Source organism: Anabrus simplex, chromosome 3 (assembly GCF_040414725.1).
Source record: "Anabrus simplex isolate iqAnaSimp1 chromosome 3, ASM4041472v1, whole genome shotgun sequence".
NCBI lineage: Eukaryota > Metazoa > Arthropoda > Insecta > Orthoptera > Tettigoniidae > Anabrus > Anabrus simplex.
In genome coordinates this window covers 451,575,460-452,728,892 of record NC_090267.1, presented here as the reverse complement: position 1 = coordinate 452,728,892, position 1,153,433 = coordinate 451,575,460, and the positions used below count along the sequence as shown (strand labels likewise).

The 1,153,433-nt window shown below is 40.4% G+C and overlaps 3 protein-coding genes across 3 annotated transcripts in view; 2 read left to right on the top strand and 1 right to left on the bottom strand.

Annotated features, from left to right (window-relative positions):
• Positions 1-117,193: 117,193 nt before the first annotated feature.
• On the top strand, positions 117,194-314,385 carry LOC136866855 (dynein axonemal heavy chain 1-like). Its single transcript, XM_068226866.1, has 20 exons — positions 117,194-117,212; positions 119,358-119,489; positions 129,319-129,447; positions 131,104-131,295; positions 149,276-149,453; positions 173,299-173,431; positions 186,214-186,441; positions 194,684-194,800; positions 196,475-196,701; positions 198,083-198,206; positions 204,068-204,271; positions 206,274-206,437; positions 216,760-216,964; positions 221,758-221,855; positions 224,525-224,638; positions 227,465-227,720; positions 261,330-261,492; positions 273,676-273,786; positions 314,176-314,267; positions 314,317-314,385. Exons 1-20 carry the CDS (start codon positions 117,194-117,196, stop codon positions 314,383-314,385), a joined length of 2,955 nt encoding a protein of 984 aa, XP_068082967.1.
• A 151,661-nt stretch (positions 314,386-466,046) lies between these two features.
• On the bottom strand, positions 466,047-1,022,335 carry LOC136866854 (thyrotropin-releasing hormone receptor-like). The gene is made up of 5 exons (XM_068226865.1): positions 1,021,523-1,022,335; positions 932,069-932,076; positions 626,799-626,938; positions 617,113-617,218; positions 466,047-466,281 (listed from the first exon to the last, which is right to left on the bottom strand). Exons 1-5 carry the CDS (start codon positions 1,022,333-1,022,335, stop codon positions 466,047-466,049), a joined length of 1,302 nt encoding a protein of 433 aa, XP_068082966.1.
• Positions 1,022,336-1,130,283: 107,948 nt separating this feature from the next.
• LOC136866853 (dynein axonemal heavy chain 1) overlaps positions 1,130,284-1,153,433 on the top strand; it is a 1,878,455-nt gene continuing 1,855,305 nt past the window's right edge. Inside the window, exons 1-2 of the mRNA XM_068226864.1 lie at positions 1,130,284-1,130,343; positions 1,131,124-1,131,278. Coding sequence (XP_068082965.1) covers positions 1,130,284-1,130,343; positions 1,131,124-1,131,278 — 215 coding nt within the window. The remainder of the gene's footprint in view (positions 1,130,344-1,131,123; positions 1,131,279-1,153,433) is intronic.

The window sequence follows — 1,153,433 nt, the reverse complement described above, 5'->3', positions numbered from 1 at the left end:
ATTTATTGGTTTAACAATGCAATAGCACTTAAATTAACAGTCTGAAAATGAAATGCAAAAATTTGAATCAAAGGAACAAATACAAATGTTACAAAAAGTACAATATTTTGAACAAATCAAAGGGAAATAACATCTCCAAATGCGATTATGGCAACTCTTCCTCTTGAAAAATATACAGTAACTTACAACGGTTGAAGAAATCTTGTGGTATAATGCAATGGCAATTTTTCTCGTATAAATGTAGAACATCTATCTTTTATCATCACCATGACTTCCTTGTCACAAGGTCTCTACTCACAGAGATTTTTGAGCCTGTAAAACCACAGCAGTACATTCTGGATGATTACATTTCTTGCACATTCCAAGTCATCATGGTATCTTTGAACAGTTGCAAGAAATCAATTAAATCCTTCATAACACCTTTGTCCATTGACACCATTTTACATTTTAGGCTTGTTTGCTTTTGCCTATCACTGGCTTTAGCACTAGCTGAGATTTCTAGAATGTTGTCAAACTGATGGAAAACTGATTTGAGCATTTGTAACTTTGAATTTCATTTAGTTTCCACATCTTGTATATAGTGTTTTTTAAAGTCATATCACCACACCAGTTTGTTTAAAGTATTTCACAATTTTCTGAGTTATCTTAAGCACAACCAGTACTGTCTGTTGCTATGCAGGAATTCTTCATTGAAAGTACGGTATGCCTTAATACTGTATTCAAACAGTGTGTTGCGCAAGGGATTTTAGAAAAGCCTTCGTGTATTTTGAACACCTTCTTTGTATTGATTAGGTGGTCTAATAAATAACTTAATGTTATTATTTCTTCTTCTTAAGTCGTCGTCTCCAAACGAAGGTAGACGGTCCACACGGCCAGCTCCGATCTTGACGTTGCAGCCATGCCATGTGGATTTTTTGGAATATCTCTCAGGATCTTTAATGCAGTGGTTTCCCGTTGCCTTCTGCATCCTAATGCCGTTGACCAAACTGGTCCCTCCGCCTTTGGGAACAATTTCTTGTCCCCAGGACAATAGAGTGCCCTTACCCATACCCGCTCATCCACTCTCAAAGAGACTGTTGGCACTTGGTATAGGGGATCTCCTTATACCGGGAGATAATCGGTCCCTTCATTCGTTAGCCGCCTGCATATAAAATATTATTTTTATATGCAGTCGTTGCCCCCTCTCTACCGCGGGGAGGTGAATGTCAGGATTTCACCGTCATTGAAACAAGGACCAAACGGCATTTCCTTGTTTCTCTGGTTCTTATTTCTACCTTCTTTGTATTCGAACCCTGATCAGTTACAATTTCATAGGTCTGACAACTAAACGCCCAACAAGCCACTCTGGTGTATAATTTCTGAAATAATATTGTCACCAAACTTTGGTACTTTAGGGAAGAGCATTTATGAATATTATTCTACTTTTGAGGATTGAATGACCGGGCGAGTTGGCCGTGCACGTAGAGGCGTGCGGCTGTGAGCTTGCATCCGGGAGATAGTAGGTTCGAATCCCACTATCAGCAGCCCTGAAGATGGTTTTCCATGGTTTCCCATTTTCACACCAGGCAAATGCTGGGGCTGTACCTTAATTAAGGCCACAGCCGCTTCCTTCCAACTCCTAGGCCTTTCCTATCCCATCGTCGCCTTAAGACCTATCTGTGTTGGTGCGACGTAAAGCCCCTAGCAAAAAAACATGAATGATGGAAGTAATGCACAGTGAGTGACTGTAAATAATTATTTTTGTAATTGTCTGTCCACATATCAGTAGTAGCTGAACAACGATTATCTCCCATTGCCTCTACAACTTCCGGGATGGCTGAGTGGCAAGTGTTGTTGGCTAGCTCATGGCATCTGCGGCGATGAGGTAATACATCTGAAATGTAAATTTTTCTTAATTCATTACCCTCATTAATTAGTTCTTGTGCCACCTTACGAAAACCACGGTCCGACATGGCATTCAATGGCTGCAGATCTAACGCACACATTTCTACACAGTCTTCAGTGATCTTATGTTTTACAACACTACTGACTATGGAAATGTTGGTTGATGAGCTTCCATGATTCATTTGTGGGAGCATTATTGGGTCTAGGTAAAGTACTAGTAATAGAGTTTTTTAAAATACATCCTCCAAATTTGCACTTTTTACCTCGTCATTAATGAGGATGTAAAATCATTCCCGCATTATCCTCTACACTGTACTGGATGTTATTTATTTACTCTGTTACCTCATTTGCAGTCACCATCTCTAATGAATGACAAGGTACTCTAACAGACTAAACAGCTGTGTAATATTTCCTAATGTCAGTTCTCTATAGTATCAAACATGGACTTATTACGCAGAGCTCGCTAGCCCGACAGCCAGGTAGAAGCAAACTTTCGAATCTAGCTTCTGCCTGTACTCCAGCCACTCTAAAGACTGCCGAGGGTGTGCTCAGTGTACACCGGATCTCGATAGACTGGCTTGTGCACATCTCAACTTACCAACTATACTGGCATGGGAACAACAAGGAAGGCAGGAATATAGTTGGTTTTGTACTACTTAAAGGTACTAAAGCCATAACTGACATAGCATATGTAAATGAAAGAATCATCAAAGCTAGAGTAAATATGGATAGCAACAGTCTTTCAATAGTTCAGTTATATGACCCACAGCAAGGATGTGATGATACTAAGGAGGAGTTTCTTGAAGACCTGGAGGGCCAAATAAGAGAAGTACTAGTAATAGAGTTTTTTAAAATACATCCTCCAAATTTGCACTTTTTACATTGTCATGATAATATGGGATTTCATTGCTCAAATTGGAGTAGACAGATCAGGTTATGAAGAGGTGATCCCTTTGGTTATGGTGTTGAAAATATTGAGGGCAAAATTTTCCTAGACTTTAGTGTAAGAAATAACCTGATAACAAAAAATACCTTCTTTACGAAACAAGATAGTCATAACCAGATACAGGTAGGTTAGAGGATCTAAAACAGTAATTGACTATGTGATAACAGATAAAGTATTAGGAGAAAGTGTGAGAGACACAAAAGTTATCCCCAGTGAGTGTCTAGATAGATCACAGACTCCTAGTGGCTGACTTGAACTATAAGGTTGTATGTACAGAAAGTACAATAAAAGCACCCAGAATAAAAGAGTGGAAATAAAATTTGAGGTAAATAAAAAGGCTTTCCCAAACTTGATCATACAAAAGCTACCAAGGAATGGAACACAAAGTGCTTAGGAGGAATGGAACTTGTTTAAAACAACAGTAGTTGACTATGCAGTTGAAGTTAGTGGCAAAACTAAAGGAAACGTGAAAGAAACTAGTTGGTGGAGTGAAAAAGTGATAATGGCTATTAAAGATCAAAATATAGCAAAGAAAAGTAAGGATGTTGAAAAACAAATGCAAGGTACCATACCACAAGGTTACCAAACAATACCTGACCTTGAACAAGAATACAGAGATAAGAAATTATTAGTAAAAAGAATTGGGAAGGAAGAGAAGTTTAACCCTCTTGGAGCCAGGAGCCGATCTGGTCGGCCGCTCACCACCAGCTGGAAGAGGCCAGAGCTCCGCCTCCACTCTACTACTGTAAAATGCCAGGCCATTTTCAGTGGAAAAACATGTATTTTAAAATTTGCATATATATATACCGGTATATAGCAAAAACCGGCATGAAATTTTCTACATATCAACTACATAGAATAAACAACTGGTTTAGAGTGATATAAAGAGTCAAAAACCTTTTATTGTTGATTTATAGTTGTCAATATTGTTTATTTTTAGGAAGAGAAAAACATTTTCGCACTTTCTCTCTCAATATCTACTTTGAAAAAATCATTTACGATAAAAAAAATGTACGTAATTATGTATAATGTATTTCTAAATAAATTTGTTTTTGCTACGGGCTTCACATCGCACCGACACAGATAAGTCTTGTGGCGAAGATGGGATAGGAAAGGCCTAAGTGTTGGAAGGAAGCAGACATGGCCTTAATTGAGGTACAGCCCCAGCATTTGCCTGGTGTGAAAATGGGAAACCATGGAAAACCATCTTCAGGGCTGCCGACAGTGGGATCGAACCCACGATCCCCCGGATGCAAGCTCACAGCCGCACACCCCTACACACACGGCCAACTCGCCTGGTAAATACAATTCTACAGAATAACTAATGTGAACGAGAAAAATAAAAATAAAAATAAACAAAAATTCAAACACATGTCACTAGTAAAAACAAGACAATTTTACTCACCGATAAAATTCACGTATATGTATATGTATATGTATATGTATGGCAGATACTGACAAGAAATTTTCTACGTGCGGAAAACATAGTATAAATATAATTCTGAATTATTGAAAAATAAAAAATAATAGTTGATATTATAGTTTTCGTTCAGAAAAATCATGATACAATACAACAGAATATACGTAATTATGAAATCTATGGTGCTAAAGCCCTGATTGGCTTTGGCCTATCAAGCGACCGCTGCTCAGTTCGGAGACCTATAGTTTACAAGGTGAGGCATGGTCAGTGAGACGAATCCTCTCAGTCATTATCCTTAGTTTTCTAGACTGGGGTCGCCTTCTCACTCTCCGATATATCCTCAATTCCAATCACTTAGGATCACTTAGATTGAGTGAACCTCGAACCAACCTCAGGACCAGGCAAAAATTCTTGACCTGGGTGGGAATCGAACCAATGACCTTCGGGTGAGAGGCAGGCATGCTACACTTGGCCCGCGGAGACCAGCATTTACGTAAAGATAGAGGACTATATGTGACTATAAGGTTTAGCAGAGAGAAAGTGAAAAGTAAATTGGAGTATGATATGGGTGGAGAATCAGACGGAGGGGCATGTTTAGTTCTAGGAAGTTCCTTGAAAGCGACAGGAGGTTGAGGAATGTTGTTGGGTTCATTGGGACAAATTTCCACAAAATGTTTTCCAGAGATATCATCATCATCTTCGTTATCACTAATTTCATCTACTGCCATATTCAGAGTAGTTTTAGTATCGTTAGAAACAATTAAACGTCCCTTCTTTAGCTGCAATGATTCCGTGGGCGTGTCTGGTATAATTTCATCGCTACTCTCTGAACTAAATTCACTTTCACTATCCGATAAATTGTCCCCGTTAACTTCACATTGTTCCAAATACTGCATTAATTTATCTTCATCAATACCTGCTGAAAAAATATCACGTGAACAACTTGCCACTTTGCTGTCACAAATCCACTCACTGCAAGGAGCAATCTCTTACAGACTGGTTAGCGGTATTTGTAAACACAGGAAACGACTCTTGTGAAGCTATAACACCCTCTTAGAACTGCCAAAGCAAGGTCAGGCACACAGTAACGTGTAGTCCCTTTCCTACAGGTTGTAACAAAAGTATGAACATCACTATAGGTTGCCTCAAAATTATGTATATCACAGAATTTTAAGCCGGCCGATGTAATCGGTTCTGGCAACTTCCGACTAGATATTTAAAGGTTGACCTGATCGGCTTTGGCAATTTAAAGGATGGGTGCTTGCACTACCGCCTAGCAGCAAGAGAGTTAAAAGCTAGGAGACATTAACACAAAAACTTGCGGTAATGTAAAGGTAATTAGAAAATATTGTATGTCATATTGATGAGTAGAAGATTGGTCAGAGAGGATATTAAGGAAATTGAAATGGAGGACGGAATTATTTTCCGGAATGTAGAAGAAATAAGAGAGAAGATGAGAACAATTTTGAAAAACTCTTAAATGGGGAGGTGGAAGAGAATGAAATCAATGAATCTGATGAAATAAAATAAGAAGAAAGCCCCATTACATGGGCAGAAAATGGAAAATACCTTGAAACTCATAAAAACCAGAAAGTCATCAGGAATGGATGGACTGTCATCATATATGATCAATGCAGCAGGCATACAGGGCCTTTGGTGGGTGTATCAAATACTGAAAAGAAAATAAGATACCAGATGATTAGAAGAAGGGAATGATCATACCATTGATCAAGAAAGGAGAAAGTGTATGAATTGTAGAGGAATTACCCTGTTGTCACACTGCCTCAAGATAATAGAAGAGATTAAGAACACAGAGAGAGCAGCGATTTGAGGAAGAACATCATAGTTTCAGATGAAAGAAACAGTAGACCTTGTTTTTGCCATAAGACAAATAATGGAAAAATACTGGGAAAGGGGAAAGGACCTGACGAGTGCTATGCTAGAAGTCCAAGTGCAAAATCTAGTCGGTGATAATACAGTTCCCATAAGAGCTAAACAGATAATGTTCAAATCATACCTTCTGCCAATCATAACATGCAGCTTAGAGAGTTGTGTCTTATTGAAGAGAGATATCAGGAAATTACAGGCATGTGAAATGAAATTTTTAGATCTGTCATGCAGAAAGCAAGAAGATACAGTCAGAAACAACTGTAATAGGAGGGATATGCAGGTGGCCTTAACAATGGAAGAAAGACTGCACATTGCAAGGCTAAAATGGTGTGGCCATGCACAAAGGATGCTGGAGACATGTATTCCGAGGCAGTACTTGGAAAGGAAGGTATGTGGAAAGAGACTCATTGGCTGTCTTAGAAGAAAGTGGCTAGACCAAATTAAAGATGATCTTCTAACAAGAGAAACAACTTCATAAGATATTAAGGGAGAGGAAGTCTATAATGATAGAGTTCAACAGAGGCGTTATCATCCACTCAGATCCTACCCAGCCTCCTGGAAGGATTCCTAGACGATGATGATGATGGTACAAGCAGTTTCCACTAGTGCACTTGTTATGCCATCGTTTATGTAATTTGGAGTTACACAATAAACTTCACACACTATATTTGTTATTTTTCACAAGACTTCACTGATTATACATATATTTTATACACTTTTCTAGAGGGTGGTTTTTGAGGACAGAACTTTTTTCCTGATTTTCATAACTTTTATCAGATTTTAGGATTCTGTCATAAGCTCAACTGAAAGAGTTCTTTCAGTTTGATAAATGGTTTCTCTTTATGGCATTTTCAGATATTGTTCTAAATTCATTATTGCAGTCTTGAATTGTTTCACTGTTGACATGGCTTACTTCAGAACTGACCAGATTATTTTTTAAATTTCTTGTGTGAGCCATCTGAAGTTAAGATGCTATGTTTGTTTTAATGGTCTCCCCGGTGTGTTAAGTTTCCTTTGCTTATATTTTGGATGCATAGGGAATGTAGAAAGGGGCTGCTGCCTACCTTCAATATCATTCTTTTATTCATCTCCATACCTAACGGTCTTCCCTGCAGAGTACACCATGGTCTATTGGTACACTATGACTGCCAAAGTCCACCAGATTCTCCTCCTAAATTTAATTATACTATCATTGCTATTCCAACAATTTTGTGCCATAATTAAACCTTAATACCTTAAAATGATACCTATAAATATGCATTGGTCATGTGAGTACAATACCCACTTTGGTGGGAGATAACTTTCAAACCTCTCTGAAATCAATGTCACAAGGAAGTTCATGAAACATTATTTCTTTTTCTTTCACTTTTCCTTGTTTACTTGAACACAACAATAAACCTTTGCAACCGAGTGAGTGGTTGTGCAGTTTGGCTGCACAGCCAATTTGCTCTCGGTGAAGTGAAATTGTGTTTCATCCTTAAAACTGAAGGCTATACATGTCATTTAATTGTTAAAATGTTGTACAATTTCAGTTAAGTTATAAAGGCAAAGAAGTTGAGAAAAAGCCTCTGAAAGAAAGCTAGAGGTGGGAGAAATAAAAATGGTGCAATGGGCATGGAGCACGTCAAGGAAGGGTAGTATCAACAATGAAACTGTATGGGACTGGGCAGAGCTTGGCCACATTTTGAGAAGAGGAATTAACTATGTGGGAAGGTGCCTCTTAGATATGTCTCTTCCTAGGAACAGAAGAAGAGGTAGGCCCTGTAGAAGATGGAAGGACTCTTTCATCTTGGTAAAGCACTGGACTTGGAAGATGACCTATTGTACAACAGGAACAAATATAGAAGAACGATCCACATCAGCGACCCCATACCTCAAAACTGGGATGACCTATTGTACAACAGGAACAAATGTAGAAGAAGGATCCACATCAGCGACCCCATATCTCAAAACTGGGATGACCTATTGTACAACAGGAACAAATGTAGAAGAAGGATCCACATCAGCGACCCCATATCTCAAAACTGGGATGACCTATTGTACAACAGGAACAAATGTAGAAGAAGGATCCACATCAGCGACCCCATATCTCAAAACTGGGATGACCTATTGTACAACAGGAACAAATGTAGAAGAAGGATCCACATCAGCGACCCCATATCTCAAAATTGTGCTAAAAGTATTTTGATAATTTCCCTGTTGTCATTTTTATCAGTGTAGAAAAGTACAGAATTATTTTTTCTGTTGTTGACAAAATTGTACCTTCAGTTCTGAAAGGATTAATCACTACTCCACAATCCATGTTACAAGAGAAAGATTTGATTTAATATGTCTTTTACAGGTTATGAACTTTCTGAGGGTAACTTGGTTGAAGACAATGACTGACAGCATTAATAAGTGTCTGTCAGGTGTTGGAAAGGGATGGTACAACATTTATGAGAACAAGTGGGAAATATATAACATTTCAAAGCTTAGTCGACTAATGGAGTTGATCAGATTTTTAATGCAGGTAAGTTCTTATGACTGATCACTTCTTATTTCACTATTTCTGTACTATTTGTATTGAAAAATATTTTATTTTCTTATTCAATACATACATATATAATTTCCTCTGAAAACCTCAGTATTAGTAATTGAATAGCTCCCTCTGTGGATCATTTTTGAACACTGGCACAGTTTGAAGAATTTTGAAGGGCAGAAAAAAAGTCCATTCAGCACTCCATGTCGTATGATATGAAAAAGTGACACATTTGGTGTTGTTGTTATTATTATTATTATTATTATTATTATTATTATTATTATTATTATTATTATTATTATTATTATTATTATTATTATTTAATGAACAAAGTGTCTTTCTCTTTCCATATTGGCCAAATGTATAGTGCAGTATATTGTCTTCAGTATAGGATGATAGAATATTAACAATGTAATGTTAATGATGCTCTAACTACTTTCTTTTGAGTGCTGCTGACATGCCTAAATTTTGTCCACAGGAGTTCTTTTATGTGCTGGTAAATCTACAGACGTAGGTTGTCTTAATTGTTCACCTTTTTATACCACCTGAATTAGCCAGGAATAAACCCACCAACCTGGGCTCAGAAAGCCAGTGTCAATCAATCAATCAATCAATCAATCAATCAATCAATCAATCAATCAATCAATCAATCAATCAATCAATCATGACACGCCCCCTCACACAAGTGATATAAAAATGGTGTCCAGCTAGTGACACCATGGGGAAGCGTATCACAACAAGGAAGCAAACAAAATAAAATGCCACCAAGAAAACACAGAATAAATTAAAATAAATGTGGAAGAGTGAATATTGAACACAAGGGACCCATTTCCCAAGGAACTAAAAGGGGTGGGATCAACAAGGGAACCAGAACAAGCATCTACAAGAAAAATGTATACGGTACACCCTTTTCAAAAAAACAACTATAAACCAAACCAAACCCCTTGGCACTACAGCTCTTGAAGGGCCTTGGCCTACCAAGCGACCGCTGCTCAGCCCGAAGGCCTGCAGATTACGAGGTGTCGTGTGGTCAGCATGATGAATCCTCTCGGCCGTTATTCTTGGCTTTCTAGACCGGGGCCGCCATCTCACCGTCAGATAGCTCCTCAATTCTAATCACGTAGGCTGAGTGGACCTCAATCCAGCCCTCAGGTCCAGGTAAAAATCCCTGACCTGGCCGGGAATCAAACCCGGGGCCTCCGGGTAAGAAGCAGGCACGCTACCCCTACACCACTGGGCTGGCTAAAAAACAACTATACTATAATTAATTCACAAATTAATACAAACTATTACATCTTTAGCAGCAAATAAATAGGTGAAACAAATCAATTTTATCTAGTTAGAAGATATATTTTAAGTTTAAAGTGAAAAAAAAAATACATTAATCATACCTACATTATAATTGTTTATTTAAAAAAGGAAGAGAAATTTGGTTAAATATAGTGCTTTTTAAAGTAGAATAAATAACTTATAAATCCTAAGGTGAGGTTTTTAACAAAGAAATAAACTATCTCTTAATTTAAATAAATAAATAAATAAATAATTTAAGTAAGTAGTACAAAATTTAAGAAAATATAAATTTTTTAAAACGAATTACAAACCCTAGCGACCTAACTAAGAAAGGAGCTCCTTGAATAGACCTAAAATAAACTATATTACATGCTATCTACACTTAAAAAATAAATAATTTTTCTAAGAACTATTGTCGATGGAGGGTTCTCAGTACCGGTACCGAAAAATGTGAAACATGTCTCACGAAATGAATCACCAAGACATATCTTGACGAAAAATATCAGTCACATTAGCATACCACAAAATAGAACCAAATTGAATAGTAAAATTAAACACCGCCAATATTAAACCCCAACATACAGAAACGAGAAGTTATAATTCATATGCCGTACACTTCAAGAGAGAACCAGACAGGTAATATAAAATGTTAGTAATCACACATATTCAAGTACACGCTCGTCAGAGAGCAACAACAATAGAGATCCATACACAACGGCATCCAGAGGCAGACTCCACACGCGATAAGATCCTAATCCTCGTAATAACAATGCAACGGTAATGTGACAGGCAAAGATAAGAGCAGATAATCAACAATGGCAGACCAGACACGGTTCGAGGTGAGATAAGGATACTCAATAATGCAAGAATGATGACACGGACATTATTAAAGACCTCCATTAACAAGGTCCTTACATTCTACAGAAACACTACACGTAAAATGAATAATACCGAACTTTACAACCACCAAATAGACCAATATATAACTATCTACCTTAAATTACTTTTAATAATAATAATGTTTGGAAAATGAGTATCGACAAGAGATTGCTTGGTGCACAATTCAAAATGTACAGTTACAGGGGAGAAACTAACCTGTATTAAAATAATGAAAATAAATAGAATAAGATGTCACAATAACATTTAACGTAAAACACCGGCAGAATTTACAATCAAATGAAAACACCAGCATGAAGGAAACGTCACGAGAAGCACACACACAAATTTAGCAGAAATAAAATAAATGATATGAAAAATAAAATGGGAAATGACCAAAACATACCAAAAGGTCATCGGACAACATCACAATGCACATATGATGGCTCCAAATACAACTCCCATGAAGAAAATGAACGAACATAAATAACGCCTCGCAAAAAAATATGAACACCAAACAATGAGCCCCACACAAAATTTAGAAAAAACTTATCAACAAATAAATAAAGGCGGTACTTACATAAATGAAGAAAACTACATTACCAAATAATCCATAATGAATTAAGCAACCAAATAATCACAGTCACTCACAAGGCAAACACTACATTTTAAAACTAATACGCAACCTGGCAGGTTCGATCCTGGCTCAGTCCGGTGGTATTTGAAGGTGCTCAAATACGACAGCCTCGTGTCAGTAGATTTACTGGCACGTAAAAGAATTCCTGCGGGACTAAATTCCGGCACCTCGGCGTCTCTGAAGACCGTAAAAGTAGTTAGTGGGACGTAAAGCAAATAACATTATTACATTAAAACTAATACAACACTATATTCATCTTATACACTAATGCTCTACATATTATTCACAATTCACAATCCCTGAAAGGGATACAGAATGCCTTTCACCCAATGCCTGAACTAGGCATGTTTAATACGCCAGCTGGCATCAGAGAGCCAGTTATGAGCGTCATTCTCCAGCGAGTTCAAACTTCAAATACCAGACAGCCGTTCCAAAAGCGCCCAGCACACTACCGCAGTTTAGCGAGTCACGCGCTATCTGTCTATCAGTGTTCAAACTCACCACAAATTCCACTGCGCGTGCATAGATGGCCTTAACGTACACATTTCAGGCAGTTGCATGCACTATGTTACCAACATAGAAGTATAAAATGTGCCGTGCAACTGATCCAACAACACATACGAAAAGTCCAAATATATTATGCAGATATACGAAGACGTACACCATCAGACGTACACCGACCGAACGACCGACCGAACGATCAACCGACAATTAAATCATACTTAATTATAATCTTAACACTAATATTAGTTAAACATTTTGTTGATTTGCAGTTATAATGTACAATGTATAGATTGACAGTTTAATTGTGATTAAAATAACAGTGCCAAATTTAGAGTGTAAAGCTTGATTTATCAACACTGATGTCTAAAACTCAATGATAACATGACACAATGAGATTCTGGCTAAAAAGTTTCATAAATTTCTTCTTTTTTAGGGGCTACAGTTGAAAGGGACAATCAGCTACGTAAAACACATGCGTTGATGAGATTGCTTCTACTATATCCGTGTGTAATGGTATATCTGTAACAAAAGAAAATTACATGAACATGTTGTGTGTTGATTTGTTTTTTAAATAGATGTGTTAAATGGTCATCACTTACCCCTTTGACTATTGCTGAGATGTTTAGCGGTGTTTACCACAGCGCGGTGACCATTTGTAATGGGGGTAGCAATGGTTTTGGGGTTAAATATTTTAAAGAAATTACTTTTTTCTGATTTGAATGTTTGTTAGTAAGTTTGGTATTTGTTCAAGCAAAGGACTCTTCATTTCAATTACATCATTTAAATTTTTTTCTTTATTAAAATGTTGATCTGGATGGATGTAGATGTTTTCAAACTCTGCCATTAGTTTACCCTTTTCAACCCATTTGATGATTTTTAATTCTCTCTATTGATGTAAACTGATGGCTGGTTTCTTTCATGTGAGAGCTCATTGCAGAGTATTTGTTATGTTTTAAGGCATTAAAGTGTTCTAGGTATCTAGTGAGGAAACTACGGCTGGTTTGGCCAACACACAAAATAATTACACTGTGTACATGAAAGTCCATAGATTCCGGATCCCAGGTAGCGGTTATTATTTGAATTTATGATGTTTTAGTTGAAAAATATGTTCTGGTTACTGTTATACATCTTGAAAGCAATACTGACATCATGTTTTTTCATGGTATTTGGGATTTGGTAGATGGCAGGATTAGTATAAGTGAAAGTTGAGTATTTAGGTTTTTTTCCGGAGTGAGATTTGTTGCCAACTTGAGCTTTACTTTATGTATGATTCGGTTTACCATCTCTATTTTATACCCATTAACTAAGGCTAGTTCTTTTATGAAATTAAGTTCCTTCATTAGATTACTGGGTGAAAGGGGGATTTTATTTTTTATTGTTGTTGGGGTATATGATATGTATATTTAAAACTAAATTTAGTGTCTGTGCATGTTACATTGATGTCTAGAAAATTTAATGCTCTTATTTTCATCCTCTTTTGTAAACTTTATATTACAGTTAAGATTGTTTAGAGAATCCAGAATTTTCTCACTATTGTTTTTCTGATTATCTATTATCACAAATGTGTCGTCCACATATCTAAGCCAAAGGCAGAGTCCTTCTATATCCCAAGTTATCCATGTAAATATCAGCCAGTACACCTGAAATGGGGTCATCTGTAGCTAAACTCATTTGATGATAAATTTTGTTATTGAAGGTGGAATAATTATTATTTAAAACAAATTTTAGTAAGTTAATCATTCTTCTATCTCAAACTTACTTAAGTTACAGTATTTGGAAAGGTTTACTTTAATGATGTCGACAGTTTCAATGATAAATTGTAAGTACATCAAGATTATAACTTAACCTTGAGACATTATAATGGCTGAGGAAGCTCGGTAGATGAGCGAAACGTCCCAACTGTAGTATTATGTCGAGGATGAAATGCTAACAAGAAAAACATTTTATGTATTGAATAGGTGAAGAACAAATAAATATTTGTATTATCACATACCACTTAATAATGAGACAAAGTCTCTTAGTGCATTGGCACTGCCGGTGGCTCCAGTTAGCCTACGCAGTGGCCTCCGCGGTATGCACTAGCCAGCGTATTGGTAGGTGTGCTAGGTACCAACTGATGAGCCCACCCTAGCACACGAGGGCGAAACGCTGGCAACCAAGAATGAGTTAGCTGGAAAATTTATAATGTCCAATAACGGACCATTTATATTGGTATTATAAATTTACTCATTCAGGACAAATATTTCAGATTCCCTATGGGAATCAACATCAATATCATCTGATGGCCAAGCAGGCATCAATTTTTAATAATGAGACAAAGTCTCTTAGTGCATTGGCACTGCCGGTGGCTCCAGTTAGCCTACGCAGTGGCCTCCACGGTATGCACTAGCCAGCGTATTGGTAGGTGTGCTAGGTACCAACTGATGAGTCCACCCTAGCACATGAGGGCGAAACGCTGGCAACCAAGAATGAGTTAGCTGGAAAATTTATAATGTCCAATAACGGACCATTTATATTGGTATTATAAATTTACTCATTCAGGACAAATATTTCAGATTCCCTATGGGAATCAACATCAATATCATCACATACCACTTAGTCGAGCATCTCTTCTCCTTTCTCCCAAGTCTTCTCAACCCAAACTTTACAACATTTTTGTAACGCTACTCTTTTGTACTCAACAGAATATTCTTTCAAAGTACTAAAATCTGTCCCCCGACTCCTCTCTTCTTGTCCTAGGGGAACTGTGAAAAAATAGAAAACTGTGGAGGTCCTTGATTCACAACCCGATCTTGGATATGGGTAGTATTCAAGTCGTTTGTTCCCATAAATATTTACTACATTTACATGGATTATTGAAATAGATTTGAATATGGTTACCGTACTCAATATACCACATGTAAATGGCCATTCAGGTCTTATTGTGTTTTAATTGCGTTCTAGAAAACAAGATCGATTTTTTCTCAATACGGTTACAGTGGCATGTAAACGCGAAATGTAAGGTAATGAAATATGGTAAATCAAAGAATATTGGGAAAAATTTGGTAAATATGAAAGCCGCTGCTGCGGATGCTTGATCGTCATTTGTTTCACAAGTGTTGCTGGCATGCTGGGTACGCGAATAGCTGATCTTGTGGGATATCGTACTTTGCAAGAGTTGAGACTGTTGGTTACAAAAGTCTACCACGCTCACATTCGAGTTCCGTATCTGTCTCGTGAAAGTGCTGTCTCGATAGTAAGCAATAGATTTAAAACGGTGTCTGTGGTCATTTACTGTGCGTGTGAAACTTAAAGTTGTAAGTGAAGCTGAAATATACGGAAATCGTGCCTTTGGCAGAAAGTACGATATTGATGAATCACGTATTCGTGATTGGCAGAAGAAGAAGGAAAAACTTCTAAAAAGTAATGGCGATTGCAGAGCGTTCCACAGGCGGAGTACATTGTTTCTGGAAATTGAAGAACGACTCCACACATTTGTGATAGAAAAGCGTGAGTTAGGATATGGTGTTTCTAGTGAAATGTGTCAATTGAAAGCACTAGAGATCTCAAAAGAACTCAAAACACAGGGTTTTACTGTACTGTGGATGGATCCAAAAGTTTTTCAGAGAAAGGGATTTTGCATTCGGAGACGTACATCTATTTCACAACATCTCACTGGGGTATATGAAGAAAAATTAACAGCCTTTCAGTGTCACATTATTAATTTGAGGAGCAAAATTCTTATTTGCTGTCGCAAATTGGGAATGCTGACCAGACACCTGTCTATTTTGAAATGCCGTTGGAAAATACAGTGGATAAGAAGGGTTCTAAATGTGTAATCATCAGAACAGGTAGTAACGAAAAGCAACGATGCACGGTAATGTTGTGTGTATTAGTGGATGGAACTAAACTCCCTCCATATGTGGTTCTGAAAAGGGAAACACATCCGAAAGGAAACTTGCCATCCGGTATTATTGTTAGAGCACATGAGTCTGGCTGGATGGACAGTGTGTTGTTTGAAGACTCGGTGAAGTGCGTTTGGCAACGTCACCTGGGAGCTTTGTTACAAAAAAGAAACATGCTCGTGTTGGATATGATGAGTAAAGGAAAAACCTATCTTGCGATAATTCCCAGAGGACTCACTTCTATTCTACAGCCGTTGGATGTGTGCCTGAAGCGGCGTTTCAAAACTGCAATGAAACAGTTGTACACCAAATGGATGTCTGATGGTGATGATCTGTTAACACCAACCGGACGAGTGAAGAGGCCTGAAGTGGGACTAATATGCAGCTGGATCAAGGCCGCATAGGCACGCATTCCTAACAATCTAGTGTCCAAAATCTTTAAGAAATATAGAATTTCAAATTCAGTGGACCGTAGTGAGGACGACTATTTGTGGAAAGATGCCAGCAATGAAAGTTCCTATGGTGAAACTTTGGATGACGACAGTGAGTTGTATTGAGTATTGGACCAATTTTATTTTTGATTTTTGTGATGATTTTATTAATTGTAAGCTGGTTGAATTTATATTCATGGTATATTTGGAGAAAATTAAATAGGTATGTAAGTAATTTGATTTTTTTTTTCCGTACTTTGCTGTCTCAAATTTACGGTGCAGATCTTATTCGGTGGCGGGTGGTATTTGGGATTATACAGTATTGCCTCGTCAAACGTTAACAAACTTTTGAGTCACCCTGCATGTAATGTATGTATGTATTGGAAGAGTCAAAAAGTACAGAAACTATGGCTTGCTCTGCCATGTTATGTAGGCAACTTCTCTGCATTGCCTGCATGGAATATATCCTGGTCCCAGGTGTAAGGAAAAAGCTTAATTTTCATTGAATTGGCCCACTGCAGGCAGTAATTGTGCACTACATTGTTGCGCTGACAGTAGCCTGTAGCTCAGATCTTTTCCAACAGAACAAATATGACCTATGCCACCATAACTCAATTGTAAAGCATTCAGCGCAAAATTGGAAGGATGTAGGTTTGGATCCCACTGATGCCCAATAAATTGGTGATTTTTGTTCTATATATAACACCTCTTTGATATGTACTGTATCTACTTAATACGACCTCATAAATTGAAAGTTTATTTTGAGAAAAGCTATGCCTTAAGTGTATTTTTGTTTTGTTTAGATATTCAGAGTGGTATTTCAAATCCATTCCTGAATGTCAAACTCACGAAGGAGACATTTGTTGCCATTCTTTGGGATCTTCATGATGCAGTGCAATGAAAGGGGTATCGTTTGTGGAAAGAACAGAATTGGGTTCTCTATAATGACAGTGCCCCAGAACACCAGTCACTCAAGGTGAGGGAATTCCTCACAGAGCGCAACATTTGTGTCCATCCATTTATATTTTATTTTCAAAATCTTCCTCCACTTGGAGGCTGCCAAAGACAAAGAATACACAAACAATTTCATTCAAAAATAAAAAATAAGTAAATTATGTCTCAGTATGGCGAGTATAAGTGGTGTCTGAGTGCTTTCAGCCCCCAGTTGATGAACTCCTTGGTACTGATCTTAAAGGTCTTCATCAGTTCTGTCGTCTTCTTAGGGACTCTCCCTCTCACACTGATCATGAGACCCCTCACTTCTATCGTAGGTTATGTTGTCCAGTTCATATTTATTCTTATAATACGGGACTGTAGGCAGGTAGATTTCATCTGGTGGGTCAGAGTGTGTTTCAAATCTTACTGTGGGGTCTAATATGTATCCTTTCTTCCCTTTAATTGCAATCATATCAATCCTCCTCGTGCCATGGACTTATTCATGCACTTGAAATCCTTTCTCATGGAGCGTCTGTGCTATGGATGACCTGATGTTGTGATGTCTAGTGTTTCAAAGAGCTTTACTGAAGGCATAGGAACCTAAGAAGTGAGGTAATGTTTCAGTCTCACTACATCTTCTGCAGCGGTTACCATCAACAGATCTTCCTGGCACAGCTCTTTTTTTTTTTTTTTTTTTTTTTTTTTTTTGCTAGGGGCTTTACGTCGCACCGACACAGATAGATCTTATGGCGACGAGGGGATAGGAAAGGCCTAGGAGTTGGAAGGAAGCGGCCGTGGCCTTAATTAAGGTACAGCCCCAGCATTTGCCTGGTGTGAAAATGGGAAACCACGGAAAACCATTTTCAGGGCTGCCGATAGTGGGATTCGAACCTACTATCTCCCGGATACAAGCTCACAGCCGCGCGCCTCTACGCGCACGGCCAACTCGCCCGGTGGCACAGCTCTTAGAGGTGCAATGTTACATCCCATTTTTCAGCGCATCTCTCCACACCATGCTAGAAAGGCCATCGTGGTTTCTAACCCAGCGGTTTGCAGGAGGGAACTCCTTGTACAGACACACTCCCTGACCTTTACTTCTCAATCGGCACCATTTCTCAAATTCAGATTCTTGTAATTTATTTCGGAGTTTCTTAGTGTCATATTCACTGTGCCTGTTCTGCACATCCTCAGTTTTACCATTTACATTTAACTCAATTAAGCATCTGTTCATTTCTTCATCTAGGTTTCTAGTGGCTTCAATATATTGGTTCCCCTCCCATTTCAGAATATTGCAGCTGTTTATATTCTGAGTCAAGGCTTCCCAGCTTCCTCTAAAAACACCTAAATCTTTGTACCATTTATCTGAGTAAATCATAGAATCTGGAGTGTCAGTAGGAAGGTATAAGATCTCCTTTAGTGTACTCTTAACAAGTTTATCAGCATCTTCCAAAAATCGCCATGGTATTTTACCTGCAGGAACGCGGAGGAAATGGTAAGTCAACGTAGGGCAAACTGAAGAATTTAAAATTGAAAATTTCTGATCTGGATGAAGCCAGGGACAGGATGATAACGAGGTGAGTTTCTGCTGAAGGAGTGTAATTGATTTCTTGGAATCAAGTAACATAGTATCTGCATAATTTACCCCTAAGTATTTGACACATTCGTTCCTTGAAATACGTTTAATCCCCATACTTTCTTTGACTGTAATGAGCCCTTCATTTATTTCTCCATTTCTCCTCTATTGATATTAATAACTTTAGATTTTTCAGGGTTTATTGTTAGACCAAATTCACAAAACCTTTGTAAAGCTAGTTTCGTCAGTTCTACTGCAGGGTCTCGGTTTTTTCCTACAATAATTGTATCGTCTGCGAAGCCTAATATTGTTAAAGGTTGTAGTCCCTTGGCAAGATAATAACCAAGCATGTCACATAGTTCTCTTTCACCAATTTCTCGAAAAATGTGATCTGTTATGAGATGGTATAAAACTGGTGATCCTTGCATTATGCCTCAGCGTAATTTAATGGGATTCATTTTCTTGAAATTGGCCTGGATCTGAGTTGTATTATTTTCCTAAAGCTTGCAAATTATATTGCTCAGCTTGCTTGGTGCAGTTGACGTAGCTTACATTTTCCTTAAGTGTAAATGGTCCACGTTGTCAAAAGCCTTGCTTATGTCTAGGAAGCCCAGAGTAACATCTTGATGTTGTGTTTTGCCGAGTTTAATACAGATCTGAGTAAAGCTGTGTTTATGATGGTGCCAAGTGATTTGATGAATCCTCTTTGATGTTCACTAAATTGGATGTAACTCCTTAATCTTGCGTCAAAGACCTTCTCGATGACACAACAAAGGACTGAACATATAGTGATTGGCCACCAGTCTGACAGTTCTGTTGGATCTCCATTTTTAGGTAACAAAATGGTGTGCATCTTTGTGAACAGTAATGGAACATGCCCTGTCTGTAACATTATTGTAGCAATTTTAGTTATGATAGTTGATGCCATATCATCTTTGATAGCTCTGACTAGAACTCTGTTGGGTCCATCTGATGTGTCCACAGCCATTTGTTTCATAGCCAGGATTACTTCGTCCTTGTGCACCATTACAGAAGGTTTCGTCTTGTACAGCACGTTCTTTTTCAGTCAGCAGGTCGAAGTAATGTTTGCGTTCTCAGTTGTTAGATGTGGCAAAAATAGATGAAAAATGATTCTCAATATCCTCAATATCAGCCATACAGTGAGTCATTTGGTCGTTCAGAGCATTTCTGATGGCTTTTCTTCGCCAGTTGTAATAGAAATACTGAATTTCTTGATATCGGTACTTATTACGTCTTTTTTCTTTATCTCTATTTGTTGCCCTCTGTGGATTTGAGTGTTGCTTGTAAGTTCTCTGTAGCTTTTCATCTCTCTTCATTTTTCTTGCCTCAAAGTATTTTTTTGCCGGGTGTTTAGGACCTGGTAGATCTATAGCTTCGGCTAAGAAAACAGCAAATTCGTCGACAGACTTGTCGAACTGATCTGTGCTTGTTTCATAAGAAAACTTACAATTCCACTGGTTCAAGCCATGCGGTTAGGGGCGCACAGCTGTGAGCTTGCATTTGGGAGATAGTGAGTTTGAGCCCCACTGTCAGCAACCTTCAAGATGGTATTCCATGGTTTCCCCTTTTCATACCAGGCAAATGCTGGGGCGCTACCTTAATTAAGGCCATGGATGATTCCTCCCCACTCCTAGGCCTTACCTTTCCCATCATTGCCATGAAACCTATCTGTGTCAGTGCGACGTTAAAAAGAAAGGAAGATTAGTACCTTTCTCCGAAAGTCAAGGGCAGATATCTTCATTGGCCAAAGAGATAAGACAAATGCAAGGTGTGCTCTGTGGGAATTGACCAAAATTGGACTACAGGAATGGTTTGAAAAGTGGTACAGATGCTGGGAAACATGTGTCTCATCCCAAGGGGCTTACCTTGAAGATGATGTTTTGTAAAGGGTTCTATGTTCTCTGAAATAAAAGTTTATTGAGATATTCATTTAATTCTTGACTTTGCTGGTTTGTATGTAACTGAACTCTCGGTATTTATGTATGTATTGTTACGAATGAAACTCTATCTGTTTCATTACTCTCATTTATGTCAGGATGGCCTAATAAAGGCACACACACACATATTGAAACACAAACAGTTCTAACCAGTTATGAATGGCCACACTAATTACCAGTCTATTTGCAAATCTCTCTACCTTATGGGGCAGCAAGGGTCCAGCCCGTTCCTTTACCTGGGATACTAATCCTTACTTTCACTTTCCCAAAGTCCAGTCACCTCCTACAGCCACTGTGCGTAGACAACTGGATTTGAACACAGTGCCACTGGCTATACAACACACGACAACTGTTCGTTGGTTCGACTCCCCTTATACTTCACACAGTCACATACAGTGAGCAACCAAACAGCTCAACAGTATTCAACAGGAGAACGATACTCACAACGGCGAACATTAACACAGGTCCATTTATCCTCGCACTCAGGGTAGCGCATTTCCTTGCTGGCTCACAGCGATTCTCAGTCCACAGAATTACACAAACACACAGTACAGCCTACTGTGTTGTCGCCTCCAGTTACACATTCACTGATCTCTCCGACACCACACCAACAGCTCGCTTCTGGGGGCCTTGTATTTATACCTTGATGGTGGGCCACTAGAACATTTAGGGTTCGGCTGGAGATCAAACTTTCCCGTCATATCTTCCAGAAATCGCATGGAGAAACTAGATGAAGGGAACAATAGAGGAAGGGCCGTTGCGTGTCTTCATGCGGGCTTGGAAGTTTCCCGAACTGGTTTAGTCATCCTCTTTCAGGTAATACCAAAGGGGCTGCGACAAGGCTGATGGTCGCTTGAGCACATAACAGTATGTATGCCAAGTATATGTTGCAACTCACTCTTGTACAAGTGTTCATTAATACAATTTGTACTGGTATAGTACATGAACTGAGAAAGTTTTTATTGTGCAGTGTGTTCAGATAATTACTCTACGATACTTGTCAGTTTATGAGATTCAAGATACTGAATCTTTTTTTTTTTTTTTTTTACTACTATTTCTACAACTACCTAAAGCCAACAGGTTTTAACAGTGAGATTTTAGAGTAGAAGAATTATTTGAATACAATGATTGAGTTTTAGTTGTTCAATATTTTCAACAATTTAGCTCTCTTGAAGTCTCTGGTATATTGGAATTGTTATCTTTAACTGAACTCTATGTATTTATGCCTGTTTCTGCCTGAATTGTTCTTTTTTTTTTTCTTTTAGTCAACTCTACGTCAAATAGTGGAATCTTCCCTGGCGATGTATGTGGAACTGGTTGAAGAACCTTGCTTGTGCTTACTTGATTGTCCTGAAGACTTTGTGTGGGGTGAAGATATTTATAACACTCAGTATGACTCGGGTGCTTTACCATTATTTAATTTAGTTCTGAACATGGATGACCACGGACCATTTTATACTCCTGTTGTTAAGGATTATGAGGTATGTCTACATATATTGTTTGTCTGAAACCTTAACTCTAAATCAGTATACAATCTTTAGGCACATGCCAGACATTATTACATAGAGAGTGTCTCATAATTCAAGTCTAGATCCTGAAGATTTATGAAACCTTAGGGCAAGCCTATTTTATTCTCATAGTATTGTGTTTCTTTATGTTTCAAGTTACCAGGAGAATATTATTTTATGGTCTCGAAAATTGATGCTGATTAAGTGGATAGTTTTGTAAATGGAATAGCATGTAACAAAAAGTAGGTTCTCTTATTTTAGACAAATATCTTAATGGAATCAAAGCATTTTGAATCATGGTTTTACCTTCATTAGTTTGCATTTTACAAATGCCATGCAGTTATGTCATTACTGAAGTAATTTTGAATACTCTTATTGTGACACATTGTTACACTGTGCCCCCAGTATGGAGTACTTAGTAACAGGGCCTGGTGTACAGTGTGGCATCTTAGAACAACTGATTCTATTTTCAAATAATCATTAGTAGCATAACCTTACACATTTTATTGGCATCATAATATATTTTATAGCACTGTATCAATTTAATACATCAACTAAAATAGCTTTGCAGAAGAGAATGTCTCAACAGACATCAAAATTAACAAGATTAATTTAAAATTTCAGAACAATATTCTGGTGTTTTGCTTTCCCTAAAGAAGAACATTTTGATATCCCTTTCAGGCAAAATAACTGACTACCTACCTACCTACCTACCTACCTACCTACCTACCTACCTACCTACCCACCCTGCCCTACCCTACCCTACCTTACCCTACCCTACCCTACCTACCCTACCCTACCCTACCCTACCCTACCCTACCCTACCTACCTACCCTACCCTACCCTACCCTACCCTACCCTACCCTACCCTACCCTACCTACCTACTCAGCCTGTCAGCTTGATATATATGCTGTTCAACAAACAATCTAGAAATATCGACTTCTGGAAATGTTCTTGTAACACTCTAAATGAAACACATCCAAACATGCAAGGAACAATCGATTGACCGGCAGCTTGCACGTCCCAGTGAAGTAGATAGCCGAGCTGCAGGCACAACCATATCGGATGGGTATCTATCGAGAGTCCAGACTAATGAATGGATCATTGAAAGCGGGTAGCAGCCTTTTGGAAGTTGCAAGGGCGGCAGTCTAGATGATTGATATGGCCTTGTAATGATACTTAACATGGCTTAGGTGTGTCAATACTGCTTCATGGCTGAAAGCTCAATAACTAGCTCAGAAAGGAAGAGAATAGAAGCTTTGAAATGTGGTGTTACAGAAGAATGCTGAAGGTGAGATGGCTAGATCGAATCATGAATAATGAGATACTGAAGCGAATTGGTGAAAGAAGAAATTAGGCTATATTTGACCAGAAGAAGAGATACATCTTAAGACACTCAGGACTTGTTCAGTTGGTTTTTGAGGGAAGTGTAGAGGGTGAGAAAACGGTAGGGGTAGACCAAGGTATGAATATGACAAGCAGATTAGGGCAGATGTAGGTTGCAGCTGTTATGTAGAAATGAAAAGGTTAGCACAGAATAAGGTGGTATGGAGAGCTGCATCAAACCAGTGTGTGGACTGATGACTCAAACACATGATGATGATGACGACGATGATGACGACGATGATGACGATGACAATGATGATGATGATGATGATGATGATGATGATGATGATGATGATGATGATAAAACAATTCATGAATTTGGAGTGAAAACTAAATTGGCAAACCTAATACATGAAACCCTTACTGACATAATTTCAAACGTGAAATTTATGGGTGAGATATCCAAACCTATTAAGATAAATATAGGGGTATGGCAAGGTGATGGTCTGTGTTCTAGAGAAAATTGTAAGAATTTGGAATGTAAAGCTTAAAGACCATAACATTTTGCCAGTAACTATGGGGAGAAAAAACAAAGGCATTGAAATAAATTGCCTAGCATTTGCAGATGATTTCGCTATATTGTCAGAAAACCTAACAAGTGCAAAAACACAAATCAATCTCTTGGAAGAAATAGCCAACAAGACAGGTTTGAGAATCTCCGTAGAAAAAACAAAATTTATTACAAACATCAAGAATGCTCCAAAATTTTTGGCAACAGATATTGGTCCAGTAGTAAGAGTAACAAAATTCAAATATCTGTGAGAAATAATTCAAGAAAATGGTTTAGACAAATCTGCAGTAGAAGAAAGGGTACACAAGATGGAAAGAGCATATGGTATCACAAAGAATTTTTATAACAAAAAGAGTCTATCTAAAAATCTTAAAATAAGGCACTACACTACAGTGGTGAAACCGGAATGCTTATATGCAAGTGAATGCCTGGTAATAAACTATAGATTAGATAAACTTGAGGTACTAGAAAGGAGAATCATGAGAAAAATCTTAGGCCCTGTGAAAACAATAGAAGTATGGAAATTAAGATCTAATGATGAAATATACAGGAACATAGAAAACATAACAGAAACCATAAGAAAAAAGGAGATTGCAATTTTTTGGACAATTTACAGAATGGATGAATCCAGATTAACAAAAAGGATTTTCAAGTACCTTTGGGACAAAAAGGCAACAACTAGCTGGATTCAAGAAGTAAGGAAAGATTTAGAAAGAAATAATATAAGAGAAGAAGAAACTATGGACAGATAAATTTTTAGAAAGAGGGTGGTAAGTATGGAAGGATTCCAAGGAAGATTGAACAAGAAGCCTGGTGTGAAGTGGTCCGAGGACAGAAAGAAACAGCATAGTGAAAGGATGAAAGAATATTGGAAGGAGCGGAAGAGAAAACAACACAGCATGAAGAACTGAATTGAAATTGGCACGTAGTTCTTAGCAGGCCTCATCGGAAAGAAGAAAAATAATAATAATAATAATCATCATCATTTATTCACTTAACCAGGCCATTTAGGCCCACTGTGGAAGACAAAATGTACAAAAACTAGCAAAATTCAAGTACACTCATGACAAGATATCTTTGTTGGTTCACTTCACAAGTATTTATCACAGATGTTGGCCCATTTACTTCTGTCTTGTGCATCCTCAATGCTGGCTGTTTGAATTGTTCCAATATGGACAGTACTGTATCCTTCCACTTCATCCTTGGGTAAACTCTTGGACATCTTCTAGTTGGCTAATAAGTAAATACGTGATTGGGGAGAGTACCCTCTGATCAGAAAACATGTCCTAGCTGCTGCAGTCTTTTTCTTGTGATTAGCCTCCCTAAGTTGGTTTTCTACCTCTGGTACAGTCCTTCCTTGGACCGTTCTTTCTACCTTTTGGTCTCTGTGGTTCAGATCAGACTATATATCCTCTGTGAAATATTTCTTTCAATTGAACAATGACGACGACAACAACAACAACAACTGTTATGCCTTTCGGTGCTCATTATGCAAGCCTCTGTGAATTTACTAATCACCACCACAATCCACAGTCTGCATTTTTCCTTATCTGTAGCTATTTCTGATACACCTTTCTTATGTTTGCAAGTTCCTCTCACTGCATCATTCCACCAAGATGTTTACTTTTTAACATCTTTACATACAGTTGTTCCTAGGCATTCCCTTGCTGTTTCTACTACAGCATCCCTGTATGCCACACATTCTCTTTCTATATCTTGAACCTGCTTACTATTCATTGTTTGGAACTATTCACTAATCATATCCATGTATTTAAGTCTAATATCCTCGTCCTGGAGCTCTTATTCGTCTGCAGACAAAATCTGTTGAGGCCTAGAGATACTTATCTCACTACAGATCAGATAGCAGTCTGTATCATCAAAAATATCCCTGGGATATCTGCACAGACATCCTGAATAAGAAATACATTGACAATACATCAATACAGTATTCATGTACTTATGTTTAATTTCCTTGTCCTGGAGATTTTCTACTCTTATTCTTATAATTGCACTTCAATACGAAACAAAAATGAAATTTATAGCTTATAAATTTCCTGAATTCAAAGTGGGTTATGATATAGTCTGTTACGGATCTGGTGCCTCTACCGTCCCATGTGTAGCAGTGAATAGCCTTATACTTGAAGAATGTATTTGAAACTGCTAATCACATACCAGCACGGAAGTGGATATGTGGAAAATACATATGAAAGTATTACTCGTAAAAAATTATGCATGGACCTACATAAGTGGTGCAAAAGTAAAGCCTCAGGCAGGTGCAGAGAAAGAAGCCACAGTGATAGCATGGGAATCAGGAGATAGTAAAGCCATGTCAGACAAACATCTGGGAATCTCTTCAACCGAGTTGAAACAGGTGTAGAATTGTGTAGTCTTGAGCGAAATTTGGCAAAAGTTGGAAAATGTGTACCAGCCCAAAAGCCCTGCAAGGAAAGCTAACCTGCAGAAACAAATAGTGCTTCAACACATGAATGAGGGTGTTTTTCTGGGCTCACCTTCAATTCAAAGTAGCCACTGACATCACTGGAGCATAACATAATGAAAAGTTATTGACAAACTAGCCAGCTGCCCTCACGTCAATGACAGAGCATTATACCACCTTGCACTCTTTGTCAGACTAGCAAGGAGAGTGGAAGTGCTATTGGAGCACTTTCAAGTATTAAAGGGTATAAATAGAATTTAAACATCAATGTTCCTCCATTATTATAAACAAGTTTTCGATCACCTATCACAACTATGGATTTGTGGTTAAAACAGAGATGTAGTTTTAAATAATCTATCATAGCCCTGTTCTGATAACATGTAAAGACGGAACGACTCTGTTGTGTATTTGATCGGTTCAAGCATGGAGGGTCGCTGATGAGTAACCACAACAACACTGACGTGTCCACTCGAATAGGCCTCATTCCTTCAGCTGTCTGTGTAGCAAGCAGTTCACATTAGTTTTCAGTACACTGTGTGCAGCTAGCAGTGTGTTTGTGTATCTGATCAGGTGCATACCATACTACCTCCAAATGGGACGGAAGCAGGAGATTGGAACTGAAAAACGTGCTGTAATTGTAGCTCTGCATCACGAAGGGTATTCTAGTAGGGCAATAGCAACAAAAGTTGCCATAGACCAATCTACAGTGGTGTATACATTGCAGCAGTTCAAGAAAACCGGTGCCAATGCAAGTGTAACATCATACAGGGAAGATCAGTTCATATGTGTACAGAGTAAACATCAGAGGACTCGTACGGCACCTGAAATTTGCGAGGAAGTCAATAATAAGCGAGCTGTTCCAATCTCTGTCTCAACAGTGCAACACCATCTTCGTAAACAAGGTTTAAAGGGGTGCATAGTGGCCATAAAACCTTTCTTATGGACACAAAATAAGGTGGAAAGAATGCAATGGGCACAGCAACATAAAAACTGGAGCGTGCAGTAATAGTCCAAGGTGTTATTCATGGATGAATCGAAGTTTGAAGTATTTGGGAGCCATCATCGAATGTTTGTTCGTCGACTTCGTAGAGAACGTATAAAGAGTCAGTGAGTGACACCTATGGTGAAGCATGGTGGAGGGTCGGTTATGGTGTGGGGATGTTTTGCGGGTGATGAAGTCGATGATCTAGTGCGAATTAATGGAACATTAAAGAAGGATATCACAGGATACTGATCAACAATGCAGTTCGATCTGGCAAGAGGCTTATTGGTCATGGGTTTGTTCTGCAGCAGGACAATGACCCCAAACATTCTTCTAAATTGTGTAGAGGGTATGTCAATAGAAAAGAGAAATGTGGGGAACTGAAAAATATGATTGGGCCAAGTCAGTCACCAGACTTAAATCCCATTGAACTGTTATGGGATGCACTTGACAGGGAGGTCCGAAAACTGAGGTCAACTAATGTTGAAGAGCTATGGAATAATTTACAGAGCTGTTGGACTGCAATATCTACACAAACACTACAAAATCTTATTTCCAGAATGCCAAACGTTTGTGCAGCTGTTTGGAGGGCAAAGGGTGGATACTTTGAAGAGGCCAAAATATAAACCATATTGTATTCTACTTAATGATAGAGAGAGGAAATATATATTTCGTTGGTCTATTTAGTTTTTACGATGTGTTTGTACATTGAAATAAAGTATCTAGTTTTGTGCATAGGTGATCGAAAACTTTTGACCGGTAGTGTACATATGCAAATTATTGTGTGATTTAATAGAATATGATGATGTTCTTTCAAGAATTAAACATGTCATTTGTTATTTAATAGTGTTTTTTTTTACAGGTATGTTTCAGGTATAATAATTAGTGTTTGACAGACTGAAAAGCTTTAAAGTTGATCAGAAATTCTGTTCTTCCTGCCAGCACGTCTTACTCATTCTTGTTGATAATGTATAGAAGAATCTTGCTGCGACCAAACAAGTTAATTTGTAGATACAGTAAAACCTGCTTTAACGGACACCTCTCGCTGGTGGACACTCCTCCTTAGTCTTGAGTAATTTACACCTCTTATATGGACACCCTCTATTATGGTTGCGGACACACCATAGCCACTAGAAATTCCAATTAAAACTCTCCTAATGGACACTTCTTTTTCAAAAACTTGAGTCCTGTACAGTATTCGTTTACTTTATGCACAGGTGGTACTTTCTAGAATTGCAGGTACCGTAATTTGCGGTGCAGGTTGTACACATTCTTGGAAGGCACTGTCACTCCTGGAAGTTGTGTGATCTGATATGCTTGACAGCGCTGGAATTTGTACTTTCACTGTCAGGTTACTTTTAATTGACTCGTGGGCTAATGATATGTTCAGTTTTATGTTAGTAATTTGGTGTATTTTAACATGGCTTTGAGGAAGTTTTTAACTCTAAAAGAAAAGGTAGGCATAATAGACTATCATAAATGTGAGAAGTATGATATGCATACATTCACTGTTTGAAGTGTTCAAGATAGGAAAGACACAGGCACCTGAAATTGTGAAAAATCAAGAGGAACTAGTGAAAGATTGGCATTTAAATGGCAACAAAAGCACATTCAACTGTTTCAAAGTGGTAGCGTAGCTCTCATCAACAAGGCAACGCTAGAGTGGTAAGGTAAAATAAGAAGTCAGAATGTCCCTGTGTCAGGACTGATGATACAAGCGAAAACATTAGAATTTGCGGCAGAATTAGGTATTGGAGATTTCTGCTAGTTGCTTTTACGTCGCACGGACACAGATAGGTCTTATGGCGACGATGGGACAGGGAAGGGCTAGGAGTGGGAAGGAAGTGGCCGTGGCCTTAATTAAGGTACAGCCCCAGCATTTGCCTGGTGTGAAAATGGGAAACCACGGAAAACCATCTTCAGGGCTGCCGACAGTGGGGTTCGAACCTACTATCTCCCGAATACTGGATACTGGCCGCACTTAAGCGACTGCAGCTATCGAGCTCGGTATTGGAGATTTCAGGACCTTGAAAGGTTGGTTAGAAAAATTCAGAAAGCGACATGGTATCAACTTCAGAGCAATTTTTGCGGAGAATTATCCAGTGTTAATATGGAGATTGTTGAAAACTGGCAAGAAAAAATATCTTCAATCATAGGTGGGTATTCTCTGGAAAATATTTTGAATGCCGATGAAACTGGATTATTTTTCTGTGCTTTACCTGACAAAAGTTTGTGTTTCAAAGGAAATAGTTGTACTGGTGGAAAAGTTGTGAAAGAACATCTTGCAGTCATCTACAATTATGAGTGGGGAACGGGAGAAGCCCCTTGTGATAGGCAAAGCTGCAAAACCAAGGTGTTTTAAGAATATGGGCGTTATAAAGTTTGGCATTAAATGGAAAGCGAATAGGAAAGCATGGATGACCAGAGAAATAAAGATAGAGTGGCTAGGACAATTGAACAGAAAAATGACACGCTAAAAGTGTTGTTATTCCTCAATAATGCAGCATCGCATTTGGATACAATTAAGTTGAAAAATGTGAAGATCGCCTTTTTCCCACCAAATGTAACATCAGTTTCTCAGCCTCTTGACAAAGCAGTGATCCAGAACTTCAAGGTTTTGTATAGACAGTTAGCGATGAAGCATGTTGTATCAGAACTTAACAGGAATGATGTAACTCTTCAAATGCTTATAAAGGGACTGAATGATCTCCAAGTAATTTCATGGATAACCATTGCATGGAAAAATGTTACAGCTTCAACAATTCATAACTGCTTCCCGAAAGCTGGGTCTCCTGCTAGTGGTGGACATCCCAAAATAGAATCTGATATTTCTGACAGTATGAAAGCAACACAAAAGTTAATTAATGCAGCAGGAGCAGGTTACAGGGCTTTGTTATGCGACTGAAAAAATTCTATTATAAACAAGACAATGAGGAAGGTGTAAGTTTGTCACAGGATTTAATTGCACATAGTGAAAATATCATTGTTAAACCAATGTGGACAAAACAAACGGGCATAGGGATTTTTTCAAGTGATAATGTTTTACTAGAGATTGCTATATGTACATATTGATTTAAAGTTTCAAAAGTGTATTCAGCATTTTAACATGGCAAATGGTGATAGTGTACAGCAGGGCCTCTCAGGGTGCATGCGCCCGTGCACTGCACGATGCAAGGTGGAGGAGACGACTTACTAGGTTGACCAGAGTGCAAACTCCCACTCCACTTCCCCTACACTTGTCTCACCCATTCGGCCTGCCTTCGCCTTCTCCACTTTCCCCACTGATTCTCTCCTCACTGCGAAATGTTTATGTGCGCTGAACGGTGACACTGTTGTATGGGACAATGTTACTGGTGTTCAGTTTGGTTTGAGCAGACAATTTATCTTCTCTAGCTCTTCTTTTCCTTTATCTTTGCAATGATACCAGTTATGCCTGGAACAAAATAAATAAATTCTCGTAGAATTTAAGCAAAGCCATTGTATTGGAAAACAGATCCTTTTGACTAAATTATCGTCACGACTGGCAAAAAATATGAAAGTTCCCAGTTTGATTGAAATGGACTTTCGGAAGTCTTTGCTTCCTTCGAAACAGGTTGCTTCATTATTATGTTGTTGCCTTGCACTTATCTATTTCACTGACAAACAAGCCGTCTATTACCGAATGCTTCATCGCCCTCAGCACACTACACCATCCGAGTAAAGCCGAGTTGAGCCGAGTCGGACGGATGCACAGTGCACGGAGTCACTGCGCCTCGATTTGCACGTGTGAGATTTTGGGTGTTTGAGAGGCCCTGATGTACAGTGTGCTCAATAGAGGTGTCCATAGAAGTGTTTTTGTCTCTACAACTTTCTCATGTGAGTACAATACTACATACAATATTTGCAAGAGTTTTTTTATCACATACAGTAGATGGGTTATTGTGTTCCAACTTATTTTTAATGGTACCAGTTTCATGCCCTCTCTCAGGCAGACACCCCTTCATAATGGACAATATTTTTTGGTCCAGAAGGTGTCCATTATAGAGATGTTTTACTGTATATCAAGTTTAACATTTATATAGATACAGAATATATCATAAATGTTACAATAAAAAGTACTTTGTATCCACTTTACGCCATCTGTTATTTAAATAAGTTTGCAGTGTTGTTGAGACTGTTGTTTGAAGGAATGAGTCCATTATTTTTCAGAATCTAGCAAGATTATTAAATTCTTTTGTATTATGTTCTGTTCTACTCTCCATTGGGTTGTAATTCACTATAGTAGAGATTTCTTTGTGTTTCTTAAATTTGTCTTATTAATGCCTCTTTTCTTTATTTTCTAGAAAACACTGGTGGATATTCTTGACAATGCTGTTTATGAGTGCCATTTTATTCAGCAAGTGCATCCACATGTGCTAGTGAATCTGAGGTTCCCTGAAGATCTGAATCTTTCGTCTGTGGGTTTAATAGAGCCTTTTGTATGTGCCTTCAGAGAACGTGTTGCAGAAGCTTATCGTAAAGCTGTTATTCCTGTATATGCATATTTAAAGGAATATTCCAGATTTCTAGATTTGTGGAAACTGGATGTTGAAAAATATGTCAGGTTAATATTTCATATTCAGTTTTCATCTGAATCATATTTAAAAAAATTAAAACCAGAAAGTCGATTATCTTTGTTACTAGTACAATAAATTACATGGTGATAGTGACAATTAGATACATTCTAAAAGAATCATGTTGTGTACTCCTACGACCATATAACCATTTTAGTTTTGAACGTATTTACTCGTATAATTCACCCTCTTCTTTCTTAAAATGTAGAGACCAAAAATCAAGGGGGTTTGTCAGGAAATTATGTTATGACTATAAAACTTGGAAGTAAACTTGTGATAAATAATATCAAACAACATGCACGCACGCACGCACGCACACACACACACACACACACACACACTCACTCTCTCTCTCTCTCTCATTATAGACTGTTATGCCTTTAAGTCTGCAAGCCTCTGTGAATTTACTAAACGTCGCCACAATCCTCGATTTGCAACTAGTGTTGTGGCCTCATTTAGTTCTATACCTCTTATCTTTAAATCATTAGAAACTGAGTCTAACCATCGTCATCTTGGTCTACCTCTACTTCTCTTACTTTCCATAACAGAGCCCATTATTCTCCTAGGTAACCTATCCTCCTCCATTCGCCTCACATGACCCCACCACCGAAGACGGTTTATGCGTACAGCTTCATTCATCGAGTTCATTCCTAAGTTAGCCTTTATCTCCTCATTCTGAGTACCCTCCTGCCATTGTTCCCACTTGTTTGTACCAGCAATCATTCTTGCTATTTTCATGTCTGTTACTTCTAACTTATGAATAAGATATCCTAAGTCCACCCAGCTTTCGCTCCCGTAAAGCAAAGTTGGTCTGAAAACAGACTGATGTAAAGATAGTTTTGTCTGGGAGCTGACTTCCTTCTTACAGAATATCGCAACTGCGAGCTCACTGCATTAGCTTTACGACACCTTGATTCAATCTCACTTACTATATTACCATCCTGGGAAAACACACAACCTAAATACTTGAAATTATCGACCTGTTCTAGCTTTGTATCACCAATCTGACATTCAATTCTGTTGAATTTCTTACCTACTGACATCAATTTAATCTTCGAGAGGCTAATTTTCATACCATACTCATTGCATCTATTGTCAAGTTCCAAGATATTAGACTGCAGGCTTTCGGCACAATCTGCCATTAAGACCAAGTTGTCAGCATAGGCCGGACTATCGTTGCCATAAGACCTATCTGTGTCGGTGCGACGTAAAGCCCCTAGCAAAAAAAAAAAAAAAAAAAAAAATAGGCCGGACTGCTTACTACATTTCCACCTAACTGAATCCCTCCCTGCCATTTTATACCTTTCAGCAGATGATCCATGTAAACTACAAACAGCAAAGGTGAAAGATTACAGCCTTGTCTAATCCCTGTAAGTACCCTGAACCAAGAACTCATTCTACCATTAATTCTCACTGAAGCCCAATTGTCAACATAAATGCCTTTGATTGATTTTAATAATCTACCTTTAATTTAATTCCATAGTCCCCCAGTATAGCGAACATCTTTTCCCTCGGTACCCTGTCGTGTGCTTTCTCTAGATCTACGAAACATAAACACAACTGCCTATTCCTCTCGTAGCATTTTTCAATTACCTGGCACATACTGAAAATCTGATCCTGACAGCCTCTCTGTGGTTTGAAACCACACTGGTTTTCATCCAACTTCCTTTCAACGACTGATCACACCCTCCCTTCCAAGATGCCAGTGAATACATTGCCTGGTATACTAATCAATGAGAAACCTCGATAATCCTTCCTGTTCCCTTGCTTATAGATAGGTGCAATTACTGCTTTTGTCCAATCTGAAGGTACCTGACCAACACTCCATGTTAATCTTACTACTCAATGAAGCCATTTCATCCCTGCATTCCCACTATACTTCACTATTTCAGGTCTACTTTCATCTATTGCTGCTGCTTTATGACAATGGAGTTTATTTACCATCCTTTCCATTTCCTCAAGTGTAATTTCACCAACATCATTTTCCTCCTCCCCATGAGCTTGGCCATTAACAACACCACCAGGATGATTTCCTTTTACATTGAGAAGATGTTCAAAATATTCCCTCCACCTCTCCAGTGATTTCCTGGGATCTATTATGAGTTCACCTGAATTACTCAAAACACTGTTCATGTCTTTTTTCCCTCCCTTCCTAAGATTCTTTATTACTATCCAGAAAGGTTTCCCTGCTGTTTGACCTAGCCTTTCCAGGTTATTACCAAAATCTTCCCACGACTTCTTTTTGGATTCAACAACTATTTGTTTCGCTCTGTTTCTTTCATCTACGTACAAATCCCTGTCTGCCTCGTCCCTTGTATGGGACCATTTCTGATAAGCCTTCTTTTTACGTTTACAAACTGCTCTCACTTCATCATTCCCATCTTTACACACAGTTGTTCTTAGGCATTCCCTTGCAGTTTCGACTACAGCATCCCTGTATGCCACCCATTCACTTTCTATATCCTGAACCTGCTTACTGTCTACTGTTCAAAACTTCTCACTAATCATATCCGTGTACTTCTGTCTAATTTCCTTATCCTGGAGATTTTTGACCCTTATTCGTTTTCACTTTCTCTACCCTAGGCCTAGAGATACTTAGTTCACTACAGATCAGATAGTAGTCTGTATCATCGAAAAATTCCCCGAAAACTCATACATTCATAACAGATTTCCTGAATTCGAAGTCGGTTAAGATATAGTCTATTATGGATCAAGTACCCATAGCCTCCCATGTGTAGCGGTGAATAGTCTTATAAGTAATAATAATAATAACTTAAATGTTTCCACCTTTTCAATACAATATATTCACAAAATTACAAAATTATACGGTACTAGTTTCGACCCATCTAGGGGTCATCATCAGCCGTATTGGAGCAAAGATCATTTGTGGCGAAATCCTAAGACAATATTATTTTAAAGAATAACAAGTGAAATGAGATGTTATGGTAATAGTTAATAATACAAGGAATATACATAATAAGAGGTTTTTAACAAAGAATAAAGTATAAATGGGGTGTTGTAAAAATTATAATCATGGAAATCAGTAAGTTCTTGTATTGAAATGAAATATGGCTTAGGAAGAGGGCTTAAGGTGGGGCTGAAGGGTGCGGGAGAAAGTGTAATTGTCTTGGAAAAGTACCTTTGATTAAATTTAGGATTGAGTTTAGGTTGGCTGCATTATTGTTTCTGAGGAAAGTGATAAATAGATCGAAGAGTATGTTGGGTTTCTCTGAGATTTCATTGAGATTGTGACTGGCATTAAAGTATTGGTCTAGGTGTATGTAGTAATTTTCCATCAATGGAACTCCATGTGAGATTTCTGCTGGACAAAGCGGAGGTGGGGCAGGTTTTTCTCCGGGTACTCTGGTTTACCCTGTTATCTTTCATTTCAGTAACACTCTCCAATATCATTTCATTTCATCTGTCAGTCATTAATCATTGCCCCAGAGGAGTGCAACAGGCTTTGGCAGCCAGCATAAATAAATTCTTCGTTACTAGATGGGGGCTTTATTCATTCATTCCATTCCTGACCTGGTGAATGACTGGGAACAGGCTGTGGATTTTTATTTTTGTTATGGTTTTTGGTGATGCAATGATGGGAAGGGGCTAGAATTGAGAATGAAGCAGCTTAGGCTTTAATTAAGGTAAAGTGCCTTCATTTGCCTGGTGTTAAAATAGGAAACCACAGAAAATCACTTTCAAGTCCACCTATAGCGGGATTCAAATCCACCATCTCCTGGTTACAACTACATGATCCGAACCACGCAGCTGACTCACTTGGTACTCTTAAGTTTAATTGGTGCAGAATAACTGCTGTTCATTCATCCTGTTTTGCACTTCACTTTACACCAGGGCTGGACAAATCAGAAAAACATATAGGAGTCAGCAACATTCCATTGGAGCCAGGTATCAAAGATAAAATTCATTTGCCTACCTTTCGTCACCTTCAGCTGTTACCACTGCTTCCTGCTGGTGGTGATTGGTGGTGATTATTGTTTTAAGAGGAAGTACAACTAGGCAACCATCCTTTATATAACACTAATCAGAGAAAGAGATCCGACACTTCAAAAAATGAATGTATCGGTCAAAGAAAGGTAAGGGCCACGAAGGGAGTGAAAAAGAAAGACTCCGTAGACCTTGAGAGCTCTAATACTGCTGGGGTCGGAAAAGAACAAGAGTTGACCAAGAGAGGTCTGATAGGATAGTTAAAAGCAAAGAGCCTGGTACTAGTAAGTGAAAGCAATGCCAGGACTCAGCTAAGAGCCCTGCAGTCGCCAACCCATGCTCCTAAATTTTTTGCTAGTGGTTTTACGTTGCACCAACAGAGATAGGTCTTATGGCGACGATGGGATAGGAAAGGCGTAGGAGTTGGAAGGAAGCGGCCGTGGCCTTAATCAAGGTAAAGCCCCAGCAGTTGCCTAGTGTGAAAATGGGAAATCATGGAAAACCATCTTCAGGGCTGCTGACAGTGGGATTCGAAACCACTATCTCCTGGATGCAAGCTCACAGCCACGCACCTCTAACCGCATGGCCAACTCGCCCAGTACGCTCCTAAGTTAAGAGCCCCTGGGGCCCCTTTTAGTTGCCTCTTACGACAGACAGGGGATACCGTGGGTGTTATTCTACTGCCCCCATCCACTAGGGGACCATTACTTTGTTCTTTTCCACTCCTTCTACCTTGACTAGGCCTATATCCCTTTGTTTGAAAATACTAGTGCTCTACTCAATTTGTCCATTCAAAATCTTGTAGGCTTAAGTCATTCATGTTATCATAATGTGATTCATGCTATCTGTTTGCAGTGTAGATCTCAACTTATTTTTAAGTAGATTTATAGTAGGCCTACTAAATATTCTTTCATAGGAAGCTGTTGATGTTTACAGAACTGAAACAATGCTATTGAGTTTTGGGAAAATGAAATCATTCATTCATTCATTTATTAATTTTTTAAAAATATATTTTTTTTTGTTGCCATGGCAACTAGGCACCTGGGATTTTTTCAGCCCTGGTTTACACCACACTCAAAATGCTGCTTTGAGAGATTGAGTGCCATTAGTTGTTTTCTTATTACCCTGGATTTTTTAGATGCAAAGAGTGCCCATTTTCTTAGTGGAAGAAGCAAAAAAAATTGATTCACAATATATGCCCAAAAAGTCTTGGGAGGAAGGAATTATGTGAAAGTGTTGAAATTATATGAGTAATTATGGCATACGTAGTCATTCTACTGACAAAAAATGCCATTGTTACAAACTCTTAAATCAGTGAAATGGCAGAAAGAAAAGAAAGCATAATGAACCTCCTGAAAAATCATCATCAAAAACAATAGAGTTCAGAAAACAAGACCACTCAAATCTTCTGCTTTCTGGTTAGTTGCATTCAATATAGGTTATTTCAACTAAGTACAAGTAACATCTGGCTGTTTGTGTTTTAAACGGACCACCTCAGTTGTCTGACAAGATCCGTTTTATGAACAAATCATCTTTAATGAATTATATTTTCATGGTTCAACTTAGATGTTAGCTGATGAGATGAATCACGACATTCATTGTAATTTGAACATATTGTGAGACGTCAGATGGACGTAATTTTATACAGAAGAATTAAATTTTAATTTATATTCCTTATGGAATAAACCATAATATTTTAATACAACATGTACAGTTAGTTTTTAACCCTCAGAAAGTGTCATGAGGTCCCTGGGACCTCCTGCAAATTTGTTTGTTTGCTCTATGCCATTTCTTTCGTGCAGTTACCATGGCAGTCCCAGTACCTTCAAGGTCCTCAGTTAATTTCACACAACTGTTGTGATAATATCGGAATGTACTCTGTTGTGCTAACTACATAACTCACAAGGTGCTAACTACATAACTCACAAGGTTCCTGGACCTCACAACACCGGTTATATAAATTTTTTGTTCTGGTGTGAATTTTTTATTGCTGTACAAAATCCGATTTTAAGTTATACCTATGGCTAAACCTGGACCATCAGATTTGTGTATTGGTAGTGCTCCTTTTGAAGATGAGTTAGTGTTATTGGATGAATGTAGCAGTGGCATAGAAGATTCTGACAATAATGATACTGTGCCATTCCACTATTCCAAAAGTGAAGTTTCAATCGAGTTGGAGTAAACACAATTACCCACAGCGAAGATAAGCAGAATGAATAACTTTGTAATATGTCACAGAAATTTAGAATGATGCAAGATCGAAAGTTATATAATCATGATGGCAAGAAACTCAATACTGTAGAAAGGGTAACAAAATGACTGACTATCTTTGTAAGAAGACGTGTCATGAATAAGTTTTGAGCTGATTCGTAAGAAAAGTGTCAAGAAAAGAAGAAAATTTGAGGAAAGAACATATCAGCTACACAAAAACATCGAAATAATGACTAATATATCAATATATATTCATAAAACGCATTATATCCAATTAAAATACTCAACGAGATTTGAAAGTCGGCCAGTCTAAGACACCAAGAGCATAATATCAACCAGAGAAGCAATAGTTCGTGACAACACAACATTACCGCAAGAAATTTTATAACGCAAATCCCATACAGCACATATATTGAATTTACAGTAGACATTTTGGAAGTGTAAAATAAAATTTGGGACCAAGCAAGGAAGTTTTAAAAGAATTATGATTAGTACAATAGAAGGCTTTTATTGTAATCACATGCAACAGCTGATCTCACATGTTTTTCTGCATTTCTGTAATTGAGCAAAACAAGACGATGATGAGTCTATAAGAAGATGAACGGCGGACTACCTGGAGTGACCTGAGCTGAGCCGTGATGGGCCAACACCGAAGTTGACATCTGCAGATCCAGCCATGCTGTACGACGATCGCTCCTGACAATGCAGAATGAACGAGACATAAATCGTTCCAGAAGCGAAGAAAGAGATAAGTTTCTTAAATAAAAACATGTAGTTTAGTAGATGTTATTTAGAGTAGTTCATTACTAATCAAAGTTTTCTTATTGTGTCATTTTAATTTTCAAAATAATCTTAAATATGTTAGATTCTCATGAGTGATTTCTCAGTAGATTGAAATAAATGGAGTAGTAGATAGTGTTCTAAAGCAATTTAACCAACCCCTATTCTGAAGAAAAATGGGATATTCTCACCAAGTAATGTTATGCCATAGGAGATGAGAAGTTTTGGAAAGAAGAGTATTTCATTATGCTATAGTTTCCATGTGTTAGGCTAATATGAATGTAGGTGATACAGGTTGATAATGCATGAAGGAAATACATGGCTATTATAAGATAGGATGTCACGAGTTTTGGAAATGTCAACTGGCAGAAGAGATATTGATACGATTTGAGAAGACATTGATCCGATGATAAGAATATACAAGAGAAGTTAATTGTGAAGAGTAGAGAATAATAAGAAGGGGTATTAATTGAAATGAATATTGAAGAAGATATTGAATTGTCGAATGAAAGAAATAAAAGATGAATTGAATAGGAATATGTGCTATGATGAAATAAAAGAAGAGATTGAGTGTTTGAAATGAATAATGAATCAATTGACGCAAGCTAGGATCATATGTGCTCGTGAGAGAACAATATTGTATTTTTGTCTAGAATCCATGTGTTACGTTGATTGTGACAGACTTTAACCTTCATGGAATATTATACTAGGGTCATGTCATCAAAAGATATCCCATGAGAATAACTATTCGTGCACTTGGACATCGTAACGTAGGATTTCTTCTGAAAATTTACATTATTTCAAATTGATTATGACATACTTAGATTGATATTAAAGACGATTGCTACTGTATATAAGGATGTAGACGAGGTGATATCATACAATATTATCCAGAATGATATTTTCCTAAATGTTTTAATAAATTTTATGCAAGATCACATAAATATTCATTATTTTTGGCTCATTTAAGATTAAGTATACCTTGTTAGGCCTAATGATTACTCTAGTGTATATATGAAGATTCATTTAAGATATGCTTTTGATTGTTATGGTAAATTTAATTGATTTTTAAAGCAAAGTTGTGCTGAAGCCTACGAGGAACTTATAACTGTTCCTGATGCTTATGCTGAGATACAATAAATATCATGAGATAGTCCAACGTAAAACTTGATGAAAATATTTTAATGAAGTGTCTTAAGCAGAGGTAAGAATTTAGCAATAGATAGACAATGTTAGCTAGAAAATAATGGAATATCTTTATGTAACAAAACTTTTCCCATACTCAGATTGCATATTTTTTCAGTTTTATGTATGAATATTATGGATATGATGAATGTTAGCACATTTCAATAATGATTAACAAGATAATGATGAAAAATGAGATCAGTGACAAATAACTTTAACCCGATAGATGTTTACCGATCTACTAATTTTGAATTTTAATTTCATATTTTCATTATTCTCCTCCAAAGATTTTTCTATATTTTAATAAATATTAGTGGTTAAGTTTTACCTGAGTCTTATTAATGGGTTACTATAGTAATATAAGGTACCTTAGAGTTAAGGCAATGAATTATTGGGTAATCACATAAGATTGATACGTCGGATGGAGACGTCCATCGAGTAAACCGGCAGGTAATATATTACTCGGCTTATCTGTGTTATCTTCTGATCCCACGTAAAACAAATATACAATCGACAACCCTGAGAGACTGGTCGGGATTTATTTTATGTGACCCATCCTGCACACGGGAAGGGCGTAATACTGGTTACATACAAAGTGACCACAGTTCAATTTCAGACATAGATGATCTTCAAATTAAAGGATATTTTAGTTCACTTTTCATCTTGGTGCTATCCAAATCAACCAAAACCATGGCACAACAGCCCTGAAGGACCCTGGGCTACCGAGCTACCGCTGCTCAGTCTGAAGGCCTGCAAATTACAAGGTGTTGTGTGGTCAACACGTCAATTCCTCTCAACCTTTATTCTTGGCTTTCTAGACCGGGGCCGCTGTCACACTGTCAGATAGATTCTCAATTTTAATCACATAGGCTTAGTGGACTTCCAACCAGCCCTCAAATCCAGATAAAAATCCCTTACCTGGCTGGGAATTGTACCTGAGGCCTCCGGGTAAGAGGTAGGCACGCTACCCCTACACCGCAGGGCCATCTTCTTGCTGTTATGAGTAGGATATATTTTATTTTTTCAAGTATTTGTATGAATGACTATGTGAAATAAGTTTCAGAAGTATCTGAAATGTAAGATCGGCTGGGTTCCATATAACTTTACTTTTGAATAAATCATTTCATAATTTCATTTTTGGGACCTTTATTGATATTGTGATTACACAATTAGAAATGTTTTCTATGTCTTTAAGCAGTTTATTAGAATATTTTTAACATACTTGATTAAAGTAGATACTAGCTACATGATATTTCAAAATCCTATTCATAACTGCCCTACATTGTTATTTCTTAGTGAAATTAGAACAAAAGGTTAGAATTAATAATAACTAAATGCAGCAGTTTTGATCTAATGACATTTTTGAGAAATTGAAAAACTTATTCAGCCTTAAATGTGTGTGTTCCCTCAGACCTCACAACACCAGTTACATTCCACAAATGTCACGATGCTCGCTGAGGGTTAAGACTGAGTTTCACAGTTTTTTTAAGTACCACAATATGTGAATATATTTGTCAGTATTAGACTATGTGGCTGATCTAGGTTTAAGGTTGAAGCTAGTCCCACAAGTGTGATATTTGTGTAGTCACATCAATAAAGTGTATTGATTAGGTGGATAATCTTTTTAATTCTAATTGTAATTGTTCATCAATACAAATCAGCATGAAAATTATTTCATGTGGTAATTTTATTTGGTGAGAAATTTTATGATAATGCATTATGCAGTAGATGAATATGCTTCTTATTCACTCATTACACTACTGATGAGAGGAGAAAATTTTATGTTTCAAAGCAACAATCAGAAAATAATTTGATTAAAATTTTGTTCTTCCATGAGTACAAACATTGTTCAATAATTTTGATATAAAAGTACCAAGTTTTTGGAAACTAAATGTGATAGTAAAATAATTCATTTACAGGCCTACAACTCACAAAAATAATTTTGGAATGTTTAATGAGATATTTTTTGGATAATACTAATAATAGTACTAATGTTTTTATTGGAGGGGGGGGGGGGGGGGAGCAAAATTTGCCCTCGCTATAAATAAAACTTTTGTTTATTTGTAAGGAAATCACTGTATGTCTTTTTTTTGTGTGTGTATAATTTGTATAATTTCTGCTTGTTTTTAAATATAGTAAGTATAGAGATGAAACTCATACTAGTGATGAAGTTCTGGAGGAATTATTACATCATAATAACAATATGAAGGAGTTCCAAAGAGCTATTCCTGACAAGATACTCATTGGTCCTTTTGAGGTGAATGCAGCTTCAGTTAGACGAACTCTTGTGAACAAGAGCAAACAGTTATTTAATATGCTGAGGGAGACATTTTGTTCTCATCAGAGGGATGAAGTTGAATTGGTAAGTGAAATTATTATAAGACAAACTAAACAATTTGTTATATGATAGATTTGATTGCTAGATTTAAAGTTAACCTTGTTGTTTAAATATTTATTATTCCTAGAACTAGGTTGCTCTTTCATTCTTTATTAAGGAACTGGATAGATTAAGGTTGTAAGTTATTTATGTGTTTTGTTTACTTCCTTCTGTGGCTTTAAAATTATATTTACTGGCTATCATAGTTGTACGTACGTACGACCCAAAGTTGAGTTCTTAGTCTTGAGACCAAGGTGACAACCAACCCTATTCCTCCTTTGGTACTAACAGCCCTGGTGGGCCTTGACCTGCCAAGCAACTGCTGCTTAGCCTGAAGGTCAGCAGATTCTGCGATGATTTTTGGTCAGTTTGACAACTACTCTCTGCTGTTATTCTCAGCTTTCTATACTGAAGCCACTAGCTCCCTGTCAGATAGATCTTCAACTGTTCTCACATAGGTTAGTTGGACCTCGAACTAGCACTTAGTTCCAAGTAAAAATCGCTGAACCAGCTAGGAATCGAACTTGGGGTTTCCTTGTAATAGGCAGGCTGATGTGGGGCCAGCACAGCAACAGCCAATACCTTAAATATGATTTTACCATTTAGTTTCCCACACATAAGCACAGATAATAGCTGTTATATTACAAAGACACTCTTCTTCTTCCTCCTTGATTTATCATCATTGCCACGGTTTTGCTATTTTGTCTCTTGGACAAATAAAACATCAGTTCATCTGCATCTCAGGACATCTTCCTAACTCTTGCAAGTCATTATTCTGATGTTTCATGAGGCAATTTTTTATCTTGATTGTAGTTTGCTTCTCTTTGCCAGCCCCTGAAAACTGTCTGGCTCTGCAGCAGATATCATCCTGCAGTAACATAAAAATAATATTAGTCCACTTCATGGCTATGGTTTTGAAATCATCAAGTCTCTGTAGTCTGGCACTCTGGTTAGCCAGTTCGAGTCCCATTGCTTGAAATCATTTTCACCATCAGAATGTTGGCTGGTAGGGTAGGAGAGGTGATGGTAGGCTATACAATTTCTAAACACTAGATTATGTGCCAAAAGCCTGGATCCAATTCTAAACCTCTCCACAGTCTTCATTTAGAGTGATAGCATATGACATATGGTGATTCACCAATCAGATGAGAATGTTAAGCCTTGAGAAGCCTCCTTGGTGTTATTTATGCCTGTTGCTCACAGCAAAATTTTCCTTCAAATTTATTGTAAAATAATTTAATTTTATAAAACTTCTGTTGCTCACTGTCAAATACAAATTTTATAAAACCTTTGAGAAAACTTTTCATAAAATAAGACATATTCTATTCCGTAAAATTAATTTTGCAAAATGAACCAATTAACAAAGGTGACATGATGATGATGCTGGCACTACAACATGAGAAGATTGTAAAGTTCGTTTGTAAACATAAACAAACACTTCTATAAAATGGTAGGATCTGGGTGGACTAAGAAAGGTGTTAGTGTTTGTATGAGGTTAAAACGCCAATGTATCACAGTAGAAATGCAAGAACGAAGGCAGAAAACTCAATTGCCGAATTTGTGTCACAAGTTCAGCAGAACACAAGGCAGGCTGGGCTTCAAACTCAATTCTTGGCAACGTATACACATCTTACTTCAGAATTTAGTTCATAGATAGCCATCCTGATGCTTCCACAGATTTTATAAAATAATTTTACTGTGAACAACACAAATAATTGTTTTTTTCATATTTTTATAAAATTAGTTGTACAACAAATTTTATGAAACATTTTACCATGAGCAACAGGCATTACTTTTCACAAAAACTTTAGTTTATTATCCACCTAATCAATCTTGGGCCAAATATTCATTTATAGGAAGGGGAGTTAGGGATTGGAATAACTTACCAAGCGAGATGTTCAATAAATTTCCAATGTCATTGAAATCATTTAAGAAAAGGCTAGGAAAACAGGGAATCTGCCCTAAATGCAGATCAGTATTGATTGATTGATATCCATCAGTACGGGCCCAACTATGAAATTTATTGTTTATACAGCCTTGGTGTTATTTGAGAGGAGTAGCAGATATTCCATTGAGGCTCAACTTGTAAGATTCCAGCAAGATATAGTAGATATTTTATATTTAGGGAGTCAAGTGCACTGTATCACTATTGACCTATCCAACTTGTAATGGGGTAGATCATGGGAGATTACTGATAAAAATGAGGGCTATAGGGCTATAGGACTTGACAAAAGAGTGGTTGAATGGGTGGCTAAATTTCTAGAAAGTAGACCTCACAGAGAATTAGAGTAGGTGAAGTGTTATCTAATCCTGTAATGTATAAGAAGGGGGTTCCTCAGGGCAATATTATTGGTCCTTTTATGTGTTCCTATATCTATAAATGATATGAGTAAAGAACTAGAATCACGGATATTGCTATTTGCAGATGATGTTGTACTGTTTGTTTGTCCAACCCTTGTCCCGTTTCCCTACGGGGTCGGGTATGAGGTGAGATGAATTTGTCGTGGCTGTTTTTTTATGACCGGATGCCCTTCCTGACGTCAACCTCATCAGAGGAGTTAATGAGAGATGAAATGAATGACGTGATATATGATAGTAGGGAGAGGGTGAAACCCGGTGCCGGCACATAGCCTACTCCTGTCGAATAGCACCAAGGGGTCTGCTCAAGGCTTAACGTCCCCATCCGACGGACGAATCACCATCAACAGCGTCATATGCCCTCACTCCATATGAGCACTGCGGTGAGGTTTGGAATTTAATCCAGGCTTTTGGCACGCAATCTAGTGATTAGAAATTGTATACCACCACCTCCCCTACCCTGCCGGCCAACATTCTGATGGTGAAAATTTTTTCGACCAACGGGACTCAAACCGGCTAACCTCGGTGTTAGACCATTTTAGACTTCAGCGCCTTAACGATCATGGCCACCAGGCGGGCTATGATGTTGTACTGTACAGAGTAGTAAATAAGTTGCAGGACTGTGAGTGATTACAAAAAAGACCTAGACGATGTTTGGACAGTGGACAATGGTGCGATAGTAAATGGATGAAAAGTCAGGTTATAAGTTTCACCAAGAGAAGAAATCCTCTCAGTTTTAATTACTGTGTTGACGGGGTGCTAATACATCATGGGGACCACTGTAAGTACCTAGGTGTTAATATACAAAATGATCTTCATTGGGGTAATCACATTAACAAGGTTGTAAACAGCACATGATTATGAGGGTATTTGGGGGTTGTAGTACGGATGTAAAGGAATGTGTGTATAAGTCTCCGGTAAGAACTCAATTAGAGTATGGTTTCAGTGTAGGGGATGCACACCAGGACTACTTGATATGAGGACTGGAAAAAAGCCAAAGGAAAGCAGCATGATTTGTTCTGGGTGATTTCTGACAAACAAGTGGTGTTATGAAAATATTGCAAACTTTGTGCTGGGAAGACTTGGGAGTAAGGAGAAAAGATGCTCGGCTAAGTTATATGTTCCCAGCTGTCCGTGGAGAGATGGCATGGAATGACATTAGTAGACAAATAAGTCAGAGCCGAGCTTTTAAAAGTAGGAGAGATCATAATATGAAGATAAAGTTGGAATTCAAGAGGACAGATTGGGGCAAATATTCATTCATAGGATGAGGAGTAAGGGATTGGTATATTTTATCAAGGGAATTGTTCAATAAATTTCCAAATTCTTTGAAAACATTTAAGTAAAGGCTAGGTAAATAATTAATAGGGAATATGACACATGGGTCACAGCCCTAAATGCAGATCATTGATGATTGATCTAATAACAGTTTGGAGTTTGGTCTGCATTTTTAACATTAATTTTAAAATACGATTCTGATAGTCTGTCAATTTCTTTTTATAACATACAGATAGGTGTTTTGCTAGTGTATTGTGATGTAATAAGCTCAGAAGTGAATAAGCTCAAGTGCCTTCACTCGAAAATCTACACCTCCTGTAGGTGGGGGGGTGGGGTCAGGTAGAATAACATCCACAGTGTCCTCTGCCTGTTGTAAGAGGCATCTAAACAGGGTCACAGGGGCTTTTAACTTGGGAGCATAATTTCGTGACCACAGGGCCCTTATCCAAGTCCTGGCATTGCTTCCACTTACTTGTGCCAGGTTTTTATCTATCCTATCCATGTCCTAAGATGAAATAATTTGTAATGAAAAAAGGTGATATTCAAATTAGAGTAGCATGTTTATTAACTAACCTGCTTAAACTATAAAATTAAGAATTAAATCAGTCAATGGCTTAATGGTGAGAACATGTAGAACCATCCCTTGCCTCCTTGTATATTTCTGGTCAACTCTTGTTCTTTTCCAACCTTGATGGTATTAGGTGTCAAGGCATAGCTTTCATTTTCATGCCCTTCATGGCCTTTCCAAGTGTTGAACCTATTCCATTTTCCTTCTGATTAATATTAATACAGGATGGTTGCCCAGTTGTACTTCCTCTTAAAACAGTAGTCACCACTACAACATCTAAAACTTCACTAGCTTACTGTCTTCTGTCTCATTTATGTGTCCATTCAAATAATGATGTAGTATGTTATGTAAATCACTTTTTCCCAGCGCGTCCCAGGTGGCAGATAGGGGGGTCCTAACCGGCTTGCCGGCGGACTTGAGGGAAATAAAATACTTCTCGTGGACCAAACACACAACCCCCTGTGGGTGGGGGACGCAGACAAAGAATACACCCATGGTATCCCCTGCCTGTCGTAAGAGGCAACTAAAAGGGGTGACCAAGGGATGATTGGATTAGAACCATGAAACTATTTGTGATTAGTACCACCACGCGGGGAACACCACGGGTCACTATTACTTGCGCGTAGTACCACTATGTTAGGTACCAAGTAGGTTTATGATTAGTAGCAATCAGGAGCACCGTGCGGTCAGGCTTTTACGGTACCTCTGATTAGTAGCACTATATGAGCGACACCAGGGTTCTGGCTTGCCTATGATTAGTACCCACTATATAAGGAACACCATGGGATAGTACGAGTCCCTGTGGTTAGTACACTTATGTGATAAAAACCATAGGTTTGCGTTGCCTGTAAATGGTGCCGCTATATGTGAAACACCATAGGTCTGTATTACATGTGCAAATTTCATTACCTGTTAGTTGTACCATAATGTGTGGAATACCGCGAGTCTACAGTACTTTTGATTAGTACCGCACCATGTCAAATACCATGGTTCTACTTTCCAAGCAATAGTACCATTATGAGAGGCCGATGACCTATATTTTGGACCCCTTTAGCTTGCAAGCATCATCGATTCAGTATTGAGCTATAGAAGCAGTCCCTTGGTCAGTATTACTATTGTTTTCCATCAGTTTCTGAGACTGAGGCATTGCGGGTCGTCTCACTGATTGTTTTAACTTCATATCCATCCGTTCATTTTTTGTCCTCACTCTTTGAATTCTGGTCAGTGGAGGATTTTGGATTTTTATTATGTCATTGCATTTCGTCTCATTTCATACCATCAGGGGCCGATGATCTAGATGTTAGGCCCCTTAAAACAACAAGCACCATCAAGCACTTTTTCCCAGGATGATGACATGTCCTAAGATGAAATAACTTTTAATGGAAAAAGGTGATATTCAAATTAGAGTAGCATGTTTATTGACTAACCTGCTTAAACATTAAAATTAAGATATTAAATCAGTCAATGACTTAATGGTGGAAACATGTAGAACCATCCCTTGCCTCCTTGTATATTTCTGGTGAACTTTTCGTCTACAGACTGACATTTTAAAGAAGATTACAGTGTTGGCTCTGAAGGGATTTTCAGGAATAATTGCTAGTGAGAGTCCACCTGGTGGCCATGATCATTAAGGCATTAAAGTTAGCCAGTTCGAGCCCCGTTGGTCGAAAAAAATTTGCCACGAGAATGTTGGCTGGCAGGGTAGGGGAGGTGGTGGTGTACAATTTCTAATCACTATATTGCGTGCCTGGATTAAATTCCAAACCTCTCCACAGTGCTTATATGAAGTGAGGGCGTATGATGCTGTTGATGGTGATTCGTCTATCGGATGGAGACATTAAGCCTTGAGCAGACCCCTTGGTGCTATTCGAAAGGAATAGGCTATATGCCAGCACTACATGTATGCAACACGACCTAATATGTTGAAAACTGATTTCCATTACAATACAATAATGGAAATTCAGTATTCATTGACTTGGACCACAAGAGGTGACTTGCATGCACTCTACAGTGTGATGGCAGTAGTGCAAGTTCTGTAGCTTAGATCCTTTCCAACAGAACAAAGATACCTAGGCCACCGTAGCTCAATTGGTAGAGAACCTACGCAAAATTTGGAGGTTGTGGGCTCGGATCCCACTGGTGTCCGGTTGGCCATTTTTGTTCTGTACTTAACATCTCTTCAACACGTACTACATGTACGTAACATGACCTAATAGGTTGAAAGTCAATTTTCATTACAATGTGGTCGTGAAAATTCAGTAAACATGGACTTTTAGCTGATGTTGAAAAATTAATTCAAGCGTTATCAAGGAAATACTGGTAATAGGACTTCCAACAATAGTCCAGACTCTATACACTACTCCTCTAGGAATGTTTATGATTTGTAAATTATGAAAGTACCATGGGAGGCCTTTCTTCAACACACTGGCATCTGTAATCCTGATCCACTCATGATCCACTACTAAGCTGAAAATAAATTCAGGTAAGTTTTTCACTGGCAGAAGTCAAATAGTCCATTGCCATCATTGCAATGAGAGTGAAACTCTCTCTCACATTTTTGGCTCCTGTCATAAAGGGGAACAGCTTAGGAACAATAGACATCACAGGGTCGGAAGTAGTATTGCTGAACGTCTGAAGAAATGTGTATTTGAATTGTGTGAAGAAGTACCCATTTATCATCTGAAGGCTCTACTAAACATGTTGATATAATTGCTATTGATAGAATGCGCAACATTGGTTTAACAATCAATCCAACAATATTTGAAATAAACAGCTTGCAAGACAAAGCATTTGATAATGAAAAGAAAAGAAAAGACACTTTCAACTGTGCTTCAGTTATCTGAAAGAAAAATATAAAGTGAAGAGATGGAATGTCATAGGACTGTTGTTTGGTGGTCGGGGAACTGTTCTAAAACTATCAGTCAATTTTTTCAACTTCAATATAAATGCATTTACAATACCAGAAATAGCCTGAAGTGTGTTAAGGGACGCTCTGTCCATAGTACATCATCACCTCTACAGTTTCACTGAAAAACAAAATAAAGCACTTCCTTCACAGGGTAGCTGCCTTTAAATTTCTTATTTATCATTAACCAAAAATGGTTATGAATGCTGGTTTTTTACTTTTAAACTAATTATTGTGCAGTACCTCTTCAAAACTGTCCAAGGACAGCTATCATTTGAGGATTTTCTCTTTTCCTATTAATATTTATTCCCTGAGTACCTGTCTGTTTGAGTAAATTATATTACAAAAGTTCTTTTATTCCAGTGGATTTTCTCCTCCTCTTATTTCTTGAGTCAAGGGGTGCAAGAGCAGTCTCTTGGACTCCCTAGAGGTATTTATGGTGACTTAACTTACTTGAATCACTAATCAAATCGCCAATGGTTGATTGAAAATTTATTAGCCTGAACCGGATTTGAAATGAAGGTACCTTGTAAACCACTGAACTGCCAGAGCTGGCCTTATGACTTTGATGCTAACATGAATAGGCATTTTTGAATGACTAAATGTTGAAACTTAACATAATCTTTTGAATTGTTTCAGATACTAACAGAATATAAAAATATTTTCCGCAAGATGAAAGATAAAATTACTTCAATTGAACGCTTACTTGAGTTTAGAGATTGGACAGAAACCATTCCATTTCAAATGAAAGGTTTGGAAGCAAATGCAATGAAAATAAAAGAGGTAATTATTGTATTATTTCTTTGACTTGATTTTGCCTTCATATTCTACTTTTGCTATGATTCATCATAATTATGAAACAGCAACAGAACATTTCCCTGTCTGGTTTCAACTTCAAACCATTCTGTTTTAACACATAATATAGTATTTATCGTATTTATGGTTTCTGCTGTACCAAACTTCCCTAAAATTTTTCTCTGTTTTTTTATCCTTGGTATTTTCTAAATCAATAAATGCTATTATCATATACTTGCCACTCTCCCTGTACATTGCCATATTTTTGTCTTATATAATTAATGCAAATGGGGTACACTGTTAATATACAATGTCTTGAAGTTACATTTCTACCTTTTTTTTTTACTTATTCTTCTGCAGGTAGCCTTTTCATAATTTTGAATATAATGAAATATAATCATCACCTCTACTTCCAGTGCTTTTTCCCACAAAGTGGTCAGGTCACAGGTGCAAACTGTGTCAAATATAGGGACTCAACCCTGTTTTACAGCTGGTTGCCCTTTCCGATCCCAGTTCTATGTGCAGGGATGTATTCACTACTGTGTATTTCTGTGGTGATTGCTAGTGTGATGTGTTGTCTGAATATGAAGAGGAGAATGTTAGGACAAACACATTCATTCCCACAGCCAGAAGAATTAACTAGATGCAGTTAAAATCCCTGACCCAATCGGGAATCAAACCTGGGACCCTCTGAACCCAAGGCCTCAGTGCTGACCCTTCAGCCAAGGAGTACAACAATTACCTTTCACATCTGCAGTTATTTCAGTAATTATTTCATGATACAACATTGTTAAAAACAGAGGGAAATCAATATTATCCTTTTTTCTTTTTCTTTTTGCTACTTGCTTTACGTCGCACCGACACAGATAGGTCTTGTGGCGACGACATTATTATCCTTTATTAAGGCTGGATATTGAGATTGGCAAAAGGGTAAAACAGGCAAATGCATTCTACGAGAATGTAAGGAATATAGTTTGGAAGAAGGAGATACCAAAGATGTGTAAGAAAATGATGTACAGAATGGACTATATACACATATTTACAAATTCAGCAGAGACTGGGGCTGTGACAAGAAGAGAGTAAAATTATGACGGTATAAAGACAGCAATGGGAATTGATTTGAAATTTCTTATTTTATTGTATTAAATTTTTTTTGTATAAGAGTTTGTTCTGTTTGGACTGAAATTTTGAACTTGGAAGAATTGTTTCGATTTCATAAACCTGGACCTATCCAGATCATTGTAAACTCTCTTATTTATGGGTTGTATGAAAAATTATCATTTATCTGTGGATTTCAATATTTTCGTCTTTGATCATCTGACCACCTTAGCGAGCGGACGTGCTCATCCTTCGGTCCCCTTGTAGGAAATCCGGGCTTAGGGTAAGCACTGTTTCTTACTTTTTTTGTTTTTAACTTCATTGAAATGTGATAATTTACTTTTTTTTCTTACACAGGAGTTTACCATCGAATTTCACATTCACCGCTAATTTTGTCAAAATTACTTGGCTTCTTAGCTAAGATTGCACCTTTCATATGTACGAAAAAATCTATGCACATTATCTGAAGCATTTTAGATAATGATGCAAATTTACTGTACCTCTGTGTTTGGTTTAATTCCATATTTGTTTGTGTAGAGTGGGACTAGCCTTCAATTTAGTCGACATGTGTCATCTGATTAGCGTTTCTGTTATTTTGAATTTAGTGATAAAATTTCTTTTAGCGCACTGCACATGTCTGGAGGCATACCTAAGAACTCTATTTCCCTTTGTAAAGGACTTTCCATTTTTTTAATTTCTGATTTTATCTCTCCTTTCTAAATATAAATGTTGTAATACAAGTCCAGTTACCGTACCCCTCTTCAGTTTCTTTCACAGCAAAAGGCTATGTTCCATTACCTCTCAGGGTTCCATGCCACTTCCCACATCCGTTCCATAGTTGTCATGTTTCCTTATCTGCTTGTTTACATTTTGTGCTGTGATGCTTTTGTTGAATCTTAAGTTTTCTTTATTAAGGTTAACATTCCATTCTTTATTATTATTTGTGTAATCAGCCAAGAATGGTTACATTGAGAACAAAATCTTGTACAAAAAACAAATAATTTTAATACAATAAAATAATATTTCAAAACAATTCTCATTGCTGTCTTTATACTGTTGCAAAAATGAAGCCAGACAAATAACATTCCTAAGAAGTGTAGATGAAAAGACAAGGAAAGACAGAGAGAGAAATGTTGTAGAGTGTCCCTTATGAGTAAAGAACCAGAATCACAGATAAGGCTTTAAGCAGATAATGTTATACTGTATAGAGTAGTAAATAAGTTACTTGTCAGCAATTAAAAACAAAGACCTCAGTAATGTTGTGAGATGGAAAGCAGACAATGAAATGATGGTCAGTGGAATGAAAAGTTAGGTTGTTTCATCAAGAGGAAAAGTCCTCTCAGTTTTAATTACTGTGTTGATGGGGTGATAGTACCTCACAAGGATCACTCACTGTAAGTACCTAGTTGTTAAGGAAAGATCTTCATTTGGGTAATCACATTAACAAGGTTGTAAATAAAGGTTATAGATTTCTTCACATGGTTATGAGGACACTTAGGGGTTGTAGTAAGGATGAAAAGGAGAGGGTGTATAAGTATCTGGTAAGAACCCATTTGTAGTTTGGTTGCAGTGTATGGGACCCAAACCAGAATTACTTGACACAAGAACTGGAAAATATCCAAAAGAAAGCAGCACAACTTGTTCTGGGTCCAACAAAAGAGTATGGTTATGAAAATGTTGCCAACTTCGGGCTGGGAAGGCTTGGGGGTAAGAGATGAGCTGTTCGACTAAGTGGTATGTAATACCAATATAAATGGTCCGTTATTGGACATTATAAATTTTCCAGCTAACTCATTCCTAGTTGCCAGCATTTTGCCCTCGTGTGCTAGGTTGGGCTCATCAGTTGGTACCTAGCACACCTACCAAGACGCTGGCTAGTGCATACTGTGGAGGCCACTGCGTAGGCTACTTGGAGCCACCGGCAGTGCCAACGCACTATGAGAGACTTTGTCTCTTTACCAAACATAGATGCCTGAGGGAATCTGAAATATTTGTCCTGAATGAGTAAATTTATAATACCAATATAAATGGTCAGTTATCGGACATTATAAATTTTGCAGCTAACTCATTCCTGGTTGCCAGCGTTTTGCCCTTGTGTGCTAGGTTGTTCTCATCAGTTGGTACCTAGCACACCTACCAAGACGCTGGCTAGTGCATACCCTGGAGGCCACTGCGTAGGCTTACTTGGAGCCACCAGCAGTGCCAATGCACTATGAGAGACTTTATCTCTTTACCAAAAATAGATTCCTGCTTGGCTATCAGATGATATAGATGTTGATTCCCATAGGGAATCTGAAATATTTGTCCTGAATGGGTAAATTTATAATACCAATATAAATGGTCCATTATTGGACATTATATGCAGTGGCTTCCACGGTATGCACTAGCCAGCGTCTTGGTAGGTGTGCTAGGTACCAACTGATGAGCCCAACCTAGCACACGAGGGCAAAACGCTGGCAAGCAAGAATGAGTTAGCTGGAAAATTTATAATGTCCAATAATGGACCATTTATATTGGTATTATAAATTTACTCCTTTGGGACAAATATTTCAGATTCCGTATGGGAATCAATATCTATATCATAAGTGGTATGTTCCAAGCTGTCAGTGGAGAGATGGGATAGAATGACATCAGTAGATGAATAAGCTTGAGTGGAGCTTTTAAAAGTAGGAAAGCTCATAATATGAGGATAAAGGTGTTATTCGAGAGGACAAATTGGGGCAAATATTTGTTTATAGGAAGAAGAGTTACGAACTGGAATAAATTATGATGGGAAATTTTTGATACATTTTCAAGTTCTTTGAAATGATATAAGAGGAGACTAGGTAAACATATAATAGGGAATCTGCCACCTGGACAACAGCCATAAATGCAGATCATTGATGATTGACTGAAAATGTCAGGAAGGAAATTGGAGTATGAAAGTTGAATAAGAAAATTGAGAAGAATAGACTAAGGTGGTACGGAGATGTTAAGAGAATGGAGGAAGGGAAGATCCAAAACAGATGGTGGAGGGTACGTTTGAGGGAAAGAGAACAAGAGGGAGACCCAGAGTGAGTTGGATAGAGTTGATTAAGACCACTTTAAGAAGAAGGAACCTAGAATGGAACAGAATCATAGAAGAAGAATGGCAGAAAGAGAAGGGGAAATGATAATAATGGTGACAATGGAACTATGACCCACCCATGGCGCAGCAGCACCCGAAGGACCATGGCCTACCAAGCGACCGCTGCTCATCCCGAAGCCCTGCAGATGATGCAGATGTTGATTCCCCTAGGGAACCTAAAATATTTGTCCTGAATGAGTAAATTTATAATACCAATATAATGGTCCGTTATTGGACATTATAAATTTTCCAGCTAACTCATTCTAGGTTGCCTGCATTTCGCCCTCGTGTGCTAAGTTAGGCTCGTCAGTTGGGACTTTGCACACCACCCAAGACGCAAGGCTAGTGCATACCATGGAGGCCACTGCATAGGCTATTGGAAGCCACCAGCAGTGCCAATGCATTATGAGAGCTATGTCTCATTTCCACAAATAGATGCCTGCATCTAGGCAGGCATCTATGACACTGCTGGTGGCTTCAAATAGCCTATGCAGTGGCCTCCACGGTATGCACTAGCCTTGCGTCTTAGGTAGTGTGCTAAGTCCCAACTGACGAGCCTAACTTACCACACGAGGGCGAAACGCAGGCAACCAAGAATGAGTTAGCTGGAAAATTTATGATGTCCTGCAGATTACGAGGTGTCGTGTGGTCACCGCGACGGATCCTCCCGGCCAGTATATTTGGCTTTCTAGACCGAGGCCGCCATCTCACCATCAGATTGCTCCTCAGTTGTAATCATGTAGGCTGAGTGAACCACGAACCTGGGGCCTCCGGGTAAGAGGCAGGCACGCTACCCCTACACCGCAGGGCTGGCAGTGAAAGAATGATGGACAAATGAATTGTACAGTTCCATTCTACAGTATATTACACCAGGACGCTCTGTGTGCGATGGAAGGGATAAAGTCATTTGAAAGTTTGCTCTTGGTAGTAACTAGAATTGTGAACTTCATATCTGCTTGTGCTCTAAATAATCGCTGGTTCTTGAAGATGTTACACGAAGTGGAATCTCAATATGGAGGAATGTGATGTACTGGGTGTCCACAATTAAAGTTATGGTATTCAGCGTGGTATAGCATGAGCTGTAATTATTGTAGGAGTCTGAAATTTCGTAGTTATGCTAACTAAGCAATGCACTCACGAATTACGCCACAAAAATTATTAGTTCCAAGTATTGTCTCTAGGTGAAAATATGGCGCTGTAAGCATTGTATATACAGTACACTTCATCTTTGTTGTTCATTTTCATCCTTCTAAGAATGAAGCCTGAGACTTGATCATCATGTATTTTAATGAACTACTATTTGGTGTTTCAGTGGCAGAATGTACTCATATCTTGGAGAACTTCCATTTTGGGAGTTGTTAAAGAAACTGTTAAAACTGGGCATGTTTTTATGTAAATAATAAAATACATCATCTCAAATGTATAACTTTTTTGATTTTTGATTCCTTTCCAGGGCTATGACAAAATATGTGATACTTTCTTGTATGCACTTCCCGACGCTGATTTTTATTCCTTGTTTGAAGTTCTTACGTGGCCAAGAAATATTTATGAACAGTTAGACAAATCTGCTGAGTTTTTTAAGGATGAATTTGTAAGATTAAAGAGACAACAAAAGCTGGATGAACTTGATTTTGCTAGTAAAGTGGCTGAGTTACGACTTGCTGTGGAGAAGACCTATGAATTTGAAGATTTTACAAAGGTGTGTATGGTGAAATGACAAAACTTAAGATTTAATTTTTTCACATTAATTTTATTTCTTCATCATTTTAGTATTCTTCTTTGGCTTTATTGGATGAACATTTGACTGAGTAAGACTCATCCTGACAGGGCTAATGTTCTTAATGGACATATTGGCCATTAGATTGTTCTTTTCTGCTTTATATTTACAAATAAAATAATATATGGATATTACTGACAAGTTAAGAAAACAGAGTGCAGCTGCTTACCAGTTAAGAAAATTATCTATAACACTATTTTCTTCTCTTGTTTGGTGAAAAAAGTTCTTGCAGAAAACATTGAAATATGCATGCATGTCCTGTTTGTTCTTCCCCTCATAAGTTGCTGCAAGTCAAGCTTGAAACTAGTTTTCCCTAAGTTAATTGCATTAATGTAACAAAGATCATTAGTATTCTGAAATGAGGAAGTACACTTGCAGAGCAAGTTGTCCTTGTCAGGTTGAGTTTGCTGTATGAGAGTGAAAGCTTAGAGGAATTAACCTTAGTAGTTCCGACTGTTTTTCCCTAAATGCCAGGCCATTTTCGCATGCATTACACATTTATGGTTTTAACAAGTTCATGCACGCTTAGATAGAATGACGTTAGACATGCTGCCCATCACATTATTCAGAAACCTTTATTTAACATCCTTATATAAGTATTAGATAATTTACATACTTATCTGGTGCGTATCAAGCGATCAAAATTTTGGAAAACTAAAAAAGTTTTTTTTTTCTTTTCATAGTTTCAAGTTCACAATTAGAAATAAAAAACATTAATTTAAAAATCACTGTATATAAAACATGCGAAATTTCTTCTAGTTTTTAAAAATATTACATTCTGAAAAGTGAACACGGAAACAAAATCACAAAAGAATTGAAAAGTTCCGAGCTGCACACAGTTCTGTCAGCCGCCATTCTCAGAGTGTTTTCTTTTCCTGCCAGGCCACATAGACCTCCAGAAATGCTGCAATTTGTGAAAGCATTCACAGTGCACCCCAGAATTACATCCGGGACACCAAAAATGGCTTCGTCCCCTTTTTTTCATGTGACTGCAAACAGCACACAACCTTTCCTTTTGTCTTGGTAGATGAGATACTTCATGTTTGAGATCACCTTCTTCTGCTATATTTTCTGGTGGGTCTAGAAAAGGATTCTTCTCCATGACCAGAAGTAGGCCCACATAATGGGTGTATTGTTTCGGGGCGGACAGTTCCTAATGCCAGGATTCTTTATGCGGAACTTCTCGAAAACATCAAACTCCTGTTCGAGTGGATAAACCCTGCACCTCTATGGTGTTACGAAAACAGTATCATCCAATGAAATGTCGGCAGGCCTGCCCTGTTCATTGGAATCGCTTTCAACTTCAGATTCTGGAATATAATCTTCTCCGCTGTCAGAAGAATCATCTGCTAAAGAAAATATGTCACTGGAAGAGGAAGCATCCCAATCATCTTCAAGAACTTCACGAATATCACTTGAATCACGAAGCTCATCATCCATGATGAAGGTTTACACTTCAAAAGAAACAATTTAAAAATAAAATAAACTCAATGATCTGTTGAAAGATATTCACAGAAACTAACAAGAACAGCGAGCTAACGCGAAGTTACATAGCAATTGAGACGACAGGGGGTTGAGGAAATAGTAACTGACTTTTATACTTACCCTGACCTTGACGGAGTCATTTCCGGTTAGTGAGGAATATATGTTGAAAGACTTGAAGCTTCCTCTTCAATGTCTTACTTGTTAAAATAGCGTAAGTGAACGATAAATGATGTTATAACTGATTAAGCGAATGCATGTACTATGCGTTGCGCGTGTGATGGCATTGTAGTGACATTATATTGAGTCGCAAGCGCAACGTTCGGCAGTTCTAGGGTTAAGATATTTTATACATAAGCTAGTGATACCAGACATAAAAGTAGTAAGAAATATTACTGTTACTGTCAGCAAGGTATTTTTATTAAGGAAATAAAGGTGTTGAGAAGAAACTTTGTGAATGAAGTCATGCATATGAACAGCTTTCAGTGTGGAGTTATGCAAGGAAATAGAGAAGGATATATTTCTTAAGGCAATAATAGACAGCTGTAGAGGGTAAGAGAAGCAGAGGAAGATCTATTAGATGATAGTTTATATATCTAATTTAAGGTAAGAGGAGTAGAAGCAAAAAGAAGCCAAATTATTTATTTTTCTGCTGGTTTAACATAGCTCAAACACGTCAAAGGTTTTCAGCAACAGAAGGATGGGAAAGGACTAGAAGTGGGAAGGAAGCGGCCTTGGCCTTAATTAAGGTACAGCCTCAGCATTTTGCGTGGTGTGAAAATGGGAATCCATGGAAAACCATCTTCAGGGTTGCCAATGATGGGTTTCAAACCCACCATCAGCCCGAATGGAAGCTTATAGCTGTGCGACTCTAACTGCATGGCCAACTCACTAGCTGCAAAATTGTAGGTATGAATAAACGATTATAGAGGCACTTAGTTTATTTACCAAGGCTTGTAAATTGACAAATGAGTGCTGAAATGCTTAAATGCACAAGAATCTATACTAAGAATAGGCGGACAGATGGAAACCCACTCTTAATTTTAATATATTATAAATTTTCCACTTGTTGAGAAAATGGAAATTTTAGGTGGCCTTTTGCACACTAGCCTTTCATTACAATGAAATGATTCAGAAAAATTGGTTATGATTTAAAAACCTATAAAATAGTTCTAGTACAGAAAATTTAAGTGTTATAATAATGTGGCAAAACTATAGTTTGGATTGACTTATTTGTGGGTGACCACACAGAGAAGATTTAGATCACAGTGTTCTGCAGAGATCCTGAAGAAAATAGGTGATTTAGATGTAGACAGGGTTGGATTAACCTCTTTGGCACACTTAGGCTAAACAAGCCCTGCCACCATCTATCACGATTTTCAGAAAATGGAAACACATCACTTCTTTCACTATTAATGGTGTACAATTGCAGTGAAATGACTGGAAATAAGTAAGTTAATCCGCAAAGGAGAACTGAATCAGAATGTGATGGAACCAACTACAGGGAAGAATATTTTGGATATATGCTGCTCAAAGCAGATGAGCTGTATAGAAAAATTGAAGTGACAGATGGTATAAGTTACCACGAAGCTATTTTATTTAGTCACAGTTAAAAATAGGTGCATTAGAAAGGAAGGTTGTAGAAGTTGGACTATCAAGCAGTACCATATGGTTGATAAGAGAGGCATGAAGGAGTTCATAAAAAGTAATTGTGATCAGTGGAAAATGATAAATAAAAATGTAAGCAGCCTAAGGGATGGGTTTAAAGCAATTGTTCAGGTGTGTGAAAACAGGTATGTACCTTTAAAGATGTTAAGGAATGATACAGGCCCATTATATTATTACAGAGAAATAAAGAGATTAAGAAGGAGTGCATGTTAGAAAGAAATAGAATTAGGGATGGTTGTAGAAGTAAGAAGAGAATGAAAGAACTTACTAGGGAATTGAACTAGTAAAAATGTCAGCTAAGGATAACGTGATGGCCGTTCCAGAAAAGAAATTCCAGAGATCATTGTTGAATTAGGGAAGTGTATACTTACAGAAGGCAGAAGTATTCTGTTAGCAGTATAACAAAATGGCTGAATGAAAGGATAATGTCCTGGTTGAGGAGATGACTAATACCGGTGAAGTACTGAATCTTACTATAATGATTAATTATCCAGATACATGTAGAAACATTAGGAATGTTATAGATTTCTTCATGTGTGTTTATGAACTATAATCGAACATTCGAGTTTGATCTACTCCAATCGAGAGGGCGGTTGATCAATTGTTTCTTGTATGTTCAGATGTGTTCCTTTTAGAGTGCTGTAAGAATATTTCCAGAAGTCGATATTTCTAGACTGTTTGTCGAACAGTATATACATCGAGCTGACAGGCCAAGAAGAGACATTGCAGTAAGAGAATGTAGAGTGTGGGTTAGAGTGAATGTTATAGTGAGCTAAGGAGTTGATTGATATCTGAACTTGTCAGAATCAACTTGAGTGAGAAGTTAGTCAGTCTTGCCTTGTGATGGTAAAGTGAATAATCAGTATGTGGACTTATTGATATCTATACTTTTCAGAATCGGCTGTGTGGTGGTGAAGTGACTGATCATTGTGAGGACTTGTTAATATCTGTACTTGACAGAATCAACAGTAAATTGCTTCAGTGTGTTTCCCTTAATAGTGTTGTGTATAACTGTGTGTTATTATGAAATAGACATAGTGGCAATAAAGTGGTCTTATGCAAGGAAGTGAACGTATCTCATGTGATATTGATTTATACCAAAATAAAACCACATTGAGAACAATACATTGTCACCATAAGACCTGTTTGAGTTGGTATGTAAAATGAATAGAAAAAATAATTATTGTACATCTTATTTTATGAGAAGAACTTCATCCTTCTTTTAATGTGAACAAACTGATCTATCAAGTCATCAAATTCCTTCTGTTTTCTTTTTTACATAAACCTTCTTCAGTCTTGAGGAGTGCCAAATACTGAACTTTATTCCTCATGCATTGATGGCCTTGGATAACTATTTACATGCCTCAGAGTTGAGAAAGAGTGTTTGCTGAACATTTGGTGGTTAGTGTACTTATTCCTGAATAGCTGTTCTTCAGTACACTTTTTTAAGATACTCCTTGTAGAGAATCTGACATAGATATGACTAATTAACAGCCTTCTCCTCATCGCCCATTAGAAGTTTTGGATAGCATTTCGAATACAAACACTTACCGAGCAATGTGGAGCCAAGTTCACCTTAATTTTTCATTTCTGTCTATGATGATGATGATGATGATGATGATGATGATAATGATGATGATGATGATGATTTAAAATAGACAGAAAAACAAGAGAATTGATCAGTCCCTCTCTTGATATGGTTCACTAATAATAACGATGTCTGCTTCCATCTCATAAATCAGCTGTGTCAGAAGGTCGTTAGCTGTTTGACTCCTGTGCATGTTTGCTTGAAGGATTTGCATCATTTGCTGTGATTTTTGGCCTTTTCAAGAGCTTCACGGAATATTGTGCATGCACCTGATCCAGGAACATGATTTAATTTAGCTTCATTGACACCCTTGTCTGTACAAAGCATGCATCGCAGATTATTCTTTTTGCAGTCCACTTCCTTATGACCAGCTTCTCCACACTTAAAACAGAGCTTACTTCTGTCAGGGCCTGTGCAGTTTCTTGCCAGGTATTCATATGATAGACATCGAGAGCAGCGAGCGAGTGGTTCTAGCATGTGCTCTGCAGTATAGCCATTCTATTTTAGTTCTTCCTCCTTCCAGTAGTTTCTGAGCATCCTCATCTTTATTTTCAAAGATGGCAAGTTCTGTCCCCAGCTGTTTGGTTTTGTGATTGTTATTTTCAGCTCTCCATGGGGTTTACCGGAATCTTGTCTTACAGCTTCCTCCACATCTGCAGCGGTAGTGACACAATCCATGTCTCGAATCTTCAGTGTAGTTCAGGGGATTAAAGCCTTTACATTGCCATCTTTTCCAAGGGCATCTCTCAGAGATTTACGGAATATCTCCTTGTTTTCAATCTGTGTTGTTTTATTGAACTCAAGAAAAACAGCCCCAGCTCTTGTTTTGCCTGCTCCACTGTCTTCTGGCTTCACCCTGTTCCTGATATCCTTCAAAACATCAGCGAAAGTCTTACCATTTATTAGTGTGAACGACTCCTTGATTTAGAATAAGGTCATTTTCCACTCTCGCTAACTGTTGTACCTTCAAGATTGTTTCTGGCTCATTTCATTGAAATGTCTTCGTGCTTCCCATCGTCACTCTTCTTCCTTCTCTTCTTCTTGGGTAGAATCTTTTCTCAGTTTCCTTGGTCTTCCTCCATGTCATTTGTCACTGTTGATGTCCTGGACAATTCCTTGTTCTCCATGGCAGTTGATCTCTGCTTCAGTTCTTCTGTAGGTTTCTTCCACAACATCCTACATGTTGCTCCAGCCTCTAAATCTTCTTCCAACTTCATGACGCTATTTTTTATTATAATCTTTAGATTCTCAAGAGGAATAGCCATGATGTTCTTCAACAGTGATTTTGCAGTCTCAAGATGCACCTCTTCTTCATACTGATTCTCCGTTATCTGCCGACTGATATCATCAGTCAGATTCAAGTCAATACTCCTACCATATCCGCCATTGTGGACGCTTTCCCTTGATACTCCAGATAGCTCCACAGTATCGCAATGAATTTCTGCTTCTGCCATCATGCCAATGAGGGAGTCTAATTGGTCGTGACTTGAATCGAGAGGATGGTGTCCTGAGTGAGCGCTAGGAGCGCTTGCACTCAAAAACGATCGTCTATCTACTGCAGTGCTACTTCTGCGTGACGTTGATCTTTGGAAAGATGGCTGCTCACAATAAGATTATTTCACCACAAGCTTTTCAATATTTCATTCAATATTCTGTTGTTCCAATTGTAAACAAACACATCTATTATACAATGGAGCTTAAAATAACCGTACAAACCTGTTTCAATAAGTACCTTCACAATATAAAGCCACTTTCTTGAGCTATCTTGTAGCTGCGAAGTTGACACGTACTTTCTACAATAACAAAGAGCAATAATAATAATAATAATAATAATAATAATAATAATAATAATAATAATAATAATAATAATAATAATAATAATAATAATAATAATAATAATAATAATTGTACCGGGCGGTACACCTCTACTCTGTTTATTTAAAAGTTGCGCCAGTTGAAACTCCTCTTCTGGAGGAAGGTTGAACTTTATCTATTCTATTAATTCTCTACTTTCTCAGAAGATGTCACCACGTGGAAAATTTTGAGTTTTTGAACTGTGTCACTTTTGATGTGTTTTTGTTTCGCTTGAAGTAAGAAGTGTGAACTTTCTCTTCTAGAGGACACTACTGAAGAATTACAATAGTGCAACCTAGTGCGAAATCAAAGAACTATTTTGTTGGAGAAATTTTTATTTCAAAAGTTTGTTTCTTGTTAAATTTCTTTCTGTTATTGTTTAAGTTGGCTGTATACCCCTCTTTTTCCCCTTAGTTTGGATCTAGCCAATCCCGAATTTCTTTAATTAATTTTCCACCAATAATGTGTTTCTTTTTCCTCTATGTAGGGGTTTCTTTTCCCGAACCAATAAAGATTTTGTGGGAGGGTGTTTTATTTCCCCTAACGCCTAGAATCTTCCGCGAGAGGATATAAACTGCTGATTTTGGGGTCTCCGGGCCACTTCTGTTCCATCTTTCAGTGTATTAAGTACATTGCAGGAGGCGGGAAGCGCCTCTTTCCTCGGCAGCGATCTACTACCAGGTAATGGCCTATTAATATCTTCTTTTCTTGCTAGGTCGGCAGTTTAACTCTCGCGGCGGGTTCGAAGCGTTTTCCATCATGTAACCTTTTCCTAAAATGTAACTACTCTTTTCTTCTTTTCTTGTAAAGTTACATATTGGGATAGAGAGTGCTAACCCTCTCGAGCTCCCACTCACATTTGTTTTGAGGTGAACTTATTTTCTCAAACTTTTCTTCGTTTATGTAATGTAAAGTGTTCTTCTCTAAGTCACCTCTGTAGTATGGGATTAGCCCTTGCGTTAGTGGCCCAGAGCCAGATTAGGTTTTAAAAGCAAAGTGTATTAGGAGTGCAAGTTCGCCTCCTCTCAAGTTGTATTTTAGAGGTCATGTATTAATCTTTTCTCACCTAATAGACCTCAGTAGGTTGGGTATTTTACCCCTGTGTATATGTCCTTTGAGGACGACTTGAAAGTTGAGTTTGGTGTGGCCTGGGAGAGGCTTAACTTTAAGAGCGAGTGGCTCTTTTCTAAAACTGAGAGTTGTATGCCTCGAGGAGGCTTTGCTGTGTAATTTGGAGCAAGGGCTCCAGGGTTTGAGTGGGGTCTTCTGCCCCTTTTGTTGAAATTGGTATATCGTAAAGTTGAGCTAGTTGCTCAAGAATTGTGTTCTCAGGGCTCGAAGCCCAAATTCTTTAATCCCTGTAATTGTACATTTCAAGTTGTATTTCGGCTACTAAGTACCTGTTCTATTTGTTGTTACCTAATTTTGAAAAGAAAATATAACCTTGTTAAATTTTAAAATTTAATTTCTCTTTAGTAGCTTGAGACCTATTCACCACCCAGCACCTTCTTTCATGCTTAACTACCACAAAAACTCGGTAACAAGTGGTAGCAGAGCGTGGTTGAATGGGTCTCAATTTAGCCCCTTTTGACGGCTAAACATTGCTTTGATTCGAACTCTAACAATTTTCTCTGTTGCTGGAATTTTTTGAGTTTTTCAAAATTGTTCTGTCATCATGCCCGGCCCTCGCGATGTTCTCCTCCTTAACTACTTGCGCAAAGAGGAGTTGATATATGAGTTAACTATCAGAAACGTTCAATCTGGAGGCACGGTTGCAATAGACACTAACAAGCTTAGAGAGTCCCTTGATTTGCCCATTTCCATCCCCAATTTGGGAGAGAAAGAAATTGACGACTCTCTTTCCACGATTGTCGAGAATATTACTGGGCTAGCATCGGTAGTCAGCTTTTTTGATGAAAACGATCCATCTCCTAATCAAATTAAGCGTGTGCAAGGCAGGCTGTATCACTTTGCAAATAGAGTTAATGATCTATTGTCTCTAAAGGTGAATGACGTTCAGAGGAAGCAAGCTAATACGCTCCTTGAAACTATTTCTGAATTGTCTAATAAGGTCACTCTATTGCTAACCGGCGAAGCTCCTCCCAAAACTGATCAACCCGCCACGGTGAATGTAGGTAACGAGGAAGAGCCTCCTCAGGGAGAAGTCAATAGGATAACCGTTGCTGCTCAAACTATCTCTGCCCCATCGAACAACGAATCTGAACGCCGTGCGTCATTGAGTAACATCCGCTCTGAATTAACTTCCTTGCCCTTGAAACCTTTAACGACTATGACACCTGGGTTCAGCAGCTTGCCTCATCCATTGGCAATGTTGCTTAGAGGTATCTCTAAGTTTTCCGTCAACACCACCAGTGACGTAATTTCATTTTTAAGATTTCTAGTGGAATTTCAGGATCATGCCCTTGTGTTTTCTCTTTCCCCATGTCAAATTTTGCAAATTATCTATCCTTATGCTATTGGTGTTCTATCTGACAAAATAGTTAGAGCCATTGCCGAGCAATCTTCTATTGAGGATTTCCACGCCCATTTGCTAGCTAACTTCATCCCGGCTAGGGCCAGGTCCTCCCTTATTCAGAAATACTATTATCGGGTACAGCGCTTGGATGAAAACCTGGCAGACTTCATCCAAGATATTAAGTTTTATACTAGGGTGTTTGCTCTCCACTTCCCTGAGGATCAGATCGTGCAAGCTATTGTTGAAGGGATTTCACCACCCTACAGGTCATATTTGTGTTTCGCGGCGTGCCCGCAAACCTTCTCTGAACTGGAAGCATTAGCCGTCTCTGCGGAAGGAGTTAGGTATGCCGATTCCTTGCGTGTGGCGAAAGAACCCCCGCCTTCCTTTAGTAACACTCGGCCTCCACCTCGCCGACCAGTCAATCCCCGTAAATGTTATGCTTGTGGGTCGCCTGACCATCTGCGGAATAAGTGTCCTCTGATCAAGTCAAGTGGGACAAGGAATGGAGTAGGGCCATCACAAGGCTGTTTTAAGTGTGGGGCCTTCTCACATATCGCCAAGAATTGCCCAAACTCAAATAGCACCCCCTCCTGCTCAACTTCTGGTGCAAATTCCAGCTATTCCAATAATAAAAAGTGACTAGTGGCGTCGGCTGAGCCGACTAATCCATCTTCCCGAGACTTAGCCCCTAGTAAACAGGTTGTAAATGCAGAGAACGACCAGCCTTCAAATTCATCTTTTGAATGCCCTAAAGAGTGTCTTAGGATTGCGGCGGATACCCCCGCACCTGTTCCTTTTCTTAAGATTGAGTTAAATAACGAGCCTATAACAGCTCTCTTAGATTCAGGCAGTGTTTGTTCCATTATTTCGGCTGATTGGTATTCTAAATTGAAATCTGTTTGTAAACTCCCTGACTATGTCTCTTCTCCTGTTCAATATGTTTCGGCTAATTCATCTCCATTAGAAATTCTAGGTTCCATACATGTCAAAATTCGGGTTTTTAAGTTTACTTGGAAGATCAAATTGTTTGTGGCCAAGCGTTTGTCTTGCCCCATCATATTGGGAGCGGACTTCATTTCTCACACTGGTCTTGTGCTCGATCTCCAGTGTAGGTCGTGCATATTCAAATTTGCGTCCAATTGTAGAATTCCCTTGTTAAAGTGTAATTCTGTATCATGTTCATCTATTTCGCCTACCCAGGATGAGATGTTGTTAGACCTTAGACATCTACCTGAGGAGCAGGCTGATAGTATTCGGAAACTGTGTCAGTCGTTTCCCGAGGTGTTCTCTGATACTCTTGGTGTTACTGACCTTATTGAATACAAAATTGAGGTCACGGATTCAATTCCTGTCCGTTTTCCACCGTATAGGCTATCTCCACCTAAAATGAAGGCTCTGAAAGAAATCATCGATCAGATGTTGAAGGATGGTATTATTAGGCCCTCTAAGTCAGCGTATTCTTCGCCTATTTTTCTAGTCCCGAAACCCCAAGGAGGCTTCAGGCCTGTCATTGATTACAGGGCTCTCAATCGGAAGGTGGTGTTGCAATCTGTGCCCCTTCCCGACCTTCATTCTTGCTTTTCATGGTTTCGTAAGGCCAAGTTCTTCACCATCTTGGACTTGAATCAGGCCTATAATCAAATTCCCCTTGCCGAAGAGTCTAAACATCTTACAGCGTTTGCCACGGACTGGAATTTATATGAATACAACCGCGTGCCTTTCGGGCTCCCCACGGGGGCAGCTGTGCTCACTAGGCTACTAGATAGGGTCTTTTCCGACATCAAATTTGAGTACTTATATCACTACTTGGATGATGTCGTCGTATTTTCCGAAACCTTTGAAGAACATCTAGATCATTTGCGAGAAGTTCTCAATCGCCTTCGTAAGGCTGGGTTAACTGTTAAGTTGTCCAAGGTTGCCTTTGCTAAGCCCTCTATGTCATTCCTAGGGCATATTGTGTCACCTGATGGTGTAGCAGTCGATCATTCTAGAACACAGGCCATCCGTGATTTTAAACCTCCTAAGGACATCAAAGGTATCGCTAGATTCATTGGTATGGTGAATTTCTTCAGGAAGTTTATTCCTAACTTCGCTAATAGAGCGGCGCCCTTAAACCTTCTTCGTAGGAAAGGCATCAAATTCGAGTGGGGACCTTCTCAACAAGCCGCTTTCGAAGATCTTAAATTAGCTCTCTGTAATGCCCCTGTACTTGCTATGCCTGATTTCTCGAAGAAATTCATCGTCCAAACGGACGCGTCGTCGTCAGCTGTAGCTGCAGTCCTTCTTCAAGAGACTGAACTAGGGAGGCGTCCCATCGCCTATGCATCTAGGACTCTATCGGTTCAAGAAGCCAAGTATTCCATCTATGAGCTCGAAGGGTTGGCAGTCTTATTCGCCTTAGAAAAGTTCCGTCTCTATCTGGAACATGTCAAATTCGACCTGGAGACAGATAATCAAGCCTTAAGCTGGGTCTTAGGTAGGCCGCGTCGTACTGGTCGTATAGCCCGTTGGGCCATCCGTATTTCTGCCTTCCAATTTGATGTACGACATATCAGAGGTACCGAAAATGTTGTTGCTGATGGACTCAGCCGTATGTTTCATAACGACGTCGAGACCCACGAACCGGTCGATAGTTCATCACCTTCCGAGTCCATACTATCTGGTGTTAATGCCATCTTAACAGGTGCTCCCATGCTTTTTAGGGATATTGAGAAATACCAACGTGAAGATCCGACGCTGGCTCCTATAATGGAAACCCTTTCTTCTGGGGAACATGTTGTCCCTTATGTTCTGAGGAATGGTGTTCTATGTTGCCCTTCGAGGCATGATAAGTTGATGAAAGTTGTTGTTCCAGCGGTTCTTGTACCTATGATCTTCAAATACTATCATGAGACCCCATTGGGGGGGCATCTTGGAATCTTTAAAACTCGTGAAAAGATTCGTGAAATGTTCATATGGAAAGGTATGGACGGTGAAATTCGAGAACTTGTAAAAGCTTGTAAATCTTGTTTGATCAGTAAACCCACCATGTCCACTAAAGTAGGCCTTTTGTCTTCTCATCAAGCGTCGCGCCCCATGGAACGCCTGTATATCGATTATGTGGGACCCTTCCCCCAGTCAAAGGGTAATGCCAACAAGTTCATCTTTGTGTGTGTAGATGGTTTTACAAGATTTTCCTGGTTATTTCCGACTAAGCTGGCTACCGCTCAGTCCACCATTACTTGCCTAAATTCTATTTTTGCTTCTTTTGGTCCGTGCCAATACATTGTATCTGATAATGCTAAAGCTTTTACATCAAATCTGTTTCGTAAATTCTGTTTTGACTTGTCCATCTCTCATGTAACTACATCTGCTTATTACCCTCAACCATCTCTGGCTGAACGGGTTAACCGCAATCTCAGGTCCGCACTTATTGCCTATCATCATGAAGATCATTCTAGGTGGGACACGTCCCTGCATTGGTTAGCTTTTGCTTTGAATTCGGCGGTTCATGAATCTCACAAATTTACTCCAGCTTCTTTGATGTTTAAGTTCGTTCCCAACACGCCGCTCTCTAACCTCTGGTCTCTGAATGACATTCTGCCCGAGACAATAGATCCGGACAACATTAAAGATCTTTGGAAGAAGGCTAAAGCTAATCTTAAAGTGTCTCATGAAAAGGTTAGGGAAAGGTATGATCGTGGACGGAGACCCACCACTTTGAAGGTAGGTGACCAGGTTATGGTCAAAAATTTTGTTCCCGCGGGCAAGCTTGCCCCCAGATTTCATGGGCCTTGTATCATTCTCGATTTTCTTACGCCGGTTACCTTATTGCTAAGTAATCCAGCCACAGAGAGGATATTTAGAGTTCACCTGTCCCAGGTGAAACCGGTGTAATTTCTGTGTTAACTTGCTCCATATTATTTTGAAAGGATATGAAGGTTATATTTTTTTTGAGTTTCACTTTTAAGGCATTCTGCCCCTTCTGTAATATTTTGGTTTTAGATGTAAGCCTTATGTAAAACCTGCCCCGACCCGTTAAACTGCCATCCTGTTCTTGCCACGGCCATTACCACGCTCCCGTCTCCTGCTCCACTCTACACAGTGGCTTAATGAATACCATGAATATCTGCACGCCGCTGGCCCCTCACTCTCTCTACAAGCCTGTACCCTCAAAGAAAATAATTGTCCAACACAATTCTGCCGCCTAGCTTTAATGTTTCAGCACCCCCGCAGCCGCGCAGCGCCGTGCAGCGACTGGGGAGGGGGATGGGCCCCCTCCTCTCCAGCGAGGACGACATGTGCACGGCGAGCCGGAGCTCACCTCCCGGCCAAGGCTGATGTGCGGCGCACGACCTGCTACATGCCCGCAGCCTGTATCTGTTCACCGCGGGCGCGGCGTACTTCAACACCTCTGCTCCCCTCATAGTGCGGGCGAGCGGTATCTCAGGGTACTTGAGGGGTCCGAGCGGCCTCCGTTGGACGCAAGCTGCAACGGCCGGTCTGGCCATCCGACTCAATCTACATCAACTACATGGACAGTCACCATAAGCAATAATTACATTTGGGAATTTAACAACAATATTTGGTGGACAATGCAAAACTTTTCTTCACCTTTTAAGCATTAAAGGTTTATCTTCAGAAATTCAACTTCTACAAACATAAAAACTTTACTGCACCGGCAACAACAAAATTTTGAAATTGCAACCAACCAAATTACTAAAATCTTATAAATGCTTCCGCAATTAATCTTAATATCAACATCAAAACTTGGACCTTATTTTGGAAACAAAGCTTATGTTCTTCTGTGTTACCCCTTGGAGGAACTTTTGGGGGGGGAGGTCTGTACCGGGCGGTACACCTCTACTCTGTTTATTTAAAAGTTGCGCCAGTTGAAACTCCTCTTCTGGAGGAAGGTTGAACTTTATCTATTCTATTAATTCTCTACTTTCTCAGAAGATGTCACCACGTGGAAAATTTTGAGTTTTTGAACTGTGTCACTTTTGATGTGTTTTTGTTTCGCTTGAAGTAAGAAGTGTGAACTTTCTCTTCTAGAGGACACTACTGAAGAATTACAATAGTGCAACCTAGTGCGAAATCAAAGAACTATTTTGTTGGAGAAATTTTTATTTCAAAAGTTTGTTTCTTGTTAAATTTCTTTCTGTTATTGTTTAAGTTGGCTGTATACCCCTCTTTTTCCCCTTAGTTTGGATCTAGCCAATCCCGAATTTCTTTAATTAATTTTCCACCAATAATGTGTTTCTTTTTCCTCTATGTAGGGGTTTCTTTTCCCGAACCAATAAAGATTTTGTGGGAGGGTGTTTTATTTCCCCTAACGCCTAGAATCTTCCGCGAGAGGATATAAACTGCTGATTTTGGGGTCTCCGGGCCACTTCTGTTCCATCTTTCAGTGTATTAAGTACATTGCAGGAGGCGGGAAGCGCCTCTTTCCTCGGCAGCGATCTACTACCAGGTAATGGCCTATTAATATCTTCTTTTCTTGCTAGGTCGGCAGTTTAACTCTCGCGGCGGGTTCGAAGCGTTTTCCATCATGTAACCTTTTCCTAAAATGTAACTACTCTTTTCTTCTTTTCTTGTAAAGTTACATATTGGGATAGAGAGTGCTAACCCTCTCGAGCTCCCACTCACATTTGTTTTGAGGTGAACTTATTTTCTCAAACTTTTCTTCGTTTATGTAATGTAAAGTGTTCTTCTCTAAGTCACCTCTGTAGTATGGGATTAGCCCTTGCGTTAGTGGCCCAGAGCCAGATTAGGTTTTAAAAGCAAAGTGTATTAGGAGTGCAAGTTCGCCTCCTCTCAAGTTGTATTTTAGAGGTCATGTATTAATCTTTTCTCACCTAATAGACCTCAGTAGGTTGGGTATTTTACCCCTGTGTATATGTCCTTTGAGGACGACTTGAAAGTTGAGTTTGGTGTGGCCTGGGAGAGGCTTAACTTTAAGAGCGAGTGGCTCTTTTCTAAAACTGAGAGTTGTATGCCTCGAGGAGGCTTTGCTGTGTAATTTGGAGCAAGGGCTCCAGGGTTTGAGTGGGGTCTTCTGCCCCTTTTGTTGAAATTGGTATATCGTAAAGTTGAGCTAGTTGCTCAAGAATTGTGTTCTCAGGGCTCGAAGCCCAAATTCTTTAATCCCTGTAATTGTACATTTCAAGTTGTATTTCGGCTGCTAAGTACCTGTTCTATTTGTTGTTACCTAATTTTGAAAAGAAAATATAACCTTGTTAAATTTTAAAATTTAATTTCTCTTTAGTAGCTTGAGACCTATTCACCACCCAGCACCTTCTTTCATGCTTAACTACCACAAAAACTCGGTAACAATAATAATAATAATAATGATAATAATAATAATAATAATAATAATAATAATAATAATAATAATAATAATAATAATAATAATAATAATAATAATAATAATAATAATAATAATAATAATACAGTTGAACCTGCTTTATACATAACTCTATTCTGCATAATTCGTACTTGTACGTAATTTCCTTTAGGTCCCGGCAAAATTTAATTTAAAGGCGTGTTTTATACGTAATCCGTTTATACGTAATTTGCTGTTATACGTATTAAGTGTCAGTGAAATATAACTGAGTTTTGCGTAATTGTATTGAGTACATGCTTTTTTAAAAGAAACTACTGTATTTACGAAGTTTCCACTTTGTTTTGGTGCTGAAACAGAACACAAAGTGTTTCGCCGTGTGATATGGTTGACACTTACTTATTGGCGGCTTAACAAAGGCCAAACGATCGAGTCCCCTTCACTCTCTCTCTCGCTCCTCCTCTACCTTCGTCGTTTTTGACCTTCACAATGTCGCCAAAGATTAAGTTACATTACAAGCAAAGTGGGCGGTTTCGGTGCGGAAACAAAAGAAAATACAGTAAATTTGTTTGAATATGAGAATTTCTTTCGTGGGAACAAGAGAGAAGTAAAATGTCCATGGTGCCAGTATGTGGTGTTTACTGTTGAACAGTAGTTTTGTCATTCAATTGCTTTTGATTAGCCATGGAGAACAGAAAAAGGAAAAGTTATACCCTAGATGAAAAAGTAAAATTTAAATGAGAAGTGGACGCTAATCCACACAAAACAAAAAATGAAATTGCTTCAGACTTAGGGATTGCTTATACAACGCTATGTACAGTCATCAGTAAAATAAACGCTACTTTGGATGAGTTCTCAAAACTAGGTTCAAAATCAGCAAAGCACAGCCGTCAGCAAGAAGGAAGGTACGTAGATTTGGAGAAAGCACTTTTCACATGGTTCCAGCAAAAGCAGGCTGCAGCTCTACCAATTAGTGGTGACATGCTGAAGGCAAAGGTGATAGATTTAGCTAAAAAGATGAGTATCACTGCTGATATCAAGGCTTCATCAGGATGGTTGCAAGGATTTAAAGATCGTTATGGAATCACAGGGAGAACAATTTGCATTGACTCAAAAGCTGTGGATGACGTCACTGGTGCAACACTGGAAAGAAGAGATTCTGCCGGGTATTGTAAGCGATTATCAGCCTCCAAACATCTACAATTGTGATGAGACCAGCCTATTTTACAATCTCCTTCCCAGTAAAACTTCAGCTGAAAAAGGTGACACATGCCATGGAGGGAAGAAAAGTAAAATTCATGTAACAGTACATCTCGCCACCAATGCAGATGGATCTGACAAACTTCCTCCACTTGCGATAGGAAAATCGAAGAATCCGAGGTGTTTTAAGGGTGCGAAAACAAAACCTACGGAATATGAATCCAACAGAAATTCTTGGATGACTATGCTTCTAAGGGAACAGTGGTTGAAAAAACTGGACATTAAAATGAAAAATAAACAGAAGAAGATCCTTCTTCTTATGGATTGATGTGCAGTACATTCACCTCAAATTGTTCTGGAGAATGTCCGAGTGGAATTTTTCCCTCCTAACTGTACCAGTGTTCTACAACCACTTGATTTGGGCATCATTGCAAATTTCAAAGTGCATTATAGAAAAATGCTGGTTCAACATTTGATAACACTGAGTGATGCAGGAAATGAGCCTCTTTCCATTAATTTGCTACAAGCTATGGACTTTATTCCGACTGCCTGGAAGCAGGTGTCATCCTTTACAATCAGCAACTGTTTCTGCAAAGCTGGTGTCTTACTAGAAGAGGCTGCCTCCAATGATGATTATGGGGACGAAGTTTTGTCTGGCAATAAGCTAACACTACCAGAGGGTGTAGAATTCGATACTTTTGTGCATTTTGATGATAATCTGGCTGTATGTGGAGAACTACCAGATAAAGACATTATTGCTGATGTATGTCAACAACGTGATGGTGATCGACCAGCTACAAGCGATAGTGACGGTGATGGAGATGGAGATAATGACTTGAATGCAAGAAAAGTGAAACAGGCCAAACTACCTGATTTCTTTAAGGCTGGACCAAGTTCAAAATAATGTGTTCTGTCTTAATGTATTTGTTATTTGCAAGGATTTACACATGCAGGTCTATTCCATTGGTTTTTCAATAAATATGTGATGTATTGTGTAAGTCTGATTTCTAAGTAATTCTCAGTTACAAGTAGATGTTTCTCTTCCGTTTGATATACGTATAAGTGAGGTTCAACTGCAACTGCAACAACAACAACAACAACAATGATAATAATTGATTATTGGTCATTAATTAATTTATTAATTGAGTGATTCATTGATTAATTTATTATTAATTATTAGAATTTGGGGAAATTCATCGAAATTCCAGGAGACCTACCTTGGAGAAATTCTCACCCTAAATGGGAATGAGAAAGAAGCTATAAATAGAAGGGTGGGAAAGATGGAAATGGTTTTCAGACTATGTCATGGAACTTATTAATCCAGATCTATATCTATTTAAGCAAAATTAAAACATTATTGTATGGTGGTTAGATCACAGTGCCTATGTGCGGCAGAAACCAAGAGAGTAATGGACCCAGTCAGTAAAAAAGGGGAAGGAGACTCCTTAGGAAAATCTTAGGTCCAAAGAAGTCACGAGATTCACAATCCATGTTCCAATTGAGACCAAATTGAGAACTTTAGGAAAAAGTTGAGAAGGTAACAACTACTATGAGGAAAAGAAGTCTGTAATTTTACAGGCACATTAAGAGGATGAATCCAAAGAGACTGGCACACAGGATACTTCATCTACAAGAAAAACGGAAGGCATAACCTTTAGTGCTTAAGGAGGATCACAAGGAATTGTGAGAAATGGGGATCCAGGAGGGAGACATACAGGAAAGAACAACCCTTAGGAAGAAAATTGTGGGAATGTGGGATGCATCACACAACATCTCAGTTGAAAGAAGCCAAAGACTTAAGAACATCTGGAAGGAGTGCTAAGAAAAGGCACTAAGTTTGAGAGAGAGAAGATCTGGTGGATTGGATAAACATCGTCCTCAGATGACTATAATGAATAAAGTAAATAAATGAATACATATTTTTAATATTTGCTATTCCAAGCACTACTAGTATATCTTTTAAGAAAATTCTCTGCAATTTTTTTAGTGCTACATGAAGTTTGTTTGGGAAAGAGTCGTGTTGCTTTAGGGCAGGGTCTATGAGGTCTGTTGAGAAATCCAGGCCTCTATGTCAGTATTCTACACATCTATCTGGCGATCTGGGTGACTGAACGCTAACCTAACCAGTGGTGCCACTTCATCTTGATTGCTTTATACAAAATAGGGCAGTTGGTTATGGAAAATACTCAATATGAGCTCTCATCCCTTAAGCCAGTAAAATCATACTCAATCTACTCAATGAGGGGCTGAAATACTTCCTACCACCTTACATAGGCCTACCAGATGTACAGACCAGTTTCATGCCTGGGAAAGTAACAGTGAAGAGACTTCAAATATCCCATGGATAGCAGAGAAGAAAAGAGAGTTCAGTATTGGATTGCTCATCTGGTTTGTGGGTTAAAAGCTATAATCTTTTGATTTGGTAAAATGGTCAATACTCTGGCTAATACTACCAAACTGTAGGACTGAAACAACTGATGTAACCTTTTCCAGTATTAATACACAGTGAACTCTGCACCCATATGAATAGAACAGTTGTGGTGTCAAGAAGTAGGAAGGAAGAAATGTTGGGAAAAAATAGAAGCAAATGGAAATACAGTTGAAGTTGTGATAATTTCAGTTACAGTAGAAGTGCAATTACAGAAAATGGGAAAAAAACTCAGAAGATTGGAAAGAGAGTACAATAAGCAAATGGCTTTTACCAGATAGTAAACTGTAGGAATCGTTAAGTTCTGAGGAAATGCAAAGAATTTCTATATTGTACTTATTATATAGGATACCTACCAATATTTACATTTGCAGGAGGTACATGGATAACAAATAAGATTAGAGTAGAGTTTAGGCAGCATAGATGGAGCAAGATCATCAAGGAAGAGTAATAAAATCGAAAAGAATAAATCAAGAAAAAATCAAGGCATTAAAGAGGGAAGATGGATCCGTAGTACATGACGAAAAGGGCCTTCAGAAGGTGATGGGAAAGTATTTTGAAAAACTTTATAATGAGGATGACTGCTCAGAGGAACAAGGAGATAAGAAAATGGAAAATACTAGATAGAGAAAAAGAAGAGAACCGATAACATGGTTGGAACTTGAAAGGGCAGTGAAATCAATGCCCAAAGGTAAAGCAAGTGGAAAAGATGAATTCAATGCTGATATGATTAAGGCAGCAGGAAACAGTGGACTACAGTGGCTATACTGAGCCCTCAATGCCATAAGGAAGGATGAAAGGATAACTGAAGATTGGCAACAAGGAAGCATTGTACCACTGTTCAAAAAAGGAAATAGGAAGAAATGTGAAAATTATAGAGTTATAACTCTGTTATCACATGGGTTAAAAGTAATGGAGAAAGTCATAGACCAAAGACTGAGGGATATAATAGAAACACAGTTAGAGGAAGAACAATATGGCTTTAGACCAAATAGATCAACAATAGACTTGATATTTACAGTGCGAACGATAATTGAAAAACATCTGGAAAGGAACAAGGAAATCATCTTCATATTTTTGGGTTTGGAAAAAGCTTACAGTTAAGAGAAAACATGTATGCCTACTGAAAAGGAATGTACCAAAATCAGTAATTAACAAGATAAAAATGTTTTATCATGAGAGTAAAAGCAGTGTACAAGTGGGAAGAGGTGACTCTGAAACATTTTATACAAGAAAAGGTCACAAGTAGGGAAGTGCACTGTAACCATTATTGTTTATTATATTGATGGATGAAATCATAAAGCATGTAAAACAGAGTATCAGTAGTGATGAATGCTTTGGTATTTGCAGATGATATGGTGATTTGGGGAAAGGGAAGAAATGAAGTACAAAGGAGACTGGCCATTTGGAATGAAAATCTGAAGGAGTTTGGAATGGTAATTAGTAAAAAGAAAACTGTAGTCATGCTGCGGAAAAGAGAAAAAGAGAAGTCAACTGAACATAGATGGAGAACAGTTAGAGAATGTAGAACAGTTTACATATCTGGGTAGCATTATTAATGGAAGTAATGAAATCAATCCTGAAATTAATAACAGACTAAGTAAAGGTACAACATTGTATCATCAAGTTAGAGAGCTTTTATGGGATGGCAAAGTACCCAAGAGAACAAAATTAACATTATATAAACAGTATTTCATACCAATTGTAACATAGGACTAGAACCACTGGTAACTAATAAGAGACAAGATAGTAAGATCTAAGTAGTAGAAATGACATTTTTAAGAACATCGGTTAAAAAGACAAGAAGAGAGAGAATTCAAAATATTGAAATCAGAGAAGAGATAAATATAGAACCGTTAGTACAGAACATACAGAAAGCAAGACTGAGATGGTTTGGACATATAAAAAGGATGGGAAAGAAACAGGTAGCAAGAAGGGAATTGGAAAGAGAAGTTAAGGGAAAGAGACCAGTTGGAAGACTGAGAAGAAGGTGGATGGATCAGATTTGGAAGGACATTAGAGAAGCTGGATTGGATGTGGCAGAAGTAATGGAGCAGGAAATGTGGAAGGACAGAAAGGAGTGGAGGAGGCTTGTTAACCACACCCAGGTGACTGGAGTGGGACATTGATGATGATGATGATGATGATGATGATGATGATGATGATGAGATGAAAATCCTTACGGGTATCAAAGGGGAGACAAGAAAATATAGAATCAGGAATGAAGAGGTTGAAAAGAGGATTTGAGTTCAAAACTATAGGAAAGGATAAAAACAAGCAGACTGAAGTGGTATGGACTTACAATATGAATGGGTGCACAAGAGGAAGTATTTACAGAGCAACCAACAGAAAAGGAACCATAAGGAAGGCCTCAAAAGAGGCAGATAGATACAGTGGAAGACAGTATAAAGAGGAGAAAAGGATAGGTAGATAAAAAATTAGAAGCAAGGAATGAGTGGTAGGATGACAGGCAATGAAGGGGAAGTCCTTGATTCATAACCTGGCCCAGGAGAGAACTGGAAAAGGGAACTGAAGAAAAAGAGGAAGAACAAGAAATATTATTTTGTTAATGGAAGCAGTACACCAAGGCTGCATAACTGTTCTTTCTTCTGCTCAATGGTTACAGGGAATATAATTATCATGAGAGAGAGTCTTTGATGACAGCAATGAAGGAATATCAGTTGGAGGGGAAAAAATTCAATAACTTTTGCTGTGCATGATTTATTATTTATGATTTGTTATGGACCTGATAAACAAAGTCCAGCTGGAACTTATTATGGTGAGATTAGATTCCCGGAGTAGAACATACAGCATGGGAATAAATAAAACGAAAGCTGAGGTTATGATCATAGACCATGCCAACAATCTAAAAGAGAGAATGCACCTGATGATTGACAGTTTATTCTTGAGTTTTAACTCGTACCCCACTTACATCCAAATATCATATAAAAGGAACATTGCTCATATGAACTGATTAGGGGGCTGATCTTTTGATTCCCTAATAGGGGCAGGTATCAGGTGAATTATCTCTAATCAGCATGTGTGATAACACAGCCTTCATACACATACACATATTTTTCATTTTTGAAGTTTCATTCTCGTGTGCTTGTGACTAGACAGTGCTGAAGAAATGCATTAGAAACAAGTGAAACAATACATTAAACTATCAAATATGAGAATGAATTTGAAATCCTGAATTGTAACAAAGATTATTTATTAGTCTATATCCATTTGCCTATTTCAACCTTTGACAGTAGTGTTCGTGAAGACACCAAGATGAAGTCCTTCTCTTCCACATAAAACAAAGATACTCTGTGTGTTTAAAGAAGCTGAATGTACAGTTTGTTTCCCATTGTATTTTTAAAGTGTCAACTAAGGATTTTGTTGCCAGATATACACTGCCTGACAAAAAAAAGTTAAGCACCTAGAAGGAGTGGTCCAATATTATCCCATTTCAGTATACATGCATACCATTGATGTGTGAGTAAATGATTAGATTTACAAGGATCTGTAACATGTAGAACGTCCACCAGAGTGCATTTGTGATGGCACCGTCCTGTTGTTGATAAGTTGTTACCAGTCAACTGCTGTGAGTCAGACAGTTAAGCAGGACGTGCAGAGAGGACTACGTACAGTACGAAGCACCCGTGATGCCTCGCAGACACGTTAGACAGCCCACCTGCCAAGTGACAGCATTTGACAGAGGCCACATTGTGGGACTGCATGGGGCTGAGCGGTCGTATTATGCAATTGCCAGGCATGTGGACCATTCGGATGTCACAGTAGCCCAATGTTGGACTCAACTCCAATCTGAGGGAGGACTGTCGTATGGTGCTCCAAGCATTGCGGAATCCCATAACTTTGGCACACGCCATCTGCGAACATGTACTGGAGACTCAACAACATCCTGTGAGTTCACGCACAGTGTCTCGATGACTTGCATCTGCCGGATTGGGGTCCTGCCACCTCATGCATCAGTTGCCATTGACACCTGAACACCAACACCTGCGTTTGTAGTGGTGCCCCTTTCCCGGGAGGAATGGACAGATGACGACTGGTGTCGCATCATATTCAGTGACGAGTCCCGCTTCCCCATAACCTCTGAAAACCATCGTGTGCGGGTTTGGTGGCATCAAGGGCAGTGGGCAGATACTGCCCTTATTGGGGAAAGACACACAGGCATAATCCCTGGCATCATGGTGTAGGGAGCCATAGGATATGCGTTCAGGTCATCTCTAATAGTGCTTCGGCAGACTTTGACATTACAGCGATACATCACAGACATTCTGCGTTCACACATCCTACCCCTTATTGCACAGCACCCTGGGACAGTGTTCCAACAAAATAATGCACGTCCACAAACAGCACGTGTGTCTATGGACTGCCTAGAGTGTTGAGGTCCTCCCGTGTCCAGCAAGATCCTCGGACCTTTCCATCATTGAACACATATGGGATGACATTGGAAGGGATCTCTGGTCCAGTACAAACCTGTGGGATCTGGAGGGACAGCTTCAACAATTGTGGATGAACTTGCCTTAGGAGATGATCCAAAGGCTGTTTGACACCATTCCAAACTGCATAAGGGCATGCGTTGTGGCCGGATAGGAGGGGGAGGGGGGGGGAGTGCGACACCCTACTGACCTGGCACCAACATTCCACCTGTGACTGCCAATGGCCTTGTCTCTTTCATCCCATATTGTAATCAGTTCAGCATATGTCGTTTCATTCACTTTCAAACCACTCCTTCTGGGTGCTAAACTTTTTTGTCAGGCAGTGTCCGGCATTTCCTGTATTATCACCTTGAAAGCCTAGCGACCCTAAAGTTGCTTTTATTCTTCACTTTGAAAGCCTGAACTGTTAATTCAGGTAAAAATAGTGCGATAAGTTACTAATATAATTTAAAAGCTTACATACCTGCATCAATGTAATACAGCTAGGGCCCAAAGTTTGAGCATATGTCCTCCTTCTGCACATATAATGCCATATGAGACACATTGGAAAGACAACTCAAAAAAGATGAGAAGTGCACACCACTGTGTCCAAATGCTTGGTCTTTTACCATCCATGTCCATGGAAGCTGATATTTAATATATATCCCCCACCCACTTTTTCCCCGCCTTATAGATGAGTAGATATAAAATGAGAGAGCCGGCACAGGGGCTAATGCGCAAGATGGCAGCTATACACGGTCTCTTATGGGACTAACTCCTCGGACCTGGGCCGGGGGAAAAATGCGCAAGATGGCGGTTATACACGGGCTCTTATGGAGAAAACTGGCCCAGGGTAGGATAGGCGGCATACATAGGACGTAAGGAGATGGCCTAGTAACTAATGCACAAGATGGCGGCCAAGTGCACCTTCCTAGTACTAGGGCCCTCGAGGCAAGGTGGCCGCTGCAGGGGCTCTTGCATATAGATGGGCTCTTATGGCACTGACCTGGTGAGGGCTGTGCTAGGGCTTTTCACGTATTGGGCTAATTCAAGATTCTGTCATCCTAACTGGATGCCCTGCCTAGCACAGGAGCTCTTGCGTATACATGGACTCTTATGGCACTAATCCGCGAGGGCTGTGCTAGGGCTTATCGTGTACTGGGCTAATTCGAGGTTCCATCCTACTAACCAGATGCCCTTCCTAACTTAAGTCTAGCACAGGGGCTCTTATGTATACATGGGCTCTTATGGCACTAATCCGGCGTGAGCTGTGCTATGGCTTTTCACGTATTGGCCTAATTCGAGATTCCATCTTCCTAACCGGATGTCCTTCCTAACTTTCAATTCTCGGTGGAGTGAGGTAACATAGGTCGGAGGGTGATGGAATATTGCTGAAAGAAATGACTAAAAGGGGTACCAGGGGCTCTTAACTTCCAAGCACGGTTTAGCGGTTAGAGGACCTCCAGCTGAGTCTGGCATTAATTATAGTTGTTTAAGGGCTCACAACTTGTAACTTATGACCTATTAGTTTTATCAGCCTAACGTTTGGGGACTGAGGCAAGGGCTACGATGCAAGATGGCTGCTATATTCTATTCATTTAGACTTAACTAGAGGCTCCATCAGGGGCTCAGAACTTGGAACTTATGACCTATTAGTTTTATCAGCCTAAATTTTGAGGGACTGAGGCAAGGGCTACTATGCAAAATGGCTGCTATACTCTATTCATTTTGAGTTAACTAGAGGGCTCCCTTAGGGGCTCACAACTTGTAACTTATGACCTATAAGGCCGTGCCCTACGACCTCTGACACCCTGACACAATAGGATATCGTCATCTTATGGAATACTGTCGAAAGAGGCTACTAAAAGGGACACCTGACTTGAGAGAGCATGGGTTAGCGAATTCAAGGTCTTGAGCAGAGTCTAGGCATGATGTGTACTAAGCTATCGTCTGGGATATCACCCCAGAACAAATCGTGTTACATTTCTCTGGATCATTTTTCCAGTTCTCGTATCAAGTAGGCCTAATCTTGGTGAGGGTCCTATACACTGGACTATAATCTAATTAGGGCCTTCTCATAGACTTTACACCATATATAGTGGGTTCGAACTTCCCTGTCCTGCAGCCATGAAGATGGTGTTCTACGGTTTCCTATTTTTTCACCAGGGAAATGCTAGGGGCTTACAGACACTGCAATGACACAGATTATCAGACAAAATTCTATACATACCAAAGTAAGTACGTGAGGCTTCATGTCTACAATGTAGCAAACCTCCTACTGAATTAAGAACATCGACTTTAATGTGCTAGCCTTTCGAGTCTTAAAAACTGTACAGGCATCAGCCTAACAGAGATAATTATGTACACATGCAGGTCAAAGCTTGTTAGTAGTAAAGGAATGCAATGAATATCTTAGATAGTCTCACTCAGATAGCTGATTTCTGGTATCACGGACAGGAAGTTGTTTTTGGTTCTGAATGTCACATTACTACAACAAAAAGTAGGAGTGTGCCTTTGACTTACGTTGCAACATTTGTGTGTGTGCGCGCGTGCATGCGCGCGCGGGTTTAGTTACTCGAAGGTCACTGTAAGTGTATGTATACGTCATACAGGCACTGTGCTAAGGTATAGATTACTGAGGCAAGGCCTGTGTGTATACAGGGGCTCTTATGGCACTAACCTGTCATGGGCTGTGCTAGGGCTTTTTGCATATTGCCCTAATTCAAGGTTCTATCCTCGTAACTGGATGCCCTTCCTAACTTTTGACTCGGTGGAATGATGTAACATAGGTCAGAGGGTGATGGAATACTGCTGTAAGAAACTACTAAAAGAGGTACCAGGGGCTCTTATCTTCCAAGTGTGGTTTAGAGGCTAGAGGACCTTGAGCTGAATCTGGTATTTATTTATTTAGCTTATGGCTAGTACACAACTCTACATATAACGTTAAAAATGTACACTGACTGACAGAGCAAATGCAACACCAAGAAGGAGTGGTTCGAAAGGGATGAAAGTTGGGGAAAAAACAGAGGTGGCATGGACGAATAATTGATGTTTATTTCAAACCGATATGCAGGTTACACAATGCGAACGGCATCGACTCAGTAGGATGTAGGACCACCGCGAGCGGCGATGCATGCAGAAACACGTCGAGGTACAGAGTCAATAAGAGTGCGGATGGTGTCCTGAGGGATGGTTCTCCATTCTCTGTCAACCATTTGCCACAGTTGGTCGTCCATACGAGGCTGGGGCAGAGTTTGCAAACGGCGTCCAATGAGATCCCACACGTGTTCGATTGGTGAGAGATCCGGAGAGTACGCTGGCCACGGAAGCATCTGTACACCTCGTAGAGCCTGTTGGGAGATGCGAGCAGTGTGTGGGTGGGCATTATCCTGCTGAAACAGAGCATTGGGCAGCCCCTGAAGGTACGGGAGTGCCACCGGCCGCAGCACATGCTGCACGTAGCGGTGGGCATTTAACGTGCCTTGAATACGCACTAGAGGTGACGTGGAATCATACGCAATAGCGCCCCAAACCATGATGCCGCGTTGTCTAGCGGTAGGGCGCTCCACAGTTATTGCCGGATTTGACCTTTCTCCACGCCAACGCCACACTCGGCTGCGGTGACTATCACTGACAGAACAGAAGCATGACTCATCGGAGAACACGACGTTCCGCCATTCCCTCATCCAAGTCGCTGTAGCCCGGCACCATGCCAGGCGTGCACGTCTATGCTGTGGAGTCAATGGTAGTCTTCTGAGCAGACGCCGGGCGTGCAGGCCTTCTTGAACCAATCGACGGGAAATTGTTCTGGTCGATATTGGAACAGCCAGGGTGTCTTGCACATGCTGAAGAATGGCGGTTGACGTGGCATGCGGGGCTGCCACCGCTTGGCGGTGGATACGCCGATCCTCGCGTGCTGACGTCACTCGGGCTGCGCCTGGACCCCTCGCACGTGCCACATGTCCCTGCGCCAACCATCTTCGCCACAGGCGCTGCACCGTGGACACATCCCTATGGGTATCGGCTGCGATTTGACGAAGCGACCAACCTGCCCTTCTCAGCCCGATCACCATACCCCTCGTAAAGTCGTCTGTCTGCTGGAAATGCCTCTGTTGATGGCGGCCTGGCATTCTTAGCTATACACGTGTCCTGTGGCACACAACAACACGTTCTACAATGACTGTCGGCTGAGAAATCACAGTACGAAGTGGGCCATTCGCCAACGCCATGTCCCATTTATCGTTCGCTACGTGCGCAGCACAGCGGCGCATTTCACATCATGAGCATACCTCAGTGACGTCAGTCTACCCTGCAATTGGCATAAAGTTCTGACCACTCCTTCTTGGTGTTGCATTTGCTCTGTCAGTCAGTGTATATCAATCAATATAACACTTCAAACAATCAACCAATCTCAAAAACAGGTCACAAACTCAAATCTGAACTGTCCAACCTTTGTACAACCCCGTCAGAAGCACACACAAACTCCTTCAGCTGACCAGAATATGACCTCCTTGGACATTCAATGGCAATATGATGGATGGTCTGTATCTTCTCACCACAGTTGCACTCAGGGGAGGAGCGCAAACCCCAATTATGCAACAATGAACCACATTGACCATGATTGGTACGGACTCTGTTGAGAAGAACCCAAGTTCTTCTGGGGAGATTAAAACCAGGTGGTGGATGTTGAAGACTAAAGAGGGTCTGTCATTCACCTGGAGCTGTGTTGGTCCACTCCAATTGCCATTCATCAGAACCATTAAAGTTGCTATTGATGAGTTCCCTTGCAGTCTGAATGGGCAGAGATCTTGATTTCAGATGTCCATACCTTACAACCATGTCTTCATGAATGGGAAGACTTGGGTTCATTGTTATCTTCCTGAACTCGCATATTAGGTTGTTTAGTCTGCATATTCTTGGAGGCGTTATGTGGCTCAAGACTGGCAACCAAAAAAGAGGGTTGGATCTGACTGCGCCGCAGACAATGTGCATCGTCTGATTCAGAACAACATCAGTATTCTTAACATAAGGGCTATTCAGTCAAACAGAAGAACAATACTTGGCTGTAGAGTATACTATTCCCAATGCTGATGACCTAAGAGTGGATGCTGATGCTGCCATTGTAGAACCTGCAAGTTTCTGAATGATATTGTTCCTGGTCTTCAGTTTAGCAGTGGTATTCATTAAATGTTTCCTGAAGGATAGTGTCCGATCAAGAGTTACTCCAAGGTACTTGGGGTTAGGATTGTGTGATAGAGGAGAGTTGTCGAGAGAAACATTCAAAGTAATGTTTGCCTGCCTGTTATTAAGGTGAAAGAGACAGGTTTCTGTTTTACTGGTGCTAGGTATCAAACACCACTTATCAAAGTACTCACTTAAAGTGTCAAGGTCTCTTTAGAATTGCTTCTATCTCATTCACATTGGATTGCTGAGTAACTATTGCTAGGTTGTCCACATAAGCAAATTGGCGTGATGTAGTGCCAGGTATATTGGCAATATACATATTAAACAGCAATGGAGAGAGCACAGATCCTTGAGGGAGACCATTGTTGAGCTTTTCAACTTTACTATGTTTGTTACCCATAAATACCTGGATCATTCTATCTGATAGCATGTTGTTTATGAGTTGTGACATTACTCTGCATCCATCAAGTTTAAGAAACTTATACACAACTCCTTCTCTCCAAACCATATCATAAGCAGCTGTAAGGTCTATGAACACTGCACCACTCTTCAGTCGTTTTTCAAAACCTGCTTCATTGTGGGTTGTTAATGCAAGAACTTGGTTTTCACAACTACGGTTAGGTCTAAAACCGGCTTGTTCTGCTGGGAGTGATCGTAAAATTAGTGGGCTTATTCTATTGTAGACGAGCCGTTTCAGAAGTTTGTAACAAACACTCATTAGAGCAATTGGATGGTAACTTTCAGGACAATCAGAAGGTTTACCTGGTTTCAGAATAGCCAGAATCTTGGTTCATTTGAACTCTGGAGGATGTTTGCCTGTAATCAGAATATTTGAGAAAATCCGTGACAACCATTTCCTTGTGTTCTTCCCTCAATGCTTGAGGAATTCAGGGTGAATACCATCAAAACCAGGTGATTTGCGGTTCTTTGTTATCTTCAGGGCAGACAGGAGCTCTTCTTCGGTGAAAGGGGCAGAAATATTTGATGAACCAAAATTTTGTCTTTTCATGAAGGTTAGTTCTTATTCATATTAACCGAATGAGTTCTTTCTTGGGTTTCACTTTAGACAGTCCAGCAATCCATTTGACAACTTGATCAGGTGATACAGCACATTTGGGCTGTGGAATGTGAGGTGATCTCCCCAACTTCTTTAAGAGGCCCCAAGCCTTCCTGCTAGAAAGTTTGAAATCCATAGTCTCCATAGTTTCTGACCACTTGGTCCGTCTGGCTTCATCTAAGTTGTTCATGAGTTCATCAGCGACATCCGTTTCACCATTCTTTTGAAAATCACTGTAGAGTTTTTCACGTTTAATTCCATCCAGGTATATACTCCTTTCTGACTCCTCTAGGAATGTGTCTTTTTGTAGCGGCAAGTATTGCTTTAACAAATCAACCGTAATTGTTGAAAACAGGAGGAATCCATCTTATGCTGCTATCAAGATCAGCAGAGAAACTGTTCCAGTTAGCTTTGGCAAAATTCCGCCATGGAAGAGGAGAAGAACTAATAATGGGGATCTGAGTGCCTATTTCTAAAAGAACAGGATGTTGCTGACTGTGTGGGAAGTTTGTGAGCACTCTACGAATAGCAGGTAAAATATATCCCTGGTGATCTTTGGACACGAAACATAGGTCAGGATTGGTTTCTGTGTTCCACCTTGCTGATTCAAAGGAGCCTCTTTCATTTGGGTTGAAAATGAGCTGAATATTGGACAAGTCTGACCATTCAATAAGTTTTTTTCCACAAAGGTTATTTAATCTGTATCCCCATTGGGTGTGGTGGCTGTTAAAGTCACCCACATAGACAGCAGGAAGTACAAAGTTTGGAAGAACATCATCAGGCCATGGGATGCCTGGAGGTTTATAAGTGTTCACAACTGTCAAGCTGTTAACCTGAGTCACAATATTAAAAATGTTGTTCTCATGGTGCGAAGAGACTAGATGAGCATCTGTGATGGAGTTGCAAACATAGGTTGCAGAACCATACGATTGATGATAAGTAACTCCCAATAATCTGTAACCATGGATCTTTCCTCTTGAACGCATTTGTGACTCATCAGAGATATGAGTTTCTTGATCACAGATCAAATCAGTGTTATTTTCTAATGACAGTTTGGACAAATAGTCGGCCTTAGATTTACTCATGCCTTCTATGTTAATTTGAAGGACTCTTAATACAGGACGCAAGGGTTTGGTTGATTGGCTCTGGAAAGAGCTTCTGTGAGCTGTCATTTGTTTGTGTACCATTGGTCAGGAGATCTCGAGAGACAGTCTGACCGTCAAGTGCTGATGTTCAGTTCAGTAATGGAAATTTAATTCCAACTACTTTAGCAGGGGTACCACGGGCAGGAATCAGCTTCTGGTATTAATTATAGTTGTTCAACTTTCTCTGAATAGGGAATCGAGGGTTTAGCAGGGTGGTATATATGAACTCTTCTGACTCGAGGACAATCTTCTACTCATAGTCACGAGGCTTCAGGGTTCTGCTGATGATGTACCTCGTTATGCTATATAAGCAACATCCTTGAACACAGCTGCCAGTATAACAGTCTGAAGAGGGAGATTCCAGGTAGTTACAATTGACATGACCCGAACAGGCTTCTACTCTGCAACTTTGAACAGAACTCTGCTTTGTAATACTACAGCATCTGATGGCACAAAGGGGTCTATAGCTGAGTCTGGAATAAACCTAACTCTACAGAGCTGCCTAAGGGGCTCACAACTTGTAACTTATGACCTATTATTTTTATCAGCCTGACATTCAAGAATAAGGTAAGGGCTGCTATGCAAGATGGCTGCTATACTTTATTTATATAGACCTAACTACAGAGCAGCCTCAGGGGCTCACAACTTGTAACTTATGACCTATTAATTTTATCAGCCTGACATTTGAGAACTAAGGCAAGGGTTGCTATGCAAGATAGCTGCTATACAGATATATAGATATATAGATCTAACTACAGGGCTGCCTCTGGGGCTCACAACTTGTAACTTATGACCTATTAGTTTTATCAGCCTGACATTTGAGAGAGGCAAGGGCTGCTATGCAAGATAGCTGCTATACTCTATTTGTATAGACGTAACTACAGGGCTGCCTCAGGGGCTCACGAACCTCCCTGTCCTGCAGCCATGAAGATGGTATTCTGCGGTTTCTCCTTGTTCCAGCCCTCTTACCACCTTTTCAAATTTCATGGCAGAGCTGAGAATTGAACCCAGGCCTCCTGGGGGGTGGCAGATAATCACACTAACCACTACACCACAGAGGCAGACAAGAATGCGATCTACGTACACCTAAAATAAAGAACAGAGTAAGCCTCTGTTAGATAATTTCTTCTCTACAAGTGTCTTGCGTGAAGGGTCAGAGGGCAGCATGTCAGCCTCTCACCACTAGGTTCCATGCTTCAAATCCCGGTCACTAAACTGTTTGCTACAACAAGTTTTATCTTGTGTAGACATGTGTGTATGTGTGTGTGTGTGGGGGGGGGGGTTACTTGAAGATCACTCTACTTTTCAAGATTTGCTAATAAGTAGGTCTGATGATGATGATAATGATGCTTGTTGTTTAAAGGGGCCTAACCTGTAAGTCATCGACCCAATAGGTAGGTCTAATACGTTGCCTAGTGCAATGCATTATGGGTAATATGTAGTCTTGCACAAAGTGTAATGTGATATAAACATATTATATAAACTAGAGAAAGTAAATGTATTTTTTTAAAATGCTATTTATTTGGGGCGTCAACCTAAGAAGATCTTTTGCCTTTACTGTGCATCATTTGTTTTGAACCTGCGTGTATTTGGAAATTGCAGAAGTGTAAAGTGTTGAATGTGAGGAAAGAAACATTAAGGACAACACAAGTACCCAGTCCCCAGGCCAGGGATATTAATCATGTACAATTAAAAAAACCCTGACCTGGCCGGAAATCGAACCTGGGGCCGCCGGGTGACAGGTAGACACATTGCCTCCTACACTGCAGGGGCGGACAAGTAGGTGTATTAGTCATTCTGTTGTAAACCTTTGGCATAATAAAAACATTCTTTTATAGACTTAAAACACGTTATCATGAATCAGACAATACCAACCTATACTTGCAAGGAGTGTGGAAAGTCTTTCCTCTGGAACTATGATAGGAGACATCATGAGCCATTGTGTGGACAGTTCTATCAGTGCACAACATATGGAAGCATTTTCAACAAGACCTATAATGGATGGTGTCATGAACAAGTTTGCAGTTTATCATCATTTGTGAAGAAACTGAAAGGTGAGCCAACCAAACATAATCTACTCTCACTGATTCCTAATAACGTTAATAACATTACTGAATATGAAACTTCCTTCGAAGGTTAACTACGGTCATGCTTTATCCGATGTAATACGTATGGAGACCTATATGCCTACCTTCAGGAAGCAAATTTCTAGTAGTTAAGGCCACAGTAAAAGAACTTAGTCCATAAAAGTTAATTTCATGGCTGAATTTCAGTTCATTAACATACATAGAGACACAATAGATCGCACTTTTAAAACTAAAATTGATGTTGTATTTCTTGAAACGATCTAGAAAAATTTATTCTGGAGAAATTCAAAAAGTAACTACTGTAATGGAAGAATCCCAGCTTAAGAGTAGTAACTGGCCCTTGCTAGCTGTTGATGGGCTAAGAGTAAAAATTAATAAGTATTTCCCTCTTCGTGGAAGTACCTATATACCGCTACCAGTAAACATCACAGCTAAAAGGTCATGCATAAATACTGAAAACCGTAGAGATGAAAGGTGTTTCTTATATTTGGTACTAGCTAAATTCGTTGAAAAGGATCCTCAATGCGTTAGCAAGTACGCAGGCATGGAGGATAAGTATGACTTCTCTAATGTCACATTTCCCACACCTAAACAGTTATTTTTAAATTTGAAATGGATAATCATATTTCTATAAACATTTTCAGACTGGATGAAAGTAATAAAATTTATCCTCTGAAGATAATTGATACAGAGTTGGCAGATCATCGTGATCTTCTTCTACTAAGCAATGATTCTGGTGTTGTCACTATGTGTTTTTAAAAAAATATTATGAGAAGCAAGGTGTCTGCTTACTAAACACGATGGAAAAGTCTACACCTGTAAGCGTTGTTACACCCACTTCGATGATTGGTATAGAGCAAGTGGACAAGAAAAGCTAGAAGAGTATAGAAGATTCTGTCTCCAGCAGCAAATTGCAAGAATAGAAATGCCTACAGTTAAAAACTCTGTTCTAGAGTTTAAAAAATTTCAAAACTTGTTTAAATTGCTGTATGTAATCTGTGCAGACTTTGAGAGTATTCTGACTGCAGTTCAAACATGCACACCTAGTGATATTGTAAGTTATACAGTGCCATCTCAAAATCTTTTATAAACACATAGTGACCAACTCCAGAATCATTGCTTAGTAGAAGAAGATCACGATGGTCTGACAACTCTGTATCGACTACCTTCAGAGGATAAATTTTATTACTTTCATCCAGTCCGAAACTGTTTATTGAAAAATGATTATTCTTTTCAAATTTAGGAGTATCCATGAGAGGTGTGGGAAATGTGACACTAGAGAAGTCATGCTTATCTTCCAAACCTGTGTAATTGCTAACGCGTTGAGAATCCTTTTTAACGAATTTTGCTAGTACCAAATATAAGAAACACCTTTCATCTCTACGGTTTTCAGTATTTATGCATGCCTTTTTAGCTGCGATGTTTGCTGGTAGCAGAATATACACTGACTGACAGAGCAAATGCAACACCAAGAAGGAGTGGTCAGAACTTTATGCCAATTGCAGGGTAGACTGACGTCACTGAGGTATGCTCATGATGTGAAATGCGCCGCTGTGCTGCGCACGTAGCGAACGATAAATGGGACACGGCGTTGGCGAATGGCCCACTTCGTACCGTGATTTCTCAGCCGACAGTCATTGTAGAACGTGTTGTCGTGTGCCACAGGACACGTGTATAGCTAAGAATGCCAGGCCGCTGTCAACGGAGGCATTTCCAGCAGACAGACGACTTTACGAGGGGTATGGTGATCGGGCTGAGAAGGGCAGATTGGTCGCTTCGTCAAATCGCAGCCGATACCCATAGGGATGTGTCCACGGTGCAGCGCCTGTGGCGAAGATGGTTGGCGCAGGGACATGTGGCACGTGCGAGGGGTCCAGGCGCAGCCCGAGTGACGTCAGCACGCGAGTATCGGCGCATCCGCCACCAAGCGGTGGCAGCCCCGCATGCCACGTCAACCTCCATTCTTCAGCATGTGCAAGACACCCTGACTGTTCCAATATCGACCAGAACAATTTCCCGTCGATTGGTTGAAGGAGGCCTGCACTCCCGGCGTCTGCTCAGAAGACTACCATTGACTCCACAGCATAGACGTGCACGCCTGGCATGGTGCCGGGCTAGAGCGACTTGGATGAGGGAATGGCGGAACGTCGTGTTCTCCGATGAGTCACGCTTCTGTTCTGTCAGTGATAGTCACCGCAGACGAGTGTGGCATCGGCGTGGAGAAAGGTCAAATCTGGCAGTAACTGTGGAGCGCCCTACCGCTAGACAACGCGGCATCATGGTTTGGGGCGCTATTGCGTATGATTCCACGTCACCTCTAGTGCGTATTCAAGGCACGTTAAATGCCCACCGCTACGTGCAACATGCGCTGCGGCCGGTGACACTCCCGTACCTTCAGGGGCTGCCCAATGCTCTGTTTCAGCAGGATAATGCCCGCCCACACACTGCTCGCATCTCCCAACAGGCTCTACGAGGTGTAGAGATGCTTCCGTGGCCAGCGTACTCTCCGGATCTCTCACCAATCGAACACGTGTGGGATCTCATTGGACGCCGTTAGCCAACTCTGCCCCAGCCTCGTACGGACGACCAACTGTGGCAAATGGTTGACAGAGAATGGAGAACCATCCCTCAGGACACCATCCGCACTCTTATTGACTCTGTACCTCGACGTGTTTCTGCGTGCATCGCCGCTCGCAGTGGTCCTACATCCTACTGAGTCGATGCCGTGCGCATTGTGTAACCTGCATATCGGTTTGAAATAAACATCAATTATTCGTCCGTGCCGTCTCTGTTTTTTCCCCAACTTTCATCCCTTTCGAACCACTCCTTCTTGGTGTTGCATTTGCTCTGTCAGTCAGTGTAGGTACTGCCGCGAAGAGGGGAATACTTATTAAATTTTACTCTTAGCCCATCAACAGCTAGCAAGGACCAGTTACTACCCTTAAGCTGGGATTCTTCCATTACTGTAGTTAACTTTTTGAATTTCTCCTGAATAATTTTTCTAGATTCATTTTGTTACCGCTACTACAGTGGTTACACTAAGCAAAACACTAAACACAATAAAGGGAGGAAAGTAAGAGCAACTACACAATCCCAAAAACCACTACACACTCAGTGAAACATCAGCTGAAACTGCGCGAATCTCTGCCGATAACAACTTTAGTAAATATCAGTATGGCCAACTAGATGCCAATAAACTAGGAAGGTGGGAAGAGGCTGGGAACCTACCAAAGGCATGGATATGGCTTAGGTCGCAGATTCAGAAATAATCAACCGTGATCCTTAATTTTCAAAATATGATTTACAAATGGATTTTACAAATAAATTCCAAACAAATTCTGCCATGCGGAAGGTACCGACACATAACGATAATAAAATACAACCTACATATTTGGCTGACACACTCCAATTATTAATACATGTTCTCGACAATAGCTTCCTACAAGTTCAAAGATTCGAACGAACTATACATCTAGTTACAAATCCAGTTGTGCAATGCAATTTAATAAGTAAGGAGAAACATAATACGCTATTATAATTTACAGTGAAGTTAAACGTACTTTTCAAAACTTCTGGCATACATCAAGTGACACGGAACTACCAGAGGGAAAACCCCAACGTAAATGTATTAAACTACAATTTGCATATTTAGCGAAACAAGAAACGGGAAATGCCTCGAAAGCAAACAGGCAAGCCCAGCTGAAAGGCTAAGGCATCATAAATAATTAAGTGGCAAATCTAGGTTATTTTAAGGTAGACTCCTATATGAAAAGGCCAGCGAACATTACAGGAAATTTAAGCTGGAACGGAAATCAAGAGTGCTTACCCACAAGGTGGCCCATCCCGGTAGTGAGATGACGTCAAAACTTGGGACAACCAGATAGACTGCTGACAGACCAAGACAGGCCAAGACAGACTGCCTCGCTCTCTTAATAAGGGAAACCTGACCTTGGAGTAGCCAATCAGAACGCATGAGCCCGCCTATCATCACCCAGATTCACCAATCACAACTCCTACTTCAGTCGCGAATTTTAAATAAGTTTCTCAAATACACACGCTCGCAAACCTTCCATTTCCAGAACAGTCAAAAAATACTTTCTAGAATACATAACCAATAAAAGGCAACACACCCTGTTCAAAAACTCGCGTCACAACTTTTCTGGACACTTCCAGTAAATATAGAACTGAAATATACTATTTACAAATACAATGTGTTATCAAATATTACACTGTACAGGTTAGGTCGTTACAAATAAAACATCTCACCACACTTCAGATCATACAGTAAGTACTACGGAAGGTTTACAAATAAAGTCTTCAATAAACACTTTCCACTTTCCAACACATTCTACACCTGTGACATCTTCCTCCCCTCCCTCCCCCCCCCCCCCCCCCCCCCCGAAAGTTGAGCCACGCTCGACCTATAACATAGTTTTACTGGGGAGAAAGTGATGAATTTATAAAACGTTCTCTCATATTATGGATAAGAAAGACACATGACTCTACCAATCGTGGTTTCTTGAAGTTGACTTTCTAACAAAAACAAAACAAACTGTCACTACACTTCAAAATGCCTTCTGAACCTTTTACAATTGCTTTGACAATTTCTACTTTGTCCACCAAAGGATGTACACTCATTCCTTCTGCCAATAGTCAGTAAACCAGAAACTTCTCACTTTGCTGCCAAACAGCGTTCAAAGCCTCCTTAGTAGTCAAGTTATGGACTAAGTATTTTGCACCACTTTTCCACACCAGTCACAGCACAGCTAGACCACAGGTTCTCGCTGATGATATGGCTGCCGACACGGCCGTTTGCTGCCAGCCTCCATTCAATTTCAGTCCAACCCAGGTAGCTGTGTAAATTGCAGTCCAGTGGTATCTTGCACCAGATAAGCAGATGGGTGAGACACCGTCCAGTGGTGCCAGATGGAAACGCCCAAGGCACAGAGTGCGCCTCCCAACTTGGCACTTCAGGTTGCCGTCAGAAGAAGCTGGTCACTGCAGCCACTGTAACATAAACAAACCGCAGCAGATAGGGGAATACTTCAGGTCAAAGTATGCTGCTGGGCTCAAAGATCTTGCGTAGAGTCACCCAATGGGTGGCTTAATGAGTATGCAGTAGGAACTCTCCCTCGCACACCAGGGATATTAGGGCACTAGCCGCGGGGTAAGCACTACTATCTATAATTCATTCATTGACAAGTTTACGGTGGGGGTGAAAGGAAACTACAGGAGTTTACCCTAAATCTGAAAATAAGGGGAATAAATTCCAAGTAGTGACCCTAAACTAAAACCTACCTATAATACTAAATCCTTACACTAGAGGATACCTAAAGTATTTACCTACACAATTACTTACAACTAACTTACAACAAAACTTATTATTGTTTATAACTAAAACTTTATAAATACCTTACAATAAACTTATCATTATCTTATATCTAAATTCTTACAAATAGCTTACAACTAAATCAACTAAATCACCAACAAATGTATTTACCCCTCCCTGCCAGACTTAAGGTACCTTGACCTGGGAGAGATGGACTCTGCTGATCCTTTTCCTTTCGGGATCGCTCACCAATAATGTCACCGGGGTAAGGAACTTTAAGATGGTGCAGGGACCTCGAAATCTGGGGGCCAACTTACTGATAACATGGTCCGCAGCACTACTGACGGGGTGTGTTTTAATAAACACCTGGTCACCCACAGACAGATTGTGCGGTCTTCGCCCTTGGTTGTAATTACGCTGGACCTTAGCGTAATAAACCTTCAAGTTCTTTCGTGCACGGTGCCAATTAGCAGAAGATCATTAATTGACCACAGATTAGATAGAGGAGAATTTGGGGTAAAAGCCAGCATTAACAAAGCAGGGGTTTGCTTGTGGCTTTCATGGACAGCAGTGTTAAATGCAAACAACAACCAGTTTAGTGAAGAATCCCACTTGGAGTGGTCTGAGGAGTGATAAGCAATGAGGGCAGATCGCAGGTTACGATTCACTCTCTCAGCATAATTTGGCTTTGGGTAATATGGGGCAGTGGTTACATGAGCAACGGATAGAGCAAAACAGAAATTCCGGAACTGGACAGAAGTAAAGGCTCTTGTGTTATCACTTACCAAAAATTGACAGGGTCCAAATGAAGCGAATATCTGTTTCAAGCATGAGATGGTGGTGTTGGCGTTAGCCATACGAGTGGGGAACAGCCACGTAAAATGCGAAAAGGCATCAACACACACAAGTATGAAATGATGACCATTCCAAGATCTCGGGAAAGGCCCGATGTAGTCTATGAACAGTCTCTCCATTGGGCGAGAAGCTTGCTCAGAAGACAAGAGACCTAGACGAGTATTCAGGGCAGGTTTACTGGTGTTACAAGTCTTACAGGACTTGACAAGGGTACGGATCTCACTATCCATGGGTTTCCAAATGAAGTGGTTACAAATCTTCTCTCTCATTTTGAAAACGCCCAGATGACCGCCCACTGGGGATTCATGAAAATATTTGAAGAGAGCCGGGACCAGGTTAGTTGGGACTACAATTTTGGGGTCTCTACGACCGTGAGCAGGACAACACAGGACACCATTCTTAAGAATGTAGGGCTTAACATGCTCACCAGATTTAATCCTGTCGATAATACCTTTTAACTCAGCATCGTCCTCTTGATGATTGGTTATATCCTCGAAAAAGAAGGGAGAGTCAGTGAGAACTACATTGACAAAGGCTGATACTTGTTCAGGAGAGGGGTCTGCTGGCTCTGATTGAGGGTCAGAGCTCCCTGGATAGAACATCCTACTGAGGCCATCAGCCACAACGTTTTCTGTGCCACGAATATTGCGGGCTTCAAATTGGAAGGCTGAGATGCGCATTGCCCAACGTGCTAGATGACCGGTCCTTCACGGCTTGGCCAGTACGCAACTCAATGCCTGATTATCAGTTTCCAGATTGAAAGGAAGATGTTCCAGGTACATTCTGAAGCATTCTAAAGAGAAGACAACAGCTAAGGCTTCCAACTCATAAATGGAATAATTTTGCTCAGCAGGATTCAAGGCACGAGAAGCATAAGAAATAGGATGACGCCCTTCTTGAAATTCCTGAAGAAGAACACCGGATATGCCTGAGGACGAGGCGTCAGTCTCAAGGATGAAGCGTTTAGAAAAGTCTGGCATAGCCAGTACAGGAGCGTTGCATAAGGCAGATTTCAAGTCCATGAAGGCTTCACGTTGGACATCACCCTACACAAATTTGGCATCCTTTCTTCTCAAGGCATTTAATGGGGCTGTGCGTTCAGCAAAATTGGGAATTTGCGAAAAAATTAACCATGCCAATGAATCTGGCTACAGCCTTGACGTCCTTTGGAGGGGGAAAATACTAGATGGCAGCAGTATGAGACTGATCGATTGAGACACCCCTCCCCGACACAATATGGCCCAAGAAGGACATGGGGTTGTGCGAAGAAAACCTTGGTGGCCTTGAGGGTTAGACCAGCTTTACGCAGTCTTTCAAGCACTTTGTTGAGATGGACAAGGTGTTCCTCGAAGGTTTCGCTAAAGATCACCAAATTGTCAAGGTAATTATAAACAAACTTGAACTTAATGTCAGATAGAACATAATCCAGTAACCGTGTAAGGATAGCCGCTGCAGTCGCCAAGCCAAATGGGACTCACTGAAATTCATATAGGTTCCAGTCGATCGCATATGCTGTGAGATGCTTGGATTCTTCGGCAAGAGGTATCTGGTAATAGGCCTGATTTAAATTGAAGGTGGTGAAAATTTTTACATTAGCGAACCAAGAAAAACAAGAGTGCAAATCAGGAAGGGGGACAGATTGGAGGACTACCTTACGGTTCAACATCCGATATTCAACTACCGGCCTATAACCACCTTGCGTTTTAGGGACCAGAAACATTGGAGAAGAATAGGCTGAATTGGACTGGCGTATCACTCTGTCAGCAAGCATTTGATCAATGATAGCCTTCAAGACTTTCATTTTTGGAGGTGACAATTGATATGGAGGAGGGTGAACAGTTATGTTATCCGTAACCTCAATTTTGTATTCTAATACATTGGAGACACCTAACCTTTTGATGAAGACATCAGGGAACTTATCGCAGAGTTTCCTAAGTTGATTGGCCTGTTCTTCGGGTAAGTGATTAAAATCAAAAGCCTTGGGTTTGTCAGAATCTTCAGGAACAGCGTTAACGTGACAAGGCAGAATAGGGGAGCGATCACACAGCTCAAAGGTTCCTGCAGAAAATTTAAAATGGAATCTGTTGAACTGCAGGTCCAAAATCATGCCTGTTTTAATAATAAAATTGGCATCCAGTATGAATTGGCAGGATAAATCTTTTGCTACTAGTAGGCTACTGGCATTTTCCAGGTGAAATCACAGACTCTAATCTTGACCACTAGTGATCCTACAATGTTCAATGAATTGGAATTAGCAGTATGGCAGGTTAAGGACATGGGTTCTAATGTAGGTAACTTGCAAACAGTTTTCATAGAATCGTACCAGGTCTCACTCATCAAGCTGACACTACTCCTAGAGTCTAGTAACGCACAGACGGTTCATTATTTACCTCTATGCATAAATACAGTAGTTTACAAGAAGGTATGGCAGAAATCCTACAAGATTGCAAGAAATGAACACTAGAGTCAGACTGGGAGCAATCATTAGTCTCAGAATTAAGTAAATCATCCAAGGTACAGTCATGATTGACAAGACAAGAAGCAATGTTTTGGGGTTTACCATCAGGACTGGCGGTTAGTCAGCTAGCACTACTATGGCCTGGGGGTCCAGAGCCAGAAGTGTTAGGTGGGCACTGCCTAGAGAAGTGCCTAGTTGATCCACAGTTACGGCAAGAAGAATTGGTGGAAGAGCCTCTACCCATGGCAGGTTTCACATTGCCTAATGCCCCAGCCTTGGGACAATCCCGCTTGAGATGAGCCGTGGAGCCACAACAGAAGCACGAACGAGGATTATGCGAGTTGGAAGCAGGTGACAGAATCCTGAGGAGAGGGCATGCTCATAGGAGATGGGGCTAATGTGAGGCATAACTGGTTGTCATATCGAATGCCTTCAGCAGACACTGTAACGGCTTCCAACTGGGCAAACGTTGCTGGTCGGGGTGAAAGAGCCAGATACGATCTATAGTTCGGGTCAAGACCTTCAATTATGTTGGCAACCATCTGGGCCTCTGAATAGTGGAGCCGGAAAACCTTAGCTTGGAGCTTAATATCTTGAACATATTCAGATAATGACTTGTTGAGATGTTGTACTCTGAAATAGTGCTTCTGGACTAATGCAGACAAGGCACAAGCAGGAATGAAATATTCAAGCACATGGGCATGAAATTGATCTACAGACCATCTTTTGGAAATGCCCCTTACAATGTGCTCAGAAAGAGCTCCAGATACCTGCGGGTATAGAATTTGAAATACGTGGTCATTACTGAGATTATACACTTTGCCTGATCCTTAAACTCTGTTAGGAACCGAAGGAAGGAAATAACCTCATCAACGGAGTTAGCTGAACATGTAGAGACTCCCTTAAACACAGTGGTCAACAGGTGAGGCAGATTAGAGAAAATCTGGGGATAAAACAGGCATAGGGGGTGCCTGGGAATGCTTAGACTGGTCCAGGAGTGTTACTGAGGCATTGTACCTTTGATTTGGGTGCCCTTGTGGAAAGGATGGAGTACAGGTTAGGTTAGGACTAACGTTAGCCTGCAACATTACAGGCACAGACAACCTCACTTGAGAAAGGTCCTCACTAATCTGAGAGACCATCGGGGCATTAACCGGTTGTGTAGAGGTTATGCAACCTTAAACAGCACTTGATACCGGTGCCGCTAAGACAGGGGGGTGGTTTTGCACCATTGCATCAGAACTGGGCTGATTAACAACCGAGGGCAAACACTGAGCCTCAACAGAATTACCAGTTAGCACAGGAAAACTTGTACGGGTACCAACATGCAAAGGAGATTGATCATTAGAATGACTTACAGGTGTCCTAGTTCCAGACAATGAAACAGAAGATCCCAGGGCAGCATTAGTCACCTCAGACTCTTGAATAACACCAGCACTAGGTGTCAGATTGCACACTTGAGCAGCAACAGATGCATCACCAGAGTTAACACTGTCACACATTTCAGATGGGATGGACACTTGAATTTCAGAAACTGTGTTATTTAACTTATTGCCTTCAAGCAAACCACTGATTCTGTCGAAAATTCTTGAAAACTGTACTAGTAAGGCTTGAGATTTCTTCCGCTCAACTTCCGGCAATTTGAGAGACAACAAATCCTTAATTCTGTGTAAGTAATGTAATAAATGCCCCTTAACACACGCTAATTGGCCATGCGAGGGCTTAGAAGCACCAAAGGACACAGCTAACTTATTTCTAATTACGGCCAAAGACTCACGAAACTCGTCTGTAGTTAACTCAGGTATGGTTACCAGTAAGTTAAGCGACTGTTTCAATAGGCTAGTGTCATCTCTGACATTGCCTGTTGGATTAATTTTTCGGATACGAAGTTCATAAACAAGTTTTGCTGTTATAAAATGGAAAGGATTAGGAACAGCGCAAGCCATCCTGATGGGTAGAAACAAGATTTCAAGCGATACATGAATCACAACTTTTACGGTGTTTTAGGTTAGGAATGATCATGGTTCACTTTTCTTCGCCTGCAACCTAGCGCTTGCCTCTGCTACCAAATGTTACCGCTGTAGAAGCGGTTACACATTTCAAGAAATACAATGACATTTTTAGTTTTAAAAGTGCAATCTATTGTGTCTCCGTAATGAAATGACATTCAGCTATGATTTTTTTTTTTTTTGCTATTGGCTTTACCTAGGACTGACACAGATAGGTCTTATTGCGACAATGGGACAGAAAAGGGCTAGGAGAGGGAAGGAAGTGGCCGTGGCCTTAATTAAGGTGGGTAGATAGGGATCTGAGCTCAGATGGCCTCCACTTAAACTGCTGTGGTAAGTATAAGTTAGGAAATTTGTTTGGAAGGGTAATAGGGAGGTACATTCAGGGAAACGGGGTGGCCTAGAGAGTGGTGATAAGGGAACTGGAAGTCAAGTAGGGATGACATAAAATTGTTGGTGTTGAACTGTAGAAGTATTGTAAAGAAAGGAATGGAACTAAGTAATTTAATAGATATATATTTACCAGATATTGTAATAGGAGTTGAATCATGGCTGAGAAATCATATAATGGATGCAGAAATTTTCTCAGGGCACTGGAGTGTATACCCTAGAGATAGGATAGGAATTGCGGGAGGGGGAGTATTCATTCTGGTGAAAGAAGAATTTGTAAACTATGAAAAAGTTAAAAATGAGACACATGAAATTCTAGGTGAAAGGCTCATTTCTAAAGATAATAGGCAACTTGATATATTTGGAGTGTACAGACTGGGAAAGGGTAGCACTGACACGGATTTGGAATTATTTGATAGGATAGTCGGCTATGTGGGAAACGACATGGAAAGAAATGTGATTATAGCAGGAGATCTGAATTTGCCGGATGTCAATTGGGAAGGAAATGTGAACGACAGGAAGAATGACAAACAAATGGCAAATAAGTTAATATGGGAAGGACAGCTGATTCAGAAAGTGATGGAAACAACCAGAGAGAAAAATATCCTGGATGTGGTGCCTATAAAACCAGATGAGCTCTATAGGGAAACTGAAGTAATAGATGGTATTAGTGATCATGAAGCTGTTTTTGTCTAATTAAAAATAAATGTGATAGAAAGGAAGGTCTTAAAAGTAGGACTATTTGGCAGTACCATATGGCTGATAAAGCAGGCATGAGGTAGTTTCTAAAAAGTAACTATGATTGGTGGAAAACGGTAAATAAGAATGTAAACAGATTCTGGGATGAGTTTAAAGAAATTGTTGAGGAATGCGAAAACAGGTTTGTATCATTAAGGGTGGTAAGGAATGGTAAAGATCCACCTTATTATAATAGAGAAATAAAGAGACTAAGATGGAGGTGCAAACTGGAAAGAAATAGAGTTAGAAATGGCTGTGGAAGTAAGGAGAAAACGAAGGAACTTACTAGAAAATTGAAACTAGCAAAGACGGCAGCTAAGGATAACATGATGGCAAGCATAGTTGGCAGTCATACAAATTTTAGTGAAAAATGGAAGGGTATGTATAGGTATTTTAAGGCAGAAACAGGTTCCAAGAAGGACATTCCAGGGGTAATTCATGAACAAGGAGGGTGTGTATGCGAGGAACTTCAAAAGGCAGAAGTATTCAGTCAGCAGTATGTAAAGATTGTTGGTTACAAGGATAATGTTGAGATAGAGGAGGAGACTAAGGCCAAAGAATTATTAGAATTTACATATGATAACAATGACATTTACTATAAGACACAAAAGTTGAAAACTAGAAAAGCGGCGGAATTGATCAGATTTCTGGGGATATACTAAAGACAATGGGTTGGGATATACTACCATATCTGAAGTACTTATTTAATTATTGTTTGGTCGGAGGAGCTATACCAGATGAATGGAGAGTTGCTATAGTAAGCCCTGTGTATAAAGGAAAGGGTGATAGACATAAAGCTGAAAATTACAGGCCAGTAAGTTTGATGTGCATTGTATGTAAGCTTTGGGAAGGCATTCTTTCTGATTATATTAGACATGTTTGTGAAATTAATAACTGGTTCGATAGAAGGCACATCAGGTTTAGGAAAGGTTATTCCACTGAAGCTCAACTTGTAGGATTCCAGCAAGATATAGCAGATATCTTGTATTCTGGAGGTCAGATGGACTGCATCGCGATTGACCTGTCTAAAGCATTTGATAGGGTGGATCATGGGAGACTACTGGCAAAAATGAGTGCAATTGGACTAGACAAAAGAGTAACTGAATGGGTTGCTATATTTCTAGAAAATAGATCTCAGAGAATTAGAGTAGGTGAAGCTTTATGTGACTCTGTAATAATTAAGAGGGGATTTCCTCAAGGCAGTATTATCGGACCTTTATGTTTTCTTATATATATAAATGATATGAGTAAAGGAGTGGAATCGGAGGTAAGGCTTTTTGCGGATGATGTTATTCTGTCATCATCATCATCATCATCATCATCATCATCATCATCATCATCATCATCGTTTCCCTTTATCCAGCTGTAGCCGGGTAGGGGCAAATATGGTTCCTTTCCACTTTCTTTGGTCTTTCCACCACTCCTCCTCCAACACTGTGTCCCAGTCCAGGTTTCTTTCTATAATGCTGCGTTGGATGGTATCCTTCCATCTCAATCGTGGTCATCCACGGCCTCTCCTTCCTTGGATTTGCATTTCCATCCCCTTTTTGGCATTCTTTCGTCGCTCATTCGCTTTATGTGCCCAAACCATCTTAGTCGGCTCTTCTCTATTCTATCATTCATTTTTTCCACTCCAATTTCTTCCCGGATTTTCTCATTCCTTATTCTGTCTCTTCTACTCTTCTGTGTCATACTCCTCAAGAACTTCATTTCGGCTGCCTGTATTCGACTCTCATCCTTCTTTGTCATTGTCCAAGTTTCTGCTCCGTAAGTTGTTATGGGTACGTAATACATCTTGTACATAGTATCCTTTGCTTCCATTGGCACATCTTTGTCCAATAACATGTTTCTTACAATATGATAGAAACAACTTCCAGCTTGAATCCTTTTACTAATCTCAGCATCCAGTCGAGCATTCTCCATTAATTCACTCCCCAGGTATTTAAACGTTTCCACCACTTCCAAGGGCTTGTCTGCAAGTCTAATCTGACCTTTCCCTTCTTTCTTCCCTCTAGTCATAACAAGAGTTTTACTCTTTTCTATGCTTATTTTCAATCCACATTCTTTGATCTTCCTATTCACCACATTCAACTGTTCTTGAACCTTCCTGTTGTCTTCTCCCCAAATCACAATATCATCTGCAAATAACATCATGTTCATTTCTCTTCCTCCATATGCTGCTTTTGCTGTTCTCGTGATGTCATCCATTACTATTGTAAACAGGATTGGTGATAGAACACTTCCCTGTCTCAGCCCACTAGTTATTTTGAACCAACTTGTCCTGCCAACTTGTGTTTGCTCGCAACTACAACATTCCTTATACAATGCCATGATCATTTTTATTAATCCCTGTCCAATTCCTTTTTGCACCAGACTGTCCCAAACTTTCGTCCTGGGAATATTGTCATATGCCTTTTCAATGTCAATGAATGTCATCACCATATCATTCCCGTACTCCCAATGCTTTTCCATTAGTTGTCTCATAATGAAAATGGGCTCTATTGTCGACCTTCCACTTCTGAAACCAAACTGATTTTCTTGTATCTGATCCTCAACCCTCAACCTTATTCTGCTTTCCAGTATCATTTCCGTTATCTTAGCAACATGGGATATTAGAGTAATTCCCCTGTAGTTCTTCAAAACTTTCTTATCACCTCTCTTGAAAATTGGGAAGATTATTCCTTTTTGCCAATCCTCAGGGACCTCCTTATTCTCCCAGACATTCCTGAGAACCCGATATGTCCACTGCAGGCCTACAGCTCCAGCTGCCTTTATCATCTCCACTGAAATTTCATCTATTCCAGCAGTTTTTCCATTCTTCATTTTTCTTACTGCCATTTCAATTTCATTCATTGTAATTTCTTTATCCATTTCTTCATCAACTAATTGCCTTTCCTGGTCGTCCGTTGAATGACTGTCATCCGTTCTTATGTTCAGCAGCTTCTGAAAATACTCTCTCCATCTATTTCTTATTTCTTCTGGCTTTGTTAAAATTATGCCACCTTCATCCTTCACAAATCTGGTGTTTACTTGATCTCTCTTTTTGTTTCTTAAGATACCATACAGTAATTTCTTGCTGCCCTGTGTATCACCTCTCAATTTCTGTGTGAATAAGGCCCAGCTTTTCCTCTTTTCTTCCTCCACTACTTTCTTGGCCAAATTCTTTGCCTCCACATATTTTCTTCTACTATCTTCAGTCTTAGATGTTTTCCATGCTTTCCATGCCATCTTCTTTTCCTTCACTTTAATCTTTACCTTATCATTCTACCAGTGTGTTTCTTTATCTTTCACATTTCCTGATGTTCTACCACACACTTTTTCTGCACATCCAACCAGTGCTTCCTTAAATCTTTTCCATTCCTCTTCAACATTCCCCACCTCTGTCCTGGGTACCAAGGGTATTATTTCCCTTTGAAATTCTTCTTGTATGCTTTTCTCCTTCAACTTCCATACTTTAATTCTTTTCTCTCTTCTTAATTGGGGTTTTTCAATCTTTCCAACTTTCAATTTTCCTATCACAACTCTATGATCTCCACCAAAGGCTTCTTCAGGCATGGCTGTTACATCTACAAGGTTCTTCCGGTGTTCTTTCTCTATGATTATATAATCAATCATGGTCTTTATTCGTCTGTCTCCCCAACCATACCTTGTAATCTTCTGACTGTTCTTCTTCCTAAACCAGGTGTTTCCAACAATCATTTGATTCCTCATGCAAAAATCCACCAACAACTCGCCTTCTGGATTTCCATTTCCATATCCAAAGGGCCCTACAACATCTTCCTTTCCTTGTCTTTCCATTCCAACTTGTGCATCTAGATCTCCCATCAATAGTACTTCCTTATCTTCTATCTGTCTCACCACTTTCTCTAAGAAGTTCTCTAGATGTTCATCTATGCAACCAGTTTGTGGGGCATACAACTCAAATAGATCTTTCATGCCATTTGCAAACTGGAGTCTCATCATCATCATCATCATCCTATAGCTGTTGTACTTCGTATATTCCACATATTCTTGGATTTCTCTTCTAAGTATGATGGCCACTCCATTTTTTGCTTCAGGTCCTCCGCTGTAATACAGCCTGTATCCTTCTCTCAGAGGGATCTCCACTGTACCCCTCTTTTTGGTCTCGCACAGTCCAAGTATGGCTATATCTTTCTCTATCATGAAGTCATTCTGTATAGAGTAATAAATAAGTTACAAGATTGTGAACAACTGCAGCGTGACCTCGAAAATGTTGTGAGATGGACAGCAGGCAATGGTATGTTGATAAACGGGGTTAAAAATCAGGTTGTGAGTTTCACAAATAGGAAAAGTCCTCTCACTTTTAATTACTGCATTGATGGGGTGAAAGTTCCTTTTGGGGATCATTGTAAGTATCTAGGTGTTAATATAAGGAAAGATCTTCATTGGGGTAATCACATAAATGGGATTGTAATAAAGGGTACAGATCTCTGCACATGGTTATGAGGGCGTTTAGGGGTTGTAGTAAGGATGTAAAGGAGAGGGCATATAAGGCTCTTGTAAGACCCCAACTAGAGTATGGTTCCGGTGTATGGGACCCTCACCAGGATTACCTGATTCAAGAACTGGAAAAAATCCAAAGAAAAGCAGCTCGATTTGTTCTGGGTGATTTCCGACAAAAGAGTAGCGTTACAAAAATGTTGCAAAGTTTGGGTTGGGAGGAATTGAGAGAAAGAAGAAGAACTGCTCAACTTAGTGGTATGTTCCGAGCTGTCAGTGGAGAGATGGGGTGGAATGACATTAGTAGACGAATAAGTTTGAGTGGCGTTTATAAAAGTAGGAAAGATCACAATATGAAGATAAAGTTGGAATTCAAGAGGACAAATTGGGGCAAATATTCATTTATAGGAAGGGGAGTTAGGGATTGGAATAACTTAACAAGGGAGACGTTCAATAAATTTCCAATTTCTTTGAAATCATTTAGGAAAAGACTAGGAAAACAACAGATAGTGAATCTGCCACCCGGGTGACTGCCCTAAATGCAGATCAGTATTGATTGATTGATTGATTGATTGATTGATTGATTGATAGATTGATTGATTGATTGATCGAAGGTACAGTCCCAGCATTTGTCTGGTTTGAAAATGGGAAACCATGGAAAACCATCTTCAGGGCTGCCAGCAGTGGGGTTCAAACCCATTATCTCCCGAATACTGGATACTGGCCGCACTTAAGTGACTGCAGATATTGAGCTCTGTACCATGAAATTAACCTTTATGGACTTATAAACACAAAGTTTCTTTGCTATGGCCTTAACTACTAGATCTTTTGCTTCATGAAGGTAGGCATATAGGTCCCCAAACTTATTACATTGGATAAAGTATGACCGTAGTCGACCTTCGGAGGAAGTTTCATATTCAGTAACATTACTAACATTATTAAGAATCAGTGAGAGCAGATTATGTTTGGTTGGCTCACCTTTCATTTTCTATGCAGATGATGATAAACCGCGCCCTTGCTAGACTTAAGTTAGGAAGGGCATCTGGTTAGAAGGATGGAACCTCAAATTAGCTAATACACGAAAAGCTCTAGCACAGCCCTCGCCGGGTTAGTGCCGTAAGAGCCTCTGAAGTGGCCATCTTGCCTTGAGGGCCCTTGCATTAGGAAGTTGCATGCTGGCGCCATCTTGCGCATTATCCCTAGGCCATCTCCTTAAGTCCTATGTATACCGGCTATCCTTCCCTGGGCCAGCTTTCTCCATAAGAACCCATGTATAGACTCCATCTTGTGCATTTGCCCTCGGCTCTGGTCCCAGGAGTTAGTCCCATAAGAGCCCATGTATAGCTGCCGTCTTGCGCATTAGCCCCTGTGTTCTCTCATTTTATTCCTACTTAGTTGCTATGAGTTTGGTTTATTGATGTTGTTTGGGTCATCAGTCAAAAGACTGATTTGATAGAGCTTTCTGTGCCAGCCTATTTCATACTAGTGATTTTTTGAGGTAAGTGTATGTGCTAAGAACAATAGAGGTATACTAAAATATGAATATAACAAACAGATTACAGTAGATTCAGGATGTAGTAGTTACATACTTGTAGAGAAGAAAAGACCTGTGCTGTTAAATCAGGTGAAAGTAGCATTATACTAATGCCAATGTTGATACAATAAATAAGGTGGTTCTGTTGTGGATATCATCTACAGATGCAGAACTTTCAGTTAGCTTTCTGAACCTTTCCATTATTGAAGTATCTTATTGATGAAAAAAAAAAAAAAAGACTACAAAGAAATATAAATTTGTATGGATATTATTCATGCCTATCATAACCCCTATTTCTATGTTTCAGATACATGAATATGCTGTGGAAGTAAATCGCATCTGGAGAGAAATGAAGGAACATCAAGAGTATGGGCATGTTCTCAATAAGAGACAGAGAATATTTGCTTCACCAGTTACACCATTTGAAGATCTCTCAAGGTTGATTAAGGAGTTTGAACCTCGGAAAGCTCTGTGGGTTACAGCATCTGGTGATTATCATATTTCTGTATTTAGAGCTTATCATTATGATACGACAGCAAAGAAGTGTCGAATAAAGTCATATATACAGGAGCATGTACAGCTACACTTTGTAGCAAGACTGAGCAATAGAAAGTGGAGACAAGGACAAACATGAAAACACAAGAGGTCAAAGACAATCTCCATATCTTCACATACCAGAAGCGTATGCTGGGAACAAGATGTGGACACTAGACTTACATTACCCCTTTTCGATGGTTGGTTTGGTGAATGTCAAGCCTTAAGACTTTTGAGCTTCAGTCAGTAGGCAAAGGAGAAGCCTGCTGTGTTCTTAAGACTGCTTCACAAGCTACTGCTTTGCTACTGTCAATGCTCTACAACTGATCAGTGGAGAAAGTTGCCTAAGATTTAGCAAATTAAAGTCTGGCTTTGTGACTAAATGAATAGAATGTTTGCCTTTGGTCCGATGACCCCAGTTCATTTCTCAGAATCATCCCCCTCATACTCTTAATTCTCCTAGCTTGGGGACTGGGTGTTTATAACATCTTTGCTAATCATTTCATCCTCATTAGTTTACCACCAAGCCTATACAGATGCCATGCACCATTATTATTATTATTATTATTATTATTATTATTATTATTATTATTATTATTATTATTATTAGAAGCAAAAAGGACCAGAAAACTGATCATGCAAAACTCACTTAGAAGTTGTGCATTTCCTTCTTTGCCAGACAGCCTTCAATGTTTCATCATGGTTCTTCATTCTTCTGTCCACTTGGCTCCCGTCTTCTTCTTGTGGTTTGCTGATTTTCGTTCTGTAGCAGGTTCGGTATGCGATGTCGGCCACTTTGATTCCTGATTTGTCCAGGTCTTGGCGGATTTCCGATGTCCACCTATTTGTTTTGATGTTTTCTCTATCCTCTAGTAAGATTCTTGTCAGTCTGTTTTCTGGAAAGCATTTGATATGTCTGTAAAATTTCAGGTGTCTTTTTCTGATGTCGGCAGCAGTGTTTGAGAGCTCATCAGTTTTTGTACGAGATTGCAGTCATTATCCTTGGTCAGTCAGCTTTGGGCTGATAATTTTTCTGATGATTTTATGTTCCTCTTTCAAGATGTCTTTGAATTCTGTTTTCCTGTGGAGATCAATGTTTCACTTGCGTATAGTATTTCAGGTTTGATCACGGTGTTATGTCGAATTTTGGTGAAGATTGAGAGGCATTTTTTTGTATAAATGTTTTGGGTTTGGTCGAGGGATCTCTTCATTTTCTGGATGTGTACCTTGAGGGCCTTCTGTTCTTTTCCTGTTGGTACTTACAATTTCTCCGAGATATCGGAACTCGGTTACTTTTTTGATTGTGCCAAATTTTTATGTAGACATCTGAATGTTAACAACTGGCAAGAACTCGCCCAAAAATGACTTCAGTCGAGACAGTTTGTGAAATCAGTGCGGGATCTTCATGTCCCATAGAAGCATGCTGAGTGAGTGATTATTATTATTATTATTATTGTTGTTGTTGTTGTTGTTGTTGTTGTTGTACTGGAAGTACACCAACTCCGTACATTCAAACGAAGTGCCTTGTAGAATGCCATCTATAATATGAACAGTGAAACTCATTTCAGGAGAAGCTTGAACGTTCATCTCCAGGTGACTCTACTGTTGATTTTTGTGCTCCCTCTGGTGAGAGGATAGACAATTAATTTTCAAGTGAAATTTTGTAGTCATTAGTTGGTAAAACTGAATTGTTTCTAGAATGTTTTTGGTGTTCGTTCTAAGGTTATCAGCACTTCTATCTCTTCCGCCGGCATAAAATGTTAACCAATAAGGAATTATTGAAATTTATTTAATCAGCCAATAGAATTTGGAGGTGTGTTCAGGGCTTTGGCATAGAGAATTCTGGAACCTTCGTCTCCGCTATAAAAGAAGTTGGAGCCTTTTGGGCCATGTTGTCCTTCAATTGCTCCAATCCATCAGTAGACTGTGTTCACAGAGGAGGCAGGGGCATGCCTCGCCCATCTCCGGAAGGCCCTCCAGCTCAAGGTAATGGCAGACATCTTTTAATCATGTAATAGTCTCAGAATGCTAACTCGAGGGGAAGGTTTCAAAATTCTTTCTTAATGTAATATTGTAATGTAAATTTTCAGTCTGGTTTAAGACCTTATTCTAACTTAGGGAATAATGAGTGGGGACCTTCTTTTATTCCCTTTCAATTTGGTAATGAGGAGACTATGGCTTCGTAAACTTTAAAATTGATCTATTCTTTGTAATTTAAATCTTTCTCTCCATCTAGTCACCTCTGTAGTATATGTGTAGCCTCTGTAACTTAAGGCCATCAGCCCACATAGGGTTTTAGGTATTTTCAAGTGAATTTCAAAGGAGTGCAAGTGTTCGCCTCCTAACATTTTGATTTCTGGCCAATAACTGTAACCTTTTGCTTTTTACTAAGGCCAGGTAGAATGGGCACTTATTGCCTCTGTTAACTATTCTTATTCAATTTCCTATTTAATATAAAATAGACTGTCAAACAGGTAAGACAGTGGAATCTGGTTTGTTTTTTTTGTAAAAGTGAAACTGTGCCTTTGAGAGGCTTGAATCTCAATTAAAATTGAAATAATTGATAAGGAGATTCCACCTATTCAATACCAATGAATAAGAAATGTAGTGAATTACATTCTCATTTAATAATAATTAGAAATGGTACCGGTTTTGACCCTAGTCCAGGTCATCATCAGCCGATTAAGAAATGGAAAACAATGCATAGGATCAGTAGAAGAGGCAATATGAAAAGGAAATGAATGGGGGTAGACACTGTAAAACTTTGAAGAAGTAAAATACAAGTCATTCAAAAGAAAAACAGTGCGCAATTCTCTTAGCGGCAGCAAGGCACACGCAGCGCTAGGCAAAGTCCCACAATGATTAGGAATAGCGGAGAACTGTTCAAAGCCAGTTATTTAAACACTGTCAGGCATAAAGTCACATCACAATTGAACACTTACGAAGGTCCATATTCGTGTAGGAGTTGAAGACGAGCAGATTCATTGAAGCAACTTGCCAGCTCGCGCTGATCAATTTTAATTGTGATATTCTTCAATACGGAACAATGAAATTTTTAACTTTAAAGGCTTGAATCTTGTAAATTATGGAGAATAGTCTCCTAGAAAGTAATTGTGTGCAGCAAAAGCTGCTCTTATATGTAATAAATTTTGGGAACTGAGTCTCCTAGAGGAGTGAGATAGTGAGTTCCAATACTATCGACAGCCCTGAAGATGGTTTTTGGTGGTTTCCCATTTTCACACCAGGCAAATTCTGGGACTGTACTTTAACTAAGGCCACGGCCGCTTCCTTCCAACTCCTAGGCCTTTCCTATCCAATCGTCGCCATAAGACCTATCTGTGTCGGTGCGAGCAGTGGCTGCTCTTGGGAAAATTGTAACTGGGGGGCTTCAAGCTCACATTGTAAAATCATGGTTGCCTGATTGCTCTATGCTTTTCTATTATCATCGCTCAAGCTCATGAGCTAACATCATCTTCCAATTGTTATTTGATGTTGTTCATCTAAGTTCCAATTCCACATGTGATATTTTATTGTTTAAAGTTTCAATCTGGAAAGAAACAACAAAAAAAAAAAAAAAAAAAAAAAAAGGAAAGGAAAGAAATACAATTTTGAATTTTATAGTTTTAAATTAAAATTTTATCTTTTCTCTATCCACCCATTCATGCCTGCACCTTCTTACACCTTTGTAAACCATGGTATCCCTGTAACATGTGGTAGCAGAGAGTGGTTGAATGGGTCTGGATAAAGCCCCTTTTGACGGCTGTTGATAGAATTTGAAACCAAACTCTAGAAGTGTTTCGGTTTCTGGAATTTTCTAAATTTTGTCAGTTTCTCTTTCACTATATCTGGTCCAAGGGAAATCCTTGCACTGTGGTATCTGCGCAAGGAGGAATTAATTTACGAACTTTTAATTAGGAAGGTCCAGTCTGGTGGCACGGTTGCGACAGACCCTGGACTTAAAGTATCGTTAGATTTTCCCATCTGTGTTCCGGTGTATGGGGAAAAGGAAATTAATGAGGCTCTGTCCACCATCACCGCTAATGTCACTGATCTCGCCTCTGTTGTAAGTTTTTTGAAATCAAGTTAGTGTGTTAAAGCCAGATTGTTCGATTTTTACAATAGGGCTAGGAACCTATTGCCTCTGAAACTTATTGACGATCATTCTAGTATAGCTAATACTCAAGTTGAACACATTTCTGTGTTGTCAAGTAAAGTCAATCAGTCATTGTCTGGAGCCGCTGGTGCTAAGGATCTTCCTCCAGTAAATGTACAAACAGAAGTGTCTTCTGAACGTAGGGAAGCTGTTGACCCTCAACAACAAACTTCTGCCCCATCTGAACAAGGAATTGGTCATCCCCAAGAACTTCTACCCGTCATTATCAGTAATGCCACTTTTGAACCCTGTCAACCTCCAATGCCGTCTCCGAATATTTCACCAGGTTTCAGTAGTTTGCCTCACCCCTTAGCCATGTTGCTTAAGGGCATCTCAAAATTTTCTGTAAATTCAACTAACGATGTGATTACCTTCCTAAGATTTCTGGTAGAATTTCAGGATCACGCTTTAGTGTTTTCTCTATTCCATTCTCAAATTCTCCAAATAATTTACCCATACTCTGTTGGCATCCTCTCTGATAAAATTGTAAAGTCAAGAGCTGATAGAAGCTCTATAAAAGACTTCCATGCCTATCTCTTAGCCAGTTTCATTCCAGCAAGAAGTATGTTCTCGTTGATACAGAAATACTATTTCCAAGTCCAAAGGACGGACGAGAATTTAGCTGACTTTATTCAAGACACAAAGTTTTATATGAGTGTTTTCGCCCTTCATTACTCAGAAGATCAGATGGTACAGACCATCGTGGAAGGGATTTCCCCATCCTACAGGTCTTACTTATGTTTCGCTTCTCGACCTCAAACACTCACTGAACTTGAGGCTAGGGCAGTGTCAGCAGAAGGAATTAGGTATGCTGACACCTTACGAGTCACTAGAGAGCTTCTTCTGTCACCTAGTAGTTCTCGGCCAGCACCTTGCCAAACCTTCTCTCCACGCTAGTGTTATGCATGCGGATAGGCAGAACATCTTCAAAATAGGTGTCCCTTTGTAAAAACTGGTGGAACTAGGAATGGAGCAGGGCCATCTCTGGGATGTTTTAAGTATGGGTCGTTCTCACATCTTGTCAAAAATTGTACGTCATCTAACAGCACACCTTCCTGTTCTACATCTGGTGCTGCCTCCATTGACTTAGGTGATAGGGAGTGACTAGCACACCCAGCTGTGGCACCAAGTTCAGTTTCAAGAGGCTCAGCCAGGTCAAGTCGAACACCAAACCATTGGAGAAGGAAAATCCTTCTAATTTATCTTTTGAAGGCTCGAGGAAATGTTTTAAAATCGCCTCTGAGACCCCAGGATTTGTGCCCTTCCTCAAAATTAAGATGAATAATTCATGGCTCTATTAGACTCAGGAAGTGTTAGCTCTATTATTTCTGAGGAGTGGTATTCTAAAGAGAAAGTTTGTTGTAAATTTCCTGATTATTGTTTTTCTTCTGTTAAATGTGTTTTGGCGAATTCTTCACCCTTAGAAATTTTAGGATTTATTCATGCTAAAGTACGCATTTCTAAATTTACCTGGAAAATTAAGTTGTATGTTGCCGAACAGTTGTCATGCCCTTTGATATTAGGGGTGGATTTCATGTTTCATTTTGGACTTGCACTCAATCCTTGGAGCAAGTCTTACACATTCAAATTTGAGAGTAATTTACAATCCCTATTTTAAAATGTAATTCTGCTTCATCCCCGTCAATTTCGCCTACTCAGAGTGCGATGTCGTTAGACCTTAGACATCTACCTGAGGGCCAGGCTGAGAGTATTCGAAACTTATGTCAGTCTTTTCCCGATGTATTTTCGGAAACCCTTGGTGTTACAGACCTAATAGAATACAAGATTGAGATAACCTATATGACGAGGAAGTGGAAGGAAGCGGCCGTGGCCTTAATTAAGGTACAGCCCCGGCATTTGCCTGGTGTGAAAATGGGAAACCACGGAAAACCATCTTCAGGGCTGCCGACAGTGGGGCTCGAACCCACTATCTCCCGACTGCTGGATACTGGCGTTGCACATTTCTCATGTCACTCAGGCGCAAATGGCACGTGTCACTTTGGGGGAACGCCCTAGTATGTTCCGAATTTTGAGAAGACGTAGCCATAGATGCGACAAAAATACCTCAACCAGCTGGTCGCTTAGCCTGTCGTTAAGGGCATTTTATACCTACTGCTAGGTAATATTTAGGCTGCCCCTAATATGAAGAACAGACACCATTCGCAGTCGCTCCATTGGAGTACAGATGCTGCTGATTTTCCTGTTTTAAAGATGGTTTACTTAGATAGGGTATAGATGTAATTAAACAAAACAGATTCTGTGGTCTAGGCAACACCGGATATGTAATGTAGAGTTCCTATATGAATTGGGGTTTCTATGGCAATTACGTTAAATTGAACAAGATGGCCGGCACTTAGGGCAAGAATTTATAGAGAGATATAAATTGCCTTTCAATCTAGTGTTATCTATGGAACCATTATAGCAAATCCAAAATGGCTGTCACTTAGGGCATAAAACTTTGAGAACAATATGGTGTGGATAAACAGATTCCAGAAGACTGGACAAAAGGTAATATTATCTCTTTATTTAGAATAGGATGCAGGAGAAAGTGCGCCAACTATAGCAGTATCATTCTAATACAAGACCAGGAGACCCTTTCTGTATTTCTACTGGAGTCAAGCAAGGTTGTGTCATTGCTCCAACATTGTTCTCACTATTTGTTGGAACTATACTACACCTTGTGGATGATAAACTACCATCAGGTGTAGAACTTTTGTATAGAACTGATGGAAATCTGTTTAATATTAACAGACTACGAGCTAAGACCAATGCTTTTAATGAAGCATATGAAAGTATCGGACTGGAATTTAATATTAATAAGACTAAGATCCTTTACCAGACGGCACCAAATTCCAATAAGAGAACTCTGGCTATTACAATCAATGGCCAGTCTCTACAGAGCATAAATCATTTTCCTTACCTTGGAAGTCATCTCTCGACATGTGCAAACATTGATACAGAAATCCAGTATTGTTTAAGATGTGCTAGTGTGGCTTTTGGTCGTCTCCTAAGAGGAGTGTTTGACAATCATGATATCAGTGTGAGAACCAAACTGTATGTTTACAATGCTGTTGTAATTCCTACTCTTATCTATGGTTGCAAGACCTGGACAACTTACAGGAGAAACCTAAAATCGTCAAATGAACTTACAGGAGAAACCTAAAATGCCTGGAAAAATACCATCAACGATGCTTGTGGAGAATACTGAAAGTTAAATTGCAAGATCGTCAAATGAACATTAGTATCGTCGAGGAAGCCAACACTACAAGCATGGAGGCAAAGATAGTCAGGCATCAGCTACGCTGGGCTGGTCATATTGTCCGCATGCCAGATTCATGTCTCCCAAAGAAAACCATGTACTCCCAACTAAAGAATGGCCAGCATAACCATGGAGGGCAGCTTAAACGATATAAGGATGTTCTAAAGTATAATCTCAAAAGGTGTCATACTGATATGGTCAACTGGGAAACTACAGCAATGGATAGGCCCAAATGGCGTAGCATTGTATACAACGGAGTTGATCATCTAGAAAAAGATAGGAGAAGATTAGAAGCTGAAAGGAGGAACTGCAGGAAAGAGCGAGCAAATGCAAGGGATGGTGTTCTTGCACAACTATCTGCTGCAACAACTAGTGTGTGCTGTCACTGCAATAAAATCTGTACATCCAGAATCAGACTGTTCAGCCATCTGAGACGACACAATTAATACGTCCAAATGACATTGTATTTATGTATTATATATTCATTGACGAATAAATGCCTATGATGATTATGATGATGATGATGATGATGATGATGCCGTGCTGCATTTTCATGATCATCAAGGCAAAAAGAGGTGCCACACGTACTAGCAACGTATGACTAATTCTATTGCTGATGAATGTATATCCAGTCTTGAATTATGGAATAGTTTGCTTCCTGGGTATTTGAAACTATTCACAATTTCAAGGTTCTGACCTCCAATATTTATGATTCCTTTCTACTCTATCACTTCTTATCACCATCATCTTGCTCTTCTCCACAGTGAATTTCATACTGTATTTCATAATTTTCTCATTCAGCATGTCTGGTTTCTCTTATACTTCCTTAGTGTTCATTCCCTGCATCACAATATCAGCAAATAGCATTATCTTCATCTCTTTTTCACCAAAGACTTCCTTTGACACCATAATTTCACCGTAGCCTTTGGTTCAGAGGGCCTCTAACTGCTGGGTCAGAGATTTTATCAGCATCTGGTTAATTTCTCTGGCTTGAGTTCTGGGTGTTTGTGTTTGTCTCAATATCTTCTCTTCATTAACACATGACAGACTACATTGTCAACCACCAAAGAAGCTTACAATAGTGAATATATCCCTTCACATAAAGCTGGCACCAGGAATGGCATCCAGTCATTAAACTAAAACAAGTTGTCACTGACGTTCCAATACTGGCAAAAATTTAAGAATGACTGCTGTATGGTTAAATTGGTACATGCAGCCCACCTCCATTTGGGGTGTGCCTGAAAATATCTGCACCACATCAGAAAGAGGACATGAGTTTAATTTACTTTATATCAGGGAGATGGAGTATTAATAAATTAACAGTTTCATAATAAAGATTTGGGAATGTCAAATACTTACTTGTATAGCTGACTTTGTTCAGTCGTATTGTATAAGGGGATGGGAGAGTCGAAGTTGAGTAGTTAAGGGATGGGGGAATGTTGAGTAGTAACTGCCATTGTCAGTACTGCTTAAATACAGTACCCTACATATCAGGGACTACTACATGATATCATTCTTGAACTTTCAACATTTTATTCTTTAACTTATTGGAGAATAAAAACTAAAATAAATATACCGTATTTCAGTTTCCCCATTAATAACTTGAATGGGCCTTAGGATAGTAATCATCATCATCATCTTATACCATCTCTAGTTGCCAGGGTGTGGTGTACAAGCCCCCTCCATCTCATCCTATCCTTGTACCACTTTTTTTTTTCCAGTAACTTGCCCCAACTATGTCCCCTCTGCAGTACATCCTTCTTCAATAAATCTATCCACTTTTTTCTCAGTCTTTTCACAGATCGACTTCCTTCCACCTCTCTTTCAAATTCTCTCTTTGTAGTTTTGTTTTCTGGCATTCTCTTAACACATTCACACCCGTATCCGAGTTACTGCCTATAGCGCGTGACCATGCTGTGGACCGTATCCGAGTTAGCCCGGATAAGCGCAACCTTGAACTGGAGCCGTTCCTACGCAGCTGGGATCTATTTTGGTCACAAATATGTGCGAAAGAGATGAAGGTAATACCTTTATGAATACTTCTATTCACCAGAAACCACATGGCCACAGTGATTTTCCCTCCCAATGCACTTTATTTAGTTTTGTTTCTGTAGGTAGCCTAGTGCTGGCCCAAGTAGCTGTGTAGTTGGTTTGTGATTGCACAAGCGTGTGTATAATCGCGTTCTGAAGTGTAACCATGGCATGTAGGGACAATATAAATGATGCAAGTGGTGCGAATTTACAAAGCACAGTTTTTCAGCTGCTTGAAAATTATCTTGGCCAGGGGTATACAGTCTATATGGATAAATATTACAATAGCGTTGGACTCGCAAAACAATTACAGGAACAGAACACTCGACTCTTCCAGAACTCAAATCCTCAAAAATAAAAAACATTTCTGAATTTCATGCAGACAGTAGTTAGGAACTTGCTCCAGGAAAAAAGTGAACCCAACATACAAGTACAGTCACCCCTCTCCGACATCTTAGCTCCATCTACTTCATCAGCTCCAAGTCAACGTCCCATGATTTTGCCGCCAAAAAGGGCACCGGCATAGGATCCACCATTTAGGTTAGATGGGAAGAGAAAAGAGCATATTCTCTTGAAGTTTCCACCATCAAATAAAGTCAAGTTCCCCTCAAGAAGGTGCAAAGTGTGCTTCAAAAATACAATTGTTAGTGAAACACGCTATTTTTGTGGAAAGTGTGATGTTCCCATTCACCCAGGAAAGTGTGACATTACCTACCACACCCTACAGAGATACTAGAGGACTTCATTAAGGTATGTGGAAAATTTTGTTTCCATATCTTGTTTAGTTTAGAACTTATTGTGAAAAGAATTCATTGTTGTTTGCTCTGCTACTAACAGCTGGAATAGCTGGGCCAGCCCTTTAAATAGCCAGCTCAGATGATGGGCATGAATGTGTTAATGTGTCTAAACTACTTCAGTCTTGATTTCTGGATCTTGCTGAGAATAAAATTTCCTATTACCTCTTCTTCTCCAATCTTCTCATTCCTGTTCTTGTCCTTCCTGGTCTTCTGAACTACAATGTGAAGGAATTTCATTTCAGTTGCCTGGAGTTTAGAATTATCCCTATTGGTCATTGTGGTGGTTTCAAGGCTATATACAAGAATCACTGTATAATACAACTTGTAGGGTGTCATCTTTGTTTCCAGAGGTACCTGTTCATCCCACACTTGATGGTAGAATTGTTGATTTGGTTGCTCACCGCTTGTTTAGCAAGGTAGTCCTTTGAGACAATGCTGCCCAACTACTTGAAACCTGGGATGCTGTCCAGCTTTGCTTCATTGAGAATGACAACTGGGTCATCCCCTTCCTTCTGCACTGCCATCACCAGTGTCTTTGTCTTGCTGATGTTCAGGCTTTTGCTCTTAAATTCATTATTCCAGCTTTTCAGTCTTTCTTCTAATTTCTCTTATTCACTCCAGATGGCAATGTCATCTGTGAATGTGAAGGATTGTTGGTCACCATATCCTTTTCTTTTAAATGACTTCATTATGACATCCATCACAATGAATAGAAGAGGTAACAATGAACTGCCCTGCTGCACTCCTCCCTTCATTTCAAACCAGTCTGAAAATCCACCACCTACTTCAACAGAGCTTCTGTTCTCTCTGTACAACATCTTCACTTTATCTATGAAGCTGTCTCATACCTGCAGTTCCTTCCTGCAGTGTCAAATTCTTTCCCTCCATACACTGTCATAGGCTTTCTCAAGGTCCAAAAATACTAAAAACAGAGGCTTCTCCTTCTCCCACTATTTGCGTATCAGTATCCTCACTGGAAAGATGAGGTCTGTAGTTGCCCATCCTGGTCAAAAATCACACTATTCCTTCTCTAGGAATGGTTCAACAGTGTCTCTAATACTGTTCTCTATGATATGTTCCAATATTTTCAGAACCATGAGACAGCAGTGTAATACCGTGATAGTTGGTGCATTTATGCCTGCTTCCTTTCTTGAACTAAGATGCAATTATGCTCTTCTTCCAGTCCTCTGGGGTGGTAGTTTTCCTGCCGAATCATGTTGAACATCCACGTTACGTTCAGTTTGTTTATGCCTACTGCCTTTCCTTTCTTCATGCTCTAAATATACTAAATAGTAATGAAAGAAAAATAACGAATTTATTATATATTTTTTCCACCAGATTGGCTACATAACCGTGAAATATGGTTGGATAACCCTCTTACAAATATTGATGGAGACGGCATGGAGAGAACTGTACTTGAGATGTTTCGAACTGCGAATAGATTAATGAAACAGTTTCATGGAGAAAAAGGTATGTAACTTAACATTTCATTTTTACAATATAATTTGTATATTATTTATTAATTCATGAAATTATTTTAAATATTTTTTATAGGCCTATCTTAATAAATATAATAGAGGAAGTTGGTGTAGATGATAGAGGAATCTTTGAATGGAGAAAACAGGTATGTACATCTATATATATAAAATAACTTGTCCTGACTGACTGACTGATTCATCATCGCAGAGCCAAAACTACTGGACGTAAAGAAATGAAATTTTGGGGATATATTCATATTATGATGTAGGTGCTCGCTAAGAGAGGATTTTTGGATATTCCTTCGCTAAGGGGGTGAAAAGGGGGGTGAAATTTTAAAATGAGTGTATCTATATCTCAAAACTTTAAAAGTTTACAGATGTAAAAATTGGTATTTAGAATCTTCTTTAAAAATAAGGAAACACGTATTTTTTTGTTTTCAGAAAATACCAATAGGAGGGGTGAAAAAGGGTGAAAAATGGGGGGAAATGGGTTGAATGCCTTTAATCAGGATACCAGTACTTATATCTCAGAAACTGAAGATATTACAGACCTGAAAGTTGGTGCTTTTGATCTCTTTTAAAAATAAAGAAACACGTATTTTTTGTTTTTGGAAAATCCAATTAATACGAGGGTGAAAAGGGGGTGAAGTTTTAAAATGTGTGAATCTATATCATGAAAATTTTTAAGTTTGCAGATGTAAAAAATGGTATTTAGAATCTTCATTAAAAATAAAGAAACACGTATTTTTTTGTTTTCGGAAAATCGCAATAGGAGGGGTGAAAAGGGGTGAAGAAATGGTTGAATGCCTTTAATGAGGCTACTTATGTTTCAGAAACTGAAGATATTACAGACCTGAAAATTGGCGTTTGGGATCTCCTTTAAAAATAAAGAAACACGTATTTTTTGTTTCTGGAAAATCCAATTAACGGTGGGGGGGTGAAAAGGGGGTAATATTTTAAAATGAGTCTATCTATATCTCAAAACTTTTAAAGGTTATAGATGTGAAAATTGGTATTTAGAATCTCCTTTAAAAACAAAGAAACACGTATATTTTGTTTTCGGAAAATCCCAATGGGAAGGAAGGGTGGAAAATGTTGAAGAATGGGTCGAATGCCTTTAATGAGTCTACTTATATTTCAGAACCTGAAGATATTACAGACCTGAAAATTGGTATTTGGGATCTTCTTTAAAAATAAAGAAAGGCGTATTTTTTGTTTTTGGAAACTCCAATTAATGGGGGGGGGTGAAAAGGGGGTGATTTTTTTAAATGAGTGTATCTATATCTCAAAACTGTTAAAGTTTATAGATGTAAAAATTGGTATTTAGAATCTCCTTTAAAAATAAAGGAACACGTATTCTTTTGTTTTCGGAAAATCCCAATAGGAAGGGTGTAAAAGGGTGAATAATTGGTTGAATGCCTTTATTGAGGCTACTTATATTTCAGAACCTGAAGATATTACAGACCTGAAAATTGGTATTTGGGGTCTACTTTAAAAGTAAAGAAACATGTATTTTTTCGTTTTTGGAAAATCCACTATTGGTGGGTGAAAAGGGGGCGTGAATTTTTTAAAATTAGTGTGTCTACATATTAAAACTTTAGATTTACAGATGTAAAAATTGGTAGTTAGAATCTCCTTTAAAATAAAGGAACACGTATTCTTTTGTTTTCGGAAAATCCCAATAGGAGGGGTGTAAAAGGGTGAAAAATGGGCTGAATGCCTTTAATGAGGATACATATATCTCAGAAACAGAAGATATTACAGAACTGAAAATTTGTATATGGGGTCTTCTTTAAAAACAAAGAAACACGTATATTTTAGTTTTTGGAAAATCCAATTAGTGGCGGTTAAACAGAAGTGACAAATTGGGGTGAATTTTTTGAAAGACTATATCTCCAGAATATCTTGGAAACGTAAAATGTTACAGTCGTAAACAGTGGGTGTTTGGAATCTCATGTAAATGTAAAGAAACATAGGTGATTTGTTTTTGGAAACTCCTTTTAAGGGGAACTCAAAAGGGGTGACATTTTAAAATGAGAATTTTTACAGTATGTCTAAAAAAAGTAACATGTTACAGAAGTGAAAAATGGATATTATGGATATTTTATCTCTATTAAACATAAAGAAACGTGTATTTATAGTTTTCGGAAATACCACTTGGCTGGAGGGGGGTTGTAAATGTTTCTAAAAATGGTGTTGAATTCTTTTAAATAGGCTACTGATATCTCAAAAATGAAGATGTTACGGACGTGAAATTTGATATTTGCAATCTGCTTTAAAAGTAAAGAAACACGTATTCTTGGAAAATACATTATGGGGGGGGTGAAAGAATTGAAAAAATAATTGACTTAATTGTATGAGAATACATACATCTAATAAAAACTAAAGTTGTTACAGATGTCAAAATTCGTATTTGGATCTCCTTTGAAAACAAAGAAAAACGCGTTTGGTGGGGGGGAACCATCTTGGGGGCGGGAATTTAAGGAGTTGAAATCCTTTCATGAGGACACATAAATCAAAAATTGAAGAAGTTAGAGACGTGATAATTGGTATTTAGAAGATCCTTTACGATTAAAGAAACAAGTATTGTTTTTGCGGAAAAATTCACTTAGGTGGGGGGGAGTAGTGTGAAATGAAGTGTAAATTATTTTTATAGGGATACTTATATCTCAAAACTGAAGGTAATAGACGTGAACATTGGTGTTTGGAATCTCCTTTAAACATAAAGAAACACGCCTTCTTTTAATTATTTTTTTGGGTGGGGGGTGGCGGTAAATAAACTTAACGGTGGTGGGGTGTAGAAGGAGGTGAGACCAATTGATTTTACTGTTCTTAATGTACTTATAAGGATCCTCCGTTGCTCAGGCGGCAGCGCGCCGGCCTCTCACAGCTGGGTTCCGTGGTTCAAATCCCGGTCACTACATGTGTCATTCGTGCTGGACAAAACGGAGGCGGGACAGGTTTTTCTCCGGATACTCCGGTTTTCCCTGTCATCAGCCATTACAGCAACACATAATAATAATATTAATAATAATAATAATAATGTTCCGGACTGTCGTCAGTTGTGCGGACTGCGCTGGAAACGGCTCCTGGACTGGTAATGACTAAGAATGCAGTCCGGCCGCGGGTTTAGTGCCGCCAAAGCACCCAATATTACACCACGCCGGTTCTCCTGAAGGATTTTATCCATCTTAAAAATGATTATAGGAAAATATGGCAAAGATTTAGGGACCCAACTGACCGGGAGGAATACCTGAGCATAGCCCGGGAAGTACGAAATCGATTGCTGGAAAGGAAGATTGAAAAATGGGAGGAAACCTGCCGTAATCTAATAGAAAACGAGTCAGATCGGGAATTTTGGTGGATTCTCGCCGAAAACGAGTCAGATCGCGAATTTCGGCGAATTATATATCTAAAACAATAAGCATTCAATTATAAATTTCAGTATAATACCGTAGCGAAGTACGGGTATCTTGCTAGTACAGTATATTTTGTCAAAGTGATAGAAGCCTGATCTGAAGCAAGGATGTATTCCAGGAAAGCAAAGGTATTATATGTTTTACCTATTTTGTACCAGTACTAATGTATGGGACATGTCAATTTAAATGAATACTGCAAAAAATGAACTTGTCATTTTTAAAACTTTTGAAAATTTTCAGATAGATGTAGAAAAGCATCACAATCAAGATAATGTAAAGAATATTTTCCTAATTCTAATAGCACTCACAGAAAAAGTCATTGAAATTATCTATAATATTATTTTTTGTAGCTTCCAAGACCCATTTTGAGCTATTCTCAGAGGTAGAAAAAAAGAGTGATTTTTTAAAATTTTCTTGCGTATAAGTTGTGAGATGGATGGCAGATAATGGTAAGCTGATAAATAGGTTTGAAAAGAGGGTCCCCTCAGGTTTAATTATTGTGTTGGTGGAGTGAATGCACTTTATAGGGAATGCTATAAGTACATAGGTATTAGTATAAGGAAACATTTACAAGGTTGTAAATAAGGGTTACAGGGTATTAAGGGGTTGTAGTAAGCCATCCTTGGTCTTAGTTAAACAAAGTGGAGAGGAAGAGGGGAAAGAAAAATGAAAGAAGTGTACAGACTGTTTTACTGTGGAGGACAGGATGCAATAAATGGAGTAGGAAAAGTCATGAGAAAGGATGTCGTGGAATATGTGGAGTGGGTGAAGAAGACAAATGATAGAATGATCATAGCAAGTATACAGCTTGAGAAGAATATGAAATCTTTTCTAAGTACATGCTCCTCAAACTGGAAATAAAGAAGAGAACAAGAACAATTTCTTGCAGAAATGGATAAATACATAGAAGACAAGGATGTAATGATAATGGGAAATCTGAATGGACAAGTGGGAAGAGGAACCAACTAATAATAGAAAACGCATGGTACAGGAAGAAAAATATCCAGAAGATTACCAGGTACAGATGGTGAGACAAAACAATGAAAACATTAATTGACTACATTTTAGTGGAAAAGGACATTGAAAAGATCTTATGGATGTTACAGCTATGCCCAAAGAAGCCTTTTGGGGGTGACTATAGAGCAAAGTAGCAAAGTTCAAAGTGATAAGGTCACACAAAACTATCAGAAAAGAGAGGGAGAGAGAGAGAGAGAGAGAGAGAAAAGGATTAAGGTCTGGAGATTGGAGGAAATGGTGTTTCAGGAGGAGTTTAGGAAAGAAATATAAAAACTGATACCAAGGACAGATTTTAACCATGTTGAACAGGAATGGAATAATTTTAAGAGTGTATTTATAATGTATGCATAGAAAACATGTGGCAGAATATCAGGAAATGTAAGAGAGAAAGAGACAGCATAGTGAAATGTTAGAGTGAAAGATAAAATAAAACTTGCAAGGATTGGAAAATACAGGTCTGAAGAAAGTAGAGTGAGATACAAAGAAGCAAAAAAGAGTTTTTAAAAAGTATTTGCCAAAGAGAAGTTTGGAAACATTCACCCAGAAAGTAAAGGAAGATTTGAACTGTGAGAAAAAATGTTTATATGGAATTATAAGACACTGTAGAAATGAAACGGTGAACACAGGGTTTGTGAAGAATAAAGAAGGAGTAATACTGAGAAAACCAGAAGAAATAATGAACAGATGGAAATAATATTTCAGTGAACTGCTGAACATGAGAAACCAGACATTTGGAGAAGGTATCCAAGCAATTGGAACAGAAGGAGTAACAGAGAGGGAGTCAGCCATTATAATGACAGAGGTGGAATGGGCAGTTAAAAAGCTGAAGATGGGAAAAGCTGTAGGAACAGATGAAGTAGCCATAGAAATGATCAAGGTTACAGGACCAGCAGGATTCCTGTAGACTAACAGAATACTCAAATGTGCATGGAGAGAGAAAAAAGTGCCCGAATATTGGGAAAAAGGGGTTATAATACCAATATTTGAGAAATGACATAAGAAGATGTGCAGTAACTATTGAGAAATCACCATTATCTCCCATATTGCCAAGATAATGCAATGGGTATTGGAAAGAAGAATTAAAGAAAAGGTGGAAAGTCAGTTACAAAAGGGACAATTTGGATTTGGAAGTGGAAAGTCAACAGTGGAATCCATTTTTATTCTGAAAGAGATCATAGAAAAGAGCTGGGAATATAAGAATAATATAGTAATTACCTTTATAGACTTGATGAGTAAGGGTAAGGATGTAAAAGAGAGGGCATATAAGTCACTGGTAAGACTCCAGTTTGAGTATGGTTCCAGTATAAGGGATCCTCCCCAGGGTTATTTAATTTAAGAACTGAAAAATACACAAAGGAAAGCAGCACAGTTTGTTCTGGATTATTTCCAACAAAAGCATAGTGTTACAGAAATCTTTGTTCTGGGAAGATTTAGGAGTAAGAAGGTGTGAGGTCCTCATCTAAGTGATATCTTCTGAACTGTCAGTGGGGAGGCAGCATGGGGTGACATTAGTAAACTAATATGCTTGAGTGAAGTTTTTAAAAGTAGGAAAGTTCATAATATAGAGATGAAATTGGAATTTAAGAGAAAAAAATGAGTCCAATATTCATTTATGGGAAGAGAAATTAGGTACCGGAATAATTTATCAAGGGAGAGTTTCAATAAATTCCCACCTTTTTTGAAATCATTTAAGTAAAGTGTAGGTAAACAGCTGATAGAGAATCTGATATCTGAGCAACAGCCCTAAATGCAGATCAGTGGTAAATGATTGATTGAATTGATCATAGTGTGTTCTTAACAGCTGTTATCAAAGGAATGACAGAGTGTGGGGTAATACTTTTTGTCAGGAATAGTATTACGTGCAACACTATGTAAATGAATGAATGATATAGGGTTGGGGGAATTGGTCAAAAATTGTCTCACTGTATTCACCATGTGAAGGTGCAGATGAGGATGAAATTGACAAGTTTTATAAAGAATTGGGTGATATTATAATCAGGATGAACAAGTAGAAGGATTGTAATAACTATCAAGGTATCTCATTCATTGGTATACCTGGTATTTTGGAAAGGAGGTTCTGATCAATGGTTTAGAGTAAGTTGAATGAAAACTAGTGAGGTTTCAGACCACAGGAGGGCTTTCAGTACCAGATTTTCAGTATACACCAGGTCATTGAAAAATCCTACAAGAGCTATGTTTACGTTCCATAGATCTAGAGAAGGCATAAGACAGAGTACCAAGGTATTATGGAATTAAGGGTAGATAATTAAAAGGAATCAAAGGTATTTGTGTTGACAGTTGGGCTGCAGTGAGAATTGATGGCTGAATAAGTTCTTAGTTCAAGGTAATTACTGGGGTTAGACAAGGCTACAGATCAACCCCCTAAAATAAACTCTGAAGAGAAATAGGCCGACATGGTTTGGCCATGTCAAAAGAATGGGACAAGAAAGATTACGAAGAAGAGCTCTGGAATGGACAGAATCTGGAAAAAGACCAATTGGAAAACTATGAACAAGATGGAGGGATCAGGTGGAGGATGACATAAATCGGAGAGGACTACAATGGGAGACAGTGATGAACGATAGACTGTGGGGAAAAAAGAGAAGATTAGAAGAGGCTCTGTGAATGACCTGCATATGCAGAAACGTATCAGGAATAATAATAATAATAATAATAATAATAATAATAATAATAATAATAATAATAATAATAATAATAATAATAATAATAATAATAATAATAATAATAATAATAATAATAATAAGAAGAAGAAGAAGAAGAAGAAGAAGAAGAAGAAGAAGAAGAAAGCACATTTGTTGGTCATAGTTTGCATGGATCATCTACTGAAAGGTATAAAGTGGCAGGGAGGGTTTTGACTTGGTGTTAATGGCAGACTGTGCTGAAAGCCTGCAGTATAATACCTTGGAACTTGAAAATAGATGCAGTGAATGTAATATGATAAATCAGCATTTCCAGGAATAAACTGATATTAGTAGCAAAGAAAACTAAGAAAACTGAATGTCAGGTTGGGAATACAAAATTGGAACGGGAACTCTGGAACAAGAAGAGGGAGAAATAAGACAAGAACTCAAGATATACTTGGAAAAGCTGCTGAATGGGGATATAGAAAACATAATGGACAGAGAAGAGTCAAGTCAAGGAACTGAGTCTGAACCATCAGTCACATAGTTGGAGGTTGAAAAGGTGCTCAAGGGCATGAAGGAAAGAAAATCAGTGGGCATAGACAAACTGAGTGCAAATATGTTTAGAGCAGCAGGAATTCCAGCAATCCAATGGTTGTAGGTTTGCAGACTGTTCAACAAAATAAGAGAGGAAAACACTATCCCACAGGATTGGAAGATGGGCATCATTGTACCTCTGTTCAAAAAAGGAAGCAGGTGAAAATGCACTAACTATAGTGGTATTACACTACTTTGTCATGTTCTGAAAATATTGGAAAAACAATAGAGAACAGAATCAGAGATACTGTTGAACCAATTCCGGAGGAAGAACAGTACGGTTTTAGACATGGAAGATGAACTACAGACTTAATCTTCGCAATTAGGAAGCTAATGTAAAACACTGGGAGAAGAACAAGCCCTTATTTCTAATATTTTTGGATTTTGAGAAAGCTGACGACAGTGTACTAAGGGAAAGAATTTGACAATGTATGAAAGAACTTCAGGTGTGAGACAGCCTCATAGATAAAGTGAAAATGTTGTACAATGGGGACAGGAGTTGTGTTCAAGTAGGGTGTGGTTTGTTGGACAAGTTTGAAACCAAGAAAAGAATGCAGCAGGGTAGCTCATTGTCACTACTTCTATTTAACATTGTGATGGATATGATAATGAAATCTATTAAAAGAAAAGAGCATGGGGATATTAAAGCCTTCACATTTGCAGATGATGTTGCAATCTGGAATGAATCAGAAGAGAAATTGGGAGTGAGACTGAAAAGCTGGAATGAGGAGTTTAAGAACAATGGTTAAACATCAGTAAGACCAAAACAGTGGTGATGGCAGTGAATAAGGAGGGAGCAGAACCATTAGTCACTCTAAATGAAGCCAAGCTGGATAGTGTTCCAAATTTCAAGATGAGAAATGAATAGTAAAAGAAGAGCCACTACAGAACACGATAGAGGCATCATGGTATGGAGACATGAAGAAAATGTCAGAGGAAAGGCTACCTGGGAGGATACACAGAATGGAGATAACAGGAAAATGACCAAGAGGAAGACCAAAAGATAGGTGGATAAAAGGAGTGGAAGAGTGTGTGTAGAGAAGAAGAGAGGATTTGGTAAGAGTGAAGAGGAAGAAGTAGTGGGGAGACAAGAGGAGGTGGAGAGGTTTATGTTCCAAGCAAACCTGACCAGCAGCTGGAAACTGCATATGATGATGATGGGCAGCCCTTTATCAAACAATAACCTAGCAAAACATGAGGTAAACAACTGAATTAATAAGGCAACACAATTTTACCACCAAGTAAGACATCTACTGTAGGATGAGCAAATACCAATGGAAACAAAGATGACATTGTACAAGTCCTATTATACACCAATTCTTACATACAATTTCAAAACCACAACCCTGACCAATAGAGATAACTTTAAACTCCAGGCAGCTGAAATGAAGTTCCTCCATACTATGATTCAGAAAATCAAGAAAGACAAGATCAGAAATGAGAAGATTTAGAGAAGAAGTAGGAATAGATGATTCACTCCTTAATAAAATCCAGGTATCAAGATTGAAGTGGTTTGATCACATGAAGAGGATGCTAGTAATCAGAAGTGCAAAGAAGGAATATGACAGAAAATTAAAAGGAAGACGACTTGTGGGAAGGCCACGGAAGAAGCAGATAGTTCTAGTCAAGAATGGCATATTGCTGAGAGTTCATGATTGAGCCTAATGGAAGAAGAGCGATACGAAGACAAGATGAGATTGAGGGGACTCATTTACCACACTTGAGCAACTGGAGATGGTTCAAGATGATGGTGATGATGATGATGATGGTTCTCCAAGGATGATAATATAGTAAGTGAGATTGAATCAAGATGCAGCAAAGCTAATGCAGTGAGCTTGGAGTTGTGATCAACTGTATTCTGCAAGAAAGAAGTCAGCTCCCAGATAAAACTATCTTTACACTGGTCTGTTACAGACCAACTATGCTGTATGGGTGTGAAAGCTGGGTGCACTCGGGATATCTGATTTGTAAGTTAGAAGTTACAGGTATGAAAGTAGTGAGACTGATTGCTTGCATCAATCATACAATAATGAATCTAAGGGGCCTATCAAGATCCCTTGAATATTAGGATTAGTATGAGTATTTCTTTCATATTTAGTAATTCAATGATCAATTATTGTTCATATTGTTCTTATTCTTTCTGTAGCTGCTTATGAACTGGCAGAGCAGGTCAAAAATGAGATTGAAGAATTCCGACCTATGATTCCTCTGATACAAGGATTGAGGAGTCCTGGAATGAAACAGAGGCACTGGAATCAAGTGTTTGAACTGACAGGTAAGCTTATGTAAATAGTTGCCAAGAATTTACTCAATTTTTACATTTTGTTATTAAAACTCAACAAAGTAAATTTTCAGATTATAACAAGGTGAAAAAAATTCATGGTATATAAGAAGTCTGCTATAGCGAGTACGGCATATAACGAGAAACACCCCCGTTATACCGACAATGTTTTGCTGGCCCTTTAAAATTGTTATATTAAACTGTGTATTATCCTTCGGTTACAGCGAGAACCCAATCACTGATGCATCCGTTATTACGAGCGATTAAGTGAGCACACTTTCTTCCGTTACAGATATTTATGCACCCCAGCGATTATGTTGCATGCAATCAATTATCTTTGGTATCGTTTCCTCGCTATGTCCACTAGCGAGTTCTCTCATCGACATTCGAAGGCGATGTCTGAGTCTATTAGTAATACCCCTCAACTGCTGTTCCGTAAAGAAAATTCTAAATGAAAGAGAACATATTTTTGTAATAAATGCGTAAGTAACATGTCAGATAACAGTTCTGGAAATCCTCATAAAGTACTTCACAAGCCTCATCCCAGCCTGGAATAAAGTCCTTTCTCACTCTACAGGGAATATGTCTTTTAGCGCATGCTAGAATAGCTTTTGCAGACCTAGAGTAGTTACTAACCTTAGGTGGAAACCATCATATGGTACTGTCAAGATCAGCTGAGTAGCTCTCCCAGCTACTGTAGCTTTACTGAAGTTTCGATAAGGGAGTGGTGATCTTATAATGGGGATCTGCATGCCAATTTTCAGACGGACAGGTCAATGTTGACTGTGTGGAATGTTCATAAGAACTTAACGAAACACAGGTAAGCTGGATCCCTGATGATCATATGAAGTAAAGCACAAATCAGGATATGTTTCTGAATCTCATCTTCCTGACTTGAATGTACATTATTCTTTTGGATTGAAAATCAGTTGCATGTTACAAAGCTCTGCCCACTCTATAAGTTTTTCTCCACACTGATCGTTATCTCTATAACCCCACAGAGTATGATGATTATTGAAATCACCCATATAGATGGATGGGTGAGAGACTGTTTGAAGAACACTGTCAGGCCACTGAATGCCTGGAGGTTTATAAATGTTTATGATTGACACATCATTAACTTTTGTAGTGATGTTGAAAATGTCTGCATCAGAAATAGCTGAGACTAAATAAGAGCAGGTGATGGAATTTTGAACAAAGGTTGCAGTTCCATAAAACTGATGATAAGTAGCTCCCAGTAACTTGTATCAAGGGATGTTTCCTCTTGAACAAAGCTGAGATTGATCGGAAGCATGAGTTCCTGAATGCATATTACATCAACATTATTTTCAGCTTGGAAAAGTAGTCACTTTTAGATTTATTGATTCCTTCAATGTTGATTTGAAGGACTCTCAGAACAATTCCCAAGGGCCTTGCAGATTGTCTCTGAAAATAGCTAGTATCGTTAGTTTTGAGTACCATTAGCCAGAAGATCACAAGTGATAGTCTGGCAACCAAGAGCTGACGTTCAGTTCAGTACAGGCAACACAGTTAACTATGCCTATCCAAGGGCACCATGTGGAGGAATCAGCACTCCCTCCACTCAAGTGAAAGTTGTTAACCACAAATACATAAAGTTAGACAAATAAAATAAATATTTTTCGCTTTCAGGTGTACGTGTGGATCCATCCCCATTCTTAACTTTTAACCACTGTCTTTCGTTGGGTGTCCAGGACTATGTAGACGTGATAACTCAAATTGCAGAAACTGCCAGTAAGGAATATTCAATTCAGCAAACTTTAGAGAAAATGCAGAAAGAATGGGAAGGTATGGAAATGGAGGTTACACCTTACAAAGAGACAGGTAAGTAGTTCTTCTTTGTTTAATGTTTGGTGGAATGAGAGAGTAATATACACTGACTAGCCAAAACTCAGGGGAAGACACTGGATGTGATATTAATGAGGAGTTGCTCCCCTGTGAGCCCTCAAAACGGCAGCAATATGGTGAGGCATTGACTCTACAAGGTGTTGGAATTGTTCTGGAAGGATCTGAACCGACGCACCTTGCACTGCTTCCCACAATTGGTCTTATGTAGTTGGTGCGGGATTCATGGAGCAATACCAGCATCGACAGCATCCCATAAATGCTTGGTTGGATAAAGATCAGGGGATCTGGAGGGCCAATCCATTGTTGTAACTTCACTGGAGTGCTCCTCCAACCACCTGCGTGTCACCACAGAGCAATGACATGGAGCATTGTCCTGTTGAAACATGGCACCTCCATCAGGGTACTCTGGGGCCAGAAAGGGATGCAGACGGTCTGAAAGAATGTCCACATAACGCGCACCTGTTGTCAGTGCTCCCTGCAGCCAGACAATGGGGCCTAATTGCAACCATGAGAATGCTGCCCAGACCAGAACTGGGCTACCTCCTGCCTGGACACAACCTTGTTGACACGCAGGTTCCATAGCTTCATGGAGCTTACGCCACACTTTCATGCGCCCATCAGCTCAGTACTACTGGAACTGGGATTCACTGGACCATACCACATACCGCCACTGTTCCATTGTCTGTTGCCGATGTTCGCAGGCCCATGCACATCGTCGAGCTCTGTATTGAGGTGTCAGCAAAGGGACATGCGTTGGTCATCGGCTGGTGAAGCCTATGCGGTGCATTTGCCTCCTTACACTCCTGGTAGAAATGGGTTCCTGACTGCCAACATTCAACTGGGCGGTGATCTGACTCACAGTAGCCGTTGAGCGCCCAGTGTGGTTCTGCGGAGGCAACGTGATGTGGGTTCGTTAAACACCTGTGGTCTTCCTATGCGGCGCTTTACGTGGGTAGTAACATTCTCTCTGCGATATTGAAGATCCACCCTCAACACTGTTGACCTCAGAAATCTGAATTTGCATGTAATTTCTGCAATGCTATGACCCATGCACCAATGATTATTCCACATTCAAAGTTGGTTAACTCACGACGTGGTGCCATCTTCATGACACTGCTCAGCTATGCCGCAGCTAACTGCAATGCTCAGGGGCCATACACAGCACATTTTCTAATGGGACACCCCTTCTCATGAATTTTGGCCACTCAGTGTATTCCATCATTCAAGAAAAGTTTGTGTTTATATATAAGACCAGAATATCAATTTTCTACCATTATTAAAATGAACATTTACACTATCTGATCAAGGTATCCAAACACCTACTCAAAACTACCCTTTAAGCATTCCTCAGATAAACCGCCCAGTAGTGAAAATTAGCACGGCTTGAACTCTGCTGGAGAGACTGTCTACTAGTCACTTGAACATTTTGAGAAACGGCAGACCATTATTTATGCAGCATAGAATGTGGTGCTCAATGTTCACTGGTGAAAAGTGTGGTTTATGGATGGATGCTTGAGCCTTGAACCCTACTTCTCTTATCTCCTGATGTAGAGTTATACTGTTAGCCAGTTGCTAGTTGCCAGGTGCTAGCTAGTTAATGGGTAATGGTATCACATGATGTCATGCTATTTTCCCTTAGCACCTTCTTCAGTGCTCATTGGTCCCTGTCAGTCAATACACATGACGAACTTGGCTGTGGTTTTGTTATGGCTGTGCCTTCTCATGTCCACTTCACAATCATGCACCGGACACTTGACTTGGACAAGTTGAAGAAAGGTGGAAATGGCTTACTGATGTGGCAACCAGCAACCATTCCATGTTTGAAGACAGAAAGTTCCCTTGTTCCACCCATTCTGCTGGTACTGTATCCCATACCACTGAATGACATCATGCCTTCATTTCCCTTTTATAGCAGTAGCAGCTGTTGTAGCGACATCTAGGCTCTAGTTTATGTGTACCGTACATCACTAGAATTCTAGTCCTTGGTTTTCATACCACAGATACATTAAAAGTAATGAACTTTATAATTGCAGATTTTAAGAAAACCTTTGTTTCTGTTGATAGGGAAACCTTAGATAAAATAATCCACAAATGCCACTGCTATGCCCTTGGAGTTCATTTATCTATGACAAATTACTAATTTTAAATTAAGTATTTGTTCTGAGCAAGATCCACCTTTTTGAAATCCACTCTGATATTCACCTAATTGCTATTCAAATGTTGTTCCTGCTCTGTTCAGCAAGATTTTTGAGATTACCTTGTAGGCAATTTGCAGCAGGGATAGTTATCAACATTTTTCTTGTCATTTTTTAAAATGTAATTGGTGTATGAGGGCCAATTATCATTCTTCTGGAATCTTCTCATTCCTCCAAAAACTTCAAAGAGTAACTGTAGCTCTTGAATGATTTTCGGTTGAGACCATTTCAGAAGTTCAGCTATTATAGAGTTCTCTCCCCTAGCCTTTTTTTTTTTTAGGCTGGTAATTATTTCTTTAACTTCTTCAACAGAGGGTGGAATATCTTTTTCTATATTTTAATTTATATCTGGGAATTCCAATGTATAGTTTGGTTCAGGGCCGTTTACAAGTTTATCAAAATGCTTTATTAGTATTTCACAGTTGTAGGTATTGTTAGGCCAATATTCTGTCATTTTCATTTTTAAAAATCTGATAGAAGTTCTGGGTGTTATTTATAAGAAAACTGTCTTGCAATTCAAGAGTTGTGATATTTTGACAGATCTTTTAACTCCCCTTATTATTCTTGCAGTGTGTTTCTGTTGATGTTGATGAGTGCAGGTCTATCAAAAATTTTATGGAAGTTATGTGAAGTTCCTCACCCCCTGTTTGAGAGATGTGGGATTCAGACATTGTCAGTTCAGCTCTGAAATCTGTTTAATAGTATATGCAGTTTTCTTATTAGCTTTCACAATTATTGTAAATCCCTTCTACCTCTTTCATTCTATTTAGTTTCATTTCCTACCAAGCTTGTTAGCTGCAGTCACATAAGTGCGGTCTGTATCCAGTAATTGGGAAATAGTGGGTTCGAACCCTACTGTCGACAGCCCTGAAGATGGTTTTCCTTGGTTTCCCATTTTCATACCAGGCAAATGCTGGAGCTGTACCTTAATTAAGGCCACGGCTGCTTCCTTCCCATTCCTAGGCCTTTCCTATCCCGTCGCCGCCATAAGACCTATCCGTGTCATTGCGACTTAAACCAAAAAAAAAAAAAAAACCCACAGCGGGTGGAATATCTTCTTCTATACTTTAATTTATATCTGGGAATTCCAATGTATAGTTTGGTTCAGGGCCGTTTATAAGTTTATCCAAATGCTGTACTAGTATTTCACAGTTGTAGGTATTGTTTAGGCCAATTCTACCATTTTTATCTTTAAAACATGTAGGCCTACTGGGGGCTTGATAGCTCTTTAATCCTCTTAAAAATCTGATAGAAGTTCTGGGTGTTATTATAAGAAAACTGTCTTGCAATTCAAGAGTTGTGATATTTTGAAAGATCTTTTAACTCCCCTTATTATTCTTGCAGTTTCTTTCTGTTGTTGTTAATGAGTGCAGGTCTGTCATAAATTTTATGGAAGTTATGTGAAGTTCCCCACCCCCTGTTTGAGAGATGTGAGATCCAGACATTGTCAGTTAAGCTTTGAAGTCTGTTTAATAGTATATGCAATTTTCTTATTAGTTTTCACAATTATTGTAAATCCCTTCTACCTCTTTTATTCTATTTAGTTTTACTTCCTACCGAGCTCATTAGCTGCAGTCTCTTAAGTGCAGCCAGTATCCAGTAATCACGAGATAGTGGGTTTGAACCCCACTGTCGGCAGCCCTGAAGATGGTTTTCTGCGGTTTTCCACTTTTCACCCCAGGTGAATACTGGGGCTGTACTTTAATTAAGGCCAAGGCCGCTTCCTTCCCACTTCTAGCCCTTTCTTGTCCCATTGTTGCTATAAGACCTATTTGTATCGGTGCAACATAAAGCAACTTATAAAAAAATAAATGTTACTTCCCCTGTTGTGTTTAATTGTCCACATTAAATACAATCTAAATCTTATTTAGGACTACACAATTGATATACTCGATATATAATGTAAGATATATATATTTGAAGCTTTATGTTATATTAAGTTGAGATATCTTTTGTGAAATAGCCATAAAACATACTATTCTTCAATCTAGAGAACGGTAACTTACTAGGGAAAGATAGTCTGAAAATTGCTGTAGCTAGGCACTCAGAAAGAAAGTAAAGGCGCATGCGTCAATGGGTGGCCCTTTCTCTTCTCGTACTGAAACAGGTGATGAGGGAAATCTGAGTTCTTTCTGCTTATCTGCTTACCCAGACTCCTTGTTACAAATTCACTGCATACACATTTCAGTAGAATATTAAATTCAAATTTGCTTTTTATTTCTTTGGAACTTACTTGGGAAAGCTTAGCTTACCATGTCTAGTCTCAGGTTTTCCTACTGATCACCAACCATTTTCTGTCTCTCTTTCAGGAATCTGAATATTTCTCACTCACAAAACATTTAGTGATGGACCAAAATGAATGCTATGATTGACGTGTTGGCCAGGCCTGCTGTAGATCATCTGGCTGGGCAGCAATTTTCTTAGTAATCTCAAGGCCCTTTATAGACTGATTTGGTCATGGGCTTCATTCAACTTTTATTAGTTTAATTTTTGTCCATTTTCTTTTCTTTCTTTCTTTCTTTCTTCCTTCCTTTTTTTCAATTACAACGGTTGAATAGAAGCTGACTGATGACCTGGAAGAACTCATTGCCTTCTACAGGGAAGTTCAGATGAAATATAACCCCTACAAAACTGATACCTTTGCTTATTATCTGAGGAATAGACAAACTGCAGGAATTCTCTAGGTCACATAGGAAGGAACACCTGTAGAGCACTACAAAACTCCAATATACCTTTGAGTCACTCTGGATCATGTTCTCACCTACAAGCAACACCGCTTGAACACTAAGTAGAGAGCGACAGCCAATATAACGTTGTCCAGAAGCAGACTGGATCAACGTGAGGAGTACATTCATGTATTCTGACAATTTCTGCTCTTGTGCTGTGTTATGCTACAACTGAGTATGCATGGCCAAGTCTGGAACAATCCTGGCCAAAATGGTTGACATGGTGCTTCATGAGACTTGTACTGTAGCATCGTCACAGGACGTGTTCGCCTCCGTAGCATAACAGTTAGCACTATTAGCTGCCGTCCTCAGGGGCCCGGGTTCAATTCCCGGTACTGCCAGAAATTTAAGAATGACAGGAGGGCTGGTTTGTGGTTAAGATAATACATGCAACTCACTTCCATCGGGGGTATGCCTGAAAAGAGCTGCACTACCTGGGGATGAGGACACGAGTGTACATTTTGTCCGGCTCTGTGGTTAAATGGTTAGCGTGTTGGCCTTTAGTTCTAGGGATCCCAGGGGTCCCAGGTTCGACTCCCAGCAGGGTTGGGAATTTTAACCGTAATGGTTAATTCCCCTGCCATGGGGACTTGGTGTATGTGATATCTTCATCAACCAGGCCTCTCCGGAGGCCACACGCAATTATTATTATTATTATTATTATTATTATTATTATTATTATTATTATTATTATTATTATTATTATTCCGGGGATACCCGTGGAGCAAAAAGAGGTTAAAGAAGGTGCCTGGGTGAATGGGTCTATCTACAATATCAAAGTTGAGTTAAAACTTTAAAATATATTTCTTTAACAATATTTTTCACTGACTGAATATAACAATATATCAGGTACAAAAATAATCTTGAAACAAGACTAGGAAAATCCAAGATTCAGAACTTTAACAATTTTGGGCTTCAAGCCCCTATTTTACAATGTCAGAGATACCGGATCCAGTTTACACAATTTAAGTTAAAAATTTGGAACCATTAAGTCAAGGGCAGAAATCCCCCAAATCAAGAGCACTTGCTCCCTCAATTACAATTATCAAGCCTTCCAGAGGCACCCTTCACAATTATAAAATTTGAAAAGAGGTAACAGGCTCTCCATTTCTTCCAGCCTACTCGAGGCAACATCAAAAATCTTACATTCTCTGGCCTTCCATGGCCCAACTTTCAAATTGAAACAGGGGTATCTCGTACTCAACCTATAGGACCATTGCAAAAAAGAACAGGTTAAGTAAACGGCCCGAAACACAAACTGAATGGAGGCGAACACAGCGCTCCAGATAATGAAAAATTAAATACCTACCGGGCTCTTGGCCGATGAAACAGGGGCTAATCCCAAGCTACTGAGGTGACACGAATAAAGATTGAATTAATACATTAAGGAAGGAAGAAAACAGTTACAAAACGTAGTCTCCTCAAACCAAGATTCAGGGGAGCTTGAGAGGGTAACTCACTCTCTATCCCCAATTTATAATTAAAGATTTTATGAAGTTTTTACATTAGCCAAAAGAAAAGTTACATTTTAGAAAAGGTTACATAGTCAAGGTGCGGACCTTCCCCTCGGAATAATTTGCGGCTACAGCAAGAAAGATGGAATTATGTGGCCATTACCTTGTAGATGTTTTGGCTGCCGATGAAAGAGGCCGCCTGCCTCCTGCTTAAACACACACACTCAGATAGATGACGATCAATTGGCCAGGAAACATGAAAAGCCGCAGTTTATATACCCTCAGAAAAGGTTCGAGATCATTCAAGACTAATCAGGACACACCCTCATAAATTTTATTGGGTAACACAAAGTGAACAAGAAATGTGGGATTGGTTGAAAATTATTTACAAAAATTCCTGATTGGCTAGATTCAAAACTGGTGGAAAGAAAAGGAAGTATTGCCAACCCAAAAATAAATGAACATAGATCAGTGGATAACCTAGGAATACAAAACTTCTTTAAGTTATAAGTTCTTACACTTTGCACCAGGGTGCATGATCATAGTATTTTGGTAGTGTCATCTGTGGAAGAATGTCCAAACTTCTTGATGAATGGCAAACAAAACAAGGAGAAATTCACTCAGTTTAGGAAACTTCACAACAAAACAATTACTTAATTTTTCAGTGGTGTCATCTTCTGATTAAAGTTCCAACTTGTCATGTTATTAGATTCACTTTTGATTGATAGAGGAGTTCATTTAGGCACTAATTTTGAATGCGCGGCATTGAGGTGTACCTCCCAGCCCAAATGTCCTTCCTTGGGGTGACACAGAAGAATTTTGAGAAAACATTTTCAGGTGAAGAAAATTTCTAAGTCTTCTTTGGAAGTTTATTTGTGGAAAAAATGATTAAATGCTGATTTAGATTGTCCTTGTTGTTGTAGCGGTTAAATACATGTTGATAGATTTGATGGCAAGACCTGCTGCTGCTGCCGATACCCAGTTGAGTTCGCTCGGACCTCTCAAGTACCCTGAGATACACCTCTCCCGCTACTATGAGAGGGGTAGTCGTGGTGATGGCTGCCGCAGATTAGAAGTATATGTACAGTCCCCAGATGAGTTGGCAGTAGGGTCACCGCACTGCAGCCTTTGCCGGGAGATGGACTCCAGCACGCCGTTCACAAGGAGTCTTCATGGGAGTGGAGTGGGCCCTTACCCCACTTCTGTTTCTCTCACCAGGTGTTGCAGTACGGCGGAGAACGGCTGAGAGGGCACTGAAACAGTAAGATCTAGGCGAGAGAGAATTGTTGTTGGAGAATTGAGAGTACGATCTTTTTTGGTGATGCAGAGGGGTGGGCGCCGTGGAAAGTGCTTGTGTGCCAATAGTGCAGAGATGCAGGGGATGGGGGCTTGGTAATAGCCAGCAGGGATTGACAGCAGGAAAACCAGAGGGGAAGATCGTACATAACAGGTCATATTCATAATTAAATAAAACAACAGGGCAGAAGGCCTCAAATAAAAAAGATAAAAACTATAACCTTCAAACTCCTGCTAAATGTTGATGGCTAAAGTTAACAATGAAATTACACTGGTTTTACCTGGGAGAGGTGCACTCTAAAGATCCTTTCTATAGTTGGATTGCTTACCAATAATGTAACTGGCGTCAAAAAATCTAATATAATGCACGGTCCATGAAATCTGGGGGCAAGCTTGCCCGCTGGAACAAAGTTTCTAACCCTGACTTGATCTCCAACTTTTAAATTGGTGGGCCTCCTTCCACGATCATATCTTTCCCTAACCTTTTCATGGGACACTTTAAGATTGGCCTTAGCATTCTTCCATAGATCTCTAATATTATCGGGATCTATTGTCTCTGGTAATACCTCATTAAGTGACCAAAGGTTAGAGAGCGGCGTGTTAGGAACAAATTTTAACATAAGAGAAGCTGGAGTAAACTTTTGGGACTCATGAACCGCCGAATTTAGAGCGAACGCCAGCCAATGTATGGAAGTATCCCACCTGGAATGATCTTCATGATGAAATGCTATGAGAGCCGATCTAAGATTACGATTGACCCGCTCAGCCAGAGATGGTTGAGGATAATACGCTGAAGTAGTTACATGTGATATAGACAGATCAAAACAGACTTTATACGGAAGAGGTTGGATGTAAAGGCATTAGCATTATCAGAAACTATATATTGACAGGGACCAAAAGAAGCAAATATGGTATTTAAACAAGAAATGGTGGACTGAGCGGTTGCCAGCTTAGTCGGAAATAACCAGGAAAATCTTGTGAAACCATCTACACACACTAGAATTAATTTGATTGGGGGAAGGGTCCGACATAGTCTATATAGAGATGTTCCATGGGGCACGATGCTTGGTGAGATGAAAATAGACCTAGGTTAGTGGACAAGGTGGGTTTACTATGCAAACAAGATTTACAAGATTTTACTAATTCTCGAATTTCGCCGTCCATACCTTTCCAAATGAACATCTCTCGGATCTTTTCCCAAGTTTTGAAGATCCCTAAATGCTTCCCTAATGGGGTCTCATGATAATACTTGAAGATCATAGGCACAAGAACAGCTGGAACCACTACTTTCATCTTTTGGTCATGCCTTGACGGCCAACACAAAACCCCGTTCCTCAACACCTTAGGGACGACATGTTCCCCAGAAGAAAGGGTTTCAATAATAGGGGCCAGCACAAGATCTTCACGTTGATATTTTTCAATATCCCTAAACAACATGGGGGCATCAGTTAGAATGGCATTTACACCCGAAGGTATGGGCACGGGAAGAGAAGAACTATCTTCCTGTTCGGTGGTCTCCACATCATGAGAAAACATGCGGCTTAGTCCATCCGCAACAACATTTTCGGATCCTCTGATATGCCTAACATCAAACTGGAATGCAGAAAACCTGATGGCCCAGCGGCCTATACGACCAGTACGACGCGGCCTAGCTAATACCCAACTTAAGGCATGATTATCAGTTTCTAGGTCGAAATTGACACCTTCCAGATAGGGTCGGAACTTCTCTAGTGCAAATAAAACAGCCAAACCCTCAAGTTCATAGATGGAATACTTGGTCTCTTGGGCCGATAGTGTCCTAGACACATAGGCGATGGGTCGCCTTCCGAGTTCAGTTTCCTGAAGAAGCACAGCAGCCACCGCCGATGACGAGGCGTCGGTTTGAACGATGAATTTCTTTGAAAAATCAGGCATAGTAAGGACAGGGGCATTGCAGAGAGCTAATTTCAGGTCTTAAAAAGCGGCTTGTTGAGAAGGCCCCCATTCAAATTTGACGCCTTTCTTATGGAGTAAGTTCAAGGGCGCCGCTCTGTTAGCGAAGTTAGGAATAAATTTTCTGAAGAAATTCACCATGCCGATGAACCTGGCAATACCTTTGAAATCACGGATGGCCTGTGTTCTAGAATGATCAATAGAAACCCCATCGGGTGACACAATATGCCCTAGGAATGACATGGAAGGTTTAGCAAAAGCTACCTTGGATAACTTCACAGTCGACCCGGCCTTACAAAGGTGATTGAGTACTTCCTTTAGATGATCTAGATGTTCCTCAAAGATCCCAGAAAATAAGACGACATCATCAAGATAGTGATACAAGTATTCAAACTTGATGTCGGAAAAGACCCTATCTTGCAGTCTAGTGAGCACAGCTGCCCCCATGGGGAGCCCAAAAGGCACACGGTTGTACTCATACAAGTTCCAATCCATGGCAAAAGCTGTTAGATGTTTTGATTCTTCAGCTAGAGGGATCTGATTGTACGCCTGATTGAAATCAAGGATGGTAAAGAACTTAGCTTTCCGAACCCATGAAAAACAAGAGTGAAGGTCGGGAAGAGGCACAGATTGTAACACCACCTTCCGATTTAAAGCCCTATAGTCAATCACAGGCCTGAAGCCCCCTTGGGGTTTCGGCACCAGAAAAATGGGCGATGAATAAGCTGACTTGGAGGGTCGAATAATACCGTCCTTTAACATCTGATCGATGATCTCTTTAAGAGCCTTCATTTTAGGCGGAGACAGCCTATAAGGCGGAAATCTAACTGGGATCGAGTCCGTAACCTCAATCTTGTATTCAATAAGGTTAGTAACACCAAGAGTATTGGAAAATACATCCGGAAACGATTGACACAACTTATGAATACTTTCAGCCTGCTCCTCAGGTAGATGTCTAAGGTCTAACATCTCATCCTTGGTAGGCGAAACAGATGAACATGAGACAGAGTTACATTTTAGCAAAGGAATTTTACAATTATTCGCAAATTTGAAGGTGCACGACTTGCTCTGAAAGTCGAGGACCAGACCAGTAAAAGGCATGAAATCCGCTCCCAATATTACAGGGCACGACAAGTGCTTAGCCACAACAATTTTATTTTCCAAGTGAATTTTGAAATTCCAGTTTGGGCAAAGATGAAACCTAAAATTTCCAATGGAGAGGAATTAGCCTAAATATTGCCCCCGTTTTACCGGGCAGCTCAGCCAGAGAGCGAGAGTCCCAGAGGCGAAACGTTTGCTTTCAGGCAATGCAAAGATTTTAAGGGCAGGGATAACCTAAGGACTGATGACAAATGAAAAACACGAAAAATGGGCTTTAACATTTATTAAAAAAATATTAGCACTTTCCAAAATCATTTAGTATTCTCAGAATCTTGAAATAAAAGAATTGTTTCTTCCCAGCCGGAGTTCATTGGAAATTCTTCACCAAAATTATATTCTGCAAAGATATGAAACTAAATTTTACTTAATCGCATTAATAAATTAATCCTCTTATTATTCGAGAAAACCCTATCTTAAATTTCCAAAATCTGAATTTTAATCAATTAATTAAATTGACAATATTTCTGTTATTTACTCTTAATTCAATGAAATCTTCATCTCATCACAAAAAAAATCAAATAACCATTTCTTTTAATTAAATGTTCTTCCAATTAATTATTTATACTTTAAATTGTTTAATTAAAATAGTTTGAATGATTTCATTTAACACATTATATTTTTAATCTTGCGTAACCTAACGCAATGTTGTGCACAACTCACAATTAAATGCTTTAAAATCTCGATATGCAAGGCTACTCTTTTACATTCGGTGAACTTAATCCATAGCCGCCTCTGTGGTGTAGTGGTTAGCGTGATTAGCTGCCACCCCCGGAGGTCCGGGTTCGATTCCCGGCTCTGCCACGAAATTTGAAAAGTGGTACGAGGGCTGGAACGGGGTCCACTCAGCCTCGGGAGGTCAACTGAGTAGAGGTGGGTTCGATTCCCACCTCAGCCATCCTCGAAGTGGTTTTCCGTGGTTTCCCACTTCACCTCCGGGCGAATGCCGGGATGGTACCTAACTTAAGGCCACGGCCGCTTCCTTCCCTCATCCTTGCCTATCCCTTCCAATCTTCCCATCCCCCTACAAGGCCCCTGTTCACCATAGCAGGTGAGGCCGCCTGGGCGAGGTACTGGTCATACTCCCCAGTTGTATCCCCCGACCGAGAGTCTGAAGCTCCAGGACACTGCCCTTGGGGCGGTAGAGGTGGGATCCCTCGCTGAGTCCGAGGGAAAAGCCGAACCTGGAGGGTAAACAGATGATGATGATGATGATGATGAACTTAATCCATTGACGTTATCCTTGCTTAGATATTTTCCTCCGAAGCAATAGATCCTAATCTATCTTATTTCACCATAAAATCGCTTAGAGATTCATAATTGAGTCAAATATGATCGCCACAAAACAGCAAGAAATCGAAGAAATTTTACGCGGATAGCGTACACATTTCATGACGAAATGTTACCATGACAAAACATATTTACAAAACATTATCCAGTCATCCATCTCACATTCATGCTTAGGTCCATTTCAATATTATCAAATGATTTTAACGAAACCTAGCCCTTGATTTTTATTTTTTTTATAATTACTCGAAATTGGAGAAGTTTTCCGATGACGATATCAGATATGGTCTACCATTGCAATCATTTGGCATGCGATGGTATCAGGGTTATCACTTCTTAATGAAATAGAATTCACAACGATGTCCCAGGAGAATTTTACAGTAGAAATCATCACTAATAATTCCATAAAATTGCCTACAATATCGGATAAATGCACATTCGCGTATGCGGTCTATGAGTCACGATTTCATTATTATTATTATTCTCCTATTACCTCAAAATATCGATCAATATGTGCTCCTCGTGAAGAAATTATGTTCGAAGACATACTTTCTTCCTTAATTGACTCATTTAATGGACACACAAATAAAAACCTATCATAAGATCCATTTACAAGTCTCAAATATCCAACATTACAGTAAATGCAAAAATGCAACATACAAGTTACGACCGTATTCCAGGCCTACACTTACTCAAATATGAGCACACATTTACCACTCACAATCACAGTATTAATTATACTCATGACCATAAATTATTCCTTTAGACCGTAATAATGTCAAATTATTATTATTATTATTATTATTATTATTATTATTATTATTATTATTATTATTATTATTATTATTATTACGCGCGCACGATCGCGTCATCGTAGGTTACAAATTAATGAAATCATAGATGACTCTATCTTATCTCGAATCACGATAAACCACAAAATCATCAAGGGAAGCTCCTAAATTAATAGAACACGTCGATATTCTGTCTCACATAATTCAAAATTATTTTCAAATTATTTAATAAATTAATAATTATTATCGCATGGGTTACATAATTTTAGCACTCTTCTATGCTTATTCTGGGACAGTGAGAACATGTCAGGAAGCACTCACTCAAGTATAACAAATAACAGGTCCCAAATACACTCTCACGCACATCTCAAATTCTAATAATAATAATGTTATTTGTTTTACGTCCCACTAACTACTTTTTAAGGTCTTCGGAGACGCCGAGGTGCCGGAATTTAGTCCCGCAGGAGTTCTTTTACGTGCCAGTAAATCTACCGACACGGGGCTGTCGTATTTGAGCACCTTCAAATACTACCGGACTGAGCCAGGATCGAACCTGCCAAGTTGGGGTTAGAAGGCCAGCGCCTTAACCGTCTGAGCCACTCAGCCCGGCCATCTCAAATTCTACCAACACCAATGAAAGAAGAATGAAATTTCTAACTACAAAGACTAATAGAAATTACTGTCAATAAATAAGCAAGGACTACATCTACAATATTATCACAAAAGATCGACAGAAAAATATAATTAAAAATCTTATCTGTAATGGACATGGTTCTGGACTTGGCAGATGATCAGTGAAATTGGATCAGACTTCCATCTCGAATTATATTCTCCCCTTGGCTGAAGGATGCCTCACATTTTAGTTACTCATGGCAGCAGCAAAGGAAGATATGGAACAATCACAGACTCCTTCATAACGTTGAGGTTCCATCCTTGGGAATATTTCAGGACTGCTTGCGATCTTCCGTCTTCTGGTAAAAGCTGAAACTAACAAGTCGGTTTTAGTAAAAGTTCTGAACACACACTCGATGCGTTATGGTGGCAAAGTTTTACGTACTTTACAGTTCCTCAATTTTGTAAAATAAATGAATTCTGAACTGCGACGTTTAAAATAATTTTTGCTATTTAAAATTTCCTCAGAAGCAGAAATATTGCCATATTACAGCAGATAAATGGTTATAGTTGCCAACGTTGTGCAATCGCCTCCAAATAAGACAGGCACTTTGAGAATATGACGATGAGTACTTGAATGAAGCAAGTAGAAATGTAAAAAGAAGCAAATTTAATATCGTTAAGACGTAGGTGTACTGCAAGTTGTATACTATTGGTTGAAATCTTGCGATCGGGCTAATCTTCCAATTCTATTGGTGAAATATCATGACGTACAACTTCACAAAGTATTGATCGCCCTTGGCCTGGTAAATCCGTAGTCACGTGGCACACAGCAGGGGTCTAGGACACAGCACAAAAAACCCAAGGCCGATGCATGTTTGTCGGGAAAAACCTGTTTCTGCCGCCGGCGAGCGGATATGCTATAGAGTTAAAATCTCCGTTCTGACTGATAATTTAATGCACTGTTCCACCCTGACAATAAAACATTCTTCCCAAATGAACCAATTACCAATATTCAAGGGTAAAATATATTGGATGGAAGACAAACCATAATCAGGAAACTTATAGACAGACTTTAATTTGGAATACCATTCAGCCGAAATAATAGAACAAACACTCTCAGAGTCTAATAGAGTGGTAACGGGTTCACTATTCAATTCAATTTTAAGAAAATGTACCATTGCGGGGGTCTCCGCCACAATCCTGAGGCATTCTTTAGGACCTTCAAATGATAGGTTAGAAGAATTTTTACCCGTATCGGAGCTTTCAATGGGTTTAATGGGGGCTGAGCCTTAGGAAGTTGAACTTGCTGACTCAGCCGATGACAGTAGTCACTTCTGATTATTAGAGTTCACGGAGGTTGCACCAGAAGTTGAGCAGAAGGGGGTGCTATTGGCATTAGGGCAATTCTTGGCTAGATGAGTAAAAGCGCCACATTTGAAACATCCTTGGCATGATCCTGCTCCATTCTTTGTCCCACTCGATTTTATCACTGGGCACTTGTTACACAGATGATCCGTAGACCCACAAGCATAGCATTTGCGGGTGGTGACTTTCGGCGAGGTTGAGGCCGAAAATTACTAGAAGACGGAGGGGGCTCCTTAGCGACTCTTAGGGTGTCGGCATACCTCATTCCTATGGCTGAGACAACCATAGCCTCTAATTCTGCCAAGGTTTGGGGATGAGACTGAAAACATAAATAAGATCTATAAGGTGGTGAGATACCTTCAACAATAATTTGCACTATTTGGTCTTCCGAAAAATGCAGAGCGAACACTCAGGTATAAAATTTGATATCTTGGATGTAATCCGCAAGATTTTCGTCCAGACGTTGTACCCTAAAATAGAACTTTTGTATTAGAGAGGACATTGCCCTAGCCGGAATGAAATTTGCCAGAAGGTGAGCATGGAAGTCTTCTATGGATGATTTATCAGCTATAGCTTTAACTATCTTGTCCGATAGGACACCTACAGAATATGGGTACATGATTTGAAGAATTTGGGAGTGAGAGAGGGAAAACACTGGTGCGTGATCCTGAAATTCAACTAAAAACCGAAGAAATGAAATGCCATCATTAGTGGAATTTACTGAAAATTTTGAAATTACCCTAAGCAACATAGCCAGTGGATGGGGCAGACTACTAAAACAGGGTGGCATAATTGGTGATGGCCTAGATGGTTGAGAGGCTTCAGACACAGCATTGTTAAAAAAAGAACGGTGGAATTGGTGTACAATGATCAGACTTGTTTTCTAATTTTGCAGAAGTTCGTTGAGTTGCCACAGATTTTCTACTTTCTACACCCTTGGAAGAATCCTCCTCACAATGTTTATCGCAGGGGCTTGGTCAGTTTTGAGAGCAGCTGCCCCAGTTAACAATTGACCAACTCTATTTGACATTTTAGAAAGGTGTTCAACAAGATTACTAGCCTCTTTAGCATGATCTTCTTTTAATTTTAGAGACAATAGGTCACTAACCCTGTTATAAAAATGGAACAGTCTAGCCTGTACTCTCTTAAGTTGATTAGGATATGGATCACTTACTTAAAAAAAACTAAGTACAGATGCTAGCTCGGTGGTGTTGTCGGTGATAGTGGACAGAGCCTCATCAATTTCCTTTTCCCTCAAAGTTGGGATACAAATCGGTAATTCTAATGACTCTTTAAGTTTGGTGGTATCTGCCACAACCGTGCCTCCAGACTGAACATTTCTAATGAGCAACTCATAAATCAATTCCTCCTTTCGCAAGTACCCGGGGTAGAGGACTTCGCAAGGGCCAGACATGATGATAGGAACTTTACAAATTTAGAAAAAAAAAAAATTCCAGCGACCAAGCAAATTCTTAGAGTTCGGTGCAGATTCTATGTTTAGTCATCAAAAAGAGCTTAATTGAGACCCATTCAACCACGCTCTGCTACCACTTGTTCCGGGGATACCCGTGGAGCAGAAAGAGGTTAAAGAAGGTGCCTGGGTGAATGGGTCTATCTACAATATCAAAGTTGAGTTAAAACTTTAAAATATATTTCTTTAACAATATTTTTCACTGATTGAATATAACAATATATCAGGTACAAAAGCAATCTTGAAACAAGACTAGGAAAATCCAGGATTCAGAACTTTTTAAATTTTGGGCTTCAAGCCCCTATTTTACGTCAGAGATACCGGATCCAGCTTACACAATTTAAGTTAAAAATTGGGAACCACTTTTGATTGATAGAGGTGTTCATTTAGGTGCTAATTTTGAATGTGTGGGGTTGAGGTGTACCTCCTGGTACAACAACAATAATAATAATAATAATAATAATAATAATAATAATAATAATAATAATAATAATAATAATAATAATAATAATAATAATAATAATAATAATAATAATAATAATAATAATTTACACAATTTAAGTTAAAAATTGGGAACCACTTTTGATTGATAGAGGTGTTCATTTAGGTGCTAATTTTGAATGTGTGGGGTTGAGGTGTATTATTAATAATTATTATTAATAATAATTATTATTATTATTATCATCACAGGATGTCTACGGATATCCGCAGATATCCGCAAAGTTAGTGTCTTGGCAGATACTAAATGTACGGCAGTGCAGATAATTTCTAAATAATGACATTTATTGATTTTCACTCAGGTATACTCTTGTTTTTGCTTGTGGTTTAGCGACCCTTGATATTGGTATGGGAGAATGGTGATATATAAAGAGCCTTGAAACCATAAAGCCGTAAATCTGACCTAAGCCTAACTGGACCCTGCGTGCAATTAGTGGAAGGAAGGAACAAATGTCGGTAGTTGTCGCAAGAGAAAATCCCCCATAAACCTGTGACTGTAGGGGTTCTGGTGTCAGGTGTCAGGCCTGTTATATTGTGTTAACAGACCTATTCATTTCAATACCTTGGGTGTATATACTGTAGTTAAGTATTTAAAGTATCCGCGGATAACCATTTTGCGGATGCAGATAATCATTCGCGGATGCAGGGGCGGATGAAGGAAGTGCAGATGCGGAGCGGATGCAGATAATATTTTGTATATCCGTGCAGGGCTCTATCTATGGTCTAGACATCTGGAGAAGCTATATTGCCTTGCTGGATCACACCTCGTGGCGTTCAACAGAAGATGATGGCAGAAAGCTTGAATGGCTGTGACTAAAATGGAGAGAAAGTTTCTTCGAGTCAACAGAAGCACTAGCAGAAACACCCGTCGAGCTCTAATTGATAAGTTGCTCAACAGGTAATATTAGAGTATTATGAGGTGGAGAGGCAACCTCCAAAGATGGGGTTAGCATGTCTAGTCTGTGATGTGTGGTTGTGGAGCCAAGCAGACAACATCTCACTTGCTTGAGTGCATAGTGTATTCCTCTACATACTGTATGAAGGGACAATTTAAAATGGATTGTTAACTTTTATTATATTGTACATATGTGTACTAATTTAATTTATAATAGCCTGTAATTAGAGTAATGCTTCTGACATGATTGTGTATATAATTAATTATTTGCAGGGACATATATAATGAAAATAGCTGATGAAGTTACCTCGATGCTTGATGATCATATTTCGATAACACAGCAAATATCTTTTAGTCCATTTAAAGCTGCTCTTGAGACTGAGATTTCAGATTGGGAAACACGACTTCATCTAACGAAGAAAGTGCTTGAAGTATGGATGGAGTTGCAAAAGTAAGTATTCTGTAGTATCTCTCTAAATAATCTTATCTACTGAATCTAATCTTAGGCCATGTGATGAAGGGTATAAAAATGTGCTGGCTGGCAAGGCCTGTACACACCTTAAGGGTGCCAACAAATGATTCATCATCATCATCATCATCATCATCATCATCATCATCATCATCATCATTTCAAGATGGAAGAGAAAATATGCTTAGAAAGTGTACTGACCAGGCTTGGGGCTAAAATTAGATCACTTCAGTCTGCATGGAAGCAGCCTATACAGTACTTTATGATTTTCATATTCCAATGACTGGCAAACTATTGAAGGAAATTATTGTTTGAATGTAGGAGGCTGGACTCATAGTTGTGGATGTAGGAAGAATACTATTGAAAGATCGTAGCACAATACAGGACACTCGAATACTTCTAAGGGATTATCAAAACAACCATTGAGAAATCATTTCTTAGATTATCGTATCTCACTTCCAGAAGGGAAGGTTGTTGGTAAACATGTTGCCGGCTGTCATTGGACTGTTCGAGACCACCAGTGTGTTACCTTGCATGCCAGCTGTTCTCTAACCATGTTGGGCAAGCTTATCACTTACTGTAGGCCATTTGTATTCAGTTGCTTCATTTGATAGTTGTGCACGTAAGACATATTTAAGTTATAAGTAATTTTCAAAATTGTTCTCTGAGAGAAAATCTTGTGGCGTATGAGCATCTTGTCCTTCTTGTTCTGTCTTCTTATAGTTCCATCTCCTTAACAATGGTTGGTGATACTTTGACATGGTAAAGAAGTGCTTGTAACACATCACACTATACAAAATGCCAACAAGTTTTGAATCGGATGTCACGGTTGAAGGATGGACACTAAATCAGTGAATCAATCATAGGCATTTGAAATACAGATGTACTGTAGAATGTTTCACATCTTATGGGTAGCCCATGTCACCAATTAGGAGGTACTCTGTCAAGTCGAGAAACCATTACAAAAGGCTTATTTTGCTCCCGTATTACAAAATGCCTCCCATGTGAAACACGTGACCTTGCTGCAGTGGGGAGGCTTATGTGTTCCAATGAAGTAGATAGCCAAACCGTAGGTGCAACCATATCGAACGGGTATCTGTCAAGAGACCAGACTAATGAATGATTCATCAAAAGGAGAGTAGCAGCCTTTCAGAAATTGCAAGGGCAGCAGTCTGGATGATTGACTGATATGGCCTTGTAATAATGTTTAACAAGGCTTAGCTGTGTTGATTCTGCTACACAGCTGAAAGCAGTGAGAAACTACAGCCATAACTAACTCCCAAGGACATGAAGCTCTCTCTGTATGAATGAATGGGTAAAATACTCCGGAGGTAAAATAGTCTCCCATGAGATCTCGGGGACAGGGGTAGAATACACATGAGGGGGCAATCAAAAGGAAGATGAATACTGAAATTCTGCGAGTTAGAGCATGGAATGTTATTTGAATCATTGTGGTAGGTTAGAGAATCTGGAAAGGGAAATGGATAGACTAAAATTAGATGTAGTTGATATAAGTATATTGGCAGGAAGAGCAGGAATTTTGGTCAGGCAAGTACAGAATTATCAACACAAAATCCGACATAAATGCAGGACTTGGTTTAATAATGGAGAAGAAAATGAAATGAAATGTCGTATGGCTTTTAGTGCTGGGATATCGCAGGACGGGTTCGGCTCGCCAGGTACAGGTCTTTCTATTTGATGCCGGTAGGCGACCTGCACGTCGTGATGAGGATGAAATGATTATGAAGACAACACATACACACAGCCCCTGTGCCATCGGAATTAACCAATTAAGGTTAAAATCCCCGACCTGGCCGGGAATCGAACTCGGGACCCTCTGAACCGAAGGCCAGTACGCTGACCGTTCAGCCAACGAGTCGGACATGGAGAAGAAAATAGGGCAGCAGTTAAGCTACTGTGACCAGCATAGTGAAAGTTATTGTTGCCAAGATAGACACAAAGCCAATGCCCAACACAACAGTGCACTGTATATGCCTACTAGTTCAGCATATGATGAAGAAATCAAAAGAATGTATGAAGAGATAGAAGATTTAATTCAATATGTAAAAGGAGATGAGAACCTAATTTTGATGGAAGAGTGGAATGCAGTGGTAGGTCAAGGAAGAGAAGGTAATGTCGTAGGAGCATTTGGAATGGGATAAAGGAATGAAAGAGGAAGTTGGCTTATTGAATTCTTCACTGATCATATTTTAGTCCTTGCTATTACTTGATTAATTTGTTAAGGAAGCCATACTTTCCATTGTTGCCTCAGTAAAATGTAACTTAAAATCTTTTCAGTCTGTCGAATACACAAGTTAAGTATAAATATTACAGTTGCAATTCAGCTTGCGAGGTGAACGGACGTAGTGCTGAACGTGTGGAAAGTATAGGAGCGTGCTAACATGGGAGTTTCAATCGATCAATACAGGTGTGCTGTAGGCAGATGGCAGGGCAGATGGAAAGTGAAATCATCACAAATGGTGAAAAACGGTCTCAACATTACACAAACAGTAGTTTCATTTGTGGTGGTGATGGTGCTACTAGTGATCGGTGGAGAGGAGATAAATCCTGGCCCTGCACTGTCATGGGAAGATATTGAGAAGATCAAGGAGGCCATGCAAGAATGCCAAGCAGAGAAGACCAAGGAAATGTTAGTGGAACAAAAAAATGAATTCAAGGATTTAAAGTCATTCATACAATCAGAACTCAAGGATATTAAAGAGAGCGTATTACAGAATAAAAACGAAATAGATGGAATGAGGATGAAAGTACTGGAGCTAGAAGAAAGGTTAAGGAACCTCAAAGAAAAGGATAAGACATGATCGAAGGAAGATAGGAAGAGAAACATAATAATCTACGGGTTGGCAGAAACAAAAAGAGAGAACTTTAATGATATGTTAGATAGAATACTTTCCCTAATCAGGGAGAGTTTGAAGGTCGAGTGCAATGAGAGTGATATCGATAGCGTCTTTAGATTAGGAAGGAATTTGGGGAAAAGACCAGTAAAAGTATGTATGGTATCTAGTTTGAAGGCTCGAAAATTTTTGGAAAACACGAAAAACTTGAAAGGCATGAAAATATGGATCAAGAAAGATTTGGACCAAGAAGAAATGGAAAATGTGCGAACACTGTGTTTTCATCAGGGAAAAGCGCAGCACTCGGGCCTAAAAGCATTTATCCATGGAAACAGACTTATAATAGCGGCTGATTCGTGGAGGAGGATTTGGACTGTTAGTCAGCTCCGCGAGCTGGGACATTGCCCTGATGCATCAGCTATGAGGAAGACCAGCAGTCTAGTGAGTGACAGCAATAAATCTGAGTCAACAGGTGTGTGCGGCAACCAACAAAGCAAGGACGAAGAACTGGATGACGCAGCGACAGAAACCAGGCTTCACCAACTCAGGAGATCAACCCAAGAAGAAGAGGTGATCCATATGAGGCAAGACATCACAGGGAGAAAAGAAGAAAAGAAACATAAGTCAGCATTAAATTTGAAAGACATATGGGCAAAGAAAGGGTTGACAAGGTCTGAGGAAGCTAGGGGGTCAGAGGAGGAAATAGTTAGCTCCCCAAGTGGATCCATTATACAGATAGAAAAAGCACGAATGACGAGAAGTAAGGCCTTGGCGACATCAGATATGCCCATGAACAAATAACTAGACTGGATAGTGGGATTAATAAATATCGAGGGTATATTAAGCAAACTGGGAAATGATGAATTTATAGATCTAATGAGAGATAGTGAGATTATTGGGATAGTACAAACTTGGTTGTCGCCTAGCAAAAATGTGAAAATACTAGGATTTAAGGTCTGGAGTAAAATGAAATACAAAAGGACTCTGAAAGGGCGTTACCCGGGAGGGATAACAGTGATCATAAAAGACGAAATATGCAAGCAGGTAGAGATATGGGAATCGGGATGTGAGGAAATGATTTGGGTAAAAGTTAAAAAAGGAAACCAGAGTGGGAGATAAATTTTTATTGGTTTTGGTTACAGTCATCCCTCAGGGTCTCCATTTGAGAAGAAAAACTTCTTTGAAGAGCTTGTTGATGTAGTAAATCAGATCAAATTAGCAAATGAAGAAGCGGAAATAATTATAATGGGTGATTTTAACGCAAGGGTTGGCTTAAATAATCCATTGTACGATAAAGAAACTGATGAAATATTAATAGAAAGAAGAAGAAGCAAAGACAAAGACTGTAACAAAAATGGAGAGAAATTACTGGAAATAGGTGCGATAGAGGAATCAGGGAACCTAACATACATAATTGCAGCAGGAGGGAGTGTTATAGACTTGGTGTTGGCATCTAAAGAGGCTTTAACTTTTATTAAGGAAATTCAGGTAAAATATTGGACAGCATCTCATCATTTCCCAGTTGCTATTTAATTACTGAGAAATGAAGATAGACAAGAAGGTAAACAATATTTCAACTACAAACAGAGAAAATTAGTAAGATAGAGGTGGAGCAAGGAAAAGAGAGAAGACTTTAGGGACTACTATAGGGGTAAAACCTCTGAAATTTGGAAGATAGGTATGGAGTATATGATAGAGGATAATAACATAGATGAAGCAATAAGAATGCTTGAAAGATCAATAGAAGTAGCTGGTAAAAAAATGGTTGTGAGTAAGAGAAGGCAATATAAACTAAATGTATGATGAATGAATGAATGAATACTGATCTGCATTTAGGGCAGTCGCCCAGGTGGCAGATTCCCTATCTGTTGCTTTCCTAACCTTTTCCTAAATGATTTCAAAGAAATTGGAAATTTATTGAACGTCGCCCTTGGTAAGTTATTCCAATCCCTAACTCCCCTTCCTATAAATGAATATTTTCCCCAGTTTGTCCTCTTGAATTCCAACTTTATCTTCATATTGTGATCTTTCCTACTTTTATAAACGCCACTCAAACTTATTCGTCTACTAATGTCATTCCAGGCCATCTCTCTGCTGACAGCTCGGAACATACCATTTAGTCAAGCAGCTCTTCTTCTTTCTCTCAATTCTTCCCAATCCAAACTTTGCAACATTTTTGTAACACTACTCTTTTGTCGGAAATCACCCAGAACAAATCAAGCTGCTTTTCTTTGGATTTTTTCCAGTTCTTGAATCGGGTAATCCTGGTGAGGGTCCCATACACTGGAATCATACTCTAGTTGGGGTCTTACCAGAGACTTATATGCCCTCTCCTTTACATCCTTACTACAACCCCTAAACACCCACATAACCATGTGCAGAGATCTGTACCCTTTATTTACAATCCCATTTATGTGATTACCCCAATGAAGATCTTTCTGTATATTAACACCCAGATACCTACAATGATCCCCAAAAGGAACTTTCACCCCATCAACGCAGTAATTAAAACTGAGAGGACTTTTCCTATTTGTGAAACTCACAACCTGACTTTTAACCCCGTTTATCAACATACCATTGCCTGCTGTCCATCTCACAACATTTTCGAGGTCACGTTGCAGTTGCTCACAATCTTGTAACTTATTTATCACTCTGTAGAGAATAACATCATCCGCAAAAAGCCTTACCTCCGATTCCACTCCTTTACATATATCATTTAAATATATAAGAAAACATAAAGGTCCGATAATACTGCCTTGAGGAATTCCCCTCTTAATTATTACAGGGTCAGATAAAGCTTCACCTACTCTAATTCTCTGAGATCTATTTTCTAGAAATATAGCAACCCATTTGATCACTCTTTTGTCTAGTCCAATTGCACTCATTTTTGCCAGTAGTCTCTCATGATCCACCCTATCAAATGCTTTAGACAGGTCAATCGCGATACAGTCCATTTGACCTCCAGAATCCAAGATATCTGCTATATCTTGCTGGAATCCTACAAGTTGAGTTTCAGTGGAATAACCTTTCCTAAAACCGAACTGCCTTATATCGAACCAGTTATTAATTTCACAAACATGTCTAATATAATCAGAAAGAATGCATTCCCAAAGCTTACATACAATGCATGTCAAACTTACTGGCCTGTAATTTTCAGCTTTATCTCTATCACCCTTTCCTTTATACACAGGTGCTACAATAGCAACTCTCCATTCATCTGGTATAGCTCCTCTGACCAAACAATAATCAAATAAGTACTTCAGATATGGTACTATATTCCAACCCATTGTCTTTAGTATATCCCCAGAAATCTGATCAATTCCAGCCGCTTTTCTAGTTTTCAACTTTTGTATCTTACTGTAAATGTCATTGTTATCATATGTAAATTTTATTACTTCTTTGGCCTTAGTCTCCTCCTCTATCTCGACATTAACCTTGTAACCAACAATCTTTACATACTGCTGACTGAATACTTCTGCCTTTATAGATCCTCACATACACACTCTCCTTGTTCATTAATTATTCCTGGAATGTCCCTCTTGGAACCTGTTTCTGCCTTAAAATACCTATACATACCCTTCCATTTTTCACTAAAATTTGTATGACTGCCAATTATGCTTGCCATCATGTTATCCTTAGCTGCCTTCTTTGCTAGATTCAATTTTCTAGTAAGTTTCTTCAATTTCTCCTTACTTCCACAGCCATTTCTAACTCTATTTCTTTCCAGTCTGCACCTCTTTCTTAGTGTCTTTATTTCTCTATTATAATAAGGTGGGTCTTTACCATTCCTTACCACACTTAAGGGTACAAACCTGCTTTCGCATTCCTCAACAATTTCTTTAAACCCATCCCAGAGTCTGTTTACATTTTTATTTACCGTTTTCCACCGATCATAGTTACTTTTTAGAAACTGCCTCATTCCTGCTTTATCAGACATATGGTACTGCTTAATAGTCCTACTTTTAAGACCTTCCTTTCTATCGCATTTATTTTTAACTACCACAAAAACAGCTTCATGATCACTAATACCATCTATTACTTCAGTTTCCCTATAGAGCTCATCTCGTTTTATCAGCCCCACATCCAGGATATTTTTCCCTCTGGTTAGTTCCATCACTTTCTGTATCAGCTGTCCTTGCCATATTAACTTATTTGCCATTTGTTGGTCATGCTTCCTGTCGTTCGCATTTCCTTCCCAATTGACATCTGGCAAATTCAGATCTCCCGCTACAATCACATTTCTTTCCATGTCGTTTCCCACATAGCTGACTATCCTATCAGATAATTCCGAATCTGCGTCAGTGCTACCCTTTCCCGATCTGTACACTCCAAATATATCAAGTTGCCTATTATCTTTAGAAATGAGCCTGACACCTAGAATTTCATGTGTCTCATCTTTTTCGTAGCTTACAAATTCTTCTTTCATCAGAATGAACACTCCCCCTCCCACCATTCTTATCCTGTCTCTACGATACACACTCCAGTTTTGCAAGTAATCAGCTTCATTTTCCGTATCAAAATTTAATCACTAAATTTTACACTATTGAGAATCTTCCACCGTTTTGATACTTTATTTTGCCTTTTGGCAAATTTTTTATTTATATGTTAACAGTACATGTTTAGTTTTTTGTTTAGGAACATCCTCAGCTGTTATAGTGGCTTAGATGAATGGTTAAGATTTTAAAATACATAGATTTACAAATACATTGATTCACTTAAAAACTAAATACGAATTAAGATGGATGATATTGAAAACAGTGTGGGGTTAGTGTGTTACTGGTATGAGAGCAGATGATTACATGGTTGATTGACTTAAAACCATGTATATTCATTTAGAATAGTTGTTCAAAAAATTTTTCACTTTGTTACATAAAAAGTCTCTATGCAATTAAAATTCTTTAAAAAATGTTTGACTTCATAACATTGTTCGAATTGTTGAAAGTTTTTCTTCCTTTCCTTCCAGGTAAGTTGTTGTATGTTGTGTGCTTGCTTATAGTGCTTTTGACTGAGTCTAATGTGGAAACTATTGGAGCTGATTGCTGATCTATTAATGTGAAGGGAGCCTCGTTTCAAATTTCTTGCTATAGCTGAATTCCGATTCTACTGTGACCCTGGAGGGACGTTTGATGCTGCTTTGCGTCTGGTGAAGTAATGGTATAACAGCTGAGGATGTTCCTAAACAAGGAACGAAACATGTACTGTTAACATATAAATAAAAAATTTGCCAAAAGGCAAAATAAAGTATCAAAACGGTGGAAGATTCTCAATAGTGTAAAATTTAGTGACACACTCCAGTGCCGTGAGAAAATTTCTGCATCCATTATATCATTTCTCAGCCATGATTCAACTCCTATTACAATATCTGGTAAATATATATCTATTAAATTACTTAATTCTATTCCTTTCTTTACAATACTTCTACAGTTCAACACTAACAATTTTATGTCATCCCTACTTGATTTCCAGTTCCCTGTTCCCTTATCACCGCTCCCTAGGCCATCCCGTTTCCCTGAATGTACCTCCCTATTATCCTTCCAAACAAATTTCCTAACCTATACGTACCACTGCGGTTTAAATGAAGGCCATCTGAGCGCAGATCCCTATCTCCTACCCACCCATTAGGATCTAGAAATTTCACTCCCAGTTTCCCACATACCCACTCCATAGTCTCATTTAAATCCCCAATCACCCTCCAGTCAGTATCCCTCCTACACAGTATTCCACTAATAACAATCTCCGCTTTCTTAAACTTCACCCTTGCTGCATTCACCAGATCCCACACATCTCCAACTATGTTGGTACTTATATCAGCTTGCCTTACGTTGTTGGTACCAACGTGAAACACTACCACCTTCTCCTTCCCCTCCTCCCTCTCTTCTACTTTCCTCAACATCTGCCTCAACCTAATACCTGGATAACATTCTACCCTGGTTCCCTTTCCTCCACACACTTTCCCCACGTGTCTAACGATGGAATCCCCCATGACCAGAGCCTCAACCCTACCCACCTCTTTTGATCCCCTCCCCTCCTGGTCAGCCCTGTCTTTCCTGATAGCTGCAGAAGCTACTTCCTCCTCCCTTTTCTCCTTCCCATGACCCTGTTCCACCTGTCTTTTCCTCTCCTCTACTCTACATTTCCCTTTCCTACCTTTTCCCTTCCTCCTACTTCCACATATCTCACCAACAGTTCCCTGTCCCTCATCTTCCCTCTGTTATTCTACCTGGAGTGACTTGTACCGATTTCACACAGACACCTGTCCTGAATTCTGATCCTGAATAGAGCCCTTAGCCTGCAATCTCCTTCCCCTTAGAACATTAGACCACCTGTCTTCTACAACTCCCCACTTTCCTTCCCCTCCCTCTTGTACACCTACTGTAATCTGTACATTGTTTGAGGGAGTCCTATCTTCCTTCCTGTCTTCTGTGAGAATCCTAATTATCTCCCTCAAACTTTCCAACTCCTCCCTGAGGAGTGTAAAGAAAAGAAAAATCAAGTGATCAAGGCCTTGAAAATGTACAGAAATGAGGGATCTCAGGATTTACGAGCAGATTTTTGTAAAAAGAGTAAGGAATACAAAGATTTAATAAGCGATAGAAAAAGGAACTTGAAGGACAAAGAGGCAAAATTATTACTTAAGTACTGTAAAGAAAATGAAACTAAAAATTATGGAAAAGAATTAGCACAATACGTAAAGATTATTAAAAGCTGTGATCAAGTAAGCATATCCAATGAGGAGTGGTTTACTCTGCCTGTACTAGACGATATAATAACCACGGATGAGGTACTAGATACATTGAAAAAGGGGAAGGGTGGGAAGGCAGGTGCTGCCAATGGAATTACGTATGAATTTTGGAAAGAGATAGGAAATAATAGCCAGATGCTAGAAATAATAACTAAAGTATTTAACAAAATCTTTGATGGCAGAAAAATTCCCAGATGTTGGCAGGAAGGAGTTATTTGCCCGATATATAAAAGAAAGGGGGAAAGATCGAACATGAACAACTATAGGGGTATTACCTTGTTGGATTCACTCAGTAAGATCTACACCGGTATTTTAGGTAAAAGAATTATGAAATGGGCAGAAGATTACTCCATACTCTCAGTGTACCAATCAGGATTCAGGAAAAGAATGAGAACTACAGACAATATATTGATAATTAAAACATTAATAGACAAGTACATATCAATCAATCAATCAATCAATCAATCAATCAATCAATCAATCAATCAATCAATCAATCAATCAATCAATCAATCAATCAATCAATCAATCAATCAATCAATCAATCAATCAATCAATCAATCAATCAATCAATCAATCAATCAATCAATCAATCAATCAATCAATCAATCAATCAATCAATCAATCAATCAATCAATCAATCAATCAATCAATCAATCAATCAATCAATCAATCAATCAATCAATCAATCAATCAATCAATCAATCAATCAATCAATCAATCAATCAATCAATCAATCAATCAATCAATCAATCAATCAATCAATCAATCAATCAATCAATCAATCAATCAATCAATCAATCAATCAATCAATCAATCAATCAATCAATCAATCAATCAATCAATCAATCAATCAATCAATCAATCAATCAATCAATCAATCAATCAATCAATCAATCAATCAATCAATCAATCAATCAATCAATCAACCAATCAATCAATCAATCAATCAATCAATCAATCAATCAATCAATCAATCAATCAATCAATCAATCAATCAATCAATCAATCAATCAATCAATCAATCAATCAATCAATCAATCAATCAATCAATCAATCAATCAATCAATCAATCAATCAATCAATCAATCAATCAATCAATCAATCAATCAATCAATCAATCAATCGATCGATCCACCTGTCGATCGATCAATCAATCAATCAATCAATCAATCAATCAATCAATCAATCAATCAATGCATTTAGGGCAGTCACCCAGGTGCTAGATTCCCTATCTGTTGTTTTCCTAGCCTTTTCCTAAATGATTTCAAAGAAATTGGAAATTTATTGAACGTCTCCCTTGGTAAGTTATTCCAATCCGTAACTCCCCTTCCTATAAATGAATATTTGCCCCAGTTTGTCCTCTTGAATTCCAACTTTACCTTCATATTGTAATCTTTCCTACTTTTATAAACACCACTCAAACTTATTCGTCTACTGATGTCATTTCCGGCCATCTATCTGCTGACAGCTTGGAACATACCACTTACAATACCAATATAATGGTATTATAAATTTACTCATTCAGGACAGATATTTCATGTTCCCTATGGGAATCAACATCTATATCATCTGATGGCCAGGCAGGCATCAATTCTTTGAAGTGAGACATAGTCTCCCATAGAGCACTGGCACTGCTGGTGGCTTCAAGTAGCCTATGCAGTGGCCTCCACGGTATGCACTAGCCTTGCGTCTTGGTAGGTGTGCTAAGTACCAACTGATGAGCCCAACTTAGCATACGAGGGCGAAACGCAGGCAACCAAGAATGAGTTAGCTGGAAAATTTATAATGTCCAGTAATGGACCATTGAAATGGCGTATGGTTTTTAGTGCCGGGAGTGTCTGAGGACAAGTTTGGCTCTCCAGATGCAGGTCTTTTGATTAGACGCCCGTAGGTGACCTGCGCATTGTGATGATAATGAAATGATGATGAAGACAACACATATACCCAGCCACGGTGTCAGCGAAATTAACCAATTATGGTTAAAATTCCCGACCCCACCGGGAATCGAACCCGGGACTCCTGTGGCCAAAGGCCAGCACGCTAACCATTTAGCCATGGAGCCGGACTATGGACCATTATATTGGTATTATAAATTTACTCATTCAGGACAAATATTTCATATTCCCTATGGGAATCAACATCTATATCAACATACCACTTAGTCGAGCAGCTCTTCTTCTTTCTCTCAATTCTTCCCAACCCAAACTTTGCAACATTTTTGTAACGCTACTCTTTTGTCAGAAATCACCCAGAACAAATCGAGCTGCTTTTCTTTGGATTTTTTCCAGTTCTTGAATCAGGTAATCCTGTTGAGGGTCCCATGCACTGGAACAATACTCTAGTTGGGGTCTTACAAGAGCCTTATATGCCCTCTCCTTTACATCCTTACTACAACCCCTAAACACCCACATAACCATGTGCAGAGATCTGTACCCTTTATTTACAATCCCATTTATGTGATTACCCCAATGAAGATCTTTCCTTATATTAACACCTAGATACTTACAATGATCCCCAAAAGTAACTTTCACCCTGTCAATGCAGTAATTAAAACTGAGAGGACTCTTCTTATTTGTGAAACTCACAACCTGACTTTTAACCCTGTTTATCAACATACCATTGCCTGCTGTCCATCTCACAACATTTTCGAGGTCACGCTGCAGTTGCTCACAATCTTGTAACTTATTTATCACTCTATAGAGAATAACACATCCACAAACAGCCTTACCTCTGATTCCACTCCTTTACTCATATCCCCTCTTAATTCCCCTCTTAATTATTACAGGGTCAGATAAAGCTTCACCTACTCTAATTCTCTGAGATCTGTTTTCTAGAAATATACCAACCCATTCAGTCACTCTTTTGTCTAGTCCAGTTGCACTCATTTTTGCCAGTAGTCTCCCATGATCCACCCTATCAAATGCTTTAGACAGGTCAATCGCAATATAGTCCATTTGAACTCCAGAATCCAAGATATCTGCTATATCTTGCTGGAATCCTACAAGTTGAGTTTCAGTGGAATAACCTTTCCTAAAACTGAACTGCCTTATATCGAACCAGTTATTAATTTCACAAACATGTCTAATATAATCAGAAAGAATGCCTTCCCAATGCTTACATACAATGCACGTCAAACTTACTGGCTGTAATTTTCAGCTTTATGTCTATCACCCTTTCCTTTATACACAGGGCTTACTATAACAACTCTCCATTCATCTGGTATTGCTCCTCTGACCAAACAATATTCAAATGAGTACTTCAGATATGGTACTATATCCCAACCCATTGTCTTTAGTATATCCCCAGAAATCTGATCAATTCCAGCCGCTTTTCTAGTTTTCAACTTTTGTATCTTATTGTAAATGTCATTGTTATCATATGTAAATTTTAATAATTCTTTGGCCTTAGTCTCCTCCTCTGTCTCAACATTATCCTTTTAACCAACAATCTTTACATACTGCTGACTGAATACTTCTGCCTTTTGAGGATCCTCACATACACACTCCCCTTGTTCATTAATTATTCCTGGAATGTCCTTCTTGGAAACTGTTTCTGCCTTAAAATACCTATACATACCCTACCATTTTTCACTAAAATTTGTATGACTGCCAATTATGCTTCCCATCATGTTATCCTTAGCTGCCTTCTTTGCTAGATTCAATTTTCTAGTAAGTTCCTTCATTTTATCCTTACTTCCACAGCCATTTCTAACTCTATTTCTTTCCAGCCTGCACCTCCTTTTTAGTCTCTTTACTCCTCTATTATAATAAGGTGGGTCTTTACCATTCCTTACCACCCTTAAAGGTACAAACCTATTTTCTCATTCCTTAACAATTTCTTTAAACCCATCCCAGAGTCTGTTTACATTTTTATTTACCATTTTCCACCGATCATAGTTACTTTTTAGAAACTGCCTCATGCCTGCTTTATCAGACATATGGTACTGCTTAATAGTACTACTTTTAAGACCTTCCTTTGTATCACATTTATTTTTAACTATGACAAAAACAGCTTCATGATCACTAATACCTTCTATTACTTCAGTTTCCCTATAGAGCTCATCTGGTTTTATCAGCACCACATCCAGGATATTTTTCCCTCTGGTTAGTTCCATCACTTTCTGAATCAGCTGTACTTCCCATATTAACTTATTTGCCATTTGTTGGTCATGCTTCCTGTCGTTCGCATTTCCTTCCCAATTGACATCTGGCAAATTCAGATCTCCCGCTACGATCACATTTCTTTCCATGTCGTTTCCCACATAGCCGACTATTCTATCAAATAATTCTGAATCCGCGTAAGTGCTACCCTTTCCTGGTGTGTACACTCCAAATATATCAAGTTGCCTATTATCTTTAAAAATGCGCCTTGCACCTAGAATTTCATGTGTCTCATCTTTAACTTTTTCGTAGCTTACAAAATCTTCTTTCACCAGAATGAATACTCCCCCTCCCACCATTCCTATCCTATCTCTACGGTACACACTCCAGTGCTGTAAGAAAATTTCTGCATCCATTATATCATTTCTCAGCCATGATTCAACTCCTATTACAATATCTGGTAAATATCTTCTTCTTCTTCGTAGTACCGTATCAGGTCCCCCTGACGTTGGCGATCACTGTGGCGAATGCAGAACTATCTCTTGCTAGGTGGAAAAATCTTTCAACACTGTGAATTCCAGTCCATTCTTTGATGTTTCCAAGCCATGATGTTCACCTCCTCCCGACACCTCTTCGACCCTGTATTTTGCCTTGTACAATCCGCTGTAAGATGAGGTAACGGTCATTTCTAAGGATGTGGCCAAGGTAAGAGATCTTCCGGAGTTTTATTGTTTGAACGAGTTCCTGACTTGCTCTTGGCCTTCTGAGTACTTCTTGGTTCGTTAGTCGTGCCACCCACGAAATCCTGAGCATCCTACGGTGGATCCACATTTCAAAGGCTTCCAAGCGTTGCACTGATATATTCTTGAGAGTCCATGTTTCCACACAATATAGCAAGGCTGACCATATATAGCACTTGACCATCCTCTGTCTAAGTTTTAAATTTAAGTAGTCATTGCAAAAGAAAGATTTCATTTTTGTAAATGTTTTTCGTGCTATTGCTATCCTCTGTTTCACTTCTTTCTCGGGATCAAGTTGTTCAGTGACAATGGCACCCAGATATTTAAAAGTGGTTACTCTCTCAATCTGTCGGTTGTTTAGTTGTAAGATTGCCTCAGCATTGGCACGTCTGCTGAAGATCATGAACTTGGTCTTGTTTACATTTATTTTTAGTCCCATGTCCTCACTTACTGCACTGATATTATTGAGCAGGAGCTGGAGACCTTCAAAATTGTCACACAGGATGACTGTATCATCCGCATATCTTCTGTTGTTAATTATGCCGCCATTTACTTTTATTCCATATTGTTGATTTTCTAAAGCTGTTTTGAAAATTTTATCCGAGTAAAGGTTGAATAACAATGGAGACAAAACACAACCTTGTCTAACTCCTCTTTGGATGGCTATCTCGTTTGTAGTTTGATTTCCGATTCGGACAACGGCCTTTTGTCTCCAGTAAAGGTTTTCAATAATGCGGATATCTTTGCTGTCAGCTCCTATATCCTTTAGGAGTTCTACAAGTTTTGGATGTTGTACTCTGTCAAATGCCTTTTCAAAATCAATGAAACAAGCAAACACTTCTTGCTGTTGATCTAGACTGTTCTGAATTAGGATATTTAGCGCAAACAATGCTTCCCTTGTACCAAACGAATTTCTGAACCCAAACTGTGTTTCGTCGAGGTCTTGTTCACACTTAGTCTTGATTCTGTTATGTATTACACAAAGGAATACTTTAAGTGTGTGGCTCATGAGGCTTATTAGCCTATAATCATTACACTTACATGCCTTTTGCTTCTTTGGCAACGTGATGAATGTAGATAACAGCCAGTCAGATGGGATGTCTCCAGTATTATATATAGTATTGAACAACTTTACCAAGAATTGGATATTGTCTTCGTCAATCATTTTAAGAAGTTCTACAGGGATGTTATCTGGACCTGGTGATTTCTTGCTTTTTGAAACTTTCACAGCATATAGCACTTCTGATTTAAGAATGTCAGGGCCTTCACAATTAGCTCGTTGGTTAGTTTCCTCACCTCTCTGATCACAGAAAAATTCTATCAGATAATTTTCCCAAGTATTTAAAACTTCTTCTTCATTAATAATAGGCCTGTTTGTAGCATCAACCAGTACAGAAAGGTTACGTTTTCTGTACATACCAGCTATTTCCTTTAATTTTCGATGTATATTGAACAGATCATGTTTAGACTGAAAGATTTCCATTTCCACACATTGTTCATTCATCCAGTTCTCTTTCGCAGCACGTATTTCTTTCCTTTTGTGGCGTTGTAATTTTTTGTATTCCTCTGCATCATTTTTTACTAATCTTCATTGATCCATTAGTTCAAGAATATCATCTGTCATTCATTTCTTTTTCTTCATTGGATGTATCTTTTGATCTTTGTTTTGAAGAAGTATCTCTACCCAACTTTTAAACTGATTCCATAAATCATTTGCTGTTTCACAGTTATTGGTATTGATTTCTTTTAAATGCCTATTCCAATCCTGAGCAATTTTCTGCCGAGCTTCACAATTTTGCAGATTAGGTGTATTTAGTACCTTTCTTCTAGGCTTATTCTTCATGATTTTCAGACGAACTCTTACGTTAGCTATCAATGGATTATGATCCGAGGAAATATCTGCACCTGGATATGCTGCGACTCTTTTGATGGAATTTCTGAAACGCTTATTTATCAGAATGTAATCAATTTGGTTCCTTGTTGAGTCAGGATTCTGAGGATCATCTTTAGGAGCTTTCCATGTGTATAAACGACGTTTTGGAAGTTTGAACCATGTATTGGTGAGAACCATTTGATGTTCTGCACAAAATTCGTACAGCTTTTCTCCCCGGTCATTGCAATTATCAAGCCCAAATTTGCCTACCAAGTTGGAATGACGCCCTTGACCAATTTTTGCGTTGTAATCACCCATTGTGACAGTTATTTCATCCTTCTTCAAGTCTTTAAGAACAGTTCCAAGTTGTTCATAGAATGTTTCTACTTCGTCATCGTACTTTTTGTCCGCTGTTGGTGCATATATCTGCAAGATGTTTACGTTAAAAGGTGAGCACGAAAGCTGTAATAACATGATTCGATCAGAGACTGGTACAAAGTTGCTGACATACTTCGTAAGTTCAGAATTTATAAAGATTCCGACTCCATTTCTATGATCTTTATCATTATCTTCGCTACCAGAGTAATAGAATGTACCATCATCACGATGACATTTACCTGCACCCGGCCAGCGAACTTCACTAATTCCCATTAATGGTGTTCTTAATCTAACCATTTCCTTGATAAGATTGTCAAGCTTGCCAGCTGCATAGAGACTTCTGACGTTCCAAGTCCCCACTCTTATTGCGGAATTCACTAATTTGAGCCGGGAGATTCTTAGCACCCCTCGCCCTTTTAAGGGCTGCCCGGGACTAGGGGCCGTTTCTTTCTGATTCCTCTCCATAGTGATTTCCTGGGAATTTATACCAGTGTGGTTTCCCCTTGCCTTCACTGGTGTAGACTCAGCCGCCCCTAACATGGAGAACAGACGCTGTTGGTAGCCGCTCCTAACATGAAGTACAGACGCTACCTGATGGATTCTAGTGGCATTTCCTCCACTAAGGGACCATCACCCTCCTAAGGGAGCTCCTCCGCCATAAGCCGTTGGCTCCTTTAGGGTGTCAGGTTATTTCCCGCCGCCCAACACTCGGCGTTGAGTCGCTGGCTGTACGGTCTACTCCATACCGTAGCAGGATAACCTGGCCAGACAGACCTGGTAAATATATATCTATTAAATTACTTAATTCTATTCCTTTCTTTACAATACTTCTACAGTTCAACACTAACAATTTTATGTCATTCCTACTTGATTTCCAGTTCCCTGTTCCCTTATTACCGCTCCCTAGGCCATCCCGTTTCCCTGAATGTACCTCCCTATTACCCTTCCAAACAAATTTCCTAACTTATACGTACCACTGCCAGGAGAGGTAGAAGTGGAATGTTATGACTTGCTGTGTCAGTCAGGTGAGATAAAGGAGGATACTCTCCTCCACATGGATGGCCTTGCGCCAAGGTGCCAGTGTGCCGTAATGCTGTAATTCATTTTAAATTTGCCATTCTGATTTTAACTTCTCATTTTAATGTAATAATATAAATGGTTTAATTAAGTAAGCTAAGGTAGGTGAAGATACATGTTGTCCTAGACTATATAATATTGTTAATGTCTAGGACAAAACAAATCATATTCAGTATAGTAATAGTGAATAATTGTGAGAGGGAAATGTAAGTCATGTATCAAATTTAATGAATTGTCATAAACGAATGCTCTCTCCCCAGCTTCAGGTGATCCTAAACTGGGAGATGGGAGTATTCTATTCTATTCTATAAATATTACACTATAACATACCTGTAAGAAAAACACATTATTAAACAAGGAATAAAAATACGCACTATTAAACAAAGAATGACATGTTCATTCTTAAAAGAACATGAGATTTTATCAAGTCACAATCGATATTTGGAAATATTTACTGTATGTTTATTTTTTCCAAACACCTATGAATTTGAAATTTGGAACTTATCTTAATGTAGTCATATCATAAGTTGTGAATTTCATTATGATCCATATTGAAAGACTGTAAATTGTGACATACCAGATTGTTTAATTTATTATTGATTATATGTGTGCATATGTCTTCCAATTGGAGCATGGCTGAAGATGGCCCAATGTATATGAGGTCAAAACTAGTCCCAATTTTATGAGACAATATACAAGCTAACGGTATTGAATAGGTGGGCCCTTCTCTACCCTTTGATAGTTAATGAAGTTGTTCTTTGTCTCTACTCCATCATACAGGTCCCAGCTTTTAAGTTATAATACTTGGTTCAGACACCACAAATGACGGATGTATATGTAGGCGAGACTTGAAAGCACAGGAAGGTATCAAATAGGCTTCGTTATGTTAAGTTAGAGTTTTAGAAGCCAGGTGCAGGTTTGCAAGACATTCCCAGGAGCAGACGTGGGCTCCAACCACATTTGGGGGTAATGAAATGTCATCTGAAGTTGAAGAAATTGAAGAAAGAAAGGAATGTAAAGATGGGATCGAGACAGGTTGAAAGAAAAGAGGCCGGGCTGAGTGGCTCAGATGGTTAAGGCGCTGGCCTTCTAACCCCAACTTGGCAGGTTCGATCCTGGCTCAGTCCGGTGGTATTTGAAGGTGCTCAAATACGACAGCCCCATGTCAGTATATTTACTGGCACGTAAAAGAAGTCCTGCGAGACTAAATTCCGGCACCTCGGCGTCTCTGGAGACCTTAAAAAGTAGTTAGTGGGACGTAAAGCAAATAACATTAGAAAGAAAGGAGTGTGAGCAATCATTTTGAAGAACATGTTGTGCAAGGACTAAATAAAAAGGCTGAAAGAAACACAATAGTTGAAGAGTGAACAGTCGTGAAGAATGAGATCAGTAGTGCTGCTGAAGAAAGGTTAGGAAGAAAGGCAAGATCAAATAACAATCAGTGGATAATCTGATTGACAAATGGTGAATATACAAGAATGCAAAAAATTAAGGACAGAAAAGAATACAGGTAATTAAAGAATGAAGTAGATAGAAAGTGCAGGTCATCTAAGAAAGAATGGCTGAAAGAGAAAGGCAAGGATGCTGAAGGTTGTATGGTTGTAGGAAAGGTACATGCTTAATACAGGAAAATCAAGGAAATCTTTGGAGAAAGAAAAACTAGGTGTATGTATATTAAGAGCTCAGGTGGAAATGATCTCAGATACCATCCGGAAGAGGAGAGCCATGTTGTTCGGACATATCTACAGAATGAACCCGGGAAGACTCACCAATCAGACAGCAAGATTTCTTGAGACCATGAAGACTAGAGTGTGCTGATACCAGGAGGTGAAGAAAGACCTGGATGAAATGGGAATACAAGGAACAGGGATGCTTACAAGTCGAGGATCAAGGCCACAGAGAGGTTTCAAGAAAAAGTTAGATCCCATACCCAAGCGCCATGGACAGAAGAAAGGAGAAGATTGTAGAGTGAAAGGACGAAGGAGAACTGGACGAGGATTAAAACCCAGAAACAGATGAAGCTGAATTTGAGTTAACGTGGTCCAAAGTCAGCCAAAGCGAAAAAAGAAGAAGAACAACTCAGATGGAAAACCAGTTCTAGGGAGAGAAGACAAGACAGAAAGATGGCAGGAACATACCCAACAGTTATATCATGGTAAAGAAGTAGATGATATGGTTCTGGAAAAAGGGGCAGTGACCTAGCTGTTAGGCCCCTTTAAACATCATCATCATCATCATCATCATCATCATCATCATCATCATCATCATCATCATCATCATTGGTCCTGGGAAAAGAAGAGGCTGTTGATACTGATGAAATGGAAGACCCAATTTTGAACTCAGAATTTGACAGAGCTTTGAGAGACCTAAATAGGAACAAGGCACCTGGAATTGATGAAATACCTTCAGAATTACTAACTGCCTTAAAAGAAACCAGCATGGGGAGATTATTCCATTTAGTGTGTAAGATGTATGATACAGAAGTAGTGCCATCTGATTTTAGACAGGATGTTGTTATAACTATTCCCAAGAAATCAAGTGCTGACAGGTGTGAAAACTACATACCATTAGTTTCGTATCTCATACTTGCAAAATTTGAACACATATTATTTACAGGAGAATGGAAAGACAAGTTGAAACTGAATTGGGAGAAAATCAGTTTGGCTTCAGAAGAAATGTAGGAACATGCGAAGCAATCATGACTTTACCTCTGATTTAAGATGATTGAATTACGAAAGATCTAGATCTAGATGTAGATCTAGAAAAACATTTGATAATGTTGACTGGACCAAGCTATTTGGGATTCTGAAGGTAATTGGGATCATATACCAGGAAAGAAGAATTGTCTGCAATCTGTACAAAAATCAGTCTGCAATGATATGAATCAAAGGCTGTGAGAAAGAAGCAGCAGCAGTCCAGAAAGGAGTGGTGCAAGGCTGCAGTTTGTCCCCTCACCTTTTAAATGTTTATATAGAACAGACAGTAAAGGAAATCAAAGAGGAATTTGGGAAGGGAATCACAATCCAACGAGTGGAAGTCAAAACTCTGAGATTTGACGATGATATTATTTTATCTGAGTCTGCAGAAGATCTGGAGAAGTTACTGAATGGTATGGACACAGTCAATCAATCAATCAATCAATACTGATCTGCATTTAGGGCAGTCGCCCAGGTGGCAGATTCCCTATCTGTTGCTTTCTTCTTGGTGAAGGAGTACAATATGAAAAGAAACAAAATCCAAAATGAAAGTAATGGCAGTGCAGTCGAATGAAGTCAGGTGATGCAGGAAATATTAGAATAGGAAATGAAATTTTAAAGGAAGTAGATGAATATTGTTACTAATGATGCAGAAGTAAGGACATAAAATATTCACTTCAAACATTGATATAGGAATTAGAAAGACATTTTGTAAAGACGTTCGCCTGGAGCATAGCAATGTATGAAAGTTAATCATGTACAATAACTAACTCAGAAAGAAAGTAGAAGCTTTTGAAATGTGGTGTTACAGAAGAATGCTGATGGTGAGATGGGTAGATTGAATCATGAATGAAGAACTGAATCAAATTGGTGAGAGGAGAACAGTTCGTCAAAATTTGACCAGCAGAAGAGACAGAATGATAGGACACATCTTAAGACACCCGAGACTTATTCAGTTAGATTTTGAGGGAACTGTAGGGGGTAAAAGCGGCAGAGGTAGACCAAGGTATGAATATGACAAACAGATTAGAGTAGATGTAGGATGCAATAGTTGCATAGAAATTAAGAGGTTAGCACAGGATAGGGTGGCATGGAGAGCCACATCAAACCAGTCTATGAACTGATGACCCAAACAACAACGGCATTCCAAAATTACATATACAGCTTTATATAACTGATCATAGAGGGCAAGATAGAAGAAAAACATTGACTGCAAAGATCGTAGATGTAGAACCTCCAACAGTGGTTCAACATTCATGAAACGGCAACTCTATTCGAGAAACACAAAATAGAAAATCTTACTGTGTGATGGTTGCCAACCTTCTCCGATGAGTCAGCACCAGAAGAAGGGAAAAAAAAAAGAAAAAAGAGAGGAAATAAACTGATGTATTTCTAGGTGAACCAATCCTGCCTTTTCTAGGGTACCTATAATTAACTCCAGTTGTACCTAAAACTCTTTGACCTGTTTTCCATATATTATTGGTTAACACACCCACCTAGAAAGGGGATATTTTACTTTGAGTTCATAGGGCAAACACATCTTTATCTCTTTTCATGTAGATAGTGGTTTGCACTTTTGTACTCCAGTTGCAAGATCAAAAAAGGTATTTGCAGTGAGAGCAAGGCATAAAAGCTTCATTACTTATCAAACTCTTTAGAGTCCATCTGACTTCTTTCATGTTTGCATGTAGGTTTTGTACAGTCATCTTGAGACTGGAACTTTAGGACATGTGCTCAGTATTTGTTTCAAGAGAGCATTGCAAAGAAATAGCTGCCATCACAGGGTTAGATCTGCTCTGTCTTTAGCATTAGGAGAAATGAAGTGGCAAGTTTACAAAGAAGTTCACTGTGAGTCTTGTACGGGTTCTAATAGAAGAGCCGACATCATTGCCATTCACCCAAAGAAAGCACTCTGCTTTAGTGTTAGATCCAACTACAGGGTGGCGCACGAATAGTTGACACATTTAATTTTAGAATAACAACTTTATTTTTCACAGAACACTAATGCAATTTTAGACACAGGCAGCTTGGAACCTGGAAATACATTTCACAATATCACATGTTCAATGTGGTCTCCACTTTGGCGGATAACCTCTTCGAGACCAGTACGCATGTTTCTGACGACTTTGTGGCGCATGTCTTTATGAATTTCACTGGAGAGCTGCACAAACCGAGCACTCATTTCCATGCGGCTTTAAGGTCTTGAAGAGAATTCACAGGCTTCATCAGAGAACCAAGTGTTAAACAGTATTTCATGTTTATCTTGAGTTCATAAGGTGTACTGCTAACTCTTCTGCCTGTGAAGAGCTGTTAGCTTGTGTAGCACAGACATTTCGTACGGGTACAATTGAAGGTACCCAGGTAACATTCTTTGAACTGAATGGGGTGGTATTTCACTCTCTCTTGCAGCCCCCCCGTGTTGACTTGTTTGGGCTGCGCTGCATGGCGACCCTCAGGAGACTGAACTGCTGGTGCACGTTGTCGCTTTTCTTCCTTCACACTGCCTTGTCCTTCAAAAGTTTCTGTATAAGCGAAGGGTGGTGTTCCTTGCTGGTGCCCACCTAGTCTGAAATACAGCACGAAATTTTTTTTGTGTTGCCGTAACACATTTTGATTCTCAATAAAAGATAACTGTTTTGGCGCGCTGCAGAACTGAGAGTTGGCCGTGGTCGGCCATGGAAGAAAGCTCACTGGAATGGAGGAATTTGGAGACAAAGCAGCAGTGTCACCTCTACAGATATTTCCATGAAACGGGGAAGGCGTGCGCGAAATTTTAACAACATAGTACATAAGTTGCATTTTATATTTGCTTTTCAAAACTATTTGTGCGCCACCCTGTATATGTTTTGAAAGAGACATTGAACAGGCAGTTGAGGTTGGTTCAGAAAAGAAAGATATTTACGAACTCTACCTCCCATATCTAAGTGAACATTACAACATCCTACTTAACAATTGCTGGGTTAAAGGATTGTTACTTGGTAGCAACAGAGATATTACAGAATACACCTAGAATATTTTGATAGGGGTAGGTATCCCCTGAAATATCAAAACAGGCATTATCAAAGAGTTGTTAAGCATTCTGCACCACCACCTCTATTTTTCATGACTGTTAATCTATTTCATTTTGTGTAACAATTACCCTATGAAATTGTTGCATTTTCTTGCCATGAAGTGTAAGTTTTAATCATGTCCAAACAGGTCTTTTATTTGTGTATATGAATAATTGATTTTTTTAAAACATTTAACATTACGTCTCCGGGCGTTTCTGTAAAACTCAGGATCCTTGTGGTCAAATACAATAGATGTGCTGATGTTTTTATGAACAAATGTGTTATTTATATTCTTTTTTTTTCCATACACTAGAACATGGATGTATCTGGAACCAATCTTTGCCAGTCCAGATATTAACCGACAGCTGCCTGTAGAGGGTAAGAGATACTCTTCAATGGAACGCACATGGAGAAGAATAATGAAAGGAGCACTTGAACAACCAAAGGTAAAAAGGCTTTTATGCATTAACCTATACATTAACATTTGCATTTCAATATTAATAAATGTAAAACAATGAGTTTCACTCAACGAAAATCTAGCATCAAATATCAATACGAAATCGAGAGTAAACCACTATGCATAGTTAGTGAAGAACGTGATCTAGGTGTTACATTTACCTGTGACCTAAATTTTAAAACTCATATAGAATATATTATCAGCAAAGCTCACAAATGTATGGGACTTGTCAGGAATTCCTTAAGTGTTTCTAAAAAAACAAACCCCATGGCGCAAGAGCACCAAGCTCACCAAGCAGCCGCTGCTGTGTCGAAGGCCTGCAGATTTCAAAATGAATCCTCTCGGTCACTATTCTTTGCTTTCTAGACTGGGGCAGCCATCTCACAGTCAGATAGCTCCTCCATTGTAATCATGTAGGCTGAGTGGACTTCAAACTACAAATAAACCTGCGACATTCAAAAGCAGCCACACAAAACGTTGTTCAACTATTCATAAAATTACAAATTGACATAGCATTCTTACAAGAACCTCACATCTTCGAGAACAAACCCATAGAAATTCAAACTACATATAAACTACTTATAAACTACTGTTTGCTGGAAAAAGAAAATGTAGGGCTGTTATCATTGTGCTAAACAATTCATTCAATGCTCTGATCATCAAACAGTTATGTGATGAATATGTAACCATAGTTGAAATCAGAAGAGTGTCCTTAAATCTGATTACAGCAAGTTTTTACTTTGATATTCAGCAAAATATTGAAACTGATATGACTAAAATAAAAAAGGTTTTGGGTTTTGCTAAAGGAAGAGGTGTAGTAGCAAAAATAGATAGCAACTCAAGGTCATGTCCTTTGGTTTGACATGTTAACTAACATCAGAGGGAGAACACTAGAGGATTTTCTGATAGAAAACCAGTTATATATTATGAATGAAGACAATGGTTCACCAACACTTCACTCTAGCAGAGATTCCAGCAATGCCGACTTAACAATATGTAATAAACATATTATGAAAGAAATACTGAATTGGGACTGTGCCAAAGAAGAGAGTTGCTCTAACCATAGTATCATTACATTTACAATAGGTCTGTAACAAGCTTCACTCATCGAGGAATCAGGTATGTGGAAAAAAAAAAAAAAAAAAAAGATGATTACAAAATTTTCAATAAAATCTCGCAAATGTGGTAAGAGAACAGAACAACTGCAGAGCAGAAGATTTCAGTCAGCTGGACGAGGAATTACAGCTCTTAGTTTTCGAACAGCCAGACACAGAAGATAAGACAAAGACAAAGACAAAGTCACCTCCGTATAGGCCATGAAGGCCCTTGGAGGAGTGGAAGGTAAAGGCTTCCACCATTGTTAACCGCGGCACGTGATGGGGTAGAGTGGTTAGCTCTATGCCCGGCCGCCTTTGCCCCCAGGAATTAACATGGTACTCATTTTTGGTGCAGGCTGAGTGAACCTCAGGGCCATATGCACCTCCGGAAGTGGAAATCTTGTTTCTTAAATTTTACGACTTCCTGACGGGGATTCGAACCCACGTCCTTCCGGGCGAACCGAGCACGCCTTTACCGCCTCGGCCAGGCAGCCCCTAGACACAGAAGAAACCATCAACAAATTCCAGTTCACCATTACAACTTGCTACAAATCTTTTAAAATTCGCACACCTTCAACAAGAGCAATTAATGGCAAATCAGTTCCCTGATGGACTATGGAACTGACAGTAATGAGGAAGAAAGTTAATGCTCAAAGAAGAAGATTCCAGAGAACATCAGGAAATGACAAATTGCACCGACAGAGGAAATTACAATATTATGAAATAAAACAGCAATATCAGAATGCCATTAGACAGGAGAAAACAAAATCTTGGAAAGAGTTCTGTAATGTTACCACATCTTCTAATCCATGGAATGCTGTGTACAAATTAGCAGTCAGAGAAAAAAAGTACATCTACACTCTGTCCACACTTAAGAAAGCAGATGGGACCTATACAACAGGTCTAGCTGACACAATGAGTTAAATGAATCATTTTACTCCTGCAGACAGTGGCTGTGGACACAGTGAAAACCACAGAAGCATCAGAATGAAAATAATGCAACCACCTAACACAGGTGATGACAGGTCATTTACAAAAGAAGAAATAAGGGCAAGAATTGAGAGTACAGATTGCAAAAAGGCTCCAAGAGAGGACGGGGTGACAAGCGATATATTGCTACCTATTTTCACCATAGTACCCTTGTATATGATTGCACTGTACAACAAATACCTAGAAAAAATACCTAGGAATATTTCCTAAAAATTGGAAGGAAGCCAAAATTATCCCAATAATTACGCCAGGTAAGGAAAACTTAGAAGATGTAAGCAAATATCGACTACTCAGCTTATTAAATATAATTATGAAGGTGTTAGAGAAACAGTTTATAAACAGATTGATGCATCACTTAAACTTGAATAATATGCTACGCGGCAATCAGTTTGGGTTCAGGCCTTAATCCGGCATAGTGGACACAGATGGCCATCAAGGACTATATAGAGGAGTCACTGAAAAATAAGGACAGCATCACTGTGATCAGCTTAGACGTAGAAGGTGCCTTTGATAGTGCCTGGTGGCCTGGGATTCTTAATGCCTTAAAGGAATTTCGTTGTCCTAAGAACCTCTACTGCTTGAGATAAAAATTGATATTTTGGTCATTTTGACAAAAAAAAATTTATGGTTGAAATTGAAAGGATTGAGTTTCTTCTTTCTTGTCACGGACTTATTCCATTGAATTCAAACAATGGGTGTGGCATCTGCTTTGCTTTCATTTTCCCACCAATTATAATTTTACATATTATTCTCATTTTTCTCCCATAATATTCTGCCAAATGTAATAAAATTTGTATGGTATATGTATCACAGCTATATTAGGAAACCTGTATGTAGAACTTTTCATTGAAGAATTTTTTCAAGTAGTAGGGATCTTTAAATGCAAAATTTTAGAACATAAAAATTACACAAACTTTAGTACTATGTATAGAGCCTCTGTGGCTCAGGCGGCAGCATGCTGTCCTCTCACTGCTGGCTTCCATAGTTCAAATCCCAGTCACTCCATGTGAGATTTGTGTTGAACAAAGTGGAGGAAGGACAGGTTTTTCTCCGGGTACTCTGGATCTGTCATTCATTAATCATTGCCCCAGAGGAATGCAACAGGCTTCGGCAGCCGGCGTAATTCCTATCTTCGCCACTAGATGGGGCTTCATTCATTGCATTCCTGATCCGGTTGAATGACTGGAAACAGGCTCAGTACAATGTATCTCCTTATATAAATTATGTATAGAAAAATCAATACACAGTGCTTTTTAAAGGAGTATTATTGACCTAATCCTAGCTTTTCATAAACATTTCAATTAAATGTCATGAAAAAATGGAATTAAAAAGTCACAAAATGTTTTCAAATTTAAAAAAATAATAAGTGTTTTATATGAAGTAAATTTTCATGATATTCCTACTTTTATTTATGTGAAATTCCTACAAAGTTTCATGAAAATCTATGCGTTAGGAAAGGACATCTATTTATCTCCAGACTGTCCCCTTAAGTGAGAGAAGATGTACAATAACCATTAGCTGATTAGAGATAGAAAGGTATGTAAGCAGAGCCGTTTCACGTGTAATCATAATCAATTAGATCGCCAACCTTCGGAGGGAGATGACGTCATAAGAAGAAGAAGAAGAAGAAGAAGAAGAAGAAGAAGGAGACACTAAAGTGATGCTTTTGCAGATGATGTCTTGGTCCTGATTAGACATGACAACACACTGCAAATTGAAAACAAGGCCAATATGGAAATGTTGAAAATCTCCAATTGGGTCAAAGTAAATGAACTATCTTTCAACATAAATAAAACTCAAGTAATGCTGGTGTCTAGGAAAAGACAGAAAAAACACAGATTTTAAGCATGTATCTCAACAATGTCAAAATAAAATAGACTAATTTAATGAAATATTTGGGGATATTAATCGACAGCAGGTTCAGATTCAATAGTTATGTACAACTTGTATCTGAAAAGTCTACGAAAATTATACACGTCTTGTCAAAGTCAGCTAAAATTAATTGGGAATTGCATTCTGATGTAATGAGTATCATTTACAAAGGAACAATACTTACATTACTCTCGCATGGAGTTCCTGTTTGGGTAGATGCCTTAAATGCAAAGAGGGTAGTACATATTAAAATTACAAAAGCCTCCAGAATGACATCACTTGAAGCATTATGCATACTAGCTGGAATGACTCCAGTTAATATTAAACTTCTGGAAATTGCAAATTATTACATTATAATTAAAGGAAGAATTAAATACATGAGAGATACCATTGAAATTGACTCTACAAAGAATTACAAAATTTGGCCTCACCCAGGTGAATACGTAATGATACAAGACAAAAAGGAAGAAGTACTGTATACAGTCCAGATGTACACAGATGGCAGAAAAACCGAGTCTGGTGTTGGGTCTCGAATAGCTATATATATTAACTCTGAACTAACTCACCAACTTAGGTTCAAATTTTACACTGCCGGAAAAAAAAAAAAAAAAAAAATTAGTACACCCTCTTTGAGTTTTCCAATTTACTCAAGATTTAGTGTTGAAACAGTGCATATGGAGTACATTAAATTATTACATTTACAGATCAATAGCTCAAGCAGTACTGAGGTACCAGGTGTCGATCCATGCCGAAACATCCATATTAGTACATGGTATATCCTCCATGGGCGGCAATGTAGGTTCTGATTCTGGCATCTGTTCAATCATAAAGATGGAGAATACTCTCTCATCATCATCATCATAGGTTGTTTTGCCATTTGGCAGGTCCAATCATGGCTGTGACCTCCATATCTCTCGATCTTGTGCCATTTTCTTCACTTCTACATAATCTTCCTTTCTTTTTCTAATGCTGTCTAATAACTGATATCGTCTCCTTCCTCTTCCTTTCATCATCCGTTCAATTGCTACTTGTAGTAAGGTGTTGTGTCTTAGATTATGCTCTATCCAATTTTTCTTCCTATTTTGGATTATGGTCATCATGCTCCTCACTTCTCCCACCCTCTTTAGAACTTCCTCATTTGATATTTTATCTTCCCACTTTACACCTTCAATTTCTTCGCCAAATCCACATCTCAAATGCCTCTATTCTTCTCTGTTCTTCCTTCCTTAATGTCCATGTTTCAGCGCCATATAGAGCTATACTCCATATGTAACACCTTGCAAGCCTCTTCCTCAGATCTTTCTCTAGTGGGCCACAAAACTGTCTGACCTGTTCACGTAGTTCTGCAAGAATTATGGGTTGAGGGGTCGCACGTGTCACTTGTCGTCCCATTATATTCCACACGTGCTCAATGGGAGATAAGTCCAGAGATTGTGCTAGCCAGGGAAGTTTCTGCACGTCTTACAGAGCACGTTGAGTTTCACATGCAGTGTGTGGGCAAGCATTATCCTGTTAGAACAACACATCGCCTTGCTGTTGCAACAAGGGCAAAAGAACGGGTCTTACAAGATTTCTACGTACTGAGGGCTGGTTAGCGTTCCTTGCACAAACACCAAAGGTGAAGGAGAGTTGTAGCTTATCGCACCCCAGACCATAAGGCCTGGGGTGGGGCCAGTGTGTCTTGGACGAATGCACTCTGCGAGACAGCGCTCACCAGATCTACATCGTACGCACAAACGACCATCAGTTGCATGCAGGCAGAATCTGCTTTCGTCACTGAAGACCACGGCCCACCATTACATCTTTTAAGCGATCCTCTGATGGCACCAGTCAAGCCATGCACAACATTCCTGTGGTGTGAGTGGAAGACGGGCTAGAGGTGTGCGTGCCTGTAGTCCCACTGCTAGTAGCTGGTTGGCAACAGTTCATATTTACACTTCTGGGCTCACAAAGCCTCTTATCTGTGCTGTGGTAGCTGTACGATCTGCCACTGCTGCCCTTACAGTATGATGATCTTGGTGGACGTCTGTGCTGCATGGACGTCTAGAACCTCGTCTACGTGTGTGAGAATGTTCACGTGACCATTGCAACCAGCATCATTGCACAACTGACGGAGCACATCCAACTTATGTGGCAATTCTCTGAAAGGACTCCCGCGCCAATTGGAAGGCCTCAATTTGACCCCTGTCAAACTCGCTCAGTTGGTTGTAGGAAGCATGAGTGCGTCTCTGTGGCATGGCACCTGTTTGCTTCACACGTTCACACCGCACTGTGCCTTATAGCTGTAAACATTCCCTATTAAAGGGTACATGCAGATGGTGCACTGGCAGCATGTCACTACGCTATCTGTTGGCGGACGACGGTGAAACCATTATCAGTACATCTACTGTCCCCCAGGTGGCATCTGCCATCATTGGATCAAAATCGATGTCGTCTTTCCAGGTGCACTGTTTTTTTTTTCCTGGCAGTGTATAACAGATGCTCAAACAGTCAAGCTGAGCAAGTTGCGGTACTGAAGGCCCTTGAGAAGTTACAAGACATAGACAGTTTACATGAAAACTTTGCTGTAAAACACACTAACAGTAAAATAATTTTGGATCTTTTATGAAACAAACTGCATGCACAATACATTGATAGAAGAAATACAAAGTATTTTACAATATCTTCAGCAAGAAAACTGAATTATACATTTTACATGGATCAAGGCTCATGTTGGCAATGAAGAAAACGAGCTTGCAGACCATCTGGCCAAAACAAGCTGCAAACAACTTGGACTTAGAAGGGGTTTACAATCGAACACTTATCTGTTCAATCATACAAGACCTGAGGGAGGAGACCATTTAATTGTGGGAGAGCGAGTGGGAAAATACTACAAACGGAAGCATAACAAAATCATCTATATATTTAAAAAAATTATGAAAAATAAAGTCAGTCAGTCCGGCCATTCTATCCGGTCGATTTCCTTCATTTAAAAAAAAATGAAAGGTATTCATGCACAGATTTGTCATCAGGTACTATAAATCACTTAACTTCCGCCTTCCTCAAATAATTTGATTTTTCAATTTTTTGTCTCTTTGAAGCAGTCGTATCTTTGGTTCTAATTGAGGTATGGAGTTCATTTCAGCCTAAGAATACTCAGCTCTTAACTATTCAAATTGTATGATTATGAGGAAAGTTATGAGTGCACATGCAATTTGACGTCTCATTTCTTCAACATTTTTTCTCATTGAAGCAATCATATATTTTGTTCTAATTGAGATACGCAGTTCGTTTTGGTGTAAAACACTCAGTGGATCAAGCGCTTTCTTTTGAGGTAATAACTACTTAAAGTGGTAGATTCTGAGAAAAGTTATGAGTACATTTGTCTCCATGACGAAGATCATTGAAGGACTTTTTAACAGTTCGGCACGTAGTGTTGTTCCAAGGAACGTTTAATTCAATTTCTTTGTGTGATGTATTTTCAAGTGTTTTGTTGACACAATATTACATTCTATTACCATAGCAGATCATGTGCTTTACTTTGTTAACTCGAAACTTTGCAAATACATCTGTGAGGATAGTAATGAACAACACCATACTTTGTACATTGTGGGCGGAGCCAGCGGGAAACTGCTGGTTAGAAGAAAATTAAACTAAACCTAAGTCATAATATGACAGCTATGACAACAGGCCACTTCTTTAGGTTCAAAATAACAGAAGACCCTGCATGTGTGTTTGTGGTGAAACAAATCAAATCATCAGACAGTCGACCATATTCTTTGGGAGTGTTACTCAGCTCTGAGAGAGGTGAACTTCATAGAAGTGTTATAAATGTAATTCAAGAAAGATGTTGGTTTGAAATCTGCTTCAAGGGACAAGCATACAACAGCAGTTGAAGAAAAACAGACATCACAATGATGTGGGCCACTGGTCGGTAGAGAGATACGAACTCATGGACAAACACCTACAGGATTTTTATAGATTTGTAAACAAAATAAATTTTGATATCTTACAAGAACATATAGCAGTTGAGTGTAATATTAACAAAAGTCATATGAAAATAATTCTATGTAGGGTATTAATTAGTACTGTCATTATGTATATACAAGCATGTAATAATACTTTTTGTAATGGAGCATGCTTTTAATAAATGATTTTAAAAAAAGAATACCTACATACATATATGCATACATACTGTACATCTTCATTATAGACTGTTATGCCCTTGACATTCAGTCTGCAAACCTCTGTGAATTGGGTAAGTGCCTTCACAATCATCTATTTGTAACTAGCTCTGTAGCCTTGTTTGTTTCCACATCTCATATCATAAAAACATTAGAAACTGGAGAATTTTTAAAAAGTCATTAATTGAAGAGTTTGATATCAAGATAAAAACTGCAGAAATACACAGATTGCTGAATAGGTACACAGAGTAAAAAGAGGAATTGCTTCAAGAATACTTGCTTGTAATGAATGCTAGCTCATAGCTGCACACTCCTAACCGCATAGCAAAATGATTTTATATAGAGCTAAGTTTGTTTTATTGATTTTAAGGAAAAGCTATGAAACTATGAATGCATTGTTGACAGAAGAAGCATGAACGTTTTCAAGAAAGATGTTGGTTTGAAATCTGCTTCAAGGGACAAGCATGCAACAGCGGTTGAAGAAAAACAGAGATCACAATGATGTTTTAATTGTGGAGAAGTTGGCCATAAGTCAATAAACTGTAGGAACAAGAATTAGGGTTATGAAATGTTTCAGAGGCAATAAATTTGGATATAAGTCAGCAGACTGTAAATCTTTTCACATTCTGACCATTTCAAGTTTGTTTTTGAAAGGCTTAATAACGCACACATCAAGCAGTTGAAAACAGGCTTGGTAATGATAAGTTAGTACAGTTAACTCTATGGACAGTACAGCGCCTTCACTTTTGAGCACAAATATAAGAATTGCCAATACCATAATCAATGCCATGGTAGATACAGGCAGTAGCGTTACTTTGATTGAGAAGACATTTATAACAAATTTGGAGCTTCTCATCTCAGAAGAAATGATCTGGTCCTAAGAGGGTTCAGAAAGAACTATATTATTTTCCCTCTTGGTTATTTTCATGCAAACATCTTTGTTCAGAATGAAGGATAAAACTTGTTTGAGAATGCAGCAAGGTAGAAGAACTCAAAAGGAAACACAACTCCTTCAAGATGCATGTAAAGGGCAAGCAGCTGGCCTGTATAGTACCAGAGGTGGCAGCCTTTTCACAGATAACAATGGCAAAATCCTGTCGAGCATGAAGATAAATTAAGACAAGGGAAAGAGTATGAGGGCTGTCAATAAAGTAGAGGCAACGTAGTCCAGACATTCGCAGGAGATCGGACGTGCACAAACAGGATATGGGTGTGGGACAAATATTTCAGGTTCTGTATGGGAATCAACATAAATATCATTGGAATGAGAGTGCAGATTTGCACTGCATAGGTTGGCTATCCATTCCTCAAGATCAGTTTGACATCGTGAGTCATCTCATTTCCTTAGAACATCGATGGACTGTCTGGAAGTTATTGATAGAGGTTGTTCTCAGTCATCAAACAGTGTGGCACATACTGATGAAATGAAGAAAACTGCATCCTGTTGGGTTCCACATATACTCACCGACATACGGAAATGGCACTGGTATGCATTGGCTGGCATCCACTTGGGCAGATACCTCAATGAAGGAGATGAATTTCTGCAGTGTACGCATGTTGTCGCCATTGATGAGACATGGGCATGAGGCTATGAGGATGAATTAAAGCACTAATTGAATGAATGGCATCACCCTGGTTCCCCACGTCCACAGAAATTTCTGCAGGAACCCAGCTGGGTGATGCTAATGCTGATTGTGGCATACGACTACGAGGGTGTTTTTCTTACGCGTGCTGTACCTGACGGACAAACTGTCAACAGTGACTATTATTGCTGATTTCCGGAGCAATATCTCTGTCTGGCTATGTGGCACAAACATCCACATTTATTGCGGGACGATCATCCTACAATTTGCATGACAATGCACGTTGTCATGTCGCTAACAATGTCAAGCTCTTATTGGAACGGTGGCATTGGGAGGTCTTGAAACACCCTCTGTACTCACCAGACATGAGTCCTTGTGTCTTTGACCTGTTTCCAAAGTTGAAGGAACCCCTTCGAGGCTGCTGATTTCCTGACATGGCAACTGTACCCCATGCAGTAGAGCACTCCATCACTGTCATCAACAGAGAACGCCTTGTCAACTGTCCCCAATGGCTTTCTGACATTTGGAAAAAGTAATAGACTTTGCAGGTGACTACACTGATGGATTGTAATGCAGTTTTACTCATTAGTTCATTAAATATTGAGTTCTGTCAATATTACCACTACTTTATTTATGGCCCTCGTATATTGAGCATATTCCCGGCCATGTCGGGGATTTTAACCTTCATTGGTTAATTCCAATGGCTCGGGGGCTGGGTGTTTGTGCTGTCCTCAACATCCCTGCAACTCACACACCACACATAACACTATCCTCCACCACAATAACATGCAGTTACCTACACATGGCAGATGCCGCCCACCCTCATCGGAGGGTCTGCCTTACAAGGGCTGCACCCGGCTAGAAATAGCCACACGACATTATTATTATCTTAGGGGTGGCTATCAACAGCATTTGTATCTCAGGTTAGGGGCGGCTGAACAGAAACCAGAGAAGGCAATGGGAAACCACTCTGGTTATATTTTCCTCAGGATGTCAGTATAGACAGAGTTAATCAAGCAGAGGTCCTAGTCCTGGGCAGCCCTTAAATGGGCAGGGGGTGCTAAGAATCTCCCAGTTCAATGAAGTGACATTTAACATGAGATTAGCTACATGGAATGTGAGGAGTTTGCTCATGACTGGCAAACTGGACAATACAATTAAAGAAATGAGAAGGTTAATGATTGATGTTCTTGGGGTAAGTGAATTAAGATGGCCAGGCAGAGGTACATGCAAAAGAGATGATGGGAATTTATATTACTCTGGTAGTCCTGACACTGATAAGAATCACCATAATGGTGAAGAAGTCAGAAATTGTGAAACATGTCACCAGTTTCGTTCCAATACCAGATTGACTTGTGCTCTTACAACTACAGGGTCACCCATTTCAGATCAACATAATACAACTACATGCTCCCACAGTCAATAAAAAGAATATGATAATGGGGTGGAGAACTTTTAAAAAGACTTGAAAATCATCCTGAAAGCAACAAAAAGTGATAATGTAACAATATTAATGGGAGATTTCAATGGAAATATCGGAAAGGGACAGCGTGGAGATTTGGTGGGAAATTGGGGACTTGGCGAATCCAATGATCGTTGAGACAGGTTGTATTAGTTCTGTCAAGAAAATGAAATGGTCATCACTAATACATGGAACCAACTTCCGGACCGTAGACTGTACACTTAGATTTCACCAGCTGATAATAAGCATGACATCCCAAAAAACAATCAGATTGATTATATCCTCATCAATAAGAGATTCACGAACTTTATTAAAAGGGTTAGTACATATCCAAGGGCAAATGTAGGTTTCAATCATAACCCACTATGATAAAGATGTTGATTCCCATAGGGAACCCGAAATATTTGTTCCGAATAAGTAAATTTATATTACCAATATAGACATGATACTGTATAGGCTTTTGGGCTTATGCCGTGTAAAGAAAATAAGGTGAAGTTCTCTGCGAAACATACAGAATTTCACTTTATTTTCATGACACACCATAAGCCCAAAAGCCTATAGAGTATCATGTCTATGAGTACGGGCCGTGAAAGCATCAATGGCAATATTACCAATATAGTTGGTCCATTATTGGACATTATAATTTTCCAGCTAACTCATTCCTGGTTGCCAGTGTGCTAGGCTGGGCTCATCAGTTGGTACCTAGCACACCTACCAAGATGCTGGCTAGTGCATACCGTGGAGGCCACTGCGTAGGCTAATTGTAGCCACCAGCAGTGCCAACGCACTATGAGAGACTTTGTCTCATTTTCAAATGTTGATGCCTGCATGGCCATCAGATGATAAAGATGTTGATTCGCATAGAGAACCTGAAATATTTGTTCCGAATGAGTAAATTTATAATACCAATATAGTTGGTTCGTTGTTGGACATTATAAATTTTCCAGCTAACTCATTCCTGGTTGTCAGCATTTCATCCCAGTGTGCTAAGTTGGGCTCATCAGTTAGTAAATAGCACACCTACCAAGATGCCTGGCTAGTGCATACTGTGGAGGCCACTGCATAAGCTACTTGCAGCCACCAGCAGTGCCAATGCACTATGAGAGCCTTTGTCTCATTTTCAAAAATTGATGGCCATCAGATGATAAGGGTTATCATGAACATGCCTTCAACACACGGCAGCACACATTCCACTGGAGGAATAGGCAGGTGAACAAGACAATGGCACTCATCCCTTCCACATACTTTGTGAAAAACAGGCTATGGTGCACTCTGTGTTCCAGCGCACCCATTGGATGCTTAATCTGAAACTCTATAAATGTTCCTTCATCCTTTTTGTTACTTTCAGTTGAACTTAGGGGTTACTTTCTGAAATAGCTTTCTTCATGCTCATATTACTGTCACTTCCTCCTAACTGTTAGTCATATTAAATAGTGGTTTTATTTGAATGTATTTCTGCCCTCTTTCAAGAACATGGATACCACCACAACTGTCTTCATCATCCTCCTCCTCATCATTATCATCATCACTATGCACGACTAATCTTTACTACCTGCTCCATTGTCTGGAGTTATAATGAACAATGAAATTTGAATATGCTTTAGGTAATCATCATTTGCCCTGATAAAAGGCTGTTTGAGAGTCTAAAGGATTGTATTCAGCAACTGGAAGTTGTGCAGAAAGGCCTGGCTGCTTACTTAGAGACTAAGCGCACGAAATTTCCACGTTTCTACTTTCTCAGTGATGAAGAGCTTCTGGAAATATTGGCACAATCAAGAAATCCATTGGCTGTTCAACCTCATTTGAAGAAATGTTTTGAAAATATTAACAAGGTAAGCTGCGAATTAGTTTCTTGACAGTTTCTATTTTCTAGTGATAAATTTTGTGGCAGTTGTATTGATTTCTAGGTTACTATTTCCTAGTATTCAGGATATAGATATTGTTAAGGTCCTACTTTCTACAGTGTATCATAAATCCATTTATCATATGGTGTGTTAATACTCTGATGACTGATAAACAAACATACAAACATTCATAAATTATTTTAAACAATGTGAACAAAATTCATCATTATTTAAGATTTGTCCAACTCCTTGACTCAGTGATCAAGATTGCAGCCTTTGGCTCAGAGGACCTCAGGTTCAATTTCCAGCCAGGTCTGAAATTTTAACCATATCTGATTAATGCTTCTGGCTTACCAGCTAAGTGTTTATGTTTGTCATTTTTGCATTTGTACCTCTTCATTTACATACAACACACCTTACTATCAAGCAACATAGCAGCACACAAAAGTGAATACATCCTTCCTCAGAGGAAGGACATCTGGTACCGAGCTCGATAGCTGCAGTCGCTTAAGTGCGGCCGGTATCCAATATTTGGGAGATAGTGGGTTCGAACCCCACTGTCGGCAGCTCTGAAAATAGTTTTCCGTGGTTTCCCCATTTTCACACCAGGCAAATGCTGGGGCTGTACCTTAATTAAGACCATGGCCACTTCCTTCCTAGTCCTAGCCCTCTCCTGTCCCATCATCGCCATAAGACCTATCGGTGTCGGTGCAACGTATAGCCAATAGGCAAGGACATCTGGTCACTGCTGAATTCTTGGACAGGTTGGTGCTGGATAATTTCAGCCAACGACTTCAACATAGACTGTCACCAATTTGAACATAAAATACAAGCACAAACTACAGAATAATATTTTGAGACGATATTTTAAGTCACCAGTTTGTTCATACGTTGTTGGAGACAGTTCGTGTTTGGGATTGAGGGTTTGATTCCACATGAGGTCTTGAAAATTTCATCCATTAGGAAGATGCTTAGAAATTTTCATTTGCATTATGGGCTTTGTCTACTATATGTATGCACAATACCAATCCATACATACATTTAACAGCTGAAACACAAAATATTGATAAAAGTAGAGCAGAAATTGTCATGATCTTAACATCAACTCTGTCTTTATAAAACCTGTTTGTTTTGTCTACTACCTTTGCCAACACTTCTTCATTCACAAGTACCTCAAAATAATCAACTTCAGGGCATTCAGCGGTCAAATTATTATTTGACATAGCTAGGTTTGTTGGTACTTGAAATGCATGCGCCTTCAGCGCAAACTCGTTGACCGACCACGTGGGCAGGCCTAGGTCAGTGTAATTTCTTTCTCCCTCTGGCAGGCAAATCATCACCACTATCAACATTACTGTCACTTCCTATCATTTTACTAATATCGTCAATATCACTTCTGCCACTATTGAAACCTATCAGACTCAATGCCCTGTAAAATATAAGATTTCCTCCAGACACATCTTACGTTTGTACGCAGCAGCCATGATTCAAACATGATGTTTACAACTGTGTGACAAAAGTAAAACATTTTCCTGCAGAACTACACACAGAAATAATATAAACTAATTGGTTTAATGTGTGGCTAATAGATGTTAGAAGCATATAACACAGTTATAAGGCAGGTTGAGTATATTCGATCACAGCACCGGGGGTGGGGGCAAAGTCCTGTTCAAGTATATTCAATCGCAGCAGTGAAGTAGTTAATTAAGGAAAGGCCAGTAAAGAAAGAAATTAGAAAATATATAATCTTAATAATATTATTACCATCTACAGTTTACATCAAAATGACAGCAATATGGTGAGGCATCAACTCTACAAGGTGTTGGGAATAATTCTGGAGGAATCTGGAACCGTGCATCTTGCACTGTTACTCACAATTGGTCCTGTGTAGTTGGTGAGGGATTCATGGAGCATACATCAGCATCGACAGCATCCCATAAATGCTCTATTGGATTAAGATCAGGGGGTCTGGAGAGCCAGTCCATGGTCATAACTTCACTGGAGTACTCCTCCAACCACCTGCATGCAACCACAGAGCGGTGAAATGGCGCATTGTCCTATTGAAACATGGCATCTCCATCAGGGTACCCCCTACGGCCAGATAGGAATGCAGATGGTCTGAAAGAATGGTCACATAATGTGCACCTGTCAGGACTCCCTGCAGCTGGACAATGAGGCCTAATTGTGACCATGAGAACGCCACCCAGACCGGAACCAAGGCACCTCCCACCTGGACATAACCTTGTTGAAATGCAGCATCCATAGCTTCATGGGGCATATGCCACACTCTCATGTGCCCATCAGCTTGATACAGCTGGAACCAGGTTTCATTGGACCATACCACATGCCACCACTGTTGCATGGTCCATTGCCAATGTCCATTGCCAACACATCGTTGAGCTCTGTGTAGAGGTGTCAGCACAGGGACACGAGTTGGTCATCGGCTGGTGAAGCCTATGCAGTGCAGTTGCCTCATTACAGTTCTAGCAGAAATGGGTTCCTGACTCCCAACATTCAACTGGACAGTGATCTGACTCTCAGTAGCCCGTCGAACGCCCAATATTGTTCTTCAGAGGTGATGTGCTGTCCGTTCGTTAAACACCTGTTTACACGGGTGGTAACATTCTCTCAGCAATACTGATGATCCATCCTCAACACTGTTGACCTCGGAAACCCAAATTGTTGTGTAATCTCTGCAATGCTATGGCCCGTGCGCCGATGGTCATTCCACATTCAAAGTCTGTTAATTCGCAACATGTTGCCATCTTCACTACACTGGTGTCTGTGACAGACTGCTCAGCTATGCCGCAGCTAGCCACAACACTCAGGGGTCATACACACCACATTTTCTAATGGGACACCCCTTCCTGTGATTTGGCCACTCAGTGTACAGTAATGAATAGAAAGGGAGGAATATGAAAAGGAACACGCAATAGGATAAACAGTGGCATATCAGAATGGCAAGAGGGAGCTACAGGAAGAGGAGGCAAAGACAAACATAAAAATGTACTGGGATAGGGACAATTTTATCAGTAAATGTTGAAACCTTTTCTCCTGATGGAGCTGAGAAGTAGAAACAAGCTTGTCAGTGGGGGCTAAGATGGAATGGTTGTAGAAGAATTGGAATTGATGAAAGAGATGTCCTCCCTACTGCAAGATGACAGACTCTATATTTTCTCATGTAACACCCCCCTGTACGTTGTTTTCCCCTTGAGATTTCTAGAAAATATTTTCTGAATCTTATTATTCTTGCATTTCTTGTGTGCCATGTAATTTCTATAGGATCTTTCATAAGAAATTGGTCACACCTTGCACCTAACAAGTCTGTGTTCTGGATTCCAAGCATCTATTAATACCTTTGAAAATGGAAAATCCAAGGCTCTACAAGAGACTGAATGCAGCTGTGGTCTATCTTCGCAGACCAAGTCCATGTTTCCACATTAAATGAATAGCCCAGTCCATGCTTGCCTTATAATGTGCACTTGTAATGCCACGTTTTCTTGCTAAGTCTTTTGCTTTCATTTGCATCAAGTGCGTGAGAAGAGAGCTTCATGTAGAACCAAAAATTAATTTGCTATTGGTGGTCTCAGAAAGAAGAATTAAAGAAAGCTAAATTCACGTATCAATCGTTTCATGGCCCAAAGTGGAGAAAATTTCCTAGAGTCAAGAAAGAAGTGCTTGATTATGTTGTGGAACTGTGAAATGATAACATTGCTGTATTATATGAAATTATGCAGATGAAAGCAAAAGACATAGCAAAAAAATGGCATTACAAGTGCACATTTTAAGGCGAGCATGTTTGTTTTATGTGTAAACATGGACTTAGTCTGCGAAGATGAACCACGCTGGCTCAGCATCTGCTGTGTGAATTCATGGACAAGGTGATCGAATTTCATAAGTTTGTCATCAAAATTACATGAGAAAATGATTTCCTTCTTTCTCAAATTAGAAACATGGACCAAACTCCCATTTATTTTGATATTCCATCATGTTGACAGTTACAGCAAACTGTAGAAAGCTACCACCCTTTGTCATTTCCAAAAGAAAAACTCTGCCATAGCGTAATCTTCCAGCTGTCATTTTCATTTGAGTGCAGGAACGATGGATGTCAGTTGATGCAATGAAAGACTGGCTGAAAGTTGTGTGAGAATGACACATGGAGAGCTTTACTTCATAAAAAAATCCATGCTTGTTCTGGACCGTTTCCATGCCCATTTAGTAGACCTCATTAAAAATGAGATGTTGTATCTCAACACCATCCCTGTCGTAATACCAGGTGAGCTAACATCAATTTTACAGCCGCTAGACATCTTGATGAATAAACCATTCAAAGAGCATCTTGGCTGGTTTTATGGGGAATCTATGGCATCTGGTTCCTTTGAACTGACAAAAAAGGGGCAGCATTAAGAGACCTGGCATTGAACATTTGTGCTCTTGGATTCTTCGAGCTTTGAATCTGATCTTGGAAGACATTGTTGTGAAGAACTTCAAGAAGACCGGGATATCTAACTTGAAGGATGGCTCAGAGGATGATGTCATGTGAGATGACACGATGGATATGAACAACTCCGCTGATGAAGATCATCTACCTACTGATATGTCTTCTGAAGAAAGCTGTAGAGAGTAAAGGACAAGTACGTTGATATTATTCATTATGCATGTAATGAGCTGATTTTGATTCGTGCACTTTCTATGTGTGATATTTATTATGTAATGTTTGTGTTGCTAGAGTTAACCACAAGATCAAGTTCACCTGTATTGCAGCCACTTTTGAACTTGAACACGGCATGGTGTTTGAAGAAAAGTCTCACAACTGTTAAAATTCTGTGTTATTTCAGTTATTTGCTTTTAAATATTAATTGGATAAATTAAGTTTTTGAAGTTGTGTATCTCAATTTTATGTTTGATTATTTTGTAGTCGTAATCTATGATCTATATCATACACAACGTCAGGAAAATCAACAGCAATAATAAATACAACCACTCAGGTGTATACCATATTAAATGCGATAACTGTGAGACAAGCTATGTCAGACGCACCGGTAGGAACTTTCTAACCTGCTATAATGAACACATAAATGCTGTAAAACACAATAATTTTTCCTCAATAGGCCAACATTTCAAAGACTATAAACACAGTTTCACAAACATCGAGAACGATATGCAAATTCTGAACATAAACCCCAAGGGCCCCCTCCTCAACATAACAGAAGAATTTTACATTTCGCTGAATCAGTATACCAATCCAAATTTCAACGTAAATGAAATTAAACTAACATCATCTTCAGTACAGTCATCCCCACCCTAAAAATGCTTACCTTAAGACACTCAGTAAACAATAACACGCGACAGAGAAACATCAAACACACACCTAGCTCCACCCCTACTCCCACAGTAGCAACTCTTCCTTCCCTTCCTTCCCTTCCCCTCACAGCAGCTGGTATGAGCCCAAGATGAACACGAAGCAGTACACAGCAAGCTCATATATCAAATGCAACTCAACCACACCAATAACAGTAAGTACATATTCAAATTAGCACACACAATCCTTAGACATTCCTCCAATATAAAATATCCCTCACAGCTCAATCTTATCTTCCACAGATAGTTCATCACTGTACAGCTACAGATGGGAAAGGAGCCACCACTTTGAGTCTAACGCCACTCAAATTTTACAAATGTCACAGGACAACATGATTCAATTTTAACATCAAACAACAAGATTCAACACACAGCAGAGCTAAACATACACATTTTATCATAATTGTATCTACACACCTGGTACCCTTTTTTAAAATTTAGAAAGTGTTTTATTCTGTGTACATATATGAAGACAAAATCTTTTATACAAATAATAGGATAATTTTACAAGTAAATCATATTATTCAAGCTCCAAACCATCAACCAAGTGCACAACTATGAAAAAAGATTTGCACACAGAAGTTAACCAATTAACTGTATAATACGCAAGACATGAACGTTCATATGAATGAAGTGTTCCTACATATATTGTTTTTGTTACAGATACTTATAAGTTAGTTTTAAGTGGAGATAGTAAACTAATTTTAAGATCTAAAGCATATTATGATAGACATATAAAGCATTGTCACACTTAGTGACATACATGCCAATTTCCATTTTGACATGCCCCATTTGGACGTAACCAAACATTTGTTCTCATATGGCATTCCCCAGACAAAGTAATTTCAATCATTGCTTCATGATCGATATGTGAATGTATTGTTCAGCTGAAGATGACCCAAAAAAGGGGTTGAAACTGGTACTGCAGTATAATAATTACAATAAACAAGTATTGATAAGGTGGAAGTCCTTTCCTATTTATAATTATTTTGTAGTCATCATGTAATATCCACATATCCCCCCCCCCCCCCTCCCTTCCAGTTTTGCCCTCTAAATTTTAAGAGAAAAAGGGGAGGAGGAATTATGCATTTAAATATGGTAAATGAAAATGTGCAAGTTGTCATGTACCCTCACTCCATATGAACACTGCAGGGAGGTTTGGAATTGGAGCCAGAATTCAATCTAGTGATTCAAAATTGTATACCCATGTCTTCTCCTACCCTACCAGCCAACATCCTAATCTGATGGTGAAAAGTTTTGCACCAACAGGACTTGACACCATCACAATCATGGCCTAATAAAGAATACTGGCTGAAAGCATTTGCCTATTTAGCCTAATATATCATATCATGTCTCTTAATCACTTTTTTTAATAACTTTATGATTGTTTGTGTTCATCCTTTACAGTTTAAATTCACATAATTGCTGGAGCAGCTGTTTTTTTGTTCAGCTAATATTGAGCTTTTATCATTATGTTTCTGAGGAAAGATAGTGTGTGTGATGGCTCACAGCATACATATGATAGATGAATATTTCAGTACTTTACACATTTTTTAGAATGCTGAACCAGATCATTACTTATATACCGTATTTACGCGAATAATCCCTGCCCCCAAATAATCCCCGCACCCTAACTTTAGGTACTGGTAGGCTTATTTTGAAAAAAGAAATGCCAACTTTGACGCAAAAAACTGCATCCCAATTTCGTGGCTCAAATTTTTAAAAAAATGTGTGGGTATTATTCGCATAAATACCATATTTATGCAAATAATACCTGCCACCGAATAAATAATGCCAACATTGACGCGAATAAAACCCGCACCCCAATTTCATGCCCCAATTTTTTTTTTAAATGTGCGGGTATTATTCGCGTAAATACAGTATTTCTTGTCCTACCAATTAGTGTGGCTTCTTTTGAGAGAAGTTCTAGTAAACTATCCCTCATAAAGAACCATTTAGGATCCACTTCACGAGATGTGAAACTGAACTATCTACCTGTTTTGTCGATAGAATTTATACTGGTGTCAGGCTTAATACTGAGCTCCCGATTGTACTATTATTATCACACTTTGCATGCCTTTGTGCCACTATTAGTAATATTACTACTATAAACTTTCAAACTTGTCTGTATGAATTACATTATCAAGTTGATTGTCGTCTTTGAGAGTTGATGGTTTTCTTTTCATCGATAGATTTACTTATCTTTAGTTAGTATTGATGATGCTTCCTAGGGACAATGGTTTGTAAGTACATGTGCTTGGCTGGTTCTGGAATGCCTTTTGACCAGTTTCATTTGAGAGACTGTTTTCTTGTAGAATATGTGCCCATATAATTTTATAATTATATTGCAAAATCTGACAGAACTATGATAATTTTCCTGAGAGTCTAGATCATGCTGACACTATTTAAAATGATCTGGGTTCATATTGCTAAACTTCTCATACATTATGGATGATTTTGTGACTTTCAGAGTGAGAAAGTTTAGGACACCACCAATATTGAATATACAATACACATCAATACACCATTAGATATGAATCCTTTCTTCAAAATCTGCAATGGGACAGTAGAAAATATTCAGGTTAATCAGACCTGTAAAGTTAGTATTAAACATTAATTATAGTTTTCACTGTCATCATCATGTGTAGTTATATATTAAATTGCATTTCTAGAGGGGGGGGAGAACAACATAAACATCCTTATTATGCCTGTAGGCCTACCCATTATTGTACAAATTTTATTTGGTACTTTGTGATGAAGTTGAGGAAAAGGAGTTTCACCACTTTGATTTGTACCTAGAATTTATATGGGCAGCTCCAATAATGGATTTTCTGTATTTATAAAGTATTTGTTACTTTTCTCATTTCAGCTTGATTTTCAAGAAAAGGATCTTCACATCATTGCCATGTTTTCGGCTGAAGGAGAGCGTGTTGTTATGATTCCAGACATGTATCCTCTTGGAAATGTTGAGGATTGGTTGTTGGAAGTAAGTAGTATGGAATATGAACAAAAATTATGTAATAAAGAATGGTGCAGACTGAAAAAAGATTCCTCTTTCCCTTATTCTTCGAGTGGTCGTTCTTTCATATTTTTCTTCTCCTTTCGATAGTTATCTTCCTGATAATTAATGGCAAGCAAATAACCCTGTCATTAAGGGAGAAGTATGAAGTGTGTAACTGGATCAAGGTGAGAAATAGAATGATTTAGTGAATCAATGAAGTGTTGGACATGCAACAATCTACGATATAAAAGGAACCAGGTGAAAATGATGACAGACTATGAAGGCGTGGATAACTCAGAAGTTGATGAAGCATTCTATGCATTGTTTTTTTTAGAAATACAAGAGGAATCGAAAAAAGCAATTTGTAAGTGACGTTCCTTTTCCAGAATACAGTGTTCAATGTTACCGGTATGTTTATACCAATGCTTTATAAATGATATTAATTGAATTGTGTATTTTTGTGTTAGTAAACTAAATGTTGCCAGTATGTGCATAACATACAGTTCATAAAATATTAACCTTTTAAAAAGGCGCACAAAGAAAATTTCTGGGTTCAAGAAAGAGTTGTGTTTTCATCTTATATTATTTAGCAGAAAATGTTACAGAGTCCCTTTGCATTTTTGGCATCCAATTTTAAAGCAAAGGCACAATATCTTATGTGATTTATTCAAATTATAAAATAACAGTATGCTAATAAGGGACAAGAATCAATCATTAGGATGTTATAGCCATGGGGTTTAACTTATTAAAAAGAAATGCACCATAAAAGTCAAAATAAGAATGTTGAAAGTGAGTAAGTTTAGAATAGGAAACTAAGAGGTCATCTGCACCAAAAATGGCAACAAAAATTAAACTATAAAACAATCTGTATAATTAAAAATAGTGAGAAAACATTCTGGAAGTTTTGTTCTAAATTAACTGAAAATTATGTACACTTGCTGAACTTTGTGTCCAAAATTGAACAATACAATTTCTGCACTTAAGAAAAACACAAGAATGTCCACAATATATTCACTGATTCAGTCATGTTTATAATTACTCCCTTTTCTCTATATGGAACCTAAGTTCATGCCATGTATGAAAGTATTTCATTTCATTCGTTGAAATTCTCATCTTCTTGAGAATCCCCATTGTATGGACAATCTGCACAGTATGTCACTCAATGTTCTGTGCACAGGAACCTTTGGCACGTCATTCATGACACTCTTGAAGATCTGTTCTGTTTGCAGATACAATAAGTGCAGTGCTCACTTCCATGGTTTGCATTTCCAGGGTACTGTGGTTCATCTTCAATTCCAGCAAGTTGCTTTATTTTTGTCTTCAGATGTCATGGCATGCAGGGTAACTAGTGTCACATTTTCCGCTAATACATAGAGAGTTTATGAGACAAATTTTTCAGAAGTTCTCTTCCTGTTCATGTCATCTTTTCCTTTCCTTCTCTGCTCATGGAAGCACTCTGTTGAAACAAATTTTGTAGGTGAACAGAAGCAGTGTGTGGTATGGAAAAGTCCAGGTCTGTGGAACTTGAGCCAGGATTTAAGTTGAGATCAGTTTTAAATCGATATCGTTGTGTATATCAGAATAATATTAAAACTAGGTCATCATCTTTATAAAGCTAGCAGTGGTAGGGCCAGCAGTGGTGCCAACAAAATCAAACAGGTGGTGAGAAAGGCACTGGATGAGGCCTTGCTCTCCGAACGCTTTGTGGACAGTATTGTAAGTGCAGTGGCAGGACAGGTGATGGAAATTATGGTGAAAAAACTTGAGCGTAGTCTCCAGTTCAATGCTGAATTGGTGAATGAACTAAACAAAGGACTCGAATGCCGCGAAAGAGAAATAAAACATCTCAAAGAAGAAGTTGAGGTGAAACGCAACTCCCTGGAACAGTAACAAAGGAGGTGCTGTTTGGTATTGCTGAAAGTGACGGTGAGAACACAGACAACATTGTTGTGAGCCTCTGCAATAACCTGGTGGCCAAGCTAACCAAAACTGATATTGACAGGAGCCACAGAGTAGGACCAAAGGTGCCTGGGAAATCTTAGCACATCGTTGTGAAGTTCACGTCCTTCCGCTCCAGGCAAGAGGTTTTCACATGGAAACGCCAACTAAAAGGAACACTTACCATGATACGGGAAGACTTGACTGCAACACGTCTAGCAATTCTGAAGGCAGCCATCACTGTTCATGGACTGAGGAACACTTGGACTGATCACAGGGATGTCATAATTTAGTAGATGGTACAAAGTGTCGTATCGACTGCATGTGTGATATTCCTAGATTGTAATCTGCAAACATCACTACATCAATACCGAACTACATTCAGTTTTAATGTGAGTACTGAAATATTGTCTTCCTTGCTTTCATAGCAGGAATACCTTACAGTTAATTTTCACTTTTTTTTTTTACTGACCGGGCGAGTTGGCCGTGCAATTACGGGTGCGCAGGTGCGCAGCTGTGAACCTGCATCCAGGAGATAGTGGGTTCGAACCCCACTGTTGGCAGCCCTGAAGATGGTTTTCTGTGGTTTCCCATTTTCACACCAGGCAAATGCTGGGGCTTCCTTCCCACTCCTTGGCCTTTCCTATCCCATCGTCACTATAAGACTATCTGTGTTGGTGCGACATAAAACAAATAGCAAAAAAAAAAAAAAGTTAACTTTTTCTTTCTTCTCTCTTTCTCTCTCCCCCTCCCTTTCATTCATTCTAACTCCTATAACACACTTCCTATCACATCTTTTACTATATCAGGTACCTGTTTTCCAAGTATAACATCGCTAGTTAGAACCCTCTAATTTGAAATTACTCATTTGTGTGATTTACCTTGTATAATTTGTCTGTAATGTATTTCTGTCATTGTTATTAGCTTTGCATTGTCTTTTATTTCTACAGTAATCACAATTGCTTGAACTGTATTTAACTGTAGTCCTCTCATTCATTCTGTTTTAGTTTTACGTTTTGTTTTGAAGTTGGCATACCTTTTAACACAAGGACAGGCTTCTGACGACTGCAGGGCTAAGCTAATTCCTTTAATTCCATCCCCTTACCCCCCTGTTCCATTAACCACTCCCTCCACACACATAACTGCTAGAGCAAACCCAGGTCCTCTTTCAGCCGCTACTATCTTGAAGAAAACTGTGAAACAATTTCCAAGAACTCTTAACGTTTGTCACTGTAATGTGCAGTCTTTGCTTTCCCAAACGCACATGGATGAAATGTTTTCTTCACACCAATTCCATGCAGTTCTTATGTCTGAAATGTGGTTGAGCAGCAAATGTCCCAGCTCAGCTGTTGACATGGATGGGTACGTCCTTCTACGAAATGACTGCGAGGGTAAAGAAGGCATTGGAGGGGTGGGGGCTGCTGCTTATGTTGCCAGAGACCTCAACCCTCAAGTAATTAGACATTCACCTTCATGTAAACTGGAGTTTTTATTTGTAGAGATAACACTTTTTAGAGTGAAATGCTTGCTAGGAGTGGTTTACAAGCCTCCGAAAGTAGGGTATTTGACTGATCTTGAGACTGAAATACTAAACCTTCTGCCAGACTATGAATACATTATAGTGGGAGACTTCAACACAAATTTGTTAGACAGTACCACAGCTTGAACTCAACAGTTCCATAATATTTTTGAAGCATGTAACATGTCCATTTTACCCCTCGGACCAACCCACCAGTCACACTCTTCTCGATCTAATAATAACAAACAATTCAGTGAAAGTTCTGCAACATGGACAAACATCAGCCCCAGGACTATCTGGACATGACATAATCTACCTGCTCTACCAATTACAAAGCAAAAAACCAAGGACAAAAATATTATCATTCAGAGACCTCAGACTAATTGACGCAGACAAATTAGAAGATGCTCTTCCTGTGCCGTGGTTAGAGATAAATCTCACCAATAATGTAGAGGAAATGGTTTCAACATTTAATAACCTACTAACGCAACTCTACGATCGGCACGTCCCAGTGTGTATGGGAAAAGGTTCCAGAGCTCCTAAACCATGGAGAGATGACAAAACTCGCCACTGAATGGCTAAACGGCCAGCCCCGTGGTGTAGGGGTAGCATGCCTGCCTCTTACCCAGAGGCCCCAGGTTTGATTCCCGGCCAGGTTAGGGATTTTTACCTGGACCTGAGGGCTGGTTCGACGTCCAGTCAGCCTACATGATTAGAATTGAGGAGCTATCTGACGGTGAGATGGCGGCCCCGGTCTACAAAGCCAAGAATAACGGCCGAGAGGATTTGTCGTGCTGACCACATGACACCTTGTAATCTGCAGGCCTTTGGGCTGAGCAGCGGTCGCTTCGTAGGCCAAGGCCCTTCAAGGGCTGTAGTGCCACAGGGTTTGGTGTTTTTGGAATGACTATACGAGACACTGTTCATAGATGATACAAACACTACCCAACGGAAGTGAACCACCAGACTTATAAAACACTGCCTAATAAAACGACCTCTCAAATTCAAAGCTCTAGACTATGTTACACCCATAACTTGATTAGACCTGACGTATGCCCTGCGATGATGTGGAAATCTATGAAATATTTTAGCAGCGATAACCAGATATCTAATAAAGAAATAAATGTTGATGTAGATGAATTAAATGACCATTTAATCTCACCAATGGGAATTAATCCGGTCGTGAAAGAGAAAACAATTAATACATATGTTAATACACCATCTCTACACAGAGATAAATTTTACTTCAGTCACGTCACAATTAAAATTAAAAATTAAAAGTACAATAGTTCCACTGTTTCAATAAAAATTTAAGTAATGTGGGTTACTTTATAGAAGAAACATTTATTAGGTAGTTTCAACCCATTATCAGGGTCATCATCAGCCAAAAGCACAAGTTGCACAATGTATCAAATAGTCCATAGAAATTAATAGATTGCGCAACTTGTGCTTTTGGCTGATGATGACCCTGATAATGGGTCGAAACTAGTACCTAAAAAATGTTTCACCAGGCGAGTTGGACATGCGGTTAAGGGCGCGTGGCTGTGAGCTTGCATCCGGGAGATAGTGGGTTCGAACCCCACTGTCAGCAGCCCTGAAGATGATTTTCCGTGGTTTCCCATTTTCACACCAGGAAAGTGCTGGGGCTGTACCTTAATTAAGGCCACGGCCGCTTCCTTCCCATTCCTTGGCCTATCTCATCACCACCATAAGACCTATCTGTGTTGGTGTGACAAAAAGTAAATAGCAAAGAAAAAGGTGGAACTATTGTACTTTTAATTTTTAATTTTAATTGTAATCACAGTTCAATATGGACCATTCACAATGAAATTTCTATCTCTTAGTCACATCACACTGCAAGAAGTGAGTGACTCAATAAAATGCATCAAAGCCAAGGCTAGGGGCATAGATAATATAGGCCATGGAATGTTCATGAAAATTCTCCATCACCTCATTTATCCATTGGTGAGTATCTTTAATTATTCGCTGCAACAGGGGACTTATCCGAAAATATGGAAAATGGCCATAGCTTACCCGCTTCCAAAAATAAGACTAGCAAAGGACGCCAGTAACTATTGGCCGATTAGCATCTTATGCATATTGTCAAAAGCTTTAGAATTCATAGTTCACAAGCAGATAGCTTACTCAACACAATCTCTTTGATATCCACCAGTCCAGCTTTAGACCGAGACACAGCACTTGCAGTGTATTAACACATGTGACTGATGATATAAGGCAAGCTATGGACAACAAACAACTGACAGTTCTAGGTTTATTGGACTTTAGTAAAGCTTTCAACACTGTTGACAGAGACATACTTATCATCATCATCATCATCATCATCATCATCGTCCCACTCCAGTCGCCCAGGTGTGTTTAGACTTACTTATATCCAAATTAAATAGTTTAAATTTCTCTGCGAGTGCACTCCAGTGAATCAGTTCCTATCTCACTGGTCACCGGCATTGTGTACTTGATAACAACAATGAATATTCATATTGGTGTATGGTTGACGTAGGAATACAAGGATCTGTACTTGGCCCCCTATTTTTCTCATTGTATATAAATGGCATAGCTGCCAGATTAAAACACTGTAAATACCACTTATACGCAGATGACTTACAGATATATATATATACAGCAAAGCCAAAAACCTACACTCAGAAACACTTCACCAGAATGAAGACATGATGACCATAGGTATATAGGCCAAAAACCATGGGTTAAAATTAAATCCATCAAAATTCCAGGCAATAATTATTGGTTACCCTAAATTACTTTTGCAAACTCAATCGAACAGCATTGCCACAGTTGTCCATAAGTGGTACTCCCATACAGTATAGCCAAAATGTAAGAAATCTTGGTGTAATATTTGACAGACATCTGTCCTGGTCTGCCCAAACTATATCTGTATGTAGAAAAATATATGGAACGCTACACTGTCTCAGTAAATTTAAATTCACTTTCCCTTTTAAACTAAAGAAAATTCTTGTTGAATCACTTGCATTACCTCATGTTGATTATTGCAATATAGTTTACAACAACCTAGGAGTAGACTGGGGAAGAAAATTACAGTGTGCTCCGAATGCTTGTGTAAGATTTATCTGTGGACTTCGTTACACTGACCATGTCATACTGTCTTACACATGGCTCGTTTTGCTTCGCCTGCAAGAATGACACACACTTCATACCCTTTGCTTTTCACATAATATTCTTAAAACTTCTCAACTTGGCTATCTCCGTGATCGCATCAAGCTCCTCTCCACAGACCATAACAAAAATACCCGATCCTGCAGCACCATGTGTTTATCACTTCCTATACACAGAACAGCAATCTACACAAAATCATTCACCGTTACTGCAGCCCGACAATGGAATCTCTTACCAGTGGACGTCAGAAGCTTGTCCAGCAGCTCAGCTTTTAAACATGCCTGTGTCGAAATACTAGGTAAAGATGCATGAATCATCAAGTTATGACCTGAAAACACCTCCCCCGACCACCTCTTCATCATTATTTCCCTCTTCCTTTCACAGATCTTCTTCTTCATCTTTTTATTCTTATTCTTCTTCCTAATCCTTCTATTCACATCTCAGTTGAAGGCGATACCTTGGTTTACTGTAGAAATCTATATTTCTAAACTTTTTTTAAGTAGTAGTTACAGTACTCATTATTCATTCATTATTCATTTGTCCCCCCCCCCGCATGGCTTCAGAGTAATCGAGAAAGTTCTCGCTCTGAAGCGCCGCCCTTGGATCGAGGTCCCCCTCTCTGTGCCTTACGGCTCTTCCCCTCTCTCCTCGCCCCTTGAGGAGTTGCGTCAGACTTGACCTTGGCGGCGACTTGTGGTGTAGCCTCTGCCTCGTGCAATTGCTTGCTGGACTTGAGGTGTGAGCTCCCTTGACGGGCTCTTTCCTCTTTCGTCCCCGGTCACGTAGCGTGAAGGTAAGAGAGTGGGACTTCGTTTCCTTCCTTGTAATGTTTACATATGGAATAGGCCTGGGGTATTAGAAAACGCCTTTTATTAACATGTATCTATTGTAAACTGGTAACGTTTTTAGCTATTCTTTTAGTGCTCAAAGGGGGTAAATTCATTGGTGTTTAGGAACAACTGGTATTTTTAAGGTTTTCCCCTTCAGAGAAGTCTCTGTGCTATGGGCAATCTGTAACCTCCGTATGTAGAGGAGTAACCCTCTGCTAGGTCGTGTAACTTTGAAGGTTCCTTTTAGTGTAGAATGTTATTTACTATAAACTTATACCTTGGATAATTGAAGTTCAAAAAACGGAGGCTATTAACTAGTTCAGTGGAAACCCTGCTTCCACTTTGGTATGCAATTTGTGTAGTGTTCTCCGCTTAGTTTGGAGCGCCTTGTAAGTTCTGTTGTAATGTGGTCAGATAGCCAGAGTATGCCCTAATTGTTTGCAGAAAGAAATTTTTCCCTCGTTTATTGGTACCTGTTCATGAGGGCTGGTTCCCTCGTGGTTTTAAGGTGGTTATTATGTATTATCCTGTTTTAGCATTACTTAAATGTGAGTGGTTTAATGATGTTAAATAACGTCAATTCTGTGAAAACGGAGGAAGGCAATTTATTTGTTTGTAAAATAAAACTTTGAGCATATTTTATTCATGGCTCCTTAATATCCAGCCCCTTGGCCTACCGCTTCTTATAACACTGCTATTGGAAGAATATTTACGGAACAAATACTATTACTGTAATTATTGTTAATATTGTTATCATATTATTGTCATCAGTAGTTATTATTAGCAGTGTTCAAGGTTAAGACTGGTTAAGTGTAAGAAAGGGAGTACATCCCTAACTTTGCCAGAATAAATAAAAATCATCATCATCGTCGTCGTCATCATCATCGTCATCGTCATCATCATCTTTTCCATTTGCCAGGAAAATTATATAGGTATTTATTGCTGCAATATTTATGAGGGCAAAGCAGAGTAATAGAGGCCATCTCTTATCGAGCATAAATCCCCTTCTACCCCTATTTACATTGAAAATAGGAATAATGACAAGTTCACTACCAGATTATTTGCTTTCTGAAGGGGGGTCACTTGATTCTGAAACATCATCCTTATACTTATCCGACAAATCAAACATTTGATTCACCTGGATTTTTTGAGTAAGTTTTTTATCCATTCTTTCTCTTGTGAATCCACCTTGCTACAAAAAATATAACAAAAATTCTGTTATGGCATGACTTACGAGAGAAGGACTTTGAATAATGTTAATACACACTCAGGTCAGTTATGCATAAGATTCAAAGAAATATTCAGTAAAGAAAAACAAATCCTTATTAGCTGTTTATTAGCTGCTTTGGCAGAAAAAATAGAACACGCTTATTAGTCACACACTGAGGAAATGTTTGGCTCAGACAATGGTCTCAGAAGTGCCCCTTCCCTGCCACAGCTAAATAATCTGCAACTATGAATTCCACACAAGGTGATTCCAAATGAATGAGAAGGAAGGTATAGGGATGGACAGCTTCGCCAGTTGAAGGTTAATGAATTCTATCATACAAAGTATAACAGGCTCAGAGGAAATCTGCATGCATGACTAATTGAGGGTCAATGAAGTATGTGTGCACGACTAATTGAGAGTCAATGAAGTATGTATAAATCAACCTCTTTGATTGTGTACAGTATAGATTTTTCCTGTAAAACAAGTTATCTGGCACCATTCTAGTCTTGAGATTACTGAGATTGCACTTTAGTTGAATATGAATTCTAAACTTGAAAAAGATTTTGTAATTCATAAATCCATTTTTTCTTTATTTTTGTCTTCAGGTTGAAGCCAGTATGCGCAACACCATACGAGTGACATTGTTAGATTCTCTTGAGGATATTATCATAAAGGAACGAAATGTATGGGTTTTAACATGGCCTGGGCAGATCGTAATTGCTGGCTCACAAACCTTTTGGACTGCTGGAGTTGAGAAAGGGATCCGTGAAAATGCTCTAGCAGACTTCTTCCAAATTATGTTGGACATGGTAAGTATGATTTTAACTAATATAATACTAGTCAAACCTTCCAAGAACTAAAATTAAAGTGATTAAGAAAATTTGATTATTTTAGTGTGTTATTCACATTAAGAAAATATGATTATTTTAGTGTGTTCTTCATATTATAGGCTTTTTGTGAGGAAAAAATCAAGAATACAGATGGTTTAAATTCAGGTTCATCTTTTATCTTGAGAGCTACACCTCTTTGTGCAAGTTTAGTGATGTATTTTATTTATATTAAGTACTTTTAAAACTTTTAAGACCCTTCTGACATTATCAGAATGTGGCTATCAGACTATTCTTTTAAGATATCCTGGCAAATTTCACGCAGATTCCACATATTTCAACTACTATTTCCAATAGTTCTTTCCAGAACCCCTTGACAAAAATTAGAAAATGGCATCAAAATTTGCTAACTGAATATTGAATGATTCAGTCACTCCAAATGCTATCTATAATGCTCCATGTTAATAATGCTGATTTGGCACTATTTTGGGAAATACATATGACACAACAAGTGAGGAGTAGAGCTCAAGAAGAAAGGAGTGAAAATACAGTATCTGGAGGAAACTGGGAGTTGAGAAACCTCTTGGAGGAAAGATTGAGACCAGCATGACTGGTTTGGGTATGTGCAAAGAATGCAAAAGTACCATATGCACCCATTGAAAGGACTGTAACAAAAAAGAGACCTGTGGGAAAACGCCGAAAGAGATGGCTGGACCAACTGAGAGACGATGTCAAGCAAAGAGGAATGAGTAGGAGCATCCCAGTGGAGACTGGAGTTTAGGTAGATAGGTAATTCTAGAGATGGCTTATTCAACACCACCCTACCCAGCAAGGTAGAATGAATCCTGAATATCTCTCTCTTGGTCAATCTCTCACTTTTCATGTAAGTCCTCCATAGTGATCTGTTTTGTACTTTCCTGAAAGTGGAATTGGCTATGTGTCCAGGGACTCTCTCAATCACATCACTCCATCATAACAGAGCTCTTCTGTGAGGTCTTCTTTCAGAAATATGGTCAAATTAATTTTTTCACATGCCCTCCTCTGTGGATAATGTGATCAGTGAACTGCAGGTTGTATTGAAGATATATGTTGGGGTGGAGTCTTCTCAGTGCTGGCCCCGTGATGTAGGGGTAGCATGCCTACCTCTCGCCCGGAGGCCCCGGGTTCGATTCCCGGCCAGGTCAGGGATTTTTCTCTCGACCTGAGGGCTGGTTTGAGGTCCACTCAGCCTAAGTGATTCAAATTGAGGAGCTATCTGATGGTGAGATGGCGGCCCCTGTCTCTAAAGCCCATAATAACAGCCGAGAGGATGCATCATGCTGACCACATGACCCCTTGTAATCTGCAGGCCAAGGCCTTTTCAAGGGTGTTAAGTGCCGTGGAGTTTGGTTTGGTTTGGAGTCTTCTCAACTTGGAGTTGCATAGTGTTCTGTGTATGAAATTCATAGCATTTGTCTCCAATACTGCATTTTGAAAGGTCTATTTTTTACTTTTTATTTTTTGGTCACAAATGTTGATAGACATGTTTTTTTTTGTTTTTTTTTGCTATGGGCTTTACGTTGCACCGACACAGATAGGTCTTATGGCGATGATGGGATAGGAAAAGCCTAGGAGTTGGAAGGAAGCGGCCATGGCCTTAATTAAGGTACAGCCCCAGCATTTGCCTGGTGTGAAAATGGGAAACCACGGAAAACCATCTTCAGGGCTGCCGATAGTGGGATTCGAACCTACTATCTCCCGGATGCAAGCTCACAGCCGCGCGCCTCTACGCGCACGGCCAACTCGCCCGGTGATAGACCATGTTACATCTTCATCAAGGAAGATGGAAAATATGAGTGTTTGAATTACATATATCTTCAGTGAGATGGATAGGGAGCAGTCTTTCCAGATGGAAGCAAGTTGCGACATTGTCTTCTTTGCTATCGTAATTGATTGTTGCAATATGGTGAAATACTTTGTATCATTATCCTTTTTTTTTTTTCAGTTGGATGGCCTTCGCACACTTGTGAAGGGTCAGTTAAAGAGAGTTGAACGTCAGGTGCTGTCTGCATTGATTGTGATAGAAGTTCATGCCCGAGATGTTACACAGAAATTGCTGGACGAGGGAGTGGACACCATCAATGATTTTGACTGGATCAGTCAACTTAGGTGAGAAATTATTACAACATCTAAACAAGGTAAATCAACTGTCCTTATTCATTTCCAAACATATGCAACTTTTTTGATTTAGATGTATCTTAGGTCTATCTTCTTCATGGAGCCTACTAAGAGTGCATTTACATACAAAGCGGCTGTTGAAGACCCCACTTTCTGGTACAAAATTATGACAAAAATCAGAGGGTTTGAACGAACTTATGCTCATTTCAAAATCAGTATATTATATATTTATCTAGAGAGAATAGAAGCTTCCCCCATAAGGAGGTTGCCCATAAGGGCAAAGTATACGATAAGCATTTATGACTATGTAAATGATTTCTCTGTTTGGATAATGAACCTTTCAAGGCTTTAACCCTAGAAAGCTAACGTGGTATACAAGGAACGTTAAAGCTAACGCGTAGTCATTTTGATGAACAAATTTATTGCTATGTAAAAATGACTTATTGGTACATATTTATATATTTTACATGATACATTTCTTTGATAGAGTCTTTTCAGCTTACACAAACATTCAGATTACATTCATCGTCCATTGTTGTATTCCATACAGCATGTTGATGGATGTTCCCCGCATACATCTCTGGAGGAATGACAACAATACACTTTTGTCATCCTCCGTTTCTTGCTTGGGCAAAAGGCACATACCTTGCATTTTCTTGATTCAGGACATTCTGCTTCATCTATAGGCATATTCACGTGAAGTATTTCTGCCATAGATGTGCGTAGCATGCGCAGCAAGTTGCGCAGTCCAAGGCGATGTGTCACCCATGGTTTCATAAGTTCATACTGCAGCTCTTTTGCAAATTGCCTCCTAGTCAAAGGCTTTTCTTTATTGTTGAACTTATTGTGAACATAAATCACATAAGAGTTCACTAGAAAAATATTCAGCATACCAAGGAAGACACAAAGTGGCCATCTTCTTGTCTTTCTACTACAATTCATTTGATTACAGGAAATTCAGATGAAAATATCCAAAAGGTGTGTGATTCAATACCTAGACAGAGAGCAGGAAGGATTCTTGTTAACTAGGTTCAAATAAAACAGCAAACATAATTCAGCAACTTCAGTCGAATAGCGAATTATACTTATGACAAAGCTAAGGCTTCGTCAGAAAGACTACGCAGAGCACATAACACACTGACGAGACAGGTCTCCGATGTGACCGATGTTTGTTGGTCGGTCAGTTGTGATCTGTCTGCAGGAATCTCGTTTGAGACCTGGACATCCCCCTGTGGGTGGGGGCGGTAGAATAACACCCACAGTGTCCCGTGCCTGTTGTAAGAGGCGACTGAAAGCGGTCCCAGGGGCTCTGAACTTTGGAGTGTGGGTTGGCGACCATGGAGCCCTTAGCTGAGTCCTGGCATTGCTTCCACTTACTTGTGACAGGCTGCTCACCTTCATCTATCCTATCCGAACTCCCTTGGTCAACTCTTGTTCTTTTCCGACCCCAACGCTATGAGGTTTGCGAGGGCTAGGGAGTCTTTCACCGGGCGAGTTGGCCGTGCGTGTAGAGGCGCGCGGCTGTGAGCTTGCATCCGGGAGATAGTAGGTTCGAATCCCACTATCGGCAGCCCTGAAAATGGTTTTCCGTGGTTTCCCATTTTTACACCAGGCAAATGCTGAGGCTGTACCTTAATTAAGGCCACGGCCGCTTCCTTCCAACTCCTAGGCCTTTCCTATCCCATCGTCGCCATAAGACCTATCTGTGTCGGTGCGACGTAAAGCCCCTAGCAAAAAAAAAGGGAGTCTTTCATGTTCACGCCCTTCGTGGCCCTTGTCTTCCTTTGGCCGATACCTTCAATTTTTGAGGCTTCGGACACCTTCCATTCTTTCTCTCTGATTAGTGTTATACAGAGAATGGTTGCCCAGTGAACACAGGAACAAATTACTGAAGAGGAGTGGTGAAAAGAGAGACAGCAGTGGACATATACCATGAACACACTAAACTGGCTCTGTTTCAAACTCCCTCCTCCACTGACGTACTTCACCGGCATTATCAAACCTGATAAACCACTTCAGAATGTACTTTCATTGCTTGAACGTCAAGTGTGCTCCAGCCATTTTGTTTTCCCACTATCGTGATGCAAGTAGCGACATCTGTTGAGCAATAGACCATACTACAACATTTAAAAACAATGATAACAGTTGACAATGTCCATATCCCGATATTGTTTAACAAAGAGTGTATACATTTTTCTGGCAGGCTCTGTATAAGAAAACATAAAGGTCCAATAATACTGCCTTGAGGAATTCCCCTCTTAATTATTACAGGGTCAGATAAAACTTTGCCTACTCTAATTCTCTGAGATCTATTTTCTAGACATATAGCAACACATTGTCACTCTTTTGTCTAGTCCAATTGCACTCATTTTTGCCAGTAGTCTCCCATGATCCACCCTATCAATGCTTTAGACAGGTCAATTGTGATACAGTCCATTTGACCTCCTGAATCCAAGATATCTGCTATATCTTGCTGGAATCCTACAAGTTGAGCTTCAGTGGAATAACCTTTCCTAAAACTGAACTGCCTTTCTATCGAACCAGTTATTAATTTCACAAACATGTCTAATATAATCAGAAAGAATGCCTTTCCAATGCTTACATGCAATGCGTGTCAAACTTACTGGCCTGTAATTTTCAGCTTTATGTCTATCACCCTTTCCTTTATACACAGGGGCTACTATAGCAACTCTCCATTCATTTTGTATAGCTCCTTCAACGAAACAATAATCAAATAAGTACTTCAGATATGGTACTATATCCCAACCCATTGTCTTTAGTATATCCCCAGAAATCTTATCAATTCCAGTTGCTTCTCTAGTTTTCAACTTTTGTATCTTATTGTAAATATCATAGTTATCATATGTAAATTTTAATACTTCTTTGGCATTAGTCACCTCCTCTATCTGGACATTATCCTTGTAACCAACAATCTATACATACTGCTGACTGAATACTTCTGCTTTTTGAAGATCTTCACATACACACTTTCTTTTTTCATTAATTATTCCTGGAATGTCCTTCTTGGAACCTGTTTCTGCCTTAAAATACCTATGCATACCCTTCTATTTTTCACTAAAATTTGTATGACTGCCAGTTATGCTTGCCATCATGTTATCCTTAGCTGCCTTCTTTGCTAGATTAAATTTCCTAGTAAGTTCCTTCAATTTCTCCTTACTTCCACAGCCATTTCTACCTCTATTTCTTTCCAGTCTGCACCTCTTCTTAGTCTCTTTATTTCTCTATTATAATAAGGTGGGTCTTTACCATTCCTTACCACCTTTAAAGGTACAAACCTGTTTTGACATTCCTCAACAATTCCTTAAATGCCATCCCAGAGTCTGTTTACATCCTTATTTACTGTTTTCCACCGATCGTAATTACTTTTTAAAACGGCTTCATGCCTGCTTTATCAGTCATATGGTACTGCCTAATAGTCCTACTTTAAAAACCTTCCTTTCTATTAAATTTATTTATAACTACGACAAAATCAGCTTTGTTATCACTAATACCATCTATTACTTCGGTTTCTCTATGGAGCTCATCTGGTTTTATCAGCACCACGTCCAGGATATTTTTCCCTCCATCACTTTCTGAATCAGCTGTCCTTCCTATATTAGCTTATTTGCCACTTGTTGGTCATGCTTCCTGTCGTTCGCATTTCATTCTCAATTGACATTTGGTAAATTCAGATCCCCCCTCTACAATCACATTCCTTTCCATGTCGTTTCCCACATAGCTGATTATCTTATCAAATAATTCTGAATCCGTGTCATTGGTACCCTTTCCCAGTCTGTACACTCCAAAGACATCAAGTTGCCTATTATCTTTAGAAATGAGCCTTACACCTATAACTTCATGTTTCTCATCTTTAACTTTTTCGTAGCTTACAAGTTCTTCTTTCACCAGAATGAATACTCCCCCTCCCACCATTCCTATCCTATCTCTACAATACACACTCCAGTTCCGTGAGAAAATTTCTGCATCCATTATATCATTTCTCAGCCATGATTCAACTCCTATTACAATATCTATTAAATTACTTAATTCTATTCCTTTTTTTACAATACTTCTACAGTTCAACACTAACATATTTATGTCATCCCTACCTGACTTCCAGATCTCTTTTACCCTTATCACCACTCCCTAGACAACCCCGTTTCCCTGAATGTACTTCCCTCTTACCCTTCCAAACAAATTTCCTAATATACGCACCACTGTGGTTTAAGTGAAGGCCATCTAAGCGCAGATCCCTATCTCCTACCCGCCCATTAGAATCTAGCAATTTCACTCCCAGTTTCCCACATACCCACTCCATAGTCTCATTTAAATCCCCTATCACCCTTCAGTCAGTATCCCTCCTACACAGTATTCCACTGATAACAATCTCCGCTTCCTCAAACTACACCCGTGCTGCATTTACCAGATCTCACACTTTCCCAACTATGTTGGTACTTATACCAGCTTGCCTTATGTTGTTGATACCAATGTGAAACACTACCACCTTCTCATTCCCCTCCTCCTTCTCTACTACTATTCTCAGCATCTGCCTCAACCTAATTCCTGCATAACACTCTACCCTAGTTCCCTTTCTTCCATACACTTTCCCCACGTGTCTAACAATGGAATCCCCCATGACCAGAGCCTCAACCCCACCCACCTTCTTTGATCCCTTACACTCCCGGTCAGCCCTATCTTTTCTGATAGCTGCAGAAGCAACTTCCTCCTCCCTTTTCTTCCTCCCACGACCCTGTTCCACCTGTCTTTTCCTATCCTCTACTCTGCATTTCTCTTTCCTATCTTTTCCCTTCCTCCTACTTCCACAAATCTCAGAGACAGTTCCCTGTTCCTTACATTCCCTCTGTTGCTCTACCTGGAGTGGCTCGTACTGATTTCTCACAGACACCTGTCCTGAATTCTGATCCTGAATGGAGGCCTTAGCCTGCACTCTCCTTCCCTTTAGAACATTAGACCACCTGTCTACTACAATTTCCCCTTTTCCTTTCCATCCCTCTTTTACACCTACTGTAACCTGTACATTGTTTCAGGGAGGCCTACCTTTCTTACTGTCTTCTGTGAGAATCCTAATTATCTCCCTCAAACTCTTCAACTCCTCCCTCATACCCCTCAATGCCTCGCCACACCCACAGTTCCTACACTTGCATTCCTTAGTCATTCTTTACGGAGAAAATCCAAATAAAAATAAAAATAAAATAACTTGTTTTGTGCACACACACACACAAAAAAAAAAGAATGGAAAGAAATATTGTCTAAGGTAGTACTTAAAGATCAAAGACAATAATTTAATTAATATACTGCTACAGTACAATACTACTTAGTCGTACTCTATTTTTATCCTACAGCACCCTAACAGATAAAAATGCTGTTAATTACTGAATACCAAAAGGAATACACAAGAATTACACAATTCAATACTGCAGTTAAGCCTATCCTAATTACAACAACAGAATTTTAGTAAGAGAATTTCTACAGATACCTCTACTATACTACACTAATATTTTTCAATAATAAAATAAGCACGCTAATTTCTAATAAGGTATTACTCGTATACTACTGTACAGTACACTACAATATTTTAAACTATGTTCAAGACGAATCATCCTAATTGCAATACCGGTACCGTATGTCACTACTAAGCACAAACAAAAATTGAAATTGCAAGTTTGAAATTTGCACGAACTACTGTACTCAAAGATTACCAACAAAGCTAAATGCTTAGACAGATTATTATTAGTACTATGCTCTAATAGATACACACGAAAGATACTCACACAAAGATACACATGAATATAGCAGGTAAGACACTGTACTGTCTAAATATAACGTATTTACACTACAATTCTAAACTGAAATGTGGTTATATGATTTTTACCGCTGGTGGATTTACTATTATTTTCCCTACTATGCGTGATGGAGAATATAAGTGTCCTTAAATGCCAAAAAATAAGAGGTTGTCTACAATAATTTGTGTCAAAACTATGCCTGGGGCTTGAACTGCAATATTATTACGATAGGCCCTATAGGAATTTGATTGGTAACTTTTAATCGATGTATGAACGAATGTGCAAAGTACAGTACAAAGTATACCGGGACTTTAGACTACAAATTATCGGAATAAAGTGTAATATTTTGTGAATACTAATAAATATCTGCCTCTGTGGATCCGTGGTAGAGTGTCGGCCTCCGAATCCCAAGATAGCGGGTTCAAACCCGGCAGAGGTAGTCGGATTTTTGAAGGGCGGAAAAAAGTCCATTCGACACTCCATGTCGTACGATGTCAGCATGTAAAAGATCTCTGGTGATACATTTGGTATTTACCCGACAAAATTAATTAAATCTCAGCCATAGATGGCCAAGAGAGATCCGGTTTACTCTGTCTGCCATCTAGCGGACCTAGAGTAAAACGGAACGTCGAAACTGATGAGCAGACAGCCAGATGGCGTCAAATCAAAATGTCTGCACATGGTAGCTGAGGCCATACGATTATTATTATTATTATTATTATTATTATTATTATTATTATTATTATTATTATTATTATTATTATTATTATTATTATTATTATTAATAAATAATAAAATATCATAAATAAAAATATATAAATAATAATAATAATAATAATAATAATAATAATAATAATAATAATAATGACTGAATAATTAAATTGCTCAAAACTTAATGAAATAATTGAAATAAATTAAATTAATAAAAATAATTAATCGAAATGTCCGTAGTATGGGCGCCGGAGTTCACCAGAATGGATCCCTCGAATTTAGATAGAGCATGATAATTCTTTATCTCCCAGGGCATGTACATAAAAGCTGCGTACTGGTACATTTACTTCAGGCCTTACCTAACCTTCTGAAAATGAGTAAATAGGTAGGAACTGCACCTAGGCTCATCAATAACTCCACTGATTCTAAATTACTAACTATATTCTCAATAAAATCTGTGCCTGAGCACCTCATCAACACTCCAAAATATACATATAATGCAGAAACAAAATATTAATGGGAGACTCCATATTTACAACAACAACAACAACAACAACAACAACAACAACAACAAAGAAAACAGTGGGAAAACAAAAGCAAGAACTAAGCCACCATTTTTAGTTAGTTTGTTTGTTGAACAATGTACATATGTGTATTAACACGACTCATAATATCACACCTCGTAAAGATATATTCACTTGAGCAACACGCTTGTCGTTCCTGAACATAAATTATGGAAAGTCTGATATATAGCACCTCCCAGCTTTCACCAACATGTAATACCAGGCTGCCACAAGTGATACAATACCCAGCGCGTAAACACTCCACAGTTTGTAGATCAGTCATGTTCCACAATCATAATAAGACTATGTTCCACAAACGTTTGAAGTCCAGTCCAGTATAGTGCAACAGTGTTACTCCAGTACTGTATATCCAGTTTCACTCCCGTGTCGTGTGTCTGCACTACTTCATTCCCGTAGAGTGTGTGCTTCCTGCCGTTTGATCACATGCTAAATAGACATCAGCATTCCCCTTCCTCTCACATGATCCATCTGGATTCATCCTGGCCATCCAACCGTGAGTGGATCCACATGTCAAGACCACGCCCTGAATCTCTTCCATTGTCACAAGGCAATCACAAGATCAACAAACTTTAGGCTGTTTTACATGACTCATCGGAGATTTCCGACCACAACAAGTCCATCTCATCAAACACTGGGATATACACATGACTTATCCAAATTTTCCAAGTTCAATATAGCAATGTTTTCCCAGCCATTGTACAAAACAAATTACTGATTCCACGTATGGAGACCTTCCAGCTTACTAATATTAATGACAAAATATACAACTGAAATACTGATGATGACGACAACAACAGCAACAACAACAACAACTCCTCCTCTCACTTCTACATATAGTGCGAGGGTGTGATATATGTACTATCACAAAAGTAATCAACTAATTTTGTATTTGTTTACACAACTACCATGTGCATGTAGCCTGTACTCTTTGATCTCGTCGGAATGTAGCAACAATCATCAACAATCCAAAAACTGTTAAGTGCCGTAATTACCCACTGAAATTACCGTGTATCTCATTAACTTCTTTTTACATCGAAGTTTACAAGCATATCGTGTTTTTTAATTTAATAAATTATTACCTTTGTGATAGTTTGAACGGATATCTATAGCCTACAAAATACTGAAAAAGTTGTGGGGAAGTTACGGTACTATTCCTTATGATAATCTGCCTTTGTATTATACCAACGAACCTGCAGATATTTACAAATATTTTTTAAAGTTAATATTATTACCTAAAGTATTTCATAAACCTAAATTCGAAACAAGGTACACCTAGTTAGCCTACTTAACCTAGAAAACGTAATTGACTGAACACCAACTGAATTACTTGTTATAAAATTCAAATAAATATCACTACTCTCAATTTCTACCAACAAGCACTAAACACCAATACAGTAGAATCCCGTTAATCCGAACCCTGTTAGTCCGAAACTCCGGTTAATCCAAACTGAAATATTCAATTTTTAAAAAAATCTGCTTATTGAAATGAAAGAACATTCAGTATTATTATTGAATAAAGATTTATTTGCATTTTATTAGTCATATTTGACTAGAATAACTTAATGTAAACATAATTACACATCATAAACCATCAATCACTGGTCGTTTATCTTTACAAAGTCTGTTAGTTTCTTTTGCCGTAGTGATTAGCACCTACTTGAAGATGCAGTGTTAAACCAGCGTCTCATAAACATCACATCAGTGGGCATAGCAGCGAAGTGTTGCTCGACGTAGCGTACGGCAAGTTCTAAGGCGACCGCGGCACCTGAATGTGACACTGGTTGTTCATTGTGGTCTTCGTCATCATCACTCTGTTCCTCATCAACTCCAGATTCTTTCTCCACCATAGCTACAATTTCTTGGTTTGTTTGTAATTGATGACAGTCAGCTTCCATCCACTCGCTAATGTGATTTTCATTGTCGTTTTCTCCTCTACGGGTTCTTAACTATCCTACTGTAATTTTATACAGTATTTTATTAATGTAACTGCTAAAGAATGGACATTTCAAACTACAGTACATACTGTACTGTATTGTAGAAACTATTTTCCCCAGACAGTTGAGGCGCTGGCCTTCTGACCCCAACTTGGCAGGTTCGATCCTGGCTCAGTCCAGTGGTATTTGAAGATGCTAAAATACGACAGCCTCATGTAAATAGATTTACTGGCACATAAAAGAACTACTGCGGGAGAAAATTCTGGCACATAGGCATCTCCGGAATTGTAAAAGTAGTTAGAGGGACGTAAAAACAATAACATTATTATTATTAGACAATATTTTCCGGTTAATCCAAAAATTTCATAATCCGAACAGACTCTGGTCCCAATTAGTGCAGCACTAAATGAATCACACACACACAAAATTAAGTAATTTCAATAGGTTTTAACTACTTTATCACTACAATAATGCAAGAGCTCTCTCAACAGCCATCCTCCTGTGGGTGGGGGCGGTAGAATAACACCCATGGTATCCCCTGCCTGTCGTAAGAGGCGACTAAAAGGGGCCTCGGGGGCTCTGAACTTTGGAGCGTGGGTTGGTGACCATGGGGCCCTTAGCCAAATCCTGGTATTGCTTCCACTTACTTGTGCCAGGCTCCTCACTTTCATCTATCCTATCCGACCTTCCTTGGTCAACTCTTGTTCTTTTCCGACCCTGACGCTATTAGGTTTGCGAGGGCTAGGGAGTCTTTCATTTTCATGCCCTTCGTGGCCCTTGTCTTTCTTTGACCGGTATCTTCAGTTTTCGAAGTGTCAGATTCCTTCCATTTTTCCCTCTGATTAGTGTTATATAGAGGATGGTTGCCTAGTTGTACTTCCTCTTAAAACAATAATCACCACCACCACCATCTCAACAGCCAACTGTTCACAAGTGCATCCAACAATGATGATGATGATGATGATGATGATAATGATGATCTACCTGAACACTAATCCTATAAATTCTGTTTTCTTTCCTGATTTACCTTACTTGAACTTTCCATTTAATACTGCCTTTTTTATAGTGAGAATTTGTTTCTTCTGTTTTCTCTGTTATGAACAGTTTTACAGTTTTGTTATCCTTTTGGTGTGGTGAGACATTATATGGCAGTCAGTTAGTGCAGCACTTCTGTGCCTTGTCCAAAAGACTGTAAAAGGCGCTGTACATTTATTTTTCCTTAGGATATCTTTCCATAAACTTATAGTCACTTGTAAGGATGTCATGTTTTGACTTTAAAGGTACTACTCTATTGAGGAGCAGTTAAAAATCAGAGCTGTGAATGCAGAGTTCCCATATGGTTATGAATACCTTGGCAATAGCGGACGTTTAGTGATCACGCCTCTTACTGACCGTTGCTATCTAACTTTGACAGGGGCACTCCATCTCAAGTTTGGAGGTGCTCCTGCAGGTCCTGCTGGTACTGGAAAGACAGAAACAACTAAGGTGAGTTCAAATTACTATCATGGTCTGTGTAAGTCAAGGTAAAATTATTGTATTTATTCGCATATTAGACCCCCTTTTCCCCATTTTTATAGCCAAAAAAGTAAAGGTGTGTCCAATATGCGATAACCTCAAATTTTGTGCAGTGAACACTTGACTTTTAGGCTATGAAAAGCTATAAATTGTCCATATAAACATTCTACTCGGCTCTTTAACAAACCTATGAATGTATTTGAGTTATACTAGCTATTTCTTTGGAAGGCAGTATTTCCAAATGTAAAAAGTCAATAAATGGTGAACACAACTTTTAGGCCTACATATACAGTAAATATAATCCATTTTAGTTACTCATATCACGTGATTCGTTTCATCTCATTAATTCCTCTGATGAGGTCAATATCAGGAAAGGCATATGGTCGTAAAAACTTGCAACGAAGATTCATCTCACTTCATACTCTACCCTGTAGAGAAAAGGGATAAGGGTATCGTATTATTATATTATGCAAGTCAAAGCAAGGCAGAGATGTGAACCAGCTATAGGGAGTTTCACCAACTTTGATGGTATGCTTTCACATCATGCATTTGTGACAGAAACTCATTTCTTAAATTTCCGAGGGTCTTAAAGCCATTAATCATATATCTCTTTCTTTCCAGACCTTGCCTTTTGAAGGGAATATTCATAAGAATTAAGCTATCATTATGGTGGTCATGCAGTGCAGAACTTTGCCATATGACAGGCTATCTCAGAAGCATTAGATTCCTTCTACCAGAAATAGCTTATTTTTTGAAAGGAATTTTCATAAGAATTAAAGTTTTTAAGTATTCTGATGTGGATATGATTCCATTTTCATATTCTGAGACCAGAATTCAAATCTCCCTCAGTCAGTACACTGAAGCTACCAGCTACCAGCACTGCATGCCATTTTTATGAAATATCATTCAAATTTTAACATTGAAGATATTTTTTTTTATAAGAAGTGATGGACAATTCTATGTAAATACACTGACTGACAGAGCAAATGCAACACCAAGAAGGAGTGGTCAGAACTTTATGCCAATTGCAGGGTAGACTGACGTCACTGAGGTATGCTCATGATGTGAAATGCACCGCTGTACTGCGCACGTAGCGAACGATAAATGGGACACGGCGTTGGCGAATGGCCCACTTCGTACCATGATTTCTCAGCTGACAGTTATTGTAGAACGTGTTGTCGTGTGCCACAGGACACGTGTATAGCTAAGAATGCCAGGCCGCCATCAACGGAGGCATTTCCAGCAGAGAGACGACTTTACGAGGGGTATGGTGATCGGGCTGAGAAGGGCAGGTTGGTCGCTTCGTCAAATCGCAGCCGATACCCATAGGGATGTGTCCACGGTGCAGCGCCTGTGGCGAAGATGGTTGGCGTAGGGACATGTGGCACGTGCGAGGGGTCCAGGCGCAGCCCGAGTGACGTCAGCACGCAAGGATCGGCGCATCCGCCGCCAAGCGGTGGCAGCCCCGCACGCCACGTCAACCGCCATTCTTCAGCATGTGCAAGACACCCTGGCTGTTCCAATATCGACCAGAACAATTTCCCGTCGATTGGTTGAAGGAGGCCTGCACTCCCGGCCGGCGTCCGCTCAGAAGACTACCATTGACTCCAGAGCATAGACGTGCACGCCTGGCATGGTGCCAGGCTAGAGCGACTTGGATGAGGGAATGGCGGAACGTCGTGTTCTCCGATGAGTCATGCTTCTGTTCTGTCAGTGATAGTCACCGCAGACGAGTGTGGCGTCAGCGTGGAGAAAGGTGAAATCCGGCAGTAACTGTGGAGCGCCCTACCGCTAGACAACGCGGCATCATGGTTTGGGGCGCTATTGCATATGATTCCACATCACCTCTAGTGCATATTCAAGGCACGTTAAATGCCCACCGCTACGTGCAGCATGTGCTGCGGCCGGTGGCACTCCCGTACCTTCAGGGGCTGCCCAATGCTCTGTTTCAGCAGGATAATGCCCGCCCACACACTGCTCGCATCTCCCAACAGGCTCTACGAGGTGTACAGATGCTTCCGTGGCCAGCGTACTCTCCGGATCTCTCACCAATCGAACACGTGTGGGATCTCATTGGACGCCGTTTGCAAACTCTGCCCCAGCCTCGTACGGACGACCAACTGTGGCAAATGGTTGACAGAGAATGGAAAACCATCCCTCAGGACACCATCCGCACTCTTATTGACTCTGTACCTCGACGTGTTTCTGCGTGCATCGCCGCTCGCGGTGGTCCTACATCCTACTGAGTCGATGCCGTGCGCATTGTGTAACCTGCATATCGGTTTAAAATAAACATCAATTATTCGTCCGTGCCGTCTCTGTTTTGTCCCCAACTTTCATCCCTTTCCAACCACTCCTTCTTGGTGTTGCATTTGCTCTGTCAGTCAGTGTATTATTTATTGTCTTTAGTGTATTCTCAAACAGTTCTTAAAGGACATGGGTTCCTCCATTTTTAAAATTATCAGACAACAACAATGAGTATCGTTATCTATTATGAGACGTTATGGCTGAAGAAGTCTTAAAATAAGATGAAATGTTCCAAAGTATGTTTCATATATTTTAATATTAAATAGTTTTCACTTGTAAAGTTGATTGGGTGGACCATTAAACCTAACACTAGTTCTTAACATTCTGCTTAATCAAGCAGCTCATCTCCTTACTCCGAAGTCTTCCCAGCCCAAAGCTTGTAAAATTTTCACAACATTACTCTTTCACCGAAAAACACCGAGAATAAATCATGACGCTTTATCTTTTACAGTTCCTGACTAATAATCCTGACTGCCATAAGACCTATCAGTGTCAGTGCGACGTAAAGCCACTAGCAAAAAAAAAAAAAAAAAAACCCATCCTGACTAGGAGTCCCATACACTGGAACCATGCTGTAATTGATAAATTTCTGCAACTTATATTCCCTCTCCTTTACATCCTTACAACAACTTCTAAATACCCTGATAACTTTCTTCTTCTTCTTCTTCTTCTTCTTCTTCTTCTGTTCATACACCCTGCTGGTGCTGGGCCCTCTTGATGGATCAAAGAACGCCATTTATTGCAATTGAAAACATTATTACACTGCACATGGAATGCTCTTGTGTTGGCGTTAATGGCATCCTGCTATCGTTGCTTTGGCCTTCCAATTGGTAGAGTTCTGCTGACTTTGAGGTGGTAGGCAGTATTGGCAATGGTGTGAGTTGCTGTGCACATGATGTGGCCATACTAATGGAAACATCTCCAACATATTTTCTCATTTATTTGGGCAATGCCAATCTTTCTCTGAATAGCATCATTTTTAATGTGCTCAAGGCAAGAGATTCCCATCAACCAATGTAACTGCTAAAGAATGGACATTTCAAATTACAGTACGTACTGTACTGTATTGTAGAAACTATTTTCCCCAGACAGTTGAGGCGCTGGCTTTCTGACCCCAACTTGGCAGGTTCGATCCTGGCTCAATCCGGTGTTCTACTCATCTTATAACAGGCCAGCATTCAACTCCACAGAATGCGAATGGACAGACAACTGTATGGTATATTTTCAACTTTAGGCATATCGGCATTCTCTTGTCACAGAGTACTTCCGTTACCTCCGTCTGTCACACTCATCCAGCATTTATCCTTGCTCGCACTTTAGCATTATTGTTGATGTTACTACATAAATGAGATCCTAAGTAATGGAAAATATCGGTCTTCGGTAGGTTTTCACCATTGACTTCAATATCACAGTCACTCTTGATATTAAGATAAAGACCAAATCTGCTGAGTGCATCATTCCAGTCTTGGACCTGGTGTTGCAGATCATGTTTGGTGGTACTGGCAAGCATGGCATCATCTGCATAGATTAAGTTCCGAGGTAGGTCTCGAGTGATTCATTACACAGATAGAGAGTAGAGGTGACAAGGCTGAAACCAGCTTTGATTGAAAAGCTGTCTGATATACTCCACTGGCACATGGTGCAACATAGAGAATGTGAACCCACTTCAGGAGTTGTTACATACAAAGAGATCTATTTAGGATGATCCAGAACTAGGGGATGGGAGTATTCTATTCTGTTATATTCATCTCATTCCACATTCTGATTTCTGTATCTCTTGGCTTGTTAGGCTTACTTGATGGTAAAGTAGTAGTTTTTTTTTTTTTTACATGTTGGTGACTAGAAATCTTTGAGACATACTTATACTGTGTACAGTATGGGATAACTTCTTCTGATACACTACATGGGTCAGTTAACAGAATTTTTTTGGTGACAAATTAATGCAGTTAATGTTTGCTTCATGTTTAAATATTGGCTGTAAATTTTTTTTTTTTTTAATTATAAAAATATCCAAATTAAATGAACAGATGAGAAGGAAGAGAAATATAATTACAAAAGTGTTGGTGCAGTACTGTATTTGGTAAACTGGCTTTGGGCCCTGTCTGAATACATTGGGTAACTTTATACTTGTAAATAGTGTTATCTTAAAGTCTTCATATATTGACAACTTTCTATATTTTAATGAATCATTTTAAAAAATATTTCAAAATATTTACATTTTTGGCATATATTGTTAATGCTTATTTTCAAATTGCATTTCAAACTAAGAATATTCAGGAAAACAATGGGAAACTCGATTTGTCTTACCTAGTATGCCTCATTATAGCCCTCCCATTGTTTTCCGTGTAATTACATAACCTTTGGTTATGTTGTGAATCCAGTCAGGCTCTATAAAAAGCTATGGTTTGATTGATGATTGATTTATTTTTGCATCAAATTTTGGTTTTGGTTTTCAGGACTTGGGAAAAGCTTTTGCTGTTCAGTGTGTGGTTTTTAATTGTTCAGACCAGTTGGACTTCATGGCCATGGGAAAATTCTTTAAAGGATTAGCCAGGTAATTAATGACATGCTCTTTAAATATATCCTTACGGAGAGTTTATTATTGCCCTTTTACATTTCTTTAGCTGTAGTAGTTTGAAGTTGATTAAATCTTTAACTCTTAAAAGGTGTGAGGATGAGTTTTTATTTTTATGTTATGACAAGCGTTTGTCCAACCCTTGTTCCGTTTCTCTACGGGGTCGTGTATGAGGTGAGATGAATCTGTCGTGGTGGGTTTTTATGACCGGATGCCCTTCGTGACGTCAACCTCATCAGAGGAGTTAATGAGACGAAATGTATGACGTGATATATGATAGTAGGGAGAGGGTGAAACCCAGTGCCGGCACATAGCCCACTCCTGTTGAATAGCACCAAGGGGTCTGCTCAAGGCTTAACGTCCCCATCTGATGGACGGATCACCATCAACAGCGTCATATGCCCTCACTCCATGTGAGTACTGTGGAGAGGTTTGGAATTTAATCCAGGCTTTTGGCATGCAATCTAGTGATTAGAAATTGTATACCACCACCTCCCCTACCCTGCCGGCCAACATTCTGATGGTGAAAATTTTTTCAACCAACGGGACTCGAACCGGCTCACCTCAGTGTCAGACCATTTAGACTTCAGCGCCTTTAACGATCATGGCCACCCGGCGAGCATTTTTATGTTATGACAATGTAGGAGGTAAATTTTGGTTCAAGATATACTTAGTGGCTTCTACCTTCCCTGGCTCATGACTGTCCCAGTGCTCTCTGTCTACCCGCCTTTTATAGCCTGAGATGGCATGCGTGTAAACGGAAAAGCACTAGGCGCAGCCTGCAAGCCAGAGAAGGTAAAAAGGCAACAGAGCAAGTGATGCTTACTCTGCCCGTGCTTTATTATTATATTAAAACATACATAAATTATACAGAACGTGGCCGAAAGGCAAAAATTAGCATAATAAAAGAAATAACAACAGATAATAAAAAGAAAATAAGAAAACATCCAAAGGTCACAGACGAAATGGTGTTCTGGTCCCTGGCCCCCGGGTAATAGGGGGTCGCTGAATGTCAATGTTGCGAATCGGCTGGTTCTGCTTGGGAAGAAGGTCGGCCGCTAAAGGTGGCAATCCAGTTAGTGACTGGTGGAGAGGCCCGGCCGGTGATGGGGACGGGGTCCTGTTGTCCCGTCGGGCACATCTCCTCCTCCCTCGCCGAGTTATGTTGCTGCGGTAGTTGCCTTCGCTCCCCGTGTGCCGCGGCCCCGTCCTCTGGCTCGACCGCGGCTAACCGGTGTTGAGCGAGGCACCTGCTGAAAGGAAAATTCGTCTGGTACCCATGCCAGAGTCTCGGACGTGGCCTGGTCGAGCTGGATCGCTTGTGACCACCCGCGACTTACTGCAACGTACAGTAAATTGGCGTGAGTGGCGAAGTAAGCTCGCTGCGCGTTGTCCAGCGTGTCCCAGGCCGATAGGCCTCACAACACTGATTCGATGTCGTGGCGATCCCACCCTGATGGCATCAACTGGAGCTGTTGCTGAAGAAAGCCTGCCAACTGAAGGACCCGGTTCGGGTCGGGATCGGTCCATCCCGTAGCTAGTTCGGCTGGGCGAAGCTGGCGCCAGACTGAAGGAGAAGCTGGCTGCTGCGGGTTCTGAGGTGGGTGCTCCGACTGCTGATGTTCCATGACTGTCGTCTTGTGGGAGTGATCGGTATCCTCATAGCTTTCCAATTGTTGCAACCGTTCGTTGAAAGCTGTCTGCTGCAAAGTCAGGTCCTTCAATGCAGAATGAATCTCGTTGAGGGCTCGGAGAATTGATATATCTGCGGATCCAGTGGTCATGCGGAGTGTGTGACCAACCTCTTCGTTGGCAGGACATTCTAAAGAGGTTTCTCGACTACGTATCGCTGTCTTCCGGGGCGTGCCTCCTGGACTTGCTGCTACAGAGAATTCAAAAAGCAAGACTGAAGTGGTTTGGCCATGTAAGAAGGGTGAGTGCAAGCGGGACTGCAAGAAGAGAATATGAAAAAGAAGTAAAAGGAAAAAGACCAGTGGGCAGACCTAGAGGAAAATGGACAGATCTGGTGAAGAAAGATGTCGAGGAGACGGGACAGATTGGGAGAAGTTCATGAGAGAACAGTGGTTCATGGACAGACAAACAACAGTTTTTACACTTATGCCCTTACAATGTACCTTTTCTCAGAAACCAGTAAGTGACTATGGTTAACTTTTTTATATGAATATACCTAAGACATAAACAAATTTTTAAAAAATAATCTTTTTTTTTTTACAAATTTGGATGACTATTATGTTAAAAATAAAAAGTAAATCAATTTTCAGTTTTCAACATTCTAAACAATTCAGACTGTTTTATATGCACAGAAGCATACAGAAAAAAGTAAGTTCAATTGGTTGGTCGGTCGGTCGGTTGGTTTCAGAGGAAAGGGACAATGTATAATCGAAATAAGAAATTATGGGAAACTGAATAACCAGAACACTGCATTTTATATCTTTTTACTTACTTTTACCAGCTTCAGTGTTCTCAAGCACCATAATATTCATCTTCCTCCTTTCATTTGTCCTCCTCCTCCTCCTCCTACTACTACTACATGACCTCTCTGAAATATAATGTAATGTCACACTTAATTCAGAGTAAGCTAGTTGATGGCCATTTTATAGTTCATTAATTAACTTCTGTGTTTCCAGTTCTGGAGCTTGGGCCTGCTTTGATGAATTCAATCGTATTGATATAGAAGTACTATCAGTAGTGGCTCAGCAAATTACAACCATTCAGAAAGCACAGATGGCACGATTAGACAGGTAACTAATTTTTATTGGTATTCTTTAATTAAGGAAAGTATCCATTTTCATATTTACACCTGCCATGGTCTAGGGGAGGGATCCTAAAACTCATGAAGTCTGAATGCCAAGATATATATATATAAAATCCTAATGTGTTTGATTCACAAAACTCAAGCTCTTAAACCAGATGGGGTTTCGCAAAACTCAAGCTCTTAAATCAGGGGGGTTAAAAGTTGTGGTTTGTACCAAAATCTTCCAAATCATCTCAGTAGTACAGGAAAAATCTTGCATTTCTTGAAAAGTCACAGAAATAATATATATATTTTTTTGCTAGTGGCTTTACGTTGCACCGACACATGGCAACGATGGGATAGGAAAGGCCTAGGAGTTGGAAGGAAGCAGCCACAGCCTTAATTAAGGTACAGCCCCAGCATTTGCCTGGTGTGAAAATGGGAAACCACGGAAAACCGTCTTCAGGGCTGCCAACAGTGGGGCTCAAACCCACTATCTCCCGACTGCAAGCTCATTGCTGCATGACCCTAACTGCATGCCCAACTCGCTCAGTAGATTGTTTCTACAATTCATAAGTAGAGTAATTCCCAGGTAGTTGTATTTTGCTGCAGTTATTGTGTTGAGTATAGCAGAGCCATTTTTCTTATGGAGAGTGGCACGCTCTCTCAAAATTACTGCGCCAAGTTATTTTATGATAAACCAATGAAAATTGGTACCAAAATATCATATTTTCAACCTAATTATACTTGTTAACTGTTTCTTCTGCAAAGCGATCATTTTCCAAACTTTCCAAAATTAAACTTAATAAAGGCTACGTATGAAATTTTATGATCCAAGACAGACTCAGGTAACTCAGCCTCCTCGGCAATGAATGCAACATTCACTGATGTCATAGTCATCAGTGCCATTGCATCCTAGAAAGCATGCTACATGGTCGAGTTTATCTAGATTCTAATGTGAGTACAGTCATGTTTAAAAATATAAAATTGTTGTATTTCAATCCCTACAAAATACTTAATTATAAAAATAAAATGTAGAAATAAATGAATTACTTTTATAGTTTTAATTATACAGTAAGGCCTTTGTATTATATATATATATATATATATATATATATATTAAAATGATGTAGATTGCATTAAAGTTAGGGTTGTATCTGCTGTAATTAAATTGATGTGTGTTATTGACAAGTTTTATACAGTTTCTTTGAGGAGGCCCAGTTCTGTTTCCTGCAGGTGACCCGTATCATATTCATTATGGTGCTGATCAGTGTCTATCAAATGTTGTTGTAACCTATGGCTTTATTGGGAAGTAACTCCAGTACAAAATTGATATCTCTAAACAACAGTAATATACAAATAACATTAATAATGTACAGATGTTTTATGGAACAGAGTCTTGTTTCATCTTGGTCCTGGCTGTCCAGTATAGGGCTGGTAAATTTCCTTGTTTTTGTTGGGTTGGGTTGAGTCCTATGCACGGAAGCAGGTATTTTGAATCTATCACTTATCCCATAATTTTGTAGATGGTACACTTTTTCGTCGGGTATATTTTGATTCTAGCTAGAAGTGCAGTTAAGCAGTCATGTCCTGATTTCAATCTGAAGATTGCCATTACTTCTTTTCTTGGCTTGCTTTTATTTTTGTCCCATAGGTCATTTCTTTTTTCCATTTCTTCATTGTAGTAAGTTGGATAGTTTCTTTCTTCCAATTTTCAAGGTTTTTATTTGTGATTGTCTTCTCGATTGAGTTACCTGCCAGAGGTTTGGTTCTCATGTAGGTATATAATAATTTCGTGTGGCTATTTCTAGCCGAGTGCAGCCCTTGTAAGGCAGACCCTCCGATGAGGGTGGGCGGCATCTGTCATGTGTAGGTAACTGCGTGTTATTGTGGTGGAGGATAGTGTTATGTGTGGTGTGTGAGTTGCAGGGATGTTGGGGACAGAACAAATACCCAGCCCCCAGGCCATTGGAATTAACCAATGAAGGTTAAAATCTCCGACCCGCCCGGGAATCGAACCCGGGACCCTCTGAACCGAAGGCCAGTACGCTGACCGTTCAGCCAACGAGTCAGACTCTCATGTAGGTACTAGTATCTTTTCTTTTTTCTTTTTGCTAGTTTATCTGCCAGTTCATTGCCTTCTACTCTTACATGTGCAGGGATCCATTATAAAGTAATGTTTCTCTTTAAAGTTGTTAATTTTTTTAGTAGATTGTAATGTTATGAATTCTTTATGAGCGGGGTTTGGTACTTGAGGATACTGCTTGTATGGCAGCTAGTGAATCTATGAGTAGGACTGTTTTTTGAAATGAATTGATTCTATAAATCAGATTTTGTAAGGCAAGATAGATGGATTCTATTTCTCCATCAATGTTGTTATGATATCTGTTACTGGAGCATATTGTGAGAATAATTGGCAGAAAACTCCAGCGCCTGCTCCTGTGTCATCTGCTTGTGAGCCATCTGTGAAAACTCTTTACGAAATCTTTCAAACTGGTTTATGGGAGAGGAAATGAGAGCATGCCACTTCATGCAGCACTGTTGAGGAGAAAACTAGGTTTAAGTTCTCTGTCAGTGATCCTAGCAGTGTGTTTCTACGTCTCTCTCTCTTCAACTCCAGACTGTGATAAAACACCATGGCTTGCTTCCTTCTTGCAATAAGACATCACAAAACCATTTATTGATGTAGATATTACAGGTTATCATAAGATCTTTAGACTATTCATTGTGTATTGAGGGCTATTGACTTAAATGTCATCAACTCATTTCATAACTCAGTACTTTTGTGCACTTATGGTAATATTGAAAAATTACTCATTTTTCTTATCAACAGGTTTATCTTTGAGGGTGCTGACATAGTATTAAAGGAATCCTGTGCTGTTTTCATAACAATGAATCCTGGCTATGCTGGACGAACAGAACTACCAGACAACTTGAAGGCTTTATTTCGGCCAGTTGCAATGATGGTTCCCAATTATGCCCTCATTGCTGAAATATCACTGTTCTCATTTGGGTTCTCAGATGCCAAAGATCTGGCTGGTAAAATAACCACAACATTCAAACTTAGCTCAGAGCAGCTCAGTTCCCAGGTAAATTTTATGTTGACATGGCTGTGGTGAATAATACCCAATATATTTTAGTATTTGTTACAAAAATCTAGTTATACACCATGACTGCTGGGGCAGTTGTCAACATGGGCGCCCGTAGGATCTTTTCCGGCTATAAAGAAGATATGTTATTTCATTTCATTACCTACCTAGATGATGATGATACGCAACCACCCCCCCTATTTTCGTTGCATTTCTTACTTGCTTCATTAAATGCAGCACTTTGCTGCTCTGAAACTGTTGGCTACTTTATGGCCAGAATGGATGGATTTGTTTTAGCCTTTAATTCAGAGATTTTGACCACAAAAGTTTGTTTTTCCTCTTCTGTAATTCTATTTTTTTTCTAGTTGCTTTACGTCGCACCGACACAGATAGGTCTTATGGCGACGATGGGATAGGGAAGGGCTAGGAGAGGGAAGGAAGCGGCTGTGGCCTTAATTAAGGTACAGCCCCAGCATTTGCCTTGTGTGAAAACGGGAAACCACGGAAAACCATTTTCAGGGCTGCCGACAGTGGGGTTCGAACCTACTGTCTCCCGAATACTGGATACTGGCCGCACTTAAGCGACTGCAGCTATCGAGCTCGGTCTTCTGTAATTCACTATCAAAGATTCTGTTCTTAAAATGGTTACAAATAATATAATGATCATGTCATATTTCCAAAAATTAGAAATCAAGCAGTTCATTAAAGTGTTAATGTTAACCCAGTTAACACAGCTAACACAGGATTTTCTAAACAACTGGATATATTTTGAGATAACCTCAAGTCACTATGTTAAATTAAACTGTAGAAATATCCCTAAAACTCAACCTGGCTAATTATTCGAATAGCACACATAATGGAATAATTTGTCAGTTACTTAAAACTAATGTTTCCAAATGTTTTTAAAAAAATCTAGTTTTGTACTCACTGTTACGGTGAATCACCAAGTTTTTCCTCTTCTTCACAATCAGTTACGAATATCTTGCAGTGCTCTAGTTAGAATAATGAAACACTTGTATGAGGTGACAAACTTTGTAATGTCTATTTTATTTCCTCACCCACTTAGTTTCACGGCAGTAAAAAGCACTGGCTAGGCAAATGTTTTGTTTAATTTAAATGAGAAGAAAAAGTACGAATAAAAAAACTGGACTGATACAGCAGCATTACAAATATGAAGGCTTAGGTTTGTAATACAATTTGTAGCACTTGTTGTGCTTACACATAATAATAATAATAATAATAATAATAATAATAATAATAATAATAATAATAATAATAATAATAATAATAATAATAATAATAATAATAATAATAATAATAATAATAATAATAATAATAATAATAATAATAATAATAATAATAATAATAATAATAATAATAATAATAATAATAATAATAATAATAATAATAATAATAATAATAATAATAATAATAATAATATCTCATAAATATCTGTCAAGTCTATTTGTCAACAATGTTAAGTATATACCGATATGTATGAATCATATGTGCGTATGTACCAAATAGTACTTCTTCCATGTACATTGTACCGAAGAAGCTCATAAACCCAATTGTAAAGTTGTGAATTATATATAATAATAATAATAATAATAATAATAATAATAATAATAATAATAATAATAATAATAATAATAATAATAATAACAAATAAAAAAGGGGAATAATATGAAATCAAAACCAAATTAATGCCATGTTTGAGATGTGAAGACTTTAACTTACAGGTCTACCAAACGGCAACTACGGAAGGAAGTGGAAACATGGAAGGAACCCTAACGAGGCCATGGGAACGTATGGTGTTGTGGGAAAGAGAGGCACACATCAATTACCCTTGAAACAATATATTAACAAAGGAAGAGAATACAAAATCAAACGAACAAAATAAAATAAAAATGAAATCTAGGAGAAAAATGAAGGACACTGAAGTTAAACAACACATAGAGTTAAGAAAAAACAATGACATATTCAAGCTCCTTGAGTGGTAGGAGATTAAAACTTTACATAGAAATTGAAACAGACGTATGGGAAGCAATCTCAAAAAAACAAATCTTTACATGTGTTTGGTAACATCGTTAGTCAAGAAAAGGAAGTTAAATTTACATTTGTTACAAATACTGAACAAGTAGAGAATTGCCTCCAAAACAAAGATGCTATGACTCTGTCGAGGCACAGTCATTCAGAAAACCCCAAATTGGTGAATAGGGAAGTCAAGGGAGAAACTGATATGCACATTTTGTTGCATTACCACGGAAGTTACTTAAATCAATCAAAGGCCAAAACAAAAGAAAGAATTTAAATTAAATCAAACATAAGATGATAGAGCTTATCTAGAGGGCTAGAGTTCCGAGACAGGCTGGACGCAGAGTGCAAGCTTTCTGAAGAGGATAAAAACATGCTTGCATAATACAATGGACAATGAAAGACTCAGCAGTCTTAGTTCCATTTCTGTAGAGAAAATTCTTGTGAAGGAATTGATGAGTAATCAACTATTGAAGGACCATGTGATTGACCATTTTGCAACCAAGAAAACTAAACGTTTTGAACTACTCTATAAGAAATTTTAAGGTAAGATTTCCTGCCTACCTGTTCATTAACTAATAGCTTCGCCACAGCAGTCAAGGCAGTCATTCTATTATCGGACAGAGTTACTTATTGATCAAGTTTAATCAAAAACTTTTGATACATACAAGTATATGCTTTGACATGTGATGGGACTGATGCTGATATTGAAAATTTTATGGAGACATTGATGAAGCCCCAAAAATAACCAAAAATTCAGAAATAACCATATTAAATGGAAGATTTCAATGCAAAAGTGGGAAAAGGTGTGTGTGGGGACATAATTGGTTATTATGGCTTGGATGAGAGAAATTATTGCAGGGATAGGTTTGTTCAATTTTGTCAACAGGAGATCTTTGTTGTGACAAATACCTTCATTATAAGTTACCAGCATGGAGACTGTATACCTGGAAATCAAATGCTGAAACTGAATCAATGATTGTGAGGAATCAGACTGATAACATTAAAAAAAAAAAAAAAATTCAGAAACTGCATTAAGTCAGTGAGGACTTATCCTGGTGCTGATGTTTCATTGCATCATAATCCATTGGTCGCTAAAATTAAGCTGAAATTAAAGATTAAAAAATAAAAACATTTGTCAGTTCTAAATTTTATACTGCTAAACTCCAAGACGCAAACATTAGGAGAACAGTGCTGAAAGACCTAAGTGAACAGCTATCCAATCAGACTGAAATGCCGTAAGACACTGAGATCATTTGTAGTCAATTCAAAACAACTGTACTGGATACAGGAAGTCATTATCTAATGCAAGACAAATGAGTTAGAAAAAGCACATGGATGAGTGACAAAATCCTTGATTTGATGGACCAATAGAGGATCGTAAAGAACAAGAACTAGGATAAGTACAGTCGAACCTCTCTTCTGTAGACACTGTCAGTTCCGTAAAAAAATGTCTGTTACAAGAGGTGTCCGCTGAAACAAGGTTGTAAAAATCAATAAAAAATTTTAACGGCATTAACATCCACCTTAAATTTTAGCATACATCTTTATTTTGATTATTTTAAATAATTTCTAACTAAATATTTGCCTGGGAGATATTAAAAGTGATTTTACATCCTTCACATTCATTACAACTCTGCAAAGTAATCATTTAGCTGGGTGTACAATTTAAGCACATTTTTATGTACTGTGATCTTCTTGAAAAGGGAATAATGACCCAGAGAGAGAGAGAGAGAGAGAGAGAGTGTGTGTGCCCTCTCTCTCTCTATTCAATTAACCTCAACTTTCAGGTTATTTACGATTTCTTACTTCGGTGTTACATATTTTCTGCTTTACCTTACGGTGCTGAGACTTGGACCCTAACAGAGAACACCACCAAAATACTTCGATCCTTTGCGATGTGGTGCTACTGATGCCTGTTGAGAATATCATGGGTTGACAGAATGTGTAATGCTGAAGTGCTCCAATGCCTGAACAAAGAGCTAGAGGGTCATGCACAACATCAAAAAGAAGAAACTTGGGTAGTTTGGCCATATAATTTGAAATGATAAATTTATACTCCAACAGCTGACATCCAATGAGAATATAGTACAGGAGGAAGAAGAAGAAGAAGAAGAAGAAGAAGAAGAAGAAGAAGAAGAAGAAGGAGAAGAAGAAGAAGAATGTGCTAACAGTCTAAAATGAAAATGGCACTTTTAAATCAACCTCAGAAAATTTGCATAACTTATTGAATTCTTATTGTTATATAAAATTTATACCACACTATTATTTTATAAACTCACGTCCTCATCCCAAGGTGGTGCAGCTCCTTTTTCAAGCAGACCCCCAATGGAGGTGAGCTATATATACCATTTCAACCACTTACCAGCCCTCCTGCCATTCTTAAATTTATGGCAGTACCGTGAATCGAACCCAGGTCCCACGGATGGCATCTAATAACACTAACCATTATGCTACGGAGATGCACACTCTGTTATAATGAACTGCAGTTTACTAATATTTGCATGTTTTCCTGTTACTAGGAATGTAGCCTAAATTGCTGGCTGTAGTATTATTAGTGGTACATCTTCTTAAAACAATAATCACCACCACTACCACCTGTAATATTTATTGTAATAATAATTATTTTCATGCCATGAAAAGGGCTATCAACAGAGGTAATTTCCTAACAGCAATTTACGGCCAGATTCCATACCCTTTTATTTTGGTTCCTCCCATGTACCAGCATGTTATTTAATTTTAACCACCCACAGTTTTTTGATCATTATATTACTTTGTTCATGCTCAGGTACCCTAAATTATGTCTACTGGCTCAAAAAAATATTATGATAATTTTGTAATATAGTCTGGTTTTAATTCCATTACAGCTGTTCACAGTTTATGCAACCCAAGTTCTTAATAGATGGAAAAATATATATCCTATTATTATATCACAATTCGCAGGTTATAGGAAAGCTATTAATTACATGTAGTTCGAGGCAAACAAAAGTAATTTTAACAGCTCTTGTGTTCTTAAATACATTTTTTAAAACCAAAACTCGCCTATATGCAACTTGGAAATGCTGTAGGGATCACCCACATTGGGTCCTTAAATGGTGGCTCCATAAGTAACATTCATGTTCTGACCTGTGTATATAGACCTCGGTAGGGGGCATCAACATTCATTGCTAGGTTGTCTTAAATAGCAGATGAAACTGAGCAGTTACTCACCAACACAGGGTAATAGTTGAGACAAAGGCTCCTTAACCAACAGATAACTTATGTAAGATATATTTTACATGCTTCCATTTGACAGCACTTGCTAATATCAGCAGTACAAAATAGCAACTAAGTTATAATAATCTTACATCGAAAAACCAATTAAAAATAAATAAATAAATAAATAAATAAATAAATAAATAAATAAATAAATAAATAAATAAATAAATAAATAAATAAATAAATAAATAAATAAATAAATAAATCAATCAATCAATCAATCAATCAATCAATCCTGATCTGCATTTAGGGCAGTTGCCCAGGTGGCAGATTCCCTATCTGTTGTTTTCCTAGCCTTTTCTTAAATGATTTCAAAGAAATTGGAAATTTATTGAACATGTCCCTTGGTAAGTAATTCCAGTCCCTAATTCCCCTTCCTGTAAATGAATATGGGCCCCAATTTGTCCTCTTGAATTCCAATTTTATCTTCAAATTGTGATGTTTTCTACTTTTAAAGTTACCACTCAAACTTATTTATCTACTAATGTCATTCCAAGTCATCTCTCCACTGACAGATCGGAACATACTGCTTAGTTGAGCAGCTTATCTCCTTTCTACCAATTCTTCCCAGCCCAAACTTTGCAACGTTTTTGTAACGCTACTTTTTTGTCGGAAATCACCCAGAACAAATCGAGCTGCTTTTCTTTGGATTTTTTCCAGCTCTTGAGTGAAGTAATCCTGGTGAGGGGCCCATACGCTGGAATCATACTCTAGTTGGGGTCTTACTAGAGACATATATGCCCTCTCCTTTACATTTTGACTACAACCCCTAAACACCCTCATAACCACGTACAGAGATCTGTACCCTTTACTTACAATCCCATTTATGTGATTCCCTCCCCCCTCCCCCCTATGAAGATCTTTCCTTATATTAACACATAGGTACTTACAATGATTCCCTTAAGTAACTTTTACTCCATTAACATGGTAATCAACACTAAGAGAACTTTTCCTATTTGTGAAACTCACAACCTGACTTTTAACACCATCATACCATTGCGTACTGTCTATCTCAGAACATTAACGAGGGCATTTTGCAGTTGTTCACAAACTTGTAACTTATTTATTACTCTTTACAGAATAACATCATCTGCAAAAAGCCTTAAACTGATTCCACTTCTATACTCATATCATTTATATATATAAGAGGACATAAAGGTCCACTAATACTGCCTTGAGGAATTCCTCTCTTAATTATTACAGGGTCAGATAAAGCTTCGCCTACTCTAATTCTCTGAGAACTATTTTCTAGAAATATAGCCACCTATTCAGTCATTGTCTAGTCCAATTTCACTCATTTTTTGCCAGTAGTCTCCCATGGTCCACCCTATCAAATGCCTTAGACCGGTCAATCACAATACAATCCATTTGACCTGAATCCAAGGTATCTGCTATATCTTGCTGGAATCCTACAAGGTGAGCTTCAGTGGAATAACCTTTCCTAAACCTGATGTGCCTTCTATTGAATGAGTTATTACTTTTGCAAGCATGTCTAATATAATCAGAAAGAATACTTTCCCCAAGCTCATATGGAATGCATGTCAAACCGACTGGCCTGTAATTTTCAGCTTTATGCCTATCACTCTCTCCTTTATACACAGGGGCTACTATAGCAACTCTCCATTCATTTGGTACAGCTCCTTCATGCAAACAATAACCAAATAAGTACTTCAGATTTGGAACTATATCCCAACCCATTGTCTTCAGTATATCTCCCGACCGACCTCGATAGCTGCAGTCGCTTAAGTGCGGCCAGTATCCAGTATTCAGGAGATAGTAGGTTCGAACCCCACTGTCGGCAGCCCTAAGATGGTTTTACGTGGTTTCCCATTTTCACCCCTGGAAAATGCTGGGGCTGTACCTTAATTAAGGCCACGGCCGCTTCCTTCCCACTCCTAGCCTTCATACTTACCAAAAATATGGACCTTATATCTATTGATCTAATATATAACTCATGTCCCTTCGTCGCCATAAGACCTATCTGTGCCGGAGTTAAAATTGAAATAATAAATAAAGAGGTTCAACCTATTCAATACAAAAGAATAAGAAATAATTTAATAATAAGTAGAAGTGGTACCGGTTTCAACCCTAGTCCAGGTCATCATCAGCCAATTAAAACATGAAAAACAATGCATAGGAAAAAGAAAATAAAAGATCAAGTTCACTCCGGATCAGTAGAAGAGGCGATATAAAAATGACGAGGGTAGACACTGTAAAATTCAGAAGAAGTAAAATGTAAGTCACTTAAAAGAAACAGTGCATAATTTTCTGAACAGCAGTATGGCACACACAGTGTTAGGCAAAGTCTTATAATGTTTATGAAAAGCGGAGAACGGTTAAATGAGCACGTAAAGCAACTTGCAGTGTATATCTCCTGCAATTCCAGCCACTTTTCTAGCTTTCAACTTTTGTATCTTATTGTAAATGTCGTTATCATATGTAAATATTTCTTTAGTATTAGTCACCTCCTCTCACTGGACATTATCGCTGTAACCAACAATGTTTACATAGTGCTGACTGAATACTTTTGTCTTTTGAAGATCCTTGCATAAACACTCCCCTTGTTCATTAATGATTCCTGGAATGTCCTCCTTGGAACCTGTTTCTGCCTTAAAGTACCTATACATACCCTCCCATTTTTCACTGAAATTTGTATGACTGCTAATTATGCTTGCCGTCATGCTATCCTTAGCTGACTTCTTTGCTAGATTCAATTTCCTAGTAAGTTCCTTAAATTTCTCCTTATTTCCTCAGCTATTTCTAACTCTATTTCTTTCCAACCTGCACCTGCTTCTTAGTTTCTTTAATTCTCTGCTATAATGTAGTGGGTCTTTACCATTCTTTACCACCTTTATTGGTACAAACCTGTTTTCACATTCCTCAACAATTACTTTAAACCCATCTCATAGTCTGTTTACGTTTTTATTTACCATTTCCCACCCTGTTTTGAAATGTAACATACATTTTAATTTAAATATACACTGAAGATGACTCATATGAGTCGAAACATGTATGGATAATTTAGAAACATCATCTTAATAGATGGAACATATTGTATGGAACAGAAGGATTTAGTAACCACTTACTTTGTGAAAGTGAGAACATCATAATGGAATGAAATTTGTACCATGTTATAATAAATACCATTATGTATATAACCTGTTTTCGCTTACTTTTTGTCATATTTGATCATATGGTATGCCATATGATGGATCTACCTGGGCCAGTAAGAACAAATGGTGAATCATTTCATCAGTACCGCATAGAAAACCTCTTCTGTGGGACTGAGTCTCTTATTAAGGCGAACAAGTATTAACAAACAAGTAACATTTGCAGTTTAGAAATACCTGATCTATGATTTATTGGCAGAGTTACAAGAATTAGGAACTGTACATTGTCTGTATATGTATGTGTGATATTATTTAGACAATAAAATGAAATTTTAAAAAAAGTATTAATCAAAATCATTTTTGTTATTACTACCCCACCCCTTCGATTTTGAACTTTTTCTCAGAGTCCCATGACAATTGGTACGTATTTGGTATTACTGTTCCTATTATATTCTCTCAGTTTTATCCAGACTTATTAGATAATGCTTAATTTCTTTCATTTCAAAATGTATTTACCTCATTAATTGCTCCTTTTAAATTTATTGAAGAATTCTAGTTGAATTTTCTTATGTTCTGTCAATTAGTTCAGTGAAGTAACCTCGATTCTATCCTACAGGAGCCTACTACTGAAGTTCATCATAATCATCATTATCATTGTCATTGTCATCATCATCAACATGATCATCATCATTTTTCAGCTCCCGTTTCCCGGGTGTGATGTAGAAGCGCTCACCACTTCTTCCTGTCAAAGTATAGAATCTGTTTCTCTATATTCTCCCACTTGACATTCCTCTTGCTGACCTCCGATTTCATTGTGTCTGTCCATCAATTCCTTGGCCTCCCTACTGGCCTCTCCCCTTTCACAACTCTGTCAAAGTAATTCCTTGCTGTTCTTGTTCTGTCCATCCCCATAACGTGTCCAAACCATTGAAGCCTGCATCTTCCTAAAAGCTCTGTAACAAGTATTTTGATGCCAGCCTCCTTCCTGTTTGCTTCATTTCTAATCTTGTCTTTCCTAATCTTTTCGTTCATTGTTCTGATGAATTTAATTTCTGTTGACTGGATTTTACTATTAACCTTGTTATTTAGGGTACATTTTTTGAGTTCATAGGTGAGAGTAACTACTGTGGCTATATTCTTTGTTCTTTCTAGTTTGTTGTTGTTGTATTGTATTTCCAATATTCAGTTAAGTTAGATGAGTCAGATATCCTGGATATTGTGGACCAGTCACAATTTTTATTGATCATCCTGGAATTACAGATGACCACAAGGATGCAGAAAACTACAATAAACTTATAAATTAATAAATAGCCTGCTACAGTTATAAACAGTGGATATGAAATATAAATACCAGTAGCAAGAATTTTTTTTTGTGATTTGCAGCACATTGAGTGCTTTTACATGAAAATGAATGTAAATGGTCTCAGTATTAGGATGATCAGAATTTCAGACACATTAAGCACGGTATATTCTTCAAAGTGGTCCAGTGAAATGAGGACTTAGGTTTTCTGCCATTTGCGTTATCTGTATGCATCATAATACATAAATTATGTACAGACCATAAAGCCTATAGCTTATTAACTCCAGGCACATTTACAGATTCAGTATGTAACAAAGGAAATAAGGCCTAACTGTTAATAAGAAATAACCTGATCTTGTTTTCAAGGAGTGTAAATTCATGCATATTTCTTATTCATGTTCGTAATTTTCATTTGGCGACATTACAAAAACCCAACATACCCTGGTTATTTTTCGACAATCAGTGAATCAATTATTATTCATATTTCTGTCTTGAATGTATCGCTTTCAAGTTTTAACACTCTCTCTGTCAAAGAAGGAAGTCATAGAATTCAGGACAGTTGTAATTCAGATTACACTTTATGATGAACGTATCAGAATTGAAAACACATTTGCCTTTAATTTTTGACAGTCACACTTGCTCTCATATCATACCATATACAAAGAACATCATTTCAAAAAGCAGTTTGTCCACAAATACTAACTTTTCTTCAGAAAACCACCAAGCAAGCTGGCTGTGTGGTTAGGGTTGTTTAGCTGTTAGCTTACATTTGGGAGGTGGTGGGTTTGAATCCCGTCAGCAGCTTTCAATGTGGTTTTCTATGGTTTCCCATCTCCACATCAGGCATAATGCTGGGGCCGTACCTTAATTAAAGCCATGGCTGCTACCTTCCCAATTCTTGCCCTTTCCCATGCCCGTGTTGCTGAAAATTTTCAATGTGTTACTGCGATGTTAAATTACTAGGGAAGAACCAACAACAGCAAACTGAAAAAGCCAATACTAGCAAACATAAAAAGGAAAAAAATGGACAATGTAGCTTTCAAGAGTGCATCCTAGCATTGCTCTGACAATGGAGACATAAATCATCTGTCATAATGTGTAGTCAGTATACCAGAAAAACTTATGGACAAGATGCTTTTTTGCACCAAACTGATGGATTTAAACTGCATTTTGATCAAGACATCTGTTTAAATATTTATTTAATGAGCATACAGAATTAAATGTATTAGTAATTAAAGATGATATGTTAATGATTAAAATTCCAATCAAATGAAAAAAGTCCATCTAGGTACATGATTACCTACTTTTTTAAATTACAGAAGTTTTAAACTTAACATTAACAACACAACTTAATATTTTTTCCTACAATAAAATTGAAATCCACGTTCTTCATTGAGGCAGTCACATATGTCAAAGTCAGCATCAGCATTATCATCATTGTTTGCATCCACCTGTTCAATGATACTTGAACAGAATTGCAGTGAATCACTGCTTCTCCATTTGTTACCAAATCTCTGCTTTAGTACATTCCTTACGTCATTATTTTTGACAGGTTGTATTCTCTGCACAAGTTTTAAAATGTCTGTATCATGAATGTTTTTGGTTGAATGTCCCCTTTTGAGCAGCAATGTGAATGTTTTACCTGGGTCATTAAATTTATGCACTGGCTTTAACATCACCTGTTTCATAGACTGGTACCAAATTCCATCCAGCTTCTTTAGCGAGTTATACAGAGATTTAAAATCCTTAATAATTTGTTTATTGCCCAAAACATGAACCATGCCCACATTCCTGTACCCCTATTGGTATTCATCGAGTGTCATCATTAAGACCTGGATTCACATGCACTAAAAACTCCAAAAATATGCATGCACATATGCATTAAAAATGTTGAAAATATGCACTAAAAATAAAACAAAATACACTTACCAAATGCATTATTTCATTTCAATTCAGTGTTAAATTGATTAACATGTTTCATTTCTTGCAAAATTATGCATGGCAGTAGGTTGTCTACAGTTTTTTCAATGTTTTCAGGGATCAGCGACTTTCTGTTGTCGGACAGAAATAATTTATACGCTGAAAATGATTGTTCTACATCGATGGACATAACTGGGCAATACTTGTACACTGGCACTGACTGCTCGGAACATTCTTCTGGAAAAGACTGCCTGATTCCATTTATGTAGTTGCTTATAGATTGAATCTTCTTCAGTCCTGGGTTTGAGTCCAACACAACACTGAGTTTCCTTTTACCTTTTTCTCCAGGTTCACCACGGACACCATTTAGAGAAGTAATGGGTGTTTTGAATTAATTGAAGGGATTCATGTAGGGGTGCACTGCAAGTTTCTAGGCCCTTAATCGCCTTTGAAAGTGACGAATAATGCACATGGACGAAACTGATATATTTATATGCAGTTTCAGATAAAAATGCGCACATTGCTTCACAAACACACACAGTATGATTATCTTCAATACTTTTAACTACACCTTTCACTTGGTTAAAGTTCTCCTGGAAGAACAATATTGCGGATAACCAAGTTCCCCATCTTGTGAGAACAGGTTCCGGAAGAAGAGAAAGCTGAGGCAGATGAGTTTTGTTCAACTGTACATGAGCCGGTGCTTTTAGGAACAGATTTTTCCCACTTGAAATTACTTTGTTGACAGATGGAAAGAGGGTATGTACCTTTTCTGCAATAGATGCCATCAGTGGGCCAAACATAGGACATGGATGTGATTTGGAAAAAAATACTTGAAGGGACTGACCAGCTTTCATCATATACGAAGTTGCATCTGTGACTAAAAGCCGCACTTTTTAACAATCACTCTCTGATTCACTAGGCTAGAGAAGTCGCAGGGAATCACTTACAAATCTTGCAACTGTAGCGTGGTTGGATTTTTCTAGCACTTTGCATGAAAGTAAATGAGGTTTGCCAGGATCTTCTGGACATAATTTACCCACTATGAAGTTCGCAATGTACCGACCACACGAACTGGTTGTTTCATCTACTGATATCCAGACACAGTTCTCTCCTATGTCAGATCGTGTCAAATCCATGACAGAAACATTCACTGAAAGTAAATAGTTCTTCCTAAGGGTAGATTCATCTGGTATCCTTTGATTAGCACAATACTTTTCAAGAAACAAGCATATATGTGGATTATTCAACCTTCATACAAAAGGTTTGCAAATACCAGCGGAAAATTTACTAACATCACGCCATGTTTCCATGTCGGTTAAGAGTAGTGTTGTGTATTCTTACTCTGTTCTTTTGATCTGAGATGTGATGTTGTTTTAGAATGCTGTTCATTTTAAAATATTTTTTCACATTTTACACTCTTGTTGCACACTTGACAGTACACTACATCACCACCACTTGTATAGTCACTATTGCCTGATATCCACAGTTTAATTAAAAAGACCAAGAGCTCTTATCTTTAGGCATTTTTACATTTTAATTGGGTAAAAACTCTGCAATAGACAAAGAGCAAGTTAACAGATGAATGCACTTGTTTGAGCAAACCTTGGGATGCTACTGTAAGGGGGAAGGAATGTCAGAAAGAAGGAAACAGCTGTTGTGAAAAGGATCATTATCTGTATACCAGCTTGTATTGTGACACTAAAAGTATTTTCCTTGATCAGGGAAGGCTTCTCGTGTTGCCAAGGGATGTGCAACATATAGAGTTCAGTATATTTTCATTTTGTTCACAAATCTTAGATCAGGGCCTCTCAAACGCCAAAAATCTCACGCATGCAGACAGCGGCGCAGAGTTCCTGTGCACAGTACATCGGTCCTGCTTGGCTCGGACCAACGCTTCGTCTCTGGGCTACTCGGCTAAGATTGGCTCGACTCGACTCGGATTTGGAGCGCTGCGGAGCAAGTGAGGAAGAGGGAGACAGGGGGAGCGAGCGAGACAGGCGTGGGGAAAGAGAGAGACAGCGCTATTGCTCCAAATCAAGGAGTGGGGGTCTGCACTCTGGTCAATCAAGCGAAGTCGTCTTTTGCACCGTGCACAGTGCATGCACCGGGCGCATGCACCTTGAGAGGCCCTATCTTAGATAATCGATCACACATAAGAAAAATATATCTGTACATGCACTAACATTCAAAATATGCATTTGCATGTGCACATACACATTTTTATATAATCCGGGCCCTAGTCATCATTTCTGATATATTTTGAAATTCCTTTTCTGTCACCCCAAACATTATATTTGCTGGAAGGTATGAATACCCACACCATGCTGGATACACAAAATTGTGGAAATGTCATTGAAATTCTCTTGGGGTTAGTGGGAGAATGTTTCAGAAGCCAAGGGCATGGATGACATAAGTTCTGGTTTTAATTCGTCACAGAAAAGATTTATACCCATTTTGGAAGGGCCAATTTGGAGTTTTCCAAGGAAATCAGTTAGACAGAAGCCACTTCTACTGCACTATGGTTAGCCTGGTTTTCAATCCAGCAGTAGAAGTGAGGAGTCATATTCTCTATATCAGTTATGCACAGAGAATAATAGGAAATCTATCATGAATAATAAGTCTCATTGATTGACAGTTTAGGGAGAGGCTGAACTTGCTAAAGATCAAAATAAAATTTAAAGTTGCAGACTGATTTTTCCTTCATTTTTGTAGAAGGCTTTTGCCCTCAGTTTATGAGCAGTTACAGCTTTTACAAGTTCTGCTTTCTTGCTGTCATCACTGATGGATTTGAGCAAGTAGGACATTCACACACAATAACTACGTAAGTCTGTTGCTGGCAGTGGTGGTGCATGAACATTATCAATTTGTTAGCACACTAGTTTGTAGAAACATGGATAAAAACAATGTATAGGCGTCAAAGCTCAAAGAGAATCATGCATTTTTAAACTTACACAAATCAATCCTCTCCGTACAGCTACATATATTACATGTTGTAACACAACTTTATCTGGTGATTTTTGCTGGCAAAAATGTCTATAACTGAATCACGGAACCCTGGATTCTTCCTAGAGTTTTTCAGGAGGTTCTTCTCAGTTGAAATTAATGACAATTTTAATTACCTTTCTTGTGCTTGAGTACTTCATAAATAAGTTTTTATCCAATTCACTGTTGAGAAATATTATTCGACAGAGGCGCTAGTATCAGAAACAGTCAAAATTAAAGAACTTAGTTTGGTTACTTCAGGTAATGCCACATTTAATCCTGAACATGTTAAATAGGTATTTATGAAGTTCTAGTATGCAGGACTTTAAATTCTGTTGATGGATAGATGGCCAACAACTCGGTTTTGAGTACCAGGATGTTGAAGTAGCTGCCACATGATTTAACCAGGGACTTGGATGGCCGAGCAGGAAAATAGTCTATGTATGTTTCAAACAAGTCGAAATCCAGAAGAGAAAGAAATTCCAAATTATTTAGTTTGAAAAAAATGGTATGTTATATGTCAAACCATTGTATCAAGTACTTCACAATGCAGTCTGCAGTTTATCAATTTTTTACTGGGTGAGTTGGCCATGCAGTTAGGGGTGCACAGCTGTGAGCTTGCATCTGGGAGATAGTGGGTTTGAATCCCACTGTCGGCAGCCCTGAAGATAGTTTTCCGTGGTTTCCCATTTTCACACCAGGCAAATGCTGGGGCTGTACCTTAATTAAGGCCATGGCCGCTTCCTTCCAACTCATAGGCCTTTCCTATCCCGTTGTCGCCATAAGACCTATTTGTGTCGGTGTGACGTAAAGCCACTAGCAGAAAAAAGAAGAAGAAGAAAAGTTTGCCAATTTCCACTTCACCAGTTTGCTGCCTTTTAACTCTAACTTCATTTTTATTTGATAAAGCTGATTAATTTTCATTTGTGCACTGCTACCAAAACAAAATTTATCACATGTTTGTCATTCAGAAATCTTTTGAATTCATCGATCTTGGCAGCAGAATATCTTATATCATGAATTTTGGTTTGTAAAATGTTGAACAAGATTTTTGCTTGTGATAATACAGATGAGAATAAATTTAAAAGAAAAATACAGTACATTCAAAATCTTGTAGAGTGGCAAAGAAACCTCTCGAACAGGTTCTTGTTTCACCGTCCCATTCTTCGGTGTTGCTTATGACTGACTTGAAGAATGTCTACCGATCCTTTTTTTATTTCTGATATTACTTCACCCAAATGATCTGTATGTATCTAGCGGGTTGGGGCAATTGATGGCAGATGTTTAGTAGTAAACGCCTGAAATCTCTTTATCTCAAGAAAAACTTTGTGGACCCTGATAGAGCTTCAAAGAATACTTTGTATTCCTTAATGCCTTTAATAGATTGTTTTAGTACTAGGTTTAGCTTTTGTGCTAAGGCTGACTGATATTTGGCAAGAATAATCTGTTGTAGACCATTATGTACTCCAGCCATAACAGAACACCCATCATACTTCTGAGCGACTGATTTGTTACTAAACTGAATTCATTGATTAAACTGAAATCATGCCCAGCCAGAGAAACAGCAGAGCGATCGGTACTTACATCAACGAACCTAATAAATCTCCTAAATATCATCATTTGTAACGTAATAAAGCACAGAAGAAAGCTGAGATGTTTGTGTTAAGTCTGTGGCCTCATCTTCTATCACAGCTACAAATGATGCTTCTTTGATCTCTTTTTTTATAAAAAAGAAAGCACCTGAGACTAAATCGATTAACTTGTTCTGGCTATCATGGGAAGAACCAAGGAAAGCAAGAGAGGTTCCAAGTGGTTCCGTAATTTTTCATCATAAATGTCTCTATAATGGAGCAATTCAACTAAATTTCCTCCATTGAGTTGTGGTTTTCAAGTATGGATCCTAAATGGCACCTGTTGCTCTGCCACGAAACAAACAGCATCTACTAGACAAATAATGATATACCCATTTTTTCATTAGGTTCGTCCTAATTAATTTTGAAGATAAGGCTTAGGGATTCCTCTGTTCTAGTGCTACCAAACTTCAGTAAAGCTATTTCGGAATTTAAAAAGTCTACAGACTGTTCATGTCGTTTCTTTAGTACATAATAAGTGTTAACATCACAAACTCCCTTTGTGGTCCAAACATTCATCTCTGTTAAAAATAAAAGGCAACACAACTTCTTACAGACACATAGTCATGTATCATTTGTGTACCAGGAAACATTAAAACAGTGCATTTTGCCTCTTCTTTCTGTTAACATATCTGGTATACTAAGGGTGGGTCTCCCATTGTCTATGATTTGTATCTAAGCTGCAAGAGTTTGGCTAGAGAATGAATGTGTTAATAAGTCCTCAGTAACACAGCCACATTTGTCCTCTATCATAACTGAATCTCCCTTTAACAACAAGAAAGCCACAGCAAGCACAAGACACGCTCCTAACGATCACCACTGATTACTGTTAAGTTAGGCTCTCATTGAGGTGAACACACAAGCCTAGTTGCCAGCATGGTCAGCTCTGTGCATTGTTTCCGAGTACAACGAATGCGCAAGTGTTCCGCAACTGAATTCAAGCTCCTCATGTTTTTAGTGTATTTTCAACATGTGAAGAAATTTTACAAGAAAGTGATGGACAGGTTTTATGGTTGTTATAAGGTAGTATACGGTATTAAATAAACAATTTATTTGCCATATAGTCATATTCATTGATCTTTTGTTTTAGATGGTGTTAGCCAGGCTAACACGGCAAACACAGACCCTCCATGCCTGGTTGCTGGACTACCAAATCAAAATTGAATTAATTTGAAAATTTGTTCTGAAAAAACACTTCTTTACAGTAAGGTGATCTGGGGCTCATGTATTGTACACCTTGAACAGCTTACTGATATTGAGCTCTGAGGGAAGATAGAATCTCTTAGTTTCTCTAGCTTTTAACAGTGATGGGAACCTCACAATTGACTACTTCTTTCCTTTAAACAGCTTTGTTTTACAATCACCGCTTCTTCTTTCAGCAAGGGGAACTCCTTTTATTCTTGCTGCAATATTGTTAAGTATATGCTATTGAGACAACATACGTAGTGCAGAAAAATTTTGCGCAGACAGGAACTTACCATTTGTTCTCAACTAAAAGAGATAAAAACACAATCGAATTAATTATTCATCAAAATACTATGGTGCAAGGATTAATTCAGCACTTCAATTTCTAAATTAGCAGACATTAATAACAGCAATAATAAAATATATTGTTTTTCTACCTGATACTTAATAGAAGATTTCCTTTTCTTTTACCGGGCGAGTTGGCGAGGTGCGCGGCTGTAAGCTTGCACCCGGGAGATAGCTGGTTCAAATCCCACTGTCAGCAGCCCTGAAGATGGTTTTCCATGGTTTCCTATTTTCACACCAGGCAAATGCTGGGGCTGTACCTTAATTAAGGCCACGGCCGCTTCCTTCCACCTCCTAGGCCTTTCCTATCCCATCGTCGCCATAAGACATATCTGTGTCAGTGTGACGTAAAGCCACTAGCAAAAAAAAAAAAATCCTTTTTTGCTGTCATCACCTTGTTGTGGATTACATCTCTTGTGTGTTGATACATCCATTAAGCATGAAAGAATTCCATCTTGTGTAACTTTGTTCGGATGTGCATAGAATTTTCTCCTTGCATGTGCAAGGTCATAGAATGGGATACTGCAGCACTTAAATAGTCCATCCTTGTATTGACAAGCCACATGTAGATTTAGCAAGACCATTTTGCAAAGCCTGTTTGAATTTCCCCCCAAAACAATCTGATTGACTAACTTCATCAACTAATCAAATGACAATGACCTGAGATATCAAATAATTATTTTCAAATTATTTATCAGTATGACCAACCCTTTAATGCTCATACACCCAGTTCATGTTGTTTCCAACCACCCCGTGTTATTTTAATGTCAAAAGAATGCACTACAAAATTACCTGGATTCATGCTGTACCATGCGCTTATTCAATCTACTTCATCTATACTTATGGGATCCTACAGATTTCTTCTCAATAACAACACCATCTTCCATTTTGCCACAAAATTTAACCTGTAGTTCGGCAGATACCTAAAGACACAACAATGGTTACAGTATTGACTTGTCTATTTCGTACCTTGCAGAAGAAGTTTTATCCCACATAATTACTTCTTCTTCTCATGATGTAGCCAAACCACCTTAGTCTTGACTCCTGGATCTTGTCTTTAAAGCTAGTCACATTTAACCAATCCTGTATAGTTTCATTTATGATTCTATCATTCCTTGACATGCCGCATGCTCATCACAGCATTTTCATTTCTGCTACCTCCAGCTTCCTTTCAAAGGCTCTTGTCATTGGCACTGTTTCCAAACCATACGTCAAAGCAAGACAAATCATACCAGCACTCATATAAATAAAACCCTTTTAGGTCTTGCGGTATTCTCGTATCACAGAGGACTTCCGTAACTGTTCTCCGATTATAAAAGCCAGACTGGACTCTTCAGCTGAACTCAACTCCTGTTTCACCATCATTCTGATCCACTCAACCCAGATATCTAACGGTTTCTGTCAATAGCACAGGTTTGCCTTGGAGGTGTACCAGTCCAGTTCCTTCACATGGTATGTATTCAGTTTTTGTCCTACTCTGTCTTATACCTCTCCTCTCCAGTACAGAGCTCTATTTTTTCAATGAAATATATCCGGTTCTCCAGTTGATTCAGCACACAATACAATGTTGTCCACATACATCATGGTCTAGGGAGCTTTTGATCGAATCCCTTCAGGCATGGATTCAATAACGATGGTAAAAGGTAGTGGACTAAGTACTGAACTCTGATGATGTCCGACTTCAACTCTGAAACCTTTCGTTTCTCTAATACCACACCTTATATATGTACTGCTGTTAGAGTACGTATTTTATACTCTACCCTGTTGTACTTCTCTGGCACCCCTTTTTCTCACAAACAGTTCCATATCTCCTGTTGTGGAACCCTGCCATATGCTTTCTCCAAGTTAATGAAGACACAGTGCAACTCTTTCTGTCCTTCATGGTAATGTTCCACCAGCTATAATAATAATTAGGGCCCGGATGTTTATGACCTAAAATTGTTAGAAATATGCAAGCATTTGTGACCCAAAAATGTATTAAAATATGACAATAAATATGACTTAAAAATTTTTTGGTCACATTTTCGAAATCTTCAAAATTTTGCTGCCATTTAAATAAACATTATATTAAAAATATACTTTTAAAATATAGAACATTCAATAATAATAAATAAGTAATAACATTAATTTATTATTTACATATTTTACGCCCACATTGGAGCACTTAAATCAATACATTTGATTTTAATTTCTTCTTCTTCTTCTCCCAGAACTTTCTCATCCTCTCCGACCTGGAAACCCTTTGTGTGTCCAATATAGTACATTGTTTCCGTTCAACTGTTTTTAGTTTGAGACTTATGCTTTTGTTCTTCAAAATCCTCTTCTCTTCTCTGTCTTTGATTTGTTGCTGAGTTATACCCAATTCTTCCAAATCATCCTGAACTTCTTTGAACCAATTGTTATTGATTTTATTTTTCAAAAAGTAATCAAATAGTTGTTTCAATATCTTGGTGTCTGGTAATCTTGATATGCGACAGAAAAAGGAAATTCTTCTTTTACGCATTGTAGATATTATTGATTCACATTCACGATAGACAATGTTGTCAGGCAATAATCTCCACTGTCCATCAACTTGATGTTTTTTAATAATAATTGTTCTAAGAATTCTTCTATCAGTTTTCTGTAATTTGTCTCTTGTAGATTTTACATTTAATTTGAATAAAGTTTCACTAGCATACGTTGCCTCTGGTTTAACTATGGAATTATAGTGTTTCAGCTTAGCGTTTATCGAAAGAGATTTTTTTTAATAGGTTGACCAGGTAAGTCTTCGTGCTTGTTTAAATTTAGTTGTTCTGTGTTCTATTGCTTCTTTTTCATTTGTGTTCTATGTTATTATTTCCCCAAGATATTTGAATTTCTGAACAATTTTAATCTCTTTATTACTGTTCAGTTGAATAACTGGTAAATCAACTTTAAAAGTTGGCATCATTTTTGTTTTTTCAAATGAAATTTGTAATCCCATTTTTTTTTTTTGGGCTATAATTTCTAGTTGTTCAATTTGAAATTTAGTCTCTTCTATTGCATTTGCAAATAATGCTAAATCGTCCGCAAAAGCAAGGCAGTTGAGTTTAATATTTCTACCGATCTTGATAGTTTGTTGGCTTTTCTTGTTCCATTCACACATAACCTTTTCTAATGCACAATTAAATAACAATGGTGAAAGTCCATCTCCTTGTCGAAGTCCAGTTCTTATAGTGCATGATTCTGATAATTCACCTCTAAATTTAACTTTTGCCTTTGTATTTTTAAAAGTCATACTAATGAGGTTAATAAGTTTTTGGTGTAAGCCAAATTCTTTAAGGCTTTTTAATAATGATTCACGATGAATACTGTCATATGCTTTTTTTTAATCTACAAGCGTGATGACTAGACCCTTACTTCGAACTCTTTGGTGCTTCATTATCCATTTTAAACTAATGATTTGATCTGGACAGCTTCTACCTGGTCGAAATCCTCCCTGATATTCTCCAAGTTCTTCGTCGAGTTGTTCTTGGATTCTTGTGTATATAATCTTGGATAAAATCTTGTATGTAATGTCAAGCAAGGATATCCCCCGATAATTATTTGGATTGGAGCGATCACCTTTCTTATGCAGTGGATGGATTATCGCTGTGTTCCATTCCTCGGGAAGCTTCTCCGTGTTCCAAATATCAATGATGTATTTATGTAGGTTTTGAATAGTCTGATCATTAACATTCTTCCATATTTCTGCTACTATTTGATTCTCTCCTGCTGCTTTGTAGCTTTTAAGTGCATTAATTGCTGTTTTCACTTCATTGTAAACTGGTGGTATAATCTTTTGTAATGGTGTTTTATTTTTTTGGGTTAGGGTCAAATTCTAAATGTTCCACAGGATCCTCACAATTAAGTAACTCTTTAAAGTATTCTGCAAGGATGTTAGCATTATCTTGATTATTGTGTGCCATTTTTCCATTTTTATTTCTTAACATAAGTGTGGGAGGGGTAAACTTAGATTGATATTGCTTGAATGTTTTGTAATAGTCTCTTGTTTTATGCTGATTGAATGTTTCCTCTATAGTGCTACGCATTTCCTTTCGATAATTTCTTTTAATTGTCCTAATTTCTCTAGCTGTTTGTCTTCTGGCATTAATTAGTTCTTCTCGAGATTTTTCTGTTTTCCTCTGTTGATCATTTAACCATGCCTTGCTTGAATTGCTTTGTCACATTCCCCATTCCACCACGCATGTTTCTTTCTCCTTTCAATTGGAGCGATTTCTTCAGCTATGGTTTTAAGTTTGTTGATCATCGTCTCTAATTTGTCATTTAAAGGCATTTTGGATCTCTCTAAATATATTTTATTATTTATTAAGTAACTGAGATCATAATTTCTCCTTTCTTTGAGATGATTATGTTTGTGTTTCCTTTTTGGTGTTAACTTGATTTTTATTTTTGAGATATAATGATCCGAGTCAATGTCTACCCCATGGAGGACTCTGACATTATAAATTTCTTTATGATAATCTTTATCCATAGCAACATGATCAATCTGAAACTCTCCCAATTTTATGTTGGGGCATTTCCATGTCATAAGTTTATGTGGTCACCTCATGAATCTGGTGGTTTCCAAAATGAGTCCATGATCTGCACAAAGTTCAATTAATCTTTGGCCATTTTTGTTTGTTAATTTATGAGCTGGCCATTTTTCTACAACTGTGTGATACTTCTTTTCTCTGCCTATTTTAGCACTGAAATCTGCAAGTAAGATTTTTAAATGCTCATCAGGGATCTTTGATAATATGTAATCAAGTTCTTCCCAAAAGTTTTCAACTCCTTCTCTATCTTTATTGTTTTTGTCATTTGTTGGTGCATGGACATTTATTAAAGTAAGTTATAAGTTTTATTCCCTACTTTAACTGTTAGAAGTGCCATCCTCGAAGAGTTTGAAGAAAACTCTTTAATTGAGTCTATTATGCTACTATGAACAAGAAAACCTACACCATATTGGGGGACATTCTTCATTACTCTTTGTCCTGGAGGTCCTTCGTAGAGACGATAACCTCCTGATTCAATTGGGTCCTGGTCTGTGTTCCTAAGTTCTTGTAAAGCCATTATTAAAATCCTATGTTGGTTCATCGCATCAGTTAAATGTTTCAACTTGCCCACCTTACTTATTGAATTAATGTTTAATATTGCCAAATATGAAAATTTTCCTGATTTGTTGAACTTAAGTCTCTTTTTACATTGTTGGGTTTGTCCACTGTCTGTCAGCTGTCTGTCGATTGTCTATTGGGGTTCCAGGCGCTCTGACTCACCTAGGTCTTCTACTTGACACCCCACCGATTCCGAGTGGTGTCTTTGTGCAGATCCTTGTTGTTGTTTGTCCACACCGGTAGATTTATTCATTAGAAGACTCATCATCATTGATTGTCTGATCTTTCGATCGAAACATTTCTGAGCGAGGTCAGGCTTTACAATTCCAGATGTGATATGGAAAGGTGATTAATGAAGTATGAATTTGTGATAAATGAACCCACAAATTCATCCTAGTTGTTCAGGACTGGGAGTAGGCATGTACCACTCTTGTTAATATTATTGTCTGGATGTGGTCCAATATAATATTCACGTCCACCTAGACCTTTTATTACTTTAAATGTTTACACTGACACTATTAACAACTCATCATTAAACAAGATTAATACGCTTGTTGCTATGTACATATGTTACCAACTTCAACAAAACAAAAAAACCTTACATAGTAAAGAAAAGTAGTTCAAGACTCCGTGTCCTTACACTACTCCCCCTCCAGTAACTGTGTTACGAACAAATTATAGTTCATGATAGTGAGGAGTGTGTCTGTAAGAAACACAAAAATAAATACACATAACACAATGTTTAAAAAAAAAAAAAAAATTCTTGATGATACTAGTCACTAATTCTTAAAATGAACAACTTGCTCTAAGAAGCGAGCAGGAAATTTTATTGTTCTGCCTGACTTTGACACTCTGGTGGTTGATGCTGACTTATCAACAGTGTGTTGAGGTTGGGTGTCCTTTGGAAGATGTATAGGGTTGCTCTCAGATGAACCATCTTGTTCCTGCAACAGGTAAGCTGGTTTCAGTCTGTCCACTGATAGATTAGCAAGTTTTCCCTTGATCTTAATGGTGAAATATTTGTCGTGCCGTGTTATAACAGGGAAAGGGCCCTCATAAGTGGGTTCTAAGGGTTTTCTGACCCTGTCACATCTTAGAAATACATGAGTACAGGTCTGTAGATCTTTTGGAACAAACACTGATCTTGACGTGGTGCATGTATGTGTACTGGGTTTTAGCTTTAGCATTTGCTCTTGTAAATCAGATGCAAACGTATCAGGATCAATTTTGGCTGTTGGTTCCTCAAAAAATTCACCTGGAAGTTTGATAGTTTTCCCATATACCATCTGTGCAATTGAGTGGCTTGACGTTTCTCGAAGCGCAGTCCGCAATCCTAGTAAGACAGTAGGTAAGATTTCTGTCCATTTAGTGGTGTTATGGGCCTTGATAGCTGACTTCAGAGTCCTATGCAGTCTCTCAACTTTGCCATTACACTGGGGATGATATGGTGTAGTATGCTGAAGTTTTATCCCACAAATTATAGCCAAGTTTTGAAACAATTGAGATCTGAACTGTGCTCCTCGATCAGTGATTACACGTAACGGAACGCCGAATCTTGCAATCCAGTGATGGTAGAAAGCTTTTGACACTTTTTCCGCTGTTGCATCTTCAAGGGGGATAACTTCCATCCAGGAAGTGAAGCGGTCAATACAGGTTAAACAGTAGGTCATGCCATTGGAGGGTGGCAGCGGTCCGATGAGGTCAATGTGTACAACACAGAAGCGATCATCAGGCTCCTCATATTCTTCAAGTTGCGATTTAGTATGTCGAGTGGTCTTTGTTTTCTGGCAGCTGATACAGGATCTAGCCCATTGTCGTGCATCACTTCTTATGCTAGGCCAAATAAATCGAGTAGTTAGCATCTTCACTGTAGTCTTTATTCCAGGATGAGCGAAACCATGTAAATGCAGAAATATTTGGCGACGAAATGGCTTCGGAATGTAAGGTCTGATATTTGCAGTGGAAGTGTCGCACCAAAGCTTTGCTCCTGATGGAAGCTGATATTGCTTAAAATGTAGGGATTTATTGTCGTTCCGAAGTTGCTGCAATTCTTCATCTTGAAGCTGGCTTTTAGCAATGTTGTCATAGTCCACTATTGATACTTCATCAACTCTAGATAATGCATCAGCAACAATGTTGTCTTGACCACTGACATGACGAATATCGGTTGAAAACTGCGATATGTACTGCAGTTGTCTCATCTGCCTAGGAGATGCCTTTTCGTTTCTTTGCTTGAAAGCAAACGTGAGCGGCTTGTGGTCAGTGAAGATAATAAAGTTTCTACCCTCCAGTAGATGTTTGAACTTCTTTACAGAAAGATAAATTCCCAACAATTCTCGGTCGTAGGTACTATAAACCTTCTGTGACTGACCCAGCTTCTGTGAAAAGAATGAAATCGGTCTCCAACTTCCATTTTCCAATTGCTGGAGTACAGAACCAACCGCAAAATCTGATGCATCAGTGAACAGTGCTAGCGGCAGGTCAGGGTTAGGAAAAGCTAATAATGCTGCATTTGCGATATCATATTTACACTTTTCAAACATTTTCTTCGCTTCCTCAGTCCACTGAATAGGCCTATTGTCCTTCTTTCTTGCTCCCTTAAGGTAGTCGTGCAGAACGGCTTGAGTTTGTGCAGCGTCTTTCAGGTAACGTCTGTAGTAGTTGACGACACCAAGAAACGTACGGAGCTCATGGATTTTGTCAGGTAACTTGTAATCCAGAATTGCTTGCACTTTCTGAGGTAGGGGACGAGAGCCCTCTGGCGTTATCCAATATCCAAGGAAGCCTAATTCATTTACTCCAAATACTGACTTTGAGATATTGATACGAAGTCCATACCTAGAAAGTCGTTCCAGGACTAGTTGTAGATGTGACTTATGCTCTTCTATACTGGCTGATGCAATTAAAATATCATCCAAGTACGGGAACACGAAATCCAGTCCATACAGAACTTCATTTATAAATCGCTGAAATGTTGAAGGTGCATTTCGAAGGCCAAAACTCATAACGTTAAATTCATATAGTCCAAACGGTGTGATGATAGCAGTCTTAGGCTTATCTTCTTCCGCTATAGGTATCTGAAAGTATGCTTTGAATAGATCAATTTTGGAAAATATTTTCTTGCCTTGCAGGATACAGTGGAAATCTTCTATCCTGGGAACAGGGTAACGGTCTGGAACTGTTCTTTCATTTAATCGCCTATAATCACCACATGGGCGTACTGTGCCGTCCTTTTTGGGAACCATGTGAAGAGGACTAGCCCATGAGGATTTAGATGGCCTAATAATTCCATTGTCTATCATGAATTTGAATTCTTGTTTTGCCTCTTCCATACGTTTTGGATCTAGCTGTCTAGCCCTAGAAAACACGGGTGGACCTTCAGTGGTAATATGATGTTTGATATCATGCTTAATTTCACCAGGAATTAAATTCGGCTTAGCTATATCTGGGTACTGCAACAATAGGTCTGAAAATTTAATGTTTTGACTCATAGAACTGACAGCATTTTCTTCTGAGATTGGCATAACTTCACCCTCAGTGCAGAGCTTGGTTACACCATCTATCAATCTCTTGTTACGCACGTCCACTAATAACTGGAATTTACTCAGAAAATCAGCTCCCAATATGGCCTTATTGACCTTTGCTACAATAAATGGCCACTGGAAATTGCGTCGAAGTCCTAAATCAATAGTACGTATTTCAATTCCGAATGTAGGAATTTCGGTCCCGTTAGCAGCATATAATTTATAAGTTAAATCAATTTTAGATTTCGGTGTAGCTGGTACCAGTGAGACATCAGCCCCACTGTCCACTAAAAATTGCAATCCCGATTTTTTGTCTGTGACAAATAGGCGAGTTTTGCGACTATTGACTTGAGCAGCGGAATTCGCCGCTAATTCAGCTGCGATTTCCCGTTTCCCTGACCTGACCAACTACATGGAGGAGTACATTTTTCTGGTTTACAGTGGCGTCCAAATCGAAAATGGTAGTAGCAATATTTGCCTCCGGGGTTAAACCTCTTCCTGGATTTACTACGGCTATTGCTACGACGGCGATGTTCACCCCTATGCTGAGATCTACTCTGATGACCGATGGATAATGAAGATATTTGTTCCTCCAGTCCCGAAATTCGAGCCATGATGTCGTCCATCGTAACAGGGAAGGCAGGATGTTGTTCCCGGTCACCATGTTTAACTGAATATGATTCATGACGGGGATTCATTTCCATTATTTTATCGGCCATGATAGCCACTTTATCAAGTCCTTCATCACTAACAATCAAAATGTTCTTAATGGAATCAGGGAGTTTCTCTAACCACAGAGTTTTTAAGACCTTATCTGACACATCTACTCCGGCTAAAGCTTGCATTTTGCGCAATAACTGACTAGGCTTCTGGTCCCCTAACTCAATTCCAGTAACTAGTCTCTTAATGCGTTTATCCTCACTTTCCTTAAATATATTTAATAGTCGTTCCTTAGCCAACGAGTATCTGTTCACATCACTACCCTTAATAATGTCCCATATATTTTCTATATATTTAGGATCTAGTTGAGACACTAAATGGTTAAATTTAGTTTCTTCTGCCTTAATTTTACAAATACTAAACTGAGCCTCCACTTGATAAAACCAAATTTCCGGTCTCTCTGTCCAAAAAGGTGGAATTTTTACGCTAACCTTATTTGCTTCTGGTCGATCTTCGGGCGCGCTTTCGTTATTCGCCATATCTTCTCTAGATCACGTCGGGGTCACCAATATGTACCACTCTTGTTAATATTATTGTCTGGATGTGGTCCAATATAATATTCACGTCCACCTAGACCTTTTATTACTTTAAATGTTTACACTGACACTATTAACAACTCATCATTAAACAAGATTAATACGCTTGTTGCTATGTACATATGTTACCAACTTCAACAAAACAAAAAAACCTTACATAGTAAAGAAAAGTAGTTCAAGACTCCGTGTCCTTACAGGCATTTCCTCCATACCCCGCAAACGTTATGGTTTTCCCGCCAATACTCGGGTAGCTGATTGCAGTGGTTTCATTACATAATAATAATAATAATAATAATAATAATAATAATAATAATAATAATAATAATAATAATAATAATAATAATAATAATAATAATAACAATAATAATAATAATAATAATAATAATAATAATAATAATTTTTTATTTATTTATTTATTTATTTATTTACTTTTTTTTGCGAGGGAGTGTGGAAAATCTTTCATAAGATGCTTGTGAGGGTCCACACTCAACAAGTGTGTGGAGATTCTTACCCACTAAAAACCACACTCCCTTTTCCCATGACGTTTATCTCCGCCCCGGAAACCGATCTCGCATTACTTCAGGGCGGATGTCGTGCTTAATGCATCTTGTGCTTCATCTTCCTTCTTCTGCTTTACTGTCTGTCGTAATCGTCCAGGTCCTTCTTCTTCTGACGCAGAATATTTTCTACGTAGGCTGCCACCTGGTCCCAAGATTCCGACTTCGTAGCAATACTGACACGATCTCTTCTGGCGTCAGTTCTCCGTGCATAACTTCTAAGCATCTTCTTTGTGGCAGCCAATGAATACACACAAAGAAAGTATGTGATACGTCATCGATATCACCGCAGTATATGCACACCGGACTAGTTGCTAGCCCAACCCATAGAAGAAATTTTTGGAAGTATCCATGACCTGTCAAGAACTGTGTGAGATAGTAGTTCACTTCACCATGATTTCGGGCAACCCATATGCCCAGAGAAGGTATCAGTCTTTTCGTCCATTTCCCTGTAGAATCATCTTCCCATCTTGTTTGCCATCGTTGCATTCTGCGATTAAGAGCCAAAGCCTTTGCCCTTTTCCTTCCTAGCTCTTCTTGTGTGAGCCAATAATAATAATAATAATAATAATAATAATAATAATAATAATAATAATAATAATAATAATAATGAGGTCACCACATCCCTACACCATAACATTAACTTTATTATTATATTTTGTCTGACTCGTTGGCTGAATGGTCAGCGTACTGGCCTTCAGTTCAGGGGGTCCCGGGTTCGATTCCCGGCCGGGTCTGGGATTTTAACCTTCATGGGTTAATTCCAATGGCTCGGGGCTGGGTGTTTGTGCTGTCTCCAACATCCCTGCAACTCACACACCACACATAACACCATCCTCCACCACAATAACATGCAGTTACCTACACATGGCAGATGCCGCCCATCCCCATCGGAGGGTCTGCCTTACAAGGGCTGCACCCGGTTAGAAATAGCCACATGAAATTATTAGTATTATTATTATATTTTGAATTTATTTACTAACTCATTCCAGAGGTAACTCTCAACTCTGCATAGAATAAAATAAATGTCACATTTTGATGGGCGATCAGGAAGAATTACAACAGCAAATTACACATATTTTAAAGTTTTCAAATAGGAATGATCTTCTATTTTCACGCAGCATTGACTTGTAACAGGAAAAAGACCACTCAACATCGCAGGATGTTACTGGGTCATATTTGAAATACCTCAAATCATTAGAGTTGAATTGAGGTTCATCTTTCTGCTGTTTTCTACACATCTATCTCTTTCAGCACAATCATTTATTCATATAATATACTGATAATATACGTATGATTATATTTCTATGATGAAGAGACTAGCAGGCACTAAATGGGGATGTACAGAAAACACACTCAACATCACCTATAACACATACGTGAAACCTGTAGTTAAATATGGAAATGAGGTAATAGTCACAGAAAATAAAACGTCTAAAACAACTGGAAGGAATACAATCAATTGCCTTAAGATTAATATCAGGAGCAGTAAAAATAACATCAACCACAGCACTACAACTATATACAAATAACCCACCAATACAAAGAGAAATACAAAAACAAGCTGCAAAAAAATTAGCTAAAATGGAAGCATCAAAAAAAGCAAACTGGATGCCCAGAATAAGACACAATGAATGATTAAAAACCCAAAAAACACCTATAACTGCTAGTAGAAATATTTTAAAAGCACTAAGTATACCATCCGAATTGAAATCACCCCTGAACCCAGAAGCCACTGGACTACACCTCAGTACAAACCAACCTAACGCTCCCAGATAATCTATAAAAAAAAATGTATATATAAAAAAAGAGAGATGGTATCCCAGTAATGCTGAGAAGCTCAGCACTTAGTATGCTAAACGAAGAATATCCTGAAGATCAGTGGTTAAAAATCTTCACAGATGTCTCTCAAATACTGTAGATGACAGAGGAGCAGGTGCTGGAGTTTTTTGCCAATTATTCTCACAATATGCTCCAGTGGCTGATATCATAACAACTTCGATGGAGAAATAGAAGCCATCTATCTTGCCCTACAAAATCTTATTTATAGAGTCAGTTCGTTTGAAAAAATAGTCCTACTCACAGATTCGCTACCTGTCATACAAGCAGTATCCTCAAATACCGAACCCCACATCAAGAATTCATGACATTAAACATCTACTAACAAAATTGAAAACTTTAAAGAGAAACATCCCTTTACAATGGATCCCTGCACATGTAGAAATAGAAGGCAATGAACTGGCATATAAACTACCAAAAATGAAAGCACTAGTACCTACATGAGAACCAAACCTCTGGCAGCCAACTCATTCAAGAAGATAATAACAAATAAAAACCTTGAAAAATCGAAGAAAGAAACTATCCAACTTACCACAAAGTGGAAATGGAAGAAAATAAATGACCTATGGACCAAAAATAAAAGCAAGCTGAGGAAAGAAGCAGTGGCGATCTTCAGATTGGAAACAGGACATGACTGCTTAGCTGCATATCTAGCTAGAATCAAAATATACCTGACGGAAAAGTGTACCATCTACAAAATTACTGGATCACTGATGGACCTGAAACACCTACTTCAGAGCACAGGACTCAGCCCAACCCAACAAAAACAAGGAAATTTACCAGCCATATACTGGACAGCAAGGAACAAGGTGAAACAAAACTCTGTTTCCTAATACATCTTTACATTATTAATGTTGACATGATATAGGCTTTCTGGGCTTATGCCATGTCAAGAGCATTCGAAGTAGAAGTTGACGGCACCATCAGAATCAGTCTGAGAGGGGGTCACATAACAGTTGTACACACATTATGAAAGTATGACACTGACACAAGCCTGGACATCTGGTGATGAGGAACGTACCAATTTGGAAAACACCGAAATGAGATAACAATAGTGAAGGGATTGGGAAGGGTACTACCTACATAAAACCTTAATGGCTGGCAACCATGTATTACTTAATTGATAGCCAGTGTCCCTGTTGAAATTGTTGGGATTTCTACGTATTTCCACAGCTTCCCATATAATCCTGGACCTGTAGCGTTTAGTGTGGCTAAGAGCTCGATCATCTTGGAACATGACATCAGCTATTGCTGATTTGTCTGGCTGGTTGAGACAAATATTTTGTTCATGTTCCTTGATACGAGTACCAATGGACCAGCATGTTCGGCCAATGTACACCTTGCCACAAGTACAGGGTATTTTGTGTACCCCAGGATGTAAAAGTGGGGACAATTTGTCCTTGGTTTTACCTAGACTGTGAGCAGTTTTAATGATGGTGCCAAACACAGTTTTTATGTTGTGTTTGCAGAGGACCATGGCAATTCGATCTATGGTGTTATAAATGTAAGGTAGATAGGCAGTTTCTTTCACGTCTTCATTTTGTGAGCTTTGCTTGGTCGTATCTCTGAGATGTAGGGCTGTATGAATCTGCAGATCTCTGTAACCATTACCCTTGAAAGTGACTTCGAGTATGTCTGTATCCTCCTGGGTATTTGAAGGCTTACAAATTGGTATCACCCTCTTGATGAGTGTCATGAGAATGCCTTATTTTTATGCTGGATGATTTTCTTGACACGGCATAAGCCCAAAAAGCCTGTATCATGTCTATAAGTATGGGCCGTGAAAGCATCAATGGTAACATTAATAATGTTATTTGTATGTTACTGTTGTTTAGAGATATCAATTTTGTATTGCAGTTACTTCCCAACAAAGCCATAGGTTATAACAACAACAATATTTCTATGATACATTAACATTTTATTATATTGACATATGTGTAATATGTAAAGAAAATATGAAATTTTAGTAGTTCACCGTGGTCAATACACAAATTGTTGATAAAAAACACAATTATTGATTTATGGACTACTAAAATTACATATTTTCTTTACTGTAAAATCAATATGGAACAATTATGAGATTCTTAAATTGCAATGTGTAACTTAATATGCAGTACCGGTACTTTGATCTATTCATGTAACCAAAAATTATTGTTGAACTGATTTGATGTTACAAACTACGTATTACTGGAGTGTATTAATTTATTTTGTAAATACTCTGTAGCCATTGCACCACAATGAGCTTTAGCTCAGGTGCCTTGACAAAAATAAAACGTTTTTCTAAAGAAAGTGTTGATTACTGCCATATCAAAAGCCATAGAAAAGTCCAAAATATCCTCATCAGCTACATTTCTGTGCCCCACAGCATGTCATCATAGGACTCTTTCCATTCATTTATTAACATTCTCGGCAGGGCCATTAAGGTCACCGCCAATAATAAGTCATTCCTCGTCAGGGTCAATCTCACAGTTTTGTCCAGGGATGACCATTCCCCTTTTTTGTGTTGATACCATAGTAGAGGAGCTTATAAATTCTGCCATTTTATTTGGACTTTTCCCCTTTCCATTTTGTCTCTTGGACACACACGAGTCTGGAGCTGGCTTTCTCCCGTTAAGTCCACCACTTCCCAATTTTGACTTGTCATGCTTCCAACAGCATATCATAAGTGCTTCCAACATTCGATGCCAACTTTCATGTTCAAGGTATGTCTCTGATTGGTGTTCTTATGTTGAGCTAGCCTCTTCAGCTGCATGCGCTCAATATGTGGTAGCCCCTCCTTGGGTCGGTTGCATCATAAGCTCTAATCTTTTTCCAGAATATATTCATCCACGTATCCATGTTTTCTAGCTCAGTTTTATGTTGGATACCCTTCCTTAATAAAATCAGGATACTTCTGAGAAATTCTGTACTTTATGTGGACTACAGGATAGAGAGTAAAAAAAAAAAGAAAAAGAAAGAAAATCAAAGAGGAGTATCCTGTGAAAAGCAGGATATCTGGTCACTCTACTCATAATCCTGATGGATACATTCGGTGCTGTGAGTTCAATGACATGGAAGATGATATTGCAGATTCAGATTCTGAGGATTAAAAACAATATCAGTTACAATGTTTCTACACTATAATTAGGTATTATTTTAGTTAAATCAGGTTATTCAAACACATTCATATGCACCTATTTATTTTCCTCTGTCAAATGATTTGTCATGCTTTTTCACAAATGTTATGATTTTTAACATATAATTTATGTCTTGGTTTGTGATGACCTCAAGCTCAGCTCATCTTGCTGTGTTGTACTAGTAGTTACAAGGGTATACAGTACTTTGTGATATGAAAAACCATTAATATCAGTAATATAACTAGAATATTGAAATTCAGGATGTGCGCAGGATATCAAACTTATTGCTTAGGAGGTGACTTAAAAGGCTCCTTACATTTTCTACTCTTGAATCCCTATTTTTTACTCTAGTTTCTGTTCTGATAAAAATGACCTTATTAGTATTCATCCCAACATCTATATATGAATAACAAAAGAGAGTTATTTTGCATGCAGGATCATTATGATTTTGGAATGAGAGCAGTAAAAACAGTAATAGCAGTGGCTGGAAATCTGAAGCGTGAACGGCCCACCATGAATGAAAAACAGATTGTTCTTAGAGCTCTGAGAGATGTGAATGTGCCCAAATTTCTGAGAGATGATCTAAAGCTTTTTAATGGTAAGTAGCATTTTTCAGTCATACTTCATATACTAGGTTATTGTCAAAGGCATGCGAGATAAAGGTGATACTTTCTCATAAAAATGTGTTCCAGGAAACTGAAAGTTAGGTCTCAGTTATTACCTGCTGACTAAGGAAAGATGTGGAGGTTTGAAATTTTGTGATTATCATAACTAAATGAAAAACATAAGTTACATTCAAGTGGTACCAAACAATGGGAGCTGCAACTATCTCATCTTTAGGGCTCTTGACCTTCCCTTACACAAAAATATTCTTCGAGTTAAAATCAGATGGCTATATGTAGTAGCGGCGGTTGTATTGAAAAGGTGAACCCTTTTAAGTTTCCTATCTTCCATTTCCATTAATAGTTGTTAATAATTAAAGAAAATAATTATCTGATCAGACAACAGGGCTTGAACAAATTGCTTGTTTTAATAATTCCTATAATTCCTAGTTTCCGCTGGCTAAAATAAAAGAAAAATTCTTCACAAAGTGAAAAGGGGGGGGAGGGGAGAGGGGGCCGCTACTGGGTATATGTAATGACTAAATCACAATCCGGGTGATACTTAAATTATTTATGGAATAAGGCTTCAGTGCAAAATAAAGTGACGAAAGAAATGTGTGAGGTGAAGAGGTAATTGATATTAACACAATAGCAGATTTGTTCAGGCAATTTAATGATTTAAATGATTTAATGATGACAAACCTTGCTCAGGATGACCTTCAGAAATGGAGGCGCTCACTGTATTTTAAGAAATAATCTGCCAGCACCTGGGAATTATCAACAACCATTAGTCTCTTTGAAGGTGGTGGTGGTGGTGATTATTGTTTTAAGAGGAAGCACAACTAGGTAACCATCCTCTATTAATACTGATCAGAGAGAAAAAATTGAAGGAGTCCAACATTTCAAAAAATGAAGGTATCGGCCAAAGGAAGACAAAGGGCGTGAAAATGAAATACTCTATAGGTTTCGTAGCCTAATACCATTAGGGTCGGTAAAGAACAAGAGTTGACCAGAGGCGGTTGGATAGGATAGATGAAAGTAAGGAGTGTGGTACAAGTAAATGGAAGTAATACCAGGACTCACCTAAAGGTCCTGTGGTTGACAAACCACGCTCCCAATTTAAGAGTCTTCTGGGCCCCTTTTAGTTGCCTCTTATGGTATACTGTGGATGTTATTCTACTACCCCCACCCACGGGGGGTCATCAAAGCCACAGTTACTACTGTTACGAGCTCTTTTCTCTTACCTTATGTGATTTCACCGCTTCGATTTGGTGCACGTTATACTGCACGACTCTACGAACTGTCTGCTTGCTTGTCTGTCTTACTACTGCTTGGGCCGTTGCCCCTCTCTACGCATCCACCCTGACGTCATCTGCCCCAGTAATTTCTAGATTCCGCTCCCAGCCGTGTATATATACTCGCCGCTTTCCTTCGTTCGGCGATCAGCTGTGATCTCGGACACTGTAATAGGCAGTGGGAGTTGTAGTAGTGTACACGGCTGGATTGTGTGGATTTTAACTTTACTTCATTCTTCTCTACTGACTGGGTGAGCAGATACTTATTATTACTATCATGTTTTCATAACTGCCCTTTTTTCCCCTGCATGGGCTTTGCTACTGCTGAAACTTTGAACTCTAGTCCCTTCAGGACTCGACGTAGCTGTGATGCACTAATATCTTGCATTTGGACTTTATTATTTGGAATGTGGAGGCAAAGGAGTGCTGGACTTGCAACAAAATAGTAACTTGTGAACTTCTCGGGTGGTGTAATGAACATAGCTTTCTGTCATCTTGAGCTGGGGACTCGGCAGCCTGATCTTTCCAGGACTTCCCATCCCATCGTTCTTGCTTACTTATCTTTCTTTCTTGCTCCTTCCTTTTTTTTTTTTTTACTTCCTTTCCTCCCTCCTTTCCCGATTTCTTATCAGTTAGATTTAATCATAGTGAGGAAGTGATTGTGGAAATGTTGTGGTCTGCCTATTCGATTGTAATTTTAATGTTTACCTTTTGAACATTCTAGCATATTGCCCCTTTCAAGTGAGCGTGTTAGAGCTTTGGGGGATCAGATGTCATTTATACGTGCTCGTTCACTAGCCTTGGGAATGTTCGTTTCAAAACTTGTTGTTTGTGAGGGTCACGATTCTTGTGCAAGTCTCCGTTTTGAATCTCAAATGTAATAATAATAATAAGAAGAAGAAGAAGAACTCGCATGGTTCTCCTTTTGTACCTGTGCTTACCAAAGATGAGCGTAATAATGAGTGTAATTTCTCTTTCATTGTGCCCTTGTATATAGACTACTCAAAGCAATTGTAACTTATATTTTTTCCCTTGTTTTCGTGTTCCTATTTGGCAATGATAGATATCTGTAAATTTTAGCTATTCATACCAAAGATAACTGTAAAAAGTAGTGTATTCTCCCTTTTTCCAGCATCTGTATGCACCTGCGATAATAATAATAACTTGTGTGATTTGCACATAACTCATACTTGTATGTACCCGAAGATGATACATTTTATCTGTTCCTGTGGAAATATCTGTCATTACCTTTGATATTGTTCAATATATTTGTTATTTTCAAAACCTGTTGTTTGGGGAGTTCTTTCTTATATGATCCCTTCCTCTTTATTATCTTACATGTACCTACTGCGGATTTCCTCTAGGGTTATGGCCCAAAATACTCCTTACACGTTGCTTTGTTAATGTATTGGGATCTGTGGTGACTTAAACACGGCCTTCGAACTGTGTAAATATTCGAGTACTTTACGCTTCCCTGGGCTCTGCTTACTCCTGGGCACATTTGACCTTGGATTGATTTTTGAGATTCGCTTCCACATTAGTTGAAGTGTTGTTTTGAATTGGCCTGCTTAACTACAACTACTAGGGACTATACCGTAATTTACATATTGTTTATTACAAGACTCATAGTAAAGGGGACCGTGACACTACACATGTTCACCAAATTGACATAGCATACAAAAGTTGATGAGTAGGACCATATGAGCTGATGGCAACTCAGGTCCAGTGATGTTGATATCTGCAACCAAATTCTTGAAAACCCACTAAATGACCAATTTGGAAATGTATTGCAGTGAAAAATGTCACTTTTTGCATAATCCTGAGAAGTGAATGTAGTGGTTACTTCATGGGAAAGAACTTTAATCAGTATTTTGTCAAAGACAATTGGTTATGCTCTGTGTTAGGCAGAGTTTCATGTAAGTTTCTCATTCTTAATTTGTATCAATGTGCAGAGCAGTTCTACTGTGAGCAATTGGGTTGGGTTTACAAAGTTTAAGATACCAGTAATCAATATCTTTCAGAATCCTTATCTCAGTGCATCAGTTCACTCTGTAATTGCTTTCTCCCAATCAATGAAACATATATACATTTCCCTATTCATTTCTAATGTCCTTTATGCAATCATCCTTAGGCAGCCAATTGCATCTCTGGTTCCTTTTTCATTTCAAAAACCAAACTGGTCATCTCCCACATTCTCCTGTATTTTCTTTTCTGTTCTTCTCAGCACTATCTGCCTTAGTAACAGGACATATAAAACTAAGTGTCCTATAGTCTTTACATTGTTTGGCATTACATTTATTTGTTAAGAGAACGATAATGCTCCTAAGAAGATCTGGCCAAATGCCTGTATCATATATTGCGTTCACCAGATTGGTCAGTCTAACTATTCCTCCATTCCCTAAAGCCTTTAATGCTTCAGATGGTGTCTGGTCACAGCCCATCACTTTCCTTTCCTTTAGGTCCTGAATTGCCTTCTCCACTTCCCATTTTTCTATCCTTGGTTCTCTGGATTCTTCGTCATAATCCTGCTCATTCTCCAGTATCATTGTTCCATGATCAGCTTGATGATCGTGTAGATCTTTTATTCCGTCCACTTCTCCTTACTTTCTTCTTAACTTGATGTCATCTTTCCGTGTTTGTTCATTATTCCTTGCTTGCTTATCTTCCTTGGATTTCTCCTCATCAAGCTTCCTGCTGTTCAATACATCTCTTCTGTTTTCCCTCCTTTTTCAACTTTTCTATTTCTTCACATTGGTTTTTCATCCATTCTTCCCTGGCCTCATCAGTTATCCAACTCAGCTCATTGTTTAGTTTTCTGTATTGTATTTTTCCTTCGTCTGAGGAGTCATTTTTCCATTTCCTGCATTCATTTTATTTAACACCTCCTCCGTTATCCATTCCTTTTTATTTCTCTTCCTTCTAACTTTACCTACTTCTTCCTCTAAGGTTTTTACTATTGCAGTCCTGATGGTAAAAAATTCCTGTGATACATCCATACTCATTCTCGAGTTTTCCAACTTTTCTTCAGTCCTTCTTATATAAGACCCAACATTTTCATTCTTCAGTTTTGTTATGTCCCACTTCCTTCCAGGGTGTTTATTTCTGACATGTTTCAGTCGTGTTCTTAAATCTGCCAGTAGCAAGTTGTGATCTGTATTTGCATCAGCCCCAGGGAGTGTTTTAGCAATTTTGATGCTGTTTTTGAACCTTTGATTGAGTATAATAAAAATCTATCTGATATATGACTGTATCACCACGTCTCCTCCATGTATACAGCCTCCGTTTACGATTCTTAAACCAGGTGTTAGCAATCCAACGATCAAGACTCTAGCAGAAATTAAATAGCTTTTATCCTCTTTTGTTTCTTCTCTCTAATCCATAATCTCCGACCACATTACTCTGTCTTCCACTTCCCACTACACTATTCCAATCTCCCATTCTTACTGAACCTTTTCCATTCTCCTCAAACACCTCCTCTATCTGCTCACAAATCTGGTTTACCTCTTCCTTGTCCGCATCCATTGTAGGCATATACACTTGAATGATCAGTGTATCAAAAGGATCACTCTGTATCTTGATTGCCAGTACCTTGTCACTTACAGGTATCACCTTAATTATACTTCTATCTAGAACTTCTCCATACAATAGTCCTACTCCTCCTTGCCTGTGTTCTCCTCTCTTATAAATCATCATATTATTATTCTCATATCAGAAACATACATGTTGTACACAGTTATAATTACTATATTACATTTGCCCAAAACTTGGCCACTTCCAATGCATTTTTTGATGCTTGATATAGTTCATCTTCTGTGCAGGAGGCTGGACATAGATGACACTAGAGCATATGTTGGATGGTCTGGTCTTCTCCGCAGTCACATTGGATTTTTTCTTGATCTATGTAGCCCCATCTTGCCAAATTAACCTTGGATCTGCCAACTCCAGATCTCAGTCTATTCAGGGACTTCCAGGTCATCCATTCTTCATCGTAGCCAGGAGGTAGAGTTTCAGAAAATCTTATCCAGCCAGGAGGAAGGTAGGATGTAGCCCTCCATAATTGCAACCTGGCTTTTTCAGTAGTAGTTCTAAGTTCCTTTGAAGTTCTGAGAAAACTCTTCCTTGACTTTAAACGTTGCAGATGAGGTTCATGCCCATATAGAGGATGGGTCCTTTCCTGTTCCACTGTCTTTCTTTCCTTGTTCGCAACTACTTCTCTTCGAACAGAAGGAGGTGCTATTCCTGCAAGGTGGTAGAGCCATTCAACTGGAGTGGATTTCAAACAACCTGTTATAATTCTGCAAGTTTCATCGAGAGCTATATCCACCTGTTTGGCATATGTTGAATTATACCAGACAGGACATGCAAAATAAATCATCTTGTAATCTCTAGATACAAGCTCTCTTTCTCCTTCCCATTGCACTTCACATAATCCTAAAATATTGATGTTATATTTCTCCATTTCCTTCTTCACATTCTCTAGTTTAGCTTTCTCATTTATCATTCTGACATTCCAAATACCAATCCTCAACAGTTCAGATGTCTTCTTCTTCCCATTCCACTCAATCTTCACATTGCATGGTTCTTCTGATACAGCGCCCACCTGGAGATTCAAATGTGGGCGTATTACTCTGGAATTGAATTTCTTCTCAGGAACAGCCATATACATGGATTTTATCCAGTGGGACTAGGGATACTACAAGAGTCTTTAATGCAGTGGTTTCCCCTTGCCTTCCGCATCCTATCTTGTTGACTTCCAATAAGTTCATCCGTCTTTAGGGGTGATTTCTCACCCCAAGGACAAGAGGGTGCCCTTTTCTCCAACTCTAATCCACCCTCCTAGGAGGCTGTTGGCCTTCATAGAGGGGGACCTCTTATACCAGTGGTCGCTGGGTCTCTAAATTGTACACATATTAATCCCTGAGTCCACGGTTGCCTCTTCCGCCATCTCCACCGTACCGAAGTCCACCTTCTCCACCGTAGATGCTGTTGAGTTCTTCACTCGTAACCCTGAGCTGGGACCCATACCAGATGTTACACATCGGATCAGTGTGCCCTGGGACTCACATAGGCAGGGTTGCCACTCCCTGGGTAGGGCTGTCTCTGAAGAGGGTCCCTACCTGCTACCTGTATGATGATGATGATGATGATGATGATGATGATGATGATTATTGTTATCATTCCATTTCATTTCCCAGACCAAGGTGAGGTCAAGGGTGTAAACTGTAGGGCATATGCAGAATTGGCACTATTTTTTGACTTTCTTTTTGGCTAGATGCCCTTCCTGATGCCAACCCCATGTTAAGAGATGTACCGGTATTCACTGGTGCGTGATTGTGGTAGTTGTTAGTGTGTCATGTGGCTATTATGAAGAGGTATGTATTGAGACAAATACAAAACCTCAGAGGAATTAACCAGACATGGCTAAAATTCTAATCAATCAATCAATACTGATCTGCATTTAGGGCATTCGCCCAAGTGGCAGATTCCCTATCTGTTGTTTTCCTAGCCTTTTCTTAAATGATTTCAATGACATTGGAAATTTATTGAACATCTCCCTTAGTAAGCATGACCAGAACTCAGTTACTCAAATTTGTCTGGTATGCTATATCCTTCCACAAGAGTAGGCCTAAACTGAAGTCCAGAGATTTCTGACTTAGTGACTCTTCACTGATTTATTTTCAAGGAACTGTTTAATAATATATTATTTATATTCGTCTTATTCCAAACTGACACAGAAATTCCTATTTGAATATAATGGCTTATCAATGAGGTGTTTGAGCCTAGCACTGAACTTCTTCCTTATCTTTCTCTCTCAGTAGCTTCACTCTATTGTTGTTGGCCATACTCACCTAACCGACTCCAATCCTCAGACCTTAATGCTACTCCCGATCGTTCCAAGATAGCGAATCGAGTAGCCGGGCATGTTGGAAATGTGGGTTCGTTGTTTTTGTATGAAGTCTGTATAATTTCATGAAAGTTGACGACAATATTAGTTTCTTTGTATAATATAAATGTGCGAGTGTATTTATATGAGTCAGTGGACACGTAGGATCTGTAATTGAAGGCTTGACATAGAAAAGGATGTGGTAAAAAATTAGATTTTTCATGGACAACAATCTATGTACCATCAAATACACTTGCGGTATAGAAAATACGTGCCACTTTGCGAGATATTGCAAGACATTGATTCCCAGCGAACCTAGCGGGACGGCCTTGAAACTGAGTGTAATAATGCACTGTACACTATGAATTGTGAATTATGCTGAAAGTGTCAGGTTCCAAGTCGTCTTTAATTAAAAATGGTGACAGGAGTTTCCCCATTTCACATCGGATGGTAAAATTATATTCTGTGACGTTTACAACAAAGTGGTGAATGAAACTTGTTTTATATTTCCCCCTAACGAGTTGGTATCTATTTAGCAAAATAAACACGGTTTGTGTTGTAACCAAGGTTGAAGTTTACAAAACACAACTTTTATTGCTTCACTTTATAATATTTACACAAATAACTGAAATTTATTTTGAAGCAAAAAGGAATATTGAATCTTGAGAAAAGTCTGTCTTTATACAATATGTACAGGTTTACAGTCTTTAGATACACTTCTATCTTGAAAAGATAGTCTTTGTGAATTGACACGTTGATAGTCGAGAACTATCTGGCACACTAACATGAATGTCTTTGAGAGTCCTTGTTTGTTGAAGTGCCTGAATTCCTAAAAAGCAAGTTCAATTGATTGAAGAAATTCCACCTAGCGAAACTAAGGGAGCTTGCATATATTAGGGAATGAAAATGGCTTGTAAAAGAATTACGGAACATGGGCAGCGGAAACAGGTAAGGGAGCGGTGACCAGAGGTGAAACCTCGTACTGCCAGAAATTCAGTCCACCTGGTCGAAGCACATTTTCAAGAGGAGTAGCCTCCGTGCTCGACGTAGGGTGTATTCTGGAGCTGGACACCGGGGCAAGTGGGCCATTGAGCAGGTAGGGAGCTCCTATTTGTAGTACACTCGATGGTCAGGCACGCGCACTGAGGGCTGCGCGTCGAAGCTAGCAGAATGATACACAGGCGCGCGTACAGCTGGCTGGCGGAGCGAGAAAGGGAGCGCCGGACATACAACAGTTTTAACTTGATGTCTGTTAAAATAGTAAAACTGAAGCTGCGTAAAAATATTCTAGAACCTATATGAGAGTCTATTTCAGGCAGCTAAAATAACATTTTAGCACCTAAAAATCCGAGGTCTAGTAATCGCTATTGCATGTTTCTGTGGTGGTTGGAAGTGTAGTGTGTTGTCTGAATATGAAGAGAAACGTGTTGGAACAAACACAAACACCCAGTCTCAGAGCCGGAAGAATTAATTAGACGCGATCCAGCCGGGAAACTAATCCGGGACTTTCTGAACCGAAGGCCTGAACGCTGTCCATTCAGCCAATAATTCGGACCAAACGAAATCATTATTGAGTTTCAATATTTCTGTCAATATTAACATTCAACGTTCGTAGTAGAACACGGCAAAAATAATTTAGTTTCATTATTTCTATCCATTATTTTAACATGCTTCTTTTGTAGTTTCATTCTCCCCCGCATGATGTTTAAGGTGTGGCCGCCAAGTGCGCCACTGCCAACATGTCTCAGTTTAGTACGGGCGTTGCCTACGAGATATTAAAGGCCGGGAAATAGAGCACACTAGACTCGGCCTTGAGATACTTCCGACTACCGCCACTAGAGTTCTCTTTACTGAGCTGTCTCGCCCGCTCATTCCAATACGGTTGAATATGAAAAACTATACAAATTCATTAAAACTAATAATTACAGAAGACAGCAAACACATATGAGATAAAAGATAAACCAAGAGCAATTGTTTGACTTATTTTCTACAACTTATTTCTTATACTATGATTAAACGAAATAAGTAATTCACGAAAGAAGCAGAGAAATTTGATAGCGAGTTTGTCACTTCTTATCGATTCCTTTAATTGTGCCTTAGAATATCCGATATACGGATCGAAATCGCGGTCATAAATAACTTCGGTTTTCTTTTTTGCTATTTGCTTTACGTCGCAGCGACACAGATAGGTCTTATGGCGACGATGGGATAGGAAAGGCCTAGGAATTGGAAGGAAGCGGCCGTGGCCTTAAGTAAGGTACAGCCCCAGCATTTACCTGGTGTGAAAATGGGAAACCATGGAGAACCATCTTCAAGGCTGCCAACACTGGGGTTCGAACCCAGTATCTCCCGATTACTGGATACTGGCCGCACTTAAGCAACTACAGCTATCGAGGTCGGTACTTTGGGTTTAATCGCCCTTTCAGCAATTATCAGCGATCCAATTTTTCCCTCCGTACATCTGATGTTTTGACATTCGTATTGAAGCCGCTGTTTGGTGAGCGATGTTATGCCTGTTTCGCCATTAGAAAATCCTATGTAAGTTTTTAGCGTCTTCTGATACGGTAGAGTTAGGCAGTGCAAGGATCACAGAAATCTGTAACTGGTAACTGCTTTCATATGCCAGCGGACGCAAATATTTAGCGTCGTTTCACCGTATTTCTCTTTTTTCTTCCCGTAAAATTAAATTTGTTCTAAGAGGAATAAAGCTCCTAAATAACCAATTTTAGCATTCTTTTCAATTTGGTTTGCGTTTTGGTCAAGTGCAGATACCTTAAAACATTTTTTTCCCGGTTTCATTACCCGTATCCTACTTCTCAATTTACAGATTGTTTTCTATAATTTGATATTTAATTTTCTCATTCGTATATTTTTAGATTTAACAGAGATACTCGTAGCCTTTCCTTGATATAGAAACGAGACTTGTACTACTTTCTCGTTTGTGGCTGACGTATGAAGATATGGAATGTTCATCGTTATCTGAATCGGAACTTTTACTAAATTTTGATGGTAATACATCATTTTTGGGAGCTGGACGCTTCCTGCGTTTGACATTTTCCTGTTTGTTTTCGCTACTTGATTTACGTTCCACCGACACAGATAGGTCTCAGGGCCCTTTCAATTTTCGAGAAAATAATGTACACTGAGTGTCCAAACGTCATGGGAAGACACTGAATGTGATGTTAATAACGCGTTGCTCCTGCGTGAGCCCTAAAAACGATAGCAGTACGGCGAGGCATCGACTCTACAAGGTATTGGAATCGTTCTGGAAGGATCTGGACCCACACATCTTGCACTGCTACCCGCAATTGGCCTTGTGTAGTTGGTGCGGGGTTCGTGGAGCATACACCAGCGTCGACAGCATCCCATAAATGCTCGATTGGATTAAGATCGAGGGATCTGGAGGGCCAATTCATAGTCGTAACTTCACTGGAGTGCTCTTCCAACCACCCGTGTGCCAGCACAGAGCGGTGACATGGCTCATTGTGTTGAAACACGGCATTTCCATCAGGGTACTCTAAGGCCAGAAAGGGATGCAGATTGTCTGAAAGAATGTCCACATAACTTGCACCTGTCAGCGCTCCCTGCAGCCGGACAACGCGGCCTAATTGCGACCATGAGAACGCCATCCAGACAAGAACTGAACCACCTCCCACCTGGACACAACTTTGTTGACACGCAGGATCCATAGCTTCATGGGGCATACGCCACACTCTCACGCGCCCATCAGCTCGATACAACTGGAACCGGGAATCATCGAACCATATCACACGCCGCCACTGTTCCATGGTCCATTGGCGATGTTCACGGGCCAATGCACGTCGTTGAGCTTTGTGTCAAGATGTCAGCAAAGGGACACGAGTTGGTCGTTGGCTGGTGACGCCTATGCAGCGCATTTGCCTTCTTACAGTCTTGGTAGAAATAGGTTTCTGACTCCCAACATTTAACTGGGCGGTGATCTGACCTACAGTAGCCCGTCGAGCGCCCAGTATGGTTCTGCGAAGACGACGTGATATCCGTTCGTTCGTTAATCACCTGTGGTCTTCCCGTGCAGCGGTTTACGCGGGTGGTAACATTCTCTCTGCGGTGTTGAAGATACACCCTCGACACTGTTGACCTCGGAAACTCGAATTCACGTGTAATCTCCGCAGTGCTCTGACCCATGCGCCGTGCGCCGATGATCATCCCACGTTCAAAGTCGGTTAACTCGCGATGTGTTGCCGTCTTCAAGACATTGGTATCTGTGCCAGACTGCTCAGCTACGCCGCAGCTAGCTGCAACGCTCAGGGGTAATACACGGCACGTTTTCTAATGGGACACCCCTTCCCGTGACTTTTGGCTACTCAGTGTAATTTATTGTATGCACGAGGTAAATAGTAGTATCAGTGAAAGAACACGTATTTCTATGATAAATATATATTTTACCCTTCGATTACACAGCGTGTCCGAGACAAGGAAAATAACAGTTCCGGAAACTACCACAATTACTTTTCTTGCTTCCATCTCTTGGATATGGGTGGAAGTAGAAACAAAATACATGAGATGTAAAGTGAAGTGTGGAGTCTTATCTTGCATGCATTCTTTAAGGTAATACGCACTGAATAGAACACATGTTAGGGACTACACACGAGTTTAGTGCGCACAAGAGGGTTAAAAAGAACTGCTGTCATACGTCATGCTTTTTCATCTACTAGTTTAACGACGCATTAACTCAGGTAGGTTTTCGGCGACAGTAGGAGAGGAACGGGTTAGGACTTAGAAAGAATCGGCCGCGATCTATATTAATCCTACTGTTTGCCTGGTGTGGAAATGGGAAAGCACAGAAAACCACCATTTAGGGGTGGGGACGGTGGGATTCGGATTCTCTATTTCCAGAATTCATGCTTACTGCTTCACGGCCCGTACCAGACAGCCAACTCACTTGGTAGATTGAAATCTGAGTACCTTCTTAAATCTGGAAATTAAATTTCAATGATATAATTTATCCTTTTTCTTTCTAGGTATTGTGTCTGATTTGTTCCCACGCATGGTAGAGGAGACCATTGATTATGGGATTTTAGAAAAATCCATAAGTAATGCATGCGTTAATCAGAGGCTTGAAGATGTTCCAGGTAAGTTCACTTGATAGCTAGTTATCCACATTCTGTTTCAGTTTTAGTAAATACATACATACAAGAATATTACTAGTGAAATACTATGTCAAAAATTAAAACGTTTCTATATTCATTATGCCACAAACTTGAGGAAATTAGCAGAGAAATACTAATGCATATCAATGAAATAAGTTAATTTATATCAGGTTGAATTTTTATCAATATTAGCCTTACGGAAATCAGCGTTACAAAATGTGTGAAGGAAGTGTAACCTAGAGACCGAGCAGTAGTGATGTGCGCGAGTGACGCTTGGACTCGCGAGAATCGAGTCTGGCGAGTCCAAGCCTCGCCGAGTAACCCGCGCGAAGTACTCGAGTCTCCACTGTGACGTCACGATCCATAACTGCGACTTGCCGAGCAGTCGGAAGAAATGCGCCAATCATTAAGTACTATTACAACAGCTACGTAAATGATGACCATAACATGAAACACGCGAGTGTATGTCCGTAACGTATTTGTTTCGAAATGCCATTCGTTTAGTTTGTCACACAATGACATTCTTCGTTTTCTCCTTCTTCTATATTTAGTTGGGCGCGTCCATTACAGCACTTCTGTAACGTAATGGGTAGTGTTACTAACTCCCATTCTTGGAAGCCTGGGTTCGATTCCCGGTACCGCCAGAAATTTTAGAATGTCCGGAAGGCTGATATGTGATTGAAATGTTACATGCAGCTCACCTGCAATGAGGGTTTTCCCGAAAGCAGCTGCACCATCTCGGGATGAGGATATAAGTTTGCATATTTGCATTATATCGCCCAGTAGGTTAGCCTTTGGTAACTTGAGATACGGAGTAAAGATTAGGAACATGATTTAGCTATTCATTGTAGGCTTCCTTCCCTCTTCCTTGTCCATCTCTCCCAATCTTCCCATCCCCCACCAAGGCCCTTGTTCAGCATAGCAGGTGAGGCCGCCTGGGCAAGGTAGGTACTGGTCATTCTCCACAGTTGTACCCTGGCTGAATCCGAGGGGAAAACCAACCCTGGAGGGTAAGCATATTCAGAAAGAAAGATACCAATCTAGCTGAATCCCTATTTCTTCTTCTTCGTCTTCTTAATCTGCTTACCCTCCAGGTTCGGTTTTTTCCTCGGACTCAGCGAGGGATCCCAGCTCTATCGCCTCAAGGGTAGTGTCCTGGAGCTTCAGACTCTGGGTCGGGGGATACAACTGGTGAGGATGACCAGTACCTCGGCCAGGCGGCCTCACCTGCTATGCTGAACAGGGGCTTTGGCGGGGGATGGGTGGGAAGATTGGAAGGGATAGGCAAGGAAGAGGGAAGGAATCGGCCGTGGCCTTAAGTTAGGTACCATCCAGGCATTTGCCTGGAGGAGAAGTGGGGAAACCGCGGAAAACCACTTCCAGGATGGCTGAGGTGGGAATCGAACCCACCTCTACTCAGTTGACCTCCCGAGGCTGAGTGGACCCCGTTCCAGCCCTCGTACCACTTTTCAAATTTCGTGGCAGAGCCGGGAATCGAACCCGGACTTCCGGGGGTGGCAGCTAATCATGCTAACAACTACACCACAGAGGCGGACCATCCCTATTTCACATTAAAAATATCTTAACACAGTCGCTAGTTACGTAGATTCATCTGAACACACTGCAGACAATAGGGAACATGCATGATCCGGGGTTTTAATTAAAAATATGCTAATCTGATTCAAAATTTCATGCAGAATTCAAAAATGTGATCAGAATGTACAAATAATAACTCCAAACATGATAAAAATCTACGAAAATGTCACGTCACGCAAGTACGCGATCTCATTGGTCTGACGTCATCGTACAGGTTGACTGAATTAGCAGACGAAATAACACATAGTGTGCTGTGAGAAGTAGGGATGGGCTGCGAACGGAGTCGCGAAGAGTCGAGACTGCTACCTCTGGAACCGACACTCTCGACTTCAGTGTCGACTCCATTTATGCACTAACGCCATCTAACAAGTATTATCGGAACTGCTTGGAATTATAGTTCCACGTTCGTCCCTTGGTAACTCGTAATACGATGAATACAAGATGATTATTTAGCCAGCAAACATTAAATATTGTTTCGAGATTTTATCATCGTTATTGTTAATGTTGTAGATCTATTTTGACGACGATGATGATAATGATGACGATAATAGTAGTGGTAATAATAATCCGACAGTATACGTTTACATATTCGCCAATATCAACTTCAATCAGTCCAACCCCGCGGTGTAGGGGGCAAAGCGTCCGCCTGTCACCCGGCGGCTTCCGGTTCGATTCTCGGCCAGGTTAGGTTTTTTAATTATAAATGATTAATATCCCTGACCTGAGGCATAAAACAGACAAAAAGAAGCGAGTGTTTAGAGTATAATTTTACAACAAATATTTTACCAAACATTACCACCGCAGTCTAGGGAGGTCCCGGGATCGATTCCGGTCTGGTCAGGGATTATTACTTGTATCTCAGGTTTCGTGATGATGGTGCGGTAGAGACCGGGTCTAGAAAGCCAAGAATAACGGTCGAGAGGATTCGTCGTGCTGAACACACGTCACCTCGTAATCTACTGGCCTTCGAGCTGGGCAGGGGTCACTTGGTAGGCCAAGGCCTACCAGGGCTGTCGCGAAAAGGGGCTTTTGTGTGTATAATAATAATAATAATAATAATAATAATAATAATAATAATAATAATAATGCAACAAGACTTCACGTGGTCCTTGAATTATAATGAAAACCTACAACCTGTTTTACAGTCAGTGACCGGGTCAGGAATGGAATGAATGAAGCCGCCATCCTGCGGCGAGGATAGAAATTGTACCGGCTGCCGAGGCCTGCTGCACTCCTCTGGGGCAATGAATGACTGACAGATGAAATGAAATGAAGTTGGAGAGTGTTGCTAGAATGAAAGATGACAGAGAAAACCGTAGTACCCGGAGAAAAACAAATTTCACGTGGAGTGACCGGGATTTGAACCACGGAATCCAGCGGCGAGAGGCCAACACGCTGCCGCCTGAGGCACGGCGGCTTTTGGTGGTTTGGTGTATTATTATTATTTAATCTCCAAAGTGCTGTGAACCCTATTTTACCATAAGGTATGTTAGGGTTGTAGTTTGTACAAAATATACAATTTCTCTGATAAAATTCAAAATACATAAACAGCAAAATAGACATGAACTGTTCGAATTATGTTAGTGGATTTACTCATATTAGATTTGTTTTCATCGTTCATGTGCAATTCATAATGATTTACCATCGATATCTGTTTATCAATTTCCTGATCACGACAAATAAAGACGTGAAATTAAATGTCCGTGGTCTACTATGCCGATACTTTCTGACTTGACGCGTTTAATTTTATTTCAACTACACCATTACGCTCGTCGTCTTCGTTAACGATACCGTACTTCACTCTACAATACTCTTAAAAAACCCAACGGGCAAATGAGCAGCAACATGTATGACATTTCATGCTATTTTCCGCGCCTCGACACGCAAGCGGCCCCGCAATGAGAGTCAAGTTCGCTTGGAGTCGTGAGGCTTCATGCGAAGCGACCGTGCGGCCCCGCAGTGCGCATCAGTTAACTTGGAGTCGAGAGGCTTCATGCGAACCGAGACCGGTGTTCGGAGTTGATGGAGTCGACGCTCTCGATTCCGGGCTTCAGTCGCGCCCATCCCTAGTGAGAAGCAGGATACACTTCGCGTATTTCTACTTTATGTTAGTGTCTGGTATGGTTAAATTCGAGGTCTATACATTGGATAATAATCTGAGTGGTATATTTTATAGACTTAAAATGAATCCTGCGCAGAAAGTGAGGCAGAAAACTTATAAATGGTGTAGAGTTCCGATGTGCAATAGCACATCGCATACCATACCAAACAAATTGTTTATAAATGTTCCAAAGACGCTAAAACTAGGGAGAAATGGATTTTGGCGAGCCGGAGAAATGCTGGTGATATATCGGAAAAGTCTACAGTTTATTTTTTTGACGATTTTAACGTAAGATGAATTTGTTTGAATTTCAAATCACTTGTCCATGTCAGCTTGTTCTAGTGGTAAAACTTTAAGTTTTAATGTATGATGCTTTATTTAAACGCTTCAATTACATCTTGGAATATGAAAGTAATAAACAGTGCATTAAATAATGCTGATTATTAAAGTATTCTCCAAACCTAACCTATGTTTCGGGTGATCCATGTCAAGATAATAAATCAAAGGGGTTATGAACCATTTTGGCAGCTCTAATTCTACCAAAATATCTTGGCATGGGACAGTTATGTATGTCTTTATTGAAGAGCTTAATTGGTAAAGAAATTTAGGCTATATCTAAATACTCTAATGTAACAAAGAATAGGCATGTACATCATGAAAGGAAACAACGTGAATTTAACAAATGTATAACTCTACACAAAACCAATGCTTGTCTGTTGGGGTCTTATAAGTTAACAGTGCTCAATTATAATAATTATCATAATATTAATGAAATAAATAACATAATTGCACACAGGTGAAAATAGTGATGTAGGTGTTTAAAATATTATCCTACTTAGCCTAAGTTTTCGGTTATACAAGCCAAGTCAATAAACCGAAGGGTAAAAATACCGCGCGATTGGCCGTGCGGTTAGGAGCGCGCAGCTGTGAGCTCGCATCCGGGAGATAGTGGGTTTTGAACCCCACTGCCGGCAGTTTCCCATTTTCACACCAGGCAAATGCTGAGGCTGTACCTAAGGCCACGGCCGCTTTGTTCCCATTCCTAGGCCTTTCCTGTCCCATCGTCGCCATAAGACCTATATGTGACGGTGTGACGTAAAGCAAAAAAAAAAAAAAAAAAAAAAAAAAAGAAAAAAGAAAAAAAAAAAAAAAAGAAAAGTAAAAGTCACAGCACCCAAAGACATTCCTGTATTGAGCGACTAAAATGTCACCAGGACACTTTTCTTTCCTGATATGCTCAGCTTGTTAAAAGTCAAATGTAATTAATGTTATTGGCTTCACGCCCCGCTAACTACTACTACGATTTTTGGGAGACGCCGATGTGCAGGAATTTAGTCCTGCAGGAGTTCTTTTACGTGCCAGTAAATCTACCGACACGAGGCTGACGTATTTGAGCACCTTTAACTTCCACCGGACTGAACCAGGATCGAACCTGCCAAGTTGGGGTCAGAAGGCCAGCACCTCAACCGTCTGAACCACTCAGCCCGACTTGTGAAAACTAGATGAAGTCATATTTATCTTTATCATGTTTAATTTTTTCCCTCCACAAAGATATTTAATTCTCTTTCAAGGGCCCCGGAAGTGGGTAGGCCAGTTGTCCCAACCATAAATATTTTTTTTTTGGGGGGGGGAATGATAGATTATAGCCCTATAGTACTATGATCTTTCTTTCTTTCCTTCTTTCTTTCTTTCTTTCTTAATCAGTTTATCCTTCAGGGTTGGTTTTATCTCGGACTCTGCGAGGGATTTCACCTCTACCACTTCAAGGGCAGTGTCCAGGAACGTGAGACTTTGAGTATGGTGATGAAACTGATGAGGAGGGCCATTACCTCGCCCAGGCGGCCTCACCTGTTATGCTCAACAGGGGCCTTGTTGGAGGATGGGAGGATCGGAAGGGATAGACAAGGAAGAGGGAAGGAAACGGCCGTGGCCTTAGGTGCCTGGAGGAGAAGTAGGAAAATACGAAAAACCACTTCGCGGATGGCTGAGGTGGGATTCGAAACCGTTCTACTCAGTTGACCTCTCGAGGCTGAGTAGAGCGCGTTCCAGCCCTCGTACTATTTGTTTTCAACTTTCATGGCAGAGCCGGGAATCGAAACCGGGCCTCCGGGAGTGGCACACATTAACCACTACACCACAGAAGCGGACTAGTACTATAATGCTACCTATATGTTTATGTTGGTGCTGAAATCCGATTTCTTACTTTACTAATGCTGAAAGCCCGAAAATGTAATGTTATTCTTTAATAGGGGAATCAGTCTAGAAGGAAATGTTGAAAGTGATGTGATATCTATCCAGGTTAGTTATTATCCTAATACTATGGGTTACAGTACATTGCACGTATATAAAAGACGCCACTTACAAACTTGCTTGTTATCCGCGAATTTCTGCGACCACAAAAGTCACATTTTTCAAGAATGATGACATCTACACATGGTAGATTGTCTGACTGTGCTGTTTTGAACGTTTCTTCTGTCATTTCGAAGTTATTCGCGATCATGAATAATAAACAATCGGCTTTTAGCAACGGCTGATGCACAACGGCTGGTAGAGCTCCATGCGGTACTGGATCGTGACGTCACAGCGCGCCGCTTACGTCAGAGGCCGTTTCACTCGCCTTGCGGAAAGGCACTATTAAATATTTTTTTAATGGTAGAAAACAAGGCAACATACCACAATGTAATACGTTTACGTACTATTTCATTGGTGTAATTTTCAAAAAATATATTTTTGAAAATGATGCATGTTCCCAATTGACAGTGCGAGACGCAAGGTTCGGTAAGGGGCGCAATGTTCACACAATTGTAGAGATCAGATATACCACACACAGCTTTAAAAGCTTTGCGCTCAGGTAATCTTTGTATAGTCACGGGCGTACAATAATGCCCTTTATAATATAAATAGAGCCGCCTCTGTGGTGTAGTGGTTAGCGTGATTAGCTGCCACCCCGGAGGTCCGGGTTCGATTCCCGTCTCTGCCACGAAATTTGAAAAGTGATACGAGGGCTGGAACGGGGTCCACTCAGCCTCGGGAGGTCAACTGAGTAGAGTTGGGTTCGATTCCCACCTCAGCCATCCTGGAAGTGGTTTTCCGTGGTTTCCCACTTCTCCTCCAGGCAAATGCCGGGATGGTACCTAACTTAAGGCCACGGCCGCTTCCTTCCCTCTTCCTTGTCTATCCCTTCCAATCTTCCCCATCCCCCGCAAGGCCCCTGTTCAGCATAGCAGGTGAGGCCGCCTGGGCGAGGTACTGGCCATTCTCCCCAGTTGTATCCACCGACCACGAGTCTGAAGCTCCAGGACACTGCTCTTGAGGCGGTAGGGGTGGGATCCCTCGCTGAGTCCGAGGGAAAAACCGAACCTGGAGGGTAAACAGATGATGATGATGATGATGATAATATTATAAATAGATTAGTCGAAAATGTACGTTTGTCCTGCCTGATCTCTACAATGTCACATTGTGCGCCGGTAAAATTAAATGGCGTATGGCTTTTAGTGCCAGGAGTGTCCGATGACATATTCGGCTCGCCAGATTCAGGTCTTTCGATTTGACACCGGTAGGCGCCCTGCTCGTCATAATGAGGATGAAATGATGGTGAAGACAACACACACACCCACCCCCCGTGTCGGCAAAATTAACCAATGATGGTTAAAATTCGTGACCCTGCCGCGTATCGAACCCGCGACCCCTGTGACCAAAGTCCAGCACGCTAACCATTTAGCCATAGAGCCGGACTGTAGCTCATAAGCACCTGTGTCCACACATTCCTTAGTTTACGTTACAATATGGTTTTGTTGTGTAGGCCTATACATTCATGTAAATACGGCATAATGTACATCAGTTTGTACATTATATCACTGTGCATTATTTGGAAATGGACCCAATACTTGTCCTTGGCCTACCTAAAATATTTTTTTTTTTTTTTTTTGCTAGGGGCTTTACGTCGCACCGACAGGTCTTATGGCGACGATGGGATGGGAAAGGCCTAGGAGTTGGAAGGAAGCGGCCGTGGCCTTAATTAAGGTACAGCCCCAGCATTTGCCTGGTGTGAAAATGGGAAACCACGGAAAACCATTTTCAGGGCTGCCGATAGTGGGATTCGAACCTACTATCTCCCGGATGCAAGCTCACAGCCACGCGCCTCTACGCGCACGGCCAACTCGCCCGGTACCTAAAATATTAAGCATCGTGTTGTTTCCATACACGGCTCGCAGATAACGCTGCCAGCGTCCTCGGCCTCGAGTCCGGACTCGAGTATCTCGAGTTTTACGATCCCAGACTCGAGTCTTCGCGAGTCCATTCGCAGCCCATCACTACCGAGCAGGCTGTGATGAAAGGTATGAATAGATGGCCAGACAATATTACCTAGCAACCGTGCAAGCTATCTTTTATGTTTGGTGGGCATCTAAAATTAGCAGCCGTTGATGGATGGCCATGACCGAGAGACATGAGAGAAATGATCATTTAATTTTCGCAAAGAAAAAAGTAGCTTTTTCTGTGCATGTGTTTGCCTTTGATGAACAAAAATCTTCAAAATCCTCGCTGACATAAATATATTCGATCGGCCTCTTGGTGAGCTCATGCTATTTTTGGTACTTGTCTTTGATTAACAAAATCTTGAAATTTCTTGCTGACATAAATATATTTAATCGCCCTCCCTGTGAGCTCACGTTAATCCGTCGTAGTTTAATCCAAAGATCACAAACACTGAAATTTCGAAACGGAATCGCACACCACTAAACTTCTTGTCGATACCTGTCAATCCAAAATTTCCGGTCCGTGTCTGTAGTTCCTGTTCCTCACTGTTCAGCATAAATGTTGATAGTGTGTTAGTCGGGAAGCCCTTGCTTGCTTTGTCCCCTGCAGTTATCATAACGTAACATAAAATGGATATACTTTATCAGGTTCTCACAAGAGGAAGCGTAAGAATGAGCTGAAGAGACACCATAGCAGGAAGGTGCGTTAAACAAATTTGTACAGTGCAGAGAAAGCACGACGATAATGCGGCTGTGGAGCCTGCGAACGAACAATGCGATACGATTACAAGGGGTGCAGCGAACAGGTATAGAGTAACAAAACCCACAACAACTGAGTGTAGCCCAAAATCCATCAGTTTTCGTTTGAAATAGAAACAGTGTATTATTAGAACTACTACTACTACTTAACGTTTTCATTCCTTCCCTGAAGGGGGAGGCGGGCCTCTTAGACGGTGACGCCGTCTCTCAGGCCGGGAGATTTGTTACGGTGAAGGAGATGTGCGGAGAAGGTGAGGGGGTGGGCGGCCGTGGCCTATACTACGAACTATTCCGGCATTCGCCTTAGTGCAGGAGAATGGAAAACCACGGAAAAACATTCTGAGGACAGCCGACGAGTGGGGCCAGGCATGAAGTCCGGCACTGTGCCCCAGGCCCGTCTCCCGAATGCAGAGGCGTAGAGCTCCGGTAGAGCCGTGGCCAACTTTCCTCTGCTCGGTTGGCCGGTCAGAGTACAGAGCTGTTGGACCACGGACAAGCCGTGGCCTCTTAAGGGACGAAACCCAAGGGCCGAAACCCACTCTCCATCCACCGACCTACTGTTAGAAGGTAGTGCGGGAAATTTAACACGAGTTGTTGCGGTAAACCGTTTACTGGTATTAAACATGAACGCGAATGTTTCTGAAAGTAAATAATAATAATAATAATAATAATAATAATAATAATAATTGTACCGGGCGGTACACCTCTACTCTGTTTATTTAAAAGTTGCGCCAGTTGAAACTCCTCTTCTGGAGGAAGGTTGAACTTTATCTATTCTATTAATTCTCTACTTTCTCAGAAGATGTCACCACGTGGAAAATTTTGAGTTTTTGAACTGTGTCACTTTTGATGTGTTTTTGTTTCGCTTGAAGTAAGAAGTGTGAACTTTCTCTTCTAGAGGACACTACTGAAGAATTACAATAGTGCAACCTAGTGCGAAATCAAAGAACTATTTTGTTGGAGAAATTTTTATTTCAAAAGTTTGTTTCTTGTTAAATTTCTTTCTGTTATTGTTTAAGTTGGCTGTATACCCCTCTTTTTCCCCTTAGTTTGGATCTAGCCAATCCCGAATTTCTTTAATTAATTTTCCACCAATAATGTGTTTCTTTTTCCTCTATGTAGGGGTTTCTTTTCCCGAACCAATAAAGATTTTGTGGGAGGGTGTTTTATTTCCCCTAACGCCTAGAATCTTCCGCGAGAGGATATAAACTGCTGATTTTGGGGTCTCCGGGCCACTTCTGTTCCATCTTTCAGTGTATTAAGTACATTGCAGGAGGCGGGAAGCGCCTCTTTCCTCGGCAGCGATCTACTACCAGGTAATGGCCTATTAATATCTTCTTTTCTTGCTAGGTCGGCAGTTTAACTCTCGCGGCGGGTTCGAAGCGTTTTCCATCATGTAACCTTTTCCTAAAATGTAACTACTCTTTTCTTCTTTTCTTGTAAAGTTACATATTGGGATAGAGAGTGCTAACCCTCTCGAGATCCCACTAACATTTGTTTTGAGGTGAACTTATTTTCTCAAACTTTTCTTCGTTTATGTAATGTAAAGTGTTCTTCTCTAAGTCACCTCTGTAGTATGGGATTAGCCCTTGCGTTAGTGGCCCAGAGCCAGATTAGGTTTTAAAAGCAAAGTGTATTAGGAGTGCAAGTTCGCCTCCTCTCAAGTTGTATTTTAGAGGTCATGTATTAATCTTTTCTCACCTAATAGACCTCAGTAGGTTGGGTATTTTACCCCTGTGTATATGTCCTTTGAGGACGACTTGAAAGTTGAGTTTGGTGTGGCCTGGGAGAGGCTTAACTTTAAGAGCGAGTGGCTCTTTTCTAAAACTGAGAGTTGTATGCCTCGAGGAGGCTTTGCTGTGTAATTTGGAGCAAGGGCTCCAGGGTTTGAGTGGGGTCTTCTGCCCCTTTTGTTGAAATTGGTATATCGTAAAGTTGAGCTAGTTGCTCAAGAATTGTGTTTTCAGGGCTCGAAGCCCAAATTCTTTAATCCCTGTAATTGTACATTTCAAGTTGTATTTCGGCTACTAAGTACCTGTTCTATTTGTTGTTACCTAATTTTGAAAAGAAAATATAACCTTGTTAAATTTTAAAATTTAATTTCTCTTTAGTAGCTTGAGACCTATTCACCACCCAGCACCTTCTTTCATGCTTAACTACCACAAAAACTCGGTAACAAGTGGTAGCAGAGCGTGGTTGAATGGGTCTCAATTTAGCCCCTTTTGACGGCTAAACATTGCTTTGATTCGAACTCTAACAATTTTCTCAGTTGCTGGAATTTTTTGAGTTTTTCAAAATTGTTCTGTCATCATGCCCGGCCCTCGCGATGTTCTCCTCCTTAACTACTTGCGCAAAGAGGAGTTGATATATGAGTTAACTATCAGAAACGTTCAATCTGGAGGCACGGTTGCAATAGACACTAACAAGCTTAGAGAGTCCCTTGATTTGCCCATTTCCATCCCCAATTTGGGAGAGAAAGAAATTGACGACTCTCTTTCCACGATTGTCGAGAATATTACTGGGCTAGCATCGGTAGTCAGCTTTTTTGATGAAAACGATCCATCTCCTAATCAAATTAAGCGTGTGCAAGGCAGGCTGTATCACTTTGCAAATAGAGTTAATGATCTATTGTCTCTAAAGGTGAATGACGTTCAGAGGAAGCAAGCTAATACGCTCCTTGAAACTATTTCTGAATTGTCTAATAAGGTCACTCTATTGCTAACCGGCGAAGCTCCTCCCAAAACTGATCAACCCGCCACGGTGAATGTAGGTAACGAGGAAGAGCCTCCTCAGGGAGAAGTCAATAGGATAACCGTTGCTGCTCAAACTATCTCTGCCCCATCGAACAACGAATCTGAACGCCGGGCGTCATTGAGTAACATCCGCTCTGAATTAACTTCCTTGCCCTTGAAACCTTTAACGACTATGACACCTGGGTTCAGCAGCTTGCCTCATCCATTGGCAATGTTGCTTAGAGGTATCTCTAAGTTTTCCGTCAACACCACCAGTGACGTAATTTCATTTTTAAGATTTCTAGTGGAATTTCAGGATCATGCCCTTGTGTTTTCTCTTTCCCCATGTCAAATTTTGCAAATTATCTATCCTTATGCTATTGGTGTTCTATCTGACAAAATAGTTAGAGCCATTGCCGAGCAATCTTCTATTGAGGATTTCCACGCCCATTTGCTAGCTAACTTCATCCCGGCTAGGGCCAGGTCCTCCCTTATTCAGAAATACTATTATCGGGTACAGCGCTTGGATGAAAACCTGGCAGACTTCATCCAAGATATTAAGTTTTATACTAGGGTGTTTGCTCTCCACTTCCCTGAGGATCAGATCGTGCAAGCTATTGTTGAAGGGATTTCACCACCCTACAGGTCATATTTGTGTTTCGCGGCGTGCCCGCAAACCTTCTCTGAACTGGAAGCATTAGCCGTCTCTGCGGAAGGAGTTAGGTATGCCGATTCCTTGCGTGTGGCGAAAGAACCCCCGCCTTCCTTTAGTAACACTCGGCCTCCACCTCGCCGACCAGTCAATCCCCGTAAATGTTATGCTTGTGGGTCGCCTGACCATCTGCGGAATAAGTGTCCTCTGATCAAGTCAAGTGGGACAAGGAATGGAGTAGGGCCATCACAAGGCTGTTTTAAGTGTGGGGCCTTCTCACATATCGCCAAGAATTGCCCAAACTCAAATAGCACCCCCTCCTGCTCAACTTCTGGGGCAAATTCCAGCTATTCCAATAATAAAAAGTGACTAGTGGCGTCGGCTGAGCCGACTAATCCATCTTCCCGAGACTTAGCCCCTAGTAAACAGGTTGTAAATGCAGAGAACGACCAGCCTTCAAATTCATCTTTTGAATGCCCTAAAGAGTGTCTTAGGATTGCGGCGGATACCCCCGCACCTGTTCCTTTTCTTAAGATTGAGTTAAATAACGAACCTATAACAGCTCTCTTAGATTCAGGCAGTGTTTGTTCCATTATTTCGGCTGATTGGTATTCTAAATTGAAATCTGTTTGTAAACTCCCTGACTATGTCTCTTCTCCTGTTCAATATGTTTCGGCTAATTCATCTCCATTAGAAATTCTAGGTTCCATACATGTCAAAATTCGGGTTTTTAAGTTTACTTGGAAGATCAAATTGTTTGTGGCCAAGCGTTTGTCTTGCCCCATCATATTGGGAGCGGACTTCATTTCTCACACTGGTCTTGTGCTCGATCTCCAGTGTAGGTCGTGCATATTCAAATTTGCGTCCAATTGTAGAATTCCCTTGTTAAAGTGTAATTCTGTATCATGTTCATCTATTTCGCCTACCCAGGATGAGATGTTGTTAGACCTTAGACATCTACCTGAGGAGCAGGCTGATAGTATTCGGAAACTGTGTCAGTCGTTTCCCGAGGTGTTCTCTGATACTCTTGGTGTTACTGACCTTATTGAATACAAAATTGAGGTCACGGATTCAATTCCTGTCCGTTTTCCACCGTATAGGCTATCTCCACCTAAAATGAAGGCTCTGAAAGAAATCATCGATCAGATGTTGAAGGATGGTATTATTAGGCCCTCTAAGTCAGCGTATTCTTCGCCTATTTTTCTAGTCCCGAAACCCCAAGGAGGCTTCAGGCCTGTCATTGATTACAGGGCTCTCAATCGGAAGGTGGTGTTGCAATCTGTGCCCCTTCCCGACCTTCATTCTTGCTTTTCATGGTTTCGTAAGGCCAAGTTCTTCACCATCTTGGACTTGAATCAGGCCTATAATCAAATTCCCCTTGCCGAAGAGTCTAAACATTTTACAGCGTTTGCCACGGACTGGAATTTATATGAATACAACCGCGTGCCTTTCGGGCTCCCCACGGGGGCAGCTGTGCTCACTAGGCTACTAGATAGGGTCTTTTCCGACATCAAATTTGAGTACTTATATCACTACTTGGATGATGTCGTCGTATTTTCCGAAACCTTTGAAGAACATCTAGATCATTTGCGAGAAGTTCTCAATCGCCTTCGTAAGGCTGGGTTAACTGTTAAGTTGTCCAAGGTTGCCTTTGCTAAGCCCTCTATGTCATTCCTAGGGCATATTGTGTCACCTGATGGTGTAGCAGTCGATCATTCTAGAACACAGGCCATCCGTGATTTTAAACCTCCTAAGGACATCAAAGGTATCGCTAGATTCATTGGTATGGTGAATTTCTTCAGGAAGTTTATTCCTAACTTCGCTAATAGAGCGGCGCCCTTAAACCTTCTTCGTAGGAAAGGCATCAAATTCGAGTGGGGACCTTCTCAACAAGCCGCTTTCGAAGATCTTAAATTAGCTCTCTGTAATGCCCCTGTACTTGCTATGCCTGATTTCTCGAAGAAATTCATCGTCCAAACGGACGCGTCGTCGTCAGCTGTAGCTGCAGTCCTTCTTCAAGAGACTGAACTAGGGAGGCGTCCCATCGCCTATGCATCTAGGACTCTATCGGTTCAAGAAGCCAAGTATTCCATCTATGAGCTCGAAGGGTTGGCAGTCTTATTCGCCTTAGAAAAGTTCCGTCTCTATCTGGAACATGTCAAATTCGACCTGGAGACAGATAATCAAGCCTTAAGCTGGGTCTTAGGTAGGCCGCGTCGTACTGGTCGTATAGCCCGTTGGGCCATCCGTATTTCTGCCTTCCAATTTGATGTACGACATATCAGAGGTACCGAAAATGTTGTTGCTGATGGACTCAGCCGTATGTTTCATAACGACGTCGAGACCCACGAACCGGTCGATAGTTCATCACCTTCCGAGTCCATACTATCTGGTGTTAATGCCATCTTAACAGGTGCTCCCATGCTTTTTAGGGATATTGAGAAATACCAACGTGAAGATCCGACGCTGGCTCCTATAATGGAAACCCTTTCTTCTGGGGAACATGTTGTCCCTTATGTTCTGAGGAATGGTGTTCTATGTTGCCCTTCGAGGCATGATAAGTTGATGAAAGTTGTTGTTCCAGCGGTTCTTGTACCTATGATCTTCAAATACTATCATGAGACCCCATTGGGGGGGCATCTTGGAATCTTTAAAACTCGTGAAAAGATTCGTGAAATGTTCATATGGAAAGGTATGGACGGTGAAATTCGAGAACTTGTAAAAGCTTGTAAATCTTGTTTGATCAGTAAACCCACCATGTCCACTAAAGTAGGCCTTTTGTCTTCTCATCAAGCGTCGCGCCCCATGGAACGCCTGTATATCGATTATGTGGGACCCTTCCCCCAGTCAAAGGGTAATGCCAACAAGTTCATCTTTGTGTGTGTAGATGGTTTTACAAGATTTTCCTGGTTATTTCCGACTAAGCTGGCTACCGCTCAGTCCACCATTACTTGCCTAAATTCTATTTTTGCTTCTTTTGGTCCGTGCCAATACATTGTATCTGATAATGCTAAAGCTTTTACATCAAATCTGTTTCGTAAATTCTGTTTTGACTTGTCCATCTCTCATGTAACTACATCTGCTTATTACCCTCAACCATCTCTGGCTGAACGGGTTAACCGCAATCTCAGGTCCGCACTTATTGCCTACCATCATGAAGATCATTCTAGGTGGGACACGTCCCTGCATTGGTTAGCTTTTGCTTTGAATTCGGCGGTTCATGAATCTCACAAATTTACTCCAGCTTCTTTGATGTTTAAGTTCGTTCCCAACACGCCGCTCTCTAACCTCTGGTCTCTGAATGACATTCTGCCCGAGACAATAGATCCGGACAACATTAAAGATCTTTGGAAGAAGGCTAAAGCTAATCTTAAAGTGTCTCATGAAAAGGTTAGGGAAAGGTATGATCGTGGACGGAGACCCACCACTTTGAAGGTAGGTGACCAGGTTATGGTCAAAAATTTTGTTCCCGCGGGCAAGCTTGCCCCCAGATTTCATGGGCCTTGTATCATTCTCGATTTTCTTACGCCGGTTACCTTATTGCTAAGTAATCCAGCCACCGAGAGGATATTTAGAGTTCACCTGTCCCAGGTGAAACCGGTGTAATTTCTGTGTTAACTTGCTCCATATTATTTTGAAAGGATATGAAGGTTATATTTTTTTTGAGTTTCACTTTTAAGGCATTCTGCCCCTTCTGTAATATTTTGGTTTTAGATGTAAGCCTTATGTAAAACCTGCCCCGACCCGTTAAACTGCCATCCTGTTCTTGCCACGGCCATTACCACGCTCCCGTCTCCTGCTCCACTCTACACAGTGGCTTAATGAATACCATGAATATCTGCACGCCGCTGGCCCCTCACTCTCTCTACAAGCCTGTACCCTCAAAGAAAATAATTGTCCAACACAATTCTGCCGCCTAGCTTTAATGTTTCAGCGCCCCCGCAGCCGCGCAGCGCCGTGCAGCGACTGGGGAGGGGGATGGGCCCCCTCCTCTCCAGCGAGGACGACATGTGCACGGCGAGCCGGAGCTCACCTCCCGGCCAAGGCTGATGTGCGGCGCACGACCTGCTACATGCCCGCAGCCTGTATCTGTTCACCGCGGGCGCGGCGTACTTCAACACCTCTGCTCCCCTCATAGTGCGGGCGAGCGGTATCTCAGGGTACTTGAGGGGTCCGAGCGGCCTCCGTTGGACGCAAGCTGCAACGGCCGGTCTGGCCATCCGACTCAATCTACATCAACTACATGGACAGTCACCATAAGCAATAATTACATTTGGGAATTTAACAACAATATTTGGTGGACATTGCAAAACTTTTCTTCACCTTTTAAGCATTAAAGGTTTATCTTCAGAAATTCAACTTCTACAAACATAAAAACTTTACTGCACCGGCAACAACAAAATTTTGAAATTGCAACCAACCAAATTACTAAAATCTTATAAATGCTTCCGCAATTAATCTTAATATCAACATCAAAACTTGGACCTTATTTTGGAAACAAAGCTTATGTTCTTCTGTGTTACCCCTTGGAGGAACTTTTGGGGGGGGAGGTCTGTACCGGGCGGTACACCTCTACTCTGTTTATTTAAAAGTTGCGCCAGTTGAAACTCCTCTTCTGGAGGAAGGTTGAACTTTATCTATTCTATTAATTCTCTACTTTCTCAGAAGATGTCACCACGTGGAAAATTTTGAGTTTTTGAACTGTGTCACTTTTGATGTGTTTTTGTTTCGCTTGAAGTAAGAAGTGTGAACTTTCTCTTCTAGAGGACACTACTGAAGAATTACAATAGTGCAACCTAGTGCGAAATCAAAGAACTATTTTGTTGGAGAAATTTTTATTTCAAAAGTTTGTTTCTTGTTAAATTTCTTTCTGTTATTGTTTAAGTTGGCTGTATACCCCTCTTTTTCCCCTTAGTTTGGATCTAGCCAATCCCGAATTTCTTTAATTAATTTTCCACCAATAATGTGTTTCTTTTTCCTCTATGTAGGGGTTTCTTTTCCCGAACCAATAAAGATTTTGTGGGAGGGTGTTTTATTTCCCCTAACGCCTAGAATCTTCCGCGAGAGGATATAAACTGCTGATTTTGGGGTCTCCGGGCCACTTCTGTTCCATCTTTCAGTGTATTAAGTACATTGCAGGAGGCGGGAAGCGCCTCTTTCCTCGGCAGCGATCTACTACCAGGTAATGGCCTATTAATATCTTCTTTTCTTGCTAGGTCGGCAGTTTAACTCTCGCGGCGGGTTCGAAGCGTTTTCCATCATGTAACCTTTTCCTAAAATGTAACTACTCTTTTCTTCTTTTCTTGTAAAGTTACATATTGGGATAGAGAGTGCTAACCCTCTCGAGATCCCACTAACATTTGTTTTGAGGTGAACTTATTTTCTCAAACTTTTCTTCGTTTATGTAATGTAAAGTGTTCTTCTCTAAGTCACCTCTGTAGTATGGGATTAGCCCTTGCGTTAGTGGCCCAGAGCCAGATTAGGTTTTAAAAGCAAAGTGTATTAGGAGTGCAAGTTCGCCTCCTCTCAAGTTGTATTTTAGAGGTCATGTATTAATCTTTTCTCACCTAATAGACCTCAGTAGGTTGGGTATTTTACCCCTGTGTATATGTCCTTTGAGGACGACTTGAAAGTTGAGTTTGGTGTGGCCTGGGAGAGGCTTAACTTTAAGAGCGAGTGGCTCTTTTCTAAAACTGAGAGTTGTATGCCTCGAGGAGGCTTTGCTGTGTAATTTGGAGCAAGGGCTCCAGGGTTTGAGTGGGGTCTTCTGCCCCTTTTGTTGAAATTGGTATATCGTAAAGTTGAGCTAGTTGCTCAAGAATTGTGTTTTCAGGGCTCGAAGCCCAAATTCTTTAATCCCTGTAATTGTACATTTCAAGTTGTATTTCGGCTACTAAGTACCTGTTCTATTTGTTGTTACCTAATTTTGAAAAGAAAATATAACCTTGTTAAATTTTAAAATTTAATTTCTCTTTAGTAGCTTGAGACCTATTCACCACCCAGCACCTTCTTTCATGCTTAACTACCACAAAAACTCGGTAACAATAATAATAATAATAGACTCAACTTCACTCTCAGTGCTCTCTAAAGAAAATGATACTTCAACTAACTTTCAGCTCCACGGAAAGGAAGAAAGACCATCAGAGGTACAGGACCTTCAGTGTGTATTCTACAAAAGTTCCAGGAAATTGGCCAGAAGTAGGCCTAGTAGACAAAAAAATATAGAATAAAATTTGTTAATGAAGGCCCTATAGATATCTGTGCTACGAACGTGATATTTCTCACGAAGAAACTGATGATGATGATGATGATGATGATGCTTGTTGTTTAAAGGGGCCTAACTTCGAGGTCATGGGCCCCTAACGAAGAAACTAGATGTTGTTTTCGTGTATACCACTGCTTTCGCCGGCGTCTAATTTATGAAAAAAGAAAGCGTAATTGGCTTAAACAGTTGCCAGGAAAGGATGTAGTTTTTGAAACAATGTTAATGGTAGCAAATTATCTAACAATTTGAACGTTGAGTACTGTGAATAGCTTTCAAGCCTAGTACCTTACAACATTATGGAGAACGCTATAAAGTTTTCATTTGTTTCTTCTTTGTATTTCTGGTTATTAGCCTGTCAGACTATATTTTCGTAAGGCTGACACTGCATTGTGAGCTATTATAATGCTCCTTATGATTTCTGTTTCACAACTATTCCGACTAGAAACTAATAATCCGAGGTAAACGAATTACTTGATCACGCCAGTATGTGGTGGTAGGTCCTGAAGTTGGAAAGCGTGATCTTCATCGACAGTCATTCATTTTGTTTTTCCCCAAATTGATCTCCAATCCCAGTGATATTCTGGATCATGTCTAGAAGTTCACGGACGTCCTTGTCCAGTGTAGTGGTATAATCAGGAACAATAATTATATTGACGCATAAATACTGTTATTTTGACACCAAGTGGACTTCTCCCCAGTGTTAGGCAACACTTTGAACATCTAAATATGGTGAAGTCTTGTGGAGAAAGCCGAATTTTAAGGACACTACGTAATTCCGAAGCCTGGTAACAATGTTCCTATTTTGCTGCTTGAACTTTCTGGTTACTGCCTTCTTTCAGGAGAAATGTAATGGTCTGAGGTTGATAGACCTTGCTGTAATTCTTCAGTTCTTAATTTGCCCTTACTGAATTTTAATATTTAAAACAACCAATCATAGCTCAGACCGCCACGATAAACAAGGCAATCCTGGGCTTCCCACAGGAGACTACCTAGACTAGTGAATCGACACGTGAGGATCTTCCTCACTTAAGACAGCGAGCGAGCTGGGGCAGCATCTATGGTTGGCGGCTTCTTCATCCCAGCATGGAAACTTACTTTCATGTGGTGACGAGAAGATACCAGTGTTCCCTTCTAACATGTAACGCTTAGGGTTGTGCAGCGTCTGCTTAGTTTTAAAGAAGGGCTTCGAAGATTTAAAGACACGGATTTAACCATCCGAGTAGGTGTCATGTCATAAGGAAGCACGGGTGTGGACCCTCGTTTCCCTCATTCATTTTGATTTCTACTGATTTAAAAAAATATGTATCTTCTTGCATATTTTCGGTCGTCAAGTTTTCTTTTCTTAGTCTTAACGTAGTATGGCTTTTCCACTGTGTCACCGGGCTCTCTACTCCATTAGGTGTTATTGTGATCATGTCTTGGGATTGCTTGAATGGGTTCAGCATCCCCTTCGTTTGTGGTTGGCCTATTTCCTATCGAAAATTTATTAAATTATTCTAGGCCCTATAGTATGAGTTTCTGCTCCTGTTTGTTCTGGATCCTTTTGATCCAAGTTTAGTTTTGTTGCTTTCCTGTCGAATAAGGGCTACAAGCGTCAAGTCTGTAAAGGCTTTTAAGCTTTGAAGGTTTCTTTTCCCTTCTGGGAATTAATTATGGAGGTGATTTGAATTTGATACTAGGCCCTTTGGGTCTTGAAGGTTGGGATTTCGTTCTCCCTGTGGAGTATGAATTAAACTAAGTCTATCAAATCAGGTGATCACTGTCCCTGGTTGTGGAATTTTATCGAAAAAATTATATTTAATTAGCAAAAGCTACTAAACATTGGGAACTGGGAGTATATTATCCCCAGCTAACTTTGAAGCTCAGTGAGCTCTCGTTATATTTCTATAAATGTTTATCCCTGTTACTTGTTAAAACCTTTCCATTGTTATTTGTTGTTTGCCATAACTGATTTGAGGGAAAGGAAGGGAAAAAAGGAAAAAAAAAAGATTTAGTAAATACAAACAAAATTTAAAATTTCTCTTATGGTCATTATTTGTCCAGGACCCTAGGCTCTGCCGTTTCTTTCTATCTTCTTGTTTTTCTTTTTTGCTATTGGCTTTACGTCGCACCGACACAGATAGGTCTTATGGCGACGATTTCTATCTTCTACCCTTGTGGAAACAGTTTTCATTACATTTACACAATGCCGATCTTTTTCTGTATCACTCAGTAGGCTACTTAATGGCACATCCTTAGCTTTTCCTTTATCTTGTTTAGATCATCTGAATTTCAGCTCTCCAAATGTTATCATAAGTATATAACAAATTCATCATTAATTAAAAGGAGATGTTAAACTCAGTATCAATAAGAATTATATGAAAGAAAGCGTCGAACTGAAATACTTCCCTGTATTACAAGAACGAGACGTCGGAGTAAACCTGTCGTGTTTTATTAGACCTTATTAAACAGAGTCACTGCTGTAAATCACATAGATGGTATAATTGCGAAGAAAGAGGCGATGGCCTCTCCTCTTGGGAGCACTGAATGCCCCATTACTTCCAACTACCCGTACGCCGAATGTAATACGGTCTATTTCACTTCTCCTTCGGTCAAGTGGAAAGTAACTCAAACCGGATAATAGCAGTTGGTTAATGGAACAACGTCTAGACAGCTCCATTGAAACTTATAATATGCTGGTAAGTCAGAAATTAAGATCAAAAGTTCGGAACAAAAATTCACTTTTCACAGCAACTACACGTATGGTACCAGAAAGTACAGTGGAAGCTCGATAAAACGCAATTGTCAGGGAACACATTTCCACATCGTGTTATACTGTAGATAATGATTATGATAATGATGGTAATTGCTGTTTCAAGGGACTTAACATCGAGGTCATCGGCCTCAGCACCGTGTTATGGCTTAAGGGGCTTTATACACCAACAAACTTCATTTTTTCTGTTGTAGCCTTATCTGATCATAACACTGTTCTACCCCGCATAACGTTTTTGTTTGAGTTGAATTATTTACTCTTTTGGTCGATGAATAAGCAAAGAATCAACTATTTGCACTCATATTTCACAATTTAACATTTTTCAGAATTCCTGAGATGTAGCTATCCACGAGGATGAACCAAAATTGTTACATATAAACCACCAAGGATTCTAATAAATGTATAATTATGTATACTTAAATTAAAATGTAATTTTACTAAAACCTATATCACAATCAGTGACTACAATACTCTGCAACAAGATGCCATAAGCAGAATTTCGGTGGCAAACTCACCTCACTTTTCATTGAATCCACTCTTCAAATACAAACTCCTTTCCATAAAAAAAGATAATCCTTTATCAGACGATCGCGTGCACTACTCCCTGTAACAGAATTGAGACGTGGACATTCATGAAAGCGGACTGACACTACTTTTTAACAGTGTGTCGGATCTTTGGTCCCGTCCAAATTAATGGTGAGTTGAGGATTCGAAAGAAAGTTGAGATCAGGGACTGTACGGGAAACAAAGTGTATCGCAAGGGATTCGTGGACGAAGAGTGCAGTGGATTGGAGATATGATAAGAATGGGCAACGATCATGCAGTGATGAGGGTCTGGGAAGGAACCATGCCAACACCCGTCCGCTTGGAAGACCTCGAAATGATGGAGGGATCAGCAAGGCCACAACTGGTCAACGTGACATGGCGATGTTTTTTCTGATCGACCGAAAGTCTTATAGACTGATAGCACCATCTATGATGTTGAAAATATACTGTATACAAATTTCGGGTAAAGGGAGATACTATGTTCGTGATAAAGATAAGTTTGTGATAAATCTTTGAATACGTATCGTGTCCACTAGAGCGCGACGAAGACCAATCAAGGTCTATAAAGTAATATAGACCTTGAGACCTTTGCAAGTAGCTGGAGACATCTCTTGAGAACCGGGTGAGTTGGCCGTGCGGTTAGAGTCGCACAGCTGTGAGCTTGCATCCGGAAGATAGTGGGTTCGTGTCCCACTGTCGGCAGCCTTGAAGATGGTTTTCCGTGGTTTTCTATTTTCACACCAGGCACAGGTGGGGCTGTACATTAATTAAGGCTACGGCTGCTTCCTTTCCACTCCTAGGCCTTCCCTATCCCATCGTCGCAATAAGACCTACCTGTGTCGGTGCGACGTAAAGCAAAATAGCAATAACAACTTCTCTTGGGAACTCAAGGAACTAGTACTAAAGTTGAAATTCTTAGTCTTCAGTAGGGAAATTCATGATACTTATTCAAATATTTATTACGAACTTACCTGTATCATGAATATACCTCCCTTTACCCTTCGGTGGTCCATTCTAGAGAATAAAACCTCTGCTTTCTAGGAGAGTGAAGAAATTCCCGGTTTTGTTCTACTGTAGTGGACATTGTACTATGCCTTGAAAACGTTGGGAACAAAAAGCTGTTAATAACCAAGCACATCATAAAGTCATTTTTTTTCACACGTAACGCTCAATAATACCGTACACGTGTGTTTAAAAAGACACCTCTCAAATGACGGTAGAAGTACTAAATATTTTCTTTACACTTTCTCTAGTGTATGAAACTCCTTAACCGCTTTGCTCTGGAGGCTGTAAAATCGATGCTTGTATCGAGGTCGATTCCTGAACGAAAGCTGCCAGTTTCGTATACGTTTCGGAGGGTTTAAAGACAGCTGTCTGAAATGAAGACCTTTGGATGGGACCTATTTTGGATACGCCAGAGACGTCGGATCAATCAATCAGTCAACCAATCATTGATCTGCCCAGATGGCAGATGCCCTATCAATTGCTTACCTAGCTTTCTCTTTAACATTCTCAAAAAACTTGCAGGTGTATCGAACATTCCCACTGATAACTTATTCCAATCCCTATAAATGAATATTTGTCCCAGATTATCCTATTGAATTCGAAACTTTATCTTCCTACTTTTAAAAGCTCCGCTCAAGCTTAACAAAGAAGCAGTTGAGAACAACCTGCACACCATCTCTTGAGCCATAGCCCGTGATCAGAACATCTGCAAGGCGTCTCTATTGCGCATATTGCAACCCAACAAATTGTATACTTTAAATATGATATGTAATAGTCTAATAAATACCTTTGGTGTTAATTATTGTGGCTCTCATACGATTGAAATAAATGTATACACGTATTTTACTATTCTGGGTTCGAACCTCTGAACACACGGTACAGCAATGGCCGATAACAACCACGTATAAGTCGGTAGCACCTGCTCTTAGACCGTACCATTTCAGTCCCAACGCAGCTTCTGTTCAGCACGGAGGCCTTTTATGGTTTCACGAGTTCATTCAATATTGCTTCGTTATTGGTTGTTTGTCAACAACAAATACACGAATTGTAAGCCATGCACTTACACAAGTAGTTATTTATTATCGGACGACAGAGGAGGTATTTTCACGTTCTACTGTAAATTATGGGTTGCATAAATCCGAAGAAATAGGGACGGCTAAATCACCCAGTATAATTTGCTTCCGTACCTCGTCATCCTCTCCTATGTAGATCACAGATGATTTCGGCGTATTGTTCGTCCTATGCTTCACATATGCATCTTCTCTCTTAACTGAGTGTTGAACACATGACACCCAAGCTTTGAGATTGACTGTTGAAGCCTCATCATGTCGACATTTAATATTGGGGAAACATTATTTCTGCTATAGTATGATTTCACCTGGGACCATACAAATTCAATGGCGCTCGGTATGCAGTAATAAGGAGGGAACCGTAACACTTCGTGTCCGTGTGAGGCTGCCAGCTGCTCTGACGCATCCCTGTTATTGATACTGACAGATCTCATTGCTTCTAGCACAACTGCCGTAATGGGCATGAAGTTAGTCACGGCAATCTTATTGAACTCCATAAAGTGCACAATGTCTTTAACGGTGCTGTTCATTGTAGCTGTTCGAACAATTTTACACGATGTTCGGCTGCCTTATCGATCACAATTACGCATTTCCGGTCTCTTGGTAGGTTTTCTACTAGGGAAATCTGTGGCAGTCTCTTCATTATGGCTGTCATTTTTGTGGTTAACGATACTTCAAGCCGACCCACCTCTCATTTCTCCCCGTGTGCAACACGGTTGCGAACTGGAGTAATTCAATTTGTTTTAAACTTCCCCTTCTTATTACCCAGCTTTTGTCGGTGTCACTTAACGTCTTTGTACGGATCCCAAAATAGCGGGTTCCAACCCAGCAGATGTGGTCGGATTTTTGAAAGACGGAGAAAAGTCTATTAGACACTTCATGTCGTACGGTGTCGGAAATGAAAACGATCTCTTCTTACACACTTGGTGTTCACCCATAAACGCCCAAGAGAGATTCGGTTTATTTTGCCATCTAGGCCTAGAGTAAAACGAAACGTCGAAGTTGTCGAGCAGGCACTCAGATGGCGCCAAATTGAACGTCTAATAATAATAATAATTAATAATTAATAATAATAATAATAATAATAATAATAATAATAATAAATAATCATCATGATAATCATAATAATAATAACCGTCTAAGCCCGGCGTAGGTTATTCGTCTTCATGAAAACAGTTCTTTCTCCGGCACTTCGGCGGCTTTGAAAACCGTAAAAGTACTTATTGGATGTAAAACCAATAACATTATTATATTATGTGCTAGTGGAACGAGGAGGGAAATAGTTCCCCATTGCTTTTCTTGCTGAGCCAGAATGTATTAGTGCATAGCAGCCTACCAAGTCCAGTGAAATCAGCTGACCCGACGAGTGGCACATACACACGCGCGCGCGCTCGAGATCGCTGCTCCAGTTTTATGACCGATGCCCTTCCTGACACAAACCTTATGTATTCACTATCGTGCGTGTCAGACCTGTCGTATCACCCCCCACCCCTCCACCTCCAGCCCCCAACACTAGGCTATCAGTTGGGAGATTAAACCGACACCTTTGGGGCCCCTAGCTGAGTCTGACACCATGCCCATTTGTACAAGGTTATTCACTTTCATCTTTTCTATCTGACGTCTCTTGGTGAACGCTTATTGGGATTCCGAAGGTATTACGGGTACATTTGAGAGGCCAATGAAGTAATTTAAAACGTCCATGGTCCTCCATTTCAGTTTTCGATAACTTCATTCTTTGAAGGGTTGGTTGTTTTCTCTTCCTCCGATGATTATTTCGCATCATTGTCTAATAATAATAATAATGTTATTTGCTTTACGTCCCACTAACAACTTTTTACGGTCTTCGGAGACGCCGAGGTGCCGGAATTTAGTCCCGCAGGAGTTCTTTTACGTGCCAGTAAATCTACCGACACGAGGCTGTCGTATTTGAGCACCTTCAAATACCACCGGACTCATCAATGTCTAATCCTTGCCCTGTATGTTCAATTGTACCTATACACTCCCACTCTACTCTTTCATCGTATTGCAAATTTCAGTTTGATTAATGCATTGCAATAGTAAATTATTGTTAATTCGGAATAATTAGCTTCAAGAGGAGAACTAATCAGGACATCAAAAGGCACTGAAGCTTGCATTCTACATTACACTACCCACATTATCCAAATGACTATACTGCGCGATACTTTAGAAGCTAATCAGAAGATGCCTAGCCGAGGCGGTAAAAGGGTGCTCGGTTCATCTGCGTCAGGAGGAGGCCAGGCGAGTTGGCCGTGCGGTTAGGAGTGCGCAGCTGTGAGCTTGCATCCGTGAGATAGTGGGTTCGAGCCCACTGTCGGCTGTCCTGAAGAGGGTTTTCCGTGGTTTCCCATTTTAATACCAGGCAAATGTTGGGCCTGTACCTTAATGAAGGCCACTGCCGATTCTTTCCCACTCCTAGGCCTTTCCTATCCTATCGTCACCATAAGTCCTATCTGTGTCGGTGTGACGTAAAGCAAGTTGTAAAAAAATGAGTAGAACAATTTAAGAAGCGAGATTTCCGCTTCTGAAGATGCACGTGGCCCTGAGGTTCACTGAGCCTACACCAAAAGAGAGTGCCAGGTTAATTCCTACGGGCGAAGGAGACCAGGCATAGGGCTAAGCACTCTGTTTCACTTAGTGCCGAGGTTACGGATAGTGGGAGCCTTTAGTTTCCACTCCTTCAAAGACCTTCGTAATTTGTGTGGAGATGGCTTAGCTTTGCTTCGACACTAATATAGCTGCAGCTGAAATTAAGTTGAAGGTTCAGTCATACGGAGAAGTGTCTCATTTAACAGCGAACTTAATATCTCACTCAGGTTTCTTTAGATGGGCGAAAGCTTTCAAACCCGAAATTACATTCTATTTCTCATCAAAGGCAACATGTAATCTACAATATTTATTTATTTTTATTGAATTTAGAAATATATCTTCTTCTTATTCTTCTCCTTCTACCGCTTTTCCCACGCCTGTGGGGTCGCGGGTACGAACTGTGTCAAACGTGTGAGTTTGGCACTGTTTTACGGCCGGATGCCCTTCCTGACGCCAACCCTATATGGAGGGATTTAATCACTATTGAGTGGTCCGACTGCATGGCTAAATGGTTAGCGTGCTGGCCTTTGGTCACAGGGGCCCCGGGTTCGATTCCCGGCAGGGTTGGGAATTTGAACCATTATTGGTAAATTTCGCAGGCACGGGGGCTGGGTGTATGCGTCGTCTTCATCATCATTTCATACTCAACATGACGCGCAGGTCGCCTAAGGGATTCAAATCAAAAGACCTGCACGTGGCGAACCGAACATGTCCTCGGACACTCCCGGCACTAAAATCCATACGCCATTTCATTTTTTACTATTGAGTGTTTCTGTGGTGGTTGGTTGTGTAGGGTGTGTTGTCTGAATATGAAGAGGAAAGTGTTGGAACAAACACAAACCCCCAGTCCTTGAGCCAGAAGAATTAATCAAACGCGATTAAAATCTCCCGACCCGGCCGGGAATCGAACTCGGTACCCACTGAACCGAAGGCCTCAGCGCTGACCATTCAGAACTCTATTTGAGATCCTAAAATGAAAAAGGTGCTGATCGGTTTGGCTCCTTGCCCAAATGTTCAGTATAGCGGATCCGGGTTAGCGGTATCTAGTTAATTTCTCTTATTTGGGAACTGGGCCCCGTGGTGTAGGGGTAGCATGCCTGCCTCTTACCCGGAGGCCCCGGGTTCGATTCCCGGCCAGGTCAGGGATTTTTACCTGGACCTGAGGGCTGGTTCGAGGTCCACTCAGCCTACGTGATTAGAATTGAGGAGCTATCTGACGGTGAGATAGCGGCCCCGGTCTAGGAAGCCAAGAATAACGGCCGAGAGGATTCGTCGTGCTGACCACACGACACCTCGTAATCTGCAGGCCTTCGGGCTGAGCAGCGGTCGTTTGGCAGGCCAAGGCCCTTCAAGGGCTGTAGTGCCATGGGGGGGGGGGGATTTGGGAACTGAGTGTTCGTATTCGTTTTATTACACCCCTCTTTATTTACACACAACACTACCAGCCAGCAAAAGAAACAAGCAATACATACACATAATGTCAGCGTCGGCCGTAAAACTGAGCTTAATCCATATGTAGTGCCGACCCAAAGTAATTGAGAAAAAGTGGGGAAAGTAGAACAAGTAAGGAGGAGGACAAGTATCGGCTTGGGAGCTGCTTTAAAACATGAGAGTTCAGCAGTTCTGTGTTCCCATATTGCACAGAGGGGAACAAGATAAGGGAAATTAAAACTGTGTTTACAGGATGAAATTACTGTACAATCTTTTTAGGTATACTGTATTAAAGACCCGCTGTACTTGTGGTTCGCTAACGGATAAAACAAGAGATAAGACAAGAAAGAGCCATGGACCAACGAGATCCGAGTAAAAATGAATAAAATAATTTTCAACAGTGTTTGAAGAGTGTGAATTACGCGCGTAAAGAATAAACCAATGGAAGAAAGAAAGGAAAAGAACGTCAGGACGAAAAAGTAAGTTAATCAATGAGAAAAAAGAAAGAAAGAAGACAATTAAGACCGATGTTTTAGACGTGTTGCCAGGAAAGCGGCGAGCGGGGTAAAAGTACCAACTCCTGATTCCAAGATGTTTTATGCTTGATAAACTGTAAAATACGTAAACCAAACCCCATAACGCTACAGTCCTAAAGGGCATAGGCCTACCAAACGATCGCTACTGACCGCTGCTCCGCCCAAAGGCCTGCACATTACGAGGCGACGCGTGGTCAGCGCGACGGATCCCTCTCGACCGTTATTCTTAGCTTCCTGGACCGAGCCCGCTATATCACGACCAGAAAGCTCCTCAATTGTTCTCCTGTAGGCTGAGTGGATATCGAACCAGCCCTCAATAAGGAGAACATTCGTAATCTGGACGAGAATCGAACCCGGGGCCACCGGGAAAAATTAGTGCAATTGTACTAGACAAAAGAGCGATTTAATTTCGTGTGGCTATTTCTAGCCGAATGCAGCCCTTGTAAGGCAGACCCTGCGATGAGGGTGGGCGGCATCTGCCATGTGTAGGTAACTGCGTGTTATTGTGGTGGATAACAGTGTTATGTGTGGTGTGTGAGTTGCAGGGATGTTGGGACAGCACAAACACCCAGTCCCCGGGCCATTGGAATTAACCAAGGATGGTTAAAATCCCCGACCCGGCCGGGAATCGAACCCTGGACCCTCTGAACCGAAGGCCAGTACTCTGATCATTCAGCCAACGAGTCGGACAAAAGAGTGATTGAATGGGTGGTTATATTTCTTGAAAGTAGAACTCAGAGAATTCTAGGCGAAGCTTTATCTGACCCTGTAATAATTAGGAGGGGAATTCCTAAAAACAGTTTTTATGTTTCTAGACTGCGGGCTGGCGTAAAATAAGTAGGGTATAAATAATAACGGACAAAACTGGGGAATAAACCACAGGCAAATATTCTGACCGCGACTCTCGATCTGATAAATTAACCTTACATTAGATCAGTAGAGGACAAAAGGGATGCAGTACCTCAGGAGCTTTCATCTTGAGAGAGTAGGTGGGTGTCTACGGGGCTCCTATCTGAATCTCACGGCTTATATTTACTTACGTCAGGATTTCATCTTCCTTATCCGACCTCTCCTTACAACTCTTTTTCTTACTACCTTGACAGTGTTAGGTTTTGTGAGGCCTAAACTTCTTCCTTTTTCACGCCCTTCGTGCCCCTTTCCTTTCTTTTTCCGGTACCCTCATTTGTTGAAGGGTCGAGCCTCTTACATTTTTCCTTTGATAAGTGTTGAGAGAGGATGGTTGCCCAGATTTACTTCCTCTTAAAGCAATAAGGATAAATTAAAGGAACTTAATAGGAAATTAATCTAGCAAAGAAGTCAGCAAAGAATAACAAGATGGCAAGGATAATTGGCATTCATACAAATTTTAGTGAAAAATGGAAAGGTATCTTTAGGTACTTTAGGGCAGAAACAGGTTGCAAGAAGGACTTTCCAGGAATCATTAATGAACTAGGGGAGTGTGTATGCGAGGATCTTCAAAAGGCTGAAGTATTCAGTCAGCAGTATGTAAAGATTTTTGGTTACAAGGATAATGTCCAGATTCAGGAGGTGACTGATACCAAAGAAGTATTAAAATTTATCTATTATAACAACGACATTTACAATAAAATACAAAATACAAAAGTTGAAATCTAGGAGAGCAGCTGGAATTGATAAGATTTCGGGGGATATTCTATAGACAATGGTTTGGGATATAGTACCATATCTGAAGTACTTATTTGATTATTGTTGTATGAAGGAGCTATACCTAATGAATGGAGGGTTTGGGAAAGCATTCTTTCTGATTATATTAGATATGTTTGCGAAATTAATAACTGGCTGGATAGAAGGCAGTTCTGGTTTGGGAGAGGTTATTCCACTGAAGCTCAGCTTGTAGGATTCCAGCAAGCTGTAGCAGATATCTTGGATTCAGGTCAAATGGACTGTATTGCGATTGACCTATCTAAGGCATTTGATAGGGTGGATCATGGGAGACTACTGGCAAAAATGAGTGCAATTGTACTAGACAAAAGAGTGATTGAATGGGTGGTTATATTTCTTGAAAACAGAACTGAGAGAATTAGAGTAGGCGAAGCTTTATCTGACGCTGTAATAATTAAGAGGGGAATTCTCCAAGGCAGTATTATTGAACTTTTAAATTTTCTTACATATACTGGAAGAGTACCAAATATGCAATATGCTTGTAATATGATATACCCAAATATCTGTTAAGTTAAAATTGGCATCACTGCATGGAAAACGTAGAAGAAGCATGTACAAGAAAGGGCTCAGTGGTGGCAAGTTGAGGGAAGTCACTCGAGCTGCGTTCTTTGTCTCTGACAGTCGACCAAGTAATTTTCAACCTCCAAGAAGTTTTGGGAATGTAAGAATTGCAGTCCTTTACAAACCAAGGTATTTTTAAAACGCTTATTAGCTGTGCGTATAGGGTGAACTATCCATATAAACTATGTAGTGGACAAATAAATTCGATGAAATGACACGTGTAATTTGTAAGATAGAAATTAAATGCGGCTGGGTACCTAATATGGGATACTGTGGGATTCCAATTATGGAATAGTATTCCATATTAGGAGCCATACTTTTGCAATATGCATAGGTAGTTTTTCTCTCCTTCAGAACCATAGCCGGTATCTTTCACTGTTCTTTTCTCTTGCCTTGGCCTATTCTGTTCCCGAAACCTAATCCGTTATGCTCCTCATTTGATCTGACATACAGTATATTGCAAATTTTAATTCTGGTGTTCGTATTAATTGCTTCCACTGCTCTGCTCTTAATTCGAGTCACCTTTGGAATGCATATTACTATTATTATTTCCACGGCCTCCAACCACCCTTCATAGTAGTATGGTAACAGAACAGTTCTACAAACAAACTGAGCATATGTTATAACTCACGACAAAATGAGTGAACGGTTTGTTGACAATAAAATTCTATTTACAGAGAACAAAACCAAGATTTACAATTTTCTTTTGAGCAATCTACTGAACTATACAAATGTTGTTCTTTCCCAACCATCGCACTTATTTTAATCGAAAAGCAAACAAGAAAGAAAGAAAGAAAGAAAGAAAGAAAGAAAGAAAGAAAGAAAGAAGGAAAGAGGGAAAACGGGAATAGAATGGGAGGGGAGGAAACGGAAAGAGATACCTGCCTAATGATAAGTTAATGAACCACCCAATAGATACAACATATTGCAGAATTACAAACATCAAGCAAAAGGAGAAATAGATAAACACACGTTACACTAAAAAGAGATCTTCAAAGATGAAGTCCGTTGATTAAACACACGAAAAATGACATTAATGGAAAACTGCATCTACAGATAGTCAGCCGATATGTAGGACAATATTAGAAACGTTTACTAGCCTAGCGAGAGTTGCGATTATCCGACAGGGCTGTTCAGTGACGGTCTCATTCAACCTCGAATAGTGCAACATACTGTAGATCAGAACCACAGTTCATGCATAACCTTGAAGAGGACTTGGAAGGCAATAGGAATCGAACACGCACATCTCAGAAAACATGAAACCATGTTCATAGTTTGCTATCATCCGTAGACCGATGAAAAAAGATAAAAGTCTTGATTGGAAATGGCATGCTCGCCTATAGTATTTAGAGAAGTAAAACTGCTCAAGTTCCAAATTTAGAAAGGTAAATAAAAATGTGTCCGCCTCTGTGGTGTAGTGGTTAGCGTGATTAGCTGCAACCCCCGGAGGCCCGTGTTCGATTCCCGGCTCTGCCACGAAATTTGAAAAGTGGTACGAGGGCTGGAACGGGGTCCACTCAGCCTCGGGAGGTCAACTGAGTAGAGGTGGGTTCGATTCCCACCTCAGCCATTCTGGAAGTGGTTTTCCGTGGTTTCCCACTTCTCCTCCAGGCGAATGCCGGGATGGTACCTAACTTAAGGCCACGGCCGCTTCCTTCCCTCTTCCTTGCCTATCCCTTCCAATCTTCCCATCCCTCCACAAGGCCCCTGTTCAGCATAGCAGGTGAGGCCGCCTGGGCGAGGTACTGGTCATACTCCCCAGTTGTATCCCCCGACCCAGAGTCTGAAGCTCCAGGACACTGCCCTTGAGGCGGCAGAGGTGGGATCCCTCGCTAAGTCCGAGGGAAAAACCGAACCTGGAGGGTAAACAGATGATGATGATGAAATAAAAAGGAAGGAAAGCTATATGCACAGCTCCATAACAACGAATGTAACACTCCACGTCCACCTTCAACATAGGCTGAAGTCCATCTCACAAGGGGACATTCCCTACTCGTCAGCACCGATTTCGCTCATATTAATCGAACATGCGGGGCTTAGCTAGAAATGAAAGTACCCAAAGTGGGAACTCTAGATGGCCAAGCGTATAGAAAATAAAAATAAAAATGTTGATGCGGCTCTCCCACCGTATAACCCGCTTACGTTAGCGGGTACGCCGAGCGGTTGTTGGCGTAGCGGTAAGAGCTCGGACTGGTATTTCGGTGGTCGTGGGTTCGACTCCCCGTGTGGAGAATATTTTTCTCAATTTTTATATTATTCATTTATTTTCTTTCTTTCTTTGTTACTCTCCAAGGTCGGTTTTTACTTCGTACTCAGCGAGGGATCCCACCTCTACCGCCTCAAGGGCAGTGTCCTGGAGCTACAGACTCTGGGTCGGGGTATACAACTGGGGAGGATGATCGGTACCTCGCTCAGCCGGCCTCAACTGCTATGCTGAACAGGGGCCTTGTGGGGGGATGGGAAGTTTGGAAGGGATAAACAAGGAAGAGGGAAGGAAGCGGCCGTGGCCTTAAGTTAGGTACCATCCCGGCATTTGCCTGGAGGAGAAGTGGGAAACCACGGAAAACCACTTCCAGAATGGCGGACTGAATTTATTTTACTTATTTATAAGCGCACAACTGTAGAAAATTTGGAGTTGCGAACTTTCCCGACGTGTTCAAACAGAAATTCTTCTTTTTTCTCCTTTATTGGCTATCTCCCCTACTCGGGGATTGTGCCATAAATGTGAATAGTCATTTCGCTGTAAGATTCGTTTTCACCTGACAAGTGTCCGACTCGTTGGCTGAACGGTCAGCGTACTGCCCTTCGCTTCAGAGGGTCCTGGGTTCGATTCCCGGCCAGGTCGGGAATTTTAACCTTAATTGGTTAATTCCAATGGCACGGGGGCTGGGTGTATGTGTTGTCTTCATCATCATTTTATTCTCATCACGACGCGCAGGTCGCCTACGGGAGTCAAATAGAAAGACCTGTACTTGGCGAGCCGAACCCGCCTGGGATATCCCGGCACTAAAAGCCATACGACATTTCACATTTCATAGCTGACAAGTGAAGGTTGCTCCTGGCGGCTGTTCACAAACAATATATTCTTGGCGCAGGTAGACAATGAAATCCCAATTTTTTTACCTTTTCTATGCCTTTTGCGTATTTTTTTGCTAGGGGCTTTACGTCGCACCGACACAGATAGGTCTTATGGCGACGATGGGATGGGAAAGGCCTAGGAGTTGGAAGGAAGCGTCCGTGGCCTTAATTAAGGTACAGCCCCAGCATTTGCCTGGTGTGAAAATGGGAAACCACGGAAAACCATCTTCAGGGCTGCCGATAGTGGGATTTGAACCTATCTCCCGGATGCAAGCTCACAGCCGCACGCCTCTACGCGCACGGCCAACTCGCCCGGTCTTTTGCGTATTCATCATCATCATCATCATCTGTTTACCCTCCAGGTTCGGCTTTTCCCTCGGACTGAGCGAGGGATCCCACCTCTACCGCCTCAAGGGCAGTGTCCTGGAGCTTCAGACTCTTGGTCGGGGGACACAACTGGGGAGTATGACCAGTACCTCGCCCAGGCGGCCTCACCTGCTATAGTGAACAGGGGCCTAGTAGGGGGATGGGAAGATTGGAAGGGATAGGCAAGGATGAGGGAAGGAAGCGGCCGTGGCCTTAAGATAGGTACCATCCCGGCGTTTGCCTGGAGGTGAAGTGGGAAACCACGGAAAACCACTTCGAGGATGGCTGAGGTGGGAATCGAACCCGCCTCTACTCAGTTGACCTCCCGAGGCTGAGTGGACCCCGTTCCAGCCCTCGTACCACTTTTCAAATTTCGTGGCAGAGCCGGGAATCGAACCCGGACCTCCGGGGGTGGCAGCTAATCACGCTAACCACTACACCACAGAGGCGGCTTCTTTTGCGTATTTATTTATTTATTTATTTATTTATTTATTCCCGACTTACATTTGTGGCGAAGTTAGGGCTCACGGCCCTCTCAAATAAGTAAATAAAATTAATTATTCATTTATTTGCGTAATTGAAAAATGAATAACATAAAAGTTGACAGAGAAAACAGTCTCCCCACGGGGAGTAGTACCCACGACCATCGAATTACCAGTCCGAGCTCTTACCGCTATGCCAACAACTGCTCGGCGAGCGCGCTAACGTGAGTGGCTTATACGGTGCGAGAGCCGCGTCAACATTTTTATTTTTATTTTCTATTCACTTGGCCATCTGGAGTTCCCACTTCGGGTACTTTCATTTCTAGCCAAGCCCTGCATGTTCTATAAATTTGAGTGAAATCGGTGGTGACGAGTAGGGAATGCCCCCGTGTCAGTTGGATATGAGGGAAGCCGCGCCAGTAGGCACAACAGTACAGCGTGACGTCATCAGGAGTATCAGCTGACTAGAAGGCAGTTAGTTGACAAGACATAGCGGACCAGAATAGCAGAGATGATGGACGTTGTGCCTCCGTGGCTCAGACGGCAGCGCGTCGGCCTCTCACCGCTGGATACCGTGGTTCAAATCCCGGTCACTCCATGTGAGATTTGTGCTGGACAAAGCGGAGGCGGGACAGGTTTTTCTCCGGGTACTCCGGTTTTCCCTGTCATCTTTCATTCCAGCAACACTCTCCATTCAGTCATTAATAAATCACTTTGGGAGTGGCGACCCCATCGTACTAATAGCCTATATAAGATTCATTCATTACATCCCTGACCCGGTCAATGACTGGAAAACAGGTTGTAGGTTTTCATTTTCGATGGAGGTTGTATACGTGCGGGGTATATCCATTTCCAGTAGATATCGGCGATGAGATGACTCGCTGAGAGAAATGCGGCGTATTTCCAATTACCGTAAACGACGGCGATGAGGTGAGTCCATTGCAGTAGCTGAGAGGATGGAGGTTATGTGCGTGCTGCATATTTCCAATTGCCGTAAATGTCGGTGATGAGGTGAGTCCATTATATAATTTAGACAAATATCAAGTGTTAAACAAACTGAAAGAAGTAGCTGTAAAATTAGACAGATTGTAGCAACATGACAAGCGTTTAAATTTAAAAATGTCAAAAAGGAGTTAGTCATTTTTATGAAAATAAAAAGGAATTCCATATTTAGTATTCTTCCTTTATAAATTACATGAGTAAAGAAGTGGAATCAGAGATAAGGCTTTTTGCGGATGATGTTATTCTATATAGAGTAATAAATAAGTTACAAGAGTGCGAGCAACTGAAAAATGTTCGACAATGTTGTGAAATGAACAGTAGGCAATGGTATGATGATAAACGGGGTTAAAAGTCAGGTTGTGCGTTTCACAAATAGGAAAAGTCCTCTCAGTTTTAATTACTGCGTTGATGGGGTGAAAGTTCCTGTTGGGGATCGATGTAAGTACCTAGGTGGTAATCACATAAATGGGATTGTAAATAAAGGGTACAGATCTCTGCACATGGTTATGAGGATATTTGGGGGCTGTAGTAAGGAAGTAAAGGAGAGAGCATATATGTCTCTGGTAAGACCGCAACTAGAGTATAGTTCCAGGTATGGGACCCTCACCAGGGTTACTTGATTCAGGGACTGGAAAAAATCCAAAGAAAAGCAGCTCGATTTGTTCTGAGTGATTTCCGACAAAAGAATAGCATTACAAAAATGTTGCAAAGTTTTGGGCTGGGAAGACTTGGGAGAAAGGAGACGAGCTGCTCGAGGAAATGGTATGCTCCGAGCTGTCAGTGGAGAGATGGCGTGGAATGACATCAGTAGACGAATAAGTTTGAGTGGTCTCTTTAAAAGTAGGAAACATCACAATATGAAGATAAAGTTGGAATTCAAGAGGACAAATTTGGGCAAATATTCGTTTATAGGAAGGGGAGTGAGGGATTGGAGTAACTTACCAAGGGAGATGTTCAATAAATTTCCAATTTCTTTGCGATCATTTAAGAAAAGACTAGGAAAACAACAGATAGGGTATCTCCCACCTGGGTGACTGCCTAAGTGCAGATCAGTAGTGACTAACCGCCATCACCAGCAAATATGCAGCGATCACAGCGTTCGATGTGAGTATGGAATTCCTTTAAGTTAATTTTGTGTGACTTCTTTTGTTATCTTTCGGAAACCATCGCTCTTCTTTAAGGACTGTTCTCTTCCACTCCTGACAGTGTTACGGTATCTGAAGTTTACAGTGATTACTATAACTAAAACCGCTATCACTAGCAGAATACAACGGACTTATTGAATTATGTCACACAACGTACTACAGCAGTACCTTCGCGAAAATTTATATAAAGTAATCTTTAGAGTACGACCGTAACCTGTTCGATTATTCTACATGCCCGGCTCCATGGCTAAATAGTTAGCGTGCTGGCCTTTGGTCAAAGGGGTTTCGGGTTCGATTCCCGAAAGGGTAGGGAATATTAACCATAATTGGTTAATTTCGCTGGCACGGGGGCTGGGTGTATGTGTTGTTTTCATCGTCATTTCATCCTCATCACGACGCGCAGGTCGCCTACGAGCGTCAAATCAAAAGACCTGCATCCGGTGAATCGAACTTGTCCTTGGGCACTCCCGGCACTGAAAGCCATACGCCATTTTTTTATTCTACCTGATGTACTTGTTACGTGCTCCCTAATCACAGCTACTATGTTCATCTTTCATCTTACCTTCTGCCTACTTCGCCGCCGTGCTGCCGTAAACATTCCAACTGGACTTACTGTGCTCTGTCTGCTCACTCGCCTCACCAGCAACTGCTTGCTGTTTCGCCTCTCTCGCCTGCACTCGATTACGTCACCTGTTTCTCTTATGTTCTCGACTACGCTTCGCTCCGGTATAAAAGTCGCCACTATCATCGGTCAGGCATTCTCTGTGTATGTAAGCGGTGGGAGCAGGAACTCTTTCGCACGGCTGGCCCGTAGCGATTTTAAATAATTTTCGTTCTACGTGACATCATTTCATCTCAGTGCAGAGTGAGCAGACTTGTAATTGATATTCTGATACTTTGGATTTTCTTCACTTCTTGGCCCCTCAGGCCTTAACTCACATATTTTTCGAGATTTGCCCCATTCTGGGCACGTCATGTTTGTTTAAACAACAATCCTTCAGATTTGGTCATAATCTTGTGCAAAGGACTTGAGCTTGGGCGAACTTTTCTCATTGATACGGAACTTTGTGTACATCCTATGTGCGTGTGATATCAAAATCATTGAAATAGATATAGCAGCCTGATTTTTACCCTCTCTCACCCTCGCCATTCCCTTCAACACTGCTTCCCATTCCCTGTCCTTACCTATATTTTCTGTTCCTCTGGCCTCCTTCCTATTTCACAAATTTTACGTGGTTCTTAATTGTAATAGTGGCCTTTACGCATTGTTAACTGTTTCGCATATTGTGTGTAATTATGGTGCTTTTTCTCTTTTAACGTGTAAACATTGCTGTTAGATCCCTTCTCTATTGTCGATAAGATATTCTATTTCCAGTCGAACCTACTTATTATTCCATAATGTTTCGCCAGGTGTACGTGTTATTTCTAGTTATAGGGATATACCTAGGTCTAGTCACGGTCTCATGATCGTCCCTGTTGAATTTTTCTTTGTATTGTCATAGTATCTTGAAAATTCGAGTCACGATCTCAAATCAACTTTTCCCTTAATGAGTCCCATTGTAACCTTTTGAATTTTAGCTTATGCTTGAAAATAGAGCAATTACTGTAATTTGATCTCAATAATTATCAGAATTTCTTGATTGTTAAAATTGTATCCTTTTGGTGGTTTTGTTAATACACTGACTGACAGAGCAAATGCAACACCAAGAAGGAGTGGTCAGAACTTTATGCCAATTGCAGGGTAGACTGACGTCACTGAGGTATGCTCATGATGTGAAATGCGCCGCTGTGAAATGCGCCGCTGTGCTGCGCACGTAGCGAACGATAAATGGGACACGGCGTTGGCGAATGGCCCACTTCGTACCGTGATTTCTCAGCCGACAGTCATTGTAGAACGTGTTGTCGTGTGCCACAGGACACGTGTATAGCTAAGAATGCCAGGCCGCCGTCAACGGAGGCATTTCCAGCAGACAGACGACTGTACGAGGGGTATGGTGATCGGGCTGAGAAGGGCAGGTTGGTCGCTTCGTCAAATCGCAGCCGATACCCATAGGGATGTGTCCACGGTGCAGCGCCTGTGGCGAAGATGGTTGGCGCAGGGACATGTGGCACGTGCGAGGGGTCCAGGCGCAGCCCGAGTGACGTCAGCACGCGAGGATCGGCGCATCCGCCGCCAAGCGGTGGCAGCCCCGCACGCCACGTCAACCGCCATTCTTCAGCATGTGCAAGACACCCTGGCTGTTCCAATATCGACCAGAGCAATTTTCCGTCGATTGGTTGAAGGAGGCCTGCACTCCCGGCGTCCGCTCAGAAGACTACCATTGACTCCACAGCATAGACGTGCACGCCTGGCATGGTGCCGGGTTAGAGCGACTTGGATGAGGGAATGGCGGAACGTCGTGTTCTCCGATGAGTCACGCTTCTGTTCTGTCAGTGATAGTCACCGCAGACGAGTGTGGCGTCGGCGTGGAGAAAGGTCAAATCCGGCAGTAACTGTGGAGCGCCCTACCGCTAGACAACGCGGCATCATGGTTTGGGGCGCTATTGCGTATGATTCCACGTCACCTCTAGTGCGTATTCAAGGCACGTTAAATGCCCACCGCAACGTGCAGCATGTGCTGCGGCCGGTGGCACTCCCGTACCTTCAGGGGCTGCCCAATGCTCTGTTTCAGCAGGATAATGCCCGCCCACACACTGCTCGCATCTCCCAACAAGCTCTACGAGGTGTACAGATGCTTCCGTGGCCAGCGTACTCTCCGGATCTCTCACCAATCGAACACGTGTGGGATCTCATTGGACGCCGTCTGCAAACTCTGCCCCAGCCTCGTACGGACGACCAACTGTGGCAAATGGTTGACAGAGAATGGAGAACCATCCCTCTGTACCTCGACGTGTTTCTGCGTGCATCGCCGCTCGCGGTGGTCCTACATCCTACTGAGTCGATGCCGTGCGCATTGTGTAACCTGCATATCGGTTTGAAATAAACATCAATTATTCGTCCGTGCCGTCTCTGTTTTTTCCCCAACTTTCATCCCTTTCGAACCACTCCTTCTTGGTGTTGCATTTGCTCTGTCAGTCAGTGTACATCTTGTGATTTGAACCTTGTTGTTTGAGCTGTTTTGCTATCCCTACTTCGCCTCCTTTTTTTTTCTTATGTACTTACCACGGTATACTTTCTGGGTAAAGGTCCAGAAAAAAATCCCTGCGCTAATTCTGCTGATGTCTTGGAATTTATTCTGATTATATGCTTCGCCTTATTTCCCTATGTCGTCTGGTAGTCGAGCTTGCGAATACTATATGTGCACTACGAAAGACTTGGCTGGTGTATTCTATTGCGCGTGACTTTGGGCTCAGTGGTTTGGTTTCTAGGCACACACTGATTTATAACTTGGCTTTGCATTCGCATTTTCTCATCGTTAAGCTTTGACTCTGTAACCTTGATGCACTCAATGTACCCCCCATTATCAGCAGATATTATCAATTTACGCAACGTAATGCAAATTATACCTAACAACTCCTGACAAGATCTGGACGATACAAGTCGTACTGCATATTATTGCCTAGAGAGCAAGAAGTCTGATTGTTAATAGATCTTCTGATTGGCATTCCTATACTCCGAAAAGTCGAAATGTGTTTCTTTCAAGGAACTCTAATATTGTAGTTTACTTATAAATTATTTATAATGAAATTATCAGTAAATGTTTGAATCGACGTTTTTTTCTTTCTAGAGTTCGTGAGGAAAGTAATCCAGCTGTACGAGACGACTGTTGTACGCCATGGGCTAATGCTGGTGGGACCAACAGGTTCGGGCAAGACCAAGGTAAGTTTATAACCAATGTATAATGGCAATCTTGTTTTGTGTCGTGTAGGGTGAACAGAAACTCCAGTCGTTCCGTACATGCCAGTTATATCGGTGGTTTGTAAGAGCAAATCTTTGAAACAGTGACAGTTCTTTGTTTATCCCCTCACCTCAATAGAAACACTCCGCGTGACATTGTCCTGAAGATGAGCCAACACTCGTTAACAGACGCTTCATATTCCGAATTGCGAGTCAAATTACTGGAAGAACGATGTATTCCTCAATGTAAGGTATTTGTTTTGCACAGAAAAAGGACATTATTGTTCTCAAAGCAGGGTAATTATATAACAAAAAGACGCTCCCGTTTACCAAGTGAAAATGTTTCGAAAATTATGTTTCTAAATTTCAATTTTAAGTAAATTTTCAAACTGGATTAGGTCAAGTCTGTTACTGTATATATACTATCGAACTTGGACTCTTCTTAGATGTAATTACTCATTTTATAATCATTAAAATTAGTTCATTTAGTCTGTTGACTATTTTACTATACTTTCCTAACTAGTTTAGGTTGCTTATTAATGTACAGTACAGTTCCGATTTCGGACTCTTCTTAGATTTCATGACTATTTTATAATATTCAAGTTAGTTCACTTACTTAGACTACTATTTTACTAGACATGCTTTTGTAACTGGATTACGTGAAGTTTGTTATTGTACACCAGGGCCTCTCAGGGTGCATGTGCCTGGTGCATGCACTGTGCACGGTGCAAAATACGACTTCGCTTGGTTGACCAGAGTGCAGTCCCCCACTCCTCGATTTAGAACAATAGCGCTGTCTCTGTCTTTCCGCACGCCTGTCTCGCTTGCTCCCCCTGTCTCCCTCTTTCTCACTTGCTCCGTAGTCCTCCAAATCCGAGCCGAGCTTAGCCGAGTAGCCCAGAGAGAAGCGTTGGTCCTAGCCGAGCGGGACCGATGCACTGTGCACAGGAACTCTGCGGCGCTGTTTGCACGCGTGAGATTTTGGGCGTTTGAGAGGCCCTGTTGTACACAGAATACCTATTTTGAGCTCTTCTTAAATCCCACTAATCATTTTATAATTATTCAAATTAGTTAGTATTTTAGTGTACTTTTAACGGTAAAACTGATTCCTTTTAGTACTACTACTAAAAATGTTTTCATTCCTTCCCTGAAGTGGGAGGTGGGCCTCTTAGACGGTGACGTCGACTCTCAGGCCGGGAGATTTGTTACGGTGAAGGGGAGATGCTCGGAGAGGGTGAGGGGGTTGGCGGCCGTGGTCTATACTAGGAACTGTCCCGCCATTCGCCTTAGTGCAGGAGAATGGAAAACCACGAAAAACCATTCTCAGGACAGCCCTGTCCCGTCTCCCGAATGCAGAGGCGTAGAGCCACGGTAGAGCTGTGGCCACTCCCTCCTCTGCCCGGTTGGCCGGTCAGAGTGCAGAGCTGTTGGACCACGGACCAACCGTGATCACTTATTGGCCGAGACGCACTCTGCATTTACTGACTCCTTTTAGTATCATTATACGCGCTTAGTGCAGAAGCAAACGCAGTTTATTGCTGTATACTAGTACCATTATACTGTACATCATCTATTTATCATGCTGTATTTTGTACATTTGCTCATTAAATATTTTATGGACCTCATATTTTATTGTTATCAGAACGACGAACAGTTTACCCAGTGAAGGGAAGTTAGCCATGATTGATGTTTCACCACGCCATCGCGAAACACTGCTGCTTTTCCCGTCCGAGACGGTAGTGCGCCGTGTTTCAACACACTGCTTCACCACGCCATCAAGAAACCATGTCCAGGTACTGCGTATAGGTAGAGCCCTAGACGGATGCGGATATCCACAGAATTATTCCGCGGATATACGCTAAGTTAGCGTCTTGGCGTCCGACTCGTTGGCTGAATGGTCAGCGTACTGGCCTTCGGTTCAGAGGGTCCCGGGTTCGATTCCCGGCCGGGTCGGGGATTTTAACCTTAATTGGTTAATTCCAATGGGCCGGGGGCTGGGTGTTTGTGCTGTTCCCAACATCCCTGCAACTCACACACCACACATAACACTATCCTCTACCACAATAACACGCAGTTACCTACAAATGGCAGATGCCGCCCACCCTCATCGGAGGGTCTGCCTTAAAGGGCTGCACTCGGCTAGAAATAGCCACACGAAATTATATAGTGTCTTGGCGAATGGAGACTGTATGGCAGTGCGGATAATTTCTAAATAATGAAGTTTATTGATTTTTCACTCAGATATGCTCTTTATTTTTACTTGTGGTTAGGCGATCCTTGACATTGGCATGGGTGCATGGCGATATATAAAGAGCCTTGACACCATAAAGCCATGAATCTGACCTAAGCCTAACTGGCTCCTACCCGCAGTTAATGGAAAGAAGGAACAAAGGTCAATACGTCGGTAGTTGTCGCTTGAGGAAAATCCCTCGTAAACCTGTGACTGCAGAGGTTCTGGTGCCAGGTATCGGGCCTATTGTATTATGTTAACAGATCTATCCGTTTCAATATCTTGGGTGTAATATACTGCAGTTAAATATTTACAATATCAACGGATAGCCATTCGCGGATGCGGATAACCACTCGCTGATGCGGGTGCGGGTGAATGAAGTGTGGATGCGGAGCGGATACGGATAATATTATGTATATTCGCGAAGGGCTGTACATATAGGAACACTGTTTTCCTTGCAGTCTGAGACGGAAGTGCGCCTTGTGCCGACACACTGCTTTGAAGCAATTCGCTGTGCCGTATCGAATGTTTCTAAACTGTCAACAGTGTCACTTTGACCATCTCTACTATAAAGGTTCGTTTGGCAGACATTGGTTAAGCAACACACAAATACGAATTACTGGCGGAAAGATGAAATTTGATAAGGATGCAGCGATGGTGAAACAACGCAGTCGACTCCAACCACCATTGCATATTCCTCTCATAAGGTGGTGGTGATTATTGTTTTAAGAGGAAGTACAACTGGGTAACCATCATCATCAGAGAGAAAAATGGAAGGGGTTCGACACTTCGAAGAATGAAGGTATTGGCCAAAGATAGACAAGGGCCACTAAGCGCGTGAAAATGAAAGACTCCCTAGGCCTCCATACGTAATGCCGTAAAGAGTAAGAGTTGACCAAGGGAGGTCGGACAGGATAGATAAAAGTGAGGAACCTGGCACAAGTAAGTGAAAGCAATGCCAGGACTCAGCTGAGGGCCCCGTGGTCGCCGACCCACACTCCCAAGTTTAGAGCCCCTGAATCCCCTTGTAGTCACCTCTTCCGACAGGCAGGGAATACAGTGGGTGTTATTCTACTGCCCCACCCACAAGGGGTTTCCTCACATAAGACTGAGTTTGTGATGTGAGAGCATTATTATCATGCTGTTATGAACGGATGTTTTCTGTTATGTATTGCAACCGTTAGGGCTTTAATCGTCGCACCAAATTAAGTATGAACCAGCTCTGAACACAACAGGCGACAAAATGAAACTGGCCCCGTTAGTTGGGCAACAAATGAGGCTTACTCTGGGTATAATTAGGGCAATATCATTTAACTTGGTTTCACAAACAGATGTACAAATGGAACATTTGGATGAGAACCGCCAGAAGTCACTTACCAGGCTTGAAGTCTCATCCTCCCTACTTTCATAAGATCACCGGCTGAATTCGTAGAGCAATATGGGTAATGGAATGTTCGATAAAGAAATAAAATAGGTACTATCTAAAATAATGAAAGTAGGATTCTATAATATGAGAGGAATATGCTAATATTTGTTAAATGAGAAGAATCTCTGTTCAAGTAGATATTCTAAACATTTTATTTATACTGATGTGAACCACACAAATAATATTCTATCTCAACATGTGAGAAAGAAACAATTAAACTGACACAATTAAATACATTATATGCCTTCTTTTCTTGAAATTGTCTTGGCATATTAATTCTTGGCGTACATCAATTAACTCGATCAACATACACTGATAAATGAGTTTATTTATTTTTATAAAAATGGATATTGAATGGTATCCTTTATTTATTAAACTCTCGTCACAAATGGATATTAAATATGGTTCCGGTACCGGGGATCGAACTCGAGCCTCCTGGTTAAGAACTAGGTATCCTTTATTTGTTAGTCATGATTTGGATAGAGAGAAAAAAAAATTTAACACAATATAAGCACATCTGTTATACACACGAGATTGCATTGCCGAGTATCGAACACGTGATCCATTTGACCACGACAAATGTATATTTACATTGAACACTTACGATGAACATACACGCTGAACATATATGTGCGTATCCTGGGTTTACCTAACATATTATATATTTAAAGAAAATCAGTCAAAGCTGGAATCAAACCCATCACCATATCACTTTGGAAAATAATAAAACACACAGAAACATATATATAAACACATCAAATATATTTACACAACACATCTTGAAGATATGGCTTAACCAAGCCATAATATCTGGTTAAATCTTCGCTCCAGCATCATTCGAACCAACAGACTTCGGCTTCCAAGGTGAACATTTTTGGACTCCAATCAGAGGCTAAATTAATGCTTAGCATGAGAAGGGATTTATCCTTCACAAAAATCCGGAAATTATCCGTGTTACTCGCAACGTATAATTAGAATAGTATTGAGACTACTTTGGTGAATGAAAAGAGCTTGGCCCACTAACATCGTTTTGCTGGAGACTGCAAAGTTTGCTCGGCCTACGGTCGACCAGCATATACCTGTCAATCACAATAACAGCTGTGACTAATCCTGGGTTGTGGATACCATAAATCGTCCGTCACCCCTTCCTTTCATTTTCCTTACATATCATCTCGGCTTATTGTCAAGTATGCATTCACTTGAAAGCCATTATTTCTTATTACTCGTCATCTGGCTATATATTCAGCCCAATTTAATATCTCACAACAGCTATAATTATTTATTCTTTCTTATCACTCCAATAACAAAACATGTTACAGCTTCGCCCTCCCATGTCTTGGCATCATATCTCAATCCGTTCATTTAATTCACAGAGAAAACCCCATTATTTCAGGTTATTTTATTCTCACAATTTCATATATAATTATAAGTTAATTACACCTCGGTTTGATTCAACTCCAATGATTATCTAATATTATCCGGGATTACAAATACCCGAATCTCAAACGTATCATTTATATCCAAACTACTCTGAAGATCTTTACCAGACGAAGAAATATAAATCTAGCTAACTTGCCGTTCTTCCCAAAGATAGTTCATATAAGCTAAGAACTTTGAAGTCTATATAATAATTTATGCAAATGAATTTTTGTTAAATATCGATGATTATCTTAAAAATCACTTGATGATCCTAACTAATAGTAATAAATCTTTCCCAGTCATACGCGCATAATGTTCCCTACATATTTAATATTTAATTATGACATTATAATATTTACAAATATTATTATTACTAGCATGCATCTGTCGTGTTTAGGGTATATAAAAGTATGTACTTAACACTTGGTGAGTAAGGCTTGCTGTCATCTAGGGTACATCTTAGATCTTTACACGAACATGATGAATATTCTTGTTCCTAGTAGTCCTTGGTTCTTCTTCATACGACGATCCATGACTCGAACTGCTGTTTTCTCAGTTGAATTTCGGGACGATCCTTGTAAAGCTGACTGCAGGCACTCAGGCGCGACTCTTGTAGGCTCCGAGTCTTGGGTTCGACGACCACTCACGACATACATAAAAATGGAGAATGAGTTATCAAATACTGTTTTATGCACTTTCAAAGGGGGGCCTACTTGTAACAAGATCCACTCTTAAGTTCAAACAGATTAATGCAAGTAGTGATAAGTTGTAAAATCACTGTTCATTCCCTGACCGTCACACAGACTATCACAACGAATGTCCCTGGAGGATGCGAATATTAATTTTGTCAAGAACAGTTATTTAATTTTTGCTAAATGTCACTCGTTCTTAAATGCTCAGGAGCGGTGATAATTAGCCCCTGCATATATTAATTAACTGTCTCACCACGCTAAATAACCTGAAGCGTTTGCCCTCCGTTGGTGATTGCACCATAAGTCATAATTAACTATCTTCGACGATTGTGATGTTAAAATGCCAAATTAAGGCTTCTATTCGGCAATTATGTACATTAACTCGTACACACGACTTATTCTGTAAATATATTTACATCACATTGATGTGTTTCTTCAATGGCACAACACTTTGTACACTGATATCCAAATCACTGATATCCAAGTTCCACTTCTAATATGTTGGGTTGCCACTACACAGACGATAATGAGGTAACGTGTTACCACTGCCGGTACATGGATGAGAATGAGATACAGTGTCTGGGTCTTGGATATATTTATAGCCTACGGGCAAAATGGTCAGGGGGGAGGTGAATTATGTCCCTGTTGGAAATGACAGTCCGGTAATCGAAGTCTTTTTTTTTTTTTTTTTTTGCTAGGGGCCTTACGTCGCACCGACACAGATAGGTCTTATGGCGACGATAATCGAAGTCTTCGAACGACGTGATAACAATCGAATTAAAACTTATAACCTCTACTTTCTACTGAACATATATGAAACCAAAGCGATCAGTAGGTTATTCATAATTTTAAAAGCGTCCTTTTGGAAGATTACGCGTCATGTTTCATCATGCAATATCTCCCACCTTTTTCCACATGTTGTCAGATTTCAGTAGTCGCCTTTGATCTGCGTACTACTGTATGATAGGCGTCATTATTGATCCATTAATAAAGTATTGTATTTATATGCATTGACAGTCAGCATAAAATACATTGGTTCGAATGGGACCCGTTTTATAAATTTAGAAAAATTATCTCATATAGAAGTATTCTTCTTCTTCCTCTTTTTCGTAAATTATGGTGAAGTGGTACTAATGAATGCGGTGTTGAATTTATAGTGGGCATTTATTTTTCAAAAGTTAACACACCTTAATTCGGCCCGGTCTCCAAAAACCTCCATCTCCGTGCGTAGCGTTATCTTCTCTTCTCGCTCGCTCGGAAAGAGAGCGCGATTTCAAGGTTAGCAATACTGCGTTGCCCTCTTCTCATTACAGCGTAGGAAAAATGCTCCTTCCGGACTGGCGCGTCGCGGATCATACCCCGGTTTGATATACAGAATGCTAACTACTGCATTACATGTCACAGGATGTTACAGAAAGCGGCATATATAATTACCCAGACCTCCTAACATCTCCATGGCATGATGGTGAACGGTCACAGTATAATGTCGTAGAAAAGCTGAACTTGTTGCTGATATACAGTAAATACGTATTAAAGATGCAGAGCCAACTGAAGGAGGATTTCGTTTTTTTGCTAGGGGCTTTACGTCGCACCGACACAAATAGGTCTTATGGCGACGATGGGATAGGAAAGGCCTAGGAGTTGGAAGGAAGCGGCCGTGGCCTTAAGTAAGGTACAGCCCCAGTATTTGCCTGGTGTGAAAATGGGAAACCATGGAAAACCATTTTCAGGGCTGCCGATAGCGGGATTCGAACCTACTATCTCCCGGATGCAAGCTCACAGCCGCGCGCCTCTACGCGCACGGCCAACTCTCCCGGTGAATGAGATTTTTCGTAGTTGCTTGCAGACGGGTCATTTGTCATACCATTCACTCCCACACATGCTTAATCACAAAAATGTCTGGAGATCGAGCAGGCCACAGTAGCTGTCATACATTCCCCAAACACATTGAGTTAGTTACACACACACACATCTTGAGGATAGGTGTTATTCTCCCGGAAGAGAAGTCTAAGTATCCATACTTAAAGAGGAGCAGGTAGGGTTCGGCGACTTCGTAATATACTAATAAATAATCACCATGTCCACCGTATGGTCTAGCTAAGATCGCCTTCATGATGACAAGACGTGATAGACTGTTAAACTTCCGAATCGCTAATTTGTTTCTAAGAAGGATAGATGGTACCAGAACCTCTCTTCAGGTCTACATCGGACCCAACTTCGCTTATTGCTCATGTCCAGACCAAAGACTTTAATATTATTTATGTCCAGACTAACGTGGCTTCTGCCATAATTTCGCCATAACTGTGCAGCCTACTACTTGTTGTCGACCCCACTGCAGGCATGCTCTTCACTGACCAAGAGAGAGTGTTAGTCTACCCAGTAGCGTAGCCAGGGTAGACCAATAGGGGGAAAGGGGGGGGGGGGATGTTTATACATACAAAATGATGACAGAACATAGTGAAAGTGTTTCTGCGAGTATGGTGCGCGCACGCTGATACAAGTAAGTAATGTTGATATTCAGATTGCAGTACCGGTACACTACAAAGTTTTACATTAACATACAGAACAAGGTGAATAGTTTTACGGCGAATGGTATGTTCAGATTACAATCTAAAATCCAACTTTCGAGGATTCTTAAAAAATAAATTTAAGAGATTTATTGGTTTTACAATTATGTATCTGAGAACGTTCAAAAGAAGTAATCCATTGACTTGACATTCACTTGTTTGTCGTCAGTTTCTGTTTATTTTCTTTTGTAAAATATCCATTGGGGAGGGGGTTCTAGCCCCTCAGCAGCCCCCGTTTTGCTACGCCCCTGAATCTACCTATAATAACGCATGACTGTAGTAAGCGATGTACCAAGCTCGATAGCAGCAGTCGCTTAACTGCGGCCAGTATCCAGTATTCGGGAGATAGTAGGTTCGAACCCCACTGTCGGCAGCCCTGAAAATGGTTTTCCGTGGTTTCCCATTTTCACACCAGGCAAATGCTGGGGCTGTACCTTAAGGCCACGGACGCTTCCTTCTCGCTCCTAGCCCTTCCTTGTCCCATCGTCGCCATAAGACCTATCTGTGTCGGTGCGACTTACAGCAAAAAAAAAAAAAAAGCGATGGATATTCATAGCCGTAGTGGTGCTATGCACAATTTGAAGGGAACTCGGAAGTGCAAAAGGATCAAGGAATACATTTTTATTTTTTATTAACATTAATTCTCTGAAGTTTTCTGAACGAAATGTCATATTTTTATTGTATTACCTGCTTATTATTATTTTTTTTGTTATTTGCTTTACGTCGCACCGACACAGGTATGTCTTATAGCGACGATGGGATTGGAAAGGCCTAGGAATGGGAAGGAATTGGCCGCGGCATTAATTAAGGCACAGCCCCAGCATTTGCCTGGTGGGGAAATGGGAAACCACGGAAAACCATCTTCAGGGCTGCCGACAGTGGGGTTCGTATCCACTATTTCCCGATTACTGGATACTGGCCGCACTTAAGCGACTGCAGCTATCGAGCTCGGTCCCTGCTTATTTAGTTCTTAAAATATATCAGTGACTACGCAGATTTAAGTAGTAACTTTTCCTCGGCACTATATTTTTCAGTAACTGTCAGACATAGAAAGCTGAAATTTTGACCATACATTTTAGAGGTAGATACTAGTGAGTGCTGATAAATATAATTTTATACTTAGGCTCAATAGATTTCAACATATTATTTTTAATTTTTAAAGAAGCCGAAATTTTGATGTATGTGATAATTTTCTCTACTTAAATATATCTCAGTTAAGGAGTTTATTTTACTTAACATATCAGGCTGAAGTAATAATATTAGAATAAATTGTAAGAATCTTAAGCCGCCTGAATTTTCAAACCCTTCCTCAGAATATGTAACCCAAAATTTGACTTTTTATACTTTAAGGATTTTTTTATTTTTCACTAATAATAGTGACTTGTGGCCTTCGGAGAGGCCTGGTGTGGGTCTTTCGAGTTGACGTCGTATAGGCGACCAGCGTATTTTTATTTAGAAGTATTTTGAGCTCCAAAAAAATAAAACTGCGGTGAAACGTTGATCCGGCGTTGGCAAGTTAATCAACAAAACTGAACAAAAGACATTATAAACGTTAAAACAAGTTACTTTAGAGGACGGAAATGAAATCACTTGGTAGACAGTGTCAAGAGAGAAAAGAGCTACCAAAAAACTAAGAGAACAGCTAAGAACAGAAATGCATGGAGAGATGATTTGTGAAGACCTGTCTAAGTGTAGATCACTTTGGATTATTAATACCAATATGTACACTTAAACGCACAAAATTTGGCCGCTAGCAAATTGAGGAAACTGTCACATTAGAGATCCACCAATCAGGGTAAACTTGTGCAGTGCCGGCCATGAAACGGAAGCATACATAGGTCTGACTTACAGACATCACTGAGATCCGATTTCTAGATCGATGCACAGCACATAAACAACAAATAGCGCAGGAAATTGTTTCTAAGAGGTAAAGGAGCTGCTGTCTTCCCAATAAACATTTAATAACATACATACAGTTCGTAATCACTAGACTGCCTACCAAAAGCCTGAATTAAATTCCAGATCTCTCTACATTGTTCATATGGACAGAAATCCGGTGCTGGCACGTAGCCTACTCGTGTCGAATAGCATCAAGGGGTCTACTCATGGCTTCACGGCCCCATCCGACGAATTAATCACCATCAGTATGTTAGTTCATCGCTACATTAGGCATTAAACAATAACATAATGCGTGAAATTAAACACAAGAAAGTCATAACAAAAATAGAAAGGAATAATATACCTTCTCTCTACGCTCACCATCCGCAGAAATATGGTAAATAGACTGGCAAAGAGCAGCTAAAACTGAAGCTGGAAGCTTGCTGCCGCCGCCATCTTGAGTTACTACACTGTTTCAATACACTCATATAAAATAATGGCTGAAATATGGCGGGAACTAATGAAAAATACGTCGAGATTAAAATATTACTGATCATTTAGGTCTATTATGGCTTGCATATTAATGTTTAGAAAATGTGATTGATACATCAGTGTACAAGTCCGTAAGAATAGCTGACATGTTGACCGATTTCTGGTGAAATCAGTTCCATCATTCTTACGGCATGTGAATTTTGATGTGTTTTTGTTCGTAATTGATCAAGAAGTGTGGACGTTCTCTACCAGATGTCTCTACTAAAAACTATGATTACGCACTCTGGTGCGAAGGAATGAACTTTCTTGAAGAAATTTTGTATTCAAAAGTTGTTGTCTTTACTAAATTTTGTTCTTTTATTTTTTGGGTTGGCAATATTAATCCTTCCTTCCGCCAGTTTTGAACTTAGCCAATCCCAAATTTCTTTAATTAATTTTCAGCCAATCATGTATGTCTTCTTCGATATGGATATGTAGCTCTAAGCTATCCAATAAAATTGGGGGGGGGGGTGTCTTCTCATTCCTGAAAGGTCTCGAATTTTCCACTAGGGTATAAAAACTGCTGATTTTCTTGTCTCGGGGCCACTTCAGTAACATCTAACTTAGTGTGTGGATATGTAGCAGGGGGCGGGAAGCGCCTCTTTCTTCAAGCAGCTGCTCTTCAACAAGGTAATGGCCTGTTAACATCTTCATTTCTTGCTAGCTCAGCAGTTTAACTCTCGGTGAGGGTTCGAAACCTTTAATATGTAACCTACCACCTTTAAATGTAAATTCTTCTTCTGTCTATGTAAAAACTACAAATCCCTTTTACTGTAAAGCGGGGATAGAGAGTGCTTTACCCTCTCGAACTCCCCCTTCATTTTGAAATTGAGGTGACCACGTTTTATAACCGTTTCTTCTCTTCCTTAATGTATAAATTTTTTCTCATACGGGTCACCTCCCTAGCTTGGGACTAGTCCCTGTGTATCGGCCTAGAGCCACTTAGGTTTTAAAAAGTGTATTTGGAGTGCAAGTTCACGCCTCCAGTCTTCTCTGTACTTTGGGCCAGTAACTTAACCTGTTGTTTTATTTTCATTTCGAAGGCCCTGTAGGTTGGGTATTTAATACCCCTGTTTCTTTGTGTGCCTTGAGGGCAGATAGAAGTGAAATTCGTTGTGGGCTTTGATAGGCTTGAACTTTGAGAGCGGGTCTGCTCTTTCCTAAATTTGATTTCTGTGTGCCTCTAGGAGGCTTAACATTGTAATTGGGAGCAAGTGCTTCTTGGCATGATGGGGTTTTCTGCCCCTTTGTTCGAATTTGGTACCTTGGTAAAGTTGGGCTAATAGCTCGAGGATTGTGATTGTGGGGCTCGAAGCCCAGACCTTGCAATAATCCCCTAACACTTGTAATTTCTTTGTATCTGATTTTGGCTTGTTGTTGACTTGTTAAGTTTTCAGATTCTATGTTACCATTGTTAAGTTTTGAAAATATAATCTTTGTTGAAATTTTATTCATCTTTCGAACTTGTAGTTAGACCCATTCCAGCCAGCACCTTCTTTCACCTCTGCTGTTCCACAGATACCTCGGAACATTTATAGTGCATTCCTAAAAGCGACTATGCTTACAAGTTGTTCTAGTTAATGATAAAAAACATGTTAGCGAGTACTGTGTGGATTCGAACAACTGCAGTATACTCTATCGCCCTCTACAACTTAGCCACTATATCCCATTATCGGAACAGGTCGCATAACCTCCACCTAACGATTAGCAAATAAATAAATAAATAAATAAATAAATAAATAAATAAATAAATAAATAAATAAATAAATAAATAAATAAATAAATAAATAAATAAATAAGTTTTTGGGAAGAAAAGAATTTGAAGCTAAATATCATCCAATGGAATTTCTATTAGGCTAGAAGTTGAGTGTAGTCTCGTGTAGACTGTTGGGTCGGTATTTGTCAATGTTCTGGGCGTCGGTTAAGCTCCGTTCTAACATTAAGTTCACATCATAAAGTGGATACAGAGAACAGAGTTATAAACGAAGGTATTCCACGGACAGCACAGTATCGGGATGTAGACACAATGATCTAATTTCACAAAGTGCTCTCTATGCCAAGCGTTGTTAGGTGATGTTAGACAATGGGAACTTGTGCGCTTCACACACAATGTCAAGAGAAGGCTTCCGGGAGTTTTGTGCTGTATTTTACTATACACTGCTCGCGGCATCGTTTGTGAACTTTTCCTAACGTGGTCTGCATACCCCCTCCCTATATAATAGCACCTTCAGCTTGAGGGTTGTACTGTTGTTACTTTATGTTGAGGACATCTCGCTCGAGCCTTTTCTCGTAATGCCAGTAGTCGAGGGTGAGCGCAATGCTCACTTTCACTAACGATAAGTTAAATTCAGTAAAACCCAATTTTTATAGTTTAGAAAATTATTTTCCTTTTCCTCCACAATTTCTTGGGGTTGACACTTTCTGAGCATTTGGTTCAGTGTTACGGCTGGATGCTCTCCCTGACGCAGATTCTATTTGAAGCGATGTACTCGCTATTGCGTGTTTCTGTAGTAGTAGTAGTAGTTAGTTATGTGGCGGGTTGTATGTAGATGAAGAAAGATAAGACGAACGCAAACACTCTGTCCACGAGCTAGCGGAATCAACATACGCAATTAAAATCACAGATTCGGCCGGGAAGCGAACCCACGGCTCTGAATCAAAGGGCTCGGCGCTGTCCATTCAGCCAAGGAGATAGCCTCAACAACTACTTATGCGAAATTTTGCTCACTTAGCAGACATTTATTACCATTCAAGAAATAACGTTCAGGTGTTTAAATAGCTTAATTTAAAGAAAACTTTCTTCAGCTTATCCCAATTAATTCTGTTGTCGCTGGAGCCACCCATTCTCATTTTGGTTTTGGCCGGGGGTTTATGACCGATGACCTTCCTGACACCAGGTAATTCTTGAGATGAAAATCTCGACCCAGGATCGACCGGGATTCGAGCTTCAGTCTTCCGCGCGGAAAGCCAACAGCTTAGCCACTGAGCTAACCTCACCCCCATCCCACCATTTGTCTGTTGCCATTGACACCAGAACACCAACGCCTGCGTTTGCCCGGGAGACATGGACAGAGGACGACTGGCGTCGCATCATTTTCAGTGATGAGTCCCGTTTCTCGGTCCCACTGGAGGGACAGCTGCAACAATTGTGGACGAACTTGCCTCAGGAGAGGATCCAAAGGCTGTTTGACACCATTCCGAACTGCATAAAGGCATGCATTGCGGCCAGACGGGGTGCGATACCCCACTGACCTGGCGCCAACATTCCACCCTCGAGGTGGTGTTTCTTGGTCGACCCGAACCTGCACGACACGATTGGGTGCCCTCATGTACCCACTGAGTCCAACATCGGGCCACTGTGATGTCTGAATGGTCCACATGCCTGGCGATTGCACAATTGACGCCAGCCACATGCAGGACCACAGTGCGGCCTCTGTCAAATGCTGTCAATTGGCGGATAGGCTGTCTAACTCTGCATGTTCTGCTTAACTGTCTGACTTACAGCAGTTGACTGGTAACAACTTATCAAGAACAGGACGGTGTCGCCGTGTTTTTGACCTGGAGAAAGCTTACGACCTTACGTGGCGATATGGGATTCTCTCCACACTACACCAGTGGAATTTCGGGGGAATTTACCAACGTTTATTGAGAACTTCATGTACCTCCGTTTCTTTCGAGTCCGAGTAGGGAATGCATTTTCTCAATATTACGTTCAGGAAAATATAGTACCTCAGGGATCTGTACTGAGTGTCACGCTGTTCGCAATCGCCATCAACGGCATAGTTGCCGCTGCTGGGCCCGCAGTCGTTCCATCGCTGTATGTAGACGACTTAGCTCTACATTATAGCTCCGGAAGGGTGGTGTTTGCTGAGAGACAGCTACAGCAAGCTATTACCCGAGTCGACAGATGGGTCCTGCAACATGGTTTTTGATTTTCAGCAGCGAAAACCTCTGTTGTACACTTCTGTAGACTTCGGCCTGTGCATCCCGAACCAGAGCTCTGCTTGCGAAACAGTGTCTTACCAGTGGTTGACACTTACAAATTCCTGGGTCTCCGTTTCTATAAGAGACTTAAGTGGCAGCCCCACATCCGTCAGTTGAAGGTTGCCTGCATGAAGAGACTTAAAATGCTAAAGTTTCTCAGCGGCACTTCGTGGGGGCTGACCGGGCGGTACTGCTACGATTTTACACGGCGACGGTCCTCTCCTGAATTGACTATGGAAGTGCGGCTTATGGCTCAGCATCAAAATCTACGCTGAGCCTTTTAGACAGCATTCACCATAGTGGAGTAAGGCTGGTAACGGGTGCTTTCCGTACTAGCCCCATTCCCAGCCTACTGGCGGAAGCGGGAGTTCCACCTTTACGGATAAGGAGGCAGCAGTTACTCATCACGTACGCTGCCAAAATTCGTGAAATGCCGCTGAATCCAAGCTATCAATGCATCTATCGTACCCAATACCACCAGCGGTGCCAAGACCGGCCGAATGTCACACGGTCGGTTGAGTTTCGGATTGATAGCTTGTGTCATGACTTGAATATTGATATCGGTGTTTGTCTTGAACAAACTCTTAGCGAGGTACCTCCGTGGTTGGTTCCGCGACCGGATATACGTCTAGATTTGCTCCGTGGATCCAAGGTGAACACCGATTCTTTCGTTTATCGGAGGTATTTCCAGGACTTCGTCCACCAATATCCGGCTCGAGACATATCTTCACGGATGATTCTAAAATCGGAGATAATGTTGGTTGCTCTTTCGTCATTGGTGATATGAGCACGAAGATCTCGCTTCCTAAAGTATGTAGCGTGTATACTGCAGAGCTTTACGCCATCTTAGAGGCTCTGCAGTTTGCACTGCGTGACGAAAGAAGCCACTTTCTTATGTGTACTGATTCGTTAAGCTCTCTGCAGTCTATTGAAACCTGTTTCTCGCAACACCCACTGGTACAACAGATACATGACCTTCTAGCCAGGTTAAGGGATGCTGGCACCAGAATCACTTTCGGGTGGCTTCCAAGCCACGTTGGGATTGCGGGAAACGAACTTGCGGATGAAGCTGCAAAGGAAGCTGTACTTTTACCTCCAAGACCAGTCAATGTACCTGCTAAGGATATTTGTTCTCAGCTACGTCGAACAATCTTGGCGTCCTGGGAATCAGAGTGGGTAGCTATCCGAACTCCCAACAAGCTTAGAGCAATTAAGAAGAGAACTACCGTGTGGCGGTCCTCTTTCCGACCTTCACGGAGAGAGGTCATAGTATTGTGCAGGCTGAGAAAAGGTCATTTACTATCCACGAACTCTTATCTCTTAAAGAGTGGGGGGGGGGGGAGAGCAGTGTGTTCTTGTGGTGCCGACTTCACCGTGGCCCACATCCTCACAGAGTGCGCCTATCTCTCTGGCCTAAGACGGAGCCTCGGCCTGCAGGAAACACTCGAACGCATACTAGCCGATGACGCGACTACTGCTGATCTCGTCATCCGCTTTATGTGCGACAGTGGACTTATCAAGGGTATATAAATTACAAGTGTACTGTTACTCAGGGAACGTACGTTCCCTTTTGATTCAATAGTAATTTTTTCGGCCTAATTCTGTAATTGTTTTTGTTTTATTTTGTACTGCGTTTCCAAATTCCTTTGTTGAATAAATAATTTTGTTTTATATTTTAAATTTCTTTTCCACTAATTTGTTCGGAGAGGACGATTACCTCGTTGTACTTCCTGTTAAAACGAAAATCACCACCACCACCACCAGGGTGGTTTGCGTAATTTCAGACAAGTTGTTGGTGGGTCTTGTAGGGCAAGTGTGCGATTAATAAATACTTGTGTGTATGTGTGTGTTAGAGTCGGAAGTCTTGCCAGATAACCTGTATTGACGAGGTGTCTGTAAAAATGTGTGTAATTGTAACAAATGAGGGTAAGGTTTCTACGGAAGGCAAAGGTGGCCTATATTTATGTCACACTCTAGATATTCGCCTGGAGCTATAGTAGAAGAGCACTATAACCACTCCTCTACGATAATCAACTATCAATTAACCCACTTCCCTGCGGTAATCAATTATGTTACCCAAGGCTGAGCACACTCCATGCCAGTACCTCACGAACAGCTTTTGTCTGTGGAAGAACTACGAATGCAACTAAGAACAATCAGCTGGGAAACGTCTATGGTAACCCCAGTGACCAGTAGGCGTGCCCAGTTCATCCAGTACGCCGTGGGTTTTATTCACTGTTAGGTAATAGAGGAAACTGGAAACGACACTTCATATTTTGGAGAGGTGTGAGATCCCTGGAGTTCACTTAGCAAGTGAGTAACAGGTGAACTTCTAAGACAGTAATATCCGAAAATAGGGCTACTTATCCCATCCCACTTAGGGCCGTGATTGTGAGTAGATGGACACCGTCTTAGGATTCTCACTAAGGCGGCCCAATTCTGAATTCTCGCCAAAGCGTGCAGGAGAGTCATATCCCCGTGGCTCTGATTCCACGTGGCTATGATCACGATATCTGCAGTCATGGGAAACTATACACTTGTCTGTTGATTACAAGTAACGGAAGACATTAATTTGACATACATGTTGTGGTGACAGCAAAAGGTTGTATGCCATGTAATGTAACGTTACAGCATGGATAAAAATTAGTTCTTAAAATATTGATAGTATTTCTAGTTGGTCAATTAAAATATTATAATTTTGTTTCATTTATATAATTATAGATAACCAGTACTGTTGACATATAATCCATTGCTATTTTACTACTCACTATGTACTGTTACATAGGCCAAAACGTAGTATACTGCACAAATAACTAATTCATTTTAATTTAAAAATCACATTTATTAGTAGATCAAAAAATGATAGAAATACTGATAGTAGTTCGGAAGCAGGTTTTTAAGTTCCTGTAATGTCGAAGCTACAATTGGGCAAAGTGTAAGCAAGGGCATCCAGTCATCTTGAAAATCAATTTTGAAATTAATTATGTCTTCTGAAGCAAGTGCTGGGCTACAAGGGTCTCAAACTTTATTTCCAGGTGGAATACTGTTGTTCAATAATGGTTAAAATGTTAAAAGACACTGTGTTAGACCGAGCGAATTGTCTGTATGTTTTGGGTCGCACAGCTGTGAACTTGCATTCAGGAGATCTGGCAAGACTTCAGACTCTAAAAAACACCCCACCCCCCCCACACACACGTATTTACTACTCGCACACTTGCCCTACAAGACCCACCAACAACTTGTCTGAAATCACGCAAACCACCCTGGTGGTGGTGGTGGCGACTTTTGTTTCAAGAGGAAGTACAACGAGGTAATTTTTAGGGCTGCCGACAGTGATGTTCGAACCTACTATCTCCCAAATACTGGATACCGGCCGCACTTAAGCGACTGCAGCTATCGAGCTCGGTTTTCATATTGTCAAAGTCAAGGATGAGACTAAGACAGGTCAATGAAAGTAACAAAGTTGATTTACTCCATACCAGAAGAAAATGCGCACTGTAAACACTAGATTTCACCAGCAAAGGCACCTCATTAATGAAAGGTGTTTTAAGTAAATCTGAAACAAGAAAGTTAACGAAAGGAAAGAACACTATTTTCATTAAAAGTGTTTATTGGTGTAAATTTATTTACATTCAACCTAATGTTCTATTGTAAGAGAAAGAAATCATTTTTGAGGACGTTGCAGTAGCAGGTGAACCCAATTTGTGTTTCTTGGTAAAAATCAAATGGCGTATGGCTTTTAGTGGCGGGAAATCCCAGGACGGGTTCGGCTCGCCAGGTGCAGGTTTTTGATTTGATTCCCCTAGGCGACCTGCGTGTCGTGATAAGGATGAAATGAGGATGAAGACAACACATACACCCAGCCCCGTGCCAGGGAAATTAACCAATGATGGTTAAAATTCCCGACCCTGTCGGGAATCGAACCCTGTGACCACAGGCCAGCACGCTAACCATTTAGCCATGGAGCCGAACAGTTTCTTGGTAGTTTGGCGCTGCAGTATATCGGAAGTGCCTCCAGGTGCGATGGAAAGTGTAGCACTGCAAATTGTGAAAATCTTCATGATCTATTTTTTTCATTCTTTCCAAGAAAGGACACTGCTCTTTTAATTAAATAATTAGTCCGTCCTTTAATGACCTTTCAGATCCGGAATACAGTCAGATTACAATTTCAGTACAGTTTAAAAACATCGAAAAGTGGACATTTAGTTGTTAATGCTGTTATTATCTTATTTTTTCTGGGAGGAGTGGGGGAGGAGTGTTAATCAAGTTCTTAGATAGGGCCTATAGATGGAAATGAATGATTTGTAGAGAGTCCCTCAGTATCTGTATTACTACTTTTTCTATTTCGCAGAATGGAAATTTCAAATTTTGTAGTAAGGTCGATGTCTGACTAGGGAGGGCGCCTCTTGCTCCACATAGCAGGCCTATGACAATCCACCGATCGATAGATGTTTTATATTTTGCTGACAGGTAAGGCAAGCAAGGAACATAGATAACTTGCTTTTCTAGGTCCACGTCCCCAGCCTGACATGAGTCTCTTTCAAAGCGAATGGTGGGATCTATGACCATTGCTTTAGTGTCCTTTCTTTTGATGGCTTGATGTCAGCCCTCCGATTAGAGTCATCGGGGATGCAGTGAACCTCTTCGTGCACCTCCCATCTATGCTCTCTCATGGATTGAGCAATCGACGTTCTTACACGGTGGTGGCGATGGCTGCATATTAGATCAGTGCTCCGGCAGAATCTCTGCACATGTCCAAGAGTTTCTGCCTCGTTGCAGCCATTTTGGCGGCAGCGGTTTGTGCTGAATGACCTACCGGGAACCGACCTGACTGCACTGAGGTTGCATGACATCTTCACTGCGTTTATTCATCCAGAAGAGGACAGAGGAGATTTATGAGTCACCCAGGAGTTTGCTTTCAGGCAGTCTGAATACAACACTACTCCCTTTCCTTTATGTGGCAATTGGCACCACGACTGAAAGGATATATTTATCATAATCTCACGTAGTTTTCTGCCGTCAATCTGCGGGGGAAGACTTTTTTTGTATATCAAGTCTGCGGAGTGCCACATCTTGTTCTTAAGTTAACTTTCTTATAATTTTTTCCATATCTTTAAGAAATGCGATTGATCGTTGTGTCAGAGGGCACATTGTAGTGGATAGATAAAACCCGGCCAAACAAACTCATTAATAATCTTGATATTTTGCTCTGGTTTTAGAAGTTTTGTTCTTACCAGATTATTTAAGTCAGACGTTACTGTGCTTATTAGTTTATGTCTGTCAAGAGAAATTTCGTTGTTGAAGTCAATTCCTAAATACTTGATTCTTTCATTGTTTGTTTTGGTCCTTCGAGTGTAATGACGTTTCCTTCAGTTAATTTTGCTTTCTTTAGGATTATAGATTTGCTTTTAAGAGGATGCATATGTAAATCAATTTCTGCAAAGCTGCTTTCGGCTAAATTTAACAAGATAGTAGCATCACTTTAAGGTTTTACTGAGTATGACTAGGTCATCTGCGAAATAAAATGAGGATAACGGCGGTAGATCATCAGATAAAACATTGCCGTAACGTTGACATATGTCATGGTCAGTGAGATTTTGTATTTTAATATTGATTGCTAAATTAAACAGCAATTGTCAGATAGGGGACCCTTGAGCTACACGAAACTTAATTTTGATGGGTTTTGATTTCTTACGATCAGCTTCCACTTGAACTGTGTTCTATGTAAGAAATGCTTCAATTAGTAGACTATACATAATTTTGGAGGAATTTCAGATTGTCGGAGAGATCGTGTGATATGTTCATGTTCGATAGAGTCAAATGCTTTCGTGACATCTAAAAAGTTGACCCAACATTCCTTTTTGCTACGTTTCGCATCCTGGAGGCAACCATTCACGAGGGAAGTGTTGGCATGAGTTCGAGGTAATGGCACGAAGCCACGCTGGTGAGGACTTACTGTTAGTGTGACATATGAACGCAGTCTCATATCTAGTATTCGTTCATCTATTCTCCTAATCACCGAATATATGGTTATAGGTCTCCGCTCCTTAATATAATTTATATCTCCACCCTTTTGTATTAAAATATCATTGTGGTCATTTTTAGTTTTGTGGGTACGTGGGGAAAATGTAGCATAGTATTGATGAGTGACGTCAGAAATTTATTAAACTTGAAATGCCGTAATACACAGACTGTAATATGATCAGGACCTGATGAACTGTCATCTTTAATGATGAATAATGTCTAATGGACATCATCTACTGAAAAATTAATATCAGCAGGTAAATCAGTGCTTTTTTCCGTAAGAGAGCGAGTTTGATACCAAGAGTCCTTTCAAAATGATCTGAAATCGTAGTTATTGGGATTTTACAAGAATGGGCCGTAATAGTTTTGTCCAAACTTTTGCGAGCAATTTTCCGCCTCTGATTACCGTATAGAAATGATATTGGGCTACCTCATAGGCATAACGCTTGTGATAGTACGTATATCACACCCTCGAATTGTATGTAGAAGTTAGAGATATTATTGTCTGTATTCGATTTATTATTATTATTATTATTATTATTATTATTATTATTATTATTATTATTACCGGTATTTCATTTGTATGTTTTGTCATTTATATTTATAAGTTGGGAGATCTCCACATATGTAGGTATGAGTAATTTGTTTTGTACGAGTGGGAAAACATTGCTATCTTGGACTCTGGTAATTCGGATGAGTCATGTGGCTCCCCCAGTGTTTGTTGATGTTGTTGTACTAGGGAAATTTGTATGACTCATGTGATATACCCGAGCGTTTGTTATTGTCTTGAGACCAAGTATGAGTTCAGGGCTTGGTCTTGTCTAGAGATCACTCATGATTGGCGGGCAAGGACCAATACAGACATATCATCTGAGAGGAAGGGGAATGCCGAAGTCTTTATATACTCCGACATCACAGCGGAAGTGAACTACTACAACTACAAGCAGTAATACTGTATGAAGGAACGACAACTGACACACTGTACGAGAAGGAAGTAGTGCTGGATATACGGTATTCGAGTGACATGGCTACAATGGACTGGACTTCAAACGTTTGTGGAGCGTAGTATACGTTCTGTTCGTAGAAAGTGGCTGATCAACAAATTGTGGAGGGCGTACGCATTAAGTGTTGTAGTACTTGTGGAGGTATGGCATATGTTGGTGAAAGCTGTCTCAGACTTTCTATGAGTTATGTTGAGGATCGACAGGCGTGTGTTGCTAAAAATGTATATATCTTTACAGCAAGTGTTAAAATATGTGAACACAGTATTACAAGGTACAGTATCTGTGTGATATAATAACTGCCGATTATGAGAATCAGCAAGTAGTATTGATACAGAGACAGTGAAGGGTATTTATCTACATATATGTACATTGTTCATCGGACTATCTACAAATGGTAGTTTAGTTCTCGCTTTCGTTTTCCCACTGTTTTCATTATTGTTGTTGTAAATACGGAGTCTTCCAGCAATCTTTTGTGTGTGTATTATATGTATAATTGTGTATGTTGATGAGGTGCTCATGCACGGATTTTGTTAAGAATATAGTTAGCTATTTTAGAATCAGTGAGTTATTGATGAACCTAGGTGCAGTTCCTACCTATTTAGTCGTTTTCAGGAGGTTAGGTAAGGCCTGCAGAAGATGTACCAGTACGCAGCATTATGCACACGCCCTGGGATATAAAGTTTATCACTCTCTATCAAAATTCGAGGGATCCATTCTGGTGAACTCTGGCGCCCATACTACGGACATTTCGATTAACTATTTTATTAATTTAATTATTTCAAGTATTTTATGTTTTTCAGTAATGTTACTTATTTACATATTTTTATTTATATATTATTCATGATTTTATTTATCAGTAATTATCGAAAGGTTACACGCTCTCTGTTTTTCTCTCGTTCCCTTTTAGACCTCCGCTGTGGGTTACTAGAGTCTTTATGATCATATTTACGATTATTTTGTAAATTTATACTTTTTTAATATATAACAGCATCATGTTGAGGGCCAGGTAATTGATTAGATTTGCAAAGAACTAGATAATCTCTGAAGTAAAAGATTCCAGCTGACCAGCATCACCGTTTTGCATAATGTTTGAAATCCTATCCTCCCAACTCTTCATCGGATTAATATTTTCAGCTTCATGATCAGCGACTATTGAGGTTTCTTCTGTCAACTGTAAACGTTTCCCAACATTCATGTTACTAGCATATTGTGTTACGATTTTGTTCCTCCTTTTCTCAGGGTGAGCTTTAACTATGTAAATATTTACCCCTTACGTCGACTTACAACATTTATTACAGATAGGTCATGGAATTTCGTCACCAGACTGTGAATCAACGCTGGGCATTTTCATTCATTATGTTCACTTTTAATGAACACTTGCGTTTAGACATGCTATTAATGAGTTAGGTCAACACACGAAGCGAATAACCACAGTGACGCTTAAAGTGTGGCTTCCTGCTTGTTTAGTGTCGAGAATTGATTGCTATGTTCTATCGATTGTGAGTGTGAGAATATAGTTATGATATGGCTTCATTACATTATAAATGTGCAAACATGTTTAGAAAGAAAAGCAATAATGTTATCGCCAGTTTATCCAATAAACCTCAGCTTTCACAGTATGGAATGCAGTTTTAAAATATACGGGACTTTTGCGCGTTTCGACAAACAACAGGGGCTCACAGAACACCTGGGCCAAAAACGGGGATATTCCCGTACTTTACGGGACGCATGGTAGGATTAATAATGAAGGAATAGTCCGTTACCACAATGTTAGATATTAGTTAGATATCATCCACACATTCGTTTTAAATTATGTGCGCAAACCACCTCAAAGGAGATCGAAAGTGGGATTCGACTCAATTTCTCTTCATAGTTATCCTCAACCTGATGACAGTATTTAAATTCTCCATAGCAACTGAACCAGACCGATTCAATAGCATACAGTAGTCGATTAGGTGCACGGTTTTATATGAACAAGATAGCGGTGTCGAATTCTGGCACAATCGGTTCTCATTTAAGAATGACGCAATGTAAAAAGCCCATGCCAGTAGACTTACCGGTACGTTAAAGAAATCCTTTCAGTGCAAAAGTCAGGTAGGCTACTCTAATTCGTTTCAAATCGTACCAGTGAAGACCTAAATATATTATTATTATTATTATTAGAACAGCCTGTAAAACCCATCAAAGGGAAAAATCCTCCTGTCAAACAGGGTTTACTCTGTAGTCAGTCGCCCATTGAGTCGTTGCATGGTTTGGGTCATATAGTTTTGATCTTCATTCGTGATATGGTAGGTTCGAATCCCACTGTCAGCGGCCCTTAAAAGAGTTTTCCGTGGTTTACCATTTTTATACAAGTAAAATGCTGGGGATATATCTTAACTGAAGACCATAAACCATTCCTTCTCAATCCTAGCACATTTCCATCGTTGCCGGAAACCTTTGATATGTTAGTATGACGTTAAACCAATAGAAAAAAAAACACTATTGTTAGGATAACTACCCATTTCGACCCTTTTATTATTTTGTTCATTGATTTCAGATTTATCTCATGCATCTAATCATTGTACAGATCTTCCTTCTGCATTTGGCACAGACTTCCATTAAAAAACTACGAAATTTCTAAACGCGAATATTATTTTATCCTAATTGATCCAGACATGTGCAATTTCTTATGTTTCAACGATTCAATTACTGTATATCGTTACGAGGACGCCACTAAAGTGACTGTAATTGGCAAAGCTCTTTGTGTAAAGGAGCTCTGAAGTGATTCTCTTTGTACCTGAGAGTAATTCAGCCAGTTATCTTAAAATCTACCCTTGCTTCCTTGACAATCGCAACGACAGTAACATGTTCTCACAGCTATATTTTATCATTGGACGCTTCTGTACTAAAATAATTTCCACACTGGGAACGTCTATATTAAATTCACCCAAGGAAGAAAGCACCTAGGGTACTGCAGTTTCAGTTGAATGATTTTAGATCATCTATTGAAGCTAATGCAAAGGCGAACAGTATCAAAAATTCATTCAATAGTGAACAACGGGTGGACAAAATCAAGAACCTGTGAAGTGAATAAAATAGTTTTTTAATATGCTAAGTTTGTCATGGAAGTTGAATAATAATTGGTAATAATTGTTGTTTTAAGGGGTCAGCAAGTAGGTTCATCGACCCTAATAAACTTTAACTTGAAAATGGAATCCTACTACATCTAGACATTGTTTATTGGAGTATTGGACCATGCTGCATTTAGGCGTTGTTGATGATCATTGAGATTCTTGAGGAGGCTGTTCGATTACACATACCGGTACTGTGGATGTTGTGATACAAAAATGTTCAAATGAAAATGGCTTTTTAAATTCCTGCGGGACAAAATTCTGGCACCTCGGCGTCTCCGAAAACCATCAAAAGTATTTAGTAGGACATAAAATAATACTATTTTTATTGAAAATTTCTTATTCCCCGAGTTTAAACATGAAGCACGTTACCATAAAGGTTTCTTAGTAAATAAACGGAGGTTTATCTGCACTTTGAAAATATAAGAGCACATTTCTATGCTATTAGGACAAGTTTAAATTATAATATTGTTAGGCCACTTTAAACAATAAGCGTCATAATCATCATCATCATCATCAAATTATAATATTAGAAAGTTGGCCTAAACGCTGTTTGTCAAGTTTACTGGAGATGTGTGTTTTTGTCAACTGTATACTTAATAAATATTTTATTACGAAAGATTGCAGCACGGGAAGGGATAAGTTATACAATGCTTGACACTGATTCTTCTACACAACTGTCCCCTCATTTTTTTGTGTTAGAGAGTACATATAAGTTATGCTTCTCTCTTGCACGTTTCGTCAGTAGCCTCCGAGTCTGAATAAGTACTGTATATCAATCTCAGAGGTCACTAAGACTAATTGTAAATGTAATCAAACCTGCATATATCTCGACCACTGGGAAGTGAAACAGTTAAAGATTATGTTGTGGTTTGTACGCACTACTAACCACTTTTACGAATTTTGGAGACGCCGAGATGTCAGAATTTTCTTCCATGGGAGTTTGGTCTTATTTTACCCAGTTACGCCACTTACGCTACCACAGATCGTTAAATTACCAACGAGTTCAGATAAGTGACGTGAAGGTGACAGATGCCTGGAAGAAAAAGTTATAATATTAAGGGGAGACTCTACTGAGATTTTGAAACAAAAAGGGCCAAACAACCGACAATGGGATTTTAGTAGTAATGGTCATCCAAACAATGGGGTACACTGTGGAACGATTTTCTTCTTCTATTACCTATGAGGCCATTTTCAAAAGTCCTGCGGAGACATTTAAGTATAACACGCGCACGTCTGTTTAACTACCCACGCCCACACCAGCTTTGATTTTTCTCAAAAGTAACTCCTTCGACAATGGAGAATGCTTAAAAATCCACTTGTAACTTTGCACTACCGTGCGTCTGCAATATACACTGCTGTGCAAAACTTAAGGACGAAAGTAACTTTCCCATGTTGTGTCACTGCCAAGTAACATAGCTCGATTAAACTTGAACCATCCATAGGAAGAACTGCTACTGTACGGTAGGCAACTGAAAGGAATATGCGATGAGACGAACAGAAATGACACTTTTATACGGATACAACAAATTACACGTACGTTACTGCGACTCATGATGCTCCCCTGGTTATCACAAAAGAAGGGACATGGTTCCTAAAAAGGCGTGTGATCACGACGGACAGCGATGCATACTCTGCCACGTGTTCCCATACTGGCCACAAGATTGGTAAGGAGTTCTTGTTGTAGGGCGTTTCATTCCTCCACTAGTGCGGTTGACAACTGCTGGATGGTCTTTGGTGCATGTGAACGTGCTGCAATACGTCTGCCCAACATGTCCAACACGTGCTCGAAGGGATTTAAGTCGATGGAACGGGCAGGCCAGTCCACCTGCGCTGTTCGATGCGGTCATGCATTGTCATCCATAAAAAGGAAGGCAGGGCCGAATGTATCCTTGAAAAGATGCACATGGTGAAGGAGTACACTGTCACAATAACTTTGACCGGTAAGTGTACCCCGTTCAAAGATTCGGATGTCAGTACACCCATGCAACATTATGCCTCCCCACACCATAACACTTGGACCACCAAAATGATCATTTTCGACAATGTTCTTGGGTGCATTTCGTGTTCCCACCACTCGCTAGATGAGGGCACGTCTAGAGTAACTACTCGGATTGAATCTGACTCATCTGAGAAGAGTACGCGACCCCACCCCTCGTCGGTCCATACCTGATGCTCCTGGCACCATCGCAAACGGTGCCGTCGATGTACGGGTGTCAACGGAACACAACCTAATTGTCTTCAGGCGAATAGACCACCCCATGCAGTTGCCGTGCCACTGTGGAACGTGAGATTGGGTGCCTTGCAGTCCTGTTAAATATGGTTGCAATTGCACTCGCTGTTTGACGCGAGTCTCTTCTTGCCTGATGCACAATGTAGCGGTTATCTGCTGCTGTAGTTGACCGTGGTAGACCCCGTCCATTCCTTTGGGCAGTAGTGCCTATGGTTCGGAATACTCTCCATGCAAGCGAAACAATGCTGTGAGCAATACCAAACTCCTGGGCTATACTCGTCACACTTCGTCCTTCTTCCTGTTTCCCGTTGATTCTTTCCCGTGTGAAGTCATCCAAATGTTGTCTCCGGGCCATGTTGTATTGAATAACACCACCACAGTGCACCGTAACAGCTCGCTGATTGACTCACACTGTCTTGTCCCGTTCCTTCAACTGCCTCGTTGTCCGACTCCTTGGCTGAACGGTCAGCGTACTGGCCTTCGGTTCAGAGGGTCCCGGGTTCGATTCCCGGCCGGGTCTGGGATTTTAACCTAAATTGGTTAATTCCAATGGCACGGGGGCTGGGTGTATGTGTTGTCTTCATCATCATTTCATCTCATCACGATGCGCAGGTCGCCCACGGGAGTCGAATAGAAAGACCTGCACCTGGCGAGCTGAACCCGTCCTGGGATACCGGCACTAAAAGCCATACGACATTTCATTTCAACTGCCTCGTTTTGTGAGGCCAGACCCATTTGGCGCTATAGTCGCACTGACCTCACGCCAGGTTTCTATGCACGTGTGGACCTCTGGCAACATGTTATTGCACTTTCATTCATTTCCACCGAGTTCATGACATGTTACGTTGCTTTATCTATCTCGTCCTTAAGTTTTGTACAGCAGTGTATTTTTCATAATTTGTAGTATCCATTTTAAGAATAGTTGAAAACTTTCAAGAATATCTTGAATGAATGCATGGAAAACCCCTCAGCTCTTCACAAGACGGGATGACACGTATTAACAAAATTGTTGCTAATAATATAAGCTTTTACTAATAACAATCATGAAAATCCACAGCCTGTTTCCAGTCATTTGAGCGGGTCAGGAAAGAAATGAATGAAGCCCTATCTAGCGGCGTGGATAGGAATTGTGAAGACTACCGAAGCCTGTCGCACTCCTCTGGGGCATTGATTAATAACTGACAGATAAAATAAAATGATATTAGAGAGTGTTGCTGGAATGAAAGATGACAGGGAAAACTGGAGTCCCTGGAGAAAAGCCTGTCCCGTCTCCGCTTTTTCCAGCACAAATCTCACACGGAGTGACCGGGATTTGAACCACGGAACCCAACGGTGAGAGGCCGGAGCGCTCCCGCCTGAGCCATAGAGACTCTTTGATGACAATCATAATACTCCAATTTATTTCCTTGACCTTCTAAGTTTAACAACCAATTTTCAAACCAGTAAACAGAAAATAGCATTTTGAAAAGAGAAAATATCCATTTCTTAATAAAGAGAAAAGGGAGCCACAATTCTGAAACGAATTGCTCAATTTAAACCAAAATATGAATTTTTCTTAGTTGTCGCTATGTTAAGTGATTCGCGAAATTGGGTGTAAATCACGCTAAAATTAACACACATACAGTAGAGAATTTGAATGATTGGTATACGCTGTAATTTTACATTGCGAGAGGAGTGATAAAATACAGTATGGTAATGGAACCGTTTCTTCAATAACTTACTACCTTTCCGGAATTCAAATAAAAAAATGTCGTTTTTACATACCGGTTTTCAGTTTATGTTGGGATGATACTCGTAATTCAAGTATCCGATTAAAATATATTTTGTGATGCAAATGACACTCCTTAAAATAATGTAATGGGTCTGTCCGTACGATAACTTATACTTCAGTTTACTTCAAAATTCAAATTAGCATTCATGGTGGGGTACGATTTACTCTCGTGAACTGTAGATATTTGAGCATAAATCTACACATTAGACTCTTTTAAATTTAGAAGTCTGCGAATATCTAAGTCTTTCAAGTGTTTCACAATTGCAGCAGCGCGAAGTGAAGCTTCGGGACTAATCAGAGGAATCGAAAGCATTTTGTTCTATGGATGGTTTCAGAAGAGCGTAATGTTTCTTCAATTGCTATAAAATCTCGCAGAAACACACTTAAATCAATCCACTAATAATAATACACGGAAATGGCAAGTGTTACACCATGAAGACCTTATCCGAATGCCACCAAAATGATACCCAAGTATTTCCATGCCTGTGAGATATGTTGATCAAAGTTTTATCCTCATACGACGTAATTGTGGTACAGGAAAACGCCATTCCTACAGATGGCGGCTGGTGTGTATACGTGATGGCTATTGGGTGTGTCTAACGTTACTGTCACTTTTCAAGTAGAGATCCCAACACCGCATGCCTAGAGAGCGTGCACAGGCTGCTTATCGCCATCTTTCGGACTTTGTGAAAGGTCGAATCATGGGCATGATGTATGTGGGAGTATCATACCGACAGATTGCGCAGACAGTTGGCTTTAGTGCAATAACTGCAGAACGAGTAGTACCCCGTGCGGGTGGGGACGCACGTGTATAATACACCCGTGGTATCTCCTGCCTGCCGTAAGAGGCGATTAAAAGGTGCGACCTAGGCGCGGACATGGATTGCAGTTTGGTATAATATGTTGGACCTCCTGTGGATGGGCGAGGCTGATTACATCCACAGGTAATCCCTGCCTGTCGTAGAAGGCGACTAAAACGGTCATGTGGCCATGGTCCCCTCTTTACTTTTTATTGTTTTTCCGAGGGTCAGTAGAAGAACATTTCAAAATTTTTGCTGTGCGTGCTGCTCGTAGATGGACCTCCTACGTGTGCGACTACGCTCGAAAGCCCGTGTCAGTAACCACCCAGGAAGCGGCGGGTGGGAGTGTCATGTACCCGGGCAGTAGTATCCGCCTGACAACACGTCCCCGCACAGCCGAATGCCAGAAGGACATATTCTTATTAATTATTTTTATTTATTTTTACCTATATTTAGTGCTCTGTACACGCTATGGGGCACATGCTATTGCGGGTGACTGGAGGAAGGGAGTCCTAGTACTCATTGCCTCAGTCTTCCCGTATAAGACATCGTCCAACTTCGGACCCCGGGAAGTACCGGCTATGACCAGGTGGGTATTGCCTTGGCTGCTTGGTTCGGCTACAGAGACCCCTGATCGGAGTGCGTGGTATTCCGGGAGGGTGATTTCGGGCATTGCGTCGAAACAACTTCTGCCTGCCTACTCGGGTAGTTCGCTACCCAAGTCTTTAACTTTTGATTCCCTAAGGAGTGCAACCCATTGGGAACAAGTGCAGCGTATTAGTCTGGGTTCCAGTTTCCCTAGGTTCCTGGTTGCTACCAGAAACGATGGGCACGATTCAAGCTGTTTAAATCGATTCTTTTTAGTCGTTACATCGAAGGTATATACGGTGAACTTGAGGATCTGAAGAAGATGCGCAATGGTGACTTGCTTCTGAAGACGAGCACTGAGCTCCAGGCATATCGGTTGCTTAAGTGTGACAACTTTGGCGACATCCCCGTCAAAGTGGAAGAGCATAAAACCTTGAATCTGGTTCGTGGAGTTGTTTTCCACCGTGATCTCTTACTGAGCACTGACGATGAATTAATGGAAGACATGAAGCACCGTGGCGTGACCCACGTCCGGCGTATCACACGCAAAGTCAACGGTAAAGACGTTGCCACGGGTGCGTTCATAGTCTTCTTCAAATTGTCAGTGTTGCCAGAGAAAGTCAAGATAATAACCTATCGTTGCGATGTGAGGCCGTACATCCCGCTTCCTATGCGATGCTGTCAATGCCACAGATTCGGACACATGGTATCTCGTTGTTCGAATTAGTCTGTGTGTGGTACGTGTGAAAAAGTAGCTCACGGCACGGAGGAGTGCACAACTCCATACAAGTGCACTAACTGCTCTGGTCTTCATTCCCCTCGAGATCGGAACTGTCCGACCTATCTGAGTGAGAAGAAGATCCAGGAGATCAAGACCCTGGATGGTCCTTCTTACCAGGAAGCGCGCCGTAAGTTTAACTCTCTGAATGCACCGGCCAAGACACTAGACTTCAGCATGATAGCTCAGTCACCTCCCAGGTTCATCATTTTCAACTCGAACACCTTTCCAGAAGATCGCTGCGCCCAAGGCGGCAGTTGCTCCTGTGAGCAACGCCGCAAAGAGAACGAGCTCGAAGGCGAGTCCATCCTAGCCTTCGACTACCAATAAGCCTGTACCGGCTAAAAAACCTATGCCAGCACAGAAGGAGAAGAAGACAACGGTCTCCTTTCCTCACGAGGTCGGCGAAAGCCGCGCCTAAGCCGGCGGAGGTGGCATCGTCGACCAGGGCTGGGAAATCGCCTCCCAGCCCGTCTAAACAGGAATGGACGGCGGGGAAGAAGAGCGCCTTTACCAGGCGTTCTTCAACATCTCCTACAAATGGGGCTTCATGCCCTCCACCCGGAGGGTCTGATTCTGCGCCAGCGGATTTTCCTCATGACGAGGTGATGCACATGGAGCATTTATCTCCATCTTCGGATGGGGATGTGAGTGTAGGTTAGGTAGCATTACGCTGCTTCTAACCTAAACCTCAGAAGTCCACACCCACACTATGGCACTGTTACAGTGGAATTATAACGGTGTTGACAGGCATCTTGCTGAGCTACGCCAGCTCATTAGTGAGTACGCGGCGAGTATAGTCTGTATTCAGTAGACAAACTTCAGACCAGGTCATCATACGGTCTTGAGGAATTTCAGACTACACTCGACAGAATGATATTATGCCCACCAGGCGTCTGGTGGCATGGGTATCTATGTTCGTTCTGATACCTATAGCGAAGAGGTTCCTCTAAGGACCTCACTGGAAGCAGTTGCGGTGCGGGTACCGCTGTCTGTCATAGCAACAGTGTGTAACGTTTATTTTCTACCAAGCCAGCGTCTTAACATAAATGATGTCACTGATCTTATAGATCAGCTTCCACCTCTCTTCCTCTTATTGGGAGATTTTAACGCCCATTATCCCATATGGGGCTCTAAGACGCCTTGCCCCCGGGGACGATAGCTGGAAAGGTTAGTAACAGAGCTGGATTTATGTATTTTGAACACAGGGGAATCAACTCACTTTAGTGTACGTTGCGTCACATATTCTCGCATAGACGTAAGTCTATGCAGCCGAACGTTGGTTCCGCTGTTTTGGTGGAATACACACGATGATCTCTGTGACAGTGACCATTTTCTCATCATCCTTAGTTTGTTGATACAAAAATCCGTCGAGGCTCCCCCTCGATGGACTCTTAAACATGCTGATTGGCCAAAGTACACATCACTAGCTATCTTTAACGACGACATCAGGCGGACCGTCGGCGAGGAAATAACTTACATCACACAAGTTATTCTTGCTGAGGCTGAGGAGTCCACTCCGTTCTTCTCAGGGACTCCTCGCCGAAAACTCGTTCCCTGGTGGAACGAAGAAATAGTAGCAGCTATCAAAGAACGCCGTCGCGCCCATAAACGTTATCGTAGACAGCCTACTGTGGCCAACTTGGTAACATTTAAACAACTCCGCGCTAAGGTGCGAGTTCTTATTCGCCAAAGTAAGAAAGGTTCGTGGGAGAGATATGTGTCGTCTATGACGTCACAAACTCCATCATCTCAAGTGTGGATTAAACTTCGGCGTATTTTGGGTATCCATGGATCATCTTCTGTACCGGGAATTTCTATTGCAGACAATATCGTCACTGAACCCCTCTCGATTGCTAACCATCTAGGCCATTTCGCGGATGTGTCCGGCTCCGGGAATTACCATCGTGATTTCCTCGCTCTGAAGCGGGAGGCAGAACGATATCACTTCAGTTTTGTAACTCAAGCTTCAGAGGACTATAACGTGCCCTTTACGGAGTGGGGACTCCGCAGCGCCTTAGCGCTTTGCAAGGAAACGTCTCCTGGACCAGACAATATCCATAACCAGATGTTGAAACACCTTAGTGAGGACAGTCTTCTATACCTCCTTCATGTGTTCAACCGAATCTGTATGGAGGGTGATATTCCGTCTCAGTGGCGAGAGGGCATAGTCATTCCTGTCCTCAAGCCTGACAAAGATCCTAAGTATGCAGGAAGTTACAGACCTATTTGCCTTAAAAATTGCCTGTGTAAGCTATTTGAGAGGATGGTAAATCGCCGACTTGTATGGTGAATGAAGAGACAAGGACTCTTGTCCGAGTACCAGTGTGGTTTTCGAGCCGCTCGATCGACCACTATCGGGTACGCCTGGAGATCTCTATCCAGGATGCGTCTCTCCGCAAACAGCATTTGGTAGCTGTTTTCTTTGACTTAGACAAGGCCTACGACGCCATATGGCGATATGGTATCCTTTCAGTCCTGCATCAATGGAGATTCCGAGGTCACTTGCCGGTATTTATTGCTAATGTTTTGTCCCTCGGTCTATTCCGTGTCCGAGTAGGGAGGACATATTCGCAATACCACGTTCAAGAAAAGGGAGTCCCACAGGGATCGGTTCTTGTGTCACTCTGTTCGCGATTGCTATAAACGGTATTGTTGCTGCTGCTGGTTCAGCATTAATACCATCGCTATATGTTGACGATTTTACTCTGTACTATAGCTCGCGTAATATGGCAGTCGCAGAGCGAAAATTACAGCAAGCTATTAGGAGAATGGAGCAGTGGACCTTAGAACACGGCTTTCGGTTTTCCACCGAAAAGACCTCTGTTGTCCACTTTCGTCGTCAACGTACTCTTCATCCCCCTCCTGAACTTTATCTAGGAAATGTCGCTCTTCTCGTAGTTGACACCGATTTCTTGGGCTGCTTTTCGATAGTAAATTATCGTGTGAGCCACACGTTGCGGCAGCTAAAAGTGCAATGCACCAGGAGGCTTAATCTCTTGAAGTTTCTTAGCAGTACTGATTGGGAAGCGGATCGCACGGTGCTCCTACGATCCTATCGGGCGCATATTTTATCCCGGTTAGACTACGGCAGTGCAGCATATGGCTCCGCAAGACCAACTGTCCTTCCAAAACTGAACAGCATCAATCACAGCGGGGTTAGGTTGGCGACGGGAGATTTTCGAACAAACCCCATAGCTAGCCTGCTCGCTGAATATGGTGTGCCACCCTTACACCTGAGACGCCAGCAGCTCCTTCTGGCGTATGCTGCTAATTTGCTACAGATGCCACTTCACCCAAGCTATCCTTGCGTATTCAACAACAGAAACCTGTGGTTTCACGCCTCTTATCCTCGAGCAACGCGGCCGGTTGGAATACGCTTGGATATCAGTCGCAGATTGTTTCACGTACCTTCGGTTCCTTGCCTTGTCAGACAACCAAGTGGGGTACCTCCGTGAGTAGTACAACGACCTGAAATAATCCTGGATCTGCACACTGGCCCGAAGGAAAACACGGACCCTTCGATTTATCGGAGGCTCTTTCTGTCCGTTGTTGGCCGATATCCAGGATCAGTCGTCGTTTACACGGATAGTTCAAGGACAGAAGCGAAGGTGGGCTGTACGTTCGTTGTCGACAATGATAGGTTTCTTTTTGCTCTCCCGGAAATCTGTAGTGTGTACACAGCAAAGCTCTATGCTATCTGTGAAGCTCTGCGGTACGTACTGTCCGATGAGCGCCGACACTTTCTTCTGTGTACTGACTCCTTGAGCTCGCTACAGTCTATTAATACCTGTTTCCCTCGGCACCCTCTGGTGCAGCGGGTCTAGGACCTGCTGGCCGTGTGTTCGGATGGCGGCACCAGAATCACGTTTCTGTGGCTCCCAAGCCACATGGGTGTAGAGGGAAACGAGTTAGCAGATAAGGCTGTCAAGGAGGCAGTAACATTGCGCCCGTTGCCTTACAAGGTTCCAGCAAGTGATATTCGCACTCAGCTGAGACATCTGGTTATGTCCCATTGGGTCCACTTCCAAATAAGCTGAGAGCGATAAAAGGAACAACGAAGGTGTGGAGGACTTCCCTTCGGGCTTCGCGAAGGGAAGCAGTGGTATTATGTCGTCTTCGGGTCGGCCATGGCATCCTGACGCACTCCCATCTATTGAAAGGAAAACCCCCTCCGGTGTGTACTTGCGGCGACCATCTTACTGTGTTACACATCCTTACGGAGTGTGTGGACCTGGTCGATCTGCGCCGTAAGCTTAACCTCCCAAGTATAATCTCCCTCATCCTGCGAGATGACGAGCAGTCAGCATACCTCGTCATCCGTTCTATGAGGGATAGTGGTCTTTTTATCGTGTGTAATGATGTCCTTTGTCCTAGTGTATTTGTGTTAACTGCGCTTTTAGCCCATTGACTTTATTTTAGTTTGTGTTGCGTATTTTAATGTGTTATTTCAACGTCTAACGTGAATTATATATATGTATATCTGTACTTCCAGGCAATGCCTTGTTCCTTTTGTTACGGAGATATCCGTGGTAGGTAGAGGTGAAAGAAGGTGCGGGTGTGAATGGGTTTCAAGCTACGAAATTAACGTGCAATGTAAAATTAATTTAAAATTTAACTAGGTTATATTTTCTTTTCAAAAACAAGAGATAACAATCATAACAGGTACAGAGTAGCAAAAATGTAGGTACAATATTTCTGGATTCGGGCTCAGTGCCCTTACTTCATAACTCTTGGGCAATCAGCCCCGCCTTACTCCAAAAAAAATTTTAGCCAAGGGGCAGAAAACCCCATTCATGCCCAGGAGCACTGGCTCCAAACATTACACATAAAGCCTGCACGAGGCATACAGAAACAAATTTCAAAGAGCGATCCGCTCTCAAAATTGTAAGCCTATCACAAGGCCACACCAAACTCTACCTTCAAGCTGTCCTTCTAAGGACGTATTCACAGGGGTAAAATACCCAACCTACGGAGGTCTATTACATGAAAAGAAGGTTGATTACATGACCTCTAAAATAACAATTTGAGAGGAGGCGATCTTGCACTCCTAATACACTTTGTTTTTAAAACCTAATCTGGCTCTGGGCCGCTAACGCAAGGGCTAATCCCATACTACAGAGGTGACTTAGAGAAGAACACTTTACATTACATAAACGAAGAATAGTTTGAGAAAATAAGTTCACCTCAAAACAAATGTGAGTGGGAGCTCGAGAGGGTTAGCACTCTCTATCCCAATATGTAGCTTTACAAGAAAAAGATGAAAAGAGTAATTACATTTTAGGAAAAGGTTACATGATGGAAATGCTTCGAACCCGCCGCGAGTGTTAAACTGCCGACCTAGCAAGAAAAGAAGTTATTAATAGGCCATTACCTGGTGTTGAACGGCTGAAGAAGAAAGAGGCGCTTCCCGCCTCCTGCTATGTACTTAATACACTGAAAGATGGAACAGAAGTGGCCCGGAGACCCCAAAATCAGCAGTTTATATACTCTCGCGGAAGTTTATAGGCGTTAGGGGAATGAAAACACCCGCCCACAAAGTTTTTATTGGATAGGACCCCGCAACAGATACAAGTTGGGGGAAGATACACCAGATTGGTCAGAAATTACTAAAAGAAATTCGGGATTGGATAAATCTAAAACAAGGGGAAAAAGAGGGGTATACAGCCAACTTAAACAATAACAGAAAGAAATTTAACAAGAAACAAACTTTTGAAATAAAAATTTCTCCAACAAAATAGTTCTTTGACTCCGCACTAGGGTGCGCTATTGTTGATCTTCAGTAGTGTCCTCTAGAAGAGAAAGTTCACACTTTTTACTTCAAGCGAAACAAAAACACATCAAAAGTGACACAGTTCAAAAACTCAAAATTTTCCACGTGGTGACATCTTCTGAGAAAGAAGAGAATTAATAGAATAGATAAAGTTCAACCTTCCTCCAGAAGAGGAGTTTCAACTGGCGCAACTTTTAAATAAACGGTGTAGAGGTGTACCGCCCGGTACAGACCTCCCCCCCCAAAAGTTCCTCCAGGGGTGACACATGAAATCAGTTTGAAACAAAGTCCAAGTAATGATGTTGATACGAAGATAGATAGCAGAAGCATTTACAAGATTTCTTAATTCAGTTTCAAAATGTTGTTGTTGCAGGTGAATGAAAGTCTTTATGTTTGTAGAATTTGAATTTCTGAAGATAAACTTTTAATACTTAAAGGTGAAGAAAAATTTTGCAATGTCCACCAAATATTGTCGTTGAATTCCCAAGTGTAGTTATTGCTTATGGTGACTGTCCATGTAGTTGATGTAGATTGAGTCGGATGGCCAGACTGGCCGTTGCAGCTTGCGTCCAACGGAGGCCGCTCGGACCCCTCAAGTACCCTGAGATACCGCTCGCCCGCACTATGAGGGGAGCAGAGGTGTTGAAGTACGCCGCGCCCGCGGTGAACAGATACAGGCTGCGGGCATGTAGCAGGTCGTGCGCCGCACATCAGCCTTGGCCGGGAGGAGAGCTCCGGCTCGCCGTTCACATGTCGTCCTCGCTGGAGAGGAGGGGGCCCATCCCCCTCCCCAGTCGCTGCACGGCGCTGCGCGGCTGCGGGGGCGCTGAAACATTAAAGCTAGGCGGCAGAATTGTGTTGGACAATCATCTTCTTTGAGGGTACAGGCTTGTGGAGAGGTTGAGGGGCCAGCGGCGTGTAGATATCCATGGCATTTACTATTATGAAGCCACAGTGTAAGGTGGAGCAGGAGACGGGAGCGTGTTAATGGCCGTGGCAAGAACAGGATGGCAGTTTAACGGGTCGGGGCAGGTTTTACACAAGGCTTACATCTAAAACCAAAATACACTGACTGACAGAGCAAATGCAACACCAAGAAGGAGTGGTTCGAAAGGGATGAAAGTTGGGGAAAAAACAGAGACGGCACGGACGAATAATTGATGTTTATTTCAAACCGATATGCTGGTTACACAATGCGCACGGCATCGACTCAGTAGGATGTAGGACCACCGCGAGCGGCGATGCACGCAGAAACACGTCGCGGTACAGAGTCAATAAGAGTGCGGATGGTGTCCTGAGGGATGGTTCTCCATTCTCTGTCAACTATTTGCCACAGTTGGTCGTCCGTACGAGGCTGGGGCAGAGTTTGCAAACGGCGTCCAATGAGATCCCACACGTGTTCGATTGGTGAGAGATCCGGAGAGTACGCTGGCCACGGAAGCATCTGTACACCTCGTAGAGCCTGTTGGGAGATGCGAACAGTGTGTGGGCGGGCATTATCCTGCTGAGACAGAGCATTGGGCAGCCCCTGAAGGTACGGGAGTGCCACCGGCCGCAGCACATGCTGCACGTAGCGGTGGGCATTTAACGTGCCTTGAATACGCACTAGAGGTGACGTGGAATCATACGTAATAGCGCCCTAAACCATGATGCCGCGTTGTCTAGCGGTAGGGCGCTCCACAGTTACTGCCGGATTTGACCTTTCTCCATGCCGACGCCAGACTCGTCTGCGGTGACTATCACTGACAGAACAGAAGCGTGACTCATCGGAGAACACGACGTTCCGCCATTCCCTCATCCAAGTCGCTCTAGCCCGGCACTATGCCAGGCGTGCACGTCTATGTTGTGGAGTCAATGGTAGTCTTCTGAGCGGACGCCGGGAGTGCAGGCCTCCTTCAACCAATCGACGGGAAATTGTTCTGGTCGATATTGGAACAGCCAGGGTGTCTTGCACATGCTGAAGAATGGCGGTTGACGTGGCGTGCGGGGCTGCCACCGCTTGGCGGCGGATGCGTCGATCCTCGCGTGCTGACGTCACTCGGGCTGCGCCTGGACCCCTCGCACGTGCCACATGTCCCTGCGCCAACCATCTTCGCCACAGGCGCTGCACCTTGGACACATCCCTATTTGTATCGGCTGCGATTTGACGAAGCGACCAACCTGCCCTTCTCAGCCCGATCACCATACCCCTCGTAAAGTCGTCTGTCTGCTGGAAATGCCTCCGTTGACGGCGGCCTGGCATTCTTAGCTATACACGTGTCCTGTGGCACACGACAACACGTTCTACAATAACTGTCGGCTGAGAAATAACGGTACGAAGTGGGCCATTCGCCAACGCCGTGTCCCATTTATCGTTCGCTACGTGCGCAGCACAGCGGCGCATTTCACATCATGAGCATACCTCAGTGACGTCAGTCTACCCTGCAATTGGCATAAAGTTCTGACCACTCTTCTTGGTGTTGCATTTGCTCTGTCAGTCAGTGTATTACAGAAGGGGCAGAATGCCTTAAAAGTGAAACTCAAAAAAAAAAAAAATATAACCTTCATATCCTTTCAAAATAATATGAAGCAAGTTAACACAGAAATTACACCGGTTTCACCTGGGACAGGTGAACTCTAAATATCCTCTCGGTGGCTGGATTACTTAGCAATAAGGTAACCGGCGTAAGAAAATCGAGAATGATACAAGGCCCATGAAATCTGGGGGCAAGCTTGCCCGCGGGAACAAAATTTTTGACCATAACCTGGTCACCTACCTTCAAAGTGGTGGGTCTCCGTCCACGATCATACCTTTCCCTAACCTTTTCATGAGACACTTTAAGATTGGCTTTAGCCTTCTTCCAAAGATCTTTAATGTTGTCCGGATCTATTGTCTCGGGTAGAATGTCATTCAAAGACCAGAGGTTAGAGAGCGGCGAGTTGGGAACAAACTTGAACATCAAAGAAGCTGGAGTAAATTTGTGTGATTCATGGACCGCCGAATTCAAAGCAAAAGCTAACCAATGCAGGGACGTGTCCCACCTAGAATGATCTTCATGATGATAGGCAATAAGTGCGGACCTGAGATTACGGTTAACCCGTTCAGCCAGAGATGGTTGAGGGTAATAAGCGGAAGTAGTTACATGAGAGATGGACAAGTCAAAACAGAATTTACGAAATAAATTAGATGTAAAAGCCTTAGCATTATCAGATACAATGTATTGGCACGGACCAAAAGAAGCGAAAATAGAATTTAAGCAAGTAATGGTTGACTGAGCGGTAGCCAGCTTAGTCGGAAATAACCAGGAAAATCTTGTAAAACCATCTACACACACAAAGATGAACTTGTTGGCATTACCCTTTGACTGGGGGAAGGGTCCCACATAATCAATATACAGGCGTTCCATGGGGCGCGACGCTTGATGAGAAGACAAAAGGCCTACTTTAGTGGACATGGTGGGTTTACTGATCAAACAAGATTTACAAGCTTTTACAAGTTCCCGAATTTCACCGTCCATACCTTTCCATATGAACATTTCACGAATCTTTTCACGAGTTTTAAAGATTCCAAGATGCCCTCCTAATGGGGTCTCATGATAATACTTGAAGATCATAGGCACAAGAACCGCTGGCACGACAACCTTCATCATCTTATCATGCCTCGATGGGCAACATAAAACACCATTCCTCAGAATATAAGGGACGACATGTTCCCCAGAAGAAAGGGTTTCCATTATCGGACCCAGCGTCGGATCTTCACGTTGGTATTTCTCGATATCCCTAAAGAGCATGGGAGCATCTGTTAGGATGGCATTAACCTCAGATAGTATGGACTCGGAAGGTGATGAACTGTCGACAGGTTCATGGGTCTCGACGTCGTTAGAAAACATACGGCTGAGTCCATCAGCAACAACATTTTCAGTACCTCTGATATGTCGTACATCGAATTGGAAGGCAGAAATACGGATGGCCCAACGGGCTATACGACCAGTACGACGCGGCCTACCTAAGACCCAGCTTAAGGCTTGATTATCTGTCTCCAAGTCGAATTTGACATGTTCCAGATAGAGACGGAACTTTTCTAAGGCAAATAAAACTGCCAAACCTTCAAGCTCATATATGGAGTACTTTGCTTCTTGAGCCGAGAGAGTCCTAGATGCATAGGCGATGGGGCGCCTCCCTAGTTCAGTCTCTTGAAGAAGGACTGCAGCTACCGCCGACGACGACGCGTCGGTTTGGACGATGAATTTCTTCGAGAAATCAGGCATAGCAAGTACAGGGGCATTACAGAGAGCTAATTTAAGGTCTTCAAAAGCGGCTTGTTGAGACGGTCCCCACTCGAATTTGATGCCTTTCCTACGGAGAAGGTTTAAGGGCGCCGCTCTATTAGCAAAATTAGGAATGAACTTCCTGAAGAAATTCACCATGCCAATGAACCTGGCGATACCTTTAATGTCCTTGGGAGGTTTAAAATCACGGATGGCCTGTGTTCTAGAATGATCGACTGCTACACCATCAGGTGACACAATATGCCCTAGGAATGACATAGAGGGCTTAGCAAAGGCAACCTTGGACAACTTAACAGTTAACCCAGCCTTACGAAGGCGATTGAGAACTTCTCGCAAATGATCTAGATGTTCTTCAAAGGTTTCGGAAAATACGACGACATCATCCAAGTAGTGATATAAGTACTCAAATTTGATGTCGGAAAAGACCCTATCTAGTAGCCTAGTGAGCACAGCTGCCCCCGTGGGGAGCCCGAAAGGCACGCGGTTGTATTCATATAAATTCCAGTCCGTGGCAAACGCTGTAAGATGTTTAGACTCTTCGGCAAGGGGAATTTGGTTGTAGGCCTGATTCAAATCCAAGATCGTGAAGAACTTGGCCTTACGAAACCATGAAAAACAAGAATGAAGGTCGGGAAGGGGCACAGATTGCAACACCACCTTCCGATTGAGAGCCCTGTAATCAATGACAGGCCTGAAGCCTCCTTGGGGTTTCGGGACTAGAAAAATAGGCGAAGAATACGCTGACTTAGAGGGCCTAATAATACCATCCTTCAACATCTGATCGATGATTTCTTTCAGAGCCTTCATTTTAGGTGGAGATAGCCTATACGATGGAAAACGGACAGGAATCGAATCCGTGACCTCAATTTTGTATTCAATAAGGTCAGTAACACCAAGAGTATCAGAGAACACCTCGGGAAACGACTGACACAGTTTCCGAATACTATCAGCCTGCTCCTCAGGTAGATGTCTAAGGTCTAACAACATCTCATCCTGGGTAGGCGAAATAGATGAACATGATACAGAATTACACTTTAACAAGGGAATTCTACAATTGGACGCAAATTTGAATGTGCACGACCTACTCTGGAGATCGAGCACCAGACCAGTGTGAGAAATGAAGTCCGCTCCCAATATGATGGGGCAAGACAAGTGCTTAGCCACAAACAGTTTGATTTTCCATGTAAATTTAAAAATACGAATTTTGACCAGTACGGAACCTAGAATTTCTAATGGCGATGAATTAGCCGAAACATATTGAATAAGAGCTGAGACATGGTCAGGTAGTTTACAAACAGATTTCAATTTAGAATACCATTCAGCCGAAATAATCGAACAAACACTGCCTGAATCTAAAAGAGCTGTTATAGGCTCGTTATTTAACTCAATCTTAAGAAAAGGAACAGGTGCGGGGGTATCCGCCGCAATCCTAAGACATTCTTTAGGGCATTCAAAAGATAAATTTGAAGGCTGATTGTTCTCTGCATTTACAACCTGTTTACTAGGGGCTAAGTCTCGGGAAGATGGATTAGTCGGCTCAGCCGACGCCACTAGTCACTTTTTATTATTGGCATAGCTGGAATTTGCACCAGAAGTTGAGCAGGAGGGGGTGCTATTTGAGTTTGGGCAATTCTTGGCGATATGTGAGAAGGCCCCACACTTAAAATAGCCTTGTGATGACCCTGCTCCATTCCTTGTCCCACTTGACTTGATCAGAGGACACTTATTCCGCAGATGGTCAGGCGACCCGCACGCATAACATTTACGGGGATTGACTGGTCGGCGAGGTGGAGGCCGAGTGTTACTAAAGGAAGGCGGGGGTTCTTTCGCGACACGCAAAGAATCGGCGTATCTAACTCCTTCCGCTGAGACGGCCAATGCTTCAAGTTCAGAGAAGGTTTGCGGACACGCCGCGAAACACAAATATGACCTGTAGGATGGCGAAATACCTTCTACAATAGCCTGCACAATCTGATCTTCAGGAAAGTGCAGAGCAAACACCCTAGTGTAGAATTTGATATCTTGAATGAAATCAGCCAAGTTTTCATCCAAGCGCTGTACACGGTAATAGTACTTCTGAATCAGGGAGGACCTGGCCCTAGCCGGGATGAAGTTAGCTAGCAAATGGGCATGGAAATCCTCAATAGATGATTGCTCGGCAATGGCTCTTACGATTTTATCAGAGAGAATACCAATAGCATACGGATAGATAATTTGCAAAATTTGACATGGCGAAAGAGAAAAAACAAGAGCATGATCCTGAAATTCCACTAGAAATCTTAAAAATGAAATTACATCACTGGTGGTGTTGACGGAAAACTTAGAGATACCTCTAAGCAACATTGCCAATGGATGAGGCAAGCTACTGAACCCAGGTGACATAGTCGTTAAAGGTTTCAATGGCAAAGAAGTTAATTCAGAGCGGATGTTACCCAATGACGCACGGCGTTCAGATTCGTTGTTCGATGGGGCAGAGATAGTTTGAGCAGCAACGGTTATCCTATTGACTTCTCCCTGAGGAGGCTCTTCCTCGTTACCTACATTCACCGTGGCGGTTTGATCAGTTTTGGGAGGAACTTCGCCGGTTAGCAATTGTGTGACCTTATTAGACAATTCAGAAATAGTTTCAAGGAGCGTATTAGCGTCCTTCCTCTGAACGTCATTCACCTTTAGAGACAACAGATCATTAACTCTATTTGCAAAGTGATACAGCCTGCCTTGCACACGCTTAATTTGATTAGGAGACGGATCGTTTTCATCAAAAAAGCTGACTACAGATGCTAGCCCAGTAATATTCTCGACGATCGTGGAAAGAGAGTCATCAATTTCTTTCTCTCCCAAATTGGGGATGGAAATGGGCAAATCAAGGGACTCTCTAAGCTTGTTGGTGTCGATTGCAACCGTGCCTCCAGATTGCACATTTCTGATAGTTAACTCGTATATCAACTCCTCTTTGCGCAAGTAGTTAAGGAGGAGAACATCGCGAGGGCCGGGCATGATGACAGAACAATTTTGAAAAACTCAAAAAATTCCAGCAACTGAGAAAATTGTTAGAGTTCGAATCAAAGCAATGTTTAGCCGTCAAAAGGGGCTAAATTGAGACCCATTCAACCACGCTCTGCTACCACTTGTTACGGAGATATCCGTGGTAGGTAGAGGTGAAAGAAGGTGCGGGTGTGAATGGGTTTCAAGCTACGAAATTAACGTGCAATGTAAAATTAATTTAAAATTTAACTAGGTTATATTTTCTTTTCAAAAACAAGAGATAACAATCATAACAGGTACAGAGTAGCAAAAATGTAGGTACAATATTTCTGGATTCGGGCTCAGTGCCCTTACTTCATAACTCTTGGGCAATCAGCCCCGCCTTACTCCAAAAAAATTTTTAGCCAAGGGGCAGAAAACCCCATTCATGCCCAGGAGCACTGGCTCCAAACATTACACATAAAGCCTGCACGAGGCATACAGAAACAAATTTCAAAGAGCGATCCGCTCTCAAAATTGTAAGCCTATCACAAGGCCACACCAAACTCTACCTTCAAGCTGTCCTTCTAAGGACGTATTCACAGGGGTAAAATACCCAACCTACGGAGGTCTATTACATGAAAAGAAGGTTGATTACATGACCTCTAAAATAACAATTTGAGAGGAGGCGATCTTGCACTCCTAATACACTTTGTTTTTAAAACCTAATCTGGCTCTGGGCCGCTAACGCAAGGGCTAATCCCATACTACAGAGGTGACTTAGAGAAGAACACTTTACATTACATAAACGAAGAATAGTTTGAGAAAATAAGTTCACCTCAAAACAAATGTGAGTGGGAGCTCGAGAGGGTTAGCACTCTCTATCCCAATATGTAGCTTTACAAGAAAAAGATGAAAAGAGTAATTACATTTTAGGAAAAGGTTACATGATGGAAATGCTTCGAACCCGCCGCGAGTGTTAAACTGCCGACCTAGCAAGAAAAGAAGTTATTAATAGGCCATTACCTGGTGTTGAACGGCTGAAGAAGAAAGAGGCGCTTCCCGCCTCCTGCTATGTACTTAATACACTGAAAGATGGAACAGAAGTGGCCCGGAGACCCCAAAATCAGCAGTTTATATACTCTCGCGGAAGTTTATAGGCGTTAGGGGAATGAAAACACCCGCCCACAAAGTTTTTATTGGATAGGACCCCGCAACAGATACAAGTTGGGGGAAGATACACCAGATTGGTCAGAAATTACTAAAAGAAATTCGGGATTGGATAAATCTAAAACAAGGGGAAAAAGAGGGGTATACAGCCAACTTAAACAATAACAGAAAGAAATTTAACAAGAAACAAACTTTTGAAATAAAAATTTCTCCAACAAAATAGTTCTTTGACTCCGCACTAGGGTGCGCTATTGTTGAGCTTCAGTAGTGTCCTCTAGAAGAGAAAGTTCACACTTTTTACTTCAAGCGAAACAAAAACACATCAAAAGTGACACAGTTCAAAAACTCAAAATTTTCCACGTGGTGACATCTTCTGAGAAAGAAGAGAATTAATAGAATAGATAAAGTTCAACCTTCCTCCAGAAGAGGAGTTTCAACTGGCGCAACTTTTAAATAAACGGTGTAGAGGTGTGCCGCCCGGTACACCTTTAATACCTGTATTTTGTATTGTTTTATTAGAAAAGAAGGCATTGCGAGTTAGATCCACTGATTGTTTTAATCTCATAATCATATTTCTTCATCACCATTTTTTAAAACTCTTGTCAGTGGATACATTTTAAAATTTTAATTATCATATATCACGTCGCCCATCTCGTTCCATTAGGGATCGATTGCCTTCGATGTAAGGCCCCTTTAAACAACAAGCATCATAATCATCATCATCAGAAAGAGTATGACGAGATGGACTCAGGACAACAGTGTGGCACGAAGAGCAGGCACGGGATCTTCCAGAAGGAATACGCGACGAGAAGGTCGTAAGATTCTTCTGCTGGCTCTGGCGGATGACATCAGCTGAAATCTGGGCAGTGGTTACAGGCAGAGTGTCACCCCGAACCGTCGAGAACAGATTACTGGAAGCTAGGTTCCCATGCGTTGTTTACTGCTGACACCAAAACACAGACATCCGAGACTTGCATGGTATAGAGCCAGAGTCAACTGGGACATCGAGTGGCACTCTCTGGTGTTCAGAGATGAGAATCGCTTCTGTTTGTTGAGGTCAGATCGACGTGAACATGTCCGAAGACGACCTGGTGAAAGGTCACAGGAAGAAGCGATTATCGAGGAACACACCTCTCCAACTCCTGGGATTGTGGTGTGGGGAGCAATTGCATATGACAACAGGACGGATTTGGTACGTGTTGACGGGAGACTAAATTCTCGCCAGTATGTGGCAAGAATCATAAACCCTGTTGTGATACCCTTCATGACGAGGGTACCAAATGGCATATTCCTGCAGGATAATGTAAGAGCACACACTGTAGATCAGACCAAAACGCCTTGAGGAATGTACGGATCATTGATGAACCTGCCCAGTCCCCTGATTTATCACCCATAGAGCATACCTTGGATGCGATTGGAAGACTTATACGGTCATACCAGCTTCCAGCCAGCAATCTTCATGAAGTGACACAAGTGTTTCAGGCATGGCAAGAAATCCCTCAAGGTGACATTCGGAGGCTGTTTGCTTCCATGCCACACCAAATACAAGAGTTTATTCATGCCCGTGGGGGTCACACCTCATACTGATGATGATAGTGATGCACAGTTCCAAATGGGCTGAAGGTTTAATCATTTACGCGTAATACCGGTTATGTGATGAACATCTCCACAAAGTTTGAGAAATATCGGAGTGGTAATTCATGTTGTAACAATTTCCATTTCCGCTAGTGTATCCTGCTCCTTGGCTAAATGGTTGCATTCTGGCCTGTGGTTCAAGGGGTCCCGGGTTCGATTCTCGGTCAGGCCAATTTTAACTTTCATTAATTAATTCCTATGACGCAGGGGCTGGGTGTTTGTGACGTGTTCAGCATTATAGTGCTATTAAAACAATGTGCGTGTTCTGACAGCTCTCAGCGTGGTAGTAGGAGGTGGCAGTTACTATGGCAACCAGTACACGCCTCCCGTTTCAGCCAATCCCAGCTCGGCATGCACTCTCCCTTTTCCTACCCCCGCTGTCAGAAAGCTTCCTGAGGCGGTCGGTCCGAGTTCCACGTTGCCAATACAGTATACCGTAGCACATGTGGCTGGGCTAACAATGTCTACTTTGAGAGATTTCATTGTCTGTGTAGTGTGTTTTTTAAATCAACTAAATATTATAGTGCTATTGTGTTCGTGTTAATAAGTGTATCATTATCGAGGCTGGCATTCTAGTGTAGTGTAAATTATAGTATTGTGTAGTATAGTGTAATTTTAACACCGTCTCATTTACTGAACTCAAAATGTTGCAACCCGTTCAGAGCGCCGCTAAACAACGAGGGCGACCTAGAATTCATTCGCCTAGAAAAAAGGCGAGCGTAATGGGGAGGCATGGCTTCGCTATTCGTGGTCAAGCTCGCGATATGGTATGTGCCTTACGGGAATATTTTGAGGCTGAAGGGAAAAATGGAGGCCCACTGATAGACGTTAACAAAGTTGTAGAAAGAACAGCAGCAGCTTTAAAATTTCTCAAGCTACAGTAATTAGAATAGGGAAAGAAAAAGAAAAGAAAGAAAAGGAGCCTTGGGAAGAAGGTGAAGGGGAAAGAGAGGGAGTGGATGTAATTGGACCATCACATGACAGGTTATCAACACCGGGCAAAACCCGACTGATTAAAGCCTATGAGGAAGGGGAATGAGGAGTTTGTCTTACGATATTTGAGCTGATAAAATTACTGCTGAGCCACCTTGGAATAATAGCAACGATATTTAACGTTTTTCTAACGTTTTCATGATCGCCGTTAATGGATATTATTTTCCGCAGAGCCTAGCGCAGAACGAGAGATGTTAACTGTGATGTAGTAACTCCTGCCGGATCATGTGGCAACACAGCGCTCCCACTCCTTTGTTCGGCGCCACGTGCTGCGAACTGTCAGAACACGCACATTGTTTTAATAGCACTATAGATTTCATTTTGGACAGGTCCCCATCCTCACAGACCCGCTGGTCGCCTATACGGTGTCAACTCGAAAGACCTGCACCAGTCCTCTCCGGAGGCCACTCGTAATAATAATAATAATAATAATAATAATAATAATAATAATAATAATAATAATAATAATAATAATAATAATAATAATTGGGCCGAGGGAATGGGGCGTAAAGGCACGTTAAGTTTGCCAGATAACAATTTATTACATAAATGGAAGCCATTGCATTACTTCGATACACAGTTTTTCAATCAGCACAGGGACATGTCCCATTTCAACCCAATTTACTAAAATATTATAAACACATGTGCCTAGCACAATTTACTCGTTAACATACTAGTCACTGGTGACGAGCCTAGCCCTAAAAACACTAGACATCGCTTTCCACAAACACCAAAAGTAGGGTCTCTTGGTATCCCAGATTTCCGGGGTAGTACCAGATCGTTCTGGGTCACGCCAGAATAAGTTTAGACTTAGCAATGCTACGCGAAAGCATGTGCCTCGAAAGTAAACTCATTACAATTAGAAATGTAAATACAGTAATATTCGCTCTATTTACCAAAACATTCTGGTACTTTCTCATACTCAGTAACTATAGTCATTTACACAGATCCTTTAGACTTCTCAAAGAACAGACTTTACGCAACTTTAAATTTACAAACAAACATACACATTCAAGAGGCAACATAGCTAAGCGAAACACAGGTCGTAAGACCATAATATAAATTTAACATCCATAACATGTTTAGGAGTAAAATATATACGGGCCGAGAAGCCTTTTAAAACTTTTTATTAACTGGGGCTTTAAACCTACTCAACATATACACAGCTTAATGATTGCGATCCGCTTCCTCAAACTCCTCATAACGAGCTACACAAGGGGGAAAATCTCTAAGTCTTACCTCCACGTCTGGTGAGTACTCGGTTCGAGGCTGCGGCAGGACCTGCCTGCAAGTGTCCAGCGAGCGAGCTAATAATAGTGATGTGCGCGAGTGACGCTTGGACTCGCGAGAATCGAGTCTGGCGAGTCCAAGCCTCGCCGAGTAACCCGTGCGTTACGTCATGATCTGTAACTGCGACCTGTTGCCGAGCAGTCGGAAGAAATGCTCCAATCATTAGGTACTATTACAACAGCTACGTAAATGATGACCATAACGTGAAACACACGAGTGTAAGACCGTAACATATTTGTTTCGAAATGTCATTCGTTTAGTTTGTCACACAATGGCATTCTTCGTTTTCTCCTTCGTCTATATTTAGTTGGGCTCGTTTATTACACCGCCTCTGTAGCATAACGGGTAGTGTTATGAACTCCCATCCTTGGAAGCCTGGGTTCGATTCCCGGTACCGCCAGAAATTTTAGAATGTCAGGAAGGCTGGTATGTGATTGAAATAGTACATGCAGCTCACCTGCAATGGGGGTTTTCCCGAAAGGAGCTGCACCACCTCGGCAAGAGGGTATGAGTTTGCATATTTGCATTATATCGCCCAGTAGGTTAGCCTTTGGTAACTTGAGATACGGAGTGAAGATCTTATCTTATCTTATCTTAATCTGTTTACCCTCCAAGTTCGGTTTTTCCCTCGGACTGAGCGAGGGATCCCACCTCTACCGCCTCCAGGGCAGTGTCCCGGAGCTTCAGACTCTTGGTCGGGGGATACAACTGGGGAGAATGACCAGTACCTCGCCCAGGCGGCCTCACCTGCTATGCTGAACAGGGGCCTTGTGGAGGGATGGGAAGATTGGAAGGGATAGGCAAGAAAGAGGGAAGGAAACGGCTGTGGCCTTAAGTTAGGTACCATCCCGGCATTCGCCTGGAGGAGAAGTAGGAAACCACGGAAAACCACTTCCAGGATGGCTGAGGTGGGAATCGAACCCACCTCTACTCAGTTGACCTCCCGAGGCTGAGTGGACCCGTTCCAGCCCTCGTACCACTTTTCAAATTTCGTGGCAGAGCCGGGAATCGAACCCGGACCTCCGGCGGTGGCAGCTAATCACGCTAACCACTACACCACAGAGGCGGACCAATATAACACGTACAACAGCTTGCAAACACGATCACAAACGAAGAATACAGATAAAATAAGACGAAATGGGAGGAGCGAAAACGTTCTTCACGGTACAATAATAATAATAATAATAATAATAATAATAATAATAATAATAATAATAATAATATGGTTTCAACTATTTTGGTGAAGGTCTTCTAAAATGATACCGTCTATGCGGCCTGCATACCAATTTCGACATTCCGATTGTGCTGCTATCTATAAACGAAATTGGAATTCGACTGGAACGGATACAATAAACCAAATTCCATGATGCTAGAGCCCTAACTGGCCTTGGCTTATTAAGCGACCGCTGCTCAGTCCGAGGGTCCGAGGCCTGCAGATTGTGAGGTGACGCGTGGTCAGTGCAACGAATCCTCTCAGTCAATATTCTTAGCTTTCTAGACCAGAGGCGCTGTCTCAGCGTTAGATAGCTCCTTAATTGTAATTACGTAGGTTAGTGGACCTTGAACCAGCCCTCAGCTCAAGGTAAAAATCCCTGACCTGGTGGGGAATTGAACCCGGGGCCTCCTGGTAAGAGGCAGGCACTCTACCCATACACCACGCAGTCAGCAGTCAGTCTTTCATAATTATCCGTAAATTGACCCGTGTATATTTAAAGGTTAAACGTACCATAGACAAAGGCCGACCAACATAATAATAATAATAATAATAATAATAATAATAATAATAATAATAATAATAATAATAATAATAATAATAATGTTCGGTTCCTTGGCTGACTGCTCCGCGTCTGGTCTGCGCTTCAGATAGCCCTGGGTTCGATTCTGGGCCACATCCATCTCGAGTGCCGACTCAAATAAATTGAAAATAACACTACTACTACTACTACTACTACTACTACTAATAATAATAATTAGCGAATGGCCTCAGGTACCTTGTGCAGGTATTTTGATTTGATGCTACTTAGGCTGCCTCTCTGATAGTCTCGACGTTCCGTTTTACTCCACACGATGGCAGAAAAACGGATCTCTGTTGGACGCTTTATGCTGAGTTTTAGTTATTTTTGTCTGGTAAATGGGAAACGTGTCACCAGAGATCATTTACATGACGATATCGTATGGCATGGAGTGTCGAGGGCGCCATTTTACACTCTCCGCACCTCAAATAAATAAATAAATAAATAAATAAATAAATAAATAAATAAATAAATAAATAAATAAATAAATAAATAAATAGAAAAACCGGCTACCTTGCGGAGTTTGAACTCGCTGTCTACTCGGTGAACCGTCAACGTTAAATATTCATTGGTAATACGTGAACACAAAACCATAGTTTTACAACGGGCATTAGGCTTAACTGTAAATTTCAGTTGATTTTCTAAATTTTCTCTCTCAAACATATTCGTGAAACAATTAGAGCAAAACCGTTGTGTGGTAAAATTATAAGTTGGTAGGTAATACTGAATACGGATTCTAGATCAGTTGCTCTACTGGCCTGGTCGGGTATGGATCGTGTTGGGGCTGTACGTGTTTACTAGTGCAAACAACTGGCTTGTGGGAAAGCAGTGTAAAGTGGTAACTGGTTTCGTGTGCGTTTAGTATTTAATAAAACGTGTGCTTGTCCCACTAGTGCGTTAAACATACACATGCCATTCATTCAAATACTCTAAAACGTGCTTTTGTGAGAAGCATTTGTACCAGTGGTTTGATAGTTCCCTGCTGGGTGTAGATAGCTTTGAAGTTAATAGCTGATCGAAGTTTCGAGCGATCTAACTCAACAACCTGGAGAATGCTGACTTCATAAAGGTAATTTCAGTCATACTATTTTAAAGGATTTGTGTACAAAGTGGGCAACAAAAGTAAATTGACTACTGCTGATAGTTCAATGAAAACTTTGTAAATATGTGTGTCCTTTCAGACAGACATAGCTTAAAGTGTTCATGGCTTATTTATGGGTCGACAAAACATCTTACAGTTTTGTTTACATTTAACACTGCGCTTTACTCTCATATATATATCTGTTTTATCACCCCTTCGTATCACTCTGCTTCTCTTAGCCTCCATGACGACTACACTGTTCTTCTAGTTAATCTGTTCATTTTCGCGTGCCTCATCCTGTCTCGCCCTCGAACTTGTTTCGCATGCGCAGTTTCCGCCAATGAATGTTTTCATTAAATTTCTAATGTAGTCGTTATCTCTTCATTGCAAATATCCTCCTAACATTGTTCCCACTAGTTGTACCAACAATAATTATCACTTATTTAAAATTTGTTACCTCCTGCTTATGAGTGAGGGACTTCGAGTTCAGTGGGTTTTCCCTTTTTTTTTTTACAACAAATTCGGCCTGAAAGCAATACAAGATGAGGTTAATGGTTTCCCAATTTCACATCAGGCAAATGCTGGAGGCTGTACCTTAATTAAGGCCACGGATGCTACCTTTCCAATTCTAATCCTTTCGCGTTCTTGCGTCGCTTTAAACTTTCGATGTGTTGGTGCGACGTTAAACCACTAGAAGAAACAGAGCAAGTGAAATGAGCACGTTCACAAATTATTTGCAGTTATCACTGTGACCTAGTCGGCTTGTCCAAATCTTTGCTTCTGATAATAAATTATTGAGTCTTAAGTTGACTCAAATATCTTACTGAATAATTTTCCAGCATTCATTGACTTTTACCTGCTTCTTTCCAAAACTCATTTGTTACCCCACCTAGTCCCTCCCCCCTCTTTTCTACATCTGGCCTTTCTTACCATCTCTAAAACCTCATATTCTAATATTTATTCATGTAAGCAGGGGATACGAATCTCCAGACCCCTCAAGGTATCCATACACGTTTTATTATTTATCCAAGTATCATATACTCCTAACAATTTATGAAAATAATCAACCCAAACTTCATTAGCAATTTTAATATTAATATATCCTCTATCTCCTCTATTTATTTTGTTAATTCTATTCCACTCCTTATGACTACTATTCTTTTTACAATCTATACTTCGTCCACTCCTGTTGCCATAACCTCTTTTGTTCTACTAACAACACTTTGTATTCCTTTCTTAGTTTACACTACTGTTTACGTACCTCAGCATCCCTCTCTTTCCTAAAGGCCTTTAGGGCTCTAATCACTTCCAGTTTGTTAGTTTCATATATTTCATTATACCATACTTTTGCCTTGTCTCTATTATTATTATTATTATTATTATTATTATTATTATTATTATTATTATTATTATTTATTTTAACGTGAACTATGGTCTTAAAGGGTTTCTCTACCAGTTTTATCGTTAGGTCTACATTATTCCTCAATAACGCTACCTCTATTCCACTCTTAATTATTTGAAATTCTTCTCCTCTTAAATATGTTCCTAATGTGTTTAGGTGTTACCGCACCAATTATACTTATTCACTAGTTTAAATAATATAAGAGAGGAAATTAAACAAAAGTGATTCTATTGTCCTTTTTTTCCTTGCAATATTACTCTCCTCATACTCCTTCCCATACACCCGTAACGTAATAATTATCGGGGAATGATGTGATTCGGCCCACTCTTTATTCTCTATTGTATTTGCCACTTCTAAAATACCTCCTGTACGCACAACCAAATCAAATTACACTACTTCCGTGCGTTGTAATATATGTCAGCTTTCCCATTTCATCACCCCGCCTCCATCCATTCGTAATATATAGATTTTCTTAAAAGCATAGTTCTAAGAGTTTATCCCCATATGCATTCCATCTCACTCCTTCTGCTTCATCTCATTGGCTCCATTCCCTCTTTACTATATGCTGGGATTGACTCACCAATTTGTGAATTCCAATCTCCCAACATGATAATTCCTGCTTCTTAAAAGTTGCCTCTCTATTAAAAAAAAGTTTGTGTATGGTAATCCTGATGAATATAGGAATACAGTACCTGGCCACTTTATTAGACTCAACATAAAAAATCTTCATTTTTCTAACAAAATGTTATATTAACAGACATTTAATGGAATATTACACATCACTAATGGATAGCATTACAGTATGTTTAATTTACGATGTCATACGCAGTTTTAAGACTGCAATTCGAATATTTAGTCAGTCCACCCTTAGCTTTTATGACTGCTTGCACCCTGTGAGGCATACTTGCAATGCAAGATGAAGCTACTGCTGACAACTTTTCATTATGTTTCCAATGAAATATGATCTTTTCAAGTAGTTGAAGCTTGGTAGTGATACAATCTTTACCATTTTCAGACATTGCCACACATTCTCAATCGGGTTCAAATCGGGTGAATTACGGGGCCAGTCCAAAAGAGGAATTTCTTTCTCTTTCAGAAAAGCTTTAATAGATTTTGCTGTGTGGCATGGAGCCCCATCTTGCATGAAAATCTTGTTTTCAACTTCACTAAACCAGTCCTTCAATTGCGGGATCAGTCTATTTTCAAGTATTTGTTTGTAGCCTACTGATCCTGACGCATTATACCCTCCACAATCTGAAGACGTCCCATTCCCTTTCCACTTATCACTGACCAAATCATGATATTGGTAGGGTGTTTTACTGTTTGCTGGGCGCAAATCTTCTCATACTTTTCACTAGACAATATTCTTACAAACCGGGATTTCTCGCTGACAACTCAAAAGTTGATTCATCACTGAAACAAACCTAGAAATTAGGATGATGTGTATGAAATTTAAAGTTGTAAATACTCGTTGGAATTTTCCAAGGTAAAACATTATTTGTTAAGGAATTTATATAAGGAACTTACCCTTTTCCAGTCTTCTGCTGTGAAATGTTGGCGTTTTCTTGCCCACTGTAGTCTCCGTTTCATCATTCGTTCAGTGTTTGGCTTTCTTAGCTGGTCGACGACATCGGTACCCCAAGCTGCAAGTACGTCGACGCACTCTTCTCTCGGAAACCTTGATACCACTGTTGTTCAGTTCTTGGGTTATAGTAGCATGAGATGCCCTTCTGTTTCCTTTCACAATTTTGACGAGCAAACCTTCTGCTCTTGGAGTCAGAATTTTCTTCCTACCACATTTCCCTCTTCTGTTCTTCGGGTAATCTCTCCCAGTTTTATTTGTATTGTTTATACGACGCACAGAAGTCTGCGATATTCCTGAATGGGCAGTAATTTCTAGTTGTGTTAGATTTCCATTCTGCAAAAGTCCCTTCACAAACTCAATTTTGCGAGGAAAAAGGTCTTGAGACTTCCCCATAACTCTGTTATCAAGAATTTGTTTGATTTCCCAAGTAACAAATTTAAAACGACTGCTACCTCATAAAGTTCCTGTTATCAACACAGATTTAGCGTAAATATCTAAAATACAGCAAGACAAACTGTTAAAGTTAATTATCAGTAAACCAAACACATATCTGACACAAAAATCGCGGGAATTATTACCTCATATATTTATAGCAAGGTAGGTACTAAGTTAATAAAGTAAAAAAAGGCAGGAATTTGTAATGATAATAAGTTCCAAAACTCACATTATTATCAAGAATACCATGTCCTACAATGCAAGTATCAACAATGGGTTTGCTGTCACATAAATCCAAGAAGTAGGGTGTCAAGTGTAAAGAATTGCTAAAAAGGTCCTTGAGTCTAATAATGTGGCCAGGTGTAGCTCTTTGCCTTCTACCATCCAGTTTGAGCTTAACACAAACCATATCCTTCATATCTTTAGGTAATTCTTCTATTCAAATACACTGCCGGAAAAAAAAATAGTACACCCTCTTGGAGTTTTCCAATTCACTCAAGATTTATTATTGAAACCGTGCATATGGAGTACATGAAATGATTACATTTACAGATCAATAGCTCAAGTAGTACTGAAAAACAGATGTCGATCTATGGTGAAACACCCATATTAGTACGTGGTGTATCCTCCACGGGCGTCAATGCAGCCGCTGATTCTTGGATCCATTCGATCATACAAGTGGCGAATACTGTCTTGGGACACATTATTCCACGCCTGTTCGACTTGTTCACGTAGATCTGCAAGAGTTGTGGATTGATGAGTCACACGTGTCAGTTGTCGTCCCATCATATCCCATACGTGCTCGATGGGAGACAAGTCCGGAGGTCGTGCTAGTCAGGGAAGTTGCTGCACGTCTTGCAGAGTACGTTGAGTTTCACCCGCAATGAGTGGGCGAGCATTATCCTGTTGGAACAACACATCACCTTCCTGGCAACAGTACGGGTCTTACATCATTCTGCACGTACCGAGCGCTGGTCAGCGTTCCCTCTACAAATACCAAAGGTGAACGAGAGTTGTAGCTTATCGCACCCCAGACCATAAGGCCTGGGGTGGGGCCAGTGTGTCTTGGACGAAAGCACACTACGAGACAGCGTTCGCCAGGTCTACGTCGTACGTGCAAACGACCATCACTTGCGTCCAGGCAGAATCTGCTTTCACCGTTGAACACCACGGCCGCTATTCCATCTTCCATGTGATCCTCTGACGGCACCAGTCGAGCCGTGCACTTCGATGCTGTGGCATGAGTGGAAGACGGGCTAGATGAGTGCGTGCCTGTAGTCCCACTGTTAGTAACCGGTTGGCAACAGTTCATGTTAACACTTCTGGGTTCAAAAACCCTCATATCTGTGCTGCGGTAGCTGTACGATCTGCCACTGCTGCCCTTACAATACGACGATTTTGGCGAACGTCTGTGCTGCGTGGACCTCCAGACCTCGTCTACGGGTGTGAGTATGTTAACGTGACCATTGCAACCAGCATCGTTTCACAACTGACGCAGCACGTCCAACTTGTGTGGCAATTCTCCGAAAGGACAATTCCGCTACTCGGAAGGCCACAATTTGACCCCTGTCAAACTCGCTCAGTTGGCTGTAGGAAGCACGAGTGCGTTTCCGTGGCGTGGCGCCTATTTGCTTCACTGGTTTACATTACACTGAGCCTTATGGCTGTAAACATTCTCTATTAAAGGGCACACACAGATGGCGCTTTGACAGTGTAAGTTAATGTGAAGTGGTTTGCTGTCATCGTGACCTACGTCACCTTAGCTGTGAATACGAATATTTTCGTGGTTTTCAATTTGGGCACTTACTATTTTTAATGCAACCCATCTCGTTATACATTAAGTACGTGCATTGTACCGAATGATCCACCAGCCCCTTGGGATCCAGTTTTATGCATCCCTGCACATTTACTGCAATTCTGAAAGACATTGGTCCCTCTCCCTAAACCGGGGTAATATAACGAGATGTGTCTTTACTGGCTAGAAGACAGCAGGAATCGTGAGCGCCATACTCATTTCATTATCGGTACCTCGAATGAACGCGTAAAACGAGTATAGATACGCAGGACACATACTTTGAAACAGGAGGTGGACGCAGAGACCGGGAGCATGATACTGTATAGGCTGGGAAGTAGGCGCCGTAGGTCAAGTGTCGCAGTAACTCACATGGCAAGCGGGCGGGGAGATATGTAATAGTGGACAGTGCTCAAGGTAGGAGGTTCGAAACCCACATAAGAACTTTTTAACAGCCAGTTGCCTGGGATGTGGTAAGGTTGCATACTTGATAGCTTCCAAGGACTGATTTGTTTATTTGACCCTGTAAAAGACCGTATGCATCGTTGCATTGGGTATGGTGTTGAGTTGGACGATGATGTGGAGGCGATGGTCTGTGGCCAGTATAGGCTGGGAAGTGGACGCCGTAGGTCAAGTGTCGCAGTAGCTCACATGGCTAGCGCGTGGTAGGATGTGTGATAGTTGAGTGTGCTCGAAGGTTAGTAGTTTCAAGTCCCATGCAAGTATTATTTTAAGCCAGTTGCCTGGAATGTGTCAAGATTGTGTACTTAATACCGGTATTTTTCACAGACTGATTTGTCTATTTGGCCCTGAAAAGGTCCGGTGGTATGGAGCGGGGTTGTTAGAGGCTGGGAAACATGTGACAGGATTTCAGTTATCCACCTCGTTTAACGCAGCACCTGCTGGAACTGATGACCTCCGGGGTCGATACAGAGCTGCGCGCGATGTAGTAAGGACCGTCTGGCCCGTTGTATACTCGACCATGGATTCTGCTCCGTCATGTTGAAACCACATCCTGCAGCGGTCAAGGAGTTGCACATTTCCAAAAACGGTGGTAGTTCATCTTGGAGAAGCCGCAGATAGCGTTAGATGGTCAGATAGCCCTCAACAACCGATGAGGTGATCACGCATGATTCCACACCATACATTGACGCCCCACGGTACCTTAAAAGCTGTCTGTCACACCGAATGCGGATTATCCAGACTCCAGTAATGCATATTATGGTAATTAACGGTTCCATTGTTGTGGAATCGTGCTTCGTCCGTAAATAAGAGAGTCACTAGAAAATCAGAGTCAGTGTCCACATGCTATAGGATCCATTGACAGAACGCCACCCGGGCATCGAAATCATGACCATGGAGCTCCTGGTGTAAGTGCAGATGGTACGGGTGAAACCAGTGGGTATGCAATATCCGCATAACAGACGCTCGGCTGATGTTCGTCTCCTGTGCAATGGCCCGTGAGCCAGTATGAGGGTTACGCCGGATAGCGTCAAACACGACCTCTTCATTGTCAGCAGACGTCACGGAATGATCTCGAACAGACGGTGTCCTTCCCAGGGATGTGGTATCCCGCAGGCGTCTTTCTACACTCCGAAATGTCATGCCAATCGGTTGTCGTCTATCCGGATAGCGTTCTTGGTTCAGGCGTTGTGCCTGATATGCATTATGTCTAGCTTCTCCATAGATAGGTAGCGTATCCACATACTCGTCGCTGGAATGCGTCTCGAGGCAGTGGATAAATTTTGTGTTGTGAATTGCTTCGAAGGAGGGGAGTTTGTGCAGCTATATACTTACCTGCCATCGAATGATGTTATCGTTCCAATAGGGCATACTTTGGCCTCCCTGTGGTCTACGAAGTTTGGAACATGTACGACTTAACTAACTGGCCACAGACCATAATCTCCTTATCCTCGTCCAACTCAGCACCATACCCAATGCAACGATACATACGGTCTTTTATACAGGGTCAAATAAACAAATCAGTCCTTGGAAGCTATCAAGTATGCAACCTTACCACATCCCAGGAAAATGGCTGTTAAACATTTTTACTGTATGTGGGATTCGAACCTCCTACCTCGAGCACTGTCCACTGTCACATATCTACCCGCCCGCGTTCAGTCAGCTACTGCGATACTTGACCTACGGCGCCCACTTCCAGCCTATACAGTACCATGCTCCCGACCTGTGCGTCCACTTCCTGTTTTAAAGTACGTGTTCTGCGTATCTGTACTCATTTTACGAGTTCATTCGAGGTACCCATAGTGAATTAATAGTAGCGCTCACGATTCCTGCTGTCTTTTAGCCCGTAAACACACATCTCGTTACATTACCCCGGTTTAGGGAGAGGGACCGATGTCTTTCAGAATTGTAAAGTGTGAAGGGATGCATAAAACTGGATCGCAAGGGGCTGGTGGACCACCCGGTATTTAATATCAAAGTTTGCGTTTATTTAGTCGTCTGTTGACAGGACAAGTGGGTAGCGCTCGGTGTAGCTGTACCTTGTGCTTTGAGAATACATAAATAAATAAATGAAATAAAATTACTTGGTTGTAAATAGAACATTTTTGTTTTACAGCAGCTTCAAGTTGGAAATGAATACCATACAGTTTTATTTGCAAATGCCATGCTGAGTATCTAATCCCATGTTACAAGGCTTGAATACTGAAACAGGAAAACATGCTAACCCTTCTGAGCATGAGAAGTATGTGCATACATCAGGTTTTATGCCTTTACTGCCAGTGAATTTTGTGTTATACATTAGTTAAACGTGATATCGCAAACACAGTACAAAGCGACAGCGCTGTTATGGTTCATAAAAGTACACGAAAGGAAATCAATACTCATTTGTACGGTATTTGTATCTTCGACCATGGATTCTGCTGGCTATAAAGTTCATGTTTGCTACTTCTGCCAAATTTTGGCTACTGCATGTCTCGTTTACACGTAGCTTTTCACATACAATCTCAAAACCATAAGTTGGGCGAGGAATACAACAGTTGACATGTACAGTGGCAAAAAATGAAATCACAACTCGAAGAAGAAATTACTTTAGAGGAAATGCAACTCTACAATTGTCTAGGTAGCATATTTATTTGATTAAAGTTTCCAGGTCACAAGTTCAAGTATGCTTGAGAGGACATGTGGCATGGTGGTACATTAATAACCACACATAGGACTTCGGAACCCACCAAATGTATCAGCTTATTTAGTAAAAACTGCATTTGCCGATTTTTTGGACATAAATAAATGATCCGTTAATTGGTAAGAGGCGACAGTATGTTAGTTTATTATGTTTGAGGAATATTGTAAACATTAGTGGAGGACAATGAAAATAATAAAAAAAACAGCTTATCAGATTTTTGTCTCTGCTTTTCTTCCATTTCTTCAAAGTCTGATTTAAAAATACAGCGTATTTCCTTGCACCTGATAACTTTAAACGTCTGTTCTCATAGGTATCCAATGTTTTGTCCAATACAATAGGTCTTTCTTCAACTAAACTTTTCAAAGTATCGAAATTGATAGTGACACATATTGCTATAAAGATACTGTATACACACTACGACCGTTTTCCACCTGCGCCACGATAAGGACGTTGTCAACTCCCTCGCGGGATAGTGTTAACACCGATATGGGATCTCCCCTTAACAGTGTTAGATCCACCACATACAAATACGACTTCCCTTCTGACTTTGCAGACTTAGGACTGACTACATTTTAATTTTAAAATGTCAAATGAGAAAAATATAACCTAAATTTTTAAATGAAAATTTGAAAATTCAAAATGTCGTTGTACCCGTTGCATTTTCGGGCGTGTTCCAAAATGGTGCCTAGGAAAGGTATAGACCACTCAGACCCAAGAGAGTATACAACAAAGTCTTAACATTTAGATACAATAGGAGGCCATGATTAACTTGGAACGACTACATTTCAAAGGCGATGCAGAGCAGAGCAATGTCAAGCGAATTGTTTCAAAGAAACAAGTAAAATAGATTAAATTATTGAAAAACTTACTTGAAAAACTGAACTCGAGAAGAAAAGAAGCAAATTGCTGTTGCACCGTGCAAGAAAGGAAATTGTAAAAATTCCGGCAGAAATTCTGAAGAAAAGCTATTATAATTTAAAAGAAAGCAACCTGCAGAAACACTGTGGAGGATACAAATACAGCGAGATATACGAGAATTTATTGAAATAAGTATACTGATAGACCCGAGGCGCAAGATCAGCGATACTTCGGAAATCATAAACTGGAAGCCGTAAGAAGAGAAAAGGATAGAAGAGAATTACTCGATTAGAAGGAAAATCGAGGAAGGAATAAAATTTTAGAAAATAAATAATTTCAATTTGAAGATTTTCGTAAGACAAGACGATAGATCTTAAGCAGACTAAGAGAATTGGTCAATTATAACATAAGACAAGACTAAGAGAATAGTTTAAAAGAAATATTATTCTAAGAAGAATCGAAAATGAATATTTACTTCTCAATAATATTTGATTTTATTGGCAGTTATTCCGAGAAGAAGATGAATTGCTAAGCCTCCAGATGGACCGACCTGGAGGGAGATATCATCCGAACAGCTGAACCTACCCAAGATGAGAGGAAGGATTCGCCCGGTCGAACTAACCTAAGATGAGATGAGGAGTCCAACCGATCGTCGAACCATGGCCAATGAACCAGCGATGTGACGAACAGGAGGAGAGCAACTGACGGCTGATATGATAAAAGACGAGCTAAGTGTTAATAATAAGTAATATAATTCTTAATTTAGCTAGGCATATGCATTAGAATAGAGTATTCTAAGTGTGAAATATTTAAGAGTGCAAGTGAAACAGTGAAATGAAGTGCGTTGCATTTAACCTGCTAATACTATATTAAGTTAGTGTATAATTAGATAGATATCTCGAGAAATATGACTATGTATGAACAAGTGGATCAACTAGGTAGTTAAGAATACGAGTAGGAAGAAAAGTTATATAACAGCTGATTGCAAAGATTGTCATATGGTGAATAATATCTATGAATCTCGCGAAACCATTCAGTCAAAGATTACGTCACAGGTGGATCGCATGTGAGAAGTGAAAGATAAAGTCGAGTTGTTCCATGTAATGTTGTTAAATGCACAAACGCAGTATTTAAGGTTAAGCATTGTAATTTTTGGAAGAGAATTGATCAATGTAATGGCGTATTTACGTAAAGAAGAATGTTATGTCTCAGTAGTTGCAATTATTATGAAGGAGGTTATGAATGATGAGAATAGATATTGAGAAAGACGAAATGGAATTTATTACGGGGCTACCCGTGGGCCAGCAGAGGTGAAAGAAGGTGCCGGGGTGAATGGGTCTAACTACAATGACACGAATTAATTTAAAACTTTAACAAAGGTTATATTTCTTTAGAATTTCAAAAAAATCAACAAATAACAATGTAACAGGTACCAGTAGCAATAAACAAGTCAAGGAAAGACAAGATTGGTGGTGTAAACAGATCTTGGGCTTAAAGCCCTCACTTTACAATTTCTGAGCTCCTAGCTCAAATTTACAAAAGAGCAAAATTTTACACAAGGGCAGAAATCCCCTAATACATGGAGCACTAGCTCCGTAATTTACAATATCAAGCCTCCTAGAGGCACTTTTACAACACTTCAAAAAGAGCTAACGTGCTCTCCGTTTTCCAAGCCTATTCAAGGAGATATCAGAAAATTACAATCACTTGCCATCAAGGCACAACTTACAAATTTTGAAACAGGGGTATCTAGTACCCAACCTATTGGGCCGTAGCGGAAAAGAACAGGTTAAGTAAATGGCCCGAAACACAAATTGAATGGAAGCGTGTACTTGCACTCCTAAATATTAATTATTAAAACCCAAAGGGCACTAGGCCAATGAAACAGGGACTATTCCCAAACTATGGAGGTGACTCGTATAAGAAAAAAAACTTTAAGACGTTACGGAAAGGAAGAAAACCAGTTACAGAACGTAGTCACCTCAAACCAATATGAAGGGGAGCTCGAGAGGGTACATCACTCTATATCCCCGATTTACAGTGAAAGAGTTTATGAAGTTATTACATAAGCCGGCAGAAGCTACATTTTCAGAAAAGTAGGTTACATAGTTAAAGTTTCGGACCTCTCCCTCTGGTTAAACTGCAGAGCTAGCAAGAAATAAAGATGTTAATTGGGCATTACCTTTTCGGTGTACCGCTGCCTGATGAAAGAGGCGCCTCCCGCCTCCTGCTTGACACATACGCTAAGTTAGATGACGATCAATTGGCCAAGAGACGTGAAAATCCGCAGTTTATAAACCATCGGGGAAAGTTCGAGACCTTTCATGAATAAACCAGCCACGCCCTCTTACTTTATTGGTGAATTTAAAAGATACACCCAAAATCGAGGAAGAAGCCTGTGGTAGGCGGAAAATTAATTACAGAAATTTGTGATTGGCTGAATTCAAAACGGGCGGAAAGAAAAGATAAATATTGCCAACCCAAAAATAAGGAACATTAATTAGTTTAAAAAAGTCATGAATACAAAACTTCTTTAAATCAAAGTTCATCCACCTCGCACCAGGGTGCATGATCATAGTTTTTGTAGTGATATCTGTTTAAGAAAGTCCAAACTTCTTGATGAAGGGCAAACAAAACAAGTAGAAATTCACACAGTACTGGAAACTTCACAATAAGAAAATTACGTCAAATTACTATAGTGACATCTTCTGAGTAATGGTTTAAGTAGGTCTAGTTTCAAGTTTACTGTTTCTCCTGCACAGGAGTTCTTTTAGGCGCAAGATTTAAATGCGCGGCGTTGGGTGTGTACCTCCCGGTACAGAATTAATTAATTATAAGGTAGTAAGAAGATATATGAATTGATTTGAGTATGATAATGTGCGTTGTGGTAATTATTAGACATATATATGGATGGTAGATGATAAATATGAATGATATTGGATCAGTTAGACGATGCAAGCACAGGGAAAGAAATACACCGCGGGAGTGACATGAAATAAGTTATGGATGGTAATATTCGTATATAGTCGAGATTTGAGAGGTGATGTAGTGTCGAATACAGCTGCTAATATTAAGATATATGAATTTTGTGACGCATTCTCGTAGCATGTGTGAAGTGTAAGGTATGTAAGATAATATAATAGAAGTGACGTATATACATAGTACCGAGATATCATAACGCAGACACTTATTGAATTACTTGCACATATGATATATTAGAGATAAATTCAACGAATGAATGCATATTGAGCCTAATAAATTAAGAATTATTTAGATAGAATAGTGAGATAGATTATTTTACATTTTGAGTGTTGTTTTATAATTCATGCTAAAAAATTTTAATGGGAAGGTAGTAAATTAGGAGCCGTGATTTAAGAAGCAATAGGGATGGAAACCTTAGCGCGTCAGTCATCATAATACAGTTCTTCGCAATGATATTCTACATTAACGAGTTCAGATTTTATGACTTAAAATTTATAAATTATATGGAGGAATTTCAATTCTTTTAAATTATAATGTAATTGTGATACAGTGATGCATGTGAATGACTAGTTTATTTTTTCAAAGATGATTATAAATATGGAAACTTATGTTAATTTCAGAAACAGAGAATTCATTATATCATATTATTTTGATTTGTAAGCCAGCGCTGACTTAAATATTGAATTTCACGAATTATTATTGATTTTGAGCAACGATTCTGGAAGATTATAATGACACGAGTTCTGAATTCTTACTTAGATTTCTTAGTTTAATTAATATGTTTTCTCATTATTTTATAATACAGTGAGTGATACTTTGTGGTAGTTGTAAGTAGATTGACTTAAATTGTAAGGTGTTTATCATGCGATTAGCGTTAGAATTATGCGGTCGGTGATGAATTTACATTTCTATGCGATAGGATGGAGACGTTCATCGGTGATTATCGCGTACGGTCCCTGCGTTTTTCTTATTTGATGAGATACCCTGAGATTACATCTGACTGTCGGGAATTTATGGCTGTGTCTTACCGGGACGCGGGAAGGGCTCATCGTAGGTGTGATAAAAAACTATTGGTTTATCTGTAGCAAATGGTGGCAAATTACTCTTAAATAATTATTCTTGTGTAGAACTTGAATTATGTTATAAAATAATACTGTTTATTCGGAAATTCGCTTTCACGTGATGCCTTCTTTACAAAATTATCTCGGGTTACTTCTTTATTGCAATATAATTTGCCGACTTTGCACTATGCGAATATTTGTCATCGAACCTTATGGAAAACTGTGTAGGAAGGATACTGACTGGAGGGTGATTGGGGATTTAAATGAGACTATAGAGTGGGTATGTGGGAAACTAGGAGCGAGATTTCTAGATACTAGTGGGGGTAGGAGATAAGGATCTGCGCCCAGATGGCCTTCACTTAAACTGCAGTGGTAGTATAAGTTAGGAAATTTGTTTGGAAGGGTAATAGGGAGGTACATTCAGGGAAACGGGGTGGTCTAGGGAGCGGTGGTAAGGGTACAGGGATCTGGAAGTCAAGTAGGGATGACATAAAAATGTTAGTGTTGAACCGTAGAAGTATTGTAAAGAAAGGAATTAGAATGAAGTAATTTAATAGATATACAGTATACTTACCAGATATTGTAATAGGAGTTGAATCATGGCTGAGAAATAATGTAATGGATACAGACATTTTCTCACGGAACTGGAGTGTGTATCGTAGAGATAGGGTAGGAATGGTATGAAGGGGGAGTATTCATTCTGATGAAAGAAGAATTTGTAAGCTATGAAAAAGTTAAAGATGACAAACATGAAATTCTAGGTGTAAGTGTCATTTCAAAAAATAATAGGCAACTCGATGTCTTTGGAGTGCACAGACCGGGAAAGGGTCGCGCTGACGCTGATTCAGAATTATTTGATAAGGTAATCAACTATGTGGGAAACTACATGGAAAGTAATGTAATAATACCGGGAGATCTGAATTTACCAAATGTCAATTGGAAAGATAATGCGAACGACAGGAAGCATGACCAACAAATGGCAAATAAGTTAATATGGGAAGGACGGCTGATTCAGAAAATGATGGAACCAACTAGAGGGAAGAATATCCTGGACGTGGTGCTGGTAAAACCAAATTAGCTCTATAGAGAAACAGAAGTAATAGATGGTATTAATGATCCTGAAGCTGTTTTTGTCGTAGTTAAAAATAAATGTGTTAGAAAGGAAGGTCTTAAAAAAGTAGGACTAATAAGCAGTACCATGTGGCTGATAAAGCAGGCATGAGGGGGTTTTTAAAACTGTAACTATGTTCGGTGGAAAACGGTAAATAAAAATGTAAACAGAGTCAGGGATGAGTTCAAAGCAATTGTTGAGGAATGTGAAAACACGTTTGTACCTTTAAAGGTGGTAAGGAATGGTGAAGACCCACCTTATTATATTAGAGAATAAAAAATAGACTAAGAAGGAGGTGCATGTTGGAAGGAAATATAGTCAGAAATGGCCGTGAAAGTAAGGAGAAATTGAAGCAACCTACTAGGAAACTGAATCTAGCAAAGAAGTCAGCTAAGGATAACAGGATGACAACCATAATTGTCAATCATACACATTTTAATGAAAAATGGAAGGGTATGTATTGAATTGGTTGAACTTCAATTATTTAATTTTTAATGTTAGGTACATCAAGGCAGAAACAGGTTTCAAGAAGGACATTCCAGGAATCATTAATTAACAAAGCGAGTGTGTATGTGAGGATCTTCAAAAGGCAGATGTATTCAGTCAGCAGTATGTAAAGATTGTCGGTTACAAGGATAATGTCAAGATAGTGGAGGTGGCTAATGCTAAAGAAATATTAACATTTACATATGATAACAATGACATTTACAGTAAGATACAAAAGTTGAAAACTAGGAAAGCGGCTGGAATTGATTAGATTACCGGGGATATAATAAAGACAATGGGTGGGATATAGTACTATATCTGAAGTACTTTCCTGATTGATGTTTGCATGAAGAAGCTGTACCAAATGAATGGAGAGTTTCTATAGTAGCCCCTGTGTATAAAGGAAAGGGTGATAGACATAGAGCTGAAAATTACAGGCCAGTAAGTTTGACATGCATTGCTTGTAAGTTTTAGGAAAGCATTCATTATGATTATATTAGACATGTTTGCGAAATAATTAACTGGTTCGATAGAAGGCAGTTCGTGTTTAGGAAAGGTTATTCCACTGAAGCTCAACTTGTAGGATTCCAGCAAGGTATAGCAGATATCTTGGATTCAGGAGGTAAAATGGACTGTATCGCGATTGACCTGTCCAAAGCATTTGATAGGGTGGATCATGGGACTCCTGGCAAAAATGAGTGCAATTGGATTAGAGGAATTTTTCAAGGCAGTATTATTGGACCTTTATGTTTTCTTATATATATATAAATGATATGAGCAATGAAGTGGAATCAGAGGTAAGGCTTTTTGCAGATGATGTTATTCTATATAGAGTAATAAATAAGTTACAAGGTTGTGAGCAACTGCAACGTGACCTCGATAATATTGTGAGATGGACAGCAGGCAATGGTATGTTGATAAACGGGGTTAAAAGTCAAGTTATGCGTTTCACATATAGGACAAGTCCTCTCAGTTTTAATTACTGTGTTGATGGGCTGATAGTTCCTTATGGGAATCAACGTAAGTACCTAGGTGTTAATACGGTATAAGGAAAGATCTCCATTGGGGTAATTACATAAATGGGATTGTAAATAAAGGGTACAGATCTCTGCACTTGGTCATGAGGGTGTTTAGGAGTTGTAGTAAGGGTTTAAAGGAGAGCGCATGTAAGTCTCTGGTAAGACCCCAACTAGGGTGTGGTTCCATCCGGTCCCACGGTGTAAGGGGAAACGCGTCCGCCTGTCACTCGGCGGCCCCGGGTTCGATTCTCGCCCGGGCCAGGGGTTTTTAATTGTAAATGATTAATTTCCCTGGCCTGGGGACCTTAACGTTCCTTTCCTCACATTCAACATTTTACACGCAGGTTCATAACATATGATGCAAGCAGGGGCAAAAGATCTTTCTGGATCGACGCCCAGAACAAATAGCATTTTTTAAATAGTATAGTAGAGTATGGTTCCAGTGTATGGGACCCTCACCTGGATTGGTTGATTCAAGAACTGGAGAAAATCCAAAGGAAAGCAGCTAGATTTCTTCTGGTTGATTTCCGACAAAAGAGTAGCGTAACAAAAAATATTGCAATGTTTGAGCTGGGAAGACTTGGGAGAAAGTAGACGAGCTGCTCGACTAAGTAGTATGCTCCGAGCTGTCAACTGAGAGATGCCGTGGAATGACGTTAGTAGATAAATAGTTTGAGTGGTGTCTTTAAAAAAAAGAAAACCGGGCTAGTTGGCCGTGCGGTTAGGGACGCACAGCTGTGAGCTTGCATCCGGGAGATAGTTGGCTCGAATCCCACTATTGGTAGCCCTGAAGATGATTTTCCGTGGTTTCCCATTTTCACACCAGGTAAATCGTGGGGATGTACCTTAATTAAGGCCACGGCCGCTTCCTTTCCGCTCTTAGTCCTTTACTCTCCCATTGTCGTCATAAGACCTATCTGTGTCGGTGTGACGTAAAGCCAATAGCAAAAATAAAAACTAAAAGTTGGAAAGCTCACAATATGAACATAGTTGGAATTCAAGAGGACATATTGGGGAAAATATTCGTTTATAGGAAGAGGAGTTAGGGATTGAAATAACTTACCAAGGGAGGTGTTCAATAAATATCCAATTTCGTTGAAATCGTATAAGAAAAGGCTAGGAAAACAACAGTTAGGAAATCTGCCACTTGGGCGACTGCCCTAAATGCAGATCATTTATTTATTTATTTATTTATTTATTTATTTATTTATTTATTTATTTATTTATTTATTTATTTATTTATTTATTTATTTATTTAATTATTGATTGATTAATGTATATTGATTTTTCAGAACCGCATTATCATCGAAACAGACTTTCAACCTATGAGGTCGGTTACGTACAATTAGTACGTGTAGAAGGGATGTTAAGTACAGAACAAAAGTGACCAACCGGACACCAGTGGAATCCGAACCCACAATCTCCCGATTTCCAACAGCACAAGGATGACCTAGGCCACCATAGCTCAATTGGTAGAGCAATCGACGCGAAATCGGGAGGTTGTGGGTTCGGATCTCACTGGTGTCCGGCAGGCCATTTTTGTTCTGAACTTAACATCCCTTCTACACGTACTAATTGTACGTAACACGACCTAATAGGCTGAAAGTCTGTTTCGATGATTGATTGATTGATTGACTGATTGGATATTTTTATTATGTGGCAACTGCGAATTTTGATGAAAGTATGCATTTGGAGGTAAAGAAGAATGCTATTGAATAAGAAAATATTTTGGGTGTTATGTTAGACGGAAGAGTTTAACTTTCACTGGATGGATTCTGCTGCGTTTGTACTTTCTCGGAGCTCACCGAAGCGGACAATGAAGGAATCTTTGCGTCTGGTAAAATGTAGGTATCGAAAATATAATAATAACTAAAATCAGTCTACAAAGCATTCCTTTACCTCTCTTTGTATTGAGGACAGTAGACCAAAGAAATACCCTAATTATTTCCAATATTCAGAATAATTTAACGAACTTACGATAACGTCTTTGTCGGAGATGAAATGCATTTTTGAATTGGGAAAAGCATACGTTATACGAATATGAAGACTCATTTTAAAATCACGAAGAGCAACTCTTGGCTCAAAATTATGTCCTTCGGAATTGCGTACTTTTTGAAGCGTTTTAAACATATACGTGGAGCTTTCAGTGCGTTTATCACGTAAAAGAGTATAAATTACAGGAACATGCTGGCTATTTCTATATCCATGTACTGTAAACAACTGGTAAAGGAATGGTGTACATTCATGGAAAGTGCCATCGACATATACTTTCTCACAGTCACACCAAAATTCTAAATTGGTAAGACAAGAAAACGATATGATGTTACTCACGCTGTCGTTGATTAATGAAAACTCCTGATTGCGTCTGCTCTAGATGTCAAATATTCAACATTGATCGTCGAAGTAAGTGCAGTGTCTATCGTAGTCAAATCATGTTCATCATCTTTACGTAGTTCATTAACGTACTGTCACAACTTACTTTCATTTTCAACCTGTTACATTCAATATGACGGTAAATTAAATCATCACAAACATGGTTATAATCTAAAATTGGTTTCTGTAAGTCAATTTGGTGCTTTGAAATACTACATGTATACACTTTACTGTTGCAGCTATGGTTCACAAAACGCCTTCGGTACTGTCCACATTTTGCTTAGTAAGTAGAACGTGTATGTACTAGTTCAAAAAAGCAACCGTTTGCCGTTTTGGCCGACCAATTCATAACCCTCCAAATCTCCCATTTGGTGATGGCTCATGCTGTTCTCTCTGGCTCGTGTGCTGTCAGTTCAGGAAACTACACGTAAACTATCTCTGATGCATCCGCAGAGCTGCTGTGATAGATCATTGAGTTGCAATTAGTACTGGTCCTCCCCCGAGTGTGTAGGAGGAAGCGATTACCGCGCTCTCTCCGGATATCTACGGAGTACTGACGGAGTGCGGACGTGTTCGGAAGTGAGTCGGAAGGAGGGATAGAAAGAAAGGAAAGTAACTGTTCTCAAGTCAATGAATTGAGCACTATTGATCAGATAACTCCAATGAATGCTGCGACCTAAAACGTGTCTTGGTTTACTATATATTTTCCCTCAGATAGTACAATGGACTTTTACCTGCTGTATGTGTCTGTTTGTCCTGCGCGGCAGTAATTAGCAAGAAACTTCACAATCGTATGATCAATAAGTATGCTGTTGTAAACATCACTGTGATTAACCTCTCAGCAAGACATCATTATATATGTGGGTTTTCACCGAGGATTAATGCTTTAGAGACAGGCATCATTTACTGGTGGATAACTTTGGTAAATGTTTACGTGCCTGAATTTAGTTGAAGTTGACATACCTGTTACTTACGTATTTGGCCTAGAAAATCGTATACAACCTTTTCCCGTCGGAGTATACTGTGCCCTACAACGATCTGATCGCAATCAAGCTGACGCTGAGAACCGACCAGATGCGTTATAGTGGAAAAACTTACTCACCAAACGGTGCGTAAGCCCTAGCAGATAGCTTACCTGAACTCCGTAAGTCCTCTTCTGCAGCACCAGTTAGCTCAGTCATAGTACAAACGTGGGTGAAATAGGGCGTCAAAAATAGAAGAGGAAAGAATCGTTCAGGTATAAGCTAACTAAATTAATAAAAAATGTGAGTTGCCATAAATATACAAATCAAATAACAAATTTATTACAAACTGAGAGATGTGATTACACATGTTTAAACTGACGAAAAATTTACATCAGTTCATTTTAAATCTCAAATCAATTAGAAAGCCAAGAAGTGGCATCCTCGATCGTTGCCAGAGTTTCCGACGGGAAAATCCTACATCTTTCGTCGATTCGTTTGCTTCTTATGTTTCCCCATGTCTTGGCTAGGTGCAGACATCTTCTAACACAGTCACGTCTCTAACTCAACAGAAGAAAATATGAATCAGAGGGGGATTTGCTTCGCACATACTACCCTAAAAAATCCCTATAGCTATACATCTTAACGCTACACTGCAGGATATTTAAACTACAACACACGAACTTAACACTAGACATGCAACACACGAAGCACGATGTCAGACCTGAATCCATGACTCCTTTGTAAGACATGCAATACCTCAGATTAAATCACAAGACAAACCGCATCAATTGACAGTGCGCAGAATAATACGGGATCTCCTCATTCCTGTAATAAAAAGTAAAACAGAAACTGTGTGTATATTTCACGTTGAAAGCATTTTGAAATCAGGTTAAGTTCGTCTCGTAGACAATGACTTCTTGTCAGTCCAGTAAAGGGACTCGCTTTCCCCAAATGAAATGACGTCAGAATACCCTTCCTTTTTGCGAGACCAGGCAGCCGGCAGCAGTCGTCTAGCGCCATATTGCTTTCCTCAAGTGATTTACAAGCCAGATGGGGAGTTGTAAATAAGGGTAACGGCGAGACTTCATTCACAAATACAGGCCCTCGTAAAGGGTCTTAATTACTATGCCCTCTCATTAACATAAACTAACGTGAAACTATCACACGTATTCTTATTACATATGGTGTGAATCCCGGCACACAAATTAATTCATCAATAGAGCTCGACTTAGAGCCTTCGTAACTCTTATTTCCAGTGCATTTACCTGCACGCCCATATTCTCATTAACACTGTTTATTACAAGCAATTATATATCCTCTTAGTGCCTATACTTGAATCACTCGCACAAATTTGGCTCTATTCCATCTTATCACTAGGCTGATTAAACAGATACTTCTCACCTGTGATTTACTTTCTGCGTGAATGCAAGGCTGCCTGACTCCTGTGCACGGTCCGGAGATGCGTTAAAGGAAATATTGAGAAGATCTTACAGCATTTATAGCTGATAACCAAAGAAAACTTATGTTTGAACATGCCTCATGCATTTCTAACCAGGCCCTAAGACACAAGGTCTACCTATAAAATTCTTAGACTGCGCAAGTCCTTCAATTGATGATCTAATAACAATCTCTTCTTCAAATGAATGATAACCTTATGTACCACAAATAAGACACAAATGAAGCTATAATCAAATAATATAACAAACAACACTAATCTACACTAATCATGCATGACTTGTCCTGAGCATAACTTATTTACAGGTGCCTGACGGGCATCACAGGCTATATACCTATTCGCCTGATGGCGTTAAATTCTATTTACAACTTTGCGAAACTACCCTACCTTGCTTCATGCCTATGAGTTAGAATTTGTCTGACCTTCATCTGTGGTTACACTTAGCGACTCTCCGTGGCGGACATCGGTTTAGTAACCCATGTTACTGTTGGTGACAGATGGCAGCGGTCCTGGGCTCGTTCTCAGAGACATCACGATAGTCTTTGTTCTTCTACTGGAACCTCGTACCGATGACTGGATTGATCGTGCAGACCAACCATACTGGTTTGCTGTCTCCTAGCTGCTGATGACGTCTTGATTGGACGTGATGACCACCATTACTCGGTCCCGGATTGTCGTTTCCGTGCTGCGAAGGATGTCCACGTTGACTGGCACGCGCCGTGTTCAATTAGCACTGGCGGGCGAATTCTTGTGATGTTAGACAGCTGTAAGGAAATGAAGTGTTATTATGCATGACTAGTTAGATGCATGTGTCCTAATCTTGCATTCTAATGCACACCTTGTAGCTACTTTGCCTAACATTTGAACTACTCTTCGTGAAACAGTGCACACGAACTTCACGTACAAATAAAATTTATAGTTTGACTTTCTGACACTTCTATCACTTAACTTGGCGTTCTTTGCTGTTTACGGCGCCTATGAAAGTTACTCGCCTAATTTTTCTGTAACTGATTTCTGCGTACGTGAAATAGATTGGTCTAAAGCAATTGAAGTAATACTATCACTCTGAGCCTACACTTACTTAGAACAAGTTAGCGTCAGACTACTGTATATTTAATTCTTTGTAGAGTAATTGTAGCAAAGAAATGCTTCTAACTTAAATCATATTAATCAGTTCACTGTTTAAAACTCAAATGTACATTTACAATATTGCTACTTACTTGCCACTCGGACAAAAAAAATATTTAACTGCAAATCACGAAGATGAATGCTTTGTTCTATCGACGAGCTTTGACACCCGAGGTACACCTCCCAGGCAGCGTTGCGTACAGAGAATGATCTCCGCGTCGCAACAGCGCGGTATTTATTGAAGTGACTTACCCACGCCACGCGAGATTCTCCCCGCGCGGGCCACTTGAGTTCCTCTCCCGGAATGGAATTTTTCTGAAGGTGCTTGAGACAAATACTCACTAATTCACAGAGATTATGAATATCATCATGCAGAATATCAAATTACTCAGAAAATTGCTCTGTTTCATTCTATTGTTTTATATTCTCTATATTATTTCTGTGGGCAGAGATATCAATCAAGTTTTATTTCCCTCCAGTCTGACTTCTCCTGCTATTTCTTGCAGAGATGCTGGCATCAGAAGCCGTGAAGTGCAGTGGTTAGCGTGGCTTGATCCCCCCTTTGTCTTGCTGTGAACTACACCCTAATACTGACGCTCTGCTGCCTTCAAAAGCGCGCAATGTTGCGTTATGTTGCACAATAATATTTCCCATTATACCATTCCTGTGTGGTCTCATCTGCACACTGTAATTACACGCAGATCATAATATCTAACGTGTCATGAACAGAATGGTTCAATACCTATAGTAAAGTCCCATTGTTTTATTCTGGAATAATGCAATATCGTTTTGTTTTATAATTGCAGTGAGTGAATTTACAACAATGTATTTATTTGTAGACGGAAAACTACATCATCATCATCATTAACATTATTACTTCGCAATGCAGGCTGAAGGAACATTTGAACCACAGAATAGTAAATGTCTTTGTTACATTCTCAGAAATTATATTAATATTATGGTAAGCACTTAATAATGGTTATTCACGTACAGAATATTAAACATTATTTTTGTGTATTTAATTCATTACAAAGCTGAATACTAGTAAACGTGTTGCTGCAAAATCTCTCGCAGTTGAATCGGAGGCACCGATCAAAAGCGCGCCAAATATTCGACCCATCTGCACTCGCTCCGTTACCAGCACTAGTCGTAATGCGACCACACTAATGGTACTGTACAGTAATACCATGGCGAATATAATACCTAGTGTGATCACTCCGCTGTCTTAACATTGTCGTTGTTGGCCCCGCCGAAGTGTGACGCTGCAGCCGGGAATCACCAGCTGCAACAACACGAGATCCAAATTATCGACAAAGGTAATAGCGTGCGTGAGTGAAGTCATGGTAGAAATTTTAACTCTTACCGAGGGAATTTGTTAATTTAGATATTTTTCGAAAATCTGCATTAATATGCAGTGCTTTGTGTGTCCAATCACATAGTTTTCTATTATTTCGGGAAAATGTCGCACAGTTTCTTTGCTGGTTTTAAATCTTGTAACGGAAGGAAGCGTGATGGTAGAAGGGATTTTACACCGCCGAAAGGAAATAATCTGTTTGCGAAGTGGACGAGAGTTGTTCCGCGGAAAGATAAGCAGTTGTCAGCCAAAAGCAGAATATGTGATCTGCACTTATCGGCAGATGTAATTAACGGCAGATTGCTTCGTTGTGAAGGGTAAAATCGTTGTACTTCCTCGTGTGAGATGGAAATTAAATCCAGGAGCGGTGCTTCATATATTTTCAAATTTATCGAAATTCCTATCCATTGAGGTAAAATCGAGAAAGGAACCCAATAGGAAAGGGAATCAAGAGAGTATCAATAGGATAAGGAACAAGAATCACGATGTGAGCGAAGCAGTGATGGCAACAGTGAGCGCTAAGGTTCAAGGTAAGCCTAGGCGTAGTCAAATTCACTGCTAGTCTAGTTCTCTTACCGATGTCCAAGAGCCAATAGTATCTCACAAAAGGCGACTAAAGAACACAACTCGTAATTTAATGCGAGCTAAATGTCTCTTTCCTCGGTCAAAGCTAAGATTAAATACCTACAGGGGCAGATTAAGAACACGGAATGTTTAATGTTTTATGTGCTCTGTTTGAAAAGTCTTTGTTTAATATGTAAAGTACAATATTGCTTTCGCTTTTCGTAATGTTCCATTTTATCTCGCATGTTCTCTTATTAAAGTCAAATATATTTCTTCGTTGGAACTGAGAATATTGTGTACAACTCTCTGATAGTATTATTCGTAAGTCTAAAGAATTATTGGGTGTTGTATTTGGTTATTTGCGTATCAGTGTAACCTCGACTAAAACAGCTGACCGTGTAGCCTTGGTGATTGGCTCCACTAGCGCCGCCCTGCGGGAGCGCGCTTGAACTCGTTGAGTGATCCACGGCCGACCGGAGCTAGAGCGAAAGCATCAAGTCGGCCGTGAGTGATCTTACTAGGTATTCTATTTGTCATGGTAATACCAACACATCAGTAGTCCTCTGGCGGAGCTTTTTTTTTTTTGCTAGGGGCTTTACGTCGCACCGACACAGATAGGTCTTATGGCGACGATGGTATAGGAAAGGCTTAGCAGTTGGAAGGAAGCGGCCGTGGCCTTAATTAAGCTACAGCCCCAGCATTTGCCTGGTGTGAAAATGGGAAACCACGGAAAACCATTTTCAGGGCTGCCGATAGTGGGATTCGAACTTACAATCTCCCGGATGCATCTGGCGGAGCTAACACTATAACTTAACAGTTGAGATCCTGTGGCGAAGTTAACGCTAAAGCTATTGAGAACTGAGATCCTGTGGCGGAGTTAAACACATTACTTCCTCCTCTTCCTCCCTGCCTCTGAGCTATCCCAATACAAATGGCAGATGACGTGTGCCGCACACGTGCATTCTAAAAAAAAAACACATATCGTCTGAACACTGCTAGATTAGCAATAAGCTATTCTCACCTGATTCGGACATTTTCCTGAACCACGATAGGAAAGTCGTGTTATTTGGACCACTTAACTTAAGACGTCCATAATTCTATTGACTATAATTAAAATTTCTCAAATTCTATACACGACAATTAGTACAATGTATCAAATTATTTGGTGAAAATAAATGTTAATATTATAATTAGGATTTGTTTAAAAGTTATTTTTATTCAAAAATTTGTTATCGTGTAATTTGGACCGATAGCGGGTAACTTGGACCAGATGATCGTGTAATTTGAACTGGTAAATATAAACACCTGTAAGTTATTTAATGAATTTATTATGAAATACTAATCAATAAAAATACGACACTATGACTTGCGGTCGTCACTTATGGCATGTAAGAAAATGATAAAACAATTAATGCTGAAGTTTGGTGCAGTTTTCATGAGCCCGCTTTTTGCAATTATTGCAACGAATCCATTCGTCATCATAATACGTGTCATATATAGTGCAAGCTGTTTTTGATTTTTTTCTTTCGTCTGTAGTGAACAGTTTCTTCTTTTGTTTTTGGGTAGTGTTGACGTCTGTGCCGGTCGCTCAGCCATGACCTATCAAGCGATCACTGCTCAGCCGGACATTACGAGGTATCGTTTGTTCAGCACGACGAATCATTTCCGCCGTTTTCTAGATTGGGGACGCCATTTCACCGCCAGACCACATAAAGAAATGGAAGCTAAGGGGAGTTGCAGCACTTGCAGCAATGAAAATTCTAGTCGCCAAATACCCAGGAGCAAGCTATAAAATACTTAGGTTACTACTAAAATCGCTGGTGCTAAACAGAGCTTTATATGGGGTTGAATTGTGGGGATTAGAAAAGAAAAGGGACAGGCTGAATCAAATAATATACAAGTTCAGCAAGTCTGTTATGAGGCTACCGCAATGTACAGCTAATGTGGGGGAGTTCATTGAGTTGGACTGTGTCAAAAGGGTGCTAAATTATTGGACTAGACTAAGTCGAGGAAGCGGCGGCATTATACTGCAGGAATTATATAGATATGAACTGGAAGGAATGTATGATGTGGGTTGGCTAGCAAAAATCAAAAGTTATGTTGAGGAATTGGGTATGGGATATATTTGGCGAGAGGGATGGAAGGGGAGCAATAGCAGAATGCAGCGGGCCCTAACAATGAGAATTAAGGACATACAGATCCAGAAATGTTTGGAAGAATGTAGGGAAAGGCCTTCGCTTAGCCTATTCTACAAGGTATACCAGTTCTCAAAATTAAGTATAAGATTTGGGGACGGAAGATTAAAGGGTGGGTTACAAGGTGGCTGATGGGACTGCATAGAAACAAAGGGTTGAGCAGGATCAGGAAGAGCTCTCAGTGTATACTACGCGAGGCCGAACATGATAAGTTACATTTTCTTTGTGATTGTATAGGAACAGAGAAATTAAGGGCAAAACTCTTAAATGTTAAGCAGCAAGAAATGTGCAAACAAAGAGATGAAAAAAATTACTGCATGGATTGCAAATCAGTGGAGAAATGACAGTGGCCTGAATAAGTTTCTATGTGCAGTGAGAAAACAATGTCTCAGAGAAATACGAGGTAGTATATGATGTAATGGCATGGAATGTAAATTGTGAAGTAGCCAGCATAAATAGGTCAGTAAGAGATTGGCACTCAGTATTTTTAGAGGCTAGGACAACGTCAGCATGTAGTAATATTTCCATTAGACATGCTAACAGGGTAGGAGGTAGAAGTAGGTCTACAAGCTTGCGACATCTTGCCCTTTATTATCATTTGTCTTAACTTTACGTTAACTATTTATTTTATCATGCCATTTTAATTTGTTAATTGCCATTGTTAGTTCATATGCTGTTGCCGAAATGCCATGGCCATTGGACCTCCGATAAGGAGTTGTTCAAGGCCCATATGGATATAGAATTTAATTTATTTTACGTATTTTAATTATTTTAATTATTTAATTTTAATTCATAACCTGATGTGAATAAGAACATGTATGGGCGGAAGCCTGTTTGTTCAGCAATAAATACTTGAAATACATTTCACCGTTAGATAGCTCTTAAATTATAATCACGTAGGCTGAGTGGATCTCGAACCAGCCCTCAGATCCAGGCAAAAACTGACCTGGCTGGGAATTGAACCCGAGAACTCCGTGTAAGAGGCAAGCACGCTACTCCTACACTGCGGGGCCGGCCTCACATTATAAAAGATCACCAACACGAGAAACATAATTATTATAATTATTTCAACGGTCCAAATTACACACTCTCGGGCAGTACAAATTACACAACATGCAAAAATTTAATCCAAAAGTAAATAATATGCGAAGTCAGTACTTGTAAAAGCTAAACACCCTCTTGGCTGAAATAACTGCTTCCCAGTACACTTACTTGCCATCTTATAAGCTTACAAGGAATGTGAGTTTGTTTTCCTCTTTACCCTTCAACCTTAAGTCTATTAGCAAAATAACTTCCAGGAAGAAAGCTACCCTCGGCTATCTTGCTGATATTGCCTCAGACAGGGGTTGACCAAACTTGCAAATACCAAAAATATTAGCGGCCCAAATTACACGCAAGTCCAAATGACGCGGACTTCTTCTCCTAGGTTTTACCGACAACACCAAACACCACAGACAACCGATTCTATTTTTCTCCCGTAACGATACCGTGTGAATACACTCACTGAAGTTAGGCCCTACCACGACAACATAGCAAATAAATCTCGTTACGAGAAAGCAACCGATTCGATGTGGTGTGACCGGGATATTAGCTTACATTCGGGAGAATTCTACCAGTGGTAGTCCTGAATATGATTTTCCTTGGGTTTCACAATTTCACACCAAGAAAATGCTGGGTCTGTATCTTAAGTAAGGTAACGGCTGCGTCCTTCTCAATCCTACTCCTGTTCCATTGTCACCAAAATACTATCTGAGTTAGTGTGACGTTAAACAACTACCAATAATAGTAACTGACGAAATAAGCAGGGAGTTTGGCCTTAAAATAAATATTCAGAAAATAAAATTCATGGTAATCAGCAAACAGAAAATCTCCAAGAGTGTCATCAGCCTTGGCGTAAACACCATAGAAAAGGTACCACATTTCAAGTATCTAGGAGGATACTGGCCAACACAAGATGTGAGCTTCGTGCAGTCTTCGTTCTCGGTGCGACGGTGTCTACCGGAAGGTCTTGGAACTATTTGAAGAAAATTATATAGGAATATCGGTAATTTTATAAAAACTTCTATTTTTCCGAAGATCTTCACTTTGCACGCTTTAAATGAGGGGCAATCATTGAAATCTGTTCATCCCTTTTCTCACAATTTTCATTCCCGAAAATGGCTTATCAAATGATATAAACTATTTACTAATCTGATTTGTCAGTGACCGGGCGAGTTGGCCGTGCGCGTAGAGGCGCGCGGCTGTGAGTTTGCATCCGGGAGATAGTAGGTTCGAATCCCACTATCGGCAACCCTGAAGATTGTTTTCCGTGGTTTCCCATTTTCACACCAGGCAAATGCTGGGGCTGTACCTTAATTAAGGCCACGGCCGCTTCCTTCCAACTCCTAGGCCTTTCCTGTCCCATCGTCGCCATAAGACCTATCTGTGTCGGTGCGACGTAAAGCCCCTAGCAAAAGATTTGTCAGTGAGATATAGAAACTGTGTTGCAGATATTTGTCGCCATTTAGAATTATATTATACAAAAGTGAAAACTATATCTGATTGAATAATTCAGATGTAATATTTTAATTCAGCATAAGAAGCTGCGCTGGAGTCAGTATTCAGTTTTGTTGTAAAATAAATAATCATGTTATCCCGTGTTATCCCCTCTACAATCTCCGCCTGAACATTTTAAGACATTTAATGCAAATGTGTATGTGAAATATGTATGCGTAACGTATGCGAAATATTTATTGCTAGCCGACAACATAACAAAACAGTGCGTTGATTTCTCCACTTTCATTATGCAAGTCAGCCTCAGAAATTTAAATCTCAAATAACCATTCGTCTGCTGTGATGCATGCTTGTGTCATTCTTGATATACAATCAACTAGCCCGCATGGCATCGTTGGTTCAATTTGTCCCACTCATGAAAGGCGATTGTCGCAATCTTTTAGAACGTCCTAAACAGATTTCTCGATCCAGGCCATCTCTAATAAGATTCATATCAAACAAGAAGGATGACACGCCATTTGGACAACATCTGTATTGCAAAGAATGGCACTGACGATGCCTACTGTATGATCGCGTTTTGTCATTCTTGAAGATGAAATATTCGGTAAAATATCAGTAGTACGCCTCTACAGACGAAAGTTCCCCGGGAGTGAAGTGTCTTTAGGTTGATCTGAGATCCAGGAAAGGCATAGGGCAACCATAACCCTATGTAAATGTAACTCGGAACATCACTGAGGGTTCACCTTGCTGCGCTCGCTGTACTTTGCTCCTGAGACGATCAAATGCAACATTTACAGATTCTCTCGAGGCAAATTGTCTGTGGTAAACAATACTATGTGCCATCATGGATGACATAGGTGGCCCGCTCCTTGAGCTAATTATATGAGCGTGGGACGGCCGAGAGTAGCTGACTTCAAATAGTTTGTACTGTGGAGACTAGATGCCGATATGTGGATTCAAGGCACAATCAAAGCCATAACAATGTACCTGGCTGAGTATATTACTTTACGCAATTCAGTCACACAGTTCGTTTGTCGTTCCTAAGCGAGCTTTTATGTTGACTTTATTTGTATGAGTACAAGTAGTAGTCAAAGGACTATTTAAGTATCACATGTCAAAATAATCTTTCCTAGGCATAACCTAATGAAATGAACGTATTCACTTAGTACATGGCGTTTGTATTCAACATAACTTGTTTTGTTTCCTTACCATAATCTAATGCACTGGAAAGAATGAGATATTAGGCACAGTAAAACTGTTAGAAGTTTAGATCTCTTTAGATACGCGCCCCTTCACTGGTTGTAACTGAAAACCGTGCAAGCAGCTGCTAGGCTGTACCTTCCGTCAGAGCGCGTACTCTGCTCCTTTACCTGCCTGAGTTGGAACCTGCTCATTGAGCCAAATTATTGTGCTCGACTTTTATGTATGACAACATGCCCATATATCAATTTTCTCAAATGTTGAAGTATATGTGTTGGGCCTCACTATGTTCATCGGTAATAGCATCAGAAACCTGTTTCTTACAATTGGGTTGACACACGTTATCTATTAACCTACAGGAAATTGTTATTTATCAGAAGTTTGGAATTTCTCCGAACCGAAAACTCTTGATAACGGTCGTGAGCCTCAGATGTAGCAAGTGGAATATCCAAGCGAGTCTTCAGCTTGGTATGTTTTTAATTAATATTTGCATATCTTAACCACATTACTCTCATTCACTCTTACACCTCCGGCAACATCCTTCCTTCATTATCCTCGCTAATGAATGCTGATTAAGTGATCACGATCGAACTTTTGCGCCTTCTTGTCAAATTTTACATTTACAGGTACTAAAACATCACTCCTACATACTCAGTATTGGGGACTTCTGTCGAGAATTGCAGGGGATATGCAACAATTATCTTCAAACGTGTGTTTAGCGGATGAAGTAAATGGCAGAGAAACAGTGGTAGACTGAGATTATGCGGATGAACCTTTTAACAGTATAAGTGAAAGGGACCTGGACTGGATACAGAGTAATGGATGTTGAGTGTTAGAAAGACGGAAGAAAATATAGATGTACCACATTTGTGCGACTCGGGTTCACAGGGATTCGGAGAAATTATTTGTTGATGACGACGATGTTAATGATGATGATGATAATGATGTGGTTGCAAAGATTGACGTAATATTTCTGGAAGACATTTAGAAGAATCTTTCTTTCTATATTACTTCGCTATAATTGATTCACTGGCAAATATTTTCACTGTATGAATTATTACATATCCCCTACGAAACATATGTGGCTAACTCCTTCCAATTTGAGGATGGATGTATTTTGTTCATTATTTCTTCTGTGTTTATTAGAATTTTAATTAAATTCTACTAGTATATTAATTACTTATTGGTCGGCGCTACAGTCCATGCAGGTCCTTGACCCCCTTAATCACCTGTTTCCATTCGTCCCGGTCCTCGCCTTTCCTTCTCCAGCATATTCCACGTTGAAACTATGATATAATTTTTCCTTCTCTTAAACCGTTTTTCTCGCCGGGTCGTCACCAAGTTATCCGCTTTTCCTGTAGTATGTCTTAAAGTATCCGTAACATTTCTCTTATTACGAGATACCGAGCTCGATATCTGCAGTCGCGTAAGTGCGGCCAGTATCCAGTAATCGGGAGATTGTGGGTTCGAGCCCCACTGTCGGCAGCCCTGAAGATGGTTTTCCGTGGTTTCCCATTTTCACATCAGGCAAATGCCGGAGCTGTACCTTAAATAAGGCCACGGCCGCTTCCTTCCACTTCCTAGGCCTTTCCTATCCCATCGTTGCCGTAAGACATATCTGTGTCGGTGCGACGTAAAGCAAATGGCAAAAAAAGAAAAAAATACGAGGTAGGGGAGTTAACCCTACGCGCAGCCCCCAAGCTGGAGGGCCAGGGTATCACTCTTAGTCTGGATCATCACTTTAGAACTGCCCGGCTTGGGTGGCCCTACCAGGAGCATGTGCTCTCTAAGGATCATTTGAACAAGCAAGCCTCCAAACACCCGGCAAAATGTATTTTGCCTTCGTAAGGTGGTGATACCTTCGGGAGGTTCTACTAGAATATAAATATTCATAATTTTAAATTTGATAAAACAATATATGCTGATGTTTTACAATAAGAAAACTCAATATATTCTTTATCACGCCACTCGTTCTCTAAATGCTAATTTTGAAGCCGAAGTTGTATACTTCTCATACTATATAATACCATCGTTTCGGTGTTTTTGGAACCGAATTTCTGTGTATTCAAGCCTAATGGGACTAACTGTGTGTTAATAAAGGATGTCTGGCCTTAAATACATTTCAACACAACCATTTCCGATGGAAATGTCTTTGAGAGATTAAAACGAGTTCACTAACTTGAAGGAGACATTTAAATGGAATTGGGAGAAATACATCCACAAACTTCAATACTACGAGTACTGCTGAGATTGCTTAAGGTAGATTTCTTTTAAATTAAAACGTATACGTTTGATGGAAACATTCTAAATGGTTTAGTTTATTACATTCGTTTAAACTCGCTCACGGAATATTATATTAAGAAACTTTTTCCTGTCTTGCATATGAGGCAGTAATATCGGATGTTGACATATACCCACTTATTTAAACGGAAATCGTCTTCGGAGGCACGTTGAGAAGCGTTTTTGCTCTGTGAGAATTTTCATGAGATGGTATGGATTTCTTCGTGGGTTTCTTAGCCAGAGCCACTTGCATATTGCATTTACATGTCACACAATAAAACGAAATTTAATTTTAAGAAATAATTTTCTACTGACATATTATGCAGAATACATTTTTATTTCATTGAATATATAGAAATTATTATATTCGAAATTGATGACACGGAGGAGACCATTGAATTGCACAGAATGTAATATATTTTCTTGTGACCAAAATCAATATACAGGGTGTTTATGTTCTTTTTTTGCAATTTTTTTACGTCGCACCGACACAGATAGGTCTTATGGCGACGATGGGACAGGAAAGGGCTAGGACTGGGAACGAAGTGGTCGTGGCCTTAATTAAAGTACAGCTCCAGCATTTGCCTGGTGTGAAAATGGGAACCACGGAAAACCATCTTCAGGCCTGCTGACAGTGGGGTTCAAAGCCACTATCTCCCGAATACTGGATACTGGCCGCACTTAAGCGACTGCAGCTATCGAGCTCGGTGGGTGTTTACGTGGAGAAGGTCATCACATAAGTGTCGGTAGATTGTTATGAAGGAAGAGTAAATCAGCTTGTTTCGTTTCCGTAAGTCAAAAACGAAGTTATTAATTGATTAGTAATAATGGCTTCCTTGCGTTATTCACCACCGCTACTCTATTCTAAGAGTTGATATATCCGACACACAGCCCAGATTCCGGATGCTGAAATATCTAAGGTGAAAGGACGTGTCCTAGTGATAACAACTTATTTTAATGGACGTTGCGGTGAAGAGATAAAATACTTTAGGAACACGCTATCGTGTTCGCCGAAGAGTAGCCACTTGGTATGGGGAATGAAAAAGCTGAGGGTGATGTTATGTGCGGATCGAGACAACACCTTCTAATAGTAGTATGTATTAGGTGTTGATCGAGACCGGTTTTGACCAGGCTTGTCAGTTTGTGCTCTGCAGTGTTTGTGTTTACTTCCTGTTATTATTCAATGAATGCTTTCCTCATGAGGAGGTTGCTATGAGGACAAAGCATACTGATTGCATTAATGACTATACAGAATGTTGCAGCTAAGTTGCCCACCTCGAATATCTTCTGATCAGTTAAAGATATAAACATTTTGTTTTCAAATTCTTAAATTGTCGATCACATACGTAATTACCGAGAAACATGTAGCAACTTCTTTTTATAAAATGGGATTGTACTAATTTAACCGCACTTAAGAATCGAAGGACAAATTCAGTGATGTGCTTATTTTGCAAGTCCGACGAGTACTTATAGAAATATTAAAGGGTTTGAAAGGTGTAGGCATTAGACAGATGGTGATGCGCCACTCGCCTTGATGTCGGGCGTGTAGTTCTCGTGCTTGACTCACGCCTTGTTGATAAATACATACACCTCGCCATTATCTCGCTTGGAGCGGAGAAAAACAGTATGATGTAGGCCTACAGCATTTCGGAGTTACAAAGCTTTCGTTTCATTGCCATTGAATCAGAAAAAAAACAGATAACACAGTGAAATTGTAATAGTTTAAGTGCTTTATTGTCCTTCTCATGAGTACATAGTACATGAGATGAAATCAACAACTTCAAAATCCAATGAATGGCATGGACATTGGAAATAATCGATGCAAATTTAACGGACAACGTTATTGTTGGGCTCTTTGGTCCTCCTTAAAGTCAACATATAAGATCGATGTACGTTAGCAACAGGCAGTAGACGAGTTGGGTATAAATTGTTGTTGTTATGCTAACATACACTGCTGTTCAGATAAAAAGTTCAGGTATTTTTATTTTAGGAGCATTGTTTCATTCTGCCTCGTTTCAACCACTTGCATCACGCAGGAAAATGTGCAGTCGCTTAAAAAGTCGTTCAGTGTATGGTATTTTTAAGTCTCTTCCAGGCACGTCCACATTTCCCTCCACTTTATGAGTATACTCGGAACGTAATGGTGGCATGTGTGGAATGCCGCCTTTTCTTATGTACGTAAGCATTTTTCCCACTCCATCTCGCCCTGTATCCTTGCGGAAATGTCTGAAACCACCTTACTGCATAGTACTGTACTCTTTCAGTACTGGCGAACCTGAGAAAATAGAATTAATTTACATATTAAAATTTAAAATGAAAAAAACCCCTCACCCATTTACTTTCTTGTGAACGTCTCTTCTAATTGTATTCTTAGGAGTGTGGCTACCATAAAACATTTTGACAATGCACAATTCTTCCTCTTCTTCTACTGCTTTTCCCACATCTGTGGGGTCGCGGGTGCGAACTGTGTAGCAAATGTGGACTTGTCCCTGTTTTACGGCCGCATGCCCTTTCTGAGGCGAACCCTACATGGAGGAAAGTAATCACTATTGCTTGTTCTTGTAGTGTTGGTAGTGTAGTGTGTTGTCTGAATGTTGTGCCCTATAGTCCCCTCCTCAACGTCAAGCCAATGCTGAAATCTCACCAGGGAGACCATAGTGAATAATCAACTCACCAGCAGGTGAATAACCTTGGCACATAGCTTACCTGTTTGATCCTCTCCATCAGCTCCGGCAAGACAGCACTCTTCAGGGCTTAACGGGTAAAGAAAGGAAAAGGGGCAACACATTAACATAAATTAAATGAAGAGGAATGAAACTCTAAGGGAAAACCTAATACCAACAACACAAAAACTAACATTGAGCTGCAAATTCGTATAAACATCTAATTTATTACAATAAAGTAGGAAATCTAAAATAAACAAATGATCTGTCACATATGATACAAAGAACGTTGTTGTCGTACATTAAGGATTGATTTCTTCACGCGAGAGGCATTCTGCTAGATTTCATGTCCTGGTGGATGAGTTTCTAGGCATTTCCCAAGGCTCCCGCACTGGCCAGCCTAATAACACCGTCAAGAAAACAAATCGAACCGTTAGACCTTCATAGTCGTGACATAATTACAAATAAACAAACGTAACCTTGATCTTACAGTAAATTTATGCCACGGTGCTCAGAACGAATATAAACTATACACTATACATGCACTACTCCTTCTACCGTCCTGGAATCGAACACGAGACTACTCCCTGAAACCTTGTGACACTTGATTAAGCCTACTAAGAAACACATAAATAACAAGGTGCAAACATAAAACAATAGGTTATGTACATCTGTAAATAACACACATTGTAGTGTAGAAAAATCTTTCTTTCCAGCGGCATAAATAACACGTCACCATCCTTCGCTCTCCTGTAATACAAACCAGCATTCATTCGCGGCCGCCAACCCTCTGTGACGATTTATAGCAACGACGTATTGGTTGATTAAGATTCTTTGACAAGACGTTCAAGGAGAAAAGAGCTGGGACCAATGGGAGGTTAGTTGATGTAATAAGAAGAAGAAAAAAGGTTAATCAAAACAGTATATTATTTCTACAAAGGGAATCAATTTTAAATTTTACAACTCAAAATTTTGTAACCTGACACACAAAAGAAAACACTCATCGTGAATGACGTACATTAGAATAGAATCCCTAGACCATTTACAAGTTATAATATGTAACTAATCAAATGAACATGGTAACCTATAAGCCTCGGAGAATATGGACATAGATTTCCAAAAAGGTAAACAAAGGGAGAAGAAAGGCACGGGAAGGACCAAGGACGGGGATCACAATAATGGGAGTCGCCTGAGTATAAACATTGCCAAATGCAGGAACAGTTTTATGTGATAAGTTGTACCGTCCAGGCCACAAGTTCAATCACTCACCAACTCTTGAAATTGCATATTACTCGATGTTCATTTGTTAAGGAACAATATCACTCATATCAGGCTTAAAAGAAAACCGGCCACAGAAATGAAGATAACTCCAAAATCCATAGGAGAAGAATAATAGTGGTAATTATAAAATAAATACTCTGTTGCTCACCCAATACAGCAAATAAAAGAAGTGGAGCTTCCCAGCAAATACTGGGAAGTCCTCAGACGACCCTCCAACCACACTCGGAATCAGTGCTGGACTGAAGACCGAGTATGTGGGGGAAGCCTTTATACCGCTGCAGAAAGTTTCGGAAAAAGTACACAAAACGTCGAGAAATATCGGACACTGACGTAGCGGATGACGTAACCCAGAGGAGACTCAGTGTGTAGTCAGCAGTTCACCAGGACGGATGCACGGCGAGGCAGCAGAGAAAGTCCAAGGCCGGTTAGATGAATGAAGTATCGGCGAGTATATGAACATAGATGGAGTTCCAGATGACGGTAGCCGAAAATAGGTGAGTGATCGTTACACCTCATGGTGACGTCACTGCGAGAGACATTCCAGCCCCCAGACTGTCTCGGGTTAGTATGAATAGAGCAGCCATGTTTAAAGCCATATTTCGTGGCCTGACAGTTGTAAACAGATCAAGCCAAGATTCGGTTCTAGCCCGTTCATTCCCCTCTGCGGTGCCTTCTCTTTAGCTAATTACCATGTGACCTTTCACATGTTATGGACTCTGTAGGGCTCACATTCAACCCCCTTCGCATCTTTACACACAAATATACTTGGCACGTCATCATTCTTCACAGTGGTGCTCTCATTGGCACAAAATAATCAAATCACAACTAAATTCATTACACATCATACTCCTTGTGGGCATTATCTTTATGCTCTGGGCTAATTACATAATCCTCCTTTCTTAAGGGCTCCTTGTTTCCTCACCCGCTCTATTCCATACATTAGTCCAAGTACAATGAAGGCTTATAGAAGACCTTGTACTTTCGTTATCTCCCGACTGAGAGACTACCACATATCATGCTACATGCATTTAACTATTCCCTACTGGCTTGTCCTGGCAAGGAGGAAATTACTTGTGACTGCTTAAGTCTCATTTAGATGACACTACACAACGTCGAATTCCCTATCGGGAAACATACTGCTACACAAATGTGACATAAAAATGAAGCACTATAAGACAAATTACATGCAAAGTTACCTACACTACTGAGTTCGAGACCCGGGCATAAATTCTTCCTTTTAGTGCCCGCAGACACCTCATTATGTACATTTTGGCGGAAGGCCAAAATTCGTCTTCTGTGACCCTAAATTTTAACTAGCGGCTGCATGCTGAAAATGGAACGATCTAACCTTGGGCCTGTGATATTTCCCAAACAGTTCTCCAATCGGACATTGGTAGCTTAAGCCATCATGTTGACGTAGTTGACCGGCAAGAACACTCGTAAACTGATGACTGGTGTCATCCTGGTCGGTGGTTGTTTCCCTTCAGCTCGTTCAGATGACTTGCTTGCCGCCTCCTCGATGCTGCTGTCCCACTTTCGTACCTCGACGTCGTGAAGGATGTCCTGTGGCTCTGCTTGAGGTTACTACTTCATCGCTGATGAAATTACCGCGTCCGATACACTCGTGACGTAAGAGAACTGCAAGAAAAATCACATTACAGTGTGTTTTGCTGTTCATGCCTGTATCTCCCCTCCAATGTTCATTTGACCTTGGACAGTTTCAATCATAGCACTTTCTTTCTCAAACTCACGTACTTCTGTGGAGCAAAGATGCTCTGTGCAAGACCACTATTGGTATCAAACGGATTGAATTTACATCAGACCTCGGAGCCTACACTAGCATTTATCGTCAGTTTAAAACAATGTGAGCCTCAGATTATGTTACGTGACTCTACTTGAGTAAAATTATTAGCAGAGGTATGTTCTTTCAGACAAGAAAGTAAATATTCACTGAACTAAGTTGTTATCAAAGTCACACCTAGTTGTTACTTACAATTCCTGTAGACAATAGATTCTGACTGCACTGGTCGAAGACAATGGTGATCTGCTCCGCACTGGATCGTCGTGCGAGTAACAGCTTCTCAGCGGCGATGTACCCAGCAGAATGAAGCTCGCGCTCACTACGGTTGTATTTATAATAATCAGGCACCCACGCGACCGCGCTCAACGTGTGCGGTCTCTTCACACGCTTGCCCGCGAAGATGAAAACTCTCCCACGGCCTGACGCGCACTTATGCATTCTTCAATTATGATGCCATTAGTGTCATGCAATATATCAAAATTTCCAGCGAAATATTCTACTTGCAGTTTTTCAATGCAATGTTGCAAATTCCCTATGTGTGTGTGGAGATATTAAATAAAATGAATATCCCTCCACTATGAAATTCCGCGGGATATCTCATGCAGATGCACGCGTCCTACGGTATCTTCAAGAGGGTTGCTTGGGGTAATAACTCTTTACGGGCATCTAGAAGCTTCAGGTCGCGTCTGATGCTATTTTCTCACGAAAAGTGCGCCATCTCAGCTACTCTGACACAATAAAAATGCCACCCACGGCGACATTCTTTGTGGTCTCATGTAATTTCCATAATTGTTATAAAATCAGCTTACTTCGAGCATGAACAGAATGGTTCAATATGAAGAGGAAAATGTTGTGTCAAACACAAACACTCAGTCCCCGAGCCAGAAGAATTAATCAGATGCGATTTGAAATCCCCGATTCGGCCGGTAATCGAACCCGAGACCCTCTGATCCGAAGGCCTCAACGCTGACCATATACGTGTGTTTATCAACAAAGCGTGAGTCATGCCGGAGGACAATACACTGGACATCACAACGAGTGGCGCATCGCCGTTAATATCTCCAGAAGTACTCTTCTGATTTGCAAAATAAGCGCATCACTGAATTTGTCGCTCGATTCTTAATTGTTCTATTGTGTGAAATTAGTATAGCCCTATTTAAAAAAAGGCAAAGTTGCTACCGGTTTCTCGGAAGTTGATATGCGCCCCTTTACACAGTTTAAGTATTTGAAAATAAAATGTTCATATCTTTTACGGAACAGAGGATATTGGAGGTGGACAACTTAGCTGAATCATCCTGTGTATCACGCCGTTCTTAACGTAGAGTTGACAGGTATGCACTTAGTATACGAACTGGCAAACGGAAATTATCGTTTCGATGCCACATTTATCGAGAAGGATTCCCAAGAAGACGGCTTGCGTATCGAAGAACTTCTGAAGCGGCCGATCGAAATCTGAGAGAAACAGGTTCTTTGGTCACTCTCAGTGCATTGACCGGTCGTGGGTGGCAGTCTACCACCGACCCAGCGTTGGAAGAAGAAATAATGGAAATGGTGAGGGACGATCCGGCTCTCATTATACGTCAGATCGTCTCGACATTGCGTGTACTGCAGATACTGCGTGTAGTGAACCTTGACAGACGAATGATTACAATACATCAATTTTATCTGCAAACGTGTCCAAAACATGAAACTTACACCGCAATGTTGAACATATGAACCTTCCAGAACGATATTATTCACAGCTAACGCTCGCAAACGCGCTATGTGCATAAATGGTTGGAAAAAATCCCCATATCAACAAAAATGTTCATTAAACATTTGATGTAGAATTGTTAAAAGTTTCTTAACAGAACTGTACTGGAACCAAATCGTCCTAACGGACACACACCAAGTTCCGAATTACTGTATATTCGAGCTAGCAGGCTGCTTTATAATTTGTTTCGCTGAAGTCGTGTTATTCAAATAGCTGCTGTGCCGTAGCAATTTTGAGTAGTGGCGAAATAAAGTAAACTCGTGTCCTCATCCCGAGGTGGTGCAGCTCTTTTCAGGCACATCCCCAATGGAGGTGCATGTGCCATTTCAACCACATACCAGCTCTCCTGCCATTCTTAAATTTCTGGCAGTACCGGGAATCGAACCCGGGCCTCCTATGACGGCAGCTAATAACACTAACCGTTACGCTACGGAAATGGAAATGGAAAAATCTTCATTTCTATTTTGAGAACTTCGTGTGACGTTGAGCTGTGGATGGCCATTGTCTATACAATCTCCCTGAATAGCATTCTTGTAAAATGGGACTTCTGACAAGGTGTATCATCTTCTAACAAGTAAAGTAACAGGTAAGACAGGTCGAAACCTATCCCGAATTCTTTTCTGACACAATCGTTGTACTCTAAGAGGATAGCGTGCGAGAATCGGCCTCCAGATTTAACTGCAAGGCTCCGAAATCGTACCTCGAATTGTAGTACGCAAACATGACGGGTGGCGCAGCTGGACATTCCTGAGCCAGGTCGGAGTAGTAGGTTTTTTCTTTGCTATTTGCTTTACGTCGCACCGACACAGATAGATCTTAATGACGACGATGGGATAGGAAATGCCTAGGAATGGGAAGGAAGCGTCCGTGGCGTTAATTAAGGTACAGCCCCAGCATTTGCCTGGTGTGAAAATGGGGAACCACGGAAAACCATCTTCAGGGCTGCCGACAGTGGGGTTCAAATCGATAATCTCCCGAATGCAAGCTGATAGCTACGTGACTCAAAACGCTGGGCCACTTGCTCGGTACGAAACATTTTATTTCGTTAACTGCTTGAAGGATTCTTGTATCACACCCATAGAAGTATGAAAATATCAAGATCCGGGCTATTCTCATATCTTTTTCCGAGAAACGGAATGATCCTTCCATAATTAGAATGGTGTGTTATGACAGTCTTATCCAGTTCTAAGTATTACAATTACCGCAATAATCCGGAATACGGTTATATCTTATCTTATCTTAATCTTTTTACCCTCCAGGGTTGGCTGTTCCCTCGGACTCGGCGAGGGATCCCACCTCTACCGCCTCAAGGGCAGTGTCCTGGAGTTTCAGACTTTGGGTCGGGGATACAACTGGGGAGAATGACCAGTACCTCGCCCAGGCGGCCTCACCTGCTATGCTGAACAGGGGCCTTGTGGAGGGATGGGAAGATTGGAAGGGATAGACAAGGAAGAGGGAAGGAAGCGGCCGTGGCCTTAAGTGAGGTACCATCCCGGCATTTGCCTGGAGGAGAAGTGGGAAACCACGGAAAACCACTTCCAGGATGGCTGAGGTGGGAATCGAACCCACCTCTACTCAGTTGACCTCCCGAGGCTGAGTGGACCCCGTTCCAGCCCTCATACCACCTTTCAAATTTCGTGGCAGAGTCGGGAATCGAACCCGGACCTCCGGGGGTGGCAGCTAATCACGCTAACCACTACACCACAGAGGCGGTCAATACGGTTATAACTGAACCAAAATATTACACATGCCTGATACAATCCAGGAGGGCATTCGTTAATGTTGTATTTATATGCTCTGTCAACTACGAGGATTGGGGCAAAAGTCATGGCAACTATTTTTTTTCTTGTAGATATGTGAACGGATCATAAGCGTATATGTGACATGTGGAAGTTCTGCAGGCATAGTGTGTATGCAGAACAACAGATGGCTCTATGATAGCTGGTAGTAGCCGGGCTGAGTGGCTCAGACGGTTGAAGCGCTGACCTTCTGACCCCAACTTGGCAGGTTCGATCCTGGCTCAGTCCGGTGGTATTTGATGGTGCTCAAATACGTCAGCCTCGTGTCGGTAGATTTACTGACACGTAAAATAACTCCTGAGGGACAAAATTCCGGCATCTCGGCGTCTCCGAAAACCGTAAAAAGTAGTTAGTGGGACGTAAAGCAAATAACATTATTATTATAGCTGGTAGTAGCGCAGCGAGGGCTGTGAAATCAGTCTGTTGGTGAGTGTGGTGCGAGATGGAAGTAACCCGTGTTGACCAGCGCGCTTACATCAAAATAGCCTTTCTCCGAGGAAGAAATGCGATGGAATGTCACAGTGAATTAGTGGAAGCCCTTGGGAATAATGCCCTACCATACCGTACATTAGCACGGTGGGTAGGAAAAGTTTCAACAAGGACGTGCGTTAACCACTGATGAGCAACGTTCGGGACGAACTGTCAGTGTGCGGACCGACGTGGCACGTGCCGTCATAGAGCAGCTCCTGGATGAGGACAGACAGACTCTCTGGAGTTAGAGAGGGCAAGTGGCATCGAGAAACGCACCGTTCACAGGATATTGCGTAATGCGCTGCAGCTGCGCAAAATCGCACCGCGGTGGGTACCGCATGCACTGACGGAAGTTCAAAGGTGGGTGCGCTATGCAATATGCTCCGACCACCTTGCACTCTGGCAACAGGACGGCAATCAATTCTTGTCACGAATAATCGCCATCGATGAATTTTGGGCCAGGGCATGCGAACCAGAACTGAAACGTCAGTTCGCGGAGTAGTGACATGTTGGATCACCAAGGAGGCAGAAGGCCCGTTAGAATCCTTCCCCAGTCAAATTGAAGGTGATCGTCGCGTATGACGTCAGGGGTGTCATTGTTTGCCACTTTGTTCCACATGGCAGGACAGTGACCGTACAGTACTACAGGGACTTCCTGGTGCGCAGGTACGACGTGGCGTTCGGGAAAAACGTCCGGATCTTGTGGACAGTGCAATAATCCTGCACGACAATGCAAAACCACATAAAGCAGAGTGTGTAGGGCAGCTACTGGGACGTTGGGGATGGGAAGAATTGGAGCCCTCACCTACACTCCCGACATTTCGCCCTGTGATTTTGATCCCATTCGAAAGATTAAGGAACCACTACGTGGTAGGCGGTTTACAACACGAAAGGACATTGTTAATGCTGTGCCCCAACAGGTGACCCGATTCGCACATGGTGCGGCAAATGCTGAGGCAGATGGTATTCAGCGCCTCCCACATCGTTGGCAGCGTGTAGTGTCATTAGCAGGGGACTACTTTGAGGATATTTAGGCCCAGGTTTATCATGTCAACATTATGTGTACTGTGTTGCCATTGTTTTTCACCGGGAAGGCCATATTGCCATGTATACTACAGTAATAAACGAGTGTGTTACAATATTTCAGTTGCTATTAATTGTCCACACATGTAGTTAACACCTTGTCCTTTCGTCTGTATATGTCACATTTTCCAACCGGACTGGTATCTTCAAGAAAAAATGGTTGCCATGACTTTTGCTCCAACCCTCGTATTATGACACTGCCTTCTGCGTGTTTTTTTTCTGTCCCATACTAATACTTGTTTAATTTCTGTTTCATTCGTGGTGGTATCAAAGAGATATGACAGTTACATTTAGAGACTTTTGCTCCTGCTATGTAAACACATAAAAAACTGTACATTTTAGTTGTATCGCAGTTGAAATTAAAACTTTCATTTCACTCAGAAAGAATAAATAATTCAACCTGTTGACATTAGTTTGTCATCACATGTTTTTAAAATTCATTTCCCAGTTGCATTAAGTGTGAGAGATAGTCTTGTGAAGGTTTCAGTTGTAAATATTTTAATAACAAATTATAATTAGAGCTTCTCTATTTTGCTGTGTTAGTATGTGAGTAATTGTCTTCATTTTTTTTAAATGCTATTTTTTCGGGGCGTCGACCTACAAAGATCTTTTGCCCCTACTTGCACCATATGTTATGAACCTGCGTGTATTTGGATATTGCGGAAGTGTAAAGTGTTGAATGTGAGGAAGGGAACGTTAAGGACGACACAAACACCCAGTCCCCAGGCCGGGACTCGAACCCGGGGTCGCCGGGTGACAGGCGGACGCGTTGCCCCCTACACCGCGGGGCTGGACAATTGTCTTCATTACTAATCACTTTAATGTAAAGATGAGTGAATTCATGTATCGATGATAATTTACATGTTCAAACATCTGTAATGCTTTTCTAATATTGGAATGGAACACAACTTCAAAGGAAACGATGCCATATTTACTTACGTATTTGGTGATTGCCTCGGAGGGGACAGATCTGAGAGCCATTCCAGTCGACTGAGTTTTCCACCATCTGATTTGCCTAACAAGGGACATTCAAGAAGTCAATTTTTAGAACGAAAGCTATGTAACAGGTTTTACATGAAGGAAGTGATCTCATTGCTAATACGCTTCTTTAGATCCTGGTTTTTAAAATGTAAAATTGCACATACCGCAGTCCATATTCCATTAAGAGCAATGGAATGAAATGAAATGGCGTATGGCTTTTAGTGCCGGGAGTGTCAGAGGACAAATTCGACTCGCCAGGTGCAGGTCTTTTGATTTGACTCCCGTAGGCGACCTGGGCGTCGTGATGCGGATGAAATGATGATAAAGACGACATATACACCCAGCCCCCGTACCAGCGAAATTAACCAATGATGGTTAAAATTCCCGACCCTGCCGGAAATCGAACCCGGGACCCCTATGACAAAAGGCCAGCACGCTAACTATTTAGCCACGGAGCCGGACATTTGCGTATATATCTGTTTGTGTATATAATGTGCATCGAGTGACTCAAAAGTTTGCAAGAAACTGAATTAGATCGTAGAGAGGTCGATGTTTTACAATTTTTTAATAGGAACGTGTAGTCTGAGGCGAGAGCATGAGTCAGGTCAAACAATGGAATGTCAGGAGGGACGTAATGTACAATTTATTTTATTTACTTTTCCAAAACTGTACATATTCCTAAATAATTCAGAACTGACAATCAGTGAAGTGAAGGTAGACACTGGACACTGAATGTTGTTTATACAAGCTTTTTCAAACTGTCACCCGCTGCAGTATAGTCCTGACACAGGATTTTGTCCCAGACTATGCGCTCTTATTCGAAATTTATTGTATTTTAACCTCTCATTGGAGTTACTCTCGACCGAACGCTATCATACAGGAAACATCTAACCAACCTAGCAGCCAAATTAAGGTCACGCAACAACATCATTCACAAACTTACTGGCTCCACATGGGGAGCCTCTGCATCTACTTTGCGTACTTCAGCTATGGCGCTGGTGCTTTCCACAGCTGAGTACTGTTCTTCCATATGGATCAACAGCTCTCATGCTAAAAAGGTGGACACGGTCCTGAATGAAACAATGCGTGTCATAAGTGGCACAGTAAAATCTACTCCTCTTTTCTGGTTGCCAGTGCTCAGCCACATAGAACCTCCTAGAATTAGAAGATTGAACAACTTGTTTAGAGAATACAACAAGATATTGACCAATCCTGATCTCCCCATCCATGAAGATGCTAACGTCAGATTCAGCCGCCTCAAATCAAGATCTCCTCCTATTCAAACAGCACAGGAACTTGTTAGAAGGGATTTCAATCCAAAAGCAGATTGGCAACAAGAGTGGAACAGCGTAGCTCCGACTCAATGGCGGGCATTGTTTAATTATAAGAATCTTCCAGCTGGCTTTGATTTACCCCGCAAGACATGGGTAGCCCTCAACAGAGTCCGTACTAACCACGGGAGATGTGGTTCAATGATGTTTAAATGGGGTATGAGATCTTCCCCAGCCTGTGACTGTGGTGCAGTTAAACAGACTATCGACCATATCGTCACTGAATGCATTGGAAGGGCATTCGCTGGATCTAGCCAGGACTTAGTGGTGGCTTCTGCTGAGGCCATACAATGACTAGAGAATTTGGATCTAAATCTTTGAACCCTTTTGCTTGCATGATTGTTTTCAATGTTATGTGTATATCTTATAATTATGTATATAATGGTTTGTGCTTACTGTTCATTTATATTTAATCTTTGTATTGTTTTGTTTACGTTACCATACGTTAATAATAATAATAATAATAATAATAATAATAATAATAATAATTGGGCTACATTTTGAATCACTCTGTATACGTATGTATGTCGCCTTCGTCGGCTACAAAGCAAGCGATTTTTGGCAAGCGTGTCCCAGGTTTGAGGGTTGATATTAAATATCATAAATATCATAAATTTTATGACCTTCATGGTTTGTTTAAGCTGTTCTTTATAAAATATCAAAGGGGAACCATGGGGTATTATGCTCGAGCAAAATTCACCACACAGTGATTGGTGAGGAAGCCTGGTGTCATTCATGCGGCAGACATTCCTCCGTCCACCTGACCCGATGGCCATATTAGGGGTTTCTACACTGCTCATGCACGCTTTCTCAAGAACTGCGAGTTCGGAGACTGGTTCTCCAATTTGCTATTTGAGATGGAATGTAGTTTCTGTGTATGTATGCATGTTTGTACTAAAACAGTATTGTTTATCAGATATATGACGAATATGCGAATGCTAAAATGATTGTTGTTGTTTGGGTCATCAGTCTATAGACTGGTTTGATGCAGCTCTCCATGACACTCTATCCTGTGCTAACCCTTTCATTTCTACATAACTACTACATCCTACATCTACACTGTATAACAAAAAAAAGTCGCACCAGGAAGGAATTGTTCGATGGCAATAAAAATCGGTTGATGTGAGGAACAGACATAGAAAAGTAAACGAACAAAAGTGCATAACCATCGAATGATTTATTGCAGAGTTAGAGCGTTACAAACTGAGGACGTCAATAAGGTGTTGGTCCACCCCTGGCCTGGATGCAAGCTGTCACTCGACGTGGCATAGACTGATAAAGGTCCCGGATGGTGTCCTGCGGAATTTCGTGACAAATGGGCTAAATCGGCGACATTCCGGGATTTTCTCAATTGCCTTCCCATGACGTCCCAAATGTGCTCTATGGGAGAGAGATCAGGCGACCGAGCTGGCCAAGGAAGGATGGGGCAAGCTTGAAGACAGTTCATAGCAACACGTGCCGTAGCGTCCGGGCATTATACTGTTGGAAAGTAAGGCCTGGATTTTGCTGAATGAACAGTAACACAACCGGCCATAGAATGTCGTCAGCATACCGCTGTACTGCCAGTGTGACAGGTTTGACTACCAGAGGGGCCCGGCTATCAAAGAAGATGGCACCCCAGACCATCACCCCCTGTTATGGGGCTGTGTGGTGTGCGATAGTCAAGGCAGGGTCCCCACACTTTCCTGGATGTCTCCAAACACGTCTGCGGTTGTCGTCAGGGCACCGTTGGAAACGGGACTTGTCACTAAAGACTAACGTCCCCAGTCAGCGCAGTTCCACGTTGCTCGAGCGCTGCACCACTGTAATCTGGCTTGACGGTGAACAGGCGTGAGTGGTAAGCGGCGTAACGGGCGGCGCGAGCACAAATTCCTGTCGCTCAGGCGTCTGTTGATGGTTATGGTGGACACATGTGTGCGGGTCACACGCTGGATCGTTGATAACGACGGCTCCGGTGCTGTGACAGCTGTTCTGACAATCGCTCTGTCTACCCGTGCTGTTGTGGCTCTCGGTCGACCACTGCCGTCCTGACGCTGATGCCTGCGTGCTGACCCACGCTTGCCAGCATCGTCTGATCGCCACATCACTTCGACCCAAATGTCCAGCGACAGCTCGATTCGACCAACCAGCTTCTTTCAATCCGATCTCACGACTTCTTTCAAACTCTGACATCTGCTCGTATTGAGCACGAATCCTTCGGCGTGGCATTCTTACAGCCGACGTGAAGATATCGCAGACGAATGCGACAGCTACTTTGAGCATACGCTTCACAATCGCGCCTTATATACACCGGATGCATGCGAAGTTCGGATGCGTGGGAGCTTCCGCTGTTCATTCATTGTACACAAAACTTTAATCATTTGCATGTTCGGTCCGAATGTCCTTGCATACGTAATTTCCTTATAATCGGACAACGCCTTCCTGGTGCGTCATTTTTTGTTATAGAGTGTACTTTAATCTGTTTGGATCATCAGTTCATAGACTGGTTTGATGCAGCTCTTCATGCCACCCTATCCTGTGCAAAACTATTACTTTATTACTACATCCTACATCTACTCTAATCTGTTTGTCATATTCATACTTTGGTCTACCCCGGCCAATTTTACCGCCTACACTTCCATCAAAAACTAACTGAACAAGACCGGGGTGTCGTAAAATGTGCCTTATTATTCTGTCTCTTCTTCTGGTCATTTTTTGACAAATAGTTCTCCTCTTACCGATTCGATGCAGTGAGGAACATATCTGCGTAATTCACGCGATCATATGGTGAGGTCTAAGATCGATAATGCTTTGCGACAGAAAGAGTGGCAAGTGTACGAAAAAATTCCATGCGTTTCCTCAGATGGGTCTACTAGAAGAGTTGATACTATTGCATACCGGTATTCTAACGCATCTAGGCAAGGAATAAAAAATTGCCCCTCTCTCCGATTCGAGGTTGGTCTTCATTCAACAAGCTGAGGAGGTGGGTAAAGAAAAGATATCTATGAACCTACTGTTAATTATTCCAAAAAAGATATAAAGTCAAATGCGTTGATGTAATAGGTCTACTGATAGGAGCACGAGGTACTGTACGTCGTTTTATGAGGAATTTCGAAAAAATATCACGTTCCAACTTCCGTACGAAATGAGATAGACACCATAGTCCTAAAGAAGAGTTATCAAATTCTGAATCACCATCTTCATCAACACCTCTAGGTAGTGTTTGGAATTTTATATCATATTATTATATTTTAATATTGTATTAAATATTACGAAATTTTGGATTACTTTCTAAATTAGTTAAAATGATAAGCTTAACGTCAACAAATACTAAATCAAAGGTGAAGTTTAGAGGAGAATTATCTGAAGCATTCACAATCAGAACAGGACTAAACAAGGTGATGTATTATCACCACTTTTATTTAATTGTACTGCGGAATACTTGATGAGAGAATGGTATAAAGAGAATAACAAAAATATAGAAATTGGATACACTAAAGATGAAATTAGCCTAAATTGCTTAGGATTTGCAGATGATCTGGCACTACTAGCTAATAACCTTAATGAAGCTCGGAATCAAATCACAAGTCTCCAAACTATTGCTGAAAAGGTAGGATTAATAATTTCACTTGAATAAAAAACCCTAAAATAATGGCAATAGATCCCATTTTAATAAGCAGTGTTCTGGTATGTAGGAATGAAATAGAAATTGAAAAACAATTTAAATACCTTGGATAAAGTATAACATACAATTTAAATGAAAACATTTCTTGGACAGAGAGAGCTAATAAATTATCCAGAGCCCAAGAAACAACCAGAAATACATACAGCAAGAAATGTTTGTCAATAAATACAAAATTGAGACATTATAAGACTGTAGTCCAACCTGATATAACTTATGGAAGTGAAACATTATTTAAACTAAGGCGAAAGAATAACATAGACAACATTTTTAAAAAATAGAAAGAAAAAGAGTAAGAACATGCATTAATGAGAAGTACCAAAAAAGAAGGAGAACGGCGTATCATCCCAAATGCAGCAGTATACCAGGAAATAGAACCTATAACGGATTTCATAAGAAAGAAGAGAATATCATTCTTTGGTCATCTGTTGAGAACGCCTCAAGACCGGTTAATATGCAGAATATTGGAGAAGTTTTGGAAACAAAACAACAACCTGTCTGAATAAAATAAATAAAAGAAGACATGAATGAATTAGATATAACACTGGAGGATTTAAAGAATAAATCAAACAAAGTAAATAAATTGAATAGTAAAATTAGATTCGTACCAAAAATTAATAAAAGAGAAACAACTAAAAGGGTATTTTCAGAAGAAGAACCACAAAGAAGATCAGATAGAATGAAGAAATACTGGAAGAACGGAAAGGAAAAACCATTAAACATCATACAAGACCAGACAGAAATTGACTACAGTGGTCCAATGCGGCCGTAAAAGCGCGATAATAATAATTAATATCGTAATTATAATTGTAATGTTTATTATTACTATTGATATTAGCATCTGAGTATACTGAGTTCTTTGGGGCTACCTCCATTGGGAGGAAGTTTTGTAAATAAATATTTGTGATTCGATCTACCCATCTCACCTTCAGCATTCTTATGTAAAACCACATATCAAAAGCTTTTATTCTTTAACTTTCTGATTTCGTTATCATCCATGTTTCACTTCCATGAAATGCCACGCTCCAGACGAAAGTCTTCAAAAATGTCTTTCTAATTCCTATATCAATGTTCGAAGTGACCAAATTTCTTTTCTTAAGAAAGGCCTTCCCTGCTTGTGCTGGTCTGCATTTTATGTCCTCCTTCTGCCATCGTTAGTTATTTTACTACCCAAGTAACAATATTCATCTACTTCCTTTAAGTCTTAATTTTCTAATATAATATTTCCTGCATCACCATTCGACTGCATTCTGTTAACTTTGTTTTGGATTTATTTATTTTCATCTTGTACTCCTTCACAAAGACTGTGTCCACGCCATTCAGCAATTTCTCCAGATCTTCTGTAGACTCAGATAAAACAACGATATCATCGGCGAATCTCAGAGTTTTGATTTCCTCTCCTTGGATTGCGATTTCTTTTCCAAAGTCTTCTTGATGTAAACATTGAAAAGGAGAGGGAGAATAACCGCAGCCTTGCCTCACTCCTTTCGGGATTGCTGCTGCTTTTTCATAGCCTTCGATTCTTATCACTGCAGACTGATTTTTGTACAGACTGTGGATGATTCTTCTTTCTAATTCCGATCACCTTCAGAATCTCAAATAGCTTGGTGCAATCAACATTATCGAATGCCTTTTCTAGATCTGCAAATGCCATGAACCTAGGCTTGTCTTTCTTAATTCGATCCTCTAAGATCGGATGTAAAGTCAGGATTGCTTCATGTGCTCCTATAGGTATATTTCTTCTGAAGCCAAAATGATCTCCCAACTCGGCTTCAGCTTGTTTTTTCATTCTTCTGTAAATAGTACGTCTTAACATTTTACAAGTATACTAAACTAATGGTGCGGTAGTTTTCACACTTGTAAGCACCCGATTTCTTAGGAATAGGTATAATAACATGGAACAGGAAATTGTTGCTGAGAAGGGTGGAAGTAGGAGGAAGGGAAAAGGTAGGAAAGGGTAATGTGGAGTAGAGGACAGGAAAATACAGGTGGATCAGGGTCAAGGGAGGGAGAAAAGGGAGGAGAAAGTAGCTTCCGCAGGTGTCAGGAAAGATAGGGCTGACCAGGATGGGAGGGGATCATATGAGGTGGGTATGGTTGAAGCTCTGGTCATGGGGGATTCCATTGTTAGCATGTGGGGAAAGAGTGTGGAGGAAAGGGAACCAGGGTAGAGTGTTATCCAGCAATTAGGTTGACGCAGATGTTGAGGAAAATAGAAGAGAAGGAGGAGGGAAAGGAGAAGGTGGTAGTGTTTCACGTTGGTACCAACAACGTAAGGCAAGCAGGTATAAGTACCAACGAAGTCACATCAATTTTCATATTAGAGATATAAAAGGTTTCCTTGTGGTTCAGTTTGTTTGATATATATTTTCCAACACACTATACTGGGTTCAAATCTCAGAGATTTCTCATGACTTTGTTTTTCAGAGATCAGTAGCTTCCCAGTTCAACTTATTCAAATAAAACTCTATAATATCCATCTCTTATTGTCTTGGGGGTGTGTGAGAGACGGTAATAGCTGGTAGCTTCCAGTTTTGCCAAGTCCTTTGAAGAGATGTTCCAACAAAAAACCGAATGCCCCTACATTTTACCTGAAGTCCCTACAGATTTTTTTAAACATGTTACAGCCTCATTGCACCACGTTTATTTAGGTTTCCAACCATGTTTACGTATCCTTGCCCACATGTTCTTCATTCTCTTAATTTGAGCGTTTCTTCTGACCTCTGATCAGGGAAGTCGTTTCGCTTGTTTGATCTCATCTGCATAATTATTTTTAATTTAGATGTTAACACTAAACATTTTTAAATCAAAATTCTATTATACATAATCGAACCCGGGGCCACCGGGTACCAGGCGGACGCGTTGCCCCCTGCACCGCAGGGCTGGACTTAATATTATTATTACTCTTGCATGTAACAAAGAATAATGTTCATGTCTTGTCCCTGGACGTAGCCGGGATTTGCAGACACTACAGTGAGACTGAAACGCTAGCTCGTGTTCTTGGTTCATGTCCACGGGGAGGGGGACTTGCTTAGAAATGTTAGGCACAACAAAATAAGATCTAGAATTGCAGCAGCATTCTCCCAAAGAGGTTACGAGGTACATGAGGAGGTGCCACTTTTTGCTGACGGCGGTAGCAACCAGAGAACTGATATAATCGCAATTGACCGAGAAAAGGACTTTGCGTATATTTTGAAACCTGCCATTAGATGTAAAGTTGACTCAAGTCAGCCAGCAGAGGTAGACGCGGTGAAGCGAGCCATCTATGAACCAACCATCAGCTACTTCAAAGAATCATACAACATCTTCTGTATAAGGGGTGTGGAACTTTTTCGAAGCAAGAGGAACCATATCAAAATTCTTAGTTGAGGTTTTCAAATGTGTACCGTGAGTCTGTACTGTGATTTCGCCATCTTGGCCATTAAAAGCTCCACCCAAATTGTTAGAAATGACCTCTATAGTACTGCATACGAGAAGGATTAACTCCAGAAAACTTCATGGTTAAAAATTATTTAAGTGTTATGGCATACTTTGTCAGATTCAGGCAGCCTATCATTGTAGGAAGTACAAACAATTACAGTAAAGAAAGACTGTGAGTTTGTTTGTACGGTATGTAACAGATAATCTCAGAAAATACTGGACCGATTTTGAAATTTCTTTCACTATTAGAAAGATAATATCATTCCGGGTAACCATCCTGGAATATCAAAGGGTTCCTGCCGGACCATGATTGAAGGAAAAATGGCAGCAATAATACATCTGAAAGTTTGTATGTTTTTCTGTCTTGTGCTTTTTTCACGTAAAAACGAATTGGCTGATGGAGCTCAAGTTTGGCAAGGTTACAGCTGATACCTTTGGCTAACATATAGGTTACTTACTATCAAGCTGTCTTTTAAGTGGACTATGTAGCAAAATAAAATGTGAAGCGATTTAGAGGAAAACGTACGCTTGTGTCCCTTACATTTGAATACACTGCCTGAACGGTTAGTCCTATTGAACAATGTAGTACATCGAGTGTTCCGGAAGTTTGATTTCGCCAAAAAACGTTTACATGCATATTTTTCGTATCTGTAATAGATTTCGAGAAAAAAAAATGTTTTGCTGTGTTTCCGCGCATGCTTTATCCTTGGTCTCTTTGTCTTGGTTTCTTTCACGTGAAACTTCTTGACGCACCGTGCTAAAATTTGAGAAGTACACAGTTGATACAATTGGAACCTTTAGTTACTATTACTATGTATCTTAAGAAGGCCGTGCAGAGAACTAAAACGTGGAACAAGTCATAGTAAAATGTACGCGTGGGACCCTTAAAAGTGAATGAAAATCCACAGCCTGTTTCCAGTCATCCGACCGGGTCAGGAATGGAATGAATGAAGCCCCCATCTAGCGGCGAGGATAGGAATTGTGCCGGGTGACAAAGTCTGTCGCACTCCTATGGAGCAAAGATTAATGAGTGACAGATGAAATTAAGTGATACTGGGGGATGTTTCCGGAATGAAAAATGACGGGGAAAACCGGAGTACGTTGATAAAAACCTATCCCGCCTCCGCTTTGTCCAGCACACGTCTCATATGGAGTGACCGGGATTTGAACCACGGAACCCGGCGGTGAGAGGTCGGTGTACTGCCGTCTGAGCCACGGGGGCTCATCCTTAAAAGTGATTACTCTGCCTAAAAGGTTAGTCCTGTTAAATAATGGAGTCAGAGAGTGTACTTAAAATTCTACTTCCTAGACAGAGTTTCTAAGCATTTCCTTCGAAATTGTAACTATTCCAGAAAAAAACGTTTAAAAAAATGTATTTTACTATCACACTATCTCTTAAGCAGGGCATATAGCGAAAGAAAGTGTGAAGCAAGTCAGAGGAAAACGTACGTATGGAACTCTTAAAAGGGAATAAACTGCCTGAACGGTTAGTCCTATTAAACATTAAAAAGCATTCATAAACATTAAAAATTCGATTTGCCAGCAAAAATTTTATATGAATTTTCTTCATAAAACTAACAGTTTCCGAAAAAATAATGGTTTTATGTGTTTTAGAGTATACTTTTGATGGTTAGAGTGTGATGCCCTTACTTTGAACGAACAAAATAAGCCACAAAATGGTGGAAGCTGTACCATTTAATTCGAGAACTATTACACACATTCGTATGTGATTCGCGGCGCCCACTTACGCTATCGCCTTTTCTTTAGTTTTCGCAGTAACGAAATACAAACCATATACAGCTGACTCCGCTTCAATTTGAGAACCGTACGCTAGCGCCGCGTGTAAGTCTATCTTATTTTAAATGCCTTTAATTTGCAAGAAATATGAAGGGTTTAAACAAAAGACCGAACAAAACCAGAAATATACTCTGTCAGCTATCACGGCATGGAGGCACTGCAAGAAATTGCGCTAATGTAACAGAGTGCGTTTTATTTCTCGCTTAGTCACAGGCTGCCTGATTCTGAACATTCTCCAAGTTGTTATGGCAAATTTTAGCGATATATCTTGGAAATATACTATTCTTTATGAAACAGTTTTACACGATACCTATGCGCAGGTCAATCACTCCATATATATTTCAATAATATAACATTAATATTAATCATTACGCCAATAGTTTTTTCCTTTGAATTTGTAAAGATACGTATTAAAGAAACCAGCTTTGTTCCAACAATTGGCAGACCCTTTAAGACTTTGGGAAAAACACAGAGACTAATTCTGAGGATATAAAAAGGCGGGTGGAGGGCGAGTGTCTGCTATTACAGTGTAATGAAAACTGTCCAACTCGATTGTGACTGGCAGTAGGCAAGAGGGCCTGTAATTATAATGAAAACTCCCGAATTCCATCGTGACCGGCAGTAGGCAAGTGGGCCTGCCATTCCAACGAAAACTCTCCAACCAAATGTTCACATGAGAAACGACGTATGACGATCGCCCCGTCGTGCTTCTCGGTTAATGCTAGGAACCATGCAGTTTAATAAAATCATACCACGTGTAGACTAGTTCATATAGAACTGTGTATACAATATAGAACTCTATAGCGAAGCAGGGTAATTCAGTTACTTTAATATAATTCCCCCCTGTAGGTGGGGCTGTAGAATTCATTCACGATATCCCTCGCCTGTTGTAAGAGGCCACTATCATGTGAATTCTCCCAGGGATTCTCAACTTGGATCCCCCTGTGGATGGGGGTGGTGGTAGAATAACACCCATGGTATCCCCTGCCTGTCGTAAGAGGCGACTAAAGGGGCCCTACGGGCTCTTAAATCGGGAGCTTGGGTAGGCGATCACGGGGTTCTTAGCTCAGTCCTGGAATTGATTCCACTGACTTTTGCCAGGCTCCTCACTTTCATCCGTCCTATCTGACCTCCCTTGGTCAACTCTCGTTCTTTTCCGACCTGACACTGTTAGGTTCCGAGGGCTAGGGAGTCTTTCGTTTTTACGCCCTTCGTAGGCCTAGTCTTTCTTTAGCCGATACCGTCATTGTTCGAAGTTTCGCACTCCTTCAATTTCTTTCTGATTAATGTTAACAGAGGATGGTTGCTCAGTTGTACTTCCTCTTAAAACAGTAACCACCACCACCACCACCACCACCTCTCAACTGCGAGCGTGCATTGGCGACCGCGGGTTTCCTAACCGAGTCAGAAATTGCTTCAACTTTCATGTGTCAGACTCTTTGCGTTCATTTGTGCATTCTGACCTCCTTTCGTCTACTCTTGTTCTTTTCCGACCCCGACGCTATTAGGTTCCGAGGACTAGGGAATCTTTCATTTTCACGCCTTCCTAGCCCTCTCCTTTCTATTGCTAATATTCTCATTCTTCGAAGAGTAGGACCTCCTCCATCTCTGTTTCCTTATTAATGTTAAGAGAGGATGGTTGCCTAAATTCCACTTCCTCTCAAAAACAATAATCACCTTCTTTTAGTTAAGCTTCGTTTTTAAAATACGTGTTCAAAACACGATTTAAATATCTACTGATTCTAGTATTTAAAGGATGTTACAACTCGACCTTTCAACTTTAAAGACAGCTATCAGTAAATGCTGAGAAATTGTTGATTTGACTTACAAATGTGCTGTGTGTTTAATGTATTCTACCATTAATAAATCAATACTTTGTTCGTTTAGTATGGTATCGGGAAAATGGACTGCTATATATAGTGAACTTAACCTGCATGCGAGGGAAGAAAGAATGTATTTTGGTGAAGCGTACAAACATTGTCGGAATTTAATTCACTGCATACATGTAACACTTTTTAAACCTGTCCGGATGTTGATGCCGCTATTCATCCATGATATTCACTCTGCTCACATGAACGGTTATGAATTGTTATTCTGAGCGCCATTCAATCACGTTTTGTATACTCTTATTGATTTGGAAACTGTGGATATTGCGCCGAAATGTAAAGCATTTAGAAAAGCTCTAGTGATAAGGATTCACTAACAAGTTTTGGGTTCGAGAATCATCCATCTCACAGAAAGGTACACGGTTCAGTCGACCGCGACATTTGGAACCCATAGCACATTCCATTACTTGGTAACAGTATACTCTAACAAGTGTCACTTTTTGTTTTAGTAACTTAAAGTGTTAAAGGTTAAAATAAACTGTAATTTCCAACCATTTGATTGGATAGTGAAAGGGAAGTAGACAAATTCCGAACTCGATTTAATCACCTTGGAATCTCACCTTTTTACTCGTGATTGGTAGCGTAATGCCTTATTTTACGATGGCATATTTTCATATTTATTAGTCAGTTATTAAATTGAATCATTGTACTTCATGAAATACTGTACTAGGTGAAGTGAAGAAAGCAGAGTGTTCTCTAATAATTTACTGGAACGATTATATGCATTTACCAACATAAGTGTTTTATTTTCAAATTATTTCTGCTCTGTGTGCTATTTCGGGATGCTATAATTTTCCGGTTTCTTTGGGAGGCAAAATATATTCCGGTCTGATTCATTTGTGTAACAGGTTAAGTCCGTCAGGCATATATGATAGTATTTGTTTTCTTATATAGACACCTATAGAGAAAATTCCAAAGAAATCCATATATATGAAATAACTTGTCCTGACTGACTGACTGACTGATTCATCATCGCCGAGCCGAAACTACTGGACATAGAGAAATGAAAATTTTGGGATACATTCATATTAGCATGTAGGTGCTCGCTAAGGGAGGATTTTTGGCTATTCCGTCGCTAAGGGGGTGAAAAGGGGGGTTAATTTTTAAAATCAGAATATCTATATCTCAAAAAAAAGGTTTAGAGTAATAAAAATTGGTACTTGTATCTCCTTTAAAAATAAACACGTATTTTTTTGTTTTCAGAAAATCCTATGAAGGGGGTGAAAAGGGATTGAACACCTTTTATGAGGAGACTTATATTTCAAAAACTGAAGATGTTATAGTCATAAACATTTAAATTTGGAACCTCCTTTCAAAATAAATAAAAACGTATTTTTTGTTTTTGGAAAATTCAAATAATGGGGGTGAAAAGGTGGGGTGAATTTTTAAAATGAGTGAATCTATATCTCGAAACTATAAAAGCTTTCAGACGTAGAAATTGGTATTTAGAATCTCCTTTCAAAATAAAGAAACATGTATTTTTCTGTTTTCGAAAAATAGGAGGGGTGAAAAGGGGTGAAAAATGGTTGAATGCCTTTAATGAGGATCCTTATATCAGAAACTGAAGATGTTACAGACCTGAAAATCGGTATTTGGGATCTCCTTTATAAATAAAGAAACATGTATTTTTTTGTTTTTGGAAAATACAAATAGTGGACGGTTGAAAGGGTGGTGAATTATAAAATTGAGTGTATCTATATCTCAAAACTTTAAAAGCTTACAGCTGTAAAAATTGGTACCTAGAATCTACTTTCAAGATAAAGAAACACGTATTTTTTTGTTTTCGAAAAATCCCATGAAAGGGGGGGTGAAAAGGGGGGAGGAAGGGGTTGAACACCTTTTATGAGGAAACATATCTCAAAAACTGAAGATGCTACAGTCATGAAAATTTAAATTTGGAACCTCCTTTAAAAATAAAGAAATACGTATTTTTTGTTTTTGGAAAATCTAAATAATGGGGGTGAAAAGTGGGGGTGAATTTTTAAAATGAGTGTATCTATATCTCAAAATTTTCAAACTTTACAGATGTAAAAATTGGTTCTTAGAATCTACTTTCAAAATAAAGAAACATGTATTTTTTTTGTTTTCGTAAAATCCCAATAGGAGGGGTGAAAAGGGGTGAAAAATGGTTGAATGCCTTGAATAAGGATCCTTATATCTCAGAAACTGAAGATGTTACAGACCTGAAAATCGGTATTTGGGATCTCCTTTATAAATAAAGAAACATGAATTTTTTGTTTTTGGAAAATCCAAATAGTGGGGGTGAAAGTGGGGATGAAAGTGGGGGGGTTAAAATGAGTGTATCTATATCAAAAACTTCAAAAGTTTGCAGATGTAAAAATTGATATTTAGAATCACCTTTAAAAATAAAAGAACACGTATTTTTTGTTTTCTGTAAATCCCAATAGGAGGGGTGAAAAGTGTGAATAAGGGGTTGAATGTCTTTAATGAGGATACTTATATCTCAGAAATTGAAGATATTACAGATGAGACAGTTAATATATGGAATCTCCTTTAAAAATACAGAAACATTTATTTTTTTGTTTTTGGAAAATCTAATTAATGGGGGTTAAACAGGAGTGACAAATTGGGGTGAATTTTTTGAAAGACTATATCTACAGTATATCTCAGAAACGTAAAATATTACAGACGTACAAACTGGTATTTGGAATCTCATGTTAAAGTAAAGAAACAGGTATTCTCGAAAAATCCACTGAAGGGAGGGGGGATGAGAAATTGAAAAATTAATTTAATTAATTGTATGAGGATACTTACATCTAATAAAAACTAAAGTTGTTACAGACGTGAAAATGGGTATTTACACCTTCTTTAAAAATAAAACTACGCGTTTGGGGGGGGGGGGGGAGGGGCGGGGAATAATCTTTGGGGGCGGGTGTGAAAAGAAGTTGAATTCGTTTCATGAGGATACGCATCTCAAAAACTGAAGATAATCGGTATTTAGAAAATCCTTTACTATTAAAGAAACAAATATTTTTTGCCGGAAAATTCACTTAACGGTGGGGGGCGGGGGTGAGTATGAAAGTACGTGTAAAAAGTGAATTATTTTTATGGGAATACTTATATCTCAAAACTGAAGGTAACACACGTGAACATTGGTATTTGTAATCTCCTTTAAACATAAAGAAACACGCCTTCTTTTTAGGAGGGGGGCGGGGTAAATCAACTTATCCGCGGTGGGGTGAAAACGGAGGTGAGACCAATTGATTTTATTGTTCCCAATGTAGGCCTACTTATAAAGAGCCTTTGTGGCTCAGGCGGCAGCGAGCTGGCCTCTCACCGCTGGGTTTCGTGGTTCAAATCCCGGTCACTCCATGTGAGATTTGTGCTGGACAAAGCGGAGGCGGGACAGGTTTTTCTCCGGGTACTCCGATTTTCCCCGTCATCATTCATTCCAGCAACACTCTCCAATATCATTTCATTTCATTTGTCATTCATTAATCATTGTCCCAGAGGAGTGCGAAAGGCTTCGGCAGCTAGCACAATTCCTATCCTCACCGCTAGCTGGGGGCTTATTCATTACATTCCTGACCCGGTTGAATGACTGGAAACAGGCTGTGGATTTTTAAGGTGCCGAGCTCGATAGCTGCAGTCGCTTAAGTGTGGCCAGTATCCAGTATTCGGAAGATAGTAGGTTCGAACCCCACTGTCGGCAGCCCTGAAAATGGTTTTCCGTGGTTTCCCATTTTCACACCAGGCAAATGCTGGGGCTGTACCTTAATTAAAGCCACGGCCGCTTCCTTACCAGTCCTAGCCCTTTCCTGTCCCATCGTCGCCGTAAGACCTATCTGTGTCGGTGCGACGTAAAGCAACTAGCAAAAAAAATAAAATAAAAAAAATCAGTGTACTTATTCTGATCATAAACCGATCATTTTTAATCTTTCCTGGGTTCGTTTTCAAGAGCCATCTTTTCCTTTGGAGAACCTTCTTCGATTACAGTAGATTCTTCTGGCATATAAATAAAAATTTAAACACATTTGAAATAAACGATAGGTATAAGATTGACCATCCAATTGTTCACCTCTATAATAAGGTCAATAATGCACGGAAGTATGTCATTCGTATCGCACGAAGTCCTGCGCACTTGCCTACGGTCGACAATGGTGCTGGTCATACTGTCATCAATGACAATGGCAGCAGATGTAATTTACCGCCAAGTAGAGGTCTTGCATCTTGCTGTGGGGTCCAGAACATTAATAATAATAATAATAATAATAATAATAATAATAATAATAATAATAATAATAATAATAATTGTACCGGGCGGTACATCTCCACGCCGCTAATTTAAAATGTGCGCCAGTTAAAACTCCTCTGCTGGAGGAAGTCTGAACTTTATTGACGGTATTAATTTTCAAGTTTTTCAGAAGATGTCACTACGTGGAAATCTTGGAGTTTTTGAACTGTGTCATTTTTGATGCGTTTTTGTTTTGCTTGAAGTAAGAAGTGTGAACTTTCTCTTCTAGAGGACACTACTGAAGATCAACAATAGTGCACCCTAGTGCGGAGCAAAAGAACTATTTCTTGGAGAAATTTTTATTTCAAAAGTTTGTTTCTTGTTAAATTTCTTTCCGTTATTGTTTAAGTTGGCTGTATACCCCTCTCCTTTCCCCTTGTTTTGTATTTAGCCAATCCCGAATTTCTTTTATGAATTCCTGACCAATCGGACCTATCTTCCCCCAACTTGAATATGTTGCTGTATCCTACCCAATAAAGAATTTGCGGGAGGGTGTTTTCATTCCCCTAACGCCTCGAACCTTCTGCGAGAGGATATAAACTGCTGATTTTAGGGTCTCCGGGCCACTTCTGTTCCATCTTTCTGTGTGCAAAGTACATAGCAGGGGGCGGGAAGCGCCTCTTTCTTCACCAGCAGTTCAACTCCAGGTAATGGCCTCTTAATAACTTCTTTTCTTGCTAGGTCGGCAGTTTAACTCTCGGGGCGGGTTCGAAGCGTTCCACCATGTAACCTTTTCCTAAAATGTAACTACTCTTTTCATCTATTCTCTTGTAAAGCTACATATTGGGATAGAGAGTGCTAACCCTCTCGAGCTCCTACTCATATTGTTTTGAGGTGAACTTATTTTTCTCAACCTATCCTTCGTTAACGTAAAACAAATTGTTCTCTTCTTAAGTCACCTCTTTAGTATGGGATTAGCCCTTGTATTAACGGCCTAGTGCCAAGTAGGTCTTAATCAAAGTGTATTAGGAGTGCAAGTTCGCCTCCTCTCAAATTGTTATTTTAGAGGTCATGTAATCTACCTTCTTTTCATTTAATAGACCTCAGTAGGTTGGGTATTTTACCCCTGTGTGTATGTCCTTAAAGGACAGCTTGAAGGTGGAGTTTGGTGTGGCCTGTGATTGGCTTAAACTTTGAGAGCAGATTGCTCTTTCGGAATTTGACTTTTGTATGCCTCGAGGAGGCTTTTCTGTGTAAAGAGGAGCTAGTGCTCCTGGGCATGATCGGGGTCTTCTGCCCCTTTGATTGAATTTTGTATATCGAAGGGTTGGACTTCTAGCTCAAGAATCGTGTGTTTGGCTCTTGGAGCCCAATTCTGTAGTTGTACATTTCTATTGTGTTTTTGGCTACTAAGTACCTGTTCTATTTTGTTATTACTTAATCGTGAAAAGAAAATATAACCTTGTTAAATTTTAAATTAATTTTACTTTAGTAGCTTGAGACCTTTTCACCACCCCGCACCTTCTTTCACCTCTAACTACCACGGAAAACTCCGTAATAATAATAATAATAATAATAATAATTGTTACCGTGTTTTAGCGGTAGTTATGCGTAAAAGAAGGTGCGGGTGTGAATGGGTTTCAAGCTACGAAATTATAGTGCATGTAAAATTAATTTAAAATTTAACAAGGTTATATTTCCTTTTCAAAAACAAAGCAATAACAGACATGGCAGGTACAATGTAGCAAAACAAGGGGAGTTACAATATTTACAGGTTTTGGGCTTCACGCTCTGACTTCAGCGATCAGCTCAGTTTTACCACAAACACAAGTTTTAACAGAGGGGCAGAAAACCCCATTCATCCCTAGGAGCCCCTGGCTCCGAATTACACAGAAAAGCCTCCACGAGGCATATGACACTCCATTTCAAAAGAGCGATCCGCTCTCAAAATTTAAGCCTCTCAAAGGCCACACCAAACTCTACCTTCAAGCTGTCCTCTAAGGACGTATTCACAGGGGTAAAATACCCAACCTACTGAGGTCTATTGAATGAAAAAGAAAGTTGATTACATGACCTCTAAAATAACAATTTGAGAGGAGGCTAACCGCACTCCTGATACACTTTGTTTAAGACCTACTTGGCACTAGGCCGTTAATACAAGGGCTAATCCCATACTACGGAGGTGACTTCAGAAAATAACAATTTACATTACATCACGGAAGAATTGGTTTGAGAAAATAAGTCCACCTCAAAACAATATGAGTGGGAACTCGAGAGGGTTAGCACTCTCTATCCCAATATGTGGTTTAGAAGATAGGATAGGTACCAGTAGTCTTTACATTTTAAAGGAAGGTTACATGGTGGAAGGCCTAGAACCCGCCCCGAAGATTAAACTGCTGAGCAAGCAAAGAAAGAAGTTATTACTTGGCCATTACCTTGTTGTAGACGCCGCCGAAGAAAGAGGCGCTTCCCGCCTCCTGCTATGTACTTAATACACTGAAAGATGGAACAGAAGTGGCCTGGAGACCCTAAAATCAGCAGTTTATATCCTCTCGCGGAAGATTCTAGGCGTTAGGGGAAATAAAACACCCTCCCACAAAAAATTTTATTGGCTAGGGAAAAGAAACCCCTACATAGAGGAAAAAGAAACACATTATTGGTGGAAAATTAATTAAAGAAATTCGGGATTGGCTAGATCCAAACTAAGGGGAAAAAGAGGGGTATACAGCCAACTTAAACAATAACAGAAAGAAATTTAGCAAGGAACAAACATTTGAAATAAAAATTTCTTCAACAAAATAGTTCTTTGATTTCGCACTAGGTTGCACTATTGTAATTCTTCAGTAGTGTCCTCTAGAAGAGAAAGTTCACACTTCTTACTTCAAGCGAGACAAAAACACATCAAAAGTGACACAGTTCAAAAACTCAAAATTTTCCACGTGGTGACATCTTCTGAGAAAGTAGAGAATTAATAGAATAGATAAAGTTCAACCTTCCTCCAGAAGAGGAGTTTCAACTGGCGCAACTTTTAAATAAACGGTGTAGAGGTGTACCGCCCGGTACAGACCTCCCCCCCCAAAAGTTCCTCCAGGGGTGACACATGAAATCAGTTTGAAACAAGTTCCAAGTTATAAAGTGAATATGAAAATAGATTACAAGATTTTCAGAATGTTGTGCGATTCAGTTTCACAATTTGTTGTTGCAGGAGAAGTAAAGTCTTTCTTGTTTGTAGAAGTTGAATTTCTGAAGATAAACTTTTAATACTTGAAAGTGATGAAAAATTTGGCAATGTCCACCAATTATTGTTGTTGAATTCCCAAGTGTAGTTATTGCTTATGGTGACTGTCCATGTAGTTGATGTAGATTGAGTCGGATGGCCAGACCGGCCGTTGCAGCTTGCGTCCAACGGAGGCCGCTCGGACCCCTCAAGTACCCTGAGATACCGCTCGCCCGCACTATGAGGGGAGCAGAGGAGTTGAAGTACGCCGCGCCCGCGGTGAACAGATACAGGCTGCGGGCATGTAGTAGGTCGTGCGCCGCACATCAGCCTTGGCCGGGAGGAGAGTTCCGGCTCGCCGTGCACATGTCGTCCTCGCTGGAGAGGAGGGGGCCCATCCCCCTCCCCAGTCGCTGCACGGCGCTGCGCGGCTGCGGGGGCGCTGAAACATTAAAGCTAGGCGGCAGAATTGTGTTGGACTGTCATCTTCTTTGAGGGTACAGGCTTGTGGAGAGGTTGAGGGGCCAGCGGCGTGTAGATATCCATGGCATTTACTATTATGAAGCCACAGTGTAAGGTGGAGCAGGAGACGGGAGCGTGGTAATGGCCGTGGCAAGCACAGGATGGCAGTTTAACGGGTCGGGGCAGGTTTTACACAAGGCTTACATCTAAAACCAAAATATTACAGAAGGGGCAGAATGCCTTAAAAGTGAAACTCAAAAAAAATATAACCTTCATATCCTTTCAAAATAATATGAAGCAAGTTAACACAGAAATTACACCGGTTTCACCTGGGACAGGTGAACTCTAAATATCCTCTCGGTGGCTGGATTACTTAGCAATAAGGTAACCGGCGTAAGAAAATCGAGAATGATACAAGGTCCATGAAATCTGGGGGCAAGCTTGCCCGCGGGAACAAAATTTTTGACCATAACCTGGTCACCTACCTTCAAAGTGGTGGGTCTCCGTCCACGATCATACCTTTCCCTAACCTTTTCATGAGACACTTTAAGATTGGCTTTAGCCTTCTTCCAAAGATCTTTAATGTTGTCCGGATCTATTGTCTCGGGCAGAATGTCATTCAGAGACCAGAGGTTAGAGAGCGGCGTGTTGGGAACGAACTTAAACATCAAAGAAGCTGGAGTAAATTTGTGTGATTCATGAACCGCCGAATTCAAAGCAAAAGCTAACCAATGCAGGGACGTGTCCCACCTAGAATGATCTTCATGATGATAGGCAATAAGTGCGGACCTGAGATTACGGTTAACCCGTTCAGCCAGGGATGGTTGAGGGTAATAAGCGGAAGTAGTTACATGAGAGATGGACAAGTCAAAACAGAATTTACGAAATAAATTTGATGTGAACGCCTTAGCATTATCAGATACAATATATTGGCACGGACCAAAAGAAGCAAAAATAGAATTTAGGCAAGTAATGGTGGACTGAGCGGTAGCCAGCTTAGTCGGAAATAACCAAGAAAATCTAGTAAAGCCATCTACGCACACAAAGATGAACTTGTTAGCGTTACCCTTTGACTGGGGGAAGGGTCCTACATAATCGATATACAGACGTTCCATGGGGCGCGACGCTTGATGCGAAGACAAAAGGCCTACCTTGGTGGACATGGTGGGTTTACTGAGCAAACAAGATTTACAAGCTTTTACAAGTTCACGGATTTCACCGTCCATACCTTTCCAGATGAACATTTCACGAATTTTTTCACGGGTTTTAAAGATTCCAAGATGCCCTTCTAATGGGGTCTCATGATAATACTTGAAGATCATAGGCACAAGAACAGCTGGAACGACAACTTTCATCATCTTGTCATGCCTCGAAGGGCAACATAAAACACCATTCCTCAGAACATAAGGGACAACATGTTCCCCAGAAGAAAGGGTTTCCATTATCGGAGCCAGCGTCGGATCTTCACGTTGGTACTTCTCAATATCTCTAAAGAGCATGGGAGCATCTGTTAGGATGGCATTAACCTCAGATAGTATGGACTCGGAAGGTGATGAACTGTCGACAGGTTCATGGGTCTCGACGTCGTTAGAAAACATACGGCTGAGTCCATCAGCAACAACATTTTCAGTACCTCTGATATGTCGTACATCGAATTGGAAGGCAGAAATACGGATGGCCCAACGGGCTATACGACCAGTACGACGCGGCCTACCTAAGACCCAGCTTAAGGCTTGATTATCTGTCTCCAAGTCGAATTTGACGTGTTCCAGATAGAGACGGAACTTTTCTAAGGCGAATAAGACTGCCAAACCTTCAAGCTCATATATGGAGTACTTTGCTTCTTGAGCTGACAATGTCCTAGACGCATAGGCGATGGGGCGCCTCCCTAGTTCAGTCTCTTGAAGAAGGACTGCAGCTACCGCCGACGACGACGCGTCGGTTTGGACGATGAATTTCTTCGAGAAATCCGGCATAGCAAGTACAGGGGCATTACAGAGAGCTAATTTAAGGTCTTCGAAAGCGGCTTGTTGAGAAGGTCCCCACTCGAATTTGATGCCTTTCCTACGAAGAAGGTTTAAGGGCGCCGCTCTATTAGCGAAGTTAGGAATGAACTTCCTGAAGAAATTCACCATGCCAATGAACCTGGCGATACCTTTAATGTCCTTGGGAGGTTTAAAATCACGGATGGCCTGTGTTCTAGAATGATCGACTGCTACACCATCAGGTGACACAATATGCCCTAGGAATGACATAGAGGGCTTAGCAAAGGCAACCTTGGACAACTTAACAGTTAACCCAGCCTTACGAAGGCGATTGAGAACTTCTCGCAGATGATCTAGATGTTCTTCAAAGGTTTCGGAAAATACGACGACATCATCTAAGTAGTGATATAAGTACTCGAATTTGATGTCGGAGAAGACCCTATCTAGCAGCCTAGTGAGTACAGCTGCTCCCGTAGGGAGCCCGAAAGGCACGCGGTTGTATTCATATAAATTCCAGTCCGTGGCAAACGCTGTAAGATGTTTAGACTCTTCGGCTAGGGGAATTTGATTATAGGCCTGATTTAAGTCCAAGATGGTGAAGAACTTGGCCTTACGAAACCATGAAAAACAAGAATGAAGGTCGGGAAGGGGCACAGATTGCAACACCACCTTCCGATTGAGAGCCCTGTAATCAATGACAGGCCTGAAGCCTCCTTGGGGTTTCGGGACTAGAAAAATAGGCGAAGAATACGCTGACTTAGAGGGCCTAATAATACCATCCTTCAACATCTGATCGATGATTTCTTTCAGAGCCTTCATTTTAGGTGGAGATAGCCTATACGGTGGAAAACGGACAGGAATCGAATCCGTGACCTCAATTTTGTATTCAATAAGGTCAGTAACACCAAGAGTATCAGAGAACACCTCGGGAAACGACTGACACAGTTTCCGAATACTATCAGCCTGCTCCTCAGGTAGATGTCTAAGGTCTAACAACATCTCATCCTGGGTAGGCGAAATAGATGAACATGATACAGAATTACACTTTAACAAGGGAATTCTACAATTGGACGCAAATTTGAATGTGCACGACCTACTCTGGAGATCGAGCACAAGACCAGTGTGAGAAATGAAGTCCGCTCCCAATATGATGGGGCAAGACAAGTGCTTAGCCACAAACAGTTTGATTTTCCATGTAAATTTAAAAATACGAATTTTGACCAGTACGGAACCTAGAATTTCTAATGGCGATGAATTAGCCGAAACATATTGAATAAGAGCTGAGACATGGTCAGGTAGTTTACAAACAGATTTCAATTTAGAATACCATTCAGCCGAAATAATCGAACAAACACTGCCTGAATCTAAAAGAGCTGTTATAGGCTCGTTATTTAACTCAATCTTAAGAAAAGGAACAGGTGCGGGGGTATCCGCCGCAATCCTAAGACATTCTTTAGGGCATTCAAAAGATGAATTTGAAGGCTGATTGTTCTCTGCATTTACAACCTGTTTACTAGGGGCTGAGTCTCGGGAAGATGGATTAGTCGACTCAGCCGATGCCACTAGTCACTTTTTATTATTGGCATAGGTGGAATTTGCACCAGAAGTTGAGCAGGAGGGGGTGCTATTTGAGTTTGGGCAATTTTTGGCGATATGTGAGAAGGCCCCACACTTAAAACAGCCTTGTGATGAACCAGCTCCATTATTTGCCCTACTAGACTTGATCAGAGGACACTTATTGCGAAGATGGTCAGGCGACCCGCAAGCATAACATTTACGGGGCGTGACTGGTCGGCGAGGTGGAGGCCGAGTGTTACTAAAGGAAGGCGGGGGTTCTTTCGCTACACGCAAAGAATCGGCGTATCTAACTCCTTCCGCTGAGACGGCCAACGCTTCAAGTTCAGAGAAAGTTTGCGGGCACGCCGCAAAACACAAGTATGATCTATAAGATGGTGAAATGCCTTCCACAATAGCTTGTACAATTTGATCCTCAGGGAAGTGAAGAGCAAACACCCTAGTATAAAACTTAATATCTTGGATGAAGTCAGCCAAGTTTTCGTCCAACCTCTGTACTCGATAATAGTATTTCTGAATAAGAGATGACCTCGCGCGGGCAGGAATAAAATTTGCAAGCAGATGTGCATGGAAATCTTCGATAGATGACTGTTCAGCTATGGCTCTTACTATTTTATCTGAGAGAACCCCAATAGCATAAGGATAGATAATTTGCAAAATTTGACATGGGGAAAGAGAAAACACATGGGCATGATCCTGAAATTCCACTAGAAATCTTAAAAATGAAATTACGTCACTGGTGGTATTAACGGAAAACTTGGATATACCTCTGAGCAACATTGCCAATGGATGAGGCAAGCTGCTAAACCCGGGCGACATAGTAGGTAAAGGTTTCAATGGCAAGGAAGTTAATTCAGCACGTACATTGTTCAACGATGTGCGGCGTTCAGACTCGTTGTCCAATGGGGCAGAGATAGTTTGAGCAGCAACGGTTATCCTATTGCCTTCTCCCTTAGCAGGTTCTTCCTCACTACTTACATTCACAACGGTGGGCTGATCAGATTTGGGAGGAACTTCCCCAGTTAACAATTGAGTGACTTTACTAGACAATTCAGAGATAGTTTCAAGGAGCGTATTAGCTTGCTTCCTCTGAACGTCATTCACCTTCAGAGACAACAGATCATTAACTCTATTTGAAAAGTGATATAGCCTGCCTTGCACACGCTTAATTTGATTAGGAGACGGATCGTTTTCATCAAAAAAGCTGACTACAGATGCTAGCCCAGTAATATTCTCGACGATCGTGGAAAGAGAGTCATCAATTTCTTTCTCTCCCAAATTGGGGATGGAAATGGGCAAATCAAGGGACTCTCTAAGCTTGTTGGTGTCGATTGCAACCGTGCCTCCAGATTGCACATTTCTGATAGTTAACTCGTATATCAACTCCTCTTTGCGCAAGTAGTTAAGGAGGAGAACATCGCGAGGGCCGGGCATGATGACGGAACAATTTTGAAAAACTCAAAAAATTCCAGCAACTGAGAAAATTGTTAGAGTTCGAATCAAAGCAATGTTTAGCCGTCAAAAGGGGCTAAATTGAGACCCATTCAACCACGCTCTGCTACCACTTGTTACCGTGTTTTAGCGGTAGTTATGCGTAAAAGAAGGTGCGGGTGTGAATGGGTTTCAAGCTACGAAATTATAGTGCATGTAAAATTAATTTAAAATTTAACAAGGTTATATTTCCTTTTCAAAAACAAAGCAATAACAGACATGGCAGGTACAATGTAGCAAAACAAGGGGAGTTACAATATTTACAGGTTTTGGGCTTCACGCCCTGACTTCAGCGATCAGCTCAGTTTTACCACAAACACAAGTTTTAACAGAGGGGCAGAAAACCCCATTCATCCCTAGGAGCCCCTGGCTCCGAATTACACAGAAAAGCCTCCACGAGGCATATGACACTCCATTTCAAAAGAGCGATCCGCTCTCAAAATTTAAGCCTCTCAAAGGCCACACCAAACTCTACCTTCAAGCTGTCCTCTAAGGACGTATTCACAGGGGTAAAATACCCAACCTACTGAGGTCTATTGAATGAAAAAGAAAGTTGATTACATGACCTCTAAAATAACAATTTGAGAGGAGGCTAACCGCACTCCTGATACACTTTGTTTAAGACCTACTTGGCACTAGGCCGTTAATACAAGGGCTAATCCCATACTACGGAGGTGACTTCAGAAAATAACAATTTACATTACATCACGGAAGAATTGGTTTGAGAAAATAAGTCCACCTCAAAACAATATGAGTGGGAACTCGAGAGGGTTAGCACTCTCTATCCCAATATGTGGTTTAGAAGATAGGATAGGTACCAGTAGTCTTTACATTTTAAAGGAAGGTTACATGGTGGAAGGCCTAGAACCCGCCCCGAAGATTAAACTGCTGAGCAAGCAAAGAAAGAAGTTATTACTTGGCCATTACCTTGTTGTAGACGCCGCCGAAGAAAGAGGCGCTTCCCGCCTCCTGCTATGTACTTAATACACTGAAAGATGGAACAGAAGTGGCCTGGAGACCCTAAAATCAGCAGTTTATATCCTCTCGCGGAAGATTCTAGGCGTTAGGGGAAATAAAACACCCTCCCACAAAAAATTTTATTGGCTAGGGAAAAGAAACCCCTACATAGAGGAAAAAGAAACACATTATTGGTGGAAAATTAATTAAAGAAATTCGGGATTGGCTAGATCCAAACTAAGGGGAAAAAGAGGGGTATACAGCCAACTTAAACAATAACAGAAAGAAATTTAGCAAGGAACAAACATTTGAAATAAAAATTTCTTCAACAAAATAGTTCTTTGATTTCGCACTAGGTTGCACTATTGTAATTCTTCAGTAGTGTCCTCTAGAAGAGAAAGTTCACACTTCTTACTTCAAGCGAGACAAAAACACATCAAAAGTGACACAGTTCAAAAACTCAAAATTTTCCACGTGGTGACATCTTCTGAGAAAGTAGAGAATTAATAGAATAGATAAAGTTCAACCTTCCTCCAGAAGAGGAGTTTCAACTGGCGCAACTTTTAAATAAACGGTGTAGAGGTGTACCGCCCGGTACAATAATAATAATAATAATAATAATAATAATAATAATAATAATAATAATAATAATAATAATAATAATAATAATGTTCTGGACCGTCGTCAAAATGTGCGGACCGTGCTGGAAACGGGTCCTGGACGGGTAATGACTACGAATGCAGTCCGGCCGCCGCGCCGCTTCAGTACCACCAAGGCACCCAAGACGACACCGCCCGGGATCTCCTCAGGGATTTGATCCACATTAAAAATGCTTATAGGGAAAGATGGCAAAGATTTAGGGACCCAACTGGCCGGGTGGAATACCTGGACCTAGAACGGGAAGTACGAAATCGATCGCAGGAAGGAAAGATTGAAGAATGGGAGGAACTTTGCCGTAATCTCTCAGAAAACGAGTTAGCTCGCGAATTTCGGGGGATTATATATAAAACGTTGAGCATTCAATTATAAATTTCATTATAATACCGTAGCGAAGCACGGGTATCTTGCTAGTGTTTAATAAAAGCAGACAATTTAATCAAGAGTTATGAGAAGGAAATTCTCCAGCTAACATGTGACGCACCTAATAGTATGTTGTACACAAGCAATAAATATAAAGGCTGGTTTATACTTCGTACAACGTGGGAAGCATATCTCCATCAATTAAACATCAACCGTAAACTTAAAGCAGTGAATGATCCTCATGTTAGTGCTATCAGAGATTATGATGTCATCAGCAATCATTGATTCTTAGAGCTGCAGATACGTACTGACGACAGATGCAAGAGTGTTAAGAAGATCCGAGAAACTCTACGACGAAAGGAATTTCATGCTTGGAGTAACTACCCGCACAAGGGAAGAGTAGTTCCCTTATTCGTCGAAGTGCTATCCGCCAACTCATATGTGGTGAAATGCAATCGACTGTCATCCTCGGAATGGAGAGACATTCTGAAAACAACGGTAATGGTCACCCCAGTGCGCACTCTACTGGGACGTTCTACGAGCATAGGCCACTGCAAGCACTGCAGTTTTTCCACTCATTATTATTATTAATCGTATGGCATAGCATAAAACATGAAATATACAAGAACAACATGGATATATACGTATTTACACAATTCACAAATTAATGTACAAGCTCCTTAGATTCTCCGTTGAGTCAGGTGTTACGTGAACAAAATCCCTGAGGTCGCCATGCCTTTTTTTTAAAGTTTATAATGTCACCTTGACGTCAATTACAATAATTTACGCTTGGCACTTCCAGCACTTCACACTTACAGAATACTACTTGGCTGCTCGACATATTCTCCCAATCATTTTTTTCCTTTTCGGTCACTGAATGCACATTAAAACATAGTCACTTATCTCGGACATTCGTTTGAGTTCACTGTAAGGTTCAGAATATTTCAGCACACAGTCGACATAACAACCTAACAGTAACACGACAACATTATTCAGTTACGGTGGTTGTAAAATAATGTAGGGCGGTTCACCCATTCAGGTGCGACATATGTGTTCGGTCGTTCGATGAGGCACTGCAGCACTGTTTAAATTTATTCCATGTCGGTCGAATCTTCGCACAAGTTGTACGTCTGTGTTGGATTGTGTTTTTATGTTGACAGAAGTTGCACAAATCCATCTCCATCATAATGCATATGATGAAGTCTGCTGTTTGTCGGTATAATGTCATGGATTACTTTATACCAGTTTCCTTTTACTGCGTCTGGAAGTATCCTATTGGATATATTTCTCCATATTCGATTCCAGGTAATTATCATAGCTGCTTTCATTGTGTTAGGGGCTAAATACTGTTGAGACAGTATACAATTATAAACCTTTCATTCCTCTTCGCTGTATCGATAGTAGCTGCGCTCATGTTTTCTGTATTCTTCGATACATATCAGAGCAGGTAGGATCATCCTTATATAGCTGTCTTAAGCATTTATAATATAATTATGTCGTTTGGTTTAACTGCCTTCTGCTCTCGGCACTGTATGTCTTAATAGCCAGATCGTGCGAGGTCTAGCGTATAACATAGAGATACTCTTGATTGATGGCTGTATGTATGTTTTCCATTTTTGCCATTCAGCGAAAACCGGGTGAGTTGGCCGTGAGTGTAGAGGCGCGCGGCTGTGAGCTTGCATCCGGGAGATAGTAGGTTCGAATCCCACTATCGGCAGCCCTGAAAATAGTTTCCCGTGGTTTCCCATTTTCACACCAGGAAAATGCTGGGGCTCTACCTTAATTAAGGCCACGGCCGCTTCCTTCCAACTCCTAGACTTTTCCTATCCCATCGTCGCCATAAGACCTCTCTGTGTCGGTGCGACGTAAAGCCCCTAGCAAAAAAAAAAAAAAAAAAAAAAAAAGAAAAAAAACATTCAGCGAAAAATCTTACTTGTAAGTCCATGTTCTTCAAAGCAGATTCATTTAACCTCCAAATTCCTCGTCCGCGTCTTGGTCTCCATTCGGGTTGTCGGATCTTACAGATAAACGCACAATGGTTTGAAAATTCCACTGGGCATACATCTGTTTCCCTCACTTGGTCTCTCAGTCCCCAGCTGACATATATTGTATCTAGTCGAGAAGCGCCACCTTTGTAATATGGTTATATACAGCTGACCTCAGTTGCTCCACTTCCCATGCGTCTTTTAGACGTAGTCTTTATTTAAAATCAGAAAGCGCGGGACATCCCTGGAACTGTCGTGTTTGGTCTTTGGGTGATATTACTGCGTTAAAATCTCCTCCAAGGTTCATATTTTCTCTATGTCTGTAAATAAGTGGAAGGATTTCTGTGGTATTGAATAGCCGTCTTTGCATCTTTGCTTGTGAGCCTGATGGGGCATATATGTTTACAATTAGTAAGTCACGAATACGTATGCTGATTCTTCGAGAACTTGGTAGGAGTACTGTGTCCGAGAATCGTATATTGTCCTTAATGTATATGGCTGTACCGCGTTTGTGCTCGTTAACATTAATAATTTTATCGTAACTAGGAATGGTAGCAAGGTCTTCAGTTGCCACTTCCTGCAACATAACTATATCCACATCATGGACACGACTAATCTGTAGAAGAAGCGACTGTTTACTTGCAGTTTGTATACAGTTCATATTTAGTATCATCAGTGTGTATGTTAACAGCATCCTCGTGAGAGTATGCATGTTTCTTCTCCTAATAAATTCAACGGAGATGGGGGGAGGGACTCCATCGTCTATCTCCTACTCTAATCAACTGTAGCTGCGGGTCTCTGCCGTTGTATGGCTTCTGCGTTTCCTCCCGCGAGGGTCGATGTGTTTTTACTTTTGTTTTGCTTTTCGAAATGTGAACTTCTTGAGTTGGTGTTTCATTCGTCTTCAAGATTTCTTGATCCCCTGACCTCGTCTCTTGTTTTTCCATAAGATTTGAGGTTTCCGCTTCGATTTCTTCGTCCCATTGCATGCTATTGGTCGTAAATAACGCTCTTGTTCAGTGGTTGATCACTTATGTCCCTCTCTCCTGGTTTTTATAGTGTCCTAGCATTTATTATATTTTCCGTTTCAGTTTGACAGGTGTGTTTACAATTTACTGTTCGAATTTGTGTATTAGATAAATTTCTGTTCCTAAATGACTTTCGTTCTTGTGTTGACCGTTATCGGATGTTTGTTGTTGCTTGTGTTCGTCTTGTTTTGATAGCTGTATTTGTTGCTGTGTGAATATGTCGTTCGGTGAAGCTGCCTGGCTGACTTGTGTCGGCGATAAGGCATTGGAGTGAGTAAGTGAATCATCCACTTCGTGTTTTTCTGCAGCCTGTGTTTGTACTGGGGCAGAGTTTTCTGTGTGAGGTATGCTTGTGGGTACAGTATCAAGCTCTAATACAGCAGGTGAATAAGTGTGACGTTCACTGTTAGCAGCTATCTCACCGAATAATCTGGGCCCTGTTTTGTTTTCGTTCTCGCCTCGCCTTATGGGCAGTCTTCTCTGAAATGATCCGTAGCGTTGCAGTAAAAGCAAGATTTAGGTTACCCTTCATATACACAGTTCAAAAAAAATTTGAAGAACATGTTTTTGAACGTATGCCATGCTCTACAAAACAATACCTCACACCCAGCTATATTACCAACTAAACATTTATTCTTTACCGTTGAAATATACAAAAGAACGTCGATGGATTCGCGTTCATTTTCAGAACACAAACGGAAATGTCCAAATAGGGGCGAAAACAAAGTGAGAACAGTCCTCCAGGGTGGATTTTTTTATCACAATTGGAGAGCTTCAGGGTGGTTTATGGCCTCCACGAGCATTTATCACAGCTTGGCACCTACGTCGCATGCTCCGTATTTGTCGATGACTGTCATGTTGCGGTACCAGGTCCCATTCTTCAGTGAGAGACTGTTCAAGGTCTTGGAGAGTCTGTGGTGGAACAGGACGCCCACGAATACTTCTGTCAAGCCTATCCCACACATGCTCGATTGGAATTAAGGTCGGGACTCACTGCTGGCCATTCCATCTCTTGAATGTCCAGTTCTCGCAAGACTGCTCAGGTGATGCGCGCTACATGAGCCCTGATATTGTCGTGCAAGAGTACGAATTCAGGGCCAACACAGTATGCAGCAACCAACACATGCTGTAGCAGTATCTGCTCGATGTACCCCGTAGCGGTAAGATTACCATGGACGACGACAAGATCCGTACGGCTTTCAATACTGATGCCACTCCACACCATCATAGAACCTTGTCCGAATCGGTCGCCTTTCTGGACAACATTTGGCATGTACTGCTCACCACGGCGTCTCCATACATGTTGACGTCCATCACGCTGTGTCAGGGGAAATATGGACTCGTCTGTGAACAACACAGGTTGACGGAAGGCGAGCTGCGTGATGCTGCTGCGTTAAACAGGGCTCTCGAACCGGACGTCTGGGTCGTAAGGACACTTCTCTTAACCTGTTCCTTACTGTCTGGTCGGACACCGTGACTCCAGTGACCCTCTTGAGGTCTTGTTGCAGTTCTCTGGCAGTTGCTGAACGACGCCGCAACGCACAGATGGTCAGATATCGGTCATCCTGTGAGGTTGACATGCGTCTACGACAACCCTTCTTGTGAAATGGCCTGTCTCACTGTAGCGATTCCACAAGCGGTGAATAACTACACAACCAGCAAACTTTATTTTGAAAGCAGGTACTTCAAGTGCTATACCTCGATTCGCTTCCGGATTATTTGGGTTTCCTTTGCCTTTGTATAATATTTTTATTGTGGAAATGCAACACCCCCTTCGTATATTACCTGTTTCTAAATATTTGTTGAACAGGTCAAGCCATGTCTCTGCCATTATTGTGTATGTCTCTTGTAGATGTGCATTGCAGAGTCCATCCGGTCCTGGTGCTTTCCCTCTCTTTAGCAATCTCATGATATTGTCCAGTTCATCCTTGGTGAAGTATGGACATGTTTCATTCAAATATCTTTCTTCTGTAAAATCTGGTCTTGTTTCCTTGTGTGATAAAATTTTACTTAAATGATTTTCCCATCTTTCCATGGGAATAGCTATTGCGAACCTTGGCTGATTTGTCCGTAAGGCTTGGAAATGATCCTTTTCCGCAGATTCTGCTTGTCTAATAGCTTCTTTTTCGATGAATTCCGTTTACTTTGTGTTTATTATTCTTTTGTATTCCTGCCTTTGGTGTTGATATTCCTTCAAGGTTTCCTCGCATTTTGGTGTTTTAAGTGTTCATAAACTGGCCAGAGTGTCCTTTGTTTTCTGGTAGTACTCTGTGTCAAACTATCGTTTTGCTCTTCTTGGTTTAATCTGAAGAGTTGCTTCCTTAACCATTTCTACTATGGTCCTATCTGCTTCGTCTATGTTATTTTCTGCAACGAGTAACAAAACTGTATACTTTCCTGTAGTTCAGATATCTCTTCTAAAATCCTCTTGTCTAATTTACTACTAATGCCGTTTGTATTTATCGTTCTTGTTGATTCCTGTTCCTGTTTAAGTTCTGTTGATATCGGAATATGCTTCCTTATCAATGCCCCATCTGTTTTCCATATTTTTTTCTGACCAAATGCTGTGAATCTTCTTGTAAATACTAAATCCAGAGTACTCGTGCCGTTGTGACATATGTAACTGTATGCATCCTTTTTATTTCTTAGAGTTAGTCCCTCTTCTTCAATGAATGCCAGTACTTACGTTGTTTTTCTTGTTTCCTTGTCTATTGAGCAGTTGAAATCACCACTTGAGATTACTTTTCCTTTAGGAGAGATTACACTAAAAGCGTAAGATAAAGTGTCTATGATGTCTACAGATGTGCAGTCCGGATTAAAGTATGCAGTAATTATGAAACATAATTTCGTTTCAAGAATCAACAAATCCTCCTCTTTGTATATTATTCTGAAAGGAGGTAAGTGAGGCTTAATTAGGCAACTCATCCCTCCCATCTGTCTGCCTTTTCCTCCTCGTCATGCCATATTATGTATATGATAGAATCAGTCGACATTTGTCTCTGATTCGTCACATAAGAACGTTTCTGTCAGGGTACAAATGTCAAACTGGTTAAATGTGCCTTCAGGTATAATTCTTGCTACTGTATATATGCCTTCTGTATTCCTGTTCAATAACTTTATGCACTCATCAATGATCGCTGTTTTTTTGTTACTTTAAAATGCTCAAGGTGCCCGAATGGGGAGTCCGTAGCCTAAGTTTATGTAATTAATGAAACTTTTGATTAGTAACGCGTGTTTTATGAAAAGTAAACGGCGAAATACAATACGTCAAGATAATTATTCCTACGCAAGCAACATCTTCAAGATCAGAGCAGACTGGATTGGCATAAAGTAGTTGCACCTCATATACTCTCTCATACCTCATTGTTTTGGTTAACTCCTGGAGTTGCAGCCGTGTGCCTTAAGAGGTGGGTCGCGTTGCTAACTAAGCAATTTAATGGCTTATATCTGTGCAAACCTCAAGTAACAATAACTTTGAACACGTCATTTTCCAAAGCAGTGAACCCCCAGCTTTTATCCACGTACCGCTAATAGCGTTGGTAGTGCAATGTTCTATGTATATCTTGAGCCTCGGCTGCACTTATTTTCACTATAATTTCGCTCATTCAACGTAATGGATGAAAAAAGTACCTCAGAATGGAAGAGAATAGAAGATTTTGAAATTTAGTGTTGCAGAAGAATGCTGAAGGTGAGATGGAAAGATCGAATCATGAATGAAGAGATACTGAATCGAACTGGTGAGAGAAGGTGAACTTTCACCAGAAGAGACACATCTTAAGACACCCAGTACTTGTTCAGTTGGTTTTTGAGGGAAGTGTAGGCGGTAAGAATGGCAGGGGTAGATAAAGGTGTGAGTATGAATTACGTAGGAATTAAAATATTAGCATTGGATAGGGTGGTATGGAGGACTGCATCAAACCTTTCCATGGACTGATGACCCAAATAACAACCGCCGTTAGTTTAACCCCGTAATGCTCAATGTAATTGAACTGTGTTACAAAATTTTGGTTTTTTATGAAAGTAACTAACAAATGTACCCGTGCTTCGCTACGGTATTCTGCATTGCATACGAATATTGAAGTAAATGCTGTACATGCAGTAAATAAGATTTTTTAAAAATTGTATGTCTCTTAGCGTTACCCGAGAAACAGCATGGAGAGGTCCCCATACGTTGCTTCCAATGTAAAGTGCTTGTTACGGATTTGTGATGATAACGGCAGGCTTACTTGCCTACTGCAATTCGCAATCGAGTTGGGAAGTTTACATTATAATTGCAGGCCCCATTGCTTACTACGCGGTTACAATCGATTTGGGGAGTTTTCGTTACAATGGCAGACTCCTTTTCCTACTTCCGGACATATTACAGTTGAGGAGTTTTTATTATAATGGCAGGAAACTTCCCTACAACCAGTCAAAATTGAGTTGTGCAGTTATCATTATAATGACAGGCCCATTTTCCAACTGCCAGCCTGCTTACTGCCAGTCACACCAAGCTGGTGAGTTTCCATCGAAATAGCAGGCCACTATGCCTAATGCCGGTCACATTTTGGATGGGTACATCTGTTTATAACTGCGGGAACGCTTGCCTACAGCCAAACACAATCGGGTAAGGGGAGTTTTGAACAACACTGCATGCTCCCTTGCCTTCTGCAAGTCAAATCGAGAAGTGAATTATTCATTACAATGGTAGGCCTTCCTTATTAATACCAGTTACACAGGAATTGGAGAAGGACCCCACTCCTACTGCCAGTCAAAGTCGGTGTGGGGAGTACTGATTACCTGCATCGTCGCCATAAGACCTGTCTGTGTCGGCGCGACGTAAAGCCCGTAGCAATATATATATATATATATATAGATCGACATACGAAAGTATGTGCTTGTTTACAATATTGCAGACCTTCATTTACAGATTAACTGCTGCTGAACTGTACATCATATCGAGAAAGGATTGTACCATAAGACGTCGGATTTAGCGGCCTAAATTGCTGGTTTTATGATATCTGATCTATTCATGGGTCAGATTGAGTTAGAAACGTGGAATCGGGTAAAATTTGTGTAAGATTATCTCACATTGCATTGCTTTTCGGATAATTAAGTGACAGCTACATACATAGCATTTGACTCACATATGGCTACTAGGTGGGCCAATTTTCGTGTAGATTTTGATGATTCTATCTTTCCTATAAGTGATGGAAAGTATGAATTATGTATGTGAAAAGTCCAAATTTACTTAACACTGAGAAATAGAGAAAAATCAAACGTAAAAGTGATACAGATACGACAAAAAGTCGTAAGACCAAGGTTGTAGATCACTCCAAATTGAACGGGGATTGTGCCATCCGTTATGTGATAATACTTCCCGAAGGTATGTACCATCATTAAAATTGCCTCCATATTTCGATATTCTTCAGGGATAAAAAGGGAAAATCTAAAGATCTTGGAATTTTTCCGTCCGTTACAGGCTAAAACGTATAATTTTGCCAAATTTCAATATCCTTCTTAGACTGGCAGATTATGCCGCAATCTGGATTTTCGGTGAGGAGGGTAAAAATTTGGACTTTCAAGAAACTAAACCAAAAAATATGCAGATGGTCATTATTACCCCTTAAACGTGTAGCTGTACGAAATTTTCGCCAAAATAATCAATGTACAGGCACACAGTCGTTACGATTTTATTTACATAGATAGATAAGGAATCTGCTTCACGTACAACACCTTTTGGGCTATATCCGCTGGATTTAATCTGAAAAACTGACCGTTTATGATATCTCCCTTATTAATCCTCTTGTCCAAAAATACACACGAAAAAAAGTTTTAGAAATGGATTTCCATCAAGTTTGCTCGTTTTCCAGTCAGGTTGGTCTTGTACTGTATACTGTATGTTGTGTAAAATCACCATATTCGGTTCCCCATAAACCGTCAGTCCATTCCGGGAACATGAAATGTTATTGACCATCAACACCTACCGTTGGACAGGTGGATGTTAATATAAAGTTTGACTCAAATATCTTCCGTAGTTTTCAAGTTGTAAAAAATACGCTTTACAGTCATCCACTCTCGAGTTAAGTCCGGTGGGACTTGTACTGGAAAACGGTCCGTTAATGATACCTCCCGTATTAATCCTCGTATTGAAATGATTCACATGAAGAAAAAGGCTTAGAAATTAATTTCCATTAAGGTAGGTAAATTTACATTAAGTTTGGTTGTGTATATTTTGTGGGAATGTAAAATCACGGTTTTGGTTTCGTATAATCCCCCAGTCAGTTCAGGGATTTAGAAACAATATTCACCCTAAAACCTACCCAACGACAGGTGGATTCTAAATATCAAGTTTGGTGGAAATACATCCAGTAGTTTCCAAGTTATAGACAAACAGACAAACAAACAGACAGACACCAAAACTGAATATATGCAGATGGTCATTATTACACCTGAAACGGATAACTGTACGGAAATTTCGCCAAAATAGTCAATGTACAGACACACTCTAGAAGTGCAGACCTTTATTTCGAGAGTTACTGCTTTGAAACTGTACGACGTATCTACAAACGGACTTCACCATGAAACGCGTCTTTCAGTGCTCTACATGGTTGGTTCTATGACATATTCTCGTATCTCCTGTATTTATGGGTTAGATTGAGTTAGAGTCATTGAATGGGGTGACATTTTGTACAGTTTTCATATACTAGTTTATATTTTGGATACTCATGTGACAGCTAGAATCATAAAATTTGGCTATCACATGGCCACTGGTCACATCAATGTGCGTGCCGAATGTCATTGCTTCCACCTTTCCTATAAGTGTGCCAAATGACAACATATACGTGTAAAAGTACAAAATCAACTTGAAATCGAGAAATACAGCTGTATTTAACGTATTAGGGATAGAAATACGACGAAAAGTCATAGGACAAAAGTTGTAGATCTCTCCAAAATGAAAGGCGATTGTGCTTTCTGACTTGTGATACGACTTACTGATTAGCCACTAATTACCCCGAAACGAAGGTCTGCACCGTCGTTAAAATTGCATCCATATTTAGGAATTTTCCTAGGCCAAAAGTTATACATTTGCATAGCTTAGAATATTTCCTCAAAGAAAAGAGTGTCCAGCTTTCGGGATTAGCACTCGCATCCATACGTGGTAATTAAGGAAGAAAATAATACAGTTTAGTAAGTTGAAATTAATAGAAAATGGATTATAACTGACGACAAATATGTAAATACCAAGTGAATGTATCGGAAAATCAAATGCTCCTCAATAAATTATGCTGGTGTGAGTTATGGATGTAAGAAAGCGGTAATCGGAGAGAAATTTAGGCGCAGGGATTCTTAGGTAATCAGATAAGAAGATGAATATTTGTGTTATTACTTAAGCTATTCGAGGACGGTTATAACCTCCAATGATATTCCGCAGAATGGCCGATTGACGACTCTCTTGCTTTCTACCCAAGGAGCAATCACGAATTTAAAAGAATGATGAGGAAAATGGCGATACGTTATTTCCTTGCTGGCAAGCAGTCAGAGACGTTGCCATGGTAACCCATATATTCGTTGTCGGTCTGTCAGTCACTCAATGCAGAGCATGCGATCGTCAGAAAATAGTAAATTTCTCCGTCATTTGAAGAGTAAGGTAAATTATGAACATAACGAAAGTTGTTTATAATGAAGAGACCTTTCACGTACGGTCCACAGAGTTTACAGAAAATCAATAGTGTAAGAGAAAATGGAGGAAAACCGTTGTGGTTTTCCTATAAAACCCCCGTCTATTCATCGATTTCAAAACGATATGTATATCGAAACCTTCCCCGGGATGAGTATACTCTAAATATGAAGTTTGGTTGAGGTCTATACAGCCGTTTCGACGTGATGGTGGAACAGACAAACAGACACGAAAAGTAAAAACCACCGATTCGGTCTTGAGTTGCCCTGAAACGGATAAATATCTGAAAATTTGGCAAAACAAACGGAATTACAGACAGAGGACCCCCTAAAACTTTATTTATATAGATTCCTGTAACAATTTCATAAGTTTCGGTTTTGAGTGGCATTTTTGTACGGAATGGCGATAAATTTATTTAAAAGTAATGTTATTTCTTGATTTGATTGTCACAAACGTATAAATTCGCCAGACAGTCGGAAAATCTACTTGGGAGTAGAGAAAAAACGCTAAACTGAGTGCAACCTATTGCATGTCAAAACAAAACAATACAACATTAATCTCCCTTCCCCGTTGTGTGTTCGCCAGTCATACGATAACGTTGCACACCCAGGGTATGTTACGGTACATCACATTATGTTTACAGTACATGCCTGGTATCCGTTCTGTGGCTGGAATCAAGGCCAGGAAGCAGCTTACGCCTCAGTATGTCCTTGCCCGACTTCACGCCGTCTGACGCGGCAGCAAAACCGTACATGCTGTTCTTATTTATATCTCAATAAGTAATTGTCCGATTTTGAAAATACTTACATATTTTGAACTTGTACGCAGTTGATCTTTTATGCCAGATGTATGAATTTGTGCCGTTCCATTTACAAATATGGAGTTAATATCAATATCTCGGTTATTAATCACATCATGAGACTAAGTAGCACGTTATTTTACAAGGCCCTGGGTACCATTTACGAATATGAAAATAGAATGCCGATATCTTTAATGATTTAGAAGTTATTTCTGTGTAACATGTTAGGTGAATAACCCTGCATAATGTTACATAATGTGTGTGTGACAGTTGTTGGCTTAAGATAATAACGGTGTAGAAATTCATATCGATCAATTATATTATCCATTCAATTCAGATTTCATTTCCATTCAGTTGGCAGCACTACCGGAACCAGGAGAGCTCCCTCCTTACTCTTCACCTCCGTCCACAAATCTATCCAGAAAAAGTGTGCCGATAAAAGAATGGTGTGCAGTGATCACTCAGCTCCACGGTTGACCCGAAAGGTGGGTTGGATCTTCAAAATACAACATGAACCTAGAAAAACATGCACAGATTCCCGCTCTTATCCTTACTTTAAATGGATGCCCATTTATCTTTGGCCCTCCATTCGTCTCCTGACTGAATCTGTGTGGCTATAAAATGAAATTAATATGTCCATCATTCCAAACTCTTAATAGTTGTATTCATGAAGAAGATCCTTGTCCAACATGTTCTTTCTATCTGATATACCCCTTTGGGCATTCCCATAACCGAACGAAGAAAGTGACCTAAAACATGCAATCTAGAGTACATTATGCCCAATGACCTTTAGTTCACTGTTAAATATAAAATTTTGGAAAACCCCATACATTGAATTGATTTACATAATTGTTATATTAAGTAATAAACTCTATCCTGATGCATAAAATTAAAATTTGGACTCATATTTCCCCCTTCTTTCTTGTTGCTCCGGCAATCATGGCTAAGGTATCATACGTTGGAAACCTAGCCCAACATGCTACTCACGAAGTTTACTATTGAGTTGATCTCCATGATGGTTGCCTCCTGCTTCTATCTTCCGTCCTTGTTACTCTAACTGCTGCAAAACACAATCTACGTTACTATTTCTGCTTCACTGACTGTTAATACAATTTCGGGCTCAAAAATACACTCGGTCACTTCCTTGGGTACATCGTATACCATGTTTAAGCGGACAAAGTATATGTGGCCTTGACTTTGACTCGCGGTAGATCGCAGCGTCTTTAGTTCTTAACCCGAGCGCGTCGCGATGCTATGATCGTCATATCTTAACATTGTCTAGTTTAACCAAAAACTGGTCCGATATGGACATGGTTTTAACTGAATGCTTATTCCTCCAGATTTTTACACGGCCTGATGACTAATTAGTTCAGTTACTGGAATGCACGAATGGTAGTGCTTCACGTACGGTTTATCAATTTAATTTTATGAAAAATTTCATTATACGTCGGTCCGATCACTCCCGCACTCAAAATGGATATCAGCGTTTATAATTCGACTATTTTTTCACAAGATGCTTCATTTGAAGTTTGAACTGGTTCACACAAAAGTTACTGCAAAATCCATTGTTTTACCTGGACCTCGGGTCAAGCATAACTTCGCGCTCGAAGTCACTCGCTGAACTGACCCCTCCGCATAAATTCCGGATTAACTTACAACCTACCAAGGTGTCACGTAGTCAAGACGATGGTAAAATAATCGAGTTCCAGTAATACGTAGCCTAGGAAAGTCGTACGTGTTTCTATTTACAGCTCTTTTTCTCCTGGTTACATTGATGTTTCTGTGATTTCAAACCGAACGTAGGTTTCAATACAGTTAATTGTGAAAGGTCTGCGCTTCCTGACGCATTCAACATTTGTTTTGCGCACCTGCCTGGCGCCACGCCGTCACATCTAGTGTCTGCAACGCTCAAGTGGAAGTTTCTATCTCATTCAAGATGTCATTACCCTTATTTGACTTCAGTTTTTGGCAATTTAGTTAGGAAAACATCGTCAATTCACTCAGTGCCGTTTCTGATATTTAGACAGTGGGGAATATCTCGAACAAGTAAGTAAATGTAAGTTTCAATCTCGAAACCCTGTTTGACAACCCTGTTATTGGCATATAGAATCTGGGTTCCAGAGTTTTACTTTACCCACGTGATAACTTTTGTACCACGCGCTCATTCCAAATACTAGCTCTGTATTCTAGCTGGCGCGACTCTCTCCCTTTTTTCTCTCCTTCGCAAGCTATCATAACGCTTTCTCCACTTTGCGCACTGTACAGTAGAAGAGTGATATCAAATCATGCCCCGGTGGCGTCAGATTGTCCCAACTATAGCGTTATTCTGCCTTTAATTATTATTTAAGTGCTGCTTAAGGGTGGAAGGATTCAACGCATACATACACACATGGTGTAATCGTTCAATACCACGCTAATAGACATGTCATGATGCCCAACAAGACTTATATGCCGTTTTCCACACCTTTCTACGAAATATTTGGCTGCAACAAGCATTTTATGCCCGGTTCGGGATACGAGCGGCTCTGCGCGAGCTCAGATATGGAAGCTGTAATTGCACGTACCGAGAGAGCTCTCAGAACAGCGAGACCTTGGAATTACTCTCTCTACCGTGCAAGGGAGAAGGAAGTAGGACGCCACGCTCAACGACTGCCTATGTCAGGAGGCGGAGTTAACTTTACAGGGTTCTGTCTTGAGAACTGGATATTCCCATCGATTTCCCTTCATATTCTTGGATACCAACCCACAAATTTCGCGCGTCAATTAATAAAATTTCGTTACAAGCCTAAGAAATTTACAAGTGAGGACTCAATGAACTCAACATAATTCACGATATCTGATAGTGTAAGAAGATGTATTACTTAACGAGCGCATTATTAATGACGCACATTGGACAGATGTGCGGTAGTAGAAACCATCTCTCTCTAGCGCTTATCTTGACAGAGATATGGGAGTCCCCATAGCCCACCTCTTCGCGTGCTCGAATCCAAGAGAAAGCTTGAGAGATTACCAGAAAACTTGCGATGCGATTTAAACGAAAGTAGAGATCAGTGAATGGAGGTCGTCAATATCTACAAAATGAATATTTGTGGGACTCTGAGGGACCTGTATTAGCGGAGCGATCTTTTCCATGTGGACAGAGTTTACCCTCTCCATAGCCGAGGACCCGCATCTTCTATATAAGGACACCAGGACAACCTTTGGTTACTCATTCATTCATTGCTAACCACTGCTACTCATTGCTATACAGTATTACCCAGTTATCCAGTGCTAACCACTACTCAGTTTTATTCGGTATTTTCGATATTGTGTTAGGCAGTGGTCTACTCCACGTCAGTCCGATACACGTTCATAGTACAGTTATATTTTCCTTTGTGAAGTAATAGTTGTGGTGTGTGAAACTTTGAAATAATAATCCCAGTATACATTAAGGGAATGCTAACAAGCAATATTAGTGTCGGATAGAATGAATATGTTTCAAAAGAACGGGTAATATTCCAAAAATCGTCACGACGTAGTGAGTTATTGACTACAGTGTACCGGTAATTATTCTACTGTGATTAAGGTATGCGCAGTGTAGGAGACAATCATCCTAACAAGTAAACGTTGTTAGACTAGCCAGGAAGTGCTCCATACATGAACAGTGACGCTCACGTAGGAACAAATAAAGCCAGTAAGTATTTCGCTCTACAACGAACAGAAACCGAGTAGCGATCTTCATGGACAGTAACTGCTACTTGGGTAGTCCATTCAAGTCTGAGTGGATCTATCAATATCATGTATATTCGAAGACCTATAAACAGTTCTTCAAGTAACCAATTCCCAATTTATTCGCATGTACGTGAGTGCTCGTCGAACCCAGGGTTCAATGCTACAATAACGCGCTTGTGTCTCTGCGAAATTCCTGTCGAAGACAACGCAGAACATCCAACAGTAGGAGACTGCAGATTAAGACACCATTGATTCGACCCCGAAGGAGATGAACCTGGAACGTCTTGCTAACGAGACGCCGGTTATGAAAATTTAAGTCCATAGAGATGCCCTCAAATGACAGCAGGTTTCACACAGCAAATGATAAGTACATTCCGTGATATTTCTAGGCATGAAAATCAATTGTGTCGCATTAATATGTAAAACTTAACTTTGTAAATATAATCAATCAGCATGCACTTTGATGTCTATTATAACGTGCAGGTGACGCAACATGCGTATTTCAATGACGTATTTCTTTATTAAATTTAAAATTTGTCATCCGTGATTATTGGTTAATCATAAAGTTATTCCGTGGATTTTTGCAATGAATTAGTATAGTGTGTTATGTTTGAGTGAAGTATTCGTAAGGGTGGATTTAGATAATTCAGCGGACTTCATAATCCATTCCAATTTCAATCAGATGATATGGATCTTCTCAATGTTTCAAATATAGAATTTTTAGATACTTCACATCTTTAATGCATGCATACAGTTACTTCCGTTTTAGTCCTAAAGATGTTGGCGACTGCAAGGAGGAGAGATGCCTAGAAGTGCGAACTGATCTTAGATAGCTACGCGAGTGGGTGATATGCTAAGTTAAATATCTGTCGATTAGGATCTTCTAAATGTGTAAATAACGCGAATTTCAGGTAAAATGAAGTGGCGTATGGATTTTAGTGCCGGGATGTGTCCGAGGACTTCGCCTCACCACGTGCATGTCTTTTGATTTGACTCCCGTAGGCGACCTGCGCGTCGTAATGAGGATGAAAAATGATGATGCCCAGTCCCCGAGCCAGGGGAATTAACCAATTATGGTTAAAATTCCTGACCCTGCCGGGAATCGAACCCGTGCCCCCTGTGACCAAAGGCCAGCACGCTAACTATATAGCCATGGAACCGGACTGGATTTGAGGTACACGTGTGTGAAAGTGAAGGGTGAGACCCCGTATATGTGAAAATGTTTAAGGTGATAGATTTAAAATAATAATAATAATAAACGGAACCAATATTGATTATGTTTGAAACATTGAGATGAAATGATATTTGAATGCATCCATAAATTATTTATCAATATGCCTGGGGAATACGAGATAAATGAATGAAGAATTACGTATTTGTATCTGGGTGAAAGTGGAAGTGTTTGCTCAGCTGGCGGAAGCTCAATGTTGTTCTCAGAGAGAGAGAGAGAAAGAGAGAGAGAGAGAGAGTAATTTATGGCCTTCAGAATGAATGACAAGACGCGAAGCGCCAGGCCCCAGAGGTTGGTCCCGTTAAGTCTGTCAACCGCTCGCAAAAATCACATACGATGTTTTTACCGTTTCACACTGTATTGAATATTCACGTGCGAATACTTTGTTTCCATTACTGCTGTACGGTTTATGATCCGTTAGGTGATGTACACTCCTCCAATTTTTGTAATTAAAATAAGTCCGTAGTAGGGATTTTCAGATATCACCTCGAAGTCAAGCTAGCGTGGCTCGATGCCAGATTGGTATCGACATCCGTGGATCGACACCAGGAGACTCGAAAGGGGTCACTGTGGATTGTATATTATGTTTGTGTATTTGCAGTTTAATGCTTCATTCTTATATGTGCTTGTATTTATGTATTGTATCGGTGTATTGTGATTTATGGTAATTTCCAGGATATCAACGTCGTGTGTACGCTTTTAAAAATATTATTCTAATAACTTATTGCCCCGGAGAAATGCGTATATTCGATAGTGTGATGTAGAATTAATATGATAAAGTAGAGTTTATTGGCGACAGGCGACGATATGATTTTCATGATTGGGTAAATGTGCGGAACTGTATTTTATGAAATGTCATAACACAACCACACTATAAAAATGTTTTTCTCACGAGAATTCCATTCTTTTCATATAATCTTTGTGTTGTCATGTAATAATATAGTGTATACCCGTGGGTATCAATATTTAGATAGAGGGACATACCCCTATTGATTGATAATTGAAATATATATATGCAGTATTAATGAGTTGATTTGGGAATGCCAGAATGAGATTCAGAAGTGACAGAGACTGATAATAGATATTTAAGGGCGTTACCCATACAATAAAGTTCAGTGTTTAAAATTGCCACGTAAACAATGATATGGCATTTCTCGTGTGTATAGATATTTTCATGTGACTCTATCAGTAATTAAAAGTTTTTGAATTGGAAACAATCCATTATTATTATTTAGTAGAGTAGCTTATTCCTCTTATTATGGCACCCTACTTTCAATATATTTAGGCTATGTGCCCACTTTATTTATTGAACAGGACCACTGACCCGTATGCTCTTGAGCGTAGACGTTGTGCCAGTTGAAAGTAGGGAGGATGGGAAACCGATGCCCGGGTTTAATCTCCGAAGTCCCTCATCCAGAAGATTTCCATCCAACATATTTGTGAAATTAAATTTTATATTCAGCACTCTGTCGAGCCCGGGACAGGTGCAATACATACATACTTACATACTTACGTACATACATACATACATACATGATCACACATACATACATACAGTGGCCAACAATCTCCAGTAGGTGGGAACATGGAATACCTCCACGGTGCGTCGGGCTGAGCATCTCTGACGATAGAGGGATGGTCTTATGAGCTTAAATTAGGAGGTTTGATATCCCAGCTCTGTCCGGTAAAATACTCGAATACGCATCCTTGTGACGGTAGATTTACTGGTACGTTAAAGAACTCCTGTGGGGAAAAATTCCAAAACCTGAAAATTAGTTAGTGGTATGTAAAGCCAACGACATTGAAAAAGAAAATCGAATAATAATAATAATAATAATAATAATAATAATAATAATAATAATAATAATAATAATAATAATAATTTCCCCTATGGGTGGGGGTGCACAAAAGTAAGCAATATTTTAAGAATATTTTCATCGTGAAAGGATATTGAAGTTCCGAACAATGGAATTCAATGGGAGGGGAGCAACGATGGCAGCGGCAATACATAGTATTAGATCTGAAGTAGTTAAATTTAGTGGGAAGACAGGGTTGAAAAGGCTTCATAGGATTATCGTGGAATGTTGGTAAGGTACTTTCTGATTAGACGAAACCAGTAACTGTACCTGTACAAGCAAGGGGACAGACAGTATTGAAACAACTATTGAGGTAATTCATTGTCCATATACCAGGCGAGGTATTGACAAGTATTTGAGAAAGCAGGGTGCAATCAATGGTTGAGAGTAAGTTGGTTGAAAACCAGTGTGGTTTCGTACCACAGACGATCTGTCAGGACCCAGATTTTCAGTATGCGTCAAGTAACTAAAGAATGCAACGAGAGGAATAGACAGTTTTTATGTTTCATAGATCTAGAAAAGTACCAACGGAAAAATGTTAGTCGAAATGAGGGATTATGGGATATGGGGTAGGTTATTACAGGCATTTATTTTGATAATGTGGCCGCTGTGAGACTTTAGGGTAATATTATTTCTTGGTTCAAAGTCAGTTAATTACATGGGTTAGACAAAGCTGTAATATTTCAGCTTTGTAGTTTATAGTGTAGTATTCATAGATCATTTACAGAAAGTTATAAAATGGCAAGGATGACAGCTTGAAGCAGTTTGGCCTATACCGATGACTTGGTCTTCATGGTAGGTTGAAGGCCTGCAATCTAATATTTTGGGTTCTTCATAATGTTAGTAAATTTAATGTCACAGGTCTATCGTATATAAAAAAATGCCAACCGACTGTGTGCACTACTCAGCTGTTTGTGAAATTCTTGTTGACATAAAGATATTTTATTGGTATTTGGACTTCTAAGTAGTGAGTATGACATTCAGCAAGTTTGACTTCACTCCTATGTCGTAGCGGAAAAATCAAACAGATCTTCTGCTTGCGTGACACGAGCTAGCTGTTCAGTGTTTTCTTCCGCCTCAGTGTGATCCCAATGTATCAGGATACTCCTGACAACAAGCTCTGTGATTTGAAACGTGTTAGCAGTATTCCTGGTGCACAAGATTGTGTGACTAGTGTCCTCAAATAGCTTTTGATTCCCTTCAGGTACAAAGGAGAACTGTGATCTCCTAGACCAGGTATGACAATACGACTGTGTGGAGAACTAATCAAGAAAAGTCATTGTCAATACGACGAATAAAATGGTTGAAGAACTCGTCGAAATAAGGCAGTACATAGTAAGAATTTGCAGATTATGAATATTCTTGCTGTCACAGAACAACCCTGAAGATGAACAAAGATAATAATTGTTATTGGGAAGTGTGACAAGTATTTGAGGCTAGCCAAGCGCTAGTGATTTTGTTTTAGGCAATTACAAATAGACTAACCGCTGAGATAATAATCGCCATTTTACGATATAAAAAATTCACACATAACAATAGTAAATAAATAAATAAATAAATAAATAAATAAATAAATAAATAAATAAGAGTGGGGCTTAGAGGCTTGTATGGTGGAGTGTTGGCCTTCAGAGCTCAAGCTTGCGGGTGCGAACTTGGCTTGGTCTGATGGTACTTTTAAGTTGCTCAAATACGACAGCCTCTCCTCGGTAGGTTTACTGGCACGTAAGAGAACTCCTGTGCGACAAAATTCCGGGACCTCGGCGTCTCCAAGGACTAAAGAAAATTGTTAGTGGGACGTAAAACAAATGAAACTGTTTGTGTTGATACAGTGCTTACCCCCACGCGGTTTGTTTCCTGTTACTACTAAGTGTACCAATTTTGCAGTACGATTGAACTTTTTTTAAAGTAAGATATTTCGAGAATTTTCTCAGAAGCTTTCACAATTTTCACGCACCTAGCCAAATTTTCTCACAAATATTTTTACAGATATCAATAAATATCACGTAAACAAAGCGAAAGAATGTACTGTACCTTACAATTCTTCAAACAAGCTTTCTTTATTGTGTGTGATACTATTTTTTTCAGAAAAAGAAACTAGATTTACAAGGTAATTGTGCGCATGAATATTGTGAAAATTCACAGCCTATTGCCAGTCATTCGACCGGGTCAGGAATGGAATGAATAAAGCCCCTCATTTAGCGGCGAGGATAGGAAATGTGCCGGATGGCGAAGCCTGTCGCACTGCTCTGGGGTAATGATTTTTGACTGACAGATTAAATGAAACGATGTTGGAGAGTATTGTTGGGATGAAGGATGACGGGAAACTTGAGTACCCGGAGCAAAACCTGTCACATCTCCTCCATCACAAATCTCACATGGAGTGACCGGGATTTGAACCACGGAATCCAGCGGTGATAGGCCGGTGCGCTGCCATCTGAGCCACGGAGGATTGTACCAGTATTGTAACTTTTCAAACTGATTAACATCCAAGATGACTTGTAGAATTACCTTTCCATGCATAATTTTTATTTTGCTCGTTTCTTTAACATAATTTCATTTAATCCCAATAAAGAATAAATGTATTGCAGTTGATGAGGATTATTATGAATAGAATAAAGACAAGTTCATAAATATATATTTTTATTTATCTTTCAGACATAATAGAAACATCTATACATGTTTTTCTGATGGCAATGTGACAGTGATTTGAGACATACAAAATAAGGTATTGGCATTTAGGAAAAAATAGGCTTCATTAGGTTACCTCCAGCTGTAAAAGTATCTATTAAAACACGATGATAATGGTTATATTTTAGTTCTGCTCAGAATCCAAGTAAATTCCTCTCTTCATGTTCAAGGAAAACCACTAGTTCTTCTCGGAGGTTTTCTGTTATTTTTAGTCCTGACAGACCCATGCACGAGAATGACTTAGAATGAACTTATTAGTATTGAAGTGAGATTCATGGATGTGCATATAATTGAAACGAACGCCCTTGGTCGAATAAATATTACCGAGTCATGTTTATAATTTCTGCAGGAAAGTGAATCGAGGCTTTTCCTCCGGGAATATCACAACTTACGGTAATATTAAAGTTGATAATATAATACTAACCTCACTGTACACACAGCGAACAATGCACAGTTTAATTTGACTTGTAACACATGACTTGTTGAAATTAGAAACTCAGTAAGGTAATGCAAGGTCTGTTCATCAGAATTTAAGGAATATCCATCATATTATACTCTTCTTTAACGTTTTCATAGTACAATTTGTAATGGAATGGCCATAAACATTTGATTTAAGACATCAGTGTTTTACACAGAACACTTGTTTACCAATTTTTCAACTGATGCTGACCATCTCACTTCTTTTAAAATAAATAACAATACGTGTTTTATTACACATAACATTAAACTCTTTATGCAATGCTCATGCCACCAGTACATTGTGTTCTGTGAAAAGTATAGCTTCTCGTTGTAAAATACACATCCTCACTCCCGAGGCATTAAAAGAAACGGAAATCAGTGCAATGAGCTTTTGTCTATTTTGCACAGTGTATTGTATATTTATGTCCACATTGCATTTTTCACAGATACAGAGGCGCATGATTAGCAGAAAGATTGATACCTGATAGAAAATGTATAAAGTGGAAATTTAATTTACTATTCGTGAGGAACATTTACTAAGACACAACAGTATATCACAATGACAGTGCATATCGGTCATGTATAAAGCATCATTACATTGTAAATGGTATAAGTTGATTTCTCGTAGATTATCATAAAACAATGAGTCACTCGTAAATCATGTCTTGAATTGATTATAGAAACAATGTTGTTCATTTTACTCTCAAAACATTTCGAAGACGGATATTATACAATAAACGTTCAAGTTGAGTGGATTACAAGAACGTAGCGGAAAATATCGGTAGAGAAAGATGATCATCATTTAACCAATTATTTAAGTTTGGGAGTTCACAAATTCATCATCTTCCAATTAAAGAATTATTTTGTTGTATAGACAAATTGATCGCCTAAAGACAGTTTCATATCCAAGATGAAAGGATTCTCTCATATATATCTTGACTGGGCAATACTAGCGCTGGGTTTAAGACATGTTTCGAATTCTGTAAGATTTACATCTTCAACTGCGTATGTCAGACAACGCAGGAAATCCTGTGGTAATATTTTCAAACTCTACAATCTAATATCCTGGAAGACAATCTGCTCCAATTCAGTGCTAACATGACCAATTGTAATTGTGAAGTTACAAAGGTGTTACCCATTCACCTCTCTTATGCCAATTCAGTCTTAGGCTGTTTTATTCGTATCATGATGATATGAATGAAGTGTATGAATATACCCAGTTATTAAAGGTTTTCTGGTGAAGTTCAAATCAAACTAGGAGTTCTCAAGTACACCAGCTCATATTCCTCACTGCTGTAGTCTGAGTATACAACATATCCTATAATCTCAGTTCTACCAGGAGGCAATAACTAACAGATGTTGACTGTACAGTAAATTATCCTGTTATTACATCATCGATATCACGAGGATTTCTGAAGTATAGTGGCATGTGTTTGTCGCTACTATACTTAAGAGATCACACAGGGGCAATAACACAAAGACATTGCATGTGAAGTACCTTGTTTTTATATCGTTAAATTGTGTATTTGATACGAACTAGAAACTTCTATGATGGCAATGATCCCCCAGTTCCCGATCAATAGTGTTTGCTAATCTTGAACAGTTCTAAAGGAGGGTTGGGACTCGTTGAAGAAAATAAACTCAAAATATGATCTTCAATTGATGTTCTTAAAAGACTTAATAGCAGTACAAGAAGTTCTGTAATAAAGTGAACTGAAATACTTCGCAAGTGACTAATTAAGTAGGCCTACTAATACTGATGTGATTAATTACACAACATAAGTTAAATAGCTATTCAAACGTGACCGTATTTTTCCAACTAATGTTGATATACTTTATAAGCAACTCAATTACTCCAAACGAAAGTGGTCAAATAACCAACTATCATTGTGTATTTCCGATGTGTATGCACAGTACAGTACATTAAGGTTATGTTAACACATATGCAAACATTTCACGTAGATATCACTAATAGACTGGCATTATGACCTGGATGGTACTCTTAATGCAATGGCCTAAGAGTTACGTGACGTACTAGAGGGTGGAAAACAGCACAAATTTTACCACCAGAGTTTTAATTTTACATGTTTTACAGTTAATGAATCTGAAATATACGTAGATTTCTTCGCAGTTTCTCTGAGTATTCTTTCCTATTGTCTCAAGTGTGTTTGGTCTGTTATAATAGCAATGATATTCGAGATAGGTTGACGGTGCTATTTGCTTGGGCTGTGTAATGAAATAAGCGGTGGTCAGGATTGAACCAGGAACGGTGATCTGAAGAACAGCGTACAGCCTTACAGGTTAACTAGTGGTGGCAGCGGTGGTGGTGGTAGTGAAATGTAATTGTTGTGATAAAAACAACCGTCCTAGGTATAATGTATCCTTAAGGACTTAAAATCGTATATGTAACAAGTAAAGAGGAATGCTCTGAGGGATTATGGGATTGGGAACAGGATATTTCAGGCAACCAAAGGCGTTCATATTTACAATCAGGACGCAGTGGGAACTGATGGTAGAATGAGTTCTTGCTTCTAAATGCACTCATGCTAAGAAATTAAGGATAATGCTGATACGTGGTGAAACAACGCTATGGCGGGCGGTTTGCGGTTTTAAATCACCTCGTGGTATGACCATGCGGTGCATTTGACCTGCGGTCGTCGCACGGTGGCGCTGGCAGCAGTCCAAATACGCAGAGGTGTGTTGGTGCATGTCAGAGTACGGTGCAGCGAGTAAGTGTGCAGATATTTTCAGACGCGCTAATGGTGACTGCGTGGTGAAAATGGCTCAACGAACACATATTGATGACGTTATGAGGGGTAGAATAATAGGGCTGTAGGAGGCTGGTCGAACACAGCGGGTCGTAGCACGGGTCGTCCGTGTTCCACAAAGTGTGATCTCAAGATTATGGCAACGATTCCAGCAGACAGGAAACGTGTCCAGGCGCTACAGTACGGGACGTCCGCAGTGTACAGCACCACAAGAAGCCTGATATCTCACCATCAGTACCCGCGGACAGCCATGGAGTACTGCAGGTAGCCTTGCTCTGGACCTTGCCACAGCCACTGGAACACTTGTCTCCAGACACACAGTCTACAGACGACCGAACAGACATGGTTTATTCGCCCGGAGACCTGCAAGGTGCATTCCACTGTCCCCTGTTTACAGGAGAGCCCGTAAAACCTGGTGTCGAGAACACAGTACATGGTCATTGGAACAGTGGTCCCAGGTTATGTTCACGGACGAGTCCAGGTATAGTCTGAACAGTGATTCTCGCCGGGTTCTCATCTGGCGTGAACCAGGAACTAGATACCAACCTCGTAATGTCCTTGAAAGGGACCTGTATGGAGGTAGTGGTTTGATGGTGTGGGGTGGGATTATGATTGGTGCACGTACACCCCTGCATGTCTTTGACAGAGGAACTGTAACAGGTCAGGTGTATCGGGACGTCATTTTGCACCAGTGTGTCCGCCTTTTCAGGGGTGCAGTGGGTCCCACTTTCCTCCTGATGGATGATAACGCACGGCCCCACCGATCTGCCATCGTGGAGGAGTACCGTGAAACAGAAGATATCCGGCGTATGGAGTGGCCTGCCTGTTCTCCAGACCTAAACCCCATCGAACACGTCTGGGATGATCTCGGTCGACGTATCGCTGCACGTCTTCAAACCCCTAGGACAATTCACGAGCTCCGACAGGCACTGGTGCAAGAATAGGAGGCTAGACTCCAGCAGCTGCTCGACCACCTGATCCAGAGTATGCCAACCCGTTGTGCGGCATGTGTACGTGTGCATGGTGATCATATCTCGTATTGAAGTCGGCGTACATGCGCAGGAAACAGTGGCGTTTTATAGCACATGTGTTTTGGGACGGTTTTCTCAACTTATCACCAATACCGTGGACTGACAGATATGTTTCTTTTGTGTTCACTATGTGCCTATTCTATTAGTGCCAGTTTTGTGTAGTGCCACGTTGTGTGGCACCACGATATGCAATATATGCAATTATCCTTAATGTATGCGCATGAGTATAGTTAGCGGTATTAGATAAGTCTATAATCTTTCACCCTTATTTTTCATGGTTTATATGGACCATCAAGGTATCAAGTGGCAAGAAGGGAATCAGTTGGTTGGAAATGTGGTGAGAAATTTGGTCTATGCTGACGACTTCTTAATGGCAGATTTTAGTGAAAGCTTGCAGTCTGATTTCTTGAAGCATGAAAAGAAAAAACAACGAGCATGATGCGAAAATTTGCGTTTCCAAGACCAAAATGATGTCATTTGGGAAGAAACCTAAGAGAATTGGAATGTGAGGTAGGGAATAACTAATTGTAATAGGTCGAAAATTCCAGATTCTCCTAGGATGGTAGAGTAGTACCTACATCGAATTAATGTTTAGGATAATTTTAATAATTTAATTGTACATGTTTTACAGTTTTACAGGTAATGAATCTGAAATATACATAGCTCTTTTCGCAGTTCCTCTGTGTATCTTTCTTATTGTCTCAAGTGTGTGTGCTTGTAGTTGCGATCACGATCAACTAATAGTTTATACCTTGTTGAGTGAGTCGGCTGAATTTTCTAGATATATCTACTTTGCTGTACGGGAATGCAATCTGGGTGATCTCAGGATTACATTATTCATAAGCTTGAAGTAACTGATATTCGAGATGGATTGTAGCGAGAATGATTACAAGTGAATACAAGTTGGAACATCGGCAGGAGGGTACTCGTAATAAGCCAAGACCGGACTGGACTCGATGGAAGAAGTTGGGGTATGAATGGCTTCGATAATAGTCACGAAATGCAACTGGGAGAAAATGTAGGTTACCTAGGAAAATAATGACCTCGACCGGGGAAGGTAAATGGAACTGAGGGAGACCAACTCAGTTTATAATAATTTAAAGGTAAGCGGTTGTGGATCTGCATGAGATCCCAGACCCAGAGGATTGTGGAGAGCTTAGTACATTCGCGGAGTCTTGCAGACTTAAGGCATAACAGTATGTATGTATGTATGTATGTATGTATGTATGTATGTATGTATGTATGTATGTATGTATGTATGTATGTATGTATGTATGTATGTTGCCTGAGGTGGAGTGCACTTTGTTTTAGTTCCTCAAACCAGTCTCATATATGTGATGCAGCTGGCAATCACCCATGAGATCTACTATCCTAATTTCCTAAACCACGATGAATGATTTTTGAACGAATTAGAGAGAATATTATTAATGTAATTGTTATGTATTGCCTCTATATGTGATTTCTGACGCTGCTTTATCCCTTGTTTAGCTAGTCGGCTGAATAATGTCATTGTTATGTATTGCCTCTATATGTGATTTCTGACGATGCTTTATCCCTTGTTTAGCTAGTCGGATGAATAATTTTCTAGATATATCTGGTTCACCACCTTATACCTGCCTATCCTGTTGATATTTGGACGACTTTTTGCTATTTGTTTTACGTCGCACCGACACAGATAGATCTTATTTTGATGATGGGACAGGAAAGGCCTAGGAATGGGAAGGAAGCGGCCCTGGCGTTAATTAAGGTACAGCCCCAGCATTTGCCCGGTGTGAAAATGGGAAACGACGGAAAACCATCTTTAGGGCTGCCGACAGTGGGGTCGAACCCACTATCTCCCGGATGCGAGCTCATAGCTGCGCGCTCCTAACCGCACGGCCAACTCGCCCGGTATTTGGACGATTGGGTGTTTAACGGTTCACATTCATAATCTTGGTTTTCCTGGCGTTGAGAAGTTTGAAAAACTTTACTCTCTGAACTCCTCTCACCGCTGAAGTTAAAATACACAAGTGTCAAGAGTAAAATATAGCAAACTCGGCCATAAGCTTGTATACGAGTTTGTATCGGAGGAAGAAGGTGGAAATCTCAATTTCTGACGCTTCTCAGCAATTCCTGTATCGTCCAGCGATAGATGAATTTTTCATCCTCCTCATAATCGTATTCTGAACGTCTTTACAGACGTGTGGTGGCTACGGTATTACTATGATGGTCCGCGGGCACATAGTACACCTCGTACCACTCCGCTCTGTCGGTTATGCTGTTCAGCCAGTTGGATTGCTTGCTCGAGGTTGGTAGTGAACAGGGTATCTACGGGGTCAGTCCAGCGGGTTGGCGGCCTACAATGTCGTCGCTCTCCGTTGGACTTCCTCTCTACCACCAGCTCCTCGATATGAGGGCTGAGAGCAATATGCCCAAAGAACGTAAGAATCCTCTTGTAGATCAATCTTAGTTGCGGTAGAACTTCTACGAGGACGGATGTATTAGCTCCGTGTGCTGTCGATGGAATGCGAAGCGTACGTCACCAGCTCCACATATCAAAAATCTCAAACGCGGCGGTAGCCAGCGCAGTGGTGCGCTGGTGCGAAGTGTGTAGAACATAACAGGAAACATGAAGGTGTTAACAATCTTATTTTTGTCGCATTGATTGTTGAAGCGGTTCGCCAGTTTTTTCTACTGCGTCATGCCAATGCACTCCAGTAGTATGCGGTCTACATATCTTTAACTCACAGTTACCGTCACTGCTCACAATGATTCCCAGATATACTGTATGATCTGGTTCACCACCTCATACCTGCCAATCCTGTTGATATTTGGACGATTGCGGTTTTCGTAGTTCATATCCATAATCTTGGTTTTCCTGGCGTTTATTCGTAAACCGTATTCACCACTAGCATCCTCAAGCGCTGCATACTAGTTCTACAAGTTGTTATTGGCTGGATGCAGTGAGAGCGCTGTCCTTGGCAAATCGGAAGTTTGAGATCTTAATTCCACTGATGGAGACGCCACCATTCCATTCATCTAACTACTGACCCTGTACATCAGTATCTACTAACCTTATTACATCAGAGTTCAAAGAAAACAGGAAATTATCATATTCGTACAACTCACAGAACGTTAGCGTGGCTGTTAACTGTGCTGGATGTATTGTTATAACAAGGATACTGCACAAAGATTTTCATCGTGAACTCCATCTACATCAATGGTGATATTTCAGTTAACCCTCCGTATGTAAGCCGCTACTGGCTCTTTGACCGGGCGTTCTAAGATGAGTCATATCATTGGCATTATTTGTGAAATATTTCAGGTTTTTCTATTTAGGTATATGTAGATAAATAAATAAGCATCTCTATGTCAAATTGTCAAGACAGAATTTTGTAAATTATTTAGGAAATTAACCTGATAATTGAAGACTTGTGTTTACACAATGGAATACCCTCTACACGTAATTTGCTCAGGAAAAGTTACTTAACTCATTTTTCATTTTGTAGTACCCTTCTAATCCTGAACTCCTCTGCTGTCATCTCAAGATTAGATGCATTTTGAATGGATATACAGTAGCCTATGAATGTCATAACAGTACGGCAGACTGGAATGGGATTACGAAATTTAGTATAAAATAGAAAAACACGTTTAAAAGTTGTCTCCGCCTAGCGGTCAGTTTATATATAGCAGTGAGGGTTACAGTTATGGTCTGACAGTATAGGTGGCGAGGGGCTGGCTCCTGCAGCATCTTCAATTGCTTGGTCGGGTTCGGGGTCGATGAAGCGAAGAGGAACTGTCGCTGGTGAACGCCGAGCCGCCACAGTATTGCCAGACGGGCACAGTAGCTAGAAGTAGCGCTGTATCCTACAGTGGTACCGTGATAGACTTTTCAGGGTCTTGCGCAACAGTTGGGCCAGGCACCGGCGGAACGTTATACCGCACATGGAGTACAGTAGGAAGTTAATGCTGAAGTTGGTGTAGTAGAGCAGCATGAAGAACTGCTGCATGCACCACAGAGAGGGAGGTGTCGTCTGGTACCACAGCGAGAAGAAGACGAAGATGTACAGCCGGATCACATAACTGAAAACAGAAATATTAATCATTAATGATATAATAACAATAATCGATGCATTGACAAGTAGTAGATGAATTCAAGCATCTAGGCAAAATTATTCAATCAGCAAGGATAAATCAGTAAGCAAACATAGAAGCAATTACAAAATTGTAAAGATCTTATAAAATTACCCGGTAGAGACGCAATGAAAAATCTAAATCAAAAAAGTATAAAATTACAACACTACTATAGAGTCATCAGACTAGGGACACTATGCATCCGAAATCCTGTTAACCGGCGTAGGTCACAAATAAAAGACATTGACAAACAAGGGAAGAAAATTCTCAGAAAAATCCTAGGACCAACATGCGAAAATCGAATTTGGATTAAAAATGAGAGTAGTAGGGCAGTGAGAGTTCTATCCCCGGGCCAATCAGAGGCCGCGGAGTGGGCCACGTAACTGCTGAGTCAGCAGCACGCGAAATTTGAATTCCACGTGCTCTTGTTTGTAAACAAAGCCACGTGCTTTTTTGACAGCTGACAGCTGTCATCTTTAAATAATTGACTGTCGCTATCCTCAGTGCTGCTATCTTTACGTCGCTAAACCTCAATGCTGTCACCTTATGCACGTGGTGGCGCGAAATTTGAATTCCACGTGCTCTTGAGGAGCCTAACCTCAGTTTAACGGCTAGTTCCCCTTCCCGATGCCTAAGAGAGCAAACCTAACCTCATGGAGGGGCCTAACCTTTGTTTTACGGCTAGATGCCCTTCTCGACATGGACAGTCGTTATCTTGGAGGTGCTTAACCTTACAGGACGTAGTTTTACGGCAAGATGCCTTTCCCGAAGCCAATTGCAGAAGATGGCGGCTATACACAACTCTTTATGAGACGGCTTCCTAACCTCACTTTAACGGCTAGTTGCCCTCCCCGACGCCTAAGGGAGCGATCCTAACCTCACATCCACCATCTTCAAGGGGTTATCCTTAGTTTTACGGAGAGATGCCCTTCCCGACGCCAAATGCACAAGAAGGCAGCTATACACAGCTCCTTATGACACGGCCTAGGAGCGCTTGTACAAGTTGGCGGCTGCTCTTATGAGATAGCTAAAGGCCTGCTTGTGCAAGATGGCGGCTATACACAGCTTCTTATGGAGAAAGATGCCAGCATGGGCGATTGCACAAGATGGCGGCTATACACAGGTTCTTATGTAGAAAGCTGGCTCAGGGGCCTACTGCGCAAGACGGCGGCTATACACATGCTCATATGGAGAAAGCTAGCTTAGAGGCTACTGTGCAAGATGGTGGATATACAAATGATTTTATGAGAAGGCTTAAGGGCGCTGGCGCAAGATGACGGCTATACACAGGCTCTTATGGAGAAAGCTGGCTGAGGGGCCTACTGCGCAAGATGGCGTCTATACACACTCTCTTATGAAGAAAGCTAGCTTAAAGGCTACATCACAAGATGGCGGCTATACATAGGCTGTTATAACCTCCTCCTCCTCCTCTTCCCGCTCTGTTAAGGCATAGCTTTATGTCTCTATGGAACAAGTTTAAACATGCATTACTATAACGACGTCGACTTGTAGCGATCTAGAAAGGGTTTGTCTGCCATTGTTATTAAATGCTTTGCAAATCGATAGTGACTGTCAGAATGAGGGCGTTTGCTATTTTAATCAGTCCTCCGCACATCGACTTTGACAGGCAGTAAGAATGGGGTCGTCCTCCATCTCCTGTGCACAATTTAAATGCAAAATTCCCTTCTCGATTCCACTAGCAGAAAACAAGGGAGGGTACAATTTTTTGAAGACTGCTTTACCCGATCCTGTATGTCAGTAGGCAAGGATGTCTTCTATTATAAACAAATTTACTCATCTAAAATGTGACTGACGTTAGGCATAGTGGCCTGCTATTATAATGGAAACTCACCAGCTCGGTGTGACTGGCAGTAAGCTGACTGGCATTAGAAGATGCATCTGCCGTTATAATGATAAGAACGCGACTCACTTTTGTGATAGTACATATATCACACCCCCGAATTATATGTAGACGTTAGAGATATTATTGTCAGTATTCGATTTATTATCATTATTATTATTATTATTATTATTATTATTATTATTATTATTATTATTATCCGTTTTTATTTGTATATTTTGCCATTTATATTTGTAAGCTGGAAGATATTCACATATGTAGGTATGAGTAATTTGTTTTGCACGAGTGGGAAAACATTGCTTTAATAACTCTAGTAATTTGGATGAGTCATGTGGCTACCCCAGTGTTTGTTGTGATGTACTTGTGTCGGGAAATTCCATGAGTCATGTATATATCCCAGCCTGATGAGATGAGCTTGTTGTTGTATTAGGGAAGTTCGTTGACTCATGTGATATACCCGAGCGTTTGTTATTGTCTTGAGACCAAGTATGAGTTCAGGTCTTGGTCTTGACTAGAGATCACTCATGATTGGCGGGCAAGGACCAATCCAGACGTATCATCTGAGAGGAAGGGGAATGCCGAAGTCTTTATATACTTCAACATCACAGCGGAAAGGGACTACTACAACTACAACCAGTGACACTGTATGAGAGAACGACAACTGACACACTGTACGAGAAGGATCCAATTTAAAAACCTTATTCACTTCGCAGTAATTTACTTCGATATCCGTATACAATGTAGAGTACCGTAGCGAAGCACGGGTACATTTGCTAGTGGAGGATAAATCCAAAAACAGACAGATTCAGTGATCTATATTGTTCGTGAAATTCCATTATTTTTGTATTGCAATGACCAGTTTTCGTTTAATGATAATTAAATAATAGGTCAGTTTTGGATCGAATACCTAAAAAGTATTTAAAGTAATTAAGTATTTGGTCAGTTTTGTATCAAATACCTAAAAATGTATGTAAAGTACCATTTTACCATTCATCTAAAGATGAACCAGTGTGAAATAAAGACAAATAGAACATTCTATCTTGATTGAATGTGGTACTCAAACCCTTTTCACTTCATTGGCATAATTCCAATTTGAATCCTAACCAGCAAGGTGAGAAAATATTTGCTAATCGCTAGACCATTTGTAGCGGCTCGAGTAAATTTAGACAGTATGGTAATTGTTCTTAGAAATACAATTCTTGATTTTAATATTTTCTCTTTAACTGAATATTATTTAGTTTGTTTCACCAAATCTATTACCATACATTCATTATTCTTGAAAACATTATTGCTGGGAGGTTTACAGCCGTATTCCAAGATTTAAAGTAAAGGACGGTATCCTGAGACCATAGTGATATACTGAATACTTTAGTGTCCAATCGCACGTTGACAATAGCGTTCATGAACTCCGCAAAAATTTTCCTGCTCTTCATTTAGTTTTATTTGTCATCTGGACTGTAGATTGTTTATTATACTTACCTTGAGGCTATAGTATTCAGTTAATGTTAATAAAAATAACTTTATTTCCTCTCGTAAGAAAGATATTAGTGGTGTTACATCAGTGCAAGTATAGGCACCTGTAGAATATCGATTTCATCGTATTTTTTACTTGTGATGTTCATACAATTGAACCACTCACGATCAGTGCATGTTTCATATGGCTATAAGTTAGAGGAAATGCGTTGATTTAAGAATTAATGCATTAAAATAGGTAAATTTGATTGTCTATAATGCCAGCATTGATATAAACGAATTGCTCAAAATTAGATTTAATAACTTGATTAAGTTTACGAAGTTTTCAAAACGTTCAATACAATTCGTGCCATATTGTCAGATATTAACATTCTAATACGTTCTCACCTAAATAGACTAGAGGTTTCAAGAAGTAATTACGGGCATGGGATAATAAATAATAATTTCGTGTGGCTATTTTCAGCCGGGTGCAGCCCTTATAAGGCAGACATCAGATTAGGTTGGGCGGCATCTACCATGTGTAGGTAAATGAGTGTTATTGTGGTGGAGGATAGTGTTATACTGTATGTGGTGTGTGAGTTGCAGAGATGTTGGGGACAGCACAAACATCCAGTCCCCGAGCCAAAAGAATTAACCATTTAAGGTTAAAATCTCCGACCCCGCCGGGAATGAAACCCGGGACTCTCTAGACCAAAGGCCAGCACGCTAACCATTTAGCCATGGAGCCGGACGAACATAGGATGATGCTGAAGATAGCTTGGACAAATATATGCCATTCGCCACAGGGACAATCGCTCCCAGTTCATTACCTGTTTACACCTGCGCGTGTCACACTGTCCAGCTCGCTCCCCTGAGACAATGACCGCTGAAATAATCACGAGAATTTCCACAGGACTACCCCTTCCACTCCAAAAAAATGCACTTGCCTGCTAGCCGCACTTCCTTTCATTTTCGCTCCGAGTGTCATAGTTTTCTGGTCATACTTATTTAGTGCATTCTAGATGTGCTTGATATGAACATTTCAACGAACAGTTACAGGAAGTGCTAACCTAACCTGAACACATCTGATGGACTCGCAGAGTCAGTGTAACACTTTCCCCGTACGTAGCTGGCCTGCCGATCTCTGCTTGATTTAAATAGTAAAGAGAAGTGGTGGGAAAACCCTCAGCAATACTCTTTAATGAGAACGGCCCTTTCTGGGGGCGATTGTCCCTGCTGAACAGCTGGACAGGACTAATGGAGTGGGAGCTATTGTCACATATTTTAGGCTGGGAGCAACTGATACTTGTGGTGACTAACAGGACACCAGCTTGGACAGGTCTAGTGACAGATACCAAAATAGAGCGTGAGGTGATAAACATCATTAAAGTTAGGAAAATAACGTATCTAGGTCGAGTACTGAGAGAAGAAAATATAGATTACTGCAGTCAATATTACAAGTTAAGATTGAGGGCGAATGTACAGGTGAGCGGCAAAAACAAACATTACTGAAATTACAAATATGTTACGAACATCCAGATACGTCATTATGACGTAAAAATGAAATGGCGTATGGCTTTTAGTGCCGGGAGTGTTCGAGGACAAGTTCGGCTCGCCAGATGCAGGTCTTATGATTTGACTCCCGTAGGCGACCTGCGCGTCGTGATGAGGATGAAATGATGATGAAGACGACACATACACCCAGCCCCCGTGCCAGCGAAGTTAACCAATTATGGTTAAAATTCCCGACCCTGCCGGGAATCGAACCCGGGACCCCTGTGACCAAAGGCCAGCACGCTAACCATTTAGCCATGGATCCGGTCGTTATTATGATGTGTAAGGTGACGACAGCAACGTGGATCTAAGAGCATCGGCACAACATGTGTTCAGAATGTACACCTCACGTTTCGTAATTCGGGACCATTCCTAGATTGGTCATCTGAAAGGAAAACAGATACTTTCTGCATGCGGGGGGAGATAGGTCCAGGTAAATTAAGCAATCTCCGAAGTGTTGTTGCAGATGGATAATCATAATTACCCCATGATACACTTGTTTCCAGCTCATTAAGAAACTTCTATAACAACATGAAAGAGGTTAACGGGAGTATGGTTTAGGGTAAGTTGATAAGATCTAAGCGAAGGAGAAGCAACGAAACAGAAATTAAGAAAATATATTTAAAAAAGCTATAACAGACGCTATAAAATGACGAAGACGATGGAAGCACATGGAAGAGGCCTATATCCAGCAGTGGATTGAAATAGGCTAGAAAAGAAGAAGAAGAAAATGATTTTATACTCGATATGTGAGAGAAATGTGTTCGACGACTACTTCTAAAACTCATTTCATTTTATTCCTTGAAAGAGAATTTAATTATGAGTGATGCCTGAACAGGAGATCAGAGATAACAAAGGATAGGACTCCTGTTAATGCCGGCAAGATAGAACTCACTGAAGTAGAAGTGCGATACGAATATCAGAGCGGATGCACTAAGATGAGAGTTTTGTTCGAAAACAGTTGAGCAATTCAATCAGCGTCCGCTCATAACTCCAGATGAGAATGTCATAAGAATATAACAACCTACGTCCGGAATACCACTCTCGTCCATGATATGCTTAATCTTCTTTCTTTCTTTCTTTCTTTCTTAATCTGCTTACCCTCCAGAGTTGGGTTTTCTCTCGGACTCAGCGAGGGATCCCACCTTTACCCTCTCAAGGGCAGTGTCCTGGAACGTGAGATATTGGGTCGGGGATACAACTGGGGAGGAGGACCAGTACCTCGCCCAGCCGTTATCACCTGCCATGCTGAACAGGGGCTTTGTGGGGGTGGGGGGAGATAGGAAGGGATAGACAACGAAGAGGAAAGGAGGCGGTCGTGACCTTAAGTTAGGTACCATCCCGGCATTTGCCTACAGGAGAAGTGGGAAACCATTTCGAGGATGGCTGATGTGGGAATCGAACCCTCCTCTACTCAGTTGACCTCCCGAGGCTGAGTGGACCCCTTACAGCCCTCGTACCACTTTTCAAATTTCGTGGCAGAGTTGGGAATCGAACCCGGGCCTCCGGGGATGGCAGCTAATCACACTAACCACTACACCAACGAGGCGGGCACGTTTTATTATTATTATTATTATTATTATTATTATTATTTCATCCCGGATATCTCGGTACCTAGTGCATCAATTTTCATAACATTCTGTGTAAGACACCCATCTTCTCTGGAGCCTAAGTACACCTACAGTATAATAATTACATCATGAGATTTCACATTTTCCTATGGAATTCTGAGTGCTTTTAAACACCGTATGCTCTCTGAGTTTTTAGACTAAACTTCCTCACATCTGATAACGTGCTGTAATCTTATCAGTGATGCAGTGCCGTAAAAGCCTGTTCTCGGGTTGCTCCGCCTCTGAAGGGCACAGATGTGAGGTAATGCGCGGCTTATGACGTTGAGTGACAAGTTCTCAGGTGGAGTAGCCATTAGCACACGAGAAAATCTCCCACCTTGCAATCCTGTTGCATTTAAGGAAGAGGACCAGAATATTCGACGCGATCATTCTCAGTGGTATTAGTCGTTTCTTTCCATGATAGCACATTCAGTCACAGGTGAAATTAATGGCATTTGAGGGTGTTTATCCCTTTGTAGTCCACGTCTTGTTTCTTTGCATGTTAGAGAAGGTCTAATATAATCTGCGACGACTTTGCTTACATGCGGTCAAATGTAAAAGAAGTTAAATGTTTACAAACAGAACGATGCCTAAGAATATAATTTCAAGGAGACTGCATTGAGAAGTTCTTAAATCATGTTTATACCGAGCTCGATAGCTGCAGTCACGTAAGTGTGGCCAGTATCCAGTATTCGGGAGATAGTGTGTTCGAACCCCACTTTCGGCAGCCCTGAAGATGGTTTTCCGTGGTTTCCCATTTTCACACCAGGCAAATGGGGCTGTACCTTGATTAAGGCCCCGGCCGCTTCCCTCCCACTTCTAGTCGCCATAAGACCTATGCGTGTCGGTGCGACGTAAAGCCAGTTATAAAAAAATCCTGTAACATATTTTTAAAATACACGTTGTCTCCTATGTCCATCTATCACACATTTTGCTACTATACAAGCACATTTTCAGTTCCTTTTCAGTTTTCTTTTCCATCGAATGCGTGTTCCTTGCTTCTTATTCAGAGATCCTTAAGGATCCAGGGAAGTGAAACGTTTCCTCTTCCAGCTTTATGTTGAAATTCTCACGAATGCAACAAACTCTCCTACAAACGGATTTTTAACCTTTTGTCCACACATTTACTTATTATATGACAGATCATCGTGATTTGTTGAGTTCTTCTTCAGATTCCAGTTATTTCTGGGGTCGCTGGAACCATCCATGCTCATTTTGGTTTTGGCCGGGTTTAAGACCGGATGCTCTTTCTGAGGCCACGTTATTATTGAGGTGAAGATCTCGACCCAGGATTGACCGCTATTCAAACCTCAGCCTTCCGAATGGGAAGCCAGCAGCTAAGCCACAATCACGCCCGCCTAGGTGCATGTTTATGCATAGTACAACTATCTAATCCGACAAAAGATATGACCAGTGAAGACATTCCTAGAAGATCGATGCCTCAGTTCTGGTGATGAAGTGAAATCGATCATGCGCAGGAAGCTACGGTGCCAGGGAATGGGATTCTATGAATGAGGCGTATTCATCTTGGTATCACGATGGAAGAAATGTTTCGAGAGACTTGGTTTATTTATTGAAAAAAGATAAAACGTGTAATTCCATCACAATGTTTTGTTTGTTCCTTATTTTTACTGATGAATTAAACATTCATTAAAATAACATCACAATTAATTATTTTCTTTTACATAATTATGTGTGAAATAAAGACATTGGCGCGCAGGTAAAGCACTTTAATGATGGAAGCTCCTTGGCATTCCTTTGGAATCCACAGCAGTTGCTGGAGCAACCACCCATAATTAGCATTTTGTTATCACAGTAGCACGGCGTCTAATGCGGCCTTTGCGCTGTGTGAGAACACTCATGTATAGCAGAATTTTTGTAAACGACTGCTACTGGGTGGCCGCATTTAAGTCCGCTTACGAGTATTTTTTTGCAGCTTGTGGCAAACTTATCGCAGTTGAACGCTTAACACCTTATTAAGAAACTGCATTCAATCTTTCTCCTTTCGTATTAAAACTCTTTAGATATTACCAAGTTGACTTATCATCATAATATGGCCTCAGTGACCGTGTTCGGGCATTTTTGAATTAGGCTTGAATTACGCTTTATTCCACCGGAGCCGGGCTGAGTGGCTCAGACGGTTGAGGCGCTGGCCTTCTGACCCCAACTTGGCAGGTTCGATCCTGGCTCAGTCCAGTGGTATTTGAAGGTGCTCAAATACGTCAGCCTCGTGTCGGTAGATTTACTGGCACGTCAAAGAACTCCTGCGGGACTAAATTCCGGCACCTCGACGTCTCTGAAAACCGTAAAAGTAGTGGGACGTTAAGCCAATAACATTATTATTATTATTATTATTATTATTATTATTATTATTATTATTATTATTATTATTATTCCACCGGAAAACAAAGAACCGGAATTCTGTAGGGCGACCTCTTACTGTAGATTAGACATATTATTTTTACATTTCCACCTCCGTAGAGCAGAGGTTAACACTATTAGCTCCCGTCCTTTGGTGCCAGCGTTCGATTCCCGGTACTTGCAAAGATTTAAGATGAGCAGGGGGGTTGGCATGTGGTTTAAAAGGTACATGCAGCTCACTCCATTGGGAGTGTGCCTGAAAAGAGCAGGAATACGAGGACACGAATTTACTTATTACTTTTTAATGACAAAGATCAATGACGTGACTATTTGATGCACATATGTCATAGGCGTGCAAATTTCGGTACCGTTTACTTTGACGCACTTTGTACTTCAAGGATTGCAGTCAGACTTCCGAACTTACTAGAAGAAGCCTTTTCTCAATATATTGGGGTCGGCACTTGATGTGTATTTGGCACATTTTTGCAGCTGGATGCCCTTCCTAATACCAACTCTATATGGAGGAATATATTCACGGTTGCTATTAGTTTAGTCCGCCTCTGTGGTGTAGTGGTTAGCGTGATTAGCTGCCACCCCCGGAGGCCCGGGTTCGATTCCCGGCTCTGCCACGAAATTTGAAAAGTGGTATGAGGGCTGGAACGGGGTCCACTCAGCCTCGGGAGGTCAACTGAGTAGAGGTGGGTTCGATTCCCACCTCAGCCATCCTGGAAGTGGTTTTCCGTGGTTTCCCACTTCTCCAGTCGAATGCCGGGATGGTACCTAACATAAGGCCACGGCCGCTTCCTTCCCTCTTCCTTGCCTATCCCTTCCAATCTTCCCATCCCTCCACAAGGCCCCTGTTCAGCATAGCAGGTGAGGCAGCCTGGGCGAGGTACTGGTCATTTTCCCCAGTTGTATCCCCGACCAAGAGTCTGAAGCTCCAGGACACTGCCCATGAGGCGGTAGAGGTGGGATCCCTAGCTGTGTCCGAGGGAAAAGCCGACCCTGGAGGGTAAACAGATGATGATGATGATGATGATGATGCTATTAGTTTATCCGGATTAAATTATAACAAAGCTATATTCACTTTATGGCATGAAATGCACCCAATTAAGTCATAATATTTTAAAATAATTTTAAATACAACGGATTCGTTTAAAATAGGAACTTGAAATGATTTGGGGCTTAATTTTAATCCAGATCCAATTAGTAGAATACAATGATGAGTATTTTTTAATTAAATGATTACGTACGATACTTTAAAATTAAAGGTTGTTATGTAAATTGTATTCATATTTTTACCCACCGTGTCATAAAAAAACAAACACTATGGCACTACAGCCCTAATGGGCCTTGGCCTATCAAGCAACCACTGTTGAGACAGAAAATTCACAGCGTGACGAATCTTCTCGGCCATTATTCTTGACTTTGTAGACCACTATCCCACCCTCAAGTAGCTCGTTAATTTATTGTTCTCACGTAGGCTAAGTGTACCTCGAAGCAACCCTCAGATCCAGGTTAAAACCCCTGACCTGATCGGGACTATGACTCGTGTCATAAGGATTACAGGTAGGCTTGCTACCCTTGACTACAGAACCAGCCTTCAACGCCACAAATAATCATCCATAAACACATCTGAGGAATAATTTCTGACTTATTTTGAGATGAAGGAGAAGTTGAAAAACTGGAATGTACGAAAGAAAGTATTTGAATATGTATGCAGTGTATATACAGCATTACTATATTACTATGCAAACTCTTAGGCTAAAACCGTGGCCAATCAGGCCTGTGTGATGTCAAAAGTATTTACTACTACTACTACTACTACTACTACTACTACTACTACTACTACTACTACTACTAATGATAATACCGGGCGAGTTGGCCGTGCGGTTAGAGAAGCACGGCTGTGAGCTTGCATCCTGGAGATAGTGGGTTCGAACCCCAGACACGAGTCTGACGTATGTGAGCACTTTCAAATACCACTGGACTGAGCCAGGATCGAACCTGCGAAGTTGGGGTCAGAAGGCCAGCGCTCTACCGTCTGAACTACTCAGCCGGAAAAAGTATTTACACGTTCTTTCCGAACACTGCAAATTTGTGATAATAATAAAGGAATATAATTAAACTGAACTCCCTGTCACAATAAGAAACCCTACTTAAACAGTCTAATTTGCCGTGTGGTTTCAGTTTGACCTTAAATAAACCAGTCTGTTTTACCTCTCAACTTCAAAATAAGACTGGTACATCCAATTTTTGACTATTGTGACGTTGTGTTGCTAGGTGCTACTAGCAAAAACAATAAGAAACTTCAGAGAACTTTAAACTACTTCATTAAATTTTGTTGTTGTTGTTGTTGAACATTTCCTCACACGTATCCCGTTTTTTACGCGCAACTTTCTTGGTTAAAAGTAGAGCGGCAGGGAAATCAACATGTATCAAGTATTATAATGGTGTGTAAACGAAAATGAACTTTATATACGTCGTACTCTAGGAGTGGCTAAATATGTTATGCAAACATACATTCGTCCAGTACAGTACGGAAGGTTCATTTTCCTTTACACATTAGCATAGGTATATGAACTCAACGAAATTTGTTCTGATGGACTGCATATGAATATCTGGCTGGCAGGCGTGATTAGTCGTAAGGGAAAGAATGGATAGGAAGGGCATTGTCACACTCGCGATTTTGGCATAGGAGCGACTATTTGAACATATAAATATAATGTATTCTATATCAAGCTGCATGATGTGGTTAGGTGTAAGAGAGAGCCAAGAACCCTAACTTCGCCACAAATAAATAAATAAATAAATAAATAAATAAATAAATAAATAAATAATACTATTCATAAGTCTTTTAAGCCAGATAAATAAAAGAATACACTGTATTATTATTATTATTATTATTATTATTATTATTATTATTATTATTATTATTATTATTTTTTTTTGCTAGGGGCTTTACGTCGCACCGACACAGATAGGTCTTATGGCGACGATGGGATAGGAAAGACCTAGGAGTTGGAAGGAAGCGGCCGTGGCCTTAATTAAGGTACAGCCCCAGCATTTGCCTGGTGTGAAAATGGGAAACCACGGAAAACCATTTTCAGGGCTGCCGATAGTGGGATTCGAACCTACTATCTCCCGGATGCAAGCTCACAGCCGCGCGCCTCTACGCGCACGGCCAACTCGCCCGGTATTATTATTATTATTATTATTATTATTATTATTATTATTATTATTATTTCTTCAAGAAACTTACATGAAGGACGTAAGTTCATGAACAGTCGTGTATAGATCTGTGAAAATACATTACTCTTACGACAGCATGGAAAATACAACGGCGTGCATTGAAGTACGGTATTAAGAGTTCTACCGTAATAACGAGCACTCAGCAAGCTCGTCTTTCAAATTGCTTTTTGTTGTCTGGCGAGACTGGGAATATGCACTGTCTGATTGAGGTTTCCTTTGCTTTTCAGAGTTTGGCCTCTGTGTTAATAGCTAAGAGATTCCTCACTCCCATTAAGGTACGACAATCGTGTATGTCTGTCTGTTAGGTCATCAGCCCAGAGGCTGGTTGGATCCCAATATAGCACCACCAAAGGCTATACAGTTATAGGGAAACTGCAAAAACCAATGACAGAGCCCAAATGAGGCGTACTAGGCAAGATGAGGAGTGAGGTAGTTTGTCATTGCTTTCCTCACTGGACCAGAAGGTGCTACTGCAGCACGACTGATCCTATGAGCAACACCTTTCGTAACACTCAGACACTAGTTGTGCCTCAAATATCATTACTCAGCACCACCCATACCCCAGCAGCTTCCATATTGTCACAGCCATGGATGAGACTGGGACTTCGGTGGAAGCTACACTTTGCTCTGGCCTGTGCCAAGAGATGGATACAAAAATACTGCATCCATCAAGAAATGGCAACAGGCGGACTTATATATGTGATGGGAAAAATAAAACTGATCCGGAAAATATTTATAAGACTTGACCCTTGTTAATGAACAGGAGAACTGCCCCTCACAGGAAATGCTGGAAACCGCGATTTCCATGCACCAGTCGGTTGCTGTCACATGTCTGCGCGTGCGCATCTCCTTCATGCTCTGTCGATGTGTCATTACGCGTGAGAGAGAGGAGCAGACGTAGGGATGGGCTTGAGCGTAGCTCGAGCAGCTCGAGCTGATGACGTCATTGGTCGATGCAGGTCGAGCAGTACTCGAGTAGAAGTATGGCCCGCCACCTATGAGTGATTTCCTTGCACTAAATCAGTTGCGTGGCAATCTTCTTTGCTCTTTGATGTCAAATACCGCATGTTCGTGGTAATAAAATAAGTTTATATCGAAATACATTGAATTATTATTAATGACTAATCCACTGGAATTACAAGAACATAATACCAGCCCTGTGTGTCCAGTGGTACAATTTCGCAACATGCAATATCTACAGATTGTGAGATGTAATTTAAAAAAAATCCTGAAAGTTCAGTTATATCCTATCGGACTCAGGACTTCATTTCTGTTCAGATTTTCTTATTGTTATTATTACTATTCTCCCTCCTGTCCCTTTTCCTAATTAGCACATACGATAGCAAAATAATTATAAATTGAATGGGTACAAATTTAAAATCGAAGGTCCCGTCATACCAATGGTGTATTGTATATAAACACGTCTTCGTGTAGGAGAAATAGTATCATAGCACTATAATAAAACTGAAAAGAATATGTTATTAAAATGATACATCCAATGATCAGAAGAACCATAAATTGAAGTAAAGACCAAATAACGACAGGAAAACCACAGAAATATTATCACATCGGGCGAGTTGGCCATGCGCGTAGAGGCGCGCGGCTGTGGGCTTGCATCCGGGAGATAGTAGGTTCGAATCCCACTATCGGGAGCCCTGAAGATGGTTTTCCGTGGTTTCCCATTTTCACACCAGGCAAATGCTGGGGCTGTACCTTAATTAAGGCCACGGCCGCTTCCTTCCAATTCCTAGGCCTTTCCTATCCCAGCGTCGCCATAAGACCTATCTGTGTCGGTGCGACGTAAAGCCCCTAGCAAAAAAAAATATCACTATGCAGAGCTCATCTTCATGTCGAGTAGTCAGTTAAATTTGATTTTAAAAAATTATTCTGGGCATGTATGGGTTTAATAAACTGATGCGTCCACTACGACTTGTTGTACGTCCGTACCTCTGTAGAATGATCGCTAATTACTCTACTACAATGTAATTCTGGAATGTGAAGAGCAAAGAGAATGAGCGAAGATGGAAGTGTGCTCGAGCCACAACACACACGCCCTGCTTACAGCGCATACACGCCTACATCACGAGGGAATTCTGTGCTGCTCGATCTAACTCGACCAAGCTCGACACACCACTTCGTGACGTCAGCACTCGAGCCTGCTCGAGCAGGCGATCGAGTGGCACATCCCTTAGCAGGCGTGTTTAGTGACCAGTTGAATGCAACACAAAATGGTGCTCACGATAAAACAGTGCCTGTTCATTGTCGAGTGTTATGCGAAGCACGATTCGAAGAAGCCTGTGTGGAACTGTTTGCGCAAGAGTTTAAAACTGGAAGTGTTTTGGCAAAACCTCCAGCAAAGTCTGCATTGTAAAACTTAGTGGCAAAATGACGTGAAACGGGCTCTGTTGAGAATGAAATCCGTAACTATCCGAAAAGCGCTCGAACACCAGAAAACATTGTTCGAGTGAAATGAAGCCTAGAACGAAGTCCGACGAAATCTCTGCCGTTTATCTGTGCAAGTGGAAATTACGAGATCGTCGTGTCGAAACAATATAAAAAAGCATCTGCATTTGTATCCTTACAAATTTACTGTTGTGCATGCGTTAAAACGTCCAGACGAACCTTCGTGTGTAGAGTTCTGCCGGTGCTTTCCGAGTGAAATGGAGTTAGGACTTTTTGATCCTCAGTTTTTAATTTCCCCAGATGAGGCCATTTTCAGCATCTCCAGTGATGTTCATTAAGAAGGGTCAATTCCGCGTCAGTCCTATTGTAGGTAAGTTATTTTCCGAGCCAGATTTATTTTGCCCACCCAGTATTTCGTTAACTTTATTCCGATCTTAAAATCACAAGAGTGACATGATGGCCTATAATGAATGACTTATACGCATCTGAACTCCAAGCTTCCTGCTAGTAATCGATAGCAGCTGTTTTGTGGTATCTTTGATTTGTATGTGTCAAGATAACATAAATTATTATCTGCGTACACACTAATTAACATAAACATTTCAATTTATATAAAAATGAAGCATTCAGTAGTCATGAAAACCCACATGTATTGCTGTATATACGGGATGTACGTTAAATAGTAGAGCAAACCACATTCATGGGTGTGAGAGGATGCAAACAAGTTTTGTTTTTATTATCCTACGCCGAGTGCAGTTTGTGAACAAATAATGAACTTGGTAACATCGCATAGTACGTTCTGTGGCCGTGTTGAAAACATTCCCGGGAAAGCAAATGTGCACTTGTAGCGTGTTTATCAGTATCTGGATTGCCAGGCAAGCGGAACCACTGCTCGACCGAGCAGCCAAGCCGCGTCCGTGCCACGAGAGTTGTAGATCATTCCATGTTAAGAAAACAGTATTGCTCTTATGGACCTACATGGAGTGAACACCCCCCCCCCCCCTTCCTAGACACCCATAATTCCTCGTGATTGAGAAATATTATACATTTTTGGACCGTGCATTATTAAAATAACTACTGAAGCTTTTCAATTTTATAAATACATTCGCAGGCAGGAAGCGCAATGGCGGGAACAACCATCGCTTTTTTTTTTTTTTTTGTTGGTCTTCCTTCATTTTCCTTCTGTGTCGCTCCGGTACACGTAACGCGTTAACCGTTAGTCTATGAATCCTTGAAGCTTATTACTGTTGTAGAGAATTCATCTATTTTTGTGTTGCGATTGCTTTTAGTACTTGTCTTGTGTTGAGTGAGTGTTTTGTGATTAATTAACCTAGGTAGTTGATTGATTTCTTTAACATTAATAAAGTGATTTATTTACTTTATGGATGAGGCTTAGGAAGAAAAAGTAAATTGTGCTTAATTTTCAGCTTATTTTCTCCACCCCCGCCCTTTTTATTTTGAACTTCAACATTGAGTTTCACATATATATATGTTTCACCGTATCTCCGTGATGCTGTTGAGCAGAGACGTTCGATATGGCAACCATGTTGTCATAAGAGGAATTCTGTTTTCTTAACATCGAATAATATATAATTCAACGGCCTATATCTTCGAAATTACACCTCATAGGCTTTTGAAACAAAGCATGTTACACTTCCTTTTCAGCGAAGTTTCATCTCCCTTCGGCTTGCTCTACCATGTACCAGACATCCTGTATTGTAGATATGTATTTGTTTTACTTGGCATCAGGATATCACGTCTACAGTTTTGGGTCGAGAAAGCATCCGCCTAAACAAGAAAAACCGTGTTGTTTTATTAGATAACAAAAGACGGTTGAGGGCTTGATGCAATAACAAATATATTTTTAAATAGTTACCGAGCTAGTGGCTGCGCGGTTTGCGTAACGTAGCTGTCAGCTTGCATTCGGGAGATACTGGGTTTGAACCCCGCTGTAGGTAGTCCTGATGATGTTTACCCGCGGTTTCCCATTTGCACACCAGGTAAATGCCGGGACTCTATCTTAATGAAGGCTATGGTCGGTTCCTTCCCACTCCAATCCCATCATCGCCGTAAAACCTGTGTCGGTGCGACGTAGAGCAAATTGTAAAAAAAAAAAAAAAAAAAAAAAAAAAATATACTCATTTGATATGTTACATCTTCCTTCTGTTCTGTATCAGTTTCCAAGCATAAATTCCCAGTAGTTCTGTAAAAAATTGCTTTTAAGTGAAGATACCTGTGCTCCAATCAGAATAGTGGGCGAGGCATATGAACACAATAGCTCTCTGTACCTCCCATGACGTTTGTTATTTGAGTTGAATTATTTAGTCTCTTAGTCAAAGAACAAACCAATTCCCAGTGGTTTTGTATTTTAGTGATGGAATATGTATGCTCCAGTCATAATAGGCGGAGGGCGATTTCATGCTTCATAATTTGATAATAATAATGTTATTGGCTTTACGTCCCACTAACTACTTTTACAGTTTTTGGAGACGCTTCAATTACTACCGGACTGAGCCAGGATCGAACCTGCCAAGTTGTCGTCAGAAGGCCATCGCCTCAACCGTATGAGCCACTCAGCCCGGCATTTCATAATTTAATGTGATAATTGACTTAAAGTTGTTCAGTACTGTGTAGATGTTGCTGTTGTCGAGATAAACGAAACTTGTCACATTTCATTAAAATCTGAAGGAATACAGGCGAAAAATCATACAATTCTAAAATTATAATTTGGATTTTTCTAATGTCTGTATAAAATAGTGTCCATGTTAATCTCATCGTCGGGAGAGAAAACTCTAATTTCTAGTGCAAAAATGGTCATATTTGCTTTCATTTGACGACAACCTCAGCAGAGGAGTTAATGAGATGGAATGAATGATGTGATAGTATGAAGGGAGAGGGTGAAATCCGGAGCCGGCACATAGCCTACTCCTGTCGAATAGCACCAAGGGGTCAGCTGAAGTCTAAAAGTCCCCATCCGACGAACGAATCACCCTCAAGACCGTCACATGCCCTCACTCCATACGGGCACTGCGGAGAGGTTTGGAATTTAATCCAGGCCTTTGACACGTAATCTTTTGATTAGAAATTGTATACCGCGCCACCTCTCCTACCCTGCCGGCCAACATTCTGATGGTGAAATTTTTTTCGACCAACGGGACATCAACGCTTTAACGATCATGATAAGGAAATATCCCCAATGCAAGCATAATCGGAATTATCTATCATTTATTCTACCACATCCTGAATTTAATTTTGAACTCGAACAACTCGTGGTATTTGTGACATATTAGACACGAGAATACATGGAAAATAGGTAAAATTCAGGAAACTCAATCATCGAAAACTGTTTAGTTACATCAATCGGAAGCTTCAAATGCATCCGTAGTAACCCAAAGCTGAGTTGTGGCCGTGTGCTTGAACTTATAATATAGGAAACTAGTCGCGAACACATAATCTGGCACAGAGCGGTCCCCGAATATAAGTCGGACGTAGGCATCTTTATGTTAATTATCTATCGGTGGCTTACATACAAGATTTTCTACCCAGTTTTCGGGAGATAGTGGGTTTGAACCCCGCTTTCGGCAGCCCTGTAGATGGTTTTTCCGTGGTTTCCAATTTTCACACCAGGCAAATGATGGGGCTCTACCTAATTAGGGCCACGGCCCTTTCCTGTTCCATCGTCGCCATAAGACCTATCTGTGTCGGTGCGACGTAAAGCAACTTGTAAAAAAAGAAACAAAGCAAGATGTTTTTGCTAGTGGTTTAACGTCGCACTAATATATTGAAGGTTTACGGCGACGCAAGAATGGGAAATAGTTAGGATTGGGAAGGAAGTGGTCGTGGCCTTAACTGAAGTACAGTCACAGCATTTACCTGGTGAGAAAATGGGATACCACGGAAAACCATCTTCAGCGCTACCGACAGTGGAATTCGAACAAGATTAAATAAAACATGAAACGTAACAAAACTCTATCATATTCATATAGACACACGGTCTATATACCTTGTATTATCATTATTACTATTTTCTTGAATCATTATGCCCAACTAAGGAACGCGTTTGAAATTATTGGTTTTAATTCTTCTCTTCCTAATATCTTTTCACCCTCTCGCTGTGTTCCTTTTTACGTTGTTGAGTCTATCCTGTATTTTGTAGGGTAGGCTTTACAGAAAATTTGTGTTTGTAAATTAAGATTCTGAATTTTATTTTATCTTGAATGGTTTCTACCTTAATGCCATATTCATTTAGGTCTTCACTGATTTCTTAGCCAATTATTGTGATTTTTCATTGATCAGGCTAATTTTAAAATGTTCTTTGTGATCCTGTTATTATTATTATTATTATTATTATTATTATTATTATTATTATTATTATTATTATTATTATTATTATTATTATTCCAGGACTAAAATATTGAAAAAACAACTTGCATACAAAGGAAGATAAATCCGACCCATGTCACTGGCAGATTACATTGTCATTCTTTCTTATTCAGTTACAGTGGAAATATTGATCCCTATTAATGAAAGAATAAATTAATTAAAGTAATAAATTAATACTTTTATTTCCTCAGTTCTTTAGAAAATCTTTTAATTCAAATTTTCAATATCTTGGGGACAGAAAGGAAAACGAGCATTAAACGACTACATCACTGAAGTCGAATATTTATCATTCAGGGATTTGTATACTTACTTACTTACTTACTTACTTACTTACTTACTTACTTACTTACTTAAAATGCTTAACGAAACGACGTGAAACACTAACTTCACAATTATGCGCTTTACGTTAGGATGAAGTCGAATATAAGAAATAAACTGAATAAATAATCGTAACGGCTAAGATATTCTGACTTCAGAATGGTCGGACTTCTTGAATTATTTCGAGTATTTGACAATAATTTTATGGGCTAGCTCTATGAAACCGTGAGTCCATCAATCATTGTGTTATTTCAAGTTACTGGTGTGCCCAGTTTAGCGTAGATAATGTTTTCAGAAAGTTTGAATGAAATGTTGTTTCCTTGATGTAAGAAGATTACACAAACACCGTGGAATGTATCTTCTACATTAGATGACATTTTGAGAGTGAAGGCGTTACATGTAGATGGTAAATGGCGCGTATGATGCTCTGAGATACGTACAAGAATGAGCTGCGAACGAGTTTCCTTTAAAAGTGGAGTACTATGTGTGTTATACTGAACTTCTGAAAACTCAAAGATGAAGTACTGTATATTCGCTTCCTTTCCTGGAAGATGAGACAGAAATTTGGATATATCATATAATGCTTCTGTGATTATTGCATATTGCAGGAATCTGGAAATACCACGCGATTCACATTGCTTCTTTTAATATTGCGTGCTACAGATATTCACATTATTATTATTATTATTATTATTATTATTATTATTATTATTATTTCTTCGTTTCGGCCAACTAGGAACCACGTCAATTCAACTGTGTCCTTTTCCGAGCTTTAACTGCCACCCAGTGCTCCTGCATTCGTCTCCGGTGTTGTTCTTTTCTCTCTTGGGTTCACGCTTTCCCTGTCTTCAGCTTCGGCTTTTTCTGGAAACCTTTGTGCGTACATAGTTTTTTCCTTAAGCGGAACACGCTCCTGGATATCTTTAGGAGAAATTTCCATTCCTCGTAGATCTTTCTCAACTTTTGTGAACCATGCCCCTTTGGTTTTCTTATCTTGAAAATACGTTAATATCCGTTTAGACATCCTACCTGGGCTTATTCGTGTCACGTGGCTATAAAAGGCAATCCTTCTTTTTCGAATCGTGTCACTTATCTTCTCCACGTGCTTGTATAATTCGTGGTTGTGACGCCTTCTGTATTCGCTGTTTACTTTGATGGGACGCTGGAATTTTCTCAAAATCTTCCTTTCTTTAGCCTCTAGTTTTTCCATTAGACCTTTCTTGTTCATTGTCGCATACATAGCCTCTGGTCGAATAACAGTGCAGTAATTGTTGTTATTATTATTATTATTATTATTATTATTATTATTATTATTATTAGTATTAGTATTATTAGTTTTTATTCGTTATGCCCAACTAAGGAGCGCGATTTAACTTATTTAGCTGATGTCATTGCCTTTTTCTTCTCCCAAAATCTCTTCATCTTCTCGCTGTGGCTTTTCTTGCGATCTTCTGACCAGTTTTTTTTTTTTTTTTTTTTTTTTTGGTGGTAGGTGTTGGACGATGTTTAAAGCGATGATTGTCTACTAATTTTCTGAACTTACATCTGTCTAACAAAATGTCATCTGTGATGCCTATTTCCTGAAGATCTTTTCTAACTTCGAGCGGCCAATATTTTTTTACTTTCATTGATACGGCAAGGTTCAGAATTCTTTTGGTCGGTGTCTGATTACTAATTCTGAGAATATGTCCATAAAATTTCAAAATGTCTTTTCCTAAATGTGACTGAGACTTTCTCTGAGTGTTGGTACAGGTCAGGAGATTTCTTTATCATCCAAATTCCTCCTGTACAGACTGGTCCAAACATTTTCCTTAAGATTTTTCTTTCTTTCTTTTCTACATCTCTAATCAATGATATTCCCCTAATGATCAGTGTTTCAGATGTATATAGTGCTTCAGGCTTGATTACAGTGTTATAATGTCTTAATTTTGCTTTTCGGGATGTAGATGTTTTATTATGTTTGCTCCTATTAAGTCTGTATGCTCTTTGTAGTTTAGAGACCCTTTCTTTGTTTACTTCCCGATTGAGTCCTGAAGGTTGGATGAATTCTGCCAGGTATTTGAATTTAGACCCTTGGGATATTTTGCTAAATGCAACCGCTTCCTGTCTGTTATTTGATAATACTGCTGTCATCAACGAAGGCCAAACACTGTAAATTAATTTTGTTTTCACGTAATCAGTCAAGGGTTATTCCTTTAACTTCTTTTACCAAAGTCCTAATCACTTTTTCTGAAACAAGATTAAGCAATAAAGGGGACAACCCATCTCCTTGCCGGACTCCTGTTTTAACACCAAATGGTTCAGGCAATTCCCCTAAGAATTTAGCCTTGGAAATGGTGCCTGTTAGTGTTTACATGATTCATTCTCTTATTTTCCTGTATACTTTGAATTCTTCCAGTACACGGAAAACTGTCGGTCTGTATATAGAGTCCACAAAAATAATCATCGTTTGCCTGTTTTTACGAATTTGTAGGATGGTCTTGAGGTTAAGTATCTATTCTGCGCACGACGTGCCTTTCCTGAACACTGCCTGATAGTCTCCAATCAAATGATATGTTTGCATTTCAAGTCTCTCGAGTAGGAAATTTGAAATAATTTTTTAAAAAGTTTATTTATTCTTGCTTAGAAAGTCATATCGCAACATTCATAATTATACACAAAGGAATAATTACATTGATTACATAGAGTTACAATTGCAAAAATAACAATGGTACATATTGATCAGATAATGAAAATGAAATGTCGTACGGCTCTTAGTGCCGGGATATCCCAGGAAAGGTTCGGCTCGCCAGGTGCAGGTCTTTCTATTTGACTCCCGTAGGCGACCTGCGTGTCGTGATGAGGATGAAATGATGATGAAGAATGCACATACACCCAGCCCCCGTGCCATAGGAATTAAGCAATTAAGGTTAAAATCCCCGACCCGACCGGGAATCGAACCCGGGATCCTCTGCACCGAAGGCCAGTACGCTGACCGTTCAGCCAACGAGTCGGACATCAGATCATGATTACATGTCTTTGAATAGATTTGTTTGTCTAAAAAACTTAATAATGTTTTTCACTGAGTATCCTTGTTCAAGATTTCACAGACACTATTATTCTGGTTTAAATTCACAATTGTCTTTGTTGATCGTATAGATGGCATTTCTAGTAAAATGTGGTCAACAGATTTTCTTTTTTTACAGGTGTCACATATTGGTAGAGGTTTCTTAGGGAAGATATGTGCATGAGTCAGTTTGCTATGACCTATTCGTATTCTAGTAATGAGCACTTGTTCTCGACGCTGTAGGAATGAAACATAGAATTTATCTGTAGATCTACGCCTGATATCATGGAGTCTGTGGGTTGTCTTCGTGTCCAGTCAGTTAACCATTGTTTTCGGACCTTTGTAGTAAGAAAAGGAGCAACATCTGTGTGGGGAATTAGAAAGTTTGGATCATGTGCAAGAATACGATTTGCTTCTTTAGCTGATATGTCAGCTTGTTCATTGCCTTTTATTCCCTTATGTGAGGGAATTCATATTATGGTAACTTGCTGTCCTTTATTTTTCACTGGACTGTAGTTGGTCTGCAGTATGTCTTGGACTAGTGTATTTGAGGATCATGCACTTTGAATTTTACCGTTAATCTGTTGATAAAGAATCACTAATGATTAAAATGGTTCTTTTTGGGGGAACTCTTTATGGATTCCATAGCTTTTAGGATAGCATACAGTTCACATGTGAATATGGAGAATGTAGCTGGCAGTGCATACTTCATTGTGTGATCAGGGTGGACAACAGCACAGTCGCTACCATATTCAGTTTTAGAGCCATCAGTGTATGTAGGAGTCTATCTGGGAAGATTTTGTGACTTTTCAGATAGCATTTTAAAAAATACGGTACTGTCTGTTGTTTCTTTACTGAATTCACTTAAATCTAATATTACTGGTGGTGGTTCAATTTTCAGTTTTGGTAGGGCCTCTTTGATGTTGGTCATTACTTCTGTTTTCTAAAACGATATCTGAAGACCAGTTTGTTCGGCAATTTCCTTTAACGTTTCAACTTGAGCATTAGCGGTTTCTACGTCGTTTGAGAGAACAGCAATATCATCGGCAAATACTGAGCAGTCTGTTGTGATCCCCTTGGATTTGGTTCCTATTCTTAATGGACTGTAGTTGGTTTCCTGTAATATCACCCGCCAGGTTCTGGTGATCTTTTCAAGAACGCAGTTGAAGAGTAACGGGGATAGCCCATCACCTTGTCGGACTCCTGTTTTGATATCAAAAGAATGCGATAGACATCCGTTGAACTTCACCTTGGATTTTGTATCGGTCAGGGTGGCTCTAATTAATGCCAATAGTTTCAAATCAACTCCAAATTCATTTAAGATATTTAGCAGGACTTCCCGGTGAATGGAGTCGTACGCTTTCTTAAAGTCCACAAAGACAAACACATACTGCTTGTGCCTTAGTGTACAATATCTGATGATCGTTTTGAGATTTTGGATCTGTTCGGCTATTGAGCGACTTTTTCTAAACCCTCCTTGGTATTCACCTATTTGATGTTCGACTTGTGCTTCCAAACGCTCCAGGATGGCAAGTGATAGAATTTTGTAAGTCACGGGTAGTAAAGATATTCATCTGTAGTTGTTGATGTTCTTCATGCTGCCTTTTGTTGTGTAATGGATGGATCAAAGCTATTTTCCAATCTTCGGGTAGGGTCTCCTTGCTCTAAATTTCTTCTATTTGCTTTTGCAAGATATCAAGTGATTCCTCTGGGGCATATTTCCACAGTTCTGCTACTACTGAGTCTTCCCCCGGCGCTTTGTTATTTTTGAGACGGGCAATGTGGCACTTGATTTCATCTCTGTCGGGTGGTCTGGAATCTGAGTACCTGAGTAACGGTTCCTTGGTCTCAATGGGGCTTTGCGGTTTAGAGCAATTAAGTAAATTCTTGAAGTAGTCTGCCAGAATGCTGCAAATTTTCTTCATTTGACGTCGCCGGTGTGACGTCCTTTCGCTCAAAGCATAGAAATGGTGGTTTATAGCCAGTAAGTTTGCGTTTGAAGGCTCTGTAGTACTCTCGGGTTTCATTCTTCCTGAAGTTTTGTTCTATATTTTCAATGAGAGATTTTTCGTATTTACGTTTCTCCGTTCTGAACACCCTATCTGCTTGGGCACGTTGGGTTTTGAGGTTTCCCAATCATTTTCTGATTTCGTAGAGTAGTACTGTTTCCACGCATTGAGTCTTTCTTTGAGGACTGATTCGCAGGTACCATTCCACCAGGCATGCTTTTTTGCTTCTCTTGATTTCTTCAACGTCTTTGGCGGCCTCAACAAGGAGACTTTTGGTGTTGTTAAAGTCGCAGTCATTTGGTCTAGTCTTCTCCTGGAACTCCTCGACCCTCTGCCGATGTTTATCGTTGTCGAAGCGTGTGAACTGTTTATCGGAGAGTTTGGACGAGAGAACGTCATTTGCTTTCTGGGTAGATTGCGAAAGTGGGTCGACATGACCTGCAGGTTATAATTTTCGCAAATGGACACCAGCCTTTTGCACTTGGGATTGGTTCTTTTGTGAGCAGGGTAATTTCCTATAACTTTCTTGTACTTCTGTTCACGACCTAGTTGGGCATTGAAGTCACCCAAAAGAAGCTTGACATGGTGTTTGGGAATTTTGTATAATTTTTCATCCAGTAGGTCCCAGAAATGATCAACTTCGTCTGGATTAGACTTGTTCTTATCATTTGTAGGAGCATGTGCGCTAACTAGGATTTAGGTTTTGTTCGCGCATTTAATTATTAGTATAGACATTCTGTTATTCACAGGTTCGACATTTGTAACCGATTTAAGGATCTTGGTTCTAACAGCAAACGCGGTTCCAAGCATCACAGCTCTTTGCGCTTTGCTCTTGAAAAATCGGTAACCTTCGGATTCAAAAGCTCTTCATCTGGGTACCTTGTTTCTTGTAGGGCCATTATGGATATCTGATTTTTGTGAAGAGCTTTGGTGAGGGTTTTCAGCTTGCCAGTTTGTGTAAGTGAATTTATGTTGAAAGTTACTAGAAAGGTTTTGATTTTGGCCTGAGTTTTTGACTCTTCGGGGTACACCGAGACGCTCCGGCTGGTCTGTTGCATGATGTCGAGTCTCCCCCAGAATCTGAACGAGACTCGTGCGCCGTGGAGTTCACGACGAGGGATTTATCCGAATATTTACCCCCTGGGGTATGTTTCTTGAAACGTTGTGCCAGCGTGCTTCTTGACTTGACTTTGTTTTGGACGGGTACCCATCCTTTTACAACTAGGGTTGTTAGCCCTAGAGGTTGCTTCAAGATGTTTTCTGGCTTCTGGTCATTTACGAGTCTTCGCCGTAACCCTGGCAAGGGACCAGTTTTTTTCACGATGGTATTTTATTTCCCTACTACCCTCTGACTCTGTTGGCGGCAGAGCCAGCGAGCTTCCCCAGTTCCAATGGGACGCGCCCGATGGAGGTAACTAGTAAATCCCCACTTATTATTAATATTATTATTATTATTATTATTATTATTATTATTATTATTATTATTATTATTATTGTTGCTGCTGCGTGAGACTGGAATCTGGAAATACCGCGTGATTCATATTGCTTCTTTTATTATTCTGTACCACAATAATCTGGAAATGCCACGCAATTCACATTATTTCTATCATTATTGCTTGTGACTGAAATCTGGAAATACCACAAAATTCATATTGTTTGTAACGTGTTCAAATCGCTTACCTTATTTTTCTTCTACGCTCAAACCCAACGCATCATCTCGCTACACGAACTGTCTGCCTTCACGCCTGCCACTTGACTGGACTGTTTCATCGCTCCACGCGAGGCCCTGTGACGTCATCGCTTCTCGCATGTTCCACGGCGACCTCGGTTCCATATATATACGGGCTGCGTGTGCTTGTTGGATGTTCAGGTGTGGATCAAATGTTGTGATAGGCAGTGGAAGCTCTGGAAGTGTGCGCGGCTGGCCCGTGTACATACTGGTTTTAAAATTTCTCCGTTCAACGTACTGGGTGAGCAGACTTTATGTTTCTCCTCATATTAACATTCATTCCATTTTGCCCTTTTCTTCGGCTTGTTAATTGAAATCCGAACTTTAGTCCTTTTTTTAAGGGCATTACGAAATTGACACTCTGGTAAAATTCTAACTCCGAACTTGAGATAGAAAAGTGAATCGAGAATGTGGACTGGACTCGCGATGTGTGATGTGTGAACTTTGCCTTCCATTCATGTGATGTGGGAGCTTCGCGACCTGATCAGTACTCTGTCTCCTTATCCCTCCTGATTTTTCTTCTTTCTTCGCCTCATTTCCCTCCTTTTGCCTTTCCCTTCCTTTATTATTTTTATCCTTTTGTTTACCTTTGTTATTTAAGATGGTGTATCGCGGTCTGCAAACCCTTTTATGATCTATCTACACTAGGTATGTTCGATGTTCATATGTTTTCCTATATTGTCTAAGCTGAAACACGAATCTGGGGGATTGCGGTAGTATCTTGCAAAGTACTCCCTTTTTCTTGTATTGTAAACCTCTCTTCAATTAAAATTACTGCCAATTGTTTTCTAACTATCTTATTCCGGTTCATCAAATGGCCCTCCTATGGGAGCGTGTATGTAAACAAGAACATTGATTTGCTCAGGTTTAACCTTTTCACTCGAATTTGTACGAGTCAAGATATTTGTAACTCACGGGGCATTTAGCCCTTGGTTGTACCTCAAGAACAGTTGTAATTCTCGGGGTTTTTATCCCTTGTTATAACCAAAGATAATGTTGATTTTTACGGGTCATTTTTACCCTTCGTTGTAACTGTGTGTGCCTATCTAAACTAGATTATTGACCATTGCAATAGTCCCCCGTGATCTGTTTTATCTCTTTTTTGTGGATATATATCTTGTTATTTTGAAAACTTTATTCAATATATAATGTTATCTTAAAAAAGAGAATGCTGTGCTTTGGGAGTTCTCTTTTCTGGTATTCCTTTCCTATAATTTAACATGCACTTACCACGATAACTCCTCTTGGGTATGGCCCACCATTAATTTTTTTGAATGTTCCCAAGTACGGCTTGGTGTATCATACCTTCCTCTGCGTTCCGCTCTGCTGAGTTTATTGCCTTGTGAGTTAGAACTTGTGTACTGGAGCATTCTGCCTCTTACGCATCGATCTTGAGTTGATACTTGCGAAAGCCGTTTCCATTAACGCTCGGCGATATAGTGGAATCGACCTTTCATTTTTGATCTCTTCTAAAAGGGGATTGGTAAGCTCAGGCCACAAGTGTGAAACTTCATGACATTTTACACCAATGTGTACCTAACATGTTTATATTACTATTGTGACGTGGGGAGTTTGGGACATCGTGATAAAGAACCTCGTGTAATTAGGATAATGGAAGTGTGATAACTTGCGGTCTGTAAACATTGTAACTGGGGCGAAGATTCGGTTGGTAGAGGCCGTTGGCCCTATGTTAGGATATTCAGTTGGTGAAAAAATGGAAGACTAAAGAAAATTACTTCTGATGTGGCCGAGACATTTCGTCTGAATTGTACCATCTGAGGCTGAGTTCATCTTATTCCATTCCTTAAAATTGTCATAAATTCGAACCCTAGCTGGAAATTTTACTCAGTCCAGCCTAACTGAAGGCTACTGTGGGAACTAGAAATTACAGTGGTGAACTGCTTGATTTATCATGTAATAGGTTGAAGTAGGCTGTTAAAAATCTTGTAATACTGTATTGGCAAGGATAGACACCTTCGTGCTCACAGGAGGGGTGATGGCTAAGGGCTCGTCCACAAGAAACAATCACGCCTTTCACCACCCTTTGTAAAATCCTTATATTCAACTCAAACACTCTGGTCCTTCACACCGATGCGGCCACAATGAAGCTTTGAAGAATTGTTGTCCTTGGTGGGTTCCTGACCGAGATGTTCACCTCATCATCGTCGGACTCAAACTACAACAGTTCCTACTACTAAGCATGTAGTGATGATTTCCCCTAACGATGAAGTTGAGGTGAAAGATGCGGAGCAGACTTTCAAGTCTACAACTAAAACGAAGTCTCTACAGGCTAGAAAAAACAGAGTTAAGAAAACACGTGTTAAAGTCATCGCTTAAGAATCAAGAAACAATGAAGGATGCAAAATGGTACAGACGATTGAAGCAAGTAATCCGCACCAAGAAATAATTCCATACTCACTTATGGAACTGAGGTTAATTTTCCAGAGAAGAAATAGCTAGATTATATCATAGATATCCCTTGCTATTTTAAGTTCCATGTATTATAAAGCAAAATCGGCCACCTTTAAGCAATCATTTGATAATCATTTATGGAATTGAGTTTATTTTTTAGAGATTAAATACTAGATTGTATTATGGATATTTCTTGCTATTTTAAGCTCCATGCTATTTATTTGTCCAGTCTAACCCTCAAGAGCTTGGTTAGAAAAATTGCATCAACACATAAAACCCGCATATCACATATTATGACCAATTTTATTTTATTAAATATTCTCAGTCCGGTGGTATTTGAAGGTGCTCAAATACGTCAGCCTCGTGTCGGTAGATTTTCTAGCACGTAAAAGAACTCTTGCGGGACTAAATTCCGGCACCTCGGCGTCTCCGAAAACCGTAAACGTAGTTAGTGGGACGTGAAGCCAATAACATAATAATAATAATAATAATAATAATAATAATAATAATAATAATAATAATAATAATTATTATTATTAGAATACATAACTACCTCTATGACCCGTCTGAGTGCCTCATGAGCCTTGGTGTAAATTTTGGTACTGATCAGTGGAGGCGTGTAGATTTGTATAACGAACAAAAAACTTACTTCTGATCTTATAGATTATTATTATTATTATTATTATTATTATTATTATTATTATTATTATTATTATAATTATTATTATACGATGACCATCAACACAATTACGGGATTCCGGGATCAAATGAGCAACCAAGATCACACGAATAGGAAATGAACCGGCAATGCCTGGTCACAAGAACGTAAAGAACCCATTCCTCAAGGTTGAAGTACTCGGCTGATCGAAAGAAAAAGAACCAGAAATGAATGATGCTTAACGTAGCCCATAGTAGACCCTAACGAAAAAAATAAAATAAAAATAAAATAATAATACAAACATTTTCTTCAGCTTATCCCAATTATTTCTGGGGTCTCTGGATGTACCCAGGCTCATTTTGGTTTTCCTGACGCCACATGATATTTGAGATGAAAGTCATAACCTAGGATCGACCGAGAGCCTTTCGGATAGGAAGGTAAGCCACTCAGCTACCCACATCCCCCTAATAATAATAATAATAATAATAATAATAATAATAATAATAATAATAATCCACAGCCTGTTTCCAGTCATTCGACCAGGTAAGGAATTCTGCCGGCTGCCGAAGGCTGTCGCAGTCCTCTGGGGCAATGATAAATGACTGACAGATGAAATGAAATGATACTGGAGAGTGTTTATGGAGTGAAAGACTACGGAGAAAACCAGAGTGCACAGAGGAAAACCTGTCCTGCCTCGGCTTTGTCCAGCACAAATCTCACATGGAGTGACCGGGATTTGAACCACGGAACCCAGCCACGAGGGCCGGCGCACTGGCGCCTGAGGCACGGAGGCTCCCATAAATAAATAATAATAATAATCATAATAATAATGATAATAATAATAATAATAATAATAATAATAATAATAATAATAATAATAATAATAATAATAATAATAAAACATGGTCAGACAAGAAAACTCCGGAGAACACACATGAACAAATCATGAAGGGAGAAATCAAACAACAACTTTGCTGCGTGCTGTGTATAGACCACATCTTTATCCTCCTAATGGACGAATGCCGAGTAACATGACTGAAATGTTCCAAAGAATATGTCGTTTTCTTTCATTGGAACAACATTTACCCTCCCCATGGCAATATGGTTACGGGTGTGAGACAGAGATAGTACAGTTTAAGGAAGCTCACTCGCACACCATATTTGTGGCAAAATTCACTAGTCGTTCTCTCAACAGGACTCCCCAGAGCTCTGTGGTTGGATTCCATAGGACAAAAAAATGAAGTGGAAACTCGGCAGTCACTATAGAACCTTAGGGATGTCACTTGGAATGCCTGGGAGAAGATTACGCTTGAGTAAGATTTCTTCAGAGAATTCTTTGAGTAATGTCACATTAATTGAAATATGCATATATTAAGAATAATTTGATAGTTAGTGTATTTCAAAAATGTTTTTTTTTTTAAGTTTCGATTCATGTTTAGGGCTAGAAATAAATCTTTCTTGGAATACATCTCCAATTTTTCAATACTAGTTTTCGGTAAACATCCATGTGTCCTTTCTTTTCTTCTTTACCGCTTTTCCCACACCTGTGGGGTTGCGGGTGCGAACTGTGTCATCCGTGTGAATTTGGCCCTGTTTTACGGCCGAATGCCCTTCCTGATGCCAACCCTACATGGAGGGATTTAATCACTATTGCGTGTTTCTGTGGTGGTTGGTAGTGTAGTGTCTGAATATGAAGAGGAACGTGTTGGGACAAACAAAAACACCCAGTCCCCTGCCAGAAGAATTAATCAAAGGCGATTAAAATCCCCGATTGGTCGGGAATCGAGCCGAGACCCTCTGAACCGAAGGCTTCAACGCTGACCATTCAGCCAAGGAGTCGGCCACGTGCCCTTTAATAGTTTTAAAACTATAATATCTAACAAAAATATAAGAACTATCTTGGAAAGAGGAAGATTTTGTCTGCCCAAATGGCTTTCAAGGTCAGGCGGCGCAATAGGTATCTGCCATTTTGTGGTGAAATTCAAGATTAAAGCGAGCGGTAAAATTAGTATGACTCGGGACCGAGTCACAACGGTACATACAGCGAGATGCCGTTCGTTTTGTCTACGCGAATTTTGTTGATATCTGCATTAATACCATTTCTGGGAAAACTTGATTAGGTGTGAACTTTGTGAACATTTCTGAACTGTCTCAATAGAATAACAGGATGCAAGCTTGGTGCAAATGGAAATAAGAAGAATGTATGAGCCAAATGGACTCAAACAAGCCCGAAATATCTGAAGCTGAGCGTTAGAAAACCTGGATAAAAGATAAGAAGATGTAAACGAATGAATGTTCGAAAGTGTGATTTGATACTATTCGCAAAAGGAGAGACCGAGCAAAAGAAAATTTCTGAACCTAAATTCTGCGCATTCACTTATTTCTAACATCCACTTAACACCCACACGTATTTTATACCTAAATAACCTGTGACCGTGGATTTGATCAACTCTCACCCATTTTTGTGCTAGTGGTTTGACGTCGCACTAACACGTCGGTGGTTTTAGGTGATGCAAGGATGGGAATGGGCGAGGATTGGCAAGGGAGCAACGTGGCCCTAGCCCCAGCATTAGCCTGATGTGAAAATGGGAAGTCTAGAAAATCATCTTAAGGGTTGCCGACAGTGACATTTAAACCTGCAAACTCACAGCTACGTGACGCCAACAGTGCAGTTAATTCCGTCAGTTTTCTAATAAGCATTACATTAAATTGCGTGTAAGACAGTGTGTTTCAGAGTTATGTATTATTACACTGGTGGACTGTGGAGGATGTGAAAAAATAACTTGTATTTTATGTACGTATGTAGATATGTAACAAACTTAACTGAAAGTTATTTAATCCCAGTCCTTTCGACTGATAATTAAAATCACCAGCAACATAGTTTCCCTGACACACATGATTGTAGGCATGTTATCTACAAAGTGTATCATAATAATTCATTGCCCAAATTGAAACAGCCGTAAGTATTATTCGCATACTTTTTAGTGACAGAATTTGTACGGGGGTGAGGAGTAAGGAGGGAGCTTTCCCGGTTCCGGTAATATTGCCAACTGAATGGAAATGAAATCCGAATTGAATCGATAATATGATCGATCGATATGAATTTTCTAAACCTTTATTATCTTAAGCAAACAACTGTATCACACACACATTATGTAACATTATATAACATTTCTCGATGCGAATCTTGTTCCTAGCATGAATTCTATAGTTTGGCTTTGCTGTGTGAACAACAGTACTAGTATGTAAAGTGTACGCCAGAGGTCGCACAGCGATGGATAAGTGATTCATAGTTTGTGTTTTAAAGATTGTCAATACGAATCTCGAAGATAATCGAGGTCGACCGATTCAGCGTTAGGGTGTCCATGTATCATTAAAAGGTGCGCGTACTTTATACGACATAGTAAACATGGGTCCACAAACGAGTCGTTTGCTAGATCGTTTATAATTTGTAGTTACCAGCCACCACTGACTTGATGGTGTGTAAACAGTTGTTTTAATGATCAAGACAACAGTACAAGGACGACATTTTGAACACTTCCTTTAACTATGACTAAGAACACTGTACAGTCTTTGTAACATGTAACTGTAAAACGACTACACGTGTACCAAAGTATCTAATAACTTTTCTTAATGTTGTATTGGTACCTTTCTCTAACCAGGATGACGTTTAAACACATTCAAGTCAGTGAAGTCTGGTAACTACTAATTATAAATTATGTCGCAAACGGCTCGTTTGCGCTCCATGTTTACTAAGATTATTTCTGATTCTAGTATCGTGAACTTACAGCTGTTTCCATTTGCGCTATCAATTATGATACGCCCTGTATATCTGAAACAGCGCACGGTATGATTAAAATTACTTCATTGTATCTTTAATTAATATTTTTATATTATTTTGTTTACATATAAGGTTTGGCAAGCTAGATAGTGTAGTTTGAATTTGAGTGTTATTTGAACGGCAGAGGACACGAAAGTACATATAAGTCTTGGAAGCATTATTCATGCTCCTCCTTGTAATAATACATTAGCGTACCTTTTAAATCCTCTTTCTTTCATAAGAATTGTACACTTGTTAGTTATAATAGATCTACTTACTCGATTCATTTTCAATATTATCTTCCATTTCTAACAAACTTTGCACAAAGAAGATATTGCTGACATATATTCCAATGTTGAACATTCCAATAATACCATTTATGTCAACTATTAACAGTATAACGGAACATTCACTAATTCTTCTAAATGTAAATTAAGCGGTGAAACGTTTATGATCAGTTTCTGAAAATTGGAGCTTATCAATGATATCAGCTGCGAGTACTAAGTTGACGAAGTGTAAATGGCTACATTCCAAAGGCCCCTATTTTCGGCTCAGAGGTATAAGATTTTATGATATCCCATACGGCAACTAAAAGGGACCTCAGGGTCTTTGAATACTGGAGCGTGGGTCCCGTGTCCTGGTTTTGCTTCCACTTGTGGTAGGCTCATCACTTTCATCTATCCTATCCGACCTCCCTTGGTCAACTCTTGTTATTATCTGACCCCACTGGTACTTTGATTGCGAGTCCTAGGGAGCCTTTCATTTTCACGCTCTTCGTGTCCCTTGTCTTTCTTTGCCGATACCTTCATTTTTCGAAGTGTCGGACCCCTTCAATTCTTCCCCTCTGATTAGTGTTAATAAAGGATAGTTGCCCAGTTGTGCTTCCTCTTGAAACAACAATTACTACCACCATTGTCCATTACAAACATTAATTCTTAGGACTGCTGGTTCCATCTGACTAAACTTCAACTCGGACAGCGAGCGACAGCCGCGGATAAACATGAGAATGGGCTCCTTAACCCGTATCTGCCCTAATGTAACCATCTTTGCTTTCTTCACGGACAATTCCGTTATTGGTATATTATGTTGGTACACGCGGAGTCGCCGCAGCATGAAAATGTATTAAATTTTCTTACAATTACTATTTGCACATATTAAAAACACCTTTCTAAAGTACGAAAATACACGTATGTTGAAGACGCAAAATATGTATTAAAATTGGCTTGTCTGTTGAAATGTTCTTTCTTCATTTTCGATTTTAGTGACAATGCAATATGAACGAAAGGATGTTTCATTTCATATTTTAAAGCCCTCTTGTATTTCATTAACAAATTTTCCTCAGAAAAAAAAGAATACTGCTCAAAAAAATTGACATTAAATAAGTAAACTTGAAAATACCATCAACATCAATACCTGAATTGTACATACTTCAAGTACAGAAATTTTCGTAGTAAACAGTGACATAAAGAAGGACAATTTAAAACACAAAATCAATATTTTGAACAGGAAATATCTTGGGCACATAGGCCTATGGGTTTTAATCTGCGTATGCATCAGAATGGTGCTGCTCTCTCTGCTGTAGTGGATATATTGCTCAACAGGAGTCAGCTAACTACTAACAAACCAGACGATCTTAGATCATAATATCACAATTTTAGATCTCTCAACTACCGTTGTTGCATACTTAACTGACAAAAGATCGTTAAAGTGCATTTTAAACCAGTTAAAGTTTTTCATTGTTTTATTTGTTACAGAGAGTTAGGAAAGGAGTCTGGTGAATCGTAAACCCCATTAAAAAACACTACAGTATGCGACTAATATTATAACCCTATAGTTATTTATATGTACGAAAGAATTCTAAGTTAGAAGAACAGTTTGATTTATAACTGGCACATCAATCGCCTTTGCTTTGACTGTACTGGAGCTGTCCGAGATGTGGAAAGTTAGGAAATTGGGAGACGTCAGGGACGTAAAAATTTATGACTGGGAGCCGAGTAGATAACAGTGGTATTAATTGTTCCTTACAAATAATAGTTGGAAGAGTGTATAGAATATTACCAAATATTGAATGATGTATAGTTATTTTTGCTATGGGCTTTACGTCGCACCGACACAGATAAGTCTTATGGCGACGATGGGATAGGAAAGGCCTGGGAGTTGGAAGGAAGCGGCCGTGGGCTTAATTAAGGTACGGCCCCAGCATTTGCCTGGTGTGAAAATGGGAAACCACGGAAAACCATTTTCAGGGCTGCCGATAGTGGGATTCGAACCTACTATCTCCCGGATGCAAGCTCACAGCCGCGCGCCTCTACGCGCACAGCCAACTCGCCCGGTATGTATGGTTTGTAATGCGAAAAATGCGTTACTCATGAAGTCTTCAAATAGCAACATTGTGTTAGAATGTTCTCACCAGGCGAGTTGGCCGTACGCGTGGAGGCGCGCGGCTCTGAGCTTGCATCCGGGAGATAGTAGGTTCGAATCCCACTATCGGCAGCCCTGAAAATGGTTTTCCGTGGTTTCCCATTTTCACACCAGGCAAATGCTGGGGCTGTACCTTAATTAAGGCCACGGCCGCTTCCTTCCAACTCCTAGGCCTTTCCTATCCCATCGTCGCCATAAGACCTATCTGTGTCGGTGCGACGTAAAGCCCCTAGCAAAAAAAAAAAAAAAAAAAAAAGAATGTTCTCACAGTTTCGATTTTTGTAAAACCTTTTCTAACTGAAATTTTCTCGGTACGTCACTTCGTCAAATGTACACAAATATATGTAAATAGCGGATGCAACTTGTGCATTTGGTTTTTAATTTAAATATGAAATATGATTTGAGTGACGTGATCAAGATTATGGAATACATTGTTCATAGCAAGGCATTTGGTGTTAGTTTTTCAAAATGTACTAAATCAGTTTTTTTACATGTTGTAAAACGAACGTTTTTAAATCTTCAAAACTACTATGTAAAGAATCGGAACTTTCTTCAAATTTGAACTTTTCTAATAAATTGGAGTGTTACGGGAGTACATTTTTGTTGTTGATGCTTGTTGTTTAAAGCGGCCTAACATCTAATGTCATCGGCCCAGAGTACATTTTTAAATATGATTATAATCTCTGAAAGGAATGACCATGGGAACATGTAGTTAAGTGCCTTTGATTCAAACTGGTTACGGTATATTACAATTTTGTACATTGTGTCTTAGTATGTATCTCAACGGCCGTAGCCGTGATGAAACACCGGATCCTGTTTACAAAATTGCGCAACGTGAAAGAATCGTGCGAGTGTAATAAGGTTGTCACATAGTTTCGTCATACATTAGTCTGACATGTGACCCATATGCATTTGATGCCGATTGCTTTACGCGGAAGTGCCCCTAAGGGGCGCATATATCTCTTCCTCCTTTACAGATGTCCTGGCTGGTGTCCCCATGATCATTAAGGCGTCTAGTCTATATGGTCTGACACTGTGGTTAGCCGGTTCGTGTCCCGTTGGTGGAAAAAAGAAAGTTCACCATCAGAATGTTGATCGGCACGATTGGAAATATGATGGTATACAGATATTAATCACTAAATTGCGCAACGAAAGCCTGGAATCAATTCCAAATCTTTCCGCAGTGTTCATATCAGATGACGGCAATGATGCCGTTGATAGTGACTCGTCATTACTATTGTGTCGTTAAACCTTGAGCAGATCTCTTGGTGTTATTTGGCAGGAGTGAGCTATGTGACGACACCGGGTTTCACTCTCTCCATAAATCAACATCATCATCAACATTATCGTCGTCGTCGTCGTCGTCGTCATCATCATCATCTTACACGCAGTCGCCCATGAGCTTCAAATAGAAAGATCTGCAACAGGTGAGCCGAACATGTCCTCGGACACTCCTGGCACTATAAATATAAAATTTATAGATACAACACACCGAATAAGTCTTTAGTGGCAATGTGAGCAGTGTGAGTCACAGAGCTAAGTTGAGTGAACACGTACAGTAGCATGCCCAGACGGTACATTCGACAAGCATTTGACCAGCTAGATGAGTTTAAGAGAGACTGCATCGTCGCCCTAAGGCAGGTTGGACGTTGGACGTCTCAGCACATTGCTCATCACACGAACCATTCTGACTATTATGTTGTGCGTTGATGCTTGAAGAAGTGGGAACATGAGGGTACACACACGCGTCGAGCAGGCTCGGGTCCACCCCGGTGGATCACCAGCAGGGAGGATCATTTCATCGTATGACAAGCTGTAAGCACTCGACGGGAGTCGCTGTGAAACATCTTGAGATATATCATGGCAGCTGGAAATGCGCCTGTGTCCACCAATACCACATCCAGGTCACTAGCAGAGCAGGACTTGTCATCGCAGTGTCCCTTACGACGTTTGCCATTACGACGTGAACGTCGCTGAGCACGTTTGAACTTCTGCCGGGAACGGGCAGCCTGGCAGCTTGCGTATTGGCTGCGGGTGATATTCGGTGACGAGTCACGGTTCTGTGTGGATACAGACGACCGCCGAATTTGAGTCTGGATACATCCTGGATGGCGCAGTGATTGACGCTTCATTGTAGGATTGTACACCGTCCCAACGATAGCTGTCATGGTGTGGGGTGTCATTTCCTACGATTCCCACTTTCCACTGAAGGAACCCTGACGGCGGGGCAATACGTCCAGGAAATTCTACGACCGAGTGTACTTTCTTTACTGGCGCAGCTTGACAACTCAATTTTTCATCAGGATAGTGCGCGGTCTTTCATAACACGGCCATTTCTGGCCTGCCTTCATGGTGTCCACACGATTCTTTCGCTAGCAAGGTCCTCAGACTTCTCGCATGTTGGGGATGTTTGAACCAGATTGGAAGGCAAATTCGGCCAACGGAAACTACAGCAACTACGGCAGATTCTGAGGGTCAGTTAAGCCAACTGAAACTTCCTCAGGAGAACATCTGATGTTGTTATGCCTTCATTCCCGACCATATCGTAGCCTATCTTCGTGCTATGGATGTTCCAGTCCCGTACACGGTGTCTTCTGTGAGTGTTTATCCTGCAACGAATGCTTGTTGTAGTACAATATTTTGGTGTTTTCTTTGTACTACAATGTCATGTGCCTGTACCCACTTACAGGACCTGCCCCTTGCGATGGCTACTTCATAATGCGCATTTTCTTTTGCAAACGAATGTATGTCGAAGAAGAAAAGGGAATATTATGAGAAGATAAGAAAATGAAGGAATAGTAATATAAACGGTGTAGGAATTCTGCCTCCTTGAATTACATTCGTTATAGGAATAAAAGAGCCATGAAGAAGAAGAAAAAATACCTTTTCATTCCTGAAAATGTGATGTCGGAGAGGAGTATGACTTGACCGAGTGAGGTTAGGAAGGATGGGTGGAGAAATTTGACATAAGGAAAATTTAATAATTGCAAGTCACAGGTCAGATGAGCGATTGCCTAACTTGTTTCGCGAGCTGTGTACATACGAGGCGGGGGGGGGGGGTGTTTGGTGAGGTGGTAGGATACTTCTTAAAATAGACAGTGCTGTCTGAAATAAACAGAAACAAGTCAGTTTCAGAATTCAATTTGGTGACGAACAAATTCATAAGTAGAATTTTAATACATTTTTTATCGTTCTTCTTCTTTCTTGGTCGTATATGTGCTCACAGCGTGGACACTACAGAGTATCACTCAAGGTTGGCTCTTCTAATTGCGAAGAGAATATTCCCTCCGTTTCTGTATCTGGATCACTGGGATATCTTTCTTCCTCAAGGCGGTTTCAGCTGTTCACCATCGCATTATTCTTGGGTGTCCTTGGCCTCTCCTTGGTTCAGTGGTGGGAAGAGCTCTCTGTATATGATAGTTATCATTACGCTGTTAGACGTGCCTATATGAGCGTCGATGTCTTTCCCCAAGTTTCTCACTGACAAAAGTATTAGCGAAGGATCTTTGCACGTGCTCATTGCTCAATTGGTAAGTCAAAGTAACGCCCGACGATCTCTGCAGCATTCACGTCTCTGTGGCGTGCATTTACTCATCGTACTTTTTCTGAATTGCCCAGCATTCGGGGCCATACATAAGGCAGGGTGGCTGGTTAGGAATACAGTGGTTTGTGGACCAAACAACTCTAGCCCTGCGAAGTTGCAGAATATGTATTCTCTCTTCATACGGCTAATCCTGAGTCCGTTTCTCTCCATTGGTACTATCTATTGTTCTAGGGCTGCTTCGATCTTTTCACGCGTTTCATTGTACAGAACGATATCATCCTCTCTTCGTACCGCTGATCATGAGCCCGTTTCTCACCAGTGGTACTCTCTATTGTTCTAGGGCTGCCTCGATCTTTTCACGCATTTCATGAAACAGAACGATACCATCCGCGCACAATATGGTTCATAGTAGTTCTGGCATCAGCTGCTCTATCAAGTGGCAAATGACAGCGTTGACCAGTGCTGATCCCTGATGCACACCGATTTCAATAGGAAAATTTTTAGACACGCTTGAACCAGCTTTCGCTGTGGTGGAGGGATGAACTTACAATTGCAGCATCAGCCTTACGTGCTCCTGAGGGACGTTTAGTTTTTGGAAAGCCACCTAGACGATCTCTCCGGGAACGCGGCAAAAGGCTTTCTCCTGATCGACACCAGTTCCTTGTGTAGTACGTAGTGCTGCTCCATGGACTGTCTGCATACCATTGCTAGCTGACATACCAGTTGTGAAATCGTTCTGGTTATGATGGGCGTTGACGATATTTCTGATGATTTTGCAAAAACCTCATAATTTTTGAGGGAGTGTGAAGTGCGTTAGGAGCCTATATACTCGTACAAATACCTCCCGCAATATCTATTGTTTGAAGATGGGCACAAAGTAGCTTCGTTGGAACTTCTCTCACATGGGTGTGCCAGTACGTGTCTTATAAAACACTGTAGTCAGGCAGAAATTTCCTTCTGGTCTCAGAGCTTTCCGTAGCTCAGCTGGGTTATCATCTAGCCCCACTACTTCCCCAATTTACACCTTTGAGACGGCTGCTTAGTCTTCAGATGACGTGATCTCGGGTACAGGTCCGTGAACAGGAAGCTGTGAAGTTGCTATATCCCGTGAGAATTCTTCATTGAGCAGCTAACTGAAGTACTCCCTCCAGTGGCACCTGATGGCTTTGTCTTTCGTGAGTAATTTCTCGTTATTTTCGCGGATATATTTGGTTGTGACGATGTTCGCAGATTGTTTATCATGATGGGTGAAAATTTTGTAGATTTTTTCACGCTCTTTGGCATCTGTAGGTTTTTCGTAGAATTCTTAAACTGCTTCTCCTTTAGCTTCTGTAACTACTGCTTTTTTATGCTTCGTAACGCCCTTGAACATCATTATGAGGTCTGGCCCTTCCTGACTCTTCCGAAACTTTAAGCACTCCTTGAAAGCAATTTTCTTCTCCCTGAACGCCTCTTGGACGTCTTCTCACAACCATATCTCCTTCCCCATCTTCAGTTTCCCTTTTGTCATTATCATCGAAATTAAATTATTATAAATTGTTAGATTAAATTGTTAGTAATAAATTTATTTCTATCTACCTCTGTGGATCCGTGGTAGAGTGTCGGCCTCTGGATCCCAAGATAGCGGGTTCAAACCCCCGCAGAGGTAGTCGGATTTTTGAAGGCGGAAAAGAGTTCATGCATCACTCCATGTCCTACGATGTCCGCATGTAAAAGATCTTTGGTGACACATTTGGTGGTTACCCGAAAACAGTAATTAAAACTCAGCCGTATACGCCCAAGAGCGATGCTGTTCACTCGGCAATCTAGTAGGCCTGGAGTAAAACGGACCGTCTCAATTGAAGAGCAGACAACTAGATGGCGTCAAACTGAAATGTCTGCACACGGTAGCCGAGGCAATACGATGATTATTATTAATTTGTAAGTTTATTTCTTATCAAATATTGTTAAAATGGAATCACCTTCATGAAGGTCTGGCTCCATGCCTGAGTGGTCAACATCTCGGTCCACGGGGTGTTGGTTCGATTCATTGCAGGGTCAAGGGATTTACTCTTATTAAATGGTTCATTCCCTTGGCTCGGAGATTGGTTATTTGCCCTCTCTCCAACATTCCTGCAACTCAAACTACACACAGAACCTTATACTCGACCACGCTAGCACGCAGTTTCCTATAAAACAGATGTTGCCCACTCTCGTCGGTGAGTCTGCGTTACAAAGGGTACACCAGTATAGCAGTAGCCACATGAAATGATTACCTTGTTGAAACGACATATTTGAAGGACCTAAGACGACCCGAAGAAATATTTACTAATTCTCGGCCAATAAAGGCATCAAACGACTGTTGTGTGAATGTGAATATGAGCCTATTATATTTCAAGAGATCTTTCATTCAGCTGGTCTTCACAAAGTGAGGGCTTAGTTCTTTGCATGCTGAGGTCAGCTCATACGAGGTCCAACAATTGTCATCATCTCAGAAAAGAAAACACTATAAAATGTACCTGTGAAGAGGATTTTGCTTTCTGAGTGAACGGATGGGTTCTTTTCGCCGTGGTCGACACTTCAACCAGCCGGAATCACTGGATCTCACCGTAATTGTTGGTGAGACTACTGGCATTCTTCTAATTATCTTTATGAGTGAAACTGAATTGGTAAGTTATTAAAAAAGTGTCCTTCACTCAAGGAAAATTTGCCTTTTGAAGTCAATGTTTCTACTTTAATGCATTATATGTCGTACCCATGGTTGACTGTTGCTGCAGAAAGCCATCTAACAGAGTGCTTGGCATCAGGTTAGAGAGATACAGCAAATTTCAGCCAATGACTATTAGACACTGTAATGTGAGTGTTGACCAGGGAGACTCAGAGAAGCCTACATAAAACTTTTGCTTCCTTCTGAGATACCTCCTGTCTGCCTCCCCTTGTGAACGTTTGGTTTATTCCGGCCCAGTGAGGATCTAGGTTGTCTTTCATTTTCTGTTCCCTTTATAACTTCTTTCTCCTTCATTCTACGAGTGACTGCTCCTTCATATCTTCCTCTTCATTTCAGTAATTATCTTCATTATCTTTCCCCTCAATCAGGCAGATGGCCACACAGTTTTTCACCTTATAAAGACAATCACGATTAGATTCACCACCATCACCAGTTAACCCCCGTGGGTGGCTGAAACATATTCTATGCCCGCGATGTTCGCCGTTAAAATCTTCGTTATAATTTATTAGACAGAATTAATATTTGCTTAGATATTAGGAAATATGTGAATAATAGCATTATTGCGAATATATCTAGTATTATTCGTAGCACGGTAAGAATGTACTAAAGAACCAAGTTCGAAAATTATATTTATTATGTACAATATTTCTAGACTATAGGAAAGCCTTTGACTGTGTTCAATGGAAGAAACTTTGGCAAGTGTTATTGGAAATGGGAGTTCCAAAACATCTTATCTGGTTGATAAGGAATCTATATGAGTCTAACACAGCAATTGTCAGGATAAATAGCAAGATGTCTGAAATCTTCAAGACAAAAAGGGGCGTTCGCCAAGGCTGTATATTGTCACCCCAGCGTTTTAATATTTATGGTGAGTACATCATGAGAACTGCATTGGCTGGATGGACTGGTGGATTTCCTATTGGTGGCAGAAAGATATCGGATCTCCGATATGCAGATGACACTGTATTGATTGCCATGGATGAGGCAGAAATGACAGAGTTTTTAGACCGTGTCAGAACTGAGCGCACCAGTTTGGGTTTGCAGATCTACACGGAAAAGACAAAAATTATGGTAGTTGATAGGCCTGGCAAGCTGAACGCACTCAGTACCTTCAGCGAAATGGAAATGGTTTCAGAAATGTTGTATATGGGTGCCATTATAACTAGCAACAACAGCTGTGAAGTAGAGATCAGGAGAAGGATTGCCATGGCCAAGAATATCATGTCTCAGTTATCTCATAATTGGAAGGATCGCTCCATTTCTGTAAAGCTAAAGACGAGACTAGTACAGACACTGGTATTCTCTATCTTCCTCTATGGTGCTGAAACGTGGACTTTACGAGTTTCAGATTTGAATAAGATCAACTCATTCGAGATGTGGTGCTGGAGAAGAATGCTTCAAATTCCTTGGACAGCATTTCGAACCAAGGAATCCATCCTCAAGGAGCTAAACATCAGTACCAGGTTATCGGCAAAATGTCAACAGAAGATTCTCCAATTCTTTGGTCATATTGTGCGTCGTGGAGAAGGAAGCCTTGAAAAGCACGTCATAATCTTGGGAAACGTGCCTGGAACGAGGAAGGAGGAAGCGTGGGCGAGCACCTATACGCTGGACAGATGGCATAAAACATGCAACAAAGACATCGTTCATACAATCTACCCGTATAGCAGAAGACCGTGGAGGATGGAAACGGGTACAAAGAAATCTTCAGAGATCACGATCCTCAGGATTGAGGGACCGATATAGACAGACAGACAATATTAACGGAGATAGTTGATAAGTCCCACTTTCCCCCTTTATATTGCTACGCCGATGTATAATAATCAAATAATATTATACGACATAGTATACAGCTCGGCTATCCATGACCTTACATATCGAATGTCAAGAAATTCTGTTGAGTCTCATTCTCCCGTAATTTCGGAACATATAAACAGACGGATAGACTGACAGTAATTGAACTGAATGTACTTACCTTCGACTTTTATATACTGTACCCTTGGTTGAATTGTACATACATGTTTATTATAGACTGTTATGCCTTTCAGCGTTCAGTCTGCAAGCCTCTGTGAATTTACTGAAGGCCTCCACAGTCCCTATCTGTAACAAGCTGCGTGGCCTCGTTTGATTCCATACCTATTCTCTTTAAATTGTTGGAAAATTAGTATAACCATCGTCATTTTGATCTTCCTCTTCTTCTCTTACATTCCATGATCTAATCCATTATTCTCCTAGGTAACCTATCCTCTTCCATTCGCATCACTTGACCCCACCACCGAGGTCGGCTTGTGCACACAGCTTCGTCAATCGAGTTCTTTTCTAACTTAGCCTTTATCTCCTCAGTTCTAGTATCTTCCTGCCATTTTCCCCACCTATTTGTACCAGCGACCATTCTCTCTACTTTCATGTCTGTTACTGTACAGACAAATTATTTAAAGCTAGGACAGATCATAATATGAAGACGAAGCTGAAATTCAAGGGGACAAAATGCGACAAACGCCCATTTATAAAAGGAGGAATTAGGGAGTGGGAAAATTTATCAAGGAAAATGTCCGATAAATTTCAAAGTTCTTTCTATCGGACTGTTCCTATGCCTGGGTTACTTTTATTTTGTTGGTTGACGCTGGCTGTCACCAGAGATATTTAACGGGACAACAACAAGATGTCAAGATTTTTTGGCCGTTTTACGAAAATCGACTACATTAGCCAAGATCAATCCCATGAACCAAAGTGAGAGAGGGAACATTTGATAAAATCTCTTGCTCATAACGACTGTCCAGAGTTACCGACGTGGAACAATTCAAACAATGGTTGGTATGAATAATCCCAGTTTGAAATCCAACAAGGTAACACAGGAAATTACTAAATTTAATATATAACATGCACTCGTGTGAATGTTGAATATTGAATCGACTGGGTGTTTCAGTAAAAACGTGCTAAAGTTAAACAGGAAATAAAGGATGCTCCAATGAACATTCTGAGGTGGGGAACTTAGTGCCTGGGGAGCCAGTATAATCAAGTATGGGCTTAAGCCTAAACGCGTCTATCCCTGTTCCTATCAATGACTACCGGTATTTCTGTTTTCTGGATTATTACGGATAATTTTTACATATTTTGCAATGCATCCATACTTCAGGAGCTGTTGGGTTTATGCCGTGTAATGAACTATATAAACACTCTCGACGCGTTTCAAAAGGAACCTTGCCTTTGTTCATCAGGAGACAGCAAAGAAAAGAAACATGTCGCATCAAAGGTTTTTAGCAGGAAGCAACAAGGAACTTAAAATGGTGCTCTAAGATGTGAAAGGGACGCCATTTTAGCCCCATGCTAGATACAACGAATAGCAACAGCAAAGCATTATTTTCTAATGGTTCTGATAATAGGTAGCCATGATTCACTGAAGCTGTAGCCTGTATCGCGGTTGAAATTATCTGGGTGTTTACGTATTTCAGCCGCCTCCATGATGATTCTTAGGCGATACAGTTTTATACGGGCAAGAACATCGACTTCTTGGAACATGACATCATGACCAGGTGTTAAGGCATGATCAGCAACGGCTGATTTATCAGATTGTTTGAGTCTGGTACACCTGGTATGTTCTTTGATTCGACTACATGTCGCTCTCGAACACATCATGAATAGTTACACGGGCCGTGAAAGTCCAAATGATAATATTTTAAAACTTTTTTCCTCGAAACTAATGAAAGGATTTTTTATTTCTTTCGACACATTACGAGATGGCCTGAAGAAATTCTAGAAAGTTGACCATAGAAGCGGAGATTGAGGTCAGTAGACCACGGGGAAGGACTGCATTGAGATGGATGGGACAAGTGAAGACTGTCACCGGGTTATTATTCTAATGTATCGCGAGGAAAGCTGAGGATGGTCCAGGAGAGCGAAGCTACAGCAGAGATGTGATTAGCAGAGACCAGTGGGGTCACGAGGCTCAGACATAGTTTCATGATGATGATATGTTTTTACATGTTGTAATTTTTTTACACTAGGGATATTTGAAAGATTGCACCATAATCTCGTACGCCGATGTGCTTACATTGAGCTTGATGGCAGTTACCTTAGCAGTGATTGCGAGGTTAACAATGGTAGGTTAAATCAGATTACCGGGCGAGTTGGCCGTGCGGTTAGGGGCGCGCAGCTGTGAGCGTGCATCCGGGAGATAGAGGGTTCGAACCCCACTGTCGGTAGCTCTGAAGATGGTTTTCCGTGGTTTCCCATTTTTGCATCAGGCAAATGCTGGGACTGTACCTTAATTAAGGCCACGGCCGCTTCCTTCCCATTACTAAGCCTTTCCTATCCCATCGTCAGCACAAGACCTATCTGTGTCGGTGCGGCGTAATGCAAATAGCAAAAAAGAAAAGATAAAAAAGAGTTAATCAGATTTGTCAGTGACGATACACTGCAGCAATAAGTATAACTAACATAAACACTAAATGTCAATATATACTCTTTCTTTTGCTGCCTGCTGTCATTTCTTGATAGATACAGTACTTTTGCATCCATCTCTTGGCATAGGCCAGAGTAAAGTGTAGCTTCCACCGAAGTCCCAGTCAACATCCATGGCTGTGACAATATGGAAGTTGCTGGGGTATGGGTAGTGCTGAGTAATGACATTCAGAGCATGACTGGTGCATCTGAGTGTTATGAAAGGTGCTGCTCATAGAGTCAGTCGTGCTGCAATAGTACTTTCTGACCCAGTGAGGAAAGCAATGGCAAACTACCTCACTCCTCATCTTGCCTAGTACGCTTCATTTTGGTGCTGCCATTGGTTATCGGGGTTTCCTTATAACCGCAAAACCTTTGGTGGTGCTATTTGAGGATCCAACCAGCCTCTAGGCTGATGACCTAGCAGACAGACACACTTTCTTTGAGTCCAACCCTTCGTAAGGGTGTAGTGGCATCACGCGACAATCCTTTTGTTGATTTGCCTCCAGGAGTCTCTGCTTTAGGCATGGTAACTTGCTTGCTGTAAGCTCTTGATTTGATCCATCCATCGTAACGGTGCACGTCCTCTAGGTCTTCGGCCGTCGACTTTTCCCTCAATGTTAAGTATTCCCGTTGCCTCCTGTCTCCTGGAAATATGACCAAAATATCTGAGTTTTCGGTTGATAAAAGTCGACAGTCTTGTTCTGATGGCGAGCTGTTGCAGGATCGATTCATTAGTATGGTGTGCTGTCCATAGTATTCACAGTAATCTCCTATAGCACCACATTTCTATACCATCAATCCTGCGGCGAACCGCCATAAATACACACACGCTGGCCTAAATATTAGCTTAAATATTCTGGAAAACGGTAATAGTAATAGACAGGGAGAGCTATAGATATGCTTAAGTCTACATATATATTCGTAAGCTGGCTTCTCAGACCCTAGCTTCCGTACCTCAAAATGTTCAGTAAAGCAACTCCTGTTTCATGTTTATTACTGGCACGCTTTTATTGAAGCATACTGTATATTGACCGTAGATATATACACTGGCAATGAATCATACATTCTATATTGGAAAGAACAAGCTTATTTGACATTTTATGTACTAGTAGTACTGACAAATTGTTAAACTGCCAGCTGTGGGGACTGCCACACAGGTTGCATGTGTGTTGGCTGGGGACCTGAAACTCATTACCTGGAGAGCGGAGTTTCTGAAGTATGTTACTACGTATTTTCTCGCTGAACATTTAATTAAACTCCTGGTGGTTTATGTATGTCATACTTGCCTCTTATTTACTTAAAATTTCTAAACCAATAACAAAACCAAGTGCGACTACTCGCTTGATTTATAGACACGTGACTTTCAATTCTGACCTACATATTTGCGTTCGAAGCTATGGCACAGTAGTAAAGCAAAGGGTTTCAGACACAAATTTCACATTCACCACTGGTAACTTGGTGACTCAATGTTTTTGTGATGTCATCATAGTGTTCTAGTCAGCAAAAACAGTTAACGAGCTCGGAGAGTCACGCTTGAGGATCAGCATACTTGCATGACTGAGGGCCACGTAGTTACCGCGAGAATTCCATCTGTGGAAGAATCCAGTAGAATTTCCAGCATTTATGATTAATTAAATCTACAATGATTACAATTTTTCTTTAATGTTACAAATTTTTTCGAATATTAAAGGCTGTGTAATTTGAGATTTGTGATTTTTTAATGCATACTTTGAGTTTTTATCTAGACATTTCTAAAGATTTATGAGGTCTTTGATTTCTGAATTATAATTTGAGTTTTTTTCAGAATAAATTTTAACTGCCTTCATTGTCGCGTGGTAATGTTATTGTCAGCTCTCTTGAAGCCCCTTTGGTAGTTCCTCGAAGGGATGAGTGGGTCAGACTTGGGAGTTTCCAGCCAACCTGCGGGCACGTGACAACCACTGCTTCTGTTGTCCCTTTCGTCTGATGTCTCCATGCATTTTCGTATTCTGGCCGTATTCAAAAGATACTAGAACTTCATCACTAGGTATATAAAAGTAGCCTCGTCTCGAAGAAAGTGTTGGATTTTGTGTAGTCAGTTACGAGTCCTGACCCGAGAGTTCAATTTGTGCAGCGGTCACACGACTTGATCGGTCTTATCTGGGGTCGAACCAAGTGTACAGGAGTTGTGCGCTGTGACAGCCAACGTTCGGGCGTTCGAGCCTGACTGCATGGCACTGTTGCGTGAAGTGACTGTGGTGCGTGCGGAGTGAGATGCAAGGTGATTCCTGTCAGTCAAGATTACAGAGAATCACCTCTTCCAAGTAAATACTGCTAACAGAGGACCTACTGTGAGGATAAGGAACTTTCGTAAATAGCCAAAATTTAGTGAAGTGTTGTCATTCATTGTCGAGTATAATTGTGTGTGTGAGAGTGAGTACTGTTTGGGTCATTCTCGATTAAATTAGTGCAATAAAACAGACAGTGTTTTATTCGCAATTACACTGGTCAGCCAGAACATTATGGCCACCTACCTAATAGCCGGTATATCCACTTTTGGCACGAATAACAGTGGCGCCGTGTCGTGGCATGGAAGCAATGAGGCCTTGGTAGCTTGCTGGAGGGAGTTGGCACTACATCTGCACACACAAGTCACCTAATTTCCGTAAATTGCGGGGGGGGAGGGCTGCCGATGAGCTCTGACGCGACGTTCAATCACATCCCAGATTTGCTCGATCGGGTTAAGATTTGACGAGTTGGAGGGGTCAGCACATCAATTGCAACTCGCCACTGTGTTCCTCGAATCACTCAATCACACTCCTGACCTTGTAACATGGCGCATTGTCTTGTTGAAAAATGCCACTGCCGTTGGGAGACATGATCCTCATGGACGGGGTGTACGTGGTCTACAACCATTGTACGATACATCTCGGCCGTTATGGTGCCTTGCACGAGCTCCACTGGACCCATGGGTGCCCACGTGATTGTTCCCCAGAGCATAATTGAGCCATCGCCAGCTTGTCTCCGTCCCGCAGTATAGGAGTCAAGCAGCTGTTCCCCTGTAAGACGACGGATTCTTACACTCCCATCGGCATGATGAAGAAGGTATCGAGATTCATCAGACCATGCAACGCTCTGCCACTGCACCACCGTCCAGTGACGATGGTCACGTGTCTATTTCAGTCGTAGTTGCTGATGTCGTGGTGTTAACATTGGCACATGCATGAGCCATCGGCTGCGGAAGTTCATCCTTAGGAGTGTTCGGTACACTGTGTGTTCAGACTAGCGCTGTGAAGAGGAGGCGGACCTCCTGTTGATTGAATCGGATAATACGATTACAGCGCACCTCCGGAGACCTCCGGTAGTCCTCCGATTGAATTCACTGGCGGAAAATTCAAATTCTGTGATGTGGGCAATGTTGCAACGGTGATCTTAGGAGGAATTACAATTTAGATTTCAGTACTAATTCCACAGATGCATGTGTTCCCCTACGTTTGTCATTCAAATGATATAGACGTTTCAAGATCGCCGCATTATTTGTTACGTTATGAATAACAGATTTTGATCTGCTGACGTTCAGTTTGCAATAGGTGCAGGTGGATAGAATACTGTAGATTGAATATTGGCATATATTATACCGTTGCAAATGCGTCAACAATATTATTAATACTGGTAGTAAAATAGTTTAAGTGGTAAGTGTATTCCATTGCATGTAAACATGTATTATATACGATGTTCTTACATTAATTATACTCGTAGCTCATTTATTACGGAACAGTACATCCGGCTCCATGGCTAAATGGTTAGCGTGCTGGCCTTTGGCCACAGGGGTCTCGGGTTCGATTCTCGGCAGGTTCGGGAATTTTGACCTTAATTGGTTAATTTCGCTGGTGCTGGAACTAGGTGTATGTGTCGTCTTCATCATCATTTCATCCACATCCCAACACGCAGGTCGCCTAAAGACGTCAAATCAAAGGACCTGCATCTGGTGAGCTGAACTTGTCCTCAGGCACTCTCGGCACTAAAAGTCATACGCCAGTTCAATTTTTACTGAAGAGTACGAACTGATTGAAACTGGTTATATGCTGTACCGGGCTGAGTATTTCAGACGGTAGAGCGCTGGCCTTCTGAGCTCAAGCTTGCGGTTTCAATTCCGACTTTGCTCGGCGGTACCTGAAGGTGGTCAGGTGTACCGGCAGTAGCGGCGATTGGGAATTAGAAGTAGGGGGGCAAAAAATGTAAAGACAACAAAGTACCCCAGTTTGTTGGATATAGCGGGGGGGGGGTATATACGTTATACATTAAAACTGAAAAAAAAGCTACTAAATGGAATTTCGACAGAGAGGTTAAGATTCTCAGCCTACCAACTTACCTGTGTTGATAATATTTATTTGAGATTTTGATTCAATACTATACAATAAAACTTTCACGAGAGGAACAATATTACACATGTATTACAATTAAATAGACGTACGGCGTGATTATATAATTAGAAATAATTTAGTATTTGACTAAAAACTAAAAAAAAAACCTAACTGACACTAAATAGACTGCCAGACTAACGAATGCACGCGTGCCCTTCCTCACAGCACATACGAAGTCTCCACTGCAGTACTCGCAGTGGCGCTATACAAATCGGTTAACAGCGTGAACGACTTTGTTGCGTATTTCCGCTAATAATTTCGTTATTAATTAAAGCAAATAATTAGCTGATAAGACAACAGGGTTTGTACAAATTGCTTGTTTTAATAATTCCTATATTTCCTTGTTTCATCCAGCTAAAATGGAATACAAATGCAAAGTTTTCTCTACAAAGTAGGGGGGCGACTGTCCCCTCTCGCCCCCCCCTAATCGCCGCTACTGTACCGGCACATGAAAGAACTCCTGTGGGACAAAATGTCGGCACCTTAACGTCACAGAAAACCACAGAAGTGGTTATGGGAGTACAATAATAATAATAATAATAATAATAATAATAATAATAATAATAATAATAATAATAATAATAATAATAATAATAATAATCCTTCCATCAATTTACCCTCCAGAGTTGGGTGTTCCCTCGGACGCAGAGAGGGATCCCACCTATACCGCCTCAAGGACAGTGTCCTGGAGCGTGAGACTTTGGGTTTTGTTTTATGTCTCACCGACACAGATAAGTCTTATGGCGACGATGGGATAGGGAAGGTTTGGGAGTGGGAAGGAAGCGGCCGTGGCCTTCAGTTAGGTACCATCCCGGCATTTTTCTGGAGGAGAAGTGAGAAACCACGGAAAACCATCTTCAAGGCTGCCGACAGTGGGATTCGATCCCACTAATTTCCGGATAAAGTGGGTTCGAACCCCACTGTCGGCAGCTCTGAAGATGGTTTTACGTCGTTTTCCATTTTCACGCCTAGAAATTACTCTCCTTAGCCGTTCCTATCACATCGTCGTCATAAGACGGCATGACGTAAAGCAAATTGTTACAAAAGTACTCGACAAATGAAACACGAACGATAAATGAGAATGTATATATTTCCTATATTCTCCTTCGTCATACTTATAAAGCAGTATTTACTATGTCGCTAGCACATCCGTTGCGCACCACGGATGGAACAGCAAGCGAGGCACACATTCAATACTGTTGCTCCGTCCTCCGCTCGCCCTCCGCTTAGCGTTGTGAAGAGGAGGCGGACCTCCTGTTGATTGAATCGGATAATACGATTACAGCGCTCCTCCGGAGACCTCCGGTAGTCCTCCGATTGAATTCACTGGCGGAAAATTCAAATTCTGTGATGTGGGCAATGTTGCAACAGTGATCTTAGGAGGAATTACAATTTAGATTTCAGTACTAATTCCACAGATGCATGTGTTCCCCTACGTATGTCATTCAAATGATGTAGTCGTTTCAAGATCGCCGCATTATTTGTTACGTTATGAATAACAGATTTTGATCTGCTGACGTTCAGTTTGCAATAGGTGCAGGTAGATAGAATACTGTAGATTGAATATTGGCATATATTATACCGTTGCAAATGCGTTAACAATATTATTAATACTGGTAGTAAAATAGTTTAAGTGGTAATTATATTCCATTGCATGTAAACATGTATTATATACGATGTTCTTACATTAATTATACTCGTAGCTCATTTATTACGGAACAGTACATCCGGCTCCATGGCTAAATGGTTAGCGTGCTGGCCTTTGGTCACAGGGGTCCCGGGTTCGATTCCCGGCAGTTTCGGGAATTTTGACCTTAATTGGCTAATTTCGCTGGCGCTGGAATTGGGTGTATGTGTCGTCTTCATCATCATTTCATCCACATCACAACGCGCAGGTCGCCTAAAGACGTCAAATCAAAGGACCTGCATTTGGTGAGCCGAACTTGTCCTCAGACACTCTCGGCACTAAAAGTCATACGCCATTTCAATTTTTACTGAAGAGTACGAACTGATTGAAACTGGTTATATGCTGTACCGGGCTGAGTATTTCAGACGGTAGAGCGCTGGCCTTCTGAGCTCAAGCTTGCTGTTTCAATTCCGACTTTGCTCGGCGGTACCTGAAGGTGGTCAAGTGTACCGGCAGTAGCGGCGATTGGGAATTAGAAGTAGGGGGGCAAAAAATGTAAAGACAACAAAGTACCCCAGTTTGTTGGATATAGCGGGGGGGGGGGGGGTATATACGTTATACATTAAAACTTAACAAAAAAAAAAACGAACTACTAAATGGAATTTTGACAGAGAGGTTAAGATTCTCAGCCTACCAACTTACCTGTGTTGATAATATTTATTTGAGATTTTGATTCAATACTATACAATAAAGAGCCTCCGTGGCTCAGACGGCATCGCGTCGGCCTCTCACCACTGGATACCGTGGTTTAAATCCCGGTCACTCCATGTGAGATTTGTGCTGGACAAAACGGAGGCGGGGCAGGTTTTTCTCCGGGTCCTCCGGTTTTTCCTGTCATCTTTCATTCCAGCAACACTCTCCATTATCATTTCATAGCACCTATCATTCATTAATATATCACTTTGGGAGTGGCGACCCCATCGTACTAACAGCCTATATATGGTTCATTCATTACATCCCTGACCTGGTCAAAGACTGGAAAACAGGTTGTAGGTTTTCATTTTCACTATACAATAAAACTTTCACGAGAGGAACAATATTACGCATGTATTACAATTAAATAGACGTACGGCGTGATTATATAATTAAAATCATTTAGTATTTGACTAAAAACTAAAAAAAACCTAACTGACACTAAATAGACTGCCAGACTAACGAATGCACGCGTACCCTTCCTCACAGCACATACAAAGTCTCCACTACAGTACTCGCAGTGGCGCTATACAAATCGGTTAACCGCGTGAACGACTTTGTTGCGTATTTCCGCTAATAATTTCGCTAATAATTAAAGCAAATAATTAGCTGATAAGACAACAGGGCTTGTACAAATTGCTTGTTTTAATAATTCCTATAATTCCTTGTTTCATCCAGCTAAAATGGAATACAAATGCAAAGTTTTCTGTCCCCTCTCGCCCCCCTAATCGCCCCTACTGTACCGGCACATGAAAGAACTCCTGTGGGACAAAATGTCGGCACATTAACGTCACAGAAAACCACAGAAGTGGTTATGGGAGTACAATAATAATAATAATAATAATAATAATAATAATAATAATAATAATAATAATAATCCTTTCATCAATTTACCCTCCAGGGTTGGGTGTTCCCTCGGACGCAGAGAGGGATCCCACCTATACCGCCTCAAGGACAGTGTCCTGGAGCGTGAGACTTTGGGTTTTGTTTTATGTCTCACCGACACAGATAAGTCTTTTTTTTTTTTTTTTTTTTGCTAGGGGCTTTACGTCGCACCGACACAGATAGGTCTTATGGCGACGATCAGATAAGTCTTATGGCGACGATGGGATAGGGAAGGTTTGGGAGTGGGAAGGAAGCGGCCGTGGCCTTCAGTTAGGTACCATCCCGGCATTTTCCTGGAGGAGAAGTGGGAAACCACGGAAAACCATCTTCAAGGCTGCCGACAGTGGGATTCGATCCCACTATCTTCCGGATGAAAGTGGGTTCGAACCCCACTGTCGGCAGCTCTGAAGATGGTTTTACGTCGTTTCCCATTTTCACGCCTAGAAATTACTCTCCTTAGCCGTTCCTATCACATCGTCGTCATAAGACGGCATGACGTAAAGCAAATTGTTACAAAAGTAATCGACAAACGAAACACGAACGATAAATGAGAATGTATATATTTCCTATATTCTCCTTAGTCATACTTATAAAGCAGTATTTACTATGTCGCTAGCACATCCGTTGCGCACCACAAATGGAACGGCAAGCGAGGCACACATTCAGTACTGTTGCTCCGTCCTCCGCTCGCCCTTCGCTCGCGTGCCGAAGCACCGATTGGTTTCCCAGCAACAGTTTACTACCGGAGAATACCGGAGGGAGCGCTCACTCGCACTACCGATTGCAATCATAGGAGCAACTGCTCCGTTCCCAGTAGCTCCGAGTGTAAGGACTTAGTGGGCTGTAATTTCAAACTTACGTCCATGAATGTAGGCGCCCTATAAACATCGTTACCTACATAAACAAAAATTGATCTATATCACCGATATTCCATACAATACCCCTTAACAAAGAACGTATAGTCATTCAGAATAATTAATGCATCCTCTCATTTGTTATCAAGAAAATGCAATTATATCGACATATAATACATACGGTACCCCATATACCTGTAGGTATAAACCCTGTAGATACAACAAACAATATATCCTAACAGGTTCAGTTGTTTCTCAGAAAAGTGCAGGCCCTACCTGTGCAGAACTTACACAGTACATACACCTCGTTCATTATTATTATTATTATTATTATTATCATTATTATGGAAATATGGTCCGCCTCCGTGGTGTAGTGGTTAGCGTGATTAGCTGCCACCCCCGGAGGTCCGGGTTCGATTCCCGGCTCTGCCACGAAAATTTGAAAAGTGGTACGAGGGCTGGAGGGAGGTCAAATGAGTAGAGGTGGGTTCGATTCCCACCTCAGCCATCCTCGAAGTGGTTTTCAGTGTTTCCCACTTCTCCTCCAGGCCAATGCCGGGATGGTACCTAACTTAAGGCCACGGCCGCTTCCTTCCCTTCCAATCTTCCCATCCCTCCACAAGGCCTCTGTTCAGCATAGCAGGTGAGGCCGCCTGGGCGAGGTACTGGTCATACTCCCCAGTTGTATCCCCCGACCAAGAATCTGAAGCTCCAGGACACTGCCCTTGAGGCGGTAGAGGTGGGATCCCTCGCTAAGTCCGAGGGAAAAACCGAACCTGGAGGGAAAACAGATGATGATGATGATGATGGAAATATTCCCATTGTATTGGCACTAGAATACAGCAGTTTCAAGTTAAATTTGAATTCGCTTTTAATTTCTGGACATATGTAAAAAAACGCGAAAGACGTGCGGAAGTAAAGGCTAATTATTTACGAGTGGACGGAGGAGTTCAAGCGGTTCATGTCTGTAAGTGCTGCGCTGTAAAACATGGCGCCCGGCGGCCCCGGGTTCGATTCTTGGCCGGTTCAGAGTTTTTTATTTAAGTTATTAATATCCCTGGTCTGGGGACTGGGTGTTTGTGTCATCCTTAACGTTCCTTTCATCACATTCAACACTTTACACTACCGCCATTTACATAATACACGCAGGTTTCCTCACATATGGTGCAAAAGATCTTCAAAGGTCGACGCCCCGAACATATAGCATTAAAAAAAGTTAAAAAAGGAGTGTAGTTTCGCGCAATAATAGCGACGAGTTATAAATTCATATGAGAATGCTCGTTCATTCCTCCCGTATGAAGTTCACACTACGCGCTTGTCATTCAATGTTTTTTTTTTTTTTTTTTTGCTAGTTGTTTTACGTCGCACCGACACAGATAGGTCTTATGGCGACGATGGGACAGGGAAGGGCTAGGAGTGGGAAGGAAGTGGCCGTAGCCTTAATTAAGGTACAGCCCCAGCATTTTCCTGGTGTGAAAATGGGAAACCACGGGAAACCATTTTCAGGGCTGCCGACAGTGGGGTTCGAACCTACTATCTCCCGAATACTGGACACTGGCCGCACTTAAGCGACTGCAGCTATCGAGTTCGATTATTCAATGTTTGTACGTAAGAATGCTATCTGTATTAATGTCCAATAATAAGGGTACCGGTATAAACTGAGGGACCTAGTTTCTCACGATAATAGTGACAAGTTATAAATTCCTGTGGAAATGCTCGTTCATTTCTCCCGTACCAAGTTCACACTACGCGCTTGACATTCAATCGGAGGTTCGGATACATAATTACGTTTGTACGTAAGAATGTTATCTGTAATATCGCCAAATAACTAAAGTATTAACGGAGGGGCGTAGTTTCTCACATTAACAGCGACAAGTTATAAATTCCTGTACAAATGCTCGTTCATTTCTCCCGTACCAAGTTTAAACTACGCGCTTGTAATTCAATCGGAGGTTCTCCGGAGGCACCGATTGAAAGCGCCCGGAGCCTCCGCTCCGTAAACAACCGCTCCGTTAACAGCGCTAGTTCAGACACACTTGTACTCTGCCCAGCATTGAAGTCTGATGTTAGTTCCGCCACAGTTCGCCACTTGTTCTGTTTTACCAGTCTACCCAGCCTACGACGTCCGACATCTGTAATGAGGGGTGGCCACCCAACGCCTCGATGTTTGGACGTGGTTTCATCTTGGTTTCACCACTTCTTGAAGACACTCTCCACAACACTCCTCGAACACCCGAAAAGTCATGCAGTTTCCGAAATGCTCGTGCCGAGCCTCCGGGCCATCACAATCTGCCCTCAGTCAAACTCAGATACCGCGCCTTCCCCATTCTACACACGGACAGCACGCTCACTGATCACTCGTACATGCACCATGGGTGTGTCCGACTAGCAGTCATTCCTCGTCAGGTGACGCTTCTATCGCCTGGACGGGTTTATAGCGACAGTCAGTAGGTGGTCATAATGTTCTGGCTGATCAGTGTATATAATATGGAAATTTCTAAAGATTTACCGCTTCACCATCTGGCCAATCAGCTACATCACGAGCGTTACTTATCCATACGTTCACATTTTTTCGTCAATGACTTCATTATTTGTATCGATTCTTTCCTTGTGGTTGGATGAAATATCTCACTCTACTTATATTATTTGTATATATGGCTTGATGTCTAATAGTAGTAAAATGTTGTAGGTTTACGTTTCGAATGTGCTTTGTATATCGATCGAGGTTTGAATTTCGTAGTCTGTGGAGTGGGATTTTCAACTGTAAACTCGCGTATTTTCTGGAAGGATGGCATAGCATGGCTAAAACGTGGGATAATCTTGGGTGGACAAACCGGAAGTTCCTTTTGTTAGTGCTAAGCGGGACAGAAGCGGAAAAGATCGTGATACTGTACATCCAATTCTTTACATGCATTAAAGAGGCTCGTTTGTAACTTCCATTATTTTCATTGCTTTTGTTTTATTCCAATAGAAATACTTCTCAGGCTCCAGCTAATAGTTGTTATTGGTGTGCCAGTCTTTCTGTAAGGTTCTTAAAATGTTCTTTGTCCAATATTCTCTAATGATTGGCCCCAGTAATTGTCTTTTGGAGATACGATTCATATTGTAGAGAGTGCCTCCACGCGTTTTATTATTGATCACAGTAAATATTAGGGATATTTACTGAATATTACTAAACGTATTTAAGGCTATAATGTTATTGTTATCATATGACGGTCAAGGTCCAGATCTTAGTGGTTTCTAAATTCGAATTTCCATCTGAACAATCACGTGATGACAGAAAGTACATCCAGCCTTAAACCTGGGTCAAGTCTCAAATAAGCTAGGGGGCTCGGCCGAACCCGGAAATATCTAGAGTAAGCTGCAGGAAGCTATGAATCTCTTGAAATACGGAAGATGTAATGAGATTTATTCTGCGGTATTCAGCATTTAAGTGAAAATAAGAATGAAGAAGCTGAGTTACCTGTAAATATTCGCAATATTGTAGTACCTTCATGGGTATTATGAAGTAGTAGTGTGATCTAGTGAGTATTTTTATAACAGTAGGGGTTTGTCAGCATAAACTCTCCTCTCGAGTATTACATAATGTAAGTATTATGCTAGAGAATATTGAGGTTAACAATAATAACTACTTCACCATAGTTACTCTCAGACGGGGTGATTTCAAGGTGAGGGAGGTGGATTTCTTAATTAGAAGTCACTGGATTAATTACTTGTAATAAAATGAATGTTATAGGATACATACTGTAAAGTCAATAACTTCTCCTTTATCCTTTGCTTACCCTACATTTTTAACGTCGCACTACCACATCGAAGGTTTCGGTGACGAAAGGGCTAGGATGGGGAATGTAGTGGCCGTGGCCTTAATTAAGGTACAGCCTCAGCACTTTGCCTGGTGTGAAAATGGGAACAACCGAAAACCATCTTCAGGGCTGCCGATGGTGGGATTTGAACCCACTATCTCCCGAATGCAAGCTCACAACTGCGCGCCCAAGTCACTCGGTTCTCTTTTAGCCGATCAGATTTCAATGTCGTAATTTTTAGACACTATCCATGACAGGATTATGTCATCATTCTCTGGTTGTGCCATGGCAAATATCGCCCTTTTCTCCAGGTATCCCTAATTGGTAACTAACCTACCTACAACATGTTAACTTGTTCACTGACCGCTTTAACATTTTACTGAGCTAATTAATAATAAGACATATTTACAAGTATGGGTCGTGAAAGCATCAATGTTAACATAATTAATAATTAACATGCTTTAAGTAAAACTTAAATACCTGAACAAAGGTTATTTAGTGAGAAGTCGAGTTAATGTACTTGATTTGGACATTTTCTGCTGGAATATCAAAAGCCTTGTCCAATAAGGTATTAGTAGGAAATTAGAACATGAGCTCCGAAAGTACAAAATTAAAATAGCTGTAGCAAGAGTCCGTTGGTTGGGATATTCATGTCGGATAGATGCTACTAAAGATCCGAAGAAGGTTTGGAGGGCCATCCTGGAGGAAGGAGATACAAGGGAAGACCAAGGAATGAGGAGGAGGAGAAGGGGGAGGAGGAAGATGTTCGATGGATGGAGGTTAGAAGATGGAAGACCAAGCTTAAGACAGAACTCAAAGAAGAGTATGATTGCGTAGACACTTGTTCCATATGGACCGTAGCATCGACGACTAACTAAATAAGCAATAACTCTAGAAATTCACGAGGATGCTGCCTAAATGCTGCTGTAAAGGTGTTTTCACTTAATTTGGAGGGGCACATGTCCACAGAGTTCGCTCAACCTACATCAGAAAGACATCAGGTTAAGTACTGGAGGCAAAGGCGGCCGGGCATAGAGCTAATCACTCTAACCGCTGTTTGGGATAGTGGAAGACTTTATATTCTGCTCTTCTAGAAGCTTTTACGGTCCAGTGCAATTATATCTTTGCTTTTGGAAGTGCTGTATATACACTGACTGACAGAGCAAATGCAACACCAAGAAGGAGTGGTCAGAACTTTATGCCAATTGCAGGGTAGACTGACGTCACTGAGGTATGCTCATGATGTGAAATGCACCGCTGTGCTGCGCACGTAGCGAACGATAAATGGGACACGGCGTTGGCGAATGGCCCACTTCGTACCGTGATTTCTCAGCCGACAGTCATTGTAGAACGTGTTGTCGTGTGCCACAGGACACGTGTATAGCTAAGAATGCCAGGCCGCCGTCAACGGAGGCATTTCCAGCAGACAGACGACTTTACGAGGGGTATGGTGATCGGGCTGAAAAGGGCAGGTTGGTCGCAGCCGATACCCATAGGGATGTGTCCACGGTGCAGCGCCTGTGGCGAAGATGGTTGGCGCAGGGACATGTGGCACGTGCGAGGGGTCCAGGCGCAGCCCGAGTGACGTCAGCACGCGAGGATCGGCGCATCCGCCGCCAAGCGGTGGCAGCCCCGCACGCCACGTCAACCGCCATTCTTCAGCAATTTCCCGTCGATTGGTTGAAGGAGGCCTGCACTCCCGGCGTCCGCTCAGAAGACTACCATTGACTCCACAGCATAGACGTGCACGCCTGGCATGGTGCCGGGCTAGAGCGACTTGGATGAGGGAATGGCGGAACGTCGTGTTCTCCGATGAGTCACGCTTCTGTTCTGTCAGTGATAGTCACCGCAGACGAGTGTGGCGTCGGCGTGGAGAAAGATCAAATCCGGCAGTAACTGTGGAGCGCCCTACCGCTAGACAACGCGGCATCATGGTTTGGGGCGCTATTGCGTATGATTCCACGTCACCTCTAGTGCGTATTCAAAGCACGTTAAATGTCCACCGCTACGTGCAGCATGTGCTGCGGCCGGTGGCACTCCCGTACCTTCAGGGGCTGCCCAATGCTCTGTTTCAGCAGGATAATGCCCGCCCACACACTGCTCGCATCTCCCAACAGGCTCTACGAGGTGTACAGATGCTTCGGTGGCCAGCGTACTCTCCGGATCTCACACCAATCGAACACGTGTGGGATCTCATTGGACGCCGTTTGCAAACTCTGCCCCAGCCTCGTACGGACGACCAACTGTGGCAAATGGTTGACAGAGAATGGAGAACCATCCCTCAGGACACCATCCGCACTCTTATTGACTCTGTACCTCGACGTGTTTCCTACATCCTACTGAGTCGATGCCGTGCGCATTGTGTAACCTGCATATCGGTTTGAAATAAACATCAATTATTCGTCCGTGCCGTCTCTGTTTTTTCGCCAACTTTCATCCCTTTCGAACCACTCCTCCTTGGTGTTGCATTTGCTCTGTCAGTCAGTGTAAATTGTCATTATTATTATTATTATTATTATTATTATTATTATTATTATTATTATTTTAGGATGAGCCAACTATGGACTACGAAAGTTAATCAACATGATTTTCTGCTTGCTGGGGCTGTTTGTGCATTCTTGAGAACTTTCTTCCTACCCCTAATCTATTTCCTTATTTAACTTTGTTCTTTACCTTCGCCTGATCTCTTTCGTCTGAGTTCCTCCTCAAACTCGATTTGTGGGTTTTATTGAGCCACTGTTCGAAAGTTTTTCTATGAAATATCAGTGTTTGAGGGATGTTAAAGTTTAAAGATCTTGTATGACCTGTTTGTATCAAAGCGATGTTATGCTCTCGGGGTGACTGTGGATTATGCTCGCTTTCCATCTTTTCTAGGTGTCCATACAGATTGAGGCGTCTTTTATTATTATTATTATTATTATTATTATTATTATTATTATTATTACTATTATTATTATTAACTCATTTTATTTATCTAAAAATTTTGAAAACATATTCATATGAATTGTAAAATGTTAACCATCTCTGTCTAGAAAAGGATTAAGGAAGAAAATAGAAATTAACGAATGTGAAAGTTGTGAAGCTTCTGTTTAAATAATTAAGGACCAGTTTAGAAAGGCTGTTTCTTGGAAAAACTAATATCGTTTATTTCATGTGGTGTGAGAAAATCAAACACAGCTCATAAAATGCAAGATCCGTGTTAGTCCGTCCAATGGGTTAGAATGTGACCTGTCACCGCTATTCTTCGTGAAATGACTTTGGATGACGTACATTCATATATAATTTACGTCGGACACGGTAGAGGCGGGGCGGGATGTGTTTGCTACAAATCCTACGGTTCTCCAGGACTTACAGACTTCCTGTCACAAATCCATTATAATTATTATTACTCCAGAAGTGTTTGTCGAGAATGACAGCCTGACGTACTCGTCAAACCTGAGCGGAAGTTACCTGTGACTTTGTGATCTTTTTAGAATGTAAATTAAGTCCTCGTCTACAACTTATGGAATAAGAGGAATACTCCAGTTAATTTCTTTTTAATTATGGAGGTTTTATATTCATGAATACTCGTGCACTACGCAGTTGATAAATCAAATTGACTCATTTCTGAGTTCCGATGGGAGAATTTCCCAAGTTACCAAACTGAAGAAAGCATATACTTGTTCTACGAACTACTTTCTTTATGTGCAGGGTATAACAACAAGGTACACCCAAACTTTCAGGACTTAAGAACTCATTTTCTGCAATTCTGTGCATAGTTGGGCCCATGAGAGTTGGAGTCTGACATTCGAGCGGCGAAAGCAGTAACTACGAAGTACGCTGCGTTGTCATGGTTAACTTCATGTGCGGCATAAAACATGGAGACCTAATGCAATAGAATAAACTTTGACCCGTTCCTAAGCTCGTGCTAATAATTCCAGCACCGGGCGAGTTGGCCATGTGGTTAAAGGCGCGCGGCTGTGAGATTGCATCCGGGAGATAGTGGGTTCGAATCCCACTGTCGACAGCCTTGAAGATGGCTTTCCGTGGTTTTCCATTTTCACACCAGACAAATGCTGGGGCTGTACCTTAGTTAAGGCCACTTCCTTCCAACTCCTAGGCCTTTCCTCTTCCATCGTCGCCATAAGACCTTAGTTTAGTACGTACATTAATCATGCACTAACCTGCCGTCGCACTGAATCCCGGATGCGCTAATGTGTCCCTGCGACGGCATGTATCAATGCTAACGGAGGGCATTTGGAACATTGCATGCAAGAACAATTTCATGTGGTAGTGTATTTTGGTACGTTCTGCTCCTGTGTGTTTCCCATGTAATATGTAGAGTTGTAGAAAATAAGTTCTAATGGGGAAATAAAGTGTTTCCGGAGCCAAATAATGTTTTTGGAAAATGGTGTTGCAGGATTATGCGCGACTGCAAAAAGACCTCGGCAATGTTTTGAGATAGACCGTTGTGCTGGAACATTATGTGAAGTCAAAACGCTGGTAACCATTCCATATGGGTCCTGTAATCTGAAATGACAAATAGTACACCCTGATACAACTCATCATAGAAAGGAAATGTGGACGTGGGCGGTGAGGATTATCCTAGTGCGGAATATTTGAAAGTGTCGTAATTGTAGACATGATGATAAGGTTTGGTGTGTCAGAAAACAAGGTGAAATTCTTAACGTTTCACAGAGAAGTCTGGGAAGATGAAATTTCACCTTTTTCTTGACACGGCAAAAGCCCAAAAAGTTATTATCATGTCTATTTGACAGTGGTTCGACATATAAGATATGGTGACACAGGAAAGGCAAAATAAGAAATATTACTCCCTTGTGGTCTATAACATGGGCACTGGGAGAACCCCGCTGCTTCAACTAACGGCATGAGCGCGGAAAGAGCCGAGAGCAGATGACTTCTAATAGTTCGTGCTGCAAAGACTAGATGGCGATATGCGGAGTTAAGGCGCAAGCAAAGCCACAGCAATGTATCTGGCTGAGTATATTATATTTACGCTTAACAGTCGTGCAGTTCGTTAGTCTTTCATTGTTTATGCTATGTTCCAAAACAAGCTTTTATCTTCGGAGACAGTATTTCAATGAGTCCTGGGTTCGGTAGGGTTGGGAATTTTAACCTTAATTGGTTAATTTCGCTGGCACGAGGGCTGGGTGTACGTGTCGTCTTCATCATCATTTCATCCTCATCACAACGCGCAGGTTGCCTACGGGAGTCAGTTCAAAAGACCTGCACCTGGCGAGTCGAACTTGTCCTCGGACATTCCCGGCACTAAAAGCCGTACGCCATTTAATCTAATTAAGTGAATATAATTAAACGTATTTACTTAGCACAAGGCGTTTATATACAAAATAACATATTTTGTTTCATCGCCATAATCTAATGCACTGAATAGAACGAGACATTAGGGAAAACTGTTACAAATTTAAATATGTTTAGATACGTACCCCTCACTAGTTGTAACAGAGAGAATTAATTTATTATTATTATTATTATTATTATTATTATTATTATTATTATTATTATTATTATTATTATTATTATTATTATTATTATTGTACCGGGCGGTACACCTCCACGCCGCTAATTTAAAATGTGCGCCAGTTGAAACTCCTCTGCTGGAGGAAGTCTGAACCTTATTGACGGTATAAATTTTCAAGTTTCTCAGAAGATGTCACTACCTGGAAATTTTGGAGTTTTTGAACTGTGTCATTTTCGACGTATTTTTGTTTTGCTTGTAGTAAGAAGTGTGAACTTTCTCTTCTAGAGGACACTACTGAAGATCAACAATAGTGCACCCTAGTGCGGAGTGAAAGAACTGTTTTTTTGGAGAAATTTTTATTTCAAAAGTTTGTTTCTTGTTAAATTTCTTTCTGTTATTGTTTAAGTTGGCTGTATACCCCTCTCTTTCCCCTTGTTTTGTATTTAGCTAATCCCGAATTTCTTTTATTAATTTCTGACCAATCGGATGTATCTTCCCCCCAACTTGAATATGTTGCTGTATCCTACCCAATAAAGTGCTTGTGGGAGGGTGTTCAATTTCCCCTAACGCCTCGAACCTTCCGCGAGAGTATATAAACTGCTGATTTTAGGGTCTCCGGGCCACTTCTGTTCCATCTTTCAGTGTGTAAAGTACATAGCAGGGGGCGGGAAGCGCCTCTTTCTCCGGCAGCGGTCAACAACCAGGTAATGGCCGATTAATTACTTCTTTTCTTGCTTGCTCAGCAGTTTAACTCTCGGGGCGGGTCCGAAGTTTTTCCATTATGTAACCTTCCTTAAAATGTAAAGAAACTTGTATCTATTCTATCTTTTAAACTACATATTGGGATAGAGAGTGCTTAACCCTCTCGAACTCCCACTCATATTGTTTTGAGGTGAACTTATTTTCTCAACCTATTCTTCCTTAACATTATGTAAATTTGTTTCTTTTCTAAAGTCACCTCCGTAGTATGGGATTAGCCCTTGCATCAGTGGCCTAGAGCCAAATTAGGTTTTGAAACAAATACATTATGAGTGCAGATCGCCTCCTCTCAAATTGTTATTTTAGAGGTCATGTAATTACCCCTTTTTAAAATCTAATAGACCTCAGTAGGTTGGGTATGTTACCCCTGTGTCTATGTCCTGAGAGGACAACTTGAAGGTGGAGTTTGGTGTGGCCTTTGAGAGGCTTAAAGTTGAGAGCGAGTGGCTCTTTTTCGAAAATTGAGTGTTGTATGCCTCGTGGAGGCTTTTCGGTGTAATTTGGAGCAAGTGCTCCTGAGCATGAATGGGGTTTTCTGCCTCTCTGTTAATACTTATTTTGAAGTAAGGTTGGGCTGATTGCCCAAGCATTGTGAAGTCGGGGCGCGAAGCCCAAATCCTGTAAATATTGTAACTACCTTTTTGACTTGCTACTCTGTACCTGCCATGCTTGTTATTTCTTTATTTTGAAAAGAAAATATAACCTTGTTAAATTTTAAATTAATTTTACTTTCGTAGCTTGAGACCTGTTCACCACCCCGCACCTTCTTTCACGCATAACTACCACAAAAACACGGTAACAATTATTATTATTATTATTTATTATCGACCACTCGGTGAGTTAAATGTCGGTTAAAGAAAAGGATGAACCATGAAGGACAAGAGAATGAAATACGTCCACGACCTTGCGAACTTAATATTTTCGAGATGAGAAAAGAACAAGAGTTGAATAAGAAACAGAAAAAAGAGAAACTTGGCATAACTAAGTGGAAGTAATGCTAGATTCAACAGAAGTTCAGTAGTTGTTAGACTACATGATATCTTACGAAATATGAGTCTCTGATTGGGTGGATTTGGTTGTCCCTAAAATAAGATACGATCTTTCCATTTTGCCTGGGAGGCCCGGAAAAACCCTAAGCGAAAGTGAAATAATCGACGTGGCATAAGACTCCACCAGTATTTAATGTAATGTCTACTCTCTTAAAAAGTATGAATATGATCGTAAGTGTGACTGGAAAGTTTGGAGGAAAAGTATTAGTACCGTTGTAAAGTCTTAGCAAAGTTCTTTTCATATTTTAAACCTTAAAAGGGAGAATGTCTTCTTTCAATCCTAAGCATAAAACGGAGTTTAAAGATACATTTTAAGAGACAGATTTATACATATCTGAAACATCAACAGAATATCATAACGAGTTGTGGAAAGAAATGTAATCAAACATTTGGATGGGAAAATGGATCGGTTAGCTGGAATGATCAGAAATGTTTTTCTTTTTTGCTAGTGGCTTTACGTCGCACCGACACAGATAGGTCTCATGGCGACGATGGGACAGGAAAGGCCTAGGAGTTGGAAGGAAGCGGCCGTGGCCTTAATTAATGTACACCCCCAGCATTTGCCTGGTATGAAAATGGGAAACCACGGAAAGCCATCTTCAGGGCTGCCGACAGTGGGATTCGAACCCACTATCTCCCGGATGCAAGCTCACAGCCGCACGCCCCTGACCGCGCGGCCAACTCGCCCGGTCAGAAATGTTTTAGTCCACCGGTACAGTTATTCATGAAATTGTGCAGAAATATTTAATGAGCAGTAATGGAACGAACATAATGTTTACTAATGGGCATTAAACAATTAATTAGACAGTAATTGTGTTCACACCAACCAAATCATCAGGGCTATCGTCGATTTAATGGCCCTATGAATACATTCTTTAGACTGTGACATCGGTTTCAGAGATTTTTCACAAGAGTTAACTTTTTCAGGAGTGATGGAATTGTGATTCACCCCTGTTCTATATTCCTTTGTGAGGAATCGATCATAGACAGTGTTGGAATTTGTTCTACGACCGCCTAGAGCAGAAAGACAGCATGCTATTAATTATAGTCATTCATTAAACAGCTAATTAGAGTTCGAGCATAAATCGCAGCAGTGATTATTCTGTACAGCACAATTACAATTATTCAAATTTTATTAAAGAACTCATTTAATTACAGAAAACTAGAAGGTTGGGTTGGTATTTGTAGCGTTTGATGCATAGCCTACAAATGCCTTTGCTCGTTATGCACTATTTAACAGAGTCTAATTTATGAGTTGCATTTAATAATTAAATCACTGGTAACTGAAGATGATGTCTGCGTTGAGAAATAGTGCTGAGGTTTATTATCAGTCCTAAGAGGAATAAATCGTCGAACTCTCAATCGAATGTATTGGCAGTTGAACTATTAGGAAAGCAGTTCCACTATACACAGGAAATTATCCACCAATTCACATTAGACAAACTACAGGGTGTCTGAGAATCTCTTGAATAACTAAACTTTGTTTTAGTAGGTAAGTAGCACAATAGATGAAGTCCCGAGACCCAAGAAGTGTACCAAGTAACAGAGACAAGGTACGATGAATAACAAAACAAGGTACATAACGAGGGGAGTTTGTTAGTTTGTAGGCAATACGTTGGACAAAAGTATTAATGTTATCTAATCGCTCTTTGGTACCGAGTGGGTTGGCCGTGCGGTTGGAGCGCGCAGCTGTGGGCTTGCATCCGGGTGTTAGTGGGTTCGAAAACCGACTGCCGGCAGCCCTGAAGATGGTTTTCCGTGGTTTCCAATTTTCACACCAGGCAAATACTGGGACTGTATCTTAATAAAGGCCACGGTCGCTTCCTTCCCACTCCTAGGCCTTTCCTATCCCTATCGTCACAATAAGACCTATCAGTGTCGGTGCGACGTAAAGCAACTTGAAACTCTTTGGTCTTTATGGCATTTTAAATTGTCTTATGTTTCAAAATTATTTCAAGCGAGTAGTGATTGAATATATGCGTGTACCTGTCTGTCGGTTTATTACAGTATCGAAGTGAATATTGAAAGTGTGTTACTATATAGATTTGTTTTACAAAGTAATACTTAAGTTCCAAGTACGTAGTACTAATAAAATTAACGAGTATCATGCAATCAATAAAAGTGATTTCTTAGTATGGCTACATAATTTTTTATCATTGTGGTCGCATTAATATCTTGAACATATTTTTCTAACTTATAGATGTTTTGCTGTTAACAAAAAATAGTAGTTTTTCCGATCTGACCGAAAAGTAGACAAATTACCCTATCGTTTTTTATTTGGAACATATGTGAGAAACATGGTATACTTGACCCCATAAATCAGCATCTTTTCTTCGGCAATATAGGCTGGTTGAGCATCTGACATCTCGAACCGTACGGTTGGATTTCTCGAATTTTTTCCCCATGTTTGATGGCAATAATATCTGTTTGTCTATTGCTTCTGCTGTCAGCCAACAAAATCTTCATAATCTTCTAATCTCTCACTGCAGAGAGCATTGGCCAGTATCTCACATACGGTGCTGTTCCTTTCTCTCAGCGTTTCTTCCTGGAATAGTTCCCCAGAGTATGAGGAAGTCTTTCATATTCACCGCAATGCCTGCAGTGGCTTGTGCCAGTGTAGCTTCCAGAGTTTGCGGTGAGTATGAAAGACTTCCTCATGTGCTGGGGAGCTATTTCAGGAAGGAACTATGACCATTAAAAGGCACCGCATGTGAGATACTGGCCAATGTTCTCTGCAGTGAGGAATTAGAAATTATGAAGACTTTCTTGGCTGACAAAGAAAGCGACGGAGAAACAGATATTATTGCCATCAAACGTGGAAAAACGCGGAAAGACGATTCGAGAAATCCAACCACCCGGTTCGATAGGTCAGACGATCAATCAGCTTATGGTGACGAAAAAAATAAGACGATATATTGACCAAGTACACCATGCTTTTCACATGAATTCCAACGTACATGAGCAACGAAGTAGGAGGCCATGACTTTCATTTCAGTGTTTGTCCAACCCTTGTCCCGTTTCTCTACAGGGTCGGGTATGAGGTGAGATGAATCTGTCGTGGCGGGTTTTTATGACCGGATGCCCTTCCTGACGTCAATCTCATCAGAAGAGTTATTGAGATGAAATGAATGACGTGATATACGATAGTAGGGAGACTACTCCTGTCGAACAGCAACAAGGGGTCTCACTTCGAGAATTCATTGAAATATTTGAAAATCTTCTATTCATACTGAATTTATAAGCAAATATTTCAGTCCAAGAAGGTTAATGATTTGTATTACAACAACTTTGAGATGCTGCAAAATTTTGAAAGAAAGAAAACTTCTCGGAATTTTTGACGGATATTAAGAAACGTTTGACAAAATTAGGTGTTTGTATAGTAACTGAGTGAGTGATTACCACGAATTAGAATCCTGAATGTATCACAAATTTAACATTGTTATTACGGGATGTAACAGATCGAACTTAGCCTCAGAAAACATAAAAGCAAAGAAAAGCTAGTTAAAACCATTTTCACCTTAGAATTGGGGTTCTGTGGCTTAATTATTGAATAATTAGCATACATTATGAATGCCACCTTCGGAGTTGAGATTTTCGTGTGAGGAGATCAACCTGCTGAATGTCTCGCATAGATTATGACTGTTGTCTTCAGAGCTGAGATTTTTGTATCAGAAAATCAGCCTACTGTCTGTCATCGATTATGAATGCCATGTTCAGAGTCGACAATTTTATATCAGAATATATGTGCTTACAGAACAAATCATGAATATCAGGTTCAGGGGCAAAGTTTCTCGAGTCAGAAGATCAGCCTAGACAACATTTATCATAGTTTATGAATTTCACATTCAGTCTCGAGTTTTTTCTGTATCAGAAGATCAGCCTTTTGAATGTTCAGCATAAATGATTAATTGCTACTCGGATTTGAAACCTTTGGGCTAGCCGCTAGGAGATTAGCTGTGTTAATGTCTGGCACAGATTGTGAATGTCATGAGTTTAGGATTCAGACGATTTTTGTTCCGCAAAGTCCTCTCTTTTTCCGTCATCCGCAGTCTAATGACGGAATTCGGCTGGTGAAACGTACTAAATTAATACAGGAGTTGAAACAAAATACCTGACCACATTAATGGAATAAATTAATGACGCGTGAGCTGATTTTGTGTTTCGTTGAAGATATTCCGGTTATCTCTTGTGAACTTCAGTTTGTTTTTCAAGTTTGAAAAATGAAGAGATGTGGAAAATGGAAAGTCGAATACCTTTTCAGCAACCTCCGATCTGGAACATGTGATAACTCAGTCTCTCAGAAGCAAAATAACGAGAGAGAATGGAATGAATGTCATTTTAAGTCATACTAATGTAAAGCACTGTTCGGAAATTAAATTATAGTGAGGGGGCCAATCACATTTTACGTCAAGAAGTGATTCTGTTCGGATGTGGGATCATTGTAATCAAACAAGCGGTGTGTAGCCTCGCAGGGATCGTCCAAATCATCCATCTACTTCAACTACAGTCCTATCATACAGCTCTTCTGAAGTATTTAAATTCTGTATCAAAACTCAGACAGGAAGAGGGGCAATCTAGAGAAATTCTGGAGTTCAAACTTTTATCCGTAAAGCACAGCAGTCATTTGAACGTGTATATTCACTTGTGTTTTTCAGACCTACTGTCAAATGCACCCTATTTGTAGTCTCAAAGTTTTTTCGATGCAAACAATCCAAGTGAATCCCGGAAACTAAACAAAACCACCTTGACGCAGGTGAATAAGGCCTGCCTATGACAGGGCAGTACATGTGATGATCACACGCGCAGCGCTGCGGACCCACCAGGAACCGCGTTATCAGCCGTGGAATGTTGCAAGCTGCGCAGCAGTTGGTCACCTCCGGAGCCAGTGGCAGCCAGTTCGCCGTGGCATACGCAGCCCTGTCTGTGTCTGCAACATTGTTAACATGCCAAGACAGCGTGTACGTGAACCGTTTGTACAGTTGACAGAGTTTGAGCAAGAGCATATGGTGGGCCTGCGGGAGGCCGGGTGGTCGTGCCGCAGAATTACGCAACACGTGGGGCGAAAGGTGTCCAGAGTGCATCGATGTTGTCGCCCGTAGTCAGCAGAAGGTGCACATGCCCATCGGCCTTGGTCCGGACAGCGGCGACGCACAGATGCCAAGACCATCGCATCTTACGAGGTGCCGCATTGGACCGCACCGCGACTTCACGTCAAATTAGGGAAACTGTTGCTCCGGGGGTATCAGCGAGGACCATTCACAACCGTTTCCGTGAATCAGGGCTACGATCCTGCTTACCGTTAAGGCATCTTCCGCTCACGCCCCAACATCGAGCACTCCGCCTCCAGTGGCGTCGCGATAGGTGCTTATAGAAGGACGAATAGAGACGTGTCGTGCCAAAGGCACACAGGGCCAACACCCGGCATCATGGTGTGGGGAGCCATATCCTACACTGGCCGTTTTCCTCTGGATATCGTCGAGGGAACTGCTACCGTTCATGCACCAACAAGGGGATGTGCTTTTCCAACAGGACTGTGCACGTCCACATGTATCCCGTGCTACCCAACGTGCTCTCCAAGGAGTACATCAACTAATTGGCCAGCACGGTTCCGTGATCTGTCCCCCATTGCACATGTTTGGGACCGGATGAAACGTCATCTTGCGCGACCGGCAGGAAATCTGGTCCAATTGAGGCACCAGGCGGAAATTGCATGATATGCTATTCCGCAAGACTACATTCGTCACCTCTACGATCGTCTCCATGGGAGAAATGCAGCCTGCATTGCTGCACCGTACGGTACTAGCGCTGACATTGCGCATGCCCAGTCGACTGTACTTCAGATGCATATGGTTCTGTCGTTGTGATCGTGTATTGTTGGGTTTTGTATACTTCTCAAGAGTGTGTCAATAAAATTTCCCTCTGCTGGCGTTCTTTTTTCATTTTCCCGGAGTGTATATATTCCAAGATGACATCGTTTCTCAAATTGTGAGTACCACGGGGATCCTGAATTCTAAATGGAAGCCAAATTATTTGAAAGGTACATACTACTCTATAGAATAAAATGACCCACAACAATATTGTGAATAGCACAAGTTCCGTGACCTATGCGTAGTAGAGGTCGTGATTTAGAATGCTGACTGAGCCTTTTATGATATTTACTATGATGTTCTCTAACGTAGGGTGATGAATACCCAGCCCCTTCACGTGACTCCATGTGTACTTGGTTACTCTGCCTCTGCAATGGAATAACAAGCCTATTACAGTTCATCTGTCTGGACGGATGTTGTAGTGCTTACTGAGGTACGATATGCACGGTTCTTAGATGTTCTTCTTTGCAGAGTCGACCTCACTGGCTTATTTAACATTCATCTTAAAACGGGCAGTGGGATCTACCATCACGTCTCAGTGCGATTGACCATGGATCACAATGATGTCACTTCCACATTTAACTTCTCTTTTACAGATACAACAATAATGTTGCAACGCTTTTCGGTGCACCGTCTGAATTCAAAGGGTGGACATTTCCGATGGAATGACTAAGAAAGTCAGACAAAAGTAGTGTGCATTGAGGTTGAGAAAAATGTGGGCATATTTAATAAATAAATAAATAAATAAATAAATAAATAAATAAATAAATAAATAAATAAATAAATAAATAAATAAATAAATAACGTCCACTATAGCCTTCAGAAGTCTCAACAAAGCCTACACGATTGTTAACTTCCATGCACCTACCAATGATACTAATAAGAGTAATATTGAAAGTGTTGAATACTTTTGGGAAGAACTGGAAGAGACAATCGATAAAATTTCAGAACATCACGTGATCATCTTAATGGGGGACTTTAATGCCCAGATTGGTAAGGAGCGGAGGTTTAAGAACATAGTCGGAGAATACCCGGCCCACAAGAGAAGCAATTGTAATGGTGAGAGGCTGATCAGTCTGTGTAAAAATCACAAACTTGTTCTTAAATCTACAGCATTCAGACACCTCCCCCGAAAAGCCAAGACCTGGAGATGTCCCAATCCCTTGCTAGGAGAGTACCAGTTAGATCACGTTGCCATCAGTAGAAGGAATAGCAAGGAAATAATGAACGTCAAGGTATTGAGAGGTGCCAATATTGATTCAGACCACTACCTATCTTTGGTCAAAGCAAATTTCATTCCACTCACGAAGTACAGAGGTAACAATTACACCAAGTCCAGAATCCCAAAATTTAATCCAGCCCAGCTGAAAGAGAACAACAACTTTACTAAGGTACTAAGCAATAATCAGAATAAAACAGATTGGCCTAACCTACAGAAGGCACTGATAGATGCAGCAACAGAAACCATCCTTGCAACCAGAAGGAGTAAACACCCATGGTGGACACCAACATGTGATAAGGCAATAGAGGAGAGAAGACAGGCATGGGTGAAATGGAACTGCAACAAAACACGGAAAATCATACAGCCTTCCTAACAGTCAGAAAGAACACGGCCAAGACCATTAGAAATGCTAAGAGGCAATATAACAACGACATCATAGATCAGGAAGAGAAAGACTTTCAAAGGAACAACACCAGTAACTTGTACAAAACTCTAAAACCTCAGACAAACGCTTACTCAGCCCCTACACTCCACCTTCGAGGACCAGACGGAGAACTGAAAATGAACAATGACGATTGTACTACAGCCCTTGCAAAATATTTTGATGGCCTCCTCAATGCAGAAGAACCACAGGAAAAACTACAATTTCAACCTAAGAATGTTATTAACCCTGACTCCCTTCCTCCTACCAAAGAAGAAATCAAACAGATCATCTCTGAACTGAAATCTAACAGAGCAGCAGGCGAAGATGGCATCATTGCAGAATTATGGAAACATGCAGATGAAGAGTCAATTGACAGTATCCATAGAATCATAACTGACATCTGGACAACAGAAACACTACCAAGGGATTGGACTTCAGCTATCATCCACCCGCTGCACAAGAAAGGAGACAAGTTAGACCCTAACAACTATAGAGGGGTCTCTCTCCTATCAGTGACGTACAAAATCTTTTCCAAAGCATTGCTTAAAAGAGTGGAGGCACAATTAGATTCCTGCATAGGAGAGTACCAAGCTGGATTTAGGAAGTCAAGATCATGCACAGAGCAGATTCTGAACCTCAAAACTATCTTTACCTACAAAAACCTCAGCACCTCACCCTATGTAGCAATTTTCGTTGACTTCCAGAAGGCTTACGACTCGGTAGACAGACAGTCCCTCTTTGAGACGTTGACTGAAATGGGACTGGATAAGAAGACTTTGAATCTTGTGAAGGCTACTCTGACAAACACCATGTCCAAAGTCAAATTCAGAGGGGTATTATCAAGAAGCTTCGAGATCAAAACAGGTGTTAGACAGGGAGATGGTTTGTCTCCTATCCTGTTTAACTGTCTGCTGGAGAAGGTCATTCGGGAATGGACGAAAACACTAGCTGACAACTCTGGATTAAAAATCGGCTACAAAAAAGACAAGTTAACAGTTACTTGCTTAGCCTTCGCAGATGACCTCACACTCTTAGCTTCAAGTATGGAAGAAGCTACGTTCCAGCTATCCTCCCTAGAACGCATAGCAGCTAAAGCAGGGCTAAAGATCGCTGTCAATAAAACAGAATTTCTGACAAACATCAGAGAAGCACCCAACTTCATTTCTTTGGGGGACAAAATAATACACAAGGCCAACTCATTCAAATATCTTGGAGAGTGGATAACCCTAAATGTTAATGAGGATCTTGCAATGAAGAGTAGATGCACTAAATTAGAAAGAGCTTATCATCTTTGTAAGAACATATACAAGTCTAAATCCCCCTCCTTGACACTCCTTAGACACTACAACACCGTAGTAAGACCATCTGTACTGTACGCCTCAGAACGCCTGAACATGACCCGGAAAGAACAACTCAGAAAACTAGAACTGAAAGAGCGAAAGATCCTCAGAAGGATTATGGATCCCATTAAAGAAGGAGATGGCTACAGAATCAGGCACAACAAGGAACTGTACAGTAAAATAGAGAGCATTACAACAGCTATGAGGAAGAGAAGACTAATCTTCTATGGTCATGTAGTCAGGATGGACAGCCAGAGACTCACTTCAAGAATCTTCAATACTATATCTAGAGGGAAAGCAACAAATGCCAAATGGACGAATTTAGTACGGAAAGACCTACAATACCTAAACAATGATCACATTGATATGTACAACCGAGATAAATTCAGAAAGTTAGTCAAGACATCTGACTCTCTCCAGTCACTAACAACTAAATCACTGCGTCCAGGAGTAGGAGTGAAATGGACTCAAGAAAGAAAAGACACCCATAGCGCTAGAATGAAAGAATACTGGGCTAAGAGGAAGAAAAGAGCTCACCAGAGTTAAGAACCACGTGGTCCATCGTAGGCCTAAACGAAGAAGAAGAAGAAATAAATAAATAAATAAATAAATAAATAAATAAATAAATAAATAAATAAATAAATAAATAAATAAATAAATAAATAAATAAATAAATAAAGGTTATTTTTACATTTATATTAGTAATGTTGATGCTCTACTTTGACGCGCAGTCTGTATAAAAATGATGTTGTGCACAAGATTTGACATCGATTTCAATGCTCACCTGAGCCAATGTATCTAGTATGCGAGTTCTGCGCAAAGAAGACTAGCATGTGAAATCCAGATGACTGAAAGGAGATTCATAAGATATACAACTTCTATTGCGAGAGAGCAGAACATTTGAATGGCAAAGGTAATTTTCATGCAGTAACAGGGGGAGAGAGAATTGAATAATATTTCTCAGAGAATGCAGTACTATATCTCCTCTTAGGATAAGTGACAGGTTATAAAATGTGATGTCTATTAGAGGGTTCTTTATGTTGTTCCCACTGTACAACACGCAAACCCAGTATCGAGAACGTTCAAGTCCCATCATAACTCGATGGAGTTTTGTGGCTAGTCGCACTGAGAGAAGAGGATTTTCTCAGCCTTTTGCGAGCATACATATAAACGCAAATTGAGAACTCTTCGACGCAAGACTGAAACTTCCTTTCCTATGAAGTGCAAATATTTGCAAGTGCTGAACTACAACAGTGTTTAATGAAATAAAACGTACATAGTATAAGTTTACCATTTGTAAACAAAAATATTGTGTAATAATATGAAAGAAGAGCTGGATACAGATCAATCAATCAATCAATCAATCAATCAATCAATCAATCAATCAATCAATCAATCAATCAATCAATCAATCAATCAATCAATCAATCAATCAATCAATCAATCAATCAATTAATTAATTAATTAATTAATTAATTAAATTTAAATTAAATTAAATTACCATTGACCTACATTTAGAGCTGCCACGCAGGTGGCAGATTCCCTGTAAGTTCTTTACTTAGTTGGCTCTTAAATGATTTCAAAGAACTTGGAAATTTATCAAAAATGTCCCTTGATAAATTACTCCAATCCATAATTCCTCTTCTTATAAACGAATATTTACCCCAATTTGTCCTCTTGTATTCCAACTGTATCATCATTTTATGATCTTTCCTACTTTTAAAAATTTCACTTAAGCTTATTCCTCTGCTAGAGTAATTCCAAACCATCTCTCTACTGACAGCTCGAAACATTCCACTTAGTCTAGCGGCTCGTCTCCTAACTTACAAGTCTTCCCAGCCCAAAGTTTGCAGCATTTTGTTGTCGGAAATCACCCAGAACAAGTCGTGCTGCTGCTTTACTTTGAATCGTAGTAGGCAATCCTGGTGAGGGGTTCCAAACAAGAGAACCATACTCTAATTGGGGTCTTACCAGAAACTTATACGTCCTCAACTTTACATGCTTACTACAATCCCTAAACATACTCATAACCATATGAAGAGATCTGTAACCATTATTGACAGTCGCTGGTAAAACATTAGAAGAAGTTCACGGCTTCAGATATCTTTACTTTATCACATGTAGAACAGTTCAATAGAAATGAGGTCTCGGATTTAATACGCAAGACCTGCATTTAAGAAAATGTCCAAATTCCTCTGCAACAGGGAATTTGACGTCTAGATTATGTTAATTTGAACACAAGGGGTTAATGATCCCATACTTCCTTCCTTTAATAAATACCAAGAACAATGGTGAAAGATTATAAAATTATGCCGCTTATTTCTTTCTAGCTTGATGATAATTTTCATAAAGCGCAACATAGGCATGTTCAAGCCGTGATGTATATTCATATACAATCCATGTAATATTTTATTGTTTTTTGAATTAACAAATAGTGAACGAATATTTTCTACTTTCACTGAAAAAAACTTTGTCAAGACCGTGCAAAGAAAATCACAAATATTGTGGAAGAAGTAAGTGGTCCTGCATGCTATGGTATTGAATATCATAAAGAAAAGATGGAAAGTAAAAGTAAATGACTACCTTAATGAAACTCAGTTCAGTTTCCATTGGGGTGTGTGCACGGGAGATTCTATCGGCTGCTTGAGAATCTTAGCAGAACACATGATTGAAGGAAAAATAATCTTGTACGTTACTTTAATTGATAATGAAAAGGCCATCGATAGAGTATTCTGGCATAAACTCTTCCCTCTAGGTCTGGAAGACCAGTCTATCTCCCTCATTTGGTATTTGTACCATGGTCAGAAAGCTGTCGTACCCTTAAAGAACGGCCATTTGGACACCGTGCTCATTAAGATGGGTGTAAGGAAGACTTCTCACCAGTACCGTTCAATGTTTTTGGAGAACTGATCATGGAAGAAGCACTAGAAGGATAAAATATGGGTATAAATATAAATGGGACATTAATCAGGATAATAAAATTCGTAGATGACCACGCCTTACTAGCAGGTAGTGCATCTTCATTGCAACGAATGATTTCTAGAATTGCTTCCACTGTGGAAAGATACGAAATGAAGATAAACACCTCGAAGACAAAATGCATGGCCATATCGTAATCACCAGAACAACTTCACTTAGTGATCCACAATGACAAGATGAAATAGTCCAAACGTTTACCTATTTCGGCCAGAGAATAACTGTGGATGGAAGGAGTACGACAGAGATAAAGAGCCATATTGCTCAAGCTAAGGTCGTTTTATACAGAAGAAGAAAAGTTACTGTGTAACAATACACTCAGTTTATCCCTTTCGTATAAGTATCCTACATGTATTTCCTTGGACTGTTCTATTGTACGCCTCAGAAACAAGGAAAATAAACAAAAGTTATGGAAAGTATGTTGAGACCTTCGAAATGTGGTGTTTCCTATAGGATCATAAAAGTTCCATGGATGGAAAAGTGACAAATACCGAGATAATGCACATAGTAAATAAGAAGAGATCTCTGATAGAACTAATTTGCAAAATACTTGTTTCTTGGTGGGTCCACACATTCTCAGCTGATGACAGTATTATTGTGGAAGTGTTCATTAACGGAAAGCGACATCGAGGAAATCAAGAATACATATCTCATGCAAATCCAGGAAGATACTGCTATGGGAAACTACGTGGCAGTGAAAAGGGCTGCAAACAACCGTACAGCTTGGTATCACTTTGTGACAACAGACCAGACCAGTCTGTGTACTCAATATTCAGTTATGATAATTTAAACTTTCTCTACAGTATCTAGAAGAGAAATATATTCTGACTGTGATTTCCATGCTCCTAAAGTACGCACAACCTCATATGAGCACACATTGATAATTCTGCATTGTTTTTACTGACTTCGCATAGCAGAAGATTGTCAAAGAAAGGCTCTGTGATCGCCAAGCACGTATTCAGAGAAATTATACAAGATATCAAGTTCGTAAGTTTGAATTCATGATCGACATCAAGAATTAGTGAAATATAATGAATATTTATTGGATGATAATCGTTACCGTTAACACTCCTTGATACTTCATGGTTTCGTTTTTATTTTCTTTCAATGGTCATCGAGCTTTTGTCGGCTTATTTTCGAAGGAGAGATACGAATAAGCGTTAGCTGCAGGAGGGTTAATGATGTACCAAGTGTCAGTTTGGTTAAGTGACATCTGAGAAGCCTAGCCCGAATGGATGTTAGTTGAGAAGCTATAATTATGAACATCTTGAAGGGGACTTACACGTCATAAGAGAGGTATCCCATTTATCTTACTCGGCTGGGCAACTACTGAGTACTGTCAACCTCTGGGGCAGAGGTTGTCATGGGTACGTCTCCAGTGACGTTTAACAAAGTATCTTCTACACGAAGTTGCTGTATTGGGAAACCTGTGAATGCGATTTTTGATCGCGGAATTTTTTTCGCCGGTAGGTATCGTCGTATCCAACATTTTTCCACAATTGTTTTCATTTTAAAAATTCAGAATATATTTGAATCAAATTATAAAGACAAAAATTTATACACAGTGATTTTAGAACATGCTTATCTACTGAATTGGAAGTTTTCAGTAACATTACAATTTTGAACTTAACTAGAAATGATTTGAAATTTTCAAAATGGAACAAGTTTTCAAAATAACTCCAGAACGATTTGTTAAAAACATTCTGTTATTTGGAAGATATTCCAAAATATCTTATCAAAATCCATACATTATGTAAAATTCTGTTGTTCTGTTGTTCCTGTAAGAAGGGTAGGTAATTTCGTTGTTTTGGCCTTTAGAACCATCACCACCATCATCTCTATATCCTATTCTGCAGTTTCTCTGCTTCATTTTGGAGACTCTAATTATCAGGTATTCTTTCCTGTCCCCTCAATTCTAACATCAAGCCCGCTAATAAAGGGCGGAAAGGTAGTAAAACTCAAAAATTAATCGTTAGATTACTTCTCCTTATGAATTCGCAGCAGTATCTCACGTAGCATTCTAATCTGGTGCATCGATTTTACTGTGTAAGGTTCTGCGTCGAACTTTGTTGAAGTATACATTGACGATTTGTGGTTGGAACTGAGCATAAAAATACACGTTAGCTTGAGGCTCCCATTCTCTCAAAATATTCAACATAAAACAGTAAAACTTAGCGCATACACTAAGAATTCTTACTTGATATAAAAACAAAACTATGGAATGATACATGCATCCCCGTTCATGAAAATGATTTTTAAATTTCATATTAAAAATATTTTAAAAATATATTATGATGTCTTGCATTTCTGGTCTTATGCATGTCTGGTCTTATGATAGGATCTAGTGCACTGTACTCAATTGTCTCCATTAAGAACTTGGGCAGTGGCACGGAACCAGACAGTTTAGGTGGGCCAGTTTTAATTTAAGTTTCCTTATTACAGAATCAGCCTATGTTTTCTTGCAGGTCTTCGGAGATCGTTATGATTATCCATATCTGATGAGAGCATTGTTGTTCTTACTTATTGCCTCGAGATCATACCCACTTCTGACAACAAATCATTTACTTCTAATAGTCCATTACCCAGCCAGTTTTGTGTTAATGGACATCAGACAGCATTTTTCTATCACACATTTATCATTATCTCCGAATATTTAAGGTGCAAAAAAAGGCATTTTGTCATGTAGGACCTAGCTGGAAAAATTGATATTCACATTGTTTTGCTTTGTTTCATTTTTACAAGCACAACCTTTAGTTTCCAATGTGTCTCAGCTTGTACTGATGTTAATAGTAGGCATGCGGATATGTCATAAAGGTACAGATGTGAAGAGAATGTCATCATATTAATCTGTGGATCAATGATCGAAACTGTGACTGCACTGACTATGACACGAACAAAATATGTTTCTTTTCTTTTCAAACATTCCACGCAGGGTGTCAGGAAGTACAGATGCACCAGTAAGTAAAATATAAGTTGAAAAGTAAAATTAAATCTGCTGATATAAAGTTGTTGTTTGTGTCATCAACCCTTAGGCTCCCATTTTCGCACCAGGTAAATGCTGGAGCTGTACCTTAACTAAGGCCACGGCCGCTTCCTTCTTACTCCTAAGCCTTTCCTATCCCATCGTCGCTATAAGATTTATCAGTGTCGGTGCGACGTAAAGCAAATTGTAAAAAAATGTCTTTAGACTGGTTTGATACAGCTGTCCATACGATCCTATCCTCTGCTAATCTTTTCATTTCTACCCAACATTTACATCCTGTTTGCCATATGCATGCCTTGGTCTTCCCCTACCGTTCTTATTGCCTACACTTCCATCAAAAATTAACTGAACAAGTTCTGGGTGTCTTAAGGTGTGTCCTATTTTTCTATCTCTTCTTCTGGTCAAATTTCGCTAAATCGTTCTTCTATTACCAATTTCATTTGGTATCTTTTCATTCGTGATTCGATCTACCCATCTCACCTTCGGGGTTCCTCTGTAACACCATATTTAAGAAGTTTCCGTTCTCTTTCTTTCTGAGCTAGTTATTGTCAATGTTTCACTCCCATACAGTACTATGCTCCATACGAAAGTTTTCAAAAACAGCTTTCTAAGTCATATATAGTGTTCGAAGTGAGTAGATTCCTTTTCTTAAGAAAAGCCTTTCTATATTGTGCTAGTTTGCTTTTTATGTCCTCCTTACTTCTGCATCGTTAGTTCTTCTACGATCCAAGTAACAATATTAATCTACTTCCTTTAAGTAGATTTCCTGCGTCACCTGACCTCGTTTGACTGTAGTCCGTTACTTTTTATTTTTATTTATTTACTTGTTTATTTATTTGTTTATTTATTTATTTATTTATTTATTTATTTACGTATTTATTTATTTACATCTTGTACTCCTTCTCCAGGACTCTGTGCATACCTTTTAGCCATTTCTCTTGATCTTCTTCAGACTTAGATAAAAATCATCATCGGTAAAACTCAAAGTTTCGATTTGCTCTCCTTCTTCTTCTTCTTCTTCTTCTTCTTCTTCTTCTTCTTCTTTGATTTCCTGTATTGCCTGTTGCAAACTCAATCGAACAGCGTTACCACGGTTGTCCATAAGTAATTCTCCCATACAGTATATCTAAAACGTAAGGAATCTGGGTATAATATTTGATGGACATCTGTCCTGGTCTGTCCAAACTATATCTGTGTGTAGAATAATATACGGAATGCTACACTTTCTCAGTAAGTTCAAATTTACTTTCTCTTTTAATCTAAAGAAAATTCTTGTTGAATCACTCGCATTACCTCATTTTAATTATTGTGATATAGTTTACAACCTAGGAGTAGACTAGAGAGGGCAATTACAGTGTGCTCCGAATGCTTGTGTAAGATTTATCTGTGGACTTCGTTACACTGACTATGTCACACCATCTTACACACGGCTCGGGTGGCTTCGCCTGCAAAAACGACGCACACTTCATACTCTTTCCTTTTTGCATAATATTCTGAAAAATTCTCAACCAGCCTATCTCCGTGATCGCATCAAGCTCCTCTCCACAGACCATAACGAAAATAGCCGGTCTTGCAGCACCATGTGTTTATCCCTTCCTGTATATAGAACAGCAATCGACACGAAATCATTCACCATTACCGCAGCCCGACAATGGAATCTCTTACCAGTGAACGTCAAAAGCATGTCCAGCAGCTCAGCTTTTAAACATGCCTGTGACAAAATACTAGGTAAACATGCATGAATCATCAAGTTTTGACCTGAAAACACCTCCTTCCACTGCTTCTTCATCATTATTCCCCTCTTCCTTTCACAGATCTTCTTCTTATCCTTCTTCTTCCTCTTCTTCTTCTTCCTAATCCTTCTCTTCACCTCTCAATTGAAGGTGATATCTCGGTATATTTCAGAAATGTATATATTTCCTATTCTTTTAAGTAGTAATTCTAGTACTCACTATTCACATATATTTAATGTATTATATAGATGATATGATTTGTTTTTTTTACGTGTGACCACTTTTATTAATACTGTTACTGTTATTATTATTAACTGGGTCGATGATATTAGATGTTAGGCCCCTTTAAACAACAGTCGTCATCGTTATTGTTAATATTGTTTTTTATATTACTGTCATCAGTAGTTATTATTAACAGTGTTCTAGTTTAAGACTGGGTAAGTTTGACAAAGGGAATACATCCCTAACTTTTCCAGAATAAATAAAACATATGATGATGATGATGATGATGGTGATTATTATTATTATTATTATTATTATTATTATTATTATTATTATTATTATTATTATTATTATTATTATTACCTGTTCTATCTAAACACTGAAAAGGAGCTGGTGCATACTGCAGCCTAGCCTCACTCATTTTTAGGACTGCTGCTTCTTTTTTCATAACCCTCGATTCTTATCACTGCAAACTGGCTTTCGTACAGATTGTAGATATTTTTTCTTTCTCGGTATCTGAACACTGTCACCTTCAGAATCTCAAATAGCTTTGTCCAATCAACATTATCGAATTTCTTTTATAGATTTAGATTTAAAAAACGGATTCCTAAAAATTCAGTAAATTAAAAATGAGTTGTATAGTGGTTTATTAATAAATACAAAAATAGTTCATTAAAATACATAATAATTTCCACTAAATATACATTTCTAAATGGTTAAATGCAGGAAAATTACATTTAATGACGGACCAAACATTGGCAGCCACAATACTTCATATGCTCCTAATATAGCACAAAGTTAGACGTATGGAAATGAGTTTCTTTCCTATGTTTCTAATTTAATGAAACGTCTGATTATCTTCCTCGTTATTAGAAAAAATCGATAGTATATTGTCCCATGAAGTGTTTATGAAAATTCTACAAAATGGCTCCATGAAAATATCACAAAGCTTAGCACGGCCACATTCCCATCACTTACCTCGTTAAATTTAGAGACACCGGGCAAGTTCGTCGTGCTGTTAGGGCCGCGCAGCTGTGAGCTTGCATCCGGGAGATAGTGGGTTCGAATCCCACTGCCAGCAGCCCTGAAGATGGTTTTTCGTGGTTTCCCATTTTAACACTAGGCAAATGCTGGGGCTGTACCTTAATCAAGGCCACGGTCGCTTCCTTCCCATTCCCAGGCCTTTCCTGTCCCATCGTCGCCATAAGACCTATCTGTGTCGGTGCGACGTAAAGCAAAATAGCAAAAAAAATAGAGACAATTTTAGGGCGATGTATACTGTGAGCTATGTAACCCTAATAATAATAATAATAATAATAATAATAATAATCATCATCATCATCATCATCATGCTATTTGTTTAATGCACTATTGTATCAGTCTTGGAGATATGCACGCCGTTTAACGACAGATAGATATTCGGCGACGCTGGGCTAGGGAATGTCTACGACTGGGATTAATCATTCCATTTCTTATGGTGAGATGGAAAAATGTACATTTCCAGGTCTTCGGACCAGTCGTAAATTCGTGACAAGAACCGAGAGTGAAACTTATGTCAACCCCTTGATCAAGGTGATAGAGAACACATGTTTTCGATCACGTTCGATCACATGTTCACAAGCTGAAGTAAAATCTATTTTTTAGAATACCGTGCATTCCGGCCGTGTAGTCTTTCTGTAGTCTTAGGAGTCTGTCGGCTTTCCAGTTAAATAAGAATTCAAAATTTCCCACTTATATATTGTTAATGTAGTTACTAATCTGTTGTTCTTGCCGTTGACGGGTTAGTTTTTGCACAATTACAGCAGTACTGTAATCTAGCCGAAATAAGTGGCAGCAAAGGAGACAGATCAGGCTTTCGTAGCTAACGTTCTTATCAATCTTGTGACATAGGCCGTTACTTTTGTTTTCTTCAGGCTCAATGATGTTCGGATATCTGCGCCCCAGGAAGTCTTTTACCATCCTCCCATCCCCCGTCTTTATGATTCCTTCTCCCCTCATTCTTTCAATGATCGTTCCTCCACGTCTTTCTTCTCATTTCGATGGTCATCTTCATTACCATCCTGATCAATAGGGGCTGATAAACACGCATTTTTTTACCTTCTATTTCTTGCTTTCTAGTCTAACATGGTCCTTATAATTAACCTCGAATAGCTATTGAACAGAATTCCTGCGATATCATAAACAAGAAACCGACAAGACTTGAACTGAACATACTTTTGACTTTAAATCCCTAATCAGAGTTAAAAACGTTTGAAATAAAAACTTGAAATTTGCGGACAAAATAATGCAGAAGAATCCAGGTAATGCAAATCCGGCTCAGATAATAATCCATCATAGCGGTAAAGGAAAAAGAAAATCCCACTTGCAACGTAAAGAAAGAAAATTCAGTCACAGTACTGCATTTAAAAATGATTGTTAAAGCTAACATTTAGCGGAATAGAATCTAACTACAGTACATTCTTAACTGAATCTGAATCCTAAAACAGTACAGCTTTAGTAGAACTCAAGCTATAAAACAGAAATGACAAATGCTGTTAGCAATTTTGTATTGTATTCTGCACTGTGCCGCCTCTGTGGTGTAGTGGTTAGCGTGATTAGCTGCCACCCCCGGAGGTCCGGGTTCGATTCCCGGCTCTGCCACGAAATCTGAAAAGTGGTATGAGGGCTGGAACGGGGTCCACTCAGCCTCGGGAGGTCAACTGAGTAGAGGTGGGTTCGATTCCCACCTCAGCCATCCTGGAAGTGGTTTTCCGTGGTTTCCCACTTCATCTCCAGGCGAATGCCGGGATGGTACCTAACTTAAGGCCACGGCCGCTTCCTTCCCTCATCCTTGCCTATCCCTTCCAATCTTCCCATCCCCCTACAAGGCCCCTGTTCACCATAGCAGGTGAGGCCGCCTGGGCGAGGTACTGGTCATACTCCCCAGTTGTATCCCCCGACCAAGAGTCTGAAGCTCCAGGACACTGCCCTTGAGGCGGTAGAGGTGGGATCCCTCGCTGAGTCCGAGGGAAAAGCCGAACCTGGAGGGTAAACAGATGATGATGATGATGATTCTGCACTGTAGCCTACTTACAAAACACGTTTGTAACATAAACGTATCATTACTGTTATTTGTAACTCCTGTTCAACAATACTATATTTTCCTTTTAATTTAGGTAACTGCGCTCTCTTACGTTGCCCTGTGGTTGCTAAAATTAATAACTTAATGTCTTTTTCCGGATCATCCGAATATCTCCAAATCCGAGCAGACCACAGCCCAAATTAGTTAGGATTACCAGGGTTCTTATGTAATTTTATTTATATATGCATGAATATTCTTAAAGTGTAAAAAATCCAAATTTGTGCGTATATTTTGTTTAAGTAACCCAAAATTTTCCTTTATACAGACTTAACTAACGGTTTTGTTCATATCAGCATGTAGTACTTAATAATATTGCAAATTTGATAACAAATTTTAAGTCAATCACTTGTTATATGTCGGCACAGACAAGTCACATCTAGTTTCACATGAATACAAAATGTGGGAAAAGTTCCTTCGTTAGAGCAATGCGTGTTGTTTTATGTTTTACTGAGCCTCATTACCTCATTTGCTCGTCAGAGCACTAATGATGAGGTGGGTGGTGCTGTTGTGTGACTGTGTCATCGACTAGATAATTGATGTAGCAGAATTCCCCCCCCCCCCTTTTTTTGTTTTTAATCCGCACGCTGCGTTAATGACGATAACAGTCTACTGACTAAGATGCGACCCGGCTCTTGTTCACTGGCACATTGGTAATTATTATTGATTAATGAAAACTAATGAGATATGAATTGTAACCACAAGTTCTCATCTGAATCTAGCTTTATTTCCGCGACTACTGGAAGGCTCCTGTCCTTCAATTTTGAGGGGAATGCAAAATACATCCAAGATATCGTATGAGGCGACTGAAACGGTAACAACGAAGGGTTGGTGATCACACAGGCCGTAAATAAGTGTGGTATTGCTTCCACTTCCTTTTATCAGGCTCCCTATTTCTTCGTTTCTGTCCGACGGTTTGAGAGGTTTAGGATGTCTTCCATTTTCACGTTCTTTGTGGTCCCTTTGATTTACTTTGTAGATGTCCTCATTCTTCGAGGGAGCAGATCTCTTCTTTTTACATTTCTTATTAAAGTTGTGAAGGTGTTGTAGGCCTACTTCCCCTTAAGGCAATAGTCACCACCATCTCCTTCACATTTCCTGCTCAATAGCTCTGGTGTCACTAAAAGTGTGGCCAATTAAAACTTCTGCTGCAGGCAGCATTAGATTTGTTCTTCTTTCTGTCCTTTATCTCAGTTTCTAGGGTCGGTACACTGCATGGATTCACCCCAGTATACGGCAGGATCCCTTTCATGATGTCAAGCCCATGTTGAGGGATGTATTCACTATTGCGTGTTTCTGTGATGGTTTTGTAGCGTGATGTGTTGTATGTAGATGAATATTTGTATTGAGATACACACAAATACCCAGTGTCTAAGCAACAGGAGGAATCTACACGCAGTTAAAATCCCTGGCCGAGCCGGGAATCAAACCCAGGGCTCTCTGAACTAAAGATCAGTAGGCTGACCACCCAGGAAAGGAGACAGATGAGCAGAAGAGTTGTTGAATGTGCAAATATTTTCACGCGTCATTATGTGGCTAGTCTGTTGCTACCCTATAAAAATGGCCGTTATGATACGCGTTGAGATGTGCTGTTTAACGACTTTTTACGAATGTATAGATTAAACTTGGCATTAACTCGTTCATGCCCACTGGGTCAGCCCCGTGTGGGTGGGGGTGGTAGATTACATCCACGGTATACACTGTCTGTTGCAAAAAGTGACTGTAAGGGGACCAAGGGCTCTGAACTTGGTAGTGTGTGTTGACAACCACACTTCCCCGGCTGAGTCTGGCACTTGTTTGTGTCAGGTTCACTTTCACCTTTCCAATCCGGCTACACTTGGTCAACTCTCGTTCTCCTCCGACCCCGACGGTATTAGGTAAGCGAGATGTAGGGAGTACTTAATCTTCACGCCCTTCGTGCCTTTACCTTTCTTTTTCCGATTCCTTCATTTCTTCTAGGTTTCGGGCCTCTTCCATTTTCTTTCTGATTAGTGTTAGTAGAAAATGGTTGCGAAGTCGCCTTTACTATTAAAACAATAAACACCACCACCAACACTAGTTGGTCTAAAATGACCCGGTGAGTTTAACTTTGACATTTGGCACCTTATCTATACCGCTATACATTCATGAAAAGTTGTTAAACAGCACATCCCAGCGCTTATCATACCGGCCTTTATTTATAAGGTAAGGAACTGAGACTAGCCACATACATCACGCGTGAAAGTACCTGCTATCTGCGTCTGACGAGAAGTTGCGGCATCTTGTAGGTATGCCACGAATAGCAGACACTACACTCTAAGCTACAAACATCAGTCGTGAAGACTGTGCGAGCTCCCTGCAACAGATGCATGTTCATAATTAAACTATTCATTATTCAGTACCTATATTAAATGTGTAACTAAAGCACACCATTTTGAAACTTCACAAAAGCAACTCAGTTCCCAAGAGTCATCGCGGACGGTACAGATGTTTATTGTCAGGCTTTGAGACTTCAGATAGGCGCATGCGCAGCAGCCATACTTAACCCTCGCACCCCTTAGCCCGCAACCACCGCGACTTCTCGTTAGACGACCATAGTACTGCATTTATTATCACACTGTGTGCATTGTAGGCACTCTTCGTTCTTGAGTCATTCTCACCTGTTGACAACGCAGATGTGCGTGAACGCTTGCAAATGTGTTCTTATACACCAATGACAAGAATGTTGCAGCATTTCACAAGAGCTAACTGCTCTGCCGCATGAAAACTTGAAACAGTTCAAATAAACAGAGAGAAAGTACAGTATTTTGTAATCCTTTGAACGTAAGCGGACAGATGGCAATAAATGTTAACTCTAACTATAACTACTGTGAATACAATTGCTGTACTTAGCCATATTACTGTACTTTAATTATCAACCAAAAAATCTTAATTAGCAAAATCATGTGCCGTGCCATCTGGGTCAGTTTGATCCATGCTGTATTCACCACATGAAACATGCAATGTTGCAAACTTTATTTGGTCCATTATACGAAACATACGTATGGCACGTAAACGGAATTATTATTGTCAAAAGAAGTTACGGGCATGAATGGGTTAATAGGCTTGTCATTATTATTTTATACGTTATTCTACTTTTATCTGATTTGTATTTTCTGCACCTTCATGGTATTTATTCTTTAAAACTCCGCATTTTAGATATGTTTAATTTTTTAATGATTATTATTTATGATTTATTTCGTTTACCTCAATATATTTGTACACAATCCGTATTACTGTTATTATTTTTATTAATTTGTTTTAATATTTTTCATGTATTTATACCCATTACACAGACAAGAAAATGAATCCAGTTTCTTATGCTGACAATTCATTTCTAAGCAAGTCTTGACTTATAATTTTTCACTTAAGCAGTTCATTGTAAAATTCAGTCTGTCTTGATATATACTTTATATTGCTCTCATTCGCTCGAGGTTCATTCGGCTTCATTCTCATACAGTATACAATTTATACAGTTGGACTGTTCGGCTTCTCTCTTCAGACACACTGTAATATCACTGATTCTTGGGTTGAGCCTCTTCAGTATATTTTCACCAGCATTAGTGACGTGGTATCGCCTGTGATAACAGCTCCATAGCCTCACTGAAAACTCCTCACTGTTTACCCAAACTTAGACCAATTAGTCCAAAATTTCAGGAAGTTCCGGAGTGAAAAGAGCCTGCGAATGGATCTCGAACTCATTTGCTTTCTCTTTCTCTCGGGGAGCCGATGATTTAGATGTTAGTTCCCTTTAAACAACAACAACAACAACAACAACAACAACAAAAACAACAACAACAACAAACAGTAATAATAATAATAATAATAATAATAATAATAATAATAATCATCATCATTCTCGCGGTAATCTAAGCTCTTGCTCCTTCCTCCAGAGACATTTATTCATGTGAAGGATGCGTTCATAGATTTCGGCGAAAGGAGATAACTTGCAGAAATCGCTTCTGTTTCGAAGACCCTCTGCCGATCACCATTTCTTTCTATGTTCTGTCCATAAAAAGGAAGCAGGTCACTTCGCTCATCTTCAGCGTATCGTTGACAAGCAGAGTGTCCTCTCGTCTGTTTGATTTCTTTTAAATTCCTTGTTTTGTTGATCCGAAATGTCAAAGTTATCTCCTGACCGTAGATTTCACAAATGTTTCCACCGACGGCTTACATTGTATCTTTTCATACATCAATCCCTCTCTTTCAATGTTTGTTTCTCTCTGGGCTATTTAGAAAGTCTTCCATTTCTGCTCCTCTACGGGTCATACTTTTCAGAAAAGAGTAGAATATTGATGCCACCTTAAGAGACAACCCAAATGAGTTCCTCCAAGTGGTGCAAACTACTACGCGAAGTTCTCCTATTAAGTACCATTAAATGGCATCGAACCCGCTTTCATAGGAACAGAGTGTCAACAAGGAACTGATATGCCATTGTGGTTTGTAAAAGAATTGAAGTGCACAAATCTTCGAGAGCAGCAGACAGATTTCGTGTAATTGGTGGTGGTATTTGCACTAACCGCACCGAGACAGTGCCACCATATGAACTTATTTGTGCACCTTCTCCTTCTTATTTAGAGCGTGAATCACCGCTGAGTTTTGGTCAGTGAGCTCCTCCCGCCCCTTCAAGCGCCGAGCAGGTGATGGCTCTGAGTTGATGATATCTGACATAGGGTGTCAAGCCTGCGCTGCCCTAACCTTCCTGCTGAGCTTCTACTCCGGTGACAGATGTTTTGTCAGATTGAAGAATGTGTGGTTTGCTGTCCCTCATCTTAACCGTGATTGGTACGACTCCATATGGTTGCAGCAAGGGCCTAGCTGTACAGTACATACATACATTATATACATACGTACATACATATTATAGACGTGCTGAATAGCTCAGATGGTAGAGTGCTAGTTTTGTGAACCCAAGTTGGCGGTTTCAATCCCGGCTCAGTCCGGTGGTGCTATGGTCGTCTGACGAGAAGTCGCATGTATGCGGTGTAACGGGTGCAGAGGGCAAGCATGGCTGCTGCGCATGCGCCAATCTCAAGTCTCAAGGTCTGACAATAAACATTGGTTCCGTCCGCGGTGATTCTTGTGAACTAAGGTGCTGCTGTGAAGTTTCAAACTGGTTGTGCAATTGTGATTTAGTTACACCTTGACTGTAAGTATCGCATACTGAACAGTTTAATAATGAACACCTATCTCTTTCAGAAAGCTCGCACTGTTTATCACGAAAAATGTTTGTAGCTCAGAGTTACTCATGACGTGCCTACAAGCTGCCGCGACTTCTCGTCAGACGCACATAGTATTTGAAGGTGCTCATATATGTTAACCTTGTGATGGCAGATGTATCGGCATGTAGTTCGTGGGACGTAGAACCAACATTAAATCTACTTCTACCACTGCCACCGTCTCTTCTACTTCCTGGCAACTTTCCCAATTGCAGTTGGCACTTGATGTAGTGTTGGCCCAGTTTTACAGCTGGATGAGGTCTAAACGGTCTGACACCGTGGTTAGCCGGTTAGAGTCCCGTTGGCCGAAGAAAGTTTCACCATCAGAATGTTGGCCGGTAGGGTAGGGGAGGTGGTGGAATACAATTTCTAATCACTAGATTGCGTGCCAAAAGCCTGGATTCACTTCCAAACCTGTCAGCAGTGCCCATATGGAGTGAGGGCATATGACACAGTTGATAGTGATTCGTCCCTCGGATGGGGACGTGAGGCTTTGAGCAGACCCCTTGGTGCTATTCGACAGGACTAGGCTATGTGCCAGCACCGGGTCTCACCATCTCCCTTCTATTATCATATATCACGTCATTCATTTCATCTCATTAATTCCTCTGATGAGGTTGACGTCAGGAAGGGCATTCGCTCATAAAAACCCGGCGCGACAAATTCATCTCACCTCATACCCGACCCGGTAGAGAAATGGGACAAGGGCTGGACACAAGAATAAACTCTTGCTGACGCCAACTCTTTGCGTAGGGATGTATTCATTACTGCTTGTTTCAGTTTTGGTTATTCGTGTGATGTGTTGTGTGTAGAGGAAAACAAATGTATTAACACGACCACAAACACCCGGTCTCCGAGTCAGAGGAATTAAACATACGGAGTTAAATTCCTCGGCCAGACCGGGAAACAAACGCGCGGCCCTCTGAACCGAAGGCCGATATGGTAGTCATTCAGCCAATAATCCGTACAACCAACATCATCATCGTTATTATCATTATTTCTTTCTTTCTTTCTGAATCTGTTTAGCCTCCAGGATCGCTTTTCCCTCGGACTCAGCGAAGGATGCTACCTCTACCGCCTCGAGGACAGTGCCCTGGAACATAAGAATTTGGGTCGGGGTGATACAGTTGGGAAGGAGGACCATTATCACCTACAGGCGGCCTCACCTGCTGTGCTGAACAGGGGCCTTGTGGAGGGTGGGAAGATCGGAAGAGTTAGACAAGGAAGAGGGAAGAAAGCGGCCGTGGTCTTAAGTTAGTTCCATCTCGGCATTTGCCTGGAGGGGAAGTGGGAAAGCATGGGAAGTCACTTCGAGGATGGCTAAGGAGGGAATCGAACCCCCTTCTACTCAGTTAACCTTGCAAGCCTGAGTGGACCTCGTTCCAGTCCCCGTACCACTTTTAAATGTAGTGGTAGAGCCTGGAATCGAAACCGGGCCACCGGGGGTGGCAGCTAATCACACAAACCACTACACCTCAGAGGTCGATTATTATTATTATTATTATTATTATTATTATTATTATTATTCTAACACTTATCGAGGCCTTCGGTTGAGAGTGTTCTGGGTTCGATTCCAGGCGTCTGGTTAATTCCTTTGATTCGGGAACTGGGTGTACGTGTTTGTTCCAACACTCTCATCTTCGTACATAAAACACTTCACTACGGATAACCACAAAAACACGCACTAGTAAGTTCATATCCACATTAAGATGGCGTCAGGAAGGACATCCGGCCGTAAAACAAGTCGAAGTCCATATGTGAGACACAGACTACACCCGGGATAATAAATTAATTCATCCGTCTTGCGGGCAGTGGTTCATTGGGATTTAAGTACCTCTGCTACCTTTATAAACATTCGAAACATCCTAAGACCGCACTGGACTAACTGAACACATATGGAAAGCTTCTCTTATCAAAAGTGCTTTGAGCTTCTATTGGTTTTGAAGACGTTGTTCGACATAACTGGACGAATCTCATTACCCTGAGAATTTGCGCTGTCTCACAGATCTGACCTCCATTTACCGCCACTGCTGCGGTAGATATCAACGTCACATAGCTTTTAGATTCGCACTCATTTGAAATGCACACGGTAACGGAGGACTGCCAGTAATCCGGCCAACCCTGTCATATAAACCACATTATAGAGGAGGTCCCCACGGAATATTGCTCTCTGCCTTTACACGGAAAGCTCGTTTAACCCGGTAAATCCGGCGTATACTACCTTTAAAATCTTTGGCTCTGCGGACTTAACAAGTGGCTTATGGAACAGTAACTTTATGAATCCAAGGACGGAACTGCCTTCCTTTTATATATGTAGTGCTACTGTGTATACGGACATTCAAGAGGAATAGTAAATCGGTGAACACTAGTGCGGAATTACAGCTGTTTGTATGGTAGGCATAAAACAATCTTACAATAGTATATTATACAACGGGCTTATAAAGTCATTTACTCGTATTAAGGCGTGAGTTTGTTTATGAGTATGGTATGTAAGCGAGTTGCATAATTTTCAAACGACATTAATAACCATTATAGGCATTATAGACAACTGTTTTCTTTTTTCGACCACATTTTAACACCTAAGTTTTGTGTTTTACAATATATATTACCTTGTTAATTTACTGAATTATATCTGTATGTACTACTACTACTAAAATAGTTTCATTCCGAACGCTAGTGGGGATACGACGCGCCTCCTAAATGGTGACACCCTCTCTCTGGCCAAAAGAGGTGCGGAGAAGGTGAGGAGTGGGAGACGAGGATGCGCCCGTGGCTTATAAAAGGAACTGTGCCAGCATACGCCTTAGTCACGAGAATGGAAGATCATTCTCAGAACAGCTGACAGTAGGACCAGTCCATCACCTCCCGAATGTAGAACTGTAAAGCCACGTAAAGGGTATTCTACTCGGTGTCTGATTGTACATGTAGGCCTACTACTACGACTTTTTTGCTAGTTGCTTTACGTCGCACCGACACAGATAGGTCTTATGGCGACGATGGGATGGAAAAGAGCTAGGAGGGGGGAGGAAGCGTCCGTGGCCTTAATTAAGGTACAGCCCCAGCATTTGCCTGGTGTGAAAATGGGAAACCACGGAAAATCATCTTCAGGGCTGCCGACAGTGGGGTTTGAACTCACTATCTCCCGGATGCAAGCTCACAACTGCGCGGTTCTAACCGCACGGCCAACTCCCCCGGTACTACTACTACCATTACTACGATTACTACTACTACTACTACTACTACTATTTCTTTCACTCCGTACCTTGACGGAGTAGCTTATAAAAGGAACTGTCCCGACGTAAAGCTGTAAAGCCACCGTTAGGCCGAGGCGTACTCTCCTCGCTGACACTCTACGTATCCTACTACTACTAAATGTTTTCATTCTTCTACTGAAGAGGGAGGCGAACCTCCTAGACATCTCTCAGCCCAGAAGATTTGTATCGGTAAGGGAGAAGTGCGGTGAAGGTGAGGGGTTTGGCGGCCGTAGCGTATACTAGGAACTGTCCCGGGAATCGCCGGCAATGGCCTGCATGATATATAAAAATTTGACCATGGCCGACTTGATGTGTCGCTCCGGTGCAACGTAGATCTAGTTGGCCGTGTAATGACCCTAAGTATTCCCGACTAGTTCAACAGATTTCCTGCACGGATTTTAACTTAAAGCAAGGCGCGCACTAGAAATACGAGAAATTAACTCAATTTTCCTCCATTGCGTGAACTGCACATATAATTTTTCATGCACCTTCCTTTTCTTTTGCGGCAATAAGTTGTTAGTAACATTCAATGCTTCTGCCGTAATTTCCGATGATTCAAGATCTGTGTCATTTTCAAAACTCGGGCTCGCCATTTTGGATTGCTTCTTTGAAGGCTTGAAGATTGTTCGGCGTACGATATTAATCGACATCTCATACTGAATTGGAAATTGATAGTTGTAATAACAACAGTACTTTAATGCATGGCAGTACTTTCATGTATGTTACTAAGATTCAGTTACGTTACCTGCAATTAGTATGGTCGAATAAAAAAAACAAAAAAAACAACAAATGACTTCTTATTGGATTCGTTGGTGCGCAAACCTTAGTCCGTTAGATTTTTATTTTCGGGGATGGATGCATAAATAATAATAATAAATTATGTCGACCGGAAAAAGAGCTTTCAAATTCGAATTACTATCTTTTCTTTTCGTAAAAGGGGAATTGTCTCCCTTGAAATAACTTGCTCCCGGATACTAACCGAAATTCACCCTCACCTTTAAACGAACAACAGAATATTGCTTCCTTTCCTTTTTCATCCTATTTGGGTTAACGGGTGCGACAACGTAGCCAAGAAAAGCACAGAGTTTCAGCGCAAATTTTTCCAGTTTTTACCGTGTGCAGTCTGCAGGATCCTGTCCATAATCCTCTGTTTACAGCTTGTATTGTAACTTATTAAGCTCCCGATTAGTATAGCTGCGTACATAGTACGTATTCCTGAATAAGAGTTTATACTTTAATTGCGAACATCTTGTCCGCCTCTGTGGTGCAGTGGTTAGTGTGTTGAGCTGCCACCCCCGGAGGTCCGGGTTCGATTCCCGGTGAAAAGTGGTATGAGGGCTGGAACGGGGTCCACTCAGCCTCGGGAGGTCAAGTGAGTAGAGGGGGTTCGATCCCCACCTCAGCCATCCTGGAAGTGGTTTTCCGTGGTTTCCCACTTCTCCTCCAGGCAAATGCCGGGATGGTACCTAACTTAAGGCCACGGCCGCTTCCTTCCCTCTTCTTTGTCTATCCCTTACCATCTTTCCATCCCCCACCAAGGCCCCTGTTCAGATTAGCAGCTGAGGCCGCCTGGGCGAGTTACTGTTCATTCTCCCCAGTTGTATCCCCTGACCCACAGTCTGAAGCTCCAGGACACTGCCCTTGAGGTGGTAGAGGTGGGGTCCCTCGCTGAGTCCGAGGGAAAAACCGACCCTGGAGGGTAAATAGATTACGAACGAACGAACGAACGAACGAACGAACGAACGAACATCTTACCATTAATAATAATAATAATAATAATAATAATAATAATAATAATAATAATGATAATAATAATAATTGTCTTGCATTTGCAGATGACTTTGCAATACTTTCTGAAAATGTGACATCTGCTGTAACCCAAGTAAATGTCTTGGAAAGAATCGCCAGCAGAACTGGCTTAAGAATTTCTGCAGAAAAAACAAAATTTTTAACAAATATTTGGGATGCACCAAAATTTCTGAAAACAGATATTGGCCAAATAGAGAGGGTAAAAAAATTCAAATATCTAGGGGAAATAATCCAAGAAAATGGTTTAGAAAAATCTGCAGTAGAGGAGAGGGTACATAAAATGGAGAGAGCTTATGGTGTCACCAAAGATATCTACAATAAAAGATGCCTATCCAAAAATGCAAAAATAAGGCATTACAACACAGTAGTGAAGCCAGAATGCCTATATGAAAGCGAGTGTCTGGCATTAAACTATAATTTAGATAAGCTAGAAATACTAGAAAGGCGAATCATGAGGAAAATATTAGGCCCACAAAACACAGCAGAAGGTTGGAAATTACGAAGTAATGCTGAAATATATCAAAAAATAGAAAATATATCAGATGTAATGAGGAAAAGGAGACTTATGTTTTTTGGACATTTATATCGAATGCAAGATAGTAGATTAACCAGTAAGATTTTCAGATATTTGTGGAGTAAGAAATCAACGACAAGCTGGGTCAACGAAGTAAGAAAGGATTTAGAAAAAAACAATATAACAACAGAAGAAATAAATAATAGAGAAGGCTTTCGGTTAAAAGTATTGAAAATAGAAGGATTCCAAGGTAGGAAAGTAAAAACGACTGGTTCAAAGTGGTCTGAAGACAGAAAGAAGAAACATAGTGAACAGATGAAAGCGTACTGGAAGAAAAGGAAAGAACAAAGAAGAAGGAATTGAAATTGGCACGTGGTCCTCTGGTGGCCCATTCGAAAGAATAATAATAATAATAATAATTTGTATTTGTTTTACGTCCCATCAACTACATTTTAATAGTTTTTAAGTTGCCGAGTTGCCAGAATTTTGCACCGCAGGAGTTTCTTAACGTGCCGGTAAATGTACTGAAATGAATCTGACGTACTGGAACACCTTCATATACTATCGGATTGAGGTAGGATGTATCCTGTCAAGTTGGGCTCAAAAGGCCAGCGCTCTATCGCCTATTCACGACAATTCTAACTGCAATCCTATTTTCCTTGTAGTAATTATTACAAAATTATTGCTAAATGTAAGACACTGATGCATGATGTACCGCTTGCCTCTCCTCAGTTATTATTATTATTATTATTATTATTATTATTATTATTATTATTATTATTATTATTACTTCCTGTGGCTATTTCTTGCCTGGTGGAGCCCTTGTAAGGCAGACCTGCGACGATTGTGGGTGGTGTCTGTCATGTGTAGGAAACTGCGTTGTATTGTAGAAGAGGATGATGTGTGCGCTGCGAGAGTTGCAGGGATGTTGGGGACGGTACAAACACCTAATCCCCAGGCAAGGGAATTAACCATTTAAAGTTAAAACCCCAGACCCGGCCGAGAATCGAACTCGGAATCCTATGAACGCAATAGATCTCCATTCCGCCCTTCAATGAGCTCTAGCTTGACACCGCTGAAGTCGCAGATGACAGTGATTCGGAGCGATGAACGCTACAGGACATCTGGCTCGGAGTTGTCCCTCAAGTAATCGATTTGTTACAGTTCGCTGTGTCACTGTGGTGCCAACTGAAGCTCTCATGGTCGCTGTAGATGCAGTACGATTCACTACAGCTATGCGGCGAATACGGCGGTCTTCCCTCTACGTAGTGGACCATGTACGGCCGAATCCCGGACTTCTTGGGACAATGCCTTTCCGTGACCATTGTTGCCAACATCGACGCACTGTGGATACATTCCTCCAAAGTCTTTCTGCAATATCGCGGAAAGAACATCCACCTTCTCATAACCCTATTACACGGCCTCATTCGAACTCGGTAAGCTGCTGATATTGTTTTCTTTGTCTTCTTAAAGGCATGTTTGACTCGCACTTGCCTCAACACCGGACGATGAATAATGCTTACGAAGTTTACAGCGCATATTTAAAGTAAACTTGCTTTGTAAGGTTGCAGTGGCGTTACTAGTACCGTTCTTCACCGACTAAAACGCAGATCTGAATAAGCGTCATCTTTCAGATGTGCGAATATCCCTTCCGAACTTTGGTTATCTAGCACAACTCCTTCTTGGTGTTTGGACTTCATTTTATGGCAGTGTATTTTTAACGTAGAGAACATGGTGTTCTTACTTCATAGACATTTAATTTCTGTTTATTACGTATTCTATTTCTGAAAGTTGAAAGGAATTCAGTGATTCATTTTCATTAATTAACATAATTATACAGCTTGTGTACTTGTCAGTGCACCCTATACAAAAGAAACTAGCATCACTTTAGCTGTTCACTGCCAGTCCTAAAGCACCCTCTCTCATTTGGATATAAAATTGAAATTACCAATATCAAGTGATTTACCCATATCAAGTGTATAAGTATAGGAGTGGGGAGGGAAATAAACTTAGTTTTGTTTCAGTTTTTCTAAGAATATGCTAGAGAAAGATAAAATTGCTGTAATTTTTTTTCGCTTGGAATCACTGTAATTCTCTTTCGCGTGGTCCTACATCAGGCTTTGATTATCGATATGATAATAACTGAGCACTTCAATATTCCTGTTATACAGCTGCTCCCATAAGTATTCGTCCACGTACGTCATGTGAGGACAATGGCCAATAGCACCAATATCATAAAGAAGTTACTGATAAACAACTAATAGTATGTTTTATTTGCCATCTGAACATCTGAGAACATAATGTATAGCACTGTAAGCACTGGCATTTGGAAAAAATATAAAACAATCACACTGCTTGCAGAAAAGTCACGTTGCAAAAGTATTCGTCCACACTAAGAACTCGAGGAATGTACAGTCATTTCCTAAGATTCAGCAGCGTGTCGAACGTCCTTCGGAAGCAATCACGGCTTGAAGGCTTTTTGGCATGGATGTCACCAGCTTTACTATCACTTGTGGGCCTATTTTGTACCATTCGCCCATGAAGTAATGCTTTAAAGCTTCCTAATGTATAATACGCTGCTTGCTCAGTTTACATTTTAATTCCGCCCATAAATGCTCTATGTGGTTTAAGTCTGGAGACTGGAGTGATGTCTGCAGCACATGAGGTGTATTGTAGAGTAGCCATTTCCTAACAACACGAGCAGTGTGCTTAGTGTCATGGTATTGCTGGAAGAAGTATCCACTATCAAGACCTAATTTTGCTACGCTGTGTGATATGTGTTGCTTTAAAATATTCAAATACAGCATCTTATCAATCCGTTCAGGTAGTATATGGCAGTTACCTACCCCAGCCGCTGATATACACCCCATACCATAATGGAACCTTCTCCATATTAACGGTTGGTTGCAGACTTTGTTCGAGCTCGGCGTTCTTCTTTCTCCATACACGTCACTTTCCAGAGCAATCATATAAAGAAAATTTGCTCTTCTCGGTAAACAACGCGTGTTTCCAAAACCCCGAAGGCTTTCTAACGTACCCTTTGGCGAATGCCAGCCTCTTCTTATAGTTCACTTCACTCATCCAGGGGCTTTTTCTGTCTTTTACGGCCCTGCAAAACAGCTCTGTACAACACGTCGTACGGTATTTGTGCCGATGTTCTTTCCAGTGAAGGTTTGTACATCTGTTCAAAGCACAGGTCCAGACACATGGGAATTTTGGCTGGACGGTGCGTATAATGCTTCGCTCTTCTCGTGCTGTCAGCTTTCTTGGACACCCAGTTCTTGTTCTGTTGAGTACAATTACAGTGGTCTTATATCGCTGAATGATACTTGCGACTGTATTTCGCGGAATTCCTGTTTTCTCAGCAATTACTCTCTAATAATCATCAGTTTGGTGGAGTTGGATAATTCGTTTGTGTTCAACAACAGCTCATTTCCTTATGTTAACCATTGTAGTCGGGGCATGCACTAGATGTTCACTCACCAACACTGTCCGCATCACTGATTGGCTGAGCTTGGTGATGTGACTAACTTCCTCAATGCTGTGATCGTTATACAAGACAGTGCACAAGGTAGACGAATACTTTTGAGTTGCCATTTCTTAGCCCAACCACACTAATAGTTTTTTATTAAAGAGTAATGACCTGCAAGAGGGTATATTCTGCCGTTATTATTGTAAGTATGTACTCCATATCCACTGCTTACTTCTTTCTTAACGTACCTTAAGCTTTGTAATGTATTCTTGGTGCTCAATATATGAAAAGGGCAGACGGACGAATACTTATGCGAGTGACTGTAAGTACGGCCCAGGAAAGCCTATCACATTTCGCTCGGAGAAATTGTTCATTACAGCGTAAAAAGGCAATTAGAGTTTAAATTGAGGAAGTCTGAATTTTACTGCTGCGTGCTGTTTTGCAACGTTAATTACCATCTGAACTAGTAAACAGTTTAGCACGATGAAAATAACATAAGAATTCTGCTTAAGTAAGATATCAAGTTGCATCCGTTTCTCCAAATGAGTGGAAGCGGATGTGAATATCTGCAATACTTTAAAAATGTTTCTTGAAACGAAAGACGACGACAATTACAGTACGTAATATTTAGGGACATGAATTTATTTACTTATTTACATAATTGTTTATTTGGGTCTTCATAAAATGGTGACGTTAGAGCTCTTGACACGTTCTTGTGTTTAACCACAGTACACAGTATTATTTTAAATATCATGGTAATAAACTACCGTCGTGAAAAACCGTGGTAGTTAAATAATAATGAAATAATATCTTCTCAATTATTAAAAACGTATACCTAAGTTATTACCATAGAATGTAGTAACTAATTTGAAGTAAAGCTAATGTATATGAGGCATTAGAACTGAATGTTACTTTTACTGAGAACCATATTTCAATGCTAGTTTGTTACTATATCTACTCTTTGGAACTAATGTATAATCTTAGTAGTAATAGACTAATATACTAGTGTGTGTGTGTGTGTGTATATATATATACGGTATATACGTAGTATATATACTGTATACCGGGTGTACAGCTAGCACTATTCACTCAGTTTTATTCAACTCGCAGATTACAATATTGCCTAGCCTAAAAATATTGACCTTAGCTATTCATAGGGCTGCCGACGGTGGGATTCGAACCTACCATCTCCCGACAACAAGCTCACATCTTCGTGACCCTACCACACGGTCAACTTGCTGGGTCATAAGTAACTACTCATAACGCCATTACCATGGTATGTTTCCCCAATTAAATCGTACGTGTACCAGTGAATGAAGCAACTCAGTTAAACGGAGTTTCAAGCAGAAAAATTTTAGAGCAAATCGCATGCTATATTTGCCATTAGTTGGTTAATTTCCGTGGCTAAGTGTGTCCTCGAGAGAAATATTGGTTTGTTTTGCTGGTGTAGATTGGTGCCGAGATATTCAAGTCAGCCAGGCTAATGTTGCAAAGTTTGGGTTGGGAAGAATTGAGAGAAAGAAGAAGAGCTGCTCGACTAAGTGGTATGTTCCGAGCTGTCAGCGGAAAGATGGCGTGGAATGACGTTAGTAGACGAATAAGTTTGAGTGGCATTTATAAAAGTAGGAAAGATCACAATATGAAGATAAAGTTGGAATTCAAGAGGACAAGGTGGGGCAAATATTCATTTATAGGAAGGGGAGTTAGGGATTGGAATAACTTACCAACGGAGACGTTCAATAAATTTCCAGTTTCTTTTAATCATTTAGAAAAAGGCTAGAAAAGCAACAGATAGGGAATCTGCCACCTGGGCGACTGCCCTAAATGCAGATCAGTATTCATTCATTCATTCATAATAAATCAGTAGCTTGTGAGGAGATGACTTGAAATATTTTTCCAAACTACTTGCCATGAGAGAGAATGCAAAAGGATATTCTCAGGCGGTCTGAGTGGCTCGGACGATTAAGGCGCTAGCTTTCTGAACTCAAGTTGGCCAGGTTGACCTTTGCTCAGTCCGGTGGTACTTGAAGGTCTCGGGTCAGTAGAACTCCTGCAAGACAAAATTCTGGTATTTCGGTGTCTCCGAAGTTTCTTTCTATTTCTGGAGGAAGATAATTTTTTATTTATTTTCGTTCACCTTAAGATTCTGCGTTCTCTGGAGATTCATAGATAGTAAGAGGTGAGTGACAATCGTGAGATGACCGAGCTCGATAGCTGCAGTCACTTAAGTGCGACCAGTATCCAATATTCGGGTGATAGTGGGTTCGAACTCCACTGTCGGCAGCCCTGAAGATGGTTTTCCGTGATTTCTCATTTTTACACCAGGCAAATGCTTACCTTAATTAAAGCCACGGCCACTTCCTTCCCACTCCCAGCCCTGTCCTATCCTATCGTCGCCACAAAACTTAGCTGTGTCGCTATGACGTAAAACAAATTGTAAAAAAAAAAAAAAAAAAAAAATCGTGAGAAGCCAGTTGATTCTGAAATTATTTCCACCTTACTTATGCTAGGCTCCTCCTGTCATCTCTATAATCGTATATCCTTTGGTCAGCTCAAATTCTAACGGAATTAAGTTTACAAAGTTCAGAGGGATTCTCACTTTTCATACTTCTTCGCCTTCACCTTTCTTGGTCAATATTCGAAGTTTTTGACAGGCTGGAACTCTTCCCATGCCTTCTTCAATTGAGAGTACTGTGTACTTTAAATGAATAATCATACAGTAATCTCATCTTCTTTGGCTAGAGTTAATTTCTACTTCAGATTTAATGTCATAAAAGTAAGCCTATATTGAAGTAATTTCTAATCTCCGCCATCATCACCATCACCACCACCACCACCGTCAATGTCATCGTCATCGTCGTCGTCGTCGTCGTTATGCTGCTCAAATGCAGGTTTAGTGTACTTTGCATGCGTCTGTTGTTCCCTATTTTGTACTTCTCTTTTCATGCTTTTACCTATGAGTGCGGTCACCTATGGATCTCGTCTTGCTTCGACGTCTTTTCTTCTCTTGCTCCCCAGTTTCTTTCAGAATGTCCATCAATGAAGTGTCTGTTCGATTTATGTCCTATTCAGGTCTTTTTCTTTTGTTCACTGTTCTTATTAAACACTTCGATTTTCCATTTTGAGCTGAACCTCCTTGTTCGAAACCAGATCGTTTCATTAAGCATCCCTCTCCATATCCACAGTCTCTGTATTTTACTTTTCTTGATAATCCACGCCTCCGAATCGTACAACAGCACAATACATACATTACATTTAGCCAGCTGTTTTCTTAATTCTGCAATTAGTCAGTAGTACTTGTTTACTTATAAAAGCTTCCTTCATCATTCCAAAGTAGGTACCCCCTGTGGGTGGGGGACGCAGACGAAGAATACACTCACGGTATCCCTTGCCTGTCGTAAGAGGCGACTGAAAGGGGCGACCAAGGGATGATTGAACTAGAACCATGAGACTACTTGTAATTAGTACCATCACACGAGGAGCACCATGGGTCGCCTTTACTTGCGAGTAGTACCAGTATGTCAGGTACACAATGGGTTTGTGATTTGTAGCAACAGAGGGTGAATCAGTATGGGTTTTACACTACCCGTGATTAATACCACTATATGCAGAACACCACGGGTCTGGGCATTGCTTGTGATTAGTACCACTATATGAGCGACACTATGTGACACTATGTGAGGAACACCATGGGAGTGCCTATGAGTGGCGCCGCAATGTGAGAAACACCATAGGTCTGCATTACCTGTACGCATTACATTACCTGAGAGTAGTACCACACTGTGTGGAACACCGTAAGTCTACATTACTCATGATTAGTACCGCTACATAAGAAATACCTTGGTTCTTACTTTTCTAGCTATAAGTACCATTTTGAGGGGCGGTTGAGCTGGATTTTGGACTCCTTTAGACAACAAGCATCATCGATTCAGTATTTTGTTTCGGAGGCAGCCCCATGGTCGGTATACATTTTTTAGAAAGGTGGGGCATTGCGGCCCGAATTCACTGATTGTTTTAAGTTCATAATCATTGTTCATCTTCATTTTTTTTTGAATTCTAGTCATTGTATTCATTTCGGAATTATTTTTGCCTTTAAATATTGTAAGCTAGGTCCGCTGATTGTTTTAATTTCATTTCATCCGTTCATTCTTCATCATCGCGTTTTGAGTTCTGGCCAGTGGATGAGTTTTGGATTTTAAAATTGTGATTACATTTCGTATTATTAGGGGCTGATGGCCTAGATGTTAGGCCCCTTTAAACAGAAAGCATCATCATCATCATCATCATCATCATCATCATCATCATCATCATCATCATCATCATCATCAAAAGTAGGTTATGTTAGTAATCAATCAATAGCTATTTCTGCATACGACTATTTACAAATGAGTTGTTTATGTTCCTTAATCTATTTTATTTTAAAATGATGCGCTGTTACGTAAATTATGAAAAAGCCTTTTACTGTTGTTTCAGGTAAGATGAAGACTTACAGTGAATATTTCATCAGTTCATCTTTAATGGATTCCTGTAGTTTGCTACTACATTTATAGTAAGTACGTAGCTTTCAGTTTAAGTTGTGTGTATAATATTCAATGAAATGTGTTTTAAATGACATTAACAGATGTTCGGTTTGATTCTTATGACATACAAGATGTAACATCTCTTCAAGATTGTATTTTATTGTAATATTTTTATAATCCATAATGGAATAGAAAGAATAAGTACTTCACTGAATACGTTACCATATACTTAAAGATGTTCCCGTAACAAATATAAAGATTCATCATTTTATAACGATTTAATATCAGATTATGAATTTTCATGAAATATCTTATTATGTTATATTCAGATCAGATTTTATATTTATGAAATGTATCGGTCAGTGTCTTTATGTTTACCTGAAAACAGAAACAAGTTTGACAAATTCTCAACAAGCGAATTTTAAAGTAATTATAAGGCTGTTGTTGAGCTTTCACAAAGATAAAGATTGGGAGTTGCATTTTAAAGTAAATTTTATTATTGTATTGCAATAGGATAAATTATGATATTTTCGGAGACTCAGATTTACATTATTATCGTTTGTAGTATCTGGAAAGTTGTAATAGATAATGTCAAGCAACGTAACACACGAAGAATTATTTTTACATTTACATATGGCTTTCGACTTTATATTTAGTAACTGAATAGCAATCTAAAGAAGAAATGAGGAGATTAGTATTATTATTACTTGTTGCTAATTGGCTTATTCTCCAGAATGGTGACACGAACAGAAGCTTCGAACACTGAAGATTAAAATGATAATAAAAAGCAACCTAAGAAGTACATGGATATTAAATACCTAACAATAATCCTGCTTGATTTTGTTAAAGTTGCATCTTGACACAACATATCCTTCCATTCATTTCTGGAAATTCAATAGGATATGAATCATTGCAAACTTTTGAATATAAATCTAGACCATTAGGTTGTGTAATATGGTGATGTAGCATAGTTATATCATTCGCAAGAGAGTTTAGCGAAGTCTTCTCTACGTCCAGTTATTGTAAAATTCCGCAACATTTTTGTAAATAGTTCCTCGAACAACAACTTTTTAACAAATCATGTACGGTTACCCCTGTGGGTGGAGGCGGTATTGCCTGCCTGTCGTAAGAGGGGACTAAAAGGGGTCCATGGGCTCTCAACTTGGGAGCATGGGTTGGCAACCAGAGAGCTTTATCTGAATCCTGGCACTTACTTGTGCCAAGCTCCTCACTACCATCTATCCTATTAGACCTCGCTTGGTCAGCTCTTGTTCTTTTCAGGCCCATACGGTATTAGGTTGCGAGCCTAGGGAGTTTTTCAGTTTCACGTCCTTCGTGGCTCTTGTCTTCCTTTATTGAATGTCGGACCCTTCCATTTTCCCTCTTTGATTAGTGTTAAGGCCACGGCCGCTTCCTTTCCACTCCTGTGTCGGTGCGACGTAAAGCAACTAGTCAAAAAAATGATACAGGGTTTCGCTCTTTTTAGTGAGCCGGAGGGGTCAAGTATATGTCCTTATAAATTAATCTGTCATGTCAGGGATTTTTACGTGGATCTGAAGGCTGGTTCGAGGTCCACTCAGCCTAAGTGATTACAATTGAGGAGCAATCTGACAGTGAGATGGCGGCGCCGGACGGAAAGCCGAGAATAACGGCCGAGAGAATCCGTCGCGGCGACCACACGACACTTCGTGATCTGCAGGACTTCGGGCTGAGCAGCGGCTCTTCGAAGCTGTTGCGCCATGGGGCTTGGCGTACTTCTCTAGTGAGGTAAGGCTAGTCTGGGGCTATGTGCCTCTATAGAAAAAGTAACGTCCCAACGAGGCAGAAAATTCTCCATCTGGTTGAATTTAGTGTGCCTTTACCGCTTCGGCTAGGCAGCTCTCAACTTTTACCATTCCTAGGTTCAAATACTGTAATCAGAGCTGTACATCTCATTTTACCATACGCTAATAAACACTTCATACATTCTCAAAAGCACACAGCCGAGAGTTAAATTATCCCTAAGTCCAAGAAATGAATCATCAGCAAATACAACTACTGTACCTGCCTACTTGCACATCCTTACTGACGGGTGCATATCCCTTTTCTTATACACCACTGTCACAAAATATATCGATTTCTTGCGTGTCGAATTCCCTGTTGAGTTCAGTGTATATACTGATCCACATCGTCTTACCATCGCAGTCGATAAGCTCAGCCTGTAAACTGACAAGTCCACCGGGCGAGTTGGCCGTGCGCGTAGAGACGCGCGGCTGTGAGCTTGCATCCGGGAGATAGTAGGTTCGAATCCCACTATCGGCAGCCCTGAAGATGGTTTTCCGTGGTTTCCCATTTTCACACCAGGCAAATGCTGGGGCTGTACCTTAATTAAGGCCACGGCCGCTTCCTTCCAACTCCTAGGCCTTTCCTATCCCATCGTCGCCATAAGACATAAGACCTATCTGTGTCGGTGCGACGTAAAGCCCGTAGCAAAAAAAAACAACTGACAAGTCCTGTATTTTTTCTTTGTATCTTTTCTCGAACGCTCTAACGGCTCCAAGGTAAACTCAAACTTTTGGAAGCTATCAGCTCGTCATTCTCATTTAGAAAGGGTATAGTTAATTCTCTTAGAAGTTCCCTAGAGTTGGAAAAAATACGGAAAACTACTCGAAAGGAGGTCAATGAAGGTATTCAAGTCGCGTGGGTCCAGGGCCCACGTAGAGAAATCAACGTTTATAAGCATCAAACAACGTGTTGGGATGCCAGCCATGACGGCAAGTAAAGTATCTCATATAGAAATGTAAATGATTTGTAGGAATATATCTACCTATAACGATCTAAATTCTGCAACTCAATGTTACGTTCATAAGTATCTAAGGCTGATATTAGTAATATTCCAAACAGACGGCGCTGAAATCAGTTGTGTGGATTAGAAGTATTTTTCTTTGGTTTAAAAAGACTATTTGCTTAATCGTTAGCTTCACTGAATTAGGGAAACAGGAACAATTGTTAATAACTCGTGTACCGAAATTATAGACTACTGTAAATATATGAATGTAAGATGCCATCAAGTTTATACTGGCATTACCTTCTTCAATGTGTGCACATTTGACGATGTCACTATATTTCAGAGTTTTGTACTGACTTATTTGCTAGGCCTCAGAGTAGTAATAACCAGATATATATACATATATTACAATTGGCTTTACGTCGCACCGACACAGCTAGGTCTTATGGTGACGATGAGATAGAAAGGGGCTAGGAGTGAGACGGAAGTGACCGTGGCCTTAATTAAGGTACATTCCCAGCATTTTCCTGGCGTGAAAATAGAAAACCATGGAAAACCATCTTCAGGGCTGCCGACAGTGGGGTTCGAACCCACTATCTCCCGAATGCAAGCTGATAGCTACGTGAACCAAACCGCGCCGCCACTTGCTCGGTACCGGATATATTATCAGCTATCCTAGGACTGTGAAAATAGCAATTGTGACCACTATGGCCTAAATTGAAGTTGCAGCTTCCGCATTTGTCTGCTGTGAAAATGGGAAATCAAAGAATACCGACGGTGAATTTTTACCTCGCCTTCTCTCGAATACAAACTTAGAGTTTCACGACACATACCGCGTAACCAAGTCAGTAGATATATTAAAATGTTGATAATGGCATATTCTTTGAACATAGTTGAAAATTAGCCAAGAGCCCTTTCACATCAGTCACGTACCGGTTCATTCAGTTGGTGGTATGAAACGAGACTGTGGACCACAAAATCCTGATCACCGTACATGAATCAATAATAGTCGCGAACATTTCAAGAGCTTAACTCAGTCTCGAAGAATGTGTTTGTTGGGTCTGGATACTGCAGAGGGAAATGTTTTAAAAGGATGTAGGAACAAATCACTGCTCGTCCCGCAACATTGATATGGATCTCCAAAGTACGCCTCTAACATTGGAAGCAAACGTGAGCTGTTAACAAACTGGAAACATCACCTGCTTTCGTTCTTTGTTCTCAAAAGCTTTCTGATAAATACAGCCATGCTTGCGCTTCAAATGTAATCAAAGAGCTTTCGTCTTGTAGGAAAGGAACAAATAATGATGGGGCGGGATAAAGGTATTCATTTTCCCATTTGAAAACAAACTAACTCCATGCTAGGCTCCTGTTCACACATCCCTATCATCATCATCATCATCATCATCATCATCATCAATGTCCCACTCCAGTCGCCTGGGTGTGGTTAACAAGCCTCCTCCACTCCTTTCTGTCCTTCCACATTTCCTGCTCCATTACTTCCGCCACATCCAATCCAGTTCCTATAAGGTCCTTCCAAATCTGATCCATTCACTCCTTTTCGGTCTTCCTACTGGTCGCTTTCCCTTAACTTCTCTTTCCAATTCCCTTCTTGCTACCCGTTCCTTTCCCATTCTTTTTACATGTCCGAACCTTCTCAGTCTTGCTTTCTGTATCTTCTATATTAACGGTTCTATATTTAGCTCTTCTATGATTTTAATATTTTGATTTTTATCTCTTCTTGTCTTTTTAACCAATGTTCTTAAAAATGTCATTTCTGCTGCTTGGATCTTACTATCTTGTCTCTTATTAGTTACCAGCGTTTCTAGTCCGTATGTTACAATTGGTATGAAATACTGTTTATATAATGTTAATTTCGTTCTCTTGGGTACTTTGTCATCCTATAAAAGCTCTCTGACTTGATGATACAATGTTGTACCTTTACTTAGTCTGTTATTAATTTCAGGGTTGATTTCATTACTTCCAGTAATACTGCTACCCAGATATGTAAACTGTTCTACATTCTCTAACCGTTCTTGGCTTCTTTTTTCTCTTTTCCACAATGCATGGCTACAGTTTTCTTTTACTAATTACCATTCCAAACTCCTTCAGATTTTCACCAAATGCCCAGTCTCCTTTGTACTTCCTTTTCTCCCCATCCCCAAATCACCACATCATCTGCAAATACCAAAGCATTCATTTCATCACTAATGATGCTCTGTTTTATACGTTTTATGATTCCATCCTTTAATATAAAATATAATGGCGACAGTGCATTTCCTTGCTTGAGACCTTTTTTTTGTACAAAATGTTTCAGAGTCACCACTCTCCATTTGTACACTGCTTTTACTCTCGTGATACAACACTTTTATCTTGTTAATTAATGATTTTGGTACATTCCTTTTCAGTAGGCATTCCCATACGTTTTCTCTAACTGCATCATAAGCTTTTTCCAAATCCAAAAATTATTTTTTCAAAATACTTTGCCATCACCTTCTTTAGACCCTTTTCGTCATGTACTATGGATACATCTTCTCTCTCTCTCTAATGCCTTGATTTTTCTTGATTTATTCTTTTCGATTTTATTACTCTCTATAACAGTTTCTGATTTCCTCGATTATCTTGCTCAATTTTGTTGGTAAACTCTCCCCAACACTTCTCCTTTACTTCCTTGATACTCCTCTTAACTTGTAGTTTCAATCTTTTGTATTCCACATGTAACATTCCTATCTTATTCTCATCCCTCTGATACTTTTTTGCTTTTCCTTACCCATTTCTTTCTTCACCTTGTTCATTTCTTTTATTTATTTTTTATTTTGTCTGTCCACCACCGTGTCTCCTTTCCCTCAACCTTTGCTTTTGTTTTCCCGCATACCTCAATTGCTGCTTCCACAAATGTCTGTCTTTAAATTGCCCCACTCTTTTTCTCCACTTCGTATTTCCGTGTTAGGCAACTTCTTTTTTGTCCAATCTTCGAATGCCATTCTTTTATCCTCCTCCCCAATTCCCAAATCCTGATCTTTCGTTTATTTTTCAGTACAATTTTAGGGATTTTTACTTGTTTGAATTCCACAATTAATAATCTATGATCACCTTCCATACTTTCACTGGAGAATATCTACATATTCATGACGTATCTTTCCCATTGTCGGTCTGTTTTTACAAAATTGATGAGTGTTCCATGCTGTCTCTCCCAACTACATCGGCTGATCTTGTGGCTATTCCTCTTCATAAACCATGTGTTATTTTTTATCAGGTTATTTCTGATACAAAGTCTAACAGTTTCTCTCCATCTTCATTTCTGTCGCCATACCCATTTGGACCCAAAACATTCTATCAGTTCCCACATGTGCATTCCGATCCCCCATTATCATGATCCCATCTCCCAACAATATGTGTTTCCAGTTCATTGACGAAATCTTCTTTTTCTTCCACACTACATCCTGTCTGTGGAGCATACGCCTGTGTTATCTTCAGTATTTCCTTGTTTACATGTACGTGTATTATTATAATTCTTTCATTTACATACTTAACTTCAGTTATTGGTTCAACGTTCTGATTCACCGTAAATCCCACTCCATTTCTTTTCTCTTTACTGTTACCCATCCAGTAAAAGTCGTACCCCTTTCTTAGTTTCTTCATCCCTTTCTCTTTCCATTTTACTTCACTTAATCCCAGGATGTCAAGTTTTCGTCTCTCCATTAGGTCAATCAATTCATTCTGCTTCCCATTCATTGTTAAAATATATATTGTTCCAAATCGGGTTTTGTTCTCTTATATAACACTTGCACGAACATCAGCATTACCAGCATACTGTGCAACTGTAGCCACAGCTTGTCAATTCCATTTCCATTTTTAAGCCTCCATCCGAGTCTTGTATTATAGTTGAAAGTAAATACAACTTTACTCATCTGCTGACCTATTAAGCCTAACGCATCTGAGGATTTTCTTTCGGGGTTTACTCCCTTAGCCTTTGAAGAGCCCTTTTTCCCACAAGGAAGTGATTTCGTCTTCTTATTTTCCCCAGAGAGGATGACTTGCCTCATCCACCATCTTCGCCATTGCGAAGGTCTCCTTCCCTGCCTAAGATGCTGTTAAAGTCTTCACCCCTAAACCTGGGCATGGGTTCCACGTTATACCCCGTCAGACTGGGTCCCCGCCTGAACTTTCCGATGTGGAGGATATCAACCCCCCGCAACGAGGATGCGTCAGAGAAGAATTACTCAAGTGAAGGGTAGGCAAGGTGACCCTATCTCCCTTGAGCCGGGTTGATGGTCGTGTATGATGCCACAACCAATGGCTTTCCCTATTCTATCCTCGCCATATCTGCGTCGGCGTGACGTAAAACAAGTTGTAAACATGAAACCGCTTGCTTTGCCACACTATGAATTCTTTCCGAATATATACTCGCCGGGTATGTTTGCAATATTGCTGACGTCATTCCGAACCAATTCGGTTCTGTAAAAGGTTCGACGATCGATGCAATACATTCCGCACTTCTTCTAATGGAACGACAGCAAGAGAAACGGAAACCTCTCTTACATGGCATTGTTGGATCTTGAAAAGGCATTTGATAAAGAGCCACATGCTCTTGTTTGGCACGCACTCAGTTTCGACAGTGTACCAGAAGTTTATGTTCGATGGATCCAGCTCCTTTATCAGAATGCCACCAACTATGTCCGATGTACTGCAGGAATCCCTGCACCATAGTTGGCGTGCTCAGTGATCGGCTTTAGCTTTGCTTTTGTTCATTCTTTTCCTGGACACCATCACTGCAGAGTTGCAGATACCACAGCCTTGGACTCTGGTTTATGCTGACGATATCATGGTCTCCTGCGAATCTCGGCACGAGCACCAACATCTAATCAAACACCGGAAATGTAATTTAAACAGAACGAACCCAGCGTTCATGAAGTGGCGTGAAGTTGCGGGAGTTCTTTCCGATTGAAAAATCCTATTGTATTAAAAAATCAAAGGTTTATAGAACGTGTATTCGTCCAGTACTATAAGGGAAGGAGTGCTGCCCAGTGTGAACAAAAGAAAAAAGTATGAACAACAGCTCCATGTAATGAAAATGCTTCTATGTCCCTGGGACTTATTCAGTTGAACCACGTAAAACAGCAGGATGTCAGAGTAGCATTTGGAGTGGCTACAAATACTGATAAATTTCAGGAGACTCCCCTGAGATGGTATGGTAATGTTCTGCACAGCATAGTCCCTCACTTGCGAAGACGCCGCTGGATTTGTCCCTAAGGGCTGCCAACCATGGGGGCGGTCGGGGAAGAGATGGCTTGATGCACTGTGGGAGGACATATACAGTACTTCACCCCATTTAATGCCAAAAATTAGAAGCGATGGATAGTTAAGTGCAGAAAAGCGAATCCAAGGATTTCGCGAGATAAACGGTGGTGAGATAATAATAATAATAATAATAATAATAATAATAATAATAATAATAATAATAATATCGCGTGTCTACTACTAGCCTAGTGCAGCCCTTGTAAGGCAGACCCTCCGACGAGGGTGAGCGGCATATGCCGTTTATGGGAAACTGCGTGTTATTTTAGGGGAGGATAGTGTTATGTGTGTGGTGTGTAAGTTGCAGGAATGTTGGGGACAGTTTAAATACCAAGTCTCCGAGCTAGGGGAATTAACCACTTAAGGTAAAATCTCCTACCCGGCCGGGATTCGAACCCGGTGCCCTTTGAGCGGAAGGCCACTGCGCTGATCATTCAGCCAAGGAGCCGAACAGTGAGAAGATGATACTGTATATATTATTATACCATGTTAATCAGCAAACGTGTGAGATCGTCGTGAGGTCGACATTTCTCTGTAACATTCCGGTATAGTACTAATGCACTGCAAGCGCAACCTGCAAATCATTCTGAACACTATTATCGTTCCCTGCCGTGACCAGGCATAGCAAAATACGAACTTAACACTTAAATTTACGATGTAGTGACTTGGAGAGCGTATGAAACAGCGAAGAGGAAGAACAACTTATTCTATGGCATTCTAATACGTCTCACTCAATGCTGTGACATAGAGCACGTGGTCAAACACTATCCTTCCAATTGACGGAACACAGTATTGACAGATCGAATTATAAACCACAAGAACATTTTACATTGATATAAAGCTTCATTGCTTAAACACAGGTCAGTGTGTACCACACGCATGCAGTTTTTGTTTTTGCACGCTGCGCACATAGTACTGCTATATGGTCGGAATGAAATAGCTTCAGTCATTCCTACTGTATTCCACGGACGAATATGATGACATGCTCCTTATCTAAAGGGAAACAAGAGAGAAAATTCGTTGCGGACACTACGTCTGTACAATGAAAGGTATCCGCACAGGCGACATCCGACTGCAAATTAAGACTTCCTACAGTGTTGAAAGACATGTTACGAACAACAGCAGGACTTAAAGACCTGTCCGAGAGAAGACCGTATCGTCTGGTGGGAATGAAGAGTGCGTTCTGGACACAGCTGACAATAACCCACACACGAGTACACGGACAATTGTACAACAGGTGAACATCAGCCAGGCTTCCGTACTACGAATATTGCTTGCCTATAAAAATCATCCCTACCATCTACGGATGGGATTTGAAGCTCGAATGAATTTCTGTCAGTGGCTGTTAAGAAATATTAGACTTGTTCTGTCGACAACATTGTTCCCGAAAAAGTTACGATTCCACAATAATGGCATCGTCAACCGCCACAACATGTACTACTGGATTGCTGACAATCTCCACTGGGTGCGACAGGCAGCCTATCAGGTGCAATGAGGAGTGAAATGCGTGGTGTGGATTGTTGGGTGATCGTCTTATTGGGCCGATTATTTTCGGGGACCTTTAATATGAGCACGCTACCTGTACTTTCTATGCAATGAACTACCACTTCTGCTGTAGAAAGTTCAACCATATGGTTTCAACAGGATGAAGTTCCACCACATTGGACATTAGCCGCCCGTAATCGCCTGAATGAGACACATAAAGGAAAATGGGTAGGAAGAGGAAGACCTGTCTCTTGGCACACCAGGTCACTGAATGAATTCGCCATTGCACTTATTCCTGTGGGACCATTTGAAACAAACAGTTTACACCCAGGAACTAGAAAATCCCGAGCGCCTTCGGCAACTCATCGCGAAACCTACAGATCAATAACACCAGCATGCTACAGCATACTAGAATATCCATTCACTTGCGTCCCGAGATGTTCATAAACCAAGTAGGTACTCAGTTCGAGTACTAGCTAACGTAACTAACCATTGCTAGTGTGATTTGGTTTTCCCCCAACCTATCTCGTTTTCGTCCGATCCTAATGCCATAATGGCCCTTCTTAGGGCCACATACACTTCCATTCATTGAAAATGTTCATAAAGGAGAATATTTTGTGTACATTAAGGGACGGTAGAAACTAAATAAAAGAATATCCCAGACTCGAACCTATCACATGAAGACTGGCGCACTGACGCACGGTGGGTAGTGTTCGGCTTGCTCTTACCATCCATACTGTGGCACAATGCGTGTAGACTACAGCTCATGCGAACAGTTTTAACACGGTCACAATGTCGACTTTATGCTTCACACACGTTTCATTTACATATCAGATCATTTAGAGAAAATATTCGAGGTTTCAATTATTGAATAATAATATGGCATAGCACAAACATTTCCGGTTTACTATGTTTACTGTATATGTACTAGAATGACATATGTTTTCACGATGTAAATAAACTGCGGTTTGCATAAAACAATATTTGTAGGAGCAGCTGATTCACATAGTATATTGCAGTGTATAGTGTTATTATAACCGAGCGAGCTTTACCGTAATGCACCAGCAATATGTTAGAATTGTAGCTTAATTAATGCATTCTTGTCAGCCTTGGATAGATTAGTTTCTTCGGTGTTTACTGCGTCGTTAAACCACCAGCTATAACGTCGTTCTGTCTGGCTGTGGTGTCTGTCCTTGTGTTTGTAGTTTGTTGGTGCGTAATTGGGACTAGGATTGCGAAGCAGTTACTGGTACCCTTCTGAAAGGTGTTAGGCTCAATTCCAGTATTCCCTTCAAGTTGAAGTGGGAGATCACCGCAATTAACAATGGCTAGATAACAATATTACATCTACTCATCAAGAAGTTCATTCTCAAGTAGTGATATGCATATTGTCTACCAGAGATATCCCAAAGTCAAGTGATTTAATCATATAAAGGGGCCGTGAAAGATCTTGGGAAAGGAATGAGTCCGGGTAGCAGTTGATCAGTAAGAATATACAATGGTTGCAGAGGAAGTTATGGTGAAACTATAAGCGATTTATTCCACAGAAGTAAAATTGTTGCTGTCACCATCATTATCATCATCATCGTCGCCGTCGTCGTCGTCATATACGCGATAATGGTCTATATATCTACTACCTATCACTTACACTGTTGGCGATTGCTGATGCTAGTTAGGGTTTATGTCAATTGTTATTTGACGTTCCTAACACTGTCAGCATTATGTCATCCTGTAACAGTAATAACAACATTTTAATTTTCCTGCAAGAGCACTTTTCTCTTCATGCCTTGATGTGGATATCAAAGAAGTGTGATACCTTTCAACGTAAATAACAAGTAACATCATTTCGGGGACGAAGAGCGTTCTTCGGTATATGATTTTGACCACTTTTGTGGCTGTCGGTGGCCATATCGGCATTTACGAAAGGAACGAACATGTTGCAGTTCACCACTTGCCGTTAAAGCACAATGATTAGAAACGTTACTTTAAATTAGGTGGAAGATTTCCAATTAATCTGCGTATTTCTGAATTATCTAAGTATTTCCATAATAATGTACTATTTTCTTAAGTGCAAAAAATAAAAATAAAAAATTATCCTGATATAGTTGTATGATTTAATATAGGAAATAAGACAATTGAGTCATAAAACTATAATTGCATTTCATACCATACTTAACAGAGATAATCTTAGAGAATAATATTATGTAGTTGATAATCTCGTGCTCCATTAAACCACACACCGGTAGTGCTTGAATCACAGAGAGCAGAACTATATTGATTTCAATGAAAATCACTGCCCTTGAACGAAATGAGAAGAAGGGGACGTATAGTAGATATCGATGGCATGACCTTCAATATAATGAGACCTTCATTATATGGAAATTTGTTCACACCAGTAAATACAGTATTGATTTTATTAAAGAGGAAGTTCTCAGTACTACAAAGCTTTTTCTGAAACATAGCAAGTAACTTACTTTTACTTATTTGAAGATTGTATTAATCGAAATTTCTATGTACAGTAGAAATGTTCATCTCCTCTCCTCTCTTCCAGAACAAAGTTTATAGCAAGAAGGTGTGAAATGAGAAGAACAAACTACAATTAAAATAGTTTCTTGTTTAATGATACGTGGATTATGCCTATCTGTGCACCTCTCCTAAAATTACTCCATAATTGTTTTTTAAAATGTGTTATTTGGCTATTGGCCATATTAGCCATACAATCAGAAAAATATTAATCATTACATGTATCAAACTAAAATGACTTAAACATGAAAAGAAATAACAGTGTCGGTATAATAATATTCTTGGAGTAATGAGTTAATGAAGGGGGCCACTTGCAGAAATCTTTTTGAAACAAATTCCTTCATTAGATGTTCATTCTTTTGGATCACCTCATATCAGAAAATCAGTGTAATAAATATGTGATTAAAATGAATGAACAAATGAGATTAACTTACGTTACTTTTTCTGACAAATTAAGGCAGAAATTTGTATAAATTGTGACTGAATGGAGAAAGTAAATCAGGCAAGCTCATGGGAAGTAGAGTTCCCATCTTTATCATTTTTGTAACCAATACTGATAGTGATGCACTCTGATTTTTATAAATGCCATTTAATTAATGTCTGCTACAAAATAGAGGGGGCCATATTTGCACGTGGGTGAATCCAGTACTTTAAACCGATGAAGATGGTTGACATAATTGAATATTTCCCCGTTCATATAATTTTATATAGATAAAACTTCCACATTGGAATGGCGCTATGTCCCGTCTGTATGTTCAGCGTTGACATTCAGGTCTATCTCGTTCAACATTCTCTAAGTCAATACAGAGCAACTAGAAGTATTAAATCAATTTGGATACGAACTAGTCCAATTTCAACAATCCCGCCTAGTGGATCAAGTGCATTCAGTGCTGGACGACAGAGTGGCAGCTACCTATCGACTCTGAAAACAACTTGGTTTGTTTGCAAAATTTTCATTTCGCCACCAATCATTGAAAGGGATGATCAACTTGTTAACTTGTCAACTTAAGTTTGCAAATAAAGCCTAGTCACAAAAGGATAAAATTATGGAATGATAACTAACAGTCACATGAACTTTAGTGGAAAATAGGAAGGTGTTTAAGGCAGAAATAGCTTCCAAGAAGGACATTCCAGGAACCTTAATTTGAATAAGGGGAATGTACATGTTAGGATTTCAGAAGTTAGATATATTTAGTCAGCAGTATGTTAAGTTATTTGGAGATCTTTCCTTTATTCGTGTCAGAAGTATCAACTTTACTTATAGATATTTAACAAAAAGCAACAAGATATCTACATTCCTACTATACAAATATACAAGTCTATTATACAATCACAGATAGAGCAACAATATTCGAGAGCTAGATGATGCTTGCCCAGTATTGGGCGACGTCAATAGCGTTGGGGGAGGCTGCAATCAAGTCTTTCATAGTGCACATTGAAGGACATAAAACACACTGACATAGATGTTGGATCGTCTGCTGCTCTCCGCAATCACAAAGTGATGAATCACTTGAGAAGCCCCACTTCCGCAAGTTTACTTTGGTTCTGCCGACTTCTGTACGGAGTCTGTTAAGGGCTTTCCATACTGTCCACTTCTCCTGGTGTCCACATGGAAGACTTTCCTTTGGAGATAAGGTTCACATCCAAGTAGAGAAGTTGACTAAAACTAGCGATGTACTGAAAATTACCAATGATATATATATTTCTCTTCTAAAAATGAATGTAAAAGTATACTTTGTCTCAAGGCAACCTCTGTGTGAGAGGAAGTATTTCATAACATAATAAAGAAATAGACAAATAAAAAAGTAGAAAACTAGAAAAGCAGCCGGAATTGATAAGATTTCTGGTGATATACTAACAGCATATTAAAGGGATATACTGTAGTATCATATCTGAAGTACTAATTTGATTAATATTTGCATGAAGGAACTATACCAAACGAATGGAGAGTTGCTAGAGTAGACCCAGTGTAAAATGGAAAGAGTGATAAACATAAAGGGGATAATTACAGATCATTCAGCTTTACAAGTGTTGCATACAAACTCTGGGAAAGTATTCTACCTTATTATGTTAGATACCTTTGGAAAATTACCAGCTAGTTCGATGGAAGGCAGTTCAAGTTTATAAATGGTTGTTCCAGTGAGGCTGAAGTTACAGGATTCCACTAAGATATTTTCGGTTCATGAGATAAAATTGACTGTATCACTATTGATTTTCCAAGGCTCTTGACAGGGTAGATCATAGGGGATTGCAGACGAATATAAGGATTATTGAAGAGACAAAATTAGTGACGGAATGAATAACTAAAATGTTAGAAAATAGAACTCGGTCAATTAAAGCAGGCGAAGCATTAAGGTAGGGCGATTCTTGCGTGATTTCAAGCTGCGTTACTGGGTGTTTTTCACGCAGCTGGATGACCTGCAAGATGGGTGGCCACACTTGAGTTTTGTCACCCTGGATTTCTGCGTGTTCTTCATGCAATTGGACGATAGGGCGCCTGTCCACTTTTGCGTGTTTGCACGGCGTGATTTTATTAGTGTATTGTATATTGTAAAGTAGAAAAACATCGCTATTGCTCTGCATCTGGAAGGAATTCCATTAAATACTAATACCGTTGTTGCGTTATGTACTGCGTTGATTGTTCGTCGTCGTCGTCAAAAATATATTGGATTCATTCTATAATAAGTGACAGGTCATAGAGTGGACAATTTGTGCTCTTACACAGCAAACTAAAAGACAACCAGAGAAAGTTTTGAGTATTATAGAATGTACGTGAGCTCGTTTGAAATGATTTTATGTTTGTTGAAAAATGCTATCAGCAAAAACACACAACGTCACCCCCCACACAGCGTCCGTTGATGATAACCACGCAACTCCCTTCATGCCTCTATTTTTGAATTCTTGTTCCTTTGTGTCGTAAAAGCACGTGTACTTTTTGTACTTAAAAAGTCAACTCACTGTCTAATTCGCCAACGGCCGTAGCCGTGTTGAAACACCGGATCCCGTGAGATCTCCGAAGTTAAGCAACATTGGGCGTGGTCAGGAGTTGGATGGGTTGCCACGCGCTGTTGGTTGGGGGTAAGGGAATGGAGGAGCGAAAAAGTACTGGCCACCCTACCGCACGTAAACTCCGGCTCAGGAACACCTCTGTGGAGGTTCGGACCTGCCTTCGGGCAGAATAACCCTTACCTATTGTCTAATTCCATTCTGCAAAGTGAAAGTAAAAAACGAACGCAGATGGGCCACGCGCAATGTTCACACAAGAGAAGAATACCACAGCGTCTTCTCTCCGGAAGTGTGGTCAGACACTGAACGAGGAAACACGCAAACAGAATGGACCTCGGCCCAACGCAGCGTGAAATTATGTAAGTGTGGTCCTAGCCTTATCTAATGCTCTAATTATTAGAACGGGGATTTCACAAGGCAGAATTATTGGACCTTTATGTTTTATTACATAGATATGATATGAGTAAAGAACTAGAAGCACAGATAAGGCTTTTTTCGGATGAAGTTATAATGTATAGAGTAATAAATAAGTTTCAGGATTGTGTTCATAATTTCCAGAGTGACAAAACATCGCCTGAACTTGTATTTCTCTATTCTGTGGACAGCATCGGGAAATTAACTTCACGTTTATTTAGGCAAGTGCCTCAACCACCATAGGAGCTACTTTGATTAATACTATGATACCATGAAATAAATTGTAATATTACGCTATGTTCAATTTACTTTTAGAATGAACTTCTAATGATACACTTCTATATGGATGTTTTAACGATGATGTCAACCTGCCTCTGTGGATCAGCGGTAGAGTGTCGGCCTCCGGATCCCAAGATAGCGGGTTCAAACCCGGCAGAGGTAGTCGGATTTTTGAAGGGCGGAAAAAAGTCCATGAAGATCTCTGGTGACACATTTGGTGTTTACCCGACGAAATTCATTAAATCTTAACCATAGACGCCCAAGAGAGTTTCGGTGTACTTGGTCTGCCATCTAGTGGGGGCCTAGAGTAAAACGGAACGTCGAAATTGACGAGCAGACAGCCAGATGGCGTCAAATTGAAATGTCTGCACACGGTAGCTGAGGCCATACGATTATTATTATTATTATTATTATTATTATTATTATTATTATTATTATTATTAACGATGATGTCGATATAACGATCAACTAGGGTGAATCAGCGTGGGTACCGGATAACACTGAGAGGGTGTAAGAGGAGAAAAATATTTTTATATGAGGTAAAATAACATAAATATCATATAATGGATAGAGTAGGCCTACTGATAATGTTCTAAACGTTAATCGCATAAGCGTATATTCTTAGAAGATGTTTGTGTGAATTCCCCAATTCACATCCCATTCCACTCCTAGCCGAAGGAGATAACGAATACTCTCTCGCGAACAAATAGCACAGTAGAGCCTCATACTATAATTGTTTTGAAACACAGGTCATCAGAGAGAATACAAACAAGATGCAATCCTGATGTCAAAGATATCCGTAGTCCCTAATGGAATAAATAAAAACAAGAGCAGCAAAAGCAGCATTTGATGAGGAAATTAAATAATGAATCAATTAGAGTTCCAATTAGTAAAAACAAGTCGAGAACCGTAACAGGCGCATTGCAGTTAATTGAATTACCCTCAGGAGGAAATGCCCAATTAAAATGGAGCGTTATACACTGAGTGACCAAAAGTCATGGCAAGACACTGAATGTGATGTTAATAATGAGTTTCTCCTCCACAAATCCCCAAAACGGCATCAATACCATGAAGTATCGACTCTACAAGGTGTTGGAATCGTTCTGGAGGGATCTGGACCCACGCATCTTGCACTACTACCCGCAATTGGTCTTGTGTAGTTGGTGCGGGGTTCATGGAGCGTACACCAGCATCGATAGCGTCCCATAAATGCTCGATTGGATTAAGATTGGCGGGTCTGGAGATCCAGTCCATGGTCGTAACTTCACTGGAATGCTCTACCAACCACTTGCGTGACACCAATGAGCGATGACATGGCGCATTGTCATGTTGAGACATAGCATCTCCATCGGGGTACTCTAGGGCCAGAAAGGGATGCAGATGGTCCAAAAGAATGTCCACATTGTTCACCTGGTTCACCTGTCAGCGCTTCCTGCAGCCGGACAGTGGGGCCTAATTGCGACCATGAGAACACCGCTCAGACCTGAACTGAGCCACTTTCCACCTAGATATAACCTTGTTGACACGCAGGATCCATAGCTTCATGGGGCATACCCCAGACTGTCACGCGCCCATCAGCTCGAAACAATTGGAACCAGGATTCATCGAACCATACCACACGCCGTCATTGTTCCGTGGTCTATTGCCGATGATCGTGGGCTCATGCACGTCGTTGAGCTTTGTGTCGAGATGTCATCAAAGGGACTCGAGTTGGTTGTTGGCTGGTGAAGCTTATGCGGTGCAGTTGCCTCATTACAGTACCGGTAGAAATGGGTTCCTGACTCACAGTAACCCGTCGAGGGCCCAGTATGGTTCTTCGGAGGCGACGTGATGTCCGTTCGTTAAACACCTGTGGCCATTCCATGCGGCGGTTTACGAGGGTGATAAAATTCTCTCTGCGATACTGAAGATCCATCCTCGACAATTTTGACCTCGGAAACTCGAATTCGCGTGTATTCTCCGCAATGCTATGATCCATACGTGCTGAGTGGCTCAGACGGTAGAGCGCTGGCTTTCTGACCCCAACTTGGCAGGTTTGATCCTGACTCAGTCCGGTGGTATGTGAAGGTGCTCAAATACTTCGGCCTCATGTTGGTAGATTTACTGGCACGTAAAAGAAATCCTGCGAGACTAACTTCCGGTAGCTCGGCGTCTCCGAAAACCGCTCACAGCCACAGGGAGACGACAGTGATAAGAGAATCCATGAGTTCATATCAACGCAGAGCATTGCTAACATGGAAATATTGTTCAGATGTGTTAACTGGAGATGGGTTTTGTCATGATTGTCTTAAGGTGTAAAATCGCGTTGTCATCGATCCATATCGACAAGGAAAATAACGAAGATGATTATAAAAATGAGAAAAAATCGTAAAGGAACGATCGCTTCAAGAATAAGATAAGAGGGAGTCATTAAAGGAGGACTCCCTTTACATTAGATGCCCTAATATTACAGAGTCGGAAGAAAACTAAATGCAAAGGCCTACAATATCGAAAGCTCATACCCCCTCTAGGGACACCATGACCTTGACGTCGGTGTGGCGGCTTATGTGCTTGTTGATCCCGAGGGCTGTGCCAGCTCAGGGTTACTCATGCTGGATTGGCCTCGGTGTAGGGCCAGACTAACAAGGTATCCCCCGAGTTGCCTGAGAGGTGTCTTTGCTCTTTAAATTTCATAACTATTTCTACCCTTCTATTCTCACCTTCTTAAATTTCATTCCTCTTTTTGTCTAGCCAACCTCTCTGCCTCGGGTAGAATAAACCATAAGAATAGTTAGAATAGGTAGAAAAGGTCAGTATGATGGTTTTATCCTCCCCCAATCGCAAGTTTCGGGTCGTGGCGAGGTGATGCATGGCTACTGGGAGAGCACCGGGCGAGTTAGCCGTGCTGTTAGGGGCGCGCAGCTGTGATCTCGCATCCGGGAGATTGTGGGTTCGAATCCCACTGTCGGCAGCCCTGAAGATGGTTTTCCGTGGTTTCCCATTTTCACACCAGGCAAATGCTGGGGCTGTACCTTAATTAAGGCCACGGCCGTTTCCTTCCCATTCCTAGGCCTTTCCTGTCCTATCGTCGCCATAAGAGCTATCTGTGTCGGTGCGACACGTTAAGCAAATAGCAAAAAAAAAAAAAAAAAAAAAAAGCTATTGGGAGAGTAGTTCCTAGCGACCCACCTCCAGATACCGGGCGCCCTCTGGAGTATATAGCCTTGCTTTCGGTACGTCAGGGCTCTGCCGAAGGTTGACCTTTTATATTCCGGGTACTCGTGGGACTGCGTATGGCTTTTGAGTTTGGTTTTGATCCTTTGAAGGCTGCAGGCCTCAAAACTGCGTCCTTTAATTGTGCAGTTAGGAAACGTAAACGTTTCAATCGTGTTGACCTGTCTAGTAAGGAAGTTTCTGACGAGCGTCTGCCACGATTTCAAGTTGCGACCAGAGTCGATGGCAAGAGCTTTATCAAGAGAACCCGTTCCTGATAAGCAATGCAGTGGAAGGTCTTGTTGGTGGAGTAGATGAAATGAGGAAATTGCGGGATGGTAGCGGACTCATTAAGACTAGTACGCTCGTGCAGAGTAAAAAGTTATTGGAAGCCACAATGTTTGGACCAGTGTCAGTTAAGATTGAGAGCCGCAAGTCCCTTAACTACTGCAAAGGAGTTATCTTTCATAGGGACTTAATTAAGGCCTCCGGTGATGATCTTATCCGGAGCCTTGCTCGTAGAGGTGTGTCCGACGTTAAACGTCTTAAGAGGCGTGTCGGTGATAACCTCTACGACACGGGGGCTTTCATCTTAACATTCGATCTTGAGAAACTGTCCGAACGTATTAAGGTGTACATGTACACACTCACTGTTCGGCCATATTTTCCTTCTCCTATGAAGTGCTAAAACAGCCAGCGTTTTGGCCACACCTCACCATGCTGCCAGGGATCAGCAATATGCGGGGCATGTGGAAAAGCGGCGCATGCCGGTGCGGAGTGCACACAACCACCAGTGTGTGTTGACTGCACTGGGGAGCACGCCCCTCGATCCAAGGAATGCCCTACATTTAAAAAGGAGAAAAAGATCCAGGAGATTAAGACTCTGCATAAACTTTCTTATCCAGAGGCACGAAAGGTATAAATCAATGGTTCCTCCGAAATTCTCCGTCTCCTTTGCAGAGAAGGCTGCTAGTGTACGCATATCTCTCGTAAGTTTTGTACCCTATGTCGGCTGGGAAGTCCTCCCTCACAAGGGCGGGGGAAAAGACTTCCCCAACAAAGGCTGGAAAATCACCTTCCAGACATCCTTCAACTGGCCCGAAAAAGGAGGAGAAAGGGAAGCTAAATGTTTCCCTACACGTTTGGAGAAGAAATCTTCTCCAACGAGACCGGGGGTCCCAGGATCCCCCAAAAAGCCTGGCAAGTCATCTGCCAGCCCCCTCCAAAGTTTTCGAAAACGGTGGGTAAGAGCGAGAGGCCCCGACGCCCTCTTGTTCGATCACATTCTGGAGAACCTAGTTCTCCCAGGAAGAAGGCCCACTGTTTCCGATCAATGAGATCACCGTCCGCGGAGTGTCCAATCACCGCGCCTCCTTCTTTTGAGGAGACGATGGAGGCTGAACCACTCATTATCGTGGATGATGACGACAATACCGACAAGAACGGCGGAAAATGGCAGGTAGTTGACAGAAAGAAGGGCAAGCAATTGTTCTAATTTCGCAACACTACCAATCCACACAATGCACTATTGCAGCGGAACTGCAGTAGTTACCACTGTCGCCTAGCTGAGTTACGTCAATTGATATCCGTCTATGTGGCCTCCATAGTCTGTCTACAGGAATCTCTTTTGAGACCTGGACACGACACGACTATGAGAGGATATCGTCTTTATTCCAAAGACAGAGTAGTTGTAGATGGCGCGGAAACTGGGGGCGTTTGTACCCTAGTTCGCTCCGACATCTTCAGCGAAGAAGTGCCGCTCCGTACTCAGCTAGACGCAGTTCCAGTTCACACTCCGTTGCCAGTAATGACAACGGTTTGCAACGTGTACATTCCACCGGATTACGACCTTGAAATTCGTGCATTACAAGATTTGATCTCTCAGTTCCCTCCTCCTTTCCTCATGCTGGGAAACGTGAACGCCCGTAACATAACATAGAGTTCTCCGTCTTTCTGTGCTAGGGGAAGGATGCTCGAGCGAATGATCAACCTGTTTGATCTTTGCGTGCTTAATACAGGGGAACCGACACATTTCAGCAGCGCACATTGCACATTCTCACACCTGGATGTCACTTTGTGCAGCCGTGCGCTAGTTCCCTTGCTACGGTGGCAAGTACATGAGGACCTCTGTGATAGTGACCACTTCCCGATAATTCTATCTCTCTTCAATCAAAGTCAGTCCGAAGTGCTCAAGCGCTTGTTGTTTCGGCGGACAAATTTGCCAGAATTTATTAAACGCGCAGTGATAGCTGATGGTACGCTGGAGTCTGTTGACGACCGCGTTTTTTTCATTACTACTGGAATTTTGGTTGCTGCAGAGGAGATAATTCCTTCCTCGTCCGGTAATCGTCGCCGGAAACAGGTCCGTGGTGGACGGATGAAATTGCAGCAGCCATACGTGATAGCCTACGGGCTTTTAAGCATTATCGTCGGAATCCTACGATGGGCAATCATATCACATTTAAGCGTCTGCGCGCGAAGGCCCGTTTTTAATTCGAGAAAGTAAGAAAGCTACGTGTGAAAAGTATGTATCATCCATCACGGCACATACAACGTCATCACAAGTGTGGACAAAACTCCGCCGTATTGTCGGAGTACAGAATGTGCCCTCAGTATCCGGAATCTCTATTAATGGAGATATAGTTACGATTCCTTCAGTCATTGCAGACCACAACGCGTCACATTTCGCAGATACGTCCAGCTCTAGGAGATACGACTCTGGATTTCTTCCAATTAAGCGCGAAGCAGAGGCACACCATCTCTCTTTTGCCTGTAGTGCTTCGCATTCCTATAACGTGCCCTTCACGGAGTGGAAGTTGGCGGAGTGCACTCGCTCTATGCAGAGATACGGCTCCTGGACCAGAAAAAATCCATAATCATATGCTTAAACATTTGAGAGACAGCTGTCTCAAGGATATCCTCACCCTATTCAAGAGAATATGGAGTGTTTTCATCTCAATGGCGCGAGGGAATTGTGATACCAATTCCCAAGCCAGGTAATGATTCCTAATTTCTGGATAGTTATAGGCCAATATGCCTTACGAATGGCCTCTGTAAGATATTTGAAAGGACGGTTAACTGGCGTCTTGTGTGGGCCATGGAAAAGGAGGGTCTCTTGTCTAAATACCAGTGTGGGTTTTGCTCTCATCGGTCTGCCACTGGACATCTGGTCAGACTGGAGAGCACCATTCAAGAGGCCTTTATCCGGAAGGAATACCTACCCACCGTGTTCTTGGCCTGGAGAAAGCTTACGACACTACATGGCGATATGGGATTCTCTACACTCTACACCAGTGGAGATTTCGGGGGAAATTTGCCAACGTTTATTGAGAACTTCATGTCCCTCCGTCTCTTTCGAGTCCAAATAGGGAATGCATTTTCTCAATATTACGTTCAGGAAAATGGAGTACCTCAGGGATCGGTACTGAGTGTCACGCTGTTCGTAATCGCCATCAACAGCAGAGTTGACGCTACTGGGCCCGCAGCCGTTCCATCTCTGTATGTAGACGACTTAGCTCTACATTACAGCTCCGGAAGGGTGGCGTTTGCTGAGAGACAGCTACAGCAAGCTATTAACCGAGTCGACAGATGGGCCCTGCAATATGGTTTTCGATTTTCAGCAGCGAAAACCTCAGTTGTCTACTTCTGTCAACGTCGGCCTGTGCATCCCGAATCAGAGCTCCGCTTGCGAAACAGTGTCTTACCAGTGGTTGACACCTGCAAGTTCCTGGGTATCCATTTTGATAAGAGACTTACGTTGAAGCCCCACATCCGTCAGTTCAAGGTTGCCTGCATGAAGAGACTTAACATGCTTAAGTTTCACAGCGGCACTTCGTGGGGGCTGACCGTGCGGTACTGCTACGATTTTACACGACGACGGTCCTCTCCCGAATTGACTATGGAAGTGCGGCTTATGGCTCAGCATCAAAATCTACGCTGAGCGTGTTAGACAGTATTCACCATAGTGGAGTAAGGCTGGCAACGGGTGCTTTCCGTACTAGCCCCATTCCCAGCCTACTCGCTGAAGCGGGAGTTCCACCTTTACGGATAAGGAGGCTGCAGTTACTCCTCACGTACGCTGCCAAAATTCGTGAAATGCCGCTACATCCAAGCTATCAATGCATCTATCGTACCCATTACGACCAGCGGTGCCAAGACGGGCCGAATGCTACACGGCCGGTTGGGTTTCGGGTTGATAGCTTGTGTCACGATTTGAATATTGATATCAGTGGTTGTCTTAAACAAACTCTTAGCGAGGTACCTCCGTGGTTGGTTCCGCGACCGGATTTACGTCTAGATCTGCTCCGTGGACCCAAGGTGAACACCGATTCCTCCGTTTATCGGATGTATTTCCAGGACTTCGTTCACCAATATCCGGCTGCGAGACGTATCTTCACGGATGGTTCTAAAATCGGAGATAATGTTGGTTTCTCTTTCGTCACTGATGACATGAGCACGAAGATCTCGCTTCCTAAAGTATGTAGCATGTATACTCCAGAGCTTTACGCCATCTTAGAGACTCTGCAGTTTGCACTGCGTGACGAAAGAATCCACTTTCTTATGTGTACCGATTCGTTAAGCTCTCTGCAGTCTATTGAAACCTGTTTCTCGCAACACCCACTGGTACAGCAGATACATGACCTTCTAGCCAGGTTAAGGGATGCTGGCATCAGAATCACTTTCGCGTGGCTACCAAGCCACGTTGGGATTGCGTGAAACGAACTTACGGATGAAGCTGCAAAGGAAGCTGTATTCTTACCTCCAAGACCAGTCAATGTACCTGCTAAGGATATTTGTTCTCAGCTACGTCGAAAAATCTTGGCGTCCTGGGAATCGGAGTGGCTATATATCCGAACTCCCAACAAGCTGAGAGCAATTAAGAAGACAACTACCGTGTGGCGGTCCTCTTTCCGACCTTCACGGAGAGAGGCCATAGTACTGTGCAGGCTGAGGATAGGTCATTTACGATCCACGCACTCTTATCTCCTAAAGAGCGAAGACCCCCCAGTGTGTTCTTGTGGTGCCGAATTCATCGTGGCCCACATCCTCACAGAGTGCGCCGATCTCTCTGGCCTAAGACGGAGCCTCGGCCTGCAGGAAACACTCGAACGCATGCTAGCCGATGACGCGACTACTGCTGATCTCGTCATCCGCTTTATGTGCAACAGTGGACTTATCAAGGGTATATAAATTACAAGTGTACTGTTACTCAGGGAACGTACGTTCCCTTTTTGATTCGTTAGTAATTTTTTCGGCCTAATTCTATATTTTTTTGTTTTATTTTGTACTGCGTTTCCAAATTACTTTGTTGAATAAATCATTTTGTTTTATATTTTCAACTTCTTTTCCACTAATTTGTTCAGAGAGGATGATTACCTCGTTGTACTTCCTCTTAAAACTAAAATCACCACCACCACCGCGAAAGCTCATGAAATTGATTAACAATAACATTGCATTAACCATTGCTATTTGTGATGTGCTTAGTCTCTCCTGCGGTAGAATAACACACAAAGTATCCCTTATCTGTCTAAGAGGCGACTAAAAATGGCCCCAGGAGCTCTGAACTCGGGAGGGTAGGTTACGACCACCGGGCCCTTAGGTGAATTCTGGCATTGCTTCCACTTACTTGTGCCAGGTTCCTCACTTTCATCTATCCAATCCGACCTCCCTTGGTCAACACTTGTTCTCTTCTGACCCTGACAGTATTACGTGTGGAGACCAAGGAAGTCTTTCGTTTTCACGCCTTTCGTGGCCCTTGTCTTTCCTAGGCCGATACCTTCATTTTTCTTTGGACTTTTAGATCGGCATCTTAGTACTATTCGTGTATAACTGAGAAGTGAGAAAATGTGCGGTTTATCATTTGATCGAGTATTTCATATTATATAATTGCTTTAAATCAACAACGTTCCTACTGACATAATTTTAATGAGCTATATTGATTTCAGTTTCGAAAACTAGTAAGACAGTCATTCTGTAAAAAGGCAGGTTGAGAGTGAGTGTCTGCTATTATAATGAAAACTGCCCAACTTGATAGCTGGCCCCGTGGTGTAGGGGTTGCATGCCTGCCTCTTACCCGGAGGCCCCGGGTTCGATTCCCGGCCAGGTCAGGGATTTTTACCTGGACCTGAGGGCTGGTTCGAGGTCCACTCAGCCTACGTGATTAGAATTGAGGAGCTTTCAGACGGTGAGATAGCGGCCCCGGTCTAGAAAGCCAAGAATAACGGCCGAGGGGATTCGTCGTGCTGACCACACGACACCTCGTAATCTGCAGGCCTTCGGGCTGAGCAGCGGTCGCTTGGTAGGCCAAGGCCCTTCAAAGGCTGTAGTGCCATGGGGTTTGGTTTTGGCCCAACTTGCTAGTAACTGATAGTAGGCAAGAGGGCCTGCATTTGAAAAGAAAATTCCCTCATCCAGCCTTCACATGAGAAAAAACCTACGGTGACTTTCCCGTCACGTTTCCGGGGATAACATTAAGAGTTATGCAATTTAATGCAATCTTACTCGCAATGTGCACTCTACTAAACATAGAATTCTATATGCAATGTAGAATTCCGTAGCGAAGCACGGGTACACCAGCTAGTTTAATATAAAAATATAAAATGGACGCATGTGTTATAAGCCCGCTGAAAGTTTAGTGTTAAGTGTGGTGATTTTTTTTTTTTTTTTGCTAGTTGCTTTATGTCGCACCGACACAGATAGGTCTTATGGCGACGATGGGACAGGGAAGGGTTAGGAGTGGGAAGGAAGCTGCCGTGGCCTTAATTAAGGTACAGCCCCAGCATTTGCCTGGTGTGAAAATGGGGAACCACGGAAAACCATTTTCAGGGCTGCCGACAGTGGGGTTCGAACCTACTGTCTCCCGAATACTGGATACTGGCCGCACTTAAGCGACTACAGCTATCGAGCTCGGTAAGTGTAGTGTTTAGGTTGTTGTACATTACGTCAGCAAAATCAAAGACGGATAGAATTAAGCTCTAACAAGTAACTTTCTCGTATTTAGTGGAAGGAGATCCCGAAAACTTTTAAGGGAGTGCAAAGAAAATAATACTCGTTGGCGAATTCTCGTGGTGTGCTCTGTCCAGCTTAAGATCTTATAAAAATGAGGGCAAAGTTCGTTTATTTTTATCGGTATTGCGTGGAACAGGACTGGAAGAATTTTAACAGTTTTAACAGTTTGGTATGATTATTTTTAGACCCTGTTATGATTGCTTGTGATTTGAATTGATTGACTTAAAAAGAATTATATTAGTCCAGTCTTTTATAATTTACGGGTCATCGTTTGGTTTTTAATGTCTAGTTGGATGTCGTTTGGGTTGGTATGTATATAGAGTTGAATGTCATCTTCGTAGAAATGGTATTTACAAGTTGTTTTGTGTTTACATACTCGACCCGACGATAAGATTTGAGAACAACTCCCAAGAACAGGCAAATGAAGTTGACGAAGGAAAAATATGTATCTACGAGTATTACACTTCATATGTGCGTGAAAAACACTTCGATTGCTATAGTAACGGCGCATAAGTGATGGTGGTGGTGATTATTGTTCTAAGAGGAAGCACAACTAGGCAACCGTTCTCTACTAATTAAGATACAGCCCCAGCATTTGCCTGACGTGAAAAGAGGAATTTACGGAAACCGTCTTCAGGGCTGCCGACTGTGGGTTTCGAACCCAATATATCCCGAATACTGGATACTGGCCGAACTTAAGCGACTGCAACTATCGAGCTCGGTCCCTGTATCTTTTACTCTTCGAGAGACCTGTATGGTTTCTAACGGAGAAGCTACATTGAGACTTGAAATTTAGTTATTTTGATAGTGATTAACACTACACTAAAAGAAAATTTTCTAGCCTCTTGGCGAAACATTGATCCGTCAAGACAGTTTGAATGCCAAGCACACACACTTTTTAAATTCCTCCATGAAATAGTACGTTAATTTTATTATAATGTATTTCCTATTTTACTTTTATTCTTGTTTCTTATCAGTATTGGGGTTTATTTTATACAATATATGATTTTAATCGAATTTTGTATTATAATTCCCTTCCTTTTCATTGTTACCTTTTAAAAAGTCGAGAATTACACCCAACTTTGACAGAATTTTACATGAAAATCAAGTTAAAAAGCCATATTTGTGTTTTGATCCTGCTGTGGATTATTGTTTTAAAAGTACAACTGGGCAGCCATTGTGTCTTAAATCAAATCGGAAGAGAAAAATGAAGGTCTAATTCTTTGAAGAATGAAGATATTGGCAAAATAAAGGAAAGGAACACTAAGCGCCTGAAAATTAAAACCTCCCTAGGACTCAAAACTTTGCCATGTGGTTATGACGAGAGTTGGATGGTTTGGAAATCACTGAATGATGTAGTGAGCATATCATTGCCGACATGATCAAGCATGAATTCGGAGATGAGCCATCTATCAACTATCCTCTTGTACAGGAGAAGACCCACTTCAGGCCAGCCATAACGCTCTAGATGCAATCAAGTTTTGGGAGCCTGGGTTGTCAACACACGTCCCTAGCTGATTCTAACCTTGTTTCTACTTACTTGGTTCAGGCTCCTCATTTTCATCTTTTCTGTCCGACCTTATTAGTCAACACCTGCTCTTCTTCGACCCTGAGAGTATTATGTTTGTGAGGCCTAGGGAGTCATCCAATTTCACGCCCTTCGTGGCCCTCTTGGCTATCTTGTTGCTACCTTCATTTATCGAACATCTCCCTCGGTAAATTCACTTCCTAAATTCTCTTCCTATAAAATGAATATTTGTCCCAATTTGTTATCTTGAATTCCAACTTTATATTCGAATTGTGATCTTTCCTACTTTTAAGAACTCCAAGTTTATTCGTCTACTAATGCCATCCCACGCCATCTCTTCATTGACAGCTCGGAACATACCGGTTAGTTGGGCAGCCCATCTCCTTACTTCCAAGTCTTCCTAGTAAAAAAATGGCAAGCATCCAGATGGTAAAATACGAGGGATGATCAACAAAGACTTTTTTCTATTTGCTTTACGTCGCACCGACACAGATATGTCTTATGGCGACGATGGGATAGGAAAGACCTAGGAAGTGGAAGGAAGCAGCCGTGGCCTTAATTAAGGTACAGCCCCGGCATTTGCCTGGCGTGGAAATGGGAAACCACGGAAAACCATCTTCAGGGCTGCCGACAGTGGGGCTCGAACCCACTATCGCCCAATTACTGGATACTGGGCGCACTTCAGCGACTGCAGCTATCGAGCTCGGACAACAAAGACTGAGACTGATCTTTTTCCTCTAGCTTCCGTGATAGTTTCCTATCTGTAACATAAATACTTGAAAAGAGCGGGTTTTTATGTAAAATGTTCGTAGACGGCAGCACTCTCGTATCGGTAGGTTGGTAATAATGCTCTATTTTGTAGACGCTACATGAATTTCGCATACCAGGCAATGCAGGTGATGCGAGGGGAACAGTACAGCGCAATTAAATTCTGTTTTCGTTTAAACCACACAGCCACTGGAACTTACAAAAAGGTGAAACATCATTATGATCCTGAAGGAAAACAAGCCAGCACAGTGTGGAAATTGCCAAAAAGGGCAAAAGTTTTTCCGTCTGCAGGGAAAGTGATGGTGATAATATTTTTTGACTGTAATGGAATGATTTACCTGCATGCAGTTCCCTCTCACACAACTGTTACTACGTCAGTATTGGCTACATTGAGGATGCACATTGCAAAGAAACGATCAGAGCTTTCTCGGACTGGGTGGCGACTTCATCATGACAATTCACGGCCTCACGTCGCAAATCAAGTCATGCAGTTTCTCGCTCGATTCAACATTACCTGTATACCGCATCCACTTTATAGCTTTGATCTTTCACCCTGTGATTTTTTTAATTCCCATCACTAAACGCAAAGTTTAGGGGCATTTGATTTGAGAACTCTGAAGCAGTGCTCAAGAAAAGTGAGGCGATTCTCAAAGACCTGACAAAGAATGGTCTGCAGCATGCGTTCAAGGACTGGCAGAGACTCTATAAAAAGTGCATTGAAGTAGGAGGGGACTATTTTGAAACATATCATGTAAACATTGAAATGGAGTAATAAACATCTATGAAAAAAAATTCAGTCTAATTCTTTGTTGATCAGCCTTCGTAGAGTAAACCTCAGCAGTTCTTCTGTTCCCAAGATCGTGATATCCGAGACACCACAGTTCCAGGATATTGAAATTGATCATTCTTGAGGGAGGAAATCTAGTATGTACCACTGGTGTGTCACATTTAAACATTCTGATATACCGAAATCTTGAATACACACTGACATATAAAGCCAGCCGATTCCCCTGGCTAGTGTAAGAGGTGATCAGAAGGGGCACCACATGAGCTCTTGAATTTTGGACGTTTATTGACGGCTACAGGGAGCGTAGCTCAATTTGTAATTGCTTCCACTTGTTTGTATCGGAATCCTCAATTTCATATTTCCTATCCGATTCCTTTTAGTCGACTCTTGTCCTCTTCGGAACCCGACAGTATTATGTTTGTGAGCCGTAAGGAATCTTTCATTTTCACATCCTTCCCTTCTATGTTCGAAACCTTCCTTCTCCGAAAGGTCGGGCCTCTTTTTCCTTGCCTTGCTATTACATTTTTGTATCGGTTTTTCGTTGCACCGACTTAAACAAGTCTTATTGAGGTGATGGGAAAGGACAGGGCTACGAATGTGAAGGAAGCGACCATGGCCTTAATTAAGTCATAGCGATCGGCACAATGTCCATCTAAAGCCTTAGTTCATTGTTCCGTACATGGTTGAGTGCGGTATAAAAATGAAATACCAAGGGAAAACACGGAAAAGCATCTTCTGGTCTGCCGACGGTGGGGTTCGAAACTGTCATCTCACGAATGAAACCTCACAGCTGCGTGACGTGAAACGTGCAGCTGTTCTGATTAGTGTTAAGGGAAGGTGTTTGCCCAAAGTAGTTGTAGGCTACTTACCCTTAAAAGAATAATCACCACACCACACCACACCACACCACACCACACCACACCACACCACACCACACCACACCACACCACACCACCACTATCACTATCACAAAGGCATTTAAAGGTAAAGCAATTTACGAGAGTCGTATCCGTACTGTTTCTACAAAAATTTAAATAAATAATTTTGTTGTAGTTCTACTGCACTCATATGAAACTAAATGGATACCGTCTTGATTTTCCAAATAATTCTGTCTTTTTCGTTTTAAGAGTTATGCTGCTTCAATGGCAGGTCCGCTACTCTATCCTTCGAAAGTCACTCATTACGGTTATGTGTATCTCCACGGACAAAGATCGATTATAGTCTTCATACACGCATTAACAGTGTCGATCCAGCGCTGATTTGGTCGCCGACGTCGACGTTTTGGTGGTGAGCAGCGCAGATTACATTGTCGGTGCAGCGCCAACCACACGAGCAAACCACTGAAGTCTTTTCAGCGATCGGCACAATGTAATCTAAAGCCTTATTTCATTATTCCGTACATGGTCGAGTACGGAGATATCAAGTGACATGTGGGCCATGTACATCTCCATTACGTTGAGGCGGCTTTCAGCGTGGGTCTGTTTTACAAATTAACCTTTGTGTAACATTAGAACCACGCAATGATATAATTGTAAAGATTCACACAAAATACCGCACATGGCATTGATTAGCATGGCATCTCATTGTGCTGCAAAGCAACTTCACACACAAAAAAGTCAAATGATCACATCGCAATTAACTTCATACCAATCTTAGAAGTCCCCATACCGGGTGAGTTGGCCGTGCGGTTAGGGGCACGCAGCTTTGAGCTTGCATCCGGGAGATAGTGGGTTCGAACACCACTGTCGGCAGCTCTGAAAATGGTTTTCCGTGTTTTCTCATTTTCACACCAGGCAAACGCTGGGGCTGTACCTTAATTAAGGCCACGACCGCTTCCTTCCCATTCCTAAGCCTTTCCTATCACATCGTCGCCATAGACCTATCTGCGTCAGTGCGATGTAAAACCAGCAAATAGCAAAATAATGAAGTCTTAACTCAATAGTCCTGATTTATCGGTTAGAAGTTCCGCAATACATTTCATATCCACTAATTGTACACTTAAAAATGTTCGTTTTTCTTAGGTTGTTCTAATAGATCACATTTTCCTTCGTCTCTGTATCAATTTTCATGAAGAAACTCTTCGTAGTTTTTCATATATTTGCATTTTAGATGTTAGCTCATCTACCCAGTGAGTTGAACGTGCGGTTAGGAGCGTACAGCTGTGAGTTTGCATTCGGGAAATAGTGGGTTCGAACCCACTGTCGGTAGCCCTGAAGATGGTTTTCCATGTTTTCCCATTTTCACAACAGGCTGCACCTTAATTAAGGCCACGGCCGCTTCCTTCCCACTCCTAGCCCTTTCCTGTCCCATCATCGCCATAGACCTATCTGCGTCAGTGCGATGTAAAACCAGTTGTAAAACAACAGTCATCATCAGATATAGGATCCAGTCAGAATAGTTGATGTGGCGTATAAGCACGGCATTGCTGCGTACCTCGCGTAACGTTTGTTTGAGTTGCACTATTTGTTCATTCTGACTATAGATAAGCAAAGAATCAAGCTATTTTAGACCCCATATTTCATAATTTAATTAGATGATTCACTTACAATTTTTGAGAATTTTTCAGACGTAACTCTTATCGAGGTTTAATTAGATTTATTTATTTATGTATTAATTAATTAATTAATTAATTAATTTCACAGTACAGGGTTATTTTACCCCACTTAGTGTTTCGCTCTTAGTTTACATCATTATACTAACACAAATAATATGCTGTACTATGCTATAATTTTTTTTTTTTTTGCTAGGGGCTTTACGTCGCGCCGACACAGATAGGTCTTATGGCGACGATGGGATAGGAAAGGCCAAGGAGTTGGAAGGAAGCGGCCGTGGCCTTAATTAAGGTACAGCCCCAGCGTTTGCCTGGTGTGAAAATGGGAAACCACGGAAAACCATTTTCAGGGCTGCGATAGTGGGATTCGAACCTACTATCTCCCGGATGCAAGCTCACAGCCACGCGCCTCTACGCGCACGGCCAACTCGCCCGGTATATAATATTCTAAACTAATAACGATAGTAATTAAACATTGTATTAATGCCAATAATATACCAAACTCGTAACACTAAACAAGTAATGATTATGTTTTACGGTTGAATATATATCTAAACTACGCAAATAATTAATCAAATAACAACATAATACCATTTATATACATTATTAGAGAAATATGGAGAAATGTACCTCCATTTAAAAATCTGTGAGTGGACAAAATATTTCTATAATGTATTTAGAAGATCTGAAGTCAACGATGAAGTCTTTGAAGGGTGAGCCGAAATCGAGTGAGTCGTTTTCCCGAACTGCGATGTTGTAGATAGTGCATAGTCTGTGAAGTGGAGAATTTTCATGAGCTTATGTTCCTTGTCATATATTAAGTTTCTTCTATTTTTGACCCTAGGAGCATGACATTTTAAAAGTCCCAGGAATTCAGAGCTGTCTGTTCTAACATTTATAATTTCGTAGAGAAGTGACATCGCGTCATTCTCCCTTCAGAATTCTGGGCTGTAAAATGTGAAATTTAGAAGGAATTCGTTTCATGGTGTCATTTGTAGGTATACGCCTATTTTTCTGTGGTGTAATACTCTGATAAATGTTCTCTCTACATTCTCAAATTGTGCAATTTTTTTACACATGGATCTCAATACAAAGCTTGCATAGACTTATTTTGGTCTCACATGGGGCATTGCATAAGCGAATGTACGTATTTACCTCTTTACACGATTTTATGTTCCTAATTACGAAACCAAGGGTTCCGTATGCTCCATTCATAATTTTCTGTAGATGAAGAGTGAAAGTTAGTTCTCTGTCAAATAATATTCCAACATCCTTTGCTTCATTTACCTGTCGTAGATCACGGACCCCTATTGTGTACGAGAAAGACATGGAAACACATTTAGAGACGTGCAGTGAAAATATTTTTCAATATACCACTGTAATCCGTTTTTTAAATCGATCTGTAAGAGGTCGAAATTACTACTTTGATTAAAAAATAAAAGGGTTTGCAGGGAAGAAACTACAAATAAATTCTATACTTTAAAAAGATAACGTTTCTAGAAATCCATATAATAATACCTGTTAATCTCATGGTAGTTCGTAGTCTAGGAAGGATATCCTGCTTTCAGGAGGGTGTAAAAGTTGTTCTTGCTTTACTTTCGAGGTTATTGTTATTTTTGAAAAATACTGGGAAAACATTTAAAAAATCCGTTAGTATCCGATCGCATCGCACAAAATCATTTTATTTTCACACCGTAAAGCAATCAGCAATAATAACAATAATATACAGTCGCTCAGAAAGAAAAGTGGGGGCGTGGAATTGTGTAAGTTCCTCGCAGGTACACTGTGGTTCAAACACTGGATGTTTCTTCTGTCCCCGACATTTCTGAAACGCATTCGCCACATCATAATTCTTCCAGTACTCTGAGAAGTGTTGGGAAGGTGGCGTCTGTGGATTTAATGAAGGTACAGTCCTGGCATTTTGTAATGTGAAAATAAGAAACCATTGGAATATGACCGACACGTTGCAGTCGTCACATTTGAATATATTTCTCGATGAGTCCCTGATGGTCGCGCCTTTTACGAATTACTTCGTTTAGAATACAGTCGTGTATTAAAATCCTCAAAGACTGACGTAATCACAGCACTTGGTGCTTGCCAAGATCTGCCTCGATTGTTCATTACCCTGAAATAGACAGAAAATAATAATTATAATTATCCATTGAATATTAGTTAACCGTCATTTCCATTATACATTACTTGTGGAGGCCTGCATATAATCCAGCTAGTCTTAATTTCAGTGTGATGTTGTTATTCCTCTACATTCGTAAATAATCGGAAAGGAAAAATATCTATATAAAAGAAAAAAACAGAAGCACACTATAGTGATTTTTTACTGGACACGGCAATATTAAACGCGTGTGGGTCCCATCGAAAGAAAAGTTTTACATACCCCACATACTGAGCAAGAAGTTGGAGAAGTACGAACACGACAAAAGCAGACTTTATTGTTGCAGTTTTAAAGTTTTGCAGAAATTGATTTTGATCACGTAAATTCCCATGAATAAATATAATATATAGATAAAGAAATGAGATTTGTAATTCTTGATAATGCTAATTAAAAGTATATAAGTCCTATTCTGCTGATGTGTAGACCCATTTATTTTGTGCAGCCCATTTATTTCATATACGAATAGTAATTATACTGTACCCGCACACTATCAGATTTATTCCCACGGCTTAGCGGACCACTTACAGACTGTGTTTCATTGCGCAATTAATTTAAAAATGCAGAGAATTGGTTCATACCTCTAACGATATATCTCAGTAAGTAATACGTCTCTTGCCTTGTTCCGGAGAGAAGAGGGGAATTTGTAGCTCCATTTACAAATTGAAGTGAGCACTCCTCTCCCCCCTTTGGGTGGTGGTGGTTGAATAACAACCACGGTATACCCTGTCTATCGTAAGAGGCGACTAAATGAAAATATTTTGGCGTGCCATCATACACGATTCATGAAATCAGGAAACAAAGTGATAACATTTCAGCTCGATTCTGGCTCAGACCGGTGGTATTTGAAGGTACTCAAATACGTCAGCCTCGTGTTGGTAGATTTACTGGCACGTAAAAGAACTCCTGCGGGACTAAATTCCGGTACCTCGGTATCTCTGTAAACGGTAAAAGTAGTTGGTAGGCGTAAGAACAAATAACATTATTATGAATAATATTTCACGGAATATTACTAATTGTAATATTTAGTCAGTAGGTTTTCGTCACTGTAATGGTGTTTGTTATAACTGTCAGTTCACAAATTGATACAAATTCGTTTATAACATGATAGCAAGAGATAAAAACTTTTCTGCAAATTGCAGCAAATTACACATAGCATTGAACCTAAGTAATGTTAACGAGTGAAAATTAATAGTATACCGACTCTGTAAATATTTGTCCACTTTTATCCAAGATTTTTAAAGTTATGCTCATGAGGAAGTAAAATTTACGAAAGAGCCTTGAAGTTTTTCAGTGTGTCGAAATTAAGATACCCATTTATTTATAAAACACTGGCACATACTTGAACAAATTTAACAGTCAACAAATGGACACTTCTGAACAATAATCCACTGAAACCCTTGAACATGTTGATGGAATATATCTGATACTTCACCCTAACATCAACACAGGCTTTCTCTGTGGTTCAGAGTAGATTGGAATCTCAAGATCGCGGGTTCAAACCCGGCAGAAGTAATAATAATTTTGAAAGGCAGAAAAAGAGTCCATTCTGCACTCTCATGTCGTTGGCGCGTGAAATATCTCATATCATACATTTGCTGTTTACCTGACAAAATTTCTGTAATTAAAACTCATCCATTGATCGCCCAAGAGAGATCTGGTTAACTTTGCATTTTGGAGAGTGAAATGTAACGTCGAAATTGACGCGCAAAATGCCTGCACATAGTGTTTGCGACCATTATATTATTATTATTATTATTATTATTATTATTATTATTATTATTATTATTATTATTATTATTATTATTATTATTATTACGGATATTCCGCGGTGGACAGAGGTGAAAGAAGGTGCGGGCATGAATGGGACTATCTACGACAATCAAAAGATTAATTAAAACCTTTAAAATTAAAGTTATATGTCTTTTAGGCTGTTTCTTTAGAAGCTAAATTTTAACAAAACAAGTCGCTCAGCGACGAAACAAGATTTCAGGTACAGTAGTTTAAATACAAAGTAGGAGAAATCAGAAAATCAACAAAATTTGTCGATTAATCATCTGAGCTTGAAGCTCCCAAGTTTACAAATGTTACTTGAACACCCTTGTTCCATCCACTCAAGAGTCAAGGAGACAGGTCTCCCACTTTCATTTACAGAGTTTTATTAACACCTCTACAAAATAGAAAGAGCGTCAGTGCTCTATGAATTATCTAAGAGACTGCGTTCCGAACGTTATACTCGTATTGCCTCCTCAAGGCAACCTTCCATATTTACGACCCGAGCATCTTTGCTCACGAAAATTTACACTTTCCAGGCCTCTCGAGGCACAACCTACATTTTACAATTCAAATAGAATCCACTGTCTTAAACAATCAACAGTCTAACCACTTAATATAAATGATACAATTTTACAGGAGTATCGAATACTCATTCTACCGGGCCTTTGTGGGAAGAAAAAACACAGGTTAAAGTTACTGGCCCTAAAATCAAAATGGAGGCAGAAATTTGCCTACCTTAAAATTTGTACAAAAGATTAAAACCCTATTTGGGCTTCTGGCCCGAAGTTACAAAGGCTAATCCTATACTACTGAGGTGACTAGATGAAGAAAATTTAAGTTACAAAGCTACAGACAGAAAACGGTTACAAAAACAGAGTCACTTCAAATACAAGTTGATAGGGAACTCGAGAGGGTGTCACGCTCTCTATTCCCGAATTTAAGTTAAGTGCTTTTCGGCTTGTTTGAGATTTACAGTAGAAATTTACATTTTAGAAGATTGGACATTAAAGGTTACATTATTAAAGACATGAAACCTTCCCCTCGAACTAGCTTTTAGATGCTATCACCTAGTTATTAAATGGCTGTCGTTACCTTAATGCGTTGGACTGCTCGATGAAGGGCGAGGCACCCCCGCCTCCACTATTAGCATACACTCAGTAGACTGGACGATGAATAGGACAAGGTAGCTCGAAAACTTGTCAGCTTTTATACCCGAGAGGAAGGTTCTAGAAAGTTCTGGGCTAAGGCCCGACACACCCCCCAATTATTATTGGATAATTAAATAAGTACAAGAAAACGATGATTGGTTGAAAATTAAATACACAAAATTTTCTATTGGCCAACATCTTAAGTTGGCGGGAAGAGATCGAAGTGTTGTCATCTTTATCATACAAAAAGAAGATAATAAACTCAGTGTAGTAAACCTTAAAATAACAAGTTACTTTAGAATTTTAATAGTTCCTCTTCACGCTAGAGGGAATAACATCAGTTTTTTTTTTTTTTTTGGTGGAGTCATCTGTAGAGAAAAGTCCAAACATTTTACACAAGTTGTTGCAAGTTTATATTGAAGATGGAGTTTTTCAAGGCGCTTCATTTGAATGAACGGGGCGGGTGTACCCTTGCGGTACAATTATTATTATTATTATTATTATTATTATTATTATTATTATTATTATCATCAGTAGTAGTAGAAGTGAATTCTCCCAGTATTGGAAGACGTCAAATTCTTCTGTGGGTTGTTCTTGTTGTTCCAATAGGCTTTCGTTCTATCTGAGAAAGCTTGTTTACGTTCTGTCGACCACTTTGTTCTGTACTGTTTTTGTAGTGGTTGCTCCGATGTATCTTCCCAATTGTTTACTTTGTGTCTAAAGACGTGTTTCTCTTGAATGTCTGTTGAACTTACGTTTGTGTTTTTGAGACCCTTTCGAAGTTCGTTAAGCCAGGGCGCTGAGTTCTTAAGCGAGGTTACATAATCTGTTAATGATGATGATTATTATCGCAGTATTTTACGTTGGGAGTGTTTTACATCGAGTGTAAATCAATAAATGGTAACGACTGTTTTTTCGAGGTATGTACCGATTTTGCGCTGAAAATCTTGCCATTAAAGCAAAACCGTAAATATATATTCTAGAACTTTAAAAGGAATGGTTACGTGATGATGAATTATTTTATTTTTTCTAGTTCGTTTCATCGTTTCATTGATCGATTTGCGATGGAATAAATATCATGAATCTACTTTAAAACTGCGCCATTATTTATGGAAATGCACTACTGTATAATTCCGATTAAAAATGTATTTACTTTTCACACGGGTTGCAAAATACGAAAATTCTTTCTGTGTTATTTCTCAGTGTTTCTTATGGTTCAGTATTTCAATCTGCATTTTTACAAATTTGGCTTTGGGAGTGTTACTACCGCGACCAATTCAGTCAACGAACTGGACGGTTTCACCAGACGAAGTGCTCTGTTACTTCCCATTCGGTCATTGACTTTGTCTCTATTAGGTAAGTGTTATTCTGCCCGAAGGCAGGTCCGAACCTCCGCAGAGGTGTTCCTGAGCCGGAGTTTACGTCCGGTAGGGTGACCAGTTCCTTTCCACTCCTCCATTCCCTTACCCCCAACCAACAGCGCGTGGCAACCCATCCAACTCCTGACCACGCCCAATGTTGCTTAACTTCGGAGATCTCACGCGATCCGGTGTTTCAACACGGCTACGGCCGTTGGCTTGTCTCTATTAAAATACGGTTTATTTGACGATCTCTCTGTGACTTCATATAGGGGGAAAGCTGAATCTAAGAAATTAATTATATAGCCTACATTTAACAACAAATGCAATAAATTTCGAGTGACGTTTACCGCATCAATTAGCAGTTCAACAGTCTAACATTCAAAAGGCACCATTGCATGGTGGTATACTTAACGTCTAGCAAAAACTGAAGTGGATTTCTTCTAGGATATTAATATTCTACTTTAGAAACGTGCATGTTCTGTTTCAATGAAATGTTCGGTGATCTGCCACTGGTATCTTTTATCGTTCTCCCGACCTCTTTCATCGTTCTCTCAAATCTGGGGATCGTGATCTCTGAAGAGGCTATTGTAAAATATTCTCCATCTCTTGTCCGCGGCCAAGATGAACCAAGAAAGGAAGGTCAATCTTGTTATATTATTGACTATGCTGGATCAGCGAGTGGGAACTCGCCCGCAATTTCTCTCCCCGGGAACATTTCCAAGGATGATAAGTTTTACTAAGTTGCCTTGTAAAACTCTTTGTTCACGCCTTTGATTGTAATTTTGTTTCTGAGGTTTAGCCATTTAACTGTGGATTCATTAATGCGAAATATTGTACAAGCTATGATTAACAAAGTTTGCCAGTTCATATTTCAATAGAAACAATTTACTTCAGACCTGTAGCACGAAGAGTCTACGTCTCAGCTCAACAGAGGAAAACTGTAAATACGTCTTTACACTAATTTCACTTGGTATGATGATAAAGAGATCTCTCCACAAAGGAACAAATGCATCCTTACATTTCAGGCTATTAACAATCTCAAGAGTTCAGCTACCTGAATCGGAAACCACTGTAACAAGGGATAACCTCTTTACGACGATTTTCAATTCCTTGTTGGCTAATTCCTTGGCTTTATCAACAATCATTACTTTAGTTTTATTCACGTTAATCTGCGGTTCCATTTGAGTAGTCATGCGATAGGAAAGCTCCAGAACTGGAAAAGAAGGGACCGGTTTTTAATTAGGGTACAGTCCCGTCATTTGCGTGGAGTGAAAACAGGATACCATTATCGGGGCCGCTGACAGTGGGGATCGAGCCTACTATCTCCTGAAAGCAAGCTAAGAACTATGTGACCCAAACCACGTTGCCGACCCGCTCAGTTGCAGTATCGTCTGCATAACGTAAGTTGGATACTTTCTTTCCCCGCCTGCACTAAATCCACCATCCCATTCAAAAGAACAGCTTTTATGATGGCTCGCCATACTATGCATATTAAAGAGCACCGGCGACAATGTACAGCCTGGACGGATACTTTCCTAGATCTTGAAATTTGCAGACTGTTTGCCGTTTGTTCTGATCATGAGAGCAGCTGAGCTTTATTAGAGACACCAGACCTGCATTTCCCTTCATTAACATTTCGGTATACATGCATACCATTGATGTGTGAGTAAATTATGAGATTTACAAGGATGTGTAATGCGTAGAACGCCCGCCAGAGTGCATTCATTACGGTACTGTCCTGTTGTAGATAGGTTGTTACCAGTCAACTGCTGTGAGTTAGACAGTTAAGCAAGACGTGCAAAGGGGTCTACTTAGAGTACGAAGCACCCACGATGCCTCGCAGACGCGTTAGACAGCCTATCCACCAACTGACAGCATTTGACAGAGGCCGCATTATGGGACTGCACGAGGCTGGTTGGTTGTATCGTGCAATTGCCAGGCACGTAGGCCATTTAGATGTCTCGAGGGAGGACCGTAGTATGGTGCGCCAAGCATTACGGGATCCCATAACTTCGGCATCCGCCATCCGCGAACATTTACTGGAGACTATACAACATCCTGTGAGTTCCCGCACAGTGTCTCGACGACTCGCATCCGCCGGACTGGGATCCTACCGCCCCATGCACCGGTTGCCATTGACACCAGAACACCAAAACCTGCGTTTAGAGTGGCGCTTTGCCCGAGAAGCATGGACAGAGATCGACTGGCGTCGCATCATGTCCAGTGATGAGTCCCGCTTTCGCATAACTACCGATGTATATTGTGCGGGTTTGGTGGCGTCGAGGGCAGAGGGCAGATCCTGCCTGTATTGTGGAAAGATACACAGGAGTAATCCCTTGCATCATGGTGCAGGGAGCCATAGATATGCGTTCAGGTTACCTCTAATAGTGCTTCGGCAGACTTTGACGGCACAGTGTGCCACACCAAGGTTCCCTTGTGTCGCACCATTCTATCATCACCTTCATGGAATATGTCAATGACACATCATTCTATGTTTATATTCCTGACTGTGCCGCGATATTTGCTTCTCTTAGACAGATGGCGCTCTGTGACCATCAATAGCGACGAAGCATTTCTCTCTTTCAATTTCCTTATCTGTTACTCTCAAGTAGAGAGTCAACAACAATGACTCTTGGTGAAAAAATGGATACGTTAAACGGCGGCATGTATATCCTTAATTCTAAATGGTATTATATATGGATTTTCTATCCGCCCTACGTAACACCATGCATTGGGGTAATGTTGATTATTACATAATCTGCAGATTTCATACTACAAAAAGGTTTAAGGTATTTATTTACATTTTTCTTTTGGGTTTGTCATAGTTGCTGTGATCATGTGTTCCATGATTTTATTCTGCAGACCCCATTCTTTTGATCGCTGCAGGCCTCGTAAGTTTTAATTTATATATTGCTTGTACCGTGTGTATCTTTACTATACGCGAGAATGGAGAGTGACACCGATCTGTGCAAATTATGTGTATACCTGTGACCTTGATTTGAGACCTTGTTTAATTTTGTTCGAGTCTACGACTGGCGGAGCTTGTGCGGTATTGATATGTTTTGACGCTAATGATACGCATCTCATATTCATCCATAAAGAGAGCTGATATGAGTATGGCATGTAGGGTGAGTTATATGTGTGGATCACGATTGTTTTTGGGATGAGCCTGCGTTGCTGCGCGGCCATCCACGTTGTGATATGGGTATCTTGTTCAAACTCACAAGCCTCTGGTTTTATTTGTCATGCGGTGCGAGCGTTCTTGTATCCTAGCTTGACGCCTATGTTTATTTGGATTTTTTTCATATTGATCTCTCGGTTGTGTGTGCGTGTGTGTATGTGTACATTGATGTATGAGATTTGTGTTGGTTTCCGCCTCTCGCGAATACTATTTTGTGCCTTGTTTTCTTTATTATAATTGTTTTCGGCGTTGTATGCCCGATTAGTTATTATTATTATTTTTTTCTTTCAGTTAACATGTTTCATTGTTTGAGATATTGATTGATCTCGGTAACTATGGCGACCTATCCTCTTCCGAGTTTTTTTTTGGAGGGGGGGGGGGCGCGGTTTTGCTTCTCGGTGCTTTTTTGATAGCTGGGGATACGAGTCTCTATGGATCTATTTTTTGTAGTGGCTCGCGTCCTTTGAATGGATGTGGTTATTGAGGCCTAACATTGCCGTATACTCCATTACGGAACTTTCTGAGTTATATGTGTTCTTTCGCGCGTGTCCTACTTTTCACAGCGAGAAAAGGGATGCTTCGTATTTTGACTTACTATTCCGAGAAAAGGTTTGTTTTATCATTGATTTAATTGTCAGTCATCGGAACGCTTCAATAACAACTCTGTTAGTGTTTGTAAGAGATAACGTTTTCTGAAATGAAAGGAAATTGACTACGCACATAGTATTCCTTGGACGGAACATGTAAGTTATTTGTTATTTGCATCCTCATCTTTTGTTCATTAACTCATTTAATTTTTATGTTAATAAACCCTTTTATTGGATCCCTTTTTTTATTGGGGGTTATGCCTCTATTACTTCCTCCCTGTAATTTAAGAGGCACGAGTTCAGCTTCAGGCAGTTTTAAACCTGTTCCTACCGAGTCCACGAAGTAAGTTTTCATGCTGTACTGAGTATATATTCACTGATCGGTGTGGGTTAGCGGAACAGCGATACGTCACAGACATTCTGCGGCCGCACGTCCTACCCCTTATGACACAGCACCGTGGGACGGTGTTCCAACAAGATAATGCACGTCCACACACAGCACGTGTGTCTATGGACTGCCTAGAGCATTTTGAGGTCCCCCCGTGGCCAGCAAGATTCCCGCACCTCTCCAGCCTTGAACACGTGTGGGATGACATTGGAAAGGGATTCTGTCCCAGTACCAACCTGCGTGATCTGGAGGGACACTTGCAACAACCGTGGACGAACTTACCTCTAGAGAGGATCCAAAGGCTGTTTTGACACCATTTCGAATCGCACAAGGGCATGCGTTGTGGCCAGGGAAGGTGCGACGCCCTACTGACCTGGCGCCAACATTCGACCTGTAACTGCCAACGGCCTTGTCTCTTTCATCCTGCATTGTCACCAGTTTAATAAAGGCGCATGGTCTTTCAACATATGTAGTTTCATTTACTTTCAATCGCACCTTCTGGGTGCTTAACGTTTTGGCAGGCAGTGTATATAAAAGTGTGTGTGTGTGTGTGTGTGTGTGTGTGTTTGTCTCATGTGGGCTCAAACACTACTGGACCGATTTTGCTGAAAATTTCACAATTTGTTCTTATTGCTCCAGAGACGATTTAGGAGCTGGTTTGAACGAAATCCGACAGGTATTTCTTATGATGAGTAATTTGGTATAATTAATTTAATTACAAAGCCGCACCAAGATTGGATCGACATTGATGGACAGGTCGTCGCTAGGCAACAGCATCTAACTCTGTATCATGATAGCCCAGTAAGTAATAATAATAATAATAATAATAATAATAATAATAATAATAATAATAATAATAATAATAATAATAATAATAATAATAATAATAATGGGGAATGGATTCAATGGATTCAGCAAAATGGACTTGACAAAGAGGCCATAGCAGCAAGAATCAAGAAAATGGAAGTCACTTTCCAAACCACCCGCAACATTTACAACAAAAAGTGCTTTTCCCTGAACACAAAAATTCGTCACTACAACACTGTCATCAAACCAGTATCACTGTATGCATCTGAATGCCTTATCCTGTCCGAGAAATGTTTGCTTGCGGATTTAGAGAGGAAAGAAAGAAAGATCTTACACACCATACTTGGTCCAAACTACAAAAATGGCATCTACATTAGAAAATCCAGGCAAGAAATATACTCTAAGATAGAGAAGATCACGGACACAATGCGTAAAGGCAGAGTTCGCTTCTGCGGTCATATACGACGGATGATCGACTCTCGATGGACGAAACGTATCTTCAGTATATTTGACGCAAAACCAAAAACGGCAATGCCATGGTACGTTAATGTCAAGAAAGATCTTAAAGAGCTGGGCCTACAAGCAGAAGATGCACAAGACCGAAATCTTTTCAGAGCAGCCATCAAGACTTTTGGGACTTTCCGGGACGAAAAACGGGCAACTGGTGCTAAATGGACAGAAGAACGTCGTGCTAAATACAGTGAGCTAATGAAGACGATGTGGATCAAGCGAAAGACGAACAAATGCCAGAATGTAAAGTGAGGCTTATCGTGGTCCCTAGTTCGCCGATTAGCGAAGTTGAATGAATGAATGAATGAATATTTTACTGCAGCCAATGTCCAAAAGAAATTTACGTTAATAACATATTAGTCATCTCTGCAGAAGTCTGTTAGCGATTCGTGCCGACTGCAAATCATAGCATGATAACGTTCACAGCTCTTACCACAACGTTCACATACACAGTCCGTGTCTGGTTGATAGAATTTCTTAGTTTTACACAACTTATAGTGAAATCCATGTATTGCAAATCGTGTAACCAAGTGTCTGAGCTCATATCCCCCTCCTTGCCAGTCTTTGTAAGTAATACTGTATATAGGAAGATGTGAACACGCCGCCGTGTTTTCTTGCTAGGAGGTTCATGACCGTGGCTGTAAATAGGAGGGTGGGTGGGAACACGCCATCATGTTTTATGAAGTATCTTTCTTGATAGGAGGCCACAGAGCTAGGCTAGTCATTGCCTGTTGTTAGGAAATAGCAATCCAACATGCCGTGATCGAGATGTACTTTCATGTAACTAGGCAACTCAAACAGCATTAATGAATGTGTCCTGCTTAATAGGTTATAAGGTGCATGAACTTTTCAAGTCAATATGGCATACATTTTCATTACAATTGTATTTGCTCTTTCCTTCGTCATTAGAATTCTTCTTTCAACGATAGAATTACAATTCTTTCATCATGCTATTTTACAGGGTCCCCCCCCCTTTTTTTTTTCTTTAGCTCTGGGTGAGTGTCCGTGGATTTACACGGAAATGTGTGTACAATGTGTTAGCTTTTAAATAGCGTAGTTTCTGTATGAGTTCAAGAGTAATCGCGTGTTTAGTGAGGATATATATGGTAGTACAACAGCGTGTGTTTATTGTGTTCATTGTGCTACGCGAAGCATTATTCTCTTAGAGAATGCCGCTTTTGAGTTTCATTCGCAAATTTCCTGGCATCATCCCTCCTCATAAGAATACGACACGTAATTTAGTGAAGTTCTGCACCACCGGGTCCATTCCTAACAAGAAAACACGCAGGAGACGAATTTGCCGAGATATATATAGTTTCATGTCCGGCTGATGTGATCTAATGCAGTAGCGATTAAGCGATAACTTCCGTGTCTCCATTGCATTAGTTTTGTTTAACATCCGTGGTACTGATAGTGTGCTCAATGTGTTAGCTTTATAATAGCGTAGTTTATGCATGAATACAAGAATTATTGAGCGTTCAGTGAGTGACTTACACATGAAAACAGCGTGTATTCATTGTGTTGTGCTATGCGAAGAGTGCTGAATGAATACTTCTGCCTTTTCATGATCCTCACATACACACTCCCCATTTCATTAATGATTCCTGGAAAGTCCTTCTTGGAACCTGTTTCTGCCTTAAAGTACCTATACATACCCTTCCATTTTTCACTAAAATTTGTATGACTGCCAATTATGCTTGCCATCATTTTATCCTTAGCTGACCTAATGTAACTGCACACCGTGGAAACGTGAGGTAGAAATTTTCCCTTTGGTGTCTGTCTATTCCTAAAAGTGGAAAACTGCTGGACTTATTTCAATCAAACTACGTATTTGGAATCTACTCAGAATTGTATTATGAGGTGCATATGCTGTCATGGTAATCACATGAAGTTGGTATTTATATAAAGATTATTCTAAAATACTTTTGTTAACATTAGGTCTATCAAAAGACTGTATATAATAAACTTTTAAGAATATGTTATTTCTGTTTCTGTATGCCATGTACTCATTTTAGTACGATGAATAATAACGCAGAATATTACGAAAAATGGTATGTTTAGTCCAAATCTCGTGGAACATGCCATGCATGCCACTTCAAGGCGGGTAATGGGAAAAATAGAGAGTAATTTTACTCTTTGCGATAGGGCAGATATTAACGAAGGTATCATGAACATCAGGGCGCCACGCCAGTGGTCAGAGATACAATATGCAACCTGAGAACCATGGAGAATTTCGCACAACTTCGGACTAGGAACTGTACCGTACAATACATTCGGAAATCGTCCTCATTCTCTTTCTTGACTTTGTTAAGCTTCATCACAATTCACGTTGCTGCGACGCGCTTTCGTTAGGAAAATCTAATTTTAACATGTCGAATTCAACGTGTTAATAGAGCCATGTTACATCTCGTGAATTGCTGAAGGAAACATGTAATCCACTATAAATTTCCGTGCGAAAAACGGGTACAAATGCTAGTATTTAATATATTTAAATAGATGGTTCAATTTAATATTAGAGTATTTACATTTGTCATGTAAACGTTCCTTCTCAGACAGTGTATTAATGCGATAAATTCGTTTATATTAATCAGAGATTATTATTATTATTATTATTATTATTATTATTATTATTATTATTATTATTATTATTATTATTATTATTATTTTCTCTATTTTGACCATCTTATTGTTATTAGGCTTACACTTTGTGTACTAACGTGTACATGATTGAGGAATCACGTTTGTATGAATTCTATCCAACATTACGATGGACAAATTCATATTTTTTTGATAGATGCGATGTGACTTCCTTGAAGAACTGCAGAGTTTTCGAGATCAATCAGATGATTATTGTCTACCTGTCAATATATTAATATACAAATAAATCCGTATTTTCTACTGTGATATGATCTATGTGGAGATCAGATCTTTTATATGAAACTTGGATATTAGAAATATTTACTTACCTCGGCAAATTCAGAAGGATGAATACCGTGGATATCAACAGAAGCATCTTTGTTATACTCTGCTGTGTTCGTGTCGACATTAGGTTCTTGCCAGGCGACCGTACATCTGCACAAAAGAAAATAGGTTTCAACAACGAAGATAAGGATACTAAGAACATAAAAACTATTCGAGAGAAACTTACCAACAAATGACTAGGCTGCTGTCATCAGGAACCATGCAATATAATGAAGAGAAGTGCAAGAAGGAATTAATACATCACAAACCGTTACAACTCGCACTTAATATAAATGATATGGGATATCACTTAAGTAACAAATTCGAGATTCATGAATCGTAAAGTTGGAAATATATCGAAAAAAGTACATGTATAACAGACCAACCATTGATATATAGTTATTTTAAATTGGTTTTACGTCACACCAGCTCAGAGATAAGTCTTAAAGCGACGGTGGGATAGGACAGGACTAGGACTGGGAAGGAGGCGACCGTGGCCATAACGAGCTGTAGTCATCAGTATATTTATTTACTTTGTATGTTTACGTCTCTCAACTCAAAGTCATTAAACACTAAATCTAACAAGTCATATAGGATTACCGCAGATTTTCACATTCGCTACGTTCGAGTCAGATAGTTGGTGATGACTTCAACCATTACGGACACTGGCTGATTAAAAGAGTCCACCGTGCAGACCGTGGACTTTTGGGAAATGACCATCAGCTTTTCCTTCAAACAGGATTCACAAAGAGGTCAAGTTGGAAGTCCCAGCGGAAATCAGATGAAATGGGAAACAAATTGAATATCATTTCAGTAATCATGTCGATCAAGCAGAAGAATTTTGTATTAGAGAACAAAAAGGTACACTCAAACTCACGCGAGTACAACGAGTTGCCATTGAATTAACTTTCAAATAAGAGGTTGCTTGTTAAGACTTGGCTCAGCCATCCTTTAACCCAGTGGTTGTCAACAAGTGCGCCATGAAACTTACGAACCTTAGTGATATTGATCGTAACAGTAATGGATGTTATTTCAGTCAATATTCAAGTTGAAATAGGTCTGGCTCCTTGGCGTAGAGGCCCAGTCAGTAATTTTAATTTCGTCTGGTTAATTTTCTTAGAAATCATGACGTTCGTCTTTTTTTTTCTAGTGGCTTTACGTCGCACCGACACAGATAGGTCTTATGACGACGATGGGAGAGGAAAGGCCTAGGAGGTGGAAGGAAGCGATCGTGGTCTTAATTAAGGTACAATACAGCCCCAGCATTTGCCTGGTGTGATAATGGGAAATCACGGAAAACCATCTTCAGGGCTGCCGACAGTGGGGTTCGAACCCACTACCTCCAGAATACTGGATACTGGCCGCACTTAAGCGACTGCAACTATACAGCTCGGTACGACAATTTTAAGAACAATTTTTGGCCTAGTTTGTATAGAGGGAATATGGATGGAAACAATCATTCCAGGAAATATATTGTCATTCTGAAAAATTATCTCACACTTTTCGGAAAAGATGATTGAAGTGTTATGTTCACGTTATCAGAATGAACATTAACAGAGTAACTAAAATAATTCTCAACCTGGCCCTTTCATCTAAAAGCAATAACAGCGTGAAACTGAAACAGATCTCCAGGAAATAAACATCTCGGAAGACATTATACAGCACAGATGTAAATTCAGGACCAAAATCACCAGTTTGAAGACAAACCCTACACCAGAGCCACTATAACTTGACAGAAGAACGAAGGAAGAAGCTCAGTGAGAGGATAAAGAAATTTTGGGAGGAGAAGAAGGCCAACTTATCAGATAAGTTGTTTCAATCGAGCTCCTAAGTAGGGCATAACGATGTAAATTAATAATAATAATAATAATAATAATAATTTTCTCGTTTAGTTTCGGCCAGCTAAGGATCACGTCATTTCAGCTGTTTCCTCCGAGCTTTAATGTTGGCCCAGTATTCCTTCATTCGTAGGCGGTGTTGCTCCTTTCAATCTTTCGTCCATGCCTTTCCAGTTTTCAGCTTCGGCTTTTGTTGGAAACTCTGAAGTTCCTGGAGAGTTTTCTTAAGTGAGTCACGCTCCTGGATTTCTTCAAATGAGATCCCAATCTCCTGCAGGTCTTTCTGTACCTCACTGAACCATGCCTCTTTTGCCTTTTTCCCTTGGAATAATAATAATAATAATAATAATAATAATAATAATAATAATAATAATAATAATAATAATAATAATAATAATAATAATAATAATAATAATAATAATAATCCAGTGAATGAAGCTGTGGCACCTCATGATCAGAGATATGATGTGAAAATAATAAACGTAATTACGAACGTTCTGCAACAATAAACATGTTAAAAAATCTTTCTTCGTCTTATTCCAAGTAATTGTGGGGTCATTTTGTTCTTTTCCTACTGGTGTTTTAACGTCGCACCGACTCAGTTAAGTTTTGACAATAAAGGGCTGAGATTGGGTAGGGAGTAACCGTGACCTTAATTAAGTTACAGTCTAAGAACTTTCGCGGTGTTGAATTTGAGAATCCACGGACTACGTTCTTCAGGGTTGCCAATGGTGGGTTTCCAACCTCCTGTTTCTCGAATGTAAGCTTACAGGTACTTGACTCGAACAGCGAAGCCAACTCACCTGACATAGTGTAATTTTTCAGGTGAAAATTCCAACCTAGGATCGATCGGGACTCGAACCTTAGCTTTCGGGGTGGAAATCCAGCAGTTAAGCCACTGTGCTAATCACAACTCCCTGATACGTCACGGGATGATGATATATATACAGGATGGTCGGAAGTAACGTGAACGTAACCGAGTATATGAACGTTAGAGGGTTGGCCGTAATGATAAATAATTTGAAAAATTAATTCGATATCTCGTGCCATTGTCATTTTATCAGCCAATCAGACCGTTTAACGGGCGAATTCAAATAGGCTTTGCGAGCCGGTGTTGGCACATTTACATCGGGCTTAAGACAGCTTGAGAGCACCAATGGATGAACGACGGAGTCAGTTCAACAACGAGTTTTCCTCCAGAAGAATACTGGTCGATTAGAATGAATACACAAACACGACGTCTCAATCGATCAACAGCACGACATTAAAGTACGAGGTCAATATCGCCATTTCGATCATTTGATAACTTTCCAATAAACGTTACAGGTGCTTTCAAAATCATATTGAAATTTGTTAAGAAGTTACATATTTTAAATTGAAGTTTAGAATAATATACATTGGGGTAAATCGGAGTAATGTGGCCATCAAATCTTTTCTTTGAAACAAGTTCAAAAGTTCGAGGAAAAGGAGTTCTTAAGAAATTTTAATAACCCTTTTGGTATATGATGATTGAGGAGGCTATATGCTGATGATCTAATATAGTCAGTAGAAAATATTCCAGCAAGGTTATTTGTTTACCGTGAAAATTGCAGTGAAATCGTTAAAACATCAATGCGCACAATTCAATTATGAGCAAAAGCGTCCTGGAATATCTGAAGAAAGTACACTTGGGATTTGAAAATTAATTCCACCAAAAATGCGCAATTTTACTCAAATTGTGGATATCAATTTCTTAAAGATTTTTGAACTTCTCGTAGAGATAGAATAATTTTCTACATTACCGAATAACGTGCCGAATCCAATAATACACTGACTGACAGAGCAAATGCAACACCAAGAAGGAGTGGTTCGAAAGGGATGAAAGTTGGGGAAAAAACAGAGACGGCACGGACGAATAATTGATGTTTATTTCAAACCGATATGCAGGTTACACAATGCGCACGGCATCGACTCAGTAGGATGTAGGACCACCGCGAGCGGCGATGCACGCAGAAAGACATCGAGGTACAGAGTCAATAAGAGTGCGGATGGTGTCCTGAGGGATGATTCTCCATTCTCTGTCAACCATTTGCCACAGTTGGTCGTCCGTACGAGGCTGGGGCAGAGTTTGCAAACGGAGTCCAATGAGATCCCACACGTGTTCGATTGGTGAGAGATCCGGAGAGTACGCTGGCCACGGAAGCATCTGTACACCTCGTAGAGCCTGTTGGGAGATGCGAGCAGTGTGTGGGCGGGCATTATCCTGCTGAAACAGAGCATTGGGCAGCCCCTGAAGGTACGGGAGTGCCACCGGCCGCAGCACATGCTGCACGTAGCGGTGGGCATTTAACGTGCCTTGAATACGCACTAGAGGTGACGTGGAATCATACGCAATAGCGCCCCAAACCATGATGCCGCGTTCTCTAGCGGTAGGGCGCTCCACAGTTACTGCCGGATTTGACCTTTCTCCACGCCGACGCCACACTCGTCTGCGGTGACTATCACTGACAGAACAGAAGCGTGACTCATCGGAGAACACGACGTTCTGCCATTCCCTCATCCAAGTCGCTCTAGCCCGGCACCATGCCAGGCATGCACGTCTATGCTGTGGAGTCAATGGTAGTCTTCTGAGCGGACGCCGGGAGTGCAGGCCTCCTTCAACCAATCGACGGGAAATTGTTCTGGTCGATATTGGAACAGCCAGGGTGTCTTGCACATGCTGAAGAATGGCGGTTGACGTGGCGTGCGGGGCTGCCACCGCTTGGCGGCGGATGCGCCGATCCTCGCGTGCAGACGTCACTCGGGCTGCGCCTGGACCCCTCGCACGTGCCACATGTCCCTGCACCAACCATCTTCGCCACAGGCGCTGCACCGTGGACACAATCCTATGGGTATCGGCTGCGATTTGACGAAGCGACCAACCTGCCCTTCTCAGCCCGATCACCATACCCCTCGTAAAGTCGTCTGTCTGCTGGAAATGCCTCCGTTGACGGCGGCCTGGCATTCTTAGCTATACACGTGTCCTGTGGCACACGACAACACTTTCTGCAATGACTGTCGGCTGAGAAATCACGGTACGAAGTGGTCCATTCGCCAACGCCGTGTCCCATTTATCGTTCGCTACGTGCGCAGCACAGCGGCGCATTTCACATCATGAGCATACCTCAGTGACGTCAGTCTACCCTGCAATTGGCATAAAGTTCTGACCACTCCTTCTTGGTGTTGCATTTGCTCTGTCAGTCAGTGTAAATGAAAAAATATGACATAATGTTCATTCTGAAAATGTACATTTCTAATCATGTGTGTGTGTTTTTGTGTGGAAACAATGAATTATGCTGTGTAAGAGCCTGCACACAAATATGAAATGCTTCCCAAAATATCTTAAGAAAATGCATTAAGGATTTTGAAATTACTTTCACCGAAAACATGTAAATTTTCTCAAATTTTGGTTGTAAGTTTCTTCTATTTGCGTGAACTTTCAATAGACAGAATAATATTCTAAATTATAAAATGCTAAAGCCAAAAGTAAGTAACTCAATTTTCATTCTGAAAGTGCATTACATTTGTAATAATCTGTGGGAGAAAATCTGACTACAATGTGAGTTTGTCATGGATCTGCACTTCAGGATGCGTTCTTCGAATGCAGACTTCTTGATTTTTTAAATTGTGCACTTTATAGTATTTTTACATTAATAGTTTTTGCCTTGATCGTTTCACTGAAAATTCTTATACGCATTATTCGTAATACTCTTGTACGAGCAGCGCCCTCACAAGAAATATGGTGTCAGAGACATACTGTATACGTGTATTAATCGAATTTAATTCTTCGAAAGTCTTCATTATATCGGGAACTTGGACCAAGAGGTCACTAGGATAATCTGAAGTAAGAAATGACCAATGTTTGAATTTGGATGAGAATGTTTGTGTACAAGGTCACAAAAACGTTTCTTGAGGATAATAAAGAAAAAGGGAAATTTTAGTCCTATATAACTTCTGTCGTGGTCTGAAGCATTCTACCATTTATGACGGTGAGAATGTTATAATATAGGCTGTAAGATCAATTCACCATAAATAAAATGGTAGAAGACAACGCTTCTTCTGTTGATGTGTGCCGGCAGATTTCAAATAGAGTATCGAAAATTATAAAGGTGAAAAAGTGATCTTGAATGACTTCCGGTCCTACAGAACAGAACAGCTGGAAATCTTTATGGCCTGGGCTGTACAGTTAGAGCCGATATTGTTTTTAAAGATACTAACGTCATCAACATTGACCATACTGTCCAAATGGTACACAAGTGGAACCTGTATCTATTTTAAACTGACCGGTCATGCCAACGTTCATAACTATAATACAAAGAATTCTAATAGAATACATCATCAGTCACCAAGCGAGTTGGCTGTGCGGTTAGGGACGCACAGCTGTGAGCTTGTATTCGGGAGATAGTGGGGTTCGACACCTACTGTCGGTAGCCCTGAATATCTATTTTCATATTTTCCCATTTTCACACCAGACAAATGTTCGAGCAGTACCTTAATTAAAGCCAAAGCCGCTTCCTTCCCACTCCTAGCCCTTTCCTATCCCATCGTCGCCATAAGACCTATTTGTTTTCAGTGCGACGTAAAGCCAACTTAAATGCGTGCATTTGCCTTCCTTTCTGACTTCAGACCAGGTTGTTCCAGTCTTCGTTTTTGGTCTTCATGATCAATTTGTCGTTTGTGAATTTTGGATCTGAAGATTACCCATTTTTTGGAGATATGCTGGTGTAATTCCTGCCTGTTTCCGATTGGTTTTTAATTTCGCCAATCCATTTCACTGTGTCTATTTTGGCTTTACTCCTGTTTGCATAGAATTCGACTATTTATTTTTTAAGTCTGTCTGGGTCCTTTCTTTTACTATGTCCATCGAATCAAGTTTTCTAATAACATTGCGAATATTTGTGTATTGTTTGATTTCCTGTTTGCCTCTGAGTCGTATTGTCCATCTGCGACTTTTGGTCCGAGAATTTTTCTTATGATCTTGCGTTCATTTTTCTTAAAGTTTTCAGTGTCTGCTTTCCTGTTCAAAATTGGCGTTTCTGATCCATAAAAACATGCTGGTTGTGATGTGATGTCTTACTTTTATGTGCGTGGAGATAAATACTTTGTTGTAGATATTTTGGATTAGTCGATATGCAGTTTCCATCTTTTGGCATCTAATTTTGTTCGCTTTTGTTTCGAATCAATTTTCCCGAGTTGTTTCACAAGATTTTTAAATTATGATACTCGTTTAAGTTTGTCATATTTTGTCTCCAATGAGTTTTCGTGCTTGCTGTTTGCAGGTCATGTATTCTATATTTTCAAAGGATATCTGGAGGATGACTTGTTCCGCAGTTTCTTTGATCTGATTTTGGGCTAGTTGTCTGCAAGTGCTATGCAATCTTTCGCTTATTTTCCTCTGCCTAATGTGATTGGTTGGTAATTGGTTGGTGTTAGATGATACCTCTCGAGATCGGCCATATTTCATCGTTATTATTATTATTATTATTATTATTATTATTATTATTATTATTATTATTATTATTATTATTATTATTGTAATATTATGAGTTTGGATGAGAGAAATGGGCGTGCGCTTGACCGATGAGCAGATTTAAGGGATTTCATTTCGAAGTGTCATTTACGCGCCCGCATGACCACAATTGGGACGTAATTGAACAACCGCTGTATTTTCCAGTAATCCAAATCAATAGTAGTCACACTCGAGATCCCCCTCCGATATAGGACTTCATTTGTAAATGATGAACGCTTAACTCGCTTGTTCACTATTTATTTATTTGTTTAACGTTCGTAAACACTCACTGTGTTATCATATGCTTCATAACAGACATTTTACATCGCAAAAGCTCCGAGTTTAAATGATCCATCCAATATGTCTGATCTCGATAGGTACCATCTAACGGTCACACCTGGAAGGAGTCCGCCTCCATAGGTAAATGGTTAGCGTTTTTGCCTTTGGTCACAGGGGTCCCGGGTTCGATTCCCGGCAGGGTCAGGAATTTTAATCCTCATTGGTCAATTTACCTGGCACGGGGGCTGGGTGTATGTGTTGTCTTAATCATCGTTTCATCCTCGTTACGAAGCGCAGGGCACCTACGGGAGTCAAATCAAAAGACCTGCACCTGGCGAGCCGGACCCGTCCTGGAATCTCCCGGCACTAAAAGCCATACGCCATTTCATTTAACTGGAAGGAGCATATAAATTCACGTTGTTTCGTAGTCCTGAGTCAAACGTCCACAAAATTTCGATGTATCTATAACAAATAAGCCGTCAGTCCGGATATTGTGGGGTTCGAACCCACTATCTCCCAAATGCAATCTCACAGCTGCGCGCTCCTATCGGCACGGCCAACTCGCTCGGTGTTATATTATAGAGTATTTAGATGTAGCCTAAATTGTTTACAAATATAAGCTATTTAATAAATAAAATAAAATAAATAATAAATAAATAAATAAATAAATAAATAAATAAATAAATAAATAAATAAATAAATAAACAAATAAATAAATAAATAAATAAATAAATAAATAATTGCCGCATGCCAAGATAAATTGGTATAATAGAACACTCAATCTGGTTCGTAAACCCTTTGGTTTATTAATTTGCCATGGATCACCAAAAACTTGGGTTAGGTTTGGAGAATGCTTTAATAATCAGCATTATCGTATGCACTGGTTATTACTTTCTTACTCCAATACATAATTGAAACATTTAATTAAAGAATCGTTGATTAAAATGTAAAGATATGCCGTTAGAACGGCAGACATGAAAAGGTGATTAAAAGTTCAAACAAATTCAACTTCCATAAAAATGATTCTCACAGCAATAAACTGTATACTTTTACTGTATATCACCGGTATTTCTTCCTAGATTTACTGCCCTTTGGCACATTGATAAATAATTTGTATGTAGTGGTATGCCATGTATTTGTGCACATCGGAACTATATACCGTGTATAACTTTTCTGCTCACTGTCTGCACAAGATTCATTTTAAGGCCAAAAACGGAACAACAAAAAACACTCAGATTATTACACACTGTGTAGAAACTGAACTTAACTTCACCAGACATTAACGTAAAGGACAAATACGTGAACTGAATCCTGTTTCTCAAAGCTCACTCTGCGTTATTTCGTCTGCTAATACAGTCAACCTGGACGATGAAGTCAGACCAATGAGATCACTTACTTCCGTCACGTGCCATTTTCGTATTTTAATTTGGATTTTTATCGTATTTGTGGTTATTATTTCTACAATCTGACTACATTTTTGAATTCTGCATGAAATTTTGAATCATATTAGCCATTTTAAATTACAATCCCGGGTCATGCAAGGTCCCTATTGGCTTTACATCGCACCGACACAGATAGGTCTTATGGCGACGATCTGACAGGAAAGGGCTAGGAATGGCCGTGGACTTAATTAAATTACAGGCGCAGAATTTGCCTGGTGTCAAAATGGAAAAGCACGGAAAACCATCTTCAGGGCTGCCGACAGTGCAGTTCGAACCCACAGTCTCCCTAATGCAAGCTGATTGCTATGTACCTCAAGCCGCGCGACTTCTTGCTCGGTTACTGTATATTCATTAATGATCCTTACTAGAAGAGGTATTGCTTGTTAACAACACCGGCCGCATACAGTCAACCTTCCAATGAAGTATAATAGTTAATTTGATTGATTAACTGACTGATAAAATGACGAATATCTAGTTACGAACTGAGAAGCTTCCCTTTATTTAGGATATTTGATACACGACATAATTACGATATTCCATCCAAAGTTTATGTTGCTGACAACTATAACATATACAAGAAATGCAATATGATTGCGGATACTTACGTATGCAGTGAATAGATACAGTTCGCTCGACAGCAGGGTTTGTGGCCCTTGAGGGCTGCTGCCGAGAATTATTTGATTTCGAGGAGTGGAATGACTGTTGAGATGGCTGCCGTCGGCTGTTGTTGTTGTTTGAACTGCTGCTCTGTAACAAGGAAGAAAAGAACATGAGAATTAGCAATGCAATGTCTGTCAGAGTACATTGGCACCATGTTCATGTAACACCATGGGTTATTGTTCATGAAGTGTATAGATCCTGAATAGAAGGGTCAACATATTCTAGTTGTTACAATAACATACCTCACCGCAAAATATGAAAAAGTAATTGGTTATAATGTTATTGGTTGCACGACTTTTACGATTTTCGGTGCCGCTGATGTAACGGCATTTTATGCCACCATTTTATACATTTTATGTTCTTACTGGTACGAGACCGTCGTATCTGATCACCTGAGCCGGGATAAACCTACTAGCTTTGCCTCAGAATTCAGCGCTTTTACCGTCCGAACCATTTATCCCGGCTTACGATTAAATACTACTCACTATAAGGTACTTGGCCTCTCTTACTCGGTCCAAGCACTCATTTGCTGCCAGAAATAAAGTAAAAATGAATAATTAATCAATTAATGCTATAGGCTTACTACAATTACAATACACACAAAAGCCAGAATTAAGTGAGATAAACCACACTGGCATAATGTACCGCTTGCGGGTGCAGCTGGTTAGAAGCAATCTTTAAAAGTAGATTTCATATTAACAATGCAACAATTTTAGTCCGTTATGTTTATGCTACTATCAAATGTCAACCGAATCTGCCAGGAAATGAATCCTCGACCTTCAGGATCTAAAGCAAATGTCTCAGCTAACTGAGCTGCATACAACTCAATGGTAAATTAAACTCGTGTCCTCATCCCAAGTTGGTGCAGCTCTTTTCAGGCACACCCCCAATGGAGGTGAGCTGCATGTACCATTTCAACCACGTACCAACCCTCCTGCCATTCTTAAATTTCTCGCAGTATCATATATATACTGGATTATTGAACCATAAAGGCCTTCGCCCAATACAGAGTTCAAATCCGTAATAGCCTAAGCCAACAAACCATATACAGTATTACGTTGTAAACAAACTGGAAACAAGTTGAGAATAAATGGCCAACGGTCAACACGCTGCCGCAGTGCCGTTGGCCCTGTGAATAAATATGATCTACGGAAATAACTATTGTACAGGCTATGTTCAATATAATGGACTCCTTACGCAGTGACCATCGCCCGGCGAGGCCTGATACGACGAGGCTGCTCATCGCAACGGAGTGGGTTCACCAGGCGATGCCCACCTCGCACTTGAATCTGGTGCAAACCAGAATTACGGTGATCTGAAATTTCTGGCAGTACCGGTAAACGAACCCGCGGCATTGAAGACGGCAGCTAATAGTGCTAACTGTTACACTATTGAGGCGGCCAAATGCTATACAACACTATGCCGTAGCCACACATCTCCTGCTCGAATTTCTCTGATTTTCAGCCACCCAGATTTGTTACACTTGTTTTCATCCATCTGTCATTCACATTAAATTCAGATAAAAACCACGGTAAGGGAGGGGGGGGGAAGGGAGAGAGAGAGAGAGAGAGAGAGAGAGAGAGAGAGAGAGAGAGAGAGAGAGAGAGAAAGGCCTTAAAGCGCAAACTTTCTCAGCTGTGTTTCCAAGACTGAATGCACCCTGGTTTATCCTTCAAACAAATCTTAAATTCATGCCAAAGACCATGACGCCCGCATCTTTAAACTCTGCTGTTAGAGTAAATACGATTACTGGATTAAAAAAAAGGAATTGCTAAATAATTTTATTGCATGGGATAAGCAGTTGCGAATTCACTGCTAAAGCATAAAGCTAATCACCGTTGAACATGGAAGGGTAGCGGAAATGAATCTATAAGAGTCTATATTATCATAACTGACCTCAAATTTAGAAAATCAATTAGGAATACACGCATATTGCAAGGATTTTTCGATGATACAGATCACTATCTGATTTACAGTGAACTAAGTATCACTAGACCAGGTATACAGAAACTGAAGTCTATCTGCAGACAGAGAACGGTAGAAAATTTTAGGACGAGGAGGTAAGATAGAAGGACATGAATATGATTAATGAAAAGGTTCAAAGAGTAGACAGGATATAGGAAGAGAATGGAAGGCATACAGGGATGCTGTATTCCAAATATAATACCTATGAACGACAGTGCGTAAAAATTGGAAAAAGCGAACATATTGTTGGAATATTGAAGTCAGGGGAGCTTGTAAATATTCAAGAAAGGCGAATCAAAAATTGCTACAAACAAGAAGATAGGAAGTTGTACGTAGGTGAAATAAACGAAGTGAAACAAATCATTGTAGATTCCAAAAATAAATAAAATGGGATAATTTTAGGTAATAGCCTGAAAAGGCTTCGCCAAGCAACAGAACAACCTCTTTTGGAGTGTAGAATAGAATTTTAGAAAGGGAGAGAAATGAATAGCGTTTTGGGTAAATCAGAGGAACTCACTCTAGATCCCGGCATATCAGTGGACTGATGGAAGGAATATTTTGAATATCTTATTCACCTACCCATAAACAAGGGACCAGAAAGTGTTGCAACAACTGTAGAGGTATTTCATTAATCACTGCACCAGTCAAGGTGTTCACAGGTATTTTGGAAAGCAGGTTGTGCTCAATGGTACAGAGTAAGTTGAATGAAAACTAGTGTAGTTTCAGACCGCAGAGACGCTGCCAGAGACAGATTTTCAGTATGTGTCGTGTAATTTAAAAATTCTGTGGGAGGATCAGAAAGGAAATTTTCAGAATTATGAAGTTCATGGGGAGGAAAATAACATTCAAGTGAAATTACACTCGATGACGTGGAAGCGATGGTGAATATTCCAAATTTTCATAAAGCAGCAAGAATACGGGAAATTAAACTTGAAATTATAAAATATAGTGGGAGGGCAGGGATAAAATAGCGTCATAGAATAGTAGGATTTGCATGGAATATTAGGAAGACACCCTCTGATTGGATGAAATTAGCAACTACACCTACCTATCAACAAGGGAACTGAAAGAATTGCAACAACTGTCGAGGTATTTCATTGATCGCTGCACCAGTCCAGGTGTTCACAGGCATTCAGGAATAGAGGGTGTGCTCAATGGTAAAGAGTAAGTTGGATAAAAACCAGTGTGATTTCAGACCACAGAGAGTCTGTCAGAACCAGACTTTCAGTATGTGTCGAGTAATTGAAAAAATTCTCCGGGAGGAATAGGCGGTGATGTTTTAAGTTTCATTGACTTAGAGAACGCATATGACAGAATACCAAGGGAAAATATGTTAGCTGTAGTGAGGGATAATTGGATTAAGCCGTATCATTTAAAGTAAGTGAAGACATTTATGTTGACATTTGGGCTGCAATGAGAATTGATGGTAGATTGAATTCTTCATTCAAGATATTCGAGGGATTAGACAAAACTGTAATTTTTCACCGTAGTTGTGTCCGAATCGTTGGCTGAATGGACAGCGTACTGGCTTTCGGTACAGAGGGTCCTGGGTTCGATTCCCGGCCGGGTCGGGGATTTTAAGCTTCATTGGTTAATTCCAATGGCCCGGGGACTGGGTGTTTGTGCTGTCCCCAGCATCCCTGCAACTCACACACCACACATAACACTATCCTCCACCACAATAACACGCAGTTACCTACACATGGCAGATGCCGCCCACCCTCGTCGGAGGGTCTGCCTTACAAGGGCTGCACTCGGCTAGAAATAGCCACACGAAATATATATATACCGTAATTGTTATAGTTTACACCGATCATCTACAGAAAGGTATAGAGGCAGGGAGGGATTCATTTAGGTGGAAATGTAGTAAGCAGTTTAGCCTACGCCGGCGACTTGATCTTAATGGCAGACTGTGTTGAAAGCAAGCCTGCAATCTTGGAAGTTGAAAATATATGTAGTGAGTGTGATATGAAAATTAGCAGATTCAAGACTAATGTGATGTCAGTAGGGAAGATAACTAAGGGGCTTGAATGTGAAGTTGGGAATACACTGAAACAGATGGTTGATTTCACATAGTTGGGATATGTATTCACCCAGTACGGTAGTGTGGTAAGCGGAATTGAACAAGCTAACACAGTGAGCTCACAGCTGCGATCAGTGGTATTCTGTAAGAAAGAAGTTAGCTACTGAACGAAATGACCTTTACATCAGTCTGTTTTCAGACCGAATTTGCTGCACGAGAGTGAAAGCTGGTTGGACACAGAGTATCTTATTCCTTTCGAAAGGAATGCAAGTAGGGGGAATGATTGCCGGTAAAACAGGTGAGAACAACTGTACTCGGAAAGAGGAGATAAATGCTAAGTTCGAAGTAAACACGATAGATGAGGCTAAACGCGTTAAAGCCTACGGTGATGGAGTAATTTGAGATGAATGGTGGAGGATAAATTATCTTGGAGAATAATAGACTTGGTTTTTGAAGGTAAGAGAAGTAGAGATAGATCAAGATGGCATTGGATAGAGGCTAAGTTGGAAATGAACTTGATGGATGAGGTTAAACGCATACATCGTCTACGCTGATGGGGTCATCTGAGACGAGTGGAGGAGGAGAAGTTACCTAGGAGAATAACAGATTCGGTCATTGAGGGTAAGACAAGTAGCGGAGTTCAAGGTGTCAATGGGTAGTCTTAGTCTTTGATGATTTAATGATGAGCGAGTGTGGAACTAAACGAGATTGTGGAGCTAGTTACAAATAAAACTGTGTGCAGGCGATTAAAGTATTCATGGAGAGACAGTCTATAATGAATATGTATGTATGATGAGTTATTTTCCTTTTTCGTTAGTTACCGCGTTCAAAGAGTAGATGCAATGGATAGTCTTATAGTTAGAATTTCATTAAGTATTGTATATCTGCCGTATAGTTATGTTTACAGTATTATGTTCCAGAAATTTCTCTCAGCTGGGAGTAGAAATTATATTTAATAATTATTTACCTGCGTACGCACCTTTAGCTAGATCTGACAACTGTAAATATTGCATACCATTACTTTTCGTTCATCTTGCTTCCCCTTTCACGACAGTACTTCCTTTTCCACTCAGCTCCGTATTCGAGGGTTTACAATAGGACTGTGAACTCCAGCGGTCCTAGGTTCGAAAATCTAGTATCATGTAACTGTGTTTATCCTGTTTAATTTTTGTAAGATTCATTCCAGAGAAATGTATAGATATCTCCCGGTCACCCATACCAAATCTACAGTGAAACAATTATAGGTAAATGTATCTCGAATATATTTCCCAGAGTTAAATATAATACGATCTTGTATTAAGTTAATATATATATTAAAATTTATATTTCACTTTGTTTTCAAATAATTTATTAACGTATTAAATGTAAACACAGTAAAGGAAATCATTAGCCTCAGTGGCAAATAATAAATAATCAAGTTTAACACTCTAATTCTGCAAACCTCTCCGCAGCACTAATTAACGAACCTAGATGAAGGGAAATGTTCTGTATTCCCTAAAATGAATCAACAACAGACGCAGTCGGCATCATTTAATGTTGCCATATTCAATATACACCTGTACGCAGTAAAATTAATTCTTTTGCGTTTTGTTTGGCTTTTCCTCTGTTACTCAGCTACTTCCCTTTAGCCTCGATTGAGGTTAATCTTGAAAAGTGCTGTGGCTGTAGGCGTGCTGTGGTATACACAACGAGGGTTGCGGTGGACAGACAATACTGCACAGGCCTCAGGCTGGCGCCTGGAAAGATGGGAAGACTAGAGTTTGGCTTGCACATGAAATGAAATGAAATGTCGTATGGCTTTTAGTGCCGGGATATCCCCGGACGGGTTCGGCTCGCCAGGTGCAGGTCTTTCTATTTGACACCCGTAGGTGACCTGCGCGTCGTGATGAGGATGGAATGATGATGTGGCTGTAGGCGTGCTGTGGTATACACAACGAGGGTTGCGGTGGACAGACAATACTGCACAGGCCTCAGGCTGGCGCCTGGAAAGATGGGAAGACTAGAGTTTGGCTTGCACATGAAATGAAATGAAATGTCGTATGGCTTCTATTTGACACCCGTAGGTGACCTGCGCGTCGTGATGAGGATGGAATGATGATGTGGCTGTAGGCGTGCTGTGGTATACACAACGAGGGTTGCGGTGGACAGACAATACTGCACAGGCCTCAGGCTGGCGCCTGGAAAGAAGCCCCCGTGCCATTGGAATTAACCAATTAAGGTTAAAATCCCCGACCCAGCCGGGAATCGAACCCGGGACCCTCTGAACCGAAGGCCAGTACGCTGACCGTTCAGCCAACGAGTCGGACGGTTGCACATTATTGGTGTGAATGATCCTTTACAAACAGTGGTGAGGACTTTTTTTTTTACATCAGTGTATCCGGCACTAATTAACGCACACAATGCCGGATGCTCCTCGAGGTTCCTGTTATAATATTCCCCACTTCTCTGTACAATTTTGCTTTACCCTCAGAAATAGCAGAACTATAACGCTGAATTCAGATTGAAATGCAACTTATTGACCAACATTTACGTATTTTAAGTCTGTTTCTAAAATGGCGTCACAAATTAGCACATCGTAGATGCATATACTGTAGAACTTTGTTTTAGCGACATCAGTTCCAGTGACACCTCGTCAAGTATTCCGTGGTACCAACATATTCTTCATAATGAAAGTGTTTTTCAGCCTTCTTAACACGTCAAACATATTTGCGCTGCCTCCTATATAACGTCATTTTAAACCTCGAATTGCATTAGGATTTCTATCATTTAGGAATTTTATCAAGCGACGGAATAAATGCCACTAAAGCTTAAGATGATGTCGATGACTCATGATAATTTACCGTTATGTGATTTGCTGCGAAAATGGACTGCGATATTCTGAACTAATGTGACTATTTAAAACGGAAGCATAAACGGACGACAAAACTGTAAGAGAAGAGAAGAGAAGAGAAGAGAAGAGAAGAGAAGGGAAGAGAAGAGAAGGGAAGAACAAGAACAAGGGCCACAGTGATCAAGAATAACAGGAATATGAAAAGTTTGTCACAGAAATAAACATATTAATGTAACTTAGAAAGTCCGTCTTGGGAAAGCAAGAGAAGACAGGGAAAATTTGTTATTATTATTATTATTATTATTCTTAAATTAAGAAGCTCGTCTCCATAAGACCTATCTGTGTCGTTGCGACGTAAAGTGACTTAAAAAAAATGAAGAAGCTTGATGAATACTGTAAATACTTTCTGTAGATTTACAAATGAAAACTCTTTTATGAAATTTAAAACTACATTTTACGTCGTACTTCTGGAATTTTGCACTTTAATGTCAAAGATGATATGTGCTGCCTTTTCGTATTTCGACCGTACTTTCTCCATAAATTAGCAACAATTGAATGCACTCTTCGTAGGAATACTTCTGAGGAAATGCATAAGTGCTGTTATGTGACCTGATAGTTATTTTCTTCGACCGTACTTTCTCCCTAAATTAGCAATAGTTGAACGTACTCTTCGTAGAAATACATCTGATGAAATAAATAAGTGCGGTTATGTGACCTGGTAGGTTATTTTTCTCCGAGGTAGATAACCCAACTAACGCGTATATCATAGTCATCCGAAGAACATTAGTACCTGCTTCTTTATGGCCTTAGTACAACTATACGTTTAATCAATGCTCGCGAATATGGTAGAAATCATTAACGGCAGTGTTATGTCCATTACTTAAACTATAATGAATGTGGTAAACGATCACAGCTGCGAATAACATTTATTTTCGCTTGGACAGGAAGTGCTAGCTAAGGTGGTTGCTGATCAAGCTGGGTGGTAGTAGATTCTAATCATAGGCTGGTGCACTTTTTTTGATTAACGCCGTTTACAGTGACTGTAATAGGGCCACATGCCATCCTGTTCCAAAGACTGAATTTTTATTTGGTCCTTAAAAGGACCGTTTTTATCCGATATTAAGTAACCCAGTTGGACTACGACTTAGTGATCTGTAGGTAGGAAGTATGGTACCCTGCATATTCAGAGTAACAAGTGCTCTAAATTTTGAGCACTTTACAGTATTCATTTAACTTTTTACCAACACGGAGCACGTGGCATACATTTTATTTCGACCGTACTTTCTCCATAAATTAACAACAATTGAACATACTATTCGTATAAATACATCTGCGGAAATAAATAAGTGCTGTTATGTGACTTGGTAGGTGTGGATTATTATTTGCGTGCTTTGGATTCGGTAGGTTGTGGATTCGAATACCATGCTGACCGTCCTGGAAACGGTTTTCCTCGGTTTCCCATTTTCACCACTAGGCGAATGCCGGGACGGTACCTTAATAAAAGTCCAAGGCCGATTTCCTTCCCAAACCTTTCCCCACCCATTCTTAGGGGAAATACGCCAAATCAGAGTGCACCCCTTAGAACCAATAGCAAAAAATATTGCTTATTATTGTATCCCCGCTAAAATGAAGCACCTCTGTCGTTCAAATAATGTGCCTAACGTTGAATTCGAACCACTGTGCTGCCGATACTCACAGATCTGCTCCAACACTTATCCGATACAGCCACGAAGTCAACATACACGATGCTTGCTAGAGGTTTAGTACTTGTTCGGCCGTTCCACCTCGGAAGTTAACATACGTGTCAAAGTCTTCAATGATGGTTTACATTGTTCATTTAACTTCCTTACGTTATAGAGCACGTGGAATAACCTGTTAATTCGATCGCATTACGGGTACCCGTGTTATTTAAAGACGCAATAAACCACATGTTACCGAGCTCGATAGCTGCAGTCGCTTAAGTGCGGCCAGTATACAGTAATCGGGAGATAGTGGGTTCGAGCCCCACTGTCGGCAGCCCTGAAGATGGTTTTCCATGGTTTCCCATTTTCACACCAGGCAAATGCCGGGGCTGTACCTTAATTAAGGCCACGGCCGCTTCCTTCCAATTCCTAGGGCTTTCCTATCGCATCGTCGCCATAAGACATATCTGTGTCGGTGCGACGTAAAGCAGATAGAAAAAAAAGACACATGTTTGCAGAATGGTGCTTAGTATTTGGCGCGGAATTGTGCACAGTAGTTTCTCCTCTGCTAGGTCCATGGATCAATTTACGGTGATGACACACAAGTAACGGAGAGCCTTATAGACCATAAAAAGAAATTTCAAGTTATTTAGTGTTCTTAAATATAAATTATAAGGATCTTTAGGTTAAACGCGTTATTTGGGTTGCCTGTCCTCGAAAAAATAAGGGGCTAGTAAACCACCCGGTATATTGTACCATTTGTAGCAGCCTCCGTCGCCCAGGCGGCAGCGCGCCGGCCTCTCACCGCTGGATACCGTGGTTCAAATCCCGGTCACTCCATGTGAGATTTGTGCTGGACAAAGCGGAGGCAGGACTGGTTTTTCTCCGGGTACTCTGGTTTTCCCTGTCATCATTCATTCCAGCAACACTCTCCATTAACATTTCATTAACCATTGCCCCCGAGGAGTGCGACAGGCTTCGGCAGCCGGCACATTTCCTATCCTCACCGCTAGATGTGGGCTTCATTCATTCCATCCCTGACCCGGTCAGATGACTGGAACCAGGCTGTGGATTTTCATATTGTACCATTTGTATATCTATGTGAAAAATATTATGGTATTGTTTTAAAGTCATGTCGAACCTCAAAACCTTGTTATCCATACGAAGATACATCCTTAAGAATCATGCTACCAGATGGCGTGCCGCGGTTAATTCATAGTTCGATAAAGTGGCATAATATTCAATAGCTACGGTTATGAGGAACAGATTCTCGGAATAAAATATAGCTTTCTTATGTAATTCTGGGGTGAATTTGGGCCAGTAATTATGAAACATATTGTAATGTAGTGGTAAGGCAGAAATAAGTGACTTTTTCCGAATCCCAGAAGATTTGACGACAGCAAATATTTGCAATAATCTACAAGCAAATGAATAGAAAGAACTGTAACAACTAAAGAGAGATTTCCTTGACAAGATAAGGCATTATGAGAAAGAGACTGCGCTCATTAATGAAGCGTAAAATGTGTTAAAACTGTGCAGTTTAAGACCATAAAATAACCGATTATTTGCATAAGTAAGGTAATGAAGAAATTTGGGAGTTAAATAGAATTATACCTTTTACTTTGTATATATGCATAACGCGTATAGTAGAGTACAAAGATACACTATGTTGAAAAAATTGTGGGTCAAGGGTAGATTATGGTAGGTTTTTGTCAGTTAGACTCCAGTTGAAGATAGATTATTTTCTTGGTTCAAGAATTACTGGAGTCATGGATGGCTGAAATATTTCACTCTTATTGTTTCATATCGTACATAGATAATTCCCTTAAGGTATCAAATGATAAGATAGTTTTGAGATGGTTCAAGAAGTGGACAGTGGTTTGATGTATGTCGATGACATGACTTAACTTCGAAAAGTGTCTAAAACTTGCATGCTATATATTTGAACATGAAAAGAAATATAATGGATATGGTACTAAAATCAGTATAGCCATGACTAATATGTTAACAGTTGGAGGAAGACTAAGGAGGTTGAGTACTGGGTACAGAATATGAAATTGGAATTGTGTGTTTCCCGTATGGATGTTAGTATAGTGAAAGAAATCCAACAGCAGATGTAATCAGTAGTAATTTGTAATAACGCTAGCATCCCTTCGTTCTGTCACTTATCTTCTTCCTTCTGAAAAGTCCACGTGTGATTGCTTCGTTTCCATTTCCTCTCAGAAACCCTTGCACTCTTACACTACTCGCCTGAAACGGTTTCTTCCTGTCTGATTCTCATTTTTTTCCATATCTGAACGGATTTCATTAAGCTAAATTGCAACAATGTATTTTCCCTCAAAGTCGGTCAGGATCTTTCGTGTGAGTCTCTTTTCAATCACTGTGATGGTATGTCCATAAAATATAGCTCGTGTCTGTAGCATTGGATTCCGCAATTACTTCTGTTACTTTGTTCAGTTCATTGTTTGGTCGCAGTCGTTGTCGTTCATTAACATACCTAGGACCCAGAGTCTTCCACAAGATCATTCCTTCCACCATTTCCAGTTGTTTTGTTAATCCTTTATTTGTTATATCCAACGTTTCAGCAGTGTAGAAAGCTTCCGGTTGTATTGCTATGCTTCAGTGCCTTAGTTTTATTCTGAGACTGATGGATTTCTTGCTGTACATGTCATTTATTTACTGGTATGCTAGTTTGATCATCGGGATTCTTGCCTTCAATGCTTTCTTTCCTAAGCTAGTGCAGTGGATTCATCTTATTATTATTGCAGTCAACCACCCGAGTATTGGTGGGAAAACCATGCCTATATTCGATCCCGGTTCACTCGGTGGTACTTAAAGGTCCTCAGATACATCTTCTTTGTGTCAGTAGATCTACAGGCACCTAAAGGAACTCTTGGGAGTCAAAATTAGAGTGCCTCGGAGCCTCCCCAAAACATAAAAAATAGTTAGCTCGATAGCTGCAGTCACTTAAGTGCGGCCAGTATCTAGTATTCGGGAGATAGTGGGTTCGAACCCCACTGTCGGCAGCCCTGAAGGTGGTTTTCCGTGGTTTCCCATTTTCACGCCAGACAAATGCTGGGGCTGTACCTTAAGGCCTAATTATACGTCTATTATTACTTCCTTAAATTATAATGAATAATCCTTCTCATAAAACATTTATATTTATATTAGTTGGTAACAAGTTTTTACGTGAAAACATTGAATATCCCTTTGAATCCTATCTTCCCTCAGTCGTGCGAACTGTGTCTATAGCTCTTCCAAGAGTGTTCAATGAGGAAATCTGTTTACAAGGCAGCTTCAACTAATTTCAGCTGTCACACGCACTTTGAAGGAGTGTGTCGTTAAAGAAGATTTTTCGATCACGCGCTTGAGTGAGCTGAGACTGTGTAATTGATAATATGTCGAAAGGGCTACACGTGATAATTAAGCTCCAAGGGAGATAGTAACATTCTTGGTCGTGTTGTTAGGAAGATTGATATGCTGTTCATCAAGTTACCTTAACGTACTCAAGTTCAGGAGACAGGCGGGATCAAATCCAACCATCGACAAGTCTTGGAATGAACATTCCTACACCTCCACGAAATGATTCATTTGGTTTCGTTGTGGAAGTTACGTCTAAGCTCTACTGCTCCTAGCTCCAAATAGTTTCAAACGTAGCTTCCTCTATCACTCTAGAATATAACTAAATTCACTCAGTAAGAATACGGGGCAGCCTCTAAATAAAACAACGATGTAAGTAAACACACATTGGTGAAATAGGCCCCAGTAGGAAGAACTAGATAAAATAAACTTATGAATAACGTTGCACCCTGAGATTTTAACATTTTAGTCTGAATGTGTACAAGGGACGTTGTTCATTTATGAATATTTAAGAGGATGGCGACCAGGGTAGTTCAACATATTAAACCTTGGGCGACATATGATATAATGATTCTAAAGCCACCGACCATCACTATTGTTCATTATCTTCAAACTGTAGCAAAACTCACATTCTAATTTTATTTTTGGACATATTTAGGCCGTGTAATGAATAGTTGAATGAGTGAATGAATGATTTTTTATTATGACCATGCTCACTTAAATAATTCTTGTTACTTATAAAATAATTTTCTCCAATACTGTACAAATTTCATTACATTTTAATGAACTGGCTAAAGAGAAAGATCAATTACAGTGCTTTACATAACTAGTTCTATCAGGGAAAGTTTGGAAAATATTGGACCAGTTGGAAGAAATATTCAACAAAGCTTACTTTTCAAGAACAAGGGAGACTTCAAAGAACTCACTGTGCTATACATCTTATCTCCCATTCAAAAGCTTTAATTGGACGTCGGAATTAATACAGAAGTTTGGTAGTAATAGAAACTGTGACAGTATGAATTCAAATATTTGCAGGCATACAAATGTACTAAATGATAACCAAGGAGCGCCTACCAGCACTACCGATTCAAGAACTCTACCGATAATTTACCATGGAGCAAGGCTATATCGCATTGTTTCATGATAATTCAGGTAGGTTTACTAACATTTGCATTTAGTTGTCCTGCATACCCAATTTTCACTTGTCATTTAACTGCCTTCTAATAGCAAAAGCAGAACTTATTGGTCAGCCTCAAATGCTGATGAAAAGTGAGTGCACCGTTCGAGTTCTTTAATATGTCGGTAATTATGGCTATAGTGCAAATCTCTTTTCTTTCATTCTAAACTCAATGACCGCCTTCCATCAACACTTCTTAATGTTCATTACCTTTAAACGCCAGCGTACTTACAGAATATTCTCTATATTGTTTCAAAATTTCTACAAAAGGAATACATGCTGTATTTACTTAATTGAAATCTTCATGTCATAATTTTAGAGATTATGACCGTAAAAAAATAGAAATAAGTGTCTAGTAACAAGAAAACCTATTTCCAGAATAAATTAAATTAAAAAATTTGTAAAGTTTGAAACTACGGATGTTGACATTACAACATTACAATAATATCCGTGAACTAAGATCGTGTTTGGAATTTGGGAACCTAGCTGCGTTACCTCTGCTACATCTTTTGTTAAGGACAGAGTAAACTTGTTTCTGGCCTAGTAAATGCAACTAATCAAATAAATATAACGCTTGTTTACGCAAGAAGCGTTAAACAAGAAATACTCTTGTTTATCACTAGTTAAAATTAATAAATGTGCCATTAGGCTAATTGTAGTTCAATAGTAACTTATACAAACTACACAAACTGCGAATAAACAGGGCTTGAAATAAAATCATATAGGTACAGTGATCTAACATCGAAGTGAATATTGAAATTGACAACAAAGAGTTCTAAAGGTTGTTTGGCTTGCAGCTAGGTTATTATAATTTTCCTTGATGATTATTTATTTTTTCTTATCCCAATTACAGTGGCAATGGTTTACATGTGTTTATTTGTTAATGAGTTTCAGATTCTATTCTAAACTATTCTTATGATGTACTGAACACATGTTATTTATGAACTTGTATATTTTTTGCAAATAAATGAATATATGCCATCCAAGAGTAGCCTTAATGTACGTGAACTTGACTTGAAATACGCCTGCGTACTGGCTGTTATCTCTTTGCGGAAATGCTTCTGATCCAGCTAATGAACGATTTTCATGTAGAAACGCAGTTTTCGAGACTGATACCATGACAAAAATATATTTCAGTATATCCTTTACCTATGAAGGAGACAATAACTGGCTTACAGCTAAGACGTCATTAGAAAACAGAGCACATTCAAAATTTCGTTATGTAGCATAAATTGATTCAGACCCTTCCTGACTTTCTGTTAAACCGAGTGAGCTGGCCGTGCAATTAGGATTGCGTAAGACTGCACTTGGATTCTGGAGATGTTCGGTTCGAATCCCAACGTCGACAGCCCTGAAGATGGTCTTCATTTTCACGCCAGGCTGTACGTTAAAGCCATGGCCGCTACCTTTCCATTCCTAGCATTTTCCAATCCTTGTGTCACCGAAAACCTTTGATGTGTTAGTGCGACGTCAAACGACTAGAAAAACATCTTTCTGTCATAGTGGTCACAGACGTATGCTCTATTGGTTAAAAAATCTCTCGCCTTCAGACATTGTTTAATACGAAATGCACTTTAATGTTTTGCATCATCAGAGTCGTACGCCTCCGTAGCGTAACGGTTAGCACTACTAGCTGCCGTCCTCGATGGCCTGGGTACTGCCAGAAATTTAAGAACGGCAGGAGGGCTGCTATGTGGTTAAAATGGTACATGCAGTTCAACTCCATTGGCGGTGTGCCTGAAAAGAGCTGCACCACCTCAGGATGAGGACACGAGTTTACTTTTACCATAGGAGTCCACTTTCTCGGAATAGGTGGTGTTCGAAAATTTCCATTACAAACCCCTATGGCTTGTAGATAACGTTTTGAATATTCCATATCCACAAACATACAGTTTTCACGCTGCAGATGCAGCAATTTCAAATAAATATCCTGCTTCTGCAGAGCGAAGGTGCGATAGTAATTTAAGTTGTTGCGACTCAGTTAATTATGTGGATTTAATCACGTCGATCGGAGACGTAATGGCAAGTGAATAAGGCGTGCAGTTCAAAGCAGTATTGTGAGAGGCAGGGTAGACATCACGTGACATCAAGTGAGCGTTGTACTGTAATGAGCGTAATGACGTAACGTAAGCACCCCTTCATCTTGTCAACCTGGTTGTATACCTGTACAGGTAAACTTGATACACAGAATGTAATCTCTTCTGCACCCAACAGAAGTGGGAGACTTAAATAGTTGATTTTAAGTTGTGTATGTATCACGGAAACTGATCGTTTATGTACTCAGGTCCATCTGTAAAATGTTATCTACTTAGTCTCATTTACAAGCCCAATGAGTTAGGTATACGGATTTCTGAACATACTGCATACGACATTGCTCACACTTTATTCACCTAGTTAGTGTTGTCCCGGGCAATCCGTATACTGTTGGAAGTACTGGATATCAAACACGCTGCCCAATACGAAAAATCGTGCAGTTATACTATATTTTAAGGAGATCACAATAAATATGAAATTGTACTGATTTTAAGTATCGCTCACGGACTTGCGAGAAATACAATGAACTATAATTTTCTGCGTGCATAATATGTATATAGCCCAGGTCTTCTATAGTAAAACATGCGAAACTGTGACTGAATTTATATGTGATCAAAACATTGATTTCTTCGAGAAGACAAGAAATGCTCAAAACACGCCCATAGTGGGGAGACTAAATATTTTGTGTAGTGTGAAACAATATTATTCTAAACAAAGGAGACAAAGGAATGTAACCGAAATTGTTTGCGAATGCAAATGTATTAGATTCTGCATCAGCAGAAAGTTGCGTAGGAGTATGGAAAGTGCCCAAAGGCATGCAAACGTCGTTCTACTGATTACAAAGGCTTCCAATTAGCTCTTCTTCTTATCCTTATTGTTCTTCTACCGCTTTTCCAACTTCTGTGGTGTTGGGGGTGCGAACTCTGTCACATGTAGATTTGGCCTTGTTTATGGCCCTTCCTAACGCCGGCCCTCTATAGAGGGATATAATCATTATTGCGTGTTTTTGTGGTGGTTGGTAGTGTAGTGAGTTGTGTGAATATGAAGAGGAAAGTGTTGGGACAAACACAAACACCCAGCCCTGAGCCAGAAGAAATCATCAGAAGCGATAAAAATCCCCGACCCGGCTAATCGAACTCGGGACCCTCTGAACCGAAGGCCTCAGCGCTAACCATTCAGCCAATGAGTCGGCTTCCAATTAGCTCTGAGATATAAAATATTCTTCTTCTTCTTCTGTTACCATATCCTCACAGACGGTTACTATAGCAGAGTTACCGTGTCATGGATGTCGAACCACTGTCGAAGGCTCCGCTCCAGGCTACATTATCCGCCCTCGTCCACGTTTTCTTTCTATTTTGCCTTCTATGATCAGTTTCATCAGGCTGTGTTTGTCATTTCGAAAGATGAGAATGAAATAGGCTGATTTTCTTCGTTTTGCTTGGGTTAAGACTTCCCGTAATATCTCGGCGCGACGGAGTATCTTCTAGTTGGTGACGTGGTCTATCCATGGAATCGTGAAAAATCTAAGATTCATCTACGTTTCAAAGGTGTGCGGTCTGTTCAGTGTCCATCCTTCTACACCGTAAACCAGCATCGGTAACACTTCACGACATACCAAGAAGTTCTGCTTAAAAAAAAAAAAAAAAATTGACGTCACACTGATACACATAGGTCTTATGGCGACCATGGGATAGGGAAGGTTTAGAAATTGGAAGGAAGCGGCCGTGGCCTTAAGGCACAACCCCAACATTTGTGTGGTGTGAAAATAAGAAACCATGGAAAACCATCTTTGGGGCTGGCAACAGTGGGATTCGAACCCACTATCTCTGGAAAGCAATCTCACAGCTGCGCGACCGTAACCGCATGACCAGCTCTCTAGGTACACTACAAATGTTTAGACATACGTCGGAGGGTTATTCCTGGAATCTTAACCAAAAATGTCCCTATGGACATATTCTCTACAGTGCTTTGTTGCTGAGTTTATTAATATTAAATAAACTTCTAAACTACCTGAAAAATGAAACATTTGATAAAGAATTATAACTAAAAACAAACAACTTAATTAAAATACCGTCATAACATGTTTCATTCTATCAAATCACGCGGCCTATAACAAAAAGAAGTGTCGGGTTAATTACTTGGAACAATGGTGGCTAGGCATAGAACTAACCACTCTGTCCAGCTTCGTCTATTATCCAACGGGCGTTGTTGGCCTACATGCAGATGTCTTTGTTTTACTTTTCTTCATATTTTATGTATAGGGTTTCTCGTATAAACCCAGACCGAGCGCACGGTGTTTGTACTCCACGCTACAGCAGATGCCTCAGCCCAACTTTCGTCGCGCGCGGCCGCCCTGCTTTAAGCGTGTAGACAAACTTCTTTGAAATCTCACCTTATAAAACATGCTGGAAGTATAATCTTTCATAATGAGGGACTTCATAAACACCATTAGGATTTTCTGCACACCAATAGCGACAGTTATGACTGTTCACACGACTATTAAGATGAAACCAGGCCTCACCCGAAAAGAACACAAGCTGTGGATCGAATAAACGATCATTCAGTGATGCAAGATACTACTCACAGTATGTCACTCTTGTGGCTAGATCAGCAGGTTTTAAATAATAGGCCCGTGTAAACCTGTACGGTTTGATGTGTAACAGGTTCGTAGCTACTTCTTGTGCTAAATTTATGGGTGATTTATTCGGTGACCGTTCAAGATTCGTATCGATGTCATCTAGCATTTCCTCTGTTAAAACTGCTCGTGTGCGCGCATGCTTTTTATTGAGTACCGAGCCAGTAGTTTCAAATGTATTTACAATTACGTGAAATTACTGAACAAATGCATCGAGTCCCCGTCGAGCCGACTCGTACTTAAAATAACTTTTACATACGAAAATGCGGTGTTGCAATGATAACTTTCTCACCTTGTAAACAGCTGAGATTCAGACTGGCTATTGATGCTAGGTCTCGGAGAGTAAAAACGCCTCTGGATAGTCCGGGTTTTTAAGAGAGACCCTGCACTGCCAATTTGTCCCTTTTTTTTCAGGAAATTATCACTAAGAAGCAGTTTATGAATTGTAGTGTATCTCTGCGTGAAGTATCAAAGTTTTAGTGTTTTGATCTCATATACCTATGCGATAACGAGGCCAAAAACAATCATACCATGGGGAAGGCTACTGTTCATAAGATTATGAGCAACAACCAATTGGTGGTAGGGTTACATGGTGCAAACACGAAAATTACTAACTCGACGTATTTCAATATATTGAAGTGTACGGGAAAAATTAGTTCCAGAAGCTCTCAGCTTAAGAGAGTAGCTTACCGACAACATGTCCTCCAACTGATTCTGGCATTGTTTCCAAGTACTTGTGTGAATCTCCTAAATTTCCTATCTGGCCTCTTCTGGTCACTTGTTATTTCACTGGACGGTATTAAGATGTATTAAGATTTCGACTCCGAAGGTGTTCTTTCATTTTTCCATCCTTCAAAGTCCTACTTCTTCTTTTGCCAGTATTTTCATTGTTAGAAAGATTGGTCCTCTTCCATTTTTCCTGTGATAAGTGTTAATAGAGGATGGTTGCCCAGCCAAACTTCTTAAATCAATCTATAATAAACACCACCAGCTGATGTATAAAAGTTTTTATTAGGTATGAATACTGAAAATTGACCGCCAATAATATACGAGCCAGGGTTCGCAAATTGGATTGTTCTAGACATATACACGAAGCTCAAAATTACCTCATAAGAATGAAAACCTGGTAGAAAATGACCAAATACTGTATATGCGAAAAACAAAGTACTCCGCTTTCAGCCAACTCCTTTCTTAGTCTGATTAGTTGGAAGCAATACTTGTCAATGTAGACTTGTTAACAGTGAGAAGGCACAATGATACCCCTGTTTCTGTAAAATGTTTACAGTGTATCCAAGTCAAATATCCGCCAATTACTTATGTGCAGTGTTTAAAAGCGTGCTAATTTGATGCTCTTCTTGCGTACATCAAGCAACATGATTGACAAGTTACTTACCTCCCCCACCAGTGGGTGAGCACTTAACGCCTCTCCCACTCCAAAGTCGAGTCTCTAATTATATTATACTTATTACCACTCCTCATTATTTATTTCTATCACAGCAATTGAATTAAAGGAGGTTATTTATGACCCCTTCCTCAGTTCACACCAGGGCATAATATAACTCATTTTTTTGTTTTTACGTATTTACTTTTAGCCAGTCGTAGAGAAAAATAGTAACGGCTGGGTGGAGTAAAATGTTGGTTATCTAAATGTGGAAACGTTACGGGAGAAAAAGTGCTATTGTGATGCACAGGGCCATATTGCCGTACCATAAATAAATATAACCCCACATAAGAGCTGGAACATCTTAAATTACTGAACAACAGAGAGAAGATTTTTTTTCAATCACGTACACACCCTCAGCTTGCAAAAATAGCAATTTAAATAAAAATTACATTGATAAAATGTACACTGACTGACAGTGACAATGCAACACCAAGGAGGAGTGGTTCGAAAGGGATGAAAGTTGGAAAAAAAAACAGAGACGGCACGGACGAATAATTGATGTTTATTTCAAACCGATATGCAGGTTACACAATGCGCACGGCAGCGACTCATTAGGATGTAGGACCACCGCGAGCGGCGATGCACGCAGAAACACGTCGAGGCACAGAGTCAATAAGAGTGCGGATGGTGTCCTGAGGGATGGTTCTCCATTCTCTGTCAACCATTTGCCACAGTTGGTCGTCCGTACGAGGCTGGGGCAGAGTTTGCAAACGGCGTCCAATGAGATCCCACACGTGTTCGATTGGTGAGAGATCCGGAGAGTACGCTGGCCACGGAAGCATCTGTACACCTCGTAGAGCCTGTTGGGAGATGCGAGCAGTGTGTAGGCGGGCATTATCCTGCTGAAACAGAGCATTGGGCAGCCCCTGAAGGTACGGGAGTGCCACCGGCCGCAGCAGATGCTGCACGTAGCGGTGGGCATTTAACGTGCCTTGAATACGCACAAGAGGTGACGTGGAATCATACGCAATAGCGCTCCAAACCATGATGCCGCGTTGTCTAGCGGTAGGGCGCTCCACAGTTACTGCCGGATTTGACCTTTCTCCACGCCGACGCCACACTCGTCTGCGGTGACTATCACTGACAGAACAGAAGCGTGACTCATCGGAGAACACGACGTTCCGCCATTCCCTCATCCAAGTCGCTCTAGCCCGGCACCATGCCAGGCGTGCACGTCTATGCTGTGGAGTCAATGGTAGTCTTCTGAGCGGACGCCGGGAGTGCAGGCCTCCTTCAACCAATCGACGGGAAATTGTTCTGGTCGATACTGGAACAGCCAGGGTGTCCTGCACATGCTGAAGAATGACGGTTGACGTGGCGTGCGGGGCTGCCACAGCTTGGCGGCGGATGCGCCGATCCTCGCGTGCTGACGTCACTCGGGCTGCGCCTGGACCCCTCGCACGTGCCACATGTCCCTGCGCCAACCATCTTCGCCACAGGCGCTGCACCGTGGACACATCCCTATGGGTATCGGCTGCGATTTGACGAAGCGACCAACCTGCCTTTCTCAGCCCGATCACCATACCCCTCGTAAAGTCGTCTGTCTGTTGGAAATGCCTCCGTTGACGGCGGCCTGGCATTCTTAGCTATACACGTGTCCTGTGGCACACGACAACATGTTCTACAATGACTGTCGGCTGAGAAATCACGGTACGAAGTGGGCCATTCGCCAACGCCGTGTCCCATTTATCGTCCGCTACGTGCGCAGCACAGCGGCGCATTTCACATCATGAGCATACCTCAGTGACGTCAGTCTACCCTGCAATTGGCATAAAGTTCTGACCACTCCTTCTTGGTGTTGCATTTGCTCTGTCAGTCAGTGTATATAAGTGTTGTTATAATAATACAGACGAGTATAGGAACTGTAAACGTGTTACTGTGCTGGAAGAGAAGACAAGATGAAAGATTGTAAGTTAAATATCCCAGAAAACAATAATACACACTAGCACATTCATAACTTATAACCCTTTGATATATTTTCATTTTGTATCCCGTTAACAAGTAAATAATCCGCAAACGCATCTCTATCGCAAACATGTACGTAGTTTTACAAAGATGAGTTTTATTTTGATGGTAACCTGTCGTTTAACAACGTCTTCAGTTTCAACTCTTATGTCGCACCTTTCTCTCTATACTGTAAATTATGTTCAACTGAATGTTAAGTTTTAAAATTCAGACATTTCACTCCAGATATTATTTACAACAACTTTGCAAATAATACGAAATTACAAAGCCCAACTGATTGCCTCAAACGGTAGAACGCTGGCCTTCTCACCTAAAGCTGGTGGCTTCATCCCTGGCACAGTACATTAGTATTTGAAGGTTCACAAATAAGCCAGGCTTGTGTTTGTAGACTACCGGCAAGATAAAGAATACTTGCAAGACAAAATTCCGGAACCTCGGTGTCCCCTAAAACTGTTGAAGTAATTACTGGGAAATAAAACAAATAATGCTTTCATTACAAAGCTAAACAGTTAGGCCCATGATAATGAAATTGCGTATGGCTTTTAGTGCTGGGAGTGTCCGAGGACATGTGGCCTGTCATAAAAACAACGAAACAGTTATATCCTTTCGTAACATCTCAGACTGCGGTCATTCAAAAAATGATTGTGGTTATGATTACACTGGTCAACACACACTGTGTTGTCGATCATATTAAATAATTTTAGAGCACGTTTATAATGCAGATTCCGAATATGGTATTGGTATTGTCAAACTGCCTCTATATATTGAATATATCTTAGTGAAAACTTCGGGAAAGCTAAGAAATAAGTATGACGCGTAAGCTTACGCAACACTAAGCAATAATTATATACTAGAAATATATGGAATTACTAATGTTATTGTGATTAATATATTTACCGTAATTATCACAATTATTGTATGATTTCTTCTTTTATGGGCTGTCAGGACAACGTAGCAGCCGCACCAGAGAAAATAAGAGCAGACGAAACAAAATATTGTAGTTATATGTGTAGTTTTATAGTGAAACGGAGAAGACAGCAGTGAGGAAGGGTGCTCATAATAGCGATGCAGATCGAATCACAATTGTTTCTTATAGCGGCGGCCAGCGAAGTCTCGTAGGTTCAACAACCCTTCGTTCGACACGAAGCATCCGCTAACTGGACTGCGGACGAAATTTGGCCATTTGACTTGTAGTCTCTGGCTCAAAAACTGCTGAATGTAATCGAATGTTGGAATAAGCATCCTAAAATACCGTGAAATATATCTGGAAGTAAACGCAATTTTTCGTACAAACGAAGGAATTTCCTGTTTTCTTGTTGCCGATATTCATTACATGAAGTCTCCATCAACTTTGATTCCTATAGGCTTGTCTGTGTCAAATGGGTGGTATATCCACTGCATCAGCATTTTCTTAAAGAATGTGTACAATGAATAAATCATGAGATTCAGCAAAGTCTACGATCTTGCATCCATCATTATTTCGCGTCCCATATCCATAGTCTAAATGGCCTTCATGGCTTCTCCCACATGACCGTTGAAGTATCCACCAATAAAAAGATTATGTGTCCCATATCCTGGCCTCCGAGGCTTCTCCCACTTTACCGTTCAGGTCTCCACTAATAACAATGTCGTGTTCCATGTCCGTGGCCTCTACGGCTTCTCGTACATGGCCATCAATAAAAAATATGTTGTTCTGGGGGCATTGTTTAAATATGAGCACCCGAATGCTCCCGGAATTCCTCCTTCGTGTCATCAGGTTCATAGCAGGAAATTATTTATGAATAACTGGTGTATTCAAGCCGATTCTGACCATTGTTGTGGCGTCTGATAGTCGACTGACTTCAACTACGGCATCGGGAAGCTTCTGAATAACGACCACCGTAACTCCATTTCGGACAGAGCTTTATGCCTTGTTAGAGGATCTTATAACCATCACCCACGTTCTTTGATTTTGACCCTTTGCATTTAGTTTCCTGGACACAGGCGATATCGATTCGGACGTTTCTCAGGGTCTCTGCCAGATCGCGGCTTCTGCCAGCGAGTTTCCCCATATTAATTGTCGCTAATCGTAGACAGGGGACTAACTTCTTTAGACCACTACGTCCTTGAACGGGTAGCCCTTCTCAATTTCTCTCGCCACTCGGGCGAGGTCGACCGCATCGCTTAACAGCAATGACAACCATTTTCATTTTATGAGACGAAGAAATAATCCAACCAATGTGTCGCTTCACCTGTCGTTGGGTTTTAAATCAACTGCTCTTAACGCAGGGAAAAGATGCTGCCGGTAGCCACCCTTAATCTGGAGTTTAGACACTACCTGTTGGGTAATGGCATTTCTTCCCCTGAGAGTACATCAACTTTCCAAAAGGGCCGTTGGCTCTTTTGAGTTGTCAGGTTATTTTCCAGCGCCCAACCCTCTGTGTGAAGTAGCTGGCTGTACGGTCTGTTTCATTGCCGTAGCAGGATGACCCGGCCAAAAAAACACTGCGAAGTTACATTTATACCTTACACATTAAGGACTCTTTGTTCAGGTCTGATCAAATAGCGCTCCTTGGGTGCGAACGCTCATGCGTTGAACCGCGATTTGCCAAGGCGAGAGGAGGAGGGAAAGTTTAGCAGTCGGTCCGCGTGACAGAATCATAGTTGATTTGCCCGCTAGTTAGCCGAACTGCTTTCAAAGAGGTTTCAAGACTTCGAAGGGCTGACTTCTATTTAATTACCAGGCCTTTCCCGTTATTAGCTGAAAATGTCCCTCATTAATTCCAGCTACAGCTAATAGATCTGCAGGGTATTACAGTGGTTTTCCAAATTATTATACTCAAAACAAGTATTTGCCTTTTTGAAGAGCAAAGCTGTTATATTTTCCATTGTTAGTTCTACAGCTTGTCCATTCATGGGTTATATATTTTTTGGAGGCCACTACATATATCAAGAAGTTGGCAAGTCCTGAAATAGTCATTGTCATTGTTGGTCAGCCTGGAATTTCAGCACTATTGGCGGGCAAGTTATGTATAACTATTATTTGTAGATGCCGTATGGTTATTGTGGTCTATCTGTTCTCTTTTAAGGTTTGTATTTACAAGTTACTTTAATAGTAAGGATCGTGGAGTACTTAGTAATAAGAAGCCGTGTGGAACAATGCATTAAATCCATTGGAACAATGCATTAAATCCATTGTTATTCTCCGTTTAGGGATTCTTTTTTTTTTGCTAGGGGCTTTACGTCGCACCGACACAGATAGGTCTTATGGCGACGATAGGATAGGAAAGGCCTAGGAGTTGGAAGGAAGCGGCCGTGGCCTTAATTAAGGTACAGCCCCAGCATTTGCCTGGTGTGAAAATGGGAAACCACGGAAAACCATCTTCAGGGCTGCCGATAGTGGGATTCGAACCTACTATCTCCCGGATGCAAGCTCACAGCCGCGCGCCTCTACGCGCACGGCCAACTCGCCCTGTTTTAGGGATTCTAACCTACAAATTGAGATGGGGAAGCGTCGTGACTTAAGCCCTCATAAGAAAGCCGCAATTTCTACATTATTACCCCCTGTAATTATAACAAATGGCAGATTGCATCAATCGTGCGGGTGTCACATTCATCGGTGAGAGATATCGCCAAAATAATGAAAACAAGCACACCTCCTGACTCATACCGCAGAGGTCAGTGTGGACTGGCCAGTCAACTCGCCTGACATTAATCCAATAGAAAATATTTGGAAGGCACTGAAGAAATAAATGACTAAACAAGGTGTCATTACAAGCAAGAATATTCTGCTAGAAAGATTTAATGAGGTTTGGAACAGCCCATATATGGAGGAACAGGCAAGAAAATGCATTACAAGTATGCCAAGAAGGGTCTTTGCGCTAATTGCAGCTAAGGGTGGTTTCACAAAATACTAAATGTTTGATCATTACAAAGACAATTGTAGTTAAGAAACTGTTTTTTCTGTGGAAAATGGTAAATAGAATATGTGAAATACAAATGAAATAAATAAAATGCATGAAATATTACCAGAAATATATTTATTTTACCAAAATGTTAGCAAATCCATGTATTTTCAATCGGAGTATAATAATTAGGCACACCGCTGTACCTGGCTCAAGAATACATTTCTGAAATCCTGAAATGTGCTCGATATTTATAAAATACTTCCTCAACAGCAATATCTTCGATTGCAAAAACAAGCTGCTAAAGTTCTTTCAATGTTCGGTCCCGTCTATTTATGCGGGCGTTTATCTTCTTTGTTATGAAACTATCATACAGCAATGCACAGACTTACCGACTTTAACCTGTGCAACTTTGTGTCATTGACTGTATTGTGAACCCTTTTTCCAAACATAGAACGCGTAAATAAACTAACACACTTTCAATCTCAGGCCACAGCGTTGTTTGTTTTGCTGAAAAGATTGAATTCATGTGCCAATATGCGAATTGTTATTATTGTAAAATACATAATATTATTTGTCATATTACGTTTGACTACGAAGGCTGTGAAAGCGAGTTTTGCGACTACGAAGGCTGTGAAAGCAAGTTTTGCGACTACGAAGGCTGTGAAAGCGAGTTTTGCGACTACGAAGGCTGTGAAAGCGAGTTTTGCTTCATCAGTCCGATTTTACTATGAACACACCTTCCGTTAACTTCGCCTGTCCGCACACATCGTCTCTCTAATTCAGTTTCGCCGAATATCGCAGTAGTGCGGATAGCCAAAGCGCCAGTATGACGTGGTTGCGCTCGTGGTGCATGCCAGCGTGGGAGGGGTGTAAGTCTTGGCCACTTCTGTACTAGTTTCAAAACCACACTTTGAGGATATAACAGTACATCTGAGTATTAATTATGGATAACCAATTGACAGTCACACATGTCTTGGATAGTTCCATCGATCTCCTTCTTGAGTATTCCACAAGTGTATGTTGCATTGCTTGGTGCATATTTTCATTGCAGTAAAGGCTCTGCATCCCCCCTTCCACTAATGTAGCTAAAAGTGATATATGCAATTGTTATTTCTAATTTAGTTCAGTGACTACTAGATCTTCCCTGAGAAGTTGAAACCAGGGATTCGTGCAGAACAAACCGAGATTAAACCGCAGTGGTTAGGGTTGAAGGCAGCAGACGTAGATTAGCTGCGTGCCGAAGACAATGTGACACTACACAGCTAAATATACTTCAACTAAACAAACTACACAAGTCTACACGTGAGACTGCAGGCTAGGAAGTTTTTCTTTCATTCTCCCAGCATTTAGAGGTCACTATAAAATACGGATCATTAGCAGAGTTGCATTCACCAGATTTGTTCGCTATTTGAATCTATATCCACGATGTTGAGAGTTAAACAGCTGAAACCCTAGTAGGCGTGACATAGGTAGGAAATAGGCACTGCCTGATGATTGGAGTTTCTTCGAATCTCTCAGGTGGTAGTGGCTATTCTGAATGTAGGAATGTCTAAGGAAACAAATTTACTTTAAGTCTTGAGGCACCTGCAAACAAGTTTTAAACTAGAGGAATCTCAATTACACAAACACACACATACGGGAATCTAGGATCAAAGCTGAGAACACGCAATATCCTGTATAATGTATTTTGCACTTTATGGGGTGCCTCAGCAGACACGTTGTGACTTATAATAATATAATACTGCCTTGGGGCCGGTCGCCGAAGTTCGCTCGCTGAGAGTTTAAGGCCCTCTTCAGAGCTACTGAGCAGGCGCGTGTCGTTGTTCTTGAGTGCTCAACGCAGTTATGCATGCAGTGAGTTGCATTCTGTCTAAGAACATGCCATACTACACTTGTAGAAGGGGCTACACTCCTCTGTATAGAGTGCCTAAAGTTCGGGAAGCTATGGTTCTCGAAGATATCATAGTAATTAGTGGAAATTCATGTTGAGATGTATTAAAAAGGCGTTATAGTAAGAAAGCTAAGGTAACATGCATTATTATTACTAATTCTACTCAGCAGCCAGGTTCGGCTCTCAAGTATGGTTTAACAGTTGTCACATCAAGAATGTCAATCTACAGCTCAACATCATACCTATCATCCTGAGAACTATCAAGCGTATTCCGTCTTATAGGCTTCCAGTTTTGTCGCACATTGCTCACCAAGCTTAAGCGACTCAAATGCTCTTGTCTGAGGATTTCGTAATGTTACAACAAACCCAGCACTTCTCATCTACGGAGATGTCACGGCTATTTGAAGTCATGAGATGAAATCCCGCCGTCCACAGCCAAGACATTGATAGAAGCTGCTTCAGTTTAACAGCGGAATGGAGTCAGCAGTGGATGTATGCAGCCCCAGAATGACCCAGCTGGCTTTGAGTTTCCAAGAAGAGCGTGGATATCTTATAAACAGGTTAAACGTTGGCTGTGAAAGATGTGCCTTCACACTGCATCAGTACGGCTTCAAAAGCTTTCCATGATATTATTGTGGAGCAGAGTACCGCACCATTTCACACATCGCGATGTATGCCCTCTTTGCGCATTCCATGGTGGTTGGGGGTATATTGCTAAAACTTCACCATTGTTGGTACTTTAGCTATAAGGAAAAACGAATCTAGGTCTAAGTCCTGCACGATTTTTGTGTATTTATACGAGACGTATATTATATACCATACGCTTAGCACTGTAATTAAAGTGCTTCTACCGTAGCTACAAACACATAAAGACATTAGATTGGAGACCATAGGTGTCACAATAATCTAATTTCCAACAATGGGTAACGTGCTAATGACTAAAGGTTGCGAAACAGAAAGGTAGTGTGCAGCCCTTGCTGGTTTAACCAACGTACAACTGTGGTGTTGATTGACGGAAATATTTATTTGTTATTTGTGTAATAGTGTATTGTAACACGTTGTTTACATTTACAAGCAATACGGAACACCCTTGGCGTGCTGAACGATACTGTTGACGTGAACTGCCGTAATTCAGAACATTATAGCGATCCTAGTATTAAGTTGTTCGCGTTCCATTCATCCGATAATAAATTGTACTGATTCCAGATTTTACTTCTTCTTCTGCCGCTTTTCCCACGTCTATAGGGTCGCGGGTGCGTCTGCGGTTGCGGCGCACATGTCCTGTTTTACGGCCGGATGCCCCTCCTGACTGCAAAGCTATGCAGAGGGATGTGATCACTATTGCGTGTTTCTATGGCGGTTGATTCCAGATTTCACTCTTTCTGTAAACAAATACGAATTCATTTCTGAGAAAGATATTGAGAGTTATGACTGAATTTAGAAGCTTCTTCAGTTCTGGTTCTGTTTTTGTCGATTTAGAGGTATGTAGATACACTGGTTCAAAAGATTTTTTATTCAGAGCCTTTTAGTCTATGATACACTAATTTTATCAAATGGGTTATTTGTAGAACACATGCATGACTGATTAGATTTGAACTCTCAAAGGATATGTTATAATTAACTTGCCTTTACACAGTTCTCAGCGGGAGAGAACGGTTGTTAACGGAACAATATCAGGTTACGGCAGAACATTGGGGTCAAGCGATCCCACTGGGTTTCATAACAGCGTAAACATACACGGTACATTCCGAGCGTGGAGCTGCTTCCCGAGCTTCCTCATCCCAAGGATACTTTCCTCTAACGTTGTTATTTTACATACCAGATATATGTATAGGGAGATCCGGCTAAATTCGTAGTATTAAGGCAAAATTGGAATATGAAGCATTTTGAGAATTATTATCTTATGTACTGGAACAACTGTTAACTTACGCTGTATTTATTTAATACTTCATAACATTATGATAATGTACTTTTTCAGTTAATTAATTTAGTTGTAAATTGTTGTAGTCTACTTCGGCTAAATCCGCACCAGTCTGGTAATTCCGCAGAATGGTATGGCTAATTCCACAGCAGTCCGTAAATTCATTGCCAGCAATAGTGCAAATAACACTACTTGAAAGTAGTAATAAATACCGTATTGCAGAAGTACTCCCCATTAAGAAGCCTGTGTTCCAAACACAGTAAATGGGATAAGAATTTAAATTTCTTGATGCCACCACCAGATGGATCCGCTACACAGTTTACAACCTTTACCCATATGACGTAATAAGCCGATCAGACCTCCGCACGCTCGGATAAAGCCACAGTACAGTTACATTTCAGTCGATGCTGAATTGACCTACTCCTTAATTCCTAATGACCGAGCAAGTGGCCGTGCGGTTAGGGTCGCGCTGCTGTGAGCTTGCATTCAGGGGATAGTGGGTTTGAACCCCACTGTCGGCAGCCCTGAATATGGTTTTCCGTGGTTTCCCATTTCCACACCAGGCAAATGCTGGGGCTGTACCTTAATGAAGGCCACGGCCACTACCTTCCCAATCTCCCACCCTTCTTTCACCAAAAACCTTCGATGTGTTAGTGCGACGTTAAACGAATAGCAAAAAACATCCTAATGAATCACACTTGTTATACGTGAACACAGTGCACTGGCTTCTCCTCAAGATGACCGTGGTTTGAATCCCGATCGAAGCATGTGGTATTTCTTAAAGAAAATGCATACCCCTGTTGTTTAGATTCGATGTTTATTTGACTTCGATCACGACTCCAACACTCGTTCCACAAAACGTGAGGTAATAGAAGCTTTGAACCTGAGGCATCATGCACTGTTCAGACTCCGTGACTTTGTAGTATTCTTTTTGTCTTGTTTTGATCCAGAAGCGTCATATGCGATGGTCTGATTTCCCAAAATTGGAAAGTAAATCCAGACATTAATCAATTATAATCATATCATGCCTTACTGGCCTCGTAGGGGTTACCTGGTCGAGGCGGTAAAGGCGTGCTTGGTCCAACGGGAAGGATGTGGGTTCGATTCTGCGTCAGGAAGGTGAAACATTTAAGAAACGAGATTTCCACTTCCGGAGGTGACACGTGGTCCTAGGGTTCACCCATCCTACATCAAAAATGATTTAATTCTGAGGCAAAGGCGGCCGGGCGTAGAACTAACCATTCTACTTCACCAAGCGCCGAGGTTACGGATAGCGGAAGTCTTTATATTCCACCACTCCAAAGGCCCTCATGGCCTGTGCCGAGATGACTTTGCTTTGCTTTGTTTATTATTGGCTCCGTAGACTCTTCGTCTTTGGCTCTTAAAAGAAAGAAATCACACATCTGTCTCGTCAAAACTGAATATAAGTGTAATTTCCACCAGAGGCTCACTACTGCGTCATAAATGACGACTTTAGAGATGTAATATTTCATTGAGACAAATTCCTCCCTTCATTATTTTCAAAATTTCCCTGAAGCCTATCTCCATTACACGTTCTTTGTATTAATAGGGTACTGACTGAAAAGATCGATTAACTGCTCTTCCAAGCTTTGGTGTGTACTGGTATTGAGATTTCAATCTTCGTGAATATCATTGAAAATTTGCCTGATACTGTGTAAATGAGAGAAGTAGTAAGAAAAAGGCTACGCTATTTGACATACGCTTCATCTAAAAACAGCTTCACATACAGTTCTTAACATACACTTAAATACACGGGAACGATGACCATACATGGAATATTAATATGAGACAGTGTTTCCTTCCACTGAAAATATAATATTAACAGAACATTCTAAACTGTTCCCATTTCCATTGCGGCTGTCGTTAAAATTTTCTGCCAGTCTTGAGTGTTCAGTACCGTTCTGTTCCATTTCTTAGTTCCCAAGATACTGATGTTCTGACCCATTCATCTCTACCACCTCATCTTTTGTCTACCAAATTCTCGAGGTCATTCTAACAACTTTTTAAATATTTTCTTCATAATTGGCACGTAGTACGTATAGCCTCTTGATTTTAGTGACTTTATCAATATCTGGTTCATTAAATACAGTAAGTTGTTAATCTCATAGTTGTATTTAATTCTCCTTACTCCGTTTTATTATACTGGCCGAATTATGCATCTCACAATTCTTCCCTCAAATAAACGAAGTTTTTTTTTTTGTTTTGCTATTTGCTTTACGTCACACCGACACAGATATGTCTTACGGCGACGATGGGATAGGAAAGGATTAGGAATTGGAAGGAAGCGGCCGTGGCCTTAATTAAGGTACAGCCCCGGCATTTGCCTGGTGTGAAAATGGAAAACCACGGAAAACCACGGAAAACCATCTTCAGGGCTGCCGACAGTGGGGCTCGAACCCACTATCTCCCGATTACTGGATACTGGCCGCACTTAAGCGACTGCAGCTATAGAACTCGGTAAACGAAGATTTTGTATTGAAAGTTTGATAATTCCTCTCCTATTCTGCTAATACTGTGTCAATACGGATCGAATATGAAGTTTCTTACTTACGAGAAACCTAGTTGTCATTCATCAGACGTTTCAGAGGCATATATTATACGCAGGTATAATTGTAATGAAGTGTTCTGTCATAAATATACGACACTGTTCAGTAGCCGTGTTAGTCATCTGATATTCACAGGATATATTTTACTATTCGCCAATGCTGCATCAGATGGAGAACAACCACGTACTGGCAGCCTCACAGTACATTATCATTTGTCAGTATCAGATGACTAGGACTTTCCTTCACACGGCACATTCTTAAACAAGACATTCTCTGCATGTACTCTGCTTACTGCCTGTGGGTGCGGACAGAAGAATATATCCATGGTACCGTCTGCCAGCCGAAGAGGTGATTAAAACGAGAACCTGAGGGGTTCTCAACTAGGGAGCGTATGTTGACGACCACGGGGCCAATAATTGAGCCCTAATATTGCTTCCACTTACGTATGCAAAGCTCCTCACTTTCATCTAGCACAGGATACGAGAAAAATGTGCAGCCACACATGACATGCCACCACACTCTGTCAAGTGTACATGGATAGGAGAGAGAGAGAGAGAGAGAGAGAGAGAGAGAGAGAGAGAGAGAGAGAGGACCTCCCTTGGTCAACTCTTGCTATTTTCCAGTATCAACTATATTATGTTTGTGAGGTTTAGGGTGACTTTCAATGCCATGCTCTTCCCTTTCTTTTGTTGATACCACACACAAGTTGCTTTACGTCGCACCGACACAGATAGGTCTTACGGAGAAAATGGAACACGAAAGGGCTAGGAGTGGGACGAAACACCAGTGGCCCTATATAAGGTACAGACCTAGAATTCGCCTTGTGTGAAAATAGGAAGCCATGGAAAACTATCTTCAGGGCTGCAGACAATGGGGTTCGCACACACTGTCTCTCGAATGCAAGCTGATAGCTACGTGACCGAAACCGCACAGCCACTTGCTCGGTAACAGAGAAAGTCATACAAACGTATGTATGTATTGAAACAGGAACGCCCGTACTTTAGCTTAGTGGAGAGCATGGATTCACGCCAAGGCGTGTACGGTTCATGCTCAGAGAGTATAAGAGAGAAGGGTAGTGCAATGAGTTCATTTTTAAAGTGGAACTTCAGTTTATTCAAGAAAACATAGAAATTATATCACCTTTTACAGATGATTGGTTTGAATGTCCTCAAAGATGTAAAGAAGATGTCGTCCCTCGGCATCGGCGTCGGCGTCGTCCCACGGCGGTTGTCAACCTTCGATGTTGAAGGAGACTCGAACTTGGGGCGGTCGTCTGGTGATAGTGCAACGGGGAATAGTTGATTACCTTTGTATTCTACTACAGTCCCATGAAGGGAGTAGAGAAATGTAAGAGGTTCGCACAGAATGTCAATAGAATCTGATACGACACTTCTCTACCGCACTGTACTGCAAGGTGTAGCGAGACACTTTATTAGCCGAACAAGTTCCACTGTAAATGGTGTTGGACGCACATTACTTTTGGAAAAAGAAATGGATTCAAAATCACAGTTCTGTGGAAATAATAGAAATCAATACTGTTCATGAACTAGTCACTGGCGAACTCGAAGTGATAGGCAATGAAAAATAATCTGAAACTTTCTGAGATTCAACTGTATACAACTTCACTTAATTTATTTTTCTTCGCACTGAGATTAAGTCATATGGATACAGTCTTTCGTACTGTTTGTAATGAGTACGGAGAAGTAAATGCAATGATCTAGCACACACACACGCGCGTGGAAATATATTAAAGTTTCTATGAAGACAGTAAAGAAACAGTTTATGACTCTTAACACGCAGTCTCGCGAAAAAGAACCAAGTTCCATTAAGACACAGTTTCTCAGAAATAAGTTCTCCACTGAGGCACAGTTTCACAAGTAGCTTAACACAACTTCTTGGCAATAAATGTAGACACAGTCTTTCACGAGGGGAATCAACATAGTCTTTGAAAAGAAATGTTGGCACAGTCTTATGAAAGAAAATGTTAACACAGCTCCACGATGTGAATTAACACAGTCTTTTGAAAATAAAGGTTGACACAGTCTTATGAAAAGAAATGTCGACACAGTTTTTCACGAAGTGAATTAACACATTCTTTGAAAATAAAAGGTTGGCATTGTCCTTTATGAAACATTAACACTGTCTTTTGAAAAGAAATGCACTTTCACTAGGGCACAGTTTCACGAAATAACTTAACACAGTCTCTTGAAGAGGAAACAATGTTTCACTAAAGCACAGTCCTTTAAGCACAGTTTCAAAAATATCTAGCAATTACTGTATAGTCTCTGCAATACAAAATTCACAAGACGAAAATAATGTTAATCAGCTCGACAGATCGATATTATAAGCGAATAAGTATTCCGCTTGCACACGAAGTTAGAGTCCGATGAGAATATCTTCGACACTTGTATCACCGGTCCTTAACCGGACAGAGTAACGGACTGTACTACATCAGCTGGCCCGCACAGGGTGGCGGATAGTACACGACGAAATCACACACTGTCTACTCCGGGGCTGGCGACCTCCTTATATTGCTCAAGGTCGGACGGCCAGACTGAGAGTATGAGCTTCTTTAAAAATGTATAACTCGGCCATCCTTTCGCCGATTTTCATGAAATTTTGGGTAGCAATATTTGTTGTCCAGGCCTACAAGGTGATGTTCTTCAAATCACGATCTGACATTCCGTTCGTGATATAATGACATCGAACCGAATGGAACTTTCGGCGTGACGTCACTTGGCCTTGACTGGTACTCTGCAGCAAGCGATCACTTGCATGCTGTATCCCATGATGCCTGCGCGCTCGGCGCTCGTTTTAAATCCACACAGACGGGTGTTAGTGCGTTCTCCTCAAGAAATACATGAACGGCGAATGCCGACAGGGCATTCCTGTTTCAGTACGTATGTACGTATGTAATGCAAGCATGTATGTATGTATATATGTAAATTACAGCAGCAGTAGCAGAAAATTAAATGTTATTATTATTTCATAATACATAGTCTTCACACTACGGTTTCCCACTATGCTACATGTTTTGTAAATTACCCTTTAGGGTTTCGCAACTTGGAAAATTGGGTTTCCCAACATGGAGGAGTAGCTGGTTAAGTTGAAGAGGGAAGGAGCTAAGGGTGATCAGGAAATGAGAAGGAAGAATATTTTTATTTATGGAGTGCAAGAAGGTGCAAGAGAAAAGAAAGCGGATCTAGTGTATAAGGTGGTGGGTGTGGTGCAAAATAAAATGAAGATTAACTTTAGTGAGGTGGACATAAATGATGTGTATAGAATAGGGAGAAGGAAGAGAAATTGGGCCATTAAAGTTTCGCTATTATCCACCCTTATGGCAGATATTGTGCTAAGGAAAGCAGGAAATTTAAAAGGGCAAGAATTGTGGTTTAAGAGCGATATGGGTAGTGAAGCATGTAAAGAATTTAGAATTTTGAGGAAACATCTATGTGCAGCTAGGCAGCAAGGCATGAGAGCAAATATTAGAGGTCAGCAGCTGGTCGTTGGGAACGGAAGATGTTCACGTGTGTGGTCGGTGAACAGGCTACAGGAAATGGATGGCAAACATCAGCAGGTTGGCGACCAGTCGGCTGGTGAAAGTGAAAGGAAGGCCGAGACAAGTTGAGATTGTGATGACGGAGCAGTGAATAACAGCGAGGAAGTGAGCGAAGTCCAGTGCACAGAGGAGGAAGGGGCAGCGGGGAGAACAACGAATGAAGTTGGCTTGGAGCCGGTGCACGTAAGCGGAGGAGTGGAAAGAGAAGAAAGAAGATGACGAGGACTGGTAGAGGAAGAAGCTTAAGTTTAAAAGACTTGTGGAGTAAGGGAAATAAAGGGCAGGACGAGAAGGGGGTTAAAGAGGGTGGTATTCGTAAAATGGTCAGAAGGAGGAAATGGGAGTCGAAGAAGAAGGAGAGAGGGCAAGAAGAAGTAAATCGACCAATGTAACAGAAGAAAACAAGTATAAGGGAGGAAGAGGTGAGGACGGAGGGGGATAAATAACTATGTTGGAAGAAAGGCTTTGTAAATATTAAAGGGGTGGAACAAGTTGGGTAACGGGGAGGTGGTAAAATTAGTGGAGAGTTTTGATATCTTGGCCCTTTTGGAAACATGGTTAGAAGTAGAGAAGAATCTATTGTGAAAGGGGTTTGTGTTAAGGAACATAACGAAAAGGAAACAAGGGAGAGGGGGAAGAAATCCAGGGAGAATAACGTTATTAATAAAGAAAGGTTTATGCGAATTGATTGAAGAAATAGAAAATGAGATGGAGGTGGTGATGTGGATTAGGTTTAAAATTGGAGATGGGGAGGCAAACGAGGTATACCTGGCTCTTCTATGTAACATCCCAAGGGGATCGGCATATGCAAATGGTAGTTTTTCCGAGGAGCTGATAGAGGAAGTTAGTGGTATCAGTGTGAAGTATGAGGAAGGTCGTATGACACTGACGGAAGACTGGAATACAAGAATAGGTGGTTTAAGTCCTGTATATAACAAAGAAAGGGAAATAAGTAATGAGAGACGGAGTGAAGATATAGGGAGAAATTGTTATGGGCAGAAGCTGCTGGAACAATGCTCGGCAGGTAATCTGTACATTCTGAATGGATGGTGGACTGGGGATATGGATGGGAAGTTGACTTACATTACGAGGCGAGGAGGTAGTGTTATTGATTTCGTAATCAGCTCAGAGGACATGTTGGAAATATTACATAAGATTGAGATCGCTGACTGGGCTGAATGTCACCATGTCTCGGTATTTATAAACCTGAGGAGAATGGAGTATGGGGATGGGGAAGGTCAAAGAAGGAGAAGTAGAGAAAAGCGCATGAGACTTACTAAATATAAATGGGCAGAGGAGGTAAAAGTGAAACTATATAATTATTTAGAAAAAGGATTTCCAAATTATCCAGGTAGGGTGTGAAGTGGCTTTGAGATGTAATGATGTGGATAAGGCTGTAGAGCTCCTGAAATACACCATTAACAGGGTAGCTGAGGTAAAGGAAACAGAGACAAAGAAAAAAAGAAGAGGCAGAAATGAAATGAAATGGCGTATGGCTTTTAGTGCCGGGAGTGTCCGAGGACAAGTTCGGCTTGCCATATTCAGGTCTTTGGATTTGACACCCGTAGGCGACCTGCACATAGTGATGAGGATGAAATGATGATGAAGACGACACATACACCCAGCCCCGTACCAGCGAAATTAACCAGTTATGGGTAAAATTCTCGACCCTGCCGGAAAACGAACCCCAGACCCTGTGACCAAAGGCAGCACGCTAACCATTTAGCCATGGAGCCGGACAGAAGACGCAGAGGTTTGGTATAATAGGGAGTGCAAGGACTTGAGGAAAGTATTCATGAGGGCGCTAAGAGAGTTCAAGAAGCATGGGGGAGGGAAGAGAGGGAAAATATTTTTAGGCTGAGGAGGAAGAACAAGGGAAAAATAATAGAAAGGAAAATGTTATAGAAGAAGGAACAAACAGAGGCGATTAACAGGGATTGCAAACACAAGCAGCCAGGAGAAAAGGGATGGGAATCAACAAAATTAACAAGGGAGAGAAGAGTTATGTTAAATCTAAAATTGACTATGAAACATGGGTGGAATATTTTCGTAAACTGTTAGGAGGGAAGGGTGGATGGAAGGAAGAGAAAGGGGCTAATGAGATCGGGAGTGAGATAAGAGTAGAGAGTTATGAGCTGCATAAAAAATTATCAGGGTAAGAGGTGTTGGGAGTGCTAGGAAAAGCTAAAAATAAGACATCAGAGGGTGGGAATGGAATAACATACGTGTTTTGGAAAGAAGCTGTAAAAAATAGCCTGATGAGGGAGAGTATAGTGAAAGTATTTAACAAGGTGTTCGAAAGTGCCAAATATCTTGATAAAAAGAAAGGAGTAAGAAATAATCCTAGTAATTACAGGGGCATAACTTTATTAGACGCATTGAGTAAGGTATATACGGGTATATTAGCGAACAGGTTGAGAAACTGGGTGGTAGAGTTTTCCATACTATCGATTTACCAGAGTGGTTTTAGGAAGGGACGGAGGACGATGGATAATGTAAATGATAGTTAAGACAATAATAGATAAATATCAGAGGAAGTAAGGAAGAAATGTGTATAATGCAGTGGTGGATTTTGAAAGGACCTTTGATACAGTGAGTAGGAGGGCGCTGTTTGAGAGATTGGGGAGAGTGGAAATTTCCAAAAAAGATGAGGCGTGTGATTGAGGCCATATATGAGGAAGTGTATTGTAGCATTAAAATAGGGGAAGGGGTCTGTTAGTGGTTTAATTGAATCAAATATAGGTTTAAAACAGGGTTTAAATTATCTCTAATTCTATTTTTGATATTAATAAATGGCATATTAGGTGGGCATGGGGCTTGTCCTGTATTAGGAGAACAAGAAATCCCAGGCTTGATATTTGCAGATATTTTTTCTAGTGGCTTTACGTCGCACAGACACAGATAGGTCTTAGGGCGACGATGGGATAGGAAAGGCCTGGGAGATGGAAGGAAGCGACCGTGGCCTTAATTAAGGTACAGCCCCAGCATTTGCCTGGTATGAAAATGGGAAACCACGGAAAACCATCTTCAGGGCTGCCGACAATAGGATTCGAACCCACTATCTCCCGGATGCAAGCTCACTGCTGCGCGGTCCTAACCGCACGGCCAACTCGCCCGGTCAGATGATATATTATTGATGACGCTGAGAGGGGGTTTACAAGAAAGTGAAAATGAGGTATCAGAATATGCTAGTAAATTGTCGTTGAGAATAAATAGTAATAAGACATATGTGATGGTACGCACAAAAAGTAGGAACAGGAAGACAAAGAAATGGGTGATAAACGGAGAGGAAATAGAGGAGACTGATGAACTAGGGTATTTGGGTGTTTATATGAGTAGGAATGGTAAGTGCTCCGTTCAGAGAATGGTGTTTAAAGCAGTGGCAATGAGCAGGGTGTTATACTGAAAATGGGGTGTTGAAAAGGAACGTAACACACTAAATCAGATTATTAGCAGATTTAGTAAAATTGTGATGGGCCTTCCCAATTGCACGGCTAAATTAGCGGCTAGAGTTATGTGTAATGAGTACGTATAGGTCGATATTATCAAGAGAGTGTTGAGGTATTGGAGAAAATTAAGAATGTGTGGGGGTGGCCTACTCCTGCAGACGGCTTACTAGCACCAAAGTAAGAGTAAGTATGCGTATTACTGGGTAGATGGATGGATAGGTTTGATTTAGGAAACTATTGGGAGGAGTGGGAAAGGATGAATGAAGTGCGTTGGAGGAATACTATAAAAAGGATGAAGGAAATTCAAGCACAGGAGTTCGAGTCTGATTGCAGGAGGAAGGTTACCCTAACCATGTTTAATATAATTAATCAAGTAGTTAAAATAAGAGTAAGAAATGTGAACAGGTTAGAGAGAAGAGGACTAATTTGATGGATGATAATAATAATAATGGCGTGTGTCCTCCGGAGAGGCCTGGTGCAGGCATTTTATATGACTCCCGTAGGCGACCTGCTCGTCGTATTTTCTGGATGACGGATAGATATATGAATAGAGGATTGACAAGAATGAAAGACAATTTGATATGTATATTTTGCGGAGAAACTAGAGAAGATTTTCACTTGTTAATAGTGTGCAAGGAAACTCGTGTGGAGAGATTGAAATACATGAGTGAGAAACAATTAAAAATCATAAAACAGCCAGGTAAGGAACAGAAGTTCATAGAACGGGTATCGAAAGAATAGAAAAACATAGGGGATATAAGTAAATTTTTAGATGTAGTTAGAAGACGATGTATAAAGAATTTAAAGGAAGTGGAAAATAATAGTAATAGGGAGGATGTAGGAATAAGGTAATTAGTGCGATATATATTTATTTTTTCTTGTCGTAATTTCTTGTTGTTGTAAGTTGGAAGTAAACATGGTATGACATGCAGAAGAGTAGCAGATTACCAAGGTTTCCCAGCACGGTGGGTTAGCCGAGTGGGGGAAGGAAGTCGATTTTCAGAGTGGGTGTCCTACGTCAGAGTTCAGCTGCCTGACTCAACGAAATAGGCGATGGGTGAGGTGGAGAACAGTTGGTTATCCGAGGGAGGGAGTGAAAGAAGAGTGGGGGCCTGAGTAAGCATAAAATATTCACGTACAGAAGAATGACTGCAAGGATAGAATAAGAGCAGATGCCCGAGGTTGCAGGTCATCCGCGACTAAAGGTAGGAGGGAACATCCACGATGACACACGTCTAGAATCCGACTCGTTGGCTGAATGGTCAGCGTACTGGCCTTCGGTTCATAGGTTCCCGGGTTCGATTCCCAATCGGGTCGAGGATTTTAACCTTCATTGGTTGATATCAACAGCCCGGGGGCTGGGTGTTTGTGCCTGCAACTCACACACCACACATAACATTATCTTCCACCACAATAACACGTACTTACCTACATATGGCAGATGCCGCCCACCCTCATCGGAGGGTCTGCCTTACAAGGGCTGCACTCGGCTAGAAATAGCCACACGAAATTAAATTATTACACGCCGATATTGAGTAGACATTTTAGTTAACCTTTTATTGGTATTTTATTACATTGTTATTTTTAACTGTATATTCTCCAAAGAGATCCATTAGGTTGTTTTAACTGTACAGATCTAGAAAATATAAAGGTTTATGTATGTATGAGTGTATGTATGTTTTTAAAATCAGTGTCATTATTTCTTCGGAGGGCTGGAGGCCTTCCTTCTTCTCCTATGACCCGATTTAAGAGAGGATGGTTAATGAGTTGTACTTCTTAAAACAATAACCACAGTAAAGTTGTGTAACTGACCAGATCATTTTACATCATTAAACTCAACGACCGAAACTGTTCTCTCTCGTATGAATCGATTAAGTGCAATTCGCTTCATTGAAGGATATAGTGAGTATATACCACGTGTTATGAGGAGATTTTTTAAATACATTTATTTCATGAATTGAAGTAGGCAGCTTCCGAGACAGTTTCTGATTGTTCGGATGATTATGTATTGTTAAGAGTTATTACGCATGTAACGCTCAAGTTCGTCGTCAACTTCTTATGTGATGTTGCATAAACAGTGCACATACAGTACATTATCAAATTCAATAAAGTATTGAAGGTACCAAGTTCCTTTACTTCTAAATAAATTAAAACCATTGGCACCCAACAGCACGGCTCTCAATAACGTGAAGTGTTCAATACACGCAAGATCATGAAATGTGAACTCCAGAAATGAAAACAATGCGTCGTTATTGAGGTTAAGCAGCGGAGTAACAAAGCAACACACCTCGAATTCGTGGAGTCATTCACGGATATTGCATTCTCGTTCATAACGAAAATTAGACCGCTGAGGCCAACACCTTCAACGGAGTGCAGCATGAATCAGTTACTAGACAAGTACGATTCGAGATTACGTTCATACAAAGAAGTAAAAACAAGATTTCAAAGTTGACTTTACATTCTTCTCACCACTCAGTGGAAAAATCTCTGTGAGTCTCTTTGACATAAACAATGATAAATGAAGCACAGGATGTTCAAAATAATTTACCAGCTCAAATGAACACGGCCGTAAACAACGTCATTCATGAACAGGAAGCTCCATAAAATCATAACACAAGAATACAGAAATTACCAGAGATTAAATTGCCGGAATTCAACGACGAATTCACAAAATGGTTGCTTTTAAAAAAAGTTTTGAGTCAACCACTCATAATGATACTCAACTGACAAATGTTCAAAAATATAAATATCTGATCGGTCTTCTACAGGGCGAGGCACGTAAAGTCATTCAAGGTTTTACCATTTCAGAAGAAACCTACAGAAGTGCCTGGAACTTGCATGTAGATACGTATGGTAATCAAATTATGATAATCGAGACACATGTAGATAAACTTTTCAAGTTTCCCACAGTTTTTAAAGGGAACAAATCTGAATCACTCAGGCAATTCCAATTCCTTAATCAAACTCACATGGTTTCATTAAAAGCAATGAAGCAACCAGTACATTTTTTGATACATTGGTTACTCATCTAGCAAAGAAGCAGTTGGATTTCATCGAGCAAAGAGACTGGCAGGAATGGGTGGAAGGCAACACTCGAGAGAAGATGCCAACGTTGGACGATTCCTTGAAATTATTAACCGAACGTTCCCTATCATATATGTTGTTACATCACAACAAAACCAAGACATTGAACACGAAGGCAAATCCGAAAGACAAACAGCCTAGCAAGAAAGTTGTTTTGATGACCACTCAGGCAAGCTGAAACATGTGAAGTGGAAGTCATCCCATTTTTAAATGTGAGTAATTACTTATGCGATCAGTGTAAGACAGAAGAAAACTGCTCCGAGAAAAAGCACAGTGCCGTATCTGTTTGAAGCCAGGACATATTGCAAAAACTTGTAGAGCATCGAAATGCAAGCAATGTGGACTTATACACAACACATTATTACATGCAGAGGAAGATAACAAAATGGTACAGAAAACCAAGTGCCCATAAATCTTTGTGTCGAATCTCAGCGTTTACTTGCTTCTCTCAATGTGAGCTTGGCGAATGAAATAGCACCGCAAATACTTTTGTCAATGGCTTTAATTGACGTAAACGATGCTGATGGAAAAAGAACGACAGGTCGACCCTTATCGGATCCGGGATCTCAGTTGAATCTAATAAAAGAGGTCCATATAAGGAGCATGGTTTACTGAACACAGAGAGAGGAACACAAATCATTGGAGTAGCTTGCTCCAAAGTGGAAACAAAAAGGATTACCAGCGTACACCTCCCTTCAAGGAATGACGGATTTGAGGTGGAAGCGAAATTTCTGGTTTTGCCAGCTAAAACAGGACGATTGCCACAGTTGGAGATCAAGAAGGAAAATATTATTCCGCAGGATATTCGCTTGGAAAACCCGCATTCAAAAAGCCTGGAGACATAAACATATTGATTCGTGCTGGACTTTATTGGAAAATAGTCATTGGTCCACCCAAAATTGAAGCTGAAGAACAACGAGCTCTTCAAAACACACGATTAGGCTGGATTATAGGCGGTGAAGTTTGTGAAATTAAACCGGAAGTAACAACTGCATGCATGAAAAGCAGCAATCAACAATTATCAAATCAGGTGGAAAAAATCTGGAAAAAGAGACAATTGCAGAAATTCAGCATTACACATCAGAAGAAAGAATATGTCGAAGACACTGTTTCTAAAGATAAACAGGAAGATTCGTCATAAGCCGGATAACATCCTCGGAGAGTCAAGAAAACACGCACTAAACAGACTAGAATCATTAGTCAAGAGATTAAGCAGACACCCTGAAGTCAAGACTGCTTATGCAGAAATCATTGATGAATATGAAAAAGTAGGGCATGTGAGCTTGATTGAAACAAACGAAACTCAAGGACCAAATTCATACTTCGTACTCCATCAGCCAGTAGTACGTATGGATAGTGACACCACAAAGTTCAGAGTGGTGCTTGGTGTCTCGGCAAAAACATCACTTGGAACGTCACTCAATGACAAGCTCATGACGGGACCTAATTTACAGCGAGATCCCTTTCACGTCATATTTAGGTTTCTCAGCCGTAAGTATGTCATGATATTAGATGTTGGTAAGATGTCTCGACAAACCCTCATCCACCCTGAAGATCGAGCATTGCAGCAGATTTTGTGGGAAGAGGAAATTTCAGCCCTTGTTAGGATTTATCAGTTGAACACAGTAACATACGGAACAGCATCAACACCTTACCATGCCATTATATGTCTAAATGAATTGGCTACTCTTCATGAAAGTGAATTTCCAGGAGCAGCAAAGGCTATTCGCGATGATTTTTATATGAATGACTGCGTAAGTGGAGGAGAAATTCTAGAAAACCTGATGTGGTTACGGCGGCAAATACAAGATATTCTCAAGGGCGGTGGAATGCATTTGAGGAAATGGAGGTCCCAACAATAAACGGACCTTGCAGGATTTGGAGAGTAAAAGCAACGATTGGATTTTCTGGTTTTAGACAAAGGCGTAGCTAGTAAGGTTCTTGGACTCCTTTGGTGCGCAGCACAAGATTGCCTTTAGTTTCGAGTTGAGCTGGCAAAGCAGTCAGCCAGATCCAAAAGAGAAGTCTTCTCCAGAACGCACAGAGTTTTGATCCGTTAGGACTCGTGGGTTCAGTATTGATCGAAGAGAAGTTATTGATGCAACACTTATGGGTTGATGGATCGGACTGGGATCATTCACTGTCACCAGTGCACTTTCAGATTTGGAACGAGTACTGTATGCCTTTAGAAAGACTGAACAACATTAAAATCATGAGAAACGTAAATCCTGGAAATCGCTTGCCTGGATTTGGACCCTACATTTATGCCGTTTGTCAAATGCAAATTGGTCTCTACATTTCCAGTTTAATTTGTGCGAAGACAAAAGTAGCTCCTTTGAAAACCATTTCGTTGCCAAGAGACGAATTTTAGGCAGCCCTTTTTCTCGCACAACTTGTCGAAAGAACAGTAAGCGTTTTGAAAGGAAACAATGGTCAGAGCAGATTACAGAGTGACAGTACAATTGTTTTGGGATGGATCAACACTAAACCACGGTTGCTGAAGACATTTGTGGCAAACAGGATCGCAAACACTCAAGAAGCCACTGATGTTTCTTCGACTGAAAATCCAGCTGATCTTCTCTCAAGAGAAATTCCTTCAGCAGAACTCTAAGACAAAACATTTTGGTGGAGCGGGCCTTCTTGGCTTCGCACGCAAAGTCGGCAACCGAAGAATTCAGAGAAATTTGAAACAGAACTACCGGAACTCATTGTCACAACAGTTACGTTGACAGCAACACAACCAGCGTTCTACTCAGTAAGTTTTCATAATTTCCGAATTTACGCCGTATAGAACCATATTGTCAAAGATCCATTTGTAATTGGAAACTCAAACCGCCAGTAAGAAAAAGAAGTTCACTAGAAGTACAAAAACTCGTAAAGGAGAGAAATAGGTAGTCAGATGGTCACAATTAGGAGCATTCTCTCAAGTACTACATTGCTTAATTAATAATTAAGACCTCCCGAAATCACTCAGTCCATTTCTGGATAATGACGGATTGAGTAAGGTTCGAGGAAGGCTTCATTTTTCGGAGCTAACATCAGAAGAGATGCATCCTGTGCTTCTACCAGCAAATTATCACACCGCCATAATTATCGTGGAAAATGAACACCGTCGTCTGAAGCTGATCAAGCTGATCGTCTGATCAACTGCTACACGACAACGATATTGGCCTATTAACGTCAGAAGGGATGCAAAAATGATTGGCAAGAGGTGTCTGAAGTGCTTTTGTTACCTCCCACAGTTCCAGAGGTACGCATGGCAGATTTACACAAAGAAAGGGTCAGGTTAGTTGCTCGACCCTTTGTTACCACAGGAGTGGACTATGCAGGTCTTAACAAGTCTTAACACCTGCACATTTTCTTCTAAGTTACTCGAGAGTGCAACCTGTGCAAAGAGATGTGTCGAGAGAACCCGATAACCACTTGTCACGTTGGCAGCATATGCAGAAAATTTGGCTGTAGTTGTGGTAGAGATGGCAGCGAGAATACTTGCAGCAACTGCACAAAAAACGTCAAGTAGCACAATACCAATCGACGTATTGACGTCGATTATTTGGTACTGTTAATTGAGGATAACATCCCCCCCTCTAGAGTGGCGTAGGGTTAGGACAGTTTAAGTTCACCCTGAACGAGATGGTGAGGTGTGGGTTGTCACCGTTCGGATGGCTAGTGGAACTTTCATCCGAAGCATCAAGAAGGTATGTCCTCTTCCTATTGAAAGGGATATTGATATGGAGGACTGAATTAAAGATTTCCTGTGATTTCTTTAACTGCGTGATATTTGTCATCAAAGATATAGTTTCAACATTTCTTTCTTTTAATCATAAAAATATCTATGTACATAGAGTTTTTATTAACGCACATGATAAGAATGTATAAGTATTTTTCATTCGGTATAAGATTACAATAGTTAGTTGAAAGAACTCCTTTCAGGGAGGGGCAAAGTGTTATGAAGAGAATTTTATTTATAAACGTATTTCATTAATTGAAGTTGGCAGTTTTGGAGACTATTTCTGATTGGGCGGATGATTATTTATTGTTGAAAATTGTTACGCGTGTACATTATTGAAGGCACCAAGTTCCTTTATGTTAATATCAGTAAAAACACCACGTGATATCTACTTGAACGCAAAGGTAATTTTATGTTCGTGAAAAGTAATTTCAAACCTGTCGTATGGGTGGATAAAAGTGCATAAACTGATAGAGACGGGAGTAATTGGTTTGAGAAGAATACATTTTATGTACACCGTGTAGTCGTTCACCTTAACTCGCTATACTTGAGATCTCTCAAATCTACAGCGACATGGATTTCCTTTCATTCTTGTATGGATCCCTGCTCGCAGGGGAATTACACTTGATGAACAAGTCGATAAGCTCGCCAAAGAAGCAGCAAACACTGAGCATGCTAGGAAAACTCTTCCGCACGTACCAAATCTAATGTCTCGGATGAGATAAAGAGCTCCCAACAGCATTGAGGAAAACATTACTTACATACACAGCTTTACACACTGTTCAAGCCCTGGTTCTCCAAGTGAAATTCAAACAGACGTTATATTACGTATATCATGAGAATACATTTAACCTCGCTAGCTTTCACACCCATTTGTTTCGTACTAATGTTGCTGACACTTCATTATCTGTGTGTGTGTCTGTACGTTATTGGGAAATCAGTTGTTTCTGAGCACGGAGTTTGGTCTACAGAACTACACAAACTGCTTTCTGTCTGCTACAAAACCTCTGTAGAATATTCAGCCCCTTGAAATTTTTGAAGAATGCAGATATATTATAATAACCAAAATAATTCTTCCCAGCCAATCCTTAAATTTATCTCGTAAGAAGTAAACAATTATTTATTGCAGTTTACGATAACTTTTAATTGATATTTGAAATCGTTCATTTATCATAAGTGCAATCTGGTTGAGATCCCGTATTATTGGTAACGGTTATATGGCCCTCGTCAAATCAAATACCATTGTGGTTTTCTTCTAACCATGTATATGTTATCTCCAATATTTATTTGATTACTGTCTGGTCAGTCTGCCAGATATATTAATGGAAGAAATGAAGCGAGCTATTTACTTCTTCGTTATCAGCATAGTCCTTCTATATGTTGCTCTGTCCTGAACCATCGCCTTCTCAAACCGCTGTTTCATGTATTTCTTGAATGCTGTTAACTCATCACCTTCTCAGTCGTCCTCGACTACTAATGGAAGCACCGAGCGAGTTGGCCGTGAGGTTAGCGCAGAGCTGTGAGCTCGCATTCGGGAGATAGTGGGTTCGACGCTCACAGTCGGCTGCCCCGAAGATAGTTTTCCATGGTTTCCCATTTTCACACCACGCAAATGCTGGGGTTTTGCCACGACTGCTTCCTTCCCACTCCTAGCCCTTTCCTATCCAAACGTCGCCGTAAGACCTATATGTGTCGGTGCGATATAAAGCAACTAAAAAAAAGAAAGTGGAAGCAGTTCAGTAATCTTATTCCCTACATACTCTTGATCTTTTCTCTTCTTAAAGTGGACATAGGCTAGCTTCTAATCCCAGATTCTCTGACTTACCGGAAACTGGTACCAATTTCATTCTTCTTCTAATCACTTCACTTGCCATTTTGTCCAACTTTGTATGCCCATTTACTCAAGTCAGCATTCACATTTCTACCACATCCAGTTTCTCCACCAATATCTTCATTAACTGCTAAGTTTCTGCCTCGTATATCATTGCTGGTCTCACCATGGCCTTGTTTACCATCCCTCTTAATTATTTGGTGGTATCCTATTGTCGCACAGTACGTTCTTCAGTTTCTTCAGTTTCCGATCGTATACTGCCCTTTATTTCCTCCTCCGTGGTTTCCCATTTTCACACCAGGCAAATGCTGGGGCTATACCTTAATTAAGGCCACAGCCGCTTCCTTCCAACTCCTAAGCCTTTCCTATCCTATCGTCGCCATAAGACCTATCTGTGTCGGTGCGACGTAAAGCCCCTAGCAAAAAAAATATTTCCTCCTCCACCCCACCATATTTTTGGATCACTATACCAAGGTATGTGAATGAATTTGCTGTTGAGATCTCTACTCCAGCCATATTTAAACCTGTTTCGGCTCCCCTCAGGCTCAGGAGCTCTGTCTGACTTCCGCTTATCTTCATTTTCCCGACTTTCTAGTGCTTCTCTCCATTCATCCAAACTTGTTTCTACAAGTTCCTTAGTCTCTGCACACAGGACTATATAATGAGCAAACATCATGGACCAGAGACGTGTCGTGCCATTTCGTCCAAATTCCACGAACAGAGGAAGGCGGTTAACTCTCTACCAGCCAACCAGTGCTGTTTCGTCCTAATACCTATGAATGACAGTTTGACAGGTGTACAGTAACTGTTTCATTTCATTGCGTTCCTTGTTAGAAATAAGTAATTTTTGATGTTTGTAATAATGGACGTTACTCGCTCCGCTCGTTTGCCACCAGTCAACTATATTTTACAATGAAATGCTTATAATGTAGACAACATAGTGATAATAAAATCAAATATTTTCACAAATCAGGTGATAATTAAAATATATCCAAATTTGTATTAGTGAAACATCTGTTTAAATAAATGTTATCATATATCAAGCCGGAATATTTGTTTATTCATTAAAATTACATGGGGACTTTGAAGGGCTTTGGGGAGGGAACCCTAAGGAAATTCATGGAAATCATGTCCTTTCGAAATATAGCCACGCATTCTGTCACTCTTTTGTCTAGTCCAATTAGACTCATTTTTACCAGTAGTCTCCCATGATCTACCCTATCAAATGCCTTAGATAGGTCAATCGCGGTACAGTCCATTTGACCTCCTGAGTCCAGGATATCTGCTATATCTGCTGGAATCCTACAAATTGAGTTTCAGTGGAATAACCTTTCCTAAATCCGAACTGCCTTCTATAGAAACAGTCATTAATTTCGCAAACATGTCTAATATAATCAGAAAGAATGCTTTCTTAAAGCTTACATGCAATGCAGTGAGCGCCTTGAATGAAAAATGGTCAGAGCAGATTATGGAGTGACAGTACAACTGTTTTGGGATGGATCAACACTAAACCACAGTTGCTGAAGACATTTGTGGCAAACAGAATTGCAAACACTCAAGCAGCCACTGATGTTTCTTCGACTGAAAATCCAGCGGATCTTCTCTCAAAAGGAATTATTTCAGCAGAACTCTAAGACAAAACATTTTGGTGGAGCGGGTCTTCTTGGCTTCGCACGCAACGTTGGCTACCGAAGCATTCAGAGAAATTTGATAGATAGGTCCAGTTATATTTCCCAAAATATCCATTTGAATAAAATATATTTCGCACGAGTAACTTAAAAAAAAAACCTTTCTGCGTTATTTGCAGGTGTCCATGATGAATTAGAGTACCAACCATACATAATAAGTTGCTACATAATATTCAGAAAGAGTACTCTAAAAATACCTGGGATAATTAATCAACAAGGATACATAAAAACTGCCATGACTTCGTAAATAATACAAAAATATAGGCCTGAATGTACGTTGGCAAAATGTTTTATCGCAAGCATTACATTCCAAAAACAATAATAACAATTGATACGGAATACCGTGGAGTACAGAAGTTTAAGAAGATGCGGACATGAATGGGTGGACAGAGAAAAGATCAAACCTTATTTTAAAACTCTAAAATTTGAAATTTTATTTCTTTCCTATTTTTTCTCTTTTCAGATTTTAAACTTTGTTAAACAATAACAAATAATAGTTGGATAGGCATAAGGGGAGCTCTACAGCTCAAGACACAGTAATTATTTGGAAACTAACAGTAATCATGTACAAAAAAGAGATTAATCAAACTGCATACTAAAATCCGGAGAATATGTAAATCTATTTATCTTTCAATAAAATCTGAACTGCTTCACAAAGGGCATTTTGTTCACAACGAACTACTAAAACATCCACCAAAGTGAATAAAACCGATATGCGATACATTTAAATTCCTAAATGATTGCGAAGAACTTCATGACTACATCACCTTGCTAGTTCTGCGGACCTCACTTCTTTTGATATGTTTGTATGGTTACACTTGAAGAGCCTGGTGTATGAGCCTCCAATTGAATCGGAGGAAGAGCTCGTCGTTCGGGTGCTTGCGACCACTTACTCTCTGGAATCATTCAGCGTGTACGACAGGTAATGGCACGTCGTTGCGGAGTTTGCATTGTAGCTGAAGGTCGTATTTTGAACTGATTTTTAAAAGGATTATTATCAAATTGAAAAGTAATAATTTCACCCGCAGTGACGTCAAAGCATACCTCAATTATCAATTTGTGACCTATGATAATTTAATAAAACATAACTGTTTTGGTCTCTTTTATCACCACCTCGAAGTTTGAATGCTGAATTTTGTTACACACGGTATTTTTTTGTAACTGATGACGGACTCCACTGATGTAGAGATGATAGGGGAAATACAAGGTAACAGAATGTTTCTGTCCCATTTCTTTTATCAGCTCGGCACTTTAAGACTTTAAAGTTTTCTAGAAGTGGAGCAACAGCGGTTCTAAAACATTGGGTGCTGAATAAGCATTTCCCAGGAGGTCATTGACCCCTAGTAGTGTACCTATGCTGGTTCTGACCCGACGTCATTGACCCCTAGTTGAGTAGTAGTGCAATGTCGATTCGCGGATTTTGCATAAGAGAGAATGCCTGACCTTACAGTCGCCATCTTGGAGGGGCATAACCTCACTTTCCACTACTACTCAACTAGAGTTCAATGACCTCAGGCTAAAACCCGCGCAGGTATACTACTAGGGGTCAATGACCTCGTGAGAAAATGCTGATTCAGCACCCATTGTTTTAAAACGCTGTTGCTTTACTACTTTTTCTAACCCCCTTTGTGAACGCGACAATTTGATCAGTACTCCAAGCTAAGATCAATCAATCAATTAATCAATGAATCATCATTGTTCTGCAATTACGGCTGTCGCCTAGCTGGCAGATTCTCTACCGAGCTCGATAGCTGCAGTCGCTTAAGTGCGGCCAGTATCCAGTAATCGGGAAATAGTGGGTTCGAGCCCCACTGTCGGCAGCCCTGAAGATGGTTTTCCGTGGTTTCCCATTTTCACACCAGGCAAAATGCCGGGGTTGTACCTTAATTAAGGCCACGGCCGCTTCCTTCCAATTCCTAGGCCTTTCCTATCCGATCGTCGCCATAAGACGTATCTGTGTCGGTGCGACGTAAAGCAAAATAGCAGATTCTCTATCAAATGTTTACCTAATCGTTTCTTAAATTATTTCAAGGAACTTGGAATTTTATCGGACATTTTTCTTCATAATTATTCTCAATTACCCCTTTCTATAAATTAATATTTGCTCGAATTTGTCATCTTGAATTCCAACTTTATATTGTGATCATTCCTGCCTTTAAAATGTCCACTCAAGCTTATTCAACTAATGTCATTCCACGCCCTCTCGCAACTGACAGCTCAGAACATACCGCTTAGTTGAGCACCTCGTTTCCTTACTTCCAAGTCCTCCAAGCCCAAATTATACACTATTTTCCTAACACTATTCTTTTGTCGGAAATTATCCAGAAAAAATCTCACTCGTTTCCTTTGGACCGTTTCAAGTTCTTGTATCAAGTAGTCGGGTGACGGTCTCACACACTGGAACTGTACTCTGATTAGCGTATTACAAGAGAATACAGGATTATCATGCTGGTCTGTGGACCAATGGGTCCCGGCTTCGATTCCCGGCGGCGTCGGAAATTTTGAATTTCATTGGTTAATTCCTCCTGCTCGGGGCCTGGCTATGCGAGCCGTCTTCAGCATTAGATACAATACAAGGTAGGACCCCTCCTCATAGACGCGTAGGTCATCCAAGGGTGTCAACTTGAAACATATGCATCAGGCCTCCATGGAGGCTATGGGCCATTATTATTATTATTATTATTATTATTATTATTATTATTATTATTATTATTGTTATTATTATTATTATTATTATTATTGTTGTTGTTGTTGTTGTTGTTGTTGTTGTTGTTGTTGTTGTTGTTGTTCAAGGAGGTACATCTCTACTCCGCACTTTCAAAATAAGCGTCTTAATGAACTCCTCTATCGACCAAAATGTGAAATGGTTACTACATAAAGTTGAGACTTTAATCAGATGTCACTACTGAAACATTAAGTAATTGTGATATTGTGAAGTTTCCTAAACTAATTAGATTTCTATTGATTTTGGTTTTGCTATACATCAAGAAGTTTGGACGTTTTTCCACAGATGTCACAACCAAAAAACTATAGTAATGCACTCTGGTGCAAAGTAAAGGAAGTTGTTTTTGAAAGAAATTTTGTGTTTATAGGTTTTCACAACTTTCATTTGTTTTTTTATGTAATTCTAGGTTTGCAACACTTCTGTCTCATTCCGCCAGTTTTGAATCTGGCCAATGAAAATTTTCTGTAATTAATTTTCAGCCTATCACAGGCTTCTTGTTCGGTTTTGAGTGTAACTTTTTGATTCAGCTAATAAAAGTGCGAGGGTGTGTCCGGATTAGCCCAGAATCCTCTCGAACCTTCCCTGAGGGTATATAAGTTGCGGCTTTTTAAGTTTCCTTTTCTCTTGATCGTCGTCTATCTGAGTGGGTGTGTTAAGGCAGAAGGCGGGACGCCTCATTCTTCGGCAGGCAGTACATCAGCCAGGTAATGGCCACCTAAATTCTCTTTTATGTAGCTACCTCCGTAGACTTATCCGAGGGGAAGGTCCGAATTTTTAACCATGTAACAAACCTTTCTAAAATGTAAATTTTCTTTCGGTTAATGTAAAATTTCATAAAGTCTTTAACTCTAAATCGGGGATAGAGGGTGTTACCCTCTCGAGCTCCCCTTCATCTTGGTTTGAGGTGACTACGATTTCGTAACTGTTTTCTTACTGTAATGTATTAAATTTATTTCCATGCGAGTCACCTCAGTAGCTTGGTACTATCCCCTGTTTCGTTGGGCCCAGAGCCCTGTTAGGGCTTTAATATTTTATTATCTAGGAGCACAAGTGTACGCCTCCATTCCGTTTGTGTTCGGGCCATTTATTTAACCTGTTCTTTTCCGCAAAAGCCCAGTAGATTGGGTACTAGATAACCCTGTGTAAAACTATTTCCGTTTGTAAATCGTGCCTTGTGAGGCCAGAGAATGTAAGATTTGATGTAATGTTGCCTTGAGTGGGCTGTAAAAAATCGAGAGCATGTAAGCTCTTTTCGAAGTTTTGTAATAGTGAGGGGTGCCTCTGGAAGGCTAAATATTGTGACTCCTGGAGCAAGTGCTCTTAAATCAGGATATTTCCGTCCCTGCCTAACCATTGAGATTTCGTAAAATTTTGTAAACTGGATCCGGTATCTAAGAATTTGTAAAGTAAGGGCTTGAAGCCCTGAAGCTGTAAAATTCACTAAGCTTGGATTTTTCCAAGTCTTGTTTCAAGATTGCTAATTGTACCTGTCATGTTGTTATGTTCACTCAGTGAAAAAACTTGTTAAGTTTGATATTCTACAAGAAATATAACCTTTTAAAGTTTTAGTTCAATTTTCGATATTGTAGTTAGACCTATTCAAGCCCACACCTTCTTTTACCTCTCTGCGTTCCACAGATACCCCGGAACAATTGTTATTATTATCATCATTATGATCACAGAGAATTACACGTCCTCTCCTTTACAGCATTACTACAATCCCTGATTACCCCCATAAACATAATGAAATGGCGTATGGGTTTTAGTGCCGGGAGGGTCCAAGGACAAGTTCGGCGCGCCAGATGCAGGTCTTTCGATTTGACCCCCGTAGGCGAACTGCGCGTCGTGATGAGGATAAAATCATGTAAACGACAGATAGACACCGCCCCCATGCCAGCGGAATTAACCAATTATGGTTAAAATTCCTGACCTTGCCGGGAATCGAGCCCGAGACCCCTGTGACCAAAGGCCACCACGGTAACCATTTAGCCATGGAATCGGACATAACCATATTGAAGAGATTTGTAACCTTAATAAGGCCTACATTCCCTTTAATTTGATTAACTCAATTAAGATATTTCCTTATCTTGGCGAAACTAATAATAATATTATTGTTTTTACGTCCCACTCACTACTTTTGACGGTTTTTGGAGACGCCGACGTGCCGGAATTTTGCCCCGCAGGAGTTCTTTTGCGGGTCAATAAATCTACTGACACGAGGCTGACGTATTTCAGCACCTTCAAATAGCACCGGACTGAGCCAGGATCGAACCTGCCAAATTGGGGTCAGGAGGCCAGCGCCTCAACCATCTGAGCCACTCAGTCCGGCCCTTGACGAAACTTACAACCTGACTTTTCATCCCGTTGTCTGCTGTCCATCTCACAACATTTTCGAGGCCCTTTTGCGGTTACTCAAAATAACTGAAATGGCAAGGCAAAATTAAATTTGATACCCTAACGTTCCTTTAAATATATAACAACTGAAGGGACATTAAACAAACATAATTGATTACGAGCTCATGATATGTGAATAGGAATGACTAGTTGCACTGACGGATTAAATAGCCGCTAACAATCATGGGGAGAGCAAGGGAAGCTTATTAGATAATATTCCTGCAGGTGTCCGTTGAAATCGCTTCCGGGTGCTGGGCAAAGACATATCCACAGTATCCCCTGCTTGTCGTAAGAGTCTCAACTTAATGAGCGTGGGTTGGCAACCACGGATCCTCTAGCACAGTCCGATATTGCTTGCACTTACTAGCGCCATGCTTTCAGCTTTTCTTCCCCTACTTCACTTGGTCAGCTCTGTTCTCTTGCCACCCCGACTGTGTTAGGTTTACTAGGCGTAGGGATTATTTCATCCCTTCCATTTTTCCTTTTTAACTTCTGGTTAGTGCTAAGAGGAGTAGGTTTCCTAGTTGTATTTTTCCCTTAAAGAAATTATCACCTCCAGTCACCACAACCCTTATTACCACGCAGCTTGAACCTAATAAAATCACTAGTTAACTCGTAAAAAATGTCGACTGGACAATACTGAATATACATGTCAGCTATGTTCACCGTTGATGGACTAGGTAATAAAATAAATTAGTGACTATCTTCGTTATCATCGATGGTACAGTAAAAATATATGTGATATAAAGTATAAGATGGTATATATTTCACAACGTTCGTTAAGAATGTGAGCGAAAAATATATATATTTTTAATTATTTACATAGCTTATTTATCGAAGACCAACTACAGCCTTTCCGTTCATAACGCGCTAAGTTAATAATCCCAGTTTTTGTCATTTTTATTAATGTTATTCATCATCCATCTAAACAATAATTGATCATCTAGTAAGGATGGCGTATGAAACAATTTCTCTGTTCTGTCGGAGATATTTTACAGTTCCTATTTGAGCCCTTCGCCAAATTTTCCTCCTCCATTGTATGCTAGTCCGCCTCTGTGGTGTTGTGGTTAATGTGATTAGCTGCCACCCCCGGAGGCCCGGGTTTGATTCCCGGCTCTGCCACGAAATTTGAAAAGTGGTGCGAGGGCTGGAAAGGGGTCCACTCAGCCTCGGGAGGTCAACTGAGTAGAGGGGGGTTTCGATTCCCTCCTCAGCCATTCTAGAAGTGGTTTTCCTTGGTTTCCCACTTCTCCTCCAGGCAAATGCCGGGATGGTTCCTAACTTCAGGCCACGGCCATTTCCTTCCCTCTTCCATGTCCATCCCTTCCAATCTTCCCATCCTCACACACGGCCCCTATTCAACATAGCAAGTGAGGTCGCCTGTGCGAGGTACTGGTCCTCCTCCCCGGTCGTATCCTTCGACCCAGAGTCTTACACTTCAGGACACTGCCCTTGAGGCGGTGGAGTTGGGATCCCTCGTTAAGTCTGAGGTTAAACAGATTAAGAAAGAAAGAAAGAAAGAAAGAAAGAAAGAAAGAAAGAAAGAAAGAAAGAAAGAAAGAAAGAACATTGTATGCTAATCAAATGATACATCTTAATGTACTACTTGGCAATCCCTCAAGTTTTGAGAAACAGACAGACGGACACATAAAACCTGAACTGAAACTGTTTCCGGTCTTTGTAAGCCCAACCTGTGATAAAAACGAAGTGAGACAAATATTTGAAGTGAGCGAAAAATAATTTTTTTATTGATTTGCTTAGGTTATTTAACGAAGACCAACTACAGTCTTCCCGTTCATAACTCGCTATGATAACAATCCCAGTTTCTGTCATTTTTATTAATGTTATTCATCATCCATCAACTTAACAATAACTCATCATCTAGTAAGGATGGCGTATGAAACAATTTCTCTGTTCTGACAAGTTGATCGATGTCTTTTAACGTACAATCAAATGCCAATTAGCATAATGTACGAGAGTTGTCGCTATGATCCTTCAGCTCAGATGAGATGTTCTTGACTCCAAGTTCATGCTGACTTTCCACTTGTATCTCAAGGACCGCCTGAAGAGTTAAGTTAGTGAGATGTTGTTCATTTTAGTTCTGTCCAATACAATTGCAGCAGGAAGTCTCTAAGAGCTGTCTGTCAAATCAATTGGAAGCGACGGAGGGTCAATGTTCCTAGCAATATGATAGTAGACATGATTAGTTGTTGGGTTTATTCCATGCTAAGGGGGTAAATAACCGGGCGAGTTGGCCGTGCGGTTAGGGGCGGGCCACTGTGAGCTTGCATCCGGGAGATAGTAGGTTCGAGCCCCACTGTCTGCAGCCCTGAAGATGGTTTTCCGTGGTTTCCCATTTTCACCTTAATGAAGGCCGCTTCCTTTCCACTACTAGCTCCTTCCTATCCCATCGTTGCCATAAGACCTATCGGTGTCGATGGGACGTAAAGCAACTCGTAACAACAACAACAACAACAACAACAACAAGAAAACAGAACTCCTGCGCAGCAAAATTCCGGTACCAAGGCCCCTCTGAAAACCATAAAAGTTGTTATTAGGACGTAAATCTAATAACGTTTCTATTATTATTATTATTATTATTATTATTATTATTATTATTATTATTATTATTATTATTATATACAGGATAAGAACCGAACGACGTGGATTCGATTCCTCGTCAGAAAGTCGACAAATTTAGAAACATAATTTCCACCACTGGTGAGGTTCCTTGAGGTTCATTGACTGAACACTATGAATGGACACCAGGTTAAGTTTTGGGGACGAAGGCTGTAAGGCATAGAGCTAACTGCACTATCCCACTTAGTACCGTGCTTATGAGTATGAAAGCCTCTAAGGCCTAGAGTCTAGGTCTACCTTTCATTCCAACAAGGACCTTTCCGACTTGCTTCAGAGAAAACTTTGACTTCCAACTTAAAAGTTACAGAAATGGAGTGAATTTAGGAGAAAAAAAATACAGTGAGACCTAATGAACAAATGCATGAAAGAGACGAAAAATAATTCATTTGAAGAGATAATGTGTTGCAAGTTCCCCTGGGGCTTCTTAAAATCGTCATATAGAATTCTTTGCACGAAACAAGCAGTAAATCAACGGCCAGCTGCGCTAGCAGTTCTGAATTCTGCGAACAAGACTAGCCTGCCTTCTACGTGACCGTTAATAGAGCTAATAATTTATGTGAAATCCTTTGGCAAAGTGCCACGTCTCTCCTTGAGTTTATCACACGTTATTCAAGTGTTTACACGATCTGCTCTTGGTGTAATGCATTCGGCGCCGGAGGTGACCTAGCCACTATCATAAACAGTGTACCATGAAAGATGCAGCCAAACATATCTGGTGACTAGCTGATGTACCCGTGCTTCGCTACGGAATTCTACATTGTATACAGAATTCTAGGTTAGATAGTGTACACGTTGTGAGCAAGATTGTATTAAATTGGATAGCTCTTAACGTTACCCTAGAAACGCGACGGAGAAGTCACCAAACGTCTCCTCATATGAAGACTGGGTTAGGAAATTTTCATTGTAACGATAGGCCCACTTGCCTACTATCAATCACAATCAAGTTGGGGAGTTTTCATTATAATTTGTAGGCACTCAACCTCCACCTGCCTTTTTATATCCTCAGAAAGACTTTCTTAGTAGTTTTCCCAACTGAAATGAACATAGGTCATTCAATGACGTCAGTAGGAATGGCACGATTAAAAACAATACTTTCATATGAAATACTCGATCAAATGAAAAAACACACATTTTCTCACTTTTAACGCTGCTGATCTAACAGTCCAAAGTTCCAGAGCTGGAATGATCAAGCCTCAAACAGCCGTGATCCGTGAAAACTCTCCGTCCTTTTTTCAGCGGCGATGGAGGGGGGTGTCGAATAGTGAAGAGTCCCAGGCCAAAAACTATGCTCTTTTGCTAATCTGTTTCCTAGGAGTACCTACCCGATGAATTGGAAAATATCAATTCACTACACTGGCGGCGGAAAGAACTATCTGACTTGGAGGCAAATTCTTCCTCCAAGCCAGAGGAGAAACCCCCTCTTCACTGTTAATTTGGAATAAAATGAATGTAGAATTTAATAAAAGCTTTCCTTAGGGAACAAGCTTGTTTCAGGGTTGAATTTTTATTTAGTGAATTGTGGTGCTATAATTTGGAATAGGCCTAAATTGTAATTCTACACCAGGTCATACTACTACTACTACTACTAGCGGTACTACTAAGTGAGCCTTTCCCTTAAATGTGCACACTGCTCATTCGAAACAGCGCGTCAGAGTAGGGATCGAATAGCTGGGATACTATGATGAACCAGTGTGTTACGTACCAGCAGTATCAGGAAATGTGTGAATCAGAGGAATGGCATGCTAAAGAAGAAAGTTTTCTAACTCCCCAGCTCTTTCCCGCCAATATTCAGTCAGGCTGTTATAATCGGTTCGCAGCATTAATCCCATCTATCGGAGTTTTGTGGCAGCATAAGAGACAAAGAACATCACAAAAATCAATGGTCAATATAATGTTATTGTTGATAAATTTTAAGAGCTTTCGATATTGTAGGCCTTCACATTTAGTTTTCTTCCGATTCTGAAATACCACTCTTATCATAGTCGGTACGCTAAAAGTGAATCAATCAATCAATACTGATCTGCATTTAGGGCAGTCGCCCAGGTGGCAGATTTCGTATCTCTAGTTTTCCTAGCCTTTCCTTAAATGATTTCAATGACATTGGGAATTTATTGAACATCTCCCTTGGTTATTCCAATCCCTAACTTCCCTTCCTATAAATGAATATTTGTTCCAATTTGTCCTCTTGTATTCCAACTTTATCTTCATATTGTGATCTTTCCTACTTTCAAAGACGCCACTCAAACTTATTCGTCTACTAATGTCATTCCACGCCATTTCTCCGCTGACAGCTCGGAACATACCACTCAGTCGAGCAGCTCGTCTCCTTTCTCCAAGTTCTTCCCAGCCCAAACTTTGCAACATTTTTGTAACTGTACTCTTTTGTCGGAAATCACCCAGAACAATTCGAGCTGCTTTTCTTTGGATTTTTTCCACTTCTTGAATCAAGTAATCCTGGTGAGCGTTCCATACACTGGAACCATACTCTAGTTGGGGTCCTACCAGAGACATAAGCCATCTCCTTTACATCCTTGCTACAACCCCTAAACACCCTCATCACCATGTGCAGAGATCTGTATCCGTTATTTACAATCCCATTTATGTGATTACCCCAATGAAGATCTTTCCTTATATTAACACCCAGATATTTACAATGATCCCCAAAAGGAACTTTCACCCCATCAACGCAGTATTTAAAACTGAGAGGAATTTTCCTATTTGTGAAACTCACAACAGACTTTTAACCACATTTATCATCATTCCATTGCCTACTGTCCATCTCACAACATTATCGAGGTCATTTTGCAGTTGCTCACAATTTTCTAATTTATTACCTTATAGAGAATAACATCATCCGCAAAAAGCCTTACCTCTGATTCCACTCCTTTACTGAAATCATATATATAAGAAAACATAAAGGTCCAATAATACTGCCTGGAGGAATTCCCCTCTTAATTATTACAGGGTCAGATAAAACTTCGCCTACTCTAATTCTCTGAGCTCTGTTTTCTAGAAATATAGCAACCCATTCAGTCACACTTTTGTCTAGTCCAATTGCACTCATTTTTGCCAGTAGTCTCCCATGATCCTCCCTATCAAATGCTTTAGACAGGTCAATCGCAATACAGTCCATTTGACCTCCTGAATCCAATATATCTGCTATATTTGCTGGAATCCTACAAGATGAGCTTCAGTGGAATAACCTTTCCTAAAACCGAACTGCCTTCTATCCAACCAGTTATTAATTTCACAAACATGTTTAATGTAATCAGAAAGAATGCCTTCCCAAGGCTTACATGCAACGCATGTCAAACTGACTTGCCTGTAATTTTCAGCTTTATGTCTATCACCTCTTCCTTTACACACAGGCGCTACTATAGCAACTCTCAATCCATCTGGTATAGCTCCTTCAACCAAACAATAATGAAATAAGTATTTCAGATATGGTACTATATCCCAACCCATTGTCTTTAGTATATCCCCAGAAATATTATCGATTCCAGCCGCTTTTCTAGTTTTCAACTTTTGTATCTTATTGTAAATATCCTGATTATCATATGTACATTTTAATACTTCTTTAGCATTAGTCACCTCCTCTATCTGGACATTTTCCTTGTAACCAACAATCTTTACATATTGCTGACTGAATACTTCTCCTTTTGAAGATCCTCACATACACACTCTTCTTGTTCATTAATTATTCCTGGAATGTCCTTCTTGGAACCTGTTTCTGCCTTAAAGTACTTACACATACCCTTTCATTTTTCACTAAAATTTGTATGACTGCCAATTATGCTTGCCATCATATTGTCCTTAGCTGCCTTCTTTGCTAGATTCAATTTCCTAGTAAGTTCCTTCAATTTCTACCTACTTCTACAGCCATTTCTAACTCTATTTCTTTCCAATCTGCACCTCCTTCTTAGTCTATCTATTATAATAAGGTGGGTCTTTATCATTCCTTACCACCTTTAAAGGTACAAACCTGTTTTCACATTCCTCAACAATTTTTTAAACCCATCCCAGAGTCTGTTTACATTCTTATTTACCGTTTTCCACCGATCAGAATAACGTTTTTTTAAACTGCCTCATGCCTGCTTTATCAGCCATATGGTGCTGCCTAATAGTCCTACTTTTATAATCTTCCTTTCTATCACATTCATTTTTAACTACGACAAAAACAGCTTTGTGATCACTAATACCATCTATTACTTCGGTTCCTCTATAGAGCTCATCTGGTTTTATCAGCACCACGTCCAGGATATTTTTCCCTCTAGTTGGTTCCGCCACTTTCTGAATCAGCTGTCCTTCCCATATTAGCTTATTTGCCATTTGTTGGTCATGCTTCCTGTCATTTTCATTTCCTTCGCAATTGACATTTGGTAAATTAAGATCTCCCGCTATAATCACATTCCTTTCCATGTCGTTTCCCACATAGCTGCTTATTTCATCAAATAATTCTGAATCCTTGTCAGCGCTAAACAAAATTGGGAAATTGTATTTTCTCAAACTTTTGCTATGTAGTACTTTTCGATATGACCAATAACATAAGTACTTAATAATTAAATATTTGAAGCCTTCCCCTAAACTACAATTTCATCCAGAGTGAATAAAATTGTTTATAGCTTAGACTGCACTATAGTTTCTTATTCACCGACTCTGTATACCGATTTTCATTAAATTCTGTTCACCCATTTTCTCGTGGCTCGGTGCTGATATGAACTTAGCAACAAATATACAACTTCACGAATATCTATTATCATAGCCGTTACGGTAAAAATGTATAAGATAAATGATCGTAAATTCAATTTTATATAACTTTAGTTATGTAATATTTATCGATAGGACCCCTAATAATATAAATATTTGAGAATTAAATTTCAGGCTTTCCCCATAAACTACCATTTCACTCAACGTGAGCAAAATAATTTATATCCTATATTGTAGTGGTTCATCTCCCGACTTTATTAAATTCCCTTCAGTCGTTTTCTCGTGATGCGTGGACAGACAGACAGACAGACAGACAGACAGACAGACAGACAGACAGACAGACAGACAGACAGACAGACAGACAGACAGACAGACAGACAGACAGACAGACAGACAGACAGACAGACAGACAGACATTACGGAAAAGTAAAAAGTGCATTTCCTTGTTACTGTGGACATGACTGATACAGAATTACCATTCTTTTCAAATTCTGAGCAATGTACAGACAAAACTCTTATTTTATATATATAGATGTTCACGAACCGATGAGGACGATGTGATTTCAGTCATATCTATCCTTTGCTTCACGAGTGTACGAACAATGCCGTTCAATAGTGACAGACCATGATAAACGGGATAGGGACAGTAAAAATGAGGATAGGAACTAACGCTATAACTCAGAATTTTTATCCAAAATCAACAGGTGTAAACAATGTTAAGTACGTTTACTTGAAATCTTTAGTCCAAATATCCCATGAAATGCCTGAAACGGAGTCTACATGACGTCTTAAATGCAAGTTACGTTGCGCAGCATAGGGGCAATGAAACGTCAAGATCCATCTAAAACTGGAAGTCGAATTTTTGCAGGAATACAATAATTTTTCCTTAAATCTTATCCTTATTCAATAGTAAATAATGGAATTGAGACAAAGTAAAAAACTGTCAAATCCCCAATGACCGCTGACCCCTCTGGGAAAGCTGGATAAAATGGTGTGTAATAGAAACAGTGCCAGTGGCATCGCTGCTCGCTTATCCCCAACGCAGTCCGGGTTTGATTCCGGGCCATTGCATGTCGGGTTTACGAAAGGAAATGTCACGGCCTATAGGTCGGATTCCACATAAAATGGAAGTCCAGTCACTCATACTCAGAGTAGTAAATGTCACGTAAAACTGTAAGCATAGTTTAACTTTTTAATAGAAAAGATGAGAACACAACGGTGAAGCATTTTTGTACCTTTTAGTGAGTGACACACTCAACCAGATTGATCGTGGCAAATGGTATACGCTGTTGCAGTAGGTGTTAGAAATGTCCACCATTTGCGGCATTACATGCTCGGCACCTTTCGGAAAACATTCTTTTGCATCCGCCTCAGTACATCGTGGTTTTGACCGATGTTCTGAACAGACTCCAAAACATTTTACCGGAGCTCTTGCAGGGTTTCCTCTTCTCTGCGATACACCTTAGATTTCATGTACCACCAAGGAGTTTAGATCGGCGCTTCTTGCGGCCAGCCGATAGGGTCCAAAAGCCCAATCCTTCGCTCTGGATAGATGGCGTCCAGATGGTGGCGCACTGCGTTGGTAATGTGCGGGGGTGCTTCATCATGTTTGAACTACATATGGCGTCAGGTATAAAGTGGAACATCATCTAGTAGTAGTTGTAGAGTGCCTTTCAGTAACTGTAGATAAGATACGCCAGTCAGTCTATGAGGTAATACCACAGGCCCTGTGATAATGCCTACCAACATCTCTCTCTAAACATGAATTCAAAACCTAACCTGGTGGTGGGAATCTTTCATAGCATGGGAACTGTTCTCCAACGACACAGGCTTATTGTGAGAATTAAAGATGCCACTCTTCGTAAACAAGGCCTCGTCTGTGAACAAAATATGATTCGCAGAGTCTTCGGGTCTGAAGAAATATTCTTTACTTGTGTCAACGCTAATATTTTTAGGCTATTTTGTTTTTATCTTGTTAGAGGTATCTGAGAAAAGGTTAAAAGGAAGGATCCATTCACAGAAGGCCATGCGCGGTGCATGATCTCTCTTCTATAAGTGCTGAACACGCTACAGATTGTAGGCATGTTGCAGAATTTCCCGTAATGTTCGTAGGATGGTCCAATGAGATTCTCTTACCGCTGCCACGATTTGGTGAGTACTCCTTCCGGGGTCCTCTGCAGTATAAGCTCTAATATGCGGTCCTCTGCACGAAGATAACGTCTAGACCCACCAGCGTCACGCCTAGGATGACATTTCCGGTGTCAGCCATTCTTGTATAACTGCTACACTTCAACCTCGCACTAAAAGATCCGAGAATGAAGTGATGCTGTTGACCTAGAGAGGTCAGACTTGGGTGGGCGTGATTCTCCACAACACCAGTTTTCTGTATCCCTTATAACTAAATTTGATGTAAGTGAGAACATTCAACCTGAGCGATCGTCAGGTAACATGGATGTAATTTTCAGTCAGTCGTCTATCCTTTCTGTCCTACGTACACTACCTATACCCTTCTGAAAGGATTTTAAGATTAGCAGGAGTGCTGGTATGTAAATGTAGTTCAGCTCCAATGGGGGAGTGCCTGAAAAGTGCTGCGCCACGTCGGGACGAGGATACGAATTTACTTTAACGAAAAAGTTGCAATCTTTGGGCTCGGTAGATTGGGTGTAAGGAGATAAGCTGCTCTACTAAGCGGTATGGTCCAAGCTGTTAGCAGAGAGATGGTGCGGAATGACATTAGTATCCGAATATGCTTGGAGGGATTGTTTTGAAGTGAGAAAATTCATATTAAATGAATATTAACATAAATTCAAAAAGACAGATTGGGGCAGATATTTATTCACACGAAGATGAATTAGGGATTAGAATAATTTACCAAGGGAGAAATTTGATAAAATTCCAACTTCTTTGAAATCATTTAAGAAAAGAGTTGGGAAGCAACTGATAGGCAATCTGCCAACTGGGTGACAGCTCTAAGTGGAGATCTGTGGAGGCTGAATGAAAAATAGAACATTCGTAGAGACGCACACGTGATAAATTATACGAGGGCTGTAATCAAAGTAGTGGCAACATAGTCCATACACTCGCAGGAGATCGGGCATGCGCAAATAGGATATGGGAGCGGTCAGGTGGCGCTGTATTCGATGTGTAGTTTGCATTTGACATCATCCAGTTGGGAGTGTAGTTGTTGTTGTGTGGCGTTGAAGAGAAGATTGTCGATTTCACCGCTCTAAAGCATGTTTTCAAAAGGTGATCAGCGTTCGTGGATTAAAATTGAGGTTGCCAGTGGCAAAAGTGCATCAGAATGTTATCGAGGATTACGTGAAGCCTGTGATGAGAATGCATTACCGTATAGAACGATTGCACGATGGGTCAAGGCGTTTCGTACGGGTCAAAATGAAACTGCGGATTCGCTCCGCACAGGTCGGCCGCCCGTTTCTCATTGTGAGTGGTCTCGTTTCCGTCGAGGTTGGTATCAGCCATAAAACGGTGTGACATGTACTGACGAAATGTCTTAACATGAGGAAAATTGCGTCCCGTTGGGTTCCGCATCAACTCAACGTACAGAAATGGCACCGGTATGCACTGGCTGGCATCCACCCGGGAAGATACCGCAACGAAGGAGACGCATTTCTGCAGCTGCCAACCACGGAGGCCCGGGTTCGATTCTCAGCTCTGCCACGAAATTTGAAAAGAGGTAAGAGGGCTTGAACCGAGTGTACTCAGCCTCGGGAGGTCAAATGAGTATAGGCGGGTTCGATTCCCAGCTCTGCCACGAAATTTGAAAAGAGGTAAGAGGGCTTGAACCGGGTCCACTCAGCCTCAGGAGGCCATGGACGGCCGACCTGTGCGGAGCGAATCCGCAGTCTCATTTTGATCCTCACTAAACGCCTTGACCCATCGTGCAATCGTCCTATACGGTAATGCATTCTCATCACAGGCTTCACGTAATCCTCGATAACATTCTGATGCACTTTTGCCACTGGTAACCTCAATTTTAATCCACGGACGCTGATCACCTTTTGAAAACATGCTTTAGAGCGGTGAAGTCGACAATCTTCTCTTCAACGCCACACAACGGTATAGGTGGGTTCGATTCCCACCTCAGCCATCATGGAAGTGATTTTTCGTGGTTTCCCACTTCTTCTCCAGGCAAATGCCTGGATGGTACCTAAGGACACGGCCGCTTCCTTCGCTCTTCCTTGTCTATCCCTTCCAATCTTCCCATCCCCCACAAGGCCCCTGTTCAGCATATCAGGTGAGGCCGCCTGGGCGATATACTGGTCATTCTTCCCAGTTGTATCCCCAACACAATATCTCACGCTCCGGGACACTACCCTTGAGGCGCTAGAGGTGGGATCCTTCGCTGATCCGAGGGAAGAACCAACCCTGGAGGGTAAACAGTTTAAGAATAATATGAAAACCTATGCCATTTGTAAGGAATTCATATTTTGATCCTTTATTCTGTACTGACAAATCTGGCAATCCTTTTGTGCCCAGTGGAACTGACATGAATGTTTTCTATAATACGAAGAAACATCCGAGTGTAGTCATTGGTTTGAAATATTACTCAATTCACAGTCGTATATTTACGCATCTTTATCGCTCTAATTGTATTTATTCCTACGTAGGCCTTTAAGCTAATCAAACGTGGTTGATTGTCACTCGCACTGTAACTGCTGATCCTGTATGCACTATAATTATTTTAACATATTGACTTTCCTCCAATTACTCCTTCTTAGGTTATATTGATGTCCATGTCATCCGTTGTTTTGTACAGCCGGATCCACTTCTGTATTTAAGTCGTGTCTCCCGTTTCAACTAGTAGACATTGATGTACAGAACAGAAGATTTTAAAAGTGAAATGTTTCTTAAAGGTCTTATATTGCTTGAAAGAATGTTGAAGATTGATGGTTAAGTATTCATTTTAGAATCTCGAACTCTCAATCGGTCAAGAATTGATCCTACTGCTTGAAATCAGATTATGAAAATGATCTTAACAGTACCGAAATCTTCTCAGTTTTTGAGAGTGCGAATTACCGCTGAAATTCGGGTATACATAGTACATATTGGTCTCATGAAACACACGAGAGTTTCTCACATTTTCGTACTTGAGATCTATCATCTCTGGGTTTCTAACACGTAGCAAGTTAATTTATTTTTCAGATTACTCTTAAACAATGAGATATATACGATGAAAGTAAATTTACGAACTTTTTAAAAATAGTTCATTTTTGAATACATTATCCTGTGATTATTGTTTTGAGGCGAAATTAATATGAGAGAGCAGTGGGCATGCAGAAGGCTTTAGTGACCACAGTGTTGTCATCTGCATTTGTGCGTGACTCCTCATTTTCATATTTCTTATCTGACCTCGCTTAGTCACATTCTGTTCTCTTTCGAGACCCTTTCGTAGTTGCCTCAATGTTCTCTTTCTTTTTATATTATCATAACCTCCACTGACACCGCCCTATTTTGTGGGTGTTAGGCGGTAAAATATATCCACGGCTTCATTATCTATCTTAAGGGACACTCTCCGGGACTTACTTCAACTTAATTATGACGAGTTTCTAGCTTTCCTAAAACTTACGTCCTTCCTTGGTCAAATCTTGTTCTCTTCCGACCCCGACGGCATAGGTTTGTTTGTATTTTCACGCCCTCCTTGGTCCCTCCATTTCTTTGGTAACAGCCTCATTCTTCGACGAGTCCTCGAACTTCCTCCATTTCTCCTCTTATTAGCGGAAAAAGAGGATAGTTGCCCAGTTGTTTTTCTCCTAAATCAATAATCACCACCACCAGAATGAGTGACCAGTCGAAAAGCCGATTAGAGGAACGTGGTCTGCAAGTCGTTCGTCATCTGTTCCCAAGATAACAGGTTACATTTTGATTAAAGTTAGAGGGCACTACGTGTAGTGGGGCTGTCCTTTTCTCCCGGTCTTCCATAGGTACTGAAAAGGTTTATGGTAAATAAATAATGAATGAAATGAATGTAAGTTGGTTGCTTTGGAAGGTATTGTAATGCAACCACTCCATGATGTTGATTTCTGTTAGGATAAAGAACTCTTGGGTCAGAAAGAGCATCTAGCCGTAGCCATGTTTATGGATCATACCCACAACCCCAGCAGGTTGTGGAAAAACGGTCGGAGAAAGAAGGAAAGAGATTATTATTATTAGTTAAATATTTATATTGTGAAAATGTGTTTAGTGCCTAGATTATAAAACACTGCAACTAAGTCTAACGGTTGCCTACTCAAAACGCTGACCTATTAGTTGTCTCCTAACAGTTTAACGTTGAAATTAGTCAGAATGTTGGGCGAGTTGGCTGTGCGGTTAAGGGTGCACAGATGTTTGCTTGCATCCGGGAGATAGTTGGTTCGAGCCCCAATGTCAGCAGCCCTGAAGATGGCTTTCCGTGGTTTCCCATTTTCATACCAGGCAAATGCTGGGGCTTTACCTTGATTAAGGCCACGGCCGCTTCCTTCCCATGGCTAGGTCTTTCCTATCCTATCGTATCCTATCTGTGTCGGTGCAACGTAAAATGAATTGTAAAAAAAGAAATAGATTATGATTTCGGCGACGATGGGACAAGAAAGGGAGAGGACTTTGAAAAGAGCGGCCGCGACCTTAATTTACCTGATTGAGAATGGGGAATCACAGAATACCACCTTCAGGGCTGCCGATGTTGGGGTTCGGAACCACCATCTCCCAAACACAAGTTCACAGCTATGTGGTTCCCAGACCTAGTAGTCCACTTCTTATTTTGGGTGTTAGTGTAGCTAGGACAAGGAAAGCTCGCCCTCACAAAGTGGAAGTTAAGGAGGATAAAATTAGGTCTGATGCTTTCTTAACTTCCCTTTTGAATTCTGCACATGCTAAAACCACATAATAACAACCGATGAGTCACTGTTGATGAATATGATGTTAAGTGCGGAATCATCAAACATTTCAAGGAATTCTTTGCGGCCACTAGCGGCTAAATCTATTTATTCCGCTCTGTTTGTCGAATCAAATGGGAAAATAATGTAATCAATATTCATGGTCGAAATAAATCGAAAGAACATTTCCATTATTTCTTGCAGCGTCTCGTAGGTTTGTCTTTTAAAATAACAGTTACCACCACCTCCATCATCCCGACAAAACGATATTGTACAGCTCTGTCGGTCTTTATATGGTCAGGCTGATCTCATTCGTTTAGCTGGTTATAAGGTACGGTCTCGACTGAGGTCATTGATATTTGACACAGAACTCCTGTTGGACAACATTCCAACGCCTCGATTTATTTTTTCTTCTTTTTGCAATTTGCTTTGCCCCGCAATGACACCGATAGGTCTTTTGGCGACGATGGGACAGGAACCGAGCTCGATAGCTGCAGTCGCTTAAGTGCGGCCAGTATCCAGTATTCGGGAGATAGTGGGTTCGAGCCCCACTGTCGTCAGCCCTGAAGATGGTTTTCTGTGGTTTTCCATTTTCACACCTGGCAAATGCTGGGTTTGTACCTTAATCAAGACCACGGCCGCTTCCTTCCCAATCCTAGCCCCTTCCTGTCTCATCGTCGCCATAAGACCTATCTGTGTCGAAGCGACGTAAAGCAAATAGCAAAAAAAAAAAAAAAAAAAGAAAAAAAGAAAAAAAAGAAAGATGGGATAGGAAAGGGCTAGGAATGGAAAGAAAAATTACGGCCTGGTGTGAAAATGGTAAACCATGGAAAACCACCTTCAGGGCTGCCGACAGTGGGGTTCGAACCTACTATTTCCAGAATACTGGATACGAGTCGACTTCTTTTAAAATCTATAGTATTTGAATGGTCTTTATACCTGTATTATTATTATTATTAGTATTATCGACACGCCAGGACTTGTCTGTTCGACAAATTAGCGAACTCAGCTGTAGTCCGACATAATGGTTCATAACACTAACTCTTCAAATATACAGAAGTTAGCCTTTGAGATATCCTCATTTTAATTTCAGTAATGTGCACCTCAACGTTCTTCAGTTTATATGACTGTATGCAATATACAGTATAATGAGAGATTATTTTGGATGCATTATATCAACCAATATTGACGAGACACTGTCAGTACATATAGCACATTTGAGATTGTTGCATAGGCCTTGATCACTTAGATAAAGGAACACGGAATGAAAGATTGGATATATAATTAGTCCACTAGTTCACTTCGAGGCTTCAGGCACGCAATCAGGAGATATTGACAAAGAAATAATGATAATTTAAGAGCCAGCAGTACCATAATTATTGGGTAAATTTCAAAACAGTTTTAACCAGTCTACTTTTAGGGTCAAAACGAACAATTACTATGCATTTTGTTAACTGAATAGCACACTATAAATTAGTGAAATGTGTTCGAGACATTATTGTGCTCACAATTGTAAAATATTCGGTAGACATTCCCAGAAATCATTTTAAGGATTACACGCCAATAGTTCACTTTTTATTAGTAGGAGCTCTAGCAAAGACTTTGTAAAACAAATCCTTTATTAGTAATATACTGGTTTGCTTTGTCAAACCAACTATGATTCAAAGTAGATATATAACTAAGCTCTTTACAAAATAAAATCTGTTGAGTGATTTAATTCTTCTACTTCCTGCTCTTTTCCCGACTATATCGAGGTTTGTTCTTGATGAGGATTTGCTCTAGTTTCACAGTAATATACCCATCCTGACGCCAACCATATGCGGAGGGATGACATCAGTGATGCAATTTTCATTATTACTTCTGTTAAAATTAAAATATTGCTATCTGTTTGGAATTAGACTCAAAATGTTCTTTTTATTTGCCGGCCCCGTGGTGTAGGGGTAGCGTGCCTGCATCTTACCCGGAGGCCCCGGGTTTGATTCCCGGCCAGGTCAGGGATTTTTACCTGGACCTGCGGGCTGGTTCGAGGTCCACTCAGCCTACGTGATTAGAACTGAGGAGCTATCTAACCCGGTCTCGAAATAACGACTAAGATGATTCGTGTGCTGACCAGACGACACCTCGCAATCTGCAGGCCTTCGGGCTAAGCAGCGGTCGCTTGGTAGGCCAAGCCCCTTCAAGGGCTGTAGTGCCATGGGGTTGGAGGGGGGGGTCTTTTTATTTTGTTCACCGATATTGGATGGAGCTTGAAATGAAGGTCAGTTATGATAACATTATTTAATATTCTGAAAAAGATCACATGTTAGTAAAGTGAACTTTTATCTGAGTCACCGTGTTCCTGGTTGTAAGATGCCGCTTCTCTTCATCAGGCATCATGGCCTAAGTCATGATTTTTTCCACTACAAACTGCACCACAAGACGAGGGTCCATGTACCACAAGTATCTGTACGCAAAGTAATTCTACAGCTGTTTATTTCTTTCCTTTGCCCTTCTTTCTTTTGTACTTGGTGCCAGAGATAAACTTCAACCTTCATATTAAGACCGGGGAAAATCATAAGTTCACTTCCGAGATATAATGTCCATTAAGATGTTGCACACTGACATGACGTCGTAACAAGGAGGTCCATATGCTAAAAAGTCCATCGTTTGAGGTCCTGTGTTCAGTTGGCCCAACAAATCGGAAGTCCTATGTACTATTAAGTTGTCCGCCATACTATAACTTCTTACATGCGGAAAGTTCCAGTGTAAGAGATGGTCCAGTATGCAATCCCGAACACAACAATTGATGATGATGATGATGATGATGCTTGTTGTTTAAGGTCATCTAATGTCATCTGCTTCAACACAACAATTAGTCGCCCAATATGTAAATGTCTTAATAAGCAAAGGAGGATATTTAATACGGTCTGTAATCACCAAAATTGCAAAGAAGAAACAGACAATTAATTCCGCCTTATCTAAGAACCATTTCAAATGATATGAAATTGCATAGCGACCCCGACGAGGACCATCCACACATACATATGTTACGGTTTATTAAATACTTTATATTATTTCTATATTTCCCTTATATTTTCAGATCCCACGTTGTACTTCCTCTTAAAACAACAATCTCCACCACCACCACCACCACCACCACCACCACCACCTCCACTTTAGGTTCCCAATGGTGGACATTTTTCCAACTATGGAATAAGGACATTTCGTATCACGAGTATTTCAGTTAAGTGGCATTTTCAGTTAGGACATTTTATTTCAGGAGCATTTTGAATAAGGACATTTGAAGGGAATTGACGACTTCAATAAGTGGATTACTAAGCGGTGGACATTTTCATACAGCAGACCTTTTGAATGTGGACTGAATCCCTGGTAACAAAACACTTCATATTTGCTTTCCAATGGTGTATGGTTATTATGAGGTAAACAAGAAACAGTTTATTTTAAACGCTCGAATGTAGAGTCAAAAATCTGATGGCACAACTACATAATAATATTATTGGTTATTTATGTCCCACGAACTACTTTTACTACTACTTTTACGGTTTTCGAAGACGCCGAGGTGAGGGAATTTTGTCCCGCAAGAGTTCGTTTACCGACACGAGGCTGACGTATTTCAGCCCCTTCAAATACCACCAAACTGAGCCAGGATCTAATCTACCAAGTTTGACTCAGAAGGCCAGCGCACTACCGTTCGAGCTATTGCAGTGTTACAGTGACGCAGTGTAAGCTTATTACACAAAGATTTTTTTCTGAATATCGCCTGCCTAAGTGATAAAAATCATTGTTGTCCGTATTGAAGATACTGAATGTAGGATGCTAAAAGGGTTTAATGTGTCACCTATTCAATACATATAAATTTTAAACATCAGGAATTTATTATTAATTCCATTTGAGACATGTTTCGCCCTTCATTGAGGGCATCATCATTCAAATTACTTCCTCAAGGCAAAAATCAGGTATCTGATTAGTGATTAAACTATAAACATTAAGATACATTACAAGGGGAAAAATTAAGCAACCAAGAAAATTTTTTTGTTAACTTGACCCAGTCCTCCTTGTTCTCCTTTATTTTTTCCGGATCATATTTCCTTCGTGCAAGGTTTTTCCTTTGAAAGTTACTCTTGGGGATGATTTTCAGTTTCACTTTAGGTAAGTAGTGGTCCGAGTTGAGGTTGGGCCCTCTGAGAACCCTAACATTTTGGATTTCCTTATGAAATTTCCGCTTTATCGCAACATGATCTAACTGGAATTCTCCCAGGTGAGGGTTAGGTGATATCCACGTCTTCTGCTTTCTTTGCAATATCTTAAAGCTAATTGACTTCAGGGCCAAATTGTGCGCCTGGCATAATTCGATGAGCCTGACACCATTTTGATTGGTCCTGTTATGTGCTGGGTAACACCCCATTAGGTGCCTGAACTTTTTCTCATTCCCTCTTGGGCATTAAAATCTCCTAGAAGGATGACGTTATGTTTATCGGGTATCTTCTGGATCGTGTCATCTAGTTTATCCCAGAATAGTTCCACCTTCTCCTTATTCTTTTGGTTGTCAATGTTTATAGGGGCATGAACATTCACGATTGCATATACTTTGTTGGTGGACTTAAACGTGAGTGTGGAAAGCTTTTTCAGATGTAGACTCAAAGCTTGTAATGGAGTCTAACACTTTCTTGTCCATTACGAAACTTGTCGCAAGATGGGGAACATTTTTCATAACTCTTGTCCCCGTCTTCCCCTTAAGTATCCTGAATCCTCCCGATTCAAAGCTGTCCTCATCCAAGAATCTGGTCTCTTGCACATCCGTTATGATGATTCTATGTTCATTTAATGTGTTTATTAGAGTCTTAAGTTTCTTCACTTTCAAAAGCGAATTTATTTATTTATTTATTTATTTATTTATTTATTTATTTATTTATTTAGGTAGTTATTTATCGTATGACTTTTAGCTCTGGGAGTGTCCAAATGCATGTTCGGCTCGCGTGATGCGCATCTTCCTATTTGACGTTCATGGGTGACCTGCGCATCAGGATGTGGGACGATGATGATGATGATGATGAGTAAGGAAGTGAGTGAAACCCTGGGTCGAAAAAGGCTAAAGGGTCTGATCAAGGCTTAACGTCGCCATCCGACAGACGATTCACCTTACTCGATACGAGCATTGTGGAGATGCTTGGAATTGAATCCAGGTTCTTGTCAAGCAATGTAATGATTATAAATAACATACCACCACCTTTCCTAACCTGGAGGTCAACAGTCTGATGGTGATTTTTCCACCAACGGGACTCGAACCGCCTAACCATGGTATCAGGCCATATGGACTTGAGCCTTAATGATCATGGCCACCGGGCGGGCTGTTACATACTAAGCAACAGTAACAAAACAATATCAAAACGTAGGGATAGTTTATAGAAATACAATAAAAGAAGAGATATTGTAGAGCAGGTATGTCAAGGTTACGAGCGTTAGCCCAGGACGTTATCAGATTGCGCACGCCTGGAGGAGTGTGCGTTACATGAGGTGCCTAGTATCAAACATGGACAAAAGCCATTTTGTTAATTTTTCAGTAGAGCCACATTTTTGTTTCTCTATGTTAACCTCCTGATACGAGTGTGAAAGTTTTTATGTGCCATATTGCCAGCCCTATGAACAAGAAAACCATTGTCGACACTTAAGAATTTCATTCTAAGGCAATGTAAAACACGTTCAAATATGACGACGTCCAATTTTTAAACTAAGATTGACTTTTGTCCGATTTTGATACAACCATCCATGTAATTGTCCACATGTTCAACTCTCGTATTAACAATCACGAAGCAGATTAATGTGGAATACTATGCTGCTTCCATATCGATTCCGTGGCAAAACGCAATGGTTTTATAAACGTAAACAAAGGAAAATAGGCTTCGATAAAAGTAACATATCCTGAAGCAACCGTGTTAATAGAAAGGTACACAAGTACAAACACACACACTAACAAATTACTGTGTCAATCCTTCTGCCACAGCCTATACAGCTGCATGTTTCAACCATTACTGGTAATTGGAGCCTGTTATGAATAGGCGTGCACAGCGCTGTATCAACGTGGGGAAGTACAAGCCGACTGAGGGAAAGCGACTTGCGCCCGCGAGCAGACGCATTTCTAGCAGGGCACTGCGCTTATGGCGGGAAATGTTTGACACTCGTGTTCTACAGGAAGCAGAGGAAAATTCTGTCATTCATATGCTATATATGATAATGAATAGTAAGGAGGTCCTAATAATTAAAACAGATACTACATTCCTTTAACAGGTGTAAATATAACATTTATAGTCAAGGAACTAATACAATACCATCCACTCATTTTCTTCGAGCTACTGTACAACGTAAGAAAGCCGAGGCGGCCAAGTGGACAGACACGTAACCGAGTACGTCTTAGTTTACTGTGTATGGAAGTAGATGAACACGAAAACTCCCAGAAGATGCAATCGAATCGATGAAGACTGGAAATAGTGTGATTTCAAGACATTCTCCAAAGGAGAGTCCTGCAGAAAGAGAAAAAAATATCCTCAAACCTTGACTCTGCACATTCACTTCTGTCTAACTCTCCCGTCCGGCTGTGTGATTAACTGGTCAGCATGGTGACCTTCGGTTGAATTGGTCCCGTGTTCGATTCCTGTCCAGATCGGGGATTTTAACCTTCATTGGTTAATTTTTCTGGCTTAAGGACTACAATTTTTATCCTAAGTAAGGTCCTATCCACACAGACGCACATGTCGCCCGTGAGAGTCAAATGGAAAGGCCTACACCAGACCTCTCTGAAGGCTATACGCCATTATAACATCTACTCAACACCCACGCGATATATTATGTGCCCAAATATTCTGCAGTCGTGGCTTTGACACAGCGTCAGAGACTTCTTTCTTTTTACGTAAACAAGTCATTCAAATTATCGATCACCGGGCGAGTTGGCCGTGTGGTTAGGGGCGCGGAGCTGTGATCTTGCATCCGGGAGATAGTGGGTTCCAGCCTCACTGTCGACAGCCCTGAAGATGATTTTCCGTGGTTTCTCATTTTCACACCAGGCAAATGCTGGGGCTGTACCTTAATTGAGGCCACGGCCGCTTCCTTCCCACTCCTAGGCATTTCCTGTACCATCGCCACCATAAGACCTATCTGTGTTGGTGCGACGTACAACAAATTTTTTAAAAATATATCGATCGGGGTATTTCAGCGCGTTAGGATGGTAGCTATTGTGATGTCGTTTCAAAACTTCCCTATATAAGGAAGAATTTTTTGACTGAACTGCGACACGATAAGGAAACTTTTATCAGGCAGAATTCTTACATAGCAGTCGGAAGTGTCAATTATGATTCTCGACTTCCTAGAAAGAAATCTCAACAGCCATCCGATCTAATATTAGTTACTCAAATCTGTATACTATATCTCAGGGGTTTCCAAATGGCGGCCCGCGGACTGCATGTGCCCCGCGAAACCATATAATGTGGCCCACGAGAGCATTTTAATGAATAATGTGAAGAATAGTTACAAAAGAATATTTTGATGGTCGTTCAAAAATGTATTCATTTTTATACCCGGTATAGACCCAAATCTGGACCAATTGAATTGTTTTCATCGTTTTTAAATATTCACTTGATCTGAATAGATTATTTTTGATTTATAAACATTTAAAATGCAAATATCAAATAATGATTAGTTTTTATGTCCCAATAACTACTTTTGGTGATTTTCGGAGACGCGGAGGTCCCGGAATTTTGTCGCGCAGGAGTTCCTTTACGTGCCAGTAAATCTACCGACACGAGGCCGACAAATTTGAGCACCTTTGGAACGATCTAACATCGAACCTGCCAAGCTGGCTTCAGAAGGCCAGCGCCTCAGTCATCTGAGCCACTCGGCTCGTCTCCGAATTTCATTCTTCTATGCTATTGTAAAATAATGTTTTACCAAAGTAATTAAAATTATCAAACCTTTATTTCAGTTGAATTATGCATATTATTTCGTAATGGTACTTCTGTAGGCCTACTATACGCAGAAGTTTACGAAAATTGGCCTGTTATTCAAGTGCGACCCGCGAACATGACTAAGGTTTCCAATATGACCCTCGAGTCGTTACAGATTGGGAACTCCTGCTATATCTCTCTTGTTTGTAGAGTTAATCGTTATATATCATCAATTAGTACAGGTCAGGTAGTAATTCAATTTATTATGTAAGGAGAGGTTAAAATTCGTTAAATTATTCAAACAGTATTGAAGAACACTAGTTAGTGATGTAAGGACCGTTACGTAAGTGCACGTTTTAAATGAATTGTGTAGTATCTGAGCATGCCGTAAACATAATTTCGAAATACGCTGTGTATCTGATGACCTAGCAATGGCGCCAGTAGATGTAGTTGCGACCTCCTTGATGTGGCTTGTATCCTGACAGGTGGAACTGATCTTGGCTTTCAGCCATATGAAAATTAAACACTCTGGTACAAATAAAGTATGAGACTGGCTTGATGCAGCTGTCTGCCGTGGCTGTCCCTGCGGCGCGGCATTCAGAAACCATTCCACTTGACTTCCATCTCAGCCGTCTTAACTACAGAGGAGATTGGAAAGGCTCTCAACTTGGAGTTATTTCAGCTGCTGTAGTATTGCATGCCGGACTCCCGGGGAATGTGTGTCTTGTAGTGAGCTTCGGAGTGAGTAAAGTTATATCTGCCCCAGCTTCCATTTCGTATTCCCACTATCGACCTATCAGAAGGAGAAATGCAAAATATTTTAAGAACGCATGCCATGCAACTGCAGGTAAACGCAATGAGTTCACAAGAAATGTCATCATGAATGACTTTCTTGGTCTTCCACGAGGGCGTTTTCTCGATATTTTACCTTCTAAAATTTCCATCAACACATTCCTATGTTGAAGCCTATTTTCCATCCAAAAAAGTTGTCTCTTCCTAATCTGACTCAACAGCTGTCTCTTGTCCGACTCGTTGGCTGAATGGTCAGTGTACTGGCCTTCGGTTCAGAGGGTCCCGGGTTCGATTCCCGGTCAGGTCGGGGATTTTAACCTTCATTGGTTAATTCCAATGGCCCGGGAGCTGGGTGTTTGTGCTGTCAGCAACATCCCTGCAACTCACACACCACACATTACACTATCCTCCACCACAATAACACGCAGTTACCTACACATGGCAGATGCCGCCCACCTTCATCGGAGGGTCTGCCTTACAAGGACTGCACTCGGCTAGAAGTAGCCACACGAAATTATTATTATTAGCTGTCTCTTTTCTTGAACAATATTTAGTTTTGGTCTTCTTCTCTACCCAATTTATCCGTTGCAGCCGACGCCAACACCACATCTCAAAGTCATCGTAATATCACTCTTGGTTAACCTCCAGGTCTCAGCACAATACAGCGCATCAGACCAAACATTAGATTCCATTATTCTTTACATAGGATGAGAGACATTGTTTTCTGACATAGAAGGGACTGTCAATCTCTGAAGGCTTGCTTTGCTATTGCTATTCGTGTTTTCATTTTAGTGTGACACTGAAGTCTTTCTGTTGGCCAAAGTATTTGAACTGTGCCACTTGTTGTACAGGCTCACCACTGACCATCACGTACAATGGACGTCGGTTCCTACTAAACATGATGACTTTTGTTTTATTAATATTCATTTTCATACCAATTGCCTTAGCTTTGTCATTCAGCTTTATCCGAAATGTTGCTAAAGTTGTTGGACTACCCGCAACTATAGCTTGATCATCGGCAAATTTGATGGTCTACATTAGTCTCCATCCTATTTTCACCCCAAGCTTGTTTTTTTTTTTATAGATTCAGATTCATTTCCTCTTAAAGACATTAAACATGAATGGTGAGAGCAGACAACCTTATCTCACTCCTTTCAGCATCTGTACAGGGCCTGTTAGTTCTTTGCCAAGCCGGATAACTGTAGTTTGATGTTTATATAAACTTTTAACAGGTGTATCATGCTTATTAATTATTTATTTAGTTGCATTATTATTAATTATTATTATTTAATCTGTATAGCGTCTAGGGTTGGTTTTCCCCCCGGACTCAGCGAGGGATCCCACCTCTACAGCCTCAAGGGCATGCAGCGCGAGGCATTTATTCGAGGATACCCCAGTGCTTCTCCCAGCCGACCTCATCTGCTTTGCTGAACAGGAGCCTTGTGGTGGATGGGAAGACTGGATGGGATAGGCAAGGAAGAGGGAAGGAAGCGGCCGTGGCTTTAAGTTAGGTACCATCGCGGCATTTGAATGGAGAAGTGAGAAACGACGGAAAACCCTTTGGAGAATGGCTGAGGCGGGGATCGAACCCTTTCTACTCAGTGGACCCCGTTCCAGCCGTCGTACCACTTTTCAAATTGCATTGCAGAGCCGGGAACTGAACTCGAGCCTCCGGGGGTGGCAGCTAATCGCACTAACCACTACACCACAGAGGCGGACTATTTATTTATTTATTTATTTATTTATTTATTTATTTATTTATTTATTTATTTATTTATTTATTTCCTTTACTATGCTCATAGAGTTGTGAACAACTTAACTTTCTTGATGTAGAGGGGCGACATTTCTAATTACAGATATAAGGAAAATTTACTGGCCCTCTCCTGAGTAAATCATTAACCTAAGTCTTGTCTTGATTCCGGGTGCTTGGAGGCACCTTAAATCCGGTACTTAAAAGGATATAATCAACAAATACCGTAACACACTCAAGTATATTATACACTACTTTTTAGATAACGAGTAACTCATAGAGATAGTATGTTAATTCCATAAAAATGGCATCATGGCTGAATACGTTTCACTTTCGCCCAATAATATGACTGGGAAGTTAAACCATTCCGGCATAACATTCCGATACCGATATCGTCTATCGTGGGTATGATTTTCTACGTTCTTTCAGCCCGAAGGGTGAAACAATAATATATGTTTTAGATACCTAGCTATTACTAATTCTAGACCCAGATGATTATGCCAAAATGATACAGGTCACCACATAGTTTCAATATTCAAAATTGGAGAGAGGCTGATAGCCAGAGATGTTCTAACGACCACCACCACCACTTTTGTTAGGAGCGTATAAAGCTTCAGCATATATTTTTTCAGATAGTACTTCAAAATGCAAACAATTGAATTGCCGTGATCATTACTTTCAGTGTACAAAATTATGGAATACTAACAGTAGGTACGTGAAGCAATAAAAGTTAATAATTACCTTTGAGAGTAACAAAAGTGTTACAAAAGTCAGATTTTTACATGCATGTAGTACATACCAGACTTGGCTGAATTTACAGAATTTAATAATAATAATAATAATAATAATAATAATAATAATAATAATAATAATAATAATAATAATAATAATTGATACGGAAATATCGTGGAACGCAGAGGTGTAGGAAGGTGCTGGGGAAAATGGGCGAACAAGGAAATGACCGGAGCAAAAGTTAAGACACTAAATTCTGAAATTTTATTTATTTCCTCCTTTTTTTTTTTAAGTGTAAAATTTGATAGATAGAAAATCTGAATAAACAACAACAAATGAGCTCGTCAGCTCCCACAACAACAATGACTTAAAGTCAAAAATCAGGTACAAAATTAGAGGGAATTATCAACAAGATAATATACAAGGGGATGAGCATTGTACCCCTGAACAGGTACACTATTTATAAGAGCACGTTTGCTCGACTAATTTACATAGCCTAGGAGTCTGAGCTCCGAAAGTTAATATAATCTAGCCTCTTAGAGGCACAAGTTTCTTACAAGGTTATGCTTGACAAACTTCAAACAATGTATTTACCGTCACTTCTGCTCAACTGTTTGTTACACACTGGTCTGTAAACGATTATGAAATAAACAGGGGCAATGAGTGCTCATTCTAAATGGTCTTAATGTAAAAAGTAAAGGTTTAACATAATCGGCCATGAACGAAAGGCTAGGAGGCGAAACATTCGCACTCCTTCTAGAAAAAATTTAAAACCCTAAATGGGCTTATTGCCCGAAGTTGCAGAGGGTTAAATCTATTCTACGAATGGGTGACTAAACGAGAAATATTAAACGCCAAAAATGTGTTAAGAATTTAGAGGTTTAGAAAATGTTAGTCACTCCATACCAATTTGAATGGGAATTAACAGAGGGTAACCACACTTTGTTCCCTTACATTACCGTATATGTTTCCCAGCGGGGATTTGAACAGAGTCCTCAGACTTGCCGAAAATCTACATTTAAAGTATGAAGTTAGAACTTTACATGAAGAAAAAATGTTTGAAACCTTCCCCTCAAGCTATCTGCCTGCAGATATCTCATGTTAAGACATTTCTACCATCACCTTGAGTTGTTAGTAGTGTTGGCTACTGAATGCATGATTCGAAGCAGTGTATCGATTCATTCAAGTGTCCGAGTGAATCGATTCACAGGAACGGCGAGCTCACGGCACACGATTCAGCTTACTCCCAGCGGACAGTGCTGAGTGGCGCACTCACTGGACGTTGACGGGGAGCCGAGCTTCCGCTGCAGCGAGACAGTGAATCATGGCACATCGAAAGAATCGTGAACGAGCGCGGCTCAGTGAGACACATGATACACACGGCTCCTTATCGGCTCACTGGACACGAGGAGAGCCGAGCTTCCGCTGCAGCGAGACATACAGTGAGCCATAGCACACCGAAAGAATCGTGAACGAGCCGGCTCAGTGAGACACAAGATACGTACGGCTCCTTATCGGCTCACTGCAGCGAGACATACAGTGAGCCATGCTACACTGAAAGAATCGTATGCTATAATGGACTCTCGAGCTCAGCTCATTTGAAAATAATACCCATTTGCATTCACTGTCCTCTTCTTACAGGGAGGTTTAAATCATAGATGGATTTATTTGCAGTGTTAAAAGGGTAGTCACAACATAGTTCCGAAGTAGCTAGTAAGTAGGTAGGCTATTAGGTTATACTATTTATTAGTTAAATGAATCTTAGTATTATAACTTAGTTGACTTTTGACAATTAAATTCGACTCTAGCCTGCGCTATGACTATGAGTCATGCTCATGACCACTCAAAAGTACCTGTTTTATATTGGGAAGAACGGCTCAGTATTCTCTCAGTTCATATGTCACATCGTTGCACAAGACTTCAATCATATATGGACAGACGCAATAACAGTATGTTGAATCAGAAAACCAGCGGGCTACTGTACATCTCGGGTAGCCTATACAAAATATGACGATTTAAAAAAGCCTCAGTTGATAGAAAAATACATATTTTCCAAAATGACTGAGCGAGTTGTCGTGCGGTTAATATCGCGTGGCTATGCGCTTGCATTCGGGGGATGGTGGGTTCGAATCCCACCGTCGGCAGCCGTTTAGATGGTTTTCCGTAGTTTCCCCATTTTCACACCAGGAAATGCTGGGACTGCACCTTAATTCAGGCCATGGCTGCTACCTTCCTAATCCTAACCTTTCCCACCCTGCGTCGCCGGAAACCTTCGATGTATTAGAGTAACTAGCATTTTTTCTAAGAAAGGAGTTCATAGTATCTTACAACAATATTAATCTTGCAGTATACCTTGGTTTTTAACAATGCCGTACGATATTTCCTAACATGTGAGTAAACTGTACTATGGATAACTCGTCATTAAAGGTAACAACTTGTTTGAATTCTGAACGGATAACAGCTATTTTTGTGTGTAGTAATTTCAGTTATGGCAGACAGTATGCCACTACTCATACATAAGGGTTGTTGAGCATATTAACGGCCAGTAGCTTTTCACTAGAGATATTCGACATTAATATTATTCCTGTTTCGCTGAGCATACCAAATAACTCCAAATGAACTATAGTATCAGCGTAATTAAATTGAAAGCAGTATTATAATAATAATAATTTCGTGTGGCTATTTCTAGCCGAGTGCAGCCCTTGTAAGGCAGACCCTCCGATGAGGGTAGGCGGCATCTGCCATGTGTAGGTAACTGCGTGTCGGGCCGGGAATCGAACCCGGGACCCTCTGAACCGAAGGCCAGTACGCTGACCATTAAGCCAACGAGTCGGACATTGAAAGCAGTGAAAACGACGAACGATTAAATCAGCACATCGTGTTTGAAATGCCACGTTAACCTCATTAATTTATTGTATTGATCGTTGAGATAAGCTTATCACAAGTGAATGCATGCCACACTTCATACTGATCATTGAACTCAATTGTTCATTATGTATGTGAACCACATCTGATAATCTAAATGGAACGCTAAATGAACGTGGTCGTAGGTCAATGTACTTGTGAATATGGATATTTGTTATTTTTAGGCCTATTAGAATACATACTTGTAGTTATAGGATATTCATTTGAGTTTTAGTGATGTATTAACCTAATATTTGCATGCAATGAATGTATACGAAAGAAAAAAATAGAAAAAAATCAGAATTTCAGAAATCTGAAAACGTAACTCCTCAGGTTTGTTTCTTAATACCACCAGGCATGAAGGAGAGTTTACTTAAGTGGAACATTATCATAATTTGTTTACAATTGAAAGAAAAACCGTACCGTTTTCAGTTTACCTGTTGATTTTTTGAACCTGTCTACCTACTTTCCAATATGAATGCTATCATTGTCAAGTAAAATATCAATTCCAAATTTCTTCCAACCGTTAAAAGTTTTTCAAACATTTCGGTGATGTTAGTATCCTAAATTATTACCGTTGTATTTACTGTACTCCGTCACCGTGGTTTACTGGTTAGCATGGTGTCCTTTGGTTCAAGGGTTCTTCTGTTCAAAGCCCGGCCAGGCCTCGGATTGTACCCTTCATTGTTTAATTCTACTGGCTCAGGAACTGGGAGTTTGTGCGTTCTTCAACATTAGATTTGATACTAATAGAGTCCCATCATAATAGATGCGCAAGTAACCTACGGGCCTGCACTAACCCTCTTCGGAGCCTCATACTCCATTATTATACTCTAACAATCTCAAATACTGCTTGTGATTAAATGTAAGAGAGGATCGATACCTCTAACTCCACCACTTTGTGATGACATAAATAAATAAATAAATAACTAAATAAATAAATAAATAAATAAATAAATAAATAAATAAATATAAAAGGCTCTTAACACGGCGTGTGGTAAATTTTCGAGGAGTCAATTACAGCTGAGTTAATGGAACTACAGTATTTTCTAAACCCAGCATTGTAGTTGTTTGCACAAGAAATTAAAAGATGTGCCTAGATATAACATATCATCATCATCCAGGTATTCTGCCTTACGGCAGGTCTTGTCAAAGGAGGAACCTCTTCAACTTTTGCCTGTCCTGCGCCAAGTTTTTCGTGTCCGAATATTTATTTCCTTTGATATTGTTCAACATTTGATATATTTTTATTCTTCCTCGTTTGCCTTTCACCATTCCTTCTATTACTTCTTTCAATAAACAGTCCCTCCTCAAACAATGTCCGATCCAGTTCATTTTTCTCCGTCTAATGATTTGCAATATACTTCGTTCTTTTCCAACTCCTCGTAATACCTCCTCATTCCTTACCCGGTCTTCCCATTTCACTTGTTCTATTCTCCTCCATACCCACATCTCTAGTGCCTCCAATCTTCTCTCGTTTTCCTTTCGCAATGTCCAAGACTCTGCGCCATACAGCGCTATGCTCCAAGTATAACACTTAGCAAGTCTCTTCCGCAAATCTTTATTTTATGGCTCACAAAGTAATTTCAATGTTCTCTTAAAGCCTTATTTTGCCATGGAAATTCTTTTCTTAATTTCTGTCGTGCAATACATATCATCTGTGATCATGTTTCCCAAATACTTAAAGTTACTGACTTGCTCTACTTCTTCTCCCCCTATACTAATTCGACAACTTCTACCTCTTCCTTCAATTTGGTCTTCTTTATAATTCTCATTTCATATTCTTCTAGTTTCATGTTGAATTTATCTAACATTTGTATCATTTCACGTCGGTTTCTCCCATCACAACCACATCATCTGCAAATCTTATATACGCCACTCTCCTACCTCCAACACAAACTCCACTTTTCCCATTAAAATTTTCATTGATTATTTCTTCGAGATAGATGTTGAGCAGTGTCGGTGATAAAGAGCAGCCCTGTCTTACACCTCTTCCTAATTCAATTTCTTCACTCATCTCCTCTTCTCATTCCTGTTCTCTGGCTTAAATACAAATTCTTTATTAGCCTTCTATCCCTCCAATCAACTCCATGTTTCTTTAGGCCTGTCATCAATTTGTCCCATCTGACAGTCAGTCAGTCAGTCAGTCAGTCAAGATCAATAAATACAGCATAAACCTTCCTGTTTTTCTCTATGTACCTCTCTCCTGTCACCCTCACTAGCCCAGTGGCATCTCTTGCTCCAACTCCTCGCCTGAAACCAAACTGTTCTTCAACTATAAAGTTATTTAGCTTTCCATATATCCTTCTGTTGAGCACCCGCAGTAAGACTTCGGCTGCATATGAAATTAGACACAATGATCTTCACATTTGTTGTTGTTATTTTTATTTTCCATAGGGATTAAGATGATTTCACTAAAGTCCATTGGCAATTTACCTGTCATGTATATATAATTACATAATCCAATCAACCCCTTTCTTCCTTCGTTATTTAACGCGTTTAACAGTTCAACAGGAATCTCATCTATCCCCATTGCCTTTCTAGTTTTCATCTCGTTTAGCGATGCTTCGATCTCTCTCCTCAGTATGGTTTCCCCTTTATCTTCCCCTTTAACCACATCTTCCTCCTCTAATTCAGGTTCTTCTTCATTTGGTCGGTTGTCCCGATCATAGAGCCATTCTATGTATTCTTCCCAACTTTTAATTATTGCTTGGGGTTCATATACCAGTGTGCCATCTGTAGCCCCTATTTCTTTATTGCTGCTGTTCCGTCTCTTTTCTTTGAATACTATATTTGTTGCTTCATTGTACATCGAGTCAAATTTCCCTTCTTTTTCCAGCTGCTCTACCTCATCACATTTTTATGACAACCATTTCTTCTTTGCCTTTTCTGTTTCTCTTCTCAATTCATTATTTAACTTCCTGTAGTTACGCTTTCCTTCTTCTGAATTTACTGTTTTCCATTTCCTGCGTTCCTCCAATTTGATCATCATTTCTGATGTTATGCATTCCTTCTTTGTCCTTTTCCTCTCCTTGTCTCAAAGCGTTTTCTTAGCTGCTTTTTTTTATCCCATGTTTAAAAGTTTCCCATCTCCTTTCTACATTTTTTGTTTGATTTCCTATCGTATTTTTGTTACGATACTAATCCTCTAGCTCTCTGCACTTGTCTTTGTATTTCAGTTTCTCAATATTAATTTCTTCTTTCTTCTTTCCTTTCCATGTTATTTTCAATGTAGTTAGTACTTCTGCTACAACTAATATATGTTCAGAATAAATTTCTGCTCCTGGGTAACATTTAGTATTCTTTATGCAGTTTCTGTACCGTTGTTGTATCATTATATAATCAATTTGATATTTCTTGTCATCTAATCGGGATATCCAAGTATATCTTCTCCTTTTGTGGTTGTCAAACAAAGTGTTTGTAACCACCATGCAATTTTCATTACAGAATTCAATCAACCTTTCTCCCCTCTCATTCCTCTCTCCCAATCCAAATTTACCAATGGTCTTATCATCTGATCATTCACCAACAACCGCATTCCAATCACCCATTAGAATAATACATGCATTCTTTTCCTCTTTCTCGATGACTTGATCTATCTTCTCATAACAATCTTCTACCTCTTCATCAGAATGATTACAGGTCGGAATAGAGATTTGTATGATCACTAAAAAGTATTTTCTTTTCCCTTTCAGTCTTATCATCATAATCCTTCCATTGATATATTCAAACGCCGGGATGAGTGGCTCAGACGGTTGAGATGCTGACCTTATGACCCCAACTTAGCAGGTTCGATCCTGACTCAGTCCGGTGGTATTTGAAGGTGCTCAAATACGACAACCACGTGTCGGTAGATTTACTGGCACGTAAAAGAAGAATTGCGGGACAACATTCCTGCCCCTCGACTTCTCAGAAAACCATAAAAAGTAGTTAGTGGGACGTAAAGAAAATAATATTATTACTATTATTATATATTCAACCTTCCTAACTTTGTTCTTCAGGCGTTTTCTAATGAATATTCCAAACCCATCTGGTCACCCGAATAGTATGTTCGAAAGTCATCGCTTTCGAGTTCTCCACATCTACCCCACCTCACTTCACACATTCCAAGTACATCCAAATTATTTCTCTTCATCTCACATTTAGCGTTTTCTATTTCCCTTCCTTTAAAAGAGTTAGAACATTTCACGTCGCTATCCGCAATAATTCTTCTTTCTTCTTCTCCTTCATTTCTTACTTTAAAAACCTCGTTGTATACCCCTCCCGGAGGTGCGAATAAGGGGAATCTTTACCTCTAGAATTTTTACAAAGAGGTCCATCTCATGAACGTCTTGGGAGATACTGCCAGTGGTGGTTACCCGTTGCCTTCCACTTTTCCTTCACATCCTATCAGCTCGCTGACCCAGATTCCCGCTGGGGTTGGTACCCAACCTTCCACTGGGTTGCTCAGCTTAACAGGAGTACCACGTGTAGGTAGAATTGTGGGGAAATTTGGGTGAGAGAGGCTAAGAGAACTCTCTTCTTTAGTTGTGTTCGCATCTCACCCCCATTTGTTAGCCAGAGTCACAAAGTTGCATAATTTTGGAGATAATATTATATATTCAACTGTAGGAGATTTGCCAATCACGGGTTGTCCTGTTAAAGTGAATCGCCAGGTAGACGACCAAGACTCAACACAATACGTTTGCGTCACAATCTGTTAGCCTTTGAAGTTCTTTCTCAAGCTCCAAATGATGTTAGCCTAGTGTTACTTAACTTGCGAGATCTCATGATACCCAGTGTTTAAGAATGGCTACGCCGTTGACTGTGAGACTATACCAGAACTATACCAAGTGTGAGGATCAAGACAATTCCTACTTGTGATGCTGCTTCAAGAAAACCCTTAGTAGCTATGGATGCATCTCTTTTTAAAATAAATTCCTAATTGACAAATTTCTCCCTAACTGTACGAATATACTGCGTTACTTTAAGAAACATATTGCTCATGGATGGGAATACATTACCTCAGAGAATCTGACATTAATCTGGTTTTCCAAGTTACACAAGCAATTAGGACCTTGAAAATCATATAGAGACTATGTATAAATTAATTTTGAAGTTGAAGAGAGAGCATGAAAACGCGGGTTCGTTAATTTCGATTGTTCTTTGAACAAGGTTTAATGACTTACGACTGCCCAAACTAAAGCGAATGTAAGTATTTATGAGAAAATTGGATCATTCTCCACATTTCTGCAAGTGACAGGTTAAGAGAATTACTGCTAAAACAAATTCAAAGTCGCATATTTTACGTATTTAAAATTGGATTGTTGGTCCCGCATGCAGGCAGAACTTGTCCATTAATATATTTAACGCTTCCAGGCAACTTCAAAGAACCTTTAATTAAAGTGCTGGTATCACTGTTAAGGTAGCTGATTATATTTAATTCGTGGCTTTCAGAATTCGTACACATTCATTTCGTTAAATATGAAATAATTATCTTCAAATTGGATATAAAACGTTGATACAGTCTGACGATATTCTGCTCGGGCGTATTCGCCAATTATGGCATGAAAATGCACTCTTTGAACAATTATGTAACGTGCTTACCCTCTAATGCCCAGCGTAGCAAGGGATGTGTCACTCACATTACAGGAAACCCAAGTTATATTTTCGCTAACTAACCACAGAGGTTCAGTTATTAGAGAATTTCAAGCAGCCTTTTGCGGGTTTCTTAAACTTCGGTCTTGGTAACACTCACCAATTTATAAATGTGAACAGACATTCGCTATAACATTCAGAAATATTTCTGTGCTGGAAGAAAATATGAAATTCTATCAGAATGATTTACACATAGGCCTAGGCGTACAGACTTGAAGAGAAAACAGGCTAATAAATTATAACTGTAACTAATTTTTTCCGGCTTCTTAGCTGAATGCTCAGCGTTGGCGGCTTCGGTTCACAGGGTTCTGGCTTCGATTCTCGACCAGGTCGAGTATTTTATGCGGTTTTGGTAAATTCCTCTGTTTCGGAGAGTAGGTGCTTTTATTTGTCTCAGTACCCATCTATTCATATCCCGAAAGAAGTGACCGTGCATGCTAGCTCGCTGTGGGTATGGAGCCAAGCTTTGCATTCGGGAGGCGCCCCGTCGTTGGCTGTCATGCAAATGGTTTTATCTGGTTTCCCCACTTTTTTTCACTTCCAGGCAAAATGCCTGTGCAGTTCCTATTCACAGGCTAGAGCCGATTCCTTCCACCTCCTTACCCAGATTCATTCCCCATCTTCATTAGCTCCTCAGTTGCGGTTGAACTCACGAAGGGGATCCGGACGTAAAACATACCAAGTATATACATTTCTCCTCATCCACGACCCCGTATCCAGTATCGGGACAGGGGCAATGAGATACACAAACAACCCATGTGCATACAACAAACCACACTGCCAACCACCAGAGAAACACGCAATAGTAAATACATCCCTCCAAATAGATTGGCGTCTGGTAGGGCATCCCGCCGTACAACAGAGTACAATCCACATGTGTGACACTGCTCACGCCCGCGACCCCACCTGGGTGTAAAAAGTGGCAGAAGGAGAAGAAGGAGGAGAAGAAGAAGAAGAAGAAGAAGAAGAAGAAGCACTGTAACTAATATTAATGATCTATGGTTTGCCATATACTTGGATGTCTATCTGTTAGGTCATCACCGGGCGAGTTGGCCGTGCGGTTAGGAGCGAGCAGCTGTGAGCTCGCATCCGGGGGATAGTGGGTTCGAACCCCACTGTCGGCAGTCCTGAAGATGGTTTTCAGTGGTTTCCCATTTTCACACCAAGCAAATGCTGGGGCTGTACCTTAATTAAGGATACGGCCGCTTCCTCCCCATTCCTAGGCCTTGCCTCTCCCATCGTCACCGTAAGACCTATCTGTGTCGGTGCGACGTAAAACAAATAGCAAAAAAAATGGTCATCAGCCCAAAGGCTGGCTGAATATTCAAATGGTACCATCAAAAGTTATGCAGTTACAGTGAAATCATAATCACCGATAGCGGCATACGAAATGAGACGTACTAGGCAGAATGAGGAGAGAGGAAATTTGCCATTGCTTTCCTCACAGGGCCATAAAATGCTATTGCAGCATGATTGATGCTATGCGTAGCACCTTTTATAACTCTCAGACACACTGGTCGTGCTCTGAATGTCATCACTCAGCACCACCCACACCTCAGCAGCTTCCATACTGTCGAAGCCATGAATGAGGTGGAAGGAACATTTTGCTCTGGCGTGTGCCAAAAGACAGATGCAGAAGTACAACATCCGTCAAGAAATGGCAACAGGCGTATATGCTTATATATAATGTATTTGTTTCAGTGCTTATTATGTAGATCATTCATTAATTAGTAGTTACCTTCAAGACAATTTTTCAACAATATAGTGAATATAAGATGCTACTCATTAGGAAGTCATTAACGACTCTTGCTTTTAATAATAATATTATTGATTTTATGTCCCACCAGCTAATTTTTACGGTTTCCGAAGGCGCCGACGTGGCGGAATTTTGCCTCGCAGATTTTTTTTACGTAAAACTATCTACACGAGGTTGAAGTATTTAAGCACCTTCAAATACCACCGGACTGAACCAAAATCGAACCTACCAAGTTGGGTCAGAAAACCACTGAGTCCGGCGGCAAATCTTATTTTTGTACAATATAATAATAATAATAATAATAATAATAATAATAATAATAATAATAATAATAATAATAATAAAAGAAGTGTTTGTCTGAAATTGTTATTACTTTTAGTCGTCTGTCTATCTGTGTGTGTGTGTGTGCGCCAAACCTACGGCAAGCAGTGATCTGAAATTTTGAACGTAAGTAACATAAGTAACGTAAGTCCCTCGAAGCCGGATTTTTCATTTTCGCTTTCGTTGGTGAGTTGTGAACGAAAAATCGTCGGAAAACGTGTGTCGGGATATGATATGACAGTCCAACTTTCTGTCACCAAGATTAAATGTATAGACTCCCTGTCGCTAGGCAACGAACATAAGATAGGTAATACGAGTCAAAGGGCCATTTTAAGTCCATGGGGTAGGAGGCCATTTTCTGTCCCGGACACGAAGAGCCACATTCAGTCCGTAACATCCGGAAGTGTTTGTCTGCGTGTGTGTGTGCGGTTCCTACGGCACGCAGATATCTGACATTTTTAACATAGGCGCGTTCTTCTTCTTAAGTATGCAACCCATTTATTGGTCTGCGGCAGTATAAGATAGATAAACAAGGATTAGCGAACCGAGTGAGTTGGCTGTGCGTTTAGGGTCGCGCAGCTATGAGATTGCATTCGGGAGATAGTGGGTTCGAACTCCACTGTCGGCAGCCCTGAAGATGGTTTTCCGTGGTTTATTGTCTTCACACCAGGCAAATGTTTGGGCTGTACCTTAATTAAGACCAAAATGTCAAGCCAGAAAAGTCGATAATGATACCTTCACCCGTTGAAAAAATGGCCGAACACGATGTTGCCAGCTCGTGAGTTGCATTTGTATGATGAGATTTCGAGACATGCATAATATTTAATATGGGAAACCTCGGGATGTTATATGATTTCATTACAGGCATCTGCCAATATTCCAATTCTTTATAATATATTAACATGTGGAAGAATACGCAATCGTTGCATTATATAACACGCTAAGCATCATGACGCGTCCTTTGTACGCAGCACTCTCATGGAGGACATTGTAGGGGCATTATTTTGATAATTAATTTTAAATAAATGGTCGAACAATTCAGGTTCCGCACATAACCAGACTACTTAAGAATCTGAGTCACACGTTTGAGTGTATTACCGATGTCATACGACACATGGAACTATTAATTTAAAAAAGTAGTGGGGATTAGCCACTGTCTCTTGCAAGAGTGGGGGAAAGTTTATAAAATGAATAGCGGTGATGACAACAGTATCCACTTCACGCGAAGGATCCAAAGCAGAACCACGGTTTGATGGTGTTCTGATTTTAGTGTTTCAGACTGCAGATATACAGTTTACATCTTCGAGAATATACAATTGTCTACAAACAATAGTATTTAAAAAAGGTTGAAGTTATGTGACCACAAGAACGGTATAATTGTAACTTTTTAAAAGTGATGCAACAAGTGTTAATTTAATTAAAGTGTAATAATTGTATTTTTTGTGTTAAAGTGACGCAACAAGTGTTAATCTAATAAAAGCTGTTATAAGTGTAGAAGATAACCATTGGATTATGAACGCGCTCAGCGGGAGTAGCAACGGACATGAACCCGTGACCAACGTCAACACCATGGGAGCTTAAAAAAGGAAGATGAGGGTCTTACCCGGGACCCGAACCTTGGATTGTTACGACATGATGATAAGTACTAAAAAGAAATAATTTTTTAATAAATGCGCGGTTATTCATTATGCAGATCACATAAATTAGGTTAGACATGTAAACTGCATGTATTTTTTTAATTAGAGAGAGAACTTGTGAGTGGTCTTCATATTCATTTATGTTCATTTCATGGAATTAATAGTCTACTCCATGGGCTTAAATATATATAATTTACGTAATGTATATAGTTGACGTGATGATAAAATATTAGTTAGTTTGAGAGTGCTTAGATTAGGTAAAAGTAATAGAAAGTAGATTTGTTTTGGCACTGAGCCAAGCCGTAATTTTGTATAATTTATTTACGTGATATCCAAGCTTATTATGATAATGCATGGTGATTATGCTTGTAAAAATGGATATTCGGCTGTTGACATCAGGATAGGAAGGCACTCTTATTTTCGCGCAATTTGCATGATAATATTTGTAGATGGCTGTATTAATTATATGCGTAACTTGTGACATGCCTGGACATCGAACAAGCGCCCTCCTATTGAGATTAGCGTTTTCCTTTTATGTGAAATATTTTCCCTTTCTATATATGAGAATAACATTATGGATATGTTTAAAATCCATATTTGATTTTATTGATTTGAGTTTAAAATGTAGGAAATACCTAGGCTGTATTCTGTAATCGGATGGAATTGAAGCCGGTCATTCTAAGTTGAAGGATGTGAATATGAGAAAATGAACAGTGGCTTGATATTGTATTATAGAATTGTGGCAGGACAGTGAATTTATAAGCCAGTGGAGCTTTGGAAGTATGATATGAGAATATGTACTGAAATGAGATTATTTAACAAATATGAGTTCGAAGGGAAACGATTTGGTTTCGCCTTGAAATGTTGAAAAGATATTTCTGCCACAACAGGCCATTATTTGCTAGGGCTTTGACGTCCAGAGATTTACGATGAGGGGAGAGTGAAGAAGGCTTGCCCCTTGTAGAGGATTACTGTATACTGTATTGTTCGAGCTATTCCACTTAGAATGGAGGCAGCGCGACACCGATTATAGTTTAAAAGATTCTTTTACTTTTCCATGTAAGATCTTATAATAATATTTAACTAACTGGAACGCTAGTATTATTATTTATTTGTTGACCTTATGATTAATTAAGAAAAGGAGTTTTTATAGAGCCGATTGTCGATGCCATCTTGGATATCATCGGTTCGAGTTCTGAGGCAACCATGGATTTTTGTTGTCACATATTTTTTAATATACAGCCAATTGCATGTGTATATTGTTTATTTCTTCTTTTCATATTATGTGTACATATTTTCTTTTTTTATACTTTCTTTTAGTCGTGTTTCACTCTTTATGTGGATGACAAATCGAGTTTTATTTTCGTAAATTTTGTCAATGGATTCATTGGGATGTGGGTTCGATTTCTGGACCCGACATCAGTCATTTTATTTTGATTAGGATTTTATCGACTAGCATTCACTTATTCTTTGTTTACTTTTGTAATATAATTAATTTAGCTAGGTGACCACTTCAAGTTATCTTCAATTTGTTTTGTTGTATAAATAATTGCTTCTTCTGATTGTGAAGAAAGTTCTTAATGATAACCGTCGCATTTATAAGGATAGTTCTGATTTTTTTAAAAAGTATGTTATACATATTATGATGTAATATTTATCATCATGTCGGGAAGAAGAAAGAGGTAAAGGAGAAATACAATTTTTGACACTTTACAATTTGTATTTAGTCCATTGGACATTGCATATTCAACATTGATATACTATAAATATTCAGGATCAACCTTTAATTAATTTGATTTATCAAGGCTCAATAAATAGGTATTTAAACTTTTGTCTGCCTGTCATTTTGCCGAATAACATTGTATCCCAGGTTTCCTTCCATTCATTTATGCCTTTAAGCTAGTTATGTGTTATTTTCTTTGATCTTCTGCCGCGAACGCACCATGACCTTGGGAGGTCGTTGGTTTGATTCTATGGAACGGAAGGGTACAGTAGACCCTTGCACGGTCGGAAGAGCATTTGCTCACCCATCATTCTGAAAAAAATTCTTTTTCGTTCCTTCCTGATGAGGTGGCATTTGACTCTAGACTAAAAAGGTCCCTTTCCATCAGGCGCCTTGGCGTATGGTGCTATATGGCGGTATCCCGACTTTTTAGGGATTATCATGCAGTCATTTGGTTCTATGCGGCAAATGGCGTGGGGTGGAAAGGTAGCAATATATATCTCAAGATGCCATTTTAAGTCCATGGCATAGGAAGCTATTTTCGTTCAGTCCGTGATATCCGGAATTGTTTGTCTGAGTGTATGTATGCGATGCCCAACCAAATCTACGGGATGCATAGATCTGAAATTTTTAACATACGTGGGCACAACGTTTCACCGATTACTCATGGCTGTGTCAAAGAGCAATTTTTGCTCCAAGAAATGAATCTGTCAGTGTCATCAGCAAGCAAATTTTACAAGAATTACCCGGTGTTCTACAAAGTTACAAGTCTATCGACATAATATACAATACAGATGAGGCTGTCAACTACACGACAGTGCTTTCGAACAATTTGGAGTCAGTCACCTGGAAAACCCTCGAACATCTTCGAGCGAATGATTGTGGCACCGATTGTCCTCAGGTATATGGATCCTCCTTTCCCTCTGCAACAGGACACGACTCTCAGTCAAGAAGCTGATGCCGAATATTGTTGAAGCTACCATCATGATTAGACATACCGCGGGCGAAGTAGTATTCATTGCTCGGATTCAGACCATCCCTTCGGATAGGTTGCGTGTTGATTGCGGACCGTTTCGATTGCGGACACCCGATTATTAATAGTCTCGATTGCGGACACAAAATATTTGGGAAGAGTGTCACCTCGTTCCAGGGTTCCTTAGCACACATCTTGCACCCGTCTTACCAAACCATTTCTGCTCTAGTTGTCATACAGAAGGTTAGCTCAACCGCAGTGTTGAGTTTTTAGTTTGTTTGTTTCTGTTCATTAATCATTTATGTGCTGTTATGGAGACGGACAAAGGTAAACCATGTGTTTTATTGCACGGTTATAGTTACAGATAATTTAGAATTACTGGTAGTATAGATTTAATTAAAGGAGAAAACGAAAAAGTGCAAAGAAAATTACTTACTAAAGGTATGTAACAGAGTCGGCCCCGCGGTGTAGGGGTAGCGTGCCTGCCTCTTATCCGGAGGCCCCGGGTTCAATTTCCGGCGGGCCGATGTCCTTCGATGTTAGGCCCCTTAAAACAACAAGCATCATCAGCAGCATCAATTTCCGGCCAGGTCAGGGATTTTTACCTGCATCTGAGGGCTGGTTCGAGGTCCACTCAGCCTACGTATAATATTGAGGAGCTATTTGACAGTGAGATGGCGTCCTTGGTCTATATAGCTAAGAATAACGGCCGAGAGGATTCGTCGTGCTGACCACACGACACCTCGTAATCTGCAGGCCTTCAGACTGAGCAGCGGTCACTTGGTAAGTCATGGCCTTCCGGGGCTGTTGTGCCATGGGGTTTGGTTTTGGTTTTTATGTAACAGAACTTTTTTTATGAAACAGAACTAAATTTTAATATATTTTAATACTTTTAATAGGTAAACCTCTCTGTTAAGTTTCAACACTGATTCATTTAAAATTTACCCGCTAATGTGTTAAAATACATTATATTTTCTATTTGTGGCTCAGTTTCATTTTTTTTCCAAATTGACATACTTACAGTGTCTCTGTGCGTGTCATAAAGAATGCAGAACAGTTTTAACTTAACTTGGCTGTACTTATTAGCAACCAAAGAAATTGTTTTTATTATTAAATATTAAATTATTGATTATTATATGTCCGCCTCTGTGGTGTAGTGGTTAGTGTGATTATCTGCCACCCCAGGAGGCCCGGGTTCGATTCCCGGCTCTGCCACGAAATTTGAAAAGTGGTGCGAGGGCTGGAACGGGGTCCACTCAGCCTCGCGAGATCAAATGACTAGAGGTGCGTTCGATTCCCACCTCAGACATCCTCGAAGTGGTTTTCCGTGGTTTCCCACTTCTTAAGGCAAATGCCGGGATGGTACCTAACTTAAGGCTACAGCCGCTTCCTTCCCTCTTCCTTGTCTATCCCTTCCAATCTTCCCATGCCCCCGCAAGGCCCCTGTTTAGCATAGCAGGTGAGGCCGCCTGGGTGAGGTACTGGTCATTCTCCCCATTTGTATCCCCCGACCCAATGTCTCACGCTCCAGGACACTGCCCTTAAGACGGTAGAGATGGGATCCCTCGCTGAGTCCGAAGGTAAAGCCAACCCTGGAGGGTAAACAGATTAAGAGGAAGAAGATTATTATATATTTGTTAACTTATTTAATTTATTTGATGAAGGCTTATAGGGCCTATGTAGGAAATAGTGTCTGCAATCCAACCACATCGAGACTGTTAATGGTGTGTCCGCAATGAAGGCGCAACCGAAAGGGGAAAACCTAGGAACGAGCTGGCACTCTTCCCAAATATTTTGTGTCCACGATCCTGACTATTAATGGGATGTCCGCAGTTGGGACTGTTCGCAGTCGGGACGACACGTTCGGGTATACCGTTTCAATTTATACGTCTACAATTCGCCGTTTGTTTGAGTTTCTTTGTGTGCATCAAAAAGGCACAAGGCAATTGCTTAGAGTTGTAGGACTCTATCTTCGGAAACGATGCTTCTCACATGGTAAACTGTACGTCTTGCATCCGGGAGATAGTAGGTTCGAATCCCACTATCGGCAGCCCTGAAAATGGTTTTCCGTGGTTTCCCATTTTCACACCAGGCAAATGGTGGGGCTGTACCTTAATTAAGGCCACGGCCGCTTCCTTCCAACTCCTAGGCCTTTCCTATCCCATCGTCGCCATAAGACCTATCTGTGTCGGTGCGACGTAAAGCCCGAAGCAAAAAAAAAAAAAAAAAAAAAAAAAAAAACTGTATGTGGGTTGTTCAAGAGCAGACCGAGAGGCAAACACACTATATAACCTATCTTAGCTCCAAATGGAAGGACAATGTTAATATAGTTCACCCGAAAGCTCTATAAGGAAAAAAATAGTTCGTTTTAATTGTTTTAATATAATTTATACCATCCACCAACCCGGTACCTTAAGCATATTAAGGCTGAGTAGACCCCATTCGAGCCCTCGTACCACTTTTCAAATTTCGTTACAGAGCTGGGAATCGAACCCGGCCCTCCCGGGGTGGCAGCTAATCATACTAACCACTACACCTCAGAGGCGAAGAACAAGGAAATTGCTGAGAAATACTTTTAGAACCACCAACCACGACCATAAATTTATACCTTTTGTTTCAAATTCATTCGCAGAACTTCAGTTTCTATTATCGTTTCCATTGTATATATTAAGAGGGGTTGATCATCTCCTTATTTTGTGAACAGAATCAACAATTTTTCGCTACAGCCATGCCAGCTGATGCCTGTTAATAGGAATGGCCATTTCCAAGCAATTGATAGCACTGTAACGAGACAATATAATTATCATTATGTACAGCAGAGAATTAGATATCATTCGCTGTAATCGATGTGTATCTATTACATGAATGACGCGTTAGCCTGTCATCAGTATCCTAATTAATACGGCGTGTTAGAGAGAAAGATCAGAATTGAACCCAAGTGACGTTTTATTGCCATATCTGTTTCATCCCCGGAATTCTGTTTAATCCCATACTGATATTTATTATTATCCTATTCTACGCTTGATCACAATTGGCCCCTGACAACTATCCATTATCCCATTACTTTGATTGGTACCAATGAATAGAATGTAGATTTTATTTGCTCTTTCGACAATGAGTCTGACAATTTTATGAATATAAAATTGAACATAGAGGTTAAAATGAATTTCCAATACTTGACTTCTGATGGAAATGTCGTTGTTTTTGTTCTAGTGTTTGCTTTTGTTGTTGTTGCTGTTGTTGTTGGTGTGATTACTTCTCAATGTTGCCAACTAATTTTTCACAATTTCCCTACAAATCAATCAACAGGTCCCTATTTTCATTCTAAAAATCTCTACTCTACTCCAAAAGTGTATGCAAGTACGCAAATGGAAGTTATAAAATTCCCATGGCGCAACAGCGCTGAAAGGCCATGGCCTACCAAGCGACCGCTGCTCAGCCCGGAGGCCTGAAGATTACGGGGTGTCGTGTGGTCAGTACGACGAATTCTCTCAGCCGTTATTCTTGGCTTTTTAGACCGGTAAATGGAAGTTAGAGATATTATTATTACGTAAGCCTTTCTTTGACAGGTGAAATTATTATCTATAAAGTAAATGGAAATTCTAAATAGACTATTAACATGAATAAAATTTACATACTCCAGGTTTGATACGGCATTTCAATGGAATCAAAACAGGTGTTATAGTATATCCTTACAAACCTTACTGAGTGCAGTTGTAGCTTGGAGTTGTGCTTTGGCGTCTATGGATCTGAGTACTCTTGAGAAAGCTACGTACAGCTGTCCAAAACACTGGGGTAGGGATATTCATCCCAACTTTGAAGTGTGTCCTGGTGCTTATTTACTGTGACATAGAAGGCTAAATTTAGAGGAAATTGTCCCCATTCAAGAATGAATGATATACCCAGATTAATTACTTTTAATTTTATTGTTTTTACGTACCACTAGCTAGATTGTGACGGTTTTCGGAGACGCCGAAGTACCGGAATTATTTCCCGTAGGAGTTATTTTACGTGCCAGTAAATCTACCGACACGAGGCTGAGGTATTTGGGCACTTTCAAATACCACCGGACTGAGTCAGAATCGAACGTGCTAAATCTTTTCCTGGAATAAAACACTGTCTTCCTGAAGCTGGGACCGTCTGAATTTCTGCATTAACAATATATCTATATATTAAAAGTAGCTTTACGTCGCATCGACACAGATAGGTCTTATGGCGATGACGGTACACGAAAGGGCTAGGAGTGGGAAAGAAGCGGCCGTAGCCTTAATTAAGGTGCAGCTTTAGCATTTGCCTGGTGTGAAAATGGGAAACCACGAAAACCCATTTTCAGGGCTGCGGACAGTGGGGTTAGAGCCCACGATCTCCCTAATACTGGATACTGGCCGTACTTAAGGACTGCAGCTATCGAGCTCGGTACGATATGTTTGTCTTGCCTCCGTAGATTCAATCTCGTTTCATTGCACAAACCAGCTCTATTAACATCATTGACATCATCGCACACTATGGAGCCAATGCTAATGTACATTACTTGATCACCTTTCAAACTATTCAGAACCTATTATTTGATGATGATAACTTGTTTGTTTCTTGGGCAAAAAATTGCTATCTTGGAAAACATTGTACACTCACCTGAATGAAAAGAAGAACCGACTGAATCTCGTTGAATATTTTTGGAAATCTGGTTTTGTTGAATCTTAATAGTGCCATTTGGCCTAGTTCTCCGTTTCCAAGTTTTAGAAGCCCTTCAGTGAAGTTTAAACTTAGTTTTGAGCCATAAGGTAACATATTTAAAAGTTGACTGGATAACAGCTGTTAGACTGTATTTTAATGTTCTTATGTTACGTCTGCGAATTTAGAGCCATTACTTTCTCTTTCCTGTGACTAAATTTGACTCAATTCATCTTTGTCCAAACGTATCGTTTTAGCTTCTGTTGTTTGCATCGTTTTAGCCTCTGCTGTTTTTCTCTGTAATTGCATATTTTATCTTTGCTACTTTGGTTTTGTTTACTCTTTTTGTTCTTATTCGTGGATTTTTAACACGTTGAATGGTCGGCTCATTCGAAATTTAATGATTTGATACACGAAATTCATTCAACATTTGACGATCGAAAATCCTTTTCAGAAAATGGGAAACATTGTACTCTCACTTGGTGGAAAGAAGAACCAAGAGATCTCGTAGAATACTTTTTGAAATCCAGTTTTGTATAATTTTCGATAGTGCCATTTGGCCTAGTTCTCCGTTTCCGAGTTTTAGAAACCCTTCAGTGAAGTTAAATGTTAATTTTGAGCCATAAGATACAATATCTAAAAGTTGACTGGATAACAGCTGTTTTGTAACAGTGAGGAATTCATTTCATGGACGTCTTGCTTTCCCGAAGAATTTCTGTTCACGTATTTGTGTGGACGTAGTCCAAAGCTCCAAGTTTCAATGAAGAGAAAAAGCATTTTGTGGCCTAAAATATGTTTCTCTGGATAGTCTACTATATATTGTGAAACAAATAATGAACATAATCTCTCAATAAATAATCTTCTTCTTTTTTTCTTCTTCTTCGTTTTGCCTCATGACTGAGGCGTCGTGACTATCATAATATTCAGCCCTCTAGCCGATGAACCATACTCCGCCATTCTCCCCTACCTAAAGCTTTCAATGTGGTTACTCTGAGAGAACACTGTAGGGGGCCGTTCACCATGTCAATCCATCGCGTTGGTATTCGTCCTCGTTGTCTGGTTCCCTGGACTTTGCCCTCAACAATCAGCTTTTGGAGACTACCATCTCGGCGCATTATATGTCCAAAGTAGCGTACAATCCGCTGCGAGACCTTACACGATAGACGAAATTTTATCTGAAGTTGGTTCAGGATTGATGTGTTCGTGCGACGAGCTGTCCAAGGAATCCTTAACATTTTCCTCCAGCACCACATTTCAAAGCTTTCTATCCGTTCACGATCACGTTTGAGGATGGTCCACGTCTCTGCGCCATACAAGAAGACTGAGACGAGCTTCTTTTTTGTCTTAATGGTGATGTTGTTATCTTTCCAGATCTTCCGCAGACGGATCATTGCTACCTTTGCTATTTCAATTCTTCGCTTTATTTCATCTTTGGAACCACCAGAATTGGATAGTAAGGAGCTTAGGTATACATACTGATGTACAACTTCACACCCTTCAATCTGTTTTTTTTTTTTTTGCTAGGGGCTTTACGTCGCACCGACACAGATAGGTCTTATGGCGACGATGGGATAGGAAAGGCCTAGGAGTTGGAAGGAAGCGGCCGTGGCCTTAATTAAGGTACAGCCCCAGCATTTGCCTGGTGCGAAAATGGGAAACCACGGAAAACCATCTTCAGGGCTGCCGATAGTGGGCAATCTGTTTGATATGTGGACTGTTGTTGTTCTTACGATCAACAATCATGACTTTGGTTTTCTGTCGATTTAGGCGTAATCCAATTTTTAGGCTTGCTTCCTCTACTCTCTTGATCAGCTCTGTCAACTCCTCTTCAGATGATGCTATCAAGGTGGTGTCATCAGCAAATTTCAAGTTGTTGATCTTGCATCCCCCAATGGAAAACCCTTTGTCCCAGCCATCTAATGCAGTTGTCTTTGCATATTCACCATAGATATTGAAAAGTAACGGTGACAGGATACATCCCTGGCGAACTCCAGCCCTTGCACGAAACTGCTGAGACTGTTCGTTTTGAATCTTCACAGTGGCTGTATTTTCCTTATACAAGGAGTTGAGGAGATCAATCAAATGTTGTGGCAAACCCATGTCGATTCCATCAGGTCCACACGCTTTTCCAGTTTTCAGCATTTTCAAAGCCATTTCTACTTCATCTCGGAGGATGTCAAGTTCAGGATCTGACTGCTTGTCTATCTTCACTTGGTCTTGTGTATTACATTGTTCACTGTACAGATCCTGGCAGTACAATCTCCATGTTTCCAGAACATTCTCTATATCCACAACATCATCCCCCTTTGAGTTCTGTATATTCCAGGAATATGGCTTGAATTCTCGAGTGATTATTCTAATTTTGTCAAAAAGATCCTTGCTGTGGTTTTGATTTGCATGGTCTTCAATCTCAAAACAAATGTTACTAAGGAAATTATTCTTATCTCTTCTACAAGAAGACTGAATTCTTCTATCAAGATCAGACATTTGCTCTCTTTTTTCTTTAGTGTTAATGCCAGATTTTTTAAGGCACCTTCTTTCTTCTACAAGCTGAAGGCTCAAGTCAGAGATCCACTGTTGCCTTCTAGTATTTGGTACTCGAGATTCATTCAAAGAGGGCTCTATCCAGTTTTTAGTCACATTCCACAGCCCTTATGCAGTTTTTACTGGATCCTGTAATATGGAGGCTCTTCGCGTCAATGATTCCTTGAAAGACGACATATTAACTACTTGTGGTATCCTGTGTGATCTTTTAACTGGTGTTTGAAGTTTTATTCTTATTTCTGTTCTAAGAAGGTGATGATCACTGCCACATACTGCACCTGGACGAGTTTTGATGTCCATTACAGAAGACCTCCATCTTGAACTGATCAAGATGTAGTCAATCTGATTTTTATATTGACCATCAGGCGATGTCCATGTGTACATGTGCCGTATGTGATGCTTGAAGACTGTATTAGTTATAGTGAACCTGTTTTGAATTGCAAACTCAAGAAGCCTGTTCCCCCGTTCATTTCTTTCTCCAATTCCGTATCGTCCTATCGATGTTCTGACATGCTCATCATGTTGTGTTGAACCAATTTTGGCACTGAAGTCTCCCATAACAATAGTTATTTCTCTGCTTGGAAAAGCTGAAACAGTAGCATCAAGATCTTGATAGAAGCGGTCGATTATTTCATCAGATGCATCTGCTGTTGGGGCATAAACCTGAATGATGTTGATTGAAAGTGGCTTGCATTTGAGAGTTAGTGTTATAATGCGATCATTAACAGGTTTATATCCTTTCACTAGGCCATTCAGTTTGTCACTGATCACAATTGCGACCCCGTTACTGCTTTTTTCTTCATTTCCAGAAAAGTAGACCCAATGATTACCACTCCTAAAATGGCCATTGTTTTTCCAGTGAGTTTCACTTAGCCCAGCCACTCCTATATTATACCTTTCCAGCTCTTGTATTATCAGGAGAAGTTTTTCTGAAGCTAAAAGTCCTCTCACATTCCAAGTACCCACATTCTGCTTTGTTCTTCCAGTCGCAAATTTCGCATATGCAGCCTGGTTGCCTACATGCACATGCCCAGTAGCACATTTCACACTTTGCAGCCTGGAACCGCAAAAGCGCCGGTTGTCAGCCGGGTCGCATGACGAATTAGATCCATTTAAAGCAACTATCATGGTAGTGTTCATGGGAATAATAGTGTAGTGAGGTCCCTCTCTCTTCCACACCGCAGTACCACAACCGAAAAACCAGTCATTCTGGTGACGCTTGAGGCTCCCCGCTCTTGACCCATCTCGAGCATGAATTGTTCTGTGCATCAAGTCGATACTGATGGCGCTGCTGCCCGGCATCAGGTTTTCAGTGGATTCCAGTGGCATTTCCTCCACTGAGGGACCACCGCCCTTCCTCAAGGAGCTCATCCGCCCGAAGCCGTTGGCTCCCTGAGGGTGTCAGGTTATTTCTCGCCGCCTAACACTCGGCGTGGAGTCGCTGGCTGTTCTGTCTACTCTATACCGTCAAAAATACGTCCATTGTAATGGTGTCAACAGGTGTAAACTCTAGTTCCTTGGCAACGTCGATAAGACATAGTTCTCGTCTTTGTCATAGTTTCCACGGCATTGATGGCAGATAGAACAAAATGGCCGACACTTAGGGCAATGCAAATATAGTAAATAAATATATCAAGTGTCTCTCTTAGTAATGTTGTCTATGGATTGAGGGCAAAACAAGATGACTATCGCCTATGGCATAAAAACACAATAGACGTACGTAAAAAATCAATATCGAATGATCACAAATTCACTAGACAACACTCACACACAGTAAATATATGCCACAGTGTCATAAATACTGCCAAGAAGCCGCTAACAAAGCACAGTTCCCTTTATATATAGATATTTGATGCTCTTACACCACACTAGATCTTGCATTTGGCAGCCATTCATATTGATAGCAGATCCTAATTTACGTATTAAGTCTGCCATTTAAGTAGTGCGAGCAAATGGATACGGTGTCTACTACCCAGATATTTAAATGGATAGAACACATAGGTACTGAATATTGAATTATTATTTGCTAATATCGCTCTGTGTAACGTGAACACATCAAAGCAGGCAGCGGGACTTGGTTCAGTCGTATGGCATCAGATGATGTTAATGTTGCTACTTGCTCCAAAATGACAACCTCACTGCATTCAATGAAAAGCATTCATCAAACCAAAGAGTAGAACTTGATTCAGTCCTATGCCAGTAAGTGACGTTAATGTTATTATTATTATTATTATTATTATTATTATTATTATTATTATTATTATTATTATTATTATTTAATCAGTTTACGCAGACGGTTGAATTTCCCTCGGACTCAGCGAGGGATCCCACCTCTACGACCTCAAGGGCAGTGTCGTGTAGCGTGAGATATTTGCTTGGGGATACAACTGGGAACGAAGATCAGTACGTCGCCCAGATGGCCTCTCGTGCTATGCTGAATAGGGGTCTTTTGGGGGGTGGGAAGTTTGGAAGGGATAGACAAGGAAGAGGGTAGGAAGCAACCGTGGCCTTTAGTTAGGTACCATTCCGGCATTTGCCTGGAGGAGAAGTGGGAGACCACGGAGAACCACTTCGAGGATGGCTGAGGGAGGGAATCGAAACCTTTCTACTCAGTTGACCTCCCGAGGATGAGTGGACCCCGTTCTGGTCCTTGTACCACTTTTCAAATTTCGTGGCAGAGCCGGGAATTGAACCCGCGTCTCCGGGGCGTGGCAGCTCTGGTGGGTATCTGCCTGTCATTCACACCGATATTGAGAATACGAGAATGTTTCAACAGTTGGGATTTATACCAGTTATAGATTGTTGTGCCTTCTTTCTTTCTTTCTTTCTTTCTTTCTTTCTTTCTTTCTTTCTTTCTTTCTTTCTTTCTTTCGCCAGGGTTGTTTATTCCCTGGAACTCAACGAGGTGTGCCACCTCTGCCACCTCAAGGACAGTGTCCTGGAGCGTATGATGTTTGGTTGGGGATACAACTGAGGAGGAGGAGGACCTGTACCTCAACCAGGCGGCCTCACCTGCTATGCTGAACAGGGGCCCTGTGGAGGAATGTGAAGATTGGAAGGGATAGACAAGGAAGAGGGTAGGAAGCAACCGTGTCCTTAGTTAGGTACCATCCCGGCATTTGTCTGAAGGAGAAGTGGGAGACCAAGGACAACCACTCCGAGGATGGCTGTGGGGGTGAGGGGGGGAGATCAAACCTCTCCTCCCCCCCTCTACTCAGTTGACCTCCCGAGGCTGAATAGACCCCAATCCAGCCCTCGTACCACTGTGAAATTTTGTGGCTGAGTCGGGAATTGAACCCGGGCCTCGTGGGGTGACAGTCACACTAACCACTACGTTACAGAGGCGGACATTATTATTATTATTATTATTATTATTATTATTATTATTATTATTATTATTATTATTATTATTATTATTATTATTATTATTATTATGGTCACGTACTGAGACATTACTCTCTGCTCCAAACCATCATTGAAGGTAAAGTACTGGGAAGGAAACCCAGGGGACGACCAAGGATGTCATACATCCGGAATTCCGTCGGTGAACTGGCGTGTGGTTCATATAGCAACATGAAGAGGCTAGCAGAAGATCTTCAGATGTGGCTACAGCGACAAGTCATTGACTTTTGTAGTTGATGATGTTAATGGTGGTGATTTTCGGTTTTGGCCATCTAAGGACCACGGAAAGTAACCCTGTACATTCATCTTGATCCTTCTTTTCATGACTTCCAAAGTCAAAGTCGCTGTAGCCACATCTGACGATCTTCATGTTGCTATATGAACCACACGCCAGTTCACCGACGGAATTCCTGATGTATGAGATTCTTGGTCGTCCCCTGGGTTTCGTTCCCAGTACTTTACCTTCTTCATTCTTTCACTTTACTATTTCCTCCTCTCTTGTGTCAAGATTGTTGTTCTGTCTTGTACTATATCGTCCATTATTCCAATCTTTTTCATGTATGTTTTTCTCCTTGGATCTGTCCGGCTCCATGGCTAAATGGTTAGCGTGCTGGCCTTTGGCCACAGGGGTTACCAGTTCGATTCCCGGCAGGTTCGGAAATTTTAACCATAATTGGTTAATTTCGCTGGCACGGGGGCTGGGTATATGTGCGTCTTCTCCATCATTTCATTCTCATCAAGACGCGCAGGTCGCCTACGGGTGTCAAATCAAAAAACCTGCATCCGGCGAGCCGAACTTGTCCTCGGACACTCCCGGCACTAAAGGCCGTACGCCATTTCGTTTTCCTTGGATCCACTGGTTGCTGTTCTTGCTCTTGTAAAGATTAAACACTCGTTTTGGCAATCTGCTGTTATCAATACTTTTAATGTGATCAAAAATGTAACTCCCCCTTTTTCTGGTCGTGTCTGACATCCTTTGCATTTTCTTCATCATTGTATAGATCTTTATTTCTCCTACAGTATGTCTAAAGTCTTCTTCCCCCGTTTATAACTTCCCCATATTTTTTAAAATATTTTCCTGTCTTTTTCTCTGTCTCTTCTGTTTCACTGGTTTTCATAGAGAACATGCATTCTGTGACACACAGACCCTATGGTTTGATTACTGTGTTGTAGTGTTTCACTTTAGTTTTCTTTGAGAGATTCTTACCATTGTCGATTATTATTATTATTATTATTATTATTATTATTATTATTATTATTATTATTATTATTATTATAAAAACGAGTAAATACCCAATGGTCATTAATACATCTGAAGACAAAGTCCTTCTTAACAAACGTGGATTACATAAAGCCATACATATTTTAACAAATTTAAGTTAACACTCCAGGATTGAATATGTACACAGTATATTTTTTCTCTGTTGCCTTCTCGTGTTCTTCTGTCTGGCTTCGACTCAATATATTCGTTCTCAATATATTATTTCCTTCCGTTTCTTGGCCTTGAAACTTAAAAAAATTTAGACACTAATTACTTTAAACGTTCCGGGATTATATTTAATAATATTAAACTGCAGGTAGGAAAATAAAATAAACTGTGACCAGCTTATCATACTACGTAGTTACACGGCTAATTGAATTCACTGCTTGGCTGGTAGACTGTTAGGAAAGTAAATGAGATGATTCACGGAGCACACACCTCTCCAAGTGATTAGAACTTTCCCAGCAACTCGTCCATACAAACGCATTGCGGAGTTGGACTTGCAGAAGGAAGTGCATTTATTCTTTATTTCACAATTTGTGATCTCACTATTTGACCAAAAATTCCGTACGTTTTAAGATGGATTCAGACAGAACAGTACAGAAAAAAAATGAGTCAAACATTCCTACACTGCCGAAACAAACAAAAAAAACATTCAATATCCTCAAGGACTGTGTTCAGTGGCACCAGGGTTATAATCTGTGCAAACTGAGATGTGGTTGTGTCAGTGGTTCATTTATCGCGGACATTGGCAATCAGTTGGCACTCCGGAGGCCTCTCCATGTGCACTCTGTTTTGACTCTGCAGGCAATAACTGTGCTAAGGTTAGAGGTGAACAGTGTTTGCAAACATCCATACTATGTTACAACCATGCCCCGCCGATGAATACGTGTTCCTGTTAAAGAACTGCAGTCATTTGAACGGGGTCGCAATGTGGGCGTGCGGGAAGCTGGATGGACGTATCGACGGATTGCTGCACATGTTGGGCACAATGTATCACTCACTTCGAATATTCCATTACTGTGACAAGTTCAATTACTCTGAAGAAGTGTTCGTGTTTGCACAGATTATAACCCTGGTGCCACTGAACACAGTCCTTGAGGATATTGAATGTTTTTTTCTTTGTTTCGGCAGTGTAGTTCTCACAGCTACTAGCTCTTGTAATGGTAGTTTCCATACCGCTCATCAAACACACTTTACACTAATTAGGTACACCGTGATGTCCTTGTCAGCACCAGCGTTGCCAAACGTACCGTTATTAACATTCAACACGGTGCTTTTACATTTATTTAATCCCTTCATGTGGATGGTAGAAACCATTCAAACTTCACTTCAAATTTCACCTCAAATGAGTCGAGCGTTCGTGATATTACAGAGTGAGTGAACACTGGTACTCGACCTCCCAGATTGTCGATATCTTCTAGAAATTATAGAACGTCTAAAACAGCCTCCGGTGGCGTATTATGTGGTTCCATGGTGCTCAGAGCTGTTCTCTGGTGTGGATAGAAGGAGTGGCAATCGCGTGGGACATCACCAGCCGCAATACCCAGGAACAACACACCTTTTCTAACATCAGTTGTACTTAAAGGTGATATGAACTTGTCTTTATTGAATAAAGAAAGATTTCAAAGAAAAATTCATTTAAAAGTACAACTCCTCTCTGTACACATTACAGTCCGATGTGCCGTACACGCTCTGCGTAAACCCATGCTCTTCAAGATGGCCACGTACGGGCATATTTTTCCTGCTACAGTATGTATGTATGTATGTATGTATGTAATGTATGTATGTATGTATGTATGTATGTATGTATGTATGTATGTATGTATGTATGTATGTATGTATGTATGTATGTATGTATGTATGTATATGCAGTTATTGATTTGACGACCAGCAACATCTGGGAAACTAAATTCATGGTAATCAGCAAGCGAAAAGTTATCAACGCTGTTATCTTCCTGGATGGGAACACCACTGTACACGTATCATATTTCAAGTGCCTAAGATTCTGGTTAACCCGGGGATGGGATCTGGATGTAGAAATCACAACCAGAATCGACGTCGCAAGGAGTATGTTTCTGAAATTAAAATATCATTTATTCAACTGTGACCTACGTTTGGAAATTCTTTGGCATGTCGTGAAGTGTGTTCCAATGTTGCTTTATGATACTGAAGGATAGCCACTGAGTGATTCTGAACAGGAATTCGGCAGTTTCCGCGTTTATGCTAATAAAATATTATGTTAATAGCGTGCTGATACTCTTCCACTGATCCACAGAGGGAAGCGAGTGTGGAAAAGAAAGATGTAAGTATAATATTTGGAATAACTCTTCGCTTCTCTCCTCGGAGAAGGGAACAGCTAAATTTACTACTCCACATAATACAGACAAAATGTACTGAAGGGTAGACTCAAGTACTGATGGTCACAGCTAGTTTTAACTGCTAAGACAGTTGAGAGGAAGATATACTGTACGTTTATTGTATGTAGTCAGTGAGGGGGAATTGCCTTTCATCACCGGAAATTTGTTCCACCCTGGCCTCATCAGCTAACCTAAACAGCGCAGCTTGCAAGCTGGCAAAGTGCCCGTGCCGGAGTTCAAATATCCTGACATCACTATTCTACTTTGCATAGTAAACGAAATTTAGTTGGGGGATTCTACGCGTAGGGCCTATACTGTTTACCATAGGATAACCTTTAACATGACACCTAGAAACCTTCAACAGATACACAGCAGCAAGTATGGCGGGTAGCAATATCTGAAATGTGAATTTAGTGATATTCAAATGAGTAGACATCTGCATCGAGCGTTTTACGAAAGCCCTTTGAAATAAATGATATTTGAAGCTCAAGTACAACATGAGTTGAAGTGCTAGAAAACTTTCCTGATTTCCATACAGCAACCAATTACATAAATTAAACGTGAGGAAACTGAATGTATATCTTTCTAGAAGCAGTACTTTTTTCATTTACCGTTTGAAACTTCTGTGAAGTGGTCTGATATCAATAAGTCACATAATAACTACGGGTTTTATTGATAAATACAACTCATGCACCTGTAACTTTTATAAGCATTTCCAAAACATTCCAGGACCCTTGTATTAATTAACGATTTTCCGCCAACTAAGAGCCGTACTGGAGAATATTATGACGTTTTATGAATGGGAGTTTTGCGATAGAAATAATTAATAAAGAGTTAGTTCTGATAGTTAGTAATTAATCCTTGAAAATCTGAGATTGGAATATAATAAACAGCTAGATTACTCGGTATAACAAGAATGCTTCCAGAAACTCTGCAGTGTAGCCTGCAAGTTTGGAGACACAAATCTGTTGGTGGTCAAAAACTCTGTGGATGGTTACATCAATCTGTCTCTCTATAGTTATCAATCTTTTGATTGGTACCAACTTTCAATTTTTTTCTTTTTTGAGTCAGTGGAGTCAATTCTTCATAAGAGCTGCAGTTAGTGTCCTTCAAAATTTTGTCAAAGAATGTTAGTCTCTAACGAATTATTCCTCTTTTCCTTCCTGCAGTAGAAGGCCATCTCATCTTAGTAGGTGTCCAACAAGTGCATCTCTTCTCTTTCCTATACAGAGCAATATATGAAATGATTTTAAAACCTCTTGTTTGTAATCATACACCCCCTGCTGCAGCACGAGAGTTCGAAGGCCTGCAGCTTTCTCTCCTCCTCTACGATAAAAGTCCACATTTCGCTCCCGTACAGTGCTACACTCAAAACGCAGGACTTCTGGAATCATTTAAAATGCATTTTGATCTGCCATCTTCTGCAATTTTGTTGTTAATTTTCGTCCCATAAGTCTCCAAACTGCGTCCCATCTGTTGCATGAAATTTTAAAGGTCTTGTTAATCTTGTATTTACCGGGCGAGTTGGCCGTGCGCGTAGAGGCGCGCGGCTGTGAGCTTGCATCCGGGAGATAGTAGGTTCGAATCCCACTATCGGCAGCCCTGAAAATGGTTTTCCGTGGTTTCCCATTTTCACACCAGGCAAATGCTGGGGCTGTACCTTAATTAAGGCCACGGCCGCTTCCTTCCAACTCCTAGGCCTTTCCTATCCCATCGTCGCCATAAGACCTATCTGTGTCGGTGCGACGTAAAGCCCTTAGCAAAAAAAAAAATCTTGTATTTCTCCAGGTGGTGTACCTTCATTGAAGTATACCCCCAGTGGGATAGCTTGCATATATGGTATCTCTTTAATCATATAACAGCACTACTGCTAAATTTAAAACTCTAGTAATACCAGGAATCGAATCAGGGTCTCTGAGGGTTGCAACTAGTATTGCTAACTATTGCACTGCGGAGATGGATATGGGATACGGTGTTTCAACCTGACTGCGCCTTTAACAGTAAGAGATACAACTAAAAGTGGGCCAATCCTTCACACAGTCCTCTGACCTGGGTACACGTACATAGCAAAGTTATCTCCGAGTTTTGTATTAGATGCATAGTATTGAGGTAAGTAATTATGAAAATTGAGTGTGAAAGCCTGTACAACACTTGGAGGTTAAGGGATAACATGATTTGGCTAATTGTTAATGACTTAAAATTTCATAACATTATATATTCATCTCAATATTTTATGGTGTCTTATAAAAACATACAACAGTCATGTTGCATTTTTGCACAATAGCTTTATCATAGTACAAAATCTGCTCTGCAAATGCCACGTCCTTCCTTGAAGTAAATGCTCCAGTATTTAACGAGCTCTAAATCTATGACTTTTCTTAATACAGAAATGAATTATAAGCAATAGTATTTTTTATAACTACGTGCATGCAAATATTTGTAGCACCGTATAAAGAACGTATAATATGTTTCCTGTCCGGTTGCTTTTGTTACATTACTACCTCCCTCTGTGGACTGTTAGTATACTGTCGGCCTCCAGATTCCGAGATTGCGAGTTCAAACCCACCATAGGTATTCGTATTTTAGAAGTGTGGGAAAAAGTCAGTTTGGCTCTCCATGTCATACAATGTCGACATGTAAGAGATTTCTGGTGTTGAATTTGGTGTTTGCTCGTTAGAAATAATTAACACTCACTCACTTATAGTTCACCCATTTACTGCAGTTTTATTTCGTCCAATTCCTTTCTCAATTCAGTGCTGTCTGGTGTAGTAAAACGGAACAATGTAATAGATACAGCAAATAAATCAAAATACTTATGCAGGGTATCTGAGGCTTCTTTTTTCTTTCTTTCTTTCTTACTTTCTTAATCCGCTTACCCTCCAGGGTTGGTTTTTCCCTCGGACTCAGCGAGGGATCCTACCTCTACCTCCTCAAGGGCAGTGTCCCGGAGTGTGAGACTTTGGGTCGGGGGTATTAAACTGGGAAGGAGGACCAGTACCTCGCCCAGGCCGCCATATCTGCTATGCTGAACAGGGGCCTTGTGGGGGATGGGAATATTGGAAGTGATAGGAAAGGAAGAGGCCTTGCCTTGAATTAGGTACCATCCTGGCATTTGCCTGGAGAATAAGTGGGAAACCACGGAAAGCCACTTCCAGGATGGCTGAGGTGAGAATCGAACCCACCTCTACTCACTTGATCTCCCGAGGCTGAGTGGACCCCGTTCCAGCCCTCGTACCACTTTTCAAATTTTATGGCAGAGCCGAGAATCGAACCTGGGCGTTCGGGGGTGGCAGCTAATCACACTAACAACTACACCACAGTGGCGGAGGATGTGCTAAACATTTCCTCCAAAAATATGCATCCTCTAATTGCTAAGCCGTTAGTTTCTATACTGTCAAAAGAGGTTATTATTATTATTATTATTATTATTATTATTATTATTATTATTATTATTATTATTGCGTGTCTCCGGCTCCTCAGTTCGTCCGCCAGCTCTGCTGTTGTGCTTCAAATTTCAAATTCACGAACTTCTGCTGGAGAAGTTGGAACTAAAGCAAAGAGAGGTTGCTACTGCTGGAAGAAGTTTGGACTTTAGTAAACAGAGGACACCTCTGTTGTTTTACCTGTGCTGCCTTGTGCGCGGAGGCTTTAGTATATGAAAAAATGTGCGATTATGTAAAGGGAAATACTTTTATCGCCTCTGTGGTGTAGTGGTTAGTGTGATTAGCTGCCACCCTCGGAGGCCGGGCTCTGCTACGAAATGTGAAAAGTGGTACGAGGGCTGGAGCGGGGTCCACTCAGCCTCGTGAGGTCAATTGAGTAGAGGTGGGTTCGATTCCCACCTCAGATATCCTGGAAGTGGTTTTCCGTGGTTTTCCACTTCTCCTCCAGGCAAATCCCGAGATGGTACCTAACTTAAGGCCACGGCCGCTTTCTTCCCTCTTCCTTGTCTATCCTTTCCAATCTTACCTTCCTCCCGCAAGGCCCCTGTTCAGAATAACAGGTAAGGTCACCTGGGCGAGGTACTGTTCATCCTCCCCTGTTGTATCCCCCGACCCAGAGTCTGAAGCTCCAGGACACTGCCCTTGAGGCGGTAGAAGTGGGATCCCTCGCTGAGTCCGAGGGAAAAACTGACCCTGGATGGTAAAGAGATAAAGAAGAAGAAGAATAAGAAGAAGATGAAGAAATACTTTTATGAGTGTAATGCCACCCCTGCTAGTAAAGTGACATCACATCATGTTGCCCCTCTCCTGGTACCCTGTTGACCAGTCAGCGTTTTGGCTTCCTTTCCTCTCCGGAAAGTTCCGCTCGATGGCTTTATTTTGAGGAGTAGTTTTCTCTCTCATTCTTATCTTGTGGAGCGACATTTTTCTTGAGTGGTGCTACGGAGAAGAGAGTTCCTCAGAGAAGGGGGCCAATGAGGTGGGGGTATGCCTAGCCTGGAAATGGACTGACAAGGAGAATGCCATCTGGGTGATTGTGTAATTAGGGAAGATTTCTTCGACCCCTTTTAGTATGTAATTTTCAGGTTTCGTCCAAATCGTAATTTAATATGGATGCATTTTAGGGTAACTTCAAATTCGATGTAGGCTTCCTTCTCCGCATTCGGTCTTCGTAAATTGGGCTAATGAGTCCTTGTGAAATGTAAGAGCGAGTGAGGCACCCTCGTTAACTTATCCTCAACTTTGTATTTGGTGACTAAGATTTTTGTTAATATTTAAATTTTAAATTCTTTCTTTCAGCCCTTTAAACTTTCCTATAACTTGGTCACCTAATAGAATGGATTAGCCACTGCTTCGTGGGGGTTTCGCCCAATTAGGGATTCGGTGTATACTTGTGAAGAGAGCACGTGTTAGCCTCCGTGCATTTTGGTTCTTGGCATAAATTCAACAGTTTGTTTTCCTTTTCCTTTCATTGGTCATTAGGTATGGGCCTTCTGTTCCTGTTTATCGCTCGATCATTTTTCTTGTTTTTTCATGAAATAACGAGTGTACCTGCTTTTGCAAAACGGGTTATTACCCCTATTGTGATATGACCTTAAAAGTCAAATGGACAACTGGGTTGTGTTCCGACCCTTGTAATGATCCGAGGAGCTACGGCTTCTTTACTTATTTGTTACTAATATAGTTTGGTCACAGTACAGGCCAGCTTAATCGTAACTATGTATGATCTTATAATTGTGAAGATGAGCTTATTATTGTTAGTAATTTGTACCTAAGCTTCTGTGCTTGCTTTTACTCGAGGCTTTACCCCTATTAACTGCAAGGTATTTAACACCTCGGATTTATGTACCCGTGAGTTACTACATCCACCTGTGGCACCTTGGTGTAATGCTTCCAGAATTGCTGAGCTCTTCCCTTGGTAGTCTATAAGGTTATACAGAGTCATGGAGATTTCATTATATGTTGTTACCTGAGCTCAGCTGTTATATATTGTTTGTAATTACTATGTTAACAAGTTTTCAACTAAAGAAAGAAAGAAAGAAAGAAAGAAAGAAAGAAAGAAAATATACCGAATTTTAACTTTATTTTGTGAACTTAATGTTTTGCTTTGTCTACCCATTCAACTACCGCGCTTCTTTCCCTCTGTAAGCCATGAAAATCCCTGTAGCAATAATTATTTTTATTGTTATTACTATTATTGTTTATTATTACTAAATTATTGTTAATATCATCAAGTTACATGATTTTCATCAAACGAATTTCAAGAACAATCAGTTTCCACACATGCTAAGAAAAGGTCCTATAGTTGCTATCAATTCATTTAGAGCGAAATCTTGATCACCAGCGCCGTGTGTTTGTGCGAATAGTAACCAATCTCATCTTGAATTCTGCTGATATTATGAGAATTAAGTAGGATACTATGTTAGAATGCAATGGAGTAGAAAGGTGCAGCGGAATATACTTCAAACAAGATAGCTTCTTTGAGAGGGGAATTTTAACAAAATATATCACTATCGACCAAGAGAGTCGAGCATATCTTCCGACACTCCCGACACTAAAAGCCTTACGTTAAATAAAAATAAATAAGTGTGGCGCTACTTCCCAGTCTGAGTCTCAGATATCGGTATGTGGCCATAACAGTCAATGAGTCAAGTCTGTATTGTCTGAAACCGTGGCCTGCTAGGTTTGGCGCCGTGGTTGGCTGCTTCGAGTCCCGTTGGTGAAATAGCATTTCACCGTTAGAATATTGGCCGGCAGGGTGGGAAAGTTGATGATATATAATTTATAATCCCTAGATTGTGTGCCAAAAGCCTGAATTCAGTTCCAAACCTATTCACAGTGTCAGTACAAAGTGTGAGCATATAACGCCGTTAATGATGATTCGTCCGACGAACGAGAACGTTATGCCTTGAGCAGACCCCCTGATGTTATATACCGCCACCAGATTTCACCTTCTCCGTAATCCATTATCATCTCACATCGAGATACCTAGGTTATCCTGGGGTGGCAAATAGAAGGAGTTGCACCAAGAGAGTAGAGCATATCCTCCGACACTCCCGACACTAAAAGCCATACGCTAAATAAAAATAAATAAGTATGGCGCTACTTCCCAGTCTGATTCTCAGATATCGGTATGCAGGCTCCACTCCATTAGTTGATTTGAGATGATTTGTCATCTCAGTTTATTTTAGGCCGTTGGAACCCGCAGAGTTTCGAGTGTTGATACAATTTCCATTAGAGTTAAGTCCTTCCGTACTGTTGAGCACATACGGTGGCGAAATTTCTCCGCCACTGTCTGTTTTCCGCAAGTGTTTCAACTTCTCTCCAATATAGTCCCATCAAGCGTCAGGTCGTTGGCGAATGTTCATCGCTAGGTGTTGCAGGGGCGGCCTCTAATCCATGTGTCCCAGTTCATGGCCAGTCGAGGAACGCGATGTAGAGGCATACTCAGAGCATGGCCAGCAGTCCACGATGTGCGACAGTAACGTTTCGCTTGCATATGCTAGGGTTGGTGAAAGGATGGTAGATTACAGATATAAATTTTTCTGAGCGAGATGGAAGCTGCTGTTCAGAGAGTAAGGAGTCGGTGCAGTACGCCTGTAGCACAGCCAGTACGAGCTCGGACTTTTGATCTCAGTTTCGCTATCATCGGTGATGGAGCAACCAAAGTAAATGCATTTATGTACAGTTTCCATCCAAGTGATACGGCAGAAATGTTTATATTGCTTTGTGTAGCTCCATCTCTGACTCCCACGATGATATCTAACACAATGATGAACAGAAGTGGCGAGAGGATGTATCCTTGTCGAATTTTGGTTGGTGATTTAAAAGTGGGCTGTAGGTCCTATGCCTCACATAGGATTTTATACAACAGAAGTTGAAGCATAAGTTATTAAAGATTGTTATGAATGTTTGTAGCACACACTAAGTTTTGAGGATCGCCCAGGATGATTCACGACATATACTGTCGAATGTCTGCTTAATTTTATGTTTATTGAGAGCAATTGACTATGTTCATTGCAATGTCTATTTGTGTTAAGCAGGGTGAAGGTCTGTTCACAGCAAGATCAACTGCTTCTGAAACCAGCTGTTTATCAATGGCATCACACACTCGTCGTAGTACTACGATGGAAAAAATACCTTCCAAGGCAATAAGAGGAGTTTGATGCCCCGCCAGTTACAACAGCCAGAGATTACTTTTTAGGCATCCTTATAATGACACCTTTTCTCACATTTTCTGGTACCATATTTCTTTGCCAGTGGTTATAGAGGAGCTCCGTTTGCTTTTCGATCAAGAGTGTCCCTCCTGCCTTTAAGAACTGTGCTGGAATTTCACCAAGTCCTGGTAATTTATTGTTCCGAAGGACCTGATTGTGGTTTCTGTTTCTTCTGTCATGATGTCAGAATCAGCATCAAGTTCATCATCCTCCTCATCATAAACTGTAGTTAGTTGGTGAGTCAAGTTGTTTGAAGATGTCGCGGAAGTATTCAGTCAATCAATTGTCCTCTTCGGCTTGAATTAACAATAATTTTCCTTGCTAGTCTTTAATTCGAACGGTGAAATTGTTGCGTTCTACTTTCATATCGTGAACGATCTGTTAGAGCGTTCTGGAGTCCCCACAACCTGCGGCGTCTTGTGCTTCTACTGCTTTGTATAGTAGCCCGCCCGTATTTCTTACCGCGACGACAGGACCTCTTAAATTTATGATTGAGTTAAGAATACCATTGAACGTCTCGTGTCCGTTGATCATTCGTTTTTTGACCTCTTTTTTTTCTTGGGACGTGTCTTTCGTCATCGGTGTCAAAGATCTAGTTCTATACGCTTCCTTCGTCTATGTCTAGTGATATCTTCAGCACAGTTGTGTAGGATGGTCTTGACAGCGGTCCAATGTTCTCCAATATCAGCTATTCTAGCGAGGAACTCGAATCAATTTTAGATAATCCTAGAATAATATTATGCACTAGAAATATTATACACAGCATTAGCATAATGAATGCTCGAAGTCATATTTGTTATCATATTATTGTTGCAGCCCTCGGCTCATTGCATTGCTGTAGTACGTATTGATTGAAATTTGATGAGGAGAACTTTTGACATTTTCATTACATCTCACATCCGGTGTATTCATACTTTCAGTATAAAGTTACATAGCATCTATTGTACGTGAAGGTTTTATTCTTTCTTTCTTTCTTTCTTTCTTTCTTTCTTTCTTTCTTTCTTTCTTAATCTGCTTACTCCCCGGGGTTGGTTTCTCCCTCGGATTCAGCAAGGGATCCCACTTCTACCGCCTCAAGGGCAGTGTCCTGGAACGTGAGATTTCGGGTCAGGGGATGCAACTGGGCGTCTCGTGTCCGTTCATCATCTGTTTTGACCCCTTTTTTCTTGACACGTTTCTTTTGTCATTCAGTACCGAAGATCTATACGCTACCTCGCCCAGACAGCCTCACCTGCTACGCTGAACATTAGAAGGAATAGACAAAGAAGAGGCACGGAAGTGGTCGTGGCCTTAAGTTAGGTACCATTCCAGCATTTGCCTGGAGGATAAGTGGGAAACCACGGAAAACCACTATGTGGATGGCTGAGGTAGGAATCGAACCCACCTCTACTCAGTTGACCTCCCGAGTTTGAGTGGTCCCCTTTCCAGCCCTTGTACCACTTTTCAAATTTCGTGGCAGGGCCGAAAATCGACCTCGGGCCTCCGGGGCTGGCAGATAATCATGCTAACCACTACACCGCAGAAGTGGACTGTGGGTTTTTATTGAGCACTGAATTTATGGGGAAGTTATGTCAATAGAGGGAAGTGTGCCTCTTCGGCGTTCATTTCTGTTGTACTTCCAACCAAGGAGGATGAGGAAAAAATAGTAAACCGAGATCATTATGAACAAGGAAAACAAACCGAAATAGTATGAAATAGAGGCAAATGTAAGAAAGTGTCGTGCTGTAGATATCTGTGACCGTTTTAATTGCACTTGAAGTGATCAAGATGTACGTATTAAATCATAATTATGCGCTATATTACATATTTTATTTATGATATGAAATATAAAATCACTAGAATACTTACAAATCAAGATATTAGCTGTGACCAAAGGCCAGCACGCTGACCACTTAGCCACACAGGGTATGTTAAAAAGAATATAAATTGTCAAAGAATGAAAAATGGTATATGGGCGAGAAGAGATTAAAAGTTTTCAAGAACGTAGAATATTTGGGTATGATATTACGTGGAAATGGAAAATGGGCAGAGCAAATAAAGAGAGGTAAACTAAAGGGGATGAGTGCACTGTCAGCCATTAAAATATTGGTTAAAAAGATGCCTAACACCGATTACAGGGTGTATAAAAATGTTTTTAATGCGTTAGTTAAATCTAGAGCGTTGTACGAAGCAGAAATCTGGGGAGTTGAAGGGAGAGTTTATACACTTGGTGCAATTACGAGTAGATTTGGTAAAATAAGTATGGGACTACCCAGTTGTACAGATAGCTGTGAAGTGAGAATGATGTGTAACAATGTAAGTCTGCAGGCGGATATTATTAAAAAGATAAGTATTGGTTGAGACTGAAGCTGGGATCAGGTGGCGAAGTATTACAGATAGCCTACCAACACCAAATGAAATATCAGAACCAAGGATACTGGGTGGATGGGGTACGGAACCTTTCGGAAACGGTAGGAATGGGATATTACTGGTAAAGGGACTGTATAAGAAGCTAAGAATATGTAAAAAAAAAATAGGTCATAGAGTTAAGGATTTTGAAAAGCAACATATGCTTCACAATGTAAGAGGTCACTAGATGAATGTTTTAATGTAAGTGGGAGAATGAGGATAAATGTAGAGATTATAAAAATATAAAGGAATGCGGGTTATAATATGGTGGCTAATGAAAAATAAACCATATAGACAAAATAGAGATGGAATTATATGTTTACTATATTATGAAGAAATGGGATGGATACACCTTATACAAGATTGTTTAGAGACAAGGCAAATACGAGAGAAATTTATAGATGAAGAGGATGTAAGAAAAATTGATAACGAAAATCAGCTGTATACAATTTTAAAGTTATTGAACAGAGAATGGATGCACCCGGGCAGAATTGCAAAATTATTTAACATTATTAGGGAATGTGGAGTAGGAAACTGGTGGAAAGAAAAGAAGTGATACATGTCAGTCAGGAACATAATTGTGCCTAAGGTAACCTAGACAGGGTAAGTCCGTTGAAGTCTAGAACCATGAGGTACGTAGATTTGAGTTATAGCATGTAACTACTTTGTCGTAGTAGTTCTATTAGTCTGCATGTGCTTTGTTTTTCCAGTATTCTGAAAATACAATATTAATATTCATTGATGTTCTTGTTTTGCTTTTTAAAGTTCTATTTATTATATTAATACTCATAAATGTTTACGTTTTTCTTTTAAAATTCCATCCATTAACATAATTCCTAAAGTTATTCCAGGCTATTCTTTCTCTGTTCAATTTCTAAATCATTTATGTTTTCCGGATACTGTTTTATTTTGATTTATTTATGTTTTACAACTCCGCTGAACGATATCAAATTTTGTATACTGCATGTATCATAAATTAAGAATGATTACAATAAACAATACCCTCTCCCTAATCTATGGTTTCCGAAATTATGGGAGAGTCGATATATAATACCCAATTATAAGAATTTCGGCATGAAGGAGAGAGATGAATGGTATGTATGACATGACTCAGGGGAGGAGAGTCTTGAAGCGGAGGAGGCTCTAGTTTCTAACAGGCTGAAGTTCCCTTCGGATGATCTGTAATACATTACTTATATTTAACCACATTTGGATAATAGTAGTTAAGATAATATGATTGATACTTATTAGTACCAATTGGTAACAATTAGTTTTTATTTGTACTTGTTATATGTTGAGTTTATCTGAAGTGGGATTTAGACTCGAGTATATGAAAATTATGTCTCAATACTACCGCAGTTTGGTAGTGTTTTATGGAGATTCGTGGAATTTTCTTAAAAATCCTTAGGTATATCGAATTTGAAAAAGTCCTAACCCTGTATCTATACCTCAGCCATACCCATAAAAAATCAGTTCAATCCGTTTATAAGCTAAACTGTAGCAACTGAACATTACAGACAGACAGACAGACAGACAGACAGACAGACAGACAGACAGACAGACAGACAGACAGACAGACAGACAGACAGACAGACAGACAGACAGACAGACAGACAGACAGACAGACAGACAGACAGACAGACAGACAGACGCTACAAGTATATATAGAGATAAAATAGTGATAATAACTATTTTATAGCGCACAAGTGTACCATAAGTGGAATATGATCTACCGGAATACTTGATATTTTCGCAAATAGGTTATCATTCCTAAGCTGAAATGAGTTGTTTGTTTGTTTGTTTGTTTGTTTGTTTGTTATTTAAAGGGGCCTAACAGCTAGGTCATCGGCCGATGAAATGTGTGAAAGTAGGGGAGTATCACCGGCTTGCCGCTTGTAGTAGAGTAAACGTATCTGGCGCGTCTCGTTTGTTTCACGATAATTCTTATCCTCCTTGTAATTATGAGTGTTTCTGCGGGTACGTTCTGAAGTCGTATAATAAAAAGTCTCCTCTTTATTGTTAATACTTCTTTCACGAGGACACATTATACTTTAGGCCTTTAGAAGGAAGCCTACATTAGTTTGGGGTTCTTTCATTAATGCTTCTGTAACCAGTGTTTAGCTACATTGCTAAATATGGCTAGAAATTAGAAAGGTTCTTTCCACTTTTGTTGTAATATATTTTTAATTTTTATATTTTATACCATCCACTTAACGATCATACTCAAATCTAGAAATGATAAGGTAATTAAAACATCATTACTCTTTAAGTTTACTCTTTATCATTTGCTCTGAAATTCTGAATTAAATAGCAAGTCTGTTTGAAAAAAAGTATTTTCAAAGGGGCATTAGAGTTTCTGACAAGGGATTTTCTAGTAACGGAGATTATTACACTAATTTGCAAAAGCATTGATGAAAATTTATTCTTGCCATTTGGAAGATTTAATGACCTTAGAGGTGAAGAGAAAGACAATAAAAGTAATTTGTTCACAGAAAATCTTTTCTAGTTTACAAAATTACTTAAAGGAAGGCATATTGGAAAGGGTGACCATCTGGTGTTAACCAACAAGAGAGAAAATCGTGATGACAGCAAATGAAAATTGTACGTATACAATATATATATATCATTCTTCATCTTTAACTGGTGGATTGTTGTGTACTCCAGATATACCACTGTCATTATTTAAATGTTTGATTCATCTGGTCGACTGTTTTATAGCCAGATCTGCTGGATTAAAAGTAATACAGAGGTTAGGATATGCCATAATGGAAGTAGAATTATTAAAAAGGAAAACCTGGCGCGTTCGCCTCTCTGTGGTAGAGAAGGGGCAACGTAAACGCATGAAAGTTTAATATAGTACATACGTTCGTTCGTTACTGAACGAATATAGGTAGAGAGTATCTTTTGGGGATAAGGGAATCCCCTTCTACCAAGTGTCAACAGTCTTCACAACGGGTGAATGCGCAGGTGGAAGGTAGGAGTACTTTCTTGCCTATTGAGTGGAAACCCGCTCCTAAAGGTGGATGAAACAGAGGTGGTCACTGGAATGAGAATGCAGAAAGGAATGAGAAACTACTGCAATGAGTACATCTCTAGTAACTGATGTGCGAAACTCAACGCAACATGCCAACTATCGCAAAACCGTTACAACAATAAGTGCACTTCGAAGAATGCCAAAGTATGCCATTACCAATTTTTGTCAGACCCCAGTTCTTATATGCTGCGGAGACCTTACTGTTGAAAAGGAAAGGCACTATGAACGACAAGGAAAAATCGAAAGACGTATCCTCCGGAAAATTCATGATCCAAGAGTGTTTCTGGGTGGAACCTACGGACTGGATGCAAACTCTGAACCGTATCAACAGTTGGAACCGGCTAACACTAGCATGCGATAAATGGACAATGCTAGGCTTACAAAGATGATCTTCTCACTCATCAAAAGCTGCAAGACCGGAAGCATGTGGCTTAATGAAGTAAAAGAATGCTAAAATTCCTGATACTGATGTCTCAGACCGCTCCAAATTTTGTAAAATGGTAAACTCATGGTTTTCCCTACCGAAGGTTGTTAAATATTGCAAACCTCTTTCACAGGAAATAAAGGAAAAACTTTAGCAGAGCTCAAGAGGTTTTGGGAAATAAAGCGAACATCCAAAAAGAGGTAGTCATAAGCGCTCCCTAGTGGACTTAAATCACTAATAATGCATGTGTTCACGCGAAGCATTTCGTAACTTCGAACCACTCATGGAATCTCTACAGGGAACAGTTTTGAACAAAGTTATTGTAAGAAAGGGATTGTCAGTAAGTGCTGAGATAAAGCTATGTTAATGGAATTATGGCACAGGATGGAAAAATGAACCTTTAAGTCCAGGGAATGCAAAGAATGGAGATTAACATCATATGAGTGTGCGAAACGCAATAGCCAGCATGAGGTTTTGGTGGTAGCAATGAACATCGAGTGTGCTATTCAGGAACGTCCAGTGGACTGTCCCAGTTTGACGTAGGAATTTTAGTTTGTAAAAATATTATAGAATATGTCACTAACTGTGAGCCTATTTCAGAGAGACTAGTTTTTCTAAATAAATGCCAAGCTTGCAAGAATGAGCATCATCCTTGCATATGTCCATATAACAGACGATTTTATTAAAATTGGAAAATTACAAGAAGGTGACTTCAACGGCCCCTACGGCATTGGCGACAGAAATGACAGGGGCGAATAACTCAGAGATTTTGAAGGGGAACAAGGATTTCTAATAAACAATGAAATTTTGACCAGGTGATGTGATTGACTTCATTTTTCAATAACATCTATAACTCTTGCAATACTCCTCACACCGGGTGAGTTGGCCGTGCGGTTAGGGGCGTGCAGCTGTGAGTTTGCATCCGGGAGATAGTGGGTTCAAACCCCATTGTCGGCTGCCCTTAAGATGGTTTTCCGTGGTTTCCCCATTTTCACACCAGGCAAATGTTGTACCTTAATTAAGGCCACGACCGCTTCTTTCCAACTCCTAGCCTTTTCCTATCCCATCGTCGCCATAAGACCTCTCTGTGTCAGTGCGACGTAAAGCAAATTCCCAAATAATACACTCCGCATGAGTGGCTTAAATCAGAACTCATAATGTAACCTAAAAGACCTAGAGCTAAATTATGTTGTAATTATAGAATTATTAGCCTCCTGAGCAACATACTGAAACTTTTATTCTGAATGTCATTCAGTGAATAATGAAAGATCACACAATTTGGATTCAGAAATGCAGTCGGCACACGAGATTCTCTCTTTAAGCATGCAGGTATTATTTCAGCGATGCACCTGGTTTATCGACTATCGGAACGTCTTCCGTAGAGTATAAAATAATAAGATGATTGAAATATTAAAAGTCACTGGATAGGATGTTAAATATCTGGTAGTCTAATTTTAGTCAACGTATACTGGAACCAGTCTGCTTATGTAAGCCAGGATGATGAGAATACGGGAAGTATTCTACATGACGTCAGACAGGGGTGTATGCCACTACCATTAATATTCAACATCTGTTCCGAGTACAAATTCAGAAAAACTTCGGAAGACGCGGAGAAAGCAATTCCCCTAAATGTTTAATGAATGAACAACATCCGCAATGCAGAGGGCACGGTGGTTATGCAGGTAGTCAGGGAAGATTCCAGTTCATTGTTAATAGAGTGGCACTGATTAGTCACAGATACGGTCTTCACATCAACGTTAACAAAACAAAAGTTAATGATCGTCGCTTAAATCAATATCACCAAACATACTAACATGTTGATCAGAAGCCCATTGAACATGTGCACAAATATACATACCTGGGCACCACTGGAAATGGTAGACGGGATAACTCTGATGACATAAGGTCTCACATTCAGAAAACTAGTGCTACCTTCTTTTCTTTGTTGGCTTTACATCGCACCGACACAGACAGGTTTTTTTTTTTTTTTTTTTTGCTAGGGGCTTTACGTCGCACCGACACAGATAGGTCTTATGGCGACGATGGGGTAGGAAAGGCCTAGGAATTGGAAGGAAGCGGCCGTGGCCTTAATTAAGGTACAGCCCCAGCATTTGCCTGGTGTGAAAATGGGAAACCACGGAAAACCATCTTCAGGGCTGCCGATAGTGGGATTCGAACCTACTATCTCCCGGATGCAAGCTCACAGCCGCGCGCCTCAACGCGCACGGCCAACTCGCCCGGTAATGCTACTTGCAATAAAATGAATTACCTCTCTTCAAATGCCGTGAGTTAACAATTGGCAAAGGCCGTGAACAAGCAGTTAGAGTTTGAGGTTGGCTATGCAGGAGAATGTTGAGGGTATCATGGACAGAGCATTTGAAAAACACCGGGCGAGTTGGCCGTGCGGTTAGGGGCGCGCAGCTGTGAACTTGCATCCGGGAGATAGTGGGTTCGAACCCCACTGCCCGCAGCCCTGAAAATGGTTTTCCGTTGTTTCCCATTTTCACACCAGGCTGTACCTTAATTAAGGCCACGACCGCTTCCTTCCCATTCTAGCCCTTTCCTGTCCCATCGTTGCCATAAGACCTATCGATGTCGGTGCGACGTAAAGCAACTTGTTTGCATTTGAAAAACAACGTAATTTTACGCGGAATGAAGTAAGAAAAAAAGCCCTGACCACTGGTTTAAACAAAGTGTACAGATACCTCAGTCACATTGTAAGGAACAGAAGCGGCTACCAGCTCCTAGAATCAATTCTGCAACGGAAGATACCAGGGAAAATATGTGGTGGAAAAAGAAGGATCTCACGGTTAAAAAATGCGAGAACTTGGACATGGGAAACAACTTCAGAGATAAACGAACAAGCGATTGAGAGGAAAGGCACTGCTGAGACGGTTGCGAACATGTTGAACTATGTTGTAATTTTTCGCCAGTAAAATTTTTAATTTTTTTTATTAAAATTGGTATTCCGCATTAGGAACACTTTTCTTGAAAGAATATATTTGTTTACCTTATTATTTGAGTATGGGATTTAATCACAAACTAATTTTTCTTCAAACTACTCTTACTCTTTCTAAAAGTTGAGATATGTAATAAACACATTCAAAATATAAAATGGTATTCCACAGCCCTCTATTATTATTATTATTATTATTATTATTATTATTATTATTATTATTATTATTATTATTATTATTATTGTATTCATTTCTCCATATGTAACATAATTAATGTTTCCTTCTTACTTTAACCTAAATGTATTTAGTCATATTCTGCAGACATCTGAATCGCAGGACAGCTTTTAGGGTAAACAATTTTTGCTGTACTTCTGACGTCCGCTGCTTGCTGTGCACCACTCAATCAGTGCGTGGCATCAAAAATACCCAGAAGCAATTATGAGCGTCAGCTGCTCTTGAGCTGCCCATAGCAACCCTGCCGGCCAATGCCCTCTAGCGAACCACCTTCATTTGAATTCTCAGTAAGTGCAGACAGTGAAATAACATGGTGACGTATGATTATTTTGGAGCATATCTTCTCTACGGTAAGCCGGAGGATATCTTCGCAGTGTTTATTTGCTCAAAGGAATTTTTCTCCGAATATATTAAATAAAATTTAATAACGTTTTACAGGTTGTTTTCTGTGACCTTTCAGCATACTTTTTGTCTTTGTATTCTATGCTTGAACTACTATTTTTCAAAAATAGCAATTGCAAACTACCTCTCTCTTGATCTTGCCTAGTAGTAGTGTAGTGTGCTTGTAGCCTTCGTGGCGTGCAGTTGCTTGTGTGTTCGCTCTGTGTGACTCACGCTCACTTATCGTACGTACGTACGGACTTAGTTGTGTGGACATTTATCCGTGCCTTTCAGTGACTTCGTCTACTGGTGTGTAGCCTCATGAAATAACTAGCAGTTTAATTAGCAGTTAGTGCTATGGAAGGAGGCCCATATGGGGAGGGCGGTCCTCCCCCCATATCACAGTCAAATGTGCCCATACCGAGCAGTATACAGCAGGTGTCTCGTAGTGTCGGGAGTGCTTTGGCGGTTCTAAATCTACCACCTACCTACGACTGTAATGTGGAGGCAAGTTTTCCATCTGTGGCAGCGGCAAATAAGCGTGCATTAGAAGAACCTTCAGGTAACATCGATAAGAAGCAAGCAGTAACACCAGAAAATGCTACAGGTAATGTTTCACAACAGATATCTTCTCTCAGTGATTCAGGGTCTAGCTCAGCTTCTAGTCAAGGTGATAGTGTTTCTAATATGAATGTGGAACCAGCTGTGCTTCCTCCTCAAAATAGCGGGGCACAGCCTCGGCTCAGTTCATATGAATATAACAAGGCTAACCGGTATCACATTGACTCTTCAGGGCCTTACTACATCTATGTGGAAGGGAAAGAAGGAAACATAGGTAAACTACATCCGATGGCGTTTGGTAAAATCATTTATCGGGAGTGTCCATCTCAACGTCGAAATATCAAAGATATTTCTTCCATCGGGAAAAATCGTCTTAAAATGGAATTTCATTCAGCAGAGGCAGCAAACTGGTTCGTTAGTTCTACTTTCTTTTCCAAACATCAATTAGAAGGTTACATTCCGTCTCATGTCATAACTCGACAGGGTGTCATTCGTGACGTACATACAGAAATAGAGGAAGACGAACTATTACAAGTGATAGATTCTTCTGTTAAAATCAGACGAGTTCGTCGTATGTTCAGGCGCACAATGAAGGACAATGTTTCAACTGCTGTTCCAATACGGACTTGTGTGGTTACTTTTGCCTCTCAGACGCTGCCAGACAGTGTATCAATATATGGGGCACGTTGTGAGGTTTCTCCATATGTGGCTCCAGTACGTATTTGCTATAATTGCTTGCGCTTCGGCCACATAAGTAAACACTGTCGTTCACAGGGCAGATGCAGTAACTGTGGTGTGTCGCATACTCCAAACCCCTGCTCATTGCCTCAGCCTCAATGCGTACACTGTCAAGGTCAACACAGTGCCCTCAGTAAAGAGTGCCCGGAGTATAACAAACGATTAGAGATAAACGAGGTTTCGGCCAAATATAACATGCCATTCAAGGAAGCTAAGGAAGCTGTTATGAAAAAGTCATATGCTGAAGTCGTTCAGCCATTACCTCTCACACATGAGCAAGCTTTTCCGCCATTACCAAGACACCAAAATCACAAAATTACCGTGTTCCAACCTAGGCGAACTCCTCCGACGTTACCCAGACCATCTATCCCCCACCCACCAGTATTTTACCATCCCCATGAAGTCAGTGGGGGTCCAGTGGGCCCCAACCCTTATCCACCTCAGCCGCACTTAATAGCACCCCGCAGTGCAAGTCCCTTGCCTGGCAGCTCTTCTCAACCGCCACTTACTTCATCAGAATCCCTTATTACTGGTATCCTTAACCTAGTTACACAGCTTCTACACGGAATTCTCCTATCCAATCGTGGTATCCCTTCGGCATCGGAACTTCGCGAAATGATAACACAGAACATTCATGGAAGCTTTTAAAATATTACAGTGGAATAGCCAATCAGCGCTGGCTCATAAACACAGTCTTCAAAAAGAATTACATGATCGGCACATCAACTTGGCAGCTTTATCCGAGACTTGGTTTCGCGCTGGTATACCAGTTCGGTTTCCTGGATATAGTGTTCTGCGTTCAGACAGAGATGATGGATATGGAGGAAGTGGTCTGTTAATAGGCAACAATATTCGTCACAGAGCAATACCCCTTACATTTCCCGGAGCTCTTTCATTCCAAGTGGTAGCGGCTCGTATCTTCCTCCCTACGGTGGCATTTACATTAATATCTATCTATTGCCCATCACGTATTGTAATTCAACCAGGCGAATGGGACGGTTTAATGAACCAACTGGAGCCTCCATACATTATATGTGGAGATCTGAACGCCCATAGTGTAGCTTGGGGATGTGCTTATACGGACCGTGCTGGAATAGCCCTGCAAAATATGATGGATGACTACAACCTGGTCATACTCAACGACGGTAGTCCTACCCTAATATCTCGGCCTGGACATCGACCTTCGGCAGTAGATGTAACTATTTGTTCTCCAGCCATCGCTGCCAACCTAACCTGGGAAGCACGACGATACTCCCTGGGATCTGATCATCTTCCTATCGAAATTCATTTACAAAATAGCTACGCCTTACCTACAACCTTCTACCCAACCACAAAATGGAACACCAAACGAGCGAATTGGATTGCCTTCAGCGAGAACATAGACTCCGAACTTCGTACTGCAACTCTCCCTAAAGATCCACTTCCAAGGTACGCCAGTTTAATACACATCATAAATGCGGCAGCTTCGGTTAGTATCCCAGTGAAACAGCCTACTTGTTTTCCAAAACATCCCCCTACGCCGTGGTGGGACACAGAATGTTTCCGAATGATTGCAAGAAGGAAACTTGCTTTTAAACAATATCGACGCCTTTCTTCCTGGGAGAATTATTCTAATTATCAACGTATCAACGCACAGGTCAAAAGATTTTTAAAACAGAAAAAGCGATCCAGTTGGCGAAGATACTGTGAAGAAATTAGCAGAGAAACCCCACTCACTACAATCTGGAATAAAGTAAGATCCTTGAAAGGGGTGGGGAGTAGCTCCTCACGTTCTTCGTTTCCGTCTGATTGCGTCGAGACTTTTCATAGTCACATTGCTCCACCGACTGTACCGCAGTTGCCCGGTTGGCGCTTTTCACCGAACTGGGATCGCACTCATTTTCTGTTACGGCCATTTACTTATACGGAACTCCAACAGGCGTTAAAATGTAACAATAACACTGCCCCTGGTAAGGACTACATCCAGTATTCGATGTTATCCCATCTCCCTCGCACAGCTCATGTTCTATTACTAGACATTTTTAACAACATTTGGACACGGGAAGAATTACCTTTGGACTGGATTACTCAAATTGTCATCCCTATTCTGAAGCCTGGAAAGGACCCTAGTGACCCTTCTTCTTACAGAGCAATAGCTCTTTCCTCGTGTGTGGTAAAGACTCTGGAAAGGATGGTGAAAACACGACTTGAGTGGTGGTTAGAACACCAGCAGCTGCTTCCTCAGTCGCAGTATGGATTCCGCCGTGGGAGAGGAACATTGGACCCTCTCAGTATCTTCACTTCTGCAATAGAACATGCTTTTGCGATTAATGGATATCTTACGGCTCTTTCACTGGATATCAGCTCAGCTTATGATAACGTCAGTATTCCGGTTCTCTTCAGTAAGCTTGAAGCATTCCATATCCCTCCAGCTTTTATATATGGTCTTCAGACATTGCTACACGAACGATATATCTACGTACGAGATGGACACAGTAGTTTACATGGCCCTCGTCGCGTGTGTAAAGGTCTCCCACAGGGTGCTGTGCTCAGCCCGCTTTTGTATACAATTTATACTGCTGATCTTGAGCATCTGTTCAGCCCCTCGATTCACGTTTTACAATATGCGGATGATGTCTGTATTTACACTACTTCCTCTAGCTTCGAGGTTACATCTCTCCGTTTACATTACGTGGCCTGCGAACTGGCAAAATGGTTGCATAATAATGGACTTGAATTGTCTCCATCGAAATCTACTGTGGTGACTTTTACCCGGAAGAGGACTTTACCTCAGCTTGGTGATATCCATTTAGGACCATTCACATTTCCAGTGAAATCATCATTCCGCCTCTTGGGTATGCACTTTGATAGTCGACTAAATTGGAGTTGCCATATTGCTCACCTTCTTCCAAAAATTGAACGAGCGATTAATATTCTCCGCTTTGTGACCCGTACCTGGTGGGGAGCAGATCCTGTAATACTTTTGACTTTGTATCGTTCTATGATACGCTCACTGATTGATTATGGGTGTTTTTTGTATGGGAATGCTCCTGCATACGTCACGAAGAAACTCGACACCATACAATTTCGGGCGATCCGTATCTGTTTGGGTGTTATGAGATCCACACCAACAAATGCTCTCTTAATAGAAGCTGGAGAATTATCTTTGCAAATGCGCCGAGAAATGCTAGGCAAGAAATTTCTTTTACAACGTTCTGCTATTTCACAGCATCCCATTCTTATTGCACTTCAACGATTGACCGTTATCGCGGAGAGACATGGTCGACGCTCACGATACAAGCCACAGCTTCTGTTATGCTGCTACAACGAACTGAACATGATTTTCGCACTAACTCTCAAAACACGAACCATGCCCGGATTTGAAGCCAGCTTTCAGTGTTCTTCATATCGACTGCCGATATACTATCTACCTAGATCTCTCACCACAGAACCTCGTACACAGAACTGCATTCCGGCTCTGCTTCGCTCCATGTGGCCCAATAGTACTTATATCTTTACGGATGGTTCCAAATTCGCCGACTCGGTAGGATATGCATATTACTGCCAACAAACGGGAGAATGTGGTAGCTTCAAACTGCCGCCCGAAACCTCTATATATACAGCGGAAATTTTAGCTATATGTGCTGCACTTCGTTTTTGTCAAAACAAGCGATTTGATTCTGCTCTCATCATTACGGACTCCCAAAGTGTTCTGCAGAAATTACAAAATCTCAAGTGGAATCTCCAAACGCATGGTTACTTGTATGACATCGTGGAGCGAGCTGTTAACATCTACTCGTCTGGTTGCTCCATAGCATTTCTTTGGGTCAAAGGACATAGTGGAATTTTCGGCAATGAAAAAGCTGATGTACTAGCCAAACGTGGTGCATCGGAAGGGCTATTTACAGCGCTGCAACTTCTATGGATGGATTTTATTCCCACTATTCGACAACAAATTCGTCACAAATGGTCTACGGAATGGGAAACATCTCAACTGCATAAAGGTAGAGCCTATGCTCTCGTACAACCCAACATTCCTCCTAAGCCATGGTATTATAAGTTTCATCGGTCACGAGGTCTAACGGTATCCGTCATCCGAATGCGGCTCAATCATGGATCCTTCCCTTCACATCTCTATCGCATAGGAGTTTTGGCTTCACCACGCTGTCGATGTCAGTATGCGGAGGATGGCGATCTCAACCACATTTTGTTTAAGTGTGGCCTTTATGAAGCTTCTCGCAGCCGCTTTTTATCTGAACTATCTGCTCTACAAGTGCCGTTCCCGACCAGCGCTGCATTGGTGTTGCACGGTGAAAACAATTCAGTTCTCAATGCTGTGATGAACTTTTTGAGAACCGCGGAAATAAGAATTTGACTTTGTGCTTTCCGCATTGTTGCCAGAGTTGGGTAGTATTTTGTGTTGTGTTTTGTTTTGTTTTGTGTTTTGTTTGTTCTCCCCCTCTTCTTCCGGAAGAGAGCTTAAGTGTCGTGTTCTTTACTTGAAGACTGTGACAATCTGATTTTCATTCTTGTATGTCCTTTACACTGACAATTTATTTTTTATATGTGTGCAGTGAGTGTTCCTTGTACATAGAGGATGGCCAAATGTTGTACCAACAAAGGTCATTTAAATAAATTAAAAAAAAATACAAAGATCTTGCCTAGTACGCCTCATTTTGGCTCTGCTGTTGGCTTTTGGGCTATCCCTATAACCGCAAAACTTCTTTTGGTGTTATTTGAAGATCCAACTAGCCTCTGGGCTGACGCAGAGAGATGCTATAATTCTTGTCATAGGCTGGGTATGATTTATTATATAAAATGTAAAAAAACCGCATCTCCAACTTACATAAGTTTAATTTAAATATATAGAATACTTTCCTTTCACCGAATGAGTTGGCCGTGTGGTGAGGGGCGCACAGTTGTGAGCTTGCATTCAGGAGATAGTGGGTTCGAACCACGCTGTGGGCAGCCCTGAAGATGGTTTTCCGTGCTTTCCCATTTTCACACCAGGTAACCTTAATTAAGGCCACGGCCGCTTCCTACCCACTCCTAAGCCTTCCCTCTCCCATCGTCACCATAAGACCTCTCTGTGTCAGTGCGACGTAAAGCAATTTGAAAAAAAATCCTTTTACAGGGTTTTTAATTAAGGAAAACTAGTTCTAAAGTTCCATACAGCCACACCCATTTTCACGCCTTTGATTACTTACAATTCATTTAACATGCTTAGAAGTAGATATTCATAAAACACGGGTTAAGAATAAGCTGAAAGACTGCATTATATTTTCACATAAAATCCAAAATTTATAATTTTGGCATTTGGCTCCCATTTTTCTTCTCATAACGACGTTTTCGTCGTTTGGCCTGTTGAAACGGCGAGCATCGTAATCATCATCTCCATTATCAATCTGTATCTCTAAAAACTCCCATCTCTGCCTGATAGTTTCTAAGAGGCTAAACGGTCAGCCTTATAGTCTTTGGAGTTTGAGCTTTTGGGTTCGATTCTCCGTTGAATTATTGCATTTTATTCGTCGTCATTGTCGTCGTCGTGAATTATTCGATTTTACGACTGGTTTGTCCCTGTGATAGGTAAAGGTAGTGTTGACGGAGTAGGGCTGACGACGCACATCAGTTTACTTATCTTACCACCAGGCTGCAGCAACAGTCTGTTGTCAGTGACTGCTGGCAGCTGACAAGCATGCTATAACATTGTTAAAGCAATCTGTGTATATTTTTGATTTTTATGAAGAAATTTCTTAACGACCGTCTAGAGGTAAATAAGTCTTCAGTACACACAGAGAAAGTGAAATAGGATAGTACACCCTCTCGATAATTGAGAGAAATTTATCGAAGAGAAGAAAGGCCACAAAATGCTTGAAAAAATTAAATGAAATGGTGAATGGCTTTTAGTGTCGGGAGTGTTGGAGGACATGTTCGGCTCACCAAGTGCAGGTATTTTTATTTGACGCCTGTAGGCGACCTTCGCGTCATGATGAGGATGAAATTATAATGAAGGCGACATATATACCCCGCCCCCTACCGGCGGAATGAACTTGCTGGGAATCGAAACCAGGACCCGTGTGACCAAAGGCCAGCACGCTTACCATTTAGCCATGAAGACGGACGCTTGAAGAAAGATCAAAGCATCACTATTCCTTGGGTACGAGACAGTGGATCCAGGATTATATGAAAAATACGAAGGCGATGATAGAAGACAGCAAGAAAGAACTGGTGTCACTAAGAGAGAAAATAAAAAATATGGAAGAAGAGATGGTAAACCTGAAGAAAGAAATTGAAGTCTGCAGACAGGAGCGTAAGAATAAATCCATATTTATTTATGGGGTGGAGGAAGAAAAGGCAGAATCTATAGTGGACATTATTTACAAAGTGGTAGATGTCATACAAAAGAAAATGAAAATAAATTTCAGTGAGGTAGATATAGACAATGTGGAGACAGTTGGCAAGGTGGGAGGGCACAGGCCCATAAAAGTGTCGCTGCTATCTTCATTGATGGCAGATATAGTGACAAGGAACGCTGGTAATCTACAGTGTGAGAACATTAGAGTTAAGAGAGATTTCGGAAGAGAAGAGAGTAGGAATTTTAAAATTCTTAAGGAACATTTAGTGAAAGAAAAAATTCAGGGATTGAGAGCGTATATTAGTGGTCAGATACTTGTGGTGAGCGACAGGAATTGGACCCGAAAGTGGACAATATCGAAACTGAAATCAGTGGATGAGAGTTTGAGGCAAGAAGAAAAAAGCAGGGCTGAGAGTTTGAGGCAAGAAGAAACTACCAGGGCTGATGTACATACTGTAAAGGGAGGAACACTGAGTAGATGGGGTTCCTGGGAAGCGATCGTAAAAAGAGCTGAAGAAAAAGGAAATGCAGGGAGGATGGAAGTAGCCAGGAAATTAATGAACGAACTAGTGTCGGAGGTCTGCGTGAGGGAAGAAAGCAGGATGCAGGAAGAGATGATGGAAGAAGAATCACAGGGGAAGACAAGTGGACAGAATCGGAGCGAGAATAATGGTTTGAGGGAGGAAGCAGAAGTAAGAAGTGCCGTGATTAAAGGGAGAAGCTTGAGTTTGAAGGAGCTATGGGGTAAAAAGGGAAAAATGGAAGAAGGAGTAATTACGAGAAGTAAAAAGTCAAGTAACCGTAGTAAGTAACATGGTTTGCCTATGGATGGATGATAAGAGAGGTAGCGAAGTTTGAGTTCGATGGATGGAAATGAGGAGGGGTAACGAAGTTTAAAAGGTATTTATTCAAATGGTGGTGTCTGCATGTGTAGTATAATTGTTGAAGACTGGAATTGAGTGTTAAGTATGAAAGGTGATGATGGATGGATGATAAGAGAGGCAGCGAAGTTTAAATGATATTGGTAAGTGATTTATTAGTTAATGGTAGATGGTATTTACTCAAGTAATGGTGTCTGCATGTGTAGTATAATTGTTATTGAAGTGGTATTTATTCAAATGGTGGTGTCTGTATGTGTATTGTAATTGTTGAAGTAAAAGTGGCCTGGAATAAGATGGATGGATTGTGGAGTTCGAGGGATGGATGATAATAGAAGTAGTGAAGTTTAGATGGCATTTATTGAAGTGAAAGTATCTTAATGTGTATTATAATGTAAAGTAATTGAAGACTGGAATTGAGTGTTAAGTATGAAAGGTGATGATGGATGGATGATAAGAGAGGCAGCGAAGTTTAAATGGTATTGGTAAGTGATTTATTAGTTAATGGTAGATCGGTAAGCAAAGTTGGTTGTAGATGATTATTTGTGTTTTTAGATATAAGATGGCTGGATTGTGGAGTTCGATGGATGGATGATAAGAGAGGTAGCGAAGTTTAGACGACAAGAGAGGTAGTGAAGCTCAAAAGAATGAAAAGTGATAATGAGGGATGGATGATAAGAGAAGTAGCGAAGTTTAAATGGTACTGATGATGGATGAAGGATAAGAGAAGTAACGAGGTGATAAGGTGTTTCTAAGTGTATCGTAATTGTATGGTATTTATTCAAGTGATGGTGTCTATGATTATTTAAATTAGATTAAGCATGGTTGAAAAAGACGAGCAGGATCAGATAAGTAGTGCAGTGATAAAGTTGCAACGTGAGCAGAGAGTACGTAGTAGAAGAATGTGAGTGCAACGGAAGTATGGAATCAGCAACCCAGAGGGAGTCAAGTAGAGGAAATGTAGGAGGGATGGAATGTGCAAATGTTTGCGTGTTTACTCAGCAGGGGCACGAAGGTCTGTGACATACTTAATACAGCTTAAATTACATATTCTGGGAAAACAATAGTAATATTCAGGAGAGAAGTTGGACGTGACAAGAAGAGGCCGAGGATGACTACCGTGGTGACCCTCATTTGGGGCGTCACGTTTCCGGGGTATCCGAGGAAATTCATGCCATGTCCAAGAAGTATCATTATTTTACTAAATTGTTCTATTCATTTTCTGTTCATTTCGTGTATTATTTTCTTTTTTTTTCTGTACAGTACATAGAGTGTGAATTTTGGCTTAGGCTGGACATTGTTATTTTTCTCTTTTAACGGATCAAATAGGTATTCTTACTGTAGATCTGGAGAAAAATAATAAATCAATCAATGTCAATCAATGTCAATATTCCTTGGGTGCACTGTTACTGTCTGGGTCCAAAGAGAACAAATAAGCTTTCCTTCTATTACAGTAAAACAATAACTAAATAAACTGACCATATCTTCCTGCAGAAATCTCTCGCCGCCTCTATTGGTACGGTATTGACCCTTTAAAATATTTACCATTCAGAGGATGAGGATCTTATTTGACCAACCCATTCAACCTTATAGAATGTATTTGCTGGTGCATCGGGCGAGTTGGCCGTGCGTTTAGGGTCGCGTAGCTTTGAGCTTGTATTCGGAAAATGGTGAGTTCAAATCTCACAGTTGGCACACTTGAAGATGGTTTTCCGTGGTTTCCCATTTTCACACGAGGTAAATGCTGGGGATGTACGTTAATTAAGGCTGCGGCTGCTACCTTCCCAATCCTATCCCTCCTTTCGTCGCCGAAAAACCGCAGGAGTTCGTTTACGTGACAGTAACTCTGTCGACACGAGGGTGGCGTATCTTAGCACCGTTAAATATCATCGCACTGAACCGGGCCAACGCTCTACCGTCTGAGCTGCTCAGCCCGACGAACCCAATTGTGGTGGTGGTGGTGATTGTGATATTCCTGCACGTAGACAACGGCACTTGCACTTCTGTGTCATCTAGCGTAGCTCACTTGAACTTAAAGAGAAATATAATGCCCTATGTTGGAAAATGTGGAAGTAACTCTTGAAACGGTAATCATCATAATCGTCTTCTTCATCTATATCTCTAAAAACTCCCATCTCTGACTAGTAGTTACTAGGAAGATAAACGGTCAGCCTTACAGTCTTCGGAACTTGGGCTTGAGATGTGCTGCTGGCGTCGACTCTTGAGAGTACTTTGGACTGATGGAGTCACAAAACGTAACGTTCTTAAAAGAGCAAATGAGACACGCACCTTGGTTCAAATATTAAACAAAGGAAGAAATAGCTTAGTTTGCCACTTGCTTCGTCATTCTGATTGGTGGACCACATTGTTTGAAGGGAAAATGGAAGTACACTGACTGACAGTGACAATGCAACACCAAGGAGGAGTGGTTCGAAAGGGATGAAAGTTGGGGAACAAACAGAGACGGCACGGACGAATAACTGATGTTTATTTCAAACCGATATGCAGGTTACACAATGCGCACGGCATCGACTCAGTAGGATGTAGGACCACCGCGAGCGGCGATGCACGCAGAAACACGTCGAGGTACAGAGTCAATAAGAGTGCGGATGGTGTCCTGAGGGATGGTTCTCCATTCTCTGTCAACCATTTGCCACAGTTGGTCGTCTGTACGAGGCTGGGGCAGAGTTTGCAAACGGCGTCCAATGAGATCCCACACGTGTTCGATTGGTGAGAGATCCGGAGAGTACGCTGGCCACGGAAGCATCTGTAAACCTCGTAGAGCCTGTTGGGAAATGCGAGCAGTGTGTGGGCGGGCATTATCCTGCTGAAACAGAGCATTGGGCAGCCCCTGAAGGTACGGGAGTGCCACCGGCCGCAGCACATGCTGCACGTAGCGGTGGGCATTTAACGTGCCTTGAATACGCACTAGAGGTGACGTAGAATCATACGCAATAGCGCCCCAAACCATGATGCCGCGTTGTCTAGCGGTAGGGCGCTCCACAGTTACTGCCGGATTTGACCTTTCTCCACGCCGACGCCACACTCGTCTGCGGTGACTATCACTGACAGAACAGAAGCGTGACTCATCGGAGAACACGACGTTCCGCCATTCCCTCATCCAAGTCGCTCTAGCCCGGCACCACGCCAGGCGTGCACGTCTATGCTGTGGAGTCAATGGTAGTCTTCTTAGCGGACGCCGGGAGTGCAGGCCTCCTTCAACCAATCGACGGGAAATTGTTCTGGTCGATATTGGAACAGCCAAGGTGTCTTTCACATGCTGAAGAATGGCGGTTGACATGGCGTGCGGGGCTGCCACCGCTTGGCGGCGGATGCGCCGATCCTCGCGTGCTGACGTCACTCGGGCTGCGCCTGGACCCCTCGCACGTGCCACATGTCCCTGCGCCAACCATCTTCACCACAGGCGCTGCACCGTGGACACATCCCTATGGGTATCGGTTGCGATTTGACGAAGCGACCAACCTGCCCTTCTCAGCCCGATCACCATACCCCTCGTAAAGTCGTCTGTCTGCTGGAAATGCCTCCGTTGACGGCGGCCTGGCATTCTTAGCTATACACGTGTCCTGTGGCACACGACAACACGTTCTACAATGACTGTCGGCTGAGAAATCATGGTACGAAGTGGGCCATTCGCCAACGCCGTGTCCCATTTATCGTTCGCTACGTGCGCAGCACAGCGGCGCATTTCACATCATGTGCATACCTCAGTGACGTCAGTCTACCCTGCAATTGGCATAAAGTTCTGACCACTCCTTCTTGGTGTTGCATTTGCTCTGTCAGTCAGTGTAGAAAGGAAGGCCTAGAGTGCAATTTATCGACAACATTAAAGGCAAGCACACCTGTTGCCACTTGAAGCTGTTGGCCAAACAACGGAAACCCCATCCTTTATTGACTACATTGACTCTGGTGACAGTTTATACCACTGTATAAATATTTACGTCCGTTGATATCCGCACACCGAACTCTATCATGATGATTTATAGTCGCTTAAAAAGTGTATAGACAGATGGACTGAGTGGTGCTCGAATTGAGGTTTCACCTCAGGACTGGTAATACTTCAGCGAGCTCTATTTCCTGCTCCAAGCATGCCGAGAGGACAGTCGACGTTTCAGCTTTCTCCGCCAAATATTACAGAGCAGTGAAGCGGATCGTCATGCATCATTACGCCGTCACCACCACCAGCTACACCTGCACCGCCACTACATCGAAGACTTATGTTGCGTCAGCTGCCCTCGACTCCGCCACTGTAGCCTACCATGCTGCCATCATGTCCTCCTTCGCTGGTCCCAACTACCAGACAAGATTTCTACCACAAGTTCCATCTCCAACGTGGAACGCCACCAGCTTACTGTATAAACCGTCCGCCCCAACCACCCCTCCAGTAGATGCACAACCATTCCGACGATCGGCGGTCAGACAGACAGACAGACAGACAGACAGACAGACAGACAGACAGACACTCGTCACATCAATCTGGATCAGCCTCCAACACTCCCTACGGAAACTGCATCTGAACCTTCTCCTCCTCTCACCAGCGACTTACTTCCAGCCTCAGAAGCCCGCCTTCCTCTCAACAATTCAGGCTCTTTTCAGACCCCATCAAGTGGTACCCACGTCTATCTCCTTGAAAACCCAACTCAGGAATTTCGCTCCCCACGCAACATCCTTTTCATCCTCCTTAAGTTTCATTTGCGCCGTGAAGAGATTGCAGACATACGGCCAACCACCAACGGCGTTATCATCAAGATGAATTGAGACCTCGCCGCCCAAAAACTCACTCTGTCTATTGGAGCAGATCAATTCGGTTCAACCTCTCCCTTCAAGCTTCTATCACAACCAGCGCCGAAGATTCCACCTCCGCCACCCAGACATAGCCTTTTCAGCTGTGTGGTTCGTGATATAGATCCAAATATCACCGAGGAGGAAACAGTCACCGAATTAAACTCCGAAGGCATTCCAACTCGTAAACCCTACCGTATCCGAAATGCAACAGCCCCAACTTACATGGTGAGAATTATGTTGCCTACCACCGCAGATCTTGACAGATTGCTGGCTTCAGGTGTGTCCATTTACCGACGCCACTACAATGTTGAATCTTCACGTTCCCCGCCACCGCAACCTACTCGCTGCGAAAGATGTCTGATATACAACTCACACACGACCAACAAGTGTCGTGCTACGAACCCTATGTTCGGGCATTGTCTACAAGAACATTCAACATTCAAGTGTCCAAACACTGCGCAACCTCCTGTCTCCAACTCCTGTGGAGAAGCACACCCGACCTACGCCCGCAGATGTAAAGTTCTTCCCACCCATCCTCCTGATGACCCCGAACTCGTTGCACCTATCTGCACAGTCTATTCACCTACCGGTCCCAGTCGCTCTCTTTTCCCATCTCCTACCGTCGAGGATTTAATCCGATTCGTCACCATAGCCCTCTAAAGTATTCACCCCTACCACCGTTCTCTCGTCCCTAACACACCTACAAGCTGCCGCAAACCAAACTCTCAATGTCTACTTTCAGTCTTCATATTCCGACCTAAATACTCACTTCCATTTCACCCCACTGGAAATTCTTGTCTGAACCCTGTTTCTCATTCCGCCACCACCCCTAACTATTCTTTTCAGTGAACACTGCAGCATCCAGTCAGCAAATATAACAGTGATGGAGGAAGAAAGCTCCAGCACCACATTGTCGGCAGCCTCTCATCGCTCTTCCACATCCAGAAGGATCATCTATTGCTTTTTTCCTACTTTGTATTATTTGAATATTTCATATCCAGCCATTCAACTTTTTATTTTTACTTTATTTTTCCTCAGATCAGAACATAAGTATCTTCGGTAACAACGTTCATTCTCCAGACCCGAAAAAACAAACAGTAACAAAAACAATAAAAGCAACCAAAAACCTCTGTAAAGGATAATGAAATAAAATAAATATGAAAACCCCTTAGCCAAGAGGCCAAATTCCCTCTCATCACCTCCTTCTTCACATCATTTACCAGCTCCTTCCTCCATCACATCTCCCCAACCCGCCCGCATCACTTGGCCAGAGAGAGGGCGTAACCCCTTAAGGGTGGGGAATGGAAACATTGAAAGATAGATAGATAGATAGATAGATAGAACGGTGACGCTTGGAAGACATGTATGTTACCCGCTAACCTTAGGGTTGAGAAGAATAAGACGATGTTGGCGAGGCTCCGAAATATTTGGGTGGCAGCCTACCTCCTGTACCTGATCATAAGACCTGGCCAGCCACTTTTATAGTGCCCTGCATCAGTTGCAGTACGTCTGTGGTTCTCTTTGTGTGCATCGAAACAGGTGTTCCCGAGAATGACTGGTGGGCGAAGAATATAGGACATGGCTGTTTATAAGCTATCTCAAATCTTTCCCCGGTTGAGGATAGGCGCAATTTTCTAGTTAATATAAGCTTGTTATTTAAATTTTAGCCCTCGGTAGTTAGCTCCGTTCTGTTTTATTGTTAAATAATGAAGGTAACATTGTCTATTTTCGGGCAAGGCAAGTATTTGTCAATATTTTATGCCCTTTCCTAGTATCACCATGCGGAATTAATTTAGGCTCCTGAACTTGTTTGAATTTCGCTTATGTCACGGGGATTTTCGAATGTGATTCCCCTCGGGATCCTCTTCCTCTTTTAATGTGCTGCTATTCGGTTTTCCTAAATTATCCCTTGGCGTTTATTTTTTTAGCTTTCCTTGCACTGGTTGCAATTTACGTTGGGCTTTGCCTCTATTGAATTGAGTAGCTGTGCCCTAGTAGGATCCCATCAAATTACTTCTGTGTATGGGATTTCCTATAGCTTTGAATCTCTTGTTTCTTGTTACGCTCGGCTTTTCCTAAATTTATCATTGCCTTCTTGGAGTAAATTTTCTTATTGGCGATCTACCTAGGTATGTAGTACGAGATTAGTTCTTATATTCTCGGGTGGATAAACCCAACTAGGATTTACTTCTTTTTACTCCCATTGTTTTACGTTATTTAAGGTGACTGGGTGAATAACACTCGATATCCCTTCTGAACAGGTTAACCGTAAACCGGGCGCGCTGGTGAATTTCGTTCACCAACCTGAGTGTTTCATCTGAAGTTTTTAGTTCCTAAGAGCTACAGCCGTCGTGCTGCTAGTACCTTCCTGCGAAGTCTTATCGATACTCTCAGTGTAGCGGTATCTGTCTAGGAAATTGTACGTGTCACGAAATTCACCACGCGCCCGGCAATGTAACATTTATAGGCGCGCCCGCTTTAGGGTTAAAATAGTGGGTTATCTTGTGTTCTGAAATCTGGTCGAGGCCTAGTAACCCCGTCGCGAAGCTCTAATAAGAGGAAGGTTCATACATTTGGCAGCTGGAGTGACAGTAGCACCTGCAGCGGCGAGGAAGAGGCAACTTGCTAGCAGACAACAGGGAACGTACAACCACTACAGTCTAAAATGGTCATAAGTTCTGAACCATTAATACAAATAATATCCTGACAAGGTTATTGTAATCCTTATGAAATAGTGGAGGAAGTCAAACAATGTATTTCGAATGAGGAATTCGAGTCCGCCTCTGTGGTGTAGTGGTTAGCGTGATTAGCTGCCACCCTCGGAGGCTCGGGTTCGATTCCCACCTCAGCCATCCTGGAAGTGGTTTTCCGTGGTTTCCCACTTCTCCTCCAGGCGAATGCCGGGATGGTACTTAACTTAAGGCCACGGCCGCTTCCTTCCCTCTTCCTTGCCTATCCCTTCCAATCTCCCCATCCCTCCACAAGGCCCCTGTTCAGCATAGCAGGTGAGGCCGCCTGGGCGAGGTACTGGTCATACTCCCCAGTTGTATCCCCCGACCAAGAGTCTGAAGCTCCAGGACACTGCCCTTGAGGCGGTAGAGGCGGGATCCCTCGCTAAGTCCGAGGGAAAAACCGAACCTAGAGGGTAAACAGATGATGATGGTGATGATGAGGAATTTGAGCATAATATCGAAATAATTATTTAATTTTAAGGAGTTACTTATTACCGCTGACTATAACATAAAATCGCCTTTAAAGGGCAACCGTCTGGAAATAGGCATATACTATCCCGGATTTTTTTTGGTAGAGGTTTCAATGCCCAACGATTCGTACGCTCACACTTGGGGTCTGTCGTTGACGGTTCGGGCAGCGTAAGCCAAGAAAGGAAGTGACCGACCGACCATTCTGACTCTTTCTTCATATTTACTGTATATCGGATCAGGGATACTGTATTATTTCACGAGCTTCGAAATATATTCAGAAATATAAGTAATTAACACATAATAATTTTAATGTTATTGGTTTTACGTCCCACTAACTATGTATTTGAGCACCTTCACCACCGGACTGATAGAGGATCGAACAAGTTGGTCTAAGAGGGCCAGCGCTCTACCATCTGAGCTGCTTCTTAATAATTAAATTCACATGCAGTTGCTCAGGCTCATCACACTGAAACTTTAGGAAATCTAAAGAAAGACAATGCCGGTGAATTATTCCAGTTATTGGAGCAACTTATAGCACCACACGGGTTTTTCGTAATATGTTGACTGCATTTTAATCGGTACCTACAGATCTAGTGAACGTACAGCGTTTCCTCTACCTTGCCGATTGGAGTGCTGTAGTCGCCTCGGATGAAAAATATCATAACAGCTTCGCGACTGGTATACTAGACTAGACATAAGTATTCCCACAGTGTCTGTACTCCGGTGTATACCTGTTTTGAGTGGGATTTTCTCTAGTCTTCTTGCTGAGTCTTTTGGATTTCACTCACTTATCGATCTGTAAGTTTACATGCATTCACTCTTAGAAAATGCATGATTAGTATCGTAATTTCTTGGAGACTATTATAAGAGTTTTTAAAATGTACGTTTATTGTTGTTTTGTTTGTCCAACCCTTGTCCAGTTTCCCTACCGGGTCGGGTATGAGGTGAGATGAATCTGTCGTGGCGGGTTTTTATGACCGGATGCCCTTTCTGACGTCAACCTCATCAGAGGAGTTAATGAGATGAAATGAATTACGTAATATATGATAGTAGGGCGAGGGTGAAACCCGGTGCCGGCACATAGCCTACTCCTGTCGAATAGCACCAAGGAGTCTGCTCAAGGCTTAACGTTTCCATCCGACGGACGAATCACCATCAACGGCGTCATATGCGCTCACTCCATATGAGCACTGCGGAGAGGTTTGGAATTTAATCCAGGCTTTTGGCACGCAATCTAGTGATTAGAAACTGTATACCACCACCTCCCCTACCCTGCCGGCCAACATTCTGATGGTGAAACTTTTTCGACAAACGGGACTCGAACCGGCTAACCTCGGTGTCAGACCGTTTAGACTTCAGCGCCTTAACGATCATGGCCACCAGGCGGGCAAAAAAAAAAACTTTTATTATAGTACCCCTTTTTATTATTGATGAATATTATCTTTATTTATACCATGTATTCGTATGATTTCAATGTATTTACATTTATCTATATCTTAATGAAAAGAAAAGAAAGTGAATGAAATATAGATATTTTGAAATTGAGCCGTTTACAATTTTTTGGCCACTGTCTAGACCAGACCTTAGTATCTACCGCTTCCTTAACCCACGCCTTGTTGCAAGATAATGATGATGGTGATGATTATTGTTATTACCTCTTTCAATAATCTATTCCAATTGAAAAGGTTAAACAAGTATCGTAGATATTTTCTTCTTCCTATATTTTTTCTCATTTTATCAATGTTGACGCCGTATGGGCAACCTGTGCGTCTGTGGGAATGTTAAATTCTAATCTGAATGCGGCACACATACACAGATCCATCGGAATTAACCAACGATGGTTAAATTCTCCAACCCGCCCGGGAATCGACCCCGGGACCCCCTAGGACAAAGGACAGCACGCTTACAATCTAGTCATGGAGCCAGACTGTACGTGAATGAAGAGAAGTGTATTAAGACGGACACATCAACACAAGTCCCCAAGCGAGAGTAAAACCATACGCAGTAAAAATCGCCGGATCTGCTGGGACTCCAGCCTAGGGCCATTTGAACCGACTGTCAGTACGCTGACTATTCAGCCAAGGAACGGGATATTATTAAACGAAATAGCATAGAAGTTCGGTTTACATAATGATTGTGTCGATAGTATAATCGATATTTCAATGTGATACAATAAATCAAGTTAACTTAAACTCTCTCTTTGTGATTTTACGCAACTCTATTTGATCAGTTAGCCTTGTACAAAATGTTACGGGACTTCCAAATGTATATTTAACTAGAAGCAACCTATTTAGATTTATTTATACGGAATTCATCATAATGACGAAGGAATTTGCCGTTATCGCTCGGAAAATAATGCAAACCAATTGTCAAGAGAGTATCTTTCTGTAAGTTTCATACACTCTTAGAAAATGCCTGGTTAGTGTCGTAATTCTATTTTTAGGACCACCCTCCCTCCTCTCGCCTACTTCAGCTCCAAGTTTATTCTACAAAATTTGCTAAACCACAGTAACATAGGTAGCTAATTAATCATCACACAGTTCCCCACACGGTCAAAAGTTCTCCTCCTTGGAGTGAGAAGGTAGGTCAAATGTTAAAGTAGTTTATTCTTCTCCTCAAACCAGAGGTTGGTGGGCCAGTAATTCTTTCGTTCCGAAGCCAGTCCCTTTATATTCTTCAAGGACTACTCTCTTCCTGCCTTGATCTCATCGAGAAACTTTTATCTTGGTCTTGCTATTGTATTATGTCCGTTCATCAATCTCTCAAGCAAGATGGTGAACTGTATTAATTATCGAAGTCAATGACCTACCATATCACTCCCCCTTTCCGTAATTTTTCAGCAGCGTGCTCCTTTCATCGTCTCTTCCTAGTACTGTACTTATTCGGGACCTTGCCGCAGATACAGGCAGCTATTTGTTTTTTGTTTTTTTCACATCGTCCTCTCGTTACACATTGGTTCTTTCACCTAAGTTTGAAGGTAGGTTTCGCCATGAACTTTTTTTTTTTAGCACTCCCCTCGCGAGACGTAAGTTCTAATACTAGTCATGAGCTGCTGCATATGCTTTCTCTGAGGGACTAGCTTGATACAAAGAATATTAAAATTGCTTAACCGTGTGATACCTGTAGAAAAAAGGAAATTGAAGGGAATTGTAAGCAAGGTGGCTTAGGTAAATCGATTCATGCAAAGTGTTATAAATCAATAATATATCAAATATACAACAAAACTTTAAAGTCAATATGAGTAGAAATAGTAAGCTAAATGCTAAGTTCATTGAACACATAATTATATGCAGGAACACGTCTAGTTCTTCCGAAATAAATGAGGATTAGAATTAAGAACACAAGAAATACCATGAAAGCTCTCAAAGTAGAAAAATTGACGGGAACATCTGAGAACATAGGAAAATAGCTGGATTGCAAGATTTATCTACGAATTGATTGTCCATTATGAAGAAGAATGGTGATATTTACAGTGAAAAGGAGAGATCTTTTACATGAGTCTGCTCCAGTGAACGGCTAAGTAGTGAAAAAGTGTTCATTTCGTGATGAAACTCTTTGTATATTAAACATATAACAATTTCATATTGTTTATGTAGTTTGGTTTCTAACTGGCCATCAACGTTTAATGTTCGAACTGAAAATACCGTGGTCATGACCACAACTTGTGAATCATCGAAATGTTACAGCTGCGGTGAGAGACTTTTATTGGTGTAAACAGAGTGAAGGACATAAAACAAGGAGCTTATAACTCCCATTGACAAGTAGAGTCGTAACTTTGTATTTTTAGTTGGGAGGAACAGTGAGTGCTTGATAGATGGTGAATGTTCTTATGAATGGTGAAGAGTAAAATACTTTATTTCTTAAGTTACTTTCAAGTATATTGTAACTCAGAATAATTCACGATCCTACAGGTCATAAGATTAAGTGCTTGAAATGTGGAGTACATAACGGGTGAGCTGAAGCAGTTTCTTTTCATCGTGTTCTATTTCTGAACTTTGTCGAGGCATCGTGTATATGATTCACGTGCGAGTTAAAGTTTAAAGGTTAGCACTTAAAATTGCTGTGCGTTCTTGTTGAACCTAGAGTGAGTGAAGCTTGTATGATTGCTTCCATATAGACAGGGTGTTCGGGAGATAAATACAAATATATTTTTCTGCTGACTTTTGGTAGCGCCCTAAATACATTCTACGTCAATAAGTTCTATTTCAAACACTTAGAAAATGAACTAGAAAATTTGATATTTCCAGCTCGGGTAGTATTTAATGATGATCACTACTTAGGGGCTTGCTGACACACATTACAATTTTTCCAATGTGAAGACGTTCGCTTCTTGTACGCATAACGTGTTCGTATAACTTATGCATGCATACCACCTGAAGCTGTAGTGCAATGGTGTATTTAGAATGGTTTCTTGTATATTACGCATGCATACGCCCTGAAACCACAGTGAAGTGATGTGTACAGCTGCAGTGCAGTGGTGCACATTAAATTGCTTCTTACACATTACGCAGTATACTGCCAGAAGCATACAGTGGCAGATGGTATAAGCCGAAGACAAATGAAGCTACCTCGCGAACATCCGCACTCTACTGAAATGGCGTATGGCTTTCAGTGCCGCGAGTGTCCAAGGATATGTTCTGCCCGCCCGGTGCAGGTATTTGATTTGACGCCCGTGGGCGGCGACCTGCGCGTCGTAATGAGGATGAAATGATGAAGACGACACATACACCCAGCCGCCGTGCCGGCTGAATTAACCAATGATGGTTAAAATTCCCAACCCTGTCGAGAATTGAACCCGGGACCCCTGTGATCAAAGGCCAGCACGCTAACTGTTTAGCTATGGAACTTCAAGTTCCTTTCTCGGTAGAATAAGTCATATTTTACGAACTGGGGACATTCACCCCTACCTTCCGTAGGGTTATTCGTACTTATCTCACAAAACTCCCTGTGGGTGGGGGCCGAGGAATAACACCCACGGTATCCCATACCTGTCGTAAGAGGCGACCGGAATGGGCCGCAGGGGCTCCGAACTTGGGAGCGTGGGTTGGCGACCACGGGGCCCTTGGCCTTGCTTCCACTTACTCGTGCCAGGCTCGTAACCTTCATCTATCCTATCCGACCTCCCTTGGTTAATTCTTGTCCTTTTCCTCTCCCGACGGTTTTAGAGCATTCGAGGCTTAAGGAGTCTCATTTTCACGCCTTCGTGGCCCTTGTCTTTCTTTGGCCGATACCTCTATTTTTCGAAGTTTCGGATCCTTCCATTTTCTCTCTCTGATTAGTTTTATATAGAGGATGGTTGCCTACTACTTCTTCTTAAAACAATAATCACCACCATCACCACCACCACCACACTTTAGCGCTGTCATGGGTGTTTTTAGTTTCCGTATAATCGAATAACTTTGGTTGTGCTATTTTGGATTCAACCGAAGACCTGAAAAGTACGAAGTTGCGCGTGGTCAATGCGACAAATCCTCATATAGGTCAATTGTTTTTTACGTTGGGTGAGTGAACCACGAACCAGCCCTCAGACACAGGTGAAATTCCCCGACCTTTGGCCAGAAAGTTAACCTGGAGCCGATGTGTACACTTCCATGACAAGATTATCAACTGAGAACTTTTCTAAAGTAAACAACTATGTATGGATGATGAAGCTAGGTGATAAAATGAAATGAAATGGCGTATGGCTTTTAGTGCCGGGAGTGCCCGAGGACAAGTTCGGCTCGCTAGAGGCAGGTCTTTTGGTTTAATGCCCGTAGGTGACCTGCGCGTCGTGATGATGATGATGATGATGATAATGATGATGATGACGAAATGATGATGAAGACGACACATACACCCAGTCCCCGTGCCAGAGGAATTAACCAATTATGGTTAACATTCCCGACCCTGCCGGGAATCGAATCCGGGATCCCTGTGACCAAAAGCCAACACGCTAACCATTTAGCCATGGGGCCGGACAAGCTAGGTGATGAAGCCGTGTTTACTGAGCGAGTAAGCTACGCGGTTTGGTTCAAATAGTTGTGAACGTGCATTCCAGAGCTAGTGAGTTCGAACCCCACTGTTGGTAGCTCAGAAAATGGTTTTCTGTGGCTTCCCACTTTCACCTTGGGCAAATGCTGGGATTGTACTTTACTCAAGGACACGGTTGCTTCCTTCGCAGTCCTAGTCCTGTCCTACCGCATCGTTACATTAAGACCTGTCTGTATCAGTGCGACGTTGAACAAATAGCAAAGAAAATGTTTGTACAGAACAGAAATATATTCTTGTCTTACATTCTTTCCCAGAATTGAAGTAAATACAATCTTCTTCTTATTTTCTTCTGCTCCCAATTAGTAAGGTGGGTTTGCGAGTGTGAATTGTTTCGGACAGGTGGACTTGGCTCTCTTATTTGGTCGGATGTCCTTCGTGACTTGAACGCTGTGTGGAGGGATGTATTCACTACTGCGTGTTTCTGCGGTGTGGAAGTGTATTAAGACTGGAGTTGGGAAGTACTCGAATAACTAAAAGTGTGCTTGTAATAATTATTTTTCATAAAATTTAAATTTAATTCCAAATTTTCATCTTGAGATATAATGGAATCGTTTATTTGGGAAAGCACACATGTCCACTTCTACTAGTTTTAAGAAAAGTGAAAAAAACTGCCTGGAGCTTTGAAAGTTTGGAACTTGGTCTGGTTTTTATACCAATTATTTATTTATTTATTTATTTATTTATTTATTTATTTATTTATTTATTTATTTATTTATTTATTTATTTATTTATTTATTTATTTATTTATTTATTTGTGCCTTTATTAAGTGGCGAAGTTAGGGCTCTTGGCCCTCTCTTACACTTAACCACATACAATTTTTTATTATTTTTACAGTATTCATCTAAAATATCATTATAATCAATTACTGTTATTGAGATATGGAAGTCAGATAAGTAATTACAATAAGACAATTAATTAAGGTTACTACTGACGAAAAATTATAGGATAAATAGAGAGTTGATAATAACAAAAAATATCAACTTTATCAAATCTTTTGTAGTAATTATGATCATTTAATACTTACAAACATTTAAGCACACTGCACATCACATTGTAATTATGTAGTTAAGTTTCATCTTTAAATTTCCCTTCATGCAACAACAATAAAGTCAAAATTCGGAACGTTTTCTGACATTGCCCGTCTTATTACACTTATTACTTATCACATATTACAGTTACTCAGTGACATCCTTCCTGTTAACAATAACGCCAAGAGAAGGTCTTGTCATGCCTGTTATTGAAGTTCCTCAGATAAGTCCTGCCTCATAACAGAAGGCCAGGAGAAAAATTTTAAAGTCCCAGTAAAACTCTTATAATGAGGCGGATATGTATGTTTTCTCTCTGAGAGATGCGAATACATACTAATTTTAACATATATGCATTAAACCTATTTTTGCCCAAAAATGGACATGGGTGGTTTCTCAAATAACCGATTTAATTTTAATCGTTACGTTTTAATCATCTATATTCATCGCATCAAGAGTTTGGCACCTACGGAGCACCAGCATCGCAAGGCGTCGCACCGAGATTATAAAGCCAAGGATACGACCCGTACCCAATCATTTACTCGCAGCTTCTTGTGGTTATTAACGACCGAGATAGTTCGTCGTGCTGACCAAACGGTACCTCATAATCTATAGGCCTTCGGGCTGAGCGGCGGTCTCTTGGTAGGCCATGGCCATTCGGGGTTGTTGCGCCATGGGGTTTGGGACATTTGCTGTGGTTACTGGTTGTATGTATGCATGTATGTATGTAGAGTATGTATGTATGTCTAGCCCTTAGTCCCGTTCTTCCGATAGGGGTTTGGGGATGAAGTGACAATAAATGATATGCCATATTTTTATGGCAGGATGCCATTTTTGACGCCATTGTGGTTACTGGTTGAGATTCGGATGAAATGGCGTTTGGCTTTTAGTGCCGGGAGTGTACGAGGACAACTTCGGCTCGCCAGATGCAGGTTGACTCACGTAGGCGACGTGCGCGTCGTGATGAGGATGAAATAACGACGAAGACGACACATACACCCAGTCCCCGCGCCAGTGAAATTAACCAATGATGGTTAAAATTCACAACCCTGCCGGAAATCGAACCGGGACACCTATGACCAAAGGCCAACACGCTAACCATTTAGCCATGGAGCCGGACTGTGATTCAGATAATCGTGCTCTACGTGGTCGAGAATGGAACCGAAATAAAAATGTAACGGCGAAGGGGTTCAGAAATTTCCATTCCCATATTAGAATAAATATTTTGAATTAGCTGGCCCTGAATGTAATGAAAATAAGAATCTGACATTCAAACTTTCCTTGGGAGCAATTATTTTGAAAGTCTGTTTAATTTCACTTAGCGATGATAGCCACTTAATGTCTATGCTAAAGAACACAAAATGGAGTAATGTATTTTTCCTTGCAAACTTTCGTATTATTCCAGCCCCATGTGAAAAATACTCACTCTCTTTGAAGTAATTTTGGTTGTAATTTTGATGATGAGCCTATTCGTTTAAGGAGTAATTAGAAAACGTAATTAAATACAATATTTCTCAGGTAAATGTAATTTTGTACTTTTTGTACTTTTGCACATTTTCCATCACTGATTAGGACGAACATAAGCACTCAGTCCCCGAACTAGATGGATTAACCATGTACAGTTAAAATCCTCATCCCGGACAGAAATCGAACCCAGAACTTCTGCACCAAAGGCCACTACGCTGGCAAGTCAGCCAACGAGCTTAACTTAACCTCTAAACAGCGAAATATATTAACATTCCTCTAATATTTTTTGTTCCACTTATATTTGACTATTAGAACTGTTAGAAATGTGAATTCTAAACATAATACTTCTCGTCATGTGAGGAACTCTCATAATTAGTCATAACTCTGCCAGCTCTCTACCAGGAAAGCAGTGCGCTCCTTTTCCTTGTTCAATTATTATTTCAGTTCCGCTGCTACACCGGATTCCATTTCCTTCTCGGCTGAGATCTTCTCAGGTTACATATTTCATCACTCCACCCGGAGACATGTTTGTAATTAACTAGATTGGGAAGGAAGCAGTCATAATGTTACACAGCATCCCCCCATTCATTTCAAGTAGAAGTGAGAAACAATGGAAAACCACTTCTAAGATTACTCACAATTAAATTCAGATTCCTTTATTTACCAATTATCTTCTCTGTTGTTTTAACAGGATTAAGTTCACCGCATTATAGATCTCTTCTTCATAGCCCTTTCCTAGTTTTCTGGGGTCTGAACTTCGGTATGGATTTAGCTTAATTTTACGGCCGGATGCCTTTCCTGACACTAACCATGTGTGAAAGAAAATATTCACTATTACGTATTTCTTCGGCCGTTTTTAGTGTATGAATATGTATATTAAGAAAAATATAAACAGCCTATCTCAGAGGTAGAAAAAATAGCCCGACGAAGTTAAAATCCCCAGGGCGCCCGGGAATTGAACTCGGGACTCTCTGAACCGAAGTCCAGTACGCTAGCCATTCACCCAGGGAGCCAGACACCGCCAGGAATTTAAGTCCCTTAATAGACGGGGGAAGGGGAGAGATAGGCGAGTTGCATCGTCACTACCTTCTTGTCATAACGGCAGCGGCTCGAATTCCGGGCAGTGTATGTAGGGAACCGCGTGAGTTGGCCGTGCGGTTAGGGGCGCGCAGCTGTGAGCTTGCATTCGGGATATGATGGGTTCGAACACCATTGTCGGCAGCCCTGAAGATGGTTTCCCGAGGTTTTCTATTTGCACACCAGGTAAATGCTGAGCCTGTACATTAATAAAGGCCACGACCGCTTCCTTCCCACTCCTAGGCCTTTCCTACCGCATCGTCGCCATAAGACCTACCTATGTCGGTGCGAAGTAAAGCCAGTTGTGAAAAGTAAAAACAACAATTTTTGTATCGTATAGCATGGAATCTTGGTCGTCTATGTACAAATGTGTGTGCTATTAATACGTATAATCTTCAATCAACATAAACGAGGAAACTGCGGGTTCCAGTTAAGAATCACTCATTTTGGCATGCTATGGACAGCCTATGTTTCAACTGATTTTCACCCAATGCCTTCAATACACCACATTACATGTCAAACGGCAGCAAGACATCGTCGCTGCCGGTACAAAACCTCCTATGTGAAATATTTTAGCTTAGATAATAATACTAATGTTATTTGCTTTACGTCCCACTAACTAGTTTTACGATCTTCGGAGACGCCGAGGTGCCGGAATTTAGTCCCGCAGGAGTTCTTTTACGTGCCAGTAAATCTACTGACACGAGGCTGTCGTATTTGGTCACCTTCAAATACCACCGGACTGAGCCAGGATCGCGCCTGCCAAGTTGGGATTAGAAGGCCAGCGCCTTAACCGTCTGAGGCACTCAGCCCGGATTTTAGTTTAGAACTTTGACCGGTAAGGTTCTGTCATCTAAGGTGCAATATTGTGTGGATATTGTCAAGGCATTCTCGCTCTTCAGATGTATGTGCAGCGGGTCAGTATATCTCCAAAAATATTATCATATAGGAGGTTTTGTCCCGGCAACGATGTCGTGTACCGACCTCCCCACGGTCTCGAACCGGCGGACTGCCAGGTGGAAGGCAGCCGGGTTCGCTGCCGAGTCTTGAACTCAAGGTGTCAGAGGAGATTAATTAGTGTTAGAATAATGATCAACGACAGGAGACACCTTGTAGTACTTGAGTAATTGTATAATAAGTATAATAATTATAGTTAGATTTAATAATTGGAAAGCAGAAGGAAGCTTTCAGTTAAGTATTGGAGAGCAGTTTGTGAAACGCGCTAGCTTACGAAAGCTGTTGACTACAATAAGATATTTACTGTGTGTCAACAAACAAAGCTGGTATGCGGACCAGGCGGACCGCCTGGTACCCGACAAAGGAACAAAGCCGAGTACACGGCCAGTCAAGGCCAGTACAGATGCACTCTAGGAAAACAAGGAAGGATGAGGACAAAGTGAGACAGAAGACAGTAGTGCCTAGGTGGCAGCACTTACTGTGACAACTATTGAGAATAGCCACTTGAAGGCGCTAGTGACAAGGTGATCAGTTTGGTAATGCCCGTAAGACCCAACCCCTTGGTAGGAGGTAGGGATAGAACTTTGAGTTCAGGAGCGGAGATATAACCCCTGGCCAAGATGGCGCGGGGCCTTCTTCCAGCCAGTAGTGCGTACTTGTCAGAACGAGATTCTTTTCGGGCATAGCCCAAGTGCCGTAGGGCAAGATTCAGAGATACGCGTAGTAGAAAAGTAGGCGCGTGGAACTAGCTCGCTCTCTCTATAGATCATCACATTCAGACTTGTAAATATACTGTACATAGTAGTTGTAGTTGTCCTCAGTAATAAAGGACAGGGACATAACATCATCTTTTATTTCGTGAGTTGCGGGACGAGTCATACCTACAAATTACCTTCCTACATTCCGCTCGGCAGGTCAGGTAATATTTCAACATCCAACGGCCTGTTGACCAACCTACGAGATAGTCTCACTGGACAGGTAGGTCACGACAACGACGATATGTTATTATAATTGCGTGAATACTATTTTAACCAAGCAAATGGCCGCGTGATTTAGGTCACGTAGCTATCAGTCTGTATTCGGGAGGTAGTGGGTTACCTCCAGTTCCTTAACCACATTCTAAGACGAGACGGAAGAAACTTGGAAAAGGTAATTTTACAAGGCAAAATTGAAGGCAGTAGACCACGAGGAAGAAAGCAAGCAGATGGATAGATCAGGCAAAGAAGATCACTGGGCTACCACTTCAGATCATATTAACGAAATGTGAAAACCGCTCGGGATGGAGACATCTTGTCTAGGTTGAAACAGGGAAATGATAGAGTTATGAGGTCACGACGCTCAGTAATGAGCACAATGACTAATGATGATGATGATGATGATGAGTGGGTTCGAACCTACTGCCGGCAGCCCTGAGATGGTTTTTCATAGTTTCCCATTTACACACCAGGAAAGTACTGGGGTTGAACCTATTGCAGCCACGGTCGTTTCCTTCCCACTTCTAGACCTATCCGTTCCCATCGTCGCCGTAAAACCTCTCTGCGCCGGTGCGACGTAAAGCAAATTATGAAAGAACATATATTATTTTTCGGTAGAATGACTGTTGCCAGGAAGTTTATGATGCCCTAATTGTTAACTCTAATGGGTTTCATTGCACACAATGGCGTGGTCCAACCCAATCTGTTCCCTGGTCAGAGAGGAATAATTTAATTTACCTACGGTACAATGCCAGTAGGTAAGAAATTAAACAGATTTGAATGTCAGATTGGTGATACAAAGCTAGAACAGGTCGATAATTTCATGTATTTAGGTTGTGTGTGCTCCCAGGATGGTAATATAGTAAGTGAGATTGAATCAAGGTGTCGTAAAGCTAATGCAGTGAGCTCGCAGTTCCGATCAACAGTATTCTGTAAGAAGGAAGTCAGCTCCCAGACGAAACCATCTTTACATCGGTCTGTTTTCAGACCAACTTTGCTTTACGGGAGCGAAAGCTGGGTGGACTCAGGATATCTTATTCATAAGTTAGAAGTAACAGACATGAAAGTAGCGAGAATGATTGCTGGTACAAACAGGTGCTAACAATGGCAGGAGGGTGCTCGGAATGAGGAGATAAAGGCTAATTTAGGAATGAACTCGATGGATGAAGCTGTACGCATAAACCGGCTTCGGTGGTGGGGTCATGTGAGGCGAATGGAGGAGGATAGGCTACCTAGGATAATAATGGACTCTGCTATGGAGGGTAAGAGAAGTAGAGGTAGACCAAGACGACGATGGTTAGACTCGGTTTCTAACGATTTAAAGATAAGAGGTATAGAACTAAATGAGGCCACAACACTAGTTGCAAATCGAGGATTGTGGCGACGTTTAGTAAATTCACAGAGGCTTGCAGACTGAACGCTGAAAGGCATAACAGTCTATAATGATAATGTATGTATGTATGTATGTATGTATGTATGTATGTATGTATGTATGTATGTATGTACAATGTCTTTAATGAAGAATCGTGGTTTTTTTTCAGGAAAATGAGTATCCCCTTCATATACAGTCTATGGAAGCCTAGGTTTTATTTTTGCAAATATCTACGTATTAGAGGACAGTGGCGTCATTCTTATTATTTCTCATTCATACTGACAATTAAATTGATGAACTGTCAATCAAATGAGGCACTGGCGACTTCAACGTTTGAGAATGTCATGGAGTAAAACAAACGACTGGTTGTTGATTGCCGTGACATGTGAAACGATCTCTCTCAATAGTGTCACATTAAAAAACCGATAAGCTATGCTGATTCCAGTTTGTAGGTTTGAATCTCATCAATTACCACTTGATATACTGGGTGCAGTTTCCACAAGTTCTCTCTACTTACTCCAGAAATGTTAATGTTAGTGCATTACATCAATTCTCGGGAAATCTAGCTTTGTCCAAGATATTAAAACTGCAGCAATTACTATAGACCGTACAATATAGGGGATCAAATTGTATACACTCTTGTAAACGGAGTAAACAATAACATAATATCCAGCACTTAACAACTTTTCACGATTTTAAGTTAGAAATATACGTACCGAGCTCGATAGCTGCAGTCGCTTAAGTGCGGCCAGTATCCAGTATTCGGGAGATAGTAGGTTCGAACCCTACTATCGGCAGCCCTGAAAATGGTTTTCCGCGGTTTCCCATTTTCACACCAGGCAAATGCTGGGGCTGTACCTTAATTAAGGCAACGGCCGCTTCCTTCCCACTTCTAGCCATTCTCTGTCCCATCGTCGCCATAAGACCTATCTGTGTCGGTGCGACGTAAAGCAACTAGCAAATATATATATTTAACATGCTGGCAAAGTAACAATAATAATTGCGCACCCGGTGGCCATGATCGTTAAGAAGTCAAATCCTCTTGGTCTAACACCGTGGTTACCCAGTTCGAGTCCCGTTGGTTGAAAAATGGTCATCATCAGAATGTTGGTCGGAAGGATAGGAGAGGTGGTGGTATACAATTCTAGTCCTCTCCGCAGTGTTCATATGCAGTGAGGACATACGACGCTGTGGATGGTAATTCGTCTGTCGGATGGCAACGTTAAGCTTCGAGCACACCCCTTGGTGCTATTCGACAGTAGTAGGCTATGTGCCGGCAACGGATTTTCCCGTCTCACTTACTACTGTCATATATCATGTCATTCATTTGATCTCATAAACTTATCTGATGGAGGATGCGGTCAGAAAGGGCATCCTGTCACGGCCGACTCGAAGTCAAGATGGCCGTGATCCAGTCGTAAGAGCTCGCTAGAAGATTCATCTCACATCATATACGATTCAGTAGAGAAACTGGACAATGGTCGGACACACATAAAAACGATAATAACAATTACAACACATCACTGTATGATCTGCTGCTCCTACTACTGTAGGGCGTAGAGTTAAGTTAAAAAAATATTATATACTCTATAGTAAATAATAATTCATTCATTCAAGTTCACATCCTTGTACAAGGTGAGCGGAACACACAGGCTTACAGTAACTGGCAACTTCGACAGGTAGCTTAGGACATGACAGATTGTTGTGCTCTGATCCTATTGATCACGGAGGTTGGTACAGTGTACGTATGCTATTCAATAAGTAGGGTTAATAAGGACTCTTAAATCTAAAGTTTTATCTGTTTAATTCTAATTTCACACTAAAATAAATCAGGCGTATCACTGCTTCCTATTACAAATATAACAGTACAAAATGTCAGTTGGACCTATATCGTCCAAACGTCAGTTGTTAGATGGTGAGGTGGACGGAAATTTGATCAAACGTTGATCTGCTTAATGTGATCGATTTCCCTTATAAATGGCACACACCACCTCAGAAGAACGTTACGGACGATCTGCACTGTTGTGAACGTAGATATCGTATTGGTACACGACAACACTAGGCCACACACTGTCAACGGCATGCATGAGTTGCTACTGTGCTGCCACTGGAAGTGAATGGACTAACCTGTCTCGACATGGCATTGTCTGATATTCAACCTATTGGACAGTTAGTTGAAGAAGGAAATTAGAGGTTGAGGTGATGTTCAGATAGTCGTCATATCCTGACATCAGATATTTGACCTTTGACTGGTGCCAGGATTCTTACTTTCATATTTCATATCCGACCTTCCTCGGTCAACTCCTACTTTTTTCCAGTTTCGACGGTCGCAGGTTTGTGAGGCCTAATAAGTCTTTTACTGTATTCTCCGCCCTTCGTAGTCCTCCCCTTCCTTTTGCTGATACCTTCATTCTGCGAAGTGTCGAACCTCTTCATTCTTCCCTTCTGATTAGTTTTTAGAGGCCTGGCGAGTTGGCCGTGCGGTTAGGGGCGCGCAGCTGTCATCTTGCATCCGGGAGATAGTGAATTCGAGCCCCACTGTTGGCAGCCCTCAAGATGGTTTTCCGTGGTTTCCCATTTTCACACCAGGCAAATACTTGGACAGTACCTTAATTAAGGTCATGGCCACTTCCTTCCAACTTCTAGGCCTTTCCTATCAAATCGTGGCCATAAGACCTATCTGTGATGGTGCGACGTTAAGCCAACTGTAACAAGAAAACAAGTTTTTAGAGATGATGGCTGCCCAGTTATACTTCTGCTTAAAACAACAATAACCACCACCGCATTTGACCCTGATCTCTACCATGCCCAGATATGTGCCTTCCTATACCCTAAAAGCAAATGCGTAAAAAGATTACTTAAGAAATCCATTCTATGTTTTATACGTCTACAGAGAAGTAGCTTGTATTTATACTATAGACTAACAAGTCTTGTTACTTTATTCAGCTTCCTTCGTACACTTTGCTAATAACATGGGTACACATCTTTTCTTTCAGAACAAGTTTAATTGATAACATTCGCCACAATTTGCGCTAACCGCAGGTTTATTGGCGAAGTGTTAGTTGATCAGTATATTGAATATTTTATTACTAAGGAGTATAGCATTGGACGAAGTATGCGAAGGTTGGCTCTGATTCTAACGTACAAGAGTTCACTCATAACCCATGTCGCTATACATTATTAAGTCCCAAGCCATGTGACCAAATACACATACGTACACTGAGCTAATGACCGAAGGTCTGCCAAGCCTTTTGAGAAACCAACAATAGAGTTGCTTATATATTCGTATTTATTAATTAGCATATCGCCGTTGTGCCTCGAAGAGACCCTTATGTGAGAATATTGAGGACCGAGCTCGATAGTTGCAGTCGCTTAAGTGCGGCCAGTATCGAGTATTCGGGAGATAGTGGGTTTGAACCCCATTGTCGGCAGCCCTGAAGATGGTTTTCCGTGGTTTCCCATTTTCAGACCAGGCAAATGCTGGGGGTGTACCTTAATAAAGGCCACGGCCGCTTCCTTCCAACTCCTAGCCCATTCCTGTCCCATCGTCGCCATAAGACCTATCTGTGCCGGTGCGATGTAAATCAACTTGCAAGAAAAAAAAAAAGAACATATTGAGGACGAGAAATACTGGCCCGCAGCAAATTTATAACTTACAATGAAAATTCGTTGATATACAGTCGAACCTGGATATCTCGAATCTCCTCAGGAGCTAAATTTTATTTCGAGTTATCGAAATTTCGAGATATAGATAATACCGTTTTTGAGCGTGTATAGGACATAGTTGAATCATATTTATCTACGGGCTTGTACTGAATACATTATTTTTAACAGCATTTAAACATACACAAACCAACTCTATTTTACGGCATCACTTTAATTATAACCCTTATTACAGTTACTTTTTAGAAGACAGGATACAGTGCATACAGTAGGGAAACAAGAACCACATCTCGGTTAACACCTTTGGAAAACATCCATTAGTCTCGTCTGTTTGTTAGTGTTAATCTATTCTCCTCTGACGTTGAAACTTCTCGTCAATACCACGCAGCCGAGATTCGTAAATGGAGCTTGTCATCCATACATCGTGGGTTGCTTTCGTACGTGGCCGGTAATTAATTCACACCGTTTTTACGATCATTATAAGTTTTAGTTTTGGGTTCCCGTCATATTAGCTCCCAACATCGCTGTAACCCTTTCTTTACTTGTTAACTCTTCCTCACAAACTACAAATGCCGTAGTACACAGTTAATGTTACACAAAATTCGAGTTAGAGTATTGTTTGCTTCAAGAGACCTAATGTTTACTTCGAGATCCCCCTGTGGGTGGGGGCAGTAGATTAACATCCACGGTATTCCCTACCTGTTGTAGGAGGCGACTAAAAGGGGCCCCAGGTGTCTGAACTTTGGAGCGTGGATTGGCGACCATGGGGCCCTTAGATGAGTCCTGGCATTGCTTCTACTTACTTGTGCCAGGCTCCTCACTTTCATCTATCCTATCCTACCTCCCTTGGTCAACTCTTGTTCTTTTCCGACGCTATTAGGTTTGCGAAGGCTAGGGAATCTTACCTTTTAACGCCCTTCGTTGCCCTTGTCTTCCTTTGGCCGATATCTTCATTTTTCGAAGTGTCGGATCCCTTTCATATTTCCCCCTGGTTAGTGTTATATAGAGGATGGTTGCCTAGTTGTACATCCTCTTGAAACAATAATCACCACCACCACCCACCACTTTACTTCGAGAAATCGAGAAATTCGTGTAACTGAATTTCGAGTAATAGAGAAATAAATACACGTGAAGAATAGAAAAAACGGCCGGGAAGTTTAAGTTACATCAAGATACTGGAAATTCGAGTAATGGAAGTTCGAGATACCGAGGTTCGACTGTACTTCATGCAATATTGAACCAAGACCAACTACAACCTATCAGACCTTAATGCAGAATTCAACATGGCGGAAACATTGCGCTCACTGTCTGCTGTGGGACGCAGCTAAGCATTAACTCCTAAATATATAACTAACGCCGATAACGTTATAATATTCGTAAAGAAGAATTAGAATATGAAATATAAATCATGTTTCCATTGTTAAAAAAAAACGAAACGGTTTAAAATGATATACGGAAATCGAAACAAGTATTCGACCAACTTACTTAACCCTGGACCAATTCATTTGACAAAGACAAAATGTAAGTAATTAATATTCGTTGGTAAAACAACAATAACACATTACAAGGAAAAACACAAATCATTCACAAGAGTGAAATGACATATCATACTCAGTAAATGAGACATTCAGCAAAATGGACTACTTCATTCATATGACTAACATACCCCGACAACCCATGCACTTGAAAATGACAAAAATTTAACCAAAATTCGTCGGTAAAACACAACAACGCACACAAAACTCATTACAAGAAAACCACCCATAACACTGAAATGACATACCGTACTCAGTAAATAAGAAATTCAGCAACCTAGACTACTGTACTTCACATAACCCCACAGCCAGTACACTTGAAAATGACAATATTAAGCCAACATTCGTTGGTAAATCATATCAGTGGACAACATAACAAGAAAAACACAAATTACACAGGACCATGAAACAACATTCTCAACAAATACACATTCACCAGCCTAGTCCTACTTGAAATATTCAATTAAAGGCGTATTTATAAGAAAATCATAATTATTGATTAAAACATTTGCTAACACCATAACACACTTTTTAATCATCGTTTTCAACTTCACACTGCAATGACACCCATAATTTAGGTTGCATATACTATTCTCATTAAACTGTAATCCTAACACTACCAGTGTCTCTCTTTGTTTATGTAACTTAAGAAATTCTGGTTTGTAACTGTCACTTATTAACACTTGGAAAAGTCTGAACACGTTACCAGTACAACACAAGGACATGACCATTAATAATGGACACTTCAAACCACTTCTCTTCACTAGATAAAATACATCATTTCCCTGTCACTATCCACAAGCAATTAATTTTCAGTCTGCAACATTTTAGCGCAGACATTGCACTTTTTTCATAATATTTCAATCACTTTAAAATATACAGAGTTTCAAGGGGAACTGTGATGCGAACTACTACTTCTAATTGCAGGCTGTTACGCATCTAAATTATCAATTATTCCATCATGGCTATTGTTATAATCATTACAAGCAAAGACTTTCAAAGAAAATTCACCAAGTTTCACGGACCTCATCTTCAATACACCTAACCCTTTGAGCTTTCTTTCAGATTCAAGAATTTGTTCCACAGAAGCATTATAAGTCAAACCACTCAATCTCCTGTAGACACCAAACCTTCCCTCTAAACTATCTGTCTGCAATTTAGCAGTAATCACATAAGACCAATGGTACTCTTTGAAAATATATTTACACAGTTCTATTACTGTGGTAAGTGTGTGTGTCAATCTTCCTTCTGTTTATGACATGTGTCATAAGTCTATGTATGTTTTTAAACATGTAAGGAATGAAAATTTCATGTCATCAGGACCAGTAATGGCATGGACGCTGCAATTTCTTACGCCTTAAGTGGGGTTGGATGGATTTTCCAATGTGTGAATGCAGTGAAGAGGAGCAGACCATGGACCAAGTCATCCTGCGCTGCCCTCTTCATGCCTATTCTGGAAGCGACATGTTTCATCTATATAAATAAAATTGTAGGGGGTCCGCTGTCTGTAATTTCTTTTGTTTTGCCAATTTTTCAGATATTTATCCGTTTTAGGTCAACTCAAGACCGAATCGGTGGTTTTTACGTTTCGTGTCTGTTTGTTTGTCTGTTTGTCTGTTTGTTTGTTTGTCTGTTCCACCATCACGTCGAAACGGCTGGATAGATCTCAACCAAACTTCATATTTAGAGTAAACTCATCCCGGGGATGGTTTCGATATGCATATCATTTTAAAATCTTTCAATACTCGGGGGGTTTATAGGAAAACCAGAATGGTTTTTCCATCATCACGTTGAAACGGCTGGATAGATCTCAACTAAACTTCATATCTAGAGTATACTCATCTCGGGGAAGGTTTCGATATGCATATTATTTTAAAACCTTTGAATAGACCGGGGGTTTATAGGAAAACCAGAATGGTTTTTCCACCATCACTTCGTAACGGCTGGATAGATCTCAACCAAACATCATATTTAGAGTATACTCATCCCGGGGAAGGCTTTCATATGCATATCATTTTAAAATCTTTGAATAAACGGGTGGTTTATAGGAAAACCAGAATGGTTTTCCTCCATTTTCTCTTATACTATTGATTTTCTGTAAACTTCGTTTACCGTACGTGAAACGTCTCTTCATTATAAACAACTTTCGTTATGTTCATAATTTACCTTACTCTTCACATGACGGAGAAATTTACAATTTTCCGCTGGTATCATGCTCTGCATTGAGTGACCGACAGACCGACAACGAACCTACAGGTTACCATGGCAACGTCTCTGACTGCATGCCAGCAGGGAAGTAACGTATTGCCATTTTTCTCATCATGCTTTTAAATTCGTGGTTGTTCCTTGGGTAGAAGGCAAGAGAGGCGTCAATCGGCCTATCTGCGGGATATTGGCGGAATATCGTTGGATATTATAACCGCCCTCGAATAGATTAAGTAATAACACCATTAGTCATCTTCTTATTATTTGTTTACCTAAGAATCACTGACCTAAATTTCTCCTCTGTTACCGCTTTATTATATCCATTACTCACACTAGCATAATTTATTGAGGGGCATTTGATTTTCCAATACATTCACATGGCATTTACATATTTGTCGTTATCCGGCTGTCCTCAGTTATAATCCATTTTCTATTAATTTCAACTTTCTTAACTGTATTATTTCTTCCTTAATTACGCCGTATGTACGCGAGGGCTACAAACTACTGGATGTATTTCCACCAAGACTCATATTTAGAATACACCTGTCCTTGATAGGTTTTAGGGCAAATATTGTTTCTAAATCCCTGAATTGACTGGGGGTTTATACGAAACCGAAACAGTGATTTTGCACTTTCACAAAATATACACAACCAAACTTAATGGAAATCTACCTACCTTGGTAGATAATAATTTCTAAACCTTTTTTTCTCATGTGCATCATTTCGATACGAGGATTAATAAGGGAGATATCATTAACGGACCGTTTTTCTGTACAAGTCCCATCGGACTTAACTCCCGAGCGGGTGCGTGTAAAGCGCACTCCTTACAATTTGAAAACTACTGAAGACATTCGAACCAAAATTTATATTTAGCATCCACCTGTCCAAAGGTAGGTTTTAAACGTAAATAACATTTCGTGTTCCGGAATGGACTGGCGGTTTATAGGGAACCGAAATGGTGATTTTATTCTTCCACAACATATACAGAACAAGACCAACCTGACTGGAAATCGACCAAACGTGATGGAATTCCACCTCTAAACCTTTTTTTTCATGTGCATTCTTTCGTTAGGAGGATTACTAAGGGAGATATCATGAATGGTCACTTTTGCAGGTTAAGTCCAGCGGACATAGCCCAAAAGGTGTTTTACATGGAGCAGATTCCTTATCTATATAAATCAAATCGTAACGACTGTGTGCCTCTACACTGACTATTTTGGCGAAATTTTCGTACAGCTTTCCGTTTAAGGGGTAATAATGACCATCTCCATGATTTTTGGTTTAGTTTCCTGAAAGTACTAATTTTTACCCGCCTCGCCCAAAATCCAAATTGCGCCATAATCTGCCAGAAGAAAAAGAAGATAATTGAAATTTGACAAAATTATACGTTTTAGCCTGTAACGAACGGAAAACATCCTAGATCATTAAATTTTTCACTTTTTATCCCCGAAGAATATCGAAATATGCAGGCAATTTTAATGATGGTGCAGACCTTCGAAAATTCCTATCACATAACGGATTGCACAATCTCCGTTCAATTTGGAATGATCTACAACCGTGGTCTTATGACTTTTTGCCGTATCTGTATCCCTTTTACGTTTGATTTTTCTCTTTAATCGATGTTAAGTCAATTTGGAATTTTCACATGCATAATTCATACTTTCAATTACTTATATGAAATACAGAATCATTAAACTCTTCACGAAAATTGGCCCATCCAGTAGCCATATGTGAGCCAAATGCTATGTATGTATCCGAAAAGTAATGTAATGTGAGATAATCTTACAAACTCTTTACCCTGTTCCACGTTTCTAACTCAATCTGACCCAAGAATAGATGACATATCATAGGACCAGCCATTTAGGCCACTAAATCCGGCGTGTCTTATGGTATAATCCTTTGTCTATATGACGTACGTTTAGTAGCAGTTAATCTGTAAATGTAGGTCTTCAATATTGTAAACACGCATATACTTTCGTATGTCGATCTATATATATTCACTGATGTCGATTTTTAGCGATCGAGAAAGGGTGGGTCTGCTATTGTAATCAGTACTACCCACACCGACTTTGACTGGCAGTAGGAAAGGGTTCCTTCTCCAACTCCTGTGTAACTGTCATTAGTAAGGAAAGCCTACAATTGTAATGAATAGTTCCCTTCTCGATTTGACTTGCAGAAGGCAAGTGAGCATGCAGTTTTGTTTAAAACTCCCCTACCCGATTGTGTTTGGCAGTAGGCAAGGGTGCCTATCATTATAAAGAAATGTCCTCATCTAAAATGTGACTGGCATTAGGCATAGTGGCCTGCTATTTTGATGGAAACTCACCAACTTGGTGTGACTGGCAGTAAGCTGGCTGGCAGTAGGAAAATGGGCCTGGCATTATAATGATAACTGCACAACTCAATTTCGAGTGATAGTAGGGTAATTGCCTGCCATTATAATAGAAACTCCTCAACTGTAATCTGTCTGGAAGTAGGAAAGGGGGCTGCCATATTAACGAAAACTCCCCAAATCGATTCTGTCCGCGTAGTAGGCAATGGGGCCTGCAATTATAACGTAATCATCCCAACTCGATTGTGAATGTCAGTAGGCAAGTGAGCCTGCCGTTATATCACAAATCCGTAACAAACACTTTACATTGGAAACAACGTACGGGGAACTCCCCATGCTCTTTCTCGGATAACGCTAAGAGACATGCAATTTTAAAACAATCTTATTTACTGCATGTACACTATTTACTTCGATAACCGAATACAATGTAGAATACCGTAGCGAAGCACGGGTACATTCGCTAGTCTTTCATAAAGTGCTGTAGAGTGGCTGAAACACTTGGACCTGGACTTATAAATTTGTAGTTATAATCGCCATACGATTAAATAAATAAAGGACCAGCAATTGGACTAGCATCTTAATTTCTGGTATATTTACCTTTCATGGGACGCTGTACATTGCAAACTGACCACCACTTTTGAATTAATTTTGAAAACTGGATTGTTCCATCGGAAATATCCGCACCTTGATTTTTAAGCAATTCCAAACCAGCAACATGAGCCTTCCTAGATAAATTTCGAGCCACTCTTTAGCAATGTTGTATGTCCGGCGCTCCCTTTCTCGCTCCATCAGCCAGCTGCACGCGCGCCTGTGTATCATTCTGCTAGCTTCGACGCGCAGCCCTCAGTGCGCGTGCCTGACCATCGAGTGTACTATAAATAGGAGCTCCCTGCCTGCTCAATGGCCCACTCGCCCCGGTGTCCAGCTCCAGAATACACCCTACGTCGAGCACGGAGGCTACTCCTCTTGAAAATGTGCTTCGACCAGGTGGACTGAATTTCTGGCAGTACGAGGTTTCACCTCTGGTCACCGCTCCCTTACCTGTTTCCGCTGCCTATGTTCCGTAATTCTTTTACAAGCCATTTTCATTCCCTAAGTTATGCAAGCTCCCTTAGTTTCGCTAGGTGGAATTTCTTCAATCAATTGAACTTGCTTTTTAGGAATTCAGGCACTTCAACAAACAAGGACTCTCATGAACATTTATGTTAGTGTGCCAGATAGTTCTCGACTATCAAAGTGTCAATTCACAAAGACTATCTTTTCAAGATAGAAGTGTATATAAAGACTGCAAACCTGTACATATTGTATAAAGACAGACTTTTCTCAAGATACAATATTCCTTTTTGCTTCAAAATAAATTTCAGTTATTTGTGTAAATATCATAAAGTGAAGCAATAAAAGTTGTGTTTTGTAAACTTCAACCTTGGTTACAACACAACTCTATGGCGACGAGGTAAAAACACAGCAACTCTACAATTCTTCGACCCCAGTTGCCAACTCTATAGCGACGAGGTAAACAGGCAACAACCTACACGTCATCAGCCCCAATCGCCAACTCTATAGCAACGAGGTAAACACGACACTACAATTCAACAGGCCCAGTTGTCAACTCTACGGCGACGTGCTAAACAACAACGACACGCCAACCAGTTCTGACACACAGCTTACCTTACTCTTTCTTGCACGCATCTCGCAATGGCTACTGCGGAACAACTTGCTACGGTCTTCCAAGCCTTACAGCAGCAACAACAACAGTTTATGCAACAACAACAGGCAGCATTAATTCAGGCTATTCAAGCTATTTCTGTCTCTACACAGCCATCAGCTATTCCTCCGTTCTCTGCTTTTGATCCGGCTAAGGAAGAATGGTCAGTTTATTTAGCCCGCTTACAACAGCATTTCATCTGCCATTCTGTCCCAGATGATCAACGCCGCCGCGCACTATTTCTTAGTTCGGTTGGCAATGCTACGTGTGAATTACTACGTAAATTAAGTCCGGAAGAACACTTATCTGAGGTACCCTTCACGCAGCTCTTGGCCCGTCTCACGGAACACTATGCCAAAGCTCCTCACATAGTGGCTGCTCGCTATAAATTTTTTCAGTGCAGAAAGCAACCCCATCAGACACATACTGAATGGATAACTGAATTGCGTGGTCTAGCTAAACCCTGCCAGTTCATCTGCTCCAAGGACGGTTGTGGTTCATCCTACACTGATTCTCTCATTCGGGACATGATAATTTTACATACTCCTGAAGACAAAATACGTTTTGACGCTGTCAAGCAGAGTAACCCTTCTTTAGAAGACGTCCAGCGTATTGCTACGGTTTATGAGCTTACTACCAAGACTGCCGCAGCCATAGCTTCTCCACACGAAGTTGCACAAGTCTCGCCTCAGGCCCGCAAGTCCTCTGCTACAGTGAACCGTACGGATAAGGCGCTCTCCACCAAGCATTCTCGCCAGGTTCCCTCTCGTAATGCTACACGGAAGCCCAATTCTAAAAACACCTCGAAACTCCTGCCTTCCTGCCGAGGTTGTTTCAAGTATCATGAACGTCGTGACTGTCGTTTTTTCAAAGCTACTTGTGAACGATGTAATAAACTTGGACACATTAAGACTGTCTGTCAAAGTTCGCTCCGCCCTGCTAAGCCTACTGCAGCACGCCGGAAGCATATACAGCCCCGCCAAGACATGGAAGTTGATCAAATCAATCTTATTCTTCCCACAAAGGATTCTCACAAAATCATCATTCCTCTCTCATTCTCTGATCGATCTGTCGATTTTCAATTAGACACAGGATCACCTGTCTCTATTATTAACCTGACTACCTACCACAACTTAGGTTCACCTTCATGCTCTCCAGCTGACATCCAGCTCGTGACATTTAACAAGAAGAAAATTGACATCAAAGGTCAAATTAAGCTTCAGGCTAGTTATAAAGGAATTCAGAAAGCCATTCCTCTTCTCGTAGTTAACAACTACACTGCATCAAACATTATGGGCATGGATCTATTTAACTTATTTGGTTTCCAGATACATGACAACATTAACGTCGTATCTACATTGCATCCTACTTCTGACGTTACCGCTCTCCTAGCGCAGTTTCCTGAAGTCTTCGACTCTCAGCTCGGAACAGCCAAAGACTATACAGCTCACATACAGCTGAAATCCGGAGCTAAGCCTCGCTTCCTCAAGGCACGCCCAGTACCCCTAGCACTTCAAGACCAGGTCACGAAAGAATTAGAAAGATGGATACAAACTGGAATTGTTGTACCAGTTACTTCTAGTCAATGGGCTACTCCACTCGTGGTAATCAAGAAACCTGATGGTAATGTTCGACTTTGTGGCGATTTTCGATCTACAGTCAACGCACAACTCGAAACCGATATTTTTCCTATTCCACGTCCAGAAGACTTATTCCGTCGTCTCTCTGGTGGACAATTCTTCTCTCGAGTTGATCTTAAAGAAGCATATCTCCAGCTACTTTTAGACGAAGAATCTAAGAAATTTCTCACACTCAACACTCCTCTCGGACTACTCCAGCTCCAGCGGCTCCCATTCGGTGTTTCATCCTCAGCGGCTATTTTTCAGCGCTATTTGGCTCAACTCACCGCCTCCATTCCCGGTTGTGCTAACTACCTGGATGATATTATTGTTACTGGAAAAGATCATCAGGAACATCTAACCAATCTACGCCTCCTTCTCCAGAAATTGAAAGACAATGGCTTACGAGCGAATCTCGCTAAATGTACCTTCTTTCAGCCTCAAGTTCACTACCTAGGACATATACTTGATAAGAATGGAATTCGTCCTAGTACACAGAATGTCTCAGCGATAGTAAACATGCCAGCACCTCAGAACCTCAAGCAGCTTCAGTCCTTCATAGGCAAAGCGAACTATTATAATAAGTTCATTCCACGCTTCGCTACAGTGGCAGCTCCATTAAACGCTCTACTTAAAAAAGGTGTTAAGTTTCAGTGGACTCCGCAATGCCAACAGGCATGGAAAACAATCAACAACGCCTTAATTCAAGCTATACAACTCACCCATTTTCAGCCCGACAAGATCATCACGCTAGCTACTGACGCTTCAGACTACGGTGTCGGTGCCGTTCTCTCCCAGAAGGATCGTCATGGACAAGAACGCCCCATCGCCTTCGCTTCGAAAACACTTAATGACCATCAACGTCGATACTCACAGATAGAGAAAGAAGCTTTAGCCATCATCTTTGGTATTCGCCGTTTCAATGAATATCTCTATGGCAACCATTTCCTGATCATTACCGATCATAAGCCTCTCGTACACTTATTCCATCCTGGTAATAAGATCCCAGAGAATTCCCTCAGAAAGCTTCAAAGATGGTCCATGTTCCTTTCTGATTATTCCTATCAGATTGTATATCGAGCCACATCCCAGCATTGTAATGCTGATGCCCTCTCCCGCTTACCCGTTGGTCCTGATACTGCCTTCGATTCTCAAGAATCTGAATGTCTTCAGTTGGACATAGAACTTGAAGATACTGTATCCAGTTTTCCTATTGATGCTACCTGCATAGCTAAAGCTACGGATAAGGACAGTACACTTGCTACTATACGTACTTACATCCGCAACGGTTGGCCTCTTCAGAGCACACTTCCTGCCCACATGGCACCTTATCATCGTATGCAGCATCGTCTCACGACTCGTGCCGGAGTTGTATTACTAGAAGCAGGCACCATCTTCCGAGTGGTTATCCCACTTAGCCTACAGAAACAAGTTCTCGGATTATTACACCAAAGCCATTGGGGTATCTCCAGAACAAAGCAACTCGCCCGTCAACACTGCTACTGGCCCGGTATTGATGCCGCCATCGAAAAGCTAATACGTCATTGTGAGCAATGTCAAACGAATCAGAACGCCCCGTCTTCTGATCTTGCTTCATGGCCTCCTGCTACTACTCCATGGGAACGAGTTCACATCGATTTCGCAGGTCCTTTCCTCAATTCCATGTGGTTAATAGTCATCGATTCACTGTCAAACTTTCCATATGTCGTGGATATGCATTCGACTACTACAACCGAAGCTACCATTCGTGCTCTCCAGAAAATCTTTACTACAGAAGGTTTACCGCAAGTACTCTTTTCGGACAACGGACCTCAATTTACAGCTACTGCTTTTCAGAACTTTTGTACACATAATGGCATTCGTCATATCCTAGCACCACCTTTTCACCCTCAATCTAATGGTGAAGCTGAACGCTTCGTACAAACATTTAAAAGAAGTATGAAGAAAGCTGTCTCTTCAGGCTTAACTAAAGACCAAGCCTTGCTACAACTCTTAAACAACTACAGAACACTACCCGGCGCTGATAATATCACTCCTGCACAGAAGCTCCATGGACGACCTCACAGAACTTTACTTTCTCTGTTACAGCCTCTTCCGACCCAGCATAAGACCTCACCAACGAAGTTCTCCCTCAACGACAAGGTCTACACCAGGACATTCAAATCCAACCCACTCTGGATACCTGGAGTCATCTGCAGATCTTTGGGTCATCGTCTATACGAGATACAGACTACGGAGAAACGTATCTGCCGCCATCAAGATCAGATACGTCTGCGCTACCGCCCCTGTCCAGCTATTGATGCTATTGCTAAACCTGATAAATCTATTGCTGAACGCGCTTTAGATCATTTCATAACAATGGGTTCCTTTCAGGACGAGACAGCGCCACTCCGCCCAGTTCCAGCCCCGGACAATACAACAGAGATATCAGCAGCTCCGCCCCAGCATCGCAGTCGCCGCCAGCGCCGCCGCCGTTTCACGCCGTACCGGCGTATTTAGGAGGGGAGGGTGTTGTATGTCCGGCGCTCCCTTTCTCGCTCCATCAGCCAGCTGCACGCGCGCCTGTGTATCATTCTGCTAGCTTCGACGCGCAGCCCTCAGTGCGCGTGCCTGACCATCGAGTGTACTATAAATAGGAGCTCCCTGCCTGCTCAATGGCCCACTCGCCCCGGTGTCCAGCTCCAGAATACACCCTACGTCGAGCACGGAGGCTACTCCTCTTGAAAATGTGCTTCGACCAGGTGGACTGAATTTCTGGCAGTACGAGGTTTCACCTCTGGTCACCGCTCCCTTACCTGTTTCCGCTGCCTATGTTCCGTAATTCTTTTACAAGCCATTTTCATTCCCTAAGTTATGCAAGCTCCCTTAGTTTCGCTAGGTGGAATTTCTTCAATCAATTGAACTTGCTTTTTAGGAATTCAGGCACTTCAACAAACAAGGACTCTCATGAACATTTATGTTAGTGTGCCAGATAGTTCTCGACTATCAAAGTGTCAATTCACAAAGACTATCTTTTCAAGATAGAAGTGTATATAAAGACTGCAAACCTGTACATATTGTATAAAGACAGACTTTTCTCAAGATACAATATTCCTTTTTGCTTCAAAATAAATTTCAGTTATTTGTGTAAATATCATAAAGTGAAGCAATAAAAGTTGTGTTTTGTAAACTTCAACCTTGGTTACAACAAGCAACAATCTCTTTTCTGAATGAAACAACTCTTTAAGGTGTGAAAAACTGGCCTTAGTAGTTGTAAATTTACAGACTGACTCTGTACCAATATCAACATTGACCACTTTACTTAAACAGCAAATGTCTTATCAGCGTTTGGTCTAATAAGAGAATGCCACAGCCCATATCAGTAGTTCTAGAGTAGATATCTTATTTGATTAGTTATAGAGAGCTCTAACCGTTCCAGAACAGGTTTTATTTTACTAGTTCTCTCTGCATTAAAGTAGCAGTCTAACTCAAGTGCATTTTTTGAAAAATTTCATCAAAAGAGAAATTTTATCAGTGAGACCAATATTATCATCAGAATAACTTGTGAGATGACTTACCAAATTATCAAACTTCGTCGATCTGTCCCATTTCAGGTCTTCACAATCATCACATAAACCTAAAATGTTCTGTAGGCAAACGCACATTTTTGTGAAACACTTGAACTGAAAATGAACTTGAAAATTTAAAACTCACTGATGGAACGTTAATAAATGACTCATCATCGATCTTCGCGAACAACACAATCTTCCTTCACTATTACAGTGAATGGTTTGACGCATTTCTTCTGAACTTCACAGATGACTGAGGTAAAATCTGTAATTTTGTCACTTTCACACCACTTACTGAAATAACCTATACATACTGAAAACATCACTAACACATTAAAAATATCTAGATAACCAATAAAAGAACTGATAAAAGGACACTGCAACACGATGTAACACACACAAATATTCGGTGGATAGTTGAATCACGAATTCCAGTAGCAGGATAACCTCAACCAACAACACACATGCGCGGTTTAAACCAAGCAGAATGTAAACATGGCCCCACATGCCGGCTAACACGTAGCCCAATGTAGCAGCCATTTTGTCACATATCGATATCTGCATTCAGGTCTGATAATATTGTAGTTGGTCTTGGTTGAACCTTTCTGGTCAGAGTTCTAAGCTGAAATATTATCACATAGCCATTGTTCTTCGCATAACGACGATGTATTAACTAGAAATTATTTACAACAAAGACGGGCACAATTCGGCTCAAATAGGAGCGCTCCAGCTCATACCGGTAAAGGAATAGAGTGTGTGCTCGAATGGAAGGTACAGCCTAGCAGCTGTTTGCACGGCTCTCAGTTACAACTAATGAAGGAGCGCGTTTCTACACAGATTTAAACTTTTAACAGTTTTATTATACCTTATGTCTCATTTTATTCTGCGGTGACAAAATAAAATAAGTATTTTTTTACAAACTCATTGTGCTAAATAAAGGCATTTAATGTTATTCATTTCATTGGGTTACGTGTAGGAAACAAAATTACTTACTGTATTTTGACATGTGATAAGTAAATATTCCTTTGACTACTACCTCTACTTATAGAAACGCCGCAGGCCAGCATAAAATCTTGAAAGCTTGTTTAGGAATAGAGCATAAACAGTGAAAGGCAAACGGACTGTACGACTACATTGCGAAAACACAATATACTCAACCAGTTACATTGCTGTGACTTTGCTTGCGCCTTGATTATAATATCGCCATCTAGTCTTCACAACACAAACTATTAGAAGTCAGCTGCTCTCAACTCTGCCCACGCTCATAACTTTAGCTCTCTCATTGCCCACTAATGATTTACATTATACAAATTGTCCCGACATTTGCCTGGAAGTGAAAATGGGAAACAACCGAAATCAATTCTCAGGAGAGCCGATGGTGGGGTACAAAACCACTCGTCTCCCGAGTGCGGACCTTGGCTCCATAGCCGTAGCGCGTTAATACGCGCGACCCCTCCGCTCGGTGATAATAATTCCAGGCTGAGTGTCTCAGCTGGTTGAGGCGTTGGCCTTCTGACACCAACCTGGCAGTTTCGATCCTGCCTTAGTCTGGTAGTAGGCTATTTGAACGTGCTCAAATACGTCAGCCTCATGTCGGTAGCTTTACTGGTACGTAAAAGAACTCCCGCGGGACAAAATTCCGGCACCTCGGCGTCTCCGAAAACCGTCAACAATTAGTTAGTGGGACGTAAACACATCAATGATAATAATAATAATAATAATATACATGTTCATTATACGCTGTTATGTCTTGCTGCTTTCAGTCTGCAAGTCTCTGTGAATTTACTAAACTCCACCACAATTCTCTATTTTTAACTAACTTTGTGGCCTCGTTTAGTTTTATACCTATTATCATTAAATCAACAGAAAATGAGTTTAACCATCGTCATCTTGGTCTCCCTCTAACTCTTGTAGTAATAATAATAATAATAATAATAATAATAATAATAATAATAATAATAATAATAATAATAATAATAATGATAATAATAATAATAATAATAATCCTGTCGGTTCCTTAGCTCAATCCTCATTTTGCTAATGAAAAGGAAACTGTCCGTCATGACTTTCAATAACCTGTCAGTGACGAGCAGTAGGCTACAGCATGAACAAAATATTTTAACAATGACGGACTAAATGCCATATGTGATTTCATAACCGAGTGGTCCAGTCAGCATACCACATGGAAGAGAAAACGTAATGTTGGGAAATGTATTGGAATCACAGCGGGGGCAACTGCTATCCTGATAGTGGCTCTCACCCTGCAGTCCTGTAATCCTGCAATCTCCCCGGCGAATGACAAGTGCATAGTCTATTAATGAATCGGCTATTTATGAAAGGGCATAAGTCAAAAAATCAACTCATCGGAAAAGGCAACAAGAAACTTAATAAATATTCCCGATCATCATCGATGAAAACGAAGTCCATAAACTTTTTCCGTCAAATATTTGGCGAGTTTACAAGACGAAAGTTTGATCCTTAACAATGTTGTTTAATAACAGAAGTATGTACACTTTCTTGAAGAATACTTGACTTGTGCCTTTTCATAAATAAACCTGTATATTTCCTTTAAAATTATTGAAATGATATCTTATGTATTACCGTCCGACTCGTTGGCTGAATGGTCAGCATACTGGCCTTCGGTTCAGAGGGTCCCGGGTTCGATTCCCGGCCGGGTCGGGGATTTTAACCTTCATTGGTTAATTCCAATGGCCCGGGGCTGGGTGTTTGTGCAGTCCCCAACATCCTTGCAACTCACACACCACATATAACACTATCCTCCACCACAATAACACGCAGTTACCTACACATGGCAGATGCTGCCCACCCTCATCGGAGGGTCTGCCTTACAAGGGCTGCACTCGGCTAGAAATAGCCACACGAAATTATTTATTATATGAATTACCATTCATTTATTTTCGAGTCTTTCGCGAGTTTTAAAAACTCAAGTTTATACCTCAGCAAGGCAGATTTAGCAGTACCGCTGGCTGCGAAACGGAAAAAACTGAAAAATTCAGATCTGATGTTCCAAATAATGAGCACAGAAATGTCGTAAGTCTGCTGACTTAATTCGTTACATAAATAAATGGCAAGAAAGAGACGGATGTTTTCATATACTTCCTAAGGTCAGACTTACATCCTTTCATAACTAAAAGATACGTCTACCCGCAAAGAATCATTTACCACCATAAATTCGATTTTTGTTAAAAATTGGCTTATGCCCTTTCATAGATAACTAATCCATTTGTAATGTCGGGGTATTATTCCAATTTGTAAGTCAAATGTCGCAGTTATATGGACTCGCGAAATATAGGTTATCGGACAGTCCAGTACGCAAGGCTGTTGACTACAGATATGAAACCCTAAACTGACAACTACAGCAGCAGCAAGAACAACGACGTAAAAGGCAAAAACAGATGAGTGCATCACGTCCTTGTGAATGTACGAGCTTGTCGCGGAAGCATTCCATACTATACTAACTGCTAAAATATTTATATCTCTTAAAGCCAAATATTCAACAAGTTTAAAAAAAGACTGTTTATAAAACAAACAGGAGGAGTTTTACGTGTTTGTTATCTATGGCTATCTTCCAAGAACAGTTCCCTCACACCGCTGCAACCCTGACACACATGGAGTAAGAGCGTGGAATCTTCCAGCAGTTTCTTGCAGACACACAGGCGATTATCAACGAATGTGATTCACCGTGATCTTATTATAGAGTCACGTCAGTTAATGATTCGTTCTCTCTCACCCATATGATTCAGAGATGTTCGGCGCTTTGAAAGGTAACATCCTAGTGGTTATTATAAAACCCCTCGCCTGCGTGGTAACTATGGGATCGTTGCCCAATCTGGAATTGCTTCCACTAATTAATGCCAGACTTCCGTTATTGTGATTCCTAGCCAAACTCTACTGGTTTCCTTCTAACCTTTACGATAAGTAAATTGACTTTCAATCGTAAAGAATCTTCTATTTTCCCGAACTCTCTAGGTCCAGGACAAAGTAGGCCTACTTAATGCTTACTTCCTTTAATTTCGTTCTCCTCCTAATAACATCAAAATGAATTGTCATAAATATTTAGAAATGGAGTCACTTCTGGTGGAGTTACGGCTTGAGTGCTTCATTCACCCTCCATGCTCGCTGGAGTTCACATGGTCCTATTTCTAGTTATTTATCTATTGAATAATGCACTGAGTGACAACGCACCGCCCAAAAGCTATTTTCACCACAGTCTCTACAGGATGTCTGACATAAGTGCATTGAGATAAATTTAAGTTATAATCATACTACTTCAGTTTCTCTTATGAATACTCTGTAAAATATAATTTCGCATTTCCATTGGACACAGCAGTGTGTATCTGAAAGTTCATTTAAGTAAATTCACTTGGTATAGTAAGAATACTGTGAGGGGCGGAGCTTGGTGCTTCTTCCCAGAATAAACCAAAGAGCTGACTCTAAATTAGTAGTTATGTTTCTCTGATGGTGTTTATTATTGACAATATGGAAAAGCAACAAGATAGTAATACCCTAATAACGTTAAACCTAGAAAGAGGGTTTCTCCTGTGCATATCGGATAAAATTAAGGGTAAAGAAAGGAATAAAAGATTCTCCCTAGGTCTCAATACCAGCGGCGTCCGAAAACAATAAGGGCTGAGCAGGTGAAGACAGGTAAGGAGCCTGGAGCAAGTAAAAAAGATGTATGCCAGATGCAGCAGTAACCTCGATATCACCACTCAAAAGTTGTGCGTTCCTAGGGATAGTTTGACTTGCACGGGGATAGGAAAGACACATACCCGTACAAAGTAGAAAGGAGTTCATTCCATTTAAGGAGCTAAGATAAGGGCCCAATTAAGATATTCTCCACAACACAAGAACGTAATTTTTTCTACATCAGTGGTGATAACTTTTCTTTTAAAATATTTCCTGACTTGTGGGACAACTTTAAATCATTTCATCATAAGTGAATTCATATATAGCCTAATAATAGTAATGAAAAGTACATTTCTGTAACTGTTCTTAGATGTATGTAGCCTGAATGCAATCTTCACCGACGTTGCATGATTCATTATATGCCCAGGAACTCGAGTTTTCAGTAAATGCATTCCTCGAGTAACCTGAGAATGGACTTCATTCGGATTCATTCACACTCTCTAGCAATGTAAATTCCTTGTTTCAACTAGACATCTACTCACGAGCCTGTTTCTACCCCGTGGATCATTATAACTAAGCGCAATTCAGGCAGCTCAATCATAAAATCACCAGTGTATTGCCTCAGTACGACATGCACGCATCAGATGGATACCACAACATTCCAAGCAACCGACCGGCTAGCACGCCGGTAGTGACGCTACTACAACTAAATGTTTCCATTCCACCCCTGAAGGGGGAAGTGGGTCTTCTAGACGGTGACGCCATCTCTCTTGCCAGGAAATTTGTATCGGAGAAGGAGATGTGTAGAAAAGGTGAGAGGGTTGGCGGTGGTGGCTTATACTAGGGACTGTTCCGGCATGCGCCTTAGTGCAGAGGAGAATGGAAAACCATTCTCAGGACAGCCGACGCGCGACGGTAGGGACCAGCCACTCTCCGTCTCCCGAATACAGAGGCGTAGAGGCACGGTGCTGAGCTGTTGGACCACGGACCAGCCGTGGCCACTTGTACACCCACTCTGGATCCACCGCCCTGACACCACTACTATTTTCATTCCTCCCCTGAAGGGGGAGGGGGGCCTTTTCGACGGCAACGCCGTTTCTCAGATGGGGAGATTTGTTTTGGTGAAGGAGATCCTCGGAGAAGGTGAGGTGGTTGGCGACCATGGCCTGTACTAGGAAATGTCTCAGCATTCGCCTTATTGCAGGAGAATGGAAAACCACTGAAAACCATTCTCAGGATAGCCGACTATCAGGGCCAGACGAGAGGTCCAGCCCTGTCCCGTCTCCAGAATGCAGAGACGTAGGGCCACGGTAGAGCCGTGGCCACTTGTGGGCCGATACCCACTCTGCATCTACCGACGTGACACCACCACCACTGCTACTACTACTACTACTACTACTACTACTAAAACGTTGTCATTCCTCTCCTAAAGGGGGAGGCGGGGCTCTTAGACGGTAATGCCGTCTCTCAGGCCGGGAGATTTGTTATGGTGAAAGAGATCCTCGAAGAAGGTGAGGTGGTTGGCGGCCGTGGCCTATGCTAGCAAATTTTCCCAGCATTCGCCTTAATGCACGAGAATGGAAAACCACTGAAAACCATTCTTAGGACAGCCGACTGTTAGGGCCAGACGTGAGGTCCAGCCCTGTCCCGTCTCCAGAATGCAGAGACGTAGAGCCACGGTAGAACCGTGGCCACTTGAGGGCCGAGACCCACTTTGCACCTACCAACAGTGACACCACTGCAAGCTATCATGTTATAAGCACAATACGTACTCGAGGACATATAGATCTCCGCTTGATATATATGTCCCCCCGGGCTAACATGACCAAAAATATGGCTTCCTATTGAGGTAACTAAATAAAATTCAGGAATCTCAATCGTAAGGTTACCAGTGTTTCGCCCCTGTGTGGCATGGACTCATCAGATGGATTTACGTCATTCAGAAGCAATATTTTTTATCGACATTACAACTATTTCAAGTAAGAACGGAGGACTGCATACTTTTTAACCCCATATGTCCATTATTAAATTATTTTCTTTAAATGAAAACCTACAGCCTGTTTTCCAGTCATTGACCGGGTCAGGAATAAAATGAATGAATCATATATAGGCTATTAGTACGATGGGGTCGCCACTCCCAAAGTGATTTTTATTAATGACTGATAGATGCTATGAAATGAGAAAGGAGAGTGTTGCTGGAATGAAAAATGACAGGGAAAACCGGAGTACCCGGAGAAAGACCTGTCCCGACTCCGCTTTGTCCAGCACAAATCTCACATGGAGTGACCGGGATTTGAACCACGGTATCCAGCGGTGAGAGGCCGACGCGCTGCCGTCTGAGCCACGGAGGCTTAACTTTCTTTAAATAATGAATACAATTATCTTTAATATAAACTAAAACCGTGAGGATTTAGGTTTAGGAAGCATTTTCGCAAAACAAATATTTGCACAGCATAAGCCAATATTCCTCGAGGTCTCGGTTAAAATAATCTGCCTGAATCATAAGCCTACCCTTCCTCATGTACCTTGGTGTACCGCAAAGGTCCCCTCTCCCCACTACTCTTTATTCTTTTCGTCGCCGACATTCCCCAACTACCATCACCCATCCAAATCCTTCAATTCGCTGATGACAGCGCCAACCTTTCCTCACTCCCTTCCGTCCAGAGCATCAATAAAACACCGCAACCCTTCCTGGACACCTTTACTTCTTGGTGCGGCCGATGGTACCTCCACCTCAATCCTTCCAAAACCCAATCCATCCTAATCCGACCTTCCAAACGGCGCTTTTTCCGTCAACCTCAATCCTGCCAGCCTCCGACTCACCATCGATGACACCCCCATCCGCCCTCAATCCTCCCTCAAATACATTGGCGTTACCATAGACCAGCACCTCACATTCCACCCCCATTTCCAGAACCGACAAACCAAATCCTCCAAAATATCTCATCCGGTACGTCGGCTTGCCGGCACCACTCGGGGTCTTTACACCAAACTACTTCTCCTAATCTACAAAACCAGTATCCGCTCAGCCATCACCTATGGTCACCCCGCCTGGGCAGCTGTAGCCCACAACAAGCCCATCCTATATCGTCCCCTACTGTCTATGGAAAGCTGAATAGTCCGCATTGCCCTCCAACTTCCTCCATTATTCCATACCGGTACCAAGGACCTTGATACCCACGTCTTTCTTCTCTTCCCAACAACCCTGTCACATCCTTGTTCCTACAATCCACCCAAAGATCCCCCTACATACCTTACCCCCACTTCACCATCACCGCATCCTCATCGAATTCAAAGAACGGCCACCCCCACAGGAACAGGCTGCACTGGGATAAAACTTAACCCAATTCCCCCACCCCCTCAAGCACACCCTCCCGGTAATGGTCATCAGTGGATAACAGTTATGTGCTCGGACAACCTGTTCGCTCTCCTCACCGTTGACCTCTCAGTTGTACCATCCGTTATATCATGATATTCAATGTACCTTGTAATCCATACGCAGTTAATCTATCATTGCATGTATATATAATTACGCCCTATTCAAAAATAGTTTGTAAGCCAGAGTTCACATAAATTCTACCCATCTGTTCATTTGTACATATTATTGTTCCAATTTATTTTGTGTTCCTAGCATTGTAAAGTTTCTCAAAATTCAGTTGCAACACTTATGTTATGGTCCACCGGCATACATATGGTCTAAAAAACCCAGTTTTCACCCATATCTGTAATAGTGTACTCAAATTCAGATGTCACTAGTAATATGTCCTATCGTATATAGATATGTGTATGTGTGTAAAAAGAAAAAGAAAGAAAGAAAATATGTTGACACCCTACCACCAATAGTCAGCAAACAAATAAATACAATATACCCTTATATCATGCCCCTTTCCCCGCAAAATCGATTAAGACTACCTCTAAGACATCACCATACCCTTCCATCCCCCTCACGTATAGTTCTCTCCTCCTTTAACATGCCCGCTCTCCAGGCCAGAGAGAGGGTGTTGCCCTCTGAGTGGCCCGCCTCACCCCTTCAGGGTGAGGAATGAAAGCATAAAAAATCATATGTCTGTTATTACAAGTATAAATTTTGATTGCGTATTGCGAAATTTCGGAGAGCATTTGTATGCACCACATTTTCAACTACTCATGTAATTTAGCATATTCAGATAAAATTCTTTTTTTTTTTTTTTTTTTTTTTTGCTATTTGCTTTACGTCGCACCGACACAGATAGGTCTTATGGCGACGATGGGATAGGGAAGGCCCAGGAATGGGAAGGAAGCGGCCGTGGCCTTAATTAATGTACAGCCCCAGCATTTGCCTGGTGTGAAAATGGGAAACCACGGAAAACCATCTTCAGGGCCGCTGACAGTGGGGTTCGAACCCACTATCTCCCGGATGCAAGCTCACAGCTCCGCGCTCCTAACCGCACGGCCAACTCGCCCGGTAATAAAATTCATTAGGCAGTTTCTTCTGCCCTTAAAAGGTCCTACTACCTCTGGCGAGTTTGAACCCGTGGTCTTTAAGAATGATCTACAAAGAGAACCGATCAATCCATAACTATGTGTATTAACATGAAATGTGGAATTTATTGCGCTAATTTTCATATTTTGATTTGCTAGAAAATAATACCATTACGATGTGTTATATTGTCACCGTGTATCAAAGATGGTCAATGTTTCCATTGTTGGAAGTGCGCTAAATCCAGCCACGCTTAGTTACATAGCCTCTCTTTCGTGATACCCATCATAGTTTAGTTCCTGCCATGGGCCGGCCTGTTTTCCAAATGGAGGGCTTATACCAGGCTTGATGGAATTACAGTAAAATGCTCTCCAAATCTCTCGTGATCCATACGAGGTCGTATTAAAGTATAATAGCGTGGATTTTGGAATGAAATTAGTTTGTAGGTGTGCAGCTGCTTTCTAGTGTTAATCGCAGCTTAGCACTATTGTTATTGTACCAGAAAATCAATAAATATGATAAAAAGACATTCACATGCGATACATATTATGGACCAGATACATACGGGTCCCATACTTTTCCTAGCATTTGTGTTCACGGCATTGTGAGGCATTTACACGTCAACAAGAAAGAAATTATGAGTCAAGCATCTACTGCTCACTCAAAATTACCGTTAGTTTCTAATCCTGTTCAACTTAATGAAACGCTTCATCATCATCATCATCATCATCATCATCATCATCATCATCATCATCATCGAAGATGTTACCATAAATGAAGTGGCCCACATTATCACACTGTCTTAAATTGACACCAGTTCAGAATCTCTACTTACGTGAATGGCACCCCCTGATATACGAAAGAAAGTAATAATTAATGCTGAACGCACGAAGCAAATGTAAGATCCACTTCACTCTCTCTATGACTACCGACCTCCTGACTGCCGGCTGAAGTCCAGAAAGAGTTTCTTCACTAGTTCTAAAGTTTTCCAAGGATTGCAAGAACCTTATTTGTCTTGTAAATGGAGGAATAAACTGAGTATCCTAGACATAGGAGTTAATTCATGTCACTCTGGTGGTGTGGCGGTGATTGGTGTTTTGAGGGGATATCTAAGACGTGGGAGTTAAGGAAGACCTCCGGGCGAATGGCACATTCGAAAAAAAGAGACTGAAAAAACGTAAACTTCCAGAAATGAAGATATCGGCTAAAGGAACCAAATACAATATACTGAAAGAGATCGAATATCATAAGTGAAAGTGAAGCATCCTGGTAAGTGAATGCTATGGTTCAGTGTTCCATGCCCCAAATTTTTTAGCCTCTGGGGGGAGGGTGCACGCACTGAGGAATAATATTGACTTGCTACTTAATTGGTGTGTATTTATTTCCAGACGATTTTTAAGAATATCTAACACAGCCAAGTAAATATTTGATTACTGTTTGCATGAGGGATCTGTACCAAATGTACCGAATGGAGAAATACTGCATAATAGCCTCACTGTGTAAAGGAAAGAGTGATGAATATAAAGCGGCTCAGCTTGACGTGTGTGGCATTTACAGTAAACTCTGGGAAAGCATTCTTTCTGGTTATACACAGTTAAAAAAATTAGGGGAACATGTTTTTGAACGTATGTCATGCTCCACAAAACAATACTTCACACTCAGGTATATTACCAACTATACCTTTATTCTTTAGCACTGAAGTATAGAAAAGAACATCGATCGCGTTAATTTTCAGAACGCAAACAGAAATGTCCAAATAGGCTGGATTTTTATCACAGTTGGAGAGCTTCAGTACGGTGTATGTCCTTCACAAGCATTTAGCACAGCTTGGCACCTACGTGGCATGCTCTGCATAAATCAACGGAGGTCACGTTGCGGTATCAGGTCCCATCCTCCAAAGAGAGCCTGTTCGAGGGGAGAGTCTATGATGGAACAGGACGCCCACGAACACTTCTGTCAAGCCTCTTCCACACATGTTCGATGGGATTAAGGTCGGGACTCACTGCTGGCCATTCCATCTCTTGAATGTCCAGTTCTCGCAAGACAGCTCTAGTGATGCGCGCTACATGAGCTCTGGCATTGTCGTGCATGAGTACGAATTCAGGGCCAACGCCGTATGCAGCAAGCAACACATACTGTAGCAGTATCTGCTCGATGTACCCCGCAGCGGTAAGATTACCACGGACGACGACAAGATCCGTACGGCCATCAATACTGATGCCACCCCACACCATCACAGAACCTCGTCCGAATCAGTCGCCTTCCTGGACAACATTTGGCATGTACTGCTCACCACTGCGTCTCCATGCACGTTGACATCCATCGCGCTGTGTCAGGGAAAATCTGGGCTCGTATGTGAAAAACACAGGTCTCCATTGGCTAAGTTGCCAGTTGACGTGGGTACGGGCAAACAGAAGGTGAGTTGCGCGATGTTGCTGCGTTAAACGGGGCACTCGATTAGGATGTCTGGGTCGTAAGGACACTTCCCTTATCCTGTCCTTACTGTCTGGTCAGACACCGTGACTACAGTGACCCTCCTGAGGTCTTGTTGCAGCTCTCTGGCAGTTGCTGAACGACGCCGCAACTCACAGATGGTCAGATATCGGTCATCCTGTGGGGTTGCCATGCGTTCACCACCTTGTACAACCCTCCTTATAAACTGGCCTGTCTGACCGTAGCGATTCCACAAGCGTTGGATAACTGACGGACAGACATTGAGATCCAAAGCAACACGACGAAAAGTCCATTCTTCCTGGATCAAAGTGACGGCCCTTGCGATTTGAATCTCGTTAAGATGTCTCATGGGATGTGCTGGTTGACGTACAAGGTGCTCAAATGACCGCAATCGTCTGTGTACCTCACAACGACACACGGACGCACCGCTATTCATTTTGTTTTGACGGTTCACTTGACAATTTAATACATGGCTACGCCTACAGATGGAGTATAACTTCGATTTGACATACCCTGAGTAGCTAAGGTCTCAAGGTATGCTGTACGACTATTGGAACCCCATCTACCAAATTAACATTCACATACCAGACGTTACAAATCATGTTCCCCTAATTTTTTTGAACTGTGTATTAGACACGTGTGTGAAATTACTAACTGGCTTGAAAGAACGCAGTTCGGGTTTGGGAAAGATCATTCCAGCGAGGCTCAACTTGCAGGAATCCAGCAAGATATATAAGATATTTTAGCTTCAAGAGGTCAAATGGACCGTATCACTATTGAATTATTCAGGGCTTTTTATAGGGTGGGTCATGGGAGACTACTAACAAAAATTAGGGTTTATTGACTAGACAAAATAGCGATTGAAAGGGTGGTTAAATTTCTAGAAGACAGAACTCAGTAAATTGTAATAGGTGAAGCATTATCTGATCCTATAATGATTAAGATGGGCTACCACAAGGCAGTATTATTGAACCGTTCTTTCTTATATATATTTGGGATTCAGGATATTTATGGTCATTCGCTGCTATGAGTACTCATGTTCTTGTTGAAATATAGCAGTGATGTTAGTAAGAAACTAGAATCACATAAAAGGCTTATTTGGGGATTGAGTGAGATCGATAGCAGACAACGGTATGATGGTGAACAGGGTGAAAGGATGGGTTGTAAGTTTCACAAAAAAGTGAAAATGTATTGGCCCTTCTATTTCATTCAAGCTTATTCGTCTACTAACGTCATTCTGCGCCATCTCTCCACTGACAGCTTGGAACATATTGCATAGTCAAGCAGCTCATCTCTTTAAGTGAGCTAAATTATTTCAGATCAACAAATTGAAAGCAAACGAATGGTTATGCAATATCTCGTAACCATTGCTTACTCGCGAATAGCTGTGTGTCTTGCAAGTATACATATACAGTAGATACCACAATATAATTCAATACTTTAATATTTTATTTTCCGTATATAAAACTCTGAGGTAAACACATGCATTGAACAGACGTTGTCAGAAACTTGTAGCAGACTTTTCTGATGCTTGTGTTTTTATTATTATTTGGCATTGCTTTGTAACAATTTCGCCTGATGTTCGTTCATACAGAAATGTTGATACTGGTCTTCCATCTCCGCCTTGGACTTAAAACTTATTCGTCGAGTAAGGTCTCTTTAAAGGTATAGTTAAAAAAAAAAAATTTCAACTCATCTATCGAAGGTTTGCTGACATCTGTAGCAAGTGTATTAGTGATTGACATTCTGTTCCCATGCAAGAAAATTCAATTTCGATCAAGATTGTTGGCTGTAAGTGTATTCAAATGTACGAACTGCTTGTCATTGGCTTCTGGGTCCTTAAAGAACTCCTTTGGGTAAAATTCGGACGCTCTGACATTTAAGACCATTAGCATCTAGAATGTGCGTTAATCGAATTACAATATTATTATTATTATTTTATTATTATTATTATTATTATTATTATTATTATTATTATTATTATTATTATTATTATTATTATTATTATCTTTTGAAGATAGCTGGTTTGTATAAGAAGCTGTAGTAACATACATTTGAGTAAACTAAGTGGGTTTTTCATAAACTGCAGTGTATTTTTCTGTTAGTTGGGAACATTAAAACATGATGCCGATGAACTTTAAGTCTGCTTAAAATCATAGTAACTGTCAACACTGATATATATTCAGCCGCAATTTTACTTTGGAAATAATAATAATAATAATAATAATAATAATAATAATAATAATAATAATAATAATAATAATTTCGGGTGGCTATTTCTAGCCGAGTGCAGCCCTTGTAAGGCAGTCCCTCCGATGAGGGTGGGCGGCATCTGCCATTTGTAGGTAACTGCGTGTTATTGTGGTGGAGGATAGTGTTATGTGTGGTGTGTGAGTTGCAGGGATATTGGGGACAGCACAAACACCCAGCCCCTGGGCCACTGGAATTAACCAATTAAGGTTAAAATCCCCAACCCGGCCGGGAATCGAACCCGGGACCCTCTGAACCGAAGGCCAGTACGCTGACCATTCAGCCAACGAGTCCGACACTTTGAAAACATTTGTAATAATAAGATCTGTATCGTGGAAAGCCAAACTCTACTGCATGATTACTAAGAGAGTTATTTGTTTTGTGGGGTCAATACTGGAGCCAAGAATTTCGATCGCAGTCTAACTTGTGATTTGGGAATCATAATTCAGACACTGTATCTATTCCAATAAAGTATATTCATGTCTTCATCTCTAGATTGTGTAGTTCTTTTCAAGAACACCTCCAATGAGGTAAGCTGAATGTGCCATTTAGCCATATGCCAGCCTTCCTGCCATTCTTAAATCTCTGGTAGTACCGGAAATCAAACGCCGGTCCCCGAGGACGATAGCTAATAGTGCTAACCGTTACGTTACGGAGACGGACTCTGTTTCACAGACGCAGCTTCAGTCTGCCGAACATAAGGTACAAATATATGAAAACACAAGCACATATCTGAACAAATTATAGGTTATATTAACTAAGTCAAGACTGAGAAAAATGGCTTCCATCTCATCAAAATATTCATTAACTGTAATTATTAATTATTCCGTTGAAATGAAATGAAATGTCGTATGGCTTTTAGTGCCGGGATATCCCAGGACGGGTTCGGCTCGCCAGGTGCAGGTCTTTCTATTTAACGCTCGTAGGCGACCTGCGCGTCATGATGAGGATGAAATGATGATGAAGACAACACATACACCCAGGCCACGTGCCGTATAAATTAACCAATTAAGGTTAAAATCCCCGACCCGGCCGGGAATCGAACCCGGTACCCTCTGAACCGAAGGCCAGTACGCTGACCGTTCAGCCAACGAGTCGGACTTCCGTTAAAATATTCGGATTAAGAACAGATTTTATTTTAAGAACAACGCAAAGAAGCTCAACCTTGGATTTAGTAATCGTGTTTTGTAAAATAACATTCTAATGCTGCTAAATGTTTGCAAATGTAAATTTCAACCTTCACTTTTAAGATATTCACCTTTGGCTGATGTTACCAGCATTCGTAGGGTAAGTACCAATCCGTGTTATTTTCAGACTCCGTAACCTCTGATATGCGTGTAGATACTGTAAAGTAAATCTGGCCACTATAATGTAAATATAATGAAATGAATACGTATATTTTGCCTGCGTAGCTTTTAATGTAGCCTTCCACACCTCAGTATTCATTACTTAGATTTTGTCTTGCGAGTGTGCTGTTATCAGATGAAAATTTGTACATACAGTACTACTTACTATTAAGTAGGCTTCGTATATTGAATCATTGGTAAAGTTACGCACTCTTTCGTTCTGTATTTCTTTAATTCCAGGCGAAAACAGAATGTGTATGCAAACACCAAGCATACCAATGTGTTTATATTTTCGGTGCCCATTGGTTGGGTAATGTTCCTTAGGAACTTAGGTTCCAGAATGGGTAAAAAAAAAATGCAATGTAAATTTTAATCTTATACCAGTTGTATAGTATCATTTGAAGTAATTCCACATGCGGTATATAAGTTGACTATATTTGTAAGTAGTACAGGAGATATTATAAGTAGAATTTTGTAAACAATATAAATTTATTAAGCATGAGCTGTGTGTTTAATAGAAAAAAATTGTTAGCATAAATTGTATAATATTGTATTTCGGGAAAATTTTCTTCACTTGTTAATTTAATATCTAGTGCTGGACAATAATGTATTTTAGTGTACCATTTGCCACCGAGGTAGACACCTCCTTTGCAAATAAAGAGATTTGATTTTGATTTTGATTTGATTTGATTTGATTTGATTTGATTTGATTTGATTTGATTTGATTTGATTTGATTTGATTGGATTTAATTTAATTTAATTTAATTTAATTTAATTTGATTTGATTTGATTTGATTTGATTTGATTTGATTTGATTTGATTTGATTTGATTTGATTTGATTTGATTTGATTTGATTTGATTTGATTTGATTTGATTTGATTTGATTTGATTTGATTTGATTTGATTTGATTTGATTTGATTTGATTTGATTTGATTTGATTTGATTTGATTTGATTTGATTTGATTTGATTTGATTTGATTTGATTTGATTTGATTTGATTTGATTTGATTTGATTTGATTTGATTTGATTTGATTTGATTTGATTTGATTTGATTTGATTTGATTTGATTTGATTTGAAATCTTCTCACAAAAGAAATGGCATTTAATACACTCCTTTTTAAAGGAGAAAATGACCTCATTTGTTAATCGTTCCATTTGTACCATACTATTAAGGTTTAAAAATTATTATTTATCGATACGGCCACCTGTGGGACACGTTTACACAATCTCCCTTCTGTCAAACAGACTGATACCCTTTTCTTTACACTCTCGCCAAAGATTCTAGAGTCTTTGGCTTCTTCTTGTTCGCTCTTCCACCGAGATGTTCCATGGCTTCCCATGTTGCTCTTCAGACGCATCCCTCATTCCCGCAACCTTCTTCCTAAATTATGTCCTTTCTTTTATATCCTCCTCCGTGATACCTATTTCTGCCAAGTCTTTGTGCACCTGTGTAAGTTACCCCGGTTGTTTCTTCCACTTTTCCTGCAGAAGTAGTATCCTGTTGGCCAATCTCTCAGGGTTCATTCATTTGAAATGCCCATAAAACGTCAGTCTCTGCTTTTTCTCATCACAGTCGTCATTCTTTCTACTGTCTTGTAGAGCTTTAAATTTGATCTTAAACGATAGTGTTAGGGTCACTCGTCGACTTTCTTGGGCCTAAGATTTTTCGTAAGAATCGTCCTTCTCTTTTTTCAAGGACTGGGTCAACCATCCTCGTCAAGGTTTCTGCTCCATAAAGGCACTCCGTTCTAATCACTGTGCAGTGATGTTTTAACCTGGCCTGAATTGAGAGGGACTTGGACTTATATGTGCCATGAAGTAGTCTGAATGCCAACTCCATCCTTCTCATCCTCTCCTTTAATCCCTCCTTTTCATCTCCATTGGGGGTGAGTATTTCTCCCAGGTATTTAAATTTTTGCACACGATGGATATCCCCGTACAGTATAACAAGTCTGCCCGTGTCGCCTTTTTCATGGAATCCATGAATGCTGTTTTTTCGAAGGAGATTCTTAACCCTGTTTTGATTGCAACATTTTGTAGTTTTTCAACTTGTTTCTTCGCTGTTTGACGACGTCATCTGCGAAGGCTAGGCAGTCCAACATAATCGCATTTTTTCCACGATCTATCTTTACCCCATTCTTCATTCCATTTTCAGTCATTCTCAACCTCCATTCCCTAATAACTTTTTCTAAAATGCAATGAAAGAGTAATGGAGAAAGGCTGTCTCCTTGCCTCAAACCCATTTTTGTCTTCAAACGGATTTGAGAGTTCGCCCATAAATTGGAATTGAGAATAGGTGTTTATAAGAGATTATCGAGTTATGGCCAGAGATATCTCATCCACTCCAAACTTCTGCAGGACGTTCATGACCACTCCACGATCTATGGAATCATATGCCTTTTTGAAATCAATGAATGTTATGATTGTCCTCTTCTGATTTCTCATTGATGTTATTTTCATAAGTAATTTTAGAATATAAATCTGCTCAGCAAATGAACGCCTTTTCCTGAACTCGGCCTGGTATTCACCAATTTGTTTATCTAGATGTGTTTCAAGCCTCCGCTGAAATGCTTTGGATAGGATTTTGTATGCTATAGGAAGGAGTGAGATACATCTGCAGTTGTTGACGTTAGCATGGTCCCCTTTTTTGTGTAAATGATGAATGAGCACATTTTCCAATCACTTGGTATTTCTTCTTTTTCCCAAATAAAAGCGAATAATTCTCTAGTTTTTCCACTATATTTTCACCTGCAAATTTGAATAACTCTGCATTAACTGAATCTTTTCCAGGAGCGTTGTTGTTTTTAGTTGCTTAATGATGTCCCTAATTTCTTCCTTATTTGGTGGTAATGAATCCTTCAACTTAAATTGAGGCTCTCCAAACAGCAATCCATCTTCAGGAGGTTCACAGTTCAGAAGATTTTGGAAATAGCTGGCCAGATACTCGCAATTCTTCTTGCCATCAATAATGAGTTTCCCTTGTTTACTTTTAAAACGTAGATTAACAGGGGAGAATTTTTTGATGTTGTTTTTAAACCTTCTAGGGAAATCTCTTGTGTTGTTTCTTTTGAAATCTTCTTCTGTGTTGTGCAGCTGTTCTTTCTCGTACTTTCTCTTCGTATTCCGAAGAATTTTTGCTGTGTGTTTCCGTTGTTCCTTGAAGTCTTCGAAATTCCTGTGATTAGTACACCATTTATTCCACGGATTAGACCTTTCCTGTAAGACTACTTCACAATCGTCATTCCACCATGGATGTTTCTTCTTTTTTGGCGATCATTATAGTCTTTTCAGCTGCTTCTTGAATCCTCCTTGCCACTTCATCCCAATTCGAATATTCCAAGACCTCAAGCTCTCGTTGATAGTTTTCGACAATCTCTTGGTTTATCTTGAGTTCATCAGTTCGATATTTCTTAAATTTGGGTGAAGGTCTCTTGAAGGACTTTGGAATAAACCTTATCTTGACTCTAACAAGGTAGTGGTCAGAATCTATGTTTGGACCTTTTTGCATTTTAACGTTCCAAATCTCTGCCGGGTTCGATGTGGCTACATGGTCTATTTGGAACTCCCCTAACATGGGATTTGGTGAATGCCATGTCATTAATTTCTTCCTTTCTTTCGTCGCCTAGTGATTATGATGGTTAAAGCGTCACCGTGGTCAGCTGGCTCAAGTCCCGTTGGCGGAAACAAAAATCACCTCAGAATGTTGGCCGGCAGGGTAGGAGAGGTGGTGGTATAAAATATAGAATCACTAGATTGCGTGCTAAATGCCTGCATTCAATTCCAAACCTCTTCTCAGTGTTCGTATGGAGTGAGGGCATATTACGCTGTTGATGATGATTCGTCCGTCGGATGGAGACGCACACGTCACCAATGGGCGTCAGATAGCAAGACCTTCACTGGGCAAGCCGAACATGATACTTCGAGCACTAAAAGTCATACTATAAATAAATAAATACATACATAAATACAAAGTATATGAAGTTACCAGAACGTTGAACATGTTAAACTCTGGGAGTGAGAGGGCTGGCATGACATGATCGTAGGTTTACGATCCTGTATGTATGTGCAGATTGAGATGTATATGGAGTCATGTCATGAATACGCCGACATCTATCATTTCACTTCAGTTTCTAGCTATCCCAGTTCCTATCCGACGTAATATATGTGGTTTTATTCATAGGTAGATCATTAAGTAAGTTAAAAAACAACTGTCACGTGTGTATTATTTCCTGTTTCGCTCTAACTTCTCGCCAGTTCAGAGGATGAGAATGAGTAGTGTTTGCATCAATACTTAGAAAAATAATGGAACAGATGATGTATTAATGTACAAATACACCAATGTCACATATCCAGTCAACTGAACATGAACAGTACCGTTATAAGGAACAGGGCTATCTTTTGTGTCATGACACCGAATAATATTCTTTGTTTTGGACTGTTGCAGAAGAGGATTAAGAACCGCCTGTGAATTTTACCGGTCATAATATCTTTACGTCAGGCGTTTGACGCTCTGATTTCTTTTATGAACGCTTAAACAAGTAGTGGAAGAATATGCAGAAATAATATAAATAAATTAAGTTCCTGTTGTGTATTGCTATGTGTGTTCAAAGGAGTTGCGTAAATTTACATTACGTCATGTATTGAACAACTCTCGTAGTTTGCTTATTGATTTATTGGGGACATAACCGTAATCTCGTCGACCTCTTTGAAAATGGAGGGTGAATACCTATTGTTTTATGGTCGATTAATAATCTGAAGTACAATCCTAAAATATACATTTTCTAGGTATCTTGTTTTTACATGTTGTTATTATGGTTTTAAAAGATAAACGAACGAACAGGCAAACAAAGAAACAAACAAAAATGCGACAAACAGTGCCGCATAATTTCATCATATCAACAATAATGCTTTAACTATAAAATGGTAAATACCTGGCTGTAATAAAATATATTGTACGCGCACTTTTCATTGATAGAATTTTGTACTCGGTTGAGGAGTAAGAAAAGAGCACTGCCAGTTCCGGTAATACTGCCAACTGAATGGAAATGAAATCTGAATTGAATCGATAATATGATCGATCGATATGAATTTTCTAAACTTTTATTATCTTACGCCAACAACTGTGTCACACACACAATATATAATACTATATAACATTTCCCGATGCGAAACGTGTTCCTAGCATGAATTCTATAGTTTGGCTTTGCTGTGCAAACAACATCAGTATGAGTACGTAAAGTGTACGCCAGATGTCGCACAGCGATGATAAGCGATTCTTAGTTTGTGTTTCAAAGGTTGCCAATACGAATCTCGAAGATAACCGAAGTCGACCGATTCAGCACTAGGGTGTAAATCTATCGCTAAAAAGTGCGCAGATAATATGTATTTATGCGAATACGTAAAGGAAGATGAACCTTAAATACATTATACTGCAGGAGTGCTTAAATGCATCATACTGGGCGAGTTGGCAACTACTACTAAAACAACAAGAGTACTATAATCAAATCCACGAAAAAACATTTACATTAAATGCTACTAGTTTAACATTCTAAATCCAGCATCATCATATACAAATTCACACACAACTTAAGTGTTTCCAGTGCTTAAAACTACGGCTTACAGTACTACAGGTTGAGCTTACTGCCATCTTAGCATTAACCGGGCGAGTTGGTTGTGTGATTAGGAGCGCGCAGCTGTGAGCTTGCATTCGGAAGATAGTGGTTCGAACCCCACTGTTGGCAGCACTGAAGATGGTTTTCCGTGGTTTCCCATTTTACACCAGGCAAATGCTGGGGCTGTACCGTAATTAAGATCACGGCTGCTTCCTTCCTATCACATCGTCGCCATAAGACCTATCTGTGTCGGTGCGACGTAAAGCAACTAGCAAAAAGAGAAAAGCATCATGCAAACATACATCCCTACAGCGCGGTACGACAAAGTTCAATTTTCTTTACGGATAACTATAGGAAAATGAACTCAAAGAAAATTGTTCTGATGGACCTCAGATCCATATGTGGCTGGGAGGCGTGACCAGTATTAAGAAAAATAATGGATACCACAGCAGCAATGGGAGATATGAGATTTTGCTGTAAATGCGACGATATAGTCTCCTAGTTAATCGGGACTGAATGACCTCCTTTTTATCAAAGTCTTCCCTCCTTCCTTCCTTCATTCCTTCCTTCCTTCCTTCCTTCCTTCCTTCCTTCCTTGCTTTCTCCTCTTTCGTTTTATTGATGATCAGGAAGCCCACTACGACTCTCACACTAATGTCAATGTTTCCGGGGAGTTACTGCAATGCGCTGTGTTTCATTACGAGCCGACACGCTCACACGGGGAGGACAGGTATATTACAGGTGACAAGCGCATCCTACGCCCAAGTGGCCATGATGCATGAGTGTCCTGATAATGGAATTCGCACACTGGCTCGTTATCATGGAGTAAAATATTGCTGGCATGACACATTCCATTGTTGGTTGCGAGAATTGAGATCTCGTCACCTCCTTTTAGGGGGGCGGGATATACAAACAAAACCACGGTGTTTGAACTCAAATGTACAAGACGTTATTATTTTTGGCATTCTTTTTTGCATTGTCCATAGAAGGGAGCCCTGCCTTCAAGCTCCATCTAGAACAAGCCGTAGTGTTAAGCACTGGAAAAGTTGTGTGTGAATTTATATATGACTAGCAAGATACCCGTGCTTCGCTACGGTATTATACTGTAATTTATAATTGAAGGCTTATTGTTTTATATATAATCCGTCTGAAATTCGCGATCTGACTCGTTTTCTGAGAGAATCCGGCATAATTCGCGATCTTACTCGTTTTCCAATAGATTACGGCAAGTTTCCTCCAATTTTTCAACCTTTCTTTCCAGCAATCGATTTCGTACTTCCCGGGCTAGGTCCAGGTATTCCACCCGGTCAGTTGTGTCCCTAAATCTTTGTCATCTTTTCCTATAAGCATTTTTAATATGGATCAAATCCTTCAGAAGATCCGGCGTGGTGTCATCTTGGATGCCTTGGCGGTACTGAACCCGCGGCCGGACTGAATTCGTAGTCATTACCCGTCCAGGAACCGTTTTCAGCGAGGTCCGCACATCTGACTACGGTCCAGAACATTATTATTATTATTATTATTATTATTATTATTATTATTATTATTATTATTATTATTATTATTATTATTATTATTATTATTATAGATGTTCTGGACCCCACGGCAAGATGCAAGACCGCTACTTGGCGGTAAATTATATCTGATGCCATTGTCATTGTTGACAATGTGACCAGCACTATTGTCGCGCGTAGGCAAGTTTGCGGGATTTCTGGCGATACGAATGACATACTTCCGTGCATTATTGACCTTATTATAGAGGTGAACAATTGGACGGTCAATCTCATTCCTATCGTTTTTTCAAATGTGTTAAAATTTTTATTTATATGCCAGGAGAATCTACTGTAACCTAAGAACGTTCTCCGAGGGAAAAGATGGCTTTTGAAAACGAACCCAGGAAAGATTAAAAATGATCAGAATATGTACATCGAAAATTTACAGCCTGTTTCCAGTCATTCGACAGGGTCAGGAATGAATAAAGCCCCATCTAGCGACGACAATAGGAATTGTCCCGGCTGCCGAAGCCTATCGCACTCCTCTGGGGAAATGAATAATGAATGACAAATGAAATGAAATGATATTGGACAGTGTTGCTGGAATGAATGATGACAGGGAAAACCAGAGTATCCAAAAAAACCTGTCCCGCCTCCGTTTTGTCCAGCACGAATCTCACATGGAGTAACCGGGATTTGAACCACGGAACCCAGCTGTGAGAGGCGGGCGCGCTGCCGCCTGAGAAACGGAGGCTCCTTATAAGTACATTGTGAACAGTAAAATCAATTGGTCTCATGTCCTTTTCCTTTTCACTCCCGCCCCCAAGATGATTTCCCCCCCCCCCCAAAACGCGTTTTTCTTTGTTTTTAAAGGAGATCCAAATACCAATTTTCACGTCTGTAACAACTTTAGTTTTTATTAGATGTAAGTATTCTCATAAAATTAAGTCAATTAATCTTTCAATTCTTTCACCCCCCCTCCCCCACGGTCATTGGATTTTCCGAGAATACGTGTTTCTTTACCTTTAAAGCAGATTCAAAACAACAAATTTCACGTCTCTAACATCTTCATTTTTGAGATATCAGTAGCCGAATTAAAAGAATTCAACACCTATTTCAGGCACTTTTACCCCCCTCCACCCAAGTGGTATTTCCGAAAACTAAAAATACACGTTTCTTTATTTTTAATAGAGATAAAAATACCATTTTTCACTTCTGTAACATGTTTTTTGAGATAAACTGTAGAAATTCTCATTTTAAAATTTCACCCCCTTAAGTGGAGTTTCCAAAAAACAAATCACTTATGTTTCTTTACATTTACAGGAGATTCGAAATACCACTTTTTACATCTGTAACATTTTACGTTGCTCAAATATTCTGTAGATATAGTCTTCTGAAAAATTCACCCCAAATTGTCACTCCTTTTTAACCGCCATTAATTGGATTTTCCAAAAACAAAAAATATGTGTTTCTTTATTTTTAAAGGAGATCCCATATACAAATTTTTAGTTCTGTAATCAGTTTCTGAGATATAAGTATCCTCATTAAAGGCATTCATCCCCTTTTTCACCCCTCCTATTAGGATTTTCCGAAAACAAAAAATTACATGTTTCCTTATTTTGAAAGGAGATTCTAAATACCAATTTTACATCTGTAAACTTTTATAGCTTTAAGATGTAGATACACTCATTTTAAAAGTTAACCCCCCTTTTCAACCCCCATTATTTGGATTCTCCAAAAACGAAAAAATACCGGTTTCTTTATTTTTAAGGTAGATCCCAAATACCAATTTTCAGGTCCGTAATATAAGTTGCCTCATTAAAGGCATTCAACCCATTTTTCACCCATTTCCACCCTTCCTATTGCGATTTTCCGAAAACAAAAAAATACGTGTTTCTTTATTTTTAAAGGAGATTCTAAGTGCCACTTTTTACATCTATAAACTTTAAAAGTTTTGAGATATAGATTCACTCATTTAAAAAATTCACCCTCTTTCACCCCCATAAATTGGATTTTCCAAAAAGAAAAAATACGTGTAATTTTAAAGGAGATCCCAAACACCAATTTTTAGGTCTGTAATATCTTCAGATTCTGAGATATAAGTATCCTCATTAAAGGCATTCAACCCCTTTTCACCCCTCCTATTGGGATTTTCCGAAAACAAAATATGCGTATATCTTTATTTTTAATGAAGATTCTAAATACCAATTTTTACATCTGTAAACTTTCAAAGTTTTGAGATACAGATACACTCATTTTAAAAATTCACCCCCTTTTCACCCTCCCATTAATTGGATTTTCCGAAAACAAAACGTACGTGTTCCTTGATTTTTAAAAGAGATCAAAAGTACCAATTTTCAGGTCTGTAATATCTTCAGTTTCTGAGATATAAGTACTGGTATCCTGATTAAAGGCATTCAACACTTTTTTCACCCTTTTTCACCCCTCCTATTATGATTTTCTGAAAACAAAAAATTACGTGTTTCCTTATTTTTAAGGATTCTAAATACTAATTTTTACATCTGTAAACTTTTAAAGTTATGAGATATAGATAGACTCATTTTAAAATTTAACCCCCTTTTCACCCCCCTAGCGACGGAATATCCAAAAATCCTCTCTTAGCGAGCGCCTACATCTTAATATGAATGTATCCCCAAAATTTCATTTCTTTATGTCCAGTAGTTTTGGCTCGGCGATGATGAGTCAGTCAGTCAGTCAGTCAGTCAGTCAGTCAGGATAAGTTACTTTATATATATATAGATTAAGAACAAAGAGCGCATGCTATTGATTCATGTAAAATCTTCTTTGAAGATTTGTATTCGGTTTTTTTTCGTTCAAAGCTGGATTTATCGACATCAGTATATGGAACTTCCGTCCTCCATCGGGCTTCAGCCACGAAAGAGCTAAGTATCTAGGGGTGAAATAAGCATTGTAACTCAAATTAAAAGCAAATGGAAGACTAGAACTCGATAGTCAAATATTGGCAGTGTCAGAGTCGTGTGTCAAATTGTTCTGGATGGGTGCAGTGTCATGCACATACGAGGGCTGTAAATAAAATAATGGCAATATTGATATTTATTTATTTATTTATTTATTTATTTATTTATTTCATCGGATCTTACAGTAATTAAACCAATCGATCCCTCCAAGGAACACATTAACTCCAACCTAAGCTATATATTAGTAAACTAACATGGAATTAAAATATATAAAATTAAATTAAATAAGCGAATTAACAAAATAAGATAAAAACGTTAAATAATCGTCACCACGGCAAAATGGCCCCTGGCCACCTCCTATTGGAGATCTGCTCGCCATGGCAATGCGTCACCAAACTAACATAACAAAACAGATGTTAATAATTGTAATTATAAAGTTACTTGACAACATAAAATAAGGCAACAATTCAGGAACGGCAAAACCAAACAGAAATTGAGCTTCTATTCGGAGAAGCAGTAGCTGGCAACCCAGCATAAGTAAAATAAATACCCTCCGGCAAAACAAAACAAACAATAAGAATGGCACACCGGCATACCAGGAAGGTTACTGTCCTTCCCTCATCCTGTTGTGTCAGCGAAACCCGTCTATTCCTTTCTCTCTCTCACGTCACGCGTCTCAGTGAGCAGCCACTGTCAATACTCAACCTGTCTGCTTCCTTATATCATGACCTATGTTACTGACCCAGGCTTGCTGACACCAACTTACCTCTTACTAAATCTGCTGAGCTGTGCCTACGTATGTTACAACATTGATCTCGGACACTTTTACCCTACACCTTCAAGTCTAATTATATTTGCATTAACTCACATCACCAGACTCTATAACTCTCTACAACTTAAACGCTCATACATTTATATCCCCCAAATCAATCTCAAACTATCTCTTTTACACCACTCTATACCAAAACTCCAGTCCAATCACAACAATTTCTACCACTTAATCAATCTTTCACCATACTTACCACCTCACAATTTTTGCAAATTCTATAACACTCTATTACTCAATCACTCTTTTCACCAACCAACTTTCTACCTATTTTCACACCCATCTCATTTGAATTTACTTCAGCACCATTATCTAACTTACTTGTTAATATTACTTAAACCGAAACATCTTTCATTGTTTACAATCTCTTTTCTATTCAAATACCTCCAAGCCAACTCCACCTTAAGTTATACTACCAATTCATATTAGCTTACAATTCATATATACAAACCATCATAATAAAACAACTGCAATATCACCTTTCTCTTCCACTTCATCACTCTTCACACTTACCACCTTTCATTTTCCACGTGCCAACAGCTATACTCCCCTACCTCATAGTAATCCAAACCACCTTGCTTATTTACAAATCTTATTTAAACTTAGAACTTTCATATAACCCTGTCTTTCCAATCGAATATTTCCAGACCAAACTGCACACTAAATTATACCACCATGTTTTCCCATTAACTAACCGTTCAAAAAGTCACATGCTAACTTCGTCCAATTCACCTACTACGAGATACCATCAACTCAACCCCTTATTCATCATCTCTCTGACCATCATATTTCATTGTTCATCATTCTTTACATCCCAACACATCAACCACTTAATCATACTCACTCTTACTTACAAATATTCATCACTCTTTCCATCACACTTTTTACTATAAACATAATCACTCTTTAACTATACTCCATTACACCACCTCTTAAGGCCTTTACCATACTCACTTCACCACCTACCAAATTTGACTTCCTAACATCTTACAATCTAATTATTAACAGACCGAATCACCTTTCATTATTACCTAACTTACTATTAATACTACTTGACTTTTTACTTGTCGTTACTATGCCTTCATCACCTTTACATTTCCTACCCCCATTGTTCCTTTGAACTCATGCTTCTCCCTTTAATCATAGTTCCTCTTATTTCTTCTTCTCCCAAACCATTATTTTCACTATACGTGTGTCCACTTGCCATTTCTTGTGTTTTTATCTTCTTCAGCACTTCACTGATTCCTTCTGCAATCGACTCTATGATCTAACTGTTTCTCCGTGTTCCTCTTGCCTGCCTTCCCTCCGATCTCGACGCTATACTAAGCTCAACACGGCTTATTGCTTCCATTTGCTCTTTCCTTGACACCATGCCCGTCTTCTCCGGCGCTGCTTTCTATTACCTGCCTTTCTTCCACTCTCTTCCCCAACACTGCTTCCTGCATCAGGCCATCCTCTAATGCCCGTAATTTCGTCAAATTCCAAAATCTTACCCATCTGCCATTAGTTACCACTAATTGCTGCGCCCTAATGTGCGCTCTTAGTCCTTGAAGTCTTGCCCTCACTAAATGTTTCTTTAGGATTTTCAGATTCTTGTTACCTTCTCTTCTCATGTCTCTCTTAATCCAAATTGTTTCACTCTGTAGGTTCCTGGCGTTTCTTATCATTATTTCAGCCGTCAACGTGGATAACAACTTTACTTTTATAGGCCTGTTACCATGCGCTCTACCTACCTTTTCCGTGTCATCTATATCTACATCATTGGAGTTAAATTTTATATTTTTCTGGATGATGTCCACAACTTCATAAATTGTCCCCACTTTGTCCTCTCCCTTTTCTTCCGGCACCCCATATATAAATAAGCATTTCTTCCTACGTTCCTGACTACTGTATTCTATTTCTATCTTCATCTTCAACATCTCCTCTTCCAAATTTCTTATTTTCTCTCTGAGTAAAACAATTTATCCCTCGTTGTTCCCCTTTTTGGTCATTGTTTAGTCCGCTTTTTTGTGGATCCATTGTCACATTTTCGAACTCCTTCACTTGTTCCTGTATCATATTTTTAATCTGTACAAACGGGCAAAGTTCTTCCACAACCTCCTTTACCACCCTCCTTATGACTTCCACATCTTCCCAGCTCATGTTGCCACTGGAAATCGTCCCTGGGTTTACCTCCACGCCCCCTATAACTAGCAATACCATAATCACCGCTGCCACTAACTTCCAGTCACCCTTCATTCCCAATTCCACTTTATTTTCCTCTCTTTATTTAGCTGTTTCCTTCTTCCTTCTCCCCTGCCATCTTCCAATAATTCCCCGATATTGTTCCACACCAATCATCTTCCTCGTCACTCTTCGCTTCCCTCTTGCACTCACTGCTCACATTCCACTCCCGCTCTACCGGCACGTCCGCACGCGATGCTTGCCTAGGCTAGACTGGCAGTATTGATAGAACCAACACCTCCTAGATAATAAGGCCCAACAACAGCGTGGTGGCGTCACGCTACGGAGGCGATGGCAATGCAGAGAAACGCGGAACATAGTTAAACACAGACAAGATTTTAATATTTTTTGCCAATGGAATAATTTATTTACTAACAAATAGCGTTTAAATTTTAAAGTATACTGAATTATACTGTCGTTATTACCGTATTTTAGTGACTCTGCCATTAAAGATAAACAGCAAACAGTTGTAAAACACGACAGCATCTTGCAATGTTAACTTACTTAGGCCGAATTGCTAACAGCCCAACAGGATGTTACAAATATATTTCAATTTAAATAGGCATTACATGATCTTAAAAGAAAACTAGCACGTATAATATTAGCATAGGCCTAACATCTAAGCTGACGTAGCATCACTGGCAGTACTTGCACAGGAGCCTACAATGTTTCCTCCTTTGAAGTTCATGTATGGTTTAATGAGAATTTCACCTACCATCGGTGTTACCAATTTGTCATTCTGTTCGAAACCTTGAACTTTATGTTTTATGTATTCCAGAAAGTATGTAAGTTTCTGTCCTAATACTGGACTACCATTCAGACCGGAGCCTACTCTTTTAAAAGTACTGACATGTGGCAACATTAAATTGCTACTATGTCTCATAAATTTGTAAAAATCGCACGGCGTAACAGCCCTGAATGGCTTGGCCTTGGTCCTGCTCAGCCCGAAGACCTGCAGATTACGAGGTGTTTTGTGTTCGGCAGGACGAATCCTCTCGGCCGTTATTCTTGGCTTTCTAGATCAGGGCCGCTATCTCACCGTACGATAGCTCGCAAATGTAATTACGTAGGCTGAGTCGACCTCGAACCAGCCCTCAGATCTAGGTAACAATCCCTGACTTGGCCGGGAATCGAACTCGGGGCCTCCGGGTAAGAGGCAGGCATTATATCCCTTCACCACGGGGTCGGCCGTAAATTTGTAAACAAGAGGAAATATCAGGCAGAAGGTTGAATAAATAACAAGAAAATCATACACATACTCCTTTATGAACTAAGAAATGTTTTAACTGCGACTATTAAATTAACTGTGGGGACATCATCCTCGGTGTTCAATTCACCAACTAGGACTAGAATTAACTTATTTCTTGAATCTTTCTACACATTGTTACACTCATTCCTTGTAATGCAGCTATGATGTTTTGTAACTAAACAATATACCGCATTTGTATTAGTAATTTTGTTCACATATACATTAGAAATATTTTATAGTTTAATAAAACCCGTTTAGAATAAAGGCCATGTCATATTAGATGATTACATATGCTATGTAGTATGGTTGCCTTCGTGTATCGACGTACAGAAAAATTACGTTCCCTTCATCACAGTACAACAACCATCAGGTAACAACTTGTTTATTGCACTTTTCAGCTGTGCAAGATTGTGGATTGAAATTCTGTGTACGGTATGAGATATGTACTATCTTCAACGGCTCTGTTTATTGCTTCTCTTTCTATTCTACTTTTTTGCCTGGTTCTTCTCTTCACCTGCCAGAATGTGACGATAAATATGATGGGCAGTCATGGTCTTGGAAGAGGAGTAGTTAAAAGTTTTTCCTGACGACCAGTACCAGTTATTTCCCATAAAATATCACCGACTTTGAAATGTCTGTGGCATACCTTAAAATAATGTATCACTGTGAGCGAAATTCATGCATTTACGGAGTGAATCGGCCTACACCAGCAGCTCTTGTAGGTGGTAGGTTTTAATGCGTATAATAATAGTAATAATAAAATTATACCGTTGAAATAATGCATTCCATGATTGTGAGCTAACATAACCTTATATCATTGAAGAGTAAATATGCCTACATATCACCAGCTGTTGCGTGTAGTTAAATACGTCATAGGCCTGTGCTCATTATGATTGTGTGAGAATGTAATAATAATAATAGTTACTCACCACTGAGTTATTAGTAAAACTGTAGTCTTGTCTTGAAATTGCACGTAAACAAATCTGCCGCATAACCTCGTCTTTCGGAAACTTAATGCATGCACTTCGTTATCACTGTCGCATTTCTCCTTACAGTTGAGTACCCAACACATCAGTACCATTATGTACAACGGTATTAGCAACTGGCACCATTAAACGAATTAAAACTATTCTAATTTCAGCGTTACATGGCCAAACTAATTGCTGTGTTATTACTGAAAAGGTTCAAGCTTGCCTGCCGATGTTGACGTCACAGTATATTCACAGAACGGTTGTGAGGCCTTATATCTAGGAGGTGTTGATAGAACGCAATATTTAATGAGCTAACAAGTACAATTGCATCGCTTTCCTTCAGTCTAGTCACCTAGAAAATATATTACCTTTTCCAAATGTTGATAATTGTTATTTGTCTACATTTATTTTGTTAGTTTTTAATTTTCTTCCGCAATTGTTATCATTAGTGATTTTTCCTCATTGTTCTTCCACATATTTTTTAATGTTTGCATTGTGCTACTCCATTGTAAATATATTTTTCATTGCGGAACTCTGTAATTCGGCTTCTCGCTGTTTTGGTTTCCCAAATAAATAACCGTCCTATGCGGTAATGTATTCTCACCGCAGGTTTCACATAATCCTCGATAACAATCTGATGCAATTTTGCCACGGGCAGCCTCGATTTTAATCCAAGAACACTGACCACCTTTCAAAACATACTTTAGAGCGGTGAAATAGACACTCTTAACTTAAACGCCACGCAGCAACAACACTCCCAACCGGATGCCCGTCAAATGCACACTGCACCTGACCTGACCACTCCCATATCCTATTTGCGCATGTTCGATCTCCTGCGAATGTCTGGACTATGTTGCCTCTACTTCATTTACAGCCCTGGTATTTCTATGTGTGTTTCTGGCATGTGCTGACCATTAAAAACTTTCAGTCTGAATCATGCAGGATTCTTCACTACTTTACTGAATGGAATTACGGTTCCATTTAATGGCACTGGAGAAACAGAACGGCGCTTATAACGTCCTAACCGAAAGTAGTCACTTTTTCAATAACATATATATCGTATTCCCACAGGACCTAGCTCAGTCTCAACATGGAGAGAGAGAGAGAGAGAGAGAGAGAGAGAGTACTTTTTCAAGACAACAAAAGTACATAATTGAAAATGCATGTACATAAACTAAATACATATTCGCGAAATCAATATTGTACTAGTATATGGAGTTAAATGAAATTTACTACCATGAACGAAATAGCTGTTAGTATAAGTTACGATAAGCATTGTATTATAATAATTTCGTGTAGCTACTGGTAGCCGGTGAAGGCGACTCTCCGACAAAGGTGGATGGTATCTACCTTGTAGGACACGGCGTGTTAACATAGCGGAGAGTAGTGATGTGTGAGTGTATAAGTTGCAGGGAAGTTGAGGACAGCACAAATACCTAATCTACGAGCCAAAGAGATTAACCTTTTACGATTAAATTCCCACGATCCAGCCGGAAATTGAAGCTCGGACCCCGTGGACCGAAGGCCAGGCTACTAGGCCCTCTAGATCTACAAGCCTTAGAACCGAACATATTGAGTAGGTCTAACACAAGTAAATTATGATATGAATTTCGGCACTATTATGAGTAGTCTAATTTCTTTACCAGCGACTTCTTTCAATTAATTCAAGTAAATATTTGGACATAATTTAATTTCAAGCTACAGTGCATCCGATACCAAACCTAAACTAAATTAATTATACTTCTGTGAACACTGTAATATTACAGAAATACCCATTATGGTTTCCAAGAAATTTGCTTTAATTCCTATGATGATGGCCAGATCATATCACGTATGTCCCGTAAGTGAGTATTGGCAAGATCCTTGTGTCGAATAGGTGGTGGGTTCATTGTAGAGGAAAGAGCCTGTTAACATAGTGGAGAGTAGTGTTTTGTGTGGGTGTAAGTTGCAGGGATGATGGGGACAGCACAAACACTTGACCTACGAGCAAAGGGAATTAATCGAAATTTCGATTACAATGCGGTCATGAAAATTCAGTTTTCAAGGGAATTAAACTTTTACGACCCAGCCGGAAAATGAAGCCCCGAAGGCCACTTCGTCAATGATGGTCAAACCTGTCTATCAATTTAATGTATCCGCTAAGCTATATTCTGTGTTGACTCGGTTATCGTATTCATAAACTAGGAGTAACAGACATGAACGTTGTGAGAAATTGCCGCTACAAGCAGGAATGAACTACAGTGGTTGATCATATTATTAGGGCCACTAGGTGAAAGTTGTATTTTTCAAACTTGATAAGACATACACAATTAAACTTCACTGATATACATTTAATTAATCTAAAATGGACTTTTGACAAATATAAGAACACTATTTTACATTTGAAATATTAATGAAAATCATGAAAAACTAAGGAAACTAGGAAAATCTAATATTTTGTAACACCTCCCTTCGCAGCAATTACCGCTTCGACTCTATCTGGCATACTACAAATGCATCTGAGGCAGCTTTTTTAATTTCATCATCATGATGCCACACATTGATTAGTCTTTCGATCAGTTGGATCTTATTCGTGACATCATGAGCACAAATTTTCCTCTTCATTAGCCCCCAAAGGTTCTCGATCTGGTTGAGGTCAGGAGAATTGCCAGGCCAGTCCAGAACCTTCACTTTGTTGTCCAGAAGGAACTTTGTCACAGTTTTAGCCTTGTGACAAGGTGCAGAGTCATGCATAAACACAAATTTGCCATCTGGGAACCATTCACGAACTTGTGGAAGTAGCCGTTTCTCCAGAACCTTAATGTACTGGTGTTGGTTCATGGTTCCTTCGACAATATACAGGTGGCCGGTTCCATTACTATTGATGACGGACCACACCATGACACTTAACGGGTGCTTACCGGTCTTGACAATGCAGTCACTATTGTATTTCTCACCCTTGCGCCTCCTCACAAATACAGATCTGTCATCAAGGATATGTATTGATGACTCATCCGAGAAGCAAACCTGGAAAAAAATGTAGTTTTGTATTAAAACCTGTTTACGCCAAGTTCGGTTGAGCATAATAGGGAGGAAGTAAACAAATTACAATTTTTTGTAAACAGCTTACCCTTTTCCATTCATCAGCAGTCCAATTTCGATGTTGTTTTGCCCATAATAGTCGCTTCTTCATCATGGTTGGTGTCAGTGATGGTTTCTTTGCTGGACGATGACAAGCGAAACCCAGCTCTTTGATCCTCCGACGAGCTGTCATTGAAGATACGTTGATCCCCGCTTGTCGAATCTTTGTTGAAATGACTTTCATTGAAGCTTTTCTATGTTTAATGACGATATTTCTTAACAGGCGCTCTGCTCGTGGAGAAGTGATTCTTTTGCGGCCACATTTACCCACCCATTTACGCGACAAATTCGTGCCTTGGTCAAGTTTTTTCTTAATTATGTCCACTGTTGACTTTGAAACAGAAGTGATAGACGCTATTTGTCTATGAGAATAATCAGTATTCTTTAAAAGCGTTTTAATTTCCGAAATTTTACTAGGAGAAAGGTCTTTAGCTTTCCCCATGATTGTTTTCTAAATACCCGTATTTTTAAATATATACTGAACAATAATTAACTGTATTCTACTCTTGTCACTTCACTGTATCACTTAAAGAGCAAAATTCGCACAAGAGATGCAAGGAAACAAATCTACAATAAATCACGTGTGTTACGCCAACAACAGTCAGCAAGCAACTGTAACATAATTGGCGACTCTCTCAATTCTTGACCAGAGTTTTCATTATTAGGCTCCTTAATGTAGGGCTGATTGTTGAATTTAACTATGGAAATGTGTAATTAATAATATCCAACCATAAAAATAAGCAATAAGTAAACACTTAGAAAAGAATAATGATCCAAACATAAATTAAGCAATTTTTACCTAGTGGCCCTAATAATATGATCAACCACTGTAGATGGATAAAGAAGGTTATAGTGGTAGGTCATGTGAGGCGAATGGAGAGGGTGGGTTACCTAGGATGAAAATGGAATCAGGCATGGAGAACGAGAAGTAGGAAGATGCCAAGACAACGATAAAGAAATGGTTGTATGGCTTTTAGTGCCGGGAGTGTCCGAGGATATGTTCGGCTCGCCAGGTGCTGGTCTTTCGATTTGACTCCCTTAGGTGACATGCGCGTCGTCATGAGGATGAAATGATGATGAAGACGACACATACACCCATCCCCCGTGCCAGCGAAATTAACCAATGATGGTTAAAATTCCCGACCCTCTCAGGAATCGAAACCGAGACGCCTGTGACCAAAGGCCAGCACGCTAACCATTTAGCCATGGAGCCGGAGACGACAACGATAGTAAGATTTAATATTTTATAAAGATTTAAAGGTACGGTAAATGGTGTGCAACTTCTAAGCGAGACTACAGATCTCGTAAGGAATAGCAGATTGTGGAGGCCATTAGTTCATTCACAGAGGACCGAAAGAGTTGGCCGTGCGGTTAGGGTCGCGTAGCTATAAGCTTGTATTCAGGAGGTAGTAGTTTCTAACCCCACTGTAGGCAGCCCTGAATATGGTTTCCCGCGATTTATCATTTTGACACCAGGAAAATGCTGGGGCTGTACCTTAATTAAAACCACGGCCGTTTTCTTCCCATTTCTAGACCTTCCTTATCCAATCGTCACCATAATACGTATCTGTGTCGGTGCGACGTAAAGAAAATTGAAAGAAATATTCATTCACAGAGGTTTGCAGACTGACTCCTGAAAGGCAAATCATTCCATAATTAAAATATCTATGTCTATGCATTCTCGGTAAGTCTTTTTCACTGAAGTTATTCCTATTGCCTTCCTTTTATAGGAGGAGGCTATCTTTGACTATGACTCACTCCTTCACCCCCAAATACGCTATAATTTCTCAGCAACTCCCTTCACAATTTCTCCCGTCCACCTAACCTGTTAGCAATCCCGACAATCCATTTCTAAACGGAAATAAGCTTTTCACACTCCGACGGACATATTGAGCTGTGTTCTCGAGCGCACTGTCCAATAAGATACGGGTAAAGCTTTCATCAAGCACACGAGTCCACTTCTTTTGCTGAGCACCAGTATTGACATGGGAATGGACGCACTCGAGATTTTGAGCCTGCTGTTGAACGTACAGAATGTGTCGTAAAATGTTGTGGAGAATTCAAGACCACATTGTATTCTGAATAGCAAATCCATATCTCACGTTATTTCTTTCGCAGATCGCAAAGTTTTTTACAAGATCAGGGGATGTTACTGCTTTACACCAGGATAGGTTGGTATTGTTATTCATTAAATTCAAGATGACACCTTCAATCATCATACATGTATTCTCATATTTGGAATAGTGAAGGCTATAAAAATACTTCCACATGAATGTCTCTTTCCTCAAGAATGTTGGTGATCCACCAATAGGGATGTAAGTTCGTTCACCATAGGTATGAAGTTAATTACGTCGCGTTTTATACCATTAGTGCCGTTGCGTATCAACTCAATGCGGTACAGGGACTTGTACAGAACACTGCTGTGCTTGAATTGGTATAGTTGGGTGTCTAAAATAAATGGAGTATGACACACACGCTTACGAAATTGGCTTACCTTGCTCCCTGCTTTGAAAAATGGTGTTACATTTCAAATAAAGATGAATGGTATGCTTTTAGTGTCATTAATTCTTTCACAGTGTAAAACTATGTACATTATGCTTCGAATGAACAGAGCTTCGTTCATGTGACGTCTTTCATTTTGAATACAAAATTGAAGGTACACGGGTAAAAGAAAAAATAACTTGCGTCATCTTACAACTGGTGTCTCTTAAACCTGTAGCCGCCTCTAGGCAATATTTTGGTGTCTAGACTTCATTCCCGAGTCAGTAGTACCGTTGTTGGTGTTCATTATATCAGGAGTATCGTTGCAAAACACATTATGTTCATTATCAAAATTTTGCAGGAGAAGAAAAAACTATTCATGGCCAAAAGAAGCAACTAACCACACAGCAGTTAAAGTGGGATGTTCATCAAAGGAAATGACCGGCTCCATGGCTAAATGGTTAGCGTGCTGGCCTTTGGTCACAGGGGTCCCGGGTTCGATTCCCGGCAGGCTCGGAAAATTTTACCATAATTGGTTAATTTCCCTGGCACGGGGGCTGGGTGTATGTGCCGTCTTCATCATCATTTCATCTTCATCATGAAGCGCAGGTCGCCTACGGGTGTCATATCGAAAGACGTCCATTTGGTGAGCCGAACTTGTCCTTGGACACTCCCGGCACTAAAAGCCATACGCCATTTGATTCCATCTAAGGAAACGTAGCCACAGTGGTAAAGCACTATCCTCGTTAACGAACGACACATCAAGCAATTCAGGTTCATGTCACCTACCGAGTTCCAAAGAGTGCGTTGTTGCTACTTTTCGTTGTATGCTTCTGTGACCATGTGGTTGTTGGCCAGACATGTGGATGAACACGATAGGCTACAAGCAGCAGTTTTTGGCGAACATCGCTATAAGCTCCTCAATGACCCAGAAATATTGCAACGCTCACTTAGCATGGTATAGACATATACTCGTCAGTATGATCCTGCATCACTGCTAATGCAGAGTGAGACAACTCAACGTATCTTACTGGAGAGTGAGGGGAAAGAGGTTCCGCTACTCCGCTAGCAGTGTCACTAGCTGTTATGAACAAGCTGCAGGTCGTTGTCGAGAATGATCTGCCTATGGAGATTCCACTTGCAAGGAATTTGCACTCGACCTACGCTGATGATTAGGTGCATTAACAGACGTTGTGCACACATGGGACCATCATTGTACCGTACTATCTCTCCTCTTCTTCTTCTCCTTTTTCTTCTTTACTGACCGTCTACGTGTCATAAAAGACACTTCCGACTATCATTCAGGGTCGGCCCTTCTAATCGTTGGAGAGTATTCCCTTCCATTTGATGTTTGTGCCACTGGAATTGCGTTTCTCTTCAAAGCCGTTTTGGCTGTTCGCCACCTCGTTACTCTAGGACGTCCTTGTCCTCTCCTTGGTTCACCGATATAAAAAGCTGTCGGCATGGGATCGTCATTATCTCGACATTGTACTTGCAGTTACCAGCGCAACTGCTGCTGTTCCAGTTTCTCACTAATAGGGGCAGCATTAAATAATCCTCGCACGTGATCATTGCGCCATCAGGCAGACAGAGCGACACCCGCTGACCATCGCAGCATCCGCATCTCCGCGACGTGCATTTGCTGACCGTACTTCTTCTACCTTGCCCAACATTCATTGCCGTAAATGAGGGCAAGTCTGTTGACGTTCTTATGTATCTTGTCCTCAGGTTTTGTAGGCCTGTCATACAAGATACCTCTCAGCAAACGCCATTTCGTACATCGAACATTGCTTCACGTCGTCGTCGATCGTGGAGCCGAGATAGGTGAATTTGTCCGTCATTACCAGTGGTTCAACCCCTAGGTGGACTGTATTAGGTGGTTTTTCTGAACTTCTGACTTGGCAAAGTTACACAATATATACTCCATTCTTTTACCACTAATCCGGAGTTGATTTATCTCCAATGTTTCCCTTGACCTCTTCACGTTGTAACTGGGCCCATGGGAGTAATACACATATATTATGTATAATAGTGCCAATGGAAAATCTAAGAATAGTTTCCCTCGAGTAGTAAGATTTATGCAGTGGAGTAACAATAAAATTAAGAATGGAGGCCGTGGACTTAGAAATCTCCAACGAGCATTGCAGAGTTACAAGACATTGGGCAAAGGGAGTATGCTACATAACCTGGAAAGTTAAAGAGAAATATACGAAGGAATAAGGGACATAAGTGAAAATAGATCAGAAACCAGTAGAAGAATTAAAAATATATATATATATATATATATATATTGAAACAATAAATCGAACATCTGACAATTTACATGAAATGAGAACTATATAAATATAAAATTTTCCCAACCACTTACACGGATTACAAATTCATTATATCAACAACAACAAAAAGAGATAAGATATCCAAGAGAAAGAAAGGAAAAAGAGAAGATGCCGCAGGAAAGGAAAAGGGTAAACAAGGAAAGGATGAATACTGCAATCAAAAGAGAAATCGAGAACGACAAGAAAGGGAAGATATTCAGTTAGCAAATTCGAGTACACCAGCAGAAAAAATTATCTGAACAAAATGCAAATACAATATCCAGGTCACCATTACTTCAGTTATCCCACAGATTAACACTAGGTAACATAGTTCTACAGCCGAGTAATCACCATGTAGTTTCATAGAACCAGTTTCACAATATCCTGAAGCACTGAATGAATAGAAGTACGTGTACAATAGAAGTCGCACAGTTGCCAATACACCACACGCACACTTCAAAAGAAAGTTGTTACGAAAGGTCGTGAATGAAAAGTTTTAAATCCAAAAAGGGCAAGTGAAATTTCGGCCTGGAAATGCCATGCTCCCAGCTTAATTTTGCAGGCAAAGTCTATCCCAATGCGATTAAAAGTATTTACAGTAAAGAAATCAGTTTGTCATACCTCATCTGGAACAAATTGAACTGCCCGCACATAAAGTCTACTGGGCACATATAATTAAGGACGAAGTTGACGTAGAATGGTGCTCCCTCCACACAGGCCTAAGTCCATCTCAATGTTTCCAGAGGAAGGCCAGGTATTTATAGTGTGGAGTAAAATGAGAAATATATCTGGAAGATTCCAGAGATTAGTGAAGCATGCGCGAATAAACCAGGCGGTCACATGACTACAGCCGGCAAAAGGAAGTTAGTTTATCGAAGATGGTGAAGATGAATAGAGTCGAGTTCATGCAAAGTATGAAGTATGCAAATTCCAGTTGGAGAAAAAATGCAGTTTATATCATGATGAGGGTAAGTCCATACTAATCGTAGAAAAAAGGTTATGTGCGTGGCGAGTTTCATAACAGTAGTTGCTGATGAAGTGAAGAGTCCGTTACAACGTGTTTCACCAACTATCACGACGTCGACCACGTATATAAGGGTTCAATGAGAGTTCTGGCATCGCTGTTCTGACGCAGCCCAACCGATATCCCTTGAGACACGGTCAAACTCCTTCTGCAGATCCATGAACACCACGTGGAGACCGCCATGAAGTGCACATTGTTTCTCTATCTGTATCCGGGGATTCTGAATCTTATCACTAGTTAACACATCATATGTGAGTCCTCACTGATTTTGATAGATGTTAACAATATTCCTGATGCGATTTACTACGATACGTTCCCAAATTTTAAGGGTATGCGAAGTGAGTTTAATACTTCAATAGTTCCCACATTCTCTGATATCTCCCTTCTGCTTGAAGAAAGGCACGAGGAAACTTTGGCGGAATTGCTCAAGCATGGAAACGCCAGGAAGGATCTTATTAAATATCTTTGTAAGCCAGCCATGTCCTTCAGTTCGCTGAGCTTTCCACAGCTGCTGGGATGTCATCAGGTCCAAGCGATCTGCCATTTTCATTTTCATTTTTGATACAGCTGTCTTAACTTCAGCCGCGGTGAATATAGGCACAGGATCCTACACAGGACGTTGTGGAGCTACCATGTCCCTTAGGAACTCTTCGTTTAGCGACTCAGTGGAATATTCTTGCCAGCTGTTCTTGATTTAATTGTCTCTTTAAGAAGCTTGCCCTTTTTTGTCATTGGTGTATTTTATTTGGAGGCAATGATCTCTCTGGTTTGTTTTACATGCTGGGCGGCAGCAATCTTATAGGTTTATTTCACGCCCTCTGGAGTTTCTAGCGCTTTAGATAGTCCTTGCACAGCCTCGTGCTTAGATTTAGCCGCAATGAGTTTTGCAAATAACTTAGCCGCCTTCTATCCCATCCTGCGCTGCAACCCATCTAAGCTGTTCTTGGACTTGCACTACTCCTTGAAAGCTGTTCTCTTCTCCTTTAGCGCCTTCTGCAATTCACTCTTCCACCAGCACGCCTCATTGTTGGTTTACAGTCTCCCTTTTGAAATTCCAAGATGTTGCCTTGCTGTCTTTGTAGAGTGACTCTGAAATCGTTCCCACTGACAATCTGCACTGGTGCTGTCTCTTCCATATCTTGAGCATTGTAGGTCTTGATGTCATCAATGAACGGCTGAGATGTTTCCATCTCTTTCAGCTTGAACCCTTTGGTTTTTTGTACTGGCAAGTTTGCTTCAAGATGCAAAGCATTTCGCAGCTTCAACTCACCGACAAGAAGCCTGTGTTGTGATGTGAGAGGTTCTCCTAGTATAACATTGCAGTCAACGATCTCTCTTTAACTCAAGCGAATTATTTCGATCTAACGAGTTGCTGTCTCGTAGGCGAAGGTATAATGCACACGGTTTCCTTCGAATGGTTCATCAGATTTATTTGCTACTAGACGCAGCTGAAATTCCCGGCCTGGCTTGGAGTCGAACCCGAGCTCCTTTAAACCCAAGGCCACTGCGTTAACAATTTAGCCAAAGAACTGAGTAAGTGTAACTACTCTGTGGCTGTTCTAATTTCAATCATGATTTGTACGGTTGAGCTACTGCTCAATGTTAATTGGAATATTATACTTCACAAATTTGTCAGTGTCCTCAACTGTAAATTTCAGGGTCATCCAATAAACGCAGAACCACAGCTGAGGCCCCGCTGGTCATTTCACGCCGGCCGGGCAATGAGCGAGCAAGCTAGAGAGATTGTCTGATAAATCCTAATGCACTTTTAACATACTCACCCCAAATTTCCGTCATGGATAGGTTCCTCGTGTAGCAGATAAGGCTTATCGACACTCCATTATCGGCAGTTTTGTGAATTTATATACCCACGTTAGTGAAACCATGCTTCGTCTGAGAAGAAAATGAGATTGGGACCAATTTCTGCGTCATGCACTTTATTCAAAATCCATTCTCTAAATCTAATACTCTATTATCAAACAGGATCACCCGCTTTAAATTTTTGATCCACGGTACATTTATAGGGGTTTAACTTAAGTAAATTAGTAACTTAGTAGCCTGTTAAACAGAACCATAAGAAATTCTCGTTTGCTGAGAAATTAGGATAATTTTTCAGGCGTTATCCAATGTTTTAAAAATTGTATTCTGTTAGCACTGCGCGTCACCTTCCTCGCTTATTATAATTAATATGTCCCATTTCACTAAATGTATTAATTAATCTATGAACCGTCCCACGACTTGGAACTCGAACACCTGAGTACTTATCTTGACATTATCTCCTAGAAGCACGAGCGGATTCCGTATGGTCAACTTCTTCTTCTTCTTAATCTGTTTACTCTCCAGGGTTGGTATTTTCGTCGGACTCAGCGAGGGATCCCACCTCTACCGCCTCAAGGGCAGTGTCCTGGAGCGTGAAACATCGGCTCGGGAGATACAGCTGGGGAGAACGACAAGTACCTCGCCCAGGCGGCCTCACCTGTTATGCTTAACAGGGGCCTTGTGGGGAGATAGGAAGGTTGGAAGAGATAGACAAGGAAGAGGGAAGAAAGCGCCATGACCTTAAGTTAGGTACCATCCCAGCATTTGCCTGGAGGAGTAGTGGTAAACCACGGAAAACCACTTCGAGGATGGCTGAGGTGGGAATCGAAGCCACCTTTACTCATTAGACCTCCTGAGGCTGAGTAGACCCCATTCCAGCCCTCGTACCACTTGTCAAATTTCTCGGCAGAGCCGGGAATCGAACTCGGGCCTCTACACTACTACACCTCTAACCACTACACCACAGAGGCGGACATTTATTATTATTATTATTATTGTTATTATTATTATTATTATTGTTACCGTGTTTTGGTGGTAGTTATGCATGAAAGAAGGTGCTGGGTGGTGAATAGGTCTCAAGCTACTAAAGTGAAATTAATTTTAAAATTTAACAAGGTTATATTTTCTTTTCAAAATTAGGTAACAACAAATAGAACAGGTACTTAGTAGCCGAAACACGATTGAAAAATACATTTACATAGGTTCCCCATTTGGGGCTTCAAAAGTCAGAAACATAATTCTTGAGCAATGAGCCCAACCTTACAATGAACACCATACAACAAAGGGGCCGAAAACCCCCAAACATGCCAGAAACATTTGCTTCCAATTACACCCAAAAGCCTCCTTGAGGCAGAGACACAATTTTCAATAAAGGGCAACTTCCCCTTAAAATACAAGCCTATCATAGGCCACTCCGAACTCCACTTTTAAGCTGTCCTCCAAGGACGTATACACAGGGGTAAAATACCCAACCTACTGAGGTCTGTTAAATGACAAGAAAGTTAATACATGACCTCTAAAATACAATTTGAGAGGAGGCGAATTTGCACTCCTAATACACTTTGCTTAAGACCTACTTGGCACTAGGCCATTAATACAAGGGCTAATCCCATACTACAGAGGTGACTTAATAACAATTTACATTACATTACGGAAGAATTGGTTGAGAAAAATAAGTTCACCTCAAGACGATGTGATTGGGAGCTCGAGAGGGTTAAGCACTCTCTATCCCGATATGTCGTTTGAAAGATAGAATAGATACCAGTAGTTTTTACATTTTAAAGGAAAGTTACATGGTGGAAGGCCTAGAACCCGCCCCGAAAGTTAAACTGCTGACCTAGCAAAGAAAGAAGTTATTAATCGGCCATTACCTTGTTGTTGACCGTTGCCGAAGAAAGAGGCGCTTCCCGCCCCCTGCTATGTACTTAACACACAGAAAGATGGAACAGAAGTGGCGCAGAGACCCAAAAATCAGCAGTTTATATCCTCTCGTGGAGGGTTCTAGGCGTTAGGGGAAAGAAAACACCCTCCCACAAACTCTTTATTGGGTAGGACCCCGCAACAGATTCAAGTTGGGGGAAGATACACCAGATTGGTCAGAAATTAATAGAAGAAATTCGGGATTGGATACATTCATAACAAGGGGAAGAAAGGGGTAAATATTGCCAACTTAAACAATGACAGAAAGAAATTTAACAAAGAACAAACTCTTGAAATTAAATTTTCTCCAACAAAATAGTTCTTTGACTCCGCACTAGGGTGCACTATTGTTGATCTTCAGTAGTGTCCTCTAGGAGAGAAAGTTTACACTTCTTACTTCAAGCGAAACAAAAACACATCAAAAGTGACACAGTTCTAAAACTCCAAAATTTACAGGTAGTGACATCTTCTGAGAAAGTAGAGAATTAATAGCGTAGATAAAGTTCAGACTTCCTCCAGCAGAGGAGTTTCAACTGGCGCACATTTTAAATTAGCGGCGTGGAGGTGTACCACCCGGTACAGACCTCCCCCCCCAAAGTTCCTCCAAGGGGTAACACAGAAGAACATAAACTTTTGTTTGAAAATAAGGTCCAAGTTTTGATGTTGATATTAAAATAAATTGCAGAAGTATTTGAGAAATTCCAAAATTTTGTTGTTGCAGGTGAGGCAAAGTCTTTCTGTTTGTAGTAGTTGAATTCTGAAGATAAACTTTTAATACTTAAAAGTGAAGAAAAAGTTTGCAATGTCCACCAAATATTGCTGTTGAATTCCCAAGTGTAGTCATCTCTTATAGTGACTGTCCATGTAGTTGATGTAGGCTAAGTTGGATGGCCAGACCGGCCGTTGCAGCTTGCGTCCAAAGGGAACCGCTCGGACCCCTCAAGTACCCTGAGATACCGCTCGCCCGCACTATGAGGGGAGCAGAGGTGTTGAAGCACGCCGCGCCCGCGGTGAACATATACAGGCTGCGGGCAAGTAGCAGGTCGTGCGCCGCACATCAGCCTTGGCCGGGAGGAGAGCTCCGGCTCGCCGTGCACACTTCGTCCTCGCTGGGGCCGAGGGGGCCCGTCCTCTGCTCCAGTTGCTGCACGGCGCCGCGCGGCTGCGGGGGCACTGAAACATTAAAGCTTGGCGGCAGAATTGTGTTGGACCATCATCTTTTTTTTAAGGGCACAGGCTTGGTGAGGAGGTTGAGGGGTCAGCGGCGTGCAGATATCCATGGCATTTACTCAAATCAAGCCACAGTGTGTATTGAAGCAGGAGACGGGAGCGTGGTAATGGCCGAGGCAAGGACAGAATGGCAGTTTAACGGATCGGGGAAGGTTTTACACGAGGCTTACATATAAGACCAAAATATTATAGAAGGGGCAGAAAGCCTTAAAAGTTGAACTCAAAAAAAAAAAAATAACCTTCATATTCCTTTCAAATTATATGAAGCAAGTTGACACAAAATTTACACTGGTTTCACCTGTGACAGGTGAACCCTAAATATCCTCTCGGTGGCTGGATTGCTTACTAACAACGTAACTGGCGTAAGAAAATCGAGAATGATACAAGGCCCATGAAATCTGATGGCAAGCTTGCCCGCGGGAACAAAATTCTTGACCATCACCTGGTCACCTACCTTCAAAGTGGTGGGTCTCCGTCCACGATCATACTTTTCTCTAACCTTTTCATGAGATACCTTAAGATTGGCTTTAGCCTTCTTCCAAAGATCTTTAATATTATCCGGATCTATTGTCTCGGGTAGAATGTCACTCAGAGACCAGAGGTTAGAGAGCGGCGAGTTGGGAACAAACTTGAACATCAAGGAAGCTGGAGTGAACTTATGAGATTCATGAACCGCCGAATTCAAAGCAAAAGCTAACCAATGCAGGGACGTGTCCCACCTGGAATGATCATCATGATGATAGGCAATAAGTGCGGACCTGAGATTACGGTTAACCCGTTCAGCCAGGGATGGTTGAGGGTAATAAGCAGAAGTAGTTACATGAGAGATGGACAAGTCAAAACAGAATTTACGAAAAAGATTAGATGTAAAAGCCTTAGCATTATCAGATACAATATATTGGCACGGACCAAAAGAAGCAAAAATAGAATTTAAGCAAGTAATTGTAGACTGAGCGGTAGCCAGCTTAGTTGGAAATAACCACGAAAATCTTGTAAAACCATCTACGCATACAAAGATGAACCTGTTGGCATTCCCCTTTGACTGGGGGAAGGGTCCTACATAATCAATATACAGGCGTTCCAGGGGGCGCGACGCTTGCTGAGAAGACAAGAGGCCTACCTTGGTGGACATGGTCGGTTTACTGAGCAAACAAGATTTACAAGCTTTTACAAGTTCACGAATTTCGCCGTCCATACCTTTCCAGATGAACATTTCACGAATCTTTTCACGGGTTTTAAAGATTCCAAGATGCCCTCCTAATGGGGTCTCATGATAATACTTGAAGATCATAGGTACAAGAACCGCTGGAACAACAACTTTCATCAACTTATCATGCCTCGAAGGGCAACATAGAACACCATTCCTCAGAACATAAGGGACAGCATGTTCCCCAGAAGAAAGGGTTTCCATTATCGGAGCCAGCGTCGGATCTTCACGTTGGTATTTCTCAATATCCCTAAAAAGCATGGGAGCATCTGTTAAGATGGCATTAACACCAGATAGTATGGACTCGGAAGGTGATGAACTGTCGACCGGTTCGTGGGTCTCGACGTCGTTATGAAACATACGGCTGAGTCCATCAGCAACATTATTTTCGGTACCTCTGATATGTCTAACATCAAACTGGAAGGCAGAAATACGAATAGCCCAGCGGGCTATACGACCAGTACGACGCGGCCTACCTAAGACCCAGCTTAAGGCTTGATTATCTGTCTCCAGGTCGAATTTGACATGCTCCAGATAGAGACGGAACTTCTCTAAGGCGAATAAGACTGCCAAACCTTCGAGCTCATAGATGGAATACTTGGCTTCTTGAGCCGACAATGTCCTAGACGCATAGGCGATGGGGCGCCTCCCTAGTTCAGTCTCTTGAAGAAGGACTGCAGCTACCGCTGACGACGACGCGTCGGTTTGGACGATGAATTTCTTCGAGAAATCAGGCATAGCAAGTACAGGGGCATTACAAAGTGCTAATTTAAGGTCTTCAAAAGCGGCTTGTTGAGGAGGTCCCCACTCGAATTTGATGCCTTTCCTACGAAGAAGGTTTAAGGGCGCCGCTCTATTAGCAAAGTTAGGAATGAACTTTCTGAAGAAATTCACCATACCAATGAACCTGGCGATACCTTTAATGTCCTTGGGAGGTTTAAAATCACGGATGGCCTGTGTTCTAGAATGATCGACTTCTACACCATCGGGTGACACAATATGCCCTAGGAATGACATAGAGGGCTTAGCAAAGGCAACCTTGGACAACTTAACAGTTAACCCAGCCTTACGAAGGCGGTCGAGAACTTCTCGCAGATGATCTAGATGTTCTTCAAAAGTCTCTGAAAATACGACGACATCATCCAAGTAGTGATATGAGTACTCAAATTTGATGTCGGAGAAGACCCTGTCTAGTAGCCTAGTGAGTACAGCTGCTCCGGTGGGGAGCCCGAAAGGCACGCGGTTGTATTCATATAAATTCCAGTCCGTGGCAAACGCTGTAAGGTGTTTAGACTCTTCGGCAAGGGGAATTTGATTATAGGCCTGATTTAAGTCCAAGATGGTGAAGAACTTGGCCTTACGAAACCATGAAAAACAAGAATGAAGGTCAGGAAGGGGCACAGATTGCAACACCACCTTCCGATTGAGAGCCCTGTAATCAATGACAGGCCTGAAGCCTCCTTGGGGTTTCGGGACTAGAAAAATAGGCGATGAATACGCCGACTTAGAGGGCCTAATAATACCATCCTTCAACATCTGATCGATAATTTCTTTCAGAGCCTTCATTTTAGGTGGAGATAGCCTATAAGGTGGAAAACGGACAGGAATCGAATCCGTGACCTCAATTTTGTATTCAATAAGGTCAGTAACACCAAGAGTATCAGAGAACACCTCGGGAAACGACTGACACAGTTTGCGAATACTATCAGCCTGCTCCTCAGGTAGATGTCTAAGGTCTAACAACATCTCATCCTGGGTAGGCGAAATAGAAGAACATGACACAGAATTACACTTTAATAGTGGTATTTTACAACTAGAAGCAAATTTGAATGTGCACGACCTAGACTGGAGATCGAGCACAAGACCAGTGTGAGAAATAAAGTCAGCTCCCAATATAATGGGGCAAGACAATTGCTTGGCCACAAACAATTTAACTTTCCATGTAAACTTAAAAATACGAATCTTGACCAGTAAGGAACCTAGAATTTCTAATGGAGATGAATTAGCCGAAACGTATTGAACAGGAGAAGAGACGTAGTCAGGGAGTTTACAAACCGATTTCAATTTAGAATACCATTCAGCCGAAATAATCGAACAAACACTGCCTGAATCTAAGAGAGCTGTTATAGGCTCGTTATTTAACTCAATCTTAAGAAAAGGAACCGGTGCGGGGGAATCCGCCGCAATCCTAAGACACTCTTTGGGACCTTCAAAAGATAAATTTGAAAATTGCTCGTTCTCTAAATTTACAACCTGTTTACCAGGGGCTGAGTCTCGGGAAGATGGATTAGTTGACTCAGCCGAAGCCACTAGTCACTTTTTATTATTGGCATAGGTAGAATTTGCACCAGAAGTTGAGCAGGAGGGGGTGCTATTCGAGTTTGGGCAATTCTTGGCGATATGTGAGAAAGCCCCACATTTAAAACAGCCTTGTGCTGAACCAGCTCCATTATTTGCCCTACTAGTTTTGACCAATGGACATTTATTGCGAAGATGGTCAGGCGACCCGCAAGCATAACATTTACGGGGTGTGACTGGTCGGCGAGGTGGAGGCCGAGTGTTACTAAAGGAAGGCGGGGGTTCTTTCGCTACACGCAAAGAATCGGCGTATCTAACTCCTTCCGCTGAGACGGCCAATGCTTCAAGTTCAGAGAAGGTTTGCGGGCACGCCGCGAAACACAAATATGACCTATAGGGAGGTGAAATTCCCTCTACAATAGCCTGTACAATCTGATCTTCAGGAAAATGAAGGGCAAACACCCTAGTATAAAACTTAATGTCCTGTATGAAATCAGCCAAGTTTTCATCCAAGCGCTGTACACGATAATAGTACTTCTGAATAAGTGAGGACCTGGCCCTAGCCGGGATGAAGTTAGCTAGCAAATGGGCATGGAAATCCTCAATAGATGATTGCTCGGCAATGGCTCTAACTATTTTGTCAGAGAGAATACCAATAGCATACGGATAGATAATTTGCAAGATTTGACATGGAGAAAGAGAAAAAACCAGGGCATGATCCTGAAATTCCACTAGAAATCTTAAAAATGAAATTACGTCACTGGTGGTATTAACGGAAAACTTAGATATACCTCTGAGCAACATTGCCAATGGATGAGGCAAGCTACTAAACCCGGGTGACATAGTAGGTAAAGGCTTCAATGGCAAAGAAGTTAATTCAGAACGGATGTTACTCAATGATGCGCGACGTTCAGATTCGTTGTCCAATGGGGCAGGGATAGTTTGAGCAGCAACGGTTACCCTATTAACTTCTCCCTTAGGAGGTGCTTCCTCGCTACCTGCATTCACTATGGTGGGTTGATCAGATTTGGGAGGAACTTCCCCAGTCAACAATAGAGTGACCTTACTAGATAATTCGAAAATATTTTCCAGGAGCGTACTAGCTTCCTTCCTCTGAACGTCATTCAGTTTTAGAGACAACAGATCGTTAACCCTATTCGAAAAATGATATAGCCTGCCTTGCACACGCTTAATTTGATTCGGAGACGGATCATTTTCATCAAAAAAACTAACTACAGAAGGTAGCCCAGTAACATTCTCCGTGATCGTGGAAAGAGAATCGTCAATTTCTTTCTCTCCCAAATTGGGGATGGAAATGGGCAAATCAAGGGACTCTCTAAGCTTGTTAGTGTCTACTGCAACCGTGCCTCCAGATTGCACATTTCTGATATTTAATTCATAGATCAACTCCTCTTTGCGCAAATAATTAAGATGGAGAACATCGCGAGGGCCTGGCATGATGACAGAACAATTTTGAAAAAGTCAAAAAATTCCAGCAACTGAGAAAATGGTTAGAGTTCGGATCAAAACAATGTGTAGCCGTCAAAAGGGGCTAAATTGAGACCCATTCAACCACGCTCTGCTACCACTTGTTACCGTGTTTTGGTGGTAGTTATGCATGAAAGAAGGTGCTGGGTGGTGAATAGGTCTCAAGCTACTAAAGTGAAATTAATTTTAAAATTTAACAAGGTTATATTTTCTTTTCAAAATTAGGTAACAACAAATAGAACAGGTACTTAGTAGCCGAAACACGATTGAAAAATACATTTACATAGGTTCCCCATTTGGGGCTTCAAAAGTCAGAAACATAATTCTTGAGCAATGAGCCCAACCTTACAATGAACACCATACAACAAAGGGGCCGAAAACCCCCAAACATGCCAGAAACATTTGCTTCCAATTACACCCAAAAGCCTCCTTGAGGCAGAGACACAATTTTCAATAAAGGGCAACTTCCCCTTAAAATACAAGCCTATCATAGGCCACTCCGAACTCCACTTTTAAGCTGTCCTCCAAGGACGTATACACAGGGGTAAAATACCCAACCTACTGAGGTCTGTTAAATGACAAGAAAGTTAATACATGACCTCTAAAATACAATTTGAGAGGAGGCGAATTTGCACTCCTAATACACTTTGCTTAAGACCTACTTGGCACTAGGCCATTAATACAAGGGCTAATCCCATACTACAGAGGTGACTTAATAACAATTTACATTACATTACGGAAGAATTGGTTGAGAAAAATAAGTTCACCTCAAGACGATGTGATTGGGAGCTCGAGAGGATTAAGCACTCTCTATCCCGATATGTCGTTTGAAAGATAGAATAGATACCAGTAGTTTTTACATTTTAAAGGAAAGTTACATGGTGGAAGGCCTAGAACCCGCCCCGAAAGTTAAACTGCTGAGCTAGCAAAGAAAGAAGTTATTAATCGGCCATTACCTTGTTGTTGACCGCTGCCGAAGAAAGAGGCGCTTCCCGCCCCCTGCTATGTACTTAACACACAGAAAGATGGAACAGAAGTGGCGCAGAGACCCAAAAATCAGCAGTTTATATCCTCTCGTGGAGGGTTCTAGGCGTTAGGGGAAAGAAAACACCCTCCCACAAACTCTTTATTGGGTAGGACCCCGCAACAGATTCAAGTTGGGGGAAGATACACCAGATTGGTCAGAAATTAATAGAAGAAATTCGGGATTGGATACATTCATAACAAGGGGAAGAAAGGGGTAAATATTGCCAACTTAAACAATGACAGAAAGAAATTTAACAAAGAACAAACTCTTGAAATTAAATTTTCTCCAACAAAATAGTTCTTTGACTCCGCACTAGGGTGCACTATTGTTGATCTTCAGTAGTGTCCTCTAGGAGAGAAAGTTTACACTTCTTACTTCAAGCGAAACAAAAACACATCAAAAGTGACACAGTTCTAAAACTCCAAAATTTACAGGTAGTGACATCTTCTGAGAAAGTAGAGAATTAATAGCGTAGATAAAGTTCAGACTTCCTCCAGCAGAGGAGTTTCAACTGGCGCACATTTTAAATTAGCGGCGTGGAGGTGTACCACCCGGTACAATTATTATTATTATTATTATTATTATTATTATTATTATTATTATTATTATTATTATTATTATTCTTTTATTCTTCTTTTCGTTCCAGCCGTCTATGGGCTGCGATTACGCAACTTCCATTGCCCATTGCTTTCTCAAGTTCTTTCTCCTTCCTCTTTCGCCAGTATTCCTTCATCCGTTGGCTTGCTCGTGCTCGTTCTTCTGCCGAGAATACTCTATTCTTCCTCGTTTTCTCATCAGCTAGGTCCTTCACCTCCGCAACTCTCTGCCTGAAGATTTTTCTGTTTGTCATATCTTCTGCCGTGATCCCACATTTTTCTAAATCTCGGTGGACTTCTTTTACCCATGGGACTTGTAACTTACTTCCTGTTCTCCTGGAAGGTGATGATCCCGTTGGCGAGTCTCTCCGATCCCATTCTTTTAATATGTCCGTAGAACGTCAATATCCTCTTTTTCATTGTGGTGGTGATGTTTTCAAATTGTCGGTATAGTTCTCGGTTTGGTCTCATGCGAAACGTAAACTTGTCTGATAATTTTATGGGTCCAAGAATCTTTCTAAGGAACCTCCTTTCTTTATTTTCCAAATCTGAGAGTCCCTTCGTGGCTATTGTCTCAGCTGCGTATAAACATTCAGATTTGACTATCGTGCTGTAGTGCTTGAATTTGGCCTGGTAGGAGAGTGACTTAGATTTGTAGGTGTTTTGACATAATCTAAACGCAGTTTCCATCTTTCTTGCACGTTCTTGAATTGCTGCTTTCTCATTCATGTTTGGAGTCAAAATCTCTCCTAGGTACTTGAATTTTGTAGCTTTTTTTTTTTTTTTTTTTGCTAGGGGCTTTACGTCGCGCCGACACATATAGGTCTTATGGCGACGATGGGATAGGAAAGGCCTAGGAGTTGGAAGGAAGCGGCCGTGGCCTTAATTAAGGTACAGCTCCAGCATTTGCCTGGTGTGAAAATGGGAAACCACGGAAAACCATTTTCAGGGCTGCCGATAGTGGGATTCGAACCTACTATCTCCCGGATGCAAGCTCACAGCCGCGTGCCTCTACGCGCACGGCCAACTCGCCCGGTGTGTAGCTCTTTTGATGTCACCGTACTTCGTCCTCATTGTCCAGGCTGGATCAGTGGTATTTATGTTCTGTCTTCTTAAAAGATATTTGCAATCCTGTTTTGTCTGCTGTTTCTTTGAGGACTTCAATCTGCTTAATTGCACTTTGCAAATTCTCTGCAAAAAGACTATATCATCTGCTAATGCGAGGCATTCAAATTTAAGCCCAGTTCTCTTGTGACCTAATCTAATTCCATTTGGAAAGTTGAATTTGCTCATTTCTTTTCGCCATTCCCTGATAACTTTCTCTAAAACACAGTTGAACAAAATTGGAGAGAGGCCATCTCCTTGTCTCAAACCTGTTTTGATTTCAAAGGGCTCTGAGAGTTCTCTTAAAAATTTTACCTGCGATCGTGTGCTTTTTAGTGTTTGATGAATCAAGGTTGTTTTCTTATTGTCTATTCCAAATTCCTTAACCACTTCCATTATTATTATTATTATTATTAACAAATTCATCGCTATTGGGAAATATCCCGGTGGCAATGGTCACTTACAGTAGTGTGGTAACAATTTAAAACATATTTACCCCACAGCAACTACATCAGCACAAACAACAACAAAAGTACATTAAGCAATTCCAGGGAAAGGAAATATTACAAGAAATACTACTAGTTTGACATTCTAAATCGAGCATCATCATATTACATTTCAGACACAAGTATTTCCAGTGCTTAACTCTACGAGTGATAACAAGTAAAGTTAAAACATAGGTAATTACCCAACAACAACAACAACAACAACAACAACAACAACAACAACAACTACTACTACTACTACTACTACATTGGGCCGATGACCTTTGATGATAGGCCCCTTAAAACACTAAGCATAATCATCATCATCATCATCATCATCATCATCATCAACTACTACATGAGTACAACAAGTAATTTCCTGGAATGAGAACAGTACAAGAAATACTACTAGTTCAACATTCTAAATCAAGTAGAAAATCACAAATTCAATATCCGTAATTTACAATTTTTCTTTTCACTTTACACTAGTAATAGTGATCTTCTCACATGACTTGATACCGGAAGGGAATCTAGCGAGGACCGCTGCAGGTAATTTATTCCAATCCCTTATGGTCCTGTTTAAGGAGGAAAACTTGTCTTCATCCGTATGCTGGTTTCTGGCCATAATTTATGGATGGATCTTGCTTCTCGGAGATACCAAATGGGACGAGAACAGCTGATATAAGCTAAAACGGATATGAGTAGCGTTCGTTATCCTTTACCTTACTCCTTTTTCTACCTCATGCAGATTCATATATTCATATTTCTGCTACGCGACTCCCAATGAACTAAGATTAAGAGGCACTTCCCAGCAGGTATTACTGTTCAATTGTCGTAAATTGAAAATGTAATCAGTTGAAGAAACGTGCAAGAAAGTTCACATGTTCTGTATTTTAAATGTTGTCATTGTTGCTGTTTGTTCAGTGTAAACATATATAAACACTACTTTCTTCTTCCTTACAGGTGAGTGACGTTCGATCTGTATCTTAGGCTCTCCTTGGTAAGGTAAAGTAAATCATATCTTTCTTGTTTCTTCTCAATGGGCTTAATGTTATCCTCTTCCAGAATATTGAGTGAGCATTGGATTTTCTAAATTATATATTTCTTGTTTCTTCTTAATGGGCTTAATGTTATTCTCTTCCAGAATATTGAGTGAGCATTGGATTTTCAGATTTACTAATAGCAAACATGTACAGCATATCTTGTCGATATTACGCACCTAATAACAGCCTGTAGTCTGGGAATCTGTTTCCTTTGGGGTAATTTATATGAAGTAAAATTATGGACCTAGAACAAGTCGTATTTACTGCCGATGCTGCGAGAAATACATCATTTTTCACTTTATTCCTCCTAATTCGCCTCACACAGGAGGCATTTGGTTGGCAAGTGTTATGTCGGTCAAGTTTCACTTGCAACGCATAACCAGAAATGCCAATTTGTCTTTTGAAGAATTATACAATGTAGTGGGTCAAAGCGAAGCTATTCTGAATTCCAGACCACTTGTTTCCTTGTCCACCGATCCTGATAACATAGACATCCTGACACCTGGCCATTTTCACATTGGATCATCCATGCTGTCTTTCCCAGACCAAAACTTTGATTCCAAACCTAACCGCCTGTCTTGGTGGCAATATAGTCAACAGATGGTACAACACTTGGTTATCAGATTATCTCTGTCATCTGCAGCAGAGAAATAAATGGTCACAAATGCAGCCAAATCTCATGGTGGGATCTGTAATCATCATCAAGGAAGATAACGCTCTGCCGCTTGTGTGGAAGAAGGGCTTGGTCACAGAGGTTCATCCAGGACGAGATAGGCTTATTTGAGTGGTTAATGTGAAGACTACTAAAGGCTACTTCAAGCTTCCTGTCAATAACCTGTGCTTGTTGCCAATGAGTGATGACGTTTGATTCAATTTGTGTTTCTATTCACTTATCTGTTTTTTTCTTTCTTGTGTGTGCTGAGCTTCTAATTTCAGAGGGACTAGGTGGTACCCAATCGAGAACACTTTTTGTGCATTAATATCTCCCAGTGATGGCGTTTAAACGTTGCGTAATTTTCCATAATTAGTTATATTAAATAGGTGGGGTTGTGTTCAGGAAGGAAATTTATATTGTTGTGTTGGTACGGTTATTTTTGTGTACATAGGTTGGTACTTGTATGTGATATTGTGATTAATTTTCAAGATGTCACCTTCAATCATCATCCATGTATTCTCATGTTTTCTCAGTGGTTCTATTACATTAGCCGGGATTAATATCCAAGCCAACTGAAAAATTATACAGATGTTTTTCTACCGTTATGGATCCTTCAAATCACTATTCAGTACTTTCCTCAAAATACTTCAGGTTTCAAAAACCACTATCTTCTCTAGTTCAACGTAGATGTTCTTCCTGAGATTTAGATGGTGAAATACATAATGCGGCTGGTGGGGAACTTGTCGCAGTTCTCGCACGACTATTTTAACAACGATAGTGTATCTCTGATTAGCACACGCTTTTCCCAATCCCTTCTTCCTAAACAGTTTATTTACTAAAACTGTTGTCCCCAGCAAATGTAGATTCCCGATTAAAAAGTTGCAAATACACTTGTTCCAAATTCAATAAAAAGTTATATTATGTTCAATGGTTTTTAAGTACACTTCATAGTCGGAATTTGGGCAACAATGTTTAAAATGTGGGTCCCGAGTACGATCTCACAGATTGAAGGAAATGTTCATGTAGCATGTATCCCTTTTGGAAGAAAAATGTGAGATTCTGATGAATGAACCACAGGATCCAATTAAGTTTTCCATTGGAATAAGAAATTCTTTATGATTCCTGATTCTATTCGATATTTACTTTGAGGTGTTGAATGCAAGCGATGAGAGGGATATATGCTAATGCACTTCTCTGCTTTTCACTTTAAGCAACAGTGAGATATCTACCTTCAGTTGAGGGGTAGAGCTTAATTTTCTAACAATCGCAAGTTTTGCTCTATCTCCATTTAAACGTTTGTGATCTTTCTGATTGGTATTTGATAAATGTTACTATTTCCTAATTCTGCTGAGCAATCTGTATTTTGTTTGATGACGTACAGCTAATTCATCGTTCTGCTAATGCCTGCGAATATTCCGCAGTGGTTGGGTGTTCTCGGCTGATTGAAAGGACGTTTCTACCAGTTTTATTGGATCCATCCAAAGATGCTTCGCTTCAACGTTACTGTCTCATCCTCTGAGAGCAGAACTTTGGTTCACGATCAGCATCACACACTGAATATCGAGCAGCACTCTTCTTAAGCCTCTTTGAGCAGGAAGCCTGACATAGCGCTCTGAAGCAGTCTTGCTGTGCTAAATGGGTTCGAAAGTAGAGAACTGTCCAGTTGTCCCCGCGGTAGTGGGTATGATCCTTCCTCAGTTCGGTGATATTATGTGAAGAGGTTTCACTCGTGGAAAGCTGGAAATCTGCAAAGCTCGTGTTAGTAGATGTACCTATACATAAATGAACTCTCACGTCACAAAATGTCCGACTCCTCGACGTCTTCGGAAACCTTGGGACGTAAAACCACATTATTAGAAGCAGCCTCAGACGCCTTGGATTGACAACTACGTTCTCTCGGCGAGCTGAACCTGGCCTGCTGTAAGTGTCGCTCTCCAAATATCTTCCAAAATCTGTCCGCATTAAAACCGGTCTCACGTTCAGAAGCATTCTCAGACGCCGTAGACGTGGACTGGTGTTTTTAATCTTTGAACGATGATTTTACAAAGGAAGGTAGTTTTGTAGTGGCCATAGTAATCGGCACCAACTCTCAAAAGTGTGACAGTCTACCCATTGATTCTAAGTAAGTTCCAGTTAAGGGTACGTTATGCGACTTAATCAGCGAAATCATAGACTTCTTATTCTTATTCTTTTTTGCTACGGGCTTTACGTCGCACCGACAGAGATAGGTCTTATGGCGACGATGGGATAGGAAAGGCCTAGAAGTTGGAAGGAAGCGGCCGTGGCCTTAATTAAGGTACAGCCCCAGCATTTTCCTGGTGTGAAAATGGGAAACCATCTTCAGGGCTGCCGACAGTGGGATTCGAACCCACGATCTCCCGGATGCAAGCTCACAACCGCGCGCCTCTACGCGCACGGCCAACTCACCCGGTATTCTTATTCTTATTCTTATTCTTATTCTTATTCTTATTCTTATTCTTATTCTTATTCTTATTCTTATTCTTATTCTTATTCTTATTCTTATTCTTATTCTTATTCTTATTCTTATTCTTATTCTCTCTTGGCAGGATATGTACCCATACAACTGGCACTCTCGAGCTCACTCAGGGTCGGCTCGTCTGACTCGGAGAGAGTATGTCCGACGTTCTTTCGCCAGATCTAATGGCACTTCACTTTTCGTTCAAGCAGCCCCGGCAGTTCATTTCCATGTTGCCTTAGTATGCCATCTTTCTCTCTTCGGTTCTTCGATGGCAAGAGCTTTCTGAACTAAATGGTGTTCATTTCTTCTTCTGACGAGACCATACCAGCGGAGCTGTGTTTCCTCCATCTTATCGCTGATAAGCACAAATTTGAAAGATCCTCGCACATGCTTATTAAGCACTTTGTCATGCTGAGTAACTCCCTCCGACTATCGCAACATCCGCACTTCTGTGACATGTATTCGGTGGTCATGGTTTTTCTGCCTTGTCCAACATTCGGAGCTGTACATGAGGACAGGTCGGACAGTGATTTTGTACACTTCACCCTTTAATTTGACTAGCATCCGCTTATCACACAGAACACTAGTAAGGTACTGCCATTTCATCCAAACAACCTAGATTACGAAGGAAAATCATACGAATGAAGTAGTGCATAATATTACTCAAAGAAAAGAGAATCCAGGTTTCAAATTAAGACAGTTAAAATATTTGTCAGTAATTTAAGATTATAATAATATCCTGAGAACAGACGGATAAGAAAAATATGTAGGCGTAAATGCCATGTGGAAAGTTCTGGAAAATGTAAATGTCCTTCAATTAATTCTGATGAAATGAGATACGAATTTTTGAAAGCGGTAATAAAGAAATTTGGGCGCGAGGCATGTTATGTATTCAGATAAGATGATGACTTACGGTGTTATTACTTAAGCCTAAAAACGCAACGTAGAAGAAATAAATTAAAGCGGAAAACGGCAGTAGAGGACAAATACAATTCTAGTTAGAGTGAATGCTAGAGAACACCTTACTGTGTAAAATAATGGGCTTTACTCCGCGGTACTGTTTAAATATTAACATCCACGTTTAGCACTATTCGAAGACGATTGTAACCTTTAACGGCATTCCACAAAAATGCCACAAAATGGCAGCTTGAGGTCTTTGTAGCCTTCTACCCAACAGGCAACCACAATTTTACAGGAATGATGACGAAAACGGTATTATATTATTTCCCTGCTGCTGGCAAGCAGACCGAGACGTTACCATGGTAACCGGTGAACTCGCTGTTGGTCTGCGAGTGTGTTCGTCGTTCGCTGAGCATACAGTAAAACGCATTGAAAGTATACAATTTCTTCGTCGTTTGAAGAGTAAGCGAGATTATGTACGCAAGTCGAGTCATGAAGTCATGGCAACTATTCTTTTTCTCGCGAACAGGAGACAACGCGGAAAATCTAAGATATGCATTTGGAAACGTACGGTATGTACTTGCGTATGATGCCACTAGATGGTGTATGTAAACAACAGCGTGGGTCTAAGCATGCCCCCAAGTTCAGTGTGTGAGTGAGAGCGTCACAAAATAGAAGTCAACAACCAGGAGCAACGATCGTATATTAAAATAGCATGTGACAATGATCTAATCCCCAAAAGCAAAAAGCCATTACGTGGACAACGGTTTGTTAACAAAGAGAACATCGTAACAGCATTTCGGAGAGAGGTGTCATACGTTAGCGACACACATGCAGCGAATGGTATTCAGTGCCTGCCCCACCGCTGGCAACGGACAGTGTAAACGTTGGGTGGTTATTTCGAAGATCTGTAACCAGTGGAGACCTGTCCTTTTTACGTAGTCTTGGGTATTTGCTGTCTATACCATAATAAAACGATGTTTACCAATGGCCTGTGTTCTGTCACTTTCCTACGAGAACCTCCTGAAGTCAGAATTTGTCTTCAGTCATTATGCATAAGTACATGCCCGATATTTCAAATGCATATCTTAGATCTTCCGCGTTGTCTCCTGTTCGCGAGAAAAAAATTGTTGCCATGACTTATGACTCGACCCTCGTATATAACAAAAATTATTTTTAATGAAGGGACATTTCACATATAGCCTGCTGATTTTTACAGAATGTCAAAAATGTATGTATGAAGCTCCAGCCTATTTAAGGATTTTTAAATCGCATGCATATCAAAAAACCTGCTACTGGATGGGTAGACTCTAATTATGAGGTTTGGCGGAGATCTTTGCCGCCGTTTCCCCGTAATGGTGGAACAAACAAACGGACAAATGAACAAACAGACACGAAGGCTAAAAACTACTGGTACGGTCTTGAGTTGACCTAAAACGGCAAAAACTGGCAAAATGAACGAAATTACAGACAGTGGACCCCTACAAATTAAAGTATATAGGTAGATACGGATGCTCGGGAAGGAGACAACAGGGATACTATGTGATAGAAATTTGCCAGACAGGTTTAACGAAGAAGTGTACAAGACAGTGGTGAATCCAGCAATGGTGTAGGACAAACGAACAGAATGAGAGTGGCGGAAATGAAGATGTTGAGATGGATGTGTGGAGTAATAAGATTGCACTCTGTCCGAAACGAACATATCAGAGGGTCAGATAAATTTGCGTAAATAGAGGAAAATATTTAAAAGGTAGGATTGCAATGGTTTCGCCACGTAACGAGAAGAAAGGAGGATTATTTGGGGTAGAGGGTGATGAATATTGAGACTGAGGGAAAAAGAAAAAGATGGAGACTCCAAAGAAGGTGGAGGAAACTAATCTCTAAAGACCTGAAGGAGAAGAACGTATGAGAGTAGTGGACAGAGAGAAATGGAAGAACAGTTGTTTAAGTGCGGCCAGTATCCAGTATTTCGAGATATAGTGGGTTCGAACCCCACTATCGGCAGCCCTGAGGATGGTTTTCCATGATTTTCCATTTTCACACCAAGCAAATGCTGCGGATGTACCTTAATTCAGTCCCCTATCGTTTCCATCCCACTCCTAGACCTTTCCTGTCCCGTTGTCGCCATAATACCTATCTGGGTCGGTGCGACGTAAATTAAGTTGTAAAAAAGTAGACATGGAAGAAGCTCATCAAACACGGTGACCCTGTATGAAGACAGTACAAGCTGGAAGAAGAAGACGCAGAAGAAGAAGAAGAATAAAAATAAGAAGAATAAGAAGAAGAAGAAGAAGAAGAAGACTGATTCAGCTTTTTACAGACATTTCCTCAACAAGCGCTTCAGAAATTTTCGAAGTAAACGATCTATGCTTTTTGAATGAATAGTAAGTGACAATGGCGTTACGTTTATACTATGTATACTTTGGAGGAAAATTGTAGATAAGTTGACGGTATTTATTGTAATGTTGGATACAATAGCAGACCAGCTCAGCATAGAGATACTCATTCTGTGCTGAGGGTTGGAACGGAGTTCACCCAGACTCGCGAAACCAACTGAAGGGCTGTCTGGTAGGAGAGGAAGTGGCTCGGTCAGGAAAGCCAAGCCTGAGGTTGTTGTCACGTTGATCACGCAACATTACATCTGGATGGACAGTGTGTCATTTACTACCAGTCGTAACTGATCAGTCGTTCGCGATCTGTTTGGTTTGTGTAGAGATAGATATTGCGATACTCTACTAGCAGCATGTCAGATTGAAATGGAAGCGAGGTCGCTTGAGACCAGATAGTGGGAGGAAGGAGATAAGGAAGGAAGAGAAATGTTGTGCGAGTTAAAATGTAATTACCGGTCACATTTTCGCCACGGCTGCTGTATACCCTTGAACGGGCAAAGCCTCTCCGATGTAACAGATAAAACACGTTGATGTTTTTTCAGTTTCTTATCGTAGTATTATTAAAGGGGGAGAAAACTTTGAGCTCGAAGTAAGATATTTTGAGCAATCTTAATATGGGGAACGTTGACCTCGAAGTTAGGCCCTTGAGAAGAAGAATCATGATCATTATCTTCCTCATCACGTATTTAATAATGAGTAGTCCTTCATCTGCATAATATAATAGATAATTAAAAGTTGCATCACCAGAGAAATGAATCACAATTTTTTATCTTCACAGTTGATCACACTATTAATAGTTGTCATCTTCCTCAGGATTGTGTCGCACCCTTTGAAATTTCTTATTGAATTAACTTACTGTATGAATAATCCACATGTCCCTATTTATCATAGGAATTACTGTATTAAATAAGTGTGCATATCCATAATAATAATAATAATAATAATAATAATAATAATAATAATAATAATAATAATAATAATAATAATAATTGCAGCCAATGGTCATACATACCAGGAGAGAGATATTTACGAAGAGTGGTTTAGGTTTCTCGCGATATGCAGTCCATAGCATGATATCTGTCACATACTTGCTCACATCTTTTGCACACACAGTTACTGTAAGTCCCGGATCATGGAATTGGTCCATTTTGCGCACTTTATGGTGGAGTCCATGCACGGCGAACCTGGTGACCATATGACGTAAGTCACATCCTGCTGGTGTCCAATCTCGATTTGTCATTGCATCTGTTCCATTATAAAACAAATGTTCTTTAATCACATCTACCTAGTCAATTATTTATCTTCTCTCTCTGGGGAATGCAACTGAAGAAATGCTAATGACATTTTATCAAAATAATCTAGGCACGTAAACGAGCGAATTATGTAGGTAGATTTGGCCGTTGGAGGAATTAGGACGAGAATTGTCTCTGTGTATTCACTATGTGAGGATGAAAATGAGGATGAAATTGACAAGTCTTATTAAGCATTGAGTGACATCATAGTCTGGGTCAACAGCAAGGATAAGATAGCGCTAATGGGCGATTTCAATGCGAGAGTTGGAAATAGAACTGAAGGATACGGAAGGGTGATTGGTAAATGTGGGGAAGATATGGAAGCTAATAGGAATGGGAAGCGTCTGTTGGACTTATGTGCTAGTATGGGTTTAGCAGTTACGAATGCATTCTTCAAATATAAGGCTATTCACCGCTACATAATGGAGGGTAGAGGTACCAGATCCATAACAGACTATATCTTAACCGATTTCGAATTCAGGACATCTGTTAAAATGTACGGGATTTTTCGGGGATTTACTGTAAGTCAATTCAGACCACTGTCTGATCTGCAGTGAACTAAGTATCTCTAGGCCTAGGATAGAGACAGTGTGTCTGCAAACGAATAAGGGTAGCAAATCTCCAGGACGAGGAAATTAGACAGAAAAACATGGATATAATTAGTGAGAAATTCCGAAAAGTGAACAGTAAGTAGGTTCAGGATATAGAAAGAGAATGGGTGGCATACAGGGATGCTGTAGTAGCAACAGCAAGGGAATGCCTAGGAACAACTGTGTGCAAAGATGGGAAAAAGCCAACATCTTGGTGGAATGATGAAGCGAGAGCAGCTTGTAAACGTGAAAAGAAAGCTTATCAGAAATGTCTCCAGACAAGTGCTTATGCAGACAGGGAATTGTACATAGATGAAAGAAACAGAGCGAAACAAATAGTTGTGAATCCAAAAAGAAGTCGCGGGAAGATTTTGGTAATAACCTGGAAAGGCTAGGTCAAGCATCAGGGAAACCTTTCTGAGCAGTAATAAATAATCTTACGAAGGGAGGGAAAGAAGAAATGAACAGTGAAAATCCACAGTCTGTTTCCTGTCATTCGACCGGTCAGGAATGGAATGAATGAAGCCCCCATCTAGCGTTGAGTATAGGAACTGTGCCGGATGCCGAAGCCTGTCGCACTTCTCTGGGGCAATGATTAATGAATGACAGATGAAATGAAAAGATATTGGAGGGTGTTGCTGGAATTGAATGTGACAGGGAAAACCGGAATACCCAGAGATAAACCTGTCCCGCGTCCGTTTTGTGCAGCACATATATCACATAGAGTGACCGGGATTTCAACCACGGAACCCGGAGGTGAGAGGCCGGCGCGCAGTCGTCTGAGCCATGGAGGCTGTTTTTCGGTAATTCAGGTGAACTCATAATAGTTGGACAGGTGGAAGGAATATTTTGAAAATCTTCTCAAAGTAAAAGGAAATCTTCATGGTGGTATCGCGAACACCGGAGCTCATGGGGAGGAGGAGAATGTTGTTGGTGAAATTACGCTTGAGGAAGTAGATAGGATGGTAAATAAACTCCATTGTCATAAACTAGCAGGAATAGATTAAATTAGACCTGAAATGGTGAGGTATAGTGGGAAGGCAGGGATGAAATGGCTTCATACAATAATATTAGCATGGTGTGTTGGTAAGGTACCATCAAATTGGACAAAAGCAGTAATTGCAACTATCTATAAGCAAGAGAACAGGAAGGATTGAAACAACTATCGAGGTAACTTATTGATTAGTATACCAGGCAAAGTATTCACTGGCATCTTGGAAGGGAGGGTGCGATCAGTCGTTGAGAGGAAATTGGATGAAATCCAGTGTGGTTTCAGACCACAGAGACGCTGTCAAGATCAGATTTTTAGTATGCGGCAGGTAAGTGAAAAATGCTACGAGAGGAATAGACAACTGTGTTTATGTTTCGTAGATCTAGAGAAAGCATATGACGGGGTACCGAGGGAGAAGAAGTTCACCATACTGGGGGACTATGGCATCAAGAGTAGATTATTAAAATCAATCAAAGGCATTTATGTTGACAATTGGGCTTCAGTGAGAATTGATGATAGAATGAGTTCTTGGTTCAGGGTATTTACAGGAGTTAGGGGTTCACCTTTGTTGTTCGTACTTCACATGGATCATCTGCTAAAGAAAACTCGTGCAGCTCTTTTCAGACACACCCCCAGTGGAGGTGAGCTGCTTTTACCATTTTAACCACATACCAGCCCTCTTGCCATTCTTAAATTTCTGGAAGTACCAGGAATCGAACCCGGTCCCCCGAGGACGGCAGCTAATAGCGCTAAACGGTACGCTACGGAGGCGGACACGGATCATCTGCTGAAAGGTTTAGACGCAGGGAGGGATTCAGTTCGGTGGAAAAGTAGTAAGCAGTCTAGCCTATGCTGACGACTTGGTGTTCATGGCAGACTGTGCCGAAAGCCTGCATTCTAACATCTTGGAACTTGAAAATATGTGCAAGGAGTATGGTATGAAAACGAGCCTTTCGAAGACTAAACTGATGTCAGTAGGTAAGAAATTCAACAGAATTGAAGCTAGAACAGGTCGATAATTTCAAGTATTTTGGATGTGTGTTCTTCCAGGATGGTAATATAGTAAGTGGTATTGAATCAAATTGCAGTAAAGCTAATGCGGTGAGCTCGCAGTTGCGATCAGCAGTATTCTGTAAGAAGGAAGTCAGCTCCCGGACGAAACTATCTTTACATCGGTCTGTTTTCAGACCAACTTTGCTTTACGGGAGCGAAAGCTGAGTGTACTCAGGATATCTTATTCATAAGTAGAAGTAACAGACATGAAAGTAGAGAGAATGGTTGCTGTTACAACCAGGTGGGAACAATTACAGGAGGGTACTCGGAATGAGGAGGAAAAGGCTAAGTTAGGAATGAACTGGATGGATGAAGCTGTCGGCATAAACCGGCTTCGGTAGTGGGGTCATGTGAAGCGAATGCAGGAGGATAGGTTATCTAGGAGAATAATGGACTCTTTTATGGAGGGTAAGAGTAGACAAAAACGACGATGGTTAGACTCAGATTCTAACGATTTAAAGATAAGAGGTACAGAACTAAGGCCACAACATTAGTTGCAAATGGAGGATTGTGGCGAAATTTAGTAAATTCACAGACGCTCGCAGACTGAATGCTGAAAGGCATAACGGTCTATAATGATAATATATGTATGTATGTATGTATGTATGTATGTATGTATGTATGTATGTATGTATTTTCGCCAACATTTGGGTTCACACATGCGCTAAGACGTAATTATAGCATGCAGATGCTTCACACACTACAGTCACAATAACTAAAATTGCTGTTTTGATATTCTAGCAAATACAAAAGTGAAGTGTAGGAGACACCAATTGCTAGGAATCTTAAAGTTACACCTAGCCTGTGCTGATAACCTAGTTCTTAGGCCCCTTTAAACAACAACAATCATAATCATCATCATCATCATCATCATCATCATCATACGTAGCCTGTCATTAATGGAAATGACTTTTTGATAATTTGTATAATTTCTTGCAATTTCAGGCCCAGTTAACTAAAAGTCATGTCGGGACATCCTCAGAACTGTTTGAAAGCTTGCTTCATCATTAATTAAACGTTCTGTAATAACTGTACTTAATTACAAGTTGCTTTCTGTCGCACCGACACAGATAGGTCTTATGGCGACGATGGGAGAGGAAAGGGTTAGGAGTGGGAAGGAAATGGTCGTGGCTTTAATTAATTTGCCTGGCGTGAAAATGGGAAAGCACGGAAAACCATCTTCAGGCCTGCCGACAGTAGGGCTCGAACCCACTCTCTCTCGAATACTGGATAATGGCCGCATTTAAGCGACTGCAGCTATCGAGCTCTTTTAAACTTACTTCTAAGCGCCTTTTCAATGTTTACTTTGCCACAATTTTGTCTAATTGCGGTCACTAAAATAATGAAAGCTGCAGCTGTGTTTCCTTATTCTTGATCCTATCCATTGTAACCTCAGAAACTGTTTTTTTTTGGTTTGGATAGAATATTTAAGAAGTTTGCTAACAGAAGTTTATTAACTATGTTGAGATTATTTTCCATTAAGAGTTTTCATTAAGTTTGGTTTGTAATATTGTTTATTAACTATGGTGTGGACAAGGTATTAGGTCATTTCATATATAGCGAAGTAACCTATAATCCGGCATAATGATATTCTGTTTACATTCTTCAATAGTATTAAGGGGCCCATAGACGTGCAATATTAATGCGCAAAATGGATTGTACTGTACCGTACCCAAGGGTAAATACCCTCTAGGACGATGCTTCCATTCCTGTACGAACATCCCCTAACTCAGGGTTGGGCAGAGTGTGGGTTGGTTGTCGGTTGGGTCAGGATAAAAAGTCGAAGTTCTACACTAAAATATCAGTCAATGACAGGAAATGGAGGTATTACACGAATGAGAAACAATCATAGGGGGTAAGATGTATTTATTGATAAATATCCCCGATCATATTACGAGAAAACAATTAAATCAAGAAAAAATAATATGTCAAAAATGTAGAAAATAAATGGAAATCAAAACGTTACTTGAATGATAAGATAAAATTTGAAATCAAAAATCAAATTCAACAAAGAACACTTGTATACATCAAAACTGAGCTTCTTCTTATATTCCAATGTTTATATTGTATGGCAACAAGTGTATGCAAACACTGACATGGTATTTCCGTATGGAGTTACACACTATCGCATCACAACGATACGGTTTCCAAATTTAAGTTAAATCCGAGAGCCGCCGAAATACTACCGTTAAATAAAAGTTACATTATAAAGAAAAGTTACGACGAAAAGGAAAATAATTAAGACACAACGGGACGCTATGTAAGTTATGCAAAATACTAGGGGCATATCCTACACTATATTTACAACAAATTAAATAATCAAACTAAACACATCTATATATATCGGATATCGAGTAAAGTCTTAAATGCTACACAGATTCTAATGTGAATCACGGTTCACTGCAAAAGATCTAGACAGAACTAGATAAACCATCAATACTTCAGCACTCGGACTGTTCCCTTTTAAAACAACGAGACAAGGTATACAATCACAAATAACAATGTAAAACATCATCCTGTAAGGGAAAAACATATAAATAACCCTTGATATCACGAAGAAAGCAATGGGCAACATTGCCTCCTTCTGCTGCATTTGAGCGCTCAACAGCGCGGTCATCCGTCATGTACTTCCGGGTTGATTACGAGCTGAAAAGAAATGTTGAACTCAACACTATGCTAAAGTTTGGATTCTGTCTCCCGAGGCTGTCACAAGGAAGTATCGTCCCATTCACACCTAGATAAACACAGGCCAGAAATCAGCTTGCCATGAGATAACGCCTTTCGTCGGCTACACGGAAACTCACGTATAGCATGTTTTTACCATTGAATATCATTAGACTCAATAGTCTGGAATTAATACTGTCCATTCTGATCACAATACACACTCAGAAGACACTTAGCAGGCACACACATATGCACAATATTGTTTCTCTTGTCAGGCATACAATCAGCCTGCATCAATACATTATAATTCAACATGCAATCTTTATCTCATTATTTCTCATAAATCCCATTGGCCTTCCACATTATGAGACTCAGTTCATGTCCTTTACAGACCATCAGGCAACACAGAATCTAACTTAACTCAAAGATCTTATTTTAACAACGACGTTGTGCAGCTCCTTCGGTCAGCTTCCGTAAAATTATGCGTCATGCAGAATATCTATACCTGTCTCTCTGAATAACCGAAATGAAATGAACTAATACGTATTGAACGTTGTATAAAGATGAACCTATCAATATAGCCCTTCTAGCATATATATAAGGAAAACTCGGAATATCCTATACTAAGTAACATGCGTAAATAAACAACAACTAATCCTATCAATCCCTCATTTTCCCAATCATCTATTCATAAAGCAAAATGAAAATAAAATAAACATGCATTATTCTCGTATCCGAATCTATCATAGTAACAAAATTAAACAAACACATGCCGTCAGGCTTACTTTACATGAAGTTAAAAATTCTATCTACACTGCCCTAGTACCTTAACATAATTTACATATCATGCCATAAATAACACATGCATCTTAACTGAATTCCATCCGACGACTCTCGAGATACCAGGATAGCAGCTTACATCCCCGCTGATTGAGGGATTTACTCCATGTTAATCACAGCATTAACATGTGGGAATGCACTTCCTTCTACTGCATACATAGCCATCATCTTGCTGGAAAATAATCCACTGGAACACAGAAGACTATGGTTGACAATATCTTCGCTGCTTAATGCTACGAGCCGAAATACCCTTTCTCTTTACAAGATGACCTAAACACACTGATATATTTATAATACAGACTTCACTTAAAGGGTGAGAATACAGTTTTAAAAGCAGCACACGGTTCGCCACGAAAGTTCCTCGCGAAACGCGCCCGTCGCGAAGTAGTGAAACAATAGCACATCTCCACTACACTTGCTACACATCGGTCACTAAGCACCGTCTTTATATATTGAAAGTAAACTCTGCCAAAATATACTATTCCATTTACTCAAGAACAGTAAAATCTTCCAACTGCACAATTTAAAAGATTATTTAGAACAGTTACTGTTACTGGAATAACACCATGTTAATCACAATCACCAATTCAGAGTTTGTGCTTCCGCACTATCCAAGCATTTAACACAGAGTGACGCTCTCCAGAGCTTGGGTTACTGAAGAGGCTTCGGTGACGCCATTTCAATACTGGGGTTCCCGGGTGTCTGAACCAACCACCAATCAGAAAATTCGTCGTATATGATGACACAATATTTATTGTGATATATTTACAAAACACAGCTCAAACACTAGCAAATCGCTTCCACCAATTTTTATATTACTTTTCCAAATATATCTGACTTCTGAAACTGTGGAAGACCGATTACCGACAGAAACTGACTTTAAAAACTGAGCACGTTGGTCATTCTGGAATTAAGATTTGGCGCGGTGTGGCCTCCATACTTTCCGAATCCTGAATTTCACATTGGCTGAAATATCTTGCTTGGTCAGCATCTACTACACGTGTCGATCCTTGCCAGCGCTTGGTTACGCCACCCTTTCTCACGGTCATACGGGAATATGAAGCAATATCCAGCGACTCACTGTCTTGCTCAACATCCGGTATCAACTATCTTGGGATACGATGCTTTAACATGTTAGACTGTAACTTTTATGAATAAATTTTACATATTGGGTCAAATAATACTCTATTTATTATTATGGGCCGGCAGGATACGGCTCAGTACAATATATTGTTAGCTTCCTATAGACGTGCAATATTATTGCAAAAAAATCGAGTTTGTGCAATAAATAGAATCGTGTGGAGATAATATTGATAGTTGTGCAATATATTGTGCAAAGCGGTCATAGACGTACAATATGCGTTGCAATATATAGTCAGTCCATGCCGATATTTTATTTGATGATTATATTGAGTGACACTGATCTTTGCTGCGTTTTGATCGCCGTGGGCGTAAGTGCCATAAAGAAGCAGAAACGGAAAAGAAGCACAAGGGCCAAACAGTGGTTTCTAGACAGAGAAAAGTACACTCATGAAAATTTACTCAATGAACTGAGAAAATGGGAACCAAATGATTTTCGAAACTTCCTGCGCATGAATGGTGAATTGTATGATGAACTCCTCGCTTTGCTCTTAACGTCCCACAGAGCCGGAAGGCCATGGTACACTTCGACAAACTCCAAAATAAACTTATTCTCCTCCTTTTTGCCTGCCATCACGATACCTTCTCCAACGCTTGTTGATACCAACTGGCGGGAGGACGGGATATTGCACAATATTGCCAACACACAGCACAGTATTTTGCGATTTGCGCAATATATTTCAAACTTTCTTGATTTCGTACAATATATTGCACAACCCTTCAATATTAAATACACATTATCAATTTTATTGCACAAACCCCGATATTGCGCAATAATATTGCACGTCTATGGGCCCCTTTAAGGACATTGTAAAACAATTTGCTAGCACTTTTATTAATAAACTATGAGACTATCTGAAAATTCCTAAAGTATAAAAACTCACCCAAAAATTGAGTTTCATTTACCCCAGAAATTCTTTGTAAACCATGTTTGTGGTATTACCTTTTGGGGCTAAGATGACCATGCGACATAGAACTGTACATGCGAGAAACAGTCTTTCAAGTCCAATAGTAAATACATGTTTATATACTTTTAAAGTAGATTCCAAATACATATTCCCACATCTGTAACATATTCAGTTTCTGAGATATACATAAGTACCCCCATAAAAAGAATTCAACCCATTGATCAGTCCTTCCCCTACCCCATCTAAGTGTATTTTCCGAAAAAAATACATGTTTCGTTATTTTTAAAGGAGATTCCAAATATCAATTTTCACGTCTGTAACATTGTCAGTTTTTAAGATATGATTATCCTCATAAAAAATAATTCAACTATTTTTCACCCCTGTTAAGTGCCCTCTCCGAAAACAAAAAGGTACAGGTTCCTGTATTTTTAAAGGACTTCCCAAATACTAAGTTTCTTGTCTCTAGCATGTTAAGTTTTTGATATATAATGTAAATTGAAATGGCGTATGGCTTTTAGTGCCGGGAGATCCCAGGACGGGTTCGCCTCGCCAGGTGCAGGTCTTTTGATTTGGCGCCCGTATGCGACCTGCGCGTCTGATGAGGATGAAATGATGATGCAGACAACACATACACCCAGATCCCGTGCCAGGGAAATGAACCAATGATGGTTAAAATTCCCGACCCTGCCGGGAATCGAACCCGGGACCCCTGTGACCAAAGGTCAGCACGCCAACCATTTAGCCATGGAGCCGGACGACATATAATGTAGATATACGGTACTCATTTTAAAAATTCACCCGCTTTTTCAATTCATTTCAGCCCCTCAATTGGATTTTCCGAAAGCAAAGAATACGTTTCATTATTTTTTAAAGGATATTCAAATACCAGTTTTCATGCCTGTACGTCTGTAACACCTTCAGTTTTCGAGATAAATGTATACTCATAAGAATTATTCAACTCCTTCCTCACTTCTTTCCACCCCTCTCCCGCCTTAAGTGGACTTTCCGAAAACAAAAAATACGTGTTCCTTTATTTTGAAGGGAAATTCAAAATACCAACATTCACGTCTGTAACAGCTTCAGTTTTTAAGATAAAGTATCCCCATAAACGTATTTCAACTCTTTATTTACGTATTTGCGACCCCACACCCATTACGTCGATTTTCAGAAAAAAAAAACAAATGCGTGTTTCTTTATTTTTAAAGGAGATTCCAAATACTAATTTTCACGTCTGTAACATCTTCAGTTTTTGAGATATACGAGGACGGTTTGAAAAGTTCTCGGAATCACCACTAGATGTCAGTGCTAGAGCAACGAGTTTCCCGCGCAATAATCACCCATCCTTTGTGAGTGAACACGTGGCGCGTCAGTGCTCTAGCTGCAGAAGGGTGGTAGTGACGACTCTTTGTTGTTGTTCCCGCGTAGTGATTTGTGACAATGGAAAAAACTGAGATTCGACCAGTGATTAAATACTTTGTAAAGAAAGGTAAGAAAGCAAAGGAAATTCGTGCCGACTTTCAGAACACACTGGGGGACTCGGCTCCTTTATATTCAACTGTTGCCAAGTGGACCAGCGAGTTTAAATTTGGTCGGGAGAGCTTGGATGATGATCCGCGTAGTGGACGGCCAAAAAGTGTTACGACCCCAGAATTTATCGCAAAAGTGCATAAAATGGTCATGGAGGATAGTGGACTGAAAGTGCGGGAGATTGCTAAAGCTGTAGGGATGTCTTCTGAACGGGTATATTATATTTTAACCGAAGAATTGGGTATGAAAAAATTATCCTCAAGATGAGTGCCGCGGCTCTTGACATTGGACAATAAACGCACCAGATTGGAAATGTCCGAACAAAGTCTGGCCCGTTTTTAGTGCAACCAACAATATTTCTTGCGCCGGTTTGTGACTACAGATGAAACTTGGGTCCACTACTATACCCCAGAGACAAAACAGCAGTCAAAGCAGTGGAAACATGCTGATTCACCACCACCAAAGAAAGCAAAGGCAGTTTGTTCGGCCGGAAAGGTCATGGCCTCAGTTTTCTGCGATGCAAAAGGCATTCTGCTGATAGATTATCTTCCTACTGGCCAAACAATTACGGAGCAATACTATGCAAACCTCCTAGACCAACTACAGGAAAAGATACGCGAAACAAGGCTTGGTTTGGCAAGGAAAAACGTCATCTTTCATCAGGACAACGCTCCGCCGCACACAAGTGTTATCGCCATGGCAAAACTTCATGAACGTGGGTACGAATTGTTGCCACATCCACTTTATTCACCTGATTTGGCACCATCAGACTTTCATCTATTCCCCAAGCTGAAAATACTCATGATAGTAATTCAACTCCTTTTTCATAACCCTTCCTATACGTTAAGTTCATTCCAACTCCCCAAAAGTACGTGTTTCTTTATTTTTAAATGAGATTCCAAATACCAATGTTCAAGTCTTTAACATTTTTAGTTGAAGTGAAATGGCGTATGCCTTTTAGTGCCGGGAGATCCCAGGACGGGCTCGGCGCGTCAGGTGCAGATCTTTTGATATGTTTCACGTAGGCAACCTGCGCGTCGTGATGAGGATGAAATGATGATGAAGACAGCACATACAATTAGCCCCCGTGCCAGGGAAATTAACCAGTGATGGTTAAAATCCTGACCCTGCCGGAAATCAAACACGGGTCCCCTGTGACCAAAGGCCAGCATGCTAACCATTCAGCCATGAAGCCGGACAAGATTTTAAATTTTTTGAGATATAAGTATCCTCACACAAAGAATTCAACTAATTTTTCAATTCATTCACCCCCTTAAGTCGATTTTCCATAATTAAAAGAACACGTGTTTCTTTATATTGAAAGAAGATTCCAAATATAAATGATCATGCCTCTAACATCTTCAGTTTTGAGATATAAGTATCCTCATAAAAAGAATTAAACTCCTTTTTCACCCCAGCCAGTTGAGTTGATTCCCCTATCCCCCATCCAAAAATGCGTGTTACTTTATTTTTTTAGGTGATTTGAGGTAAACATTTTCACGTGTGCAACCTTAAGTTTTTAAGATATAAATTTCTCCATAAAAATAATTAAATTTTGTCAATTACTTTCACCCTCCCACTTTAGTGAATTTTCCGAAAACAAAAAACTTCTTTCTTTGTTTATAAAGGAGCTTCCAAATGCCAATTATCACGACTGTAACATCTTCAGTTTTGAGATATATGTATGCTCATGAAAAGGAATTGAACTTCTTTTTCACCGCCCCCAAGTTGATTCCCTCCCCCCAAAAAATGCGTGTTCCTTTATTTATAAAGGAGATTCCAAATACCTTTTTCCACGTCTGTAACCTTCAGTTTTGAGATATAAGTTTCTCCAGAAATTGAATTTTTTTTACTTCCTCTCACACTCCCCACTCAAGTAATTTTCAAACAACAAACAGTACTCGTTTCTTTAAAAGAACTTCCAAATACCAATTATTACTTCTGTAACATCTTCAGTTTTTGAGATGTATGTATCCTCGTAAAAAGAATTCAACTCCGTTTTCAACCCCCCTCTACGAAGTTGATTCCCTCCCCCCACCACCCAGAAAATGCGTGTTTGCGTGTTTCCTCTTCTTAAAGCAGATTCCAAATACCAGCGTTCATGTTTTTAACATCTTTAGATTTTTTTGGTATGTATATATACATTCTCATACAAATAATTCAACTAATTTTTCAATCCTTTCACGCCCCCCCCCCCTCGCGTTAAGGGTCTCTTCCGAACACCAAAGAATACGTGTGTCCTTATTTTTAAAGGCGATTCCAAATTCAAATTTTCACGTCTGCAACTTGTTAAGTTTTTGAGATATACTGTAGGTAAGTTAATTTTAAAAATTCACCCTCTTTTTCAGTTCCCCTTAAGTGGATTTTCCAAAGAAAATATGTTTCTTTACTTTTGCAAGAAATTCCAAATACCAGTTTTCAAATCTGTAATATGTTACGTGTCTGAGATAATTTGCAGATATAGTCTTTTAAAAATTCACCCCGTTTTTCACTCCTGTTCACCCCCTATTCATCGGGTTATCCAAAAACACAAAAATACGTGTTCCTTTATTTTCAAAGGAGATTCCAAATTTCAATTTTCATGTCTGTATCATTTTCAGTTTTTGAAATATAAGTCACCTCATAAAAGGTGTTCAACCGCTTTTCCCCCATTTTTACCCCCCTTAATGGGATTTTTGGAAAACAAGTAATACGTGTTTCTTTATTTTTAAAGGAGATTCCAAATACCAATGTTTACATCTGAAAACTTTCAAGTTTAGGAGATATAAATATCTTCATTTTAAATATTTACCCCCCCTTTTCACCCCTTAGCGACGAGATATCCAAAACTCTTCCCTTAGCGAGCACCTACATGTTAATATGAATGTCTCGCCAAAATTTCATTTCTTTATGTCCGGTAGTTTTGGCTCGGCGATGATGAGTCAGTCAGTCAGTCAGTCAGTCAGTCAGTCAGTCAGGACAAGTTATTTTATATATATAGATTAGGGTCTACTGTAAGATGACTGAGTTGTCAGTTTAATGAGTGAAGTACAGTATACCGAAACCGGCGAATGGAGATGATTAGCATTAAGAGGGATTTGGGAAAGCTGACAAGCTCTGAGATCCGAAGGCTGAGTGCAAGAGTTAAGGCCCGCCTACAGATGATGATTTATCGTCAGTCTCGCATGATCGGGTAAGACTGACAGATAAGACTAATGCAAAACATGCGTCCACACTCCACAGTCTGCCGCTCAAATTTCTGTTCAGTCTTACGAGGATCACTGTGGAAAAAATTTCTCTGTGTGCTACTAAACTGAGAATATCGAGAAAAAACGAAAGTTATGCATCGCTCACGGTGGTCCTGAAGATGATTACTGAAAAGAGGAAGATACTTTCATGCCAATTTGCTACGTCAGTTACAAGAACCAGAAGACTGGTGTAATTATCTGCGTATGGATATGGAGTCTTACTGTCAATTATTAACGTTCGTAACCCCCGAAATAGAAAAAGCAAGACATGAGGAAAGCTATCATTCCGCACGGGGCACTCACCGCAACGTTAAGATTTTTAGCGACGGGGCGAAGCTACAAGGATCTTGATTGTTCACAACAATGATTTATAAACAAGCTCCTCGTCGACTTACACAGGAAACATGTGGAGCTATATACAAAGTTCTGAAGAAGGAATATTTAAAGGTAACGTGAATTAATTATATAATGATTTGTGCTATTTGATATTTATTGAAAAATTACTGAAATACAGTAATACGAACTTGACACCTAGACAGTTTTAATTTCTAAGCAGAAAATTAAAAATAGAGAAACATTTCTGAAAATTATCATACTGAAAAAGGAAAATCATAAGCAGTCACTTGGCGAACAAGTTCATGATATAAAAAATGGTAGATAATTAATAATATTATTAGCTTTACGTCTCACTAACTATTTTTACAGTTTTCAGAAACGCCGAAATGCAGGAATTTATTCCCGCAGGAGTTCTTTCACGTATCAGTAAATTTACCGACACGAGGCTGACATTTTTGAGCACCTTCAAATACCACCGGACTGAGTGAGGATTGAACCTGCCAAGTTGGTGTCAGGTCAGCGACTCAACGTCTGAGCCACTCAGCCCGGCGGGTAGATAATAACAATAATGACTTAAATGATTCGTATGCATTATTCTATTACCCCCCCCCCCCAATACTTAGAAAACCAATCTGAGATGTTTGTTCTCGAGATTCGTGCATGGCTTTTCCATCGCCTGTCGAAATTCTGTTGTACCACTAGCATCTTCTGGAGGGATGTAATAAGGAAAACATGTGGTGTGGAACACTTTGCTCCTGAGCAACTGTCAGTCAGTCCTGAGCGTTGCTCTATACGCCTTGCACAGTCGATAATTTTAATGTCTTAGTCAAAGATTCCATTTCGGCCTCGAAAAGCACATCGTTATGAGCTTTGGTGCAGAGACATGATGTTTCCATCGAAGGCCACGTAATTTATGCCCGATGTATTTTCCATAAGCATCAAATGCATCTTGAGAATAGAGAGCTTTTAATTTCTCTCCAGCTAAGTGCAGTACTTATCTTCCATCTTGCATGAACACAAGGCTCACGCACATCAGTCTTTTGCTCAGTTTTCAAACCTCATTCAGTTCAACTGAGACGTTACATTTACCGTCCACATGTAACGTTTTGCATGACCGATCTGGCATGATCAAACACGACTGACGATTAAACGTTACGTGTAGGCGGCCCTCTAGATAACAGAGTAACCTGGCTCGAATAATTGAAAGCCATGCCCTCTTTATCTTTGGCAACAAGACCTATCCCTATTATATAAAGCCAGAAGGCTAACTGACTCACTGACTGACATTAATGTTTGCCCACTTTTAGATGAGCTAGGAACTTGAAATTTGGCAATGTGATAGATATTAGCCTGCACCCTAAGGAAAAATTCCAAAAAATTAAAATTTTTAATTTTTCCCCCTCCCCTAAACAAGATGGTGGACGCAATGATGCAGTGTCCTACAATATTAAAATTTGGCAGAGATCTAGCTCGTATCCTGTAACTGACATAGAAATTGCAAGAAGTTAAAATATTTAATATTTCACCCAATAAAAAATTCGAAACATTAAGCCAAATTTAATGACGGTGCAGACTTTCGTTTTGAGCTATTTTGTGGCTGAATGATAATCGCTGTAAATGAACGGATTGCTTTTTCTTTCCCTAAAATTGAGAGGTCTACTACTTTGGTCCTATAACATTTTGTCGTATCTCGACCCCTTCTACCTCAGATTGAGCTTCATTTTCCCGGTTTTAGAAAATTTTCTTAAATTTCCACACATTATTTTACTGATTCACACACTCATAAGACAGATAGATGTACGAAATTCAGCACGCTCCTTGGCACGACCATTGGCCATATGTAGACCGACCATCATTATTCTAGCTGCCTTGAATATATGGGGAAACGGAAGGAATCTGTGGAAACACTAATCCAATTTCAGCATAATGTATGTTTCTCAAGCAATTTACGGTGAAGCCCATGGAATTACGGCAAAACCTCAAATAACCAAAATTTTAGGCCGTTCCATCGTCGACCTGCCTGCGAAGTTTCAAGACTGTAGCTATCTGCTAACTTGGCAAAATTATTTTTCAACTGGTGTTAAGCGGACGAAATTTGATATGGATCGAAACGTTCACCCCTTTCTATGGTTTAAATAGGCGAGACGAGAGAAAATGCCTTAGACAGTACCGTAGGCGACTAAACGGGACGTCTGATGGCGCAATCCGTACCTCGACACGACTTACCGTTTGACCGCAATACATTTCCAAATGAAAGTCTGTACTATTTAGCGTGCACATTGCCCGAATAATTTTAAATTTTTATTTTTACCCCTCCCCTCCAAACATAACGGCGGACGCAATTTGCGGATGTACAAGAAAATAAAACTCTGGCGAAATTATAGTCTTTACACTGTAACTTTTAAATTTTTACCTCTGAAAAATTACGAAATATTCAGGAAAATGCCATGCCATTGCTGACCTTCGTTTCGAAGTAATTTTTGCCTAAGGAGCAGTTCCAAACTAAACTGGATTGCATTTTCCGTCCCTGGAATGAAGAGATCTATAAATTTGGTCCTATAAAAGTTTCAAGACTGTAGCTGACTCTTAAGTAAATGAAATAATTTTTCAACTTGTGTAATTTGCCCCAGATGGAAAAGGTTACTCCTATCCATACAATAAATCGCCGATATACGACGAAATGTATTAGCACCAAAAATGCCGGCCAGTAAAAGGTCCGTCCGTTGGCACAGTCCGTTTGTCGATGTGACATACCGTTTCGCCACAGTTATTTCGAAATGTCCATTTGTGATGTAGAGTATCCGGGGGTTTGGTGGCGGAGCCCCCAACGAGCTAAAGCAAGTCTCTATATGAAGTTACACAATTCCTGCATAAGCGATAGAGATGTAATATGTATTTGATACATATTTTGCCATAAGACCTATCTGTGTCGGTGCGACGTAAAGCCACTAGCAATATATATATTTTTCACAAGGCCTTCATATTTTTGTAAGCACTACCTCCACCGTTACAACTCGCCATCAATCTCGGCAAAGAGGAAATCAAATTCAAGCTCTTGACGGCTCGCTGAAGTTACGCCGTGGCGTCGGCTCCTCGTCCTCTCCCACGTACACGCTTCTCCAGTTACACAAAATAATTGGATATCAGTCGGTATCACCGCTGAATAGGACGGCCTAGTAATACTAAAAGGTAGGAGACAGACTCACGTGTGCAAGTGGCTGAGTATAGTCTGGTGTTAAAGGTAGCAATACGAGCAGAGTCGTTAGGACCTCGGGTCATTTTCTGTGGAGAATTCCGATCGCACTTAACATTTCCAAAAATGAACAGTCTTCTGTCAGCCCCTGATGTTGGGACAGAATGACAAATAATAATATTAATAATAATAATAATAATAATAATAATAATAATAATAATAATAATATGTCCAAATTTTATCCCGCTTCTATATGGCGTCGCTATTAAGTGAGATGAATCTTCGTAGCGAGTTTTTACGACCCGACGTCCTCCTTGACGTTAGCCTCATCAGAGCAGTTTGTATGTAGTATGTATGTATGTATGTATGTATGTATGTATGTATGTATTGTACCAGGAAGGCATAGGCCCTGGCACGTACGAGATATAAATCTTTAATCATGAGCGAGCGGCTAAGTTCCGATGCACAAACAGCTGTGCGAGAGAAGGTTCTCGTTTTCACTGCACTGCGTGATGGACCGCATGAGTGGAGCAAGGTCAAGTGACGTCAGCACTGCCTGTAGCTTTCCTCTACTCAGAATTCTCTCGAAACCATTGTTTAACTTCTCAACGACTGGATCTATAAATTTGAGACCAACAGTAAATTCTAGCCCATATTCTGAAAGCGAAACCTTGCAAATTTGAAATCAATCCGCCCAGTGGTTTCCAAGATATAACAAGTTAAAAGTTTGGGAAGTGTTAACACCCCTTCATCACCTGACTCAGAGTGCTGCCCGCAGACAGGTATAAATAGGTCAACTAACTAAGCGTATAGCCAGTGTGCAGTGTGTTCTACAGAACGACAATATGTTCCGTCGCGATCCGCGAAGACGTAGAAGTCACACTCGAACACTTTGAAATTATGCGAAGACGTCGCAAGTAAAGTTTCTACCGCGTCGTGACGAATGAAGTGTCATAAAATTTTCTCCGACTAAAGCGTCATTGAAATTACAATAGAAATTGTGAATTGAAGTGTCAAGTATTTCATTTATCAGTAAACGATATTGTGAACTTTGTCATTTTCACGTAATTCTGAACTTTAACATTGACTGTGACAGTATTCTAAGACTGCGTGTGATAAACTACTAATTTGTGACCATTTTAATGATTCAGATACATTTCTCCTACACTAGTACGATTGTGAACTGTGTGAGATACTATTCCGCTAAACATTCACCCAATAACAGGGCTAAATGTGACTATTTTTCGTGCATTGTCTCGAACTTTCGATCACTACTACGAGGAACTGACTGAATATTAAGAACTTTTTATGACAATATTAAGTCATACGGACTCGTGTTATGCAAATTCAATCATAAAGTCTTCTTAATCTATGAACATTATTATTCCAGAGACTGTTGTGGTGACTATTATTAATGATAATTTTTCAAGTGTTTTATGGACTGTGATGATTATTCTACGGTCGAACCTCAGACATAATCAGTGACTATTATGAACTGTGACAGTGTTCAATCCTTATTGTAGAAACTGTGTGTGTGTGTGTGTGTGTGTGTGCGTGTGTGTGTGTGTGTGTGTGTGTGTAAACATGTGTTTTCCGTCTTGAAAACGATTGTAAGTCCTTACTTCATTAACCTGACTCACCAATCATACTGTAGCATAGACTGTGATATTCTAAGTCACGTATTCAACACCGCAAAACAAACGTGAGAGTACGAACTGTGCATTGAGATTTGTGTCGGCGTTTAATACTAATCTTAATGATAATTGAGAGCTCCATAGTGCCAGTTGAACTTTCCGTGTTCCGACATTATCTCCAGAAGAACATTGGAAATTTTGGCAAAGTGTTTTGAGATTCTGCTGCGTCGAACGTCGTTTCCAACGTGGGATTAACGTGGTTGCTTCGATCATGGTACCCATCGAGGGACGTCGACGAAGGATATTAACGTGGTATCTTCACTGAACGGACTTGTCACGCTACTGGTGCTGAGTTCGAGCCTTGGCTGCACGCTGCAGAAAGTTCCAGCTACCAAGCCGCAGGACAGCACAACACCAACACTTATAAGCATACTCCAGGTGATCTTCTCATATTTTGAGTGAGTAATTCCACTAACTGACTTTTAACAAAGCACTCAGTTAATCATAGTGCTCCAACAACAGAAAAGGGCTTCGTGTGAATTTCAGCTTGCTACTTATAATAATTCAAGAAGGCTTCATATCTTGTTTTTGAACTGTAAATTCCTTTCTAAAATCTTTTATAACTTGAAATAATTTCACGTAGATGAACTCTAGGGTTTACAGGTGCTCTATTTTATTTTTCAACTTAGATCAACTGTAGGAGTATACAGCAAGTGATCAAATTTTTTTATTTGACCTATCAACTTATTCATGAAAGTATGTGTTAATATTATGTTCGAAAAAATTAGAAACACTGTAGGCTTGCATCACGAGTGATGGAATTAATGAAATTCTATGTGCAAAGTGCTATTTTGGTATTTAAACCTATTTTAGATGAACTGTAGGGTATTTGCGATCTCTAAAAGAGTCATATAAATTTTGGACATTTTTAATCAAGCGGATGTCTCTGAATACAACAGCATCGATATTTTATTTTGCATTTTAGGAAATATTGACTGAAAATTTGAGTTTGACGATTCAACTGCAGGGTGATTTTCATGAATATTTTTAATAAATATTTTCAAAAAACGTCTTACTATCTTTTATTCGCCCTGCGATACTATCCATCTCTGTACCTGCTCCAATAAGTAACCGAACACTACCTGAGATCCTTCCCATGCTCTGGCCCCATAATCATTACCTGGTACAGTATGTATGTATGTTCAGTCCTCAGCCCTAAGGCTGGTTGGATCCTCAACAGCTCCGCCATCAGCTGTCATGGATGGCCTAGGCATCATTGAAGAGGCATACTAGGGAAATGAGGATTGAGGTAGTTTCCCGTTGCTTTCCCCATCGAGTCAGTAGTTGCTATTACCTATCAGTCTGCAAAGCGCACTGAAATGCATGCATCAGCCGACCATATAAGCAATATTTTCACACCATTCATAGCAGGGGATGGCTGCAGAAGGAATGGCATTACTAGCATCGCTCATACCTCAGTCACTTTCATATAGTGAAAGCCAAGGATAAAACAGAGACAGATCAATTAAAGTAACAAAATTGATTTAGCCTATACCAGAAGACTTAGTGCACTGTAAACACTAGGTCCTGCCAGCAAAGGCTACAGAGGAGTCAATGAGATGAAATGAATGAGTGTTGTAGGATAATAAGAAGGGAGAGGTTTAAACCCGGTGCCAGCACATAACCTACTCTTGCCGAATAACACCAAGAGGTCTGCTCGAGGCATAACGTCCCAATCTGACGGTCGAATCACCATCAGCAGCGTCATATGCCCTCGCTCCATATGAACATTGTGGAGAGGTTTGGAATTCAATGCAGGATTTTGGCACGCAATTTAGTGATTATATATATATATATATATACATACATACACAATTGGTTTCACGTCGCACCGATACAGGTAGGTCTTATGGTGACAATGTGTTAGGAAAGGGATAGGAATGGGAAGGAAGCGACCGTGACCTTAATTAAAGTACAGCCCTAACATTTGCCTGGTGTGAAAATTGTAAAACACGAAAAACCATCTGCAGGGCTGGTGACCGTGGGGTTCGAACCCAGTATCTCCTGAATGCAAGCTCACAACTGCACGCCATTGACCGCACGGCCAACTCGCTCAGTCTAGTGATTGGAAATTGTATAGGGCCTACCACCTCTCCTACACTGTCGGCTGAGGTTGAAAAAAAATTTCCCCCCACTGGACTCGAACTGACTAACCACGATGTCACAACATATACACTTGACGCGTTAACGATCATGGCCACCAGGCGGGCTTGCAAATAATAATAATAATAATAATAATAATAATAATAATAATAATAATAATAATAATAATAATAATAATAACTGTTTAATGTCCGTTGGCCTGAGTGGATCAGATGGTACAAGTTTGTTGCATCTCGGCTTAATCTAGTGTTATCTGAAGGTGCTCAAATACGCCAGGCTCTTGTCGGTAGATTTTCCAGCATGTAAAAGAATTCGTGCGGGACAAAATTCCGGTACACCAACTTCACCGAAAATAGCAGAAGAAGATAGTGGGTCTAAAGTTCATAGATTCGAACAGGTTATAGTACGAAATGAGTAGTCTAGGTAGTGATTGAGGTTGGGGACGTAGGGGTGTTTAGTATCAGAACATCATCAAACTGGTTCAGACGATTCAGGAATGGAGACTTTCTTTTTCATTCCTTGCAAGGTCCTTTCTTTTCTTTTTTCATTTCTTTTCTTTTCTTTTCTTTTCTTTTCTTTTCTTTTCTTTTCTTTTCTTTTTTCGTTTCTTTTCTTTTCTTTTCTTTTCTTTTCTTTTCTTTTCCGTCTGTTCTTTTTCCTTCCATTTTTGTATAGATACATTCATAACGGCGTATCTCTTCCTTTTTGGCCAATGGTTCGTGTTAAAAAGGAATGGTTATCTTTATTTCCCCTTTAGAAATAGTCGCCCCCGCCTGTACATACAGTGCTATCACTCATAGACTGCAAATGGCAAGATAACGGATTTTTCAGGATATCTTGTCAGAACAAGGCCCTTGACTATTTATATTTTCCTTACACTTTTTTATAATTATAATATTATTGTTATTGCTATTATTCTGTAATAATATGTAAGAGTGGCAATAAGACTTTGGAGTTAAAGCGACTCTACACAACCCTAATTAAAGAAAGAACAGTGACTGTTGGAGATACATGCTGCTGAAGGTATACTTAGTAAGCTCGAGTTAAATCCCTCTATCTCACATCAAACACATCAGAAGTTTGCGTGGCTCTCGAAATCGAGGAAGAGGGAATGTGTGGGAGCTTGATTGCGTTCCGAGGCAATATACGGACCATGGCGAAGAAGATGACAAGCCAGTGCTTTGGGGCTTTAGATCAATGAGAGTGAACGAGAAAATCCTGATTGTTGTTTGTTGTTGCTTCAAAAGGTCTGGAGCCTTTTTGATGTAGCGCTCTGTGATGCGGCTGGCGAGTCTGACTGCATTGATTGTTGTGTGTTTCACACCAAACCTCACTACGTTCTAGCTGTGATGCAGCAATTACTCGCAAAGCAGGCGTATTCATTCCATCTAAGAAGGCTCAAGCCCAGGTTAGTTGGGGGAATCTATTTACAAAAATAATTAGGCTCACAACGGGTGAGACGAACGGAATAATAATAATAATAATAATAAGACGGAGAAGAAAAGAAAAAGCAGAATGGCGTATGACCTCCGTAGCGGGTGGAAGCGAGTCCTCGTCGAGTTGACGGCATTTAGGCGACCTGCGTGTCAGTGAGAATGGAGCCTTACCTAAGTCGAATTCTAATGAATGAAGCCGATATAAACAGCCAGCCGAGCCAAAGAATTAATTTATCAAGGTTAAAATCCCCGATCCGTCCGTGAATCAAACCCGGCTCCCCTTGGACTAAAGGCCGGCATGCTAACCATTAGGCCTTGGAACCGGGAACGAGCGTAACGGAGTCCGACATTACTTCTTTTATGTGTAAGGCGTCTTTATCTCATGTTTCATATCTGACTTCACTTTGGTCAATTAACTTTTCTTTCGCGACTCAGATAATGTTAAGTCTTTGAGGCCTAGGGTACTGTCTACTTTCCTAACCTTAATTTAATGTCTCCTCCCGCATTCTTCGACGGGTCAAATCCCTTCCTTAACCTCTTTCGATTATTGCTAAGGGGACCTGTTAATGCCGTTAGTTCGTCCTTTAACAACACTAAACACCGCTTCACCTCCAACACCAATATCAGATGGAGTCTTAGTTCAAGTACAGCGATTAAATGATGTTTCATTTCCATATTATTAGCTGATATTACTAAAATTACGAATGTTTGTTTTCCTTTGTTTATTTTATTTAATCCGGTCACCCTCCAGAGCTTTTTTCCCCAGACTGAGCGACGGAACCCGCCTCTACCGTCTCAAGAGCAGTGCCCTGGAGCGTGAGATAATTGGTCGGGGTATACAACTGAAGAGGAGGACCATACCTCTCCCCGGTGGTCTCACCTGCTACGCTGAATAGGGGTCTTGTGGGGAATGGGAAGTTTGGATAGGCAAGGAACGGGGAAAGAAGCGGCCGTGGTCTTAAGTTAGGTACAAACCCATAATTTGCCTGGAAGAGAAGTAGGTAACCACGGAAAACCACTTCGAGGATGGTTGAGGAGGAAATCGAATTCTCCTCTAATAAGTAGACCTCCCGAAACTGAGTGGGCCCCATTCTAGGCCTCGTACTACTTTTTAAATTTCGTGACAGAGTCGGGAATCGAACCCGGGCCGGGGGGGGGGGGTGGGGGGCAGCTAACCACACTAACTACTACACCACAGGACTTCCTTTGGTATTGTTGTAATTGTGTGGTGGGTGGCATACGTAAAATAAAGCACGAATTCGAGTTATGACAAGGTATAAAGAGCCCTTTCACAGAAATGAAGTGTTAATTGGTATAAGTTAGACGTAACAGTCATAAATGTAGCGAGCATGGTTTTGTAAAAACCAGTTAGAACAATGGCAGGAGAGTACTCGTCGCAGTTTGAAGATCGATTCCCCTTTCACATTAGAATACCGTCTGCAAATGTTATAATTGGTTTATATTCTTTGATCATATAGTTCCCTTGACATGCGCGTATAACATATACGTTCCTTGAATATTGTTCGAGCGTAACAACTTTTTTAAAAACAAGCAAATTTTGAAAAGAGGATAGTGGAGTTATCTTACAGGGGCTGCCTGGCCGAGGTGGTAAAGGCGTGTTCGGTTCGCCCGGAAGGACGTGGGTTCGAATTCCCGTCAGGAAGTCGTAAAATTTAAGAAACGAGATTTCCACTTCCGCAGGTGCATATGGCCCTGAGGTTCACTCAGCCTACACCAAAATGAGTACCAGGTTAATTCCTGGGGGTAAAGACGGCCGCGCGTAGAGCTAATCACTCTACCCCATCACGTGCCGAGGTTAACAATAGTGGAAGCCTTTACCTTCCACTCCTCCAGGGGTCTTCATGGCCTGTACGGAGGTGACTTTGACTTTGCTCTTTGGTGTTATCTTATTCACGAGAATTTTAATATAACAAATCTTGTTAAGTTCCCTCCACAATTTTTGGTGCTGGAAGTCCACTTATACGAGATATTTATTCACGACACAACGCAGTTGCGCTGTTTTATGTGATATCAAGGTGTATCAAACGTAAGAATTGAACCAATCACGATAACTCACGACGAAAAACTGGCTATCGATAGATATTTCACAACCCAGCAGATAAGTAATACATTACGAAAATACAGTAATTGTGAAAGAGTGCATTTTGTTAGCAAAATATTGGAATACACATCACTCGTTGATATTATTTGACGTGTCTTTGCATAACTTATAACATTCTCATAACCATTGATATATTATTTCCTTGCTAACTTTCGCTATCTGCTGATAAATTCATGCACGAGGTAGTTTACACTCGTAATGAGGAGATGAAGGCTAAGCTAGGAATGAATTCAGTGGATGAAGCTGTACGCATACACTGGCTTCTCTAGTGGGGTCATGGGAGGCGAATGGAGGAGACCAATGAACTCGGCCGTAAAAGGTAAGAATTGCACAAGGAGACAGAAACGACGATGTTTAGACTCAGATTATAATGTTTTAAAGGTTATAGGTGTAGAAATAAACTAGACCATAGAGCTGGTTGCAATATAGGATTGTGGAGGCTCTTAGTTAATTCGTGAAGACTTGGTGGCAACGCTGAAAGACACAACAATCTGTAATGGAGACGCACATATAATGTATTGTTATTGTTATTACTACCATTATTAACGTGGGGCTATGCTTAGCCTAAAAGTTTAGTTGCTAGCTCTCCGTCCCGACAGAATCCTAATGTATCCTAAGATGAACTTGTCACCTGGTGAACATACAAAATGAGCTACGGTGTCTTCAGTTACTGGAGAAATAACTGGGATATTCCGAAGAACGTTTTATTTATTTTGTTCTTGACTAAAATTGTTACGGTAGGTTATGCTGAAGAACGTCCAATCAGCATCAGATCAAAAATAGCAGTTGTTAACTTTGAGAATGGCGATGGTTTGAGTGGCTCACACGATAGAGCACTGGCTTCCTGATCTCAAGTTGGTGGGCTGGATCAGGGCTCATTCCAATGACATTCGAAGATTCTAAATTGCGTCATATTATTATCGGTATAGTCTTTACTGGCATGTAAAAGAACTCCTACAAACAATGTTCCGGCATCTCGGCCATAAAATTAGTTAATTGGTCGTAAAATCAATAGTATGGCTGCTTTGAATTTGTTGTAAATATTATTGAAGTAATATTTTGTATTGTTGCCCTTATTATACACATACTTTTATTTGTATTTATCCACTCTATGTTATTACCGAATAAACAAATCCTTGGTTTAATTTCAAACATTCATTGATCTCGGATAAATGTCACGCCAGTATAATAACGTTTTTCTTAGAAGCCGTTACATACCCATTTTTACTTTACCTGTGACGTGCAACGATATTATTCGTTTTGAATCATTTACTGTTATTATAGTGTATTTTTATGCACATTAGAGTAGCTATCAGAAAAAGGAGTATTTCTGTGTGTCCATAGGCCCAGAATTTATACGGAGTGTGTGCATGGTTAGTTATTCTTCGAACAGACATTATATTTGTCGGATTTTGAACATAATTACACCCTTATATTTTTAATGTCCATGGTTCAAGTGCTAGGTGTCGGAAACAGGGTAGCTCGATTTGAATATGTAGTGTTAGTACCATTATCTCGGCGTAATGAGCCCCTTGGTAGTATTACTGAAAGTGAAAACATATTTTCAATATCTTTAAAGGTTTCCGAGTTATTTGAACGTTTTAGCTGACTCACCCTATATATATCCTGCGTCGAACAATAAATGTCACGAATAGCTCATTTCATTTCTGTTCATTACAACCCTTCCCCCACCTTCGCTGACCATGCATGTCTCAAAGGGGAAACTCTGCATTTTACTCTGCAATAAACCTGCCCCTTCTCAAGCTCTTTCTCTTTACACAGAGCAGTAAAATTACGGACCAATTTTCACTGGCTCTCACGGGTGAAAAGGCTCATTCATGCTGCAAATTTCATCGCGTGAAGTTCGAAAAAAACTGGAAATGAAATGTCAGTAAGTACAGACATGATTTTGTACAAAATGATATCCGCGGCGCACACGTTCAACCATAGACGTAATTAAGGGGTGACAATATTTTAAGGCAACCAAATTTTCTTAATATTTCAGACTTAGAAATACATATTTTACAAGTACGTTTTTCGATACTATTTTTAATTTAGCTCAATGAAACAAAATAATCGTTGCAAAATTGTACAGGCTACCTATATAATGTTGATGGAAATAATGTCTAATATTGTTCAATTTTACCTTCGTCCATCATTCTAATTAAAATGTCGCTAATTCAGCTACCTATGAGGCGTATTTTTCATGCTTGCCGGCGTTTGAAAACACACTGCAGGAACACGATCACCCAGGAGAGGCTATTCTGTTTGGCTTTAATTCAAATCGAAAGAGAAGACTTTAATTTGTGTAAATGAAATGAAATGTCATATGGCTTTTAGTGCCGGGATATTGCAGGACGGGTTCGGCGCGCCAGGTGCAGGTCTTTCTATTTGACACCCGTAGGTTGCCTGCACGTCGTGATGAGGATGAAATGATGATGAAGACAACACACACACCGAGCCCCCGTGCCGTTGGAATTAACCAATTAAGGTTAATATCCCCAAACCGGCCGGGAATCGAACCCGGGACCCTCTGAACTGGAGGCCAGTACGCTGACCGTTCAGCCAACGAGTCGGACAATTTGTGTAAAAATACGATGTGATCATATTATGTAAAATAAAGGAAAGGTTTGATCTTTGTCCATGTTGTCTGCTTGATTTTTTTAATTTTTTTTTTTTTTTTTTACGGATAGAAACTGGCCTAGTACCGAATGGATTTGAATTAGATCTACTCTTTAATTCTGTGAGAATGTTCTCAACTTTATAGAGGTTTGGTTATCTAATTAAAGCGGTTTAGCTAGAATATTCAAGGAAAGATAGAGAATATTAGCAATAATATTGTGCTCACAAATTGCTCTCAAAAGGGAGGAGCTATGGACCCCTGGGTGATCACTGCCCCCCATCCAAATGCTCAAACTACATCCATGCGTTCATTACAGAATTTCAAATTTACACTTTCCTTATTCATTTCTTCTTTAAAAAATCGAAACTAGCACCGTATATATAAATATTTTATTTCCTGTGTGTCATTATTTTTATTTCTCTATACAATATTACTTTCTCTGTAATCTTTAAAATATATTTTCATCGTACTGCATCCGGGACATGATTACTCTAAAATTGAATAGACACATATCCTTTCCTTACTCCTTCGTAAGGAAACTGGCATATCCTCCATGCCGAAATGAACCTTGGAACTTATAAAACCAATGTACTGTAAGAAGACCACATACAAAGAAATAGTTGTCTGGTTCCACTACAAGGCCCCGAAATCGAACCTGGAATCGTACGTGGCCACAAGGTGATGCAGTGCAGCTGGACTACCCTGCCTCACTGGCGAGTTGTGTGGAATGCATAATATGTGATTTTCAGGAAACTGTCTCCTCTCTCGCGTCTTCTTCTTCTTCCGCTTCTTCTTGGGATATAAATTCGTATTCGTGTCTTTACTTCTTGAATATTAACTGTTACTTGGTTTTTATATCGGACAGTACAAATAATAGTCTATGTCGGGGTCAGTTTACTTTTTTTTTATCTGTTACAGCATCGCGAGCAACCGGATAGAGATATTTTCAAGAAAATTAGTATTTAAGTTTAGGATAAGGGCGAGTAGAATCTTATCTAGCCTATACGTTGTTCCAAACAATTTGCAGGAATGGGGCTTCAGTGAGGGCCAGAAACTTACAACTCTCTTACGTTTGGTTTTACAGCAAAATTTTTAATGACATAATTGATTTAGAATATAATTTAAACACTATTTTTCTAACTTATCCCAACAAAGCAAAAAAAGAGGGAAATATCATTGGCAGTCGTGTAAAACTTTAACTTCAAGAGCTGATAATTAAATCTGGAAAACTGCTACGGAGATCATACCAGCAACGTTTTAAATGTTTTTCTTACATCTGTCTGTACTCTAAATTATTAATCAGCGGGCGAGTTGACCGTGCGGTTAGAGGCGCACGGCTGTGATCTTGCATCTGGAAGATAGTGGATAGTGGGTTCGAATCCCACTTTCGGCAGCCCTGAAGATGGTTTTCCGTGTAGTTTCCCATTTTCACACCAGGCAAATGCTGGGGCTGTACCTTAATTAAGGCCATGGCAGCTTTATTTCAACTCCTAGGCCTTTCCTATCTCATCGCCGCCATAAGATCTAATCCTAATATCCTAATAGTTTTTTCTCATCAAAGGAAGAAAAAACAGAGTGCAATTTGGCCGCGTGATTTTAGCCGCGTAGCTGTGACCTTCAATTCGGGAGACGGTGAGTTCGAATCCCACGGAAAACAGCGCTGAAGATTGTTTCCCGTGGTTTTCCGATTTTCACACCTGGAAAATACTGTAACTATACTTTGATTAAGACCACGTTCGATTTCTTCCTACTCCTAGCCCTTTCCTATCCCATCGTCACCATGCGTTGGTGTGACCTAAAACAAATAGCCGTAATAGATAAAACGCTAATAACATCAGGCTCAGAGAGAGCCAGGAGTCGAGTACGTCACGACAAACTGCTGACAGGGAGAGGCTGCCCACCTTCGCAGCAACAATACGAGAGATCAAGAGAAATCCTAATCATGCTCATGTTAAGTGATCGTTCCTTCATACGACGTGTACAACAGTTTCTTAAATTTAAACGAGAAAGAGAAGTGACTGGTATTGATTGAATGGTGAAAATATAATTCTTGTTGGTACCATGTACAACGAGTAAGCCCTTCTTTGTCATACTCTTCTTCATATTGTATTTTCGTCATACCAAGACAATATTTGACTGACACTACCAATTCAGGAGGACGTTCTGTTGTGTACCGATTTTCAGACCAAGAATTGTAATGTAAGTATTGTATCCCTGCGGCAAGCTTAGTCCTGAATATCCTTGAGAGACGCTATTTTTCTGATGAGAGGCGGTACAGAGTTTTCCACTACCAGAGGAAGAACTGATCAAGTGGTTGGTTTTCCCCGTAATAACAGGAGGAATGTAGAGCAGTTCGAGGGCCTTATTCAATACAAGTTGCGTCACTGTACGTGGTCCATAAATTAAAAAGCGGGACACAATTTTCTCAAGAAAACTGGAAGAAATATTCTTTAAACCATTGTTTCAACTCCTCCTTTCCTGTATTTCCTAATTTTGTGACAGAGGCTATGATGCTGTCGACTCGAAACACCATTTTGGACACGATTGGACTTGTCAGCTCCTGTAATGCATTAAATAGTTTAGGCAGCCTGGAACCATCCATACTTATTGTGAAAATTATACGGTAGGTTAGAAATGTGCCAGTGCACAAACTGACTGAGATATTGTGTGTGTGTTTGTTCTCCCTCAACATAGGACAGACGCCCTTTGGATCGCATTTCGCCTTCAAATCAACTTTGGTCTGTATTGTGGATAGAGGTGGGTGTATAAGTCACTTTCTGGCTGTCTCGATAAATGACTATGCAGCCGTTATCCTTGTTCGTTTCATTGTGAACATGGGAGCGGGATATAAATACTGTTACATTCTTGCTTCTTACCTTACGCTATTTCTTGAAACGCTTTGTCCGAGAAGGATATGCTTAAAAATGGCAAGTTCTCGAGAAATTTCCAAGACCCGCAGTCACAAGACTTTTTAAATTTCCATTTATGGCTTTCGAACCTACAACCCTTGCAGCTAGCAAAATACAGTATATAAACGTATAAATACATAAATTTGAATACAAATTATTGCAGTGTCGGATAACTAAAGATATTGACATAATGATGTAAAAAAGTAATAAATTCATCTGAAGAGGAAATGTACAAAATGCATTTTATGGCAATGAGGGCAATATATTATTCAAGTATATCATTGTCATATTATTCTGCGTGCGTATTAAAAGTTACTGAATATAATTATATTGGCAGTTCAGGTGTGTGTTTCAAAAACTGTGGAAGTATGGAGTAAATAAGTCGTTTATCGATCTATATTTAGCAGAACGCGTGAATGGGAAATCTTGTGTGGAGGGTATTGCGATTTCTCTACAGAGTGCCTTGAGCGGGAAGCTATTTAGTGCAGGCAAAGAGAATGCGATTGATGATCCTTGTGTCATATTGGTGTAATAGCAACCCCGTCATAATGGTGTAGTAGCAACCCCAATTCTGGCGAGATGGCTTGGATAGCAGCCACATGCGAATAATGGATGTGATGAGGCGTCTGCTCTTGCATATGTTATGGAACCATGGTGTAGCTGGAATGACTGTTATGTGGTGTAGAATCGAATGAAGAGGAGTAAAGTGGAACGATGAATGGTTCAAGACGAATCCTTGCTGCCGAGATTGTCACACGCTTCCTAGTGAATATTACCAGTGAGCTTTTTGTAGAAGATAAACTGAGTTTGTTTTCATGGGCCCATGTTGAAAGTTACACTGCAGTGTTCGTCTATACAGGGTGGTCTAAAACAACGTGAAACGGGTATTTGAACGTTAGAAGGTTGGTCTGCTTATAAATAATTTGAAAGAAATAATTCCATATCTTGCATCGTTGTCATTTAATCAGCTATTGAAGTTAGCCAATCAGATCGCTTCACGGGCGAATTCAAACGGGTTTTGTGCGGCATTGTTGCTAAATCTGCACGTGAATCAAGAACGGCTTGAGAGCTATGCCGAGAAATCAAATACACCGTTGGATTTACCCAGTGTCACCGCAGCGCATTTCCTATGGTGCGATCGTGTCAACTCGGAGGTCTGCGTTCAAACCCCTCTCCTGGCGAAGATCATTCTTTGTCTGGTGCTCAAGAGAACTCATCTTATTCACCCGCGAAGTGATCTGATTGGCTAACTTCAGCAGCTGATAAAAATGACATCGGTACAAGATATCGAATTATTCCTTCCAAATCATTTATTAGAATGACCGACCCTCTAACGCTGATATAACCGGTTCACGTTGTTTCCGACCACCCTGTATATAGTAAGCCAGAAACTAGGAGATGGAGCATAAATACTAATTCGTTTGCGTATTGTAATAGTTTGATGTTAACGCCAAATATAGTACCTACGTCTGTCATGTACACTTCATGTAGAAACGGGCTTAATGTAGCACCTTGAGGTGATGCAGGGGCCATGTAGATCCTTCTCAGAACGGCGTATATACATACTGCGAAGTATAGAAGTTTATACAAGAAGTGGAGGATCACGTTAGGAAAGCCAAGTGTCTCCAATGTTTGATGGAGTATATAAATGATAATATGCCTAAGAAAATTGCTGAGAGGTAGCATTGAATACAGTAAGTCCGTTAAATATTCATTGTTTGGATGCTGAAGTTGTCACGAATACTCTTGTCTTTTCGGAGACCGAGTTGTGTTCTTGGATACAGAAGAACGGACTACTTCAGGGAAGCGTGTTGGCACAAATGCTTTTCAATATTTACACAAATGATCAGCCTCTTCCTGCCGGGACGAATAGTTTAATCTATGCTGATGATTGTGTCATCACTTCTCAGGGGGATAACTTCGAGGTGATTGAACAAACATTGTCCAAAGCTCTAGACACTCTTGCTGACTATTACAAGAAGAATCAACTAACACCAAACCCAACTAAGACGCAAACCTGTGTTTTCCATCTAAACAACAGAGAAGCTTCCAGAACTCTAAAGGTCACTTGGCAAGGCATAGCATTACAACACAATCCTACCCCGAAGTACCTCGCAGTCACTCTGGATCGTGCCTTAACCAACAGAAAACATTGTTTGAACATCAAGCAGAAAGTGGCTGCTAGAAACAATATTGTGCGGAAGCTAACTGGAACATCTTCGGGAGCACAACCAGACACGATGAGGACATCTGCCCTTTCGCTCTGCTATTCCGCAGCTGAATACGCATGCCCGGTGTGGTACAAATCTTGCCATGCCAAACCAGTTGATGTAGCACTCAACGAAACCTGCCGCATTATTACTGGATGTTTGAGACCTACACCTTTGGAAAAAGTGTATTGTCTTGCAAGGATAGCACCACCCGATATTCGCCATGAAGTGGCAGCCAAGAAAGAAAAGAGAAAGGTGTTGACATCGGAAGCCCACCCTTTGTTTGGATATGAGCCAACACGCCAGCGGCTTAAGTCTAGGAAAAGCTTCTTGAGAGTAACCGAAACACTTGCAGGGACAGCGCAGCACGCAAGAAAATTTAAGAATGGCGCGTCAGGAGTCAACATACGAGGATCAGTCAATGGATGACCCCAAAAGAGGAACTCCCTCCTGGCCATGTCACAGATTGGGTGAATTGGAGAGCACTGAATGGACTGCGCTCTGGTGTTACGCGGTGCAGGGCAAACCAGAAGAAATGGGGTTTCGAAGTGGACAGTACCTTGTATGTTATGTGGAGAAGAGCAGAACACAGCCCATTTGCTGCAATGTAGTTCATGCCCATTCAGCTGCACAACAGAAGACCTGGTTAAAGCGAAGCCAAATGCACTTGATGTTGCAAGGTTTCGGGCTCACATAGTTTAATGTGGCTCCTCGTCATTGAAGTATTTACAATATGTTTTATGTTTTTTCCTTATATTTAATTTTAAACTTATGTATGCTTCTGACACGATATATATATGCCGGGCTGAGTGGCTCAGACGGTTAAGGCGCTGGCCTTTTAACCCCAACTTGGCAGGTTCGATCCTGGCTCAGTCCGGTGGTATTTGAAGGTGCTCAAATACGACAGCCCCGTGTCGGTAGATTTACTGGCACGTAAAAGAACTCCTGCGAGACAAACTTCCGGCACCTCGGCGTCTTCGAAGACCTTAAAACGTAGTTAGTGGGACGTAAAGCAAATAACATTATTACGATATATATTCCAAACGAAATTTAAGCAATCGTTCATATCCCTTCACGATGCAAGGTGATAAGGTTATTGTATGGTAAGAGTCCTCAGAGGTCGGATCCTTTGTAGGTTTTTAAAATTGGGATCATTATTTCTGTAATCCAATCATCGAGAAGAAGAGTGTTCAGTAGAAATTTCCGGAAGAGTCAAAGTGAGGTCTGAACCTCTGATGGTAAATGGAATAACGTGCAGTAGTGTATGTCATTCACACCTGACACTACATGTATCACAATGAAGGGCAGAGTGCCTGGGCGGTAAAGGGTTGGGGGAATAAGTTATATGTGGAATAGTTGCAATCGATAATGCCTAGTGAATATTATGCAAATTCCATAGGGATCGTTGACGGAGCGATGTTATTTGTAAAGTCTTTTAAGTTTTGTCCTGATATGTTTGGAGCATTTCGTTTTTTACTTTAGCTAGTTAATAGTTTACCAAATGCTAGTAAGAGGTGTATCCTTGGTTAACTATCCGCAATAGGTCATCCATCTGGCTCTTCTTAGCGTTTTGATGTGCCGTTTTGCTTGTGCATCTTTCTTCTTAAGTTTGACAACGTTATGGAATGTAGTAAATTTTTTCATTTAGCCAAGCGCTTGTCTCCGAGCTATTAAGTGTGAAAAATATAGATTCTACCTGGGTACTTGGTGGCCATTGGGAATTTCTGGTGCTCCTTTTTTGGGGAATATCTGCTGTTGCTCCTACATCTGGTATGTTGAAAGGAGCTTCGTACTTATTCAGTGACTGCTGAATAGGATGTAAAGTGGCCAGTTTGCTTTCTTAGTGTTCCATTTCGTGGTAAGAAGAAATGGTGGGAATATATGTAGTTGAACTGTGGAAATCTCAGTGAGTTAATGGTCTAGTCCTGCGATTTAGGAGAGTGCCTTCCTCCGTTATTCTGCCGTGGATGACGAACACAGGCTTAAATCGACTGCATATGGACTCATTGCTGGATGGGGTCATGAATAGGTGATCCGTTAAGTACAAGAAGACTAAAGTCATCACAAACGATAAATCGTTGGTCTAGTTAGACTTTCAGCTGGTGCCAATCCCTTATATCCCTTATATCAATAGGTGTCGTTGGTGTCAGTGGTGATTGAAACCTATGAAAACTATGTAGGTTATTAATTAATATTGCAACACCACTAAAACCATTTTCACGATCCTGCCTAAGCTAATGATATCCATGATATCCTTTGGTAAGCCAGTTTCAGAGATGATAATAATTTCGTTTGGCTATTTTTAGCCGAGTGCAGCCCATGTAAGGCAGACCCTCCGATGAGGCTGGGCGGCATCTGCCATGCGTAGGTAACTGTGTGTTGTTGTGGTGGACGATAGTGTTATGTGTGGTGTGTGAGTTTCAGGAATGTTGGGGACAACACAAACACCCGGGCCCCGGGCCATTGGAATTAACCAATGAAGGTTAAAATCCCCGACCTGGCCGGGAATCGAACCCGGGACCATCTAAACCGAAGGCTAGCACGCTGACCATTCAGCTAACGAGTCGGACAGTTTCAGAGATAAAACCAATAGATACATTTCTGCGGTATTTCCGTCTTCATACTTCGTAATTTGCCTTAAGCAACCGACATTGCTGGCTGAAATCACATTTGCGATTGACTGGCGTATTCGTTCCAGGACGGACGATACTAGCTGATGAAGACTGCGTTGACTGAGGATAATGTAATTATATTTAAAATGTGTCCTATTATGTGTTTCGGATTCTATCACTGACACAAGTATGCGATATGGAATGTGGTGGATATTAATTATGACTTATAGGGGAGGTTCGTAACAGATGTGGTACAGAACAACTTTCCTGATTTGTGAGGGTATGCAGGCTGCCTTCGGGGAGGGAGAAATGTTGAACTGTTGGGGTTCTGACGAAGGAGCTATGCTGAGACGCATCGGCTACCCACTGATGTGGAGTTGTTGATGAACTTGAAGATGGAGTGAACTCTCCAGCTGCATTGTTGACAGGCATAGCCACAGGCTGTACAGTACAGGGTGAATTGAGTGCAGCTTGACCTCTGCGAGGATTGGGTGAGTTGTAGTGGGAGTAGGAAGTGACGGAGACTCTTATCGACCTTGCCAGTCCAGAATATCAGCTGTTTAGTGCCACCTCCTGGGATACGTTATTATGAACCATTCGGAAGGTTAAAAAGGGATAGGTCTATTTCCTTCATACTGAGAAAAAGTGTAATTGTAAAAAAAGCGTATGTTACGTCCACGAGAAAATCTGAAATCCACTAACTGGTTCGTTTCAGTGGCAGATGCTGTTTCTTGCGAAGTCTGTTTGTGCTTAACGAGCTTATGTTGAGTATATGCTGTTTGATTTCCGACGTTCCTCGAAGCTCGATCAGAGTTTACCAATTACCATAGGATTAGCGGGCCCAATGCTGATTAATTCCTTTGACAAAAGTATGGATCATACCGCTTCGACAGTATCTTTTATCAACACTAGCACGGGATAAACGTGTATATGCATTGTCACTTGTAGAAATATTAACTGAAGTATCCAATGTAGTGGTACTATTTGTTATGTCCGATAAACTGTTTCTATGCTACTTCCGCATTCGAAATTTACTTCCTTTAAATCCTGGTTTTGTTTTCGCCATCAACGCGTAAACGTTTGATAATGATGATGATGATGATGATGATGATGATGATGCTTGTTGTTTAAAGGGCCTTAACATTTAGGTCATCGGCCCTAATGGTACGAAATGTAATGACGATATAAAGGTCCAAAATTCATACACTGACCAGCTTTCAAAACAAGATGATGAAACATGAATGGATGAATATGAATTTAAAATAATCAGCGGATCCAACTCAGAATAATGAAAGTTAAAAGTAATTCCAAAATCGATCCACTGACTAGAATGTCCGACTCGTTGGCTGAATGGTCAGCGTACTGGCCTTCGGTTCAGAGGGTGCCGGGTTCTATTCCTGGCCCGGTCGGGGACTTTAACCTTAATTGGTTAATTCCAATGGCTCGGGGACTGGGTGTGTGTAGCGTATTCAACATTAGAAATCATCCTAGGTAGGGCCCTCATCTTCACAGACATGGAGGTCGCCTAATAGGCCGTCTACTAGAAAAAGACCTGCACCAGGCCTCTCCGGAGGCCATACGCCATTACTAGAATAAAAAATACGACGATAAACAATGATTAAGAACTTAAAACAATCAGTACCGAGCTCGATAGCTGCAGTCGCTTAAGTGCGGCCAGTATCCAGTAATCGGGAGATAGAGGGTTCGAGCCTCACTGTCGGCAGCCCTGAAGATGGTTTGCCGTGGTTTCGCATTTTCACGCCAGGCAAATGCCGGGGTTGTACCTTAATTAAGGCCACGGCCGCTTCCTTCCACTTCCTAGGCCTTTCCTGTCCCATCGTCGCCATAAGACATATCTGTGTCGGTGCGACGTAAAGCAAACAGCAAAAAAAAAAAAAAAAAATTAACAATCAGTGGAGCCGACCCGCAATGTCCTACTTTTCCAGAAACTATCTTAAAACAATAGTATTACTGACCAAGGGACTGCTTCCAAAGCACAATCCTGAATCGATGATGCTTGTTGTCCAAGGTGGTCCTAAATCCAGGTCATCGGCCCCTCGTAATGGTGTTTATCGCTAGTAAAGTAATGAAATAAAATGGCGTATGGCTTTTAGTACCGGGAGGTTTCCAAGGACTTCGGTTCCCCAGGTGCAGCTCTTTTGATTTGACGCCCGTGGGCGACCTCGCGTGGTGATGAGGATGAAATGATGATGAAGATGACATATGTACACAGTCCCCGTGCCAGGGGAATTAACCAATTATAGTTAAAATTTCTGACCCTGCCGGGAATCGACCCGGGACCCCTGTGACCAAAGTTCAGCACGCTAACCATTTAGCCATGGAGCCGGACGCTAGTAAAGTAGAACCATGGTATTTCTCATGTTGCGGTACTAATCAAAAGTAGCGTAGACTCACAGTGTTCCACACATTATGGTACTACTCACAAGTATTGTATGTCGCACAGGTAACGCAGACGTATGGTGTTTCTTACATAATGGCGCCACTCATAGGCAACGCAAACCCCCTGGTTTTCCTCGCATAGGTGTACTAATTACCGGCGCCGGTATTCCCATGGTGTTCCTCACACAGTGGGTACTAATCACAGACAAGGCAGACCCACGGTGTCGCTCAATAAAGAGTAATGCTAATCTCAGGCGACGCCCAGATCCGTGGTGTTTCTCACATAATGGTACTAATCATAGACAACGTAAGCCCGTGGTGTTCCGCATATAGTATCCTAATCACAGTTACTGTAAACCGCCAGTGAACCGCTCTCTGCTGCCACTAAGCACAAACCTATTGTGTACCTAACATAGTGGTACTACTCGCAAGTAAAGGCGACCCATGGTGTTCCTCGCGTGATGGTAATAATCACAAGTAGGTTCATGGTCCTAATTCAATCGTCCCTTGGTCGCCCCTTCTAGTTGCATATTACGACAGGCAGGGAATACCGTGGGTGTATTCTTCGTCTGCGTCCCTCAACCACAGGGGTTGCGTGAACGTTCAGCGTAGGGGTCTGATTCTGTAGCTACATCAATTTCAGTTGTAATACCTGTTTTAGCCGGTCGTTAGCGAGTAAAATGTGAAGTGTCCTGAAGTAGGTCAGTGGTGCCGCGTAATCTAATTCGTGTTGATGTTATGTGTAGCTTTTGGGGGGGGGGGTTGCTGTTGTTACTGCGTAAGTTGTGAGTTGTGAATTGAGTTGTGGTTAAATTGCGGTAGAGTGCTGGGGCATACTTTCTCCATAATAAGTTTGCGGGGCCATGTTAATTAATTACCTGCACTGTAACACAAAGCACTATATTCATGATTGCATTTTCCTGTCACTGTCTCTGGTATGTTGAAAGTAAGTAGAAAGAGCACGTCGGAAGAATTTGCTTGGCATCTTTCTACTTGTGGACACTGTGTGACCCCAAATATGCTATGAAGGTTAAACACACACGCTTCGACCTCATCTGTTCCCTTCAAGTTGCAAGTCTTCCGTCATTCATCTTTTGCTTTGATCTCCTACTATGTTCTAAACGAGAAAGAAGTTTTCCATACATACTTTTTTTCTTTATATTATAGGAGATTTTCAGAGAGATTTTCCAACTATTTCTTCCATAAATAAAGGAGTCGCTCTGATAATGTAGCGTGACGGAGGTAATTTTCAAGTGATAGTGATGCCACAAAAATTGCATATAATTCATTAAAGAAAATATTATTTTTAAAAAGTTCGTTTAATATCTGTTATCTTTCACTTTTCAGCTTAGAGACAATTGCATATGATAAATACCATTCAAATTGGTACAGATCTCGAAATATTAAGAATAGAACATAGATCATTATACGAAGGCCATCCGGAAAGTAGTACCCGTTAGCGCCGCAAGAAGCGCTGATGACTCCGGTAGCCGCTGGGCAAGGTCAGACCATGTCAGTGGCTTGTCTTCCTGCACTGTGCGAGGTTGCGTGACGCTAGCATTGCCTGTGTTGTGTCTGTGATCGTTTAAAATGTTTAAACAAATTGAGAACCCCGCCAGTTGTGAAGTGAGGGCCGTGATTAAATATCTTAATGCACGAAACGTTCGACCTTGTGATATTCATCGCCAATTTACGGAGGTGTATGGAGACAATGTGATGGACGAGTCGTCTGATCGGCGCTGGTGTCGCAACTTCAACCTGGAATACACACGACGAGGAGCGTTCAGGGAGACCATCTGTCATTACATACCAATTGCTGAGCGCAGTAGACGAATGTGTGAGGAACGATCGGCGCGCCACAATTGATGAACTCTGTGAACATTTTCCTAATGTGTCTCGAACAATTGTTCATGAAATTGTCAAAGACCATCTGCATTATTAAAAAATCTGTGAAAGGTGGGTCCCTCGCATGCTTACAGAGGAGCACAAAACCAAGCGTATGGCTGCAACACTGACGTTTCTGGGACGTTATTCCGATGAAGGAGACTCTTTCCTGACGCGCATCATTACTGGGGACAAAACATGGGTTTATTATGCATCACCTGAGAGTAAACGACAGTCAATGAAGTGGCATCATGCTCATTCACCAACCAAACCAAAAAAATTCAAGACAGTTCTGTCCACCAGGAAACTCATGGCAACCGTTTTCTGGGATCGCTGAGGTGTACTGCTCATTGATTTTATAGCCCGTGGAGACACAATTAATGCTAATGCGTATTGCGAAACATTAAAGAAATTACGGCGGGCAATACAAAATCGATGGTGAGGTTTATTGTCTACAGGCGTCATTCTCCTTCATGACAGTGCCAGGCCTCATGCAGCTGCAATAACACAACTTCTTTTGCAGCAATTCAAGTGGAAAACCTTCGAAAATCCCCCGTATAGCCCGGACTTGGCCCCTTCGGATTTTCATCTCTTTACGGAGCTTAAAGACTTTCTGGTGGGAAAAAAGATTTGACAGCGATGAAGAACTTAAACGAGCCGTGACTACGTATCTCAATATGCTGGCGGCGGAGGACTATGACGCTGGAATACAAAAATTCGTCCCACGTTATGACAAATGCCTAAATTTGCTTGGAGATTATGTGGAGAAGTAGTGTAAAGTATGCTCTTTCCAAAAAAATGCGTATATGTGCTAATATTTACTCCTGTGTCTTTATTGCGCAAACGGGTACCACTTTCCGGATGGCCTTCGTATTTGAAAAAGAAATACTTCCTTTATCTCACTAACTATTTTTACGGTCTTAGAGACGCCGAGGTGCCGAAATGTTGTCCCGCAGGAGTTCTTTTATTTGCCAGTAAATCTATTCACACGAGGCTGACGTATTTGAGCACCTTCAAATACCACCGGACTGAGCCAGGGTCGTACCTCCCAAGTTGGGGTCAGAAGACCACCGTCTGAATCGTCTGAACCACTCAGTCCGGCGAACAAAGATTAGTAAGAAATCTGTTTTCTCAAAACGTCTTAATAAATGAAGTAGGGGATGGGGGGGCAAGATGGGGACGCTAAGGAAAAAGTAGTTCAGGTGCGTTATACATGTTGATAATATGTTCATAAATAGTTCCATTTTGTTGCGTCACTATCTGTTTCTCAAAGTGTACTAAAATAGTTTTTGAAAAGTTAAACACAAAAACTCCACACACAAAAAATCGTGCATACTACCAATGCCCCGTCTTGCCCCACATATGGGGCAAGACGGGGTGGAGGTTTCTTTGTCTCCATGGTGCTGCCACTGACCTGGAAACTTGAATTTTTCAGTAAAAATTATACTAAAATTTGAATCTATTCCCATAACCTTCAATTACTAATATCAACTTAAAGTATTACACCATAATAAACCATCATAAGGCTCGTAGATGGCATAATGAGCAAGAATACGATTTAAATTCATTTTTATGGTAAAAATGTATGGATTTTTAAATGACCGATTTTTCGTGTGACCTCCTGAGAGGCCATGTGCAGGTCTTTAAAGTCGACTCCCGTGGGCGACCTGCGCGTCGGGATGAGAGATGGAATGGATGAAGATGAATGAAACTGGGCAAGGGTGTCCAAGGAAATGGCCGTGGACTGTCAGAAGGTACCGTCCCAGCATTTGACTGGTGTTGAAAATGGGAAACCACGAAAAACCATTTCAAGGACGGCCGACGGTGAGGCTCGAACCCACGTGTCTACCGAGTCAGCAGAGAGCTTGGCCCCATGACCTATCGCTGCGCTTTAGCCAGCGTAGCCACTGCTGTCGGTAATGACTGATTGAGAAATCCACTACCCTTTGCACTCAGTATTTGGTCCCTTGGCCTATACCAGGGGGCATAATTTATAAAAATGAAATATGACTAGAAATTATATAAGTACGTATAGGGGAAATACTATTTATCCTAAAGGGCAAGATTAGGACTGGGGCAAGATGGGGACTAGGGCAAGATGGGGACTGGGGCAAGACAGGGACGTCCCCATCTTGCCCCAAATGTTATACTGAAACTAACGGAATAAAAATATCTTCATTTATTTATGAATTACCTCCACAAGCTCAATATATATACATTAAGGTACAGTCTAATGGATAGTGTTCAAGAACAAATGTATTGCAATTCCAGCTTACCTCATCAAAGTCCAAAGGATACATGTGTATAAGATCACAGGGGTGAGAAACAGTAAAAAGGCCACTCCAAGCATCCAGACAGCTCACACTGACTAGAAGTCGTACAAACTGTGTAACCTTCATCTGCCCATCGAGCTATTTCCATTTTCAGGCCAGTGGCAGCACCATGGAGACAAGGAAACCCCCACCCCGTCTTGCCCCGTGTCCCCATCTTGCACCCCCTTCCCCTATGTCTCTTTGTTGGTAATTTCTTTTGAATCATCTTGTATTTAAAGCTCAGCACGATTTACTCCTGCGCATACGTCTCTGATTCATTCTTGGTATACGTCGTAGTTCGTTCAAATGCTTCTGTTGAGTGAGCAAGTTCACAGACCAACGTGTAGCAAGCTCATCAGTTCATATGCTTACAGATTCGTGTAGAACTTCATCTCAATTCATTTCCACTTTCAACTGTTTGAAGAAAGTGAATACCATATGTCAAAGTCTAACTACAATTAAAACTTGAATTTTGTTGGTAGATTATCAGTAACACACAGGAAAGTCTATACCTCAATGTAACATTACCTTCAGTGTAAAATTAGGTTAGGTGCTGAGTTGAATAGCATATATGAATAATTGTACCGGTAATAATAATAATAATAATAATAATAATAATAATAATAATAATAATAATAATAATAATAATAAGTTCGCATCCAAGTACCCAACAGCCAGAAACTTGAAACTTCAAATTGCTTGGATACGAGAGAGAAGAGAAGAGAAGAGAAGAGAAGCACATAGTGAAAGGATGAGGAAGTTCTGGGAAGATAAGAAGAACAAGAAGTCCAGTGCTAAATAGTGATTCTACGTGCTCCTTAGATCTAAAAACGCATTATGTATATTATATACAGTACATACAATATAATTTATTCAGTGCATTTGTCTAAGTATATTGCTTTCAATACATTCAAGGCATAAATATTATCATTGTAAATTCAATTAGAATTTTTAATACAATCAATAGCTTGGGACCTGGACAAGTGAAAGTCTCTTGTGTCCATAATAATAATAATAATAATAATAATAATAATAATAATAATAATAATAATAATAACACCTGATAACAGGTTCTGAGAAATTCTTGTTTTTTCCATGTATTGCATTATTCCGACGATTGACAACTCCTGCCGACACTGGAGAGTGTTTATTACCATAAAATGAGCATTAGCAAATAACATAATTACTTAAAGAAAACCACGTAAACTTTACAGTTAAAATTTAATGTCTCTTCACTGAACTACAATGCATTCTGACAAAGATGCTCTTGTGTGTCTCATATTTCTAAAATTAACAAGTTTGAATATTCCTTTGTTTTGGGGGTATAAAAATGTCCTGGTATTCGCCTTAGTGCAGCGAACAAAAAGGAGAAATGGTCTTCCATGTAAAGAATGTAGTTTAAAAAAGTTACATCGATCTAATGACATAGTAAAATGTAGTTATGTTTGAGACGACCTGAAAAAATTATCCAATTATGACTCGTTCAATAAGACAATTTAACTAAAACATGTAGCTTCAATTTTTGTTTGCTTGCTCAGTATTAATATCGGAGAACTTGATCTGAGACAGCAAATTATACCCTAACGTGGTTTGTTGTTTGTCCAACCCTTGTCCCGTTTCCCTACGGGGTCGGGTATGAGGTGAGATGAATTTGTCGTGGCGGTTTTTTATGACCGGATGCCCTTCCTGACGTCAACCTCATCAGAGGAGTTAATGAGAGATGAAATGAATGACGTGATATATGATAGTAGGGAGAGGGTGAAACCCGGTGCCGGCACATAGCCTACTCCTGTCGAATAGCACCAAGGGGTCTGCTCAAGGCTTAACGTCCCCATCCGACGGACGAATCACCATCAACAGCGTCATATGCCCTCACTCCATATGAGCACTGCGGAGAGGTTTGGAATTTAATCCAGGCTTTTGGCATGCAATCTAGTGATTAGAAATTGTATACCACCACCTCCCCTACCCTGCCGGCCAACATTCTGATGGTGAAAATTTTTTCGACCAACGGGACTCGAACCGGCTAACCTCGGTGTTAGACCGTTTTTAGACTTCAGCGCCTTAACGATCATGGCCACCAGGCGGGCTTATACCCTAACGTGGTATTTTTATAAAATTATTTCGTGGTGGAAGTGGTAGAAAGTTTCTTTTCTGGATAGCTACTGAATATTAGAGTGTCTAGTTGAAGTTGCGTCGTTTAGAACATGAAAGGCAAGCCGGCATAAACGCTAATATAAAGTCAAGAACAACCTTTGATATACTTTTTTTCTGTTTTATCGAATGGAATTAGGTCTTGTTGACAATAGAGAAAACTACATAATATTCATGATGTCATATTTTTGTGATTACGCCGCGTAATTAAAGTATACACACTCGCTCAAAGAGATATATAGTGCGATTGGAGAAGAATAAACGTGACAACGTCGCTGTTGGTGTGGAGCAGAACAGCGGTGTGGTGTGAACAGGTGTTTAATTGTCAAATAATTTAATGCGAGCCGGTGGTTAATGCTTCAGACGTCCATACTATACTAACATGTGCAATTTTACTTGGAAACTAAACCACTGGTACATGACAATTTATTCCTAATACCTCGCAAGCCTGACCCGAGATGCAACAGCAGAGTTCCTTTCTAAAATCCCTTCGACGATGTTATTAAGTAGCGCTGTTAACGGAGCGGTTGTTTACGGAGTGGAGGCTCCGGGCGCTTTCAATCGTTTGCCTCCGGAGAACCTCCGATTGAATTGCAAGCGCGTAGTTTGAACTTGGCACGGGAGAAATGAACGAGCATTTGTACAGGAATTTATAACTTGTCGCTATTAATGTGAAAAACTACGCCCCTCCGTTAATATTTCAGTTATTTGCGTTATTACAGATAGGCCTAGCATTCTTACGTACAGACATAATAATTATGTAACAGAACCTCCGATTGAATGACAAGCGCGTAGTGTGAACTTGGTACGGGAGAAATGGAAAAGCATTTTCTCGGGAATTTAAAACTTGTCGCTACTATTGTGCGAAACTAGGCCCCTCAGTTAATACCTTAACTATTTATCGAAATTACACATAGCATTCTTACGTACAAACATAATTATGTATTTTCTTAAATATAAACATGTTATAATTTAGGCCTTGTCCGTGACTGTAAATTACTTCGTTATGAAATAATTAATACTATTATCATTGCATGCCGGGCTGAGTGGCTCGGACGTTTGAGGCATTGGCTTTCTGACCCCAACTTCGCAGGTTCGATTCTGGCTCAGTCCGGTGATATTTGAAGGTGCTCAAATTCGTCTGCCTCGTGTTGGTAGATTTAATTACACGTAAAAGAACTCCTGCGTAACCAGATTCTGGCATCACGGCGTCCCCGAAAACCTTATAAGTAGTTAGTGGGACGTGAAGCCATTATTATTATTATTATTATTATTATTATTATTATTATTATTATTATTATTATTATTATTATTATTATTACTAGCTGATGTACCCGTGCTTCGCTACGGGATTCTCAGAAAGACTGACTTGGTGGTTTTCCTAACTGAATTCAACATAGGTCATTACAAAAACGTCAGTAGGAATGTAGCGATTGAAAGCAATGTTATCATATAAAATACTCGATCAAATGAAAAACCGCACACTTTCTCACTTTCAACGAACAGTACTACGGTGCCGATCTAAGAGTCCAAAGTTCCAGAACTGGAATAACCAAGTCGTAGACTGCCGTGACCACTCCTCTGTCATTATTTCGTTAAATATGCACACTACTCATTCCAATCAGTGGCTCAGAGTAGGGATTTTATAGCTCGAATACAATGATGAACCAGTGTGTTACGTACCAGATATATCAGAAAATGTATGAACCAGAGGAATGGCATGCTAAAGAAGAAAGTTATCTTACACCCCAGCTACTTCCCACCAATATACAGGCAGGCTGTTACAGTCGGTACGATCAAGCGAGTTGGCCATGTGGTTAGGAGCGCGCAGCTGTGAGATTGCATCCGGGAGATAGTGGATTCGAACCCCACTGCCGGCAACCCTGAAGATGGTATTCGGGAGATGATGGGTTCGAGCCCCACTGTCGGCAGCCGTGACGATGGTTCTCCCATTTTCACTCCAGGCAAATGCCCAGACTGTACCTTAATTAAAGCCACGGCCGCTTCCTTCCACTTCCTAGACCTTTCCTATCCCATCGTCGCATAAGACCTATCTGTGTCGGTGCGACGTAAAACAACTAGCAAAAAAAAAAAAAAAACAACATTGAATGACAAGCGCGTAGTGTGAACTTCATACGGGAGGAATGAACGAGCATTTTCACAGGAATTTATGACGTCACTGTTTTTGCGCGAAACTACACTCCTTTAACTTTTTTTAATGCTATTTGTTCGGGGCGTCGACCTATGAAGATCCTTTGCCCCTATTTGCACCATATATGAGGAAACCTGCGTGTATTATGTAAATGGCGGTAGGGTAAAGTGTTGAATGCGAGGAAAGGAACGTTAAGGATGACACAAACACCCAGTCCCCAGGCCAGGGATATTAATAATTTACAATTAAAAACCGACCTGGCCGGGAATCGAACCCGGGGCCGCCGGGTGACAGGCGGACGCGTTGCCACCTACACCGCAAGACCAGTGGTTAGGAGTCATTTGTGCCATGTTGTACAGAGCAGCATTTACAGATTTGAACCGCTTGAACTCCTCCCTCCGCTCGTAAATAATCATCCCTTACTTCTGCCACGTCTTTCACGTGTTTTACATATGTCCAGAAATTAAAAACGAATTCAAATTTAACTTGAAATTACTGTATTACGGATGTGCTAGCGACATAGTAAATACTGCTTTATAAGTATGACGAAGGAGAATATAGGAAATATATACATTCTCATTTATCGTTCGTGTTTCATTTGTCGATTACTTTTGTAAAAATTTGCTTTACGTCATGCCGTCTTATGACGACGATGTGAAAGGAACGGCTAAGGAGAGTAATTTCTAGGCGTGAAAATGGAAAACGACGTAAAACCATCTTCAGAGCTGCCGACAGTGGGGTTCGAAACCACTTTCATCCGGAAGATAGTGGATCGAATCCCACTGTCGGCAGCCTTGAAGATGGTGTTCCGTGGTTTCCCACTTCTCCTCCAGGAAAATGCCGGGATGGTACCTAACTGAAGGCCACGGCCGCTTCGTTCCCACTCCCAAACCTTCCCTATCCCATCGTCGCCATAAGACTTATCTGTGTCGGTGCGACATAAAACAAAACCCAAAGTCTCACGCTCCAGGACACTGTCCTTGAGGCGGTATAGGTGGGATCCCTCTCTGCGTCCGAGGGAACACCCAACCCTGGAGGGTAAATTGATGGAAGGATTATTATTATTATTATTATTATTATTATTATTATTATTATTATTATTATTATTATTATTATTATTATTATTATTATTATTATTATTATTATTATTATTATTGTACTCCCATAACCACTTCTGTGGTTTTCTGTGACGTTAAGGTGCCGACATTTTGTCCCACAGGAGTTCTTTCATGTGCCGGTACAGTAGCGGCGATTAGGGGGGCGAAAGGGGACAGTCGCCCACCTACTTTGTGGAGAAAACTTTGCATTTGTATTCCATTTTAGCTGGATGAAACAAGGTATTATAGGAATTATTAAAACAAGCAATTTGTACAAGCCCTGTTGTCTTATCAGCTAATTATTTGCTTTAATTAATAACGAAATTATTAGCGGAAATATGCAACAAAGTCGTTCACGCGGTTAACCGATTTGTATAGCGCCACAGCGAGTACTGTAGTGGAGACTTTGTATGTGCTGTGAGGAAGGGTACGCGTGCATTCGTTAGTCTGGCAGTCTATTTAGTGTCAGTTTTTTTTAGTTTCTAGTTAAATACTAAATGATTTTAATTATATAATCACGCCGTACGTCTATTTAATTGTAATACATGTGCAATATTGTTCCTCTCGTGAAAGTTTTATTGTATAGTATTGAATCAAAATCTCAAATAAATATTATTAACACAGGTAAGTTGGTAGGCTGAGAATCTTTACCTCTCTGTTGAAATTCCATTTAGTAGCTTTTTTTTCAGTTTTAATGTATAACGTATATACCCCCCTTCCCCGCTATATCCCACAAACTGGGGTACTTTGTTGTCTTTACATTTTTCCCCCCCTACTTCTAATTCCTAATCGCCGCTACTACCGGTACACCTGACCACCTTCAGGTACCGCCGAGCAAAGTCGGAATTGAAACCGCAAGCTTGAGCTCAGAAGGCCAGCGCTCTACCGTCTGAACTACTCAGCCCGGTACAGCATATAACCAGTTTCAATCAGTTCGTACTCTTCAGTAAAAATTGAAATGGCGTATGACTTTTAGTGCCGAGAGTGTCTGAGGACAAGTTCGGCTCACTAGATGCAGGTCCTTTGATTTGACGTCTTTAGGCGATCTGCGCGTTGTGATGTGGATGAAATGATGATGAAGACGACACATACACCCAGTTCCAGCGCCAGCGAAATTAGCCAATTAAGGTCAAAATTCCCGAACCTGCCGGGAATCGAACCCGGGACCCCGGTGACCAAAGGCCAGCACGCTAACCATTTAGCCATGAAGCCGGATGTACTGTTCCGTAATAAATGAGCTACGAGTATAATTAATGTAAGAACATCGTATATAATACATGTTTACATGCAATGGAATATAATTACCACTTAAACTATTTTACTATCAGTATTAATAATATTGTTAACGCATTTGCAACAGTATAATATATGCCAATATTCAATCTACAGTATTCTATCCACCTGCACCTATTGCAAACTGAACGTCAGCAGATCAAAATCTGTTATTCATAACGTAACAAATAATGCGGTGATCTTGAAACGACTACATAATTTGAATGACAAACGTAGGGGAACACATGCATCTGTGGAATTAGTACTGAAATCTAAATTGTAATTCCTCCTAAGATCACCGTTGCAACATTGCCCACATCAAAGCATTTGAATTTTCCGCCAGTGAATTCAATCGGAGGACTACCGGAGGTCTCCGGAGGAGCGCTGTAATCGTATTATCCGATTCAATCAACAGGAGGTCCGCCTCCTCTTCACAGCGCTATTATTAAGCAATTATGCCCGCTTTCCCCCCACTAGACCGTAATTCCAGATATTAGCTCTGGTACAATTACCACAACCTCGTAGATAATGTGTACTGTGGTAATAAAATGAGTGCTCCAGGTTTTGTCGATAACTTTGCGAACAACAAAGAGAATGTGGATTTCCAGTTGTACCTATTTTCACTCTTTAGCGAATAACTACAAAATTAAATACATGATGATAATAAAGGCGCAGTCTAGTAAGCAGTCGCGAAGCTCCGCAAGATTCTGTTTAACAAACGCGACTACAGCTCTCCAGGTAGCAAGCAAGAGGAGACAATAGCCTTGGCTTCAGTTGCGCTGTTTAAAATGTCTTGAATATTGAGCCGTTAAATGACAATGTTGAGGGGGGAAATACTGACCCGCTACAAAAGTATCACTTGGAAAGAAAATTCGTTGATAAAGTTCATGCTGACAGAATCTTTCTGGTTGGAGTTCCAAGCTGAAATATTATCACATAGCGGTTTTTCTAGGTGCAACGACGATATATGGAAATGCTTGTAGTAGTAAAAGTTGCAGTAAAATTCGCCGGATTAGTCGTTCTTTAGATTTCTAAAAGATCGTGAAAGGTAGTAAGCCCAAGCAAATGCATGCGAATTTAATTATTAGAAAGCTCATTGTGATCGTTAATAACCAGTAGGTTACATACACAAATTCTCAACTTGTATATTTTACTTTCAGGGGTAGATCCTGACTAATGAATAGCAGAAGAGATGACCTTTCTTGATTCAGCTTCTTATTCTCCTTCTTCTTCTCCCCGTTTTCCTTCTCACTTCGAAGGTCATCCTCATTATCTTCCTAAACAATAGGGTCTTGAAGACCACTCGGTTTTGAAGCTTAAAAATACAACTAAAGTAAGCGAGTTTGCTACACGATTTGAATCAGGTAGCTGTGAAGTTGCATTCGTAGATAATAAGGATGATGGTTTACCATGATGTCCTATTTTAACACCAGGCTTCCCTGTCCTATCCGCGCGGTTAGGGCCGCGCAGCTGTGGGCTTGTATGCTGGCTGGCCTGAAGATGGTCTTCGTGGTTTCCTATTTTCACACCAGACAAATGCTGGGGCTGTAACTTAATTTAGGCCATGGCCGATTCCTTCCAACTCCTAGTCCTTTCCTATCCCATTGTCGCATAAGACCTATCTGTGTAAATCAATCACGATAACAATCTTCACCATTACTAGTTAGTTTACTAACGCCACGACCTGGCAATGTTGCTGGTGATGAACTTGGTAATAAATATCTAAATTAGTGAATACCTCCATTATTATTATTATTATTATTATTATTATTATTATTATTATTATTATTATTAATCTACAGTATACCTCGTACGGTAAAAATGTATCGTATCGTAATCTGTTTACCCTCTAGGGTCGGTTTTTCCCTCAAACTCTGCGAGGGATCCCACCTCTACTGCCTCAAGGGCAGTGTCCTGGAGCTTCAGACTCTGGGTCGGGGGTACAACTGGGGAGAATGACCAGTACCTCGCCCAGGCGGCCTCACCTGCTATGCTGAACAGGGGCCTTGCTAGGGGATGGGAAGATTGGAAGGGGTAGACAAGGAAGGGGAAGGAAGCGGCCGTGGCCTTAATGTAGGTACCATCCCGGCATTTGCCTGGAAGAGAAGTGGGAAACCACGGAAAACCACTTCCAGGATGGCTGAGGTGGGAATCGAACCCACCTCTACTCAGTTGTCCTCCCGAGGCTGAGTGGACCCAGTTCCAGCCCTCGTACCACTTTTCAAATTTCGTGGCAGAGCCGGGAATCGAACCCGGGCCTCCGGGGGTGGCAGCTAATCACACTAGCCACTACACCACTGAGGCGGACACGGTAAAAATGTGCCACATATAAATGATTTAGGACGTGATTTCGTATAAATATTAATATTTCCGGATATAGGCCTATTCGGGAAAATATAATATTCGCGAATATCCCTGTTATTTTTCCTCGCATTAGAAGTTTTTGAGGTGTAAATTTTAGGTGATTCATCCTGTAGAGCAGGGCTTCTCAAACGCTCAAAATCTCACGCGTGCATATCGAGGCGCAGAGACTCCGTGCACTGTGCATCGTTCCGACTCGACTAAACTCGGCTTGACTCGGATGGTGTAGTGCGCTGAGAGCGACGAAGCTTGCTTGTCAGTGAAATAGATAGGCGCAAGACAACAACGTAATAATGGAGCAACCTGTTTCAAAGAAAGCAAAGACTTCCGAAAGTCCATTTCAATCGAACTGGGAACTTTCGTATTTCTTTGTCAGTCGTGACGATAAAGCCAAATGCTTAATCCGTGGGACAATAATTATGCGATAAGTTAATCAAAAATATCTATTTTCCAATACAAAGGCTTTGCTCATATTCTACGAGAATTTTTCGAAGGAAGATTTTCCTAAGCTGCATCGTGAAGCAGCTAAAATTATTTCTATGTTTGGTTCCATATGCATATGTATGTATGTATGTATTTTTTCCTGCTTTGACTTGTACGAAAACTAGATTCCGTGCAAGTAGGCCTATTTCTGATTGTAATTTAAAGAATGCTCTCAAATTGCTGTCAGCCGGTCCCTTATTGCAGGCATAACTGGTATCAATGCAAAGATAAAGGAAAAGAAGAGCTAGAGAAGATAAAGTACCTGGTCAAACCAAATTGAAAGAAGAGTTGTTTTAACACAGGTAACGTACAGTAGTCCCATACAACAGTGTCACCGCTCACCGCACATAAACATTTCTCAGTGAGGGGAGGATCAGCGGGGAAGATGGAGAAGGCGAAGACAGGCCGAACGGCTGAGACAGGTGTAGGGGAAGTGGAGGGGGGGGGGGAGGGTTGCACTCTGGTCAACCTAGTGAAGTCGTCTCCTGCACCTTGCGCCCGTGCACTGCACGGCGCATGCATCCTGAGAGGCCCTGCTGTAGAGCCTAGTGCACACTTCGGCTATCCCTGAACTTAAATATAGCGTTTCCAGAAATTCTCTTCAGCCGTTTTCTGTGTTGTCGATACAAGTAAACAGACAGAAGGAGAAAACTGAGTTGAATCTATTGTTGAAATTTTTACACCTGATCCGAGGTAAATATGAAGTATGAGGCAAAAATTTGAAGGGTACAGACAGAAGTATTTTGTTTCTATAGATATTTCACACGTTTATTAGAGAGATCATCTTTTACTGATAAACATTAAATACGATAGTGTTGTCTACTAGCAAGTTGACTCTTGCTGCTAAGAGATGTCAGTGTCGCCCCAGCTCTCAAATGGGTGGACTTTCCTCCTGTTACAGTTTCTCAACTGCTGTGCTGGACTGTTATAAAAATGCATAAACATAAAACAAATCAGGTACCTTACAGATAACAAAATTCTGAGGGCAGGAGATGTGGTAAGGTAATTTGCGATTTGGAGAAGGGTGAGGTGGATATCGTCATGGCCTATACTGGGAACTGTCCTGGCATTCAACTTAGTGCATGGAAGTGGAAAACCACGGAATGTAATTCTCAGGATAGCCAACGGTGGAGACGAGCTCTCTTCCCGAATGCAGAGGTGTAGAGCCACCCCGCCTCTATTTCATAACCTGATTTACACATACGGATCCCTGAGTAATGCACCATATTGTCGAGAATGCAAGTTAACAGAGGCCACCACCACGTCTTACTTTGAATGGGAATTCAGTTCACTGTAATCTCATCCATACGGTCATTGCAACCCACGAAATTATTAATTTAATTGTATGGTGATTACACGAAATAGATATAAAAATGTAACTCAGTTCCACAGCCATCTGATAGGGTCGTAGATGAGTCAGAAAAGGTCGTTAATGCTTCCAGGATAAGAACGCAGATGGCAGCGATGCATGAGATGCACGATAGTCTGTTCCTCCAGACCACAGTTACACGCTGCTGAGCTGATCCAACTCCACTTTCGCTGAAAGTACAATATTAACACCACACTTGCAGCAGTCGTACCCGTTTCTGACCCTGTTGAGGTTGCGACAAATCGCTTTGGCATTTTTCTAGGATCCAAGAAGTGGGCACGTGCTCCCAATGTTTTTGTAGAGCACTCACTCTTCTAGCTTTGATTCAAATCAGACCCATTCTCGATGAGTTTGTCTGCAATAATACAGACTGGTCTCCTCACCAGACCCGTGCTGTAGGGATAGCGTGCCTGCCTCCCGCCCGGAGGACCCTGGTTCGATTCCCGGCCAGGTCAGTGATTTTTCTCTCTACCTGAGGGCTGGTTCGAGGTCCACTCAGCCTACGTGATTAGAATTGAGGAGCTATTTGACGGTGAGATGGCGGCCTCGGTCTCGAAAGCCCAAAATAACGGCCGAGAGGATGCTTCATGCTGACCACACGATCCCTCGTAATCTGCAGGCTTTCGGGCTGAGCAGCGGTCGCGGGGCAGGCCAGCCCTTTCAAGGGCGTTAAGTGCCGTGGGGTTTGGTTTGGTCTCCTCGATCGAAGCCGTCGTTCTGCTTGCTTCATCCTTAGGTGTGATGGAGGAATGTTGCTCAGCACTAGTAGCTAGTAGCATGTAGTCTGCTACACAGTGCCAGATATGCAACACATTGAATCATTTAACTCTGCGTCTACTCTCTGCACACACGCGCTTTCCAACCAGTGCTTAACAGCCGACTTGACAAGAATAAGGTCAGTTAGACGCAATCAGCAGAAGTACCAGTAAGCTTATGAGTTACGTTAATGAACTTATTGTACTCTCCTATTGCATGGAGACGAAAAACCTGAACTGTCTTCTTCGGAATAAGAGAATATATTCCCACGTTATAAAACATAATGGGCAAGTTTTGTAAGCCAAGTGGATTACTGCTGTCCTATGAAAGTTTGCTGACGTTTCTACGTTATATGCTGTCATCCGTGTAGCGATGTCGATGGTGGAAAAACTGTGTTTATATAAAACTATAATTCATACAACTATTCAATACCACAATGCATTGTATACTCGTAGTGCGTATTTGGACATTTGCTAGCAAAGTGCAGTAGGTATTTGGTTTGTAACATATAATCATAGCCCGTTAAATATTTACCACAGCATATACAGTTAAGCATGCAGACTAAACATCCTTTTATTTACAATGAGGTAGCGAAACTATAATGAATTCCAGGACAATGCACAGTGTATAATCCGATCAACGTGTTTGTCATCGTTACCAGTGAGGTTCTGCAGTTATTTTCACTAGCCTGATGGAACTATTTTAGATGCAACAAACTGAATTCCACTCGCTACATTCCCCCAGAAGGTGAGAGTTTATTAATCTTACAAGTAACTCGGGGCCATTTCCTTTCTCCTCTTTTACACAGACGTGCAGTTAATCGTTTCTATCAAGGAATGTTAACTATTTGATAATAATAAACAGTTGAACTTACACTACAATCTAAACATCTTAATAAGACGTACCAGAGAAACTTCCCTGTTTATTGTGGTATAACTGAGTAAGCTTCCTCATTGCTTAACCTACATTCCAGCGATCTTAGTTTAACCTACAAGAAGTTATTTTTCTGATGGAAAAGCGTTTTATTACTTTTATTACTTTTATAATTTTATTTTATGTACTTTTCGAAATTCTTCTCTCCCTACATTTCTATAAAATCGTTGAAATGGAACACCACCTCCGTGGATTAATGGTAGAGTGTCTACTTTTAGATCCAAAGATCGCGGGTTCAAATCTGGCTGAGGTGTTACGATGGCTGAATGGAGGAAGAAGTTCTTTGCCCACTCCATGTCGTACGATGTCAGCACGCCAAATATTTCTGGTGACATATTTGTTTTTCACCCGACAATATTAATTAGGAACTTAGCCATAGGTCACCCAAGAGGGATAAGTTTCTCTGCTTTTTGTTAGACTAAACAGGATATCGACATGGACCAGCAGATAGCATACATTGCTAACACGCCGTTGCTGATGCCAAATTATTATTATTATTATTATTATTATTATTATTATTATTATTATTATTATTATTATTATTATTAGTATTATTATTATTATTATAGCTGAAAATGTTAAGGATCTCTGCAAAATGCTGAGAGAATTAAACAAAAAGTGTGAAGAGTATGGAATGAAGATAAAAAGAAAACCAAATTCATGATACTTGGAGGTAAAGGTGAAAAAGCGACAATCAAGATAGGAGGAAAAATTATTGAACAGGTGAATAAGCTTAAGTATCTTGGACGTATTGTGACTGAAGACCTTCAATCTATAACAGACATAAAAGCTCGAATTGCCTTAGCCAAGGAAAGCTTCAACAAGAAGAAAAAACTGTTTTGTGGCCCGCTAGACAAAGATCTGAGGAAGAGGCTTGCAAGGTGTTACATATGGAGTATAGCTCTATATGGCGCTGAAACATGGACATTAAGGAAGGAAGAACAGAGAAGAATAGAGGCATTTGAGATGTGAATTTGGCGAAGAATTGAAGGTGTAAAGTGGAAAGATAAAATATCAAATGAGGAAGTTCTGAAGAGAGTGGGAGAAGTTAGGAGCATTGCTAACCGTAATTCAAAATAGGAAGAAAAACTGGATAGGGCATAATCTAAGACACAACACCTTACTACGAGTAGCAATTGAAGGGATAATAAAAGGAAAGCGAGGAAGAGGAAGGAGACGATATCAGTTATTAGACAGCATTAGAAAAAGAAAGGAAGATTATGCAGAAGTGAAGAAAAGGGCACAAGATCGAGAGATATGGAGGTCACAGCCATGATTGGACCTGCCGAATGGCAGAACAACCTACGACGATGATGGTGATGATGATGATATTATTATTATTAATATTATTATATTTAATTCACTAGAATGATTTTTGTTACATCGATTTTGGGATAATGGATGAACCGATTGACATCGTGAAGCATTCTGACGAAAACTCTTGGCCTGTAGATTCGCAGGATGTCTTTCAAAGGATAATAATTTCTTGCCATATATTTTTAAATTATTAAAGGAAAATGTAGCATTCTGATTCGCCAAAACGTTTACCAGTACTTCAAGACCACCTGCACTGTGGTAGCACTGGGACATACGATACGAGAGGGCAGGTGGAAGGGGGAAAGCATATACAGTATGTGTCTCTGTTATTCGTACAGACTTCAATTTCTTATCAAGTCTCGTATATTCACATTCACGATTGAAAAAGTGACATAAAACGTACATTACGGGTAAAAACATGGTTTGTCAATGGCAATTCGTTAGTGAAAACCATACTTATTTACATACAGGCAAGAAGATTTGATATTAATGTGCCTGCATCGACAAACGGGTGTATCAGTTGTATTCGTACACATGGACAGGATGATGCCCACCGTTTGGTTGCGATGCACGGAAAAGTCTCAGTGACGGCATACGACTGAAGTGCTATAGTCTCCTTCCTAGTGTATCTGTGGTGGACATCGGTAGAAGTGCAGATTTAAGTACGAAGCTCAAGAACACTATACTTAAACTGGCACTTAAAGGACTTTCATTACGAAGGATTGAACAACTGGTCAATAGAACACATTCAACGGCGCAATATGTGGTTGATACATTTAAATACAAAGGCACTAGTAAGAACACACCAAGGAAACCCGACAGAAAGTGTTTAACTGAAAGGAAAGAACGGCTAGTTGTTCGGCTTATAAAGTCAGATTCCAAATTAAGTGCACCAGTATTGAGGCAACTCATGGAGGAACGAACTGGAAAGAAGATCAGCATCGGATCCTGTATCGGCATGGGTACTATGGAAGAATCCCTCGGAAAAGGCCATATGTAAGTATGAAAAACGGACGGCTTATATTGACATTCGCTAAGGAGCATATAAATAAGGATAAAGAATTCTGGAATTATGTTATCTGGTCTGATGAGACAAAAATAAACCTTTCTTGGGTCAGATAGCATCCACAGAATATAGAGAAAAATAGGTACGGACAATGATGTGGCGAATACACTCTCTACTGTAAAATACGGTGGTGGGTATGTAATGTTTTGGGGCTGTATGTCAGCCAGAGATGTACATAACATACATTTCATCGACGGAATAATGAACAAGAAGGGCTATAATGCAATCCCGTGAACAAACGTGAAGCAGAGTGCCGAAAAATGGGGATGCCACCTGTTTATATATTCCGGCATAATAATGACCCAAAACACACTGCTGATATTAAAAAGACATGGTTGATCTGGAACATTCCTAAACTGCTTAGAAGAACACCTTCCAAGTTTCCGGATTAAAATCCCATCGAACATCTTTGGGCTACGTTGAAGAGGAATCTCCGTAGGCAACGTATGCGTACGAAAGAAGAACTTAAAAGTGTGATTCTTCAGAAATGGCAGAAAATCAGCCCCGACATGTGCAAGAATTAGTGTATTCTATGCGGCGACGATGTCAGGCAATTAAAAAAGTCTTGGGGACATTCCACTAGATGCTAACATGTTCCAGGAACCCTTTATTTTTTGATTATATTCAAGTGTTCAGTTTGCTTGTACGAATAGGAATGATACAAGATTTTGGGCGCGCTTTTCTTTATTAGAAGCTGTATGTTTGGTTAACATGATTGCAGACAGATACAGTATATATAAGTTTTCTGAAGGCTTTGTTACATGTATGTTCAGTGAATAAAATCCTTTTCAGTTTATTTCTGGCAGTGCGTTGAAGTACTAAAGCAAACAGCCCGTACGAATAGAATAGGTACATACTGTATGTGCAGTTGGACGTCAGCTATTCCAGTCTGTGTTGTGTTGCAGTTGTAGGGAGTCGCTTAGTCGAGGAGTTATTCGGCGCAATGTTACCGTATCCTTGTAACTCCCCCTACATTTGCTAGCTTGAAATGATGTCGGAGAAATGTAAAAGTCCTTTTCTCCGTGTCGTGATTTTAACACTACGGCTGTGAACTTCCTCTACACTCCGTTAGTTAGGAAAGTGAGTCAATCCTTCGTGTCATGATTTACTGTCATGGAAACGCGCAGGATTGTATCTAAACTACGAAGAAACTGCTGCTGTGTCAATTTTTAAATTTGATTTGGGTGACCTTTTTCTCATAGCAAGCCACTAACAACTTTCAGTTATATCAATGAGATCCTTGACGTGCCCCAGCAAAACAACACAAATGTCAAGAATGCATTTTTCATCGATGGTCCCTTGCGGACAGTAAAAACGTATATGCTTAACTCAAAAGTGCTTCACTTTAGGGCTTGGTGTTTTATTAGCAGCGTCAACAGGAATAGCCACCATTTTGCTTGCCAACGGTCCATCAGTGCACTGTACTTTCAGAATGGGCAGAGATCTCTAATCTCTTGATATGATTTAACTCCTTCAGATAAAACACTTCCATTTTCTTTAAGTGGCACCAAATTCCAATTAGCTTGGCATTTTGTATCACGATCAATGAAGTTCAAGGGGGAACATTAGAACGTGCAGGTTTAAGACATGGCGTATGTTGCAATGTCAAGTGTGCAATCTTTTGACGTCCTTAAAGTTGCAATACTGCCAAAAAGTAATTGTGCAAAGAATGTCTTATATATACCATAAATCCTTTACTAAATATTTATCCATTGACCATCATGTTTTGACGGGTGTCGGCTAGTTGTTAATATTATTACGACTTTCTAACATACGAGAAAATTACACTGCCTGACAACAATGTTGAGCACCCAGAAGGAGCGGTTGAAAGTGAACGAAACTACATATGCTGAAAGACCATGTCCCTTTATTGAACTGATTACAATATGGGATGAAAGAGACAAGGTCGGTGGCAGTTACAGGTGGAATGTTGGCTCCAGTTCAGTTGGATGTCGCACCCCTCCTGGCCGCAATGCATGCCCTTATACGGTTCGGAATGGTGTCAGACAGCCTTGGGATCCTCTCCTGAAGCAAGTTCATCCACAGTTGTTCCTCCAGATCTCACAGGTTGGTATTGGAACGAAGTCCTCTTCCAATGTCATCCTACACGTATTCAATGATGGAGAGGTCCGGGGATCTTGCTGGCCACGGGAGGAACTCAACATGCTCTAGGCATCCAATAGACTGTGTGGACGTGCATTATCTTGTTGGAACACTGTCCCGGGGTGCTGTGCCGTAAGGGGTAGGACGTGCAGACGCAGAATGTCTGTGACGTATAGCTGTGCCGTCAAAGTCTGTCGAAACACTATTCGAGATGGCCTGAATGCATATCCTATGGCTCCCTACACCGTCGTCCTCGTCCATGCCTCCCTAGCAAAGCAACATTCCAAACGCCGGCGTTGATGTTCTGTTGTCAATGGTATCCGACGCATGGGTCGGGGTAATAATAATAATAAATAATAATAATAATAATAATAGTAATAATAATAATAATAATAATAATAATGTTTTATTTATTCTGGCAAAGTTAAGGATGCACTCCCTTTCTTACACTTAACCAGTCTTAAACTACAAACACTGTTAATCATGACTACTGATGGGAATAATATTATAACAATATTAACAATAATAAGAGTAATGATATAAATAAGAGTAATCACATGTAGAAAAACAAATCATATCTTCTATATAATACACATCGTACGTAGAGTACATTAAAATATATGAATGAGTACTATAAATACTCTTAAGAGAAAGTTTAGAAAATATATACATTTCTACAGCATACCGAGATATCGCCTTCAATTGAGAGGTGAAGAGAAGGATTAGTAAGAAGAAGAAGATCTGTGAAAGGAAGAGGAAATGATGATGAAGAAACGGTAGGAGGAGTTGTTTCCGGTCATAACTGGATGATTCATGCATGTTTACCTAGTATTTCGACACAGGCATGTTTAAAAGCTGAACTGCTGGACATGCTTCTGACGTCCACTGTTAAGTGATTCCCTTGTCGGGCTGCGGTAACGGTGAATGATTTCGTGTAGAATGCTGTTCTGTGTACAGGAAAGGATAAACACATGGTGCTGTAGGATCGGTTATTTTTGTTATGGTCTGTGGAGAGGAACTTGATGTGATCATGGAGATAGGCTGGTTGAGAAGTGTTAAGAATATTATGCAAAAAGCGAATAGTATGAAGTGTGCGTCATTCTTGCAGGCGAAGCCACCCGAGCCGTGTGTAAGACGGTGTGACATGGTCAGCGTACCGAAGTTCACAGGACCCCAATCCGGCAGATGCGAGTCGTTGAGACACTGCGTAAACTTACAGGATGTTGTAGAGTCTCCAGTACATGTTCGCGGATGGCAGGCGCCGAAGTTATTGGATCCCGCAGTGCTTGGCGCACCATTCGACGGTCCTCTCTCGGGGTGGTGTTTCTTGGTCGACCCGAACTTGCACGACGTGATTGGGTGCTCTCATGTACCCATTGAGTCCAATATCGGGCCACTGTGATATCTGTGATGCCTGGCAATTGAACGATACGACCAACCAGCCTCATGCAGTTCCACAATGTGGCCTCTGTCAAATGCTGTCAGTTGGTGGATAGGCTGTCTAACGCGTCTGCGAGGTAACACGGGTGCTTTTTACTGTACAGACGTGCACATTAATGGTGTCCCGACATAAACAATCAACACTGCCCCACTCCAGTACTGGAAAGAAGGGGAGAGAGTGAAGGAGTAGTGTTGAAGGCCAATCCAGTACAAAACATGGGGGAAGGGAGTGAAGGGGTAGTGTCGAAGGCACAATGACTCACCTTCTCGCTTAACGCACTGCTGCATGGACTGCATGCAGACAGCCCGCTACAAGACTTCGTTGTGATCGAAATGGGCACAGTGGCGGATGTATTGAAGTACAGCATTAGGTTACCTACTCGTCCGGCCCTGCGGTGTACGGGGCAACGCGTCCGGCCGCCCCGGGTTCGATTCGCGGCCGGGTCAGGGGGTTTTAATTGTAAATGATTATATCCGTGGCCTGGGGACTGCGTGTTTGTGGCGTCCTTAACGTTTCTCACATTCAACACTCAACACTTCCGCAATTCCAATTACATGCAAGTTCATATATTGTGCAAGTAAGGGCAAAATAACTCTATAGGTCGACGGCCCGAACAAATAGCATTTTAACATAAAAAGTAACCTACTCTGTTAATTACAGTATTAAGAGGTAAAGGAGGTTTTTAACCGAAAAGTATTTTATACTAGTTAGGAATATTTTGTAGCTGCGTTATATCGGGTCTACCAATCCTTCTTCACCTCGTTCTTGCCATATTTCTATCCATCACCAAACTGTCTTAAGACTGCATGGTATTGCTTGTGTTATTGCTTGGGGGACCATGAGAGCCTCCCATATGCCAATAATACGGCCTCGATTCACCTGTGATAGGATAGGAGCCATCTTATTACAATGTTACAGTATAACGCTGGAATACACACACTGTGTATTCAGCACTACCTGTTCACTCCCTTACCTTCCTTTTCTGTACTGGAGTGGCCTTCAACACTATCCCTTTACTCTCTCCCCTCCTTTTCAGTACTGGAGTGGCCTTCAACACTATCCCTTTACTCTCTCCCCTCCTTTTCAGTACTGGAGTGGCCTTCAACACTATCCCTTTACTCTCTCCCCTCCTTTTCAGTACTGGAGTGGGGGAGTGTTGATTGTTTATGTCGGGACACCATTAATGTGCATACGTGTACGTAGTCCTCTCTGCACGTCTTGCTTAACTGTCTGACTCACAGCAGTTGACTGGTAACAACTTATCAACAACAGAACTGTGCCATCACGAATGACCTCTGGTCGGCGTTGTACACATCACAGTTCCTTGTAAATCCAACCATTTACTCACACATCAATGGAATTCATGTATACTGAAGTGGGGTATTATTGGACCACACTTTCTGGTTACTTAACTTCTTTTGTCAGGCAGTGTGGTTGATCTGATGGAGGCTGGCTGTGTAGTGTTGTTTTTCTTCAGAAGTTCCCGTTATTTCCGATCTTTGCATTGACAATCACGTTACGGCAGAATTAGAAATAGAACTAAAAGCCATTTGGGAGCAGGAATTGATCTACTGGCCACTGGAACACGGTGGTTAAACAGTTTTCTGCAGAATAGAAGAAAAGAAGAAGAATAACTGATAGGTTAGCGGGAAAGAAAATAACGGGATTAGTATGCGATGAAGTATGCAATGAGAACTTGAGTGAGATCGAAGTGAGAAATTAGAAATGTTTGCATAAACTGTAGTGTAGAAGTTGCTGGATGCATACAAAGAAGTGGGTTACAGAATATCGCTTGAAGTAGACGAAGAAGACGTTATGGATGCAGAAAGAATAGTAATAGAACGCAGTTTTCTCTCTACATCGGCTTATGCAGTGCCTTAAGTGCAAGCATATGACATTTAGCAAGGCACTGCGCATTATCTGCTCATCTGTCTGAAAGATTTAGTTGATGCAGTGCATTGAGAATGAGGCAGCTCCAGTTCCCACTGGGACGTGCATCAGGAGCGTTCTATCCACATGGAGTGAGAGCGGTGCATGACTGATGTGTACGATGGTATTACACTAACGAGGTACAGTTCAGTATATTACTAGTCATATCATGAATATTCTATGGCGTTGCGAAACCTCTGCTTAAATATTAACCTCCATCAATATTCATTTCAACATCCTTCTAGCACTCGCACTCTAATGGGTACCTAATCCAAGATAAATACGGAGTATTAGGAAATATATGTAATATGTAGACAGAATTATATGTAGATTATTTATATCTATAGATGGGATAGATAGTAATTTCTGCCCGTCGATAGTGCATCAATGCCACCGTTACTATCTCCCTGACAGGTCGTTCTACTGCAGTCAGTGCAAGAGAAGAGTGACCAAGAAATCTGTGCCTTATTATTTTTCAGTATTATCCGATTTTACGTCCCACCACCCCACAACTACCCTAAACTCAAGTCACTACAGGCCGTCACATTTTGTCCTCTTTCGCCTTAGCTTCTTTCACCATGCTCGGTTCTTATCATTTGACCTGTAAGTCCTGAGGAGAAACCTGAGACATTTGGCACACTTCTGAAATATTAAAGATTAAAAAAAAAAAACAACCATGCAGGTCTATGATACATTCCTTAATTTAATTTTGTGTGGCTATTTCTAGCCGAATGCAGCCCTTATAAGGCAGACCCTCCGATGAGGGTGGGTGGCATCTGCCATGTGTATGTAACTGTGTGTTGTTGTGGTGGACGATAGTGTTATGTGTGGTATGTTAGTTACAGGAATGTTGGGGACAGCACAAACACCCAGCCTACGAGCTATTGGAATTAACCAATGAAGGTTAAAATCCCCGACCCGGCCGGGAATCGAACCCGTGACCCTCTGGACCAAAGAGCAGCACGCTAACCATTTAGCCATAGAGCTATTCCTTAATTATTCACATCGTTTGAATTTCCAAGAACGATCCATTTAATGAACAGTCAGCATAGCAGCCTTAATATTTGAGGGTCCTGTCTTCATTCCCAGGCAGTAATAATAATAATAATAATAATAATAATAATAATAATAATAATAATAATAATAATAATAATAATAATAATAATAATAATAATAGCCACTATCTCGCCAATCTTAGCCCTTCCCCGTCCTTGCGTCGCTGAAAACATTCGATGTGTTAGTGCGATATTAAACCACCAACAAAAATAAAATAAAATAAGTAAATATAAATACGTACCACTAACTTCTTTTTGCAGTTTCGGAAATGTCACGTTATCAAAATTTTGTCCCGCAGTACTTCTCTTACATGTCAAAAATCTACCAAAACGAGGCTGCCGTACTTGAAAATACCACTGGACTGAGCCGGAATCGAATCGGCAATATGGGCTCAGAAGACCAGCGCTTCTGCAATCTGAGCCTTGCGTTTCTCGATCAGGTCGGATGATTCATCCTCTGCCTCGGGAAATAGGTAATTGTGTTCAACTGAATACCTACCTCTTCAAATGCAGTACACATAACATAAGTTCCACGAACCTGCTACCTGCCTGTCGTAAGAGGCGACTAAAAGGGGCGACCAAGGGATGATCCAATTAGAACCATGAAACTACTTGCAAATAGTACCATCACGCAGTGAACACCATGGCTTGCATTTACTTGCGCGTAGTACCACTATGTTAGGTACGAAATAGGTTTGTGATTAGTAGCGACAGTGTGTGAATCAGGATGTGGGTCCTACAGTCCCTGTGATTCGTACCCCTATATGAGCGACACCATGGGATTAGCGACACCATGGTTCTGCCTTACCTATGCTCAGTTCCAACTATGTGAGGAATTCCACGGGATAGTACGGATCCCTGTGGTTAGTCCACTTATGTGAGGAACGCCATAGGTTTGGCTTGTCTTTAGAGGTTTGCGTTGCCTGTAAATAGCGCCGCAATATGCGAAACACCGTAGATCTGTGTTACATGTGCGCATTACACTACCTGTGAATAGTACCATAATGTGTGGAATACCGCGAGTCTCCGCTACTTTTGATTAGTACCAGAACATTACACATAGCATGGTTCTACTTTCCTAGCGATAAATGAGGTGCTGATGACCTGGATTTTGGATCCGTTTCGACTATTCACGCAATCGATTCAGCATATACTATAGAAGCAGTCCCTTGGTCCGTAATATGATTGTTTTGTGCCAGCTTCTGTGTATGTGAAGCACTGTGGGTCGGATCCACTGATCGTTTTAAATTCATCTCCGTCCATCCATTCATTCTTCGTCCTCATGCTTTGAATTCTGGTCAATGGAGAATTTTGGAATTTTAAGTTGTCACCTCATTTCGTCTCATTTCGCACCATTAGGGGCCGATGACCTCGATGTTAGGCTCCTTTAAACAACAAACATCAATCAATCTATCATAACATAAGTTACTAACAATCACCCTATTGAATCCATCTCTCCAGACGGGATTGACGTCTGAAAGGGTGTAAGGCCGTAAAGTTGCACTGAATCCACATGTAGTAACGATCTCATGTAATTAAGAAAATACCAATTAAGAGGAAGAAAAATATCATTTTAATTTTCAAACGTAGTTCTCATGATACCATAGGGCCGAAATGTTGTTGCCAATAGTTTTACGTCGCACCTAAACACAAGTCTTATGGCGATGACTGGATAGGGCAGACCTAGGACTGAGCAGGAAGAGATCGGCGCCTTAATTAAGGTACAAAATGGCTGCGCGATTTTGGCCATGTAGCTATCAGTTTGCATTCGGGAGATAATGGGTTTGAACCCCGGTGCCAGCAGCCTTGAAGATGGCATTCCGTGGTTTCCTATTTTCACTCCAGGCAAATGCAGAGACTGTACCTTAATTAAGGTCACTGTTGCTTCCTTTACACTCCCAGCCCATCGCCTCCATAAGACCTATCTGTGTCTCTGCAACGTAAAGCAAAATTGTAAATAATGAAGAAATAAAAAATAAGGTACAGTCCCATTTGCATAGTATGAAACTGGAAAACGTAGAAAACCATATTCCGTGCTGCTGACGGTGAGGTTCAAACCAAACATCTACCGAATGCAAGTTCAAAGCCACGGCACTCAAACAGCCTAGCCAACTTGCTCGGTCAGGACCAAATTATGTGGAAATGCGTTCAAGTAGTACATCAGTATGGCATATCAGGCTACAGGTCTCAGACACGTGGTACTTTGAACACCATCGTAGTGACAAGGTCAGTTGACTCGCATCACACGAGCTAGCTGTTTGTTAGATCGTTAGAGCCAATTCAACGCTCCGCAGGAGCTGGGACAGAGCGGCGAGCTAGCCTGATACGTTTGATATTCAATTTCAAACTTATATGTTAATAACATAGCGGAACTACGTATTGGATACTAATATCGACAAAGCATTTATATATGAATGCTTGATAAATGCGTTCATTTCCTGGCTAGTAAAAGTGTGATCTTGATGTTGCAGAATGGTATACAGAAAAACTGGGGTGAGTTGGAGGTTGTCGGTCACTTATTGGGTTCATATTCACACTGAAAATTAACAGTCTATAATTATTTTACAGGTAGTATAAATGTAGTAGGGTCCATCTCAGTAGTGTAGTGGTTAATGTAATTAGCTGCTATCCCCGGAGGTCGGGGTTCGATTCCCGGCTCTACCACGAAATTTGAAAAGTGGTACGAGGACTGGAACAGGGTCCACTCAGCCTCGGAAGGTCAACTGAGTACATGGTATTTGGGTTCCTACCTCAGCCATCCTCGAAGTGGTTTTCCGTGATTTCCCACTTCTTCTTCAGGTAAATGCCGAGATAGTTCCTAACTTAAGGCCACGGCCGGTTCCTTACCTATCCCTTCCAATCTTCTCATTCCTCCCATAAGGCCCCTGTTCAACACGATAGGTGAGGCCGTCTGGGAGAGTTACTGATCCTCCAGTCCAGTTGTATCCCCGACCAAATTCCTCTCGCTGCAGGACACTGTCCTTGAGGTGGTGGAGGTGGCATCGCTCGCTAAGTCCGGGAGAGAAACCAAACCTGGACGGTAAACTGATCATTGGGATGTGTCCATTATTCACAGAACAAATGAGTATAAAAATAAAATGCAATCGCCTGACAAACGGACGTCATGCACTAGTAAGAACTTTTATTTCTCTCTTTCTTAATCCGTTTACCTCCAGGGTCGGTTTTTCTCTCGGACTCAGCGAGGGAGCCACCTCAAAGGCAGAATAATTTTCACTTTTCGAGCTAATTTACTGCATTTTGTTCGGTGATAATTGATCTTGCCTTGCTGAAATTTCTTTCGAAGAAGCACTTTATGGATGGACTGCTAAAATTTGGTGGTTTCGTTGCCTCATCGCCATTCACCTGGACAGGCACTGGCAGAGCGGCTATTTCACAGTACAACAAACATGTGGCATGCTGATTCCATGTGTACGAGCTAAAACTCACTTCGCCGCGATAATAAAGGACACTCGTGTCCTCAACTTGAGGTGGTACAACTCTATTGAGACACACCCGCAGTGGAAGTGAGCTGCTTATACTATTTGAATCACATACCAGCCCTCCTGCGCTTCATTTCTGGGAGTACCGGGAATCGGACCCGGCCATCCAAGGGCGGCAGCTAATAGTGCTAAGCATTACGCTACGGAGGCGTACAACTTGCCGCGATGTTTTGCGAGAGGCGCTTAGAGTGAGTGTCATGACGAGCTAGCCCTCCAGAATTATGCTGGCGCGAGCTGCGACAGCGCGATGCGTATCTCTAGCTTGCGAACAGCTACCGTAACTTTTTCCTTTCAAAGTAAACACATTGAAATCGCGAATAGTAACCCACATAGCAGATACCAGTCTCCATGGTCAGTTAATTGTTGGTGCCTATGATTCGAACTTTAATTTTGAAAGCCTTGTAAAATATTATTATACTATATTATTATTACCATTGATGCGAAACGTAAAGAATTTCACCTTATTTTGGACACGGCATAAGCCCAAAAAGCCTATATCATGTCTATATGCTATTATTTTTATTCCTAGTTAAAAAGAACTGAAACTACACATTAATGAGGAAACATTCTAAAAAATGAACTGTATTCCTCGTTTGTTTCTTCAACGATAGATTGCGTTGCCAATGAAAACTAGTATGCGGCAACCATCATAGTGTCAGGCAGGCAGTATTCTCAATATATCACCAAAATTCTTAAACTCTTCCGACCATCGGTGTAAATATTGAGTAGAGATTGTAGGTCATATTTCACGGCAAATATTAGGAAAATATTGTCTGTTAACGGACAAATGTCACAGATAATAATTCCACGTGGAATTACGTATAATGTGTAGTGAAGGGCATGAAGTGGAAATTACTAATCACTTCTCTAGCGCAACAACATTCAAGTAAAAGTTTTCTATGTTGTTAAATAACTTCGAAATCCCATTTGTAATGAAATTCTCCGTAAAGCTGCTTAAGAGGATATTATAAAGTGAAAAGTTCATCCGTAACTGCTATATATTGACATCAGATGTTAATTTAGTCAACTCTCCATTAAGTTTGGGAATTATTACGTTCGAAACTTGTTAAATATACGGTAATTGTAAGCTTTTGAGGATAGAGCTGACTCAGAGCAAACAGACGGACTGGAAATTCAGGGATATTGTGTTCATTAAATGAATCTTGACTATAAACAGAGACGAAAATACCAGTGAACAATTTTCCTAACTAAATTTTACTGGAATAATTTGGTAGTACACTATTGTAAAGAATCCATGATTAACCCACATATCCGATTTCCTTCGTAAACCATAACTTACGGCACAGCAGCAATGTTGGCCGAATAAGGATACAAAGTATAAAAGTAGTTAGTTGAAAGAAAGATCATAAAATGTATGAATAAAGTAGTTTTTTAAGTTTCATTTAAAGAAAGTCAGTTGTTTGTAACCGAACACTGGTACAGTCCCCTATTTTAGGTTAGGAAATGTTTGTAAATGACTATCTCCGCATTTGAGGTTAGGAAATTTCCGTACATTTTTTGTATAAAATAGTTAATATCATCTGAGTTTGTTAAATTAAGATGTAAGAACATAGTATTATAAGGAGGATTTGTAATTAGGGAATCTTAAACATGCATATCCTTATATTTGTATAACTTTTAATTTGGGTAAAAGTCTGCACACATGGCCTAGCAGTGAAGATTGTGCAACATAGGAAACGGTGAAGACGGTTGAAGTCGGTTGAAAGTGTTGCAACAAATGACTTAGAAACCCGGGGTACAGCCGGGAAGTATAGATTTAATATTGTAATACTGGATACTGGTCGCACTTAAGCGACTGCAGCTATCGAGCTCGGTGCGTATGAAATTTCACTTGTTTCCTCCTCCCTCCCCATCTAGGTCCTTCAAATTTTTTTTGTCAGTTAGGAGCGCGAAACTGTGAGCTTGCATCCGGGAGATAGTGGGTTCGAACCCTACTGTCGGCAACCCTGAATATGGTTTGCGTAGTTTCCCATCTTCACACCAGGCAAATGCTGAGGCTGTGCCTTAATTAAGGCCACGGCCGCTTCCTTCCCACTCCTAGACCTTTCTTATCCCATCTTCGCCATAAGACCTATCTGTGACGGTGCGACGTAAAGCCAATTGTAAAATTTTTGTCAGTCAATGTAAATCTCATAATGGGAACAAAACCCTGCCTGGTTACCAGATTTGAAAATTTTTCAATAAATTTTATATCGATTTTCTCTAGCTACGGTTTTCTACTTTGTTTAGAAAATAAGACCACCAGAAGTCTCACTGTTCTTGATTAATATTACCATACACTTGCGTCTTTTCATGCAACTTTTCATAAAGTTTGATGAAATACACGACGTGGAAGAACACCGTCATTGTGCTACCAGGAGAGAGTTCTAGAATGAAAGACTTCGACTTATTGAAAATATATTCGGAATAGTAGTTGAATGGCTGTAACGGAATGTTCTTTAGTTATTCATTTCAACGTTCACTGGATACAGTTTTCAATATAAAAACCCTCCCTAAATGTATTTGTGGGGAGTAAACAATAAGCCGGTGACTGTAATTGACTTGTAACGTCAGCCGAGAACAATTCTACTGCGTGGTTTGAGTAAGTTTGCCAGCGGCTGTAATTATCCAACTGCTATTACAGTATTTAGGTCGACTGGAAAGGTCAACATTCATGAGGTTTTGTTGAAATTTACCACTGGATGCCTAATAACTCACAGCTAATGACTCTCTAGACCAGCTTTAGCCACATTCTTCTCCTCGCGACATATCTTTTTCGTGTTAACGGTGTTATATACGAAATACAGGAGTATTCTGTGCATTTAACAGATCAATATTCACGTTTTATGAAATTACTTATACAATCCCCTTTAATTTACATTCTTTCTAAATCAATCTTGATATGACTGTTTTCTTAATAGTTATATTTATGTACCGTGCTATGGACGCAAAATCATAAATGGTATGCTTTTTTCATATGGCAGTCTATTAATTGGGAAGCAATTAAATTAAATTTTGAATTAAAAAGTACAAGGTATATTTTTTTACTGTATAACACGTGTTCTGAGCGGTTTGAGGGGCTGAAGCTAAGTGGTCTGTTCGCGGGCTGTAACAGTACTTATGATAGAGTAGTTGATAAGTTCATATTCTAGAATAATAAACGTTGGTGACAATAATAATAATAATAATAATAATAATAATAATAATAATAATAATAGTTTATCCGTGGTTGCCGTGGTTTATAGAGGGGTAAGAAGTGCCTGGGGTGAATGGGTGGACAAGGAATTAACTAGAGCATAAGTTAACACAATAAATTTGGAAATTGTATTTCGTTTTTGTCTTTTTTGAATTTAACATTTGATAAATAGAAGATCTGAATAAACAATAACAATGTTATAATGAGCCCGTCAGCTCCAACAACATAGTGGACTTACAAATCCGAATATCAGGTACAAAACTTGAGATAATTACAAATGATAAATTATACAGAAAAGAGCTCAGTTGCTCTTGGAAGGCACAAGATTTACAAGAGCACGTTTTGCTCGTATCCTTCACACAACAGGGGAGTCTGCGCTCCAACTATGTCATCGTCCAGCCTCGCAGAGGCATCAGTTTCTAATTGCACACTTCCAACCTATCGATTGTTCTTAATTAAAGCAAATTGCTCAACAGTTTACGACTTTCTTTCCCCCAAGAGACTTCACACCAGACTCAATTCTACACACGACAATAGATTTACAAGGGCATTTTTGCCCATACTAAATGGCCTTAATGACCGGCCATAAACAAAATGCAAGGGGGTGAAACACCTGCACTCCTTCTAGAAATACTTAAAACCCGAAGTGGCCTTATGGCCCAGTGACATATGGGTTAAACTTATTCTACAGCGGGGTGACTAAGTAAGAAATATTGAATGAAAACCTACAATCTCTTTTCCAGTCAATGACCGGGTCAGTGATGGGAAGAATGAAGCCCCCAACTTACGGCGAGAATAGAAATTGTGCCGGCTGCCGAGGCCTGTCGCACTCCCCTGGGGCAATGATTAATGGCGGACAGATGAAATTACATGATAGTGGAGAGTGCTGCTGGAGTAAAAGATGACAGGGAAAACCGGAGTACCCGGAGGAAAACCTGTCCCGCCTCCGCTTTGTCTAGCACAACTCTCACATGGAGTGACCGGGATTTGAACCACGGTATCCAGCGGTAAGAAGCCGGCGCGCTGCCGCCTGAGCCACGGAGGCTCTAAGAAATAATAAAGTCAAATGAGTGTTAAGAATTTTAGAGGTTTAGAAACTTTAGTCACCCCATACCAAATTGAATGGGAATCAACAGAGGGTAATCACTCTTTGTTCCCCCACATCGCATACTTCCCAGTAAGGAATAGAACAGAGTCCTCAGACTGGCCGAAAATACTACATTTAAACCACCAGATTTAGAATTTCATATGTAATAAAAGAGGTTGAAACCTTCCTCAGCCAGACCCACCGTGTAGGGGTAGCGTGCCTGCCTCTTACCCGGAGGCCCTGTGTTCGATTCCCGGCCAGGTCAGGGATTTTTTACCTGCAACTGAGGACTGGTTCGAGGTCCACTCAGCCTACGTGATTACAATTGAGGAGATATCTGACGGTGAGATGGCGGCCCCGATCTAGAAAGCCAAGAATAACGGCCAAGAGGATCCGTCGTGCTGACCACATGACACCTCGTAATATGCAGGCCATCGGGCTGAGCAGTGGTCGCTTGGTAGGCCATGGCCCTTCGGAGCTGTTGTGCTATGGGGTTTGGTTTGGTTTGGTTTGGTTTGGTTTGGTTTGGTTTGGTTTGGTTTGAAACCTTCCCCTCAAGCTATCTGCAAGAGTTATCACATGTTTATCCTTTAGGATATGCCTCACTCAATTAACTGGGGCAATGAAGAAGACGATACGGCCCTAAAGCGCCCAGCTTTTATAGTAGTCTATATTGGAGGGGTAGGGGTAGATTCTAGAACTCTTTGCTGATAGGCTGGATTCCTGTACACACCCCCGATTTTAATTGGCTAGCGAAAATATTTACAAAATTCTGATAGGTTCATTACTATTGAAGAAGGAACCAGCAGAAGTGTTGACAACTTTGGTACATGAACTTAACAATGTTCAAAACCTAATGTTTACCAACTGTGAAAATACAAATTTCTAAATAAATTAATTCGAGTTCGACCCGCTAGATGGAGCAATTAAACCTATGATAGTGCCATCTAACGATTGAAAACAAAAAATCTGGTAATCCATCAGTTCAAGCACGGCCGACTGAATCCCTCGCTGCGATCCTATACCGGCCTTGACAATCGCTTACGAAGTCCAGCATAAAGCTGTAATTCAAAAGTTTCACCATAATGCCGCTGGAGTGCTGGCCATCTAAGTCACTGATAGGAAGCTGTATACCACAAATTACCACATTTCCAGTATCATTTATATTGTTTTGCTGTAGTAAGTGTTGGTAATGTGTTTGTAATGAGGTGTTTGTTGGCTTGTTATTGAGAGTTGATAGTTATGCGTTAATCAGTTTATTTTTTATTGTGTAGTGAGGTAATTTGATTTTTAAAATTGTGTTTACAAATCTTGGAATGGCTAATATGTGATATGCCCATTTTAGTACTTCAAACAGAAATTTTCTGCAAACAAGAACATATGTAATGAGTGGCCCAAAGTGATTTCTTGCCGTAACTTCGTCCTAAAGAAGAATTCTAATTAATACACTAATTAGTTTTTTAAAATTGTGTAATGTAGTGATTTGTTTCTCTTTAACTGTGTTCGGAAATATTCGAACATGTATTGCTGTGTGCATTTTTGTACTTCGAACAGGAAAAAGAGCAAAGGGACACTATCATTTCACAAATCCCTGTAGACCAGGACAAAACTAAGGAGTGGCTCAAAGCAATTTCTCGCGATAACTTTGTCTCTAACACTAACTCTGCTTTTTCTGTTGTCTATAGCCTTCAGTTCAAAGAACATGATTATTCATTTTTAGGCAACATTAGAACAGTACTAAGGAAAGGTTCTGTACCATCAGTGTTCCCGAACTATCCTAGTTATAAGGTGACTAGTACCAAGAGTCCTAGAAGAAAAATTACTAGAACCACACCACCCTCACCCAAGAAACGCAAACGAGTTGAAGCTGCTTATCATTTTCAAAATCCTGATACAAGGCGTTCAACAGCCAATAACGAAGGTAAAGGCAATTTTTCAAATGTCAGCTTCACTGTGGAAGAAGTAGCATAAATTGAAGAAATACCTGAAGCAGAAATGACATTACAACCACAAGGATGACTGAAACAACTGTTTGCATTATAGCCCCTACAACCACTCTCGAATTAGTACTTTCATGTCAGTATTAGTTTCTATTTTCTGGTATTTATTACCCGTAAATTTTCCTTCATTCAATAATTCTTTAGGCGGAGTCATATTTGCCACATGACAGCAACACAACACATTGGTATCCAAGATAATATGAACTTTAACATTTAAACACTGACAAGTGGGAACCATTACTGTTATGACAGTAAGCCAACGTATGTAACTAACGTAAGTGTTACCTGTGCAATGAACGGTTTACCTCTGAATTACGATAAATTGGCAATGAAAGTCAATAACTTTTCCATAGAGGAGTATGCATTTCGACCGCAAAAACCTAGGTCGCCAGCGTCACGTGTCGAGCTATGAAACTACTCCGATTACAGTGCGTGGACCCGATTGTCAAGGCCGGTAAGGAGCTAGCTAGAGTGGCGCATCAAGTCAGCCGTGGTTCAAGGTAGATTCCATAGAAGGCACGCAGTTTAACTGGCCGGATAAGGTGTACCTCCGGTACAATAATAATACAAATTTATAGACTGATAGTGTTGACGGACGCTAGATATTGTGAAACTTTTCCCGTGACCTGCCTGATAGTGAAATGATACGAGTACACTATTTGCCGACCTATTATAACGTGATTCCTCCTCACCGACCATGAGTACATGTGATAAGTGCCTAATCTTCTGTGCCAACAAACCGGTCCCCCTATGGGTGGGGACGGTAGAACAACACCCACGGTATACCCTGCCTGTAGTAAGAGGCGACTAAAAGGGGGTCTCAACTTGGGAGCGTGTTTTGACGACGACGGGGCCCTTAGCTGAGTCCTGGCATTCCTTCCACTTACTTGTGCCAGGCTCTTCACTTTCATGTATCCAATCCGTCCTCCCTTGTCCAACTCTTGTTCTTTTCCGACCCCGACACTATTAGGTTTTCGAAGCCTAGGAAATCTTTCATTTTCACGCTCTTCGTCGACCTTGTCTCCCTTTCGCCGATACCTTCATTTTTCGAAGTGTCGGGTCCCTACCAAAATATCGATTTTATCTCCGGAGTGTCGCCTTAATTATAATGGCTCAGGCTCAGGGGCTGGATCTTTGTGCAGTCTACAGCATTAGAATTCATCATAAGTAGGTCGTCATCCTCACGGCGTCAACTAGAAAGACCTGCATCAGGACGGAAGTCACACGCCATTAAGAAACTGGAGTAACATAAGTGTGGTGCTGTGTGTTAATTGCATAATTACATAAGCCCGCACATGAAGGGTAGGTTGTACCTCCTATGTTATGTGGAGCTGAAACATGGAATCAAGGAAGGAAGATGGAAATAGCCGAAATGAAAACTCCGTAGATGGATGTGTGGCGTGATAAGAAATTCAAACGTAGAAAAATGTTAAATGCCTTCATCAGAGGTATGGTGAGATCCACAGCGAACATGGGCTGAGATGGTTTGGCCACGTACAGAGAAGGGGCCATCATTACGTGGAAAAGATAGTAACGGCTATCACTTTCTCTGAAAAGGAGACAGAGGAAGATCCAATCTGTGGTGGGAGAACAAAGTAAGCGTCTGAGAGAGAAAGGGTTGGAAAGAAAAGAGGAAACATAGAGTAGGAAAATATGTAGGAAAAGGACACGACTGAAACAGGATTCACAGAAAAAGCAGAGAAGAAGGACGATAATGTCACAGATGTCGTGATCTCATTTTCTCCCTGTGTATGGTTTTATCCATCAGTCCAAAGGTTTGTTGGTTACTCAAGACGCACCACCGTAAGTTATATTGTTACACAAATTCACAAAAAACTCATAGCAGTGGATAAGTTGAGAAGTGAATGATGATTGTGGGCAGTTCCATTCTTCCTCCTCCTCCTCCTCCCCCTCTTTTCTACAATATGTTACCGGAAGCCAGAGCTAACCAGTATGAGTTATATACATAATTATTTTTCCTCAGGCTCACAGACTCGAGAGCTAATAATATCAGCAAAATGTCCAAGACTAATTATTCGCTCATCGTACTACTCTAATGCATGCATTGACTGACGAGATGTATGGCCGGTGACGTTTTACAGCTGGCAGTAAGCAAACTGTTTTTCTTCCTCAACCAACATTTATAAAAAATGGCCGCGTTATGTTTTACACATAACGTTGCGAGCTAACTGTATCATTATGCCACACCAAACACCGACATTCTGATTTTGAAGACGAATTTCAGGCACAACATGAAGATTGTCTGTGTCCCAGTATCTTGTATTCTGAGATTTCACATACCCACTTTAATGGAAATTAGCTTCGTCCATCATAATTAAACCAGAAGGATCGACCGTACCGTCGTGGATATACTGCAGCATCTAACGAGAGAAATGTATGTGGATTCTGTGATGTCAATTAATCAATTGATCGTAAAAATAAAAGTGTAGCATTTTTTGTCTCCGCAATGCTGATCTTACTGAAATACCACACTCCTGCGCCAATCAGCGTGAAGATTTCCTCGGGCTGACATCTATTCTCTTTTTAATATCTGTAAGCTTCTCCTCTGTTAATATCGTCTTCTGTGGTTGTTTTTTTTTTGTTTGTTTAAAACATACCCTGTTTTCTGTCATTTCCTGAATAACTTATGTTTCGAAGACATTACAGCGCCACAAAAATGACGTAGGAATTTGCGAAAGGTTCTGCCATACAATTTCTTCTTTAGACGAAATCTTTCAACTAGAAATATCCGTGTACAATTTTATATGTCGCCATACTGTTAGCTTACACAAGTGTAGGAATATAACGTTCGCTAACAAGAACTCCACTCGTAAACTAGGCATTTATTCCGTACGCTAACTATACTTGCTGCTGTGCCCGACCGCGCGTTCTATCCCTACTACTCGGGAACAGAACAAGCATTTCACCAGTCCACCTCCGCGGCTGCACTGACTACAGTGCCGGTAACCGTTCGTTGCCCCCCCCCCCCCCACACTACAAGGAAACGCGCAAAACATGTGTAAATGTTAGGATGATTGTACACCTTGATGCAGGAGCCTACTGAACTATGCGTATTTCCCGTTTTCTGCACTCAGTGATGTAGTATCTCTCACAGAAAAGGCTGCAAAGTTAATCTATATATATATAAAGTAGCTTGTCCTGACTGACTGACTGACTGACTGACTGACTGACTGACTGACTGACTGACTGATTCATCATCGCCGAGCCAAAACTACTGGACATAAAGAAATGAAATTTTGGGGATATATTCATACTAAGATGTAGGTGCTCGCTAAGAGAGGATTTTTTGATATTCCGTCGCTAAGGAGGTGAAAAGGGGGGTGAAATTTTAAAAAGAGTGTATCTATATCTCAAAACTTTAAAAGTTTACAGATGTAAAAATTGGTATTTAGAATCTTCTTTTAAAATAAGGATACACGTATTTTTTTGTTTTCTGAAAATCCCAATATGAGGGGTGAAAAAGGGTGAAAATGGGGAAAAATGGGTTGAATGCCTTCAATCAGGATACCGGTACTTATATCTCAGAAACTGAAGATATTACAGACCTGAAAATTGGTACTTTTGATCTCTTTTAAAAATAAAGAAACACGTATTTTTTTGTTTTTGGAAAATCCAATTAATGGGAGGGTGAAAAGGGGGAGAATTTTTAAAATTAGTGGATCTCTATCCCCAATCTTTTAAAGTTTGCAGATGTAAAAACTGGTATTTAGAATCTTCATTAAAAATAAAGAAAAGCGTATTTTTTTTGTTTTCGGAAAATCGCAATAGGAGGAGTGAAAAGGGGTGGAAAAAGGGTTGAATGCCTTTAATGAGGATACTTATATCTCAGAAACTGAAGATATTACAGACCTGAAAATCGGTGTTTGGGATCTCCTTTAAAAATAAAGAAACACGTATTGTTTTGTTTCTGAAAAATCCAATTAAGGGAGGGGGTGAAAAGGGGGTAATATTTTAAAATGAGTGTATCTATATCTCAAAACTTTTAAAGGTTATAGATGTGAAAATTGGTATTTAGAATCTCCTTTAAAAATAAATAAACACGTATATTTTGTTTTCGGAAAATCCAATCAATGGCGGTTAAACAGGAGTGACAAATAGGGGTGAATTTTTGAAAGACGATATCTACAGAATATCTTGGAAACGTAAAATGTTACAGACGTAAAAAGTGGGTGTTTGGAATCTCCTGTAAATGTAAAGAAACATAGGTGATTTGTTTTTGGAAACTCCACTTAAGGGGAACTCAAAAGGGGTGAAATTTTGAAATGAGAATTTTTACAGTATATCTAAAAAAAACATGTTACAGAAGTGAAAAATGGTATTTTTTATCTCTATTAAACATAAAGAAACGTGTATTTTTAGTTTTCGGAAATATCACCTGGGTGGAGGAGGGGTAAAAGTGACTGAAAATGGTGTTGAATTCTCTTAATTAGGCTACTGATATATCAAAAATGAAGAATTTACAGACGTGAAATTTGATATTTTCAATCTGCTTTAAAAGTAAAAATACACGTATTCTCTTTAAATCCAATGAAGCGGGGGGGGGGGGGGGTGGGGCGGTGTGAAAGAATTGAAAAATGAATTGGCTTAATTGTATGAGAATGCATACATCTAATAAAAAGTAAAGTTATTACAGATGTGAAAATTCGTATTTGGATCTCCTTTAAAAACAAAGAAAAACGCGGTTTGGGCGCGAAACCATCTTGGAGGGCGGGAGTGTAAAGGAGTTGAATTCCTTTCATGAGGACACATAAATCAAAAACTGAAGAAGTTAGAGTCGTGATAATTGGTATTTAGAAGATAATTTACTATTAAAGAAACAAGTATTTTTTTCGGGAAAGTTCACTTGCGGGGGGGGGGGGGAGTAGTGTGAAATGAAGTGAAAAAAGTAAATTACTTTTATGGGGATACTTATATCTCAAAACTGAAGGTAATAGACGTGAACATTGGTGTTTGGAATCTCCCTTAAACATAAAGAAACAAGCCTTCTTTTAATTTTTTGGGGGGGAGGGGGGTGGCGGTAAATAAACTTAACGGCGGTGGGGTGTAGAAGGAGGTGAGACCAATTGATTTTACTGTTATTAATGTACTTATAAGGATCCTCCGTTGCTCAGGCGGCACCGCGCCGGCCTCTCAAAGCTGGGTTCCGTGGTTCAAATCCCGGTCACTCCATGTGACATTCGTGCTGGACAAAACGGAGGCAGGGCAGGTTTTTCTCCGGATACTCCGGTTTTCCCTGTCATCAGCCATTCCAGCAACACATAATAATAATAATCTATATATATATATAATAGCTTGTCCTGACTGACTGACTGATTCATCATCGCCGAGCCAAAACTACTGGACATAATGAAATGAAATTTTGGGGATACATTCATATGAAGATGTAGGTGCTCGCTAAGAGAGGATTTTTGGATATTCCGTTGCTAAGGGGGTGAAAAGGGGGGGTGAAGTTTTAAAATGAGTGCACCTATATCTCAAAACTTTAAAAGTTTACAAATGTAAAAATTGGTATTTAGAATCTTCTTTGAAAATAAGGAAACACGTATTTTTTTGTTTTCAGAAAATCCCAATAGGAGGGGTGAAAAAGGGTGAAAATGGGGGAAAACGTGTTGAATGCCTTTAATCAGGATACCGATACTTATACCTCAGAAACTGAAGATATTACAGACCTGAAAATTGGTACTTTTGATCTCTTTTAAAAATAAAGAAACACGTATTTTTTTGTTTTTGGAAAATCTAATTAATGGGAGGGTAAAAAGGGGGTGAATTTTTAAAATTAGTGAATCTATATCTCCAAACTTTTAAAGTTTGCAGATGTAAAAATTGGTATTTAGAATCTTCATTAAAAATAAAGAAACACGTTTTTTTTTTTGTTTTCGGAAAATCGCAATAGGAGGTGTGAAAAGGGGTAAAAAAGGGGTTGAATGCCTTTAATGAGGCTACTTATATCTCAGAAACTGAAGATATTATAGACCTGAAAATTGGTGTTTGGGATCTCCTTTAAAAATAAAGAAACACGTATTTTTTTGTTTCTGGAAAACCCAATTAGGGGGGTAAAAAGGGGTACTATTTTAAAATGAGTGTATCTATATCTCAAAACTTTTAAAGGTTATAGGTGTAAAAATAGGTATTTAGAATCTCCATTAAAGATAAAGGAACACGTATATTTTGTTTTCGGAAAATCCTAATAGGAAGGGTGGAAAAGGTTGAAAAAGGGGTCGAATGCATTTCATGAGTCTACTTATATTTAAGAACCTGAAGATATTACAGACCTGAAAATTGGTGTTTGGGATCTCCTTTAAAAATAAATAAACACGTATTTTTGTTTTGTGGAAAATACAATTAATGGGGGGTGAAAAGGGGGTGATTTTTTAAAATGAGTGTATCTATATCTCAAACTTTTTAAGTTTATAGATGTAAAAATTGGTATTTAGAATCTCCTTTAAAAATAAAGAAACATGTATTCTTTTGTTTTAGGAAAATCCCAATAGGAAGGGTGTAAAAGGGTGAATAATGGGTTGAATGCCTTTCATGAGGATACTTATATTTCAGAACCTGAAGATATTACAGACCTGAAAATTGGTATTTTGGATCTACTTTAAAAGTAAAGAAACAGGTATTTTTTCGTTTTTGGAAAATCCAAATATTGGGGGGTGAAAACGGGGGTGAATTTTTTAAAATGAGTGTGTCTACATCTAAAACTTTAAAATTTACAGATGTAAAAATTGGTGGTTAGAATCTCCTCTAAAAACAAAGGAACACGTATTTTTTTTGTTTCCAGTAAGTCCTAATAGGAGGGGTGTGAAAGGGTGAAAAATGGGTTGAATGCCTTTAATGAGGATACACATATCTCAGAAACGAAAGATATTACAGAACTGATAATTCGCATATGTGATCTCCTTTAAAAATAAAGAAACACGTATTTTTTAGTTTTTGGAAAAGCCAATTAATGGCGGTTAAACAGGAGTGACAAATTGGGGTGAATTTTTTGAAAGACTATATCTACAGAATATCTTTGAATCGTAAAATGTTACGGACGTAAAAAGTGGGTGTAAATCTCCTGTAAATGTAAAGAAATATAGGTTATTTGTTTTTGGAAACTCTACTTAAAGGGAACCCAAAAGGGGTGAAATTTTAAAATGAGAATTTTTACGGATATCTAAAAACTTAACATGTTACAGAAGTGAAAAATGGTATTTTTATCTCTATTAAACATAAAGAAAAGTGTATTTTTAGTTTTCGGAAATACCACTTGGGTGGAGGGGCGGGGGGGGGGGGTAAAAGTGACTGAAAATGGTGATGAATTCTTTTAATTAGGCTACTGATATCTCAAAAATGAAGATGTTACAGATGTGAAATTTGATATTTGCAATCTGCTTTAAAAGTAAAGAAACACGTATTCTCGGAAAATCCAATGAAGGGGGCGGGGGGGGGTGTGAAAGAATTGAAACATTAGTTGACTTAATTGTATGAGAATACATACATCTAATACTAAAGTTGTTACAGACGTGAACATTCGTATTTGGATCTCCTTTAAAAACAAAGAAAAAGGCGTTTTGGTGGGGAAACTATCTTGGAGGGCGGGAGTGTAAAGGAGTTGAATTCCTTTCATGAGGACACATAAATCAAAAACTGAAGAAGTTAGAGTCGTGATAATTGGTATTTAGAAAATCCTTTACTATTAAAGAAAGAAGTATTTTTTTTGCGGGAAAATTCATTTAGGGGGAGGAGAGATTATTGTGAAATGAAGTGAAAAAAAGTAAATTATTTTTATGTGGATACTTATATCTCAAAACTGAAGTTAATAGACGTGAACATTGGTGTTTGGAATCTCCCTTAAACATAAAGAAACAAGCATCCTTTTAATTCTTATTCGGGGGGGGGGGTGTAAATAAACTTAACGGCGGTGGGGTGTAGAAGGAGGTGAGACCAATTGATTTTACTGTTATTAATGTACTTATAAGGATCCTCCGTTGCTCAGGCGGCAGCGCGCCGGCCTCTCACAGCTGGGTTTCGTGGTTCAAATCCCGGTCACTCCATGTGGCATTCGTGCTGGACAAAACGGAGGCGGGACAGGTTTTTCTCCGGATACTCCGGTTTTTCCTGTCATCAGCCATTCCAGCAACACATAATAGTAATAATAATAATAATAATAATAATAATAATAATCCGGACCGTCGTCAAATTGCGGACCGCGATGGAAACGGCTCCTGGACGGGTAATGACTAAGAATGCAGTCCGGTCGCGGGTTCAGTGCCGCCAAGGCACCCAGTATGACAGCACGCCGGATCTCCTGAAGGATTATATCCGTATTAAAAATATCATAGGAAAAGATGGCAAAGATTTACGGACCCAACTGACCTGGAGGAATACCTGAGCCTAACTCGGGAAGTACGAAATCGATTGCTGGAAAGGAAGATTTAAAAATGGGAGGAAACGTGCCGTAAAATAATAGATCGGGAATTTTGGTGGATTCTCGCAGAGAACGAGTCAGATCGCGAATTTCGGCGGATTATATATCTAAAACAATAAGCATTCAATGATAAATTTCAGTATAATACCGTAGCGAAGCACGGGTATCTTGCTAGTAATAATAATAATAATAATAATAATAATAATGTTCCGGACCGTCGTCAAATGTGCGGACCGCGCTGGCAACGGCTCCTGGACGGGTAATGACTAAGAATGCAGTCCGGCCGCGGGTTTCAGTGCCACCAAATCACCCAATATGACACCACGCCGGATCTCCTGAAGGATTTTATCCATATTAAAAATGATTAAAGGAAAAGATGGCAAAGATTTACGGACCCAAATGACCAGGAGGAATACCTGAGCCTAGCCCGGGAAGTACGAAATCGATTGCTGGAAAGGAATATTGAAAAATGGGAGGAAACGTGCTATAAAATAATAGAAAACGAGTCAGATCGGGAATTTTGGAGGATTCCCGCAGAAAACGAGTCAGATCGCGAATTTCGGCGGATTATATATTTAAATCAATAAGCATTCAATTATAAATTTCAGTATCATACCGTAGCGAAGCACGGGTATCTTGCTAGTCTATCTATATATATAAAACTAGCAAGATACCCGTGCTTCGTTACGGTATTATACTGAAATTTATAATTGAATGCTTATTGTTTTAGATATATAATCCGCCGAAATTCGCGATCTGACTCGTTCTCTGCGAGAATCCACCAAAATTCCCGATCTATTATTTTACGGCACGTTTCCTCCCATTTTTAAATCTTCCTTTCCAGCAATCGATTTCGTACTTCCCGAGTTAGGCTCAGGTATTCCTCCAGGTCAGTTGGGTCCGTAAATCTTTGCCATCTTTTCCTATGATATTTTTAATACGGATATAATCCTTCAGGAGATCCGGCGTGCTGTCATACTGGGTGCCTTGGCGGCACTGAACCCGCGACCGGACTGCATTCTTAGTCATTACCCGTCCAGGAGCCGTTTCCATCGCGGTCCGCAATTTGACGACGGTCCGGATTATTATTATTATTATTATTATTATTATTATTATTACTATTATGTGTTGCTGGAATGGCTGATGACAGGGAAAACCGGAGTATCCGGAGAAAAACCTGTCCCGCCTCCGTTTTGTCCAGCACGAATGCCACATGGAGTGACCGGGATTTGAACCACGGAACCCAGCTGTGAGAGGCCGGCGCGCTGCCGCCTGAGCAACGGAGGATCCTTATAAGTACATTAATAACAGTAAAATCAATTGGTCTCACCTCCTTCTACACCCCACCGCCGTTAAGTTTATTTACAGCCCCCCCCCCCCGAAGAAGAACTAAAAGGATGCTTGTTTCTTTATGTTTAAGGGAGATTCCAAACACCAATGTTCACGTCTATTAACTTCAGTTTTGAGATATAAGTATCCACATAAAAATAATTTACTTTTTTTCACTTCATTTCACAATAATCTCTCCTCCCCCTAAATGAATTTTCCCGCAAAAAAAATACTTCTTTCTTTAATAGTAAAGGATTTTCTAAATACCAATTATCACGACTCTAACTTCTTCAGTTTTTGATTTATGTGTCCTCATGAAAGGAATTCAACTCCTTTACACTCCCGCCCTCCAAGATAGTTTCCCCACCAAAACGCCTTTTTCTTTGTTTTTAAAGGAGATCCAAATACGAATTTTCACGTCTGTAACAACTTTAGTATTAGATGTATGTATTCTCATACAATTAAGTCAACTAATGTTTCAATTCTTTCACCCCCCCCCCGCCCCCTTCATTGGATTTTCCGAGAATACGTGTTTCTTTACTTTTAAAGCAGATTGCAAATATCAAATTTCACATCTGTAACATCTTCATTTTTGAGATATCAGTAGCCTAATTAAAAGAATTCATCACCATTTTCAGTCACTTTTACCCCCCCCCCCGCCCTCCACCCAAGTGGTATTTCCGATAACTAAAAATACACTTTTCTTTATGTTTAATAGAGATAAAAATACCATTTTTCACTTCTGTAACATGTTAAGTTTTTTAGATATCCGTAAAAATTCTCATTTTAAAATTTCACCCCTTTTGGGTTCCCTTTAAGTAGAGTTTCCAAAAACAAATAACCTATATTTCTTTACATTTACAGGAGATTTACACCCACTTTTTACGTCTGTAACATTTTACGATTCAAAGATATTCTGTAGATATAGTCTTTCAAAAAATTCACCCCAATTTGTCACTCCTGTTTAACCGCCATTAATTGACTTTTCCAAAAACTAAAAAATACGTGTTTCTTTATTTTTAAAGGAGATCACATATGCGAATTATCAGTTCTGTAATATCTTTCGTTTCTGAGATATGTGTATCCTCATTAAAGGCATTCAACCCATTTTTCACCCTTTCACACCCCTCCTATTAGGACTTACTGGAAACAAAAAAAATACGTGTTCCTTTGTTTTTAGAGGAGATTCTAACCACCAATTTTTACATCTGTAAATTTTAAAGTTTTAAGATGTAGACACACTCATTTTAAAAAATTCACCCCCGTTTTCACCCCCCAATATTTGGATTTTCCAAAAACGAAAAAATACCTGTTTCTTTACTTTTAAAGTAGATCCAAAATACCAATTTTCAGGTCTGTAATATCTTCAGGTTCTGAAATATAAGTATCCTCATGAAAGGCATTCAACCCATTATTCACCCTTTTACACCCTTCCTATTGGGATTTTCCTAAAACAAAAGAATACATGTTTCTTTATTTTTAAAGGAGATTCTAAATACCAATTTTTACATCTATAAACTTAAAAAGTTTTGAGATATAGATACACTCATTTTAAAAAATCACCCCCTTTCCACCCCCCATTAATTGTATTTTCCACAAAACAAAAATACGTGTTTATTTATTTTTAAAGGAGATCCCAAACTCCAATTTTCAGGTCTGTAATATCTTCAGGTTCTGAAATATAAGTATCCTCATGAAAGGTATTCAACCCATTATTCACCCTTTTACACCCTTCCTATAGGGATTTTCCTAAAACAAAAGAATACATGTTTCTTTATTTTTAAAGGAGAAGATAAATACCAATTTTTACATCTATAAACTTAAAAAGTTTTGAGATATAGATACACTCATTTTAAAAAATCACCCCCTTTTCACCCCCCATTAATTGTATTTTCCACAAAACAAAAATACGTGTTTATTTATTTTTAAAGGAGATCCCAAACACCAATTTTCAGGTCTGTAATATCTTCAGGTTCTGAAATATAAGTAGACTCATGAAATGCATTCGACCCCTTTTTCAACCTTTTCCACCCTTCCTATTAGGATTTTCCGAAAACAAAATATACGTGTTCCTTTATCTTTAATGGAGATTCTAAATACCTATTTTTACACCTATAACCTTTAAAAGTTTTGAGATATAGATACACTCATTTTAAAATAGTACCCCTTTTTACCCCCCTAATTGGGTTTTCCAGAAACAAAAAAATACGTGTTTCTTTATTTTTAAAGGAGATCCCAAACACCAATTTTTACATCTGCAAACTTTAAAAGTTTGGAGATATAGATTCACTAATTTTAAAAATTCACCCCCTTTTCACCCTCCCATTAATTAGATTTTCCAAAAACAAAAAAAATACGTGTTTCTTTATTTTTAAAAGAGATCAAAAGTACCAATTTTCAGGTCTGTAATATCTTCAGTTTCTGAGGTATAAGTATCGGTATCCTGATTAAAGGCATTCAACACGTTTTCTCCCATTTTCACCCTTTTTCACCCCTCCTATTGGGATTTTCTGAAAACAAAAAAATACGTGTTTCCTTATTTTCAAAGAAGATTCTAAATACCAATTTTTACATTTGTAAACTTTTAAAGTTTTGAGATATAGGTGCACTCATTTTAAAACTTCACCCCCCCTTTTCACCCCCTTAGCAACGGAATATCCAAAAATCCTCTCTTAGCGAGCACCTACATCTTCATATGAATGTATCCCCAAAATTTCATTTCATTATGTCCAGTAGTTTTGGCTCGGCGATGATGAATCAGTCAGTCAGTCAGGACAAGTTATCTATATATATATAAAATAGCTTGTCCTGACTGACAGGACAAGTTATCTATATATATATATATATATATATATATATAAAATAGCTTGTCCTGACTGACTGACTGATTCATCATCGCCGAGCCAAAACTACTGGACATAAAGAAATGAAATTTTGGGGATAGATTAATATTAAGATGTAGGTGCTCGCTAAGAGAGGATTTTTGGATATTCCTTCGCTAAGGGGGTGAAAAGGGGGGTGAAATTTTAAAATGAGTGTATCTATATCTCAAAACTTTCAAAGTTTACAGATGTAAAAATTGGTATTTAGAATCTTCTTTAAAAATAAGGAAACACGTATTTTTTTTGTTTTCAGAAAATCCCAATAGGAGGGGTGAAAAAGGGTGAAAATGGGGAAAAAATGGGTTGAATGCCTTTAATCAGGATACCGGTACTTATATCTCAGAAACTGAAGATGTTACAGACCTGAAAATTGGTACTTTTGATCTCTTTTAAAAATGAAGAAGCACGTATTTTTTTGTTTTTGGAAAATCCAATTAATGGGAGGGTGAAAAGGGGGTGAATTTTTAAAATGAGTGAATCTATATCTCCAAACTTTTAAAGTTTGCAGATGTAAAAATTGATATTTATAATCTTCATTAAAAATAAAGAAACACGTATTTTTTTGTTTTCGGAAAATCGCAATAGGAGGAGTGTACATGGGTGAAAAAGGGGTTGAATGCTTTTAATGAGGCTACTTATATCTCAGAACCTGAAGATATTACAGACCTGAAAATTGATGTTTGGGATCTCTTTTAAAAATAAAGAAACACGTATTTTTTTGTTTTTGGAAAATCCAATTAATGGGGGGGTGAAAAGGGGGTGATTTTTTAAAATGAGTGTATCTATATCTCAAAACCTTCAAAGTGTATGGATGTAAAAATTGGTATTTAGAATCTCCTTTAAAAATAAAGAAACGCGTATTCTTTTGTTTTCGGAAAATCCCAATAGGAAGGGTGTAAAAGGGTGAATAATGGGTTGAATGCCTTTAATGAGGCTACTTATATTACAGACCTGAAAATTGGTATGTGGGATCTACTTTAAAAGTAAAGAAACACGTATTTTTTTTCGTTTTTTGAAGATCCAAATATTGGGGTGTGAAAGTGGGGGGTGAATTTTTAAAAATGAGTGTGTTTACATCTTAAAACTTTAAAATTTACAGATGTAAAAATTGGTAGTTAGAATCTCCTCTAAAAATAAAGGAACACGTATTTTTTTGTTTCCTGTAAATCCCAATAGGAGGGGTGTAAAAGGGTGAAAAATGGGTTGAATACCTTTAATGAGGATACTTATATTTCAGAACCTGAAGATATTACAGAACTGAAAATTTGTATATGGGACCTCCTTTAAAAATAAAGAAACACGTATTTTTTAGTTTTTGGAAAATCCAATTAATGGCGGTTAAACAGGAGTGACAAATTGGGGTGAATTTTTTGAAAGACAATATCTACAGAATATCTTGGAAACGTAAAATGTTACAGACGTAAAAATTGGGTGTTTGGAATCTCCTGTAAATGTAAAGAAACATAGGTGATTTGTTTTTGGAAACTCCACCTAAGGAGAACTCAAAAGGGGTGAAATTTTAAAATGAGAATTTTTACAGTATATCTAAAAAACTTAACATGTTACAGAAGTGAAAAATGGTATTTTTTGTCTCCATTAAACATAACGAATCGTGTATTTTTAGTTTTCGGAAATACCACTTGGGTGGTGGGGGGTGGGTAAAGGTGACTGAAAATGGTGTTAAATTCTTTTAATTAGGCTACTGATATCTCAAAAATGAAGATGTTACAGACGTGAAATATGATATTTGCAATCTGCTTTAAAAGTAAAGAAACACGTATTCTCGGAAAATCCAATGAGGGGGAGGGTGGGGTGTGAAGGTACTGAAAATTTAATTGACTTAATTGTATGAGAATGCATACATCTAATAAAAATTAAAGTTGTTACAGACCTGAAAATTCGTATTTAGATCTGCTTTAAAAACAAAGAAAAACGCGTTTTGGTGGGGAAACCATCTTGGAGGGTGGGAGTGTAAAGGAGTTGAATTCCTTTCATGACGACACATAAATCAAAAGCTGAAGAAGTTAGAGTCGTGATAATTGGTATTTAGAAGATCTTTTACTATTAAAGAAGCAAGTATTTTTTGCGGGAAAATTCACTTAGGAGGGGGGGGGGAGTAGTGTGAATTTTTATGGGGATACTTATATCTCAAAACTGTTGGCAATAGACGTGAACGTTGGTGTTTGGAATCTCCTTTAAACATAAAGAAACAAGCCTTCTTTAATTTTTTTGTGTGGGGGGGGGGGGTTGCGGTAAATAAACTTAACGGCGGTGGGGTGTAGAAGGAGGTGAACCCATTGATTTTACTGTTCTTAATGTACTTATAAGTATCCTCCGTTGCTCAGGGGGCCTCTCTCACAGCTGGGTTCCGTGGTTCAAATCCCGGTCACTCCATGTGACATTCGTGCTGGAAAAAACGGAGGTGGGACAGGTTTTTCTCCGGATACTCCGGTTTTCCCTGTCATCAGCCTTTCGAGCAACACATAATAGTAGTAGTAATAATAATAATAATAATAATAATAATAATAATAATAATAATGTTCCGGACCGTCGTCAAATGTGCGGATCGCGCTGGAAACGGCTCCTGGACGGGTAATGACTAAGAATGCAGTCCGGCCGCGGGTTCAGTGCCGCCAAAGCACCCAATATGACACCACGCCGGATTTCCTGAAGGATTTTATACATATTAAAATGATTATAGGAAAAGATGGCAAAGATTTACGGAGCCAACTGACCGGGAGGAATACCTGAGCCTAGCCCGGGAAGTACGATTGCTGGAAAAGAAGATTGAAAAATGGGAGAAAACGTGCCGTAATCTAATAGAAAACGAGTCAGATCGGGAATTTTGGTGGATTCTCACAGAAAACGAGTCAGATCGCGAATTTAGACGGATTATATATCTAAAACAATAAGCATTCAATTATAAATTTCAGTACAATACCGTAGCGAAGCACGGGTATCTTGCTAGTATATATATAAAGTAGCTTGTCCTGACTGACTGACTGACTGACTGACTGACTGACTGATTCATCATCGCCGAGCCAAAACTACTGGACATAAAGAAATGAAATTTTGGGGATATATTCATATTAAGATGTAGGGGCTCGCTAAGAGAGGATTTTTGGATATTCCGTCGCTAAGGGGGTGAAAAGGGGGGTGAAATTTTAAAATGAGTGTGTTTATATCTGAAAACTTTAAAAGTTTAGAGATGTGAGAATTGGTATGTAGAATCTTCTTTAAAAATAAGGAAACACGTATTTTTTTGTTTTCAGACAATCCCAATAGGAGGGGTGAAAAAGGGTGAAAAAGGGGTTGAATGCCTAATCAGGATACCGCTACTTATATCTCAGAAACTGAAGATATTACAGACCTGAAAATTGGTACTTTTGATCTCTTTTAAAAATAAAGAAACACGTATTTTTTTGTTTTTGGAAAATCCAATTAATGGGAGGGTGAAAAGGGGGTGAATTTTAAAAATGAGTGAATCTATATCTCCAAACTTTTAAAGTTTGCAGATGTAAAAATTGGTATTTAGAATCTTCATTAAATATAAACACGCATTTTTTTTGTTTTCGGAAAATCGCAATAGGAATCGTGAAAAGGGGTGAAAAAGGGGTTGAATGCCTTTAATGAGGCTACTTATATCTCAGAACCTGAAGATATTACAGACCTGAAAATTGGTGTTTGGGATCTCTTTTAAAAATAAAGAAACACGTATTTTTTGTTTTTGGAAAATCCAATTAATGGGGGGGGGGGTGAAAAGGGCGTGATTTTTTAAAATGAGTGTATCAATATCTCAAAACTTTTAAAGTGTATGGATATAAAAATTGGTATTTAGAATCTCCTTTAAAAATAAAGAAACACGTATTCTTTTGTTTTCGGAAAATCCCAATAGGAAGGGTGTAAAAGGGTGAAAAATGGGTTGAATGCCTTTAATGAGGATACTTATATTTCAGAACCTGAAGATATTACAGAACTGAAAATTTGTATATGGGACCTCCTTTAAAAATAAAGAAACACGTATTTTTTAGTTTTTGGAAAATCCAATTAATGGCGTTTAAACAGGAGTGACAAATTGGGGTGAATTTTTTGAAAGGCTGTATCTACAGAATATCATGGAAACGTAAAATGTTACAGACGTAAAAGTGGGTGTTTGGAATATACTGTAAATGTAAAGAAACATAGGTGATTTGTTTTCTGAAACTCCACTTAAGGGGAACTCAAAAGGGGTGAAATTTTAAAATGAGAATTTTTACAGTATATCTCAAAAACTTAACATGTTATAAAAGTGCAAAATTGTATTTTTTATCTCTATTAAAAATAAAGTAACGTGTATTTTTAGCTTTCGGAAATACCACTTGGGTGGAAGGGTGGGGGTGGGGGGTAAAAGTGACTGAAAATGGTGTTGAATTCTTTTAATTAGGCTACTGATATCTCAAAAATGAAGATATTACAGACGTGAAATTAGACATTTGGAATCTGCTTTAAAAGTATAGAAACACGTATTATCGGAAAATACAATGAAGTTTGGGGGGGGGGTGTGAAAGAATAGAAAAATTAATTGACTTAATTGTATGAGAATACATACATCTAATAAAAACTAAAGTTGTTACGGACGTGAAAATTGGTATTTGAATCTCCTTAAACAAAGAAAAACGCGTTTGGGGGGGGGGACCATCTTGGGGAGCGAGAGTGAAAAGGAGTTGAATTCCTTTCATGAATACATGAAAATCAAAAACTGAAGAAGCTAGAGTGGGGATAATTCCTATTTAGAAGATCCTTTACTATTGAAGAAACAAGTATTTTTTGCCCGAAAATTCACTTACGGGCGGGGGGAGTGTGAAAAGAAGTGAAAGAAAGTGAATTATTTTTATGGGAATACTTACATCTCAAAACTCTAGGTAACAGACGTGAACAATGGTGTTTGGAATCTCCTTTCAACATAAAGAAACACGCCTTCTATTATTTATTTTTTGGTGGGGGGTAAATTAAGTTAACGGCGGTGGGGTGTAAAAGGAGGTGAGACCAATTGATTTTACAGTTCAAAATGTACTTATAAGGAGCCTCCGTTGCTCAGGCGGCAGCGCGCCGGCCTCTCGCAGCTGGGTTCCGTGGTTCAAATCCCGGTCACTCCATGTGATATTCGTGCTGGACAAAACGGAGGCGGTACAGGTTTTTCTCCGGATACTCCGATTTTCCCTGTCATCATTCATTCCAGCAACACTGTCCAAATTTCATTTCATTTGTCATTCATCGATCATTGCCCCAGAGGTGTGCTTCGGCAGCCGGCACAATTCCTATTGTCGCCGTTAGATGGGGCTTTATTCATTCCATTTCCTACCCTGTCGAATGACTGGAAACAGGCTATATAGTTTCGATGTACTTATTCTGATCATAAACCGATCATTTTTTAATCTTTCCTGGGTTCGTTTTCAACAGCCATCTTTTCATTCGGAGAACGTTCTTAGATTACAGTAGATTCTCCTGGCATATAAATAAATATTTAAACACATTTGAAATAAACGATAGGAATGAGATGGACTGTCAAATTGTTCACCTCTATAATAAGGTCAATAATGCACGGAAGTATGTCATTGGTGTCGGCAGAAATCCCGCACACTTGCCTACGCGCGACAATGGTGCTGGTCACATTGTAACAATGACACTGGCAGCAGATGTAATTTACCGCCACGTAGCGGTCTTGCATCTTGCTCTGGGGTCGAGAACATATTTTAATAATAATAATAATAATAATAATAATAATAATAATAATAATAATAATAATAATAGTAATGTTCTGGACCGTTGTCAAATGTGCGGACCACCCTGGAAACGGGTCCTGGACGTGTAATGACTAAGAATGCAGTCCGGCCGCGGGTTCAGTACCGCGAAGGCACCCAAGACGACACCAAGCCGGATCTCCTGAAGGATTTGATTCATATTAAAAACGCTTATAGGAAGAGATGGCAAAGATTTAGGGACCCAACTGCCCGGGTGGAATATCTGGACCTAGCCCGGGAAGTACGAAATCGATTGCTGGAATGAAAGATCGAAAAATGGGAGGAAACATACCGTAATCTATTAGAAAACGAGTCAGATCGCGAATTTTGGCGGATTCTCGCAGAAAACGAGTCAGATCGCGAACTTCGGCGGATTATATATCTAAAACAATAAAAATTCAATTGTAAATTTCAGTATAATACCGTAGCGAAGCACGGGTATCTTGCTAGTATATACATACCATGTCATGTCATGTTCATGATCCACTTTCGCTTTGTAGAGTTTACAAGTCGGCAGCCTTGAAAATGGTTTTCCGTGGTTTCCCATTTTCACACCAGGCAAATGCTGGGGCTGTACCTAAATTAAGGCCACGGCCGCTTCCTTCCCACTCCTAGCCCTTTCCTGTCCCACCGTCGCCGTAAGACCTATCTGTGTCGGTGCGACGTAAAGCAACTTGTTAAAAAAAAAAAAAAAGTTTATAAGGGTAGCCAATGCACCATCAGTGTGTTAACAAAATGTTGGAGGTCAAGCCATATATCCTTCGATTTATCTTCTCTTTCTTGTAGCAGTCTCGTCCAGCAGTTGTGGATGGTAGGTCGAAATACATTCGTAAGTCTTTAATCAGGAATTGCTCGTTTACAAGGTCGTAAACCAGTCTGGATACATTGTTATGTCAGCTGTAGTTAATTCAATGCTATAAATTGACTCGTTCGCTGTGACAGATTAGTTGAAGCCACTAACTCATGACCTAAATATGCACCGTCCATGCTTATTGATAGCAATAATTTTCCGAGATTCGGCTGAATGTTAATTGACTAATGCAAATTCATGAGCCAGGAAATATAAATTTGGAATACCGCATTATATGCTAACATACCTCGATCATTGCGTGGTTATTAATGTATATTGCTCCAAGCTCAGCGCGTTTGTCCTGTGGATGAGGTGGTTCTTCGTATATAGACCTATTCAGTGATTTATAGCTGCAAATCACCACAAAATTCACTCGCCCATGGTGCCATAGATATACTTGCTCTTATTCGGCGTGAAAAAGTTACACTTAGAAATTTGGAGCTAGAGAGTGTACCACGTTATTACGGACTGTGTAGATGATTGTTGTCCTAAGGCAAGACAACGGAGGCAAACATTTCCATTCAATGAGCGTAAAAATTTAGACATTAATACTTTTATTAAAGAACAAATGAATATCGTAAATGGACCGGACTCCTGACGTTTATATTAATAGTCTACATATTATTTATTTTGTGCTGCACGGGAGCATCACCATAATTTATCGCTTACGACCAGATGCATTATTGTATGCTGACGATCACTGGCGGTGGTGGTAGAAATGTTTGTTTTTAGGAGGAAGTGTAACTAGGAAACCGTCCTCCAGCCAGGTACTATTTTCCAGTTCAAAGGGTAATTTACTAGTCGGAATCATTGGCTGAATGGTCAACGTTGAGGCCTTCGATTCAGACGATCCCGGCCGGATCGGGGATTTTAATCGCGTTTGATTACGGGAACTGGGTGTTTGTGCTTCTCCCAATACTCTCCTCTTCATATTCACACAACACAACACACCACAATACCAGCCACCCCAGATACTCATATGGGGTTAACGTCAGGAAGGGAATCCGACCGTAAAATAGGGCCAAATCCACACGTGCGACACATTTCGCACCCACAGTTCACACCCACGACCTCACATGTGTGGTAAACGCTGTAGAAGAATAAGAAGGGGTGATTTAAACTTTCTCTACACCACCTTAATTGAATAGTTTCAGAATATGATATGGAAATATTAGTTAAAATTACAAAGGACACTTGCTTCCAAAGAACTAGTTCCCTGTGGAATTATACTAAATAATTACTCAGTAGATCCTTCAACTAACTCGGCTACTCCCTATCATTTGACATAAACAGAGATATAGGGAATAATAAAGTCAAATTAAACATAACCATTGGTACCATGAACTCAATAATGAAACCGTCCTTAGTCAAGAGAGACTGCACATTTATAGAACATTAGCCAGACCGTTTCTCCTATATGGTAGTGAATAATGAACAATCAGGAAAAGAGACGAAACCTTAATCACCTGTGTTGGTATGAGATTCATGAGACGTACAGCAGGATTCACACGATGAGACCACAAAAGGAAGTGATGAAAAACCTGAAGATGTTAAAATGCCGAGTACCATGTCAAAAGAATGGGATGGGAGGAAACCTAAAGCATATCTTGCGATACCAGCCCAAGGGAATTCGATCTGTTGCACACCCAGCTAAGAGATGGATCGAAATCGATACAGGTCACTGGGCCTGATACCTGCTTGGATAATGATGTTGATAATGAAATGCTTACTGATAGACGGTTGATTGAAAGATTAATTTATTGATCGATTAGTTACCTGACTGACTAACCTATTGTTCGTAATCTCGTCAACATACTCAGATCCACATTTTGAATGTCTGAAGCTGGATAATAATAATAATAATAATAATAATAATAATAATAATAATAATAATAATAATAGCCATTGATTCGACGATAAATTACCTCAGCTGATGTGATACTTCGCCTTTCATTGAGGGTATTTCATACCTCCTTCCAGGTTTCCCTGAGGCCGACCCTAACCTGGAGAACAGACGCATTTTGCAGCCACCCGTAACCTAGAGTACAGACGCTACGTGCTGGATTTCAGTGGCATTTCCTCCACTCAGGAAGTAGCAGCCACCTGAAAGCGGGCTTCTCCGACCGAAGCCATTGGCCCTCTTTGGGAGTCGGGTTATTTACCGCCGCTCAACACTCGACGTTGAGTCGCTGGCTGCACGGTCTACTTCATCCCGTAACAGGTAACCATGACCAGACAGCAGTGCGCCTTGTAGCTCTTTGTGTTTGAGACCATGTGACAAACGAAGAGGTGCAACGAACATTAGGCGTGGCCCCGATTAGAGAAAATGTGAGAGAGTCAAGGTTCCAATGGTATGATCATGTCATGTAATAATAATAATAATGTTATTTGTTTTACGTCCCACTAACTACTTTTTAAGGTCTTCGGAGACGCCGAGGTGCCGGAATTTAGTCCCGCAGGAGTTCTTTTACGTGCCAGTAAATCTACCGACACGGGACTGTCGTATTTGAGCACCTTCAAATACCACCGGACTGAGCCAGGATCGAACCTGCCAAGTTGGGGCTAGAAGGCCAGCGCCTTAACCGTCTGAGCCACTCAGCCCGGCGATCATGTCATGTGTCAAGGCAGCAGTTTTGAGGCAAAAGTAGCCCTTCAGTTCGACCCTGGAGTTTGTCGTCCACGTGGAAGACCAATGAAACTATGGATGGATTCCATCACAGAAGACATGCGGTTTGCAGAGTTCAGCCCAGAAGACGTACCGGTTCAAATAAAATGATGAAGGCATAGCAAGATAGCGGACACCGTGTACCGGGACATACGCTAGGAAAGAAGGAAATAATAATAATAATAATAATAATAATAATAATAATAATAATAATAATAATAATAATAATAATAATAATAATAATAATAAATACATTTATTATTTCCGTGATTAGCTTGCCTAGGTTACTGGCTTCTCACCCGGGAGGCTGATTTTCGTATCCCGGTCTATTCTAGGTTGAGATAGAGAATTTCGTTTTAAATATCACGTGGCATCAGGAAGGGTATCCGACCTTAAACCCCCGGCCTAAACCAAAACGACCTTGTGTGGCTCCAGCAACCCTGGAATTAACTGGGATAATCTGAAGAAAATGGTATTATTTCCATATCCCATCCATACCTTAGCAGTCTATTCCTCATACTTTCGGGTTCCCTTTTCCTCATAGTTCTATAATTTAAATATTTCCCAATATCTTCAACTCCTTCCTCTTCTTTTTCTTTCTTTCTTTCTTTCTCATTGCATTCGTGACATCTCCACTCTAGATCCTGTTTCTCTAAGTAACAAGACAGACTGTCTTGATTTCGTTTATGTACTTAAATTTCTTTCTGGAGATCTCCTGTAGTGCTGTGAATTTAAATTTGGGTGCAGGGCCTTTTGTAATTAACTTACATAGGTATCGCCTTCTTTCGCCGCTGTGCATTTCTGTGTAAACTCCTGTTTCTTGTACATTGGCACTGACGACAAGGAGTTCGTTAAGCTCTGTTGACATTTCGAAGCTTCTTTTCTCTTATTCTCTAGACTGTGCGGGTTTTGCCCTTCAATTACTGAATTATAAAATAAGATAGAAAATCTTATTTTCATACTTATCATTGTCAGCCCAGCTATTTCAAGGAAAAAGGTTATTCTAGTGAATGTTATAATATGCATGAATTACTATTAGCTTTCTTTCTTCACGTCCAGGCTAAGAATATAATCATCTTGGTTGTGAGTGTAATATGCTCACACTGATCATTCAGTCAAATGAACATTCATATGGAGGGCATCAGTGTCAAATATTTTGAGCTGGGATGGGATTTATTCCAATTGTTTGAAACCAGCGACCTGCCTCGGATTCGCTCGAGTGGAATTTTGAATCCATGGTAATAGACCTTCTAAGACTTGTAAACGACATTAGCGCCGATCCAGTTTGCCGTGCGGTTAGGGGCGCGCAGCTGTGAGCTTGCATTCGGGAGATAGTGGGCTCGGACCCCACTGTCGGCAGTCCTGAAGATGGTTTTCCTTGGTTTCTCATTTTCACACCAGTCAAATGCTGGGGGCTGTACCTCAATTAAGGTCATGGCCGCTTGCTGCCCACTCCTAAGTCATTTCCTATCCCATCGTCGCCATAAGAACTATCTGTGTCGGGGCGACGTAAAGCCATTGTAAAAGAAAATGATGTTTCTCCTCCTGGTGTTCACTGTATTTAGTCTAGTGCGGCCTTTTCCAAGGCCCTTCAGCCGCCTGCCTGTTAGCTCGCAATCAGAGTCTCAGAATATGGTTTCTAATTTTAAGGTTGATATTTTCACTCCTAACTGTAACAAACAATTACATATTGGTATACAATCGTCGCGGACATTTTTTGCACAGCCTTTTCGGTCAACAATTCTTCCACATGCACTTAGGGTCTATCATTGATCGATTAGGTAACGTAAACCAATAAAGCACTCGGAAGTTCATTTACTATTTAATTATCTTCAATAAAATCGCCTCTGCTCGGCTCTGTTTTGTTATAGATTAATGTTTCATACACATTAATCTTCCTCAATAAACGTAATATACGACGGTAATGAAAACATGAAAACCCGTTCTGTGTTTCTCGAAATTAGGCCGATTAGGCAGATCGAAACCTGCTGAGGATTATTTCATTGTATATGCAGATGAAGTAGCACCACACACGATGTGCCTTGAAGGAACTTAGAATACCATTCTCTCCCCCCACTTTCTCTCACACGTTATTCCAGCTCAGTCCGAAATTGGTTATTTTGTTACTAGTGCCAGACTAATCTATTTCTTCTTTCCTATCTGGCCTCCCTTAGCGGTTTGTTGATCTGTTCCTCTATCTATCGTATTAGATTAGAGGGAACTACGGAGTCTTTCATTTTCACACCTGTATAGTCCTTCTGTGCAATCAATCGGCAACTTATTTGTTCAAAAAGTTGGAACTCTCTCCTGCTAGTATTAACGGCTAATAATCCCGATATATTTCCCATAAAACGACCATCACGAACAATTCATTTTGGATTCTTGGACATTACAGTGTTCATTCCATAAATTATATATGAAGAGTCCAAAGAAAATATTGGTTAACCCTAAAAAAAAATACGGATGAGGTTTACGTAGCATTCGGTAGCTTTTATTTAGCACGACAATATTGTTGTCAACAAAAATGGGCAAAAACAAGCCAGTTAATTGATTTTCAGTGCTTTTTAACTTTTTCATTCAGCGGATACATCAGCTAACTCTCAGCGAACATAGGAAAGAAACAGGCCAGCCATCTTTATGACATCATGCATCAAGCAGATATGATGTAATTATCACTTCCAATGGTACCAATGTTTGTCCAGCCCTTGTCCCGTTTCTCTACGGAGTCGGGTATGAGGTGAGATGAATCGGACGTGGTGGGTTTTTATGACCCCGGATGCCCTTCCTGACGTCAACCTCATCAGAGGTGTTAATGAGATGAAATGAATGACGTGATATATGACAGTAGGAAGGGAGAAGGTAAAACCCGGTGCCGGCACATAGCCTACTTCTGTCGAATAGCACCAAGGGGTGTGCTCAAGGCTTAACGTCTCTATCCAACGGACGAATCGCCACCAACAGCGTCATATGCCCTCACTCCATATGGTATGCAATCTAGTGATTAGAAATTGTATACCACCACCTCCCCTACCCTGCCGGTCAACATTCTGATGGTGACATTTTTTCGACCAACGGGACTCGAACCGGCTAATCACGGTGTCAGACCGTTTAGACTTCAACGTCTTAACGATAATAACCACCGAACGAGCTAAATAAATAAATAAATAAATAAATAAATAAATAAATAAATAAATAAATAAATAAATAAATAAATAAATAAATAAATAAATAAATAAATATTATTACTTTACAACCCATTTTATGAATAGCCTTCGGTTCATAGGGACCCGGCTTCGATTTCCGGCGGGTTGTAACCGCATCTGCATAATTCCTCACTTCCACTGGTGCCAATATTTTGACATAAATATTGTTTCCTCTAGCTCATGTAATTCCTTTGACGAGGTTGACATCAGGAAGGGCATCCGGTCGTAAAACCTCGCCACGAAGGTTCATTTCACTTCAGACCCGACCCTGGAGAAGGGATAATATTTGGACATACATTGTTCTCTCTAGCCTTTTAACGTTTGATGACCTCAGTCTTAGAGATACCTTATTTTTAAATTTCGGATTTTCTTCCCATATCTGAGAGGAAACGTTTCTAGACTTTCATCGTGTGAATGTATTTTGTGGTTACAAAACCAAGGCTTGCTAAAGCAAGTTCAAATGAGGAGGTGGCGTTGAAAACAGGATAATTCCAGAAACGTACATTTTTCAGAAAAGATAAAGAACTGTAAAATACTCTTCACATAAACTGGAGAACTTTTATTTTTTATGATCACCTGCAGCACAGAAAGCGCATTTAAATCTGTTACTTATACGTTTTTGTCATGAAATCCATTCCTGTCGTTTCTAAAGAACATTTGGGCTAGTTTAGTTTTGAATGGCAACAATTGGATAAATCAGGTTTTACTAGCGAATCTTTTTGACTTGTTCGGTTTTTAATACAAAGATAATAACACATGAGGTAATTTATTTCAAGACGTGAAGATTTATTTTTCTTAAATATTGGCAATGTAACGTTTCTTTGCATTACGTATTGTTCCGTCTTTACTGCCACCTTAATAATCACATTCCTACACTCGCACCCCATAATCCTTTTCTACTGTAAGATCGCAATGGGTTGCACTCTTCTTCTTCACCGTTATTATCTTCCTGAATGTATCTAACTCCGATGAGAAGCTACAGCGTGTTTGAAAGGCTGAGGTAGTAATATTACGTCATGTTTCTTTCCTTTCTTCAGAAGTAATGAATATCCGTCTCCGTCAAATTCCAATTTTTAGTGCATCTGCCCACTAATCAGGCAGAAAAAGTTCCCTTTCTTGATAAACTTCTTCGCGGTGATGTGTTTCATATCTTGAATGTCAGGAAACTTCTGATACACATAGAACAGCAATTTGTGCTTAATAACATTCCAGTTAGTGTACGAACCATTACTGACCCAACTTTCGAGTACAACTCAACATATTACTATGATGGGGTGCTTTGTCAGAAGTTTCTCCAGTCTTCCAAAGGTGCGATATACAGGCTGGAAACTATGGCCTCGAACAGAAAAGACAAGCTTTCCTTCTGTCACTTGTCTGGAGACTGTTTAAGAGGAGTCGTGACTGAAATGTAGCGATTTTTTTACCAAGGAATCATTTTTTCAATTTTAACCTTAAAAGTCTCCCAATTCTTCCTCTTTTAAATCCCATTATCACTTTTTTTCCTAACGCCAATTTTAAGTCTCTAAACACCGGATTTAAAGGATAGAGGTACTGCGTATGTAGAGCAATCCTACACCCCTTTCTCTCAAGTTGTCAGACGGTATAGACTACAAGGTTCTTTCGGACAACCTTGTAGTAGGTCTAGGCTGTGCATAAGAGGAGACAGAAGTCTGAGGGAGTAACTTAGAGTCCAGAGCAATTTTAATGCAAGTATATTTCTTAAAAGTTTTATTTGCATTTTTCTAGCTTAAAATATTAACACAGTATTGCCATGTATGATTCACCCGAAATTTTCTGTAAAAGTTTCAATATGTACAGAAATTTAAATTAATTCTGCATTTTATTATCAGTGTACCGGAGGTACACCTTCTCAGTCAATTTGAACTCCGCGGCTTCTAGAAAGCCATCTGTGCGGTGTACCATGAATTATGTATCTGAAGATACTTGGACCTTCAATCCTTAGACGTCTCTACCACCGGCCTGTGTGCCTCCTCTGGCGGGAGGACGGACTATTAATTTTGTAAATAGAATTTTCTTATATCTAAGTTGGTAAACCTTAAGTATTTGTAATTTTTTTATGTGCTGAGGTTGTCAGCACTTCTCAGGCTTCCTTCTTCCTTTATGTTATGGACCAATCAATTTTTGTTTGTATATATTTGTATAGCCAATTAAAATTTGAAGTGTGTACAGGGATTCTGCCTAGGTCAAGAGAGTTCTGGAACTTTCGCCTCTGAGTTACTATAAATGGTGGCCGCTTTAGGGTCGTTTTGTAACCTTCATCGCTCCGGTCTAAGTGTGTGTACGGCATAGTAGGGGGCAAGGGAAGCCTTGGTGTTCTCGGAAGGCCCAACAGCTCAAGGTAATGGCAGACATCTTTTAATATGTGATAGCTCCAGACAGATTTCTTGAGGGGAAGGTTTAAGACTTCTTTCTTAACGTAAATTTCTAAAGTTTAATATCACCTTTTAAATGTAAATTTTCATGGAAGTCTGAAGACTTTGTTCAAATCCCTGCTGGGAAATATGTAACTGAGGGAATAAAGAGTGTTCACCTACTATGATTTTCTAAAACTCTAAATTCTTCAAACCATTTTGGAACTTAATATTTTGCATCTAGTCACCCCACTGCAGTATAGGCTTAGCCTCTGTAACTTCGGGCCATAAGGCCAGGTAGGATTTGAAGTGTATTTCAAAAGGAGTGCAAGTGTTTCGACTCCTAGCATTTTGTTTATGACTGATCGTCCTAAACCTTTTCTTTTGTACCTCTAGGCCATTTAGAATGGGCACTCATTGCCCCTGTTAAATTCTCATTATTCACAGACGGGTGTGTAATAGACTGTCGAGCTTGAATGACGGTAAACGGAGTATTTGAAGTTTACCTAGTGTAAATTTGTATAAGAAATTGGTGCCTCGAAGAGGATGGATTGTATTAATGTTTGAAGTTCAAAGTAATATGAGTGGAGCAAATATGCTCATTGAAATAGTGTACCTTTAGAGAGCTACCATGCTCATTCATTTGTAAACTATTGTATCGAAAATCTTCTCCATTGTACCTGATTTTTGACTTTAAGTCATTGTGTTATCAGAGCTGACGAGCTCATCGTTATTCCATTTAACTATTATTTGTCGTTGTTAATTCAGATTATCTATCAAATTTTAAACTCAAAGAAAAATATGAAACAAAACAATTTCAGAATCTAGTGCTTTAACTCATACTCTGATCTTTTCACTGTCCATCTATTCACCCCGGCACCTTCTTACACCTCTAGAAACCACCAAAATATGGTAACAATCAGTCGAATATTAGCTTCATATTTTTCTTCTTAAGTAGCACTAAACTGGAGATTTGCTTATTGTAAAATTGAGAAACTGACATCTCCAGCAGTTTATATCTGACTGCAAAACCCAGAGTTATTATTAAGTGTATGCGTATTTTTCACAAGTCTGTCAAATTATAACCCAAAAGTAATGAAAACTCTGCCGCCAGGTGCATTTTCCATGCAACATATAAAAATATTATTTGTTAATAACTTTGCAACAAATTAACTGATAAACTTCAAATTTTGTGTGGTGCTCTATCTCATTAATATGTGCTTCTGTTTTAAATTTGGTTATTAAAAGTGGTAGATTGTGGAAGTTCCAAATTTCAATCATGACTTCCCTTAAGAAGCCAGTGAATGAGTGTGTGTGAATGACATAGGCATTCTTGTTTTAGCTACCATATTTGTCGCAAAATGTCTTACTGAAGTAATTCCATCGGAGTTCTATCCTTCCAGTAGCCACATCAATGTCCAACCTTCTACAATACCCCTGATCCTCGGTCCAACAACGAAAAGGAGGATTTTTACAGTCCATATCATCCCAACAAAGGCAATAATAGCTTGTTTGCCTCCAGTAGAAAGCACGTTGAATGGTCGTGAGGGGATGGGGTAACACTTGTTGCATATCAAAGCAGAATGCCAGTGTATCTTCATTTCACTCTCTGGAGAGCTCATGAAAAGCATTAACATGTAACTTTTGCACTCAAATATTCGTCGTATGAGTAACACGTTTCTTTAGATCTTCTTCAATCTTCAATTTCTTCTTAAGAAGAACACATGAGCTACATGCACCTGAAGCAGGTGAAGAAAAACCCTATCTCATGAATAACCTTGTATAGTTCACTCTTCTCGGTCCAGTGAGTTGTTACAAAGGACACAAAGTTCCTGAACACTGAGGCTGCTATCCAGACAGAGACTATTTGATACTGAACGACTGTAATGTTTTTCCTTTGCTGGTTAAAGATTTTATGAACTCTCATACAATATTACTTTTGTCATTTGATTTCTTTGATTTTCTTTCACCTGCCCCTTTCTCTCTTGTAATAAATAAATAAAAATAAATAAATAAATAAATAAAAGTAAATCTAGCCTACGTGTGTGATGTTCAAGAGACCCAAGCTCAATGTAAATTTAGTTCCACTTTCTTAAGCCAGGCTGTTCTATTCACCTTCTAAACCCAACTTCCCTTATTCGTATTTTCTTTAAGCCTAAGGGTTCTCTTATCCTTGACTTATTCTTTTCACTATTCTATACCCTCCTTCCAAGAAAGATGTGAACCCTATCCTCTGCCTCCATTGGATAGTTGTTATGTTGTTTCCCCTCCATGCCATAAAATAATCGACACCATAATCAACTCCATGGGAGATTCAATGGTATAGTGTCTGACTCATGACCCCAAGTTAACCAGTTCTATCTCGACCGATGCAGTCGTTTTGTGAAGGACGGTCAAAAATCTGGGTACTTCATATCATATACCCCTTGGAGTGGGGACCGTAGAATACATCCACAGTATATCCCGCCTATCGTGTAAAAGAGGTGTTCTCGTCTAGGGAGCGAGGTTTCGCCATCAAGGAGACAATGGAGACTGAACCACTCATTGTCGTGGATGGTGACGACAATACCGATAACAACGGCGGAAAATGGCAGGTAGTTGACAAAAAGAAGGGCAAGCAATTGTCCTAATTTCGCAACACTACCAATCCACACAATGGCACTATTGCAGTGGAACTGCAGTAGTTACCACTGTCGCCTAGCTGAGTTACGTCAACTGATATCCGTCTATGCGGCCTCCATAGTCTGTCTACAGGAATCTCGTTTGAGACCTGGACACGACACGACTATGAGAGGATATCGTCTTTATTCCAAAGACAGAGTAGCTGTGGATGGCGCGGCAACTGGGGGCGTTTGTACCCTAGTTCGCTCCGACATCTTCAGCGAAGAAGTACCGCTCCGTACTCAGCTAGATGCAGTTGCAGTTCGCACTCCGTTGCCAGTAATGACAACGGTTTGCAACGTGTACTTTCCACCGGATTATAACCTTGATATGCATGCACTACAAGATTTGATCGCTCAGTTGCCTCCTCCTTTCCTCATGCTGGGGGATGTGAACGCCCGTAACACACTATGGGGTTCTCCGTCTTCCTGTTCTAGGGGGAGGAAGCTCGAGCGAATGATCAACCTATTTGATCTTTGTGTGCTCAATACAGGGGAACCGACACATTTCAGTAGCGCGCATGGCACATTCTCACACCTGGATGTCACTTTGTGTAGCCGTGCGCTAGTTCCCCTGCTACGGTGGCAAGTTCACGACGACCTCTGTGATAGTGACCACTTCCCGATAATTCTGTCTCTCTTGAATCAAAGACAGTCCGAAGTACCCAAGCGCTGGTTACTTCGGCGGGCAAATTGGCCAGAATTTACAAAACGCGCAGTGATGGCTGATGATATGCTGGAGTCTGTTGACGACCACGTCTCTTCCATTCCTATTGGAATTTTGGCTGCTGCAGAGGAAACAATTCCTTCCTCGTCCGGTATTCGTCGCCGGAAACAGGTCCCATGGTGGACGGACGAAATTGCAGCAGCCATACGTGATCGCCGACGGGCTTTTAAGCATTATCGTCGGAATCCTGCGATGGCCAATCATATCGCATTTAAGCGTCTGCGCGCGAAGGCCCATTTTTTGATTCGAGAAAGTAAGAAAGCTACGTGGGAAAAGTATGTGTCATCCATCACGGCACATACTCCGTCATCACAAGTGTGGACAAAACTCCGCCGTATTGTCGGAGTACAGAATGTGCCTTCAGTACCCGGAATCTCCATTAATGGAGATATAGTTACGATTCCTTCAGTCATTGCAGACCACATCGCGTCACATTTCGCAGATACGTCCAGCTCTAGGAGATACGACCCTGCATTTCTTCCAATTAAGCGCGAAGCAGAGGCCCACCCTCTCTCTTTTGCCTCTAGTGCTTCGCATCCCTACAACGTGCCCTTCACGGAGTGGGAGTTGCGAAGTGCACTTGCGCTATGCAGAGATACGGCTCCTGGACCGGACAAAATCCATAACCAAATGCTTAAGCATTTGAGTGACAGATGTCTCAAGGATATCCTCACCCTATTCAACAGAATATGGAGTGAGGGAGTGTTTCCATCTCAATGGCGTGAGGGAATTGTAATACCAATTCCCAAGCCAGGTAAAGATCCAAAACTTCTGGATAGTTATAGGCCAATATGCCTTACAAATGGCCTCTGTAAGCTATTTGAAAGGATGGTTAACCGGCGTCTTGTGTGGGCCATGGAAAGGGAGGGCCTCTTGTCTAACTACCAGTGTGGTTTTCACTCTCATCGGTCTGCCACTGATCATCTGGTCAGACTGGAGAGCGCCATTCAGGAGGTCTTTCTCCGGAAGGAACACCTAGTCGCCGTGTTTTTTGACCTGGAAAAAGCTTACGATACTACCTGGCGATATGGGATTCTCTCCACTCTACACCAGTGGGGATTTCGGGGAAATTTGCCAACGTTTATTGAGAACTTCATGTCCCTCCGTCTCTTTCGAGTCCGAGTAGGGAATGCATTTTCTCAATACTACGTTCAGGAAAATGGAGTACCTCAGGGATCGGTACTGAGTGTCACGCTGTTCGCAATCGCCATCAACGGCATAGTTGCCGCTGCTGGGCCCGCAGTCGTTCCATCGCTGTATGTAGACGACTTAGCTCTACATTACAGCTCCGGAAGGGTGGCGTTTGCAGAGAGACAGCTACAGCAAGCTATTAACCGAGTCGACAGATGGGCCCTGCAACATGGTTTTCGATTTTCAGCAGCGAAAACCTCAGTTGTACACTTCTGTCGACGTCGGCCTGTGCATCCCGAACCAGAGCTCCGCTTGCGAAACAGTGTCTTACCAGTGGTTGACACCTGCAGATTCCTTTCTTCATTTTGATAAGAGACTTACCTGGCAGCCCCACATCCATCAGTTGAAGGTTGCCTGCGTGAAGAGACTTAACATGCTTAAGTTTCTCAGCGGCACTTCGTGGGGGGCTGACCGTTCGGTACTGCTACGATTTTACACTGCGACGGTCCTCTCCTGAACTGACTATAGAAGTGCGGCTTATGGCTCAGCATCAAAATCTACGCTGAGCGTTTTAGACAGTATTCACCATAGTGGAGTAAGGCTGGCAACGGGTGCTTTCCGTACTAGCCCCATTCCCAGCCTGCTCGCTGAAGCGGGAGTTCCACCTTTACGGATAAGGAGGCAGCAGTTACTCCTAACGTACGCTGCCAAAATTCGTGAAATGCCGCTACATCCAAGCTATCAATGCATCTATCGCACCCAACACCACCAGCGGTGCCAAGACCGGCCGAATGCCATACGGCCGGTTGGGTTTCGGATTGATAGCTTGTGTCATGATTTGAATATTGATATCGGTGGTTGTCTTGAACGAACTCATAGCGAGGTACCTCCGTGGTTAGTTCCGCGACCGGATATACGTCTAGATCTGCTCCGTGGACCCAAGGTGAACACGGATTCCTCCGTTCATCGGAGGTATTTCCAGGACTTTGTTCACCAATATCCGGCCGCGAGACTTATCTTCACGGATGGTTCTAGAATCGGAGATAATTTTGGTTGTTCTTTTGTCATTGATGATATGAGTACGAAGATCTCGCTCCCTAAAGTATGTAGCGTGTATACTGCAGAGCTTTACGCCATCTTAGAGGCTCTGCAGTTTGCACTGCGTGACGAAAGAAGCCACTTTCTGTTGTGTACCGATTCGTTAAGCTCTCTGCAGTCTATTGAAACCTGTTTCTCGCAACACCCACTGGTGCAGCAGATACATGACCTTCTAGCCAGGTTAAGCGATGCTAGCACCAGAATTACTTTCGCGTGGCTTCCAAGCCACGTTGGGATTGCGGGAAACGAACTTGCGGATGAAGCAGCAAAGGATTCTGCACTTTTACCTCCAAGACCTGTCAATGTACCTGCTAAGGATATTTGTTCACAGCTACGTCGAACCATCTTGGCGTTCTGGGAATCGGAGTGGCTAGATATCCGAACTCCCAACAAGCTGAGAGCAATTAAGAAGACAACTACCGTGTGGCGGTCCTCTTTCCGACCTTCACGGAGAGAGGCCATAGTACTGTGCAGGCTGAGGATAGGTCATTTACGATCCACGCACTCTTATCTCCTAAAGAGCGAAGACCCCCCAGTGTGTTCTTGTGGTGCCGAATTCACCGTGGCCCACATCCTCACAGAGTGCGCCGATCTCTCTGGCCTAAGACGGAGCCTCGGCCTGCAGGAAACACTCGAACGCATGCTAGCCGATGACGCGACTACTGCTGATCTCGTCATCCGCTTTATGTGCGACAGTGGACTTATCAAGGGTATGTAAATTACAAGTGTACTGTTTACTCAGGGAACGTACGTTCCCTTTTGATACGTTAGTAATCTTTCGGCCTAGTTTTATAATTATTTTTTGTTTTATTTTGTACTGCGTTTCCAAATTCCTTTGTTGAATAAATAATTTTGTTTTATATTTTAAATTTCTTTTCTACTTATTTGTTCAGAGAGGATGATTACCTCGTTATACTTCCTCTTAAAACAAAAATCACCACCACCACTGAGCGTGACGTTGCTTTCACTTACTTGTGGTAGCCTTCTCACTTTCATCGTTTCTATCCCACCACCCTGTCGATCCGGAGGATATTAGGTTTATGAGTCCTAGGGTGTCTTTCATACCACGTCCTTCGTGGTCCTCCCTTTATTTTGCTGATACCCTCATTCTTCGAAGGATCGAACCTCTTCCATTTCTCCTCAGAGAGGATGGCTGCCCAGTTGTACTTTCTCTTAAAACAGTAGTCACTAACACCGCTTCATTTCATTGCTCTATATAAGGTCTACCCTTCGATAGCTGATGATAATAATAATAAAATTAATAATAATAATAATAATAATAATAATAATAATAATAATAATAATAATAATAATAATAATAATAATAATTATTATTATTATTATTATTATTATTATTTATTTATTTATTTATTTATTTATTTATTCGTATCAGTAGCATCAATATTATAAATACATATACACTCTTATTGAATTATGTACATTATAGACAAAGTCACACTTATCAAGAAAAAGGTCTATACTACTTTTGCCCAGAAATAATAATAATAATAATAATAATAATAATAATAATAATAATAATAATAATAATAATAATAATAATAATAATGTTATTTGTTTTACGTCCCACTAACTACTCTTTTAAGGTTTTCGGAAACGCCGAGGTGCCGGAATTTAGTCCCGCAGGAGTTCTTTTACGTGCCAGTAAATCTACCGACACGAGGCTGACGTATTTGAGCACCTTCAAACACCACCGGACTGAGCCAGGATCGAACCTGCCAAGTTGGGGTCAGAAGGCCAGCGCCTTAACCGTCTGAGCCACTCAGCCCGGCTTGCCCAGAAATTGGAGATATCCAGTGCATTTTCTGTTGCCTGAAGTAGATCTTGTACTGTGCCTGTTTTAGGGCACCTGCTACACTGCAACAAATGAGACGTCGTCTGGACTGCACCACACTCACACAATGAGGACTCGATATTGAAACCCCACTTCTGCAGGTTGTCACGCCTGCCCATAATCTGTTCATTGATCTCCAAGTACTCCATTTCTCCATGTGACCAGGTGGTAGTTCTTCACTTGGTGTCAGCCATTCTTCGGAGCGAGTGCAGCTTGCGCGCCACATATCAATTCGGGATTGCTGAGGTGTCCCGTTAAGAGCCTCCTTTTCCTTGATTTGAGTCTTGGAGTAACTGGCCTGTATCCATACAGAGAGTGAGCTTCAGATGTTTCCTCCTTCTTCCTCTCGTTTTTTGCTGCAACCTCTCGATGGATATCAGGAGGGGCAATACCTGCTCGTGGTGCCCCTGCTAAGGTAGTTGGAATTAGATTTTCGGTACTCAACCGAACGTCAGCATTCCTGAAGCACTAAACTAAAGTTATACATAATAATAATAATAATAATAATAATAATAATAATAATAATAATAATAATAATAATAATAATAATGGCGTGTGGCCTCCGAAGAGGCCTAGTGCAGTTCTTTCGAGTCGACGCCGTATAGGTGACATGCGTGTCTATGAGGATGAGGCCCTACCTATGATGATGAATTCTAATGCTGAAGGCGACACACACCTTCAGTCTCCGAGCCATTCAAATTAACCAATGAGGTTAAGATCCCCGATCCGGGCGTGAATCGAACCCGGGATCCCTGGACTAAAATGCCAGCATGCTAACCATTTAGCCATGGATCCGGACAGTTCGGTAGCTGAGGCTATGCGATTATTATTATTATTATTATTATTATTATTATTATTATTATTATTATTATTATTCGTTAGGACCATCTAGGACCACGTTAGGTCGTGTTACATTTGACAGTTTGCTTCACTTTCTTTTGAGCCCAGAATTCCCTCATTCTTCTATGAGTGGATCAGCTTACGTTCCTCTGTCCAGGTGTACCTTGTCTTCTTTTCGGTTGCTTGTCTCGGTTTAGCCCATTCGTATCTTTTTGCTGCGGAAGAGTTCTCTATTGAAGGCGTCTTCGCGTTTTACATGCAGCATTTGGAGGTCTTGTTTGGTGTTCATAAACCAGGGCATTGTGGTTTTGGGTTTAGAGTCAGAAAAGTGAAAGATCTGTTCAGTCAGCCTGTTTCCGTCCATTCGTTTGAAATGACAGTAACATCGTGCCCGTCTCTTATGGATTGTTTCTGTAATTTTCTCTATTTTACTGTACACTTCTTTGTTGGATTTTTAATAATGAGTGCCATTCTTGTAATTGGATTCCATGATACTTCTGATGATTTTACGCTCTCTTTCCTCCAGTTCTTCGAGGAGTCCTTTATTATCATTTAGGGATAGGGTTTCGGCTGCATACATAACTACTGGCTTCAGAACAGTTTCATAATAATTTTTGTTTTATTATTATTATTATTATTATTATTATTATTATTATTATTATTAACACCATCGATCTTATGGGTGACAGATACCGCAGCAGTTCGTAATAAATGCAATGGATATGTGGCCACGCAGAGAAGTTGAAACGAGAATTGAGATGTAGGTCGTTCAATGAAGTGAGAAGCTTCATAAAGGGATCATGTTATTCTAAGAATGTCCTAATTATCTAATTATACTTGGATTACAGAGCACAAGGCTTATCTTGTAGCGAATGATGTGAGGCACTTAGTAGCTAAAGTATCAGCCGTGCGTGGTGTACCCGGTAGGTCACAGGACAATAACCTGTGTAGGTGCTGCTGTCACTGACAGACCGTCACTCTTACCAATGGCACAAAAAGCCAGACGCCATTTCGTCTTACTCTTGCCAATGCCCTGGGAGCCTGCCTACACGGCGAATTACTAGAAAATTGACGCTCCCATGCCGTCAGGTCTCTGATAGCCAACGCTCTGCGTAAGGAGTTCTACACAGTCCATGAAGAAGAGAAAGATATAACAATAATCGGAGAACTGATATTCTAGCTTCTAAGAGATATTTAATAGAACCATTCAAGTAGTCAGCCTAAGTAGGTAATAGAGGAAAATAAACACATATGTGTCGATCCCATTCTTCAAAGACAAATACCACCTCGAAATTATTAACATTATCAGTTTTCTGATCGGAGCAAGGGGGACGATTCCCTTCTTCCTCTTCGTCATCGACTGTTGCAAGAGATTTACGTTGAAGAAAGAGCCAATATCAGACCTTGTTCTGTCACGATAAACACCTTTAAGAACCACGCCTACGACCCACAGAAAACTCTTTAGGTCTCAAAACTTCAGTATATATCTTTGGACTATGTAACGCACTGAATTCATTTACTGTAATAGGCCTGTTGCAAAATGAGCATTCATGTTTACTATACTGGCTCTTTTTGTCGTTACGACAACTTGCTTTGTGTAAGCTAGCATAATTAATAATAAATATCTTTACTTGACTGCAATATCTTCATTTATTGAGGCAGATACTGCTCTTTTAACTTTAACAGTAGGTGAAAGCCAGTATTAAATTTTAGATCAAACGCAGTTCATAATCCTAATAAATACTGCAATCATTGGCTGTTCCATTTTCAGATATAAAGTTAGGTCATAATTTCTCTGTTCTTATCTGAAATGTCACGAACATTTCATAGAATTTGAAAAGTACCGTCCGTGTTCTCATTATAAATTAAATATGTGAGGTTTCCATAAATCAGTAATCAGTTGTACCAATGATTTATTCTGAGGTTAATTACGGAGTTTTGAAACCCCAGTATGTTGTATAATTCATATTAAATTCCTGATGGAGACTTCGTACATTCACTTCGAATACGCTTTCGGAATATAGGGCTTGAGCTACCGCCGCCTGCAGGCATTTTAACCTGATGACATTTACTGACTGCATGTCAATTTCAACATTGCGATTTACTCCACCAGATGACAGGGAAACCAGAGCTCTGTTGGACGAGCAATAGTGAGTTTTAATTCTATTAATTAAACGCCAGCATGGGTCATCAGAGATCTTTTACATACCGACATCATTCACTAGTGCTGAATGGACTCTTTTCTGCTCTTTAGAAATCCCAATACCTCTGCCCGATTTAAATTCGCGATGTTGTCACCTGGAGGCCGAAATTTTAACCACTTTTCCACAGAGCGAGCTGCCAAGGTGATGTTAAGAAGAGATCAATAATGACCAACCAGAAACCAGTGGTATCTATAAGAGCCTTTTTTAAGTACATTGAGATCGTGTAAGATATTTGTTCGGTTGTAAATATCCAGTTTCGTATCCAAGGGCGCTAAGACAAGCTCCACGATAGGACAGGGATGCGAAAATTGAGTGTTCGTCCCTGATTGCGACATCTTGCGGTAAATAGGCTATTCTGAATATGGTTCTTCCTTAGTTTTCACAACCTCTTCAATTCGTGATAATGCTGGGCAAAGAACGATCTCATATGCTGGGGACCTAGGCCTAATATATCAATATATCATTCTCGGTCAGTCACCACTGATCTGCATTTAGGGCAGTTGCCTAGTTGGCAGATTTCTTATCAGTTGTTACCTAGTCTTTTTTAAATAATTTAAAAGATGTTGGAAAATGATTGAACAACTCCCGTATAAATTATTCCAATCCTTAACTCCTCTTCCTATAAACGAATTTTTGCCTCTTTTGGTCCTCTTGGATTCCAACTTTATCTTCATAGTGTTCTTTACTATTTTTAGGAACAGTCTCTTTTCTAATGTAGTTCCGAAATAGTATCCTTCCTGTCTCGCCTTCTCTCCCACCACCCAATACACACGTCCTATACAAAATGCAGATACCGCAGCATCGTACGTCCAAATAAAATAAATCCTTTACTCGAAATAAACTTTGAACGAATTAGGTTGCGATGGAAAACGGTGCTCTAGGCCAGGGGTGGCAAACCTTTACCGACTAGCGTGTCAGTTAAGGTCTGTCTAATGTGCCGTCGCTTGATTTCCTTTAAAATCATCATGGAATCCCTCATTTGATTTCATTTAGGTATTAGATTGCATTACATATAAATCCTTTCGACCGAGCGAATCCCTAAAGATGGTTTTCCATGGTTTTCCATTTTCACACCAGCAAATGCTGCGGCTGTGCCTTAATTAAGGTCTCGGCCGCTTCCTTCCCACTCTTAGTCCTTTCCTATCTCATCATCGCCATACGACCTCTTTGTTTTGGTGTGACGTAAAGCAAATTTTAATTTTAAGAAAAGTCCTTGCGATTGAATGTTCCATGATTTTATTTTGCAGACCACTGAACATTACATTTGTAAAAATAGGTAAACTAAGAATAAGGTATATTTTTACTCTAACCCAGTAACATTTGTAAAAAATACGGCCATATAATTAATTGGGACATATTTCTTTATTAAAGCGTAATGTTAAAATATGCTATGTTGCTAGATGTTCGACCAATGCATTATATGTTAAAAACATTGAAATATGTTAGTACGTTGTATGATGTGCCACAGAAGTCGTGATCGCGTGTCACCTATTAGTACGCGTGTCATAGGTTTGCCATCCGTGCTCTAGGTACTCCTCTGGCTACACCACTGGAGACGCGCAAGGTAGTGTTGAGGAACTGTTTGGGTTGGACAGGACTGATTGCAATGAAACATAGGTGAGTGATCACTTAACACATCCTGAATTTAATGATGATCATTTTAATATATATCATGATATATGGCCTTTGGAGAAGGCAGGTGCAGGTCTTTCGAACTGACGCCTGCAGGGGACCTGCGTGTCTGTGATAAATTCTGATGTTGAAGATGGCACACACTTACAATCCCCTAGCCACAGGAATTAACAATTGAAGGTTAAAATACCCACCCCAGACGGGAATCGATCCCGGGGCCTCTAGGACCAAAAGCCAGCACGCTAACCGTTTAGCCATGGCGCCGGAGAGTATTACAAATAATAACTGAAATATAGCTGGACGGCTCGGAGCATTAGTTGATGATGACCTAGAATGACCCTGCCTGTGGCCTGTAGAAATATACCAATACATCTATGTTAAATATACATGTCTGTCTGTTAGGTTATCAGCCCAGAGGCTGGTTGGATCCTCTAATAGCACCACCAGAGTTTATGTGATTGTGGGAAATCGCAAAAACTGACGGCGGGTAAAATGAGGCGTACTAGGCAAGATAAGGAGTGAGGTAGTTTGCCATTGTTTTCCTCAATATACGGACAAAGTTATTTTAAATTTATATAAAACACTTTATACTGAAAATGAGATTTTGACAAGAATTAAAAACCTAGTTTACTAAAACGTACAGTAGATAAATATAATGAAATATCAAGGGTCCCAGGATTTGTCTGGCCTGAAAATGGGAAACCACGGAAAACTACCTTCAGAGCTGCCGACGGTAGGATTCGACCCACTAACTCCCGAATACAAGCTGACAGCTGCGTGACCGTAACCGCACCTGTATCATGTACAAAAAAGGATAAAATATTATGTATTATTCTATATTGATCATGTCCGAGTCATTGGGTGAATGGTCAGCTGTACTGTAACACTATGAAGAAAAATCAAACTGAAGAAATTTACAGTCGATTCTGACAAGTACAGATATCAGCAGATATCAAATCCTCGCACTGATCATCATCATCATCATCATCACAAGGCAAAACTAACTACCCACTAACTCACTGGCCTCTCGGCCTGTCAGCTCGATACATATACCGTTCGATAATCAGTTTAGAAATCTCCAACTTCTAGAAATGTTCCTGCACAGGCTGAATGGAACGCACTCGAACAATCTATCGACCGGCCGGTCGACTGGGGTACTCCCGTATAGCCTGAGCGCGAATGTTCAATTACAACAGAATAAACCACAGTGACGAAGTCTACAAAATTCCTAAAGTTTCCACACGTATCTGGATAATAAAACTTCACGGTAAGTTTCCAGAAATCTCCATATGCATCAGAGTGACAGTCAAATATAACGAATATTACATAGTTTTTTTACAGTTTTCGACTGAGCAGATTGTGAGGTTATACGAATTTACAATACATATTTACAGGGAAATCATATATTAGCCGTACGCAACATTTAATAAAAGATAATGGAAATGTATTCAACATAATACTTGAAGGTTTGACAAGGTTTAGTTTATGTTAGGTGTAAAATTCCGTACGTACGACACCAACTACAATAGAAACACGCGATAGTGATTACATCCCTCCATGCAGGGTTGATATCAGGAAAGACATCTGGCCACACCCGCGACCCCACAGATGTGGGAAAAGAAGAAGAAGAAGAAGCAGAAGAAGAAGAAGAAGATGATGATTAAATATTGATCATATAAATGTGCATGCCCTTAATGTAATTCGACGATTCAGTGCAAATCTATATCTCCATTTCTCACATCTTACATTAAAGCAAATTAAAAGTTTCCGTCTATGCTAGAAATTATCATAGAGACCAATGACTGTCAGTATTGCCTAGAATGCTAACCGCCATAAGTCTCCATGGTAATTTCTGGCAAACACGAACTTTTAATTTGCTTAATGTAAGATGTGAAAAATGATATGTACGATGTGTGTTTACATCAGTTACAATTTTGAATCATGAGAACATAAATTTCACATAATGCTTACATAGTATAATAGAGAACAGACATTGAAGCCGTTGAAATTGCAGTTGTATGTAAGAAACGAACATAGTTTGTAAATATACAGTGGCATTTCTTTAAATATATGAAACACCAATTTTACTTGCTATGGCATGGATCAGATATTGATACACAACACGCATATACTTTTCATAGTTGAATAAAACTTTGATATTTATATAGAGAACAAATATATGATATAAAGAACACTAATTTTATTTACTAAGGGACAGAGAACAAACGCACAGTTGAACGATACGTTGAATATGGAGAACAGCATTTTTAAGTTAGATAGAGACCAGAGTTACTTGGTTAACGTAGTTTTAAGTACGCGAAAGATTTTTTCCTAAACCAAGACGTACAGAAATAGCAAACTGAGAAAACTGGGCAACACGGCGCAATACAGTGAGCATACAAACGCTTTAACATAGGCTAAAATAATTAAGAGTGCATCATTATGATGTGCATGTGGGTACATTTGTGGTACTTTCTTCCCTGGACAATTGAATGAATAGGGGAAGGACGTTGACGTCGATGCATTGTCCGACCTAAAACAGTTTCCTTGTAAATGTAAATGTTGAGTACATCCAGATCGTGAGTTCTAGGTATAATTTATCCAGTCAACTTGTTTAAAAGCACAAATCTGGTAACATTGAAAATTTGTACCAGAAAAATGTTATTTTGGGGAGAAAATGCCTTATTAATTTCACCACTTGATGAACCATTCGCTTTCCTCAACTTGCTGCTGATATGACGGAGCTGTTAAGTGAAGCTCTTATGTATGTCTCATAATACCTACCAATATTACGATACCTCTTCATGTCCACCTCTGTAGTGTTGTGGTCAGCAATATCAGCTCCCGTACTCGGAGGCCTGGGTTCGATTCGCGGTACTGTCGGAGATTTAAGAATGGCAGAAGGGCTGGTATGTGGTTATATTGGCACGTGCAGCTCACATCCATTGTGGGTGTGCCTGATAAGAGTTGCACCACCTCGGGGTGAGGTCACGAATTTTACTTCTGGTTTTTTAACCTCCTCTTCATCACAGTGTGATTCTCTGTTTGTCAATACAATGATGCACAGCCTACCTGTCCATTTATTGAAATATAAAATAGCACGTATATTTGAAATAAATACAGTTTAAAAGAAAATATTATAAAGAAAATTTGGAGTCTGAAGACGATATTAAGGACACGCCGCAGTACCACCACATTTGTCACCTTTGTGGACTTTAAGAAGGCGTATGACTCTATCGACAGACAACTGTTATGGACATCCTAGCAGAGCTCAGAGTGGACAAGAAGACTAGAGAATTAATCCGCCAGACTCTCACAGACACAACATCTCAAGTGAAGTTTCTAGACGAACTATTAGAACCTTTTGAAGTGCATATAGGAGTTCTACAAGGAGATGGCCCCCTCCCCAATCCTTTTCAACTTAGTGTTAGACAAAGTCAAGAAATCTAAGGTATAAACATTGGTACTCGGGGACAAAGAATTAACGTGAAGTGCCTAGCTTTTGCTGATGATCTAGCTATCTTTACCAAGACTAGTGAAGAAACCAGGTATGCCATAGAGAAGTTACATGAGATAGCATCAAAGACAGGCCTCCAAATATCGTATGAGAAGACTCATATCCTGGTTAATGGACACCAGAATATCCAAAGATCCCCACTACAGACAAATTATGTAATAATCACACAGGTCCCTTCCTTCAAATATCTAGGAGAAATCATTGTACCATCCGGATTGGACAGGAAATCTAATTTAGAAAGAGCCACCAAACTCTTCAAAGCATAGCGAATAACATGGAACCACTACAATAAAAGGGTGACGTCACGAAATGCAAAACTTCGGCATTACAAAACTGTTGTTCTTCCGGAAGCCTTATATGCCTCAGAAACCACATTCCTGGGAGGCCACTCTAAAATTGATGAAATTGAAAAACAAGAACGAAAAATTCTTAGGAAAATATATGGCCCCGTTCTTGTAAATGGTATATGGATCAAAAGGTAAACTGTAGTTTTGTACAAAGCAATCCACAAGTTCACCGATACCGTACACAGGAGACGATTGAAATTCTATGGCCATATCGGTAGAATGAACGACACTAGATATGCAAAAATACTGCTTGGTATAATTAAATCAAAGAAGGTAAAAATAAGCTGGTTAGAGGAAATAAAGCAAGACTTAAAAGAAATTAATATCACAGAAGATATCATCTGGGATCGCAAGGCTTTTGGGAATCTGGTAGCAAAGCACACATTCACGGAAAATGCTAAAAGAACCACAGGGAAGCAATCGACGGAAGAACGCAAGAAACACCATGAAGAGATTTTGGGAGGAGAAGAAGAAAGGAAAACCATCATCAAGCTAACAAGTTCCAACGTGCTCTGTAAACGGGCATAACGAAGAATGGAGAAAGAAAATCTGATACAAAAGTACAGATTTTTCTAAATGTCAGAAAGTTTAACATTCACTCTGCTATTTCAACGTGAGTTCATATTTTCCAGATTTTGCGTAAATACAACTTACCTTCACTACAGTGTCCTCTTACAAGTGGTGAGTAAATATTACAAACTTGCTACTCAGCTTCAGCTGCTTGTTTTCCTCTCTCCGCTTCATTAGCATGTTGTATTTTTCTTCAAAGTTTCCATGATGTGGTGATCACTTTCAAACGCCCGAAGGAATAAGAGCGCATTTCTCAATAAAGAGCATTTCATCAAGAGCTAGTTATGCTGTAGGGTAATGTAAGGAAATAATAGCAATAACTCGAATTGCTAAGAAGAGATCGATTGGTGACTTTATTTTCTGTTAACAGTGCATTCTTTTCTTTGATCTTCAAGATTATCTCATAGTCTTCTCCTTGGCATGATGCAACATTTTTTACGATCCTGTTTTTGAGAAGAAAAGGGGTGTCAACAAGTTCATGCACATTTGGTACTGAAATAAAATTTTACCGTGATTACTATTTGTACAGTGAGTTTCTCTCATGGGTTAGCCCAGCTTATTTGTCTCCCGTTGACTCATCACTTCCCGATACACAGCGCAGCGACAGCACGGGAATGCCCGCACTTCGCAGTTCAGGCCCGTGCTTACAACGAGTATTAAGCGTTGATCTGTCGTTCCAACCGTTCTCGACTTGTGAAGTATTATTTCTGGGTATAATTCTCATAATGCCTCCACGTGTGTACACGGTAGAGAAAAGGGTATTTATGTACGATAATTATGTGAAAACAGTCTTGCAGGGAAGTCGTTAGGCGATTTGTAACACAATTTCCAGGTGTACGCCCTCCACATAGAGAGACCATGCGGAAACTCGTAAACAAATTGAGAGGAACTGGTTCTTTACTCAATATGAAGCGAAGTATTAAAAAACGTGTACTTAAAGAGGAAAAAAGTAAACGTAACTTGGTAAGATACTTTTTCCGCATGTTTAATTTCCGTGTGTCTGTATCGGAACCAAACATTGCAGGTTATGAGCAAGAATAAAAGTGTAAATGATTCTGTACTGTATTTAAACATTAGTTCTTTTACTTTCATTAAAAATATACTTCAATTACCAACCGAATATTAAAAGGTTTAAGCTATGTTAAGTAAAGTTATTTTTAAATACTGCAGTGTACCCATGACACACACATCAATCTCCGTACTGATCATTAAGGCCCTTGGAGGAGAGAATGATACAGTAAAGGCTTTCGCTATCCCCAACCTCGTCACTAACAAGAGGATCAGATAGATTTCAATTAAATTTAGGTGAATGATTAATTAATATGTCCTAAATGTAATGGTAATAATCATTTTGCCATAAAATCAGTGGTTCCAAGGTGTTAGCTGATCGTGGCATAGAATGAACTTGCATATGCACTAAGTTATAGAAATATATCGATAGTTCTATATAAATTACATAATTTTATGCTGACAGAAGTGTTCACAATACGAAAATATACAACCCTATTTCAATAACACGTACATTTTATGAACATACCAAAGTAATAGGGTTTTAATATCTCTGAATCGCTTGATGATGATGATGATGATGATGATGATGATGATGATGCTTGTTGTTTAAAGGGACCTAAAATTTAAGGTCATCGGCCCACTGTATCGTTTATAATGGAATTTAAAAAATAAGTGGTATTAACGGACTGAAATTCCATAAAGCAGCGGAGAAACTGTCGAACCTGGCATCAGATATTAGAAGATAGAAATTTTATGGACACGTTCAAAGACTCCCAACAACAAGGCTTACACACAAGATCATGACAAACAGGAGAAAACTGAAGAGTTTACCATGGATCCAAGAAGTCAAAAAGGACCTGGAGAAAGCCGAGATAAATACATCAGTAATGTAAGAGAAATCTGTTCCGTAAGAAAGTAAACAGATGGGTATAACAGCCACAGAATGAAGTTCCAAGGAGACCAGAACACAAGTGGACTGAAGAAAGGAAGAGAGTCCACGGAGAAAAAATGAAAGCCATATGGGAGTCTGAAAGGCGAATCATAAAAGCCCTGCGTGATCTAACAGGGTCTATGCCCAAATAACAAAAACAATAATAATAATAATAATAATAATAATAATAATAATAATAATAATAATTAGATCATTGTCATCTATATATAAACGTGCATGCCATTAAAATAACATATTATTAGCACAGGGAGCCTCCGTGGCTCAGACAACGTCGGCCTCTCACCGCTGGATACCATGGTTCAAATCCCGGTCACTCCATGTGATATTTGTGCTGGACAAAGCGGGGGCGGGACAGGTTTTTCTCCGGGTACTCCGGTTTTCCCTGTCATATTTCATTCCAGCAACACTCTCCATCCTCATTTCATATCATTTATGAGTCATTAATAAATCACTTTGCGAGTGGCGACCCCATCGTACTAATAGCCTATATATGATTCATTCATGCATTCATTCATTCATTCCCTGACCCGGTCAATGGCTGGAGCACAGGTTGTAGGTTTTTTTAAAATATTATTAGCACGAACGAGGAAACTGTTCAAAATCATTTAATTTGTCATGCTGTGGGCAGACTATGTAATAACGAAAGGCTTGAGGTGTTGTTCTGATTGTTTTATTGATCATCCTACCAAGTTTGATTGGAATCGATGAAGTCCAACGCAAACAGTTCCCTTGTAAGTGGGATGAAGTGGAAATGAATGGTTAGCCAGATCGTCTTTGCTTTCAGGAATTAATCTGCTGCTCATGTTTGGTTTGAGTGACGGTAAATCGAAATCACGTCTTTCTACGTGAACCGAGCACGCCTTACTACGGTAAATGCAGTAAAGTAAACTATATCAATATAGTTATGAAATTACAGAGGTGGCACCTCGCTGTTTGTCTTTTTAGGTGATTAGTACATTATGTTCTTAGAACCTCACTTTTATTATTTCAAAGTCATTTTCGTGATATAGAAGATTATATTCTTTATTATATTCTCACTTTCTCTCCCGAGTAGTAAAGTTACTCTGAAAACAGACCAGTGTAAAGATAGTTTCGTCCGGGAGCTGACTTCTTTCTTACGGAAAACTGTTGATCGCTTACTGCATTAACTTTACTGGATCTTGATTCAGTCTACTATTAGACAACGAATTTATCTTCAAAAATATGTTACAGAAGAAAGGAACCCTTAACATTACGAAGCGAACTGTGAACATACTGTATAGAATATTAATTTATGAAATTTGCTTATAAAAAAGTAAGCTATACGTTAATTTTAACTGAATATGTCAACATTGTATATGTTCAGTCCGTCAGCGATTCCGCTGGTGGAATCTGCTGTCATAGAAGGCCTAGGCATCACTGAAGAGGCGTACTAGGGAAATGAGGAGTGAGGTTGCTTTCCTCACATGTCAACATTACTCGCTATTATTTAAAAAATACCAATGTTAGAAAATGAAAACGACTTTTTTGAGGTTGTATTAAGAACAAGAATAAACGTGAATCAACACCAATGTATTAGAAACGTAGTTTTACATCTAGGGTGAAGGAAGAATATTAGTCACTAAAGTCAATTCTATATTTATCGTGAGTTCGAAAATACTTAGAAAGAAAGAAAGAAAGAAAGAAAGAAAGGAGGAAAGAAATAAAGAAAGAAAGAAAGTTAGTAAGTACTTTCGCAGTTTAAGCGCTATTAAACGTCACTGCAACCATTAATATATTCTGAAAGTGTGCTTCTTGGAAAGGTTATAAATATCAACTTAGTCTATTTCATTTTTCTCAATGCGATTTTACTTGTGTAAATAAATATCACACGAGATACGTCCACTTCCTTATTATAAATCCACCACAGTAAGTTTCCAGAAACCTTCATATGTATCAGAATGATAGTGGATTATACCGAATATACGAATATGATAGAGTTTTATACAGTTTCGACCACACATACTGAGGTTAGATGCATTCACAATACGTATTTGAGGTTATACAAATTTACAATACATATTTGATGATGGTGATGATGCTTGTTGTTTTAAGGGGCCTAACATCGCAGGTCATCGGCCCCTACAATACATATTTAGGCTACAGAGTATAGTCGTACTTAGCATTTAATAAAATATGTTTAAAATATATTAAACATAATAATTGAAAGTTTTACAAGAGTTAGGTTATGTGTAGGATGGTGTCCAGACGACAATTTGATTTGTTTTATATTTATTCACTTATATTATTTAATTTGGTACCGTGGTTATTCGGTAAATAGTCAAAATAAATATAATTCGAGCTACAGATAAATAATAAACTGCTCTTTCTGTGGATCAGTGGTAGTGTGTCAACCTCTGAATCCCATGATTGCGGGTTCAAAACCGGTACAAGACATCATGCAAAATATTATTTGTAACACATTCAGTATTCGCATGAAATATCAACATTAGGTCACTCGATAGTGTTAATGTTTCTCAGTCATCTGGTACAGATAAATGGAGCGGCAAAATTGACATAGGAAGCCAAAATGGCGTCAAATTAAAATCCCTGGTATCAGAGGCAATGCGATTATTATTATTATTATTATTATTATTATTATTATTATTATTATTATTATTATTATTATTAATTTTTTTCTTTAATGGATTTTCTTCAGACTCCAAAAGCAAAGTATGCTATGCTGTCAATGGAATGTCTGAATTCTATACTGTACTTTATGCATTTGATACAGGACAAAGGCAAGTGGACGCAATGAAATTAGAATCTGTAACTAGAGTTAATTCGTAATATCAATAATGCATCCGCAATTATAATGAACAGTCAAGTATTGAGATTACACGTGCCTTAATAACTTTGTTAATTATTACTACACACACGCTGTTACGATACAGAAACCCCACGTATCGCAATATTCATTACATTTAGATTTCTTAGCGAGTATACGTCAGAACAACCCTTGAATGCTTCAGTCCATAACACCATTCTGGTTTTATTATTCTATGCTTCAATAAAATCCACTGATAATTTAATGAGAACTGTAATGAGATTAATGGTGTTCTAGGGTTAGTGAATAAAGGTAATGTTGGCAGTGTGTATTAGACAATGGAAACTTGCACATTAAATGTTATTGGGTATAAGGGAGTGGCAGCTGAACCACCCGGAATTGTTCATACCTAGTTGTCGAACATCTATAGGATTCATGAGAGATAATTCAGGTCGAACATCTCAAAACTCGCATTTCCAGTGTTCTTATTCACTTTCTTACAGTAGATAAATAGAGCCCTTAGTTCTTTGTACCCGCCACAGAAACGCGTAATAGTGAACAGATCCCTTCACGTAGGGTTGGTGTCAAGAAGGGCATCCGGCCACAAAATACGGCCAAATCCAGTGGTAGAAGGAGAAAAAGAAGATTGTGGAAACAAAGAAAAAAACGATTGACTATCTTCTTCTTTCCAGTATCTTGCTTTTACATAACTAAGCGACATGCTAGTCCCGCATTTGTTTTCAACGTTGTATACAGAATCAAACATTCCTGGACTTTAAGAAAGAAGGCTGAGATTCGAATACCAGTTGATTATGGATTGAGGATTTCAACTAAAATATCACGTGAAGTCAAAATGAGTATCCAGCCTTATTATTATTATTATTATTATTATTATTATTATTATTATTATTATTATTATTATTATTATTATTATTATTATTATTATTATTATTATTATTATTATTATTATTATTATAATATATGTATAATTCGCTGGGGCCATCAAGGACCACGTTAAGTCTTGTTGCATTTGACACTGAACTTGGCCTTCTTTAGAGCCCAAATTTCCCTCATTCTTTGTGAGTGGGCCTGCTTACGCTCCTCTGTCCAAGGGGCACCGTGTCTTCTCTTCGGTTGCTCGTATCGGTTTAGCCCGTTCGTCAATATTTTCTTGCGGAAGAGATCTCTGTTAAAGGCGTCTTCAGCTGAGATATGTAGCATTTGCAGGTCTTCTTTGGTATTTCTAAACCAGGGAATTGTGGTTTTGGGGTTTGAATAAAAAAAGTGAAAGATTTCTTTAGTTAACTTTCTTCTGTCCATTCTTTTCAGATGACCGTAAAATCGTGCCCGTCTTCTTCTGATTGTGTCGATAATTTTCTCTATTTTGCTGTAGACTTCCTTGTTGGATCTCTTTTGATGGATTCCATTTCTGTACTTTGATCCCAAGATTCTTCTCACAATTTTGCGTTCTCTTTTCTCCAGTTCTTCAAGGAGTCCTTTGTTGGCATTTAGAGACAGAGTTTTGGCTGCATATAGAACTACTGGCTTCAGAACTGTTTCATAGTGACGTATCTTGGTGTTTTGGGAAAGGCATTTTTTGTTGTAGATTGTGCGGGATGTTTGGTAGGCTATTTCCAGTTTGCGTACTCGCTCCTGAAGTGCTTCTTTGTCCAGTCCATTTTTCATGATGATCTCACCCAGGTATTTGAATTTGTCTACTCGGATGATGTCCCCGTAGTTTGTATGGAGTTTTGGTGGAGCCTCTTTGATGTTAGCCATTACTTCTGTTTTCTCAAACGATATCTGCAAACCAATTTGTTCGGCAATTTCATTTAAGATTTCAACTTGAGCTCTAGCGGTTTCTATGTCGGTTGAGAGAACAGCAATATCATCGGCAAATGGTAAGCAGTCCGTTGCGATCCCCTTGGATTTGGTTCCTATTCTCAATAGACTGTAATTGGTTTCCTGTAATCTCACCCGCCAGGTTCTGATGATCTTTTCAAGAACACAGTTGAAGAGTATCGGGGATAGCCCATCACCCTGTTGGACTCCTGTTTTGATGTCAAAGGAATGCGAGAGACATCCGTGGAACTTCACCTTGGATTTTGTATCGGTCAGGGTGGTTCTAATTAATGCCAGCAGTTTCAAATCAACTCCAAATTCATTTAAGATGTTTAGCAGGACTTCCCGGTCAATGGAGTCGTACGCTTTCTTAAAGTCCACAAAGACAGACACATACTGCTTGGACCTTAGTGTACAATATCGGATGATCGTTTTCAGATTTTGGATCTGTTCAGCTGTTGAGCGACCTTTTCTGAACCCTCCTTGGTATTCACCTATTTGATGTTGGACTTGTGCTTCCAAACGCTCCAGGATGGCAAGTGATAGAATTTTGTAAGTCCCGGGTAGCAAAGGTTTTCCTCTGTAGTTGTTGATGTTCTTCATGCTGCCTTTTTTGTGTAATGGATGGATCAAAGCTATTTTCCAATCTTCGGGTAGGGTTTCCTTGTTCCAAATTTCTTCTATTTGCTTTTGCAAGATATCAAGTGTTCGTCTGGGGCATATTTCCATAGTTCTGCTACTACTGAGTCTTCCCCCGGCGCTTTAATATTTTTGAGACGGGCAATGTGGCGCTTGATTTCATCTCTGTCGGGTGGTCTGGAATCTGGGTACCTGAGTAAGGGTTCCTTGGCCTCAATGACGCTTTGCGGTTTAGAGCAATTAAGTAAATTCTTGAAGTAATCTGCCAGAATGCTGCAATTTTCTTCATTTGACGTCGCCAGTGTGCCGTCCGTTCGCTCAAAGCATAGAGATGTTGGTTTATAGCCAGTGAGTTTGCGTTTGTAGGCTCTGTAGTACTCTCTGCTTTCATTCTTCCTAAAGCTTTGTTCTATCTTTTCAATGAGAGATTTTTCGTATTTACGTTTCTCAGTTCTGAACACCATAGCTGCTTGGGCACGTTGGGTTTTGTAGGTTTCCCAATCATTTTCTGATTTCGTAGAGTTGTACTGTTTCCACGCATTGAGTCTTTCTTGGAGGACTGATTCGCAGGTACCATTCCACCAGGCATGCCTTTTGCTTCTCTTGATTTCTGCAACGTCTTTGGCGGCCTCAACAAGGAGACTTTTGGCGTTGTTAAAGTCAAAGTCATTTGGTCTAGCCTTCTCCTGGAACTCCTCGACCCTTTGCCGAAGTTTATCATTGTCGAAGCGTGTAATCTGTTTGGTTGTCTTCCTTGTGTTTGTGGGAATTGGTTTGAATTTGATAAGAGACATATAATGATCTGAGGCCACATTGATGCCTTTCTTTACCTTGACATTCATAATCTCAGGGCTGTTTCTCCTGGAGATCGCAACATGATCAATTTGGAACTCTCCGAGAGCTTGGACGGGAGAACGCCAAGTCATTTGCTTTCTGGGTAGATGGCGAAAGTGGGTCGACATGACCTGCAGGTTGTGATTTTCCCAAATGGTCACCAGTCTTTTGCCGTTGGGATTGGTTCTTTTGTGAGCATTGTAATTTCCTATAACTTTCTTGTACTTCTGTTCACGACCTAGTTGGGCATTGAAGTCACCCAAAAGAAGCTTGACATGGTGTTTGGGGATTTTGTTCAATTTATCATCCTGTAGGTCCCAGAAATTATCAACTTCGTCTGGATCAGACTTGTTCTTATCGTTTGTAGGAGCATGTGCGTTAACTAGGGCGTAGGTTTTGTTCGCGCATTTAATTGTGAGTATAGACAATCTGTCATTCACAGGTTCGAAATTTGCAACCGATTTAAGGATCTTGGTTCTAACAGCAAACGCGGTTCCAAGCATCACAGCTCCATTGAGGATTCCTCTTTGCGCTTTGCTCTTGAAAAATCGGTAGCCTTCAGATTCAAAATCTCTTCATCTGGGTACCTTGTTTCCTGTAGGGCCACTATGGATATCTGATTTTCGTGAAGAGCTTTGGTGAGTGTTTTCAGCTTGCCAGTTTGTGTAAGTGAATTTATGTTGAAAGTTGCTAGAAAGGTTTTAGATTTTGGCCTGAGTTTTTGACTCTTCGGGGTACACCGAGACGCTGCGACTCGTCTCTTGCATGATGTCGAGTCTCCCCCAGAATCCGAACGAGACTCGTGCGCCGTGGCGTTCACGACGAGGGATTTATCCGAAGATTTACCCCCTGGGGTATGTTTCTTGAAATGTTGTACCATCATGCTTTTTGACTTTGCTTTGGACGGGTACCCATCCTTTTAGAACTAGGGTTGTTAGCCCTAGAGGTTGCCTCAAGGTGTTTTCTGGCTTCTGGTCATTTACCAGTCTTCGCCGTAACCCTGGCAAGGGACCAGTTTTTTTTCACGGTGGTATTTTATTTCCCTACTACCCTCTGACTCTGCTGGCGGCAGAGCCAGCGAGCTTCCCCAATTCCAATGGGACGCGCCCGCTGGAGGTAACCGGTAAATCCCCACACGGGTATTATTATTATTACTATTATTATTATTTAATTATTTATTTATTTAATTTATTACCATAATTCTGTACTTTGAGAATGCAATGGCCGTGATCTGCTTATTAGGAACTATCCAACCACTCACTAGGAGTTGATATGACACACATCTGAATCTACCTAGAAATAACATTGAGAATGAAGTGGCTGTGATCTGCGTGTTAATATCTATCCCACCATTCACTGGGAGTTAGAGACACGTTTATTTCAATCATACCACGACAAAGATTGAGAATTAAGTAGCCCTCTACCGGGAAAGTTGGCCGTGTGTTTAGGGGCGCACAGCTGCGAGCTTGCATCCGGGAGATAGTGGGTTCGAACCCGACTGTCTGCAGTCCTGAAGATGGTTTTCCAAGGTTTCCCGTTTTCATACCAGGCAACTGGTGGGGCTGAAGCTTAATAAAGGCCACGGTCGGTTTTTTCCCATTCCTGGGAGGGACACTGAGCGAGTGCCATGCAGATGTAAAGAACCAAGATGACGCACATTTCTGAAGATGTAAGCAGGGATGGCTTCCGAAACATATGGGCCTTCCCTATCCCATCGTCGCCATGACACCTATCTGTGTCGATGCGACGTGAAGCAAATTGAAAAAAAAAAAAGAAAAAGAAAAACGTAGCCCTGTTTTGAATGTTAGGGACCCAGAGTTATTATGCAAAACTGAAAAGAGAAGGATGCTTGATAGGGAGGGGCATGTAGAATACTGTACTGTAAGTAGCAGTATAATTCCTTATTTTCTTGACACGGAACAAGCCCAAAAGCTTATACAATCTCACGTCTATAAGTACGAGCTGTGAAAGCATTAATGGCAACAATTATTATTATTATTAATCGATACGGCCACCTGTGGGCCACGTTTACACAATCTTCCTTCTGTCACGCAGACTGATACCCTTCTCTTTACACTCTCGCCAAAGATTCTTGAGTCTTTGACTTCTTCTTGCTCGTTCTTCCACCGAGATGTTCCGTGGCTTCGCATGTTGCTCTTCAGACGCATCCCTCAATCCCGCAACCTTCTTCCTAAATGATGTCCTTTCTTTTATATCCTCCTCCTTGATACCTATTTCTGCCAAGTCATTGTGCACGTGTGTAAGCCATCCCGGTTGTTTTTTCCACCTTTCCTGCAGAAGAAGTATCCTGTTGGTCAATCTCTCAGGGTTCATTCTTTTGATATGTCCATAAAACGTCAGTCTCCTTTTTCTCATCACAGTCGTGATTCTTTCTACTGTCTTGTAGAGCTCCAAATTCGATCTTAACCGGAATGTGTTTGGGTCACTCGTCGACTTTCTAGGGCCTAAGATTTTTCGCAAGAATCTTCTTTCTCTTTTTTCAAGGACTGGGTCAGCCATCCTCGTCAAGGTTTCTGCTCCATAAAGGCACTCTGTTCTAACCACTGTGCAGTAATGTTTTAACTTGGCCTGAATTGAGAGAGACTTGGACAATATATATAATTTCTGTTGGCAATATAGGTCAGGCATAGAACTAAATATTATATTCCACTTACTGTCAAGGAAAACTTTACCTCTTTTAAGTCCTTCATGGCTCGTAAAAGGTAACGTTTGCTTGTTTTACTTTCATCAACAGCAAAAAAGAGAATGTGGCCTAGATCTAAACAGCCGAGCGAGTTGGTCACGCGGTTCGAGTCACGATGCTGTGAGTTTGCATTCGAGAGATGGTAGGTCTGGACTTCACTGTCGTCAGTCTTGAAGATAGTTTTCAGTGGTTTCCCATTTTTCACACCAGACCAGGCTGTACAGTAACTTAATTCAGACCATCGTCGCTTCCTTCCCTTTCCTATCCCATCGTCGCCATAGAGCTATCTGTGTCGGTACGACGTAAAACAAATAAAAGTAAACCTAGATCTAAGGAAATGAACAGGGCTGATAAGCAAGATAATCTAGTTCCTAAATGATATAAACATTTGTTTTTATTGAATGTCGTAAAATTTGCGTAAAATCTACCCTCCGAAACCGCAATACTATATCCATGATTCGCTACTGAAACCTCGAAGATAAGGTATAGTCTTCTGAAATTGCTTTTAATGTAGTATTGAAAAGGTAGGTTTCTTTAATAATATTTCATGAATGAGTAACGGTATTACTACTATATCGGTTAAACCTCAATTATACTAGGGGAGTTTATTTCCTATTCACCGGCGACTAAAGTAGCACACAAGTGACCATGTTGCAGCTAGCTCGGCGGGTGTGATTACACGGAGCTCTCACATTCGCCAACCAGACTTGGAGGCAGAGATAATTAAACTGCGCATTCATGAACTCGAACAGGTATTCCAGAGATTTGAATGAGTCACCACTTGCTAAATACCGTTGTGTTACTATTAGTTTTGTGGCAGTCAGGATCGCAATTCTCATTCTGCTGTTTTGCTTCCTTATTATTCCATCAATCACCTTCAATAAGCATCAGTCTGGACTCCGTCTAATCTCAAAATATTCTGGTAGGCTATAAAAAGGATGTTCGCTCTTGAATTCTCTCAGTAGGGAGTTGGATGCACCATATTTTCCTCGCCTTTATTACACGGTCTTTTACCCATACTCTTCTAAATTTTCTCTCTTTTTTCAATTTTTGAATAAAAAAGAGCAAAAACAATAATTCCCGCACGAACTACTTCCGTCGACATTTTACAAACACTAACATCACTCTGCGTTTTTACAAGTCACTTAACTTGCACTAGCAGAGCAAGAGGCGAGTGCATTAGACAGAGCGGATTTAGGAGTGAGTAAAATCGCAAGAGAGTACCTAGGCATTATTCTTTATCCCGCGTAGTTGCAGTGTCCGATCGCCACTCAAAACGGTCTAATGCATCTCTGGAGGTAGGATTCGACCTTCTCATATTGAGACTTTGTTCGTTAGCCGCTTAGTGCGATTAGCTGCCACTCCCGGAGACCCACGTTCAATTCCCGGCTCTGCCATGAAATTGGAAAAGTGATACGAGGGCTGGAACGGGGTCGTCTGAGAAGTCTATCACATATACCTGTGTCGTGAAGATGGCAACACGTCGCGAATTAACTGACTTTGAACGTGGGACGACCATCGGCGCACGGCGCATGGGTCATAACATTGCGGAGATTATACGTGAATTCGGGTTTCTTAGGTCAACAATGTCGAGCGTGGATCTTCAATATCGCAGAGAGAACGTTACCACCCGCGTAAACCGCTCCACGGTGTACCAGGAAAAGTTTTTGGGTAAAGGGCATGAGTAGGACCTCAGGGAGTGGAACTTGGTTTTGGAGCCGATACAGAGTAGGATAGACTCGCAGAGCGAATAATAGATGCTTAAAATTTTTTTTTTCAAAACAATTTATTAATTCTTCACCCTGCAATATGATTATTGGACTCAAATCTGGCATTAAAAGTTTGAACGTAATCTTCCTGAATAAATATCACTGATTCCAAAGTCTTTCATATGTGAGAATATGAGGTATTGAATTTCCACCTAAAGTCTTTCCAAACCTAAGCACACACTTGTAATTGTAAGTTGATATGAGAAATTAAATTTCTGTTAAAAGTTTTCAGTTTTCAGTTTGTAAACCTTGACATATATAGCACACTTGAAAAGCCTAAAGTCTTTCTGTGAGATATAAAAATAAAATTTGAAATTAAATTAATCACTTCTGAGAAATTATGAGAACTCTGAAATATTTGTTCACACGCGGCACTGAAGTTTCCACTGTTCAAAATTAATGAAAAAAAATTTTAGTCAGTTTGTTACTACTCACTTACGGAAAGAAATGTTGCTACAAAATGTCGAAGGATGGACATCTGGAATGTTCCGTGGAGAATCAGGATCGGCGATGTTCCCTTAACACACCATGTTGACGTTCCCGATGAGGTGATGACGGCTGGAACTGGATCATGTAGAATTGCAGCTTGTTAGGGTGATTTTTCGCACACGAAAAATTCACTTAGTGCGAGTAGTTATCACTGACACTGTCATTTACTGTTGAACACTATTTATGGCGTAATTGAATTTCAAGACGTTAAATGAAGAATCACAGTCCTTCCTGTATGAAATACTATTTAAAATCGTTACTGAAACGTTCATAAATACACAGTTCACACTTGAAAAGGCAAATCGATAATCACAGTCTTTGAACACAGTCATTAAGTCACTAAGGATTATTTTCTGCTTATCTTGTTATTATAACGTTATATTACCTCAGAAAAAGTTCTTAGTTTTCACTCAAATTACTACTGTAAGTCTTATACTGATGTGGCGTGAATAAAGAAATACAGTTCAATACTCGAAAAGAAATTAGTTTCTGTAGAAGATCAATGTCATTCGAAGTAACCTAAGTCTACACGTAATGACATATTCTGTGAACGTTAAATATTTGATATTTGCACTTCAATAAGTTCACTCGTATTATATTCTTAAATGTCTTTAGAATTAGGCTGTAGCCGCGACGCGATGTACTAAATACAGTGCGACGTCTTTTATAATTCTGTCGGCGATATAACTTCGTGTTCCGGAAATGCGACGGCAAGTACTTTCACCGTGACTGCGCGAACATACTGTACGCGGGTCGGTCTCTCCTCTGTCTCACTCACACACAGCTGTATACTCGTCCTTGTACTGGCCTGCTTGCTGGCTGGCCTTGACATATATAGATACCAGCGCTGGGAGGGGTAGCATCTCTTGGCCATGTGACCGTGAGTGCGTAATATCTTTTAGACTTTAAATTATTATAACTCAACAACCATGGGATGAATTAATTCGAAATTCACAGGGATTAACTTTTATGACGTCCGCTACGATTCAGCGTTTGTCCCGTTGAAATTGGTTAAGGCGTTGAAAAGCTGGTAAAAGAAAATTCTTTTCGAGAAATATCTCTAGGGGAGGTGAGCTTCGAGCGACAGGTGACGTCACTTGACTCCGCCTAGTGCACTCGTGGGGTCTGGCACATACTGGAACATTCTTTACATAGATGTTCGTACGTCGGTCGGATCTTTTATGCTGGAATAACGTTTCTTTCGATTGATATGGGCCAGGACCTAGGCTTTCCTGGTACAACGGGAAGATCACAGGTGTTTAACGAACGGACATCACGACGCCTCCGCAGAACCATAAGTTTATTGGACGCTCGAAGGGCTACTGTGAGTCAGATCACCTCCCGGTTGAATGTTGGGAGTCAGGAACCCATTTCTACGAGGACAGTAAGGAGGCAACTACACCGCACAGGCTTCACCAGCCGACGACCAACTCGTGTCCCTTTGCTGACACCTCGACACAGAGCTCAACGACGTTCATCGGCCCGCGAACATCGGCAATGGACCATGGAACAGTGGCGGCGTGTGATATAGTCCGATGAATCCCGGTTCCAGTTGTATCGAGCTGAAGGGCGCGTGAGAGTGTGGCGTATACCTCATGAAGCTATGGATCCTGCGTGTCAACACGGTTGTATCCAAGCGAGAGGTGGCTTAGTTCTGGTTTGGGCGGCGTTCTCATGGTCGCAATTAGGCAAAATTGTCCGGCTGCAGGGAGCGCTGACAGGTGCACATTATGTGGACATTCTTTTAGACCATCTGCAACCCTTTCTGGACTTAGAGTACCCTGATAGAAATGCCATGTTTCAATAGGATAATGCGCCATGTCACCGCTCTGTAGTGGCACGCAGGTGGTTGGATGAGCACTCCAGTGAAGTTACGACCATGAATTGGTCCTCCAGATCCCCCGATCCTAATCCAGTCGAGCATTTATGGGGTGCTGTCAATGCTGGTGTACGCTCCATGAACCCCACACCAATTACACAAGACCAGTTGTGGGTGGCAGTGAAAGATGCTTGGGTCCACATCCCTCCAGAACGATTCCAACACCTTGTAGAGTTGATGCCTCACCGTATTGTTGTCCTTTTGGGGCCTCGCGGAGAAGCAACTCGTTATTAACATCTCATTCAGTAGCTTCCCATGACTTGTAGCTAGCCAGTGTAATGTGATGAAGTGAGAAAATAAAATGCACTGACATTAGATACTGGTAGCATCGGGATCGGACGAGAACAAGAGATCGTTACAAAGAAACAATAGAAAACATGAGAATAATAGACCAGGCCTGTACAGCTGGCTGATTCAGGGCAAAGTGGACCTCGCGTTACCCAGCGCAATCTCAGGGACAATCATTTTTCACTGTATGTTGGACTCCGCGGCTGCGCCATTTCCTTCCACGCAACAGTCTCTCAGCCGCTTCTTCTCCACCGACCAAATATAAGGTCCGCAACTCTAGTCGATCAGCGTCTTGTATCACATCCCCCTATGGGCGGTAGAATAACACCTATAGTATACCATGCCTCAGGACCACTTAACGTTGGAGCGTGGGTTGGCCCTTAGCATTTTTCCATTTACTTGTGTTAGTTAGTTAGTTAGTGTGTTGTGTTAGTTAAAGATGACAAACACGATATTCTAGGGGTAAGGCTCATCTCTAAAGATAATAAGCAACTTGATATCTTTGGAGAGTACAGACCAGGCAAGGGTAGTGCAGACGCTGATTCAGAATTATTTGCTAAGATAATCAGCTATGTGGGAAACGATAAGGAAAGGAACGTGATTGTAGCGGCGATCTCAATTTACGAAATGTCAATTGGGAAGGTAATGCGAACGACAGGAAGCATGACCAACAAATGGCAAATAAGTTAATATGGGAAGGGCATCTGATTCAGAAAGTGATGGAACCAACTAAAGGGAAGAAAATTCTGGATGTGGTGCTGGTAAAACCAGATCTCTATGGAGAAACCGAAGTAATAGATGGTATTAGTGATCACGAAGTTATTTTTGTCGTAGTTAAAAATAAATGTGAAAGAAAAGAAGATATTAAAATCAGGACTATTAGGCAGTACCATATGGCTTATAAAACAGGCATAAGGGAGTTTTTAATAAGTAACTATGATCGGTGGAAAACGGTAAATAAAAATGTAAACAGACTCTGGGGTGAGCTTAAAGCAATTGTTGAGAAATGTGAAAATAAGTTTGTACCTTTAAAAGTGGTAAGGAATGGCAAAGATCCACTATATTATAACAGAGAAGTAAAGAGACTAAGAAGGAGGTGCAGGTTGGAAAGAAATGGAGTTAGAAATGGCTGTGGAAGCAAGGAGAAATTGCAGGAACTTATTAGGAAATTGAATTTAGCAAAGAAGTCAGATAACGATAACATGATGGCAAGCATAATTGGCAGCCGTACAAATTTTAGTCAAAATGGGAGAGTATGTACAGGCAGAAACAGGTTCCAAGAAGGATATTCCAGGAATCATTAATAAACAAGGGGAGTGTGTATGCGAGGATCTTCAAAAGGCAGAAGTATTCAGTCAGCAGTATGTAAAGATTGTTGGTTACAAGGATAATGTCCAGCAATGACATTTACACTAAGATACAAAAGATGAAAACTAGAAAAGCAGCTGGAATTGATAAGGTTTCGGGGGATATACTAAAGACAATGGGTTGGGATATAGTACCACATCTGAAGTACTTATTTGATTATTGCTTGCAAGGACTATACCAAATGAATGGAGAGTTGCTATAGTAGCCCCTGTGTGTAAAGGAAATGGTGATAGACATAAAGCTGAAAATTACAGGCAAGTCAGTTTGACATGCATTGCATGTAAGTAAGCTTTGGGAAAGCATTCTTTTTGACTATTAAGACATGTTTGCGAAATTAATAACTGGTTTGATAGAAGTCACTTCGGGTTTAGGAAATGTTGTTCCACTGAAGCTCATCTTGTAGGATTCCAGCAAGATATAGCAGATATCTTGGATTGAGGAGGTCAATTGGATTGTATCGCGATTGACCTGTCTAAGGCATTTGATAGGGTAGATCATGGGAGACTACTGGCAAAAATGAGTGCAATTGGACTTAACAAAAGTGAAACTGAATGGGTGGCTATATTTCTAGGAAATAGAACTCAGAAAATTAGAGTAGGCGAAGCTTTATTCGTCCCGGTAGTAGTAATTAAGAGGGGAATTCCTCAAGGCAGTATTATTGGACCTTTATGTTTTCTTATATATATCAAACCGGGCGAGTTGGCCGTGCGCGTAGAGGCGCGCGGCTGTGAGCTTGCATCCGGGAGATAGTAGGTTCGAATCCCACTATCGGCAGCCCTGAAAATGGTTTTCCGTGGTTCCCATTTTCACACCAGGCAAATGCTGGGGCTGTACCTTCATTAAGGCCACGGTCGCTTCCTTCCAACTCCTAGGCCTTTCCTATCCCATCGTCGCCATAAGACCTATCTGTGTCGGTGCGACGTAAAGCCCCTAGCAAAAAATATATATATATCAATGATATGTGTAAAGAAGTGGAATCGGAGTTAAGGCTTTTTGCAAATTATGTTATTCTATACAGAGTAATAAATAAGTTACAAGATTGTGAGCAACTGCAAAATGGCCTCGATAATGTTGTGAGATGGACAGTAGGCAATGGTATGATGATAAACGGGGATAAAGGTCAGGTTGTGAGTTTCACAAATAGGAAAAATCCTCTTAGTTTTAATTACTGCGTTGATGGGGTGAAAATTCCCTTTGGGGATCATTGTAAATACCTAGATATTAATATAAGGAAAGATCTTCATTGGGGTAATCACACAAATATGATTGTATATAAAGGGTAAAGACCTCTGCACATGTTTAAGAGAGTATTTAGGGGTTGTAGTAAGGATGTAAGTAGAGCCTCCGTGGCTCAGACGGCAGCGCGTCGGCCTCTCACCGCTGGATACCGTGGTTCAAATCCCGGTCGTTCCGTGTGAGATTTGTGCTGGACAAAGCGGAGGCGGGACAGGTTTTTCTCCGGGTACTCCGGTTTTCCCTGTCATCTTTCATTCCAGCAACACTCTCCATTATCATTTCATAGCATCTATCATTCATTAATAAATCACTTTGGGAGTGGTGACCCCATCGTACTAATAGCCTATATCTGCTTCATTCATTCCATCCCTGACCCGGTCAATGACTGGAAAACAGGTTGTAGGTTATCATTATCTCAGTAAGGATGTAAAGGAGAAGGCATATAGGTCTCTGGTAAGCCCCCAACTAGAGTATGGTTCCAGTGTATGGGACCCTTACCAGGATTACTTGATTCAAGAACTAGAAAACATCCAAAGAAAAGCAGCTCGATTTGTTCTGGGCGATTTCCGACAAAAGAGTAGCGTTACAAAAATGTTGCAAAGTTTGAGCTGGGATGACTTGGGAGAAAGGAGACGAGCTGCTCGAGTAAGTGGTATGTTCCGAGCTGTCAGTGGAGTGATGGCGTGGGATTACATCAGTAGACGAATTAGTTTGAGTGGTGTCTTTAAAAGTAGGAAAGATCACAATATGAAGATAAAGTTGGAATTCAAGAGGACAAATTGGGGCAAATATTCGATTATAGGAAGGGGCGTTATGGACTGGAATAACTTGCCGAGGGAGATGTTCAAAAAATTTCCAGTTTCTTTGCAATAATTTAAGAAATGGCTAAGAAAAGAAAAGATAGGAAATCTGTCACCTGCCCGACTGCCCTACATGCATATCAGTGGTGACTGATTGATTGACTGATTGATTCATCTATCCTATCCAACCTCCCTTGGTCAACTCTTGTTCTTTTCCGGTATTACGTATGGGGGCCTAGGGAGTCTTTCATTTTCACGCCCTTCGTAGCTCTTGTCTTTCTTTGGCCGATATCTTCATTTTCGAAGTGTCGGATCCCTTCCATTTTCTCTCTCTTAGAGTTAATAGAGGATGGTTGCTCAGTTGTTCTTCCTCTTAAAACAATAACTTAAAACAATAATTACAACCACCACCACTTGTCTCACAGTCGCCTTTCTGAGTACTTAGGAGAGGTGGTGGTAAGCCAGTTCTAATCACTCTCCGCAGTGTTCATATGGAGTAAAGACCTGCATCTGGCGAGCCAAAGTTGTGCTCGGACACTCCCGGCACTGAAAGACACACGCCATTGCTTGTGACGTCGTTGATGGTGATTCGTCCCTCGGATAGGCAAAGCCGTGAGTATTCTACAGGAGTAGACTATGTTCCGCCACCAGGTTTCACCCTCTCACTTCCTACTATCACGTATCACGTCGTTCATTTCATTAACTCCTCTGATGACGTTGACGTTAGAAAAGGCATTCGGTCGTAAAAACTCGCTACGAAGATTCATCTCGCGTCATACCCGACTCCGTAAAGAAATTGGACAAGGCTTGGACATACATTCATACATTGTTCTGTTGTAACGTTCATTATGTTAATTATTACTTTTGTTATCCACATGACCGGGCTCGATAGCTGCAGTCGCTTAAGTGCGGCTGGTATCCAGCATTGAGGAGATAGTGTGTTCGAACCTCACTGTCGGCAGCCCTGAAGATGGTTTTCCGTGGTTTCCCTATTTTCACACGAAGCAGATGCTACGGCTGTACCTTAGTTAAGGCCACGGACGCTTCCTTCCCACTCCTACCCCTTTCCTGTCGCATCGTCGCCATAAAATCTGTGTCGGTGCGACGTAAACAAGTTGTTGTTATCCACACGAGTTCAAACTGAATAAATTGTCACCCATTGCCCTACAATCCAGTATTATAATTCACAAACATAACTTTTCTAGCTTATTTTATGTTATATCGCAGCTCGTGTTGTAAACGTACTGTACCGGTTACGACCTGTACATAAGTATTTTTTGAGCATAAGTTACGTTTATTTACCACGCGTAATGTTCCGAGCGCGACTGGTTTGTTTACCAGCAGCGAGGACCAGCTAGCGAGTGTATGACGACTGTGAGCTGTGACGTAGCCACAGGGGCTAGCTAGACCGCCCGCTCGTCTCAACACGTGTTACCAGCCTTGACCGGTATTTTCTGGATTCCACGTCACTTGTTCTAGAGAGTTCGATGGAGAAAATTTTGAAATTTCTATAATAATGATGCTAGCGAATCGAGCGATATGTCATCTTGTTTGGGATCACCTAAACGTCCCAATGCTCGAGTTTCAAGGAAATTCATCGAGGGATTCGGGAGATATTCAATCAAACCGTATTATGACGTAGACATCCCGGATTGAATAAAAGGAGGACCTACTGTAGCCTATTCAGACAGTCTTAGCTGAGTAGTCAGCGGGGACACTCTTGCTGCTACTATCATCGTGGAACTCTGTCATTATACAAGTGTGGGAAGACGATTCTTCCAAGTACTATAAAGTGGACTCATAAGACTTCGAGTGTTGTAGAAAATTTTCTAAGTCTTCGTAATTGAACTTAGAATATTTACAAGTGTTTGTGAAATGGACTTGTATTATTTACATGGGTTCGAGACCAGAATTCTTCTAAGTGTTAATTAAATGGACTTGTATTATTTACGTGCCTTCGAGACTGAAACTTTTCTAAGTGTTTGGACTTGTATTATTTAAGTGTCTTCGAAGCTGGAATTTTTCTAAGTGTTTGTGAAATGGACTTGTATTATTTACCTGGGTTTCGAGACCAGAATTCTTCTAAGTGTTCATTGAATGGACTTGTATTATTTACGCGTCTTCGAAACTGGAATTTTTCTAAGTGTTCACTAAATGGACTTGTATTATTTACGCGTCTTCGAAGCTGTAATTTTTCTAAGTGTTCACTGAATGGACTTGTATTATTTTCATGTGTTCGAGACCAGAACTTTTCTACGTGATCATTGAATGGACTTGTATTATTTACGAGTATTCGAGATTGGAATTTTTCTAAGTGTTCGTGAAATGGACTTGTATTATTTACGTGGAATATTTGCGACTGTTGAGGAACTCATCCTTCTAATAGACAGTGATTGATTAACATTGCTATTGGAATACGAGGAAGACAATCCATTTTTACTTAGAGGTGATGTGCAAATTCATGACTTATTTGAATAAACTCTTGTGCAATCAGAGTCAAAGTTTTTCTGTAGATAGGACCCTACCTCCTGTACCGAGCCCTAGCTACAATTAATCCAGTTTTTCGCCCTGAGAACTACAGTCATGCTACTTTCAAATTTAATCTGAGAGTCGGGTTCTTTTACTGGTACAGTACATCTTGGAAACATTTTTTTACGGTATGCGCTGATAGGATACTGCACCGCCTCCTGGCATTTGGCAATCTACAGCAGGAAAATTCATGTCCAGTCGTTACTCACTGAACTTAGCATGCCCTAACTCATGTGATGTGGTCCGTTCGGTAAGCATGGTCCATTGCTGCCCGTACCTGTCACTAGGACAGCTTAATTGTGTAGACCTGTGCAAGACCGTCCAGCTCCATGGCTAAATGGTTAGCGTGCTGGCCTTTGGCCACAGGGGTCCCGGGTTCGATTCCCGGTAGGGTCGGGAATTTTAACCATTACTGGTTAATTTCGCTGGCACGAGGGCTGGGTGTATGTGTCGTCTTCGTCATCATTTCATCTTCATCACGACGCGCAGGTCGCCTACGGGAGTCAAATCAAAAGACCTGCACCTGGCGAGCCAAACATGTTCTCGGACACTCCCGGCACTAAAAGTCATACGCCATTTCATTTTTGTGCAAGACCAAAATATAAAGAAAATAATGCCATACCGAGGTCATGATCTCGTGGCTACATTCTACCTTGGTAGAAGTATGATGTTAAAGGGAGAGAGTGTTTGTTACAAATAACTGTGCCAATGTACATACACTGTCGAAATGCTTATTTCTTGATTACGTATTGAGATTTATTCACTCGACAAACTAACCGGAAATGGTGTACTTCGTTTTCTTCTTTTCATCATCATCATCATCATCATCATCATCATCATCATCATCCTTGCTAAATTCGTTGTATGTTCATATGGAAAATATTATTTTACATATTGTTTTCTTCTGATCATACGAAATTTATTTATACTATATGACCTCTTAAGTTTCATAAAACTCGGTAACGGCTTTTGGCGCGCAGATGGCGGAGGGAGAGATAATATGATATGGTTTATATTGGCCAATTCAGTTGATTAGATGTTTACATTGGAGTTTTCAACCTCAAGAACATTCAGTACCTGTGCGGACGTATTCCGCGAGTATTTTACCACGCTCTTTTACTCGAATTAAGGACGTTATTTACCCGTCATTTTATTCACTTTGTGGAAATATATATAATGAGACGTAATCTCATTTTCTCTTTTTGCCAAATAAAATTCTTAAACAATGGTGACTAAATGTTGTATTTCTAAATTGAAGGAGAATAAAATCAGTAAAAAAGAATGCTCAGAGTTAAGTGGGTGTCACGCCTTCAAGCCTTCTCTCCACAGGTCGTTTGCCTCGCTCTTCTGTTCAATAATTCCTGTTTCGCGTCCCTTGTTCTTTACTGTATCCTTCAGTACTTGTGTACTCGACACCTAGGGACAATTTTAATTGTTTCTCTATTGTTCTCTTATCAAAACCAACATTGTGGGAGGATTAGGACACATTTCTCTTTCTTTCTTTCTCTCCGGTGTGGATTGTGTGATTGAAGTCCATTCACATCCACATATGCCTTGAGTCGTAAAAAGCCGTTGAAGGGGCAGGCCTTGGATATCGCCAGAGCAGCAAGCAATGCGGATGCATATAAGCAGTTCTTCCTCTACTTCGCTGCGCTTCACAGTGTGTCGAATCCCAATTCTAGGTGGAAAAATATAATAACGTCATTTTTAGTTCCTGGATCCTATTAAAAGTTGGCAATATATCGTTTTTGATGTCGCTAAATTCGTATCTGGCATCGTCCAAAGTGTGCAATTTTCGGGGGTAAATATATAGCGGTGAGGGGCAAGGGGAGGTGTAAAAAATGACCTATAGCAACAAAAGAATCATCCAGTTATGGGAATAAAAAATCACTTTTTGGATGTGTATACTATAGTGTATGACAGTGATAAACATACTATTTAAAACTGGATAAAGCATGAATAACAATGATAATTTCAGTCCAGTTTTCTTGTTACACCTACGATGGTTTGCAGAAAGCTGTGAACTACAGTCCAATTTCCAGCCAGAGATGGTGTCTGCTCGTTTAGTTGGTTTCCAATTAACTCAACTTCAGGTTTGACGATTTCAGATGTTTCCTTCTCAAAACGAAATGTTATTGGCCGGTAATAATGCGTTGATGAAAGCCTTGGCATCATTCAGGTGCAGTTTTAAAGGAACGAAACAGATTACAAACAAATACTCATCTGTGTTACTTGTGGTCCTTGAATCTTTGTTTGTACAAACTGTGATCTGAACTTCCGTCACATCCCCATTTGCTGATAAGGGCGGCAGAGGAGTCCGTACTTTGCACAGGCAAGGTAACAACTAAGCGTTTTAACGTTAGATCTAATATTGCCTGTAACTTTACAGTAGCTGAGGTATCTTCCTCCGCAGGATAACACGCAGCTTTAGCTTTCTTTAAAGCGTAATATGACGGGTAAATAAAATGCCCTAAATCCATGGCACGTTTCCACATTAATTTATAACCGTACGAGGTATACTTAGTGTCAACGTATAGCGCTAACGATTCTTCCGGTGTAATGGACGCTTGTCCTGCTCCTTTTTATGAGCAATTAGAGCTTTCTTAACTTTTGTGCCTCTTGTTGGGGAGGAATACAGCTCTTTTACGAAGTTTGGTTCATCTCTTTTCCCGTTTGATCGAAAAGAATCTTCAGCAGCAAACGCGACTTTCTCCAAACTACGCGATTCGGTAATATCACAAACTTTTTGCTTCTTGGTCCTTACGGAACAGTCCTTAAATTCCTTAGGATGACGGCCGGCTTTGTTAGGGGCACAACTTGTTTTCGGATCATACGCTGCATCAATGACGTCTTGTCCACTTAACACGATGAAATCCGTCCCATTTACTCAATCACCGATTTTTTTTTTCGGAATCGTTGTTCTCTTCTTCCTGCACTCCCCCATTTTTTGATATTATGTATATCAACTTAATTTTATTTCTTAGCTCCTGAACCTGAGTATCAATAAGAGTTGTAGGCTCTAATTTATTTATAACATATTGAAATAAGACTTCAGAACGCCCCTCTTTACGACACGACCGCCATGCGTTGAAAAATTCTTCTCGCGGTAACGCTCACATAGTCACTGAAAATAACAAAATAAACCATCATGCACATTCGTGCGCATCCAAACCACTACAGATCCTGAATATACATTAAATTTCCCATCGAATGGCGTTTAAAGTAAAGTGGCACTATGAGGCGTTCATAAAGCTTTTTTCGAGCAAAATCTAAAACTAATCTGATTTTCTACAACAGCTTCATTTTATAACGCATTGTAAATAATTTATTGAAAAACGCTTGTATTACGCATAAAAGTGAGAACACATACCTCTTTTCACTATTCCATGAGCCGCAGAAGACAACACCTCGTTGAACTCCCTAGAAACACAACGTTCGGTTCACTCCGACACCTCCTATCCACCGAGCTGATAACTGCCAGCAACTGTCCCCTCCATCCTACGCCCCAGAAAGCGGAAAGGAAGATCGCAGGTCACAATCTGGTTTGTTCTCTGTCGAATGAGCCAGGTTTTGATTTGATTTTGAGCAGTGGATTTTTTCCACATAGATATGGGATTCGACACACTGTGCGCTGGTCGAAAACACTCTGCGACAGACACGTGCTTTACTCAAAGTTTCTCGCACACTTGTCATTGTTGAAGTTCTGATCTCCTCGTTTGTACGTTTACAAAGTTGCGTTTAGCTCTGTAACAATTTGTCAAATAAGGAAAGGAAGTAAAATCAGACTGAGTAGATTAGATAGTCTATTTTAATTGATATGATTGGTTTGTGGGCTCGACCCGAGATTGTCCTTCTCTCACACAACTAAGGTCTCCTTCGTGCACTCCTCCTCCCCGAGTATATTCCTTACTCTCTTGTAAATATCGTCTCTTCATACATACATGTGTGTTACTCACAGTGAACTGCTGAACGATAATAGTTACGGCTAGTATCACGGGACTGACGCACGTTTTCTTTACTTGCACACTTCTATAAATTATACCGTCTGTAACATGAAGATTTCCTATTCCTGCAGCACTCATATATCCTCACACTAACACATTTCCACATTCGTGTTTGACTGAGAGACGAAGGTTCCTAGGCTCTAACAGTGTATTCTTTTTCAGCCATACTTTCTGTCGTCCAACCAACCCATACAAGAAATCCCAGGTCTTTCATTGACGCATTCCTTCCGATTCATTTCGGAAACGGAAAACCTCTTGAGAACTACGCGGGCGTTGTATCCTTCGTATTTATACACGGCTACTTGCATATACTGACACACTTAGATTGGACAGCTAACTCACAATCTATGGAACACTTAACATTGGCTCCTCTTTAATATGACGTGCCACTTTACGTTTCTCTCTAGAAGTCTGTTTGTTTATTGGAATCTTTTACACAGAGCTAGTTGCACAATACCGATCTATTGTGGACTGGATTGTCGAACGAGGTCTCCCGACAAGCGCTGAGATTTCCTGCCAAGCTCTGCACTGGTTGTCAAGACTACTAAGCTTGCGCTGCGCTTCACCCATTTCTTTTTAGTTACGACCATACGAACCAACGAGATCACACATCCACACACACAACTGCAGTAAAATTCTGACTACCGAGCGAGTTGGCCGTGCGGTTAGGAGTGCGCAGCTGTGAGCTTGCATTCGGGAGATAGTGGGTTCGAATCCCACTGTCGGCAGCCCTGAAGAAGATGGTTTTCCGTGGTTTCCCATTTTCACACCAGGTAAATGCCGGGGTTGTACCTTAATAAAATGCCACGGTCACTTCCTTCCCACTCCGAGCCATTTCCTATCCCATCGTCGGTATAATACCTATCTGTGTCGGTGCGACGTAAAGAAAAAAATTATAACTAACTACGGCTTGTCGGACGAGTCCTGATCGTATCAAAACTACAATAGAGTGACTGTTTACGGAGAGTTTTGATGTCCTTCGAATAATTCTGACGAATGAGATATTTGTATTGTTTTTTGCAGTGGCGTCTTGTGGACAAAGTAGCTGGGTGTTCACACTAGCTGAATACACACAGTAAAGTAAAGAATACTTGAAATTAACTCATCCTGAAACTAATACTTCTCTGAGTATGTACATTTCTTTTTTACAAGCTGCTTTACGTCGCGCCGACACATATAGTTCTTATGGCGAAGATGGGATATAGAAGGGCTAGGAGTTGGAGGGAAGCGGCCATGGCCTTAAGTAAGGTACAGCCCCAGCATGTGCCTAGTGTGAAAATGGGAAACCACGGAAATCCATCTTCAGGGCTACCGACAGTGGGGTTCGAACCCACTATCTCCCGGATGCAAGCTCACAGCTGCTCACCCCTAACCGCATGGCCAACTTGCCCCGTCAAACTAAAATTAATACGCATTAATAAAAGCTAGCATAGTTCTTTACCCAGTATGTTACGGGTATGAGTGAAAGAACAACTAATTTATATTCCCGATAACTGTAAGCTATACGCACAAACACATATAAAGGTAAGTAGAAATATAAATAAACTATGTTTCAATAACATTTGTAATATACAAATGATACACACTCTGTTGTAACCAAGGTTGAGATTTACAAAACACAACTTTATTATTCGCTTCAAATGCAAAATACACTATTTACACAAATAAAACTGATATTTAACTTGAAGCAAAATGAATTAGGAATCTTGAGAAAGAGTCTATCTTTTGTACACTATATACAAGTTTGCAGTATTTACATCCACTACTATCTCGAAAAGATAGTCCTTGTGATAAGAAAAGTCGATAGTCGAAAACTATCCGAAGTACTGACATAAATGTTTTGGAAAGTCCTTCCTTGCTGAGTTCATAAAAGCAAGTTTAATGTAGGAAGAATTCTTACTTGGCGAAACCAAGGGAGCTTGCATTAATTAGGGAAATATTACTGTATGTAATAGTATGACTGGATATGGGCAGCGGAATAGGAGGAGCGGTGACCAGAGGTGAGACCTCGTACTGCCAGAAATTCAGTCCACCTGGTCGAAGCACATTTTCAAGAGGAGTAGCCTCCGTGCTCGACGTAGGGTGTATTCTGGAGCTGGACACCGGGGTAAGTGGGCATCTGGACAGGCTGGGAGTTCCTCTTTATAGTACACACACGACAGTTCAGGCACGCGCACTGAGGGCTGCGCGTCGAGGCTAGAAGAATGACACTTGGCGCGCGTGTAGCTGGCTGGCGGAGCGAGAAGGGAGCGCCGGACATACAACACACTCAACAGCAGAAATAATATTGCAACTCTCCCGCACCCAAAATTCTTCTACGATGTTTTAACTGGTACGGGAGCAGTTATTTCTTAAAAATGCTCACCAATACACAATCCAACCAAATCTCTAAATGATTATATGCATTCAGTAAGTTACAAAAATCCAGCAACAATATTAGGGTAAGAATTTAGTCATCCTCCTATTTATGTGTTTATAACGCAACTTTACAATCACCAACACAAGCTGCCACATGTTAACTGCAATAGTAAACACAATTGGTACCTTATAATAAATGTTTGGTTCGTGTTCATGCTGTCTGTGCGTACCTATTTAAGACGAAGGTCACTGAAAGATTTGCGCAAATGTTAACCTAATATTTTCAGAATAATTGGAATCGTTTATATTCATATATTATAATTAAATCAGGTAGCATATTTTCCTTTCAAATTGTAGAATGCACTGACAATAGTGCGATGAGATATTTGGTGGAGAATAACGGTTGGGAACAGTATTCAGAAACTTAACCAATGAGGAACAAACAAAATTACCTTAGGCCTATATCCAAGTGCAGTAAAATAAACCCGGTTGCTGAAAGGCAGATCCTGCAATGAATGATTTGATTTATCTCTGAATCTAAAACAACTACCATTATTTGATTATAGTTTGGCTACATTGCACGCTCCGAAGACAACGGAAGGTTTGACTCACAAGTCTAGTCATATGGCACTTGACCGTGACTGTGACAAATACAGCCCTCTTTAGGGGATGATAACAACTTGTACCTCTGCAGGCCAGGATCACACAAAATTTGTGCTCCGATTTCTCATACAAGCAGCATTGCCCCTACACCACAGTTACACAAACTGCCAAGCTTTATACTCCTCACAAGCTTGTGATCGTCTGGAAGAAGCGTTATATTTTGATGCTTGCACAGTGGAAACGGATATTTAGAACTAACAACCGAATCTGCAAAACGATACTTAAATTTTGTTTTTGAAAAATAATTATTAAATATAATGTCACCGAAATAATGTGGTTGTTCACGTGCTCCTGTGATCATACACGAGACGCTCCTGGTTGCTTGTTTATTTCGTTATTACTTCACAATTCACACTGTGAACAAATAAAGAAACACGAAAGAAAGTAAGAAATGTACTGCCTCTGAAATTACGTTTGTCATATTATTTTAGCCCTAACTGTTATAGTTCAACAACTAAATTACACACAATAAACCTCATGATGATTCCGTGTTGACTTAAAATTATAAAAATTGACTCCTAAGAGAAAATTGTATTTTGTGCACCTTTCAACACCCCATCAGCCTCATCTTCTGTCATCCGTCCAACCCAAACAAGAAGGACCAGGTCTTTAATCGACGCGTTTCTTCCGGTTTATTTCGGAAAAGGGAAGCTTCTTGCGAACTACGCGGCCGTTGTACCCTTCGTATTTACATACACGGCGCACGGTGCTTTCATATGCAACGTCAAACGACGTGACAGTACAGATAGGACGGAGCCCGTTCAGAGGGACCGAAGGAGAGGGAACTCCTACAAACATAGGAAAAATCTGAACAAGTGATTTTTCCGAGCTGAAATTTCATTACATAAGCTCCGTCCTACCACAGTTAAACTAAGGAGAATTCCCGCAATCAACTTAATATGTTCGGTCCGTTTGACGAATAGAACATCCAAGAATTGAGAGAGATGACTTCTTCATCATAACCATTTTGTATTTGCACTAGAACAGTGTGAATTTAGCACTAAGACTTGTAACGAGTGGAGTTTTATGCAGTCGTGCTATGTTTTAATGAACCTTTTATTTTACAACACATCATCATCATTTTATATATCATATTCATAGTTTTCTAGTAGTCTTTAATAATGTTTCCTGTCAATTATGGTACCCAGCTGAAGATAGGATGGTCTAATAAGGACCGAAATATACAGTATACTGGTGATAAAACTGTTTTTCATTATTTACTTATAGTGTAAATTTCTGCAATATTGTATTGCAATGTGTAAAAAATACAATTTTCTCTTGGGAATCAATTTGTATGCTTTATAAGTGATTAAATAGTATGCATATCACAGCTGTGCAAGTGTCCGAATACCTATGGTGTTCACTGTACGTGCATTACACTAGTTACAGTGTATTTCCAAAACCCAAACTTCTTTCATATTATGCAATGTTTTTTGTTTTGAGGGTCCCAGTCCTTTGCAGCTGGGCCACAGTTTCTTTCATTGTCCCGTCCTTCCGTCTAAAGCATTCTACCACAGGACTACTACAAGAAACTGTTTATTAGCAGCAGGGCTACAGGTGGAAAATCACTGGTCTAAATTCCTCTTAGGGCACTTTCATACCAAAACTTCACGTCGCATGTATCATGCCACTTGAAAAACGAACAAATAAATAACCCTTTCAAACAGGAGTTTGTCTCTTTGAAGCCACTCGTATATCGGAGCAGAACTTTTTTTTCCGAGAGTACAACTTGTCTCCTGGGCAGCGAATGGTTCAGCCACATTGCAGAGGATATTAGACAAAAAACAAAAATTTACCTGGAAGCTGTATATGGTGCAAAACCACAAATATTTGTACTTTTGACTCTGTTTAAACAATCGTTATTTTGAGGAATTATTTGAAATGAGAATTTCCAAATCCGTGTAAGCTCAAGTATGTTTACTACCTTACAACATTCCTGGAATGCTAATACTAGTGCTTCAAGAAACCAAGTGAACGCACCGTATATCGTACAATACTTGAACTGGTAGAGCCGTGGATTTCGTGAAATGTGTAACAAAGGAGCTGAGTGATTTTTATTCGAAAATAATAAACATAACAAGTAGGGAATGTTATGTATGTTGTATATTCATCCCGAAGGCTGGTTTGATCCTCCACATCTCTGACAACAGCTGCCATAAATAGCCTCGGTGTCACTGAAGAGGCAAACTAGGGAAATGATGGGTGAGAAAGGTTCCAAGCAGATCGAATATTTCTTGGAAGTGCACAGTACTACAACGGAAATAGTGAAAAGAGCCATAGGTATGATAAGAAATGTAAATCCAGTTGTGCTTATGTTTTGGTAAATAACATTTCCCTTCATATTTCAGCCAAGAACAAACAATGAAGCGGAAGTATTTCAGCGACATTAAAAAACCCTTTCTGCTAAAAGCGTCATTTGTCTTTTATCAGCCCACAGGATGATTGTATCCTGAAAAAACGAATCGCGGCACTATAATGAGATTTAGTAGGCAAAATGAGGAATGAGGTATTTTACCATTGCCTTCCTCACTGAGCCAGAAAGTACTATTGAAATACGACTGACCCTTTGAGGAGCATCTTTCATAGCATCCAGACGCACTGATTGTGCTCTGAATGTCATTACTCAGTACGACGCATACCTCAGCTACTTGCATACTGTCACAGCCGCAAATTAGACCGAGGCTTCGGTGGAAGCTACATTTTCTCCGGTCTGTGCCGAGGGACAGATGTAAACATACAGCCTCTATCAAGAAGTAATCGATTTTAAGAAGACTAATATGATTTTTTTCTAGTATTAATAAATACAAGGAATTTTGAAATACGAATAGGCCTATGGTATGAATAACAAAATCTCCTGTGGATGGGGGACGCATGTGAAGAATACACCCACGCTATGTCCTGCCTGTCAGAACAGGTGACTAAAAGGTGCGAACAAGGAATGATTGAATTAGAAGCATGAAACTACTTGTGATTAGTACCATTACGCGGGGAACATCATGGGTCACCTTTAGTTGCGAGTAGTACCACTATGTTAGGTACACAATACGTTTGTGGTTAGTAGCAGCAGAGAGTGAGTGGTTCACTGTGGGTTTACAGTACCTGTGATTAGTACCATTATGCGAGAAAGACCACGGGTCTGGGCGTTGCCTATGATTATTACCCACTATGTGAGGAACACCACAGGATAGTACGGGTCCTTGTGATTAGTACACCTATGTGAGGAAACCATTCGTTTGCGCTGCCTATGAGTGGCGCCGTTATGTGAGAAACACCATAGGTCTGTGTTACCTGTGCGACGTACAATACTTGTGAGTAGTTCCATAATGTGTGGAACATCGTAAGTCTACGTTACTTTTGATTAGTACCGCTACATGAGAAATACCATGGTTCTACTTTACTAGCGATGAGTACCATCATGAGGGGCCGTTCACCTGGATTTCGGACCCCTATAGACAATAAGCATCATCAATTCAGTATTGTACTTTGGAAGCAGTCCCTCGGTCAGTAATACTATTGTAGTTTCTGGGAAGGTGGGGCATTGCGGGTCGGATCCACTGATTGTTTTAAGTTCGTAATCATTAATCATTGTTCATCTTCGTCTTTTTGAATTCTAGTTAGTGGATCGATTTTGGAATTATTTTTAACTTTCAGTATTATGAGTTGGATCCGCTGATTATTTTAAATTCATATTCACCCATTCACTCTTCATCATCACGTTTTGAATTCTTGTCAGGGGATGAATTTTGGACTTTTAAATTGTTATTACATTGCGTCTCATTTCTTATCATTAAAAGCCGATGACCTACCTGTTGCTCCCCTTTAAACAACAAACATCATCATCACTGATGGAGAGTATTTTGAATTGGACTGAATATCAGCCTTGCCCAAACTATATTAAAATACATGTGGAATAGAAATCTTAAGCAAATATATTTAATCGAAGTCTGAAGAATCTATGCACGTTTTTGAATGCTTCTTCTCCTGAAATGTCATGAATATGAAATGACAAAATGCATAGTAATTCCTAACTACTGCTTAGTGTAGCAAATGCTACAAAAATCAAATCATTGTACCAAGGTACATGGGTGAAACTACAGTCGGTCCTTGCAATCTACTTGTTGCCCTTGAAACTCCTTAACCTCTAACACCCACAGGTGAGTTTACAGAATCAGCTGCGCCGCGCCTACGTGGTCGTCCCCTAGTAAACATGATTTGCAACTCGCAAGTTCGAAACAACAAAGCTTCACATCCCAGTTTGTGCAGGAAGTTCACGCTGTTCCTTGAAACTGGCGATTCTGCTGCTATCATGTTTTCAGTGCCGGGAGTGTCGAAGACATGTTTGGCTCACCTGGTCTCGGCCTCTCTATCCAACTCCCATGGGCGACTTGCGTGTCTTGTTATCGGTTGATGATAGCGGTGATGAGGTAGGAAGAGGGTGAAACGCGGTGTCGGCACATTGTGTACTCTTGTCGAATAATACCGAATGATCTGCTCAAGGCTTAACGTCTCCATCCGACGACGAATCACCACCATCAGCGTCATATGCCCTCACTGCATATGAACATTACGGAGGGGTTTGGAATTGAATCCAGGCTTTTAGCACGAAATATTGACGTCCGAAATGGGGGATGAGCTTACGGTCAGCTGTTTCCAATATGGCGGCAAGATAGTGACGGGAAGTAAACACGACAGTGATCGGGTGTGCGTCTGTAGGATTTATTAAGTGTTCAAAATGTCTTTGGTGTCGTATGTGCAACTGTTGAGAGTTGTCGGAGATTTCACGCGTCCGTTAGTGGAAGGGGAAGAAATATTCAAGCGTAATTACTTGATATGTGTAGGTAAAAAGTTTGAAACAGAAGATGAAACTGGTGTTGTAGCGTTGTGTTTGCAATCATCCCACATCGATTCAAAACCACACAAAGTTAATGTTGTCTTGAACAAGGGGGTGAAAATGTGAAATGCAACTGTACATGTAAAGCGGGTTTGTCATAGAAATGTTACCGTAGGCACGCTAATTCACCTTAACAGTTAAGCTACTGTAATTTTCCACTATTAGAGGTTATGGAGTAATTTCTTGTTGATTTGGTCCATGCCAAAGCCTTAGCCAGGTGACGGGGGGTTACCTGTCTTGTAAACTGTAATCTTGGGGAAGAAATAAAATAATAATTCTACTAAGTAAATGTTGTAAAGCAAATAAACCCTAGGCTTTATACAGGCTTGTGTTGGAACAGCCCACATCCTAATCTTAACATTCTTCCATTTTTACCATCAGCACAAAAGTTAGAACTTAGAACCGACAACAATATATATAAAAATTATAACTACCTACAGAATATCCAGAGCAAAGTTGGAAAATTATAATTTAAGAGTACTATAACCTCTACAGTCACAGCTGTTTGGGGTTGAAGAATACTTGGTTTGTCCAATTCTACCAAATAATTAGGTTATGGTTTCTAATTTAAGATGACCGGGCGAGTTGGCCGTGCGGTTAGGAGCGTGCAGCTGTGAGCTCGCATCCGGGAGATAGTGGGTTCGAACCGCACTGTCGGCAGCCCTGAATATGGTTTTCGCTGGTTTCCTATTTTCACACCAGGCAAATGCTGGGGCTGTACCTTAATTAAGGACACGGCCGCTTCCTTCCCATTCCTAGACCTTTCCTGTCCCATCGTCGCCATAAGACCTATCTGTGTCGGTGTGACGTAAAACAAATAGCAAGAAAAGCTAATTTATGATGGCAAAATACTACATATTTTCTTTCATTGATAGAAGTATTTTATAGGCAATTTAAATGCAGCGCTTAATTACTACCAGTTAAAGATATTACTCACATGTAGGTAGTTAATTTACTGCCGGCTGTTACACATATGAAGAAGTTTACAAAGAGCGGATTACATTCTATGTGCGGCACAGAAGTATTAGGCTACAAGTTTATCAGTATTTTTGATGTAGCTAAATCTTTGTGAATACAAATTAGAGACAATAACTATAAATGAGTACTATAAACAGTACCGGTACCTACGCTGTGGAAAGAAGTCGTCTTCACGAGGATGCAGACTGCACACTGTCATGTATCGCGTAACGCGTTTTCCAATTGACAGCGCGGAAACCCATCTTTCTCTCTAAACTTTTTGTACAGGAAATTAGTGAACAGATTTCGCATCCGTTTTATACGATTTACAACCGTATACAGAGCAGTACCTCCTCAAATTTGACAATTTTCTTTCTGTTTCCACCACGACGTCAATGCTTCGCCATGTAAATAAACCTCACCAGTCACTATGTTGCAACTTCAACATTCTACCGCGTGGCTGCGCCATCCAACTTTTCTGACGTCAATAGCGATTAGAATGTGTATACCACAACTTCAAATAATAATAATAATAATAATAATAATAATAATAATAATAATAATAATAATAATAATAATAATAATAATAATAATAATAATAATAATAATATGGCGTAGGGACGTGGCGACCCCATCACTCAGTGGGAAACCACTGCAATCAGCCACCCGAGTATTGGCGGGAAAACCATACCTCATTGGGTTAGGAGGAAATGCCAACCCAGAACCCTGAACATCTGGGGTTGTCCCTCTGCGATTAACAACCGTAGTTGTAAATCGGAGCTTGCTCCACCCAAGGTTAACTGCCTTTGAAAGTCAACCATGGAAAGGTCTTTTAGGAAAAAAATTCCACCGTCCTGTCCTAGAAAGCAGAAGGTACATCGGACTCGGTGGGTGGCCACCTAGAAGGCGTCAACGAGTCGGAGCGTTGGCAATCACCCATTCCTATGCCAGCACATAAGAACAGGATCAAACAAGATCAGATAAACTACATCGCAACTCATAATATTAATTCTCTACTTAAAGCAGGAAAATTAAAGAACTTGACGGACGAATTAGATAAACAGAAAATTTTAGTAGCAGGACTCCAGGAGATGAGAAATACTACAGAAGAACCATTCGAATCTCAAGGCTACAGAATTTACAACGGGAAATCTGGACTAAGGGTTATGAAACAATGTCCCCAATTTGGAACTGGGTTTATAGTCAATGTGAAAATAATAGATTCAATAATCGATTTTCAATCCATCTCACCTAGAATTGCAACTTTGAGTTTAAAAGCACTCAACAAAATTTATACCATCATAAATGCCCATGCCCCTACTAATGAAAATAATTTTCTAACAAAGACTAGGAAAGAAGTGGAAAAGTTTTGGGATCTCCTTGACCAAACTGTAAACCAAATAAATATTAACAACGTTAAGATCCTGTTAGGGGACTTCAATGCCCGACTCGGAAGAGAAGAGAAATACCGAGATATCATTTGGAAATGAGCTCCACATAAACATACAAATACGAATGGTCAAAGACTTGTTGAACTCTGCAGAGAACATAAACTGATCTCAAAGTCCACATACTTCAAAAGGAGGCCCAACAAACTTAAAACTTGGAAACAGTCTGATTGGAGAAAAGGAGAATGGCAGCTGGATCGCGTATTTATGGACAAAACCTTCCACAGAGAAATCTACAATGTTAAAGTATTAAGAGGAGTAGATATAGGTTCAGATAATTACATAGTCGAAATCAAAATTAAGTTCACACCACTAAAAAGGAAACCAAAATGCAATAAACGAAATAGGAACTTTGATCCACACCAATTAATTAGAAATGATAAATATAGAGAAGTCACACAAAACATAAAACTGACAGATAACTTAGAAGAACTGGTTCCAATTCTCAGGAAACAAGCTGAAAATTTAGCCCCATTGAACACACGTAAAAACCATGCCTGGAGGACCTCAGAATGTGACAAAATTCATGAAGAAAGACATCAGGCATAGTTAAAATTTCAAACACACAAAACAGAAGAATATGCAACCAACCTCAAAAATATCACGATAAAGTTCACACAAATTATCAGGCAAACCAAGAGACAATCACAGAAAGATCTAATCAACTCAATAGAAGAAAATTACCACAAAACCAATTCCAGAGACTTTTACAAAATGTTTGGAAGAAAAGTACAAAAATGTGCCCCTCCCACATTAATGCTGTGAAGTGAGGACGAAAAAACGACCCATAATGACAAGGAAAATGCCGTAATCATGGTAAAAGCATTCATTAAACTTTTGAATTGTGAAGAACCCCAGGAACTTTTAGCAATTAATACAGACACGCCCATCAAAACCCCGCCCGAACTCATAAACCCCCCTACAATCCAAGAGGTGGAAACAGCACTCAGAGAGTTGAAAAATTATAAGGCATGCGGAGAAGACCAAGTTTTCGCAGAAATGTGGAAATATGCCAGTGATACAGTTCGAACATCCTTACACATGGCCCTAACAAAAATCTGGATGACAGAAAAGTTCCCCGAACATTGGACCACAGCCATAATCCACCCACTCCACAAAAAAGGAGATAAAAGTAATCCAGATAATTAAAGAGGTATCTCTCTCTTAGACTGCACATACAAGATTTTCTCCAGAATCCTATACAGGAGGATCGAAGAGCAACTAGAGGAAGAATTAGGTGAATACCAAGGAGGCTTCAGACCTTGGAGAAGCTGGGCAGAACAAATCATCACTTTAAAATTAGCCATAGCATATTACAAGAAGCAAAACAAACCTCTTGCAATAACCTTCGTGGACTTTAAAAAAGCTTACTACTGTATCCATAGACCTTCAATGTTGAAAATTTTAAGAAATTTCAGGCTCCACCCAAAATTAATCAAAATTATATAACTCACCTTAACCAACACCAAATCAAAAGTCAAGTTCAGAGGGGAATTCTCTGAGCCATTCATCATAAAAACAGGCTTAAGACAAGAATATTGCTTGTCACCACTACTTTTTAACTGTGCCTTGGAATATATAATGAGGGAATGGTACAAGATTAACCCAAAGAACATCCGAATTGAAAGACCCAAAGACAACATAAGTTTAAATTGCCTAGGATTTGCCGATGACCTTGCTCTCTTGTCCAACAATATTCAGGAAACCAGACAACAAGTTATATCACTACAGGAAATAGCACAGAAAATTAGTCTTGGAATATCTTTTGAAAAGACAGTAATTGTTTTTACTGACCTACCACTCATAAACAAAATTGCCATAGGAAACCAAGAAATCAAAATTGTAGATGAATTTAAATATCTGGGAGAAATCATAACATATAACCTCAATGAAAAGCCAGCATGGCACAACAGAATAAATAAATTGACCAGAGCACAATATGTCACCAAGAATACCTACAACAAAAAGGGCCTGTCAATAGCAACAAAATTAAAACACTACAAAACAGTCACTCAACCAGAAATAACATACGCGAGTGAAACCATCTTCAAAACAACTAACACTGCACAAATAGTCATAATACTGAAGATAGAGAGAAGAATCATTAGAACGTGCATCAACAAATCATGCTAAAATGATGGACACTGGAGAGTAGCTTCTAATGAAACAGTCTACAAGGAAATAGAACCAGTAATGAGCACAATCAGGAAGAAACGCATTTCATTTTTTTGGACATCTAATCAGGACACCAGAGAACAGGATCATCAGGAGAATGATAGAAAAATTACGGAATAGTAAGTGCAACATTAAGTGGATTACAGAAATCAAGGAGGATATGGATGAACTACAAATTACAGTGGAAGACCTAAGAAACAAAACCAACAAAATCAGGAAACTCGCGGACAAACAAACCAGACTGCAAATCAGAATCAACAAACAGACAATAGGAAGGGTGATTTCCGATGAAGAAAGAAGGATAAGATCAGAGAGAATGAAGAAGTACTGGGCTGACAGGAAACTGAAAAATTCTTTGTATAAAGTTGGCTAGAGTGGCCCAATGAAGGCCATAAAATGTAAATAATAATAATAATAATAATAATAATAATAATAATAATAATAATAATAATAATAATAATAATAATAATAATAATAATAATAATAATAATAATAATAATAATATTAAAAGTAAATTTCTGCACTCATCTGATCTGCGAGTTTCACGGGGATTAACCCCTTGTCTGCGAGCCGGCGAGCTAAAACTTGTAGGCGTTTTACTGCCAGGTGCAAACTAGGTGAATCCTCTACTTCAAGGGCCACACACAGAACAGGCCAGTTCATTAAACGGTCTTCCTTCATAGCACAAATATAAATGCTACTCTCTCACAGTTTCATTATCTGTCGTCATTCGTCAACTAAGAGATAAGTACCTTTTCCCCACGCATTACAAATTTATGATACCATGATCTCATAACATCAAATCCAAATAACCTGTGTTCCTCATGTGACTGCTAGCTCCTGACAAGAAATACAGAATAGCTCGGATACAGACTGGAGTACAAATTTTTAAAAAAAGCAAAATGGATAAAACACTAAATTCCGCTATAATAAATCTAGAATTCCGCCAAAAATCCGGTGTCCGCTAAATGATATATTTCTCCGCCGACAGCCTTCTAATTCCGCCAAATTTAGCGGAAAATCCGCTAAGTTGGCAACACTGCAAAACCACCAAGGCGTTTATAACTAACATCGACTTAAGAGCTGCTGCTTGATGCTGAGCTAGCTGACGTCACTACATTCGACACACTGCCGTTTATCTCCTAAACGTGTGATCTGATTAAGCTTGGTATCATTTTACACTGGAACGCTCCTTCAAGGCCTGAATATAAATGTAAATATATGAGAATGAGTCAGCCCAGAAATCCTATCATGAACAGTTATAAAGTGGCGAAAAATATCATTCCGCAGTTCACTAGTTGTAAACTGCTCGGAATAACGATATGTGATAGTTTGAAATGAAATGTACTGTGTGTAGCAGTAGCGTAGCGAGGATCGACCGATAGTGGGGGCGGGGGGGTTATAGTTACAAACTGATTATAGAATATAATGAAGGTGCTTGTGCGTGTGTGATATATTTAAACTATGTTGACATTCAGATAGCAGTACCGGTAAGACAACATGATCAAAGTGAATTGGTTTATGGGGAATGGTATGTTCAGATTACAATCTAAGATCCAATTTTCGAGGCTTCGTAGAAAATAGATTTAAGAAATCGATTGGTTATATAATTTTGTCTCTACGAATATTAAAAAGAGCCAACCATTTGAGTCGACTGTCACTTGTTTATTGTCAGTTTATGTTTATTTTCTTTGGTAAAAATTCCGTGGGAGGGGGGGGAAGCGAGGAGTTCTATCTCCCAGTAACCCCTCCCCACTTTGGCTACGCGCCTGGTGTGCAGACCAGAGGCAAGGCGCAAGGCAACAAATATCCTAGGGATCCTATCTAGGTTTTTAAGTGGGTTTAAACCACGAGTCATAAGGTCAAGTTCGGGCCGCAATGGCGTATAGTTCCCCTGCTTGCCATCTCACAACGGCGGAGAACATGAGCAAGCTGCAGAGAATAGAGCGCCGTGTGGAAAATCTAATTAACCGTCACTTCCCCTCTTATCCTCTAAGACTACTGTCATCGATACCAATAGCCAAAGAAACGGACGTAGTCTGTCTCTGGAAATCTATCTCTGCCACTATAGTTATTGATCCCTTCCAACGTCTCTCTCTTGTTGATTGTTCCGCTCAGAGAGTTACCCTTTTTCTGCCTTTCGCCCGTACCACTACCTTCCAGAAGTACTTTTTAGTTGCAAATAAAGAAAAATGTAATTTAGAGAACTGTTGCATGTATGTGTGAGTATGCGGAGCAATGAGTGAACAACAGACTGATAGAGTGAAAGAAAGTGTGGGAGAGAATGAGTGAATGAGAGACTGGTGGAGTGAAAGGAATGATGTGATCACAGGAATGGCTGAATGAATGGATGATTAGTTAACGTTAGATAGAGAGAATTAATTAGAAATTATGTATACATGTCTATTCAAAGCAGTACTTTAACAAATTACGTGAATTTTGTAAATATTTAATTTTAAGCATTTTATATGTACATGGGCCTTTTCACTATGTTTCTGTTCAGAATTATTATAAATAAATAAATAGTTCACCTCTGTGGTTTAGTGGTTAGTGTCATTAGCTGCCACCTCTGGACGCCCGGGTTCGATTTCCGGCTCTGCCACAAAATTTTAAAAGGGTACCAGGACTAGAATGGGGTCCACTCAACCTCGGGAGGTCAACTGAGTAGAGGGGTTTCGATTCCCACCTCAGCCATCCTCGAGGTGGTTTCTCGCTTCTCCTCCAGGCAAATGCCGGGATGACACCTATCTTAAGGCTACGCCCACTTCCTCTCCCTTGCCTGCCCCTTTCTATCTTCCCATCCTCCCACAAGGTCGCTGTTCAGCATTGCAGGTGAGGCCATTTGGGTGAGTTGTATCCCCGACCCAAAGTCTCACGCTCCTGGACACTGCCTTTGAGTCGGTAGAGTTGGGCCTATCTGAGTCCGGGGAAAACCCAACCCTGGAAGTTCAAGGGATCATGCAATGAAATGAAAGCAAATAAATGCATATGCCTACATACACAAAATAAATAAATAAATAAATAAATAAATAAATAAATAAATAAATAAATAAATAAATAAATAAATAAATAAATAAATAAATAAATAAATAAATAAATAAATAACAAGAATAACAAGAATAAGACGCCCGCATGCCCTTCCTCCGCGTGATATTTAAGTTGAAAACCTCAATCCAGAATCGACTGGTATTTGAACCTCAGCCTTATTTTAAAAGTCCAGGGATGTTTGATTCACCATACAACGTTGAAAGTAAATGCAGAACTAGCATGCTGCTCTGTTATTCAAGAGCAGGACACTGTAAAGAAGAAAATAGTCAATCGTCTTTCTTTATTTTCCCAGTCTTCATCTTCTACCGCACTGGTGGGGTCGCGGGTGTGAATAGTGTAGCACATGTTGATCTGACCTTGTTTTATGGCCGGATGCCGTTTTTGACGCCAATCGTATGTGGAGGGATGTATTCAATACTACGTGTTTCTTTGAGGGTTAATAGTGCTATGCGTTGTATGAATATAAAGACGAATTTTTGGGACGAACACAAACACCTAGTCCCCAAGCCATGGGAATCAACCATACACAGTTAAAATCTCCGGCCGGGAATGGAATCCGGGGCACTCCTAACCGAAGGCAAGTACGCCGACAATTCACCCAAGGAGGTGTACCCTTTAATTCCCCAATGAAGGATCTATACGTGTCTGATGATATTGCTGAATGGCATGGAATACACGTCGTTGAATGTTTAGCGGAAAAACATAACAATATTTCACAAAGGTCCGAGTATAATAGCTCTTGAAGGATGTCCCTATTTACAGGTTAATGTTTATCATTTTTTCCATTGAACACCAGATCCATGTACATTGATTTTCCTGTCACAATTAGTGAACTTAAAGCAGATGTCGATATTAAAAATAATGGTAACTACTGGTTTCCTTGTTGTATGTCCGACTCATTGGCTGAATGCTCAGCGTTGCGGCTTTCGGTTCAGAGGGTACCGGGGTCGATTCCTGGTCGAGACGGGGTGTTTGTGTTTGTTCCAACACTCTCCTCTTCATATTCAGATAACACACTACTCTACCAGCCACCACAGAAACACGCAATAGTAATTACATCCCTCCATATAGGTTTGGCGTGAGGAAGAGGATCCGACCGTAAAACAGGGACAAATCCACATGTGCGATACAATTCGCACCCGCGACCCCACAGGTGTGGGAAATGCGGTAGAAAAATAAGAAAGAAGAAGACTGTTTCCTTTGTTGTGTAGTACCACTTTACAGCGCGCGGGTGTCTGGTCCCTAGAAAAAAGAATGAGAACATGGTATTGCATTGTCCTCGCATTTAATATCTTATTATATTTAATTTTTGTTATTATCAAAATTTACCTCCCATGCAGATACAAACACTGTGGATACCGACAATGAACATTAAGTCATGTCTATAGGTTCAATTTCTGAAAAACGTGTAGTGCGAGGAAGTTATACATCCGATCATTCCTTTTACTTTACATATGATAGAGCTAGTCCGCATCAAGCAATATTTAACCATCTCCTCTCTACGCTAATTTTTGGGGATATTTTCTTTTCCAATGAAATTAATGTCAACGACCCACCTTTAAACGCATACTGAATATTCGTCATACGTCCTTGGTTTAGGGCAAGCAACTCTTGTTAGTCTTCCCTATGCTACAATACAAATGAAGACGAATTAGGTGAATCTTCTTTACATTTCCTGTAATGATATTAATCATTGCTGCTTAATTAAGGATCAAGGGAAATTAATACGATCCGAACTACCTAATTCTCTAAAAACGATAAAAAAGGCAACATAAATTTTTGTGATCGCTGTCTTCAGTATTTTTACATCGACAGTGAACTAATTAGCCACGCTATTGATTGTGTGACAAAGTCATCAGTAGAGATAATTTTTACAGAAGGGGATTCAGCAAACATGATTTTTGTAACTATCACAGACAGGACCCTATTGAAAGCTTAACTGTGTCAATTAAACTATTTTGACCTGATTATTCCCGTTCCTATCTGAATTTCCTGTGACGTCATACTCCTTTTCTCTGTTACCACCTGGTTGCTAATTATGATCTCTCTCACTCCTATTTCAAATACTGTCGGAAGATAAACGATCGGGATCCTAACCCAGCAACATGGTTGTTAAAAAGAGATAGAAAATTTAGCTAGTCAACTCGAACCGTGTTTAAAACATCCAGTACGTATTTATCTGGCTGAATAAATTGTAGGTGTATTGCAATTAGAAAAATCTATGTCACATACGTATTTTTCTCCATCTCTGAAAATACGATTCCCACGTTATTATTCAAGGATTTCCAAATTACTCAACACCGTGACTGTCGCGTAAGTGCGGCCAGTATTCGGGAGATAGTGTGTTCAAACCCCACTGTCGGCAGCCCTGCAGATGGTTTTCCGTGGTTTCCCATTTCCACACCAGGCAAATTCAGGGCTGTACTTTCATTAAGGCCACGCCCGCTTCCTTCCCACTCCTAGCCTTTTCCCATCCCGTCGTCGCCGTAAGACCTATCCGTGTGGGTGCGACGTGAAGCAACTTGAAAAAAAAAACACGTTCTATTTCCTTTACTCTCAGGAGGGAAGGAATATATATTTGGCTTTTTAATATTACAGATTTATTCCATTTTACCTTGATTCACTAGTACAAAGTCTTATGTAAATGATTTAATGAATACACAACAGCATACCTCCAATCCAGAGCATCGAAACGAAACTATAGTAACCCACAACATCGATCCTGTCTATCACCTGGTCTTACATGTGATGCGATGCTCCACAATACAGGCATAGAACTAGTGCTGTTACAAGATAAGTATCAGTTAACTCTGATAGACTCAGGAGGACTATGTCAAGTGTCCTACAGATATGCTGAAACCAGCAAAAAGTACATGGGGAAGTTTAACCGGAGAAAACAGCGCAGTTTATCACTTGCGAAGGCACTAATGAAACAGTATGGATGGGCTATGTATCATCCTCTGCCATATAGCGGATTTAAACGGTTTCTCCAGAGAACACAAAGTTGAGAAAACTTTAAGAATATCGCAAGTCTTCGCATACCCCTCGGGATATATTATAGCTCACGTTGAGTATCCATCGGAATCACATTGTCATCATCATGATTCGTCGTCTCTTCTCGAGTGTGTGAAACCTACAGCATCGTACGCTAAAAACTGAATAGCTAATCTCGGAAATAGAAAAATTACGTCATTCACTACATGACTTTGATAAAAGCTGTAAATCATGGTCTACAACCAAAAAAGTTTCACCGAGTTTTAAGGTTTCGCCAGTCATTAAGTGCTACCTAGAATTTAATAATAATATACACAAATAGGCCAAAAATTACTTTCAGAAGGATCTGAATAAGCATAATAACGCAATGTTTGGTACAACTATGGAAAACGTTCGCAAGATAATTGACATACGTCTAGTAAATGATAGCTATGCGGCAGAAAATCTGACTGCTAAGCCTACATTTATCGATCAAAACATATACAGATTTAATATTGCTGCTTTTCACATGACAAAGCGTCCATTTTTCTCCAACAAACGTGAAGGTAATGAAAAAATGTTTAATAACCGTGAATATTTCCATATAACGTATGGAATATAAATGATCGGCTATTTTTTATATTTTTTGTGTACAGTTTTTCGATAGAGCTAATATTAATGAAGAAAATTGGCATTTCCTCTGTTGGACGCCTCAGTTTTGCTACGACACTATATATTAAGGAAATAATATATAGCTTACCGCACAACACAGCTATCCCGGAACGTACATGCTGAGTTTCGAAAAATTACGTTTTGGCATAACAAATAAACAAACACGAAGACAGAAATTACACTCAATCTATTCTTTAATTTTATGTACCTTATCAGTGAGAAAAACAAAGTATGAGGCAAAAATGTAAGTGTGAAGAAACAATTATAATTTTATTTATAGAAAGAAACAGTTTTATGGAGAACTAGTGATGTTGTCCCATTCAGAAAATGCAATGAAATGAAATGGCGTATGGCTTTTAGTGCTGGCATGTGTCCGAGGACTTCGGATCGCCAGGTGCAGGTCTTTTGATTGGAATCCCGTAGGCGACCTGTGCGTCGTGGTGGTGGTGGTGGTGGTGGTGATGATGATGATGATGATGATGATGAGGAGGAGGAGGAGGAGGAGGAGGAGGAGGAGGAGGAGGAGGATGAAATGATGATGAAGACGACACATACATCCAGTCCCCGTGCCAGGGGAATTAACCAATTGTTAACATTCCCGACCCTACCGCGAATCGAACCCGGGACCCCTGTGACCAAAGGCCAGCACGCTAACCATTTAGCCATGGAGCCGGACAGGAAATGCAATGATACAGCAGTTAAAAATCTAACAATAAAGATAAAACTAAAATTAAATTCACATTTGTTACAGTTTGTTACTACTAAAAGGTCAAATAAGTCTATATTATGATCTCCAGAGTTGATTATAAGTCCCGTATATGTGGTGATTGATGACTGTGATAGAATCTATAAACATAGTTTCACAGATGTCGATAAATTCCAGCTCATCAAGTTTAAAATTCTTAAAGAAATTATTGAGAATAGCATCTGAGACCGTTCCACTAGCTCCAAAAAAACCATAAACTCGAAATTTACGAGTTCCACACAAGTGAGAAATTTGTTTAGTAATGGTCTTCGAATTTTCCGCATATTGCGTGTTTCTCTTGCTTAACTGAAATGCGCTATTACAGAAAAAATATTTTTGGAACAGATAGTGAGGTCCACGATGGAAGTTTGAAATGCTCAATTTATAAGTTATTCGTTATGCAGTCTGAAATAATAATAATTTATCATTTTTGGTTCATAATATACTGTAGGTTATTGTGAGCATTACGCAGATTTCTGATTTTACTTTGTGTCAACTGGGAAAATTCCGTAACGTGATTATGGCTTACCTAAGGTAATTAGTTCGAGAGTACTTACCGGAACTTGCTCGAGATTGAAGTCTGATCGTTCCTGACTGGCTCGTTCAGAGGTGACCTGATCTTGCTTGAAGCGACGACCAAAGCGCAGTAAGTTGCGGGTGATCATTGTGTTCATCACAATGATAAGCACTAGGGGCACGATCAACGTCACCAGACTGTCCACGATATTGACGATCCTCATAAACTCATGATATTCACCTAGCATTTCACAGACGCCAGAACCGTCCGGGCTGCGCAATATTCCTGCCGTCCAGAAGGAATAGATATGTGATAGGAGGCCAACTACACATAGGGCTATAACAATAGCCTTTGCTCGGGCTACAGTACACATGTGAGGTCGATGGAGCGGATACTGCACGGCGATGAAGCGTTCGACGGTGAAGGCGACGATCAGCCACGCACTTAAGGAAGAACACACAGAGCTCACATACACCAATGCTTGACACCACCCTTCCCTATTAAACACTTCAATGCCCACGTTATTGTTCAACCATACGAGAAGTAAAGCAGCGAGGAAGCCAAAATCGGCCGAAGCCAGAGCTGCTAGATAATAACTGGAGCTTCTCATCTTGAGATGTGTGTTAAGGAACACGACACATGACAAGAAATTTCCCACCAATCCGATCAAGATGATAACAGGAATATAGTACAAGTGGAAAAAATCTAATATGTCTAACAATGGATAGCAGACGTCAAGAACGGCATCCGGTTGATAATATCCGTCATGTCCCTGACCATACTCCGAAGTTTCGTTTATTTTAGTGCTGTTAGCTACCGACGGTGGGAAGTACTGAAACTGTAACTCGCTGCCCTGCATTATGCACGTCAAGTTTTATGTTTCGAAAGGATATGTATACTGCTATTTGTTTTACCATATAAAGTACACTTGCGAAAATTGAAGGATTATAATATTTTTATATTTTGCCCATAAAGTTCACTGGATTCAAAACTCTTGTGGAGCAGTGGGTAATGAAGTAGTCCTTTCAAGTTTTCTCTTCATTATTCCTTTACAATACATATAACATAAATAAATTATGGAATTTCTGTATTATTCCTTGCCACTATGAAGTATGTTCTATTACTCTATGAATTCAAGACACCGGGAAACCAAGAAACTTAGCATCTCATACAGTCATCCTTTTCTTCATTCATTAATATTTTCAGCTTCTATATTCCGCTTATATATTGAATCTAGAAATCGCTATTGTCAACGGAAATCTCATTTCTACTTACTTTTACGGATAAATTTCACTGTCGAGTTCACTGTTATTCCTTACGAATAGTCGTCTTAGTCATTGTCATATCTAAGACTTGTATAGGCCTATACGATTTATGTATAGTATATAAAATATTAAGGATTTAAAATTCCGTAATTACCGTCTAAATATCCACCAGATTTAACATTTAGAACGAATTAAGTTATAAATTCAACTGACGCAGAAGACACAATACCAATATTATACAGTAGCTGACAAATTCAAAGATGTTCAACTAAAACTTAATTCTAGAATTATGCTACTTCCTTCCTCCACCTACTTATATTAGTTGCGAATCTGAGCTTCAACTCAATAATTCTGTACTTATTTTAGATATATATTCTCAAATATGTGCTTTTAATATTCGTAGAACGGCACATGTCAGTTCGTATTAGTAATTCATAAACACTCGAATCTTCCAATACTACACCACTTTATTGTCTTAGAATGGTTTCAAGGATGATGCCTTCGAAGCTCATGTGTAAAAAGGAATTAAAGTAACAGAAGTGAACTACTAATTTAAATAATGGTATGGCATATACTTGGGTGAGAAATGCCACTATGCAATTGCCAATCAAATGAGAGTTACCGTCGAACTCTGACTCTTTATTCTGTTTTAGGAAGAATTACTGAGTTTTAAGGGAGTTGATTATGGCCGGATACACGCACTTTTTATTTCATTTTCTTTCTTTCCTGTACTTCCTTTTTTCAGTAAGAAATTCGTTATACTGACCAGCCGCGCGATAGCGCCACCAAGCTCTGCGAACACACGCGCGCGTCGTGTTGTACGGAGCGCTGCAGCGGTAATAATTACACGTCTGCCTAGTGGGTGAATGCGCCGGAGACTGGCGACGCTACGGCGTCGGCAGATTACATCCGAAACTTGAGAGAGCAACGAGCAGGCGCGATGCTTGAGACCTGCGCTCTCCCCGTTTACTTTCTTTAACCTTGTTATAATATGGGTTTGGATGCTCTGTTCTTGACACTTTAATGTCGTGACTGTTCTTCAGGTGCTATTTCAATCAAAACATTTCATTCGAATACAATACAAGAAAATAATATAACTCTCTTTTAAATTTGCTATGGAAATATTTTTGTAGAATAATTTTAGAATAATCAGATTTTATGAAGCTACTAGCTGAGGCGGTAAAAATCTGCCTTATTCACCCGGAAGAACGTGAGCTTGGTTGGTGGCCAAGAAGGCGAGAAATTTTGAAAGTAGACCACACTTATGGAGAGGCACGAAGCTCTTGTTTCCACTTGACTTACAGCCAAGATGAGCTCAAAGAAGACCTGGCGTATATATCACCACTTTTTCTAAATTAGCGCCGATGTGTAAACCCGTGTCTTTCACCTTTTCAGGGACCATCCTGGCCTATATCAAAATGGACTGGCTTTCATTTGGTTCCTCCTGTATCCTGTGCTTTACTGGGGATATATTGTTGGGTTCATATTGACTGATTATTCTCAACGATAGGGCTGAGGAATTGTAGAGTTCGAATGACCTACCATTAACAGCAACTACGTTCAAGACGCTGATGATCAAAACTTGGTCCAAAGTTCCTAATACAATAAATATGAACTAATTTCTTCATAGTTCGGACGATGTGTTATTGGTTATTCTTTCATTCTTTCTCTCTTTCTTTCCTTCTTCGTTTAGTGATAATTATTATGAAATAGTTGACTACAGCGTCGTTATCGGCCTTCGATGAACACGAAATGATACAAGAAGTCATTACAAGCCGACACTGTGCATGAACTTAGCCTAGTTTTATTTTTTCATCTGTCTCTTGACAAAGATCAGAGCTGAATGTAGCGTGTCCCAACATCAGTCTCATTCATCGCTGAGATAATATGAAATATGCTGAGGTATGGCTGTGTTGAGTAATGTATTTAAGGGCACGAGTATGACGTTAATCATAGGTTTGGGAGGTGCTGCAATACCACTTTCTGGCTTAGTGACGAAAGCATTACAAGTTACCCCACTCTTCATCTTGCCTAGTATGCTTCATTATAGTGCCACCGGAGGTTTTGGCGATTTCTCTCGTACTTATCGTTGCTGCTCTAAATAGCGGCCTTCAGGCTGATGACATAAAGGACAGGGGAAGTGTGCTAACACAGGTCTCTCGCATACAGTTAATGCTCTAAATGCCAATCAGCTGCACTAAAATGATCAAGCAACTAAACTATTATATCTATTAATAAAATGCTAAAATTTGAGCGAATTGAATACACGCTGTAAGGGCCGTGAAGCTGTAAGCTTGAAATTCAGGAGATAGTGGGTACGAATTGGGCCATCGGCAGCCATGAAGATGGTTTTCTGTGATTTCTCATTTTCACACCAGACAAATACTGGGGTTGTAATTTAAGGTCACGGCCGCTTCCTTCCGTAGCGTAGCATTTTCTTACCCTATCGTCACCGGAAACATGGCTGATTTAGTGCGACGTTAAACCACTAGTAACAACAAAAAACAAGAAAAAGAAATTTGCAACTTTAATAATAAATTATCCTTAAAAACATCATGTCAAAATCCATAAAATCTTAGAACATAATTTCAAACTCATTTGCAATCAACCAGTTTCAGATTTGTCTGGGATGTTAAAATAATATGTAGACAGTTATTTTCTGACGAAAAACATTGCATTCAACATACTTACACTCGTACATGCATACGTAGGGGACTTCTCTTCTAATAAAAGTTTACCAGAACTCTACCATCTCATTTCATAATACAAGAAATTGAAATATACCGGGGCCGATGACCTTCGGTGTTAGGCACCTTTAAACAACAAGCAAGAAATATACCAGGCTTTTGAAACTCTCGTTCTTTCAATTTGATAAATGGATTACATATATATATATGTGTGTGTGTGACATGGAAATAAAACATTAGCGCAAAGTTGAAAAAGTTTCAAATGCCTTCATTTTCACAGTAGCTTCCGAATTGGGCACTGGTGTTGCCATCTTCAGGATTTCGGTCCTTAATCGTCGTGTCTGTTGCTATACGGATTTCACTTTTAGCATATGTCCTTATGTAAACAAAAGGGCGTACATGATTGTAAATTGCGTGTACGCTCACTGGCTGACGCCGCGTACGTAGGCATACTGATGGTGCGTAGGTCACAAAGTAGTTCGATATCATGCTAACAAAAACTACTAGATCTCATTTGTACTATGTATAAAGTTATGCATAACGTATTATTATGTAGAACTACTGCAAAATGAGTCATAAATAAGTAATCAAGTGTACTTAATCATAAAATGAGCAAACAGCGTACTATTGAGTTCTGGAAGCAGAAAGTAAAACCGTTTAGTAAAGCAAAATGGCTGAATACGTGGAGGACGTTAAATAAGGGGTAATAAATTAATTATCGTTTTATTTTCTTAGTGTTATTTCTTTCTTATCTAAGTAGTAAACTATTCCTGAAACCATGTATGTCACGCGAAAATGTTAACGATAGTGAGCTTCGACAGTTCATAGTGCCACGCGGTTATGGAAGTAGCGCCACCACTCCTCCAATCAGAGCGAGAAGGCGGACGACTACATTTTGTACTTTGTTTACATGAGGACTTATTGTAGAGGTGAAATAAATGGAATGACGTATTGCTTTCAGTGCCGAGAGTGTCCAAGGACAAGTTCGGCTCGCCAGATGCAGGTCTTTTGATTTGACTCCCGTAGGCGACCTGCACGTCGTGATAAGGATGAAATGATGATGAAGACGACACGTACACCCAGCCCCGTGGCAGCGGAATTAAACAATTATGGTTAAAATTCCCGACCCTGCCGGAGTCGAACCCGGGACCCCTGCGACCAAAGGCCAGCACGCTAACCATTTAGCCCTGGAGCCGGGCATTGCAGAGGTGAAAAGACCACACATGCCTGCCTCACATTAACCAGGAATTGACGTATGATGGTAAAGGTTGAAAATATGCAAAGAAGGCCAGCCAGCTTGATGAACAGTGTACTCACGGTCTGCATTAAATAAGCTGTTGTTGACGCGATATTCAAGTTCATCCGGAAACGACCACGCTCGCATTCAGCAGTAGAAATGGGAGTGTTGTTAGATAATATTACTTACTACAGAAGTTTATTTTCTTCTCTGTCTGTTGTTCACAAAATCCTCTAATATTCTGTTGTTATGGAATTATTAGCCTCATTCACAAACTCCACTTCAATTTTCGTTCAACACCATCTGGTCAAGATTCTCGTACAACACTTTTGTCCATTCTGGAATCTGCATCTTTTCTCGAGGTGGATAACGATTTTCCACTCTATCTTTCAAGCAGTCATAAAATCTTGTTGGATCAAGAGAATTATTCACATTTGTTGTTCGGCTTGTTACGCTCTTCTCCAAAGTAGGTATGCTGTAATTCCTTAAAAATTCAGATTTACATCTTCGCGGTCAATAGGCCGGTCATTGAATTTTTTATTCAAGCAGCCGAATCAGTTTGGATACGTTCCTAAAAGTTTAACTGTATACATGCGTGGGGCCTGTACATCCACAGTATTCCGTGCCTGTCGAACTTTGGAGAATGGATTGGTGACCACGGGCCCTTAGTTGAGCCTAGCATTGTTTCCACTTACTTACGCCAGACTCCTTCCTTTCGTACCTCACTTGGTCAGCTCTGGTATTCTTCCGCTCCGATGGTAATTAATAGGTTATGAGGCCTAGGGAATCTTTCACTTTCACGTCCATCTTGGCCCTTCTCTTTCTTTGTGCCGATACCTTCATTTTTCGAGGTGTAGGATGTCCATTTTCCCTCACATTCATACATACATACATACATACATACATACATACATACATACATACATACATACATACATACATACATACATACATCTAATGATAGAATTTTATCCACCTCACATTAACAAAGATGGCTCGTACGCAGTGCTTCATTCATCGAGTTCATTCTTAACTTATCATTGCGAGTACCCTCCTACCATTGTTCCCCGCTGCTTCTACGGGCAAATATTGTCGCTACATTCATATTATAAATTAGGTATATTGTATCCGCGCAGCTTTTGCACTGAAAGGCAGTCTGAAAATAGAACAATGAAAAATAATTTGTCTGAGGAATCTAAATGATCAACTTCGATCGAAATTTTTTTAAATTATTTCTTTATATATTCTTTTTTATGAAACTGGTTTTAAAACCGTACTGTGAGGAGGTCTCAAGTGGAAATTAAATGCATTTCGTATAACCGCCATGGCTTGTGTGCAGCCGTTGTCGGACCATTTCTGTGCAAGGTGGGTGGTGTCTGCCGTATGAATGGTGATGATGATTATTGTTTTGAGGGGAAGTATATTCGTTCAAAATACAATGAACACTTGGTATTGTATGTTCCTCATATTTAATAATTTATAAACTTAATTTTAAATATTATCAAAATATATTTCACCACCAATTTCATACAGACCAATTCGATAACCACAACAAATAGTATATCTATAGGGTCAATTATTTCTTAGAAAAATGCCTGCGAAGAACTTACGCAATAAGTTACCATACGCTCATCTTCATTTTGAGCGACTGTGCAACTTGGTAATAGAATAAATGTAATGAAGATTTTTCCTTGTTACAATTTTTCTTTACGTCGCTCCGACACAGATAGGTCTTATGGCGACGATGGGAGGCCTAGGAGTGGGAAGGAAGCGGCTGTGGCCGTAAATAAGGCACAGCCCCAACATTTGCAGTGTGAAACTGGGAAAACACGGGAAACCACATTCAGGGCTCCGACACTGGTGTTCGAACCCACTACCTCCCGGATACTAGCTCGCAACTCACGGCCAACTCTCCCGGTATGTGATGCAGAGAAGAGCGCAAAGATGAAAGTCACTCCAGGCGTTGCAAACCTAATACATTCGGAGTCTTAAGAGAGCAAGAGTTGACCACGGAAGGTCGAGTGGGAGCCTAGTACACGTAAGTAGAAGCGATGTGATACTCAATTAGGAGATCTGTCGACGCCAAGCCATGCTTCCAAGTTGGGGTTGCCCCACCTCGTCGCCACTTACGACGGACAGGGGATGCCTTGAATATATTGGATCGTCCCCTTTCACAGGGGATTGCCATGTAAGTTATTGTGTGCAAGTCTAGTGGAAGAATGTGATAAGTGTGAGTTGCACGAATGTGTAGATACACCTACTCCCGAAACCGTAGAAATTTACCATCCACGATTAGAATCCTACAGCCTGGCCGAGAATCGACCCCGGATCCACTAGCGCACTTCTACTCAACCATGGAGCCGGACGTTACGTAGGTAAAATAAGTATAATATCTGGACCAACCAAAATAAATCACTGAACTGAGTGGAGATGTAGTTAAGGATGCACTTTTTTTGTTCACGTTTAATGGCCTATTTACTTTAGCAGGGAACTGCACACCATCCGCTTTGATTAAAATTTAATTTTAAAATAATTATGTTCTATCAACTACGGGCTGTTTGAGGGGAAATACTTGTGGACAGTCAATGACACAGCCAGCGAAGTTGGCTAATGGGATCCGCTAACCACCAGTGTACACTCTACAGTGTTTGAAAATGAGCCGTACCGTATCACTAGCCCAACGGGGACTTATAATAATAATAATAATAATAATAATAATAATAATAATAATAATAATAATAATAATAATAATAATAATAATAATAATAATAATTTAATATTGCTATGAATTATGTTACGGCGACGACGGGAGAGGAAAGGCCTAGGAATGGGAAGGAAGAATCTGTGGCCTTAATTAAGGTACAGCCCCAGCATTTGTCTGGTGTAAAAATGGGAAAGCACGGGAAACCACTTTCAGGGCAGCCGACAGTATTGATACAATTTTATTATTATTATTATTATTATTATTATTATTATTATTATTATTATTATTATTTTTTTTTTTTTTTGCAATTTGCTTTACGTCGCACCGCTACAGATAGGTCTTATTGCGACAATGGGATAGGAAAGGCCTAGGAATTGGAAGGAAGCGGCCGCGGCCTTAATTAAGGTACAGCCCCAGCAATTGCCTGGTGTGAAAATGGGAAACCACGGAAAACCATCTTCAGGGCTGCCGACAGTGGGGCTCGAACCCACTATCTCCAGATTACTGGATACTGGCCGCACTTAAGCGACTGCAGCCATCGAGCTCCTTGTTACTATTATTATTATTATTATGATAATTATTTTCTTCTTCTTCTTCTTCCTCTTCTTCTTCTTTTTCTTCTTCTTATTTTACAATTTTGTTTTACGTCACGCCGATACAGATAGGTTTCACGACGACGATGGGAGAGCAAAGGTCTAGGAGTGGGAAGGAAGCAGCCGTGGCCTTAATTAAGATACAGCATCCGGGAGATAGTAGGTTCGAATCCCACTATCGGCAGCCCTGAAGATGGTTTTCCGTGGTTTCCCATTTTCACACCAGGCAAATGCTGGGGCTGTACCTTAATTAAAGCCACGGCCGCTTCCTTCCAACTCCTAGGCCTCTCCTATCCCATCGTCGCCATAAGACCTATCTGTGTCGGTGCGACGTAAAGCCCCTAGCAAAAAAAAATAATATACAGCTCCAGGATTTGCCTGGTGTGAAAATAGGAAATCACGGAAAACCATCTTAAGGGCTGCCGACAGTGAGGTTCGAACCCACTATCTCCCGGAAGCAAGCTCACAACTACGCGCCTCTAACCACCCGGCCAACTCGCCCGGTATTATTATTATTATTATTATTATTATTATTATTATTACGAGGGGTGTACTGTATTGTTTTACACTTTTATTTCTTGTACGTCCGGGTATGGTTCACATTTCACTTTTGAAGGTGGTGACGTGTAACTAGTTTCTTGTTCGACCATTTGGTAGCAGTACACGCACAGGGGCCAACCAAGGTCTAGACAGACCTTGGGGCCAACGAATGCACTCCTCATAGCATTTCGTAACAACACTGTCAGCATAGGAGCAGACAACATGGAAAGCAACCGTCAGGTAAGGATGGGCGCGACTGAAGCCTGGAATCGAGAGTGTCGTCTCCATCGACTCCGAACGCCGGTCTCGGTTCGCATGAAGCCTGTCGACTCCAAGCTAACTTGACTCTCATTGCGGGGCCGCTTGCGTGTCGAGGCGCGGAAAATAACATGAAAAATCATACAAGTTGCTGCTCATTTTCCCATTGGGTTTTTTAAGAGTATTGTAGAGTGAAGTACGATATCGTTAACGAAGACGACGAGCGTAATGGTGTAGTTGAAATAAAATTAAACCTGTCATGTCAGAAAATATCGGCATAGCAGATCATGGACATTTAATTTCACATCTTTATTTGTCGTGATCAGGAAATTGATAAACAGATATCAATGGTAAATCATTATGAATTGCACATGAACGATGGAAACAAATATAATATGGCTAAATCCTCTAACATAATTCGAACATAGATTACACCATTAAAAGCCTCCGTGCCTCAGGCGGCAGCGCGTTGGCCTCTTACCGCTGGATTCCGTGGTTCAAATCCCGATCACTCCACGTGAGGTTTGTTTTTCTCCCGGTACTCCGGCTTTTTCTGTCATATTCCATTCTAGCAACACTCTCCAACATCATTTCATTTTATCTGTCAGTCATTCATCATTGTCCCAAAGGAGTGCGACAGGCCTCGGCAACCGGTACAATTCCTATCCTCGCCGCAGGATGAGGGCTTCATTCATTCCATTCCTGACCCGGTCACTGACTGGAAAACAGGTTGTAGGTTATCATTATAATTCAAGGACCACGTTAAGTCTTGTTGCATTATTATTATTATTATTATTATTATTATTATTATTATTATTATTATTAGGAGGAGTAGTAGTAGTAGTAGTATGCACAGAAGCCCATTTTCGCGACAGCCCTGGTAGGCCTTGGCCTACCAAGTGACCTCTGCCCAGCTCGAAGGCCTACAGAATACGAGGTGACGTGGTTTCAGCACGACGAATCCTCTCGACCGTTATTCTTGACTTTCTAGATATAGTCTCTACCACAACGTGATCACTAAACCTGACATACAAGTAAAAATCCCTGACCTGGCCGGAATCGATACCGGGGCCTCCCTATACTGCGGAGGCGGCTATTATGACGCACAATGTTTGGTAAAATATTTGTTGTAAAATCATACTCTAAGCACTCGCTTCCTTTTTTTCTGTTGTATGCCCCAGGCCAGGGGTATTAATCATTTACAATTAAAAAACCTAACCCGGCCGAGAATCGAACCCGGGACCGCCGGTTGATAGGCGCATGCGTTGCCCCCTACACCGCGTAGCTGAACTCGTTGAAGTCAATATTGGTGATTATGTAAAATTATACTGTCAGATTATTATTACTGTACCGGGAGGTACACCTCTACGCCTCAAATAACTCCTCTACAGGAGAAACCGTGAACTTGAAATTGGACCAACTTATAAATTTTCTCTGAAGATGGCACCACTAAAATTTGTTATTGTGAACTGCGTGAATTTCTACTTGTTTTTGTTTTCCATCCATCAAGAAGTTTGAACATTCTCTCATAGATGTCACTACTAATAAACTTCGATCATGCACCCTGGTGCGAAGTGAAGAAACCTTTTTGAAGAAACTTTGTATTCATAAGTTTTATCTTTACTAAATTTCGTCCATTCATCTTTCGGTTGGCAATATTTATCTTTTCTTTCCGCCAGTTTTGAATTAAGCCAATCAAGAATTTCTGTAATTAATTTTCAGCCTATCACAGGCTTCTTCTTCGATTTGGTGTGTAACTTTAAGGTAGCCAATAAAATTGAACGGGTGTGTCTTGATTATTCATGAAAGGTCTCGAACCTTCCCCAAGGGTTTATAAACTGCGGATTTTCTCGTCTCTTGGCCATTTGATCAACATCTAAGTGTGTGTGTGTCCAGCAGGAGGCGGGAGGCGCCTCTTTCATCAGGCAGCAGGTCTTTAGCAAGGTAATGGTCAGTTAACATCTTTATTTCTTGCTAACTCCGCAGTTTAACCTGAGGGAAAGGTCCGAAACTTTAACCATGTAACCTTTTTTACAAATGTAATTTTCTGACAGCTTATGTAAAAACTTCCTAAAATATTTAACTATAAATTAGGGATAGAGAGTGACCTACCCTCTCGAGCTCCCCTTCACTTTGGTTTGAGGTGATTACGTTTTGTAACTGGTTTTCTTCCTTTCCGTAATGTCTTAAATTATTCCTATACGAGTCACCTTCATAGTTTGGGAATAGCCCCTGTTTCATCGGCCTAGTGCCTTTTTAGGTTTTAAGAAGTCACATCGAGGAGTGCAAGTATTCGCCTCCTTTCATTTTATGTTCGGGCCTTTTATTTAACTGTTATTTCTTTTACACGAATGCCCTAAAGGTTGGGTGCAAGATACCCCTGTTTCTGTTTTGTAAGCTGGGCCATGGAAGGCCAAAAGATGTAAGATATTTTTGGTGTTGCCTTGAATAGGCTTGAAAACTGAGAGCATGTTAGCTCTTTTTCAAAGTTAGATTACTGAATGCCTTTTCAAGGCTTAATATTGTGAGTTGGGAGCCAGTGCTCCAGGTATTAGAGGATTTCTGCCCTTAAGTAAAGTTATGATCTTTGTAAAGTCAAGTGTGTAGCTCAGGAATTGTTAAGTGAGGGCTTTAAGCCGAAGTTATGTTTATACCACCAATCTTGTCTTTCCTAGACTTGTTTATTGCTACTGGTACCTGTTACTTTGTTGTGTGTTGATTTTTTAAAAAAAAATAAAAATAAATATAACCTCTGTTAAAGTTTTAAATCACTTCATGAATTTGTAGTTAGACCCATTCACCCCGGCACCTTCTTTCACCTCTGCTGGTCCACGGGTAGCTCCGTAACAATTACCACTACAATTATCGTCATCATTATCATCATCGTCGCCAAAATAGACCTACAACACTAACGATGATAAAATCCCGAAACAATATTTAATGTTTGCTGGCTAATAATCATCTTGTATTCATCGTATCACGAGTTACCAAGGGAGGAACGTGGAATTATAATTCCAAGCAGTTCCGACAATAGTTGATAGATGGCGTTACTGCATTAGTGGAGTCGATACTGGAGTCGAGTGTGTCGGTTCCAGAGGTAGCAGTCTCGACTTTTCGCGACTCCGTTCGCAGCCCATCCCTACCGTCAGGGACAGCGCTATATGACTTGGTTCCTATGGAAAGAAGACGTGACCACTGCAGAAATTCATCGGCGCTTTGTGGCAGTCTGTGGAGAACATGCGCCGTCACGGCAAACAGTTTACAACTGAGTGGAAGGTTGGAAAACAGGACACACATCAGTGGACAAGGGAACCAGTTCTGGAATGAATGTGATAGTGTCAACACCGCCAACATTGCCCGGGTCGAACAGGCCATCCTAGGAAACAAATGCATCACATTTACGGAAATGGAGGCAGCCACAGGAATTAGCCGAAACAACCTGCAGCGGATCGTGCACGGCCACTTCCGATTGGAGAAGGTGTCATCCACATGGGTGCCTAGATTCTTGTCTGCAGATGAAAAGTAGAGGCGTGTGGACGTGTGCAGAGAACTTTTGCAACCCCATGATCAAGATACAGCCGACTTCATGGCTAGACTTGTGCTTTCTTATGAGATATGGCTCCATTACCATGAGCCACAAACGAAACAACAATCGATGCAATGGAAGCATAGGGGCAGTCCACCGCCATAGAAATGTTGAACAGTGCCATCAGTTGGCAAGCGAATGGCGACAGTGTTCTGTGACACAAAGGGCATCATCCTCATTGACTGGCTGGAATTTGGGGCCACGATTAACAGTGCACCATACGTGGCAACCCTTAAGCACTTACGTCGTGCCGTTCAAACTAAGCGGCCAGGAAGATGGGCTAAAGATGTGCCTCTGCAATATGACAATGCCCGGCCCCACACTAGCCGAGAGAGACCACCGCTGCCATTGATCAAATGGGATTCACGGTGGAGGCACGCCCACCATACTCTCCAGTTTTGGCGCCAAGTGATTATCACCTGTTTGGAAACCTGAAGAATCCTCTGCGTAGTAGCCGTTTTGCGATTTTGCAGAACTGGATACAGATGTCAAGGCATGGGTACGCAGCACTCCGAAATAATGATTTCAGGAAGGTCTGGAGAGCCTGACACATCGATGGCAAAAGTGCATACGGTTATACTGAGCAGGTTAACGTAATAACTGATGTGTAATGTACTTAATTTCGGTAGAAAAAATGAAGTGTGAAACAATATAGTACGCCCTTCGCATTTCGCGATGGTTTCGGCCTTCTCGGTAGATTTAGCGGGGAATCAATTCTTGCCATACAGTTCCAGAAAGTCATGTATGACGTGACTATCGGTCGCACCGGGGCGGCGGGAATAATGGACTTACAACATCTTCCGAAATCATCAATAATGGTGAAAAAACTTGGTACAAATTTCTACAGTCCTACCAGTTGTGTGAATCATTACCAGATGAATTATTAATGCTGCTAAAGAGAAGTGGTTAGTCTTTCGAAATAGCCTTGACGACTTACTTGTGTTTCTGTGCTGATATGTTATGTGTGAATGAAGATGTGTATAGATCAGAAACAACAAGTCTCCGAGCTAGAGGAATTAAATTAACGTGGATAAAATCTCTGACTCGCCTTTGAAGCAGAGTTCCTCGGGTTGCACACTGCACAATAGCATCCAAATAATCTGGCCCGTATAGAAATGCCTTCTCCAGCGTCAACTCTCCTCATCCCTCTTTCATCAGCACATAACCGTCAGGACAATGCCATTCGAAAATATTTGAGGAACCTTGCTCATATAAGAAAGCTAGGGTAGAGACAAAGGACCAACGAAAATGGGTGATTTTGTCTCGGTTTGGCCTGACACTGGGTACTTTTATCCCAATTTTCAGCCATGGGTGCAACTATACCGGGCAATTTGTCTCTTAATACCAGCCCCCCCCCCCTCCGTTGCAGTGTTCAAATAAGTCCCTCACTTGAGAGGGGTGGATCATTCTTTTCGAGATAGGCATGCTAATAAGGTCGTAATTGATCTCTTGTATTCTTTTAACATGATGATTTAATTGTTGTAACTTTCCTAAAACGGAATCTCACATTGAGGAGAAACATACCGAGCGAGTAGGCCGTGCGGTTATGGGCGCGCAGCTAAAAGCTTGCATTCGGCAGATAGTGAGTTCGGACCCCACTCTCGGCAGCCCTGAAGATTAATTTCCCTGGTATCCCATTTCGCACTAGGAAAATGCTCGGACTATACCTTAATTAATCCCACAGCCGCGCCCTTCCCACTCATAGCCTTTTCCTATCCCATTGTCGCTATGTGTGTCGGTGTAACAAAGCGACTTGTAAAAAATCATTTATCCAATTTCTTACATATAGATATGGACCTTGATCATTGCTAAGATTTCGGAGGTTCAATAATGTTCCTCCAGCACAAGTTAGACTTACCCTTATATATCCAAGGTTCTTGAATGCGGACTAAGTCTCTATTATCTGAAGCGAACTTCCTAGGGAAAAGAGTAGAAGTCTTTTTATGCTGTAAATTAGTGTGAATTATTTGAATATCCTCTATCATAATGGGTTACTTATTCTGTTATAAGAGGTATCCCCTCTGCTCCCAAGTGCTCCTGAGTTCCTTCTTCGTTAGTAGTGTCGTCTACACTATCGGAGGTTATCTTATCTGCTGTCCTCGCAGGATTAGATAAGATCTTAAAAAGGCCCATATCTATGTTACACCAATATAAGCATGTATGTCCCTTTCCTTAATTGTTTTCGCCGATTCTTGGTCCACCGGAATTACTAACCTTCGTCTCCTCTGAATCGACATGTCTATTCTGTTGATCTGTTCTTAGCCAAGACTTCGTCCCTAGGTGTAATCTATATTTACATTCGTCTTAGTTCCTAATTGGACAGGTTGGTAGCCTTGTGCACCGTGCGATCACGTCGCCGTCCGCTACAAATAAACATACGGCAGTCATACCACGCTTAGATGGTGGCGATGTAAGCGGTGACCCATAGTATTAATTTTGTGCGAACCTAAGTGGGTGTATGTCTATTCGGGCACACTAGTCTTGCTCTGAATGCCGTCCATCCTGTTACAACCGTAAACGGGACTGGGACTTCTTTGAAAGCTATATTTTAATTTTACCCGTCACCGATCTCGATACCTGCAGTCGCTTAAGTGCGGCCAGTATCCAGTATTCGGGTGATAGTAGCTTCGAACCCCACTATCGGCAGCCCTGAAGATGGTTTTCCGTGGTTTCCCATTTTCACACTAGGCAAATGCTGGGGCTGTACCTTAATTAAGGCCACGGCCACTTCCTTCCTACTCCTAGGCCTTTCCTATTCCATCGTCGCCATAAGACCTATCTGTATCGGTGCGACGTAAAGCAACTTGCAAAAAAAAAAAAAAAAAAAAAAAAATACCTGTGCCAAGTGGCATACGAAAAAAATACTATATCCACACAGATACCAATTGAACGACGTCATCATCATCATCCTTTCATGTAATAGTCCTATAGAACAATTGTTACGGTCTATAGAAAAGATTTGCATTTTCACGCCACCTCACTTGCCCGTGGTGCAGTAAGCTGCTTTTAAGGCCTGTTTACACGCAGACAGTAATTTAGTAGTAACTACTGTAAATTTTAAACTTAATTTTAAGTGACTTGCAGCGTGTGAAGTGCGACTTTAGTGACAAGTGGCAAGTAAACGATTAAGTAACAATTTAGTCAAATGGAATAGAATCCAATCTATTTTTCCTTTCGCGGCGCGCGCACCCGTCGGAGTAGTGGGGGAAGCACTGTACTTGCTACTTACCACGTGTGAATAGGCGCAATTTAGTAAAGTTCATAAGTTGTAGGTGAAATTACAAAGTTGATCATCCCTGTGAGTTCGTTTTTCTTTCGATCGTTCGTTCTAATTGCTGAGAACAATGACTATATGGACATAAGATAAGTTACATACATGCATACATCATCATTATAGACCGTTAAGTTATGCCTTTCAGCGTTCAGTCTGCAAGCCTCTGTAACACTCTAAAATTCATTAGTGAATACGATCATCACGAGTAGCTTTGGAACACTAAAATGCACTGCGCATGATAGTATCTCTCTTCTGTATCAAAGGTTCAACTGTATGCAGTAACTCATTAAATGTTACTTCTGACATTCGCAAGGTTAACAAATAAATTATGTTATTCACTTTACGCCCCAACAACTGCTTATGCGGGTTTCCGGAGAGTCGAGGTGCCGGAATTTTGTCCTGCAGGGGTTTTTTTCTTGCCAGTAAATCTACAGACACGACGCTGTCGTATCTGAGCACCTTGAAATACCAACGGACTGTCCCGCAAGAGTTTTTTTACGTTCTAGTAAAACTACCGACACGAGGCTGACGTATTTGAGCACCTTCTAATATCACCGGACTGAGCCAGTATCGAATCTGTCAAGTTGGGGTCAGAAGGCCAGCGCTCTACTGTCTGAGCTGCTCAGCCCGGCTATTAACAAATATTCCTGTCGATCCTCTTCGGCTAATTATTTAAAAAGCATTGTACTTGTTCCGACATAATTCCTTCTGGTTATCCATTTTCACTCCTAATTTCGGTCACCTAATCCTCAATTTCCTCTAAAATGTCATCTAACACGCAAAGAATAACGTCACTAATAACGTTTACTCGCTGATGATGGCCGATCATCTTATCTCTGATCTGCTTGACGACGCAAGAACGACTGAATGAGCTGACTTGAGTGACCAATTGCCATTTGTCACTGTACTAAACGCTGTCTTACGTTTAAACTGGCCTACATGAGACAAGTAGTAACTTACCACTACTACTGTACTAAACACTGTCTACGTGTAAACCGGCCATTACAGATGAGGCTCTGGGGACCGAGTCATGGTGGTATAACCATTCCATCTCATGACTGAGGAAATGCAGTACCATGCAGCTGGTTCGGAAGCTGAAAGGTGATAGACCCACCAGTAAACTTACATTCTTCTTGCCAGCAACCAGTTGCTTTCAAGTCTATTAAAGATATAATTGCAGAATGAAAGAAAAAAAAATGAATTTCAAAGCAGGAAAATCTACACGGACAGGTCTGTACTCTGTAGTTACAATACAAACAATGTGCTAAAAGATAAAGACATTGCTTTGGGAATGTTCTTCTATATAGAGGGAGCTTTAGAAAGAACCTCATAAGAAATCATTTTTTTTTCCTCTCAGCAGGGGAATAATCCTCAAATGTATTATCAAGGGGATCAGCTCTATGTTACACAGTAGGAGAATTATATCTGGACTTTGGAGCGACCCTGCGGTTGGCCGCAGTCGGAACTGTCGGCAGACGGGGACGGCGGGGCGATGAAGGCGACAATATCTCCTCTCTTGTGGAGCCTGGTGGTCGATGATCCACTGCGGTATCCGAATCAGTCTGGATATTACTTAACGGGATTTGCATATAACAAAAAGTAACTATTTGTTAACCCCAGTAAAACAACCTCAGTAGCTCTCATCACACACTGCCCTGTAGTATCTCTTAATTATATTCGGCGAATGGGTGCCAATTTCAAACAACGTCAAAACGTTAGGCTAATTCCAGAAAACTTTCTATTTTCGCATTAGGCACTCCACCTTAATTAAGGCCACAACCCTTCACAGCAATAGCCGCTGAAGCCTATCTAAGTTAGTTTAATAAATTGAAATGGGTGGTTTGTTTGTCGATTACAACATTCCGTAAATTTTTTATTGTTACGTGTATTTTTTAATGTCTTAGAGTATAAGGGAATATTTTTTGAAAATATTGTTTTACTAATACAGTCAGAGGAAAATAGCACTTACTGAAATCCTTTTCTGCTAGTATATTAGCGTCGCACTTACGTTTTAGACGACTACGGAGAAGGAAAATGCTAGGAATGTGAAGGAAGCAACCGTGTCCTATATTAAGGCACAGACACAATATTTTCCCGGTGTGGAAACATGAACCACGAAAGCGATCTTCAGATCAGCCGGTATTCAAATCCACCATCTTTAGATTGCAACCATAGAAGTACGCAGCCCGTACCAAGCAGCCAACTCACTCGGTGGGACTGGGTCTAACTGGATTCAAACTCACCAGATCTAACCTAATCTAATATCATTTTACTCTTGCTGTAAATAAGCACAGAGATGCTATATGTGTATCCAAGTCTCCTCTTTCACAGTATAAAATAATGATGTTCACCTTTTAACAATTGTTTCCAAATACTCCTGTTGCTAATAGAAATTCACATGTTAAAAGTGTAGCATAATACATTATATTCAACAGATGTAGGTTACTTAGAGTGGTTCACCTGCCCCTTATAATTTAGTTTTGTACAACCCGTAGTTTCTAGACAACCTAAAAAGTAGGTCTCTATTCCTGTATAGGATTAGTGGAATGGTATGTTTGAATTTATTATTGACAACACAGGCGGAATCGTCAGCGCCGTTGGCAATTCAGTGATAATGACTGTAATGAACGCATGAAACGATCTCAGCTGCGAGTAACACTAGTGTTAGGACATGAAGCGTATATCAACCCTGTGAACACAATGTCATATTGACTGCGAACTACCTACAGAATCTCAGCAGTCGCCATAGCACAAGCGTCAAACAACTTCACTTTTAAACAGGTTTACATCTGCAGCAGCGCTAGGTGTTAACAGCGCGGTATTTGAAGTAGTGCGCCCGTCGGCAATTCCGACAGCTTTTTGACAGCGATCAGCCAACTTCTCCTGAATGTTTATGATCTTAAAGAAATGAAACACTAGTTAATACGCGTGTAAAAATAAAAAGAGGTTAGAATAATAACACAGATGAGAGGTTTTCTACACTCGTACGGTATAAGGTGAGGCCTATGTTTTGAGCACAGTTTTAGTTAGTGTTGAGTCTCTAGAGATTGCCTACCTCCAAAACAATAATGTTGTATCTACCGTTAGGTTGAGCGCATTACTAAATTTGAGAAGTTAAGACTATCAAGTAGCGACACTCTCCAGTTAAAGCTCTAGTTAAAGCCAACTAATATAAATACCTTGGATCACTCATCACCTCAGATGGAAAGACATTACCAGACACCCGAGCACGAGTAAATGCTACATGGCTGAAGCGGCGTTAGGTCACTGGTGTGCTATGTGACAAGAAAATTCCCACCCGCCTGAAAGGTCCATGGTCCGACGAGTTGCAGTCTATGGGTCAGAATGCTGGCCTACAACTAAGGAGCATGAACAGGTTCTACATGGTATGGAGATGAAAATATTACGTTGGTCACTGGGTCTTACAAGACTGGGCCGTGTCAGAAATGAAGATGTTCGAAGGCGATTGGAGTGGCACCTAACCCAGAGAAGATGCGAGAAGCAAGACATAGATGGTAAGGTCATGTCGTCCGAAGCCCTACAGACTCAGTGACACATAAAGGCCTCCAATTTGATCCTGGAGGTTCTCGATTCCGAGGTCGTCTCAAGAAGTGACGGTTCGACTGCATCAAGGAAGACATGCGTCTTGTAGTCATCACTGAAGTTGACGCCCTTGACCGCAGGAAGTGGAGGATGGCATGTTTAAAAGCAGACCATGCACCAATGCGGGACTAAACGCTAGGGAAGAAGAATAAGTAGAAACTATCAAGTTGTGAACAGTAAAATCTTTACTTACTTGAGAAAAAACACTATCAGAAGCCAGTATCAGCAACTAAGAGTGCAAATGTAAAAGAGTATACCAAGCAGGAACTAGGATCTCGAATGTAAAACAGGACACCAACCTCTCTTTATATATATACTCAGATCTAAGTGTGGGAATGCTGATGAAATCACACTATCAGCACATTCTCAAGCAAACAAGCTTTCCTCACTGAGCTAGAAGTTGCTTACTCTACCTAGCCCATCCGAAACTTTTAAAGTAATTTTACACCAAAACTTTGAAAAGAAAAAGTCGAGGATGAGTTCATATATATTATCAGTTAGAGGATAATTTTTGTTAAATTTTAGAATAAAAAATAGTTTTCTTCAACTAACGGTTTGGGAGTTATTAAATTTTATTTCACCGAGCTCGATAGCTGCAGTCGCTTAAGTGCGGCCAGTATCCAGTATTCGGGAGATAGTACGTTCGAACCCCACTGTCGGCAGCCCTGAAAATGGTTTTCCGTGGTTTCCCATTTTCACACCAGGCAAATGCTGGGGCTGTATCTTAATTAAGGCCACGGCCGCTTCCTTCCTACTCCTAGCCCTTTCCTGTCCCATCGTCGCCGTAAGACCTATCCGTGTCGGTGCGACGTAAAACAACTAGCAAAAAAAAAAAAAATTATTTTTAATTTAAGAGTTGTTAAAAGTAGTAGCTCAGCTCTGAAGCTCTGGGGGTTGCCTAGAAAAGTTATAACTTACAAGATCTTGAACAGCTCCGCTATCAGCTGACATACATAGCCTAGACATCACTGAAGCAGGAAATGATGAATAAAGTAATTTTCGGTTGCTTTCCTCACTGAGCCAGAAGTTTCCCAATCTACCAAGCATACTGCAACCGACTCTATAAGCAACATTTTTCACATCATTCATACCAAGAACTGGCTACATAAGGCATGGTTGCCTAGAACAATTATATCAGTCTATCTTACAAAGTCCTCAACAGCTCCGCTATTAGTTGCTACTATAGATAGTCTAGGCATCACTGACGAGAGGAAATGAGAAGTAAGATAGTTGCCCATTGCTTTCCACACTGAGCCAGAAGTTGCTCATTCTTTCAAGCCCACTGAAATTGACCCTATAGGCAATATATTTACACTGGCTGCATAGCGTATCGAAGAGGAAGTGCGACATCATCTCCGTTCGCCCATAAGAGAGCTCAAGAAGTTGGTGGGACACCCGCTTGGTGGCAGCAGAGGCGATTGTGATGTCAACAGAGACCCTTGGCCATTAGCCCGCGTTATATTCGCCTTCAGTTGTAATTTTTATTGCTCATTATTGCTGCTGTCAGAGATGTTTCGACAGTTTGCATTATTAGAGTATTCACGATTGAGTGGTGTGAGAAGTGTTTATGTTTTAAATACCTCGGTCTTTGTCGCTATTGTGCTATAAGGCAACGTATATCAGTGCGGGAGGAAACTAACACATTATGCCCTCGTGTTTTGTATTCGGCTGCAGATCTGGATATGACCGATCGTCTTCAGGTAGGCATTTCTTCAGGCCCACTAAAGAGAGTGGTGTTTTACTGAAATGGGAGAAGACTATCCATGGAAAAGACCGAAAATGAACTCATAACTGTTTCGTGTGTAACATTCATTTTTGAGATGACTTTCTAGTAAAAGTAGACTCGTTTACGGTGAATGGTGAAAGAGTAGATGGTGAAAGAGTAGAGATACCAAGACAGCGCTGAAAATTAAAAACAGAAGCATTTCCTCACATATTTCCTAATCTAACCAAGTATATTTCTAAGGCAGTTAAGAAACGCAACTCCCCACGAAGATATTTCTCTAATAAAAGCCCTGAACATATCGTAAATGTACCGGGCGGTACACCTCCATGCCGCTAATTTAAAATGTGCGCCAATTGAAACTCCTCTGCTGGAGGAAGTCTGAACTTTATTGACGGTATTAATTTTCAAATTTCTCAGAAGATGTCACTACGTGGAAAATTTGGAGTTTTTGAACTGTGTCATTTTCGACGTATTTTTGTTTTGCTTGTAGAAAGAAGTGTGAACTTTCTCTTCCAGAGGACACTACTGAAGATCAACAATAGTGCACCTAGTGCGGAGTGAAAGAACTGTGTTTTTTTTTTTGGAGAAATTTTTATTTCAAAAGTTTGTTTCTTGTTAAATTTCTTTTTGTTATTGTTTAAGTTGGCTGTATACCCCTCTCTTTCCCCTTGTTTTGTATTTAGCCAATCCCGAATTTCTTTTATTAATTTCTGACCAATCGGATGTATCTTCCCCCAACTTGAATATGTTGCTGTATCCTACCCAATAAAGTTTTTGTGGGAGGGTGTTCTCATTCCCCTAACGCCTCGAACTTTCCGCGAGAGGATATATAAACTGCTGATTTTAGGGTCTCCGGGCCACTTCTGTTCCATCTTTCAGTGTGTAAAGTACATAGCAGGGGGCGGGAAGCGCCTCTTTCTTCGGCGACAGTCAACAACCAGGTAATGGCCGACTAATTACTTCTTTTCTTGCTTGCTCAGCTGTTTAACTCTCGGGGCGGGTCCGAAGTTTTTCCATTATGTAACCTTCCTTAAAATGTAAAGAATCTTGTATCTATTCTATCTTTTAAACTGCATATTGGGATAGAGAGTGCTTAACCCTCTCGAGCTCCCACTCATATTGTTTTGAGGTGAACTTATATTTTTCTCAACCTATTCTTCTTCGACGTAATGTAAATTGTTTCCTTCTTAAGTCACCTCTTTAGTATGGGATTATCCCTTGTATTAACGGCCTAGTGCCAAGTAGGTTTTAAACAAAGCGTATTAGGAGCGCAAGTTCGCCTCCTCTCAAATTGTTATTTTAGAGGTCAAGTAATTAATCTTTTCTCACTTAATAGACCTCAGTAGGTTGGGTATTTTACCCCTGTGTCTATGTTCAGAGAGGACAACTTGAAGGTGGAGTTTGGTGTGGCCTTTGAGAGGCTTAAAGTTGAGAGCGAGTGACTCTTTCTTGAAAATTAAGTGTTGTATGCCTCGAGGAGGCTTTTCTGTGTAATTTGGAGCAAGTGCTCTGGAACATGAACGGAGTTTTCGGCCCCTCTGGTAAAATTTATTTTGGAGTAAAGTCGGGCTAATTGCTCAAGAATTGTGAAGTTGGGGCTCGACGCCCAAATCCTGTAAATCCGGTAATTGGAACTGTTGTTGCCTTGCTACTCTGTACCTGCCGTAATTGTTATTTCTTAATTTTGAAAAGAAAATATAACCTTGTTAAATTTTAAATTTATTTTACTTTCGTAGCTTGAGACCTGTTCACCACCCCGCACCTTCTTTCACCTCTACCTACCACCAAAACACGGTAACAGTAAATATCAGTGATAGTGATCAACCTGTATGCTCAGCAGTTGAGGATAGCTCTAATGTCGCAGATGCTAGGAAATCAATTGTGCTATTAAAGAGGAGATTGAAGAATCAGAAACGTAATTTCATTAGAACGCAGAATCAACTCATTGTCGCTAAAGCTAAGATATATTTGCTTGAAAAAAGACATTTCTGATATAAAATCAAAGAGAAATTTCACTCAGCCAAAACAATTCGGTTCTCTCAGCAAAAAAACAGAAAATTATAGTCGATACAAAAAGAAATGTCAAGCTAAAAGTAAAAAAGGAATGAGATATAGTGATGAATTTCTTCTTGAAACACTTCTTTTAAAAATAAAGCCTCCCAGGGGTTATCGGCACTGTTTGAATCATGACTTGCTGCCTTTGTCTTCTGAATCCAACTTGAGAAATTTGGTGAAGGGCCTAAAATGTTCGTACGGCATAAATAAGTATGCTACCGCAGCCATAGCAGATTTTTTAATGGCAAGGAGGAACATGAACGCTTAGGGATGTTGATATTTGATGAGGTAATGTTACGAGAAGAAATTCACTTTAACTCGGAATCGTTGCAAGTGAATGGCTTTGTTGATTTGGAGAAATTTACTGAAGATAAAAGCAAGGGTCATTTGGCAAATCATGCCCTAGTTTTTATGTTTGTTCCTTTTCTATATAACTGGATACAACCCATAGTGATATATACTAGCCGGAACGCCACCCCTGGTGATATAATTGCAAACATTCTTATTCAAGTCATCATACAATTAGAGCAAGTAAGTGTCTAAATCATTGGTTTCACATCGGATGGTAGCCAGTCGAATAAAAAGGTGTGAAAATGCTTAGGAATATCTGGTAACATAAAGAATCTGAAGTGTTATATTTCCAATCCAGCTGACTCCATCAGAAAATTATGGGAATTTTCAGACGCGCCAGATATATTTAAATGTGTAAGAAATCATTTTCATGACAAAGGACAGGTTAATTATAATGGCAATATTGTTGATTATTCATTCTACAGGAAAGTTTACGAATATGACTCGTCTCCTGAATTTTCTGGATTGAAAGTTTGCTACAAACTGTCCTCTGCCCACTTGGATCCTAATTAGTTTCAGCGAATGAATGTAAGACTGGCATTTCAACTATTCAGTAGATCAGTCGCTAATGGTATAGCATTCTATTAAAACACGGGGTTTATAAGACAGTAAATAAACGGAAATTTTCACAAGCGATTTAAACTGTCTGATTGACGCATTAAATTCGGCTATTCGCACTCAAACACTGTATGGATCAGAGGTACATGAAACTTTAATTAAATGGCAGAATGTTCTCAGAGATTCTCAAAATTCATTCGCTTCACAAAGGTCACTGGAGTCTTTAAGAGTTACCGTGGAAAGTACCTTAGAAGTGTCTGAATATTTGTGGGAACACAATTATAGCTACGTTTTGACAGTAAAATTTAATCAAGATCCCCTAGAACGTCATTTCGGTATCCTGCGATCACTAAGTTGTGATGACTTTCTACATTTACACACGTTGCAGTCTATTTACGTGCCGACCAAACTTGCTTTATCGTCTGGCGGAAACTGTGAGTACAGAGCTGAATCCCCATTGACGTCTCTTGTTAATCAAATGCGTATTCTTGCAGAGAAATTGAAAGTAAAGATCTGGTAATGAAGACACAAGCTGTAGATGAAATCAGGGAAAAAATTGTGAACATCGAAAATGGCATTCAAATACCAGACTGGGAAAACAGTTTACCTGAGTTAAGTGGGCGGAATTGTAGCAAAGAGTACTTAGTGTATCATTTAGCCGGACACATAGTGCGGAATATTTCAAAAGTGATTCAGTGTGATTTATGTCATCCTTTCCTTTTCGGCAAACCGACTGATAATGTGCCTGCTTCCCTAACACTATTTTTAAAGACTACGGCTCAATGCAAAGCGCCACATATCTCACGTATGCGTCGGAAAGTATTTATAATGTGTTGTTGCGAGTGAAAAATGTTGTTGCGAAAAAGCTATCGTGTATTGATAGTTCATGGAGTGATACTTTCTTCGAGTGCTTGGATAAATTAGATGTTATTAAAGTGAAGTCATCGCAGTTGGGGTGCTGTGAATATAAAGTGCGGTATTTGCTACCAAAACTCGTATTTCACTACTTGAAATGTCGATTCTTCTTCCGCACGAAGGAGATAAGAAGGGAGCTGGTTACTTCGAAGGCAGCGAAATCATCCGGGAAATATTCCAAAGTGTCCAGCAGATGAAATCATTTTCAAACCTAAGTTCCATGCTTGAGTTTCTTAGTAGATTTGGAAGTAGTAGTCCCGATAACGCCTCTGTTACCCTCGCGCTCATTCATCACTGTGGATGGCAGTGACATCTGTGCGGCGGTCCACGGTAACTCGTGAAGATGTCTCACTTCCTCTTCGATAAGCTATGCTGGCTGTATATGGAATGTTACCGGTTAAAGGAAAATTTTAAGCTAGAATACTGTTCTCTGTGACTAACTGTTAAGGAAGTATTCAATTTTTAAGTTAAGAGTTATTTTCATCCATGACCTATTTTTTACTCCAAAAAGTCATTAAAAGTATCATCCTAACTTTTACGTTTATTTCGCTCTGGAAAAGAAACAGGTGTGAGTTGATGTGCATTGAACCCTATTCACTTCCAGCCTATGATATTGGGCGCCGGCGATAATCCCAGTGATATCTTCGAATAAACTAATTAATCTTAAATTACTAAGCAGGAAGGATAAGAGTGAGAAAATAAAAAATAATAAAAAGATATGAATGAGAACCTTTTTGCAAACAAATGTATTGAAAAAGAAAAACTTTGGCAAAATAAAATACGGAAAATAAATTAAAAATGAAACCACTTCACTATAAAAATTATCACTCGCGCACTAAGTCAACTAAAACCCTTAATAATTGATTAATATTACAAAATTGATTTGATCCATTTAAAATTTGTTTCAATTAAGAACCAATGCTTTATCTGTTGAATGAAACAAGTCGGCCTAATTCCAAGTTAATCCTATTCCGCTCATAAAATTATTAACTTAAAACAATCTTTTTTCGTAAACACCAAATCCAAATAAATTCATATTGAGTGGTTGAAATATTATTACATCATTCGATAAATTCATATTGACGACTTCGTTACAAAAAGATACCGCCGACATCAACTTTATTTATTTATTTATTTATTTACCACATAGTGGGTTTCGTCATTAATGACCTATTAACATTATTCCAAATATAGTTGACCTGTGTTCTCTACATCAAATTAATTTGAGTGGCATTTCAAGGAAAATGTAATTACGTTTCTGCTGTAAATTAATTAATTAATTAATTAATTAATCGTTATTATATCATCATCTCTCTCGTGGGTTACAACATCCCATCTACAAGCAACTATCATCAAACGAACCAGGACTGACGAGTACATCGGACGCGACTACACAGGGGCGGCTTTTCAAATGAAGTAGGTGAAGTGCCACTTTACCATTTATTTTTACCTGAATGAACTTTTTAAATTAATTTTTCTTGTGACATATGTTGGTTTAATGGAAAGAAAATGTTTTATGTACGGCGTTTGGAGCACCAAGAGCTCGCGTCACTTGATGAGAACCAAGGGAACTCACGAAAGCGCCGGCTGTCGGCCACAGTACGGGGCGTAAGATTGAGTGAAGACGAGAGATTCCGCAGCTGGCTCTACCTCCCAAGTGCTCCCTCGTGCCGCTTGGCCTTGGCGGTTGCCATGACAACCGTAACGTCACCCGCGTACTTTCCTCATAGCGGAATGTGCAGGTGAAGTTGCCGGAAGATCGGAATCTTTCGTCTTCCCTGCGTCATCCCGTGTGAAGTACGAGTATTTACGCATCGTGGTTCATTCGTACTGTTGTGCTGTTTTATTTATACATGTACCCTGTTTATGACATGGTGAGTATTTTATTAGAAACACCATTTTCACGTTAGAGAAACGAAAATCAGAATGAAGTTCTACGTTTTAGTCGCCCTACTGAATCACTGCAAATTTGTGCTACAAAAGAAGTGAAACATTCCGGTAAATCTTACAATCTTAGTATCAAACGATCGTGGTTTAGGAAATTTCCATGGTTGTGTTCCTGTCTAGCTCTACAGAAGTTGTTTTGTTGGCCCTGCTTGCTTTTTAGCAATAAAAATAACGTTTGGAATAAAGAAGGATGTTTAGCCCTTTTGAACATAACACGTTCTTTACACAAGCACTCAGAATCTGCAGAACATATAAAATGCCAGCTAGATTTGAAGAATTTGGAAAGAAACCAAAATACGATCTCTGATGCTCTGAAGGAAAATGCTAGACTGTGCATTGTACAGTTCAATGAAATAGGCTTTTCCTTCAGTTGGTAATTGATGCAGTGCTCTATTTAAGTAAGCAAGAAATAGCTTTTCGTGGTTATGACGAAACATTAAATTCAGTAAATCGTGGTAATTTTAAGGAATTATTAACATTGCTGGTATCAAGGAGCCCTTCAGAAATACAAAACCAGTATTCTAAGATTAAAAAGTGTGTTTATTGGCGAATCAAAGGGTATTCAAAATAAGTTAATCGAGTGCATTTCAGAATACATAGATGATTTCATAAAAACATAATTGACGAGTGCCATTTTCTTTCTGTTCAGGTGGACGATAGGACAAATATCACACAGGTGTCTCAGTGTTCTGTAATTGTAAGGTTTGTTAATGCTGACGGGGCTATAGTGGAACGTTTCTTACGTTTCCATGATGTAAGTGCTGACAGATCCTCAGATGCTTTGTTTGCTTTATTGGACAAAATTTTTGGACCATTCGATTACGAGCACAAATTAGTAGGACAGTGTTACGATGGTGCTAGCGTGATGTCTGGCCAATTAAATGGACTCCAGAGAAAGATGAAAGAGAAAGCTCCTCTTGCAGTATTTGTACACTGTTTGGCGCACCGATTTTTTTTTTTTTTTTTTTTGCTATTGGCTTTACGTCGCACCGACACAGATAGGTCTTATGGCGACGATGGGATAGGAAAGGCCTAGCAATTGGAAGGAAGCGGCCGTGGCCTTAATTAAGGTACAGCCCCAGCATTTGCCTGGTGTGAAAATGGTAAACCACGGAAAACCATCTTCAGGGCTGCCGACAGTGGGGCTCGAACCCACTATCTCCCGATTACTGGCCGCACTTAAGCGACTGCAGCTATCGAGCTCGGTCCGATTAAATTTGGTCTTAAACAGAGTTGTAAAACAATACGAAAGTGTCGTATGTTTTTTCATAATTTTTTGGAATACCATCCTTTTTCCATCACTCGGCGAAGAGAACTTAGGCCATTTCTGCTGTATCGCAATCACGCATTCCAACGTTGACTCCTGTCTGCTGGAGCTCGAACTCAAAATTATTGAGTGTAATTGTGGATGACTGGGAAAAGCTGAAAGAAGTTTTCGAAAATATAGTAACCAGTAAACAGTCCGGTGACAAGTGTATTCTACATGCCAGAGGCTTTCTTCACGACATGAACAGTTTTGAATTCACTTTTCTGGCAGTAGGGTTTCGTGACATTTTTTTGTTTAACTGATATTCTTTATGATATTTTGCACAAAAAAGGTCATTGGATGTGAACTATTGTATATCAAAAATAAGAACAACATGTGATCTTCTAAGAAACAAGAGGACCGATGAGCATTTCCTAATTATACTTGAAAAGGCCAGCAAATAGACGGATATGCGTCAAGCCCGAGAGTATAGCACCGTTACTCAGCACGAATGTGTTCAGACGTATCGAGTTTTATATTTAGAAATGTACCGCGCGAGTTGGTCGTGCAGTCAGGGGCACGCGGCTGTGAGCTTGCATCCGGGAGATAGTGGGTTCGAATCCCACTGTCGGCAGCCCTGCAGATGGTTTTCCGTGGTTTCCCATTTTCACACCAGGCAAATGCTGGGGCTGTACCTTAATTAAGGCCACGGCCGCTTCCTTCCAACTCCTAGGCGTTTGCTATCCCATCGTCGCCATAAGACCTATCTGTGTCGGTGCAACGTAAAGCAACAAGCAAAAAAATTTGTTTTTTTATATTTTGGATGACATTTTGATAGAAATTGATGAGAGATTTCGCGATTGTGAAAAAATTAAATGTGTTTGCTTAGCCGATAACACAAAATTTGAAGAATGCAACACGTGATTTCCTTCTAGCGCTCTTGAAAATGTGCAATTTTTTTTTTGGATCTGTGTTTCGCCGATGCATCGCTTAAGAAACGAACTCCCTATTTTGTATGCCGATGAAAAGTACAGACATGTTTCTACTGAAAAGATGTTCCAAATGCTTCACGAAGATTAATACATTTTTACGGACGCTTGTAAATTGTTCTCCCTTATTCTGTCCATCTCATCTACTACTGCGTCACTGGAAAGATGCTTTTCTTGCCTGAAACGTATAAAAGCATACCTTAGAAATGCAATTTCAGAAGAGAGACTTTCTTATTTGGGGAATATTGTTATTCAGAGAGAACTACTTATGCAGTTTATGAACAAACAACCATTCTATGAAGACATTACCGACAAGTTTGAATCTTTAAAGGACCGGAGGATAGATTTGATGTGCAAAAGATAGGCGAGTTCAATTATTAAGAAAAACATTTAATGTAAAGATATATTTTCTTTACTACTATAAATTTTTCATTTTCTAGAGTCAGTAAACAGCTGTGCGTCTTAAATGAAAACACGACAAAATGTCCAGCTCTTCCCGAGGATGCCACGCTTCCATAATTGTTAGTCTCCCGGTCAGATCTTATCTCTATTTGCATTGTAGAGCAAAGGCAGCCGCTCCGGTCTGTATACATTGCTTGTCACGTGCTGGACCCTTCGCCATCACAGGTACGAGTTACGAGTACAAAACAAGCAAAAACAACACGTAGTTCCTAAATCTGTCGCTCGAAACCGAACGGGTTATAGCTCTTCACCATACTTTACAACCACGAGCCACCACTGCGACTACTACGTAATACAATCCGATTTTAAAATAAGAAACACTAACTCCACACCTACACAATCAGCTGTGTTATATTTCACACTATATAAACACAAACATGTAGCGAAGGGTCCTACGAATAACACAAAAATCCCCCAAAACTTATATCTACACTGAATCTACTGCAGCGGGAACAGAATCTCTGCCTCAAACATGACAACCACATGGAGTTAAATCCACAAATCAAGAATCAGCACAACCACAAATCAGAATTTGCGTTGCTAAAATATACAATAACACAATTCCCATATAACAACAGAATAAATCCATCAATAATAACCGTCCGGAAATCCCAAGTCCATTGACCTGGTCGAGAATCGAAGTGACGCCCATCGAGATGTTACATTACAGTGACCTGAAAATCCACCTTTAATTAGAGTATTACAAATGACGTTGAAAGTTTAAATATATATGTGTTGTTACCTAACTGATCAATTTGAATCAAATAATAAATTACATCGTAACTATCCTTTGATGGCCCTATTTTAACGGCGTTTATTCTTTAACACGAAACGCAAAGCAGTTGAGATATTTCATCTTGGAACATAAATACATCTATTTTCTTCGCGCCTCAGCAGTATAGCTGTCAACACACACCAATATCTCCGTGTTCTCGGCAAGCTCATATAATCTCTCCCAAATAGTACTCCATATAATTCAGGGTTCACTGGGCTTATAATCACCATTGTTCCTTGCATTCTGCATTTCAAAATACACAATGTATTAAGTACAATCATCATATCCACTGGTTGGTCCGACTCGTTGGCTGAACGGTCAGCGTACTGGCCTTCGGTTCAGAGGGTCCCGGGTTCGATTCCCGGCCGGGTCGGGGATTTTAACCCTAATTGGTTAATTCCAATGGCACGGGGACTGGGTGTTTGTGTTGTCTTCATCATCATTTCATCCTCATCATGACGCGCAGGTCGCCTACGGATGTCAAATAGAAAGACCTGCACCTGGCGAGCCGAACCCTTCCTGGGATATCCCGGCACTAAAAGCCATACGACATTTCATTTTTCCACTGGTTCAAATCTCACCAGGATTCACACTATTATTCATCGAGAACACTTAATCTCTTTACATTCAATATACTTAACGATACCTCGCTCCATATTATCATTGGTTCACTGCCTCTCATTAGCGCTCTGAGTGTTAAAGGATTCTATCCCAATGAAGGCTCGAGAATAAACTTCAAGATGAAGAATATAAACAAAATACAAAGTAACTCACAGCACATATTATTAGCCTGAGAAAATCAAATCACTCTTCGAACAAACTCTAAATATTCACTGTAATGTTTGTCGATGGTCCCTCGTTCATATCCGCAGCACAATCTCAATGAACTTATCTCCAAGATTATAAATACTCATGCAACATGCCATTACTACAACCAACATGCCCCAAGAACTACTAAAATGTACTAAATGCCAACTATCCTTATTAAAATATTAACACGCATGGATCTTATTTCATAAGATCAATACCACACGCTAATATCATTTAAGAACATCGTATAATACAACACACGCTTATTAAAATATTCTAAATATCACAAGAACATTAACACACGCAGATTATCTATACGAAAAACACACTGCCAAGCATTAGTACAACAAATTTCACTATGTAAATCTAGCTGACGCTTGCTACGTTTAAAATCAAATGAAACTTAACCATCACATGCAAGAAGTTATTACTTACAAATTTACACAACAAGCTGATCATGCATAGTGGAATTAGGAAAAATCAGATGTACTCATCTTAGTCCGGTTCGCTCCATGTTCAGCCATGCACCACCTCGACTATAAGGTCGGCCCACCGATGCGGTGCTCACTCCAAGAGGAGACACTGCGGTCTGTGAAAATTCTCCTTTTGAGGTACATGTTCTTGACACAGTTTACGTACGGCACAATCGGTACGCACGTGTCCGCACACATGATACACTGAGCATACAAAGAAACAAAAAAAACTTAATTATAGTACAAATTATACACACAAAATACAGTCTTCTCACTCGCGTTCAAATTCCGGAAAAGTTTAATAAATATTTTATCTCAGCAAGAATTCGCGATTCAATGGCAAACTACTCTCCAACGTGCCCCGCAACTTCATCTATAACCATGCTTGACGAACAAGTATATGGAGACTTTCTACTCAATACTTCAAATCTAAGACAATTTGAATATAATTAATCCCCTTATGGGAATAATCCCTGCGGATTAAGTTCTACATTAAGCAAGTTATTATTTCTCTACGTCGATAAATGCTCAGTCCACGTTTTTCCGGTGATGATCACAAACACTTCCGAACCGTTCCGTCCCGAAGTTAGAAGAGTAGTGAGTTTGCTCTTTGCTCTACACCACTTGGCGTCCTTCCATCCGCGTGTCTCGTGGTACAAGCGTTTGGGGAATCCCCTGACCAGTTTCATCATATCCTGCTTCCAGTAGCTACATATTTAATTTAAAAGGTTTGCCAGGGTATTTCAATTTCATTTTTCTAATTATATGAAAGTCTTATTTATTTTTGATAATATCGTCTTGCGGATTTAAACTAATATCGCAGCGCTTTCATACTGGTTTTCTGCTACTGCTTCATTTCTTTCCACGCGAGCTATCTTGTGATTCGCTGGTTCGAAAGTTCTGCCAACTTAATTTTGATATCTCTGTAGCATATTGGTTTCACATCTCTCTCTAGAGTGGAAAATTCCATTGCCTACTTTCTTACGCAATATCCGCAGTCCTCTACACGTGCGCTGTTGAAGATGGAATGTTAGGAAGCTGGATACGACATACATCCTGCTTCCCATATAGACTTTGCCTCATATAATATTTCTTCTATTCAACTTCAACAATTATATGCCACTGACATGAACCAATTGGGTTCAGTATGTTGAGTTCTCACACCGCATAGAAAGCCTAGGCATCACTGAACAAGGAAAATAACGAGTAAGGTAGTTTCCCCGTTGCTTTCATCACTGAGCCAGAAGTTGCTCAGTCTGTCAAGCCCACCCGAATCTGTTTTACCCCAAAAAGAAAAAGTGGGGGTGAGTGGATCTATATCACCGGTTAAGTGTTTACTAATTTTTTAAGGTAAGGGATGTTTTTCATCCCTGACCTATTTTTTACGCTAAAATCATTTTAGGTATCATCCTAAACTTTGACTCTGAGAAGGGAACAGTTAGGGATGAGTTGATATGTACGATTAGTCCTCAACCTAAAGGCCGGTTAGATCTTCAACACCTCCACCAATAGCAGCTATATATGGCCTAGGCATCACTGAAAAAGCGAAAGGAGTAAAGTAATTTTCCGTTGCTTTCCTCGCTGAGCCGGAATTTGCTCAGTCTGTCAAGCCCACCCTAAATATTTAAAGTAACTTTTTTTACTCCCAAAACTTTGAAAAGAACCATTCGGGGTGAGTTGATCTATATCACCGGTTAGGGGATAATGTTTGATAAATTTTCAGCTGAAAGTCATTTTTTCCAACCGCTATGCTATTAGTCGTCGTAGATGGCCTAGTCATCACTAAAAAGAGGGAAATGAAAAGTAACGTAGTTCACCGCTGATTTCCTCACTGAGCCAGAAGTTGCTATTACATATCAGTATATGAAGTCCACCCAAAACTTCAAAAGTAATGTTTTACGTTAAAAAGAAACATTTAGGGATTAATTGATAGGTATGTTTAATTCTCAGCCTGAAGGCTGCTTAGATCCTTAACAGCTTCATTATTAGCTATCACAGATGGCCTAGGCTACACGGAAGGGAAGAAATGATGAGTAAGATAGTTTCCCGTCGTTTTCCTTACTGAGACCAAATTTGCTATTCCTGATCAGTCTACCATGCCCATCTAAAACTTTTAAAGTTGTTTTTACTTAGAAAAAGAGACAGTTCGGGGTGAATGTGTATGTATGTTTAGTTCTCAACGCAAAGGCTGGTTGGATGCTCAACAGCTCCGCTATTAACGGTTATAGATAGTCTGGGTATCATTGAAGAAGTTTTAAAGTAGCGTCTCGCTGCTTTCCTCTCCGAGCCAGAAGTTGCTATTACATATCTGTCTACCAAGCCATTTATACCCGAAATAAAGAGTTAGGGGTGAGTTGTTCTATATTATCTGTTAGAGGATACATTTTGACAAATTTTCAAAGCCTAACGGTTGAGGAGGTAAGGTATGAGTCGTTAAAAGTTGTAGCTCAGCTCTGAAACCCTAAGAATATTTATAACAATCTATCTTACACTCTAGCTCACGTCATGTGCACACATGTGATCAGCGTAACGTTAAGCCTCCAACTTATATAGTCAATATACTGTATAGTAGCTCTCTAGCCTACACACGGCTGTTGCATAGACGATTGTCTCCAAGAACCTCTCAGTTGCGATCAGATGTTATACAACCTGCAGTCTCGACGCAAGAGAAAGCGGGCAGACGGCGAGGTCAGTACATTCAGTGCTAGCGACCGGGCATCGAGGCACAGTTCTTTCCCTATTTATTTCTACCTGATTTAGGGCTTCTAAGCCAATACATTGTTGAAGCTGACGAGCTCGTTGTTAATATTTCAACTGTTCCTTGTTACGTCGTTGAATTACTCCTTCTGAAATTGAAGAAAGGGAAGAAATAAAATTTCCAAATTTTGTTAAAGTAAATATTTGCTCTAAGTCACTCCCTATCCATCCATTCACCCCAGGCGATTCCTATTCCTCTGCGAGTCACGGAAATACCGTAACAATAATAATGATAATATTTACACCGAGAAATTAAATATCAAGTTCCGCAGCACTGAAGGATCTGACGTCCATGAAAAGAAAGTGTCTATCACATGCGTTGTACTCCGTATCGTCAACCCTCCAATTTATAAAAGCATAAGGTTCCAACGGAATCAAACCGGTTGTGGTAAGGAGTTACTAGATAGTTCATTTCAAATTACAAATTCTGTAATAAATCAACAATGAAATTCATAAAAATAGCTACATTCTCATCAAAATAAGAACAACTTGTGTCCACTTGTTTTCTGTTACGCCTAACTTTTTGCCTTCTTTAGTATCGACGTTCTGCAGTAAACCAATAGAACTGGTTGTCGATACATGTCGCTTGGTGTGTAACAGCTCGCGTAATATCCTTGTAGACAGTCGGTCCCTTCCTTTTCATTAAATCCGCCGATAAGGGCACTCGCTCCACTGTAGCTTTCGCATTTGGTGGACACAAGACACGGAATTCATCGGATTCAGTTGTAGTCTCATGCATTCTCTCGGTCGGGTATAAACAAACATAAACGTACTGTGTGTTGTCACAGCACAGTCATGACATCAAGGCATGTTTAATAGAATGAGAGTGATAATTAATTAATTAATTAATTAATTAATTAATATCCTTAAGGTAGTGTTTCGTTTCATTCGTTTCATACGTTTGTTTCGGTTTTTCCTACCCTACCTAAAAGTTAGAGTATTGAATTTTGATACACCATGTATATTGATGACGATAACTGAAATATACATTGTTCAATTCTTTCTTTCTCTCTTTTTTGACGGTGGTGAAGACCTGTTTGCTCATTCGACAGGATGCAGATTCATTACCCGTCAGAGTGTCAACTTGAGCACTTTGGAAGAGGCAAAGCCCTAGGATCCATTCAGCCTGTAGCAAAAATGTATTCCTGTTCAATTCCTGGGATGAATGTAGAGCTAACCACACTAACCACTCCATAAATGCCTGATAAGGTATTATGGGAAGCCTTGCATTCCCTTCTTGTGTGAATGTGAATAGCCTATATGAACTTGACTTGCTCCGCTTTTTCTGAATATTCATTATTTTGTAGTGGCAGTCCAATACGGCACACAGTGAGAGAAAGTCAATTTCTCCTCTTTGTACGTTCTGTCCTCATCGGATGTGAAATGAAATGCTTTAGTGAGACTCGTATTTTAATACGTAGATAATTACTTCCTTCGGCGTCTCACAAACATGTAAGTATTATTTCCAGATAAAATATGTGGTATTCGTATCTCATAAGGAAGAATATCGGAGAAAACATGTGAATTTAATTTTTTGTAACTTCCCGAAATCACTTCTTAATTTTCCTTCGTTGCTCTATTGAAATGGGTCCCTTATTCGTTTCGGTTATATCCATAGAGATTGTTCTTTAATACAGAGAGTTAAATCTATGGACACGAGGCTGGCGTATTTAAGCACCTTTAAATACCAATGGATTGACCCTCGATCAAACCTCTCATGTTGAGGTCAGAAGGCCAGCACCTCAACCGTCTGAGGGTTTTAGATTTGCGAGACCAAGGGAGTCTTTAATTTTCACGCCGTCGTAGCTCTTCCCTTCTTTTCTGATGCCTGGATTCTCCATCATCATCATCATCATCATCATCATCATCATCATCATCATCAAAAGTTTTCATTCCCCTCCCTCAAGGTGCGGGGCGGGCCACCTTAGAGGGTTACGCCCTCTCTCAGCCAAGAAATGTGGACGGGTTGGGTAGATGTGATGGAGAACGAGGTTGTAAAGGGATTTGAAGAAGAACATGGTAGGGGGGGGGTTGTTGTGGTCTCTTGGTTAAGGGTTTTACATCTTTACTTTATTTTATTTTTTATATACGAGAAGAAATATAATGTGTTTGCTTGCATAATATATACATCACACTTTTTAGCTAGGTCTTAAGTCTACGGCTTAAACAAAAACTTAAGTTATTTCCCATTTTATCCTACGCCGGGAATTCCAGATATGGAAAACAGACAGGAAAATTGTAAGTAGGTTACTATGCAACAATTGTTCTTTTGATACACTTACAAACCTACTACATACATACTATTAGTTGCAACACTGTTGGTTGTACAAATTCGTAGAGGATGGAACGTGTTTACAATGAGAGGTTTGTGGGAGTTTAAACCAGTGTTTCCAGAGGAGTGAAATTGAAATGTGAATTAAAGCCGGAATGAGTAGTTGCGGATTGGCGTTTTAATGTTTCGCTTGCTGCGGCTTGTAGGTGATTGAGGACTAAGGATCTATTGTAGGGGTGAATAATGAGCAGGGAGATAGTTATGAAACGAATGAGATCTTCAACTGTGGGTGGTGAGAAAAGGGAACGGTTGGGTGATGTGGGTGGATCGATGGTTCTAATAGGGGCAACAAGTTCTGGTCGATTTTGGGGAGGTGGAGGGCGGCTTCTGCATTGACGTGAGTATACTGCGTGAATACCTCCAAAGGTGTGACACTGGGGGGGGGGGGTGTTGGGACATCTGGGCGTAGCGTGTTGTTGATTGCAGTGTCCACATATTGGACTTTGAGCTGTGCAGTGAGTGGTGGGATGATTGTTGTAAGCGAGGCACCTCTCACACCTGATGGACACTGGGGAGGCGGTGCACGAGATGGTTCAACTTTATGGTGTTGTATTTGAATGGAGACTCCGCTGGCTAGTACCCGTTCGATGTCTTCTGGTGATGGTAGAAGAATCCGTACCATGTAGGTTGGACGCGTTGCGTTCTTGATCCGGAATGCCTTTTTTGGCGGGATGCCTTCTGCGTTGAGCTCGGAGAGTATTATGTCTTCAGCAATAGAAGGGTCTACGCCACGTATGACGCAACTGAGAAGTCTGTAGCGTGGAAGGGGAGGTGGAGTTTTTAGGTGGCGGTGGGAGGGGTTGAAGGGGCGTGCTTGATCCTAGACGTTGAGAAACTATGGCAGTGGTAAGAAGATTGGCAGCAGCGTACCCATTTACCTGTATGATGACTCCATTTGTAGTTCTTCTGATGTCCGCTATGTATTCTCCGCGCCTATTTTATCTTATTAGGGTTGAGAAAATCGTGTTTGGTGATTGGAAGTTATGGGAGGGACTGGAAAGTATGAATGTGTTCCTGTTGGAGCGGGTTGGAGGAAACGGGAGTGATTGGTAGGGCGTCTAGTACCGCATTCGGCGGAAAATGCAAGCTTGGGAGGAGTGTAAGTATGGAGGGGGGGGTTTGGTTGGTGGCAGTAGGAGGAATACTCTGAACTGAGGTGTCTTTGGGTAGCGGTGGGTCAGTTGTGGTCGCTGCTGGAGGTAACCGATTGGTGTTGTTAAGCTCGTTCCTCTGCTGCCGTAGAATGTGGCCTCAGTCTCCTAAATTGAAATTTGGAGGTGTCCCATTGTGGAGCTGGTGGCGCTGGGATGAATCTGGCTTGGTAATTGGGCGCTGCGTAACTGGATATTACCGCCGAATGGTATGAAACTGCGGCTGATTGGCTGAGTTCGGTGATGGTAGTAGGTGTGGTAGTACTAGTTGTTGCCTTTGTAGTGGTCAGACAGTGAGGTGAATATGGAAACATGGCAATTCAGTCAGTTCCAGTTGACTGCAAAAAGTGCAGGGCAGGTCATTTAACCTGTGTGTTGCGGTAGTCTCTGGCGATGGGTTCGTCCTGAGGTGAAACCTTCCGGATTTTCTTTTCTCCACCTGTTCAGTTCACTTATTCAATAGGGAATGCCATACGTGCTTGACTTGCGGTGCTGAAAACCGTTGGATGGTGAAGGATGTGCATTCTCCGCTACTACTACTAAAATGTTTTCAGGCGGGACTCATAGACGGTGACGCCGTCTCTCAGGCCGGGAGATTTGTTACGGTGAAGGACATGTTCGGAGAAGGTGAGAGGGTTAGTGGCCGTGGCCTATACAAGGAACTGTCGCGGCATTCGCCTTAGTGCAGGAAAGTAGAAAACCACGGAAAACCATTCTCAGGACAGCCGACGGTTGGGGCCAGCCACTAGTTCCAGCCCTGCCCCGTCTTCCGAATGCAGACGCGTAGAGCCACGGTAAAGCCATGACCACCCCTCCTCTGCTCGGTTGGCCGGTCAGAATGCAGAGCTGTTGCACCGCCGACCAGCCGTGGCAACCTATGGGCTGAGACCCACTCTGCATCTACAGATTAACATTCTCCTCTATCTATAAAATAATGTTTTAGTTGTAGGTTTTCATTTTCCCCGCCCTGAAGGGGTGGGGCGTGCCACCAAGAGGTTTACGCTCTCTCTCTCTCTCTCTGGCCAAGTGATGCGGGCGGTTTGGGGAGATGTGATGGAAGATGGAGGTGGGTAAAGGATGTAAAGAAGGAGGAGATGGAAGAGGAATTTTGCCTATGCCTAAGGATTTTGCAATGTATTTATTTATTTATTTCATTCTTTTTTCAATAGAACGTACACATAATCTACAGTTTTAACAAATTATATACTATGAATTTTCTTGTCACTCTACGCCTGGAAGGACATGTATGGAAAAATCACACTGAATTTAAATACAAAAATAAATTTGTTTTCCTAGCACACTGACACATCATAATTCTGAGTGGTTGCATTTACGAGTGAAAAAATGTCTGAAATATGGAGTTTATTGGCTGGAGTAAGAGAATGTGGAGTGAGCTTTTAAACGAGAATTTCAAGAGGTGTGAAACTGAAGTGGGAGCTTAAGCCCGAGTGAGTGGTTGAAAAATGGAGGTTGAATGTTTGGTTCGCCGCGGCTTGTAGATGAGTGAGGAGTAACTTTCTGTGGTAGGGATAGATATTCAGTAGGGAAATGGTTAAGAAGCGGTGGGAAAAGGTGGTGGGAAGAGGGAACGGTTGAGTGGTGTGGGCGTGTCGATGGTTCGTATAGGAGCTATGAGCTCAGGTCGGTTTTGGGGAGGGGCAGGGCGGTTTCTGCAACGGCGTAAATATGCTGGGTGATTGCCTCCACAAGTGTGACACAGGGTAAGGTGACGGATGTTGGGCAACTTGATGTAGAGTGCTGTTGGCTGCAATGACCGCATACAGGATGTTTTGCTCTGCACTGAGTGGTAGGGTGCTTGTTATATGTGAGGCATCGCTCACACCTGATGGATTGTAGTGGCGGGGCTCGGGATGGCCCCACTTTGTGATGGTGTCTGTGGATTTATACTCCACTGGCCGGTACTCGGTCCACGTCTTCAGGTATCGACAGGAGAATACGAACCATGTATGTGGGTCCTGTTGAGTCCTTTATCCTAAATACCTTTTTCGCTGGGATGCCTTCGGCTTTAAGTTCGGCGAAGATGTTATCTTCAGTAATAGAGGGATCTACACGTCGTATTATGCAGCTGATGAGTCGATAGCGTGAAGGAGTAGGTGGATCTTTAATGGGTGGGAGTGGGAGGAGTTGAAGGGGGTGCTTGAACCGAGATGATGAGATCCTATTGTAGTGAGCAGGTTGGCAGCAGCATCTCCGTTGACCTGGATGATGACTCCGGGAGTAGTTTTCCGGATGTCTGAGATATCCTCCCAGCGCATGTTGAAGCGAAGCAGAGTGGCAAATATGGCGTGAGGTGATTGGAAAGCAGGGGAGGGATGGAAAGTAAAAAGGAATGAGTACCTGACGGAGCTGGTTGATGAAAACGGGAGTGATTAATAGAGCGTCTGGTGCCGGATTCAGCAATGAAGGAGAGCTGGGGAGGTGTAGGTGTGGTGGTGGTGGTGGTTGTAGTTGGACGGGGAAGGTCTCCCTGCGTGTTGACTTCCATGGCGAGTGGCGGGTCACGCAACGTGGCTGGTTAGGGATCCGTTCCGAGGCTACTTCCAGGTGCCGTGTGGCTGGTACTTGTTCTGGAGTTCATCTTGGAGCCAGATTCGTAAAGTGACATTGCGGTCTTGAATGATCTAAAGGTGGAGCTGGTGTGGCAGGAATATATCTGGCTTGATAATTAGGAGCAGCGTAGCTGGACATCCCAGGTGAATGGAAGGCAATTTCGGCTATTTGGTTAAAGTCGGTAATGGTGCTGGTGGTGATGTTGGTCGTCGAAGAGGTAGTGACCGGGCTATAAAACGGGTATGGAAACATGGCAACTTATGTTCTGGAGTTCACTCAAAACACGGTCAATCAGAAATGCGGAAGTAGTCGATGATGGGCTAGTCCCGAGGTGAAACCTCCCGGATGTTCTTCAGTCCACTTGATCAGCACACTTTTTAATAAGAATGCCCAACGTGACTAATATACCAGAGTAGAAAACCGTTGGACGGTGAAGGATGGCATTCTCCGAAGCATCGGTCGTCGTCTTTTCCTCTCTTCTGATTAGTGTTAACGGGATATGGTTGGCTAGTTGTACTTTCTCTTAAAACAATAATCATCACCACCACCACCACCACCACCACCACCACCACCACCATGTGACACACTCAAATCCACAGGTAACTTGACTGGGAAAATCGCTTAATAGGCTGTGTGTACAACGGACCTCTTTGTTGTACGAAAGTAAATTTCCGTATTGCTCAGAAACAAAGGAACAGTAACCCATGTAACTTTGTAGTAACGCTGATAGATTGCTCACAGGTCGATTACCAGAAACTTGGCCCAGCAACAGTTTAAAATGGCATATGGTGATTCCGTTTTGGACGGGCAAGGATACGAATGGTTCAACATTCACAGGAGGATTGTGTCTTTATACGAAGAGGAAGTCATGTCTATTCAACACATGTGGAAGTGTGCTGTGAATTTACAGAGGGTCAAACGACTGTGAAAAGACGAAGAGCGGAATGGCCATTCATTAACAACAGATGCGTTCGTTAATGTTACTGATGAAGTGATGTTGGACAACAGACTTCTAGCACTGAATCATTTGGAGGTGTTCAGCAAACAGGATGCCACTGTCAATTGTCACGGAAAGGAAAAAAAATCACTTGACGTTCTGACAAATATATATATAAAATAAGAGTTTTGTCTGTACATTGTTCAGAATTTGAAAAGAATGGTATTTCGGTGTCGGTCATGTCCATAGTAACAAGGAAATGCAATTTTTACTTTTCCGTAATTCCTGTCTGCCTGTCTGTATGTATGTACACGCATCACGAGAAAACGGCTGCAGAAAATTTAATGAAAATCGGTATGTAAAGTCTAGGGATGAGCTACTACAATGTAGGCTATAAATAATTTTACTCAAGCTGAGTGAAATGGTAGTTTAGGGGAAGGACTAAAATTTAATTCTCAAATATTTATATTATTAGTGGTCCTATCGATAAATACTAATAACGAAAGTTATATAGAATTTAAATTCCCGATCATTTATGTAATACATTGTTACCGTACCGGCTCTGATAACACAGATATTCATGAATTTGTATTTGTGTTGCCAAGTCCATATCAACGCCGAGCCACGAGAAAATAGGTTAACAGAATTTAATGAAAGTCGGTATATATAGTCGGGGAATAAGAAACTACAGTCTAAGTTATAAACAATTTTATTCACCCTGGATGAAATTGTAGTTTAGGGGAAGGCGCCTAAAATTTAATTTTTAAATACCTATGTTATTGGTACTATCGAATAGTACTACAAAACAAAAGTTATAGAGAATACAATTTTCGACCATTATGTTTTATTCAGTTTTACCGTGCCGACTATGATAAGAGTGGTATTTCAGAGTCGGAAGGAAACTAAATGTGAAGGCCTATAATATTGAAAGCACATAGCATTGATCAACAATACATTGACCATTGTTTGTTGTGATGTTCTCTGTCTCTTATGCTGCCGCTCAACTCAGATAGTGAACTAAGAAACAGATTAGTAAAGAGGCATATTATTTGTCCTGGGAGTCTCCACTATTCGATACCCCTGCCCGACCGAAATAAGAAAGTGTGTTCACGGATCACGGCTGCTTGCGGCTTGGTCATTCTAACTCTGGGACTTTGGACTGTTAGATCGGCAGCGTAGTACTCTTCGTTAAAAGTGAAAAAATGTGTGGTTTTAGATTTGATCGAGTATTTCATATGAAATCATTGCTTTTAATTGGGCCATTCCTACTGATGTCATGGTAATGACCTATGTTCATTTCAGTTTGGAAAACTACTAAGACGGTCTTTCTGAGAATGTAAAAAGTCGGATTGAGAGTGAGTGTCTGCCTTTATAATGAAAGCTCCCCAATCTGATTGTGACTGATGGTAGGCAAGGTGCCTACCGTTACAATAAAAATTCCCTAGCCCAATCTTCATATGAGAAGAGACGTTTGGTGACTTCCCCGTGGCGTTTCTAGGCTAACGTTAAGTGCTATGCAATTTAAAACAATCTTGCTCACAACGTGTACACTACCTAACCTGGAATTCTGTATACAATGTAGAATTCTGTTGCGAAGCACGGGTACATCAGCTAGTGTTTGAATAATTTCGGGGAATATGTCGAAAAGTAAACAAGCAATGCTGAAATTATACAGTGTTCTTTATCTTGACCTGCCTTTACCTACGATCTACGAAAGATTAGAGAAACCTATTTATTTTATTCAGTATTTACTGAAGACTAGAAGACCGATGTCGAATTGATGAAAAACGTGTTTCGTTGCAGATGGAGTGAAGGAACATGTAAAGCAATAATGACTGTCCGTCTGATCAGAGCAGACCGAACAAGGAAAAGTCAGCTCTTGAATACGGCATTTGTAAATCCTCAAAAGGCCATCAACCTTCTCGTGCATGAGGACGTCATCAGAGGTCGTTTGAGTTCACATGCATTTTTATGCATTATTTATTATTTTCAATCTCAGTACATTTTCTCTATCACCTATTCAACTTCACAGTAAATCTAACACATATACTGTACCAGTGATACCTTGTATTTTGTTTACGGCAAAACAGTCCTACAACCAAAGGTACTCTTTCCACCCTTTCAACACTTACGCGTACCAACCACAGTATTTTTTTTTTTTTTTTTTCGTGGGCCACCTCTATCCAGTTACCACCGGCTTCAGGAGTACGTCTGAAAGAGATTACCGACCTACGGTCGTGCAAGTATACTTGCGCCTTGCAATACCTACCAATGGCCAGTAGGCAGTAATGATCAGTCTTTGAATATTAAAACCTTGGCGTAGTATCTTGACCTGCCTTTACCTATAACCTACAAAATATTAGAGGGACGTATTTATTATTCAATATTTACTGACTACTGGACAGGAAGACCGACGTCGAATGAATGAAAAATGGTGTTTGGTTTCAGATGGAATGAAAGAACGTATAAAGCAATAATGACTCTCCGTCTAATCATAGCAGACCGAACAAGGAAACGAAAGCCCTTGGATACGGCAGCTGTAAATCTTCAAAAAGGCAATTAGTTGCAGTTGACTGGATCAAGTTCATTGAAAATGTGAATGTGATGGGAATCAAGTTCAAAGAAAGAAGCGTAATCTTATTTCCGCACACCGGACGAGTTGGCCGTGCGGTTAGGGTCATGCAGCTGTGAGCTTGCATTTGGGAGATAGTGGGTTCGAACACCACTGTCGGCATCCCCGAAGGTGATTCTCCGTGGTTTATCATTTTCATACCAGGCAAATACTTGGGCTGTACCTTTATTACGTACTCGCCCGCCTCTTGCTTTCCACTCGTAGCCCTTCCCCAACCCACCGTTGCCATACGACCTATCTGTGCCGGTGCGAAGTAAAGCAACTTGTAAAACAGGAAAAAATGTGCACAAGAATCAAATCTCGATGAATGATATAAAATAAAGCAACCGTCAAAAAAGAAGATTAGATTTACAGCTGCTTCTGAACGCATGCATAAAGCAGGCGGTAAGGAAAATCAAAGTAAAATCTGCATGGGTTCTGGACAAGTTGGTAAGTGGCATGGACACAGTTACGAAGAGTGAGTACAAGAGGAAATAAATAAATAAATAAATAAATAAATAAATAAATAAATAAATAAATAAATAAATAAATAAATAAATAAATAAATAAATAAATAAATAAATAAATAAATAAATAATGACAGCAGCAAGCGCATGGCTAAATGGACGGTCAGCACTGAATCCAGCGGTTCAGAGGGTTCCGGGTTCGATTCACGACTGCGTGGGGGGATTTTAACCGTGTCAAGCACTGGGTGATTGTATTTGAATATATCTCTCGATATACACGCAAGCCGCCTGACTACGAACCACCACAGAAACACGCAATAGTGAATACACTTCTGACATAAGGTTGATGGCAAGAAAGACAGCCGGCCGTAAAATTGGGTCAAGTCGACGTGTGCGACACATATCCGCACCCACCAGGGTGTGAGGAAATTGGCAGAAAAGAAGGAGAATATAAAGAAGGAAGACACAGTAACATAAAAGGCTCTTCGCTCGCTCACAAACAGAGATATACGAATTAGAAAATGGCTTGTGTGTGGAATTTTATAGAAGTGGAACATTATAATAGCCCACACAGAAAGATAAATGTTATAATTATCTCTTTGAACTGTGGTATTGCAGAAGAATATTGAAGGTGAGAACCTTAAGCTGGGTCACAGATGTAGAGATACTGAATCGAGTTGTTAGGGGGAAAAATTATTTAGCTTATTTCCACCAGAAATAAAGATAAATATGATAAACCACGAGAAATCGAGAGCTGTTTAAAACTTCAGAGCGAATGTATGTACAATAAATATATTTTTTAAGTGAGATTATTTCAGAATCGTTTATCCCTCGTTTATATGTGGCCGGTGGAGTCTTGAGGCTTAACTCAGGACAATTTAAGATTTTCCTGCTGCCAAGCTAGATTGTTGATATCATGATTACGGCTTTGGGACCTTTCAGTTTTCGTGGACTCGGAGGTTGACATACATACATATATGGTAGATATGTAAATGTTTTATGACACATGGCAGACACAAAAAAATCCATTTTAAATACACTGATAAACACAAGACACACAAATATCAATTTTAAATACACTTATAAACACATGACACAAAAATAGCAATTTTAAACACACTGATAAACACTGGACAGACACTCAAATACCACTTTTAAACACACTGATCAAAGTATAGACAAAGCTGTTACATTGTTTATATCTCTCTCTTATCGCTTCTTCCATTCTGAGGATCGTGATCTCCGAGGAGGCTATTCACTTGTCTCCATCTCTTCCAGTCCTCAGCCAGACGTGCTGCACCAGTTATACTCTTGGTAATGTTTGACTATCGAGTGGGAACTTGTCCACGATCTCTCCTGCTGGAAACATTTCCAAGAGTGATCAGTTTTTCTATGCTGTCATTCCACGGTCGCATAGCGTGTCCAAAGAATTGTAAAACTCTCTGTTTACATATTGATGTTAATCTGATTCTGGTGTTGAGCTGGTTTATATAGGCTGCAGTATAAGTGATAATAATAATAATAATAATAATAATAATAATAATAATAATAATAATAATAAATAATAATAATAATCGTATGGCCTCAGATATCTTGTTGCAGACATTTTTATACGACTCTATTTAGGTTGCCGGTGCGTCGATTTCGGCATTTGTTTTATTCTAGCAAGTATCTGAGAATCCGTAGCTTTGTTGGCTGACTTATGTTTGAGCTTTAATTAATTTTGTCGGTTAAACTCCGAAAGAGTCACAAGTCTCTTACACGCTAAAAACGTCAACATAGAATGTCGAATTGACTTTTATTTCTGCTGTTCTACAACAATCTAACTTCTTGGGCCGGGTTTGAATTCACGATCTTGGCATCCGAAGGCCGACATTCTACCGCTGATCCTCTGAAGGAGCTTACATAATAATATATTAACAGGTAGAAAAAATGGTACAAGGCTCTTTCTTGTTACAGACATCGGTCAAAAATATTATTATATACAATTGGGTTTTAAAAGTTTCACTTTATGATGTCGTCGATAATAATACTTCCTGCTGTCTTGACTACAACGTTAAAACATTTATCTAAGACAGAGGATGGCCGACTACATTGTTTTATGTGGCACGCCTACTCTTCGCTATATATACTCTCCGTTCCTCTCTAACCCTCCATTGACATTCATCTTACAATGCAGTTGCATGCGAGCAATTACTACACTGGCCATGAAACTCTCCAGTGGAACACAGGGAGGTCACTCTCAAAGGTTGATTTGTAAATAAAAATTCTCTACGTCGTAATAATTAAATGCACAAATTCGATAACTATATAATATATTCAATGACATAACCTGTAATGTTTTCTCGTCCATTTCGAAATGTGCATTGAAATTAGAAATTGTGTACAGGATAGATTAGCATGGAGACTGCATCAAAAAAGATGATTAATTACACTAATGGAAATGCATTTAAGAACACTCCCGTAGGAATACACGTGTCTGTCCGTGGGACATCCAGAATATTAAATGCAACACATATACCAAATTGGCCCGAACGGCCACATAGGTGGTGGTGGTGGTGGTGGTGGTGGTTTTAAGAGGAAATGCAACTAGGCAACCATCCTCTATATAACACTAATCAGAGAGAAAAATATGCACGGGATCCGACACTTCGAAAATGAAGGTATCGGCCAAAGACAGGCAAGGGCCACGAAGGGCGTGGAAATGGAAGACTCCTACGGCCTCGAGTGCTCTAATACCGTCGGGTTTGGACTAGAACAAGAGTTGACCAAGGAAGGTCGGATTCGACAGATGAAAGTGAGGAGCCTGGCACAATAAAGTGGAGGCAATGCCAGGACTCAGCTAAGGTATCCGTGGTCGCCAAACCACGTACCCAAGTTAAGCCACTGAGTACTCTTTTAGTCGCCTCTTACGACATGCAGGGGATACCGTGGGTGTTTTCTACCGCCCCCACACACAGGGGTAGAATGGCCACACATGCAGCGGTTGTGGCATGTAGCCTGCCGTACAAATTCTGTATGTCTCTCTGGAATACGTTATCCCACGATGACTATACAGTGCTTCTTGTCGTAGCTGGGCGACGGTCGTTGTCGGGGTTGCGTTGGACGTCAGACGCCGTCCTATCGTGTCCCGCGTATTATCGTTGGGTTTGAGGCCTGGAGATCTCGTGAGCTAGGGCAGCATTCGTACAACGAGTAGAACACGCTGTGTTACCCTAGCAACATTAGAACGCGCGTTATCGAGATGGAAGTTTGGTTCCTACAGTGTATCGAGAAAGGGTCGGTGGACAGGTACGACTCTCTCATCATGCTCCCCTGAATGAATACCAGAGGCGACCAGGATGTGTAGTTTATGGCCTCCATACTATGATTCCTCTTGTGGGTATGGCATGGTGAGTTCAAATGGATGATGTGTTGTTCCGGTCACTCGCACGTCTACGAACGCGAATATGACCATCATTTTGTGCAGGACACAAACGACTCACATCACTGAACACTACTGCTCTCCATTCGCCTCTCCAGAGCACTTTCCTCGCGATATCACCGGAGACATTCATGAAGATGAGCAAGTATCAAGGGTAAAAGGTACCTAAGGAGTACGAAAATTTAAACCTACGCGCAACAAGCACATGAGGTGCCACAGTGGCTCTGATTGCACGTGCGGTTGCTGATTCGTCAGTCAGGCAGCCTGAACGACACTTCCATCCAGGTGCTCAACATTGCTTCGAGGTGGCACTGGTGGGGCTAGGCGGCTTTTGTAACCTTCTTTCTCCCATCTCCACCACCGATGGACGACTGTTACATCACGCCCCATGCGAGTGTCAATTCTGTGGAACGTCCAGCCACCCTCTCGTAGTTCCTCTAAATGACCACGCTCGAAGTCACTTATTTGTTCAATTTGCGTTCAACGTCGTATTCAAGTCATCGTAGACACACTGTGTGATAGAGACATGCAATGGAATCGCACAGCCAACAGCTCTTGCAGTGTTGTCAGATGACCTGTGATAAAACTTTTGGATACCGACTGGTGCGGGCGAGTGGTACCTTTCCACGTATGAGCAGATTGCGCTCTGTACATGAACAGTGTGTGTTGTAAAACCCATTTGGAGTGTACGATGCTTACTAGGTTTCTGCTGTTGTAGTAATGACCAACACAATATGAGGACAGGAAAAGTTTGCCAAAAAATGTACTGCATTTAGTTTAGGTCACTTATCACTATTGAAGGACAGGCTCTAACCCCCATTGAAGTCCATTGGAAACTTGAAGAACGTACTATTATATTAAGTCTCAATAACTTGCTAGATGTATTCCTGGTTAAATCATGGGAAATTGTTGATAAAACTGAGGTAATTGAAGGAATAGGTGACCATAAGGCTGTAATAATGGATGTAGGACTCGTACCAAAAATGCTTAATAAGAGGGTCACACGAGACAAGAAATTATACAGAAAAACTAAAGTTGATGAATTTGGGACTTACCTTAAATCACAATTCAGTTGTTGGATAAGTGAAGGGAATAATGTGGATACACGTTAGGCTAAATTTAAAGGAATCATTTGGGAAGGAGAGAAGAGATTTGTACCTGTTAAGAAGGGTAAAATGACCTCAGACCCTGTTTATTATACAAGGGAAATAAGAAAATTAAAAAGAAAATATAGAATAGTAAACAGAAAAATTAAATAGGGTAGGGAGAATAGAGAAACTAGAAAACAGCTAATGAGGGAACTGAATAGAGTGAAAAATTAAGCAAAAGAGAATTATATGAATGGCGTACTTCAAGAGGGCAATGACCACAAAGTGAAATGGAAAAAGCTGTATTCATATATTAGCAATCAAAAAGGAAAAGGAATCTAAATTCCTACAATGGTCGGAGAAGGGGGTGAACACTATTTAACAGATACTGAGAAAGCAAATCTATTTAGTAGGGAATTCAGAGATTCAGTAGATTGCCATGAGTTGGAAACCGTAACAGAAGGTAGAGAGGAAGAGACACATAGGGAAACGAGAAGTTTCTCATTCACAAATGAAGATATTTTCAGAGAAATCCAACTGCTTCAGCAAGGAAAAGCAGCAGGAAGTGATCAAATTACTGGGGAGGTATTAAAGACAATGGGGTGGTACATAGTGCCTTATTTAAAATTTCTCTTTGACTATGCAATAAATAATAGTGTAATACCAAACGAATGGAAGGAATCTATAATAATACTAATTTATAAAGGAAAGGGTGATAAAAGGAAACTAGAGAACTACAGACTAATCAGCCTGACCGGTATAGTTTGTAAAATACTGGAGAGTTTAATAGCAAAGTACATCAGAAGGATATGTGATATTAAAAATTGGTTCATGAGGAGCCGGTATGGATTTAGAAAGAAATTTTCTTGTGAAGCACAACTGGTGGGATTTCAGCAGGACATATCAGATCAGTTGGATTCAGGAGGCCAGTTAGATTGCATAGCCATAGATCTTTCCAAAGCCTTTGATAGAGTGGAACATGTAATATTATTAAATAAATTGGAGGGAATAGGATTGGACGTAAGGGTTATACGTTGGATAAGAACATTTCTAAATTCAAGGGTTCAGAAAGTCAAAGTAGGAAATAATATATCACAGGAAGAGAAAGTTTGTAAGGGAATTGCACAGGGTAGTATAATCGGTCCGTTACTTTTCTTAATATACGCAAATGATTTAGGGAACAATATAACATCGAAAATAAGATTGTATATAGATTATATAATTGTTTATAGGAAAATAAATAACATTTAGGATTGTTCAGAATTACAAAGGGACGTTGAGAGTATCCAACAATGGGTTGAAGAAATTAATATGAAGGTTAATGGAGGCAAATCAACTGTTACAACATTTACAAACAGGAGCTTTAAAACTGAATTTGAATATACTTTGGATGAGGTAGTTATCCCAAAAGATGGCAAGTGCAAATACTTAGGTGTGAGATTTGAAAGTAATTTGCACTGGAAGGGTCATGTTGATGACATTGTTGGAAAAGCATACAGGTCGTTACATGTCATAATGAGGCTACTTAAAGGATGCAACAACGAATTAAAAGAAAAAAGTTACTTAAGTATGGTTCGTCCATTATTGGAATATGCACACAGTGTTTGGGATCCTCACCAAGAATACCTAATAAAAGAACTAGATGGTGTGCAGAGGAAAGCAGCAAGATTTGTAACTGGGGATTTCAGGAGAAAGAGTAGTGTATCAGAAATGTTAAAGGAACTTGGGTGGGAAACTTTAAGTAAGAGAAGGGAGAAAACTAGACTTTTAGGATTATATAGAGCCTATACAGGAGAAGAAACATGGAGAGAGATCCGTGAGAGGCTTCGGTGGGAAAATAATTATATTGGTAGAACCGACCACAAGTACAAAATTAGAAGAAATTTTAGCAGAAGCGATTGGGGTAAATTTTAATTCATTGGGAAGGGCGTGAAGGAGTGGAACAGTTTACCAGTGGTAGTGTTTGATCCTTTTCCAAAATCTGTACAAATATTCAAGAAGAGAATAAACAACAACAGAGAAAATAAATGAAATGTTATAGGGCATTCGACCAGTGCAGGATATTTTAAATAAAAAATGTGTGTGATTAAATTAATTCTATCCCCTGGTCTGTGGAGTTTGGGCAGCCCAAGTAGGGGACTGCCTGTAGGGGTGAAGTACAGTGGGGACTTCGAGGGCCCTGGGACCGCTACGGTAGCTGTGAAGGCCCTTCAGAAACTCTGAAAAGTGGTGGCAAAAGGGGCTCTGGTTAAGACGCAGCAGGTCGTTATGCTACTTAGGTTCCAAAATGGGTAAAATATAAATATTCAAATAAATACAATGTTTATTTTAATCTTATACCAGTTGTATAGTATTATTAGAAGTAATTTCACATACTGTATATGAGTTGACTATGTTTGTAAGTACAGGAGATATTATAAGTAGAATTTTTTAAACAATATAAATTTATTAAGGATGATGTGTGTGTTTAATAGAAAAAATTATTAGCGTAAATTGTATAATATTGTATTCTAGGAAAATTTTCTTCGTCTCTTGTTAATTTAAAATTTAGTGCTTGACATAAATGTATTTTAGTGTACCATTTGCCTCCGAGGTAGACACTTCATTTGCAAATAAAGAGATTTTGATTTGAAGTGGGACAAATTGCTAAATCCTGATGAATGTAATAGTAGTTTCCAGGGCTTGTAGGCTGCAATGAAATAGGGTTCCTAGCTACTGAAATATCACCGTAAACTGCGCCCGCCATGGGGTTCTGGATTCCGATAATAGTGTAGTCATTGAATTCTAACCGCGTGTGGTTAATTCTTGTCACTCAAAGGCGGGTTGTTTCTTCTGGTCCTAACTTTCCTGCTACCCTCACTTCACATTATACTTCCTTCCACTAGATAGTTTCCCTTCTTTCTTCCAGTGGCTTATGCAGCCCATTCTCATTGGTGGTTCTGCCTTAGAAGGGCTGCACTCGGCTGGAATCTTATTCTTTTTCTTCCTGGCCTGTTACCACTAACATGTGTGATGTGTTGTATGTAGAAAATACATTAAGACGAATACAAACACGCATGTCGGTGCTAAGAGAAATTCACTATACGCAGTTAAAATCCCCGGCCCGGTAAAGAATGGTACCCGGGTCCCTCTGAACCGAAGACCAATACGCTGACCATTCAACCAAGGAGACGGATGCTTATGAACATTACAAGTTCAGCGTTGTGATTATTTTGAAAATCAGACAGGCAGTTGTAAAAAAAAAATGAAATGTGTTTCAATTGCTAGCCTAGGCTGTCCTGTTCGAAAACCAGGTGGGCAAACGACGCGCTACTTATGAAACATGAGCTGTTGAAATACAGAGTTCCTTCATCTTCTTCTGATAGCTAGGTATTCGCTGTACTGCGCCCATAAACAAAAAGCAAAGCAAAGTCACCTCTGTACAGGCCATAAAGGCCCTTGGAGGAGTGGAAGGCACGTTATGGGGTAGAGTGGTTAGCTCTACGCCCGGCCGCCTTTGCCCCCAGGATTTAACCTGGTACTCATTTCTGGTGTAGGCTGAGTGAACCTCAGGGCCATATGCACCTTCGGAAATGGAAATCTCGTTTCTTAAATTTTACGACTTCCTGACGGGGATTCGAACCCACGTCCTTCCGGGCGAACCGAGCACGCCTTTACCGCCTCAGCCATCATAAATTGTATGATTGAACTCTTTTCTTGTTGTCGTAGGTAAAAGGAAAAGGAAAACCAGATATGTGTGACTTTTAAGGGACAACATTATTATAGCACGTGGCAATAATAGGCCTACATACAGTACCGGGCGAGCTAGCGGTACGGTACGGGCCGCGTAGCTATTAACATGCTTTCGGGAGATGGTGGGTTTAAACTCACTAAATACCACCATCGGTAACCCTGAAGATGGTTTTCCATGGTGTTCCGTTCTTTTTACAATTGTTTTTTACGTCGTATCGACACAGGTAGGTCTTATGGCAACGATGGAACCGGAAAGGGCTAGGAGTGGGAAAGAAGCAGCCGTGGCCTTAGTTAATGTACAACCGAGCTCGATAGCTGCAGTCGCTTAAGTGCGGCCAATATCCAATAATCAGGAGGTAGTAGTTCGAACCCCACTGTCGGCAGCCCTGAAGATGGTTTTCCGTGGTTTCCAATTTTCGCACCAGACAAATGCTGGGGCTGTACCTTAATTAAGGCCACGGCCGCTTCCTTCCCATTCCTAGACCTTTCCTATCCCATCGTCCCCATAAGAACTATCTGTGTCGGTGCGATGTAAAGCAAATAGTTTCCTTCCAGTTAATGTACAGCCCCAGAATTTGCCTGGTGTGAAAATGGAAAACCACGGAAAACCATATTCAGGGCTGCCGACAGTGGGGTTCGAACCCACTATCTCCCGGATGCAAGCTCACAGCTGTGCACCTCTAACCGCACAGCCAACTCGTCCCGGTTGGTGTCCCATTGGCATACTTGGCAAATACTGGGGCTGTACATACATTAAGATCACGGTTGCTTCTTTCTCACTCTTTCCTATCCCATCGTTGCTGGAAAGCTGAAGTTGAAGGACGTCAAAACTGTCGCAAAGAAAGGGAAAGAAAAACGCACACACGAAGTCAGCGTAGGGTAGTACATCCCACCTTAAAACCGGGCCAAATCCACATGTGTGAGAAAGATCGCACCCGTATCACCATCACGGTTTGGAAAATGTTGTACCGGGCGAGTTGACCGTGCGGTTAGGAGCGCGCAGCTGTGAGCTTGCATCCGGGAGATAGGGGCTTCGAATCCCACTGTCGGCAGTCCTGACAATGGTTCTCCGTGGTTTCCCATTTTCACACCAGGAAAATGCTGGGGCTGCACCTTAATTAAGGCCACGACCGCTTCCTTCCCACTCCTAGCCCTTTCCTGTCCCATTGTCGCCATAAGACCTATCTGTGTCGGTGCGACGTAATGCAAAATAGCAAAAAAAAAAATAATGGAAGATGTTGTAGAAAGAAAAACATGAGAAAAACCCTAGTATGGAGGATGTCAGTTAAAACTACACTGAACATTAGAAAGTCGGCCTAATGGTGGTACTGGAAGTAATTACTGTATGTCTGGAGATGAAGTACAACTGAGAAACCCACCCCTCACGTCTCTTAAGACGAACACAAGGAAAATGGAAGAGGTTTGGCCCTTCGAAGAAAAATCAAATGAAAATCAACGGCCATCAAGGGCATAAAAATGATTTGCTCTCTAGGTTTCGTAAACCTTGTATCGTCGGGGGTTAAAAACCAACGGGAGTGACCAAGGGAAGTCGGATAGGAAATTAAACCCATCGCATATACGTTCTATCTTTTACCATTTACACTACGATGATAATGAAGATGTTAAATCATACAATTTACCACAGTGTTGTGTTTTTTTAATTTTAGAATTTGTTTTACTTCGCACCGGCACAGTTAGGTCATATGGCGACGATGTTAGACGAGAGTGAAAATGGGAAACTACGAAAAACCATCTTCAGGGCTACCGACGGTGGGGGTCGACCCCACTATCTCCCGGATGCGGGCAGACAGCTGCGCGCCCCTAACCGTACAGCCAACTCGCCCGGTAGAATGTATTTATGGGCGCAGTAGAGCAAATACCTCGCTGTTAGAAGAAGGTGAAGGAACTAGGTAGGTCAACAGTTCATGTTTCATACGTAGTGCGTCTCTTAGCCCATACCCTGTCAACCCGCGCTCATCGAGCCGGAGAGTTTGCCTTCATCCAGTCCGTACTGGTCTCTGGCCTCTGTGGTGTAAAATGTTTCCCATATATCTCCCTTCTTGTTTTGCAGCTCTGTTTGTAACTGGTTGAGTGAATCTGTTCTAAGCTGGCAGGCTCGCTCTGCTTCTCGCTTTGGACCGTTTGCAGAGTTCGAAAGGCGATTCAAAGAAGGGGCGGAAATGCAAAGTGAATTGACGGTTTTTATGACACCGTTTTCCATCCTGCCTGAAGATGCCGCAGTCAGCGAGCTGATCAGTTTACAGTGCCATACAATCCTCAAAGATCAGTATTGTTCTAAAAGAGATCTACGATTTTATGAACATTTGTTCAAACAAGATTTCCCACCGCTACATGCATATTCTTGCCGATTTGCTGCAATGTTTGGCTCAACGTATGTTTGAGAGCAAATGTTTTTAATAATGAACCTTAATAAGTCTAAACTAAAAGAAGATCATGACTGTCAAATGCAGTTCTGGAAGCTATATTACGCATCCAACAAGCGCAAAATATAATTCAAAGAAATGAAGAAAAATTGTGTTAAATTAAAAAAGGTCCAAATTGTGGTTGGAGTGTGTGAGATAGAAAAACTAATGCTTACACTTGTTTGTGTTAAATTTCAAACATGGAATTTCTTTGAATCTGTGAAATAGAATGATTTCAGCAGACGGCTCAGACATTTGACGGTTTGGTCTTCTGACCCCAAATTTACAGGTTCGATCCTGACTCAATCCGGTGGTAGTTGTAGGTGCTCAAATACGTCATCCTCGTGTCGGTAGATTTACTGGTACGTAAAAAAACTCTTGCGGGACAAAATTTCGGCACCTCAGCGTCTCGAAAAACCGTAAAAGTATTTACTGGATCGTAAAATAAAAGGCAATATTATTAAATCATTTCCGATTTATATTTCTTTAAACAATTTCTCTTGTTTAAAATTCTAAAACACGTTTTTAATGATGCTGTGAGAAAAAATAATGTTTATACTTTAAAATAATAATAAAGATTTTACTGCAGCCAATGGCCATTAAAGTACTGTATGTTTACATGACTAATTACATCAAACAGAATTTGGTTAGTCCAACTGTCTTTTAGTACACGTCACAACAAGATATAAGTAGCAAGCCTTCTCGCACAGTACACATATACATTCCTTTCTCGGGGTGTGAAAAGTTTTGTTAGCACAGACGCGGTGATGAAAACCGTGTGTTGCTAATCTAGTCACTATGTGCCTGAGTTCATAGTTTGCCTTCATCCAATCCGTACTGGTCATAGCCTCTGTGGTGTAAAATGTTTCCCATATATCTCCCTTCTGGTTTGCAGCTCTGTTTGTAACTGGTTGAGTGCATCTGTAGACGGCAATGTTAGTTTGTGACGTAGTTCTTCTGAATAGAAGAGTTCTCTTGTCAGCTCGTAGCATAGTCTTGAAGGCGTGAATTTGGACAGGCATAATACCTTTTTCATATAGATTGCTTCTATACTTTCAATGTCTCGAATATTTCCTTTAGTGAGATATTCCCATATCAATTCTAGTCCGTTCGTCATTATCGGAGATATTTTTGCATGGAACAATTTCATAGTAACTTCAACCGAAAGTTTGCGTAAGATCAAGATGCCATTCATTGCTATTACGGCCGCAGCCACTCTATCTTTGATGTGTCTGGTAGAAGTAGTTCCTGACGTCTGTAATGTAATGCCCAAATATTTAAAGTTGTTTACGATTGGTATAGTTTCTCTTCCATTTTCATAGTGAATTTTCTCTGTTAATGCTGTTCTGCCTCCCTTGCGAAAGATCATCTGTACCGTCTTTTGTCGATCAATTCTGAATTTGTTGTCCTCTGCCCAAATGTTCAGCTTGTTGAAAGCAGCCTGTAATTTCTCGTGTTTTTTTTTTTATACGAGTACCATGTCATCTGCATACTTGTATACATGTATCTCGTAGCCTTCGGCCTTTATAGTGGGTATTACGTCTGAAACCGCTATATTGAAGAGTATGGGGCTCATTGGATCACCCTGCAGTACTCCGTTCATCTGCGTTATGGGATTCGAGATAGAGATGTTATCGTTTACAGAGATGTAATTATAAGCAAGAATGGTCCTAATGATGTTCGTTAAAGGATTCATATATCATATTATCTTTCCCAGTTTCTTCAATAGCTTTTCCCTGTCCACTAGGTCGAACGCTTTGTTGTAGTCTACGAAGATCGCGTAAAGTTTCCCGTTGGATATCTGAGGGAATCCGTTATGTCGTCAATCAGATTCTTTATCGCATTGTAGATCTCCCTCGTCGGAAGCCGAATTGCTCTTCCGGTAAGGCGTGGTCTACCTCTGCTATCAGTCTCGTTGTTCTTGATGATGATGTTGATGATGATGATGCTTGTTGTTTTAAGGGGCCTAACATCGAAGGTCATCGGCCCAGTCTCGTTGTTAGTAACCGGTAAAGAGTTTAAAGATATTGCTTTCTAAGGCAATTCCATGGTATGAATCTAGGCAACTCGTGTTTCCCTTTCCTTTGTATAAGATCTTCATCATTGAGTGTTTCCAGGCATCAGGCATTTATAGAAGAGTGATGTCCACGTTGTTAGTAGTACATTTTCTGTAGTTTGAGTATGTTCGTTGAAAATGCCATTAATTCCTGCAGCTTTCTTACCCTTCAAGTCGCTTATGGAATTTTTTACTTCCTCTTCGGTGAAGTCCTGAAAGAGTTTTTGTTCTCCCTGTACGATATTATCTACTGCAGTTACAGATAAGTTGTACTTGTTCACCACTTTCCTAAAATGTTCTTCCCAGTTTTCTATGGCAATATCATGAGAGAAGTGCGGCTTTCTTGGTTTTAGAGCTATAAACGGATTTCATTTTGCCTCTTCGACGAGTTTCTCTTCTTCTTCATCTATATGTTTTTCCCTTTTTATTTTAATAAAGCCTTAATAATAATAATAATAATAATAATAATAATAATAATAATAATAATAATAATAATAATAATAATAATAATAATAATAACTTTCAGCGTTCAATCTGCAAGCCTCTGCGGAATACATAAGAACCTCCCCAAACCTCCCGTTGCCACTAGTCATGTGGCCGCATTCATTTTCACACCTTCAGTAATTAAATTTCTATAAAAAGGGTGTCTAATCATCGTCGACTAATCCCACCCGCCACTTATTGCTCTTACTTTTCATAGCCGAGTACATTATTCTCGAAGGTAACCAGTCTTCCTTCGTTCATCTCAGTGACACCCACACCGAAGTCGGTTTATACCTACAACTTCATCCATCGAGTTTATTTCTAATTTAGCCTTTATCACCTCATTTCGAGTACCACCCTGCCACTGCTTCCATCTGTTTGTACCTGCAATCATTCTCGCTGTTCTCATGCCTGTTAAATCTTACTTTTGAATGGGATACTATGATTTCACTCAGCTTCACTCCCTTATTACGTACAGCAAAGTCGGTCTGTAAACAGAGGAATGTAAAGTTACAGTGCGAGTCTCAGTCGAGTTGCCGGTTATTCCCTGTGCCGTACCTGGGCGAGTGGATGATGAAGTAACTCTGTGACCTATACAGTTCGCCCAGTCATGGTTTCAGATAGTCTGCGATAAGCTTCCATACAGCGTGATCGCTTCTCATACAGCAGAAATTGATCTGCTTAGTGCGTTTCATAGCTTCTGAATAAAGCGTTGAACAGCGTATTTTCGTGTGCTGTAAATTTTAAGAAATTCGCACCGAAATGTTCTGCTAAATTGCAAAAAATAAACCGGAATATCATCACACGCTACAACGCTTGTCTGCAGACTGAGGGAGAGTGTTTTCAACACTTAAAGTAATGGGGTAAGTTTCATTGACTTTCCATCTTTCATCGAAGTTGATGGATTTTCTATGGGTTTACGGGAATGGTGTGACGGTGGCACAGCTCTTCAATATGAAGATAACGTTGGAATTCAAAAAGGCAAATTGGGAACAAGGAAGTAGGGATTTGAATAATTTACCCAGGAAGATGTTCAATAAATTTCAAACGTATTTGAAATCATCCAATGAATGTGTAGGTAAAAAAAAATGAGAGGGAATCTGCCACCTTGATGAAAGGCCTAATGCAGATTGATTGATTGATTGATTGATTGATTGATTGATTGATTGATTGATTGATTGATTGATTGTGATTCATTATTCATTCATTCATTCATTAATGCCAAGCCTCATCATCACCATCGATGTTATTGATATTCAGTACAATGTCAGTCAGTGCTTCATGAAACTCGTCTACTTCATCCTCATTTACTCCCTTATAAGGTGGAAACACTCAGGCGATTCTCATCCTGATTCCCCCACCCCCTCTTTCTATCCACATCATTCTATGTCGCGTACTGTGGTTTCCTGATGAGCAGTCCCACTGCACACTCTGTCTTGTACCTTTTAACACCTGTTAGTAACACCTTATAATCTGCTATCTCTTCTCCTTATCTCACCTTACCGGAACATTATTAACTCGTAATGCATGGATTGGCATCCTTTTTGTTGATTAACCCCGTTGTACTTAGTACTGACAACACTCAATAGAATTCCGTTTCATTCGACAAATTGTGTCCAAGAAGTTTCTGGTCTGCCAAATGGAAGTGAGATACCGTCACTACTATAGACTACTTACAGGGCTTGCTTAAAACATTTTGAGTTCGGTAATGTTCTTGAAATGGGATACTATCTGACTTACGCATCGTCCTAGTTTAGAGACTACTGGTATAGCATATAGTCCTAGCCACCTTATATTAGGAGCTATGAATCAGAATATGTCCGAGATTGCCAGTCTTATTCCATAATTACTGGTATTCAGACTCTCAGGACTACTTACTAGGCAACTCAGCTGTTGTCCATGATTAATGGGCTGCGATGTGACTAAAATGACCCATGAAACGAACCAATAATAATAATTGTACCGAGGGTACAGTTTCTCCGTCCAGTTAAACTGCGCGCATTCTATAAGGCCATTTATGTAAATGGACTTGAAATAATATTATGCAAGATATTTGGGTCTGCAACTATTAGTTGTCTCTATCATCGGCCTATATGCTCCCTCTGGCGGGATTAAGAACAATTAATTCATAAGGCAAAGTGTATTTTCTCAGTTGGTGAACCTTAGTTTTTGAAGATTGTTTTGTTCTTGTGCCAAGGTTGTTAACACTTCTGCCCCTCTCCAACTCCTGTATCTGTCAACCAATCAGAAATTTTGTGAATACTTTCTCTAGCCAATTAAAATTGAGGGTGTATACAGGTATCCAGCCTATCTGTAAATAGTTCTGGAAACTTCCCCTCGAAATATTGTAAAAGTGGGACACTTTAGGGCTGTATCGTCATTGTCATCGCTCCAGGTTATTGTATGCGGCGTGTACTAAGGGGCCAGGGGCAGCGGTCGAGGTTAGGAAGGCCCAGCAACTCAAGGTAAGGGCAGAATTTTATTAACATGTGATAGCTCCAAGCAGATAGCTTTAGGGAAGGTTTCAAACTTCTTTTCTTCATGTAAATTTCTACTCTCATGGTTTAAATGTAGATTTCCGGCAAGTCTAAGGACAATGTTCAAATCCCAGCTGGCAAACATGTAAACTAAGGGAACAAAGAGTGATTACCCCCTGCTAATTCCCATTCAACTTGGTGTGGGGTGACTAAAATTTCTAATCATCTAAAATTCATAAAACTCTTTTGGAATTTAATGTTTTTCATGTAGCCACCCCGGCATAGAATAGGCTTAGCCTCTGTATCATTGGGCCATAAACCCACTTAGGGTTTTGAAAACTAGAAGGAGTGCAAATGTATCGCCTCCAACCCTTTTGTTCATGGCCAATCAGATTCAACCCATTTTTTTTACATTAAGGTCATTTAGTAGGAGCACTTATTGCCCCTGTTTATGTTTCTGGAAAATATAGTAAAAAGTTGTTCAGCAGAAGATAAGCCCAAAACAGGGCTAGGTGACTGTAAATACCTTATTTGAAGATTTTCAGGTATAACCTTTGCGCTGTAAGAAATTTATGCCCCTTAGAGGCTGGACTATATTCATTCTGGATCTCAGACTCCTACGCTTTGTAAATTAGTGGAGCAAACATGCTCTTATAAAATAGTGTACTTGTTTCAGAGCTATAATGCTCATCCCTTCGTATATTATCATGTTGATAATTCTCTCTAGTTTTTTTACCTGATTTTGGACTTTAAGTCATTGTTATTGGAGCTGACGACCTCATTATTATATTGTTATTCAGATCTTCTATCTATCAAATTTTAAGAAAGAAACAAGAAAGGAAATAAATAAAATTTCAAAATTTAGTACAATAACTTACGCTCTGGTCAATTCCTTGTCCGCCCGTTCACTACAGCATCTTCTTACACCTTTGTGATTCACGATATTCCAGAAATAATAATAATAATAATTGTTTTCCGTACCTGCCAGTAACGTTCGGTATGCTATGCTCAATGAAAGTCAATATTTTTTGCCTTATCTGTGCACGGATTCTCTGAGCTCACTGTAGTATACTGATACGTGTTGCTGAAAACACCTCTTGATGCGTATTCACACCTCGCTGGTCGGGTTGTGAATACTTTTGATGTTTATCACTCTCAAAACACCTAGTATAATGAGAAGGATGGTAGATCGTAAAACTAAGAAAGAGGCAGTCATACTGCACCCATTATCATATATGTTTCCAAAACAGTGAGGACAGTGTAGGCATGATATAGTAAAAGTACTGTATGCGGATCCTCGCCAACACTGCTCGGTTCGAATCCCACAAATGCATGTGGAGCTACATGAAATAAATAAATAAATAAATCAAATTTCAGGTAAAAAGATTAGGTCCAGTGCATATGATCAACGGTATTCTAAGAAACAAGTCAGCTCCCGGAAGAAATTATGTTTACACTGGTCTGCTTTCTGACCGAGTTTTCTGCTCGGGAGTGAGTAATGGGTGGACTCGGAATATCTCGTTCATAAGTTGAATGTATCATACTGAAAGAATGCCCGGCAAAGAACGCTCCTTGGACCTATGAGCTCAACAGACAACCGTTCTATATAGTAGAACTACAATTAAAAATACCATTGCCTTCTACCACACAATACCAAGGTTTACATCAAGAACTGCAGGATACAGAAGCGAATATATGGATAGACTTTTACCAACGGCATGATTACGTCGGAATGGACGAATTCTGACTACGAACTGCGTCATCCCATAATGCGTTTCTTATTCAGTGTTCATAAAACCATTCAAAAGGGCAGGAAAAACAATATGATTACGACAGGCATATCAAGACGAGGTATCTGACCTATTTTTAACAAATATTGTGAAGCAGCACGGGTCCCCTAGTATTACAGTACTTCGAAATTATGACTTCAGGGTGCAGTTAGGCGACCCGCTTTATCCCGTCTGACGTGTAGCGCGTGACGTAAGCCCCGCTGCTAGCTGCCAAAACTGATTGCATGCCGACTTTATCAAATCCTAAACTGAGATACATACGAATGAATAGCACCACCCTGTGCGCTGTCTCATGAACCTCAATATATTCAAATACTGAAGTCCCTTAATGGAAACAGAAGTTATTCAGCCTAATGTAAACTGACGAAATCGTGTGACGTAGCACGTCTAGCAGTATACAAGGGAGCCAGCTAAAGCAGTAATCCGCCATCCAGAGATCTGCCTAGCAGGCTCGTTAGTGAACGCTGTGGCAGCATTCCGTCTTACGACGAATTTATACTCCGCTACGAACTTAAAATTCTAGGGGTTTGAAAGGGACTTAAACTCTTCGAGAACTTAGAATTTCTCTTGGTGAGTTGAACTTATATTTCTAACAGTCGTGTGAACAAACTTTAAATATTTATTTTTCATTGAACTGACTTCGACTTCGTTCGAACTTTCAATATTTTACTTGAGATTAACTTTCAATTCATTTATTTTGTTTAGGCAAAGAACTTTGAATATTTCTTGTAAAAAGTAACTTAATACTTTTGAAGTGTAGAACTTTGATAGAATAAACTCCTTCTATTCAACAAGTAAACATTTGCGATCGTAAGGGAACATATAATAGATTCCCACTACAGCGAGTGAAATCATAGACTGTTAATAATAGGAACAGTGCCTCTCATTTATTAGGACATTCAACCCAAGTGCCGTTGTGTATTAGAACTTTGTTGTAGAACAACTTCGTGTGCTATAAGACTTATATATTTATTGTTAACTAACAGTGCTCGTTTCTACGACTAAACTCTTTCGTTTAACCCATTAAATTAGTTATTTTACTACTTGGCAAGTAACCTCAAGTTCGATTATAGTGGACATTCGAATATTTCAATTTCTTTTCTGTGTGAGAAATAACCACGAGTTCGATTCTAATACATATTCTAACTAAACTCAGTTTTCTATGGGATTAGTAATTACGGGTTCGATTTTAGATTACATTCGGACCTAACTAAATCTAGTATTCGCATTATCAGTGAAACTCAACGACTTCTTTTAAACAAGTGCAAACCATATTCGAGTGGTACAGAACACGCAGATTTTTATGGAATTCGGGGGACTTTTTAATTCTGGATACGTGTGCAAAATAACCAATGAGTGGGGTGAACACCGCAACGAGATCAGCAAGAACATCCAGACTGTCTAGAAATTCCATCGAGGGAATGCGGTTCCATGATGCCGATAGGGGTTCTATGGCGAGGACGGCCTGGCGCACGTGCCCAGGGGACGTGGTTCCATGGGGATGACATCGCCTGTCGAGTGACGAGGAAGACAACACCCCAGAACAGTCGCATTTTAAAAAGTGATATACTCTTGTATTACTTAATTAACTCAGATATTTGAAAGGACACTAATAATTGAACTAATTACCTCTCTCTGTACCAACTCCAATAGTATGCCGTACATGCCCTGCGACCTCTCATGGTCATTCCAATAAATTAATAAAGTACGGGCATTTACTGGTACAGTATGTATGTTTTCATTCATATTTTCACATCATCCTTGGCATTTTCCGTTGAGCATTTAACATTTTCTACTCCCTTTTTAAAATTAATATTTTTTATTTGTTGTTTGTCGTCTGTTAATCTGATATTCTAATACTCCTCGAACATTTTCTTTCTCTTGACGTCTTTTTCTCATTGTGTGAACGTCAATTTCTTTTATTCTTTTTTTCAGTTAACAAGGAAGTGTCATAACTTCAGCAATCATAATATTTGTTTGTATTATATTATCCCTATCAACTCCCCTTTTCCTTTATGTTTTCGATATGTATGATGTTCTTTGATCTTTCATTCAGCAAGAACTCTCCTTTGCTCAAAGCATATATTATTCTCCCTAGCCGTCAATATTCTGTCTCAAGTGTTCTGGATGTGTACTCTTTGAAGTTGTCAAGCCAGAGTCAGGTTGGATCCTCAGATAATGAGATGTACAGGTCATGATGAGGAGTGGATTAGATTACCGTTGGTTTATTCACTAGACAAAAATGTATTGCAACACGAACAGCCCTACGAGTAGCACTCATGTGCACCTGTCGTGTTCGGAATATCATTACTCAGCACCACGCATACCTCAGCAGCTTTCATACAGTCACAGCCGGATATGAGACTGAGACTTCAGCGGAAGCTACATTTCGCGTTATATGTGTATTATAAACACTTTTTTCCGAATCACAAGGAAACATTACCTTTAAAGCGGTTGTAAATTAATAAGTCCGACGGAGTGTAGAATCTATTTCTTATGTTATGATACTGGATGTTACTGTTACCGGATACCATCGTTATGAGTTTCAGTGGGTAGCTTAGGATAGCCGTTGGAAAGGATTGAAGGCATTCCAACCAGATTAACTATTAGCGTTAAAAAAGTGGTGAGGTCGGTATAATTATTTGTTAATATCTTACTTATTCTCTCTGTTATTCGATATATTCCTTAACAGCAGAAGTGTTACAAGCATATTGTTAACAAGACTGCAGTCGAGAAAGTAAAAATGTTACGGCGACCGCGTAGTACAGTTTTAAGATTGGCTGATGAAGCCGTTTGGACTGAAGTAGCATGAGCATCCAGAGCCTTTGTTAGGATGTACCGAGCCCTTGAACTTAAAATGATACGGGGAAACTAAACATGGTTTTATAAATATGTACAGTGTGCGTAAAACGTGGTATGTTTTAATAGAAACACATTTGTTTCGATTGATTCTTGTCTATATTTCCGTAGGTATACAAAAATAACAAAACACATGAAAATATTTGCAACATTGTGGAGCTAACCGCCCATATTTATTTGCTTTCACATGAGCAAATCTTCAAAATCCGTACTGTTCAACTTTGCATTATCATCAGTGCGAGGTAATTCAGATTTCCGTGGTGCATAGTGATTCAAAGTTCAATTTTTATCACTTTTAGTTTGGAGAAGCAGACATAATCATACGATCCACTTCGGAATCATAAGTACTTAACCAGCGGACGTCGATAAGGAGGTAAAGGAAATTTATGTACCTAAAATACCAAACATTTTGGTCGAGTACCATCTAAATTACATCTAATACATATGCTATATTTGCGATTTTACCGCCTGGTTATGGTCGCTTTGCTGTGAGCCTGCATTCGGAAGATAGCAGGTTCGAATCCCAACGTCGGTACTTCTGAAGATGGTTTTCCGTGGTATCCCATTTTCACATCAGGCAAATGCTGGGTCTGTACCTTTAGTACCTGTGTTAGTACGACGTTAAACAACAACGGTAGCAAAACAATGCTCTGTTTGGAAATGAAATGCTTTATTATTATTATTATTATTATTATTATTATTATTATTATTATTATTATTATTATTATTATTATTATTATTATTATTATTATTATTATTATTATTACTGTTCATAATATCAATTTTAAACGAATAATAACAATAATAATATGCAGTCGCTCTTCTCATTGCTACTTTGAAAAAATACTCTAATTATCACCGGGGCCCCTGTGAGATGGGAGTTCCCTGCAGTGGTCTGTGGGCCCATGCTTAAAGATGACACAGTGTGTATCAACGTAATGTTGGATTTTTCTAATCTAACTCTGAAATCACATTGCGGTGAAATGTGGTCTGAGGAGTGTAGAGGGGACTGTCTTTTACTGTGAGCGATATTCCTTGTAGAGAACTGTACATCGTAGGCGCTGCTTCTATACAATCTATATACACTGCCTGACAAAAAAATTTAGCACCCAGAAAGAGTGGTCGAATATTATCCCATTTCGGTATAATTGCATACCATTGATGTGTGAGTAAATGATTAAATTTACAAGGATTTGTAATGTGTAGAACGCCCACCAGGGTGCATTCGTGATGGGACTGTCCTGTTGATAAGTTATTACCAGTCAACTGCTGATAGACGGTTAAGGAGGACGTGCAGAGAGGGCTACGCACAGTATGAAACACGCACGATGCCTAGCAGACGCGTTAGACAGCATATCCATCAATTGTCAGCATTTGACAGAGACCGCACTATAGGACTGCGTGAGGCTGGTTGGTCGTATCGTGCAATTGCCAGGCATGTGGGACATTCAGATGTCACAGTGGCCCGATATTAGACTCATTGGGTACATGAGGGCACCCAGTGACGTCGTGCAGTTTCGGGTCGACCAAGAAACACCACCCGGAGGGAGGACCGTCGTACGGTGCGCCAGACATTGCGGGATCCCATAACTTTGGCGCCCGCCATCCCCGAACATGTGCTGGAGACTTTACACTATCCTGTGAGTTCCCGCACAATCGACCGGATTGATGTCCTACCGTCGTATGCGTCGGTCGCCATTGACACCAGAACACCAACGCTTGCGTTTTTAGTGGTGCCTTGCCCGGGAGGCATGGACAGAGGACGACTGGCATTGTCATGTTTAGTGATGAGTCGTGCTTCTCCATAACCTCCGATGACCATCGTGTGCGTGTTTGGCGTCATCGAGTGCAGATGGCAGATCCTACCCATATTGTGGAAAGGCATCATGGTGTGGGGAGTCGTAGGACATGCGTTCAGGTCTCCTCTAATAGCGCATCGGCAGACTTTGATGACACAGCGATACTTCACAGACATTCTGCGTCCGCAAGTCCTACCCCTTATTGCACATCACCATGGGACAGTGTTCCAACAAGATAATGCACGTCCACATACAGCACGTGTGTCCATGGACTGCCTAGAGCATGTTGAGGCCCTCCCGTGGCTAGCAAGGTCCCCGGACCTCTCCATCGTTGAATACATCTGGAATGTCATTAGAAGGGGCCTCCGTCCCCGTACCAACGTGCGGGATCTGGAGGGACAGCTGCAACAACTGTGGACGAACTTACCTCAGGAGAGGATCCAAAGGCTGTGTGACACCATTCCAAACCGCATGACGGCATGCATTGCGGCCGAATGTGGGGGGGGGGGGGTGACCTGGCGCCAACATTCCACCTGTAACTGCCAACAGCCTTGTTTCTTTCATCTTATATTTTAATCAATTCAATAAGGGCGGATGGTCTTTCAGCATATGCAATTTCATTAACTTTCAACCACTCCTTCTGGGTGCTCAACTTTTTTTGTTAGGCAGTGTATATAAAATAAGTGTTTTGTCTGTACATTGCTCAGAATTTTTAAAAAATGGTATTTTTGTATCGGTCATGTCCAGAAAATACACTTTCTTTAATTTTCCGCCTGTCTGTTCTGTCTGTCTGTATGTATGTACGCGCACCACGAGAAAATGGCTGAAGAGAATTTAATGAAAATCAGTATGTGAAGTCGGGGAATGATGAACTACAATCTAGCCTATGAATGATTTTATTCATGCTGAATGAAATGGTAGGGGAATGTCTAAGATTTAATTCTCAAATGTTTACGTTATTCATGGTGCTATCACTACATAACTAAAGCTGTATAGATTAAAATTTCCGAACGTTTATGTCTTATACATTTTTACCGTACCGACTATGATAACAGAATTTAGACTTTTATTGCTAGTCCGTATCAACGCCAAGGATTGTTAACATGTAAACATGATTTAATAGCGTCAACTGGCGATGGTTTGTATAATGATTGTCTTGAGATGAAAAACAGCGTGTTTATCGGTCCGAATCGACAAGGAAAATGTGAAGATTATTATAAAAAATGAGGAAAGAACCCGTGAAGGAACGATCGCTTGAAGAATAAGACAAGAGGGACTCACGAAAGAAGGACTGCTTTTACAATGGCTGCTGTAATATCCCAGAACGCCCCTCGGCCGAGGTTTCAGTACAACCACGGCTCCCAAGACGACACCACGCCCGATCTCCTTAGGGATTTCATCCATATCAAGAACAGATATAACAAAAGATGGCAGAAATACCGCGACCCAGCCGATCGGGCGGAATACGACGAACTAGCTTGAGAATCCCGCAATCGCTTGCTGGAGCGTAAGATGGAAAGATGGGAGGAATTCTGCAGGCATCTCTCAGAACACGAGTCAGACCGTGAATTTCGGCAGATTACTAGCGGTCTGACTCGAACCAAGTAACCCTGGTCTGCAATTCACGGCCGAAATTGCTTGGTATTCTCCCCTTATGATAAAGCTGAGTCTTTTGCTGACTCAATAGAAAGTCAGTGCGTAACTCACGAATTTTCTGGCGAAAACGAACAACGGACCCATAAGATACGCAGAAAAGCTTCAACTTTTAAAAGACAATGGATCCAAACAATGACATTCCTGACTTCCAACCTGTCGAGATTCGCAGAATAATGAAGAATTTAAATGAGAAGAACTCTCCAGGTGATGACAGGGTATCGAACAAGAAAATTAAGTCACTGCCATACAGGGCAGTAATATTTTTGGCAAAAATATTTTCGGCGTGTATGAAACTAGGATATTTCCCTGACATTTGGAAGACTGGGAAAATGATAGTCATTCCAAACCCACGGAAGTATAGATTATTCCCATTACATTATAGACCGATAACCCTGTTATCACACATATAACACAGTTTGTCGCAAGGTCATTCAATATACGCCGTACCATGCCAGCAATATTTTTCGATATAGAGAAACCTTTTTACACTGTCTGGCACGATAATCTAATTGTTAACCTTCTGGAACCGTATGAAGTTCCCAAATACCTTGTCAAAATTTTACAAGCATATTTGACAAACAGGAAATTTTGTTTCCTTTGAGCGGGAGCAATCCACCCCACGGATACTTAGAGCGGGGTCCCACAGGGGGGAGTGTTGTTCCTCACGCTATACGGCCTATATGTGAATGACGTCCCAACCCGTCATGGAGTGGAGGTCCAGAAATACGCGGATGACAGCCATTTACACCAGTTTGATGAGAAATTACTATGCTGTCCGCGCGCTTAACAATGGATCTCGTCTTTCTGGGAGTAGTGTGTCCGAAACAAGATGAAAATAAACCCCACGTAAACTCAGGCATTTATTTTCACTAAGCGTCGGCCTAGATTTGGTCAACTTAGTATTAATAATGTCCCTTTGTCTTGGACAAACGAAATTAAATATCTCGGACTTTTACAATGGGCAGAAATATGTCCTAGAGTACAATATAGAACAAGCCTTACAGCATGCCACGGCACGGATGAAAGCTCTGAGAGCTCTGCTGGGAAATACACGTATCTCTACAAGTATTAAGTAATATTTACCTGGCATGTATCAGGCCCATCCTGCTGTATGGCTATGGCTTTCCAAATTACACGTTTTTCAAAATAAAATACTCATAATGTTGACAAAAGACCAAGACTGAAACTTAACAAGAAGATACGAACAGAATTTCATATTCCTACTGTTAAATCTCAGATAAATAAAATAGTAAAGATGACTGAAGCTACAATCCTCCTTAGCCATTCAACCAACCATGGCATCCTACTCCTAAAACAGGTCGTAAGAACGAAGAAGCCGAACGCACGTTTCAAACATCGCGGCCCTTGGCTCACTTACGACCTGTTTTAACATGAAATAGGAATCTGTTTTGGCCGTTTCCAAATTTTAAAACCGTTCTCTCACTAAATAACTTCAAAATTAAATCCCTGAAAGGGGCCGTTTGTTAAGAAAGGCAGTTTCTCCCCGCACACTGAAAACAGCTCTCCGACTCAAAGTTAGAACCCACTCTTCAGCGAAGAGGGAGGGGGGGTTTCTTCTCTGACGGGAGGTGAATACCGCCTCTCAGCCAGATCGTTTTTCCCTCCGCCAGCGTAGAACCTGATACTTTTCCGACTCATCGGCATTTCTCGGAAACACATGAGTAAAGGGGAGCGAAGGAGCATAGTTTTCGCCCTTGGACTCTCAGGTTCTCGTCCCCAAAAACAAGAGCAAAAAAACAAGGAGTCGGAGGTAACTAAATGTGAAGGCCTACAATATCAAAGCTCATAAAACTGATCAACAGTAACATTACATTGACCATTGTTTGTTGTGATGTGCTGTTGCCAATCATCTCCGATAGAGAGGATTACTGCTGCGTACCGAGTATATATATATTTTAATTTGCTTTACGTTGCACTGACACGGATAGGTCTTATGGCGACGATGGGATAGGAAAGGGCTAGGAGTGTGAAGGAAGCAGCCTTGGCCTTCATTAAGGTACATCCCCAGCATTTGCCTGGTGTGAAAATGGGAAACAACGGAATACCATCTTCAGGGATGCCGATAGTGGGGTTCGAATCCACTATGTCCCGAATGCAAGCTCACAGCTGTGCGCCCCTAACCACACAGCCAATTTGCCCGGTCGTACCGAGTGTAACAGTCTGTCTGAATATTGGCGGAAAGTAGCTGGGGAGTTAGATAACTTTCTACTTTAGCATGCCATTCTTCTGGTTCTTAAATTCTCTGATACTACTGGTACGAAACACACTGGTTCATCATAGCATTGCAGCTATTCAATCCATACTCTGAGGCACTGATTGGAATTAGCAGTGTGCAGACCAACGGAATAATGGCAGAGGAGTGTTCACGACTGTCTGCGGCCTGGCCATTCCATCTCTGGAATTTTGGACTGTTAGATCGGCACCGTAGTTCTGTTCGTTAATAGCGAGAAGATGTGCAGTTTTTCATTTGATGGAGTGTTTCATATGATAGCATTGCTTTTAATAGCGACCTTCAGGTCATTGTAGTGGCCTAGGTTGATTTCAGTTGGGAAAACCACAAAGACAGTCTTTCTGAGGATGTAAAAAGGCAGGTGGAGAGTGAGTGTCCGTCATTACAATACTGCTGTACTCGATTGTGACTGGCAGTAGGCAAGTAGGCCTGCCATCATAATGAAAACTCCCCAATTTTATTTTGACTGACAGGTCTGCCATTAAAATGAAAATGTCCTAACCCATTCTTCACATGAGAAAAGACGTATGTTGATTTCCCCGTCGCGCTTCTGGGGTGACGTTAAGGGCTATGTAATTTAATGCACTCTTACCCACAACGAGTACACTGCTTAACTTAGAATTTTGTATACAATGTAAAACTCCATAGCAAAGCGGGGGTATATCAGCTAGTCGTCTATAAGTTTCCTAGAACGGCTCTTCGGGTTGCGTAGCATTTTATGACATTTGTTGCTTAGAACGAATCCCCTCGACCAGCAGAAGTTTTCGTCATTTTATCATGGAATGGGTCTAAGAATCGTGGAACAACCAAGAGAATTACCTACATCATCAAGCCTCCGTAATTGCTGCGTTTCTGGTTGTATGATTATGGCGAGCCGTGACAATTTCATTCCGATTAGATAGCTTGTATACATCCATACCACATGCAAATAGTACTCAGAAATGTATAATGAAAACCTACAACCTGTTTTCCAGTCATTGACCGGGTCTGGGATGTAATGAATGAACTATATATAGGCTATTAGTACGATGGGGTCGCCACTCCCAAAGTGATATGTTAATGACTGATAGATGCTATGACATGAGAATGGAGTGTGTTGCTGGAATGAAAGATGACAGGGAAAACCGGAGTATCCAGCGGTGAGAGGCCAACGCGCTGCCATCTGAGCCACGGAGGATCTCAGAAAGGCATAATATATGTACTAAATAAACTTCGATATTAAGGACAGTAATTTTAAGATAAAAACAACACAGGGCGATTACTGTTAATAATATTATTGAAATTTATTTCCAATTAAAGAAATGTGTTGATCAAATTATAGCTGCTAACTTTTTATTTTAATGGTTTAATTCCATTAACATTTCTCAGTTTATTTAGTTTAAACAAAACAATACTTTTTCATTGTATACATAATATATTATTAATATTTATCAATACTTAAAAGTTAAAGAATTTTCCCAACATCTTCATTGTTGTGCTCTAATATAAGCTATCTAAGTATAAATTTAGGAGAGTGGCTAGATATGAGGAATAATGAAAAACACGGTGTGGAGACGAAATTTAAAATGAAGGCTGCCTGCATGAAGACTCTTGATACATGGAATAAAATCAGAAGAGAATGGACCAGGTCATTACCTGAGAACACCGGATTAAGGATGGGGTTTAAATCAGACAACTTGAGGATTCCGTGCCTGGCCATTGCTGATGACCTTACTTTATTAGCAAACGACATGCATGAGGCCACTATGCAGCTTCAAACACTGCACTCTATAGCAGCTAAAGCGGGCCTCATGATCAACATTGGAAAGACCGAGTTTATCACCAACATCAAAGATGCCCCTACAACAATGGGAGTCAGTGATACAAAGCACATCAAGAGAGCTAAAAATGTGAAGTACCTCAGAGAGTGGATATCGGAGGACCTAAGTGAAACGATGGCTCTTGAACAAAGGAAAATCAAGTTAGACAAGGCCTATCATACCTGCAGAAAACTGTATGCCTCAAAGCATTTATCAAAGAATGTAAAATTGAGACACTATAATGCAGTAGTCAGACCATCAGTCCTCTACGCAGCAGAATGCCTATCCCTAACTAAAAAGACGCCACTGAGAGCCCTGGAAGTGCAAGAACGGAAATTCCTGAGAAGAATATTAGGGCCAAGGATCCTACCAGATGGAAGGCGATGGTACAAACCCAACAATGAGCTCTACCAGCATCAAGAAAACCTCATAGATGCCATCAGAAGAAAACGTATGATTTTCTATGGACATCTATACAGAATGGATCCTAATAGATTATCCCATAAGATCTTCAAGATTGCTAACAAAGGCAAAGCTACTGGATTCCCCTGGACCAAACAAGTGGACAAAGATCTTGCAGAGCTTAATATTAATGAAGCCGCCATTACTGACAGGAATGAATTCCGTTTAATGGTCAAAACAAAACCTTTCCTAACATCCCTTACTTCAGCTAACCACAAAGGAGCCGGGAATTGGTCAGAGGAGCGCAGGAAATAATTCAGCGATAAAATGAAGGAATACTGGGCCAACGGGAAAGCTCAAGAGGCCACTAAGAACACAATCCAGTACGCTAAAAGGGGCAGACGACAAAAACACAGGTAGAACACAAGCACCGTGGTCCACAGATGGCCTATACGCAAAGAAAAAAAATAGCAATATAATGGGGAGCTAAGATCCGACACAATCAGAAAGTTTTATATGCATCGGAAATACTGAGCCTGAGAAGTAGGCTAAATCCTCAAAACGAGAAGTGGAGAAAGTAGAACGAAGAATAGAGAGAAAGATCTTAGGACCCATTAAAAGGGAAGGAACATGGAAGCTCAGTAAAAATGAAGAAGTGCATAATAAAGTTGGCAAAGTAACGGACGTCATCAGTAAAAGATAGCTGACTTCCTTCGGGCATGTGTTCACGACGCGCAAGTCGCCTACGGGTGTCATGTCAAAAGACCTGCATCTGGTGAGCCGAACTTGTTCTCGGACACTCCCGGTACTAAAACCCATACGCCATTCCATTACCGTATGTCTGACAGCAGGCTACGAAACACATCCTACACAAGTTTGGAATCTCAAAGGTAAACCTACATGGCACCAAGCAGTGGGTGATGATCCTAGGCTGAGCAGGATAACTGAGTAAGATGTGCTAGACAGACGCATCTTTAAATAATAAAATATCAGGATTAGAGGGTACCTGAAGATGAGGTCAAACCAGCGAAACGACTTTGTCAGAGGACAGAAGAAATGCTCATATTAAGAGAATGAAAGACATGTGGACAAGGATACGTAAGCATGGTTGGAAACATAAATAAACGTGGTCCAATGAGGCCGTAACGATGCTTAAAAATAACTACAGATATCTAAGTTCACTTATTATTCGTTTACAGTCTTTCAAAGGATAAAATGAAGTGCGATCATGCACGATACGGATACTCTGACACGGGAAACACAATGTAGAAAAAATTATCCCATGATGATCGCCAACGTTTTGTGAGAAGATGGTCCAATAACAATAATAATAATAATAATAATAATAATAATAATAATAATATGAATCCGTAAATATCCATTTCTGCAGATGCTCATTTGTGGCTATGACAGTATTAAAGCTGCTGAGGTACGGGTGGTGCTGGGTAATGACATTTGTAGCCCGACTCGTACATCAGCATGTTAGAAGAGGTGCTACTCGCAGGGGCTGATCGTGCTGTATTCACACTTTCTGACTCAGTGAAGAAAGCAATGGAAAAGTACCTCACTCCTCGTTATAGCACCACCATCAGGATTTTTTTGCGGTTTATTTAAAATATTTGGTGTTTCTTTTCGAGGATAAAACCAACCCCGGGCTGAAGATGTCGCATACAGATTTATTTCCATGTCAACCTGTTGACAGAGTTACCTGTGTCAAATGTTTCATAGACATACGTTGTGTCGTAAAAAACAAAACATAAGCAAACAGTATCATGAAGATGAAGGTCAGTTTACAGTAAATATAAATTTAAATAATATGTAATTAGAATAGTCACAACTAAAGTTAATATACCTCTCAGGTTGTGTCCGATGATTTTGGAATCCATTTCCGATGGTAGGCTTTGCCTAAATAATACCTGTAAACCTGTTTCTGGGAACAGAACAAACAGGTTGCAGATCACATAAAATATTGAAATATCTAACGTACAGTTTACTTAAAATTAACACTAAGTAAGAAGTCAATACTCACTATTACTAAAATAATATCGATTACCGAGCGGAGTGGCCGCGTGTGTTCGCACATTACAGCTACGAAGTCAAGCTCTGCATTGAGGAGACATGTGACTAGGAATCTCACTGTCGGCTGCCTCAATATTTTGCAAAAGATCGTTGAAAATGTTCTTTCATAGGGTAATACCAGTCTGATACGACTAATTTATTTAAAAATATCCTAGCATTGGAAAGATTTAAGAAGTTTGACGTTGATTCCACTTAGTTTCGCTGGTGTTGGCATGATGGGCTACACATTTCTCTCTTCAAAATCCATTGACCTCACCGAGATATTCATCCCACGCAACTAACTCGTAACCATGTGAACACAGGAGTCAGCACAGTTCACAACAGCGGTCCCTAGTAGTGACTGCACAAACATTTCATCCAGCGAGCTTGATACGGTATGATGTAATGAGCATGAAACGTGTAGTCTTGGAAACCTTTGAGTATTGAAAAATTTCACTTCTAAAGCTGGAATTACTGTGCAGCTGGGAATTACTCTAAATTATTGCTGTGACCATCTGTAAAGAGTCCAACTCATTTTTGACCATATAGGCTTAGAATGAGAGAGGATGCAGCTTTAGCAGTAAGTCGACATCACTCCGATTGCACCGTCCTTATTGGTGACCCAGCCTAGTTTGACACAGCACGGAAGACAGAACCTATGGATTCTTCCACCACTGCCTCCGGCATTCAAACAAGTCGCCTAATAACACCATTGCAAACAACTACTTGTGACGCACGAATTGAATACCTTAAAGCAGAAAAATTACAAAGTCTTAAACTGGAAAATTTGAGAAGTTAAAACGTGTTCTTTATGTATAATTAGAACTGTTACCAGTCACAAGTTTTATTAAAAGTTGTACTGTACAACGCGTTTCAGAGTCTAGACTCCATGTGGCTTGGACAAGGCGTTTCAGAGTCTAGACTCCATGTGTCTTGGACAACGCGTTTCAGAGTCTGGACTCCATGTGGCTATGACAGCGCGTTTCAGAGTCTGGACTCCATGTGGCTATGACAACGCGTTTCAGAGTCTGGACTCCATGTGGCTTGGACAACGCGTTTCAGGGTCTAGACTCCATGTGTCTTGGACAGCGCGTTTCAGAGTCTAGACTCCATGTGGCTATGACAACGCGTTTCAGAGTCTGGACTCCCTGTGGCTTGGACAACGCGTTTCAGAGTCTAGACACCATGTGGCTAGGCAAACGTGTTTCAGAGTCTGGACTCCATGTGGCTTGGACAACGCGTTTCAGAGTCTGGACTCCATGTGGCTTGGACAACGCGTTTCAGGGTCTAGACTCCATGTGGCTTGGACAACGCGTTTCAGAGTCTAGACTCCATGTGGCTTGGACAACGCGTTTCAGAGTCTAGACTCCATGTGGCTATGACAACGCGTTTCAGAATCTAGACTGCATGTGTCTATGACAACGCGTTTCAGAGTCTGGACTCCATGTGGCTTGGACAACGCGTTTCAGAGTCTAGACACCATGTACCTAGGCAAACGCGTTTCAGAGTCTGGACTCCATGTGGCTTGGACAACGCGTTTCAGAGTCTGGACTCCATGTGGCTTGGATAACGCGTTTCATAGTCTAGACTCCATGTGGCTTGGACAACGCGTTTCAGAGTCTAGACGCCATGTGGCTTGGACAACGCGTTTCAGAGTCTAGACTCCATGTGGCTTGGACAACGCGTTTCAGAGTCTAGACTCCATGTGGCTAGACAAACGCGTTTCAGAGTCTAGACTCCATGTGGCTATGAAAACGCGTTTTAGAGTCTAGACACCATGTACCTAGGCAAACGCGTTTCAGAGTCTGGACTCCATGTGGCTATGACAACGCGTTTCAGAGTCTAGACTCCATGTGTCTTGGACAACGCGTTTCAGAGTCTAGACTCCATGTGGCTATGACAACGCGTTTCAGAGTCTGGACTCCCTGTGGCTTGGACAACGCGTTTCAGAGTCTAGACACCATGTGGCTAGGCAAACGTGTTTCAGAGTCTGGACTCCATGTGGCTTGGACAACGCGTTTCAGAGTCTGGACTCCATGTGGCTTGGACAACGCGTTCAGAGTCTGGACTCCATGTGGCTTGGACAACGCGTTTCAGGGTCTAGACTCCATGTGGCTTGGACAACGCGTTTCAGAGTCTAGACACCATGTACCTAGGCAAACGCGTTTCAGAGTCTGAACTCCATGTAGCTTGGACAACGCGTTTCAGAGTCTGGACTCCATGTGGCTTGGACAATGCGTTTCAGAGTCTAGACTCCATGTGGCTTGGACAACGCGTTTCAGAGTCTAGACTCCATGTGGCTTGGACAACGCGTTTCAGAGTCTAGACTCCATGTGGCTTGGACAACGCGTTTCAGAGTCTAGACACCATGTGACTTGGACAACGCGTTTCCGAGTCTAGACTCCATGTGGCTATGAAAACGCGTTTCAGAATCTAGACACCATGTGGCTAGGCAAACGCGTTTCAGAGTCTAGACACCATGTTGCTTGGACAACGCGTTTCAGAGTCTAGACACCATGTTGCTTGGACAACGCGTTTCAGAGTCTAGACTCCATGTGGCTATGAAAACGCGTTTCAGAGTCTAGACACCATGTGGCTAGGCAAACGCGTTTCAGAGTCTAGACACCATGTTGCTTGGACAACGCGTTTCAGAGTCTAGACCCATGTGGCTTGGACAACGCGTTTCAGAGTCTTTTTTAAAATTTGCTTTACGTCGCACCAACACAGATAGGTCTTATGGCGACGATGGGACAGGGAAGGCCTAGGAATGGGAAGGAAGCGGCCGTGGCCTTAATTAAGGTACGGCCCCAGCATTTGCCAGATGTGAAAACGGGAAACCACGGAAAACCATCTTCAGGGCTGCCGACAGTGGGGTTCGAAGCCACTATCTCCCGGATGCGAGCTTACAGCTGCGCGCCTCCAACCGCTAGGCCAACTCGCCCGCTGTTTCAGAGTCTAGACTCCATGTGGAGTACAACTCCTACACTGCCGAAAATATGTGATATGTGTCTTAAATGATTACCAGGTTTACTGCGTAGAACACAATGTAATGACTTGCCAATGTTGCAGTGGCAGCAGAAACTCTTTGGACCATTATACAAACTCTTGCCTTGTGCACATGAACATAGTCCGACGCATAATACCTAAAAAGTATAAGCAACTTCTACATTGGAGAGACGTAAGTTTCTATCTGTGGGAAAATATAAACTACTTTCAATTTCTTCTAGTACCTTTCTCACGGTATCTTTGTGGAAAACTTTCTTCTGAGAACTCTAAAAATATATTTTCTTAGTATGTGCCGTCCTTTGCCTTCCTTAGGTTATAGATAATAATAGCCAGTCTTAAATTAACGTGGAACTACCCCTGCGTTAAACCTCTTAACAGCTGTTAAGATTTCAAAATGGAAGCACGTAAAGATGTTTGTAGTTTTACTACTGTATGAAGACTATCGCAAAGTTGCCTTTGAAGTTTCAAAATTGCAGTAGCGGTTGGAGGCGCGCAGCTGTAAGCTCGCATCCGGGAGATAGTGGCTTCGAACCCCACTGTCGGCAGCCCTGAAGATGGTTTTCCGTGGTTTCTTCTACATACTGCAATTTTGAAAGTTCAAAGGCAACTTTTAGATAGTCTTCATACAGTAGTAAAACTACAAACATACATCTTTACGTGCTCCATTTTGAAATCTTAACAGCTGTTAAGAGGTTTAACGCAGGGGTGGTTCCACGTTAATTTAAGACTGGCTATTATTAATTTGTTGCTGATAACAATTCTTGATGAGACGGTTATTATGTCACATTGTGTGTTAAGTCTATTCAACAACAGTGTTAACACTCAGCATTCGCTGAAGGAACCGGGCAAAACAGTTACACAGGTTGGGTTCATATTTATCCTTTTCACTCCCAAGTTTCTTTCGGCCTTATGCATGCTCCATACCAGATTTTTCTGGACGTTTCGGCAGTGGTTGTAATAGGCTATGAATACTTTGTATTTACACAGCTACTGAAAAGTCATGGAACGACAATATTAGCAAGAGTTTTCTCCTAACACTTTTCCCAAAACTTGAAAGAATTTGGCGTGATAAATATCGACAGCTTGTTTCACTGAAACTTATCTCCACTATATTCATTTTAAAAAAATCAGACTCGTCATCATTGCCTAAAATTTCTAAAATACAAACTTTCAATATGCTTTCTTTACACTCCCATGCACCCATCTCAGAAGACAGTTGTGAAGGAAAAACACAAGGCACATCATTATCGTCAAAAAACGGTAAGGCGATTTATGAATCGTCCGTCGTCTGAACAAAGTATGTCAACAGCGTTGGACTGAACTCGGAAGTGAACAAGAGAGCTTTGCTTTAAATCCGAATTAACTCGTGTTTGGGACAGCGGGAGAAATGCTGACATCCGAGTTAACTCGGACATGGGATAGAAAAGGTTAAGTTACTGCTAGAGTACAGCACGTGAACACGAGGTATGGATTTTTTTCTTTTTTTTTTGCTAGTTCCTTTACGTCGCACCGACACAGATAGGTCTTATGGCGACGATGGGACAGGGAAGGGCTGGAAGTGGGAAGGAAGCGGCCGTGGCCTTAATTAAGGTACAGCCCCAGCATTTGCCTGGTGTGAAAATGGGAAACCACGGAAAACCATTTTCAGGGCTGCCGACAGTGGGGTTCGAACCTATTATCTCCCGAATACTGGATACTGGCCGCACTTAAGCGACTGCAGCTATCGAGCTCGGTAGGTATGGATTAATAATACATGTATTAAATATTCTCTTTGTTTAGACCCGTTTATACCACATAGTTTTGTGAAAGGCGGTATGTCACAGAGACAGTTACAGTTAATGACAGGGGCCGGGCTGAGTGGCTCAGACAGTTAAGGCGCTGGCTTTTACCCCAAAATGGGAGGTTCGATCCAGGCTCAGTCCAGTGTTATTTGAAGGCGCTGAAGTACGTTAGCCTCGCGTCGGCAGATTTACTGGCACGTAAAAAGAACTCTGGCGGGAAAAATTTCCGGCACCTTGGCGTCTCCGGAAACCGTAACATTATTATTATTATTATTATTATTATTATTATTATTATTATTATTATTATTATTATTATTCAGTTAATGGTAATAAGTCCATTAGTTATGTTTCTTCTTCTGAAGTACTGTTTACTCACATATATCTCTATCATTATTTTTTTTTGCTACTGGCTTAACGTCGCACTGGCACAGATAGGTCTTATGGCGACTATGGGATAGATAGTGGGAAGGAAGCGGCCGTGGCCTTTATTAAGGTAAAGCCCCAGCATTTGCCTGGTGTGAAAATTGGAAACCACGGAAAACCATCTTTAGAGCTGTCGACAGTGGGATTCGAACCCACTATCTCCCGGATACAAGCTCACAGCCGCGCGCCCCTAACCGCACGGCCAACTCGCCCTGTCATCATTTGGTAGGCAATAAATCATTGCCGTTACATCATTCTTCTTAAGTGAGTACCCGTTGTGACGCTTGAAGTTTCCAACAACATCAGGCACTGTTCGAACTCTTTTCAGTACCATAATAATATTCCCTACTTCAACGTCATTATATGCGTATTTCATAGTAACATGCAAACATTTTTGACAACATTGTGAAGTCAACGTGCTTTAGAAATATTCAGTTCCTTAATGTTATAAGTACTTCAGATATGATACTATATCCAAACACATTGTCTTTAGTATATCTCCAGAAATCTTACCAATTCCAGCCGCTTTTCTAGTTTTCAACTTTTGTATCTTATTGTAAATGTCATTGTTATGCAAATTTTAATACTTCTTTAGCATTAGTCTCCTACTCTATCTGGACATTATCCTTGTAACCAACATCTTTACATACTACTGACTGAATACTTCTGCCTTTTGAAGGTCCTCGCATACACATTCCCCTTATTCATTAATTATTCCTGGAATGTCCTCCTTGGAACCTGTTTCTGCCTTAAAATACCTATATATATCCTTTCATTTTTCACTAAAACTTGTATGACAGCCAATTACGCTTGCCATCATGTTATCCTTAGCTGCCTTCTTTGCTAGATTCAATTTCCTAGTAAGTTCTTCAATTTCTCCTTACTTCCACAGCCATTTCTAACTCTTTTTTCTTTCCAATTTGCACCTCTTTTTCAGTCTTTTTTCATCTCTGTTATAATAAGTTGGGTCTTTACAATTCCTTACCACCTTTAAAGGTACAAACCTGTTTTCACATTCCTGAACAATTGCTTTAAACCCATCCCAGAGTCTGTTTACATTTTTATTTACCGCTTTCCACCGATCATATAGTTACCTTTTTGAAACTGCCTCATGCCTGCTTTATCAGCCATATGGTACTGCCTAATAGTCCTACTTTTAAGACCTTCCTTTCTAACACATTTATTTTTAACTATGACAAAAACAGCTTCATGATCACTAATACCATCCATTACTTCAGTTTCTCTATAGAGCTAATCTGGTTTTACCAGCACCACATCCAGGATGTTTTTCCGTCCAGTTGGTTCCATCACAACCTGAATCAGCTGTCCTTCCCATATTAACTTACTTGTCATTTGTTGGTCATGCTTCCTGTCGTTCGCATTTACTTCCCAATTGACATCTGGTAAATTCAGGTCTCCCGCTATAATCACATTCCTTTCCATGTCGTTTCCCATAGCTGATTATCTTATCAAATAATTCAGAATCCGTGTCAGTGCTACGCTTTCCCGGTCTGTACACTCCAAAGATTTCAAGTTGCCTATTATCTTTAGAAATGAGCCTTACACCTAGAATTTCATGTTTCTCATCTTTAACATTTTCGTAGCTTACAAATTCTTCTTTCACAAGAATGAATACTCTCCCTCCCACCATTCCTACCCTATATCTACGATGCACACTCCAGTTCCGTAAGAAAATTTCTTTATCCATTATATCATTTCTCAGCCATGATTCAACTCCAATGACAATATCTGGTAAATATCTATTAAATTACTTAATTCTATCCCTTTCTTTACAATACTTCTGCAGTTCAACACTAACATTTTTATGTCATCCCTACTTGATTTCCAGTTCGCTGTTCCCTTATCACCGCTCCTTCACCCGTGCTGCATTTATCAGATCCCACACATCTCGAACTATGTTGGTACTTATATCAGCTTGTCTTACGTTGTTGGTACCAACGTGAAACATCTTCTCCTTCCCCTCCTCCCTCTCTTCTACTTTCCTCAACATCTGCCTCAACCTAATTCCCGGATAACACTCTACCCTGGTTCCCTTTCCTCCACACACTTTCCCCACATGTCTAACGATGGAATTCCCCATGACCAGAGCTTCAAACTTACCCACCTCATTTGATCTTCTCCCCTCCTAGTCAGCTCTATCTTTCCTGATAGCTGCAGAAGTTACTTCCTCCTCCCTTTTCTCCTTCCCATGACTCTGTTCCACCTGTCTTTTCCTATCCTCTACTCTACATTTCCCTTTCCTACCTTTTCCCTTCCTCCTACTTCCACACATCTCCGCAACAGTTCCCTGTTCCTCATCATCCCTCTGTTGTTCTACCTGGAGGGACTTGTACCGATTTCGCACAGACACCTGTCCTGAATTATTAATCAGCTAGTCAGAAACTTCTTGGATGTTAAGGAAATCTGATGCATTTTTTGAAAATACAATGAATGGCTTCCGATAGTAGGGACTACGAATAGATCACTGTAAATGAAAGCTTTCTACACTTGTTCCCGTTTCTCAATCACAGAGAAATCAGAGTCGCATGGTAAGAAGATGTGGCCAATTGGAATACCTCGTGTTTACCACATAGAAAGTGTAAGTGGACCAAGCGCAGTTCATACATCGGTTTCCTAGGCATATGCAGAAGCATCTTTCTACAAAAAAACCTGTATGTTGGCCCTTTGTAACCTTCTACTTAAAGGTACCCGATCAAATATTCAGTACTAGCAAGATACCCGTGCTTCGCTACGGTATTATACTGAAATTTATAATTGAATGCTTATTGTTTTAGATATATAATCCTCCGAAATTCGCGATCTGACTCGTTTTCTGCGAGATTCCACCAACATTCCCGATCTGACTCGTTTTCTATTATTTTACGGCACGTTTCCTCCCATTTTTCAATCTTCCTTTTCAGCAATCGATTTCGTACTTCCCGGGTTAGGCTCAGGTATTCCTCCCGGTCAGTTGGGTCCGTAAATCTGTGCCATCTTTTCCTATAATCATTTTTAATATGGATAAAATCCTTCAGGAGATACGGCGTGGTGTCATATTGGGTGCCTTGGCGGCACTGAACCCGCGGCCAGGCTGCATTCTTAGTCATTACCCGTCCAGGAGCCGTTTCCAGCGCGGTCCGCACATTTGACGACGGTCCGGAACATTATTATTATTATTATTATTATTATTATTATTATTATTATTATTATTATTTGTTGCTGGAATGGCTGATGACAGGGAAAACCGGAGTATCCGGAGAAAAACCTGTCCCGCCTCCGTTTTGTCCAGCACGAATGACACATGGAGCGAACGGGATTTGAACCACGGAACCCAGCTGTGAGAGGCCGGCACGCTTGCGTCTGAGCAACGGAGGATCCTTATAAGTACATTAATAACAGTAAAATCAATTGGCCTCACCTCCTTATACACCCCACCGCCGTTAAGTTTATTTACCGCCACCTCTCCCCCCCCCACGAAAAATTAAAAGAAGGCTTGTTTCTTTATGTTTAAGAGAGATTCCAAACACCAATGTTCACGTCTATTACCTTCAGCTTTGAGATATAAGTATCCCCATAAAAATAATTTACTTTTTGCACTTCATTTCACACTACTCCCCCCCCCCCCTCCCCAAGTGAATTTTCCCGCAAAAAATACTTGTTTCTTTAATAGTAAAGGATCTTCTAAATACCAATTATCACGACTCAAAATTCTTCAGTTTTTGATTTATGTGTCCTCATTAAAGGAATTCAACTCCTTTACACTCCCGCCCTCCAAGATGGTCTCCCCCCCCCCAACGCGTTTTTCTTTGTTTTTAAAGGAGATTCAAATACGAATTATCACGTCTGTAACAACTTTAGTTTTTATTAGATGTATGTATTCTCATACAATTAAGTCAATTAATTTTTCAATTCTTTCACCCCCCCCCCCCCCTTCATTGGATTTTCCGACAATACGTGTTTCTTTACTTTTAAAGCAGATTCCAAATATCAAATTTCACGTCTGTAACATCTTCATAATTGAGATATCAGTAGCCTAATTAAAAGAATTCAACACCATTTTCAGTCACTTTTACCCCCCCCCCCCCCGCTCCACCCAAGTGGTATTTCCGAAAACTAAAAATACACGTTTCTTTATGTTTAATAGAGATAAAAATACCATTTTTCACTTCTGTAACATGTTAAGTTTTTTTGAGATATACTGTAAAAATTCTCATTTTAAAATTTCACCCCTTTTGAGTTCCCCTTAAGTGGAGTTTCCCAAAACAAATCACCTATGTTTCTTTACATTTACAGGAGATTCCAAACACCCACTTTTTACGTCTGTAACATTTTACGTTTCCAAGATATTCTGTAGATATAGTCTTTCAAAAAATTCACCCCATTTTGTCACTCCTGTTTAACCGCCATTAATTGGATTTTCCAAAAACAAAAAAATACGTGTTTCTTTGTATTTAAAGGAGATCCCATATACAAATTTTCAGTTCTGTAATATCTTTCGTTTCTGAGATATATGTATCCTTATTAAAGGCATTCAACCCATTTTTCACCCTTTTAAACCCCTCCTATTGGGATTTAAGGAAACAAAAAAATACGTGTTCTTTTATTGTTAGAGGAGATTCTAAGTACCAATTTTACATCTGTAAATTTTAAAGTTTTAAGATGTAGACACACTCATTTTAAAAATTCACCCCCCCCTTTCACCCCCCAATATTTGGATTTTCCAAAAACGAAAAAATACGTGTTTCTTTACTTTTAAAGTAGATCCCAAATACAAATTTTCACGTCTGTAATATCTTCAGGTTCTGAAATATAAGTAGCCTCATTAAAGGCATTCAACCCATTACTCACCCTTTTACACCCTTCCTATTGGGATTTTCCGAAAACAAAAGAATACGTGTTTCTTTATTTTTAAAGGAGATTCTAAATACTAATTTTTACGTCTATAAACTATAAAGTTTTGAGATATAGATACACTCATTTTAAAAAATCACCCCCTTTTCACCCCCCATTAATTGGATTTTCCAAAAACAAAAAATATGTATTTCTTTATTTTTAAAAGAGATCCCAAACACCAATTTTCAGATCTGTAATATCTTCAGTTTCTGAGATATAAGTAGCCTGATTAAAGGCATTCAACCGCTTTTTCACCCCTTTTCACTCCTCCTATTGCGATTTTCCGAAAACAAAAAAATACGTGTTTCTTTATTTTTAATGAAGATTCTAAATACCAATTTTTACGTCTGCAAACTTTAAAAGTTTGGAGATATAGACACACTCATTTTAAAATTTCACCCCCCTTTTCACCCCCTTAGCGACGGAATATCCAAAAATCCTCTCTTAACGAGCACCTACATCTTAATATGAATATATCCCCAAACTTTCATTTCTTTATGTCCAGTAGTTTTGGCTCGGCGATGATGAATCAGTCAGTCAGTCAGTCAGTCAGTCAGTCAGGACAAGCTACTTTATATATATAGATACAGAGGCTAGATCTCTTACTTCTAGACACAACCATAATTATTCACCTGGGTACTTCCCTCGTGGAAATTTTTGGATGTTCGAGTGATGCATTCTTGATAGCGTATTTCACAACATCACCTCATAACTTGTAGAAACTTACCCTTTGTCAATCTCTCATTCTAGTCTAATCTACATGAATCTGATGATTTCCTGGATATCTTCTTGACAAATCAGCTACCTCAGTATTTCGTAAACGTGCTTATGTAAATAAACAAAAGAAGAAAATGCACAGCAGATTTCTTACATATTCAAATGAAGAAATTCAGTGTTACGTATGAGTATTCTTGTCTCGCAAACACGGTTATAATAAAAATAAGAAGCTTATAGGTTATTTCCTATTAACATCTTCTAGGGTTTTCTGAGACGTCAAAGTACTGGTATTTTGTTACGCGGGAGTAGAGTAACACCCACGGTAACCTCTGCATGTCGTATGAGGCGACTAAAAGGGGTACCAGGGGCTTTAAACTTAGGAGCATGGATTGGCGACCACGGGGATTTTAGCTGAGTCCTGGCATTGCTTCCACTTACTTGTACCAGGCTCCTCATTTTCGGTCAACACTTCTTCTTTTCCGATCCCGACAGTATTAGGTTTACGAGGGCTAGGGAGTCTTTCACCATGACACCCTTCGTGGCCTTTGTCTTTCTTTGGCCGATGCCTTCATTTTTCGAAGTGTTGGATCCCTTCCATTTTTTCTCTCTGAATAGTGTTATATAGAAGATGGTTGCCTAGTTGTATTTCCTCTTAAAACAATAAACACCGCCGCCACCACCACCACCACCACCACCACCACCACCATCACCACGCTTTAACGTGCCGGCAAATCTACCGACAAGCGGGGGGAGGGGGGTGGAATATATTTGAGTACCGTTAAACACCACCTGCCTGAGCCGGGATCAAGTCCGTAAGCTTCGGCTCATAAGGTCGGCGCTCTACAGAATGATAATAATAATAATAATAATAATAATAATAATAATAATAATAATAATAATAATAATAATAATAATAAACCGTTGTGTCGGAATATTGCTCTGAAAAAGAAAGTCATTGACTACTGACACGGGGATGTGCACAAAACATCGGGTTCGAACGCGGCTGTGGTAACTGGCATTTCAGGGTGTTAAAATGCCGTGACTCCATGTCGTTGGTTTCTGGTGCGTTGAAGATCTCCTGCGGGGCCGAATTCTAACTTCTATCCCGATTCGCTGGAATCCAGTCGCGCAATCATTTAATAACAAAGATGGTTAGCGTCTATCCAGATGAGCTACATAGTCAGCTTTTTCTCAGAGAGAGATAGAGATAGAGAGAGAGAGAGAGTGTGTGTGTGTGTGTGTATGTGTGTGTGTGTGTGTCACTCTCTTACCCTCTACCGCCCCCTCTCTTTCTCGTAGTCAAAAAATAAATTTCTCTTGCTACCAGGAGACACGCAAGACAGAACAAACGTCGAATAGTGAAGGATACAAGACCACTTTTTCACTTTACTATTTGAATAGACAAATAACCAATGATTTCAGGTACAATCGACTTAGCTTAAAATGCGTAGAATTTTCTGAAAAAGGTAGAATTTCACACCTCGAACACAACAATGTGCAGGCTACCTACTATAGATATTCATTTGTGAAGACGTTTATGTGATGCGTGACGTTGGTATTGCGTGATGTGGAAGGGAAGTGAAAGACAGCCAGTAATTCGAGCAATAGGAAATGTCTAAAATTTAGTCTTTCAGAAGAATACAATGTGAGTCCATGTCCACTGTACGCATGCACCGTGGCTGCTTAATGAACATTTCCGTAAATGACCGATCGCTTAGCAACTACCGATGCCGAGAAATCACACCATGCGTTTCTGCCGGTATCACCATAGCGTACTTGCTATGGTGCGATCTTGTCAGCAAATACAACCACTGTAACCGTACAGACCGGGCGAGTTGGCCGTGCGGTTAGGGGCGCGCGGCTGTGAGCTTGCATCCGGCAGATCGTGGGTTCGAATCCCACTGTCGCCAGCCCTGAATATGGTTTTCCGTGGTTTCCCATTTTCATACCAGGCAAATGCTGGAACTGTACCTTGTTTAAGGCCACGGCCGCTTCCTTCCAACTCCTAGGCCTTTACTATCCCATCGTCGCCATAAGACCTATCTGTGACGGTGCGACGTAAAGCCCAGAGAAAAAAAAAAAAAGTAACCGTACAGCGCGATACTGAATTTGTGAAGAGTTGTATTGACGGGAAGTTGTGTGTGGGCTGGACCGTGCGCTTGACAGCTGGCGGGGTGGTGAAACCGGCGAACACAGCTTTTTGTTTCCTTTCAACCTTCGATTTTATTTCCTCGTAAAATTCCACTTGCCATCATCTTTTCTCATAAGGACTTTGGGCGATCAATTGCAGGTTTACAAACGGTAGGCTTCCTAATTTAGAAATGTCACACTGTAGAATTGTTACAAAGTTTATTAGCATATCTGTACTTTCCTTCTTAATCCGTTTACCCTCCAGGGTTGATTTTCCTCGGACTCAGCGAGGGATCCCTGAAGCGTGAGACTTTGAGTCGGGGGATACAACTGAAGTGGAGGACCAGTGCCTCGACCAGGCGGCCTCACCCCCTGTGCTGAACAGGAACCTTGTGGGGGAATGGAAAGATCGGAAGGATAGACAAGGAAGTAGGAAGGAAGCGGCCGTAGACTTAAGTCAGATACCATCCCGACATTTCCTGGAAGAGAAGTTGGAAATCGAGGAAAACCACTTCAAGGATGACTGAGGTGAAAATCGAAACCCACTCTACCTAGTTGACCTCCTGTGGATGAGTGAACTCGGTTCTAGCCCTCGTACCACTTTTCAAATTTCACCGCAGAACCGGTAATCGAACTCGGGCCTCCGGGGGTGGCATTTAATCACACTAATCACTACATCACAGGGGTGGACTACATATCTTTACAATATTTAATTCTTTCATCGTAAGAATCACTGTCTCGTTGAATCGGAACTGCTGTCATTCATGTTGATTAATAATAATAATGTTATTAGATTTACGTCCCACTAATTACTTTTACGGTTTTCGGAGACGCCGAGGTGCCTGAATTTAGTCCCGCAGGAGTTCTTTTACGTGCCAGTAAATCTACCGACACGAGGCTGACGTATTTGAGCACCTTCAAATACTACCGGACTGAGCCAGGATCGAACCTGCCATGTTAGAGTCAGAAGACCAGTACCTCAACCGTCTGAGCCACTCAGCGCGGTTTCATGTTGATTGTGACTGGCTCGAAATGAGGGATATTTACAGACAGTCCATCTTTCAGCCAGTGGTAGTGTTCCATTTTCTTAGCGTGTGTTTTTACGTTGTTTCCTTAGTTTCTAAAGCTTAGAAATTGACATATCAATAAAATCCTTCATATCTTCCAACAATTTCAGGCAGAGGCTTTTAAATGTGGCAAATGCCTTATAGATGTAAAAATCGCGTAATTTCCTCGTATTGTGGCCGAAGTAAAGTCATCGAGTTGGAATTTCTAACGTCTCAGTGTCAATGCTTCTTTCTTGACCTGGATGATATATTTTAAATCCTTCTCCTTTGAAGTGGCTCCTACTCTCTTCCCTGACGACAACGATAATCCAAGACAATCTGCCACTTTCTGATACACCTCATTTTGAAGGAGACAAATAGCACTCAAAACTATAGCAAATTTGTCTCTTGGAGGTATCTTGAAGTCGTGGTAACATGCAGAACACAGGCAGACTGCCCGGGGCAAGTGTACGTGGTGTGTGAACCCTTCACCCGGTTTCACCACCTCGCACGCTGTTAATCGCACGATCCAGCGCGCATCAATATAACTCAGCTCTTCCTAAATTAAATACCACACTGTACTGTTACCGTCTTACTAATCAAAAGTCCTTATGCAGTTGTTTAACTCTTGTTTAGTTATACAGTGATAAACCCTGTATAAGCGTTTTACATTTTTCTTGCTAATAAACGAGGTATATGCATTGTATTACTATACAGCACGTATACACTCGTTCCAAGGCGTAGGAATCTCTTCCTGCAGTTCACTGACGTATTTCGCACGTTCACCGCCTTTATGATCGCTTCTGTTGGCTATGTACGTGCAAAACATTCCGGAAAGTCGCACAGTAGCACGGCATATCGAAAAGGCAGTGGCAACACTAAGTGAAACAGCTGGAAATTAGCTTATACTGATATCAACATTTCTTCAGCTTGCTTGTGTAATGAACGCCAAAAAAGGAAATGGAAAGGCTTAAGAAAAGATCAATAGCTCCTAACTGGGATAGTACCGGTACGGAAAACGTAAGCAATTGTAATTGAATCGGCGAGTTGAAAAGGGTACACATTCCAAAATCCTTACTTTTTAGGAGAAAGGAAAACCTGTTTTGTAGCTAAACGAAACGTTTGACCAAAAAAGTTTTTTTATTAGTCATTTATACATCATATTTCTGCGTATTCAACTACAAGGTATGGAAATCATGTTACGTACGGTTTTCAAGTTACACCATTTTTTATGTCAAGGAATATGTCCCTTTTTATACTCAAATTTGAGAAAGATCTACGATCTTTGTAGAGGAAGATAATGTATAATAAACTCGCAATTTCAAAAGTCTAATAATCAGTAACACATTATTAGACAAATATATGCCCAACCATCATTTCTTTTATAACTTTATAATCGCTTATTCATTGTCATTCCGTGAGACAGCTGGAAATTGACTTATATCGATATCAACATATCTTCAGCTTGCTTATGTAATGAACGCTAAAAAGGAAATAGAAAAGCTAAGATCAAAAGCTCCTAACTGGAGTAGAAAGGAAAACGGAAGCAATTGTAATTGAATCGGGGAGTTGAAACGGGTACAAATTCCAAAATCCTTACTTTTCAGGAGAAAGGAAAAACTGTTTTGTAGCTTAAAAGAAAGGTTTGATCAAAAAAGTTTCTATTAAGCATTTATACATCATATTTCTGCGTATTCAACTACAAAGTATGGAAATCATATTACGTATGGTTTTCAAGTTATGCCATTTTTTATCTCGAGGAATATGTCCCCTTTTACAGGTACTCAAATTTGAGAAAGATCTTTGTAGGGGCAGATAATGTATAATGAACTCGCAATATCAAAAGTCTATTAAGCAGTAACACATTATTACACAAAAATACCCCCAACCATCATTTCTTTTACAGTTATTCATTATCATTCCTTCTCTTAAAAGTGTTTTACTTTACGGAGATGTCTAGCCTCCATAACCTCTGAATGGTGTATGTCTTCTATGTTTAAAATATCGTGAAGATCATCAACGTTATCGTCCATTCTTTCAATGTGTGTTCAATGTTAAATGGATAAGTCGAATATTTCACCACGATTATATTACTGTAGACAATAAATGCCACGAAAATAAACTGCTCACTCGTTTCTTTTTCCGCTACTCGCTACTATACAACGCTTATACAAGGGTCCTGGTGTGTATAAGCAATTCAATGAATAACTATAACATATGTATACACAGGAGGCTTATACACGGTTTATTAGTGACGAATTTCACATAAACGGTGTATAAACCTTGTATAAAAGTTATAAACCGTTTATTAGTAAGACGGTTAGAGTGGTTGTAGTTGGTGATAACCTTGATTGAGTGCTTCAAAACAAACCCAAGTATGTATGTTAGCTGAAAAAAGGGTTTTTGAAAAACGATATGAACTTTTTGGGGTGGTTGAAAAAATTTAACTTCAGTATTACACTACGCATACATGTGGCTGTAACATATAAAAATATCATTACCATCAGACAAGTAGTTTTCCAAGTACATATTTTTAAGTGAGCAGTTCGTAGAAAAGAAGCAGAAAAAACCGGACAATATTTACTACAACCAGAAATAAAAAGAATTAATGAACTTCAAAAACAATTTGTTTTCGAGCATCTAACGCAGAATTAAACAAGGAAAATATTGATATAACTCGTTTTGAAATAGGCGTATCGGTTCATTTGTAATCAACGCCTAAACACGAGTGTCCATAATAAGAAATCGGACAGCATGCGCGCGCTTCCCGTACAGCTGCTTAGGTCTCGGAGAGTAGAAACGCCGCTGGACGGTCTGGGTTTATAAGAGAGATCCTGGACATGCTGCTACCCAACCCTCTCAAGCTCGACTGAGATACTATCGACCGTGTGACGGTTGAACGAACTTGAGCGAACGAACTGGGTGGTTTGCAGACTTCTATCCATTACATCTAGCTGAGCGTGTCGTCTCAAAACTCACGAGTTTCAAAACTCACGAATTCCAGTAAGAGGATTAGTAAGAACAGGTTTCTTTACCTGGGCCAGTCTCAAAACTCACGAGCAGAGCCAGTTCTTCTTTGAATGAATAAATGGCCACCCTACTAATGACGGGATAATGGAATACGTTTAATAATCGAATAACTTCCAACCGATTATTTAAATAATTGAATGAATAATCAATTTAAGTTACCGAATGAGTTTCAAATAACATTCAGTTATATCGCACAGAATAATCGGATGCGTCATGAATAATTTTTTGGTTTAAGTGTGTCGGGTAGATAATTTATTCAAATAAGCGAATAGATGAACTCTTACGAAAAATAGAAATACGCCTTTTTTATTTAATATCTCTAAACATTCCTTATTAAAGTAAGTGCCGCCTTCTGGCCGCATAATGGAACTAAGATCCAGTACTATCAACTGACAGTTTCTCTTAACTAGCAGCGGGCAATATACCTACTTTAATTTTATGTCGTCCGGGTGCATGCATAAATTGTTAGCATGCTGACCTTTGGTCCATGGGGTCCAGGGGTTCCCGGGTTCGGTTTCCGGTCGGGTGGGAGATTTTAAACTTTCAATAGTTAATTCCTATGCCTCGGGGACTGGGTGTTCGTGCCATCTTCAGCATTACACTTCATCATGGGTAGGGCCTCGTCCTCACAGACGTGCAGGTCACCTATACGGCGTTAACTCTAAAGACCTGCACCAGACCTCCCCGGAGGCCACACGTCATTTTTATAAATTTATGTGAAAGGTAAAAAAATGCTTAATATTAGGTGTAAGACAACTGCAAAATATTTTAATAATAATAATAATAATAATAATAATAATAATAATAATAATAATAATAATAATAATAATAATAAACCTCGATATCTTTAATTCACCAGCCATTATTTTTCCCCTCTGGGTTCGGGTGGCAGAATAACTTCCACAGTATCCCCTGCCTGTCGTAAGGGAAACGTGAGTCACCGGGCACCTCATCCCTCCTGCGGTCATCGCAAGCACCTGCTGTCCGGAGTCGTGAATTTCGACACTCATTAGAATGTTTACTTTAGCTAACCAGTTTGTAGTCGTGAGTTTTGATACTATTTGTAACTAATTTTAGCCTGTGAGTTTTGAAACTCGTGAGTTTTGAGACGTAACCTAGCTGAGCAAGCCTGCTGAATTTTTCATTTGTCTGTTACTGGTTGTTATTGCTAATTGGAATGACCCGGTATGTTTACTGGCCTGCTCTTTTCGGCTAATATTGTTCCTAACAGAAGTATCGTTTTTGTTATTTCCTAAGTGGGGCTGGAAATTTACCGCTATCTGTTCGCAGTTTAATACAGTAATTGCACTCCTTTCTAAAGGTATCCTGTACATACTAGAAATGAAAGCGAAACCCAGAAAAGCACGATATTACAGTAAACCAATATCCGGATATAGCAAAGTCCCAGCTGTGTGTTACACTCTCAGTAACTAGCCGACTGCATATGCGAGGTACAACGGCTAGTCAGTTGATATAATGAAACAATGTGTATAAAAGTTTGAGGTACAACAGTTAGTCAATTGATATAATGAAACAATGTGTATAAAAGTTTGAGGTACACCAGCTAGTCAATTGATATAATGAAACAATGTGTATAAAAATGTAGTGGACCAAATAATAACGGTTATTAAAATTTCTGGAATGTATCAATAAAGAGATTTCATGTAACTTCCAGTTCATTGTATAATTCTAGTGGGGATCCGGCATTCGTGATTCGCTATACTTGGAATTCTCATACCACAAGGTATATTTAGATTACGCTTAATTAATTACCGCGCGAGTTAGCCGTGCGGTTAGCGTCACGTAGCTATGAGAATGCATTTGGGAGATGGTGAGTTCGAATTCCACCGTCGACAGCCCTGAAGGTTGTTTTCCGTGGTCTCCCATATTCACACCACGCAAATGCTGGGGTTGTACCTTAATCAAAGCCACGACGCTTCCTCCCCACTCCTAGCCCTCTTAAATCATTGCGCCGTCGAAAACCTTCAATAATCCAATAATCCAAGACAATCTGCCAGTAGTGAGTTGTTAAACGGTAGGAAAGGAACCCCTCTCAATTACGAACTCTTCTGTGTACAAAACACTGATTACAATATGGATCATCACGAATAATATAGAGTAGGCCCACTTATTGAAAGGAAGGGTGTAATGAATCTCGCATACGAATTATGAGATCTGACCTAGAAAATGAAGTAATTTTAACAGTACCTTAGTAAACAAATATGTTCTTTTGGAACGAGTTTCTTAACAGATGATACCACCGTTTAATAAGTAAATTTATAATGTATAGCCTACTTCTTCTTCTTATACTACCGCTTTTTTCCACGCCCGTGGGTCCTGGTTGCGAATTGTGCCGTACATGTGCATGTGGCCCTGTTTTACGGCCGGATGCCTTTCTTGACGCCAACCGTATGTGGAGGGAAGTAATTACTATTGCGTGTTTCTATGGTGGTTGGTAGTGTGTCATGCACGATAAAAATGCCTGACCCAGCCCGAATAGAATCCGTGGTCTTCTGAACCGAAGGCCTCAATGCTGACCATTCAGCCAAGATGTCCTACAAATTGTAAAATGTCTTTGTGGGATGAAGATGTAAAGATTTCAAAAATGTTTGTTTTTAGGGTTCCAGATTCCCTTAAGACAATCAGAAAGATGGTGGTTGGTGATTATTCTTTTGAGAGGAAGTACAACTACGCAACAATCCTCAATCGAAGAGAGAAAGTGAGGTCAAAGGGACGATGGTAAAAACCGAATTCAATGAATTCAGGAAACTATACGTGGAAATTAGACATGTCACCTTGGAGGTTTTTGATTCACTGACAAGGCTGGTAAACTGGACGCTCAGTTAAATTATCATCCAAAGAGCGAGGTGGAGTGGTGGGGGGGGGGGTGCGGGGGAGAGATGTTAATGGCGCTGGCTTAGTGACGTAACCTTTCGGCTCCCAATCCAAGTGTGCTGGATTCAAATTCCAATCACTTCAATTTCAATCATCAATAATTTGCATTCAGGGCTATTGCCCAGGGGGCAGATTCCCTATCAGTTGTTTAACTAGCGCTTTTTTAAACGATTTCAAAGAACTTGGAAATTCATCGAACATTTCCATTGATAATATATTCCAATCCCTTACTCTTCGCCCTATAGATGAATATTTGTCCCAATTTGTCCTCTTGAATTACTACCGGTACTTTATGATCTTTCCTACTTTTAAAAGCTCCGCTGAAGCTTATTTGTTTACTAATGTCATTCCACGCCATCTCTCCAATGACCGCTCGAAACATACCACAAAGTCGAGCATCTCGTATCCCTACTCCCCAGTCCAACATTTCCGTAACACCACTTTTTTTTTTCTTTTTTGCTATTGGCTTTACGTCGCACCGACACAGATAGGTCTTATGGCGACGATGGGACAGGAAAGGGCTAGGAGTGGGAAGCAAGCGGCCGTGGCCTTAATTAAGGTACAGCCCCAGCATTTGCCTGGTGTGAAAATGGGAAACCACGGAAAACCATCTTCAGGGCTGCCGACAGTGGGGTTCGAATACTGGACACTGGCCGCAATTAAGCGACTGCAGCTATCGAGCTCGGTAACACTACTTCCATGTCGGAAATTACTCAGAGCAAATCGCGCTGCTTTCTTCCAGTTCTCATATCAAATAGTTCTGATGAGGGTCTCATACACTGGAACCATACTCTAATTGTGCTCTTACCGGAGACTTTTACTCCCTCTCCTTTACATCCCTACTACCAGCCCTAAATACTCTCATAACCATGTGAAGGAATCTATAACCTCGTTAATATGATTACCCAATGAAGATCATTCCTTATATTAACACCTAGGTATTTACACTGAGGTACTATCACTCCATCAACACAATAATTAAAACTGAGAGGACTTTTCCTCTTGGCAAAAGTTACAATTTGAATTTCCATCCCATTTTTCCATCATAATATTATCCGCTGTCCATCTCACAACATTGTCTATGGCCCTCTGCAGTCGTCCGCAATCCTGCAACTCGGTTTTTCCTATAAACAGTAAAATATCACCAGCTAATAGCCTTATCTATGATTCGAGTTCTTTACTGATATCATTTATATATACAAGAAATATAAAAGGTCCAAAAATTCTGCCGTGCAGGACCCCTCTCTTTATCATTACAGGATCAGATAAACCTTCACCTAACTCTAATTCTCTGAGTTCGATTTTCTAGAAATTTAGCTATCCATTTAACCATACTTTTGTCGAGTCCAAAGTCTGTATTTTCGTCATTAATTTCACATGATCTAGCCTATCACAGGCCTTGGATAGATCAGTAGCAATGCAGTCCATTTGATCTCTTGGATCTAAATATCTTCTACGAGTATATCTTGCTGGAATCCTAAAAGTTGAACTTCACTGGAATAATATTTCCTAAATTCGAAATGCCTTCTATCAAACCAGTCTAATAACCATAATAACGTGTCTAAGATATACAGAAATAATGCTTTCCCAGAACTTACTAACAACACATGTCAAGCAGACTGGCCTGTAATTTCACTTATACTGTATACTGGGGCTATTATTGCAGCTCTCCATTCAGTTGGTACCGTCCTTCATGCAAACGGTAATCAAATAAGTATTTCAGATATGGCAATATATCCCAACCCATAGCCTTTAATATATCCCCTGAAATCTTATCAATTCCAGCTGCTTTTCTAGCTTTCAACTTTTGTATCTTTATGTAAATATCATTATTATCATCGGTAAGTTTCAGCATTTTCACCAGTATTAGTCGCCTCCTCTATCTGGACATTATATCCAACTGCCTTTAAATATTGTTGACTGAATACTTCTGCCTTCTGTAAGTACTCACATATACACTTCCCTTTTTCATTAATGATCCGCGAAATGTCCTTACTACTACATGTTTCCACCTTAAAGAATGTATATATACATATCCTTCCACTGCTCCCTGAAATTCATATGGGTGCCAATTGTGTTTGCCATCATTTTATTCTCAGCAGATTTTTTTTTTTTGCTAAATTCAGTTTCGCATTAAGCTCATTCAATCACTCCATACTACCGCGACGGTTCCTAACTTTTTCCTTTATAATCTACACCTCCTTCTTGATCTCTTTATTTCCCTGTTGTAATATAATAGCTCCTTACCATTCCTTACCACTTTTAAAGGTACATATCTGTTTTCACACTCCTCAGTGAGAACGTAATTAAAATACTCCAAGGATTGTCATGGCCTGTATGGAATAGTCTTTGCTTTGTTCGTAGAATCCACTTGACATCGACATTGTCTTCTTACCAAGGTAACCGCAGTTCGTATCGTAGTCAATCTATACGGAAAATTTATAATTGAAAAATTCATATCTTGGTAGTCTGGATTTCACATAAAGCTCGAAATCATGTCATGTTATGTCAGTATTGGGAATATTTGGATACCTCTAGCTTGCTGCTGTTTGCTTCTTAGTTTCCCTTTCACGATCGCGCGAGAGCTCGTAAGTACGCCCGTTTTTGCCTACAGCTTGGACGTGCTACCTCGAGCTAGTTCATTATTAGTGCACTACTGTTTTATTGACAAACGCTAAATTGTAAGCGCCTTAGGCGATCAATTGAAGAAATAGAGGGCTGGAACAGACAGAGTAAGGATATAATATAGCATCTACTTTGAAGACGACGGACTCTAAAAGTGTGCCTCTCATGTTTAATTTCTGGTTTTCACACCTTTTTTATACTGATAAATTAGTATGAAATGACTTCATACTGCGTCGAATTCCATTTTTTTATTTCTCCAAAATAATGTGGGAAGTGCAACTTCACAATACTGAGATTATTTACGGCATTCAGCTTCTAGCAACATAAAAGCACGTCATCATGATTTCTTTTTTTTTTTTTTTTTGTGAATTAAATATAATTGACTTATCATATACCAAATGGCTACACTACGTCATGTGGACGAATCAATACATGTATCGACTGATTACTGAATGAAATCGATCTTTTCATGGATGGCGTAGACTGTTTGAATGGTGGACCTTGACCTGAGCATAATGTGTTCATAGATTTGGTATTTAAACAGTATTAATATGGAGTATGAAATAAAATGCCACACTGTAGGTGAGGGGCGGTGGAATAACACCCACGGAATCTTCTGCCTGTCGTAAAAGGCGATTAAAAGGAACCCCAACTTGTCTGAACTTGGGAGCCTGGGTTGGCGACGACGGGGCCTTTGCTGAGTCCTGGCATTGCTCCTACTTACTTGTGCCAGGCTCCTCACTTTTATCTACCCTATCCGACCTCCCTTGGTCAACTCTTGTTCTTTTTCGACCCTGACGGTATTAGAGCACTCGAGGTCTAGGCAGTCCTTCATTTTCACGCCCTTCGTGGCCCGTGTCTTTCTTTGGCCAATACCCTCATTTTATGAAGTGTCGGATCCCTTCCATTTTTTGTGCCTGATTCGTTTTACACAGAGGATGGTTGTCTACTTGTACCTCCTCTTAAAACAATAATCACCACCACCACCTGAAATAAAAGGTTGTTCACTTGCTTGAAGAAAATGTGTACCATACGCGTGGATCGCGATTGTGTTTCTCCTTCCCCAGGGTTTCCACATTTACGCAACAAACACTGGACTCCACCCACCACATCATCATAATCATCATAATTTATTACTCCAAGCTGTACTTTGAGGCCCATGGTAGAGGACAAAAGTTACAATTTACTGACAGTGACAGGCGCACGTATTGTTCACTACGTGAGCCAGTCTTCTTCTGTCTCTCGCATCCTCCACAGTAACCGCTCGCTCCAACTGCTGCAACATCAACGTAGCTCGATCCTTCCACCTCGTTTTTGAACGTCCTCTTGGTCGTTTTCGAGAAGGCTGAAAACTGAGTTCTCGGTTTGGGAAAGTTTCCTGTGCCCTAAACATGCCCTAACCACTGCAATTTTTCTTTCCTATTGTCTTGCTGATATTTGGCTTCCCAGAGCGTCGAGAAAGAACTTCTATGCCCAAAAGGAGGCTGTACGGTCTGGGTCAATTAATTATCAGCTTGCATTCGGGAAATAGTGGGTCCGAACCCGATTGTTGGGTAGCCCTGCAGATGGTTTTCCGTGGTTTCCCATTTTCAAACCAGGCAAATACTTGGGCTGTACATTAAGGCCATGGTCGTTTCCTTGCCTCTTCTAGCCCTTTCCCATCCCATCGTCACCATAATACCTATCTGTGTCGTTAAGACGTAAAGCAGATTGTAAAAAAAAAAAAAGTATCTTCTGCTTGCCTTATTTCCCACCTTCCAGCCTCTCCGTTCTATATTAAAACATAGATTTTCCTCAGCACTTTCCTCTGTGGGTGGGAGCGGTAGAATAACACCCACAGTATCCTCTGCCTGTCGTAAGAGGTGACTAAAAGGGGCCCGAGGGGCTCTTAACTTGGAAGTGGTGGTTGGCGATCATGCGGTCCTTAGCAGAGTCCTGGCATTGCTTCCTTTTACTTTTACCAGGCTCATAACTTTCATCTATCCTATCTGACCTCTCTTGGTCAACTCTTGTTCTTTTCCGACCCCGACGGTATTTGTGCACTCGAAGCCTACGGAGTCTTTCGTTTTCACGCCCTTTGTGGCCCTTGTCCTTCTTTGGCCGATATCTTTATTTTTCGAAGTGTCAGATACCTTCCATTTCTGTCTCTTATTAGTGATACATAGAGGATGGTTGCCTAGTTGTACTGTACTTCCTCTTAAAACAATAATCACAACCACCACCACCAACACCACTCAAATGTATATCTTCCCTCTGCAAGTGTTTTGCGAGCTGCCGATGTGTCATACCCATACACCTATATTGGCCGTACTGAAGTCATGTAAGGATGGATCTTGCTTCTTTCTCTGAAGAACCAAGCGTGTCAAAGACAGGTTATTTAAGCTAAAAAGATATGAGTAGCGTTCCTTGTCCATTGTTGTAGCTCCTTTTCCACCTCACTTCTGTTCGAAAGTATGGAACCAAAGTACTTGAAGGTATCTACTCGCTCAAAATTGTGTCCGTTGATTCGGATGAAATGAAATGGCGTATGGCTTTTAGTTCCGGGAGTGTCCGAAGACATGCTCGGCTTGCCAGGTGCAGGTCTTTTGATTTGACACCCGTAGGCGACCTGCGCGTCGTGATGAGGATGAAGTGATGATGAAGACAACACCTACACCCAGCCCCCATGCCAGAGAAATTAACCAATGATGTTTAAAATTCCCGACCCTGCCAGGAATCGAACCCGAGACCCCTGTGACCAAACGCCAGCACGCTAACCATTTAGCCATGGAGCCGGACATCACTCGGATTATCCTGTTGAAGTGTATCAACCATACAGGCCTACCTCGTCTTTGTATTTTTGGCTGAGGTGGCGTCCTACCTTCCTGTCGCTTTTTGCGTAAATCGGGATATATCAGCAGTCACCTGAGCTGAGGTTTCAGTCCTTAATCCGTAGAAATAAAATATGAACCAATTGACAATCTTATATCGGCGTAAAAAATGAAGAGTGGTTCAGAAACAGTGGCATGATTGATGAAATAAGGAGAGGTGCGGTAGCCTCCTGCCCTTAATATGATTAGAGACTTGACTATGTGGAGGGAGGGATGAGTGTTACCCTCTAGTTACCCTCTAGTCATCTTTCTTTTTCTTTTTTGTTTTGTGGGGGAGGGGTAAGTAATTTGTCAAGCATGTCACTAGAAGGATGTAAGGGGGGAAAGGCGGTTGACACTGGAGAAGATAATAGTAATATTGTTTATACGTCCCGATGAATACATTTTTGACGGTTTCCGGAGACGCCGAGGTGCCGAAATTTTGTCCTGGAAGAATTCTTTTAGGTTCCAGTGAATCTACCAACATGAGACTATCGTATTTGGACTGAGCTACGATCGAACCTGCCAACTTGGGGTCAAAAGGCCAGCACCTCAACCGTCTGACGACACTGGAGAAGACAAGGCTGTTAGACGTTTCGTTACCAACCTAAATTACTGTTGGTAAGTGGGCCAGACCTTTCATATTTGTTCCAAAATTCCAGCAGAGCCGACACATTCAATTCGCACGTAAAACCTCAGTGTTATCCCTTATAACATAACCATTTTGATACAATATCTTGACTGCAGTGCGATATTTCTACAAAAGACTCGAGAGATAGAACATTACTAAAATGAATGTTATTGCCTTGATTTTCTGGTTCAAGCTGGACCACATTTTACATCATTTTATTACTGAATAACCATAACATCATCACTCAAAACATCTCCCTGTCCGTATTAAGAGGTGTCTAAGAGGAAGCAGGGACTTTCAAGTTGGGATCGTGACTGTGGTTCCCCTGGTTGAATCTGGCGATACTTTCAGTTTTGTCGGGCCCCTCACTTCCATTTTCCCTCCCCGAACACCAATGGCCAAATCTTGTCCTTTTCCGACCCCGACGGAATAAGGTTTGCGATGCCTAGGAAATTTTTTTGCTAGTGTCTTTACGTCGCACCGACACAGATAGGTCTTATGGCGACGATGGGATAGGAAAGGCCTAGGAGTTGAAAGGAATCGGCCGTGGCCTTAATTAAGGTACAGCCCCAGCATTTGACTGGTGTGAAAATGGGAAATCACAGAAAACCATCTTCAGGGCTGCCGACAATGGGATTCGAACCCACTATCTCACGAATGCAAGCTGATAGCTACGTGATCAACCCGCGCGGTCACTTGCTCGGTGGTAGGTGTATATTATTTTTCACTGTGAGTGAAGCGTACAACATGAAAATAAAAAAATCCAAAATAAAAGTAATGGAGTGCAGTCGAACGAAGTCAGGTGATGCAGGAAATATTAGATTAGGAAATGAAGTCTTAAAGGAAGCAGCAGTTGGTTTTTGAGGGAAGTATAGGCGGTAAGAACGGTAGGGGTAGGCCAAGGAATGAATATGACAAGCAGATTAGAGCGGACGTAGGATGCAGTAGTTACGTAGAAATAAAAAGCTTAGCACAGGATAGTGTGGCGTGGAGGGCTGCATCAAACCAGTCTATGGACTAATGACTCAAACAACAACATACTTTATTTGTTCATTATGTTAGTGAAATCACTTTGTTCGGGTTGTGTAGTTTTGTATTGCAGGTCTGGTTCCTCCAGAGGACCCCCGTTCGGGCCTGGAATTGTAACTGCTTATCGTTAATTCTTCTCGTCTGGAGATTACGTGCTTGCGTTCGTCCTAATGAAGATATCTTCCTGTCCCATCTACGCCCTAAAATCTATCTGTGTCGGTGCGGCGTAAAGCCAATTGTAAAATAAATATATAAATACAATGAGTAGACACAATCACCAGTTCGGAAGGCGCGCTAAATATCTAATTTCTAGAACTCAGATGATTTTTTTCTACGGGGATAACTAAAACTAGATAAATTTCATATTGTATATAAAATATAAACCCTCTCCCTTCCTACTATCATTTATCGTATCATTCATATTATCTCATTAACTTCTCTGATGAAGTTGACGTCAGGGAGGGCATCCGGTCATAAAAAGCCACCACGACATATTCATCTCACCTCATACCTGACCCAGTAGAGAAACGGGGCAAGGGATACACAAACATATAAAATATAAACGATTAGTAAGGACTAAACTGGCTCCGGGAAGAGTAAACATACAAACAACCTCTGGCGCATCATCCTCGCAGTTTCTTCATCATTGATATCAGACGTTAAGATCGAATATGTAGTTGCTCAAAAGGAAAATTACGGCATGGTATTGTATGTTCCTCGCATTTAATATTTCAACAGACTTAATTTTAATTAGCCTACTATCAAAATATAATTCACGTCCTGAGTGGATACTAACCCTGTGGATACCCACAACAAATATTATAAAACCAAACCAAACCCCATGGCGAACAGCCCCGAAGGGCCTTGACCTAGAGGCCGCCATCTCACCGTCAGATAGCTCTTCAATTGTAATCACGTAGGCTGAGTGGACTTCGATCGAGCCCTCAGACCCAGGTAATAATCCTTCATCGGCCCGGGAATCGAACCCGGGGCCTCCGGGTAAGAGGCAGGCACGCAACCCCTACATCACGGAGCCGGCAACAAACATTAAACAACGTACAATTTGCTTAACGTCGTACCGACACAGATAGGTCTTACGGCGACGATGGGATAGGAAAGGGCTAGAAGTGGGAAGGAAGCGCTTTGGCCTTAATTAAGGTACAGCCCCAGCATTTGCCTAGTGTTAAAATGGGAAAACACGGGAAACCATCTTTTGGGCTGCCGACAGTGGGGTTCGAATCAACTATCTCCTGAATGTAAGCTAACAGCTGCGTAACCCTAACCGCATGGCCAACTCACTCGGTACAAACATTATATCTCTAGATTAATTTTTTCTTAGAAAAATGTACCTACGAGGAAGTTATACAATACCAAGCGCTCATTCTTTTCTTGAGCCACTGTACATACACTTTACTAGTTCTGTGCAAGGGAGTGGAGGACATGTTGCAGAACGTGTCTTGATCTCAAAACGAGTATGATTCACGTTCATTAGACCTCCTGTGGGTGGGGGCGGTAGAATAACACCCACGGTATCCCCTACCTGTCGTAAGAGGCGACTAAATGGGGCCGCAGGGGCTCTGAAATTTGGAGCGTGGGTTGGCATCCACGGGGCCCTCAGCTGAGTCCTGGCATTGCTTCCACTTACTTGTGACAGGCTCCTCACTCTCATCTATCCTATCTGACCTCCCTTGGTCAACTCTTGTTCTTTTCCGACCCCGACGCTATTAGATTTGCGAGGGCTAGGGAGTCTTTCATTTTCACGCCCTTCGTGGCCCTTGTCTTCCTTTGGTCGATAACTTCATTTTTCGAAGTGTCGGACCCCTTCCATTTTTCCCTCTGATTAGTGTTATATAGAGGATGGTTGCCTAGTTGTACTTCGTCTTAAAACAATAATCACCACCACAACACCTCACGTTCATTACGTCGAATAAACGCGATTTTAATGTAGGTCCCTTTAAACTAAGGTAAATTTGTATGGCTGCCTTGGTGATTATGGAAGATTGGAAAAGATATTGCGCCCTCTTTCATGTGACCCCTATTATTATTATTATTATTATTATTATTATTATTATTATTATTATTATTATTATTATTATTATTATTATTCACCTAAGGGAAAACCACCTACTACTGTCTTTGTATCTACGAAAAGGAATGCTAAAAAGCAGCATTGCTGGTATTAAGCAACTGGCTCTGTATTTGGACTATGGTGTCAAGACGTTACTTATTAATCAGTACCGCAATTATCACAGAATTCCTTGCGGATGTTTCAAAAGACGAGTTCACTGAAATTGGGAGATATAAGGCGGGCATCATCAAATATTCAAGCCGGGATGAGTGGCTCAGACAGTTGAGCGCTGGCTTCTGACACCAATTCGGCAGGTTCGATCCTGGTTCAGTCCGGTGTTATTTGAAGGTGTTCAAATACGTCAGCTTTGTGTTCGGTAAATTTACTGACACGTAAGGGAACTCCTGCGAGACTAAATTCTGGCACCTCTGCGTCTAGGAAAACCGTAAAAATGTAGTTAGTTGGACTTAAAGCCAATAATATTTCAATTTTTTTAGATATTCAAAGTTCATCATCATCATCATCATTTCAGTGAGTGCTCCAGGCAAACGGAACGTTCGTGAATACTGTGTAACACAATGTAGGCTACTCTTACAAAAGAGTACTGCTCTAATTGTTTGTAATGAATGTCTGTAATTCTTCTTTGAAGCCTGGGATTTACCGTAACGCATCAGCCTATACAATATACAAATTGTGTTACTGTGAAGTTTCCTAAATTGATTGGATTTCTCTTGGTTTTGTTTTGCTGTACATCAAGAAGTTTGGACATTTTTCCACAGATGTCACTACCAAAAAACTATGGTCATGCACTTTGGTGCAAGGTAGAGGAAGTTGTTATTAAAATAAATTTTGTGTTTATAGGTTTTCTCTAATTTCATTTGTTTTTTTAAAATGTAATTCTAGGTTTGCAACACTTCTGTCTCATTCCGCCAGTTTTGAATCTGGCCAATGAAAATTTTCTGTAATTAATTTTCAGCCTGTCACAGGCTTCTTGTTCGGTTTTGAGTGTAACGTTTGGGTTCAGCCAATAAAAATGAGAGGGTGTGTCCGCATTAGCTCAAAATCCTCTCGAACCTTCCCTGAGGGTATATAAGTTGCGGCTTTTCAAGTTTCCTTGTCTCTTCTTCGTCGTCTTTCTGAGTGTGTGTGTTAAGGCAGGAGGGGGGGACGCCTCATTCTTCGGCAGGCAGTACATCAGCCAGGTAATGCCCACCTAAATTCTCTTTTCTGTAGCTACCTCCGCAGACTTATCCGAGTGGAAGGTAAGAATTTTTAACTATGTAACAAAACTTTTCTAAAATGTACATTTTCTTTCGGCAAATGTCATAAAGTCTTTAACTGTAAATCGGGGATAGAGAGTGAATTACCCTCCCGAGCTCCCCTTCATCTTGGTTTGAGGTGACTACGACTTCGTAACTGTTTTCTTCCTGTAATATATTCAATTTATTTCCATGCGAGCCACCTCAGTAGCTTGGGACTAGCCCCTGTTTCATCGAGCCCAGAGCCCTGTTAGGGTTTTAATATTTTATTATCTTGGAGCGCAAATGTATGCCTCCATTCAGTTTGTGTTCGGGCCATTTATTTAACCTGTTCTTTTTCCGGGAAAGCCCAGTAAGTTAGGTACTAGGTACCCCTGTGTAAAACTATTTCCATTTGTAAATCGTTCCTTGTGAGGCCATAGGGTGTAAAGTGTTGATGTAATGTTGCCTTGAGTGGGCTGTAAGAAATAGAGAGCATGCAAGCGCTTTTCAAAGTTTTGTAATAGTGAGGGTGCATCTGGAAGGCTAAATATTGTAACTTTTGGAGCAAAGTGCTCTTAAATCGGGATGTTTCCGTCCCTGTATAACCATAGAGATTTCGTAACATTTTGTAAACTGGATCCGGTATCTAAGAATTTGTAAACTAAGGGTTGAAGCCCCAAAGCTGTAAGAAATCACTAATCTGGGATCTTTTCAAGACTTCTTTCAAGATTGCTAATTGTTCCTGTCATGTTGTATTGTGCACTCAGTGGAAATTAGTTAAGTTTGATATTCTTAAAGAAATATAATCTTTTAAAGTTTTAATTCAATTCTTGATATTGTAGTTAGACCCATTCAAGCCCGCACCTTCTTTCACCTCTCTGCGTTCCACAGATACCCCAGAACAATTACAATGATTGAAATTGACTGTGACAGCTCCCTGAGCTCTTATTGCACTTACTTCCTTGAAATGTTAAAGGAATAAATGGCGTATGACTTTTAGTGCCAGGAGTGTCCGAGGACAGAATTGTTAATTGAACTTTGTATTGTACGCCCGAAGCTGATCTGTGATTTCCCTGGTTACTGTCACAGTATAGCAAAGAATAGGAATAACTGGAAATGTTTCCGTAGCCTATAGGTAGGGTAAATAACGGTTATTTAATTTCACATACGAGGGTTGTAAATAAGGTAGTGGCAACGTAGTCCAGACAGTCGCAGAAGACCGGGCATGCGCAAAAAAGATATGGGAGCGAACAAGTGGCACTGTTGTCGATGTGTAGTGTGCATTTGACTGGCATCCAGTTGGGAGTGTTGTTGCTGTGTGGCGGTGAAGTGAAGAGTGTCGATTTCACTGCCCTAAAGCATGTTTCCAAAAGGTGATCAGCGTTAGTGTATTAAAATCGAGGTTGCCCGTGGCAAAAATGCGTCAGAATATTATCGAAGATTACGTGCACCCTGTGACGAGAATGCACTACAGTACAGGACGGTTGCACGATGGGTCCAGGCGTTTCGTGCGGGTCGGAATGAGAATGCTTATTTGCACCGCGCAGGTCGGCCGTCCATCCCTTAACATCAGATTGACATCGTGAGTGGTCTCGTTTCCGTAGACCATCGATGCACTGTCAGGGAATTATCTGTAGAGGTTGGTCTCAGTCATTAAACCGTGTGGTACATACTAACGAAATGTCTTAACATGAGGAAATTGCGTCCTGTTGGGTTCCACACCAACTCACCGACATACAGAAATGACACCCGTACGCACTGGCTGGGATCCACCTGGACAGATAGCGCAACATAGAAGACGCATTTTTGCTGCGTATTGTTGTCATTGATGAGACGTGTGCACGAGGCTACGAGCCTGAATTACAGCGTCAGTCGAATGAATGGCGACCCAGAAATGTTGACAGGAACCCAGTCTGGTGAAGCTTATGCTGATTGTGGCATACGACTTCGACGGTGTTATTCTTACGCATTTTGTGCCTGAGGGACAAACCGTCAAGTGACTACTGTTGTCGATTTATAGAGTGGCATCTGCGTCCGGCTATGCGGCTCAAATGTTCACGTTTATTGCGAGCCGATCGCCCTAACGTGTTGCATGGCAATGCACGTCACAAACAGTGTCAAACTCTTATTGAAACGGTGGCTTTTGGAGGTCTTGGAACAGCCTCCGTACTCACCAGACATGAGTCCTTCGACACTTTTCCGAGGTCGCCAATTTCCTGACGTAGCATCTGTACTCCGCGCAGTAGTGCGCTCCGTCGCTGTCAACAGAGAACGTCTTGCCAATGGTCCCCAACGGTTTCCCGATATTTGGAAAAAGGTAATAGTCTTCCCGGCTGATTACATTGAAGGGATGTAATGCAATTGCACTTGTTAGTTCATTAAATATTGCGTTCTATCAAAATTGCCACTAATTTATTTACAGCCCTTGTACAAGAAGCCCAATAGCCAAAACAACTCCATCTGATCTCCTCGACACTTACCATCACCTATGCATATTGAGTCCTTATCGAGAAGGTTGGTTGGATCCCCAACAGCTCCAACAGCAGTTGTCAAAGAAGGCGTCATTGAGGAGGTGTACGAGGGAAATTAGGAGAGATTGAATTTTGCGTTCCTTTCCTCGTGGAGTCAGGATTATCAGCCTAGCTTTAGGAACTGGCTTTATAAGAAACAGCATCACTAGTATTGCTCATACCTCAGTCATTTTCATATTATCAAAGCCGGAGTCGACACATATGACAGTTGTATGAAATGTTCGAGCCTGTATTAGAAGATGGAGTGCGATGCAGACACTACAGTAAATGCTGTCAAGTGTGGATTTCGGCTTAGAAGTCAAGAGGTTAGCATTCTTCTGCTCTTTCCCTATAGGATTGCCTCTCACAATTGCTTTAATTGGCAGTCTTTCCTTCCTTCTTCCAGGCATTTTGCCTAATTTATTGGTGTCGGTACTTAATACGGGTTTAGTTTAGTTTAACGACCCGTTGCCCTTCCTGATACCAACCCTACGTTGAGGAATGTATTCTGTATTGCTTGTTTCTGTGGTGGGTTGGTAGTGTGGTGCGTTGTATTTAGATGGAGAGAAGTGTATTAAAACAAGCACGAAAACCCAGCTTCCGAACCAGAGGAATTATATACGCAGTTAAAGTTCTCGGTCCTGCCGGAAATAGAACCAGACAACCTCTGAACCAAAGTCCAGTACGCTGACACTTAGCCAAGAAGTCAGACATTTAATTGACACTCTGTAAGTTTTATAATATATTATAGCCGGGATGTCAAGAACTCAACTTAAAAGTACCTTGGTATGTGTAAGAATAATTTTAGTGCTGAAGGTAAGTATGATTCAGTGAGACAGTGCCTGATTGGCACGCTAATATATAATTATAATGAAGTAAAAAATTAGCCCGTTTCCTTGGCAGGACGATTAGCATCGAGGCCTTTGGTTCAAAGGGTCCCGGGTTCGATTCTTGGTCATGTGGGGGATTTCAATCGCGTCTGGTTAATTCCTCTGAATTGGAGACTGGGTGTTTTTCTTTTCTCACACTCTCCCCTTTGTATTCAAACACGTCCCACTACCAGCCACCAGAGAAACAAGCAATAGTGAATACATCCCTCCACATAGGGTTGGAGTCAGGAAGGGCATCCAGTCGTAAAAGAGAGTCAAATCCACACGTGCGGGACATTTTAAACCCGCGACCCGATCAGGGTGTGCGAAAAGCAGTAGAAAAAGAAGAATAAGAACAAGTGGAAGAAATGAAATATGTATGCATGTGAATGAATTGAGGGGGGGGGGGGGCTATATTTAGGTTTGATTATTTGACTAAATAATTGTTCGACAGACCGAGAGATGGTGGTAATGGTGACTGATTGTTGAATTAAGGGGTAAATAACCGAATCAACAACACTTACAGTACATCAGAACGGAATGCCGAACTGTCACTGATATTAATGTGACTAGGAACCCGTTAATGCCACTTAACAATATGGAAATAGAACGTCGATAATGTGAATAGACCTGGATATACTTGAATTTTCTCAATGACACTCCCCATATAACGAAAAGAACACAACAGCGGTAAATGTTAATGGATGTGTTACTATTTTCGTTTCAGTGTTACGAGGTTCTACAGGAAGCCATGACCGCATTACAGGGTGAAATGTCTCCAGCTGGAAGTCCATTTGAAGAGGTGTTCACATATGTGGTAAACCCCAAGTCGATTACCATGGGCCAGCTGTACGGAGAATATGACCTCCTAACACATGAGTGGTGAGTAAACATTACAGTGTATTGTACGGAGTTGCTTTGAACATAAGAACCTGCAATCAGTTACTGCGAACATATGCATTACGAATCAGGTAACTAATATTTGCACTAGCAGTTCCCCGCGGGCTGAACGTGCAGTGGCTTACCCCACGAATGTACATGCAAAGTTTAGAGGTAACGAAATAATACATATGTGCTGTTGGGGTGATAAAATGTCATATCATATCAACATGCACCTGAAAAAACATCACAGACAGAAAATGAAATACATTATTTGTTTCCTGCACTTTGGTAACCTTTTGAACGTACTGCGAATTATTGATATCGATTCATTAAATTTGTTCATTTCTAACTGCGAAGTCATTAATCCAGTGCCATGGGATAAACAGTATTTCGTGTCACTCTATTAGAGGCTTAAAATTATGAATTACTTCTGAGTTCGAACCCTCGAGCAAGCTACACAAAATTGACCATGAGAGAAACACGAAGTTTCCAAATAAATCCCTGTTACTTTCAGCGAGTGTCCTTGAGCCTTGTTTACAGTCATCGCGAAATCCTAGTTATCCTGATGTCTCGTAAACCAGCAAAAGTTTCTACTACTAAGCATGTAGTTACGATTCCCCTAATGATGAAGTGTGATGTTTCTTTTTTAAAATTTGTTTTATGCCGCACCGACACAGATAGGTCTAATAAAGGTGTAGGAATGGGAAGGAAGCGTCCATTGCCTTAAGGTACAGCCCCAGCATTTCCTTGTGTGGAAATGGGAAACCACGAAAAAACCATCATCAGGCCTGCCGACAGTGGGATTCAAACCCAGTCTCTCCCGAATGCAAACTAACAGCTTCGTGCCCCGACCCACGCGGCCACTCTCTCAGTAAAATAAAATGTTAGTTAACACAATTGATACCTATATAATATATACATAATATATCAATGAAAATACACGTAGAGTCTGACATATTGACAACAACCAATGGCGTGATATCCAATTCATATAAAATAGCTGCAATTTTAAATTCCTTACATGTACGTCAAATAATATGTACACCGTACTAGACTAGCCTGTATTAAAGCGCTTCCCGGACACTAATTGTTCGTAATGTCCAGAATTCGCTTACATTTCAGTTACTCGAGTTATACTTGGTTTCGAATGCAAGTATCGATTCTTAAATGTTTTCGGTGCATAGTATCGATTCTGGAAAATATTCGATTCAGCCCATCACTAGCTCAGATGATTAAGGTGCTGGCCTTTTGACCCCAACTTGGTACGTTCATTCCTGGCTCATTCCGGTGATATTTGAGGGTGCTCATATACGTCAACTTCGTGTCGAAAGATTTACTGGCACTTAAATGAACTCCTGCGGGACAAAATTCCGGCACCCCGGCATCTCCGGAAACCGTTCAAAGTAGGTAGTGAAACATAAAACCAATATTCTTCTTCTTCTTCTTATTATTATTATTATGAGGACGTCGAGACATGGTACCGCAACGTACGCAGTATGAGGACGGAAAGCTTTGAGCAGACCTTTTGGTCTTATTCGACAAGTGTAAGTTGCGTGCCGACATCGGGTTTCACCCTCTCTCTACCTCATTGTCATCATCCTACATCCAGACGCGCGGGTCGCCCATAGGAGTCAATTACAAAGACCTGCACCAGGCGAGTCGAACATATCCTTGGACACTTCCGGCATTAAAACCCACACGATATGTAAGTTGTTGAAGTTACAAGCACCATTTTTTGGGCACTGCCTCGTACAGAGCTGGAGAGATAGCTGAATAGACCATCTAGAGTTGGTGTCACCTTGGTTGTGGCTGGCCATTCATCATTTTCCAAGAGCGAGAGGTTTCTGGACCGTTTTAGGGCCGTTAATGTTGTGTTTAGGGATTTCTCTGGGACTCACCGAGGATTGTTTCTTACAGTGAGTGGCCGCGGGGAGTAAAATGAGCTGTGACCGGTCCTTATACAACTTCGATAGTTTGCCTGTTTCGTGTCCCTTTGTAACATGGAATTGAGATTTGAAATTGACAATACAATCACCTCTTCGATCCTCGTGAGTGTCCCATGCACACTGGTATAAATATCGGTACTGCTCAGTGGGGGGCGTGTACATTTGTATAACGAACGAATAAACTTAGGTTTGATTTTATAGATGGAATGTTTACTTTTAGTAAATGTATTATCTGTTAATTACTGTGAAGTGGTTTTTGTAGATTTCTTTATTGTGGCGTTGACTGCTATTTTACGACGTATTTTGTAGTTTTAGAGTAATTGTTACATTTTTAATTTTACGTTATATTTTCAGGTTATTTTGTTTCGCGTTGAAATTAGTCCTTGTGACTTCCTGGTTGTCTGCGAAGTAGCTGATACTTTGAAATACACTGACTGACAGAGCAAATGCAACACCAAGGAGGAGTGGTTCGAAAGGGATGAAAGTTGGGGAAAAAACAGAGTCGACTTTTATTTGTGTTAGTAGTGATTTGATTTTAGCACGCCTGGTGGATATTATCGTGTAGGCGTCAAGTCCATATGGTCTGAGAATGTGGTTAGCCGGTTCGAGACCCGTTGGTCGAAAACATTTTCATCATCAGAATGTTGGTCGGCAGAGTAGGAGAGGTGGTGGTATACAACTTGCAATCACTAGACTGCATGCCAAACGCCTGGAATTTCAAACCTCTTCACAGTGTTCATATGGTTTGAGGGCATATGACGCTGTTGGTGGTGATTCGTCCATCAGACGGAGACGCACAGTCTCGAGCAGACCCATTGGTGCTCTGTGCCGGCACCGGGAAGCACCCTTTCCCTTCTTACTGTCCTATATTACGTCATTCATTTCATCTCATTAACTCCTCTGATGAGGTTGATGTCAGGAAGGGCATTTGGGCATAAAAAATCGCTTCAAAGATTCATTTCACATTATAATCGACATCGTAGGAAAACGGAACAAGGGTTGGACATACATACAGTAGCGATTTGATTTTTGTATTACTCAAAGTTCACTGACCTATCAATGATTGATGGATCATCTGCATGTAATTATGGAGAGACAAATAATGAAACATATCGGCTCGGTAGGACGGCCAGACGAACCGAACAAAGTTGTTTTTGGTAATTTTATAAGTATATATATTAGGTCTATTTTGTGTCACCTAAGGTACATGATAGACAAGTTTATTTGAGTGTTCTGTAAAACAAATTATTATTTACATTAATATTTATGTTATTACTCACAAAGTCTCATGTTTCATGTTTTGTACTTTTGGTAGAAATGCAATTCCCTAGCACGGAATTTAAAATTAAATTCAGAGATGACAGTCAGTCACAGAACGAGGTCAGTCAGTCGCACAGCACTTTTCGACCCTAATTTCATTACTAATAATATTGTGGTTCAATAATCATTTCCAATTTAAAACTTTGTCTCCGAACACTATTTTGGTAAACCGTATTAGAAATATCGTTTCAGAAAAAAGCTGTCAAGAAGCACGTTCACCTGAAGAGGGAGTTGACAGTCAAAAAACACTTAGGAAATAAAGTACACTTTTCTCTATTAAATCATATGACGAACACAAAATAAAAACTTCAACCCATCACAAAATATATGTAGATATTTTACTGTCAAAATGTCCTGTAAATGCCAGTCAGCCATACGTAGAATTACTCTTCACCTATGATACTGACAAAACTTGCGTGTATGCTGACATGTGATAAACACTGATATTTCCGTGAAATCTTTTGCCAAACGTCACTAAGGTTTACAAAGGAAATTTAGCAACTAATGCTAACACGTGAAAAACTATCAATGTCTCTGTGAATACATCTACATCATATTTGGCCCAGTTTTATGGCCGATGGCCCCTCTGACGCCAATCCCTTATGGGGAGGGTACTTTCACTATTCGGTGTTCTTGTGGTGGTAAGTAGTGTGGTGTGTTTTGTGTTAATGTATATAAATGTATTATGAATAACCAAACACCCAGTCACCGAGTAAGAGAAATTAACCATACGCAGTTAAAAATCCCTGACCGGCCGGGAATCGAATGCAAGGCCCTCCGAACCGAAGTCCAGTGCGTTGACCGTTTAACCAATGTGTGCTTTTCTTAAACATTTACCATCTGCTTGCACAAGAAATGTCATCACATGGCTTCTGAACGCTACTGTATAGGACCATGATCTCTCTCCTTCTTGCCAATAATTCTAAATATTTGCCTTCAAGCGTATTTCATAATAATGATGTTATCGAACTTCAGTATATGACAACCTTTGCATTAATTTGCTTGCGAGACTGTATAGAAATGATGGAAGTGTATTAATATTTACGAACTCTCATCTATAATCTTAAACATGCACTCACATGAGAATGTCTCCTAAGTTTTAAAAATATGGTAGTATATTGTTGCTTTACAAAATTATTTTTCCCTATATACAGTAGAACAGTAATTTACCTCTTCCGGTGAAAATGTTTGTTGATTACGAATACGCGTACGAAGAAAAATATTTTTTCTTATTTTTACCATCGATTAACAGTTTCGGCCAGTTATTCTTCCTGACGCCAGCCCTACGTGAAATGATGTATTCAGGCTTTACGAATTTCTGCGGTTGGTATTATGGCATATTTTGTGTAAATGAAGATGCGTGTATTAACACAAACACCTAGAATTTTACTGGGCGCAGCTAAAATCGCCTACTCGACTGGGAATCGAACTCGGGACATTCTGTAACGAAAACCGCTGCGCTGACCATTCTGCCAAGGAGCATACGTTCTGAATACTACGATTTCAAATGGCATTATATATATTGTATTGAAATAGTTTTTGCAATTTTACTGCCGGTAGATTCAATAATTAACAGGCATATCAGTTTTCCGATTTTTGTATTGACAGACCTTTTAGTGAGCTGCAGGGAGCAGAACACCTACTAGCATATCAGATACATATTCTAATACTGTATCTACTGTATGTTGTATGAATATTGAATTGATTTTTAAAATATTATTGTTAATAAGAAAATACAACACGAATGAATCAGTAATAATGACTAAATCCTGTTAATAAACAATTTTGAATGACTGAAAATATGCAGTAGTTTTAACGGGTTCTTTAGCTGTTTTACTTGGTTATAGATACCCAGTTAGATCCCTGGGGTGTAAAGGATCAGTAATGTATCCTGAAAGAACACAGATAGTCTGTAAAAACCTCTTAAGTTACAAGGTTCACGGAGGTATTATTATTTGCTGACGATATTAAATACAATAAATCAATATCAAGTCTGTTTAGAACAGCAAGACCTTGTCTAAATGAAGCAAATTTAATAAATTACCTTTCAATATTAATAAATGCAGGAAGATCACAGTTTCAATGAAAAAAAAAGATAAGATAAATTGTACGTACTCAATTACTGACTCCCAATTGGAACAAGTAAATGAAATTAATGAAAACAATATGAAATGGGGTGTGGTTTTTAGTGCCGGGAGATCCCAGGACGGGTTCGGCTCGCCAGGTGCAGATCTCTTGATTTGACTCCCGTAGGCGACCTGCGCGTCGTGATACGGATGAAATTATTATAAAGACAACACATACACCCAGCCCCCGTGCCAGGGAAATTAACCAATGATGGTTAAAATTCACGACCCTGCCGAGAATGGAACCCGGGACCCCTGTGACCAAAGGCCAACACGCTAACCATTTAGCCATGGAGCCGGACATGACTTAGGAATAGCATTAACTAGTGATTTAATTTTTACTACTCATATTGAAAATGTGAATAAGATATACAGGAGCCTTGGGTTTAGAACGAGACGTTCGTTTCGATCAAATCTGGAATATACCTCTATTATTTGTAATCCATCAACAAAACTACACACAGATTTAATAGAAAGGATCCAGAAAAGGTTCTTGAAATATATATACTTCAGAAAAAGCTGAGAATATCCTAAATATTTTTCATATCATAAGATGATCGAAATGTTTGATTTAGAAAGGCTTTATATCAGAAGAAAATATCAGTCGATGATGTTTTTTATAAGCTAGTTAACAATGAAATAGACAGTATTGATCTAACTTGTCAACTCCTACTGTATGCACCTAGAAAACCGGCAGGTAACTTTAGGAATTTGTTTTTCTTGCCAAGGGTCAACACAAACAAATCTGTATATACAGAATTATGTCACTGTATAATAAATTACATCCTCTGAATATAAATTTCTTTCAAAATAAGAAATCCGGCTTTATGAAATCTTGTAAGGATTTATTACACATAATTAGCTAGATGAATGATGCCATGGTGCCTGTTCTTGTTTCGTTTTTATTCTTTTTATTGTATTCTTTATCTTTATTACTGCTGTTATACTTTAGTTACGTAACTCTTCATTTCATACTATATTTTGTGTCTATTTTGTTTCTTGTTTTTTCTAATTACGTTTAATAAGATTAGAACTTATGGGAAAATATTGTAATTGGACTAACGCCTGTGTATATTTGCATACAATAAATTAATAAATTTACAAAGTTCACTTCAGAAGGTTATTGAGGTGATTAACTAAAATTAGAAGATTAAAATCTCTAATTTACTTTCTCTAGTCAGATGTTTTAACGTTTTAAATATAAATATAGTCACGGGATGTAGGAAGTTTCAACTCAGTTGTGAGTGAAGCTATGTCGATGGAGTCATTTGCTGGAAGCGGACTGAACATCTTTGAATCCTTAGACGAAGACCCATTGCGCTCCACCAACATATATCAGAACATTAATTAATTTCTGAAACTTTTCGGTTGAGTCCTGAACCTGAATGTGGTGTTTATTTCAAATTTTTCGCTTCGGAAATCGATCACTTTAGGATACGATTTCCTTTAGCAAATTTGTAAGGATCTTCAGTCTGGTATAAATGAGTACATTCTAATCATTCTGGTAATTCTGTATGTTTTTGTAAGTGACTGAGTTCAATTATCAACACCTCCCTTGTGTTCTGCCATACTTCCATATACACACTATACTAATCCAAGAAATATTCGAATCAGTTTAAAGGTGTATTATTTATTTTATGTCCCGTCAGCGAGTGCACAGATACGATTGTAGAAGCAGTACAGAATTGCACATATCTCCATTTTAAGCCTAGAACTCACTCCGCCGGGCAATTAATCAAGGACAGGATGTGGGGTTTCAGCTTGAAGATGCAGGGCTTCAAGAATCGTGAGTCCGCGCTGCAGACCTTTTACATGTTAAAGAGAGTGGGGAAGTCAAAGATTATATAAGATTTAGAACAGCTACGTTTCTGATGTTGGAAAACGAACAGGAAGATAAGAAAACAGGAAAATATATTGAGGGGATACGAAATCTACCGTTAATCCCTAAGCGGCACTTTAAGTGATGATTGGTATTGGGAACCGATATTCTTCGACAACTCTGCTATAGTCAGTGTGCAGGATATGTGTTTTCTATATAAGAACTAGCAAAAGTACCCGTGCTTCGAGACGTTCGTTTGTATACGGATTTCTACGTAAATTACCGTACAAGCAGTGAGTAATATTTTATTAAATTGCATGTCTCTTAGCGTTATCCGAGAAACAGTACGCGGATGTCCCTGTGCCTTATTTCCGATATAAAGTGAGCGTTGGTTATATTTTTATGATAATGGCAGGGCACATTTCCTACTGCTATTCACAATCGAGTTCGGGAGTTTCTACTATAACAGCAAGATGCCTATTGCCATTCACAATCGAGTTGGTGAGTTTTTATTATTATGACAGGCCCCTTTTACTAATTCCAATCACAATCACGTAGGGGAGTATTGATTACCTCTTTTCTGCTGCCAGTCACAGTCGAGCTGGGGAGTACTCATTATAACGGCAAGTCATATTTCCTACTGCCATTCATATTCAAGTTGGGGAGTTTCGATTATAATAGCAGGCAATTTTACCTACTACTAGTCACAATCTGGTTGGGGAATTTTGTTAATAATGGCGAACACCCTTGCCTAGTGACGGATACTATCGGGTAGAGTAGTTTAGACCAAAATTTCAGGCTCCCTTGCCTACTGCCAGTCAAATCGAGAAGAGGATTTTTAATTAAAATGGCAGTCCCCATTTACTAATGCCAGGTACGACGGAGCTGGGGAGTTATGGCGGGCCTCCTTTCCTACAGTCAGTTACAATCAATGATGGTAGTTTTGATTACAATTGCAGATCCCTCTCCTACTGAGATTCATTGCCGATTTGGGGAGTTTTAATTATGATGGCAGCTCTTCTTTATAGATCGCTACAAATCAACTTCAGTATATAGACATACGAAAAGTACATGCCCGTTTATAATTGCAGATCCTCATTTCAAGATTAACTGCTGCTGAACCATCAAGAATATCGACAAACGTATTGCGCCATCAGACTGTACTTTTAATAGTCTGCATGGCTGGTCCTGTGACATTTTCTCGTATCTTCTCTATTTATGCGTTAAATTGAGTTTGAAACTTTGAATAGGCTGAAATTTGGGTGTAGATTTTATGCATTGCTTTTCCTTTTGCATGCTTATGTAGCAGCTAGAATCATAAAATTTGTCTCGCATATGTCCACTGTTTGTGCCAACGTGCGTACCGAATTTGATGATGCTGTCTTTTCTATAAGTGTGCCAAGCTATAAAATATTGTGTAAAGGTTAAAATCGAAAAATGCAGATCTTTATAAGGTATAAGGAATCGAGATGCGATAAAAAGTCATAGGACCAAAGTTGTAGATCACTCCAAATTGGGCTGCGATTGTGTTATTCGCTCTTTGATATGTTTTACCTTTCAGCCACCAAGTACCTCGAAACGAAGCTCTGCACCATCATTGAAATTGCCTCCATATTTCGATATTTTTCGGGCCTAAAATGTTAAACATTTGAACATCTAATTATTGTAAAGCAATACAATGTAATATATACTGTATATTAGTGCCTGGTTATATGGATGAGAAGGCCTGAAGGCCTTAATCTTACTAAACTGAACTAAACATCTTGGAATTTCTCCGTTGGTTACAACCCAAAGCTATAATTCTGCCAATTTCAATTTTCTAGCTCGTCTGTCAGATTGTGTCAGTCATCTTGATTTCGGGGAGGGGGGAGGAGATAAAAGTTAGGACTTTAGGAAATTGTTAAGCCCATGAAAACTATAGGTCATCGCTTCGGAAAAATATATTCCACTGCGTGAAAGAAATGCCTACATATTTGCGTTCTTATGCTGAGCCCCAAATTTCAAAACAGGGAGTGGGTTTGACCCTGTATCAGTTCGCTGGTATGTGAAGAGGTGTCTCTCGTGGGAAGCTGGATATCTGCAAAGCTCCTGTCGGTAGATCTGCCTGTACATAAATTAACTCCTGTGGCACAAAATATCCGGCTCCTCGGTGTCTTCGGTAAACTTGCGACGTAAAGCAATATTATTAAAAGCAGCCTCAGACGCCCTAGATTTTCAATGACGCTTTCTCTGCGAGCTTAACCTGGCCTGGTGTCAGCATCGTTCTCCAAATGACTTCCTAAACCTGACTACATTCAAACCGGCCGCGCGTTCAAAAGCACTCTCAGACGCCTTAGACGTGGGCTTGTGTTTGTAGGCTCTGAACGAAGATTTTCCAAGGGCAGCTCGTTTTTTAGTTGCCATGGAAAGAGGCACCCACTCTCAGTAGTGTCACAGTATACCTGCTGACTCTAAATACGTTCCGGTTAACGGTACGTTTTGCCATTAAATAGGTGAAATCATAGACTGCGAAGGAAAACATGCACGAAGGAAATAATGCATAGCATCATACAAAGGAAAGAGAGTCCATGTTTCGGGATTAGCACTCGAATACATTCGGAAAAGTTAAGGAATAAAGTAAGACAGTTATGTAATTTGACATTAATTGAAGAGAGAATGACAACTGAGGATAGCTGGATAGGAATAACATGTGGATGCAATGGAAAGATTAAATGACCCTCACTGATTTCTGATGATATGTGTTACGGATTAAAAATAGCGGTAACAGAGTAGAAATATAGGTGCAGGGATTCTTGGGTTTTCAGATAAGAAGGCTACTTAAAGTAGCATTACTTATGCCTAAAGAGGCAAGGAAAAGGCAAAAAATTAAAGCAGAAAATGTAAGTAGAAGAGAAATACAGTAAAAATTATAGAAAATGCCAGAAAACACCTTACAATGTGAAATAATGGCCTACATTTCACGGTACCATTGAAATGTTAAGAGCCATGCTCACTACTATTCGAAGACGATTGTAACGTACAACGGTATTCCGCAAATATCTCCGTTATGTCTCTCTTCTACCCAACGAACACCCACGAGTTTAGAAGAATGATGATGAAAATGGGATGACGTTATTTCCCTGCTGGCAAGCAGCCAGAGTCGTTGCCATGGTAACCGGTAGGTTCGTTATCGGTCTGCGAGAGCATCCGTCACACGTCATTTGAAAAGCAAGCGAAATTACGTGAATAAGAACAATTATTTAAAATAAAGGGACGTTTCACATGTAGTCTACAGCTTTTGCAGAAAATCAATAGCTTGCATCCGGTAGATAGTGGATTCGAACCCCACTGTCGGCAACCATGAGGATGGTTTCCCATTTTCACACCAGGCAAATGCTAGGACTGTACATTGATTGAGGCCACGGCCGATTTCTTCCCACTCCTAGGTCTTTCCTATCCCAGCGTCGCCATGAGACCTACCTGTGTCGGTGCAATGTAAAGTAAATTGTAAAAAAGGAAAAAGGAAAAATAAAATAGTGTATGAAAGAATATCAAATATCTCGTGTGATTTCCCTCTAAACCCCAGTCTGTTCAGCGATTCTTAAATCATATGCATATCAAAACTTGTTTGTGGATGACTAGACTAAATATTAAGTTTAGTCGAGATTTCTCCAGCCGTTTCACCAGATGGTGGAACAGACAGACAGACAGACAGACAGACAGACAGACAGACAGACAGACAGACAGACAGACAGACAGACTCTAAAAACCACTGGTACGGCCTTATGTTGACCTAAATCTGTAAAATATCGGAAAAAGTGCCAAAATAAACGAAATTACAGACAGCGGACCCCCTACAACAGTATTTATATAGTTAAGCATGGGAACGTCTGTAAGCATAGACTTTCATTTCGAGATTTGCTGCACCTAAACGGTACGTCATATCTACAAGTGGATTGCACCATCAGACGCCCATTCTTATGATGCTTTCCCGAAGGCGGACAGTCTAATAAAACGTTTCAGTTTGCACTTCGAGATCCACCTAAGGATTATACATTCAGAAGAACTTGAATAGTTTTGACCATTAAACCCAGAGACTTCTTGGATCTTCAAGTTATGTGGTTATAAGGAAACCACATTAATCATGATGATGATGATGATGTTTGTTGCTGAAAGGGGCCTAACATCGAAGGTCATCGGCCCCCACACATGAATCCCCCTGTGGGTGGGGCGGTAGAATAACACCCACGGTATCCCCTGCCTGTCGTAAGAGGCGACTAAAAGGGGCCCCATTGGCTCTGAACTTTGGAGCGTGGACTGGCGACCGCGGGGCCCTCAGCTGAGTCCTGGCATTGCTTCCACTTGTGCCAGGCTCCTAACTTTTCATCTACCCTATCCCTCCTCCCTTGGTCAACTCTTATTCTTTACAGACCCCGACGGTAGTACGCATGGAGGCCTAGGGAGTCTTTCATTTTCACGCCCTTTGTGGCCCTTGTCTTTCTTTGGCCGATATATTCATTTTTCGAAGTGTCAGTACCTTCCATTTTTGTCTCTTATTAGCGATACATAGAGGATGGTTGCCGAATTGTACTTCCTCTTAAAACAATAATCACCACCACCACCCCACACATTAATTATAACGGCGCTATAAAGAGGCGTACGAGGCATGATGAGGAGTGAGAGGGTTTGCCATTGCTTTCCTCACTGGGCTAAAAGTGCTGTTGCACCATTACCAGTCCTACGAATAAATTCTTTCCTAACACTCAGGGCCTGTACTACGACAGCCAGATAAATAAACGCGTACTACGACTTTCGTCAATCTGCAATCTGGGAGAATATTCTCGAGTTTAGCTATACCGGAGTTGCAGAGGCAGTTAACGCTCTTATCTGGGACTTTGCTCCTATCGGGGACGCTACTGTAAGAATCAAGATGGCTACACATCAAGATGAATCTACATCTCCATGATGCTGTGTGAAAAATAAGTTGTTATAAAATATGTCATGCCTCCTGTCCAGCTATCACAAATGTTTAAAGATTTCCCAAGCTAGCAATTTGTTGCTACTGATTATATGAGTTGTACGCAGGCGGTGCATCAGCGAGCTTCCTAGGTAGCTGTAGTCGTTACGGCGACATCGTTCAGTACTGCGACGGAGTTATTTATGGGTCCGAGTCCCAAGAGTCCAACATTTTTTTACCTTCTAAATGTTAGTCGATAGGGTACTAGAGGTGATAGCACACATTTCCTAATCATTAGAGTATGTGTCAAATCTATCCACGACGAACGTATGGAGTAAAGGTATACGATGTTGTTCATGGTGATTCGTCTGTCGAGTGAGAACGTCATATTTTCCATTTATTACGTTTTACCCTGACATGAACCAAGAGGCAGATGCAAAAATACTACGCCCATAACTAAACAGTATCAGTCAGGAATAGCCAGTGCCCTATCCTAAACTTAACGTTGGCTGTGAGCTAAGCCAGGGATCACTGATCAGACATACTTAATCAGAGTTTACTTGTGGTAGGCTGGCCAGTTCCTTTCCGCTTCTCATCTAGCCAACATTACGTGTTCTACCCAACCAGATAGTGACCACGAATGGTGTTGCTTATCTTCAGAGATCTTATGGGATCCAGCGTTTCAACATGACTACGCTGTTGGCTAGTAGTTTTAAGAAAAGTAAATTCCATACAATTAGAGTAGAGTACCTGTAAATATATTATTTAAAATGTGTTGATTGCACTGTTTCACTACTCGCTGGTACACCTTCAGGTACTTTGGGAATGACACTTCTCAGCAACTCATTAAACTTTTTATTAAATACTCTTGAACTCTGCTGCATAGAACAGGAGTATACGCTATAGATCAATGTAATTAATCTTGCGCTGGCCAGGTGAACAGATCAGTGGTACAGACAGGCTTCATTATATACACCTCATGACCCATTACATATTCTGATATCGTGGCCCCAGACCAGCTTGGCATACAGTTCACTGGCCCATACGTGATCCTTATTATACACATCGGTGGGCGTGAGATAGGGTTCATCAAACTTGTGAGAACCTTCTTGATACTGGGGTAGACAGAGTAGTGGAAAGGAGTTCTATTCTATGTGATCTTAGGCTCATTACCTTTACATACTCGCTATCAAACAGCTTTCAAATATTCCGTCGGTTTATTCTAATTCCTCCACCCACAGGGGGAGATCGAAAATGACCTACATTAGTGTTTAATCCACACTTTTAGGGGTCGATGACATGAATAATGAAACGTCGCATGCCATTTAAGTCCATGTTAAGCCACCATCAGAATGGGATGACCGAGATTATGGATATATGTGTGTATGTTCCAGCATAGCTCTCAACCAAGCTTGGTACACATATGACTTACTATCTGGAAAAAATACGATGGGGTAAGACACCCCTGTCACCCCTACATTTGTGGTTGGGATGGAGTGACATGTAAATATTACCATAAACAACCAATATTAGTGCCGAATTCATACTTCTCGGGGTTGCTGAGATTAATTGCGACTCTCTGGATGCCATTTAAGTTCAAATTCAGCCTCCATTGACAGCGGGTCAGTAGGGGTGCAAAAATGCCCAAAATGACTGAGATTAATGTTGAATCCACAGTTTCCGAGGTCACTCGGCTGATGGTGACAGTACCAATGACAGTTGGAATCGTGTACATCATATCTACAGCGTGATTCGTAAATACGTACAGTTCTCACTTATTTGTATTATTTATTCGAAAGGATCAAGTTCTTCCCAGACAGTCTGAGTTGCCACAAAGATAAAGTTCCACGTGAAAAATAATCACCTAAAACTAAAACATTACATTAAACACCAACAATAATTGCTCTAAAACTACAAAGTAGTTCGTAAAGTATCAAACGTCACAATAAAATCTACAAAAATTAAATTCACACATAATTAACAGGTAATAACGTTCCTAAAAGTAAATATTCACAAAAGTACCAGGACAGCGTTTGGAGCAATTTTCCTTCAAAACAGGTTATCTGACTTAATTGTGACGAATGTTGTGAAGCAGCACGTGTGCTCTTGTTATTAGCATATTACACATTTCTCGTAACCTAGTGACACAGTTGTTCTCCCATACTAACTGGTCTATATTGTGCTGAGTTTTGCCTTTTATCGAGATAAAATTGATAGTTGTCCAAGTTGTTTCTAGTGTTTGCTTCTCTATTCACGAGGGATGAATAATTATCTTTCTGTAGTGTTCTCTGTAATCTTCAATGACTTATTTTTACACTAATAATTTCTGTTCGGTTTGCATATAAACAGTTCCTTCTATCTATCAAAGCTCTGAATTTCTAACAGAAAATTCAGGCTTGTTTTACACATGCATTGATTACGGCCGGTATTTAAATACTGCTGGAAACATATGAATGCTTTGTTAGTACCTATTGGTTTGTAAATATTGAAATAATCTGTAGAAATCTGTATGACTACCTGCTTTCCCTTTCCCTTGTATATAATCAATCTGAAAGGTATGTATATTGAAGTCTACAATAATGTTCGTATGTTTGCCTAATTTGCTATTAAGAACATGCTCTAGATCATATAAGAAGTGTGGTTAATATGTCACACGAGACGTGATAATAGCAACAATCTAATGGCTCTGATGACCAAATATAAGGTACCGTGGACTTTACTGATTTTGCTTTTTATAATGACCTTCAAATTACTATTTATATACACGGATACAACTCCCCCAATTTTATATCGAATTATACGATAAGCAGAAACATTTTCTAGGTTATAATACAGGTCCTTATTATAGTTCAGCCAAGTATCACTCATTGCTAAGCTATCAAATTTATCTATGTGGTGTAACACAGCTTCAATTTGATCTATCTTATGACGCATACTTCTTCAATTTATGTACATAATTATGAGAATTGAATCGTCAATATTGTCAACAGTACAACAGTACTGCCCAATGGCCCTGTGCTAGCTTCTTAGAGTTAGTCGCATAAGACTGGTGTATAGCAGCCATCTTGCCCAGTAGCTTTGTGTTATATCCCTAGACCTAGTCCTATAAGACCGGTATATAGCAGCCATCTTGCGCGGGAGTCCAGTGTTAGGTCTCCAGAGTTAGTCGTATAATAACAATTTATAGCAGCCATCTTGCCCAATAGCTTCGTGTCAGCTTCCTAGTGATTGTCCCATTAGACCAGTGTATAGCAGCCATCTTGTCTGATAGCCCTGTGCCAGGTATCCCCATAAAAGCGATGTATAATGTGTATAGTGTCCATCTTTCTCAGTAGCCATTTGTAAGCTCCCTATAGTTAGTCTCATACGATCAGCAAATAACAGCCATCTTGCCCATAGCCCTGCGTCAGGTTCCCAGATTTAGTCCCGTAAGACCAGTTTATAGAAACAATGTTGTGCAATAGCCCAGATTTAGCTCTATAAGAATAATGTATAGCAGCCATCTTGGCCAATAGTCCTGTGCAAGGTCCCCAGATTTAGTCTCACAGAGCCATTTTGCGCAGAACTTTTCTGTGCCAGCTATTTTACTGTACTCGATGGCAGTGTTAACCAGACCTCTGTTGGCGGTCTATCTTTGAGTTTTAATCAATTTTGTCGAACAAATTCCAAATCTGTTGCCTGAGACTTCTTTACATACGAACATCGTACGGCAAGTATTGTGGACTTTCTTCTTCCCTACTTATTCTGCAATGATTCTCCATGGCGTACGATGTGTACATGAAACGATGAATGGTGCAAAAAGAGGTCACCAAATAGCTTAGTCTCCAAAGGGAACCGTTCCGTTTAATTAAGTGTTCTAAAAAATAAGTGTTTATGTGTAACTACATTTTGAATATTTACCTGAAACACATAAACGTTATCCACTTTACTCTATATAGTTTTGATGACTCATTCTGTAATATGTGCAGAGATCAGGTGTGAAGCATTTCAAGGTTCTTTGGAGGACATTCATAATGAAACTGAGGAGGTCTTAAAATGGATCAATGGACTTGATTTGGAACTATAGGCTTCTGCTTGTATATATTGTGTATATATTGTATACTTATTTATATAATCTATCTGTGCACATCATATGATAAATAAATAAATAAGGTGTGAAGAAATGTTTATACCTCTACCTCCTACGATCCGGAGACCGATACTTACCACTGATCCACAGAGGGAACTAGTAATGGAGATTCACCTTCCTGTGTATAAGTTTCATGAAACTTCATATTTAATTCTACACAGATTAGGTTATTAGGTACATAACTGGTACTCGTGTACACTACTATCCTAATTTCTTCATACTATCCCACTAGCCTTACAGTCCTGAGGAATTTAATACATTTATAAGCTAGCTGTTGCGAACCCGCCGTTGATGAGTTAGATTTTGTTATTGCAGCTGTAATGCCATCTACCGGAGATGCGCGGCAGCGGAAGGGACAAAACACACTAGTCATTCAATGTAATGTTATTGTTGAAAAATTCCAGGAGCGAGGGGCATTGTAGGTAATCACACTTTTTAGTTTCTTGCTGGGCGATATTCCGGTTGTTAAGGTCTACGCTTTCAACACGTCCCCTTTACAATTGCTTTCACCCTCATTCTTCGAGTGGTCGCTCATTCACGTTTCTCTTCCCACTTCGGTAACTTTGTTATCTCCCTGAGCAATAGAAATGCGGTTTTGTGTCGTAAAGAAAGAACTACATCCCCAGCGTCAGTTAGTTCGTTACCATGACGATTGAAAAATATTTCCACGTTCGCGATGGTCAGGTTTGATGGACTTGGTAATACAATTCTTAATTTGTTATGAACTATATATTATCATTCGTTCGGTTAGAATGTACCAGATAAAAAATATCGGAACCTGGACTGTTCGATATTTTTGTGGACACTATTCTAGAATGAACTAATACTTCCAGACATATTTGAATGCGTGCATGTGTGAGTGAGAGAGAGAGAGAGAGATAGAGAGAGAGAGAGAGAGAGAGAAATGGAATAAGCCTAAATATCTCCGTTATTATTCCTCGTACGATAAAAGAATACACGAAATATAAAAGATCGGAAATGATATATTTCACAACTATAACAGTTTTCCGTTACGCGTAATGTTAATGGATAATTTTTATTCCCTGTTTTGGCGCTTTTCGTATTGCTACGACACTGTGTGCTATTAATTCAGTTATACATAGCCTAGTCTGAGTTAAATACTGGCTATCAGAAAATTCTGTTCAGCCATTTACAGTGATGTAACAGGAGGACAAACACATGACGGCTAGATACATTTTAAAAACTCGCATTCCTACATTTTCTCCGCTACACGCAAAAGCATAGAATCATGAATATGTTTTGGGCTTGTAAGAATAGCATGTAGCAGGTCAGTCTCTTATTCCAAGTCCCTGAGTTCGTTTTCCGGCCAGTCCATGGATTTTTATTCTGGACTGAGAATTTGTTTACGCCCCACCGACACAGATAGTCTCATGGCGACGATGGGATACGAAAGAACTAGGAGCGGAAAGGAAGCGGCCGTGGCCTTAATTACGGTACAGCCCCAGCATTTGCCTGGTTTGAAAATGGAAAACACGGAAAACCATTTTGAGGGCTGCCGACAGTGGGGTTCGAAACCACTGTCTCCCAGACTCAGTCTTACAGCTGGGTGCGCCTGATCGCATGGCCAACTCGCCCGGTGGATTGAGGAACAGAATGGGGTTCACTTGATACGAAATTTTCTCATGCTTTTTGTTACAGGAAGAAAGCGCACAGTGAGAAGATGACGCTACTGACCTGATGTACATAGATGAATACGAGCTGCCATGGTTACAATGGTGTCAGGAAATTGATGATGATAATTCGAGGTAGATCCCCAGACCTAAAACATGTCCATGTTAAAATTGTATGAACCTACTTTCGATTCTATAGTGTAGGCCCTAAGAAGAGATAGACACGAAGGCGAGATTTGAGCTGTAATTTTATTCGAATAGATTAAACCCTTAAATGTACTAGGAGTTAACTTTCACGATACTAAAATATAGGTGTTAACCATAACTGAACACTTTGTAAATAACGTAAAATGTTGCCAACATGAGAGTTAAATGATAACTATGAGAAGTTGTGTCGGAAAGGAAGATCTCTTCACTGTATCTCCATTTGCAAGTTAAAAGTTTGAAAATAACCGTAAATCACTATCATGAGTAATAAGGGAGAAGAAATGGCTGGTTTTCTCCCTAGGGACCACCATTAGGTGACGCCGACTATACATACGACCAGGTAAGAGATTTTGAAGTTTGAAAGGAAGGAGAGAGGGCGGTGTCATTATAATTCTTTGAGAGCAGCTGCGGGCGGAAACTCGAAAGAAGGAGCACCTAAAGTAATGGCACCGTTCATTTCACCTCCAAGGATTTCACTTCAGACTAAAATTTACCTGGTTTCAACAAGAGTTCCCAACGTTGCAAATTTAACACACCACAATGAATGACTGATTGATCGATTCCATTTTTAAGAATTTATATTGCAACCATCAATCCCCTTAGTAAAACATCAAAATCATTCATCTGAGCTGAACTACAAGAAGTCCATCTACAAATCATTGTTACGTAACCTCCCTGACCGCTACCACATTCACGTAAATATCTGGTCTGTGTCAGGTCTACCATGTGCATGGAGAATAGCTTGTCCCTGAGACGACCTGGGAATATCTAAGAGGTCTCGGAATATCTATTATGATATCGTTATAAATATTATTAAGTATTCCATAAGAACAATTCACCTCAACTGAACCCGGGAGCTTCTAAACCGAAGGCCTGAATGCTGAGCATTCAACCTAGGAGTAGGAAATGGCGTTGTTTACAATCCAAGCCTGTTTCCAGTCATTCGACCGGGTCAGGAATGGAATGAATGAATCCTCATCTAGCGGCGAGGATAGGAATTGTTGTGGCTGCCGAAGTTTATCAGACTGTCTGGGACAACAATCAGTAACTGACAGCTGGAATGAAAGACGACAGGGAAAACCGTAGTACCCGGAGGAAAACCTGTCCCGCCTCGGCTTTGTCCAGCACGAATCTTATATGGAGTTACCGGGGTTTGAATTACGACACCCAGCGGTGAGAGGCACTAACATTATTTGCAATACATGTAGAATATTCTATATTGAGAAATTATATTATACGGTGACGGGGTATTCAGAACTTTTCAGTATACATTTCCATAACTTGTTTGCCCCCAGGTATTATAATGTTTTAGTGGACATTCCGCTACTTTTCTGTGGGAGGTCTGTAATTACTCAGTGATGAGTTGGCCCCCTTTATGTGCAACGGAATTAAACAAGTTGTATAGAGCCCTGCATCACATTTTGCACACGCTGTACAGACTATGCCGGAGCATTTCTCATTCTCACGCCGTCTTCTTTTATTGTTTGGGAACTGCATCACAAAGTGGTCTCGCAGGTTTTTATGGATGTGACCTCCCTCGCTCGCCCTGCTCCCCGTAACTCTTGACGTAGTACTGTGTCACTTCCGCTTGAGTTAGAGCTGCGTCACTGTTACCCGTGATATATTGCTGAAGTACCAAGCATTTTGCAGACTGTCGTCTAGAATCCAAGAAAGAAATGCCAACTCAATTTGTTGCTCCTAATCTTCACACGGTATCTGTGTATGTCCATATGATCTGTTCCTCCCATAAATGTATTGTAAATTCCAACTAGAGCAGGACGTTGAACCATGAAGAGATTCTTATCAGATCCGAAAACCTCTTGACCAGATCTAGTGGGAAGACAGGGTTAATTGTGGAAGAAAAAATGACGGCATTTCTACCGTGCCAGCGAACAATTTTTTTTTTTTTTGCTAGGGGCTTTACGTCGCACCGACACAGATAGGTCTTATAGCGACGATGGGATAGGAAAGGCCTAGGAATGGGAAGGAAGCGGCCGTGGCCTTAATTAAGGTACAGCCCCAGCATTTGCCTGGTGTGAAAATGGGAAACCATGGAAAACCATTTTCAGGGCTGCCGATAGTGGGATTCGAACCTACTATCTCCCGGATGCAAGCTCACAGCCGCGCGCCTCTACACGCACGGCCAACTCGCCCGGTAGCGAACAATTATAAAGTCATCATTGGTTACTTTGCAATGGTATGTGCGTGGCTTTTATTTCCTTTCAAGGAGTTCCTTTGAGCCTCGTCGACCTATAAAGACCTTTTGCCCCTACTTGCACTATGTTGATAAGAACCTGCGTGTAACTGGAATGGAGGAAGTGTAGTGTGCTGAATGTGAGGAAAGGAACGTTAAGGACGACAAGAAACACCCATTCCCCAGGTTACGGATATTAATCATTTACAATTAAAAACCCATGACCCAGCCGGGAATCGAACCTGGGGTCGCCGGGTGGCAGGCGGACGCGTTGCCCCATACACCGCGGGGCCGGACGAGACTCTGTTTACTCTTATAGTTCCAGTACCTGTGTATGCACATGACTTTAGTTGATACCCGTAAACGAGTTATGAGTGCAGAAATACAAATATAGTCCCTTGATGTCAGGAAATTCATTTACCAAGTGAAATCTCAGAATATACTTTCAAAGTTTATCATGAGACCCTGGTATTCTACTTTGATATAAATGTACGGGTACTTCCCGTTGAAGGGATTTATAACAGAAACACTACAATGAGCAGCAGAAGAAACACTACTGGCATTAGGGGGGACAAAATCACACTCATCATTACAATCCTTCTCCGTTCCTTCTTGGTTTGAAATAATAACTTCAGCTCCAGCACAACAAGTTTTCTATGACCGGTTCCCAATAAACCCTTCATCGTCTTCATCTGAGGAGTATTTGTTCGAAAGGGCAGTCATTTCAGGAGGTTCTCCATGTCACTTCTGTAACCCCCTCGAGAAAATCTGCTAAAGTCAAGGCCCTGAAATAAATGTGAATCGAGTAAATCGATTAAACGACTCTATACAACTATGGTTTGTTGCCATATAAAAATACATTTTTGTCGCCAATGGTAGTAATTATATCCCGAACGACCACAATATTGCACCTTACCCTATTGCACCTTTGGCCTAGCTCAGCGGAGAAGCAGTGTGCATCGTCCGATAAAAAAGTGGGTGAAAATCTGTCTAAAAATAACTGAAGACAAAATAGGACGGGTGCAAGACTACATATTCTAGTAAAGAGAAGCCACTGAAATAAGGGTTGGAACATAATTTACTGAATAAAACTCATGAGTAAATACGATAACAAAACAAAACTATAAAATAAGTTTACAAATTTACAAATCAAAATACAAATCTCGACTTCAGAGGAGTGAGTCGTAATGAGGGTCACGAACCCTGTCAAAACAAACTCGTAAGTGGTGAGTAACGAAGGTGAATACGTGTTTCGCAGAATTAATCAGATGAACTATCTATGAGTGGCATACAGCCATGAGTTACCTATACATTGCATTGATACACAAAAAAGACTTGCGTCTTGCCCAAATATTTACAAGTAAATCCCGAACTGGTCGGTAGCATTTAACATGAAAAAACACGCACAGTCTTAGAACTGACATACTATCCCCCAAAATGCACTGATTCTACTATCTCGAGTCCGCCCGGATACGATTGGATAGGTCAGAACATGCGACCATAATATAGCGCGTGCTGTGAGACACTTAAACAACGTTGTGTACACATGAAAAATAAGACAACCAAATAAACAAGAAAATACACTGACTTATCAAATGTCATGGGATAGTCACCTAATAGTGTGTGGGGCCTCCTCTGGCCCTGCGAACTGCTGTGAGACGCCGTGGAAGTGAGTCGACAAGTCCCTGGTAGTCCTCTGGACGCAGCTGACACCAAATCGTTTGCAGAGCGGCCGCCAATGCTGGTCTGTTCGTGGGTGCAGGATCCATGGCACGGAGCCTGCGTTCCAGGACATCCCAAATATGCTCGGTAGGGTTCATATTGGGGTTCCTGTGTGGCCATGGCAG

Excerpts from the sequence above, each read along its gene's own strand:
- LOC136866855 (XM_068226866.1), top strand. Across the intron at positions 186,442-194,683 it reads GTTTTGAAAATATTAACAAG|CTTGATTTTCAAGAAAAGGA; the intron begins GTAAGCTGCGAA and ends TTCTCATTTCAG. Across the intron at positions 196,702-198,082 it reads AAACGCAACTCCCTGGAACA|CAAATGTCCCAGCTCAGCTG; the intron begins GTAACAAAGGAG and ends GTGGTTGAGCAG.
- LOC136866854 (XM_068226865.1), bottom strand. The coding sequence starts at position 1,022,335 with ATGCAGGGCAGCGAGTTACAGTTTCAGTACTTCCCACCGTCGGTAGCT. Across the intron at positions 617,219-626,798 it reads TGTATCTATTCACTGCATAC|ATGTACGGTCGCCTGGCAAG; the intron begins GTAAGTATCCGC and ends TCTTTTGTGCAG. Across the intron at positions 466,282-617,112 it reads ATCCTTCTGAATTTGCCGAG|TTATGTGATCCGGCTGTACA; the intron begins GTAAGTAAATAT and ends TTCTGTTTTCAG.